The sequence below is a fragment of the Callithrix jacchus genome, chromosome 5 (genome assembly GCF_049354715.1).
Source record: "Callithrix jacchus isolate 240 chromosome 5, calJac240_pri, whole genome shotgun sequence".
NCBI lineage: Eukaryota > Metazoa > Chordata > Mammalia > Primates > Cebidae > Callithrix > Callithrix jacchus.
This window is the reverse complement of record NC_133506.1, coordinates 86,994,652-87,937,379: the sequence shown is the minus strand read 5'-3', so window position 1 is coordinate 87,937,379 and position 942,728 is coordinate 86,994,652. Positions and strand designations below refer to the sequence as shown.

Genomic DNA, 942,728 nt, shown 5'->3' with positions numbered 1-942,728 from the left:
ACAGGACTTTTTCCAGTGCTGGGAGGAGAGCTGGCATGGCAAGTTCTTCACCTTTGTGCCTCAGTTTCCTCATCTGTAGAGGGGACAGTAGCACCTACTTATGTCGTATTGGGAAGATTGAGTAAGTGAATACTCACTTAGCACTTACAACAGGGTGTGCACAGTAAATAATATTTTATTATCATTGTCGTGGAAGAACAGTGGGTCAGAGGCAGTGTCCTGAGCCCCCTGCAGCCCCAATATGAAGAAAGACACCATCCAATCATCCCCAAGTCCCTGAGGGAGATGCAGATGGGCAGTACACCCCTGCATAAACCATGGGGACATACGATGACTGGGGACCAGATGCCCCCCCAACTGCAAAACCTAGACACTCCATAGGACCTCAGAGGACCTGGAAATAAGGGAGAAAATGCCAACTACACTAGAAAACCTTAACTGACCGGGATTTCCCTGAAATGGCTGTAACTAAAATTCTGGCATCAGCCGATGCAAGAAGACAGTTAAGGTTTTGCACTCCTTACTGTGTGGCCTTGAACCTCGGTGCTCCCAACGTGTCCATCTCCAGCAGGAGAGGCCTGCCCACTGCTCCTCCTCCTCCCTTTCCTCCAGTGCTGGCATCCTGCCTGCTTGTCTGGACAAGGAAGGGTTGAAATCGGCCCCTCCGATGGTGCTGGTTCTAGTAGTGAAGCCTGAAGTCAGTTTTTCCCAGGGCCTCTTGGCAGCCCCAGCTCCTAAGATAAAGAAAATCAGGCCTGGCTTGAAGGGCCATCTGGGTACTTTGATGTGGCGCTGGTCCTACCCACAGCCCCCTTCATTCCCCTGCTGTCCTCTCCCCTCCTCCCTCCCACCTGCCTTCCTCCGGGCCCTTGCTCAAGACGCAATTCTTTGCCTTGTGCCTGCAATGGACTCAAGCCCTGGTGCTGGAGGCGGTTTGGCCAGGCTCAGGTGGCTCCGTTCCAGGAAAGCCATGTGGTGTGGCTGGCGGCTCCTTGCCCCTGCGGCCTCACAGGGCTGCCCACTGGGCCAGGCCAGCTCTGCCAGGATGCCTTCGAGGAGGGCATCTCTGGCCAGACAAGAAGAGGTTGAGAGAACGCTGTTCTCTGGAGAGCGGCCGCATTCTCCCATGCATCCACGGATTCAGGTGACCAGAGTGGGATGGGTTAGCCCTATAAGTGAAGGCTGAGCCCAGTGCCTGCCATGCAGTGCCCATTGCGCAAGCCTGGTGGGATAGGCCTGGGGGCATCTGCCACGCAGCAAAGAGCCTGGTATGTAGAGGAGGAGCTTGATGTTTATTGAAATGAAATGAGTGGAAAGAAAGGTGCCTGCCACCAGGGCTATCCTGAGCCAGAGGGCGAACTGCTGGCACCAAGAGCCTGCCCCCTGCCCCTTCAGAGAGGTGCAGGAGCTTCCCTTAACCTCGGGGCAGGCTTAGAACATGGTCTAGGGGGAGCTCCCAGGCACCTGTGATGCTGTCTGAAATGCTTGCAGGTGGGTGCAGGGCCCTGGGGAGGCTCCAGTCACCTGAGGAAGGCAGAGAGAAGTGAGGACAGCAGGCACCAGCTACTGACTAGGGCAGCTCTGCCCACTTGTGTCCTCAGTCCCTCCGCTGCTCTTCCCACCCTCAAGCCAGTGACCCTGCCCTCACCCCTCGACCTTTCTTCTCTCCCAAGGCCAGGGTCACTAGGGTCTGGGAGGCCTCTCCCCAAGTGGCTCCCAGAAGCCTGGTCAGATGTTCCTTGCACTGTGACCAGTGGCAGGGCACTTAACTCACAAAGGGACCTGTTCCAGGCTGCAGGCCTAGACAATGACTTGCTCCAGGGTGAAACTCCTGGGGGCTGGGGCTCCTTCCCCTGGGTGACTGGGCCCCCTCCACAGTCCTGCTGCTGCTGGGGCTGCACAGAGGATTGCTGGAAAGGTCCCTTGGTTCCACTGTAGTCCTGGACTCTGGCCAGCAGCTCATGGGCTCTCCCTAGGGCTCCTGTCTCAGGAAATGGAACCCCATTCACCCTGCAGTCCAGGCGGGAAGCTTGGAGTGTTTCCTGCCTCCCACTGCCTTTCCCCAAGCAGATCCAATCCCCAGCAAAGGCATCCACCATCCCTTCAGTCCAGTCTGGCTGTGTTTGCTTTCACAAAGAAACACTGGAAAGACACAGGAAACTGACAGGGCAGGAGCAGGACTTGCTCAGCATCTATCTTGGGATATCATTTAGGTTTGAACTGCATTGTCAATGACTGCATTGTCTATTCAGAAAAGTGGAAACTTATTTTAAATACGAACAGGGCAAAACACACATACACTTGTGCACACACAATCTGACCACTGCTGCAGTCCTGATCCCAATAAACCACTGTCTTCTTGTTGCTGAATTAAGCCATGTGGTGGCTGGCAGATCCTTGCCCCTGCGGCCTCACAGGGTTGCCCACTGGGCCAGGCCAGCTCTGCCAGGATGCCTTCGCACCAGCCTTCCTGCTTTCACTCCCCCGTTTCCCATCCATTATCTATTTCTCATCTCCTACCAGAATGATTTTGTTAAAAGGTCAGCCAGATTAGCCATTCCCACTGACTTCCCACTATCCTGAAAATAATGCCCACATTCTACCACTGCCTTTAATGCCTTGGGCAATCTGGCCCTGCCCTGCCTCATCTCAGCCCTAGCCCACCTGCCTCCCTGCTGGTCCCCTGAACCACAGGGGAAACCCCCCAGCCCTGGCCCAGATATTTGCATTGCTCACTCCACCTCCTTCAGGCTGCGGTGAATCTCGCTCCCTCTAGTGACACTCCCCAGCCACACAAGCAGCTTCCCCGACTCACCATACTGGCATTGGTAAACCTTCCCTTGACAGCATCTCTAGCTCAAACACTAGCTGAATGAACAAGCAGATAAGTATAGGTCCTGCCGTCCATTTTACCTCCCGTGGTTTCAGAGCGCAGGCTCCCTAAGGATGGACACATGTGAACTTTTCGAGTGTTCAAGGACAGGTATGATGGCTGCCTTGGAAGGATGGTGATGTGGAGCCCCCACCCAGTGCCGGCCCAGACACATCAAGCACTCCCCTGGAGCGGCAGCCCAGAAACAGCAGTCATGCCAGCACGAAGGATCCCAGAGGCACTGTTCTGAGTGCTCTGCACAGATGATCTCCTTGATCCTCAGATACCCTAGGAGGTGGGTCTGGTTCTCCCCACTGTACATGGCTTGAAGGGTGAGCTAAGTTGCTCAAGTTTGCCCAGCTGCTCAGCAGCAGATGGCCTGGCTCCTGAGTTCTCATCCACATTCAAGCCCCCAGGAAGGGACGAGAATAGAGAAAGGGAAGCGCAGGCCCAGAGGGGTGAGCTCCTGAAGAAGATCCAGGGTGAGAGTGCCCCCTAGAGGCCCAGAGACAGAAGCAAAATGGCCGGGTGCAGAAAACACCTGTGGTGCCAGCTCCAAAGGACAGTTACTGCTGAAGGGACGGGTGTTAAGAACCAGGCTCACAACAGGACAAGGCAGAACCTCTTTCAAGCCTCTTAAAGGTGTTTTATTTGTTTGCTTTCTTTTTTCCTTTAAAAAAAAAACCAATAATGGCACATTGAAAAAATCAACTACAGAGAAAGGGCCATTGTCTTCGAGTCTGTTCACACTGTCCCACGCTGCTGCACCAGGAGAGGCCGCATGCTTCGTCCTGGCTGGGACTGCGCCTCTTGGCAGGGCACTGGGGCGCTCCAGGGCTCGGGTGCTGCTCCTCCTGGCTCCACTAGAAGGTGGGAACTCGGGGTCATCCAGTGCTCCCGCTCCTCTGGGGGCCCCAGGACTCTGGCAACCCCTCTCTTGCTCCAAACCAGAGCCAGGAGCTGGAAACATTAGGGAACTTATTCTGGTCCCCACGGGGGACTCTCAGGGGCAGAGCCCTCCCCCACTCGTCAGGAAATGACACCCCAGCCCAGCCCAGCTGCCACCTGGGAGGTTGGGGTATCTCCCCAGTCTTGTCTCCAGCCCAGCAGATAGCACACCTGTGCCCTGATTCTCAGGTCTGACCCACCTACCAGGCCCCACTCTCCTGCCAGTCCTCATGGCCACCTCAGCAGTCACAAGAGTGATGGATGCTCAGCCCCCTCAACTGACCCTCACCAGGAACAAGAGGGCTCCCCAACCCCCAGGGCCCAGCTCAGAAGGAAGGGGTGGGGAGAAGGGGTGAGAGGGAGCAGGGTGAGGGACGCAGAGCTGCTGAGGCTGCCAGGTGGGAAGAGAGAGGCGACAGAGCTGCCCGAGGGGACAGGGGAGGCTCCTCAGGCTCTGCAAAGAAGGGGTCCTGGGGCACGGTCAACAGGCCTGGGCCAGGGGTATGGGGACAAAGAGGCTCTCATTCCCCCTCCCATCCTACCTCTGGTTACTGTGGGGCTCAGGCCCAGGTGACAAGATCTCAGGCCCCCAAGAAAGGAAACGCCACGCTGCACTCAGCTGAGTTTCAGCTGAGCCGTTGTGGGAGGGTGGCACCCCACCAGCCCAGGCCCTGCCCAGCTCCCAACAGGGACTACTAAGGGCACCCTTTCATAGGCCAACTGGACGGGTAGCTGGTGGGGGGCCCGGCCGACTGAGGGTCCCAGCTCCCCAGCTCCTCCCACCCTGGCCCTGCCCACGCCCCTGGCTCTATTCTTGCTGCTCATTCATTTCCATGTCGGACACCAGGATATTCTTCTCAGTGGCCTCGGCCGGGCTGGAGCTGCTGCGGCTGTAGCGGGCCCCCTCAAAGGACCCACGCTCGCTGCTCTGGCGCCGCCGGTAGAGGATGAGAGCTGCGGTCACCAAGGCCAGGAGCAGCAGCACCGCCATCAACACTACCACCAGGGCCGCCGGGTTCTCTGGAAGCGCTGCCAAGGTGAGTGGCATTAAGGTCCAGGCCGGCGTTAGGCCCAGCAGTGCTTCCAGCCTGCCCACCTGGGAGCATTGCCTTTGACTCACCTGACGGGGAGAAGCTGTTTTGCTGAGCTGTGGGCAAGAGGAGGGGCCAGTTAATAACAGCAGTGCACCGTAATAATCACTTCAGCAAACATACAAAGCACTGCCTGGGTCTCAGCCCCTAACTTACCTCATTTTCACTAGCACGCTAGGAGGTCGGGACTTTTTTGAGACAGGGTCTCGCTCTGTTGCCCAGGCTGGAGTACAGTGGTGCGATCTCGGCTCATCACAGCCTCTGCCTCCAGGTTTCAAGTGATTCTCATGCCTCAGCCTCTCAAGTAGCTGGGACTACAGGCATTTGCTACCACGCCCAACTAATTTTTGTACTTTTTGGTGGAGACGGGGTTTCATCATGTTGGCCAGGCTGGTCTTGAACTCCTGACCTCAAGTGATCCACCTACCTCAGCCTCCCAAAGTGCTGGAATTACAGGTGTGAGCCACCACGCCTGGCCCAGGACTATTATTCCCATTTTACATATGAGGAAACTAAGGCCACAGAATCTGCCCAAAGTCACACCGTTGATAAGTGGTGTGGCCAGGACTTGAACTCCATCCATGACATTGACCACTACAAAGTGACAGGGGGTTGCTGACCCCTGGGCTCTGTGGTCTAGTTTGGATGGTAAGTTTCAGGGCCAGTCTGTCCCACAGACTAATTTATCCCACAGGTCCCAGCTGCCCCCGGTCCGGTCTGTTCAGGCCTTCCCACTGTCTATGTCCCCTGCAGATTGTGAAGCAGCCCCCAGCCCCAGCCCAGGACCAGCTGCACGGGGTGGAAGGAGATTAAGTGTGGGCTGCCTGGCGCTCACCTCGAGGGAGTTTGCAGATGACACCCATGGTGATGTTGGTGCAAGCGCCAGGGCGCCACAGCCCACTGTTGCTCTGGATCCAGTAGCAGCTGTTGTGGCTCAGCATGCTGGGGCCCAGGCCAGGGGGGCCCCAGTTGGAGTAGTTCACAGCTGTGTTGTCCTGCCAGACCAGGGTGCCTCCTGCGGGAAAGGAGGTGCTGAGGGAGCAGGGACAAGGTGTGGCAGGAATGGGTGGTGGAGAGCAGGTGTGCTCTAGAACTGACTCCCTCTTCCCTCCGCAAGCCCCAGGGCAAAGTTAAGGGCAGAGTGGAGGGCAGCCCCCTATAGCCCAAGGCCCGATCTCTCCACCCCACACACAGGGCACCCACCTTTGGGGTTGAAGTTCATGCCCAACCAGGCTCCCCGATTACGGCCCGCATAGTTCTGCATGTACTCCCAGACAAACACATTCTCCGCCTCATCCTGAATGGACAGGACTGCCCCACCCGCTGGATGCAAGGAACGCTATGTCAGGGCGGATGGGTCTCCAGGGGTGGCAGAGCCCCCCAGAGCTGCCCCAGCCCTCTTTTCTGCAGCCCAAGTAGAGGATGGTGTGGAGTCTGTGGATTCATGCATGCATATGCTTGTGTGTGCACGTGTGTAAGCATGTGCATGGGGGGGCAGCATATGCACATATAGTGTCCTGCTTGGCCTCTGCATGTGAGAACATGAGGGGGTCTTGTGTAAGTGCCGCTTGTGGGTGGAGAACAGTGTGGGGATACCCTCATGGATCTGGGTGTCCACAAGAGGAGGTGCCACCTGCCCTCATGGATCTGAGTGCTCATGAGAGGAGGTGCCACCTGTCTGCCATGCAGCTCTGGCCAGGCCACCCACCTCTCTGGCAGCGCTGCTGTGCTTCCTTGTGGCCCAGCAGCAGCTCCATGTGGAAGGAGTAGCAGTGCTCCCGGAAGGGGATCCACGAGGAGTCCGCCAGCCTCTGGGGACAGCTACCATGGTAGCTTATTCTTCGGGGAGGAGGGGACCCTGTGGGGGTACAGGATTAAGGAAGTGGCCCAGCACCCTCCCGGGGACCAATGCCACCTTGCCATGCCCTCACCCTGGCAGGTGGGCACTCACCATTTCTAATCCCACACATAGCCCCCTGCAGCCTGGTGTCACAGCTGGTGGTGCGCCAGGCCCCGTCCACATCCACGTAGGTGCAGCCCCCCAGGTGCTGGGGCTCCCCTTCCTGCCAGCCCACGTAGCTCAGAGGCTCCTCTGAGACCCAGGAATACCGCCGGGAGCCCTGGGCATGGGGGCCACGGGGCAGGAGGAAGGGAATAGTCAGGATGCGTTGCAAATAACTCAGGTGGGGGGAGGGCAGGCAGGGGCAGGAAGAGGAGCCCGGGCAAGGCTGGGGCCCAGGGCAAGAGTGTTGGGAGCCCACCTCCTCGCCGGCCAGCCCAATCCAGATCGGAATGTGCAGCCCTCGGGCAGCCAGCACGAGGAAGGCCTGGGTGTAGGAATCTGGCACATAGGCCAGGCTGGTATTGCGGCTCTCACACAGCAGGAGGGCATCGTGCCAGCGCAGCGGCTTCTGCAGCAGCCGGAAGGTGCCGTTGAGGTAGGAGAGATCGGAGCCCGAGGTCGGGGGCAGCGCTGTTAGGGATGGGCTCAGGGAGAGGTCTACAGGGAAGGGGGCAGGGCTCAGGTCAGGCTCTGCCTCCCTCACCCCATTCCCAGGCATGAGGCCAGGAAAAGGCCAGACAGCAGGCAAAGACCACGTCTTCACCAGGCTCGGCACTTGGCCCAGACCAACACTCAGTAGCTGTCAGCCCTATTATTATTAATTGTATTTGCCAACAAATGGGCAGGGAGGCAAGGGCCTTGACCTCCTCCTACCCAAGGAACCCGGGGCAGAAGCTATGTATGCACGGAGCTGGAGGTGCCTTGGACCCGGAATCTCATGGTCCTTGATGCCACTCATGCCAGCACTTACTTCATGTAGCCCAGCATCTAGCTCTTTCCCCACCATGAGCCCTCCATATCCCCCAACCTTCCTCCTGAGACCCATGGGTACTATACTGCCTTTCCATGTTATTGGCACATTGCCTTTCTGCTCATCTGCTTCCCATGCAGATACACAACTCGGGGGGTGACAAGACCCCCACTCTGCCAGGGACCATGTTTCCTTCCTCCTGGTATGGTTCCAGCATCCAGCCCAGTGCCAGGGCCCTGCTGGGGTTTCCCAGGTGACCAGTGACACGTACCTGTGCCCTTCTGGCAGATGAAGCCATGCGTCTCCTCTGTGCAGCTCCGATCATCCCAGCGGCCAGTGAAGTGGGCTGAGGGGCTGTGCAGCATCACCACACAGCTGGTCTGGGGGGAGGGAGCTGCTCAGGGGAGCCCCAGCAGCTGCCCCCCTGTGTCACTGCCCCCAAATGGTTGCAACATGAGCAAAGAGGCTGGAAAAAGGGAGACCCTGGGGCAAGGGGAGATGCTGGGGCAAAGGCAGTCCCACAGGGCAGCGGGGTGTGGAGGAGAACAGGGAGGGTATCCTCACCGGTTTGTTGCCACTGGGAGCAGGGCCAGGGCCAGAGGGCTCCCCAGGTGCCCAGTTGGCATACAGCACAGGCTCCCGATCCACCCACTGGAATTCCCTCTGCGAGGCATGGAGGCCAATCCAAAGGTCCAAGGTCGCATTGGGCAGGGTGGCTGTGATGAATGCTACAGTCCCCAGAAGAGAGTTATGAGTGACTCTGCTATAGCTACTTGGAGGGTCAGTGTTGGAGGATACTGGGGCCTCCCTTTGAACTGGCCTTACCTTGCTCTAAGGAAGTTGCAACGGTGACCAGCTGAGCCTCTTGCTGTTCACAGTAGAACTGTGCCTCTGACCACTTCACCTTGCTCTGGGGGTCCCGGCCCTCGATCTTGAAACACTGTAGGGCATAGATTGGGGTTTAACAGCCAGCCCTACCTCCCCATCCACAAACCCAGAGAGGCCGCTGCCTACCCTTCAGCAGCAGGTCCTGGGGAGGCTTTGAGGGCCAGAAGAGAACAGTAGCTGAGAACCAGGACAACTGGGTCTCCTTGGGGCAGCGTCCAGCACCCTCCCAGCTTGGCCCTGTAGTTCACACACACACCTGCCCACACTCCAGGGGATTTTTAAATGCGAAGATCTCTCTGGGCCACCAAAGGCTCTGACAACAGCACCTGGGCCATGTACTGGGAAGATGGGGACAAGGATCTGTCTTGCTTTCTGCTAAACACCTTTCTGAGTGTTGTCTGACATCCATTGTCTTGACTTTTGAACTTAAGTGATCATCTCACAGACACATTCATCTCTATTGTTCAATGATCTATTAGCAATTTCACATTTCTGTTTTTTCACTTTCATTACCTCCACAAGGTTTAAAAAAATAAAAATAACAACCTAGGTAGGAAATCTCTCATGAAGTGAAGACTCTTAGAAAATGAATGCTATCTGATGATTGTCCACTCAGAGGCAGTGTGATGGGAAATAAAGGGTGTAAGGAAGCTTTGGAGTCCTAAAGACAGGGTGGGGTTCAGGTAAGGGGGAGATGTCAGATTCCGGCTCTGACAACCTTTCTGGCCTCAACTTACTCTTCTGTAAAGTAGAAATATAAAGCCTGTCTTTGGGGTTATTTTAAGGAAGAAAGATAACAGTACCTGACACAGTAGGTACTTAACCAGTGACAGCTCTATTAATAATTAGCTCCAGGCCAGATGTGGTGGTTCATGTCTGTAATCCCGGCACTTTGGGAGGCCGAGACAGGCGGATCACCTGAGTTCAGGAGTTTGAGACCAGCCTGACCAATATGGTGAAACCTTGTCTCTAAAAAAAAAATAATAATAATAATAATAATTAGCTCCAGCACCACCCTTCCTGATGCAGATGGCAGATTTGGGGTAGAAAATTATAAGCCCAGAAATAATGCAGAATTTTAGAGGGTCTGTCATGAAGTTCAAGGATTTGGTTTCACAGAGTAGTTTCAGAGCCATGCTGAGGCCCAACTGAAATAACAAGTAGAATTCATCATAAACTTAGAAGCAGCAAGGTCACACCAGTACCAGCAAGAAGTGACAGCTAAAGGGAGATGATGTTCAGCTCAGTTCAGGGCGTCCCTGCCACATGCAAGTGTACTAAGGTGCTAATGGCCCTGCCCTCCAGGAGCTTAAAGCTACTGGAAGAGGCTGTCCCACAAGCCAGGGGTCCCCAGCCTGTTAGGATGTGAGCAGCAGGGCAAGGGAGCATTACCGCCTGTGCTCTGCCTCCTGTCAGATAAGCAGGGGCGTTAGATTCTTTCATTTTTATTTATTTATTTATTTTTGAGCTGGAGTCTCACTTTGTTGCCCAGGCTGGAATGCAGTGGTGCAATCTCAGCTCACTGCAACCTCTGCCTCCAGGGTTCAAGCTAGTCTCCTGCCTCAGCCTCCTGAGTAGCTGGGATTATAGGAGCAAGCCACCACACCTGGCTAATTTTTTTATATTTAGTAAAAACGGGGTTTCACCACATTGGTCAGACTGGTTTCAAACTGCTGACCTCAGGTGATCTGCCCACTTTGGCCTCCCAAAGTACTGGGATTACAGGTATGAGCCACCTCACCCAGCCAAGATTCTCGTAGGAGTGCAAACCCCATTGTGAACTGCACATGCGAGGGATCTGGGCTGCGTGCTCCTTATGAGAATCTATGCCTGATGATCAGAGGTGGAACGGTTTCATCCCAAAACCAACCCTCCCCTCTCCCAGTACGTGGAAAAACTGTCTTCCATGAAACCACTCCCTGGTGACAAAAAAGGTTGGGGACTGCTGCCATAAATGCTTTACCTACATCCAAATGCCATAGGGACACAAAGACGGGCACAGAACTAGTAAAGCAAGATGTGCGAGGCCAGGAGTGAAGGAGTGGACACCCTAGCATACTTCAAGAGCTTTCCACAGGCCGGGCACAGTGGCGCACACCTGTAATCCCTGCACTTTGGAAGGCCAAGGCAGGAGGATCACTTGAGCCCAGAATTTCAAAACCAGCCTGGGCCACATGGCAAAATCCCATCCCTACAAAAAAATAGAAAAATTAGCTGGGCATGGTGGCATAAGCCTGTAGTCCCAGCTACTCAGGAGGCAGGAGGATCACTTGAGTCCAGGAGGTAGAGGCTGCAGTACCCCATGATCATGCCACTGCACTCCTGCCTGGATGACAGAGCAACACCATCTCAAAAACAAAAACAGAGCTTTCCACAGGGCAGGAGAGTAACTGGTATTTTGACAATGATGCATTAAGAAAGAGACCTATTACATATATAAAATATATTCTGTTTAAAAAGTGGGTGGAAAAAGAACAAGTTTTGGGAAAAACTTAGTTACATGAGAGATGCTCAAAATAAGATACAGAGGAAGAAGAGTGGGCAGGAAATTAATTCCATGGAAAAAGGCAGGAGGGAGAATAACAAATATTGATAGCTGTGATCTCTGGGGAATATTGAGTTTTAGTTTCTCTTCTGTATTTTCAAAATTTTAATAATACACATGCCTTAATTTTTTAAGGTAGAAGAGGTTTTTTTTTTTTTTTTTTTTTTTGAGACTGATTCTCACTCTCTTGCCCTGGCTGGAGTGCAATGGCACAATCTCAGCTCACTGCAACCTCCACCTCCCAGATTCAAGCGATTCTCCCGCCTCAGCCTCCCAAGTAGCTGGGATTACGGGCATGCGCCACCACACCTGGCTAGTTTTGTATTTTTAGTAGAGATGGGGTTTCTCCACCTTGGTCAGGCTGGTCTCAAACTCCCAACCTCAGGTGATCCACCTGCCTTGGCCTCCCAAAGTGCTGGGATTACAGGTGTGAGCCACTGCACCTGGCCAAAAAAATGTTTGAAACTTTAAAGTATTTAAAAATCTTTAGCTAATATTTTATATTATTTTGTTCTTATATACATTTTACTATATATAATCAGTCATATTAATATGGAAGTAGATTTTATTTCCACACACCTATTATACATATATAAGTTAAATGTATACACATACAGTTTGGTTATGTAAGCTCGATATTTTGTTTTACTAATAAGAGTTCATTATCAAAATCTTTGGCAATCAGGCCAGGCATGGTGGCTCACGTCTATATCCCAGCACTTTGGGAGGCCGAAGCAGGTGGATCACCTGAGTTCAGGGGCTCAAGACCAGCCTGGCCAACATGGTGAAATCCCATCTCTACTATAAAAATACAAAAATCAGCGAGGCATGGTGGCGCGTTCCTGTAATCCCAGTTATTCAGGAGACTGAAGCAGGAGAATCACTTGAACCCAGGAGGCACAGGTTACAGTGAGTCAAGGTAACAACACTGCACTCCAGCCTGAGTGACAAGAGCAAAACTCCAAATTAAAAAAAAAAATCTTTGGCAATTACTGATCTAGAAAACTCACCAAAGTATTTGGAGAATCTTGCTTCCCAGCAGATTGAAAGGTGCTATTACACTGAGTCATTTTCCAAGGAATCTGGCCCTGGTACTGGGGCCGAGTAAAAGAGAAGTTGGTGGGTAAGGGCAAGAGGCCACGGCTTTGGTGCTGCCAAAAGGCCCGGACTCCTGAGATTCAGCTTTCCCCTTTTCGTATCCTCTCCCTTGACTCTCTCAGGTGTCCCCTCCCCACCTCCTACCTTGTTGAGGAATTGGAGCCAGCCAGAGGAGCAGCCCCCCTCGAATGTAGCCGGCAGGTCTGAGTACTGTGTTTCTTTGGAGACATTGCTGCGCTTGCAGACGTAGGGCAAGGATGTCAGGCACCTCTGGTCCCCCCAGTCCTCTGTGGAAAAGGGAGGGGAGGGCAGTCAACCCCAGGGCAGAGCAGGGCAGGGCATGGCTGGCAGCACACTCAGCCTCATGCCCTGAGAGGAGGTTAGGCAGAGGCTCCATGCCTGTGTCCAGGTCCAAACTCAAGTCCTCTATGGCTTCAGAACCATGGAGATAGGCCCACCCCTCTCTGGGTCTAGCCTTTCTTGGGTTGTGGGAACAGAGAGAATGAGAAGAGACTGATGACTTCTGCCCAGGCTTGCCCAACATCCACCCTCTGCACAGCTGACTGCGCCCTCTGCCCCCACCTTGCCCTCACCTCGGCTGGCTGTCATGTACACACACTTCTTGTCCTTGCCGACAGGCCGAGGTTTGCCTGGTGCCCAGGAGATGAAGTTTATAACGGAACCATCTGTCCATCTGCAATGGCATGGAGCAGAGGTAACTCCAGCACCAGCCCAGGGCTGAGCCTCCACTGGATGCAGCAACGAAGGCTGCAGGAAGGGGGGCAGGGAAGGGCCCAGGTTCTGGAGTTTAGTGGCTGCAGGCTGAGGAGTGGGGTTACTGAGCTCAGTGCAGTCAGTGACCCAAGGACCTGGTGCCTCCAGATAAGGCCCCAGCTGTCCCTGGGCACTTGCTGCTCTAGAAAAGAAGCCTGAGGACTCCAGGTCAGGAAGTCCAAGGCCAAAGACAAGCTCAAATTCTGATTCCCAGGTGCTCCTAGTCCTTCCTGCCTCAAGCCCCCCAGTGCACGGTAAGTAGGCACCAAATACAAAAGAGGCCTTCCAGATCTTCATCTGTTCTGCCCACATCCCCATGAATCTGGCCTTATTCATGATGAATGACCCCAGACATAACAGTAGCTGCCATTATTTAGTAACTAATGTGCTGGATGCTGCATAAAGACTTCACATACGTTATTTCTAATCCTCAAAACGATTCTACCAGGTAGGCCTCATATTCCCATTTTCAGATGAGAAAACCAAGGCCCAGAAAGGTTAAGTCGCCTGCTCAAGGCCACACAGCCAGCAAGGGGCAGGGCTGGATTCAAATGCAAGTCTGTGCTCTGTGTGTGTGTGGACAGTCAACCCCCTTCCACGTCTGCCGCCTGCCTGGGTTCCTACCTGAAGCGCCCATCGATCTCAGAAGTGTACAGGCCGATCCACCAGTGCTGCTCCTGGGCCCGGGAGAACTGGAAAAGCCAGGCAGGCAAGTGTGGGTAGGCAACCCCCTGCCCCCATCCCGGGCCTGCCCTTCTCTAGCCCGCAGCCCCCTGCTCCATCCAATGCTCACCTTCTGCATGTTGTGGCTTAGGAAGTCCAGCTCCGCCTGGCTGTGCACGGAAGTCAGCTCGGCCTGGAACCACGTGCAGATGCGTTGCGCCTGTGCCCACGTGGAGTGGTGCTCAAAGAACTTGTACTCGGCCTCCTGGAAGTGCAGCCAATCCTGCTGGCCTGCAGGAGTAGCGTGGGCGTGGGAGCGGCGGCCAGACCCAGGCAGCACGCCAGGCCCCAGAGGCGGGCGTGGCAGGGCCGGGGGCAAAGCCAGGAGGCAGCCAGCAAGCCTGCGGGCACACCGGACCCAGACGGGCACCGCGCCAGGCCCCAGGCCCCAGGCTTGCCCCGCCTCCCAGACGGAAGCAAACAGGGCTGCGTCATCCCCTCCGTTTCATTCAGGCCCGCCGGGCCTTACCCCAGAGTTGAGGCCCCCCCAGATGTCCGGGCCGCGATGGGTAGCAGAGTGGGCTGGGGGGAGGGGGCCTCACCTTCAGAGCTGTCGTCGGGCTCCCGCACGTCCGTACCTAGGGGGACAAGGAGAACAAAGATAGGGGAACAAGGAGAACAAACACACTGTGCGGAAAGGAGATCTTCCCTGGGATTCCTGGCCCCGCCACCCTTCACTCCATCCCGCCTTCCCAGCGCCACTCCAGCCAACCTCTGGGGATCTTGCAGATCCAGTCCAGCTGTGTGTCACACTGCATGGCCACCCACTGCAGGGAGGCCAGGTCCAGCACTGCACAGCCCCGGATGTCGTCGTCGTCGTGCCGGCTCCGGTCGAAATTGTGGTAAGAGAACTGGAGGAGGCAGGTGGAGGGAAGAGAAATGTGAGGTGTGGGGTGCAGGCCGTCCCTGTGAGCAGAACAGGTAGATGAGAGGCCTGGCCTGAGCTGGGAACCCCCATCGGGGCCGGGCGCCCCTTCTCAGACCTGCTTTCCCGTCTCCGACCTAGGCCAGGCCTCCGAGAAAACCCGCCCAACTCCAGGCCCCGCCCCCAGCAGGCCTCGCCCAACAAGCCCCCTCCTGCCTCCTCCAGTCCCGCTCACCCCTAGGCCATCACTCCAGCGCCAACTCTGACCCCCTCTGGGATCCCGACGGTTCAGGCCGATCCAGAACCAATGCTGCTCCTGGACCTCTGGTTCTGATTCACTTCAGCACAACCCAAGGGTGGGGACAGAAGAGAGCGGAAGTGAGAAGGACAGGTACCCAACCATGCCCCCTGTCCCTTGCACCTGTCACCAGGGCAATCCCCAGGACCTGGGGCCTCTCCATCTGGGTTTTACATTGACCCGTTCATACACCGGTGAGGCCACTTCAGTAAAGCTCTCTCCCCAGACAGAGCTGGGGAGAGCTGGACTAAGCGTCCACTCAAGGGGCGGTGGTCCCTCCCCTTTGCTTGGGTTCCTTTTGGATGGGGGAGCCCTGGCCAGCAAGATTCTGCAGGCTTTTACTTTACAGAGTTTAGGAGGTCCAGATGAGGATGTAGCAGGGATCTGCGGCTCTAGAGCTAAATAAACCTGGATTCAAGTATCAGTTCACCCATGAACATGGGCAAATAACCTCTTATCAACCCACAAGGGTCAGTAGTTAACACCTTCTCCACAGGGTTGTCGGGAGGTTTGAGTGAGGATTACATGTTTAGCACAGTGCCTGGTACATGGTGAGAAGTGATGACCATGAACTATTGTAATTACAAGTCAAATAATGTAGTCTTGATGTTTGCTGGGAGAAGAGATCCCTTCAGTGAAGCTCTCAAGAAGCCCATATCTGTCTGACTTTTCCCAATGCTAGGGGATTCCAGGTGCTGATGCTCGGAGCTCACAACAGAGGTGGTGTCTCAGAGGGATGCCCGTGGGCAAATCCTCACAGCTGCGACCCTTCTCCTCCTTTCTCTCAGGAAATACTTGATTGAGGAGCATGGGTCATTATGAGATGGCTTAAGGTGAGGGGAAATGCTCGCCAGGACCAGCGTGTAGGAGATCTTGCAATGGGGGTGGGTACATATGTAAGTTTGTGAGTCAGTTGGGTGTTCCTGGTGGGATGATGGTGAGCAATACACAGTCTCCTATGAGTGCGTGGATCACACCAGCATGTTCTCCCAAGACACCAGTGCAACCATGACTACTTGAGTGGGGACAAGATGGTTCTGGCACCAGTAGCAGGTGCAGGCCTCCCTGGGGTCACCCACAATCTGTCCTTCTCCACCCCTCATCCAATAAAACCAAGGGTCTGTCAGCCATGTGCGCTCCTACACATGTGCAGGTGCCCTCCTACCATGCCTCAGCCCGGCTCAGTACCCGAAGATCTTGTTGAGCATGTTGGCCACAAAGTGCTCCTCCTCGTAACTGGCCAGGCTCAGCAGCTGGGCCCCCAGCTCCTGGCAGGCCCCCTGGGCCTGGACCCAGCTCTTCTTGTCCTGCAGCCTCTCTGAGCTGAATACCTGCAGGGGCAGAGTCCAGCTGTCTAGGCTGTCCCCACTGGCCCACCCCTCAGGGGCACCTGCTGCTTTTCCCATCGTGGCAGAGGAAGGGGCTGGGACCTCACTGGACAGGGGGCTCAGGCTAGCTAAGGACAATCCTGTTCATCTGGGGAGGGGAGCTGGCACAGTCACCTCCTGGAGAGTGCCCCTGAGCCCCATCCCCCGACCAGCAGGGAGATCCGGGCTCTAATCCCAGCAGAGCCACAGCTTCATGTGGGCAAGTCCCTTCTTCTCTCTGGACTTCAGTTTCTGTCCATAATAAAAGACCTTGAACTCTGCCAGTGATCCCCAAGCCTAGCAGGGTTCAAAAATAAAGATCACCATGCCCAATCCAGACCTAATGAATCTAAACCTCCATTGTGACAGCCTAGATTTTATTTTCATCAGGTTCCCCAGGTAATTCTGAGGAATAGCTAGGCTGGCCCTGACATTTGGGAACCTCTGAAATCAATGATCTGTGGTTCCCTCAATTCCTCAAATGATGATTGAGCACCAGACCTCCAGATTCCGTGGACAAGTCTCACCAGAAATCACCTATCTGCAGTCTGGTGTGTCTCTGGATTGTGGCTGGTCCCACTGGGACCCCCACTCCAGGTGAACTGTCACTTTGCTCCTGTCCCCGCCTTGCCCTCCACCCTGCCAACAGGCTGCCCTACCTTATAGCAATACCGGAGTTTGGGGTCCGAGGCCCAGCCCTGGGAACAGGAGCCAGTGAGGCTGGGCGTGGGGTCTGGCCCAGGCAGTTCGGGCGTCACTGGAGTGCCCAGGCTCTGCCGGCAGATGTAGCGAGCCCGGAATGAGGTGCAGTTCTTCACCTCCCAGAGCCCCATGGAGCTGCCAGTGGCCAGGGCCACGCAGCCCCCACGGCTGTATCCTGAAGAAGAGAGAAGGGAGACCCAGGCTGTGAGAAGGACTCATAGACTAGTCCTCCCTCACATCCTGGCAGGGCACCAGCATGGCCCTCACACTGGGAACCAGCTTGGCTACCTGCAGGGACACGCTCCCTGGGGTTGGGGCCACGTGGGAGAAAAGGAATGGAGACAGAGCCCTGGCTCTGGGTTCACTCATGGTGAGGGCTCAGGCAAGCTGCTTAACCTCCCAAGCCTGCCTCATCATCTGCCTCATCGGGTTATTGAAAGGGTTAGAAAGATAATGAATGTGAAATGGTAATAATAGGATAAGCACTCGCATTGTGCTCAGTATTCTTTTTTTTTTTTTTTTGAGATGAAGTCTTGCTCTGTAGCCCAGAGCGAATACAGTGGCATGATCTTGGCTCACTGTGCCCTCTGCCTCTTGGGTCCCAGTTCAAGCAATTCTCCTACCTCAGCCTCCCAAGTAGCTGGGATTACAGGCATAAGCCACCATGCGCAGCTGATTTTTGTAATTTTTTTTTTTTAGTAGAGATGAGGTTTCACTATGTTGGCCAGTCTGGTCTTAAACTCCTGACCTCGTGAATCGCTTACCTCGGCCTCCCAAAGTGCTGGGATTACAGGCATGAGCCACCATGCCCAGCCTACATTTCTTTTTTTTAATGAGCCCAGATAGAGAAGAGATTATTTTTTTCTTTTCCTTTTTCGTGAGCCCAGAAAGAGAAGTAATCTAAACACTACATACATTAACTCTTTACATATATTAGCACTTTATACATATTTAAGACTCATGCCATCCCTATGAGGAAAGGACCATTATCCCCACTGGACAGAAGAGAAAAAACTGACGCTCAGAGGATGCACAGCTAATAGACAGCAGAGTCAGGATCGGAGCCAGGCAGTTTGGTGCCAGAGCTCATGCTCATAGCCATGACACCACACTGCACCAATGATCCGTTTATGGGGAAGCCCTGGGGCTTGCTGCTGGAAGGACCAGTCTACCCCGCCTCCTTCCTAGCTTCACCAAGTCAAAGAAGGGGCTCACCGGGCTGGTCCCGGTTCCAGTGGGTGTACATGACTTCATCCCCACTCAGCCAGCGGAAGGAGCCGGTTCTGTTGAGGTCCTGCAAGGCAGTCCAGAAGTACTCGCCATCCCAGGTGTACATGAGGCTGCTGATGAAGGCCTGCTCAAATCTTTGGGAGATAGGCTGATCAGGGCAGGGATCTCCCCTCATCCCAATCCCCGGGCCACAGGCCAGATGCCCTGCCCCGGGAGCTCGGGTGCTCCACCCGGCCAGTAACTTGCTCAAGAAAACGGAGACCCCTGGGAGCCCTGCAGCTGATTCATGGAACCCGCCCCCCGCCCAGTTCCCCCTTCTACTCTCTGCACCCCTTGCCTTGCTTAGAAGAAAGTAGAGAAAGTCAGACACAGCCAATGCCTGTCTTTTTCTGAGACGGAGTCTCACTCTGTTGCCCAGGCTGGAGTACAGTGGCGCGATCTCAGCTCACCACAACCTCTGCCTCCCTGATTCAAGCAATTCGCCTCCTGAGTAGCTGGGACTACAGGCTCGAGCCACCATGCCCGCCAAATTTTTGTATTTTTAGTAGAGACAGGGTTTCACTATGTTGGTTAGGCTGATCTTGAACTCTTGACCTTGTGATCTGACCACCTTGGCCTGCCAAAGTGCTGGGATTACAGGTGTGAGCCACCATGCCTGGCTGGCCTGTCTTAGGTATCCAGCCCACACTTGTGCCTGCCCAGGCCCCGCCCAGGACCCACCCTACATACTGGGGTCATTTAACAAGTGAGAATCATTCTTCTAACAAGATTTTAAAATGCCCTGGAGCCCACTGAGGTTCAAAGGACTCCAGGTCCCTCTAGGCATGATGGCGGGATGTTTCCCCATTTACTGGGCCACATTAGGCCCACACATGGGCAAGGGCTGGTCAGGGCACCCGCCTTTTCTGTACCTGTTGGTGATGGTGACCAGCTGAGAGCCGTGGTCGGTGCACAGGCGCCGGGCCTCACTGTAGGTCACTGGGTCCTCTCCCAGCCAGTAGCAGGATGGGCTGTGCCATGTCCAACCCTGGCTCAGGAGTGGACAGAAGAGGGGTGTCTGTAGGGAGAACGACTCTCCACCCTCACCCATAAATCCTGCAGCAGGAGATGCCAGCGGGGACATCACTGAACGTGCTCAGGATGGAGGGGACTGGTTTGAGTCCTGTGCTGTGTTCTGCACCTCGTCTCTCCACACTCGCCCTCCCCATCATCAACCATAGCTGTGGAAGCAGGGGTGGAGGCCCAGCCCCAGTATGGCTGATCGGGAGGCCACTAGCGACCGGCCAGTAACCTAGCCCAGGAAGATGAATAGCCCTTCAGGCTCCTCTCTTGGGCACTGAAACCAAGAGGCGCAGTGGAGAAATGACTGTTGGCTGGGAAACCACAGCTAAAAGCTGGGGAGAGCTGCCAAGATGGAAAAGGGAGGGACAGTCTTCAGGGACTTGCCAAAGCTGGAGTCGGCACAGGACACTCCTGGTCCATGGGGTGGCAATAAGGGGCTCAGAGATGAGACCTGGCAGGCAAGGCTGGCAGGAGCCAGGGCAAAAGGGAAGCAGATACAGTATGTGTGGTGGGCGCCCCATCTGCCAGGAGGGGCTGTGCTAAGACCCCTGGCGATCCCCGGCTGTTAACCATGGACCCTCAACATATCCACACACATTCCAGGCTGGCCTTGATGCCAGAGAAGTTGGTAACGCCTCTCTATCCCTCATTCCACCTCCTCCCAGCCAGGACACAGCCCCTGGGCTAGGCACTGTCCTTGCCAGTCCCCAGACTCTACAGCTGGACTCTGATGTCCCCTCTGCCTCCTCCTGCATGGGACCACGCCTGTTAGTGTTTCCTGCTCCTTCTCTGGGGGAGGCTTTGGGATCCAGGTGGGGTGGGTGGGGTAAGGAATTAATCCAAAGGAAAACAGAGTGAAAAGCCAGTCTGGCTGCGAGGGGCTCCTGGGAGGGGCTAAGGGCCACACAGTGTCTTTTAGGAGCAAGCTCCCGCACTTGCACCCCTGTTCTCTCTGGAGGAGGGAGAGGATCTGTCACCCCCTCACACTCTCAGTCACTCACTCACCCCCCATCACTTACACACCTTTCATCCCTTGACCCCTCTCCCTTCCCTGAACATCCTCTAGAAGCCCACTGGGGCTGGGAACACAAGGAGTGGGAAGGTGCAGCCCACCTTGAGTGGCCTCACTCCTCCAGGGGAAATAGACCAGCACACACCCCATGTCAGATGGCAGAGGAGGGGGAAGGCAGGATTGGGGGTGTGCAGGGGCCACACTTCACTTCGGCAGCCGCCACTCGACATGACTAGGCTGGACTCTGAGGGAGCACTTGGGGTAGACCAGTCCCCACCTCCTTGTTCTCTGCTGTCTGGAGAAAGTGGCTTCCCCCATGGGGAGGGGACTCAGGACTGGGCTGCGGATAGGCAGCTCTGCTTCCTCCCAACAGCCCCCACCTACCCCATCCCATCCAGTATCAATCCTCCAAGAAAGCAGCAGTTTGGAGACCTCAGGGAAGGGAGGGAGCAATCCCATTCGAGGCAGCAGTTCATCCACTCAGGGCAGCTCCAGAAACACCCTCACCTTCCGGCAGCCATGGTCCTCCTCGGATGCCCCCTGGCTCAGCTGGCCTGCCTTCTTACAGATGGATGGCAAGGACTGGTTACAGGGACTGTCATTCCAGCGGCCTTCCTAGGGACACACAGTGAGGAAGAATCTCAGCCCCCACTTCCCCATAAATCTCCCAAATCCTTCTTGGAACCTGGTTCCTAGAACTGGCCCTGTCTCTGACTTGCTGTGTGATTCTGACGCCTCTGTGTCCCAGCTGTGCGGTGGGTGGGAAGGACGGGATGAGCCCCGAAGCCTCACGGGGTGGATGAGAGCAGAAGCAGTTCACGTGCAAATGCCTTGAAACTTAACAAGCATTGTCTAAATGGGAAAGGCATGCTGGCTGGGGGCGGTGGCTCACGCCTGTAATCCCAGCACTTTGGGAGGTCAAGGCTGGTGGATCACTTGAGCTGAGGAGCTGAGCTGATCAGCCTGGCCAATATGGTGAAACCCCATCTCTACTAAAAATACAAAAAAATTAGCTGGGCGCAGTAGCACGTGCCTGTAATCCAAGCTACTTGGAAGGCTCAGGCAGGAGAATTGCTTAAACCCAGGAGGCAGAGGTTGCAGTGAGCCAAGATCATGTCATTGCACACCAGCCTGAGTGACAGAGTGAAAGTCTCAAGAAAAAAAAAAGGAAGGCATCCTTTTAAACTATTGATAGCTCGTTTTATAAACATCAAAACCAAACTGGCTAAGATTGTTAGAGTAACTGATGGCAGGATAGACAGCTAGAACTCATTCCCAAGGCATCTAGGTAGTGCCTGCAGGGCCAGAGTGTGCAGAGGCTGCTGTGCCCAGACCAGAATCTCAGCTGATGAGGCTGAGGAGGAATTTAGTCCTCGGCCCCTGCTTCTGTCTTCACCCTTCCCAGTATCCACAGGCCCCCAGCCAGGAGTATGTCTACCTCTAAGCTCCACCCTGAGGGCAGGCATGTTTGTGTATCCCAGCACCCAGAAAAATGCACATAATAGACACTCAATACATAATTGTTTTTAAATTGTCTTAAATACCATCCCCTAAGGCAAATGACTGCCACTAGTCACCAGCACTGTTTGCAGTGTGTGACAGCAGAAAATCCTGTATATCCCTATGGCTCTCTCCTTTTTTTTTTGAGACAGGGTCTTGCTCTGTCACCCAGGCTGTAGTGCAGTGGTGCGACCTCAGCTAACTGCAGCCTCCCCCTCCCAGGTTCAAGTGATTCTCTTGCCTCAGCCTCTGGAATAACTGGGATTACAGGCGTCTGCCACCATGCCTGGCTAATTTTTGTATTTTTAGTAGAGACAGGGTTTCACCATGTTGGCCAGGCTGGTCTCGAACTCCTGACTTCAAGTGATTCGCCTGCCTTGGCCTCCCAAAGTGATAGGATGATAGACGTGAGCCACCACACCTGGCTGGCTTTGTCCCTTTTTAAAGGGTCTTTCATCTCTGCTTGAAGCCCTGCATCAATTCCTTCACTTACACCACATCTAAGCCCAAACCATGGCAAAGTGTCATAACCCCACAATCTCTTGAGAAGACGGGACCCTGGGCTGGGTAGAGCACAGGGGGCGAGGGCTGGGAGAGACGAGTCCTGCTGCAAAGTATTGCACATAATGTGGGTTATGATGCCACCTTCTGGCAGGGAAGGGCAGCTGGGAGGAGACCAAGAATTCGCCAGGCACCCTGCCTAAGGTTTCGTGAGAATTAACTCTTCTAATCCCCCCCACCCTCTAGTAACTTGCCCGAGGTGACTTGGCTAGTTGGAGGTGAAGGTGGGATTCAATCCCCAGCAGTGTCTCATGTGGAAGGGAAGGCATTGGTGGGGAGGAGGGGGATGGTTGAGAGGTAAGAGGTTCCAGGCAGGTGCTGATAGTAACTTGATATCCTTCAGCTGGGGTAGCACCTGGAGGTTGGGGTGTATTTTATGACCCTGCGATAGGGAGAGGGAGGTCTCACCGGCCCCCAGATGGTGACACAGTCCTCCAGACTGTCCCGGAAGTTGTTGGGCTCAAAGGGGTGCCAGTGGGTGAAGCTCACAAGGCTCCCATCAGACCACTCAAAATTCATCTGCAGTTTCAAATCGTTGAGGCCGATCCACAGCTCCTCCACCTCTGGGGGTGCAGCAGGAGAGGAGAGGAGAGAAGACATTGAGAGGTCAGCCCCACCAGCAGGAAGGAAGGAACATTCTCTGAGGCTCCTGGGCAGGATGGGCGGGGCAGTGAGAGGCCCTGCCCTCCACCCAGACACGTGGGCGGGCAGCTCCTCACCTTGCTTGATCTGCTTGGTGATGAATTCCAGCTCTGCCATGCTGTGGATGCTGACCAGGTCGCCACCGCCCCGTAGACACGCCTTCTTGGATTCCTGCCAGCTGCGCTTCTCAGCCTGCAGGCGGTAGCAGTGGCCCTGGAAGGGCTGCCAGCTTGGCTCGCACTCTACCTTCACATTGGCCCACCTGTCTGCAGAGACCCACGAGGCCACTGCTCAGAGACTGAGCCGCCCCATCTGGGCACCAACCCACTGAGTTGACGTCAACACAGGTGAGGCCTCCGAATCACCTCCTCTCCAAACTCTCCCAGGTCCAACCCCGTCCCCACCACAGGTCTTGGAAATGCTAAAAGGATAAAAACCTTGCAGAGCTGTTGGAGGCCCAGGGTGAGAGACCCAGGTGGTGGTGGCAGATTCCACCCAGGACAGAACAGTCCCTCTAGCTGTGGCTCTCAGAATATGATGGGTGGGCCAGGCATGGTGGCTCAGGCCTGTAATCCCAGCACTTTAGAAGACTGAAGCTGGAGGATTGCTTGAGCCCAGGAGTTCAAGAGCAGACTGGGCAACAAAGGGGAGTACCCATCTCTATGAAAAATAAAACATTAGCCGGGCATGGTGATGCACGCCTGTGGTCCCACTACTCAGGAGGTGAGGTGGGAGGATCACTTGACCCTGGGAGGTCAAGACTCAGTGAGCCGTGATCACACCACTGCACTCCAGCCTAAGCGATATGCTTGTCTCAATCAATGTATCAATCGATCAGTCAATAAACAATGGGTAGAAAGTCAGGACCAACCAGCCCCATGAGCCTCAGATTCTTCCTCTGTAAATGGGGTTTCCTGCTATGAGATTCAAGCTTGGCTCATGACCACCCTGCCTAGTAAATGGAACCACTGTTATTCTCTCAAATAATGTTTATTGAGCACCCACTCTGTGCAGGTCTGAGCGGCCCAGGAGTGAGAAAATTGCAAAACGGGGCCTCGAGCCACTAACAGAGCCCAGGCAGGCACACCAGAATCTGAGCTCATGATGGGTGGGCAGCCGAGAACATTAGGAGGTGCTCAAAGTCACTGCAGATCGGCCCCATCCCCCGACTAGGACTCCTCCTCTCACTCCTTCCCCACTCCTAACTCCTATCACAGAGCTGAGAAATCGACCAGTCCCAAGCCCTGCCTTGCCCCGACTTCCGTGCATTTCAGTTTCATCTTCTAGGGGCTGGGGTCCGAGGGCAGCTGAGGCAAACAAGCCCTCATTTGGTCTTGGCAAGAGAAAACAGGACTTCACCAAACCACCCACAGTGTCGGGCTCGGGCAGGATTCTGCCTAGCCGGGCGGGAAAGCGCGCGCCCACTAGAAGCACGGCCTCAGACTGAGATTCCAGCGGTCCAGCCACACCTGCTCCAGGAGACCCGGCAAAGGCTGGGCGGGCTGCGAATCCGATGGGGCTCGCTCTCTGGCTCAGGAGCTGTCAATCATCTCTTGTTGGCCAATGAGCTAAGACCTGAGGCTGCCGCCCCAGACAAGCATATTTTCCCGGCTGCTGAGACTCAAGGGGCCTCAGGGACAGGAAGACAGCTTGGGGAATGTGGATGCTTTGGGGACACGACGGCGCCTGCCTTCGAAATGACAGGACTTAAGTGATGAGACCGGGAAAGCAGAACCTGCCTAGAATACACCTCGTGCAGAGAGATATGGGCTGGGGAGAGGGAAGGAAATCCCGGGCCTTAGGCCTGCCTGCAGGTCCAGGTCCGGGGAGACACAAAGAAGAGAGGACTTGATGAGGAGCCACAGATGGGCTAGGCATGCCCACACCTGGCCCTCCCAGTGGGCCCCTTCCTTCAGAAAGCTGCTTCTGGGAGGACTGGACTGGGGCCCCAGGCTCCTGTCAGCTAGAAGTGGGGGTGCCCTAGATCTGGCTACTGACGTTTCAAGCTTCTGTTCCTGACCGTTAGGGAGTGGGAGAGAAAGCAGTGATCAACAGTCCTGAATCAGGCCGGCGCCATGGCTCATGCCTGTAATCCCAGCACTTTGAGAGGCCGAGGAGGGTGGATCACTTGAAGACAGGAGTTTGAGACCAGCCTGGACAACATGGTGAAACCCGGTCTCAAAAATTAGCCAGGAGGTAGTGGTGCCTGCCTGTAATCCCAGCTACTCAGGAGGCTGAAGCATGAGGATCACTTGAGCCAGGAGGCGGAGGTTGTGGTGAGCTGAGATGGTGCCATTGCACTCCAGCCTGAGAGACAGAGTGACACCCTGTCTCAAAAATAAAAATAAAAAACAAAATACAAAAACCACACACACACACACACGCACACACACACACATCCCAGTCCTGAATCGAGTGAATTGATCATTGGCAAGACTTTCATGGTCAGAAACAGAAGTTCTGCTCTGTATACTCCTTACTGTCTATGGTTAGTGAATTTTTTTTTTCTTTCTTTGGTGTTGCCGTATTTTCTTTGTAAAGGTCTCCTCACCACCCCACGGCTTCCTGGGCAACTGTGCAGCCCCTCCAACCTACACTATAGTAAACATCCACTGCCACCTACAGAAACACTCCTTTGTGCCAGCCGAGATCTCCAGCCTTCCTTACAACCTTGCAAGGGGGATTCTGCACCCCAAAAACCATTTGCAATGAGGATTCTGCACCCCATAGACTGAGCTGCTTGCCCAGGGCCACAGAGCAATAAGGGGCAGAGTCCCCAGAACAGGCCCTGTCCATTGCCCCAACTCCTCCATGAGGCCCCTAAAGCTGTCTCTATGCACAAATGAGAACCAGATACTCCCTGGCTTTTAAACACCTGCAAAGGCTCCCCACAGCCTCCTTGGCTGAACCCAAACTTGGCCCAGCAGCCAAGACCCTGCAGAGACTGGTTGCAACCTGCCTTTTCTTCACTATGCCCGTTAAGCCAGGACTTCCCAGCTATACCTGCATATGAATCATCTGGGGATCTTGTTAACTGTAGGTTCTGATTCAATTACTCTGGGGTGGGGCCTGACTGTGCATTTCTAACAAGCCCTTGGGGGACGTTGTGTGGCTGGTGAGAGGACGTACCTGATGTGGTTAGAATCTATACTCCATCCAAAATGCAACAGGCACCATCCATTTCTTTTTCTTTTCCTTTTTGGAGGCAGGGTCTCATCTTACTCTGTTGCCCAGGCTGGAGTGCAGTGGTGCAATCAGGCAGCTCACTGCAGCCTCAACCTTGCAGGCTCAAGCAGTCTTCCCACCTCCACCTCCCTGGTAGTCAAGCGTGCATCACCACACCCAGCCAATTTTTAAAAAATACTTTACAGAGACAAGGTCTTGCTATGTTGCCCAGCCTGGTCTACAAACTACTAAGCTCAGGCAATCCTCCTGCCTTGACCTCCCAAAGTGCTAGAATTATAGGTGTGAGCCACGGTGCCTGGCCGTCACTCACCATCTCTTAAAGCTGCAATGTATTTCTAGGCCTCCACACCTTTGCATATGCTATTCCCTCTGCCAGGAATACCCTTCCCCACACCTCTTTCTATCTTTTAAACTTACACTCAATTTGAAAGGCCTAAATCAAATGTTATTTCCATAAACCTCTCCTTAGCTCTCTGAAGTTGAATCAGTTTCTTCTCTATGCTCCTCTAACACTTCTCCGTATTTCTACAATCATTCATGACCTGGGATGGTGTAATTGTGCATTGAGATGTCTGTCACCTCAGCAGAATGTGGTCTCTACAAGGGAACAGTGAGTATTGCCAGCATTTAACACAGATCTCAGCACATGTTCCCCAAATGAAAGAATGGCATATTCCAATTTGCTCCAACTTTAACTGAACAATGAAATAAGAGTCAGAGGATAAGAGTCCCCTTGTGCTGTGGCAGTAACCGGAGGAGAGGCTGGGCCTGCCACAGCTGTGGCTGTGGGGAGGAGCCCCTCCCCACCCTACGGCACAGTCCTTGGCTCACCTGGAGGGGCGGCTGTGGCGTTGGGCTTCTTCTTGCACACATAGGGTAGCGCGATGCTGCAGTCGCGGTTCTGCCACCCGCCTGAGGACTCCGTGCGGATCACTCCACAGTTCTCCTCGCTGGGGTTGTCTGGCTGGTCTGTGGGGGCGCAGGGCGCCAGCACCCCCAGAGAGAGAAGCTCACACCACGGTTCCCGGGGCCCTGCTCAGAACCTCCTGCCTCCCTCTGCTCCCTCGGAAGCCTGAACTGGTTCGGGAAGCCCGGTTCTCAGCTCCAGCTCCACCCCTGACCATGGGGTCCTCCCCGATTTCTAACCTGGGCACACATTGCCCCAAACCCTCAACCTAGCAACCAGTACCAGCCCCACCCGGGCCTCCCCAGCCAGGCTGCTGGGTGCGCTGGTGCCTGCAGCCCACAGGGATGGCTGAAGAGGTGAGTCTGGCACCCAGTCCACACACCAAGACCTGTGGCATGGGGCAGTGCCACCCTGCATATAGGCTGAGGGGGCAGACCGGGAGGGGTGGAGGTCTGTGCTTCCCCCACCCACACTGCTCCTCTGCAGGAGGACACGAGGAGAGGAGTCCGTGGGAGGCCAAGAGCCCGTGGGGCCCCAAGGCTGCCCTGCACCCCCAACCTCAGTCCTCACCACTCTCCCAGTTGAGGTACTTGAGGGGCGAGTTGTCCGACCACTGCCAGCCTCCGCTGGTGTCCAAGTCATTCAGGCCGATCCACAGGGTGGAGCTGTACCCAGTGAGGAGGCCTGACAGCCAGAGGGGGATGCTGAGCAGAGGACCCCCAGCCCCAGTCTCCCGTGCCCTCCCCATCACCCTGTCCTCGACCCCCAAGCGGAAAGGGCCAGGCCCTCTGGAGGCGCGCGCAAGCGTCAGGCCAGCTCACCGTTGATGTAGGTCTGCTCGTGGATCTCCGTGATGCTCAGCAGATCCGCACCCTGCTGCTCACAGCTGGCCCAGGCCTCCCTCCATGACAGTGTGGACTGGAAGTTAAACTGGTAGCAGCTGTCGGTCAGCTGGTCCTTGTCCCAGAAGGTCTCGCAGTCGTTACCTGCCACCATGACAGCCCTCTCCTTCAGGCTCCCTCAGGGGTTCCTCAGGAGTGCAGACCCTCCCCCCAACAGGCTGCTCTAGGCAGGGGAGGGGACAGTGTCTCAGCCCGGGCTCCGGGCCCCTCAGCAGCAGCCTCCCTCCAGGAACCCCCTCTCCCCGCCACCCCCAGCTCCACCCACTCTCACTCTTGATAGGGCAGAAGCCCCAGCGCTCATCTTTGCCGTAGTCCTGGGTGGTGGCACACCACAGGTGCCCATCCTCGCGGCCCGTGCTGGTGCAGCCGTGGAACCACTGGTTGTCATATTTGAAGGGGATGGTGCACGGCTTTCCGTGGGAGTTGCCCTGGATGGTGTAGACCTCTGCAGTCGGGGAGAGAAGCCAGGCCCTCGGCACCTGGACACCAGAGGCTGCCCCGCCCCTCAATCCTCCGGAGAAATCCCCTAAAACCCAGGGAGCTGGGTCTGCACAGGGGTAGGAAGGTGGGAGAGGTGATGGCACCCCACAGTAGCTTGATGGCTCCTTCTGCTGTTGGGTCAGCCCAGGAGCCAGGGAGAGGTCTTAAGGCACACCTCATAGGGCTGGGAAGGGGCTCCCCCCACAGTACCCCTAATGCCTGTCCAAACTCCAGCTGGGCGAGGGAGCCTCCAAGTCATCCACAGACAGCTGAGCCCGATGGAATCTCTGCTCAGCTACCAAGCCCATGGGTTCTGTGTCCCCACAAAGTTCTATCTTGGAACTCAGGGTGTCTTCCAGGATGGGGCTGCCCAACAGAAGAACCTAGCCCCGCACTGGGTGACTCTGGCCCCCATTCACCACATGTAAGATGGGGATTAAGACACCATGGGGGAGCTACAATAGGGTTTCACCTGGAGTGGGCCTTGGGGAAGGGAATTTTCATTTAATTTTATACTATTTGTATTTTGCAACTTTTACAAAAGTAAATTAAATGCTTTCGTGTTTTTTTTTTTTCTTTTTGAGATGGAGTCTTGCTCTGTCACCCAGGCTGCAGTGCAGTGGCACGATCTCAGCTCACTGTAACCTCTGCCTTCCAGGTTCAAGTGGTTCTCCTGCCTCAGCCTTCTGAGTAGCTGGGACTAAGGGCATGCACCACTATACCTCGCTAATTTTTATATTTTAGTAGAAACTGAGTTCTTCATTTTGGCCAGGCTGGTCTCGAACTCCGGACTTCAAGTGATTAATCCACTTCGGCTCTCAAAGTGCTGGGATTACAGGCATGAGCTACCGTACCTGGCCTGAAGTTACTTTTCTTCTGTTGTTTTTGTTTTTTTGAGACAAAGTCTCACTCTGTCACCCAGGCTAGAGTGCAGTGGCACGATCTCAGCTCACTACAACCTCTGCCTCCCAGGTCCAAGTGATTCTCCTGCCTCAACCTCCTGAGTAGCTGGACCACAAGCGCATGCCACCATGCCCAGCTAATTTTTTGCTATTTTTAGTAGAGGCAGAGTTTCATGGTGTTAGCCAGGATGCTCTCGATATCCTGACCTTGTGATCCGCCCACCTCAGCCCCCCAAAGTGGTGGGATTACAGGCAATGAGCCACCACACCCGGCCCCCTACTTTTCTTAATTATTAAAAAATACTTCCTTTTATAATTAAAGATGTGACTGCCAAGGGTCCACAAGGGCCACAGGCCTTGTCACCGGGAATCTGTCCTTCATGGCTCCAGTCCCCTGGACACCAGGGACCCCACCCTCCCACCTGCAAACATCCCCTCACCATGGTAGGGCAGAGCACACAGATCCTCCTCGCTGCCATAGATGCGCCACTGGCTGCTGCGGGTCTGGTCCCCACGCTCAAGGGTGCCAGGCTTGGATACGTTGCTGATGCGGCCCCCCAGGAGTAAGGACAGCTGGTCACCCAGGGTACGACAATGCCAGCGAAGATTCAGTGCCTCCCGGTCACATTCGTACATGCCCAAGGAGGCCGTAGTGTTGGTGCCTGGCCAGCCTGTGCCCAGGCACTGCATGGTACCCAGGTTGAAGAGCCGGTTTCGGGAGACCCACTTCCAGCGCTGGGCAGGATGACTGGTATTGCAAGCTGGGGTGACTCTGACCTGCCCACCCTGGGCCTCCAGGCAGCCCTGCAGTCCATGGCTGAAGATAAGGAAGACGTTGGGTTCTGGAAGGGAAGGTAGGACACGAGGTGTCACAGGGGCTCTCCTGACTGGCCCCTGGTGATCGGAGTAGCTTACAGGCACCGACCATGTGCCCGGCGCAGGGTGGTGAGGCTTCACTCACACATTAAATCACTCAGTCCTCACTACCAACACTCTGAGGTAGAAATGGGGGGACACTGCTATGCCCCTGTGTCCAGTTGAGGCAGAGGCCCATAGGGCCACGTCTGTTCTAGCCCCTGCTCACCTGGAGAGAGGACTCAGCCCTCTGTACCATCCTCAAAAGCAAATCCACCTCCACCTAGCATGTCATGGACTGTATACTTTTCTGAAGATTTTATGAGGAGCAGTGAAGGCGTTTATCCCACACACCACATTGCAACCTTGATATCAATCTCTATTACATGGCGTGGTTTTCCTGCCAAAGTTCTTTGGTCTGGAGGCATTTTGTCTCACACTTCCCCCTGCCCCTCACACTGGTTCCACCCTTTCCTCCTAGAATCTTCCCAAACCACTCACCCACCCTTGAACTATTTCATGCCTTAATTTTTAAGGAAAAATATAGCTCTTTGGCTTCCTCAACCTTTCCCCTTTCCACCCATCTCCTCGATGAGTAGGCACCCTCTACAGAAGACACTGGGAAAATCCAACCTGCCCCCCCACAGCACACCCACTTTAAGAAATGCAGCTTCAATGCACAGAGATAGAAAGCAGATTAGTGCTTGCCTATGGATCATGAGGATGGGGGTGGCTGCTAAAGGGCACAGTGCTTCTTTTGAGGGGATGATGAAAATGTTCTAAAATTAGACTGTCATGAGAGTTGCACATCTCTGTGAATAAACTAAATCCCAATTAAATATACTTTTTTTTTTAGATGAGTCTCACTCTGTCATCCAGGATGGAGTGCAGTGGCACGATCTCAGCTCACTACAACCTCCACGTCCCTGGTTCAAGCGATTCTCTGCCTCAGCCTCCTGAGTAGCTGGGATTACAGGTGCCCACCATCACGCCCAGCTAATTTTTGTATTTTCAGTAGAGATGGAATCTTGGCCAGGCTGGTCTCGAACTCCTGACCTTATGATCTGCCCGCCTCAGTCTCCCAACGTGCTTGGATTACAGACAGGCATGAGCCACCGTGCCCGGTCCTAAATATAAGTTTTAAATGGATATATTCTATATGCAAGTTATGTTTCAGTGAAAAAAAAGAAAGGAAGGAGCAAGGGAGGGAAGGAAGGATAAAAGAGAAAGAGAAGAAAGGAAGAAAGTAGGGAGGAAGGAGGGAAGAAGGGATGGATGAAAGGAAGGAGGGAAGGAGGGAGGGAGAGAGGAAAGGAAGGCACAAAAAGACAGACTGAGTCTTAGAGACACAAAGTGCCCTGCTCCTGGTGTCACACAGCCAGTAAGCAAACCCACATGTCGGTGACATCCACATTTTATATCACCTTCCCCTTGTTCCCTGGCTGCCACTTACGTACATAATACACATACGGAGTACATCCAATCTCCAGAGAATTTTGCACCCACTGGCCACCAGCTCCCCAGGATACTTTTCACATCTTGAAAGCATTAATCCAATTGCTAGTGTTTCTTTATCTTTGAGACCGAGTTTGCTCTTGTTGCCCGGGCTGGGGTGCAATGGTGTAATCTCAGCTCACTGCAACCTCCACCTCCTGGGTTCAAGCAATTCTCCTGCCTCAGCCTCCCAAGTATCTGGAATTAGAAGCACCTGCCACCATACCTGGCTAATTTTTTGTATTTTTAGTAGAGACGGGGTTTCACCATGTTGGTCAGGGTGGTCCCAAACTCCCGACCTCAGGCGATCCACCCACCTGGCCTCCCAAAGTGCTGGGATTACAGACATGCGCCACCACACCCAGCTAATATTTTGTATTTTTAGTAGAGACAGGGTTTCACCATGTGGTCAGGGCTGTCTCGAACTCCCAAAGTGCTGGGATTACAGGCATGAGCCACTGCACCTGGCAGCTAGTGTTTCAATTCTAGCTCTGCCACTGAATATGGGACTTGAGCAAAGTGCTTCACCTCTCTATGCAGGTTTCCTCATCTTAAGATTCTGATAAAGATGAAATGAGATAACACATGTAAAGCATTTGGAGCAGGGTCTGGCAGAGTAAGAAGACTATAAATGGTCAACATTATTATTATTCTGTTATAGGTAAAGAAATTGGCTGAGGATGGTGAAGCCATTTGATGACAAGAGTCACAAGGCTGTTAAGGGATGGAGCTGAAATGTGGCCTTAGTCTCCTGCATCCAAATCCTGAGTTCTCTCTCTTTCCCCATGCTGATCTCACCATCCTACTATAGTCCATTCTCCAAAGACAGGATAATTTTTGTTGTTGTTGTTGTTGTTGAGACAAAGACCCGTTCTGTCACCCAGGCTGGATTGCAGTGGTGTGATCTGGGCTCACTGCAACCTCTGCCTCTCGGGTTCAAGCAATTCTCCTGTATCAGCCTCCCAAGTAGGTAAGACTACAGACACACACCACCACACCCAGCTATTTTTTTTTTGTATTTTTAGTAGAGACATGGTGTTTCGCCATATTGCCCAGGCTGGTCTCAAACTCCTGAGCTCAGGTGATCCGCCAGCCTCAGCCTTCCAAAGTGCTGGGATTACAGGCATGAGCCACTGCACCTGGCCTAGAATAATCTTTTATTTATTTATTTATTTTTGTTTTTGTTTTTTGAGAATATAATCTTTTTTTTTAAACATAAATTATATCCTGGCAACTTTAATTACAGAAAATAGAATAATCTTTTAAAGACAAAAATCAGTCCTAGAAAAAATTAAAAAATATTATTGGAGTGTTGAAAGTCATACAAAACAGTGATGTAGGCTGGGTACAGTGGCTCACGCCTGTAATCTCAGCATTTTGGGAGGCTGAGGCAGGTGCATCACCTGAGGTTGGGAGTGCGAGACCAGCCGGACCAACATGCAGAAACCCCATCTCTACTAAAAATACAAAATTAGCCCAGTGTAGTGGCACATGCCTGTGATCCCAGCTACTCAGGAGGCTGAGATAGGAGAATCACTTGAACCCAAGAGGTGGAAGTTTCAGTAAACTGAGATTGAACCATTGCACTCCAGCCTGGGCAACAAGAGGAAAACTCTGTTTCAAAAAAAGAAAAAAGAAAGAAAAGAAAAAGAAAACAAAAACAGTGATGAATTCAATGGCATAAGAACTTTTTTCAAAAAAAAAGATTTACAGCCAGGCGCAGTGGCTCACGCCTGTAATCCCAGCACTTCGGGAGGCCAAGGCAGGTGGTCAAGAGATTCGAGACCATTCTGGTCAACATGGTGAAACCCCGTCTCTACTAAAAATACAAAAAATTAGCTGGGCATGGTGGCGCGTGCCTGTAATCCCAGCTACTCAGGAGGCTGAGGCAGGAGAATTGCCTGAACCCGGGAGGTGGAGGTTGCAGTGAGCCGAGATTGCACCATTGCACTCCAGCCTGGGTAACAACAACGAAACTCCATCTCAAAAAAAAAAAAGATTTATTTCATGGTGACATACAATGCCATTAGCAAGGTCAAAATTCAAATAAATGACAAAAATGTATGTAGAGGCAAACAGTTATGTCTCCAATATAAAAAGAGCTTCTGGCTGGTCCAAAGGTGGTGAGTTACCTCAATTGGTTGCTCATAGTTACAGTCCAAACTGTTCTACTCTTTCCTCCCTTCTGATTTTACTAATATTAAGAAAAAAAAGAAAAAAGAAAAGAAAGAAGAGCTTCTACCAAAAAAATAGATACATGAAATTTGAGGAAAGTATCAACAATGCAGTAGGAAATGGAGAAGAGATATGCATAGAAAGCAAAAAAAGAAAATGCAATTGCCTCTTAAATATTTGAAATGACAGCCTCGCTCATAGTAAAAAGGGGGAAAAAAACAGAAGACAGGTAAATCTTCCTCCTGTTTGAATGACTTCAAAGATAATGCATCATTCTTCAAATTAAGTTCAACATCTTACTATGAGCCACAATTTAACATAATCTGGTCCTGTCTAACAGTCTGATCTCAAACCTTGCTATTCCACCTTGCTCGAGTCCCTTTGACTTCCTTGTTCTTCCTTGAACAAGCCTTGCTCTTTCCTGCCTCTGGGCCTATGCATTATTTCCTTTACCTGACATTTCACATTTCAAACAACAAAAAAAGGTAACGTCTTTAGAGAGGCCTTCCTGGCCTCCCAATCTTAAAGTGACCACAGTTACTCTCTATCATATCACTTGATTCTAATGCTCTTCATGGCATTTATTGTCTGATTTTTTTTCAATATCTGGGTTGTCTGTGAGTCTGCATCTATTGACTGTTTTTTCTTTTGATTATGGGTCATCTTCTCCTGTTGCCTACTGTCTGCTAATTTTTATTATATGCTGGACATTGTGGATAATGTCATAAGGAGTCTGGACTTTTTGTTGTATACTGAACATCAGGGATGATATGTTAAAGGGAATCTGGATTCTTAAAAAATCTTGTTGTAGCAGGCAGTTAAATTACCAGTGGATTACCTTGCTCCTGTGGAGGTTTGGTTTTAAGCTTTGCTAGGGTGGGGTTGTTTGGGTTTTGCCTTTAGTCTTCAGATGTGGTTCTTAACCTTGGATTTAATCATAAGGTGAGGCCCGTCTGGGGTTTTGAAAAAAAACCTTAGGTGATTACTAAGCCCCTCAAACTTGGTGGAACTTGAATTTTAAACTCTGTTTCCTCAGCACCACGTAGCAACTGAAACCTCTGACTGGAACAACTGCCATAGCTCATCTCTGGGTCCCCTGCCTTTAACCTGCTCCTTCCCTCCTGCCATGAACTGAATGTTTGTGTCAACCTCCAAAAATTCATGTGTTGAAATCTTTTTTTTTTTTTTTTGAGACAGAGAGTCTCGCTCTGCTGCCCAGGCTGGAGGACAGTGGCGTGATCTCAGCTCACTGTTACAAACTTTGCCTCCCAGGTTCAAGTGATTCTCCTGCCTCAGCCTCCAGAGTAGCTGGGACTACAGGCCTGCATCATGACACCCCACTAAGTTTCGTATTTTTAGTAGAGATGCTGTTTCACCATGTTTGCCAGGCTGGTCTCAAACTCCTGACCTCAGGTGATCTGTCCACCTCCACCTCCCAAAGTGCTTGGATTACAAGTATGAGCCACCAGAGTAGGCCTGTGTTGAAATCTTAACCCCCCAAGGTGATGGCATTAGCATGTGAGGTCTTTGGGAGGTACTTAGGTCATTAGGAAAGAGCCTTCATGAATAGGATGAGTGTCCAAATAAAAGATGCCACAAAGAGACCTTCGCCTATTACACCATATGAGAGTAACAGTGAGAAGACAGCTGTCCACAAGGAAGTGGCCCTCACCAGACCCTGAATCTATGGGAATCTTGATCTTAGACTTCTAGGCCTCCAAAGCCGTAAGAAGTACATTTCTGTTGTTTACGAGCCATCTGTATATGGTATTGTGTTTTAACAGCCCAAACAGACTAGGTCACCTTTCAGCCACACACCAGAAACCAGCCCCAGGACTTGATCCATGCCTGCCCAAGCTCCCTTTAAGGAGTTGGAATCCAGTTCTCAGAAACTCTACTCCGGGCAGTAGTAACACAAAACGGCCCTGGGCAGGAGGTGGCCAAAGGGACTTGGGGCCAGAAAAGAAAAAAACTTCTTGCTTGTTTTTGTAGATGTTTCTCAGATATAAGACTGGAAAAGGAGGCCCAAAACTTCCTGAGAGCCCACAACAGCCCTAGAGGACTTTATCTCCTCCTTCCCAGCCAGAGAATCCACAAGTGTGCTAAATCAGTGCCAGGCGGGTTGCAGCCGTTGTGGCAAACTGTGAATGAAAGGTCTGAAGAGGTCCAGCTAAGTCGGCAGGGGCCACACCCAGGGTCAGGCCAACCTCCCCTCATTTGACAGAGGAAACTGAGCCCAGAAAGGGGACTGTATTAGAATGTCCAATGGAAGTAACTTTCAGGGCCTCAGTTTCCTCCTTTGTCACATGAGCCCAGCTCCGAGGCCCTCCTCCTCCCTCTGACATCCTAGGCTCTAGGTTCAAATCCACCCAACCTTCTGCTAGGTGCACGGCATGTTCCAGGCGATGCCGGGACCATGAGGAAACACGCAGCACTACCCCTCCCCTGGCAGGATTTGTAATCCAGTTAGAGGAGAACTGCCGGGTATAAGAGCAAACAAGCCATTTAAATCCCAGGTGTCTAGGAGCATTGCACGGAGCTCTGTGCCTCCCAGGGGCCTAGAGACTCCACTGGGCAGAGATCTGAGGACTGCAGATGTGGAGGAGGTGCTGAGCGAAGAACGCAGGTCACATTTTCTCATTTGGCAGCAAAAGAGGACAAAGGCAACCTCTAGCATTTTCTTAGTTGGCAGCAAATGAGAAAAGGCTGAGGAATCAGAAAGCGAGGAGAGGCATGCAGGAGCTCTGCAAAGCAAAGGAGAGGCTGAGGGGGATTCCTGTAGGTGGATCTGAGGACTCTGCCAAGCCAGGGTCAGGGGCTCTTGGGAGAGCATTTTCTACCCAAAGTGGCTGCTGGGCCTGGGCCCTCACTGAAAGGAGGCTCTTTCTCCAAGCCTTGTGGAGGGGGAGTGCAAGTTCAGGCTGGGCTGGAACTGCTGGGGAAAGAGAAAAGGCGTGCTGAGAGCTGGCTCTGTGTTCTTTGTACCCGTGCTTCATCAGGCACATACAAAGCGGGCAGAGGAGCTCAGAGTGCAGAGGCCTGATGCCCCCCCATCCAGAGAGGGCCCCTCCAGTCTCACCCACCCCCCAGCCTCATTCATATGCATGGGAGCATCAGGTGTCAGTGGGGGCAGCAAAAGTGCCCCCCACAGAAGGTGCAGGGCCCCTCACAAGGATCTTGGGATTCTCCTCTCAAAAGGACAAAGATCACTTCCTGCACTTTGTAGGCAAATCATCCCATGCCTAGCACAGTGCTATGCATCAAGCTGTGGCTCAATATGTTCTTACTGAGTGAATGAAGAAATGAATGAAGTTAGGCAGGGAGCTGTACACCGAGCACTGGCTGGGTATGATTCATTCATCCATCCATCCAATAACCATGTATTGAGAATTTCATAGATGCCAGCAGAGCATTAGGCACTGAGGATATTGTGAACAATATAGACATGATCCCAGCCCTTATCACCATATGGTCTGGCAGGCACTGGACTCTATAATGAAGACATGGCAACAATAAAAATCTGTGACCTCCCTAAGCTGCCTTTATTTGCCCAGAAAACTTTCCATCCCCTTCTTCTTGTTCTCCTTGTGTTGTGTACCTCTAGTTACGTGGATGTGGGGGTGGGCACAAGGCTCACTCTTGAGCTGATGACAGTGTCTATCCCCTTAGCCACAGTGGTGGGGCACATAACTCAAATAAGGCTAATCAGAGAACTTCCCTGGAACACATAAAGCTTTCTCTTTGTGTTAAGATTGCTAGGCTGGGCTGCCAATGGCCATGCTTCCTACAATGAGGGGATAATATATAAAGAGAAGCAGAGTGGAGATGGAAGAGAGGAAGCGATTCCTAGAGATGCTGAATGTCCAGTCCCTGTCCCTGTCCCTGAATTCCTGAGGCTCTTTTCTCCATTCCGTGAGTCACTCAGGATCATCTGCAGCTGGCTGGGCTCCTGCATTCCCTTTTTAAATGAGCTTGTTTGCACTGAGTTTCTCTCCCATTCTCCTTATTCCCTGGGAGACTACTGCTCTAGGACCTCCTCTGACCTGTCAGACCAGCCTCTTGGGTCAGCTGCAGCACTAAGGCCATCTCAGAGGAGGTGCCTGGATGCTGCACCCTCAGCCCATTCTCCTAATCACCCTCTGGCTGCTTCCCCAGGGGCTTTCTCATCCCATACAGATGATAATCATTTATGAAGCACTGAGAGGGAAATTAAAAATGACCCAGATGCTGGGTGCAGTGGCTCCCGCCTCTAATCCCTGCACTTTGAAAGGCTAAGGTGGGAGGATTGTTTGAGCCCAGGAGTTCAGGACAAGCCTGAGCAACATGGTGAGATCGGATCTCTAGAAAAAAAATTAATATCAGCCAGGTATGGTGGCATGTGCCTGTGGTCCTGGCTACTCACGAGGCTGAGGTGGGAGGACTGACTGAGCCCAGGAGTTTGAGGTGGTAGTGAGATATGATCACACCACTGCATTCCAGCCTAGGAATCAGAAGATGACAGGGCCTCTGCCCTCATGCGTCTGAAACGAAGCTGGAGAGGCTGAACTCATGAACCAATCCATGGAAAAGCTCAAGCCTGAATGGTTGGGGGTGGTGATAGAAAGAAATGAACTTTCCAGATAAATGAAGTGTGATAGAAATATGTCTTTTCTTTTTTCTTTTTTTGAAATGGAGTCTTCCTCTGTTGCCCAGGCTAGAGTACCATAGCATGATCTCCGCTCACCATCACCTTTGCCTCCTGGGTTCAAGTGATTCTCCTGCCTCAGCCTCCAGAGTAGCTGGGATTACAGGGGTGCCTCACCACGCCTGGCTAATTTTTTGTATTTTTAGTAGAGACGGGGTTTCACCATGTTGGCCAGGCTGGTCTCTCCTAAGCTTGTGATCTGCCCACCTCACCCTCCCAAAATGCTGGGATTACAGGCATGAGCCACCCTGCCCTGGACTTTTTTTTTTTTTTAAGGGAGTTTCACTCTGTTGTCAAGTGCAGTGGCATGATCATAGTTCACTGCAGCCTTGAACTCCTGGGCTCAAGTGATCCTCCCGCCTAAGGCCCAAGAGTAGCTGGGACTAGAGGCATGTACTGCCATTCTCAGCTAATTTTTTTTTTTACTTTTTGTAGAGACGGGGTCTTGCTTTGTTTCTCAGGCTGCTCTTGAACTCCTTGCCCCAATCTCCTGATACTCCTACCTTGGCCTTCCAAAGTGCACGGATTATAGGTATGAGCCACCATGTCTAGTTTGGTGGGACTATTTCTGATGTAGTCCACACTTCTTGCTTCTCAGACATCCAGGGCATCACCTGGGAAATGCATACCCATGCTCAGGGGCAACTGGGTTTTGAAGCAATTTGCCCTACACTGAGTAACCTGTCTCTTCCCTCCCTGTTGATGATCACGGAGGCCTCCTTTCCCGTCCTGTCTGCTTCAAGGCACATAATGCTTTGGTGAAGTCCCGAGGCGGAGTGCAAAGGCTTCACAACAGTTTGTGTCTCTGGAGCAAAAGCCTCAGCTGTTTCTGCCGTTTCCCCAGACTCAATCCATCCGCAGAGGCAGCCAGAGGTCTGACCTCAGATAAGAAGGCAGCTCTCCATGAGACATCACGGATGAAGGAAGCAGATGAGAAGTTAATTCTAGCATGGTGCCTGGCATGCAGCAGACTCTCAACAAGTATGTGTTGAATGAGAGGCATGTCGCATAAAATCCTGAAAGGCACAAGCAGAGACAAGACAAAGACAAGGACAAGGAAGGCGGTGCAAGCTGCGGCACCGCAGGAGCAGAGGCTGCAGGCAGGAACGCAGGGCCCAGCGACCACCTGGCTTAGCTCCTGGAAAGCTGGGTGCTGGGGCCAGCTGGCCAGCCCTGGAGGGGACTCAATTCCATTCCTGAGGGCATGGCAGGGTAACCTCAAACCTCTGATCCTCTCCCCCACCACTGCCCCTCCCCAGGCCACGCAGAGGCGAGGGGTCATCCCAGAGAGAGCCAGAGGCCGCCTAAAAGGGCCGCCAGCCAAGAGGAGCAGCTGTTTTCAATGAGCTGCTTAACCTCGGCCCGGCCTGGAAATGTCCAAGTCAGCAGAAGCTGCCAGCCCCACCCTGCTAAGGGGCCAACCCTGGGGACCCACCCTGAACTACTCTTGGCTAGAGGCTGTCTCCATGTAGGTGCACGAACATTAGATCCTGGGCTGGAGGAGGGGGGCTTCTCTTCCGTGGAGAAGACATGACATTGAAGCCCAATACCCTGCCCAACTGTGCCACATCCCCATCCAACATCCTGAGCTCTGGTGAGTTTCCCTCTACCGACCACCTTCCCCTTTTCACGCCCTCCCTCTCCTCTCCACCAGTCCCTCCGTCCCAGCCAAGCCTAACCGCTTTCCTCCACTGCTTACAGGGCGTATGCCTAAAACCTACACACACAGCCCCAGTAGGTGCGCAGCTGCTGTCACAGGCCACCTCTGTAGAGCAGTGCTGGCTTCCCACACCAGTCATTTCCAGAGGTGCTTTGCTCCCCACTTCAAATCTCTGTGTCACAAACTGTGATATCTGTGTTCTAGGAAGACATTAAATCACACTCTGGCAGGGAATGGGTGGAGGGGTGGGAACTGCCCTTTCACCTACTAAATGCAGGGGGTGGTGGGGAGAGGGGGGTCTGTGGACATTCAGGAAGGCGACTGTCACCTTTCCTGCGGGTTTTGCTGGTCCCCAGACACCAAGCTAGACCCTGGGGTTCTCTGAGAGGGCAAATCCTCACCCACGCTGGTCTTCCCCTTCTCAGTGTCACGGTATTTGATCTCATCCCCTTCTGGCTTTTGTCTTCTGAGACCAAAGCATCACAATATTTTCGCCGAGTCCTCTCCCAGGCCCCACTTGCAGGAGGAACTGGAGAGCCGCCAAGCGACAAAAAGCAGCGATCGCTCTCGCCTCCCACCTCTGCTCCGGGCAGTGCCCGGCCGTTTCCTCCCACTGGCTCTTCCTCACCGGGGTCACCAGGCCTGGGTCTCCAGAGCCGGAGCATCCCGGGGGCGGGCACACCTTGACCCCTTTGTTCTCCCACCCCGGTCCCAGGCTCTGCGGCTCCCAGTCCCACCTATCCTTGGAGTTCCGAGTCTTAGCTGCCTCTGCTCCCCGAGGGGCGCCCCTGACCCTGCCATCGTGCGCCCCCAACTCCTCGGGGCACCCCTCCCTCCCCCTCAATCTGCGGCATGCCCCTCCCCCTGCCACCGTGCGCCCCCCTCCAAGATGCGCACCCCCCCTCCACGGGGCGCCCCTCCCTTCACCGCTGTGCACCCCCTCAATCTGTGGTGCGCCCCTCTCCGCCGCCTTACAGCCCAGCTAGACAAATGCCCGGTCTGCGTGGCCGCTGCGCCCGGCACCGTCTGCGAGCCCGAAGCCAAAATAAACAGCCCAAGAGCCACTTCCTTCCCCGTGGGGGGAACTTTCATAACGACGGCCGGCTCCGGGCGCGGGAGGAAGTGGCTTCCTGGGCCAGCACCATCCAACCTCACTGACCAGGCCGCGCAGGGCAGAATTCAGGAATATGCGACCCGGAACGCGGGGGAGGAGGCATTGTCTCCCGAGGCCACATGATCGCTCGCACCCTTGCGGGGACCTCATCGGCGACAGCAGCCACCACCCCATAAACGCAGGTCAGGAAGGCCTCTACGGAGCCACACCTGTTCACCTCTCCGTCGGGGAGTGGTGCCCCTGTCCCTTCATAAAATCATGGACAGGTTAGGACTCCACGCCTGGTTGAGTGAGGATGAACCAGTGAGTGAGCGAGTGGCTTTACTGGGAGACACTGCACGAATTTGGGGAAAGCACTTTTTAAAAATGTAGTTTTGACAAAGCGTCTACAAGGTGTGTGTGGTGGGGAGTAACCTAAAGCTAAAGTATTACAGGCACCCCTCCCGTTCATTGGAGAGTCAACAGAAATGAAGAAAAGCTTTGGGCCTTTCTATAATTCACAATTTTCCGTGGTGAAAACGTATGTTTTCTGAATTCAAAAAAATCCAAAAACACAGATACCTACACACACAAAATAAATGTGTAGAGAAATGTATTCAACCAGAATGATTAGTTCATGAGAAATGGTTTTAAAATATTAACAGTCAGGCGGCCTGTAATCCCAGTATTTTGGGAGGCCGAGGCAGATGGATCACTTAAGGCCAGGAGTTCGAGACCAGCCTAACATGGTGAAACCCCATCTCTAATAAAAAAAACAAGAATTACCCGGGCATTGTGGTGAGGTGGTGGGGCATGCCTGGGAAGCTGAGGCAGGAGAGCCGCTTGAACCCGGGAGAAGGAGGTGGCAGTGAGCCCAGATCACAGCATTGCACTCCAGCCTGGGGGACAGAGTGAGACCCTGTCTCAAAAAAAAAAAAAAAAAAAAAAATTAACATTCAATTCAATTTTTTGGTAATGGTCTTTCAAATGATCCTTGACACAAAAGGCAGGGAGTCCCAGCAACCTGCATGGAAGTCCTCACTGGCCAGGCACCCTTTCTCAGGACCCAGCCTCCATCCCTGGTCTCTCCATGCCCTGGACCTTTGCCTGGCATGAGTCTGGGCTTGTGAACGATGTTTGTGAAATGACAGAATGATTGTGAACAGAGGGACCTTAGAATTCATCTTGACAATCCTTAGGCAATGGAACACAGAAAGCTGAAGTGACTTTCCCAGGAATGTTCACGGAATTCGACCATGGCCTTTTTATTAGGTCTAAACCCACTGGAGTCCTAAACAGCACGGTGCCAGTATTTGCTTCTCTAGGCAAACCACATCATTTACGTCAAAACCGAGAATGAAATGGCAAGTTAGTGATCATTACACCAGGACCACAAGCGTGAACCAGGCCTGCCCCAGGCAAACTGGGACCTGTGGTCACCCTGCGCTTGTGAAAGACACAAAGAATGCCAGGCCTTAACATATACCATGCGCTTCTGGGCACCAGACACTGGGCTTCAAGGCTTTTCATTAATCCTTGTAACAACCCTCAGAGGTAGGTAAAACTCTGATCTGCACTCAACAGATGAGGAAACTGAGGTATTAAATAACTGAGAGATTAACATCTTGATAACACAGTTAATAAGGGGAAGAGCTGGGAAGGAAAGCCAGGTACTTATTCCAGAGCAGACTCTAGTTATTCTTGGCATTTTAAATGATAGCTCTCAGGCAAGTTGTGTTTAGCCTTCAGGGTATGTCAGAGAGACTATACATAAAAATGTGGATCTACAGTCGAGGCAGCATGCCTGCAGGGCACCAGTCACAAGAGTTGGTGCAGCTGCCCACCTGGGAGGAGTGTGAACTCACCAGCCTGCCACAGTCTCCACCCATCCCTTTTATGCCCCCACCACACACACCCACTGATGTGGAATTTGAATGGCCATATAGTATCATGCTTGTTTTTCTGCATGGCAAAGCATTCTTCAGTATCCTGGTGTCAATTAAGAATGACGGCAAGGGATGGTGGCTCCCAGCACTTTGGGTGGCTGAGGCAGTCAGATCACTTGAGGCCAGGAGTTCGAGGCCAGCCTGGCCAACATGGCGAAACCTTGTCTCTACTAAAAATACAAAACTTAAGCCAGGTATGGTGTCAGGTACCTGTAGTCCCAGCTACTCAGGAGGCTGATGGAAGAGAATCACTTGAATCCTGAAGGCAGAGGTTGCAGTGAGCTGAGATAGTGCCACTCAAACCTCAGCAACAGAGTGACACTCTGTCTCAAAAAAAAAAAAGAATGACAAGAGGGCTGCATCTATTTCAAAATAAAACAAAACAGCCGGGTGCAGTGGCTCACGCCTGTAATCCCAGCACTGTGGGAGGCTGAGGTGGGTGGATCATGAGGTCAGGAGATTGAGTCCATCCTGGCCAACATGGTGAAACCCTGTCTCCACTAAAATACAAAAAATTAGCCAGACATAGTGGTGGGCACCTGTAATCCCAGCTACTTAGGAGGCTGAGACAGGAGAATTGCTTGAACCTGGGAGGTGGAGGTTGCAGTGAGCCAAGATCACACCATTGCACTCCAGCCTGGGTGGCAGAGAGAGACTCTGTCTCCAAAAACAACAACAACAACAAACGTTGTATCAGTGGGGTGGGGTCTGCTGCCCTGCAGACATGAGTGCTGTCAAATGACACTGACAAACTGCATAGGTGACATGAGACATGTTTGAAACAGTACACTATGACTGAGAAATCAAGGCACACTTCCTAATGAACTGCTGCTCCACCCACTGACAATTCCCTGGTCTCCTGACGTGGCAACATTCAAGGATGACTTGTTTGGTTCTAAAAGGAAAGCATGGCACTTTTTTTTTTGAGGCTGGAGTGCAGTGATGCGATCTCAGCTCACTGCAACCTCTGCCTCCCGGGTTCAAGGGGGATTCTCCTGCCTCAGCCACCCAAGTAGCTGGGACTACAGGTACCTGCCACCATGCCTGGCTAATTTTTTGTATTTTTAGTAGAGATGGGGTTTCTCCATGTTGGCCAGGTTGGCCTTGAACTCCTGACCTCAGGTGATCCACCCACCTCAGCCTCCCAAAGTGCTGGGATTACAGGCATGAGCCCAAATGGCACTCTTTAAAGTCAAGTGAATTTAGAATTGTTCTTGCTTGGGAGCCTTCAAGATCTCCCTTTAAAACTCTAGCCAAAGATTAAACACTTGCCAACTTCTGCAACGACAGATCAGCCAGGGCTGGCCTGCACCTCTAGGAGGCACCATGGTGGAGGGTTTGGGAGGGCAGCTCTAGAATCCAGACCTACCCAGGTTCACATCTCTGCTTGAACCCTTGGGCCCTGGGACTGGCTGCCTCACTTTCATGAGCCTCAATTTGGGGAGGACATGAATAAGACCTGTCTCGTGGGTTTCAGGGAGGACAAAGGGAGAGAAGGCTTCCTGTCCCTCTGTACCTGGGGAGCACGCAGTTTTGATATTTAAGCAAGAGCCTCTGACCAGATTTGGGCAGCAAGCTCAAGAATCTGTTTGTGTTTCACAGCAGAGAGCCTGGGAACCAGGCTCAGCAGACACTGCAATCTGGATAAGAAGGAATGATAAGAGGAAATAAGGCCAAGGACTCAGTGTGTAAGCTGCTCTTCAGAATAATGAAAAGAAAAATAAACCCACGGTCCAGATGCAAAGTCCTCCCCTGGCCCCAATTCCCGTGGGTGCCCAGTCCCTTGCAACCACCGTTTGCTTCTGCCTCTGAACTTCTGGACCCCTCCTCAGCTCTCCCAGAAGGGAGATGCAAGGAGAAGAGGAGGGCGTGTCAGGAAAAAGTGGAGGGTTCTGTGGAAAGGCCAGGGCAGATCGGGTGTGCGCTCCTTCAGCCACATTCCGGTTCTGCAGAAATAAACTCCAAGGGCAGCTGTGAAGGAAAATGAGGTCACTCACAATGCAGCTGGAAGGGAAAGTGTGGAGAGAGGTGGGGCAGCGCCTGCACCCTTTGGCCCAGTGGACACTGGGATAGGAGGAGTTGGCCTGGGTCCTCGATGGGACCCTCATGCAGTCACGCAACCTCCGTCTCCCGGGTTCAAGCGATTCTCCTGCCTCAGCCTCCTGAGGAGTTGAGACTACAGGCGCCAGCCACCACACCCAGCTAATTTTTGTGTTTTTAGTAGAGACGGGGTTTCTCCATGTTGGTCAGGCTGGTCTTGAACTCCTGAGCTCAAGTGCCTCAGCCTCCCAAAGTGCCAGGATTACAGGTGTGAGCCACTGTACCCGGCCAGAAGTTCATCTTCTATTGCTGATTTTTTTAAAAAGCCAAACTGAATACATAATACGACTTCATTTTAATTTTCTTTTAAATCAAGTAATGTCTAGAAAGACCCTTTTGCATTCTTGTTCTTCAACTCAGATGTTGAAATCGCCTGGGGAGCTTATTTACAAGCTGGTGTGTGGGCCCTAGGGCATGGCTGCTGAATTAGAATCTTGGAGGGACAGAATATCAGGATTGTAAACAAGAGTCCCAATCAATCCGGGGGTATACCATGCTTCCAGAGCCGTACCGTACCGGGGTGTTAACAGTGGTTATGACTGACTTATGAGATAGCTGTTGATTTTTATTTTCTTCTCTTTGTATTTTCTACAATTAATGTGCCTGGTAATTAAAAAGAGAGAATACATGTGTGCATCTGCCCTTTATTTCAAACTTAACCTTGCGGGAAGGGACTTGAACTCACATATGCAGAGCCCCACACTAAACCCAGCACATTTGGAGAGGGTGAGTGAAGAACCAGCCGGTCTGGTGCCAAGGAGCAGACCCTGCTGACAACCAGGAAGTGGGTGCCTTTGGAACCATCAAGTTGATGCAGGTCAAGCCACCTTTTCACCCTGACTGGAATCCACATCAGACTTCAGGTCTGAGAAAGGAGTCCAGTGTGTTATGATACACACAGTGACACTAGCCACGACAATGAAAAATGACCTGGCCAGCGTGGTGGCATCACACCTATAATCCGAGCACTTTGGGGCTGAAGTGGGAGGATTGCCTGAGCCCGGGAGTTCAAGGCCAGCTTGGGCAACACAGTGAGACCCTGTCTCTTAAAAACATGAGAGAGAGGGCCGGGCGCGGTGGCTCAAGCCTGTAATCCCAGCACTTTGGGAGACCGAGGTGGGTGGATCACGAGGTCAAGAGATTGAGACCATCCTGGTCAACAAGGTGAAACCCCGTCTCTACTAAAAATACAAAAATTAGCTGGGCCTGGTGGTGCACACCTATAGTCCCAGCTACTTGGGAGGCTGAGGCAGGAGAATTGCCTGAACCCAGGAGGCAGAGGTTGCGGTGAGCCGAGATCGAGCCATTGCACTCCAGCCTGGGTAACAAGAGCGAAACTCTGTCTCAAAAAAAAAAAAAAAAAAAACCATGAGAGAGAGATGACGTAAATGGCCAACAGGGGATAAGTTATGGTCCATTCACACAACTGAATCCTATGTAGTCAATAGAAGTTTGGGCAGAAATACACTGACATATTGCTGAATGAAAGAAGCACATTATGAAACAACATGAAAACATATCTATAAAGTTTTATACAGGGAAAGCCAGGCGCAGTGGCTCATGTTTGTAATCCCAGCATTTTGGGAGGCTGAGACAAGTGGATTGTTTGAGCTCAGTTCAAGACCAGTCTGGGCTATATGGCAAAACCCAATCTCTACATAAAATACAGGAAAAAAAATCAGCTGTGGTTGGTGGTGCACATCTATGGTCCTGCTTACTCAGGAGGCTGAGATGGGAAGATTGCTTGAGCCTAGAAGATTGAGGCTGCAATGAGCCAAGATCGTGCCACTGCACTCCTGCTTGGGCAACAAGAGCAAGACTCCATCTCAAAATATATACATACATACATATATATATATGTATGTATGTATATATAAAAATGTGTGTGTATATATATACATTTTTGAGATGGATTTATACAATGTTTATAGATGGCCATGCAAAGGAACCAGACCTGGATTGTATTCCTTGCTCATGTATCCTGTCTCTTAGCCACTCGGGCTCAATTTCCTTACCTGTGAAATGGGGGAATGTGAAGGTTTAAAATATGGGCTATATGGAATTATCTGATGCTGACCCTGGCTTACTTTATGTAAATGTAAATTTACTTTACTTTCTTTATGTAAATTTACTATCAGCAAGTGATAATGGGGTCTCCATTTCTCATTCGTTACACAAACAACGTATATGGACATATATTATAGTTTTTAAAAAGAAGGAAGCTTTCCAAAGACCAATCCCCTAACTTGCTGGCACCTTTCTGACTTCCATTCGGGCCTTGTACCAGGTACCGTTACTTCGTGTTTATAGAATTTTGTGTCCTGTTGTTTTTCGAAAAGCAAAAGTGTATGACAGTGTTTGACCCTTCCACCCTCGCCCCTTCTGCGAACACTCGGCTGCGAAGTCACAGAGATAAAGAGGAGATAACTCGTGGTGGGGGCTATTAATGGAGAGAGGCGGTTCCCTACAGACAGAACCAGCTCCTGCCGGTGCCCCTTGAGAGTCTCCCGCAGAATCTCTCCAAGGCTGACCCTCGCCTGAGTCCCAAAGAAGGATCTGCAAGCTATACTGAAAAACATTACCAGAGGGCCCCCTTCCCTTCCCAGGGAGGCTCTGACTGGCTGTGAGGAGTCACATGCTCATCCTCAGACCAATTACAGGACAGTACTGGGAAGAGGACGAGAGGGCTGCTGGGATCACGTGACTGATCACAGGTTAAAAAATGTCAGCTGACACTCCATTGCCCAAGATACCAACATGGTTATTTTCTACTTTTTTTTGTAGAGATGGGGTCTTGCTACGTTGCCCAAGGGGGTCTTCAACCCCAGGCCTCTCAAAGTGCTGGGATTACAGGCGTGAGCCACGGCACCCAACCTCCAGACGTGTTTTTTTATTTTTCCAGACAGAGTCTCACTCTATTGCCCAAGCTGGAGTGCCGTCGCAGAATCTCAGCCCATTGCAACCCCTGCCTTCTGGGTTCAAGCGATTCTCCTACCTCAGCCTCCTGAGTAGCTGGGATTATAGGCACTCACCTATAATTTTTGTATTTTTAGTAGAGAGAGGGTTTCACCATGTTGGCCAGGCTGGTCTCGAACTCCTGACCTCAAGTGATTCACTTACCTGGGCCTCCCAAAGTGCTGGGATTACAGACAGAAGCCACCACACCCAGCCTCCAGACATCTTTAAAACAGACACATTTCATCTACAATTACCCCTGTTAAATAATATATTGTGTAGTATATAGTATAGTATGTAAAATAACCTTTTAATTTTGTTGTGACTTTTCTATCAATTTTATCTATACATCCAAAATATTTCTATTCATATATATACACACATGTAATACATGTATATATACCTAAATATACATGCATGCATCCACACACTAACATTTTTTGATCTTGTTTCACTCAGTATTTCAGAAGGATTTTTCTGTGTCCTTAAAAATATCTGTAAAACCCATTTTAATGACTGTATATTATTCCATGATATAGTGTCACATTTCAATTCATTTCATAGCTATGATTTAACTTATAAATATAATTTCCTAATTATAATGTTATGTTGAACACATTATTATATCAGTCTTTCCTGGCACTGTTGTGAGAGGTAAAACTGTTTTGCTATTGATTTTAAACGTTTTCCATCGGCTTATTAGACAATGACATTTCTTCTTGGTGAACTCTGTTCAGATCTTTTATAGTCTTATCTATTTTGATCTTAGTTGCCTTAAAACTATTGCAGGTTCCTCCATTTTTCTAATGGTTTTATATGAGCTAGTTGCTGTGTTTGTTACAGATCTCGTCCCTGTTTGTTGTTCTTTTTAAATTTCTTCTGAAACCCTCCTGGTCGCTGAGTACACTTCTCCCACATTAAAGGTAACCACTCTCCTGACTGCAAACAGCACAGATGAGTTGTGCCTTTTATTCTGGTCTTGTCTTTTCTCTTTTCTTTTCTTTTGAGACTGAGTTTCATTCTTGTTACCCAGGCTGGAGTGCAATGGCGGGATCTCAGCTCACTGCAACCTCCACCTCCCAGGTTCAAGCGATTCTCTTGCCTTAGCTTCCTCAGTAGCTGAGATTACAGGTGCCTGCCACTATCTCTGGCTAATTTTTGTATTTTTAGTAGAGACGGGGTTTCACCACGTTGGGCAGGCTGGTCGAACTCCTGACCTCAGGTGATCCACCCACCTTGGCCTCCTAAAGTGCTGGGATTACAGGCGTGAGCCACTTCGACCAGCTATTTTGGTGTTTTCTATACATTAGGTCATATGGTATGAAGCAGCGTCTGGCTGTTTATTTGTGAACTTCATCCATGCTGTGGCATGCAAATGGAGCTTCTTCATTCTCATCGCTGTCTAATACTCAACTTTGTGAAGCTGCCTCCATTCATCCATTCTATTGCTGATGGCCATTTGAGTGGTTTTCAGTTTGGCACTAGTTGTTAGCTTTTGGCTATTACGAATAATGCTACGATTAACAACTTTGTTTTTGTTTTTTATAACTACAGTTAAAATTCCTTAGGTTGGCCGGGCGGGGTGGCTCACGCCTATAATCCCAGCACTTTGGGAGGCCGAGGTGGGTGGATAACAAGGTCAAGAGATCGAGACCATCCTGGTCAACAAGGTGAAACCCCGTCTCTACTAAAAATACAAAAATTAGCTGGGCATGGTGGTGTGTGCCTGCTTAAGCCCAGAAGGTGGAAGTTGCGGTGAGCCGAGATCGTGCCATTGCACTCCAGCCTGGGTAACAACAGCGAAACGCTGTCTCAAAATAAAATAAAATAAAATTCCTTAGGTTATCTACTAAATACAAAGGGGACGCCAGGAGCAATGGTTCACGTCTGTAATCTCAGCACTTTGGCGGGCCGAGGCAGGTGGATCACTTTAGCTCAGGTGTTCACAACCAGCCTGGCCAATGTGGTGAAACTCCATCTTTACTAAAAATGAAAAAATTAACCATGCGTGGTGGCGTGCACCTGTAATCCCAGCTACTCAGGAGGCTGAGGGAGGAGAATCGCTTGAACTCAGGAGACAGAGGTTGCAGAGAGTCGAGATCACACCACTGCACTCCAGCCTGGAGTGAGACTCCGTCTAAAAATATATATATACAAAAATTAGCTGGGCATGATGGCAGGAAGCTGTAATTCCAGCTACTTGGGATGTTGAGGCAGAATAATTGCTTCCACCTGGGAGGTGGAGGCTGCAGTGAGCCGAGATCACGCTGCTGCACTCCAGCCTGGGTGACAGAGTGAGACTCTGTCTCAGAAAAAGGGGAAAGGCGCCTTTTTCGTGGCTAGATCTGGTAGATACCAGCTGAAACAAATGGTCAAAGTTAGCATAAGGGAACAAAGTGACACTGGTGTGACAGAATGGAAGGACACAACATTACCCATGAGTTCCCTTTCCAAAAACGTTTAACATGAATCCAGGAACAAGTAAACAATCAGACGAATTTAGACTGTGGAACATCTTACAAAACTACTTGCCTGGGATCCTCACAAATGCAAAACGCCATTAAAGACAAAGGCCAAGCAACTACTCCAGATTAAAGAAGATTGAAGGGAAATGACACCTAATTGAATCCTGAATTTTAAAAAAGCTATAAAGGACATTATTGGGACAAATAGAGAAATCCTAACATGAACTGCATATGAGAAAAAAAATTGACTCCAATCTATTCTTGGGTGTGATTATGGGATTATGGTTACATAGTATCATGTCTTTGTTTTTAGTGGTTACATGCTGAAGTATTTAGGTGTGAAATATCATGTTACAAGTAACCTTTATTTTATTTATTTATGTATTTATTTATTTTTGAGATGGAGTCTCACTCTGTCACCCAGGCTGGAGTGCAGTGGCGCAACCTTGGCTCACTGCAACCTCCACCTCCTGGATTCAAGCGATTCTCCTGCCTCAGCCTCCCGAGTAGCTGGGACTACAGGCATGTGCCACCACACCAGGGTAACTTTTTATATTTTTAGTAGAGATGGGGTTTCACCATGTTGGCCAGACTGGTCTCAAAATTCTGACTTCGTGATCTGCCCATCTCAGCCTCACAAAGTGCTGGGATTACAGGCGTGAGCCACCATGCCCAGCCCCCAGTCTCTTAAAAACACTTATAAGAACACTTTTTTTTCCTCTTTGACATTAGTATTTCATAAATTACCAAAAGTAAAATTATGACATCAAAGGATAGGAAGTCTTACATATCTGCTTTCTTACATATTGTCTCAAAGATTGAATCCTGAAAAACCAAGTTACAGTGTCCCGGTCAGATACATTGGCTTCTTCACAGCTCTGCCAAGACTAGATTTTCTGTTTTTGCTAGTTTAATTATATAGTGAAAGAAAGCTAATTTATTTCATTTCTGGTGATCCTTGCATTTTATATTTTTAAATTTTCATTTGTTTATTTGAGATGGAGTCTCACTCTGTTGCCCAGGCTGGAGTGCAGTGGCACAATCTCGCCTCATCACAACTCTGCCTCCCAGGTTCAAATGATTCTCCTGTGCCAGCCCCCCGAGTAGCTAGGATTACAGGCGTGTGCCATCATGCCCGGCTACTTTTTATATTTTCAGTAAAGATGAGGTTTCATCATGTTGGCCAGGCTGGTCTTGAACTCCTAACCTCAGGCGATCCGCCCACCTCAGCGTACCAAAGTGCCTAAATTATAGGCGTGAGCCACTGCGCCCAGCCAGTCCTTGAACTTTCCATGTGACAGCTTGCTATCTGAATTTCCTCCAGTGTGACCAACTATAAACTATTAACTGAAATTAAAATTTCTAATTGTAATCCAGGGATCCTTATAATATTTATTTTTGTTTTGTTTTGCTTTTGAGAGAGTCTCACTTTGTCACTTAGGCTGGAGTGCAGTGGCATGATCTCAGCTCACTGCAACCTCCGTCTCCAGGGTTCAAGTGATTCTCCTGCCTCACGCTTCGGAGTAGCTGGGATTAGAGCTGCCCACCACCACCTCCAGCTAATTTTTTTTTTTTTCCGAGACAGGGTTTCACTCCCACCCAGGCTGGAGTGCAGTGGTGCGATCTCGGCTTACTGCAACCTCTGCCTCTCAGGTTCAAGAGATTCTCCTGCTTCAGCCTCCTGAGCAACTGGGATTACAGGTGCATGCCGCCACACCGGGCTAATTTTTGTATTTTTAGTAGAGATGGGATTTCACCTTGTTGGTCAGGCTGGCCTCGAACTCCTGACCTCATGATCCACCCACCTCAGCCTCCCAAAATGCTGAGATTACAGGTGTGAGCCACCACGTCCGGCCATCCTCATAACAGTTAAAAGTAAAAATTCATTTTCCAATTAGTTTTTTCTGGTGTGTCTCACGTTATGTTCTTATAACAGTTTAGATCCACTTCTGGAATTTTTTTCCTAGCACACTGGACTTTTTTCTGTTTATCTTAATTCAATACCATATGTTTTTCATGACTTGACATCACGTAAAATTCTAGTAGGATAACTCTCATTACCTTTCTATTTAAAAAAAAAAAAAGTTCTTTGGAAAGTTCTTTGGAACACTTGTCTGCTTTTTTTTTTTTTTAAGCAAATCTTTACTAAATAATACCAAATGCCAGGCTCACAGTTGCTCCCGCCTATAATCCAAACACCTTGGGATGCTGAGGCGGGAGAAGCCCTTGAGCCCAGGAGTTTGAGACCAGCCTGGGCAACATAGAAAGATCCCCCTCCCCACTAAAAATAGTAGCAACAAAGCTGGGCGTGGTGGCTCACGCCTGTAATCACAGCACTCTGGAAGACCAAGGTGGGAGGATCATGAGGTCAGGAGTTTGAGACCATCTTGGCCAACATCGTGAAACCCTATCTCTACTAAAAATACAAAAAAATAGCCAGGCGTGGTGGCACATGCCTCTATTCCCAGCTACTCGGGAGGCTGAGGTAGGAGAATTGCTTGAGGCCAGGAGGCTGAAGTTGCAGTGAGCAGAGACTGCGACACAGCACTCCAGCCTGGGCAACAAAGCGACATTCCGTCTCAACAACAACAACAAAAAACAGTAGCAACAAAATAGAGTGGTGCCACCTGTCATCCTAGCTTCTTGGGAAGCTAAAGCAGAAGAATCACTTGAGCCCAGGAGGCTGAGGCTCCCATGAGCCGTGACTATGCGACTGCACTCCAACTTGGGCAACAGAGCAAGACCCTGTTTCAAACAAACAAACAAAAACAAATGTCACCGTGTCCAAGGCACTGGGCTAGAACCTGTGCAGCGACACAAAGGCCCGGCTCTGGAGGTGTTTGACGGGCCACAACAGTAAAATGCTAGAGCAGCTGTAGAGAGAAAGCCTCCTTCCAGCTGAGGACAATCAAGGCCATGGTACTCAGAGACAGCCTTCCAGGAAGCTGCTGCTCGTGGCAGGGAAAAAAGCCTGAGCAGGGCTGGGCACCGTGGCTCACACCTGTAATCCCAGCACTTTGGGAGGCTCAGATGGGTGGATCACCTGAGGTCAGGAGTCCAAGACCAGCTTGACAAACATGGAGAAACCCCATCTCTACTAAAAATACAAAATTAGCTGGGTGTGGTGGCGCATGCCTGTAGTCCCAGCTACTCAGGAGGCTGAGGCAGCAGAATCGCTTGAACCTGGGAGGTGGAGGTTGCAGTGAGCCGAGATTGTGCCATTGCACTCCAGCCTAGGCAGAGAGCGAAACTCTGTCTCAAAAAAAAAAAAAGCCTGAGCAGAATTCTGGTTGGGCAGCACTGAGAGCTGTGGGTAATGGCAAGGAGCTCAGCTTGACTTGTACAAGGGCTGCGAACCTGACCATGGAAGGCCAGGAATTCTTTTTCTTTTTTCTTTTGGAGACAGAGTCTTGCTCTGTCACGCAGGCTGGAGTGCAGTGGCGTGATTTCAGCTCACTACAGTCTCCACCTCCCAGGTTCAAGCAATTCTCCTGCCTCAGCCTCCCAAAAGTAGCTGGCACCTGCCACCATGCCCAGCTAAGTTCTGTATTTTTAGTAGAGTCGGGGTTTCACTATGTTAGCCAGGCTGGACTCAAACTTCTGACCTCAAGTGATCCACCCACCTTAGCCTCCCAAAGTGCTGGGATTACAGGCACGTACCACCACACCCGGCTAATTTTTGTATTTTTAGTAGAGACAGGGTTTCATCATTTTGTATTTATGTATTTTTAGTAGAGACGGGGGTTTTACCATTTTGGCCAGGCTGGTCTTAAACTCCTGACCTCAGGTGACCCGCCTGCCTCATGAATCTTTGTTGGGAAGATTACCCATAGAATCTACTAGTAGTAGGTTGTGACTTGTGCTCCCCCTTGTTTGGAAAACTGATGAGTAATCCACCCCTTGTTTAGCATGTAATTAAGAAGTAACAATTAGTATGAGCAGCTGAGCCTCCCAAGCTGCTGCTCTGCTTATGGAGTAGCCATTTTTTATTCCTTTATTTTCCTAATGAACTTGGTTCCACTTTAACCTATGGATTCACCTCAAATTCTTACGTGAGTTCCCTCTCTTGAAGTCTGGATTGGACCCCTTTTCTGGTAAGAGTTGTAGTTAGAATTTTTTTTTTTTTTTTGAGACAGGGTCTCAATCTGTCACCCAGGCTGAATGCAATGATGTGATCACGGCTAACTACAGCCTCAACCTCCTGTGCTCTAGTGATCCTCCCGTCTCAGCCTCCCCAGTTGCTGGGGCAACAGGCATTAGCCAGGACACCTGGCTAATTGTGCTTTTTGCTTGTTTTTGTAGTGACTGAGTTTCGCCATGTTGCCCAAGTTGGTCTTGAACTCCTGGGCTCAAGCAATCTTCCCTCTCAGCCTCCCAACGTGCTGGGAATGATAGGCATGGGCCACTGTGGCCAGCAGCATTTTGTATATTGAAGACTATGTTTTATCATATTTGGGAACCTTGACAGTCATGCTTTCTTTTTTTTTTTTTTGAGACAGAGTCTTGCTCTGTCGTCCAGGCTAGAATGCAATGGCGTGATCTTGGCTCATTTCAGCCTCTGCCTCCCAGTTTCAAGCAATTCTCCTGCCTCAGCCTCCTGAGTAGCTGGAACTACAGGTGCCCACCAGCACGCCCAGCTAATTTTTTGGTATTTTTAGTAGAGATGGGGTTTCATCTGTTGGCTAGGATGGTCTTGAACTCCTGACCTTGTGATCTGCCCAGCTTGGCCTCCCAAAGTGCTGGGATTATAGGCGTGAGCCACCATGCCCGGCCCTAAGTTTTGTATTTTTAGTAGAGATGGGGTTTCACCATGTTGGTCAGGCTGGTCTTGAATTCCTGACCTCAAGCAATCTACCTGCCTCAGCCTCACAAAGTGCTGGGATTACAGGTGTGAGCCACCTCACCCAGGCTTTCTCTTCTTAATAATAAAAATCTCAATAATTTAGTATTATTTAAGAAATTATTCTGTACCCAGTTGTGTACCAGGCACATATCCCATATGTTCATTATCTCATTTGTATGTAATTCTTATGATACCTCTATAAGAAGTATTGATTTTTCCCATCTTATAAACAAAGACACTTGAGCCTCTGCCTGAGGTCACATAGCTGGTGAGTGGCATTAATCCTGGTCCCATCGGTCCCTATATACATTTCCAGAGGACTGAGGGGAGGAAACACTGCCACACTCCTGCCTCATCTATAGGAGGGAGGAGCCACTGCTCAGCCCCACACCAGCTGCCTTCAGGGAAGGCTGGGGAAGGCTGGCTGTAGTGTTCCCTACATGTGTCCTTCCAAGGTGGTCCCTGGAACAGAGATTAACAGAGCAGCCACCCATTGATCTGGGATCTGTCACTGTGAGCCATGTCCGTGTGCTTGCCTCCCATCAGCCCAAGTCAGCCCAAGAGCCTGGGACCAGGCCCCCTCAGTGTCCTCCCGGGATCCTGGAGTCTCAAAGGAAGGGTCACTGGAAATGGGGATGAAGATGGGAGGGGAGGGCACACCAGGCAAAGGGATCACATGTTGGCAAAGTCCTGAATGTGGGGAAGGCTTGGGGAGGACTAAGCAGCATCGGGCCAGGGAGGACAACGGAGCAGAGGCATGGGGAGGAGGGGAAAGTAGAAAGAAGGTGGTCCCTCTTCTAGCAACAAACCAGAGCTGTGGAAGGCAGAATGCACAGGTGGAGAAAGAGAAATGGGGGAAGGGGAGGCCGAGGGGAGCAGAGCACAGGTGGAAGGGGTCCAAGAGGTGAGAGTGCAGAGCCAAGAGGCAGGGGCGCAGTGGGGGGCAGGGGGAAGGGCAGGAAAGGAACCAATGGTGGAATTTCACGAGGGACCACGGTGTGGTTTAGGAGGTCAACCCAATCTGTTTCCTAAGGGGCTGCAGCTGGCAGACCCAGCAGTCCCTCGGTGTCTGCAGGTGCCACTGGACAGCCTTCATCCAGCCTGCTGTTTACTGGCATAACCCCTAGCTGAGGCATGACTGGGGTCTGCAGTGCCAGGGTGAGCTCCAGGAGAGTGTCATGCTCCAGGGGCCCACCATGCCCAGATTCACAGGACCCTAAACAGGAAGACACGCTTCCTCTCAGCAGTGCTCAGACCTTCCAAGTCCAGGGACTCCCACTGGAGACACGGTGGGGACTTCTCAAATAAAGAACAGGCCATGGTCTTCTCTGGTCTCAGCTCTGCAGGGGCTCAGTAGACCCCCCCGAATGAATGAATGAATGAACAACCATGTGAATCCTGACTGCAGGGAAGCTGGGGTGCCAGGCTGGGGCACCTTGAATCCCTCACTTATCAATGCCTTCTTGGAGAGGACCCCTGGGAAATCCTAAGGACACTGAAGGCAGCTCAGTCCAGGCCTCCTGGGCCTGCAAGGAAGTGGATGAGCCAAGTGCCCAGATGGCTGACGTGTGACAGAGGGCTGCCAGTCCCACCTCCTCCTCAAGAGTCCTCCCGGTGGGACACATTGACAGGCATCCTAGAAGGCTTGGAGTTATGGGAGCAGAGGGAACCCATAAGGCAGAATTTCTGGCTTTCCTAACACACACACCCCGACAGTGCTTCATGTGATGGAGATGCTGCATGGTATGAGAGCCTTCAGGCTCCGTAACCACACCTGGGTTCGAACCTCACTGCTCCCACTTTCACACTGTGCCAAGTGTGGCGGCACAGCCTTGAGTGACTGCCTTAACATCTCTAATGCTTTCACTCCAGGTGTGTGCAAAGGGGACACCCACTCAGAGATGGGAGGTGCTGAAGAGCTGCTGCCGGCACAGCACCCAGCACAGCGCCCACCAATCGCACATGCAGCCGTGGCTGCCATCACGCATTCCCTCCAGGGGTGTGGATGGTGCAACAGGACTCATCCTCCATGCTTAAATTGATGGGAACTCAAATGAATATCTGCCTGAGAACTGCACAGCACTTCTGAAATCATCTCATCAGGCCAAATCACAGCACCCTGTTCATATCAGAAAGTCAGGATGTCTCTGGTGGCCAAAACCCGGGCTTCCTCCTCCCCTCCATGTATCTTCACCTTGCCCAGGTGAACCCAGAAGGGAGCCAGGATCCCAGCACTAGCCACAGCTCGGCTGGGTGCCTCTCAGGCCCTGATGGCTCATGGAAAGCCAGAGGGTTGGAGCAAGAAAAACTGAGTTTTGCATGGGGGAGCAGTAAGACGGTTCTGAACCCCATGACTCAGCAGATGCTGGGCCGGAAGTGTGGGAGCTGGTCTGGTTGACTGTGGTCAGAGCCCCAAGTACCCGATTCCTCCCTCCCTGTCCTTCAGGCGGCACTGTCCTTCCCCACAGGAAGATTTCCCAAGGTATCCTCACCCCACGACCTTGACACTTACCCCTGGGGCTCCCAGAAACCCCTTTCCCAGCAAATAGCCCCTCATTCCTCTGCTCAGAAACTTCCAGGGGTCCCCTGGGATTCCCCACAGCCAGCGTGCAGGACCCTTCCCCATTCCGGCCTCCCAGGTACCTCTTTCACTTGGCCTTCTCCCCCGCCCGGCCAGCAAGCTTCCATGTCATCCCCAAAAGGGCCCAGCCCGCCGTCCCCTTCCTGCCTCTTTCCAGAGGGCCCCGGGTCTCTCCTGCCTCCAACCTCCAGAGAGGAAGCATCCACACCCAGCCTTTCACTTACAAGGGGTGTGACCAAGGTAAATGACCAGACCCCTCTTAGCCACCATTTTCTCATCTGCAAAATGGTCCAACAATAATGAGCTCCTTGGGTTGCTATCAGAATGAAATGGGAAGCTGCACATGAAGCGTTTATCGTGGCTCCAGGCTTCCACAATGGCATCCTGCACCCCCCAGTTCGGTTTTCCGTGTTCTTCCTCCCACTGTTCCCAGAGGATGCACCTTACACTCTTCCCTAGCTTCCCTCCTTCCCAAGTACTTGGCTCAAGGCTGAGCAAACTGAATGCTCCAGAAACGCAGTGATATGGCAGTCAACAAAGTTCCATGGGCCACTCCTCAGAAGTGGCGTAAAAATGGATTCCATCATCATGCACCAAGAAGGCACTGCCACCTCACTGCCCTGCCCCGTGCTCTGGGTCCACAGGGCTCCCCCCATGTGGTCAGGAAAGGGCCCACAAGCAGCCCCTGCCCTGCCTGGCATAAGCCTCACCGCAGCAGCACTGGCCTGCCACACCCTACCTCCCACGTGCATTTCTTGGGGCCATCTGGTCCCTGGTGCTGGCGAATTCCTCCCAATGACAACGTAATTCACCAGGTACTAGGGCCTGCCAGCTCTTTGGGCAAGGAATTCAGCCCAGAGGCTCTGAAGGGGCTTCCCAGGGGAGGGCCGAGTGGCAGGTGGCAGGGTGGGAGCAGGCACACTCTGGGCAGAGGGCGCAGTTCCGAGGGAAGGACCTGCCACAGCTCCATCCTCCTCCTGCTCAGCTGCTGCTGGGAGCCTCTGCCTGTCACCCAGATCCAGGCCTCTTCAGGGTGTGGTCCATGCAGTGCCACAGGGAAGGGGACCTGTGAGGCTACTCATCGCTGGGCACAGCCCCAGGGAGGGCCGGGCAAAGAGACCAGGAGAAGAGGGGACACTCCAGGTGTCCTTGTCCGCCCTAACCGGGCCTCTCACCAGGCACTTCCAGCCGCCTCTTTGAAAAGCTCCACGGGGAAGGGCCGAGTCAGCACTCTGGCCACAACTCTCTCCCAGGGCCTGGCTTTAAAGTGTGCCCTGGGGCTCTGGGAATGGCCCTCCTCCCCACCCTTCCCCCTCTGCCTGCCTCCTGAGGCCCTGCGCAGAGGAGCAGATGAAGGCAGGAGTTGGAGGAGACAGGGGAACCGCCTGCGAGGCTGCCCTTAGGTGGGTTAGGGGGTTACCCAGCCTGGTTTGCGTCTGTCCGACATTCAATGCCAGGTGGGCCCAGAATTGCTCCGGGGGCTCTGGTTGGTGTGAATGTGGGTCATCGAGGCCCCCACCTTTCCCTCTGGCAGATATGTGTCTTGCGCCTACGTCACACCAGGCCAACCCAGCAAGCACGAGCCAGGCTAGAGGCCCCAGACTCTCCAGGGGGCTGTCTGGTCCTTGCACAAAACTGCAGACACTGCACGGACTGTCCCCATCCCCCAATTAAACAGCCAGGAGGACCAAGCTGGATCAGCACTGGGCTGTAATCACCACTCTCCTTGGCGATTCCCGAGTTCACTCCAGACACCCTCGCTCCACTCCCCCAGAAAGTGGATCTTTCCTTTTAACTCTCGGATTCTTGGCCAGGGATCTGTCTGTCCCCACACTTCACTGTTACCCCTGAATAAGGGGCAGGAAGAGAAGGGCGCAGTTTCGGGGTTTTCCGATTTTTGTTTTCGGTTGTTTGGGTTTTGGTTTTTGCATCTTTAGCAGCTCTTTTGCCGCTCTCTGGAGGGCCACCAGGATGCCCAGAGCTGCCCACGCTACACAGCATCACAGCACGGCAGCGCCCAGCCGGTCGCTGCGTCCCGGTGGCAGAAGCCTCCTCACAGGGCTGCTGAGCTCACGCGGGGCGGATGCCGCATGCCACAGCCTCCTTGAACACTAAGTGTGGAAAAGAAAATATCAACGCCCACGAGATGCAGGGGCCGGGGGGACGGTGGGGGGAAGCGAACCCTCGCGGATAGTTGGAAAGCCTTCCTAACGCACCACTCCTGGGACAGAGCCAGGAGTCCGGGTCTCCGGGCGCGCCCTGCAGGTCCCCCTGCAAAGGACTGGCCGGCGCCGGGTGGTCCGGGAGCGCCGAGCGCGGGGGTCCTCGCGAGCCCACCCGCTTCCTCCAAGGCTGCTGGAGTGCCCCCGGCTCCCCTCCCCCGCCGCCCGCCACATCTGGTTCCACTCAGGTCCTCCCCCACCTCCAGGCGCGCTCCTCCTCCCCTCTCCTCCCCCGCTTTCAGAAAAGCGGAGACGAGTTTTAAAAACCCAGTCACACACACACGCACACGCACACGCACACACGCTTCTGGAGAAAAGGGGGTAAAAGGAGGGAAAGTCGAGAGCGGCCCGCGCCCCGGCGCTCCCCCCTCCGGGCCCCGAAGTTGGCCAAGTTGGCAGCTCCTTACCCGGGAGGGCGGCGTTCCCGGGGGCGCCAGGGCGGCCGAGGTGCAGGCCCCCGAGGAGCAGGACGCAGCGCAGCAGGTGACGAGGCCAGGACGGGGGGGCTGGCCAGCCGAGCCCCATCTCCGGGCGCGGCGCTCAGCGGACGCGGGAACCGAGGGCGCACGGGCGCGACGCGCAGTGGCAGCCCCGGGGCTCGACTGTGATGACCGCCCACAAGGGGCTCGCGTCCTCCTCTGGGTCGGGACGAAGTGATGCCTCCCGGGGAGGAGGAGGAGGAGGGAGGAGGCAGGCCGGGCGAAGGGAGGGCGGGGGGAGGAGCGCAGACCCGGGGAGGAGGGTTTGAGGGGCAGAGGGGAAGGGAAGCGGGTAGCGTGGAAGGGGAAGGGGAGGAGGCGCGAGCGGCGCGCGGCTGGGGCCGGGGCAGGGGGGAGAGTGTCGGGAAGGAGTGAAAGGGGTGGCGGGAGAGGAGGATACGCCGAGTCCAGGAGGACCCTGGCGCGCGCCCTTTCTCTTGCTGCCCTGTTTCCCAATCTCTGCCAGCCTCGCCTTCCCTCTCTCCTGTCCCGGCCAGGAGCCTCAGACGCTGCGTCACAACTCCCCGGCTGGCGCGGGCGGGGAAGCAACTGCAAAACTTTCCGCAAACTTCACGGCGTGGTGGGACCTGGGCTGCGAGGTCTGGCCGGCCCGGGGCGGGGGCGTGCAGCTGACCCAGGTGGCCAGACCCGGGCCGGCAGCATCCGCCCCGCCATCCCGCCTCTTTCTGCCTACGTCTCCAGCAGCCCAGCATCCATGCCGAGGAGGACCCCTCCCCCGGTCTGGTGGGGAAGGGGCGGAGCTCAGGGCTTGGCCACCAGGGTGAAGATTGGGGGAAGGGGAGGCAGGGCCCTTGTTCCGTGTGCAGAACACAAACAATTCTTGCACGTCTTATTTTAGCATTTTCGTGACCCCTGCATCAATGTCCCCGGCGTAGGAGTGTAGCACTTTTGCTAGTTGGGGCTGCATCCAGAAACCTGGGGAAAATCTGTCCACTGGACGTCCCAGAAGACCGACATCATCACTCCCAACAACTGGACTGCTGGCCGGTAGCAAACGACCAACTGGAAATTTCATAAAAGGGAAGACAACTCAGTGTTACGCAACAGGTCTCCGCAGCACAGAGCCGGGACTGGGGAGTCAGGATGCTGGAGTCCAGCCCTGCTTCTCTGCGGATTACCTGTGCGACCTTGGGAAAGCCTCTTGGGATCTCAGGACATAGGGCAGGACTGAAACATTGAGACCGTACGTGCAAAGAAGACTCATTTCTCCTACCACAAGTAATCAAATAAAAACACTATGACACTGTAATACGAACCAGGTGCAGTGGCTCACGCCTGTAATCCCAGCACTTTGGGAGGCCAAGGAGAGAGGATAGATTGAGCCCAGGAGTTCAAGACCAGCCTGGGCAACATAGGCAGACCCCATCTCATTTTGTTAATATAAATTTTTAAAATAATAAAACTGTAATATAAATTGTATTGTTTCCTGTCTTGTACACCTTGGTATGGTTTTTGAAATAAATTCATTTTTTTTCTTTTTATTCCTATCTTGGGTAAATGCTTCCCCAACTCTGCAATGGGTGCGTTGGTCAGAGATGCTCATTCAGCTCTTCCGGTCTCTGCCAGGCTGAGGCTCCTGGCAAACAGTTCGTGTTAATAGAGCTTTGAAGCAACCCCCCACTGAGATCCCCTAGAGGCATCTAGACCACCTTTGGCCTTGAAACATGGTTAGCAGCCAGGCCAACAAAGCCCCTGCACGCCACAGCTAGCTTCAGCAGGTCTGACAGGGCCAGCGGCCCCCGCACCCCCGCGGTGGCTGTGGCTCCACTGCCCCTTGGGACATGTCTTCTTGGCCTGGCATGTTCTGGGATCTCAGCACTCTGCACACAACAAGCCATGCCGGGACTGCCTCAAAGATCCCCCTCTTGGCCTCCCCCCTTGCACAATCCTGTGATCTCCAAAGGATTTGAGGACTTGCTGGCTTCAGCTAAGATGCTGTCTCTGTCTGAACAGCCAGAACACAGGATACTTCTTTCCCGAAACAGGGCTGGATTCCCCGCTCCCCAGCAGCTTGAGTAGGTTTTGGCGTTTCCTGCTGGTCTTCCCCACCCTTGTGCTGCTCCTGGCAGGACTGAATCCCACTCCTTGACATCACCAGTGCACATGGTGGGGCCAGAGTCCACCACTAGCCAGCACCAGGTCCCGCCATGCCCAGCACACAGGAAGTGTGCTCTCCTCTCTTCACCCACCAGTTCAGCAAGCACTGACTGCTAGCCCTGTGCCAGCTGCTAGAGAAACAGAGACAGGCAAACACAGTTGCAGCCCTAGTGGAGTCTCATTTAGTGGGGTTAAAGAAACGATTTGGCATCTTCCAGGCAAAGCACTCAAGGGCTGAGGAGCACGAAAGTGTGCTGCACTAGCAGAGACAGAGGCTGGTTCAAGCCTCCAAGGCCCAGTTCGAGTCTCTGTTGAGGGCGAGACTTCCTCCTCCCCCATGACATGGTTCCACACTGTGTTCTGCTGACGTCTGCAGCCACCAACTGCCTTTGATCTTGGGGCAGAAAGCAGGGCCACATCTGGGAGATTCTTCCTGTGGAGAATCCAGCCCAGTTCCCCACTATGTAAGGATCCTATCTGTGCAGGTTCAGCTGTCAACGAAACATCGTCACGGTCTGGGACCGTGGGACCAAGGAGTGTTGGGTGTTGTGAGCAGCATGGGGCCTTTAGGGAGCTTCTCACCAGCACCCAGACCTTCATCTACTTCCAGAAGGGCCAGCGTCTCTGTGCCCACAGTTGAACAGCTATTTATGGAGGGTCAGGACGTGTCAGGCATCAGGCTAGATGCTGGAGGCTTAGTGAGGTCTCTGACTTGTCCAGGGGATTTTTTGCCAAGATGCTATTCACTATCATGGAACTGAAACTGAAAATTCTCCCTAGACGCTGATCAACTGTCAGCCAGCAACAGCTTCTGGGGGTGATACGGTATGGATCTGTGTCCCCACCCAAATCTCATGTCAAATGGTAATCCCCAGTCTTGGAGGTGGGCCCCAGTGGGATGTGACTGGATCATGAGGGTAGATTTCTCATGAATGGTTTATCACCTCCATGCCCAGCTAATTTTTTTTTTCTGGATTTTTAGTAGAGATGGGGTTTCACCATGTTAGGCTGATCTCGAACTTCTGACCTCAGGTGATCCACCCACCTCAGCCTCCCGAAGTGCTGGGATTACAGGCGTGAGCCGCCAGGCTCCACCCAGTCTCAGGTATTTCCTTATAGCAATGAGAGAATGGTCTAATGGGGGGTGGGGGGGGCACGGGGGAGGGGGTTGGTGTCTGCTGATTTAATCAAAACCAGTTTAGGCCAGGTGTGGTGGCTCAGGCCTTGTAATCCCAGCGCTTTGGGAGGCCAAGATGGAAGGATCACTTGAGGCCAGGAGTTAACAATCAGCCTGGGCAACATAGTGAGACCAGATCTCTCTAAGAAATTTAAAAATTGGCTGGGCGTGGTCATGGTGGTATGCACCTGTAGTCCCAGCCACTTGGGAGGCCAAGACAGAAGTGCTCGTGCCCGGGATTTGAGACTGCAGTGAGCTATAATCACACCACTGGACTCCAGCCTGAGCGACAGCGAGATCCTGTCTCTTATCAATCACTCAGTTTAGTAGAAAGAGTATAGACTTTGGAGCCAGAGAAACCTGAGTTCAAATCCTGGCTTCCCCAATTCACAGCTTTGTGACCTGCAGCAAGTTGTTAATACTTTAGCTCTGAGCTCACAGTTCTTACTTGTAAATGGGGCAACTTGAGATGTTTCCTACCTTGGCAATTAAATATTAAGTGTAAAGCAATGGCATGGCCCCTGGCTCAGTGGGGATGTTCAGGTAATGTGGACCCCTCCCTGTTTCCCATCTTCCTTTGCTATTTGGACATCAGGGTGTCTCCCTTATTCCTTACCCTTCTCCCTGCCTGTCTCTCCCCTACCCTCCCACCCAAGCCTGCCCATGAGATGGGCACAGATCAGTTTTATCGTGTTGTAACAGAGTTTTACTTTGCCTGTGAAAACAACACAACATCCCTGCATTTTCTGAACGTCTCCATGTTTAACTGCACAAAAATGGCAACCTAAAGTGTACACTAACGTAATTAGAAGCAGGCTCACTTTGGCTAATAAATGTGTGCCCATAAACAGCTCAGCATGGGGCAGTGGGATGAGTCAGGCCCAGAGACTGGTGAGTGGGAGTTCCGGCTCTGCCATTCACCTGCCACATGTCCTCCAGCAAGTCACTTTCCTTCCCTGAGTCTTGGCGCCCTGTGAGGTGAAAGTTTTGGTGCCATTACTCACTGTGCTTAGGGTTCCTCTGGCATTGCTCTGTTCTCTGGTTCTGTGGCTCAGCAGCCTCTCCAGTCAGAGGGTGCCAGGGGAGCAGAGCACCCCAGCAGGCCAGGTCTGTGACAAAGGCTTAGGAAAGGAGAACGCAGGGCAGGGAGAATGAACTGGATGGCCAGGTAGGGTAGGAGGCTATGAAGAAAGACTTGGCCAGCCCTTGCCTGCAGCAACCAGAAGAGGCAGTGACCCCAAAGGGTTCTATATGACCTGCTCCAAGCCAGGGGAGAGGGCTGGCCAAATGTGGGGCTGGCCTGAGCAGATCTCACCCTCTCTTCTCCCTGGCTCCTGTATCTTGAATCCCCAGGGCTCCACTCAGACAATCCCTCCAAGTCCATCTGGCTACACCCTCATCTATAGCACCAAGGATCCCAGACAGGACTGGGCTAAAGAGGGAAGGAAGAGGGCAGGCTCAAGGTTCAGGAAGATCCACATTTCAAGATTTGGTTCAACCTCTCCCAAGGGTAAGGAACTCTTTTTTCCCACACCCACCTCACCAGGGAACTCACAGCTGGTCTGTCTTCTCTTGACTGGTCCACCGCATTGCAGCTCCAGCCCTCTTCACCCCTCATCCAGCCAGTTACAACCTGACAATTCTGCCTGCTTTCTCTAGGTTCTTTCCCTTCTCCCTTCTGTGGAGAACACCTAGAAGGGCTCATCCATCCCAGGAAAGCCTCTGAGTTTACATCTACTCACTTCCAACCCAAGGCCTGTATTAGAAAAGGGATCCTTAGGCCAGGTGCAGTGGCTCATGCCTGTAATCCCAACACTTTGGAAGGCGCCAAGGTGGAATGATCACTTGAGGTCAGGAGTTGGAGAACAGCCTGAGGAACACAGTGAGACCTGGTCTCTACAAAAATAAAATGAAATTGCAGTCTGATAAATATTAAGATAAGTAACAATAGTCTCCCAAGTAAGTCACTCACAAGGCGTTTAGATTCCCTATAGAAACTAAAAGGGAGCATCTTAACATACCTTCCTGCAATGTTTCCAGAAGCTTCCACCAGACGGAAAATGCCTCTATTACTACACAGATCTCAGATAAAGGGGAGCTGGGGACTGAACTCTGACCACCATTCTTTGCCACGAGCCAGACTAGTGTATAACCTCCATATATTTATTGGTTTACGATTTTGCTATCCTGAAATGTAACCCCATCTTTAAAAACTCTTGCTTGTAAGCCAGCATGGAGTTCGGGTCTTAAGCGCTAGCTGCCTGTTCTACTTGCTAGGCACCAAGCACTAAATGTGCTTTTTCCTGCTGCAAATCTCAGCATCAGTGCCTGGCTCTACTGCAGTGGGCAAGCGGGCCTCAGCTCAGTTTAGTAACAGGATCACCCTGACTCCTCTACAAGGGCTTCCCCTGACCTGGAACTGCAATGCCTCTGAGCCCGTCCCCGCACTGAGGCCGACGCCAAGCCAGGAGTCCAGGCCTCCTCTGGGCCACAGCTGTGGTTGGGCTGGCAGCTCTGAATCTTCACGATGTCATCTGGGATGCTCCCCGACCTTTCCCTCTGTCTCCCCAACTCCGGAAGGACAGGCAGGGTGAGGTTTCCTCTAGTCTCAGTACTTGAGCTTCTAAGCAAGGCCCAGTCCCTGCCAACAGCCTTCACTGATCCTGGCCCAGAGGAAGGCCAGGCTGTGCAGATGCAGAGCCTCCCCTGATCCATCCCTTCCAGCCCTGGCCTCTGGTGGAATAGAGCCTAGGCCAGGAGAGAGGGGAGCCCAAGTGCAGCCCTAACCCACAGCAGCCTCTGCCACAAGATGGCACTCATAGAATCCACCTCACCCAGTGTCCAGGCCTGCGGTCCCTTCCTCCCCAGTCACTCCTGCTCCACCCACTGCTGGTATCAAACCTTTCTTTCTAGGCCTAAGTTTTCACATGTAAAATCAGAGAGCAGCTGGGCGTAGTGGCACATGCCTGTAAAACCAACAACTCATAAGGCTGAGATGGAAGGATTGCTTAAGTCTAGGAATTCAAGATCAGCCTAAGCAACATAGTAAGAGCCCACCTCCAAAAAAACAAAAGAAAAAGAAACAAAAAATGAAAAGAAAAAAAAATCATCAAGTTGCTCCTACCTTGCATATGCCTCGGTTGTGAAACAACACAGCCGAGAAACTTCTTTGCAAAGCACAAGGGCTAGAGCCCCTTCTCTCTGCTATTGATCTCTGCTCCCTCTCCAAGCAGCCTTCAGGGTGAAAAGGCTTGGACAGCATAGGGGAAGGCTGTCGCAGCCGCAAGCCACAGCTTGCTTGCAAGGCTGAAGACAGCACAGCTCTCTAGCTGGGCACTTCCCTCCACACCCAGGAGTCAGTCAGCCAGCTGCTCTCTGACCTCCTCACCACGGGGGTCTCTGGGCCAGCGCCTCACACATGTACACACACAACCCCTCTCTGACTCCAGCCTGTCTCACACCCCTGCTGCGCTCCCTCGGCACAATAGCCCTCTTATATTCCCTGCCCCACCAGGTCCCAGACCTGCTCCCAGGCCTGCCTGTTTTCCCAGCCTCTGGCACGTTCCCCCCACCCAACCACAGAACTCAACAGTGAGCCGAGTCCCTGGCCACTCCCCGCCCCTTTAACCCTCCTCCTCCTCCTCTCCCATTGACCTCCTCTCCCCGACCCCTCCAAAGAGCTGCAGTCCAGCCCCGGGTCCCCTCACCACCCATCCAGTGGGCCAGGGTGGATTCATAAGCAGACCCAGGTCTTGGCCAGCTCTTCTTGCAGACCTGGACCCCTCAGGTAAAAGGAAAATGTTATAGTTGTTTTATGTTTTAAGAGAAGGCCAAGGGTGAGGCTTTGCCTGAAGGAGTGAATGTTTCTTGAGTGGATTGTTAGGTACTCGTGCAAGGGCTATGCTGTAGGGCCCTCCAGGTGCTCCCCATAAAGGCAGTATATATATGACATCGGTCCTAGAAGAGCCAACAGCCTTGGAGTTTTTTCTCACTGTAGAAAATAGTAGTCCTGTCTTCCACGTGGGTGAGTTCAGAAGAGGCCTGACAGCCACCCTCTCCAATGACCCCACACTTAATTACAGCGGCTGGCTGGCAGAAAGCTGGCAGGACTGGTACCCTTCAGTGTGCATCATGCCCAGGAGTCAGGCAGCCTACAGCTGTGTTCTCACAGCCATACCTGGAGGAGGAAACACCCTTAAGCTCCTCCCCTTCTGTTCTGGACTCAGTGGGAATGGGTGGGACCTGAGAGTGTGCATTTCTCTAAGTTCCCAGGTGAGGCTGACACTGCTGGCCACTTTCGTGGGTAGAGATGCTGCCCCCAGGCTCAGCCAGAAGCAGTCTTGGAGGCAGGGGAAAAGGAGATTGCTGACCTTGTAAGATAGAGGTTGATACTGAAACTCAAGCCAAAGTGACAGCCTCTTTCAAGGTCTGCATGCAATGAGTCAAAGGTTCTGAGCCTCCCACTAGTAAATTTGGGACTCTACTACTGGATCTTATGATCTTGTTTTAACCACATTTTTTGATTCCCCTCTTGTCAAGCCAGGCGCCTTCCGTATCTTACCTCTACTCCTTACTCCTGCAATGCAAGATCTCTCTGAAGCTTGCAGAGGTGGGATCTGAACCAAGACCTAATTTTAAAGCCTAGTCTCCTAAACTTTCTGTGATTCTGCCTTAAGAAATGAGGCATGGCTCAGGCAATTAGAATGATGAAGGGAGGAAAGGAAATAGACCTTTTTAGACAGCTGACATGTCCGGGTCTGCCACAGAAGTAGGGACATACAGCTCTTCCTGGTGAGTCTCCATCTAAAGCTGTCCATCTCAAACTCTTGAGAGCCAGTTCCTTTCCTCCTGGGCCCTGACCCCTGGATTGCTGGGCCTTCCCTATCCTGTACACTGCTGTATTCCCACCAATAAGCATCGTTCTTGGCACACTGAAGGTACCAGAGGTGTTGCATGAATCAACACATTCCCATGCCTGAATGCTCTGAGACTCAGCCCACTGCCAGGATTCTCCCATCTATACCCTAGTTGGTCAGGTCCTGGTGTGAAGCTGGAGAACTAGAGTCAAATCAAGAAAGCTGGGAAATTTACTTCTTAAAACTTATTTTAATTTCCTTCTTCCCTCCCTTACCCCATTGGGAAAAGGCTAAAACAATCTGGCTGGGTTTAATTACAAATTAAAACATACTGTCATTGTGTAAAGTAAATCAACATTGTGGCAACAAGGGACTATTCTTGGAAAAAGTAAAACCCATATTAACAAAATATGTCATGGAAGCACCCCACTTAGTGATTTCACTGGCTGCTCACAGGACTAGGAAAGGTCAACGTTCTGCATGTTCTCTGGGGCTTGTCCATGCAACAGGAAGAGGTCTTGCCCAGACTCAGCCAAGACTAGTTAGCTCCAAACAGACCCTAGACCAAAAGCAAGGGAAGAGGACATCCTTTCAGTAGTATAAGGGTAGAAAGGGTAGATTGACAGATAAAATCTTGCAGCTTCATTTAAAAGCCCACAGGGAAAAAGAAAGCAGGAAGTTACTGGGAAGGCTTAAAGAAAGATGCACGATTTTTTTCAACATTAAAAACATGTTAAGGCTGGGTGTGGTGGCTCACAGCTGTAATCACAGCACTTTGGGAGGCCGAGACAGGCAGATCACCTGAGGTTGGGAGTTCAAGACTAGCCTGACCAACATGTGGAAACCCCGTCTCTACTAAAAATACAAAATTAGCTGGGCATGGTTGCACATGCCTGTAATCCCAGCTACTTGGGAGGCGGAGAATCTCCTGAACCTGGGAGGTGGAGGTTGTGGTGAGCTGAGATTGTGCCACTGCACTCCAGCCTGGGCAACAAGAGCAAATCTTCATCTCAAACAAAAAGTTGATAAATTAAAAAATGAATAGAAATCAACTGCACCATCATTGAAGAGGAAGAAAAAAGAAACAGAACTTCATGGTTTTCAGTGAGTTTGAATGGTCTTGGCTTCATTCATGTCTTCATTATGCAGACACCATCCTTTCAGCACTGTGCTCAACCTGTGAGACCCTTTGCTTAGCAGCTTGAAGTTTTTTTTTTTTAAAGGTACTATACACACATACATAAATGCACACGTGTTTATATGCGCAAGTGTATATACATATAAGTTGTAATAAAGTAGTTTTAGAAAGCTGGGAGCATCAAGGCATCTGGGGCTGACTCCTGGCATTCAGAATTCCACAGGACGATACCTACCCGTGAACTTCTCTCTAATTTGAAACACTCCCATCTTTCCTTAAGATTGCCTGATACTGAGGAGACTGAGGCAGGTCCACAAAACAAACGAAGGTCCTGGAAAATGTGTCACCAGTGACACTGTTCACATGTGAAAGGAACACTAGTGTCCTGAGTTCTTTGAGAGCTCTCTACCCTTTCTGACTCCCCCTCCCTGTGCAGAGAACTCGCAGGCCAGAATACTAACTACATCTTTAAATATTTCTGGCTGAGCCCTCTTGCCACATATGTCAGTAACATTCCAAGCTGGCGACCACATGTTCAGGCTCTGGCTCCCTCCCTCTCTCTCTACTGAGGACTGCTCTGCTGTTTCAAGGGCACGGTGGGGCCACCCGTCTCCCATTTCAGCTCCATCTTCAGTGGATCATACATCTCAGAACAAACCAAATTAAAAAAGAAAATTGGTGCCAAAAGAATGTTCATATTTGAAATACCTATTTCTTTCTCTTTTTTTGAGACAGAGTCTTGCTCTGTCACCCAGGCTGGAATGCAGTGGAATCATCTCAGCTCACTGCAACCTTTGCCTCCTGGGTTCCAGCAATTCTCTTGCCTCAGCCTCCTGGGTAGCTGGGACTACAGGCGCCTGCCAACACGCCTGGCGAATTTTTGTATCATTAGCAGAGATGGGGTTTCCCCATGTTGGCCAGGCTGGTCTTGAACTCCTGACTTTATGATCCAACTGCTTCGACCTCCCACAGTGCTGGGATTACAGGTGTGAGCCACTGTGCCCGCCCTGAAATACCTCTCTTGGGATTGAAATATTTCTCTTGAGATAAAATTCCACTTGATGAATCTTTTAAAGTGAGCTAGACAAAGTGTGTGTGTACATGCACACACAGACACACACACACCACCACACACCCACAAAATTCAGAGGCCTGAGAGGGGAAGGTTGTTTGCTGCCAAAAGATCTAACAGAAGAAAGCTTATGTGCTGATCAAGTTTTAATAACGTGGTTAACAAGAAATGTACACCATTTAGCAAGCACACAAAGACTGTGGGTAGGAACTACTGATCCCTGGAGTGTCTGGCTCCCAAGCCCATTTTCTGCCTACCTTTGGCATAGCTTCATAGTTACTACATTCAGAGAATCCAAGAGGACTGCATGGACAGATGAACCTTTATTTAAAAAAATAGCACTTCAAATAAATTAAAAGGGACAACCGTCAAGTGTTCAAATTGTGAAGAAATAGTTGAAAACCTAGAGAGACTCCAAGCTGCAGTCTTCTAACCTCATTCTTTGTCCAATGGCAAAAACCCACACATCTCAGTACTCCCACTCAATTTTTTCCCTACTGAGAAGAGGGAAGCAATTGCAAACAGGAGACCGGACGGAGGAGAAAGCTGCATCTGATTGGAATGAATGTTGTCACGTACTTGCTAATACGGGTTTCACTTTATGCCCAAATGTATTCTTTTAAAAATAAAAAAGGGGAGAGGGAAGCTGCGTGTTTTTAAAAATTGAAATTATTTAGGGATAAAACACTAACTCTAGTGCCTTTAACGGGCAATAGCAACTTTTTTCCTCCGAAGTCAAACACCATCCCCAGCTGAGCCTTTGTGCTACAAGCTTTTCAGGAGATGTTACCTAAACTTTATTAAAAGAAAAGAACAAGTTTAAATATAGACACTGGACTAGCCCAGTCTGTATTTTCAAGTCCACATTCTTCATCTGAAGCATTGCATCAGGGACCCCCCTGAGTCTGCATGTTTTCAAGTTCACAGTACATGGAACCAGTTTTTCTTTTTAATTTTTCCTCACTCAGAGCAGCCACACACAGTGGCCGTTGACGCGGGAACCTTGAGCGGGGCCTTTCCCTATGAGGCCTGGCCGGAGCTGCCCAAGGTTTCTCTTCAATGAGAATCGATGCTGTCATGCTCTATGGATGGGAAAAAAGCAAGAAAATAAAAGCACCTGGTACAGGTTTCATCAGATCCATTCGGATTCGCTATGTTCCAAACCTGCTGCTGAATGCCATTTGTCCACTTTGTGTGTGTTGAACAGTTTGTGGCCTTGAAGTCGGTCTCAATTCGAAGAACTGTTATTGGACGCCCCAGAGGTTGATGCAATAGCAGCTCCAGCAGGGCTACTCGTAGAGACTGACTTTCGGATGTGAGGCAGCAAATAGGGGTCACAGGCCAGCTGCTGGACATCAATGCGGTCCTCCTTTCGGTAGGCCAAGCATCGTCGAATAAATGCCTGCAAAGGAGAGTTTCTTGAAGACTGAGGCATACAGTTTTGGCACCCCCAGAGGGAAGCCTGAGGCTCACTATTGGCTGCCAGGGCCCAGAGCAAGAAACCCCTAAAGAGAAGGGGCTTAAGGCCTTCCCCAGAAATCACCAGGAAGACCCAAAGAAGAAAGAGCAGCAGCACCTCTCTGCTGCCACCAGCTGCTTCCCAGAGAGAAAGGGCTGAGCCATTACTGAAGGGAGGAAATAGGAAGCATGACCTCTAAATACTGCCTGCAAAGCACTAAGACCAACAGATAAAAAGAAAGAAGAGACCGATTCTGTCTTTACTAGTTTGGATGGGAACGGTCTAACTTTCCTGGTCCTCAATCTATAAACCATAGTCTTATGTGAACTTCCTGAGGAAGTGAAAATTCTAACAGCAAACTATTACCATATGCAGTGTCAGGAGACACACAATGACTAACACTATGAAGTGTCACAGGTTATAAAATGATCTCCCTAAGGTTTTCAGGTAGTCAAGAAAAACCTGAAAAGGACTTGCAATTGCACTAACACTGTAGCCCCAAAAACGCAGTGAGAGTGGGGTTTATAAGGAATTCTAGTTGACTACCAAAATGGAGGCTATGCAGTTTCAGTTTCTGTAAGTTAGCATACAGACCCTTATATAGATGATCTGTCTTTTCCTGCTTGCTTTCTTCCTATTTTTTAGTAGTTCTACTTAGTTTCAATATAACTATTTTAAATAAATTAATTTTTAAAAATCTAAAACATCATTACAGAAAGTCCATATTTTACATTAGAGTGATAAGGATGTGATGTATTGGTACAGACAGGTTCATCAGCTCTCACAAATGTACTGCTCTGGCAAGAGATGTTGACGGGGAGGCTGTGCATGGGTGCAGCAGGCAGTATAAGGGAACTCTATACTTGCAATTTGCTGAGAGCCTAAAACTGCTCTAAAAAGCAGAGTTTATTTGAAACAAAATCTAGAAAATGAATCAAGCTGTTGATTTTCTGGTTTTCCCCCCAAGTTTGATAAACAAAATAATAATACAATGCCAATCCTGGTTTCTCAAAATCAAACTTATAGGTACTGCCTTGGTTAAAGCATTTGAAAGATAAAAACAAATACAGGCCCAGTGCCATGGCTCATGCCTGTAATCCCAGCACTTTGGGAGGCCGAAGTGGGCAGATCACTTAGGTCAAGAGTTCAAGACCAGCCTGGCCAACATGGTGAAACCCCATGTCTTAAAAAAAAAAAAAACAAATTCAAAGAAATGAACCTAACAATCCCTGGCATTTAAAAAAGAGCCTTTCTAGGTGAACGACATGAAATTGGAGTTAAACAGGCTGTCTTAGGTTAAATACTGGTCAAACTTTTTTTACTGAACTTTTTTTAGAGACAAAGTCTCGTTCTTCACCCAGGCTGGAATGTACTGACACTATCATTGCTTACTGCAGCCTCAAACTCCTGGGATCAAGTGATCCTCTACCTTAGCTTCCCAAGTAGCTAGGATGAAAAGGTGTGCCTCACCACATCCAGCTACTTTTAAACTTTTTTGTAGAGATATTTCCCAAGCTGGTCTCAAACCTGTGGCCTTAAGCAATTCTGCCACCTTATCTTCCCATAGTGCTAGGATTACAAGTGTGAGCCATGGCACTCAGCAAAGTAAACTTCATTTACCTTGAATTTTCTCTGAGGCTGCCAGTGTCAGCTCTTAAAACAGCAATCAGCTCACAGTTGCCCTGATTAACCTGCAACTGCTTTCCCTCACACTTACCCTCACCATCCTGCCTCTCTTATCATCTTCCCCTTTGCTCTATGGACCTGCTAAGCTCATTCTCGCATCTGAGCTTCTCTGCTAAAATGCTTTCCCTGGCAGTATCTTGAATAGTATGAAGGCTCCCACCTTCATCTTTGAGGCCTTCCCTAACCATGCCATCAGAAGAGAGGTTCCCCCTACTCTGATTTATTTCTTCATAACATTTGTCACCATCTGAAATATATCCACATTTTGTTTTATTGTTTTTCTCATAAATGGAATATAAATTCCTTAAGGGCAGGGAACTGGTCTGCGTGGTTCATGCTACATGTTCGGTTCCATCTCCACTACTTGAAATAGTGTCTAGTGTTTCATAGGCATTCAATAAATATTTGTTGTGGGGGGAGAGGAAGATAAGAGGGTAGGAGTTGGAGAAATACAGGAACACTGGAGACAATTCATGAAAACATTTGGAGATACTTTTGTATTCTTCATAGCAAGTCCATCTAACTGTCTCTAAAGTTTTGAAACATTTGTTCACCTATTTATTGAATAAACATAAAAATTTAACAAAAGTCACATACAGAAATAGTTTTGAAAGGAGAATTAAACATCTGTCAGACAACTTCTTTAAGTCCCCCAGTGTTGACTCTGGGTGGCAGCTGTGGTATGGGTGGTGAGAGCAGCTAGCTAGAGTAGAGAATCTGCCAAGATTCTCCACCAAGTCCTCTTAAAACTCACAACCACCCCCACACCTGCTTTTTTTGAGACAGGGTCTCACTGTGATGCCAAGGCTGGAGTGCAGTGGTGTGATCATGGCACATTACAGGTGCATACCACTGCACTAGCTACAAACACCTTTTAAGGAAGATGTTTTTGTCTTTGTTTTTAGGGATAAGGAAAAGCAGCTTAAAAGGTTTAAGTAAACTTGCCTAAAGTTTCACATCTACTTCTGAGTGCAGAGCTGACACCAAAATTAGGTCAACCAAGCTTCAAAGCTGAGACTCTCTCCAGCTCTCCCAGGACAGTTAGGAAATCAGTGTCTGCCTTAGGGATGTGTCATGGGACTTCTCCTTTGCAGATCTGATTTCTTGGTTATGCAGTACTTAAACTGTCTAACCACTGGGACAGGGAGCAATCAGTCAGGAATTATAAACAACTGCTAAAGATGTTAATTCTTACTCTGTGGCATGGCAGCTAAACCACTTGGAAAAGAGGCTCTTTCCTAACCTATGTCACACAGGTACACTGTGAGGGAGGAGCAGATCAAACACTGAAAAAAATAAATTAGACTTGTAATTGGCTGGGCACAGTGGCTCCTAGCACTTTGGAGGCCAAGGTAGGTGGATGGCTTGAGCCCAGGAGTTCAAGATCAGCCTGGGCAACATGACAAAACCCCTTCTCTACAAAAAATTAGCCAGGCGTGGTAGTGCATGCCTGTAGTCCCACTTCTCAGGAGGTTCAGGTGGAAGGATCCGCTGAGCATGGGGAGGTTGAGGCTGTGGTGAGCCGGGATAGTGCCACTGTACTCCAGACTGGGTGAGATGCTATCTCAAAACAAGTGTTTGCCCCACTGAGATTTTTATGCCTTCACCAACTGCAACAGAATTTACTGCTTACCATTTGCTTGACATTTAACCCTATAATGTTGATATAGTTTGGCTATGTTCCCACCCAAATCTCATCTTAAATTGTTGCAACCACCCCCATGATTCAGTTACCTCCTACCAGGACGCTCCCATGACACAGGAACGTCCTAGTAGGAGGTAACTGAATCATGGGGGTGGTTACCTCCACGATGTTCTCATGATAGTCAGTGAGTTCTCACAAGACCTGCTGGTTTTGTAAAGGGCTTTGCCCTCTTTGCTGAGCATTTCTCCTTCCTGCCACCGTGTGAAGAAGGATGTATTTGCCTTCCCTTCCACCATGATTGTAAGTTTCCTAAGGTCTCCCCAGCCATGCTGAACCGAGAGTCAATTAAACCTCTTTCCTTTATAAATTACCCAGTCATGAGTTTGTCTTTATTAGCAGCATGAGAACAGACTAATACAAATGCCTCAGTACTCATATAATTTCTCCTATGGTGGGCATTAGCTCCCCAAATTAATCACAATCCCCAAATACAGATGAAGCTGGGTATTCATGACATCCACACACCTGCTCTCTTTCAACTGGAGTTTGCTCTCCCTCCCTTTCTGACTCTAGAGAGCCTTTCCGGATTAAAACACACCTATCAACATTCCCTCTACAAGAACTGGGGATGGAGTGGTCGGGGTATAAGCAATATTCTGTTAAGTGTTCTTAGGAATATTAATTCATGCCTATCCTAATGTTTTTAATAACTCCTGAATTTCACGCTGAATAATATATTCACTATTACCCATATAAATAATACAGAAAGCAAAGCAGTCGTTTCTGTTGGCCAATGGGTCAGAACTTACCTTTGCTTCAGGTGTTACTACTGGCTTTGGTGGGAACTGCACTTCAGTAGCTTTAAGAATAGTATTCTCTTGTAGGATGTCTTGCTGAGACTGGTTATGGCCAAAAGGCTGTCATATAAAAACAAACAAAAAAGGTGGGCCTCTGATGAAAATTAAAGAGAAAACAATTCAATACCACAGGCAAGGAAAAGGAGAATACATCTTCTAATTTGAATTGCTGCAAGGAATTCTGGAGACAATCCCCTCTAGTGCTCTCACTTTATGGATAAGGCCGGTGAGAGCTCAGAGCATAAGTACTTGCTCACAGTTCAGCGTCCAGGTCAAGGCAGAGCAGGGACCAGAAGCAGCATCTCCTATATCCTAATGCTCTGCTAAGTTTTGCTCACAGCAAAGAAAAGGAAGATCCAGAGCAGGACCCTGCAACCTCATCTACTCTGAGGGATGCATGCCAGTGGGCCTAAGCAATATACACCTGTGCCTCAGGCCAACTCAAGAAACAGAGAAAAAGAGAAGGAAAGGAAGTGAAAACAGAGGAGTAAGGAGAGAGCAGGAACAAGAAAGAGTTGGGATTACGTAATGGCTTCATCTATGCTAAGCTGCCATTTTCTAATAAACTCTTAAAAATAAGTTCAACTCAAGTTTCTCTATACTGGTTCTACTGAGATCTCTCTCAAATAGTTATTTCTAGATAATTTCTGCCACTGTTATCAGTAGCAATTCAACATTGTCAGAGAATGTAAATAATAAAGCCCACTACTTCTCAATAGTTTCCCTGTTTTAGAGGTAAGATGAAAAAAAAAAAAGGTCAAGGAGAAGTTAAAGAGGAAGCTATAATCTGAATTAAGAACTGGTCTTGGGAATGTAATAAAAATATTAAGAATTCAAAAGAAAACTCTTATCTGGCTTATACCCACAGCCTACTGAGAAACACTGAAACATACAAACACACAAAAACAGCAACAGGAACATAAATACACAAGTGGATCCTAATTGATACATTTATAAGGCGTGTTCACAAGGAAAAACAAATATGACAATTCATTAGGTATAGTTTACCACTTGTTGAAACGATATGTCACTTTGATAGGTGGTAACAATGAATTCGTCCTGACACCATCTCCCCAGTATAGAAATATAAAGCACACTTTCATTCATAATAGGCTCAACTACTGAGATGGCTGGAGATAAAGATTCTGGGGATCTTTTTGATTCTTGGGACCCCCCCCCAGGTTCTTGGGAAGACTGTACACTTTAATAAATAAACAATTTTATGTAAATCTTTATACATACTATTAGAATAAACACATGTTCTAGATTTAATTGAGAACAGTAAAAGTACATGTTTTTAATAGCCCAGCAGAACTCACTAGGTGTCCTAAGGCTGCATTTCTGCTTACGCTTAAAGCTTGTATTATTAAGTGTGTATTTTCTTTAAACCACTACTTTCAGAATTCTACTTTGTATAACACAATAATTAACTCCAAGAGACTAATCCATATCAAGGCACTATGTATGTGTGCCACCCAAGAAAGAAATTAAGCTTCTCTGTCAATCAACCTTCTAACTTACCTTCCTTCCATAAAGACACTGATAGAAGATCACACCCACCGACCACACATCAACTTTATTTGAGATCTTTGGTGGTTCTTTCCCAACCACAAAACACTCTGGTGGTAAATACCTGGGACAGAGAAGTAATAAAAATTCTTAGAATAACAATTATATAAATCTAAGATGTACAAAAAGACAAAATATCTTGTTGAAAATAGAAATATCTAATTTTTTATTTTTATTTTTTGAGACAGTGTCTCTCTCTGTCACCCAGGCTGAGTATAGTGGCGTGATCATGGCTCACTACAGCCTCAACCTCCCAAGCTCAGGTGGTTCCCCCACCTCAGCCTCCCAGTAGCTGGGATTAAAGGGAGGCACCACCATGCCTGGCTACTTAAAAAAAAACAATTTTTTTTTGTAGAGGTGGGATCTCACTGTGTTGCCCAGGCTGGTCTCAAACTCCTGGACTCAAGTAATCCTCCCACCTCTACCTCCTAAAGTGCTGGGATTATAGATATGATCCACTACACCTGGCCAAAATATGTGAATTTTAACAGTCAACTTAGACTTATATGAAGAGTCAATGAAAAGATACTCTAGGTGGGGTTTGGTGGCTCATACTCATAATCCCAGCACTTTGGGAGGACAGGACCAGCAGATTGCTTGACCTCAAGAGTTCAAGACAAGCCTGGGGAATATGGCAAAATCCCATCTCTACTAAAAATACAAAAATTAGCTGGGCCTGGTAGCATGCCCCTGTAGTCCCAGCCACTTGGGAAGCTGAGGTGGGGGGATCACCTGAGCCTGGGGGAGGCTGATTGCAGTGAGTCAAGATCATGCCACTGCACTCCAACGACAGAGTAAGAACCCATCTGAAAATAAGAAAAGACACTCTAATGTTAGGGAGGCAGTAACGTCCCTTAAGGTATCAAAATACACTTCTCAATTTCCTGAGAGTGGTAACTATTCTCACTAGTTCCACTTCACTCACTCTCAGTCTCTTTCCCCAGAGTTGTACCTAATATAGTGTCATTCAACAAGTTTTAAAAAGGGAGTGGGGGAGACACAAAAGAAGTGCATTCCCTTTTAGGATAGCTTCATCAACAAACATTAAATATAACTAGAAATGGTATGGGTTGCATGCTGCCAAAAGGAGATGTGTCTAAAATAAGTAAATATTTTAAAAGTTCAAATGAATTCAGGACGCAGCATAGATCTCTGAGGGGAGAGGTTATCCTACCTTTTTACAGTAGCCTCTTAAGATTCCAATACATGATCAAGGGTGACAATAAAGTCCAAATTTTCAGAAGTTACTTCTTTTCAAGATGGGGTCTCACTATGTTGTCCAGGTTGCTCTGGAATTCCTGGTCTGAAGGGAATCCTCCCACCTTGGCTTCCGAAGTGGGTGGAATTTATGGGTGCACCACCCACCACACCTGGGTCAGAAGGTATTTTATATTTCCTACTTTAAGTGTGATCAGGGGCTTACTGGAAGACTAACAAACAGTGTAGCAAAGGCCAATCTAGTTGTTAGAACAACTCATTCTTCATCTAAATTCCTTCCCTCTCCACCACTGGTCTCTAAAAAAACTATTTAATATGTGATAGCCAACCACACCAAATTGTATGGTATGGAAGGTAAGTACTTCTTGTATTTAGGAAACCAAATAAATACAGCTGGAGGCTTAGCCACATCATGGCTGGAAGGCAGAATTCTGAAGATTGCAGATTGATTTCTGCAGATTTCATGCTAGCAAAATCAACTCTGTGGGAAATTCTTTATTTTAGAACCTATGCTCATCCTGAAATACAACTTAACAGCTTGAAGGGGACCACATGAATTCAGAGGCAGAAAATATTCCTTCTCTGATCCATCTCTATCAAACTTAGTTTCAGATTGATAGCCTTTCTTTCATTTCTTTTAAAAAGAATTATAATTTCATATTTTTGTTTCTTATTTATTATTAAGATACTTTTTCTTGAGACAGAGTCTCACTCTGTCACCCAAGCTGCAGTGCAGTGGTGCAACCTCGGCTTGCTGCAACCTCCACCTCCCAGGTTCAAGCGATTCTCCTGCCTCAGCCTCCTGAGTAGCTGGGACTACAGGCACCTGCCACCAAACCTAGCTAATTTTTGTATTTTTTGGTAGAAATGGGGTTTCACTATGTTGGCTGGGCTGGTCTCAAACTCCTGGATTCAAGTGATATGCCCGCCTCAGCCTCTCAAAGTGCTGGAATTAAGTGAGCCACCGCACCCAGCCAAAGAGACATTTTTGGATGATTAAGACCTTAAACTATCTTATTATTTTACAATAAAAACTTTTAGTTAAAGCACCCATTGAGAAATGAAATACCGGACTAAGAGGAAAAAAGGCAAAGAAATAAAGGAAAAAGAATTTAAAAAAAGAAGAACTCTTCCAAGAGCTAGTAAAACCTCCCTGAACCCTCATTCTCATAGTTCTTGATTTTTAATATACATAACTTAAATATTATCTCAAATAAATAACAAATATAACCTTAACTCTAAAATGACCATTTAAATGTATTTATAACTTTTTTTATGGCAGTGGCAGGGAAGAACAGGAGCTGCTGAACTCATCCAAATGCAGAAAAATAAGTTAGCAAGATTTTTTAGAATATAAAAAGCCCTGCCACTTGATAACACGTCTGGCAAATCGCTTTCTAGGTCTCAGTTTCTCCATCTGTAAGTGTATGAAATTAATTCTTCATCAAATAATACTGAAAGTAACAAGCATTCTAACTTCCTATCAAGGATTTTGGGAGGAGAGTAAAAGACTGCTCTATAATACTAAACTGTGTTAAAAAATATATAGTTGCATATTCCGTCACAATCCAAATCCCCATACAAAAAAAAACAAATTATTTTCAAGGCATAGTCTATGGGTCACTTTTTTAAAAGAAGTATTCTACGTAGAAGAGTTCTGTAACCACGAAATACTGAAAATAATTACTTATAATTTGTTATACCCTCTGGGATTATTTTTATCTGACATACTGAGGATGGTGATTATGACAATGTTTCTACCAATCTGAAGACTCTTCAAACCTTCATAGAAATCTTTAACACTTAATTTTCTCAGAAGCCGCATCTTACCTTAAATTATTAAAAATCTCAACTATGAGCTAATGTAGAAAGAACAGTAAAATGATCCCCTAAGATAAGCACCATCCAACTTCAAGAATTATCAACATGTCGCCAATCTCCACCACTTCTTCCAACAGATTACTTTGAAGCAAATCCCTAGCATCACGTAATTTTAATTTAAATTCTAATCACTGACTTTCTGTAGGTAAAAAACTACAGCAGTAACTAATTTAAATGCGAAAAAGCCTTAAAAAAAAAAAGATCAAACACAAAGCTCAAATCCAAATTCCAGTGAATTTATATAGCAGAGGTATAGACCTGTTTCCAGAATTTTCAGCAGTAGTTATTTTTATATCACTTAGTGACAGAAACACTAGCCCACAATAACCACCATAGTGAATAAACACTGTAAATGTAGCTTCTATTTTAAATCTATAATTTCAAAGTTTTAATTTAGGGACTTTTTACTATAGGTGCCATCTTTACAAGCAGTAAGGAGCAACAGAAAGCAGGGCATTGTGTCCATGGTGTTACTGGCAGGCTTCACAATGAGCAGAGCTGATGCTGTGTGTTGTCAACGCCATGCCCTTTCCTGTCTGCTTCCTCATCTACCTCTCATTCTCAGACAGTCAGTATTCTCTGCTAAGGCCCAGGACCCTCCAGTCCTAAAGATAAGTGATTTAACCACCTTCCCTGGGGTACAAATAATATGTGTTGCCCCTACTTTGGGCACATAGAGCCCTCTCTTGCAACTCCTGAAGCAAACCCTTAATCCCATTAAGCCATGAAGAGAGACTTGTATTTGGACTTAAAAAAACAAAACAAAACTGGTGGCCTTTCTTTATATACACCAATATGTGGCTTTCTGTGACCACCTCAAAATGGAAAAGGAAGCTTTGTTAACACACTTTTACAACCATAGAGTTACAGGCCTGAGTTTCAGGTATCTTTTATGGTTCAAATGGTCAAAGGTAATGTAGGCAGAAATAGAAGCATAAAACTGTCAGGTAGAGCTAGCTTGGGTGGGGAGGCTAGAGGAAGATATATGACAAGAGATGAGAAGAAACGTGCCTCAAAAACTTTTAGAACATGGCTAACAGACATGGATAAACTTCTGGTAAATCTTTCATAGATTTCATATGCGCTACAGTCACGTTTCATCCTGATCTTCACGACTCCCTACGGTCCAATATCCTCAGGCAACTCTTGAAGCAAATCCCTTATCCCCTCAACCCATGAAGAGGGACCTGTATTGGGACAAGAACTGTCTAGAAATAAAGATTTTGGGGCCATTCTTTATATACACCACATGAGCAACCTTGTTCTCTACTAACTTGCAAGGCCAACTCTGGAGAAAACACACATCTCAAATACCTGGCCCATATAAGCTCTCCTTCTTCTTAAGCGTTTTCAAGAAAGAAAAGAAAAATAAAGACAAATTAATGTAAATATGAAGAGTCAAAATACTGAAAAGATAGTAACAATTTGGGGAGAAAGTCTGCTTTGGTTTATGGCATTTTGCCTAGCAGACAGCATACAGCAATTAATTCTTTATCAGCACTTCAGTATAGCAGAGCCACATCTCCATAGCCAACCTGGCAGAGCTCCTGGATACCTACCAATAAGTACCAGCACCTTGTGATGTTAGCTCCATGCCATCCACTGAATTGTAGCTATCATCATCCATGATCTTCGAAAGACCAAAATCTGTAATTTTTATCTCTCCACACGCTGTACCATTTACTAAAAGAATATTACCTAAAAAATAAAAATCTTCATGAATAAGCAGAAACTTACTGATTAAGAGAAAAACCCAAGTAATAACCCAAAGAAAAACCCAAAGATAAGAAGAGGACAACTGAAATTAAACTCTTGCGAAAGCAAACATCCAAATCTTGGGAATCAAGCAATCTGAACTCTGGGATACTCAGGGAGAGTCCTCAGCATCTGCTGAAACTTCGATTTTCCAAGAATCACCTGCTTAATGTGCCAAAACCACCACTATGATGAGCTCTGGAAATAAAAATAACTGGCCAAAGTAAAACATACTTGTTCACTTGGCCAAAAACGATGGGAAACTTTCATCTGAACAGTGGGGGAGGAATCAAAGACGACATATAAGGGAACCAAACCTGTCACCACAGCGCCACCTACAGATCCTATGGCAGGAAAGTGCTGAATTCAGTTACGGAAAATTCATTCACAAAATAGCCATCTTTTAAAAATTTGCTTTATTATAATTAATGTTTTAGTCATCTGAACTATATTAGAACATTAGAGAATAGTCAATAATGAGACTTAATATATACCTACCAGAAGAGAAAAGCAAAGTTTACAATTTTGCAACACCAGAAGGTAAAGGGGGACCATCTTCCTAATGCCCAAGCTAAGCTGTTAGAGTTGTCTATTGAACATATGCAGATTTCTAAAACATAGCTGAAGATAACAATAAAAAATAGAGGTAAGGACTCTAGCTGTCTTGTACTCTTTGCTGATGACTACCAAAGCTGGATAATAACCATACAAAAAGATGAAAAATTTTGCTTGAAATTTATTGAGATGGGAGGCATGTAAGTAAAATAAGTTGTTAATTTGGGGGCTCTTACCAAAGAGACCTGAAGCAGAGGAACTGCTATGTAGCATGAGTAATGGGAAAGAAACAAAACTGAACTTGCTAGAACAGTTCTTTCTTAATGAGACATCATGAACTGCCCTGGCTTCAAAGATAAAGGTATTGTTTCTCCAGAGTATTTAATCCAGCACACCCTCCTAAACCCAGTGTTGCTGGGCCAGGACTCTTCTTCCCACACCTACCCAAGCAATCAAAAGTCAGATGTTATTAGCCCTTCTTGGCTGCTGTGAAATTCTCTAACTTTATCAAATTAAAAGTCACTTATAAGACCAAAGAAAAGCCAGTAATACTGTCTCCTAAAAGTTAGACATACCTGGTTTGAGGTCATAGTGTATGATGGGAGGTTTTATTTCATTTAAGTACTTTAAAGCATTCACAATCTGCATGATAATGGACCGGGCCTCTTTCTCCGACATTAATTTGTGCTGTTTCAGGTAGAAGTCCAGATCGTTTCCCTCACAGTATTCTAATACTGTACAAAACCTAAAGACAAATAAACCAACATTTAACCATGGAATAAGAGCAAGCAGATGAAGACTACCTAAATCAGTCCCAGGTGAAAACTTCAGCTCATTAGCTTTCACCCCTTTCTTCTTAGTTCCTCAAAATACTCTTCGATTCTATATTCAGTATTAGCTGAGAGGTTTATAGTAATAAAACTGCTTATTCTCTTGAAGAGTTCCCACACCCTCACTGTTGGAATCTGTTGTGCTCAAGTTAACCCATAGCAGACCTTCCTGAGTCTAGACTATAAGAATACTGCTGGCCGGGCGCGGTGGCTCAAGCCTGTAATCCCAGCACTTTGGGAGGCCGAGGTGGGTGGATCACGAGGGTCAAGAGATCGAGACCATCCTGGTCAACATGGTGAAACCCCGTGTCTACTAAAAATACAAAAAATTTGCTGGGCACGGTGGTACGTGCCTGTAATCCCAGCTACTCAGGAGGCTGAGGCGGAGGTTTCGGCGGTGAGCCAAGATCACACCATTGCACTCCAGCCTGGCTAACAAGAGCGAAACTCCGCCTCAAAAAAAAAAAAAAAAATACTGCTAAGAAGTATAATGTATTTAAGCTAGATATCTTCTTGGAAGGGTCTCCCTTACCCATGCCACACATCCATGTCTAAACAACCAGAATGTGATCAAGTACACAATTATCTCTCTCTCTCTTTTTTTTTGAAAGATCGTCTTACTCTGTTGCCTAGGCTGGAGTGCAGCAGTGCAATTTTGGCTGGGTACACAATTCTCACTGCAAACATTTTATATAATCCTGAGTGCTGACAATGAGGAAAAATACAGAGTTTGCCCATGTCCCCAAAACTGACTGCATACCATGCCTCCTGACAGCCTGACACAATACTGCACTACAATTTCTCTTAAACACAAGGTGTAAATGAGCTTGTATAGTATCATCTATGGTTTTAACAAATGTATCTGGGTTCTTTTTCCTTCACTTATGTCAATTATGTCATACAGACCCAAACATAAAACCATATGCCTTCATGGCATCACAGGTCATGTGTCTATCTTCTATCTTACTCTGAAGTAAACAATCTTGAATTGTTCGAATATCCCTGAGGGATGAATACCTTCTGAAGTACTCTAAGTTGTGACAACGTGGGTGTTATCAGTCAGGATCTAGCCTGAAAATAAAGACCACTTGATTATTTAAAACAGAGAGGCGCCTGGGCGTGGTGGCTTACGTCTGTAACCCCAGCACTTTGGGAGGCCGAGGTGTGTGGATCACCTGAGGTCAGGAGTTTTGAGACCAGCCTGGTCAACATGGTGAAACCCTGTCTCTATTAAAAATACAAAATTAGCCAGGCCTGGTGGTATGTGACTGTATTCCCAGCTACCTGGGAGGCTGAGGCAGGAGATTTGCTGAAACCCAAGAGGTGGAGGTTGTAGTGAGCCAAGATCATGCCACAGCACTCCAGCCTGGGCAATAGAGCGAGACTCCGGGAACTGATCATATAGATGATCGAAGAGCTGAAAAGACAAACTGGTCAGTGAGGCACTCTAGAGATCATCTACAGCAGGAAGCCATCATCGCCCTCAGGCAAGCGGGCCAGAAAGGAGGAGACAGTGAAACTAGAACCCAGGGTCACCAGGTTCTGCCTGCAGTTCCAGTTTACCGTGGTTAGAGGAGGAGAGTAGGTGGAGACCCCCTCCTATTTCTGCCTTTCCACTGGCTGAAAACAGCAGAACACCAACGGCCTGGTAAACACAGCCTACAAGGGCTAATCCCCCAAAGATACTGGCAGGGAAATGGCGAGGAACAGAACTGAGAGCAAATAGGCTCAGGACTAGCAATATGGGCCCCTGTGCAATTTGAGGCTTTCATAAAGCACTGCAATTGAATGTGAACACACATGGTACTGTGGACTCCCCAAACTGAACAATACTGTAGGCATCTTATGAAACATAGCAAGGCATGCTAGCACCCCATTTGAAAACAAATGTCTGCTGTAATCCCAGCACTTTGGAAGACAGAGATGGGTGGATCACCTGAGGCCAGGAGTTTGAGATCAGCCTGGCCAAAATAGTGAAACTCTGTCTCTACTGAAAATATAAAAAATTGGCCGTGTGGTAGCACTTGCCTGTAATCCCAGCTACTTGGGAGAGTAAGGCACGTAAACTGCTTGCAACCATGAGGCGGAGGTTGCAGTGAGCCAAGATCATGTCACTGCACTCCATCTTGGGCAACAGAGCAAGACTCCATCTCAAATTAAATATAAAAAAGAAAAGAAATGTCTGAAATTTATCAGATTTCTCTGATCTGAGATTCTGAAATCTGAAATATAGACTCATGCTCAGTGGAATGATTCTTTGACCCAATGCAAGTTGAAAATAAAGCCTCACTTTTAATACCCAAACAATTCTCAGAAGATGTTCTAAAAATGATGGTCTGACATTTTTGGTGAAATTTCATCATACAAACAAAAGGAACAACAAAGTAATCAACTCAAGAATAGTACAAAACTAACTCTATTTTTCACATTAGTTAAAAGTGTGTATACACTTTGAAACAGCAGATAATTTGAGGCTGATATTATTCTTTGAAATAGTTTTGAACTTATAGTTCAGAGAGGGGAGTCTACCTAGTATTCAAGAAATTTACTCAAAGCAAAACAGTGATGTCATGACCTGTCCCTGGTTTCCCAATCCTGCCCTCTAATTAGATAATTTTTTTAAAAATTCCACTCATGTGAAACACACATGGCCAAGTCCAGTGCCAGGGCTTCCCAAATGACAACAAGAAATCTCTGAGAGAATGGCCCACATCATATTTCCAAAGGGAATTATAGTCCTCTTTGGGGTTATTTCTAAATGTGAGCCAGCTGCCTGCATAGCCTCTGAGACTGTTGGCTAGAACAGACCACAACTTCTAGAACTACCCTGGGAGGCTGAGGGAGCCTGGAGTCTAGAACTAAGGTATGTTCTGATTCAGTTCAAACTTCTACAGAGAAACATTTTCAAATGCTAAGATATATCCAGCTAAACTGCTAGATAAACCCGAGAGGTGCTGGAGCTAACCTACACCATGTAACAAAATGTAGCAATGCCCATGATTATCAATGATCTCAAACAAGTCATTTAACTTCTCTGGTCCTCAAAATACACCTATAAAAAGAAAAGGCTGGACTCAGAGATCCCTCCCTATTCTAACATCCTATAAGCCTATATTTTGACTATTCTAACATTCTATAAGCCTATTCTAACATCCTATAAGCCTGTGTTTTGACATGTAGCATTGAGTTCTGTCTTCATTAGTGCCACATTTCTTGTGTCATAAATCACATGGCCAATACTTTTTTAAAAGGTCTGGCAATGCTCATAAGAGTCTTGGGGTGAGCAGAAACTCTCCTGAACAGTCTACACTCGCTAGTGCACATCAGTGGCATGCTAGCACCAGCTCATGCCAGTTTCCAAGAGCTGACTTACATTTTCAGGACGTTTGTGAGCTGGTTATTAAACCACTGGTAGGACAAATGGACAAGCAAAATGTGGTATATGCATACAACAGAATATTATGTGGCCATAAAAAGGAATGAAGTACTGACACATGCCACAAGAATGAAACTTGACAACATCGTACTAAGTGAAAGAAGCCAGTAATAAAAGTCCACATACTGGCCGGGCGCGGTGGCTCAAGCCTGTAATCCCAGCACTTTGGGAGGCTGAGGTGGGTGGATCACGAGGTCAAGAGATTGAGACCATCCTGGTCAACATGGTGAAACCCCATCTCTACTAAAAATACAAAAAATTAGCTGGGCATGGTGGCGCATGCCTGTAATCCCAGCTACTCGGGAGGCTGAGGCAGGAGAACTGCCTGAACCCAGGAGGCGGAGGTTGCGGTGAGCCGAGATCGCACCATTGCACTCCAGCCTGGGTAACAAGAGCGAAACTCCATCTCAAAAAAAAAAAAAAAAAAAAGACCACATACTGAATGATTCAATGTATACAAGAGTCCAGAATAGGAAATCCATAGAGATAAAACAGTAGTGACTGATTAAGGCTATGGCAGAGGGATGGAATGGTAGAATAGATGGTTAGTAGTGAAAGGGATGGGGTTTGAGGTGGTGAAAAAATTCTAAAATTGGTGCTAGTGGTTGCATGTATCTATGAATATGCTAAAAAGCCACTAAACTATATTTTACCTGCGTCAATCATATAACATGTGGATTATAATTAAGATGTTTAAAAATAAATAAACAGGTGGTACATCAAAATTGGACCTGGGAGGAGTATCTATACCATGGAAATTGGCAAACACTATGAATTAGCCCTGTCTCTCTTCACACCAAACTGATTGTTAAACATTTACTGGCACCCAAGCGCACATGTCCTTCGGTGCAGAGGTTCCTTGCTGACGCAAATCTGAATTTACATTTGATCATCTGTCCATAAATCAATACATTTGGTTCCCTCAGAGGGTATTTCCTGGATCCAGAGTTCAGTTCTATTCCATAAACAATCAACACTGCAAGAAAATAATATAACTCTTAAGGTAAAATGGCACAATACTTACGAGTCAGTATCCAGTGAAAAGTAATCATACAGCTTAACTATTCTGGGATGATCCAGTTCTTTATGAATCCGGTATTCCCTACATGCGTGCCTGTAAACAAAAGGGCAAATTAACAAGAAAGTATATTGGCCTGCCTTTTATAACTCTTCAAAGATCCTCTGAAATATTCAATCATTTCTCTATTTTTTCAACATATTCATTCCATTCAGGTCCATCTGGTCCCTCATGTGATTTTTCTCTTTGGTCATCCTATTTTCTTTATTGGAATCTACCAAGCCATTGAGAAAATAATAGGTGCTCAAAAATTTGTTAAGTGAATGGATGTCAACTCTTTTCATCCCTTTTAAGTTCACTGTGTGATAATCATACCTCTTTTCCATTTATACTCACGTATCACAGATTTTAAAATTATGAGGACAGTTATTTTCTTTTTTAGAATGATTTTTTTTTTGAAAGGAAAGAAAAAAAGAAGTGAAGGAGAGGAAGAAAAAGAGGGAGAACGGGAATATTGCTTTATTCTAAAAATGGGTATTAATAATGGCAGATCAATATTTTGTGTATTTAAAGTGGGGAATGTATATTTTGTGTATTTAAAATGGAGAGCTCTATAAATATTTATTAAGTTTACTTGTTCCAGATCTGAGTTCAAGTCCTGGTTGTCCTCATCAATTTTCTGTCTCGTTGAGTCTAAATCTCTTTATGGGTCTTATGTATCTGGGTGTTAGGGTCGTTAGCTCTTATTGTTGCATTGATCCTTTTACCACTGTATCTTTGTTGCTTTGAAATCTATTTTATCAGATGTGAAAATTGCAACTCCTGCTTTTTATTTATTTACTTATTTTTGCTCTCCATTTGGTTGGTAAGTCTTTCTCCATCCCTTTGTTTTGAGTCTTTGTGTATCTTTGGGTGTGAAATGGGTCTGGATGTAGCATACTGTTAGGTTTTGGCTGTATCTTTTGATTGGGGGATTTAGTTAACTTAAATTTAAGGTTACTGCCATTTGATGTTAACTGGCTATTTTATCCATTCGTTGATATAAATTCTTCTTTATGTTGATGCTCTTTACTTTTTGGTATATTTTTAGAAAGGCTAATACTAGTTGTTCCTTTCTATGTGTAATGCTTCTTTCAGAAGCTTTTGCAAAGCAGGCCTGGTGGTAATAAAATCTCTGAGTACTAGCTTGTTCATAAAATATTTTATTTTTCCTTCAATTGTGAAGCTTAGTTTGGCAGGATATGAAATTCTGGGCTGAAAGTTCTGTTCTTTAAGGTTGTTGAATATTGGCCCCCACTCTCTTCTGGCTTGTAGGGTTTCTGCTGAGAGATCTGCTGTAAGTCTGATAGGCTTCCCTTTGTGGGTATCCTGACCTTTCTCTCTTGCGGTGAGAAAGGTCTCCCCTCTCTCTAAAGCTGATATATCATATCTGTAAAGGTATATATGCTGGGGTAACATCAAAGGGGTCAATGCTAGCATGTAAACCCCTTAGGTTAAAGGATTATCTGTTACATAAATCAATTAACAGTACTTTATATTTTTTGTTTTTAAATCCTCCTCCTTACAAAAATAATTTAAGTGCTATTAGCTTTATTCTAAGAAAATATAAAATGTGAAATTATGGAACCCCAGTTTTCTTAAAATGGTGAATTTGATACAGTCATCCACTGTGTAACAAGCCTTTGGTCAATGATGCTAAGCCACATATATGACAGGGGTCCCATAAGAGTATAACAGAGTTTCCCATGATTGAAGAAGCAAAAAAAAAAAAAAAGAGTTCAACAGAGCTGAAAATTCCTATCACCTGGTGACATAGTAGTCATGATGTCACCGCACGATTCATTACTCATGCTTGTGGTGCTTCCAGTCACATTAAAGTCTAGCACATTCAATTATCTACAGTATATAACACTGATAATGATAATAAATACATTATTGGTTTACGTATTGACTATACAGCAGGCCCTTAAATAGCATCATCTTGTTATAATACTGACGAGGTTAAAAAAAACCCCATCAGCCAGGCACGGTGGCTCATGCCTATAATCCCAGCACTTTGGGAGGCCAAGGTAGGCGGATCACTTGAGGTCACGTGTTCAAGACCTGCCTGACTAACATGGTGAAACCCCATCTCTACTAAAAATACAAAAATTTGCCAGGCATGGTAGTGGCTGCCTGTAATTCCCGCTACTCAAGAGGCTGAGGCAGGAGAATCATTTGAACCTGCGAAGTGGAGGTTGCAGTGAGGTGAGATTGCACCATTACACTTCCAGCCTGGGTGACAAAGTTAGACTTCATCTAAAAAAAAAAAAAAAAATCAATTCCTGGCCAGCACCACTGTCCGTGTGGAGTCTGTGTGTTCTTCCTATATCTGCACGGGTTTTCTCAGATTATTCTGCTTTCCTCCCATATCCCAAAGCCAAACGCGTTAGGTTCACCGGCATGTCCACATGGTTCCAGTCTGAGTGCATGTGTGGGTGCACCCACCCTGTGATGGGATGGCATCTTGTCCAGGGGTGGCTCCCACCTTACCCCTGAGCTGCTGAAATAGGCTCTGGCCACCCTCAACCCTGAGTAAGGAATGAGTGGGTAAACTGTTACCTTGTTTCTATTGATCTTTCTTAAATATAAAGTTCATATGTATTTCAATGTTTTAGTCCTCAGTTAGAGGCGGAGTAATGTATTTGTGACCAGGAATATGCCGCAGAAACTTAACTCTTGTTTATGTCAATGAGCCTACAGTAAAATTGGTTTTGTTACCCCTTGTTTCCATTAAAGTTGCAGTTTCCAAGAACCTATCACTGCTATCAAGTGAGGGCTTACTGTACTGCATTTTTTTGTTTTTGAGATGGAGTTTCACTCTGTTGCCAAGGCTCTCCAGAGGAGAGTAGCGCGATCTTGACTCACTGTGGCCTTTACCTCCTGGGTTCAAACAATTCTCCTGTCTCAGCCTCCCAAGCAGCTGGGATTACAGGTGCATGCCAGCATGCCTGGCTAAATTTTGTATTTTTAGTATAGAAGGGGTTTTGCCATGTTGGCCAGGCTGATCTTGAACTCCAGACTTCCATGATTCACCTGCTTTGGCCTCCCAAAGTGCTACGATTACAAACGTGAGCCACTGTGCCTGGCCTGTACTACTTTTTAGTCGTTTAAATTTTAGAGATTGGACACACTCGCTCACAGCCATAATCCCAGCACTTTGGGAGGCTGAGGCAGGTGGATTACTTGAGGCCAGGAGTTTGAGGCAAGCCTGGCCAATATAATGAAACTCTGTCTCTACTAAAAACAAAAAAGCAGCCGGGTGTGGTGGTGAGCACCTGTAATCCCAGCTACTGAGGCAGGAGAGTTGCTTGAACCCAGGAGGCAGAAGTTGCAGTGAGCTGAGATCGCACTACTACACTCTACCCTGGGTGATGGAGCAAGACTCCATCTCAAAAAAAAAAAAAAAAAATAGAGAGTGTACTCCCTTCTACTTCTTTAAAAAAATTTTTTTTTTGGCTGGGCACCGTGGCTCATGCTTGTAATCCCAGCACTTTGGGAGGCTGAGGCACACAGATCACCAGGTCAAGAGATCGAGATCATCTGGCCAACATGGTGAAACCTAGTCTCTACTAAAAATACATGGGCATGGTGGCACACGCCTGTAGTCCCAGATGCTCGGGAGGCTGAGGCAGGAGAATCATTTGCACCCAGGAGGCGGAGGTTACAGTGAGCTGAGATCGTGCCACTATACTCCAGCCTGGCAATAAATCGAGACTCCGTCTCAAAAAAAAAAACACACAAAAAAACCCAACTATAAAACAGCCTTGGGCAGATCCATCGGGGGTAAAGGAGAAGGTATTGTTATCATAGGTAGTGAGGGGTGACAACTTCATTTGTGTTACTTTCCCTAAAGAACTTCCAGTGGGACAAGATGTGGAGGTAGAAGAAAGTGATATTGATGGGCTGACCGTGGGCTCACGCCTGTAATCCCAACACTTAGGGAGGCCAAGGCCCTGAAATCAGAAGTTCAAGACCCAACCTGGCCAACACGGTGAAACTTTGTCTCTAAAAAAAACAATTAAAAAAAAGAAAAGTGATATTGATGATCCTGACCTTGTGCAGGCCTATGCTAACGAGTGTGTGCATTGGTTCTTAACAAAAAAGTTTTAAAATTTTCAAAAATTTAATCGAAAAAAGCTTATAGAAAAAGGATACAAGAAAAGAAGATATTTTCATACAACTGCACAATGTGTTTGTTTTAAGTTAAGTGTTATTACGAAAGAGTCAAAAAGGTAAAAAAAAAAAGGCAATTCTAAAGCAAAAAGGTTACAGTAAGTGAAGGTTAATTTATACTTGAAAAACATTTTAATAAATGTAGTGTAGCCTCGGTGTACAGTGTTTATAAAGTCTATAATAGTATACAATAATATCCTAGACTTTCACATTCACTCACCTGTTACTGACTCACCTAGAGCAACTTCCAGCTCTGCAAATTCCATTAATGGTAGGGGTGTACCATTTTTTATACTGTATTTTTACTGTGCCTTTTCTATGCTTAGATACACAATTAGTAACACAATTGCTGATAGCAGGGTCCCCAACACAGTACAGGTTCGTGCCTTGTTAGGAACTGGGCCACACAGCAGCAGGTGAGCAGTGGGTGAATGAGCGAAGCTTCATCTGTATTTACAGCTACCCCCCACAGCCTGCATTATGGTCTGAGCTCCACCTCTTGTCAGATCAGCAGTGGCAAAGATTCTCATAGGAGTGCAAACCTTACTGTGAACTGCGTATGCCAGGGATCTAGGATGTGTGTGCCTCATGAGAACCTAATGTCTGATGATCTGTCACTGTCTCCCATGCTCAGGGTTCCCACTGATTCTACATTACAGTAAGCTGTGTAATTAATTAATTATCTATTACAATGTAATAATAATAGAAATAAAGTACACAATAAATGTAATGTGCTTGAATCATCCTGAAACTATCTCCCCCTGTCCCCGGTCCACAGAACAACTGTCTTCCAAAAAACCAGTCCCTGGTGCCAAAAAGGTTGGGAATCACTGGCCTATAGTATTCAGGACAGTAACACGCTATACAGGTTTGTAGCCTAAGAGCAATGGGCTATACTACACGGCCTAGGTATGTAGTAGGCTATACTATCAAAGCTTACATTAAGTACACTTTTGCACAACAAACTCACCCAACGATGCATTTCTCAAAACATATCCCCATTGATAAGCAACATATGACTACATAGGATTAGCATTTTTAAGGTATTTTCTAGTTTAAAATCATTTAATAATAAGGAGCAAAAGTGTACTATATAACCTGACATATTCATATACTGAATTTTTGAAGAACAACAGAATATACTTACATAATATAATTACTAATACTATTTTAAGTATTTAGTTTTTACAAAGTAGTTCAGCACTATCTGGTTTAGGACATTTTGTTATAAGGATAGTTGCAAAGGATATACTTTCCATAGTACAGTAAAATAAATCTAAAAAACAGTGATGTTTTCAGAAACAAGTAAACTCCAGCATACCAAAAATACAAAGAAAGTACTCAACTAAAAAAAAGCTGAGGAAAAAATTAGGGGAAGTGGGGAAAGGGAGAAATAGGAATCTAAAAGTAATTACATATATTTTTCCCCAATGGAAACTATTTGGGCTTAGTTTTCAAGCTGCTGCTTTGGGCCATTTTGTCTCCTCTGATGCTTCATTTCATCATCTTTACATTTTTCTAAAAACCAACTTGCCAACACTGAGGCAGACCAGTGTCAGAACACACACTACCCTAGGAACACAGAAGCCTGGCTCCTTGCTACAGCTCTGTGGCTCCACCTCTCAGCTTCAGTTTCGCCATCACCAGACCGGATGCTTTGAAGTGAGCTTGCTGCAGATACTCAGCAAATGCAGCTTTGGCCTCCTCAACCCCCCACCCCGCAATTCCACCAAAGTAGCTCCATACTTGTCTTTTTTTTTTTTTTTTTTATTACACACATATATTTAACAGTATAGTTTTACACAGAGTGCTAAGGGCACTTTTCTTCATATTTTATAGAAGGGCTTGAAACATACAGATTTTCTATTAGTAATCATACAACAGCATATAACCAAATCTAAATCCTATATAGATGTATTACAATTTATTTAGAATTTAAAGACTTAAAGGCAATAAGTAGGAGAGGAAAAAGTAGGTAAACTTGCATTTTACAAAACTGACTGAAAAATACATTCAAGAAATAGTAAATAGAACTTAATATGATCTGGTTCGGTGTGGTGGCTCATGCCTGTAATCTCAGCACTTTGGGAGTCTGAAGTGGCAAGATCACTGAGCCTAGGAGTTCAAGACCAGCCTGGGCAATACAGTGAGACCCCATCTCAAAAAAAAAAAAAAATTAATATCTCATGTGCCCTGAAGGAAGTGGTAACTGATTTACAGAGGTAATCACTATGTCCAAATAATCTCCTACATGGAGCTTCTGCAACTGCAGAGTCACGGAATCATCAGTCCCCTTTCTGTCAGCACACTTGCATTTTTAAATACATTAAGATTCCATGTAATATTGCACTTGATTAAAAAATAAGGGTGCTGCCATTTTTTGTTTTTGAAATGAAGTCTCACTCTGTAGTGCCGGCTGGAGCAGTGGCGTGATCTCAGCTCCCAACCTCTGCCTCCTGGATTCAAGCAACTCTCCTTCCTTGGCCTTCTTAGTAGCTGGGATTACAGGTGCCCACCATCATGCCTGGCTAATTATTTTTCGTATTTTCAGTAGAGACAGGGTGTCACCACGTTGGTCAGGCTGGTCTTGAACTCCAGATCTCTGGCAATCCACCGGCCTTGGCCTTCCAAAGTGCTGGGATTATAGGAGTGAGCCACTACCCCTGGCTGGTGCTGTTTTTTTTTTTTTTTAAAGTTTAGAAACCTAGGGACTAAACAGATCACTGTTCAAGTCATTTCTCACTCTAGCTTGCTATAAATGTGTAGTGCTCAACCCTTTTGTCTTAACTTCTTGATTTTGTGAGCCTTCTAAATTTTTGTATTTTAGAGCAGAAACCAATTTCTCTGTTGAGGTACAGAATACAGAGAAAACAAAAGGTGGCAAAAATTTCAGAATCAAAATGTCATTCAAAGTCCTCACCAATTAAGGGAACTTGCAGTGTCGCTGAACCTTCGCCCAGCTCTAAACCCGCTTCTCTTACTTCATCAGCAAGGCAATGACTGAGCCATGTTCAACTGTCAATTTATTATCCAAGGGATCACGCATTACAAATATAGAGACTTTAATAAGAAACTGGAAGAAATTCATCCACCAAAATGTCTTTTACTCTCTTATAAGTTGATATATATTTAGATTTAAAAATGCTTTTTATCTTTAAAAAATTTAATATAGAGTATCATATAAAAGAGAATAATCATACAAAACAGAATAGAGTATCATACAAAAGCATACTAACTCTGATATAAATTACTTGAGCAGATAGCTTCACATGAAATTTTTCCTACTGTAGATTTTTTTTTTTTTGACGCAGTCTTGCTCCGTCCCCCAGCTAGGCTGGAATGCAAGGGCACGATCTCAGCTCACTGCAACCTCTGCCTCGCTGGTTCAAGCAATTCTCCTGCCTCAGCCTCCTGAGTAGCTGGGACTACAGCCGCTACTCTGAGAACTCACCAAGCCCAGCTAATTTTTTCGTACTTTTTTTTAGTAGACACGGGGTTTCACAATGTTGGCCAGGCTGGTCTCAAATGCCTAACCTCGTGATCCATCCACCTTGGCCTCCCAAAGTGCTGGGATTATGGGCCTGAGCCACCGTGCCTGGCCTCCGACTATAGACTTTTCAATATTTATTTGAGGGAGTTAAAGCAGTCGAGTAAAACTAAATTTATTTTAAACCTTTTTAATAAAATTTGTGTTTTTATAATATAAAAGTAAAATACAATCAGTTTACTTTAGGTTTGTTTATAGTAGGAGGAGGAGAGAAATAAAGTGGCAGAACAAAACTCAGAATACACCAAAACAAATACCTTTTATTTTCTGTTAAAATCTGTCTTCTTTTTTTAACCAGAATAAATGTCTTGATTCCAGACGGGACTGGGAAGTCATCCCCACGAATGGAAAAGCAATTAACAGACCTTACTAGCAGGGCTATAGTATTTTCATATTTTATAATGTCACAACGCTGAAGTATACTACTTAGTAGTTTAATTCTGAATTTTTAAAGCACTCATCAATATCTGTTACATGCTTGATATAAACCTCCTTTTAGTTCAAAGGAATTAATGACATTTTGTCAATTCGCCATCTTCTATAGCCATGAAATGCATGAGTATGATTTCCTATCACTTAGAAAGCAAACTCTTTCAAAAGAAAGGTGGAGGTACTTAAGAATTATCCCCAGTGCTGCTTCCTGATTGGAAAAAAAAGAACTCCCCCCACCAAGCAAGAAAAGAGGTCACAAGAAATGCACATACCCTCTCCCTAGGGTGTCTGCCAAATGGGAAATGGCCCCTGCTCAGATGAGCTCAGGCAACATGATCACCCCTCTGATGAGGAAACAGAGTAAGAAGGCACCAATGCCAGCCTGGAACTTGAATGGCAAACAGCTTAGACAGATAAGACCATCTCCTTCACGTGCTCTCCGATTCTGTCTGCAGAGGCATATGTGAGAAAATACCCAATCCATACCTGCCGGGACGCAAACTGCTTGCCAACTGTTTGAAGGAGGGACAAGGCCCAGCTTCCACTACTCACTGTTTCAAAAGGCTAGATGAGCAGAACCCCTACCTGCAGTTGCTGTGGTATCCAACACTAGAGTTCTCTACAAGGTCAGCCAGAAACCTGGATACTGAGACTAAGCAAAATACATGTACATCTTAGCACAGGAACTACGTTCTCAAGGTTGACCAAGGTTGGTCCCTAGAGGGCATTTTTAAAGAGAAGCATGTACTGGTCCAACACCCTTAAGCATTCTTAAGGTCTCAATACAGTAGGGGCACTGCTCATTTATAACTGGTCAGAACATGTGCTCTCCTTCTCTGAAGTGCTCCTGGCATTCATTGCTGCGTGCCACTCATCCCTACACATCAAGTGACTGGAATGTTCTTATAATAATGTAACTGCTCCTCAGGAGCATCTGGACTGCAGCTGCCTGTCACCTAAGAAACAGGAAGGATGTCACATGTCATCCCTTCTCCTCCCTCTGCTAAGCCCTGTTGCCCTTAATGTAGCAGGAACCTTCCCTTCTCCAGTGCTGAGCACCACTGCCCATCTGTGTGGAACAGGAAGAACTCCTGGGTCCCTCATGAACAAGAGGTATAGAGCAAGAGCTGCCTTGGACCAGGTTAGAAGCCAACTAAAGGGCTATTTCAAAGTCCACTGTTTTTCCCCCCTCCAAATTATTATTTACAAGAAAAAAAAAAAACAAGACTGTCTCTATAGAAAGCAGATGTTTATCAAAAGAACTTGTCCCCTCCTTTCAGGGGCAGGACTTATCTAATTCAATACTTGTACCAACAACGAAGAAACAAAACTAAGCCCAGTGGGGAACCTAATAGAAATTAAGTCTGCATAGCCTCTAAAGCAAATGAGCCATAAACTCCAATATTCAGAAGCTCAGGGGGAATATAGGCAAAACTTGACATTAGTGGAACAACGCAATTCACAGCTATGCATGTAATAACAATTCGTTCTAAAGAAGCCCCCCTCCCTACCCCTGCCCCAAGCACAGATGAAGGCTGCCACTGATGGCATTTTGTAGAGAGGCAAGCACAGAAAGTGGGACCCTGAAGACGGAGAACTTTGAGATGGGCAAACTGTATTTTGCCCATCTTGGTGGCAAACAGGTGCCACCAAGATACACCAGGTGCCCCCAGTCTCTTCCAGAAGGAAATGACTGAAGTAGCAGAAAGAGCCCACCAGCACCTCCCTAAGGTCTGGTTTCTATAGACAAGCAACAATGATTTCTAAGGCTTTATTTACTACAGCTATTTCTAGCCACAAAGGAGTTAAGAGTACCAGGACTTTGGATTAAGGGAAGTCTGGATTTAAATACCAGCTCAGCCACTTCCTGTTACTCAAATTCTCTAAGCATCAGTTCCTTATCAGTAACACTGAGAATATACTCATTCTCTTAGGGTAGTTATGAAGATTACATAAAACAAAAACCAACAACAATGTATGTAAAGCTCGTAGCATAATACTCAAACTACAAGTATTATTTAATTTTGAAAAGTCAGACACTCTAGCATCACTTACTTGTGGTAATTCTCCTTTTTCTCATCTCTCCAGTTTTTATTTAACTGGTGAATTTTCACGGCTACATATCTTTGCTCTGTTAGATCAAATGCCTAAAAAGCAAGGGAATAAATTATATACTGGATAAATGTTAAAAATTACAGGCAACTGATTTAAAGCTTCTATTTAACATATAACATAATCAAAGTCCAAAATACATTATTAAATACATTACATACTTATATCAGTGTTACAACCATCTTCTTGAAACTTGTGATTAGATAATTTAGAAGTCTATAGACACACTGGCACCAAGGGGTTTAGAACATAAAACCAGGCCAACAGCACAAACAGAAAGATAGCCTCTGCCTTCAAAATCATTTCCCAACCATTCTCTTTCTGGACACCATCTATTCCCATCTGGGACCCAACACCCTTAGGTTGTCTTTGTCCTTCAGCTGACACTGGGACTTTGTAAGCTTCAAATATTCTGCCACTTTTGAAATCCTAGGGACACACACTGCCTGCCTCATGGAGAAAATAACCCTTCACAATATAATTCCTTGATTGTATATGATTGTATACAAAATAACCCTGTAATTTGGCATATTGTTTATTAAAATAAAGAAGCAAAAACCAAAAAAAAAAAAAACTCTGCCTTTAGTTCCATCTAAATATGCTGGGTAAATAAAAAGCAGTTTTTTTGTTTGTTTGTTTTGTTTGTTTGAGACAGTCTTGCTCTGCCTGCTCCTCGTCCAGGCTGGAGTGCAATGGCACAATCTCGGCTCACTGTAACCTCCACCTCCCAGGTTCAAGTGATTCTCCTGCCTCAGCCATCTGAGTAGCTGGGATTACAGGTGTGCACCACCACTCCCGGCTAATTTTTGTATTTTTAGTAGTTTCACTACGTTGGTTAGGCTGGTCTCGAACTCCTGACCTTGTGATCTGCCTGCCTTGTCCTCCCAACATGCTGGGATTACAGGTGTGAGCCACCACGCCCGGCCAAAAAGCAGTTTTTAATCCCAACAATGGCTGAAGTTAGTTATACCAAGTCACTTCTCCAGCACTGTCCAGAGGCAGGAACAGGCTTTCCCCAAAAGCCACCACTGCCAGCAAGTCCTGTATCAGGTAGGCACAGAATGCAAAAGGTAACATGGATTTTTTTGAGGAAGCTGGGTGTAAATCATAATTTGATTAAGTAATCTTTTAAGAAAATTGAAGATTTCCCTCCATACGAAAGATTTTATTGCATAGCTCCTTTAGAATAAAGTTTTTCTTAGTTTGCAAAGTTCAGATTAAAAGCTTACTACTTCAGTTTCAACACTTTATCACCCATCTGCTAATTTTCACAAATATACAAATTGATGAAGGCAATAAGTGCAGAAAACAGTCCATAAATAGGTAATCGCTACTTTACAGATTTTTCTAAACCTAAATTTCTCTAGGTAAGCACTGCATATAGAAGAGTTGCTTATAAAATACAGAAACTTCCATTATTTATACCAAATTAAAACCAGTATGTTTAAAGTATAAAACCCACTCACTTCAGACATAATATCTTATTTCACAAAAAACAGAAACTTTTTCTCTTTTTATATAGACAGAGCCTCAATGTGTTTGCCAGGCTGGTCTTGAACTCCTGGCCTCAAGTAATCTTCCCACCTTGGCCTCCCAAAGTACTAGGTTAGAGGCATAAGCCACCATGCCCGGCTAAAAATGGAAATATTTGAACTCCTTTTTTTTTTTACAGAGTTTTCAGTCCATCCACAATTATGAATACCATAATGACTTCATAGTAGAAAACCATTTTAAATAATAATAAAAAAAAACATTAAATACCACCCAATTTATGAGATCACCAATGCTATTTCAAGCATAATTTTCTCTAACTTCTACACTGTACTTCTAAATCCAAGACACTGTGATCTACCACTGACTTAAGAAAGGATTGCAGAGAGTAGAGAACCACGAAAGAAAAACTACATTAAGAGCACATGCCACTTCACTGGAGCCTGAAGGACAGAGTGAGATTGTCCCCCCCCCCACAAAAAAATAAATAAAATGTTTGAAGAAATATATTAGGAAAAAATAAGATAATAAAATTACTAAAAGTAACTAAGAAGCACCAAGAACCAATTTTGGTAATTTAAATCACATATACTTCTAGGTATATATCCAAAAGAATTAAAAGCAGAGTCTCACAGAGATATTTGGACACCCAAATTCAAAACAGGCTGGATGTGGTGGCTCACACCTATAATCCCAGCACTCTGGGAGGCTGAGGAAGGTGGATTATTTGAGGTCAGGAGTTTGAGAACAGCCTGGCCAACACAGGGAAACCCCATTTCTACTAAAAATACAAAAAAAAAAAAAAAAAAAGCTGAGCATGGTGCATGCCTGTAATCCCAGCTACCCAGCTACCTGGGGAAGCTGAGGCAGGAGGATCACTTGAACCCAGGAGATGAACACTGCATTGAGGGGAGATTGCACCACTGCATTCTAGCCTGGGTGACACAGCAAGATTCTGCCTCCAAAACAAAAAACAAAAAACCGAGCACAGCACTATACTCAATAGACAAGAGGTGGAAGCAATCCAAGTGTCCACTGACATAGGAGGATAAACAAAATGTGGTGCATACAATAAAATATTAAGTGACCTTAAAAAGGAAGGAAATCCTGTCACCTGCTATAGCACAGATTAACCTTGAGGACACTATGCTAAGTAAAAAAAGCTGATTATATAAAGACAGTGTGATTCCACTTCTCTAAGAAATCTAAAAGTAGTCACATTCAGAGAAACAAAATGTAGAATGGTGGCTGCAAGGACCAAAGGAGGGGGAAAGGAAAGTTGGTTAATGGCTACAGTTTCGGTTTTGGAAGATGAAAAAAAGTTCTAGAGATCTGTCTCACAATAACGTGAATGTATGTTACTGAACTATACACTTAAAAATGGTTAAGATGGGTGGGGCATGGTGGCTCACGCCTGTAATCCCAACACTTTGGGAGGCCGAGGCGGGTGGATCACGAGGTCAAGAGATCGAGACCATCCTGGTCAATATGGTAAAACCCCGTCTCTACTAAAAATACAAAAAATTAGCTGGGCATGGTGGCGCGTGCCTGTAATTCCAGCTACTCAGGAGGCTGAGGCAGGAGAATTGCCTGAACCCAGGAGATGAAGGTTCCGGTGAGCCGAGATCGCGCCATTGCACTCCAGCCTGGGTAACAAGAGCGAAACTCCGCCTCAAAAAAAAAAAAATGGTTAAGATGGTAAATTTTGTATCTTATCTTTTTACAGTAAAAAAAATTACAAAGAAACTAAGCATTGACTTAAGACTGAACATAAATAAAAATGAAGAAAGTAGATGGAAGGAAGGAAAGGAGACATTAATGAAAAAGAAAACCAACCAAAGAGCAGATTTGATCAACGAAATAAAATTTGGTTCTTAGAAAAAATTAATAACAACACCTACTAATCTCTAGCCTATTAGTCAAGAAACACAAAAATAAAAATTTTATAAGAACAGAGAAATAACTAAGATGTGGAAAATATTTTTTAAAAATCTAGGCCCTGCATGGTGGCTGTAATCCCAGCACTTTGGAAGGCTAAGGGTGAAGATCACTTGAGGCTAGGAGTTTGAAACCAGCTTGGGCAACAAAATGAAACCCTGTCTCTACTAAAAAAGAAAAAAAAATCTAAATGAAATAGATTTCCTAGAAAAATTAAATTACCAAAACTGACTTGAGACGGGAGAGAAAATCTTAAGATATCAATAGTTGTAGTAGAAATTGAAAAGACGGTCAAATGTTTTCCACAAACTCAATATCTCCCAGGTGATTTTTCTTTTCTTCCTTTGTAGAGGCAGGGTCTTACTATGTTGCCCAGGCTGGTTTCAAACTCTAGGCTCAAGTGATCCTCCCGTCTCGGCCTCCCAGAGTGCTAGGATTATAGACGTGAGCCATAGCATCCGGCCTGCCCAGATTTGTATGAGTCAATTCTAACAAACTTTCAAGGAGCCAACAATTCCCAAGTGATGAAAAGGGTTCCAGAGCATGGAAAAAGAGACTTCACAACTCACTGTATCTAAGGAGCTAGGATAATTATGACATCAAACTTTGACAAAGCTACTTGCATACAAAAGATGACTAAGGGCCAATCCTGCTTATTATAAGTACAGATTTAAAAATACAAATAAGATACCAGAAGCTGATGGCAGTGGCTCACGCCTGTAACACCAACACTTTGGGAGGCCACAGTGGGTGATCACTTGAGCCCAAGAGTTTGAGACCAGCATAGGCAACATGATAAAACCCTGTCTCTACAAAAAAAATACAAAAATTAGCCAGTTATGGTGGTACACGCCTGTAATTTCAGCACTTTGGGAGGCAGAGATGGGAGGACACTAGAGCTCTGGAGTGGAAGGCTGCAGTGAGCTGAGAATGCACTGCTGTACTCTAGCCTGGGTGCCAGAGTGAGACAATGCCTCTCCCCCAAAAAACAGAGATACTAGAATATCAAAACCAATACAGTAGTGCACTAAAATCATTATATAGCTCTGGATATGAATAGTGATGTAGTTATATCAGTTGCACAACATTGTGAAGGTACTTAATGCCAATGAAACGTATACTTAAAATCACAGCTGGGTGGCCGGGCGTGATGGCTCAAGCCTGTAATCCCAGCACTCTGGGAGGCCAAGGCGGGTGGATCACGAGGTCGAGAGATCGAGACCATCCTGGTCAACATGGTGAAACCCTGTCTCTACTAAAAATACAAAAAATTAGCTGGGCATGGTGGCGCGTGCCTGTAATCCCAGCTACTCAGGAGGCTGAGGCAGGAGAATTGCCTGAACCCAGGAGGCGGAGGTTGCGGTGAGCCGAGATCGCGCCATTGCACTCCAGCCTGGGTAACAAGAGCGAAACTCCTGTCTCAAAAAAAAAAAAAAAAAATCACAGCTGGGTGTGGTGGCTCACACCTGTAATCTCAGCACCTTGGGAGGCCAAGACAGGAGGATTGCTTGAGCCCAGAAGTTAGAGACCTGCCTGGGAAATGTAGCAAGACCCTGTCTCTACAAAAAATTTAAAAATTAGTGCACAGGTCCTATAGTCCCAGCTACTCAAGACATTGAGGCAGGAGGCTTGCTTGTGTCCAGCAGTTTGAGGCTGCAATGAACTATGATCATGCCACCTCACTCCAGCCTGGGCAATAGAACAAAACCCTGTCTCTAAAATAAATAAATAAATAAATAAAACCATAGGGGGAAAAAAGTAAAAAAGAAAACCATAGAACTAGTTTTACCATTTTTATTTGTAATGAAAACTATTTTACTAAAAAAATTTCCCATATATAAATTCATATGAGCATAACATAAATCCTAACAGTGAAGGTTAAACGTTTGAAAGGCAGAGCTGTACAATGAAGACTACATAATAAACAATTCTGTACTTTACAGACAGGTTCCAGAAACAGGTAGAAAAATTCAATCCACATGTTATGGATCTGTAGCTAAATTTAAAACATGCTGGATCCCTCATTTGGTAAAAATCAACCTGGAGGCTCAGCAGGCTGTACTTTGCTGGTCCAACTGAAGCACTCTAAGCCAGGTCACTCTTTCAGACTGCCAGTGCTAGTAAATGATACCATAACACTTTTAAAACAAAAAGCAGGTTTTCCAATTAAAAAAAAAAAACTATTCTTATTGGAAATAGGTTTTACAGATCAATTCTGCAAAGGAAATAAAGGTAGCACATACTCTTTTCTAACGAATGTGTATGAGGCAGAAAGTACAGAATCAGAATAAAAATCACCATAATTCCACCACCCAGTATATTTCCTTCTTGCTTTTTAAATCTGTAAGTATTTCTTTTTCAAACTTAAACATATCAATATTGTATCCTGCTTAGTCATCTAGGTTTACTGAAAGCTGTTTTCCCAAAGATACAGGTTTTTAAATTTTTTGAATTTTAATGGATAGCAACCCACAATTTTCGGTATTCTTAATGTTCTCGAACTCAGTAATAGCCGATAATTTAACCCCCAGTCTTTGATCCCAGGTTGTTATACTTACCTTATAAACTTCACTGAAACCCCCTCTACCCAAAAGATGTAACAACAAATATCTGTCATTTAGCGTTGGATGATCTTTAAATCTGTGGAAACAGAAAATATGTAACCCCTGAGATCATGGACTACGTCTTCCATGCTTGCAAAATTCCCAGAATATCTAACACATTATACATACAATTATAGCTGCTGTTGGTAGTCTGACAATCAACATCAACATGGCAAATTCTGAGAATAAATTTACACAGTTCAAAGAGGCAGCATAATTACAATGAATAATAGCACTAGCTGTAGAGCCACAGGACTCGAGTGCTGGTCTCAGTGTAGCTACACTAGATCTGTGACCTTTGTTGTTCCTCCTTTTTTCTGCCCTGCTACACAATGAGCGATGGTAGATTAGACTTGATTAGGGATTTTTAAATTGTGCTATTTGGCTCCTCCTCCAAACTATACAAGATCCACATGATCCCACCATTTCCAAACTACACACAGTAAAATTCCAAGAAATTTGTTATTTCCTTACAAATTGATTGCAGAATAGTGAAGTCACATGTTCTATGTGCATTCATTATTCTCTCTTTAAGACAAGGTCTATGATATAACTATGTTCCCCATATTACATTCCACCTTGGGTAGTTTCTTAATTAATATGATAAAGAAATGACAAGTTCTGGCAAAAACAAATTTTAAAATATTTTTACCTAGTTCCTGATCTTACACAATCTCACTATTAATCCTGAAGTTACTTTACTTTGATTTTAAGAAAGTAGCATGCCTATTTGGAGATACATTACTGCATGGTGGTTGGGATGAAAAAGATCCAAGTTTAACTCTTTAGTCACATTATTTATGGGTCCCTGGGTCAAGTTAACTTAATTTCTCTAAGCTTGTTTTCTGATTGATGTATTGCAGATGACTGGGTTATCCTGAGGATTAAATGAGAGCACTAAGGGCACTTAGGATCAAGCCTGATACACAGAGTTTTCAGGAAGTAGTACCTGCTATTGTCTGCCACTCTAGCAGAAAGAAAGGTCTATAGCTCTTATAAGCCAAACAAAAATACGCACACTATGGCTTTGTGAAAAAATGTTTCAGGGTCCGAAAATGTGGGAAAAAAACAGATTACTTATAAAAGCCCCTTTCTACTTTCAACCTACTTTTCCCATCTTCAATTCCTTAAATGACTAATAAGCAATGGTGGGCATTAATCTACAATTAATATACTGAACTTAAGAGTCTTACTTAGTCTCAACACTTGAATGGCTCTTAAAGGTCATTCAGAAACTGAGTGTCATCTCAGCCCAATATTCTTTCCACAACACCACACTATGAACTATGCTTCCCTTTCTTAAGGCTCTGTAGGTAAAACTGAATATGCAATGTATTTCAGCCATTTACAATTACCAAGCCATATTGTTTTAATAATCTCTACTCAGGTAAAAATGCTATGTGTATACACATATATACTTAATACATAAATTTAATACAATTATATATTTAAACCAAGGCAAATCATAATTTTGTTCACAAAATTGTATTAGATGCTACAAAAGAACTATACACTATGGAATCATTTATGTAACTTATATTAAGCAAATGCATTATTCCAGACCATTCAATTCATATCAGAAAGTGCTTAGCAATCTCCAACCCAATATACCCCCAAGTTGCTTACTGTGAATTATCTTCATTATGTATCCTTTTAAGTTCCCTGATATGTAGATTTCTAACCCTTTCTAGCCTTTCCAGCTCTGCCTGGATCTCTGCTTCCTCCTAAAGCAAAAAGGAAAGAAATAGCTCAAAATATGGGGAACTTTACCTTTCTGGGATCTTATTTCAAAAGCAACAGCAGACATTTGTCTTATGAAAAGCTAAAGAAAGGTATTTTGCATTGAAAGATTTATTTTTAAAAGATAAGAATTTTAATCATAATAAGCCCATAGAAAATAATAAAAGTCAAAGGCTGGGTGCGGTGGCTCACGCCTGTAATCCCAGCACTTTGGGAGGCCGAGATGGGTGGACCATGAGATCAGGAGTTCAAGACCAGTCTGGCCAAGATGCTGAAACCCCATCTTTATTAAAAATACAAAAATTTGCCAGGCGTGGTGGCACGTGCCTATAATCCCAGCTACTCGGGATGCTGAGGCAGAAAAATCACTTGAACCCAGGAGGCAGAGGTTGCAGTGAGCTAAGATCAAGCCACTGCACTCCAGCATGGGTGACAGAGCAAGACTCTGTCTCAAAAAAGAAAAAAGAAAATAATGAAATTCAAACCATACAGAGGAGTTCAGTGAGAAAAGTAGCTCTCTACCCTTCTCCTCCCTCCTCTCCACACCCACTCCCAAGATGTAGCCACTATCAAATTTCTTACGTTAAGTTTTCAGAAATGTTTTGTGCATATACATATAGACATAGAAACAATTTTTACAAAAATCAGGTCATCTATCTGGTCCTCCTCTTTACATATGGATTACACTTGATGCCTTAAGTTCTACTTATTTAACAAGCTCTGAGAACCCAGCGGGAAAAACGGCATGAAAACTAATATGTGAAATAAAAAACAAACAAATGCACATATACCAAAAGCAGTTCAGTAAATCCTTACTAACCATTATCACCGTAAATAGCATCCACCAATGTATGGGTTTCTGAATTCAAGAGCGGAGCAATCTACATCTAAGATATCTTAGTGAACATCATTAATAATAAATTCTATGTTATGTGTCTTTGTGTCTGAATAAGACTGGCATAAGACTTTCTCTTATTAGCTAGTTTAGGCAAGAAATAAGAGCTGACATGTGATTTAAAATATGGCAGGAGTCTTAACATCAATTTTAAAACCAACTGCTCTTAAAATTTAAATATTAAAAAAATAATTAAGTTTCACTCCAAAGATAACCACTTGGGAAGCCTTATATGTTCAGAATTATCTGCTGAGAGATCACTGGTAAAAACACTCTCATTGGGTTGCTGGAATTGTCTTGAAAATGGAAAGATAGATCAGGCATGGTGGCTCACACCTGTAACCTGTAATCCCAGCACTTTGGGAAGCCAAGGCAGGAGGATCACTTGAGGTCAGGAGTTTGAGACCAGCCTGGTCAAGACGGTGAGACCCTCATCTCTACTAAAAATACAAAAATTAGCTGGCTGTGGTGGTGCACACCTGTAATCCCAGCAACTTAGGAGGATGAGGCACAAGAATCGCCTGGGCCCAGGAGGCAGAGGTTGCAGTGAGCTAAGATCGATCATGCCATTGCACTCTAGCCTGGGAGACAGAGTGAGATTCCATTTCAAAAAAAGAAAACAGAAAGATATGAGTTCTACCATTAGGCTATGAGACGTGACAGTGAAAGCAGTCACTCAAGCTTTCTGCCACTATGTGAAACTACTATTACATTTGCCCAAATGACCAAATAGCTTAAAACCTAAATGTAAACTGGGTAACATATTTCTCCAGAGAGATTTTCTCATTATACTTACTTTTTTAAGATGACCTAATCTGAGTTTGAAGATTTCTTCTTGTTCATGGTATTCTGCTAATGTTAACCTGAAAAACAGTGGTTAAAAGTTTCAGTAAATTACTTGAAATCATAGTTTGCCTATTTGAAGAGAATAGCCCAAATATACAATAAGACAAATTCAGTTTCAGTCTCAGTTAAAATCACTGAAGGATAGGTTATCCTGTAGTCCTCTGACAAGAAAAAACTTCCGCGATTTATTAGATATGATGTGAGAGAAAGACTTCAAAGCCAAAAAGCCTAATTTGCAAAACATAAAAAAAAAAGTGAGCCATATTTAAAATTTTTTTTCTTTTTCTTAATGACTTTCTTTTAACAGCATTTTATATTATTTTTGAAATGAGTTTCGTCCAATTTACTCAGATTAAAAACTCATTCAGAGAGAGCCAAAAATTGTTTAAAATTCTTTTAGAGGCCAAAACAGTCAGTCAATGGATTTGATTATTCTTGTTAACACCTAAACCTTGATGCTATAATAACAAAGAGAAAGACATAAAAGCAAATTCGAGTCTACGATTTGGAGTATGAGGACTAGAGTTCAAGGTATTAATAAGATACTGGCCATGTGACCTTGGGCAAACAACTTTAATTTCTTAAGTCAGTTTTTTTGAAATGCGGCAAGTGATAATACCTATCTAAGAAAACGTTGGGACTATTAAACGACAACGAAAAAAGAACATTGAAAATGCTATCTAAACCAGTTCTCAAAGGGCTGACTTGATGGGTATTCATGTGTTTCATATTCCACCTACTCCAACAGCATCCTTATATCTCAAGAATAAACAAGTGGCCAGCCTCAGTGGCCAGTAGTCTGGGAGGCTGAGGGGAAAGATCACTTGGAGCCAGGAGTTCCAGCCTGGGCAACAAAGCAAGACTCTTGTCTCTGTGCAGGGGAAAAAAAAGAAAGAAAAAACTGAGCATGGTGGCATATGCCTGTAGTCCCAGCTACTCAGGATGCTGAGATGGAAGGACTGCTTGAGCTCAGGAGGTTGAGGCTACAGTGAGCTATAATCATGCCACTGCACTCCAGCCTGAGCAACAGAGCAAGACTCTCTTTAAAAAAAAAAAAAGGGCTGGGCGCAGTGGCTCATGCCTGTAATCCCAGCACTTTGGGAGGCCAAGGTGGGTGGATCACGAGGTCAAGAGATCGAGACCATCCTGGTCAACATGGTGAAACCCCGTCTCTACTAAAAATACAAAAAAAAAAAATTAGCTGGGCACGGTGGCGCGTGCCTGTAATCCCAGCTACTCAGGAGGCTGAGGCAGGAGAATTGCCTGAACCCAGGAGGCAGAGGTTGCGGTGAGCCGAGATCGCACCATTGCACTCCAGCCTGGCTAACAAGAGCGAAACTCCGTCTCAAAAAAAACAAAAAAAGGAAAAAAAAAAGATCAATAAGTTACAATTATTATTTTATTCTTCCTTCCATCTCTACCTTCTTCACATTCTAGAATCATACACAGATACTTAACATTTTTAGATATCACTGTTTAGATATATTCTAAATTGCAGAAGAAAGAGGAAACACCTATCCTATCAACCAGAACAGAGCCTTTGATGTCTAACTCAAGGAAAATAGAACAAACTCATCCACTAGGGCTCTTTATAGATGCAGAAATACCTGCATCTACTACTCCATTTCACACTAGCAAAAAACAGAGAAATAAAAAATCATGGCTAAGAATTATCTGTCTGAAACAGGTTCAGGGCCAAGAAAGGATATTATGACTTACTCCAAGACTTCAGAGGCCTATATCTGGCTTCTGGTCAAAATAAGAGCCAAGTCACAGATACTCTAATTAAAAACTGGACTGAAGGTCTTCTAGCTTGGATTTTACACAGGACTCCAGATGCCAACTGCTTACACATTACTAGCCTAGATTCCATTCTAACTATTGTTCTGTGGCAAAGAAACAACCTTTGCCTTCTTCATCACTCCTAATCCAATGGTTTTATGCATCAGCATTAAATAATTTTCAAGTGATACTAGAGGGAAAGTCCCTTCACAAAATAAACACAGGAGTCATGAAAGAAAACACTGATCAGATTAATTAGCCTGGAGAATCTTTCAAATCTGAGCCCCTACTTGGACTTGCTGAAAGGAAAATATTTAAAGACTCGATAATCTTCCCCTCTTCTCATTCTCATTACTGCACTTGACTAGTTTTTAAAATCAAGGGGAAAAAAGACTCTAATTTTAAAACATTTGGGCCGGGTGCAGTAGCTCAAGCCTGTAATCCCAGCAATCTGGGAGGCGGACAAGGGTGGATCATTTGAGATCAGGAGTTTTAGACCAGCCTGGCCAACATGGCAAAACCCCCATCTCTACTAAAAATACAAAAATTAGCCGGCTGTGGTGGTTCGCTTGTAGTCCCAGCTACTCAGGAGGATGTGGCAGGAGAATGGCTTGAACACGGGAGATGGAGGCTGCAGTGAGCCAAGATTGTGCCACAGCACTCCACTCTGGGTGACAGAATGAGACTTTGTCTCAAAAAAAAAAAAAAAAAAAAAACTGGAGCTTTATGAATCAAGATGTTTTCCAAGTTCATTATGTACATTTTTATCACTAAACTTAATGTAATTATTAGTTTATTTATCTGTTCATCTCACCTAAGTAAACTGTGGGCTCCTAAGGCTGGGGCTGAATCCTTTAGCTCTGTATTCCCAGAAGAGGGCCTAACATAAAATAAGCATTTAACACAGACTTACTAAATGAATATCAAGAAAAAGACTTCCCAAAACATCAGATACATATGGGGTAAGGATTGGTGTTAAGCCATCTTTCTCACTAGAATGAAGATGCATTTCTAGGATGTCACAGACTTTTAACAATAATATTATACCTGAAGTGGATTATGTGTTGTATTTGTGAACATAAAAATATAAAGGAAATGACATATTAGTTGATTAGTTATATGATATCATATCTTTTATTTGTAGTTATATTTGGACATGAAATTTACTTTCAGTTAAAGAGAAAGGAAGACATGAATGGAGAAGGCAGGCATTTATTTGTGCTTAGAATTTTCTACTCTTCCTATACATGGTAGCTATGTAAATACTGTTGAATGACAGAGAAAAGATGACTATACTGCAGCTTAAGATACTGGTGTTTTCCTCAGATTCCCAGAACAGGAAACTATTCTGATGAGGTCAAGTTTTGGCTTATTGCGACAATGTCCTTTTTCTAACATAACAGCTTTTTCGGGGGTTTATCTGAAGTTTGCCACTATTAACTAAGTGCTCTTTTGACCAGTAAAGAGCATTCTTCAGTCTGAAATAGCAGCCAAGCAACTCCCATAAGATGATACCAGTGTACCACACCTGGAGCCACATGTGTGCAACAGTATCATTTCAGTACAATGACATTTTATTTAACCAGGAGTGGCCAAAAGTCATGATGTCAAGTGACGTTACTTTTCCCTCTCATTTGAAACGCCCTCAATAAAGAGCAGGTTTAAGAAAATCAGTTAATTTTATATGGCATTCATATGAGTTGAGCAAATCCATTAACATAACTGAAAAGACGTGACCTCCAGAATTTATAACTTGCCAGTGGCAATCAACAGGACATTTGTATTTGGGGGCAGGGTGTGGTGTCTCAGAGTTCACGTCAATAAAGAACATACGTTTCATTTTCAGCTCCATTGGTCTTGCTTTTTCGCTGTTTCTGCTCATTGGTTGCAGGAGGGGCCTGACCCATGGCAGGAGGTTTCCGCTTTGCTAACATTTTCCGTTGTCTTTCTATCTCTTCCCTCTGTGAATTTATCCTTTCCTGTTGCCTAGAGATATAAAAGATGGTGCACAAAGAAAGTCAAAAGTTTTACCACAGCTATGGAACAAACACAATTTGCCATTTATGTATCTAATTAAAAAAAAAAAAAAAAGCCCCTTTAAGTCAAGTAGAGATTTGATTTTAACGTCAAATTGGAAGAGCCAAATAATTGGTATTGGATGTTTTCTGGAAATGAGTCTGTGCTTTAAGACACTAGTTATTAGTATTTTCAGAGTGGGCAGGAAGAAACATATCAAATTTCTATTGTGACCTTATTTTCTGACTCAAAAGAAACAATTTTCTGATTCCTTTTTAAGAGCTAAGAAAACAATTCTCTGATCTGAACCCATTAAAAGTAAAAATTGTATTTCAAAAGTTACAAAATGTTCCAAGTTCTTTTTTATTTTTTCTTTGGATGAAAGCTTCTCAATTTTATGTAAAAAGATACCAAGTTTGTAAAAGAAAGTAAACGAGATTTTCTTTTTAGACCTATCCTTTATTCTAGTCCAAGGGAGCCATTACTACTCTACATGATAACCCTGTTCACTGATACAGTGCCACCTAAATTAAGCTTTTGAAAGACAAATATGTGGCCGGATGCAGTGGTTCACGCCTCGAATCCTAGCACTTTGGGAGGCCAAGGCGGGCAGATCATGAGGTCAGGAGATCAAGACCAGCCTGACCAACATGGTGAAACCTGTCTCTACTAAAAATACAAAATTAGCCAGGCATGGTGGTGCGTGCCTGTAATCACAGCTATTCAGGAGGCTGAGGCAGGAGAATCACTTGAATTTGGGAGGCAGAGTTTGCAGTGAGCCAAGAGTGCACCACTGCACTCTAGCCTGGGCGACAGGGTGAGACTCCGTCTCAAAAAAAAAAAGACAAATGCATTCAGAGAAAGCACAATGAAGTCTTCCAACCTGTAAGAACTCCTTAGAGAATAGTGCACAAAATCAATTACTGTAAAACATATTTTTAGGACTGTAGTTAATCTAACACCATTACCATTAGAGTATTTCCTAATAAGATGTCAAATTTTCTGTAATTAACTAGTTTACAAATTAGAAATCAATAAAAACTCCATTATATATGTGTGTGTGTATATGTGTGTATATATATATATATATATGTATATATATATATATATATGTATATATATATATATATATATATATATATTTTTTTTTTTTTTTTAATTTTCTCCCATATATCCTACCATCTAACAGATATTAAGGTTTACAGACTTGGTATATAACAATATACAAAACTGGAGATTAATTATTTAACAGACTAGTCTTTAAGTCACCCATTATAATTGACAGTCGATGACCAGCTCCCTCCTCCTCTCTCTCCACTGTGCTTTTCCCCTCATTCTCTTTTGTGGAACCAACCTTCATTTTTGTGGAATGATGAAATCTAATTTTTAAAAATCTACTCTGAAATGGAAGTTGCTCTACCCTCTTCCGTGAATACTGTTGTCAGATCTTTTCCAGATTCAGTACAGTATCTTTCTTGGAAGAAACAACAAGCAGAAAACCAACATTACTCTAGGGTAAATACCCATAATACAGTTTATTCAATCATATCTAGAAGGACAATGCTGTAATCAAGATTAGCCTAATCTGAGTATTACAAAGAAACAGCCAATCACTTGATAATACAATGCCCCTGGCTTCAAGATGAGCCAGGTCACTGATTAGACAATCAAACAGCAAAATGAAAACCATAATCCAAGAGTTTTCTGTTTGCCTGAAAATTCTTTTGATTATCATTAGATAGACTTCCTCGTCCCCACCCACAGAACATATATATGGTTGGCTCTCCATATCCATGGATTCAACAAACTGCAGACTGAAAATACATGGGGGAAAAAAATGGATGGCTGAATCTGTACTGAATCTGTACAAACTTTTTTCTTAGTCACTTCTTAAACAAAATAGTATAATAATTATTTACATAGCATTTATATTTATTAGGTATTATAGGTAATCCAGAGGTGATTTAAAGTATATGGGAGAATATGCATAGGTTATATGCAAATATTACCCATTTTATATCAGGGACTTGAGCATCCATGGATTTTGGTAACTGAGGAAGGTCCTGGAACCAATTCCCCACAAGGGACAACTGTATACATAATTCATGGCTTGAAAGAAATCTGGGTTAAGACACAGAATCCTTAAGTAAAACCACAATCTTTCTTCTGGAGAAAACATTTACCTTAACTGAACATAAGTTTCCCAATTAAAAAACTGGTAAACATCTTAGCTCATTTCTACGCTTTTCAGGGGTCCATGAATTTAAGGTACTCTGAACTCCCTACAAATAACCATACAATATACCTTTTAAACTATAAACTATAGTAACTTAGTGGCATGCCACAACATTTGTCTTTCAAGATTAACAACTGCACATTCTGAGAACGACAGTTTGAACATGAAAGCCGATAAACCAAAGATCAATGTTACATACTGTAAAGATTCCCATATCAATTCCTGATTTCTTAAAACTATTTAGCTATTTATACCAAAGAAGAAAAGAATAAAGAGAGTCTATCAGTGGTAGTTCATTTAGATTTATTTTAGGAGTACAAAGTCTGGATTATGTCAAACTGTAACTTCTCATAGAACAGGAATTATGTCTATCATGTCTTATCAATCTGTATATCCCCCAGCATGTATAACAGTGCCTTTCACACAGTTAATCCTTAAATATTTCTTGTATAGCATCAGTTTTAGAGTGCTTGCCCTTCATCACCCATGACAAGAGGCTATTTTTTCTATATTTTACAGAAGTATTGAGGACCCAAAAAATCCATCACACTCAAATCTAAATAACTCTATTTAAAAAGCCATTGCCTGCAAAAGAAAAACAGGTCTTCTGCACCATTGTATGTTATGGGTTGTGTCCCCCAAAAGATATGTTAAAATCCTAACCCCCAGTACCTCAGAAGATGACCTTACTTGGATATAGGGTCATTAAAGATGTTATTAGCGAAGAGATGAGGTCACACTGAACACGGAAGGACCCTGATCCTATATGACTGCTGTCCTTATGAGGATAGAGAGACGCACAGGGAGAACGCCATGTAGAGAAGGCAGAGAATGGAACACCTGAGGCCACAGGTCAAGGAACACCTGAGGCTGCCACACTGCTGAAGAGGTAAAGAAAGATGCTCCCTAGAGACTTAAGGGAGTATGGTTCTACCCCACCTTGATTTCAGACGTTTAGACTCCCGAAGTATGACAGAATACATTTCTGTTACTTGAAACCACCCAGTTTATGGTATTTGTTACAGCAGCCTAGGAAATGAATGTGGGCACCTTCAGCAGCAAAACTACATTCTATACTCTAACCATACTAGAAGCAACTAGTAGGAAAGGTATTTTAAAAAATGTGGTTGGGCACGGTGGCTCATGCCTGTAATCCCAGCACTTTGGGAGGCTGAGGCAGGTGAATCACCTGAGGTCAGGAGTTCGAGACTAGACTTGCCAATATGGTGAAACTTCGTCTCTACTAAAAATACAAAAATTAGCCAGGCATGGTGATGGGCACCTTTAGTCCCAGCTACTAAGGAGGCTGAGGCAGGAGAGTTGCTTGAACCCAAGAAGCAGTTTGCAGTGAGCCGAGATTGCGCCCACTGTACTCCAGCCTAGGCTATCGTAGAGACCCCATCAAAAAAAAAAAAAAGTATATATTTCAGTGATTATTTTAACAACAAATTTTTTAAAAGTCTTCTATTATCATTTCATGTCTGAGAGGTCTGAAACTTCAAACAGCATGTCAATATCCCAGATGAGATTTTTTTTTTTTTTTTTTTTTTTTTTGAGATGAACTCTTGCTCTGTCACCCAGGCTGGAGTGCAATGGCACAGTCTTGGCTCACTCCAACTTCCACTTCCCAGGTTCAAGCAATCCTCTTGTTTCAGCCTCCTGGGTAGCTGGGACTACAGGCCCATGCCACCATGCCCATCTAATTTTTGCATTTTTAGTATAGACAGGATTCACCATGTTGGCTAGGCTGCTCTCAAACTCTTGACCTCAGGTTATCCACCCACCTCAGCCTCTCAAAGGGTTGGGATTATACATGTGAGCCACCATGCCCAGCCCAGATGAGATTTTTAGATTCCCAGGATTTCATATATTCTGTATAAACTGGGAGCTGTGAAATGGTATAGGATACCTAAAGAAGATCTAATGTTTATAAAATCAACAAAATGAATGACTTTGTTATAGATCATATGACTGAGAATCAGATGGTTTTACATAAATTGCTTTAAAATGGATATTAGTTAGGACAAGGCAGTTAGGACAAGCATCAATTGAGGTCAGGAATTTGAGACCACCCTGGCCAACATGACTAAACCCCAACTCTACTAAAAATGTGAAAATTAACCAGGCATAGTGGTGGGCACCTGTAATCCCAGCTACTTAGGAGGCTGAGGCAGGAGAATCACTTGAACATGGGAGGTGGAGGTTGCAGTGAGCCAAGATCGTGCCGTTACACTGCAGCCTGGGCAACACAGTGACACTCTGTCTCAAAATAAAATAAAATGGATACTGGAACTTCTTACACTTCAGAATAAATACCGGGACTAGTATTACAATGCTGTAAAGTTTAATTTCATCCTCTTATTACCCTAATTATGTGCATCTTAAATGATCACAATTTTGTACACAAGTCAAATCCCATTACCTTTTTTTTTTTGAGACAGGGTCTTGCTCTGTCCCCCAGCCTGGAGTGCAGTGGCACAAGCTTGGCTCACTGCAACCTGCGCCTCCCGTGTTCAAGCAATTCTCCTGCCTCAGCCTCCCATGTAGCTGGGATCACAGGCGTGTGCCACCATGCGTGGCTAATTTTTTTATTTTTAGTAGAGACAGGTTTTCATCATGTTGGCCAGGCTGGTCTTAAACTCCTGGCCTCAAGTGATCTGCCCATCTCAGCCTCCCAAAGTGCTGGGATTACAGGCCTTGAGCCACCACATCCAGCCAAATCACATTACTTTAATTCTGTTTATTTCAACATAAACAAAGTTTTAGTAAATAATTTTTATTCTCTTGCCATGGACTGTTGGAGTCTTTAAACAAAAAGTGGTACAATGAATAATACTAACATTTAGTATTTAACATTACTCAGAAATATAAAATAAGTTACTTTTTCAACAGATTCAAACATACTGTGGAAAGCAAAAATTACTAATCTGGCCAAAAGAGATTATAAATCTGATATAATTTTCCTATTAGACAACAAATCTTCTGCTTTAGGAAATTAAAGATCATTCAAAAAAAAAAGAACCAGGGAACAAAAAGAACAACAACAAAAAGGTGTTAAGGGTCCTATTGAGGCTATATTTCATTATCTGATTTATTTTTTAAATGCCTTTAGGTTTGTCTCCTCCCATAAAACCTAGTACTGATGTTGGTGTTGAGCTACTTTACCCACTAAATTACTTCACATGTCTTGGAGTCTCTCATGTGCAGAACTGTCATCTGTGAGGTTATTAGATGTATAGCTTTTTACCACTAGGGAATTTCAATTTCTATACTGAAGAAAGGAAATTAATTGATTAAAGCTAAATTTTAGGAACTAAATACCTGTAATTAATAGACATCAGCCAGGAACACCTTCCCAAGAGAAGATACGGATTTCTTGCCATTTATATGACTTAAAACTGTAAAAATGTGCTATCCACCAATAGCAAACAGTCCTACTTATGGATTTAATTCACATAGTCTCAATTCCTCTGATTTGATGGCTCTACAGCGAAGTCATCATTTTGTACTCTACCATACAGATTTCCAAACCCTCATGGGCATCAAGCTGCATTTAGAGTAAGAAGATAAAATACTGCTACTATCAGCAGTAACTTTATTCATTTTTGTTTTGTTTTGTTTTGAGACAGGGTCTGGCTCTGTCGCCCAGGCTGGAGGACAGTGGTGCAATTCTTGGCTCACTGCCCCACTCTCTGCATCATGCACCTCTGTCTCCTGGGCTCAAGTCATTCTGCCACCTCAGCCTCCCAAGCAGCTGGGACTACAGGTATGCAACAGCACACCTAGCTAATTTTTGTATATATTGTAGAGACAGGGTTTCATCATGTTGCCCAGGCTTGTCTCGAACTCCTGGGCTCAATTTATCTACCCGCTTCAGGTAAATCTCATGCTGAGATTATAGGCATGAGCCACAGTGCCCGGCCATAAGCACTCCTTAAAACTAACTACATCTCTATACAAATCCACTATCTTCTTTGAATCAAAGTCTAAAAAGACTGCCATCTAAATAGTAGCCATTGTCAGGGCTGCTTGAAGCTACTACCACTGCTAAAAGTCAGTGTAAGCATTATGTGGCTTTGGCCATTATGGGGATCTTAAGTTTTATCTTCTGATTCCACTTTAACAAACGTGGAAACCTGATGGTGTGTCACTTCCAGAGCAACTTGCATGTCTTGGCTAGGATGTTACAGAACAGGAATCATACCTCCATGTAACTGCTGTTTAGACTGGTACCTCTGCTATCAGCAGCCATCTATGCTTAAGAGCAGAGTGAATGCTGCTTTGAATGTTTGGTGTTGGCCTAAGAGAAGTCTGTGCTTTCCTTCCAAGGTATTCTTTGACTCGAAAGCCTCTTCATACACCAAAATATACATACATGAGGAACAATCATGAAGTAAAAACATGCTTAAACTTAGTTAGAGGTTAATGTTTCACATATAAAACAAGGACTACTAATGTGTAATTCAGAGGTTAGTTTTAACAAATATTATAAATAGCATCAATATCTGTATTTTCTTTCAGGTAGAAATTTCTTATTTATGTCTCATTATTACTCAGAACTAGTCCTATATGCTCTACCATTCATACTCAACAAGCTATTTCAGCAAGGAAAAAACAGGTAGGAAAGGCAATCTATGGCATCTTCCAACTTACGATCTGGAGATTAAACACACACACACAGATACACAGACACAGACACACACACACACACACACACACACACACACACACACACATCTGGAGATTAAACACACACACACACACACACACCAAAAGGTACTGCAACCTGCAGATAGCTATATACCTTTAAACATCTGAGCAAACCGTAGCTATTCACACAGTTGGAATTTGAGGATTTTAAATGTTAATTCCCTCCTTGGAATAAATACCTGAATGTTTCAAATCAAAAATTATGACAAAGAGAATGAATCCTCAAGATTCCAAGCTGCAAAGAGGCACACACAGTGGGGCTGGTCACCAATGCCTTCCAGGAAGTGACTCTTTCTGATAACTGGACACTCTCTCCTTAAATAACTCCAGGAACATGTCCTATAAAGCTCTTCAATGGTTTTATCCTGCTTTATACCTAACTCAAGACATTGTTCCTCAGGTCCTTTCACATTTCATTTTTCTGTGGAACCAGAATAAATGCTCAAGAGACTCTTAATTAAAATTCATTATATAATTAGAAAGATAGGAAGTCAAGCCCTAGGTTTTTCTTCCTTAGCTTCAGCAATTCTGAATCTTTTAAATTTTAAGGCAGGACTCATTATTTGTTTTCTTATTAACCCACAACTGTTACAGAGAACAGAACTCACTTTGTATTCCTAATTACTTGTGTCATTTTTTTCAGGACTTCAACTCATAACTAACTGAAAAGATGATGACCACTAGGATTATTAATAACTACAATTACAGAAAACCTAAAAAATCCAAGTGAACTTTTCAATTCTCCATTTAATCGTAACAATTCACTTACTTGATAAGATTCTGAAAAGCATAACCATCTGTCCACTGTTCAGTAAACGAGGCCCCATGTCGGACAGTAGTAAAGTGGCCCAATCTCAAGCGGTCTTGCATGCTCTTATCTCTACATGCCATCTTCTCTTGTTTTGACTTTGGGGAAACAGACAAAAAAAGGAATTCAATACCAATTAGCATGGATAACGACACTTCTTAGAAACTAAAACATTTAACATGATCAGGAAACATGCTGTTGAAAACCATACACCTCAGAACAGGCAGTAATGACTCCTTGGATAACTTACCATTTCTATTCAAACAAAGCAGACAAGATAGAATAATGAAATAATTACAGGTTCTTTGGTAAAGCTTTCCCAATCTGCCTACGGGCATGTGTTTTTTTTTCCTTTGGAGACAGAGTCTTGCTCTGTCACTCAGACTGGCATGCAGAGCCATAATCTCAGCTCACTGCAACCTCCACCTCCAGGGTTCAAGTGATTCTCCTGCTGCAGCCTCCTGAGTAACTGGGACAACAGGGGTGTGCCACCATGCCCAGATAATTTTTGTTTTTTGTTTTTGACACAAAGTCTTACTCTGTTGCCCAAGCTGGAGTGCGGTGGCATGATCTCAGCTCACTGCAACCTCCACCTCCTGGGTTCAAGAGATTGTTCTGCCTCAGACTCTCCAGTAGCTGGGACTACAGGCATGCACCACCAAGCCTGGCTTATTTTTTTATTTTCAGTAGAGACCAAGTTGGTCTCGAACTCCAGACCTCATGATCCACCCGCCTCAGCCTCCCAAAGTGCTGGGATTAAAGGTGTGAGTCACTGCACCCGGCCAATTTTTGTTTTTAGTAGAGACAGAATTTCGCCATGTTGGCCAGGGTGATCTCGAATGCCTAGCCTCAAGCGATCTGCCAGCCTCAGCCTCCCAAAGTGCTGGGATTACAGGCTTAAGCCACGGCACTCGGCCTACCTATGTGTTTTAACTTTTTGAGATGGAGTTTCACTCTTTTGCCCAGGCTAGAGTGTAATGGCGCAATCCTGGCTTACAGCAACCTCTACCTTCTGGGTTCAAGGGATTCTCCTGCCTCAGCTTCTCAAGTAGCTGGGATTACAGGCATGCGCCACCATGTTCAGCTAATTTTGTATTTTTAATAGAAATGGGGTTTCTCCAAGTTGGTCAGGCTGGTCTCAAACTCCCGACCTCAGGTAGCCCACTCTCCTTGGCCTCCCAAAGTGCTGGGATTATAGGTGTGAGCCATCATGCCTGGATGACTAGGTGTTTTTAATCTTAGAGTACAGCATCTCGTATTTGGGCCACATCAATGCCTAGCTCTAGCTCTTAAGCTGTTCCCCTATTTTCTGTTTCTTCTCTAATCTGTTCTAAAGAACTGCTGCCAATTCATCTTCTCTGAATACCACTTCGCACACTTCCAATTTGATGTTCCAAATCTTCCATGGGTCTTTGCTACCAAACTTTGGATCCAGAGACGAAAAACTCCTCCATGAGCTAGATTATGTCTGCCTCCCTGTAAAATTCTTACTCCAGAACACCTTATATACTCCTGATTCTTGAGAACATCATTCATTCAACATATGTTTACTGAAAACCAATTATACATCATGAACTGTAAGAATGTTAAGTATAGAATAGAAAACAACTGGTGTTGTTGCCTAGAGAGGGGGGAGTTATAACCACTAAATACATTAATTGGTATTTCTAAGAACAAATTGTGGTAAAGAATTCGAAGGAAAGGAAGAAAGTACTGTGTGAGAGATGATACCATGGGATAAACGTCCTTGAAATGTCCTATTTTCAAACGACAGGCAATTTATAGCTACAGTTTTCCATGCCCAGAACACATTTTTCCTCTTCTTTACAGCTTTTTCCAATTAGTACCCTGCCCTTGATTTATTTTAGTGCATTTTTCTTTTCTTTTTTTAAGAGACAGGATCTCACTCTGTTGCCCAGGCTGGAGTGCAGTAGTGCAATCACTCTAACTCCTGGCTCCAGTGATCCTCCCGCCTCAGCCTCCTGAGGAGCTAGGACTACAGGTGTGTACCACCATACCCAGCTAATTTTAGTGAATTCTTAATATGTGCACTACTCACCTGAATAGGTTTCCTTATATATATATGTGAATGCATCTTATTCACCCACTCTCATGTAGACTGTTACCCCTCTGATGGCAGAACTGTGTCTTTTGTTTCTTAGATTCATGCAAGCTGTTCTACTATAAGGAATTCATTCTTTTTTTTTATTACTGAGTAGTATTCTACTGTATGACCATATCATAATTTGTATATACATTCACTTGTTAGTAGACACATAGGATGTTTCTGCTTTTTGGCTATGAATAAACTGCTATGAATAACCTCATATAAATACTTTAACAGACATTTGCTTTCTTTCTGTTTTTAAGAATAGAGATGGTGTCACTGTGCTGCCCAGGCTAGTCTCAAACTCCTGGATTCAAGTGACTCTCCTGCCTGGGCCTCACCAAGTACTGGGATTACAGGTATGAGTTACCATGCCCAGCCAACATTTGCTTTCATTTGTCTTGGGTAAATGCCAGGAGAGGAACTGCTGGATCACAGCATTAAGTACATATTTATCTCAAAAAGAAATTGTCCAAAACCCTCTGAATTGGCTATAATATTTTGCATTCCTATTAGTGTAAGAAATCAGGCCGCCCCTCACCTTCACCAACCCTAGGCACTGTCAGATTTTTTTTTTTTAACTTCTAGGCATTCTATTGGGTATGTAATAATATCTCACAGTGGTTTTACCTTGAGTTTTCCTGATGGATGAAGACTTTCAGCATCCTGTCAGGTTTGCCATTTGCAAATGTTTATATGCTATTTTCTGGTAAACTATCTGCTCAAGTCTTTTGCGCATTTTTAATGAGTTTTCTTTTTATGATTAAGTTATAACAGTTTTTATGTATTGAAATTCTATGAAAAATAATATTGCAGTCTATGATAACATTTTCATTTGTGTGTTTTTTTTGTTTTGTTTTGTTTTTTGAGACAGAGTCTCACTCTATTGCCCAGGCTGGAGTACAATGGCATGATCTCAGCTCACTGTAATCTCTGCCTCCTGGGTTCAAGCAATTCTCCTGCCTCAGCCTCCCAAGTAGCTGGGATTACAGGTGCCCACCACTATGCCCGGCTAATTTTTATATTTTTAGTAGAGATGGGGTTTCACCATGTTAGGCTGGTCTCAAACTCCTGACCTCAGGTGATCTGCCTGCCTCGGCCTCCAAAAGTGTGGGGACTACAGGGGTGAGCCACCTCGCCCAGCTCATTTGTGTGGTTTTTCTTTGCTTGTTTTTTGTTTTGAGACAGAGTCTCAGTCCGTCACCCAGGCTGGAGTGAAATGGCACGATCTTAGATTCACTGCAATCTCCGCCTCCAGGGTTTAAGTGATTCTCATGCCCCAGCCTCCAGAGTAGCTGAGATGATAGGTGTACACCACAAGACCTGGCCAATTTTTGCATTTTTAGTAGAGACAGGGTTTCACCATGTTGGCCAGGCTGATCTCATACTCCTGACCTCAAGTGATCTGCCCACCGTGGGTTCCCAAAGTGCTGGGATTACAGGCATGAGCCACTATGCCTAGACCATTTATGTTTCTTTAAATTGCATCATGGTATAGCAGATGCTCAATAAATATTCCCTATTTAGAAAGTCAATAAGAAGGTACTATAATTTCAGTTCTTTTGGAAACAAATTTAAATTTTGTTATGTACTACTCCTAACAAATAGAAAGTTCTGTTTTCTTGTGAGAACTCAGAGACAGCATTATGTTTACTTTTTGTAGTATGCTATTTAGAGTTTAGTACAACTGGCTCAATCTATGCTGACTTTAGGAGGTACTCAAATTTTAAAGAAATCATCTGGATTAGCATATATTTTATTTTTTCTCTCAGAAAAAATTTAAAAAAGCGGTTTCTTTTCTATAAAACTGATTAATGAGTCAAAGAATGAAACAAAGTTTTCCCCAGTATCTTCGTCCTCAATAAAATAATCCATTTCGCTTTTACTAAGAGACAGTGTTCCCTGTCTTTTAAGTAACATTCCAAAGGTTTTGGGAAAATAAACCACCAGTATATCTCAAACCTTTAGTCTGTTTTCATAATAATGTCATTAGGAAGTACTGCATTCTTAAAACTTCTAAGAAATAAGCCAGGCGAGGTGGTGAGTGCCTATAATTCCAGCACCTTGGAAAATCAAAGCAGGCAGATCACTTGAGGTCAGGAGTTCAAGACTAGCCTAGCCAACATGGTGAAACCCTGTCTCTACGAAAAATACAAAAATTAACCATACATGGTAACACATACCTGTAAACCCAGCTACTTGGGAGGCTGAGGCAGAAAAATCACTTGAACCCGGAGGCGGAGGCTACAGTGAGCCAAACTCATACCACTGCACTCCTGGATGAGGCTCTGTCTCAAAACAACAACAACAAACTTCTAATTACTAAGGCTGGGCTTGGTGGCCCCCGCCTGTAATCCCAGCACTTTGGGAGGCAGAGGCAGGAGGATCAAGGTCAGGAGTTCAAGACCAGCCTGACAAACGTGGTGAAACCCCGTCTCTACTAAAAATACAAAAAATAAAATTTTACTACAGTAAGAAGGATTTTGTAAAAATACAAAACCATTTTTGTATTTTTAGTAGAGACGGGGTTTCACCACGTTTGTCAGGCTGGTTGTGGGTGCCTGTAATCCTAGCCACTCAGGAGGCTGAGGCAGGAGAATTGCTTGAACCCAGGAGGCGGAAGTTGCAGTGAGTCAAGATTGCACCACTGCACTCTGGCCTGGGCGACACAGTGAGACTCTGTCTCAAAAAAAAAAAAAGAAAAGGAAAGAAGAAGAAATACTTACTAACAACTACTGAGAGAGATACACGATAACTAACCAATGACTATAATAGAGAGGACATTAGCCAATTAAAGTAATCATACACAGGTATATGACAACTTTAATTTTTTAAGAACAAAGCACTTAACTATCACATTATTGTATACATAAGTTACTCTAAATATCATCTCTGAAACAAAACTGCAACTGTTGTTAATGTTTCTAATAGTAATAGGACACTAACATCAATTAATAGAATGAATATAAGAATTTAGAAAAGCAATACTCCAAGTAAACTCAATTAGGACAAGCTGTCTGTGTTGTTCAGTATCACATTCAAAGCAATACACAGCAAGAAAGTATATCCCAAATTAACACTCCAGATACTTGGTCTGGTGTCCATGCAAGGAAAAAATTCTAATTGTCAAATCATGTTCCTAAAAAGCTCTACTTTTAAATATTTTCATCTCAAGTAAGGAAAAAGAAGCCACACAAAGAAACATTGAGCATTTTGGGATACAGAATTTAGGCAAACATTATTTACTGACCTTTTCTATAAGGAGTTTCTTGCTCATTGTCACACATCTATTTAATCGTTCCTTATATTTCTCTAGCATCTTTTGCTGTTCATCAATCTGCCGTCTCAAATCACAGTTGGCCTTGAATGAGAAAAAAAAACTTAATTAGCTCTAAGGAAGAAGATTAACAGAAAAGCAGTTTCTAGAGAGAGAAAAAAATCATTTCTATATATTGTTTTATCAAAAGCAAAATTAAAGTTCAAACGGGTAAGAAGTAACTATGTCTTAGGGAAAGTAAGTAAATCCTTTATTCTCTCATAATATATCATCTATTTGTAAATGATAAATTGAATTACTAACTTGGGCACGTTTTTCTACTGATCATATTTTGCTCCTGCCAATAACCAGTTACAGCTAATCTTGTAATCACAAACACCTAAGCTATCACAAAATAATAATTAAACAAATTTTAAGGCTAGGTGCCGTCATTCACGCATGCAATCCCAGCACTTTGGGAGACTAAGGCAGGCAGAGGACTTGAGGTCAGGAGTTTAAGAGCAGCCTGACCAACATGGTCAAACCCCATCTCTACTAAAAATAAATAAATTAGCCAGGCCTGGCGGCAGGAGCCTATAATTCCAGCTGCTTGGGAGGCTGAGGCAGGAGAACTGCTTGAACCCAGGGGACAGGGGTGGTAGTGAGCCAAGATCACGCCACTGCACTCCAGCCTAGGTAACAGAGTCAGACTCCAACTCAAAAAAAAAAAAAAAAGAATGTTGAAATTACAAAGAGTAATTAAGCATATATAAAAAATTATTGAATTTTATGTTTTCTCTGTTCTTTTTCTAGTCTCATTTCAGAAATATAAATTTGCATAAATGTTCCTCACCAGAGAATCCAGGCACGCCCATGCCCACAAAAGACAGAACAAACAAGGTCCTGGTTCAAGAATGCCAAAATGTAAATATACAGCTAATTTAACTGTGGTCAAAGCCTACAGTGTGGACTAAAAACTTAAAGCCTCCTGCAATGACAGAGAAGGAAAGAACCACTAACCCAAGGTCGAATTTGACTTGCAAGTCCTGAATTTAGTCCTTTTGTGTTAAAAAAAAAACAAACCTCAGCTCTTCCAGTAAATAATATTACCTCATAAAAAGCACAAGTAGAAGATATTACATGATACTCAATTTTTGAGACTTTTTAGCTTCATTAAAATTTTGTTATCATTTTTTCTTTTGTACAAAATCGCTTCATTTTTAAAGTAACCCATGGGAAACAGCTTGTCTCCAAATGTTTCTACTCCCCCCATAAACATAATTCCTTCCTGTTAGTTTTTGTATAGAACCATATTATCAAGGGCAAAGTGCAACTACATTTGGATAAATGTGATTACCAAATTCATACTAAAGAATCTACAAAGCAAAGATCATTTAATGTTTAGGGGAAATCCAGTCTACTCTTGTAAGGTAAGTATTCCCTTGAAACCTGCAATCAAATGTGTAAAATAAATCAACCTCTTGGCATTTATTTAAAATTTTAAGATTTCTGGCCCAGCGTGGTGGCTCACGCCTGTAATCCCAGCACTCCGGGCGGCTGAGGTGGGCGGATCAAGAGGCCAGGAGTTCAAGAGCAGCCTGGCCAACATAGTGAAATCCCATCTCTACTAAAAATACAAAATACCAGCCAAGTGTGGTGGCAGGCATCTGTAATCCCAGCTACTCAGGAGGCTGAGTCAGGAAAATGGCTTGAACCTAGGAGGTGGAGGTTGCAGTGAGCAGAGATTGCATCACTGTACTCCAGCCTTGGTGACAGTGCAAGACTCCAGCTCAAAAAAAAAAATTAACAATTCTAAGTTTTTGTGGCTTCTGACACTAATAGTTTCTAGGAGTTCATGTTTAAAATAATGGCTGGTGGCTGACATGTGTGGCTCATGCCCAGGAGTTCAAGACCAGCTTTGGCAACATGGCAAAATCTTAACTCTATAAAATTTTAAAAATTAGGGATATGGTGGCACATGCCTCTGATGCCAGCTATTCAGGAGGCTGAGGATCGCTTGAGGTCCAGACTGCAGTAAGCTTTGATTGTGCCACTGCACTCCCACTTGGGAGACAGACACTGTATCTTAAAAAAAAAAAAAAAGCAGTTGGCTAGTAGCCCCCAATGCAGCTATACCCAACATCTTACTAAAATGGCAAAATTCAATGAATGACTCATGACTGTCTGAAAGAATATACAAGACCTGTAGTCTTTCCCCAACTATCCATCTTCTAGTTCTTTTAGAAGCCTAGGTTCTAATCAACCTAAAACCAAGGCAACTGCCCTCTATGTCATCCTTTTTTATTTACCTACTCCTTTAATACTGCTCTACATACAAATAAAGACTACAACTGTTTGAAGACGATGGAGTAGGAGCAGTGGTGAGCGAAGGAAGCATACTGCTTCTTAGAAAACATAAACATCAGCTGTTCCAACGGTAGTGGGTTATCAGAACTTATTAACATTAGTGTCACTAAAGTTGGTATACAACCCCCCACTGCTAAATTTGACTGGCTTTAAAATAATTTTAAAAAAGAAAAAGAAAACATAAATATTTTTAAAAACTCCTAATGCAGTACCAAGTTAGGATTCAAGATTCAAGTTTTTCACATCCTCTGTCGTCTCAATCTTAAGAGTCAGATGATGGAGAAAGTCCGCCCACAGTTATTTCTCAGTCCAACAGAGCTTCTCTGGACAAAACCCTGATAGATACTGGAATTTGGCAAGGAGCTTTTATACCTACAAACTATTTCATTGTAAATTTTCAATGGCAATTCAAGCAGCACCCAAATGAATAAAAACAGGAATAAGAGTAACTCCATGCAAGTATATATATCCTAACAATGAAAAATACAACACAGTACTGAGATGGGTCTCCTCATCCAAAAATGGAGAAAAGGAAATAAAAATAACAATAGTAAATAAAAACAAAACCAAACAAAAAAACAGGCCCAAGGAATACAGAATACCAGCTTGAAAACAATGAAAATAATCATCTATAGAAATCAAAAGAACATTTTAGAATACTGTTTGTCATATTCCATAAAATACAAAAAGACATGATACCTAGGAAATAGGAACCAAAAACCCTAGAGAATATACAGGATGGGATAAAAAAAAGTATATTAGATGAGGGAAAAAAGTAGGGAAATTAAAAATGTAAATAATAGGCCTGGAACAGTGGCTCACGCCTATAAGCCCAGCAATTTGGTAGGCCAAGGCAGGAGGATTGCTTGAGCCCAAGGGTTCAAGTCCAGCCTGGGCAACATAGTGAGACACTGAATCTACAAAAAATAAAAAAATTAGCCAGGCACAATGGCACGTGCCTGTAGTCCCAGTTCTTCAGGAGGCTGAAAGTGAGAGGACTGCTTGAGCCTGGCAGATTAAGGCTGCAGTGAGCTGTGACTCTGCCACTGCACTCCAGCCTGGGCGACAGAGCAAGACACGTCTCAAGAAATAAAAATGTAAACAATAAAATCAAAATTCACATGAGCTGCAGTAAAGGCCAGAAATATTTAGAAAACACAGTGTTTAATGAGATTCACAAGAAAGGGGCAATCATATTAAAATGAGATATAACATGTTAGAAATAAAAGAGAAATTCAAGCTGAGAGCCTTTTATAAGAGGGATAAAAGCATAGTCAGACATAATCACACACTTTCAGAATAAACATATATAAACCCACATATAGATATACCCTGGGGCAATATTTAACAAATTGTGGTGTTTGTTGCTTTGGTCATGAACTTCTCTGAAACATTAAATGCTTGAAAAGCTGAAGAGGAGAGAGAGAGAGAGGGAGGGGGAAAGAGAGAGAGAGAGAGAGAGAGGGAGAGAGAGAGTTATATTTGAAAGACAGAAGGAACAGAACAACAGGTTATGATACAAAAATCATGTACACAGTGCTGTCTTTTTATGGGAGGGCAAAAGAGAATTCTCAGGTCTGCAAGGGCACAGAAAATTTAACACTGAGATATCCTTACTGAAAAATAATCACTTAAAAATGTATCACAATCAACAGGTAAAACAAAAACTATAAATATAAAAAATATACTGTTGATAAGCTTTGAAATCAGTTGAATAAACATGTCTAATGATGACTTCGAATTTCGTCATAAAGCTGCCTCTGTCTATATGCTTTACCTAAGAACTTACTATCATATAAAGTAATAAAAATGATAATTTAATAATAATAATAATATAGGCCAGGCACAGTGGCTCATGCCTGTAATCCCAGCACTTTGGCAGGCCAAGGCAGGCAGATCACTGCATGTCAGGAGTCAAGACCAGCCTGGCCAACATGGTGAAACCTCTTCTCTATTAAATATACAAAAATTAGTCAAACATTGTGGCACCTGCCTGTAATCCCAGCTACTTGAGAGGCTGAGGCAGGAGGATCACTTGAACCCAGGAGGCGGAGGCTGCAGTGAGCCAAGATCACACAGCTGCACTCTAGCCTGGGTGACAGAGTGAGACTCTGTCTCAACATATAATAATAATAAAGATGATAGTAACAATGTGGTGGCACATGCCTATAGTCTCAGCTACCTGGGAGGCTGAGGTGGGGACATCACTTGAGGCAGGGGTTGGGAAGGGCACAGCTTGCAAGATTGTGCCACTGCACTCCAGCCTGGGTGACAGAGTGAGACCCCATCTCAAAATAAATAAATAAAATTAATAATAATATAAACACACCAGACTTTACGAATAAAGGCCAGACTTAGTTTAGCTATGTGCTCTATGTGCTGAATCCCAGGTTTTATATTAAAAGATGTCAAAATACACTATTTTACCCTATGTTTTTTATTAATTACAGAAATATAATACAAGTAAAAAAATTTTGGAGGTCAGATCATCATGAATAGAGTGACTTTTATTATCTTTATTATTAAACATATATCTTTATTCAAACTTAACTGTACCTGAAGCCTAATAAGAAAGACTGACAAAGGCAAGGCCACCAATCTCCACCTTGCTGTATCACAGAAGCCCCGGAAGATTCAGGACACTAAAGAGTCAGTTTAATGACCGAAATGGCACGAATAAGGATCAAACCTATACCTTCCAAATCACCAGAGAAAAGTGCTAGCAAATGTTATTCATAAATCAGTAATGTCTATGTATATATTCATTTGTGTATATATACATCTACTATAAACAGCTCAAAAAAATTACTGAAAGAAAGTGTACCAAATGTTTAATCCCAATTAATGGCATTATGAGTGAAATATATTTTTCTGTATTTTGTAAAGAGCACGTATAACTTCCTCGGCCTCCCAAAGTAGCAGGTATGAGCCACCATGCTTTCTACTTTCTTTTTCTTGAAACTGAGTATCGCTCTGTTGCCTAGGTTGGAGTGCAGTGGTGTGAATTTGGCTCACTACAACCTCTACCTCCCAGGTTCAAGTGATTCTCCTGCCTGAGCCTCCCAAGTAGCAGGAACTACAGGCGCTTGCCACCACACCGGGATAATTTTTGTATATTTTGAGTAGAGACAGAGTTTCATTTCACCACGTTGGCTGGATTGGTCTCTAACTCCTGACCTCAAGTGATCTACCTGCCTCGGCCTCCCAAAGTGCTGGGATTACACATGTGAGCCACCATGCCTGGCCCTTTTCACTTTTTTACAAGTATGTGTCAGTCATGCCAAATTGCATATTCAAAATATATTTATAAAATATTATGGTATGCTTCCTAGTGGTCTCTATTTAATTCCAGATGAAGCACTTTAAAGGTTTCTTTCGTAAGTACAAAAAAGTTTGGGTGAATAGGTTATAAAAGGTACAAAAGGCAAAATGGGCAAAAAGTGCTTTTGAAATAGCTTATAAAATTCAATAATATTAAAATAACTTCTCTGGAATGGGAAAACACTTTATACTTATTTCCACAGTTCCAGATGAAATGTAACACTCCACCTATTTCTCCAGTATAAATTCAATCACTAAAATACTACACTATAAGATTTCCAATTTAAAGGTATTTAGAATGAAGAAACTGGTTCCTACTAAGATTCCCTCAGTTAAAAAAAAATACTCAAATGTTTATTATTCACTTTGTTATTTGGCTACAGTAATTACTCCTATGATATGTACATAATCCAAATATACATAACAAATGGTGCTTGCTATAAAATCTCTTACCACATTTTAATACTTACTCTTAATAAATCATCTATTCTTCCCTCCTTCTTCTCTAAGTCAGAATTCTTACTGTTTTCTAGTGCAGATATTTTTTCTATTGTGAGGTCGGACTACAGAGACAAAGGTAAAAAAATTCAGGATTAGTCTCAACATGTTAGATGTCATCACACTCTTCTCATTACCTTTTTGGGGGCAAAAAAAAAAAAAGCACTTGCTCACACAAATGGCCTAGAATCACGTGGCTCAAGAAATGAAATCTGCTCATCTCATCTCAGTCTTCAAGCCCTCTGCTGGGTTCCATATATCCCACTACACCTACATTTCAAACCTATGTTAATTCTGGAATCAAATGTATGAATTCTCACTATTGTGCACTTAAAAATGTAGAAACACATTACTCCAGAAAACTAACTGAATAGGAAAGGATCTCACAGGAGACTTGACCCAAATCTCTAAGGAACAAATGTGCCCTCTGGTGGAAACAGAGAGCAATCAGAAGGGGAGAGAGGAAGCTACCTGAGTGTTCATCTAATTGAACTGCACAAAAGCTGATGATTCAGATAAGATTCAAATGTATTCCAGGGAGTTATATGGCTCCTAATATTTAAGAAATTCTCTTAGATTGCCAAGCAAACTGTCTTAAAGGCAACATAGATAGTGTAAAAAGAGGCTTCAAGAAAACCCAATATACTCAACACTACAAAATGGAAGCTGTAGCCACCATACTTTGCAGATACAATCCTCAAATGTTTAGAACACTCCCTAAATTAAAAGAGTTCTGAACAAAATTTAAGGAGCAAACCATGTTGACATATCACCTCTGAGAGAAGTTTAGCTAGGTATAAATAAGTAAGCAGGTGCAAGGAATACATTAACTATTTTCATAAATTAGAGAATTAAAACTTACTGAAAGCCTACTAATAAACATTTCATATACACTGTCTGAGATCATGAGAATCAACCACATTTACACAGATGATTTGTACTGAGGGAATTGAGGCCTAGAAAGATAAACTATAAGCACTGCAGTGTCAGAATCTGAACTTAGGCTTTCAAAGTGTATGTACTTTTCTTCTGTGGAATACTGTTTAAAAAAAAAAAAAAAGTGTGCACTTTCCTTAATACCATGCGTTAGCATAAGCACTGCTGCTACAAAACACCAGAAGAGTAAAGTCTCAAAAAGTTACCTTCCAAAGAACTTTAAATACCCATACTGCAATTTCTGAATATCATACACACAAATGAGGTATGGTCAGATAAATACAGAAAAGGCAAAGAAGTATCATAGACTACATGGGTTAGCACTTATTCCTACACAGCAGGTATGCCCCTTGACTGATTATCAATCACCAACCTACCTGGGTCTGTCTGTGCTGGATGGAGATCTGTTTTTGGGAGCTGCAGGAATGCTCTGTGTTGCCAGATCCTGTAGATGAGGGACTGTTTTGCTGAGCCTACAATAAAGGTGCATTACCAATCACAGCAAAGTTTGGCATCTTTTTCCACAAACATTTATATTAATGCAAACAACTCCATAATATGTATCTCCACAATACAAACCCTTATGAAAGTCAGAAGTCAGGGCCATGTGGCCAAGAACAAAGTCAAACAGTTCAAATATGAGACAAAGGGCTGGACATGGTGGTTTACACAAAGTTCCTGCAAACAGGTTTAAAGTATCAAATGCTTACAAATGAATTTTTAAAATATGAAAATTAGAGAAAATGAAAAGTTCTTCCTGCAATAACTTGTCTTTTTCACTTGTATTTCATATGCTTTTGTCAGAAAAGGCTAGTGAAGCATCCAATGCACAGGGGATGCACGTGAAGAGGACTGTGAACTACTATTCTGAATAGTGTCCTAAACACACAAACGTTATCCATGAACACACAGCAGTCTAAAAATCCAGTTTGATTTCTAATACTGTCACTTGCTGACTGGGCATTCTAAGGTATTTTTAAATTTTTATGGTTTAGGTTTATATTATATTATATTCTCAATAGGACTTTTTTAAACAAGGTAAAACTGCAGCTAACAAAGTATGACCCATCACAGACATAAGTAGAAAATATTAAATATTCTGAGAATCATGGAATAATGAGAATACACTGTCTCATCAGAGAATGCAGTGTTTCCACATACATGAATTTTTTGATAGTTTCTACATATTCCTTTATTGTTCTTACTCATTAATATATCAACAATGGTATAACCACCATCTATTGAACAAGTTACTGTAACCTAAATGCTTCACTGTCAATGTCACATGTAATCCTTACAAAATCCTATAAGGAGGCTAGAGTGGGGTGGCTCACGCTTGTAATCCCAGCACTTTGGGAGGCTGAATCGGGTGATCACTTGGGGCAAGGAGTTTGAGACCGGCCTGGCCAACATAGCAAAACTTCATCTTACTAAAATTACAAAAATTACTTGGGCATGGTGGTGCATGCCTGTAGTCTCAGCTACTCAGGAGGCGGAAGCAGGAGAATTGCTTGAGCCTGGGAGGCGGAGACTGCAGTGAAACGAGATCACGGCATTGCACTCCAGCCTGGGTGACAGAGCAAGACTCTTGTCCTATAAGGTGGTTGTAATTATTAGTTCAATTTTACAGATAAATAAAATAAAAATCAAAGATATTAAGTACCCATGTGGGTTCACTGAGCTAGTAACTGGGGAACCAGAACTGGGGGTTGTGTCCACAATAACTGCTCTCAATGACCAGACTGTTATCAGCAGCCTGTGAGCAAACTAAGCTCTTCCTACACATGATTTCACTGAAGGCTCACAACGGCCTTATCAGATAGGCAGCTTTATTAATGCCATTTTAATGTATTCATTCAAAGACTATAGTATTCCCTATGTCTAAACACTGTGCTAAAAAGATTTAAAAAAAGGAAAAGCAACAACAACAACAACAAAGAAGAAAATAAAAAAAGAAAAGAAAAGAAAAAACACTGTGCTTAGTAAGTGCATGTGGCCAAGAGAAACCACAGACCCAGACCTTACCCTGCCTTAATAAAGCTTACAATCCAAAGGATTTACTAAACACTTGGTAAATATTTGTTAAAAGAAACTTGAATAAACAGTCATATAATAAATACACAATCACAATTAGGATAAGTGCTAAAAGAGCACATAACAAGGACATAACCTAATCTAGAGGGTCAGGGATAAACCTTTTAAAAGTTTATAATTTGAGGCCTGGCAAGGTGGCTCGTGTCTGTAATTGTAGCACTTTGGGAGGCCCAGGTGGGTGTATTACCTGAGGTCAGGAGTTCAAGATCAGCCTGGCCAACATGGTGAAACCCCATCTCTATAAAAATACAAAAAATTAGCCAGGTGTAGTGGCTGGCACACACCTGTAGTCCCAGCTACAAGGGAGGTGGAGGCAGGAGAATTGCCTGGACCCAGGAGGCAGAGGTTGCCGTGAGCCAAGATCATGCCACTGGACTCCAACCTGGGCAACAGAGCAAGACTTCACCTCAAAAAAAAAAAAGTTTGATTTGAGACCAGGTGTGGTGGCTCACAGCTGTAATCCTGGGGCTTTGGAAGGCCACGGCAGGTGGATTACCTGAGGTCAGGAGCTCGAGACCAGCCTGGCCAACATGGTAAAACCCCATCTCTAGATTAAAAAAACATAAAAATTAGCTGGGCATGGTGGCGGGCACCTGTAATCCCAGCTACTCAGGAGGCTGAGGCAGGAGAATTGCTTGAACCCAGGAGGCAGAGGTTGCAGTGAGCCGAGATCGTGCCATTGTACTCCAGCAAGGGCAAGAAGAGCAAAATTCCATCTCAAAAAAAAAAAGAAAAGCTTATGATTTGAAGGAAGTAAGAGTCCTATAGAGAGGAAGACAGAATCATTCTAGGTAAAGGACATCTGTGAGGGTGCCAGAGGAAGAGACATAACAGTGCAGAGTTCAAAAAGAGGACCCAGTCTCAAACAGGTTAAACAACCTGCACAGCCAGTAAGTGGCAGAGCTGCAATTAAGAGCCAGGACTATCATGCCTGTAATCCCAACACTTTGGGAGGTGGAGGCAAGCAGATCACGAGGTCAGGAGTTTGAGACGAGCCTGGCCAACATGGTGAAACCCATCTCTACAAAAAAAAATAATAATACAAAAACGAGGTGGGCGTGGTGGTGTGTGCCTGTAGTCCCAGCTACTGGGGAGGCTGAAGTAGGAGAACTGCTTGAACCTGGGAGGTGTAGGTTGCAGTGAGCCGAGACTGCACTACTGCACTCCAGCCTGAATGACAAAGCAAGACTCCATCAGAGGGTGGGGGGTGAGGTGGGGGTGCGGGGGGTGGGGTGGGAAGCACCAGGTCTATATGATTTCAAATAACTAAAAATGTTCTCTACTCTAGAATCCAGCAAATCTGATCTTTTCTTACTAATAAAGGGTCATCATTATAAATCCCAAGTATTAGACTACACTAGGATATAAGCATAATTTCCTTCTGTTATCATTAGATTGCTCTTACAATCCTCTTCTTTTAAAATGTGTTTCTATACAAATATGACAGTTTGACCTATATTTATAATAAGGGCCAATATGAATCAAATGATTAAAAGACTTCTACAGATTTCTAAATCTATGGTATATGGGTTTAAATATGCCTATTTCTGATTCTAAGTTTTCTACCAGCAAACTGAGGGTATTAGAAAGTGATTCAGTGTGATGTTTCCAAATTAAAGCTTTCTGTAAAAATACACTTATAAATAGCTCAATGATAAGTAAAAATGCAAAAGTTAACTGAGGAAGTTGGCAGTTAGGAAGTTCCTCAGTTGGTAAGCAGAAAATCCTCATGAAAATGAAAACAAAGCTTTCAAAAAGTATAAGGTACTATAAAATATAAGAACTTCAGGTGACAATGCTCTGATCACATGAGTCAGAGGAAAAAAATTGCTTGAACTGATCATTCATTCAACATTAAATGTGACCCTCTGTGCCTGGTCCAGTGTTAAAACCTAGAAATACAAAACCGGGAACATGCATGGTGGCTTACACCTGTACTCACAGCACTTTGGGAGGCTGAGGTGGGTGGATCATGAGGTCAGGAGTTCAAGACCAGCCTGGCCAAGTGGTGAAACCCCTTCTCTACTAAAAAAATAAAAAATTTAGCCAGGCATGGTGGCAGGCGCCTGTAATCCCAGCTACTCAGGAGGCTGAGGCAGCAGAGACTTGCTTGAACCCAGGAGGCAGAGATTGCAGTGTGCCAAGACTGTGCCACTGCACTCCAGCCTGAGTGATGGAACAAGATTCCATCTCAAAAAAAAAAAACCCTCCAAAACTGGAAAACAAAGAGACTATGTTACAAAATAATAATAATAATCCATGTCACCAACCTATATTAATCACGCTAATCTCTCATTCAGCTAAATACATTTTCAAGACAACCCAACCACACGAAAAGAAACATCCAAGATGAAAAAATAATACCTAATCATAGAGTTAACATATAATTCAATAAACAACTTTACAAGTAAAGTGTCAATTTAGCACTTGATTTTCAATATTTTATAGTAGGAAAGGACAAACCGCTTGGTTTATTTCATAAACTGAAACTCTGCATTTAGATATATTAAAGGTTCTTAAGATGAAAATAGGTTCAAAGAAGATCAAAAGGATACTGCATCTATAAAAATTAAAAAGTAAAGCATACAAATTATCAAACTGACAAAATAAGATCATCAAAATTTAAAAAACTTAATAGATGAGCTAACTATCAAAATGAACACAGGTGAATACACAGCCAGTAACCTAGAGGACAATGTCAAGAACATCTCCCAGAAGGTTAAATGGACCACAAAAAAAAAGCAACATGAATAGCACAGAGACCCCAAAACTATCTAATAGCTTTCTAGAAAAAAGAACAGAAGAAATGAAATAATCAAAGAAACAGTAAAATAAAATTTCTGACATAAAAAAACTTCATGATTTAAAAAAAAAAAATCAACAAACTCAGAATAGAAGGGAACTTTCTCATCCAGTGCAGTGGCTCATGCCTATAATCCTAGCACTTTGGGAGGCTGAGGTGGGCTGATAGCTTGAGCTCAGGAGTTCCAAACCCAGCCTGTCCAATATGCCAAAATCCTGTCTCAACAAAAGAAATCAGGGCATGGTATGGTGGCTCATGCCTATAATCCCAGCATTTTGGGAGGCAAAGGCGGACAGATCACTTGAGGTCAGGAGTTCGAGACCAGCCTGGCTAAAACGGTGAAACCCCCATCTCTACTAAAGGTACACAAATAAGCCGGGCGCAGTGGTGCATACTTGCAATCCCAGCTACTCAGAAGGCTGAGGCAGGAGAATCCTTTGAATCCAAGAGCTGGAGGTTGCAGTGAGCCGAGATCCATGCCACTGTACTCTAGCCTCAGTGATAAAGGAAGATTTTGTTTCAAAAAACAAACAAACAAAAAGTCAGCTGGGGGTGGTGGCATATACCTGTAGGCCCAGCTATCTGGGGAGGCTGAGGTGGGAGGATGGCTTAAGCCCAGGCAGTTGAGGGTGTAGTAAGCCAAGACTGGGCCACTGAACTCCAAGAGCCTGGGTGACAAAATGAGTCCCTGTCAAAAAAAAGAAAGGACAGGACAGGACAGGACAGGACAGGAAACGAAAGGAAAGGAGAGGGGAAGAGAGAGGGGAAAGGAGAGGGGAAGAGAGGGGGGAAAGGAGAGGGGAAGAGAGAGGGGAAAGGAGAGGGGAGAGGAGAGGAAAAAAGAGAGGGAAAAGGAGAGGGGAAAAAAGAGGGGAAAGGAGAGAGGAAAAGGAAAAGGAATAGAAGAGGAAAGGAAGGAACTTTCTCAACCTAAGAAATGACCACCTCTGAAAAACACATGGTAAACATGATACCTTTTTTTTTAGATGGAGTCTCGCTCTGTCGCCCAAGATCTTGACTCACTGTAACCTCTACCTCCTGGGTTCAAGTGATTCTCCTGCCTCAGCCTCCCAAGTAGCTGGGTTTACAGGAGCGCACCACCATGCCCGGCTAATGTAATACTTAACACTTTCCCCTAAGATCATGAATAAGAAAGACAAGGATGTCCCAGCTAGCCATTTCTATTCAAAATTATACTGGGGGTTCTAGCCAGGACAATCAGGCAAGAAAATAAAAAGCATCCAGATGGAAATAATGTAATACTACCTCTACTCGCAGATGACATAATTTTGTATACAAAAAGTCTTGCAAAAAAATTATTAGAATTCATGAGCCCAGCAGGATAGAAAATCAACATATAGGCGTGGTGGCTCACACCTGTAATTCCAGCACTTTGGGAGACTGAGGCAGGTGGATCACGAGGTCAAGACATCGAGACCATCCTGGCCAACATGGTGAAACCCCATCTCTACTAAAAATACAAAAATTAGCTAGGCATGGTGGTGCACACCTGTAATCCCAGCTTCTCGGGAGGCTGAGGCAGGAGAATCACTTGAATCTGGGAGGCGGAGGTTGTAGTGAGCCAAGACCACACCACTGCACTCTAGCCTGGGCGACAGAGCAAGACTCCATCTCAATTAAAAAAAAAAAAAAAAAATCAACATATGAAAATCAATTGTATTTCTATACTCTAGCAATTAGCAATCTGAAAATAAAATTAAGAAAACTATTCCATTTGCAACAGCACAAAAAGAATACTTAGGAATAATTCTAACAAAAGAAATATAAGACTATATATTGCAAATTGCAAAACACTGTTGAAAGAAATCAAAAGACCTAAATAAATAGATATTTTGTGTTCCTGGATTGAAAGACTTTATACTGTTAAAAAGGCAATACTTCTCAAATTGATCTAGAGATTCAACACAATTGCTATAAAATCCTATCTGGTTTATTTGTAGACACTGAAAAGCTGATCTTAAAAATCCTAGGGAAATGCAACAGATCCCAAACAGCCAATAGAATCTTGAAACACAATGAAGTTGGGAGGCTCACCCTTCCCAATTTCAAAACTTATTACGAGTGAGTTCTCATGAGATTTGATGGTTTAAAAGTGCCTGGAACTTTTCCCTTCACACACACACACTCTTTTTTTTTTTGAGACGGAGTTTTGCTCTTGTTACCCAGGCTGGAGTGCAATGGCACGATCTCGGCTCACCGCAACCTCCGCCCACTGGGTTCAGGCAATTCTCCTGCCTCAGCCTTCTGAGTAGCTGGGATTACAGGCCCGCGCCACCATGCCCAGCTAATTTTTTGTATTTTTAGTAGAGACGGGGTTTCACCATGTTGACCAGGATGGTCTTGATCTTTTGACCTCGTGATCCACCCGCCTTGGCCTCCCAAAGTGCTGGGATTACAGGCGTGAGCCACCGCACCCCGGCCACACACACACACACTCTCTCTCTCTCTTTCCTGAGAAGAAGGTGCTTGCTTCCCCTTCACCTTCTCCCATGATTGGAAGTTTCCTGAGACCTCCCAGTCATGCTTCCTGTTAAGCCTACAAAACTATGAGTCAATTAAACATATTTTCTTCATAAATTACCCAATCTCAGGTAGTTTACAGCAGTGTGAGAACAAACTAATATAACAAGCATATAGATGGAGTCGAATTTAGAGTCCAGAAATAAACTCCTTGCTATAAGTCAGCTGATTTTTGAAAATGCTCTCAAGACAATTCAATGGTAGAAGCACAGTATTTTCAACAAATGGTATTGGGACAATAGGCTATCCACATGCACAAAAATGAAATTGAAACTCCTTCCTCACACTACACACAAAAATTAACACAAAATGGAAAAAGGACCTAAATATAAGAGCTAAAAGTATAAAACACATAGAAGAAAATATAGGAGTAAATTTTCATGATTTTAGGTTAGGTGAAGCCTTGGCTATAACACTAAAAGCATAAGCAACAAAAGAAAAAACAGATAAATCGGCCTCTTCCCAAAATTAAAAATGTTTGTGCTTCAAAGGACACCCTCAAGAAGTAAAGCAACTACTCACAGAATAGAAAACATCTGCCAATGATATAGTTGACAAAGATCTAATATTCATAATATATAAAGAATGCTTACAACTTAACAATAAAGGCAACACTGTTTAAAAATGGGCAAAAGATTTGAATTGCAATCTCTCCAAAGAAGAGACACAAAAGGCCAATAAGTGAATGAAAAAATACTCAACATCACCAGTTATTTGGGAAATGCAAATCAAAACCATAATGAGACAGCACTTTACACCCACCAGGATGACTATAATGAAAAAGACAGACAACAGCAAGTACTGGCAAGGACAGGGAGAAACTGGGATGTACTGCTGCTGGGAATGTAAAAGGTGCAGCTGTTTTGGAAGAGTCTGGCAGTTCCTCAAAAACAGTTACCATATGACCTGGCAATTTCACTCTTCAGCATATATCCAAAAGAAATGAAAATGTACGTCTATACAAAGTCTTAAACATGAATGTTCACAGCAGCATCATTCATAATAACCAAAAAGTGGAAACAGCCTAAATGTCCGTCAACGGGTAAAAGGATAAAGCCGTGACCAACTGGCACCAAAAAAGGAGGATTCTATTTACTGATGCACACTCATGAAAATCCGTAAAGCCATAATGATAATCAAAGAAGAGAAAGCTATTTGTCACCATTTGGCACAGCCGCTAAACAACCACCTACTTTAAAAGTAAAAAAAAAAAAAAAAAAAAATTAAAGCTTCATTAGTAATTAAAAGGAAAGAACTAAGTATTTAGCCTGCCTTTCTAGAACTGTATGTCAGTGTACAGCAACAGTCACAGATGATGAGAGGAAAGTTCTATTTTATAGATGCTAATAGATATGTTACAATGTTAATTTGGCTATCTAGCAAAATGTTAACATGTTTTTTAAAATGCCTATTTAATTAGTTAGAGATAGGAGGTCACGATTTCTGAATTGTATTTTAAAATACTTTGGCATAAAAAAACAAAATACATTTTTTAACAATCAAGTTTTGAAGAACATCTGCATAATGTTAAAAGACACAAGTTTTGAGGAATAAGAGACTTGTCATTAAGGGAAAAAAAGATCCAGTACACCTTGACGGCTAGAACGGTTTCAATCCAAACTAATTCAATGTCTCTCTTCTTTTGAGTCCAATAAAATCATTTCATATTGCAATGCCCAACAATGAAACAATCATAATATTGTAAATGCTCTTTGCTTTAAGTCTTAGAATACTTTACAAAGCAGAAAAGACTCAATTGTAATTAAAATAACTAAATATCACACACTTACACTGTAACAATAACTTAAAAAACTGAAAAAGAAAGGAACACTGGGTGAAAGCTATGTTAAGTTTCCCTTTCATAATGAGGAGTAAATAGATCTTAAAGTTGACTAAGGCCAGGCACAGTGGCTCAAGCCCACACTTTGAGAGGCCAAGGGGGGGAAGATAATTCAAGACCAGCCTAGGAAACATAGTGAGAGCCTATCCCTACCGATAAATAAATAAATGTGATCAAATAAGGAACATATTATTTGATGTTAAAACAGTGATTATTAGAAAATCCAAAACACAAATTGTCAACAATAGTTATCTCTCTGAGGAATCCAAGGGAAGAATTTCACTCTTTTCCATCTCCTCAACTTCTTGTGGGCCATGTTCAAGTTCTACTTTTATAATTTAGGAAATTATTTGCTTATGATTTTCCCTGAGCTAGGTGTGGTAGTGCACACCTGTCATTGCAGCTATTGAGGCAGGAGAACTGTTTGAGCCCAGGAGTTCCAAAGCTATAGTATGCTATAATGCTCTATGATAGTGCCTGTGAATAGCCACTGTATCCCAGCCTGGGCAACATGCAAGACCTCTCTCTTAAAAATAAAACCTCAAGGCCGGGCGCGGTGGCTCAAGACTGTAATCCCAGCACTTTGGGAGGCCAAGGTGGGTGGATCACGAGGTCAAAAGATCGAGACCATCCTGGTCAACATGGTGAAACCCCGTCTCTAATAAAAAAATACAAAAAATTAGCTGGGCATGGTGGCGCATGCCTGTAATCCCAGCTACTCAGAAGGCTGAGGCAGGAGAATTGCCTGAACCCAGGGGGCGGAGGTTGCGGTGAGCCGAGATCACGCCATTGCACTCCAGCCTGGGTAACAAGAGCGAAACTCCGTCTCAAAAATAAATAAAATAAATAAATAAATAAAATAAAAAAATAAAACCTCAAATTTTCTATGTTAAAACACAGAATTATGTAATAATTTTAAACATTTAAAAGGTCAAGTTCTTAAACTACCACCTGCTATTTTTATCGACACATATTTAGAAATCTTTCATTGGTATATATACAGATACCTCACTTCTTTTGTCAGCTGTATAGTACTCCATTGTACAAATGTATTACAATTCATTTAACCAGTCCCTCTATGAAGAATGCCTTTAGTAATAACTCATATAACGTATAATTACACTGAGTGCTTATTAGAGCAGATCTTGTTCTGGGCATTGGAGATACAGAAGTGAAAAAAGCAAAGTCCTTGACCTGATGGAGCTCACATTCCAGTGGGGAGAAGTCAGACAAAAGTCCATCATAGTATGTCAGCTAATGATAAGATTAAGGAGAAAAACAACTGGGAGCCACATAACAGGTGGGGTGGGCAGGGAGAAGTTGCTCTTTTATAGTGTGGCCAGGGTAGGCATCTCTAATACAGTAAATATGAACAGAAACCAGAGAGAACTGAGGGAGCAGACAAGCTAATATATGGGTGAAGAATGTTAGGGAAAAGGCAACAGCCAATGCAAAGGCCCTGAGGTGAGAGCATCAATGGGAGAGAGTATTTGAGAAAACAAGGTGGGGCTAGGGTGCACAGAATCTGATGAGAAAAGAAGACTGTAGTAAAATATGCCAGGGTGGGGGAAAGCAAACCATGCATGGCCATTTTAAGAACTTTTCAACAGGGGAGTGGCATGACTGCACTTATGTTTCAATACAGTCACTCTGCTTTCTTGAGAACAGATTAAAAGAAAACAAAGGTCAAAGCAAGAAGTCCAGTTATCTCAGTGGGAGACAATGGTTTAAGTTGGAGTGGCAGTAGTGAAGAGAATTAGAAATGGTAAAATTCTGAACATAGGCCACGTGCAGTGGCTCATGCTTGTAATCCCAGCATTTTGGGAGGCCAAGGCAGGTGGATCACCTAAAGTCAGGAGTCCGAGACCAGCCTGGCCAACATGGTGAAACCCCATCTGTACTAAAAATACAAAAGTCAGCAGGGTATGGTGGTACGCGCCTGTAATCCCAGTTACTCAGGAGGCTGAGGCAGAAGGGCCTGCTTGAAACTGGGAAGCAGAGGTTGCAGTGAGCCAATATCGCACAACTGCACTCCAGCCTGGGCAACAGAGCAAGACTCCATCTCAAAAAAAAAAAAAAAAAAATTGGAACATATTTTGAAGGTAAAATCAGTAAGCTTTACTGATGGATTTGGATTTGGGATATAATATAAAAAGAAGAGAGAGATAAGAATGACTCCAAGGATTTTAGCTGTAACAATTAGAAGGAGAAAAGTTGACAGTTATTGAGATGTAGAAGGCTGTGGAGGTCAGGCACAGTGGCCCACACCTATAATCCCAGCACTTTGGGAGGCCAAGGTAGAAGGTTCACTTGAGTTCAGGAGTTTGAGAACAGACTAGGTAATACACCAATACCCTGTCTCTACGTTAAAAAAAAACAAAAAGAAGAAGGAAGGACGGAAGGAAGGAAGGAAGGGAGGGAGGGAGAGAGGGAGGGAGGGAAAAAGGAGGAGGAGGAGGAGGAGGAGGAGGAGCAGCAGCAGCAGCAGCAGGCAGCGGCGGCAGAGGCTGTAGGAGAAATAGGTTTCAGGTGGGGGACAGAAGGAAGCGTTCAGTTTTGAACATGTTAAATTTGATATGTTTGTTAGACATAAAGAGGAAATGCCTGGAAGCAACCGACACAGGCCTAAAATTCAGGGCGGAACTCTGGGCTAGAGACATAAACTTGGAAGTCCTCTGCACGTAGGAGTGAAGTTTTAATAACAAAGGAACTAGATGAGATTAAGAAGGCCCGTTGTGGTGGCTCCCATCTGTAATCCCAGCACTTTGGGGAGGCTGAGGTGTGAGGATCACTTGAGGTCACGAGTTTGAGACCAGCCTGGCCAACATGGCAAAACTCTGTCGCTACTAAAAATACAAAACTCAGCCATTGGGAGGTTGAGGTGGAGGAATCACTTGAGCCCAGGAGATGAAAGCTGTAGTGAACTGAGATTGCACCATTGCACTCCAGTCTGGGCAACAGATTGAGACCTGTTGCTCAATCTGTTGAGTACAGACCCCCTTTTTTTTTTAAAAAAAAAAAAAAAAAAAAAAAAAAAGAGAGGAAGGTTAAGAAGGAAAGGAAGGTAGATAAATGAGTCTGAAGACAGAGCCCTGGAACACTTTAATGTTTAGAGATAGGGGATGTGAGGAAAAATCAAGAGTGGAAGCTAAGTGAAGACCGTACGCTTAGAGAAGAAAGAATGACCAACGGTTGATAATGAATTGCATCTGATAAGTTCTGATGTGAAGGTCATATCCTTTGAAACACTGGGAGGGAAACTGCTTCCAGATTTCTTGCAATGATAAACAATACCTCAATAAATATCTTTGTGTAATTTTATGGGAATGGAATTTCTGGACCCAAGGATATATAAACTTAACATTGAGATACATTACCAAGTTGTCCACATGACTACATCAATTTATAGACAGAATAAAGCTGTAGGTATCTCTAAATATCACCTACACTGAAAACTATCAAATGTATTAATACTTGCCAATTTGCTAGGTCAAAATGTCATCTTGTTTTATTTTGCACTTCTCTATGGCCAAAATTGAGCATTATTTCAAGTTATTAGCCACTTGTCTTCTTTTAAAAAACAATCTTGCCTATTTTTCTAAGATTCTGCTTTCCTTTACTGATTTACAACACTTGTATATCAATACTAACCCATTTACTATTTTCTTTTTTTTTTTGAGACGGAGTTTCGCTCTTGTTACCCAGGCTGGAGTACAATGGCGCGATCTCGGCTCACTGCAACCTCCACCTTCTGGGTTCAAGCAATTCTCCTGCCTCAGCCTCCTGAGTAGCTGGGACTACAGCTGCACACTACCATGCCCAGCCAATTTTTGTATTTTTAGTAGAGACGGGGTTTCACCTTGTTGACCAGGATGGTCTCGATCTCTTGACCTTGTGATCCACCCGCCTCAGCCTCCCAAAGTGCTGGAATTACAGGCTTGAGCCACCGCGCCCGGCCTTTTTTCTTTCTTTATACTACTAAGCTTATGTGCTGGCTGGTACTACTGAGAAGCAAAGAGAAACAGAACTGTACCAAAGCATTTAGACTTTTAGTTTTTCACACTGTTTCCATGTTCCTTCTTCATACGTGGTCATTTTGTTACTTGTCTCTGTCACCTCTTTCCATGTGAGAACAATGTGGCTACAGCATCTGCTACTCCTCTGATAGCGGAGTGTGTCAGCTGATAGGACTAAGCAGGTGGTCCTTCATGCGCATCCACCAACAGCCTGCGTGCCCATCCCTTTTATAGAAGATGGAAAGGGGAACAAGCTCTTGCTAACCAAATCTTGTGTATTTAACTATGAGCTCATTACATGGTGGGCACTGCGTGTAAGTATGTGGAATAAACAAAGGTAACTCCTCTCAAGTGAAAAAGAGGTAATTTTTAAGGCAACGACAAAAAGACAAGTAACTCCTTGATTATCCAAAGTTCTTCCTGGAAAAGTTAGATCCAAAATAAAGATTTAACAAAAGTAAGTATATGGTGAACATAAACAATCTCGAAATGTGTGAATGACATACATACATTCTCTAAAACAATACTATAGTGTACTGCATTCTCAAAGGAACTATTCCACACTGCTATCAGTCCCTCTCACAATATTATATGGGTCAATTCTCCCATTTTTAAAGTATGTATATTTCCTTTGTTACCTAAGGAAAGGACTGTACTGCCTTCACACCAGAAGTTTCCCCATCCTTTGATGATTAAAGATCAAAACACTTCTAATATTAAACAATGAAATAAATGTGAGCTCTACCTACATTTAGGATTAACAAAAACAAGTAAGATACTGGGTTCCACTTTACAAAAAAAAAAAAAAAGTAAGATAATAATGTATCTGTTTATTCCAGTACACGGGGTGAATAGCCAGAGCCTATCCCAGGCAGCTCAGGGTACAGGTAGAAACCAGACCTAGATAGGAAGCCATTTTGTTGTGCACACACACCCACACTCACTCAGACTGGAACTCCGTACACACAGTAATGAACCTAATGAGCATGTCTTTGGGATATGGGAGGAAACCAGAGTACCCACGCAGACATGGGGAGAACATGCAAACTCCACACAGATGGTGGAGTCAGCTCACAGTGGCTAATTAACGCTATAACAAAACCATTTGAATAAAATGGATGTTATTCAAAGAGTGTTGTATCTCTTTCTTAAGGTAAAGCTACCGTAACTATAAAAAAATGCCAAATCATGCACAATAGTTTCCTATCTGGTTAACTGTTTTATTATCTGTATTTCCTTTCCTTAAGACAACCATTATTTTCAGTACCTTTTTGAGCACAGTTGGTGGAGTGTGGACTGAAGACTCAGAATCCATAGGGCAAATAAACAGGAAACTTAGATTATAACTGGACAAAATGAACCAGTAAGAGGAACAAAATTTGGATGAATGGTGACTTTAATTCTGAAAGATGCCCTTAAAAGTGGAATAGGAATAGGGCAATGGGACTTTCTGTTACTCTGGCACCACTGGCAATAAACTGGTGACCCGATAGGGCCCAGAAACCAGGAAAAGTAACGGTTGGTTCAAATGGCATTCACAGTGCATTATGAAATGAGGTCAAACTTTCATAATACTCAAATTCTTGTTCTTCAAACACGGAGAAAGAAGCAAGCTGAAAGGAGCAAATAGGTATCTAAATATTCCTGGGAAAGGTAGCGTACCAACACTGTGAAGGGGTGAGAAAGCAAGTGTGTACATAGCCCAAATACTACATGGGGCAAATGACTAGTAAGCTTGCTGTGAGAATGCCTGCTCACATACTGAAACTGTACTGACTTGAGTATTAACTTACATAGATATGGCTGGAACTTGGAGATTCTATTTTTAATTATATCTTGGTTGTTAATGCAATTTGATCTGTATTTTCTTCTTTGTCAATCTAAGACTGTGCTTTCCTTCCTATTGTGCGTTCAGGCTTTGACAAAGCAGTCTCCCTCAGGAGCCTGAACCAAGGGAGATTGAGTAAAAACACAATACATTTAGAAGTGATATAGAATTAGACATGTTTGGGAATGATAGTAAGGGGAAATCATATTTTTAAAAAAACCTAGATATGTCCTTATCTCTCTATCAAAATAATTAATCCAACTTCATCAAGGAGTGCTAGGGAAATGGCAAGGATCTAAATTAACTTAGGCTTTGTACTCACTGAAACAAAAGTGAAGCAGAGGCCAGCTCCCCTTTGTGCCAGCTGCTCCGTGTCTAGCCGAGGTTTTGCTAGCATCACTGACATGAGGGTTGGCAGAGCAGACTGCTCCTCTGTCGCCTCCTTTGCAGCGGTGCCATCTAAACCATAGAGGGGCTGTTCTACTCGTCGCTGGAAAACAGTAAAGAAACACACAAATAACATGAGAAAGATAATCTGATACTGCCCAAACATGCAACAGGCTAAAAACAGTTATCAAATATAACATGAATGATTTTTTTTAAAAAGCCTCTCTAAAAATAATTATGGAGAGCACGCCAACATTATCACTTGATTATAATCTATCTAAAAATGTGACCATCTTACTCAAATTGTTTGACATATTTTAATGGTTCTATACTTATGTAAGTCTAAATTTATACGTTACTTTGTAGAGTTCAAAAAATCAACTTCACAATGCCCTCAACCCTACACAGGAAATATTATTTCCATCCTGTAGGTAAATGAAAATTAAGACATTGTCCCATGACTTTTCTTTTTTTTTTTTTTGAGATAGAGTTTCATTCTTGTTGCCCAGACCGGAGTGCAATGGCATGGTCTCAGCTCACTGCAACCTCCACTTCCCGGGTTTAAAGCAATTCTCCTGCCTCAGCCTCCCAAGTAGCTAGGATTACAGGCACCCACCACCACGCCTGGCTAATTTTTGTTTGTATTTTTAGTATAGATGGGGTTTCAACATGTTGGCCAGGCTGGTCTCAAACTCCTGAACTCAGGCAATCTGTCCATTTCGGCCTCTCAAAGTGCTGGGATTACAGGCATGAGCCACTGTGCCTGTCCCGTCCCATGACTTAAAAAGGTGGAGCTTATTTCACTCTTTTTTTTTTTTTTTTTGAGATGGAGTTTCGCTCTTGTTACCCAGGCTGGAGTGCAATGGCGCGATCTCGGCTCACTGCAACCTCCGCCTCCTGGGTTGAGGCAATTCTCCCGCCTCAGCCTCCCAAGTAGCTGGGATCACAGGCGCGCACCACCATGCCCAGCTAATTTTTTGTATTTAGTAGAGACAGGGTTTCACCATGTTGACCAGGATGGATCTCTTGACCTCGTGATCCACCCGCCTCGGCCTCCCAAAGTTTCACTCTCAATTCTATTCTCACTATAGTATATTTAGATGCAAAAATCTAAAATAAATGCAAGCAAAACAAGTTCCACAGTATACTAAAAGGATAATACACCACAATTACATATGACTTACTCCAGAAATCTAAAAATGGTTCAACATTAGCAAATCTACTAATGTAATTCATTATATTAACTTTAGGGAGGGAAAAATTATGGCTCTTCCTATTGGATACCCAAAAGGATATCCAGTGTTGGGTAACTCTTAAAATGACTGGAATTGGCAGGGCACAGTGGCTCATGCCTGTAATCCCAGCACTCTGGAGGCCAAGGCAGGCAGATCACTTAAGGTCAGGACTTCAAGACCAGCCTGGCCAACATGGTGAAATCCTGTCTCTACTAAAAACAGAAAAACTGGCTGGGAATGGTGGCTCAAGCCCAGCACTTTGGGAGGCCAAGGCGGGTGGATCACGAGGTCAAGAGATCGAGACCATCCTGGCCAACATGGTGAAACCCCGTCTCTACTTAAAATACAAAAAAAAAAATTAGCTAGTCGTGGTGGCGTGCGCCTGTAGTCCCAGCTACCTGGGAGGCTGAGGCAGGAGAACTGCTTGAACCTGGGAGGCGGAAGTTGCAGCGAGCCGAGATTGTGCCACTGCACTCCAGCCTGGCGCCTGGCAACAGAGCAAGACTCTGTCTCAAAAAGAAAAGATTGGAATTATCCATTTTTAATATAATAAACAGTATGTTTTTCAAAAAATCAATATAAAACATCATAATTAGTGGTGCTATACTGGAGACCCTCTCATTAAAGCTGGAAACCAAAGTAACACATTCTCATATTAGACGTTATTATAAAAGTTTTAGCCAATATGAAAAAAAATATGTGGTAAAAATATTAAAAAATATTAAATATTTTTAGTGTCACTTTTGTATGATATAAATATTCACAAAGGAAACCAAGCAAATCAATGGAAAAACTACTATAACAATTAAGAGTTCAGTAAGATGGCCAAATACAAAATAAATACACCAAAATTGATAGCTTCCCCAACTGATTATAATCACAGCAGTTAATGGAAGGAAAAGCAGATTCAAAGTAGCAAAAAAAACTGTACAATACTTGAAAGCAAACTTAAGAAACATGCAGAGAATACCTATGAAGAAAAACTACAGTTTCACAGACAAATATAAAAGATGATCTAAATTAAATGGCAATATCATGTTCCTGGGTTCAGAATCTACAGACGTCAAATTTCTCTAAAACCCAAGTTTAAGGCTTTTAATTTTGTTTTTGGCCTGTTTCTCTTCCAAGGGATAGTCTTATGGTGGCAGAGTGGTCATCTAGGTTCTCTCTCATGCTTTTTTGGGCAGTTATTTTTGTGGAATTTCACAATAAATTCTAAGTTTCACTTAAAAAAAAAATCATAATCAGCCACATAATTTTTCAGAAAGAATATCAGGGAAACTTGACCAGATACAGAAACATACTAAAATGTTACATTAACTATAACAGTATCATACAGATACAGAAGCAGATTGACCAGTGTCACAGAATACAGAATTCAGAAACAGATCTATATAATATGGATATATAGTTTGTGATTAGTAGGCCAGGTGCGGTGGCTCAAGCCTGTAATCCCAGCACTTTGGGAGGCCAAGGCGGGTGGATCACAAGGTCGAGAGATCGAGACCAACCTGTTCAACATGGTGAAACCCCGTCTCTACTAAAGATACAAAAAATTAGCTGGGCGTGGTGGCGCGTGCCTGTAATCCCAGCTACTCGGGAGGCTGAGGGAGGAGAATTGCCTGAACCCAGGAGGCGGAGGTTGCGGTGAGCCGAGATTGCGCCATTGCACTCCAGCCTGGGTAACAAGAGCGAAACTCCGTCTCAAAGAAAAAAAAAAAGATACTACAAAGTATAGTTTGTGATTAATGTGCATTTCATATCAGTGGGAACGTACTAAAAAGATGGTAGGTCATTTGTACAGATATTAGAAAAAAAAGGGAAAAGTAGATTTCTACCTTTTATCACATATAAAAATTATAAGAAGAAAAAATAAATTCTTTTAGAATTTTTTAGTGGTAAAGGACTTTTTAAACATGACATTAAAAATATAAACCATTGGCAGGGCACCATGGGCTCATGCCTGCAATCCAGCACTTTGGGAGGCTGAGATGGGCAAAATCACTTGCGGTCAGGAGTTTAAGACCAGCCTGGCCAACGTGGTGAAACCCTGTCTCTACTAAAAATACAAAAATTAGCTGGGTATGGTGGCACATGCCTGTAGACCCAGCTACTCAGGAGGCTGAGGCAAAAGAATTACTTGAACCCAGGAGGCAGAGGCTGCAGTGGGCCAAGATCACAGCACTGCACTCCAGCCTGGGTGATACAGTAAGATCCTGTCTCAAAGGAAAAAAAACATATATATATATATATATATATATGAGTATATATATATACGCACACCATATAGGAACAGTCATATATATATATATATACACACATATATATATATATCTCACACACTTTTTTTTAATCATATAGGAACATCTAAGAATAAGACAAATCCCGTAAGTCATAAAGGAAAAACAATAAATTTGACTACTTCAATTTTTTTTTAACATGTGAATGTAAAAGTCAACATGAAGTTAAAGGCAAGATTACAAACATGCAAAAATATTTACAATATAAATATCAATAAATAATAATTTATTAAATCTTAATAAACAATGCTTTACCCATCAGTAAAACAAAAACCAAAAACACACAAATATTTCAAAAGAGACATAGGCAAAGGACCTGAACCAGCATTAAAAGAGAAATCCAAAAGGCCATTAAACATATAAGATGCTTAATATAACTAATGAACACATGCAAGTTAAAACAAGGTATTTTTCTTGATGGCAAAGATTACAATGATAAAATTCACTATTAGCAGGGTGTAAAAAATTAGTACTCTCAAACTGCTAATAACCTCCTAGCAATTTATGTGATGATATTTTTAAATGATCATACTCTGACATGGGAATTATAATTAGGGAAGTTAACTGGAAAAAACGCAGGTATGTACAAGAATGTTCATTACAACACTATATATAGAATACAAATGTTTACAAGATATTGGTTAAATAAACTAATACAATGGAAATAAGAAAACCCATTATATAAACATACATGTGTATATATCAAAAAGTCTAGAAATATTTGCCCACCATAATCTCTAATAACTTCTTTTGGAGGAAACTTTCTATTTTACCATTTCTAAACTGAACTTTCACAATCTGCATGAATAAAGGAGGTAATTTTTCTTAATCAGGAATAATTCTGTAACATTTTCATGTCAAAAAATAAAAGTAAAATAATCCTGACAAAGAAATTTAATTTTTGAATATAGGGTAGAGTACTCCTGATGATCAACACTCCTACCCTATCAAATGTAAAAGTTTAAGCTCAGACTCCAGAACACCTGTAATACCCATTGATGACAATATTCTCATGGCATGGGAGAATGAGCTGCAACAGTAAAATAAATCTTCTGCCATATATTCAATAAATACCTGCCAAGGGATGAAAGATTTAAAAATATTTCTGTAAATATCCTATGTTAGCTACAGCCTAGCCTGTTTGAACCATCCTTCCTCTGGGGAAAAAAAAACTATAAAGGTAGGATAAAATATGGGCAAACAACAGTAACAAACATTAGAAACACTCAAGACTTGATAAAACGTTAGGGATCTGCCAGGGCAAAATCTAAGGGAAATTAGGAACACAAGACAGGTAAAAGAAACACCAAAGCCACATATGGCCTAAGAGCACCTGCTGGTCTTGAATTTCCATTTTCAGGGCAACATGGTATCAAGCAGATAGTCATAGACCAAAGCTCAGCCAAGACAGAGGGTTCAATAGGAAACCTTTCCCACTCCAAGCTGGGCCTCCAAAGAGCTACACTACATTCTCAAGGAAAGGGTAAACCAGGAAAAATTACCCCCACCCTCAGACAGTTACAAGGAAGTTGCCTTAGCAGTGTAAGGGTTGTGGGTTCTCTTGAGAAATGTTAACACAATACAAATCACTTATTCCTAGTAGTTGAAAGAAGCAAACAAAATAAACAAACTAAACAAAATATAAGCCATAAATTCACTATGGTGGCATATAAGAGAAGTAAAATCTTCAGGTACTCAAAAGAAGCAAATAAAAATTTTCCCTGGAGTAACACATCTTCATTCATCCCAGATCTTGAAGAAACTCCACAAACAATTTTGCAAGAACAATGAGGAGTACACAGTGAAAAAACAAAGCATAAAAGAAATAAAGCCATGAGCAACAACTAAGAAAAACGAGACACTAGAAACAGATTCACATAAAAGTTTCAGATGCTAGAATTATCAAACAAATTATAAAATAATTATGTCTAATGCATTAAAAAAAAGGCTTAAAAATATCTACAGGAAATGTAATTCTTTTTCTTAAAAAGGCAGTAGCTGCCAGGCACGGTAGCTCACACCTGTAATCCCAGAACTTTGGGAGGCCAACGCAGGTGGATCACCTGAGGTCAAGAGTTCAAGATCAGCCTGACCAACATGAAGAAACCCCGTCTCTACTAATAATACAAAAAGTAGCCGGGTGTGGTGATGCATGCCTGTAATCCCAGTTACTCGGGAGGTTGAAGGAGAAGAATTTGCTTGAACTCAGGAGGTGGAGGTTGTGGTAAATTGAGATGGTGCCAATGCACTCCAGCCTGGGCAACAAGAGCAAAACTCTGCCTTAAAAAAAAAAAAAAGAAGGCAGTAATCAATTCAATAGGGCTAATAGCTAATTAGAAACAATGAATAAGAATCTGGGAACTGAAAGGCAAGAAGAAATTATCCATGATGGAGTATATAAAGACAAGAAGAACAAAATACAAAAAAAAAAAGTCAAAAGGCATGGTAGTAAAATTAGAAATCTAATGTATGGCTAATTCGAATTTCATAAGATGAGGAAAAACAGAACAAGTCAAAGATAATATCTGAAGAGACAACTGCTATTTATTCAGAACTGATGAAAGACACCAACCCACAAATTCAAGAAGTCCAGGAAATCACAAGCAAGAGAAATGAAATGACACATCATCATAAAACTACAGAACACCACAGCTAAAGACTTTCAAAGCAATCAGAGGGGAAAAAAGCAGTTATCTTCAAAGAAACAAGCAAATGACAGCTGATTTGTTAACAGTTAACAATGGAGGGCTAGAAGATGGTAATGGATTACTGCTCAATTGTGTTAAAAGAAAAAAAAAGCAAACCTAAAAATACACACAGCAAAAATACTTTCAGGAGTAAGAGCAAAATAAAGTTATTTCAGTAAACAAAAATCTAGAGCTAATCCTTTGCAGATATACTCTAGAAGAATACTAAAGGAATATTTAGGCAGAAGCAAAGTGACCCCAGGTGGAAGGTATAGGATGCAAAAAGAAAAGAACCACAAAGAGGTGAATATACAGATAAACCTAAATGAACACTGATAGCATTAAACAATAATATTTGATGAGACCAAAAAAAGACAAAATATAACACCACCACCACCAAATCAGTAGCAGAGTAAATGGTGTTCTGAGGTCATGATTTTATTTTGTAAAGGATAAAGATACAACTGACATTAAATTTTAGCATATTAAAAATATATATGGTAATTTATTTTTACTTTTTCATATTTTTGGGTTTTATTTGAGATGGGGTCTCACTCTATGCTCCAGGATGGAGTGCAGTGGTGTGATCATGACTCACTCCAACTCTGACATCCTGGGCTCAAGGAATCCTCCCACCTCAGCCACCTGAATAATTGGAGCTACAAGGTGCATGCAACCATGCCTGGCTAATTTTAAATTGTTATGTTTTGTTGTAGAGACGGGGTCTTGTTATATTACCTAGGCTGGTCTCAAACTCCTGAACTCAAGTAATCCTCCCACCTGGGCCTCCCAAAGTGCAAGGATTACAGGCGTGAGCCACCACACCTGGCTGAATGTGATACTTCCTAAGAGAAACACCAAAGACAGCCTAGTTACTAGAAGAGGAGGAAAATAGAAAATGACTTTAAAAAAATTCAATCTAAATGAAAGCAAGAAATTAAAGAAAAAGGAATACAGAACAGGCAGGATAAATAAACACATTAAACGATGATACATCTAAACCGAATATATTGGTAATTATATTGAATGTAAATAAAAGAAAAATTTTAGACCTAAGAGAACAAAATCCAATTATATGGTATTTGCCAAAGACAGACAGAAAACATAATGCAAATTTAATAGTATTAACAATGGAAATAGTTATACCACACAATGGTTTGGATATATTAAATATCACATAAACCACATTTAAAGCAAAGGGCTTCAGCCAGGCTCGGTGGTTTGTACCTATAATCTCAACACTTTGGGAGGCCCAGGCAGGTAGATCACTTCAGGCCAGGAGTTCCAGACCAGCCTGGCCAATGTGGCAAAACCCTGTCTCAACTAAAAATTCAAAAAGATTAGCTGAGCATGGTGATGTATGTCTGTAATCTCAGATACTTGGGAGGCTGAGGCACGAATTGCTTGAACCTAGAGGGGTGAAGGTTGCAGTGAGTTAAGATTGTGCCACTGCACTCCAGCCTGGGTGACAGATGAAGACTCCACCTCAAAAAAAAAAAAAAAAAAAAAAAAAAAAAGAAAGAAAGAAAAAAAATATTTAAAAAACCATTCCAAGCTTGCCATGCCAGGTAGCTCATGTCTGTGATCCCAGCAGTTTGGGAGGCCAAGGCAGGCAGATCACCTGAGGTCAGGAATTAGAGACCACCAGCCTGTCCAACATAGTGAAACCTCTCTCTACTAAAAATACAAAAATTAGCCAGGTGTGGTGGCACACACCTGTAATCCCAGCTACCCAGGAGGCAGAAGTTGCAGTGAGCCGAGACTGCACCACTGCACTCCAGCCTCAGGGACAGAGTGATGCTTTGTCTCCAAAAATAAAATCAAATAAATTTAAATATAAAAATAAAAGTCATTCCTAGCTTGCCAGCTGTGAGCTGTCCTTTGTCAATTCCTGCATAAAAACTTACATGTTTTACATACTTTTTATATTTTTTATATTTAACAAAAATACAAATAATCTTCCATAGGTAAAAAGGTAAAAATAAATTTTTATCCATCTATTCTTCCCTTTCAGCATAATTTTGAGCACCTATTGTGTGCCAAGCACCATTTTGGATGCTGGAGACTGAAAATGAAATAAGATATTGCTTACATGTCAAGTGGGGGAAATTAGTTTAAAAATTACACTTTTATGTAACAAGAGAGCAGTAAACAAAACAAAGCAAAATCCCCATTCTTATGAGATTAACATTCTAGTGGCAAGATGGACAATTAAATATGTAGTTGAAAATAAAAATATATAAATTATTAAATGAAAATTAAACTTGTAACACACCAATGACGATAAATGATCTACAAAATACAAAACAAAATGGACAAACCTCACAAAAGTAACATGGAACAAAAGGACTAGCCACAAGAATATACACTAAATAATTCTGTTATACAAAATACAAAAACAAGAAAATTCATTTATGTTGTTAGAGGTCGGGCTAGTGGATAGCCACCAGGGGGTCAGTAACTGAAAAAGAACATGGGAACTTCTGCATTATTAGTGGTATTTCTTGTGCTTGTAGAGTTTGTGAAAATTCATTAAACTGTAGACTTATAATGTGTACTCTTCTGCATGTATAAATATGAATCAACAAAAATTTAAAGATATATTAAAATGTATGTACATGGGTGTGTCAGAATTAAAGGGCTAGGAACAAAGTGACAAGGTGTGAGGAACTGCTATTTTAGAGAAGCTGGCTAAGGGAGACTGCTTGACTGACATTTTTGAGCAACAACCTGATGAAGAGATTGCTGATATTTGAGAAAAGCATGTTCCTTCCTGGAAGAGGGAATAACAAGTACAAAGACCCCGAAGCAAAGGTGTTCTTCACAGAGCTCAAGGAGGCCAGTGTGGCTGCAGTGGCATGAAGGAGAGGGAGAATGGCTGCAAATGTCAGAACCAGGTGGATAGTAGGGAGCACAGATCATGGAGGAGCTTTTAGGTCACATAAAGACTTCAGTCTAGGAAGCCACTGGACAGTGTTGAGCAGAGGAGTGCCAGGATGTGTCTGAACATTTTAATAATCATGTGGGATATTATATTAAGACCAGGTAGAACAAGGACAAAAAACAGGGAGACCACTTTGAAAGCTAATCCAGTGAACAGAAATAGAAAAGTGGTCACATTTTAACATATTTTAAAGGAAAAACAGGATTTTCTGATGGATTACATTTGGGGCATGAAGCTATGACCTAAAAAACCAGATGGTATAACCTGTCATTTGCCAGAACAAGGCAGACTAGAGAAGAGCAGTTCGGTGTTATTGTTATGGTAGGGAAGGGAGAGAGCAAGAGTTCCTTTTTGGACATGCTGAAGCAGCACAAGTGGAAATGTCAAGTAGACAGCTGGATACATAATTATTGGGGAGACCAGAACCCATGTGAAAGGCTAGCAAGTTCTTTCATCCCAAAGGCAGATGGATGTGAGTACTGATGCAAGTAGCTTGGCAAATCTGGTGTAGAAGTATGTAGAAATTCTCTTCCGATAGCTTCTATTTTCTCAGTAAAATAAAAAAGGAAGGCCATCAGTTAGTAGAAGAATTGCTGGAGGTTTGCAGGAGATAACAAAAATATGACATATTCATGGAGGAAAGGGAACGAAGTAGAAATACAGTAGGACTGGCAGGCAGTGAGAGGTACACATGAGGTCAGTGCTCATGACCTGAAAATCAGTCAGTCACCTTGGTTTGTGTGTGTTCCTCCAACCATGCTGAGTTGCCTAGAGGCAGGCAAGGAAAAGGTGGAGAATTAAGCTTTGGTTCCTATTTTAACACCTCATCTATCATCAGATTTGTATGATGACAGGGCTCAGACACTTTCATATAGCTGGCAAAAATGTCTACAGATCACTGAGTTCATCTCTTTTGTCTTCAGGTAAGATTCAACCTAAACCAATAAATGACATAGGAGAGATAGGTAGTCACACTATTAAAAACCAAATAAAAAGAGGATTTCAGGAAGAAAAGAGTTATAGACAACACTGAGAAATTCTACAAAACAGAATTTCAACACTGAGAATTTCTACAAAATTCTCCTGTGTCTCTGTCCCAAATAGATAATCTGCTATCTCATTTAATATCTTTTAAACTTTAATTGGTTTAAAACTTAAGAGAAACAGAGACCCTAGCCTCTTCAACAGTTATCTAACAACCTCAACCTGCCCAAATTGGATCTATCATCAAACATTTCTAACATTATAAACTATGGCAAGGACGGCCTGACACAATGGCTAATGCCTATAATCTCAGCACTTTGGGAGGTGGAGACAGGCACATAACATGATCTCAGGAGTTTGAGACCAGCCTGGGCAACATGGTGAAATCACGCCTCTACAAAAAAACACAAAAATTAGCTGGGCATAGTGGTACATGCCTGTAGTACGAGCTACTCAGAAGGCTGAGTTGGGAGGATCACTTGAGCCTGGGAGGCGGAGGTTGCAGTAGTCATGATTGCACCACTGCACTCTAGCCTGGGTGACAGAGCGAGACTGTCTCAAAAAAAAAAAACAAAAACATTATTATGAATATATGGCAAGGATGACACAGTAATAGCCAAAACTGCTTAGATGTTTTAATAAGTGCTTTAATAATTGTAATAATCTTAATGAATGTAGCTTTTTATGAGACAGTAGAGGGGCAGGAAGTATATTTTAAAATACTTTAACAGGGCCGGGCGCAGTGGCTCACGCCTGTAATCCCAGCACTTTGGGAGGCTGAGGCAGGTGGATCACGAGGTCAAGAGATCGAGACCATCCTGGTCAATATAGTGAAACCCCGGCTCTACTAAAAATACAAAAAATTAGCTGGGCATGGTGGCACGTGCCTGTAATCCCAGCTACTAAGGAGGCTGAGGCAGGAGAATTGCCTAAACCCAGGAGGCGGAGGTTGCAGTGAGCCGAGATCGCGCCATTGCACTCCAGCCTGGGTAACAAGAGCGAAACTACTCGTAAATAAATAAATAAATAAATTTAAATACTTTAACAATACAGAAGCCTAAATCAGTTAGGAAATGAGTACTCTCATACAACTCTCCCAAGGCAAAGAAAAACAACTTTCCTAAAAATCAGTGATCCAAAATAAAAACTTCTGTCCCAGACACCTTGTCTCCCAAGATCCCACCTGAGGCAATACCGAAGGCATTAGGGGATACAGCACACTCTTGAGTAAGAGGTCTTACACAGTATCAACAAATTATGCGAAGACACTGGAGCAAATAAACATAATCCTACACTAGCTTACTCAGGAATTCTCAACCTCAGCACCAGTGATATTTTGGACCAAATAATTCTTTTTTGCAGGGAGGCTGTCCTAACATTACAGAATGTTTACCAGTGTCCCTGACTTCTGCCCAGTAGATGCCTATAGTTTCATCCCCATGCCTTCCAGCTGTGACAACCAATAATGACTCCAGTTATTGAGAAATGTCCCTGAGGGGCAAAACTGCCCCCAACTGAGAACCACTAACTTAGGTATAATGCTTTTAAGACCTTCGGATCTCTCTTACAGGCTGGAAACAAACCGATCACATATCTGTACAGCATTAGCTTTTCTAGTGCATCACTGAGTAAGCCCTAGAGATAACTCAATTATACAAGAAGCTTGTCAAATTTTAAAAGAAAAAAGCCCTAAGGGAACATACAAATTTGGCAAGGTAAAAAACCTAATGTTTTGATTGGAATCAATTTTTTGATCTACTACTGAGCTATAGGATTAGAGGTAATTTATTATATAGAGACAATAGAATTGGCTCCTTTGTAAAAAGCTAATTTGCTGATATAGATTTGAATCTAAGTAAGTGATTCATAGGTAAAACTATGAACTTTTCTCCCTAATGCCTCATTCTCTGTGGGCAATTAATGAAAGAGAAACTTTGCTTGAGTGTTTCTGGGCATCTTGTCTCCTACAACAGGTGTCAAATTTCTCCAGGTGAATGCTTACCGGTAAGGGATTGGATAAGGAATGTTGCGGTGAGGATCGTGCAACTGGTGGAACACTTCTGCCAGGGCTGGTTCCTGGCCCGCTTCCCCCAGCAAACTGGCCAACAGGGAAAAATGGATATGAATAATTCAAAACAGTACTATGCTTCAGATAAGGAGAGTAAAAGATTAATACACAAACAGGTCTTAATTATATGGCCCCTTTAAGTTAATACAACTTACTCTAGAGAAAAAAATGCCACATAAGTCAAATTCTGCTAACTTGAGATTTTTAAGAAGGAGCTCCAGCAGATACATATCAAGATATAAAGAAAACATGATTAGAAAGCTGAAGGTACACATGATTTTGAAAGGACACGAGAGAAGAATGTTTTCCCTTCTTGTCTCAAAATACACAAAGTAGAAATGCAGTGGTGCAGTGATGTTAGTGTCTTCTTTAGTAACCACTAATGATGGGTCAGGGAACTCACTATATGTTCCACTGGACTAAAGGGAGGAGGACAAAAGAAGAGTCCAAGTCATTCCACCTCAGTCTTTATAAGACACAAAACCTTGTCTGGCCAAGAGAAAAATCACCTTATTTGTGAATTTTTATATCATCACAGTCAAGACACGTAGTAAATTTAAATTTAGGAAGTCAGCAGCAGTTTTCTCTTATTGAGAGATGGAGTAGCATTGATTGATGAAGATGGGGAGGAAGAGAAGAAGAGTACAGTAAAGGCAAAACATAACTTTTTTTTTTTTGGAGACACAGTCTCACTCTGTCACCCAGGCTGGACTGCAGTAGATCATGGGTCACTGCAGCCTGGACTTCTCAGGCTCAAGTGATCCTCCCACCTCAACCTCCCAAGTAGCCGAGACCATAGGTATGTGTCACCACAGCTGGCTAATTTTTTCTATTTTTTGTAGAGACAGGGTTTCCCAATGTTGCCCAGGCAGGTCTTGAACTCCTGGGTTCAAGAGATCCTCTCAGCCTCCCAAAGTGTTGGGATTACAGGCATAAGCCACTTCACCTGGCCAAAATATTACTTTCTAAAGCCTCAAATAAACACACGGATTTAGGTTTTTTTTTTTTTTAAATCACTACAGAGTTCATCTTTGGGTTTTTTGTTTTTTCAAAAAATGTAACTTACCTCAAAGTAATCACTAATTTTATGTCCCCTAGGAGTGCCTTTCCCTGAAAATGAAACCAAAGTAAATACAGTTTTTCCAATACATATGTAAACCATCATTCACTAAAATGTACTATACATTCAGTAACTACATACATTGCTATAAACCCAAGTGTCAGCTTTACTTGTAACAAATGAGCCAAAATACCTTAGCCTAAGAACAGACTATTTCCTCCATAAAATAAAGGACTAAACCAGCAGTGAAAGGAAGAATTTTTTCACAGCTTTAAGATTCAGTAATTTTTCTTGTCACGTTGGAAGAATTTTGCTCCAAAGACACAATGAATTATCTGTAAATTTTAAAAGATAAGAAGGATGCAACAAGACTGGGCTTTCTATTCCTTAGAATGGGAGAAAAAAAGCCAAGTCATTTTTTCATTCTTTGATTATATAAAGATATTTGGCATTATACCCATCATGTTTACAGATTTATCCCAGTGGATTCCAATATTCAACTAAACAACTGCCACGAAGAGCAGCAGGCAGAAAGGGAAGTCATGTAAATAAAGCATTTCCAGTTGGCTGTCATTAACAAATCACTGATCTAACACAAGACAGAGTTAAAACGCTAACATAACCTCTTTTTTGTACAATGTATGCTTGGTGTAAAGAAAAGCCTGTGGTTAAGAGGACTGTTAACTTACAACAGGGAAAACAAAAGAGTCCCCGAAGAACTAACACTGTTTTGTCAGGTGAATATCAAATGGCAAACCTCCTTTACCAGGAATCCCTGGGTACAAACTAATTATGTAGTATAAGTTAGAAAAATCTATCTAAGTACATTAGAACTGAGTACTTTTGTTGATATGAAATTACTACTACCTTGGCTAGTTTCATATGGTTCAGCTTTTCTTTTCCGATTTCGCTGGTCATTCTGCTTTTTCTCGGGAGTCTGTTAAATACCATATACGCCACAATTAGCATTTTGGTAAATCTTTCACGTTAGGAAAAACAGTGAGTATACACAAAATACTGAATATATACACAGAAATAACTGGCCCAGACAAGTCCTGAATCACTGTCCTCCTCTTAAAGCAGTTTAACATCTGTCTTCTGCACAGGCAAAGAAAAAAAAAAAACTGAGTATAACAAAGAGTATAGAATCTAGAACCAAACCATCCACACAATTTTTGGTAAACTGCTTAAAATATCAGAGCTTCAGTTTATTTATCTGTAAGTCAGAGGTGCTACAAAACTTTTGTAAGATGTTTAACAGAGCACACATGTAGGACAAATGTCCACCATATGTTAGGCTCTCAGAAAACTGCTGTTACAGTCCTTCTACTTTAAATCCAATTTTTCTTCCAAAAAGGAAAGATCTGCATAGTTTTATCTAAATGAAGAGTAGTTGGCTGCAGACTTACACTGAGACCCATATCTAGGCAGCTAGGTTATATGCCTAATAATAATAAAATCTTGTGCATGAGGGCTGTGAAAAGTTAAATAAATGAACAAAAAATGTTGGCCAGGCACTGTGGCTCATGTCTATAATCCCAGCACTTTGGAGGCTGAGGTGCAAGATGGCTTGAGCCCAAGAGTTCCAGATCAGCTGGGCAACACAGCAAGGCCTCGTCTCTATAAAAATATTTTAAAAATTCTGTAATCCCAGCACTTTGGGAGGCCAAGGCGGGTGGATCACGAGGTCAAGAGATTGAGACCATCCTGGTCAACATAGTGAAACCCCGTCTCTACTAAAAATAAAAAAAAAAAAAATTAGCTGGGCATGGTGGCACGTGCCTGTAATCCCAGCTACTCAGGAGGCTAAGGTTGTGGTGAGCCGAGATCACGCCATTGCACTCCAGCCTGGGTAACAAGAGCGAAACTCTGTCTCAAAAAAAAAAAAAAAAAAAATTTTTTTTTAAATTAGCTGGGCATGGTGGCACCTAGCTACTAAGGAGGCTGAGACAGGAGGACTGCTTGATTTCAGAAGTGTCAGGTTACAATGAGCTATGACTGCACCTGTGTACTCCAGTATGCATGACAGAGCAAGGCCCTGTCTCAAAAAATGTTGTAAAAATAAAATCAGTCAATCAATCTTATTTTTCATTTAAACGGGAACAATATTGCAGATTTCTATCCTTTATTGATGACAACTATGCAAAAATTTTAAAATATGTAAAATCCATACATGATTATAATAATAAAAACCCACGAGGGCCATATCATACCTGTACATAGGCAAAGAGCACACAACTCAAAGGGGAGCCATTGACACAGAGTCTAACAGCACCCTGGGAGTTACTTAAGCAGTGCTATCTTTTCTTTGAGATCCGAGTCTCACTCTGTCACCCAGGCTGGAGTGCAGTGGTGCCATCACATCTCACTGCAGCTTCATCCACCTGGGTGCAAACTATCCTCCCACCTTAGCCTCCAAGTAGCTGGGGCCACAGGTGTGCACTACCACCCCCCTGCTAAGTTTTTTTGGATTCTTTTGTAGAAACAAGTTCTCTCTATGTTGCCCAGGCTGGTCTCAAACTCCCAGCCTCAAGCAATCTGCCCACATTAGCCTCCCAAAGTGCTGGGATTACAGGTGTGAGCCACCAAGCCTGGCCCAAAAGTGGAAGTATGAAAAGTCTTGCCATGAACGTAGTTTCTTACCTCTACTTCTTTATCACTCAAGGATCCCACACTGCACAAGCTCTGGTTGGAAGACTCACTATTAAGTGGTCCCTGAAAGAAAAAAAAAATCATAATAAATAAATGTTCATTTAAGAGGATAGCAAAACTGAAGGATAAGACTGATTTTCTCTTTTTTTTGGAGACGGAGTTTTACTCTTAGTGCCCAGACTGGAGTGCAGTGGTATGATCTCACTGACTGCAACCTCTGCCTCTCAGGTTCAAGCAATTCTCCTGCCTCAGCCTCCTCAGTATCTGGGATTACAGGCACCTGCCACCACGCCCAGCTAATTTTTGTATTTTTAGTAGAGATAGGGTTTCACCATGTTGGCCAGGCTGGTCTTGAACTCCTGGCCTCAGGTGATCTGCCCACCTTGACCTCCCAAAAATGCTGGGATTACAGGCGTGAGCCACTGTGCCCGGCCGAAGCCTGATGATTCTGATGTCTAAGTCAGGTCAGAGAAGGCAAGAGTTAACTGCAACAACTTCAAGCCAATCTGAATAGAACCCAACTATGGTGCTATACCCTCCATGTTAAAATTATCTACTATTATTTTCACTTCTTTTATAAACTCTGTACTCATGTGCAGATTTTCCCTTTTATTGCAATTTCACATAAACTGAATTGATTGTTTATGGAAAATAAGCATGAGAAATCAACACTCTTGGCCTCTTATAACATGAAAGAACAGTACCTGAAAGTTGAGATGTTAAGGGGTATATTAAGAGTTCCTTATGAAGCATGGTCAAGGCTCAGAATGAAGGAAATGCTTTTCTAAGCTATGCCCTATGGAGGCATGAATGCTAGTTCAAAAAGTTTATAGGAGGTTGACACTGAGCATAACAGCATGAGGAGGCTCCACTGCCTGCTCCTCAGTGGAAGTAGCAAAAATTATCAAACAACAAGCACTCAAAGCCTCTGGAAATGGTCCTAAAGGCAAACAGGAAATGAAGAAACAGGCTGAGCATAATGGCTCATGCCTGTAATTCTAGCATTTTGGGAGACCAAAGTGGGCGGATCACTTGAGGTCAGGAGTTCAAGCCCAGGCTGGTGAACATGGTGAAACCCCGTTGTTACCTAAAGTACAAAAACTGGCTGGGCATGGTGACTCACAGCTGTAATCCCAGCACTTTGGGAGGCCGAGGCAGGTGGATCACCTGAGGTCAGTTCGAGACCAGTCTGGCCAACATGGTGAAACCCTGTCTCTACTAAAATTAGCCAGGCGTGGTGGCGGGTGCCTGTAATCCCAGCTACTTGGGATGCTGAGGCAGGAGAACAGCTTGAACCTGGGAGGCAGAGGTTGCAGTGAGCAGAGATCGTGCCACTGCACTTAGCCTGGCACCCGGTGACAGAGTAAGACTTTGTCTCAAAAAAAAACAAAAAACAAAAAAAATTAGCATGGCATGGTGCCACATGACTGTAATCCCAGCTACTTGGAAGGCTGAGGCACGAGAATCGCTTAAACCCAGAAGGCTCAGGTTGCAGTGAGCCGAGACTGCACCACTGCATTCCAGCCTGGGTGACAGAGCGAGACTCCGTCTCAAAAAAAAAAGTAGCAGCATTTATTCAATAAACTCTAAATTCAGTCAGAAAAGTGACAGGCTCTCCTTTCCCCAAAATTCAAGCCTAAGGACTCTCTCTCTCTCTCTCTTTTTTTTGAGAGAAAGTCTTGCTCTTGTTTTGTTGCCCAGGCTGGAGTACAGTGGAGCAGTCTTGGCTCACTGCAACCTCTGCCTCCCGGGTTCAAGCCATTCTCCCATCTCAGCCTCCCAAGTAGCTGCGATTACAGGGACGCGCCACAAGGCGGAGGTTGCAGTGAACCAAGATGGCACCATTGCATTACAGCCAGAGTGACAGAGCTAAGATCCTGTCGCAAAATAAAAGTTACCAGTAAAATAAAAACATGTTTATGCTACTGCTGAAATACAGAAATTATTTATTTTCATGGTTTTTATTTAGCCAAGTCACTTTACTGAATTGTCTTCTTAATCATCTTCGGTTTGTTCCTTTCTTTTTTTTTTTCGTTTGGAGACAGAGTCTTGCTCTGTAGCCCAGGCTCGAGTGCAATGGTGCGATCTCAGCTCACTGCAATCCCTGCCTCCTAAATTCAAGCAATTCTCCTCTGTCAGCTTCCCAAGTAGCTGGGATTACAGTGCATGCACCACCACGCCTAATTTTTTTGTATTTTTAGTAGAGACAGGGTTTCATCATGTTGGCCAGGCTGATCGGGAACTCCTGCCTTAAAGTGATCCACCTGCCTTGACCTCCCAAAGTGCTGGGATTACAGGCATGAGCCACTGTGCCCGGCCAGCCCAGTTTCTTTCTTTCAATTTAGCTGTCTAGGTATAGAATCATAGCATTTGTAAATAACAAGGTTTTATCCTCCTTTCCATAATTTATACCTCTTACTTGTTTTCCATTTTACTGCTCTGAATAAAACACGAAATAATCAAAGAAAGCATTTTTCTGTTTTTCATTTTCATGGTAACATCTCTAGAGCTTACCATTAAAAACTACATTAACCTATTTATGACTCAGGTTGCAGATTTTTCCTGTGAAAAATCAGACCTTGGCAATGACACTGAGCATAATATAAACAACTCCCACAAGCTTAGCGTTCCAATAACGGAACAGCAGGCATAAATGGGCTAAGACCCAAAACAGACAAAACAATCTTGAAAAGGAACATAGTTGAAGGTCCCACACTTCCTATTTTAAATCTTATTACAGGCGAGGCGCAATGGCTCACGCCTGTAATCCCAAATACTTTGGGAGGCTGAGGCGGGTGGATCACCTGAGGTCAGGAGTTTGAGACCAGCCTGGCCAACATGGTGAAACCCCATCTGCACTAAAATAACAAAACATAGTAGGGTGGAGTGGTGCAAGCCTGTAGTCTCAGCTAGTCGGAAGACTGAGGCAGAAGAATCACTTGAACCTGGGAGGTGAAGGCTGCAGTGAGCCAAGATTGCACCACTGCACTCTGTCCAGAGTAACAGTGAGACACTGTCTCAAAAAAGTATAATAATAAATAAAATTACAAAGCTATAGTAATCAAAACATCATGATATTGGCATTAAAGACAGACATATATCAATGGAAAAGAATGGACAGCCAGAAAGAAATCCTCACATACATGGTCAAATGATTTTCAATAAGGTGCCAAGACTATTCAAAGGTAAAAGTCCATTTTTTCATAAAAGGGTGCTGCGGGCCAGCATGGTGGCTCACACCTGTAATCCCAGCACTTTGGGAGGCCAAGGTGAGTGGATCACTTGAGGTTAGGAGTTTGAGGCCAGTCTGGCCAACATGGTGAAACCCCGCCTCTACTAAAAATACAAAAATTAGCTGGGTGTGGTGGCACACACCCATAATCCCAGCTACTCGGGTGGCTGAAGCAAGAGATCACTGCCACTGCACTTCAGCCTGGATGATAGAGCAAGACTGTTTCAAAAAAAGGGGGGCTGGGGGCAGTGCTGGAGAAACTGGATATGCACATGCAAATAAAATGAAAGTTGGACCACTACCACATGCAAAAATTAACTCAAAACACATCAAAGACCTAAACATAAGAACCAAAACTATCATCAACTCTTAGAAGAAAATGGAGAGTGTTATAGCGTTGAATTTAGCAATGATTTCTCGAATGTGACACCAAAAGCAGAGATAAAAACAGTAAAAACGCCTAAAATAGACATCAAAATTTAAAATCTCTGTGCATTAAATGACACAATCAACAGAATGAAAAGGAAACCCATGGAATGAGAGAAAATACTTGCAATTTATATATATGGTAAGGCATTAATAACCCAAATACATGAACAACTGCTACAACCTAACAACAACCAAATAAACAACCCATTTAAAAAGTGGGCAAAGGACTTGGATATTTCTCCAAAGATATAAAAATGGCCAACAACTACAGGAAAAGATGCTGAAAATTAATAATTTTAGGAAACTGCATCTCACAGCAAGACACTGCCTCACATCCACTGAGATGGTCACTATCAAGAAAACAAAAAAACAACCCAACCCCACAAAATAACAAGTATTGCTGAGGATGTGGAGAAACTGGAACACTTGTACACTGTTGATGGTAAATGTAAAATGCTGCAACCACTATGGAAAACTATGGCAGTTCCTCAAAAAGAATTACCATATGAACAACAATTCCATTTTTGGATATATACCCAAAAGAGCTGAAAGCAGGGCCTCAAAGAAATAGCTGTGCAACCATGTTCACAGCAGTATTATTCACAATAGCCAAAAGGTGGAAGCAATTCAAATATCCATCAACAAATGAATGAATAAACAAAACATGGTATGTACAATGAAATTCTACATTCTACAACATGGATAATCCTTGACAGCATTATGGTAAGTGAATAAGCCAGTCAAAAGAAGACTGATTCCATGCAGATGAGGTACCTATGCTAGTCAAATTCATAGAGTCAATGAATAGTGATTGCCAGGGGTTGGAGAGGAAGGAGGGATATGAGGAGTCGTTTAGTGGGCATTTCAGTTTTCGTTTTCCTAGGTTTTAAGTTCTGGAGATTGGCTGCAAACAATGTGAATGTATTTACTACTGATACCTAAAAATGGTTAAGATGGTACATTTATGTTATGTGTATTTTACCACAATTAAAAAGATTTTGAGAAAGAAGGTAGAACACAATTATAGGGGGAAGATCCAAGATGGCCGATTAGGAGCAGCTCGGGATTGCAGCTCCCAGTGAAAGCTCAGAGGGTGACTGGACGCCGCATTTCCAGATGGATTTTTATTGCCCACAGACCAGGAGATTCCCAGGTGGAGGAGCCCCACGGTTGCCAGCGTGGTTGTTTTGGCTGGCGTGGCTGTTTTGCTGGGGCCCGGGCGTGGCGGTTCTCCATACAAAATACACCAGTCTGGGTGCCCTTTTAGCTGGCGATTGGAGCTCCGGGAAGGCAGAGTCACCCACTCATCTGATTAAAAGGGAAACTGAAATAGGGAGCCAGGCCAGGAGATTTCCGGGCAAAAAAGCAACATGAATCTCAGCGCCGCTGTTGCAGCCAACACAGTGGGTTGCCGCATGGGAAATCACACAGATTCCGGCGCCTTTTCAACAGGTGACTGGAACACCTGGGAGAGAGTCCACCGTTCACCAAAAGAAAAAGGGCTCTGAGGCAGGAAGCCAGGTGATCAGGCTTAGCTGGTCTCACCCCTACAAAACGCTCTGGGTTGAGTTTCACAGCAAGCACAGCTGAACCCGGGACAGTCCAGCTCTGTGGGGGAGGGGCGTCCACCATTACCGAGATACTCCACCACTAAAGAGGTAGTCCGCCATTGCTCAGGCCGCCCGCCATTGCTGAGGCACCCCGCCATTAGAGAGAGAGTCTGCCATTACAGAGGGGGGCCACCATTGCCAAGGCAGTTCTAACTACACCCATATAAACAGGACTGCAAGGAAGTTCACATGGCAGCTGGGCGGAGCCCACAGCAGCTCAGCAAAGCCTCTGCAGGCAGACAGTGACTAGGCTACCCCCTTGCTGGGCAGAGCAGCCCTGAAAAAAAGGCAGCAGCTCAGCGGAAACTCATAAATAAAGCCCTAACTCCCAGGGACAGAACACCTGGAAAACAAAAAGGGGTTTATGACTTCTGCTGCAGCAGATCTACACATACCTGTCCAGCAGTGCTGAATGAACAATTGAGCTCAAAGCTCAGCACTTGAGCTCCTATAAAGGACAGACTGTCTCCTCAAGCAGCTCCCTGACCCCCGTATATTCAAAGAGTCCCCTCATAAAGGAGAGATCAAACTGACATCTGGTGGATATCCTTCTGGGACAAAGACAGCAGAAGAAGAAACTGGTAGCAACCCTTACTGTTCTGCAGCTGCTGCAGGTGATCCCCAGGCAAGCAGGGCCTGGAGTGGACCTCAGCAGTCCTACAGTAGAGGGACCATACTGTTAGAAGGAATACTAAGAAACAAAAATAACTTTATCATCAACAAACTGGACGTCCACTCAGAGACCAAATCTGAAACTCAGCAACTACAAAGACGACAGGTGGATAAATCCACAAAGATGGGAAGAAACCAGAGCAAAAAGGAGGAAAACACCCGAAACCAGAACACCTCTCCTCCTACAAGGGATCACAACTCCTCACCAGCAAGGGAACAAAGCTGGATGGAGAATGAGTATGATGAAATAACAAAATCAGGCTTCAGAAGGTGGGTAATAAGAAACTTCTGTGAGCTAAAAGAACATGTTCTAACCCAACGCAAAGAAAATAAGAATGTTGAAAAAAGATTTCACGAAATGCTAACGAGAATGGACAACTTAGAGAGGAATATAAGTGAACTGACGGAGCTGAAAAACACAACACGAGAACTTCACAAAGCATGCACAAGTTTCAACAGCCAAACTGACCAAGCAGAAGAAAGGATATCAGAGGTCGAAGATCAACTCAGTGAAATAAAACAAGAAGGCAAGATTAGAGAAAAAAAGGGTAAAAAGGAATGAACTAAGTCTCAAAGAAATATGGGACTATGTGAAATGAAAAGACCTAATCTACATTTGATAGGTGTACCTGAATGTGACAAAGAGAATGAATCCAAGCTAGAAAATACTCTTCAGGATATTATCCAAGAAAATGTCCCCAACCTAGCAAGGCAGGTCAATATTCAAGTCCAGGAAATACAGAAAACACCACAAAGATATTCCTCAAGAAGAGCAACCCCAAGGCACATAACCGTCAGATTCACCAGGGTTGAAATGAAGGAGAAAATGCTAAGGGCAGCCAGAGAGAAAGGTCTGGTCACCCACAAAGGGAAGCCCATCAGACTCACAGCAGATCTCTCGGCAGAAACCCTACAAGCCAGAAGAGAGTGGGGGCCAATATTAAACATCCTTAAAGAAAAAAACTTTCAACCCCGAATTTCATATCCAGCCAAACTGAGCTTCATAAGTGAAGGAAAAATAAAATCCTTTGCAAACAAGCAAGTACTCAGAGATTTCATCACCACCAGGCCTGCTTTACAAGAGCTCCTGAAAGAGGCACTACACATAGAAAGAAACAACCAGTATCAGCCACTCCAAAAACATACCAAATGGTAATAAGCATCAACAAAATGAAGAATCTGCATCAACTAACGGGCAAAACAGCCACCTAGCATAAAAATGGCAGGATCAAATTCACACATAACAATATTAATCCTAAATGTAAAAGGACTAAATGCCCCAGTCAAAGACACAGACTGGCAAATTGGATAAAAAGCCAAAATCCATCGGTGTGCTGTATCCAGGAAACCCATCTCACATGCAAGGATACACAAAGGCTCAAAATAAAGGGATGGAGGAAGATTTACCAAGCAAATGGAGAGCAAAAAAAAAGCAGGAGTTGCAATTCTTGTCTCTGATAAAATAGACTTTAAAGCAACAAAGATCAAAAGAGTCAAAGAAGGATATTACATAATGGTAAAAGGATCGATGTAACAAGAAGAGCTAACAATCCTAAATATATATGCACGCAATATACAGGAGCACCCAGATGCATAAGGCAAGTTCTTAATGACGTACAAAGAGACTTAGACTCCCACACAATAATAGTGGGAGACTTTAACACCCAATTGTCAATATGAGACAGATCAACCAGATAGAAAATTAACAAGGATATGCAGGACTTGAACTAAGACCTGGAACAAGCAAACCTAATAGACATTTAGGGAACTCTCCACCCCAAATCCACAGAATATACATTCTTCTCAGCACCACATCACACCTACTCAAAATTTGACCACATAATTGGAAGTAAATCACTCCTCATCAAATGCAACAGAACGGAAATCATAACAAACAGTCCCTCAGACCACAGTGCAATCAAGTTAGAACTCAGAATTCAGAAACTAACTCAGAACTGCACAGCTTCATGGAAACTGAACAACTGGCTGTTGAATGTTGACTGGATAAACAATGAAATGAAGGCAGAAATAAAGATGTTCTTCGAAACCAACGAGAATGAAGACACAACATACCAGAATCTCTGGGAAACATTTAAAGCAGTCTTTAGAGGAACATATATAGCAGTAAGTGCCCACATAAGAAGCAAGGAGAGATCTAAAATTGACACCCTATCACCAAAATTGAAACAGCTAGAGGAGCAAGATCAAAAAAACTCAAAACCTAGCAGAAGACAAGAAATAACTAAGATCAGAGCAGAACTGAAGGAGATAGAGACACAAAAAACCCTTCAAAAAAAAATCAATAAATCCAGGAGCTGGTTTTTCAAAAAGATCAACAAAATAGACATACCACTAGCCAGATTAATAAAAAGAAACGAGAGAATAACAAAATAGATGTAATAAAAAATGATAAAGGGGATATCACCACAGATTCCACAGAAATTCAAACCATCATCAGAGATTATTACAAACAACTCTATGCACATAAACTAGTAAACTAGAAAGAAATGGATAAATTCCTGGACACTTGCCTCCTTCCAAGCCTAAACCAGGAAGAAGTGGAAACCCTGAATAGACCAATAACAAGGTCTGAAGTTGAGGCAGCAATTAAGAGCCTACCACACAAAAAAAGCCCAGGTCCAGATGGGTTCACAGCCGAATTCTACCAGACATACAAAGAGGAGCTGGTACCATTCCTTCTGAAACTATTCCAAATAATCCAAAAAGAGGGAATCCTTCCCAAATCATTTTATGAGACCAACATCATCCTGATACCAAAACCCGGCAGAGACGCAACAAGAAAAGAAAACTTCAGGCCAATGCCCATGATGAACATAGATGCAAAAATCTTCAATAAAATACTGACGAGCTGAATACAACAGCACATCAAAAAGCTTATCCACCATGATCAAGTAGGATTCATCCTGGGGATGCAATGCTGGTTCAACATACGCAAGTCTATAAACGTAATTCACCACATAAACAGAACCAAAGACGAAAACCACGATTATCTCAACTGATGCAGAGAAAGCCTTTGACAAAATTCAACAGCCCTTTAAGCTAAAAACCCTCAATAAACTCGGTATCGATGGAACGTATCTCAAAATAATAAAAGCTATTTATGACAAACCAACAGCCAATATCGTACTGAATGGGCAAAAACTGGAAGCATTCCCTTTGAAATCTGGCACTAGACAAGGATGCCCTCTCTCACCATTCCTATTCAATATAGTACTAGAAGTTCTAGCCAGAGCGATCAGGCAAGAAAAAGAAATAAAGAGTATTCAAATAGGAAAGGAGGAAGCCAAATTGTCTCTATTTGCAGACGACATGTTGATATATCTAGAAGACCCCATCATCTCAGCCCAAAAACTCCTGAAACTGATAAGCAACTTCAGCAAAGTCTCAGGATACAAAATCAATGTGCAAAAATCACAAGCATTCCTATACACCAATAACAGACTTAGAGAGCCAAATCAAGAATGAACTGCCATTCACAATTGCTACAAAGAGAGTAAAATACCTAGGAATACAACTAACAAGGAACATAAAGGACCTCTTCAAGGAGAACTACACACCACTACTCAACAAAATAAGAGAGGACACAAACAGGTGGAGAAACATTCCATATTCATGATTAGGAAAAATCAATATCATGAAAATGGCCATACTGCCCAAATTAATTTACAGATTCAACGCTATCCCCATCAAGCTACCAATGACCTTCTTCACAGAACTGAAAAAAAACCACCTTAAACTTCATATGGAACCAAAAGAGAGCCCGCATAGCCAAGTCAATTCTAAGCAAAAAGAACAAAGCGGGAGGCATCACACTACCAGACTTCAAACTATACTGCAAGGCTACAGTAATCAAAACAGCATGGTACAGGTACCAAAACAGAGATATAGACCAATGGAACAGAATAGAGGCCTTGGAGGCAATGCCATATGTCTACAACCATCTGATTTTTGACAAACCTGACCAAAACAAGCAACGGGGAAATGATTCCCTGTTTAATAAATGGTGTTGGGAAAACTGGCTAGCCATGTAGAAAGCAGAAACTGGACCCCTTCTTGATACCTTACACTAAAATTAACTCCAGATGGATTAAAGAGTTAAACATAAGACCTAACACCATAAAAACCCTAGAAGAAAATCTGGGCAAAACCCATTCAGGACATAGTCGTAGGCAAGGACTTCATGACCAAAACACCAAAAGCATTGGCAACGAAAGCCAAAATAAATGGGACCTAATTAGAGTCCTTCTGCACAGCAAAAGAAACAGTCATTAGAGTGAATCGGCAACCAACAGAATGGGAAAAAATTTTCGCAGTTTACCCATCTGACAAAGGGCTGATATCCAGAATTTACAAAGAACTAAAACAGATTTACAAGAAAAAAACAAACAAGCCCATTCAAAAATGGGCAAAGGATATGAACAGACACTTTTCAAAAGAAGACATTTATGTGGCCAACAAACATACAAAAAAAAGCTTATAATCACTGGTCATTAAAGAAATGCAAATCAAAACCACATTGAGATATCACCTCACGCCAGTTAGAATGGCGATCATTTAAAAATCTGGAGACAACAGATGCTGGACAGGATGTGGAGAAATAGGAACACTTTTACACTGTTGGTGGGAGTGTAAACTAGTTCAACCTTTGTGAAAGACAGTGTGGCGATTCCTCAAGGACCTAGAAATAGAAATTCCATTTGACCCAGCAATCCCATTACTGGGTATATATCCAAAGGATTATAAATCATTCTACTATAAGGACACATGCACATGAATGTTCATTGCAGCACTGTTTACATTAGCAAAGACCTGGAATCAACCCAAATGCCCATCGATGATAGACTGGACAGGGAAAATGTGGCACATATACACCATGGAATATTATGCAGCCATCAAAAACGATGATCGTATCCTTTGTAGGGACCTGGATGAACCTGGAAACCATCATTCTCAGCAAACTGACACAAGAACAGAAAATGAAATACCGCATGTTCTCAACCATAGGCGGGTGTTGAACAATGAGAACACATGGACACAGGGAGGGGAGCACTACACACTGGGGTATGTTGGGGGAAAATAGGGGAGGGACAGCAGGGGGTAGAGAGTTTGGGAGAGACAGCATGGGGAGAAATGCCAGATATAGGTGAAAGGAAGGAAGGCAGCAAATCACACTGCCACGTGTGTACCTATGCAACAATCTTGCATGTTCTTCACATGTACCCGAAAACTTAAAATGCAAATTAAAACAAAAAGATTTTGAAACTGTATTGTTTTAAAAATTATAAAGTAGGAATGCCTACTTAGTTCATCCAAATTTTTTTTTAATTACTATTGGCCAGGTGCAGGGGCTCACACCTGCAAGCCCAGCACTTTGGGAGGCCAAGGTGGGTGGACCATTTGAGGTCAGGAGTTCAAGACCAGCCTGGCCAATACGGTGAAACTCCACCTCTATTAAAAATACAAAAATTAGCTGGGCCTGATGGCATACGCCTGTAGTCCCAGCTACTTGCAAGGCTGAAGCAGGAAAATTGCTTGAACCCAGGAGGCGGAAGTTGTAGTGAGCCAAGATCATGCCACTGCACTCCAGTCTGGGTGACAGAGCCAGACTGTCTCAAAAAAAAAAATTATTATTAATTTGCTGTGTTGTAAAGTAATAATAATAACAACTAACACTTATATAGTACTTTTTAAAAAACACAACCCTCAAAAGCTCACATTATGTAGCACTTTATGGGCAAGACATTCTATTTTAGTATATTTAATCCTCACAGCTAAAAAGAGACCCTTGGCCAGGCGTGGATCCCAGCACTTTGGGAGGCCAAGACAGGTGGATCACCTGAGGTCGAGAGTTCAAGACCAGCCTGGCCAACATGGTAAAACCCCATCTCTACTAAAAATACAAAAGTTAGCTAGGTGTGGTGGTGGGTGCCTGTAATCCCAGCTACTCAGGAGGCGCAGATTGCAGCAGTGAGCCAAGATCACACCATTGCATTCCTGCCTGGGCAACAAGAGCAAAACTCCATCTCAAAAAAAGAAAGAAAGAAAAAAAAAAACAACCCACATAAATATGTCCAAATGATTTTTGACAAAATGCCAAAGCAATTTAATAGGTTTCCCCCATGTGATCCCAACACTTTGGAAGTCTGACCTGGGACGACTGCTCAAGGATCACTTGAGGCCAGGACTTTGAGACTTGCCTAGGAAACAAAGTGAGATCCCATCTCTATAAAAAATGAAAAAATTAGCCAGCCATGGTGACAATGTCTCTAGTCCTAGCTACTCAGAAGGCTGAGGCGGGAGTTCAGGAGTGCAAGGTTACAGTGAATGGTGATTGCACTACTGCACTCCAACCTGGGCAACAGAGTAAAACCTCTTCTCTTTAAGAAAAAAAAAAAAAAGGCAATTTAATAAATTACATAAATTGAAAAAAAAAAGATTTTTAAATAAATTTACTGGAACAACTACATGCACAGGAAAAAAATAAAAAAACAAAAACCTGTGACTCAAACCTTATAAAAAATTAACCTAGGCTGGGCGCAGTGGTTCACACTTGTAATCCCAGCACTTTGGGAGGCTGAGGCAGGTAGATCACCCGCGGTCAGAAGTTCAAAACCAGCCTGGCCAACAGGGTAAAACCCCCCCTCTACTAAAAATACAAGAATTAGCTGGGAGTAACTGGGATTAGGTGGCACACACATGTAATCCCAGCTACTCAGGAGGCTGAGGCAGGAGAACTGCTTGAACCAGGGAAGTGGAGGTTGCAGGGAGCCGAGGTTGCACCACTACACTCCAGTCTGGATGACAGAATAAAATAAAAATAAAAATAAATAAAAATAGGCTTGTCTCAAAAATAAAAACAATAGGCCGGGCACAGTGTAGTGGTTCACGCCTGTAATCCTGGCACTTTTCGAGGCTGAGGCGGGTGGATCACCTGAGGTTTGGAGTTTGAGACCAGCCTGGCCAACACAGTTAAACCAAGTCTCTATTAAAAATACAAAAATTTAGCCAGGCGTGGTGGCAGGTGCCTGTAATCCCAGCTACTCAGGAAGCTGAGGCAGGAGAATCGCTTGAACCAGGGAGGGGAGGTTGCAGTGAGCCGAGATCGCACCATTGGACCGTTGCACCCAGGGTGGACCTGGGGCAACAAGAGCAAAACTCCATCTCAAAAAACAACAATAATAAATAATAATAATAATGAATAAAAGAAAAAAATTTATGGCTCATGCCTGTAATCCCAGCACTTTGGAAGGCCAAGGCAGGCAGATAACCTGAGGCTGGCAGTTCAAGACCAACCTGACCAACATGAAGAAACCCCGTCTCTACTAAAAATACAAAACTAGCTGGACATGGTGCTGCATGCCTGTAATCCCAGCTACTAGAAAGGCTGAGGCAAGAGAAATCACTTAAACCCAGGAGGCAGAGTTTGCGGTAGCTGAGATGGCGCCATTATACTCCAGCCTGGGAAACGAGCGAAACTCCATCTCAAAAAAACAGAACAAAAAAAAAAGAGGATGCAAAGATGACTAATGAGTACAAGAAAAGATGTTCAGCATCATTAGCCTTTAGGGAAATACAAATTTAAACCACAATGAGATTGCATGACATACCTATAAGAATGGCTAAAAAAAAAAAAAAAAACAGCAACAGCCGGGCGCGGTGGCTCACGCCTGTAATCCCAGCACTTTGGGAGGCCGAGGTGGGTGGATCACAAGGTCAAGAGATCGAGACTATCCTGGTCAACATGGTGAAACCCCGTCTCTACTAAAAATACAAAAAAAAATTAGCTGGGCATGGTGGCACGTGCCTGTAATCCCAGCTACTCAGGAGGCTCAAGGCAGGAGAATTGCCTGAACCCAGGAGGCGGAGGTTGCGGTGAGCCGAGATCGTGCCATTGCACTCCAGCCTGGGTAACAAGAGCGAAACTCCGTCTTAAAAAAAAAAACAGCAACAATAAAATGCTGTCAAGGATACAGAGAAACCGAATCACATATATTGCTGGTGATAATGTAAAAAGGTAAAGGCTTTTTTCTTTTTTTCTCTTTTATTATTTTAAAATGGGGTTTCACCATGTTGGCCAGGTTGGTCTCGATCTCCTGACCGCATGATCCACCCGCCTCAGCCTCTCAAAGTATTGGGATTACAGGCATGAGCCACCGCACCCAGCCAGGTAAAGCCTTTTTTTTTTGGTTGGCAGTTTCTTTTAAAACTAAAAATGCACTTAAAACTTATCATTTGACCCAGCAGTTGTACTCTTAAACATTTATTGCAGAGAAAGAAAAACATGTTGATGTAAAAACCTATGTAAGAATGTTCATAGTAGCTTTATTCATAATAGCCAAAAACTGAAAACAAACTAAATGTCCTCATGAAGGACAATGGTTAAGCAAAGTGTACTATATCCACACCATGGAATACTACACAGCAATAGAAAGGAATGCCCTATTTCTATATGCAAAATCTTGAAACTTCAAGGAAATTATGACAAGTGAAAAAAGCCAACCTCAAAAAGCTGTAGGCTGGGTGCAGTGGCTTACATCTGTAATCCTAGCACTTTGGGAGACACCAAGGCAGGAAGACTGCTGGAACCCAGGAAATCAAGACCAGCCTGGGCAATAAGAGACCCTGTCTATGAAAAATTTAAAAACTAGCTAGCATGGTAGTGTGCACCCGTAGTCCCAGCTGCTCTGGAGGCTGAGATGGAAGGATCACTTTGAAAAATTTAAAAACTAGCTAGCATGGTAGTGTGCACCTGTAGTCCCAGCTGCTCTGGAGGCTGAGATGGAAGGATCACTTTGAAAAATTTAAAAACTAGCTAGCATAGTGGTGTGCACCTGTAGTCCCAGCTGCTCTGGAGGCTGAAATGGAAGGATCACTTGAACCCAGGAGGCAGCATCTGCCGTGAGCTAAGATTGCACCACTGCATTCGAGCCTAAGTGACAGAGTGAGACCCTGTCTCAAAATAAAAGATTGTGTACTTTGTGACTCCATGTATATATACTACATTCTTGAAATAATGAAATTATAGAGCAAAATAGATTTCTAGTTGTCAGGGATTAAGGTTTCAAGGGAGAATGGGTGGGTGTGGCTACAAAGGTATAGCAGGGAAGAGACTTGCGATGAAGTAGTCGTGCATCTTGACTATAGTGGTTACAACAAGCTACACGTGATAAAATGGCCTAGGAGTGTAAATATACATACACAAATGATTCATGTGTAACCTGAAATCTGAATTAGTCCTATGGATTGTACCAATGTCAATTTCTTGGTTTTAATAATTTACTAGAATTACACAGGAGGAGAGATGCAGGGTACATGGATAGAACTGTCCTATACATGTTGTATAACTTCCTGTCAATCTCTAATTACTCTGAAATAAGAAGATTTCTCTAAAGTTTTGGGGTTTTTATATATTATTTACTTGTTATTATGAAGTAGTAATAATGAAAACCAACACTTAGGTGGTATTTGCTAGGGCCAGGTATATCAGGACATCTAACCTTAGTAACAACCTGTTATGAGCTAAACTGTGTCCTCCCAAAATTCCTATGTTGAAGCCCAAATCTCCAGTACTTTAGTTTATTTGGAGATAGAAGTGTAAATCCAATAAAACTGGTGTTCTTAATGAAAGGAGATGAAGACAGAGTGAGAAAGCGAGAGCGAGCACACCCAGACATGTACCCACACACAGAGGGACCACAATATGAGGCCACAGGAAGGAGGCAGGCATCTGCAAGCCAAGGAGAAAGGAACCAAACCTGCTGACACCTTGCTAATGCACATTTAGCCTCCAGAATTATAAGAAAATAAATTTATGTTGTTTAAGCCACCCATATGTGGTATCTGTTATGGCTGCCCTAGCAAACACAACCTTGTGAGGTAGCTGCTCTTATTACTCATTTATAGATGAGGAAAGTGTAAGAGTTTTATAGTTTAATAAACTCACTCAAGGTCACACTGTGATACCCTGCTTTCTGCCAGCTAAAACTAACTTTCCTTTTCCCTGACTAAAGCTGTTCAGGCTTTATGTTAGCCTTTTTGAGCTGAACAGACTTCATTTTGGCTTCCTCGTTTTAGTAACCCTCTCCCCATTAAGTATGTAACTATAGTATAAAGCAAGGTTAGACTGACTCTGGGCAACCAGAAATGCCTTTGTTGATAAGAGGCTGAATAAAGTGGTATCAGCAGAGCCTGGAATTGCGGCTGCAGTGAGTGAGTGCCCGTCTTATCCATAAGTTGTATGTCTTTCATGACAACTGTACTCCTCACACATCGCACTGTTTTATTTCTTAAGTATCAGTTTTTCTTTTTAACTTTTTGCTTACCTGGGCTTTGTGAAAACTTTGTTTCAGCTAGGTTCCCCGCTTCCTGTTAAAACTAGTGTATAAAAGACGACCTAATTTTTTCTTCAGGGCCGAGAGAATTTTGGGCGCTAGCCAGTCTTGGTTGTCGGCTTAATAAAGGACTCATAATTCATTCTCAGAGTGTGAGGCATTCCTTGATTCGCTCAGGTACAGCACAGCCATTAGGAAGCAAAGCCAAGACGTGAACCACGGCTATCTGGTTCAAAATACGTACTCCTCACCATTCAGCCAATACTTAGTCTGTATGTGCTGTTATAATAATATACCTAAGACTGGATATTTTTTTTTTAGACAGGGTTTTACTCTGTCACCCAGGCTGGAGTGCAGTGTTCCAATCATGGCTCACTGCAGTCTCAACCTCTGGGCTCAAGTGATCCTTCTGCCTCAGCCTCCTAAGTAGCTAGGATTACAGGCACACGCCACCACGTCTGGCTAATTTTTGTGTTTTTGTAGAGTTGGGGTTTCACCATTCTTCCCAGGATGGTCTCGAACTCTTGGGCTCAAGCAATATGCCGGCCTCCATCTACAAAATGCTGGGATTACAGGGATGAGACACTGCACCTAGCCAACTGGGTAATTATGGAAAACAGAAATTTAATTTCTCACAGTTCTGGAGGCTGGGAAGTCCAGTACCAAGACACTAGCAGGTTAGGTGTCTGGTGAGGGTCCAGGCTCTGCTTCTGAGATGGTGCCTTGAACACTGTGTCCTCCAGAGGGAAGGAAAGCTACATCCTCATATAGTAGAAGACAGAAGGGCAAGAGGGGATGGACACTGTCCTCACATGGCAAGGTGTAAAAACAAAGTTCGCGATATCAAGCCTTTAAAAAGATACCTAGTCCCATTCATGAGAGGAGGAGGAGGAGCTCTCTTCACCTAATCACCTCTTAATATACTGGCAACAGGCCTGGTGTGGTGGCTCACACCTGTAATCCCAGCACTTTGGGAGGCTAAGGCAGGCAGATCACGAGGTCAGGAGATTGAGACCAGCCTGGCCAACATGGTGAAACCCCATCTCTACTAAAAATACAAATATTAGCTGGGCATGGTGGCAGCCATCTGTAATCCCAGCTACTGGGGAGGCTGAGGCAGAAAAATCACTTGAACCCGGGAGGCAGAGGTTGCAGTGAGCCAAGACTGCCATTGCATTCCAGTCTGGGCAACAGAGACTCCGTCTCCAAAAACAAAAAAGTGTGTGTATGTGTGTGTGTGTGTAGGCAACAACACCTGAATTTTGGAGGGACAAATTCAAACCATAGCACTGACTCTAGATATATTAAATGAGTTATTAAACACTGAACTTGTCTGACATTCCTAGGATAAACTACTTGAAACAAAACAAGGAAACAATCTGCTGTCATTTGCTAGCATTTTTATTTTAATTTAAATATCTATACATTCATAAATGAGATTTGGTTATACTTTTACTTTTTCATGTTTATTGTTGTCTTTTTTTTTTCATGTTTGTTGTTTTACTGTTAAGAGTTGTTTACTACTATGTTATTATTCAACATGAGAAGTATCTGCTTCTTAAAAAAGGTTAGAAGAGACCAGGAGTGGTGGCTTAGACATGTAATCTCAACAATTTGGGAGGCTGAGGAGAGAGAGTTACTTGACCCCGAGGGTTCCAGACCAGCTTGGGTAGCATAGCAAGATCCCATCTCTACAAAAAATTTAAAAATTACCCAAGTGTGGTGGTCCATGCCTGTGGTCCCAGCTACTTGGGAGGCTGAAGTGGGAGAACTGCCTGAGCCCAAAAGGCTGAGGCTGCAGTCAGCTGTGTTTGTACCACCGCACTCCAGGCTGGGTGACAGACCAAGACCCTATCTCTAAATAAATAAATAAATTAATTAATTAAAAGGTTAGGAGAAATCACCAACACCTAGAGTGTGGACTTTTGCCCCCTTAAGGCAGTATGAGGGAGAGGAGGAGTAGTTTTACAATTGCCTCAATTTTTTTGGTTACAAGGGTCTATTCTGGTTTTCTTGTTGTTGCTGAGATGGAGTCTCACTGTTTCAGCCAGGCTGGAGTGCAGTGGTGCAATCTCAGCTCACTGCAACCACCACCTCCTGCAAGCAATTCTAGTGCCTCAACTTCCCGAGTAACTGGGATTACAGGCGTGCACTACCACACTCGGCTGATTTTGGTATTTTTAGTAGAGACAGGGTTTCACTATGTTGGCCAGTCTGGTCTCAAACTCCTGACTTCAGGCAATCTACTGCCCCAGACTCCCAAAGTGCTGCCCCAGGCATGAGTCACAACGCCCAGCCCCTATTCTGATTTTTATGTCTTATTTTGTCAGTATTAATTCCTACTATCTTTGAAATTATTTACTCATTGAGACTTTCATATAACTAACAACATTCACTTCCAGTATTTTCTGTTTGTAAGTCCTCAGTACCTTTTGTTATATCCGATGTACTCTCCTTCATTTTGCCTTCCTAATTTTCCAACTCTTGATTATTTCCCATTCTTCAGTTTTGCAATGTATTTATTTCTTCTTGCAAATTTATTGTTTTTTTCTCCTCTTTTCTAGTTTTCCTAAAACCATAAATTGAATGGTAAATTCATACTCTTGTATATTAAATGCTTTTTTGTCCACATTATTTAATTATGTGGCATTTTATCTTATTTTCTTAGTAAAATAGTCTGTTACTTGTCATTTGCTATGTAATAGCTATCAGGGAGAATGTTTACTAATATCCATGTCACTTGGGAGGGAAAATTATCCTTTAAAAGAACTACCCAGAGACTAAAAAATAAAAAACTAGCAAATTTTTAAAAAACTAATTTTGATAATAAGATCTCTCCATAAAAGTTCTACTTTCTATGACAACATTTAAACTGCCTACCCTGTCTCCTGCTGATAATAATTTTCTATGTAAAAAAATCAAATGGACAGATTAGAAAATGAATGAGTCAAGTTTCTTGTTTTTAAAAGAGCATATTTTGCAAAACTAAAGTAAAACATGTTTTTAATATACTTAAAATGTACTTTTGGGAGGGGGCTCTTAATACTTGAGTTACAAGCCTAGAGAAAATTCTGTGGATAAATTATAAATCCATGAACACTGAGGTTAAGATGCAAATCTTGACATCAGCCCTTTAGCAACGCCAAGAAGGCTCGTATAAACTAAGAAAAAATTGTAGCACAGAAGCCAAAGGTTAATCTTTCACTCCTGTAAAAGTTTAAATGTCAACATTTGCTGAGTTTCTAAAGTTTTCATTTCCTCCTTAGACTAAATTGGCAGCTTAAAAGGGACTGAGAACAGAAGACAAAAGTCATGCCTGCATAGGTATAAAGAAGTATAGCTGCCAACAAAGTCAAGCTACCCCATACTCCAATAACACCATTTTAAAAACTAAGGGTCTCTATACTTTTTATTTTAGTCATTAGTAGTACTACCTTTTCACTCCATACCAGAATCAAAACAGCTATCAAAATAGTCTGACTCCCAGGCCAGGAGCAGTGGCCCACGCCTGTAATCCCATCATTTTGGGAGGTTGAGATGGGCGGATCACGAGGTCAAGGAGTTCAAGAGCAGCCTGACCAACATGGTGAAACTCCATCTCTACTAAAAATACAAAACTTAGCCAGGCATGGTGGCATGTGCCTATAATCCCAGCTACTCAGGAAGCTGAGGCAGGATAATCACTTGAACCCAGGAGGGGGAGGTTGCAGTGAGCTGAGATCCGTCTCAAAAAAAAAAAAAAAAAAAAAAAGAAAAAGCAGTCTGACTCTCAGAGACCTTACAGCATTCTTAGAAGTGAAACAGATGTGAAATCTGTTAAATTCTTACTTGATGTGTATAAACAGAAGAATTCTAGGTCAAGTGAACACAACTTGAATTTTTTTTGTTTCTGAGTGTGGACCTTTGCCCCCTTAAGGGCACTCTGTCACCCAGGCCAGAGTGCAGTGGCACAATCCTGGCTCACTGCAACCTCCACTCCTGGGTTCAAGCAATTCTCCTGCCTCAGCCTCCCAAGCAGTGGAACTATAGGTGTGCGCCACCACACCTGGCTAATTTTTTATATTTTTAGTCAAGACAGGGTTTCACCATATTGGCCAGGCTGGTCTTGAACTCCTGATCTCAGGTGATCCACCCACCTCGGCCTCCCAAAGTGCTGGGATTATAGGCATGAGCCACCACGCCCAGCCAAAAGTTAAACTTTAATCATAAAAATGAGAATCACAAAAAATAAATAAATAAATAAGAAAAATGAGAATCACAGATGCTCAATCAATTCCCAGATTGGAGTCAGTTTACAGACCTAGAACCCACTGAATGAGGAAGAGGTCAAGTTCCCATGAGTATGACCCTACTACAGAGCCAAAAATTTCTATGCTGCTGTTAATTTTTCTCCCAGACATCCACAAAAGGACCTATGGCCTCTTATTAGGATAGCTATGTATTGGGGAAAAGAATTATCAACTAGCCACTGGCTCTAAACTAGCACTAATTCCAGAAGACCCAACTGTCACTGTGGTCTACCAGTCAGAATAGGGTTTGTGGAGGTCAGGTGATCAATGGAGTTTTAGCTCAGGTTCATCTGTCAGTGGGTCCCTGAACCCATGCTATGGTTATTTCCCGTTTCGGAGTGCATTAATAAAATAGACATTACAACTAGCAAAATTCCCACATTACTTTCAATCTGGTAGAGAGCACTATACCCTTTTAACTCACAAAAATCATCTTCAGCAACACCCCATCTCAAGAAAAAAACTTTTCAAAGAATAAAAGAAACCTGACTTATTTTAAAACTAATGCTGGGCACAGTGGCTTATGCCTGTAATCCCAGCACTTTGGGAGGCTGAGGCAGGAGGATGGCTTGAGGACAGGAGTTTGAGACCAACCTGGGCAACACGGCAAGACCCCACCTTTATCAAAAATAAAGAAATCAGGCAGCCAGGCATGGTGGCTCATGCCTATAATCCCAGCACTTTGGGAGGCCAAGGCGGGTGGATCACGAGGTCAAGAGATTGAGACCATCCTGGTCAACATGGTGAAACCCCGTGTCTACTAAAAATATAAAAAATTAGCTGGGCATGGTGGCACGTGCCTGTAATCCCAGCTACTCAGGAGGCTGAGGCAGGAGAATTGCCTGAACCCAGGAGGCAGAGGTTGTGGTGAGCCGAGATCGCGCCATTGCACTCCAGCCTGGGTAACAAGAGCGAAACTCTGTCTCCAAAAAAAAAAGAAATCAGCCAGACATGGTGGTGCACATCTGTAGTCCCACCTACTCAGGAGGTAGAGGTGGGAAGATAGCTTGAGCCTGGGGAGGTTGAGGTTGTGGGGAGCCAAGGTCGCACCACTGCACTCTGCCTGGATGACAGAGCCAGAACCTGTCTCAAAAAAAAAAAAAAAAAAAAAAAAAAGAGTAGCAAACATGTTTGGGTGACACAGATACAATAATGAAGTCAATTTTCTACTTCTAGTTAATTTTGACCAAAAATATGGTGATTTTAAATGAGTGATTCTGTATAGTAGAAAACCAAATAATAATAATCACCATATATAGTCAGAAGATCCTTAATTAATATCAAGGATACATATATATATTTTGAGACAGAGTCTTGCTCAGTTGCCCAGGCTGGAGTGTAATGATGCAATCTTGGCTCACTGCAACCTCCACCTCCCAAGTTCAAGTTATTCTCCTGCCTCAGCCTTCAGAGTAGCTGGGATTGTAGTTGTGCACCACCATGCCCAGCTAATTTTTTGTATTTTTAGTAGAGATGGGGTTTTGCCACATTGCCCAGGCTGGTCTCAAATTCCTGGGGTCAGGCAATCTGACTGCCTCAGTCTCCCAAAATGCTAGAATTACAGGCATGAACCATCGCACTTGGCAACATTAATGATTTTTAGTAATATTTCTTTATTTTTCTTTTTGAGATGGGAGTTTCCCTCTGTCGCCCAGGCTGAAGTACAGTGGCATGATCTCAGCTCACTGCAACCTCTGCCCCGCCAGGTTCAAGCGATTCTCCTGCCTCAGCCTCCACAGTAGCTAGGACTACAGTCACGTGCTATCACGCCCAACTACTTTTTTATATTTTTAGTAGAGATGGGGTTTCACTGTGTTAGCCAGGATGGTCTCAATCTCCTGACCTCATGATCCGCCCCCCTTGGCCTCCCAAAGTGCTAGGATTATAGGTGTAAGCTACCACAGCCAGACATTTTTAGTAATATTTCAATTGTGCCAAGGTTTTTTTTTTCTTTTCAAATGGATTCTCCCTCTGTTGCCCAGTCTGAAGTGCAGTGGCGTAATCTTGACTCACTGTAACCTCCACCCCTCCCAGGTTTAAGCGATTCTCCTGCCTCAGCCTCCTGAGTAGCTGGGATTACAGGTATGCGCCACCATACACAGCAAATTTTGTATTTTTAGTAGAGGCGGGGTTTCTTCATGTTGGTCAGGCTGGTTTCGAATTCCCAACCTCAGGTGATCCACCTGCCTTGGCCTCCCAAAGTGCTGGGATTACAGGCGTGAGCCACCATGCCCGGCCAGTTGTGTAGAGTTTCGAGCACATTGTTTATTTATTTATTTATTTTTGAGACGGAGTTTCGCTCGTTACCCAGGCTGGGGTGCAATGGCGCGATCTCGGCTCAATGCAACCTCCACCTCCCGGGTTCAAGCGATTCTCTTGCCTCAGCTGCCTGAGTAGCTGGGACTACAGGTGTGTGCCACCATGCCCAGCTAATTTTTATATTTTTAGTAGAGATGGGGTTTCACTATGTTGGCCGGGCTGGTCTTGAACTCCTGACCTCCTGTGATCTGCATGCCTCAGCCTCCCAAAGTGCTGGGATTACAGGTGTGAGCCACCATGCCCAGCCTATTTATTTTACACAGAGTCTTGCTCTGTCATTAAGGCTAGAGCGCAATAGTGCAATCTCAGCTCACTGCAACCTCCACCTCTTGGGTTCATGTGATTCTCATGCCTCAGTCTCCCAAATACCTAGAATTACAGGCATCCACCACCACATATGGATAATTTTTGTATTTTTAGTAGAGATAGGGTTTCACCATGTTGGCCAGGCTGGTCTTGAACTCCTGGCCTCCCAAAGTGCTGGGATTACAGGCATGTAATCCGCCCGCCTCATCCTCCCAAAATGCTGGTGTAGCGTTACTAAATGTTACTAAATTACACATAATTGTGCCAAGGTTTTTTTGTTTAAATTACATATTAAATTACACGTAATTTAGTAATACTCATTTCCAGAGAACATGCAAGCTGAACATCAACAAGACATTCTTTAACTGTCTACTGTCCTGGAAACTTGCCTATGGAAGTCTACTTAATTCACTCAAGATCCAGTGAATATAATCAAAAAGACAGATAACAACAAGTGTTGGCAAGAATATGGGAAAATTTTAACCACATACACCTCTGGTGGAGGTGTACAATAATGCAGTGGCTTTGGAAAACTGGCAGTTCCCCACAGCTGTAATCCTAACACCTTGGGAGGCCAAGAAAGGCTTGCCTCTACCAAAAAAAAAAAAAAAAAAATACAAAAATACAAAAATTAGCCAGGTGTGGTGGTGTGTACCTGTAGTCCCAGCTATCAGATTGCTGAGTCGGGAGGACCGCTTGAGCCCAGGAGGTTGAAGATGCAGTGAGCAAACTGTCACTGCACTCCAACCTGGGTGACAGAGTGAGAATCTGTCTCAAAAAGAACAAAAACAGAAACAAAAAAGTTACCGCTGGGCGTGGTGGCTCACGTCTGAAATCCCAGCACTTTGGGAGGTCAATGTGGGTGGATCACCTGAGGTCAGGAGTTTGAGACCAGCCTGGCCAACATGGAGAAACCCTATCTCTACTAAAAATATAACAATGAGCCAGGTGTGGTGGCAGATGCTTATAATCTGAGCTACTTGGGAGGCTGAGGCAAGAGAACTGCTTGAACCCAGAAGGCAGAAGTTGTAGTGAGCCAAGATCGCGCCACTACTCCAGCCTGGGCAAACAGAACGAAACTCCATCTCAAAAAAAAAAAAAAAAGAAAAGAAAGAAAACCCATACTTTTAATAAGTGACAAAATACTGCAAATAAATGTGTTTACACAGAATGATTATTTAAAAAACAATGATCCAAACCAGGTCTGTATATATGAACATCTATCTGGTAGATCTCCAAAATCATCTGCTGAGTGGAAAATGAGCTATTACAGTTTTCATTCTTATACAAGTATGCAAACAGTCCTTATATAACTGAAAATTAATCATTAAAGAAAAAAACAAATCCTAAGAGAAAACAGTATGATTCCAATACACACAGAAGCACTAGCCATATGCAACTGCTATATATTTCATTATGGGGCCTATAATTTATGTTTTTAGCTTTTTCCTTATGCTAAAAGTTCTCTTTTTATTGATTAAGAAACCACAAATTCAATATTTACAGACAGAATCTAGAAGCTCTGTACAAAATCCTGGAGCACATTCACAGTAAAGAAAACAAAGAAATAAAAAAATGAGAACAAAAATATAAAAATCAATATAATCTAGATTTTAAATCCCCAAGAGGTATGCAAACTTAAAGAAATTTCAATGACCAGTAAGTTTAGATTTGTGGTTTTTTTCTGTTGTGTAGAGACTAGTACTTCACATGTGAGAAAAAAAAAAAATCCCACTGCCATCTCCAGTAGAAACCGTGTACCAAAATCCCTACTGGAACTGATATAATGGTAAGATGCAGGAGTCATGTTACTATTATACCAATTCTGGCTCTTGACTGTGACACAAGCATTATATGGCCTTCCTTCAAGGCCTAGAAGTTAAGATAGTAACTTTAAGTTTGTAACAATGACTACCTTCTATATACACATACATACTAGCACTGATTCCAGGTTTCATCTATCTGTCTGGAGAAGACAGCTGAGAGTTTTCCACCAAGGCATGGCAATCTCATGTGACCTGCCAATTCCCAAAATTACAGTACTAACCTATAATCAAATGATGGCAGTACATTTGGTATAACCCACATATAGACTCTCAGCTAGATAACTGTTACTTATGACCCTAAAGTACGTATTTCCAAGGCACAAGCTCATGGCTCAGAGTTAAAATTAATCTGCAATTTAAATAAACTAACTTAGATTAAAGCGTACTGGCTGGCTGTGGAGGCTCACGCCTGTAATCCCAGCACTTCAGGAGGCCGAGGCAGGAAGATCATTAGAGCCCAAGAGTTTGAGACCAGTCTGAGCAACATGGCAAAACCCCATCTCTAAAAATATAAATAAATAAATAGCCAGGCATGATGGCGTGCACCTGTAGTCCCAGCTACTAAGGAGGCTAAGGTAAGAAGATCGATTGAGCCCAAGAGATACAAGCTATAGTGAGCCGTGTTCACATCACTGCACTCCAGCCTGGAATCGGTATAATAACAAGATGCAGGAGTTAACATTCCACCCAGCATTCTGGGTGACAGAGCAAGACTGTGTCTCAAAATATTGAAAACAAAGTATATTAAAACCATTTTTAAAATGGTGTCTCAAAAATAAAAAATAAAAACAAAATAAAGACAAAAAAGCTGGTTGCTTAGGAACTGATGTATCCACAGTGTTAAAAATAAAAAGAGAAAAAAAAAAAACTCATGTCAAGTTTCATGTGGTGGCTCCCGCCTATAATCCCAACACTTTGAGAGGCTAAGGCAGGAGGACCGCTTGAGGCCAGGACTTCAAGATAGCCTGAGCAACACGGTAAGACCCTGTCGCTACAAAAAAAAAAAAAGCCAGTATAGTAGTGCATGCCTGTAGTCTTCACTTCTTGGAAGGCTGAGTTGTGAGAATCACTTAAGTCAAAGAGTTTGAGGTAACAGTGAACTATGATCCCACCACTGCACTTTAGTCTGGGCAACAGAACAAGATCCTGCCTCTAAAACAATTTTTAAATAAGAAATAAAACTGGTATCTTGACATATCAGTTGGGAGGTGTAACACAAGAAATCACTGACACTCTTCAATAAAATATTGGCAAGCCGATTGCAACAGCAAATCAAAAAACTTATTCATCATGATCAAGTAGGATTCATCCTGGGGATGCAAGGCTGGTTCAACATACGCAAGTCTATCAATGTAATTCACCACATAAACAGAACCAAAAACAAAAACCACATGATTATCTCAATTGATGCAGAGAAGGCATTCGACAAAATTCAACAGCCCTTTATGCTAAAAACCCTCAATAAACTCGGTATCGATGGAATGTATCTCAAAGTAATAAAAGCTATTTATGACAAACCAACAGCCAATATCATACTGAATGGGCAAAAACTGGAAGCATTCCCTTTGAAATCCGGCACTAGACAAGGATGCCCTCTTTCACCACTCCTATTCAATATAGTACTGGAAGTTCTAGCCAGAGCAATCAGGCAAGAAAAAGAAATAAAGGGTATTCAAATAGGAAAGGTGGAAGCCAAATTGTCTCTATTTGCAGACGACATGACAGTATACCTAGAAGACCCCATCGCCTCAGCCCAAAAACTCCTGAAACTGATAAGCAACTTCAGCAAAGTCTCAGGATATAAAATCAATGTGCAAAAATCACAAGCATTCGTCTACACCAATAACAGACTTAAAGAAAGCCAAATCAAGAACGAACTGCCATTCACAATTGCTACAAAAAGAATAAAATACCTTGGAATACAACTCACAAGGAACATAAGGGACCTCTTCAAGGAGAACTACAAACCACTGCTCAACGAAATCAGAGAGGACACAAACAGATGGAGAAACATTCCATGTTCATGGTTAGGAAGAATTAATATCGTGAAAATGGCTATACTGCCCAAAGTAATTTACAGAATCAATGCTATCCCCATCAAGCTACCATTGACTTTCTTCACAGAACTGGAAAAAACCACCATGAACTTCGTATGGAACCAAAAGAGAGCCCACATAGCCAAGTCAATTCTAAGCAAAAAGAACACAGCGGGGGGCATCACACTACCGGATTTCAAACTATACTACAAGGCTACAGTAATCAAAACAGCATGGTACTGGTACCAAAACAGAGATATAGACCAATGGAACAAAACAGAGGCACCGGAGGCAACACAACATATCTACAACTATACAATCTTTGATAAACCTGACAAAAACAAGCAATGGGGAAAGGATTCCCTGTTTAACAAATGGTGTTGGGAAAACTGGCTAGCCATGTGCAGAAAGCAGAAACTGGACCCCTTCCTGACACCTTACACTAAAATTAACTCCAGATGGATTAAAGACTTAAACATAAGACCTGGCACCATAAAAACCCTAGAAGGAAATCTAGGCAAAACTATCCAGGACATAGGAGTAGGCAAGGACTTCATGAACAAAACACCAAAAGCATTGGCAACAAAAGCCAAAATAGACAAATGGGACCTAATCAAACTCCACAGCTTCTGCACGGCAAAAGAAACAGTCACTAGAGTAAATCGGCAACCAACAGAATGGGAAAAAATTTTCGCAGTCTAACCATCTGACAAAGGGCTGATATCCAGAATTTACGAAGAACTCAAACGGATTTACAGGAAAAAAACAAACAAGCCCATTCAAAAGTGGGCAAAGGATATGAAGAGACACTTTACGAAAGAAGACATATATGAGGTCAACAGTCATATGAAAAAATGCTCATCGTCACTGGTCATCAGAGAGATGCAAATCAAAACCACACTGAGATACCATCTCACGCCAGTTAGAATGGCGATCATTAAAAAATCTGGAGACAACAGATGCTGGAGAGGATGTGGAGAAAAAGGAACACTTTTACACTGTTGGTGGGAGTGTAAATTAGTTCAGCCATTGTGGAAGACAGTGTGGCGATTCCTCAAGGCCTTAGAAATAGAAATTCCATTTGACCCAGCAATCCCATTACTGGGTATATATCCAAAAGACTATAAATCGTTCTACTATAAGGACACATGTACACGAATGTTCGTTGCAGCACTGTTTACAATAGCAAAGACCTGGAATCAACCCAAATGCCCATTGATAACAGACTGGATTGGAAAAATGTGGCACATATACACCATGGAATATTATGCAGCAATCAGAAATGATGAGTTTGTGTCATTTGTAGGGACATGGATGAATCTGGAGAACATCATCCTCAGCAAACTGACACAAGAACAGAAAATGAAACACTGCATATTCTCACTCATAGGCGGGTGATGAAAAATGAGAACACATGGACACAGGGAGGGGAGTACTAAACACAGGGGTCTATTGGGGGGAAAAGGGGAGGACCAGTGGGAGGGGGAGGTGGGGAGGGATAACCTGGGGAGAAATGCCAAATGTGGGTGAAGGGGAGAAAGGAAGCAAAACACACTGCCATGTGTGTACCTACGCAACTGTCTTGCATGCTCTGCTCATGTACCCCAAAACCTAAAATGCAATAAAAATATATATATATTTAAAAATTAAAAAAAATTAAAAAAAAAAAAGAAATCACTGACAGTGTTTTTTCTTGTGACTGATGTACTTTTAAAATAACATCATGGCCAGGCACAGTGGTTCACACCTGCAATTCCAGCACTTTGGGAAGCTGAGTCAGATAGATCACTTGAGGTCAGGAGTTTGAGAACAGCCTGGGCAACACAGCAAAATCCCGTGTCTACTAAGAATTCCAAAATTAGCCAGGCATGGTGGCGCACTCCAGTAGTCCCAGCTACTGAGGTGGCTAAGGAAGGAAAATCGCTTGAATCTGTGAGGTGAAGGTTGCAGTAATTTACACCAACATCACACCACTGCACTCCACAGCCTGGGCGACAGAGTGAGACTCAGTCTCAAAATAATAAATAAATGAAAATAAAAATAAAATAGATTCAAAATTAGCACTGTAATTTTTTTTTTTAAAGACAAGGTCTCCCTCTGTTGCCCAAGCTGAGTGCAGTGGTGCTATCACAGCTCACTGGCAGCCTCAACCTCCCAGGCTCAAGCAATCCTCCCACCTCAGCCTCCCAAGTTGCTGGGACTACAGGTTCATGCCACCATGTCTGGCTTTTTTAAATGTAATTTTTTGGTAGAGATGGGTCTCACAATGTTGCCCTGGCTGGTCTCAAACTCTTGGGCCCAAGAGATCCACCCACCTCGGCCTCCCCAAGTACAGAGATTACAGGCATAAGCCATCATGTCCTGCCTAAAAAATTAATCTCATTTACTTGCATTTCCTCCTGACTGGGAATGCATGGGATGGTCCAAGGGTGTGACCAACAGAGAAAAGCTGGTCCTGACAGTTTAAAGTCAAATAGGCGTGGGACTGAATCTCTGAACCACTCTATGAAACTGGTCAAATCACTTAAGTTCTATTAGCTCTTGTCTTCTTGAAATCTGTGGATTTCAAGAGGAAAAACCACCTACCTTATGGATGTTTCAAAAATTAAATAAAATAGTACTATATATTGGGGAAGAGGGTATTACAGTGCATCAAATATAGTTGGTACTCAATGAAGATTATTAGTTACCTCTTTTCCCCTTTATGGGAGTCCTGCATGGACCATCCTTAACATGAAATTTTAACCAACCAACCAGTTTCAACCACCCTGTGAACTATTAAGTATGTATTACAATAAAATAACTTGCCACCCATAGGGGCCAAATTATTCAACAAGTCACAATAATTAAGATATAACTAGGCCAAGCACGGTAGCTCATACCTGTAATCCCAGCACTTTGGGAGGCCTAGGCGGGCGGATCACATGAGACCAGGAGTTCAAGAGCAGCCTGGCCAACATGGCAAACCCCATCTCTACTAAAAAGACAAAAGTTAGCTGGGCATGGTGGTACACACCCATAATCCCAGCTACTAGGGTGGCTGAGGCACGAGAATCACCTGAACCTGGGAGGCAGAGGTTGCAGTGAGCCAAGATGTCCAACGGCACTCCAGGCTGGGTGACAGAGGGAAACCTGTCTCAAAAAACCATATACGCGTGCGCGTGTGTATATAAAGCTAAAAAGTAGAAGCTTTTTAGCTTCTAAATCAAAAGTGTTTTCTTTTTAGCTTCTAAATCAACACTTTTTTTTTTTAAATCAAAAGTGTTAAGTCAAAGCTGGAAACTCAGGGCCCTAAATTTACTTCCGCCTTCAATTTCCATTAGATTATAGCTTCTATGAGGGCACAGGTCAATGTTTTTCCTCACTCCTATATCCCTAGCACAGTATCTACTACATAGTAGGTGTTTATAAAGACATGCTTATGAACAAATTCTCTTTAATCTTTTGCACCTGAATGCCTTCATCCATGAAATAAGAATACAAAATAATTTCTTCCATTCTTAGGGAATGTTTTAACATTGCACATTATTTGATGCTACTATAAATAATGTTGCTTTAATTTTTTTTTTTTTTTTTGCTTAATTACAACTGTCAGTTGTTCATTGCTAGGATGAGAAATAAAACTGGATTTAGCAAATTGATCTGTATTCTAGATAAACTTAAATTCTAGTAGCTTTTTAATAGCTTACTTAGGACTTTCTACATGTATAATCATGACATCTAAAGAATACATACAGTTTTACATTTTCTTTGTAATCTGTAAGATTATTCATTTTACTTGCCCTATTTCATTGGCTAGGACCTTTGGAACATGTTTAATAGAGGCTGTGAGAACAAATATCATTGACTTGTTCGGAATATTATGTAGAAAGCATTCACTCTTTCACCGTAAGTATGATGTTACTTATACATTTTTCATAAATGCCTTTTATCAGATTAAAGAAGTTCCCTTCCATTCCTAGTCAGCTGAGAGTTTTAATCATAAATAGTGTTGAAGTTTGTCAAATGCTTTTTAGGTAACTATTACAAAGTCACTTAGCTTTTCTCCTTTATTCTATTAACATGGTGAATTACAATGACTTCTAATGCTAAATATACTTTGTAACTGGGATAATCCAATTAGTTATATTTTTATTCATTGTTAGATTCGACTTTCTAATATTTTGTTAATTATTTCTGTATATATATTGAGGGATAGATACTGAGCTACAGTTGTTTGTTTGAGACAGTGATTGTAGCACTGCATTCCAGCCTCAACCTCTTGGGCTCAAGCAATGGTCCCACCTCAGCTTCTCAAGTAGCTGGGACCACAGACATGCACCATTTCACCTGGCTTATTTTTATTTATTTAAATTTTCTGTAGAGATGGGTCTTGCTATATTGCCCAGGCTGGTCTCAAACTCCTGGGCTCAAGTGATCCTCTGCCTTGGCCTCCCAAAGTGCTAGGACTAAGGGCATGAGTCACAGGGCCCAGCCTCGTGGGAAGACTTTTAACACAATTTATGGGTTATTCAGATTCTCTTTCTTTTTTTTTCTTTTGTTGAGACGAAGTCTTACTCTGTCGCCCAGGCTAGAGTGCAGTGGCACGATCTTGGCTCACTGCAACCTCTGGGTTCAAGCAATTCTCCTGCCTCAGCCTCTGCAGTAGCTGGGATTACAGGTGCCTGCCACCACACCTGGCTAATTTTTTGTATTTTTAATAGAGACGCGGGTTTCACTATCTTGGCCAGGCTAGTCTGAACTCCTGACCTCGTGATCCACCTACCTTGGCCTCCCAAAGTGCTGGGATTACAGGCGTGAGCCACCACGACAGGGCCCCCACCTTTTTTTTTTTTTAAACAAGGTCTCACTCTTATTGCCTAGGCTGGAATGCAGCGGCACTATCTCTTCTCAACCTCTTGAGAAGAGGAGCCTCAACCTCCTGAGGTTCAGGTGATTCTCCCACCTCAGCCTTCAGAGTAGCTGGGAGCACAGGCATGTACCACCATGCCTGGCTCATTTTCTGTTTTTAGTTGAGACAGGATTTTGCTATATTGTTGACCAGGCTGGTCTCAAACTCCCAGACTCAGGCAATCTGCCCACCTTGGCCAACCAGAGTGCTGTGATTACAGGCATGAACCACCTCCCCTGGTCTTGTTTTCTATTTCATTTACTTTAGCTCTTTATTATTTCTTTTCTATTTAGATTTCTCTATTAAGGCGGAATGTTAGTTCACTGATTTTAGACCTTTCTTTTAAACCTGCAAATTGCCTTCTAAAGCACTGTATTAGCTGTATCCCACAAATTTTCATATACTGTGTTTTTCATTTTCATTTAGTCATGAATATTTCCTGATTTCCCTTGTGAATTCTTCTTTGATCCTAAGGTTATTCTAAAGTATGTTATTTCACTTTCAAATATTTGGAGATTTTCCAGCTATCTTTTTCATTTCTAATTTAATTCCATTGTAGTCACAGTAGACACTACATGATTTCAATCCTTTTAAATTTGTTGAAATGTGTTTTGTAGCAGCATATGTTCTATTTTGGTAAATGTTCCATGTACACTTGAAAAGAATGTGAGCAGAGTGTTCTGTAAATGTCAATTAAGTATATTCCATTGAGAGTATTGTCCAAATCTTCTATATTCTTACTGATTTTTTTGTGTGTGCTTGTTCTATCAATTATTGATAGAGAATGTTGCGATTTCCAACTGTAATAGTGGATTTGTCTATTTCTCCTTTCAACTGTCAGTTTTTGCTTCCACTCTGTTACTGGATGCATATACATATTGGACCGCTGTGTCTTCTCAAAAAATTGATCCTTCTTTCTTGAGGAATCGTACTTTATTACCCCAGCAACTTTTTTCTTGTTGTGAAGTCTCCTTTGTCTAATAAAATGACTCTAGCTTCTTTATACTTAGTGTTTTTTTATAGTGTTATTTATACTTAGCTTTTTTATACTTAGTGATACTGTTTATACAGTATTTTTTCCATTCTTTTAAATATAAAGATACAATTAGCCAGGTGTGGTAGTACACACTTGTACTCCTCCCTACTTGGGAGGCTGAGATGGGAGGATCACTTGAGCCCGGGAGTTTAAGGCTGCAGTGAACTATGACCATGCCTGCAAATAGCCACTGCACACCAGTGTGGGCAACATAGGGAGACCCTCATCTCTTTAAAAAATAAAATATTTGGCTTTGCAGACACCCCTGATGCCGGGAGCCTTGTTCTATTAGCCATGGTCAACCCCACCTTGTTCTTCGACATTGCCATCGATGGCAAGCCCCTGGGCCGTGTGTCTCCTTCAAACTATTTGCAGACAAGTTTCCCAAGACGGCAGAAAACTTTTGTGCTCTGAGCACTGCAGAGAAAGGTTTGGTTACAAGGGTTTCTGCTTTCACAGAATTATTCCAGGGTTTATGTGTCAGGGTGGTGACTTCACACGCCACAATGGCACTGGTGGCAAGTCCATCTATAGGCAGAAATGTGATGATGAGAATTTCATCCTAAAGCATACAGGTCCTGGTATCCTGTCCATTGCAAATGCTGGACCCAACACAAATGGTTCCCAGTTCTGCATCTGCACTGCAGAGACTGAGTGGTTGGATGGTAAGCATGAGGTCCTTGGCAAGGTGAAAGAAGGCATGAATACTGTGGAGGTCATGGAGTGCTTTGGGTCCAGGAACGGCAAGGCCAGCAAGATCACCATTGCCGACTGTGGACAACTCGAGTAAGTCTGACTTGACTCGAGTAAGTTTTATCTTAACCACCAGACCATTCCTTCTGTAGCTCAGGAGAGCGCCCCTCCACCCCACTTGCTCGTAGTATCCTAGAGTCTTTGTGCTCTCACTCAGTTCCCTTTGGGTTCCATGTTTGCCTTGTTCCCTTCCCTGCCTAGCTGGACTGCAGAGTTAAGTTTATGATTATGAAATAAAAACTAAATAACAACAATAAGTAATAACAACAACAACAACAACAAAGACCAAATATTGGAAATTGATTGTAATAAAAGGTTTGCTAGTGAAAGCAGAATCCCATTATAGCAAATGGTACTCTAAAAAGTTCTATAAGAATGGCCCATGATAAGAATTTTGTTCTAATCTTTTAGTTTAGAAGTAAACAAAACTTTGGAGAATTTGTTCAAGTAAGTTTTTCACATCAAATAATTCTTTTTAAGACAGAGTTTCACTCTGTCACCCAGGCTAGAGTGCAGCTGTGTGATCTCAGCCCACTGCAACCTCTGCCTCCTTGGTTCAAGCAATTCTCGTGCCTCAGCCTCCCAAGTAGCTGGGATTACAGGCCTGCACCACTAAGTGGCCCGCTAATTTTTTTGTTTTTGTTTTTCTTTTGAGTTGGAGTCTCACTTCATTGCCCAGGCTGGAGTGCAGTGGCGTGATCTCGACTCACTGTAACCTCTGCCTCCTGAGTTCAAGTGATTCTTCTGCCTCAGCCTTCCGAGTAGTTGGAACTACAGGCGCTAGCCACCACACCATCTAATTTTTGTATTTTTAGTAGAGTCAGTGTTCTGCCATACTGGCCAGGTTGGTCTTGAACTCCTGACCTTCTGATCCGCCCACCTGAGCCTCCCAAAGTGATGGGATTACAGGCATGAGTCATTGTGCCCAGCAATTTTTTGTATTTTTAGTAGAGACAGGTTTCACCATGTTGCCCAGGCTGGTCTCAAATTCCTGAGCTCAGGCAATCCACCCACCTCAACCTCCCAAATGCTAGGATTACAGGCATGAGACACAGTGCCCAGCCAACAAATACTTCTACACAACAAAGTGGCTCCTTGAGTTCTGGTCCAGAGTATGTAACAATTTTTTGTTTTTCGCTATTGAGCACTATTAGTACGTAAAAAATAGGCTGGGTGTGGTGGCTCACACCTGTAATTCCAATACTCTGGGAGGCTGAGGCAGACAAATCGCTTAAGCCCAGGAGTTCGAGACCAGCCAGGGCAATGTGGCAAAATCCCGTCTTTCTTATTTTTATTTTCATGTTTTTTTTTTGAGACTAAGTCTTACTCTGTCGCCAGGCTGGGGTGCAGTGGTGCAATCTCGGCTCACTGCAACCTCCGCCTTGGTTCAATCGATTCTTCCGCCTCAGCCTCCCAAGTAGCTGGGACCACAGGCATGTGCTACCATGCCCGGCTAATTTTTGTATTTTTAGTAGAGATGGGGTTTCACCATGGCCAAGATGGTCTCGATCTCTTGACCTCGTGATCCGCCCGCCTCGGCCTCCCAAAGTGTTGGGATTACAGGTGTGAGCCACCACGCCCGGCCTATTTTCATGTTTTCTGAGACAGACTCTCAATCTGTCACCCAGGCTGGAGTGTAGTGGTGCAATCTCAGCTCACTGCAATGTCTGCCTCCCAGGTTCAAGCGATTCTCCTGTCTCAGCCTCCTGAGTAGCTGGCACTACAGGCGCATACCACCAGGCCCGGCTAATTTTTGTATTTTTAGTAGAGACGGGGTTTCGCCATGTTGGTCAGGCTGGTCTCAAATTCCTTATCTCAGGTGATCAACCTGTCTCGGCTTCCCAAAGTGCTGAGATTACAAACATGAGCCACTGCACCCAGCCAACACCGTTTTCACAAAAAATATGAAAATTATTCAGGCATGGTGGCACATGCCTTCGGTCCCAGCTACTCAGGGAGGCTGAGGTGGGAGGGTCACTTGAGCCCTGGAGGTTGAGGCTGCAGAGAGCCATGACTGTGCCACTACACTCCACTCTGGATGACAGAGAAAGCGTGGGTGTCAAACAAACCAACCACCAACCAACCAATGAAACAGCTGATCAAGAGATGAGACATTTTAACTTTTGCTCCAGTATCAAGCAAGACATACAGGTCTACCTCACTTTTTCCCATGTAATAATCTAATCATCTCTAGAAAAATCCTCTTTCAAAATGAGCTACCAAATAATAATACAGCATTCAAAAAGACAGGGCTTGGCTGGGCACAGCAACTCACGCCTATAATCCCAGCACTGTGGAAGGCCAAAGCAGGTGGATCACTTTAAGTCAGGAGCTTGAGACCAGCCAGACCAACATGGTGAAACCCTCTACCTCTACTGAAAATACAAAAAATTACCTGGGCATGGTGGCACACGCTTGTAATCCCAGCTACTCAGGAGGCTGAGAAAGGAAAATCACTTGAACCCGGGAGGCAAAGGTTGCAGTGAGCTAAGATTGCACTCCAGCCTGGGAGCCACTGCACTCCAGCCTGGGCGACAGGGCAAGACTTTGTCCTAAAAAAAAAACAAAAGAAGAACAAAGCCGGGCGTGGTGGATCATGCCTGTAATCTCAGCACTTTGGGAGGCCAAGGCGGGAGGATCAACAGAGGTCAGGAGTTTGAGACCAGCCTGACCAACAAGGCAAAACCCCATCTCTACTAAAAACATAAAAATTAGCTGGGCTTGGTGGCGGGCACCTGTAGTTCCAGCTACTCAGGAGGCTGAGGCAAGATAATCGATTGAACCCAGGAGGCGGAAGCTGCAGTGAGCCGAGATTGCGCCACTGTACTCCAGCATGGGCGACAGAGCAAGACTTCGTCTCCAAAAAAAAAGGGCTTTATAGGATACCATCAACTATGTTTAAGTAAACTAAATCTTTTAACTTTCTAATTCATTACATGGTGCTATTGTTTTCTCTCTAGGACCTAAAAACTAGGAAATGCAACTTACCCCAAAACCTGAAAGCCCTAAGGAATCTGTTATGGTGAAATTTTACTTGCAATAGTACTTGCAAAATTTAATGTGACCCCTCATTTAAACCTCAGAATATATTTTACACAGAGAGAATTCAAAAGAAATATAGACATTATCAGGTATAAAGGTTTGTTCTTCACATCTTCAGTAAATCCAAGAGATAATGAGGGTCTCTGAATTATTTTTCACCTACACCGTCTAGTTAAAATGTCAGATTGGGCCAAGCACAGTGGCTCAGGTCTGTAATCTCTGCACTTTGGGAGGCCAGGTGGGTGGATCACCTGAGGTAAAGAGTTCAAGACCAGCCCAGCCAACATGATGAAACCCCGTCTCTACTAAAAATATAAAAAATTAGCTGGGCATGGTGGTACACAGCTGTAATCCCAGCTACTCAGGATGCTGAGGCAGGAGAATTGCTTGAACCTGAGAGGTGGAGGTTGCAGTGAGCCACTGCATTCCAGTCTGGGCAACAAAAGCAAAACCTCATCTCAAAAATACATAAAATGAAATATAAAATAAAATGTCAGATTGGCTTGACTTTAACTCAACTTTTACCAATTCCTAATAGATGAAAGGATTTCAACTCCCTGTAGTAAAACTTACCACAAACTACTCTAAAGCTCTGATTAATAAAACTGGAGAAATAAAGTACCGCTTAATAAATTCAGTGTAATAATTGGGGGGAAAGTCTTTTAAAACATGGTCTCAAGAGTGGAAGGAATAACAGTAAAAGGTTGGGAATTAGACTTAGTCCAGTCTCTTCCACAATGACTCTCCACACAACATCTTTAATAATTAGGTACATAGCCTCTGCTCAAATACTCCCTGTAAGAGAAATATTGTATAGAGAAAACAAAGCAATATGCTTAATTCAGGACCTATTTTGAATCACAGAATTTTTTTTTTTTTTTTTTTTTTTTTTTGAGATAGGGTTTCACTCTGGCACCCAGGCTGGAGTGTAGTAGTGCAAATACAACTCACTGCAGCCTTGACCTCAACTTCCAAGGCTCAGGTGATCCTCTCACTTCAGCCTCCCAGATAGATGGGACTATAGGCACATGCCACCATGCACAGCTAATTGTTTGTATTTTTTGTAGAGTTGGGGTTTCAGCATGTTGCCCAGGCTGGTCTCGAACTCCTGGGCTCAATGATCCTCCTGCCTCAGTCGCCCAAAGTGCTGGGATTATAGGAGTGAGCCACCACGCCCAGCCAAATAACTTTTTAAGAATGTAATACAACCATGGACTCTTTCCAAATAAAAATATATATCCATATATATGTATATATACAAATATTTACCTATCATTTTCCAGAGTTAAAGAACACTGATGACTGTCCACCCCTTGCCATACTTGACAATGGGAGACGAATTCCTCCTCTTCATGGAGAAGAATGTGGCTATATCTACTAAAATCACAAATGCGTATATCCTTGAAAACAGCAATTCCATTTCTAGGGATTTATCCTGTAAACATATCTGAATGTATGTTAAATGACATTCTGTACAAGATTATTCGCTACAGCACTATTTATATGAACAAAACACTGCTTTCCATCTAAGTGTCCATCAACAGGAAGCAGTTCAGCCATACAATGAAATACAAAGCAGCCTTGAAAAAAAAGAACAAAGAAGCTCTATATGTATGAATACAAAGCAATTCCTGAAATATCTTAAGCACGAGTAGCAAAATGCACAATAGTGTATATAATATAGTTGCATTTTTTTTAAATGGAAAGATTGAATATACATATGTATTTGCAGATATATCTCTCAAACAAAAGAAACTTTTGTCTCTAGGGAAGACCACCTGGCCAACATGGTTAAACCCCATCTCTACTAAAAATACAAAAATGGCAGGGCAAGGTGGTGTGCACCCGTAATCCCAGCACATTGGGAAATCAAGGCAGGAGGATCACTTGACCCCAAGAGTTGAAGACCAATCTGGTCAAGACAGTGAGATCCTGTGTCTATAAAAAAATTGTGTAGGTCAGGTATGGTGGCTCACAACTACAATTCCAGTACTTTGGGAGACCAAGGAGGGAGGATCACTTGAGCCAAGGAGTTAAAGACCAGCCTCGGCAACTTGGTAACACCCCTTCTCTATCAAAAATACTGGCTGGGTACAGTGGCTCACATCTGTAATCCCAGCACTTTGGGAGGCCAAGGTGGGCAGATCCCTTGAGGTCAGGAGTTTGAGATCAGCCTGGCTGACATGGTGAAACCCCATCTCTACTGAAAATACAAAAATCAGCCAAATACAGTGACACACGCCTGTAGCCCCAGCTACTTGGGAGGCTGAGGCACGAGAATCACTTGAACCTGGGAGGTGGGGGTTACAGTGAGCCAGCATTGCACCACTGCACTCCAGCCTGCGAGACAAAGTCAAGACTTTGTCTCAAAAAAAAAAATTAGCTGGGGTGGTGGTGCTGTGTGCCTGTAGTCCCATTTATGGGAGGCTGAAGTGGGAGGATCATCTGAACCTGGGAGGTCAAGACTGAAGTGAGCTGTTATCTTTGCCAAGGTAGCAAAGACCTGGTCTCAAAAAAAAAAAAAAGGATACAGTACATCTGTTTTTTTTTTTTGGAGAGGGAGTCTCACTCTGTTACCCAGGCTGGAGTGCAGTGGTGCAATCTCAGTTCACTGCAACCTCCGCCTCCCGGATTCAAGTGATTCTTCTGCCTCAGCCTCCCAAGTAGCTGGGACTACAGGCCTATGCCACACCATGTCTGGCTAGTTTTTTATATTTTTAGAAGAAATGGGGTTTCACTGTGTTAGCCAGGATGGTCTTGATCTCCTGACCTTATGATCCGCCTGCCTCCACCTCCCAAAGTGCGAGGATTACAGGTATGAACTATAGAGCATGGCATCATCCGGTTGATTTTTTTTAATTCCCCTAAAAACTTAAATACAGTATAGACGTGATAAAAGTTGGCTGAACTGAAGTGCTGCAAAATTTGGACACTAAGATTTTGACACAGGCCATGCCCAGTGGCTCATTTCTGTAATCCCAGTGCTGTGGGAGGCCGAGGCAGGCAGATCACCTGAGGACAGGAGTTTGAGACCAGCCTGGCCAACATGGTGAAACACTGTTTCTACTAAAAATTCAAAAAATAAGTCGTGTGCAGTGGTTTACACCTGTAATCACAGCACTTTGGGAGACAGAGGCAGGTGAATCACCTGAGGTCAGAAGTTTGAGACCATCCTTGCCAAGGATATAGTAGAGATGGGAAAAACCCCATCTCTACTAAAATACAAAAAAATAGCTGAGCATGGTAGTGCACACCTATAGTCCCAGCTACTGGAGTGGCTGAGGCACAAGAATTGCTTGAAGCTGGGAGGCAGAGGTTGCAATATGCTGAGATCAAGTCACTGCACTCTAGCCTGGGCAAGAGAGTGACACTCCATCTCAGAAAAAAAATTTTTTTTTTGATACAGCTATTATGTATTATGTCTCTTTCCTTCATCTAATCCAGACACAAGCAGGTCAAGCAGCTTTTCAAAAGAAAATGACTGAATATTTTGTGTTTTGTTCTATCTGGTCAACTGTTAATATAATGGGAGACATTAGCTTGATGCTAGTAACTACTGCTAAATTTGAACATTAAATCTGGCTGCTGAAGTTAACAACAGGAGATATCCTGAATTGGAGGATCCTGAGATCAGCTGGACCTTCAGATTATATTTTAATTCCACGATTAATCCTTAGTAGTCCTCTACAGTCAGGTAAAACAGGAACTAAGTGATCATCAACTCTGGCAGCAGTTTATATAATAAAAGTCACATATACATCCTTTGCAGAAGCAAAGTTATCTATCAGTCATACAGCTCACATCCATTACAGTAGAAACCAGCACCTTGTTATCTTTACGTAGGCAACATTATCAGTCTTCACAGGACTGATTCTAATAATATTTAAGGCTATACTCTTTTTTTTTTTGAGACAGAGTCTCGTTCAGTCACCTAGGCTGGAGTGCAATGGCGAACTCGGCTCACTGCTACCTCTGTTCCCTGGGCTCAAGCAATCCTTCCCCTCAGCCTTTTCAGTAGCTGGGACCACAGGTGCACACCACCATGTCCAGCTATTTCTTTGCAATTTTAGTAGATGGGGAGGTCTTGCCACATTGCCCAGGCTGGTCTACAACTCCTAAGCTCAAACAATCCACCTGCCTCAGCATCCCAAAGTGCTGGCTTATACTCAATTTAACATAAAATTTAAAATAAAATTCATTTATTTCTGTGCCAATAGCACCCCCACAAACATGGTGAACATTCATAAAACCCACTGGACTTTCTATAGTTAGTGTGGCAAGCACCACCACCACAAAGTAAAACAGTGCCAGAAGGGCAAAGATTCTCTGTACGCCCAGGTAAAGCAGTGTTATGACAGGGAGCAGAGTGGCTATGGTGAGCAGACTAAGCCGATTTTCCAGAAAAGGCTAAAACTACAAAGAAGATTGGGCTGAGGCTTGAGTGTGTTGAGCCCAACTGCAGATCTCAGAGAATGCTAGCTGTTAAGGGTTGCAAGCAGTTGACTTGGGAGGAGACAACAAGAGAAGGGGACAGGTGATCCAGTAATAAGGATGATCTTTTATTATGAAGACAATAAAATTGTGAGGTTGTGTTCACTTAACCTGGTTGCATGCAGTTGGTCTTCTGGGAGGGAATAAACTAGAGCCATCAATAAAATTCCCCTTGCAGGGAAATTTTTTAAAAAAATAAAATTCAGCCGGGTGCGGTGGCTCACACCTGTAATCCCAGCACTTTGGGAGGCCGAAGTGGGTGGATTACGAGGTCAAGAGATCGAGACCATCTTGGTCCACATGGTGAAACCCCGTCTCTACTAAAAATACAAAAAATTAGCTGGGCATGGTGGCGCATGCCTGTAATCCCAGCTACTCAGGAGGCTGAGGTAGAAGAATTGCCTGAACCCAGGAGGAGGAGGTTGTGGTGAGCCGAGATCACACCATTGCACTCCAGCCGGGGTAACAAGAGCAAAACTCCATCTCAAAAATAAAATAAAATTCAATTATCAATTTCAAACTAAAATTCTGGCCAGGTACAGTGGCTCATGCCTGTAATCCCAGCATTTTGTGAGGCCAAGGCGGGTGGATCACTTGAGGTCAGGAGTTCGAGACCAATCTGGCCAGCATAGTCAAACCCCACCTCTACTGAAAATACAAAATTAGCTGCAAGTGATGGCACCCACCTGCAGTCCCAGCTACGTAAGAGGCTGAGACAGAAGAATCACTTGAGCCCAGGAGGCGGAAGGTTACAGTGAGCTGAGATCACACCACTGCACTCCAGCCTGGGCAACAGAGTGAGACCCTACCTCAAAAACAAAACAAAATAAAATACAGTAAAATTCTAGTACAGCAAATCTGGATAGCACATTAGCAAATGTGTGATATTCTAAAAGCATCCTATCGTTTGACTAACATAAAAGGCTATCCTATGTAACTCGCCAAGTTACATGGTAGCTTAGTTCTTACTTACTGGGCCAATAATACTATTTGTAATAATTGCAATTTGACTATCGTTACTAGTTCATCTGCATATGTTAACAGAATTTCTAAGACTTCCAAGGCTACTGCAAAAATGTGAATTAAAAGAACCACCATTTTCTGGTTGTCCCTGAAAGGAGGTTAATAAGGCCAAAGAGGAGGTCAAAAAAAGGGTGCGGTTTAATATGATCCAACAATTCGACTTCTGGGTTTGTAGCCACAAGAATTCAGAGCAGGGACTGCCAGAGTACAGCCATTTTCATAACAGCAGTATTTGTTTTTTCATAGCACTATGCACAATAGCCAAATGGTAAAAGTAACCCAAGGGTCCATCAACAGATGAATGAATAAACAAGATGTGGTATATACATACAATGAAATATTACTCATCCTTAAAAAGGAAGGAAATGAAATTCAGTCATATACTATAACACAGATAGAACTTGAAGACAGTATGCTAAGTGAAACAAGCCAGGCAAAAGGACAAATACTGTATGATTTCATTCACATTAGTACCTAGAGTAGTCAAATTTATAGAGTGGAAAAACAGAATGGTAGTTGCCAGGGTCTGGGGAGAAAGGCGGGGAATGGGGAGCTATTGGGAATTATTATTTGGAAGATGAAAAAATTCTGGAGATGGATGGTGGTGACAGTTGTACAACAATGACTTAATGCCACCATACTTATAAGGATGAATAAAAGGGGGCCGGGCGTGGTGGCTCACACCTGTAATCTCAGCACTTTGGGAGGCCAAGGCGGGCGGATCACCTGAGGTCAGGAGTTCAAGACCACCCTGGCCAACATGGTGAAACCCTGTCTTTAAAAACAAAACAAAACAAAAGAATAAAAGGGTAAATGTTGCCAGGTGTGATGGCTCACGCCTGTAATCCCAGCACTTTGGGAACTGAGGTGGGCAAACCACGAGGTCAGGAGTTCGAGACCAGCCTGGCCAACTTGGTGAAACCCCGTCTCTACTAAAAATACAAAAATTAGTCAGGCATGGTGGTGCATGCCTGTAGTCCCAGCTACTAAGGGAGGCTGAGGCAGGAGAATCACTTGAATCCAGGAGGCACAGGTTGTGGTGAGCCGAGATCACACCACTGCACTCCAGCCTGGGCAACAGAGCAGACTGTCTCAAAAAAAAAAAAAAAAAGAGGCCAGGCGCAGTGGCTCATGCCTGCAATCCCAAAACTTTCGGAGGCTGAGGCGGGTGGATCACCTGAAGCAAGGAGTTTGGGACCAGCCTGATCAACATGGCGAAACCCTGTTTCTTTAAATAAATAAATAAGACACTGTCTCAAAAAAAAAAAAAAACAAAAAAAAAAAAACAAACTTAAATTGGAAGTGCCCAGAGAATTGAACTGACTCCTAAGTTAACTAGAGCTAGTTAACTTCTTAGCAGATTCTAGTATCACAGTTGTATTACTCCTATTCCAATACTTTGCTACAGATGCAGTTTTTAAGAAAAAGGATATGTTAAAAGTAAGATATGGGGGCCAGATGCAGTTGCTCACACCTGTAATACCAGCACTTTGGGAGGCCAAGGTGGGTGGATCACCTGAGGTCAGAAGTTCGAGACCAGCTTGATCAATATGGTGAAACCTTGTCTCTACTAAAAATACAAAAATTAGCTGGGCATGGTGGCAAGTGCCTATAGTCCTAACTACTCGTGAGGCTGAGGCAGGAGAATCGCTTGAACCCGGGAGGCGGAGGCTGCAGTGGGCAGAGACCGTGCCATTGCACTCTAGCCTGGGTGACAGAGAGACTGTCTCAAAAAAAAAAAAAAAAGAGTAAGATATATCTATAATGAAAACCTCATACTTAGCTCTGTATCTCAAATTGCATAGAAAATTGCCAGTTAAATATTTAAATTTTCAAAAACAACCAAAATTCAGTCTTACTGTGAGCATTCCCTAGTACAAGGTATGTATCTGTGAGGGGAATGACATTTCATACCTGATGGTCAATGTGGTATAACTATAATCAACGTTTAAACAGTAAAGACAAAATTCTAGAAAACTAGTATGCTGGAAGCCAGGCACAGTGACTTATGGTTGCAATCCCAGCACTCTGGGAGGCAGAGGTGGGAGAATCACCTGAGGTCAGGAGTTTGAGACCAGCCTGGCCAACACGGTGAAACCCCTCTCTACTAAAAATTACAAAAATTAGCTGGGCATGGTGGCAGGCACCTGTAATCCCAGCTATTCAGGAGGCTGAGGCAGGAGAACCACTTGAATCCGGGAGGCGGAGGCTGCAGTGAGCCTAGAACACGCCATTGCACTCCAGCCTGAGTGGCAAGAGTGAGACTCCATCTCCCAAAAAAAAAGAAAACTAGTATGTTGGGAGTGGAAAGAAGGCAAGGAGCCCAACGTATCCTTGAGAACCTTGGAAAATAGGCAAAGCTAATAAACTGAAATGAGAAAAAAATGCTTTCACTGGTGCTCCATATCCTTCAGACTGCTCGATCGGCAAAGAAGTGTTCACTGGGTAGAAAGCAAGAATAGGCCGGGGCAGTGGCTCACATCTATGGTCCTAGCACTTGGGGAGGCCAAGGCAGGAGGATTGCTTGAGCTCAAGAATTTGAGACCAGCCTGGGCAACATTGAGAAACCCTGTCTCTGGTTTTTAAAATTAAGTGAAAAAATAAAAATAAAAAAAAGAAAGAAAGCAAGAAGAGTCAAATTATGAAATAAGTCTGTCACCTTGATAGACTTTCAGGGTCAAGGTGAAAAAACTGACTAGGAACAAGCTACACCAGCACACACAACCCCATCACAGAAGCTCTGTGGCCTCACACTAATCTAAAAGGCGACCCCTAAATTAACCAAACAGAGAGAGAGAGATAAGAAGGTGAACGCTCCAGCAGGTTAAAGTCATTGAGTACTCCAGGAATGATTAAAGAGAGGTGACTACAGTTTAAGAGCCAAGTCTTCCAGATCAGGGTAGGGCATCTGTACTGTGAGACGTCAAAGAGAACAGTTTAAGTTTAGACTAAAGCAGATTGAAGAAAAAAAGAGAGAGATAATTGTTTAAGAGTACTTAGCTGATCGGGCAAAGTGGCTCACGCCTGTAATCCCAGCACTTTGGGAGGCCAAGGTGGGCAGATCACTTGAGGTCAGGAGTTCAAGACCAGCCTAGCCAATGTGGTGAAACCCTGTCTCTACTAAAATTACAAAAATTAGCTGGTTGTGGTCGCAGGTGCCTATAATCTCAGCTACTCAGGAGGCTGAGGCAGGAGAATCACTTGAACCTGGAAGATGGAGGCCACAGTGGGGTAAGGTAGCACCACTACACTCCAGACTGGGCGATGGAGTAAGACTCTGTCTACAAAAAAAAAAAAGAGTACTTAGCTAACCGTGGCCAACATACTAGGAAGTAGATTCTAAACTAATCCCATCATCTAGTAGTAGCCAGGATCAAGTGAAATGTACCACCATAAGGAACCTGACAATTTGAGACCCAAACAAGGTAGAGAGGAAGACTAGAATAGAACTAAGCAAATTATCCCTAGATCCAGGTTTTGAAATAAGAAATCACTGATAATGCACCTTATTTGTTTTCCCTCTCGTGGTCTTTCTTAAAAATAAAATTTTAGGCCAGGCGCAGTGGCTCACACCTGTAATCCTAGCATTGGGAGGCTGAGGAGGGTGGATCACAAGGTTAGGAGTTCGAGAACAGCCTAAGCAACATGATGAAACCCCATCTCTACTAAAAATACAAAAATTACTACCCAGGTGTGATGGCATGCACCTATAATCCCAGCTACTCAGGAGGCTGAGGCAGGAGTATCACTTGAACCTGGGAGGCGGAAGTTGCAGTGAGCCAAGATCGTGCCACTGAACTCCAGCCTGGGCAACAGAGTGAGACTCCACTTCAAAAAAATAAATTAATAAATTAATTAATTTAATTTAATTTTAAGAAATCTTTCCATTTAATCTAAATTTAACTAAAAGTAAACACAGAACAAGAAATAAAATAAAGGCTAAGAGTGAGGACAATGCCAGTGCTGACCACACAGAGGCAGGCAGGAAGGAAGCAGATGATCAGTGAAAGTCACAAGGAGGTAAACCTTAACGGTTACACAAGAGTTCACACACACTAAGTGTTAGTTTTATATTATTGACTGCAAAACAATGAAATAAAGAATTACTTCCATAAGCCAAGAATCCGGAGACATAGACCAGAACTCAAAAATAAATCACTTCTACTGGCTGCAGTGGCACATGCCTGTAGTCTCAGCTACTTAGGAGGCTGAAGTGGAAGAATCACTTGAGTTCAGGAGTTCGAGGCCAACCTGGGGATGAAATACTGTCTCTAAAAGTTAAAATTTAAAAATAAAAAATTATTTCAATTTGAAGTCATTTGTAGATTAAATTCTAAAGAAAAATCTATGAAATTAAGCTGTAATTTAAGAGACCTGGGAGTATAAGGAGAGAAGAAAGTCAAAGCCCAGGCCCTGCCCAATGAGGGGAATATGAGAAAGCCACCCCATACATTAGAAGACCCATGGGTTACACCCTCAGGATAAGAGAGACTCTGCTCTTATAAAATTTCAACACGTAGGTTTATGTAGATTAAGCAACTTTAAAGAGAAAATTAATGAAGTAGAAGATAAGTCACAAGAAACCACCAAATATTTAGATAAGAAAACAAAAAGACAAGCAATACAAGAGACAGGGCAAAAGGCAGAGAAAACACAGTGAGAAGGTCTGGTATATGTTTAGCATGCCAGAGAAGACAGAAGCAATATATGACACGATAACGGCTGAGAATATTCTATAACTGGTCAGGTGCGGTGGCTCACACCTGTAATCCCAGCACTTTAGGATGCCAAGGGAGGCAGATCACTTGAGGTCAGTAGTCTGAGATTGAGATCAGCCCAGTTAACATGGTGAAACCCCGTTATTACTAAAAATAAAAATTAGACAAGTGTGGTGGCATGCACTTATAGTCCCAGCTACTCAGCAGTCTGAGGCAGGAGAATCACTTGATAGAATAATAGCAATCTACAGATTTGAGAAGTCCAAGGAACCCTAAGCAGACTACATTAACTCATAGCCTTGCCTTCTCAAGCACCAGGACAACTAGCCGGAGCCACTGCAGCTCCCAGCAGACTACATAAAAGTAATCCAAGGCCGGGCGCGGTGGCTCATGCCTATAATCCCAGCATTTTGGGAGGCCGAGGCGGGTGGATCACGAGGTCAAGAGATCGAGACTATCCTGGTCAACATGGTGAAACCCCGTCTCTACTAAAAATACAAAAAATTAGCTGGGCATGGTGGCGCGTGCCTGTAATCCCAGCTACTCGGGAGGCTGAGGCAGGAGAACTGCTTGAACCCAGGAGGCGGAGGTTGCGGTGAGCTGAGATCGCGCCATTGTACTCCAGCCTGGGTAACAAGAGCAAAACTCCGTCTCAAAAAAAAAAAAGTAATCCAACTTAGAAACATCTCCCATCCCCACATCACAGTGTAGAAAACCAAAGACAAAGAGAAAATCTTGAAAATTCGCAGGTAAAACATAGATTACCTTCAACAGAATGGCAATGGACTAAAAATTTTTAAAAGAGCCTAATGGCTCTTTTAAAGGCGCAGTGGCTCATGCCTGTAATCTCAGCACTCTGGGGGGCCAAGGCAGGCAGACGACCTGAGATCAGGAGTTCAAGACCAGCCTGGCCAACATGGCGAAACCCATCTCTACTAAAAATACAAAAATTAGTCGAGCGTGGTGGCAGGTGCCTATAATCCCAGCTACTTGGGAGGAAAACACAGAATTGCTTGAACCTGGGAGGTGGAGGTTGCAGGGAGCCTGGATCGCGCCACTGTACTCCAGCCTAGGCAAAAGAGCAAGACTCCATCTCAAAAAAATAAAAATAAAGCCAGGCACGGTGGCTCATGCCTGTAATCTCAACGCTGTGGGAGGCCGAGGAGGGCGGATCACCTGAGGTTGGGAGTTCAAGATCAGCCTGACCAACATGGAGAAACCCCATCTCTACTAAAAACACAAAATTAGCTGGGCATGGTGGTGCATGCCTGTAATCCCTGCTAACTCGGGAGGCTGAGGCAGGAGAATCACTTGAACCCAGGAGGCAAAGTCTGCAGTGAGCCAAGATCATACCATTATACTCCAGCCTGGGCAACGAGAGCGAAACTGAGTCTCAAAAAAATAAAAAAAGAATTCTTGCAGATATTTTTAAAAATCATAAGTTTTTATAGATATCTCTGACTTTTTCATTTTGCAATCATATTTCTTTTTTTCTTTTCATTTTTTTTTTTTTAAGACAGCATCTTGCTTTATCACCCAGGCTGGAGTGCAGTGGCACAATCCCCGCTCACTATAACCTCCCTGATTCAAGCAATTCTCCCACCTCAGCCTCTGAGTAGCTGGGATTACAGGTATGTGCCATCATGACCAGCCAATTTTTTGTATTCTTATTTATTTTCCTTTTTTTTTAATTTTTATTAGAGATGGGGTATTTCCATGTTGGTCAGGCTGGTCTCGAACTCCCGACCTCAAATGATCTGCAGCCTCAGACTCCCAAACTGCTGGGATTATAGGCATGAGCCACCATGACCAGACCCAGTTTTTGTATTTTTAGTAGAGACAGGGTTTCACCATGTTGGCCAGGATGGTCTCAATCTCCTCACCTCGTGATTCACCCAACTCAGCCTCCCAAAGTGCTGGGATTACAGGAGTGAGCCACCACGCCCGGCCTGCAATCATATTTCAATGGTTTATGCAATTGTGTATTAAATTTAATAATTACAACACAAGTGTAAGTTATCATAAAATGATTCTTGGCATGGCTATAATTCAACTGGTGGGAGCAATGTGATGAGCATCAGTCAGTATGGCTTATAAAGAGAGAATGCAGAATCCAGTGAGTTGATTACGTACAGATTTGTCAACCATTATCCCTGTTATAAAAAATCTAAATTCACTTCTTACTGCTTTTGTGGTACTTTTGGAACAGTACCTGGCACATAGTACTATAAGTATTTGCTACTATATTAGCATTGATATTCAACTAGGTACAAGTAACAATGAATGCAAGGGTGAAATTCTACCTACTTTACATGGTCTCCAGAACTGCTGAGACTATCTGTACTTAAACTGCCAAAAGGGAGCAGTATGTGGAATACAACTGCAACAGGTTGATTGAAAACATATGAATTCAAGATATAGTCAGTTTCACATTACTAGCAGTAGATTATCCTGTGCTTACAGGAAGAGATCTTAAAAAAGAGGTAGGAGAACTCACATGTCAGGTCAACAAGACATAACAATTAACCCTTATTACCTCAAAACTACTAAGAGGATGGCTTCAGGTCCTCCTAAAAAGGGACAGCTAGACTAGGGGAGCCCACTATAGACTTTTCAGTGCACATTATGCTACTCCCCCACTCATCAATTCATGAATAACAGAAGACATTCATCTTTTAAACAAAGGCCAAATAATGCATCCCAAAGCCCAAAACAAATGACTTTTGGTTTATCGTTACAATGAAGTGAATATGCTAATCAAGAAACTGAGTACATATAAACACACCATGCAAGAAAATTAAAAATTTGCACCATGGCTGGGCGCAGTGGCTCATGCCTGTAATCCCAGCACTTTGGGAGGCCGAGCCAGGTGGATCACAACATCAAGAGACCAAGACCATCCTGGCCAACATGGTGAAACCCCATCTCTACTAAAAGTACAAAAAATTAGCCAGGCGTGGTGGTGCGTGCCTGCTGTCCTGGCTACTCCGGAGGCTGAGACAGAATTGCTTGAAACCGGAAAACGGAAGTTGCAGTGAGCCAGGATCGCACCACTGCACTCCAGCCTGGCGATAGAGTGAAACTCTGTCTCAAAAAAAAAAAAAAATTTGCACCATGCAAGAAAATTAGAAAAAAAAAAAAAAAAGAAAAACCTAAATACAGGTAATGAGCAACTTAAATATAACAGATATGGAAAGCTGGCCATTTTGTTTTAGTCTAAGTAATGGAGTGTATTATCTAATTTGCAGGTGGAAAAAACTTGAAGTTATGTAACAGAAGATCTACAATAACCAAAAAGTTCAAAGACTATAACTACCTGTATCACTCTTGTCCACTAGGAAAGAATCCGCAGTGACACTGACTTCCTTCCTTCTATGGACATCAAAAAGTACTGAAAATATTATGGTTAGGAGAGACTCAAGAGACAGCCAAGGAGGCTGAACCAGTCCCACTAGATGGCACCATCACAGGGAAGTCACTCTGTTCTCTCATTTGGAGCTGCAGGGGCTGAAATCTTTTTTGATCTTTGAAAAACTGAATGCTGTCATCAACAAAATGATATTCTCATTGGGAAATAATGATCCGAAATGAGAATTCAAAGCCAGGAAGAAGAGTTTTTCCAAAAGCACCCTTTTCTCCCAGTATCATTATCCCTTCCCCACTCCCATTTCAAATCAATAGTCGGAGAGGTACAATGTCTTACTGTTAAAAACAAGTCATACAAAATGGAGATTTTCCCAGCTCTGCAAACTACAGAATAATTCACTTTTTTCTTCAAGTTTCTTTGTTATTGGAAAAAAAATACTCTCCTGCTAGTCCTCAAATAACAAATTAATTATAATCAGTACATTTACCATGTCTGGAAACATCAAAATAACATACAACTAATGGCATAAAAACAACTGGAAATAAAGCTGGGCACTGTGGCTCACACCTGTAATCCCAGCACTTCAGGAGGCCAAGGCAGGTGGATCATTTGAGGTCAGGAGTTCAAGACTAGCCTGGTCAACATAGTAAAACCCCATCTCTACTAAAAATAAAAAAATTAGCAGGGTGGTAGTGGTGAGCACCTGTAATCCCAGCTACCTGGGAGGCTGAGGCAGGAGAACCACTTGAGACTGGGAGGCAGAGGTTAAGGTGAGCCAAGATCACACCACTGCACTCCAGCCTGGGCTAGAGAGTGAGACCCTCTCAAAAACAAACAAACAAAAAAACTAGAAGTACATAAATTTCTTTTTCTGTACAGAGAACTCTATGTTAAAAGTAGAATTTCCTATTAAACAGATTGGTTACTGTATTAAAGTTTTCTGACACCTTAGTCACATGATTTTAAGTTGCGTCTGGACAGCAGCATTTTGAATGTCACTCATTCCTATCACTTATGCTATACTCCATCAAAAGTATACTTGGATACACCCATTATGAACCTAAAAACAGAGTAATGACAACCCCAACAACAAAGATAAGTGAGCTTAAACTATGAACAATTTGAATACAAACTTACTAACTTATGGAGGGGGAGGCAGGCCACATTTAAACAGACAGGTCTGGATATTAGCTTTATGCTCAATCTTCAAGTTAAAAGACACATCGGAGGTCATTTAGACATCAATTTAGTACTCACATATATAGCTCACTTCTACTTGAAGCTACTTCACCTAGATCAGAGGGTTTACGTTTGTACATGTAACTTCAATATACAATGTCTAGGGGTATAGCCACTTTAAAGTGCCACAAAAGTAAATTAAGTGGCCAAAGAAATTGAGAATTAATATGTAACAAATCCTGTGTTCCCACAGATCTCATCACAATATCATCTCTCTGCATACTGCAGGTGTGGAGGCCCTGTGTTCAAGCATCAACCCTAACACCTTACACAATGCCTAGCATAGAGTAGGTGCTCAGTATTTGCTGAATAAACAAAAACTATCAAGCTGGCCGGGCATGGTGGTGGCTCACACCTGTAATTCCAACTCTGTGGGAGTATGAGGCGGGCAGATCACTTGAGATCAGGAGTTCAAGACCCAGCCTGGCCAACATGGTGAAACCCCCTCTCTACTAAAAATATAAAAAATCAGCCAGATGTGGTGGTGCATTCCTGTAATCAAAGATATTTTGGAGGCTGAGGCAGGAGAATCACTTGACCCAGGAGGCAGATGCTGCAGCGAGGTGAGATCAACATCACACCACTGCACTCCAGCCTGGGAGACAGAGCAAGGCTCTGTCTCAAAAAACAAACACCTATCAAGCTATCCCAGCTCACCAAAACAGTGAGACTCATCAAAGAAGCCCATTTTTCCAACAAAACCTCAACATGCCTTCTCCTTGAAGAAGCTACTAAGTAAAGCATGAGATTAATACCCAGGTTACCATGAGACAGGACTTCTTGGAAAGCACAGAAAGAAATCTTGTATCACACTGGTTTAAGATCAAAAGCTCCACCAGTGCAGTGGTTCACAACTGTAACCCCGCACTTTGGGAAGCCAAGGCAGGTGGATCACCTGAGGTTAGGCATTCAAAACCATCCTGGCCAAAACAGTGAAACCGCATCTCTACTAAAAATACAAAAATCAGCTGGGCATGGTGATAAGCGCCTGTAATCCCAGCTACTACTCGGGAGGCTGAGGCAGAATCACTTGAACTAGGGAAGCAGAGGTTGTAGTAAGCCGAGATTGCACCACTGCACTCCAGCCTGGGCCACAGAGCGAAACTCCATCTCAAAAAGAAAATCAAAAGCTCATACATTCACACATCTCAAGCCCAAAAAATGTGATCTTAGATCAATGAAGCTTTTTTTCTTTTTTAATTGAGATGGAGTTTCGCTCGTTACCCAGGCTGGAGTGCAATGGCACGATCTCAGCTCACCACAACCTCCGCCTCCTGGGTTTAGGCAATTCTCCTGCCTCAGCCTCCTGAAATGAAGCTTTTAAATAAAATTTTGTAAATATACTTTATATGCTGTATTAAAATCAAATTTTTTTTTTTTTTTGAGATCGAGTTTCGCTCTTGTTACCCAGGCTGGAGTGCAATGGCACGACCTCGGCTCACTGCAATCTCTGCCTCCTGGGTTCAGGCAATTCTCCTGCCTCAGCCTCCCGAGTAGCTGGGAGTACAGGCACGCGCCACCATGCCCAGCTAATTTTTTGTATTTTTAGTAGAGACAGGGTTTCACGATGTTGACCAGAATGGTCTCGATCTCTTGACCTTGTGATCCACCTGCCTCGGCCTCTCAAAGTGCTGGGATTACAGGTGTGAGCCACCGCGCCTGGCTAAAACCAATTTTTTTACACACTGCACTAAAATCATCCTATGAGAGCGGAGGGGTGGACTAGAGGGTACATAAGGATGCATAGGAAACTATAACATTGCTTAACTTCACACTTGCCTGTTAATGGGGGCCTAATCTAATATTACGCTCTCATGCCAAAAATAAAAACTAAGAAGGAAGAATGAGAAGAGCAAGAAAGCAGTCTGGGGACAACCAGTAAGACCCTAGAGACTTCAGATAGGCCAATTTTTCAATACTCTACCATATAAATACCCTCAAAGTCCAATGTAACAAAACTATGCAATGCCTTATAATTAACAGTTTTTTTTCTGAACGACTAACAAGTTTCAAGAAAATATGGCAGAGAATCTATACACACATCCTGTTTGTTTCCTTGTAACAAGAACCGTGAGAAACCTCTCCTATTAAAAAGAAAAATATATTCCCATATAGAACATTTTCAAACATATTATATTAAATGACTACTGGAATAAATGGGAGGATCTAAAAGTTCATTGAAATTAAGACCCAAATCTTCTCCCCTGCAATCTATCAGAAGGGTCTACTCAAATTGCCCTTAATCATTTTTAAAAAGTGTTTACATTAGAATATGAATAGCATTCATTATCATCATTTTACTCACCTTACTAACACCTACTCCAGTAAACCTGGCCTCCAATAATTCCTGCCGTCGTGGGTCCAGGCTATGCAATTCTTCCATCATTTCTACTAAAAAAGAAAAAGTAGGCTGTGAAACCATAAACATTAAAATATGAGGAGGCAATACTTAGTAGAACAAAACTCACAGTAATTATTTCACTGAATGATCACTTACAGGTGAATCTCAAATAAATATAGCATATAAGTGGTACACTACTATGTGCTGCATCAAACAGTAATACATTTAAAAGTTCTAAAGCAGCTTAGAAGTCCTCTTCTATGATAGCCACTTATTTTTTCCTACTTCTGATTTGATTTTAACAGCAAAAATAAACCCCTCAAACTCTTCATATAATCTCTGTAAAAGTTGACCACAGGGGGAAAAACAAAACAAGAACTAGCCTGCAAAAAGAAAATTCCTTCTGTCAGCATTTGAATCTAGCTAAGTACCTTCAGATATTTATTTCCCACTCAGGAACTAGTCCTTACACTAAAAATATGAATCATGGACAATAATTTCAAAAGAATATAGCATGAATCAGAAGCTACAAATAACTGCAAAAACACTATTATACATCTCCTTTCTCTCAAGAGCTCACAGTAGCTCATGAAAAAAGGAATTATTTTAAATTTAATAGAAACCCCATGGTAAAACCATCCACCTCCATTCACTCAGGAAATTAATATAGCTCCGTAACAGTCCCTTTAAAAAGTCTTTTTTTGACCACTCCCTGGAACAGTAGGTTTCTCCTGATTCTGGACATCTGCTTTTAGCACTTCTTCCAAGCAGGGAGGGGCAGGAGGACACCATTTTTAAACTTCCATGACCAATTAATGCACAGGCTACTTTCAGCAAACATGTCCATCCTTTGCAAGAGACCAACTCCTGCACGACCCATTGAAAACCTCTCTTTAATAGTAACAGTGGAAAAGAAGCAGATATCATTACATAGAACCCCTGTGAACACATTATTAAGCAGTTGGAACGGTTGGTGTGATTTTAAAGTTACTGAAAACATTAATCGAACATTCTCCTCTGCAATCCAACAACTCCACAATCTCCAGTAATAACCCCCTTACAAGTCCTTCAGTTTCATTTCCCTTCCTGGATTGAGAGCCTGGGGCAAAAGGGAATGGAAGGGTGACAAATTAAAGTTTCACCTACACATGCAAGTGCAGGTTAGAGAGGAATTAGGAAATTCTCAGAAAGGCTGAAATGCATCTTTACAAAAAGAAAAAGAAGGGGGGAAAAAAGAGACTGGGAGAGTGAGTTTCCACTGAGTGGCCTTCCTCGCATCTTGCCCTGCCCTAATCGAGGTCAGAATGGCAGAGGTTGCAGTTTCTCCCAAACCCCAAGGTCTCGCAACATTTCCCAAACCTCCATCCCCAGGCCTGGCCCGGAAAATGACGCCCGGGCGGTTATTCCGTTTAATGTCAACTCATGTTAAGGAAACAGCTACTCCGTCTAATTCCAAGGGGCCTTTGACTGGGATCCTCCCTGCAGCCCACAGCCGGGAAGCAGGAGGGATGGGGCCTGGTCCCGACGCCCCTCGCCGGCTCCAAACTTTCCCCAACTCCAGGCCCACCTGTCACCGAGGAAGGGAGGGCCGGCTGTCGGGGGATCCCGGGTGGCTGCCAGGGCCTCCAGCTGCCGGGTCGCCCCCGTCTCTCCTCCGGCCGCCGGCCCCAATCTCAGGCCGGGGCCGCCGGGGCCTCCCACATCTTCGGCCCAGCCCCTCGGCGACCCGCAGCCCTCGGGGAGCGCCTCCCGCCTCAGCGCCCAGGAGCTGCGGTCCAGAGCCGGCCCAGTGTTGGGCCCAGGTCGCAGGCTCCTTAGGCCAAAGGGGTCCCTGGGACAGTTAATGCCCCAGGCCCGGCGCTCTCCCCGGCCCGGGGCTCAGCCTCTCACCTGCCGCCGCCGCCGCTCCACGCTCCTCCCGGGAGGGGCCCCGACCCGACCCGGCTGCGGTACGCTCTGCTCTTCCCCTGGGCAGGCCCGGGGCGGAGCCGGGGCCTCTCCTGGGCGCCGCAACCCCCCGCCCGGGCAGCCGCCGCCGGCGCCGGGCTCCACGAGAGGGCGGGCGGGGGAGGGGGGCCGCGAAGGCCGCAGATCCCCGGGCTCGCGTACAGAGCCAGGCGCCCGACGCGGGCCCGGGCCCGGGCGGCCGCGGGGGGCGCGGGACCGGCCTCCTGGCGCCGGACAAAGGCCAAGGGAGGCGCAGGAGGGCCCAGGCCGGGCCGGGAGGTGCGGGCCCGCTCGGCTGGGGGCCACTCGGGTGCCGCGCGGAGGGCGGGGGGTCGGAACCGCTGGTGCCCGGGACCCGCCTCCGGCCCCTTAATCCGGATCGGTTCGGTCCGGATTAGTAGTGATCGGTGTAAACACACTAGTGAAACCGCGTGTTTCCTCGCGAGATTTGCACGGCTGGGAGGCGGGGGGGTCCTGGGGGGTGGGGGAAGCGCCGACAGTGGGGGAGGAGGGGGAGGGGAGGAGGAAGGTGTGTGTGGGGGGGGTCCCCGCTGCCCCGGCGCCCCGCCTCCTCCAATCAGCGACCGCGCTGCCGGGCAGGGGTTAACCAGGGGACCCCGCGTCGGCAGAGGAGGCCGCGCCTCGCCGGGCGGCTGAGGGCGGTCGACGGGCGGCGCCTGCTGACGGGCCGCGACGGGAGGGAGGTCAGGAGGACCCGGCGCCTTGCGACGGCCGGAGGCCCGAAGGCCCCGCCACTGCCTTTGTGTCACCGGCCCCCGCCCCGGGGCTGTTGGGCCGGCGCTGGAGGGGCTTGGCCGCCCGAGCTCACCAGTTTCGGAATCCTGCTCGCCGGCGCCGGCGCCCGCCCAACCCCTGCCCAACCCCTCGGCTCCACGAGTTTGGGTGAGAAGTGCGGCGGCTGTGCCCGGGGATGGAGTTTAGAGGACGCTAAGCCTATGTGCGAACGGCAGACCCCGTCGGGACTTCCCGAGGCTCCCAGTGAGGCGGCGGCGCCCACCCGCGTTCGTGGGCTCCCGGCCGCCACTCCCTGGAGCCGCCGGCCCGCCCCAGCCCCGTGCGGCACCCGGGAGGGCGGGCTGCACTTCCTCCACGTACCTGGCTGGCAGACGGTCTCCAGGGACAAAAGGTGTCCTGGGATCAAAGCGGAGCCCCTGCCCCCGCCGGAATGCTGCCCTCCGGAAGGAGGGGCGCTGCCCCCAAGGGACTCTCCCCGGGCACCCTGGGGGAGGTTCCATTTCAACCTCCGATGAAAAACATGGCCCTCCCGGGTACTTAGGGTCTGAGGGTAAGGGCCAGGATGGAGAAAACACGCCGGCCCCTCACAGAGTATCTCTTGAGGAATGAGAAATACCTAGTGGGAAAGGAGGGCTTCCACTCTGATCATCCAGCGTCCAGGAAAACAAAAATCTCACTTCTCCACTGGCTCCCCTGAGCCAGGACAGGCTCCAGTGCAGCCACCCACCTTTTAATTGTCCGCGGATGCTGCCTTGATCAGATGTCTGAAGATGACTTTAAGGACTACAAGTGAATCTCAAGGGAAAAATTCAGACCTTGAACTTGAACTTTTTCGGGGTTAAGCAAGTACTCTCAAGTGGAGTTTCTGCCCTTCTTTATTACTTCTCTTAATTCTTCCATATATTAACAGAACACAAACATGCCGAAACGACACAGGATGGCGGCGTCCTTTTTGTTAGTTATCCAACCTTCTAAATCTTTGGGGCACATTCAAGCACTGTGGAAAAACTCCATTAAACTAAGAGTCATCTTCCTCCGGATCCCAGACTGCTTGGGAAGTTGGACATGTATATTCCCAAAGAGAATAGTGTTGGAAGGAGAGAGGATAGCAGCTCGGGGGTGGGTGACGGAGGGTAGGGAAAAAGGGCAAGATGGAGGACTGCCATGCAAGGCCAGCCTCCGCTGCCTGATAGGGCCGGAGAACCTAAGAGCTGGTCCAACCTAACACAAAAGAAAAGCCAGTGAGGCTAGGTCTTTAGTTGCAGCCAATGATCAAGTAAGTAACTCCGTCAAATGACAGTCTTTTTTTTTTGAGACGGAGTTTCGCTCCTGTTACCCAGGCTGTAGTGCAATGGTGCGATCTCGGCGCACCGCAACCTCCGCCTCCTGGGTTCAGGCAATTCTCTTGTCTCAGCTTCCTGAATAACTGGGATTACAGGCACGCGCCACCATGCCCAGCTAATTTTTTAAAAAGTTACTGTTTTTTTCTGAGAGGGAGTTTCACTTTGTTGCCCAGGCTGGAATGCAGTGGCGCGATTTCTGCTCACTGCAACCTCCGTTTACCGGGTTCAAGCAATTCTCCCTGCCTCAGCCTCCTGAGTAGCTGGGATTAAAAACGCCCACCATCACACCCGGCTTTTTTTTTTTTTTTTTTTTTTTTGTAGAGTCAGGGTTTTTCCATGTTGGCCAGGCTGGTCTCGAATTCTTTACCTCAGGTGATCCACTCAATTCCGCCTCCCAAAGTGCTGGGATTACAGGCGTGAGCCAGCCACAGTGCTCCACCAAATGACACTATGTTTAATGGTGTAAAGTCTTAGGAAAGGAGAGTAAGAGAAAACAGTGGAGTCAGAGGGGTCTTACAGCCTAGCTCTTTCCATTGACAAGCGGAACGGGCCTGTTATCCTAACCTTTTAAAGCTTCTCCAACTGCTAATGTGATGGAGGGATTTGGGCTAAAGGATCTTTTTTTTTTTTTTTAAATGAGACAGTCTTCCTCTGTCCCCGGGCTGGAGTGCAGTGGCGTGATCTCGGCTCACTGCAACCTCCACCTCCTAAATTCAAACAGTTCCCCTGCCTCGGCCTCCTGAGTGCTGGGACTAGAGGCATGCGCCACGACGCCCGGCTAATTTTTTGTATTTTAGTAGAGACGAGGTTTCACCATGTTGGCCAGGATGGTCTCCATCTGCTGACCTCGTGATCCACCTGCCTGGAGCACAGTGGCTGGCTCACGCCTGGCCTCCCAAAGTGCTAGGATTACGTTTATGAACCACTGCACCCAGCCTATGATCCCGTATTTTAAAGTAGTTATTTAGGCTGGGCATGATGGCTCACACCTGTAATACCAGCACTCTGGGAGGCCAAAGCGAGTGGATCACTTAAGGCCAGGAGTTCAAGACCAGCTTGGCCAACATAGTGAAACCCTGTGTCTACTAAAAATAGGAAAATTAGCTGGGCGTGGTGGCACATGCCTGTAGTCTCAGCTACTTGAGAGGTTAACACAGAATAATCACTTGAACCCAGAAGGCGGAGGTTGCAGTGAGCTAAATTGGCACCACTGCACTCCAGTCTGGGCAACAGAGACCCTGTCTCAAAAATAATAAAATAAAAGTAATTATTTAAAATAATTATTGGGCCAGGCAAGGTGGCTGACACCTGTAATCCTAGCAGTTTGGGAGGCCAAGGCGGTGGGATCATTTGAGGTCAGGAGTTCAAGACCAGTCTGGCCACTATGATGAAGCCCTGTCTCTACTAAAAATATTTTTTAAATTAGCTGGATGTGGTGGCAGGCACCTGTAATCCCAACTACTCAGGAGACTGAGGCAGGAGAATCACTTGAACCCGGGAGGCAGAGGTTGCAGTGAGCCAAGATGGCCCCATTGCAGTCCAGCCTGGCGACAGAACAAGACTATCTCAAAAAAAAAAAAAAAAAAAAAATCAGGCCAGGTGCGGTGGCTCACGCCTGTAATCCTAGCACTTTGGGAGGCTGAGGTGGGTGGATCACCTTACATCAGGAGTTCGAGACCAGCCTAACATGGAGAAACTCCGCCTCTACTAAAAATACAGAAATTAGGGCCGGGTGGTGGCATGTGCCTGTAATCCCAGCTACTCGGGTGGCTGAGGCAAGGGAATCGCTTGAACCCAGGAGGTGGAGGTTGCTGTGAGCCGAGATTGTGCCATTGCACTCCAGCCTGGCAACAAGTCATTCAGTGGTACCACTTCTTTTTTTTTTTTTTAAGACAGTGTCTTGCTCTGTTTTCTAGGCTGGAGTCAGTGGCACAATGCCAGCTCAAAACAACCTCTGCCTCCCGGGTTCAAGCACTTCTGCTTTAGCCTCCCAAGTAGCTGGACTTACAGGCATGCACCATCATGCCTGGCTAATTTTTGTATTTTTAGTGGAGTTAGGGTTTCACCATATTGGCCAGGCTGGTCCTGAACACCTGACCTTGTGATCCACCCTCCCCCAGCCTCCCAAAGTGCTATGATGACAGGTGTGAGCCACTGTGCCTCACTTTTTTTTTTTTTTGAGATGGAGTCTCACTTTGTCGCCTGGGCTGGAGTGTGTGTGATCTCAGATCACTGCAACCTCCACCTCCTGGGTTCAAGCAGTTCTGTCTCAGCCTCCTGGGTAGCTGGCATTACAGGCACACCCCACCACACCCAGCTAATTTTTTGTATTTTTAGTAGAGACAGGGTTTCACCCTGTTGGCCAGGCTGGTCTGGAACTCCTGACCTGATACTTCACCTGCCTTGGCCTCCCAAAGTGCTGGGATTACAGGCATGAGTCACCATGCCCAGCTGTGTAGTACTACTTTTTTCATAGAAGAATAAGGATTTGGTGGCTGGGTGCGGTGGCTCACGCCTGTAATCCCAGTACTTTGGGAGGCTGAGGTGGGTGGATCACCTGAAGTCAAGACCAGCCTGGCCAACATGGTGAAACTCCGTCTCTACTAAAAATACAAAAATTAGCCAGGCATGGTGGCGCATTCCTGCAGTCCCAGCTACATGGGATGCTGAGGCAGGAGAGTTGCTTGAACCCAGGAGGCGGAGGTTGCAGTGAGCCGAGATCATACCACTGCACTCCAGCCTGGGCAACAGAGTAATATTGCATACTCTGTCTAAAAAAAAAAAAATTAGAAATCACCTAATCTATTTATGTACTCCCAAATCTGAGAAAGGGTTTCTAGTGGTATGAAGAAATGGGAATTTTGTGAGGGCAGTAATTTCATTATAAATTAACAAGCCAAGGCCGGGCGTGGTGGCTCACACCTATAATCCCAGCACTTTGGGAGGCTGAGACGGGTGGATCACAAGGTCAAGAGATCGCGACCATCCTGGTCAACATGGTGAAACCCCATCTCTACTAAAAATACAAAAATTAGCTGGGCATGGTGGCACATGCCTGTAGTCCCAGCTACTCAGGAGGCTGAGGCAGGAGAATTGCTTGAACCCAGGAGACGGAGGTTGCGGTGAGCCGAGATCACGCCATTGCACTCCAGCCTGGGTAACAAGAGCAAAACTCTGTCTCAAAAAAAAAAAAAAAATAGTAATAATAATAAAATAAATTAACAGGTCAGTGTAGAACAGGTGGGGTATCTGTGGTCTGACAGAACTGGAACCCAAAGTTAGTTGTGTGTCTTGCTGCATGCTGGTAGTCCCAGCTACTCATCACTCTGTTGCAGTGAGTTGAGAATCCGCCACTGTACTCCAGCCTGCATGTCAGTGATACCCTATCTCAAAAAAAAAAAAAAAAAAAAAAGTAAAGGAATAGAAATCTAGGCTGTGCTCCCTAGTATGGGAGATCTAGTCTAGTCATTTGGCAGAGTCAGGCTTTGCAAGGCCATATTGTCTGTGTCACAAACTACCAATTCTGGTTAAAAAGGAAGTCGCCACAAACATATCTGAATGAAAGATTATGGCTGTGTTCCAATAAAACGTTATTTGCAAAAACCGGTTGCTGGTTGCAAGGTAGTTTTCCAACCTCTACACCTGGAGGGCTTGTTCACACACAGGTTGCTGGGATCCACCCCCAGAACTTTTGATTCAGCAGGTCTGGGGTGGGGCTGATATTTGTATTTCTAACAATTTTCCAGGTGAGGCTGGCTGTTGATGGTCTAGAAACCCCTTTGAAGCAGGCTGGGCACAGTGGCTCATGTCTATAATCCCAGCACTTTGGGAGGCTGAGGCAGGCGGGTCACAAGATCAGGAGTTCGAGACCAGCCTGGCCAGCATGGTGAAACCCCATCTCTACTAAAAATACAAAAATTAGCTGGGTGTGGTGGCACATGCCTGTCATCCCAGCTACTCGGGAGGCTGAGGCAGGAGAATTGCTTAAACCAGGGAGCTGGAGGTTGCAGTGAGTCGAGATTTTGCCACTGCACTCCAGCCTGGCAACAGAGCAAGACTGTCTCAAGGAAAAAAAGAAAGATAAAACCTCTGAAGCTTTTCTCAATTCCCTTTTTTTCTCTCTGTACCTAAAACATGTCATGTCCCTACTGTAGATCTAGCATTTAGCATGTTAGATCCATTTAGTGGTTGGTGTGTGGGTCTCTGGGAGCCTTTCTGAATCACCTCCCTATCATAGTGCCTGATGATAGCAGTTTGCTCCCTATTCATTGACTGAACGGAAACGGGAGGGTCATCGTCATCATCATTGTTCCAAGCCATAGATAGAAGATGAACTCACCACCCCAGATCTCAGAGCTCATGAGAGTAGAGCTTGGGCTGGATCCTGCTGTTCTCTACAGTGAGCAGCTTTCTCTCTGGAGGTCTGTACAACCTGGAGCAAGCCCTGCCATGGATAAGAGGAAAAAGGACTTTCTCCCCAACCCCCACAGCGTGTAGGCAAACACACCAGGAGACATTCCCTGCTCCGAGGGGACCTTGAACCGTGTGTTGGGGGCTTGGTTGTTTAATTTTGTTATTTTTTGCTTCATAGTGGACAATTTTACTTTGTGGTGTGATGTATGAATATGGGGATTTACATCCAAATTGCTGTCTGCTGTGGAAAGCCACTGATTCTAAATTGCAGGGCATTTCAAGTGACCTGTGGTCAGGATGCTTGCTCTTGGATCAAGCAAAATCAAGTTTGGTCCTGATAATAACCAAGGGAGTCCTTCCCCATCTTGAATAGCAGAAGCCACAGCTCCTGGGTCCACCGCCCTCTCCTGGAACTGACTGCCCACCTCCTGGCTTTCTGGCTTTATTTATTTTTTTGACATGGAGTCTTGCCCTGTTGCCCAGGCTAGAGTGCAGTGGCGTGATCTCGGCTCACTGCAACCTCTGCCTCCTGGGTACAAGAGATTCTCCTGCCTCAGCCTCCCAAGTAGCTGGGATTACAGATGTGCGTGGCATGCCCAGCTAACTTTTGTATTATTTTGGTAGAGATGGGTTTTCACCATGTTGGCCAGGCTGGTCTTGAACTCCTGACCTGGTGATCCGCCTGCCTTGGCCTCCCAAAGTGCTGGGATCACAGGCATGAGCCACCACGCCTGGCCTGCCTCCTGGCTTTTATCCTGGGGGCATTGCAAGTAGAGCCAGACCTGTGGCTCCTGCATCCTTCCCAGCCTCTCTTTGCTGGTGGACAGGAAGGAGGAGGCACTGGCAGGAGCTCCCCAGAGACAGGCACTGCTTAGTGATGGGTTGGTTGCAAACTGCAGGCATGACAGTTACCTTCCTCTTCACGATCCACAGGCCTGAGAAGGCTTACACAGGAATTTCTTTGATTTGTGAAGTCTTAAGGTTATACTACCTAATCTCCCATGCCTCACTCTTTCCACAGTAATAGACAAAACCAGGAATAAGGACTGCTCCCCCTCCCACTCTTGATTAGGCTCTATAAGAACTGCCAAAGGGCCAGACAGCATTTGCTGCTCATCTGGGAGTCAGTTCTGAAAAGTGTGACCCTGCAACCTAGAGCTCAGGAAGTCAGGACAGCAAAGGAGCTGGGCTGAGTTGACAGTGGCTTAGAACTCTTTCTGATCCTCCCTGTTCCCACCACCTCATTAGCCCTACCTGCCAATCAGTTTTGCATCAATACATTTTGTGTTCTGAGCTTGGCCAGATGAATGAGGGGAGAGAGTAAAGACTGATCTCTGACCTTGGCACGTAAATAGCCTACAGATTGGACTTGACAGTTAATACAGGAAAGGCCCGAAATTCTCTGATGCCTTTTTGCCTTAATTAGATTGAGCATTCAAAGACTATGGGGAAATCTTCCATTTGAAGAGAAAGACCCCACAAGGCAGGAAGTCACTTCACTCATTCATTCGTTCAGACTGTCAGTCATTCGGTCAAGGGTCGCTGGCATTTGTCAAATGCTCTATTACCTGTGCTGAGCACCGTACTAACTGTTTTTGAATCGAGTGGCTGCAAGAATTCCAGAAGTCCATGCTGTGCTCTTCTGGAAGACTGTGCACAGCCAGCCAGTCAAGAGCACAGCTTCAGTTCAACACATCTAAGCTCCAATCCTGATTCTGCTATGTGACTTTTGGCAAGTTATTTAAACTCTCTGCCTTAAGTTTCTCTTGGAGTAAATAATACCAACCTCCACAGGTTGTCATCAAGGCCAAGTGAGACCATCTATGTGAAGTGAGCAGCACAGAGCCCGGTGATTGGCAGATACCTGGTAGCCATGAACATGATAGTGCCTGCACTTGGCTGAACTGTCAGGCTAAGAAGCCTCCCTTCCTTCCCTCTCTCCCCTCCCCCATCCCTGGCATGCTGCCAGTCACTGGAGAGCTGTGACGACTCACAATCCCTGTCCTCAATGATATTATAAATCTATTGTTGCCGAGTGCAGTAGCTCACGCCTGTAATCCCAGCACTTTGGGAGGCCGAGGCGGGTGGATCACGAGGGTCAAGAGATCAAGACCATCCTGGTCAACATGGTGAAACCCCGTCTCTACTAAAAATACAAAAAATTAGCTGGGCACGGTGGTGCATGCCTATAATCCCAGCTACTCAGGAGGCTGAGGCAGGAGAATTGCCTGAACCCAGGAGATGGAGGTTGCGGTGAGCCGAGATCACGCCATTGCACTCCAGCCTGGGTAACAAGAGCGAAACTCTATCTCAAAAATAAATAAATAAATACGACCGGGCGCAGTGGCTCACACCTGTAATCCCAGTACTTTCGGAGGCTGAGGCGGGTGGATCACGAGGGTCAAGAGATCGAGACCATCCTGGTCAACATGGTGAAACCCCGTCTCTACTAAAAATACAAAAAATTAGCTGGGCATGGTGGCACGTGCCTGTAATCCCAGCTACTCAGGAGGCTGAGGCAGGAGAATTGCCTGAACCCAGGAAGGCGGAGGTTGCGGTGAGCTGAGATTGTGCCATTGCACTCCAGCCTGGGTAACAAGAGCGAAACTCCATCTCAAAATAAATAAATAAATAAATAAATAAATCTATTTTTGGCCAGGCACTGTGGCACAATGCTTATAATCCCAGCACTTTGGGAGGCTGAGGCAGAAGGATCACTTGAGGCCAGAAGTTTGAGACCAGCCAGGGCAACATAGCAAGATCCCATCTCTACAAAAAATAAAAAAATTAGCTGAGGCCGGGTGTGGTGGCTCACGCCTGTAATCCAAGCACTCTGGAGGCCAAGGTGAGTGATCACCTGAGGTCCGCAGTTCAAGAGCAGCCTGACCAACATGGTTAAACCCAGTCTTTAAAATAAAAAATATTTAAAATTTAAAAAAAATTAGCTGAACATGGTGGTGTGCACCAGTAGTCCTAGTTACTTGGGAGTTGGGAGGCTGAGGCAGGAGGATCACTTGAGCCTAGGAGTTCATGGTTATAGCCTGGGTGAAAGAGGGAGACCCTGTCCCTCTAGGAAAAAAAAAAAAACAACTGCTGGGCATGGTGGCTCACGCCTGTAATCCCAGCACTTTGGGAGGCTAAGGTAGGTTGATCACCTGAGGTCGGGAGTTCAAGACCAGGCTGACCAACATGGAGAAACCCTGTCTCTACTAAAAATACAAAATTAGGTGGGTGTAGTGGCGTGTGCCTGTAATCCCAGTTTGGGAGGCTGAGGCAGAATTGGTTGAACCTGAGAGGCAAAGGTTTCTGTGAGCCGAGATTGCTCCATTGCACTCCAGCCTGGGAAACAAGAGTGAAACTCTGTCTCTTTGTTTTGAGAAAAAAACCTCTTTGTTTTGAGAAACTTTTGTTTCTCAAAACAAAACAAAACTATCGTTGACAATGCTTGGCCAGGCGTGGTGGTGCATACCTGTAATCCCAGCTACTCAGGAGGCTGAGTCAGAATCGCTTGAACTTGGGAGGCGGAGGTTGCAGTGAGCTGAGATCGCACCACTTCACTACAGCCTGGGCGACAGAGCAAGACTCCATCTCAAATACACACCCCAAGTGCCCCCAAAAAACAATAGGCAATGCTTAGTTTCTTCATCTATAAAATGGGGGAGTGGTGACTCCCACAGAGGATCTGGAAGGAGCCTTAGTATAGAGGCAAATGCTCTTTGCCTAAGGAAAAGACTGTGGGAATATTAGATTATAGTGGCAGCCCATGGCTCGTCATCAAATGCCACTGCAGCCCTGGGGGTCGTCTTCAATAACAGGTATTTTAAAATCCCTGACCCCACTTCGAGCTGTATTTGCTCACACACAGAGGTTTCTTCAGTGTGATCCGTGTTAATCAGCTGTGCTGTTTCACTTCACACTGTGTGATGTGAACTTCAGCCAGTGCAAGGAAAAAGTGGTATGTATTCTTGAAAGGACCCCACATGTGTTCACCACCTTGTCATGCATCTCAGAGCCCTCAGCCTCTGGGCCACCTCCTCACTTCCCCAGGGTGGTCTGAAGATTTAAGCAGTCTGCCCGCCTGCCTTTGTTTCTTTTTTGAGAAGGAGTTTCACTCTGTCACCCAGGCTGGAGTACAGTGGCGTGATCTCAGCTGTCTGCAATCTCTGCCTCCTGGGTTCAAGCGATTCTCCGAGTACAGGCATATGCCACCACGCCTGGCTAATTTTTTGTATTTTTAGTACAGAAAGGGTTTCACCATGTTAGCCAGGATGATCTTGATCTCCTGACCTTCTGATCTGCCCACCTTGGTCTCCCAAAGTGCTGGGATTACAGGCGTGAGCCGCTGAGCTCAGTGGCAATCTGCCTTTCTTTTTCTTTCTTTTTTTTTTTTTTTTCAGACAGTCTCACTCTGTCGCCCAGGCTGGAATGTAGTGTTGCAATCTTGGCTCACTGCAACCTCCCGCCACCCCCAGGTTCAAGTGATTCTTCTGCCCCAGCTTCCCGAATAGCTGGGATTACAGGCATGCGCCACCATGCCCAGCTAATTTTTGTAATTTTAGTAGTGACAGGGTTTCACCATGTTGGTCAGTCTGGGCTTGAACTCCTGACCTCGTGATCCGCCCGCCTCGGCCTCCCAAAGTGCTGGGATTACAAGCCTGAGCCATGACACCTGGCCACATCCAACTTTGTAAGGAAAAAATTAAGCTGAAAGAGGAGTTGAAAAAGTATTAAAATATTTTTCACCTAGATTTTTCCAATGAGCATTTTGCCATCTATGCTTTCTCTGTGTATTTAGGGCATGTGTTTAATTTGTTGTTATTGTTGAAGCACTGGAAAGTTTCAGGTATCTACTCTTTCAGCCCTAAATACTACAGTACTACAGTGTGTGTCTCCTACAGTTTCTCTCTTACCACACACCGTTATCACACACAACAAATTCAGAGCTGTTATATTATCTAAGACAGGCCAGGCGTGGTGGCTCGTGTCTGTTATCCCAGCACTTTAGGAGGGTGAGACTGGAGGATCATTTGAGCCCTGGATCACTTGAGCTGCCTGTACTCCATCATCCTGCATGCCAGAGTTAGATCTTATCTCAAAAAAAAAAAAATTACATTATCTAATATGGAGTCCATTTTCAGATTTCCTCATTTGTTTGAGACAGTCTTGCTCTGTGGCCCAGGCTGGAGTGCAATGGCACAATCTTAGCTCACAGCAACTTCCATCTCCTGGGCTCGAGCAAGTCACCTGCCTCAGCCTCCTGAGTAGCTGGGACTACAGGTGTGCACCACCATGCCCAGCTAATTTTTATATTTTTAGTAGAGATGGGGTTACACCATGTGGGCCAGGCTGCTCTCAAACTCCTGACCTCAGGTAACCCTGCTGTCTGAGCCTCCCACTGAGATTACAGGTATAAGCCACTGTGCCTGGCTATTTTTTTTAAGTATTAATATTTTTCATTTCAGAGAAGGGGGTCTCACTCTGTTACCCAGGCTGGAATGCAGTGGTACAATTACAGCTCACCTGCAGCCTCAATGCCCCAGGCTCAAGCTGTCCTCCTGCCTCAGCCTCCGAGTAGCCGGGACTATACCCGGCTCATAGCTGGTTTTTAATCCAGAGCCCAGGCAAGGATGAGACCAGGCACAGGTGAGAGGGTAATCGTGCTATTTTACTCTGCCTTCCCCTCCCAGTTTGACTTCTGGATCCCTCCTTCCACCCAGACGGCTCTGGTCAAGGTCAGGAGCCACTTGCGTTACCAGATCTAAAGGATCCTTCTGTCCTCAGCGGGGACTCACCAAGGGAAGTTTCCCCAGGAGTTTCTGGGTCACAACACATTCCCATTTCCTCCCTAACTTGGAGATTTGTGGCTTCAAACACCAGTTGTGCACTGATGCCACGCATACTTTCAGCATCCAGGGGGTCGAGCCCTGACCTGTCTCCACCACTCCAGACTGCCCTGTTCCACTGCCTTCTCCACATTTCCATTCGGGTGTGCCATGGGCACCTCACTGTGTCTGAACAGAAGTCTTCATGTCTTCCCTTCTTCCCCAGCTCAGGAATAGCACAACCATCGCCGCCATTTATCCTTGATAACACCCTTTCCTTACTGCCTCCAGCCCCTCCACCCACGGGTTCCTGTTGGACTCACCTGCCTCCATCCTCACCTCCATCACTGAAGCCTGGCCTGCCACTCAGAGTCCAGAAGTATCCAGGACCCTCCATGTTGCTCTTGCCCCACCCCCACAATACACTTTCCACAGTGCTAATCTCTTTAAAATGTAAATTACATCTGGCCACTCCCTCCCTTAAAGCCCTTTAATAGCTGCTCACTGGAATGAAAAAAACTGTCTCAGCTCCTCTGGCTTAAGAGGCCCAGGCAGTCTAACCTGCCTCCATCTCCAGCCTCCTCCACCGTTCTTGCTGGGGATTCTCCAGGGCTGCCTTTAGCTGCTTGAATGCGGAGATTTTCCTGACTGGGGGCTTTTGTAGTTGCTTTCACCCCAGCCTGCCATGCCCTCACACTGGGATCTCCTGTGGCTGTCTCCCCTCTGCCTTCCTGGCCTCCCACAGCTACCCAGAATTCACTGTCCAGATCCTGCTCCTGGAGCAGGGCTGCCCTCTTCATCCGGGGTTCTGGACAGGAGCTCTGACCAGCTCAGCTCCTTCTCCATTCACCTGGACAAGGGCAAAGGTAAGGGGTCTTAATTTGGTCTTGACTCATCATCATAATATTCATAATTATTATAGCGTATTTTCTTCTGATTTTAAAATTAATGAAAACAATTTCCAGGGCCCCTAAAAATGTCATAAGCCTGATGGAGCAGGGGAATCTTACCTGAGAGTAACGCTAAAGTTCCTAGGAAACCAGAGGCCTTACAGCCTCTTCACTGCTGTTTGAGATGGAACAGAAAAATGCAGACTAGTGCTTTCTGCTACAAATCTCATCTCTCCAGGCTAAAGTTGCCAAGGAACATGCCATCACTGCAACTACTAAAAACACAACGCATAATGAAAGGCATCTTCTGCAAATGAATCTGTAAATACGGAATCGACCACAGAGGTTGACAATTTGATTCTGTTCTCTGCAAGGAGTTAGAATTTCACTTGGAGGGCCACTAGGACCACTGTATTAATTATGTGTATTCTATTGGGTTTTTGTGTTTGTTTGTTTTTGAGATGGGGTCTCATTTTGTCACCCAGGATGGAGTGCAGTGGCTCAGTCTCGGCTCACTGCAACCTCCCAGGTTCAAGCGATTCTCTTGCCTCAGTGTCCTAAGTAGCTAAGACTACAGGTGCTCACCATCACACCCAGCAAATTTTTGTGCTTTTAGTAGAGATGGGGCTTCACTATGTTGGCCAGGCTGGTCTTGAACTCCTGACCTCAGGTGATCTAACCACCTTGGCCTCCCAAAGTGCTGAGATTACAGGTTGTGAGCCACTGTGCCCAGACCTATTCTATTGTTTATACTCAATTTTCAGTTGAGGAAAACAGAATCAGAGAAGTTTAATAACTTGGCCAAGATGGCAGAGACAACAGTGACTCCAGGGTTTCAACCGCAGCTCCTGCTCTTAGGGGTTGCTTTGGAGAGACTGGGTTTGAGGTGCCCAAGGCCATGCTAGGGGAGAGAGATTCTCTAGGAGTTATTTGGATAAACTAGTTCAAGGCTCAAGAGAGATCCTTAGCTCGTGACACAGATTTGGGAATTATTCTTGTATTGGTAGCACTTAGAGATTCAAAGTGGATCAGCTCATTCACTTGTCATCTTGTGGGGCCTAGAATTGTTTCCATGTCTAAACTGTCCTGCCCATGACAGCCATGCTCCCCAGCTGGCTCTCACACCCTGCTCTTTCCCAGGAGTGCCTGGCTTCGAAGGAATGCTTAGGGAGCCCCTCCTTTCTGCAGGTGTTGAGGTCCATCTCCAGCCCTACTGGATCAGGTGGCAAAACTTGTCTTTCCTGCCTTTAGTGCCTGACACTCTCAGGGACACAGCTTGTGGGTAACATTCTAAGCACTTGCCCATCCAATAAATATTGACTGAGTACCTTCATGTGCCAGACAAATCTAGGTACTGAGGATACAACTGTGAGCAAAGTCGACCAGGTCCCTGGACCCAAGGAGCAAGCTTGTAGTCTAGAGGCAGGAGGCAGGAGCAGGCACACACGTTACAATGTTGCTAGGAGTCATAAGAAAGGCACAGCTGGGCCAGGCGTGGTGCTCATGCCTGTAATCCCAGCATTTTGGGAAGCCGAGGCAGGTGGATCACCTGAAGTCAGGAATTCAAGACCAGCCTGGCCAATATGGAGAAACCCCATCTCTACTAAAAATACAAAAATTGGTCGGGCGTGGTGGCACATGCTTATAGTCCCAGCTACTTGGGAGGCTGAGGCAGAATTGCTTGAACCCGGGAGGCAGAGGTTGCAGTGAGCTGAGATCGTGCCGCTGCAGTCCAGCCTGAGTGACAGAGAGAGAGAGACTGGCAAACAAACAAACAAACACCACCACCAACAACAACAAAGGGAAAGAAAGAAGCAAGGAGGAATCTCAGACAGCAATGGCAGAGCATGAAATCAAGCGTGGTGGTACCCTTCTGTACCTGAACAGGCCACGGCCCATGAAGCCTCCGTGGAGTCCCTAGAAGATGAGGCATTCGAATTCCAGCCCCTCCTTCATCCCAGGAGGAGCTGAGCCTCACAGGCTCACCTGGCCCACAGGGTAAAGATGGGGGATTTCAGGTTTTTTCTTTTTTCTTTCTTTCTTTTTTAAGACAGAATTTAGCTCTGTTGCCAGGCTGGAGTGCAGTGGTGTAATATCGGCTCACTGCAACCTCCGCCTCCCAGGCTCAAGCAATTCTTCTGCCTCAGCCTCCTGAGTAGCTGGCACTACAGGCACCTGCCACTACCCCCAGCTAATTTTTGTGTTTTTGGTAGAGATGGCATTTCACCATGTTGGCCAGGATGGTCTCGATCTCTTGACCTTGTGATCTGCCTGCCTTGGCCTCCCAAAGTGCCTGGATTACAAACATAAGCCACTGTGCCTGGTCTCGGTTTTCTATTTTGATGAAAATGTTGCAGTTTGGACAGTGTTGCAAGACAAACACAAAGTATGTAGCCAATTGCACTGACTTTTGATAGTTCTTTTATACTTCAGACAGCTTTGGAGTTTCCTTCTCTTGGGGAGGTTTGGGGTAAGGGTGCCTTCTCCTCCATCCCACAGCAGGGTTAACATCTGAGCAGGTGTAATATTTTACTGGACTGATATCACTGGTTGGAGTCAAGAATGTTTAAATCCGCATATTATGTCAGATACCATTTCTTTTTTTTTTTTTTTTTGAGACGGAGTTTCGCTCTTGTTACCCAGGCTGGAGTGCAATGGCGCAACCTCGGCTCACCGCAACCTCCACCTCCTGGGTTCAGGCAATTCTCCTGCTGCAGCCTCCTGAGTAGCTGGGATTATAGGCACACGCCACCACGCCCAGCTAATTTTTTGTATTTTTAGTAGAGACGGGGTTTCACCATGTTGACCAGGATGGTCTCGATCTCTTGACCATCGTGATCCACCCGCCTTGGCCTCCCAAAGTGCTGGGATTACAGGCGTGAGCCACTGCGCCCGGTGTCAGATACCATTTCTATCAAACTACTTCTCCCTAATCTAAGGCTCTTACCTCACGATTAACACTGGTCGTCTGACCTTAGTAAACCATTTACCCTCCCTGAACTTCAGATTTCCTCATCTGTAAAATGGAGATAATTATACTTATATTCACAGAGACACTGTGAGGATTAAATATATGAAAAGCTATTTAAAGAGTTTTAAGGTCTAGACAAATGCCAGCTCGTGTTAGTGCAAACCTGCTCAGCAGTTGCTTGGTTGGTAGGATGGGGCATCTCAGAACAGGGCAGCTTGACAGATACCTCCCTTGGTGCTGGCCAATCTCTGGGCTCCGGTGTATTCTGAACAATCAACTTCTGATCTAACTTCAGTTTCTCAAGTAGCTTCCCTTCCTGGGGAGATCCCCTCAGCTTGTCAGTTAAGTTTCAGATCACAGATCAATAATCTTGCTTTGGGGGCATGGGGTGGGGAAAAATAAAAGAAAACCAAAATAATCTTGCTTTACAATCCAGACCCTTGTGAGCGGGACTGACTTTATAGCTTTAACAGTCCTAGTGAACTGAGAACAATCCAGACCCTGCAAATGAGGGTGGATTGAAAGCAGGTAATCATTCTTACTCATTTCTCAGTACCTAATGCACTTGAGTAGTACTCAGTAAAATGTGCTAAGGCCAAGCACAGTGGCTCAGGCCTGTAATCCCAGCACTTTGGGAGGCCAAGGCAGGTGGATCACCTGAGGTCAGGAGTTCAAGACCAGCCTGGCCAACATGGGGAAACCCTGTCTCTAATTAAAATACAAAAATTAGCTGGGTGTGGTGGCAGGTACCTGTAATCCCAGCTACTCAGGAGGCTGAGGCAGGGGAATTGCTTGAGCCTGGGAGGGAGAGGCTGCAGTGAGCTGAGACTGCTCCACTGCACTCCAGCCTGGGCAAGAGACTGAGACTCCATATCAAAAAAAAAAGAGAGAGATAAAAAAATGAAACGAGGCAGCCATGATGCAACATTTAGTGTTTTCACCTGGGAACACCATCAGCACATCTACCTCTTAACCAGGGTTCCCGCATCACAACCTGTAGACCGAATTAGGAAACACAGACAAATCTGCAATGCATCATCGCAGCCGGGCTCTGAAAACAGCAGCTGCAGCCACAAACCAAAGAACAGGCCTTTGTGAACAGAGTGAAAGAAACTGCTTGTCCTGAGCTCATCTTTTAAGCCGGAGAACTCCCTACTCCTGCTAAAGTATGTCTTTAAGCCAAGATAGGAATTAATTACATAAAAGTAGGATGTCTTAGTACATTAGATTTTCCCTTTCTCGCTAAGTTTCCAAGGCCTAATTTTCCAACCAGAGCACAAGAGAATATGAACTTACATGAAGAGAGGTAGCTGACCCGTTGTCCACAGGTTTGACAGCATTAACAGAGGCCAGGCTCTCCATGAACCACACAAGACCAGGAGATGAATCCCTTTCACAGTGCAAAACCCACTTTCAGGGTGATCGCTGCCTTTAGGAACATGGTTTCACTCCAATAGCTCCAGTGCATCTGTCTCAAACTGTCTCTTGTTTTTCAAACAACATTGAATTTATCTCCTCACCCTAATTACCACTACTTAGGAAGGTAAGTCAGTTTCAGAAACACTTCTCTGTTGGATTCGCATGGAAACCATACAACTTCCTGAGCAGCTTCACACCTGAAGCCACCTTCCAGCCCAGCAAAGCACCCACCCTCCTTCCCCCTTCCTTCCCCTCCCCACTTCCTCTTTCTTTTCTCTCTTTCTGGCTGGAGTGCAATCTCCACTCACTGCAACCTCCACCTACGGGGTTCAAGCGATTCTCCTGCCTCAGTCTCCCCAGTAGCTGGGATTATAGGCACCTGCCACTATACCTGGCTAATTTTTTTTTTTTTGAGACAGAGTTTCACTCTTGTTACCCAGGCTGGAGTGCAGTGGTGCAATTTGGCTCACCGCAATCTCCATCTCCTGGGTTCAAGCAATTCTCCTGCCTCAGTCTCCCAAGTAGCTGGGATTACAGGCATGCGCCACCATGCCTGGCTAATTTAGTATTTTTAGTAGAGATAGAGTTTCTCCATGTTGGTTAGGCTGGTCTCGACCTCCTGACTTCAGGTGATCCACCCACCTCAGCCTCCCAAAGTGCTAAGATTACAGGCATGAGCCATGATGCCTGGCCCACCTTTCTTGCATTAAGCATATTAAGAGATACCATTCGGGGCCAGACTCATAGTTGAGACAGTATTTATTTTTTAAGTGGCACTGAGGTCATACATTTTAATCCCCACAACACATTTAACTGTCCTCTGCCCATCCTTAGAGATTCTGAAAATGAAACGTTATGCAAAATCCCTTACAGAGTTCAACTTGGTCTAACAGATAAAAAGTCGAGCTTAGCAGATGTCATTGAAAAGGGATCAGGGGCAGGAAAAGGCTCATCTTTTTAACCTAAGCCCAAAGCCCAAACCAGGTGCCAGAAAGATAGAATAAAAACTGTTCCTATAGCTTTGAAATGCTTTAGGGATGCTGAAGGATAGTCTTTAGAGAATCATTTAAATTAATATATATATATTTTTTCAGACAGAGTATTGCTCTGTCACCCAGGCTAGAGTACAGTGGCCTGATCTCAGCTTACTGCAAACTCTCAAAGTGCTGGGATTACAGGCGTGAGCAGGACTAAGATTTAAAGTGAAGACTAGGATCAATTACTTAACAAGAATACCACATTCTGATGCCCACTATAGCGTCATTTTTGTGTCAGGACAATATCTAATCGGATTTTTCCCAGCTTATTTCCCCTACAACTTAATAGCTCTTCACTAACCTCTGTATGTATTTACTGAAATTGCATAGCTGGGCATTTGTACTCTCCAAAGATTTAATGCAATTACAGTAAAATATAATAATACTTTTTTCCCATGGAAATAAATTGGTGTTTTAAAATTTACAATTCCCATGGATAAAATTTCAGTTATTACAAAATGCTAAGACAGATTGAGATCTCAAAGAAAGAACTTGAGAAAATTATGTTTAAAGGACTTCACAAATATAAAGCACAATTGTTAGAATCCTGATACAAAGTAACTTTTCCTAGGTTTAAGGTTCAAGTCTGATTTCTTGAATTGTTCAACATCGACAGACCTCATTTGTATTCTTTTTATTTTCATTATTACTTTCAGAGACAGGATCTGACTATGTTGCCCAGGCTGGACTCCCGGGTGTGGATCCTCCCTGCCTCAGCCTCCTGAGTGGCTGGGATTACAGGCATGCACCACCATGCCTGGTGCTACAGATGTTTTTGAAAAACGCCCGGAAACACAATGAGCTTGCATCATGTCAGCAGCAGGTGCCGCTCAGCTGGTGCTGGACAGAAGAGGCTTGCGGTATTTGCACTGAATCCAAACCCGGTACATTGTCAGTTGCTTCCCTCGGTTTACCTGCAGGCGCCGATCCACCAGATTCTGAACCTTTTCCAACCCAGCAGTGGTGAAAAGCACATCCAGTTCCTCTAGTATGGTAAAGAAAAGGTGTTATACATTTTCCCCTCAAGAAAAGGCTTTTTTTTTTTTTTTGAGATGGAGTTTTGCTCTTGTTACCCAGGCTGGAGTGCAATGGCGCTATCTCGGCTCACCGCAACCTCCGCCTCCTGGGTTCAGGCAATTCTCCTGCCTCAGCCTCCTGAGTAGCTGGGATTACAGGCATGTGCCACCATGCTCAGCTAATTTTTTGTATTTTTAGTAGAGACGGGGTTTCACCACGTTGACCAGGATGGTCTTGATCTCTTGACCTCGTGATCCACCTGCCTTGGCCTCCCAAAGTGCTGGGATTACAGGCGTGAGCCACCGTGCCTGGCCCAAGAAAAGGCATTTTTATCTACTAAGTCCCTTGTTAAATGGGGCTCTGGGAAGTTGCTGTCATGTTTTTTACGTGGCCATTTGGTTATAAATGCAGTGGTCATTTGGTAACAGCAGTTCATGTTTAGGTAGGGGAAGCCCCCGCAGATGGGCCAAGGGTTTTTCTTTTTTAAAACCTTTGGTTTATATTTGGCCTTTAGGCGCTATGAATACCTTCAAATCATATGCAAAAATCTCTATATATGTATGTCAAAGTAATTGTTAGGAAAGAGGTTTCATCTCTTAACCAAAGGCTCAAAGAAGGTGACCCCAAAAAGAGCCCAGGAATGGAGAATTCCTGAGGCCCACGTGAAGGATGAAGCCTGTGGCCAGGGCCAGTTGCAGAGGAGAGCAGTTCCTGGCACCCCTAGAACCCAGAGGACATGACTCACCCTGGGACCTGGATGCACCAAAGCACAACCCCATGCAGAAGGTGAAATGGGCTGGAATAGAGAGGAGCCTTGCAGAACGGGCAGGCTTCCCATTTTGGACAGCGGCAGAAAGGGAGAGCAGAGCTGGCCTGAAGGAATGGGCAAGGCGGGGCTGCCTGGGGCCCCTGAGTGGCTGGCTGCCATGGTATCCTAGCCCAGGGTGGAGGAGGGGGTGAGCAGTGGGGAACTGCAGGAAACCGCTGGCCTAAAAGGCAGGAGGGGCCAGATAGTTTTCTTTCTGAATGTGCCTTGAAGACCTTCTCATCTGGTATTGGGAACTTTTAGCATAAAAATAAGAGCATTTCATACCTTGCGTGAAGAAGTAAACCCTGGTTCCATCACCTCTCACATAGAAATTTCCAGATAGACACTGACCTGCAGAGTAGTGTGGTAAAAATCAAACACACTTTAAAGTACTCTTTGCCTTACATTGCTAAGGAAATGTTAGCCGAGATGTCAGTTTGCTGGGTGAAGAGCATTCCTGCCTCAGTGCTTGGGGAAGAGCAGCTCAATGGGAAGAAGCTAACTCCAGTGTCAGAAATCATGAGGTTCCTAAGTGTCCCACTCCAAAACTTTAGAATTGTTTGATGAAAACTTATTTACTCTCCCAACCCCATTAAATTAATAGCACAAACTTTTATTTATTTTGAGACGAAGTTTTGCTCTTGATGCCCAGGCTGGAGTGCAATGGCGTGACCCTGGCTCACTGCAACCTCCACCTCCCAGATTCAAGAGATTCTCCTGCCTCAGCCTCCCGAGTAGCTGGGATTAAAGGCACACCACCACAGCTGGCTAATATTTTGTATTTTTAGTAGAGATGGAGTTTCCCCATGTTGGCCAGGCTGGTCTTCAACTCCTGACCTCAGGTGATCCACCTACCTCGGCCTCCCAAAGTGCTGGGATTAAAAGCGTGAGCCACCTCACTGGGCCTATTTTTTGTTTCTTAATTAAGCAATATAGCTGAGTTTAAGGAAACTTGAGATAGCCATTACCATTTTGGTGGTGACTGTCCTTTGCGTGTTTCTTCATGTGTCTACACAATCATAAATACAACAACTCAGATACTCTTTTGATCATGAACATGCTTTCCCTTCTGCTGCTAACCTCCCTGACCTTACCTCAGTTTACTGGCCTGGTAAATACTTTCTAGACCTTCCCAAATGCCCAAATCATCACACATGTGTATACTTATTTCCCTGCAGATACTAGTATTAAGGGATGGAGTTTAAAATACTCTCCCACACACTGCTTCTCTCACTGAGTAATACGGAATGGAAATCCCTCCAAGCTCAGTAGTATAGGGTCTACCTCAGGTGACAAGTACATCTACCTATACAGGGGCATTCACTTTGTTTGCAAAGTTTTGCTCATACATGTATTATATGCTAGTTTTTGACTATATCCAAAAAGACTTGGATTGAGTAACACCTGCGTGCTTAAAAAAAGGCTGTAATGCTGGGCGCAGTGGCTCACGCCTGTAATCCCAGCACTCTGGGAGGCTGAGGTGGGTGGATCACCTGAGGTCAGAAGTTCCAGACCAGCCTGGCCAACGTGGTGAACCCCGTCTCTACTAAAAATACAAATAATTAGGTGGGTGTGGTGGCGAGTGCCTGTGATCCCAGCTACTTGGGAGGCTGAGGCAGGAGGCAAAGATTGTAGTGACCCGAGATCGTGCCAGTGCACTCCAGCCTGGGAAACGAGTGAAACCCCCCCAAAAAAGGCTGTAACAATTTCTATTTCTACCAGCAATGAAGGAATGCACCTCTTTCTTTGAATTGGCCAGCAATAAGAAGTACAAACTCATTATTTTTATTTCCTTGAAGTGTTGTTTATTGGCCATTTAGATATGCTTTTCTGTGAACTGATTAAATATTCCTGTTTTTTGGGACACTCATCTTTTTCTTATCAATTTCATGACAGCTCCTTGAAGAGCAACGATATTAAGTCTTTATTATATGCACTGAAAATATTCCTTCTTACTCTATCATTTGCCTTTTACATTTTTAATGGCATTTTTTGTTATGCTACATTTAAAGTTATTTATGTCTTTCAAATGTCTTTTTTTTTTTTTTTGAGAAGGAGTCAGGCCCTGTCATCCAGGCTGGAGTGCAGTAGTGTGTGATCTTGGCTCATTGCAACCTCTGCCTCCTAGGTTCAAGCGATTCTCCTGTCTCAGCCTCCCAAGTAGCTGGGACTATGGTGTCTGCCACCACACTGACTAATTTTTGGATTTTTAGTAAAGACAGGGTTTCGCCATGTTGACCAGGCTGATCTCAAACTCCTGATCTCAGGTGATCTGCCTGCCTTGGCCTCCCAAAGTGCTGGTATTATATATAGGTGTGAGCCACTGTGCCTGGCTGTCTTTCAAATGTCTTTTTAAAAAAAGCTCTTCTAAAGGTAGCTGTCTTGCTTAAAAAGACCTCAATATCTACATTATATAAGCATCTTTAGTTTTCTTAAAACATGTACTACTGTCACATTTTAAATGGCTTTATATATGGAGCTCTAATTTTAAAGTATCTATTCTGATGGCAGCACCATTTTTTGATTATAGTGGCAAAATACCTTTTTTAAACCGAAGCTGAGCCATGTCATAGCGGCCGTAATCTCGCAGAAGCATCATCCCCCCAGGTTTCAGAAGCTTGCTCAGCCTGTTGATAGCCTTCTGCATCCTGTGGGGCAGCAGGGAATGACAATCAATCAGGTCTCCTTAAGGACAAGCTTTCCTTTCCCTATAGCATATCCCAAAAAATGCCAGTGAACTTCCTCCCCAACTGACACACCAAATCTAAGATCTAAGCTCCTCTACCCTTGCTTCAGTTAGAACTGAAGGACACCTTAGCTGCCTGCTCACAGCTGTGGCCTCGATCCACTGCTTTCAGTCTGAAGAGGGCCAAGGACAGCTTGCTTCTGCCCTAAGAAAGTTCTCTGCTCCAGGCCAGGCGCAGTGGTTCATGCCTGTACTCCCAGTGCTTTGGGAGGCTGAGGCAGGTGGATCACTTGAGGTCAGGAATTGGAGACCAGCCTGGCCAAAATGGTGAAACCCCATCTCTACTAAAAATACAAAAATTAGCCAGGCGTGGTAGTGCCTGCCTGTAGTCCCAGCTACTTGGGAGGCTGAGGCAGGAGAACTGCTTGAACCTGGGAGGTGGAGGTTGTAGTGAGCCAAGACCATGCCACTGTATTCCAACCCGGGCAACAAGAACAAAACTGTCTCAAAAACAACAATCCAGCTGGGGTCCTGCTATGTTGCCCAGGCTGGAATACAATGGCCAGAATCCTGGGCTCAAGTGATCCTCCTGCCTCAGTCTCCTAGGTAGCTGGAATTAAAAGTGTGAGCCACTATGCCTGGCTTGAATTTTAAATTTTAACAGTTGGTTTTAGTCCATGTTAATTTTTTAAAAGTTTGTAGTATTAAAACTTCTAAAGTTATGATTCTTGTTTTTTAGAAACAGGGTCTCACTCTGCCACCCAGACTACAGTGCAGTGGTGTGATCATAGCTCATTTCACTGCAGCCTCAAACTCCTGGGCTTAAACCATACTCTTGCCTCAGCCTTTTGAGTAGCTGGGACTACAGATACACACCTGGCTAATTTTTTAGTAGAGATGGGGGTTTTGCTTTGTTGCCCAAGCTGGTCTTGAGCTTCTGGCTTCAAGCAATTCTCCCACCTCAGTCTCCCAAAGTGGTGAGATTATAGGTGTGAGCCATTGTGCCTGGTAACTTCTGCAGTTATTAAAGTTTGAAACCATGGTAGACCTTTTGGGTTATCCTGCATATGCCTTTATTTCACACTCATCCTCTCAGGTTGGATGACTTCAGTGCCCTTCTAGAGGAACTGTGGCCTAGATAAGGTCAATCACTCAAAGCTCTTACCCTGTGCAGCCAGCAAGGGGTCCTTGGATACTAGCAGATAAACCAGAATCTCAATCACTGGTCCTTCCAGTCTTTAGTCATGTGATCTGGCTTCCTAACACCAGCTTACCTTGACCTTTTACACTAATTTATTTAATCATCCTTTGAAGGACTCAGTGTCAGCAAAATGAGATGTTTGAAATCTCTAATCCCATGATGTCATAGGTATAGTTTACCCTAATATATGCCAACTCCCAGCCTGTCCGGACTTCCTGCACTCTGGCAGTGACAAGGGCTTCCATGGAATTAGTCAATGGTGTCTGAATCTCTTAGCCACCATCTCATTCTGCTTCCTTGAGAAGGTAGTTTTAGCTAGGCACAGTGGCTCATGCCTATAATCCCAGCACTTTGGGAGGCCGAGGCGGGTGGATCACTTGAGGTCAGGAGTTCAAGACCAGCCTGACCAACATGGTGAAACACTGTCTCTATTCAAAATACAAAAAATATTAGCCAGGTATGGTGGTGTGTGCTTATAATCCCAGTTGCTCGGGAGGCTAAGGCAGGAGAATTGCTTGAACCTGGGAGGAGGAGGTTGTGGTGAGCCGAGATCTTGCCACTGTACTCCAGCTTAGGTGACAGTGTGAGACTCTGTCTCAAAAAAGAAAAGAGAAGGTAGTTTCATAGGACCACTGGTTGCCTAATTCATATAAATTTTTTTTTTCTCTTTTTTGTTTTAAAGACAGGGTTTGACCATGTTGGTCAGGCTGGTCTTGAACTCCCAACCTCAGGTGATCCGTCTGCCTTGGCCTCCAAAGTGCTTGGATTACAGGCGTGAGCCACCACGCCCGGCGGCATATAAGGTTTTAATGGTGTATTTTAGGAAATAGCATTTGACTTTCCTTTCATCTGAATCTGATTTTATAGAATTCTGTATCACACTTTTCCAAAAGACTGTAAGCATCAGAGAACACTTTAGTTAAGCTTCAATGTAAATTTTGTGTTGCTAATAAGCTTTATTTAAAGCATTTAAAAGGCCAGTAGGCAGGGCGTGGTGGCTCTCGCCTGTAATCCCAGCACTTTAGGAGGCTGAGGTGGACAGATCACAAGGTCAGGAGTTGGAGACCAGCCTCACCAACATGGTGAAACTCCATTCTCTACTAAAAAAAAATACAAAAATTAGCCAGGCATGGTGGCATGTGCCTGTACTCCCAGCTACTTGGGAGGAGAATTGCTTGACCCGGGAGGTGGAGGCTGCAGTGAGCCGAGATCTTGCCACTATACCCTAGCCTGGGTGACAGAGCAAGACTCAATCTCAAATAAATAAATAGCCAATAATGAGACATTATCTAAAAGCTGTGGCTCCCACAGTTCTAAAACAGCATGTGATGAGATTATCAACAGGACTTTCCCCACAGACTCATTAGAGACTGATTCTCCATTCTTTCCCAACGTTGAGCCACAAGAAGGAAATGACAATTGACATTTTGGGCTGGATGATAAAAAAAAAAAAAGAAGGAAATGATGAACCAACAACTGTAGCCAGCAAGCAGAAGTTTCAAGGCCTGGAACACAGGTTGGACATCTAGACAAATTCAGGAAAATGGTTGAGATGCTCACATCACTACAAATGATGTGGCTACTTTGCGTGTATCAGAACATAAACAAAACTTTTTTTTTTTTTTTGAGACGAGTTTCACTCATTACCCAGGCTGGAGTGCAACGGCGCGATCTCAGCTCATGGCAACTTCCGCCTCCTGGGTTCAGGCAATTCTCCTCCCTCAGCCTCCTGAGTAGCTGGGATTACAGTCACGCACCACCACGCCCAGCTAATTTTTTGTATTTTTAGTAGAGACGGGGTTTCACCATGTTGACCAGGATGGTCTCAATCTCTTGACCTCATGATCCACCCGCCTCGGCCTCCCAAAGTGCTGGGATTACAGGCTTGAGCCACCGCGCCCGGCCTACTAACAAAACTCTTTTTACTTCTAACCCAACTCTAATACCAAGGTCCCTCACCAGGCTGGGCATGGTGGCTCACACCTACAATCCCAGCACTTTGGGAGGCTAAGGTGGGAGGATCGCTTGAGATCAGGAATTCAAGACCAGTCTGGACAACATGGGAAAATCTCACCTCTGCCAAAAATACAAAAATTAGCCAGGCCTGGTGACATGTGCCTGTGACCACACCTGCTTGGGAAGCTGAGGAGGGAGGATCATTTAAGCCCAAGAGGTTAAGGCTACAGTGAGCCATGATTGTGCCACTGCATTCCAGCCTGGGCTGAGACAGCAAGACCCAATCTTAAAAAAAAAAGGTCCCTCACCAAAGCTTTTTTTTTTTTTTGAGATGGAGTTTCACTCGTTACCCAGGCTGGATGGCGCAATCTCAGCTGACCGCAACCTCCACCTCCTGGGTTCAGGCAATTCTCCTGCCTCAGCCTCCTGAGTAGCTGGGATTACAGGCACACGCCACCATGCTCAGCTAATTTTTTGTATTTTTAGTAGAGATGGGGTTTCACCATGTTGACCAGGATGGTCTCGATCTCTTGAACTCGTGATCCACTGCACCCGGCCCCAGAGCTTTCTTTTTGTGATACTACTGGCCAAGGGACCCAAACTTACTTGTCTGGAACAATTGCTGAAAGAACAAATATGAGAATGATAATATCGAGACTGCCCTCGGGTACTGGGTAACTCTTCTCTTCATCACACAGGTCGTGAACAAAGGCAAAACACCGAAAAGGATCATATTCTGAATTTGTCTGCAGATAGGTGGAAGAAAAAAAGCAAGTTAGAAAATATTAACATAGCCTAAACAAAAGGTGATCTTGCATTAAATGTAACAGCTGCAACTTCAATATTTCTTTTTTCCTTTTTTGAGACGGAGTTTCGCTGTTGTTACCCAGACTGGAGTGCAATGGCATGATCTCGGCTCACCACAACCTCCGCCTTCTGGGTTCAAGCAATTCTCCTGCCTCAGCCTCCCGAGTAGCTGGGACTACAGGCGCGCACCACCATGTCCAGCTAATTTTTGTATTTTTTTAGTAGAGACGGGGTTTCACTAAAACCAGGATGGTCTCGATCTCTTGACCTCGTGATCCACCCGCCTCAGCCTCCCAAAGTGCTGGGATTACAGGCTTGAGCCACCAAGCCCAGCTATTCTTGTGTACTTTCTATATTTCTCTTGCATGAAGTCAGATCTGAGAATTGGAAAATCATCATGAAAAGGGATTTCCCCAATAGGGAAAAGAAAAATTCATAAGGAGAGAGACAACACATACTTTAAAAAAGTATGATCTTCTAGGCATGGTGGCTCATGTCTAGAATCCCAACACCCTTGGGAGGCTGAGGCGGGAGGATCCCTTGAGCCCAGGAATTTGAGACCAGCTGAGGCAACATAGTGAGACTTCATCTGTACAAAAAGTAAAAAAAATGCTGGGCTCAGTGGCTCACGCCTTTAATCCTAGCACTTTGGGAGGTTGAGGCAGGTGGATTACCCGAGGGTGGGAGTTCAAGATCAGTCTGGCCAACATGGTGAAACCCCATCTCTACTAAAAATAAAAAAAATTAGTTGGGTGCAGTGCTGTGTGCCTGTAATCCCAGCTACTCTGGAGGCTGAGGCAGGAGAATGGAGAATCACTTGAACCCAGGAGGTGGAGATTGCAGTGAGCAGAGATCATGCCACCGCACTCCAGCCTGGGATACAGTGAGACTTTGTCTCAAAAAAAAAAAAAAAAAAAAAGCCAGCTGTGGTAATGTGTGGCTGCAGTCCTAGTTACACAGGAGGTGAGAGAATCACATGAGCCCAGGAGATCAAGGTTGCAGTGAGCCTGACTGTACCACTGTACTCCAGACTGAGTGACCGAGATCCTGTTTCAAAACAAGCAAAATACACTATTTAAAACAACTTCTAATTATAAAATATTACACAAACCATAGAATTCTTCAGGAAAATCTATTTCTGTAGATGTAGAAAATTTAAATGTACTTTATTATAAAAAACTGAAGACAAGCTTCAATATTCATCTGGTCTTGAGCCACATGGATAATTCCAAAAAGATGGCACTACCAATTCCTAACCTGCCTTAACAGACACATTTTTTTTTTTTTTTAAGAACGAGAGCCTCATTCTGTTGCCCAGGCTGGAGTGGTGTGATCTCGGCTCACTGCAACCTCTGCCTCCTAGGTTCAAACAATTCTCTTGTCTCAGCCTCCCCAGCAGCCGGGATTACAGGTGCATCTGCCATGTCCTGCTAGTTTTTGTATTTATTTATTTACTTATTATCACTATTTCTTAGGTGGAGTCTCACTCTGTCACCCAGGCTGGAGTGTAGTAGCACAATCTTGGCTCACCGCAACCTGTGCCTCCCGGGTTCAAGTGATTCTCCTTCCTCAGCCTCCCGAGTAGTTAGGACTACAGGTGTGTGCCACCATGCCTGGCTAATTTTTGTATTATTTAGTAGAAACGGGGTTTCACCATGTGGGACAGGCTAGTCTATGAACTCCTGGCCTTGTGCTCTGCCCACCTTGGCCTCCCAAAGTGCTGGGATTACAAGCGTGAGCCACTGTGCCCGCCTGTATGTATGTATGTATGTATGTATGTATGTATGTATGTATGTATGTATTTATTCATGAATGAGCAGGAGTTTCGCTCTTGTTACCCAGGCTGGAGTGCAATGGCAGAATCTCGGCTCACTGCAACCTCTGCCTCCCAAGTTCAAATGATTCTCCTGTTTCAGCCTCCCAAGTAGCTGGGATTACAGGTGTATGCCACCATGCCTGGTTGTTTTGTGTTTTTAGTAAAGATGTGGTTTCACCATATTGGTCAGGCTGGTCTCAAACTCTTGACCTCATATGATCCACTCACCTCGGCCTCCCCAAGTGCTGGGATTACAGGCGTGAGCCACCATGCCTGGCCAATCGTTAACAGACACATTTTAAGGTATCTGCCCTCAATGTCCATCTTCTCCAAATATGTGAGTTATTTCTCATTGGCCAAAGCTGATTCAAACAGGGCTGGTGTATTTATCAGCTGGGCTGTGTTAACTAGACTTTCCAGGGACTTCAGAACTGGGACACGGCCATTTTAGTGAGGCACCATGAACCCCTGAACAGGGTAAACTGGTAAGAGACTGGGAGGACCATCCACATTGGGGCCATGTGTAAAACCAGGAAAACTGACTAGAGAAGGCTGGTATGCAAAGAGGGGATAAAACAAATGGGCCGTGGGCAATGAGAGGTAAGAGGAACTTGAGCTGTATTTTGTGACCTTAGGTTCTATGACATTCTCCTTTATTGCTCTGAGTTTGTCTAGATGTTTTCATTAGTTGTAACTCAAAGAACCCTAATGGAATCATCTCATCAGGATGGCCTGAGCCCAAAAGTTCAAGGCTGCAGTGGGCTATGATTGTGTCACTCTACTTCAGCCTGGGCAACACAGTGAGACCCTGTCTAAAAAAAAAAAAAAAAAGATGAAGCCTGAAGATATGACTGAATTGCTGCAGTCTTGTTGCTGCCTCTTCTTTAGTCTTATTATTTATTTATTTATTTATTTATTTATTTTTAGAAATGGGGTTTCACTTTGTTGGTCAGGGTGGTTTTGAACTCCTTCAAGTGATCTACCCACCTCGGCCTCCCAAAGTGCTGGGATTACAGGTGTGAGCCACCACACCCGCCCTTCTTTCTTTTTTTAAAAAGCAGCATCCTTATCTGTAAGGAGTTGCTTCTTATGGCTGAGCAAAGATTGAGATCAAATCTACGCAGCTGAAGATGCTGTGAACATTGTTTTGCAATGGCATGAAACTCAGTTGATAAAGCAGCAGCAGGGTTTGAGAGAATGGACTTCAATTTGAAAGAAGCTCTACTGTGGCAAAATCCTATCAAACAGCATTGCATGCTACAGAGAAATCTTTAGAGAAAGAGCCAATTGATACGGCAGACAGTGTTACCTTATTTTAAGAAATTACCAGTCACTCCAGCCCTTAGCAACCACCAACATCAAGGCAAGACCCTCCAGCAGCAAAGATTACAACTTGCTGAAGGTTTAGATGATTACTAACATGTTTTAGCAATAAAGTATTTTTTTCTTTTTCTTTCCTTTTTTCTTTTTTTCGAGACAGTCTCTCTTTGCCCAGGTTGGAATGCAGTAGCATTATCTCGGTTACCGCAACCTTTGCCTCCCTGGTTCAAGTGATTGTCCTGCTTCAGCCTCTTGAAGTAGCTGGGATTACAGGTGCCCACCACCATGCCTGGGATAACTTTTTTTTTCTTTTTTGAGTTTTTTTATTTTAATATTTATGTGTATATATTTATGGGGTACATGAGATATTTTGATGTAAGCATACAATGCACAATAATCCCATCAGGGTAAATAAATGGAGTACCCATCACATCAAGCATTTATCATTCATGATACAAACATTCCAATTATATGCTTAGTTTTTTTTTAAATTTTTTTTTTTTTTGAGATGGAGTCTCACTCTGTCGCTAGGCTGGAGTGCAATGGCCTGATCTCAGCTCACTGCAACCTCCAACTCCCTGGTTCAAGCAATTCTCCTGCCTCAGCTTTCCAAGTAGCTGGAATTACAGGCATGCACCATTATGACCAGCTAATTTTTGTATTTTTAGTAGAGATGGAGTTTCACCATGTTGCCGAGGATGGTCTCAATCTTCTTTTTTTTGGGATAATTTCTTTTTACTTTAGTAGAGAAGAGGTTTCACCATGTTGCCCAGGTTAGTCTTGAATTCCTGACTTCAAGGGATCTGCCCACCTCAGCCTCCCAAAGTGTTGGGATGACAGGTATGAGCCATTGTGTTTGACCTACATTTTTTTTTTTTTTGAGATGGAGTCTCACTCTGTTGCCCAGGCTGGAGTGCCTGGCAACAATCTCAGCTCACCGCAACCTCCACCTCCTGGGTTAAAGCGATTCTCCTGCCTCAACCTCCTGAGTAGCTGAAATTACAGGTGCGCACCACCATGCCTGGCTAATTTTTTGTATTTTTAGTAGAGATGGGGTTTCACTATGTTGGTCAGGCTGGTCTCGAACTCCTGACCTGATGATCTACCCGCCTAGGCCTCCCAAAAGTGCTGGGATTACAGGCGTGAGCCACCATGCCCGCAAAATGTTCTTTTTAAAAAATTTTTGAGACCAACTCTATGCTGTTGCCCGGGCTGGAGCACAGTGATGTGATTACAGTTTACTGCAGCCTTGAACTCCTGGCCCCAAGTAATCCTCTTGCTTTATCATCCTGGTAGCCAAGACTACAGGTGCATGCCATCTAGCCTAATTTCTTAATTTTTCTGTAAAGGTGGGTTTTCACTATGTTGCCCAGGCTGGAGTGCAACTGGCACAATCAGAGCTCACTGCAGCCTTGAATTCCAGGGCTCAGGAAATCTTCTTGCCTCAGCCTCTCGAGTACCTAGGACTATAGGGGTACAACACACAGCTGGCCAATTTCTTAAAATTATACTTTTTTTTAGAGATGAGGTCTTGCTATGTTTCTCAGGCTGGTCTCAAACTCCTGTGTTGAAGCAGTTCTCCCACCTCAGTCTCCTGAGTAGCTGAGATTACAGGTGTGAACCGCTTGGCTATGAATATTCATAATGGCATCCAGAATGGTGAATCTTTTACAGAAGGTTTTCAACTTTGCCCAGATACATTAGAGGAATCCTATCTATGGTAACTATATCCTTATTAAATACATTTTAAAAATAATAAGTCTTGAAAGCCCAAATTACTCCTTGATCCATGGATCAGCATCTAAGGCAGATGCTTGGGGCTGCAGAATGTGTGCTGTGTTAGCAGGCATAAAAACAACATTAATCTCCTTGTATGATTCCATCAGAGCTCTTGGGTGACCATGTCCACTGTCAGTAAGCAGTTATATTTTGAAAGGAATCTTTCACCAGCTGCATTAGCCCCTAACAAGAGTCAGCCTGTACTTTGAAGCTTGGCATTGACTTCTCTCTAGCTATCAAAGCCCTAGATGGCTTCTTCTCCCAACAGACGGCTGTCTTGTCTACTGAAAATCTTTTGTTGCCGGGTGCAGTTACTCACACCTATATTCCCAGCATTCTGGGAGGCTGAGGCAGGAGCTCACTTGAGCCCTGAAGGCTAGGAGTTTGAGACTAGCCTGAGCAACATGGTGAAACCCTTCCTTTCACTTGAACACACAGGGGATACTGTAGAGTATGAAGTGGCCTAATTTTAATATTGTATCTTAGAGAACAGGGGGACCTGAGGAGAGGGAGAGAAATGGGGTAATAGCCAGTTGGTGGAGCAGTCAGAACACACGCATTTATTAAGTTGACCATCTTACACAGATGTGATTTGTGGAACCCCAAACCAAGTACAACAGTAACATCACTAACTATAACATACATAACAGTAAAAAAGTCTGAAAAATTCTGAGAATCACCAAAGCATGACACACAGACACCACCCAAGTTAGCATATGGAGAAACGGCGCTGGTAGATTTGCTCCATGCAGAGTTGCCACAAACTTTTAATATATAAACAGACACCACATCTGTAATGTGTGATAAAGTGAAGTGCAGTAAAACAAGGTATGCCTGTTATCAGTAAATCTTACTTTTAGACCTTAAGAACACAGACCATATAATAAGAACATAGCAGGAGGGCCAGGCATGGTGGCTCACACCTGTAATCTTAGCACTTTGAGAGGTGGGTGGATTCCCTTAGGTCAGGAGTTGGAGCCAGCCTGGTCAACAGGGGGAAACCCCATCTCTACTAAAAATACAAAAACTTAGCTGGGTGTGATGGTGCATGCCTGTAATCCCAGCTACAGCTAAGCCAGGAGAATCCAGGAGGCAGAGGTTGCAGTGAGCCAAGATGGCGCCATTGCACTCCAGCATGGGTGACAGAGTGAGACTCCCTCTCAAAAAAAAAAAACCCCACAGCCGGAGACCTTGATTTTTAGGAGACCCTTTTCCCTTTAATCAGTGGAAACTATTGATAGGAGCCATTGTACTCACCTGGACCAGTTCTATAGCCGTGGAAGAAAAATCACAGCAGTAAACAAAGAGTCCTGCGTCACTGAAATGGGCAGAAAAGACAGAACAATGAGACTACAAATCCAGCTATGTCTATTCTCCTTCTTGTGTAGCACAGTTAAAATATCAAATGGGAGACACTACCATGCAAAGAAACTATTATCTATTAGTCACAACACATTTCATTTTGGTTAAAATGATATGAATTTGATTTATGTCCTTTCAGAGGCACCATGGACATAGCTAAAATTAAGTTTATAAAACAACCAGTGAGTTTCAAATCAATGTCTTCTCTTCTTCCATCTATAGAAATCCTACTTTTCCCTCAAATGAAGCGTTGCTGGATAGTACCACAAGAATTTTTTTTATCTTCATTCTGAGCTACCTTGGCACTTTCTCCATGCCAGGAACACATCTGTACCTGTCTGCTGGCCCCCACCATAGACTGAGTGAGTGCTGTGACAGCAGAGATTACATCTTACACTTATTAGTTCACCAGACACTACTGAGGGCCTACTATGCATTGGTTATTATCAATGCTGAGGAGATAATGATGAAAACCACAAAATCCCTGTGCTTATTTTTCTCAGTATCCTCACAATCTAGCAAAAGTCTCAGCACAAGGTAGCAACACAAAAAAATACTGATTTAAAAACCATCAAAATTACTTCCAATTATGAAGCACATTATATATTTATTCTGAAGATGTCTATAATGCCAGAATTATTTTTGTCAGGACAGAGGTAAATAAAAATGGGAGAGGAGTAAGGCCGTATGCTTGTGTTTTAGAAACAACAGCCCAGAGCTGTTCTGCACTGTTGGGCTCATTCTTTGAGACTCTGGGATTTTTGGGAGAACACAGTACCTCCAGCTTCTCAAAGGCATGGGCTCTGGCTCCTGCTAAACTGTTGATGTTTACAGCAGACAACTTCCAGGAGGTATAATCAAGACTAAAAACTTGGGAAGTCATGGTGTTTGCTACGGTAATCACTAGCTACATGTGGCTATTTAAATTAAAAATCGTCTCTACTAAAAAATACAAAAATTAGTGGGGCATGGTGGCGGGTACCTGTAGTCCCAGCTACTTGGAAAGCTGAGGCAAGAGAATCTCATGAATCCAAGAGGCCTGAGTTCTATCAGCCATTCTAGGAAATTAATGAACTGGAGATGGGGCTGCCCCAATTTATAGCCTGTGGGGCAGAAACACAGAGAGCCAGATTCACAACTGGCACCTGAAGTCAGGGGGCAGTCTTGCGGGACTAAACCCTTAATTTTTGGGATCTGATATCAACTCCAAGTAGACAGTGTCAGAATTGAATTGTAGGATGCCCAACTATTGTTGAATTGGTCAGTGTTGGCAAAATCCCCACACATTTGGCGTCAGAAGCGTTCTGTTTAAGTACACAAAAACAGTGTGTTTTCATCAGAATAGGAGACATCTTCATGTATGTCAGCTTTCTCAACTCTACCACGGGGGTGATGACAGCTCAGCCGCTGACTGTTCCTCAGAGATGATGAGAATGGAAAAGTTGAACACATTTGTACCTTAGAAGAAGGCACTAAATGTTAACACTAGCAAGTTTTAAGTCTAATTTTCCAAATGATAAAGGTAATCACCTTATACATCAAAACATAAATTAAAACAATCCATAAATGAATAATGTAGAAATCTGACATAATTCGTATTTTCCAATAACCATTATTGATAGTTTGGTGCAGCATGAGTTTTGAAAAAAACTTTGCTGGGCGTGGTTGCTCACGCCTGTAATCCTACCACTTTGGGAGGCTGAGGTGGGTGGATCATGAGATCAGGAGATTGAGACCACCCTCGCTAACATGGTGAAACGCTGTCTCTACTAACAATACAAAAAATTAGCCAGGCACGGTGGCACACACCTATAGTCCCAGCTACTTGGGAGGCTGAGGCAGGACAATCACTTGAACCCAGGAGGCAGAGGTTGCAGTGAGCCAAGATTGCACCACTGCACTCCAGCCTGGGTGACAGACCGAGACTCTGTCTCAAAAAAAAAAAAAAAAAAAAAGAAAGAAAGAAAAAATCTTTACTTTTTTTTCTTGCTAAATTGCTCTGGCTGGTCTTAAACTCCTGGCCTCAAGCAATCCTACTTTGCCTCCCCAAGTGCTGAGATTGCTGTCATGAAGCAATGCGCTCAGCCAACCTTCACTTTTATCTTCTTTGCTGTCATAAACTTTTACAATATACTTACTTATTTGTTTGTAAAATTGGAAAGACTGTGTTTCCCACACCACAACCAACCTGCAGACAGAAATGAATTATTAATCACAGAACCTTCCAGAGTTAATTCCCTAAAGCTAGAAAAATAATAAATAATCCACAACAATCTGGCCTAATTGTATTACAGAAGGTGTAATGACCAGAGCTAAACAGTACCCATGACATTTGTTGATTTTGATCTTGACTTCAGGAACCCTTAAAAGACAAGAGCATGGGTTTTTATTAGCAGAAAGGAGCTGGTCTAGAAAAAAGGGCATGGATTGCTTTTATCTTTTGAGTTCTAGGAAATGGTCCTATAGATGAAGTATTTTCTTACTGAGCTCCATTTTATTATTATTATGAAAATATTTGTAATAGACTGTGCTGGAAAATGTATGAAAAGGGGACCTTGGCAACCTTGTCCTAAACACAGAGCTGTGTGGTAATGAAGACAGCAACTATTTACTAAGGGCCAGACATCGTTCTTAGCCATTTTACATATGTTATCTCCATCCTCATAAATACAAGGTGCAGAGGCAGCAGTCACACTGCTCAGAAAGGGTAAGGAAATTGTCTAAGATCACACTATAGGAATCACTCTGAAGGCTAATCAGTTTTAGAACCAGCTTCCAGTTACCTGTGCAGTCCCCATTTGTGAATTTACATTATGATACCAACCTAGGCATTCTTCCAGGTCTAGACTGCAATACCACCCAAGATCAGAGGATGAGAATTCTCCCAGGCCTAAGACGCAGGCACCATCCTAACTACCCTCTCCGTTCCTATAACTGTATTAGAAGAGAAGCAACAATTTGTCTTCTCATCTGGGACTTTTTCTCAGGGTTATAAATAAGATCATCTTGAGCTCTTTCACCTGTATGATACAGTGGCATGTGACAGGTACAGCATGATGCTCTTAGTATGATTTTTGAAAGTGATATGGTATTCCCGGGTGATCCTGGTCCATCATGACCACCAGATATCTGGCCTACATTGAGGGCACTTTAACAGTTCAAAAATGGAGGTGATTCCAGGCCAATATAAGGGTCAAGTCTAGTCAGTATCATCCAACAGAAGTTACTTTTGTTGTCAGCGTCTCTATGCTACTACCTCATGTACACAAATAAGAGCTTCACATACTCTAGTACCAAGACAATAAAAGGTTACCTCAAGTATTCGGTAGGTGGCTGAGGATCCAGGAAACTCATCAGCACAAATTTCCAGGTCACTAATTTTCTGAGTTACATTCTCCTCCACAGGAGGCACCTGTGTTTTATGTTCAAGGCTCTTCGAAGAACACTTGTGCTGTTCTTCCATTATTAAAACAGGTCCATCCTCATTGTTTCTACATTCAGATATTTCACTCCTCTTGTTCTCCAAGAACCAATCCTTCAAATGATTTTGATTTTGGCTAGGTGCCAGCTCAGGGAATTCAGTAAAAAGCCAATGTCTATCCTTGAAAAACCCATTTTCGTGGATTTTGTAGAAGTCATTCCAGTATTTGTGGGCATTGATCTCATAATCAACTGCAAATATTTAAGAAAGAATTTTAAGAACCAGCTTTCAAATATTTTATTTATGTCTAATGTCAATTATCCTGCTTTACCAAATGTGACTTTAATACTAAAAGTATCCTCAAGAAGAGCCACAGTCCCAGAGTTGAAGCCATTTCTGAGCTCATTAGTTCTGCCATCAGCATTATACTTGAATGCCCCTATTAGTCATTACAAGAGAGTCTAAATTCTGTTTGGACAATCAACCAGAGAACTTATTACTTATCAAGTATCCTTGGATGACTTTTAACTTTAGATAAGTCATCTTTGGATGACTTTTAACTATTAAAAAATTCCTAAAAGTAAGCAAAAATCTGTCTCATCATTTCTGGCCAAAAGGTACTATGATCTTTCAGGGCTACACAGAACAACTCTTCTATTTGAGGACAGTTATTTTCCCTTCTAAATCTTCTCCTTTATAAACTAAATGTCCCAGTTTCTTCATTTGTTCCCCATGTAAATTCAATCCAGGAAGCTGTTCTTTAAATAAGTTCCTGTCTGTGGTTCTTTGGAGTGTACAGCCCAGAAAATAATTCTAATTAGTACTACTAATAGATACTAAACAATGGAAACAAGGCTAAAGGAAGATAAAATATGCTGATAAGAGGGAAAGTGTTTTCAGCAGAGGAAGAGTTTTGGTCAGAGGACAGGAGAAACTAAAAAAAGTATAGACAGTTTAAATGAAAGCTGTTTTGTTGTTTTTATTTTGTTTTTTTTGTTTTTGAGACGGACCTTTGCTCTGTTGCCCAGGCTGGAGTCCAGTGGCACGATCTCCACTCACTGCAACCTCCACCTCCTAGGTTCAAGCAATTCTCCCGCCTCAGTCTCCCGAGTAGCTGGGACTTCAGGCGTGTGCCACCATGCCTGGCTAATTTTTTGTATTTTTAGTAGACATGGGGTTTCACCATGTTAGGCAGGATGGTCTCCATCTCCTGATCTCATGATCCGCATGATCCTCCTGCCTCGGCCTCCCAAAGTGCTGGGATTACAGGCATGAGTCACCACACCCCAGCCCAGGAAAGCTTTTTTTAAGGTGATCATGACAGTCCTAGATTTCAGATTACTGCTCTTTGCCAATTCAGGGCCTTGACTAGTGTAGTAGAAAGAATAAAAGCCTAACAGATTGAGTGGGACAGTGGCCATGGAAGTTGGAGTCCACTAAGGAGTGTGCTAACAACTCACAACTTACCTGCTGAATCAACCAAAAGACTCCCTAAGAAATAGGATTTTAGTTCCACTACTGCTACTACTGACTGCTTACCTCTGGGAAAAGCACTTAACATCCTGTGGTCCAAGTGTCTTTAACTGTAAAAAGAGGACACTGAACCACATGATTTTCAAAATTCCTTTCAGCCCTTAACTTGCTTTGCTCTAGTTGCTGTCAAACTATGCAGGGTAAATGTTTTGTAACTGGAATCTTCTCATTGTACAAAACTCAGCGGGTACTAAATTTGTAGTTGTATTTTCAATTGTCTGGAACCATCAGTCCTAGTTTTAGTATCTATGGATATTTTGCAGTGAAATAATCCAAATCTCAAACAGGGGTCTCTTTTTCTTTGGCCAGACTTATCTCCACTCTGCTGCATCCACCTTTCCTTGACTGAAGCCCAAAATTCTCATAACCATCACACAAGTAATAGACACACAATCACCAGTCATTAGCCCCCTCTTCCAACCATATTTAAAATCTAATCACTTAAATGAAGCTTCAATGGAAACATCTCCTCATGGAAAGTGCAAATCATGTACAAAGTACAGGCTGTAGATGATAGGGTGACCACACTGTTGGCGACTCATATCAACGTGGGTCTGGTCAACTTAGTTAAAGGCAAAATTACCCTCCGAAGTAAAACTATATGTAATAAAACCCTCTACGACCTAACAAGATTTTGTTACAATGCAGCCCTTTTCCCTCCTTGCTCATCCCGTCCCCATCCCGCTCTACTCCTGAGATCTGCATCAGGCCAGTAAAAAAGGATCTTGGCGGCCGCGATTTCCTAGGCTCTCCGGGAGGGCGCGTTCAGTAGTACGCTGGCTATCGAAACCACTGAGAGCACATCTGAGCGCACCTTGCTTCTCCTGGCACACCCGCTGGGTACTGTTCTCCTGGACTTTTCTCTCCGCCGCTGCGGCTTGCTCTTCCGACCACTCCACATTGTCCCTGAGAAAATCAAACGGGCAGGTTAGGGGCCTCACGTCCTAGCTGCGGGCAGGGGAGTCGCTGGCCTCGGAGCTTGTCACTCCCCTTGCAGAGTGCCTCGGATAGGGCAGCTGGAATTGTGGCCGGCGGTCGGGGGCTTTTAGGAGTGCTCCGAGGCGGCGGGACAGAGGGAGAGTGACTGCGAGGCCAGGCGAGGGGCAGGGTGATTACCAGGCATTGTGGTGGAAGACGCGCGCTGGATCGCTCAGTAACCGGCTCCCGAACTGCTGCCTCTTATCGGCGAGGACTGCAGGAACACCTTCAGTGTAGGAGCTGGCCATGACACCGGAGCCGGAAACACTTTCCTTTCCGTAAAGCGAGAACTTCCTGCGGGCCACGCCCCCTTCTGGAAGATGAGGTGTGTGGGCGGGCAAAGAGGGAGGCGGGCAGGGCAGCGGTGGAGTCCGGTCCGGGTGGCGCTCGGGAGCTGTGGTGTGGGGCTGCCCCAGGATTGGCGAAAGGCTGTCTAGGGAAGGGGACCCACGCAGGGGTAAATTCTCCCTGTAGTCATTTCTCATTGATGACGTGCTGGTGGACGTGCAGGCTGGGGAGAAAGTGGAAGATATTCCACTTGAGCCCCAGTTCAATGCTGGGATCCTCTAACAGATTCCCAAGCCTTCCCCAAGTTGAAAAATTGGAAAAATCTTGAATCATTATAAGAGTCGAGGCAACCTAGTTCCACTGTGGAGCTGATGTTCAGAATTGAAGAAGGTGGCAAGCAGCGGGAAGAAACAGGGCAATTGCCAGCTTCTATGGTCAGCTCTTCATAATGTGGGTGTATATGTATACACAGTGTGTATATATATTTTGGTTGGGGTAGGGGGAGAAGGCGATATGAAATTAATTTAGAGAACACGAAGCTTAGCAAATCAAATGGAATATCCAAGGACAAGATTTTTTTAAAAAAATTATAACCATCTAACCTTTTTGAATAATCCTTGTTCTTCTTCTCCTCCTCCTCCTCCTCCTCCTTCTTCTTCTTCTTCTTTTATTATTATTATTATTATTATTTTGAGATGGAGTTTCGCTGTTGTTACCCAGACTGGAGTGCAATGGCACAATCTCTGCTCACTGCAGCCTCCGCCTCCTGGGTTCAGGCAATTCTCCTGCCTCCGCCTCCTCAGTAGCTGGAATTACAGGCACACGCCACCATGCCCAGCTAATTTTTTTTGTATTTTTAGTAGAGATGGGGTTTCACCATGGTTGATTGAGCAGGTGAGTTGTGAGTTGTTAGCACACTCCTTAGTGGATTCCAACTTCCATGGCCACTGTCCCACTCAATCTGTTAGGCTTTTATTCTTTCTACTACACTAGTCAAGGCCCTGAATTGGCAAAGAGCAGTAATCTGAAATCTAGGACTGTCATGATCACCTTAAAAAAAGCTTTCCTGGGCTGGGGTGTGGTGACTCATGCCTGTAATCCCAGCACTTTGGGAGGCCGAGGCAGGAGGATCATGCGGATCATGAGATCAGGAGATGGAGACCATCCTGCCTAACATGGTGAAACCCCATGTCTACTAAAAATACAAAAAATTAGCCAGGCGTGGTGGCACACGCCTGCAGTCCCAGCTACTCGGGAGACTGAGGCGGGAGAATTGCTTGAACCTAGGAGGTGGAGGTTGCAGTGAGCGGAGATCGTGCCACTGGACTCCAGCCTGGGCAACAGAGCAAAAGTCCGTCTCAAAAACAAAAAACAACAAAACAGCTTTCATTTAAACTGTCTATACGTTTTTAGTTTCTCCTGTCCTCTGACCAAAACTCTTCCTCTGCTGAAAACACTTTCCCTCTTATCAGCATATTTTATCTTCCTTTAGCCTTGTTTCCATTGTTTAGTATCTATTAGTAGTACTAATTAGAATTATTTTCTGGGCTGTACACTCCAAAGAACCACAGACAGGAACTTATTTAAAGAACAGCTTCCTGGATTGAATTTACATGGGGAACAAATGAAGAAACTGGGACATTTAGTTTATAAAGGAGAAGATTTAGAAGGGAAAATAACTGTCCTCAAATAAAAGAGTTGTTGACCAGGTTGGTCTTGATCTTGTGCAGTGCTAGACATAGCACATTGGTTTCAATGTGATTCTCAAGTGATTCTCCTGCTGCAGCTTCCTGAGTAGATCGGATTAAAGGCATGTGCCGCCACACTCAGTTAATTTTTGTATTTTTAGTAGATAGGGAGTTTCACTATGTTGCCAGGGCTGGTCTTGAACTCCTGACCTAAATGATCTGTCTGCTTCGGTCTCCCAAAGTGTTGGGATTACAGGCATGGGCCACCTTGCCTAGCCAGTAATTGTTTATTCCATTGTAAATTCTTTCTGTAGGTAAAACTACGGGGAGCAATGAATGAGTCTACACTTTTCCCTCCAAAGAAATGGGAACAAGCTCTAAGCCCTCTCTAATCAGGAAAAAAAAATACACAAGTTAATTAAAAAGATAGTAAAGAACTTGTACTTCATTTGAAGACAATATGCTTTTGCCATTCTTGTGGTCTTCTGAAACATTTTGAACACAAGCTCCTTACCCAGAAACAAGTGCAAGGACTTTTTTATCTGTTCTCAAGGCCTGCTGTTTGCAGATAAGGTGATTGATTTACATTTATTTCTGGCATCTTGTTCTCTCATCTATGGGCTTTTATTCTTCCCTCACTAAAAGCTGTTAGTGTTTCCAATGAACAATCCCACTGAATCTTTTCTTGCAGACAGCTCATTGTCTTCACTTGAATTTCCTATATTAGTTCCAATAATTGAGAGACATTTTAAATGTCAAACAGCTTCAGCCTTGTTTGATGAAATGTGCTAAAGTATCCTAAACTTAATTTTATACAATTATTTTTATTGGCCTGTGCAACCTGTTTTTGTTTTTTGAAGCACCTAAAATAATTTTTCTGAAGTTTGACATGGCTGTGAGTTCTCTGATATTAGACTTTATGCTGGATTGTAGCTTCAGAGAACACCATGTTTCAGAGGAACTAAGGGTCCCTCTGGTGGTGAATAAGGAGAACTCTTCTAGCTCAGTGGTTAGCATGGGTTAAATGCTTGTAAAGGTTAAAAAACCTCATTCTGGATTATTGCTTTAGTAAAAACTCTCATTCTGGATTATTGCCTTTGGTTATTAGCCAAGGACAACAGTAGTTAAGTGTTTCCTGATTTTTTTTTTGAGACAAAGTCTCATTCTATTGCTCACGCTGGAGTGCAGTGGTGCAATTTTAGCTCACTGCAACCTCCACCTCCTGAGCTCAAGTGAGGTTCCTGCCTCAGCCTCCTGAGTAGCTGAGATTACAGGCGACCCCCACCACACTGGCTAATGTTTGTATTTTAGTAGAGATGGGGTTTCACCATTTTGGCCAGGCTGGTGTAGAACTCCTGATCTCAAGTGATCTGCCTGGCTGGGCCTCCCAAAGTGCTGGGATACAGGTGTGAACCACCATGCCTAGCTTTCTTTCTTTTTTTTTTTTTTTTTTTTAAGATAAAGTCTCGCTCTGTCACCCAGGCTGGAGTTCAGTGGTGTGATCTGGGTTCACTGAACCTCCATCTCCCCAGTTCAAGTGAATCTCGTGTATCAACCTCTGGAGTAGTTGGGATTATAGACACCTGCCACCACTCCCGGATAATTTTTTTATTTCTTTGTATTTTTAGTAGGGATGGGGTTTCACTATGTTGCTTAGGCTTGTCTGGAACTCCTGACCTCAAGTGATCTGCCCACCTTGGCCTCCCAAAGTGCTGGGATTATAGGTGTGAGCCACTGGGCCCTGCCAACAACTTTAATTTTAAAACAGCATTTTTCTTTCTTTTTTTCTCTTTTTTTCTTCCTTTTTTTTTTTTTTTGTGAGACAGGGCCTTGCTCTGTCACCCAGGCTGGAGTGCAGTGATGCAATCACAGCTCACTGCAACCTCTGCCTCCCAGGCTCAAGTGATCCTCCCACCTCAGCCTCTGGAGAAGCTGGGACTAGAGGTTTTTGCCACTATTCCCAGATAATTTTTGCATTTTTTGTGGAGACAGGGTTTCACCATGTTGCCCAGTTTGGCCTCAAACTCCTGGTCTTAAGGAATCAGTCTGCCTCTGTTTCCCCAAGTGCTCGGATTACAGACATGAGCCACTTCACCTGGCCTGTGTTTTCTTATTGGAAAATAAATGTTTATTATAGAACTGATAAGACAAAAGAAAATACCCCTTCCCGCCATTAATTTGACTCATTAACTCTTTGGTTTATGTCCACCCAGCCCTTTTTTCCTAATTTAATTATATAAGTGATCAGAACAGAATGCTCTGTGCTTTTTTAAAAAAATAATTATATTCATCCATTTTAAGTGTACAGTTCAGTACATTTTCATAAAAATCTATATTTGTGTATTCAGTATCATAATCTAGTTTTAGAACAACTCCTGAAGTTCTCCCGTACCACTTAGCAGTTGTAGTCTGCTTTTTAACTTAATAATATCTTGGGAATATTATTATTATTTTATTTTTTATTTTTTTGAGATGGAGTTTCGTTCTTGTTACCCAGGCTGGAGTGCAATGGCGCAATCTCGGCTCACCGCAACCTCCGCCTCCTGGGTTCAGGCAATTCTCCTGCCTCAGCCTCCTGAGTAGCTGGGATTACAGGCGCGCGCCACCATGCCCAGCTAATTTTTTTTGTATTTTTAGTAGAGACGGGGTTTCACCATGTTGACCAGGATGGTCTTGCTCTCTTGACATCGTGATCCACCTGCCTCGGCCTCCCAAAGTGCTGGGATTACAGGCGTGACCCACCGTGCCCAGCCCGGGAATATTATTCTTTGGTTCGAAATATTCTTTTACAACATCATTTAATGTCCTTCTTGTATTATTTTGTATAGCTATATCATGATTTATTGGAAATTTAGTTTAAGTTTCATGGTATTAAAAACTCAACATGGTGCACATCTTTGTAATCAAATCATTTTGTACATTCATGATTATTTCTTTAGGATTAATTTCTAGAAGAGGAATTGCTGAGTCAATGGTTATAATCAGCTCCATCACTATGCTCTGTGAGGTTAAGTCATTTTACCTGTTTGTTCACTGTTATATGTCCAGGTCCTAGAACTAGGTCTGGCACACAATATGCAACTCGGTAGATAACTGGTGAATGAATGGATGGATACTATACTCAATTCAGCAGAGATATACCAATTTATACTGTCATCAACAGTGTGTGACAATTTAATAGAAAGAATGTATTGCTGTGCATTTTAGATTTTCCAGGACAGATCTTACTCAAAAATATTCTGTCCTGTTATCCCACTGATGGAAGGAAAGATTCCAGGAATTCTAATATTTTGGCATCCAAATTATATCTCCTAGATTCCCTTTTACACCCATATCCATATGAAACAAGTCTCTTGTCAAGTCATAAATCTTGTTTTTAGCTATAAAATATGGTTACTTATCTATCTATAAGGTTAGCTCTTCACCCCAACGTTGTATCTTTATAAATAATAATAAGTATATTTAGACTCACTATTCATGGTAAAACTCACAAAATTACCTCAAGACCATTTAAATAAACGGCTTTCGGGGCACTATCTTCATTGTTTTTTCCTGACATTTTATAATTTTATGGTGGGGTGCAATGGCTCACACCTATAATCCCAGCACTTTGGGAGGCTGAGGTGAACAGATCACCTGAGGTCAGGAGTTCAAGACCAGCCTGGGCAACATGGTGAAACCTGGTCTCTACTAAAAATACAAAAATTAGCTTGGTGAGGTGGCATGCACCTGTAATCCTAGCTACTCGGGAGGCTGAAGCAGGAGAATCGTTTGAACCTGGGAGGTGGAGGTTGTAATGAGCTGAGATCATGCCACTGCACTCCAGCCTGGGAAACAGAGTGAGACTCTGTCTCGAACATTTGTTTTTTTTACATTATGAGGCATTGTCCCCATTAATATTGAACATATCTTCCTTTTTCTGAGTCAAAATTTTTCTAGAATAGTGATTTAAAAAGCATTTGTTCTATATGTTGAGTGTGATGGACTAGTTTGCTCCCACACATCTGCAAACCAGCTTCTTGGATAACATTTACAAATAGTTGATCTCATCTCTTACATTTTTAGATCAGAATTGGCACAAGAAATAAAACACTTTGCCATCTGACTGTAGATCAGAAGGTTAATACAGATTTAGTCTTGTAGATTCAGATTTCCTGAGTCCAAAAGTAGTCTGTCTCTCTGTGGGCAACCCTTGAGAACCACAGAAAAATACCCCAATGGGGCTTGGCACAGTAGCTCATACCTGTAATAGCAACACTTTGGGAGGCTGAGGTAGGAAGGTCTCTTCAGCCCAGGAATTTGAGATCCGCCTGGACAACATAGGGAGTCCTTGTCTCTGTAAGAATAAAAAAATTAGCTGGGCATGGTGGTGCGTGCCTGTAGTTCCAGCTACATGGGAGGCTGAGGTGGGAGGATTGCTTGAGCCCAGGAGGTTGAGGTTGCAATGAGCCATGATTGTGTCACTGCATTCCAGACTGGGTGACAGAGACCCTATCGCCAAACAAACAAACAAACAAACACACCAAAAAAACCTAGTAATGGTTGATACATACTTAAACATGATGGAAGTGGCAAATTTTAGGTCATGTATATTTTACCGTAATAAAAATTATAAAAAAATAAATAAATAAAAAATAAAAAAAAATAAAAATAAAAATTATAATCCCCCAAACTTGTAATATAGTTACATATGTGCTTCTTTATTAAATGCATTAAAGAACAGCAATGACAAATGCAATGGATGTGATAAGCTATTTCTGTATTTTTAGTAGATGAGTTTCTTCATGTTGGTCAGGCTGGTCTCCAACTCCTGATCTCAGGTGATCCATTGGAAATACTCACTTTTTTTTTTTTTTTGAGACTGAGTCTCCCTCTGTCACCCAGGCTAGAGTGCAGTGGTACAATGTTGGCTCACCGCAATCTCTACCCACCAGGTTTAAGCCATTTTCCTTCCTCAGCCACCCAAGTAGCTGGAATTACAGGTGCCTGCCACCAGGCTCGGCTAATTTTTTTGTATTTTTTTTAGTAGGGTCAGGGTTTCATGATCTTGGCCAGGCTGGTCTTGAACTTCTGACCTTGTGATCCACGTGCCTCAGCCTCCCAAAGTGCTGGGATTACAGGTGTGAGCCACTGCGCCCAGATGGGAATACACAAATTTAATCAAGGTTCTTTAAGGCTTGCTGATCTTATTCCCTGAAACTGAAAGGTCATTGTCATCTGCAGTCTCTAGTCTCTTTCACAAACAATCAAAAACCTAATCCCGTTTACACTCACCCTAAATTCAGGTTTATTGCCTGGAGGTCCCTTAGCTCAGGCCAACTTTTCTTCTTTCTGCTGAGGCTTAGGCAGTCTTAAACCAGGTAGGGGCAGCTGGTTGCTAGGTAACTAACAGCCCAGCATCTATTTACTCGTCAAGATTTAGGAAACGGAAACCATTTTATGACTTAAACTTTTTTACTGGTCAGAATCCAAAAGATGTCAAAATTTCCAGCTTCTAAGAATGTACTAGACAAAAGCAAGAAACCATAATTTTGATAACTATGAAAAAGTAGTTTGTGATGAGCTGTTTAGAAAATGTGGAAATTTCATTGTTGAAATTCCTTTAAACCTTTCTGTTTTCTTTTTCTTCCTAAGTTTGTGTCACATTCACTGACATCTGATGAGGAAGAGGATCTGGATTTACGGGAGGAATTTCTATTCACATAGGTATCATGTAACCTTAAGTCCTTAGGAGAAAGTAATTCTTGAGAAACATTCCAGGACCATGTATAAGTAGAAAAGGTGTCATAAAAGGACTCATTTTTAGAGTCTAGTCCAATCAAATCCCCTCGGATCTTCCGCCAGAGGTTTAGCATTTCCTTCCGGTGTTCAAGGGCAATTCCTAAATTATAGGTATCAGTAGCTCTTTTCACCTGCAGTGAGAGACCAGAAGTTTATTGTAGTTACCTTAAAATATCTTTGATTTGTGGACCACAATGATAGATAGCCCAAGAGTTATGTTCCTAGGCTACTTGAAAGTCACTGAGTCAGAGGCAGAGGTTGCAGTGAGCTGAGGTTGCGCTACTGCACTCCAGCCTGGCGCCTGGTGACGGAGTGAGACTCTGTCTCAAAAAAAAAAGAAAGTCACTGAGTATACATTGGGTGGTGCCTCATGAGGACATGTGAGCTAGGAGTTGATGGACAATCAAAATGTACTGCTTAGGAATAAGGAGGTCATAAGAAATTTTATAAGGATATGAAAAATACAATAGACTAAAATAGGTTGAAGTATGGGGTGGAGATAGGCTATGGATATAACAGGAGGGCCAATTCGGCCACTCAATTCAGCCTAGGACTGAAGGGAGAACTGACCGGGAGAAGATGCTGAGTGAGTAGGTCCTCAAGGATTTCATCAAATTGAGGGAGTAAGTGGTGATGGGAAGATAGGTGTTCCAGGGAGAGGGGACAGCATAAACAGAAACCCCAAGGCAGTAAACATCCTGGAGGTGTGATAGGAGGGTTTAGGCATTTGGTGTTGCTAGAGTGTCAAGTTTAAAGTGGGAAGAAGAAATAATGACAAAGGACAGAGAGGCCCTTAGACTTAATCTTATCAGTCAGATCAGTCAGTGATCTCTGTGAGGCTAGCAAGAGCATGTTCCTCAGTGAAAATCATGCTGTAGTGAGCTACCATTTCTAATGAAAGTGAGATAAATCCCTTAAGCAGAAAATTAAGTTGAAATTGTGATCATTGAGAGGATCCTGTTCACTTTTAAGCAGGACAATGCCATGGTTGGCCCTTCATGTTAGATTATTAGCAGCTGTGTGGAGAATGGTTGGAGGATACCAGGCTGTAGACTGCCTTATCTAAGGCAGTGGTAATGGGGATGGAGTGAAGTGGACAGCTTTGAAAAGTCTTTTGTTTTTTTGAGACAGAGTCTTGCCCTATTGCCCAGGCTGGAATGCAGTAGTGCAATCTTGGCTCACCGCAACCTCTGCATCCCAGGTATAAGAGATTCTCCTGCGTCAGCATCGAGAGTAGCTGAGATTACAGGTGCTCAGCACAACGCCCGGCTAATTTTTGTATTTTTTTTTTTTTTGAGACAGAGTTACCCTGTCACCAGGCTAGAGTGCAGTGGCATGATCTCGGCTCACTGCAACCTCCACCTCCCAGGTTCAAGCGATTCTCCTGCCTCAGCCTCCCGAGTAGCTGGGATTACAGGCGCCCACCACCACGCTGGGCTAATTTTTTGTAGTTTTAGTAGAGACAGGGTTTCACTATGTTGACCAGGCTAGTCTCAAACTCCTGACCTCAGGTGATTCACTTGCCTCGGTCTCCTAAAGTGCTGGGATTACAGAAATGAGCCACCATGCCCAGCCCTGAAACATCTTTAAAGAGAATGACAATAGGTCAGACTTGGGATAAGTAGATGTGAGGAATGAGGAAAAAAACCCAAGTTAAGGATAGTTGCTGGCCTTCTAGCTTCAGTGACTGAGTAGATGCTCTCAACTGAGACACATGCAATACACTCGTATAACAAACCTGCATGTACCCTGTGGATCTAAAATAAAAGTTGACCTTATTAAAAACAACAACAATGCAAGAAACACCTGAGATACAGAATTCCCATGCGGGAGCCAGTTTGCTGCAGAAGATGATGAGTTTTGTTTTGGGCATGTTGAGTTTGTTATGCCATGAGACTCTGCTTAGAGGTAGAAATATTCGTTAAGTGGTCAGTGAGATAGGACAGAAATACAGGAAAGAAGTCTAGGCTAGCAACAACTTTAATAGTAATCAGTACTTAGGTGGTAGCTGAAATAAGAAGGATAGATTGAGATAGCCCAAAGAATACTTGCCCTAGCTATTCCTTGACCTAATACCAATATTCCCAATGCATTAATATCAAACTATTGATCTTCTCAAGCTTCTTAGCCCTTGGTGCAGCTGGTGCCCCAGGGCTAGAGGCCTCAGGATGTAAGATTCCTTTACTCACTATGAATCTCTGAGTACACTACTCACTGTGACTGTTGGTTAACTACCTTAATTAGTTTGATATTTCTGGAATAAAACAAATGAATGTCCCGGAAATAATAGTGAGTATAGCTGCATAGGTGAATCGTAGGATGAATCATAATACTTAACATTTGAATCCATTTGATTAAAGAGAAAGAAATGGTTTTATGACAATGGGTAAAAATGAGAAACAATCTTGTCTCATTTTAAAGACATAGAACAGATAAAAATTCTCTTTGATTTATGGTGTAGTATTGAAGTGGACAATATCTTTGTCAGTGAATTCTGGGAAGACACTCAACAGAGAATACTCACATGTTGTTTAATAGCAGTTGCATCAGCCACTGTATAAGTTTTCTTTTTCTTGAGCATTTGATCAATGGTGAGGATGTCATTAGTATAACCTGAGGCAGGGTCTATAGACTTTATATTTGCTGCCTTTACGTACATTTAAAAAAGAAGGTTAGTAATACATTTTAGTTTGAATTATACAACAAAAAGACATAATAAATAAGTATATTTTATTATGGAAGGATTTTTTTATTTTGAGACGGAGTTTCGCTCGTTACCCAGGCTGGAGTGCAATGGCGCGATCTTGGCTCACTGCAACCTCCGCCTCCTGGGTTCAGGCAATTCTCCTGCCTCAGCCTCCTGAGTAGCTGGAATTACAGGCATGCGCCACCATGACCAGCTGATTTTTTGTATTTTTTAGTAGAGACGGGGTTTCACCTTGTTGACCAGGATGGTCTCGATCTCTTGACCTCGTGATCCACCCACCTCGGCCTCCCAAAGTGCTGGGATTACAGGCTTGAGCCACCGTGCCCGGCCCTGGAAGGATTTTTATATGATTTATTTACTTATTTTTTTTCTGAGGCAGAGTTTCACTCTTGCTGCCCAGGTTGGAATGCAATGGCGTGATCTCAGCTCACTGCAACCTCTGCCTCCTGGGTTCAAGGGATTTTCCTGCCTCAGCCTCCTGAGTAGCTGGGATTACTGGTGCCCACCACCATGCCCAGATAATTTTTTTTTTTTTTAGTAGAGATAGGGTTTCACCATATTGGTCAGTCTGGTCTCAAACTCCTGACCTCAGGGGATCCACCCACCTCGGCCTCCTAAAGTTCTGGGATTTCAGGTGTGAGCTACTGCACTTGGCCTGTACATTATTTTATAAGATTATTGCTAAACCATTTGTTTGTTTAGATTTTTTTCTGGGTCTCTTAGGAATGGCATTTGGCATATGTGCAAGGATTATCTGTATATCCTAGATGGTGCCCTAGGACTGGAATTGCTAGGTCAAAAGGTGTGAGGTCTGCCCTTTTGGTAATTATTGCCAAATTTCCTCTGTAGAGGGCGAACCATATAAACCTACCTGTAATTTAAGAGTATACCCATGTTTTTTCAGCTTTTTCATCTTGGTCAATTTAATATGAAAAGATAATACCTGGGCCAGGCACAGTGGCTCACACCTATAATCCCAGCACTTTGGGAGGCCAAGGCGGGTGGATCACGAGGTAAAGAGATCGAGACCATCCTGGTCAACGAGGTGAAACCCTGTCTCTGTCTCTCCTAAAAATACAAAAATTAGCTGGGCATGGTGGTGTGCACCTGTAGTCCCAGCTACTTGAGAGGCTGAGGCAGGAGAATTGCTTGAACCTAGAAGGCGGAGGTTGTGGTGAGCTGAGATCGTGCCATTGCACTCCAGTCTAGGTAACAACAGTGAAACTCCATCTCAAAAAAAAAAAAAAAGAAGAAGAAGAAAAGATAATAACTGAGGCGAGTTTTAACTTGGATCTTTTATGAGGAATGAGGTTGATTTTCATGTTTGAGAACTGTCTGTTCCTACCCTTTGCCTATTTTTCTATAGGTTAGTTTTTTTCTAATAAATTTGAAGTTCTTTGAAGTTAGCCTTTTGTGTTATGAGTGGCAACTGTGATTTATTTTTTGAGCATATGGAGTTTTTTGTTTTTTTTTTTGAGATGGAGTTTCGCTCTTGTTGCCCAGGCTGGAGTGCAATGGCATGAACTCATCTCACTGCAACCTCCACCTGCTGGGTTCAAGTGGATCTCCTGACTCACCTGACTGGGTAGCTGGGATTACAGGCATGTGCCACCATGCCTGGCTTACATTTGTATTTTTAGTAGAGACAGGGTTTCTCCATGTTGGTCAGGCTGGTCTTGAACTCTTGACCTCAGGTTATCTGCTCTCCTTGGCCTCCCAAAGTGCTGGGATTACAGGCATGAGCCACCGTGCCTGGTGAGATTTTTTGATCTTGAGGCAGTGGAATTAATATCTTCTTATTAAAAAATGCATTTGGCTTTTGTGTCACAGTTAGGGAGGCCTTCCAGAGTTTATTTCAGTATGTTAAAGTTTCTTTTCTTTTTTCCCATTTATTCTTCTCTGCCCTACATTTATTGTTTTTACATTTCATCCATTTGCAATTTGTATATGAAATGTGAATTTCATTTGTTTCCTCAGATGGCTACTCAGTGCACTATTTGTTGAATAATCTATCATTTTCCTGTTGTGTGAAATGTCACCATTTTCCTTAAGTTAAAATTCTCCAGCCAGGTGCAGTAGCTCACACCTGCTCAGCATTTTGGGAGGCCAAGGCACCGGGTGTATCACAAGGTCAGGAGATGGAGACCATCCTGAACAACACAGTGAAACCTCATCTCTACTAAAAATACAAAAAATTAGCTGAGTGTGGTGGTGCACACCTGTAGTCCCAGCTGCTTGGGAGGCTGAGGCAGGGGAACCCAGGAGGTGGAGGTTGCAGTAAGCCAAGACTGCGCCATTGCACTCCAGTCTGGTGACAGAGCAAGACCCCATCTCAAAAAAAACAACAACAACAAAAAAAAAATTCTCCACATAGCTCTATTTTCTTCTTTGGTTCTGTCTGTTAATTTCATTTCATTTCTTTCTTTCTTTTTCCTTCTTTCATAAAAATATAAATAATTTTTAAATTTTTTATTTTTTGAGACAGAGTCTTGCTCTGTTACCCAGGCTGGAGTGTAGTGGTACGATCTGGGCTCACTGCAACCTCTGCCTCCCAGGTTCAAGTGATTCTCCTGCCTCAGCCTCCAGAGTAGCTGGGATTACAGGCACCCACCACTATTCTTGGCTGATTTTTGTATTTTTAGTAGAGGTGGGGTTTCATCATGTTGGCCAGGCTGATCTCAAACTCCTGACCTCAGGTGATCCACCCACCTTGGCCTCCCAAAATGCTGGGATTACAGGTGCCCAGTCTCTAATAAACACTTGTATTTGAAGGCCAAGGCGGGCAGATCACCTGAGGTCAGGAGTGCAATATCATAAACACTTGTAAGTATACAAATACATTAGATTAGATGTAATAAACTACACAATATATTATACTATTTATGTACACAAACATATAGTTTAATAGAAATAGCATTAAATGTAGTATAATGATTATAAATATGGTACATATATAGTAAGTATAGATATAAATATACATAGGTATGCATGTAGTATAATTAAATATAAAAATGTAGTAATTAGATGTAATATACTAGTAAATACATTAGATGGTAACAAGTGTTATGAAAAAAATCAGGAAAGGGGGTAGGGTACTGGGGGTTGTGATTTTATTTTAATACATATACATGTATTCAAAAATTATTATTTTAAATTTATTTTTTAAAATTAGTTTTAGAGATGGAGGCTCATTATGTTGCCCAGGCTAGAGTGCAGTGGCTATTCACAGGCATGATCATAGCACATTACAGCCTTGAACTCCTGGGCTCAGGTGATCCTCCTGCCTCAGCCTCCTGATCAGGTGGGATTATGGGTATGTACCAGGGCATTCAGCTATTTAAATACTTACTTAAAAAATAATTTATTGGCCTGGTGCAGTGGCTCATGCCTGTAATCCCAGCACGTTGGGAGGCTAAGGTGGGTGGATCACTTGGGGTCAGGAGTTTGAGAGCAGCCTGGCCAACATGGTGAAACCTTGTCTCTACTAAGAATACAAAAATTAGCCAGGTGTGGTGGCGCACACTGTGGTCCCAGCTATTTGGGAGGCTGAGGCAGCAGAATTGCTTGAACCTGGGGGGAGGTGGAGGTGGCAGTGAGCCGAGATTGTGCTGCTGCACACCAGCCTGGGCAACAGAGCAAGGCTCCAACTCAAACAAAAATTATTAAAGTGAAAATTCATGTAACATAAAATTAACCACGTGAAGTAAACAATTCAGTGGCATTTAGTACAATGACAATGTGGGGATTATGATTTTAGTGGGGTTGTTAGAGAGTCCTCCTGAAGTGTCATTTGAGACAAGACCTGAAAGAGAAGAGGGAGGAGCTATGCAGCTCTCTGGGGAACAGCATTCGAGCAAAAGAAATAGCAAAGCGGTAGACCATGAGGTGAGAGCATGTCTGGTCTGTAAGAGGGAGAGTAAAGAGGCCTTGTGGATGGAGTGGAATGCACTGGAAGGTAAGCAGTGGAAGATGAGTTGTTGGATAGGCAATGAGGGCCTAGATCAGTGATGTCCAATAACATTTTCCTCAATAATGGAAATGTTCTATATTTCTGTGTTGTCCACTATAGTAGCCATTAGCCACATATGGCTATTGAGCATTTATAACGTGAATGATGTGTCTGAGGAACTGATTTTGTAATTTTATTTAATCTTAATTAATTGAAATTTAAACAGCTACTAGTGGCTACAATTATTAGAAGGCTCAGGTTTTGATTGTGTGGGACACTCAATCAAAAATTAGTAAGTTATAAAAATTTTGGTTTTCATTCTGTGTGATATGAAAAGCTATTGGAGGGTTTCAATCTGATTTTAACAGAACCACTTTGGCTGCTGGGCTGAGAATTGTTTAAAGGGGACAGTTGTAGAAGCAAGGGGACCATTTAGGAAGCTATTGACATTATTTCTGCTGAGATTATTAGAGACAATCTAGCATACAGTGTGCTCTCAGGAAATAATTTGTATCACAGTATTCTTTCTTCCAAAAAATATTGAGTTACCTATGGGCCAAATTCTATTTTAGATGATACGGATACCTCAGTGAAAGAAATACAACCCTTGCACACATGAACGTTATATTCTAGTTGGAGAGATTGACAATAAACAGATAAGCATCTTGGGTGGAGGAGTAGTTGAATGTTGGGACGTAAGTTTAAAGGAGGATAAATGTCTTCTTATTTCCATCTTCTCAGTGATATTTGCCTGTGGATGTTACTTCATTTGGAGAGAGAAGGACAAAGTCTGAACTTGAGGTCATTTGTGACAGTGATACCCCTCTGGACCTCTTAAACTCTATGCATGGAGGGGCTTTCTAGGAATTGTATAGTGATGTAAACAACACATGGACCTCTGGAACCCAGAGCTCCACAGGGTGGGCTGGTCTGCAGTTAAGTTTCCATTCTGCTTCTCAGGCTGAGAGGCCTTACCTGGGGTGAGGCCAGAGTTTCCTGAAAGAGTATCTAGAAACTTGGGCATAGTTGCTGGAGACCTTATAACTTACAATGACAAAAGTGTATCTTGGAAGGGAGGCAAAAAGGTTAGAGTCAACAGAGCTTGAAGCAAGGCCAGAAGGTGCAGCTGGGACCATAAATAAGGATCTAGTTGAGGGCAGGATGGCCCCTTCATCACAACACTGCTCCTTTGGGTTGTGGGCCTGGTCCTCTCATCCTGTGATGTTTGCCCAAAAATAATCTAGAGTGGACGGAAGCAGCTTCTGGTCCCTGAGTGGATGGGTAGTAGTTAGAGATAGGATCGGAGAACCTTTTATTGTTATTATTCCTATATAACATCCCCAACCCTAAACCAGTATTTTTTCTTAGTAAGTTTATTTGTTGAAATTAAATGAAATGTCAACACCTGGGCTGAAATTTAGGAACATGGCTATGGCATCTGGTTTGAAAATAATGACTAAAAATATTTGTTGTAAAAAGCATGTTATTAGTTCTGTTAAGTTAGTGCTTAAAAATCCAAGAATTTAAATTAACTAATGTGACATAATCTAAATCTCACCTGTGTTTTCCAATCTCTTTTATGGAAAAAGTAATCCTCAAAGAAATTCAAAGGCTCCTTTCTTCTTAGCATCTCTAATTTCTGCATGTTTTTGAATGGCTTTCCCATCACCACCCCATCCACATTAGGGAACAATGGAAAGATGGGTATTTTTGAATATGGGCTATCTGAATGGGAATTGCATCCTAAAAAGATAAAAACAAAAATGGCCTCACAAACAATGTAAGAAGTTGTTTACATAAAAGACCAGCAAGTGGTGCCTGTTTTGCTTTGCCTATTCTTCTCCTCAGTGGCCACAGCCCTCATCCTTCACTCTACTACTCTCACGTCCCACCCATCCACAGACTTGAGACTTCAACAGGTGTCTGAGGACTCAGGTAACACCTACATTTGCTTTCAAATGACATCTGTGTGACAGAGTAGTCACTCAGAAGAGGCTGTGGTCCTGTTCTTACAGAATTTGAGCTATAGCACTTCTTTCTGACCAGTCATATACAAATAAGTCTCTTACAACAGGAGAGAGAAAACAAATGGCTCTTACTCTTGAGCTCTTCAAGAAATTTAAATAAATCCTTTTCTTTCATTATTGCAATCCGTGCGGCATTAGCAAAGGCAGCCATGCTTGAGCTGGGAGGTGTGCATATATCTGGCTTAAGTGTCCTTTCTCCATAGCCCATAGTGTAGGGACTCCACAACATTCCTGGACCAGTCTGCTGGAATTTTCTTTGGAAATAGCTTTAAGAAAAGTAATTCAGAAATGGATAAAAAGAGATATAGGCCGAAAATTTAAAAAAGTAAAGTTGCTAGTTACATATGCTGAAGAAACTTATTTTAAATCTAATTTGCATATTCATTCAATAATATTTGAGTGCCTATTTCTGTGACATTTATAGAATATCTACTGATACCTTCCACAGGCAATTTGACTTTTTTTTTTTTTTTTTTTTTTGAGATGGAGTTTTGCTCTTATTACCCAGGCTGGAGTGCAGTGGCACAATCTCGGGGCACCGCAACCTCCACCTCCTGGGTTCAAGCAATTCTCCTACTTCAGTCTCCCGAGCAGCTGGGACTACAGGCTGCGCCATCATGCCCAGCTAATTTTTTTGTATTTTTAGTAGAGATGGGGTTTCACCATGTTCAGGATGGTCTTGATCTCTTGACCTAGTGATCCACCCGCCTCGGCCTCCCAAAGTGCTGGGATTATAGGCGTGAGCCACTGCGCCCGGCACGATTTGACTATTTTTATCTGTAGTCCTTGGCTTTTGGTCTCCTTTCCCCCCGCCCCCCAAGGCTTCCCAGAGTTTTTGTTTTTGTTTTCAGAGAGAGATGAGGTTTTGTTATGTTGCCAGGCTGGACTGGAACTCCTGGGCTCAAGTTCTCCTCCCTCCTCAGCCTCCTGAGTAACTATAACTATAGGTACCTGCTATCATGTCCAGCTCTAACCTCCCTGTTTTGTTTAGAAAAATATTTATGAATTATGATCCTTGACAAACCCTTAAGTGGTACCAGCTTGAATACAAACAGGAATTATTATTACTTTGTGTTAGGTTTAAAATATACAACTTTCATTTTAGATTAAAGAAATTGTCGTTGCAGATAATTTGGAAAACAAAGAAAAGTATAAGAAGGAAGACACTACCAGTAAGCTTTCGATCTGGAGTGAATCGCTGTTGGTTGCATTTCTTTCCTATCATTTTTTTGGAGGGTATGTGTACATACATGTGTATAAACAGACTTAGAAGATGTATTACTGGGCATTTTAGGTTATACATTCTTTAAGCATAAGTACAGCAGGCAGGCTGTATATGATAAGGTACTCTGATTCAGAGTATAAACACCTGACTTACAAACATGCATGCCTCGAATATCAGTGGCTGTGGTGGTAGGTGATCAGCTTCCTTCTTGCTGCCAGAACAGTGGACTTCTCTTTGCAGCTATGGTAGGGATCTGCTTCCTGCTGCTGAGGTGGAAGGGCTTGCTTCTCACCACTTTGGTAGTGGAAGTTCTCACATCTCAGTGTTCTGAGCAGAAGAGCATCACTTCATGCTGTCTCAGAGGATAAGGTGTAGGACCTTGCTTCTCATTAATACATAGGCCAATTTCTTCCTGTTACAGCAACGGGAGGCTTCACTACTCTCTGGGATAATGACAGGAAACCTTTCTTTTCCTCTCGGGAAGAGGGAAAAGACTCTTTTTTTTTTTTTTTCTTTTTTTTGAGACAGAGTCTCACTCTGTCACCCAGGCTAGAGTGCAGTGGTCGGATCTCAGCTCACTGCAACTTATGCCTCCCGGGTTCAAGCAATTCTCCTGCCTCAGCGTCTTGAGTAGCTGAGACTACAGGTACAGGCCACCATATGTGGCTAATTTTTTGTATTTTTAGTAGGGACGGGGTTTCATTATGTTAGCCAGGATGGTCTTGATCTCTTGACCTTGTGATCCGCCCACCTCGGCCTCTTAAAGTGTTGGGATTACAGGTGTGAGCCACTTGCCCGGCCTGGAAAAGACTCATTCTAAACGTTGGAGCTGAAGCAGTGGTTGGTAGGAGATGTGCCTACAGCGTTCTGAGTAGAGTCTGACTTATGATCAAATACTTTCTTCTCTAGCCTTGAACTCAACCATCCACAGTATCATCACTTGCCTCTGAACATAGCATAAGGTTAGTTTCTCTTAATGTAATTTAATTTCTACCAGGTTCTTCAAGGCTGTTTTTCTTTCCTTCAGAGTACTGGCTATATACTCTGTGGCTCTGAGTGTGATCCTCAGCACCACTGGGGATTTGTGAGAAATACAAATTCTTGGCCCTGATTACACACCCATTAATTCAGAATTCCCATAGCCTAGCAATGTGTTTTAACAATCGCTCCAGCTGATTCCAACATGGTGCAAGTTTAAGAACTTTTGCCGTAGTCTATGGGTTCTCTTCTTCCTTGAAATTCTAATCTCTGCTTGACAATTTATGTCACATTGTATCTATAACTAATTGTTTCATGTATATTACATACCAAAACTAGTGGCTTAATTGTGTCTGTATTTGCTGTCTTTATTATTATTTTTTGAGATGGAGTTTTGCTCTTGCTGCCCAGGCTAGAGGGCAATGGTATGATCTCAGCCCACTGCAATGTCTACCTCCTGGGTTCAAGCGATTCTCCTGTCTCAGCCTCCTGAGCAGCTGGGATTACAGGCAAATGCCACCACGCCTGGCTAATTTTGTATTTTTAGTAGAGACGGGGTTTCTCTATGTTGGTCAGGCTGGTCTTGAACTCCTGACCTCACGCGATCCACCTGCCTTGGCCTCCCAAAATGCTGGGATTACAAGTATAAGCCAATGCTCCTGGCCTGCTGTCTTTATTATTATTATTATTATTATTTTAAAGACGGGGTCTCACAGTCTACCAGGCTGGAGTAGAGGGGTGCAACCATAGCTCTCTACAGCCTTGAGCTCCTGGCCTCAAGCAGTCCTTCTGCCTCAGCCTCCTGAGTAGATGGGGCTACAGGTGCAAGCCACCCTGCCTGGCTAATTTTTAAACTTTTTGTAGAGTGTTTCCCTACATTGCTCAGGCTGGTTTTAAACTTCTGGGCTCAAGTGATCCTCCTGCTTTGGCCTCTCAAAGCTTTGGGATTACAAGAGTGAGCCACCATGCCTGGCCTGTATTTGCTATACAATTTTGCTAGATTTCCATATCCCTGTTTCCCAGAATTTCTGGGCATCTCTAAAAATATAGGAAAGATACTCTTTGCCACACATTATTAAGAAGTATAATAAAATAAAATAAGGCTGGGCATGGTGGCTCACGCCTGTAATCCCAGTACTTTGGGAGGCTGAGGTGGGAGGATCACCTGAGGTCAGGAGTTCAAGACCAGCCTGGCCAACATGGCAAAACCCTGTCTCTACTAAAAATGCAAACATTAGCCAGGTGTGGTGGTGGTGGTAGTGTGTATCTGTAATCCAGCTACTTGTGAGGCCGAGGCCAGAGGATTGCTTGAACCCGGGAGACAGAAGTTGCAGTGAGCCAAGATGGCACCATTGCACTTCAGCCTGGGTGATGAGTGAAACTCTGTCTCAAAAAAAAAAAAAAAAAAAAGGAGAAGTATAATAAAAGAAAATGTATATTCTCTAAACATATATTCACAATAAAAGACCAGTCTGTATAGGGGCCAAGATGTCCTGGACAAACCCAGGCCTTACTAATTTCCCTCACCCACCTCCAGTGATGTCCTGGCTTGGTAGTAGGTTTTCCTCTGCTGAGGTTTCACACCTTCCTGACAGTCCAGTGAATTCACCAATACCATTCTAACTGTGTGATCCTGGGCATATTTTTAATGTGCCTCAGTTCCCTTACCTGGGAATAGGGGTAATGTAGTATCCACTTCATAGTGTTAAGTGAAATAATACATGTAAAGAACTTAGGGCAGTATCAGGAGCATAGTAACAATTCAGCATATGTAAGGTGGTGTTGTCATTTCTCTAGTTCCTTGTAAGATCCATGATCAAACACACCAGGACTTCCATACATGTCACTTTTGCTTTTCTTGAAGAGATCTCACCACCAGGAATGGTTTCAGTTCATAGTTATTAGCTCAGAGTTATTCTTCACCACCACCCTAGGGAGGAGGTCCCGTTGGCTGTCTCCCTTTTGGATCTTCTGTTTCCTGGATCGTATGTTTTCCTTTTTTTAAAAAATTTATTTTTGATTTTTTTTGAGACAAGGTCTTGCTCTGTCACCCAGGCTGGAGTGCAGTACAGTCTCAACCTCCTGGGCTCAAGCGATCCTCACACTTCAGCTTCCTGAGTAGCTGGGACTACAGGCACATGCCATGCCTGACTAGTTAAAAAAAAATTTTTTTGTAGAGATAGGATCTCCCTATGTTTCCCAGTCTGGTCTTGAACACCTGGGCTCAAGTAATCCTTCTGCCTTGGTCTCTGAAAGTGCTGGGATTATAGGCTTGAGCTGATTGTTTTCCTATTTATTATGTATACTCCCTCATCTTGGTGGGGTATATCTTCCAATAGCTTCCTAAGGAAGAATGCATACGTACATGTTTTGAGCCATGGTAACTGGAAAGTGTCTTTTCTGTTATACTTTGCAGTTGGCTGGGTAGGTTGGAAATCATTTTCCTTAGGGGCTGGTCCACTATTTTCTGGCTTTCAGTGCTATGTTTCCTTTTTGGATGCAGAAAAGTAAATTTTCTTCCTTATTAAAAACTTTTAGCATCTTTTCCCTGATGTTCTGAAATGTTATAGTAATGTGCCATGCGTGGGTACAGGTCTTTTATTATTCATTGTGCTGGATATTCAGTGGACATTTAAAATCTATAAACTCATGTGTGTGAGTTCTGGGAAATATTCTAGGACTATTTCTTTGATAATTTCCTGCCTTCATTTGGTTTTCTTGTTCACTATTTAGAATGTTCATTATTTGGAATGTTGGACTTATTTTCTCATTTTTTCTAGTGCTGTTTTCTCTCTAATATTTTCAGAGATTTTCTTAATTTAAATTTTTACTTCTGCCATCCTATTTTTACTTTTCAAGAGCTTCAATTTTTTATTCTTTTGTTTCTTTTATATAGTTTCCTGTTCTAATTTCATGAATGCAAATTCCCCCTCATATCTTGGAGGATATTATAATATTTCTACTGTATCATGCTTTATCTCTACTTCTTTTTTTTTTTTTAATTTTTTATTGGATTTTAGGTTTTGGGGTACATGAGCAGAGCATGTAAGACAGTTGCGTAGGAACACACATGGCAGTGTGCTTTTCTTTCCTTCTCCCCTTCACCCACATTTGGCATTTCTCCCCAGGCTATCCCTCCCCACCTCCCCCTCCCACTGGCCCTCCCCTTTTCCCCCCAATAGACCCCAGTGTTTAGTACTCCCCTTTCTGTGTCCATGTGTTCATTTTTCATCACCCACCTATGAGTGAGAATATGCAGTGTTTCATTTTCTGTTCTTGTGTCAGTTTGCTGAGGATGACGTTCTCCAGGTTCATCCATGTCCCTACAAATGACACAAACTCATCATTTCTGATTGCTGCATAATATTCCATGGTGTATATGTGCCACATTTTTCCAATCCAGTCTATTATCAATGGGCATTTGGGTTGATTCCAGGTCTTTGCTATTGTAAACAGTGCTGCAATGAACATTCGTGTACATGTGTCCTTATAGTAGAACGATTTATAGTCTTTTGGATATATACCCAGTAATGGGATTGCTGGGTCAAATGGAATTTCTATTTCTAAGGCCTTGAGGAATCGCCACACTGTCTTCCACAATGGTTGAACTAATTTACACTCCCACCAACAGTGTAAAAGTGTTCCTTTTTCTCCACATCCTCTCCAGCATCTGTTGTCTCCAGATTTTTTGATGATCGCCATTCTAACTGGCGTGAGATGGTATCTCAATGTGGTTTTGATTTGCATCTCTCTGATGACCAGTGACGATGAGCATTTTTTCATATGATTGTTGGCCTCATATATGTCTTCTTTCGTAAAGTGTCTATTCATATCCTTTGCCCACTTTTGAATGGGCTTGTTTGTTTTTTTCCTGTAAATCCGTTTGAGTTCTTCGTAAATTCTGGATATCAGCCCTTTGTCAGATGGGTGAACTGCAAAAATTTTTTCCCATTCTGTTGGTTGCCGATCCACTCTAGTGACTGTTTCTTTTGCCGTGCAGAAGCTGTGGAGTTTCATTAGGTCGCATTTGTCTATTTTGGCTTTTGTTGCCAATGCTTTTGGTGTTTTGTTCATAAAGTCCTTGCCTACTCCTATGTCCTGGATAGTTTTGCCTAGATTTCCTTCTAGGGTTTTTATGGTGCCAGGTCTTATGTTTAAGTCTTTAATCCATCTGGAGTTAATTTTAGTGTAAGGTGTCAGGAAGGGGTCCAGTTTCTGCTTTCTGCACATGGCTAGCCAGTTTTCCCAACATCATTTGTTAAACAGGGAATCCTTTCCCCCTTGCTTGTTTTAGTCAGGTTTATCAAAGATTGTATAGTTGTAGATATGTTGTGTTGCCTCCGGTGCCTCTGTTTTGTTCCATTGGTCTATATCTCTGTTTTGGTACCAGTACCATGCTGTTTTGATTACTGTAGCCTTGTAGTATAGTTTGAAATCCGGTAGTGTGATGCCCCCCGCTGTGTTCTTTTTGCTTAGAATTGACTTGGCTATGCGGGCTCTCTTTTGGTTCCATACGAAGTTCATGGTGGTTTTTTCCAGTTCTGTGAAGAAAGTCAATGGTAGCTTGATGGGGATAGCGTTGATTCTGTAAATTACTTTGGGCAGTATAGCCATTTTCACGATATTAATTCTTCCTAACCATGAACATGGAATGTTTCTCCATCTGTTTGTGTCCTCTCTGATTTCGTTGAGCAGTGGTTTGTAGTTCTCCTTGAAGAGGTCCCTTACGTTCCTTGTGAGTTGTATTCCAAGGTATTTTATTCTTTTTTTATCTCTACTTCTTTAGTTTGTTCTTTCTTTCCTTCTTGTTTTAATATTTCTTTAATATTAATGATCTAATAATAATCTTCCTTAAATATCATTTTTTTTTTTTAAAAAAAGAGATGCGGGTCTCATTATGTTGCCCAGGCTGGACTTGAACTCCTGGGCTCACATGGTCCTCCTGCCTCAGCCTTTTGAGTAGCTAAGACTACAGGCATGTGTCACTATGCTTGGCTCTTAAATGTCCCTTGATACTTTGGATATCTATTCCTATTTTAGAATGAGAGTAAGCACTCTGTAAGGCAATTGGAAGCTCTTTAGTGTGTTAAAGCTTATTGATGGAGCCTTGTTTTATCAATAGACTTTTAACTGTGAGTGTGAGTTTTTTCTCTTGGGCTAGTCAATTTCCCTGGAGAGGAATTCTCTAAAATTTTACTTGGGTGGTATAAATCTAGCTTTAACACGTTGGTAACTATGGAAAGAGAAGGGGGCTAGTGGGAGGTCTTGCATTCAGTAAGTACATTTTTTTTTCTTTCTTTTTTGCGACAGAGTCTTGCTCTGTCACCCAGGCTGGAGTGCAGTGGCGTGATCTTGGCTCACTTGCAACCTCTGCCTCCCGGGTTCAAGAGATTCTTGTGCCTCAGCCTACCAAGTAGCTGGGATTACAGGTGTGTACCACCGTGCGTGGCTAATTTTTGTATTTTTTATAGTGATGGTGATTTGCTACGTTGGCCATGCTGGTCTCAAAGCAACCCGTCTGCCTCCCCCTCCCAAAGTGCTAGGATTACAGGCAAGAGCCACAGTGCTCAGCCCCCTTTGCTTCCTCTGCTTTCCAGAGCTATTTTTCTTACCTCTTCATTAGTCTCTTGGCCATCAGTCTGTCTTTCTGCCAGGCTTTTCTATATGCTATTTCCAGGTCAAACTACTCCACTCCTCTATCAAAATCTTTCTTCCTCAGTGCTCCCCTCTCCCAGTTCTTTCAATGGCTCCCTACTGCTTGGAGGAACTCTCAGAAGAGATTTTCTATAGTCTGGATTCAGTACATATTTTCCACCTTATCTCTTCCTGCTTCCCTATACAAACCTCATGTTTTAGCCAATTTATCTGTCCCTGTTCTGTAAATCCAAATGTAGACTATATTCTAAGTCCTTTTCTCATGACATTCTCTTATTGAACTGCTGAATCAGATATTTAATAGCTATATTATATTGGGAAAGTCAATTAAATTCAACAAATATTAAGTGCCTGTATGTTCTGTGCTTTGTGTTAGGTTCAGGAAAGATATGAATAAGCCTGACATGGTCCCTGTTCTTTCAGAGCTCACAATCTAATGTACAAGGCTGCCTGTTAAACCTGTAATGCCAACAGTACAATGTGCTGTATGATAGGGAGAGAAGAGCATGTAGGAGCAAGCCTGACCCAGAACTGGGGGTCAGAGAAGGCCTTTCAGAGGGAGTGCTACTCACTGGGACAGAAAGGATAAGCAGGAGTCAGCTAAGTATACATAGGTAGTGGGGTTGAATTGTGTTTCCCAAAAAAATATTCAAGTCCCCAGCCCTGTACCTGCTATGGGACCTTATTTGGAAAGTATCTTTGCAGATGTAATTAAATTAAAGATCTTGAGATGAGATCATCCTGAATTTAGGGTGGGTCCTAAATCTAATTATTAGTGACCTTATAAAAGAAAGGAGAGGAAGATTGTGTTTTTTTGAGATGGAGTCTCACTCTCTCACCCAGGTTGGAATACAGTCGCAAAATCTCAGTTCCCTGCAACCTCTGTCTCCTGGGTTCAAGCAACTCTCCTGCCTCAGCCTCCTGAATAGCTGGGATTACAGGTACACACCACCACAACCGGCTAATTTTTGTATTTTTAGTGGAGATGGAGTTTCACCACGTTGGTCAGGCTGGTCTTGAACTCCTGACCTTGTGATCCACCCGCCTCAGCCTCCCAAAGTGCTGGGATTACAGGCATGAGCCACTGCATCCAGGAGTGGAAGATTTGAGACACAAATAGAAGAAGGTATTGAAAAAATGGAAATAAGAATTATGCTGCCACAAGCCAAGGAATGCCAGGAATCACTAGAGGCTGGAATTGCCAGGGAAGGATTCTCCCCTGGAGAAGGAAGGGGTGTGGCCTTAATGACACCATCTGGCCTCCAAAACTGGGAGAGAATAATTTTTTAAGTCACAGAGTTTGTGGTAATTGTATTTATTTATTTATTTATTTTAGAGATGGAGCTCTTGCTGTGTTGCCCAGGCTGGAGTGCACTGGCTATTCACAGGCATAGTTCTGTTGCTGATCAGCACATGAGTTGTTTTTTTTTTTTTTTTTTTTGAGTTGGAGTTTCGCTCTTGTGGCCCAGGCTAGAGTGCAGTGGTGCAATCTCAGCTAACTGCAACCTCCACCTCCCAGGTTCAAGTGGTTCTCCTGCCTCAGCCTCCCAAGTAGCTGGGATTACAGGCGCTCACCACTATGCCCAGCTAATTTTTTCTATTTTTAGTAGAGACAGGGTTTCGCCATGTTAGGCAGGCTGGTCTCAAACTCTGGACCTCAGGTGATCTGCTCCCCTCGGCCTCCCAAATTGCTGGGATTATAGGTATGAGCCACAGCACCTGGCTAGCACTGGAATTTTAACCTGCTCTGTTTCTAACCTAGGCTGGTTTACCACTCCTTAGGCATCCTGGTGGTCCCCTGTTCCTGGGAGGTCACCATATTGATGCCAAACTTAGTGTAGAAACCTGTTTGGCATAGTGCACTATAGGCCAGAGCTCTTGGGATGAAGGGATCCTCCTGCCTCAGCCTCCCATGTAGCTGGAACTACAGGCCTGTACCACCGTGATTGTTATGGTAATTTTTTATAACAGCCCTAGGAAACTGACTCATAAAGGGAGAAATTGTCTTAGGCAAATATCAGGAGGTGAGAGAGCATGCAGTATTTGAGGACAGGAATTAAATGTAATCTGGGGTGTGAAAGGGGAAGTTATAAGAGATGAGGGCTGGGCACAGCTGCTCTCGCCTGTAATCTCAGCACTCTTTGGAGGCTGAAGGGTGGATCACTTGAGGTCAGGAGTTCAAGACCAGCTTGAGAAATGTGGTGAAACCTTGTCTTTACAAAAAAATACATTTGTAGTCCTAGCTACTTGGGGAAGCTGAAGTGAGAGGATTGTTTGAGTCTGCGGTAGAGGCTGCAGTAAGCCTTAATCACTACACTCCAGCACTCTAGCCTGGGAGATAAGAGCAAGACTCTGTTGAGAGAGAGAAAGAGATATATGAGACTGGAGGTTAAGCAAAGGGTATATCGTGAAGAACCTTTAAAATGCCATATTAAGTTAGAGCTTTTTCATAGGAAACATGAAAGGTCACTGTAGGCCTTTTAGAATGTAAGTGATATGATGATATGATTAGATTTGTGCCTGGCATTAGGTCATTTAAATATTTTCTAATAGATGGAGTTATAATCTGGCTGCAGTGTGGAAAATGGATAGAGACGGCAAAAATGGAGGCAGAGTGACAAGGCAGTATACTTCAGTAAGTCCAAGAATATAGTGACTTACTTACTCTAGGGTAGTTTCTATGGGGATAGAGAGAAGTGCATGGCTTACATGTTGAGGAGGTAGGTTAGACAGGGCTTAGTGATTTGGTTGGATGTAGGGATTGAGAGAGCAGTGACAACTGAGGGTCATGCTGCGCCTTTGTCTCAGACAAGTGGGTAAACACAATGAGATGGCAAAGCCATGCACTGAGATCTGAAACTCAAGTGGAAGAACTAGTAGAAGTATGCGTGGACAAAGAGATAAATTAAGTTTTGACCTTTTTGGTTTGAGGTGGCTGTGGATTTCCAAATGGAGATGCCCAGTAAGCAGATGGAAACCCTAGAGGGAAGGTCTGGGCTGGAGATCCAGTGTGATCTTCTCTGTGCCTCATTCTCGTGCCTGTATGCAAATGGAGGCATTAGGATCTACCTCATAGGTTTGATTTGGGGGTTAAATGGAGGTCATTCAGCCAATAATTACTGCGCTCCTGGTGTATACCAAGCATTTTCCTATAGTAGACACTGGGAATATAGTAGTAAATAAAACACACAAAAAATAATTATTGTTCTCATGGAGCTTACATTCTAGCATGAGAATACAGATAATGAACAAAATAAATAAGTAAATTTTTATTACATATTAAAAGGTGATGAATAATATGAAGAAAAATAAAGCAGAGAAGTAGGGACAGGGAGTGGTAGGAGGCTTGCAGTTTTAAACAGGGTGGCCAGAGAAGGCCTTGCTGAGATGACATTTGAACAAAGACCCAAAGGTGGTGAGAGTGAATCGAGTGAGTAATGGTCTACTCAGGGGAAAAGTAACCAGACAGAGGGAAAAGCAAGTGTAAAGGTCTTGAGGTGGGAGTGTGTTTGATGTATTTGAAGGAGAGTAAGGAGGCCGGCATGGGTAGAGCAGAGTAACAGACACAAAATCAAAGAGGTCAAAGGGGAATGCAGAGCACATAGAGGGCCAATATGTCATTGTAAAGGCTTTGGCTTGGGGCCAGGCTGTGACTCATGCCGGTAATCCTAGCACTTTGAGAGGCCAATGTGAGCACATCTCTTGAGCCCAGGAGTGTGAGTCTGGCCTGGGCAACATAGTGAAAACCTGTCTCCAGAAAAAATAGAAAAATTAGTAAGCTGTGGTGGTGCACACCTGTAATCCAAGATATTTGGGAGGCTGAGATGGGAGGATCACTTAAGCCTGGGAGGTTGAGGCCTCAACGAACCATCATGATGCCACTGTAAGACCCTGTCTCAAAAAAGAAAAAAAAGACTTTGGCTTTTACTCTGAGGGAAATGGGAGGGTTTGGAAGGTTTTGAGCTGAGGAGTGTTTGGAAGACTGATTTGGTGCTGTAGGAGTCAAGGAGTCAGCTAGGCACAGGGAGTGTTGTGAGTAGACTGTCCAGCAGGGAGCAGCAGTCAAAAGGTGCAAGCAGGGAGACCAGTTATTAGCCAGGGAAAAACTAATGTATGTAAAATGCTGTTCAGAGCTTTGCACTTAATACATATTCAATACATGGTATCAACTATGTGAATACCTATCAAATTCTACCGTTAACGAAATCAAGACCTCCTTTCTCAGGAAACTAAGTGAATTATCTCTGCCACTTTTTTGACAATTATTTAACATATTTTGAATTATGTTACTTCTGTATATTTATTTAAATATATATTTCTGACTTTTCTTTCCATTTATATATGTGTATGTGCGTGTGAGTGTGTATACATATATAATTATTATTTTTGCTTTCTTTCTTTTGAGACAGGGTCTCACTTTGTTACCCAGGCTGGAGTGTGGTGGGGTGACCATGGTTCACTATAGGCTTGACCCCCAGGCTCAAGCAATCATCCTGCTTTAGCCTTCCAAGTAGCGGAGACAACAGGCGTGTGCCACCATGGTGGCTAATTTTTTGCTTATAAAAATTTATCACTACAGTTTTTTTTTCTTTTTTTTTTTTAGACTAAGTTTCACTGTCACCCAGGCTGGAGTGGAGTGGTACAATCTTGGCTCACTGCAAACTTCACCTCCCAGATTCAAGTGATTCTCATGCCTCAGCCTCCCAAGTAGCTAAGATTATAGGTGTCTGCCACCACACCTGGCTACTTTTTTTATTTTTAGTAGAGATGGGGTTTCACCATGTTACCTAGGCTAGTCTCAAACTCCTGGCCTCAAGCAATCCACCGGCCTTGGTCTCCCAAAGTGTTGGGATTACAGATGTGAGCCACCACACCCGGCCCATCTCTACAATGTTTTCATTATTAAAGTTTATGATCTTGGTCTTTCCTTTGTGCCTTTGTAAAGGGCCAAAAGAGAGAGATTGGCTACTTTGATAACCTTAAAGGAAACTCCAGGAATATCACCAACAGCATGACCTTTTTAACCAAATCCAGCAACAAGAACTTCATTGTTTTTCTCAATAAAGTTCAAGCAACCACCGTTGGGTACAAAGGCTGTGATTTTCTTGCCATTCTTGATCAGCTGGACGCTGGCATACTTCCTGATGGCAGAATTTGACTGTTTGGCTTCAACCCCTACTTTTTCCAGCATAATTCCTTTTGTGTGAGAAGCACCTCTAAAGGGGTTGGCCTTCAGGGTTGTGTCCAAATAGGCTTCTTGTACTGTTTATCATGCCACTTCTGGGCTCGTCAGTGACTATGGAGCTTCCTAGCAGCAGGAAGTCCATGACACTTGCCAATCCTGCTGGTGCCATGGGCCTGAATGAAAGAGCTACTTTTTGTAGAGACTGGGTTTCACCAGGTTGCCCAGGCTAATCTCAAACTCATGGGCTCAAATGATCCCTTCACTTTAGCCTCTCAAAGTGTCTCCACTTATATGTTAAATACTATGTCTTAAACATTTTTAATCTCCTTAGAAACCAGGCAATAGCAAGATAACAAGTTAAATAATAACAAGATAACCAGATAAATAACAGCCATGCCACAGTAACAATAAAATCACCAACATCAGCAAACATTTCCTGAGTACTTATTGAGTGTGAGAGGCAGTATAGGGAGATAGGTAAGACAGCATGAGTTCTGGAATCAGGCTGTGCTAAAATACTGGTACCAGTCCCTCTTGGGCAAGTTATTTAACTGACGTGTGCAGAAGTTTTTTTATCTGTAAAATGGGAGTGATGATAGTATATATTCATTAGGGAGGTGAGGATTAAATTAGATAATATGTATATTCTCATTTTAAAAAAATCTATTGAATTTTATTCTTTAAGAGAAAGATCTCACTCTGTTGCCCAGGTTGGAGTGCAGTGGCACAATCACAGCTCCCTGTAACCTCAAATTCCTGGGTTCAAATGAGCTTCTTTTTTTTTTTGAGACGGAGTTTCGCTCTTGTTACCCAGGCTCGAGTGCAATGGTGCGATCTCGACTCACCACAGCCTCCGCCTCCTGGGTTCAGGCAATTCTCCTGCCTCAGCCTCCTGAGTAGCTGGGATTACAGGCACGCACCACCATGCCCAGCTAATTTTTTGTATTTTTAGTAGAGACGGGGTTTCACCATGTTGACCAAGATGGTCTCGGTTTCTTGACTTTGTGATCCACTCGCCTCGGCCTCCCAAAGTGCTGGGATTATAGGCTTGAGCCACCGCGCCCGGCCTCAAATGAGCTTCTTGAATAGCTGGGACTACAGGCATTCACAATCATGCCCAGTTAATTTTTTTAATTTTTAATTTTGTAGAGATGGGGGTCTTGCTATGTTGCTCAGGCTGGTCCGAAGCTTCTGGCCTTAAGTGATCCTCCCACCTCAGCCCTCTGAGTAGCTGAGATTACAGGTGTGAGTCATGGTGCCTGGCTATACTTTTTTTTAAATGAAACTTCAATTTTCAAGATAATGAGTATGCTTAGTCTAGTTGCTTCCACATAATAATAATAGCTAACATTTATTGAGGTCTTATAATATGCTAAGCACTTCAATATGTATTATTACACATTAGCCCCACAATTGCCCAATCAGATAGGTATTATTATTCACATTCTCTTTTTATAGATGAGGAAACTGAGGCTGAGAAGTTAAACAATGTATCAAATTGTGTACCAACAGCAGGCTTTGCTAAGTGTCTTTGAATTGGAATGAAAAACAGAACTTTGTGCATCCTCTGTTGTACATCTGACAGAGAGATAGGAGAGTATAAAGAGACTACTTATTGAGGGGGAGAATAATATTTTTACATTGTTGGTGGTATTCTATACTCTTAAGTATCTCTAGGTGGGAGACTGGAATGCTTTGAAAGAGTATGAGTTAAAAAGACTGATAATGGCAACATTTGTTTAATTTCTATAATACGATGATAAAAATAAATTGGGGTGACTTACTTTTAGTGATACTGGAATAAATAACACACATGGGTGTGTGTTGTGTATTTAAAGGATGGGAATTAAAGGTTTAAAGGATGAGAATGTTTCCTCAATCCTTTATTCTCATGTCTAATTCTGGCTCTGCTCTAGTCCAAAGGCTACTTTGGGAGGTCTGAATTTGCTATACCTTATCTCCAAGTCAGAGATTTTTTTGAGAGCCCCTGGTAGTTTTAGCATGAACAAGAGAGTCTTATATTTCAAACTGGATTTCTAAGCCCACCCAAAATTATTCCTGGAAAAGTCTTGTTCTGCTGGGATTCTTTGGCCTGAGATAGAGGAGGCTGAAATTCCTTGGTTGTCTTAGGTCCTCCGTGGGGACCTGAGATGGTCTGAGGTCAGTCTTGCAGTTTTAGAGCTGGGCAGGACTGTGGAGATGAGGGAATCAGGTCTCATGTTGTAGCACACAGGCATTTGCCCAGATACCTTCTCCTAAGTTTTGGACCAGACCCTGTGGAGTTGGATGTTAGTAAGAGGTGACTGCCATGTTAACATCTTTGTAGAGACCTCTGAGAAGGCTGTTTTTGCTCCTTTCTTTCTCACTTACCTTACTATTTCTCTTATAGACTTTCTGGGCAGGGCTGAAATCTCTACAAGCTTTGACAGGATTTCAAACAATAGGATCCCTGGGTTGCCAGCTAAATCCAAACAGGTCTCCTTTTCTGGAACTATGGAGGGAAAACAAAAGAGAGATTTAAAAATACCTTCTGAAATAAGAAACTGACCACCTCTTTACTGATTATTTACAGTAATATCAAGTCAGGAACTAGAGGTACAGTAACACATTAGAAGTCTGTTCTATTTGGTAGAAAGGCCATTTTGGTTACTGAGCAGACAGAATAAAATGGAATGTTAAAAATACTTCTAGTTCAGTAACTTCTATGTAAACGTAGTAACATTTTTAATACAAACATGAATTTTATGTTAATGATTACTATCTGGTTCTAGGCAAAGATTCTAGGCAAACTCCCATTCCTATAGTACTACTTATAAGAAATAACTTTTCTTTATCCTAACAATAATTCATAGCTTATAAATGAATATGTTTTCTTTTTTTTATTGCACTTTAGGTTTTGGGGTATATGTGAAGAACATGCAAGATTGTTGCATAGGTACACACGTGGCAGTGTGATTTGCTGCCTTCCTCCCCATCACCTATATCTGGCATTTCTCCCCATGCTATCTCTCCCCAACTCCCCACCCCCTGCTGACCCTCCCCTATTTCCCCCCAACAGACCCCAGTGTGTAGTGCTCCCCTCCCTGCGTCCATGTGTTCTCATTGTTCAACAACCGCCTATGAGTGAGAACATGTGGTGTTTGATTTTCTGCTCTTGTTTCAGTTTGCTGAGAATGATGGTTTCCAGGTTCATCCATGCTCTACAAAGGACACGAACTCATCGTTTTTGATGGCTGCATAATATTCCATGGTGTATATGTGCCACATTTTCCCTGTCCAGTCTATCATCGATGGGCATTTGGGTTGGTTCCAGGTCTTTGCTATTGTAAACTGTGCTGCAATGAACATTTGTGTGCATGTGTCTTTATAGTAGAACTATTTATAATCCTTTGTATATATGCCCAGTAATGGGATTGCTGGGTCAAATGGAAAAATGAATATATTTTCAAAACTGTGTATATTTGGAATCTAAAATGTATTTATCCTAGAAAACATGAATAGTGATTAACATTTCCAAGGCAGCTTGTTAAACTCATAAACAAACCATGAGAAGACTAATGACAATATTTTGACTACACCTACATATGATTTATAATCTTAGGGGGAAAATAACAGAAAAATTTGACACAGTTAGTGGAAGTAACACCTTAATTAATGCTCTCTAACCTCCGGCAGACTCTCCAGCCCTAGGACTGAGGGTAGAGGCTTCATCAGTGTGAGGAAGGTATTTTTTCAAGAACACCATACCATCAACACCCTGGATTTACATAAGAGAGTGCATTTTTCTTTTTCTGAAAAAATGTTTGATTTTTTTTTTTAATGAAAGGAATGCCTCCCAAAGTAGTAAATACACCTGGTAAAGAATTCAGATACTATAAAAGGTAGCCAAATTTCTCTACACTGGTCACTCCCTCAGTGTTCTCATTGGAGACCAAAGGGCAGCATCTTCTGCAGAAGGTGTCTGGACAGTGCAAGGGCCTGCTTGATGGAGTTAACACTGTACCAATTTGTTTAGCAAATACTGTTCTGGGGAAGCAATACAAAGTAACTCACACCTAAGGCTACATCTTCCTGACCTGTCTCCCGACTGGAAGCCTGTGAATGATGTTTGCTGTGTAGTGAGTTGTAGCTGCCCAACTGCCTTCTGTTCAGAACGTCTCTACTCACCCACTGCCTTGAGGAAGCGATTCTTATCTGTTAGCACCTTGATAAAGTCTGAGAAGTTCACCTTCCCGTCTTCTGCAACAAAAATCTGAGACTCAGGACAAGGATAAAATGTATTTTAATTATTAGAGTATATCTTAAACATAAAAATTAAAATACTCTGGATGATTTAATATTTAAAACCAGAGTATTTGAGGACTGGAAATATGCTCAGGTGAGCCCTGGTCTTCTTGAAGTGGTCTTAGCACCATTACACGAGTCCTCCACAGCCCACGGAAGCAATGGTGGCTGTAAACATCCTGCCAGGAGGACCCAGCCACTGCAGTCTGTCCAGCTGCTCCTTTCTCAGAGACTGGCCATGTTTGCAAGGAATCCACCCTCCCTTCCCATGCTATAGCCCCCTTATTATTCCTATTATAACACACCCCTAAGCTGTACCTCATTTCCTCTAAAATTGAAGGATGTTGAGTATTATTAGAGGGGTATGTGTGTGTTTCCGTGAAATAATAGAAAAATTTGACACAGTTAGTGGAAGCAGGTGATACCTTAATTAAGCGACATTGAATGACACATGAAACTGATGTTGATTGAACGGGGCACTGGCAGTTGGGTGGAGAGAGGTGAGAGGAGATAAGATGCTGAATATATTTTTCACACAGCATATCAGCTTGGGCTACTAATAATTAGGTAAGTATATTCACTCAAAATATTATCTGTATGCTTTAAAAATAACAACAAAAGTGCTGTGGCATTTAAAATTCAATATAGGTGGGACTTGATGGAAAAAATAAAGATTTGCTCTGTTTTGATTCAAACAGAAACAAAGGGCTTGAATTCTCTTGGTAACATGTCATTATTAACATTGTTAATGCCTTTGTATTTGTTATTTCAGGGCACCATCCACATACAGCTTCCATGTACATCGGGACAGGAAACCTGAATTTGATAATGAATCAGGCAATCACTCTTGGCTTCCACACAGCATTTTTCAAATAGTTCATTTTCAAGCATTAATTTGATTTCACAACTTGTACGCATACCTCACTGATGTCCTGAAAGGGACACACACACACAGATACACACACACACACGTGTGTCTCTTGAAGAATATATATGTGTGTGTATACACGGATATATATAACATACACATATATGTATATTTGTATATAGTATTCAAATATATAGTCTACAAACATAATATACATATATATTTGGAGGGGCAAATAAATAAGGTTTGTTTCTCATATTTATACAGTCATTAGAAGAAAACTATGTTTTCACAAATATCATTTATGGGAAAAACAATGAGAAGCCAAAGGACTCACGATCAATATCAGCACATTTCAATTCATTATAGACATCATGCTTGGTTAGACTCATTCCCAGCTTAGCTACAGTACACATCAGTCCATGGAAATCAATACAGCCAGTTTTGTCCTTGTTGAAGAAGTTGTAGGCATCTTGGAAAGCTGGGGAAATAGAATCAAGTTATTCACGACAGTTATTCAAGAAGAAGTACATACACTAATAGGACTAGGACAGACAATACACTTGATTGGAGATCATGTTCTAAAAAGAGGATTGAGAGAAAAATGAGTGCTTAATAGATAAAAATAACATTTCTTATAAAGGACAGTATCCTGCCATGGAACTTGAACTGGAATGAACTAATTGTTGAAAAACCAAGTGTTGGTAGGTAAGCTGGCCTTCCAAAGGTGTCCACACCCTAATCTCTTAAACCTGTGAATATGCTGTCTTACATGGCAAAAGGGACACTGGACATGTAATTAAGATAGACTATTCTAGGCTCAATTTAATTACATGATCCCTTATATAGCTAGAAGCCAGAGAGATGTGGCAGAAATCAGAGAGGTTTAGAGCATGAGAAAGACCTGACACACCAATGCTGGCTTATCAGCCAGGAACTTCTCTACCTGTTAAAGAGGCTGAGAAGCTCCTGGCTGATAAACGACAAGAAAACTGGAACGTCAGCCCTACAAGAGAAAAGAACAGAATTCTGCCAAAAATCTGAGTGAGACTGGAAGCAGATTCTCCTCTGGAGCCCCTAGATGGGAGGCCAGTCTGTCCAACATTTTAATTTCAGTCCTATAAAACACAGAGAAGAGAAATCAACTGTGCTCACTTGGACTTCTGACCTATAGAACTCTGAGATAATAAATTTGTGTTGTTTTAAACTGTTAAATTTGTGGCAATTTGTTACAGCAGCAATAGAAAAATAATTTGCCAAATTGAAGCCCAATTATATACATGTATGTGTATGTTTTGTATGGATCCAAAGTTTTTCAGAGAAATCGTCAAGGTGCTAACTGTAGCCAAAATTAGATATGTCTTTTCTAAAATTAGTGAATGAGGAAATAAACCTGGAACAAAATATATCCCAAATGACACCCAAAGAAAACTTATTTCATATCACATTCAAGTCTCAGCATCTCTATGTATAAGAGTGATTAATCCTACAGAGATAATGATACCTGCTCTATAAGTGTGTAATGTAAAAAGGTAACATCTTTCTTCTTCATAAAAGGTAGGCTTCTCTAGGGCTGGAACCAAACTGTCTCTGACTTGTTTCTTTTTCTCCCATTATCACTTGCATGTTAAGAGGCAGTCAACAAATATTGATTGCATGCTTTCCATGGACCAGTGTTGCTCCAAGTGCTTAGGATATATTAGTGCACTAAATAGACAAAGATCTGTGCCTTCATATAAATGTAATAAATAGGTAAATTAGATGCCATTTTAGAAGCTGGTATGTGCTATGGAAAAAAGAAAAAGTAATTCTGTGTGGATGATTAGGAAGAAGAGAAACAGAATTCCTCCACAGTCCCACCCCCATGTCTGCTTCCTGACCAGCACCTGTACGTGCACAGTCTGCCTTTCTCTCTGCGCTGCAGAGAAACTGGATGCTCTCACCTAGAGCCAATCCCTCTCTTGTGGATTGGAACTCATCCCCTCTCTCATATTAAAGGAATTTACCTAAAAAAAGGGTCCCCTCTTAGGTAAGGGAAATACCATTTTTTCATTTTCTATTATATCAATCCTATAGATTATTTCTCCCTTAAAAAGTACATTGTGACCTCATTTCCCCCTCCAGTTATTGCAACCTCTGCCATTTGTTTCTTTTTCTATTAAAAATTTAGTCATTTATTTCTATCAGTGTGGACTCATGGATGTTTATTTTATACTTTGGGCTATAATCCAATTCTACATTATTAATTTTTATTGCTCAAATAGAAAAAGTTGATAAAAGACAGGGCATATGGCTACAGAGCATATGGCTGGTAAGGAGGTAGAAATGGAGGTGAGAGTTTATGGAAATTCTGTTCTGATTGCTTCAGTTTTCCTCAGGAAAGTAGGGAAACCAATGACAGTGAGGATGGGAGATGCTGGGGATTTTGAAGTGTTCAATAACTATTTGTAGAATGAACAAATTAACCTCTCACAGGAAAGTTGTGAGGATTAAGTGCTGTAATGAACACATTTTCTAGCTTCCATATTTGATGTTTTGCTATCTGGGGCCTTGCTGGTCCTGGAGGGACTGCTCCTCTCAGGGCTGGTCAATTCCTACAGATAGTAACTACTAGCTTGTGAGTATGCCTTTCCTCTGCAAATCATCCCATTCCATAGACCATATTCCAGAGACCATATCCTCAGCCACTTGCCTTCTCCACCTCTTACAGTCAGAGTCACTATTTCCCTGCCCTAGTCATCCCAGGGCTAGGTACCAGACAACCAGAGATAGCCCTTGCATGCTAGAGCCCACTGAAATTGTTCAAACTAGCTAACCCCACACTTGCTTACCCTGCCTTGTCCATTCCTTTTCGTGGAAACCACAGTAGAGGTTCTTGTCCACATGCTGCCCCTGCCCACCTGCTGACTGACCCTGGTTCCTCCTCTTGTGGCCCTACATGCATGGCAAGCTATGCCCTGTTTCTAGGGATCTGTGAGTATGAAAACTTCCTTCATGACCATCATTTTTGTGCCTGCATGTCTCACCATATCTGACTGAAACAGATTCCTTAAAATGAGTACCAAAGTACCTTAAGACACTTTAGAAACCTTAAAGGTCTATAAAACTATAAGCTGTTATTATTAAGGCATTTAGCTCAGTTATATAATGAAAAATGCCAACCTGATCATGGCAATCTTTTGTGTTTCCCAGCAATAAAGGTTGATTGATTGTAGAATGAACCAATTAACCTCTTGTAGGAAAGTTGTGAGGATTAAGCACTGTAAAGAACACATTTTTCAGTTTTCATATTTGATGTTTTGATATCTAGAGCCCTGCTGGCCCTGGAGGGACTGCCCCTTTCAGGGCTGGTCAAGGTCGATTGATTCTTTGATTCATTTCTGTCTTCTGGGTCAATTTCTAAATTTAGGGGAGTAAAGCATGAGCCTCTCCAGAAACCAGACACAACTGAAACACAGCCACACTTGACTTCTTTGAGTTTTTCTAGTGCATCGTCCTTTCCCTTTTCTCTGGCCTTTGTAGATTCTGTTCTTTCTTCCTGGAACACTCTGTGCTCTTTGCTTGATTTACTCCTATTCAATAATCACCATTCTCTGGGACTCCCCTTCTTCCCTCACAAGACCGAATTAGGAGACTTTCCTTTATGCTCCTATTATATTCCATACTTTTCCTATCATAACTTGTGTTATATTGTAATTTATACGATATATTCAGCAAATTCATGGCCTTTTTTTTTTTTTTTTTTTGAGATGGAGTCTCACTGTTGCCTAGGCTGGAGTGCAGTGGCATGATTTTGGCTCACTGCAACCTCCGCCTCCTAGGTTCAACCAATTCTCCCTGCCTCAGCCTCCCAAATAGCTGGGATTACAGGTGTCTGCCACCAAGGCCAGCTAAGTTTTGTATTTTTAGTATAAATGGGGTTTCATCATGTTGGCCAGGCTAGTCTCAAACTCATGACCTCAGGTGATCCATCCTCCTCAGCCTCCCAAAGTGCTGGGATTATAGGCATGAGCCACTGTGCCTGGCAAGTTCATGGTTTGGACCACGTCTGACTTGTTTTGTTATGTTTCTCATGCCTAGTCCATTTTTGGCATTAAATAAATATTTGTTGTTTGGATGAATAAACTTTAGCCAGTGTAGCTCATTTTATCATTATATTTTTTTCTTTGAGAAATCCTAGGACTGTAGCTATGTTTTTGTTCTTTATTACTTTATTTATTTATTTATTTTTTTGAGACAGAGTTTCACTCATTACCCAGGCTGGAGTGCAATGGCACGATCTCGGCTCACCGCAACCTCCGCCTCCTGGGTTCAGGCAGTTCTCCTGCTTCAGCCTCCTGAGTAGCTGGGATTACAGGCATGCGCCACTATGCCCAGCAAATTTTTTGTATTTTTAATAGAGACGGGGTTTCACCATGTTGACCAGGATGGTCTCGATCACTTGACCTCATGATCCACCCGCCTCAGCCTCCCAAAGTGCTGGGATAACAGGCGTGAGCCACCGCGCCCAGCCTATTACTTGATTTATATTTGTTCTTTTTGAATTTATTCTTTTCCACACCCACAAGTTCTTCTTTGAATACAAATATTTGACCAGGACTGCTTAAATTCTAAGGAGATGTCCATTTAAAAGCAATTTCCCTCTAGTCTCACAAAAATTTCCTTTCTCTCAAATGATGATGGTGTAGACAACCCTTGAAATCTCAGATCTTTCTTAGAGAAGAAAGCATCAGACATATTAAGGAGCTGTTGTTTCTGCTTCAGTTTTGAGGATGATTCTCATTACCTGCCATTTGTGAAGCATTTAACTTCTTTTCTGTGTGTTTTAACTGGCATTGAGGAGATCCTGGCAAGTCTTTATCCCTGAAGAAAGATAGGAAAATGTTTAGTTTTACTACATATGTGAAACCAGCAGATATTAGTCCTACTCATCAGTTTTTGCTTAATGGAATGACTGTAGCATCTCAATGTATCCAGTCTATCTGAAGGGATATTTTATTTAGGATAGCCAATAGCTACAGGATGAACAGTGAGAAAATGTTGGCCACTGAGATCCACCTCTGCCCTAAACTTGCCCATCACCCCTCCCTTAAAAAATTATAATTTCAGGCCAGCCATGGCAGCTCATACCCATAATCCTTGCTGTGTGAGAGATCAAGGCAAGAGGATCACTTGAGCCCAGGGGTTCAAGACCAGCTTGGGCAACATAGCAAGACCCTGTCTCTACAAAAAAAAAAAAAAAAAAAATTAGCCAGCGTGGTGGCACAGGCTTGTAGTCCTAGCCACTCAGGAGGCTGAGGTGGGAGGATTGCTTGTGCCTGGGAGGTCGAGGCTGCAATGAGTCATGACTGCACCACTACACTCCAGCCTGGGTAACAGAGCGAGACCCTGTCTCAAAAAAAAAAAAAATAGCAGTTATGATTTCCCCCATTTTACAAAATAGGAAACCGAAGCTCAGAGCAATTAAATAATTTGTCCCAGGCTATACAGATAGTAAATGGAAGATCTGAGATTCAAACCTAGATTTGTCTGATTCCAAAAATCAAGGCCATATTGCTTTACATTATTCTCGTTGTTAGAAATAGAAGTTGTTTCAATTTTCTTTTCTGGCTCCAACTCTCAGCCTTGAGTTTCAAATTTTAAACCAGTATAAACACTGTTGTGTTGAATACCCTTATAGAGAAACTTTTCCATCTATGACTATTTTACAATTTTTTTTTTTGAGATGGGGTCTCACACTGTGGCCCAGGCTGGAGTGCAAGTGGCAGGATCTCAGCTCATTGCAACCTCCACCTCCTGGGTTCAAGCGATTCTCCTGCCTCAGGATCCTGAGTAGCTGGGATTACAGGCGCCTGCTACTGTGCCCAGCTAATTTTGTATTTTTAGTAGAGATGGGGTTTCACAGTGTTAGCCAGGCTGGTCTTGAACTCCCAACCTCAAATGATCCACCTGCCTCGGCCTCCCAAAGTGCTGGGATTACAGATATGAGCCACTGAGTCTGGCCTTACAACTTTTTTTTTTTAAACTTTTATAACTATTTTACAAATGTCAAATTGTATTTTTACTAGCATATGTATGTGCGTGTAAGAGAGAGAGAAATATAGAGAATACTTCTGAAAAGTGTGAAACCCTGGGTGACCTTTCACTTACTCAGGAAAGTAAAATCTGGAAAAGGCAGAAACATATTAATACTTTCAAGATACTTTGTACAGATCTAAAGTAGTTTTTTAGTTTAAGAACACAAAAATACGTCATGCAAAACTGGGTTTGCTTATAATATTGTTAAATAAACTTTAATTACATTTAAATAAATATAATTTAACTGCAAAATTTAATAATGACCAACTTTATAAATGTATTTAAAGTGTCTTTAGTTTTGATACTTGTAGAACTAAAAGTTTAAAAAGTATGAACTCTCACAGTTTTGTGGCTTTATAAGAAGCAGTTTAAAAAGTAAAACTAGAAGAATTACTAAACATTATAGTTAAACAAAAAATTATTATGGTTGATTAATTTAGTAACCCCTAAAGTACTTATTAGATTCAACTAATTTTCAAAGAGGGGACTGGGAGAAAGGGAGGTGATAGTATCAAAACTGTTCTTAACTTTTGAAAGTGGAATTTTATCTAACTTGTCTTATGCACTCATCTTTTACTAACATTGACTTCTTCTTCAGGTGCTTCCTCTTCTAACCTACTTGAATTTCTTTGCTTTTTCTTTCTCTCATTCTTTCAAGACAAAGCCTCCCTCTGTGGTCCAGGCTGGAGGGCAGTGGTGTGATCGTGGCTCACTGCAGCCTTGACCACCCAGGCTCATCTCAGCCTCCCGAGTAATTGGAACCGTAGGTGTATGTTAACATGCCCAGCTAATTTATTCATTTTTTTGAGATGGAGTCTCGCTCTGTTGCCCAGGCTGGAGTGCAGTGGCACAATCTTGGCTCACTGCAACCTCCGCCAAGCGATTCTCCTGCCTCGGCCTCCTGAGTAGCTGGGACTACGGGTGCATGCCACCACACTAGGCTATTTTTTTTTTTTTTTTTTTTTTTTTTTTTTTTAGTAGAGACCAGGTTTCACCACGTTAGCCAGGATGGTCTTGATTTCTTGACCTGTCCACCTCGGCCTCTTTAAGGGCTGGGATTACAGGCATGAGCCACCGTGCCCAGCCTAATTTTTTATTTTTTCTAGAGATGAGGTCTCCTTATGTTGCTTAGGCTGGTCTTGAACTGTCAGGCTCAAGTGTTCCTCCCCCCTCTACCTCCCAAAGTGTTGGGATTACAAGTGTGTGCCACTGTGTCCAGCTTGTAATTTCTGAAGCTCAGGTTTGCCCTTACTCAAATAGGTTATTTTATATTTATTGTAAAGATGTTCCTTGATTCATGATGGGGTTACAACCTTATAAACCTATCGTGAGTTGAAAATACTGTAAACTGAAAATGCATTTTATTTACCTAACCTACATAGCTTAGCCGAGCCTACCTTAAATGTGCTCAGAACACTTACATTAGCCTACAGATGGGAAGAATCACCTAGCACAAAGCCTATTTTGTAATAAAGTGTTGAATACCTCTATTTTATAATAAAGTGGTGTAATTGACTACTGTACTGAAAGTGAAAAACAGAATGATTGTATGTATTTGAAGGAGAGTTTCTACTGGATGCATATTACTTTTGTAAAAGTCAAAAAATGGGCTCAGTGGCTCACTCCTGCAATTCCAGCACTTTGGGAGGCCAAGGCAGGCAGATTACGAGGTCAGGAGTTTGAGACCAGCCTGGCCAACATGGTGAAACCTTGTCTCTACTAAAAATAAAATAAAAATTAGCTGGGTGTAGTGGCGTGCACCTGTAGTCCCAGCTACTCAGGAGGCTGAGGCAGGATAAATCGCTTGAACCTGGGAGGCAGAGGTTGCAGTGAGCCGAGATTGTGCTACTGCACTCCAGCCTGGGCAACAGAGTGAGACTCTGTCTCAAAAGAAAAAAAACAAAAGCAAAAAGCAAAAATGGTAAGTTGAACCATTAAGTTGGAGACCATCTGTATTTCTAAATATAAACAAATTTCTTTTGCATGATATAAAAGATGCAGTAGATGGAGAAATATTATATTCTCAAGAAAGAGAAAAGTAGAATTCAAGGCAGTGTAAAGTTTTTTTATTTTTTGAGACAGGGTCTTGCTCTATTACCCAGGCTGAAGTTCAGTGGTGCAATCTCAGCTCACCCCAACCTCCGCCTCCTGGGCTCAAGCAATCCTCCCACCTCAGACTCCTGAGTAGCTGGGACTACAGGTGGGCACCACCACACCCAGCTAATATTGTATCTTTTTTTGGTAGAGGCTGGTCTCAAATTCCTGGGCTCAAGTGATCCACCCGCCTTGGCCTCCCAAAGTGCTGGGATTAGATGTGAGCCACCATGCCTGGCCAGGCAATGTAAAGTTCTTATTACCTGTCTTTAAAAAGGCACTCTTGGAACAATATCAAACCTTACCTTGGATCAAACATTAGAGAAATACTTAATTTTATAAAGTTTCAAATGACTGAAGAACCTTGCATTTGGAAGGAACCCAATCCAGCCTCTCATCTACTGGAGGAATTCCCATTATATGTAGTATTGCCTAGTTTTTGCTTAACTACTTTCAGTGACAAGGAACTCACTTCCTCAAAAGATAGCTTGCATAGTCAATAACATTAAGAAAGATACACTCAAAATAGAAAGTAAATGTTAGGTGATTGAGAAAAAGCTATTGTTAATGTTAAGGCAAATCTCCCTTCCCAATTTTAGCCCAGGGTCAGTCATGGCTAATTTACCAGCTTTCATTTACTAGCTACATTTGGAATACAGACCCTTTTTCTATCTATAGTTTAACTTGCTTATGGGTTTAGGTCTTCTTTATGATCTTCCAACTTTTTTCTTCTTTAAACTGACACTCAAAATATCTCAAGGCATAACTGATAACTCCTTGAGCCCCTTAGGGTATTCTGTATCCTAACATAAAAACTGCTTCTCCTTTGAGAGGACAGGAGGGAGAATTCTGCTCTTCCAATCAAAAAGGATGTGTATCTTTTTCTTTCCATAAAAAAAATTTCTCTTCAATTCCAATGTTTTGTTTTATAACTAAATTTATATAATAAATACTTAGAGTATTTTAATTGTTTCATCATAATCTTTATGAGTATTTAATATATTAATAATCTTAATAATGATATATTTTTAGGAGCTTCCCAGTAAAGACTGGAACACCTGCTAGACAAAATTCTAAGAGTGGTAACACTAATAATTCTTTATCATAATACATTTATCACCCTTAATACATTCATTACCTACCTTTTACTGTGGGAGATGGGTACTTTTGTTAAAGGATTCAGCTTAAGTTTTGATTTAATTTCTGAAACTGCCATGTGGCCAGTGACTCGGTCTGGAATTCAGAATATACAATTAAGAAATTAGTTTACAGATTAATTTTTTACATTCTTTTGCAACTTTTCAGCTCAAAGCCTGGAGTTTGAAAAGTCCAGGACCTCAAGGAATGGTAATACATGCAAACTCAAGTTAGAGGTGTGTATAAAGTTGGAAGGCAATGTGGAAAGGCCCCTTTGTTGTTCCCAGATTTCCAAGCAAAGTTGCTTGTCACTGTTCCCCTTTCAATTAGTGTCACTCTGATCCTATGTAAAATTAAATGCTAAGCAAAATAAACTGGACACAAAAAGACCAATGCTATATGATCTAACTAATATGTGTAATCTAAAATAGTCAACCTCATAGAAGCAGAGAGTAGAATGGTGGTTGAGGAAGGAGATATGGGGAGATGTTGGTCAGTGATACAAAGTTTGAAGATGGATTCTGAAGATCTAACAAACAGCATCGTGACCATAGGTAACTATGTGAAAAAAACTATGTGAAGTGATTGATGTATTAATTAGATTGGTCGTGGTGATTATTTCACAATGTATATATCTGTTAAATATGTATACATTAAATAATAAAAATGGTGCCATGTGACAAAGATAATGAGCATTCTGGAAATATATGGAAAAAGTTATTTAAAGACACTATTTTATTATGAAATCAGTAGAATATTTCAAGTCATAATTGACAAAGAATAAAATAATACAGCATTTCTAAAGTATTTGCCTACTTGTTTACATCTTAGATGCCTGCCTAGTAATAAGTAGATTTTCCCAGGGCTTCTTTTTGGGAGACCCATCCCTGTTCTGTCACTTCTTGGGAACCAACTGTTTTTTTGTTTGTTGTTGTTTTTTAGATGTGTAAAAAGGCTTTATTTGGAGGGGAGCAGGAGTTTAAACAAAGAGGTCAAATCCCGTGTCATCCTCTGACTCTTTGGACACTCCTCCTCATCTTCTCCTCTGCTGCATCGGGGGTGGAACCAGCAGCAGGAGCTGCAGAGCCTGGGGCAGCAGAGACAGCCACAGCCCCACCGGCAGGTACACTGGCAAGCTTGCCAATACCCTGGGCAATGACATCTTCGATGCTTTTTCCATTCAGCTCACTGATAACCTTGTTGAGCTGGTCGTCGTCCGCCTTGATGCCTACGCTGTCCAGGATCCTCTTGTCCTTGGCGCTGGGGGAGGGGTTGCCTCCGAGGGCAGCAAGCAGGTGGGAGACGACGTAGCACATCGGAGCGGCAGCGGCGGTGGCGGAGGCCTCCATGCGTGCGACCTCGGCGGATTCAGGGAGGAAGAGCCCAACTGGTCTTGGTTAACAGTAGGAATGGGGGTGGGATACAATGTAGTTCTGCTACCCTAGACTCCGGAATGAACTCGTTAATCACCGCTGCCTCCCTAGTCCTCCATTTCCACTTGGCATAGTCTGATAAACAGGGCTTATTTATGGACCAGAAGCTGGGGTGGTAGGGCTTCCCCCTTTGTTGCTCTTTTCTTTCCAACTATCTTTTCAAAATGTGGAGTGTATTTGACAGTTCACTGACAAGAAAACTAGGTTGCTGACTTAGGAATAATGGACAATCGAATACTATTCAATCACGAGGAAAAAAATCTCTGAATGTTTGGTTAGAATTTGATCCATTTTCCCAGGTCTTCACCTCAGAGCCCAGAAAGCATTTGTTTCTAAACAACTCAATTACAAGTCCTCAAAATCTGAAAACCTACCACAGAGCTGGCAACTCCAGAGAGGCTCAACAATTCAGGCACTTGAAAGACGCTGTGACATCATCCCCATGCCTCAAAATAATCATTACTTTAAAAAAAACCTTCGTTTCTCATAGATTATAGATTTTTTTTTTAAAAAAAGACTTAGCATAGAATCCTATAAAATCCTGATATTTACCTACTTTTAAGCCGTGCTACTTACCACTTCTGGGCTTCAATCAGATCAGGAATCCAGTAAAGGGTTTGTTCCATCACACAACTGTGACCTCATTCACTGCTCAGGCTCAGGCCCAGGGAGAGAATGACCCAGGAGCTACTTCCAACCTGACAGCAAGCATGTTTTCAATGTGGTTCTTTCAGCACCCTTGGTGTATATGAGGGTGTGATTTATAAAATCTGAACATTTTGACATTGTTGGGATTTCAAGGAAGGGGAATAATTTTTCTTTCAATTTCTATATTAACATATTTTCATGTTAATATCATCATCAGGCTGGGAGTGGTGGCTCAAGCTTGTAATCCCAGCACTTTGGGAGGCTGAGGCAGGCAGATCACTTGAAATCAGGAGTTCAAGACCAGCCTGGCCAACATGATGAAACCCTGTCTCTACTAAAAATACAAAAATTGGCTGTGCATGTTGGCGCACACCTGTAATCCCAGCTACTTGGGGGGCTGAAGCAGGAGAATCATTTGAACTCAGGAGGCAGAGGTTGAAGTGAGCTGAGATTGCGCCACTGCACTCCAGCCTGGGTGACAGACTCCATCTCAAAAAAAAAAAAAAGTCTTCATCAGTCAATTGAAGGTTGTTCAGTTAAAATATTTCACTCAGCTGCTTTCACTGCATGGTGATTAAGAATCATTTCATTAATTGTTTAAGCCTAGAAAGAGAGGCAAAAAACCTCTCATAGGCTTGTAATCTTTGCTATTATTGGGAAAAGTGATTTCAAAAGAGCAATTACAGAAGACTGTTTTAAGTAGAAACCAAGGTATGTATGATCTGATGTGTCTCATGGCATTGTAAATTCTCTAGCATAGGAGTTAGGAGTGTCTTTAGTCTATCATGGCTAAGCACAGATATCTCTGGCACCCAAGGCTTAGCTAGTTATGTAGTTGGGCCTACATTCCCAGAATGGGAATAGGAAACCTCTAGAATTGTTCATTATGAGCATAATTTGACTTTAACCTAGTATTTTTAAACTTAGTACACTGCCTATCATTCTGGCCAGGAACACACAGGGAAAGAAAGGTAAGGCTTAATTTATAAATTAATTCAATAGTTATTTACCAAGAGCCTACTATATTAAAAGCGATTTTTCTTTTTTGAGGTGAGGTCTCACTCACTATGTTGCCCAGGGTTGAGTGCAGTAGCAGGATCATGGTTCACTGCAGCCTCAATCTCCTGGGCTCAAGTGATTCTTCCACCTCAGCCTCCCCAGTAGCTGGGACTACAAGGTGCGGGCTACCATGCCCAACTAATTTTTTGTATTTTTGGTAGAGATGAGGTTTCACTATATTGCTCAAGCTGGCCTTGAAATCCTGGCCCCCACCAATCTCCTTGGCCTCCCAAAATGCTGGGATTACAGGCAGGAGCTACTGTGCCCAGCCCTATTGTTGTGTTACAGCATTCTTTATATATTTTGGAGACTAGATCCTTATCAATTATACCATTTACAAATATTTTTTCCTATTCTGTGGGTTGTCTTTTTACTTTATTGATAGTGCCCTTTCAACCACAGAAGTTAGACCTGGAATTTTAAATGTCCTTTTGTTGGTCTTGGAATTTTAAAGCTGAAAGATAATAGATCATCAACTGAATTCAGCCTACTGCATTTTTTGAAAGAGACAGGTTCTTGCTCTGTCGCTCAGGCTGAAGTGCAGTGGTGCAGTGATGGCTCATGCAGCCTCCAATTCCTAGGCTCAAGAAATCCTCCCACTCAGCTTCCTGAGTAGCTAGGACTATAGTAGGCAAGTGCCACCACATCTGATTAATTTTAAAATTTTTGTAGAGAGGGAGTCTTGCTGAGTTGCCAGGCTGGACTCATACTCCTGGCTTCAAGTGATCTTCCTGCCTTGGCCTCCCAAGGCTCTAGGATTACAGGTGTGAGTCAGTGCTCCAGGTCCTCACCTATTTTATTTTACTGCTAAGGACACTAAAGCCCAATTAACTGAATTAATTTCTTTAATGGCGGAGTCAGAAATACCTGCTTTGTAAATTACACTGTGATACCAGGTAGGTTACAGTGTTCTTAGAAGTTAAAAAAAATCACAAATGGAGCATTAGAAAAGAATATAAATATGTGAGAATCACATGTGATTCAGTGTGGTGTGGACTATAAAGGCATGGGAACTTAGAAAGACAGTTGGAGAGATAATGGTGTTCATTCACCTTATGGACAAGTAGATGGAGTACAGAAACTGACAAGACAAATAGGGAAAGTAACCATGGGATTAAAAAATGTACGTCAAAGTATTAAGCCCCATCTTTACAATGGCTTCACATCAGGTTTCACACTCACCTTTCATGTCATTTGCAGTTTTCAACTTAGGTAGAGTCGCTATTCCTTTTGCTTAAATAAAAGATTAAGAATCAAAATTACATAAATTTCTGATGTTATGGAAAGTAGAATAGGAGGGCATAATTTGTCTTATTTTTTTCCCCAAGTGAGTGAAAAAATTAAGAAAATGTCAAAGATATATGGGATATCCATCTTCATTCATATTGTTTCTTTTGGTGCCTTAATGCATTACACTCCAAAAGCAAAAACTGAAAAGCACTAATTCAGTCAGCATCGAAATTAAGACTATTCATTTATCATCTTTTAGGATGTAAAGAAGTGAAATGACTTTGAAAATCTGTTGATTGAGGAGGAAGATGATCTCTTACCCATTTTTTTTTTTTTGAGAAAGGGTCTTACTCTGTTGCCCAGGCTGGAGTGCAGTTGGCATGATCTCAGCTCACTGCAACCTCTGCCTCCTGGGTTCAGGTGATTCTTCTGCCTTAGCTTCCTGAGTAGCTGGGACTACAGGGATGTGCCACCATGCCGGCAAATTTTTTTGTATTTTTAGTAGAGATGGGGTTTCACCATGTTGGCCAGGCTGGTCTTGAACTCCTGACCTTGTGATCTGCCTGCCTTGGCCTCCCAAAGTGCTGGGATTACAGGCATGAGCCACTGCGCCCGGCCTCTCTTATCCATTTCATTTTCATTAATGCTTTGTTTAGGAAGGTATTGACTAATTAGTTACCTTTTAATGATATAGATATTTCTTTCTAGTGAATTATCCTATGAAATATGTGGGTATAATATATATCATAATTAACTCACTGCAAAATCTTCCTTTACCCCACCCCTTTCCATGGCCAGAACAAGCAACTATTAAGTACAGATTTAACTCTTTTTCTTTTCTTTCCTCTCAAAATGTGGAGTAGTTTTGTTTTCTAAGCATGAGGAGATTAATTCTCAGAAGAAAAGTGTGGATATAATAACTCAGTTTCCTATACTTGGTTTGGTTTGGCCTGGCCAGATAAACCAATAATGTATTATTTTAATATCAAAAAAGGTCCGTGGCAGATTATGAAAACATGGAAACATGGAAAATGTTTGGCGATACCTTTAGGTTATAGAGGCTATATAAGGTGATATGCAATGCAGAAAGCAGTACATATAAAGAAGAAATATTTCTCCTATGGGGAAAGGATTAACTCCAATATAACACACATTATGTTTTCTTAATTAATAAAAATTAAAATTAATTTTCTTAATTCTGTAGAATTAAGAAAAATCTACACCTGTGAAGCACCTTTTCGTTCTCTGCCTCTGATCTGTCACTCTCTCTCTCCCTATTGCTTGGCTCTTCTCCCTTCCTGGATATTAATTTGCAAGAGGCACCCTATGCCATTCTCAGATATTGCATGTGACAACATTCTGGTTGAGAATGTGACTTAGAAGATGACAAGAAGCAGACTTTATTTTTATACAGTAACTTTTTTTCCCCTACATGTATGTTAGATTTTCTCTGTGCCCCTAGTAAGTACAGTTTTAGAAATTCTCATGTGGTACCTTACAACCCAAGTGCCTCTGAAGGCCAGAGTGGAGCTCTGAATGTTCACCACCAAATAACAGAAATTTTAACAGGCCTTGAAGTTGTTAATATATGATTGTTATTTTCATGTTATCATTCTTAGGTAGCTGAAATTCACCTTTGTTCTTTAGAAAGTAGAAATAAATGACACTTGATTATGACAGCAAAAAAAAAGAAAGTAGAAATGGTGAAATGGAAATTGGAGAAAAAGATATTTAAGTGTGAAAAATGACATTGCCCTTATGTCTATGTCTAATTATCTGAAATTGGGGTGTGAAGACTTAAATCATAATAGTACATTTGAAGGCAAATGTGTCAAGATGGCATTAAGAAATAAAATTTGTTCCTTAATACATATGTATAAAACTTTTTTTTCTTTTTTGAGATGGAGACTTGCTTTGTTGCCCAGGCTGGAGTGCAGTAGCTTGATCTCAGCTCACTGCAATCTCCGCCTCCTGGGTTTAAGTGATTCTTCTGCCTCAACCTCCCAGGTAGCTGGGACCACAGGTGCGTGCCACCAGGCCCAACTAATTTTCAAATTTTTAGTAGAGACGGGTTTTCACCATGTTGGTCAGGCTGGTCTCGAACTTTTGACCTTGTGATCCACCCACCTCAGCCTCCCACAGTGCTGGGATTACAGGCGTGAACCACTGTACTCAGCCAAAAAACTTTATAAGTGAAAATGGAGTATTACTATGTGAATCTTTGAAATAGAAACCAGTATTTGAAATTTCTAAAAATATGAAACGTACTTTAAAACATCTAAATTTTCTTTAAGGCCCTGGAGACTTCACATAATAAAAAATATTGCAGTGGCAGCAGGTGGATTGGGGTTTATGAAGTGAAGAAAGCATGTGGGTGAGCTGGGTAGCCATGTGGAATGCATATGTTTGATAGAGAGACTGGAAGAAAAAGGAAGAATAACATTAGAAAAACAAGGGGAAGCTGGAGCAAAAGCAAAAATATATTTTTAGAGAAATGGAGAAGATAATAAAAGGAAAAAAGAAGTGGAAGAGGAGAAAGAAGAATAATAGAAAAGTAAGCAAAGAGATCTGTAGTGTTGTGCCTTCATGGCTTTATTATACATGGTTAACAGACAATTCTGATATGGATGACTCACCTATGTTACCTGGGGTTGTTAGTTTAACAGAACTGTTTGTTCTGAGGTGCCCAGATAGGAGGGATTATCTTAAGAATGACCTTGATACAGCTGCTTTGGTTAGTGAAACTTCAATTGTCTTTTTTTTCCCCCTTCCCTCCCTGAAACTTCGATTATCTAAAAGCAGGAGACTAGAATCTCTATCAGATTTCCCAGATTAGAGGTAAAAATTAACTTTTGTGAGAGTGGGAACCTTGCTTTATCTTCTGCTAATTACTAAACTTTCTTGAACAGTGTCTGGGTGCTCAAAAATACTTATTGATGAACACAGAACTTATACATGGTCATGGGAGGTTGTTTCCAGTATCTCCAGTTAGCAGCATGATTTTAAATGCTGGGATAAAAACCACCAAGTCAACGTTCCTTAAAGTTTTCTGGCACCACCAACAAAAGCAGCAATAGATGGGATAGACTGGACTTATTAAAAGGTATATATATTTTTCTTTTACAAATCAAATACAACAGGACTAATTTGGAAATGTTAGGCATAGGTACCCAGAATTTAAATTTATCTTCTATCAAAATTCATTTTGTGGATACCTGCATAACATACCTTAAATTATTCTTACAGCCTCCCTTTTTTTTTTTCTTTTTAGAGAAAAGGTCTTGCTTTGTCACCCAGGCTGAAGTGCGGTGGTGCAATCATAGTTCACTGCAGCCTCAACCTCCTGGGCTCAAGTGATCCTCCAACCTCAGCCTCCTGTGTAGCTGGAACTACAAGTGTATGCCACCATACATAGCTAATTTTTGTATTTTTGTGTAGAGATGGGGTTTTGCCATGTTGCCCAGGCTGCTCTCCAATTCCTGGCATCAAGCAATCTGGCCGCTTTGGCCTACCAAAGGGCTGGGATTACAGACATTAGCGACCATGCCTGGCCACATCCTCCTTTTTGAAACACAGTCAGGCTTTCAGAGACACACCAAATTTCTTTTTTGTCACACTTGTTGGGAAATGCAGATGCAGAGAAAAAATAAAAATTATTTTAAAATGAATTCAAGATTGAGGTTGTATGTGTGTGGGAAGAGGGCAGAGACATGTTTTATCTTGCCTCTGTTGATCAATTTCACAGCATAATGTTCATATCTCCCATTCATCCTTTCTGTGCAAGCATGGAACATGGTATTTTGACAATAAGAAACTTATTTTAGAAATATTAAATATAAGGGACCTACAAACAAAAAGTGCTGAGATTATGTATTAAATTTCAGAGGCATCCAGAAAGGAACTTTAGATCATTAGCTATATTTATTTATTTTTTGAGATGGAGTCTCTTTCTGTTTCCCAGGCTGGAGTGCAATGGTGCAATCTGAGCTCACTGCAACTTCCACCTTCCAGGTTCAAGTGATTCTCCTGCCTCAGCCTCTTGAGTAGCTGGGACTACAGGCCCACACCACGGTGACCGATTAATTTTTGTAGTTTTAGTAGAGATGGGGTTTCACTATTTTGGCCAGACTGGTCTCAAACTCCTGACCTCAGGTGATCCACCTGCCTTGGGATCCCAAAGTGCTGGGATTACAGGCATGAGCCACCATGCCTGGCTTAGCTATATTTATAAACAAGTAAGATTTTAATATGAGTAAGAAAATGGAATGTAAGTACATTGGATATAGATTAAAATGCACAAAATTATGTACACATAAGGAAAAAATTTGTGGTGATAAAATTATGGATTATCATTGGAGGACAATTAAGAATTATTAAAATTTCCCTTTTTTCTTTTTGTTTGCTAAATATAGGAATTTTCTAGCCAGGCGTAGTGGCTCATGCCTGTAATCCCAGCACTTTGGGATGTGAAGGCAGGCAGATCATGAGGTCAGGAGTTCAAGACCAGCCTGGCCAATATGGTGAAACCCCATCTCTACTAAAAATATAATAATTAGCCGGGCATGGTGGCATGTGCCTGTGGTCCCAGCTACTTGGGAGGTTGAGGCAGAAGAATTGCTTGAACCTGGGAGGTGGAGGTTGCAGAGAGCTGAGATTGTGCCACGGCACTCCAGCCTGGGCAACAGAGCAAAAAAAAAAAAATTTCTATAATGAACATGTATTACTTTTATAACCAAGAAAACACATATAAAAATATATAGCATCAGTTTAAAATTTTATATTGTATCATAAAATTTCACTTACGTTTGAACTTCTTCAGACCCTCCATTATTGAATTAACATTAAACTTTCCATTTCCTGTAAAATATTTTGGTTCAGATACAGAAGCATTCACATAAAAATTCATAAAGTTGTAAAATTATTAAAAACAATGTATTTGGCTATAATTTCTTCCATGAGTTAGAAGAACTAGAAACATTGGTTTGCTTTGGAATGTGGATTCATTTTTCTGTCCTGTGAATATGATGGAAAAAAAAGATGAATTTTGTTTTGACTCTGTCTGGCTCTGTCCTTCAGGCTGGAGTGCAGTGGTGTGATTATGGCTCTTTGCAGCCTTGACTTCCCTGGCTCAAGTGATCCTTCCACCTCAGCCTCCTGAGCATCTGGGACTGCAGGTGTGTGCCATCATACCCAGCTCATTAATTTTTTTTTTTTTTTTTGTAGAGATAGGGGGTCTCCCTATGTTGCCCAGGCTGGTTTTCAACTCCTGGCTTCAAGTAATCCTCACACCTTGGCCTCTCAAAGTGTTGGGATTTCAAGTGTGAGTCACTGTGCTTGGCAGGGATGAATCTTTAAAAGAGACACCTATCTCTACTTTTTTTTTTTGAGGCAAGGTCTTGCTCTATCTCCCAGGCTGGAGTGCAGTGGTGCGATCTTGGCTCACTGCAACCTCTGCCTTCTGGGTCCAAACAATTCTCGTGACTCATCCTACCAAGTAGCTGGAATCACAGGCATGTGCCACTATACCCAACTAATTTTTATATTTTTAGTAGAGATGGGGATTTGCCATGTTGGCCAGGCAGGTCTCAAATTTTTGGCCTCAAGCAATCTACCCACTTCAGCCTCCCAAAGTGCTGGGATTACAGGCATGCGCCACCATGCCTAACCCTATACTTTTTAAAAAGCAGTTCATCTTTTCTGTGCTCTAGGAGATTGTATTAATCAAAGAACAAAAGTAAGAAGGACTAGGGTATTCTGAGGGAACTGTGGGCAGTTCAGTTGGTTTGGAGCATGACATGTTGGAAGTAGTGGAGGAGAAAGCTGAAAAGTACATGGGATCTGTGTTGCAGTGGGTTTAGTTTGGACTTTTTTTGGGAACACAGGAAGGAGTCATGGAGGCTTCTGACCATTACTATGTAAAGATTGATCTGAAGGCAATCTGCCTTCAGTTGGAGTTGGAGACCAGACTGGGCAACATTGTGATACCCTGTCTCTACAAAAAATGCAAAAATTAGCTGGGCGTAGTGGTGTGTTTCTGTAGTCCCAGCTACTTTGGAGGCTGAGGTAGGAGGACAGTTTGAACCCAAAAGACGAAAGTTGTAAGGATGAGCCCAGGAGCTGATATCGTGCCACTGCACTCCAGCCCGGGAGGCAAAGCCAGACCCTGTCTCAAAAACAAAAAACAAAATCTCTTCAACTGAAGAGAGGAGAGGAAGAAAATATAGGCAAATAGGAAGAAATGAAAAACTAGAGAGAATGGAAAATGGAGATATGTTTGCAATTGATAGGTTCAAATTTATTGCTATAACACCATGATTTGAGAAACCTAACGGTTCAGTGTCTCATCTCCTACTTTCAGTTGAGCTTAGTAGAGAAAGTGAAGTATGTCTCCTTTCTTCATCCTTGTATTCCTAGTACCTCATATAGGGCCTGACATATTCAGTGACCAACAAATATTTGTTGGATGAATAAATCAATATACTCTTTTAAATTCAAGTCCAGGCCAGGCGTGGTGGCTCATGCCTGTGATCCAAGCACTTTGGAGGCCAAGGCAGGTGGATCACCTGAGGTTTGGAGTTCAAGACTGGCCTGACCAACATGGTGAAACCCTGTCTTTATTGAAAAAAAAATTCAAGTCCAGAGCTGTATAGAAACTCTCTGACATCAATGAAGCAATATAGTAAGAAATGCTATCCTCAAATGCACTTAGAACATCTTTTTTTGGGGTTATCAGAATAAAAAAGAAAGTGGTAGAAATAAAAAAGTATTTATATAGCACAAGGGCCAGTGAGTAAGCCATGTAAATAGACTCAATAAACAACAATAAAAATTTTAATAAACAAATCAACCAACCCCAAATTCCCCTTCCTTCCCCTGTGTATTGCTTCCTCATACTCATTTTTATTTTCTAGTTTCACTCGTTGTAATATTTTTCAGGCTGAAATCATACCCTCAGGCACAACTTAGCATACTGGTTGTATCCGTGATTTAAGTCAGGCACATTCTTAACGTATCTTGTCTTTTCTTTAACTTTTAGGTCTCTGATAGACAAAAGGTGGTTCATGCACCAGCATCATTGGCATCACCTGAGAACTCCTTAGAAATGCAGACTCTCAGACTCTACCCTATACTTAAACAAAAATCTGATTTTTTTTTTTTTCCCTGGAGACAGGGTCTTGCCCTGCTGCCCAGGCTAGAATGCACTGGTTCGATCATGGCTCATTGCAGTCTCCAACTCCTGGGCTCAAGCAATTGCCCTGCCTCAGTCTCCCAATTAGCTAGGACTTCAGGAATGTGCCATCATATCATGCCAGCCTTCCCATAAGTTTGGGAAGCTATGTTCTAGGTGTTACGAAGTTAAGGATCATTTCTGAGGATGTTATGTACAGGATGACAAAAATACACTTTTTTTTTGAGACAGAGTTTCACTCTTGTTGCCCAGGCTGGAGTGCAATGGCATGATCTCAGCAGCTCACTGCTACCTCTGCCGCCTGGGTGTAAGTAATTCTCCTGCCTCAGCCTCCTGAGTAACTGGGATTACAAGTGCCTGCCACCATGCCTGGCTACATTTTTGTATTTTTAATAGAGATGGGGTCTCACCGTGTTGGTCTGGCTGGTCTTGAACTCCTGATTTCAGGTGATCCACCCGCCTTGGATCCCAAAGTACTGGGATTACAGGCACGAGCCACCACCATGCCCAGCCCAAAAATACACTTCTAAGAAGGCAACAGAACTATAAAACAAATACACTTCTAAGAAGGCAACAGAACTATAAAACAAATTAAATGTCAAATGAGGCATCAACTCCTTCATTTCTTCTTCTGTGAGTTCAATCCCTTTGCTTGCTAGAAAGTTATCTAAGTTCTGGACATCAATCATCTCTCCTTAGAAAGAGTAAGAAATGAAATGCAGAAATCTAATATATGTACAATTCTATATTTTGCTTTTCCAACAAATCATTCCTTCATAAACATGTTTCCAAGTTGACACATAATCTTTACAGTAAGCATTTTAACACATTATCTTATTAAACTGACATACCATGGTTTATGTAGTAATTCCTGTAGGGTTAGATATTTCTAATCAGTTTCAATTTTCTCACTATTATGAGAATGAAAATCCTTAAGGCAGAACATTTTTAATTTTATTCAATAAAACTATTTCCATAGGATACATTTCTAAGAGTGGGGTTAGTGGGGAAGGGGTATGAAAAGTTTTGTGGCTCTTCATATTGATTACTACTTTGAATAACTCTTTTTATTGTTTTGGCGATGGAGTTTCACTCTTGTTGCCCAGGCTGGAGTGCAATGGCACAATCTTGGCTCACTGAAACCTCCACCTCCCAGGTTCAAGTGATTCTCCTGCCTCATCTCCAGAGTAGCTGGGATTACAAGTGTGCACCACCATGCCTGGCTAATTTTTTGTATATTTAGTAGAGACAGGGTTTCACCATGTTGGCCAGGCTGGTCTTGAACTCTTGACCTCATGATCTGCCCGCCTTGGCCTCCCAAAGTGCTGGGATTACAGGCATAAGCCACTGTGTCTGGCCTGAAGAACTCTTTAGGGGAAAATTTTGGAGACTAGTGTGGTCAGTGATATATAAATAGATGAGTTATTGTTTACTCAACTTCACCAGTATCCACAAAAATGGAACATATGTTATATGAAAAATATCTGAACACTTATAAATGGGAAATATTCTTCTCCAACATTAATTGCAAATATTAAGATGCTATTTATAACATCTTCCCATTATAGCTTGCAACTCACCCTTGATGTAACTGACAGCATCCATTAAGTCTTTCATGTCAACTGTTGTCTCACCTGTAAGGCAAGGGAAGTATACCTCAGAGTCAGATGAACTGATGTTACTGAGACCCTCAACATTTATGCTGTATGAAATTCTGAAGTTATGAAGAGCATAAGACTTCAGTAATCTTTTCTTCTTCTTCTTCTTCTTCTTTTTTGAGATGGAGTCTCACTCTGTTGCCCAGGCTAGAGTGCAGTGGTGTGATCCCAGCTCAGTGCAACCTCTGCCTCCTAGGTTAAAGTGATTCTCCTGCCTCAGGTTTCCAAGTAGCTGAGATTACAGGTACATGCCACCATGCCCAACTAATTTTTTGTATTTTTAGTAGAGATGGGGTTTCACCATGTTGGCCAGGCTGATCTTGAACTCCTGACCTCAAATGATCCACCCACCTTGGCCTCCCAAAGTGCTGAGATTACAGGCATGAGCCATCATGCCAAGCCAGAATTTACTAATCTTTACATTTTTCCTTAGAATTTTATGGACTTATTCTCAGAGATAACTGTTATCTTAGAAACAAAGTTTTCATTGTAACAAATCTATTCAATTTTTCATTTTTCTTTGCTTTAAAGAGACTGGTTACAGTTAAGTGTAGGAAGAGAATAAATGACTCTGGCCCTATGTACTTTTATTTAGTCAGTTAATCAACAGCACTTTGATAGGCTTTGGGGATACAAAAGTAGGCAAGGTGACGGAGCTCTGGCTCTCAAGGAGAGTACAATGTAATGAAAGAGACAGATAATTAACATATAAACAAAAAGGATTTGACATACTGTTAAGAAGCTGTCAAAAATAAAATAGGGCAACATAATAGAGAGTAATAGGGGATGGGACTATTTAGACGGAAGGTCAAGGAAGGCCTCTCAGAAGAGGATCTATTTGGGTTGAAGCTTTAATGATGAGAAATGAGTAGCCATGTGAAGAATTGGGGAAGAATAAGTAGAAAAAGAGTATGTGCAATAGTCATATGGTGGGACTGAATTTGCCATGATCGAGAGACAGAAGGTCAGTGTGACAGGGGCCAAATAATGCAGAGTCTTGTAGGGCATGATGATAAAGTCTGGACTTTATTTTGGTTGCAATGGAATGTCACTGGAGGACTTGGAAAGCTGGAGTCACTTGACCTGATTTCAGCTTTCCAAAAGACCACTCTGGCTGCTATGGATAGGATGAAGAAACTGGGGAAATGAAGAGCAGACAGGAGCCTGTTTCAGTGGTCCAGTGAAGAGATGACAGTGGCTTGGGCTGTGGTTATAGTAGAGGAGATGGTGACAAGTGATGGATTCAGGACAAATTTTTCACATTAAACCTAGATTTATTTTTTGAAAATTTGTTTTCCCATCTTTCACAGGTGTTGATGAACCTAGATTTAAATGTGGGATATGAAGGAAGGAGAAATCAAAGATGGAACCTAGTCTACCTTCCCCAGTCAACGGGGCAAATGGGATGCCTTTAATGAGATGGGGAGGGCATGAGATTTTTTTTAGTAGAATTAATCAATAATTCCATTAAATTGGTGATAACTTTTAGAAATCCGAGTGGAGATATCAAATAACTAGTTTGATATGCTATTGCTAACTTAGAGAGATTGAGTTGGAGATATAAATTTACTCTACCGGCTTAGAGAAGGCATCTGACCCAATGAGACTGAATGCAATCTCCTAAGAGGAGAGTGTAGATAAAAAGACAGCCAAGGGTCTAACCCTGGGTCACTTCATTATTTAGAGATCTTGGAGGGGAGAACAGTCAGAAAGAAAACTGAGAAGACAATGTCAGCGAGGGAAGAAGAAAACCAGGTGAGTATGGGGCTTTAAAAGTCTAGAGAAAAACACATTTCTTTTTCTTTTTTTTGAGACAGGGTTCTATCATCCAGGCTGGAGTGAAGTGGCACACAATCCAGCTCGCTGCAGTCTCCACCTCCCAGGCTCAAGCAATCCCCCGGCCTCAGCCTCCCAAGTAGCTGCAACTATAGGCACATGCCACCGCACCAGGCTATTTTATTTTATTTTTGTAGAGACAGGGTTTCACCATGTTGCTTAGGCTGGTCTTGAACTCCTGGGCTCAAGTGATTCACCTGCCTCAGCCTCCCAAAGTGCAGGTATGACAGGCATGAGCCACCATGTATGGCCAAAAAATGTATTTCAATAAAAAGGTGGTGGTGGCTGCTTATGTCAAATGATTCTAACATGTCAAGTAAAGTAAGAACAAAGTATGGACTATGAGCCTTGGCAAGAGGTAGGTCATTGACAATCTTGTTGAGAGCTTGTTTGGTGCCATCGTGGAGATAAAAACCTGACTGGAGAATGCTGAAGGGTGAATGGGAGGTGAGAATATGGAGACAATGAGTAATGACAACTTTTTGAGGCAACTCTGCTGTGCAGAGGAACTAAGAGATGATGTGGTAGGTGGCAGGGAACAAGTGTGAGAGAAAAGCATAGCTGCATGTCAAGAGAAATATAGAGAGAGATACTGCAAAGAGGGAGACATTGATGATCCAGGAGAGAAAGGGAAAATACTGCAGGAGGTAAGTCTTTGAGAGGCAAAGGAAATAGGATCCAGGGTACAAGTGGAAAGGCTGGCCCATGAAAGGAGGATTCTTCTCCTTTATAGCAAGACAAAAGGCAAGGCATGGCTGGGCACGGTTATTGACGCCTGTAATGCCAGCACTTTGGGAGGTTGAGGTGGGTGGGTCACCTGAGGTCGGGAGTTCGAGACCAGCCTGACCAACATGGAGAACCCCATCTTTACTAAAAATACAAAATTAGCTAAGCGAAGTGGTGCATGCCTGTTATCCTAGCTACTTGGGAGGCTGAGACAGGAGAATTGCTTGAACCCAAGAGGCAGAGGTTGCAGTAAGCCGCGATTGTGCCATTTGCACTCCAGCCTGGGCAACAAGAGTGAAACTCTGTCTCAAAAAAGACAAAGAAAAAAGGCGGGGCATATGGGCATAGGTATAGGTAGGTTCATAGAAAGGGAGGTAGAAAAATGACGTCTTTCTTCTCTAACTGCATCTATTGTCTCTATGAAGTTTGAGGTGAGATCATCAGTTGAGAGTTGAGGTGAAATTTGGACCCAGAAGGTGTGAAATTGTCTCTGAGAGTGAGAAAGTAAATTTACTTGGAAAATATAGCAGAGACTTTTTTTGGCAGTGTTAAGGAGCTTGAAGTTTCTGCCCATTATGTGAAGTGAGTTCTATTAGCATGGCTTTGTGATCTTCTCTGGCAATGTTAAGCTGTTCAGGAATAAGCATGAAGTAAAAAGATGGCCGAGTTTTTGCCAAGCAAATTTGAAGTTCTGAGAGTTTGTAAGCTTATATGATGTTGAAGCAGTGAATCTAATTTAAGGAAGGAAGAAAATTGAGACATGGTGATGGTGGTGGTGTTGAATAATAAAACAGTAGGGTCAAAGGTGTGAAGGTCTCTGTGGCTGGAGTAGCTGGAGTTGGAGTTATATACATTGTTCTTGTACAACACGTGATTCAGTAGCATCATTTCATCATATGCAGTTGGCAAATGGACTAATGTCACAGTAATGTGAAAGGTGTGTTGGTTCATACACAATTTTTCCTAAACAAGAAAGGAATTCTTTTCTTCAGCAAGAAAAGAAGAAAATCTTAGGTTGAAGCTACAGCTGGAGCCCTTTCTGTTTCATATTTTAATAAAATAAATAATGAGTGCCTGTCAGGAGAATCACTTGAACCCAGGAGAATCACTTGAACCCAGGAGTTTGCAGTGGGCTGAGATTGCGCCATTGCCCTCCAGCCTGGGTGACAGAGCGAAACTCCGTCTCAAAAAAAAAAAAAAAAAAAAAAAAAAATTAGTGCCTGTGATGCAGGAGGGGGAACCAGCTTCACTGGCTTAGAGCTCTACTTCCACCTACACTATTTCAGAGTGGCAAGCCAGCTCTTTAACTCCGTGTGTGTGTGTGTGTGTGTGTGTGTGTGTGTATTTTTAAATATCTTATAGTTGTTCTGTGCTATTTGCCTGGGCTGTACAAGTTTCCTTGTGCTTTTGGTAGTGTTCTGGTTACAAATTGGTATAGATTTTGAGTGTGCTTCCAGAATTTTCTCCATAAGCTCAGTTACTTTAGTGGGTAATTTTATAAAACAGGAGGTTTTTCAGGAATTTCTATATGGTGTTATGGCAAAAATGTCTGCATAGTAAATGAACCAGAAGGAAAAAGGTTAGAGAGTGAGTCTATGAAACAGAGATTTTGGAGATGAAGTATTAGGGAAGGACAAGTTCTAGGTCATTACTATGTGAGTGGTAATCAAGATAGAAGGGAGGAAAAAATGGCTGAAGTGAAAGATATCAAAGAACAGGAGGTCAGAGTATTGAATGGGTGACCTGTATCAGATGTTTTTAACCTGGGTCCACTGACCCTGTATTGCTAGAATTCAGGGAGGTCTTGAGCTGGAATGGAAAAAAAAAGACTTAAAAAAAAATAATAAATATAGGGTCTTGCTATGTTGCCTGAGTTGATCTTGAACTTTTGGCCTCAAGCAATCCTCCTGCCTTGGCCTCCCAAAGTGTTGGGATTACAGGTGTGAGCCACAATGCTTGGGAAAAAGTGTGTCTTTCTTTTCACTAATGATTAACTTAAATTTATTGTTTTCTTCGATTATTAATGTAGGCAATAAACCATGAGAATAGTGGCAGAAGCTGTGACTTTGTCACTAATATAAATCACTGACATTTTCAAATCATAATATAGTTGCTCCAAATATGTTGAAATGTTGCTTATGCTCATCATTACTTTATTTTTTATTTATTTTATTTGTTTGAGACAGAGTCTTATTCCGTTGCCTAGGCTGGAGTGCAGTGGAGTGATCTTGGCTCACTGCAACCTCTGTCTCCTGGGTTCAAATGATTCTCCTGCTTCAGCCTCCCTAGCAGCTGGTATTACAGGTATGCACCACAATGGCCAGCTAATTTTTTTGTACTTTTAGTAGAGATGGGGTTTCACCATGTTGACCAGGCTGGTCTCAATCTGCTGACCTCAAATGATCTGCCCTTGGCCTCCCAAAGTGCTGGGATTACAGGAGTGAGCCACCATACCTGGCCCTCATCATTACTTTAAAATTATAAGAATAATTTGAGGGGAGGACTCAAGATGGCGCTGTGAGAACAACCCAGGATTGGAGCTCTCATTGAATCCGTGGAGAGGTGAGTCAGAGCTGCATTTCCAGACTGATCTTTGTAGCCCTCAGAACGGGGAAATTCCCAAGTATAAAGGAGACGCGGGACGCCAGGCAGTACCTCTGCCTGGCGAAGCCAGCAGCCGGGGTGGTGGTGGCCGACCCTACCCAGTGCTCCCCACAGGGCGCGCTTGTCTGGGTGCCCTGTTGAACTGGCAACCTGAGACTTGAGAGGGCTGGACTTGAGACTGAACGAGACTTGGACAGTGGGCCAGCCCAGGGGATTGCAGGGACAGAGCGTTTGGGGTAGACGAACAAAACCGCGATTTCAAACGATCCCCGTGCAGACGGTTTGAGATGCTGTGGGGGATGGGCGTCCACCATTACCGAGGCAACCCGCCCCAACTGAGATACACGCTCACTACTGATGCAGCCAGCCGTTGCCGAGGCAACCCATCCCTACTGAGATACACGCCCACTGCAGCCAGCTGTTGCCAAGGCAACCCGCTACAACAGAGAGACTCCACCGCAGGGCGTGGCAGAGACCACAGCAGAACAGCAGAGCCTGCAGTAACAGGGCGAACCACACAACAGCAGGGCAGAGCCTTGGCAGGCAAACAGTGGCTAGTCTGCCTCCTAGCTGGGCAGGACACCTCAACGAACATCCAAAAATAAAGCCCGAACCCCCCAACACAGAGCATTTGAGAAAAAAAGGGTTCTTTTAATGAGCTCTGTTGCAGCAGAATCAAACATAGCAGCCTAACAGCCCTGAATGAACAACAGAGCTCACAGCTCAGCAATTGAGCTCCTATAAAGTACAGACTGTCTCCTCAAGCAGCTCCCTGACCCCTCTATATCCAAAAGACTGACATTTGGCAGGCATCATCCTGGGACAAAGAAGGCAGAAAAAGAAACGGGTAGCATCCCTCACTGTGCCACAGCTGCTAGAGGTGCACCCCAGACAAGCAGGACCTGGAGTGGACCTCAGCAGTCATACAGCGAAGGGGCTAGGCTGGTAGAAGGAAAACCAAGTAACAGAAATACTTCATCATCAACAATCTGGGTGTCCACTCAGAGACCCAATCGAAAAGTCAGCAACTACGCAGACGACAAGTGGATAAATCCACAAAGATGGGAAGAAACCAGCGCAAAAAGGAGGAAAACACCCGAAACCAGAACACCTCGCCTCCTAGAAAGGACCAAAACTCCTCACCAGCAAGGGAACAAAGCTGGATGGAGAATGACTGTGACAAAATGACGGAATTAGACTTCAGAAGGTGGATAATGAGAAACTTCTGTGAGCTAAAAGAACATGTATTAAATCAATGCAAAGAAACTAAGGAACTTGAAAAAAGATATGAGGAAATGATAACAAGAATGGATAACTTAGAGAGGAATATGAATGAATTAAAGGAGCTGAAAAACACAATACGAGAACTTCGCGAAGCATGCACAAGTTTCAATAGCCTAATTGACCAAGCAGAAGAAAGAATAACTGAAGTCGAAGACCGACTCAATGAAATTAAACGAGAAACCAAGATTAGAGAAAAAAGTGCAAAAAGGAATGAACAAAGTCTCCAAGAAATGTGGGACTATGTGAAAAGACCTAACCTACGTTTGATAGGTGTACCAGAAGGGGACGAAGAGAATGAATCCAAGCTGAAAAATACTCTTCAGGACATCATCCAGGAAAACTTCCCCCACCTAGCAAGACAGGCCAACACTCAAATGCAGGAAATACAGAGAACACCACAAAGATATTCTGCAAGAAGAGCAACCCCAAGGCACATAATCGTCAGATTCAACAAGGTTGAAATGAAGGAGAAAATACTAAGGGCAGCCAGAGGGAAAGGTCGGGTCACCCACAAAGGGAAGCCCATCAGACTCACAGCAGATCTCTCGGCAGAAACGCTACAAGCCAGAAGAGAGTGGGGGCCAGTATTCAACATTCTTAAAGAAAAGAACTTTCAACCCAGAATTTCATATCCAGGCCAAACTGAGCTTCAGAAGTGAAGGAAAAATAAAAACCTTTGAGAACAAGCAAGTACTCAGAGATGTTGTCACCACCAGGCCTGCTTTACAAGAGCTCCTAAAAGAGGCACTACACATAGAAAGGAACAACCAGTACCAGCCATTCCAAAATCACACTAAATGCTAAAGAGCATCAACATAATGAAGAATCTACAACAACTAACAGGCAAAACAGCCACTTAGCATCAAAATGGCAGTATCAAATTCACACATAACAATATTAACCCTAAATGTAAATGGACTAAATGCACCAATCAAAAGACACAGACTGGCAAATTGGATAAAAATACAAAACCCATCAGTGTGCTGTATCCAGGAAACCCATCTCACATGCATGGATACACAAAGGCTCAAAATAAAGGGATGGAGGAAGATTTACCAAGCAAATGGAGAGCAAAAAAAAGCAGGAGTTGCAATTCTCATCTCTGATAAAATAGACTTTAAAGCAACAAAGATAAAAAGAGACAAAGAAGGCCATTACATAATGGTAAAAGGATCGATACAACAAGAAGAGCTAACCATCCTGAACATATATGGACCCAATGCAGGAGCACCCAGATACATAAGGCAAGTTCTTAATGACTTACAAAGAGACTTAGACTCCCACACAATAATAGTGGGAGACTTTAACACTCCACTGTCAATATTAGACAGATCAACCAGACAGAAAATCAACAAGGATATCTAGGGCTTGAACTCAGACCTGGAGCAAGCAAACCTGATAGACATTTACAGAACTCTCCACCCCAAATCCACAGAATACACATTCTTCTCAGCACCACATCACACCTACTCTAAAATTGACTACATAATTGGAAGTAAAGCACTGCTCAACAAATGCAAAACAACTGAAATCATAACAAACAGCCTCTCAGACCATAGTGCAATCAAGTTAGAACTCAGAATACAGAAACCAACCCAGAACCGCACAGTTTCATGGAAACTGAACAACTGGCTTTTGAATGTTGACTGGGTAAACAATGAAATAAAGACAGAAATAAAGAAGTTCTTCGAAACCAATGAGAACGAAGACACAACATGCCAGAACCTCTGGGACACATTTAAAGCAGTCTCTAGAGGAAAGTATATAGCAATAAGTGCCCATATGAGGAGAATGGAGAGATCCAAAATTGACACCCTATCGTCAAAATTGAAGGAGCTAGAGGAGCAAGATCAAAAAAACTCAAAACCCAGCAGAAGACAAGAAATAACTAAGATCAGAGCTGAACTGAAGGAGATTGAGACACGAAAAACCCTTCAAAAAATCAATAAATCCAAGAGCTGGTTTTTTTAAAAGATCAACAAAATAGACAGACCACTAGCCAGATTGATTAAAAATAAAAGAGAGAACAACCAAATAGATGCAATAAAAAATGATAAAGGGGAAATCACCACAGATTCCACAGAAATTCAAACCATCATCAGAGAATATTACAAACAACTCTATGCACATAAACTAGTAAACCTGGAAGAAATGGATAAATTCCTGGACTCCTGTGTCCTCCCAAGCCTAAACCAGGAGGAAGCTGAAACTATGAATAGACCAATAACAAGGTCAGAAGTCGAGGCAGCAATTAAGAGCCTACCACTCAAAAAAAGCCCAGGTCCAGATGGGTTCACAGCCGAATTCTACCAGACACAAAAAGAGGAGCTGGTACCATTCCTTCTAAAACTATTTCAAACAATCCAAAAAGAGGGAATCTTTCCCAAATCATTTTACGAGACCAACATCATTCTGATACCACAACCCGGCAGAGACCCAACAAGAAAAGAAAACTTCAGGCCAATATCCATGATGAACATAGATGCAAAAATCTTCAATAAAATATTGGCAAGCCGACTGCAACAGCAAATCAAGCAACTTATTCATCATGATCAAGTAGGATTCATCCCGGGGATGCAAGGCTGGTTCAACATACGCAAGTCTATCAATGTAATTCACCACATAAACAGAACCAAAAACAAAAACCACATGATTATCTCAATTGACGCAGAGAAGGCATTTGACAAAATTCAACAGCCCTTTATGCTAAAAACCCTCAATAAACTCGGTATCGATGGAACGTATCTCAAAGTAATAAAAGCTATTTATGACAAACCAACAGCCAATATCATACTGAATGGGCAAAAACTGGAAGCATTCCCTTTGAAATCCGGCACTAGACAAGGATGCCCTCTTTCACCACTCCTATTCAATATAGTACTGGAAGTTCTAGCCAGAGCAATCAGGCAAGAAAAAGAAATAAAGGGTATTCAAATAGGAAAGGTGGAAGCCAAATTGTCTCTGTTTGCAGACGAAATGACAGTATACCTAGAAGACCCCATTGCCTCAGCCCAAAAACTCCTGAAACTGATAAGCAACTTCAGCAAAGTCTCAGGATATAAAATCAATGTGCAAAAATCACAAGCATTCGTCTACACCAATAACAGACTTAAAGAAAGCCAAATCAAGAATGAACTGCCATTCACAATTGCTACAAAAAGAATAAAATACCTTGGAATACAACTCACAAGGAACGTAAGGGACCTCTTCAAGGAGAACTACAAACCACTGCTCAACGAAATCAGAGAGGACACAAACAGATGGAGAAACATTCCATGTTCATGGTTAGGAAGAATTAATATCGTGAAAATGGCTATACTGCCCAAAGTAATTTACAGAATCAACACTATCCCCATCAAGCTACCATTGACTTTCTTCACAGAACTGGAAAAAACCACCATGAACTTCATATGGAACCAAAAGAGAGCCCGCATAGCCAAGTCAATTCTAAGCAAAAAGAACACAGCGGGGGGCATCACACTACCGGATTTCAAACTATACTACAAGGCTACAGTAATCAAAACAGCATGGTACTGGTACCAAAACAGAGATATAGACCAATGGAACAAAACAGAGGCACCGGAGGCAACACAACATATCTACAACTATATAATCTTTGATAAACCTGACAAAAACAAGCAATGGGGAAAGGATTCCCTGTTTAACAAATGGTGTTGGGAAAACTGGCTAGCCATGTGCAGAAAGCAGAAACTGGACCCCTTCCTGACACCTTACACTAAAATTAACTCCAGATGGATTAAAGACTTAGACATAAGACCTGGCACCATAAAAACCCTAGAAGGAAGTCTAGGCAAAACTATCCAGGACATAGGAGTAGGCAAGGACTTCATGAACAAAACACCAAAAGCATTGGCAACAAAAGCCAAAATAGACAAATGGGACCTAATCAAACTCCACAGCTTCTTCACGGCAAAAGAAACCGTCACTAGAGTGGATTGGCAACCAACAGAATGGGAAAAAATTTTTGCAGTTTACCCATCTGACAAAGGGCTGATATCCAGGATTTACAAAGAACTCAAACAGATTTACAGGAAAAAAACAAACAAGCCCATTCAAAAGTGGGTGAAGTATATGAACAGACACTTTACGAAAGAAGACATATATGAGGCCAACAGTCATATGAAAAAATGCTCATCGTCACTGGTCATCAGAGAGATGCAAATCAAAACCACATTGAGATACCATCTCACGCCAGTTAGAATGGCGATCATTAAAAAATCTGGAGACAACAGATGCTGGAGAGGATGTGGAGAAAAAGGAACACTTTTACACTGTTGGGAGTGCAAATTAGTTCAACCATTGTGGAAGACAGTGTGGCGATTCCTCAAGGCCTTAGAAATAGAAATTCCATTTGACCCAGCAATCCCATTACTGGGTATATATCCAAAAGACTATAAATCGTTCTACTATAAGGACACATGTACACGAATGTTCATTGCAGCACTGTTTACAATAGCAAAGACCTGGAATCAACCAAAATGCCCATTGATAATAGACTGGATTGGAAAAATGTGGCACATATGCACCATGGAATATTATGCAGCAATCAGAAATGATGAGTTTGTGTCGTTTGTAGGGACATGGATGAATCTGGAGAACGTCATCCTCAGCAAACTGACACAAGAACAGAAAATGAAACACCGCATATTCTCATTCATAGGCGGGTGATGAAAAATGAGAACACATGGACACAGAAAGGGGAGTACTAAACACTGGGGTCTATTGGGGGGAAAAGGGGAGGGCCAGTGGGAGGGGGAGGTGAGGAGGGATAGCCTGGGGAGAAATGCCAAATGTGGGTGAAGGGGAGAAGGAAAGCAAAGCACACTGCCATGAGTGTACCTACGCAACTGTCTTGCATGCTCTGCTCATGTACCCCAAAACCCAAAATCCAATAAAAAATTAAGAAAAAAATAATTTGATCTGCTACTAGAAAGTGTTAAATAAGTGTTTTAATAAGTACTAATAATTTATATTTTAATGTTTTGATACATTATATTTTAATATAGTTTCTTTGTAATCCTATTATTTTATTTTATACATTTTAAAACATTATAATCAGAAGTGATCCATTCATCAGATTTCCAAAGGAGTCTATGACATCAAGTCAAAAGCCCTTGATCTATATTAGAGATACTGAACAACAAGGACAGGAGTAGAGAGAAGGAAGACAGGGAAGACGGCCCAGTGCTGTTTCTTATAGGAGGTTTTAAATTGCATCTTGTCTTATTTATTTATATAAAATTAATAATTAAGAACCAAATATGTATTCTATTAAGAAATATTTTTATATCAGGAAAAATGGATTCATAGATAATAGAATTTCTTTTCTTCTTCATCCTGTTCTTCAACAACGTTTCTATCTTCCCCATTAGCATCACCACCACACCACCATCCATCATCAGACATTTACTGACTAGTCTAGACTGTATTACATGCATTATATATATTAATTTCAGAGCAAGAAGTGATCATAGAGCCTCATTTAGTTAAACTCCCATTTTCCATATGAAGGAACTAAGATTAAGTGGTGTTAAATTATTTGTCAGCAACTCTGTGGCAAAACAGGGACCAGGACCCAACACAAAGAAATAGTATATACTACAAGAGGAGCGTATACGCTGGATTCACCAGGGAAAAGAGAAAACTTTTTCCCCGTTAGACACTGTCAGCTGACTTTTTAAAAAGTATATATAGCAATGGCAAATTTATCAGTAAGTCCCTTTCCTCATATTTTCATAAGAAGTAAATATTACCATATTTTTACCATTTACCATTACTAAATATTTTCATAAGAACTAAATAATAAAAATTCTTTAGATTTTTCCCTACATACCAGCTACTCCCACACCAATCTTCCCTATCTCAGTAAAGAGCACCCCCACCCTGTCACTCAGGTCACTGTAATCTGAGGTTGCTCTCATTCCCTTCTCCCTCTCTACAGGTAAATTATTAGCATGTCCTATCAACTCAGCTTCCAAATATATCCAGAATATATCAATTTCTCTTCCACGTATCTGCTCATGTCCTAGTCCAAGCTACCATCATCTTGTACCCAGACCTCAGGGCCATCATGTTGAACAATCCTAGGGTACGCCATTCATACCACAGTCCAGAGGTGAGCAATGTACAGTCTCCCCAGCTAAAAGCAGCAGCTCTACTTACTCCCCCACCCATTTCCAATTCCTGTCTCCAATTCCTTCTTCCCTCATTTTCCATGGGGCAGCCAAAGTAGTCTTTAAACTTTTTTTTTTTTGGAGTCTCACTCTGCTACCCAGGCTAGAGTGTAGTGGCACCATTTCAACTCAATACAACTCTGCCTCCCAGGTTCAAGCAATTCTCCTGCCTCAGCCTCCCAAGTAGCTGGGATTACAGGCGCATGCCACCACACCCAGCTAATTTTTGTATTTTTAATAGAGACAGGGTTTCACCATGTTAGCCTGGTTGGTCTCAAACTCCTAACCTCAGATGATCTCAAACTAGCTGGGAAGCAGCTCGCCTTGGCTTCCCAAAGTGCTGAGATTACAAGAGTGAGCCACCACACCTAGCCTCTTTAAATGTGTATCACCTAGCATGAGTACAAAAAAAAAAAAGAACTAAATATTACCAATCTTGTTAAGTTTTGCCAGCCCAATGAGTTAACATAGTGTTGTATTGTGTTTTATCTTGCATTTTCATGATTATTGGTGAGGTTAAACATCTTTTCATATGCTATTGGATATTTACATTATATTTCCTCTTCTATGAGTTACCTATTTGTATATTTGCCTATTTTTCTATTATAGTATGTTTCTTATCAGTGTACAAGGGCTTTTGCTACCTTAGGGATATTAGCATTTGGTTTGCAATTATTCATTTTCAATTTATCATTTGACTTCTGACTTTCTTTTTTTTTTTTTTTTTTGAGACGGAGTTTCGCTTTTGTTACCCAGGCTGGAGTGCAATGGCGCGATCTCGGCTCACTGCAACCTCCGCCTCCTGGGTTCAGGCGATTCTCCTGCCTCAGCCTCCCGAGTAGCTGGGATTACAGGCACGCGCCACCATGCCCAGCTAATTTTTTGTATTTTTAGTAGAGACGGGGTTTCACCATGTTGACCAGGTTGGTCTCGATCTCTCGACCTTGTGATCCACCCGCCTCGGCCTCCCAAAGTGCTGGGATTACAGGCTTGACTTCTGACTTTCTTAAGTTTTCTCTTAAATGTTCCCTTCGATTCATTTTTCTTTCAACTCAAGTGTGTGGCATTCCCAGGCATGACTGAGGCTTCAAGTGGCATCCCTGACATATCTTTTCAAAAACATTTTTGAAGATGGTATTTCATCATGAGTCAGAATTAAATTTTTACATTTACTTGAAAAAAGGCTAATTTCAGCACTCTAATGGAGGGGCTTAATGTTTCTGTGAAGAACATAGGGATATTTGTAATACTCACCCTCAGTTGGTAGTTGGGACATGAGTTCCTCAAGTTCCTCTTCCTTGATTTTAATTCCCATGTTTACCAAAAATGTCTCCATTTTTTTTATTTTGACCTTTGGCCCTTAAGAAAGAAGGGCATGGAATAAGAATATGAGTATTGATGTTTAAGAGTGAAAAGTGTTAATCATGGTCATGCATCAGAAACCCTAATTGGAGGGTAAAGCACAAGAATACAAAGAAACTATTAATTGTGTGTGTGTGTCCCTAGATTTAGATATGTCTGTTAAAAGTTGGAAAGAATTGAGAAAGATAACTGCTGAATTGTTAACAGTATTTATCTTTATGAGGAGGGGATTTGTGGAAGATATGAGAACTTCCATTTCTTTTTTTCGTTTAGAAACAGGGTTTTTCTCTGTAGCCTAGGATGGAGTGCAGTGTTGTGATCATAGCTTACTGCATGCAGCCTTGAACTCCTGGGCTCAAGCAATCGTTCTGCCTTAGTCTCTTGAGTAGGTAGGACTATAGGTGTGTGTCACCATGCCCAGGTAATTTTAACATTTTTTGTAGAGATGGGGTCTCACTATGTTGTCCAGTCTGGTCTTAAACTCCTGGCCTCAAGTGATCTGCCTTCCTTGGTCTCCCAAAGTGCTGAGATTACAGGCATGAGCCACTGTGCCAGCCTGTGTCAGTTTTTCTTTTAAAGTGGTTAGAGTTGCATAGTTTTCTCATAATATTTTAGTGTTCTAAAACATCTTTTTCTAATTGACAATTGAAATAATAATTATTTACATAGAGTTAGTATGGAAAGATAGGGTATTTTTCTTAATACTGATTCAGGGTCTCTGCTTTGGTTTTCCCTGAGAGGTTAATAGAGAGGAGTAGGCAGGTCTAATGACTCATGGTTGAAACAACAACTAATTTATATAAGGCTAGCCAGAAAACAGTGTTAGAAACTTCTTATAGTGATATGATGTTTTAACTTATATCCCAAAAATCCAATACATTCAAAGAAGATAAGTTTTGTCTTAACAATGAATCAGTAAATTGGCAGGAAGTAAAGTTGGAACATTTAAAAGAAAATACCAAACATAAGAATTTTTTTTTTTTAGATGGAGTTTCACTCTTGTTACCCAGGCTGGAGTGCAATAGCGCGATCTTGGCTCACCGCAACCTCTGCCTCCTAGGTTCAAGCAATTTTCCTGCCTCACCCTCCCGAGTGGCTGGGACTACAGGCTGCACCACCATGCCCAGCTAATTTTTGTATTTTTAGTAGAGACCATGTTGACTATGATGGTCTCAATCTCTTGACCTCATGATCCACCCGCCTCAGCCTCCCAAAGTGCTGGGATTACAGGCATGAGCCACTGCACCTGGCCAAGATTTTTTTTACTTGTTCTTTCACCATGCTTCCTACTCACCGTTGAGGGCCTTCACACCTTTGAGCAATCTATTCTTATATACCTTTCCACTAGCTGTAAGATAAGACATAATTCAGAATATGGGTTAAATGATGGGAAGACTAACGAAATCAGCATAAAGACAACATAGCATCCATAATTTCAGGGAAAAAAAACCTTCCAATTTATTTGGAAGTTTCTTCTCTTTTATACCTAAGTAAGAATGAAAACAAAGATAAAGAACGCTTTCCCTGTTATAAATCTATCCATTGGTTGAATTAAATACAGTTATTTCCCTGTTTCTGTCTTTTTTCTTCCTTCTCTTTCTTCCCTGGTTTCCTTCTCATTGGTCATGATGAGATTAGGAAGTGCTCCCAGGGTGACAGGATAATTTAGCCTGGATGGTGGGATACCGCCAGTGAGAGATGTTGCTAGCTTTCAGTATTAAAATATAAGCAACAGAACAGGCAACAAGATTTCTTTTCTTTTCTTTTTCTTTCTTTTTTCTTTTTTTTTTTTTTTTTTTAAGAGAGACAGACTGACCTTGTGATCGTCCCACTTCTGCCTCCCAAAGTGATGGGATTACAGGCATGAGCCACCGAGTCTGGCCAAGATTTCTTTTGGTGTGAGAACTGTGCTTTCTAAAGAAGTTTTGCTGGACATATACATGTATAATTTAAGGAGTTCCCACACACAAGCCCCTAAATCCAAGCTTCAAAGGATGTGCTAAATACTCACTGCGAATTGGCAGAGTTTTCAGCAGCTTCTTGTGGTCCTTATCAGTGAGTACAAGCCCCATTTTCCTCAGCACATTGCACAGATTACTGACACTAACTTTCTCTCCTTTGAAAAGATGAGAATTGTTAACAAATAAGAATTTTAGGAAAAGAATAATGATTTCAAATTATGAAAAAATTACTGGCCAGGCATGGTGGCTCACACCTGTAAACCCAGCACTTTAGGAGGCCGAATGAAACCTGATAAACTACATAGATTCAAAGGACATGTGGATGCAAGGACATATGAGCTTTTCCTTCTCTTTTCTTTCTCTTGCATTAAAAGTATGAATTCTGTTTCTGAACAGTACAAAATCTGTTGAGAATTTATACTTTTAATTCAAGAGAAATAATAGCTCATATAATTCAGATACAAGGCAAATACTATCATATTACCTGGATTATGGGGTCTTTTGACAGGTAAGCATATTTCTTGGCTAGCTTGCATAAGTTTTCACCTTGAGACTTGAAACTGACTTATATTTTGGTTGTTTAAACAATATAAAGTGGAAAAACATTATTGTTCACAACCTTACGTAGTATGTCTCTACAGGAAAAATCCCAAAGCAAAGCGTAAGATTATAAAACAAACATTTGGGCTGCATGGTGGCTCAAGCCTGTAATCAGCACTTTGGGAGGCCGAGGTGGGTGGATCACAAGGTCAAAAGATCGAGACCATCCTGGTCAACATGGTGAAACCCCGTCTCTACTAAAAATACAAAAATTAGCTGGGCATGGTGGCGTGTGCCTGTAATCCCAGCTACTCAGGAGGCTGAGGCAGGAGAATTGCCTGAACCCAGGAGGCGGAGGTTGCGGTGAGCCGAGATCACGCCATTGCACTCCAGCCTGGGTAACAAGAGCAAAACTCCGTCTCAAAAAATAAATAAATAAATAAATAAATAAATAAATAAATAAATAAATAAATAAAACAGTTAACCATTAAATGTGTAGGGGTGTCAATTTAGCATGTCACTGATAGCCTGAAGAGAAAGCTACTGTTTAAATACATTTTTTATGAGACAGGTTTTTTGCTCTGTCACCCAGGCAGGAGTGCAGTGGTAATCATAGCTCACTGAGGCCTCAAACTCCTGGGCTCAGCCACCTCAGCCTCCCAAGTAGCTGGGACTATGGGCACATGCCACCATGCCCCCCTGCGCTTTTTTTTTTTTTGTAGAGATATAGTTTTGCTTTGTTGCCCAGGCTGGTGTTGAACTCCTGGCCTCAAGTGATCATCCTGCCTCAGCCTCTAAAAGTTCTGGGGTTACAACAGTGAGCCAACATGTCCAGCCAAATACTACTGTTCAAAAACATTTAAATTTTTTCTCTATAGAGCATTAAGGGCTTAGTTAAAAATGAATGTCCTCACCATGACTTCTGACTCACCTGTAAAAGCTTTTGCTTCATCCATCACCATATTCACATCAACCATTTCATTTTCTGGAAGAAAAGACAAGTCAGACATAGAGACCAAATCTTAGATAACTGACATGCAAATTTAAGTTGTAATTAAAGGGTTGGAATACAGCTATTTTTCCTATTTTTCTCTGGTAATTCTTTGAACTCAAAGTGAAGAAGAAACAGAGGATAGAAAAAGATCAAGCTGTAAGTTTAAAGTGAATATCTAATACCACTTTCTATAAAGTATGAAATGACTCTTAACATTGAGGTGATGCAAGTTTAATAGTAATCCCTTCTGTAGATCTTTCTCTTCTTCAGACCCATAAGGGGAGCATGTCTTAATAGACATGATTGAATTTGAAACCTAGAAGTCACTTATGTACATAAACAGTGAACCGTTAAACCCTGAAAGAATGCTATCTTCTTCAACTCCAGTCTTGCTTATGTTCCCCACCCCTACCCCTCAAGACTGTAACCTAGTTGAGTGCAGAAATTATGCCTTAATTTTATTATACTACTACTGGGTTAAAATTTTCCACTCTCTAGTTCAGTGTTTTGTGTATAGTATGTGCTAAACAAATGAAAGAATTCAGTGGTATAGAAACAGTCACACTGTTGGATGAGAAAAAAATTTGTCATAAAAAAATAAAGGATTCCAAAATATACCTCATCAGTAACAATATTTTCCATCAGGATGCATTTTTTAGCATTCCTAGTAAATGTGTAGGGACAATATTGCAATTAAACAGTAATTTATGGTAATTTTTTTCATGATAGGAGGAAGGGCCAGACAAAATTATGGATAATTATCAATGTTGTTAAGCCCAGGGAGTGTGAGGTTTTAAACTACAAATTACGGCTGGGCGTGGTGGCTCACGCCTGTAATCCCAGCACTTTGGGAGGGCAAGGCAGACAGATCACTTGAGGTCAGGAGTATGAGACCAGCCTGGCCAACATGGTGAAATCCTATCTCTAATAAAAATAACAAAAATTAGTCTGGCATGGTGGCACACACCTGTAATTCCAGCTACTTGGGAGGCTGAGGCAGGCTAATCACTTGAACCTGAAAGGCAGAGGTTGCAGTGAGCTGAGATCGTACCACCATTGCACTCCAGCCTGGGTGACAGAGTGAGACTCTGTCTCAAAAAAAAAAAAAGATTAGCTGGGCGTAGTAGTGTATGCCTGTAATCCCAGCTACTCAGGAGACTGAGGCATGAGAATTGCTTGAACCTGGGAGGTGGAGGCTGCAGTGAGCCAAGATTGTACCACTACATGTCAGCAGAGCAAGACTCAGTCTCAACAAAACAAAACAAAAACTACAAATTAGGCCAAAACTGTTTTCTACGTTAGGGCCAGCTACAGGTGAAGGTAGCATGGAAGATGTTTGCTGACAGCAGTGGCCTACTTGAGTTCACCGCCCATCACTAGCTGAGAACAGAAACCCTGGATTAGGGGAGGAAAACTATTTATTTTGGGTTGGCATGTTCTGGCTCTGCTGAAAGATGTGCTGTCTTGCTTTCCAATGGAAGCTTGTTTTTCAAGGGGAAGAGACATCTAATAAGGAAATCTTAGTCAGAGACTCATTCCTTAGCAATTTCTTCCTAAAGAATTATTCTAGTTTTGCCTCTGACAGTTTTGTCTAGTTAAAATGGTCTTATTGAGTTATTAATGAAATTTTGTCTTATTATAAAAAGGTTTACTTGGGAAGTAAGTAAGGGAAGTAAGGGAAGGAGGGAAAGAGGAAAGGAGGTAGGAGAATGTATGAAGCAAGTATGGTAAAATAGTAACATTTGTTAACTCTGGCCAGTGGGCACACAGTGTTTGTTACATTGTTCTCTGTTTTTAGGTATGTTTGAAGTATTTCCTATGTTTCTCCTAGGTACAGTGGGATCTGAAACACTTACCATCAGCTGGCAGATGGTTCAGTAGGTCCTCATATTCCTCTTTCCCAACTTCAATTTCCATGTTCTTCAGAAGAGTTTCCAGATTACTGACATTGACTTTTTTTCCTTAGGAATTAAGAGAATGGAATAAGAAATACAAGTAATTTCAAGAAGTGGAAAATGCTAGCTTTATTGTTATTATTATTATTTTTGAGACAGAGTCTCACTCTTGTTGTCCTGGAATGTAATGGCAGGATCTCGGCTTACTGCCACCTCTGCCTCCCAGGTTCAAGTGGTTCTCCTGCCTTGGCTTCCCAAGTAGCTGGGATTACAGGTGCATGCCACCACACTCAGCTAATTCTTATATTTTTAGTAGAGACGGTTTTCACCATGTTGGCTAGCCTAGTCTCAAACTCCTGACCTCAGGTGATCCCTGCCTTGGCCTCCCAAAGTGCTGGGATTACAGGCCTGAGCCACCGTGCCTGGCCCAGAAGATGCCAGCTTTAAAGATGTATTTATTTTAAGTGGAGAGTGAAATAATATATTGACCACTCAGATAGTGTCAGAATTGAGAAGAGAAAATGCTCCCTCAACACTGAACTATAATTTTCAATTGAAATAATCATGGATGAAAAAGAATTAGACAAATTCGATGAATTGTGATCAGATAACAAACCTAAAAGAAAGCAGAATTTCTTTTTTATTTTTAAGATAGGATTTTGCTCTGTCACCATGCTGGAGTGCCGTGGCATGATCCTGGCTCATTGCAGCCTTGACTTCCTAGGCTCAAGTGATCCTCCTGCCTCAGCCTCCGAAGTAGTTGGGGCCACAATGCCTGCCAGCAGGCCAGCTAATTTTCTTATTTTGTGAAGAGATAGGGTCTCTCTAAGTTGCCCAGGCTGGTCTTGAACTCCTGGGTTCAAGTGATCTTTTATCCTTGGCTTCTTAAAGTGCTTAGATTAGGGATGTGAGCCATCGTGCATGCTGAAAGCAGAATTTCAAACTTGCTACAGTGACATATTACTAACAGCTCAAACATAGCTATACCAAAAGAAGGATGGTAGGTTATGAGGCATAAATTCAGAATCAGTAAATAGCATGTTAGATAGAGTGAACTCCAAGTTTCTCTTCAAAGAATCATTATGTCAGTATGTTCGGCTCTCTTATTCTTTAATTCTCCATTTTAAAGTTTAACTTCCTGGTTCTCTGTGCCCCCTTGCCTCTAGTTTTGGTAAACAACTTCCCTGCCAGTTCTAATCAGCAGTTCCCATCTGTTTGCCTGTCCCCTGCTCTGTCCTGACTCATCCTGATCACCTGCTCCAGTCATCTGCTCCATCCTGACTCATCCCCGTCACCTGCTTTGACCTGAGTCACCTCCCCCCGCCCCCCATCACCTGCTCTGCCATAATCGTTTTTCCCACCAAACCACTCACTCTGCCACTCTGGCTCATACTCCTGTTCTCTTTAAAATAGCCAATTGGAATTAGCTTAGACTGTGCAGTCTAACCGTAGCTAACAGGTGAACAACACAGCAGCAGGGACTGCATCAGGGATAAGAATTTCTTCTCCTCCCCTGTTCAAGTGTGCGTTCGCCATTGCTCCATCTGTGAGACGCACCCTCTATAGAAGTAAATTGTCTTATTGAGAAAATTAATATTCGAGTGCTACTTCTTTTGCAGCACCAAAAATTTACATATAACAAGTGGAACAGCGAGATTCTAATCAGTAAGAAATTCAAAAAAGCAAACGTAAAGCACAATTACATTTTAGCCGCTGTTCTCATACTCTTACCTTTGAGAGGCTTCACACTATCCAGTAATTTTTTCTTATACACCTTACCATCTGTAAGATATGGTAAAATTAAAGTTAAAAAAAGTATAAGAAACTCTTTAATTTTATAAGACATGATTCACCTAGAAATTTACTCTATTTCACCCTTGAATAATAAAAAAGATAAGAACTGCTCTTAATGTGGTCAATCTATCCCCTAGCTGAAACACATAGCAGTAGTTGATGTGCCTTAAACACACACGCACACACAGAGGTGTTGCTTTTTTTTTTTTTTTTTTTGAGACAGAGTCTTGTTATGTCACCCAGGCTGGAGTGCAGTGGTGCTATCTCAGCTCATGGTAACCTCCATCTCCCGGATTCAAGTGATCTCTCTTCTGCCTCAGCCTCCTGTGCAGCTAGAATTACAGGTGTGCACCACTGGGCCTGCTTAATTTTTGTATTTTTAGTAGAGACGGGGTTTCACCATCTTGGCCAGGCTGGTCTCGAACTTATGGCCTCAAGTGATTCACCCGCCTTGGTCTCACAAAGTGTTGGGATTATAGGCATAAGCCACTGTGGCCAGCTACTTCTTCCCTCTTCCCTCTTCCCTCTTCCCCCTTCTCCCTTCCCTCCTCCTCCTCCTCCTCCTCCTCCTCCTCCTCCTCCTCCTTCTTCTTCTTCTTCTTCTTCCTCCTCCTTTCTTCTTTCTTCCTCCTCCTCTTCCTCTTCTTTCTTCTTCCTCCTCCTCTTCTTCTTCCTTCTTTCTTCTCTCCTTCTTCTTCCTTTCTTCTTCTTTTCTTGCACTTTGCCCTTCTCTCCTTTCCCTGCCTATGCTCTAGGCCCATGAGGTGTTCCTATCTTTATTCCCTAATTGAAGATCCTAAAGGGATGATATGAAAAATAGTTATTGACTTGAACAGTGATAAAAAATATTTAAATACAAAATTAAAAATATTTTTGTTTTCTGCACAAACTCCTTCCATAAACGGAGATAAAATTTAATTAGAATGGAGAACAGAGGCCTCATGCACCACCACAACTCAGGCTTATGCAACCTGTCTGTTCCAGAGGTCTCCATCCTGTGGCAGGAGTATCTGTAGTATTGAAAAACTCCTCAATGCCTGGCATGTGTCTGTAGTAGTCTCTGTTACAATCCATCTGCATTCTCATCCCTGTTCTCTCAGAACCAAACTCCTAAGAAGGCTACAACTCTCATAACTGGACCTTTGAGAGAACAATCTGGAGGAAGTGCTGGACGAAATGAGTAACCGCAGCCTTAAGAATATGTGGGGTGGGCCGGCCGAGCATGGTGGCTCACACCTGCAATCCTAGCACTTTGGGAGGCTGACGTGGGCAGATTACTTGAGATCAGGAATTCGAGACCAGCCTGGCCAACATGGTGAAACTCTGCCTCTTCTAAAAATACAAAAAATTAGCTAGGCATGGTGCTGGGCACCTGTAATCCCAGCCACTCAGGAGGCAGAGGCAGAAGAATCACTTGAACCCAGGAGATGGAGGTTGTAGTGAGCCGAGATTGTGCCACTGCACTTCAGCCTGGGGAGACAGAGTGAGATTCTGTCTCAAAAAAAAAAATATATATATATATGGGATGAATTCAAATGGATACTGAACATTTGCTGCCCAGGGTGCAACTTCTGCTCCAAGGGCACTATCCCCTTTGGTAATGTGCAACCTTACTCTTGCCTGGGGAAAATTGGGGCAAGGAGTGATAGGGGAAAGGATATCTACTGGGGTCTCTAGAACTGGGCAGGAAGCACAGTTCTGAAGCACAGGCTGACCTCCGGGGTCTTTATGGGTAGTTCTGTCCAAGTGCCCAGGATGGGGAACCTTTGAGGGGCTGTCTGTGCTACTGACCAGATTGGATACTGACAGTATAAGCACACAGTCCTGGAGGCCCCCTGCTTTCATGTGGTTTTCCCTTTTAATTGCTGGAGTGTGGGGTAATAGAAAGGCTGACTGAAGATGTTCGGTGCATTGGGGGGATGCTACCTGACTACAGAAGACTTTAGTGTGTTGCTATTAAATATTTAGCAGAGGCCTACTGGCTGAATGCAAAAGAGAGAACTTTCTCATTTCCAGATTAAAACATAAGTGACAAGAACAGGGGTTCTTTCTTTTCTTTTCTTTTTTAGATGGAGTCTCACTGTGTTGCCCAGGTTGAAGTGCAGTGGCACTATCTTGGCTTGCTGCAACCTCTGCCTCCCAAGTTCAAGTGATTCTCATGCTTCATCCTCCAGAGTAGGGACTACAGGCATCTGTCACCATGCCCAGCTTATTCGTTTTGCATTTTTAGTAGAGACAGGGTCTCCCATGTTGGCCAGGATGGTCTTGAACTCCTGACCTCAGCTGATCTGCTCACCTCAGCCTCCCAAAGTGTTGGGATTACAGGTGTGAGCTACCACGCCCAGCCAAAAACAGAGTTTCTTATGCCAGAATTTCATTTCTTAAGGGGTGTCATAGTTAATACTGAGTGTCAACTTGATTGGATTGAAGGATGCAAAGTATTGATCCTGAGTGTGTCTGTGAGGGTGTTGACAAAGGAGATTAACATTTGAATCAGCAAGTTGGGAAAGGCAGACCAACCCTTAATCTGGGTGGGCACCATCTAATCAGATGCCAGCATGGCTAGAATACAAAGCAGGCAGAAAAATGTGAAAAGACGAGACTGGCCTAACCTCCCAGCCTACAACTTTCTCCCCTGCTGGATGCTTCCTGCTCTTGTATGTTGGACTTCAAGTCCTTCAGTTTTGGAACTCGGACTGGCTCTCCTTGCTACTCAGCTTGCAGATGGCCTATTGTGGAACCTGTGATCCTGTGAGTTAATACTCCTTAATAAACATTATCTATCTGTCTGTCTGTCTATCTATCTATCTATCTATCTATCTATCTATCTATCTATCTATATCTATCTATCTATCTAGCTATCCAACCATCTATTCCTCCCTCCCTCCCACTAGTTCTGTCTCTCTAGAGAATCCTCTTCAGGGTTCTCTAGAATACAGAGGCTTTCTCACAGTTCTTGCCCAGAAGACTATGCTACCACAGCTCCATGAACAAGCACCATGACAGTATGCTAAATACTCACCACAGATTGGCAGACTGTTTAACAGCATTGAGTGTTCTTTTTCCGTTAGCTCAATCCCCATGTTGCTCAGCACATTTTTTAAGTTATTAGCTTCAACCTTTTCTCCTTTGAATAGATGAGAATTGTTTCAGAAGAAAATATTAAGAAATTTAATTATTCCAAGTTATAAAAAATGTAATCCAGTGCAGCACTATTTCTAACTGCACAATGAGGTATACATATATGAGTTGACTTCACCTTACATAGAGTTATTTTGAGATTCAGTAACTGAAAGCATTCTTTATTTCAAATAAGCAGATAACACTTCTCATCTGGGTATGCATCAGGATAACATGGAGCAACAGGGGGGTGGCTCAGTGACTTATGACGTGCTATGGCTTAAGTGTTTGTGTCCCTTCCAAAATTCATGTTGAAACTTAACCTCAGATGCAATAGTATTAAGAGGTAGGGTCTTTAGGAAGTGGTTAGGTTGTAGGGATTCCTCCCTTGTGAATTGGATTAAGGCCCTTATAAGAGATGTCTCATATAGCAATCAGTCCCTTTTTTTTTTTGTCTGTCTGCCCTTCCTCATGTGAGGACACAATGTTTAAGGCACCATCTTGAAGCACAGAGTGACCCTCACTAGACATCAAACTTGCCTTGATCTATCTTGGACTTCTCAGCCTCTAGAACTTTGAGAAAGAAATTTCTATCACTTTTGAATCACCCAGTTTGTGATATTTTGTTATAGCAGCATGCATGGATTAAGACAGATGGTATATAGAATCTATGTAATTCTACCTGCAAGTAATATTTCTGTTTCTACTTCATGGCCTGAATTATGGGACTAATTGTTCATAGTGATCACATTTCCTGATGTGAAAACTTCACACTGAGATTCACTGTGTTCGCTGATATTTTTAAACAGTAGTGAAATGAACACATGATTGGCCTACACATTAGACAAGTTAATACCTCTTTTTAAGAGTACTCACACTTTTTCTAAATCTTTAATATTCCAAAATGTTGTCAACAAGACAAAATTATCAATAAGTGGTAAAAGAGCAGAATGAACTTATCAATGATTTCTGGAGGGGTGAACTACTGCTTTAAAAGGTAGTTATCTACAAAGCATCAATATCTCAATTTTATTATGTCTTATATAAATTCTCACTCACCTGTAAAAGCTTTTGCTGCATCCATCAAGATATCTAGGTCAACCTTTTCCTTTTCTGTAAGAAAACTCAGCATATAGATTGAGAGTTGAAGCTACTTAGACTTAAATAATTATGTAAAATCTTTAAATTGAAATTTAGTGAACAGAATTGCAATGATTTTTAATGCATTATTCTAGAATTTTTATTATTTTTTTCAATCCAAAGGAGCATGTACTAAAGGGAAAAAGATTCAAGCTTTAAGTATATATTCATTCAAATTAATTGAATACTTACTTTTATTTCATTAACTGTTAGCTGTTAAAAATATTTGGAGCATTATGGTGAGTGATGTTGTGTTTGTTTGAAGTTAGCTCCATCCTATACATCAGTCCTCCTCCTTTCAGACCTAGTTCTCTTGCACTGAGTGCAAGGCTGAGATGTGTTAGAGCAAGCATTCTCAAAGTATGGTCCATGGACCTCTATATTTACCCAATATTCTTTGCCATTTTCACTGTGTTGACATTTAGGCTGATTGTGCAAAAGCAATGTTGGGCAAAACTGCTGGCATCTTTACATGAATGAAGGCAGTGACAACTAAGTGTACTAGCAGTCATTGTGTTCTTCACTGTACATACTTGTAGTAAGATATAAATTTCACTTAAGGATGTCCTTGGTAAAGCAGCAAAAGTTATTAATTTTTATTAAATATTAACCCTTGAGTGCATGAAACACTTATACTGAACTATGACAATTTATTGAGAAAAAGAACTTGTATGATTGTTTGAGTTGCAAAAAAACTAGCTGCATTTTCATGGGATACCATTTTCACTGGAGAAAATGACTAATGGGCAAAATATAGTTTTTCAGAGTTGGCTATCTGCCAGACACCTTCTTGAAAATGATCAAAGTAATCCTGTAATTTTAAGGAAATACCCCAATAACAGATGTTTTAATGGTTGAGGTCAAGATTTAAAACAACAATGTGAATTTTGGAAACCTTATTGTGACTTGATAGTTTCCCAACATGTAAATATTATTTTAATAAGATTGATAGTGATATTAATAAATGTAGTTTTTCAAACAGGCCAGCATAATAACCAGCTAACACAATGACAGAATGAAATCCACACATATCAGTAATAATCCTGAATGTAAATGGGCTAAATGGCCCACTTACAAGGCACGGAGTGGCAAGCTGGATAATAAAGCAAGACCCAATGGTATGCTATCTTCAAGAGACCTATATCAAATGTAATGATACCCACAGGCTCAAAACAAAGAGATGGAGAAAAATCTACCAAGCAAATGGAAATCAGGAAAATGCAGGGGTTGCAATTCTAATTTCAGATAAAATGGACTTTAAATCAACAAAGATCAAATAAGACAAAGAAGGGCATTACATAATGGTCAAGGGTTTAATTCAACAAGAAGATGTACCTATTCTAAATATATATGCACCCAACACAGGAGTGCCCAGACTCATAAAGGAATTTCTTAGAGACCTACAAAGATATTTAGATTCCTACACAATAATAATGGGAGACTGCAACACTCCACTGACAGAATTAGATCACTGAGGCAGAAAATTATCAAAGATATTCAGGAACTGAACTCAATACTAACCAAATTGATCTGATAGACTTCTACAGAACTCTCTACCCCAAAACAACATAATATGCATTCTTCTCATTGCCACATGGCACATACTCTAAAATTGACCACATAATTGGACATAAAACAATTCTCAGCAAATAAAAAAGAAATGAAATACCAAACAACAGTGCAATAAAAATGGAGGTCAAGAATAAGAAAATTGCTTAAACCATACAATTATGTGGAAACTAGACAACATGCTCCTGAATGACTTTTGCATAAATAATGAAATAAAGACAGAAATCAGTAGGTTCTTTGAAACTAATAAGAATAAAGATGCAACATACCAGAATCTCTAGAACACAGCTAAGGTAGTGTTAAGAGGGAAATTCATAGCACTAACCACCCACATAAAAAGGTTAGAAAGATCTTAAATTAACAACTTAACATTACAACGGAAAGAATTAGAGAAGCAACAGCAAGTCGACCCCAAACCTAGCAGAAGATAAGAAATAACCAAAATCAGAGCTGCACTGAAGGAAACTGAGACTCTAAAAACCATTCAAAACATCAACAAAACCAGGAGTTTTTTTTTAATTAAAAAGGCCACTGGCTAGACTAATAAAGAAGGGAAAGATGATCCAAATAAACATAATCAGAAATGACAAAAGGGGGTGTTATCACTGACCCCAAAGAAATAAAAACAACCATTAGAAACTATAAACATGTCTATGCATACAAACTAGAAACCTAGAGATGGAAATTCCTGAAAACACATATCCTCCCAAAACTGAACCAGGAAGAAATTGATTCCCTGAACAGACAAATAATGAGCTCTGAAATTGAATCAGTAAATAGCCTACCAACCTACCAAAAAGAAGTCCAGGATCAGAGGAATTCACAGCTGAATTCTACCAGATGTACAAAGAAGAGCTGGTACTATTCCTACTGAAACTATTCCAAAAAATTGAGGCTGCATCTAGTCATCCATCTTGGAAAAGAAATTGATTCTGACTCTTTGATCCTTAGTCCCCATTAACCCATCTCCTAGCTTCTGAGTACCCTGGCATCTTCCCTATGGATCTCCTAATTCCTGCAGGTCACAGAAGACAGTGGCTGTGGCAGAGTCACCTGGGCCTCCCTGAGTGGAGCGCACAGAGCAGTGAAGAGTGAAACTAAGCTCAGTTTGTGGGTACAAGGAGACAAAGGCCCTGCCACATCCCTGAAGGCATATTGTCATTTTTAAAATGAATTAATATAAGTATTATTAAATACAGTTTAGTTTCTAATATAATAAATATTAATAGATACCTACAAAAGCAGCATGAAGTTTAAAAAAATATTGATTGATTGATTGATTGATTTTTAACAATGGTATCTCTCTATGTTGCTTAGGCTGGTCTCAAACTCCTGGGTTCAAGAAATCCTCCCATCTTGGCCTCCCAAAGTGGGAGGATTACAGACATGAGCCACTGTGCCTAGCCACATAAAGAATTTTTGAGACCAAAAAGTTTGAGAACCCCTAGGTTAGAGAGTACATGCAATAATAGACAATATTCAGTTTGCTTGTTGTTTCCTTATCCAACTTCAGTGCTATTTATCATTTAGCCTAGAAGATCCTGATTCCCTACATTTCCTAGTTCTCTCATATTTTCCCAAGACCATAAGCTCCTCTGAGGTTAGATGCCCTTGCACCCCTAATAATTCTTAGTTTCTAGTAAATACATTACCCAGCTATAGTAAAAACATTTGCCAAGTAGATTCAGTAAGTAGTATTAATACAATGCTGACATATTTTTGGCATTTAATAAATATATATATATATATATTTTTTTTTTTTTTTTTGAGATGGAGTTTCGCTCTTGTTACCCAGGCTGGAGTGCAATGGTGTGATCTCGGCTCACCACAACCTCCGCCTCCTGGGTTCAGGCAATTCTCCTGCCTCAGCCTCCTGAGTAGCTGGGATTACAGGCATGCATCACAATGCCCAGCTAATTTTTTGTATTTTTAGTAGAGATGGGGTTTCACCATGTTGACCAGGATGGTCTCGATTGCTTGACCTCATGATCCACCTGCCTCGGCCTTCCAAAGTGCTGGGATTACAGGCTTGAGCCACCGCGCCCAGCCAATAAGTATTTGTTGAATGAATCAATAAAAAAAATATATTCAAAAATTAGGACCTTGATCCTTGAATAATGAAGTCCTGCCTTAGTAAAAGATAATTTTTCTAGCCCTTGGGGTTCCATGCTGTTATTAACTTGAAGCCAGATCCTCATGCCAGTGAAGATTCTTGGTGGTCTGCATCCTTACTAATGTTAGTTACCAAGCTAAGTTGAAGAAAGAAGAGACTCTTCTCCTCTTTCTCTTCAGAGTCTTTTCAACTCAGTCCTAATACTATCACAGTTATTATTATTATTTTTTAATAAAAAAGATTGGTCAAGCTGAAAACGGTGAGTTCCTAAAGTGTGAGAGGGGAAAAAGTCTGCTTTTGAGCACACATTCTCTCTCTAAGTGAGTCTCCTGAAGGCGGCAGATACTCCAGGGGAACCTGAAAATCCAGATCACAGGAGAAGGACTTAACGTTACCGAGAGCTGAAAATGGATTTAGGGAGTCAAGCAAAATAAAAAATAGAACAAGCAGCGGGAAGAACCCTGTAGGCACTTCTAGTCCCCAGCTTGAGCCCAAGGAAGCCATTTCTGGCCTTATCTCACAGGGGTTCTTGGGGAAGGCAGCCAGTGGAACTGGGGAGGGGCCACGGGGTGAAGGAAACTCCTAGTTGAACTTTGTAATAATTTTAACTGAGCATGAATTTTTCTGAGCAGAATCCAGTGGGGAGCAAATGGGAAGTACAGATAGGAGTGCAGAAAACACAGCTGATGGTCTGGGCAGGTGGGGAAGGGTGAGGTCTGAGAGCTTGCTTGCTTTCTCAGTGGTGAGGCTTATAGCCTGGGGCAAGATCTCAGCCCTGCTGCCACTGAGATCTAAACGTTTGGAAAACATATTTGAGGGAATAATTGAGGAAAACTTCCCTGGCCTTGTTAGAGATCCAGACATTTAAATACAAGAAGCTCAAGGACCACCTAGGAAATTTATTGCAGAATGGTCATCACCTAGGCACACAGTCATCAGGTAATCCACAGTTAAGATGAAGAAAAGAATCTTAAGAGCTGTGAGGCAAAAGTATCAGGTAACCTATAAAAGAAAACCTATGAGATTAACAGCATATTTCTCAGCAGAAACCCTATGAGCTAGAAGGAACTGGGGCCCTATCTTTAGCCTCCCTAAACTAAACAATTATCAGCCAAGAATTTTATACAAATTATTTGTACAAATTAGTACAGCAAAACTAATCTCCACAAATAAAGGAAAGATACAGTCTTTTTCAGACAAACAAATGCTTTGAGAATTCACCACTACCAAGCCAGCACTACAAGAACAGCTAAAAGGAGCACTAAATCTTGAAACAAATCTTCAAAATATACCAAAATAGAACATCCTTAAAGCATAAAGTTCACAGGACCTATAAAACAATAAATAAATAAATAACCACACATGGTATTCAGACAACACATAGCGTGATGAATAGAAAGGTATCTCACATCTCAATGCCAATGTTGAATGCAAATGACCTACATGCTCCACTTAAAAGATACAGAATGGCAGAATGGATAAGAATTCATCAACCAAGTATCTGCTGCCTTCAGGAGACTCACCACATAAGGACTCACATAAGGTAAGGGGTAGAAAAATATATTCCATGAAAATGGACAACAAAACTGAGCAGGAGTAGCTATTCTTACAGCAGACTAAACAAACTTTAAAGCAATATCAGTTAAAAAAGACAAAGAGGGGTATTATATAATGATAAAAGGACTTGTCCAGGAAAATATCACAACCCTAAATATATATGCATCTAACACTGGAGTTTCCAAATTTATAAAACAATTACTAATAGACCTAAGAAATGAGACAGACAGCAACACAGTAATAATGGGGGACTTCAATACTCCACTAACAGCACTAGATGGGTCATCAAGACAGACAGTCAACAAAGAAACAATGGATTTGTCATATTTATATTCTAACCAAATGTGTCATACGATTCTAGTTTGCAGGATAAGGCATATTTTGTACATAAAAAAAGTAACAATGGATTTAAACTATATCCTAGAACAAATGGATTTAATATATTTACAGAACATTCTACCCAATAACTACAGAATATACATTCTATGCATCAGCATATGGAACATTCTCCAAGATAGAACATATGATAGGCCATAAAACAAATCTCAACAAATTTAAGAACATTAAAGTAATAGCAAGTAATCTCTCACACCACAGTAGATAAAATTGGAAATAAATTCCAAAAAAGGTTTGATGCAAATACATGGAAATTAACTAACCTGTTCCTGAATGAATGTTGAATAAACAATAAAATCAAGATGAAAATTAAAAAATTCTTTGAACTGAATGATAATAGTGACATAACCTATCAAAACCTCTGGAATACAGCAAAGGCGATGCTAACAGGAAAGTTCATAGCCTTAAATGTCTACATCAAAAAGTCTGAAGGAGCACAAATAGAAAATCTAAGGACATACTTCAAGGAACTAGAGAAACAAGAACAAAACAAACCCAAACCTAGCATAAGAAATAACCAAGATCAGAGCAGAACTAAATGAAATTAAAATTTAAAAAATACAAGAGAATTATGAAACAAAAAGCTGGTTCTTTGAAAAGATAAATAAAATTGATAGACCATTAGTGAGATTAACCAAGGAAAGAAGAGAGAAGATCCAAATAAACTCAATTAGAAACAAAATAAAAGCTATTACAACTGATACCACAGAAATACAAAAGATCGTTCAAGGCTGTTATAAACACCTTTACATGAACAAACTAGAAAACCTAAAGGAGATGGATAAATTTCTGGAAATATACAGCCCTCTTAGATTAATCCAGAAAGAAATAGAAACTCTAAACAGACCAGCAACAAGCAGCAAAATTGAAATGGTAATTAAAAATTGCTAACAAAATAGAAGTTCAGAATCAGAGGGATTCACAGCTGAATTCTATCAGAAATTCAAAGAAGAATTGGTACCAATCTCATTGACACTATTCCACAAGATACAGAAAGAGGGATTCCTCCCTAAATCATTCTATGAAGCCAGTATCACCCTAATACCAAAGCCGGGAGAAAACATAACCAAAAAAGAAAACTATAGACCAATATCCCTGTTGAACATGGAAGCAAAAGTCTTTAACAAAATACTACACTAGCTAACCGAATCCAACAACATATCAAAAAGATAATCCACCATGATCAGGTGAATTTCATACCAGGGATGCAGGGATGATTTAACACATGCAAGTCAACAAATGTAATACACCACATAAACAGAATTAAAAACAAAAATCACATTCTCATCTCAATAGATGCAGAAAAAGCATTTGACAAAATCCAGCATCTCTTTATGATTAAAACTCTCAGCAAAATCAGCATACAAGAAACATACCTCAATGTAATAAAAGCAATCTATGACAAACCCACAGCCAACATAATACTAAATGGGGAAAAATGGAAAGCATTCTCTTTGATAGCTGAAACAAGATAAGGATGCCTACTCTCACCATTTCTCTTCAACATGGTACTAGAAGTCCTAGCCAGAGCAATCAGACAAGAGAAAGAAATAAAGGGCATCCAAATCGACAAAGAGAAAGTCAAACTGTTGCTGTTTGCTGATGATATGATTGTTTACTTAGAAAACCATAAAGACTCCTCCAGAAAGCTTCTAGAACTGGTAAAATAATTCAGCAGTTTCTAGATACAAAATTAATGTATATAAATCAGTAGCTCTCCTATACACCAACAGCGATTAAGCTGAGAATCAAACCAAGAACTCAACCTCTTTTACAATAGCTGCAAAAAACAACAACAAAAACTTAGGAATATACCTAACCAAGGAGGTTAAAGAACTCTACAAGGAAAACTACAAAACACTGTTGAAAGAAATGATAGAAGATACAAACAAATGGAAATTCATCCCATGCTCATGGATGGGTACATTCAATATTGTGAAAATGACCACACTTCCAAAAGCAATCTGCAAATTAAATGCAATTCCTATCAAAATAACACCATCATTCTTCACAGAACTAGGAAAAAAAATCCTAAAATTCATATGGAACCAAAAAAGAGTGTGCATAGCCAAAGAAAGACTAAGCAAAATAACAAATCTCGAGGCATCACATTACCTGATTTCAAACTATACTATAAGGCCATAGACCCCAAAACAGCATGGTACTGATATAAACATCGTCATGTAGACCAATGGAATAGAATAGAGAACCCAGAAATAAACCCAAATACTTGCAACCAACTGATCTTCAACAAAGCAAACAAAAACATAAAGTGAGAGGTCAGGCATGGTGGCTCACACTGTAATCCCAGCACTTTAGGAGGCCAAGGCAGGGAGATCACTTGAAGCCAGGAGTCTGGCCAACATGGTAAAATCCCATCTTTACAAAAAACCAAACCAAAACAAAAAACATAAAGTGAGGAAAGGACACCCTATTCAACAAATGGTGCTATGAAAATTGACAAACTACATGTAGGGGAATAAAACTGGGTCCTTATCTCTCACCTTATTAAAAAATCAACTCAAGATGGATCAAAGACTTAAATCTAAGACCTGAATCCATAAAAATCTAGAAGATGACATCGGAAAAACTCTTCTAGACATTGGCTTAGGGAAAGACTTTATGATCAAGAACCTAAAAACAAATGCAATGAAAAGAAAGATAAATAGATGAGATTTAATTAAACTGAAAAGCTTCTGCACAGCAAGAGAAATGATACAACTCACAGAGTGGGAGAAAATCTTTGCAACAAAGGCCTACTATCCAGAATCTATAAGGAACTCAAATAAATCAGCAAGAAAAAATCCCCAAATAATCCCATCAACAAGTGGTCAAAGGACATGAATACTTAATTTTCAAAAGAAGATATACAAATGGCCAACAAATATATGAAAAAACGCTCAGCATCACTAATGATCAGGGAAATGCAAATGAAAACCTCAATGTGATACCACATTACTCATGTGAGAATGGCCAAAATTAAAAAATAAAAAATAAATAGATGTTTGTGTGGATGTGATAAAAAGAGAACACTTTTACACTGCTGGTGGGAATGAAAACTAGTATAACCACTATGGAAAACAGTATGGAGACTCCATAAAGAACTAAAAGTAGACCCACCATTTGATCTAATAATCCCACTACTGGGTATCTACCCAGAGGAAAAGAAATCATTATATGAGAAAGATACATGAACATGCATGTTTATAGCAGCACAATTTGCAATTGCAAAAATGTGGAACCAGCCTAACTGCCCATCAACCAAGAAGTGGATAAAGATAATCTGGCATATATATACTATGGAATACTACTCAGCCATAAAAAGGATGAAATAATGGCATTCACAGCAACCTGGGTTGAGTTGGAGACCATTACTCTAAGTGAAGTAACTCAGGAATGGAAAATCGATCATTGTATGTTCTCATTTATAAGTGGGAGCCGACCTAAGAGGATGCAAAGGCATAAGAACGATATAATGGACTCTGGGGACTCAGGGAGAAGGTTAGAAAGGGGGTGAGGGATAAGACTACACATTGGATACAGTGTACATTGCTCGGGTAATGGGTGGACTAAAATCTCAGAAATCACCACTAAAGAACTTATCCATGTAACCAAATATCACCTGTTCCCCCAAAACTATTGAAATAATAAAAATTTATATATACAAATATTGAAAAAAGGAGGTTGGTTTATATCCTGATGGATATATCTTTTCATCATCTCTTCCTATCCTTTTTCTTTTCTCTTACCCTCCCCTCATCTCTGTTATCTCTTTCTTCCTTATCCTACTCTTTTATCCTATTCTTTACCTCTCAAATATTCCTTTATTTTATCTTTCCACTCTTTTGGTATTCTTGTCCTCATAGAGACACTCTGAGACACTGTTTTAACCCTGGTGACGATTCTCATGGTTTGATATACCTTATTTAAAGATGAATAACTAATAATTAGGGAATGCATTTTCAATTATCTGATACTGAGTGTCCCATAAGCACCTCAATTCAACTATATTCCAAAGATTTTTCTTCTCTTCATTCTTCTCCCTCTGCTATCCTTCTCCCTGTTTTTAAAAACTGTTTTTTCCATTCATGTAAGTGATAAACTTCTGGTTCACAGTTTAGTATCTCCCTCCCTTTCACCCACATCAAATCAGTCTTCCCCATATATGTGTGGTTCCCGGGTAAGGCCCTTTTCGCCTGTACCTTATTAACAGTCTCTTAAATTGTAACTCTGTCCCCAAGTTTTCTCTCTCCAACATGTCCTTACTCTTTGCTTTCACAGAGGACTAGTCATTATCTACAGGATAAAGGTGTCTTAAATTCTCACCAGTCACTGGCAGGTGAGTCTTCAAGTCCTTGATTTCTTTTTCTTCGAGTCTGAACCCAGTGTTTTGTAGAACACTCTGTAAGTCATTGAAATTAACCTGACCTCCTTGATAGAAACAAGAAAAAGTAGATAAGGATGTCATAAAATGAAAAGTGCACACTCTCAACCCCTACTCAGAAATGAAAAGAAGAAAGAAGCTATTTACAGCATCATGTGGGAGTCAGGAACAGAATATGCTTCCAAAATTAAACTTCTTGGAGGTTTATATTGGGGAGAAGTAAAGAGTTTGGCATTTCTGATGAATTAGACAGAGATGATAACCGAATCATTTTATTCTGTCAAAAAGCAAGATTTGAAACTTGCTATATTAATAATAAATTATCTCCCAAGTGTAATTGTACATAAAGGAAGACTACAGTTAATGGGGAAAATTTACTGAAAACTATTGATGTAGTTTTGATCGAATCACTCTGAAATATGGGGATTTAAAAAGAATCAAAATATATTTTGGATAAATTAAATGTAAATAGTGAAATCATGGAAAAAAGAAGAGAACTAAGTATATGTGACTCTTCACGTACTGGCTGGCTGGTGAAGGATTTGAAAGTTAATCACAGAAGAAATGACTGGTAAAAGTAAATACATAAAAATGAAAAATGGTCATATATCAAAATACAACATAATAGATAAAAAGTACATTTGTAGTTGCCTAGGTCTGAGAGAGTTGGGGAGTATAAGTAGTGACTACTAATGGGTATTGAGTTTCTTTTTGCAGTGCTGAAATATCCTAAAACTGATTGTGGTAATACCACACAACTCTGTTAGTATACTAAAACCCACTGAATTATACACTTTAAGTGGGTGAATCATACGGTATATGAACTATATCTCAATAAAGCTGTTGTAAAAATACAGTAAAATAAAATGCAGATAACCAATATTTACAATAGATATGACAATGTGCTAATATTTAATCTATAAAGAGGTCATTCCAATTAATAAAAACAATGTTTAGATTCTAATAGATTAAAAGATATAATGATATAAAAATATTTTCTCTTTTGAAAACACTTTTTAATTTATTAAAAAAAATTTTTTTTTTCTGAGATGAATTCTCATCTGTCGCCCAAGCTGGAGTGGGCGTGATCTTGGCTCACTGCAACCTCTGCCTCTGGGTTCTAGCGATTTTCCTGCCTCAGCCTCCTGAGTAGCTAGAACTACAGGTGCATGCCACCACACCTGGCTAATTTTTGTATTTTTGGTAGAGATGGGGTTTCACCAGAGGCTGGTCTTGAACTCCTGACCTCGTGATCTACCTACCTTGGCTTCCCAAAGTGCTGGGATTAGAGGCATGAGCCTGGTTTAAATTTTATTCTGCACCTGGTTTAAATTTTATTCTTGCTCTGTCTTATGGTGCTGATAAAAATTTTCTATGAGTAATTTTATGTATACATTTTGTTCTCTAAGTAGATCATAAACTCTTTGAAAGTAAGAATTATTGGCTGGGTGCAGTGGCTTATGCCAGTAATCCCAGCACTTTGGAAGGCCGAGGAAGGCAGATCACCTGAGGTTGGGAGTTCTAGACCAGCCTGACCAACATGAAGAAACACTGCCTCTACTAAAAATGCAAAACGAGCCATGGTGGCATATGCTTGTAATCCCAGCTACTTGGGAGGATGAGGCAGGAGAATCGCTTGAACCTGGGAGGTGGAGGTTGTGGTGAGCCAAGATCAAGCCATTGTACTTTACCTGGACAACAAGAGTGAAACTCCCTCTAAAAAAAAAAAAGTAAAAACTATCTTCTGCTTTTTGCAGTCCCTCCCCCATCACACTTCTAACACTATGCCAGTCATCAATTCCAAGCTAATATTTGATGAATGAAAAAATCCTCAATATAAGCTTTGTTTTCCATTAAAGAGTAAACAACTGCTATCCTTGTGAGAATTCCATAATTTAAATATAAAACAATGGATACGGTTTGGCTGTGTCCCCACTCAAATTTCCTGTTGAACTCCCATTATTGTGGGAGGAACCTGGTGGGAAGTAACTGAATCATGGGGCCAGGTCTTTCTCATGCTGTTCTTGTGATAGTAAATAAGACTCACAATCTGTTGGTTTTATAAGGGGGAGTTTCCCTGTACAAGCTCTCTCTCTTTGCCTGCTACCATCCATGTAAGATGTGACTTGCTCCTCCTTGCCTTCCAACATGATTGTGAGGCCTCCGCAGTCATGTGGAACTGTAAGTCCACGAAGCCTCTTTCTTTTCTAAATTGCCCAGTCTCAGATATATCTTTATCAGCATCATGAAAATGGACTAATGCAACAAAATAAAGCTGATTTAAAAATTGTTTTTATTTTAATATATTTTTTGAGACAGGGTCTGACTCTGCAATCCATGTTCACTGCAGCCTCAAACTCCTGGGCTCAAGTGATTCTCCTGCCTAAGCCTCCTGAGTAGTTGAGACCACAGGCATGTATCACCAATATAAAAACATTTTCAACTTTATTCATAACAAAAAAATCAGAACAAGAATTAGATTCAACTTTTTCATTCACCAAATTAACAAGAATAAAATATATGAAAATAATATACTGTGGTTAGGGCATGATGTTAATACTGTGTATGGGGATGCAAATTTCTGCTGGAAGAATATGTCCAAAGAAAATGACTTTAAAGTTGTATCAAAATTTAAGCATGAAGATCAGAGACATATAAGAGAAAAACACTAAATAAATGTTCAACAAGAGAATAATGATTAAGTAAATTATAATACAACTAGATGATATAGTCATTAAAATGATATTTACAAAGAAATTTTAAATAACATAGTGAAATTATTACACTAAAATTTTAGGATTAAATGCAGGATACATAACATTTCCAGTAAGAGTTTAATTAATAAAACACATATATGCACAGAAAAAGATCAGAGATATCTATAATAGAAAAGGTAATATTACTCGAGATTATGGGTAATTACATTTTTTTCTGTATGCTACTGTATATTCCAGATTATTCTTAAATGCCCAGTACCTAGCAGACACTTGAATATTTGTTGAATAAAATAGATAATTTTGTTTATGTAATTAGAAAAAAATTAGAATAATCTCAAATGTTATTGTCCTTATCCTTTTCCTCACTCACCTCTGAAGGATTTCACACCATCCAATAATTCTTTCTTAAACACCTTTTTATCAGCTGTAGGATAAAACATGATTAATAATGTTTCTAGAGATTCATAAAAAATAAAATATATACTCACAGGAAGGGAAAGTTTAGAAATTTGTTAGAATTCAATCTCAATGAAATGAAAGATGCTTGGAAAACTTAGTGTAGTAAACCTATCCACTGGATAGAATACAAAATAGTGCCCTACCATGATGAACTACATATAGCCTTTTCTTTCTTGTTTCCTCCTCTCTAACTTACCTTTGTCTTTTCTTTCTTCACCTTTTCTACACCTTCTGCTCTTACCTTTTTTCAATTTATACCTTAAGTCTTATATTTCTCCTAGGGGGACCAAATAAATTGTCTTATGGTAGAATTTTTAACTGAAGAGGTTCCTGTTTCCTAAACCAACATAATAATAACAGGATTCTTAGAAATGCTGGGACTGGGACTTTTAAAAAATATTTTTAATTGACACAACTGTTTCAAATACTAGACTTTCTAATACAAAACATTGAAACCAACCTCTTTGATGTTTTCAGGAGGGTAAGTACTTGGGGAAACAGACATGGTCCCTGCTTTCTTGGATTTTAGATAGTGCCATGCAGACAATGATCTTCAATAAATGTTGAATGAATATATTTTTAGACATCAGTGAAGCAGAACACATGTAAATGCTTACCAGAAACTGGCAGAGTTTTCAGTAGCTTTTTGTGCTCTTTATTTGTGATCTCTATTCCCATGTTTTCCACAGTATTTTTCACATCCCCAGCAGGAATCTTCTCTCCTTTAGAGGGAGATAAATAGTCATAAGTGAGAATATAAAAATTATGTCATATTTTCACCATGTTGACCAGGATGGTCTCGATCTCTTGACCTGTGATCCATCCTCCTCAGGTACTAAAAATACAAAAAATTAGCTGGGCATGGTGGTGCGTGCCTGCAATCCCAGCTACTCAGGAGGCTGAGGCAGGAGAATTGCCTGAACCCAGGAGGTGGAGGTGTGGTGAGCCGAGACCGTGCCATGGCACTCCAGCCTGGGTAACAAGAGCAAAACTGTCTCCAAAAAAAAATTATGTCATATTTTATATTATGATATTATAATTATGTATTAGTCCATTTTCAAGCTGCTGATAAAGACATACCTGAGACTGGGAAGAAAAAGAGGTTTAATTGGACTTACAGTTCCACATGGCTGGGGAGGCCTCATAATCATGGTGGGAGGCAACAGGCACTTTTTATGTGGTGGTGGCAAGAGAAAATGAGGAAGAAGCAAAAGCAAAAACCCTGATAATCGCATCTCATCTTCTGAGACTTATTCACTGTCATGAGAATATCATGGGAAAGACTGGGCACTATGATTCAATTATCACCCCCTGGTTCCCTCCCACAACATGTGGGAATTCTGAGAGATGCAATTCAAGTTGAGATTTGGGTAGGGATACAGCCAAACTATATCAAATTATATATATTATATGTAATTATATTAACATAATAGATGTAATTATGATTATTTAACATTATAACTATATATAATATAATGCTATATATCATACATATGTACCTGTGTTTGTATATATAACTAGTGGAAATCTTATGTTTCCTGCATTTAATCCATATATATATATATATACATAATATATATACACACACACACATATATATATGCATGCATAATATGTGTGTGTGTGTGTGTGTGTGTGTGTGTGTGTGTATATATATATAATCCTCAGTTGCTGGGAGAAGAGCAAAGCACAATAAAAGCTTGCTTAGCTATTTATTTATTTATTTATTTATTTATTTTCAGACAAGTTCTCACTCTGCCATCCTGGCTGGAATACAGTGGCACGATCATGGCTCACTGCAGCCTTGACCTCCTGGGCTTAAGCAATTTTCCCACCTCAGCCCCTTAGAGTAGCTGGGACTACAGGCATGCAATAGCATGTGGGGTTAATTTTTTGTACTTTTTGTAGAGATAGGGTCTTCCTATGTTGTCCAGGCTGGTCTTGAACTCCTGGGCTCAAACAATCTGTCTGGCTCAGCCTCCCAAAGTGCTAAGGTTGCAGGCATGAGCCACTGCACCAGGCATTGTTCAGTTATCTAGGGTCAAGAAGGGAGGTCAGAAATTTTTCTTTTAACCTAAGTAAAACAAAATCTCTTACAATGATAAAACAATAAGTAAAATAGAAATTGTACAGTTTTTAATAATTTGGGAGCTGTTTCATGGTTAATATAAATAATTTGATTACTGCAAGAACACCTCTATTTTAAATTTTCTTTATCTTCTTTTAAGTCCTCCCTATCCCTTTCCCTCTTGTTCTTTTGCCTGAATTATGGGGTAAGTTAAAAATGACAATAAAATCTGACTCCCTGTAATATATTTCATGTCAAGTGAATTTACATTTATATAATTACATTGTAAACTTGGGAAGGCAGGGATCATGTCTTTCTCCCAAAATCTAGCATAATGCCTGGCACACAGCCAACAATCAACTAAATGTAGAATGAATTACTTAATTGCTTGAACATCAGCAAAGAAAAATACATTACTGATTGAAACTTCAGAGAGTTCATTCACTTGATCATTACTGAGTGTTTACTATGTGAAGAAAACAAAATTTTTGAAGGGGTAAAACTGACATTTAAACTTCTCAATATATAAAACATAATTAGGCCATGCCTGTAATCCCAGCACTTTGGGAGGCTGAGGTGGGCAGATCACTTGATGTCAGGAGTTTGAGACTAGCCTGGCCAACCTGGTGAAAACCTAAAATACAAAAATTAGCTGGGTGTGGTGGCATGTGCTTGTAATTCCAGCTACTCAGGAGGCTGAGGAAGGAGAATCACTTGAACCTGGGAGGTGAAGATTGCAGTGAGCAGAGATTGGGCCACTGCACACCAGTCTGGGTGATGGCATGAGAATCTGTCTCAAAAAAATAAAAATCATAATTAACAAGCAGGACTATAACTTTTTTGGCAAATATTATTGCAACCTTTGCTAAAATTGATCATGTTTTAAGACAAAAATTTAAATATCAATTAATTACTCAAAGGCACAAAGTATATCAGTTATACTCTAATTATAATTTAAAATTAACCACAGAAAGAGATTTAAGAAATATTCTCTAATCAGAAATTATAAATAAAATACTATAAATAACGGCTGAGTTAAAGAAGTTGAAACTGAGACTATAAACTACTTAGAAATTATGAACACAAATTCTGTTTCCAACAAAACAATAGAGTAGGACATCCTACTTGCTACAAATATCTAAAATGGATTTAAAAAATGACAAAATAATTGTAGATGCATGGCAGAGTTTGTAGGAAAGAGAAATTTTTGGTTTCAGGAGATGGAGAGGGGTTTAAGAGTCAGGTTGATATGTACTCAATTTTTCCTTCCTTCCTTCCTTCCTTCCTTCCTTCCTTCCTTCCTTCCTTCCTTCCTTCCTTCCTTCCTTCCCTTCCTTCCTTCCTTCCTTCCCTTCCCTTCCCTTCCCCTTCCTCTGGTGCTGAGATATGTACTCAATTTGATAACCCTGGTAGACTATCTGACCAGATCTGGGAACTGCTTTGGTTTTAATGACCAAGCAGGAGCAGGGAGATAAGTCCTTGGGCACATGATAGGGACACATATTTGAAACACGGCATATTTAAAGTCCATTAAAGAGGCTGGGTAGGGTGGCTCACATCTATAATCCCAGCCCATTGGGAGGCTAAGGCAGGTGGATCACCTGAAGCCAGGAGCTCAACACTAGCCTGGCCAACACTGTGAAACTCTGTCTCTACTAAAGAAAAAAAATTGGGTGTGGTGGTACATGCCTGTAATCCCAGCTACTTGGGTGCCTGACGCACAAGAATCATTTGAACTAAGGAGGTAGAGGTCTAAGTGAGTTGAGATCCCGCCACTGCACTCCAGCCTGGTGACACAGTGAGACACTGCCTCAAATAAATAAATAAATAAATAAATAAAATAAAACCCATTAAAGAGAAAGAAAGGGCATATATAGAACCGTAAGAATAAGAAATAGAGGAAATGAACTGGCTAATGTGTGAAAGATCTAAAACAATATCTGGAAATAAAAAGATGTTATTGGCATTTCTTTTTTTTTTTGAGATGGAGTCTTGCTCTGTCACCCAGGCTGGAGTGCAGTGGTGTGATCTTGGCTCACTGCAACCTCTGCCTCCCAGGTTCAAGTGATTCTCCTGCCTCAGCTTCCTGAGTAGCTGGGATTACAGGCAACTATCACCATGTCCAGCTAATTTTTGTATTTTTAGTAGAGACAGGGTTTCACCATGTTGGTCAGGCTAGTCTTGAACTGCTGACCTCGTGATCCACCTGCCTTGGCCTCCCAAAGTGCTGGGATTATGCACTTGGCCTCCCAAAGTGCTGGGATTACACATGGCATGAGCCATGGTGCCTGGATGTGTGAGATGGAGTTGGAGAGACTCCATTAGTGAACTGGAAGAGAGATTTGAGAAATTCTAAAAATTAGGACAAAGATATAAAAAGTGGAAACTATGGAAAAATGAAAGATAGAATAAGGTCCATCATATACATAATGAGAGTTTCCAAAAGTAAAAGAAAAAGAAAAGAGGAAATATTTTAAACATAAAGGCTGAGAATTTTCAAGAATTGATGAAAGGCATGAATTTTTAGTTTCAGAAATCACAAGTCTTGAGCAGAAAAAATGAAAAGAAGTCTAACTTGAAGACATTATAATGAAAACTTCAAAGACAGAGATAACATAGCTCAGAGATAGTATGACTGTCTCCCAGAGATGGGCTGTTAGAACTTTGTTTCTCCTTATTTTGTGGAGAGGCTGAGAAAGAAAATCTTCATTTATATGAAAAATAGTTGCATCTTATTAGGTGAAAACAGAGTTACTTTGTTGATAAATAGAAGTTCAAACATATGTAGAAGGATTGTAGCTGAGTAGCCGAAAGAGTATTCTTACAGCTCTGTAAACTACGTTTCTGGCTCCATGTTAAATTCTGCCAACAGGACGTGCTAGAGGGAGTCTGAAAGCCTGGAAGATGAAGTTCCTTCCTGCAGTAGTGGTTGAATCCAGTTTTCAGTTTTTCAACCTTGTGGAACCAGCTTTATTACACTCTCCTTAGGGACAGACACTAGCATTAGTTTCTAGAATCTAAGATAAAATGACAATCTACAAGTCTAGATTCAGCCAAACTATGATTCAAAGATGAATGTAAATAAGCATACTTGTAGACAAAGACTGGCTTTTGTTACCACTAAGCAGGATGAACCCCAAAAGGACTAGGAAGTTCAAAAGCATCAGTGAGTAAGGAAAGCTTTAAATGTATTTACAACTTGCAGAAGATCGGCTTTAAGTTTCTCTGCTCTTGCTTATTGTATACTCGGGCGACAAAACCCCATTCCTGGTAAAATGCAAGTCTCTACTACTCTGTACCTTCAGCTATTTAGCTAACTAGAGCTAAAGGAAGTATGCTGACTGCCCTCACTTTACATTGATGATCATGAACTTCGAGTGGGTATTTAATGCCCTGGGGCAATCACACTATACTTTGCTGGTTCCTTAATTTTCCTACTCTTCTTTGTGACTGCTTCACACCTTCTTTCCTCTTTTCAAAACAGTTTCCTCTTCTTTCTTGCACCACTATACCTGGATAATATTTGTATTTTTAGTAGAGATGGGGTTTCACTATATTGGCCAGGCTGGTCTCGAATTCCTGACCTCAGGTAATCTGCCTGCCTTGGCCTCCCAAAGTGCTGGGATTAGAGATATAAGCCACCGTGCCACGACTGACTCCCTATTACTTTTTTACTTGGTTACTCAGCTTCAGCTACCTGATCTTCTTCTTGTTCTTTGAATGCACCAGGCATGCTCCTGCCTTTGGTCCTTTGTCTTTAATTAAAAAAAGAAGCCTTCTCTTGACACGATTTTAACCACCTTATTTATCCCCTTATTCCACTTTGCCCCCTTTTGTAGTGAAACACCTTAGATATTAACAGAGTTTCCAAATCGTATGTTCCCATTATTTCAAACTCATTCCACTTAGGCTTCTTTCCATCCTCACTTCCTGAATTTTCTCTTTTGGATATCACCAGTGACCTCCATCTGGCTATATGCAATCGTCAATTCTCGGTTCTCATGTTACTTGGCCTATCAGTAGCATTTGACTGTTGATTTGCCCTCTTGTCTGGTAACTGTAGCAGATGCTATAGATGCCCTGCTCATATCCCCTCATATCAATATATGCTTGTCCACTTCGTTTACTAGTATCTCTTTGTCTGAGGGACTTCTTCAGCTGCCAGAGTTCACTCTGCCTATGCTCAGATGGCTAGAAATGCTAGCAAAGTAATACTGCTTTCCCCTCCCCTAAGCAGTTCTTAATCAATGACTGATATGAGTTGGTGTGAAAATAACCTGGTTCTATAACCCCTCCCTTGAGGCCAGATAACATTTACCAGATGTTATTCCCCAGTGCGATTAAGCTCCAGTTACCTGCTATGGTAACTTGTTTGATAAATACTTTATTGGCTGTTTTTATCTATGTCTCATTTCTCTGCTTCCCTGAGCTCACTGCCCAAGCAAACTACCTGTATATGTAATCCTCATTTCAGGGTTTATTTTCTAGGGGTACCCAACTTAATTTAATATTCCACATCTGGTTTTCAGGGCACTATATTATCTTGGTTTTCTACCTACATCACTGGCTACTCCTCATCTTCTTTGCTTTAGAACCTCTTAATATTGAAGTACTCCAGGTTTCATTCTGTAGTCCTCTTCTTCACTTATACTCATTCCCTGAGTGAACTCATTCAATCTCTTGGCTTTAAATACCTTCTATATGCCTATGACTTTCAATTTTATATTTTTTACCCAAGATGTATTTCTTGAATTTGAGTCTGTTTAGTAAGTTTGTACTTGACATCTGCATTTGGAGGTCTATTAGTTATCTCAAAATGTCCCAAATTGGATTCCTAATTTCTTCCATCCAAACTTGTACTACTGGTAACATTTTTTCATCTCAGTTAATGGCAAGACTATCCTTTTTTAATTTTTTTATTGCATTTTAGGTTTTGGGGTACATGTGAAGAACATGCAAGATAGTTGCATAGGTACACACATGGCAGTGTGTTCTGCTGCTTTCCTCCCCTTCACCCACATTTGGCATTTCTCCCCAGGCTATCCCTCCCCAGCTCCCCACCCCATTGTCCCTCCCCTATTCCCCCCAATAGACCCCAGTGTGTAGTACTCCCCTCCCTGTGTCCATGTGTTCTCATTGTTCAACACCCACCTATGAATGAGAATATGCGGTATTTTATTTTCTGTTCTTGTGTCAGTTTGCTGAGAATGATGTTCTCCAGATTCATCCATGTCCCTACAAAGGACACAAACTCATCATTTTTGATTGCTGCATAATATTCCATGGTGTATATGTGCCATATTTTCCCAGTCCAGTCTATCATCGATGGGCATATGGGTTGGTTCCTGGTCTTTGCTATTGCAAACAGTGCTGCAATGAACATTCGTGTGCATGTGTCCTTATAGTAGAACGATTTATAGTCCTTTGGATATATACCCAGTAATGGGATTGCTGGGTCAAATGGAATTTCTATTTCGAAGGCCTTGAGGAATCGCCACACTGTCTTCCACAACGGTTGAACTAATTTACACTCCCACCAGCAGTGTAAAAGTGTTCCCATTTCTCCACAGCCTCTCCAGCATCTGTTGTCCCCAGATTTTTTAATGATCACCATTCTAACTGGTGTGAGATGGTATCTCAATGTGGTTTTGATTTGCATCTCTCTAATGACCAGTGATGATAAGCATTTTTTCATATGTTTGTTGGCCTCATGTATGTCTTCTTTTGTAAAGTGTCTGTTCATATCCTTTGCCCATTTTTGAATGGGCTTGTTTGTTTTTTTCCTGTAAATCTGTTTAGTTCTTTGTAAATTCTGGATATCAGCCCTTTGTCAGATGGGTAAACTGCAAAGTTTTTTTCCCATTCTGTTGGTTGCCGATTCACTCGAGTGACTGTTTCTTTTGCTGTGCAGAAGCTGCGGAGTTTGATTAGGTCCCATTTGTCTATTTTGGCTTTTGTTGCCAATGCTTTTGGTGTTTTGTTCATGAAGTCCTTGCCTACTCCTATGTCCTGAATGGTTTTGCCTAGATTTTCTTCTAGGGTTTTTATGGTGCCAGGTCTTATGTTTAAGTCTTTAATCCATCTGGGGTTAATTTTAGTGTAAGGTGTCAGGAAGGGGTCCAGTTTCTGCTTTCTGCACATGGCTAGTCAGTTTTCCCAACACCATTTATTAAACAGGGAATCCTTTCCCCATTGCTTGTTTTTGTCAGGTTTATCAAAGATTGTTTGGTGGTAGATATGTTGTGTTGCCTCCGATGCCTCTGTTCTGTTCCATTGGTCTATATCTCTGTTTTGGTACCAGTACCATGCTGTTTTGATTACTGTAGCCTTGTAGTATAGTTTGAAGTTCAGTAGTGTGATGCCTCCTGCTGTGTTCTTTTTGCTTAGAATTGACTTGGCTGTGTGGGCTCTCTTTTGGTTCCATATGAAGTTCATGGTGGTTTTTCCCAGTTCTGTGAAGAAGGTTATTCGTAGCTTGATGGGGATAGCGTTGATTCTGTAAATTACTTTGGGCAGTATAGCCATTTTCATGATAATGAGTCTTCCTAACCATGAACATGGAATGTTTCTCCATCTGTTTGTGTCCTCTCTTATTTCATTGAGCAGTGGTTTGTAGTTTTCCTTGAAGAGGTCCCTCACGTTCCTTGTAAGTTGTATTCCTAGGTATTTTATTCTTTTTGTAGCAATTGTGAATGGCAGTTTGTCCTTAATTTGGCTCTCTTTGAGTATAGGAATGCTTGTGATTTTTGCACATTGATTTTATATCCTGAGACTTTGCTGAAGTTGCTTATCAGTTTCAGGAGTTTTTGGGCTGAGATGATGGGGTCTTCTAGGTATACTATCATGTCGTCTGCAAATATAGACAATTTGGCTTCCTCCTTTCCTATTTGAATACCCTTTATTTCTTTTTCTTGCCTGATTGCTCTGGCTAGAACTTCCAGCACTATATTGAATAGGAGTGGTGAGAGAGGGCATCCTTGTCTAGTGCCACATTTCAAAGGGAATGCTTCCAGTTTTTGCCCATTCAGTATGATATTGGCTGTTGGTTTGTCATAAATAGCTTTTATTACTTTGAGATACGTTCCGTCAATACCGAGTTTATTGAGCGTTTTTAGCATAAAGGGCTGTTGAATTTTGTCAAATGCCTTCTCTGCGTCAATTGAGATAATCATGTGGTTTTTGTCTTTGGTTCTGTTTATGTGGTGAATTACGTTTATAGACTTGCGTATGTTGAACCAGCCTTGCATCCCCGGGATGAATCCTACTTGATCATGATGGATAAGTTTTTTGATGTGCTGTTGCAGTCGGTTTGTCAGTATTTTATTGAAGATTTTTGCATCTATGTTCATCATGGATAATGGCCTGAAGTTTTCTTTTCTTGTTGAGTCTCTGCCGGGTTTTGGTATCAGGATGATGTTGGTCTCATAAAATGATTTGGTTCTTTTTGGATTATTTGGAATAGTTTCAGAAGGAATGGTACCAGCTCCTCTTTGTGTGTCTGGTAGAATTCGGCTGTGAACCCATCTGGACCTGGGCTTTTTTTGAGTGCTAGGCTCTTAATTGCTGCCTCGACTTCTGACCTTGTTATTGGTCTATTCATAGTTTCAGCTTCCTCCTGGTATAGGCTTGGGAGGACACAGGTGTCCAGGAATTTATCCATTTCTTCCAGGTTTACTAGTTTATGTGCATAGAGTTGTTTGTAATATTCTCTGATGATGGTTTCAATTTCTGTGGAATCTGTGGTGACTTCTCCTTTATCATTTTTTATTGCATCTATTTGGTTATTCTCTCTTTTCTTTTTTATCAGTCTGGCTAGTGGTCTGTCTATTTTGTTGATCTTTTCAAAAAACCAGCTCTTGGATTTATTGATTTTTTGAAGGGTTTTTCGTGTCTCTATCTCCTTCAGTTCAGCTCTGATCTTAGTTATTTCTTGTCTTCTGCTAGGTTTTGAGTTTTTTTGATCTTGCTCTTCTAGCTCTTTCAATTTTGATGATAGGGTGTCAATTTTGGATCTCTCCACTCTTCTCATATGGGCACTTATTGCTGTATATTTTCCTCTTGAGACTGCTTTAAATGTGTCCCAGAGATTCTGGTATGTTGTGTCTTCATTCTCGTTGGTTTCAAATAACTTCTTTGTTTCCACCTTCATTTCATTGTTTATCCAGTCAACATTCAAGAACCAGTTGTTCAGTTTCCATGAAGCTGTGTGGTTCTGAGTTAGTTTCTGAATTCTGAGTTCTAGTTTGATTGCACTATGGTCTGAGAGACTGTTTGTTATGATTTCAGTTGTTTTGCATTTGCTGAGGAGTGCTTTACTTCCAATTGTGTGGTCAATTTTAGAGTAGGTGTGATGTGGCACTGAGAAGCATGTATATTCTGTGGATTTGGGGTGGAGAGTTCTGTAAATGTCTATCGGGTTTGCTTGTTCCAGGTCTGAGTTCAAGCCCTGGATATCCTTGTTAATATTCTGTCTGGTTGATCTGTCTAATACTGACAGTGGAATGTTAAAGTCTCCCACTATTATTGTGTGGGAGTCTAACTCTTTTTGTAAGTCGTTAAGAACTTGCCTTATATATCTGGGTGCTCCTGTATTGGGTCCATATATGTTCAGGATCGTTAGCTCTTCTTGTTGTATCGTTCCTTTTACCATTATGTAATGACCTTCTTTGTCTCTTTTGATCTTTGTTGCTTTAAAGTCTATTTTATCAGAGATGAGAATTGCAACTCCTGCTTTTTTTTGCTCTCCATTTGCTTGGTAAATCTTCCTCCATCCCTTTATTTTGAGCCTTTGTGTATCCTTGCCTATGAGATGGGTTTCCTGGTTACAGCACACAGATGGGTTTTGGCTTTTTATCCAATTTGCCCGTTTGTGTCTTTTGATTGGTGCATTTAGCCCATTTACATTTAGGGTTAATATTGTTATGTGTGAATTTGATACTGCCATTTTGATGCTAGCTGGCTCTTTTGCCCATTAGTTGATGTAGATTCTTTATTTTGTTGATGCCCTTTAGCATTTGGTATGTTTTTTGAATGTCTGGCGCTGGTTGTTCCTTTCTATGTGTAGCACCTCTTCCAGGAGCTCTTGTAAAGCAGGCCTGGTGGTGACAAAATCTCTGAGTACTTGCTTGTTCGCAAAGGATTTTATTTTTCCTTCACTTATGAAGCTCAGTTTGGCTGGATATGAAATTCTGGGTTGAAAGTTCTTTTCTTTAAGGATGTTGAATATTGGCCCCCACTCTCTTCTGGCTTGTAGCATTTCTGCCGAGAGATCTGCTGTGAGTCTGATGGGCTTCCCTTTGTGGGTGACCTGACCTTTCTCTCTGGCTGCCCTTAGTATTTTCTCCTTCATTTCAACCCTGGTGAATCTGATGATTATGTGCCTTGGGGTTGCTCTTTTTGTGGAATATCTTTGAGGTGTTCTCTGTATTTCCTGGACTTGACTATTGGCCTGCCTTGCTAGGTTGAAGAAATTTTCCTGAATAATATCCTGAAGAGTATTTTCCAGCTTGGATTCATTCTCTTCATCACATTCTGGTACACCTAGCAAACGTAGGTTAGGTCTCTTCACATAGTCCCACATTTCTTGGAGACTTTGTTCATTCCTTTTTGTGCTTTTTTCTCTAATCTTGGTTTCTCGTTTTATTTCATTGAGTTGATCTTTGACTTTTGATATTCTTTCTTCTGCTTGGTCAGTTCGGCTGTTGAATCTTGTGCATGCTTCACGAAGTTCTCGTGTTGTGTTTTTCAGCTCCTTCAATTCATTCATATTCCTCTCTAAGTTATCCATTCTGGTTATCATTTTCTCGAATCTTTTTTCAAGTTTCTTAGTTTCTTTGCATTGATTTAGAACATGTTCTTTTAGCTCACAGAATTTTCTCATTACCCACCTTCTGAAGTCTGATTTTGTCATTTCATCACACTCATTCACTGTCCAGTTTTCTTCCCTTGCTGGTGAGGAGTTTTGGTCCTTTGTAGGAGGCAAGGTGTTTTGGTTTCAGGTGTTTTCCTCCTTTTTGTGCTGGTTTCTTCCCATCTTTGTGGGTTTATCCACCTGTCGTCTGAGTAGTTGCTGACTTTTTGATTGGGTCTCTGAGTGGACACCCAGATTGTTGATGATGAAGTATTTCTGTTACTTAGTTTTCCTTCTAACAGTCTAGCCCCTCTGCTGCAGGACTGCTGAGGTCCACTTCAGGCCCTGCTTGTCTGGCGTACACCTGTAGCAGCTGCAGAACAGTGAGGGGTACTACCAGTTTCTTCTTCTGCTATCTTTGTCCCAGAATGATGCCCACCATATGTCAGTCTGATTAGTCCTTTTTGAGGTGACTCTTTGGATATAGAGGGGTCAGGGAGCTGTTTGAGGAGGCAGTCTGTACTTTATAGGAGCTCAAGTGCTGAGCTATGAGCTCCGTTGATCATTCAGGTCAGTTAGGCCAGTACGTTTAAGTCTGCTGCAGCAGAACTCATAAAACCCCTTTTTTTCCTCAGATGCTCTGTCTCGGGGAGTTAAGGCCTTCTTTGTGAGTATCCATTGCACCTTTCTGCCCAGCTAGGAGGCAGTTGAGTCACTATTTGCCTGTTGAGGTTCTGCCCTGCTGCCGCAGGCTCCACCTTGTTGGTGGAGTCTCTCTGTTATGGCGGGTTGCCTTGGCAACAGCAGGCTGCATCAGTAATGGGAGTATACCTCAGTAGGGGCGGTATGCCTCGGTAATGGCAGACGCCCCTCCCCCACCGAGCTGCACCTTCCGGAGCTGCGCCCGCAGTGAAACTCTCAACCTCTAGCATTTCAAATTGCGGTTTTGTTTGTCCCTGCGGGGGTGGGACCCGCCGAGCCTAATCACCTGGCTCCCTGCCTCAGAGCCCTTTTTTTTTTTTTTTTTTAAGTAGAACGGTTGACTCTCTCTTAGGTGTTTCAGTTGGCTGCTGATACGGCACCGGGATCTGTGTGATTTCCCATGCAGCGACCCACCGTGCTGGCTCAAACGTCTCTTCCCAGGTCTGGCTTGCTGTCCAAGTCCCGTTTAATCAGATGGATATGCTAATCTGCCCTCCCACATCTCAGATTGCTGGTTTAACAGGGCATCCAGACCAGTGAGTTCTGTGTGGAGTGCCACTGCACTGCGGCACCGGCCAAAGCAGCCGCGCAAGCCTTAACAGCTGCGCTGGCGTTGTGTGTCTCTCCTACACCTGGGAATTTCCCCGTTCTGTGGGCAACAGTGATCCGTCTGGAAATGCAGATTAAACTCACCCTCTGCATCTTCACTGAGAGCTGCAATCCTGATTTGCTCCTACCGTGCCATCTTGGCCAGGTCAAGACTATCCTTTTAGTTAGTTGTTCAAGACAAAATGTTACAATCATTCTTGACTTCTCCCTTTATCTAGTACTTTGTATCTAATCCACTAGAAAATTCTTTTGACTCTTTAAAAAAATATGTCTGGAGGGCCGGGTGTGGTGGCTCACGCCTGTAATCCCAGCACTTTGGGAGGCCAAGGTGGGCAGGTCACCTGAGGTCAGAAGTTCAAGACCAGCCTGACCAACATGGTGAAATCCCGTCTCTAAAAAGAAAATTAAAATATAAAATAATAAAATAAATTTTAAAACGTCCAGAATCCAGCCATCGCCTTCTACCCTGGTTGTGTCACCAGCATCCCTAACATTGATTACTCTAAAGACCCTCTAAATGGTTTCCCTGTTTTTTGTCTTCTCTTCTCTTCTCGATTCTCTCCTCTCCTTCCCTTCTATACTTAGCTTTATGATGCTGAGCTTGAGACTCTATAAACTATGTTTCTGGCTCCATGTTAAATTCTGCCAACAGGGAGTGCTAGAGGGATTCTGAAAAGCTGGAAAATGAAGTTCCCTTCCCCACCCCTCCTCCCCTCTCCTGCACTGTGTGCCACCCCCAGCTAACTTATATTTTTAGTAGAGACAGGGTTTTGCCATGTTGGCCAGGCTGGTCTAGAACTCCTGGCCTCAGGCAATGCACTCACCTCAGCCTCCTAAAGTGCTGGGATTTCAGGCATGAGCCATCATGCCTAGCCAAATGGTTTCCCTATTTCTACTGTTGATTCCTTTGTTCCAGCCCACCCCCAGTCTATGCTCAACACAAATCCAGAAAGATCTGATTAAAACCTAGGTCAGATCATATTACGCCTTGGTTTTAAACCCTAAATAGCTTTCTTTTTATCTCAGAAAATAAGCTCGTCCTTTCGAGGCTTTCAGAAGTAATGCATCCATTACTTTTCTTATCCCCTATTACTTTTTCTTTTGAGACAGAGTCTGGCTCTGTAACCCAGGCTGGAGTGCGATGGGCTCATCTTAGCTTACTGCAACCTCTGCTTCCTGGGTTCAAGTGATTTTTCCTGCCTCAGCCTCCTGAGTAGCTGGGACTACAGGCATGTACCACTAGGGCTGGCTAATGTTTGTATTTTTAGTAGAGATGGGGTTTCACCATGTTGGCCAGGCTGGTCTCGAACTCCTGACCTTAGGTGATCTGCCTGCCTTAGCCTCCCAAAGTGCTGGGATTACAGCATGCCCAGACTCCCTATTACTTTTTTACTTAGTTACTTAGCTTCAGTTACCTGACCTTCTTCTTGTTCTTTGAATACACCAGGCATGCTCCTGCCTTTGGTTCTTTGTCATTATCCTCTTTGCCTGCAAAACTTTTTGTCTAGAAATCCCCACAAAACCCTCACTTCTTTCAAGTGTTTGCTCAAATGTTACCTTTCCAAGGAGGCCTGATTACCAATTTAAGAAATATGCCTGCCTCTTTCCCCAACACACGCTGCTTTCCTTTATCTACTTCTCATATATTTCCATAGCATATATCATTTTCCAACATATTATATAATGTACTTATGTTTAATGTTTATTGTTTATTGCTTATTTCTCCTGCCAGAATGTAAGCTCCATGGGGCAGTGACCTTTGTACTGTTTACTGATATAGCCTACATGCTTAGAACAGTGCCTGGCATGTGATAAATCCTCTATAAATACTTGTTAAATAAATGAGTGGAAGAAATATTATTGTGTTAAAAATATGGTGCCATATAAAACTTTAAGATCACACAATGTAGTATTTGCTGTAACATCTCACTCACCTGTAACATTTTTAACTTCATCCATCATCATGTTCAAATCAATCTTCCCATTATCTTTAAGATAAAAAAAGCAAAAAGATTTATGAAAAATGATATAAGGTCCTTACATTTTGAAATAGAAACCCAAAAGTCAATTATTCAAAAACATTTCCCTAGAAGTTTATTTTTCCAAGTCCAATGCTCATGAATTTAATTGATATAGCTACTACTATTTACCCTACAAATAATCAAAATCTATATTTCACAATGCAAGAGTAAAGTTTAAAGCATTCTTCTTTCCTTCAGGACAATCTATTATCTAGTAAGTTAGTCTTTTCAGGGGTTGGAAATTTGAGAAAAAATTTTATTTAAAAATGGTATTTCCATTTTTGTCAATGCTGACTTTACCTTTAGGCTTATGATCACTTTTAGTTATCCACTAAAAGATTAGAGTATTGGTATCCATGTCTGGTTGCTCTTAGATTGCCAACATGATAAGTATGCAGTTAAAGTCCATTTGTGATGACAAAACTTTTATTTTGTTGTGACCATTCTCAATTAAAATATATTTTCATAGATCATGTACTTAATTTCTTTGATCGGTATTTCTCAAATTAAAGTCTGAAGTCACTGGAAGTCAAGTTTGAGAGATGTTATTACTCTCATAGGCAAGATTCAGTTTGGAACCTTAAAGCTGCTGAAGGACACACTCATTTTTTACTTATGACTTGGTCAAGGGTGCCAATTCATCACTGCTCAAATATGTTTGCACTGTTGTATTATTTGTAATATTCCTAAGACTATAAGTTTATCTGAAGACGAGATACCAAGAATCACTTTGCATTCTTACTATCACCTAGACATTAGTGTAATGGTTTGCACAAGATTGATGCTCCATAAATATTTACTAAATAATAGTTTTAGCAAAATGCAAACATATTATAAAGAATGAATTAGCGGGCTTTCTGGCGCGGAGCGGTAGCGGGCGCAGCTAGCGGGTCGGCCGTGGAGCGGAGGTGCAGCTCGGCTTCCCCTGACATCCCTCCCCTTCGGGCGCCAGCGCCACCCCTCTGCTGGCCGGGCCGACCCCGCCATACTATCCCCTGCGGCGCGAGCCCGGGGTGGCTCCGGGCGCCCGCCAGCAGACCCCCATCATGGGTAGCCAGAGCTCCAAGGCTCCCCGGGGCTACGTGACCGCCGAGGAGGCAGCAGGCGCTTCCCCTGCGAAGGCCAACTGCCAGGAGAATGGCCACGTGAAAAGCAATGGAGACTTATCCCCCAAGGGTGAAGGGGAGTCGCCCCCCGTGAACGGAACAGATGAGGCAGCAGGGGCCACTGGCGATACCATCGAGCCAGCACCTCCTAGCCAGGGTGCTGAGGCCAAGGGGGAGGTCCCTCCCAAGGAGACCCCCAAGAAGAAGAAGAAATTCTCTTTCAAGAAGCCTTTCAAATTGAGCGGCCTGTCCTTCAAGAGAAATCGGAAGGAGGGTGGGGGTGATTCTTCTGCCTCCTCACCCACAGAGGAAGAGCAGGAGCAGGGGGAGATCGGTGCCTGCAGCGACGAGGGCGAGGGCACTGCCCAGGAAGGGAAGGATGCTGCCACCCCTGAGAGCCAGGAGCCCCAGGCCAAGGGGACAGAGGCTAGTGCGGCCTCAGAAGAGGAGGCAGGGCCCCAGGCTACAGAGCCATCCACTCCCTCAGGGCCGGAGAGTGGCCCTACACCAGCCAGTGCTGAGCAGAATGAGTAGCTAGGTGGGGGCAGGTGGGTGATCTCTAAGCTGCAAAAACTGTGCTGTCCTTGTGAGGTCACTGCCTGGACCTGGTGCCCTGGCTGCCTTCCTGTGCCCAGAAACGAAGGGGCTATTGCCTCCTCCCAGCCACGTTCCCTTTCCTCCTCTCCCTCCTGTGGATTTTCCCATCAGCCATCTGGTTCTCCTCTTAAGGCCAGTTGAAGATGGTCCCTTACAGCTTCCCAAGTTAGGTTAGTGATGTGAAATGCTCCTGTCCCTGGCCCTACCTCCTTCCCTGTCCCCACCCCTGCATAAGGCAATTGTTGGTTTTCTTCCTCAATTCTTTTTCCAAGTATGTTTTGTTTACCTTACTCCCCAAATCCCTGAGTCAGAGATGGGGTGCTTATACTCCCAAACCTTGAGTGTCCAGCCTTCCCCTGTTGTTTTTAGTCTCTTGTGCTGTGCCTAGTGGCACCTTGGCTGGGGAGGACACTGCCCCGTCTAGGTTTTTATAAATGTCTTACTCAAGTTCAAACCTCCAGCTTGTGAATCAACTGTGTCTCTTTTTTGACTTGATAAGCAAGTATTAGGCTTTGGGGTGGGGGGAGGTCTGTAATGTGAAACAACTTCTTGTTGTCTTTTTTTCTCCCATTGTTGTAAATAACTTTTAATGGCCAAACCCCAGATTTGTACTTTTTTTTTTCTAACTGCTAAAACCATTCTCTTCTACCTGGTTTTATTGTAACATTTGGAAAAGGAATAAATGTCATCCCTTTTAAAAAAAAAAAAAAGAATGAATTAGCTTTAAATTATTATATTCTAGGTTCTTAAATACAGAATTTATATTTGTTCTTTTAAAATATTGATTATGACAATCTTTTGCTGGTATTCTTTTTTCTCTTTTTGAGATAAAGACTCACTCTGTTGCCTAGGCTGGACAATCCACCTGCCTCACTATCCCAAGTAGCTTGGACTAAAGGCACATACCACCATCCCTGGATAATTTTTTTTTTTTTTTTTGAGACAGAGTCTCATTCTGTTGTCTAGGCTGGAGTGTAGGGGCACGATCTTGGCTCACTGCAACCTCCACCTCTTGGGTTCAAGCAATTCTCCTGCCTCAGCCTCCTGAGTAGCTGGGATTATGGGTGTGCACTACCACGCTCAGTTAATTTTTGTAATTTTAGTAGAATTGGGGTTTCAATCTGTTGCCCAGGTTGGTCTCAAACTCCTGGCCTCATGCGATCCATCTTACTTGGCCTCCCAAAGTGCTGGGATTACAGGTGTGAACCACTGTGCCCAGCCATTCCTGGACAATTAAAAGAAATACTTTTTAGAGATGAGGTCTTGCTATGTTGTCTAGGCTGGTTTTGAAGTCCTAGTCTCAAGAGATCCTCGCGCCTCAGCCACCCAAAGTGCTGGGATTACAGAGGTGAGCCACTGTACCTGGCCTGGTATTATTTTACAGTTTTATAATACTTTATTAATATGGTTACTATTATAACTTTTAAATAGTACAAGGATGAACTTTTTTTTGATAAAAGTCTGCCTGTAAATGACATGCCACCACACTCTTCACTTTCTGTGTTTCCAATTAGCTCTACTGAGGCCCATTAGGTTCTGAAACAATATTCTATCTTATCCCAGATGATTAAACAGATGTGCAAGATATTCTACAAGAATGATATTAAGGGCCTCACACTTTAAATCACTGTGCTGGTGATGTTCTAAGATACTAGGACAACAGGGTAACCGCAAATATCTACATTTATTGCATTGGTAGGTTGAAAGAGCTATAGAAGAGATTTAAAAACAAAAGAAAAATTCATTTTTTGAAAACTGCTTGCTTATTAAGGTGAAGGTACCATGGGCTTAGAACAGTGCTTGATGCATCATAGGCATTAAAGTTGATGGAATCAAAGAATAAAAGGTACTACTGATTTAGAAAAGCACATACAGTATTCATTGACTTGGGTGAATTTTATATTTTTACTATTTCCTCTAGGGAGCAGTAGTCCCCCAAAATTTTCTGATGAAATTTTTTCAGTTCCACTAGCATGAGACCATCTAAAATATGCCAAGTTTAATGAATTTCATTTGTAACATTACTAAATACTTTTTAAAATTTGTTAATTCTATTAGCTCATGGAAGTATAGCATTGTGGTTAAGAGACAGTTTCTGAAGCCTGATTGTCTAGGTTCTTTTCCTGGCTCCATTTTTTACTAGCTTTCTGCCTTTGGGCAAGTGACTTTTCTGTGCCTTAGCTTCCTTACATGTAGAATGGGGATAAAAACAGAACCTACCTTTTAGGGTTGTTTGCAAGATTAAATAAGTTGATACATGAAAGTGCTTAGCATAGTGCCTTGCATGTGTCAGGACCACATGGTGTTGGTCATGGCTATTTAATGCTGGATTAGCAGTAGAGACTAAAATATGTCCTGTGTATTTTTGTTAAATCTTGGCATTTCCTGTGGTGTTACATAGTGAGTTGACACTTGTTATTTATGTTGGCAGTATTCTTGGTGATTCTTCCCACACAGTAGCCATTGGGTTCAGTTTGGTAGTTATGGTGAAGGCCTTATTCTTTCATTTCTTTCCATATGTATCCTATTTTCAATCATTCCAGCCCCTTCAATCACTCCAGCCCCACTACTAGCCTTATGCTCAAAGGTTTACTAAGGGGTACACTGATGTTCAAATGCTCACCATCAACTGGTAGGTGGTCCTTCAGTAACTGGATTTCTTTCTCCTTGAGATCAATTCCTGTGCTTTTCATGAACATTTCCATCTTATCTGAAGACACCTTTACTCCTTAAGAAATAAGGGGATGAATGCAAGAAAATTTGTAATGATATGAAGAGTGGGGATTTTTTGCTCATATCTAGGCATCAATACTATTCACAGAATGAAGGGCAAAGAACAATGAAACTATTAAAGTAAACATGGTTTTTGGTATATAAGTCAGGAATTTCTAAACCCCGAGCTGTGGGATTCTGTTATGGCTTTTAGGAGAACTAAAGATCAAAATCAACCTTTATAAATGTGTCTGCATCATAAGATTTAAAACTTGCTAAAATAATGGAGAAGAATAAATAACCAAGTAAAGTCCACGGGTTTACTCCATCATAATCCCCTGGAAATATTTTTAAAATTTTTATATTTTAATTGACATAATAATATTTGCATATTTTAAAGGGTACAATGTGATGTTTTGATACATGTAAACATTGTAGAATAATCAAATAAGTGTAATTAGTATATCTATCACCTCAAATATTTATCATTTCTTTATGGTGAGAACATTAAAATCCTTTCTTGTAGCCTGAAAAACACATTATCATTAATTATAGCTATCTTGCTCTGCAATAGAACACCAGAACTTATTCCTCCCAACACTAACTTTGTATCTGTTGACCAATATCTTCTGGGACAGTTTTTTCACCTTTTCTGTTTATTTTATTTGTTTACTTAAAGTTCTGGGATACATATGCAGAACGTGCAGGTTGGTTACATAGGTATACATGTGTCATGGTGGTTTGCTGCACCTATCAACTGGTCATCTAGGTTTTAAGCCCCACATGCATTAGCTATTTGTTCTAATGCTCTCTCTCTCCTTGCTCCCAAGCTCTAGACAGGCCCCAGTGTGTGATGTTCCCTTCCCTGTGTCCACGTGTTCTCATTGTTCAACTCCCACTTAGGAGGGAGAACATGTGGTGTTTGGTTTTCTGTTCCTGGGTCAGTTTGCTGAGAATGATGGTTTCCAGCTTCATCCATGTCCCTGCAAAGGACATGAACTAATTCTTTTTTATGGTTGCATAGTATTCCATGGTGTATATGTGCCACATTTTCTTTATCCAGTCTATCATTGATGGGCATTTTGGTAAATAATTTCATTATTTATGAAATAATAAAATTGAGCAGATTGTTCAATTTCCATGAAGTTGTGCAGTTTTGAGTGAGTTTCTTAATCCTGAGTTTTAATTTGATTGCACTGTGGTCTGAGAGACTGATATGATTTCTGTTCATTTGCATTTGCTAAGAAGTGTTTTACTTCCAATTATTTGTTTGATTTTAGAATAAGCGCTATGTGGCACTGAGAAAAATGTATATTTTGTTGATTTTGGGGAGTTCTGTAGATGTCTATTAGGTTCCCTTGGTCCAGAGCTGAGTTCAAGTCCCAAATATCCTTGTTAATTTTCTGTCTTGTTGATCTGTCTAATATATTTTTTTATTGCATTTTAGGTTTTGGGGTACATGTGAAGAACATGCAAGATTGTTGCATAGGTACACACGTGGCAGTGTGATTTGCTGCCTTCCTCCCCTTCACCTATATGAGGCATTTCTCCCCATGCTATCTCTCCCCAGCTCCCCGCCCTCTGCTGTCCCTCCTCTATTTCCCCCAACAGACCCCAGGGTGTAATGCTCCCCTCCCTGTGTCCATGTGTTCTCATTGTTCAACACCCGCCTATGAGTGAGAATATGCAGTATTTCATTTTCTGTTCTTGTGTCACTTTGCTGAGAATGATGGTCTCCAGGTTCATCCATGTCCCTACAAAGGACACGAACTCATCATTTTTGATGGCTGCATAATATTCCATGGTGTATATGTGCCACATTTTCCCTGTCCAGCCTATCACCGATGGGAATTTGGGTTGGTTCCAGGTCTTTGCTATTGTAAACAGTGCTGCAATGAACATTCGTGTGCATGTGTCCTTATAGTAGAATGATTTATAAACCTCTGGATATATACCCAGTAATAGGATTGCTGGGTCAAATGGAATTTCTATTTCTAGGTCCTTCAGGAATTGCCACACTGCCTTCTACAATGGTTGAACTAATTTACACTCCCACCAGCAGTGTAAAAGTGTTCCTATTTCTCCACAGCCTCTCCAGCATCTGTTGTCTCCAGATTTTTTAATGATTGCCATTCTAACTAGCGTGAGATGGTATCTCAATGTAGTTTTGATTTGCATCTCTCTAATGACCAGTGACGATGAGCATTTTTTCATATGATTGTTGGCCTCATGTATGTCTTCTTTTGTGAGGTGTCTGTTCATATCCTTTGCCCACTTTTGAATGGGCTTGTTTGTTTTGTTCTTGTAAATCTGTTTTAGTTCTTTGTAAATTCTGGATATCAGCCCTTTGTCAAATGGGTAAACTGCAAAAATTTTTTCCCATTCTGTTGGTTGCCGATTCACTCTAATGACTGTTTCTTTTGCCATGCAGAAGCTGTGGAGTTTGATTAGGTCCCATTTGTCTATTTTGGCTTTTGTTGCCAATGCTTTTGGTGTTTTGGTCATGAAGTCCTGAATGGTTTTACCTAGATTTTCTTCTAGGGTTTTTATGGAGTTAGGTCTTATGTTTAAGTCTTTAATCCATCTGAAGTTAATTTTAATGTAAGGTGTCAGGAAGGGGTCTAGTTTCTGCTTTCTGCACATAGCTAGCCAGTTTTCCCAACACCATTTATTAAACAGGGAATCCTTTTCCCATTGCTTGTTTTTGTTATGTTTGTCAAAGATCGGATGCTTGTAGATAATGTTGTGTTGCCTCCGAGGCCTCTGTTCTGTTCCATTGGTCTATATCTCTGTTTCGGTACCAGTACCATGCTGTTTTGATTACTGTAGCCTTGTAGTACAGTTTGAAGTCCGATAGCGTGATGCCTCCTGCTGTGTTCTTTTTGCTTAGAATTGACTTGGCTGTGCGGGCTCTCTTTTGGTTCCATATGAAGTTTAAGGTGGTTTTTTTTCAGTTCTGTGAAGAAGGTCATTGGTAACTTGATGGGGATAGCGTTGAATCTATAAATTACTTTGGACAGTATGGCCATTTTCACAATATTGATTCTTCCTAACCATGAACATGGAATGTTTCTCCATCTGTTTGTGTCCTCTCTTATTTCGTTGAGCAGTGGTTTGTAGTTCTCCTTGAAGAGGTCCTTTACATTCCTTGTTAGTTGTATTCCTAGGTATTTTATTCTCTTTATAGCAATTGTGAATGGCAGTTCATTCTTGATTTGGATCTCTTTAAGTCTGTTATTGGTGTATAGAAATGCTTGTGATTTTTGCACATTGATTTTCTATCCTGAGACTTTGCTGAAGTTGCTTATTAGTTTCAGGAGATTTTGGGCTGAGATGATGGGATCTTCTAGATATACAATCATGTCGTCTGCAAATAGAGACAATTTGGCTTCCTCCTTTCCTATTTGAATACCCTTTATTTCTTTTTCTTGCCTGATTGCTCTGGCTAGAACTTCCAGCACTATATTGAATAGGTGTGGTGAGAGAGGGCATCCTTGTCTAGTGCTAGATTTCAAAGGGAATGCTTCCAGTTTTTGCCCATTCAGTATGATATTGGCTGTTGGTTTGTCATAAATAGCTTTTATTATTTTGAGATATGTTCCATCGATACCGAGTTTATTGAGGGTTTTTAGCATAAAGGGCTGTTGAATTCTGTCAAATGCCTTCTCTGCATCAATTGAGATAATCATGTGGTTTTTGTCTTTGGTTCTGTTTATGTGGTGAATTATGTTTATAGACTTGCGTATGTTGAACCAGCATCCCTGGGATGAATCCTACTTGATCATGGTGGATAAGCTCTTTGATGTGCTGTTCCAATCAGCTTTCCAGTATTTTATTGAAGATTTTTGCATCTATGTTCATCATGGATAATGGCCTGAAGTTTTCTTGTTGAGTCTCTGCCGGGTTTTGGTATCAGGATGATGTGGGTCTCATAAAATGATTTGGGAAGGATTCCCTCTTTTTGGATTATTTGGAATAGATTCAGAAGGAATGGTACCAGCTCTTCTTTGTGTGTCTGGTAGAATTCGGCTGTGACCCCATCTGGACCTGGGCTTTTTTTGAGTGGTAGGCTCTTAACTGCTGCCTCAACTTCAGATCCTGTTATTGGTCTATTCAGGGTTTCGACTTCTTCCCAGTTTAGGCTTGGGAGGATGCAAGTGTCCAGATATTTATGCATTTCTTCCAGGTTTACTAGTTTATGTGCATAGAGTTGTCTGTAATAATTTCTGATGATGGTTTGAATTTCTGTGGAATCTGTGGTGATATCCCCTTTGTCGTTTTTTATTGCATCTATTTGTTTCTTCTCTCTTTTCTTTTTTATTAATCTGGCTAGTGGTCTGTCTATTTTGTTGATGTTTTCAAAAAACCATCTCCTGGATTTTTGATTTTTTAAAGGGTTTTTTGGGTCTCTATCTCCTTCAGTTCAGCTCTGATCTTAGTTATTTCTTGTCTTCTGCTAGGTTTTGAGTTTTCTGTATCTTGCTCCTCTAGTTCTTTCAATTTTGACGATAGCGTGTCAATTTTGGATCTCTCCCTTCTTTTTATGTGGGTACTTATTGCTATATATTTTCCTCTAGAGACTGCTTTAAACGTGTCCCAGAGAGTCTGGTATGTTGTGTCTTCATTCTCGTTTGTTTTGAAGAACTTCTTTATTTCTACCTTTATTATTGTTTATCCAGTCAACATTCAAGAGCCAGTTGTTCAGTTTCCATGAAGCTGTGCAGTTCTGAGTTAGTTTCTGAATTCTGAGTTCTAACTTGATTGCACTGTGGTCTGAGAGACTGTTATGATTTCCGTTCTTTCACATTTGCTGAGGAGTGATTTCCTTCCAATTATGTGGTCAATTTTAGAGTAGGTGTGATGTGGTGCTGAGAGGAACGTATATTCTGTAGATTTGGGAAGGAGAGTTCTGTAAAAGTCTATCAGGTTTGCTTGTTCCAGGTCTGAGTTCAAGCCTGGATATCCTTGTTAATTTTCTGTCTGGTTGATCTGTCTAATATTGACAATTCGGTGTTAAAGTCTCCCATTATTATTGTGTGGGAGTCTAAGTCTCTTTGTAAGTCATTAAGAACTTGCCTTATGTATCTGGGTGCTCCCGTATTGGGTGCATATATATTTAGGATCATTAGCTCTTCTTGTTGCATCGATCCTTTTACCATTATGTAATGTCCTTCTTTGTCTCTTTTGATCTTTGTTGCTTTAAAGTCTATTTATCAGAGATGAGAATTGCAACTCCTGCTTTTTTTTGCTGTCCATTTGCTTGGTAAATCTTCCTCCATCCCTTTATTTTGAGCCTTTGTGTATCCTTGCATGTGAGATGGGTTTCCTGGATACAGCACACTGATGGATTTTGGCTTTTTATCCAATTTGCCAGTCTGTGTCTTTTGATTGGGGCATTTAGTCCATTTACATTTAGGGTTTATATTGTTATGTGTGAATTTGATACTGCCATTTTGATGCCAGTTGGCTGTTTTGCCTGTTAGTTGATGCAGATTCTTCATTTTGTTGATGCTCTTTAGCATTTGGTATGTTTTTTGAATGGCTGGTACTGGTTGTTCCTTTCTATGTGTAGCACCTCTTTCAGGAGCTCTTGTAAAGCAGGCCTGGTGGTGACAAAATCTCTGAGTACTTGCTTGTTCGCAAAGGATTTTATTTTTCCTTCACTTATGAAGCTCAGTTTGGCTGAATATGAAATTCTGGGTTCAAAGTTCTTTTCTTTGAGGATGTTGAATATTGCCCCCACTCTCTTCTGGCTTGTAGGGTTTCTGCCAAGAGATCTGCTGTGAGTCTGATGGGCTTCCCTTTGTGGGTAACTCGACCTTTCTCTCTGGCTGCCTTTAGCATTTTCTCCTTCATTTCAACCCTGGTGTATCTGATGATTATGTGACTTGGGGTTGCTCTTCTTGCAGAATATCTTTGTGGTGTTCTCTGTATTACCTGGACTTGAATATTGGCCTGCCATGCTAGGTTGGGGAAGTTTTCCTGGATAATATCCTGAAGAGTATTTTCCAGCTTGGATTCATTCTCTTCATCACATTCAGGTACACCTATCAAACATAGATTAGGTCTTTTCACATAGTCCCATATTTCTTGGAGACTTTGTTCATTCCTTTTTCCACTTTTTTCTCTAATCTTGCCTTCTTGTTTTATTTCATTGAGTTGATCCTCGGCCTCTGATATCCTTTCTTCTGCTTGGTCAATTCGGCTGTTGAAACTTATGCATGCTTTGCAAAGTTCTGTTGTTGTGTTTTTCAGCTCCATCAGTTCACTTATATTCCTAAATTGTCCATTCTTTTTGGCATTTTTGTCACATCTTTTTTCAAGGTTCTTAGTTTCTTTGCATTGGGTTAGAACATGTTCTTTTAACTCACAGAAGTTTCTCGTTACTTACCTTCTGAAGTCTGATTCTGTCATTTCATCACATTCATTCTCCATCCAGCCTTGTGCCCTTGCAGGTGAGGAGTTGTGATCCCTTGTAGGAAAAGAGGTGTTCTGGTTTCGGGTGTTTTCCTCCTTTTTGCACTGGATTCTTCCCATCTTTGTGGATTTATCCACCTGTCGTCTTTGTAGTTGCTGATTTTCAGATTGGGTCTCTGAGTGGACGTCTTGATTGTTGATGATGAAGTTATTTCTGTTTCTTAGTTTTCCTTCTAACAGTCTGGCCCCCCCTGCTATGGGACTGCTGAGGTCCACTCCTGGCTCTGCTTGCCTGGGGATCACCTGCAGCAGCTGTAGAACAGTAAGGGTTGCTACCAGTTTCTTCTTCTGCTACCTTTGTCCCAGAATGATGCCCGCCAAATGTCAGTCTGATCAGTCCTTTGTGAGGTGACTCTGGCTACACAGGGGTCAGGGAGCAGCTTGAGGAGACAGTCTGTCCTTTATAGGAGCTCAAGTGCTAAGCTGTCAGCTCTGTTGTTCATTCAGAGCTGCTAGGCTGGTACATTTAAGTCTGCTGCAGCAGAACTCATAAATCTCTTTTTTTTTTTTTATCCCCAGGTGTTCTGTCCCGGGGCATTAGGGCTTTATTCGTGAGTATCCGTTGTGCTGCTGCCTTTTTTTTTTGGGGCTGCCCTGCCCAGCAAGGAGGCAGCCTAGTCACTGTCTGCCTGCAGAGGCTTTGCTGAGCTGCTATGGGCTCCACCCTGCTGCCATGTGAACTTCCCTGCAGTCCTGTTTATATGGGTGTGGTTAGAACTGCCTCAGCAATGGTGGCCCACCTCTGTAATGGCGGACTCTCTCTGCAGTGGCAGGTTGCCTCGGCAACAGCGGGCTACCTCAGCAATGGCAGACTACCTCTGTAGGGGTGGAGTGCCTCGGTAATGGCGGACACCCCTCCCCCACAGAGCTGGACCATCCTGGGTTCAGCTGTGCTTGCTGTGAAACTCTCAACCCAGGGCATTTCCGATTGCTGGTTTGTGTGTGTGTGTGTGTGTGTGTAGGGGGAGTGGGACCCCCCGAGCCTGATCACCTGGCTCCCTGCCTCAGAGCCTTTTTTTTTTTTAAGTTGAATGGTTGACTCTCTCCCAGGTGTTCCAGTCGCCTGCTGAAAAGGCGCTGGGATCTGTATGATTTCCCGTGTGGTGACCCACTGTGCCAGCTGAAAAAACAGCGTTGCCCAGGAATCTCCTGGCCTGGCTCCCTGTTTCTGTACCCTGTTTAATCAGATGAATGGGTGACTCTGCCTTCCTGGAGCTCCAATTGCCAGCTTAAAAGGGCAACCAGACCAGTGTATTTTGAATGGAGAACCACCGTGCTGGGGTGCCGGCAAAATAGCCGTACCGGCCAAAATAGCTGTGCTGGTGACCCGTGGGTCTCCTCTGCCTGGTAGTCTCCTGGTCTATGGGCAATAAAGATCTGTCTGGAAATGCGGCATCCACTCACCCTCTGTGCTTTCACTGGGAGCTGCAATCCTGAGCTGCTCCTAAACTGCCATCTTGGATTTTTCTTCCAATCTGTCTAATATTGACACTGGGGTGTTAAAGTCTTCTACCACTATTGCATGGGAGTCTAAGTCTCTTTATATGTCTCTAAGAACTTGTTTTATGAATCTGGATGTCCCTGTATTGGGTGCATGCATATATATTTGGGATAGTGAGCTCTTCTTGTTGCATTGATTCCTTTACCATTATGTAATGCCCTTCTTTGTCTCTTTTGATCATTGTTGGTTTAAAGTCTGTTTTATCAGAGACTAAGACTGCAACCCTGAGTTTTTTTGCTTTCCATTTGCTTGGTGAGTATTCCTTCATCCATTTATTTTGAGCCTATGTGTGTCTCTGCTTGTGAGATGGGTCTCCTGAATACAGCACACTGATGGGTCTTGACTCTATTCAATTTGCCAATCTGTGTGTCTTAATTGGGGCACTTAGCCCATTTACATTTAAGGTTAACATTGTTACGTGTGAATTTGATCCTGTCATCATGATGCTAGCTGGTTATTTTGCACTTTAGTTGATGTAGTTTTTCCATAATGTCATTGGTCTTTATATTTGGTATTTTTTTTTGCAGTGGCTGGACCAGTTTTTCCTTTCCATATTTAGTGCTTTCTTCAGGAGCTCTTGTAAGGCAGGCTTGGTGATGACAAAATCCTTCTGCATCTGCTTGTCTGGATTTTATTTCTCCTTCACTCATGAAGCTTAGTTTGGCTGAATATGAAATTCTGGGTTGAAAATTCTTTTCTTTAGGAGTTAATATTGGTCTCCACTCTCTTCTGGCTTGTAGGGTTTTTGCAGAGAGATCCACTGTTAGTCTGATGGGCTTCCCTTTGTAGGTAACCTGACCTTTTTCTCCAGCTGCCCTTAACATTTTTTCCTTCATTTCAACCTTGGGGAATCTGATGATTATATGTCTTGGGGTTGCTCTTCTTGAGGAGTATCTTTGTGGTGTTCTCTGTATTTTCTGAATTTGAATGTTGGCCTGTCTTGCTAGGTTGGGGAAGTTCTCCTGGGTAATATCCAGAAGTGTGTTTTCCAACTTGGTTCCATTCTCCCCATCACTTTCAGGTATACCAGTCAATCATAGGTTTGGTCTTTTCATATAGTTCCATATTTCTTAGAGGCTTTGTTCATTCCTTTTCATTCTTTTTTCTCTAATCTTGTCTTCACACCTTATTGCAGTAAGTTGATCTTTAATCTCTGATACCCTTTCTTCTGCTTGATTCATTCAGCTATTGATAACTTGTGTATGCTTCACGAAGTTTTTGTGCTGTGTTTTTCAGCTCCATCAGGTCATTTATGTTCCTCTCTAAACTGGTTATTCCAGTTAGCAGTTCCTGTAACCTTTCATCAGGGTTCTTTACTTCCTTGCATTGGGTTAGAACATGATCCTTTAGCTTGGAGGAGTTTGTTATTACCTACCTTCTGAAGCCTACTTCTGTCAATTTGTCAATTTCATTCTCCATCCAGTTTTGTTCCCTTGCTGGAGAGGAGTTGTGATCATTTGGAGGAGAAGAGGCATTCCAGTTTTTGGAATTTTCAGTGTTTTTGTGCTGGTTTTTTCTCATCTTTGTGGATTTATCTACCTTTGATCTTTGAGGCTGATGACCTTTGGATGGGGTTTTTGTGTTTGGGTCCTTTACGTTGATGTTGTTGTTTTCCATTTGTTAGTTTTTCTTCTAATAGTCAGGCCCTTCTTCTGCAGGTCTGCTGAAGTTTGCTGGAGATCCTCTCCAGATCTTGTTTGCCTGGGTATCACCAGTAGAGGCTGCAGAACAGCAAAGATTTCTGTCTGCTCATTCCTCTGGAAGTTTTATCCCAGACGGGCACCGGCCTGAAGCCAGCTGGAGTTGTCTTGTATGAGGTATCTGCCGACCCCTGTTGGGAGATTTCTCCCAGTCAGGAGGCACGGGGTGAGGGACCCACTTTAGGAGGCAGTCTCTCCCTTAGCAGAGGTCCTGCGCTGTGCTGGGAGAATCTCTCTTGTCAGATCAGCTGCTTTCTTCAGAGCCAGAAGGCAGGAATGATTAAATCCACTGAAGCTGCACCCACAGCTGTCCCTTCCCTCAGGTGCTCTCTCCCAGGAATATGGTGGTTTTGTCTGTAAGCCCCTGACTGGAGCTGTTACCTTTCCTTCAGAGATGCCCTGCCCAGTGAGGAGGAATCTAGAGAAGCAGTCTGGCCACAGCCACTTTGTCAAGCCCAGCCCAGACCTCTCAGCCTTCTTAGCACTGTCCGGGGAAAATTGCCTACTAAAACTTCAGTAATGGCAGATGACCCTCCCCCTACCAAGCTCAAGGTTGACTTCAGACTGGTGTGGTGCCAGAGAGAATTTCAAGCCAGTGGTTCTTAGCTTGCTGGGCTCTCTGGGAGTGGGACCCACTCAGTGAGACCACTTGGCTCCCTGGCTTCAGCCCCCTTTCCAGGGGAGTGAATGGTTCTGTCTCACTGGGGTTCCAGGTGCTACTGGGGTACAAAAAATACTCCTGCAGCTAGCTCAGTGTCTGCCCAAACAGCTGCCCAGTTTTGTGCTTGAAACCAAGAGCCCTGGTGGTATAGGCACATGGGGGAATCTCCTGATCTGCAGACTGCAAAAACCATTGGAAAAGTGTAGTAACCTGGCTGGGTAGCATAGTCCCTTGTGGATTCCCTTGGCTGGGGGAAGGAGGTCCCCGACTCCTCGCACTTCCCAGGGGAAGCAATGCCACACCCTGCTTCTGCTCACTGTCCATGGGTTGGACCCACTGCCTAACAAGTCTCAATGAGATGAACTGTGTACCTCAGTTGGAAATGCAGAAATCACCCGCTTTATGCATTGGTCTCGCTGGGAGCTGCAGACAGAGCTCTTCCTATTGGACCATCTTGGTCCCCTCCTCCTTGAAACTTTTTAATAACATGTTTCTAGGTACTAGCTCTGGAAATCCAAGAGAAATATGGCAGAAAAAGGGCCTAGTGATATGGATGCTAAAACAGTGTTTTTGTTTTTCTGGTGATTCTGATGCACAACTTTATTTTGAAACCACTGTTTTTGGGTCTACTGTAGTTAAACCATTTTAGTGATTGCAGTGTGCCTAAAAGCATATAAGGATAAACACTGAATTAATAAACAGTTGGAACAGCAGGATTAGTAATCTGAAAATTGTGAAATAGGAAGGGTTTTTGAAAACAACAGTAAAGCTTGAGGACCTCAGTTTTACCGGCCTTTTTACCTTACTTTTCACTCACCTTTAAGACCCCTCAATTCTTTCATCAGTCTGTTCACATATACCCTTCCTTTGGCTGTAAGACAGAGAAAAATTCAAGTCTCAGGAAGCAATGCGGATATTTAAAAAATAGTACAAAACATGAATAATTTCAGAACGTATGCTTTAAAATGTTTTATCCTAGAAATTTATACTTTTTCATTTTCAGGAATAAAACTCAGGAATGGAAACAGTTCTCAATTTGATGAAATCATTTTGTTGGTACATGAAACATTCCTTACATAGGGAGTATTAGTCACAAAAGTTCATATGCTCAACCTTCTTCAAAGAATCCTGTTACTTTGTTGTTGTTGTTGTTGTTGTTGTTGAGACAGGGTCTTGCTCTGTCACCCAGGCTGGAGTGCAGTGGCAGGATCTCACTTCACTATAGACTCTGCCTCCTGGCCTCAAGTGATTCTCCCACATCAGCCTTCTAAGTAGCTTGGACTACAGGTATGAGCAGCCATGCCTGGCTACTTTTTAAACTTTTTTTGTAAAGATGGGGTCTTGCTATGTTGCCCAGGTTGGTCTCAAAGTCTTAAACTCAAGTGATTATTCCACCTAAGCCTTCCAAAGTGCTGGGATTATAGGCATGAGCCACTGCACCTGGCTTTACTTTAATTTTTTAAATTTAAATTTAAACTTTTTAAGACAGGGTCTTGACTTGTCATCCAGGCTGGAATGCAGTGGACAAATCACTGTTCAAAGCAGCCTTCACATCCTGGGCCCCAGCAATCCTCCCTCCTCAGCCTCCTGAGTAGCTGGGACCACAAGCATGTGCCACTATGCCTGGTTATGTGATATTTTTAATGCTTACCATCAATTGGAAGATTATTCAGCAGTTGCATGCCTTTATCTTCTGCAAGCTCTATCCCTATATTTTCCAGAAAAATTTTCAGGTTCCCAGTATCAATCTTCTCACCTTTAAAAAGTAAAAAGTGAAAATGGTTTAAAGTTTGAAGAATGATGATTCTATATTAAGAAAAATGTTCATGTGGCATAATTTGCTGATTAAACATTAATGAAATAAATCTGGCAAGAATGCCAGCTATTGCTCAGACATAATCCTAAAGCTTTTTGCTAAAACAATGATGGTCAAAATTAGGCTGCGAGTCATTAGATGCAAACATTCACCAGTAAATAGGTAGAGTGAGAGAATGCATCAAAAAGGGAAATAACTGCATTTAAAATAGAATTTTGTGTGAACATTGGAATCTTGGTTTTGTAAAATTTTCTTAATTGCATGTTTTGGTACCATAGAGGGCCTTTCTCTAGGGGCTTTGTTCTTAACCTAGCCTGGTTCTCTGTCATGCCTCAGTGATTTGGTGGGTCTATGTTCCTCTTCTTCGTAGCTACAACATGCAGTGCATTTCTTGTGCTTCCTTCCTTAAAGGTGGCTAGAAAGTCAGATGCAACCTCCCGAGCTCGCCTCTTGTTGTGTGTCTCAGGCATATTAGCATGTATAGATTTTTTATTCTTAGAACTTTAATGTAAAGTGCTAGAGGGAAACCAGCAGGTGATCACCAAACTATCACAAGCATGAATGACACAAAGCTAACAAGTTTATTTGGTAATGAACTTAGTTTTAGTTCCTCATTATGAGAGTGGAAATCAGTTATCCTTGCCCCCTGCAACCATCTCCCAATCTGCTTTTAGGATGACTGTGTACAATTTTCCTTTACCATGGCTCTTTTCTCTGGCTTGAAGATGCAGTTTCTTTCTTTCTTTATTATCTGAACATAACTTCAAGATTTTATTGTTTTCTTAATAAAACAAAAGATGAAGCTCAGAACTGAAAGATCCTTTCTTGTTCTAGCTCCTTCCAGTTCTCTTAACAGCCAGCATTCTCTGAGTTCTGCAGTTGGACTCAACACACACTTGCCTCAGCACAATCTTCTTTGTAGTTTTAGCCTCTTCTGGAAAATCGGCTTAGTCTGCCCATCATAGCCACTCTGCTCCCTGTCATAACACTGCTTTACCTGGGCATAGAGAGAATCCCTGTCCTCTTGCACTGTGTCACTTTGTGGGGTTGGTGCTTGCCATACTGACTACGGAAAGTTCAAAGTTGCAAAGTCCAGAAACATTGGAAACAAATGTGTCCAATGACGCATTTCATCAAAATGATTTCATCAAATTGAGAACTGTTTCCATTGCTGAGTTTTATTCTTGAAAATGAAGAAGTATAAATTTCTAGGACAAAACATTTTAAACTGTACATTCGGAAATTATGTACAGAAAGTCCAGTAGCTCTATTGGTTGGGAACAAAAGCTAAAGATGCAGTTAAGGCAGACAAATCAGATGTACTAATCCTTTCCAATTCCAGCAAAAGAAAATTCTTGCTTTTAGTCCTCTGGAACCACAATGCAGTGTTTCCATCAAGAGGGGAATGTCTGGGAGTTAGCCAGTCATATGCACAGATGCCTGGAAGGAAATGCGCACAAGGGTTGTTTTCCCCAAGATGCCTCAGAACTCTCTCGTGAAGCCTTGGACCACTGGGGCTTCTAATATTCCCCTGTCAGCAGCCAAACTCAAGAGCAGCCTCCCTCTGCTAACTTGATTAAGCGTTTGACAAGATACGGAGCTTTTGCCTCAAGGGAATTGTTCTAACTATACCTTTTATCCATAATGCTTTCATTTTCCAGAATGAAAGCCCCTCCAAATTTTCTGGCCTCTCTAGTCTATTCTGTTTTATTACATTGATATTTTCTTTCTATTGCTAGCTTCTTTTTAATCCTTCTCAGAGTGCACTCTGAAATTCATTAAATGTAAATTTTTCTATATCTTCAGTCTCTTTATAGACTTTTCTTTTAACCTTCTTTCTTAACTGAACTTTGCCTCTTCCTAATAGAATTTTCTATGACTTACTTTTATTTTTGAGCTAAGACTGCTCATTTTTCTATGTCCTAATTGTCTCAGGGCTTGGCATTCTTCTAGATTACAACTGCTGCTTTCCAACCAAACCTAAACTTCTCTTTTGAGATTTATGAAATTTGGCTTTCTTTGTATTGCCACCCACTAGCTTCTTGGTCACTTCAGAAGCTTGTCCCATACCCATAGTCTTTTGCTTCCTCCAAAACTCCTGGCATCACTATAAGGAATTCCAGCCTTTATTCAGATAACTCATTCAAAGACTGGTTTCCAAGTTTCTTGACCTTCTAATCCTCAATGACTATCTATTAAATTCTACGCTAGTTAACTCTCCAGGACACATTCTGGACTTTGTCATCACCTAGAAATGCTTTACCTCTAAAATCTTAAATTCCAACATGCTGACTTCTGGCCAATACCTTGTGTTTCTTCCATTTATTTTACTTCCTTATTCATCCATACCTGTTATATCTTTAGAGAGAATTTTCATTCTCCTCTCTCACTTTTCTCTAAGTTCACAACTTTATTTCTTTCTGTGTCCACACTAGACCACATAATCATTTTCCTGGTCTACATGATTAAGTATGCTTTCATTTTTTTGGCACATGAAACTTAGAATCTCCTAATTTGGGCCAGCTGAAGAATACCATATAATAATATGAAAGGTTGCCATTATGTTTTAATTATATCTAACTATGGTTATCTCTTGGCACTTCTCCTCAATGCCTTCATGTATTCCTTATTAACTTTAGTTCATATTTTCTATCAAAGTTATACAAAATCAAATTAGTATAGCTTTTATGGAAAATGGTATGGAGATTTCTCAGGGAACTAAAACATGGAGTTTTGATCTAGCAGTTCCACTACTGGGTATATACCAAACAGAAAATAAATCATTATATTAAAAAGATATCTGCACTCTTGTGTTTATTGCAGCAGTATAGCAGAGATGTGGAATCAATCAAAGTGTCCAACAGTGGAGGACTGGATAGAGAGGATGGAGTATGTATATACCAAGGAATACCACTCAGACACTAAAAAAATGAAATGATGCCTTTTGCAGCAACATGGATGGAACTGGAGGCCATTATCCTCAGCAAAATAACGTAGAAACAGAGGGTTAAAGTACTGCATGCTCTCACTTCTAACTGGGAGCTAAACAATGGGTATACATGGACTTACAGAGTGGAATAATGGAAATTGAAGACTACCAAACGTAGGAGGGTGCGGGGGTGAGGGTTGAAAAATTACCTATAGGGTACAGTATTCACTGCTTGAGTGGTGGGTACACTAAAAGCCCAGAATTCACAATGATGCAATATATACATGAAATAAATCTGCACTTGTATCCCCCTACATATGTAAAACTAAAAACAAAAACAAGAAACAAATTTATGTAAAATCATCGATAATCTTCTTGAAATTCCCTACCCCACCACTGTGTCCTTCCTGTTAGTAGATAATCCTGTTTTCTACTTTACAAAGAAAATTGAAGCTTTTAGGTAAACTCCTTTGAATTTTACTCCTACATTTACCTAGATTCTCTATATCTGTGTCCTTTCTGATTTGAAGTCTGCTTGTCTTGGAAAAAGAGGTGGCTTCAGATTCTTACTCATCTATTCAATTGTAAGATGATGTCTTTAGATGTCTCACAGAAACCCCAAATTCAATATGACCCAAAAGGGAAACTCTATCTTTACTTCTAAATCTTTTACTGAATTCCTTATTTTGGTGACTCATTATCACTCACCCAACTATCCAACTCAGAAACGAAGGAGTCACCCTTTACTCTTTCCTTTCTTCCCATCTCCATACCTGATCAGGAATCAAACCCTGTAATATGGTATCTGTAATATCTCTTATATATATCCCTTCCTCTCAAGTCTCATTGATAATCATTACGTCGGTCTTTTGCCGGGACATTGACAATTTGCTTCCTAACTGCTCTCCCTGACTCCTCTTGCACACACACCTTTGTCCATTCATCCACTCTCTATATTGCTGCTAAAGCAATCTCTCTCTTTCTCTCTCCTTCTCTCCTTCCTCCTTCCCTCCCTCCCTCCCTCCTTCCTCCTTCCCTCCCTCCCTCCCTCCCTCCTTCCTTCCTTCCCTCCCTCCCTCCCTTCCTTCCTTCCTCCCTCCCTCCCTCCCTCCCTCCCTCCCTCCCTCCCTCCCTCCCTTCCTCCCTCCCTCCCTCCCTTTCTCTCTCTCTCTCTCTCTCTCTCTCTCTCTCTCTCTCTCTCTCTCTCTCTCTCTCAATTTCTTGGCATTGCTCCATCACCCCAGCTGGATTGCAGTGGTACAACTGCCTCAACATCCTGGGCTCAAGCGATCCTCCCACTTCAGTCCCCCAAGTAGCTGGGACTACAGGTATATGCCACCACACTTGGTTAATTTTTGTATTTTTTGTAGAGATGAGGTTTCACCACATTGTCCAGGTTGGTGTCAAACTCCTGAGCTCAGGCAATCTACCCACCTTGGCCTCCCAAAGTGCTGGGATTACAAGTGTGAGCCATTGCACCTGGTCAGTCTTTCAATTTGCACATATAATCACATAGTCTCTAGCTTTAAATTTTGGAATGACTCCCTACTCCACAGAATAAAATTCACAGAATTTTATTTTTATCCTTTATTTTGTAGTCAAGACCCTCTATGATTTGTCCCCTGTGTTTGTTTCCTGTTGTTGCTGTAACAATTTTCCAAAAACTTGTTGGTTTAAAACAATACATTCTTTTTTCTCTTAATGGTTCTGGGGAATGAGTCTGAAATCAGTTTTATTGGGCTAAAGTCAAGGTGTCAGCAGGGCTGGTTTCTTCAGGAGGCTCTGCTGGAGAATCTGTTCCCTTGCCTTCCACTTCTAGAGGCCCCTTAGGTTCCTCGGCTCATGTTCCTTCTTCCATCCTCAAAGCCCTCATTGTAGCATCTTGCTTCCTTTGTCACACTGCCTTCTACTTTGTCTGTCATCAAGTCTCCCTCTTCTAAGGATAGTTGTAATTATATTTAGGGTCTACTTAGATAAGGATAATCTCCCCATCTCAGGATTCCTAATCATATCTCCAAAGTCACTTTTCCCATATAAGGGAACATTCACAGGTTTTGAGGATTAGGACCTGGATATTTTTAGGAGCCTACCACATCCCCTTCCTTGCTCTTTATTTCTTGCCAAACTCCTGACAGCATTTTATGATCCAGCTATGCCAAATTATTTCTAGTTCCTTAAAGCTCCATACTGTTTCTCATCTTGGTGGCTTTTATGCTTTTTTTTGCCTCTATGAGAAACACTGTCTCCCTGACAAACACTGTCTCATTTTTTAAGGATCCGCTCATATGTTGTCCACTCTACAAAACTATTTCTCAATCTCTTTTCCTCAGGTGCAAATGGCATCTTGCCCCTTCTTTACCTTGCATATGGTCTTCACAATTTATAACATTGTATTGCATATACTTGTATTTTACCTGCCTCAACCACACAAGCTCCTGGAAGGTTGGTTTTTATAGATCCATATATGGGATATAATAGATACTCAATAATGAGTTAATAAAAATCTAACCTACCTGTAAAAAGATGTCCTTCATCCATCACCACATTCACATTAACTCTCCCCTCATCTGTAAGACAAAACAGAATCCTATGCATGAAGACAATAATAGAACAGAAGAAAGATGTAAGTCATACATTGGCTGGGTGCACTTGTAATCCCAGCACTATGGGAGGCCAAGGTGGATGGATTATTTGAGGTCAGGAGTTTGAGACCAGCCTGGCCAACATGGTGAAACCCCATCTCTACTAAAAATTCAATTTTTAAAATATTTGTATAAAATATAAAGGAGGCTGAGCAGGAGAATCGCTTGAACACAGGAGGTGAAGGCTATAGTGAGCCGAGATCATGCCACTGCACTCCAGCCTGGAAGGCAGAGTGAGACTCTGCCTCAAAAAAAAAAAAAAAAAAAAAAAAAAAAAAAAAAAGTCATACATTGAAGTTAAACACAAAATTCAGCAAATTTGTATGAGTTATTCTAGAATTTCATCCTTTTGTTCTGATATTTATTTATTTTATGTCAGGATGTCATTCTGTTGCCTAGACTGGAGTGCAGTGGAACAATTTCTGCTTACTGCAACCTCTGCCTCCTGGGTTCAAGTGATTCTCCTGCCTCGGCCTCTCAAGTAGCTGGGATTACAGGCGCAAGACACCATGTCTGGCTAATTTTTGTATGTTTGGTAGAGATGAGGTTTCACCACATTGGCCAGGCTGGTCTCCAATTCCTGACCCTAAGTAATCCACCTGCCTCGGCCTCCCAAAGTGCTGGGATTACAGGTGTGAGCCACCATGCCTGGCCTAGAATTTTATTCTTTAAAACTCCAAATGGAAAATGTGTAAAGAAAAAGCTCTCATTATAAAAAGGATATTTACTTTACACTTCTAATATCACTTTTTATTTTATTAAGATAGTTAACCTCATGTGGTAGAATGCTGGGCTGACACTCTGAAGTAGTAGTCCTCTCTACTTTGATAGCTGTTTTATTGATTACAATGCTGTCAAGCAACTTAAAGAGGGAAAATGCTCCAGCAGGGAAGATTTGACTTGGAGCATTAACAATCCATATATCTGCAAAAAACCCCTCCCCCAAACCCAGAACCAATGCCTATTTCTACACTCAATCCATACTTAGCTTAGTCTGTCTGTCCTTCTTCTACTTCCCACTTCAATATCAAGAAAAGGGCTGGGTGTGGTAGCTCATACCTGTAACCTCAGCACTTTGGGAGGCTGAGGCAGGCGGATCACAAAATCAAGATATTGAGATCATCCTGCCTAACATGGTGAAAACCCATCTCTACTAAAAATACAAAAATTAGCTGGGTGTGGTGGCGTGCACCTGCAGTCCCAGCTACTTGGGAGGCTGAGGCAGGAGAATCACTTCAGCCTAGGAGGCAGAGGTTGCAGTGAGCCGAGATTGCGCCACGGCACTCCAGCCTGGGTAACAGAGTGAGATTACAACTGGAAAAAAAAAAAAAAAGAAAAGAGATTTTGATCAATCTAACTGAACTTTAACAATATTTTCAAAATTTTGTTTTTAAACTTTATTTTGTATTTTTCTTTTTAAAACTTGTATAAATTTAAAGGGTAGAATGTTGTTATAGGGATATACCGCCTTTTAAAGTGAGCCTTTAAAGAGCCTTATAGGCCAGGTGCAGTGGCTCATGCCTGGAATCCCAGCATTTTGGGAAGCCAAGGCGGGCAGATCACCTGAGGTCAGGAGTTTGAGACCAGCCTGGTAAACATGATGAAAACCCTGTCTTTACTAAAAATACAAAAATTAGCCAGATGTGGTGGTGGGCGCCAGTAGTCCCAGCTATTTGGGTGTCTGAGGCAGGAGAACTGCTTGAACCTGGGAAGGGGAGGTTGCAGTGAGCCAAGATTGCACTCCAGCCTAGGTGACAGGGCCAGACTCCTTCTCAAAAAAAGAGGCTTATAGATGGTCAGTTCCTTGGAGGAAGATGTCTTATCCATTCTCATGTATTTTATTTTTTTTTGAGACGGAATCTGGCTCTGTTGCCCAGGCTGGAGTGCAGTGGCAGAATCTTGGCTTATTACAACCTCTGCCTCTCAGGTTCAAGTGATTCTCCTGCCTCAACCTCCTGAGTAGCTGGGTCTACAGGCACACACCACCATGCCTGGCTAATTTTCCATTCTCATGTATTTTAATTATTTCCATAGAAGACTTATAAATAGCTTAAATGATATTTATATGAATATTTCTAATGCTATTTCCTAAGAGCTCATTGAGTTGAAATGTAGTACTCAAGGAGAGGGTTGATTCTTCTACAACCAAAATCACTGTGGCATTCCAGCAAAGTTACAAGATACCTGGATAATGAATAAGAAAAAGTAATCCTTTTATAGGTAGATAAAAAATACTGAGAAATGATATATTTTTGATAATAAAAAAATCCAATGGAAAATTTACTTCCTTTTGACAAGAACAGAGGTGTAACTAGGTGGCATTGTGTTGAGATGAATGTATATTGATTATTATTCCTACTAATAAAGCTACATAATTCACAACTATATCAAAGGTAGCTATTATTTTCTTTTTGACAGAAGGGAGCTAAGATTCAGAGTGGTTAATTTGACCAATCTTGCATAGCCAAGAATTTTCAGAGCTGAGATTCAAATCCCTGTCTGGCTAATTCCAATTCCAACTTCATTCCATAATGTCATATAATCAGTGGAACCAGTGGGATGAACCCCAGGTTTTTGCTATTTTTCCCCCAGAGGGTTATTATTTTGGAAATTTTTCTTTTTGGATACTTGTAGTTATTATTATGAGTCCATGTAGATGTTATTGATGTAAAGGGGAATTATTACTATTGCCCTCCTTAAACTTGTCATTTTTGCTAGGTTGGAATTCACTCTAGATAAATTCTTCTTTTCTATCTCTTACTACTATTTTCCTCCTTATTTTATTTGTTTATTTTCAAACTTCCCTGACACATTTTCTCCATTTATTTACTTTTTGGCTTTTCCTTTTGGTCTACTAATAATCTCATCATTGCTCCGAAACATTGCTAAAGCTTTGCTAAATTTGTGGTCTGCTAACTTCCTAGTTAAAGATAAATAAGATGAATTATTAGAGTATTCGTTTCCAGCCATCTTTTCATTCATATGGCTAAGTCAATGTCTTACAAGTATCTCAAACTCTACTTTTCTAAAACTGAAAATACTCTCCTGACACTGTAAACTGAACCTCTTCCTGAATTGGCTTATAATATGACTGATGACTTACTCATTAAGATATCCCTTCCTAAAATTCTTCAACTTTTCATACCTCACATGGAATCACTCACCATGCCCTGTTTGTTTTAAATTTTTATTAGTTTTAATAAATAAATTTAAATTCTAAAATCTTTCCCAAGTCACTCGGTTATCCATCATTAAGTTCACTTCCCTTGCCTAGGCTCTCACTGTCTCTTGTTGGATCATGGAAGTATCTCTCAAGTTCCAGTTTTTGCTTCCAATAATGCTTTCTACATTGCCAATCAGCACTGATTTTGCAAGAGAGAAATACTCTAGACATACCACTACTTACAGTACGAAGGCTAAAATTGAAGGGAGAAATAGACAATTCAAGTATAATAGTTGGACATTTCAGTACCCTACTAAACAGAAAAGTAAATAGGATAAAGAAGACTTGAACAATATTATCAACCATGGAACATTCACCAGGTTAGACCATATGCTAGGCCATAAAACAAGTCTCATTCCATTTAAAAGAACTGAAATTATGAAAGTATGTTTTCTGACCACAAAGGAATTAATTCTAAATCAACAACAGAAGGAAATTTGGGAAATCCATAAACATTTAGAAATTGAACAACACATTTCTAATTAACCCATGGATCAAGAAGAAATTATCCGGGAAATTAGAAAGTATTTTAAACTGAATGAAAATGCAAATGTAAATATGAAATATTTCAAAATGCAACTAAATCAGTGCTTAGAGGAAGATTTATACCTGCAAACACCTGTATTAGAAATAAAGAAAGGGCTGGGCATGGTAGCTCACACCTGTAATCCCAGCACTTTGAAAGGCTGAGGTGGGTGGATCATCTGAGGTCAGGAGTTCGAGACACGTCTGGCCAATATGGTGAAACCCCTTCTCTACTAAAAATGTAAAAATTAGCCAGGCACGGTGGCAGGCACCTATAGTGCCAGCTACTCAGGAGGCTGAGGCACAAGAATCACTTGAACCCAGCAGGTGGCGGGTGCAGTGAGCTGAGATAGCTCCATTGCACTTCAGCCTGGGCAACAAGAGCAAAACTCTGCCAAAAAAAAGGGAAAGATTTTAAATTAAGAATCTAAGTTTTCACTGTAAGAAGATCAAACTAAACTCAAGGTAAGCTGAACAGAGAAAAGAACAAAGATTAGAGCTGAAATCAATAAAATGAAAAACAGAAAATCGATAGGGAAAATTGATGTTGGCTTTTTGAAAAGGTCAACAAAATTGACAAATCTTTAGCTAGTTTGACTAAATAAAAAAGATATAGATCAAAATCAGGAAAGAGGACATCATTACTGACTTCACAGAAATTAAAAAGGAATATAAAGAAATACTGGGAACAACTTCATGCCAACAAATCAGACAGCTTAGATGAAATGGACAAATTTCTAGAAAGGTACACACTACTGAAAGGCTCAAAAGGATGATACAAGCTAAACTACCCAGCTTTCCAGTCCTGGCAATCTGCCTTTCCAGCCATTTTTTTCCTGCCATTTTGTAACATGAAGAGTACATTCTAACCACAAGGAAATTTTTGCTGCTCTCCTAAAATTCTGTGACTTTGCATGCATTTATGCTGTTGTTCATTTTCCTATCTGGAATGCCTTCATCTGGGAGAATTTCCTCATATCTTCTGACAGGCCTTTCTCTGATTCCCCTCCTGGGAAACTTAGCTCTTCCCTCCTTTAGAATCTCACTGAATATATTTTTATATATTCACAACCACATAGCACTATGATGACTTGTCTGCATATAAGATGTATCACTAGACTATGAAATCCTAGAGGTCAGAGATCCTGTCATCTTCATTTTTGTATTCCTAATAGTTCATATGTATTAGATGCTCAATAAAGTCTACTGCATGAATTGATTAATTCTTGAGGACTAGACTCTTACCTTTTTGCATATCTATTTATTTATGCATTTATTTATTTATTTTGGAGACAGGTCTCACTCTGTTGCTCAGTCCGGAGTGCTGTTCTTTTAATTTTTTTAATACTTCTGCACAACTCTAAATATACTCTCAGAAGTTCTCAAATATGAATCCAAAATTTTGCTTAAAGAGCAGCTCACCATCAATGGGCAGGTTGTTTTTCAGATCTTGGTATTCCTCTTCCTCAAGTTTAAAGCCCATTTGTTCCATGAAGGGTTTTAGCTTATCAACACTAAGCCTCACTCCTTAGAAAAAAGAGGACAGGATTGCTTATAGACATTATTAGAGATAATGAAAAGAGAAAAAGGAAAAAAGAAAAAAAAGAGGGCAGGAATGAGAAATGCAAACAATAACAATAAAGTGAAAACTACTAGGCATTTCCATGACTAGCATTTAGAGGGCAAACAAACAAAGAAATAATAAAGTTGTTTGTATGAAAAGAATTGTCGGGGCTGGGCACGGTGGCTCACGCCTATAATCCCAGCACTTTGGGAGGCCGAGGTGGGTGGATCACGAGGTCAAGAGATCGAGACCATCCTGGTCAACATGGTGAAACCCCGTCTCTACTAAAAATACAAAAAATTAGCTGGGCATGGTGGCGCGTGCCTGTAATCCCAGCTACTCAGGAGGCCGAGGCAGGAGAATTGCCTGAACCCAGGAGGCGGAGGTTGCAGTGAGCCGAGATTGCGCCATTGAGCTCCAGCCTGGGTAACAAGAGTGAAACTCCGTCTCAAAAAAAAAAAGAAAAAAAGAAAAAAGAGAAGAAAAGAATTGTCATGTGAATCGGGAGCAGAACCTGCTCTCCTGTTTTTGTCTAGAAGATCTGACTATAGCTTTCATAGGACATTTATAAGGAAAAAACTGAAAAGTGGGCAAGTCTGATGAAATTTGGCAATAAACTGCCTTTATAATTCTAATTGTAAAATACATTTTAAATGCAGTGATAGAATAAAAAATCATTTCCCTAAAGGCACTATGTTCAAAGTGGTAAACGATGAGACAAAAACACTTAATAAACAGGTTAATTGCCAAACTTGTAATCACCACAAATATATATTTTGGTCGTTTTAAAAAAGTTAATTCAATTGGTTTTACCTGGTTTCTCACTTACCTGGGAGAGATCTTAAACCATCCAGCAACTTATGCTTATACAACTTTCCAGCAGCTGTAAGATATTAAAGCACAGTATAGCAGCTGATAGGGAGGCCTGATAAAATATTTTAAAACCCAGCAATTTCAGAAGAATAACTCCTATAATTTTACTCAAATCTTTTCATGTTTTTGTTTATACCCTAAATAAGAATTAGACCAACAGGAAAAAGCTCTTAAGATATTAAATCTACCTACTTTTTTCTTTTTTGACAGTCAAAACAGTTAGTGGTACCTTGCCATGCCTTTCATATATCTCTCTTTTCTTCTGATTTTTCCTTTTCTACTCCTCTGCTTAAGATCATACATATTAGTGTTCCCAAGGATAATGTGACATTTAGCTCAGCCGATTCCTGAGCAAAAAAACCTGATGACTATGACACAACTTCTTTGAATGTTAGCATTAGCATTTCTATACATTTTTCACACGACATCGAATAGATATTGCATTGTATTTTCATTGACAGGCCCATGAAAATAAATTCTTCTTTAAGGTAATCAGTGAGATATTGTCTGTTGCCATGACAGGTTTCATATTTACAGAAATTCATCTATTCCCACATAGGTGGTGAAGTAGCATGGATTTCTGTTTCCTTTCCACAGATCGACCCCAGAGTAACTAAAATTTGAGCAGAAATTTGGATTTTAAAAACCAAGAGAAAAGCCACAATAAACTTCTTGGGAAATGAAAAGCTGTACGTGTGTGTGTGTGTGTGTGTGTGTGTATTTACAGCCTAGAGTAGAGGGCTAGCAGTGGCAGTTAAAGCAATGATGAATCTAAGATTATCATTGCCTACTCCTTCACTATAGAAAGCAGCAGCAAAAGGCTAGACCAATGGTCAGGTGTCTGGAAGGTAACATCAGGGCAGCAGGTAAACTCTTCAGGAGGGAAGGACTAATGTAAACAAGAGAAGACTGATAAGCTGCCCTCTGGCATTTTATCCTCCTTTAACTTTTATGGTTGGAAGATTGCATTCTTTCAGCTCTACGTTTCTCTGTGGTGAAAGGTGAAATTTACATATGGATTTTACCTAAATTATGGATTAAATCCAGTGAAATTAATATAGTATTTCATCACATATTGTGAATATCACTGTGTACTCTATACTATATCAACATGAAATTATACATGGTTCCTCAAACATGGCATGTTGGGTATGCCTCTGTGCCTTTATTATGTTTTTCTTTTTAGTTCTTGCCATTCCCTACTGTTAAACTCTTCAGGCTCATTTGAAATAATATCCATTCTGTGAAGCCTTAGAGTCTCCAGTCATAGCTGGTCAATCTTTCTCTTTTACTTTCATAGCAGTATGTGTTTATTAATATTATAGCACTTATGACGCAAAGCATTTTTTTAGTATGTGCTGTCCATCTATACATTGAATTCTTTTAGGACCTGGACATTGTCTTTTTTATTCTTTATGACTCAGAGCCAAATATAATGTCTAGTACCTAAGGCAACATATTAACTTTTAGTGAATGGATGAATAAATACCTCATTGTAAATTAAATGCTTACCATCAAGTGACAAACTTTTCATAAACACCGAGTTTTCCTTCAGTTGGAGGCTTAACCCCATGTTTCTCAGAATATCTTCCCAGTCTTCATAGTTAATTTCTTCCCCTTAAAAAAGAAAATAATGGCAAAGGATCACATTTCAATAGTAATTATAAAGTCAACTATGTCTGTGTAGCATCATCCTCAAATATGGGATAAAAAGCAACAGAATCATCAGTGTTGTCTGATTACCCAGAATGAGAAAGGAGATTCCAAAAATGAAACTTCTTTCTGGTAGAGGAAAGCTCTTTAATGTTGGGAACAAGAAACAAACACAGCACACAGAAAGTTACTGTTTTTGAAATAGTTCACTAAATGAATAATTCTGCCAGCATGTAATATTTGCATGAACTTATTCTTAGTAGCCATATTACCTGTATGTGTAATTTGTATTGCTATTTTGCCATCAAAACAGTAAAGAATGAAATTATATTATTGAAAAACTCCAAAGAATATAGAACATGCTTTGTAGGTATTACACTATGGCCTTTTAAATAAGATGTAGGTAACAACTGATTATATTATAATAATTAATAACATTTAGTTTCTAAAGGATGGCTCTTTAGTTGTATATACATTGCCATTAAAAACAGATACAATGTCAGGATTAATATGTTATGGACAAGATAACATAAAATACTTTCAAAATAATTTCTTTTATTAAATATTTAGATGATTTTTATTGTCTTATCATCATTTCTCATGACTCACCTAAAACTTCATCTACTGCATTCAGAAGTAAATCCAGTTTAACTCTTCTCTCAGCTATAAGACAAGACACAATTTTGAAATGGCCCTGCTATGGACTGACTGGATTATATCCCCCAAGATTCGTATAATGAAGCCCTAACCCTCAATGTGACTGTATTTGGAGATAGGGTCTTTAAAAGGTAATTAAGATTAAATAAAATTATAAGTGTGTGTCCCTGATCCAATGTGATTGTGGCCTTATAAGAAGAGGAAGAGAGAGATCTATTTCACCCTCTCTCTGTCATGTAAGGACATAGCAAGAAGGTAGTCATTTATAAGCCAGAAAGGGACCCCTCCCAGAAACCAAATTGGTCAGCTCCTTTGTCTTAGAATTCCTATCTCCAGAACTGTGGAGAAATAAATTTCTGTTGCTTAAGCCACCCAGTCTATAGTATTTTGCTATGGAAGCCCAAGCATACTAATATTGGTCCCAATTACATAAAATTCTTAAACTGTGAGGTAAAGTGTTAAGGATTTGGCAGTTGCTCAGAATTTTTTCTAATTATATATATATATTCAGAAAAAAAGTGTGTGTGTATATATGTATAATGTAAGTGTATATATATTATGTATAAAAGAATATATATACATATACTTTTATACATCTAAAACTACATATATACACTTGTACTCTCTCTCTGCATGTGTGTGTGTGAACGTGTGTGTGTGTACATGTATACACTTCCTTTTTAGAAACAAGGTCTTGCTCTCTTGTCCAGGCTGGAGTACAGTGGTGTGATCACAGCTCACTGCAGCCTCAACCTTTAGGGTTCAAGTGATCTTCCCATCTCAGTCTCCTGAGTGACTCAGACTACAGGCATGTACCACCATGCCTGGCTAATATTATTTTTACAATTTTTTTTTTTTGGTACAGATAGGGTCTCCCTATGCTGCCCAGGCTGGTCTTGAACTCCTGGGCTTGAGTGATCCTCTACCTTGGCCTCCCAAAGTGCTGAGGTTATAGGCACAAGTCACCCCATTTAGCTCTAATTAGATAGTTTATTTTTACTTATTATAAGCATAAAATTGAGAAAGGAAAAATAATCTAAATATGATAAACATATTTATTCTATTCAGTCAATTTTTCCTGTTTTTGTTATTCCCTCACTAGTGTGAAAGAGGGGAATAAAGAGAAATTATTTTTATTTTTAAATTCATCAAATATCTGATGGTCTGGGAAAAAATCTCTAAAATTCAGATGGAACCAAAAAAGAGCCAAAGCAATCCTAAGCAAAATAAAACAAAAAAATCAAGAAACAAAGAAAAACCAAAGCTGGAGGCACTGTATTATCTGACTTCAAAGTACACTACAAGGCTACAGTAACTAAAACTGCATGGTACTGGTATAAAAACCAACACATAAACCAATGGAACAGAATAGAGAACCCAGAAATAAATCCACACACCTGCAACCATTTGATCTTCAACAAAGTCGACAAAAATAAGCAATGGGGAAAAAACTCCTATTGAAAAAATGATGTTAGAATAACTGGCTATTCATACGCAGAAGAATAAAACAGGACCCTCTACCTATCACCATATACAAAAGTTAACTCAAGATGGATGAAAGCCTTAAATGTAATACCTCAAAATATACAAATCTTGCAAGAAAACCTAGGGAATAGCCTTTCTGATATTGACATTGGGAGGGAATTTGTGGCTAAATTTTTTTAAAGCAATTGCAGCAAAACCAAAAATTGACAAATGAAACCTAATTAAACTAAAGAGCACACAGAAGCATGGCAAAAGAAACTATCAAGGGAGTAAACAGATAACCTACAGAATGGAAGAAAATATTCACAAACTTTTCATCTGACAAAGGTCTAATATCTAGAATCTATTAAGGAAATTAAAGAGCAAAAAATTATTACTCCATTTAAAAATGGGCAAAGGACATGAGCAGACATTTCTCAAAAGAAGACCTACAAGCAGCCAACAGACATGAAAAAAATACTCATCATCACTAATCATCAGAGAAACGCTAATCAAAACCACAATAAGATACTATCTCACACCAATCAGAATGGCTTTTCTTGAAAAGACAAAAAATAACAGATGTTGGTAAGGCTGTGGAGAAAAGGGAATACTTACACACTGCTGCTACTGCTGGTGAGAATGTAAATTAGTTCAGCCACTGCTTTCCACAGCAGTTTGGAGATTTCTCAGAGAACTGAGAACTGAGCTGCCATTTGACCCAGGAATTTCACTACTGGGTATATACCCAAGGGAAAGTAAGTCATTCTACCAAAAAGACACATGCACTTGTATGTTTATCACAGCACTATTCACAATAGCAAAGACATGAAATCAACCTAGATACCCATCAATAGTGGACTTCATAAAGAAAATATGGTATATATACACCATGGAATACTAAATACTATGCAGCCATGTAAAAGAACAAAATCACATCATTTGCAGCAAGAGGGATGCAGCTGCAAAGGATTATTCTAAGCAAACTAACACAGAAACAGAAAACCAAATACCACATGTTCTCACTTATAAGTAGAAGATAAACCTTGGGTACTCATGGTCATAAAAATGGGAACAATAGACACTGAGGAATATAAGAGTGGGGGAGGGTAGAAGTGGGGTAAGGATTGAAAAAACCCCTACCTATTGAGTACTATGATCACCATCTGATTCATTCATACTCCAAACCTTAGTATCATGCAGTATACCCATGTAACAAGCCTGCTCATGTACTCACTGATTCTAAAATGAAAGTTGGGGGAAAGAAGAGAAATCCAATATATAACATTTAGTAAGCACTGTAAAATGACAGTAAAAATATCAGTGAAAGTGAAATCAACAAGGAATATCTAGCCACATACAAATTTTATTAAAATCAATTTGAATAAGAGTTCAAACTAAGAATATTTTACACAAATCAGTGAAGTACAAAAATCAGCGAAATACTTAAGGGAAAGCCTTGTAATTGGAGTCAAAGGATTTGAATTCACTGAACTGCTGCCAATGCTAACTTAAGGTTATAGAAAAACATCAAATCTGGCCTTGTCCACTACTATTCACTAAATAGAAGGTTATTTCAAAAATATGTTCAAAACATAAAAATACTTTTAAGTATTAATAAAATAATTACATTCTAAAAAAATGTATTTGTTGGGTGCATACCCAAGCTCTGTTTCAGTGCTGGGGATACAATAGCAAACAACATGGAATCTCTGCTTCTGTGATGGCAGTCACTAACATAAAAACAACCACTGGGTTATGAACTATTTCAAACCCAACAATAGAGCACTACATTAAAACACTGAATGTTTATTTCAAATATTTTAAATGGCTCTCTAGCTCTGTTCTTTATATCTCTTTAGTTTATTGCTATACTTTTGTTTCTTTGGTTGTACTTTTGAAACTTAGCCTTCATAGAACAGAGTTAAACTCTAGTAATGTTTATTTCAAGACATTAGCTGGTCTCTCCTCTAGATAATTTAGAGTGGGGCCATATCCCCATTTTAATAGGAGCTTTAAATACTCTTGCTTGGCTCATGTGTTACACAGTTTTGTGAAAAAAGGATTAGAGGTTGGGCAAGAAATAGAAGACCCCTTTTTTGGCAAGCAGAAAGTCTTATAGTTTCAAGCATGATAGATCATGTTAGATAAGATTTGGTAAATCAGGACTTCTGGAATGCTTATCAAACTATTACACTATCTCAAGATGCTAAAGATGTTAATTAAGATGCTCAAGATGCTGACACCAAGAGTTAAACAGAGTGCTCTGACAAGATCGTGTTGCTAAAGATCATGCAAAAAGGTAACAATTCCAAATATATATATCGACGTATATTTTCTTTTATTGTAAGGGTTAGCTATTTCAACAAAATTAACTGTAGTGGGGTTGCTTATATAAAACGAAGATTCATGGGTTCCACCCTAGATCTACTTGATCATAATCTCAAGGGAGTGGGTGATTTCTATGCAATCTAAAGTTTAAGACCTATGAATTTATTAAATGTGATTGTTAGAAATGTGTTTTATATATTTTACAATAGTACATACAACTTTTAACAATTTCCACCATTTTCTTTTTTCTCTCTTCTTTATTTCTCTCTGAATTATTTCACAATTTTCTCCACCTTCGCCTTAAATATTCTTTTTCTTTTAACTTACATACTAGATCCCAACACTGACCATGATCTTATTTTGGTGCTTTTTGGTATAGAAACTCTGGTAGTAGCAATGTAAGAAATTATATATATATAATTATATATAGATCTACATATACACACACACGCATACACACAAATTTGTGTGTATATATATATTTACATTTATATTTGAGAGAGGGTCTCACTCTCAGAGTCATCCAGGCTGGAGTACAGTGGCACCATCACAGCTCACTGCAGCCTTGACCTCCTCAGGCTCAGGTGATCCTCCCACCTCAGCTCCCCAAGTAGCTGAAACTACAGGCATACACCAACACACCTGGCTATTTTTTTTTTTTTGTATATTTTTTGGTAGAGATGGCATTTCGCCATGTTGCCCAGCTGGTCTCAAGCTCCTGGACTCAAGAAATCTGCCCACCTCTGCCTCCCAAAGGGGTGAGATAACAGATGTGAGCCATTGCACTGGGCCCAATTATTGATATTTTATCTCAGGTTAATAATAAAGGACACTGTTTCTTCACTCTTAGGACTGGGTCTCTATATGCTTCTGACTTTTTACACAAAATTAATAAGTATACTTGAGATGTTCTCATAGAAAAACAAAATTTTTGTTACAAGGCCCTGTATTTTTGAAATGCTCACCATCAACTGGCAAGTGTTCACACAGCTCCTCAATTTCTTCTTCCTCAAGTGGGATTCTCATGTTTTCAAGAGCATCATCTATTTTATCGACATTAACCTTTCCTCCTTAAGAAAGAAGGGCATAAGAATAAGAGAAATTTGTATTGATGCCAAAGAAAGAAAAACATTTGCTTATTTCAGTCAATCAACACAGACAGAAAGCACCATAAAGCTCTTGAAGTGAACAAAAGAATCAGTTGTGGAGTAGGAACAGAAAAATTTTCCCTCATCAGTGTTCCAGAAAACACTGTTACAGAAATTTCTAGGATGAATTGACCCAGAAGAAAACGAGCAAGCAAGACTCATGAATTATTGCAGAAACACCAATCCAAAGTTCTTACCACAAAATAGAATAGGTTATTACACAAAATGCGATTGTGTATAAGTAACAATGCCAGCTCATAATTTGAGCTCATATTAGCTCATACTGATATTAACATAATTAGTAATCTAATCATGGGGAAATAAGACAGGTTTTAGAAAAGTAAATGCAAAAGCATGAAGAACTCAGTTTTATCTTTCCTAGTATGACTTTTACTCACCTCTGTAAGTCTTCACTGCATCCATCAACCTATTTTTATATACCCTTTTATTATCTGCAAAATAAGGGTCAATTTAATTCACAAGGAAGTGGAAATTCAGAAAGACATCAATGCGTAATTATTAGCAAATTTTTATAAAGTTATAATAATAATCCAAACAAGGAAGTAAAGAAATTAGTAAGTTTATCAAGGTTAACTATTTTCTGGTATTTGGTGTGCTATTAGTGGAACTCAAACATGTTGAAATAGATTTTTTCTTTTCTTTTTTCCTGAGGTCTACCTTCCTTCCTTTCTATAATTCTTTTATCATATTTTCCTATCTTTAGCTTTAGTCTTGTTATAGATGCTGAGTCTCACATTTAGAATTGTTTATCCCATAGCAACACCCCAAAGACATTATCTCACAAATTAAGATATAAATGGAAAGGACAATATTTTTATATTAGAATTGGCTCTTCCTATGCTTAATTTTCTCTTAATTTTTAATAGGACTTTAAACAATTATACTTCGAGAATTGACTGCAAGGTCTGAAATACTTACCATCCAATGGCACCATGTTCAGTAGATCTTGGTTTTCTTTATTTGTAAATTCAATACCTACATTTCCTAGATAAAGTTGTGTGTCACAGGCATTAATTTTACCACCTTAGAAAAAGATGTGAAAGATGATAAGCAAATACTTTCACAAACAATGATTCTAAATTTAGAAAATTATAATAAAACTAATATCTCAACTTGCAAGAGATGTAATTGCAGAAGAATAAGAACACAATGAGGATTATCTGACTGCAGAGCATTATAAGAAGGAGGTAATAATAGAATATTTCCTTTAAGCCTGGTCAAAAGAATGCTTTCATTCATGCTTTAAAACAGTGGAAACAAGCCAGACACCTATAATAAAATAGACTTCTTTAAAAAAAAAAATGATACTTCTAAAAAAGTCGGCAATAAAAAAACTCACCACTATTCTTAAAAACAAGCATGTTATCAATACTTTGGTGAAATAAGGCTTGCATATCATATATAATACTGAGGCATTCCATAAATAAATATATTAAAATATTTTTACATATAGTAAGTTATCTTGACTGTATATCTTTTTGTTAGCATTTCTCACTTACCAGAAAATAAACTGGCTGCCCTGATCATAGAATTCAATAAAACCTTTCCATTCTCTGAAATACAAAGCATAAATCAGGCATAAACAAATCTTTTTATTGCTACTAGGAATGAGATCTCTTTTTTCCATAAAATTTTCTAAGTTTTTGCTCTCATAGAGGGCATTTTAAAATTTTTGAGTGGTTTTCCTATACTCAACTACCTTATAGAATTCGAAAGATCAGCTCAGCTGCCTTATAGAACTCGAAAGACTGGCTGGGTGCGGTGGCTCACACCTGTAATCCCAGCACCTTGGGAGGCTGAAGTGGGCAGATCATGAGGTCAGGAGTTTGAGACCAGCCTGACCAACGTGGTGAAACCTTGTCTCTACTAAAAATATAAAAATTATCTGGGCCTGGTGGTGCATGCCTTTAATCCCCTCTATTTGGGAGGCTGAGGCAGGAGAATCGCTTGGACTTGAGAGGCGGAGGTTGTGGTGAGCCAAGATCGCGTTACTGCACTCCAGCCTGGGTGACAGAGCGAGACAAACAAACAAACAAACAAAAAGAATTGGAAATACCATGTTTTAATATGCTAAATTGGATCTTAAAGTCTTCTCCTAAATTGTCCCTTTGACTTAAAAGATATCTGTCCAATGCCAGATGAATGGTTTAATGTCAGAAATGGTTGACTGTCTATTTCAACTCCACTCTGACATTCATCTTGTATTTGTTCAATAAAAACATGATCACCTGCACCTTGCCTTCTTTCTTTTTTTTTTGAGATGGAGTCTCACTCTACTCCCAGGCTGGAGTGCAGTGGCACAATCTGTGCTCACTGTGACCTCTGCCTTCCGGATTCAAGTGGTTCTCCTGCCTCGGCCTCCAGAGTAGCTGGGATTACAGGTGTGTACCACAATGTCTGGCTAATTTTTGTATTTTTAGTAGAGACGGGGTTTCACCATGTTGGCTAGGCTGGTCTCGAACTTGAGACCTCAGGTGATCTGCCTGCTTTGGTCTCCCAAAGTGCTGGGATTACAGGCATGAGCCACTGCACCCAGCCTTGGCCTTCTTACGTTCTAAGTGAAATTGAATAAGCAAACTCTCAAAGGTTCTACAAGAGGACTTTAAAGATTCTTCAGAAAGAAAGTGATAAATGGTAAATGAAATACCATCAATTTTCAAATGGTCCCACAGGTCTTTCATTTCTTCTTTTCCAAGTTTGTAGTCCATATTTTCCAGAATGGTTTCTAGTTTATTTTCAAAGACCTTCCCTCCTTAAAAAGAAATATGTGAAATAAGAAAAATGTGAAATAATAGTTTAACTTTAAAAATTCTGTTGAAGTATATGCCCTAAATGCCAGTGAGAGAGAGAAAAGCAAAGTCACAATGCAGATGGTCAGAGAGAACATAAAACCAAGGTGGCAGGGGATTGGGTAGGGATATGAGGAAAAGAACAGCTCCTTATATGTGTTACATGATACCCTGCTAACATTTTAAGTAGACTTTTGAAACAAAGAGAATGAATAAGGTTTATTATTGATTCTTCAATTATATCAGAAACAACAGCCATAATAGCGGCCACTGAATTTGAAACCTACCATTATAACAGTATACTGTCTGTACAAATTTAGTGTTTATCTGAGCTTAAGCTACAAGTCATAAAAGGAAAGAAAAACATTAGTAAACTAACTGTTAACTATAGCACTAACTGTTGAATCAACACCTCTCATCTGTGAGATGGTGATAATAAAAGTACCTACCTCATAGTATTTCTGTGAAAATTAAATAAATTAATAGATGTAAAGTATTTGGACTAGTGCCTGGTACTCCATTCATTAGAAATTAGTTATTGCTATCATTAAGTAATTAAAAGGACTTTAACTTCTTAAAAAATTTTTTTTTCAACTTTTATTTTGGGTTCAGGGGTACATGTGCTGGTTTTTAACATAGGGAAATTGCGTTTTGCTGAGGTTTGGTGTACAAGTGATCCCACCACCTAGGTAGTGTGCATAGTACCTGAGAGGTAGTTTTTCAACTCCTGCCCTCCCTTCTCTACCCCTCCTTGTAGTCCCCAGTGCCCAGTGTCTATTATTTCCATCTTTATGTCCAGGTATAGTCATGGGCCAAGGGCTGCCACCTTGCTCTTCCTCTAGGAGGGTTTTTGGAAGGCACAGGAGCCCCTCATGACTTGACAGCCAGCTTCAAGGGAGGTGCCAGGTCTGTCCTCCCCTCTGTGTGGCTGGCATGCCAACTCCTACAGGTGTCCCCACTGCTAAACGCACTCCCTGGAGTAGAAGATGGTTCAAAGCGTTAAAGAATGGCCTGTTCACACTCGGTGGGTTTTAGGCAGCTGCTTTCCACAGATATGGAAAGAGATCCACAGTCCATTTCAGTGGAAAAGAAAGACGACAGAACTGTCAGTATAACTTAATCTTAAAGTATGTGGACCATGAGAACTTATAAGTTTCACTTATAAGTGAGAACATGCAGTATTTTGTTTTCTGTCCCTGTGTTAATTTGCTTAGAATAAGACCGGGCGTGGTGGCTCACGCCTGTAATCCAAGCACTTTGGAGGCCAAAGTGGGTGGATCACCTGAGGTCAGGAGTTCAAGACCAGCCTGACCAACATGGTGAAACCCCGTTTATTTAAAAAAAAAAAAATTGCTTAGAATAATGGCTTCCAGCTGCACCCATGTTGCTGCAAAGGAATGATTTTTTGTTCTTTTTAATGGATGCATAGTGTTCCACGATGTATATATACTACAGTTTCTTTATCTTGTCCACTACTGATGGGAATGTATATTGATTCCATATCTTTGCTATTGTGATAGCGCTGTGATGAACATACAAGTACATGTGTCTTTTTGGTAGAATGACTTATTTTCCTTTGGATATATACCCAGTAGTGGGATTGCTGGGTCAAATGGTAGTTCAACTCTCAGTTCTCTGAGAAATCTCCAAACTGCTCTACACAGTGGCTGAACTAATTTACATTCTCACCAACAGTGCATAAGTGTTCTCTTTTCTCCACAGCCCCATCAACATCTGTTATTTTTTGTCTTTTTAAATAAAGCCATTCTTACTGGTGTGAGATGGTATCCTATTCTGACTTTGATTTACATTTCTCTAATGATTAGTGATGTTGAACATTTTTTCATATATTTGCCAGCCACATGTATGTCTTCTTTTGAGAAGCATCTGTTTTTATCCTGTGTAAAGGGACTTTCAGAAAGGAAATACAAAACTTAAGGATTTCAGTTTTACTTGACTTCTTATTATACATATTACTCACCTTGGAAAGTCTTTAAACGGTCCAGTAACCGATTGCAATACACCTTTCCGTCAGCTATAAGACAAGGGATAACTGATGTCACAGAGAAAGGGATACAGCAACTCATAACAAGAATATATAGACTATGATTTCATAAAGACAACAATCTTACATGATTTGCCTTATAGATTTAACCAGTTTAGCATCCACAAATCCTTCTCTTCCTTGGCTTTAAGAATAAAGTGAAGGAGTAGAGAAAAGTTCTATATTTATTTGTATTACTATGCTGAAACTATCTCTCTGCCTTGATCCTTTTTATCCTTCTGTTAATACTTAACTTCTCTTTTTTCTCCTTTTTCTTTATGCTTTAGGACTTCCAGACATTCCCAAGGGAATATACTAAATTAAAAATGTTTAATAAATTGAAAAATCTTTATTCATTTACAAAGATTTCAAGCTCAGTCCCAATAAGTAAGCTCCATCACCATAATAATCTTTATGAGAGCAAGGACTTTTGTCTTTAATCTCATTACTTAAGAATTACTCAGTGAATATGTTGAATATAAACATAGGTGGAATAAATGATTTCCCACTACCCCCAACAATATTGTCACCTAAACTAAGTTCCCCCAAAGGCCAAAGCTGTATCAGAAATGCTCACAAGTAATTGGCAGAGTTTTTAGTAGCTTCCAGTGTTCCTTAGGTGTGAGTTCTATCCCTATGTTTTTCAAAATATCATCTACTTCATTAGCATTAATCTTGGTTCCTTTGAAAAGATGGAAAAGATGATGAAAAAACTGAAGGTGACAAATGATTTTAAACGAAGTCATCTAAGTTTAATTGCAGGCTTAAATAGTCAAATGATTTTAAATTAAGTCATCTAAGTTTAATTGCAGGCTTAAATAGTCAAAATGCTGAATCAATATTCTAAAAGGATGTCAGAAATAGAACTCGATCTCGTAATTCTAGAGAGGAAAGTACCTTTTGAATGCTCTAATAACAATGGGATAAATCAACAGTCTGAAATGGGGCTTGTATAAAGGTCTATGCCTATGACTATTGTATAAATGACTATGTAAATAATCATTTGGAGATAGGTGGCATCCATATTTGCCTATGTGATAAGATGAATTATTCCTAAAAAGAATTATGACAACGTTTTGTTTCACCAGTTACATGGTAATCTAGATTTCTGGCTGTTTAAACAATGGAAAAGTGATGTTGATTATTGAAAAAATCCAGAACGTATTGGGTATTTTATCAAGACTTTATAATTCAGTAGTTTTGCTCAAAAAGTACATAATAAAAAACTAACCCAGGTTATTAGATAATAGAAGATTTAAAAGTATAACAGAAAAAGTATTAGAATATAGCTATATACAACAATTTTCCCTATAACTTTTTTTTTCTTGAGATGGAGTCTGGCTCTGTTGCCTAGGCGGGAGTGCAATGGTGCGATCTTGGCTTACTGTAACCCCTACCTCCCAGGTTCCAGTGATTCTCCCACCTCAGCCTCCAGAGTAGATAGGATTACAGGTGTGCACCACCACCCCTGGCTAATTTTTTATATTTTAGTAGAGACTGGGTTTCACCATGTTGGCCAGGCTCGTCTTGAACTCCTGAGCTCAAGTGATCCATCTGCCTTGGCCTCCCAAAGTGCTGGGATTACAGGCATGAGCCACTGTGCCTGGCCTACCTATAACTTTTCACTCACCTGTAAATGACTCTACATTTTCCATGACCTTATTCAGTTTAACCTTCTTTTCATCTGTAAGATAAGGTGCAAATGAGACCCAGCCATAATGACTCAGACCCAGAAAATATGCTATAAAGACCTTATACTGTAGAATAAAACACTAACATTCCTAAGTTTACTCTGATTTGTTCTATAAATGTATTCATTTTCATGCCCCTATAAGCATGGAAGTTAAGAATAAAGTTCCAAATATGATAAATATATAGCACAGAAGAAGAAATTACAGTATATAAAATGGTGCTAGGAAGTTTTAAAAGCATTGCTTTGACTTCCTTTCCACTTGGCCTGTCCCACTTTAGAATCCAAGAATAACCCTATGTCTATCATTACTGTCTATTAATTACTACAGGATTTAAAAGAAATATGTTCCATAATATTGGTGTATTTACCTACCTGAAAGCTCATAGCTGGCTACTTCTACATGCAACTGTTACTCAGCCCTTTCTCCATGCTTCCAACTCTCTGGCCACAAAGATTTCCAATCTTTGCTGACTCTCATTTAATTTGTGTACTTACTGGTTGATAATTCTCATCTCTAGGGCCACATCACACAACCTTCTTAAGGAATCATTCCTGTCATGGTCTGCGCGGTTCTGCTTACCTCCCTTATGTGAGGCAATATGATTTGGTAGAAAGGGCAAACCTTTGAAGTTACATAGATCTGAGTTCCCATTTTTACTCTGCCACTTAGGGGCCACATGGCCTTGGGCAAATCAGTTAACCTCTGTGACTGATCTCAATTTTTGTGTCAGAGAAGTTAGGATGATAATCTAATCTGCAGAGTTATTTTGAGGATTATTGATAACGTATGTCAAGTACCAATTATTGTTTTTGGTATATAGTAGGCAGTTAATACTTGATAATTATTATCTGTGGCTATTTCAATTGAGGTGATTAGTTTATATTACCAGGAATATGATAGCATGAGAATAAGAGAAAGGACTATCCAGTTTCCTACATTAGTTACTTAATTAGTACACAATTCTGTGTTCTTATTAATTAAATTAACGTTATTTTGTACAAATAGTCTTACAAAATATGTGTTTAAGTGGGCAAGACTGACCTGATTTATGTTAGCAAAGGTTTCTAGTAAAAAGATTTCTTAAATAAAGCAAGACTATTCATAAAATTCTGAATCTGTGTGCTTTGAATCAGAAAGAAGAGACATAGGTGTGATACAGTTTTACAGTGCAGTAAGGATCTTAATGAATTGGCTTTTAAATCAACATAGCATTCATAATTTCAGACCCACACAATACACTGTAATACTCAGGAAAGTCACTGTGTTGCTATCAGAGAGAAGGATGTATTTTCTATTTCTTTTTCACAGGATTTAAAAAACTAGGCTTTTTACATGATCAAAACAACATGCTTTAAAATGTTTACTCATATTATTATCCCTTAGCTGGGGATGAGAGGTGGGGATGCCACAATTAAAAAGGTCCTCCCTGCCACAATTGGCAAACTAGCATCTATTCCTGCTTCATTTGATAATAGTGCTTTCCCTTTTTGGGAGGATATAGTGTCTTACCCTCTGTGAGCAATCCGTGGGCAATCAAAGTCCCTACCTTACCCTGGGCACCAAATGGTAAGGCCTAAAAAGATCCAATCAAAAGAGAAAACCAAAGGTGGATGTTGGTATTCTGGTCACCCACCAAAAGGCCAGGATAAGGTAGGGACTTTCATTGCCCTGTCCACAAATTGCTCACAGAGGGTAAGACATATATCCTCTCTCTTGAGACTCTGAATCTTGAAAAGCACAATGTAAGGGTGATTCATTTCTGCTTCACTGCCCTGATAAAACTGTTAATTAGTTCCTGTAACATAGGCTCTTTGATGCTGCCTTGGTTTTCCCCTTTTTGATCCTGGTTTTTCATTTGTTTCTTTGATTCTGTGAACCATTCCATGGCCATGCAAAAATTTCTTTTGTACTTAAGTCAGCCAGATTTAGTTTCTCTTGCTTGCAGTCACAAGACCAGAATACTAACAGCCACCTTTGGTTTTCTTTTTTGATTGGGTCTTTTTAGGCCAAGCTGGCAGAACATTATTTTTCTTAGTGTCAGGGCAGTTACGGGTTAAGGCATCATGGAATATGTATGTTGATACCAGCAGGTTACTTAACTATACCAGCCAATCACCAGTCTATAGAGAATAGGAGTCATCAATGGTGAACTATTTGCTCTAGATTCACTTGCAGTAGCTTGTGAATGCTGGTAATTTATCTCCTCCTTTATCAGGTATGAAAAGGAGAAGATTGTGATTTAAAGTATTTTAAATGGTATGCTGGGCACAGTAGCTCATGCATGTAATCCCAGCACCTTAGGAGGCTAAGGCAGGCAGATCTCTTGAACCCATGTGTTTGAGATCGGCCTGGGCAAAATGACGAAAATCCATCTGTACAAAAAATACAAAAATTAGCTGGGCGTGGTAGTGCAATGGCATCAGAGTTTGGCCTTGAAGGTAGTACTCACTGTAACAGATTATTGATCTTTGATTTAAACATTTGAATCTGAGATGATAGATTTTTTTATATGAATACATTTTGAATTTTATTTGAGGATCTCAGAGCTTCCTTATCTACTTGGGAGGCTGAGGTGGGAGGATTGCTTGAGCCTGGGAGGTCAAGGCTACAGTGAGCTGTCATTGTGCCACTGCCACTCCAGCCTGGGTAACAGAGACAGACTCTGCCTCAATAAATAAATAAATAAAATAAAGTGTGACTTTTTCCTTGGGTCTGTCTCAGTTTATGATCCTATCCCTCAGGAAGTAGTTCAACTTTGTCTCAATTGCTTATGGCATCAGCAAACAGCTTTATGTAGTTTAAACCAGAGAAAGGAGTGTTCTTGGCCTTTTATTAAAGCAATGCCTGTTATATATATATTTTAAAATGAATTTTCATTTTTTTCTTTTTAAAAATTATTTATTATTTTAAAGTATATCAATTTAAGAGAGATCCTGGTGGATGGTCAAAGGGCTAGATTCTTCTTCCTAAATTCATTCATCTGCTCCATAGATTTAAGAAGTCCTGGTTGGGCACAATGATTCATGTCTGTAATCCTAGCACTTTGGGAGGTCGAGGTGAGCGCATTGTCTGGGCTCAGGAGTTCGAGACCAGCCTGGGCAACATGGCTAAACCCCATCTCTACTAAAAATACAAAAAAATTAGCCAGGCATGGTGGTGCACACCTGCAATCCTAGCTACTCAGGAAGCTGAGGCAGGAGAATTGCTTGAACCCAGGAGGTGGAGGTTGCAGTGAGCTGAAATTGTCTGTCTCACACACACACAAAAAAAACTCCTGGTCCAAGGTTACGTTTTCCAATCTTGTTGTTGGCGTTCAATTCTATTATATGAGGGGAGACTATACCAGCTATGCTGTCTGAGATTTCTAATAACCCTCATTCTGATGTTGGCTTCTGGCCTCAATTAGGGGACTACAGTAATTAGGGGACTACAGTAAAGGGTTAAATGCCTAAGTCCTGCTCTTTTATTTCTATTAAGTCATATCTTCTTTCAATCTTGCCTTCACTATATGTAGAAACAGATAGGTTTATACATAAACTATTTAGGAAACTAAATAGGAATATGTAGTACTTATGTAAAGTGAGGTTCTTTTTTTTTTTGAGATGGAGTTTCGCTCTTGTTACCCAGGCTGGAGTGCAATTGCGCGATCTCGGCTCACCGCTGCAACCTCCGCCTCCTGGGTTCAGGCAATTCTCCTGCCTTAGCCTCCTGAGTAGCTGGGATTACAGGCACGCACTGCCATGCCGAGCTAATTTTTTTGTATTTTTAGTAGAGACGGCGTTTCACCATGTTGACCAGGATGGTCTCTATCTTTTGACCTCGTGATCCACCCGCCTTGGCCTCCCAAAGTGCTGGGATTACAGGCTTGAGCCACTGCGAAAGTGAGGTTTCTTAATGCATTTAACTTATAAACTCTCTTTAGAATCTTACCTTTTTTTTTTTTTTTTTTTTTTTTTTGAGACGGAGTTTCGCTCTCGTTACCCAGGCTGGAGTGCAATGGCGCAACCTCGGCTCACCGCTACCTCCGCCTTCTGGGTTCAGGCAATTCTCCTGCCTCAGCCTCCCGAGTAGCTGGGATTACAGGCACGCGCCACAACGCCCAGCTAATTTTTTTTGTATTTTTAGTAGAGACGAGGTTTCACCATGTTGACCTGGATGGTCTCGATCTCTTGACCTCGTGATCCACCCGCCTCGGCCTCCCAAAGTGCTGGGATTACAGGCTTGAGCCACCGCGTCCGGCCCTTTTTTTCTTTTTTTTAAAATAAAAATTATTATTTCTTTTAATTTTAGTAGTGAGATCTAAGTGTATAGAACCTAACCTTAAAATGAAACTCCATTAGCTCATTTAATCCTCATTTAATGTATTGCTTGTATTGACATTGAGGCTTAATATTAGGACAGAATGGTGTAAACTCTGTAGACAAGCAGGAACACTTTTCAAATCTCCACCTAGCACTTTTATTTTTTTTAACTTTTATTTTAGTTTCAAGGGTACCTGTGCAGGTTGATGCTATAGATAAATTGTGTGTTGTGGGCGTCTGGTGTACCCTATTATTTTGTCACCCAGATAATAAGGATAGTACCAGATATTGAGTGCACATGGATACAAAGAAGAGAACAGCAGACACCAGATACCTACCAGTTTTCTGATTCTCACCCTCCTCTCTACCTCCAAGGCTCAGGTAGGCCTTGGTGTCTGTTGTTCTCTTCTTTGTGTCCCCGTGCATTCAATATTTATCCTCCACTTATAAGTGAGAACATGTGGTGTTTGGTTTTCTGTTCCTGCATTAGTTTGCTTAGGATAATGGCCTCTAGCTCCATCCATGTCTGGCACTAATTTTCTATTAGGGATTTATTAGTTATTTTAAAGCCAGGATGATTAGGCATGCTGTCTCTTCTGTCACAATATCTTCCTTCCTTTAGTCTAGTTAGACTTTATGGTGACTTAAGGGATTTTCTTTTTTCCTGATTGATTTGTAAATATCTTCTCTAACTTCATTTTCATTTGAAGTGTTCTTTTGTTTCATTTCTCTATCTGTTCTTACCTCTATCAACTTCCTCAATGGCAGCAGAGTTTAGTTTTGAAGGTAGGACTCACTGTAACAGATTACTGGTCTCTGATTTAAACATTCTAATCTGAGATAATAGATTTTTTTATATGAATACATTTTGAAATTTTATTAGAGGATCTCAGAGTTTCCTTGAATATATAATGATATGCTCACCAGTTGTTGGCAGGTAGTTCTGCAGGTCTTCAATTTCCTCATCTTCCAGCTCATAACCCATGTTTTCCAGGATAGTACCAATTTTAGAGACATTGCACTTTCCAGCTTAAGAAAGAAGGAAGTGATAAAAAATAGGAACTGATAGCTAAAAAAAATTCTGATTCTAGTCACTCATCAATAACGATCAAATAGAACAAATCCATTGTACAGTAATAATTTTTAAAAAAAAAACTATTTAAAAAAAGACTTATTATAGAAGCCAGGAATATAATGTACTACTTTTGTATATTATAAACTACATATGTATTTTTTAAAGGAACCTGATGAATTATGTTAGATTAGAATTAGAGTCTAATTAGCAAACAGAATTTAAAACTTTTTCAAAGTATAAATTATCACATTAAATATAGTTTTATCTAAGACCTATAGGCTAATGGGACAGTAAAATAAAAAATCTAATTATTATCTAATGATAAGGTCTTTTAATAGTTAAGGTAAAACTTACAAGTCATAGTTTTACTTGTCTTATTGGGATTTTTACTTACCAGGAAATGATTTTATCTTATCAAGCAATACATTTTTATATACTTTTCCATCATCTGTAAAAAAGGCACAGTTAAGAACAAAGGAAAATTACATAGACAGTCAAAAACAGTAGAAAGAATATAATTTTTTTTTTAGATGGAATCTTACTTTGTCTCCCAGGCTGGAGTACAGTGGCACAATCTCAGTTCACTGCAACCTCCACCTCCCAGATTCAAGGAATTCTCCCACCTCAGCCTCCTGAGTAGCTGGGATTATAGGCATGTGCCACAGCCTCCCAAAGTGCTGGGATTACAGGCATGAGCCACCACACCTAGTTCAATTTTTATATGTGGATTTAAAAAAAGTACTTTCTTAATTTGCATTCCTACATTTCCTATACCCACACCTCTTCATAACTTAAGTCAAAAAATGAGAAGAAGATTCTTAATGTGGACAGTACATGGACAGTACATTCATTATACCACATTGAAACAGCTGTGCCTTTTCCCCCACTCTCAGTTTTCCTTTTTCCTTCTCTTTGCTACTAGCTAATTCAGCTTTCTTTTTCTCTTTGCCCTTCTTAAGCTTTATTTAATCTCAGGGTAATGATACTCTTAATGGCAGTACTCAGGTTTGAAGATATGATAGTCTCTCAAAACTATAAATTTAAATGTCAAATGCATAATATATTTAGAACCAGAGGTTAATCTTTTTTTTTTTTTTTTTGAGACAGGGTCTCACTCCATCATGCAGGCTGGAGTGCAGTGGTGTGATCTCGGCTCACTGCAACTTTGCCTCTGGGATTCAAGCAATTTTCCTGTTTCAGCCTCCTGAGTAGCTAGGATTACAGGAGTGTGCCACCACGCCTGGCTAATTTCACCATGTTGAGTTTTATCATGTTGGCCAGGTTGGTCTCAAACTCCTAACTTCAGGTGATCTGCCCAATTTGGCCTTCCAAAGTGCTGAGATTACAGGTGTGAACCACCATGCCCAGCCTCTTTTTGTCTTTTTATAGGAAATGAGAAGGGCCTATTTTTATGATATTCTCACATCGAAGTCCCCACTAGCACAGAGATAAATATCATAGTAGTGCATCAAATACCTACCAGTAATTGGCAAGATTTTCATCAGGTTCCAGAGTTCCTTATTTGTGAGCTCTATCCCTATGTCTCCCAGTACTTTTTTTATGTCCTTGGCTTGAATTTTTCCTCCTTTTAAAAGATGGAAATGTGAGACAGGTGAGAAATGCCTACTGACTCAAAATGATGAAAGTGTTTATGTTTGTATTTTTTTGTCTATAGCTTTCAGATGAAGAGCACAGGAAATGGAAGTTAGTTCTTTAAATCTAAATAAGATCCTTATTTATAATGACTTAGAGAACTGAACCCAGCTCACAGTAAATGGATGTACAAGTTGCTCAGTGATCTAAATATGTATAAGCTGTTACCTAATCTGAATCATATGAATCTGGTGAAATCTGTGTTACTTTTGCTTTGCTTGAATTATGAGATAGATTAGTTTCACTGACCACATTATTTGTATACCTGTCAAAGTTTTACCTTAATGTTTACTGGGTTACTGTGGTACTAAGTAAGTGTTTTGAATGAATGAACACAAGTGTTGCCTATTTAATCACAGTGAAATGAATTGCAAAATAAAAATGAGGTTTCAGAGTATAAGACTTGTTACAGAGGTGCAGCACCACAAAGTTGTTGCTAAAACATAAATAATCCAGTGGAATCTTCATCATTAAACCCAAACTTTAACAATTAAAAAAGCAGAAGTTAATAAGTCAATGATAGAATAAGAAAATACAATTTTAAATATGTATGTGAAAGTGAAATATTTTCATTTTAGTTTTACATCTTTTCACAAAATGTCTTGCTCACCTGTGAATTTATTTACTTCTTTTAGTAGTTTATGCAGATCAGTCATCCCAGAAGCTAAAAAATAATAAATACAAACAGACATAATTGTGTGCTGATTCAAAAAGATTGTCAGAGCAAAGAAATCATTTTCTTTATGATTTGTTTTGAATTATAGCCTAATAACCTACATAGATAAGCATAAAATAGGGAAAATTACTCTACAAAAATGTTGACTATTAATTTCAGAAATTATTCTCCCCTTCTCTCTTTTAAGATCTCAACCTTTACACACCGTGGAACATTTTCCCCCTTGGGGCATAGTCTATTTACACTATCTGCTACCAAGTCCTAAGAACAAGAGAAAAATATTTCCATTTGGAACCTTAAGATATTTCCCCATTGAACACTCTCCCATATTAACATCCCACTGTTGTACCTATTTTTTAGTAGATTTGTTCATTATATCCTCAAAGATACATTCATTACATACTCAAAATAACAATAAATAAAAGTGCTTTTAAATAGAGAATGTTTCTATTTATTCTGTATCCCATCCAGACATCCTAACCCAGCAAACTAGCATAAGACTTTACACATAGCAGTATTAAATACTTTAAAATTAAATGGTGGATTGGAACATATTACAATGGCACAAGTAACTCTCAAATCAGCATATTTTCTCTAAGTTGCAGATGCAGCATATTTCAGGGTAAGAAGAAAAATAGAAACTATGTACACTATTGATGTTTTGGTATTTTCTTGCCATAAAAGGTTATTTTTATTTTTATTTTTTTCCAGAGTCTCACCCTGTCACCCAGGCTAGAGTGCAATGTTGCAATCTTGGCTTACTGCAACTTCCACCTCCCTGGCTCAAGCAATTCTCGTGCCTTAACCACCCAAGTAGCTGGGATTATAGGCGTGAACCACAACACCCAACTAATTTTTGTATTTTTGGCAGAGATGGGGTTTTGCCATATTGACTAGGCTGGTCTTGATCTCCTGGGGTGATCCACTTGCTTCGACCTTTCAAAGTGGTGGGATCACAGGCATGAGCTAACACAACGGCCCAAAAGGTTATGTTATTTATTAGTATGCAATCCCATTCTTCCTTGGGGGTAGTTTCCATAACACATTTTCCATACATTTAGTTAGCAGATTTGCATGTTGGGGACTCTAATTATATATAGAACAATGTATTACATAAAACTCCCATGGAGCAGAGAAAGAAAACAGTTTGAAAAATAGTGAAGTTTAGGACCATGGATACAGCAATAAGGTTTACCTTATATTTAATCAGAGTTTCAGAAGAAACAAACCTATGTATTAAAGACAATACTGGAAGAGATGATAGCTAATAATTTTTCAGATCTGATGAAAGATTCCAATCATCAGACTCAAAAAGCCCAGTGAATCCTGAGGAGAATAAATGAAAACAAATACATTCCAATCTTCCATAGTGAAAATTCAAACCAAAGACAAACGTCTTAACAGCAGCAGCAGCAGCAACAACAATAACAACAAAAAGATTACTCTCTAAGGAAAAACATATAGATTCATGGTTGACTTTTCATCACTTCTCATCAGCAACATTAAAAGCAGAAGACAGTGGAATATCTAAAATGTGCTAAAAGAAAATAACTGTCTACCTAGACTGCTACATCCAGAGAAAATACCTGCCAAAAACAAGAGCAAAACAAAGATATTTTCAGACCAAAAAGAAAAAAGGAGTATTTGTCACTAGCAGATCCTAAATAAAGGAAATTATGTTAGTGATCCCAAAGGGAAGGCCTGAAGTACAAGAAAAAATGAAGAGCAAAAAAAGGTAAACATTTGGGAAAATCTGAATAAATGCTGACTTTGTAAAATGCTATTACTTATATAGTTTTGCTGAATTAAAAGAAAACAAGATAGCATGAATGACATAAAACAACATTAATATGGGGAAAGGGAAAAATAGAGTTAAAATGTTGTTAGGTCCTTCTATTATCCAGGAGAAAATGAATTTGGGGACATAGTAACCTGCAAATTGATATTATTTTCTTTACCAAGGTCAGCAATAGAAGTGAAGGTCTGAATGACTGGGTTGATTAAAATTTGTTTTATAGAGCAGGAATAACAGAGAGAGTAGTTTGACAACCAAAGAAGTTAGAAAATAGTTTATATATTGAAAGGAGATGGAGAAATCCAGGAACTAGCATTTTTGATGAAGATAAGGCATATTTCTTGGGAACAAGAGAACTGGAAGGTTGAAAAAGAAGCTAAAATATTTCTTGTCATGATTTCTAAAGTAGAGGAGATGAGACCAAGGAAGGAATAATGTGAGCCAGTGCCAAAACACAGGAAGTTGGTATATCACAAAGGTATAGAGAAATGTATAGCTGGACGATAGGACCTTCAAATGTTATTATACTATACTAACAAAAATAAAAAAATAAAAAGTTACTAAAATTATGTACTTAATCTGAAATTAATGACCCCTTCTCTGTGGTTAATAAACTATCTAGCATCTCTCAAGTACAGACTTATTTATAACTCACTCTAAGACATATACTATGTACCTTGAAATTAATGAAAATGCACCAAATCAAAATGTGTTCTTATATTAGGACTGAGTTCTTCTCTAAGTTATAAAAAGCCATATTAGCACCCAAACAGATCTAGCCTCAGGAACTCTCATACATAAGCCTATAAATAAAATTTCCTCAAAAGGTCTAATATTGTCCATGTTGCTCACCATCAACTGGTAGGTTTTGTGATAAATCTTTAAGTTCCTTATCTGGAAGCATGATTTTCATGTTTTCCAAAATGTTTTCCAGGTTACTAACATCAACCTTTCCACCTAAGGAAAGAATCAAGAATATGAGGGAAATCACAAGAAAATTTCAATTAATCCCCATGTACTATGGCTATCAGCAAAAATATCAATGACCCAAATGTTCAAGTGCATAAAGGTGAACAAGATGGGATTAGAATTGTAACCTCTTGGCTGATCTTGAAAATCCTACAAATTACAGATTGATTCTCCAATGAATTACAATTGTGGAGACAAACTGAAAACATCTTTCTGGTAGGAAGGGCCTAAATGCTCAGTTTAGTTCTTTCAGTTACTGAAAAGCCCTAAACAACTGCTAATAGTTCACTTCACATTTTCTTTGTAGAACCAGATTTAAATCTGCTTTTCAACTAAACTGGGCAAAAGCCAAACTTGGCAACAAAATGAAAGACAACTTGGAAAATGCAGCTATATTTAGAAACAGTATAATAAATACAGAGTTAATTATTATAAGAGATGGTAAGACCTGTAAGAGAATAACCAGGCAAATTTGAGGCAGGAGGATTCTCTTCATGCTTCTTACCTTTGAATGATTTCACACCATCTAGCAATCTATTTTCAGATATAGTTCCATCATCTACAGGAAAAGGCAAGATTCACAGCACAGATAAAGTGATACAGAGATTTAGAAAACTGGTACAAAATATCATTTCATAAAAATATTTCTCAATGATTTGCTTTAGGAATAATTTTGATTTTTGCCATCCCATGAGTTTGGAATCACAGAATAGAGAAAACTCTCAGAGTGCTATTAAGGGGCCATGGAGGATACAGCAATAACTCTTACATTTAATCAGAGTTACAGAAGAAACAAACCTATGGAATAAGGACAATATTGGAGAAGATGATGGCTAATAATTTTTGTGAATCTATCTTTCCATAGAGAGTAATATTTTTGTTGTTGTTGTTGTTGCTGCTGCTTTTAAGACATTTGTGTTTGGTTTGAAGTTTCACTATGGAAGATTGGAATGTATTAAGTATATTAATGACTTAAAGTAATCATTTAATCATTTAATAGTGGCAAACAGCTTTAAAGAAATATGAACATGTCTTTTACTTTTCTTCTGTGACTATTCCTTCTTTCTTCTACTTTCCTATTCCTTCCACTTTCCCATTTTTTCTTATATTTCTCAGCTCAACTTTTAGTTGTCATGGTGGAAACAAAAATAACAAAAATTTCTATATCCAATGGCAAGATTTTAAGAAAATAGAGTTGATGACTCTCAAAGAAATAACTTAATTATATTTTCCAAAGGAAGAAGGTCATGCTAAAATTTCTTTATCATTTTGCTTTTTCAAACTAGAATATCTAATAGCTATAGGTTTTTGTTTTGTTTTGTTTCGTTTTTTGTTGTGTGTTTATTTTTGTAGTTGTTAGGATGTCTTAAGTACATAGGGCTAAACTTCTTCGAAAGGTCCATTAGTATTTGAAGTGCTCACCATCAATTTGCAGATTTTGTACCAGTTCCAAGTATTCTTTAGGTGTGAATTCTATTCCAAGGCCTTCAAGAATACTTCTTAGATTTTTCACATCAAGTTTTTCTCCTTCAAAAAATGGAAATGACAAGTTTAGTTGACAATATTAAGAATTATTTAAGTATTCAACAATATGAAAGAAAATTGTCTTTGTTTATACATTACCATCCCTGACAGCTGATAAAAAAACAAAGACATACCAAGACCTACTGAGTGGAATAACTGTTAAAACTCATAAATGAATACATTAAAGTTGCATGATATGAAATCAACATATAAAAATTAGTAGGGGGTTGGGTGTGGTGGCTCATGCCTATAATCCCAGCACTTTGGAAGGCTGAGGCAGGAGGATTCCCTGAGCCCAGGAATTTGAGATCAACACAGGGAGCCTGGGCAACACAGGGAGACCACATCTCTACACAAAATTAAAAAAAAAATTAGCTGGGTGTGGTGGTGTGTGAAAACACTCAGCTACCTGGGAGGCCAAGACAGGAAGATCACTTGAGCCTGGGAGGTAGGATGCAGTGAACTGTGATTGTACCACTATACTCCAGCCTGGATGACAGAGTGAGACCCTATCTCAAAAAGAAAAAATTAGTAGTGTTTCTATACCCCAGCTTTGAACTATCTAAAAAAGAGAAAGTAAATAATCCCATTTACAATAACATCAAAAATTTTTAAAATGGGAATAAATTTAACCAAGAATTTGAAAGATCTATACGCTGAAAGCTATAAAACATTGATGAAATAAACTGAAGAAGACACAAATACATGCAAAGATATCCTATGTTCATGGATTGGAAGAATCAATATTGTTAAAATGTTTATACTATTCAAAGTGACCCATATATTCAGTGCAATTCCTATCAAAATTCCGGTGTCATTTTTGACAGAAATAGACAAAATAATCCTAAATTTTATATGGAACCACAAAAGACCCCAAATAGCCAAAGCAATCTTGAACAAAAGAGAACAAAGCTGGAGGCATCACACTTCCTGATTTCAAAATACAATTCAAAACCATAGCAATAAATATAGCATGGTACTGGCATAAAAAGACATATTGGCCAGTGGAACAGGATAGAAAGCCCAGAAATGAACCCATGTATTTACAGTCAATTGATTTTCAACCAAAGTACCAAGAACATACAGTCTCTTCAATAAATGGTGCTGGGGAAATTGGATCTCTACATGCAGAAGAAATAAATTAGATCCTTATCTCACCTACATATAAAAATCAACTCAAAATGGACTAAAGACTAAACACAAGACCCGAAATTGTATAACTACTAGAAGAAAACACAGGCGCAAACTCCATGACTTTGGTTTGAGCAATGATTTTTTAGATATGATCCCCAAAGTATAGGCAACAAAAGCAAAAACAGAAAAATGGGATTATATCAAATTAAAAAGCTTTTGCACAGTGAAGGGTTTCTTGATGGGAGACTTTTTATTACTGATTCAATCTCCTTATTCTTTATTGGTCTCTCATACTTTCTATTTTTTTATGATTCAGTCTTAGTAGAGTGTATGTTTCTAGGAATTTTTCCATTTATTCTAGGTTGTCCAAATTGTTAATATAACTGTTCATAGTAGTATCATCCTATTATCCTTTTTATTTCTGGGTATTGATTGTAATGTCTTCTCTTTCATTTCTCATTATGTTTATTTGAGCCAGCTCTCTTTTTTTCTTAGCCTGTTTGTCAATTTTGTTTACCTTTTCAAAAGAACAACTTTTAGTTTTTTTGTTTTTCTAGTCTCTCTTTAATTTATTTCTGTTCTTACCTTTGTTATTTCCTTCTTTCCCTCTGCCAAGTTTGGGGTTAATTTTTTCTCCTTCTGTATCTAACCTGTCGTTCATTTACTGAATCTTGGCAGTTATACATATCTTACCTCTAAATGTTTTATATTTGAGAAGTCAAGTGAAAAGCACAATTGAGGCATCAAACCATATACCTTATAAGGAGCTAATATCTAAAATATATACAGAACTCAACCCAATAGCAAAATAACCTAATTAAAAAATGATAAAAGGCCCTGAAAAGATATTCAAAAGAAGACATATGAATGGCCAACAGATATTTGAAAAAATACTCAACATCTCTAATAATCAGGAAAATGCAAATTAAAACCCCAGGGAAATATCCCCTTACATCTCTTTTTTTTTTTATGTACAACGTGACCACATTTAATGTTTACATAGCCATTATATATGTATTATATTTAAGTCTTTATCATACACATTTGAAGAAGACAAAACAAAATATAAAATAAATGATTTCAGCATTCAACTCAATAAGCAAAAATTGAACAACAAAATGAACCAAAGGAAACTAGAAGGAAGGAATGAATTAATGAAAGTAGAAGCAGAAACTAATGCAACAGAAAAAAAGAGGTTGATAAATTAAATCAAAAGATAATTCTTGACAAGACCAATAAAATCAAGAAAACTTCCAGAAATATTATTTTTAAAAAAGAGAGAAAGAGAACATAAGGAATGAAAAAGGAACTATAACTACAAAAAAAAAGAGAACAGTTTAACAAAATTACAAGAGACTCTTACGTAACTTGATACCAATACATTATCAAATCTAGGGATAGTAAATAGCTGTCTATGAAAATATAGACCAAAATATAGACAAAAAATATACAAATATTTACTGAAGAAGAGGTAGAAAAATCTGAATCAACTGATGATTATAGACAATATTGATAAATTTATTTAGTACTCTCCCTAAATGCACCAGAACCCCCAAAACATTAAAAGCTTCTGAACTCATGGCTGATTTTATCCTTACACCCAAAGCAGGAAAAGATACAAAAGAACACACATCACATGTACACACAAGAGAATTAGACATGAAACTTGTGTGTGACATTGATTGCCTTGATTCTCTCTTTGGAAGCTTGGGCAGGTGGAGGGAAGTTTTGTTTTTGTTCCTTCACCCTCCCTCTACTCAGCTCTAGAATCTTGTGTCCACATGCAGCTCACCGAGATCACTTTGCATATAGTCCCATGGCAGTTCCACTGCACCCAGGTAGTATCTTCTGGTGGCACTTCATTTTATGGATGTTGAAACTTGCACAGAGAGGTTAGGCAACTTCTGCATGGCCACACAGCTTGTTAGTGGTAGCATTCGAATTCATGTACTCTGGCTCCAGAAGTCATTCTCCTAACCACTATGCTATCTATACTTCTGTAACTGGGTTGTGGGATGGGATGGGATGGGGCTCAGCTCCTCCCCCACATTTGATGTGCCCAAAGTTCTTGGGCTTCCTCGCCCCAGGAATGGGGAAGAGGCCATGGCAGCACAGTGAGTTTACTGGTTAAGTAAGTATTGGATCCAAAGAGTTTTGCAGAGAGTGATTTATTAGGCAGAGAGAGAAAGAGAGAGAAGCAGAGCGAGCTTCCACACTGTTGTGGAAGGGGATCCCAGAGAGGGAAATCCCCCCTTATACCTCTTAGAATGACTATTATCAAAAAGACAAAAGATGTCCAGAATGTGAAGAATAGGAAACACTTGCACACTGCTGGTGGGAACATAGATTTTTTAAAAAGAAAACAGCATGGAGGTTCCTCAGAAAGGTAAAAACTGAATTACCACATGATCCAGCAATCCCACTTCTGAGTATATATACAAAAAAAATGAAATAAAAGTGTTGAAGAAATACCCACACTCCTATATTTATTGCAACATTATGCATAATAACCAAGACATGGAATTAACTAAAGTGTGCATCAATGCATGAAGGGATAAAGACAAAGTAGTATACATACACAATGGAATAGTGGACCACCTTTAAAAAGAAGGAAATCCTGTCATTTGCAACAATGTGGATGAACCTGGAGGACATTATGTTAAGTGAAATAAACCAGGCAAAGAAAAACAAGTACTACACGGTCTCATTATATATGGAATCCAAAAAAGTTGAACTCATAGAAGCAAAGAGTAGAATGGCAGTTACCAGAGGCTAGAGTCAGGGGTATGCTGGTCAAAAGGTACAGGTTTCAGTTAGACAAGAGGAATATGTTTTAGTGAACTATTATACTGCATAGTGAGCATAGTTAAGAAAAATGTATATTTCAAAACTGCTAGGGATAAAAGAAATTATCAACAGAGTAAACAACCTACAAAATGGGAGAACATTTTTGCACTGTGCATCTGACAAAGGTCTAATATCCAGCATCTATAAGGAACTTAAACAATTTTACAAGAAAAAAACAAAACAAAAAAACCCATTAAAAAATGGACAAAGGACATGAAGAGGTACTTATCAAAAGAAGGCATATATGTGGCCAAGAAGCATATGAAAAAAAGCTCAACATCTGATCATCAGAGAAATGCAAATCAAAACCATAATTAGATATCATCTCATACAGTCAGAATGGCTATTATTCAAAAGTCAAAAAATAACACATGCTGGCAAGGTTGTGGAGAAAAAGGAACACTTACACACTGTTGGTGGGAATGCAAATTAGTACAACCATTGTGGAAGACAGTGTGGTGATTCCTCAAAGACCCAAAGTCAGAACTACTATCTGACCCAGCAATCCCATTATTGGGCATATACCCCAAAGGAATATAAATCATTCTATTATAAAGATACATGCACATGTAGGTTCATTGCAGCACTATTCACAATAGCAAAGACACAGAATCAACCCAAATGCCCATCAATGATAGACTGGATAAAAATAATATGGTACCTATACACCCTGGAATACTATTCAGTCATAAAAAAGAATGAGATCATGTCCTTTGCAGTGACATGGATGGAGCTGGAGGCCATTATCCTTAGCAAACTAATGCAGGAGCAGAAAACCAAATATCACATATTCTCACTTACCAGTGGGAGCTGAGTGATGAGAACATAGGGACATATAGAGGGGAACAACACACACTTGGGCCTAATAAAGGAGGGAGAAGATCAGGAAAAATAACTAATGGATATTAGGCTTAATACCTGAGTGATGAAATAAGTGGTAAAACAAACCCCAATGACACACATTTACCTATATAACAAACCTGTACAACCTGCACATGTACCTCTGAACTTAAAAGTTAAAAAATTGCTAAGGGTAGATTTAGAATATTTTCACCATAAAAATGATAAGTAGGTGAGGTAATGACCTCATCTACTTCATTAGCTTGATATAATAATTCCACAATGTATACATATATTAAAATGTCACATTGTACCCTATTCCTCACTTCCTCCCTCCTCTCCCTCTCCCTCTCCCCCCTTCTTTCTCTCTTTCTTTTGTTCTTTCTTTTTCAGGGTCTTGCTGTATCATCCAAGCTGGAGTACACTGGGTGATCTTGGCTCACTGCAACCTTGAACTGCTGGGCTCAAGTGATCCTCCTGCCTTGGTCTCCCAAGTAGCTGGGATTATAGGTCTGCGCTATGCCTGGCTAATTTAAAAATTTCTAGTGAGTCGAGATCTTGCTATGTTGCCTAGGCCGGTCTTGAACTCTTGGGCTCAAGTGATCCTTCTGCCTTGGTCTCCCAAAGTGCTGGGATTACAGGCATGAGCCACTGGTACCCAGCCAAACCTGCAAGAAGTAGATCATTCCAATTTTTTTTGTTTTTGAGACAGGGTCTCACACTGTTGCCCAGGCTGGAGTGCAGTGGTGCTCATCATGGCTCACTATAATATCAAACTCCTGAGCTTAAATGACTCCTTCTTCAACCTTCTAAGTAGCAGGGACTACAGGTGTGGACCACTACCTCCAGGTAATTTGAAAGTATATATATTTTTTGTAGAGACGAGATCTCACTATGTCGCCCATGCTGATCTTGAACTCCTTGAGCAAACCTCCTGCATTGGCCTCCCAAAGCACTAGAATTACAGTTGTGTGCCACCATATCTGGCCAATTCTAATTTTATATGAACTCTTTCAGAAACTAATAAAAAGGAAATATTTCCCCAATATGGATTATTTATGGCCAATATAACCTTCATACCAAAAGCACATGAAAATTATGAAACATGATAGTACATAAAAGAAAATTATACAACAATTTCAGTCATGAAAACAGATTTAAAAATCTGATAGAAAACATCAGTAAGCCTAATCCAAAATTCATGCCTAAATTCAATATATTTTAGTAATGCAAGAGTTGTTTAAGTGAAAAAAAAATGTGTGCGTGCCATTTTCCACATCAAAGATTAAAGGAAAAACCATACAATCATCTCAATAAACAAATTATTTCAACAAACATTGTTGATCAAGTACAATAGTCTAGGTATTGTTCCAAATACTGGGGGTTACAGTAGTGAAAAAAAACAGGCAAACACCTTGCCTTCATCTTCCAGCGAAAAGAGAATAGGAGAATTCCTTAACTTAATAAAGGGTGTCATCCGGAAACTTCAACAAACATTCTCAAAGACAAAATGTTAAGACATTTCCTTTACAATCAGGAAGGAGACAAGAATGACTATGAACACTGTATTTAGCAGTATAGATTAGAAGTCCTAGTTATTGCAGTAAGGCAAGGAAAAACGTGTAAGTTAGAACACTTGAATTTTCTTTTTTTTTTTTAGTTTATATTTAATTTCCCAAAGCAGATTCATAGAACAGCTGAAAAGGAAGAAACAGAAACCGTCCCCATTCGTAGGTATTTATCTCTATATATAATTTATTTATCCATGTGACACATAAAAATTTACATATCTACATACAACACACAGAATGCATGTGTCTACATATGTTACATAATAATTTATGTATCTAAAAGACTCCATCAGCACCTATGGGCAGATTGCTGGAATTAATGGAGAGTTTTGCAAGAAGCTAGGTTTAAGATCAGTATAGAAACATCAGTTGCATTTCTATACTTTAACCAAAGAAAGAAAACATAATTTAAACAAAACAGCATTTTGATTAGCAGAACATTAAGATACTTAGAAATGAAGATAATAAAAAAATTTTTTTTTTGAGACAGGGTTTCGTTTTGTTGCCCAGAACTAGAGTGCAGTATCACAGTCATAACTCACTGCAACCTCAAACTCCTGGACTCAAGTGATCCTCCTGGCTCAGCCTCCCAATGTGCAGGGATTATGGCATGACCCACCATACCCAGACATAAAATATTTACTGAAAGACAGGAAGGCAAATTAAATAAATGGAGATCTATAACATGATTGGAAAAACAATTGATCATAATCTTTTCTCATGAAATTGATGTATGGAGATTCAATGCAATTTCAATATTAAAATTCCAATAGATTTTTTAAAAATGAATTTGACAAGCTGATTCTAAAATTTATAAGGGAAAATAGAATCAAGAATCACAAGATACCCCTAAAAGATGAATAAAGTGAGACATGATGTCCTAACTGATAGAAAGATCTATTACAAAACCAGAGTAATTAGTAATTAGATCACTAAGAAACACCCAAGCATATATGGGAACTAATTTATGACACCAAAGCATATATGGAAACTGATTTATGACAAAGTGAATATTACAAATCATCTGGGAAAGAAGAGATCATTTAATATATAATGCTGAAACAACTGTTTATCTGTAAATAAAAGATTAAACTTAGATCTGCATCTCATTTAAAAAATCAGATATAGGTGATGGGGAGGAAGGCAGCAAATCACACTGCCACATGTGTACCTATGCAACTATCTTGCATGTTCTTCATATGTACCCCAAAACCTAAAATGCAATAAAAAAAATCAACTACAAGTGAATTAGAAACTTAACTCTGAATGTCAAAACTTTCAACTTTAAGAAGAAAATATGGGTGGGAGGGGGAGGTGGGGAGGGATAGCCTGGGGAGAAATGCCAAATGTGGGTGAAGGGGAGAAGAAAAGCAAAGCACACTGCCATGTGTGTACCTACGCAACTGTTTTGCATGCTCTGCTCATGTACCCCAAAACCTATAATCCAATAAAAAATTTAAAAAAAAAAAAAAAAGAAGAAAATATGGACTACTGTTCATGACTTGTGGCAACAAAAGATTTTTTAGGAATGACCCAAAATATGCTAAACTTGAAAAAAGTAATAACATTTATTATATTTAAATTATGAAGAGCTTTTTAACAAAAGGCACTCTAGAAAAAGTGAAAAGGGTAAGACAAACTCTGGGAGAAGACACACATATAATTGACAGATGATTGACATCTAGTAATACATATAAAGAGTTATTAAAAAAGATAACCTAATGGAAAATAGGTAAAAAGGCATTAATTGGCGTTTTATTGAAGATAAAATACAAATACGCAACAAATATATAAAAAGATATTCAGCTTCATTAGTAATCAACAAAATGTAAATTTAAACCTCAATCAGATATTCTTTTACATTTACTAGACTGGCAAAAAAACTTTCATAATAGCATTTATAAGTTTCCTAGTTTGCTCAAAAGATGATTAATATTACAGCTATTTTTGGTATGACTTGGCACCACTTTAATAAGTTGAATATTCATATACACTATGATGAAGACATTCTATTCTTAAGCATACCCTAGACTTGAAGTTTAGTAATGGAATTCTTGTAATTGTGACTCAGGGATTGTTTATATGTTAAACCTATAATAATGATATATAAAAGAATATTTAAAAACAGGAACAATGTAAGTATACATACATAGGCAATTTGATGAATTAATTATGGTATATTTGAAGAATACAATCTTTATATATAAGTATATAGTAATGAAAAGGAATAAACTAAAACAAGAAGCCAAAAAATCCTAAGTGACATAATTATCTTAAAAAAGAAAGTTACAGAAAACTACACATATATATGTAGTATTTTTATACAGTCAAACCAAGCAAAATGAAAGACTATGTTGTTATCACATAGGTGATAAAACTATTATTTTTTAAAATAAGAATAAACAATATAAAATTCAGAATAGTGTTATCTCAAAGAGTAGGGAGGCAGGGAAATGGGGAGGGGAGTAATCATGGGTTGATCCAAAGATATTGGAAATATTCTAGTTATTTTGTTGATTATTGGGTTCATGGATATTAGCATGATGCTTATAAACATATATATTAAATGAAAAGATGAGAAAAATAATTTAAAAACTACAATTTAAATATTTACAGTAAATTTTAACTTGCCTGTAACTGCTTTCACATCATCCATCACCTTTTTCAGGGGAACATTTTCATTAGCTGTAATACAAAGCATAACAAATTTGGACAATGACATAGAACTTAGAAAAATTATAAGTTACAGCCCAATGAAAGACTATGTTTTTTAATAAACTGTTTTCATATTAAGTTTATATTTCCTGGTTTGAGTGCTTGATTCTTTATTAGTAAATAGGACCAAGGTAGTCAGCCCATGTTCCTTAAACACAGGGTTTGACTATGACAAACGTACTGTGTTCTTGGTTCTTGGATTTTCAGATATTTTCTTGAACTCCCAACCTCAGGTGATCTGCCCTCCTTGGCCTCCAAAGTGCTTGGATTACAGGCGTTAGCCGCCACACCCGGCCTTTGATTTTCAGATATTTTCTAATAAGTGTGGTAAAAGATATCATCATAGAGATTTTTTTTGCATGTGTGAACCCGACATCTAACACAGATACTGAGCTTCTATCTATTCTCAATATGCTTTCCTCTAATGTTTTCAACTTCTGTATATATCTCAAAATGGTGGTGACACGGTTGTTAGATACTTCAGGAAATATTAATGATGTTCTGCTACTTGCTATTGTAGATATTTTTCTCTCATTTATTTCTCTCTTGCTTTGTTGTTTATTCATTCATTTCCCCCCTTGCTCTCAGGTCTGCTTCTCCCTACTATTCTCTGGCCTGATAACAGTTGTGAATATCCTCTCAGCATTGCTTATAATTGAGCAGGATAATAATCCAGATGAATAAAAATGACAAAAAACAGGAGTTCTTCTTATTTTCACACCAAGTTCTTCTCCACGATTCTTAGAAATGTCTTAAGTGCTTCAAATCAATCTAGTTTTAGAAATTCATATACATGATACTTTGGCTGGGCGTGGCGGCTCACACCTGTAATCCCAGCACTTTGGGAGGCTGAGGCAGGTAGATTACATGGTCAGGAGTTCAAGACCCGCCTGGCCGGGCCGGGCACGGTGGCTCAAGCCTGTAATCCCAGCACTTTGGGAGGCCGAGGTGGGTGGATCATGAGGTCAAGAGATCGAGACCATCCTGGTCAACATGGTGAATCCCTGTCTCTACTAAAGATACAAAAAATTAGCTGGGCACGGTGGCGCGTGCCTGTAATCCCAGCTACTCAGGAGGCTGAGGCAGGAGAATTGCCTGAACCCAGGAGGCGGAGGTTGCGGTGAGCCGAGATCGCGCCATTGCACTCCAGCCTGGGTAACAAGAGTGAAACTTTATCTCAAAAAAAAAAAAAAAAAAAAGACCAGCCTGGCCAAGATGGTGAAACCCTGTCTTTATTAAAAATACAAAAATTAGCTGGGTGTGGTGGCAGTTGCCTTCAATCCCAGTTACTCAGGAGGGTGAGGCAGGAGAATTGCTTGAACCCAGGTGGCAGAGGTTGCAGTGAGCTGAGATCAAGCCACTGCACTCCAGCCTGGGTGATAGAGTGAGACTCCATCTCAAAAAAAGAAAGTAAAAAAGAATTTCATTTCATATACATGATCCCAAGATTCTAAGGTCTCCCTTAAAAGGCAAAATAATTATTTACAATGCTCACCATCAACATGTTGATTTTGTATCACACTTTGGAGTTCTTTATTTTTGAGCTTGATCCCCATGTTCCCCAGAATTGTGTTCAGGTTACTGATATCAATCTTTCCTCCTTAAAAAAGAGAAAGAAATGTGATTTTTTAAAAAAGCCTAATAAAGACAATGTGAAAAATACTTTTCATGCTGATGAGTTAGTTAAAGGCTGTTGCTGAGAGTTAATTGCAATGAACTAATTGGAAAATAGGTTGGCAATGACTATCATGATCCATTAAAACATTCATAAATATGGCCAGGTATAGTAGCTCATGCCTATAATCCCAGCACTTTTGGAGGCCGAGGAGGGAGGATTGCTTAATCCCAGGAGTTCGAGACCAGCCTGGGCAACACAGTGAGACTCTGCCTCTATTATTTAAAAAGCTCATAAATCTTAGCCCAATAGTTTCACTTTTGGGAATACAGGTAAAGCTTATGCCAACAGAGGGAGCAAGTTCATTATAGTCTTTGTTACAATAAGTAAAACAAACTCAAACACCTAGAATTTAAATATCTAACAACAGGGTATTGTTAAGTAAATCAATGTATTTTTGACCCATAGAAAATTATTTAGCTATAGCCATTAAAAATATACATTTTGAAAATAAGGTGGAGTTATACATATTTACTAAAGTCCTTATGCCAGAATAAACATAAAACAAACAATGTAAATAATACCTGTGATTTTTCTGCCATTCCACAGATAGCAAGCACATAAGTAGAGCAAACCTCAGATAGACAATATCAATGTATTATTCTACCAGATGGACTAATTTTTCCTGTGCCTATCATACTGTGAGCATCTCAACTCAGTGTGATTCCAGTATTAGATGTATTTTTGCATATCATGGATCTTGACCAATTGCTTCATCTAATTGCTCAACTATAGAAATCTATTCCATCATTGGATGAAAAAGTTACCAATATACTATTCTTGATAGTATATTGGTAACTTTTTCGTGATCTTCCAATAGGATTTCAGAGTAATTTTGACTATATGAGGTTTTTAATATTTTAACTATACAGGCTTCAAAATATTAAGAGTGGTTATGATTAGATAGTAGGACTATGAGTATTATTTTTTAAAAATTAGATACTGCTAGGTGAGGTGGTTTAAACCTGTAATCCCAGCCCTTTGGGAGGCAGAGGCTGGTGAATCACCTGAGATCAGGAGTTTGAGATCAGTCTGGCCAACATGGTGAAACCCTGTCTCTACTAATACAAGTATTAGCCAGGTGTGGTGGTGGGTGCCTGTAATCCCAGCTATTCAGGAGGCTGAGGCAGGAGAATTGCTTGAACCCAGGAGGCGGAGGTTGTGGTGAGCCAAGATGGTGCCATTGTACTCCAGCATAGAGGACAAGAGTGAAAATGTGTCTCAAAAAAAAAAAAAAAAGTTAGATACTTTATTTACTGGGCATGTGACACTTTTTTATATTGAAAAAAATAAAAGAATACTAGCAATTCAGAACCGAGCATTATGATGGTTATTTTCAGCACTGTGAGGGCCACAACTTTAATTAGACCTATCTAAGGCTAAATAGAAAGACAAAAGCGGAGATACTTAAGATTGTTTGCTTTGAGAGTGATCCTGGGATCAAGCTTGCACAGCATATACACACAAAAGACTATAAGATCAATATATAAACAATAAACAGAAGAGGTAGCAGAAGAATTATGCCCTCATAAGTAGAAATAAAGACAAAGATTGAGAATCTCAATCTTACATACTTTCTTTCTTTTTTTTTTGAGATGGAGTTTCGCTCTTGTTACCCAGGCTGGAGTGCAATGGCGCAATCTCGGCTCATCGCAAATTCCGCCTCCTGGGTTCAGGCAATTCTCCTGCCTCAGCTTCCTGAGTAGCTGGGATTACAGGCACGCGCCACCATGCCCAGCTAATTTTTTGTATTTTTAGTAGAGACGGGGTTTCACCATGTTGACCAGGATGGTCTCTATCTCTTGACCTCGTGATCCACCTGTCTTGGCCTCCCAAAGTGCTGGGATTACAGGCTTGAGCCACTGCGCCCGGCCAATCTTATATACTTTCTTATCACATTTATTACACACCTTTGAAAGACTTCAAACCCGTTAGCAATCTATTCCGAAAAACTTTCTTATCACCTGTAAGAAAAGGCACAGTTCAGGACAGAGAATGACTCACTAAGAGACTATAAGGGGCAGACTTTTCTTTGTTAAACTGACCTTAGAAATTGACCCTCTTTCACCTTCAAACAGTGAGGAAGTTAAGCAACAAACAAAGCTTTCATTATGATATGGAGTGGTAATCTAGTGTAGTGGTCAAGAGCCTGCAATTAAATTCTTGCTCTGCAGACTGGCTTTGTGGCCTTAAGCAAGTCACTTACTCTTTCTATGCCTCTGTTTCCACCACTGTAAGATGCAGATGTGTCATCATTATGTGTGGTGAGGATAGTAACTGCACATCATTAGGACTTAAGTCTATATGTTATTGTTAATAGAACTACTTACTCTTTGACACTGAAGGCAACTGTTGGTTTTAAATTACAGAGCTGAAACTCCTCTCATCCCTTATTTCTATCACATTTTCATTCTGTTTACCTCCTCCTACAGCTAAAGTTTGACATGTCAATGGCCTAATGGGTAGCAGCAGGGATTTGCTTAGTCCTTAGTGGCAAAGCTCATGCTTGAAGGTTTTAATAACTTCCAAACTGTTATAACATATGGAAAAATTTAATTTCCTAGTAGCTGTTATAAGAACTGCTTGCAGGGATAAATAAGCAAAAGCTCATTTTGGGAAGATGTGGGGACTTCGTGTTTAAAGTAAGAAACAACATTCCTAATAGAGAGGGAAATAAGTTTGGTATCCTCCCAGAAATTGAGAACAGAGGAAAGAATTTTTAGGGTTTAGCTCTGTGAGAGATAAGAGTCGGGAAAAGGGAATCACCAGTGGCAATAGATGAAAAGTGATTCTGGGAAAGGGTAGAAATTCTCATGAGGACTTTGGCAATGTTTACTGAGAGACAGCAGATATAAATCCCTTTCCTCCTTGCAAAATCATAAGTAACATCTTTCTTTCTCATCAGTGGTTTTGTGGAAGAGGATTCTTTTGGAGGTTGAATACTGCACCCAAGTTAGCACATGGCAATGATTGTTCATATGGAAACAAGAGCTGGAGGATGTATGCAGGTAGCATGTGAACATGCATCACTTTCACATATACATTTCAAGAGTAGAACCATAAAACTAAACTGCCTGGAGTTCACAGTAACAAACAGTCAGCTCACCATCAACTGGTAGTAATTTTAGCAGTTCCACACATTCCTTATCATTGACTTCTATCCCCATGTCTCCAAGAACATTTTTCAGATCTCTGGCATCAACCTTTTCTCCTTTGAAAATATGGAGTGTTAATAGGTAAAAAGTTTACAAATTAATAACTTTAAAAATAATTTTAAGTTCATATTAACCTATTTCAGTCATGATTTTTTATATTTATAGTATTTCATATAGCATCGCTCTCAATTTGGAGTTAAAGAGCAAAGGCAAAATGGAACATGCAAATGTAGTGTGATAACAGAAGTCAAGGCAAATCTGTTCCTATAATATTAACATGATGAAGGCTCTCTTAATGTTGAGGATAATATGTAAAATGAAATCTAGTTAACAAATTAGATAATCAGTTGCCAACAGAATGCTGGCAAGAGATACTATACTGATCATTCATGAAACTACATGTATCTTGAGCTTTGCAAACTTTAACCTCGTTGTTATTATGCTTGCCTAAAATTTAGCTATACACGTTCAGCAAAAAACATATAGGTGAAAAAACATCTCCTCAGAACACTGAACTTTTTATGAAGACCACATTATGTGGTTTACTTTTAAAAGTTTATCCAATATCAAATTGATTTTATCAGGCAGAAATATTTTACAATAATTGGGTAAAATGATAAAATTAATCTAACAACAGACTATTGGGGAAACAGCATCTAAAATATAATTCACTGTAAAGCATTAGGGTTTCAGTGTTACAGAAACTCACCTGCAGCAGCCCCCGACCTTCCTGATGAAACAAGAGTCAAGAGGCAAAGCCACTCTGGCTAATATTCTAGGGTTTTAGAATATTATCCTGCCTCTCAAAATTCATTTAACAAAGTAGAGGAAGGGGGTTTGGGGGAAGAAAGGGAGGAAAAGATGAATAAGTTAAACACAGGGGGTGTTAAGGGCAGTGAAACTATTCTGTATAAAACTATAATGGTAGATACATATCTATATGCATTTGTCAAAACTCACAGAACTATGCAACACAAAGAGTGAACCTTACTGTAAACTATGGATTATACTTAATAGTAATGAATCCATGTTGGTTTATTAATTGTAACATATGTGCCATACTAACACAAGATGTTAATAGCAGGGAGACTGTGTGCTTGGGATAAAGAGGAGTGGAAGGATGGGAATATGGAACTCTATACAATATGCTCAATTATGTAAATCTTAAAGTGTGCTTAAATAGTCTATTATAATAACATGTGATGCTAATAATAATAATGCCGCCTACTAAGAACCTGACCTTCTTTAGAGCCTTGGAGTGCAGTTTGCCTCTCTCCCATTGGAGATTTAGGATGTACTGTGACTGGGTGTACTTGGCTGATATGTACATGCCAAACATGGAGAATGACCCAATGCTAAAGTGTCCTGTTACAGCTGAGTGTCACAGAGTACTAAGACCTCAATGGAGGAGACAGTAAACCTGAAAAAAAAAAAAAATCTCACCTGTAAAATCTTTTATTCTCGGCATCACGTTTTTCAGATCAACCTTCTCATCAACTGTAAGAAATGGAGCAGTCACAGAGCAACAGTGAGTCTGTTCTTTTGGCTTTTGCCACCCATGATACCTGCCCCCAACTAGAATATTGATAATCTTGAGTTTTAGTTCTAGACTATGACATTACATTTTTGCACATGCACTACTTATTGAGATTTAAAAATAAATTATTTCTTTCACTTTGTTTCACGCATCCCACTATTTCTTCCTGTATTAATTTTTATTTTTATTAGAATACATCTTTTAGTAATTTGTTTAGAGAAAGTTCATGGCTAGTAAACTTTCATTTTTCTAGTTTGCCTGAAAATGTCTATTTTACTCTAATCCTTGAGTATTTGGTGCTCACAGTTATTTTTCTCTAGCACTTTGAAGATAAATATTTTTCTATTTCTTCCTGAATGTGATGTTGCTAATACAAATAAGATTCTTTTATCATTTTGTGTGTAGTTTGTTTATTCTCCTGATAACTATTAATACATTTCTCTTTGCCCCTGATATTGTGAAATTTTAGAGGAATCTTTAGGAGTAGGGTGAAAAAAATTTTATCCTGCTCAACATTCAGTATTGCCTTTGATCTAGAATGCAAGGAAAGGATGAGGAGAAGTGAAATGATAACATATAAATAATTCTACAGAAACAATGATTGTGTAAAACAAAAACAGTAATTGGGGAGGGGATAAATGAAGTTAAAATATTCTAAGAACCTCACGTTGTCTTGGGTGAGAAATAAAAATCCAATATAATTTGGATTATAATAAATGAAGAATGTATGTTATGATTTCTAGAGTAACCTTTAAAACTTCTAAACTAACAAAGAAAAATAATAAGAAATAATCAATTGAAAAGGAAGGCAATTATGGAAAGGAACAGAATATTGAACTGGTGGTACAAAAACAAGCACTGAGTAAAAGAGATGCAACCACAACTATGCCAGTAGTTTCATAACTACTACCTATAATAACATAAATGATAGAGTCAGATTACTAATATTTTGTTTAACATTTTGCAAGAGATTAGTTTGTAATTTTTCTTTACTGTGTGACCTTTATCAAATTTTTCGTACCAGGTTAAGCTAGTTTCATAAAATAAAATTGGGAAATATTTCTTTTTCTATTCTTTGAACAGTTGAGTAAGATGGGCATTATTTTTAACCTAAATTTTGGGTAAAATTCACCAAAGAAGTGATCTAGGCCTCTAAAACTTAAAAATTTAAACTGTCTAAAATATAAGGATTCAGAGGGATTGAGTGTAACAGGCTGGACAGATATATGCTGTGCAAGCACTAAGCAAATTAATTATTTATGTTAAATTAAAACAAATTAGGCTTTAAGAAAAAAATGATTTCTAGAGATAATGAAAAGAATTTTAATTCACCAGGAAGATGTAGCAATTCTAAACTTTTATGTACCAATGGTCTTAAAATAACTCATCCTTTTATATGGCTGCATAGTATTCCATGGTGTACATGTGCCACATTTTCTTTGTCCAGTCTATCATCAATGGGCATTTGGGTTGGTTTCAGGTCTTTGCTATTATATGGTGCCGCAATGAACATATGTGTGCATGTGCCTTTATAATAGAATGATTTATAGTCCTTCGGATATATACCCAGTAATGGGATTGCTGGGTCAAATGGAATTTCTGTTTCTAGGTCCTTGAGGAACCACCACACTGCCTTCCACAATGATTGAACTAATTTACACTCCCACCAACAGTGTAAAATCTTAAGTTCTCTCTCTGCCAGTAATATGCTTTTCAGTTATATTAATTTTTACTTTGGTGTTTCACATTTAGTTAGTAATTCTATAGTGCTGTTTTTGGTACTCATTTTCTTTCTCTAGATATGCATTTTCCCTTATTTTGCCATCTTATTTTTGAACCCGCATTTTATCGAATCTGTTAAAGTTATTCTGTAGTATGAAATATTGTGAAGAACTTCTTTGTGGTTGTTTCTTGGGATATATTTTCTACTGACCGAGTTGTTTGTCTTTTGTATGCTATCTTCCTTTCATCCAATCTTTCTTCCTTCCCTCCTTCCTTTCTCTATGTTTATTTTGCTGTGTTAATGCTAGAATTGTTGCCATGTCTTTTCTTTTCATGTTGCATATGCTGCAGCAGCTCTGTCCAGATCTTCATTTTATTCTCAGGAATTAATGTAACTTTTTTTTTTGAGACGGAGTTTCGCTCTTGTTAGCCAGGCTGGAGTGCAATGGCGCGATCTCGGCTCACTGCAACCTCCGCCTCCTCGGTTCAGGCAATTCTCCTGCCTCAGCCTCCTGAGTAGCTGGGATTACAGGCACGCGCCACCATGCCCAGCTATTTTTTTGTATTTTTAGTAGAGACGGGGTTTCACCATGTTGACCAGGATGGTCTCGATCTGTTGACCTCGTGATCCACCCGCCTCGGCCTCCCAAAGTGCTGGGATTACAAGCTTGAGCCACCGCGCCCGGCCTGTAACTTTTACTACCCTTCCTACCTTATCTGAGACCAATATGTCTTTCTCAGAGAGCTGCATTTAAGGAAAATTGTTCTACCCGTTTTTATTGTAATTTATTGTATTATGGTGAAGTGTGGTATGGTCTTTGTTATAATACCTCAACTCTGCTGTTACATTTGAGGTTTGGTTAAATGACCCAAGAGTGTTCATTTGTTATTACACCTCCAATTAAGTGGAATGAATCTTGTTAAGGACGATCAAACCCTAGATCTGCCCATGGGATGATACTCTTGGGCATCATACATGACCCCGAATTCATCCGACAACCCTGAAGCTTTTAAGTCCCTTAATGAGTGATTTATATTGTTCATTCCCCCTTCTTTATTAATTTATCCCTAACAGTTGTTTCTACTTCTTCCTAGTAAGTTGAGAGAAAAAAAAATTTATTTACTCAATTTGCTTTACCCCAGGTCTGGGCATGTTAGTGTGAATTTTCTGGATTTTGCAGCTTATCAGTTTAGTTTCTGAGGAATGAGAATGGTTTTGAAGAGCCTAGCTCTGCTGTACTATTGTTTCCGGTCTAGAGTCTTAATTTCCTTGTCTGTCTCCATTTAACATGTATGGCATTAAATTGGTCCCCTGTTATTATTTAATTCATGTTGAATATCCTTTGCTGATTTTTTTACTTTTAAAAATTCTGTTGTTTATTTTTTTAGGTATTAGAGGAAAGGAAAACTAGCTAGATTTTGCTTTTTTCATCAACTCAAGCTGGAGTCCTCTGGACCAGTTTAGATAGCATTAAAATGAAAATTCTTTTTGAAAATTTGAAAGAACTTACTTTGAAAACTATTTGAGGTTATCATCTTTTGTTGGAGGGATGGGTGGTGGTGGATGAGTTTATAGGAAAAATTATTTGATAGTATTTTTCAACTACGATTATTGGTCTATCCATATTTTCATATCTTCTTGAATCAATATTGGCACAATTTTTTCCTCCAGAAAAATTTTCATTTTCCTAACATATTGAAAATCTAATCTCATATTACATGTAGTAAACTATTATAATAGTAATATTAGGGTGACTGTTCATAGTTACATCTCTTAACATTTCTAATGTCATTTCTATTCCATGCCCCTCTGTTCCATGTCAATCTTTCTATTTTGCAACAGCTGAATCATATATGTCAGAAATCTCCATTAATAAATTTTCATCATTCCTCATCATAGACAGTTTTCCTTTTTTCTCACATATCTTTTAAATCTTTCACATTCTATTTTTCTTCTTTTCTTCGTTCTTTGATCTGAGAGTGGTCTGTTAGTACCCTCACCGATTTTCATTATTCATAATGGAATACATTTGCTGGACTTGAATTAAAGAGAGGGACTATGTTTTCATCTGATGTGAATTCTGCTCTAAGCTTTTAAAAATGGCCTACTGATATCAATTAACCACTCTCATCGGTCTATGTATGCTCTCAAATCTTAACTGTCTTAAACATAATATATTTTTATCTATAATGCTCATTGACTGTCTTAAACATAATATATTTTTATCTATAATGCTCACCATCAACTGGTAGGTCTTTTGAAAAATCTTTAAGTTCTTTTTCTGAGAGCTCAATCCCCATATTTTCCAGAAGTTTATCCAAGTTATTTATATCAACCTTTCCTCCTTAAGAGAGACAAAATATAATTAAAAATAATACTAAGATGTGAAAAAAAATCCTTCTTAATTCATATGTGGTTATCACTTGAATCATCAAGACATAAAGTTTAATCGTATCTAGGTAAGGGTACAAATAGGGTCAGCACTAAAAATAGATGTAGAATCTCATCCTTTGACTATATCTTTTGTTCATATCAACATAGTGCAAGTTTTATAGGGTACTGGGTAATTTTCCAAAGAACTGTGGCATAATATATCTAACATATCCATAAATATTGGAAGGATACATATATGAGATTTTAAATTTAATACAAATAAATTTGTATAAATTAAAAACAAGAGAATATCTCAGATTCACCTGCTTTCTCACTATCCTTTCCACTTACTTTTAATAGTCTTTATACCATCCAGCAACCTTTTTTTATATACCTTTCCTTCAGCTGTAAGAAAAGACACAATTCAGGTCAGAGAATAATAAAGGGAGACTTGCTAAATAATAAAAATGTGACAATTCTTCCCCTAATCCCATAATTTCAAAAAGATGGAGTTTTAAATATTTTTCTCTGAAATTTACCTATTTTTCTCTCAATTAGTAATGAAGGTTATTTGGAGACACTTTAATGAGGTAGAAATGTTTACACTTATACAAAAGCAGTAATTATTGGCTTAAACATTTTGAAATTTATATCTCATTTGATTTACCTTTATCTCTAATATCTTTCCTTATACCCCTCTTAATTTTCCATTTTACATCCTCCTCTGTACTATCAGGCTCATTAATGTAATCAATGACAACAATATACATGTCTTATTGGACTGAATGAGTATAATAGCTACTGTTTATCATAATAAAAATAAAATGACCCAGATTGATTTTTTTGGCAAAAATCTAGTAATTATAAGAACTTCTAAAACTAGAAGTAGAATCTCAACCTCTTTTGTGTGTATCAACATAGTGTGAGTTTTATAGGATGCTGGGTAATTTTCCAAAGAACTATGGTATAATATATCTAAAATATTCATAAATATTGGGAAGATACCTACATGGAATTTTTAATTTAATACAAATAAATTTGTGCAAATGAAAAATAGGAGAATATCTCAGATTTACCTGCTTTCTTGCCATACTTTGAACTTAAAAAAACCCTGGTAACAATTTTGTACCATTTTAGGAGAAAATCTCTTAATCAAGTACTCTGAAGCCCATTGAAAAATACGTATGTTTTAAATTCTTACCATCAAGTGGCAAAGTTTTTACTAAATGCAAGTAGTCATCATATGTGACCTCTATTCCCATGTCTTTTAGTGCATCTTCTAGGTCACTGACATCTACCTCTTCTCCTAGAAAAGAGACAGAAATGGTGACAAAAACAAATTTGAGAAGAAGACAAATTAGTGATTTCTTACAATCAAATACTCTTAACTAACAATATTTTCACTCATATACCATTACAATAATTTCAAAGGTACTTAAAATCATGTATTGTACAACAATCAAAAAGTTCAAGTTTATAATAATTTCAATTAATTATGTAAACAGAGAAAAATAAAACAAGTAATAATTTGGTTCTTTTCTTACAGTATAGAAGTTTAACTATTTCCCCTGATTTTTTAAAAAAAATTATGTTAGGAGCAGTAAAATGTGAGACACATACATTTCACCTTGAAAAGTACATAGATTACATAAATTATATTAATTATTAAGTAATGCAATACCCATAAAATCCACATAGTAAATGCTTGATAGAAAGTATATTGCAAAAATGGGGGCTCAGCCAACATTACCTTTATAGTAAAGCCAGACAATGGCACTACAGGAAAAGAAAATTATAGGCCAATATCTCTGATAAACATGCATGTAAAAATCATCAACAAAATACTAGTAAACCTAATTCAACATCACATTAAAAGTACCATTAACTATGATCAAGTGAGATTTATCCCTGGAGGCAATGATGGTTCAACATATACAAATCAATACATGTGATACACCACATTAGCAGAATGAAGGAAAAATCCATATGATCATCTCAACAGACGCAGAAAAGGATTCAACAACATCCTTTTATGATAAAAATGCAACAAATTATATATAGAATAAAAGTTCTTCAACACAATAAAGTTCATATAGGACAAACCTACAGCTAACATCATGCTCAATAGTGAAAAGTTGAAACTTTCCCTCTAGGATCAGGAACAAGACCAGGAAACCTACTTTTTAACAAAAATTTTACTTTAAGTTCTGGGTTACATATGAAGAATGTGCAGGTCTGTTACATAGGTATACATGTTTCATAGTGGTTTGCTGCACCTATCAACCCATCATCTAGGTTTTTTTTTTTTTTTTTTTTGAGATGGAGTTTCGCTCTTGTGACCCAGGCTGGAGTGCAATGGCGCGATCTCGGCTCACCACAACCTCCGCCTCCTGGGTTCAGGCAATTCTCCTGTCTCAGCCTCCCGAGTAGCTGGGATTACAGGCACGCGTCACCATGCCCAGCTAAATTTTTTTGTATCTTTAGTAGAGATGGGGTCTCAACATGTTGACCAAGATGGTCTCGAGCTCTTGACCTCATGATCCACCCGCCTCAGCCTCCCAAAGTGCTGGGATTACAGGCGTGAGCCACCGCGCCCAGCCTCATCTCGGTTTTAAGCCCCACATGAATTAGGTACTTCTCCTAATGCTCTCCCTCCCCTTGTACCCCAACCCCCAACAGTTCCCCTCCCCATGTCCATGTGTTCTCATTGTTCAGCTCCCACTTATGAGTGAGAACATGTGGTATTTGGGTTTCTGGTTTCTATATTAGGTTGCTGAGAATGATGGTTTCCAGGGAAGCCCACTTTTTTTTTTTAATTTTTAATTTTTTTTTTTAAGATGGGGTTTTACCATGATGGCCAGGCTGGTTTTGAACTCCTGCCCTCAGGTGATCCACCCACCTCGGCCTCCCAAAGTGCTAGAATTACAGGCGTGAGCCACCATGCCCAGCAATTTTTAATTTTTTTTAAAAATTTTATTGGATTTTAGGTTTTGGGGTACATGAGCAGAGCATGCAAGACAGTTGCGTAGGAACACACATGGCAGTGTGCTTTTCTTTCCTTCTCCCCTTCACCCACATTTGGCATTTCTCCCCAGGCTATCCCTCCCCACCTCCCCCTCCCACTGGGCCTCCCCTTTTCCCCCCAATAGACCCCAGTGTTTAGTACTTCCCTTTCTGTGTCCATGTGTTCTCATTTTTCATCACCCACCTATGAGTGAGAATATGCGGTGTTTCATTTTCTGTTCTTGTGTCAGTTTGCTGAGGATGACGTTCTCCAGATTCATCCATGTCCCTACTAACGACACAAACTCATCATTTCTGATTGCTGCATAATATTCCATGGTGTATATGTGCCACATTTTTCCAATCCAGTCTATTATCAATGGGCATTTGGGTTGATTCCAGGTCTTTGCTATTGTAAACAGTGCTGCAATGAATATTCGTGTACATGTGTCCTTATAATAGAATGATTTATAGTCTTTTGGATATATACCCAGTAATGGGATTGCTGGGTCAAATGGAATTTCTATTTCTAAGGCCTTGAGGAATCACCACACTGTCTTCCACAATGGTTGAACTAATTTACACTCCCACCAACAGTGTAAAAGTGTTCCTTTTTCTCCACATCCTCTCCAGCATCTGTTGTCTCCAGATTGTTTAATGATCGCCATTCTAACTGGCGTGAGATGGTATCTCAATGTGGTTTTGATTTGCATCTCTCTGATGACCAGTGACGATGAGCATTTTTTCATATGATTGTTGGCCTCATATATGTCTTCTTTCGTAAAGTGTCTGTCCTTTGCCCACTTTTGAATGGGCTTGTTTGTTTTTTTCCTGTAAATCCGTTTGAGTTCTTTGTAAATTCTAGATATCAGCCCTTTGTCAGATGGGTAAACTGCAAACATTTTTTCCCATTCTGTTGGTTGCCGATCCACTCTAGTGACTGTTTCTTTTGCCGTGCAGAAGCTGTGGAGTTTCATTAGGTCCCATTTGTCTATTTTGGCTTTTGTTGCCAATGCTTTTGGTGTTTTGTTCTTGAAGTCCTTGCCTACTCCTATGTCCTGGATAGTTTTGCCTAGATTTCCTTCTAGGGTTTTTATGGTGCCAGGTCTTATGTTTAAGTCTTTAATCCATCTGGAGTTAATTTTAGTGTAAGGTGTCAGGAAGGGGTCCAGTTTCTGCTTTCTGCACATGGCTAGCCAGTTTTCCCAACACCATTTGTTAAACAGGGAATCATTTCCCCATTGCTTGTTTTAGTCAGGTTTATCAAAGATTGTATAGTTGTAGATAGGTTGTGTTGCCTCCGGTGCCTCTGTTTTGTTCCATTGGTCTATATCTCTGTTTTGGTACCAGTACCATGCTGTTTTGATTACTGTAGCCTTGTAGTATAGTTTGAAATCTGGTAGTGTGATGCCCCCCGCTGTGTTCTTCTTGCTTAGAATTGACTTGGCTATGCGGGCTCTCTTTTGGTTCCATATGAAGTTCATGGTGGTTTTTTCCAGTTCTGTGAAGAAAGTCAATGGTAGCTTGATGGGGATAGCGTTGATTCTGTAAATTACTTTGGGCAGTATAGCCATTTTCACGATATTAATTCTTCCTAACCATGAACATGAAATGTTTCTCCATCTGTTTGTGTCCTCTCTGATTTCGTTGAGCAGTGGTTTGTAGTTCTCCTTGAAGAGGTCCCTTACGTTCCTTGTGAGTTGCATTCCAAGGTATTTTATTCTTTTTGTAGCAATTGTAAATGGCAGTTCGTTCTTGATTTGGCTTTCTTTAAGTCTGTTATTGGTGTAGAGGAAGGCTTGTGATTTTTGCACATTGATTTTATATCCTGAGACTTTGCTGAAGTTGCTTATCAGTTTCAGGAGTTTTTGGGCTGAGGCGATGGGGTCTTCTAGGTATACTATCATGTCGTCTGCAAATAGAGACAATTTGGCTTCCTCCTTTCCTATTTGAATACCCTTTATTTCTTTTTCTTGCCTGATTGCTCTAGCTAGAACTTCCAGAACGATATTGAATAGGAGTGGTGAAAGAGGGCATCCTTGTCTAGTGCCAGATTTCAAAGGGAATGCTTCCAGTTTTTGCCCATCCAGTATGATATTGGCTGTTGGTTTGTCATAAATAGCTTTTATTACTTTGAGATAGGTTCCATCGATACCGAGTTTATTGAGGGTTTTTAGCATAAAGGGCTGTTGAATTCTGTCAAATGCCTTCTCTGCGTCAATTGAGATAATCATGTGGTTTTTGTTTTTGGTTCTGTTTATGTGGTGAATTACGTTTATAGACTTGCGTATGTTGAACCAGCCTTGCATCCCCGGGATGAATCCTACTTGATCATGGTGAATAAGTTTTTTGATTTGCTGTTGCAATCGGCTTGCCAATATTTTATTGAAGATTTTTGCATCTATGTTCATCATGGATATTGGCCTGAAGTTTTCTTTTCTTGTTGGGTCTCTGCTGGGTTTTCGTATCAGAATGATGTTGGTCTCGTAAAATGATTTGGGAAGTATTCCCTCTTTTTGGATTGTTTGAAATAGTTTTAGAAGGAATGGTACCAGCTCCTCTTTGTGTGTCTGGTAGAATTCAGCTGTGAACCCATCTGGACCTGGGCTTTTTTTGTGTGTTAGGCTCTTAATTGCTGCCTCGACTTCTGACCTTGTTATTGGTCTATTCATAGTTTCAGCTTCCTCCTGGTTTAGGCTTGGGAGGACGCAGGAGTCCAGGAATTTATCCATTTCTTCCAGGTTTACTAGTTTATGTGCATAGAGTTGTTTGTAATATTCTCTGATGATGGTTTGAATTTCTGTGGAATCTGTGGTGATTTCCCCTTTATCATTTTTTATTGCATCTATTTGGTTGTGCTCTCTTTTCTTTTTAATCAATCTGGCTAGTGGTCTGTCTATTTTGTTGATCTTTTCAAAAAACCAGCTCTTGGATTTATTGATTTTTTGAAGGGTTTTTCGTGTCTCAATCTCCTTCAGTTCAGCTCTGATCTTAGTTATTTCTTGTCTTCTGCTGGGTTTTGAGTTTTTTTGATCTTGCTCCTCTAGCTCTTTCAATTTTGACGATAGGGTATCAATTTTGGATCTCTCCATCCTCCTCATATGGGCACTTATTGCTATATACTTTCCTCTAGAGACTGCTTTAAATGTGTCCCAGAGGTTCTGGCATGTAGTGTCTTTGTTCTCATTGGTTTCGAAGAACTTCTTTATTTCTGACTTCATTTCATTGTTTACCCAGTCAACATTCAAGAGCCAGTTGTTCAGTTTCCATGAAGCTGTGCGGTTCTGGGTTGGTTTCTGTATTCTGAGTTCTAACTTGATTGCACTATGGTCTGAGAGGCTGTTTGTTATGATTTCAGTTGTTTTGTATTTGTTGAGCAGTGCTTTACTTCCAATTATGTGGTCAATTTTTGAGTAGGTGTGATGTGGTGCTGAGAAGAATGTATATTCTGTGGATTTGGGGTGGAGAGTTCTGTAAATGTCTATCAGGTTTGCTTGCTCCAGGTCTGAGTTCAAGCCCTGGATATCCTTGTTGATTTTCTGTCTGGTTGATCTGTCTAATATTGACAGTGGAGTGTTAAAGTCTCCCACTATTATTGTGTGGGAGTCTAAGTCTCTTTGTAAGTCATTAAGAACTTGCCTTATGTATCTGGGTGCTCCTGCATTGGGTCCATATATGTTCAGGATCGTTAGCTCTTCTTGTTTTATCGATCCTTTTACCAGTATGTAATGGCCTTCTTTGTCTCTTTTGATCTTTGTTGCTTTAAAGTCTATTTTATCAGAGATGAGAATTGCAACTCCTGCTTTTTTTTGCTCTCCATTTGCTTGGTAAATCTTCCTCCATCCCTTTATTTTGAGCCTGTGTGTATCCTTGCATGTGAGATGGGTTTCCTGGATACAGCACACTGATGGGTTTTGGATTTTTATCCAATTTGCCAGTCTGTGTCTTTTGATTGGTGCATTTAGTCCATTTACATTTAGGGTTAATATTGTTATGTGTGAATTTGATACTGCCATTTTGATGCTAAGTGGCTGTTTTGCCTATTAGTTGTTGTAGATTCTTCATTATGTTGATGCTCTTAAGCATTTAGTGTGATTTTGGAATGGCTGGTACTGGTTGTTCCTTTCTATGTGTAGTGCCTCTTTTAGGAGCTCTTGTAAAGCAGGCCTGGTGGTGACAAAATCTCTGAGTACTTGCTTGTTCGCAAAGGATTTTATTTTTCCTTCACTTCTGAAGCTCAGTTTGGCTGGATATGAAATTCTGGGTTGAAAGTTCTTTTCTTTAAGAATGTTGAATATTGTCCCCCACTCTCTTCTGGCTTGTAGCGTTTCTGCCGAGAGATCTGCTGTGAGTCTGATGGGCTTCCCTTTGTGGGTAACTCGACCTTTCTCTCTGGCTGCCCTTAGTATTTTCTCCTTTATTTCAACCTTGTTGAATCTGACGATTATGTGCCTTGGGGTTGCTTTTCTTGCAGAATATCTTTGTGGTGTTCTCTGTATTTCCTGCATTTGAGTGTTGGCCTCTCTTGCTAGGTGGGGGAAGTTTTCCTGGATGATGTCCTGAAGAGTATTTTTCAGCTTGGATTCATTCTCTTTGTCCCCTTCTGGTACACCTATCAAACGTAGGTTAGGTCTTTTCACATACTCCCACATTTCTTGGAGACTTTGTTCATTCCTTTTTGTGCTTTTTTCTCTGATCTTGGTTTCTCGTTTAATTTCATTGAGTTGGTCTTCGACTTCAGATATTCTTTCTTCTGCTTGGTCAATTCGGCTATTGAAACTTGTGCATGCTTCGCGAAGTTCTCATATTGTGTTTTTCAGCTCCTTTAATTCATTCATATTCCCCTCTAAGTTATCCATTCTTGTTATCATTTCCTCATATCTTTTTTTACGTTCCTTAGTTTCTTTGCATTGATTTAATACATGTTCTTTTAGCTCACAGAAGTTTCTCATTATCCACCTTCTGAAGTCTAATTCCATCATTTCGTCACAGTCATTCTCCGTCCAGCTTTGTTCCCTTGCTGGTGAGGAGTTTTGGTCCTTTCTAGGAGGCGAGGTGTTCTGGTTTCGGGTGTTTTCCTCCTTTTTTCGCTGGTTTCTTCCCATCTTTGTGGGTTTATCCACTTGTCATCTGCATAGTTGCTGACTTTTCGATTGGGTCTCTGAGTGGACACCCAGATTGTTGATGATGAAGTATTTCTGTTACTTGGTTTTCCTTCTACCAGCCTAGCCCCTTCGCTGTACGACTGCTGAGGTCCACTCCAGGTCCTGCTTGTCTGGGGTGCACCTCTAGCAGCTGTGGCACAGTGAGGGATGCTACCCGTTTCTTTTTCTGCTATCTTTGTCCCAGGATGATGTCTGCCAAATGTCAGTCTTTTGGATATAGAGGGGTCAGGGAGCTGCTTGAGGAGACAGTCTGTTCTTTTTAGGAGCTCAATTTCTGAGCTGTGAGCTCTGTTGTTCATTCAGGGCTGTTAGGCTGCTATGTTTGATTCTGCTGCAACAGAGCTCATTAAGAAAACCCTTTTTTTCTCAAATGCTCTGTGTTCAGGGGTTCGGGCTTTATTTTTCGATGTCCGTTGAGGTGTCCTGCCCAGCTAGGAGGCAGACTAGCCACTGTTTGCCTGCCGAGTCTCCACCCTGCTGTTGTGTGATTCGCCCTGTTCCTGCAGGCTCTGCTGTGGTCTCCGCCACGCCCTGTGGCGGAGTCTATTCGTTGTAGTGTGTTGCCTCGGCAACGGCAGGCTGTGTCAGCAGTGGGCGTGTATCTCAGTAGGGACGGGTTGCCTCGGCAACGGGAGGCTGCGTCAGCAGTGGGCGTGTATCTCAGTAGGGACGGGTTGCCTTGGCAATGGCTGGCTGCGTCAGCAGTGGGCGTGTATCTCAGTTGGGGCAGGTTGCCTCAGTAGTGGTGGACGCCCCTCCCCCACAGAGCGTTTCGGACTGTCTGCTCGGGATAGTTTGAAATCGCGGTTTTGTTCGTCCTACTGGGTACCCCAAATGCTCTGTCCCTGCAATCCCCTGGGCTGGCCTACTGTCCAAGTCTCGTTCAGTCTCAAGTCCAGCCCTCTCAAGTCTCAGGTTGCCAGTTCAACAGGGCACCCGGACAAGCGTGCCCTGTGGGGATTGCTGGGTAGGGCCGGCCGCCACTGCCCCAGCTGCCGGCTTCGCCAGGCAGACTTACTGCCTGGCGTCCCGTGTCTCCCTTACACTTGGGAGTTTCCCTGTTCTGTGGGCAACAAAGATCAGTCTGGAAATGCAACTCCGACTCACCTCTTTGCGGATTCAACGAGAGCTCCAATCCTGGGTTGTTATCACAGCGCCATCTTGAGTCCTCCTCCCCAATTTTTAATTTTTTTAAATTTTACTTTAGGTTCTGGGGTACACGTGCAGGTCATGCAGGATTGTTCCATAGGTGCATACTATATCCGGCATTTCTCCCCATGTTATCCCTCCCCAGTGTCCCCACTCCCCACTGTCCCTCCCCTAGCCGCCCCCTCAACTGCCCCCAGTGTGTGATGATCCTGAGTCCACCTGTTCTCATTGTTCAACAACCTGCCTGTAAGTGAGAACATGTGGTGTTTGGTTTTCTGTTCTTGTGTCAGTTTGCTGAGAATGATGGTTTCTAGATACATCCATGTCCCTACAAAGGACACAAACTCATCATTTTTTATGGCTGCATAGTATTCCATGGTGTAGATGTGCCACATTTTCTTTGTCCAGTCTATCGTTGACAGGCATTTGGGTTGGTTTCAGGTCTTTGCTATTGTACACAGGGCTGCAGTGAACATATGTGTGCATGTGGCTCTATAATAGAATGATTTATAGTTTTTGGGTATATACCCAGTAATGGGATTGCTGGGTCAAATGGAATTTCTATTTCTAGGTCCTTGAGGAAGTGCCACAGTGTCTTCCACAATGATTGAACTAGTATACCTCCCACCAGCAGTGTAAAAGTGTTCCTATTTCTCCACATCCTCTCCAGCATCTGTTGTCTCCAGATTTTTTAATGATCACCATTCTAACTGGCGTGAGGTGGTATCTCAATGTGGTTTTGATTTGCATTTCTCTAATAATCAGTGATGATGAACATTTTTTCATATGTTTGTTGGCCTCATATATGTCTTCTTTTGAAAAGTGTTCATATCCTTCACCCACTTTTGGATGGATTTGTTTGGTTTTTCCTTGTAAATCTGTTTTAGTTCTTTGCAGATGCTGGATATTAGCCTTTTGTCAGATGGGTAGATCGCAAAAATTTTTTTCCCATTCTGTTGGTTGACAGTTCACTCTAATGATAGTTTCTTTTGCTGTGCAGAAGAAACTGGCCTAACACCATAAAACCCTAAAAGAAAACCTTGGCAATACCATTCAGGACATAGGCATAGGCAAGGACTTCATGACTAAAATACCAAAAGCAATGGCAACAAAAGCCAAAACAGACAAGTGGGATCGAATTAAACTCCAGAGCTTCTGCACAGCAAAAGAAATTATCATTAGAGTGAACCGGCAACCAACAGAATGGGAAAAAATTTTGTGAGCTACCTGTCGCAAAGAACTAAAACAGATTTATAAGGAAAAATCAAACTAACCCATCCAAAAGTGGGAGAAGGATATGAACAGACACTTTTCAAAAGAAGACATTTATGTGGCCAACAAACATACCAAAAAAGCTTATAGTCACTGGTCATTAAAGAAATGCAAATCAAAACCACATTGAGATATCACCTCACGCCAGTTAGAATGGCGATCATTTAAAAATCTGGAGACAACAGACACTGGAGAGGATGTGGAGAAATAGGAACACTTTTACACTGTTGGTGGGAGTGTAAATTAGTTCAACCATTGTGGAAGACAATATGGCAATTCTTCAAAGATCTAGAAATAGAAATTCCATTTGACCCAACAATCCCATTACTAAGTATATACCCAAAGAATTCTAAATCATTCTATTATAAAGACGCATGCACATGTATGTTTACTGTGGCACTGTTCACAATAGCAAAGACTTGGAACCAACCCAAATGCCCGTCAATGATATACTGGATAAAGAAAATGTGGCACATATACACCATGGAATACTATGCAGCCATAAAAAAAGATGAGTTCATGTCCTTTGCTGGGACATGGATGAAGCTGGAAACCAATTCTCAGCAAAATGACACAAAAACAGAAAACCAAACACTGCATGTTCTCACTCATAAGTGGATGTTGAACAATGAGAACACATGGACACATAGAGGGAAATAGCACACACTAGGGCCTGGGGTTTGAGGGGCTCAGGGTGGAATGGCAGGGGGTGGGAGGATTAGGGAGGGATAACATTAGGAGAAATATCTAATGTAGATGATGGGGCGATGGATGCAGCAAACCACTATCATGGTACATATATACTTATGTAACAAACCGGCACAATCTGCACATGTACCCCAGAACTTAAAGTATAATAAATTTTTAAAAATTCTCATACTATTAAGAAGAGTCTGCTATTATGGTTATTGAACAATATCAAATACTATTGATGCAGCTGCTTCCTCTTCTTCTTTTTCTTCTTTCTCTCTCTCTCTCTCTTTTTTTTTTTTGAGATAGGGTCTTTCTCGTTCACCCAGGCTGGAGTGGAGTGGTGCTATCTCAGCTCACTGCAACCTATGCCTTCCAGGCTCAAGTGATCCTCCCACCTCAGCCCCCCTATTAGCTGAGACCACAGGGATGTGCCACCATACCCAGCTAATTTTTATATATTTTGTAGAGACAGAGTTTTGCCATGTTGCCCAGGTTGGTCTCTAACTCCTGAGCTCAATTGATCCTCCTGCTTTGACCTCCTGAAGTACTGGGATTACAGATGTGAGTCACTGTATCTGGCTGGCAGCAGCATCTTCTATTGCTAGATAAGCAACAAAGAGATGAGCACACCTGCTATATTGTACAGAGTAAATACCACACAGAAATACAACTTACTTCTCTTATTTATAATAGGTCAGATCATCATATTAAAGGAGAAAATTACTAAACATAATATGAATATAATTTCCCTGAAAATTATTATATTAGAGATCCATCCAAATAATTATGTTTGCATAAATATCTGTTATTAACTCAATTATGAAGTATCCTATATCTTGTGCCAAGACCTAGTACCTCTATTGGTTGCAAAAGTGTAGGTGATCCAAAGCAGGTACAAAAAAAGATTTAATTAATGAAAGGTTAAAATGGTAAAATAATAGAATGAAGGGATGGTAGGAAAGATCACGTAAAAAATTAATTTCTCACTTACCTAAAACAGCACTCAATTCTTTAATTAACTTATTTAGTTTGACTTTCCTTTCAGCTGTAAGACAAGGCAACATTTAGACTCTGATAAAGCCAATCTTGGAAGAAAAGCATAAAGTATTTAAATTATGAAGTAAAGCCTCAATGAAGGTTATTCACTATATGTTGTCCTTTTAACATTTATAATTCTTGGGCTTTAATAAATAGCTGTATCATCTGTAATAAGAACTAAGATTTCTTGGACCATAAAGTCTATCTTAGGTAAATGTTTTCTCTAGTCTTTTGGATGTATTCTGTTTTTAATTCCCTGTTTCTCTTGGAATGGATGATAACACATACTGGTATACATTGAAGGCCATTGTTTATGACATTATGTTATTTTCTATTATTGGACAAAGACAATGAAAGAATCCCAGATAAAGGAGCAATGAACAGCACAGTGTGTGGTGAACTAATACTTTTAAATCTTGCTCAAGGGAAAAATGCCACATAAGAAGTAAAAAGATCAGTCAAGAGGTTAAATGGAGTCAGGGTAATATCCTGTAACAGTTTATACTTTGGTTTCTGATTTTAGACTGTCTGGATCAGGGAATACAGCAGTGAAAAAAAGATAATCCTGGCTCTATGAAGTTTACATCAATTTGTTTTGTTCATGGCTATATCCCGGAGACTGAAACAGAGGCTGGGACATGGGTTTTCAATAAATATAATGAATACATAAATTAATTAAATGAGCCAATTGATAAAATGCTTAGCACTGTGCCTGGCATATTGTAAGAGTCAATGTATATAAGCTATGAAGGATCATTGAAGAGTTTTAATCTGAGGAATAACAATGTCAGATTTTCACCTTAGCAAACTCATCCTGGCTAGTTTATATAGAATGAATTAAAGGCAACAATATGATTATTAGACCAGTCAAGAGGCTTTTGTAGTAGTATAAGCCAGAGATTATGAAGATCTGAATTAAGGCTAGAGTAGCCAAAATAGCCAAGAGATTTTTAAGAGGAAAAAAAACGAGATAGCATGAGATGCCAAAGATAATTTGTAGATTATTGCATGGTAACTGAGAATAAATACTGGTGACAGAATTTTTTAAAATCATGAATTAGAGAAGTAATTCATGATTTTTGTTTTACCTTTTATTTGCTGAGTTTGGATTGTCATGAAAAAGCTATGTCTGAATAGGAATTTGTTATTATAGGAGAAGATTTCTGAATTTACCTCAGTTTAACTAACCTGATGGTCTAAACTTGATTTTCCCTTTCTACTATGAATTTCCACATTCAGACTGATGCTGATGGCATCAGAATAATTTGGAATATTCTGGTAAGGGCAAATTGCTAAAAAAGTTCTGCTGAATTTGGAGCAAATAAGATAACTATAAAATGTCTGGAGAAATAACTAACATAGATTCTGACTAAAATTTCTTGTCAATTTTTTTTTGAGACAGGGTCTCATTCTGTGACCTGAGGTGGAGTGGTGAAGTGGCACAATCATAGCTCACTGTGGCCTTGACCTACCAGGCTCAAGTGATTCTCCCTCCTGAGCCTCCTGAGTAGCTGGGACTACAGGTACATGCTACCACGTTTGGCTAACTTTCATATTTTTTGTAGAGATGGGGTTTTGTCATGTTTCACAGGCTGGTCTAGAAATACTGGGCTTTAGTGATCCACCTACCTTGGCCTCCCTCCCAATGCTGGAGTTATAGGCATCAGCCATGGCACTCTGCCTTCTGGTCAACTTAAAAAAATTTTTATTCTTAAAAAAAAAACTGAAATTGGGAGTGTAGACAATTAATAATTATGTTTATGCAAGAAAATTCCCAAAGAGAATGTCTACATTAAAGAAAAAGCAGCAAAGTCTCTGGATACAAAATTAACTTGCAAAATCACAAGCATTCCTAAACACCAATAACAGATAAACAGATAGCCAAACCATGAGTGAACTCCCATTCACAATTGCTACAAAGAGAATAAAATGCCTAGGAACTCAACTAATAAGGGATGTGAAGGACCTCTTCAAGGAGAACTACAAACCACTGCTCAAGGAAATAGGAGAGGACACAAACAGATGGAAAAACATGCCATGTTCATGATTAGGAAGAATCAATATCATGAAAATGATCATACTGTCCAAAGTAATTTATAGATTCAACACTATCCCCAATCAAGCTACCATTGACCTTCTTCACAGAACTGGAAAAAACCACCTTAAATTTTATATAGAACCAAAAAAGAGCCCGCATAGCCAAGACAATCCTAAGCAAAAAGAACAAAGCTGGAAGCATCACGCTACCTGACTTCAAATGATACTACAAGGCTACAGTAATTAAAACAACATGGTACTGGTACCAAAACAGAGATATAGACCAATGGAACAGAACACAGGCCTCGGAAGTAATGTTACACATCTGCAACCATCTGATCTTTGATAAACCAGACCAAAACTAGAAATGATACCCTGTTTAATAAACGGTGTTGGGAAAACTGGCTAGCCATGTGCAGAAAGCAGAAACTTGACCCCTTCCTTACACCTTATACAAAAATTAACTCTAGATGGACTAAAGATTTAAACACAAGCCCTAACACCATAAAAACCCTAAAAGAAAACCTAGCAAAACCATTCAGGACATAGGCATAGGCAAGGACTTCATGACTAATACACCAAAAGCAATGGCAATAAAAGACAAAATAGACAAATGAGATCTAATTAAACTTAAGAGTTTCTGCACAGCAAAGGAAACAATCATTAGAGTGAACGAGCAACCAACAGAATGGGAAAAATTTTTGCTATCTACCCATGTGACAAAGGGCTAATATCCAGAATTTACAAAGAACAAAAACAGATTTACAAGAAAAAAACCAAACAAACCCATTCAAAAGTGAGTGAAGGACATGAACAGACACTTTTCAAAAGAAGACATATATGAAGCCAACAAACATGAAAAAATGTTCATCATCACTGGTCATTAGAGAAATGAAAATCAAAACTACATTGAGATGCCATCTCATGCCAGTTAGAATGGCAGTCATTTAAAAATCTGGAGACCACAGATGCTAGAGAGGATGTGGAGAAATAGGAACACTTTTACACTGTTGGTGGGAATATAAATTAGTTCAACCATTGTGGAAGACAGTGTGGCAATTCTTCAAGGATCTAGAAATAGAAATACCATTTGACCCAGCAATCCCATTACTGGGTATATACCCAAAGAATTCTAAATCATTCTATTATAAAGAGGCATGCACATGTATGTTTATTGTGGCACTGTTCACAATAGCAAAGACTTGGAACGAACCCAAATACCCATCAATGATAGATTGGATAAAGAAAATGTGGCACGCATACACCATGGAATAGTATGCAGCCATAAAAAAAGATGAGTTTGTGTCCTTTGTAGGGATATGGATGAATCTGGAAACCATCATTCTTATTAACTGACACAAGAACAGAAAACCAAACACTACATGTTTTCATTCATATATGGGTGTTGAACAATGAGAACACATGGATACTGGGAGGGGAATATCACACACTGGGGTCTGTTGGGGGTTGAGAGGTTAGGGGAGGGATAGTGGGGGGTGGGGAGATTGGGGAGGGATAATATTGGGAGAAATACCTAATGTAGGTGATGGGGGATGGAGGCAGCAAACCACTATGGCATGTGTATACCTATGTAACAATCCTGCAAGATCTGCACATGTACCCGAGAACTTCAAGTATAATTTAAAAAATAATAAATGTAATAAATAAATAAAAGAATGGAAAAAAAGAAAAATCAGAAAATTATGAAATTTTTTTTAAGCAGAGAGGAAATAACTATCAACTTAAAATGATATTACTACAGAAATGATCAATCAAGAACATGAGCAAATCATCCTGGATTATTCAGGTGGGCTCTAAATTGAACGACAAGTATCCTTATAAGAGTGAAATAGAGATTGATGCAGACACAGAAGAGAAAGTGACTTGAAGACAGAGGCAGAGAGTGGAGTGATGAGGCCACAAGTCAAGGAAGCTGGAGAATGCTGACAGCTACAAGAGCTGGAAGAGGCAAGGAAGGATTCTCCCCTGGAGCCTCTGGAAGGAGGAAGTTCCTGTTGACACCTTGACTTTAGACTTCTGGGTTCTAGAATTGTGAGAAAACAAATTTCTGTTTCTTGAAACCTCCCACTGTGTGTTAATTTGTTGCAGCAGCCACGGGAAATTAATTCAGAGGGCATGGGCTTGCTGAGGGCTTAAAAGAAAAAAAAGATCCACAGAGGAGAATCTCGGGGTCAGAAAGAGGAAAAAAAAAAACCAGAACATGAGCAAAACAAAAATGTTTTCAGAAAAAAAAAATGGCCTTGGGCCTGTTTTTTCTTTCAAGTAAAATGTTTAATATATCATTTTATGATCCTTTATTTTAACTCCACTTTAAGATGATCTGACCAACTACTTGTCTCAGTCATTCAAGATAAAAGAACTCTACTATCCTAGACTGAATCACATGGGATAAGTCTCAGTTTGAGATCAAAGATTTGAAAGCTTAAACATACACAGGTAAGTGAAATCATCTAGGAGAAGTTTCGTTGTGGAAAGAACAACAGACTGAGCATAGAACTGTTATATCACCATCATTTAAGCCAGTATTTTTCAAAAATTTTTATCATAAGCTTCACTAAGAACTCTGAACACCCACCATATCTCAAACACACACACACACACACACACACACACACACACCCCACAAGATTTTATGAAACAATATCTAGCCTTACTGTGTGACATATGCTCTGATATTTTCTTTGCTGTTCTATACTGCACTATTTCATTAAAAAAATGCACACTTAACCCATGAGTTTGAGGGGAGAAATAGAAGACCATAAACATTGAGATTTAGGAAGGGCAGAGAAGAAAATTATGGAGAGTATGAATAGCAGCTGAGAATATAGAGTTGTAATAAAAGAAAAAAAATTAATATTATTAAAGGCATCAGAGAGCTCAAGTTAGAAAAAGATGAGTGGTGTCATTGAGACACCATCTCATGCCAGTTAGAATGGCGGTCGTTAAAAAATCTGGAGATGACAGATGCTGGAGAGGATGTGGAAAAATAGGAACACTTTTACACTGTTGGTGGTAGTGTAAATTAGTTCAACCATTGTGGAAGACAGTGTGGCAATTCCTCAAGAATCTAGAAATAGAAATACCATTTGACCCACAATCTCATTACTGGGTATTACCCAAAGGATTATAAAGCGATCTATTATAAAGACACATACACACGTATGTTCATTCTGGCACTGCTTATAATAGCAAAGACTTGTAACCAACCCAAATGCCCATCAATGATAGACTGGATAAAATAAATGTGGCACATATACACCATGAAATACTATGCAGCCATAAAAAGGGGTAAGTTCATGTCCTTTGCAGGGACATGGATAAAACTGGAAACCATCATTCTCAGCAAACTGACACAAGAACAGAAAACCAAATACCACATGTTCTCACTCATAAATGGGTGTTGAACAATGAGAACAAATGGACACAGGGAGGGGGGCATTGGGGGCTTAGGGGAGGTATAGTGGGAGGGGTGGGGAGATTGAGGAGGGATAACATTAGGAGAAATATCTAATGTAGGTAACTGGCGGATGAAGGCAGCAAACCACCATGGCCTGTGTATACTTATGTAACAATCTTGCAAGATCTGCACATGTACCCCAGAACTTAAAGTAAAAGAAAAAAAGAGTGATGCACATTGGATTTATCTACTAGGATGTTGCAGTCAGCTAAGTAAGAGTATTTTTTAATAGAATGGTGAATATGGGAACCTGATGCATTGGGAGAAGAAAATGTGAGGTGATCTCCCTTCCTTGTATTAATAAACCCTTCTCTTCCATTTTGAATGCCACCTCCTGATCATTTCCTGGCTTAACAAAATCTTGCCTTCATTTTATGCAATGTTTAGTATCAATAGGGGAAAAAAACTGGATTTTAGATTAATTGAAATGATTAAGAGAATCAATAGATTCTCTTAGATTAATTGAATTAATTTAGAGAATTATTTCTCTTAGATTGATTTAGATTAATTGAAATTATGAAGAAATCAAGAGAAATGTTTTTTTTCTCCTAACTTTAAGACTGACGTCTTCTCAAAGTTTTTGAAAAGTCATTGATATTTTGATGCTCTGGTTGGAGAAATTCTTATTTTTAAGTTTAAAAGAATAAGTACTCCTAAAAAAGTATAGGGGTGATTACAGTGCTCACAGTCATCTGGTAGTCTTTCTGTTAGATCCATGAATTCCTCTTCCGTTATCTTTATCCCCAGGTTTTCTAAAAGAGTGTCCAGCTTATTGACATCAACAATGCCTTCTAAGTAAGGAATAGGAAAGGAATACGGTAAAGCAGAATGATTCTAAAATTGGACTATGCATTCATGCTGCTGTATTAGTTTTCTTTATTGAGGATGAGTTTTATCACAATGAAAAAATATCATTCAATTCCTAGCATAATTGTTAAGATTTTGAGACAAACACCAAAAACTTGTCTTTTACAGCTAACAGAAGGATAAAAATTAGAACTGAATTCCTCAAATCTTATTCTGGGAACAAGCCTATAGAACAAAAATATTCTTAAAGAAGGTTGAAAATCTAGAGCTAAAGATGACCATAATATTCTGCAGAACAGAGTTATTTTTGTTGCTTGTATTTGCAAATTATTTGTCCTGCTTTTGACTGAAATCCTTATCTGACAGCCTTTACTCTTCACCTTTTGCAATGTATTTAAGTTTTTTTTCCCTTTGGGACTGAATGAGGAAAAAATCCAAGAAAGTCTAGCACTTTCTGGCAGATGATAGTAAAATAAACACTTGGTTACTTGCATATCTACGGAAGGAGCCATAAATAAAGAAGATTTATATTTTAACAGTACAAATAAAGGTTTAAGACTTCTTATTGTGCTGCTTACTCACGTTCAAGAGACTTCATGCCTTTCATCAACCTTTTCTGATACACTTTTCCATCAGCTATAAAAAATCGGGTATTTTGTAAATAGAGTTAGAAGATAGTACATATCTCTTAATTTCAGAAGGAACTTAAAATCTTTGCCTAAGGAACATTTCAAATGCAAATAGATAATACACAGTAACAAAATGTTCACTCTCAGTAGGACATGAGTAAAATGCAAATCATAACAATTATATGTACCCACCTACTTTTCTGTATTGGGAATGTAGGGAAAATAACATTCTCTACTGCTGTTTGTGGGAATTCAAATTATAATAACTTTTCTGGAAAGAAATTTGACAAAATAAAATATCTTCCTTTTGCAACTTTACTTAAAGACATCTAATCTTGACGAATTTTAGGATGTTTGCAAAGTTTTCTCCACAAGGTTGCCAAATAAAGTAAAAATATATATTTATAAACAGGAAACTGGAAATATAAATCTCAAGTTTTTGATAGTAATTATTATTTTGAGGTAGAAATAGAGATGTTTTGATTTTTTTCTCTGCATTATCAAGATTTTCTATGATGAGTCACATTAATAGTGTGATGAGATAAGAATGATATATACATAAATATTATCTGTCTTTATCATTTATTCATCATCTAAAAAGTACTAAAAGAAAATGATGTAAGATTTTAACTTTGATTATCTTTGGGTTGTGGAATTAAAAGCATTTTCTATTTTTCTGAAATTTTTTAGTTTTATTTCCCCTAATAATAAGTTAAGAAACGTAATCTTTTCTCAATGTACAAAATTATCCACTTGCTGGTAAACTATATATTCTATTTTTTAGAAACACACACAGCTACATTATTTAGTTTCTTTTATTGTCTCTCTATTCCTGCTTCTATCTCCTCCTTTCTCTATTTTCTTGTCCCTTTTATTTTTCTTCTAATCTGTTTTTACAATTCTAGCTAAACAACCACCTAAAGATGTAAATAATGAATTTGAACTTTGATAGCAACTTGCAGCTGAAAGGTTTGATGATTTTCAATTAAAATCTAAGTGATGAATTTTTTCTTTGCATTAGTATTAGCTTTTAAACAATTTTTAAACATTTTTAGTTTATTTTGGAATGTTTTTACATATCCACAAAATCAGACTATCTAAAAAACCCAATGGCATCCTAATACTTACCATTAACTGGCAATGTTTTCAGCAAGTTCAAGAGTTCATTAGGCATGAGCTCAATCCCCAAGTTTCCTAAAACACTTTGAAGTTTATTTGTATCAACTTTGTCTCCTTTGAAAGAAAGAACACATGGCAATTTTAGGATATTATAATTATCAGAAAGAATGAAAAAGCTGAACCATATAATGACATCTTTACTTACATATTCTCCCATCCAAGTACTAACCAGGCCTGACCCTACTTAGCTTCTAAGATCAGATGAGATCAGGTGCATTCAGGTTGGTAGGGCTGTAGACTACTTACATATTCTCACATATTCTTTTTTTTTTTTTTAATTTTACTTGAAGTTTTGGGATACAAGTGTAGAACATGTAGCTTTGTTACATAGATATACATGTGCCATGGTGGTTTGCTGTACTTATCAACTCGTCATCTAGGTTTTAAGCCTTGCACACATTAGCTATTTGTCCTAATGCTCTCCCTCCCCTCTCGCCCCCCATCTCCCGACTGGCCCTGGTGTGTGTTGTTCCCCTCCCTGTGTCCATGTGTTCTCATTGTTCAGCTCCCACTTATGAATGAGAACATGTGGTGTTTGGTTTTCTGTTCCTGTGTTAGTTTGCTGAGAATGATGGCTTCCAGCTTCATCCATGTCCCTGCAAAGGACATGACTCATTCATTTTTATGACTGCATAGTATTCCATCGTCTCACGTATTATATTCGTGTTTAAGGATGAGTGAGAAAGAACTTCATTGATTCTTCATGGAAAGACAGAGTGGCCTCCTAAGCCTAATGTAAAGACATGCTAGCATAGAAGAAAATCCAATTGTACAATCAGCCTACAATTTAGAGGTATCCAGTCTGTTTTCCTTTTAGTGCTGAATCATGTGATTATTATTTAAAGCAACCCAATCCACTTAATCCTTTAAAAATATTCATCTTCTTATTTTCTGTGTCTACCTAAATTTCGACTACTTAATCCAGAAATTATAAACTCAAAAGCTCACGAGAGTCTGGAGGTAGAGGAAAGGAGTGAAATTGGCTTTGGTGAAACAGAGAGCACATGCTTTATTCAAAGAGAAAAAACATCAGCTGTTTTGCAAGTGAATGCAGATTTAGTATTTTCAGACCTTATAAAAGTTGACAGCAATTTGAATTCAACTCATGGGTGGCCAATTTGTAACCTCTCATTAAAACACTGGTTCAGATCAGCATATTATTGCTAGAAGTCACAGAAAATATAAATAATTTATTACTCAAATATCACCATTCATTTTTATGTCCAAATCCTAAATAACTCAAAGTCAAAGGCAGAAGAACAATTGTATACAAATATGTAAAATATCAGCACTAATATATTTAATATTGGGAAAGCACCATGCAAAATACAACAGAGTTCGAATTCAACTAAAAATGTTTTAGTAATATCTTACCCGTAAAATATTTTATTTCATTCATCACCTTTCTCAGATCAACCTTACCATTAACTGTAAAACAAGGAATAAATTAGACAGAAACATGACAATAAGACTATGAAAATGTTGTTGCACAGAGCAGAATTTAATATTTATTTGCTTTAGAATATGTAACGTTTGCTACACTCTCCTTAAGAAAGCTCAAATGATAATAAACACAATTATTTCCTAAATACAATTAATCTTTCAGCAGCACTGATGTATTATGCTTTGGGGAAGAACAGTGACTAATTGCTAGTTTCTGAAAAAAAAATTACTTTTTTCTTCTAGAGGCAAAGTAATACTTATTCCATATTAATGAGAAAAATCTAGCTACAACCTAGGAAGATTAAAAATGTGGTTATTTCATGAATTCAATACACTTATCTTTTTGAGTCCTCACAAAATACCAGTAGAGTGGCCAGAAGAGTGTATCAATTGTTAATAGTCTTGTTAAGTCTATGATGAGAAGAATTTTTTGATCCTTAATCTACATCTATTCAAGTATTCCTGGACACAAATAATTTCTGTGTCAACACCAGCTACCAGTCAGGACAGCAGGAAAATGTGTTTTTATTCAACTGGCCTATTATAGGTAATCAAGCCCATGAGAGAAAAAGATAAGATCTTTGAAGGAGATTACTGTTTTTTTGGCTTTGTGTATGGTTTGCTATATTGAGGAGTCAACTAAATCCTTTTGTCTTTTGCTTGTCCACCTGGTTTTTAATGAAAAATTCTGACCCAGGATGGAAGGATGCTCTGCCATAGGCTATTTAATTGGGTATTTCAACTGAGAACTAGGCCCTCAGGGAGTTCTCTTTCATTAAAATATTCTAAATTTATCTCAAATAATAAGGAATCTATTAGCAGGAATAAAAACATTCTATGTGACAAGGAAAATTTCTTTTACCTATGTTATTTTTAAAACTTTTTTTAAAGTTCAGGGATACAGGTGCAGGTTTGTAATATAGGTAAATATGTGTCATGGGGGTTTTTTGTACAGATTATTTCATCACTCAGGTTTTAAGCCTTGTCCCCAATCGTTACTTTTTCTGTTCCTCTCCTTCCTTCCAATTTCTATCCTCAGGTAGATCCCAGTGTCTGTTGTTTCCCTCTATATGTTCATGTGCTCTAATCATTTAGCTCCCACTTATAAGTGAGAAGGTGCAGTATTTAGTTTTCTGTTCCTGTGTTAGTTTGCTAAGGATAGTGTCTTCCAGTTCCATCAATGTCCCTGCAAAGGACATGATCTCTTTTTATAAATAGCTGTATAGTTATTCCATGGTATAGATGTACTTCATGTGATGTTATTCTTTTGTGTTTACCTTAATCAAAGTTTTGAAAGAGATCTGTAAATGTGGAGACCTGAATAGGAATCACTGTCTCTTTTACCACCATCTCCAAGCTGTTTGCCTTTTGGGAATCAAATGTTACTGGTCTCTATAGGCTGCTAGGCATATATCAAGCCTTAGGCTCTGATGGTGTCCTGGAAGAAAGAAGGGACATGGGACTCTCTCCCCCATGGACTAGGAAAGCACCAGAAAAGTGTTGGAGCATGGGACTAGCACTGAGAAGCAGTAAACTTGGGGAAGCACTTGACACATAAAATCCTAAAAACTCTGATGAAGGCCAATAAAGGCCGGCATGAGGTGTTCCCAGTTCATATGACTCCTAAAAGGCCAAGAAGAAATAAAACAGGTAGGCAGAAATGTTCATTCTCCTGAGATGGTGAAAGTACAAGGATGTCAGAACAGAAGCTTCCTTCCACTCTATAAGTTCAAAAATAGTCTGTTGAAATGTGTTCTATGAAATCATAATTAAAGGCTCTTGAAATTGAAGAGAGATTATGTAAGATAAATTCTAATAAAAGCACTAAATTACCTCAGTAAAACTTGGGAGCTGATAGTTTGTTAGAGTTGGGAATGTATAGTTGGGGAAGTGAAGACATTCTATAGCTCTCATGGTTGGGGGAAGAGGATGTGATGGGAGGAGTAACAGTGTTCTAAAGTATCATTCTATTGGGATCATGTGTGTGTGTGAGATGAGGGATGAGATAGAGAAAAAATAAAATATCTGGTGGGAAAGGGTATCTTGATGGAGAATAAAGCAGTCTTTTTTTTTGCCAGTAATAGTAAAATCATATGTAAGTATGACAGTGAATGAGAAGAATGAGCTCATAGATGATTCAGAACCCTAACTTCTGAGTTTTCTGGCTGAGACATCACGAATCAGAGATAAGCCATCCTCACTATGTTCTGTCTGAATTCCTGACCTACAGAATCTGTGAGTATAATAAGTAGTTGTTTTATGCCACTAACTTTTGGAGTAATTATGTTGCAGCAATTAGAAAACTGGAGCAGAGGCTTTATACAAAATAGTATTTACTATATGCATCACTTATATGTTTTGGGGTAGGTAAAACTGATTCATGGTAGAAAAAATTGGCATACTGGTTGCTTCTGGGGCCAGGTGAGGACTAACTGGGATGGAGCATGAAGGAAATTTCTAGAGTGACAGTAATGTTCTATATCTTGATGTCTAGGTTACATAGGTATATGCATATGTCAAAACTCAGCAATCATGCACTGTAGATGTATATTAATAATAACATTAACTATACTAAAAACTAACCAAAAGCGAAAAAAGAGAAAGATTGTCAGACTCAAAACACAGAGGCTAATTATATGTTGTATACAAGATACGTCCTTTAAAAATATGGGTACAGATAGACTGAAAACCAAAGGAAGGAAAAAATATACCAGGTAAACAGAAAAAAGCTAGTAACACTGGTAATACTGGACAAAGTAGTATTTAAGGCAAGACATATTACAAGAAATAAAAAGGGACATTTTAGAATGATAAAGGCACCAACTCAAAAAAGAAAATATAATACTAAAATAGCTCAACCACACATAAAATAAAAGTACATGTGAACATTTAACTCATTATTCTTACTAAGTTCCCTATTTCATTTTTAACTTTTATTTGGAATGGCTGAATAATAACAATCACTACCTTTCTCAGATAATTGTCAGGGGACGGGGGGCATTCCAGTTATCCTTCACTGGCATTTCTCTTTTTCTCTCTTCCATTTATTTATCTTTCTATGTTAACTTTCTTTCACTATATTCTTCTAGCATCTTCCACCAAATTCACAATTTTGTCAACTTAATTTTCCTCTTTCTGTGTATTATCTGGCCAGTTAGTGGCTCTGTTAACACTTTCATTGTTTTTTAGTAATAGTTCAACACATTTCTTACTTAAGAGTATAAAAAATGTTATATATGTTACTTAAGGTTATAAAAAATGTTATATGCCGGGTGTGGTGGCTCACGCCTGTAATCCCAGCACTTTGGGCGGCCAAGGTGGGTGGATCACGAGGTCAAGAGATCAAGACCATCCTGGTCAACATGGTGAAACCCCGTCTCTACTAAAAATACAAAAAATTAGCTGGGCATGGTGATGCATGCCTGTAATCCCAGCTACTCAGGAGGCTGAGGCAGGAGAATTGCCTGAACCCAGGAGGCGGAGGTTGCAGTGAGCCGAGATTGTGCCATTGCACTCCAGCCTGGGTAACAAGAGTGAAACTCCGTCTCAAAAAAAAAAAAAAAAAAAAAAAAAAAGTTATATATGTTACTTAAGGTTACTTCCACCTTGTTATTAATACCTAATCCAAACCCAGGAAAGGATATAAGTTGATATGATGTATACATGCCAGCATCAGGGGAAAAGGAAAAGGAAAGGAGGTAGTTTAAACTGTCCACCATAAACTTTCTCCATAGGACCCCTATAAAAGTGAGAGACAGAGATAGACAAACACTGATTCAAACGTGTGTCATGTACAGCAGGTCTATCTGGCAATAGTAAAAGGGAAAAAAAAACATAAAAGATTAAGTACCCTTAAAAAAAAATAAATGTGCTGATGTCACCTATTAGCACAAAGGTAGCACCATGGCCAAAGGTATGGACTGGAATTTGAACAATACCTATCAATTCTCTCTACCTTACAGGGAATATGGAGAAAAGTTGAATATAAAAGCAGGGAAGAAGGAATATAAAAGCAGGACAGAGGGAGTGGGAGGAGGAGAGAGAGAGGAGAGAGAGAGAGAGAGAAAAGCAGAGATAGAGAGAGAATGACTCATGATCATGAAATCTTTCTCCAAATACACATGAAATCAGCAAGAGATACTGTGTGTTCTTCCTTTGGACCTGAGTTTTTCCTCTAAGGTTTTCAGAATGCCTTCCTGATGCCAAATAAACTTTTTTTTTTTTTTTAAGAGACTGAGTCTTGCTATGTTGCCCAGGCTGAAGTGCAATGGCTATTCATAGGCACAAGCATAGTGCACCGAAGCCTTGACCTCCTGGCCTCAAGTGATCCTCCTGCTTCAGCCTCCAGTGTAGCTGGGACTACAGGTAAGCACCACTGAATCCAGGTCCAAATAACATTTTTAATGATTGTTATAAATAGGCTTATAAGACTTGTTTTTCTGTAGGGTTTAGTAATATATAAAGTTCTCACCATCAACTAGTAGGTTTTGTGTTAGATCTTCAAGTTCTTTTTCAGTGAGGTTTATGCCCATGTTTCCCAAAACTGTATCCACTTTACTGGAGTCAATCTTCCCTCCTTATTAAAAGAGAGATATATAAGCAAAAGCTAATGTCTATAAAATGTGGGGAAAACTATCAACTTCTGAGGATTATGGCTAACATTTTCATACAAAAGACCAAATACTAAGAAGACATAAAGACAGTCAGCAACAGAGTTAGAATTAGAGTTTGTTGTTTTAATAGTCACGATAAGCATACCCAGTATAAAGTTTTAAAGATCACTGAATAACTTCTCACAGAATTTCAGCAAGGTGATGATCCAATGTTTCTATCTAACTCATTTTCTCTGATTGTCACTGTGTTTATTTTTACAATAACTTCTAGTTATGTTAAGGGATGCTGGATTTTTCACTCCCATTTTCTTTTTTAAACAAAAAAATTTAAAAATGTATTCTAAAAAACAACTAGATACATGTACAGAATGTGCAGGTTTGTTATATAGTTATACGTGTGCCATGATGGCTTGCTGCTCCTAATGACCCATCCTCTAAGTTCCCTCTCCTGACCCCCATCCCCAACAGGCCCTGGTGCATATTGTTCCCCTTTTTGTGTTCATGTGTTCTCAGTGTTCAATTCCCACTTATGAGTGAGAACATGTGGCATTTGGTTTTCTGTTCCTGTGTTAGTTTGCTGAGGATGACGGCTTCCAGCTTCATCCATGTCCCTGCAAAGGACATGATCTCATTCTTTTTATGGCTGCATGGTATTCCACGGTATATAAGCACTACAGTTTCTTTATCCAGTCTATCATTGATGGGCATTTGAGTTGGTTCCATGTCTTTGTTATTGTAAGTAGAGCTGCAATAAACATACATGCGTTGATTTGAGATCTTCCTAGCCTTCTGATGTGGGCATTTAGTGCTATAAATTTCTCTCTTAACACTGCTTTAACTGTGTCCCAGAGATTCTGGTACATTGTCTCTTTGTTCTCATTGGTTTCAAAGAACTTCTTGATTTCTCCCTTAATTTCATGATTTACCCAGGAGTCATTCAGGAGTAGGTTGTATTTCTGTGGGGTCAGTGGTGATATTCCTTTTATCATTTTTTATTGTGTCGATTTCATTCTTCTCTCTCTTCTTATTAGGCTAGCTAGCAGTCTATCTAGTTTGTTAATTTTTTCAAAATCCAGCTCCTGGATTCATTGATATTTTAGAAGGTTTTTATGTCTCTATCTCCTTCAATTCTTCTCTGATATTAGTTATTTCTTGCCTTCTGCTAGCTTTTGGATTAGTCTGCTCTTGTCTCTCTAGCTCTTTTAATTGTGATCATAGGGTGCTGATTTGAGATCTTTCTAGTTTTCTGATGTGGGCATTTAGTGCTATAAATTTCTCTCTTAATACTGCTTTTTTTTTTAAAATACTGCTTTATCTATGTCCCAGAGATTCTGGTACATTGTCTCTTTGTTCTCACTGGTTTCAAATAACTTCTTGATTTCTTCCTTAATTTCATCATTTACCCAGAAATCATTCAGGAGTAGGTTGTTCAATTTCAGTGAAATTGTGTGGTTTTGACTGAGTTTCTTAATCCTGAGTTCTAATTGGATTGAATGCACTGTTGTCTGAGATTGTTCATTATGATTTCAGTTCTTTTGCATTTGCTAAGGAGTATTTTATTTCCAATTATATGGTCGATTTTAGAATAAGTGCCATGTAGCATTGAAAAGAATGTATATTCTGCTGATTTGGGGTGGAGCGTTCTGTAGACGTCTATTAGGTCTGCTTGGTCCAGAGCTGAGTTCTAGTCCTGAATACCCTTGTTAACTTTCTCTCCCATTAATCTGTCTAATATTGACAGTGGGGTGTTAAAATCTTCTACTATTATTGTGTGGGAGTCTAAATCTCTTTATAGGTCTCTAAGAACTTGTTTTATGAATCTGGATGCTCCTGTATTGGGTGCATATCTATTTAGGATAGTTAGCTCTTCTTGTTGCATTGATCCCTTTACCATTATGTAATGCCCTTGCCTTTTTGGATCTTTGTTGGTTTAAAGTCTATTTTGTCAGAGACTAGGATTGGAACTCCAGATTTTTTTTGTTTTCTATTTGCTTGGGAAATATTCCTCCATCTTTTTATTTTGGGCCTATGTACGTCTTTGCATGTGAGATGAGTCTCCTGAAGAGAGCACACTGATGGGTCTGGACTCTATCCATCTGCCAATCAGTGTCTTTTAATTGGGGCATTTAGCCCATTTACATTTAAGGTTAATATTATGTGTGAATTTGATCCTGTCATCATGATGCTAGCTGGTTATTTTGCACTTTAGTTGATACAGTTTTTCCATGATGTCATTGGTCTTTATATTTTGGTATGTTTTTGCAGTGGCTGGTACCCAGTTTTTCCTTTCCATATTTAGTGCTTTCTTCAGGAGCTCTTGTAAGGCAGGCCTGGTGGTGACAAAGTCCCTCAGCCTTTCTTTGCTTGTCTGGAAAGGATTTTATTTCTCCTTTGCTTATGAAGCTTAGTTTCACTGAATATGAAATTCTGGGTTGAAAATTGTTTTCTTTAAGAATGTTGAATATTGGCTCCCACTCTTCTCTGGCTTGTAGGGTTTCTGCAGAGATCTGCTGTTCGTCTGATGGGCTTCCCTTTGTAGGTAACCTGACCTTTTTCTCTGGCTGCCCTTAACATTTTTTTCCTTCGTTTCAACCATGGAGAATCTGATGATTTTATGTTTTGGGATTGCTCTTCTCAAGGAGTATCTTAGTGGTGTTCTCTGTATTTTCTGAATTTGAATGCTGGCCTGTCTTGCCAGGTTGGGGAAGTTCTCCTGGATAATATCCTGAAGTATGTTTTCCAGTTTGTTTCCATTGTCCCTGTCTCCTTCTGGTACTTCAATCAATTGTAGGTTTGGTATTTTTTATGAAGTTCCCTATTTCTTGAAGGCTTTGTTCATTCCTTTTCATTCTTTTTTCTCTATTCTTTTCTGCCTGTCTTATTTCAGTAAGGTGGTCTTCAAACTCTGACATTCTTTCTTCTGCTTGGTCAATTCAGCTGTTCATACTTATGTATGCTTCATGAAGTTCTTGTGCTGTGTTTTTCAGCTCCATCAGGTCATTTATGTTCCTCTTTGAACTGATTATTCTGGTTAGCAATTCCTCAACCTTTTTATCAAGGTTCTTAGCTTCTTTGCATTGGGTTAGCACATGCTCCTTTAGCTTATCATAGTTTTATTACCCATCTTCTGATGCTTACTTCTGTCAATTCATCAATTTGATCCTCTGTCCAGTTCTGCACTGTTGATGGAGAGACACTGAGATCATTTGGAGGAGAAGAGGCACTCTGATCTTTTGGGGTTTCAGCGTTTTTTTCATTGACTCCTTTTCATCTTTGTTTTTCTTGTTTCAGTCTCCAAGGCTGCTGACCCTTGAATGAGGTTTTTGTGAGGGCCTTTTTGTTGTTGCTGTTGGTGATGCTGTTGTTGTCACTTTCTGACTGATTTTCTTTCATTAGTCAGGTCTCTCTTCTGTAGGGCTGCTGCAGTTTGCTTGGGGTTCACTTCAGGCTCTATTCATCTGATTTGCTCCTGTGCCTGGAGATGTCACTCAAAGAGATTGGAGAACAGCAAAAATGGGTGTGTGCTCTCCTTCTTCTGGGACCTCTGATCTCAATGGGCACCTGATGCCAGTAGGATCACTCCTTTATAGAGTGTCTGACAACCCCTGTTGGAGGGTCTAACCTGGTTGGGTGGCATCAGCAGCAGGACCCATTTAATGAATCACTTTATCCCTTGGTGGAGAGAGTATGCTTCACTGGGAGAAACCCACTCCTCTGTGCTGCCGGATTCCTCAGAACTGCCAGGAAGAGAGGCCAAGTCTGCTGGTCTGCAAAGATTGCAATTACCCCTCCCTTTAGGGGTTCAGGTCCAGAGAGATCCAAATTCTGTCCCTGAGCCTCTAGCTGGAGTTATTGGAGATCCCACAGGGAAGCTACACCCAATTAGGAAGGATGCGTCAATGTTAGGCCTGCAGAGGCACTCTGGCCGCAAGCTGTCACAGCTGGTATGTTGGACTGTTCGGACAAGTCTTGGGACAAAGCCGTCCAGCTTCCCTGGTGCCAGGAGGGGAAAAGCACAGCTTGGAGCTATAGAAATAGGTGCCACCCTTCCCCCACCCAGGGAGCTTAGCAAGCTAGGCAGTTGCAAGTCCCAGTGCTGGCTGCTGTCCCTCCCATAAAGAGCTCAAATGGCTTAGACAACAGGCAGCTGCAGCTGGTGCTGGCCACCCTTCCCCACTGGGATTTCAGTAGGCTTAAGCAGATTCCAGTTGAGAGGCTGTAAGAATCTGTGCATTCCAAGGTTGGGATGCTAGGCGCCGGTGGCAGGGGTTCATGAGTGGGATCTTCTGATCTGTGGATTGCACAGTTCCATGGAAAAAGCAGAGTTTTTCTGGCTGGGTAGCAAGCTCACTCACTGCCTACCTTGGCTGGGGGCAGGGGGTTCTCCTTTCCCATGTTGCTTACAGGTGGGCCACCACACCACACTGTTCTTCTTTCTCTCCATGGGTCACACCAGCCTTCTAGTCAATTTTGATGAGAGACCCTGGATACCTTGGTTGCTGGTGAAGGATTTACATGTTTATTATGGTTTTTTTTGATGGGCGCCTCTGAACACCACTGCTTCTAATCAACCATCTTGGCCCTGCCCCATACGTTTTTTTAAATTTTAATTTTTGTGAGTACTTATTAGTAGGTGCCAATATTTATAGGGTACATGAGATGTTTTGATATAGGCACACAATGTGTAATAATCACATTACATAAAATGAAGTATCCATCCCCTCAAACATTTATTCTTTGTCCTATAAGCAATTCAATTAACATTTTATTTAAGTTAAAAAAGTAATTTCCCTTTACTCTTTGTGGTGTAGACTTGGCTGTAATAATTTTTTCTGTCAAAGTTTGAAAAATTCCAGGAAAGCATGGGAATTCTTTCTGAGTTACACTATAGGAAGTGATTTCTTAAAGTAGAGGGTAAAGTATAAAAGAAACAAAAGTATGTAATAATATGCATGTTATGTGGCAGGATGCACAATTTAATCACAAGGAAATTATGTAAATGCCAAACATTATACTCTTAGATTAATCAGCATTTTATTAAGCATCTCCCCTACCTTTAAGAAACTTTATAGCATCCAGCAATCTTTTCTGATAGAATTTTCCATCTGTAAGAAAAAGCATTGTTCAGATCACACAAGAGCAATGCGGGGCTTTATAGAAAATACAAAACCAGGAATTTCAGAATGGAGAAGGCTGTAACTTTATTAATATAGGCAGTTAATACTGCCACTCTACCATGCCAAAACATATCCTTTCTTCTTATTCTGTGATATTTCCATTGTCCCCTATTAGATCACTCCCTTTCCGTTCTTTTTCTCATTTATTCTGGCTTAAATTTTTGATCTTTCAGTAGAATCAAAAGTAATAAAATACATAACTGAACACTGATGCCAGAAAACAAGATGACACAATTGGTGATCCTCAAAATAAAAGTCGAATGGCACAAATAATCTTTTAAAATATAATGGGGTCATTTATAATTATGTAACATGGGTCATAGATTATTTTTAAAGTTAGATAATTTTAGAAGTTTTCACAATTTAACAATAAGCCTCCCTGGAAGACTACATTTTTATTTGAAATACTCACCATCAACTGGCAGATTATATACCAGTTCTGTGAGGTCTTTATCTGTAAGCTCTATCCCCATGTTTCCTAGAATTGTTTTCATGTCATTGACATCAACTTCCTCTCCTTCAAACAGATAGAATGGTAACACATGAGATTCTAAAGGACTACCTAATTATTCTAAACAATAATTACATCTTCTATTTATGCTAAATAAATATCTTTGATTAATCTGGAAAAGGTGAGATTACAGGCTTATTAATAAAACATGCCATTTATGTTTTGTTGCTAAAACATTGATAAGTCAAAGATAAGGTTTAGAAAGCTGGACACAATAATTTCATTAAAAAATAGCTTAATTAGAAAAAAAAGCAAACTTAGAGGCATCACATTCCCTGACTTCAAACTATGCTATAAGACTACAATAACTAAAACAGTATGGTACACATACAAGAACAGACACATAGACCAATGGAACAGAATAGAGAACCCAGAAAATCAGCAGTCACCTGATCTTCAACAAAGTCAACAAAAAGAAACAATGGAGAAAGAAGGCCCTAGTCAATAAATGGTGCTGGGATAATTGGCTAGCCATTTATCAGAATGGTAGTTGTCAGCACAGGCTAGCTATATGCAGAAGAATGAAACTGCACCTTTACCTTTCACCATATATAAAAAGTAAATTGAGATAGATTAAAGATTTAAATGTAAGACATCAGACTATAAGAATCCTACTTTGGGAGGCCAAGGCAGGAGAATCCCTTGAGCCCAGGAGTTCAAGACCATCCTGGGCAACACAGTGAGACTCTGTGGTGGTGTGTGTCTGTAGTCTCAGCTCCTTAGGAGGCTAAAGGGGGAGGACTGCTTGAGCCCAGGAGGTTGAGGCTGTAATGAGCTGTGATAGTGCCACTGCACTCCAGCCTGCACAACAGAGTAAGACCGTTTCAAGAAAAAAATCCCAAGTAGCAACAAAAAAACCCCTATAGGCATCCTAGGAGAAAATCTAGGAAATGCCATTCTGAACACTGGTCTTGGAATACAATTTATGACTCAAAAAGCAATTGTGACAAAAACAAAAATTGACAAATGGGAACTTATTAAACTAAAGAGCTTCTGCACAGCAAGAAAACCCATCAACAGAGTAAACAGATGACTTACAGAATGGGGGAAAATATTCACAAACTATGCATATGGCAAAAGTCTAATATCTAGAATCTCTAAGTAACTTAAGGAAATCAACAGGCAAAAACAAATGATTCCATTCAAAAGTGGGCAAAAGACATGAATGCTTTTCAAAAGAAGACATACATGCAGCCAACAAGCATATGGAAAAAAATGCTCAACATCACTAGTCATCAGAGAAATGCAAATCAAAGCTACAGTGAGATATCATCTCACACCAGTCAGAATGGCCTTTATTAAAAAGTCAAAAACAGCAGATGCTGGCAAGGTTGCAGAGAAAGGAGAATACTTACATACTGTTGGTTGGAATGTAAATTAGTTCAGCCACTGTAGAAAGCAGTTTGGAGATTTCTCAAAGAACTTAATACAGAATTACCACTCAACTCAGCAATCCCATTACAGGGTATATATCTAGGAGAAAATTAATTGTTCTACCAAAAAGATATAGGCACTCCTATGTTCACCACAGAAAATGCATGGAATCAGCCTAGGTGGCCATCAATGGTAAATAAATTCTGATAAAGAAACTGTGGTACATACATACCACAGAATACTACGAAGCCATAAAAAAATGAGATTATAATCTTTGTAGCTACATGGATGCAGCTGGAGGCCATTATCCTAAGCAAATTAGTACAGGAACAGAAAACCAAATACTGTATGTTCTCACTTATAAGTGAGGTAAACATTGGGTACACATGGACATAAAAAGGGCAAAAATAGGACTAGGGACTACTAGATGGGGTGGTGGGGAGAGAGACATGGGTTGAAAAACTACCTATTGAATACTAAGCTCACTTCTTGGGTGATAGGATCATTTGTACCCCAAACCTCAGCATCACACAATATGCCCATGTAACAAACCTGAACATGTACCCCCTGAATCTAAAATAAAAGTTGAAATTATTTTTTAAAAAGAAGCTTAATTTCAAAAGACTTTAAGAATAACAGGAACACATATAAAATATGTGTAAAGAATTGGAATCATACACATTTAGTATTTATATTTACTTTGTACATAACATTAGTATTTATGTGATCAGTAAACAGTTGATTACATATATGAAAAGTATATTATCAAGCGTTAAGGTTTCTATCGCTAATTTTCTCAGTATTCATGTCTGAAGATAATTATAAAGTTAAATAAGAATGAACTTCGTCCACATGTGGTGGCTCACGCCTGTAATCCCAGCTCTTTGGGAGGTGAATCACAAGGTAGAAAGATTGAGACCATCCTGGCCAACATGGTGAAACCCAGTCTCTCTCTACTAAAAATATAAAAATTAGCTGGGTGTGGTGGCATGCGCCTGTAGTCCCAGCTACTCAGGAGGCGGAGGCAGGAGAATCACTTGAACCTGAGAGGTGGAGGTTGCAGTGAGCCCAGATGGTGCCACTGAGCTCCAGCCTGGTGACAAAGCGAGACTCCATCTCAAAAAAAAAAAAAAAAAAAGAACTTGGACCTCTAGTTTAATCAATCAAAAGGCTTAAAACAAGTTAAAAGAACTGTCCGATATTCTTAGTCATAAATCTAGAATTCTTTTTTGCCCTTAAAGTGTGTTTTTCATGTGCTTTGAGCACCCTTTTAAAAACAAAATATAGTTCTTTTAAAATGTTTAATTTAAGAAAAGTAAAATAAATTGACTGAAAAAATCAGAATAATATATATTTGGTCACTTCTTCCTCACCTGTAACAGCTTCTAAACTATCTATCAGGTTTTTCAGATAAACATTCTTGTAGGCTGTAAGACAAAGTTTAACAGAGAAAAGCAATAACATGGACTCTAAAAAAAGACATATAGTACAGGAGGTTCTTTTTATTGACAATTAATTGTTGAATAATCAATGAAAATAAATACAGTTAAAATGAGGACCAAGATTTAATAGTAAATAATAAATTAAAATGATATAAAAGGTTCAATAGCAATGAATAAATGCTGACTTTTAAAAGTGTGTTTTGGTATGATTTCCTGGCAAAACTATATCATTACATACTATAGCATCTTTATTTCCATTTTATTTTATTTAATTTATTTATTTTAGATGGAGTCTTGCTCTGTTGCCCAGGCTGGAGTGCAGTGGTGTAATCTTGGCTCACTGTAACCTCTGTGTCCCGAGTTCAGGTGATTCTCCTGACTCAGCCTCCCTAGTAGCTGGGATTACAGGCAAGAGCCACCACACCCAGCTAATTTTTGGATTTTTAGTAGACAAGGTTTCTCCATGTTGGCCAAGCTGGTCTCGAACTCCTGACCTCAAGTGATCTGCAGGCCTTGGCCTCCTACAGTGCTGGGATTACAGGTGTGAGCCACCTTGCCCAGCCAGCATCTTTTTAAACTTTGAAACATATAAAAAGTAATTTTTGCAAAAGTGATTGACTTTTTTCTTGAGGATTCTTCTAACTCCTTTGAAGTCCAAATCATGATATTTTAAATGGCCTTTCAAGTCACTATTCACAGGGAATTTTCTTCAATTATTAAATGGTCTAATTCCATCAGGTCCATACGTTCAGTGGCTTTGTGTCTGATTTGAGCAGTCCTCCAACTTTACTTTCACTTACTCATTGAAATTATGCACATTTCTCAATATGTATAAAGATTGCTATTTTGTATTGCCTTATGTTCATGCAGCAGGCAGAGAATAGTGTTAAATTAGGAACTAATTACTTACGTGGTCAGTTTAGTAATCCCCTGAACCAAATGGAGGCTAAGAACTCAATTAAATTTCAATTGTTTTACATCATTGATATCTATCTTAAATTAAGAAAACAAAATAAATAAAGTTTAAAACTTATAATTTAAGACACAGTTTGTATAATAAATTAACAAATACACAAGCATACAGGGAAAAAGTAAATAATTCCTTCTTTCACCTCTTCTCATTTTCATTGCCACATCCACCATTACTAACAGTTTGGCATATATCTTTCTAAACTTTTCTTGTGCTTATAAAGGTATTTTAAATACATATATAATACTACTATAATCTAATATATATATAAATATATAGTTACATATATACATATATAGTATACTCTCACTCTGTCTCCCAGGCTGGAGTGCAGTGGTATGATCATAGCTCACTGCAGCCTCAACCACCCTGGGCTCAGATGATCCTCCCACCTCAGCCTCTTGAGTATCAAGGGTTACAGGTATGTATCCACCATGCCTGGCAATTTTTGAATACTTTTTGTAGAGATGGGCTTTCACCATGTTGTCCTAGGCTCAAGTGATTCACCTGCCTTGGTCTCCCAAATTTCTGGGACAACAGGTGTGGGTCACCATGTCTGGCCTAAAAGTATACATATTTTTAAAAATCAATAATACAATATATATTTCTCTGTAACTTATTTATTACAGTCACAAAAAAATAAAAAGAAAGCACCTCAATATCTATTAGTAGAGGAATGAGTTCTGGCTGAACAAATTGGGTTATACCCTGGATTGGCAACAATACTATATGGATCAGTGATGAAAAACAGGTTGTAAATCCTAATTTTATAAAACAAGATTTCCTCCCCTCCTCACCAGCAACTGTGCCCTACCCCATGATGCATAAAGAAAGTGATTACAGGCTTTAAAGAAATAAAAATGAAGAGCCTTGTTTGTTTTTTTTGTGGGCTTTTCTGACAGCTATTCAAATGTCTTTTGGGCAACAACTCATTTAAAATTTTGAAACAGTCATAATTAATCCTGCAAGCTCAGCCTCTGTTTAAAATCACAGTGCTTCTCAGGCTGGGCACAGTGGCTCACACTTGTAATCCCAGTACTTTGGGAGGCTGAGGCAGGTGGATCATTTGAGGTTTTTCAAGACCAGCCTGGCCAACATGGTGAAACCCCATCTCTACAAAAATACAAAAACTCGCCGGGCTGTGGTGGTGCCCGCTTGTAATCTCAGCTACTTAAAAGGCTGAGGGAGAAGAATCACTTCAGTCTAGGAGGCAGAGGTTGCAGTGAGTGGAGATTGTGCCACTGCATTACAGTCTGGGTGACAGAGTGAGATCCTGACTCAAATAAATAAATAACCACAGTATTTCCCATAAGGCCCATCATTACTCAGGAGATCTTTATGATATCAAGTTCCTTTTCTCTAAGCTTGACTTCCATGACTTCCAAAATAGCATCCAGATTATTTACATTAACCTTCCCTTGTTTTGAACATAATAGGAAAGGGAGAAAAATGAAATAACTCTAAAATATTAACTATTTTCAATTCTAGTATTCTAAAATATTAAAAGTATATTGATAATACATTTATATGATTATGTTCAACTAATAGGTGTTAGTTTTAAATGACTATACAGATATAACAGCTGTTACTTTTAAATGATTATATATTATTATATATATTATCTGTAAATGACTATACAGATAGTTATAGTAAATGGCTATACTATCTATATATACATATATATGTATACTATCTGTATATATGTATACTATCTGTATATATATATATTTGCTGTCAAGTTTCTTATACAACTGAATATTAACCCATATATATGTACAGATATACATATATAAATATTTACTGTCAAGTGTATGTATATTTATATATGTATATGTATACAACTGCTGTCTAGTGTATTTATATTTGCTGTCATAGTAAATGACTGTCTGTATAGTAATTTAAAAGATAAAAAAGAATAACTTTATAACCTTTATAACAATTGCTAATGTTTTCATGAAAAGAACAAAAGTATAGTAGATTTGTTGATTTGTTCTACTCCACAGAGGTTAAAAGCAGAGTTAAAATTAGAACTTGTTTCTTGTTTCCTCACACCTTAAACATACCTACCCATGGAAAGGTTATGTGGTGCAGGGGTTAAGCAACCATAACGGGAGAGCACTACTCTATAATTTCTACAAAAAAGAGATTGTATGTTTCCTACACTCTCACTCTCAGATTTTCACCATTTCTGGTCAAATTTTAGAATATATTGCCAAACATTTCCCTCACTCCCTTCTTCCCTTCCTTCCTATCTTCCTGTGCTTCCTTCTTCCTGTCTTTCTATATGTCTTCCTTTTATTTATGTTCACAGGAATGGTTTTTCAGAGAAAGTTTGAAAATTACAAAGCAGTAGAGAATTTCCTTCTATGATAAAGTATAGGCTATTACCAGGAAAAATACAGATGTGTCACAATAAGCAAAATAAAATATTCTATTAATATAAATTTAACACTTGAAGATTTTCATATATGTTCTCATTGAGCTTACTCATGTTTATTATACTTCACATCTTTCCGCAACTTATTTAGGAACACCTTTTCATTAGCTGTAAGAAAAGGTGCAATTCAGATCTCTGGGAAATTAATAATGGAGATTCACCAAAACATTACAAATTAGAGAACTGCAGAAAGATACATTTTAGTGATTTGCTTTTAAAATTAATCTATTTTATAGTCACACAATGTTCACATTTAAGAATGGAAATACACAGTGACAAACCTATTCATTCTTTGGTATTAAGACATTTATTAGTCTATCTCTTCCATGTTGGAACACTAAAAAAACAAGCATCAAATACTTCCTTCTTCTTTCTATTCTACTGTTGTTCTATTCCTCTCTTTTTCATTGCTCACATTGTAAACTTAATACTAATCTGAGGGAGTAATATTTGTCACCTAGACAACTATTTGGCAACATAGAGATGACTCAAATTGTATTCAAAGAGGTAATGGCAATTTCTTTTCAAGTCAAAAGTGCCTTTCTATTAACCTATGGCATTTTTTAGGCGAAATTATCCTATTAAAAGATTGAGAGCTGCTTACACAGGCCCATTAAATTAAGTTTCCTGGAAGGCTTGTGGCATTTACATGGCTTACCATCAATGGGCAATGTTTTTAGCAGTTGCTTGTGCTCCTTACCTGTAAGCTTGATCCCCATGTGTTTTAGAATACTCAGCAGATCACCAGCATCTATCTTTTCTCCTTTAAAAAAATGAAATATTCTTAAGTAAAGTATTAAGGAACAATCTAATTATTTCAAGTTATGTAAAAGTACACTTGTGCTGGTATAGCCTTTTCTGTAATACAAGGATGAAGAGGAATAAGAATATGAGATTTCTTGATAAAAATAGAGAAATGGGAAACTGAAAATAGAATTTGTCCCTTAATATGAGGAAATGGGATATATTCTTAATACTGGGAATAATACCAGATAGCACAGAAGAAAATTTGGTCATATAATTATTAAGATTAGGATGGTTAGCATAATAAGGTATACAAGAAAGTATGACATTTTATTTTTGTTAAAACTATGTGGTTAGACGCTTGCAGTGAATTTATTACTTTGATCCTTTTAATGCTTCACTCTGCTATTACCGAGTCCATCTTGTTTTTTTGGCCTATAAATACTGGTGAAATCATTTTATTGGAAGAAAGTGCTAAAGAATGTAAAATGTTATCAAGAAATAGTTCTTTTTGTTTTACTGATAAAATACAGACACTGTTAATCTGTTAGTCTGTAAATGCAGATATTTTATCAAAATATTAAAAAGATGTGAATTTATGTCCCAAATATATTAGAAAGATATGATTAAAAATTTTAGTGCAAACAATTATTAGTTGTAAATCACTTACAACAAATGCTTACCAGTAAAGGCTTTCACTTCAATGCTTTCAGAGCCACTTTATTAACAGCTATAACACAAATGTATCATTTGAAGCTCATAAAATGTTATATCATAAGAATGTCTTCTCCCTCTTATGGTTTTAACACCCAGTAGGAGCACTTATTAAGTATACTGGGCATTTTGATAAGCACTTTAGTCATTTGATAAATATTTACTCAGAATATGTAATGAACATGAGGAAACAATTATAAATATTGAAAATAAACTTATTTAGAAAAGGTAACTTTGACTTTCTAACCCATAAAATAGCAAATCTTATATTTGATAATGGAAAGATGGAATTCTAAAGTGGCTTTTTCCTAGGGGTCAGCTTTCTTGTCCTCAAAATTTGGAAAGCTCTTGTATTGATCATGCCACTAGTACTCAAAATACTACATTCCCAACTTTGTTACTCTGTCTTATTTGAACTTTCACTATAAAAAGTTCTCTTTTCCACCTGGGTGTGATGGCTCACACCTGTAATCCCAGCATTTTGGAGGCGTAGGTGGGTGAATCACCTGAGGTCAGGAGTTCGAAACAATCCTGACCAACATGGTGAAACCCCATCTCTACTAAAAATACAAAAATTAGCCAGGTGTGGCAGCAGTTGCGGTAATCCCAGCTTCCTGAGACTGACACAGGAGAATCACTTGGACCTAGGAGGCAGAGGTTACAGTTAGCCAAGATCACACCACTGCACTCTAGCCCTGGAGACAGAGCAAGACTCAGTTAAAAAAAAATTATTTTCCCTTTCTTTCCAATGCTAAAGGTCCGTAAAACACAAAACTCAGAAAACCAGTGATATCTAGCGTGCTCACCACCAGCTGGTAGGCTTTGTTTCAGATCTTCAAGTTCTTTATCTGTGAGCTTGATTCCCATGTCGTCTAGAATGGTGTCCAGGTTTTCTATGACAACATTCCCTAATCAGAAATAGCCTGTGAGGAACATGTAGTGACTAAAAAAAAAATTTCTAAGTTTTTTTTTGAGACACATATTCACTGAGAATCTGAGAAAAGCTGTGGATCTTATATCTCCACACATATGCATTTTGATAAGCTGGGCATTAGGATTTAGGAGGATGTGCTAAAGCCCATCCATGGACCTCATAAGTGTTCATGAAATCTAGCTTTAAACATCTGTTCCTATGAATCATGATTATACTTTTCAACATAAAGAGAAAAAATTCATTGAATCAAATACATAAATGAATTTGACAATGGAATTAAAATTAGGATCTTTTCTTTAAACCAGTGAACTGATCAGTGGATGCAAACTTGGGGCAATAATATATTTTTGACCAATACATAGAATTAAAAGATAATCTCTCAATACTACTACTACTAATGATGATGATGATAGCTAATATTTACAGAGCTGTTTTTTTTTTTTGGTACCAGACATCATACCAAACATTTCATTGACGTCTTGTCATTTAATCTCAGAGAGATATCAGATAACAATTACCTGAATTCCTCATATAAATAGCTCATATTTTCATTAACTTTTTTGGCATGTAATTACATCTTCCCCACTAAGTTTATAAACTCTAAGAGAGTATGGGATACATTTCTAAACAATATGGTTGATTATCTGGTTAAATAAAGATAAATCTGTTTTTAAAAAAAATCACATGGAATCTATGTGTTGGAGAGGTTGCAGGATTCACAATGTAATTATTAGTGAATGATATAAAGGCCAAATGAGTACCTTATATTCATCTGTCTTCTTATTACATCTCATTCACATTTAAGGTACTTCATACTACTCAGCACTATGTTTTTTCCCCAACATTTTATAATAAAAAGTTCCAAACATTCAGAAGAATTGAAAGAATAGTACAATCAGCCAACACCACTTACATGAAATAATATTAACATCTCACCATAGTTTACTTTTTCTCTCTCATAGTGTCTTTCCATAAGTATGAGTATTATACTTTATATATATATAATATAATATGTATAAATATGTTTTTCTTCATGAGTACATATATAAACACGTTTTTCTTTCCTCAATCATTTGACTGCAAGTTGTGGATATCATAACTTAGTATCCCTAAACACTGCAGCATGCAATTAATCTTCTAAAAATAGGATATTCTCCTATGTGACATTGTTGATAAATATATAGCATAGTCACACCTAAGAGAATTAACAATAATCTCTTTGTATAATCTCACATCTAGTTCATATTTTAAAATATTTTTATTAATTGTCCCCCAAACATCTGTTATAACTGTTTCTGTCAAAGGTTCACATTGCATTTTGTTATTCTCTTTGTCTCTTTAAATCTAAAAGTTGGCTGGGCATGATGGCTCACTCCTGTGATTCCAGCAGTTTCGTAGGCTGATGTGGGCAGATCACTTAAGATCATGAGTTCAAGACCAGCCTGGTCAATATGGTGAAATCCCATCTCTACTAAAAATATGAAAATTAGCCAGTGGTGATGGTGCACACCTGTAATCCCAGCTACTTAGGAGACTGAGGTAGAAGAATTACTTGAACTGGGAGTAGGAGGTTGCAGTGAGCCAAGATCATACCACTGCATTCCAGCCTGGACAATAGGGGAGATTCTGTGGAAAAGAAAAAAAAGGAAAAAGGCTCCCCACATTTTCTTTTTAACATTGAACACTGACTTTTTAAAAAGACTACGCCAGTTTTCTTGTAGAATGCCTCACATTCTGAATTTATCTAATTTTTTTTCTTTGTGGTATTATTTTACTTGCTTTTTATTCCTTATATTTCAAATAAACTAGAATCATTATGGAGTAATGGAATTTCTTCCCAATGATACATAGTAAATTATAGGCATTTCTTTCTCCCTCCTTCCCTCCTTTTTTTTTCTTTTGAGATGGCATCTCGCTCTGTCACCCAGGTTGGAGTGCAGTGGTGCGATTTCAGCTCATTGCAATCTCTGCCTCCTGGGTTCAAACAATTCTCCTGCCTCTGCCTCCCAAGTACCTGGGACTACAGGTGCATGCCACCACGCCTGGCTAATTTTTTTGTATTTTTAGCAGAGATAAGGTTTCACCATGTTGGCCAGGCTGGTCTTGAACACTTGACCTCAGGTGATCTGCCTGCCTTGGCCACCCAGTCCTTCCAATCTTTCTTTTGATGCTTAGATTGTGGTAAACGTGACCAGTGGTAGTCTATCCATGCTGACTCCTGTTTTTTTTTTTTTTTGACATGCACACTTTAATCTTTGAATGCTTCTTTGCTTTCTGAATATATCCCACACTCACTTTGTTCTTTCCCTACCTCAGACCCGGAAGCAGCCTTTCTCCAAGGAGCTCTGGGGCTCTTTTTAGTGTGGAAATTATTAAGAAACCGCAATCTGAGGACTAGATGTTCTCACCGAAATTAAACTGTCATTGGTTTTCAAATCCTTTAAAACCCTTTTTAGGAATGTAAAGGAAATTCCTATTTAAAACAAATAGGCAAGCATACAAACAAACAACCATGATTTTGTAGTGATAGTTGTGGTTCAAATTTCACAATTACAGGTTTTTCATAACTTTTTTGACTTTATATTTGTATCTCTTCTTTCCAACACTGAAATATCTTGAAAAAAGCCTGAAATGTCTGGGTTCCTTTTATTTATCAACTATTTAATATTTGTTTTACTCTGTAACTACCTGTAATAGTCACAATATTACACTTTAATATTATTATTAATGATAAAAGTATTAACTGAAGTTTAAGATTCCTTTTAAGTTCTTTCTGTACTTAATATATATTTCAGTAAGTACTATTATATGTCTCAAGGAGGACTTTCTGGGTGGAATCTAGTTGTTAATCTTTGAGCTTTCTTGATATGGATATATGTATCTCTCACAGGGCTTGATATATTTTCAGCTATTTCATTTAATAGGTTTTCTGTGTCTTTTCCCATCTTGTCTCCTTTTGAAACTCTCATAATTTGAGTATTTGTTCATTTAATGGTGTCCCATAAGTATTATAGGCTTTCCTCACTCTTTTTCATTCTTATTTCTTTTTTTCTCTGAGTGGGTAATTTCAAATGACTTATCTTCAAATCAGATATTCTATTACTTGATTAAGTCTGCTGTTGAGCCTCTGTACTATATTTTTAAATTTCGTCTACTGAATTCTTAAGCTGCAGAATTTCTGTTTGGTTCTTTTTTATGATTTCCATCTCTTATTGACTTTCTCATATTTCATGCCAGTAAGAAACCAAAATGAGCAGGAGTACCTATACTTACACCAGACAAAATAGATTTTAAGACAAAACTATAATGGAAAAAAAATTAATTCAAGAGAAGGGAAGAATTAAATTAAAAAAGAGAGAATGAAAGCATAACAAGTTGGCAAATAAAGGAAGAGTAAATGTTGATTTAACTAAAATAAAATATTATATTAAATGTAAACGGGACAAATATTCAAATTGAAAAGACTGTGAGTCTATATTTAAAATAATATATGCTGCTTATATGAGACACATCTTAAATATAAATATAGAGAAAAGTTGCAAGTAAAAGGATGGATACATAATACAAACACGAATGAAAATAAAACTGGTATAATGAAATTAATACCAAGCTAAGTAGAGATTATGGCAAGATAAAGCAGCACATTGCAGCATGGTAAAGGAGTTAATTCATGAGGAAGATAATCCAGTTCTAAATTTTTATGTTCCTAGTAATGTAATTTCAAAATATATAAAGCACAGAATGACAAAACCTAATAGAGAAATAAATCCTCACCATAGAGATAACAACATATATCCTTCAGAAATTGCTAGAATAAGCAATCACAATTTATCAAGAATATTTGAACAACATAATAGACAATTTAAATATATAGAGCACTGATGTATGTTTCAGCAAAATTAAAACTAAAAAAGACTGTTACCAGGATCTTCCCTGTGGATCATTATGAAATAACTAACTCTCCTGCCATAAACAATTATTAAACTGGACAATATACATAAGGCTACTGTTTTCAAGGATTAGACAACAGAAAGTACAAGACTCTGATCCTTGAGAGAAGAAAAAATTATGAAGTGAGCCTAAGGACAATTTTCCAGGAATTTACTATTTCTTTATTTGCCAACTTGTTATGCTTTCATTCTCTCTTTTTTAATTTACTCTTCCCTTCTCTTGAATTATTTTTATTTTTCCATTATTCCCTTTATTAGCTTGTTAGTTTACACAGTTAGCTCTCCACATCTCTGGGTTCCACATTTACAGATTCAACCAACCACAGGACAAAAATATTTTTTAAATAGGTGTTATCTGTACTGCACACATAGCATTTACATTGCATTAGGTGTCATAAGTAATTTAGAGATGATTAAAAATATATGGGAGGATGTGAATAGGTTTGTGCAACTACTATGTCATTTTATATAAGGGAACTGAGCATCCATGAATTTTTCTATCTGTGCGAGGTCCAGGGACCAATCCCCCACAAATATCAAGGAGTGACCATATATTTTTTTACTATTCTTTGAGTAGTTACCCAAGTTTATGAAACACATCCTTGATTTTTAAAAATATAATATAAATTAAAGATTTTTGCCATATCCCAGGTTAGTCCATTTAACCCAACTCTTGTTATCTCCTTTTGTGATTTGATGACTTTTTGTGCTGGTGTGCTTTGATTCCTTACTTTTAATATTCTGCATATCTGCTATGGGTTTTTTCCTTTGTGATTACCATGAGGCTTAAATAAAACATAACATCCTATTTTAAGTTGATGACAACTTAACTTTAATCACATACAAAGGGCTGAGTATGGTGGGTAACACCTGTAATCCCAACACTTCGAGAAGCTAAGGTGGGCAGAGTGCTGGAGCCCAGGAATTCAAGACCAGCCTGGGAAACATGCTGAAACCCTATCTCTACAAAAAATTTAAAAAATTAGCCAAGTGTGGTGGTGTGCACCTGTAGTCCCACCTACTTTGGAGGCTGAGGTGAGAGGATTGCTTTGAGCCAGGGAGGGCTCTCAGTTGCAGTGAATTGAGATCACACCACTGCACTCCAGCCTGGACAACAGTAAATAAAAAGACCCCATCACATTTTAGATGATTGATATTATGGTTTATATATTTTTGTATTGTGTGCCCTTTAATAAATTATTATAGTTATAGTAATTTTTAATATGCTTTCTTTTAACTTTTATACTAGTGTTGAAAGCGATTTACCTACCACCATTAGAATATTACAAAATTCCAGATTTGACTATATATATTTACTTTTATTAGTAAGTTTTAATAATTCATATGCTTTTATGTTGTTAATTAGCATCCTTACATTTTAGCTTAAAGAACTCCCTTAAGCATTTATTGTAGGGCAATAAACTAATAATAATAAGCTCCCTCAGCTTTTGTTTTTACAGGAAGGTATTTCTGTCTCCTTCAGCAGTTTTGCCAGATATAGTATTCTTGGTTAACATATTTTTTTCTCTTAATATTTTGAATATATGATTCCACTATTTTCTTGTCTACAATATTTCTGCTGAGAAATATTAAGCTCCTAAAAGACAACTTTCTCAGCTACTATTGGTATACTAAGGATTATTGACATTAAGTCCCCAAAAGCACCATTGTTAGTCTTATAGAGGCTCCCTTGTATGTGATAATTTACTTTTCTTTTGATGCCTTCAAAATTCTTTTTCTTTGGCTTTTGACAATTTAATTACAATGTGTCTTGATGTAGACCTCTTTAAATTCAACCTATTTTCTCACCATTAGGCTTCAGGAAGCCACTGGCTGGGCTTTCTGGTTGGACATGGCTGCCAGCAGAATGCAGTGCCATCACCAATGTCAGCACACTGTGAACCATGTATACCTTTTTCTGTTCCTACCTGACCCCAGGTTGTCTAGCCCTGCCAATTCCCCCATTGTTCCCCATGAGGCGAGACAGAAGTTGGCCCACCTAAAATTTTCCAGAACACTGGGGAAGCTTAATGTTCACCTTGGGATCTCTTTTCTCACTCAAGAAACCATCAGCTCAGGGGATCCCTTTTGGTGTAGTGCTATGCTACAACAAAATGAAACCTCTCCTCTTACCTTTCTAATATAGTTTTCCTCCATTTTTGTATGCCAAGGGGATGCATTTTAGCCTTGTTCTCAGGTTCTAAGATTTTCACAAAGGCATTCTTGTCTGTCAATAGTTGATAACTGGTGTTTCTGTGAGGTGAACTAGAGCAGGGACCTCTATTCTGCCATCTTGCTGATGTCACTCTCCCATATATTTAACATCTAACTACATGTCTTTAATTGGTACATCAATAGTACTGAAAATGAAGCAATGATTTGATAAAGATATCTTTTGCGGAATGAGCTTTCCATAGGGCAATGGTGAAACAGTATGCAACCCATGGCAAAGTTATAACTAAATGGCATGCAAGACATATGAACAAACATTTTTATATGCAAGAGACAGTGTTCAGTAAGATGTTCCTAGGGAATACTGTTTTGTATTATTGGCCCATGTCTAGCTTAATATATTCTATTTTAGTTCCTTTAAAGTAAAGATTTTTTTTTTTGTGATTAACCACACTTCAATTTTAATTCAATTTTTTCTTTAAGACAGACAATTCTGTTCTTGATTCATGAAATCTGATTCAACAATTTGAGAATCCATGTCTATAAATAAGGAGGGAAAGTTGTACATATTGGCTGAAACTCTGGTAGCTCTAGTTCTTATGAAAACTGTTAATTTGACTAAGGCCCTAGCAACTTTCTCAGCTACTATTGGTACACTAAGGATTGTTTACATTAAGTCCCCCAAAGCCAAGGACAATGTCTACTTTTGCTTACCACTGTATCTCTGGCACTTAGCATAGCACCTGATATGTAGTGCTTAACAAAAAATTGTTAAATGAATGAGTGAATGAATGAAAAAATTAAAAGTACTAACTTTAATACGTTAAGAGAAAAAAATCATTTTCATCTATGCCAAATAAGTACTAACAAAAATATTAGCCAAAATTCTCTTTAGGGTGCAAAGCTATTAAGAATCCAAAATTCCCTTGAGGGTGGAAAGCTATTAAGTTTCTTACCATTCACTGGTAGATTTGGGGTCAGATCATTAAGTTCCTCAGCTGTGAGTTTGAGTGCCATGTTTCCAAGTATACTGTCAATGTCATGAACATTGACTGGCAACTCTATAAAAGAGGAAGACATGAAGAAATTGAAACAAAAGTCACAATGTAATAAATATTAATTTTTATGCAACATAATTATCAATTTTATTATAAAGAAGAGCCCAGGGACACTTGAGTGCTTAAAGAGGGCCATTAATGAACTAAAATTAATGTATTCATTTATAGCCAGTATCCAAAATAAGCCCACATAAGCAGCATGTTGAAAGCTGATAAACCACTCAGGTTATTTATGGCAGAAATATAGCAATTTTTCAAATAGTTTTTAATATAAGTATCCATACAAATAAGGTTCTGTTTGCTCTGTATCTCAGGATATACTAGCTTCTCTAAAATTTTGATACCTAAGACTAAATTTTATAATTTCCACAGCCAAAACTGAGAAAAATCTAAGATAGCTAGAATAAATTTTAAAAATAAAATGCAGAAAATTATAAACCAATGTCAACATGTATATATATTAAAATTAATTATGGAAATATATATGAGATTGATAGCAAAATTTAGTGGTGAGGAAAAAACAAAAGCATAACACAAGTACCTCAATTAATCTGCTTTCTCAATTTGCATATCACTTACCTTTTATATCTTTCACACAGTTCAGCAACCTATTCTTATATATTTTTCCATTAGCTGTAAGAAAATACATAATTTATGTAATATGGAAAATATGTATACAAAAGCAATACAGAAATCTCTTAAGTTCAGATATACATACCACAAAATAATTTGCCCTTAAAATTTACTTAATATCTTCTAAAATAATAAAATTAAAATATAGACAAAATTTTTTTTTATTCCTAAGCATTTTTATTAGTTATGTGTAGGATTGTTTCATTTCTTTTTTTTTAAATATATATTTTATTGTGTTTTAGTTTTTAGGGTACATGTGAAGAACATGCAAGACTGTTGCATAGGTACATACATGGCAATGTGGTTTGTTATGGTAAATCTGTCAGTACTTTAGCATCTGAGAAAATTATTAATACTAACTAGGGTAAAGCAAAGAAAGTATACCTTTTCTGACTTTATTCTTTTTTTCTCCACTCTCCCATACATCTATATATTTCTCCTCCTCCTCCTCTTCCTCTCTTATCTCCTCCTCCTGTTTCTTACAGATCTTAACCCAACACATCCCAATAGGATGAAAGATAGCCATCAATATTAATTCCTTAGCCCTGATGGGAAGATTTATAGTTATGTATATTTTATTAGACAATTTTTGTATTCCTAAATATTAAAAATAGTTACCTAAGAAATTATGAATATTTTATAATCCCTAATTTATAAACAATGTACAACAAACATAGGTTACTAAATAATGTAAATTCTGAGGACATATTCCTAACTACTTCAAGACTCTACTGATATGTATAATGTGGAATGACTCCCTTGATGACTACATTAACTCCCTTGAAGAATACTACTATTTTGAAATGCCTACCATCAATTGGAAGTAATTTCTCTAGTTCCAACTGTTCTCTAGATGTGAGCTCTCTCCCCATATTTTGCAGGACATTTTCCAGGTCATTTAAGTCAACTTCTCCTCCTTCAAAACAAAAAACATAGAGAAAAATAAAATTTTAAAAAATATTGTTAATTCCATATTATGAAAGCAGAATTAAGGCAAATAATGGTATTTGTTAAACAACAAGCAGTCAATTGCAGATACAGAGAATGAATAGTATTCCTTCAACCTTAGTAAAAGAGGTGTTCCCAAGTGATGGTTATAAAATAATATTGTACACAGTTATATAAAACTTATGTCATTTTAAATTAGCATAATGGCAAAGACAAGTGGTACAAATAAATGTGCTATCTAGGGTAGGGAATTAAACTAGAAATCAATAGTAAAGAACTACTAAGAAAACTCCCATATATTTGAAAATCAGTAAGTGCATTTCTAAATAATTCATGTGTCAAAACACAAACCGCACAAAGTTAGAATATATCTTCAATTTAATGACAATGATAATATTACATATTAAAACTTGTGGAATAAGGTAAAGATGTGCAGACAAGGGAATTTAGTCTTAAATGCATACTCTAAAAAAAAAGATAAAAAGACCAATAATCTAAAATTCTATCTCAAAATGTTAGAAAAAAATAGCAAATTAAACCTCTCAAAAGTAGAAGAAAATAATAATAAAGACAAAAGCAGGAATTACGGAAACAAAAAACAAACCTTACATAGAGAGAATGAACACAGAAAAACAATTGTGTTTTGGAAAGACTAACAAAGTTGACAGATACCTGTACTAAGATTGACAAATGAAAAAAAGGGAGAAAACATAACCAATGACAAATAAGACCACCACAGATCCTACAGATACTTAAAAGATAATAGGAGGATACTATAAACATTATGTAATTGGTTTGAATATTTAAAAAAGGAACAAAGTCCTAGAAAACCATAATTCAGCAATAATGAGATATACATAGATATAGATATATACCATTCACAATTACATACAAAGTGAAAATTACCTAGGAGTAAATCTAACAAAAAAGAAAATCAAGTTAACAAAAATAAACTTAGTGATGAACCATTTTTAATGGTGTACCACCAACCTGAATTCAGTCATGACAACTGATTATTAAATATTCAGTTTTGTGAACTTGATTTTTAAATTGTTTACCACTGGAAATCAGCCATGGTGAGACAATTTACATCATAGAGGTTGAAAAATGCTACAAATCAAGTGGTAATATTTTACAGAGAGCCATCTTACCAGCATACCACTTATTGTCATTAAGAAGAACTACAAACCACTGCTCAACGAAATCAGAGAGGACACAAACAGATGGAGAAACATTCCATGTTCATGGTTAGGAAGAATTAATATCGTGAAAATGGCTATACTGCCCAAAGTAATTTACAGAATCAACGCTATCCCCATCAAGCTACCATTGACTTTCTTCACAGAACTGGAAAAAACCACCATGAACTTCATATGGAACCAAAAGAGAGCCCGCATAGCCAAGTCAATTCTAAGCAAAAAGAACACAGCGGGGGGCATCACACTACTGGATTTCAAACTATACTACAAGGCTACAGTAATCAAAACAGCATGGTACTGGTACCAAAACAGAGATATAGACCAATGGAACAGAACAGAGGCACCGGAGGCAACACAACATATCTACAACTATACAATCTTTGATAAACCTGACAAAAACAAGCAATGGGGAAAGGATTCCCTGTTTAACAAATGGTGTTGGGAAAACTGGCTAGCCATGTGCAGAAAGCAGAAACTGGACCCCTTCCTGACACCTTACACTAAAATTAACCCCAGATGGATTAAAGACTTAAACATAAGACCTGGCACCATAAAAACCCTAGAAGGAAATCTAGGCAAAACTATCCAGGACATAGGAGGAGTAGGCAAGGACTTTATGAACAAAACACCAAAAGCATTGGCAACAAAAGCCAAAATAGACAAATGGGACCTAATGAAACTCCACAGCTTCTGCACGGCAAAAGAAACAGTCACTAGAGTGGATCGGCAACCAACAGAATGGGAAAAAATGTTTGCAGTTTACCCATCTGACAAAGGGCTGATATCCAGAATTTACAAAGAACTCAAACGGATTTACAGGAAAAAAACAAACAAGCCCATTCAAAAGTGGGCAAAGGATATGAACAGACACTTTACGAAAGAAGACATATATGAGGCCAACAATCATATGAAAAAATGCTCATCGTCACTGGTCATCAGAGAGATGCAAATCAAAACCACATTGAGATACCATCTCACGCCAGTTAGAATGGCGATCATTAAACAATCTGGAGACAACAGATGCTGGAGAGGATGTGGAGAAAAAGGAACACTTTTACACTGTTAGGAGTGTAAATTAGTTCAACCATTGTGGAAGACAGTGTGGCGATTCCTCAAGGCCTTAGAAATAGAAATTCCATTTGACCCAGCAATCCCATTACTGGGTATATATCCAAAAGACTATAAATCGTTCTACTATAAGGACACATGTACACGAATGTTCATTGCAGCGCTGTTTACAATAGCAAAGACCTGGAATCAACCAAAATGCCCATTGATAATAGACTGGATTGGAAAAATGTGACACATATACACCATGGAATATTATGCAGCAATCAGAAATGATGAGTTTGTGTCGTTTGTAGGGACATGGATGAATCTGGAGAACGTCATCCTCAGCAAACTGACACAAGAACAGAAAATGAAACACCGCATATTCTCACTCATAGGTGGGTGATGAAAAATGAGAACACATGGACACAGAAAGGGGAGTACTAAACACTGGGGTCTATTGGGGGGAAAAGGGGAGGGCTAGTGGGAGGGGGAGGTGGGGAGGAATAGCCTGGGGAGAAATGCCAAATGTGGGTGAAGGGCAGAAGGAAAGAAAAGCACACTGCCATGTGTGTTCCTACGCAACTGTCTTACATGCTCTGCTCATGTACCCCAAAACCTAAAATCCAATAAAAATTTTTAAAAAGAATGTCTCCTATGGAATATCTGAGTAGAAATGTCTCAAGGCATTTGGATATAGCAGTCTGCAGTGCAGGAGAGTGGTCTATGTAAAAATACAGATTTGAAAGTCATCAGCATGTAGGTGATATGTAAAACCACAGATATGAGTGAGATTTTCCAGAGAGAGGATGTAAAATGAAAATAAGAATGAGAAAAATCCAGACTGTGGTAACAACACAGAAGCTAAGGGAAAAAAATTTCAAGATCAGATGTATCATCAATATCAAAGACAGCAGAGAGCTCCAACAAAAAACAATGAATAATGTCCAATGCAACTGACAAATAATGGCAAGTTATAGTGTCCTAAGAGAAGTTTTAGTAGTGTTAGGGAGCTGAATCCGAATAGGAAAATGAATGGGAAATGTGGAAAGAATATACATTAACCTTCTTTCATTCCTTTCTTTTTCTACATTTTTCTTTGGCTTCCTGAACATTCACAGATGTGAAAAACAACCTTGGAATCAGTCTAGTCAAATGCTTTGTATTCTATGTAGATTTAGAAAATAAAGCTTTGTTCTTGCTCTGGACCTGAATCTTTCTGAGATTTTACAAGGTTTTTTATTATCACAAAATTAAACTGGTTTTAGAAATACTCATCTATAAACCCTTGACCCTCTTCTGAAGGATTTTTTAATATCTAAAATGAGTCACCATCAACTGGAAGGTTTCTTGTCAGCTTTCTAAGTTCTTCTTTGGTGAGTTCAATCCCCATGTTTCCTAGTACGTTGTCCAAGTCTCTGATATCTACTGTCTCTCCTTAGTAAAGAGAAAGAAATATGAAAACCACCACTAATGCTGAAATGTTCTACCTTATATTTGCTTATGCATTACAGATATTTTTTGCAAGTAGACTTAAGATCACTGGAACCTAAGTTTACACAGATTCAATACAATTAGAATTAAGCTTACTTCCCTTAAAGAATAAACATATACACCATAAATTTCCAAAGGGAACAAAATTAGCTTCCAGTGTATTATTCTTATAATGAAAAAGAAATTTCTAGTGAAATGAGAAAATTACTATGGTTGGAATAATAATACATGGGTTTGAATGTTATTTTCTACTATTTATTACCTACTGGAACTTTTTCAAATAGCCTAACTTCTTTAGTTTTCAGTTTTCTGTTTTATGAAATGAAGATATTCCTACCTGTTTCATAGAGTTTCTGTGGAGATAAAGTTACATGTGAAGAGACTTAGAACTCTGTCAGCATAGCAAGTGCCTGATACTTTTTTTTTTTTTTTTAGACGGAGTTTCACTCTTGTTACCCAGGCTGGAGTGCAATGGCGTGATCTCAGCTCACCGCAACCTCCGCCTTCTGGGTTCAGGCAATTCTCCTGCCTCAGCCTCCTGAGTAGCTGGGATTACAGGCACGTGCCACCGTGCCCAGCTAATTTTTTGTATTTTTAGTAGAGACGGGGTTTCACCTTGTTGACCAGGATGGTCTCAATCTCTCGACCTAGTGATCCACCCGCCTCAGCCTCCCAAAGTGCTGGGATCACAGGCTTGAGCCACCGCGCCCGGCCGCCTGATACATTTTAATAACTACTTCTGAGCCAAAGGAAGGCTCAGTTACCTTTTTAACCCAAACTAGATTCATTGTCCATGCTAACCACAATCACTGAATGGCAATTATCTTGCATTTCACAATTAACCTTTAAAAATAAACTCAGTCTTTTCTCTAGAAAAGTGTATCAAAATGTGTATAAATATGATCAATGTAAATCAACCAAAAACAGACATTCTGTCAAGATAAGATAATTTAAATTATGTTGGATCCATACGTTGGAGAGTAGCAGGATTCCTTATCAAGCGATTAGGAACTACGATGAAGTAAACTGGGAGTAATTTGTCCAGTCATCATCCATCTTACCATTGAAAGCTTTCAAACCAGGTAAAATTTTATTCTGATACACCTTCTCAGACTTAGTTTATGTCTCTACTGTGAAATATATCTGATCATCTATTTATGGTCATTACTGAGAAAAAAACTTATTGTAAAAGCCTAATATTTAACTCAGAAGACAAACATTTAGCAAAAAGATATAACTGAATAAACGTTCATCATTGTGATGATTCTTGTCTTTCTTTGGGATGAAGAGTAATGCTCAAACCGTGTGTACATCACGAAAAACATTCATATATTTCCTATAATTGTAATAGTTCTTCATTAATAATTAGTAATGTCATTAACAATATTAATAGTAGATATCAGACCACGCTCTCCTATGCTACAGCTAAGTCAATACAAATGTTTCATAGCCTTTCTCCCAGTTTGAAATTGACCAGTAAGTCACACCTTTTGACACTGAACTTATTTTCATAATGCTAGAGTTTTGCCTTTTTTTGACTTTTCACCTGGCCTCTCATACACCTGTTCCAGGAATCCTATCTAAACAGGTGTGGTGGATCTGTGAGCAGGTATATACATACATACTCTTAAACGGATAATTCCCAAACCCTAATTGTTTTCAACCACGATGAGCCCACAAATAATGGAGACTGAGGTTTTGGGACGGTAGAGGAGTGATAGAGTGGTCAGTCTTTCCCTCTTTCCATCTCTTCTCAATTCAAGTCTGCTTGATTTGTTCTGGCATGTTATTATTACTTCATAACCTTGATTCCTGGCTTCCCCTGAATCAAAAACATTTTTAAGGATCTAGAAGTAGTTCGAAGTTTCAGAATAAAGGCTGACACTCCCTCTTCTTATTTCTCAAAGGTCTGTACTCGGGAAAATAGGAGACAAGTGTAGAAAAGGTCAGTAACAGTCCACCGTATTCCAGTAAGAAGACAACAGAAGGATAATCCACCACATCCAGCTTTTCTCCTGGAGTCAGTCACCAGAACAAGCAACAGCATCAGAGAGACTGTATAATACATGATCTGTGAAGTCCACTGTAAGCTATCTATGTTAGTGGCTAGAGATCTTAAAAGAATACAATTGTAAAAACCAGGCAGGCAGGGGGACTCAGTATATGCAGAAATAGATACAGAGGACAAAAGCATCACACATTTCAGGACAGATAATATTTACAAAGAGAGAAAAGGGAAGAGGGTATCCCAGATGGCACATGTAGGCTTTAAAACCTACACCTAATATGGAGATGAAGCTATTTGGTGATGGTGGGAGGAGAAAATCAATCCAATGTGATGACAGGCTGTCATGTTATCAGCATAACAGGCCTTGGCAGGGTCCCAGGGGAACAATTCATTTATCCAGAGAGTGCATACATATGGACTCCACAAATAGCATCTCTCCTTATTAGCCTTCAAACTAGAAGGAGATGGGAAATAGGTATACCAGCCCTGCTGGAATTCATAATAAAAACTGGCAATCATAGAACCATAAAAGGCCAGAGGAACACCTTCAGGCTGACTGGGGTTCAGCTGGAAGAACTGGAATGGAACACTCAAGGGACCATCAGAGCTTAAACACCAGGAAGGATTGAGAGGAAGCATGCACTGGGACATCTGGAAGCAAGAAGTAAGACTTTAGAACTATTTCTCTATAGACTAGGATACTGACAAAAGGGAACCAAGATAGAAATTCAGACCAGGAGCAGCTTGGAATAAGAAAAAAGACAGGGACCTGTCAGTAGCAGTTGGGCATAAGCAAGAGATACATTATATGGTAAGAAGTAAGAAACAGCTGCTGGTCCTGGGGTTGGGTGGGCAGCCAGGATGACAGGATAGGGAAGCACTCTGTTATGAAGATCAGAAGGATGATGAAGACAAGATAATCATTACAATCTGGAGTCTTAAACCATTATTTTCACCAACCAAAACAATGTGGTTATGGCACAATGTCTTCTTAACCTGTGAGTTCTGCACCAGCTTCACAGAATCCAAGAAACAGGTAAAATGCACCTAAGATGGTTTCATAAATTTGCACTCTCTATTATTCCATCTCTATAACTTTCTTAGAGATGAAATCATACTAGAGAACAAATCACTGGTTGACAGCCTAAATAATAAAGTTTTAAATTAAAAAAATACAACTCACAGAGAAGAGAAAATTTATAGAATAGTTTAAGTTTCATAAAGGAGCACTTTTCCAATTTGCCTTAAAAATTAGGAATATCTGGGGCTGGGCTCAGTGGCTCACGCCTGTAATCCCAGCACTTTGGGAGGCCGAGGTGGGTGGATCATGAGGTCAAGAGATCGAGACCATCCTGGTCAACGTGGTGAAACCCCATCTCTATTAAAAATACAAAAAATTAGCTGGGCATGGTGGTGCGTGCCTGTAATCCCAGCTACTCAGAAGGCTGAGGCAGGAGAATTGCCTGAGCCCAGGAGGCAGAGGTCGCGATGAGCCGAGATCGTGCCATTGCACTCCAGCCTGGGTAACAAGAACAAAACTCCGTCTCAAAAAAATAAAAAATAAATAAACAAAAAACAAACAAACAAAATAATAGGAATGTCCGATAAAGATGATGAAGAAAAGAAAAAAATTAGGACTATCTTTGTAGGCTGGCCATGGCGGCTCACACATGTAATCCTAGTTTGGGAGGCCAAGGCAGGAGGATAGCTTGAGCCCAGCATTTTAAGACCAGCGTGGGAAACATAGCAAGACCTTCTCTCAAAAAAAAAAGAAAGAAGAAAGAAAGAAAGAAAGAGAGAGAGAGAAAGAAAGAAAGAAAGAAAGAAAGAAAGAAAGAAAGAAAGAAAGAAAGAAAGAAAGAAAAGAAATAACTTCATTACAGTATGGAAGCTAGGCCAAAATCTTGTCACCCTTGAAGCAATTGTTCGTGACACCCTTCCATGCCCAACATATGTAAAGGTATAACATTTTAAATTCTATCAATGTATTTTTCTTTCTCACATCTCCTTTTTTCCATAGAACCTTTTTCCAAATCAGCCATAGAATTTAGACTACTTCAAAAGAACAAAAACTGTTTTTAATGTTTAAAGGCTACTTTTACAAAGCAAAACTTCAAGGTCTGACACTTAGTGTTACTGTAAAATAGAGGACAGAAAGCCCAAAAATTACATAAGGAAAGTTCCTTTCCTCCTTCTTTCTACCCTCTACTTGATAAGAAGAAAAATAAAAAGTCTACTTTACAGTTTAAGAAAGTGAAACTGAGAAGAGAAAAAGTCACAGTAATATATTTTTATCTACCTATCATCTACCTACCTACCAATCACCTTTCATCTATTTCTCTTTTATCTATTTATCTCAATTTACAGAGAGGTTTAAGTGTTCTTGTTGCCTACTGGCCACCTTCCATCTCCTCCCCGAACTCCCCTCTCCAAGAGGAGGTAAGATAGAAGAAAAACTCCAGAGATGCTGGTGGGAATGAGGGTAGGGTTATGAAAAAAGCAATAAGGACTTGTGTCATACTTCCTGTTTGGAACTTTGTGAAGTTACCAGCTCACTAAGTGCACAGGCACTAGCATTCCATTGTCATGAAGGATAGATATTGTGGCATGGTATATGTAGGCAGACAGAGGGCTGAAAATATGCCACCCCTGGTCTCCTTTGGTTTTTGTGTGATATATAAGAAATTCAGATACTTCCATGTACTTCCAGTGAGGAATGTGAAAGGTATTTGGGAGAGGAAGGCTAGTGGGTTTGCCATGGGATATCAAGTCAGGGGGCAAGATGATTCCTAGCAGAAATGATTGAGGTAGACAGCATAGTCTGGGTACAGACAGAACACTTAACTGAGATTCAGAGGTCCTCATCACCAGTCAGTGCTAAGACTGAGCCAAGTTAGTGAAGGAAGGATCACAGAATCTTGACTTTGCTGAGAAAACAGATCATGAATTTCTCAAGCAGAAGAATTCTACAGGAGAGGTCAACAGGATCCATGGAAACCCATGAAATATGGGACATTGCTAAAGAGACTATCAAGAACAAGTTCTGGCTGCCCTCTTCTACCACCAGGAAGACACTCAAGCTTTCCCTTATACTGGGGTGACTTTCTGAAGGGAAATAAGAGAAAGTCTTGAAAACTGGTAATTTCCCAAAATGAGCTGGGTCAGCTAAAAGAGATGATTTTTTTTTTTTTTTTTTTGCTTAAACCAGAAGAAATTGGATTACTGGTCAATTTCAGTCCTACCTTCTCATCTTTCAACATCCCACCCACAGCCAGAATAGGATGGGAGACTGAGAGAGAAATGAGGTTAGAAAAAATAAAGAACATACCACATTTACTGTGTACTTCAGTTTGTAGTATGCCAAATTTGAACCTGCTACATATACATACCCATTCCTTTAACATTTTTTTCTCTATGGCTACTTTCCTACTTTCTCTTTCTGTACCTCTCAGACTTGTTTCCCTCTTTTTTTATATTTAGACTTTAGGCCTATAGGTAATTCTAGTATACCATTCAAAATTGTTTAATACTGATGGCAGAAACCATAAGTGAATGGTTTGCTACTATAAATATACAAAAACTTCAATCACAAAACAGTTTTATCTTTCATTATAGTTATATTGAGCTAATGTTTTCTTCAACATATTTTATAAAGCATTGGTATATGATATAGATCTGGAAATTTTCACACACAGTCTCAAAACAAAGCTCCCTTGAAGAGAAATTCATCAGTCGAACATTTTCTTATCTGTGAGTTTAACCAACATATTCCCAGGAATGTTTCAAAAGTCACTGAGATCAATTTTCTTTCCTTTGAAAGATTAGAAAAAGAGCCCAGGAAAACATTTAAGAATTATTTAATAATTGCAACATAAGCAAATACCTAGCAAGGTATCACTCTAATTCAGCTATAGATCAAAATAAAGATATGAGCTATTTTCAATTAATTGCATAGTCTAAAATAGTCATGTTTTGGTAATCCTCTTATAATTCCAGGTCAGAAATTATATATCAACAACCTAAAATTATTTACTAACAGGTAGTATCGTTATTATTTTCTCTTGAATTATTAAGCTGGTTGTCTATACATAGACACAATCTAAAGAAAAATTACATACATTTTATCCTGATATTTACCCACTAAGCCTCTAGTCTTTCATTTCTAAAATGAAGAATATACCTGTATAATAGATATAATAGTAATAATGCATGCAAAACACTTGGCACAGTGCCTGGTATATAGAAAGTGTCCACTATATAGTAGTAATTATTATTTTTATTATGCAACTTAGGTTTCATATTTCTAACGTATAATCAGTGAAGCATGCTATTGGTGAAACCTCTAGAGGATGGAGGACTTCTGTCAAGAAACAGCACTATAATTTTATTTTAAGAACACTGAAATTCAAAGTCAAAGTGGTTCATTAGAAAATATTTTTATTGTTAATAAAGTGTCAGAAGTTACAACGAAATGGTTACATATTCAAAATACTGTTACAAAGAAGTTTGTAAAGCATTAGTATCTCAGTTTTACATCAACTTCTTACCTGTAACAGGTATAGCTGCATGCAACAGTTTAATATGTTTCACTTTCCCATCAGCTATAAAACAATACAAATCACAGAGACCACAGTGAGATTCAAAAACACAATGTGAAGGTCTTAATTCTGAGACAGAGCATTAGAAATCAATAATTTCCCACTATTTTCACTATAACTGTATTTCTATCATCCCTTCCCACTCCATAAGAACATGGAAAAATGAGCATTTGAAAAATGATATACAAGCTTTTTTTTCATTAAAGTACTGTAGTGTTAAACTCTATAGCATTAAAGCCAAAATTTTTAAGTATTTTCCTCCATATCGAGCAGATTCATTTGATCTCCTGACCTCTCTAATTTGCTCTCTTTCACTCAAGGAAGGAAAGAAAAGGAAATTTAATGCATGTCTACCAAGCCATGTATTTAGATACTTCCATATGATTCATCTCATAATTCTGTGAAGATACTATGACTCTTTTTTAAAAAAACACATAAAGAAGTTGAGCCTCACGAAAGTTAAGAACTGTGCCTAAATCACAAGTAAAGTATTGAAAACTGTATCTGTCAGATTCCTAAATCAACATTTGTTCCATTCCAAGTCAAGTAGGCTGCTAGGGCAGGATTTAAAAGCAGCACAAACACTTGCACCAAAATTCTTTAAACTGACCATAGTCACACTTGGTCCTCAGTGAGCACCTATGATAAGCTGATATTTCTAACCCCTAAATTATTTTCACTTATATTTTTTGCCTATATATTTATCTCCTCCCTTAATCTAATGCACCTTTAAGAATAAACACTAAGTTTTGCATATTTTATAAATCTTTCCTCCAGATCCTAGCATGGGCCTTTCTTCTTTGAATTTACTTCAAGAAACATGGAGTATTCTAAAATATCATGAAGGTAGTACTCAGTTCAGCAAAATGAAATGCTTACTTTTGGACTGAGTTACCTTAACATGTGTCAGCTGTATTTCAAGAACTAAAAAAAGTAGAATTTTAAACATGTGAAATCATAAACCCACAAGCCTAAATTATCCCTGCAGGGGGATGAAGGTGGTGGTGTCTATAATAGTCATAAATACCTGGCAAATTGTGTGACAGCTCTTCAAATTCCTTATCAGAGAAATTCATTTCCATTTTCTCTAGAATGGTATCAAGGTTATTGATATCAACTTTCCCCTCTTGCAAAAGAGAAAGAACTATGAAAAAGGTATCATGATACTATATCACCAAAACAAAACAATGTCTATGTATTATCAATACTATGTCCAAAATCTATCCAAGTGGCAATGAGGTTTAATATCAGAATTAGAAATAAAATGTATTTCATTAGGCTTATGTTAAAGAAAATTCTATTCAGCAAGATTTCTAAAAGGAGTCTGACTCCAAACCTCAGCTGAAATGTTCCCCTCCTCTATTAGGCAGTCCCTAACTATCCCATCTAAAGCAACCCCAGCATCTTCCATTCTTGATCATATTACCTTCTTTTCCTTTCACAGCACTTACTGCTTCATAAATTCATCTCATTTTTATTTATTAATTTCTCCCTCACCTTAGTGGAAATATGACTTTCACGAAGGCAGGAACATCGTCTGATTCACCACTGTATCTCTTACACTTATAATACTAGAGAAGTACCTGGTACTTTAAGAGCACAGTAAATGTTAATTAACTGAATGAATTGAATGAATTATAGCACTGAAGGCAAGCAATCTAATATTAAAATGTTAGACAAATAAATGTTGTCCAGACTATCTAGAAAGGTAGTCTCCATTGCTGATAAAATCCTGAGGTCTCTATTTCACATTTTTGTTGCATAAACATCAAGGTTGATTTTTTCTTCGCCTATCAAGATTGGAACTCCTTTCCAAGATACGAAACAGTTTATCATGTAGTATTAACTAGTATTAACTGATGAATATCTAAAATAATAACCAACCAATTAATATATGATGGCAAGACTGACAATCTAATGACTAGGAAATGGTATAAGAATCAGAGCAAAAGGATCATAGTTACTGTCTTGCTCTGTTACCCAGGCTGGAGTGCAGTGGCATGATCTCAGCTCATTGCAACCTCCCTCTCCTGGGTTCAAGCAATTCTCCTACCTCAGCCTCCTAGGCAGCTGAGATTACAGGCACCTGCCACTACGCCCAGCTAATTTTTGTATTTTTAGTAGAGACAAGGTTTCACCATGTTGGTCAGGCTGGTCTCAAACTCCTGACTTCAAGTGATCCACCCGCCTAGGCCTCCCAAAGTGCTTGGATTACAGGCATGAGGCACTGTGCCTGGCCTCATCTTACTTTTTATTTTCTTTTGAGATGGAGTCTCATTCTTGTTGCCTGTGCTGGAGGGCAATGGCTTGAGCTCAGCTCACTGCAACTTCCCCCACCGCTGGGTTCAAGTGATTCAACTGCCTCAGCCTCCCAAGTAGCTGGCACTACAGGCATGCACCACCACACCCTGCCAATTTTTGTATTTTTAGTAGAGACAGGGTTTCACCATGTTGGCCAGGATCATCTTACTTTTAAGAGCCTCTATTACATTTATTTGTTTCATCTGATTTATTGTTTTGTTACATTAAAAGGCAAATACATATAATAATTTATAAAAACTGTGAAAGATTCCAATATTTCATAAATAAATTTAGAAAGTTAAATTTTATTTTAGAATTCGGCATGACAGTCTTTCCAAATGACCTGAGAGTAGGACATTTAGAATACTTCTCATTTAGTAATATGATGATTAGTAACATGTCCATTCTTAATCTTTCTCTACTCCCACCTACTACTGCCATCCTATACTAATTATTTAGGAGCGAATCATAGACATCATATCAAATCATCTGTAAATATTTCAGTATATATGACTAAAATATAAGAACACTATAAAAAATATTACTAAGTCATTATCATGCTAAATTTGTTAACAAACTATTCCTTAAAGTATCAACTATCTAGGTTGTCTTCATATTTTTCTGATTGTCCCAATTTTTGAGCTTTGTTCAAATTCGTTTATTATTATTTTAGATATTTATCAGTTATTTGAGTTTGTTCAAATAATGATCCTAATAAAGTCTGTTATCTGCAACTGCAAATTCTATTACATCTTTTAGGTATCTTTTAAATTTTTTTTTTAGTTTTTACAATGATATAGAGAAGTTTGTTCAATTCATACAAGTAATTTTTCAGATCTCTAAAATAAGCCTGACCTGAGAGGGAAAAAAATCCTTACATTGATAGCAAAATACCTTCTAGCCCTCATAAGTCATCTGCAATCACTTAGTAGGAAAAAAATTCCATAATCACATAGATCATGCAAACACTTTTTTATGCTATTGGTATTCACTTTTTCAAACTGAGCAAAACAATGTAAACTTTCACTTTTTTAATGCATTTCAAATTTCATATATATTAATGTTTCGCTCATTACCTACAGAAATTAGATAAGGGGTGAGAAAAAGATCCCTGCATTTTCTCATTTTCCTCTTTTCTCCTTGAAGTAAACCAAAAATTCATTAAAAATTTTTGTGCTGCATTTTCTTTTGCTTTATTTTTAAATTTTAGATACGGGGGTACATGTACAGATTTGTTACATGAGAATATTGCATGATGCTGAGATTTGGAGTATGGATCCCATCATTTATGTTTTTATAAATCAGAAGCATAACAAAAGACTCAATGGAGTAAATGAACAAATAAGTATTCAATTATCAGTAATCTAATAGGTCCTCATACAGCTTTAAGATAATTTAACTTTAACATGGAAGTATTAGAACAGAAGTTTCCCAAGAGCCACTCACTTTAAAATAAATTATGACTTACATCATTACTATATAGATTATATCAGGCAAAGACAGAAAGAATTAATTTTTTTCTCCTTTCATGAAGGACTGTAAATCATCTATCATGTTGACCAAATGTGTTTATTGAAAGTTTTCTTAACATTAGACATTTTTATAGGAGTAAAATAATTAGCAAATAACCATTTGATTTCTTCTTTCCTCCTAGTCTAGTCACATAAACCAACTGTAATGGAGGATACAGATTTCAGCTGTAATTTGCAAAGTATTCCAAGAGCTGTCACACTGCCAAGAACTAGAGAAAACTGCCACCCACAAATAATCCATCAAGGTAAGTGTAAGTACGGTGTGGTTTTAATTTTCTTTCATATAATGCCAGACAACCCCAAATAACTATAAATGCCTTATTTTATAAAAAGCAATTTTAAAACCTTCAAATTTACTTAAAGTATTTAAATGTAGAGCTCTCAAATTTCCTTTAATCAGGCCAGAAATCATCGCAAAAATTATGATCACAGTTACAAATGAAACAAGTGAAATGTTTTAAGTTTAGGACAATCAAAAAGCTCTATGTAACTTTTTAAATATAATCATTTATTCAAATATACTGTAAATGGGAATGATGATAACACAGGAAGCAAAAATAAGCTTGCAGATGAAGTTTCTAGAAGTTCATGAAAACAATGCCATCCCATATTGCAGACACAAAAGAAAAAACAGTTCTAATAGAGTTAAGAGTACTCTGGTCACCTTTGTTCCTTTGGTCATGCAATGTGTAAACTATTTTCCCTTCCTATAACATGGTAGTCCACAGGAGGAGCTAGTGAATATTGTCCATTATGAGAGGATGATGGGAGCCAGACCAAGGCTTAGCAGCAGAAAGACCATCTGGACTTCCAGAACCCTGTGGCTGCTCCAGACACTAATCATGTCTTTTTTAATTTATAGGTCCCTACTTGACCTCATTTTTCCCTGCGCTTTTTTGAAAACACTACATTGTTAGCTCTTTAGAGTTTCCCATAACCTGGATTTTGATTATTATACCCCCATGGTGTGGTTTAACATATTCCTCTGTGCTCTATCTTTTTCTGTGAATTGGTAGTAAGACATAGAGGCTCGACCAAATACAGGGTCAATTGGAAAACAAATAACTCACAGCTAATATTTTGTATTTGCATCTGAAAACAAAGTCTAGTTTTCGTTATTTTTGGGTGATAATAGTGATCACTGATAATTATAGACTAGACCCATCAAATTATTAAAGGTTGCAAAATCTTCATATTCAATTCCAATCATTCCTTTTTTCGTTTAGCTGCAATACATTCATAAGATAAACTTCGTCTTCAGTTATTTGGCTACTACAAATTAAACTTTGTAGAGAAAGTGCTTATTTCCCTCTATATACCAGTCTCAAAATAATTTGTTTCCTAGACTCTTCCAGTGATGATTTGTGATAATTTTGTTAGTTGTTTGTTTTGCTGTTTCACTTGAGTATTATTTAAAAAAACTCATAGATTTAACGATTTGTTTCAAATTACTGCAATTATTCTTACTGATGATCAAATTGTCCTATGTTTGGCCAGGGGGAACCTATTCAAGTCAGTTTTTGAGTTCTTTTGACATAAACCTAGTAGCACTGGATAGTTTTATTGCTTTGTGGCATTATGAAATATTCCAGGCTCTTGTTGTACATTGTCTTTGCCATATCTGGGATCAACCATTTCTCCAAAAAGCCATTATTACAGGAGGTAGCTAGTCAGACATGAGCAGAGCAGGAGACACTCTGGCTCCATCCACCCCCATACATCAGGAATGTCAGGTGACCAGCAGGTGCTGGTCTGGTGGTTTTTAACTCTCTCTCTAAAAATACAATTTCTCACAGCTAGCATCAGGAAAAGGTAGTCTCTTAATAAACAGAAACACCTAAAACTGGGGATCAGAAGCTTCCCAATAAGATCTCAGGAGTTGGGTGAATGGGCTCAAGTATGAGAATTAAGAAGCAAAATGGTGGAGTTTAACTGGTATATGACCTTCTAGGAACATTCAGCTGGCAAGGGAAGAACACCTCAAATAATCCCCTAATCCAGTAAATCCTTTTGCAAGCACTAGCAGGCCACTGTGCATGTGGACAGCCCACCCCAAGGGAAGAATCAGGGGAGAAGGGATGCAAGACCCTAGAAGTATGCTAACATATGAAACCCCAAGTTAAAAGGTCAGACTGCATACTTGTCTTTCAAGTGGCCCACTTAGCCCTCTTCCAAGTGCACATTCCTTCCTTGTGTTCCTGCTCTAAAGCTTCTTAATAAGCTTTCACTCCTACTCTAAAACTTGCCTCAGTCTCTCTTTCTGCTTTATGCCCCTCAGTCAAATTTTTTCCTCTGAGGAGGCAAGAATTGAGGTTGCTGCAGACCTGTGCTGATTCACTACTGCTAACACTTGGGTGCCATGTCTTAGATATGTTCTGCCGATAACACCATGCTCCCTTTTGAAGAAGGGGGATATAGAACATAGAGACCACAGTCTGGGTTTTAGGGGTTGTGTTGTAATAAAAATATATTTTCTTTTGGTCCTCAGTTCCTGTTATAGAGTGATGAGAGTTTCTTTGTTATTAATAAGGAGCCCTTTTAGACCATACTTGAGATACACTAATGAAGTAACTCATGGTATGGATCCCTGGATAGCTTGGGGAAGGGGAGGCTGGTTACCAGGAAACCAACCATGTGATTATAGAGTTTAAACTTTCAGCCCCACCCCCCATCTCCTGACCTCTGGAGAAGAGAAAGGGACTAGAGATTGAGTTCAATCATATGACCAATGATTTAATGAGTCAAGCCTATAATATGAACCCAAGATAAAAACTCTAAAACAAGAAGGTTTGGAGAAGTGCACTCTCTTTTCCAGTTTTAGACACCTTGTTCCTTCCTATTCCTGAGAGTAACTATTTTTTTAAATACCATTTTTATTGTATATCTGATACTTCCATTTCTCTTTGTTTTTAAATCAACTTTGTTGAGGCATAATTTACATACAATAAACCATAATTTTAAGTGTTCAGTCTGATAAGTTTTAACAAATACATATACCCATGTAAACAATACTAGAATTATGATACAAAACATTTCCATCACCCCCCCAAAAGTTCCCTTTCTATGCTATTAGTCCCTCTAAAACAAACAATCACTGATGTACTTTCTGGTATGTTTGCTTGTTCTTGAATTTCATAAAAAGTATCATGTAGTCAGTATTATTTCATGCCTGTCTTCTTTCACTCAGCATAATGTTTTGAAATTCATCCAGAATGTTGCATGTTATCAGTAAATCATTCATTTATATTGCTGAGTAATATTCCATTGTATGAATAGTATACTTTGTTGATCTCTTTGAGGGTGGATGGACATTAGGATTATTTCCAGTTTTTAACTACTATGAATAAAGCTGTGAGCATTCATGCACAAATATTTTTGAGAAAATATACATTTCTTTCTCTTGGAAAACTATACTGGAGTGAGAGTACTGAGTTTTAGAGTAAGTTTATGTTCAACTTCTTAAAAACTACCATTATAACTGGCGTGAGATGATATCTCAATGTGGTTTTGATTTGCATTTCTCTAATGACCAGTGATGATGAGCATTTTTTGATATGTTTGGAGTTTCTGGGTCAAATGGAATTTCTATTTCTAGATCCTTGAGGAATTGCCATACTGTCTTCCACAATGGTTGAACTAATTTACACTCCCACCAACAGTGTAAAAGTATTCCTATTTCTCCACATCCTCTCCAGCATCTGTTGTCTCCAGATTTGTGGCACATATACACCATGGAATACTATGCAGCCATAAAAAATGAGTTCATGTCCTCTGTGGGGACATAGATGAATCTGGAAACCATCATTCTCAGCAAACTGACACAAGAACAGAAAATCAAACACTGCATGTTCTCACTCATAGGTGGGTGTTGAACAATGAGAACACATGGACACAGGGAGGGAAGCATCACACACTGGGATCAGTTGGAGGGGCTAAGGGAGGGAAAGTGCGGGGGGAGGGGGGAAGGATAATGTGGGGAGAAATGCCAGGTATAGGTGATGGGGGGATGGAGGCAGCAAACCACCTTGCCATGCATGTACCTATGAAACAATCCTGCATGATCTGCACATGTACCCCAGTACCTAAAGTACAATTTTAAAAAAGAAAGAAAAGAAACTACCATACTAATCTCCACAGTGGTTAGAAGACCCTTTAGATTATATGAGTTTCAATTGCTTCACATCACTACCAATACTGGGTGTTGCTGAACTTTTTATTTTTAGCTATTCTAGTGGATGAACAGTGATATCTATTTATGCCTTAAACTGCGTTTCCCTGAGAGAAATAGGAATGCTTTTATACTGTTGGCGAGCATGTAAATTAGTGCAACCACTGTGAAAGACGGTGTGGTGATTACTCAAAGATCCAGAACCAGAAATACCATTTGGCCCAGCAATTTAGTTATTGGGTACATATGTAACCCAAGGGACTAGAAATAATTCTATTACAAAGATACATTCACAAGTATGTCCATTGTGGCACTATTCACAATAGCAAAGACATGGAATCAACCCAAATGCCCACCAATGATATACTGGATAAAGAAGATCTACATATACACCATGGAATATTATGCAGCCACAAACAGGAATAAGAGCATGTCTTTTGCAGGACATGGTTGAAGCTGAAAGCCATTATCCTCAGCAAACTAATGCAGGAACAGAAAATCAAACACCACATGTTCTCATTTATGATTGGTAGTTGAACAATGAGACACATGGATAGATGGGGGGAACAACACACACTGGGACCTGCCATTGGAGGTAAGGTGGAAAGCATCAGGAAGAATAGCTAATGGATACTGGGCTTAATATCTAGGTGATAGGTTGAGCTGTGCAGCAAACCACTATGGCACAGGTTTACCTATGTAGCAAACCTGCACATGTACCCTTGAATTTAAAATAAAAGTTGAGAAAAAAAAAGAATCAGATCACATTTATGGGTGATCTTCAGCCTGCCCTCATTTCTGGTCTAAGAACAGTTGAAACTCTAATTGCCTAACCTCTTCCTGGCATTATTCTCCATTTCTTGGTATCTTACTTTCAGGCCTTCTCTTTCCTTCTATATCTCCTCATTTACCTTTGTATTTTCCTTTATCTGTTTTCTTTTCCTAAGTTAAGTCACTCATAGTAGAGACACTCTCAGATATTGCTTAAGCCTACCAATGACACCAAAGAATTATAACAGAAGACAATATTTTAACATATTTAAGAGTTAACATTTCTGAATACATTTAAAAGCTGCAATATGGCAATACAGGTATCATTTAACTAATTCTCATAGATAAGTTCCTCTAAAAATATCAGCAATGCCAGAAATGTTTACCATCAACTGGTAAATGTTGTTGTAGATTCCAAGACTCCTTATCTGTGAGTTCCAATCCCAACTTCTCCTGAATATTGTTAGGCTTTTTAGTATTAATCTTGGCTCCTTAAGAAAGATGAGACAAATTAGAGAAAAAAATGTGTTTATCTATGTGCACACATATATATATAACATAATATCTGTGAGATAAAGCACTCTGAATGTTGTGCTTTCAAGCAAACTTGCATGATTAAATTTGTTTTAAAATACTTATTAAATTTATTTAAAAATACATATAAAATAAATAGCAAAATTAGCAATAGAACCTGACATCATTAATCATTGTTCAAGGATTAAAATTATACCTCTGATGACTAGCCTAAACCAAATTTTTTAAATGTGAAGTTGGTAATTGTCCCACACTAAATTTCACCAGTAGATATTAAGTCAATTATTTGTGCCACTACTTACAATCTATACCAGAAATAGTATTTGTTCTCTTCTACTTCATCTAACCCTTCTAGATTTCTACTTATTTATTTGGTTACTAAAGTAACTTAAATACTGCTGATTTACAACAGCAATATTTCTGTGTAGGTCAAAAACATGCCCACTTTAAGAAAGCCAGAGTAAGGGGATTCTGCCAAGATAGCTGAATAGAAACAGCTCCAGAGCACAGTCCCTAGCAAGAGAGATGCAGAAGGCGAATGATCACTGCATTTCCAACCAAGGTACCAGGTTCATTTCAATGGGACTGGCTGGACAGTTGGTGTAGCCCAAGGAGGCAAACCAAGGTAGGGTGGGGTACTGCCACACGCAGAAAGTGCAACCAACTGGAGGGTCAGGGACTTAGCCCCTACCCCTGAGTACTCCAGTTCAGATACCGTGCTTCTCCCATGGCTTCTGCAACCCACAGACCAGGAGATCCCTGCTGGGCTGAAAAGCACTGCAAGTTAACAGCACAGATCTGAGTGGCAGCTCTGGCTGGCACCATGGGTTGTCAGCACAGATCTGGGAAGACATTTTGACTAGCACCAAGAGCACTTGTGGGATGAAGCTACCTGCTCTCCAGAAAGATGGGGGGCTGAAAGTAGGGAGACAGGTGATATGGCTGAGTGGGTTACACCTCCACAAAGACCAGCAAACTGAGAGTTTTGTAGCCAGCCTCTCACTTGAGAGTTTTGCAGCCAGCACATCAGTTCTAGCTTGACCTGGGACAATCAAGCTCAGTGGGGGAAAGGGTGTCCATCATTGCTGAGGTAGTTCTAAAACTACCTGTGTAAACAAAAGCCAGAGGAAGTTTACACAACAGCTGGACTGAGTCCATGACAGCCCAGCAGTGCCTCTAAAGGCAGACAAGGGACAGACTGCCTCCTCAAGTGGCTCCCTGACCCCTGTATAACCAAAAAGATGCCTCATACAGGAGAGCCCTGGTTGATACCTGGTGGGTACCTATTTGGGATGAAGCTACCAGAGGAAAGATCAGGCAGCAATCCTTGCTGTCTGCAAACCACATAGGTGATTCCCAGGCAAGCAAGGTCTGGAGTGGACCTCCAGCAGTCCTATAGCAGAGGGACCTGGCTGTTAGGAGGAAAACTAAAAAACAAAAAGAAATAGCTTCAACATCAACAGAAAGGATATCCATTCAGAGACCTCATCCAAAATCACCAACTTCAAAGATCAAAGGTAGATAAATCCATGAAGATGGGAAGAAACCACCACAAAAAGGATGAAACCATCAAAGATCAGAATGCCTCTCCTTCACTGAGGGATCACAACTCCTCACCATCAAGGGAACAAAACAGGATGGAGAATGAGTTTGACGAATTGACAGAAGCACGCTTCAGAAGGTGGGTAATAACAAACTTCTCTGAGCTAAAGGAGCATCTTCTAACCCAATGCAAAGAAACTAAACCTTGAAAAAAGGTTAGACAAAATGCTAACTAGAATAATCAGCTTAGAGAAGAATATAAACAACTTAATGGAATGGAAAAATACAGCATGAGAACTTCGTGAAGCATACACAAGTTTCAATAGCCGAATCGATCAAGCAGAAGAAAGGATATCAGAGATTGAAGATCAACTAAATGAAATAAAACGAGAAGGCAAGATTAGAGAAAAGAGAGTGAAAATAAATAAACAAAGCCTCCAAGAAATATGGGATTATGTGAAAAGACCTAACCTATGTTCAATCGGTGTACTTGAATGTGATGGGGAGAATGAATCCAAGCTGGAAAACACTCTTCGGGATATTATCCAGGAGAACTTTCCCAACCTAGCAAGGCAGGCTAACATTCAAATCCAGGAAATACACAGAACACCACAAAGATATTCCTCAAGAAAAGCAACCCCAAGGCACATAATTGTCAGATTCACCAAGGTTGAAATGAAGGAAAAAATGCTAAGGGCAGCCAGAGAGAAAGATTGGGTCATCCACAAAGGGAAGCCCATCAGACTCACAGCAGATCTCTCAGCAGAAACCCTACAAGCCAGAAGACAGTAGGGGCCACTATTCAACATCCTAAAAGAAAAGAATTTTCAACCCAGAATTTCATATCCAGTCAAACTAAGCTTCATAAGTGTAGGAGAAATAAAATCCTTTATGGATAAGCAATTGCTGAAAGATTTCATCACCACCAGACCTGCCTTACAAGAGCTTCTGAAGGAAACACTAAATATGCAAAGGAACAACCAATACCAGCCACTGCAAAAACAAACCAAATGGTAAAGGCCAATGACACAATGAAGAAACTGCATCAACTAACAGGCAAAAAACCCAGCCAGTAACAAAATGGCAGGATCAAACTCACATATAACAATATTAACATTACATGTAAATGGCCTAAATGCCCCAATCAAAAAACACAGACTGGCAAGCTGGATAAAAAGTCAAGACCCATTGGTGTGCTATATTCAAGAGACCCAACCCACATGCAAAAACACACATAGACTCAAAATAAAGATATGGAAGAAGAATTACCAAGCAAATGGAGAGCAAAAAAAAAGCAGGGGTTGCAATCCTAGTCTCTGATAAGATGGACTTTAAACCAACAAAGATCAAAAGAGACAAAAAAGGGCATTATATAATGGTAAAAGGATCAATGCAACAAGAAGAGCTAACTATTTCAAATATATATGCACCCAATACAGGAGTACCCAGATACAAAAAGCAAGTTATTAATGACCTACAAAGAGACTTACACTTCTGTACAATAATAGTGGGAGATTTTAACATTCCACTGTCAATATTAGACAGATCAATGAGACAGAAAATCAACAAGGACATCCAGAACTTGAATTCAGATCTGGACCAAGTGGGCCTAAAAGACATCTACAGAACTCTCCACCCCAAATCCACAGAATATACATTATTCTCAGCAACCAATCACACTCTAAAATTGACCACATAATTGGAAGTAAATCACTCCTCAGCAAATCACTCCAGAAATCATAACAAACAGTTTCTCAGACCACAGTGCAATCAAATTAGAACTCAAGAATGAGAAACTCACCCAAAACCACACAACTACATGGAAACTGAACAATTTGCTCCTGAATGATGACTGGATAGACAATGAAATGAAGGCAGAAATAAAGATGTTCTTCAAACCAATGAGAATGAAAACACAATGTACCAGAATCTCTGGGACACATTTAAAGCAGTTTCTAGAGGGAAATTTATAGCAATGAATGACCACATGAAAAATGAGGAGAAATGAGGAAAGATCTAAAATCAAAACCCTGTCACCAAAATTGAAAGAGCTAGAGGAGCAAGATCAAAGAAATTCAAAAGCTAGCAGAAGACAAGAAATAATTAAGATCAGAGCAGAACTGAAGAGATAGAGGCACAAAGAAACCCTTCAAAAAATAAATAAATCCAGGAGCTGGTTTTTTGAAAAGATCAACAAAAGAGACTGATAGCCAGACTAATAAAAAAGAAAAGAGAGAAAAATCAAATAGATGTAATAAAAAATGATAAAGGGAATATCACCACCAAATCCACAGAAATACAAACTACCATCAGAGATTACTAAAAACAACTCTATGCACATAAACCAGTAAACCTGAAAGAAATGAATAAATTCCTGGACACTTGCACCCTCCCAAGCCTAAACCAAGAAGAAGCTGAATCCTGAATAGATCAATAACAAGGTTTGAAGTAAAGGCAGCAATTAATAGCCTACCAACCAAAAAAAGGCCAGGTCCAGATGGGTTTACAGCCGAATTCTACTAGATGTACAAAGAGGAGCTGGTACCATTCCTTCTGAAACTATTCCAAACAACACAAAAAGAGGGAATCCTCCCTAACTCATCTTTTGAGACCAACATCATCCCGATACCAAAACCTGGCAGAGACACAACTAAAAAAGAAAACTTCAAGCCAATATCCATGATGAACACTGATGCAATAATCTTCAATAAAATACTGGCAAACCGAATAAAACAGCACATCAAAAAGCTTATCCATCACGATCAGGTAGGCTTCATCCCAGGGATGCAAGGCTAGTTCTACATATGCAAATCTATAAATTTAATCCATCACATAAACAGAACCAAAGACAAAAACCACATGATCATATCAACAGATGCAGAGAAGGCCTTTGACAAAATTGAACAGTTCTTTATGCTAAAAATTCTCAATAAACTAGGTATCAATGGAACGTATCTCAAAATAATAAAAGCTATTTACAAACCCACAGCTAATATCATACTGAATGGGCAAAAACTGGAAGCATTCTCTTTGAAATCTGGCACTAGACAAGGATGCTCTCTCTCACCACTCCTATTCAATATAGTATTAGTAGTTCTAGCCAGAGCAGTCAGGCAAGAAAAAGAAATAAAGTGTATTCAGTTAGGAAAGGAGGAAGTCAAATTGTCTCTATTTGCAGATGATATGATTGTATATTTAGAAGACCCCATTGTCTCAGCCCAAAATCTCCTGAAACTGATAAGCAACTACAGCAAAGTCTCAGGATATAAAATCAATGTGCAAAAATCACAAGCATTCCTATACACCAATGACAAACAGAGAGCCGAACCATGAGTGAACTCCCATTCACAATTGCTACAAAGAGAATAAAATACCTAGGAACTCAACTAACAAGGGATGTGAAGGACCTCTTCAAGGAGAACTACAAACCACTGCTCAACGAAATAAGAGAGGACACAAACAGATGGAAAAACATTCCATGCTCATGGTTAGGAAGAATCAAGATTGTGAAAATGGCCATACTGGCCAATGTAATTTATTGATTCAATGCTATCCCCATCAAGCTACCATTGACCTTCTTCACAGAATTGGAAAAAAAACACGTTAAACTTCATATGGAACCAAAAGAGAGCCCACGTAGCCAAGAGAATCCTAAGCAAAAAGAACAAAGCTGGAGGCATCATGCTACCTAATTACAAACTATACTACAAGGCAACAGTAATCAGAACAGCATGGAACTGGTACCAAAACAGAGACATAGAACAATGGAACAGAATGGAGGCCTCAGAAGTAATGCCACACAACTACAACCAACTGATCTTTGACAAACCTGAGAAAAACAAGCAATGGAGAATGGATTCCCTGTTTAATAAATAGTGTTGGGAAAACTGGCTAGCCATGTGCAGAAAGCTGAAACTGGATCCCTTCCTTACACTTTACACTAAAATTAACTCTAGATATATTAAAAATTTAATCATAAGACCTAACATCATAAAAACCCTAGAAGAAAGCCTAGGCAAAACCATTCAGGACATAGGCATAGACAAGGACTTCATGACTAAAACACCAAAAGCAAAGGGAACAAAAGCCAAAATAGACAAATGGGATCTAATTAATCTTAAGAGTTTCTATACAGCAAAAGAAACAATCTTCAGAGTGAACCGGCAACCAACAGAATGGGAAAAATTTTTGCAATCTACCCATCTAACAAAGGGCTAATATCCAGAATCTACAAAGAACTACAGCAGATGTACAAGAAAAAAGCAAACAAACCCTCAAAAGTGGGCGAAGGATATGAACAGACCTTTTCAAAAGAAGGCATTTAGAGGGCAACAAACATATAAAAAAATTCTCATTATCACTTTTCATTAGATAAATGCAAATCAAAACCACATTGAGATACCATCTGATGCCAGTCAGAATGGCGATCATTAAAAAATCTAGAGACAACAGATGCTGGAGAGGATGTGGAGAAAGAGGAACACTTTTACACTATTGGTGGGAGTGTAAATTAATTCAACCATTGTGGAAGACTGTGTGGCGATTCCTCAAGGATCTAGAAATAGAAATTCCATTTGACTCAGCATCCCATTACTGGGTATACACCAAAAGGATTATAAATTGTTCTATTACAAAGACACATGCATACATATGTTCATTACGGCATTGCTTAAAATAGCAAAATACTCATTATTGATAGACTGGACAAAGAAAATATGGTACATATATATACCATGGAGTACTATGCAGCCATAAAAAAGCCATGAGTTCATATCCTTTGTAGGGACATGGATGAATCTGGAAACCATCATTCTCAGCAAGCTGACACAAGAACAGAAAACCAAACACCACATGTTCTCACTCATAGGCAGGTGTTGAACAATGATAACACATGGGCACAGGGAGGGGAATGTCACATACTGGGGTCTATGGGGGGTTGGGGAGCTAGCGGAGGGACAGCAATGGGTGGGGAAGTTGGGGATGGGTAACATTGGGTTAGAAATGCCTGATGTAGGTGACAGGGAGAGGCAGAAAGCAAACCACCATGGCATGTATGTATGTATGCAACAATACTGCAAGATCTGCACATGTATCCCAGAACTTAAAGTATAATAAGAAAAAAGTCAATAAATTAGAAAACTGAAAAATGGCAATGATGTATATATATCCAAGAGATGGGTCTTAAAAAATAAATATTATAGGAGATAAATGCCAGCTAACTATGCAAGAAAAAGGGAGAAGACACAAATATATAAAATTAAAAACAAGAAAGAAAATAACCACAGTGGCAGTTGGAATTAGATGAATCCTAGGAGCCTGGTTTCCAAAATCCTATGCAAACATATCTGAAATATTTAGAAGTGGATAGTTTTCTAGGAGAATAAAATTTACTGAAACAGATTCCAGAACAGGGAGAAAAATTTGAAAGACCAATTAACATAGAAGAAATAAAGTTGTCAAAGATCTAAATTTCTAAAATGGACTCTATCCAGGCAATTTCATAGGGGATAAATTTAATGCCATTTAAATTGCTCCAGAGGCTAAGTGAAGAAGGAAAGCTTCTAAATTTATTCTATGAAGTAGTACACAAAAAGCACAGAAGACAATCTGCAGTACAATATTGGTGTAAAAATTGAAATAAATTATTAGTAAAGACAATCTAGTAGTTAAGTAAAGGAAGTCATTTCAAGAATGTGAGGGTGTTTCTACATTAGAAAATATATTGTTGGTATAGTTCATCTTTGTAACAGATCTAAGATGAATCTTATAAGCATCTCTAAAAGTTTTAGAAAAGCAATGAAAAAATTAAAAGTAAGCCAGTCACCATAGACCATATATTGTCTGATTCTATCCATAAGAAATATCCAGAACAGGTAGATTAAAAGTAGATTAACGGTTGCCTAGGGCAGGAGGTAGGATCGAAAGTGAGGAAAGTAATGGGTCTAGAGTTTCCTTTTGGGGTGATAAAAACATTCTGAATGTAGATTGTGGTGATGGTTGCATGACTCTGAATATTCTAAAATTGTATACTTTAAATGGGTTGATTGCACGGTACATAAATTATATCTCAATAAAGCTGTTTAAAAGTAAAAAAAAAAGCCAGAGTAAGTTACATTATTTAGAAAAAATATATAAATAGATCATAGAAGTTGTTGAATGTTAGAGTAGTACAGTGATTCTTTGTCCATAAAACAAATTCAGTATCAGTGGATACAAATTATCAATCAATAAAATATGATTAGCATTTTTTAGTCATGAAATAATATAAACACTAAAAATCAAAACCAAGAATTTCAATGCAAAATATAAAAGAGAATTAAAAGAAATGTACCAAAATATAGACACAGGTAATCTGTCTTTGGTTGTAAACTAGGGGTGATTTTTTTGCCCTCTTTATGCTTCCTTGGTTTTCTACAAGTTTTGGGTATTATGAACATGTTTTTGTAACCAAGTACAAACATTTAATAGCTTTATTAAAGTACTATTGTGAAGGTTAAAGATTTTAGTTTTATGTCTTATTACTCACCTTTTAGAGTCTTTATGGTATCCATCAGTTTAAGTTGACTTATCTTCCCATCAGCTGTAAGAAAAGATAGGAGGTTTTAAACAAAAGCAATAATAATATGGGAAGTCAAACAAAAGGCACTACAACACAAAATTATAAACATTAGTATAAAGAGAAAATCTTTTAAAACTTATTTGTTAATTGACAAAAATTATATATATTTATGGTGTGTAACATGTTTAATATAAGCATACATTGTGGAATGGCTAAATCAAACTAACTTATGCACTGCTTCACATTCTTGTCATTTTTTGGAGTGTGAACACAAAGTCTACTCTTTTAGCAATTTTCAAGCATATAATACATGGTTATTAACTATAGTCACCATGATTGACAATAGATGTCTTCAACTGATTCCTCGTGTCTAACTGAAATCTTGCATCTTTGGAACGATCACCCCCCACACCATTTTCTGCACCCACCAGCCTCTGATAATCACTGTTTTACTCTGTTTGTATGAGTTCAACTCTTTAAAATTCCACATATAAGTGCAATCAAGTAGTAGTTATCTTTCTGTGACTAGCTTATTTCATTAATATAAATGTCCTCCAGGATCATCTACATTATAGCAAATGGCAGAATTTCCTTCTTTTAAAAGGCTGAATAACATTCCACTATGCACATATATGTTATATCGAACCGAGCACAGAAAGTCAACACCAGAACAAAGGTATGCCAAATTGCAGGGTTTATTGCCGGCGACCACAGAGGACTCATGTCTCTCCAACCTGTGGCCCCGTAAAAGAGGGTGACAAGACTTTTTATACCCATAAAATCACCTTGGGGGTGAGGGGAGAGGATGGGGTGAGGGGCTTTAGACATTCCGAGGGCCAGTGGATTCAAATCACCTTCTGGGCAGGGATGAGGGTGAGGGGGTTCCGGACATTTCAAGGGCCAGGGGACTATTTGACATTCTGATTGTCATTCAAGGGGTTCACAGATGCTAAAATTAGCATTCGTTTACACATCGTCTGGGTAGGGGTGGGATCCATAGATTTTTATTTACTTGGCACCAGGATGGAATTATCTGGGGGTGCTTACTCTGGTAAACAAAGGCCAGCAATTCTGGCAGTTACAGATAATAGAAGATATGCAGCTTTACCTCACTTTGCATCCTGCAAATAATCCAGCAGTTTACAGAAGCCAAGGTTAGCAATCACTGAGGAGAATGGAAACAGTTTTTTCTCTTTATAAAATGGCATTGTACCAGTTCTAACTCTAGGCTAGCTATATCACATATGTAACATTATTCATTTGTTGATGAACACTCAGGTCGATTCCATATCTTAACTGTTGTGAATAATAATGCAATGGACATGGGAATGTTGATACCTCTTTGACATGATTATATATATATATCACATATATATAAATCATGTATATAATATATATCACATATATATAAATCATATATATTGTATTATATATTATATAATATATAATAAATCATGATATAATATATTAAAAAATAATTATTATATTATATATATAATATATAATATATAATATAATATATAATATATAATGAGTCATTATTATATTTATATATTATATAATATATATATTATGTTATTATATATGTTTTTATTATATTTTATAATATAATAAATATATATTTTTATATTTTATATATTTTATATTTTATATATAATAAATATTATATAATATATTATATTTTATATTATATATATAAATCATATATAATATAAATATGATTTATATATTATAATATATGATTTATATATTATATAATATATATGATTTATATATGTGATATATATGATTTATATATTATAATATATATGATTTATATATGTGATATATAATATATATTATATATATATTATATATATCATATATATATATAATATATATATCCAGTAGCAGAATTTTTAGATTATATAGTAGTCCTATTTTTAATTTTTTGAGCCATCTCCATACTGTTTGCCTTAATGACTATACTAATTTACATTCCCACCAACAGAGTGGGAATTAACCCAATCCAACAAAGAAAAAGAATAAAAAATAAGAAAATATGAACAAAGCCTCCAAGAAGTCTGGGATTATGTTAAACAGCCAAATGAAAGAATAATCGGTGTACCTACCTGAGGAAGAAGAGAATATTAAAAGCCTGGAAAACATATGTGGGGGAATAATCAAGGAAAATTTCCCCAGCCTTGTGAGAGACCTAGACAGCCAAATACAAGAAGCACAAAGAACACCTGGGAAAATCATCGCAAAAAGATCTTTGCCTAGGCACAGTGTCATCAGGTTGTCCAAAGTTAAGTCAAAGGAAAGACCCTTAAGAGCTGTGAGACCTAAGCACAAGGTAACCAATAAAAGAAAACCTGCCAGATTAATAGCAGGTATCTCAGCAGAAACCCTACAAACTAGAAAGGACCTATCTTCGGCCTCCTCAAACAAAACAATTATCAGCCAAGAATTCTGAATCCAGTGAAACTAAGTATCATATATGAAGGAAAGATACAGTCATTTTCAGACAAACAAATGCTGAGAGAATTTGCCATTACCAAACCATCACTACAGGAAATGCTAAAAGGAGCTCTAAATCTTAAAATAAATCATGAAAAAAAGTCATCAAAACAGAATCTCCTTAAAACATAAATCACATAGGACCTACAAAACAAAAATACAAGTTAAAAAGCAAAAACAAAAAAGCCCAAAGTACACAAGCAACAAGAAGCATGATGAAAGCAACGGTACCTCACATTTCAATATTAACATTGAATGTAAATGGCCTGAATGCTCCACTTAAAAGATACGGAACCACAGGATGGATAAGAACTCACCAACAAAGTATCTGCTGCCTTCAAAGGATTGACTAACACATAATGACTCACATAAACTTAAAAGGGGCGGAAAAAGACATTCATGCAAATGGACACCAAAAATGAGCAGGGGGTAGCTATTTTTATCTCAGACAAAACAAACCTTATAGCAACAGTGGTTAAAAGAGACAAAGAGTGACAGTATACAATGGTAAAAAGCCTTGTTCAACAGGAAAATATCACAATCCTAATATGCACCTAGCAGTGGCGCTCCTAAATTTATAAAACAATTACTAATAGACCTAAGAAATGAGATAGACAGCAACACAATAATAGTGGGGGACTTCAATACTACACTGACAGCACTAGACAGGTCATCAAGACAGAAAGTCAACAAAGAAACAATAAATTTACTCTATACCTTGAAACAAATGGACTTAACAGATATATACAGAACACTTCATCCAACAACCACAGAATACAACAGCACATGGAATTTTCTCCAAGATAGGCCATATGATAGGCCATAAAATGAGCCTCAATAAATTTAAGAAAATTGAAATATTAAGCACTCTCTCAGAGCACAGTGGAATAAAACTGAAAATCAACTCCAAAAGGGACCTTCAAAACCATGAAAATATATGGAAATTAAATAACCTGCTCCTGAATAAGCATGGTGTCAAAAACAAAATCAAGATGGAAATTAAAAATTCCTTTGAATTGAATGACAATAATGACCCAACCTATCCTAACCTCTGAAATACAGCAAAGGCAGTGCTAAGAGGAAACTCATAGTTCTAAACTGTCAGATTTCCATATGTAAGCCTGGAGCCTGAAAATCTGAAGTCCTGCTTGCCTCAGCTGATCATCTCCTACCCCCTGCCTGCATTCGCCATTGTCCCTGATAGCCCAGCAGAGCTTCCCTAACAAGCCTTTCACCCAACCCTGCCACCTTAACTGTTCTTATAATGTGAATACTTCTCACCCAACCCTGCCACCTTAACTGTTCTTATGATAATGTGAATACCTCTCACCCAACCCTGCCATCTTAACTGTTCTTATGATAATGTGAATAACTTTGCCTCACCCCCACCTACCACTGTAACTGAACTTGTGGTCATGTATGCTCCTTGCCCCTACCCCCCACCACTGTAACTGATCTTACTGTGCAATACCCCGCCCCCCAAAACACTACCCCAACCTATAAAGCCAATTCCCACCTTACCCCCTTTGCCTGTCCTTTCTCGAATTAGTCCTGCTTGCACCCAAGCCAGAAATAAAACGGCCTTGTTGCCCACACAAAGCCTGTTTGGAAGATCTCTTTATTAAATGCATTTAATATTTGGTACTATTGGACTCGAATAACATAAATGCCTACATCAAAAAGACTGAAAGAGCACAAACTGACATTTAAGGTCACACCTAAAAGAACTAGAGAAGCAAGAACAAACAAACCCAGCAGAAGCAAGGAAATAACCAAGCTCAGACTGGAACTAAATGAAATTGAAACAAAAAAAATTACAAAAGGAAAATGAAATAAAATCTGGTTCTTTGAAAAGATAAATAAAATTTATAGACCATTGGCAAGATTAACCAAGAAAAGGAGAGAGAATATCCAAATAACCTCACAAAGAAATGAAACAGGAGATATTACTACTGACAGCACTGAAATATAAAAGATCATTCAAGGCTCCTATGAACACCTTTACACCCATAAATTAGAAAACCTAGAAGAGATGGATAAATTCCTGAAAAAATATGACCCTCCTAGCTTAAATCAGGAAGACTTAAATACCTTGAATGGACCAATAATGAGCTGCAAGATCGAAATGGTAATTAAATATTACCAACAAAAGAAGTCTAGGACCAGATGGATTCATAGCAGTATTTTATCAGACACTCAAAGAAGAATTGGTACCAATACTTTTGACATTATTCCACAAGACAGAGAAAGAAGGAACCTTCCCTAATTCTTTCTATGAAGCCAGTATCACACTAATACCAAAACCAGGAAAGAATATAACCAAAAAAGAAAACTATAAGACCAATATCCTTGATCAACATAGATGCTAAAATCCTTAACAAAATACTAGCCAACTGAATCCAATAACATATCGAAAAATAATCCACCATGATCAAGTGAGTTTCATACCAGGGATGCAGGGATAGTTTAACATACACAAGTCAATAAATGTAATACACCACATAAACAATGTTTTAATACAAAATTCACATAATTATCTGTAGTGTGTGTGTGTGAATATGTTTCTATGTTTGAATTTTTTCAACAAGCTGCCCAGTTCATTTTGATCACTGACTTGGAAGTGTATGGTAGGAGAGAGAAAGAAATGAGGTGGACATATAGTTAAGAGATCAATAAGGGTTTTCCTTGTTTGTTATTTTTTTGAGCAAAAATGTATGAAATTTATCCTGAAGGCTCTAAAAAGTTTAAAGGACAAAACATGATGTCACTCTCAAAGAAGAAAATCTTCAATGGCTCAAACAAGTAAAATAATATTTATTTTAGATATTAAACACATTCATTTATTCTTGGAATAATGGTTCTTTATCTTACTATTATCTGTAGGATAAAGTTACTGTATGATACTGCCTTGCCCACTTTTGTAGCAGCAGCTCTTTTTTTCTTTAATCACCTCATCAGATTTAACTACTTCCAGTAACCTGAAAGTAACCATTATTTCCTTCCTTCTACTTTCCCCCTCCCATCATTCCACAAGTATTTATTGTCTACTTACTCTCAATAATTGTGGCACTTTTAACATTTTACTTTCCAATTGTCTTTGTATATTTTCCACTCCCCACAAATGAACTATACAATTCCTTGATGGCATGAACAGGCCTGATTCATCAGGGTCCTCAATAAGTATTTGTTAAATGAATAAATGAGCAAATGAGCAAGCATTAGACCTATTTCTTTCTCATTAAACACTGATATAGCTAAGATATGTGGCCTCACCCAAATTTCATGTCAAATTGTAATCCCCAGTGCTGAAGGTAGGACCTGGTGGGATGTGATTGAATCATGGGGGTAGATTCTCATGCATGGTTTACCACCATCCCCTTCATGCTGTTCTTGTGATAGTGAATGTTCTCAGGAGATCTGGTTGTTTAAAAGTGTGTAGCACCTTCCCACCCCCTTGATCCTGCTTTGGCCATGTGACATGCCTGCTTCCCCTTCACCTTCTGCCATGATTTTAAGTTTCCTGAGGCCTCCGCAGGAGTCGAGCAGATCATGCTTCCTGTACACCCTATGGAAGTGTAAACCAATTAGCCTTTTTTTTTTTAATAAATCACCCGGTCTCAGGTATTTCTTTATAAAAATGCAAGAATGGACTAATACAAAAACTAGTGTGTAGCTGTAATCATCCACCACTCTATTGGAGCAGCAATTCATTAACTTTTTTCACATCTATATTCTGACATTGATGATTCAATATATAGGAAGAAAATATTTATTTTAGACATTATGTATATTCATTTATTCTTGGATTATATTGTGAAGTAAACATAGTCTCTACTACATAGTAAACATTGTGTAAATGAAAGCCACCTTTATTACTACGACAGTTTAACCTAAATAAATTAGAATTTCATGACACTGTCTTAGGCTGTTCTTAATAACCTGTAAAATGGAACTTAAACTTATTTTTCTTTTTTCATTCTTCATCTTTGCCTCCCTTACCTATATTCCCCAAATTTCTTCTTTGGTCTGCCTATATTTGGCTTTCCAATCACCTTAATGATGTTTCTGAGACTACATAGTTTAATCAGTGACATTTAGGGTCCCGATACTTTCTGTATAACAATGTTAATATTCATTTAAAATCTTAATGTCCATTTCAAAAAAAAATCATCATAGTAATAATAAATGCACATATACAAACATATCCCCTTCTTTAGTACTGGATATTTCTGTGTATGCATAGTAATTAAAAGTACAGTATCAGTATTTCTTATAATTAAACTCAAAACCCTCCTTGAAAGGCACCAAAATAATTGAAATACTCACCACTGGTTGGGAGACAATTTACTAGCTCTGTGTGTTCCTCATATGTAAGCTCAATCCCCATATCTTCCAGGAAATTGTCCAGGTTACAGATCTCAATTTTTTCTTTGAAGACACAGAAAAGTACATAACAAGAAATTGTGATCTTTCTAATGATTTTGGAGTATGAAAACACAGTGCTTTACTATCATTAAGAACAACAAACAGTGAGAGTTGTTCATTAGAATAATGAGAATTAAAATAAAAGTCATTCCCTTCATTATGCTTCAGTGTGTGATGATAAACGGCTGAAGACACAGTAAAAATTATTGGGCATTATATGATAACATAGACAATCAGTTCATATAAATTTTACTTGAAAGCAGTGGCTTAATTTGAGACTAAATTCATATATTCTTTCCATTGTTGACTATATTCACCTGATAACAATAAATATTTCACATGTTGATTTTTCCATAGATATTTAGGTTGTAACTAAGTTCGCATTAGCAGTATAAAACTTTTTTTCATTTCCAATATCTTCAAATTCTATATTTTTAGCAAAAACAAAAAACCAAAAAAGATTTCTGCCAAAATGTAGGTGAACATGTAAAAGTACAGGAGTTTTTCTTCCCATGAAAAATATTATCACAAGTAATCCCAAAGGCTGGCAATAAACACACACGTTTTTCTCCTTTTCTTGCCAAGACCCCTTTAAAACAATTGAAATTGATTAAAATAAGGGGAAAAGGTAATAAACTCATGATAAATTCAAAGGGACATGGTAGTGAACAAAACAGAAATTCTCTGTCTCAAGTCATTTATATACTACTTTGGGGAGACATACAACAAAGAAGTAAACAAGTAGATACAATTGATAAAACAGGGTGAAGGAAAGTAGTCTAGACTATACAAAGGACTAGGTAGATAGAAGTAAAGACGTGAAGGAAGCCAATTTGCCCAGAAAACAAACAAACGAACCAAAAACACCAGAAAAGTTCAATGCTCAGTTTTAGCAGATACTACGTTTAAAATTAAAAAGGCAGGAGGAAGGTAAAATTTGAAAATAAAGAGGTTAAATGAAGGTCTGCCTATGGAACATTTGTAAACAGCCAGTCTCAACCTCTCCTTCTCTAAAATCCCTGAGTCACAGAGAAACTGGCATTTACTCCCTCATCAAAATACTGGAGAACCCTCCAGCAACAGAATGAAAACTACAGCAGTCAAGGTGGATTTTCATGACTGAGAATAAAGCACAACGAATTCTGCCATTTAGAGGACCTCTGAGCTAACTGTTGCCTCTCCACCTGCTCTCTCTGCAGCAAAGCTTGGCAGACAACACATTTCTTTCATTTCATTCATACATAGGACTTTTATTTATGCTGGAGACCTAAAAGCTCAATTAATCCACAGATACAAAAACAAGACGGACTCATATTGGCTACCAGGTATGATCTATTCAGTCTCTCATTCTTAACTATATAAATAGATGATTAAGGAAATGAAAGATAATTTAAACCAACAAAGATCTCTAATATGCTAAAAGAGATTCTGGAAGATAGTATACTCATAATGCATGAATGTGGGACTATGTGAAATGAATAAAAAGGAAGCATCCTTAGAAGTTAAATATTATTAGTAAGAACTTAAAGATTCTGGAAAAAAATTAAAAATAAGGCTGCGAGACTTTTTTTTTTTTTTAAAAAAAGGTCTTCAGAGAAACACAAACAAGCTGAGAAAGCCCACAGAGTTCCAAGCAAAATGAAAATGATCCACAACTGGACCCATCATTGTAAAATCTCAGATCTCCAAGATAAGGAGAAAAGTCTTGCCTCAAAGAGAAAAGAAAGACAATCAGGCAGGGTGCAGTGGCTCATGTCTATAATCCCAGCACTTTGGGAGGCTGAGGCAGGCAGGTCACCTAAGTTCAGGAGTTTGAGATAAGCCTGGCCAACATAGTGAAACCCCATCTCTACTAAAAATACAAAAATTACCTGGGAGTGCTGGTGGGTGCCTATAATCCCAACTACTCGGGAGCCTGAGGCAGGAGAATTGCTTGACCCCGGGAGGTGGAGGTTGCAGTGGGCCAAGATCACGTCATTACCCGGGCTACTATTATATTCTTATAAATAATGATTCAAGTTTTTTTTTAATTCTGAAGGAAAATAATTTTGAACTTAGAATTATATTCTCAGATAAACTATCACTGTGGACAATATAATAGAATAGAATCCATTATATGGAATGAGTAAGAAGCTCTAAGATGTTACCAATGTGGCCAAGAGCTCATTAGATCCATCATTTGACAAGAAAAAAAGAAAAAGAAACTCCAGTAGAAATTCCAGGAGAAAAAGATATAGTCTACATATAAACAAAACAAAAATAAAATGTGGCATGACATTGACATATTAATATTGATAAAAAGGAAGAATCCAGGACATGAGGACATTCTCCTTTGGGTATTATAGATGTCATAACTCTAAAAGAAGTAACTATATTACTGGCCCACTAATAAACTCAGAAACTTTAGAAATATACATATACACATATCTGTAGATATATACATATAATTACATATACCTATATACATATCTGCAGATATATACATATAATTAAATGTACATATACACATATCTGCAGATATATACATATAATTATATATGTATATATGTAATTCAAAATTATATGTATACTTTTAAAAACTATATATGTATTATATATCTGTACATATATACATATAATTATATACTCTAAACAATGGAAGAGTAAAACCAACAGATTTCTGGAAATTGAAGTTAAAGAGGATTAAAGGCACTAATATTCTTTGATTCTATGGTAGAGAGTCAAGAGATACTGTCAAAAGGATATGGAAGAAGAAATAGAGGCTAGTGTTTATTATTTAAAGTTACTAATTCAATGAACAGAAGAAGCAAAACTGATCTTTTACATATAACAACTTGAGAAAGGGAAGGGATGTGGAAGCTACGTCAGGAGCAAAACCATCATCATCAGTAGCAGGGTGTCAATAGCTAACATATAGAACTGCAGATCTTACAGCATTGTCTGCAGACCATCTGGAATCACTAAGATCTTTTCAGGGAACTCACAAAGTCGAAACTATTTTCATAACAGTAATTAGACATTATTTGCCTTTTTCATTGTGTTGACACTTTTACTGACAATACAAAAACAAAAGTGGGTAAAATTGATGGCATTTGATCACAAACCAACGCAGATGCACCAAGCAATACTACTAGTCATTATATTTTTTACTGCCATGACTTTGTGCTAAAATAATAAATAAATTTTACTTAAAAATATCTTGATAGAGGACTCAAGATGGCGCTGTGAGAACAACCCAGGGTTGGAGCTCTTCTCGTTGAATCCGCAAACAGTGAGTCAGAGCGGCATTTCCAGACTGATCTTTGTTGCCCACAAAACGGGGAAACGCCCAAGTATAAAAAAGACACGGGATGCCAGCAGCCGGGGCGGCGGCGGCCGGCCCTACCCAGGAATCCCCACAGGGCGCGCTTGTCCGGGTGCCCTGTTGAACCGGCAACCTGAGACTTGAGAGGGCTGGACTTGAGACTGAATGAGACTTGGACAGTAGGCCAGCCCAGGGGATTGCAGGGATTGGGATACCCAGTGGGACGAACAAAACCGCGATTTCAAACTATCCCGAGCAGACAGTCCGAGACGCTCTGTGGGGGAGGGGCGTCCACCACTACCGAGGCAACCCGCCCCGAGATACACGCCCACTGCTGACGCAGCCAGCCGTTGCCGAGGCAACCCGCCCCAACTGAGATACACGCCCATTGCTGACGCAGCCAGCCGTTGCCGAGGCAACCCGTCCCTACTGAGATACACGCCCACTGCTGACGCAGCCTGCCGTTGCTGAGGCAACACGCTACAATGAAGAGACTCCGCCGCAGGGCGTGGCAGAGACCACAGCAGAGCCAGCAGGAACAGCGCGAATCACACAACAGCAGGGCGGAGCCTCGACAGCCAAACAGTGGCTAGTCTGCCTTCTAGCTGGGCAGGACACCTGATCGGACATCCAAAAATAAAGCCCAAACCCCTGAACACAGAGCATTTGAGAAAAAAAAAAAAAAGGGGGGGGGTTTTTTAATGAGCTCTGTTGCAGCAGAATAAAACATAGCAGCCTAACAGCCCTGAATGAACAACAGAGTGCACAGCTCAGCAATTAAACCCCTATAAAGTACAAACTGTCTCCTCAAGCAGCTCCCTGACCCCTCTATATCCAAAAGACTGACATTAGGCAGGCATCATCCTGGGACAAAGAGAGCAGAAAAAGAAACTGGTAGCATCCCTCGCTGTGCCACAGCTACTAGAGGTGCACCCCAGACAAGCAGGGTCTGGAGCGGACCTCAGCAGTCGTACAGCGAAGGGGCTAGACTGGTAGAAGGAAAACCAAGCAACAGAAATACTTCATCATCAACATTCTGGGTGTCCACTCAGAGACCCAAACGAAAAGTCAGCAACTACGCAGATGACCAGCGGACAAATCCACAAAGATGGAAAGAAACCAGCGCAAAAAGGAGGAAAACACCCGAAACCAGACCACCTCGCCTCCTAGAAAGGACCAAAACTCCTCACCAGCTAGGGAGCAGAGCTGGACGGAGAATGACTGTGACGAAATGACGGAATTAGACTTCAGAAGATGGATAATGAGAAACTTTTGTGAGCTAAAAGATCATGTATTAAATCAATGCAAAGAAACTAAGAACCTTGAAAAAAGATTTGAAAAAAGATTCGAGGAAATGATAACAAGAATGGATACCTTAGAGAGGAATATGAATGAATTAAAGGAGCTGAAAAACACAATACGAGAACTTCGCGAAGCAAACACAAGTTTCAATAGCCAAATTGACCAAGCAGAAGAAAGAATATCTGAAGTCGAAGACCAACTCAATGAAATAAAACGAGAAACCAAGATCAGAGAAAAAAGAGCAAAAAGGAATGAACAAAGTCTCCAAGAAATGTGGGACTATGTGAAAAGACCTAACCTACGTTTGATAGGTGTACCAGAAGGGGACGAAGAGAATAAATCCAAGCTGGAAAATACTCTTCAGGACATCATCCAGGAAAATTTCCCCCACCTAGCAAGACAAGCCAACACTCAATTGCAGGAAATACAGAGAACACCACAAAGATATTCCGCAAGAAGAGCAACCCCAAGGCACATAATCGTCAGATTCAACAGGGTTGAAATAAAGGAGAGAATACTAAGGGCAGCCAGAGAGAAAGGTCGGGTCACCCACAAAGGGAAGCCCATCAGACTCACAGCAGATCTCTCAGCAGAAACACTACAAGCCAGAAGAGAGAGGGGGCCAATATTCAACATTCTTAAAGAAAAGAACTTTCAACCCAGAATTTCATATCCAGCCAAACTGAGCTTCAGAAGTGAAGGAAGAATAAAATCCTTTGCGAACAAGCAAGTACTCAGAGATTTTGTCACCACCAGGCCTGCTTTACAAGAGCTCCTAAAAGAGGCACTACACATAGAAAGGATCAATCAGTACCAGCCATTCCAAAATCACACTGAATGCTAAAGAGCTTCAACATAATGAAGAATCTACAACAACTAACAGGCAAAACAGCCACTTAGCATCAAAATGGCAGTATCAAATTCACACATAACAATATTAACCCTAAATGTAAATGGACTAAATGCACCAATCAAAAGACACAGACTGGCAAATTGGATAAAAATCCAAAACCCATCAGTGTGCTGTATCCAGGAAACCCATCTCACATGCAAGGATACACAAAGGCTCAAAATAAAGGGATGGAGGAAGATTTACCAAGCTAATGGAAAGCAAAAAAAAGCAGGAGTTGCAATTCTCATCTCTGATAAAATAGACTTTAAAGCAACAAAGATCAAAAGAGACAAAGAAGGACATTACATAATGGTAAAAGGATTGATACAACAAGAAGAGCTAACGATCCTAAACATATATGGACCCAACACAGGAGCACCCAGATACACAAGGCAAGTTCTTAATGACTTAGAAAAGGACTTAGACTCCCACACAATAATAGTGGGAGACTTTAACACTCCACTGTCAATACTAGACAGATCAACCAGACAGAAAATCAACAAGGATATCCAGGGCTTGAACTCAGACCTGGAGCAAGCAAACCTGGTGGACATTTACAGAACTCTCCACCCCAAATCCACAGAATATACATTCTTCTCAGCACCACATCACACCTACTCTAAAATTGACTACATAATTGGAAGTAAAGCACTGCTCAACAAATGCAAAACAACTGAAATCATAACAAACAGCCTCTCAGACCATAGTGCAATCAAGTTAGAACTCAGAATTCAGAAACCGACCCAGAACCGCACAGCTTCATGGAAACTGAAACACTGGCTCTTGAATGTTGACTGGGTAAACAACGAAATGAAGGCAGAAATAAAGAAGTTCTTCGAAACCAATGAGAACGAAGACACAACGTGCCAGAACCTCTGGGACACATTTAAAGCAGTCTCTAGAGGAAAGTATATAGCAATAAGTGCCCATATGAGGAGAATGGAGAGATCCAAAATTGATACCCTATTGTCAAAATTGAAAGAGCTAGAGGAGCAAGATCAAAAAAACTCAAAACCCAGCAGAAGACAAGAAATTACTAAGATCAGAGCTGAGCTGAAGGAGATTGAGACACGAAAAACCCTTCAAAAAATCAATAAATCCAAGAGCTGGTTTTTTGAAAAGATCAACAAAATAGACAGACCACTAGCCAGATTGATTAAAAATAAAAGAGAGAACAACCAAATAGATGCAATAAAAAATGATAAAGGGGAAATCACCACAGATTCCACAGAAATTCAAACCATCATCAGAGAATATTACAAACAACTCTATGCGCATAAACTAGTAAACCTGGAAGAAATGGATAAATTCCTGGACTCCTGTGTCCTCCCAAGCCTAAACCAGGAGGAAGCTGAAACTATGAATAGACCAATAACAAGGTCTGAAGTCGAGGCAGCAATTAAGAGCCTACCTCACAAAAAAAGCCCAGGTCCAGACGGGTTCACAGCCGAATTCTACCAGACACACAAAGAGGAGCTGGTACCATTCCTTCTAAAACTATTTCAAACAATCCAAAAAGAGGGAATACTTCCCAAATCATTCTGATACGAAAACCCAGCAGAGACCCAACAAGAAAAGAAAACTTCAGGCCAATATCCATGATGAACATAGATGCAAAAATCTTCAATAAAATATTGGCAAGCCGATTGCAACAGCAAATCAAAAAACTTATTCATCATGATCAAGTAGGATTCATCCCGGGGATGCAAGGCTGGTTCAACATACGCAAGTCTATCAATGTAATTCACCACATAAACAGAACCAAAATCAAAAACCACATGATTATCTCAATTGACGCAGAGAAGGCATTTGACAAAATTCAACAGCCCTTTATGCTAAAAACCCTCAATAAACTCGGTATCGATGGAACGTATCTCAAAGTAATAAAAGCTATTTACGACAAACCAACAGCCAATATCATACTGAATGGGTAAAAACTGGAAGCATTCCCTTTGAAATCTGGCACTAGACAAGGATGCCCTCTCTCACCACTCCTATTCAATATAGTACTGGAAGTTCTAGCCAGAGCAATCGGGCAAGAAAAAGAAATAAAGGGTATTCAAATAGGAAAGGTGGAAGCCAAATTGTCTCTATTTGCAGACGACATGATAGTATACCTAGAAGACCCCATTGCCTCAGCCCAAAAACTCCTGAAACTGATAAGCAACTTCAGCAAAGTCTCAGGATATAAAATCAATGTGCAAAAATCACAAGCATTCGTCTACACCAATAACAGACTTAAAGAAAGCCAAATCAAGAGCGAACTGCCATTCGCAATTGCTACAAAAAGAATAAAATACCTTGGAATACAACTCACAAGGAATGTAAGGGACCTCTTCAAGGAGAACTACAAACCACTGCTCAACGAAATCAGAGAGGACACAAACAGATGGAGAAACATTCCATGTTCATGGTTAGGAAGAATTAATATCGTGAAAATGGCTATACTGCCCAAAGTAATTTACAGAATCAATGCTATCCCCATCAAGCTACCATTGACTTTCTTCACAGAACTGGAAAAAACCACCTTGAACTTCATATGGAACCAAAAGAGAGCCCGCATAGCCAAGTCAATTCTAAGCAAAAAGAACACAGCGGGGGGCATCACACTACCGGATTTCAAACTATACTACAAGGCTACAGTAATCAAAACAGCATGGTACTGGTACCAAAACAGAGATATAGACCAATGGAACAAAACAGAGGCACCGGAGGCAACACAACATACATACAACTATACAATCTTTGATAAACCTGACAAAAACAAGCAATGGGGCAAGGATTCCCTGTTTAACAAATGGTGTTGGGAAAACTGGCTAGCCATGTGCAGAAAGCAGAAACTGGACCCCTTCCTGACACCTTACACTAAAATTAACTCCAGATGGATTAAAGACTTAAACATAAGACCTGGCACCATAAAAACCCTAGAAGGAAATCTAGGCAAAACTATCCAGGACATAGGAGTAGGCAAGGACTTCATGAACAAAACACCAAAAGCATTGGCAACAAAAGCCAAAATAGACAAATGGGACCTAATGAAACTCCACAGCTTCTGCACGGCAAAAGAAACAGTCACTAGAGTGGATCGGCAACCAACAGAATGGGAAAAAATTTTCGCAGTCTACCCATCTGACAAAGGGCTGATATCCAGAATTTACAAAGAACTCAAGCAGATTTACAGGAAAAAAACAAACAAGCCCATTCAAAAGTGGGCAAAGGATATGAACAGATACTTTACGAAAGAAGACATATATGAGGCCAACAATCATATGAAAAAATGCTCATCGTCACTGGTCATCAGAGAGATGCAAATCAAAACCACATTGAGATACCATCTCACGCCAGTTAGAATGGCGATCATTAAACAATCTGGAGACAACAGATGCTGGAGAGGATGTGGAGAAAAAGGAACACTTTTACACTGTTGGTGGGAGTGTAAATTAGTTCAACCATTGTGGAAGACAGTGTGGCGATTCCTCAAGGCCTTAGAAATAGAAATTCCATTTGACCCAGCAATCCCATTACTGGGTATATATCCAAAAGACTATAAATCGTTCTACTATAAGGACACATGTACACGAATGTTCGTTGCAGCGCTGTTTACAATAGCAAAGACCTGGAATCAACCCAAATGCCCATTGATAATAGACTGGATTGGAAAAATGTGGCACATATACACCATGGAATATTATGCAGCAATCAGAAATGATGAGTTTGTGTCGTTTGTAGGGACATGGATGAATCTGGAGAACGTCATCCTCAGCAAACTGACACAAGAACAGAAAATGAAACACCGCATATTCTCACTCATAGGTGGGTGATGAAAAATGAGAACACATGGACACAGAAAGGGGAGTACTAAACACTGGGGTCTATTGGGGGGAAAAGGGGAGGGCCAGTGGGAGGGGGAGGTGGGGAGGGATAGCCTGGGGAGAAATGCCAAATGTGGGTGAAGGGGAGAAGAAAAGCAAAGCACACTGCCATGTGTGTACCTACGCAACTGTCTTGCATGCTCTGCTCATGTACCCCAAAACCTATAATCCAATAAAAAATTAAAAAAAATATATCTTGATAATTATATGTCTTTTGAGTATTTTGTATGATGAATACAGAGAGTACTTCTGCTACATACAGAACTAAAAGAACTTTCTTGGGAAAAGCATCTTGTGATTAAGCTGTGAGCTGAACTAGCTGTTTTCTTCATGGACAACAGTTTTACTTGAAAGAATGAAAGGCAAACTACACTTATTCAGACATGGATATATAGAAGATCTCTTCAAAATGAGTAAAGTGAACCCATCAGACTTCAAGGAAAACAATTGACAATGTTTGTTGTCAATGATAAAATTCAAGGTTTTAAGTGAAAACTTAAGGGGAGTGTGACTGGAGGTGGGGAAAGATGGAATAAGGAATTGTTTCATTTTATTTTTAGCCTTTCTGTACCTTTTAATTTTTAACCATTTTAGTAAATGGTAAAAATAACCTATTAATAAGATACAGGGATAAACAAAAATGGAGGAAAATGTGGAAAGGAACATACTGCTTTTATCAATCTTGACATGGCAATTTTTCTCACCTTTAAGCATCTTCACAACCCCTGTCAATGTATTCATATCCATATCTTCATCACCTATAACATAAATTCATATATATAGGCATTGATATTCAAAAAACAATTCATGTTTGGCAATTTTTACCATTTCTTCTAGAATTTCTTTACCTGTTGTTTTTACTTCCTCATCTCTAAAACAGAGAAAATAATACTACCTATCTCATAGGCTTTGAGAAAGTATTAAAAGAGACAGAAGAAGTACTTAGACTTATGCCTGACACACTACATAAGCTAAAAAATTATAGCCATTAGTATTTTTATTTTAAAAGTAATAGAAGCAGAGTCTATATCTATTCTTCTAATATAAAAAGAGTTATACTATATATCTTTTCTCATTTGAATATAACACTGATATTTATAACATCTTTTTAAAATATAAAATCTAATTTGTTAAATATCCTATTTAATCTCTACATGTAATATATGATCTGGGGGCTTGTTACAGTGGCCTGGAGAATAGTTTTTTCACGGAAAATAGCCAAACAAATATTCCTAAATATATGGAAAGAAGAAACTCTATTATCAATGTTTCTCCTTTTCACATTTGGTAAGATCCATAATAAGAAGTTAAGGGAGATATAATTTTATTTTTTTTTAAATTGCATTTTAGGTTTTGGGGTACATGTGAAGAACATGCGAGATAGTTGCATAGGTACACACGTGGCAGTGTGATTTGCTGCCTTCCTCCCCTTCACCTATATCTGGCATTAGGGAGATATGATTTTAATTAGCAAACAGTTACAAGTAATAGCAGCATGACTTGATGCTACCCTCTGACCTCTATATATATACAGATACTTAACTGTGTGGAAAGAAAAAATAAATACCAATTGTACAGTAAAAGAATATGTAAATACAATTTACATGAACATACATATAATCTTTGAAACTATAATTATTCTCATAAGACCAAGAGAGTAAGAATCAATAATAAGAATCTTTAGTAATATCTCAAACAGACTCTAGGTAACATTAACTGCTGCAAATAAGCCATGTAATTTCTGACTATTTGCTATGAGACTAAGAGGGTTTTTGAAGTTTCTTAGCCAACTGTGATTTAAAAGGTTTTTTTCTGTAAATTAAGGAAAGTTAATAATTTTTAAAACTTTTAAATTCAAATTTTTGTGGGTACATAGTAGGTATATTTATTTATGAGTTACATGAGATGTTTTGATACAGGAATGCAATGTATAATAATCATATCGTGTAAAATGGAGTATCCAGCCCCTCAAACATTTATCCTTTGTGTTACAAACAATCCAATTATACTCTTCTCGTTATTTTAAAATGTACACTTAAATTATTATTGACAGTAGTCACCATGTTATCCTATCAAATACAAGGTCTTCTTCATTCTTTCTAACTACTTTTTTTGTACCCATTAACCATTCCCACCTCCCCAATATGTTCCCATTACCCTTTCCAGCCTCTGCTAACTATTTTTCTACCCTCCATCTCCATGAATTCAATTATTTTAATTTTTAGATCCCACAAATAAGTGAGAAAATGCAATGTTTGTCTTCCTGTGCCTGGCCTATTTCACTTAGCATAATGACCTCCAGTTCCATTCACAGTGGAAAGGAAATAACAGGAATTTATTATTTTTTTATGGCTGAACAGTACTCCATTGCGTATAAGTACCACATTTCCATTACCCATTCATCTGTTGATGAGCACTTATGTTGCTTTAGGTAAAGTTAATAAGTTTTTAATGTAAAATAATACCTACCCATAATACTTGATTATCTTTAAAGCAGGTACTTGCATCACACATAGTTGGATTTAGAATGATAATCCCTGAACCAATTGGCAGTACTTTTCCAGACTGGTCATAGATTGACAATTTATGTTGAGACCACAACAAAGAGGATGCTAAATACTAAGCTAAAGACTTAAATATAGGCAGTGGATATATAATAAGAGAATTGTGGTTATGAGAGAAATGTCTTTTTTTTAGCAATGCCTTTGTTTAATATTTAGCACAACCAACCTGCAAGTAATCAGTGAAAATAAACCAAAACATAAAACAAGAGTAAAGATATTTCTGTAACAATTTCTATAACTGAAATTCTGTGCATCAGGAATTGCAGGGCTCACTGGGGATGGCCTGTTTCTATTCTATGTAGGGTTGGCTGGACTTGCTCAGATGGATGTATTTGGGGTTGAGGGCTTTAATTCACCCTTGTTCACACATCTAGCTTTTCAACGAGGAAAACTGGAATATTGGGGCCCCTATTCTTGTTGTCTTTCATCCTTTAAGACTTCTGTCCCCTTGTGGTCTTAAAATCTCCCAAGCTTTCTCTTTCTCCATGGAATTCTTTACTGCAGCTCAGGGATCCAATAATGAAAGCAGAAGTTGATAGGACTGTTAAGATCTAGATTTGGAAGATCCAGGATGTGACTTCTACCACATTCTATTCGTTAAAAAAAGTCACAATACTAACCCAGATTCAAAGGATAGGGAGATACTGTACCTCTTACAGAGTAAAATGGTAAAATAAAATTATAAAGAATTGGGAAGAATTATTATAGTCTTGAAAATAATCTATCTTGTATAGATAAATAGATGGCAATAAAAAATATGGCAAAGTATTAGCAATTTGTGAATACAGATGTTGGGTAAATAGATGTTCATTATATTATATCTGCAAATTTTCTGCAGGTTTAAAATATTTGAAAATAAAATCTGAGAGGACACTTGGCAGATTCACCTCCAGGTGCTCATGACAGAAAGATTGGGGCATGGCACAGGATCAGAAAGTGCCTTCCACAGTGAAGCCAGACTGGAGGAGAGGAGTAATCACCATCATGTGAAAGACACAAGGCCTGCATGGGCCCTTCTTTCATAAGGCTCAAAAACTGTATGCTGCTAGGGAGAGGCAACAAATTCTGTCATTCTCAAGGCACAAATCACAAAACACACTGAAGGTTGGTGAAGGGGGAAATAGTAAATTGGAAAACTTCCTTCCCCCTGAGAGAGAAGTAGGATACCATCTTGGGGCTAGGATCCTATGCCAATGCCAACTAATACCTCCAACTAACTACTGGAAAAGGAACAAGAAGCTGTCTCCCACACAAGGCCCACTACAATGAAATGCAGTGTTTGGTTGCCAAAGAGAGGAGGCATAGGATAAAAACAAAAATTAAAGGCAGCTAAAGAAAAAGAACATATTACACGCAGAGGAAAAGTATTGAAGCACACTTCTCAACAAAAGCTATAAAAGATAGAATATTATGCAGTTATATCTTTAAAATACTAGAATACAAGGAGAGTGGGGAAGTTGTCAACCCATAATTCTATACAAAGGGAAAAAACCTTTCAAAATGAAGGAAAAATTAAAATCTTTCACCCCTATAGAGAGATCCACATCGCAAGGAACAAAGGCCTCTGGCCATAGACCTGGGGGTACTAAAGTTGCTACTAGCAATATCTATGCAAGTGAGTAATCTTGGAGGTGAATCCTCCAACATCAGCGAAACTTTCAGATGACTGCAACCCTAACCTACATCTTAACTGCAGCCTCATCAGAGATCCTAAGCCAGAGCCACCCCTTATGCCACTCCCATATATTTGATCCACTGAAGCTGTGTGCAAATAAGTGGTTCTCATTTTAAGCTGTTAAGTCCTGGGAGTGATTTGTTATATAATAATAAGTAATTAATACTTATTAAATAGGTAAAATAGGCCATAAAATAAACTTCAACAACTTTAAAAGAATATAAATAATATAGTGTATGATTTCTGACCAGAATAGAATTAAACCAGAAAACAATAACAGAAAAAGATTGCAAGACTACACAAACCTTTGGAAATTCAATAACACACTAAATAATCTATAGGTCAAAGTGTAAATCATAAGAATAATTAGAAAATATTTTGAATTGAATAACAAAAATACAATAAAAAGTAGGATACATTTAAGTAGTGCTGAAATAAAAAGTGGGTAGTATTTATGGTTATACTAGAAAGAAAGCTATCAAGACAGTGACCTAATATTCCACTTGACAAAACCAGAAAATCAACAATATTAATCTAAAGCAAGAACAAGGAAGCAAATAAAGAACAGAAGGTGGTAAAATTGAAAACATAAAACTAAGAGAATAAATCAATGAAACTATAAGCTGGTTTTAATAAATAAATAAAATTGGTAACATGATCAAAAAATAACAGAGAATACACAAATAGCCAACCAATAATCAGGAATAAAAGAAGGGAAAACAACTACAAATCCTGCAGGCAATAAACAGGTAATAAGCAAATATTATGAGTAACTTTTTATCTATAAATGTTCTATCCAAAAAAAAGAACAAATTTCTTGAAACACAAACTATCAAGGATCTCTAAAACAAAATAGGTAGGCCAAATATTTATGTATCTATCTATTAAAGAAATTAAATGAATACTTAAAACCTTACAATCGAGAAAATTCCAGAAGAGGAAGGCCTCAGTGATCAATTCAATTGAACATTTAAGGAAAAAATGGCACCAATTCTATACAAGCTCTTCCAGAAAACAGGAGAGGAAGGGACACTTTCCAATTCTTCCTATGAGAGCAGTATTACTCTGACACTATAATCACATGAAGATAGTATAAGAAAAAAAGGTACGATCTGGCCAAATTCAATGGCTCATGTCTGTAGTCCCAGCTACTCACAAGACTGAGGCAGAAGGATCGCTTGAGTTCTGGAGGTTGAGGCTGCAGTGAGCCAGGATCATGCCACTGCACTCCAACCTGGGCAACAGAGTAAGACAATTGTCTCGAACACAGAAAACGAACAAGCAAAACAAAACAAAAACCCTCCAATCTAAACTTCTTCATGAACTTAGGTGTAAATATCCTCAAAAATATCTACAAATTGAATCAAGCAATATATTTAAGAGATAATATATTATGACCAAATGAGAGTTATCCTAGGAGTACAAAATTCGTTTAACAGGCTGAGGCAGGAGAATTGCCTGAACCCAGGAGGCGGAGGTTGCGGTGAGCCGAGATCGCGCCATTGCACTCCAGCCTGAGTAACAAGAGCGAAACTCCGTCTAAAAAAAAAAAAAAGTCAATCAATGTAATTTACTCTATTAACTAAATAAGGAAAAAAAGCTGAACACTTCAATGGATGCAGATAAAGTGTTTAGGCCAGGTGCGGTGGCTCACGCCTATAATCCCAGCACTTTGGGAGGCCGAGGCGGATGGATCACGAGGTCAAGATGATCGAGACCATCCTGGTCAACAAGGTGAAACCTCGTCTCTACTAAAAATATAAAAATTAGTTGGGCATGCTGCGCGCGCCTGTAGTCCCAGCTACTCGGGAGGTTGAGGCAGGAGAATTGCTTGAATCCAGGAGGCGGAGGTTGTGGTGAGCCGAGATCGCGCCATTGCACTCCAGCCTGGGTAACAACAAGAGTGAAACTCCGTCTCAAAAAAAAAAAAAAAAAAAGCGCTTAACAGAATTGATTATCCATAAATGTTAACTCTCAGGAAACTAGGAATTAAATGAAATTCCTTCAACCTTCAATGAAGGGCGTTGAAAAACACATAACATCATACTGAATGGTGAAAAACTGATTTCTTTCCCCCTAAAATTGGGAACAAGGGAAGGATATCTGGTCTCATCACTGCTATTCAACTTTGTGCTGGAGGTCCTAGCCAGTACAATAAGGCAAGGAAAACAAAGGGCATGTGGATTAGAAAAAAAAATAAGCCTTTAATCCTAGCACTTTGGAAGGCTGAGGCGGTGGATCATGAGGTCAGGAGTTCAAGACAAACCTGGCCAAGATGGTGAAACTCTGTCTCTACTAAAAATACAAAAATTAGCTGGGCGTAGTGCCGGGTGCCTGTAATCTCAGCTACTCGGGAGGCTGAGGCAGAGAACTGCTTTAACCCGCAGAAGCCAAGATAGTGCCACTGCATTCCAGCCTGAGTGACAGAGCAAGACTCTCAAAAAAAGAAAAGAAAAAAAATAAAGAAATAAACCAGCCTCTCTTCGTAGAGACATATATATTTTCAAAGAAAATTCTAAAGATTCTCCCAAAAAAGTTAAAACTAGCAGATGAATTTACAGACCAATCTATAAAAATACATGATGTTTTTATATACTAACAATAAATAATTGAAAATTGAAAGATTTTTTGAATTGTTATTTACAGTAGTACCAACAACCATTAAATACTTAAGTGTAAATCAGGCAAAACATGTATAAGATCTGTGTGCTATCAGTACCATAGGAAATGTAAAAAAACCATACACATACTTACAGATCTCTGTGTTAAAAGCTATAAAACACTGCTGAGCAAAATCAAAGATAAATAAATGAAGACATATACCTTGTCATAGATTAGAAGATTCAATATCATTAAATTGTCAATTTTCCCAAATTGATTGATTAAATGCAATGCTAATAGAAATCTTAGCAGAAATTTCTGGTAGAAATTGAGAAGCTGATTCTAAAATTTATATGAAAAAGCAAAAAATAAAAAGCAATCATAAATACAATTGTCTCTCTAGAGGGACAGGGTTAATTAAAAAAAGAAATAAAAAATACAATAGTTAAAACAATTTTGCAAAAAAGAACAAAGTTGGTAGACAGGCAGTATCAACTTCAAGACTTAAGATAAAAATACATTAAAGGCTAAATAAAAACATAAATGACACTGAATAGATCATCCAGAAATAAAGCCACATATATATAAATCAACTGATTTTCTACAGAAGGGAAAAGGCAATTCAATGGTAAAAAATAGTCCATTCAACAAATGGTGCTGATTCAATTGAATATCCATATGTTTTTTAAAAAGAATCTCAACTCATATATTATAACATATCCAAAAAACTAGGTCAAAATAATCATAGACCTAAGTGTAAAATTTTAAACATAAAACTTCTAGAACTGTGCTGCCCTATAGGATAGCCACTAGCTAGCTATATGCAGCTGTTGAACACTTGAAATGTGTATTGTCTGAAGTGAGGTGTGTCATAAGAGTAAAATATCCAACAGATTTCAAAAAACTTAGTTTGAAAAAAGGGAAGTAAAATATTTCATTAATAAGTTTTATACTGATTGCAAGTGTAAATGATAATCCTTAGGATATTTTTATTTAAAATTTATTTTTAAATAATTTTTAACTCTTTCAAATTTTATTAATGTAGCTACAAGAAAACCTAAAATTATATATGAGGGTTGCATTATATGTCTTTTGGACAGCACTGGTCTAGAAGAAAACATAGTAGAAAATATATCTTTGAATTAGTAAATATTTCTTAGATACAGTACAAAAGCACTATCTACAAAAGAAAAGTTTCAAAAATCACTGGTAAGAAAATGAAAAGATAAGTAACAGACTGAGAAGAAATGTTTACAAAGTGTCTATCAAATAAAGAACTTGTATTTAGAATACATAAAAGGTTCTCAAGAGTCAATAATCAGAAAACAATGCAATCAAAAAGTAGGCAAAATATTTGAATGGACGTTTTAGAAAACACAATATGCTGATGGCAATTAAGAACTTGCTGTTCAACATGACTTGTCCATAGGGAAATACAAATTAAAGCCACAATGAAATACCAATACACACATATGATGATAGTAAAAAATATATAGCTTATGCTACCAAGTGCTAGGAAGTCTGCAGAGCAACTGAAATGCCAATATCAGAGACGGTATAGCCACTTTGAAAAAAACAATGGCAGTTTTTTCTAGTCACTACAAACTTATAGTGTAGTCAAACTATAAGTTTGAATGTTTGTAGTGACTATAACCATCAAAAACTGGAGCAATCCAATATCTAATATCAGGAGAAAGGATAAACAAATGTTGATAAACTCATACAATGAAATACTATTTAACAAAAAGAGCAGAGAACTACTGAAACTTTCAACACCACTGATGAATCTCAAAACCTTGTTGAGTAAAGCAGCCATACACAAAAGATTATATATATAAGATTATACTGTATAATTCAATTTATAGGAAGTTCTGAACAGGCAAAATAATCAATGGTAATAAGAATATGGTAGAAATGTGGTTTGTCTCTTGGGAGGGAATAAGTAATGAAGTGGCAAGGAGCATACAAGAATTCTCTGGAAAGGTGAATTCATCACCCATATCTATGAATATTGTTTTCCTTTATTCTGTAGCTGTGATTTACTTTCAAATGACAGAAAAGCTAAGAGACTTGGAGACTCCATTCCTGACTAGATAGATTATTCAATTCTGTTATTTACTCTTATTTACAACATTTCTCCACAGTCCCCTTGGAAAGTAAAGAATGGTTAATTTCAAAGTGTTTCAGGGTGTGTTATTGCTGTATTTAGAATTATTTTTCTCGCAGTTGTTGCAAATAGTATTCCTTAAATATTTATTGAATAAAAAAGCCCATCATAGTGTAATCTTAATCTGTGGTTTTATTATATATACATTATACTCAATTTTAAAAAATGAAAACAATTGAGGCAAAAATACAGGTGTGCATAGTCATTAAAGGTTTTGAACAGCAGGGTAGCACATTAAAAGCTGTGCTTTAGGGAGAATAATCTGACAGGAGGGTGAACCAGGTACTAATGTCTAAGAAGTTTACTATTGCTTAGCCTGTCAAATAGTAAGTAGCAGGACTTTTGTAATGGTATGAAAATAATTTTTAAAAAAATATTTAGCCTAGGCAATTCAAATAAGTATAGAATTAGAAATTCCCACAGAAAAGTCTCCAAACTCATAACCATAATGAGATATTTTAAAGCCTCACCAGTAGCAGACAGGTGGTCTAGTAGATATTGTTGTTCTTCTTCTGTAAGTTTTATATCCATGTTTTTCAGAATAGCATCCACATTACTAACATCAATCTCCTCTCCTTTAGAAAGCAAGTGTATTGATGGGAATAAGAAAAATATCAAATCACATAACAGTGTGAAGTTTACGTGTTATAAGTCCTACTTGCTGTTTTATATAATGAAAGAAAATCATCCCTTGGTATTTATTGTACTTTAGAACATAAATGCTTAACTTTATAAAGATGAATAAAACATTTTGATCAGCTAATTATTTAATTAATTATGGCAATGCAGACACCAAACTGAATAATTATAATCAATAAAGGCTTTGAAAAGATGAGTTGGAAGGCTTGATTTTACTTGAATTGCCAACTTTACAATCTCTATTTATTAAGTTAAAACAATTATTCAAGGTATGAGTTTCCATGAATACCTATAATTTTGTGATTTTTTTTACTTGCCAAGATTATTAAGAAATCTAAAAGTAATAAATAGCATGCTGTCACAAAAGGATAATATTACTAAACATTTTTTTCAGATCTAGATGTAGCCAAAAGAAATCTCATGTAATAAGAAATGGCCATATAGGAGAAGATCCAAGATGGCCCCTTAGGAGCAGCTCAGGTGAAAGCGCAGAGGGTGAGTGGATGCCGCATTTCCAGACAAATCTTTATTGCACACAGACCAGAAGATTCCCAGGTGGAGGAGCCCCACGGGTCACCAGCGCGGCTGTTTAGGCCAGCATGGCTGTTTTGGCCAGTGCAGCTGTTTTGGCCAGCACGGCTGTTTCGGCCGGGGTGGCTGTTTTGCCAGCGCCCGGCGTGGCAGTTCTCCATACAAAATACACTGGTCTGGTTGCCCTTTTAAGCTGGCAATTGGAGCTCCGAGAAGGCAGATTCACCCATTCATCTGATTAAACAGGGAGCCAGGCCAGGAGATTCCCAGGCAGCACCACTGTTTCAGCTGCTGCAGTGGGTCGGGCCCAGGAAATCACACAGATCCCGGTGCCCTTTCAGCAGGCGCCTGGAACACTTGGGAGACAGTCAACCATTCAACTTAGAAAAAAAAAAAAAGCCTCTAAGGGAGGGAGCCAGGTGATCAGGCTTGGCAGGTTCCACCCACACAAAAACAAACAAAAAAACAGCAATTGGAAATGCTCGGGGTTGAGAGTTTCACAGCAAGCACAGCTGAACCTGGGACAGCCCAGCTCTGTGGGAGAGGGGCGTCCACCATTACTGAGGCAATCCACCCGTACAGAGGTAGTCTGCCATTGCTGAGGCAGCCTAACGTTGCCAAGGCAACCTGCCATAACAGAGAGAGTCCACCGATACAGAGGTGGGCCACCATTGCCGAGGCAGTTCTAATGATACCCATATAAACAGAACTGCAGGGAAGTTCACATGGCAGCAGGGCGGAGCCCACAGCAGCTCAGCAAAGCCTCTGCAGGCAGACAGTGACTAGGCTGCCTCCTTGTTGGGCAGGGCAGCCCTGAAAAAAGAAAAGGCAGCAGCACAACGGATACTCATGAATAAAGCCCTAATGCCCTGGGACAGAACACCTGGGAGAAAAAAATAGAAGAGATTTATGAGTTCCGCTGCAGCAGTCTTAAATGTACCTACCTAGCAGCTCTGAATGAAAAATGGAGCTCACAACTCAGCACTTGAGCTCCTATAAAGGACAGACTGTCTCCTCAAGCAGCTCCCTGAACCCCGTATATCCAAAGAGTCACCTCACAAAGGACTGATCAACTGACATTTGGCGGGCATCATTCTGGGACAAAGGTAGCAGAAAAAGAAACTGGTAGAACCCTTACTGTTCTGCAGCTGCTGCAGGTGATCCCCAGGCAAGCAGGGCCTGGAGTGGACCTCAGCAGTCCTACAGCAGAGGGGCCAGATGTTAGAAGGAAAACTAAGAAACAGAAATAACTTCATTATCAACAATCTAGACGTCCACTCAGAGACCCAATCTGAAAATCAGCAACTACACAAACGACAGGTAGAAAAATCCACAAAGATGGGAAGAAACCAGTGAAAAAAGGAGGAAAACACCCGAAACCAGAACACCTCTCCTCCTACAAGGGATCACAACTCCTCACCAGCAAGGGAACAAAGCTGGATGGAGAATGAGTGTGATGAAATGACAGAATCAGATTTCAGAAGGTGGGTAATGAGAAACTTCTGTGAGCTAAAAGAACATGTTCTAACTCAATACAAAGAAACTAAGAACCTTGAAAAGAGATTTGATGAAATGATAACAAGAATGGACAACTCAGAGAGGAATATGAGTGAATTGATGGAGGTGAAAAACACAACACGAGAACTTCACGAAGCATGCACAAGTTTCAACAGCCGAATTGACCAAGCAGAAGAAACGATATCAGAGGTCAAAGATCAACTCATGAAATAAAACAACATTAGAGAAAAAAGCACAAAAAGGAATGAACAAAATCTCTAAGAAATGTGGGATTGTGTAAAGAGACCTAATCTACGTTTGATAGGTGTACCTGAATGTGACAAAGAGAATGAATCCAAGCTGGAAAACACTCTTCAGGATATTATCCAGGAAAACATCCCCAATCTAGCAAGGCATGCTAATATTCAAGTCCAGGAAATACAGAGAACACCACAGATATTCCTCATGAAGAACAACCCCAAGGCACTTAATCATCAGATTCACCAGGGTTGAAATGAAGGAGAAAATACTAAGGGCAGCCAGAGAGAAAGGTCGGGTTACCCACAAAGGGAAGCTCATCAGACTCACAGCAGATCTCTCGGCAGAAACCCTACAAGCCAGAAGAGAGTGGGGGCAATATTCAACATCCTCAAAGAAAAGAACTTTCAACCCAGAATTTCATATCCAGCCAAACTGAGCTTCATAAGTGAAGGAAAAATAAAATCCTTCGTGAACAAGCAAGTACTCAAAGATTTTGTCACCACCACGCCTGCTTTACAAGAGCTCCTGAAAGAGGAACTGCACATAGAAAGGAACAACCAGTACCAGCCACTCCAACAACATACCAAATGGGAAGAGCATCAACACAATGAAGAACCTGTATCAACTAATGGGCAAAACAGCCACCGAGCATCAAAATGGCAGTATCAAATTCACAAATAACAATATTATCCCTAAATGTAAATGGGCTAAATGGAACAATCAAAAGACACAAATGGGCAAATTGGATAAAAAGCCAAAACCCATCGGTGTGCTGTATCCAGGAAACCCATCTCACATGCACGGATACACAAAGGCTCAAAATAAAGGGATAAAGGAAGATTTCCCAAGCAAATGGACAGCAAAAAAAAGCAGGAGTTGCAATTCTTGTCTCTGATAAAATAGACTTTAAAGCAAAAAAGATCAAAAGAGACAAAGAAGGACATTACATAATGGTAAAAGGATCAATGCAACAAGAAGAGCTAATGATCCTAAATATATAGAGACCCAATACGGGAGCACCCAGATACATAAGACAGGTTCTTAATGACTTACAAAGAGACTTAGACTCCCACACAATAATAGTGGGAGACTTTAACACCCAGTTGTCAATATTAGACAGATCAACCAGACAGAAAATCAACAAGGATATCCAGGGCTTGAACTCAGACCTGGAACAAGAAAACCTGATAGACATTTACAGAACTCTCCACCCTAAATCCACAGAATATACATTCTTCTCAGCACCACATCACACCTACTCTAAAACTGACCACATACCTGGAAGTAAATTACTCCTCACCAAATGCAAAAGAACAGAAATCATAACAAACAGTCTCTCAGACCACAGTGCAATCAAACTAGAACTCAGAATTCAGAAACTAACTCAGAACCGCACAGCTTCATGGAAACTGAACAACTGGTTCTTGAATGTTGACTGGATAAACAATGAAATAAAGGTAGAAATAAAGAAGTTCTTCAAAACCAACGAGAACAAAGACACAACATACCAGAATCTCTGGGACACATTTAAAGCAGTCTCTAGAGGAAAATATATAGCAATAAGTACCCACATGAGAAGAAAGGAGAGATCCAAAATTGACACACTATCGTCAAAATTGAAAGAACTAGAGAAGCAAGATCCAAAAAACTCAAAACCTAGCAGAAGACAAGAAATAACTAAGATCAGAGCAGAAATGAAGGAGATAGAGACATGAAAAACCTTTCAAAAAATCAATAAATCCAGGAGCTGGTTTTTTGAAAAGATCAACAAAATAGACAGACCAAGAGCCAGACTAATAAAAAAGAAAAGAGAGGATAACTAAATACATGCAATAAAAAATGATAAAGGTGAAATCACCACAGATCCCATAGAAATTCAAACCATCATCAGAGAATATTACAAACAACTCTATGCACATAAACTAGTAAACCTGCAAGAAATGGATAAATTCCTGGACACTTGAGTCCTCTGAAGCCTAAACCAGGAAGAAGTTGAAACCATGAATAGACAAATAACAAGATCTGAAGTTGAGACAGCAATTAAGAGCCTACCACACACAAAAAAGCCCAGGTCCAGATGGGTTCACAGCCAAATTCTACCAGACACACAAAGAGGAACTGTTACCATTCCTTCTGAAACTATTCCAAATAATCCAAAAAGTGGGAATCCTTCCCAAATCATTTTATGGGACCAACATCATCCTGATACCAAAACCCAGCAGAGACTCAACAAGAAAAGAAAACTTCAGGCCAATATCCATGATGAACATAGACGCAAAAATCTTCAATAAAATACTGGAAAGACGATTGCAACAGCACATCAAAAAGCTTACCCACCGTGATCAAGTAGGATTCATCCCAAGGATGCAACGCTGGTTCAACATATGCAAGTCTATAAACATAATTCACCACATAAACAGAACCAAAGACAAAAACCACATGATTATCTCAATAGATGCAGAGAAGGCCTTTGACAATATTCAACAGCCCTTTATGCTAAAAACCCTCAATAAACTCGGTATTGACGGAACATATCTCAAAATAATAAAAGCTATTTACGACAAACCAACAGCCAATATCATACTGAAAGGGCAAAAACAGGAAGCATTCCCTTTGAAATCTGGCACTAGACAAGGATGCCCTCTCTCACCACTCCTATTCAATATAGTACTGGAAGTTCTAGCTAGAGCAATCAGGCGGAGGAAGCCAAATTGTCTCTATTTGCAGATAACATGATAGTATATCTAGAAGACCCCATCATCTCAGCCCAAAATCTCCTGAAACTGATAAGCAAATTCAGCAAAGTCTCAGGATACAAAATCAATGTGCAAAAATCACAAGTATTCCTATACACCAATAACAGCCTTAAAGAGAGCCAAATCAAGAACAAACTGCCATTCAGAATTTCTACAAAGAGAATAAAATACCTAGGAATACAACTAACAAGGAACGTAAAGGACCTTTTCAAGGAGAACTACAAACCACTGCTCAACAAATAAGAGAGGACACAAACAGATGGAGAAACATTCCATGTTCATGGTTAGGAAGAATCAATATCGTGAAAATGGCCAAACTGCCCAAAGTAATTTACAGATTCAATGCTATCCCCATCAAGCTACCAATGACCTTCTTCACAGAACTAGAAAAAACCACCTTACACTTCATATGGAACCAAAAGAGAGCCCACATAGCCAAGTCAACTCTAAGTAAAAAGAACACAGTGGGAGGCATCACACTACTGGACTTCAAACTATACTACCAGGCTACAGTAATCAAACAGCATGGTACTGGTACCAAAACAGAGATATAGACCAATGGAACAAAACAGAGGCATCGAAAGCAACACAACATATCTACAACCATACAATCTTTGATAAACCTGACAAAAACAAGCAATGGGGAAAGGATTCCCTGTTTAATAAATGGTGTTGGGAAAACTGGCTAGCTATGTGCAGAAAGCAGAAACTGGACCCCTTCCTGACACCTTACACTAAAATTAACCCCAGATGGATTAAAGAGTTAAACATAAGACCTAACACCATAAAAACCCTAGAAGAAAATCTAGGCAAAACCATTCAGGACATAGGAGTAGGCGAGGACTTCATGAACAAAACACCAAAAGCATTGGCAACAAAAGCCAAAACAGACAAATGGGTCCTAATCAAACTCCACAGCTTCTGCACAGCAAAAGAAACAGTCATTAGAGTGAGTCAGCAACCAATAGAACGGGAAAAAATTTTTGCAGTTTACCCATCTGACAAAGGGCTGATATCCAGAATTTACAAAGAACTAAAACAGATTTACAAGAACAAAACAAACCCATTCAAAAGTGGGCGAAGGATATGAACAGACACTTTACCAAAGAAGACATACATGAGGCCAACAAACATATGAAAAAATGCTCATCATCACTGGTCATTAGAGAAATGCAAATCAAAACTACATTGAGATGCCATCTCATGCAGGTTAGAATGTCGATCATTAAAAAATCTAGAGACAACAGATGCTGGAGAGGCTGTGGAGAAATAGGAACACTTTTACACTGTTGGTGGGAGTGTAAATTAGTTCAACCATTGTGGAAGACTATGTGGCAATTCCTCAAGGACCTAGAAATAGAAATTCCATTTGACCCAGCAATCCCATTACTGGGTATATATCCAAAGGACTATAAATCGTTCTACTATAAGGACACATGCACACGGATGTTCATTGCAGCACTGTTTACAATAGCAAAGTCCTGGAATCAACCCAAATGCCCATCGATGATAGACTGGACTGGGAAAATGTGGCACATATACACCATCGAATATTATGCAGCAATCAAAAATGATGAGTTTGTGTCCTTTGTAGGGACATGGTTGAACCTGGAGAACATCATTCTCAGCAAACTGACACAAGAACAGAAAACACAATACCGCATGTTCTCACTCATAGGCAGGTGTTGAACAATGAGAACAGATGGACACAGGGAGGGGAGCACTACACACTGGGGTCTGTTGAGGGGAATAGGGGAGGGACAGTGGGGGGTGGGGAGTTGGGGAGAGATAGCATGGGGAGAAATGCCAGATATATGTGAAGCGGAGGAAGGCAGCAGAACACACTGCCACGTGTGTACCTATACAACTATCTTGCACGTTCTTCACATGTACCCCAAAATTTAAAATGCAATTTAAAAAAAGAGAAATGGCCATATAATAACAAAATCACACAGAAGGGAAACTATTAAACTTATTGTCTAAGAACAAAATGGGTATTTTAAAATAAATGTGTTGTCTCTATGTTTACCAAATGAACTATATTTTTAAAAAATATATACAAAAACAATGTTCCCACAGCTAGTACTATGTTTTAGAAGTTCATTTTACTTATTCATATTTTTAGCTCTTAATATAGTGTCTAGCACTGCCTAGTTATTCAGTAAATATTTGTTTAATTAACAAATTTTAACTCACCTATGAGTGCCCTATCTTTTATTCTGTTTTTCTTTTTCACTTCATTATCAGCTGCAAAATAAAAAACAAATTATGTCACAATTATAGTAAGTTTTATCTAATCATTAATGTTAAACATAGCAGTTCTGGGATGTTGTATATATTGACCTCATTTAATTAAAAAAAAATATAACCTCATTTAATTAAGAATAAGTATAAGGCATAGAAGAAAAGAAGGGTATCAAGAATAATTAATGAAGATTCTTGTTTCTGAGACTTAATGAATGAGTCACAAAATAAGGCACCTATGAAATATGTAATAGACCAAAAAACAAAAAAATAGTATTTAAGTTTTGTAATATCTTTAGAACTCAACATAAGTTCCTTTTTAGATGATGAAGGGAAGATGCTCCATCTGTTCTATTCATTCTGCTACTGTAAGGAGATAGGGATATGGTACTTTTTCTTCTTATTATCTAACAAAATAAACTTTTTTGAGTAATCCATTTTAGTGAGCTTCCCCTTCTAATTTGTGTATACTAACCAACAAAAATATGCTAATAGTCCATTAGGAGCCCTAGAAAGCAGCAAGAGACATAGACTGTTTTGAGAAGCCATAGCAAGGAGAAAGCAGAAAAGAAATGCCAGTACTGATATGTAAGAAGAAAGGTCTCTGACAGCCACCAAATTTTCCACAGCTGCAGTATGGCATGCAAGAATAGCAAAACATTTTCCATGACACAGTGAAGGGAACAGAGGCTTTAAGAGTCAAAAGCCCCAAAGCAGCCTGGCAGTCAAGCTAAAAGTGCAAAGTAACCAGTTCAAGTGCATGTTGCAAGATAAAATGCCAGGTAAAAATTCAGGTCATTCAGTCAGTGCCAACATGAAAGGACAAATGAGGATCAGAACAGACACATCATCATAAAGATATATGAAGAGAGGCACCTCCCTTTCCCCATGCACCTCCACACAAATCTCCCAGAACATAGATGCAACTCTCCGGAGAAGGGAGAAATGAGAACATCTTGATTTAACTCATAAAAATGCTGATTGGAACATAATTTATTCCAGTGGTTAAGATTACTCAGAACACAAACTCACGTGTGCAAAAACTTTAACATCCTTAATTCGACCAAGATAAGATAAAAGATAAAAAGTCAAGATTTTGTACTAATGAGTTCAATTGTAATACTAGACTGCAGGCTATATTAAGGAAGTTTCTTATTTATCTTCATATTTTTAATGCCTAGTACAGTGGCTACCCACAATAAACACACTATAAATATTTGTTGATTAAAAGAAAGAATAAACTGATTAATTACATAGCAGATCTTTAATAAATAACTATTCAAAAGCATTATCAATTCCCTGATCACTATATAGAGAATAGATTTTCATAAACAACATTAAATACAGTGTGAATGCCAACTCAAATGTTTACATCAGTGGTTGTTTTTTTTTTTTTAATTTTTTATTGCATTTTAGGTTTGGGGGTACATGTGCAGAACATGCAAGACAGTTGCATAGGTACACACATGGCAGTGTGTTTTGCTTCCTTTCTCCCCTTTACCCACATTTGGCATTTCTCCCCAGGCTATCCCTCCCCACCTCCCCTCCCACTGGCCCTCTCCTTTTCCCCCCAATAGACCCCAGTGTTTAGTACTCTTCTCTCTGTGTCCATGTGTTCTCATTTTTCATCACCCGCCTATGAGTGAGAATATGTGGTGTTTCATTTTCTGTTCTTGTGTCAGTTTGCTGAGGATGATGTTCTCCAGATTCATCCATGTCTCTACAAATGACACAAACTCATCATTTCTGATTGCTGCATAATATTCCATGGTGTATATGTGCCACATTTTTCCAATCCAGTCTATCATCAATGGGCATTTGGGTTGATTCCAAGTCTTTGCTATTGTAAACAGTGCTGCAATGAACATTCGTGTGCATGTGTCCTTATAGTAGAACGACTTATAGTCTTTTGGATATATACCCAGTAATAAGATTGCTGGGTCAAATGGAATTTCTATTTCTAAGGCCTTGAGGAATTGCCACACTGTCTTCCACAGTGGTTGAACTAATTTACACTCCCACCAACAGTGTAAAAGTGTTCCTTTTTCTCCACATCCTCTCCAGCATCTGTTGTCTCCAGATTTTTTTTTTTAATTTTTTATTGGATTATACGTTTTGGGGTACATGAGCAGAGCATGCAAGACAGTTGCGTAGGTACACACATGGCAGTGTGCTTTGCTTTTCTTCTCCCCTTCTCCCACATTTGGCATTTCTCCCCAGGCTATCCCTCCCCACCTCCCCCTCCCACTGGCCCTCCCCTTTTCACCCCAATAGACCCCAGTGTTTAGTACTCCCCTTTCTGTGTCCATGTGTTCTCATTTTTCATCACCCACCTATGAGTGAGAATATGCGGTGTTTCATTTTCTGTTCTTGTGTCAGTTTGCTGAGGATGATGTTCTCCAGATTCATCCATGTCCCTACAAACGACACAAACTCATCCAGATTTTTTAATGATCGCCATTCTAACTGGCGTGAGATGGTATCTCAATGTAGTTTTGATTTGCATCTCTCTGATGACCAGTGACGATGAGCATTTTTTCATATGATTGTTGGCCTCATATATGTCTTCATTCGTAAAGTGTCTGTTCATATCCTTTGCCCACTTTTGAATGGGCTTGTTTTTTTCCTGTAAATCTGTTTGAGTTCTTTGTAAATTCTGGATATCAGCCCTTTGTCAGATGGGTAAACTGCAAAAATTTTTTCCCATTCTGTTGGTTGCCGATTCACTCTAGTGACTGTTTCTTCTGCTGTGCAGAAGCTGCGGAGTTTCATTAGGTCCCATTTGTCTATTTTGGCTTTTGTTGCCAATGCTTTTGGTGTTTTGTTCATGAAGTCCTTGCCTACTCCTATGTCCTGGATAGTTTTGCCTAGATTTCCTTCTAGGGTTTTTATGGTGCCAGGTCTTATGTTTAAGTCTTTAATCCATCTGGAGTTAATTTTAGTGTAAGGTGCCAGGAAGGGGTCCAGTTTCTGCTTTCTGCACATGGCTAGCCAGTTTTCCCAACACCATTTATTAAACAGGGAGTCCTTTCCCCATTGCTTGTTTTTGACAGGTTTATCAAAGATTGTATGGTTGTAGATATGTTGTGTTGCCTCTGTTGCCTCTGTTCTGTTCCATTGGTCTATATCTCTGTTTTGGTACCAGTACCATGCTGTTTTGATTACTGTAGCCTTGTAGTATAGTTTGAAATCCAGTCGTGTGATGCCCCCCGCTGTGTTCTTTTTGCTTAGAATTGACTTGTCTATGCGGGCTCTCTTTTGGTTCCATATGAAGTTCGTGGTGGTTTTCTCCAGTTCTGTGAAGAAAGTCAATGATAGCTTGATGGGTATAGCATTGATTGTGTAAATTACTTTGGGCAGTATAGCCATTTTTATGATATTAATTCTTCCTAACCATGAACATGAAATGTTTCTCCATCTGTTTGTGTCCTCTCTGATTTTGTTGAGCAGTGGTTTGTAGTTCTCCTTGAAGAGGTCCCTTACATTCCTTGTGAGTTGTATTCCAAGGTATTGTATTCTTTTTGTAGCAATTGTGAATGGCAGTTCGTTCTTGATTTGGCTTTCTTTAAGTCTGTTATTGGTGTAGAGGAAGGCTTGTGATTTTTGCACATTGATTTTATATCCTGAGACTTTGCTGAAGTTGCTTATCAGTTTCAGGAGTTTTTGGGCTGAGGCGATGGGGTCTTCTAGGTATACTATCATGTCGTCTGCAAATAGAGACAATTTGGCTTCCTCCTTTCATATTTGAATACCCTTTATTTCTTTTTCTTGCCTGATTGCTATGGCTAGAACTTCCAGTACTATATTGAATAGGAGTGGTGAAAGAGGGCATCCTTGTCTAGTGCCAGATTTCAAAGGGAATGCTTCCAGTTTTTGCCCATTCAGTATGATATTGGCTGTTGGTTTGTCATAAATAGCTTTTATTACTTTGAGATACGTTCCATCGATACCGAGTTTATTGAGGGTTTTTAGCATAAAGGGCTGTTGAATTTTGTCAAATGCCTTCTCTGCGTCAATTGAGATAATCATGTGGTTTTTGTTTATGGTTCTGTTTATGTGGTGAATTACGTTTATAGACTTGCGTATGTTGAACCAGCCTTGCATCCCCGGGATGAATCCTACTTGATCATGATGAATAAGTTTCTTGATTTGCTTTGCAATCGGCTTGCCAATATTTTATTGAAGATTTTTGCATCTATGTTCATCATGGATATTGGCCTGAAGTTTTCTTTTCTTGTTGGGTCTCTGCCGGGTTTTGGTATCAGGATGATATTGGTCTCATAGAATGATTTGGGAAGGATTCCTTCTTTTTGGATTATTTGGAATAGTTTCAGAAGGAATGGTACCAGCTCCTCTGTGTGTCTGGTAGAATTCGGCTGTGAACCCGTCTGGACCTGGGCTTTTTTTGTGTGGTAGGCTCTTAATTGCTGCCTTGACTTCTGCCCTTGTTATTGGTCTATTCATAGTTTCAGCTTCCTCCTGGTTTAGGCTTGGGAGGACACAGGTGTCCAGGAATTTATCCATTTCTTCCAGGTTTGCTAGCTTACGTGCGTAGAGTTGTTTGTAATATTCTCTGATGATGGTTTGAATTTCTGTGGAATCTGTGGTGATTTCCCCTTTATCATTTTTTATTGCATCTATTTGGTTGTTCTCTCTTTTATTTTTAATCAATCTGGCTAGTGGTCTGTCTATTTTGTTGATCTTTTCAAAAAACCAGCTCTTGGATTTATTGATTTTTTGAAGGGTTTTTCGTGTCTCAGTCTCCTTCAGTTCAGCTCTGATCTTAGTTATTTCTTGTCTTCTGCTGGGTTTTGAGTTTTTTTGATCTTGCTCCTCTAGCTCTTTCAATTTTGACGATAGGGTGTCAATTTTGGATCTCTCCATTCTTCTCATATGGGCACTTATTGCTATATACTTTCCTCTAGAGACTGCTTTAAATGTGTCCCAGAGATTCTGGCATGTTGTGTCTTCGTTCTCATTGGTTTCGAAGAACTTCTTTATTTCTGCCTTCATTTCGTTGTTTATCCAGTCAACATTCAAGAGCCAGTTGTTCAGTTTCCATGAAGCTGTGCGGTTCTGGGTTGGTTTCTACATCAGTGGTTCTTAACTGGACAATTTTACCTCCCAGGAAACATTTGGCAATTTCTGGAAACATTTTTGGTTGTCACAATTATGGAGTGCTACTGGAATCTAATGGATAGAGGACAGAGATGCTGCTAAACATGTGGCAATGCACAGGACAGCTCCCCACAACAAAGAATTACCTAATCCAAAATATCAGTAGTGCCAAGGTTCAGAAACCCTGATCAAATTTTTTTGTCTCTGTATAATCCAACAAGTCAAGCACATAATGTTTTGGTTTCATAGTTAGGCAGAAAATACAACAATACTTCTAATGAACTACCATAACTATAAATTGAGTTTAAAAATCTTCTTGAATTGCCTGAAGAGATTTCATTGAATCCACGGCTTAACTAAATTTCTGTTCTACTAGTTAGTGGCTAAAAAATTAATACTCATACAGCTCCAAATCATCTAACTGTATGATTATTGATTTATTTATTGGTAAATGGAAATAACAAAATCTAGTTCAAAGGATTATTGTGAGAAATAGATAATATATGTATAATACTTTTCACAGTGATTGGAAATATTTAACATTCTATATGATGGCTACCATTATAATGTTAAATATTTATAAATCTAAATCTCAGATTAGCCAACCCTTCTAAGCTACAGGCCTATCTATCCAACGAACTACTGGACATTGTTTGAGGGGGAACATCATTTCCCTATCTTCAAATCCCCACAGAGGGAAATAATTTTAATTATATTACCCAGAGGTAAAGAAAAGGAGACTACTTCTAATCTCTGTCCTTGCCTCCCCAACCCTTGCTCAACGCTGTCTTCAGTCTAATTCTTTTCCAATTCACTTACCACACTGCTACCAGAGTGAGTGATTACACCAAAGTACAAATTTGATTACCTCAGGATCCTTAAAACTTTTTAAATAATCTGTGTATACTGACATGGAAGCATGTTCATGATATAATGATTAATACAAAAAGCCTTTTATATTAAAAATAGAAAACAAAGCACTTAAGCATGAAAATAAACAATGGGAGTACTGAATTATAGCTCATTGAATTTAATCCATGAGTCTAAACTAATATAAACAAATGAATAAATAAATAAATGAGGAAAAGAAAATCTTTTTACTTATATTATACTGATATGTGTGAGGAGGAAAAAGCTTTCTCTTAAATTAGAATTCCAATTAATAAATATTTTAAAAATAGAATTAGAAAATTAATCTTTGAATACCTAGGAATACAGCTAACCAGGGACATGAAAGATCTTTACAAAGAGAACAATAAAACACTGCTCAAAGAAATCAGAGATAACACCAACAAATGAAAAAACATTCCATGCTCATAAATAGGAAGAATCAATAGCATTAAAATGGCAAAACTGCCCAAAGCAATTTATAGATTCAGTGCCATTCCTATCAAACTACAAATGACATTCTTCACAGAATTACAAAAAAAAAAAATTCTAAAATTCATAATGAATCAAAAAAGGGCTGAAGTAGCCAATATAATGCTAAGCAAAAAAGAACAAACCAGAAGGCATCATACTCTCTGACTTCAAACTAAACTACAGAGCTAAAGTAACCAAAAACAGACACACAGACCAACGGAACAGAATAGAGAGTTCAGAAATAAGGCCACATACCTACAACCATCTGATCTTTGACAAAGCTCACAAAAACAACCAATGGGATACTCTCTATTCAATAAATGGTGCTGGGATAACTGGCTAGCCATATGCAAAAGACTGAAACTGACCCCTTTCTTACATCATTTACAAAAATCAAATCAAGACAGATTAAAAACTTACATTAAATTTAAAACTCAAAACTATAAACAACCCTGGAAGATAATCTAGGAAACTATTTCACACATAGGAATGGGCAAGGATTTCATGATGAAGACTCCAAAAGCAATTGCAAGAAAAGTAAAATTTGATAAATGGGATCCAATTAAACTAAACAGCATCTGCACAGCAAAAGAAACTATCAATAGAGTAAACAGGCAACCTACAGAATGGAAAAAAATTTTTGCAAACTATGCATCTGAAAAAGTTCCAATATCCAGCATCTATAAGGAACTTAAACAAATTTACAAGGGAAACAAAAGCCATTAAAAAGTGGGCAAAAGACACGAACAGACACATTTCAAAAGAAGATACATTTGGTCAGTGAGATTATGAATAAAATCTCAATATTACTATATGGTTTGGCTATATCCCCACGCAAATCTCATCTTGAATTCCCACATGTAGGAAGGACCCAGTGGGAGGTAACTGAATCATGGGGGCAGATGATTCCCATGCTGTTCTCATAGTAGTGAGTAAGTTTCACAAGATCTAATGGTGATATAAGGTGGAGTTTTCCTGTACAAGCTCTCTCTTTCCCTACCAGCCTCCATGTAAGACGTGACTTGCTCCCCTTTGCCTTCTGCCATGATTGTGAGGCCTCCCCAACCATGCGGAACTGTAAGTCCATTAAACCTCTTTCTTTTGTAAATTGCTCAGTCTTTGGCATGTCTTTATCAACAGCATGAAAACAAACTAATACAGCAAATTGGTTCCTGTAGAGTGGGGCACTCCTGAAAATGTAGAAATCATTTTGGAACTGGGTGACAGGCAGAGGTTGGAATAGTTTGGAGGGCTCAGAAGAAGATAGAAAAGGTGGAAAAGTTTGGAACTTCCAAGATATTTGTTGAATAACTTTGACAAAAGCTGATAATGATATGAATAATGAAATCTAGCCCTAAGTGGTGTCACACAGAGATGAGGAACTTTTTGGGAAATGGAGTAAAAGTGACTCTTGCTATGTTTTAGCAAAGAGATTGGTGGCATTTTGCCTCTACCCTAGAGATTTGCAGAACTTTGAACTTGAGAGAGATGATTTAGAGTATCTGGCAGAAGAAATTTCTAAGCAGCAAAGCATTCAAGAGGTAACTTGGGTGCTGTTAAAAGTATTCAGTTTTAAAAGGAAAGCATAGCATAAAAGGTTGGAAAATTTGCAGCCTGACAATGTGAGAGGAAAAAAAAAATCCCATTTTCTGGGAGAAATTCAAGCTGGCTGTAGAAATTTTCATAAATAACACGGAGATGAATATTAAACCCCAGGGCAATGGGGAAAATGTCTCCAGGGCATTTCATAGGACTTCACAGCAGCCCCTCCCATCACAGGCCCATAGGCCTAGGAGAAAAAGATGGTTTCATAGGCCAGGCCCAGAGCCTCCCTGCTATATGCAGCCTAGGGACTTGGTGCCCTACATCCCAGTCACTCAGGATACAAAATTAATGTACAAATGTCAGTAACATTCCTATACACCAACAACCTCCAAACTGAGAGCCAAATCAAGAATGCAATCCAATTTACAATAGGCACAAAAATATACAATACCTGGGACTACAGCTAACCAAGGAGGTGAAAGACCTCCACAATGAGAACTACAAAACACTGCTCAAATAACAACTTGTTAAATTAGAGCAATTTGCAAATAGCCTAATTCTAAGTCCAGTTTGGTCATTTTTAACTAATATTATTTTTACCTTCATAAGATCCCTTAGTAAAAGACAACTGCAATCAAGACTCTAGGGCTCACATACTCTAAAATCAACTGCACAATTGGGCATAAAACAACCCTCAGCAAATACCAAAAAAAGAAATCATAACAACCATACTCTCAGTCCACAGTGCGATACAAATATAAATCAATGCTAAGAAAATCACTCAAAACCATAAAATAAATGGAAATTAAATGACCTTCTTTTGAATAACTTTTGGGTAAATAACAGAATTAAGGCAGAAATAAAGAAATTCTTTGAAAGTAATAAAAAACATACCAAATTCTCTGGGACATGGCCACAGCAATATTAAGAGAGAAGTTTATAGAACTAAACATCCAAATCAAAAAGTTAGAAATATCTCAAATTAATAAACCAACATCACATCCAAAGGAACTAAAGAAGCAAGAGCAAACAAACCCCAAAACAAGAAATAACCAAAATCAGAGCTGAACTAAAGAAAACTGAGATGTGAAGAACCATACAAAAGATCAATAAATATAGGAGATAATTTTTTGAAATAATAAGATAGATAGAACACTAACTAGACTTAGAAAAAGAGAAGATTCAAATAAACACAACCAATGACAAGGGGGCTGTTACCACTGATCCCACAGAAATACAAACAACCGTCAGAGACTTATGAACACCTAGAAAACTTAGAATAAATGCATAAATACCTGGAAACACACAACCTCCCAAGATTGAACCAAGAAGAGACTGAGTCCCTGAAAATACGAATAATGAGTTCCAAAACTGAATCAGTAATAAAAAAAAAAAAAACTTACCAGCTAGAAAATGTCCAAGACCAGATAGATTCACAGTAGAATTCTATCAGATACATAAGGAAGAGCTGGTACTAAACCTACTGAAACTGTTCAAAAAAACTGAGGAGGACAGACTACTTCCTAATTTATTCTATGAAGCAAGCATCATCCTGATACCAAAACCTAGCAGAGATGTAACAACAATGACAACAAAAACTTAAGCCAATATCCTTGGTATTCCTATCAAACACCAATGACGTTCCTCACAGAATTAGAAAACACTATTTTAAAAGTCATACGGAACCAAAAAAGAGCTTGAATAGTAAAGACAATCCTAAGTAAAAAGAACAAAGCTGGAAGCATCATGTTACTTGATTTCAAACCATATTATGAGGCTACAGCAATAAAAACAGCATGGTACTGGTACAAAAACAGACATATAGACCAATGGAACAGATTAGAGAGCCCAGAAATAAAGCCACACACCTACAATAATCTGATCTTCAACAAAATCCACAAAAACAAGCAATGGGAAAAGAACTGCCTATTTAATAAATGGTGCTAATTAGCCAGCAATATGCAGAAGATTGAAACTGGACCCCTTCCTTATACTATACACAAAAATAAACTCAAGATGGATTAAAGACTTAAATCTAAAATCAAAAACTATAAAGATGCTGAAGGCAAGCTAGGAAATACCAGTCTGGACATAGGACCTGGCAACAACTTCATGACAAAGACACCAAAAAGTAACTGCAACAAAAGCGAAACTTGACAAATGGGACTTAATAAAACTAAGGAGCTTCTGCACAGCAAAAGAAACTATTAACAGTATAAACAGATCACCTACAGACTGGGAGAAAATTTTTGCAAACTATGCATCTGACAAAGGTCTAATATTCAGGATCTATAAGAAACTTAAATTTACAATCCAAAACAACTCCATTAAAATGTGGGCAAAAGAATCTAAAAGGTATAGCAAGATGATGCACCAGAAGGCTCTACCAATCATCCCCCTGCAAGAATACCAATATAACTGCCTACACACACAAACCTTCATAAGAACTGAAAATCAGGTGAGTCCTCATAGTACCTGATTTTAACTCTGCATTGCTGAAAGAGGAACTGAAGAGAGAAAATAGTCTTGAATCCCCAGTGCCAACCCTACTCAATCCCCAGCAGCAGCAAAAGAGAGAGAACATAGAAATTGTGAAGCACTGAACTCAGCGCTGTCCTGTTATAGGCAGAAAGGAAAACCAGACCAAACTCAGCTGATGCCCACCCAAGGAGGGAGCATTTAAAATTGCCCTGGCCAGAAGGGAATCACTGATGTCAGTGGTCAAAATGAGTCCTTGCACACCTTGCCACTGTGGGCTAAAGTGTTCAGTGCTCTAAGTAAACTTGAAAGGAAGTCTAGGTCATAAGGACTGCAACTCATAGGCAAGTCCCAGTGCTGTACTAAGCCCAGAGACAGTGAACTGGTAGTGGGGCACATGACCTACTAAGACACCAGCTGGGGTAACTAAGGGACTGCTGGCATCACCTCTCCCCTAATTCCAGGCTGCATAGCTTGTGGCTTCAAAAGAGACCCCTTCCTTCCACTTGAAGAGAGGAGAGGGAAGAGGAGCAGCACTTTGTTTTGCATCTTGGATAGGAGGTGAGCCACAGTGGGATAGGGCACCAGTCAGAATTTTAAGTCCCTGTTACAGGCTCTAGCTCTCACACAACTTTTCTAGACAAACCATGGATGAGAAGGGAAGCCACAACCTTGAAAGGAAGGACCAGTGCTGGCAGCATTCATCACCTTCTAAGTGAAGAGCCCTTGGACCCCCAAATAACCAGCAGCAATACCCAGTACTACATCAAGGGACTTTGATGAGCCTCTGAGCATTGCTGGCTTCAGGTGAGACTCAGCACATTACCAGCTATGGTGGCTATGAGGTGAAACTCCTTCTGCTTGAGAAAAGCAACTTTGTCTTGCACCTTAGGTACCAGGATGGCCACAGAAGGGTAGAGCACCAAGCAGCCTCTTAGGATCCCAATTCCAGGATTTGACTCTTAGATAGCATCTCTAGATCTGCCCTAGGCCAGAAGAAAACCCACTGCCCTCAAGAATGCATCCCAAGTCAAGCAGCATTCAACACAAAGTGACTTAAAAGCCCTTGGCAGTAGTCTGGCAGTACTTCTCACAGCCTGTGGTGGCAGTGGCTATAGTGTGAGGTTCCTCAGCCTTTGAAAAGGCAAAAGAAGAGGAGCAAGAACTTCTTTTTATTTGAGTGTCAGCTCAGCCACAGTACAAGAGAACACCACATAGTCCCTGACTTGCAGATGGCACCTCTGGACCTACCTGGGGCCTGGGGAAACTCATCACTCTGAAGGAAAGGATACGGGCCTTTGCCACTTGCTGATTGCAAAGCCCCATAGCCTTGAGGGAACATAGGAAATAGCCAGGAAGCAGCTACAGCAGGCCTTGGGTGAGACCTAGTGCTGCACTGGCTTTAGGTCTCACACAGTACAGTCATAGGGTTAGTGGCCACAGGGGTGCTTCTGTCACTCCACCCACAGCTTTAGGTGGCTCAGAACAAAGACAGAGACTGTTTGGGAGGAAGTAAGATAACAGAATAAGAATCTACCTGATAAACCAAAGAACTGTCCCAAATCTTATCCAAGACCATCAGGGCTCTACAAGTCTGCAAGAATCACAATGTTACTAGGCTTGCCATGCTCCCTAAAGCAGACACAGCTTAGATCACAATACTCAAGTCCTTTCAAATACCTGGAAGGCCTTCCCAAGGGCATGCACAAATAAGCCCAGACAGTGAGACTACAGAAAATACCTAACTGTTCAATGCCCAGACACTGAACAACATCTACTAGCATCAACAACATTCAAATAACATAACCTCACCAAATGAATAAGCCACCAGGGAACAATATCGGATAAACAGAGATATGTGACTTTTCAGACACAGAACTCAAAATAGTTGTGTTGAGGAAACTCAAAGAAATTCGATATATCAGAGAAGGAATTCAGAATTCTACCAGATAAATTTAACAAACACACTAAAATAATTAAAAACAATTGGGCAGAAAATCTGGAGCTAAAAAGTGCAACTGGCATACAGAAGAATACATCAGTCTTTTCAATAGCAGAATTGATTAAGCAGAAGAAAGAATTGGTGAGCTTGAAGATGGACTATTTGAAAGCACACAGTCAGAGGAGACAAAAGAAAAAAGAATAAAAAACAATGAAGTATGCCTATAGGATCTAGATAATAGCTTCAAAAGGGCAAATCTGTGAGTAGTAGGCCTTAAAGAGGAGATAGAGAAAGAGATAAGGGTAGAAAGTTTATTCAAAGAGATAATAATAGAGAACTTTCCAAACCTAAGGAAAGATATCAATATCTAAGTACAAGAATGTTCTAAACACCAAGCAGATTTAACCCAAAGAAGACTACTTAAAGTCATTTAATCAAGCTTCCAAAGGTCAAGGATAAAGAAAGAATCCTTAAAGCTGCAAGAAAAAAAAAGAAACAAGTAACATGCAACGGAGCTCCAATATGTTTGGCAGTAGACTTTTCAGTAGAAACCTTACAGGCCAGGAGAGAGTGACCTGACATATTTACAGTGCCATAGGAAAAAAGTTTTACCCTAGAATAGTATATCCAGTGAAAATATTCTTCAAACACAAAGGAAAAATAAAGATCTTCCTAGACAAAGAAAGCTAAGAGAGTTTGTCAATACCAGACCTGTCCTGCATGAAATGCTAAAAGGAATGCTTCAATCAGAAACAAAAGGACATTAATGAGCAATAAATAATCACATGAAGGTACAAAACTCACTGGTAATAGTAAATACACAGAAAAACATAGAATATTATAACACTACAACTGTGGTATGCAAACTACTCTTATCCTAAGTAGAAAGACAAAACAATAAATCAATCAAAAATAATAATGGCCATAACTTTTCAAGACATAAACAGTATAATCAAATATAAATAGAAAAAAACCAACATATTAAAAAGGAGACAAAGTGAAGGCATATTTTTTACATTAGTTTTCTTTTTGCTTGTTTGTTTAGGCAAACAGTGTTGTTAACAGTTTACAATACTGTGCTATGAGATAGTATTTGTAAGCCTCCTGATAACCTCAAACCAAAAAACATACACAAAAAATAAAAAGCAAGACACTAAATCATATCACCAGAAAAAATTACTTGCACTAAAAGAAGACAGGATGGAAAGAAAAAAGAAGAAAAAAAACCAGAACAACCAGAAAACAAATTTTAAAATGGCAGGAATAAGTACTCACTTATCAATAATAACATTGAATGTAAACAGATTAAACTCTTCAATCCAGACACAGAGTGGCTGAATTGAAGAAACAAGATATACTGATCTGTTGCCTACAAGAAATACATTTCACCTATAAAGACACATATAGACTCAAAATAAAGGGATGGAAAAAAGATATTCCATGTCAATAGAAACTCAAAAAGAGCAGGACTTCCCAGACTTACATCAGAAAAAGTAGATTTCAAGACAAAAGCTGTAAGAACAGGCAAAGCAGGTCACTATATAATAATAAATGGGTCAATTCAGCAAGAAGATATAACGATTTTAAATGTATATGCACCCAACACTGGAGTACCCAGATGTATAAAGTAAATAGTATTAGAGCTAAACAGAGAAATGGACTCCAATACAATAGTAACTGGAGACTTCAACAGCCCACTTTCAGCACTGGACAAATCTTTCAGACAGACTATTAAAAAAGACACATCAGATTTAATCTGCACTATAGGCCAAATGAATCTAATAGATATTTACAGAACATTTCATCCAATGGCTGCAGAATACGCATTGTTTTTCTTAGCATATGGATCATTCTAAAGGTTAGACCACATAGTACATCACAAAACAAGTCTTAAAAACATTAAAAAGAAATCGAAGGCTGGGCACAGTAGCTCACACCTGTAATCCAGTACTTTGGGAGGTCGAGGCAGGTGGATCACTTGAGGTCAGGAGCTCAAGACCAGCCTTATCAACATGGTGAAACCCCATCTCTACTAAAAATAAAAAAATTAGCTGGGCATGGTGGCAGGTGCCTGTAATCCCAGCTACCTGGGAGGCAGAGGCTGTAGTGAGCTGAGATCATACCATTGCACTCCAGCCTGGGAGAGAGAGTGAAACTCAGGCTCAAAAAAATGAATAAATAAATAGAAATAAAAATTGAAATAATATCCAACAGCTTCTCTGATCACAGTGGAATAAAATTAGAAATTAATAACAAGAGAAATTCTGGAAACTACACAAATACATGGAAATTAAACAGTATGCTCCTACATGACTAGTAGGTTAATGAAGACACTAAGAAGAAAATTTAAAAGTTTATTGAAACAAATGATAAAGGAAACACAACATACTACAACCTATGGGATACAGCAAAAGCAGCCCTAAGATGGAAGTTAATAGCCATTAAGTACCTACATGAGAAAAGACAAAAAAATTCAAATAAATAATCTAACAAAGCATCTTAAAAAAAACTAGAAAAGCAAGAGAAAGACAAATTCAAAATTTGTAGAAGAAAAGAAATAATAAAGATCAGAGCAGAAACAAATAAAATTAAAATAAAAAATACAAAAGATAAATGAAACAAAAAGTTGGCATTTTGAAAAGTTAAACCAAACTGACAACCTTTATCCAGACTAACTAAGAAAAAAACAAAGACACAAACAAATAAAATCAGAAGAGAAAAAGGAGTCATTACAATTTATGCTGCAGAAATTCAAAGGATCATTAGAGGCTACTATGACCAATTATATGTCAATAAATTGGAAAGCCTAGAAGAAATGAACAAATTTCTGGGCACATAAAATCTTCCAAGATTGAACTGGGAAGAACTCCAAAATCTGAAGCAATCAGTAATATGTAACAAGATTGAAGACCTAACAAAAAGTCTCCTAGAAAAGAAAAGCACAGAACCTGATGGCTTCACTGCTGAATCATACCAAACATTTACAGAAGAAATAACACCAATCCTACTCAAAATATTCTGAAAAATATAGAGGACAAGAGAATACTTCCAAACTCATTTTTCAAGACCAGAATTACCCTGATACCAAAACCAGACAAAAAACACATGAAAAAAAAAAAAAAACTACAAGTCAGTATCTCTGATGATTGCTGATGCAAAAATCCTCAACAAAATACTAAAACTGAATTCAACAATACATTAGAAAGATCACTCATCATGATCAAGTGGGATTGATTTCTGGGAAGCATGGATCGTCCAACATATACAACTCAATTAATGTTATACATCATATCAACAACATAAAGGATAAAAACCATTTGATCATTTCAATTGATGCTGAAAAAGCATTTGATAAAACTCAACATTCTTCATGATAAAAACCCTAAAAAATTTTGTATAAAAGAAACATACTTCTTTTATACATAATAAAAGTCATATACAACAGACCCACAGCTAGTATCATACTGAATGGAGAAAACATGAAAGCTTTTCCTTTAAGATCTAGTACATGACAAGTATGCCTACTGCCACTGCTATATTCAGCATGGTACTAGAAGTCTTAGGTACAGTAATCAGATGAGAGAAAGAAATAAAAGGCATCCAAATTGGGAAGAAGTCAAATTATACTTGTTTGCAGATAATATGATCTTATATTTGAAAAAAACTAAAGACTCCACCAAAAAACTATTCAGTAAAGTTGCGGGATACAAAACTAACATACAAAAGTCAGTGGCATTTCTATATACCAACAGTGAACAATGTGAAAAAGAAATAAAAAATGTAATCCCATTTATAGTAGCCACAGATAAAATTTAATACCTAGGAATTAACTTAACCAAAGACCTGATAAATCTCTATGATGAAAACTATAAAACACTGATGAAAAAATTGAAGACGACACCAAAAACTGGAAAAGTATTTTATGGTCATGAATTAGAAGAATCATTATTGTTAAAATGTCTGTACTACCCAAAGGAATCTACAGATTCTATGCAATCTCTATCAAAATAACCATGACATTCTTCACAGAAATAGAAAATAAATTTCTAAAATTTATATGCAACCACAAACACCCAGAATAGCTAAAGAGCTAACCTAAGCAAAAAGAACAAAACTGGAAGAAGCACATTACCCGATTTCAAATTATACTACAGAGCTATAGTAACCAAAATAGAATGGTACTGGCATAAAAACAAACACATAGACCAATGGAGCAGAACAGAGAACCCAGAAACAAATCCTCGCACCTACAGTGAACTCATTTTTAGCAAAGGTGCCAAGAACATACACTGAGGGAAAGACAGTCTCTTCAATAAATGGTGCTGAGAAAACTGGTTATCTATATGCCGAAGAATGAAACTAGGCCTCTATCTCTTGCCATATACAAAAGTCAAATCAAGATGGATTAAAGACTAAAATCTAAGATTTCAAACTATCAAGCTACTACAAGAAAACAGTGGGAAAAATCTCCAGGACATTAATTTGGGCAAAATTTTCTTAAGCAAATCCCACGAGCACAGAAAATCAAAGTAAAAATGGATAAATGTGATCACATCAAGTTTAAAAGCTTCTGCATTGAAAGGAAACAATCAACAAAGTGAAGAGACAATCCTCAGAATGGGAGAAAGTATTTGCAAACTATCCGCTGACAATAGATTAATAACCAGAATATATAAGGAGTTTCCTAAATCTACAGGAAAAAAAATCAAATAATCCAATCAAAAAATGGGCAAAAGATTTGAACAGACATTTCTCAAAAGAAGACATACAAATAGCAAACAGGCATATGAAAAAGTGCTCAACATCATTGATCATCACAGATGTGCAAATCAAAATTACAATGAGTTATCTTACCCCAGCTAAAATGGCTTATATCTAAAATAAAAGAAATAACAAAGCCTGGCGTAAAGGGAACCCTTGTACACTGTTAGTGGGAATGTAAATTAGCACAACCACTATGGAGAACAGTTGAGAGGTTCCTTAAAAAACTAAATATTTAGCTACCATATGATCTAGCAATCCCACTGATGAATATACATCCAAAAGAAAGAAAATCAGTATAGTGAAGAGACATCTGTACGCCTATGTTTGTTGCAGCACTGCTCACATTTGGAAGCAACCTAAGTGTCCATCAACAGATGAATGGATACAGAAAATGGGGTACTTATATGCATGAAGTAATATTCAGCTGTTAAAAAGAATGAGATCCTGTCATTTGCAATAACATGGATGGAAATGAAGGTCATTATGTTAAGTGAAATAATCCAGGCACATAAAGACAAACATCACATGTTCTTACTTATTTGTGGAATCTAAACATTGGAACAATTGAACTCATGAACACAGAAAGTAGAAAGATGGTTACCAGAGGCTGGGTAGGATAGTGGGAGGGTTGGGAGTAGGGATGGCTAATGGATAGCAAAAAAATTGAATGAACAGGACCTACTATTTGATAGCAAAACAGGGTGACTATAGTCAATAATAACTTAATGGTATATATTTTAAAATAACTAAAAAGTGGAATTGGGTTGTTTGTAACACAAAGAAAAGATGCTTGAGGGAATTGGTACCCCATTTTCCATGATGTGATTATTTCACATTGCATGCCTGTATCAAAGCATCCCATGTATTGCATAAGTAAATACACCTACCATGTACCCACAAAAGTTAAGTATTAAAAAACTAAAAATAAATTAAAAGTGGGAAAAGGACATGAACACTTTTCAAAAGAAGACATTTATGCATCCAACAAGCATTTGAAAAAATGCTCAACATCACTAATCATTAGAGAAATACAAATCAAAACCATAATGAGATACTATCTCATATCAGTCAGATGACTATTATTAAGAAGTCAAAAAATAACAGATGCTGGCAAGTTGTGTAGAAAAGGCAACGCTTATACACTGCCAGTGGGAATGTAAACTAGTTTAACCACTGTGGTAAGCAGTTAGGTGATTTTTCAAAGAACCTAAAACAGAATTACCATTTGACTCAGCAGTCTCATTATTGGGTAGATACCCAAAGAAATATAAATTGTTCTGTCATAAAGATATATATGCATGTGTGTATTCATCACAGCACTCTTCACAATAGCAAATCAACCTAAATGCCCCTCAATGGTAGACTGGATAAAGAAAATAGAGTACATATATACAATGGAAGACTATGCAGCCAGAAAAAGAATGAAATCATGTTCTTTGCAGCAACATGGATGGAGCTGGAGGCCATTATCCTAAGCAAACTAATGCAGGCATAGAAAATCAAATACCACATGTTATTACTTATAAGTGGAAGCTAAACATTAAGTACATATATACGTGAAGAAAGAAACAACAGATACTGAGGCCTACTTGAGGGTGGAGGATTGGAGAAGGTTGAGGATTGAAAACTATCTATTAGGTATTATGCTTATTACATGAGTCATGAAATAATTTATACACCAAACCCCTACAACACATACTTTACCTATATAGCAAAACTGCACATGTACCCCTGAACCTAAAATAAAATTTTTTTAAAAATAGTGAATACCAAAAAAAAAAAAAAAAAAAAAAAAAGACTCTGGTATTTAGACTAGACAGAAGAGAGAACTATTTTTCCCTTAAGACTATAGTATTTTCTTTCCTTTTTTCTTTTCTTCTTCTTCTTCTGTTTTTTGTTTTGTTTTCGTTTTTGTTTGTTTGTTGTTGTTGTTGCTGTTTTGAGATAGGGTCTCACTCTCTCAACTAGGCTAGAGGGCAGTGACACGATCTTGGCTCACTGCAACCTCTATCTCCCAGGTTCAAGTGATTCTCATGCCTCAGCCTCCAGAGTAACTGGGACTACAGGCACACACCACCATGCCTGGCTAGTTTTTTTTATCTTCATTTAGCAGAGACAGGGTTCCATCATGTTGGCCAGGCTGGTCACAAATGCCTCAGCCTCCCAAAGTGCTGGGATTACAGGTGTAAGCCACCATGCCCAGCCTAGACTATTGTCTTTTCTAGTTGTGCTATCCATTAGATATGTAAAGGCATTAGAAAATAATCTAGTGTTAAATAAGTTTAAAACCATCTCAAAAGCCTATTTAGGGTTTTTCCAAGAGATCTAGAGCACATATGTCATTATATGTCTCCATTCAACTGAAAATTCTTACTTTCAGGTAGAGATGAAAATCCTGAATTGACCAAATTGCCCATAAACTCTTCTAAATTCACTGTCCCATCCTCTGAAAGAAAATGCAAACCAGAGGACATAGAAAAATAAATAATCACATATAAGAAACAGGCAACTATAATTGCTATATTGAGAAATAATTTATAGATATGGCTTTGAAAACGAGATATATATTCAATCAAAAAGACAGGTGCATACATATCATTCAGATGCATGTATGTATACTCATCCTCCATAGATTTTTCCACTGCATGCTGCTACTGAACATAACTAGAACACAACTGACAATAACTAGAACCCAGATGAATGCAGAGGTACAAGAAAACCTTGATAATCCATGAATCAGAAAACCTCTTCAGAATTCTTGAAACATTCAGAATCATGTTATCTAAGATAAAGGACACCTAGAAATATATTAAATACTCACCACTGAGAGCCACATTGTTCAGTGTTCTTTGAATCATATCTTGGGGTAATGGAACTCCTACATTTTCCATTATGAAGCCTAGGTCATCAGGATTAGCTACATTTTTCTTAATGGAGGCCAGAACTTTCAAGGAGTCTTCTGTTTCTATGGAAAAAAAAAAAAACCCCACAATACAGGAAAACTTCTCAAACACTCAAATATTATTAGTAGAGCCTGAAAAATAGTAATAACTACTGCTACCACTACCTAATGAGTACTGTCTGAGCTTGCCAGGCACAAGCAAGCTCATCTCAGAGATTACATGTATCATCTCATTTAATCCCACAAAAGCTCTGTGAAGTCACTACCAATATTTCCCTTATTTAAGAGACAAGAAAGCCTAGCCTTAAAGAGGCTATTCTGGCCTAGCATGGTGGCTCATGCCTATAATCCCAGCACTTTAGGGGGCCAAGGTGGGTGGATCACCTGAGGTTGGGAGTTTGAGATCAGCCTGGTCAATACGGTGAAACTCCGTCTCTACTAAAAATACAAAAATTAGCCAGCTATGGTGGCAGTCATCTGTAATCCCAGCTACTTGGGAGGCTGAGGCAGGAGAATCACTTGAACCCAGAGGTGGAGGTTGCAATGAGCCAGCCTGAGCCATTACACTCCACTCTGTGCAATAAGAGTGAAACTCTGTCTCAAAAAAAAGAGGCTATTCTGCCCAAGAATTCATAGATATTAAATATGAAATCAAGTCTGAAGCCCAGGATATCTGATGTTACAGGCAGAATGTTTAACCATTATGCTAACCAAGTCATTGCAGATATTTAAATCTGAGATTTAAGAATGATTACATAAAAAGAAAACTCAGAACATCTGCTTATTCTCTTCTCTATCATATCTGAGGCTGAGAATTCTATTAAAGATATGATAACTAACCTTAAATTAATTCTTTTGCCTAAAATTGAATAAGTGGTCATAATTTAATATGATTATTATCAATTTTTTAAATTTAGAGGATTACTTACATCCATCAACACATATACACAAAAATGTCCCCCAAATAATGGAAAGCTTGGGACTAACATATAACTACCAAAAAAGATAATATTTAATTTGGAAAGTATCATGGGTAAATTATTCTTCCGAGCAAAAAAAAATGTTAAACATTATATTATAATGAACACCATTTTATCATAAAGATTAACCCAGTATGAGTTTAAGCTTATGAACCACATAACTAGGAAAGTCCTATAGGTCTCAATTAGAAAACCAAGGATTAAGGAAAGAGTATTTAATCTACTGAAAACACTTAATATCTTAAACAATTTCATTTTGTAGCTACCTAAATTGAGTCTTTTGAATTCAGTTTTGTTTCAATTTGGAAAACATTTAGAAAGACTTTAGAAAACATTAAGCATTTAACTCTTCTTAAAAATACTGGCTGCTCCAAGGAGACTCAGGGAATCCAAAATAGTTGTGAATTTGCTAATTAAATTAGCCAAAACTTTAAAGAGACCTAGAGGTTCCACAGACTTTTTTTTTTATGTTAAGGATGCCAGTTAATTAAAAATATATAAAACAGATTACATATAAGCCCTTATGGCTGGGTAGTGGAGTAGTGAAAGAATACCATAAAGGAAGTGTATATGTTTCAGCATGTTCCTATATGTTTCTAAATGTTTCAACAGTGAATTGTCCCATGATAAAATCTCATTTAAAAATAAGTATGTATTGTATTACATTTTAGGTTTTGGGGTACATGTGAAGAACATGCAGGATTGTTGCATAGGTACATACATGGCAATGTTGTTTGCTACCTTCCTCCCCATCGCCTATAGCTGGCATTTCTCCCCATGTTATCCCTCCCCATCATCTTCTGGTACACCGATCAGGCATAGATTAGGTCTTTTCATGTAATCCCATATTTCTTGAAGGCTTTGTTCATTTCTTTTCACTCTTCATTCTTGTTTCTTGCCTTCTCATTTTATTTCATTGATTTGATCTTCAATCTCTGATATCCTTTATTCTGCTTGAGCTATTTGGCTATTGAAACTTGTGTATGCTTCATGAAGTTCTTGTGCTGTGTTTTTCAGCTCCATCAAGTATTTTATCTTCTTTTCTAAGCTGGTTATTCTAGTTAGTTATCCCTCCCCAACTCCTGACCCTCTGCTGTCCCTCCCCTAGTTCCCCCCAACAGACCTCACTATGTGATGTTTAAAAGATCAACAAAATAGACAGACCACTAGCCAGATTAATAAAAAAGAAAAGAGAGAAGAAACAAACAGATGCAATAAAAAACCACAGATTCCACAGAAATGCAAACTACCATGAGAGATTACTACAAACAACTCTATGCACATAAACCAGTAAATCTGGAAGAAATGGATAAATTCCTGGACACTTGCACCCTCCCAACCCTAAACCAGGAAGAAGTCTAAACCCTGAATAGACCAATAACAAGGGCTTAAGTTGAGGCAGCAATTAATAGCTTACCAACAAAAAAGGCCCAGGTCCAGATGGGTTCACAGCCGAATTCTACCAGACATACAAAGAGGAGATGATACCATTCCTTCTGAAACTATTCCAAACAATCCGAAAAGAGGGAATCCTCCCCAAATCATTTTATGAGACCAACATCATCCTGATACCAAAACCCAGCAGAGACTCAAAAAGAAAATAAAACTTCAGTCTAATATCCATAATGAACACAGATGCAAAAATCCTTAATAAAATCTTGGCAAACCAATTGCAACAGCACATCAAAAAGCTTATCCATCACTAACAAGTAGGCTTCATCCCAGAGATGCAAGGCTGGTTCAACATACACAAGTCTATAAATGTAATTCACCACTTAAACAGAACCAAAGACAAAAACCAGATGATTATCTCAATAGATGCAGAGAAGGTCTTCGACAAAATTCAACAGCCTTTATGCTAAAAACTCTCAATAAATAGGTATCGATGGAACGTATCTCAAAATAATAAAAGCTATTTACGACAAACCCACGGCCAGTATCATACAGAATGGGCAAAAACTGGAAGCATTCTCTTTGAAATCTGGCACTAGACAAGGATGCCCTCTCTCACCACTCATATTCAACATAGTATTGGAAGTTCTAGCCCGAGCAATCAGACAAGAAAAAGAAATAAAGCATGTTCAATTAGGAAAGGAGGAAGTCAAATTGTCTCTATTTGCAGATGACATGATTGTATATTTAGAAGACCCCATCGCCTCAGCCCCAAATATCCTTAAACTGATAAGCAGCTTCAGCAAAGTCTCAGGATACAAAATCAATGTGCAAAAACCACAAGCATTCCTATACACCAATAACAGACTTAAAGAGAGCCAAATCAAGAACTACCATTCACAATTGCTACAAAGAGAATAAAATACCTAGGAATATAACTAACAAAGGATTTGAAGGATCTCTTCAAGGAGAACTACAAACCCCACTGCTCAAGGAAATAAGAGAGGACACAAACAGATGGAGAAACATTCCATGCTCATAGTTAGGAAGAAACAACACTGTGAAAAATGGCCATACTGCCCTAAGTAGTTTATAAATTCAATGCTATCCCCATCAAGCTACCAATGGCCCTTTTCACAGAACTGGAAAAAATCACCTTAAACTTCATATGGAGACAAAAGAGAGCCTGCATAGTCAAGTCAATTCCAAGCAAAAAGAATAAAGCTGGAGGCATCACGCTACCTGACTTCAAACTATACTACAAGGCTACAGTAATCAAAACAGCATGGTACTGGTACCAAAACAGAGATATAGACCAATAGAACAGAACAGAGGCCTCGGAGGCAATGCCACACATCTACAATCATCTGATCTTTGACATACCTCACAAAAACAAGCAATGGGGAAAGGATTCCCTGTTTAATAAATGGTGTTTTGATAGGGTTGTCTTTTTATCGTAAATCTGTTTAAGTTCTTTGTAGATTCTGGATAGTAGCCCTTTGTCAGATGGGTAGAATGCAAAATTTTTCTCCCATTCTTGTAGGTTGCCTGTTTACTCTGATGATAATTTCTTTTGCTGTGCAGAAGCTCTTAGTTTAATTATATCCCATTCATTTATTTTGGCTTTTGTTGCCATTATGTTTGATGTTTCAGTCATAAAGTCTCTGCCCATGTCTATGTCCTCAATGGTATTGCCTAGGTTTTCTTCTAGGGTTTTTATGGTGTTAGGTCTTATGTTTAAAAATTTTAATTCATCTTGAGTTAATTTTTGTATAAGGTGTAAGGAAGGGATCCAGTTTCAGCTTTCTTCATATGGCTAGCCAGTTTTCCTAACACCATTTATTAAATAGAGAATCCTTTCCCCACTGCTTGTTTTTGTCAGGTTTGTCAAAGATGAGATGGTTGTAGATGTGTGGCATTATTTCTGAGAACTCTGTTCTGTTCCATTGGTCTATATCTCTGTTTTGGTACCAGTACCATGCTGTTTTGATTACTGTAGCCTTGTAGTATAGTTTGAAGTCAGGTAGTATGATGCCTCCAGCCTTGTTTTGTTTGTTTTGTTTTGTTTTGTTTTGTTTTGTTTTGTTTTGTTTTGTTTTACTTAGGATTGTCTTGGCCATGTGGGCTCTTTTTTGGTTCCGTATGAAATTTAAAATAGTTTTTTTTGAGATGGAGTCTTGCTCTGTCACCCAGGTTGGAGGGCAGTGGCGCAATCTCAGCTCACTGCAACCTCCGCCTCCTGGGTTCAGTGATTCTCCTGCCTCAGCCTCCTGAATAGCTGGGATTACAGGCGCACACCACCATGCCTAGCTAATTTTTGTATTTTTAGTAGAGATGGGGTTTCACCATGTTAGTCAGGCTGGTCTCAAACTCCTGACCTTGTGATCTTCCTGCCTTGGCCTCCCAAAGTGCTGGGATTACAGGTGTGAACCACTGCACCTGACCCGTTTCTTCTTAATGTCCTTTATAAACTACTTTTTCTCCATCATTGCTTAAATATTAGCATGCCTCTGTATGTACCAATGCAACAATTCCGCAAGATCTGCACATGTACCCCAGAACTTAAAGTAAAATAAAAAAAAATTAGCATGCCTGATTTCTCTCTCCTTGGCCCTCTTATTAATATGATCAATAAACTTTCCCTAAACTCTCCCCTAACTATGAACTGTATGTTGATGATTCCCAAGCTTCGATTTCCAGGCTAGACCACTGTCCACTACCCATCTTCAACTCTATGTCTATAAGCACCTCAAACACAATACGTCGTAAGTTGAACTCCTCATCTTTGCATCTAAACTGGATCATCCTCCTGTATTCCCTATTTTAGTATAAAGCATCACCATGAAATCAGTCTCCCAAGCCAGAAATCTACTACTCATCCTCAATCCCTGTCCCTCTCCCTACCCTAACTTTATCAAACAATGATGAGGTTCTGCTTCTTCAACCTCATATCTGTCCCTTTCTTTTCAACACTAGAGCCAAGCCTTAGTTCAACACTCCTAATTTTTAACCTGCATTACTGTATGCTTTCTATATCTCCCTGCTTCCAATCTCGCCTTTCTTAATACTGCTATCAGAATGCCTATTATAAAGAACAAAATTCATCACATAACTTTTCAATTTTGAATTCTTTAGTAAGTCTTTAGTCTTCAAGATAAAGTTCAAATAATTTTGCTCAGAAAAAAAATCAAGTAAGAAAAACTATTGATCTTCTATTGGCTACCTGGACACCTCATTTCTCTCTCTCTTTCCCTCTCTACTACCATACACTCGCAAGTCAATGATCAAAGTTTAATTCACATCAAAATGAACTGTGAAGTTCATTGAAAAAGATACACATATACCCACATGCCCAAGCATGTGCAAGTGTACATGTGCGCATGCACATGCGTGCGCACAGACACACATGCACCTTTACCCTGACACAAACATTCTGGACTACTTGGAGTTCTTGACTTCTCCATAAGCTTCCCTCTTATACACTTTGCACATACTAAGTATTCTCTCATAACCTCTTCCAGTCCCCTTCCCCGTACCCACAATCTTGACTAATTCCTATTTGTACAGGCATACCTCAGAGATACTGCAGTTTCAGTTTCAGACTACTGCAGTAAAGTAAATATTACAATAAAACAAGTCACAAATTTTTGTTTCCAGTGCAGTGCATGTAAGTTATGTGTATACTTTATTCTACTAAAAGTGCAGTAGCATTGTGTCTAAAATACTCAATGTACATACCTTAACTTAAAAATACTTCATTGCTAAAACAGGCTAGTGATCATCTGAGTCTTCAGTGAGTCAATCTTTTTGCTGGTAGAGGGTCTTGCCTTAATATTGATGAATGCTGACATTCAGTAGTTGCTGAAGATTGAGGTGGCTGTGACAATTTCTTAAAATAAGACAACAATGAAATTTGCTGCATCAATTAACTGTTCCCTTCATGGAAGATTTCTCTATAGCATGCAATGCTGTCTGACAGCACTTTACCCACAGCAGAACTTCCTTCAAATTAGAATCGATCCTTTCAAACATTGCCACTGCTTTATCAATTAAGATTATGTAATCTTCCAAATCCTTTGTTGTCATTTCAACAGTGTTCCCAGTATCTTCACCAAGTATGTGGATTCCATCTCAGGAAACTACTTTCTTTGCTCACTTCTTATCCATTAAAGTTTTATCATGAAATTGCAGCAATTCAATCACATATTTGGGATCCACTTCCAGTTCTAGTTCTCTTGCTATTTCTACCACATATGCAAGTACTTCTTCCAATAAATTCTTAAAGTTACTATGAAGGCTAGAGTCAACATCTTCCAAATTCCTGTTAATGTTGACATTTTGACCTCCTCCCACAAAGCATGAATGTTCCTAATGGCTCTAGAATGAAGGATCCCTTCCAGAAAGCTTTTATTTTACTTTGCCCAGATCCATCAGAGGAATCACTATCTATGGCAGCTACAGCCTTACAAAATGTATTTCTTAAATAATAAGACTTGAAAGTCAAAATTACTCCTTGTTCCATGGGCTGCAGAATGGATGTGTGTTAGCAGGCATGAAAACAACATTCATCTCCTTGTACATCTCCATCAGAGCTCTTGGGTGACTACATGCACTGTTAATGAGCAGTAATATTTTGAAAGGAATCTTTTTCTGAGCAGTAAGTCACAACAATGGGCTTAAAATTTTCAGTAAGTCATGCTGAAAACAATGTGCTGTCATCCAGGCTTTGTAATTCCATTTATAGAGCAGAGGCATAGTAGATTTATCCTGTGCTAGTAGTATCTTAAGAACCCTTGGATTTTCAGACTGGTTAATGAAGTTAACAAATGACTTCAACTTAAAGTCACCAGATGCGTTAGCCCCTAACAAGAGAGTCAGCCTGCCTTTGAAGCCATGACCCCAGGTATTGACTTCTTTAAAAAAAAACAAAGAAAAAGAAAAAAAAAAAGAAGGTCCTAGATGGCACCTTTTTTTAAAAGAAGGCTGTTTCATCTCTACTGAAAATCTGTTGTTTAGTGGAGCCACCTTCATCAATTATCTTAGCTAGATCTTCTTGATAACTTGCTTCAGCTTCTTTAGCAGCACTTGCTGCTTCACCTTGCACTTTTACGTTTAGACATGGCCTCTTTCCCTAAACCTCATGAACCAACCTCTGCTAGATTCAAATTTCTAGTCTGGAGCTTCCTCACCCTCTCAACCTTCATGAAATTGAAGAGGGTTAGGGCCTTGCTCTTGGTAAGGTTTTCGTTTCAAGAAATGTGGCTGGTTTGATCTTCTATCCAAACCACTAAAACTTTTTCAGAATCAGCAATAAGGCTGTTTATCTTTCTGCCATTTTTAGCTCTTTTACTTCAAAAAGTTTTTCTTTGCCTTCAAAAGTTGGATAACTATTCAGCACAGGAGGCCTAATTTTCAGCCTAGCTCAGCTTTTGACATATCTTCCTCACCAAGCTTAATAATTTCTAACTTAATCATTGCTCGCTTTTATTTAAAGTGAGTAATGTGCAACTCTTCCTTTCATGTGAATATTTAGAGGTCATTGTACAGTTATTAATTGGCTTAATTTCAATATTGTTGTGTCTCAAGGAATAGGGGAGCCCAAGAAGAGGGATAGAAAATGGAGGAATAGCTGGTCAGTGTTGCAGTTAGAACACACACTTTATCAACTAAGTTTGCCATCTTACATGGGTGCAGTTCATGGTACTCCGCCAAAATTAAATAGCAATATCAAAAATCATTGATCACAAGTCACTATAACAGACATATAAATAACTTAAAATTGTGAGAATTACCAAAATGTGACACAGAAACATGAAGTGATCACATACTGTTAGGAAAATGGTGCTAACAGACGTGCTTGAAACAGGGTTGCTATCAACCTTCAATTTGTTAAAAAAAAAATCTGCAAAGTACAATAAAGCAAAGTGCAATAAAACAAGGTACAACTGTATTTTAAAACTCCAACAGAATTTTCTCCAGGGGTCCTCTTCTCACTACCTTATCCAACTCTGTGTGGGTTAGGTACACTGTGTATGTTTCTAGAACACTCTATGTTTACTTCTATCACAGTATTTAGCTATTAGTATCCTCATTGTTTGTATCTCAGTAGTCTGTAAGCGCTTGAGAAATTCTCTTTTATCTTTACATATTTAATTCCTAGCAAGCAATAGGTTCTGAAAAAACTTTGAATGAATAAAACAATTCTTCTCTAAACTCCTATTCAACTCAGTATCATCATTGTTTCTCTGGCAAGTATTCAAGAACTTCAACATAACACTGCACAATTCACTGAACTTTTATCTCCTATATGTTATATACCTTTTTGTTGTATTTTTATTCATGTTTTACATTTATGCTTTGCCTCACTAACTAGACTCAAAGTTTTCTACATGTGAATATTTTCTATTTCTTTGAATACATTACATATTACATAGTTCCTGACAAAAACAGGCACTCATGATCTAGTCTGTCACATATAACCATGAAGACGGGGTTGTACAACACCAAGGGGTACTGTTCACACAGAGACAATGTGCTCCTGAAGTTTTATGCCTTGCAATGACCCCCGTCAATAAAACTGATTAAGAATGTCAAATCCATTGAATAATATAAAAAAGAAAATATTTTTCTGAAATGATTTTAATTTTGAAAGTGCACATAATAACTGCCAAATTTTGAAACTTATATATTCTTTTCTCTGAAATCTCTGAAGATTTACACTCAACTTCATTTCATAACTATCTCAGGCAGAGGGGGGAACATCCTCCCTTAGTCTCCTTCTGTCTAATAGCAGTTTCATATTAGCACAACTTCAGAGAATTACAGTAGTCCCTACTTATGTGCAGTTTCACTTTCCTCTCTTTCAGTTACCCACAGTCAAGCACAATCTGAAATATTAAATGGAAATTTTCAGAAATAAACAATTTATAATTTTTAAATTGCACATGCTTCTGAGTAGTGTGATAAAATCCTATACCATCCCACCCTACCAATCTGTCCAGACCTGGACCTCAATCATCCCTTTGTCTAATGTATCCCCATTGCATACACTACCTGCCTGTTAGTCACTTAGTAGTCATCCTGGTTATCAGATCAACTGTTGCAATACTGAAGTGCTTGCATTCAAGAAACCCTTATTTTACTTAATAATGGCCCCAAAGTGCAAGAGTAGTGATGCTACTATATTGTTATAATTGTTCCATTTTATTGTTAATCTCTTTTTTTTTTCCTGAGGAATATGTTTAATTTTATATCAGTGAGAGGGACTTTAGGGCTCACCTCTGCCTATATGGAACTGCCCAAATTTCAGGGTGTAAAAATCTGAGTTCTAAATTTTCTTCTGCTTACATATTTTTATGCTCCATTAATTTTTTTTCTTATTCCTCACAATTTTTACTTTCCTATTTAAAGTCCTCCCCAAAGTGTGTATGTTTTAAAGTTTTAGGAATATATTGTGCCTAAAACTTTACCCTTGAAGTTAAAACCTAGTCTTTACTTTTTAACCTAAAAGATAGCTATTTACAAGAGTCAAATGCCACAAAATCCATAGATAAAATGTGATCTGAGGCATTTCAAGGTTACAGGAAATAAATGTAAGGGTTCTTCTGTGAAGACAATAAAAATACTACAAGTATTATCAAGCTAAAGCACTCTATACTCCTCCTTGGTCTTATTCATCTAAGATACTAAGAGTTTTCTCCTCTTTTTTAGGAGTATAGCCATGCTTCACATACTTTAAAAAGGAGTTATACATAAACCTACTCCCAAATAACTCCTGGGTGAACAGTAAAATTAAGGCAAAAATAAAAATTTCTGGGAAAATAATGAAAATGAAGACACAACTTATCAAAATCTCTGGGATGCAGCCAAAGCAGTGTTAAAAGCAAAGTTTATATATCTCTAAATACCTTCATCAACAAGTAAGAAAGATCTCAAATTAACAAACTAACTTTACAACTAAAGGAACAAGAAAAAAATCCTAAAGCTAGCAGAAAAAAACCAAAATAACTCAAATTAGAAAACTTAATGAAATAGTGATGTAAAAATCCATTAAAATGAATCTGGAGAACATCATTCTCAGCAAACTGACACAAGAACAGAAAATGAAATACCGCATATTCTCACTCATAGGTGGGTGATGAACAATGAGAACACATGGACACAGCGAGGGGAGCACTACACACTGGGGTCTATTGGGGGGAATAGGGGAGGGACAGCGGAGGGGGGAGCTGGGGAGGGATAGCATGGGGAGAAATGCCAGAGGTGGGTGAAGGAGAGGAAGACAGAAAATCACACTGCCACATGTGTACCTATGCAACTATCTTGCATGTTCTGCACATGTACCCCAAAACCTAAAATGCAATTAAAAAAAATCAATGAAACCAAGAGTTGGTTCTTCAAAAAAATAGGATTGGTAGACTGCTATAGATAGATTAACAAAAAAAGAGAAAATTCAAATAAGCACAATCAGAAGGAATAAAGGTGATATTACAACTGATCCCACAGAAATACAAAATATCCTCAGAGACTACTATGAACAATTCTATGTCCACAAATGGAAAACTTAGGAGAAATGGATAGATTCCTAGAAGCATGCAATCTTCCAAGATTGGATTAGAAAGAGATTAGAAATCTGGATAGGTTAATATCAACTTTTGAAATTGAATCAGTAATAAAGAACCTACCAACCAAAAAAAAAAAGGAAAAAAGCTTTGCACCAGATGGATTCATAGACAAATTCTACCAGATATATAAAGAAGAACTGATACCAATTCTACTGAAACTATTCCAAAAAAATGGAGGAGGAGGACTCCTCCCCAACTTAATCTATGAAGCCAGCAATAGACTGATCTCCAAATCTAGCAGAAACACAACAAAAAAAGAAAACTTCAGGCCAATATCCCTGATGAACACAAAAACAAAATTCCTCAGTAAAATATCAGTAAACCAAAGCTAGTTTAGCAGCATATCAAAAAGTTAATACACGATGATCAAGCAGGTTTTATTCTTGGGATTCAAGGCTGGTTCACAATAAAAAATTGTGATTTGCCACCTAAACAGAACTAAAAGCCAAAAGCCATATGATCTTCTCAATATATAGAGAACAAATTTTTGATAAAATCCTACATCCATTCATGATTTAAAAAAAGAGAACCCTCACCAAACTAAGCATCCAGGGAATATACCTTAAAATAATAAGAGCTGTCTATGACAACCCTCAGCCAAGATCATAACATTCCCCTTGAGAACTGGAACAAGGCAGGGATGCCCACTCTCATTGCTCCTATTCAACAAACTACTGGAAGTCCTAGACAGAGCAGTCAAGCAAGAGAAAGAAATAAAAGTCATCCAAATAAGAAAAAAAAAGTCAAACTATCTCTCTGCTGACAATATGATTCTATAACTAGACTATCCAAAGACTGCTGAAAGGATCCTAGAATTTATAAATGACTTTACTAAAGTTTCAGAATATAAAATCAATTGTACAAACATCAGTAGCATTTCTATACACCAACAATATCCATGTTATGATTAAAATCAAGAACACAATTCCACTTACCACAGCCAGAAAGAAAGTAAAATACTTGGAAATACAGCTAACCAAAGAGGTGAAAGATCTTCAGAGGAGAACTACAAAGCACTGCTGAAATAAATAAGACACTACACAAATAAATGGAAAAACATTCCATGCTTATGGATTGGAAGAATCAATATTGCAAAAATGGTCATACTGTCCAAAAACATTTACAGATTCAGCATTATTCCTATCAAACTACCAATATATCATTCTTCATAGAATTAGAAATAAACTATGCTAAAATTTATATAAAACAAAAAAAGAGCCTGAATAGCCAAAGCAATACTAAGCAAAAAGGACAAAGCCGGAGGCATCATACTGCCCGACTTCAAATTATACTATAAAGCCATAGTAACCAAGACATCTTGGTACTGGTAAAAACAAAACAAAAAGATATATAGACTATTGGAATAGAATAGAAAACTCAGAAATAAAGCTCCACACCTAACCATCCGGTCTTTGACAAGGCCGGCAAAAACAAGCAATGGGAAAAAGACTCCCTATTCAATAAATGGTGCTGGGATAATAGCAAGCCATGTGCAGAAGATTGAATCTGGAATCCTACCTTTCACAATATACAAAATTAAAATGGATCAAAGATTTAACTGTAAGACCTCACACTGTAAAAATTCTGGAAGATAACTTAGGCAACACCATTCTTGACATAGGCCTTGGAAAAGAATTTTTGGCTGAGACTTGAAAAGCAATTACAACAAAAACAAAAATAGACAAATGGGTCCTAATTAAACTAAAGAGCTACTGCACAGAAAAGGAAACTATTGAGAGCAAACAGATAATCCACAGAATGGAAGAAAATAGTCACAAACTATGCATCCAACAAAGGCCTAATATCCCAAATCTATAAGGAACTTAAAACAACAAGCAAAAAAAAAAACTTATTAAATATAGGCAAAGAATATGAACAAACACTTCTAAAAAGAAGACATACAAATGGTCAACAAACATATGAAAAAATGCTCAGCATTATGCATCATCAGATAAATGCAAATCAAAACCACAGTGAGATACCATCTCACACCGGTCAGAATGGCTATTATTAAAAAGTCAAAAAAAAAAAAAAAAAAGAAAAAGAAAAACCAGATGCTAGCAAAGCTGCAGAGAAAAGGAAATGCTTACATACTGTTGGCAGGAATATAAATTAGTCCTGCCACTGTGGAACACAGTATGAAGATTTCTCAAAGAACTTAAAACAGAGCTACCATTCAACCCAGCAATCCCATTACTAGGTATATGCCCAAAGGAAAATGAATCATTCTACCAAAAAGACACACGTACTTATATGGTCATCACTGAACTATTCACAATAACAACGACATGGAATAAACCTAGGTGCCTATCCATGGTAGAGTGAGTAAGAAAATGTACATATACACCATGGAACACTATGTAGCCATGAAAAAGAATGAAATAATATCCTTTACAGCAACATGGATGGAGCTGGAGGCTGTAATCCTAAGCAAATTGCCACAGGAACAAAAAGCCAAATACCACACATTCTTTCATATAAGAGGGATCTAAACACTGAGCACACATAGATATAAATATGGGAACAAAAGACATTGCAGACTGCTAGAGGGTGGGGGTAGATGAGTTAAAAACTACCTATCTAGTACTCTGTTCACTATATGGGTGCCAGAAATCCATACCCTAAACTTCAGCATCACACAATATTCCTATGTAACAAACCTGCACATGTCTTGCCTATATTTAAAACAAATGTTGAAATTTAAAAACAAACAAATATTAGTTATATACTCAAATCATTATATACTCAAGATCACTGCTCATATAATAAATCTCTGGTTTATAAATTTGTTAAATTTTAAAGAGGCAGAGTATAAGTGCACAAAAAGTTACAAAATTAACTTATTAGGTAAGTATTATTTTCCAGCAAGTCAGATAGTTCTCTCCATGTCCACATGTAATTCTTCAGTAAACCTAGCCCATTTAGAATGTCTTAGACTCAAGCCACAAATTCAGATTGAAACTACGCTAGTCCTCCCAACCATCCCAAAGAGTTCTGGCACACAAGATCACTTTCTTATTCCTAATTCAAATAAAGAGAGAAAAGGAAAGGAAACGTCCTTCAACTAAAGACTGCTTTGGGTAGTAAATCTACTTCTGCTTTTATAAACTGGTATCTGGCCTCTGCATATTTTTCTCTTACAGCTAATCACCCTCTCTCTGCCTGATTGGTTCTATTACTTAGCCTTATCTCCTAAATTGTTATATACATTGATATCTTTATCTAGTATATATACCATTATCTTCTACATAATTTTATCTCCTATATTGCTATATACCTTTATTCACACATCTCTGCCCTCTACTCGTATGAAATGCCTTAAAATATATATCATACCTAATTATTTGGCCAATCTTCTCTTGGGACACTCATAACACTCCACATTTGCATCAAAACCATATTAAATGGCCCTTATGTTGATAAAAAGGATTACAGCTAAAACGTATATAGAAAGAATTATTCCTAATAATTGTTTGTTAGCTGCATTCGTTAATCCTTTAGAATAACAAAGGTTAAAAATGATTTTAAAATGAATTTAAACTGCTTTTATTTATATTTACAGTATTTTCTTGAAACTATCAGTGAATTTAAGGATTATAAATTAATCCTGAATTTAAGGATTATAACTATTTAATAAAACTATAATACTTTCCCTATAATCATATACACATAGTTAAACTACGATATTAAATCAGAAGGCAGTGTACAATACAGAAGGAAAAGATAAAATTAAAAGGCACAATATTTACCAACCATGGCCTTTTCTAAATTGTTACAGTGAAGTATTACTAAAAATTTCTGAAGACTACACACTTTCTACAGTGGAATTCTGGATTACTTGTAAAATTCAAACAACAATATTCCAAAATGTCTATTAAAAATACATTTGTGCTTTATAAAAATAATCATAGTTAAGTTCGACTATTTTATTAACTTCAGAATAAACAATGAACTGAAAATACTTGCCAGTTCAAACCAAAATTAATTTGATGACTCATATCTCTAAGACAAGATTAGTTCAATGTAATAAATTTTTATGACCTATACAAATCTTTTAAATAATTTGTGCCAATTTCTACAACCAAAGTCTTTAAAAGAAAACACATATGGTAGAATTTTTTAACTGTTTATTTATCAATTATAAATTATACGCTGCCTACTTCCAAGTAATGAATAAATTTAACAGGATCAATATAAAGGACTAAGCTGTCAAGTTTTTTAAAAATTCTAATTCATGAGTCTCCTGAGTTTTCCACTAAATCCCAGCAGCGTTGCAGGAATTTACAAACTAAATATAAAATTTATGTGACACTGGAAAAGACCTAAAATAGCCAAAACAACTTTCAAAAGGTAGAACAAAGTTGAAGGGTTAACATTATCTCACTGATGTTAAGGTTTGTTATGAAACTATAATAATCAAGGCAATGTAATATTAGTGTAAAGATAGACAAAAAACAGTGGAACAGAATGGAGAATCCATAAATATACATATATAAAATATTCTACATATATAAACATTCCACTCATATATAATATTTATACACATAATATTCTATAAAGGTCCAAAGGCAATTCAGTGGAGAAAGCATAGGCTTCTCAACAATAGAGCAATGACATAATCATATGTTAAAAAAAATTCCATACTTTACTCCACATACAAAAATTAGCTCAAAATAAATTATACATCAAAAATGTAAAACCAAAAACTATAAAACTTTTAGAATAAAAAACATAATAAAAAACTTGCAAACAGGTTACTTACACAAGGCCAGGCTTTCTTACACATGACACCAAAAGCATGATCCATAAAAGAAAAAATTGATTAATTAGATTTATAAATTATGAATTTAAAAAAATTAAAATTAACACTTTTAAAGACACCTAAGAAAATGAAGAGACAAAAGATTTGAAGAAAATATTTGCTAAGCATGTATCTGGTGAAAGACTTATATCCAAAATACACAAAGAAATATGAAAACAAGCAACACAGACTGACCCCATCTCTAAATATATATATACATATACGTGTGTGTGTATGTATATATATATATATGTATGTATATATATGAAAACAAACAAGCCAACTTAAAAAGATGAAAAAGATATAACAGACACCTCACCAAAGAAGATATACAAATGACAAATAAGTAGATGATAAAATGTTCAACATCATTAGTCACTAAGAAAATGCAAAGTAGAGTCTCCTCAAAGATGGCCGAATAGAAGCAGCTCTGGAGTGCAGTTCCCAGCGAGAACAATGCAAAGGGTGAGTGTGATCACCACATTTCCAAATGAGTTTTTACTGCCCACAGACCAGGAGATTCCCAGGCCAAAAAGTGCCACGGGTTTCCAGCATGGCTGTTTCAGTTGGCACAGTGGGTTTCCACAAAAAAACACACACAAATCTGGGCAGCCATTTCAACTGGCACCTGGAACACCTGGGAGACAGAGCCACCAATTCAACTGAAAAACAGGGGGCTGAAACAGGGAACCAGGTGATCTGGCTTAACAGGCCCCACCCCCACAAAGACCAGCAATCTGAAACACTCTGGATTGAGAGTTTTGCAGCAAGTGCATCTGGACCCAAGACAGTCCAACTTGGTGGGGGGAAGGGCGTCCACCATTACCTAGGCAGTTCACCACCGCTAAGGCAGTCTGCCATTACTAAGTCTGCCATTACTGAGGCAGTCCGCCATTACTGAGGCAGTCCATGATTACTGAGGCAGTCTGCCATAACTGAGGCAGACCGCCATTACTAAGGGAGTTCTAACTGTACCTCTGTAAACAAAACTTCAAGGAACTTTATACAGCAGCTAGGCAGAGCCCGCAGCAGCTCAGCAACGCCTCTGCTGACAGACTGTGACTAGACTCCTTGCTGGGAAGGGCATCTCTGAAAAAAGGCAGCAGTATGTCAGGAACTTATAAATAAAGCTGCACATTCCCAGGACAGAACACCTGGGAAAAGAGGCAGTTATGAGTTCCACTGCAGCAGACTTAAACGTACCTGCCCAGCAGCTCTGAACAAAACAGCAGAGCTCCCAGCACAGCACTTGAGCTCCCATAAGGGTCAGACTATCTCCTCAAGCAGCTCCCTGACCCCCATATATCCGAAGAGACACCTCATAAAGGAGAGCTCAGGTTGACATCTGCCAGGTACTCTTCTGGTAAGAAATAACAGAAGAAGAAACTGGCAGCAATCCTTACTGTTCTGATGCCCCCATGGGTGATCCCCAGGCAAGCAAGGTCTGAGTAGAACTCCAGCTGTCCTACAGCAGAGGGGCCTGACTGTTAGGAAAAAAAACTAAAAAACAGAAAGAAATAACTTCAACCTCAACAAAAAGGATGTAGAAAAAAAACCTAAAAAACAGAAAGAAATAACTTCAACATCAACAAAAAGGATGTCAATTCAGAGACCCCATCCAAAAGTCACCAACTACAAAGACCACAGGTAGATAAATACATGAAGATGGGAAGAAAACAGCACAAAAAGGATGAAAACACCAAAATCAGAACACCTCTCTTCCTCCAAGAGATCACAACTCCTCAACAGCAAGATGGAGAATGAGTCTGATGGAGTGAATCAGCAACCAACAGAAACAGAAAAAATTTTTGCAGTTTACCCATCTGACAAAGGGCTGATATCCAGAATTTACAAAGAACTAAAACAGATTTACAAGAAAAAAACAAGCCCATTTAAAAGTGGGCAAAGGATATGAACAGACACTTTACAAAAGAAGACATACATGAGGCCAACAAACATGAAAAATGCTCATCATCACTGGTCATTAGAGAAATGCAAATCAAAACTACATTGAGATACCATCTCGCATCAGTTAGAATGGCAATCATTAAAAAATCTGGAGACAACAGATGCTGGAGAGGATGTGAAAAAATGGGAACACTTTTACACTATTGGTGGGAGTGGAAATTAGTTCAACCACTGTGGAAGACAGTGTGGCAACTCCTCAAGCACCTAGAAAGAGAAATTCCATTTGACCCAGCAATCTCATTACTGGGTATATATCCAAAGGATTATAAATCGTTCTACTATAAGGACACATGCACACGAATGTTCATTGCAGCACAGTTTACAATAGCAAAGACCTGGAATCAACCCAAATGCCCATCGATGATAGACTGGACAGGGAAAATGTGGCACATATACACCATGGAATATTATGCAGCCATCAAAAATGATGAGTTCGTATCCATTGTAGGGACATGGATGACCCTGGAAACCATCATTCTTGGCAAACTGACACAAGAGCAGAAAATCAAACACTGCATGTTCTCGCTCATAGGCAGGTGTTGAACAATGAGAACACATGGGCACAGGGAGGGGAACACTACCCACTGGGGTCTGTTGGGGAGAAATAGGGGACGGACAGCGGGGGGTAGGGAGTTGGGGAGAGATAGCATGGGGAGAAACGCCAGATATAGGTGATGGGGAGGAAGGCAGCAAATCACACTGCCACGTGTGTACCTATGCAACAATCTTGCATGTTCTTCACATGTACCCCCAAACCTAAAATGCTATAAAAAATTAAATTAAAAAAAAAAGAGAATGAGTCTGATGAATTGACAGAAACAGGCTTCAGAAGGTGGGAAATAACAAACTTCTCTGAGCTAAAAGAACATGTTCTAACTCAATGCAAAGAAACTAAGAACCTTGAAAAAAGATTAGACAAAATGCTAATGAGAATAAACAGCTTAGAGAAGAATATAAACAACTTGATGGTGCTGAAAAACACAACACAAAAACTTAGCGAAGCATACACAAGTTTCAATCACTGAATTGACCAAGCAGAAGAAAGGATATTAGAGATTAAAGATTAACTTAATGAAACAAAATGAAAAGGCAAGATTAGGGAAAAAAGAGTGAAAAGAAATGAAGAAAACCTCCAGGAACTATGGGATTATGTAAAAAGACTTAACCTATGTTTGACAAGTGTACCTGAATGTGTCGCAGAGAATGGATCCAAGCTGGAAAACACTCTTCAGGATATTATCCAGGAGAACTTTCCCAACCTAGCAAGGCAGGCCAATAGTCAAGCCCAGGAAATACAGAGAACACCACAAAGATATTCCTCAAGCAGAGCAACCCCAAGGCACATAATCATCAGATTCACCTGAGTTGAAATGAAGGAAAAAATGCTAATGGCAGCCAGAGAGAAAGGTCAGGTTACCCACAAAGGGAAGCCCATCAGACTCACAGTGGATCTCTCTGCAGAAACCCTAGAAGCCAGAAGAGAGTGGGGGCCAATATTCAAAATCCTTAAAAAAAACAAATTTCAACCATCAAAATGACAGGATCAAATTCATGCATAACAACATTAAATGTAAATGGGCTAAATATGCCAACCAAAAGACACAGACTGGCAAATTGGATAAAAAGTCAAGACCCATCAGTGTGTTGTGTTCAGGAAACCCATCCCACATGCAAGGACATACATAGGCTCACAATAAAGGGATGGAGGAAGATTTATCAAGCAAATGGAGAGCAAAAAAAAACAGGAGTTGCAATCCTAGTCTCTGATAAAATGGACTCTAAACCAACAAAGATCAAAAGAGACAAAGGGCATTACATAATGGTAAAATGATCAATGCACCAAGAAAAGGTGATGATCCTAAATATATATGCACCCAATACAGGAGCACTCAGATACATAAAGCAAGTTCTTAATGACTTACAAAGAGACTTAGACTCCCACACAATAATAGTGGGATACTTTAACACTCCAACTATCAATATTAGACAGATCAACGAGACAGAAAATTAACAAGGATATTCAGGACTTTAACTCAGATGTGGACCAAGTGAACCTAATAGACAGCTATAGAATTCTCCATCTCAAATCCACAGAACATACATTCTTCTCAGCACCACATTGCCCCTACTCTAAAATTGACCACATAATTAAAGTAAATTACTCCTCAGCAAATGCAAAATGGAAATCATAACAAACAGTCTCTCAGATCATAGTGCAATCAAATTAGAACTCAGGATTAAGAAATTCATTCAGAATTGCACAACTTCATGAAAACCGAACAACTAGCTCTTGAATTTTGAGTGGATGAATAATGAAATGAAGGCAGAAATAAAGATGTTCTTCAAAAACAATGAGAACAAAGATACAATAGAACAGAATCTCTGGGTCACATTTAAAGCAGTATCTAGAGGGAAATTTATAGCAATAAATGCCCACATGAGAAGTGAGGAAAGATCTAAAATTGACACCTTATCATCAAAATTGAAAGAGCTAGAGGAGCAAGATCGATATAACTCAAAAGCTAACAGAAGACAAGATATAACTAAGATCAGAGCAGAACTAAGGAGAGACAGACACAAATAAACCTTCAAACAATCAATAAATCCAGGAGCTATTTTTTAAAAGATCAACAAAATAGACCACTGGCCAGATTAATAAAAAAGAAAAGAGAATAATCAAATAGATGCAACAAAAAATGATAAAGGGGATATCACCACCAATTCCACAGAAATACAAACTACCATCAGAGATTACTACAAACAACTTTATGCACAGAAGCCAGTAAACCAGAAAGAAATGGATAAATTCCGGGACACTTGCACCCTCCCAAGCCTAAATCAGGAAGAAGCTGAAGCCCTGAATAGACCAATAACAAGGGTTGAAGTTAAGGCAGCAATTAATAGCCTACCAACCAAAAAATGCCCAGGTCCAGATGGGTTCACAGCTGAATTCTACCAGATGTACAAAGAGGAGCTGGTACCACTCCTTCTGAAACTATTCCAAACAATCAAAAAAGAGGGAATCCTCCCGAAATCATTTTATGAGACCAATATCATCCTGGTACCAAAACCCAGCAGAGTCTCAACAGAAAAGAAAACTTTAGACCAGTGTCCATGATTAACATCAATGCAAAAATCTTCAATAAAATACTGGCAAACCGATTGCAACAGCACTTCAAAAAGCTTATCCATCACCAACAAGTACGCTTCAGCCTGGGGATGCAAGGCCGGTTGAACATACGCAAGTCTATAAACATAATCCACCACTTAAACAGAACCAAAGAGAGCACCCACATGATTATCTCACTAGATACAAAGAAGATCTTCAACAAAATTCAACAGCCTTTATGCTAAAAACTCTCAATAAACTAGGTATCAATGAATTGTATCTCAAAATAATAAAAGCTGTTTACGACAAACCCATAGCCAATGTCATAGAGAATGGGCAAAAACTGGAAGCATTCCCTTTGAAATCTGGCACTAGACAAGGATGCCCTCTCTCACCACTCCTATTCAATATAGTATTGGAAGTTTTAGCCAGACCAATCAGGCAAGAAAAAGAAATAAAGTGTATTTAATTAAGAAAGGAGGAAGTCAAATTGTCTCTATTTGCAGATGACATGATTATATATTTAGAAGGCCCCATCGTCTCAGCCCAAAATCTCCTAAAACTGATAAGCAACTTCAGCAAAGTCTCAGGATACAAAATCAATGTGCAAAAATCACAAGCATTCCTATATACCAATAACAGACTAACAGAGAGCCAAATCAAGAGTGAACTCCCATTTACAATTGCTACCAAGAATTAAAATACCCAGGAATACAACTAACTAAGGATTTGAAGAACCTCTTCAAGAAGAACTACAAACAACTTCTCCAGGAAATAAGAGAGGACACAAACAGATGGAAAAGCATTCCATGCTCATGGTTAGGAAGAATCAATATGATAAAAATAGCCATACTGCCCACAGTAATTTATAGATTCAACACTATCCCCATCAAGCTACCAATGACTCTCTTCACAGAACTGGAAAAAAACCATCTTAAACTTCATATGGAGCCAAAAGAGAGCCTGCATAGCCAAGAGAATCCTGCAAAAAGAACAAAGATGGAGGCATCACACTACCTGACTTCATACTATACTACAAGGCTACAGTAATCAAAACAGCATGGTACTGGTACCAAAACATAGACCAGTGGAACAGAACAGAGGCCTCAGAGGCAATGCCACACATCTACAACCATCTGATCTGTGACAACCCTCACAAAAACAAGCAATGAGGAAAGGATTTCGTTTGATACATGGTGTTGGGATAACTGGCTAGCCATGTGCAGAAAGCAGAAACTGGACTCCTCCCTGACACCTTACACTAAAATTACCTCCAGATGGATTAAAAATTTAAACACAAGACCTAACACCATAAAACCCTAGAAGAAAACCTAGGCAAAAACCATTCAGGACATAGGCATAGGCAAGGACTTCATGACTAAAACACCAAAAGCACTGGCAACAAAAGCCAAAAGAGACAAATGGGATCTAATTAAACTTAAGAGCTTCTGTATGGCAAAAGAAACAACCATTAGAGTGAACAGGCAACAAACGGAATGGGAGAAATTTTTGCCATCTATCCATCTGACAAAGGGCTCATTTACAGAATCTACAAAGAACTAAAACAGATTTACAAGAAAACAAACAAACAAACCCATTCAAAAGTGAAAGAATGATATGAGCAGACACTTTTCAAAAGAAGATATATATGAGGCCAACAAACATATGAAAAAATGCTCATCATCCCTGGTCATTAGAGAAATGCAAATCAAAACCACATTGAGATACCACCTCAAGCCAGTTAGAATGACGATCATTAAAAAATCTGGAGACAACAGATGCTGGAGAGGATGTGGAGAAATAGGAACACTTTTACACTGTTGGTGGGAGTGTAAACTAGTTCAACCATTGTGGAAGACAGTGTGGCGACTCCTCAAGGACCTAGAAATAGAAATTCAATTTAACCCAGCAATCCCATTACTGGTTATATACCCAAAGGATTATAAATCATTCTATTATAAAGACGCATGCAGGCATATGTTCATTGCGGCACTGTTTACAATAGCGAAGACCTGGAACCAATCCAAATGGCCATCGATGATAGACTGGACAAGGAAAATGTGGCATATATACACCATGGAATTATGCAGCCATAAAAAATGATGAGTTGTTTCCTTTGTAGGGACATGGATGAATCTGGAAACCATCATTCTCAGCAAACTGACACAAGAACAGAAAAGCAAACACCACATGTTCTCACTCATAGGCGGGTGTTAAACAATGAGAACACATGGACACAGGGAGGGGGGCATCACACACTGTGGTCTGTTTCGGGGGCTGGGGAGGGAAAATTGCGATGGGGAGGTTTGGGAGGGATAACATGGGGAGAAATGCCAGATATAGATGATAGGGGGATGGAGGCAGCAAACCACATTGCCATGTATGTACCTATGGAACAATCCTGCATGATCTGCACATGTATCCCAGAACCTAAAGTACAATTTGAAAAAAGAAGAAAATGCAAAGTATAACCACAATGAGATACTACTATATACTTCTTAGAATGGTTAAAATTTGAAAGACTGAATATATCAAGTATTGACAAGAGTTTGGAGGAACTGAAACTCATACATTGTTCCTGGGAATGTAAAATAGTAAAAGTAGTTTAGAAAATAGCTCAGTAATGATTGCCAGAAATACCACATATTCTCACTCATAGGTGGGTGATGAAAAATGAGAACACATGGACACAGGGAAGGGAGTACCAAACAATGGGGTCTATTGGGGGGAAGAGGGGAGGGACAGCGGGCGGGGGGGGAAGCTGGGGAGGGATAGCCTGGGGAGAAATGCCAAATGTGGGTGAAGGGGAGGAAGGCAGCAAAACACACTGCCATGTGTGTAACTATGCAAATGTCTTGCATGTTCTGCACATGTACCCCAAAACCTAAAATGCAATAAAAAAAAAAAAAAGAAAATAGCTCAATATACTCTTAAAAAGTTAAACATGCATCTACCATGTGATTTAGTTAGCACACCCCTTGGCAATTGTCCAAAGAAATGAAAGCATATGTTTATACAACAACTTGATTGTGAATGTTTACAGAAGCTGTATTTGTAATAGGCAAAACCCGGAAACAACCTAATTTACCTATATCACCAGGAAAGTAGATAAACTGCAGTATATCTATAAAGTATATACTATTCAGCAATAAAACGAATGAACTACTTATGCACGCTATAACATGGATGCATTTCAAAATAATTATGCCGAGTAAAGAAAGCCAGCAAAAAAAAAAGAGCACATCCATTTACATAAAATTATTAGAAATGCAAAAACAAATTTCTAGTGAAGAAAAGCTTACCAGTGGTTGCCTGGGAATGTGGTAAACGTGGAGAAAGGCAAGAGAGATTATAAAGGGTATGAGGAAGTTTTAAGGGTAAGGGACATGCTTATTATCTTGATTGTAATGATCATTGCATAGGTGCGTGCATATGTCTACCCTTAATGAAAATGTGTTCTTTTAAATGTAAAAATACACAGTTTTATATCAATTATACCTCATAATACTATTTTAAAAATAATAATGAGAGGCAATGAAAACTATCTAAATATCTAAAATAAAATATTGATTGACCCACCTTCAAATACAGAAGCTGGCTTATTTATGTTAACATTCTCCAAAATGTTCTTGAGACTTACATTACTATTTTCTAAAAAGTAAAGCACAAGTATTATGAAATGGCAAAGTATCAATGCTAATAATCATTAAATAACTATAACAAAGTGTGGGGATGGAAAATTGTAATTTCTGGAAATTAGCAGGATAAAAATCAATTAATTTAAAATAGTTTTACCCACAATCTATTTTCTCAAAACAAGAAAAAAATTCTAACTAAAGGAATTTGCTTGGCTTAAATAATTAAATTTTGGTGCATAGATTTGATGCTAAATAGAGGATGACTCTTAAAAATATTTCTAGTAGAAAAATCTATGAATTTCAATTAGCTCTCATGTGCCGATGTTCTCATTATATTTCTATGACCCAGTTTACCACTCATGTGTAAGAATAGCTTTTATCAAAAAGACAAAAGAACAAGTGTAGGCTAGGAAGTGGTGAAAAGGGAACTCTTGTACAGTTATGGTGGGAACTCCTGTACAGTTATGGTGGGACTGTAAATTAGTACCATCATTATGAAAAACAGTATAGAAATTCCTTAAAAAATTAAAAACAGAACTCCCATGTGATCCATAAATTTCACTTCCAAGTATATATCCAAAGGAAATGAAATCAGCATGTCAAAGAGATATCTGCACTCCCATGTTCATTGCAGCACTCCTCACAATCGCCAAGACAAAGAATCAACCTCAGTGCCCATTCATCAACAGATGAATAGATTTTTCAAAATGTGATGTCCATCTATATGTTATAAATATATATGCACAACAGAATACTATTCAACGTTTTAAAAAAGAAGGAATTCCTCTCATTTGCAACATGAATAAACCTGGAGGACACTATGTTTTTTGAAACAAACAAGGCACAGAAAGACAAATACTGCATGATCTCATTCATATGTGGAATCTAAAAAAGTTGGAGTAATGGAAGCAGAGACTAGGGAATTTGAGGGGAGATATTGGTTAAAAGAAACAAAGTTTCAGTTAGACAAGAGGAATAAGTTCTGGAGATCTATTTTAGTGCAAGGTGACTATAGTTCATAATGTACCGTATACTTGAAAACAAATAAAAGACTACATTTTATATGCTATCAAAAAATTATAATGATTTAAGGTAATGGATATGTTAATTTGCTTGATTTAATCATCCACAATGTTTACGTATTTCAAAACATCATATTGTATACCACAAATAAATATTTTTTCATTTGTCAATTAAAAGCTAAATACTTTTGGGCTGAGCGTGGTGGCTCACACCTGTAATCCCATCACTTTGGGAGGCTAAAGTGGGTAGATAGCTTGAGTTCAGGAGTTTGATGGCTTGAGCCCAGGAAGCCGAGGCTGCAGTGAACCGTTATCACACCACTGCACTCCAGTCTGGGAGGCAGAGTGAGACCCTGTCTCAAAATAAATAAAAGTAAAAAATAAACACTTTCACTGATCAAAAAATAAAATATACATATATACGACAGCTATCCCAAGCACACAGTAAAACTAGGACTTCATTAAGCTCAAAATAGATTGCTCTTTCAAAAAGTATTCACCATTAACAGATGCTTGTTTCAAGATCTCTTGGAATGTCTTGTTGCTTATTGGAATTCCAGCACTCAAGAGTTTAGAGCTCAGTTCATTTACAGGCATTGTCTCATTTCTGATACTGTCAAGAGTTGTGATATCTTTAAGTAAATCTGAAAATACAGGAAGAACAGAGAACAGATAACGAAGTTGGGGCAAAGCCCCTTTTAAGATATAAAAACCACAGCCTACTATAGAAGAAATCCTAAGTTAAAAAGCTTTTAAAACATAGTCATGGACTTTGTTTTAAGAAGTCGGTTAAATAATAAAAAATGTTTAGCATATCACTAGTCAAGTAAAAGTTGAGTTTCTGTAAATATTTTGTAAAGTTCACTTTTTCAGTAACTACTGTCCCTGAAAGGTGTTTCTGCTACATGCTCTGGTCTTTCACAGACTGCAAAGCTTTTCAAGAACAGGTATGTGGTAGCTCTTAGAATGAAGGCAAGAAGGTGAAATAGAAGCCAAATAGTTGGGGAAAGGAAAACACTAAAAAATATAAATTTGCTACAGACTGAAAAACAGTCATACACTATCTGAACATCAGAAAGTGTTTCTCTCTTATCAGTCTACCAACTAATTTTAAGAACACTAGATCTTTCTTTTACTTTCTTTAACACATTTCACTATAGGTGAGGAAAATAAGCATGTGGCTATTAATAAAGGTGAGAGAAAATTGTACTAGAGTAATGGAAAGGCTTTATGCTTTTACAATGAAGTGTAATACTGAGACAAATTATTGATTTTAAAGGAGGATATTCTAGGTATGTAGTTCTAAATAATTCATTATACTCAAAGCATAATTGAATATGATAAGGAATAAGAAAGCAGATTACAACATTTCAAATTAAGCAAAGAAAACTTAGGAAAGTGTTGAAAACACAGAGAGAAACAAACTGTATTTTAGAAAAGATAGGATCCCATAAAATGACCTAAGAAACTGGTTTCTAATTTTTATTCTTTTACTATACTTACTGCTGAATGGTGTTGATGGGTTAGGTGAATTAGTGAAAACATCAATTACATCTTTTAAGATCACATTTCTTTCTGCAAAGTTAAGAAATAAAGTAGGATTTAAATAAAGTAGATTTTAAATTCATTAAGGTAGAGATCTGGTATTATTTTAATATTATTTCATTCAGCTTTCAAACTCTAGTGATCATAATGCATAGTAAGAAATACTTTTATATTGTGAGCACACACACAAACAGAAATATAAGTTTTATAAAGCAATACTCACCTTATCGTGGGTGATACACTCTAATATCTTCTTAAAAATTTTCAAGTTATTCCATTTCATTTTAAAAATACTATTCAGGACCTATTAAATTTATTTCACAACTGACCCACAGTTTTAAAAATAATAAACAAGTTATATAGTACAAATATATATACACAGTAATTTTCATTAAAGCATATAAATACTTGTAAAGAGTATAAGAGAATATATAGAACCACTCCCTGAAGAGATGTTTTACCCAACAAAGACAGCAAAGGAAGAAACTCAAAAAAGAAAGAAAAGGAATCTTTTCCTTTGAAAAAAAAAAGTCTGGTGACAAAGGGGAAAAATTCAATTTTTTCTTACTAACATTATTTCCTAATTGACATTGAAACAACAAACAAAAAACTATGCAAAAAAGTAAATAAATAAAACTAAGAATCCCCTTTCCAAGCAACTAAAAATCCTCAGGAAACCTAATAGTCAAATGTCAATTTCTTCAAAATTATCCATAACATCACACATAAATATTTCCTGTTCTTTGAAATAACAGGGTTCAGGACATGCTACCCCATGAAAATATAACCCTATGACAGAATTGAATATTTTAAGCTGAAGGAATCTGAGAAATATCAGGTGCAAGAACTCTATGATCTCGCTTGTCTCCCCTGAAGCAGGTCATAATATCCTCATATGAGAGGTGCTCTTCCTATAAGAAAATGAGCATCCTTATCTCTGAAGATGGAGGGATGCTGAGAGGAATCAAAACTGGTCATACTACCCTTAGCTACTCTTAGCTCATATCCTTTTGTCCTCTGTTACATTTTGCCATTTTCCACCCTTCATCCACTCTAACATAAAATCATCCAGATTTAATCACCTCTTCAGGGTTTCATTTTCTTATGAGGGTTCTCATGTCACATAAATCTTATACTAAATAAACTTGTATGCTTTTATCTTGTAAATCTGTCTTTTGTTACAGAGCCTCAGCCAAAAACCCAGAAAGATAGAAGGAAAAGATTTCTTCTCTACTCTTACTGGAGATGGCTTCAAAAATTATAAACTGTTAGCCCACAGACTGAAAACAATATGAAATTCAGTGATTTTCACTGGCCTAGAGAGTGTCATAGTAATTATTTTTAAATTTGAATTTCATTATATTTCCATGGGATATACATTCTCAAGTTACTCCACAATTCTTATCACTTTGTCTTCTGCCAACTTATTTTATTAATTTGTATTTCATGCCTAACTGTTAGAGACATTTCAATTAGGTGCCCTTGGTCTGGTTCAAATGTTATCCTTCTCTGGAAGCCTACTATAATTTATTTAAAATATCACTATTAGAGCTATAACACTGCACCTCTTGGATGGCAGGCTAATTTGACCCATCTTTCCCCACCCTCTCATTCTAAGCAATTAGCTTGACCTTATGTAGTATTTCCTCACTTCTGTGATTTTTGTAACCTTAATGTTTTTGCAGAGATTGCTTTTGCAAAAGCCTAAACCCCTTGAAGAAAATATACCAAATGCCTGGAGAGATTTTAATAACTGAGAGAAAGGATTTCTTCTGAAAACAGAGAGAGAGAAAGATGATAATGATGATGGGAAAGAAAGAGAATTACTCTTCTTTGGATGGAGGGAGGGAGAGAGAGAGAGATCTGATTTAATTCAACTAAAATATAATAAAGTGACTGCAATTTCTGGTACTATAGCACCTAGACACCTGGATTAAATAATTCTATTACAAAGACACATGCACACATATGTTTATTGTGGCACTGTTCACAATAGCAAAGCCTTGGAAACCACCCAAATGCCCATCAATGACAGATTGGATAAAGAAAATGTGACACATATATACCATGGGATACTATGCAGCCTTAAAAAAGGATGCATTCATGTCCTTTGCAGTGACGTAGATGAAGCTGGAAAACATCATTCTCAGTGAACTGACACAAAAACAGAAAACCAAACACTGCACGCTCTCACTCATAAGCGGGTGTTGAACAATGAGAACACGTGGACACAAGGAGGGGAATATTACACACCAGGCCTGTTGGGGGGTAGAAGGGCTAAAGGAAGGAAGTCAGAGGGTAGGGGTTAGGGGAGGGATAGCATTAGGAGAAATACCTAATGTAGATGACAGGGTGAATGGATGAAGCAAACCACCATGGCACATGTATACCTATGTAACAAACCTGCACGTTCCGCACATGTATCCCAGAACTTAAAGGATGCTAATAAATAAAGTAAAATAAAATAAAATGACTTAAAGAATCAAAACAAAAACGCAGAAAACTAATTTACAAGAAAAAACAACTCCATCAAAATGCCTGGTGAAGGATATGAACAGACACTTCTTTAAAAAAAAGGGTAAAGGATATGAACAGACACTTCTTTAAAAAAAAGAAGTCAACAAACATATCATCATCACTGGTCACTAGAGAAATGCAAATCAAACCACAATAAGGTACCATCTCACACTAGTTAGAATGGCAATCATTAAAAAGTCAGGAAACAACACATGCTGGAGAGTATGTGGAGAAATAGGAATGCTTTTATACTGTTGGTGGGAGTATAAATTAGTTCAACCATTGTGGAAGATAGTGTGGCAATTCCTCAAGGATCTAGAACCAGAAATACCATTTAACCCAGCAATTCCATTACTAGATATATACCTAAAAGATTATAAATCATTCTACTATAAAGACACATGCACACATATGTTTATTGCAGCACTGTTTACAATAGCAAAGACTTGGAACCAACCCAAATGCCCATCAATGATAGATTGGATAATGAAAATGTGGCATATATACACCATGGAATACTATGCAGCCATAAAAAAGGATGAGTCCTTGTCATTTTCAGGGATATGAATGAAACTGGAAACCATCATTCTCAGCAAACTAACACAGGAACAGAAAACCAAACACCATGTTCTCACTCAGGTGGGAGCTGAACAATGAGAACACATGGACACAGGGAGGGGAACATCACACACCAGGGTCTGTTGGGGAGTGGGAGGCTAGGGTAGTGATAGCATTAGGAGAAATATCTAATGTAGATGATGGATTGATGGGTGCCACAAACCACCATGGCACATGTATACCTATATAACAAACCTGCATGTTCTACATATGTAACCCAGAACTTAAAGCTCAATTTAAAAAAAAGAAATTATTCAATGATTTAGACACTGAAAAAATACTTTTCAAATTATGAAGATAATGTGACATCAAATCCTAACAATACTAATGTAAACAAAGAAAATTACAAGTTAATCTCACAGATAAATAGAGATGTATAAATCCTTTACAAAGTATTAGAAAAATGAACCCACCAATATGTAAAAAGGATAAGATATCATGACTAAAATGAGTTTATTCTAAAGTTCAGGTTGCATTTAATATAAAAAATCAACTAATGCATCACATTAATTAAAAAATAAAACCCACATGACTTATCTTAATAGATGCATAAAATTGTTTAAGTTTCATAATAAAACAAATAAACAAACATAAATGTAATCATTTATAAAACAAAAATTAAAAGGCAACTTCTTTAGCCCAGTGAATGGTATTTATCAAAAACCCGCAGCAAAGAATTGGTTTTATACTTGATGAAATGCTTATTCTTTTGAGAACAAGAATAAAACAAAGATGCCCATTATCACTATTTTTAGCTAAGATTATTTTGGAGGTCCTAGTCCCAGTAGTACAGAAAGATGAAGAAAAACAAAAACATAAAAGAAGTGCACATTATGAAAATTAACTTTAAGAAACAGCTTATGACGATGAAATAGAAAACACAGTACTGTAAAGATATATGTTCTTAGTGGAAACTTTATAAGCCAGAAGGGATTGAGACCTTATCTTTAGCTTCCTTTAGTAGATAAAAAGAAATGACAAAGATCAGAGCAGCACTAAATGACATTGAAACCAAAAATATACAAAAGATCAATAAAACAAAAGTAGGCTCTTTGGAAATATAAACAAAATTGATAGACTATCAGCTAGATTAACCAAGAAAAGAGATTCAACCAAGCTCCATTAGAAATGAAAATGAAGACATTACAACCCGCACCACAGAAAGACAAAAGATCATTCAAGACTACTATGAATACTTCTATGCACACAAATTAGAAAATCCAAAGGAAATGCATAAATTTCTGGAAACATACAACACTCCTTAATTAAATCAGAAAGAAATAGAAATCCTGAACAGACCAGTAACAAGCAGTGAGACTGAATTGGTAATTCAAAAATTGCCAACAAAGAAAGTCCAGGGATTGACAGGTGAATGCTACTGGACAGTTAAAGAATTGGTACCAATCCTACTTAACTATTTTATAAGATTAAGAGAGGGAATCCTCCTTCCAAACTCATTCTACGAAGACAGTATCACCCTAATACCAAAACCAGGAAAGAATATAACAAGAAAAGAAAACTACAGACCAATAACCCTGAGAACATAGATGCCAAAATCCTCAACAAAATAATAACAAACCAAGTCCCACAGCACATCAAAAAGATAACACACACAAACAAGTTGATTAAATCCCAGGGATGCCAGGATGGTTTAACATGCAGAAATTAATAAATATAATACATCACATTAAAGAGCATTAAAAACAAAAACCATATGATTATCTCAATAGGTGCAGAAAAGCATTTGATAAAATCCAGCATCCTTCTACGATGGAAATCCTATCATAAACTAGGCATAGATCCAATCCAAAAAACGAGGCATAGAAGGGACATACCTCAAAATAATAAAAGCCATGTATGACAAACCCATAGCCAACATCAAATTAAATGGGGAAATGTTGAAAGCATTCCTCCTGAGAACTGGAGCAAGACAAGGATGCCTACTTTCACCACTTCTATTCAACATAGTACTGGAAGTCCTAGCCAGAGTCATCAGGCAAGAGAAAGAAATAAAGGGCATCCATATTACAAAAGAGGAAGTCAAACTATCATTGTTCACCAGTGATATGATCATATACCTCAGAAAACATAAAGACTCCTCAAAAAGACTCCTAATTTGATAAATAAATTTAGTAAAGTCACAGGTGACATAATCAGCATATACAAATCAGTAGTATTGCTGTACACTAACAACAATCAAGCTGAGAATCAAATCAAGAACACAATCCCTTTTCCAATAGCTTTAAAATAAAGTAAAATACCTAGGATATACCTGCACAGCAAAGTGAAAGCTGTCTGTAAGGATACTGCAAAACCCTGCTCAAAGAAATCATAGGCAACACAAACAAATGGAAACATCCTATGCTCATGGATTGGGAGAATCAATATTGTGAAATGACCATACTTTCCAAAACAATCTACAGATTCCATGCAATTGCTATCAAAATACCAACATTATTTTTACATAACTAGAAAAGTAAATCCTAAAATTCATATGGAACCTAAAAAGAGCCTGAATAGCCAAAGCAATCCTAAACAAAAAGAATGAATCTGGACACATCACATTACCAGACTTCAAATCATATTACACGGCTATAGTTACTAAAACAGAATGGTACTGATTAAAGAAAGAAAAAGTACACATATAGACTAACGGAACAGAATAGAGAAACCAGAAATAAAACTAAATACTCATTACCAACTGATCTTTGACAAAGCATACAAAACATAAATTGGGGAAAGGGCATCCTATTTAATAAATGGTACTGGGAAAATTGGATAGCCACATCTGTCTCCTTATTTCTCACCTTATCCAAAAATCAATTTGAGATGGATCAAAGACTTAAATGTAAGACCTGAAGCCATTACAATTCTAGAAGAAAAACCTAGGAAAAACTCTTCTGGACATTGGCCTTGGCAAAGAATTTATGACTATGACCCAAAAAATAAATGTAACAAAAACAAAAATAAATAAGTGGGACCTAATTAAACTAAAAAATCTTCTGCACAGCAAAAGAAATAATCAATATGCTAAATAGACAACTGACAATACAGAAGAAACTATTTGCAAACTATACAGCTGACAAAGGACCAATATCTAGAACCTACAAGGAACTCAAACAAGTCAGCAAGAAAAAAATATATATATATAATACCATTAGAAAGTGGGCAAATGACATGAGCAGATAAGGGAGGGGAGCATCACACACTGTGGTCTGTTGTTGGGGGGCTAGAGGAGGGTCAGCAGGGGGTGGAGAGGCTGAGGAGAGATAACATGGGGAGAAATGCCAGATATAGGTGATGGGGGAATAGAGGCAGCAAATCACACTGCCACGTATGTACCTATGCAACAATCCTGCATGATTGCACATGTACCCCAGAACCTTAAGTACAATAAAAAAAGAAGATATACAAATAACCAACAAACATATGAAAAAATGCTCAACATCACTAATAACCAAGGAAATGCAAATTAAAACCACGATCAGATACCACATTACCTCTTCCAGAATAGCCATTATTAAAAAGTTCAAAAACAATAGATGTTGGCATGCATATGGTGAAAAGGGAAGATGTATACACTGCGTGTGGGAATATAAATTAGTACAACCTTTATGAAAAAAAATATAAAGATATCTTAAAGAACTAAAAGTAGATCTATCATTTGATCCAGCAATATCACTACTGGGTATCTACCAAAGGAATAAAAGTCATTATATCAAAAAGACACCTGCACATATATGTTTACTGCAGCACAATTCACAACGCCAAAGACATGGAACCAACCTAAGTGCCCATCAACCAATGAGTGAATAAAGAAAATGTGGTATATATACACCATGGAATACTACTTAACCATAAAAAAGAATAAAATAATGTCTTTTACAACACCTAGGATGGAGCTGGAGGCCATTATTCTAAGTGAAGCAACTCGGGAATGGAAAATCAAATATGGCATGTTCACATTTATAAGTGGCAGCTAAGCTATCGGTATACAAAGACATACAAAGTGATATAATGGACTTTGGAGACTCAGAAAGGGGAAGTGTGAGGGGGTTGAGGAATAAAAAATTACATATTGAGTACAATGTACACTACATTCCAGTGACAAGTACACTAAAATCTCAGACTTCGCCACTATACAATTCATCCATACAACCAAAAATCATTTGTACCCCAAAAATGACTAAAATTAAAAAAGCTTTTATTTAACATACAAAAGATACAAGTTCTCCCAAGTTGAACTATATATTCAAAACTCCCAAAGGATTTTGACAATCTGTACCCAAAATTTATATGGACAAGGAAGGTTCAAGAACAGCCAAAACATACTTGAAGAACAACAAAATGGGGGCAAAGAGGGTCTCATCTAATATACATAAGGTTTATTTTAAAACTACAGTAAATATGTGGTACTGATACAAGGATAGAAAAATAGGCCAATAGAAGGAACTATGCATATATAGACACTTGATACAGACAGAAATGATATTATTGTTCAATAAGAAGAGTTTTCTCAATAAACAATATAGAAAAAAATACAGTTGGGACCCAAATGTATTTTATTAATCATCATAATAAAAATTACATCTGGATAGATCAAAGACATAAAAGTGAAAGGCAAAACTTTTAGAAGATAACAGAATCATCTCTTCATGGTCTCAGGATAGGGGCAGGATTTCTCAAACATGACAAAGTTTACTGCCCATAAAGTAAATATTGATAGATTTGAGTACATTCATATTAAGAAATAATGTATACCAAAAGATTCCATAAAAAGTGAAAAAAAACGAACCATAGACCGAGAGACAATATTGGTAAAGTACAATGCTAAAGACTAGTATCCAGAATATATAAAGAACCTCTATAAATTAATATCTTAAAAATGAAATTCCTCTCACCAAAAAATGAGCAGAGGTTCTAATTGAGCATTCATTAGTCAATTGAAATAGCTAAAAACACCTGAAAGGTGTTCAATCTTATTAGTAATCAAAGAATTTTAAGTAAAAACCAAAATTAGGTATTTTTACTTTCCCAACAGATTTGAAAACAGTAAAAAAAAATTCTAACAATACCAAATATTGGTTAATATATGGAACCACAGAAATTCTTTCCCATTATTGGTAGGGGTATAAATCATTATATCTACTTTGTAAATTGGCATTAGTTTTTAAACTAAAACATGAAAATACCCTAAGACCTAGCAGTTATCCTAGAAATATACTCAAAGAAGCTCTTGGACATGCATATCAAGAGATAAATATGACATTCTTTTTCAATAACAGCATAGCAAAAACTGAAATCTAGCCTAAATTCAATATCAACAGGGCAGATTTGTCTTAAAATTGTGGTTTGTTCATGAAATAGAAAACTATACAACAGTAAAAAGGAATGAACCACAGCTATAATGTATCTGTCCGGCTAAATTTCACAATACTGAGCTAAAAGCAAACTATGAAAACATATACAGTATTATTCCATTTATACAAAGTACAAAAACAACCAAAACTCCCCTATATTTGTTTAATAAATGGTGTTAGGAAAACTGGCTAGCCATGTGCAGAAAGCAGGACCCCTTCCTGACACCTTACACTAAAATTAACTCCAGATGGATTAAAGACTTAGACATAAGACTTAACACCATAAAAACCCTAGAAGAAAATCTAGGCAAAACCATTCAGGACATAGGCGTAGGCAAGGACTTCATGACCAAAACACCAAAAGCATTGGAAACAAAAGCTGAAATAGACAAATGGGACCTAATCAAACTCCACAGCTTCTGCACGGCAAAAGAAACAGTCATCAGAGTGAACTGGCAACCAACAGAATGGGAAAAAAATTTTGCAGTCTACCCATCTGACTAAGGGCTGATATCCAGAATCTACAAAGAACTAAAACAGATTTACAAGAAAAAAAAAAACAAACAAGCCCATTCAAAAGTGGGCAAAGGATATGAACAGGCACTTTACAAAAGAAGACATACATGAGGCCAACAAACAATGAAAGAATGCTCATCATCACTGGTCACTAGAGAAATGCAAATCAAAACTACATTGAGATACCATCTCACGCCAGTTAGAATGGTGATCATTAAAAAATCTGGAGACAACAGATGCTAGAGAGGATGTGGGGAAATAGGAACATTTTTACACTGTTGGTGGGAGTGTAAATTAGTTCAACCATTGTGGAAGACAGTGTGGCGACTCCTCAAGGACCTAGAAAGAGAAATTCCATTTGACCCAGCAATCCCATTACCGGGTATATATTCAAAGGATTATAAATTGTTTTACTATAAGGACACATGCATACGAATGTTCATTGCAGTACAGTTCACAACAGCAAAGACCTGGAACCAACCCAAATGTCCATCGATGATAGACTGGACAGGGAAAATATGGCACATATACACCACGGAATATTATGCAGTCATCAAAAATGACGAGTTCATGTCCTTTGAAGGGACATGAATGAACCTGGAAACCATCATTCTCAGCAAACTGACACAAGAACAGAAAATCAAACACCACATGTTCTCACTCATACGTGAGTGTTGAACAATGAGAACACATGGACACAGGGAGGGGAGATTCACACAGTGGGGTCTGTCGGGGGGAAATAGGGGAGGGACAGCAGGGGGTGGGGAGTTGGGGGGAGATAGCATGGGGAGAAATGCCAGATATAGGTGATGGGGAGGAAGGCAGCAAATCACACTGCCATGTGTGTACCTATGCAACAATCTTGCATGTTCTTCACATGTACCCCAAAACCCAAAATGCAATAAAAAATATAAAACTAAAAAATAATAATAATAATAAAATAAAATAAAGCAAGGAAATGGTTAGAACCATGTAATCGATGCCTTCTAGACACTGCAGAAGTCATTTGCTTAATCTCACTGTTGTCTTTACACTCCATCTCGTGTAAAAGTTACGTGAATCCAACAATGGTAGGGTCACTAAGGTTATGTTCTTCTTCAACAGAACCCAAAAGTCTGTGGAACTCTGTATATATGAAGTATCTTCTCTCTAGAATATGTGGTTGGAGAAAAGGAAGAGTAGGGCCCTACCATATGTAGTATTTGGCCATTATACTCCAATTTATGAACATCTGGTTTAAAAATGTGAATAACAAGATTATGTTTGTCTTACCCAAATAAAGAACATCGATAAATTTTCCAAAAGGGTTGTAACAATTCACAATGAGCAATATATGAATATACTAGTTGCATAATAAGTATACAGTATTACTATTACTTTTTAAAACTTTAGCCTGTGGGAACATGTGTACTCTCAACAGGAGAGCTGAGAAGTAATTGAAGTACTCACCATCTGTTGCATGGTTTGATAAGACCTTAAATTGTTCTTCATTTAAAGGTTTTTCCAGGCTCTTCAAAGTGGATAAAAGTTCTTTAATTCCAACTTTTCCATCACAGACACTATTAATAACGTTACATGCATCTTCTATTCCTATGTGTGTGTATATATATATATATATATAAATGAGAAAGTGTCACAGTACTTACTGTATCCACATAAGCACATAACAACCTGATTTGTGTGAAACATATTTGTTTTGTAGAACCGATCCTTTTTACCTCTGAAATATCTTCTAAATGGAAAGTTCTACAAAATTTACAGGTTAAATATTTATAAGAGAAAAGAAGAAATAAGTATTTTGAAGTGTTCAACTCAAAAAACTAAACAACAAAACAGAAAAATGATTGCAATGAAATGGTACCATAAATTATTTTCTTATTTTTTAATTTAAAAAGTTGCCCTTATTCTTATCTACATGTTTGGAAAGAACGACAGTGCTGTTGATGAGATGTCCATAAACTGACATTTTATTAACTTAATTTTAAGTGTTATTCAAATATTTTTAAATCTCCGTATCCACATTTTTCACTATCTTCTTATTTATGCCATCTCCATTTATTTTCCTTCATCATAATTCCTAAAGAGTTCTCTATTTTATTGGTCTTTTTCAAGACCCAACTTTTGGTTAAATGAATAATTTGTTTTTGTGTGTATGTTCTATTTCAATTACTCCTACGTTCAACTTGATTAGTTCCTAACTACTGCTTTTTGTGGGGATTGCTTTGCTATTTTAGTTTATGTTACTGGTTAGCTTCATGAATTGAACAATAAAGATAAATTATTTTCAGTGTTCCTAATTTTCTAATAAAAGCATTTAAAGCTGTAACATTTCTGGCAAGACTGTTTTGATCACACTTTACATGTTTTCACATGTAGTGCTATCATTCTCATCCATTTCTAAATAATTTTAATTTCAGGCTTTATTCTTTAGCCAAATAATTATTTAGAGGAGCATCTGCTTTTTTTTTTTTTTTTTTTGCTTTTTTAAAATCTGTTTTTAATCTTCAGATCAAAATGTTTTCCATATTCCTTCATAATTAATTTTAATATATTACTACATGGTGGTCAGAATACGTGGTCTGAACAACTTCTGATTTTCAGATTTCATTAACTTTTTTCTTTGTGACTTAACTATACCATACATTTATGTGACTATTTCATAGGCATTTGAAAATGTGTATGCAATGTTTTTGGAATATGAAAAGCTATGTTTCTTAAATCAGGCTTATTGTCATTTAAATCTCAAATCTATCTTTATCTCTGTGTATAAATATATGCACTCTGTTTAATCTTATCCAACTTGTCAATTTTATTTCTCATACTATTAAAGAATTCTGGCATACAGAATTGAGTTGATCATACTCTTGGATGAATGGTGTTTTGTCACCACTCATCTTCAAAGGGGCCCTGCTTGTTTTATTACTTTTCTCCTTTAACTACTATCTCCAGTTTTATTCCTTCATAAGTAGCAACTCCAGTGTATTTAATATATTTCTATTCAATCTATCTCATCTATCTACTTAGATTTATGTTTACCTGAAAAAATATAGTGTTGCCTTATGGGCATTCATATAAATCAGTTTATATAAAGCATTTTGACCTACAAGTTTGATCTATTTCTTCCCTTTCTTCACTGAACCATATATTACTGAAATGTATCTATGGAAATATATCAATGGTGCAAATGTAAGTCTAGTTTATTGTTTATTATTTACTCTATGTAGGGGCCACATTTTATTTAATGATTCCCCTAGCAATGAACAACTAAGTTACCTTCATTTCTTTTCTCTCTCAAATAATGTTGCAATCAGCATCATTATAAATGTCTCTAACACAAAACTTTCTCAGGGCTAATAAGTGTACTTAAGAACTGAATTATTGGGTGATGGGAACAAACGTATTTAATTTCACTAAGTACTGCTAGACTGCTATTTTGAATGGCAACACTGTTTTACTTACCCACCAGCGATTTATAAGTATTCCTAATGCTTTCTCTTCATATACACATTAGCCATTTGTGTTTCTCCTTTTGCATACTACCTTCTTACATCCTTACTCATTTTTCCAATGGATTTTTATTTATCTATTGCTTATTTGTAGAATTTCTTTATACATATTTGAAATATTAATCATTGGTTAGCTCTAAAAGTTGCAATTAATCTTTCAGTCTGTTACATATCTGCTCATTTCTTCAGAGGTCTTTATTGAACAGAAAGCTTTAATTTCAATATAATAGATTTCTTTTTTATCCTATGATTGTGATTTTAGAAGTCTCATTTAAGAAATCCTTCACAACCACAATATTTTCTCCAATAATTTCCTCTGTCAGCTTTATAGTTTTACTTTCAGATTCATGTTAACATCTATTTAATTTATTTAAAGATTATTTTTGTGTATGGCATAAAGTAAGAATTCAATTTTATTTTCCTCCACAAAGTATGGCAATCTCTCAAATAATATATTAAATAACACATCTTTTCCCCAATTGATTGATGATATCTCTATCATATGTCAAGTTCTTATATATATGAGTCTCTGCAGGTTCTATATTGTGATGCATTGGTCTATTTCTAATGCTGTTACAACAGCATTATGATATGTCCTTCTATCTGGTATGGTAAGGCAACTTCCCCATCATTATTGCTTTTCAAAAGGGTCCATCTTTCAAATAAATATCGGAATTATTTTCTCAAAGTTTCCACCGAAATTTTTCTGGAACATCAATTTTAATTGCATTAAAATTCAAGACTAATTTAGAGATAATACACTTAAGATTCATTTCAAAACCCCAGTCTTAAGATTTCAATTCACAATTTCAATGTTTGTATTCCATGATTGTTTTAATGTCTCCGTGTACTGAAATTTCAAAATAGACTTTTAAAAGCTGAGTTAAGCACTTAGCTAAAGTTTTTGACAAAGAGCAAGGGAGTAAACCCAAATATATAAGAAGAAATAAAGAAAAATAAGAAAAGAGCAAATGACACTAGAGGTGATTAAAGAAATCAAACGAGATTATTCCGATAATAAGAGAAAACCCTTGGACAAAACCAATAACGAAAAAAATGCAACATAACAGAATCCATGAAAAGAGAGAAAGAAACACAGAGATAACAATTTTTAAGTAACTAAGGATGTTATGAAAAATGTGTATCCACAAATTTGAAAACCTAGGATTTTAAGAATATATACTTCTATATCATTTAAATGACACAATGAAAAAGGGGCCTTGGCAGAGTTTTGTTAAAAGTTAAATATGTGGCCAAGCATGGTGGCTCATGCCTGTAATCCCAGCACTTTGGAAAGCCGAGGTGGGCAGATCACCTGAAGTCAGGAGTTTGAGAGGAGCCTGGCCAATGTGGTAAAATCCCATCTCTACTAAAAAATACAAAAATTAGCCAGGTGTGGTGGTACACAACTGTAATCCCGACTACTTGGGAGGCTGAAGCACAAGAATTGCTTGAACCTGGGAGGCAGAGGTTGCAAGATCATGCCTCTGTACTCCAGCCTGGGCAAGACTCTATATCAAAAAAAACAAAAAGTTACACACACACACACTCCTACACATACAAAGCTAGAGACATGAAATTTCTTTTTACATTCCTTTAAATTTCATACTTACTTTGGCATTCAATAAATTCATCAGTGTTGGTCAATTCTTTGATAAAATCCTTAAAATGCACCACTTCATCTTTAAAAAAAAAGGGAAGTAACAGTTTAGATACTGTTGTTAAAATGACCATTTGATGTTATAAAGCCAGAGCTATGAAATATGAAAATAAAGTGGAGGAATGAATTATCTTGTGTTGTATACGATATGCACATGAGATCCAAAATAAAAGCTGCCAGACATACAACTGTAAAAAAAAATTCCTTCAATACAAACTTATCAATTAAAAAAACAGAAAAATAGTTTTGCTATTTCTTTTAAAAGATAGATAATTTAGTTGTATCTCCTTAGGCATTTAGTTTCTTCTGACATACTCCAACTTTGTTTATTTAAAGTGAAATAATTACTCACCATTAGGATTAGTATTATCCAAAGCTTTCTGTATTTTATCATCTGTCAGACAGATTCCTATGGCATTTAAATTTTCCTGGAGATGAGAAATGGCTGTAACATCATTTCTGTGAATGTTGTTGTTATAAAATTTATCTTCTGGGAGGAGATAATCACTTTCAGTTAGAAAGAAATGTTCATGTTTCTCCTTTATATTTTAAAGATAGGTGGTTAAAATTTCCCAACGTACGACATTACACTTAAGAAAAATGATGGTATTATTTATTTGTATTAATTTATGTCCTTCTCTGTTGCCAAAATAACAAGTTAGCTGACAAGAAATAGATACCAAAAGAAAAAAACAAATTCAAGTGATAAAATATGGGGAAAGGAAGAGAAGAACAATAAAAAGAAGATAAAAAAAGAGTAATAAAAAATATATTTCTTAAGATCATATACACAAATTTTGCAACACCAAATTTGTATACATTGAACGAAAGCCTTCAAAGTAAGTAAAGCAAAAACTGACATAATTAAATGGGGACTAAATGATTCCACAGTAAAAATTGGGAATTTAAACACCTTGCTATCAGTAATTAATAGAACAAGTAGAATAAAAAACAGTAAGAATTAGAAGACCAGACCAGATTAGTAAATATTGTAACCTAATTAATATTTACAGAACGATACCCAATAAATGCAGAATGCAAATTCTTTCAGATACACATGGAACATTCACTTAGCTAGACCATAACCAGGGCTGTAAATAAATCTTAATTAATTTAAGAATTTAAATCATGCAAAAATGTATTCTCTGGCCAAACTTAATAAATTAGAAATCAGGTTTGGCACAGTGACTCACACCTATAATCCCAACACTTTTGGAAGCCAAGGCAGGAGGAGAATTGCTTGAGCCCAGGAGTTCAAGACCAGCCTGAGACACAAAGTAAGACCCCATCTCTACCAAAAAAAAAATGAATGAGCCAGGCATAGTGGTGTATGCCTGTAATCCCAGTTACTTAGAAGCCTGAGGCAAGAGGCTGCTTGAGCCCCAGAGTTGAAGGTTGCAGTGAGTCACAATCGTGTCACCTGCACTCCAGCCTAAGCAACAAGCAAGACCCTCTCCCTAAAACAAATAAATAAATAAATTAGAAATCAATAATAATTAAGATTTCTAGAAAATTGCCCAATATGTGGAAATTAAAGACTACATTTCTAAATAACTCATACATCAAAGAAAAAATAATTTGGTAAATTAGAAAATATTTTAGTAAATGATAAAGCACAACATAACATTTATGAGATGCAATGAAAGACATATTAGGGGCTGGGCGTGATAGCTAACGCCTGTCATGCCAGCACTTTGGAAGGCTGAGGCAGGTGGATCACAGGTCAGGAGATAAAGACCATCCTGGCTAACATGGTGAACCCTGTCGCTATTAAAAATACAAAAATTAGCCGGGTGTGGTGGCATGCACCTGTAGTCCCAGCTACTCAGGAGGCTGAGACAGGAGAATTGCTTGAACCTGGGAAGTGGAGGTTGCAGTGAGCTGAGATCATGCCACTGCACTCCAGCCTGGGTGACAGAGCAAGAATCTATCTAAACAACAACAACAACAACAACAACAAAACCATGTTGCAGTTTTAAATGTTAGAAAAGAATAAAAATCAGTTATCTAAGCTTCTATCTTAACAAGCTAGCAACGAAGGGTAAATGAAGCCCAAAGAAAACAAAGACCAAGTGATAGTAAAAATAAAAATATAAACCAGTGAAAAAGAGAAAAGTTAACAAAAATTAACAAAATCAACATTTGCGTAAAATTATTAATAAACTTAATAACCCCCTAGCAAGACTGGTTACAGACAAAAAAGAGAAAACAGAAATTACAAACATCAGGAATTAAAAATAAAAGTAAGACATTGTACTATAGAAATTAAAAGGATAATAGGGGCTATTATGAACAATTTTATGACAATAAATCTGACAAATTACATAAAATAAATGCATTTTGACAAGACACAGTTCCACTTATAGAAAGTATATTTCTTCTTTATGATACTTCCAGAAAGATATAATGACAACTACAGAAAGATTTAGAAGAAGGAGGCTCTAAACAGCTCCACATTCATTGAATAAATAGAACTCAATATTTTAAATCTTCAGGAATAGATGTCTCCACTGGTGAATTCTACCAAACATTTAATGAAAAAAAAATCCTAATCCTAATCATAAACTGATATGGTTTGGCTGTGTCCCCCCAACAAATCTCACCTTGAATTGTAATAATCTCCATGTGTCAAGGGCAGGCCAGGTGGATATAACTGAATCACAGGGACAGCATCCCCATACTGTTCTTGTGGTAGTGAATAAGTCTCATGAGATCTGATGGTTTTATAAATGGGAATTCCCCTGCACAAGCTCTCTTGCCTGCTGCCATGTAAAAGGTGACTTTCCTCCTCATTCACCTTCCAACATGATTGTGAGGCTTCCCTAGCCATGTGGAACTGTGAGTCAATTAAACCTCTTTCTTTTATAAATTACCCAGTCTTGCGTATCTCCTTATTAGCAGCATTAGAACAAACTAATACACAAACTCAACCAGAAATAAAAGTGGGAGGGAAAACTTGCCAATTCATTTTATGAGGCCAGCATAACCCTAACACCAAAATCTGAAAAAGACACTAAAGAAAATTGTAGACTAATATCCCTCATAAACATATACTCAAAAATCTTTAATAAAATATTAGAAAATAAATAAGGTTAAGAGCTCTGTTGTATAACATGGTGATGTAACTACAATTAATAACAATGTATAATATTTTTGAAATTTGCTAAGAGAAAAGATTTTAGTGTTCTCATCACAAAAATAGGTGAGGTAAAGCATATGTTAATTAGTTCAATTTAGCCATTCTACAATGTATGCACATATTTTGAATCACACAATATATAATACACACAATTTTTATTTGTCCATTTAAAAACTAAAGGGTGACTATAGTTAATAATGTTCTGAATGTTCTCACTACAAAAAAATGATAAATGTTTGAGCTGATGGTGTAAAAGGAAAATAAATCTCAGTACCCCAAAATCACTAAGCTAAAGGGAAAAGTCAAGCTGGGAACTGTGTCAGGCAAACCTGCCTCCCATTCTATTCCTAAATAAGACAGCAACAGAGATTTTTAAAAAAAAACAAAACTACATAACTCCCTCACAATTTGTCCATTAAAAAATTCCCTGCTTCAAGTTGTCTTCCTCCCACCCTTCCAGACCAAACCAATGTACGTCTTACATATACTCATTGATATCTTGTCTCCCTAAAATGTATAAAATCAAGTTGTGCCCCAGCTTGAAACAAAACAATATACAAATTATCAAAGTTTCAGAAGGAGAAGAAAGAAATAAAGAAAAAATATATTCAAAGAAATAATGGAAGAAAACTTCCCAAGCCTGGGGAAGAAAATAGATATCCAGGAAGTCTAAAGACACAAAATAAGATGAATTCAAAGAGACCCACATTGGGATACATTACAATAAAATTGTCATAACTTAAAGGCAGAGAGATTTTTGAATGCAGCAAGGACAAAAGTGACTTGTTAAGTATGAGGGAACCTTCATAAGACTCTCAGTGGATTTTTCAACAGGAACCTTGTAGGCCAGAAGGGAATGGGATGATATATTCAAAATGAGAAAAAAAACACTGCCAACCAAGAATATTATACCCAGAAATCCTATCTTTCAAAAATGAAAGAGAGATAAAGACTTTCTCAGACAAAGCTGAGGTAGTTCATTCACCAATAGATCTGCATTACAAAAAATGCTAAGGGAAATTACTCAAGCTAAACAAAAGATGCTAATTAGTAACATGAAAAACATATGAAAGTATAAAAGTAACTGGTAAAAGTAAGTATATAACCAAATTCAAAACACTCAAATACTGTAATGGCAATATGTAAATCAATTATATTCTCTAGTACAAAGATTAAAAGAAAAGTCTATTAAAACAGCTATAGTTATAATAATTTGGGAAGGAATACAACTTTTAAAACATGTAAAATCAGATATCAAAAACATAAAATGTAGGGGGAGGTAACATAAATGTATAGAGTTTCTGTATGTCAAAATTAAGTTGTTGTCACTTTCAAATAGCCTTTTATACATATCAGATGTATATGTAAGCCCCAGCGTAACTACAAGGCAAAAGCCTACAGTAAATACACAAAAGATAGTAAGATTCAAAGCATACTATTACAGAAAACCATCAAAATACAAAAGAAGAAAGCAAGAGTGGAAGAAAGAAACAAAGGATATATAAAACAACAGAAGTATAAAGAAGTACAATGAAGAAATGGCACTAGTCAGTCCTTCCTATCAATAATTACTTTGAATACAAATTAAATCCTCCAATAAAAAGGCATAGAGTGGATGAATGTACATAAAAAAATAAGACCCAACTATATGCTAAACCCTAGAGACTCATTTCATCTTCAAGGACACTCATAGACTGAAAGTGAAGGGATGAAAATAGATATTTTACAAAAAGGGAAACCAAAAGAGAACAAGGGTACTTGTTTCAGACAAAATAGATCTTAAGTCAAAAACTCTAAAAAGAGACTAAGAGGGTTATAAAAAATTGTAAATAGATGTGCTTCCAACATTGGAACACCTAAACACATAAAACAAACAATAAGAGATTTGATAGAGACATAGACTACAATATTATAATAGTAGGAGATGTCAAAATCTCACTTGCAACAATAGAGAAATCATCTAGACATAAAATCAGGAAAAATTGGGTTTCTGGGTTTGAACTATGTTTTAGACCAAATGGACTAACTGCTGAAGAACATGCATTCTTCTCAAGTGAACACAGAATATTCTCCAGTTAGAGCATATGTTAGGCAACAAAAGTGGTCTTAACAAATTTAAGAAGATTGAAATAATATTAAGTATCTTTTCTGACCACAATGGTATGAAACTGAAAATCAGTAATAGAAGAAATCATGGAAAATTCACAAATATGTGAATATTTACACAGTATATTCCTGAACAACTATTGGGTCAGAAATGAAATTAAATGGAACATTTCAAAATATCTTGAGATAAATGAAAATGAAAATACAGCACATGAATACATAAGGAGCACAGTAAAAGCAGTTCTAAAAGACAAGTTTATACCTACATAGTAAGGACTTACTAGTGCCATTAAATGCCTACATTAAAAAGAAAATAAAGATCTCAAACAACCGAATGCTACACCACAAGGAACTTGAGAAAAGAAGAACAAATTAAGCCCAAAGTTAACAGAAGAAAGGAAATAACAAATATATAACAGAAATAAATGAAATGGAGACTAGGAGACTAGAAAAACAAGATAAAAGATTAACACATCTAAGAGTTGGGGTTTTTTAAAAAGATAAACAAAACTGACAAACTCCCAAGGCAGACAATATCCCTGGTGAATAAAGACACAAAAATCCTCAGCAAAGTTTTATTAAATCAAATTCAGCAATACAGAAAAGGCATGATACAGCATGATAAATGAGATATATGTCAGAAATGCAAGATTGGTTCAATCTTTAAAAGTTAATCAATGAAATTCACCATATCAACAGATAATGGAAAACTATATTATCATATTAATAAATATGCAAAAAGCATCTGATACACATCAACATCCATTCATAACAACTCCAAGCAAATTAAAATAGAAGAAAAATTCCTCATTGTAATAACAGGCATATATTTTAAAAACCTACAGCTAAAGCCAAACGTAATGGTGAAAGACTGGATGATTTCCTCCTAAGAACAAGAAACAAGAAAAGTTATCTGTTTTCACACTCCTATTAAATACCACATTAGACAGATCCTAGCCAATGCAATCATGGGAATGGGTGAGAGAAATAAAAGACAAACTAATTAGAAAGAGAAAAAAGAAAATTGTCTTGTTTCACAGATGACTATGTACATAGAAAAGCCCAAATAGTTTACCAAAAAAGCTACTAAACCTATTGAGTTCATTAATGTTACAGAACACAAGGTCAACATGCAAAAATCAATTACACTCTTATGATTATGAATAATCAAAAATATACAATTTAAAAGGACCTTGTGTGTGTGTATGTGTGTGTGTGCGTGCACATGCACATGTGTGTAAAATAAAATATAGGTTTGTAAGCTAAAAACTATAACAACATCATAGAGAAAAATCAAAGGTGAATTATAAGGAGAGAGAGAGGTTGTGTTTATGGATCAGAGATTCAATATTGTTAAGATTTTGATTCTCCCTACATTGATCTATAAATTAAACTCAGTTCCAATAAAAATCACAGAAATTCTAAAATTTGTAAAGGAAAATTAAAAACAAGAAGATTTACAACAATGTGGAAAATGAATGATATTAAAATACTCAAACTACCTAATTTCAAGACTTTCAATAAAGCTATAGTAATCAAAACAGTGTAATAATAATGAAAGAACAGACCCATCAATCAATAAAACACAATACAGAGCACAGAAATAGACCCACATATACATAGTCAATTGATTTTTGACAAAAATACAAAGGCAATTCAAGGAAGAAAGAATTTGTGTCTTCAACAAATGGTACTGGAACAATTAAACATATGTTTGCAAAAACAAAAAAAAAGTGAATCTCCACCAATATAAAATCTTCATTTTATATAAAAATTAACTTGAATAATAGCCCTAAATATAAAATCTAAGACTATAAGACTTCTATAGAAAAAAAGAAACAGGAGAAAATCTTTACAGCATGGGTTTAAGCAAAGGTTAGGTCAGACCAGGTAGAATAAAGCAAAAAAAAATTATAAATTAGACTTCATCAACATTAAAAACTACTGTTCTCTGAAAGACAATGTTAAGAAAATGAAAAGATAAACCACAGACTGGAAGAAAATATTTGCAAACACGTATATAACAACATTGCCCAGAATATATAAAGAACTCTCAAAACTTAATAAGAAGAAAGTCTTTTATTTATTTATTTATTTATTTATTTATTTATTTGACAGAGTCTTGCTCTGTCACCCAGGCTGGAGTGCAGTGGCACAAACTCAGCTCACTGCAACCTCCACCTCCTGGGTTCAAACGATTCCCTTGCCTCAGCCTCCCGAGTAGCTGGGACTCCACAGACAGTCCCAGCTACACATCACCACACCTGACTAATTTTTGTATTTTTACTAGAGACAGGGTTTTGCCTTGTTGGCCAGGCTTGTCTTGAATTCCTGACCTCAGGTCATCTGCCCACCTCAGCCTCCCAAAGTGCTAGGATTACAGGCATGAGCCATCATGCCCAGCCCCTAATTATTTCTAATGGGCAAAAAGTTGGATACTTTACCAAAGAAGATGTAGACATAGCAAGTGTGTGTGTGTGTGGGGGGGGTGTATGTATTTAAAAGACTTTCAAACACATGATTAGTCATAAGGGAAATGCAAATTGAAACCATAATGAAATACCACTACACAACTATTAGAAAGGCTAATTTTTTTAAAATTCCTGATATTTTTATCAAGTGTTGGCTAGATGCAGCACAACTAGAACTGCTATACATTGCTGTTGGGAATGCACTTTAGAAAGACACTGCAAAACATTTTGGCAGTTTTTGATCACTGTAAACATACACTCACCATATATCTCAGCAATGCTAGTTCTAGGTATTTAACTAAGAGAAATGAAAACATACATCCACAGAAAAACCTGTACATAATTATTTATAGCAGCTTCATTCATAATCACCAAAAACTCTGTTGAGAATAACTCAATAGTCCATCAATGGCAAATGGATAAACAGATTGTGGTACATTCATAAAATGGAATTCTGCTAATATATAGAAGGAACCAAACAATGTGCAAAAAATGGACGAATATAAAAATATTATTCTAAGGAAGCCAGACTCAAACCACTTCATATTTAATCATTACATTTACAAGATATTCCACAAAAGGCAAAACTATAGGGACAAAGAATGAATCAGTAATTGCCAGGGGAAGGAAGAAATGGATTACCAAAAGGGCACAAGAGACTTCTGTGGGGTGATATAGTCTATATGCTGTGTAGAGCAAGGGTTACATGACATTATTTTTAAGAATTCAGAGAACTGTATTCCTAAAAAGAGTAAATTTTGCTATATGTAAGTTATACCTCAAAAAGCATAAATGTTTAAAAAATGTTTAAATGTTTAAAATCAAGAAAGTTGCTGAACATACATGAGAACCTAACAGATAGTGATAAAGTCAATTCCACTGGAATTGTCAAAAGTTTTAAAAATTATTTTCTAATAAATTCAGAAGTCAAATATGCATACTGAATAAGCTCAAAGAATAATATATAATCTAGTAATTTTCTAGTATTACCAAGGAAGACTACCAAAAATTTTGAGTTTGGATTAAGCTTAGCAATTCAAACAGAAGTTATGTAATCTAATCTTGTGTTGTTTTATATTCATATTATATTGCTTCTTACTTACCGGTGCTTTAACTATTGAAACCTGTATTGTTTTTAACATATAAACCACTGCTTGCCTTTCTAGATCTGGGCAGCAAGTACATATTAAATAAAACTTACCTGCAGCTTTAGGGTTTGTCAATATATCAGAGAATTTAGTCATAAATTCTTGAATGGTAACCTTGCCACTTTCTGTAATGTAAATCATAATTTAATTAAATGAAAGAATTACTGTTTCTTTCATATAGAATTAATTAATATAGCTAAAGCTAATAGTCAAATTATTAAAAAGGTTAGAAGCTTGGGAGTAAGGCTAGGCTATTTCTTCTCCCTTACCTCTTGCATGCATATGACTATCAAATTTCTGCTCATTCTATTTCCAAATACTTCTTGAATTTACTGCTGCATTAACTAATACCTATGTTATTGCAATAGCATCTTTAAAAACCTATGCCACCAGTCTCATCCTCCATTTATTTTCCATAGTATGGCAAGGGAGGTATTCCTCTGAAAAAAAAATAATTGATTATTCCTATAATAAAACTCTTCAGTAGCTCCTAATTTCCTACAAAACTACAGAATAAATATAACACTGAGGAGGTGAGGGAGGGAAATTATAGACCCATATTACTCATACATTTGTTAAAGTATAAGTAAAATACTACTAAATAGGATTCAACAGTACAATGAGAAAAATATTCAAGGTACTTTCAGAACATGCATTCTCATTGAGGGTGATACTGCTGTTAAGGGATAAAACTGGTTCTTAGGAGAAAAAAATCTCAGATATTACAATACTTTGTGGCCATAGTACTTAAACAGATCTATGGTATATCTTTGGTATTAAATTTTCACAGGGTATGGGGGATAATTAGGAAGTAAAATGTTTATAAAGGCTCCTTAGAGGAGTGAGGGAAAAAAATGTTAGAAACACTGCTTTAGTGTGACAGTAGACACCTAAATTGAATCTCTCACATGGTCTCCAAAGAATTCATAAAAATTAACAAATAAGGCAAGTAAAATAACCTATAGTCCATGCCTACAGTGTAACTAAGAGGCAGAATATTGAACACTTTCATTTGCATATAAGTCAGGAAATAAAAATCTAGGACCAGTGCAGTCAGCTTCACAGCCTACACCAAAGAGGAAACTCAGGGTAGGCATGGTGGCTCATGCCCGTAATCCCAGGACTTTGGGAGGCTGAAGTGGGCAGATCACTTAAGGTCAAGAATTCCAAACCAGCCTGGCCAACACGGTGAAAGCCAGTCTCTACTAAAAATATGAAAATGAGCAGCCGGGCGCGGTGGCTCAAGCCTGTAATCCCAGCACTTTGGGAGGCCGAGGCGGGTGGATCGCGAGGTCAAGATATTGAGACCATCCTGGTCAACATGGTGAAACCCCGTCTCTACTAAAAATACAAAAAATTAACTGGGCATGGTGGCGCATCCCTGTAATCCCAGCTACTCAGGAGGCTGAGGCAGGAGAATTGCCTGAACCCAGGAGGTGGAGGTTGCGGTGAGCCATGATCGCGCCATTGCACTCCAGCCTGGGTAACAAGAGCGAAACTCCGTCTCAAAAAAAAAAAAAAAGAATGAAAATGAGCTGGGTGTGGTGGCAGGCACCTGTAATCCCAGCTACTCAGGAGGCTGAGGCAGAAGAATTGCTTGAACCTGGGAGATAGAGGTTGCAGTAAGCCAAGAATGTGCCAGTGCACTCCAGCCTAGGCAACAGACAAGAATCTTGAAGAAAGAAAATGGAAGGAGAAGGAGAAGGTAAAGAGGAAGAAGAGGAAGAGGAAGAAGATGAAGAAGGAGGAAGAGAAGGAGGAGAAGGAGGAGAAGAAGGAGGAGCAGGAAGAAACTCGTGTGGCACTTTCATAGAAGAAAGAATAAGGAAGTGTCTTTGTAATGCAGAACATGGATAACATCAGCTATCCATAAGAAGTTCTCCCATAAGAAGAGAGTCCTTAGCTGATTAGGGAAATACTAGAACAAGTCAGAGAGCTGATGGATGAAAGCCTTAACCTTTAGGGAGATAAAAGAAAGCTTAGAAATACAAGAGACCAAAGACAGGAATCTTGAGATGGTATATGAGGGAAGCAGAAAATTAACATTAGAACCTGGGTACAGGACAGACTCTGAAAGTGAATAGTATTACATAAGATTGGTAGTAAAGGGGAAAAAAGCAATTAAAGAGGAATTCCCTACTAAATGTAATCAAAAAGTCAGAAGAACAACACATCCCTCAAAAAAGGTGCCATTTATTTAAGTCAATGTTGTTCACTGTAGAAACTGAAGAGGGGACTCTTGAACTGGATAAGCCACCTAACACCTTCAACTCTTTCACAGGATCATTGGTCCAGAAAATGCAATGCAGGTAACGGTGAACAGAAAAGAGAACATAGCATCCTTAGAAAGCTATAATGCAAAGGAAAACACAGAAAAGCCAAGATCAAAACTACAACAACCAAAATAATATAAATTAAATATCATTAACAAACTGCAAATATGAAAGAATACCAAAAATCAAAAGAGAAATAGACAAAGGAAGCTGTAACATAAGAGCAACTGGACTCAGAAAATAGACTATGAAACACAAAGTTAACTTCAAAATGAAGACTCAAAGGTAGAATGGATTGATAAAACCATAGTAATTGACATACAGGACAGAAACGAAAGAATCAAAAGAAAGCAGGAGTGGAAGGAAAAAGGAAGATGAAATCAATCTGGAAAAAAAAGTTTAAAAGAGTCAGAACAAAATGACAGATATAAAAGCAAAGAAGATCTGATATGTATATAATTGAAGTCCCTGTAAAAACAAAAATAGAACAATGGAACAGACTAAACTTACAATTAGAATCTACGTGCATAGAATCCGAATTAGCATTATCCTTTGTTCCTGAAACATTATTAGTCTACACATGACCCACTTTTATTCATCTGATTAATTCAAAATGTTCAATAATGTAATAAATTCCTACAAACTTATGCCCAAAACAAAAGCTAGGGCTTGAAAAAATCAGCAACTAACCCTGGAGAGTTCCCTTTACAAACTCATCCCTTATCCTTCTTCAACCTTCATCAAAAGTTTAGTGTTCACCATTCCTTTTGTTCTTAATGCAATTTTACTGTACGTATATGTTCAGTAAGTTCTCACTTAACATCATTGATAGGTACTTGGAAACCCTGACTTTAAGCAAAAGGACATTAATAAAATCAGTTTTACCATAGGCTAATTGATATAAACAAGAGTTATATTCCTATGGCATATTTCTCTTCAGAAAAACATTACTGGCCAGGCACAGTGGCTCACACCTATAATTCCAGCACTTTGGGAGGCCAAGGCGGGTGAATTACCTGAGGTCAGGAGTTCAAAACCAGCCTTACCAAGGTGGAGAAATCCTATCTCTACAAAAAATACAAAATTCGCCGGGCATGGTGGTGCAAGCCTGTAATCCCAGCTACTCAGGAGGCTGAGGCAGGAGAACCACTTGAATCTGGGAGACAGAGGTTGCAGTGAGCCGAGATTGCACCATTATACTCCAGCCTAGCTAACAAGAGTGAAACTCTGTCTCAAAAACAAAAAAAAAAATAGCAAACTTAAAGACTCAAAACACTTCGAGTATTTTTTTTTAATTATTTAAGACATTTATTTTTCTTGTGGCCATTCATTTAATTGATCAAAGAACATCAGTGTATTAAGACGGTCCCTCTTTATCACATGATATTTCTAAGCAGATATTCTGGAATGCTCAGAAGATTCCACTTTCAGTCTCCTAAGGCCTCCTAAGACATAATTTAAAGTGGGACTTGAACAGAAGCAAGTATCTTCAGACTCTAGCTGAAATAGAAGTAGTTTCTGTTTAAATCCTGGGAAACCTTAGATAAGGTTTTTGAAACTGAAAAAAGACCAAATCAGCACACACACATAAAGGATACAACAGATACCAAGATGGGTAAATGCCTCGTTATTTTCAGTCCTCATAACCTGTACAACGTTATGAGGCAACCAATAGGTAGACTTTGAGGAATATGTTTCCCTATTTGAAACACAAGAAATTATTTATAAAAATATGGAGATGAGGAGGGAGCAGTTCTGTGCTTCTTGCTGTGTTACCTTTATTATATTCCTAATGTCACTGAGACTAGTTTAATAACAGCCTGCAACAAGAATATTCTCATCACCAGCCACCTTTTCCACCTTTCTTCTTTTTCTGTTGCTGTTTCTTTTTTGTTGCTGGAGCCCCTGCAGGTTTCTGGTGTCTTGGGGGTATGATGTTACTTGTAGAGGCAGATACTGTTGCTGCACTGCCAGGTCTTGGGGAGGTGGGTGGGCTGCTCACAGTTTTACTGGCATCCAGTTCAGATGAAGCTCCTGTAGTTGCTCCCTGGGTCCCTTTTCCAATCTGATCCTTCTTTTTACCCTTCTTTCTTCCCCGGTAGTAAGAACGTTCTCGCATTGGCAGCCATCTTTCTGGATCTGGGGTAACTTTTGGGTCGTAATTCTTAGGCAATTTTCCCTTCTTTTTCTTTTTCTTCTTTTTCAAATCTCCCTGTCCTTGTTCCTTTGGTTGACTATCTCCAGTAACTTTTCCACCCTTTTTCCGAATATATGTAGCACCAGGAGAATTTTCAAGAGCCTCAACATCTACTTTGAGAGACATACTATCTGACGATGGCAAGTGTTTACTAAGAGCTTTGGCTTTCTCTGGATCTACAAGCGGGTAAGCAGAAATAAGCTGTGCAAGGGTGTGAATATCTTTTGGATTTTGTTTCCATAGCTGTTCTAGGTCACTAATTGCCTCCTTCTTCCGCCCATATTTGAGTTTGAAGTTTGCAGCTTCTCTTATCAAGGACAAATGAGCAGCAGATTTGGGCTGATGGCTTTGATACCACTGGATAGCTTGTGTGAAGACCTCAATGGCACTATCAATATCTTCTTCATGACTATACATGGTCACTAATGCAGACACCACGCCTGGTTTATGATTTAACTCCTGTATGCTTCTCAATATTAGACATGCTTTAGAAATATTACCTTGAGAAATTTTCAACTGTGCCATGGTCAGCTTAATTTCAGCTGCATTTTCTGGATGCTGATCTGAAAATTCCTGAAGCAGCTCAATTGCTTTTGTGTGCTGCTTTTCACCGCAGAGCTGGGCAGCTTGGATTAACACAGGTAAGAGATGCTCAGGGCTTTGGGACTGTAAACTGGCAGATATTCTGCGGCATTGTTCTGCCTGGTTTGTATACATAGCAAGTAAAGCTTTGTTAAACTCTATAGCTTGTAGCTGTTTCTTGGAAAGCTTAAACTCTACTCCTTCCGCATTGGTTAATTTCACTTTCTTCTTGGATTCAAAGACATTTTGGTCCTTGTTAATGGTAATGATGTTATTTGCAATTACAGCTAGTAATCCCACATCTGTTGGTTTTAGTTTTATTATTTGATTGTAAAGTTGCAAAGCCTCCTCTGTTCGACCCTGAAGCTGCAGAATATAGGCCATCTGACCATGAATGATGGCCAGTTCTGCCTGTGGGTCCTCCTCAGTACCATCAGCATCTTCTGATAATGAACGGCGGCAAAGATCTTCAGCTTTTTGCAGGATTTTCATGGCTTGGTTCAGCTGGCCTTGGCCTATCAGTGCACATGCAGTGTTGTAGCACAGCTCGTGTGTGCCTTCCTGGAAGACCAAGTTCTCCGGAACCACTTTTTCCCAATTGCTCTGAGCTGCAACAACTGCTGAAAGGTTTGTTTTCCTCTCCTCATCATAATCATCTTGGGAGTTTCGGACAAGATCTCTATATACCGCTAAGCATTCATCATAGCATTCCAAACGGTATAACACTTGTCCATAAAGCTCCTTCAGTTTGTCTGTCTGCTGGGTGGAATTTTCTATCGTCTTCAAGGCATTCTCAATTCTGTTTAGCCTGTACTCGCAATATGCCTTTTCAAAGGAGAGAGAGTTATTGGCTAACACTTTGGTGTGAGTATTGATGACATTCAAGGCTTCCTTGAAACTTCCATTCTGGATAAGGCATACCACTTTACAATGCAGGGCAGTTACATCATCTTTGTTGCTCTGTAGTATCTTATTGACGGTCTTGAGAGCGCGCGTGAAGTCGCCGTTCTGGCCATACCGGTTCACTTCACTCCACAGCGCAGGCACTGAAACCCGCCCCCCGCTGCCGCCGCTCGCCATCTTGGAGGAGACGAGGGGCAACACTTCTAGTATTAAACACTGAACAAAATGTGAGCTACATCTACTTTTAAAAAGGATTAATAAAACAAAATAATTACCCAATTTCTAGTGAATCAGAGTGACAGTAGTTGTAGTGGTGGGTTAAATCAAGTAATAAATATCTGCAAAGTGAAAATTTTATGGAGCACCTCCTACCATCATGCAGTTCAAAAACAACAAATATGGCAAATCTATAAAGGAGCAACAGTTAGACTGATAGTTGACTTCTAAACAGAATAAATGGAACCCAGAATACAACAAAATGATATATTAAAATATTGAAAGACAATAACTAACGATCTAGAATTCTGTGCCAACAGAAAATAATCTTTGATTGCAAAGGAAAACTAAAGACATTTTGAGCCAGAAACTCAGATAATTCTTACTAAGGAAATACTAAATGCTAACCTAATGGAAAGTGATAGATGAAGAAATCCATTAAATTCATTAATTCTGTGCATTACAGATGCAGAAATTCATTAAAAGAGTAAACATGTGGGTAAATTTAAATAAATATTCAAAATAATAATGTTTTATATAATTCAAAATATTTATACAGTTAAAATACACAATGTTTTTATAATCAAAAGATTTATACAGTTAAAATACACAAACTGTGGGTTCCTCCCTATAATACCACAGCTGATGCTCTTTGGAAAGAGCCACCTCCTGGCAGGAGGCCAACCAGCACAAAAATAAAACATCAAGTCACCAAAACTAAGAACCCTCAAGAAGTCCATTGCACAAGAATAGCACATAAATTGATAAGAGATGAATGAGAGGAGATCATGGAAGACAAGAGGCAGGACTAGATTGCAGCTCTGGACAGAGCAGACAGGCAACAGCTCACATTGTGAATTTTACTTCCAGATCAACTGCAAGAACAAACCAGCAATTCTGAGAGGGCCCACAGACCCTCTGAAGGAAGCAGACTGCTTCTGCAAAACCACCCCAAAACTGTGAGTACCCCAACGGCAGAAGTGAGAAAGAGAACCTCCTCTCCCAAACATACCCCCCCATTGGAGAAGCTGAAGGTCTGTTTGCGGGAGAAGTTTCCAATTTTATGTGGAAATTAGTCACTTTGGAGAGCTAAGCAAAATACAGGGGTAGAGGAAGCAGAAGAAAGGCCCTGGGAGCTTGATGGTCCCCTAGCAGACCATTCCTGATGACCCCACAGGGATCCAATGGGAAAGGAGCAGTGGGTAAAACTGCACAGTGCGAAGCAAATCTCTAGATGAACTTTGTAACAATTGGAACAGGGTGAGAAGCCACCTGGTCAGAACCCCAGAAAGGGCACAAATCCTGTGTGCAGACTCCATAGTCAGGGGAAGAACCAAGCCCTTTTCTTTCCCAACTGGGAGGCAGTTAGCCTGGGGCAGGTTTTCAAGCCCATGTCTCCCTCCACTTGGAAACAGTCTGAGGGCTGCTATGGGTGGCACAGTGAGAGTGAGACTGGCCTTTCAGTTTGCATGGGAGCTGGGCAAAGCCTGTGACTGTCAGCTTCCCCCACTTCACAGACAACCTCCATGACTCAGCAAAGGCAGCCATAATCCTCCTATGTACACAACTCCAGTGACCTGGGAATCTCACCCCCATACCCCACAGCAGCTGCAGCAAGACCCATCCAGGGAGAGTCTGAGCTCAGACACACCTAGCCTCACCCCCACCTGATGGTCCTTCCCTACCCACCCTGGTAGCAGAAGACAAAGGGCATATAATCTTGGAAGTTCTATGGTCCCACCCACTGCCAGTTGCTCCCCATAATACCACAGCTGATGCTCTCTGGAAAGTGCCACCACCTGGCAGGTATCCAACCAGCACAAAAATAGAACATTAAAGGACCAAAGCAAAGAACCCTCACAGAGTCCACTGCATCCCTTGCCACCTCCACCAGAACAGGCACTGGTATCCACAGCTGAGAGACCCATAGATGATTTACATCACAGGACTCTGTACAGACAATCCCCAGTACCAGCCTGGAGCTGGGTAGACTCATTGATTGGGTGGCTAGACCCAGAAGAAAGACAACAATCACTGCAGTTTGGCTCACAGGCAGACACATCCATAGGAAAATGGGGAGAGTACTACATCAAGGGAACACCCCATGGAACAAAAGTATCTGAACAACAGCCTTCAGCCCTAGACCTTCCCTCTGACAGAGGCTACCCAAATGTGAAGGAACCAGAAAACCAACCCTGGTAATATGACAAAATAAAGCTCTTCAACACCCCCCAAAAATCACACTAGTTCACCAGAAATAGATCCAAACCAAAAAGAAATCCCTGATTTACCTGAAAAAGAATTCAGTAAGTTAGTTATTAAGCTAATCAGGGAGGGACCAGAAAAATGCATAGCCCAATGCAAGGAAATCCAAAATATGATACAAGAAATAAAGGGAGAAATAGTCAAGGAAATAGCTTAAAGAAAAAACAATTTGAAATTCAGGAAATTTTGGACACCCTTTTAAAAATGTGAAATGCTCTGGAAAGTTTCAGCAATAGAGTAGAACAAGTAGAAGAAAGAAATTCAGAGCTTGAAGATAAGGTCTTCTAATTAACTCAATCCAACAAAGACAAAGAAAAAAGAATAGAAAATATGAACAAGGCCTCCAAGAAGTCTGTGATTATGTTAAACAATCAAATCTAATAATCAATGTACCTGAAAAAGAAGGAAATTCTCAAAGCCTGGAAAACGTATTTGGGGGAATAATCGATCAACCACCTTTCCCTGGCCTTGCTAGAACCCTGGATATCCAAATACAAGAAGCACAAAGAATACCCAGGAAATTCATCACAAAAAATATCTTTGCCTAGGCACATTGTCATCAGATTATTCAAAGTTAAGATGAAGGAATGACTCTTAAGAGCTGTGAGACAGAAGCAGCAGGTAACCTGTAAATAAAAACCTATCAGATTAACATCAGATTTCTCAGCAGAAACCCTACAAGCTAGAAGAGATAGCGCCCTATCTTCAGCCTCCTCAAACAAAACAATTATCAGCCAAGAATTTTACATCGAGTGAAACTAAGCATCATATATAAAGGAAAGATACAGTCTTTTTCAAATAAACAAATGCTAAGGGAGTTCACCATTACCAAACTACCACTACAGAACTGCTAAAATGAGCTCTAAATCTGAAAACAAATTTTGGAAACACATCAAAAAAGAACGTCTTTAAGCATAAATTACACAGGACCTATAAAACAAAAGTCAAGTTAAAAAGTAAAAACAAAGTACACAGACAACAAAAAATATGATGAATGCAATGGTACCTCACATTTCAATACTAACATTGAATGTCAAAGTCCTAAATACTCCACTAAAAAGATACAGAACCACAGAATGGTTAAGAACTCACCAACCAATCACTGCCTTCAGGAGACTCACCCAGCACATAAAGACTCATATAAACTTTATTTAAAGGGGTGGAAAAAGACATTTCATGCAAATGGACACCAAAAGTGAGCCAAGGTAGCTATTCTTACATCAGACAAACTTTAAAGTAACAGCAGTTATAAGAGACAGGGACATTATATAATGGTAAAAGGCCTTGTGCAACAGGCAAATATCACAATTCTAAACATGTGCACCTAACACTGGAGCACCCAAATTTATAAAACAACTACTAATAGACCTAAGATATGAGTAGAGAGCCACACAGTAATAGTGGGGGACTTACACTGACAGCACTAGACAGGTCATCAAGACAGAGAGTTAACAAAGAAACAATAGACTTAAACTATACCATGGAACAAATGGACTTGACAGATGTATACAGAACATTTCATCCAGCAACCGCAGAAGACATATTCTATTCACAGCATATGGGAATTTTCTCCAAGGTAGACTATATGATAGGCCATAAAATGAGCCTCAATAAATTTAAGAAAATTCAAATTATATCAAGCACTCCTTAGACCACAATGGAGTAAAATGAAATCAACTCCAAAAGTGACCTTCAAAACCATGCAAATAAATGAAAATTTAAATAACCTGCTCCTGAATGAGCATTGTGTCAAAAACAAAATCAAGATGGAAATCTAAAAAATCATCGAACTGAACAACAATAATGACACAACCTATCAAAATCTCTGGAATACAGCAAAGGCAGTACTAAGAGGAAAGTTCATAGCCTTAAATGCCTATATCAAAAAGACTGAAAGAGCACAAATTTACCTCTAAGGTCACACCTCAAGGAACTAGAGAAACAAGAACAAACCAAACCCAAACCCAGCAGAAGGAAATAACCAAGATCAGATCAGAACTAAATGAAACTGAAACAAAAAATATATATGTATATAAAAGATAAATGAAACAAAAAGCTGCTTCTTTGAAAAGATAAATAAAATTGGGAGACCACTAGCAAGATAAACCAAGAAAAGAAGAAAGTCCAAATAACAGCACTATGAAATGAAACAGGAGATATTACAACTGACAGCACTGAAATACAAAAGATCATTCAATGCTACTATGAACACCCTTGCACACAGAAACCAGAAAACCTAGAAAAAATGGATAAATTCCTGAAAAAATACAACCCTCCTAGCTTAAATCAGGAAGAATTAAATACCCTGAACAGACCAATAATCCTAATGCCTTTAATTCTAAAGACATTAAATCAATAATTCAAAGCCTTTCACAAAAAAAAAACTCTTGACCCACATGGCTTCACCTATAAATTCTACTAACATTTAAGGAAGAAAATAGTCTCTTCTAAAAAACAGAAAAAAAGAATACTCCCCAACTCATTTTAAGAATGTATCATGGATAATATTCAGCTGTACCAGTCATTAAAATAGTAAAATTATTTTTCATATTTATAGATATCTGCTTTCCTGAGCCACCATGTGCAACACCCACCAGTATCCCTGGATATCACCATAATTTAGCTTCCAAAAGCCAAAAAGGCCTCCAAGATTCTGTTTTACTATATAGATGGTATTCTGATTGACCACTGCCTGTGCCAGTCACTTCACAAAATAATCTCACCTCCTAAGTACCATCATTGGACTCACACAGGGATAAGATGAGCTCTGACTTCCCCATTTGTTCGGCCCCATGAAGCTCAGGGTTGGCACACCTGTAGGGGCAGCACCAGTGTCTTACAGACATCCTACAGCAGCTTCCATAGGTTACCCTCTATCCCTGCATGTCCTACCCATAGACCTTCCACCACCTGGTAGAGGATGGTCTTTATAAGACAGATGCATTGAAACTACTAACCATGTTCAGGTACATGTCTTAACATTACAGTAAGTATAGCATTAGCTGTATGAAGGTCGTTGTACATTAATAATGTCTTGAGGGGGGAGGACTCAAGATGGCACTGTGAGAACAACCCAGGATTGGAGCTCTCGTTGAATCCGCAAAGAGGTGAGTCGGAGCTGCATTTCCAGACTGATCTTTGTTGCCCACAGAACGGGGAAACTCCCGAGTATAAGAAAGACACGGGACGCCAGGCAGTAGGTCTGCCTGGCGAAGCTGGCAGCCGGGGCAGCGGCAGCCAGCCCTACCCAGCAATCCCCACAGGGCGCGCTTGTCCGGATGCCCTGTTGAACTGGCAACCTGAGACTTGAGAGGGCTGGACTTGAGACTGAACGAGACTTGGACAGTAGGCCAGCCCAGGGGATTGCAGGGACAGAGCGTTTGGGGTACCCAGTGGGATGAACAAAACCGCGATTTCAAACTATCCCGACCAGACGGTCTGAGACGCTCTGTGGGGGAGGGGCGTCCACCACTACCGAGGCAACCCGCCCCAACTGAGATACATGCCCACTGCTGATGCAGCCAGCCGTTGCCGAGGCAACCCATCCCTACTGAGATACACGCCCACTGCTGACGCAGCCTGCCATTGCCGAGGCAACGCGCTACAATGAACAGACTCCGCTGCAGGGCGTGGCGGAGACCACAGCAGAGCCTGCAGGAACAGGCGAATCACACAACAGCAGGGCGGAGCCTGGGCAGGCAAACAGTGGCTAGTCTGCCTCCTAGCTGGGCAGGACACCTCAACGGACATCGAAAAATAAAGCCTGAACCCCCCAACACAGAGCATTTCAGAAAAAAAGGGTTCTTTTAATGAGCTCTGTTGCAGCAGAGCAGCCTAACAGCCCTGAATGAACAACAGAGCTCACAGCTCAGCAATTGAGCTCCTAAAAAGTACAGACTGTCTCCTCAAGCAGCTCCCTGACCCCTCTATATCCAAAAGACTGACATTTGGCAGGTATCATCCTGGGACAAAGATAGCAGAAAAAGAAACGGGTAGCATCCCTCACTGTGCCACAGCTGCTAGAGGTGCACCCGAGACAAGCAGGGCCTGGAGTGGACCTCAGCAGTCATACAGTGAAGGGGCTAGGCTGGTAGAAGGAAAACCAAGTAACAGAAATACTTCACCATCAACAATCTGGGTGTCCACTCAGAGACCCAATCGAAAAGTCAGCAACTACACAGACGACAAGCGGATAAACCCACAAAGATGGGAAGAAACCAGCGAAAAAACGAGGAAAACACCCAAAACCAGAACACCTCGCCTCCTAGAAAGGACCAAAACTCCTCACCAGCAAGGGAACAAAGCTGGACGGAGAATGACTGTGATGAAATGATGGAATTAGACTTCAGAAAGTGGATAATGAGAAACTTTTGTGAGCTAAAAGAACATGTATTAAATCAATGCAAAGAAACTAAGGAACTTAAAAAAAGATATGAGGAAATGATAACAAGAATGGATAACTTAGAGAGGAATATGAATGAATTAAAGGAGCTGAAAAACACAATACGAGAACTTCACGAAGCATGCACAAGTTTCAACAGCCGAATTGACCAAGCAGAAGAAAGAATATCTGAAGTCGAAGACCAACTCAATGAAATTAAACGAGAAACCAAGATTAGAGAAAAAAGCGCAAAAAGGAATGAACAAAGTCTCCAAGAAATGTGGGACTATGTGAAAAGACCTAACCTACGTTTGATAGGTGTACCAGAAGGGGACGAAGAGAATGAATCCAAGCTGGAAAATACTCTTCAGGACATCATCCAGGAAAACTTCCCCCACCTAGCAAGATAGGCCAACACTCAAATGCAGGAAATACAGAGAACACCACAAAGATATTCTGCAAGAAGAGCAACCCCAAGGCACATAATCGTCAGATTCAACAGGGTTGAAATAAAGGAGAAAATACTAAGGGCAGCCAGAGAGAAAGGTCGAGTTACCCACAAAGGGAAGCCCATCAGACTCACAGCAGATCTCTCGGCAGAAACACTACAAGCCAGAAGAGAGTGGGGGACAATATTCAACATTCTTAAAGAAAAGAACTTTCAACCCAGAATTTCATATCCAGCCAAACTGAGCTTCAGAAGTGAAGGAAAAATAAAATCCTTTGCGAACAAGCAAGTACTCAGAGATTTTGTCAACACCAGGCCAGCTTTACAAGAGCTCCTAAAAGAGGCACTACACATAGAAAGGAACAACCAGTACCAGCCATTCCAAAATCACACTAAAAGTTAAAGAGCATCAACATAATAAAGATTCTACAACAACTAACAGGCAAAACAGCCACTTAGCATCAAAATGGCAGTATCAAATTCACACATAACAATATTAACCCTAAATGTAAATGGACTAAATGCACCAATCAAAAGACACAGACTGGCAAATTGGATAAAAATCCAAAACCCATCAGTGTGCTGTATCCAGGAAACCCATCTCACATGCAAGGATACACAAACGCTCAAAATAAAGACTTAAACATAAGACCTGGCACGATAAAAACCCTAGAAGGAAATCTAGGCAAAACTATCCAGGACATAGGAGTAGGCAAGGACTTCATGAGCAAAACACCAAAAGCATTGGCAACAAAAGCCAAAATAGACAAATGGGACCTAACCAAACTCCACAGCTTCTGCACGGCAAAAGAAACAGTCACTAGAGTGGATCAGCAACCAACAGAATGGGAAAAATTTTTTGCAGTTTACCCATCTGACAAAGGGCTGATATCCAGAATTTACAAAGAACTCAAACGGATTTACAGGAAAAAAACAAACAAGCCCATTCAAAAGTGGGCAAAGGATATGAACAGACACTTTACGAAAGAAGACATATATGAGGCCAACAATCATATGAAAAAATGCTCATCGTCACTGGTCATCAGAGAGATGCAAATCAAAACCACATTGAGATACCATCTCACGCCAGTTAGAATGGCGATCATTAAAAAATCTGGAGACAACAGATGCTGGAGAGGATGTGGAGAAAAAGGAACACTTTTACACTGTTGGTGGGAGTGTAAATTAGTTCAGCCATTGTGGAAGACAGTGTGGCGATTCCTCAAGGCCTTAGAAATAGAAATTCCATTTGACCCAGCAATCCCATTACTGGGTATATATCCAAAAGACTATAAATCGTTCTACTATAAGGACACATGTACACGAATGTTCGTTGCAGCACTGTTTACAATAGCAAAGACCTGGAATCAACCCAAATGCCCATTGATAATAGACTGGATTGGAAAAATGTGGCACATATACACCATGGAATATTATGCAGCAATCAGAAATGATGAGTTTGTGTCGTTTGTAGGGACATGGATGAATCTGGAGAACGTCATCCTCAGCAAACTGACACAAGAACAGAAAATGAAACACCGCATATTCTCACTCATAGGCGGGTGATGAAAAATGACAACACATTGACACAGAAAGGGGAGTACTAAACACTGGGGTCTATTGGGGGGAAAAGGGGAGGGCCAGTGGGAGGGGGAGGTGGGGAGGGATAGCCTGGGGAGAAATGCCAAATGTGGGTGAAGGGGAGAAGGAAAGAAAAGCACACTGCCATGTGTGTTCCTACACAACTGTCTTGCATGCTCTGCTCATGTACCCCAAAACCTAAAATCCAATAAAAAATTAAAAAAAAAAACAACAAAATAATGTCTTGAGGTCAGAGACATCAGTTAGATCATTCTGGAGAATTTGGGCAGTAGCTAAGAGTATCTGTGTAGCTGCAAAAAAGAGAGCAAAAGCAAATTTTTCAACAGTAGAAATAGAGTATATGTTATTAATTATCACTTAGTAGCCTCAGGTTGCATAAAATATGAAGATCTGATTCTATAATTTTACATGGAACTATTTGTATAGTTTTAAAAACCAGAGTTTATTATAATAGCTAACAGTCGCAGGGCACTTACTAAGTGCTAGGCACTGTTCTCAGCAATTTTACTTTTCCAAATTACAAATGTCCTTATAATAATCCCAAGAAAGGCATTATTCTCCCTGTTTTTCAGATGAAAAGACTGAGGTTAGCAAGATTAAGTGATTTACTAAATAATACATTGGTAGTGAGTGGCAGAAACAGAATTTAAGTACAGACCCTATAGTTCCAAAGCCCATCCTTTTCACCACTGTGCTCTTCAAGTAGAAACACATAGGTGGTCAACCTTTATCCCTTAAGCCACATATTACTTCATATGTGGCCCTGAAATCATTGTGAAGCATCACAAGTAAACTTTAATCAAAACAGTCTTTCATTATTTAACTTAAAGTTATGTTACCTCAAGATGATTAAACTAATGAATAATGCATAAGCATAATTTTGTTCTAAGAAATTAACTGGATATTAATACTGTGAAAAATAATTACTTCAGCCCTTTGTTGACATGAGTAGCTGCTTCTTCCAGTTCTTAATCAAACTGGCCCCAGTTGAGAATATTGTATAAATAAAATAATTTATAGGTGAAATAGAAACTATAGCTGGCTGGATGTAAGAGGACAAACCCTGCTCCAATCTGTTGCAACAATAATACTATCTTCCATTTATAAGACAACTATTGCATGATAAGCAATATATTGGAAATTTAACATTTAATACCTGGCCAAATAATCAAAGAAGATAAGGTAAAATATAGATATTGAAAAGCATTCAGACTCAAAAATTATATCCTCATGCTGTTTTATTTTGGAACCTAATAGAAAATGTGCTTCAGTAAAATAAGGGAGTAAATCATGACAGGAATTCAGAAAACATGTGAGCCACAGAATACTACTAAAGAGAGGGACAACAGCGGTTTAGCAGGTGTAGGGGAAAAACAATCCAAATCAGAGCATCTAAAGTACAGAAAACTGTGTTTGAGTATTTTGGAAATGTTAATATTCAAACTTTTTATTATGATTTCAAAAATTACAGTAAATGTTTGACTAAATTTCAAACATGATTGTGTCAGAAATGTTTAAAGTCCAAGAAGTGAAATTACCTATGCAACATCATCCAACCAGTCAGTAGGAAAAAAATATCCAGGTACCTAAAATATACCTACAATGTTGTTTTTCATATACACACACCACCAATTTGCAACCCTTCTTTCTAAAAAGCTTTTAAACATTTTTTTCTTTCTAAACAATGTCAAACTCTCAGAAAAGTTACAAGTACAGTATAAAATATTTTGTCTGAAACATATGGGAAAAAGTAATAGGTTTACAGGAAAATATATATGTTTTTAGAAAAGATAATTGTTAAGAGAAAGGGGAGTGGACAGATTGCACATGGAAAGAGGCATGGAGGTAATGGGATGACTACTCACTCATCAATGAGCTAATTTGGTTAGTTATAATACTATTAATTAAACCCTGACCACTGATTTAACCAAAAACTGTGATATAATTACATTTTCACACACTTGAGTCTGTAACTTTTTAATCTACCTAATACGGAGGCATGATCTCAATTCTTACAACATCTATAAAAGCATTATTAGCCTTATATCCTTTTCAGCATTAAGTTTCTCTTCTTTAAAAAAAAAATTAACACTATGAAGATATGATTCTAAAGAAACTAGTACACAAAATGGACCCAACTATGCCATGTTAATGGAAAGGTTTCCAATGCCTGGATATAAAAGCAAAATGTGTTTCAGATTCCATTGATATTCTAAAAAAGAATAGGATAACAAGAAAATTTGCATAATTTTTCCAGTACCACCCAGACAGTAATTACCATGGTAACCTATGCCATATAACAAAGTTATTTGCCAACCGTGTTCTCCTAATTCTGAACCTACTCAATTTTTAAATACATAGAAGACATAAAATTCAATTTACAGCACTGAATTTTGGGAAAGGAAATCTATTGATGGAATAAAAACTGTGATATATTTACAATTTACCTCTCTGACTTTGTAAATTTTTAATCAGTAGCTACTATAGGGAAATGCTCTTATTTAATTCTTACAACTGTCATATGATGTAGACATTATTATCCTTATTTTGAGGAAAACAAAACTGAAAATAAGAGAACATATCTAATTTTCCAGGGCCAGTAATTGCCATAGTCATCCACATCATATAATAAGGTTATTTATCCATTAAGCACTTATGATACTAAACCCACACAACTTTTTAAAATGTGAAATATTTAAGGCATAAAATTCAATTTACATCACTGAATTTCTTAAAAAAAGAAAAGTTGGGAAAACTGGCTAGCCATATGCAGACAGCTGAAACTAAATCCCTTCCTTACACCTTATACAAAGATTAACTCTAGATGGACTAAAGATTTAAACATGAGGCCTTACACCATAAAACTCTAGAAGAAAGCCTAGGCAATACCATTCAGGACATAGGCATAGGCAAGGACTTCATGACTGAAACACCAAAAGCAATGGCAACAAAAGCCAAAATAGACAAGTGGGATCTAATTAAACTAAAGGGCTTCTGCACAGCAAAAGAAACTATGATTAGAGTGAACCAGCAACCAACAGAATGGGAAAAAGTTTTTGCAATCTACCCATCTAACAAAGGGCTAATATCCAGAATCTACAAGGAACTTAAATTTACAAGAAAAAAATAACCCCATCAAAAAGTGGACAATGGATATGAACAGACACTTTTCAAAAGAAGACATTTATGCAGTCAACAAACGTATGAAAAAAAGCTCATCATCACTGGTCATTACAGAAATGCAAATCAAAACCACATTGAGATACCACCTCATGCTCACGCCAGCTAGAATGGCGCTTATTAAAAAATCAGGAGACAACAGATGCTGGAGAGGATGTGGAGAAATAGGAACACTTTTACACTGTTGGCAGTGTAAATTAATTCAACCATTGTTAAAGGCAGTGTGGCGATTCCTCAAGGATCTAAAAATAGAAATACCATTTGACCTAGCAATCCCATTACTGGATATATACCCAAAGGATTCTAAACCATTCTATTATAAAGACACATGCACACATATGCTTATTGCAGCACTGTTCACAATAGCAAAGACTTGAAACCAATCCAAATGCCCATCAATGATAGACTGGATAAAGAAAATGTGGCACATATATACCATGGAATACTATGCAGCCATAAAAAAGGATGAGTTTGTGTCCTTTGCAGGGACACAGATGAAACTGGAAACCATCATTCTCAGCAAACTGATACAAGAACAGAAAACCAAACACTGCATGTTCTCACTCATAAGTGGGTGTTGAACAATGAGAACACATGGACACAGAGAGGGCAACATCACACACCAGGGCCTAAGCGGGTGGGGGACTAGGGGAGAAATAGCAGGGAGTAGAGGGATTGGGGAGAGATAGCATTAGGAGAAATACCTAATGTAGATGACGGGGCGATGGATGCAGCAAACCACCACCATGGCACATGCATACCCATGTAATAAACCTGCATGATCTGCACATGTACCTCAAACTTAAAGTATATTTAAAAAAAGAAAATATGAATAAAAAAAGAAAGACACAAGTATAGACTCTAATATGACTCAAGAAAAAGTAAACTCATTATATGACAAATTAAAGCAAAAGAAAGGTGAAGAATCTAAAGCTGGAGAATTTAATGCCAGCAAAGGACGGCCTGATAACTTTAGATATTTGGCTATTAAAATGTCAAGATAACAGAAGCAGCAACTCCTTCTGACCAAGAGGCAATGGATGAGTTTCCAGGCTCCATTAAGAAAATCATTGAGGAGAAAGAATATATCCCAGAACACATTTTTAATGCAGACAAAACTGCTCTATTCTGGAAAATAATGTCACAAGTGACATTTATTAGTAAGGAAGAGAAACAAGTACCAGGATTTAAGAAGGGTGGGCTAGCTCTAATGTTTTGTGCAAATGCAGTTAGGTTTAAAATCAGGACTGCCCTTATCTATAAAGCTACTAATCCTCAAGCCTTGAAAAGAAAAGATAAACACCTGCTCCCATCTTTTGATTGTATAACAAGTAGTTTTGGACAACCAAAATGCCTTTTCTGGATTGATTTCATTAATGCTTTGCCCCTGAAGCAAGGAAGAGACTGCCTCTTAGAGTTCTTTTGATATTGGACAATGCCTCTGGTCACCCAAAACCCTATGAATTCAATACCAAAAGGGTCGAAGTGGTCTCCTTACCCCCAAATATGACATCAGCTTCTACATTAGGGGGTCAAAAGAACCTTTAAAGGCTCATTACACGTGTATGGAAATAATTGTCAACATTGTGGAAGAGAACCCTGACAGAGAGAACAACATGAAAGGCTTCAGTAGGATGCCTCCTCAAGCCCCAAACAATAAACTCCCGATGCAGAAAGCTGTGTCCAGATGTTGTACATGACTTAACAGTATTTGTAACAGAGCTAAACAAGGAGATCATAAAAGAGATTACGGATATAGTGAGAAAAAAAAGATGAAGGATGAAAGATTTCAAGATATGGCTATTGGGAGAAATTCAAGAGTTAATATACACAACACCAGAGGAATTAACTGAAGATGGCTTGATAGAGGTGAGTGCTTCCAAACAGTGCCAGATGATAAGGAAGAAGACATATAAGAAGCAATGTCAGGAAACAAATTGACATTAGACAATCCGGTAAAAGGGTTCCAGTTATTCAAGACTGCTTCGACTTATTTTACGACATGAACCCTTCTATGATATGGACATTGAAACTAAAGCAAACAGTGAAAGATTTGTATCATAGAGAACATTTTAAGAGAAATAAAAAACCAAAAATGTCAGACAGAAAGTATGATGTATTTCCATAAAGTTAAACCAAGTGTCCTTGCCTCTTCTGCCTCCTCTTCCACCTCCTCCACCTCTTCTGTCTCTCCCACTCCTGAGATAGCAAAACCAACTTCTCTTCCTCCTCTTCCTACTCAACTTGAAGATGATGAGGATGAGGATGATGATCCACTTACATTTAACGAAGAGTAAACATATTCTATCTCCCTTATGATTTTATTAATAATATTTTCTTTTCTCTAGCTTGCATTATTGTAAGAAACAGTATTTTTTTTTTTTGTATTTTTTTTTTTAATTTTTTATTGGATTATAGGTTTTGGGGTACATGAGCAGAGCATGCAAGACAGTTGCGTAGGTACACACATGGCAGTGTGCTTTCTTTTCTTCTCCCCTTCACCCACATTTGGCTTTTCTCCCCAGGCTATCCCTCCCTACCTCCCCCTCCCACTGGCCCTCCCCTTTTCCCCCCAATAGACCCCAGTGTTTAGTACTCCCCTTTCTGTGTCCATGTGTTCTCATTTTTCATCACCCGCCTATGAGTGAGAATATGCGGTAAGAAACAGTATTTAATATATATATCATAAAAATATAAATTAATCAATCATTTATGTTATTGATAAGGCTTCCAGTCAACAGTAGACTATTAGTAATTAAGTTTCGAGGGAATCTGAAATTATGCATAAAATTTTGACTGTGCAGCCACTCATTTTCCAGCCACTCTCTTGAAGCGAAAGTATCCACTTACCCTTGGACTTTTGAAAATGTGGACTTTCTTTCATTTTCATTAAGGAATCTTTTAAATCCACCTCCATATTATCTAGAAGGTGCCCCTAACCCCCACATTGTTCAAGGGTCAATTGTACTAATTCACACTATAATATAAACGAATTTTGAAAATATATGCTATCAGCATGGATGTAGCTGGAGGCCATTATCCTAAGTCATTAACACAGAAACAGAAAATCAAATACTGCAAGTTCTTACTTAATAAGTGTGAGCTGAACATGGGGTACTCATGAACACAAAGGTGGCAACAATTGAAACTAGGGACTACTAGAGGAAGGGAGAGGTAGGAGGGGAAAGGGTTGTAAAACTAACTATTGCATACTATTCTCAGTACCTGGGTGATGGGATCATTCATATCCCAAATCTCAGCATCACACAATATACCCAGGTAACAAACCTGCATATGTACCCACTGAATCTAAAATAAAAGTTGAAAAAAAAAAGAAAGAAAGCATGTGCTATGTAAAAGAAGTTAGACTCAAAAAAATACAATATAATTACATTTATATAAAACATTCAAAACAAGCAAATTCATACAGACAGAAAGTAGATTAGTGGTTGTCAGTAGTTGGAGAGAGGTGGGAATGGAGAATAACTGCTAACAAGTACAGAGTTTCTTTTGGGGTCATAAAAATGTTTTAGAATTAGAAAGTGGTGATGGTTGTACAACTTTCTGAATATACTAAAAATCACTGAATGGTACACTTTAAAAGGGTGAAGTTTATGGTATATAAATTCTTTCTCAATTTTAAAAGCTACATCTGATTAAAAATATTATAAGGCATCCAATTTTAGATATATTAAAATGTAAAAAATGTGAGACAAAGACATTTGTTTCACCAAAGCATTTAGAAATACATCATTGATAAGCATGTCTGCATCCATGAAGAGTTCTTTTGTAGGAGTTCTCTGGCAGACTTAGGGGACAGGAAAATATGTTGGTGTTGAAATGGTCTCCCTAATTTCAAAAAGAATAAGAGGAACCTCAGGGACAGAGGCCAAGCAGAAGTCTTTAAATAGCAGGGGCAAAATGATGTGGTTAGGCAACATAGATAGTATGGTATTAAGTATAATACAGCAATTGATACTGCAGGGATTTAGAAGGACTGATTAACTGAAGTTAAGATTTCTATAACTGAAATAGATGGGCAGTCCAGTTGCACACACCTGAAAACTCCAGAGGCATGACTTAAGATGACAAAACAAAAACTGATGGCACCTCACCCAATTCCACACAAGATTTAATTCACAGATCCAGAAGTCCTTGAATTAAGAAAAATCTAACTACCTTTGGACCTTGCAATAATAGTAAAGACACTTAATATGAATCTTTTTAACCTTGCCTTATTTTCCACCTCATTATATCTTTGCCCAATTTTCTTCACTTATTTTTATATTATTATATTACTTATATTATACAGCGTAAGTGGTTTGAAATCTTTTTTAAAACTAGAGAGACTAAAAATTTTAAACCTGAAATCCAGATAGTGATTTTTAAATGTCATTTAGTAATGTGTATTTTCTAGCCATTCTCTTGAACAAGAAATATTCACTTACCCTTGGACTTTTGGAAACCTGGACTTTCTTTCATTTTCATTAAGAAATCTTTTAAATTCACCTCCATATTATCTGGAAGGTCAGAGTCAAACATGCTGCCATTAAAAACCTGATACTGAATTGGCACATGAAATAAAGACTGATTTATTTCACACTAAAGAGCTAAAATCTCACTCTAGCTCACTTTTCTGTCTCAAATGATTGAAACTATTTCAACAGAACTTTTAACACTTTTAAAAACCACCCAGTGAATAGTTAATAATATTACAAGCAAACAGTAGCTAACATTTTTGAGTTCCTTACATACACTAGGCACCCTTGCATGGTGTTTTACATATATTAAATCAGGTATTCTTCACAATAATTCTATGACGTGAATACTCTTTACATGTTTATTTTTAAAGACGAAAGTAAATGGAAATTAAATAACTTGTCCAGGTCACAAACTCAGGAAGTGTTAGGGGTTGTGTTTGAATTGATGCGGTCTAAGACCAGAGAAGACAATGTTATTAGAATACACACATACATGCACATGTAGATATCGTACACACACATACACACACACACACACAGTCACAAGTGAAGTAAGGTGCAATAATGTGACACAGCAGACAATCTAGGGCTATAGTTATATTAAGGAGACTTTAGTTTAAACAGAATGGCAGACCTGGGTAGGGCAGAAACTATCCGACTACGAACCCCTAGAGATGCTCTATAACATATAACATTCCATGGATGTGTGACTGAGTCATACGAAGGAAATAAAAAGTTAACTGGGAACTGAGATCCAGAATGCTAAGCATTGAGTACTAACACTAAAACTATCTTGGGGATAGAGATGAGACCCAGAAATGGCTAGGTGCTTGATTTAAATGCTCATACAGAGTCATAAAAAAAGATTCAAGCCCATATAAATAAGAGTAGGAACTTAGAGACCAAATAAAACTGAAATGCTTAAAGGGTTTCAATCTTGGTTTTAAAAAAAGAAATTAAAATATTATATTTATTTGCTCAAGTAAACAAGAAGGCCTAAATCTTCCCAATTCTGAGAGACAGAGGGAAAAAAATCTCTTGTAAGAAATTGAAGGCCCGGCATGCATCTCATGTAGGTGGGAAGTCTAAATTTATACCACTCTGATGATGTTAGAAAACTAAGGTCAAAAAATAAAAATTGATCTAGGTGAATAACAATCTAGGGAACCTGAGAAAATCAATAACTAAACTGTTCTGGAGAGATATTCTTAAACCTAGGACTCACAGGATTCCCAAAGACACCAATTGGTTAAGATAAGCCCAAAATAAATGTTCAGCTAAAACCAACAGAACTCAGCAGCTTCCAGAAGTAGTCCCAAATGATTTGACTTCCTAAAAGTAAATGTGTATAGGAAAGGCAATCAAGTACATACTACATGAAGTCAAAGACAGAAAATGATGTAAATATGGACTACTTGAAAACAATGACTCACACTAAATGACTGTTATTTTAAAATGTAGTGAGCCCTCAGATATTTCATATGGTTAAAAATAAAAACAGCAAGTACAGTAAAAAAAAAAAAATGAAAGCAGATCTGCTCTGAAAAAGACTGTATATCAAAATAAGCTGCTGTTGTCATGTCTTTATTTTATTATATATACAATTTATGGTATTTTTCCATGCATGCTTATAAGTAATGAATGGTAATTATCTAAATAAGCACATACAGTATCCATATGAGTATGAATAGATAGATAAGTTCAATGAATATTTAAATTAGTACACTGGTTTGGCTCTAATTTGTATCAACCTAAGCCTCCAACAGAAAAATGACTCCCATTAGCATCTTACACTCTAAGACTATTTTTCATAAGTAGGAAAAAAATGAAAAGAATCTCAGGCCAAAAAATGCTCACCACTGATGTTAAGGGCTTCACTGAAGTCCTCCTCAGTTAAATTAACATTCAAACATTTTAAGGCATGCTCCAAGTCAGGTATACCAATCTTGGCATTATCAACGTGTGACAAGATGTAAGCAGCTTCTTTAATCTCTACAAAGATAAATGTATACAAGATATTATAGTGTAAAAAACATTTGAAATAATTTGTCCAAAATCTACTATAGGTAAACCCTCAAATTACATATCATCTGAACCAAAATCTCTCCAAAGGAAACACAATATTTTCTATTTGTAACTGATGGCCCACTTCCCTCAAGCAGAAAAAAATTTATGGCAAAGAGAATAAAATGATGGGCTATTGACATATATTATAATAAGACTTTATCTTCATTCATTCATCCATTAAAAACTGAATGAGCTGTATACCTCCCTTAAGTAATAGTTATGCCCTGTACATGTAGGTCTAAAGATTTCTATCACCTGATGATGTAAATAAAGGCTAAAATTAGAGATTGAAGCTTCTGAGCCCAGGGCCTGAGATAGTTCATATGGTGCTTTTGTGTAAATTGGGGAAAGATACCTCCTCTCTATGCATCAGTTACAAAAAAGGGCACCTTTCACTAGGCAACTGCAATCCAGCACAGAGGTTCAAAGCTTGGAGTATGAACTGCATTTCACCCTCCACTTATGCTCTCTCAACCAGGCACCTGTATGCAGAGCACAACCCATATAACCAAATGGGGCAGTCCTGTTGATCTCACATCAATTTAAAATATAAAACATAATAATTATGTGGTATTTATTTATTTATTTATTTAGAGATGGAGTCTCACTCTGTCACCCAGGTTGGAGTACAGTGGTGCGATCTCAGCTCACCACAAACTCCACTTCCTAGGCTCAAGCAATTTTCCTGCCTTAGATTCCTGAGTAGGAATTACAGGTGCACACCACCATGCCCAGCTAATTTTTTTTTGAATTTTTAGTGGAGACAAGGATTTTCCATGTTGGCCAGGCTGGTCTCGAACTTCTGAGCTCAAGTGATCCTCCCGCCTCGGCCTCCCAAAGTGCTGGGATTACATGTGTAAGCCACCGCACCCAGCCTAATTTTTCATTCGTACCATTTCTCAATCCATTTTTCCCTCAACCCCCAGATAAAGTTGTCTATGTTTCCATATTCTAAAAATTGTTGCATTACACCAGGAAATCTAAACCTTCATGGAGGTCACTTGGAAAGAACACCATAATATCATCTTAGACCTATATTCATTCTACTAACAATTACTTTACAGCTTCTAAGATCAACAATAAAAAAAATCAGTCTCTCTTGTCGAAGAGTTTGTAAGTTCCTTGATGAAAGAGAATAAATCTGTCGTATCTATAAACAAAATTATAATATATAGTAAGTGATATGAGAAAAATACACATACAAAATTATGTAAGCAGTGAGAAGATTCACCTAACCTAGATTTAATAAGTGATGAGTACTGAGAAGGCAGTCTTATGGCATGAGAAATGACATGTGAGCTGAGTTTGGGGGGATAATGTTAGTTTGTCTGTCAGGGATGCATCCAAAGGAAACAGTACATGCAAATAAAAAAGCAAATAGAGCCAATTTAAGTTGTGCTAAGTAGTGTGGCTACAGAATAAATACAAATGCAGAAGTAATAAAAGGTGAGGCTGAAGAGATAAGAAGACAGATCTATTCACTCATTCATTCAATAATTATTTATAATTATGAGTTAAGAGCAAAAAAAACTCCATCTCAAAAAAAAAAAAAGATTTGGAACAATATGTAGCATAGTGAATATTACATAAGTATCAGACACTAATATTAGTTATCTTTAAGAGTCTAATAAGAGCCAGGACTGTGCTAAGTATTGGAGATACAATGGTAAGCAAAGTGGAGACACAGTTCTTGACCCAATGATACCAGGTAAAGGTAAGTGGGAGGAAGTGATATTAATCAAATAAACAAAAACATGAACAGGTATTTATAATATGAATTAAGTGCTATGAAATGGACACCGTTTAATAAGAGCATATAACAAAGGAAACAAAAAAACTGACCTATAGTAGCCACTGATAATAGGCTTTTCTATAATTGACTCATAGAGTCAAAAGAGATTATTCTCCAGCTTTAGGACTTAATGTTGTTTTCCCTTTTTGGCTTCAGACTTACTTGGGACCAATTATCCCTTTCTTCTCACTTATTTCGCCCTCTTGGAATGGATATATCTATCCTATGCCTATGTGTTTTAGAAGCATGTACCTTGCTAATTTCACAGGCTTACTACTACTGGAGGAGAATTTGCCTTAAGATGAATTGTGCCTTGAGTCTTACTCATTTGATTAAGATGAGACTCTGGAATCAGGACCTTTGAGTGATGCAGGAACAAGACTTTTGGGGCTACTCAGATGGAATGAATGAAGTTCGCATGTAAAAAGGACATCAATTTTGAGAGCCAGGGGTGTAATGCTATGGTTTGATTATGTTCCCCAAAGTTTATGTGCTGGAAACTTAATCCCCAATTCAACAGTGTTGACAGGTGGAGCCTAATAAGGTGATTAAGTCACAAAGGTTCTGCCCTCATGAATGAATTAATGTCAGTGATTCAGTTATTGCAAGAGTGGGCTTATTATAAAAGTAAGTTCAGTCTCCTCTTGCTCTCTCAAACTTTCTTGCCCTTCTGCCTTCTACCATGGGATGACACAGCAAGAAGGCCCTCACTAGATGTGGGCCTCTTGACCTTGGATTTCCCAGCTTCTAGAAATGTAAAAAATAAATATTTTTTTCTTTTTTTTTTTTTTTTAAACAAATCATCCAGTCTGTGGTATTCTGTTATAGCAACACAAAATGGATTACAACAGTAGGCAAAGAGGATCAGGGAAGAATATTCCAGGGAATAGAATATACAAAAGTCTTGTGGTAGGCAGAAAGGAGAGTATCTAAGGAACTTAAGTCAATTTAGTTGAAGTACAGAAAGCAAGGATAATGGTACAAAATAATGCTAGAGAGATAGGGCATGGAGGATTTTAATCTTTATCCTAGTAACAGGAAATGTTTAAAGAGTTATAAATAGGGGGAGGTAACATGATCAGATTTCTATTGTGGAAAAATAGTAATCTGGGTGAAGTAGGCAGGAAAGATTAGAAATACATTGGTACTTGGCAATTATTCTAAAAAATATCTCTTATTATTGAAATCTTTCTCATATACAAAGTTCTTACCATTTACTGTTGGTAATTCTAGATTTAAAGCCTCTTTCCTAAAACTTGCAAATTTAGAGAGAGAGATTACACAATGAAAAATGGCATCCTGATCTTACCCAGGTTTAAAAGAAAACCAATGGATAGACTGAATACTTATTTTCCCACTAACATTTATCATCGATGACCATTCTCTTCTTCTCAAAAATTGTTCTCTGGCTCCCAAAATATCCATTCTCTCCTCATTCTTTGCTTACTTCTTAGGCTCCTCGTGGTTATCTTTCACTAACTCCTTAAATGTGGCAGTTTCTAATGTCACAAATGCTTCTTTTCTCCTTAAAGGGACAAGTTAATCCCCAGCCCATCTATTCAATAAAATGCGTAATTATTGGATTAAATTGTCCTTCTTGATCTCTTACTTCCCTATCTACTACCTAATCCTAGAATTTTTCCTAAGGACAAGTTACAGTTATACCCATTCACTCCACACACTTCCTACTGAGATGCAAATTGGTATAGAGATCTGAGGAACAAACAACAGAAATAAAATCTGTCCATTTGCATAGATGGACCCTACTGTACTTAAAGAACAGCTTAGAATAACTCAGCCCAGGTATTACCTTGAAACAAAAAGAGATTAAAATACACATAAATTATATTGGCTTTAATTTGTGTTTTTGTTTTAAGCAGGGTGAACAAAACAACTAACCTATAAAAAGTACTCTTAAAATAGTAGGTTTGGGCAATTTTATATGATAACTCTAAATTAAGATCTCTGAACCTAGACACTATTAATATTTTTGGCCAGACAATTATTGGGGGCAAGGGTATTATCTGTAAATTGTAGGATGTTTAGCAGCAACCCTCGCCTCTATTCACTAGATGCCAGAAGTACTCCCCCATCAGTTGTGATAACCAACACTGTCTCTAGGTATTGCCAAATATTCCCTGGTGTGAGGTGAGGGGCAATGGGGGATTCGATCATACTATTTATTTATTTATTTTGAGGCAGAGTCTTGCTCTATCACCCAGGCGGGAGTCCAGTGGCACCATCTCAGCTCACTATAACCTCTACATCCCAGATTCAAGCATTCTCGTGCCTCAGCCTCCCAAGTGGCTATGACAAAATTTTTTCCCATTCTGTTGGTTGCCGATTCACTCTAGTGACTGTTTCTTTTGCCGTGCAGAAGCTGTGAAGTTTCATTAGGTCCCATTTGTCTATTTTGGCTTTTGTTGCCAATGCTTTTGGTGTTTTGGTCATGAAGTCCTTGCCTACTCCTATGTCCTGGATACTTTTGCCAAGATTTTCTTCTAGGGTTTTTATGGTGCCAGGTCTTATGTTTAAGTCTTTAATCCATCTGGAGTTAATTTTAGTGTAAGGTGTCAGGAAGGGGTCCAGTTTCTGCTTTCTGCACATGGCTAGCCAGTTTTCCCAACACCATTTATTAAACAGGGAGTCCTTTCCCCATTGCTTGTTTTTGTCAGGTTTATCAAAGATTGTATGGTTGTAGATATGTTGTGTTGCCTCCGATGCCTCTGTTTTGTTCCATTGGTCTATATCTCTGTTTTGGTAACAGTACCATGCTGTTTTGATTACTGTAGCCTTGTAGTATAGTTTGAAATCCGGTAGTGTGATGCCCCTCGCTGTGTTCTTTTTGCTTAGAATTGACTTGGCTATGCGGGCTCTCTTTTGGTTCCATATGAAGTTCAAGGTGGTTTTTTCCAGTTCTGTGAAGAAAGTCAATGGTAGCTTGATGGGGATAGCGTTGATTCTGTAAATTATTTTGGGCAATATAGCCATTTTCACGATATTAATTCTTCCTAACCATGAACATGGAATGTTTCTCCATCTGTTTGTGTCCTCTCTTATTTCACTGAGCAGTGGTTTGTAGTTTTCCTTGAAGAGGTCCCTTACATTCCTTGTGAGTTGTATTCCTAGGTATTATATTCTTTTTGTAGCAATTGTGAATGGCTGTTCGTTCTTGCTTTGGCTTTCTTTAAGTCTGTTATTGGTGTAGAGGAATGCTTGTGATTTTTGCACATTGATTTTATATCCTGAGACTTTGCTGAAGTTGCTTATCAGTTTCAGGAGTTTTTGGGCTGAGGCGATGGGGTCTTCTAGGTATACTATCATGTCATCTGCAAATAGAGACAATTTGGCTTCCTCCTTTCCTATTTGAATACCCTTTATTTCTTTTTCTTGCCTGATTGCTCTGGCTAGAACTTCCAGTACTATATTGAATAAGAGTGGTGAAAGAGGGCATCTTTGTCTAGTCCCGGATTTCAAAAGGAATGCTTCCAGTTTTTGCCCATTCAGTATGATATTGGCTGTTAGTTTGTCGTAAATAGCTTTTATTATTTTGAGATACATTCCATCAATACCGAGTTTATTGAGGGTTTTTAGCATAAAGGGCTGTTGGATTTTGTCGAATGCCTTCTCTGCATCAATTGAGATAATCATGTGGTTTTTGGTTTTGGTTCTGTTTATGTGGTGAATTACATTTATAGACTTGTGTATGTTGAACCAGGCTTGCATCCCCGGGATGAATCCTACTTGATCATGATGGATAAGTTTTTTGATTTGCTGTTGCAATCGGCTTGCCAATATTTTATTGAAGATTTTTGCATCTATGTTCATCATGGATATTGGCCTGAAGTTTTCTTTTCTTGTTGGGTCTCTGCCGGGTTTTGGTATCAGGATGATGTTGGTCTCATAAAATGATTTGGGAAGGATTCCCTCTTTTTGGATTATTTGGAATAGTTTCAGAAGGAATGGTACCAGCTCCTCTTTGTGTGTCTGGTAGAATTCGGCTGTGAACCCATCTGGACCTGGGCTTTTTTTTGTGTGGTAGGCTCTTAATTGCTGCCTCTACTTCAGAGCTTGTTATTGGTCTATTCATAATTTCAGCTTCCTCCTGGTTTAGGTTTGGGAGGACACAGGAGTCCAGGAATTTATCCATTTCTTCCAAGTTTACTAGTTTATGTGCATAGAGTTGTTTGTAATATTCTCTGATGATGGTTTGAATTTCTGTGGAATCTGTGGTGATTTCCCCTCTATCATTTATTATTGCATCTATTTAGTTGTTCTCTCTTTTTTATCAATCTGGCTAGTGGTTTGTCTATTTTGTTGATCTTTTCAAAAAACCAGCTCTTGGATTTATTGATTTTTTGGAGGGTTTTTCGTGTCTCAATCTCCTTCAGTTCAGCTTTGATCTTAGTTATTTCTTGTCTTCTGCTAGGTTTTGAGTTTTTTTGATCTTGCTCCTCTAGCTCTTTCAATTTTGATGATAGGGTATCAATTTTGGATCTCTCCATTCTCCTCATATGGGCACTTATTGCTATATATTTTCCACTAGAGACTGCTTTAAATGTGTCCCAGAGATTCTGGCATGTTGTGTCTTTTGGTTCTCATTGGTTTTGAAGAACTTCTTTATTTCTGCCTTCATTTCATTGTTTATCCAGTCAACATTCAAGAGCCAGTTGTTCAGTTTCCATGAAGCTGTGCGGTTCTGGGTTGGTTTCTGAATTCTGAGTTCTAACTTGATTGCACTATGGTCTGAGAGACTGTTTGTTATGATTTCAGTTGTTTTGCATTTGCTGAGGAGTGATTTACTTCCGATTATGTGGTCAATTTTAGAGTAGGTGTGATGTGGTGCTAAGAAGAATGTATATTCTGTGGATTTTGGATGGAGAGTTCTGTAAATATCTATCAGGTTTGCTTGTTCCAGGTCTGAGTTCAAGCCCTGGATATCCTTGTTGATTTTCTGTCTGGTTGATCTGTCTAGTATTGACAGTGGAGTGTTAAAGTCTCCCACTAATATTGTGTGGGAGTCTAAGTCTCTTTGTAAGTCATTAAGAACTTGCCTTATGTATCTGGGTGCTCCTGTATTGGGTCCATATATGTTTAGGATTGTTAGCTCTTCTTGTTGTATTGATCCTTTTACCATTATGTAATGTCCTTCTTTGTCTCTTTTGATCTTTGTTGCTTTAAAGTCTATTTTATCAGAGATGAGAATTGCAACTCCAGCTTTTTTTTGCTCTCCATTTGCTTGGTAAATCTTCCTCCATCCCTTTATTTTGAGCCTGTGTGTATCCTTGCATGTGAGATGGGTTTCCTGGATACAGCACCCTAATGGGTTTTGGTTTTTTATCCAATTTGCCAGTCTGTGTCTTTTGATTGGTGCATTTAGTCCATTTACATTTAGGGTTAATATTGTTATGTGTGAATTTGATACTACCATTTTGATGCTAAGTGGCTGTTTTGCCCGTTAGTTGATGTAGATTCTTCTTTATGTTGATGCTCTTTTGCATTTAGTGTGATTTTGGAATGGCTGGTACTGGTTGTTCCTTTCTCTGTGTAGTGCCTCTTTCAGGAGCGCTTGTAAAGCAGGCCCGGTGGTGACAAAATCTCTGAGTACTTGCTTGTTCACAAAGGATTTTATTTTTCCTTCACTTATGAAGCTCAGTTTGGCTGGATATGAAATTCTGGGTTGAAAGTTCTTTTCTTTAAGGATGTTGAATATTGGCCCCCACTCTCTTGTGGCTTGTAACTTTTCTGCCGAGAGATCTGCTGTGAGTCTGATGGGCTTCCCTTTGTGGGTGACCCGACCTTTCCCTCTGGCTGCCCTTAGTATTTTCTCCTTTATTTCAACCCTGGTGAATCTGACAATTATGTGCCTTGGGGTTGCTCTTCTTGCAGAGTATCTTTGTGGTGTTCTCTGTATTTCCTGCATTTTAGTGTTGGCCTGCCTTGCTAGGTGGGGGAAATTTTCCTGGATGATGTCCTGAAGAGTATTTTCCAGCTTGGATTCATTCTCTTCAGCACATTCTGGTACACCTATCAAATGTAGGTTAGGTCTCTTCACATAGTCCCACATTTCTTGGAGACTTTGTTCATTCCTTTTTGTGCTTTTTTCTCTAATCTTGGTTTCTCTTTTTATTTCATTGAGTTGATCTTTGACTTTTGATATTCTTTCTTCTGCTTGGTCAATTCGGCTGTTGAAACTTGTGCATGCTTTGCGAAGTTCTCGTGTTGTGTTTTTCAGCTCCTTCAATTCATTCATATTCCTCTCTAAGTTGTCCATTCTTGTTATCATTTCCTTGAATCTTTTTTCAAATCTTTTTTCAAGGTTCTTAGTTTCTTTGCATTGATTTAAAACATGTTCTTTTAGCTCACAAAAGTTTCACATTATCCACTTCTGAAGTCTAATTCTGTCATTTCATCACAGTCATTCTCCGTCCAGCTTTGTTCCCTTGCTGGTGAGGAGTTTTGGTCCTTTGTAGGAGTCACAGTGTTCTGGTTTTGGGTGTTTTCCTCCTTTTTGCGCTGGTTTCTTCCCATCTTTGTGGATTTATCCACCTGTCGTCTGAGTAGTTGCTGACTTTTCGATTGGGTCTCTGAGTGGACACCCAGATTGTTGATGATGAAGTATTTCTGTTACTTGGTTTTCCTTCTACCAGTCTAACCCCTCTACTGTACGACTGCTGAGGTCCACTCCAGGCCCTGCTTGTCTGGGGTGCACCTATAGTGGCTGTGGAACAGTGAGGGATGCTATCAGTTTATTTTTCTGCTATCTTTGTTCCAGAATGATGCCTGTCAAATGTCAGTCTTCTGGATGTAGAGGGGTCAGGGAGCTGCTTGAGGAGACAGTCTGTACTTTATAGGAGCTCAAGTGCTGATCTGTGAGCTCTGTTGTTCATTCAAGGCTGTTAGGCTGCTACATTTAATTCTGCTGCAGCAGAACTCATTTAAAAAAAACCGTTTTTTTTCAGATGCTCTGTCTTGGGGGGTTGGGGTTTTCTTTATGTGTCCGTTGTGCTGTCCTGCCCAGCTAGGAGGCAGTCTAGTCACTATTGCCTGCCAAGGCTCCGCCCTGCCATTGTGAGGTCCACCCTGTTGCTGCAGGCTCTGCCCTGCTGCTGTGGTCTCTGCCCTGCTGCCACAGGCTACACCCTGCAGTGGAGTCTCTCTGTTGTGGTGGGTTGCCTTGGCAATGGCAGGCTGCGTCAGCAATGGGAGTGTACCTCAGTAGGGGTGGGTTGCCTTGGTAATGGCAAACGCCCCTCCCCCACCGAGCTGCACCGTCCTGGGTTCAGCTGTGCCCACAGTGAAACTCTCCACCCGGAGCGTTTGGAATCGCTGTTTTGTTTGTCCCACTGCCCTGGCCCAAACGCCGTTTCCCTGGAATCTCCTGGCCTGGCTCACTGTCCAAGTCCCGTTCAATCAGATGAATATGCCAACCTGCCCTCTCAAGTCTCAGATTGCCAGTTCAACAGGGCACCTGGACCAGTGCGCTTTGTGCGGAGCGCTGTAGAGCACCGCTGCGCTGCAGCGCCAGCCGCCGGCTGCACTGGCCACCGGCTGCACCAGCCAAAACCACTTCGCTGGCGTCCCACGTCTCTTTTATACCTGGGAATTTCCCCGTTCTGTGGGCAACAAAGATCCGTCTGGAAATGTGGCCCTGACTCACCCTCCTCGCGTTCACTGAGAGCTTCAATCCTGGGTTGTTCTCACCGCGCCATCTTGAGTCCCACTTTCCTGACTTTTTAATGATCACCATTCCAACTGGTGTGAGATCGTATTTCATTGTGGTTTTGATTTGCATTTCTCTAATAACCAGTGATGATGAGCTCTTTTTCATAAGTTTGTTGGTTACATAAATGTCTTCCTTTGAGAAATGTCTGTTCATATCCTTCGCCCACTTTTTGATGGGGTTGTTTTTTTCTTGTAAATTTGTTTAAGTTCCTTGTGGATTCCGGATATTAGACTTTTGTCAGATGGATAGATTGTGAAAATTTTTTCCCATTCCATAGGTTGCCTGTTCACTCTGATGATATTTTGCTTTGCAGAAGCTCTTTAATTAGATCCCAGTTGTCAATTTTGGCTTTTGTTGCCGTTGCTTTCGGTGTTTTAGTCATGAAGTCTTTGCCCATGCCTATGTCCTGAATGATATTGCCTAGGTTTCCTTCTACGGTTTTTATGGTTTTAGGTCTCACATTTAAGCCTTTAATCTATGTTGAGTTAATTGTTGTATAAAGTGTAAGGAAGGGGTCCAGTTTCAGTTTTCTGCATATGGCTAGCCAGTTTTCCCAACACCATTCATTAAATAGGAAATCCTTTCCCCATTGCTTGTTTTTGTCAGGTTTGTCAAAGATCAGATGGTTGTAGATGTGTGGTGTTATTCTGAGGTCTCTGTTCTATTCCATTGGTCTATGTATCTGTTTTGGTACCAGTACCATGCTGTTTTGTAGTATCGTTTGAAGTCAAGTAGTGTGATTCCTCCAGCTTTGTTCTTTCTGCTTAGGATTGTCTTGGCTATGCAGACTCTTTTTTGGTTCCATATGAAATCTAAAGTAGTTTTTCTAATTCTGTGAAGAAAGTCAATAGTAGCTTGATGGGGATAGCATTGAATCTATAAATTACTTTGGGCAGTATGGCCAGGAAATGGCTATCTAAATATGGGGTAAAATCTACCTCAGTACATCCAAGTTGAGGGTATATAGAAGGATCAGGTTGCTGATCCTTCTATAGCCAACACTTACAATTGGCTATAGAAATAAACATATTTTAAATTTTTCAACAATATCTTGTACTTCTCAAAGGGACTTTCACCCAAAAACAGAAAGTTACAAAACCATTAAGACTTCTCTAAAACACATAAAAGAAAAAGGATTAACTTTGAAATAAAATTCTTCTTCAAAGCCATGCAACAAAATATATAAATACTCTGAGACCAATTTTACAATCCAGGTCATCAGATCACCAAGAAACTTGATACTCTAATGACTAAATCTCTGTTGGCACATACAACGTGGTGACCTAAATATGTTCTTCAGTAAAGTGTCCAACAAGTTAATGGTGTGATTAAGGGACCAAGTATTAAGACTTAATTAGTACTTGGTAAAACAGTTTGAAATCCTTGGATAAAAATTTAGAAGAAAAGTAATATAAAACATTTGGACTAGGAACCCCATGGCCGACCTTCCTAAATTAAAAAAATTTAAAAAAACTAAATAAAATTCAGAGAAAATTTTTTACACAAGCTGCTGGTTATCTGCCAAATCAACTCACTGTCAACAAAAGAGTCACCCATTATTTCCTGAAGAATGTCATGAGTAAAAGCAAGCCTATCAGTGTTTTCAAGTACATCTGAATTTTTGTCTTTGACGAACTGACAATTTTCTTTCATGGAGTCCAATGTATTGATAGTCTCATTCAATGCTACAAACAGAGAATATATATACAACATGTAATTCAGCACATGGATCTAAATCTTTTGAGCATAACAATAAAACTGATGGCCTCTTTGAGATCTATAATGTCCCATAAGGCAGTCACCAGCCCCATGTGCCCATTTAAATGTACAGAGTGGTCCATTCTCTACTCTGATAATTTTCTATAACCCTATTTCAGTAGTTTTCTCCACTCCAATAGCTTTCTATTTGGAACTCTAATAGTTTAAAATAACCCTTTTCTTTTTGTTAAATGTCTGGGTTTTGTCTGCTACAGACAAAAGTATGATGAAGTTTCTCTAGTTACTGTCTCAATAAGCTCAACATTTCAGTAAAGTCCTCTTCGTTCCTCACAACTCCTCCTAAATACCAATTTTTCTCTTTCCTTCCCTGCATCCCTTGCTAACTTTACCCATTTTAGAGAATGGTCATAGTCTCTTATGTTTAGCACAGTAACAAACATATAAACTAGGAAGACCATGGCTGACCTCTCTTGATCTAAAAAAACTTTAGAAGTTCACATTTCCAAAGTATATTTCTAAAAAGGCATCTCTCAGGATTTTGTTATATGATATAGTCACTAATCATTGGTAAGAAGTTTCAAAAACAGGTCATGAAGAAGAGTTGAAAGTATATCTGAGTCTAGAGAGAATATGAATTTAGTAGGAAAGAACGAGAATATGTGAGTTATCTTGACATTTCTCAAGGGCTATTAATGGCAGGAAGAGTCCAAATGTTAAATATGGTTTCAGGAATGGATTTCCACAAAATATGTGAAGTAATTTTCTAGTTCTGTACCTGTCCAAAATTATGGAATGAACTACTTGAAAAAGTCATATGGACTTCCAAGACAAAGAGTGAAATGAGTGAATTTACCTTACCTAGCCTATCCCTGTAACCAACTAATTTGATTTTGATTTCTAAATAGTAAATACAAAGATTGAGGGAATTCTGTCCCTAATGAACCAGAGAACTATTAAACTCTCTATTATAGAACTCATTCTCTGACCAAAATAAAATACAACTAGATATAAACAACAAACTTCAGGCAATAATGACATTTAAATTGCTTTGAAATTTAAAGTTTCCTCCTAAGTAACTCTCAGATCAAGAGGAAAATCAAAATGCAACTGGAAATGTTTATAAAATAACAATAATAATAGCCTAACAAGTCAGAGACTCAAATAAATCAAAGTTTCACTAAAATTAAAATTGACCACCTTAAACATGTTTATTACTCAGCAAGAAAAAAAAATAAAGAAAATAAATAATTTAAATAAGAAATTAGAAAAGCTATTAAATGAGCATAAGAGAACAATATAAATAACTTACTAAAGATAAAACAGGAAATTAATTTTTAAAATATAAACAGAAACACTAAAGATAAACCCAAGAGCTAGTACTTTAAAAACAGAGATAATAGAACATTCAGTAGCAAACAAAGAAGTAATATATATATATATATATATATATATATATATATATAGTTTATATACATATATATGTATATTTAAGAATAAGAAAATAACCATATATACAAAAAATCAAAATAATTATAAGTACATAGAACTGTCCTAATATTCTAAGTCATTTTCAACCTCAATAAAATTTAAAATTTCCTATGAGAATCAAATTACCAAAATGACAAAATAAGACAAAAGATAGTAAAAAGCAATCCACCAAAAACAAAGTAAAAAAATCAATAATAAACTAGAAAAAAACCTGAAATGGGTAAGACAAAGTATTAATGCTCCTATCAGAATTTTTAATAAATAATAACCACTGTTAATGAAAGTGTGAATTTCCACAAATTTTTAGGAGGGTAATTAGGCAGTAGCTTGTTAAGCGTTTGCATCTAAAAATACTTTGGCCCAGCAAGTCCACTTCTAAGGAATTTGTCCTACAGAAAAATTGTGTGCAATGTGTACAAAGATATATGTACAAGGATACTCACCAAATGTTTGTTAATAGTAAAAAATGGCAATAGCCTAAATATTTATTAAAAGTTTTATAGACAAAATTATAGTACATTCCTCTAGCAGAATATTAGGCAGTCTTTTTTTTAAAAATGAGGTAGGTTTATATAATACAATGGAACAGAATTATATCTAAGATATACTGTCATATATTGCACACAAGTTGTGCAATATCATGGATGGATATAAAGAAGAAAGCCTAAAAGGATACCACCAAACCTTAATAGGGATATTTCTGGAGGGTGACGTTACAAGAATTGCACTTTATACTACATTCTTGGTCATTTAAATTTTTTACAACATTAAAAAGAACTATTCATTCATATATAATAAAGGTGTCTTATTTTAACTATTGGAAAAGATCATAGCCTTGTCATTTTCTCCAATCGCCAATCAAACATGTACAATTCTTAAATTTAAAAATAAAATGCAGGAAGTTCCCCATAACTGGAAGTGTTCAAGTACATATGAAACAAATATTTGGCACAGATACTATAAAGAAGATTTAAACACCAAATTTAGTGCTTTACTAGATGAACTTTGAATAAGTCCTGTATTGTTGCCTTCTAACAGTTTTACCATAAAGCTCTTACCAATATAATTGGAAAATTTCTGGGTGTCCCTCAAAGCCCTCATACAGTCTTTAATGTTCACCATGTTATCTTCTGCAACAAAAAGAGAGAGATGACAAACGAGAACCCCTGGACAAAGTAATACTTAAAGACTAGCATCAAAATCAGCATGTAACATATATTTCTTGAACATTTTATTTACAAGGCAATTTTAGATTCATTTCCATCCAGTAAGCATTGCAATAACCCTACAGTGTTGTAAGTATAGTAGTTCTGATTCTACCTACAATGGGAACTGAAGTACCAAGAAAGCCCCAGTAAACTTTGAGCAGTAATTTGGTCAAGGTAGAAAGCTAGGATTTCTATTCACAGAACTTGAATTCTTAAGATGTTCTTTATTCACTAAATCAAGATAGCAATGAGGAGAGAGGATTCTAACAAGCCCACTTTCACTAAATCTAGACCTGTTATATAAAAGTATTCTCATAACTGTGAAAGAGGACATTAAGAGGAAAGGCTCCGTTTCAAAGATTACATTTATAGTAATATAAGCAAATATCTATAGACCTTGCACATCTTCTTTATAGGTATTCATACAAAAAAAAAAAACTCTGAGAGTAATATTTAAAATGCTTACCAGAAACAAAATCTGATTGAAGAATTTTCTGTACTTCTTCTTTAGGTGACTTAATACCAATATTTCTTAGAAAGTCTTCCAAGTTCTTCTCAGCTATCATGTCACCTTCAAGCAAATCAGCAGCTAAGACAACTTCTTGTAACTCTACAAGTAGAAAAATGTTATTTAATAATTAAACTAACCTCTTGTTAAAAAAACAAAAGCAGCAGCCATCACTCAAGACATTTGTTAGTAGAAATCCATAGTTTATTATTACATCCTGAACGAGGAATAAGAAATCTCAAGAGAAATTCAGCCCTCATAGAATTCTATGACCAGAAGCACAATGTGCAAAGGGTTCTCTTGATCTATGATATTTCCCTGGTGCTTTTATAAAATTTGCACAACCAAAATCAGTCATATAGTGAAATTTTTTACTGCAATTATACAAAGTATTTTGCTATGGACCTCTAATGGAAGCAAACAAAATTAACTCATCAAGATATAGGCAAAATGACTTTCAGAATCATGAAAAATGCAAAATATGGGACAAGATTTACAAGGGCTCATTGCGTTATCCTTTTCAATTCCACCAGGACTCAATTGTACCCTATCATCTAAAATGTTGCTTCATTTCCAGCCCTGGTTAAGTCAGACCCACATTCAAATTCTGGCTCCAGGACATGTAACCTGGAACTAGGTAACTGTGAGCAAATTATTACTACTTAACCTCTCTTTCATCTAAAATGGGATAATACTAATATCTACCTCACAAGGTTGATGTGAACAGTAAATATAATAATGGATAAAAAGTACTTAAGACAGCATTAGGCATATAATAATGCCTCAATAAACGTCATAATTATAGAGTAAAATTAGTTTTACTGCTATTATTATTAAAACCAACAGAAACTAGCTGCAAATAGTAATCACAGTTTAAACTTTATATCCTACCTCACTTTCCTGTTTCCCTAACGTCACTGGGAGGCAACTACAGATGGCAATCTGAAATTGCTGACACCCAAAACAACTGTACCAGCTCTGCTTTTTTGTCTTAGCACTTGATTTCCTTTAAAAACAGTTTTCTTACACAACCACCCTGAGTGGAGTCTGCCCATCTTCCCATGCTCCACAGACTGTAGGACCAGGAAGCAGAATAGCATTTTCCTGTCTTTCTGCTGCTACTGTCAGGCCATTTTAGTTTCACCTTCAATCAAAACTTATCCTTCTCCCTTGAGGCTCAGGCCTGTCATTCAACTATGCCACTCTCCTGACAACATTATTGATTTACTGTCCAATCACTCCTTCACATTCTCTGAAGATTTTGGCACTTCAATCATAATCCTCCTTCTACCTCTCATCCCATTATCATCCAATGTCAATAAGGAAGAGCCTAGCCTCACATCAATCAGCAAGGTTACATAATCAAATATTCTAAGACCATGTTACATAAAGACCTTCTCAATTAACTGTCTTCAATTTATAGGAGCTTAAAGATCAGTTTAAAGTAGGCAATGGGTATTGTAACTTAGTCATCTAAATGGAGCCCCCTCCGAATCTAGTTCTTGGTCCGTATAATCAAATAGAACTAAATCACAGCTACTGAAAATTCTGGGAGGGACGGAGAAAGGGAGGGAGGGAAGGGAGGGAGGGAGGGAGGAGGAGGGAAACGGAAGAAATCAAGGATACATTCTGAAAGCCAAGCATATAGGAGCTTGGCTTTCAGAATGTATCCTTCATTATTAACTGATAAAGCTGGTATGCTATGTCTAGACTATTTAAAGAACTTGGAGGGGCCAAAAGAATAGGCATAGTATGAATAAAGTTCTATGCCTTCTTTCGATATCTACACGTGTAATTTTAAGGGAATATGGTCAGTGTCTGACCTTGTAGTTTAAGATTTTAAAGGTGGAATAGACAATTCTAGGTAACGATAAGGATTAAGGATAGCCATTGGTGTGGATAACTTTGGAAAAGAAATAAAGGCCTTTTGAAGTTAAGAGCTCTGAGGCTAGGCTCATCCTTATTGTCAGCCAGCTTTTAATCAAAACCAAGTTCCTATATGCCAGCCAACTTTTAATCAAAACTAAATTTTGTCTGTGTGTAAACATATCAGTCCCAACATGTTAACCAGAAATTAGCTGAACACATAACATTAAAAAACAAAAAACGAGTCCTTTCAATAAAAGTAAATCTAACCATTATAAATAATTCAGTACTTACCCTTTAACCTGGAAGCATCATGCATATTCTTTACTACTTTTGCAAATTCTTCGAATTGTACTTTATCGTCTTCTGTGAGGAAAAAAAAAATACTTTTAATAGACCAACCTCATTAAGCAAAAGTCATATCCAATAAAGCAACCTATAAAAATGTAAACCATTTGATGTACTCATAAGAATCATAGTTCCTTTTCATATTTTCAGTAACCAACAGATTAATTTTATGGAATTAATAAATATTAAGACTATAGAAGTCAGGCTGAGTTCTCAATCAATCAATGGAAATAACTCAATCCATATTCCCAAAATATGGATAAGATTCCGATCTGGCTTGAATGGATATCCCAAAACCAAGATATATTCCTAGATAAAATTAAGAGACATACCTCAGTCTTAGTTTTGTCTTTCAATTGTTTAAAGATACAAATTCTACCCTACAAAACTTTAAAGACTTCTTTCAGTGCCTGATAGGCCTATGACTATAATTTCTGACAGGTGTTTTCACCCATTTCTTACACAATACACAAGTACTAGATTACAAAGTTAAAGTGACAAGCACAGGAAGTAGAAATAGCTTTGTTTTTCCCACACAGGAATAAGGAAGCTTAGGATTTAGAAACACTGTAGTTTACTATCATAGAGTAGAACAATGCACAACAAGCAAAATGTGTCACCAGCAGATAAAAGCCTGAACAGGGCTTAAGTATATAGCTCCAATTAATGATGTGTCACCTTCTATCTACCTTGGCTTTAAATTAACACTTGAACTTTTAGGAACTATTCTCTACAGTAAAAACACATGTCTTTATTGCAGCATTCCTATATATTACTAACTGTAAAGGCTCTGCCCCTGATTCTGTGTTCTCTCTCTGATGGGAAAAAACGGTAGAGTAGTATAGAAAGTGTGCATTCCATTTCCCATGCTTCTTTTATACCTTTATACCACTCAGGATGGCTTTCCACTAGCCTCACATTAATCAGCAAGGTTACATAATCAAATATTCTAAGGCCATGTTACATAAAGACCTTCTCAATTAAGCATCTTCAATTTATAGGAGCTTCAAGATGAGCTTAAAGTAGGCAGCGGGTATTGTACCTCAGTCACCTAAATGGAGTCCCCTCCGAATCTAGTTCTTGGTACGTTTCATCAAGTAGAACTAAATCACAGCTACTGAAAATTCTGGGAGGGAGGGAAGGAGAGCGGGAGGGGAAGGAAAGGAGGGAGGGAGGGAAAGGGAAGAAAGGAAGCAGGGAGCCATCTGAGGTCAACAAAGATTCAGATCTGGCTTGAATGCATATTGCATAAAAAATCATGAAGATTAAGTTCAGAGTCGTGCTGCCAAGCAGAAAAAAAAACAGTTATTAAGCTAATTTCAACCACATCAGATATCAGAGTCAGGAGAAACAGAGAATATCAGTTTAAGATTAAAAATCTGAAACAAATAAAGCTGGAGAAACCACCAGCAGTGAAGAGAATGTGCCAGGCCTTAAATGCCTAACAATACCTATTAATAATCTCCTCCATCTAATTCTTAGCCTATAGATTCAGTGTCTCACATTCACCTTGACCATTTTCCATACCATCTTACATACTTTTGCTCAACACTGAATATAACTAGATATTTGGATAGCATTTCTGAATTTGCTGAGTGTAAATTACCCTTTCTATTTTTCAGTGCTTTTTTGTAATCATCATAAAACTATTTTTAATTTTAAATATATTTTAAAATATTAAGGAGTCAATATGAAATACCATCAATAACCAAGAACTCACTCTTCAATTTTACTAGAGAGAATCTGAATCTGTTGTTTTTTAGGTTTTTTTTTTTTTCCTTTTTAACAAAACCTGGTCAAAAGAATACCCTACATCAGTAATTTTAAGTTCTTCCTTATATTTCTAAGGTCTTGTGGAGTTGTTTCAGCAGTTCACTTGGTCATTTCTCCCACTCTGGTCAGAGAAGCTCAACTTTAATATTTTATATATTAGGATACTATATAAGATTTAATTTGGAAAAAAAGGATTCTGCTTTAACAATATCAAATATAAACAAAAATAACAAATCTCAAAATTTTACAAACCACTGCATTAAAATAAGAACTAAATACCTTTGTACTACGGGCACAATGTTAAAAGAAGAAAAGATATGATGAATGGGGTACAGATATAGTTTTCAATATCATGTGTATATTTAGACTTAAATGGTAAAATAATCTGCATTTTATATACTGTCTTTTGCTTCATAAGTACAGAATAATAAACACAGGCCTGGCATCGTAGCTCACGCTTGTAATCCCAGCACTTTGGGAGGCCGAGGCTGGTAGATCACCTGAGCTCAGAGCTTGAGACCAGCCTGGGCAACACGGCAAAACTCCATCTCTACAAAAAATTAGCTAGCCGTAGTGCTGTGCGCCTGTGGTCCCAGCTACTTGGAGGCTGAGGCAGCAGAACTGCTTGAACCCGGGAGGCAGAGGTTGCAGTGAGTTGAGATTGCACTCCAGCCTGGGTCACAAAGAAAGACCTTATCCCACCCCCCCCACCAAAAAAGAATAATAAACACAATATATGAGTTTTTACTAACATAATACTTTCCTAGTTATTTTCATATCTCAAAAAATAATACTTTATTGGTCTGGTTCAAATAAAAGCTATCTACTACTTTCTGAAGAACATGTTGCCTATAAATTCCATTAACATCAACAAAAGACCCTGAAGCACTGCCACAGAGAAAAAGGGAAGAAAATCTATATTATTGAGTAGAAATTAGCCTTCTTGTCAGGGGTGGTGGCTCATGCCTGTAATCCCAGCACAGCACTTTGGCAGGCCAAGGAGGGCAGATCACCTGAGCTTGGGAGTTCGAGACCAGACTGACCAACATGGAGAAACCCCATCTCTATTAAAAGTACAAAATTAGCTAGGCATGGTGGCACATGTCTGTAATCCCAGCTACTCAGGAAGCTGAGGCAGCTATTTGGGAATGGCTTGAACCTGGGAGGCAAAGGTTGTGGTGAGCAGATATTGCGCCACTGCACTCCAGCCTAGGCAGCAAGAGCAAGACTCCATCTCAAAAAAGAAAGAAAGAAAGAAAAGAAATTAGCCTTTTTTCATCAACCCTTTTCACCTCAAATCTCCCAATAAACAAAATAATCAATACAAAAAAAGTTCAATTTTGCTAGCCTCAACTAAACAGAAGCTTCATGGATGAAAAGGATAATAAACATGAGCACACTGTAAGGGATCTTTGTCAAAGAAAAAGACAGTTCTTTGACAAAGACCCCTGACAATGTGTTCATGTTACAAAGCTAGTTCTGTATAAACATTCCACATAAAAGAATAAAACTACTAGGCCCTTTTTTTAACTTCTGGGCACTAAGAATATGAAAGAGTAGAATGTCTACCTGTAGCCTGTGTACTCTTTGCTGCATGTAGAATATCAGCAGTAAATGATGGAGATTTACTTTAAATTTTTAGTCTATAGTCTTTGTTATACAATACTTTTTTGAACTTTGTTTTTATTTTGTTTACTTTTTTTAACTTCCTAAGTAGAGACAGTAGCTATTAGCAGGTGTATTTTTCTACCAAATTAAATAAAAGCCTATTTCAACAAAACAGTATGAATATTCCAAGTACTGTTATTATGGAATTTGAATAGATCTCTTAACACTTCCTAATCCTGCCCTCTGTGTTCATTGGGATACACCATTTTCTGGTAACATACCATGCAACTTGAAGGTACTCAATGCATATTTGATCAATTTAGAGTAATAATAAGTGATATAATAATTTTTTTAAGTTTTATATTGCATAGCCAAACAATCTGAACTTTCTTTATTTAGTATTTCCTAAATGCATATATTAGCATTTCAATCATATTGGAACACTCCATCTCACCAAGTACAAGATACATGACAAATAACAGTTGACAGAAAATGTAATATCTTTGTATACTTTTTAATTTTAGTATTTGTTACACTCACCATCAACTGTCACTACTTTCAACGCATCTAGGAACTCATCCTTTTTTAAATTATTATTCAAACTAGACAGAGTATTCCACAGGTCAGAAACACTCATCGTCTCCTTTCTGAGATTGTCGAGGGCTTCAATAGCATCAGGTAATACTAAAGGGTAGATAAAACACAAGTTTTACAAATGCTTATCCAAGAAGTTAATACAGTAAACTGTCATCTGGAAGTCAAAAATTAAGGTTTTTCTGGCTTAAAAGAATAATAAATATAGCATAAATGAATTGCCAACTTTCAAATATCAAAATATAATAAAATATTTAACCTCTAATATAATTATTTTTAAGGATCTTAAAATATTTTAAGAACTTACAGTGACCTCAACCATGAATAATCATTATAAATGATAATTGTGATTGAATTTAGATTTTTTTAAGTATGAATTCAGAAACATTTTCAATTGATAAAACAATTAAGAAGCTTTTGTTCTATATCCCTCCCTAAAATTTTCCTGTCTCCTACTTCCTCTTCTGTCTATCACAGTAGACAACAAAAAGATAGACTATTTCAATTCAAAATCATTGGAGCATTTTAAACAAGGGAGAGAAATTATCTTACTACAAATTTGTAAAAAGTCACTATGCTGCTATATAGAGAATGGATTCTCAGGAAGATTAGACAGTTAGGAAGGGTCAGTTAGTTAGACAGTTAGTGACCAAGATTTTATTTATAACTGTATAATCTTCATAGCTATGTGATTTTCTCCAGAAATGCTGTCAGATACAAGAAGGCAAGCAATTAGTTTCATTCTGGGTTGAGAGTTTTGCCAGATAGGTTCAACAAAAGTACACAGAGGCAAGATAGTCTAGGGTATTAGGTATATACAGGTAAGATAATTTAAACTGAACAGGAAGAAAAGTGAAAACAGGAGGAGATTGATGGATTAGGAGAAAGTGGAGGGGTAAACGACTGTAAGGTCTCAATCAGGTATGTGGAACCAATAAAGATGACATGCTCTGAGCAGTCTAATGAAGAAAAAAGAAGCAAACATAAACATGCAACATTAACAATGAGAAATGAAATATAATGACAGATAGACAAGGTAATATACTATATAACTCTGTGCTAAGATTTTAATCTCCATAAAACTGAAATTCCTAGGAAAAATGAAGTAACTGACAAAACAATATCTCTGTATGATGTACCATTGTATAGGAGACAAATTAAATCTTATATTGTGAGGTAAAAAGAGCTTCTACTTCAAATCTACTATTACCCAACATGTAAGCACAAAATAACACAATGTTACTTTTGGCCCCAATTTTTAGAATGCATACTAACTTCACTTCATTAAAAATATGCACGTGTGACCTTATATTTCTTTATGGTGAGCTTTTGAGTGGCAAAGCTATCTTTTTCATATTACCACACTTACAGCTTAAAATAAAGCCTACTACATATTAGCGGTTCATAAATGTTACTGAATAAATTGGAAGATGGAAAGAAATTGGAACAGATATAACCAGAAATTCTCATAGTAGTACTCAGCCACTAGTGGGTATCATTTTTCCCAAGTGAAAAGACATTTTAAATCTTTCCCCAAGATGAATGCTATACATAGTTCTAGCTCTCTATTACAAGTGTGCTAATGAAAAGTAAAATTATGATAGCTTTTAATTCACGTGCATGTAGAAGGCATTCTAGAATTAGGGGCAATTAGAGATTAAGGCCAGATATAGCAGCAGGAAGCCAGACATTTGTCTGATGACCTGCAGGATAACTAGCTCTATAAGAGACCAAAAGAGTATTTATGCTCTTCTAAAATCTATCAAACCATTTGGTCCATAAAAAGCAGAAGACATATATTAATACATACATAATTTTTCAGAGAAGCATTCTGTGTTGCTCATCATAGTATCACTGAATTCTTTAAAATTTACTTTTTCTATTTCTACAGGAAAAGAAACACATTTTCTTCAGTATCTTTTAAGTATTAAATTATCATGAAAAATATTCAATTATGTAAATAAGTTATATATTCAGAAATATATAATTACATCCATCAGGTAATACTAACCAATAAAAATACATAAGTATAAAGGGGAAAAGCAATTCAATTTACAGTAGAAAAGTAAATGCTGAAAAACACCAAGAAAACTGGTCAAAATTCTTCCAGTCCCTGTTAAACATACATAATATTTTTAATTTTATTTTTATTTCTTTATTTTTGAGATGGAGTCTCACTCACTCTGCTGCCCACGTTGGAGTACAGTGATGCAATCTCAGCTCACTGCAACCTCCACCTCCCAGGTTCAAGTGATTCTCCTGCCTCAGTCTCCCAAGTAGCTGGGATTACAGCTGTGTCACCACACCGGCTAATTTTTGTGTTTTTAGTAGAGATGGCGTTTCCATTGTATGAATACACAATGATGTATACCACAATTTATTTATACATTCTGTGGATGAATGTCATGTTGTTTTCTTTCTCCGTTTTTGCCATTAAGATCAGTGCTGCCATGAACATTCCTGAATATGTTTCCTAGTACTTAAGTGCAAGAGATTTTCTAGGATTTATAGCTATGAATAGTATTTCTAAACCAAGGGATGTGCAAACTTTACAAGATACTACATATTGTTTTCCAAAGTGGTTTTACCACTTTCACCATATTTACCAATACTTAGATTAACATATTTCTTAGTTTTTCCCAATTTAGTGGACATAAAAATTTATCTCATGAGCCAGGCATGGTAGCTTGTGCCTCAAGAAGCTGAGGTGGGAGATTTGCTTGAGCCCAGGAGTTTGAGGCCAAAAGATCTGTCTTTTTTTTAAGTATCTCATTATGACCTAAAATTTGCATTTCCCTAATTACTAATGATGTTGAGAACCTTTTCATGTGATCATTAGCAACTTGTGGAAATTTTTTATAATTTCTATTGAGTTGTTAGTTTGTAAAAGGTGCCTATATACTCTCTACAATAATCATCGCTGTTCTAAGTGTTGCAAATATCCAGTTTGTGGCTTATATTTTATTCTTTTTGACGTATCTTTTAACAAAGTGAAGCTCTTAATGTAGTCAAAATTATCAATCTTTTCCAGTTTCTTGTTTTCTATCTTTAAAAATCCTTCCTAAGTCAGAAAATTTTTCTTCTATTTGTTTTCTAAAACTTAGTTTCACACCTGGAAATTTCAATTGAATATGGTATGAGACAGGCATCTAACTCTATTCTTACCATTCGAATAAGTAATTATTTCAGTAACATTTATTAAATGGTCCTTCTTTTCCCAGTGACCCACCACTTTATCATATATATTGCCATGTATGTTTGTGGATATGTTTGGAAGTTCCTTATCTTGTCCCATTGGTAAATTTCTCTATCCCTGTACCATTCTCATACTTGTTTAATCACTATAGCTTTATCAGGAGTATTTATATCCAGGAGAGCAAGTTCCCCCACAATCCTCACTCCCCCCCACACATATTTCCACAAATGTTCTTCTTCAGGAATGTTTTAGCTATTCTTAGCCTTTGGTCATTCATATAAATATTAGAATTAGCTTACAGAAAAGTCAGAGTTTTATTAGAATTCTTTTGAATAAATAGGTTAATTAGAGAATTGACCGTCTTGGGTCTCTGAATCCACAAACATGGGATACCTCCTTATTTATCTAGATTTTAATGTCTTCACAAAGTCTTATTTTCTCTATACAGGTATTATACAACTTAGATTTGTTCCTTTTTTTACTTTTTACTATGGAAAACATTAAATATATACAAAATAAAAAGCTAGTGTAATATGTCCATGTACTATCTCTAGCATCAACAATTATCAACTTATAGACATGGTTATTTCACCTATAACTCCCATCTCCTGTCTAGCCACTTTCACCCTTTCCCTTTAGAAGAGCTGCTGCTAGGTTATATGGGCACAGATACTCAAAACTGATATACCTTTATTGTGAATTGTAGGCTTTGACATAATAATGAATCCTTATTTCCCCCATTTAATGCTTTTCAGGTAGCATTAAAGAAGAATGACTTCTACTTTGTCAGATAGCAATATCACAAATTCTGCTTTCTTTTTGTTTGCCTAAGACTACTTAAAAAATAAATTTAAGCAGTGTCTAGAGGAAAATACATAGCAATAGGTGCCCACATGAGAAGAGTGGAGAGATCCAAAATTGACACCCTATCGTCAAAATTGAAAGAAAGAGAGGAGCAAGATCCAAAAAACTCAAAACCTAGCAGAAGACAAGAAATAACTAAGATCAGAGCAGAAATGAAAGAGACAGAGACACAAACAACCCTTCAAAAAATCAATAAATCCAAGAGCTGGTTTTTTGAAAAGATCAACAAAATAGACCACTAGCCAGACTGATAAAAAAGAAAAGAGAGAATAACCAAATAGATGCAATAATAAACGATAAAGGGGAAATCACCACAGATTCCACAGAAATTCAAACCATCATCAGAGAATATTACAAACAACTCTATGCGCATAAACTAGTAAACCTGGAAGAAATGGATAAATTCCTGGACACCTGTGTCTTCCCAAGCCTAAACCAGGAGGAAGCCGAAACTATGAATAGACCAATAACAAGGTCTGAAGTTGAGGCAGCAATTAAGAGCCTACCACACAAAAAAGCCCAGGTCCAGATGGGTTCACAGCCAAATTCTACCAGACAGACAAAGAGGAGCTGGTACCATTCCTTCTGAAACTATTCCAAATAATCCAAAAAGAGGGAATCCTTCCCAAATCATTTTATGAGACCAACATCATCCTGATACCCAAACCCAGCAGAGACTCAACAAGAAAAAAAAACTTCAGGCCAATATCCATGATGAACATAGATGCAAAAATCTTCAATAAAATATTGGCAAGCCGACTGCAACAGCACATCATGATCAAGTAGGATTCATCCCGGGGATGCAAGGCTGGTTCAACATACGCAAGTCTATAAACGTAATTCACCACATAAACAGAACCAAAAACAAAAACCACATGATTATCTCAATTGATGCAGAGAAGGCATTTGACAAAATTCAACAGCCCTTTATGCTAAAACCTCAATAAACTCGGTATCGATGGAACGTATCTCAAAATAATAAAAGCTAATTATGACAAACCAACAGCCAATATCATACTGAATGGGCAAAAACTGGAAGCATTCCCTTTGAAATTCAGCACTAGACAAGGATGCCCTCTCTCACCACTCCTATTCAATATAGTACTGGAAGTTCTAGCCAAAGCAATCAGGCAAGAAAAAGAAATAAAGGGTATTCAAATAGGAAAGGAGGAAGCCAAATTGTCTCTATTTGTGGATGACATGATAGTATACCTAGAAGACCCCATCGTCTCAGCCCAAAAACTCCTGAAACTGATAAGCAACTTCAGCAAAGTCTCAGGATATAAAATCAATGTGCAAAAATCACAAGCATTCCTATACACCAATATCAGACTTAAAGAGAGCCAAATCAAGAACGAACTGCCATTCATAATTGCTACAAAGAGAATAAAATACCTAGGAATACAATTTACAAGGAACGTAAGGGTCCTCTTCAAGGAAAACTACAAACCACTGCTCAACAAAGTAAGAGAGGACACAAACAGATGGAGAAACATTCCATGTTCATGGTTAGGAAGAATCAATATCGTGAAAATGGCCAAACTGCTCAAAGTAATTTGCAGACTCGACACTATCCCCATCAAGCTACCATTGACTTTCTTCACAGAACTGGAAAAAAACCACCATGAACTTCATATGGAACCAAAAGAGAGTCCGCATAGCCAAGTCAATTCTAAGCAAAAAGAACATAGTGGGAGGCATCATACTACCAGACTTCAAACTATACTATAAGGCTACAGTAATCAAAACAGCATGGTACTGGTACCAAAACAGAGATATAGACCAATGGAACAAAACAGAGGCAACAGAGGCAACACAACATATCTACAAGCATACGATCTTTGATAAACCTGAAAAAAACAAGCAATGGGGAAAGGACTCCCTGTTAAATAAATAGTGTTGGGGAAACTGGCTAGCCATGTGCAGGAAGCAGAAACTGGACCCCTGCCTGACACCTTACACTAAAATTAACTCCAGATGGATTAAAGACTTAAACATAAGACCTGGCACCATAAAAACCCTAGAAGAAAATCTAGGCAAAACCATTCAGGACATAGGAGTAGGCAAGGACTTCATGACCAAAACACCAAAAGCATTGGCAACAAAAGCCAAAATAGACAAATGGGACTTAATCAAACTCCACAGCCTCTGCATGGCAAAAGAAACAGTCACTAGAGTGAATCGGCAACCAACAGAATGGGAAAAAATTTCTGTAGTTTACCCATCAGACAAAGGGCTGATATCTAGAATTTATAAAGAACTCAGATTTACAAGAAAAAAACAAACAAAAATGGGCAAAGGATATGAACAGACACTTTACAAAGGAAGACATACATGAGGCCAACAAACATATGAAAAAATGCTCATCATCACTGGTCATTAAAGAGATGCAAATTAAAAACACATTGAGATACCATCTCACGCCAGTTAGAATGGCAATCATTAAAAAATCTGGAGACAACAGATGCTGGAGAGGATGTGGAGAAATAAGAACACTTTTACACTGCTGGTGGGAGTGTAAATTAGTTCAACCATTGTGGAAGACAGTGTGGCGATTCCTCAAGGCCTTAGAAATAGAAATTCCATTTGACCCAGCAATCCCATTACTGGGTATATATCCAAAGGACTATAAATCGTTCTACTATAAGGACACATGCACATGAATGTTCATTGCAGCACTGTTTATAATAGCAAAGACCTGGAACCAACCCAAATGCCCATTGATGATAGACTGGACTGGGAAAATGTGGCACATATACACCATGGAATATTATGCAGCAATCAAAAATGATGAGTTCGTGTCCTTTGTAGGCACATGGATGAATCTGGAGAACATCATTCTCAGCAAACTGACACAAGAACAGAAAATGAAATACCGCATATTCTCACTCATAGGCGGGTGATGAACAATGAGAACACATGGACACAGGGAAGGGAGTGCTACACACTGGGGTCTATTGGGGGGAATAGGGGAGGGACAGTAGGGGGGGAGCTAGGGAAGGATAGCATGGGGAGAAATGCCAAATATGGGTGAAGGGGAGGAAGGCAACAAAACACACTGCCATGTGTGTACCTAGGCAACTATCTTGCACGTTCTGCACATGTACCCCAAAACCTAAAATGCAATTTAAAAAAAAAAAAAGAAAAAAGAAATTTAAACATTTTTTTAATTAAAAAGACTATTAATACTGGTCATTTCTAAATAATGGGCTTTTGAGTGTTTTGTTGTACTTGTGAGTATTTTCATAATTTTTGTATTAATTTTTTATAATAAAAAATTAATCATTTTTCTAAGGAAAAAAATAACAAGTTGACCCTCCTTCCAGATGTGTCAACACAGTTTGCCTGAAAATATATCACTCACCACCAGCTTCAGTCGATTCTGTGATCTTCTTAAATTCTGGCTTAGAAAGGTAAATACCAAAATTTTGAAGACAAGTATTTAGATCCTCATAATCCACATCTTTATCTTTAATTTTATCAGTGGCTTTAATGACACCAGGCAACACTGAAAATAAAGGAGTATGCTAATAAGAATTAAATATAAGTAAAAATAAAATACCACTAATAAGATGAATTTTAGTTCTAATGCTAAATTAACAAAAATATAAATCACTTCAGCAATGTTATATACTAAAAGCACCTAGTATTTGCTACCACAATAGGGTGACTGCAGTCAAAAATAAGTTGTACATTTAAAAATAAGTATGAGTATAATTGGATTGTTTGTAACACAAAGGACAAATGCTTAAGGTGATGGTTATCTCATTTACCCTAACGTGATTATTATGCATTGCACACCTATATCAAAATATTTCATGTAACCCATAAATATATATACCTACTATGACCCACAAAAATTAAAAATATAAAATAAAAGGATTATTGAGTTTCAACTAAACACCAAAATTGGTTCCAGCAAAAACCACATGATCATCTCAATAAATGCAGAAACAGCACTTGACAAAATCCAACAGGAATTAATGATAACAACTCTCAATAAGCTAGGAAAAGTAGAGAACTTTCTTGAACTGATGAAGGGCATCTATGAAACACCCACACTTTTACACTGTTGGTGGGAGTGTACATTAGTTCGACCATTGTGGAAGACAGTGTGGTGATTCCTCAAGGACCTAGAAATAGAAATTCCATTTGACCCAGTAATCCCATTACTGGGCATATACCAAAAGGATTATAAATCGTTCTGTTATAAAGACACATGCACATGTATGTTCATTGCAGCACTGTTTACAATAGCAAAGACTTGGAACCAACCCAAATGCCCATCAATGATCGACTAGACAAGGAAAATGTGGCACATATACACCATGGAATACTATTCAGCCATAAAAAATGATGAGTTCATGTCCTTTGTAGGGACATGGATGAATCTGGAAACCATCATTCTCAGCAAACTGAAGCAAAAACAGAAAATCAAACACCACATGTTCTCACTCATAGACAGGTGTTGAACAAATGAGAACACATGGACACAGGGAGAGGAGCATCAAACACTGGGGTCCAGAGGGGAGGGGCACACAGGGGAGGAACAGCAGGGGATGGCGAGGGTGGGGAGGGATAACATGGGGAGAAATGCCAGATATAGGTGACGGGGGGATGGAAGCAGCAAACCATATTGCAATATATGTACCTATGCAACAATCCTGCATGATCTGCACATGTACCCCAGAACCTAAAGTACAATAAATATTTTTTAATAATTAAAAAATATGCTATGCAAAGTGAAGAAGGTCAGGTACAAAAGACTATACTATTATATAATTTCACTTAAATTAAATGTCAAAAATAGGCAAATCTGTAGAGACAGGATGTACATGCAGATAAACAGTTGCCTGGGAGTGGAAGGCTGGATTAACTAAAAATGGGAAATGGGCATGAGAGAATAAACAGGAGTGATAGAAATGTTATAAAATTGGATTGTGTCCACTTCTGAATATATACTAAAAAGAATTAAAAGCAGGAGCTTAAAGAGATATTTGCATACCATGTTCACAGCAGCACTATTCCCAGTACCAACCTAAATGTCCATCAACTAATAAACAAACAAAATATGCTATATACATATAACAGACTATTAATTAGCTTTTTAAAACAATTGGCCGGGCACGGTGGCTCACGCCTGTAATCCCAGCACTTTGGGAGGCCGAGGCGGGTGGATCACGAGGTCAAGAGATCGAGAGCATCCTGGTCGAAATGGTGAAACCCCGTCTCTACTAAAGATACAAAAAATTAGCTGGGCATGGTGGCGCGTGCCTGTAATCCCAGCTACTCGGGAGGCTGAGGCAGGAGAATTGCCTGAACCCAGGAGGCGGAAGTTGCGGTGAGCCGAGATTGCGCCATTGCACTCCAGCCTGGGTAAAAAGAGCGAAACTCCGTCTCAAAAAAAACAATTAAATTCTGACACATGCTACACATGGATAAATCTTGAGGATATTATGCTAAGTGAAATAAGTCAGTCACAAAAAGACAAATACTTATGATTCCTCTCAGATATGTAGAATAGTAAAATTCATTGAAATAGAAAATAAAATTGTGGTTGTCAGAGGCTGAATGGGAACTTGTGTTGCAAGATTAAAAAGTTGTGGAGATTGGTTGCTAATTCAATAGCTGCTGCTATTGAAATGATTAAGAAGGTAAATTGTATGTTATATGTTATTCACCACAATTAAAAATAAAATTAAAAATTAAAAAATAGCACAATGGGGGAAAAATCATCAGGTATGACCAAGACATTTATACTTCACAAGAATAACCATAGAACAATGACTGAGTGAATGAATGGTTACATGAAGCATTCAAGAAATCTACTTGCTTACAAACTGAACATAAAGAAACATTTATTTAAAATAAATCTATTTGCTAATATTGTTTTCAAAAAATCCAGACATTTCAGCACTTACATCCATCAGAAATGATAAATTACAATGCAGCTTTTAACCTAAGTCTCTTCATGTAAGTATAAAAGGAAATCTTTTGCTTTGTACTTTTTTCCTTATCTGGGGAATTTTTTTGGAAAGAGACAAAAAGTTTATCTTTCTTTTTCAGCATATGTATAAACAGAAAAAAATAAAATAGCAAGCCTTAATATCTTTCATTTATCATTTTAATCTTACTAAAAAGTATTTAATCATTTAAAAATTGCAAGCAAAAAAAGGATATTGTGGTAACAGCTGTACAACTCAATAAATTCAATAAAAATCAGTGGACGAGTGAATTTTATATACATAAATTATAACTTGATAAAGCTGTTTTTTAAAATTTGCCATATCAAAGGTGAATCAAACCAGTATTTCATTCAAACAAGTCCATTGAAAAAAAATAGAAACCAAATCACCCATCAATTCCTAATCAATATGGCTAACTACCTATTTGATCTCCTCATTGTCATTATCACCATACATTTATGCAGTACTCTTCAGCTTGCAAAATTCACATGACAACTCTGTGAGGTAAACAAGTTAGCTATTATTACCCTGACATAGCAAGTTTTAAAAAACTGGCAATTGACTTGCCTAAGAGTAACACAACTATTAAGTATCCATCCAAAAGCAAGCCCAGTTTTATTGAATCCAATTCTTCTCAACACATTTCTCTTTCCTCTAAATCATTTTAAAACAAATTTCCTACTTACCATTGCATCTAGTAACACTTCTCTCCTTGGTGAGAGCACTTGTAAAGTCACCTAACTTCACCATTCCATTTTCTGTTTTTAAAAAAAGAGTTTAGATTACACATTCTGGTGTATTTTTGCATAAAGGTAAATTTACATTTTAATACAATGTGTGTGTGTGTGTGTGTGTGTGTGTGTGTGTGTGTGTGTGTGTGTGTGTTAGATCTTATGTTTAAGTCTTCAATCCATCTGGAGTTAATTTTAGTGTAAGGTATCAGGAAAGGGTACAGTTTCTGCTTTCTGCACACTATTAGCCAGTTATCCCAACACCATTTATTAAACAGGGAATCCTTTCCCCATTGCTTGTTTTTGTCAGGTTTGTCAAAGATCAGATGGTTATAGATGTGCGGCGTTGCTTCCAAGGCCTCTGTTCTGTTCCATTGGTCTATATCTCTGTTTTGGTACCAGTACCATGCTGTTTTGATTACCGTAGCTTTCTAATACAACTACTTTTAAAACTTATTTAATCCTTCATTTCATCATCCTATTTCTCCTTCATATCATGTCTCTTACGATAGTTCTTTCTAGATTATGTCAGTTCATTTCAACAATTATTGAGAGCTTCTTAGTACCAAGAATCATGCTAGGTACCGAGAATACAAAAATAAGAAAGATACAATCCCTGCTTTTTCAATATCTATTACATGCAAAGGACTGGGTTAAATATTAATTCCTTAACAGATATAGAAAAAAAGAAAGATGTCCATATAGACAGACCATGAGAGAGTTAAGGAGTCTATTTCATACCATCTTGAAGTCCCACTTACTATGCTATCCATTAAGACACCTTAACAATACTAACCAACCCTGACAGAACCAAGTATCCCCATCCCTAACTCCCTAATATTCGTGTGGTCCAATGTTTGACCTATTTTTAGATATAAACCCTCACAGTGATCATGTCAATTTTGATAAGCAGCAAAAAGGGCCCAATAATTTAAGTGCCACCACTCTCTCTATATTTTTTAATTGAATCTTCTTTCAGATTGGCCTTAGCTAAGAAATTGTACCCAGATTCTGAGGATTCATTTCTAATGTTATTCCGAAATCAGTCTTTCCCCAAAATATCTCTTTCCTCTCCTCAATTGAACTTCTGTTGTGGAAAAGTCATAGTTACTAATAAAAACAACTTCTCTAGTATAAACACCCTTCCTAGAAACTTAAACTCTGCCTTTAACTTAGGCTGGTGACTGGGGTATGCCATTCAACATCTAAATGTTAATGTTAATTAACTGCATGGCTTAATTGTTAAGCATCACTGGATCTAACTCTACCTGTATTTTGTAATCTCCAATTACTAATCTTTGGACTCTTGGGCTATTTGCTTAGAAATTTCTGTATCCCTTAGATATTGTGGTCTTACTGTCTGAACCTCGCTACAACTGGATCAGTTTCCCCAGTACCACCCTACTATTAATAGCCACAGCTAGGGATAGTGATGAAGAGCTTTACTGAAATGATTTGGAACTATGAAAGGCCTACACCCTCTATACCCATCCATTTGGTCAGAACTTACAGGAATTTTTTTTTTTTACTATTTTCCATTTTTATATCTGAATTTTCTTAAGAATGGCCCAGTCTGTCCCATTCCTAATTTCTAATTGAGAGGAACTCTTCCAATATTTAATACTATCCCATAAAATATCTAATTTTCTCGGAAACCAGTGTTATCAGTCTCTCACCATTTCTAGTAGTGTCTGTCACAATCTTCTGGAATTCTTTATCCAATAAAGTATTTCTTACTGAAGGCAAAATAGACTGAAGTCCTTCTGCTGCAAAGTAATTTTCTTGAGGTTCACTGACAGCTTCAGGAAAGTTTTCTAAATATACAAAATGTAGAAAACTATTAGGCAACCGAATTTACATGTCAAAAGGAATAATTAATACTCAAAAGCTTTAGAAATCAGAGAACAAGTTTTATCTATTTTATATTACCTTAGAGATTTTACAGGACTGCTTATCTCTCCATATCCTGTTATATATTATATTTAATCTCTCTCTTATAACTCAAACACAGAACTGTCTTAACATTCTATAAACACTGATAAACTACTTGTTTGGAGGAACAGCCTGTTCCAGTGGCCCAGCCAATGCTGCTTGCTTCTAATTAAAATTAATGGGACCAGGCATGATGGCTCACACCTGTAATCCAAGCACTTTTGAAAGCTGAGGTAGGTGGGTCACTCAAGGTCAAGAGTTTGAGACTTGCCTGGCCAACATGGTGAAACCCTGTCTCTACTAAAAATACAAAAATTAGCCAGGTATGATGGTGCATGTCTGTAGTCCCAGCTACTCTAGAGGCTGAGGTGGGAGGATCACTTGAACCCAGGAAGCAGAGGTCGCAGTGGGCTATTGCACCCTGCACTGTAGCCTATGTGTATGTGTATAAAATTAATGAGTCCAAAAAATAAAAAACCAAAGTGTTTTGTTTAAATTGAAGAATTTCAAACAAAAACGTAGAGTTCTTTACCTTCCCATTAATTTACTCTACCATGTTTTCTGTTCATAACCTTCAAAAAATAAAATCTTGGAAGCAAATAGACATGGACATCATGAGCTTCTTACTATGATGCACTGACATGGGTACAATATCACTTCTGAGGTAATCTGACCAAAAATATATAAACTAAATTTATTTGTGAAGGAATAAAAGAAAAATTGAAAATGAAGAGCATTATACAAGATGACTAGTCAATATTCTTCAAAGGTGTCAAGGTCATGAATGATTGAGGAACCATCCCAGCTTGAAGGAGACTAAGGACAAGTGACAGCTAAATGTAATGGGTGATTCTGGATTAGATCCTGGAATTGAAAAAGAACATTCATGGAACAACGGACAAAATTTGAATAAGATCTGTAGCTCAGTAAGTAGTATTGCATCAGTGTTAATTTCCTGGTTTAGATCATGTACTATGGTTATGTAATATCTTAATACTTGAGAAAGCTAGATAGAGAGTACAAACATACGGAAATGTTTGTACTATTTTTGTGTCTCTTAAGAATGTAAAATTATTTAAAAATGAAAAGTTAGAATTGCTTTAATATAAATCATAAGGTAGTCATATTCCATAAAAGCTCAATTACCATCAATTTGTTTTGGGAAGTTATGCCAGAGAAACTATTTCATACTTCTCTATATTCAGAGCACTAAGTGTGGCAGTGGTAGGTGACATTATTTTATTTTAGTGACATGAGAAAGGTAGATATTATTTTCTTCTGATGGCCTCTTCTACCCATGTCTGTCTGCTGTTTCATTACTCTTTTAACCTAAGGTTTTAATTCTTATTGAAATAAAAGGAATTCCCAGAAATACAAATGAGGCACAAAGTAGCAGCAGTGCATTGGTAAAGGAATCAAAATCAGGATGATCATCACCGTGCCTCCTTAATAGATCAGATTTTTTCCCATTGAGTTATTTGAATTATGCATTAATGTATGAATCACAGATTTTTCACTAAACAATCATTTTACCTATTACCTTAAATACTAAATGTAATACAAAGGTCAGTAAGTTTTTTTTTACAGAATAAATATGACTTAAGTAACTTCAGCAGAGGACTACAAGGAGGGAATGTTTAATCAGGTTCCACATACAGTGTTTCTGTGATAAAAGTAGCACAGGGAGAGAAAATATATTGGTTGGGAAACCACTGCTCATCTTTGAGAAAACTCATACAGACTTGGAGACCTAGATACATAGTATAATTTTTTCCTAATATTCTCCTTCCATAAGAGATAATACCTGAAGTACTATGAATATTATAGAAATTACAGCACTCTAAGCAAAAATTTCACATAGATTTCCTACTTGTTTAAACATTTAATAAATTATAAAATAAACATTTCCAAAAGACGCCAGGCCTTGTACTTTCTAGGGAATGTTAACGACTCTAATTAATCACTGAACAAGCTTCTCAGGAAAAGTTAAGTTCTTCCCTAAAGGGGGCATCTGGAAAGGAATTATCATCAAAATCACAATATTGTCTATCTGTCAGAAGTGGCAAGCTGGACAGGTGGCTCATACCTGTAATCACAGCACCTTGGGAGGCCAAGACGGGAGCACTGCTTGGGGTCAGGAGTTCAAGACCAGCCTTGGCAACATAGTGGGACATGGTCTCTACAACAACAACAACAAAAGTTAGCTGGGGGTGGTGGCATATACCTATGCTCTCAGCTATGTGGGAGACTGAGGAGGTAGGAGGATCATTTGAACACAAAAGGTCAAGGATGCAGTGAGCTAGGATTATGCCACTACACTCCCGGCTGGGTGACAGAAAGAGATTCTGACTCAAAAAAATAAATAACAAATAAACATACAATTCAGTGGCATTGGTCACATTTACAAAGTTGTGCAACTATCACTACTGTACATTTCCAGAATTTTTGCCTAGCATGGTAGTTCATGCCTGTAATCCCAGCAGTTTGGGAGGCCAGCACAGGAGGATTGCTTGAGGCCAGGGATTTGAGACCAGCCTGGGCAACCCTATCTCTATAAATAATTTTTAAATTAAAAAAAAAAAAAAGAAGTGGTGGTTACCCAAGGTATTAGCAATTGAAATGCTTGTAACTATCTAATAATCAATTCATTCTATTTATTTCTGAGATGACTGAAGAACTCAAGAACCTAGATTTTTACTTACCCAAAGCATTAAGTGCAGTTTTTTCCATAGACGAAACTTGTTTTAGGAGGCTGGAACAATTTCTCACACCTGACTTCTGAAATTTGGGGATACTAGAAATACTACTTTTGTCCATAGACTTGCTGAGGCTTGCACTACTCTTCAAGCTTTGTGGTTTAGACTTTGAGTCATGAATTTCACCCTTCTCTGAATGTTTTTTAAAGTTTATGCCATTCTTTGAATATGGTTCTTGGACTCCTACATTACTGCTGCCTACTCCACCCAGAAATTTTCTTATTTCCCAAGCATGTTTTGATCTTTTAGATTCAAGGCCATCAGTCTCCTCCATAATTTTGCTAGAATATTGGTGGCTTTTTTTATTTAACTTTTTGGATATTGAAGGTTCCGGGAGTTTGGAAAACAAACTGTTTTTCTTCTTACATTGTAGATAGCATCCTGCTACACTTGATAACTTTCTGTCTGAAGTAACTTCATCCGAAGTTGATCCCTCTGTAATTGCTAAATAAGAGAAACATATAATTATTTCATTTACCTGTATAATTTGCAATGCATTTCAAAAATAACAACTAAGTCCTCATGAAAGCTATTCAAAACATTATCAGTTGCTTAAATATATAAAACAAATGAAAAAATTAAAGAACTGACAGTAAAAAGATTGAACTATTAACTAGGTCAAATTTAATATGCTGCTTTAATATATTTAAATATTCCCATCCAAAGCTATTTAAAGTTACACTGAAACTAAAATGGTAGCCTAATGAAGCATATGGTTCTCATTCCCCACTCCTTCCCAATTAACAAAGATAATAGATTAATAAGCTAATACAGATGGAAATTTCTTACTTATAAAAGTACAGAACTATGAGGAAAGGGAGGATTTTATTTATAAAATTAGAATCTAAGTAATTACTCTCCTAAATATTCTTGGTATTTGTGGAGGGAAAAATAACTTCATATATAAAATAACATCTTTAGAAAAATATTAACACAATGCCCCAGACTAGGACTTCATTTACAAAATTTATCTGATGGTTCAGAATATTATCTTACATTTGAATAACACATTTTAAGGTATTTCAAATGTTATAATATTTGATCCTCAAAACAACTTTATGAGACTGTCAAGCTCCCAAGCTCAAAAAAGAAAAAAATAATTAGACATAAAAAGACAGAGCAGCAGTATAATCTCAACTATGAAGAAATTTTGCCTAGAGGAAATAAAAACACTTCTTATCTTAGACTCTATGAGAATAAACAATTATATGAAAATATTTGAATATTAAAGTCTGGAAATATTTAAATATCATGGTATATATGTATCTCTAAGTGCTATCTATCAAAGAAATAGGTTAGTGAATGGGTAAAAATATAATATTCGACACTTCTGATTTAGGCTTTGGGTCCACACCAAATAGCCTACCCAGAATCTCTGGATGGGCTGACAGATTAAGGGCTTTCCCAGGCCTTGAAATGTAGAGACATCAACATAAGGCAACAAGAAACATGAAAAACCAAGAAGACAAAATACCACCAAAAGAGTACAATAATCTCCTGACAGTTGACCCCCAAAGAAATAAAGATATAGAAACTTCCTGACAGAATTCAAATTAATTGTCTAGAGAAAGTTCAGGGAATAAAATAAATGACATGCAGAGAAAAAAATTCAATGGAATCAGGAAAACAATAAATTACCAAAAATAAAATTTTAGAGACACCCTGAAATTACACAAAAGAAAATAAATAAAAATCAAGAGCTGAAAAGTGTAATGAAAGAAATAAAAAATGCAATAGAGAACATCAACAGCATAATTGATCAAGCACAAGAATGAATCTGTGAACCTGAAGGAAAACTATTTGAAAATATATAGTCTGAGGAGGATAAAAGAAAAAAAAAGAATGAAAAATAATGAGGAAAGCTTACAAGATTGATGGAACAGCATCCAAAGAGAAAACGGTCAAGTTATAAGAGTTTAAGAAGGAAAAGAGAAAGACAAAAGAGTAGAAAACTTATATAAAGAAGAACAGAAAACAGTTCAAATTTGGGCAAATTACGTAAATATCCTGGTACAGGAAGGCCAAATGCCTCCAATCAGATCAATTCAAACAAGACTACACAAAGACATTATAATCAAACTGTCAAATATCAAAAACAAAAGGAAGATTCTGAAAATAGCAAGAGAAAAGTAAATGACACATACGTTCCAATAAGGACAGCAAATATTTCAGCAGACACCTTATGGGTTCATAGAGAATGGGACAATATATTCAAAGTACTGAAGGAAATAAACTGCCAGCAATAATACTGTACCTAGAAAAACTGTCCTTCAGAAATGAAGACAAGATAAAGATTTTCCCAGACAAAAGCTGAAGGAGTTCGTCCCCCAGATTTGTCTTACATGAAATGTCAAAAAGAGTTCTTCAAGTCAAAATAACAGAATGCTGATTAGTAACACAAAAACATATAAATGTATAAAACTTACTGGTAAAAGTAAGTACACAGTCAAAATCAGAATAGACTAATACTGTAATGGTGGCGTGCACTTCATTTACATAGTATGAAGGTTAAAAATAATAAAAGCTACAATGATTTATTAAGGGAAACAATATAAAAATCTGCAAATTGTGACATCAAAAATTTTAAATGCAGGAGAGATGAGATAAAAGCACAGTTTGTTTGTGCAAGCAAACTTAACTTGCTATCAGCTTAAAATTGCCTGTCATAACTACAAGATATTTTGTAAGCTTCAGAGTAGCCACAGATCAAAAACCTATAGTAAATACACAAAAGATAAAAAGTTAAAAAAAATCAATAGAGAAATTCCAATCACAAAAGAAGAGAGAAATAAGGAAACAAAGGATCTATGAAACAAGCAGAAAACAATGGACAAAATGTCAGTAGTAAATCCTTCCATATCAATAATTACCTTGAATGTAAATGAATTAAAATATCCAGTGCAAACACATAGAGTGCCATGTGGAACTGTGAGTCAAGTAAATGTCTTTACTTTATAAATTATCCAGTCTCAGATATGTCTTTATTAGTAGCATGAGAGCAGACTAATACAGCAACCAAAACAGTATGTATAAAAATAGACAGAGAGGCTGGGCACAGTGGCTCACACCTGTAATCCCAGCACTTTGGGAGGCTGAGGCAGGTGGATCATTTGAGATCAGAAGTTCAAGACCAGCCTGACCAATATGGTGAAACCCAGTCTCTACTAAAAATACAAAAATTAGCCAGGCATGGTGGCACGTGCCTGTAATCCCAGCTACTCAAGAGGCTGAGGCAGGAGAATCGCTTGAACCCAGGAGGCAGAGGTTGCAGTGAGCTGAGATGCCTCACTGCACTCCAGCCTAGGAAACAGAGTGAGACTCTGTCTCAAAAGAATAATAATAATAGACATAGAGACCAATGAAACAGAATAAAGAATCCGGAAATAAAGTTACATATTTACAGTAAACTGATCAACTGTTTGTTTACAGCCAAACAGCTTTGTTGCAACAAAGCCAACAAAGCAGTCAAGAATATACATTGAGGAAAGAATACACTCTTCAATAAATAGTGCTGGGGAAAGTGGATAACCATATGCAGAAGAATTAAACTAAACCTCTATCTCTCATCATATGCAAAAAACAACTCAAGCTGGATTAAAGACTGAAACATAAGACCTAAAACTAAATAACTGTTTGATGATAACATAGGGATAAGTCTATAGGACACTGGTCTAGGCAAAGATTTTATGACTAAGATCTCAAAAGCACCAGCAACAAAAACAAAAATAGACAAATGGGACTATAAACTAAACTAAAAAGCTAAATTAAACTAAAAAGCTAAAAGCTATATTAAACTAAAAAGGTTCTGCACAGCAAAAGAAATAATAGAATGAGGAGATAACCTCTTGAATGGAAGAAAATATTGGCAAACTTCATCTGAGAAGGAACTAATATCCAGAATATATAAGGAATTCAAATAACTCAACAGCTAAAAAAACAAAAAAATTAAAAACTGGGCAAAGAGCTGGGTGTGGTGGCTCACACTTGTAATCCCAACACTTTGGGAGGCAGGTGGATCACCTAAGGTCAGGAGTTCAAGACCAGTCTGACCAACATGGTGAAACCTTGTCTCTACTAAAAATACAAAACTAGCTGGGTTTGATGGTGCATGTCTGTAAACCCAGCTACTTGGGAGGCTGAGGCAAGAGGATCACTTAAGTCCCAGAGATGGAGGTTGTAGTGAGCAAAGATTGTGCCATTGCACTCCAGCCTGGGCAACAAGAGAGAAAATCAGTCTTACAAAAACAAACCAAACCAAAACAAACAAACAACAACAACAACAACAACAACAAACTGGAGAAGAACATGCATAGACATTTCTAAAAAGAAGACACATAAATAGCATTTTGAGTATTATATTTTTATGTCCCTGATTTCAGACAGTAAATTGTTCAGAGAAGGTTTCCAAAATCTTTATAAAATAAAACTTATAAATTAAGATTTAATGTAAAGACTTTAATTATAAACAAAATTTGCCATAGCAACAAGAGCTCACTTACAAACTTCCTCATACTGTTCCTGTAGTTCATTCAAAATAAATATAATATCCCCAATATCCACCATGTGGTTACCTGTAATAGAGTAAGTTCAAATATGTATTTACTTGTGAACATAGATATATCTGCCATCCTATTCTAATATGAAAACAACACAGAATGTGTGGCAAGTAGGAACAAAGAGCCAACTATTACAAGCTTGAATAAAATCTGAAATAATGAATTAACAACTCAGTATATACTAAAACATAGGCCTAACACTATGGTCTTTTCTCCTTAATAAAAGAGCTTTCAATCAAAAGAAATAGTCTTGTTTTAAGCCCTCATGCTAATTAGAATTATTTTTTAATTTTGCACATTTTTTAGAGTTTATTACAGGTACTTATTTATTTACTCTGTTGTCTTCATTTCTAGATTGTGAGCTCCTCAAGAACAGAGGATGTGTCTTTCATTTGTTTCCCCAATGCCTAGCAAAGTACCTACACTTCTTATCACTAAAAATTATTTTTGGCTGAACAAAATATACAGAAGACTATAAAAAACAGGCCGGGCACGGTGGCTCACGCCTGTAATCCCAGCACTTTGGGAGGCCGAGGTGGGTGGATCACGAGGTCAAGAGATTGAGATCATCCTGTCCAACATGGTGAAACCCCGTCTCTACTAAAAATACAAAAAATTATCTGGGAATGGTGGCGCGTTCCTGTAATCCCAGCTACTCAGGAGGCTGAGGCAGGAGAATTGCCTGAACCCAGGAGGCGGAAGTTGCGGTGAGCCGAGATCGCGCCATTGCACTCCAGCTTGGGTAACAAGAGCAAAACTCGTCTCAAACAAACAAACAATGCAATGTCTACATAGTGAATAGCAGATAATGATTTACTTTGTACCTTCTCTGTGTCCAGGACTCTCATAATTATAACTTCCAACTATTCCTGCCCCTGCCTCTGTCTAAGACCATTTTTCTTCTTGGATAATGCATGACTGCATGATGTGTTCAGATGCAGTGACCTTGAGCAATGTCATTTCAATTGTGCACAGAGGTAGAAAATGCTTTGCCCAATAGTTCTTGCCTCCAAATGTTTGGTTTTGCTTGCCATCCAAGATGAAAAAGACTGAAAATTTACTTATCTATCTATAATAGTGATGGCTTTTATCTTCAGTCTATTCATAAGAAATCAACTGTTCAATAATATGCACAAGTGAAAACTCGGAGAGAAAGACGCAAATTTTTTTCCCCAGAGACAGAAAGATACATTTATTTTACCATCCAATTATTTTGTTTAAAAAGTTTAATGTTTGGTAAACTTTTAGTACCACAGAAACCTTTCAACATATACAACGACATATTATTACTATGTACAACTTCAAAAACAAATGCCTCCAGCTCCAAGTAAAGAACATCCTGGCTATAGTTCAGCTGTAGGAAATTTCTTGGATTGCCAATGATTTCCTTGCCTTGGAAAAAAAATACACAATTGAAAAATATAAATAAGACCTTCAATGAGTTGGGAATCATAAAAATGCTATCTGAAATTCAGACATCTAGATCATGAGAAGTTTGCAGTAGCTATAAGAGTTAAACAAGCAAAATAAAGCCCTGTGAATATCTAAACTTGAGTCATTCAGGAGGTCCTATAGGTTCACAGTTGGTCTATCAAAAATAAAAGCTATTCCTATTGTGGTAGAATTTGGTATAGGGTTCATATACTATTTTTCACCAGCTCATGAACTCCATTTTCATCAATGATTAAAGGTGTAATGGAATTATATATCAGCCACATAACTTTCCATTCCTTCTTCAGCATTAAAGATAAGAGGAGAGATTTCATACTGGATTGGTACATCACTGGCATCCTTTAAGCAGGGAATTGCTGGAAGATGAGAGCCATTTCCATCTATAAAGTGACCCATGAATTGAGGACCCAGCAAGTAATGAAAGCATGCCTTGCAGTAGCAGAGTTATCTTTCCCATTGTCTGTCAGCATTCTTTAGTGTGGAAAAGTCATCTTCCTGTAATATTTCATATACCACAAACTTCTTTGTAAACTAGGAGATGTCAAAGACAAATTTTCCTACACTTATTCCACTAGGTTTATCTGGTTTAATTAATTGCTAATGGGTATCCACAAATGGCTGGCCATGTTCCCCACATGAAACAGCAGTCATTCATCTGAGCTTCGTTTTTGAACTGTTGCCAGGGAAATATCACTATATTCTACCACCTGGTAAACTCCATTCACTTGGCAAACTATTCCAACCCATTCTGTAGGGTTTGTTTTCTCTACCACCTTTGCTCCACAGTCTGCTCCTTTTGGAATGCAAAATCCAATGAACCGTGGGTCTGCCACTTTTACTAATATGTTGTCAACACAATACACATGAATGTTCCAGATGCCTCTTTGCTCCATCTCCTCCACAGTATTCCAGGCTGCAAAAGCCCGATAAAGACCACTATCTTATCTGGAGCCATAGAAACTTTGTTCTTCTCTTCCAAAATAATTTGCTCATCAAAACTCATGGCAGGGAGCATTCCTTGCTGAAAAAAGATTTTATCTTCTTTTTTCAAACCAAAGTACCTGTGATTGGTGAAGAACTCCTTTGTAGATTCCACTGTTCTGCTACTGATTATTATAAGAAATAATGCATTTGATGCCATAATATTTTTCAGCTGTTGTAGCTTCAGGATACACTCTACTTGAAACTGAAAAAGCCTCTTTTGGGATGGCAAACTAACATCATACATCCCCTTTGGATATGCAATGAGTCTAGTCCCCTGCCCACCAACTAGAAGTGTTACTTCGTTCTGAGAAATCTGGAAAAGTTCTTCACTTTCCCAGGCCTGGAGCTGATCTAGATTCCCTGTAGCACTACCCAATATCTCTCAAGGGACAGGTTCCATTCACGCATCCATTTTTTCTTGCTTAGAGGACTGGTTAAATCCTTCAATGGCCTTTTGGAAAAAGAAGTCCAGCTCCTCAAAGTTCATGGCCTGGAGCTTTGCATAAAGTTCTTCCTGTTGAGCTTCTTTAAGCTCATTCCAAAAACGGAGTGGATGTTCTTGCTCAGCTTGGGACAACCTGAGTTCGGGGTCATTAATGTTCATAATGCTCTGATAGCCAACCTTTGTGAAAATAGGGGTGCAATGCGTACACATACAAAGCTTCCTCACGTGACCACAACTCCGTCCAGCTCCTTCTGCGCCAGCAGTCCTGCGCCTCCTCAGAATAAGTACCCTCATCCAGCCCTTGGCTGCGGGGCGGGGCAGGCTGGGAGCAGGACTGAAGGGAGTGGCCCAGCCTGCCCCGCCCCTCTCGCCGTGACCAGAAGAAGCAAATTTTTAAATCAAATAGTATCGTTTTGGTGTTGGGTTCACCTGATTCACTGATTCTCCGAAAATTGGTAAACTATGTATTTCAGGTGCAGGCCTTTAAATCACTATAAAGCAAGTTCTATGTGTTTGAACCAATCAAAGAAATGCTAGGCTAAATTGGTGCTAAATTGCCTTCTGATTAGGAATTGCTTCCTACATTCTGGTTTCTTATTTCCTTGGCATTTATCCTCATTCTGGTTTTGATTATGGTTCTAACACTTCTCAGAGCCTTCCCAGTAACTGTCACTTATTGTAGATTGATTCCATGTCCCATGTTCTTAGATCATGGCTTAAGTCCTAAGACAACTCAAAGCTTCAACCCTCAAGCTCTTGAATCTGATCACTGAAAAATATTCAGTTAGACCATACATGTATTAATCCAGTGCAGAAGGCCATTTCACTTTTACCTGCTCTTCATTTAGAAAACTCCTTTCTCTGAACAGAAGTCCAACCTCAACTATTAAGAGTGTGGTAGTCAACCATGTTCACAGATTCATTAGCTCTTGTTCAAATTTATTTCTTGCATCTATGCAATAAACACCTGTGATGAAGCTCCCAAACAAATCTTACGTACTTAGATAGTCCCTAGTGGACGAAGGCTTTGTTCATCATGGATATCGGTCTGAAGTTTCCTCTTTTTGTTGAGTCTCTGCCAGGTTTTGGTACCAGGATGGCATTGGTCTCATAAAATGACTGGGGAAGAATTCCCTCTTTTTGGATTGTTTAGAATAGTTTCAGAAAGTGTGGGACCAGCTCCTCCTTGCACGTCTTGTAGAATTCGGCTGTGAACCCATCTGGACCTGGGCTTTTTTTGGTTGGTAGGCTATTCATTGCTGCCTCAACTTCAGCCCTTGTTATTGGTCTATTCAGGGTTTCAACTTCTTCCTGGTTTAGGCTTGGGAGAGTGAAAGTGTCCAGGAATTTATCCATTTCTTCCAGGTTTACTGGTTTATGTGCATAGAGTTGTTTGTAGTAATCTCTGATGGTAGTTTGTATTTCTGTGGAATCGGTGGTGATATCCCCTTTATCATTTTTTATTGTATCTATTTAATTCTCCTCTCTTTTTTATTAATCTGGCTAGCAGTCTATTTTGTTGATCTTTTCAAAAAACCAGCTCCTGGATTTGCTGATTTTTTTTGAAGGGTTTTTGTATCTCTATCTCCTTTAGTTCTGTTCTGATCTTAGTTATTTCTTGTCTTCTCCTAGCTTTTGAGTTTTTTTTTTATCTTGCTCCTCTAGCTCTTTCAATTTTCATGATAGGGTGTCAATTTTAGATCTTTCCTTGCTTCTCATGTGGGCATTTATTGCTATAAATTTCCCTCTAGATACTGCTTTAAATGTGTCCCAGAGATTCTGATATATTGTGTCTTTGTGTTCCTTGGTTTCTAAGAACATCTTTATTTCTGCCTTCATTTCATTGTTTATCCAGTCAACATTCAAGATCCAGTTGTTCGGTTTCCATGAGGTTATGCAGTTCTGAGTTAGTTTCTTAATCCTGAGTTCTAATTGATTGCACTGTGGTCTGAGTGACTGTTTGTTATGATTTCCATTGTTCTGCATTTGCTGAGGAGTGATTTACTTCCAATTATGTGGTCAATTTGAGAGCAGGTGCAATGTGGTGCTGAGAAGAATGTATATTCTGCAGATTTGGGGTAGAGAGTTCTGTAGATGTCTATTAGGTCCACTTGGTCCAGATCTGAGTTCAATCTTGGATATCCTTGTTAATTTTCTGTCTCGTTGATCTGTCTAATATTGACAGTGGAGTGTTAAAGTCTCCCACTATTATTGTGTGGGAGTCTGAGTCTCTTTATAGGTCATTAAGAACTTGCTTTATGTATCTGGGTGCTCCTGTATTGAGTGCATATATATTTAGGATCATTAGCTCTTCTTGTTGCATTGATCCTTTTACCATTACGTAATGCCCTTCTTTGTCTCTTTTGATCTTTGTTGGTTTAAAGTCTATTTTATCAGAGACTAGGATTGCAACTCCTGCTTTTTTTTGCTCTCCATTTGCCTGATAAATCTTCATCCCTTTATTTTGAGCCTAGGTGTGTCCTTGCACGTGAGAAGGGTTTCCTGGATACAACACACTGATGCGTTTTGACTTTTAACCCAATTTGCCAGTCTGTGTGTTTTGACTGGGGCATTTAGCCCATTTACATTTAAAGTTAATATTGTTATGTGTGAATCTGATCCTGCCATTTTAATGCTAGCTGGTTGTTTTGCCCATTAGTTGACACAGTTTCTTCATTGTGTCAATAGTCTTTACCATTGGGTACATTTTTGGAGTGGGTGGTACTGGTCGTTCTTTTCCATATTTAGTACTTCTTACAGGACCTCTTGTAAAGAAGGCCTGGTGGCAATGAAATCTCTCAGCAATTGCTTGTCCATAAAGGATTTTATTTCTCCTTCACTTATGAAGCTTAGTTTGGCTGGATATTAAATTCTAGGTTGAAATTTCTTTTCTTTAAGGATGTTGAATATTGGATCCCACTCTCTTCTGGCCTGTAGGGTTTCTGCAGAGAGATCCACTGTGAGTTTCATTGGCTTCCCTTTGTGGGTAACCTGACCTTTCTCTCTGGCTGCCCTTAGCATTTTTTCCTTCATTTCAACCCTGGTGAATCTGACGATTATGTGCCTTGGGGTTGCTTTTCTTGAGGAATATCTTTGTGGTGTTTTCTGTATTTCCTGGACTTGAATGTTGGCCTGCCTTGCTAGATTGGGAAAGTTCTCCTGGATAATACCTTGAAGAGTGTTTTCCAGCTTGGATTCATTCTCTGCATCACATTCAGGTACACCTATCAAACGTAGATTAGGTCTTTTCACATAATCCCATATTTCTTGGAGGCTTTGTTCATTTCTTTTCACTCTTTTTTCTCTAATCTTGCCTTATTTTATTTCATTGAGTTGATCTTCAATCTCTGATATCCTTTCCTCTGCTTGATTGATTTGGCTACTGAAACTTGTGTATGTTTCGTGAAGTTCTTGTGTTGTGTTTTTCAGCTCCATCAAGTTGTTTATATTCTTCTCTAAGCTGTTTATTCTCGTTAGCATTTTGTCTAACCTTTTTATAATGTTCTTAGTTTCTTTGCATTGGGTTAGAACATGTTCTTTTAGCTCAGAGAAGTTTGTTATTACCCACCTTCTAAAGCCTGTTTCTGTCAATTCATCAGACTCATTCTCCATCCAGCTTTGTTCCCTTGCTGGTGAGGAGTTGTGATCCCTTGGAGGAGGAGAGGCATTCTGGTTTTGGGTGTTTTCATCCTTTTTGCTCTGGTTTCTTCCCATCTTCATGTATTTATCTACCTGTGATCTTGCAGTTGGTGACTTTCAGATGGGGTCTCTGAGTGGGTGTCCTTTTTGTTGATGTTGAAGTTATTTTTTAGTTTTTTTTTTCTAACAATCAGGACCCTCTGCTGTGCGACTGCTGGAGTTCCACTCCAGACCTTGTTTGCCTGGGGATCAACCCGCGGGGGCTTCAGAACAGGAAGGGTTGCTGCTGGTTTCTTCTTCTGTTATCTTCATCCCAGAAGGTTACCCTCCAGATGTCAGTCTGAGCTCTCCTTTATGAGGTATCTCTTTGGATATATGATCAGGGAGCTGCTTGAGGAGACAGTCTGTCCCTTATAGGAGCTCAAGTGCTGAGCTGGGAGCTCCATTGTTCCATTCAGAGCTGCTGGGCAGGTACGTTTAGGTTTGCTGCAGCAGAACTCATAACTTCCTCTTTTCCCAGGTGCTCTGTCCTGGGAAGATGGTGCTTTATTTATATGTTTCTGATGTGCTGCTGCCATTTTTTCAGAGATGCCCTGCCTAGCAAGGAGGTAGCCTAGTCACAGTCTGCCAGCAGAGGCATTGCTGAGCTGCCGTGGCTCTGCCCAGCTGCTGTGTGAACTTCCTTGTGGTTTTGTTTACAGAGGTACAGTTAGAACTGCCTCAGTAATGGTAGTCTGCCTCAGTAATGGTGGATTGCCTTGGTAATGGCAGTCTGCCTCAGTAAGGCCAGATTGCCTTGGTAATGGTGGACTGCCTTGGTAATGGCAGACTGCCTTGATAATGGCGGACTGTCTCGGTAGTGGTGGACTGCCTTGGTAATGGCTGACGCCCTTCCCTCCAGCAAGCTGGTCTGCCCGGGTCCAGCTGCGCTTGCTGTGAAATTCTCAATCCAGAGTGTTTCAGATTGCTGGTCTTTGTTGGGGTGGGACCCACTAAGCCAGATCACCTGGCTCCCTGTTTCAGTCCCCTTTTTTTCAGTTGAATGGGTGGCTCTGTCTCCCAGGCATTCCAGGCACCAGTTGAAACGGCCTCTCAGATTTGTGTGAATTTTTGTGGGGAGACCTGTAGCGCCAGCTGAAACAGCTATACTGGAAACTCGTGGCACTTTTCAGTGCTGGAATCTCCTGGTCTATGTACAGTAAAAACTCATTTGGAGATCTGGTGATCACTCACCCTCTCCATTGTTCTCTCTGGGAACTGCATTCTGGAGCTGTTCCTATTTGGCCATCTTGGATCATTCCCCTCTTCTTTTCCTGATTCTAAGATTTCTCCATTTCCCTGATCGTTTTATCACTCCAGCTTCTTCTTTTGTTTTCACCTGGTCTCCTCTCTGTGTCTATGTCTTCTGCCTCTTATGAGGACACTTGCCACGAATTTTGGGCCTACCTTGGTCATCCAGGATGATCTCAAGATTCCTCATTACACCATCACACACACACCCATGCCTGCCTGTGGGCATGCACTTCTGCTAGGTTCTCTCCACCACAGCCCACACAGGTGGGAAAATGTTTTTAAAAAGATATATCTAAGAGTTTAGGTTGCATAAGGAATAGAGAAATAGAGTTTTCAAGGATGACTCTCAGGTTTCTGCCTTACCTTTCTTGTGTCTAAGTGCCAAGCACTGTGATAAATGTTTATATTTAATTCCTATAATAATCCTATAAAATTAGTATCCTTTTTCCAATCTACCTCCCCAAATAATGCAGGAGACTTGGAGGCCCAGAACTCCATAAGCCAAAAAGCAAGGTACTGCAGCTGTTTCGTATGATTTCTGTTGTTCCTGGTAGGGTATGCTCTAAAGGCTTAAGATTAGTCTTTAAAATCCCCATTTTACATTTCATACCCCATCATATCCTTCCATTTCTGCCTCACCCCAGAGTTCACCATATCTGACTTCCTAATAGAACTCCATGAGGCCTTGTTCTATCTCCAGACCACATTTCAGCGACCAAAAGCCCACTATAAAACCACCATTAATAAATGACAAAAACCAGTGGAAGCTCACTCAAAGAGATGTCATGTCTGATTATTTTTCTGCCATATTTACACAAACTGTTCCTTTGGCTTAAGATGTTTTTCTCACTCTTCGCTGCTACCTTCAACTACTTAATTCACACCAATCCTTCAAGATTTAGCTCAGACATCAATCCCTTGGATAATCTTTCCCTAAGCCTTGCAGTATGTAACTTAGCAGCCTATATATAGTATTTGCCATGGAGTATTTTAATTTTCTGTTTACTTGACTCTTTCCACACTTGAATGTGAACTATCTCAAAAAAAAGAGTGTGTTTTATTCATCTTTGCATCACCTAGAACAGTTCCAGGCATAGTCTATTTAAATGACTATCTGATTAATTAAATGAATGAATCAGGCTGGGCCCAGTGGCTCATGCCTGTAATTCCAGTGTTCAGCAGGCTGAGGCAGGAGTATCACTTGAAGCTAGGAGTTTGAGACCAGCCTGGGAAACATAGCAAGACCTTGTCTCTACCAAAAAGAAAAAAAAAATTAACTACTCTGGCATGATGGTACACACCTATAGTCCTAGCTATTCAGGAATATGACGTGTGAGGATCATTGAGTCTAGGAGGTCAAGATTACAGTGAGCAGTGATCATGACACTGCACTACAGCCTGGGCAACACAGTGAGACACTGTCTCTAAAAATAATAAAACAAAGGAATCAATCAATTAATCACTAATTATTATAGGACATCCTCTGGTTACAAGTAAACATGTAATACAAAACACCTGCTAAATATTTTTATAATGTTTAAAGCAATCCACATTGTGCAGAGATTAACTGAAGAGCATAGAAACTGTTTAATCAAAGCTACATAATAAAATTGAGAATTCAAGAAATTTAGGTCTTCTAATTTGTAGAGTCAATACCCTTGACACTACAAGAAAGTACTTCTCCACAAAGACAAGAAATGACTATTGGAAAAGAGATGTAAGGCTGACTTTTTAAAAAATTCATTTTACTCTTTTACCAAACATACCAAAATATAACAATTTTAGAAACTTCTCATTTAATTTTTCTAGACTATTTCTTACTATAGACACCAGTAAATGGTGTCAATGGCAAAGGGTAAAAATCAAGAGAAAAAAGGAGACGCAAAGGACAGACGACAAAATTGATATACAGAAAAAAATACATAAATATATGCACACATATATTAACACATATATCTTAATGCAAATAACTCACTGTCAATATAGGTATGTTTTATCACTTCTTCAAAAATGTCAGGGTTTATAGGAATATCCATGCTATCCAAAACAGCAAACACTTCATCAATTAAAACTCGACCACCTTTTATCCTACAGAAAATCTTTAAGGCATCCTGGAATGCTGCAAAAAAACCAAATTATTATACCATGAGAATCAGCAGCTTTTCTTGGAACAGGAGCTGATTTCATTCCAATAGCCTACTAAGGGAAAATAACCATACATAAGCATGAGGTTTTCTAAATATTTATCTACAAATAAATAACTATTATAAAATAGCTTTATAATCGTGGTTAAAACATTGGTCTTTTATTTCTCCATAGGCATTGCATATTCTTGTGTTAACAGTCCTTAGCATATAAAATGAATTGAAAAGAACATGGTCAGAAGAAAATATTCAGTACAGCCCTGACTAGCAAACCAAATCTGGGGATCCCCAAGACATCTACTTCTGAATCTTAGATTCTATAATTTTAAAACGATTTAACTAAAATAAATTAAACACCAAATCACTTTATCATTTTCTAAAATTTTTAGAGTCACAATATAGAGCTCAGTATATTTTTAATTTTTAAAAGAAAATATTCAGATAAAATGCTAATTTTCCACAAAAAACAATTCTTCCTTAAAAATTAAACATATTGAAAGCTGTGTCCTACTGCTAAATTTAAATTCTCCCTGACCACTACATCCCTTAATTAGCCTTGACAAAAAGAAAAAAAGAAAACACAATTAAAGGTGGCTGGCAAGATGGCTTAATAGAAACGGCTCTGGTCTGCAGCTCCCAGCAAGATCAGTGCAGAAGGTGGGTGATTTCTGCATTTCCAACTGATTTACCTGGCTTGTCTCACTGGGACTGGTTAGATAGATAGTGGGTACAGCCCACAGAGGGCAAGCCAAAGCAGGGTGGGATGCCGCCTCAACCGGGAAGCACAAGGGGTCAAGGAATTCCCTCCCATAGCCAAGGGAAGCCATGAGGGACTGTGCTGTGAGGGATGGTGCATTCCAGCCCAGATACTATGCTTTTCCTTCAGTCTTAGCAACCCACAGACCAGGAGATTCGGGTGCCTATACCACCAGGGCCCTGGGTTTCAAGCACAAAACTGGGCAACCATTTGGGCAGACACTGAGCTAGCTGCAGAAGTTTTTTTCCTACCCTAGTGGCACCTGGAATGCCAGTGAGACAGAATCATTCAATCCCCTGGAAAGGGGGCCGAAGCCAGGGAGCCAAGTGGTCTACCTCAGCAGAGCCCAACCCCACAGAGCCCAGCAAGCTAAGATCCATTGGCTTGAAATTCTCACTGTCAGCACAGCAGTCTGCAATCAACTCAAGATGCTGGAGCTTTGTGGGGGGAGAGGGCATCCACCATTACTGAGGCTTGAATAGGTGGCTTTCCCCTCACAGTATAAACAAAGCTGCCAGGAAGTTTGAATTAGGCAGAGCCCACCATAGCACCACAAAGCTGTAGCCAGACTGCCTCTCTAGATTCCTCCTCTCTAGGCAGGACATCTCTGAAAGAAAGGCAGCAGCTCCAGTCAGGGGCTTATAGATACTCCTGTCTCCCTGGGACAGAGCACCTGGGGGAAGGGGCAGCTGTGGCATAGCTTCAGCAGACTTACACGTTCCTGCCTATTGGCTTTGAAGACAGCAGCAGATCTTCCAGCACAGTGCCTGAGCTCTGCTAAAGAACAGACGGCCTCCTCAAGTGGGTCCCTGACCCCTGTGCTGCTTGACTGGGAGACACCTACCAGCAGGGGTCAACAGACATTTCATCTGGTGGGTGCCCATCTGGCACAAAGATTCCAGAGGAAGAAATAGGCAGCAATATTTGCTGTTCTGCAGCCTCCACTGGTGATACCCAGGAAAACAAGGGTCTGGAGTGGACCTCCAGCAAACTCCAGCAGACCTGTGGCAGAGGGTCCTGACTGTTAGAAGGAAAACTAACAAACAGAAAAGAATAGCATCAATATTAACAAAAAGGACATCCACACGGAAACCCCATCCAAACGTCACCAACAGCAAAGACCAAAGATAGATAAATCCATGAAGATGATTTAAAACCAGTGCAAAATGGCTGAAAATTCAAAAAACAAGAATGCCTCTATTCCTCCAAAGGATCACAACTCCTCCCCAGCAAGGGAACAAAACTGGATAGAGAATGAGTGTGACAAATGAGTGTGAACGCTCTTCAGGATATTATCCAGGAGAACTTCCCCAACCTAGCAAGACAGGCCAATATTCAAATTCAGGAAATACAGAGAACACCTCAAAAATACTCCTCGAGAAGAGCAACCCCAAGACACATAATCACCAGATTCACCAAGGATGAAATGAAGGAAAAAATGTTAAGGGCCGCTGAAGAGAAAGGTCAGGTTACCCACAAAGGGAAGCCCATCAGACTAACAGTGGATCTCTCTGCAGAAACCCTACAAGCCAGAAGAAAGCAGCACTACTGGTTGCTAAAAGGAGCTCTAAATCTTGAAACAAATCCTCAAAATACACCAAAATAGAATCGCCTTAAAGCATAAATTTCATAGGACCTATAAAACAATAAAACAAGGGAAAAAACACAAAATAGTCAACAAAAAGCACAATGAATAGAGTAGTACCTTACATCTCAATACTAACATTGAATGTAAATGGTCTAAATGCTCCACTTAAAAGATACAGAATGACAGATGGATAAGAATTAACCAACCAAGTATCTGCTGTTTTCAAGAGACTCACCTGACACTTAAGTACTCACATAAACCTAAGGAAAAGGAGTGGAAAAAGATATTCCATGCAAATGAACACCAAAAGCAAGCAGGAGTAGCTATTCTTATATCAGACAAAACAAAGCAGTTTTAAAAGACAAAGAGGGACATTTTATAATAATAGGAGTAGTCCAACAGGAAAATATCACAATCCTAAATATATATGCACCTAATACTGGAGCTCCCAAATGTATAAAACAGTTACTACTAGACGTAAGAAATGAGATAGACGGCAACAGTAGTAGGGGACTTCAATACTCGACTTACAGCAGTAGACAAGTCATTAAAGCAGAAAGTCAACAAAGAAACAATGGACTTAAGCTATGTTCCAGAAAAAAATTGATCTAATGGAAATTTACAAAACATTCTACCCAACAAATGCAAAACATGTATTCTATTCCTCAGCACATGGAATATGCTGCAAGATAGACCAGATGATGGGCCACAAAACAAGTCCCAACAAATTTAAGAAAATTAAAATTATATAAAGCACTCTCTCAGACCACAGTGGAATAAACTGGAAATCAACTCCAAAAGGAACCTTCAAAACCATGCAAATACAGGGAAATTAGATAACCTGCTTTTGGCTAATCAGGTCAACAATGAAATCAAGATAAAAATTTAAAAATTCTTTGAACTGAACAATATTAGTGACACAACATATCAAACATCTGGGATACAGCAAAAGTTGTGTTATGAGGAAAGTTAATAGCATAAAATGCCTACATCAAAAAGTCTGAAAGAGCACAAATAGACAATCTAAGGTCACATCTCAAGGAACTAGAGAAACAAGAGCAAACCAAACCCAAACCCAGCAGAAGAAAAGAAATAACTAAGATCAGAGAAGAACTAAATGAAACGAAACAAGAAAAAAATGTAAGCCAAAAACCAAGTAGACAAAAGAGAACCAAGAAAATCCTAATGCCATGGAGTCTAACAAAATGCCAAATAGGAAATAAGGAAACCAAAAGATAAAGCAAGCTAAGCATCCTATCTGTATTGTTCACTGCTGCAAATACAGGCATTAATGTTTATTACATAAATGAGTAAATAATCATTGAAAAGTTTTTATTGCCTTTTACTTTCTAAACCAGGAATATAAAGACTATGACATTCACATGTCCTTGATTCTAACAAAATAAAATTTGGGCCAGGTGCAGTGGCTCACACCTGTTATTCCAGCCCTTTGGGAGGCCAAGGCAGGCAGATCACTTGAGTTCAGCCTGGCCAACATGGTGAAACCTCATCTTTACTAAAAATACAAAAATTTAGTCAGGCATGGTGGTGCATGCTCCTTGTTACCTGGGAGGCTGAGAGAAGAGAATCGCTTGAACCTGGGAGGCAGAGGTTGCAGTGAGCTGAAATTGTGCCATTGTACTCCAGCCTGGCAACAGAGCAAGACTACATCTCAAAAAAAAAAAAAAATCTGATTCACTATAAAAGGAACATACCTCAAAATAATAAAGGCCATACATAACAAACCCACAGCCAACATTCTACTGAATGGGGAAATGTTTAAAGCATTCCCCCTAAGAACCAAAATAAAACAAGGATGCCTACTTTCACCACTCCTATTCAATGTATTACTGAAAGTCCTAGCCAAACCAATTAGGCAAGAGAAAAAAAAATAAGAGGCATCCAAATTGGAAAAGAGGAAGTCAAATTATGTCTGTTTGCTAATGATACAATCTTATATTGAGAAAACCCTGAAGACTCCTCCCCGAATACCCTTAGATTTAATAAACAAATTTGGTAATGTTTAAGTAGATAAAATCAAGATACAAAAATCAGTGGCATTTCTATACATTAATATCAAGCTGAGAACCAATCAAGAAGGCAATGCCATTTACCTTAGCTACAAAAAAAAGGGGGACCTAGGAATACATTTAACCAAAGAGGTGAAAGATCTCTACAAGGAAAACTACATGACACTGATGAAATAAACTGTAGATGACACAAATGGAAAAACATCCCATGCTCATGGATCAAAAGTTTAATATCATTAAAATGATCACACTGCCCAAAGCAATCTACAGACTCAATGCAATCTCTACCAAAATACCAATGTCATTTTCACAGAAATAGAAAAATAATCTTAAAATTCACATGGAACTAAAAGAGCCTAAATAGCCAAAGTAATCCTAAGCAAAAGAACAAAGCTGGAGGCATCACATCAGCTGACCTCAAATCATACTATGAGGCTATAGTAACCAAAACAGCATGGTACTGGTATAAAAGTAGACACACAAATCAGTGGAACAGAAAAGAGAACCCAGAAATGAAGCTTTGTATCTATAGCCAACTGATCTTTGACAAAGTTGACAAAAACATATACTGGGGAAACGACACTGTTTTCAAAAAACGGTAATGGAAAAATTGGATTGCCATTCACAGAAGAATGAAACTGGACCCCTATCTCCCACTATATACAATATCAACTCAAGATGGATCTAAATGTAAATGTAATGAAGTGATAAGATGGATCTAAACTTAAATGTAATACTTGAAGCTATAAGAATACTAGATGAAAACCTAAGGAAACCTCTTATTGACATTGGTCATGACTAAGAACTCGAAAGCACAAGCAACAACAACAACAACAAAAAGACAAATGAGACAACTAAACTAAAAAGCTTCTGCACAGCAAAAGAAATAATCAACAGAATGAACTGTCAACTTAAAGAATAGGATAAAATATTTGCAAACTATGCATCCAACAAGGGACTGATATCCAGAATTTACAAAGAACTCAAACACCTCAATGATGACAAAAAACAACAAATAACCTGTTAAAAATTGGGCAAATGACATGAATGGACGTTTTTCAAAAGAAGACATATAAATGGCCAAATGAGCATTATGAAAAAATGGAAAGTAGTGTGGAGATTTCTCAAAGAACTAAAAACAGAACTACCATCTTATCCACCAATTCCACTACTAGGTATATACCCAAAGGAAAAGAAACCATTATCTCAAAAAGACACCTGCACTCATATGCTTATCACAGTACTATTCACAACAGCAAAGATGTAAATTCAACCTAAGTGTCCATCAGTGCATGTCTAGATAAAGAAAATGTGGTACACACACACACACACACACAAATGGAATACTATTCAGCCATAAGAATGAAATCATATCTTTTAGAGCAACATGGATGAAGCTATTATCTCTCTGACTTTCTGTTTCTGAGTTATTTCACTTAAGATAATGAAAGCCATTTACAAATAGGAGCCTAATTTATAGGTGTGAGAGAAATGTGTACTCATGGACATAGAGCATGCAGTAATAGTTACTGGAGACTTGGAAGTGTGGGTGGGGGTGAAGGATGAAAAATAACTTAATAAGTACAATGTATAACTATTCAGATAATGGTTACCCTAAAAGCCCAGACTTTATCGGGATACAATATATCTATGCAACAAAACTGCATTTGCACCCCTTAAATTAATACAAATAAAAATTAAAATTTGTAATTCCAAGGACTGAGCATAAGAACTTGATATCACCTAATGGAGGAATAGAAGAATTGCTAACATCAGGTCATGAATGCCACAAATTTCATGTTTTTGGAGGTACCGTTTCTACCATTAACACAAATACTCTTTCCAACCACTTTATTTATAATGCATAGGTAATATAAACTAAAGGTTATTAGGAGACCCATAAATACATGAAAGTTTTAGGAAGAAATACAAGCAGATTCCCAGCAAAAGGAACAAAGTACTGTCAGGCTGAGGAAGAAAACAGATGTGAGCTTTCAACAGTTAAAAAAAAAAAAAAACAAGCACACAAACAAAGGCATGAGATTAAGAACTATATTGGCAAGTATGGAGATTTATGACTAACTGGAGTATGGGGTTCTTGCCTAGAAAAGGTTCTGTGATAAAGCAAAGAGTGATGAACAAAATTATGAAGAGGGGTGAGGAGGCTAAGCATGAGAGCTTGGTCTAGACTCATTTGATAGTAGCAAGAGCATCTAAATTCTTGAGCAGGAAAATGACATGATGAAAATAGTGTTTTAAGATAATTAGTCTAGCAGTTAATGTGCAGGAAAAACTAGAGATTAGAGATAGAAAGTTAGGATACTGGGGCAGTTTGAGCCAGGTTTTATAATGCCTTTTATTGTTCTCAGCCTAAACTAGTGGGAGAAAAAGGAAGATATTCTGTAAAATATAAATTAATTCATAAATTAAATACTACCCTGCCCAACCCCAAATCAGCTACAAAATTATCTTCTATACTTTTAAAGAAGTCTTTTTTACCTGAATTCTGAGAGACCAAATAAGAAACATCAGTCACAGCTTTAAGAAAATTTGAAAAATCCAGCATTCCGTTAACTATAAAAATGGTTCCAAAACAGAAGGGAAAAAACTCCATCAGCAAACATTATTAGGAAACTCACTAAGAACATAAGATAAAAATGGCAACTAAAAACACAAATGGAATTAACAATGACATTAGAATGCCATTACCTATACATACAGTAACCAACATTATATAGAGAACGTAAAAAGAAAATATACCAGAAAAAAATTTACATATTGTAATTACATAGTAAACAGTGCTCCAGCAGTAATAAGAATGCTATGGGTCTAGTACTGTAAATATTGCAGTGCTAGTTCCTCAAGATTCTTCAAGTTAAATACCTATGATTTCATTTCCTCCTGTCATTAAGTAAATGAGGCTAACTTTGACAGGGTTTATTTACATCAATGATGTTATCTATGTCATGAAGAAAACAAGTATAAATCTACATTTCAATTTAATGTCATCTGAACAAAAATAACCTATGGAAGAACACTTCAGTGCTTCCACTCATCTGCAGAGAAAATGACAAGGCTTGGTTGTTCTCATTTCTGTTCCACAGAAGCACTTTCTCCAATACTGAAAAGTTTGTCAAGTTGTCTGCCTCCACTTCAGTGTAACAACTTGAGAGTGGGCACTCCTTTCTTTCAAAAACAGTAAAACATCTGTCCAAATTTTAATAAACTACTTAGACTTGTTTTCTGATATTGTTGTGACTTTGAGTTAGCAAAGATCTTTTAGATAAGGTATCAAAAGCAATTCATAAAAGAAAGAATTATAGACTGGACTTCAACAAAAGTATGAACTTCTGCTTTCATAAAAACATTCGTAAGAGAATAAAAAGACAAGCAACAGAATGGAATAAAATATCTGCAAATCACATATCCAATAAAGGACTTATATTCAGAAGATATAAAGAATTTCAAAATGCAATAATAAGAACACAGTTTTTCAATGGGCAAAAAATATACAAATGGCAAGTAAGCACATGAAAAGATATTCTACATAATTTAATCATTCAGAAATGCAAACTAAAATCACTATCAGATAATAACTGTATATCTATTAGAAGAACCATAATTTTTAAAGGCTGATCAATTCAAGGGTAGTAGGAGCATACAAAAAAAGCAGTACACAACAATATGAATACATCTTAGTCATATAATATTAAGTGAAAAAGTCTCCAAAAGATTATATACATCATGAAGAACTGTTTACTGAAGTTTTTAAGCAACAAAAATTTTTGAACTATTTTACAAAAATACATATCCATAACAATAATACTATTTAAAAAGAAAAAAGGAGAATAATGAACATAGGATTCAAGATAATGCTGTTTTTTCCAACCTGAGGTAATCAGGTTGGGAAAAACAGAATAATAAGTTGCTTAGTAAACTTTATAGTTAGAGGTAAATTATTGACAAGGTCCTAATTTTTATTTTGGGTGGTTAGGTCAAGTATTTATTTTACTTTTTAAAATTACATAACTAAATAAGAGTAGACCATGCATGGACCAATATAATCCAATCCAGTAATTAATCAACCCAATTACACAAACCTGAGGCCAATTTTAATATCATTATTGTAAGTAATGTTCTTGTAACATATAAAAATGTTTTATAACATATAATATGACCAAAAATGATATTTTTATAATACATTTTAAGGTTTAGTTTTCCTATCATTTGTAATTAATCTGACAAACATAACATATTTATGACTGCAGACCCTTAAGGTAATACTGAAAATATAAAACTTACCATCAATATCAATAGTCTTTAGTGCCTGTTGCATTTCTAAATCACTTATAGAAATTTTCAAGATGCAAAGTATCACTGGAAGATCATTCACATAAATCTTACCACTTTGAATTTTACTAAAAATTGTACAGGCTTTATGAAGTGCTGCACACACATAACAAAACATTTAGTTAGTTATTCAAAAAGAATAATTATCTTTATTCCCCCACCGTCTCTAAAAAAACTAATAATTGCTAAAAGAAAGGGGAGCAAATTTGTACTTTCAGCCTTTCAACCTTCTTTTTTTTTTAATCCCACCCCCTTCATTCTTTTAATATTCAAATCTTTCAACCTGTTTCCTAAAGAACTTTCAGAAACTGTCAGGAAAGTCACACAAGAGCACCTAGGCAAAGGCTTCCACAAGTTGCCCTGGGAATAGCAAATCACTCCTCTGTATTCCCACTGCACTTACTATGTATCTCAGTCAAAGCCCTTGGCATTATGATTGCTTGTATGTCAAAACCCCTCACTAAACTGTCAGCTTCTACAGAGCAAGATTTTTCATTCTTCTGTTTCCAGTGCCTAATTCAGAATAAATTCTCAAAAAATAAAAAATTCTGTTGAACTGATTTTTTTGGTTCAGTGGACACTACACTTTATTTTCAGAAAAGAGGCAATCAATGATAGTGCTTTTTGTCCGTTTGTCTTTTTAAACCCAGAGTTTCTTGGTTGCCCAGGCTGGAATGCAGTAGTGTGGTCATGGCTCACTGCAGTCTCAGTCTCCCAAGTAGCTAGGACTACAGGTGTGTGCCAAGATGCCCAACTAATTTTTTGGTTTTATTATTTTTTATAGAGATGGGGTCTCACTATATTGCCCAGGCTGGTCTTGAACTCCTGGTCTCAAATGATCCTCCCACATGGCCTTTTAAAGTGCTGGGAGTACAGGCATGAGCCACCTCACCCAGCCCTGACAGTCCTAAATACAAAAGAAAGACTAAAGACTTAATAATAATGACTTTAATAAAATAAGTTTTAATAGAATTTTGAAGGTGGAAGGCAGATTTCCATGAAATGGGAAGTGAGAAAATTGAGCAATTAATGAAAACAATTAATTTTATTTTAATTAAGTAAAACATTTTTAAATGTTTAGAGTTAGATAGGTGACATAATTGAGGATTTGAGGAGAGTGGTGAAGGTTTGGAAAAGGTGCCAAAGGAAACAGGAGAGATCACACCAAAACGTAAAGGGAATGCCAACTGGTGCTAAGGGCAGCTGAGGCTGGAAATCAATCATAGTGGCACCAAATGGAGAGGTCAAGGAAATAAAATTCTAAATTATAAGAGCTGGAAATATAAGAGATTGTGAGTGAAGAACAAGACATAAAGCCTCAGATTTTCACGTAATAAAAATGTGTATGTGATTTGTGGCCAAATCACTCTGACCAGTGTTGGTCAGAGGAATCAAGGTAAAATAATTGGTTTGGAAAGTTTGAAGCTAGAGCAGTATGAGTCACCCATTTGGACACTAAGATACTTATTATGACAATCAGAGTTAACATAAAAGGAAAACTATGCCAAATTATTCCATAAATATAAAGGAGAAGCCCAAGAATATGGCAGAAGTCAGTATCACAAAGGAGTATAGGGTAATATAAGCCTTCATATTAAGATACCAAAGACTAAATTCCAGTGATATCAGTGGCTCCAGAACTTACTAATATATCCATGGGATGTAACATGTAGATATTTTTCCAAAAAATACACTTGAACTAGTATAAGCTACATATTTTGCCTATCTTACCAATATAACAAAAGATATTTAAGGATTAAACTATCCATGTTTGCCTCCTTACAGCCTGCAGCATTTGCTGTATCATGTGTTATCAGTTGATACCATAAGCCATTAGGAGTAGAAGAAGAGGCACTACCTGATGAAAGAATTCCTAAAAAGCACATAATCAGGAAATGTATTCAAGAAATTTTAGAACCTCTTATTACCACTTAATTCTTGGGAGTACAAATATCCATGGGTTACTTCACCATATAATGTCAGGTAGAGGTTAGAGAGCATTTCCTTGTTTCTGTCAAAGAAACATGCATATTAGAAAGCAGCAATGAAAATATGCAAATTCCATTTTAAAATATCTATTAAAAATATTTAATAGATATTTAAATATTTAATATTTTAAAATATCATTTTAAAATACTATTGAGCAAACCTATCAATAGTCTGAGATTCATAAGAGCCTTTCTTGAAGAACTGTCCAAGTTACAGAGAATCTCATATTCTTTACTTCAGAATTCCCACCTTATTTCTTTTCGAGATATTTTTCTGTAAAGCAGAATTTACCCTAGTCTGTAAATAGTGCCCATGGCCCACTATCCTTTGACTATGGTCCAGTTTTTCCTATTCTTAATCCAAGTCACAGCAAATTTTTAAGAAAGTTATTACAATAAAGCAAACGAAGAACATCTTTAAACAGCCAAAGAATCTCAGATTCCATCACCTATCAGTAAAAATGTCTGGAAAAGATTATCTAATACTATAACATATAAATAATTAAAATCATATACTTTTAGTGTTTGAAGACATCTTAAGAGTTCATTTAGTACAAGATCCTTATATAGATGTCGAAAGTGAGGCCCAGAGATCCAAATTTTACAAAAGTCTAAGCATGTGAGGTCAATCAGGACTCAAATCTAAGTCCTCCAATTCCACATACAGTGCTCTTATCTCTACACAATCCTAAGAGCATAGTTAGCACAAACTACTTGACATTCATTATGTGGAAGGGATAAATGATTCTGAAGAGAAACACCCAAGTCTGAACCCAACATTCAAGAAATATAGTACAAGGATTTAAATACCGAGTAATTGAGGAAGATGTACAAAGGGGTGATGAAGTCTTGTGAACGCTGTACTGATTCGGCAACTTGTGTAAAGAGTTTTCTTTCCTAGTCACCTTCTCCTTTGACAGTTTCAGAAAAGGAAGGCCAATCTAGAGCCAAACGCATGTATGTTGGTGCCTGATATCACAATGGTAATTCAGCATTCTTGGATGATACAACACTTAAAAGATAATTAATCATACCTTGGCTCCTCATTAATTATGCTTCTGGTGTAAAATTGCCTTTTGTAATTAAATTACATTTAATATAAACTAAAATTGTATATAAACTATACAATGTTCTTTTGCAAAGCCACGGTTTTCTTAAGTATGCAGTTAATCATGTCATTAATATTTGGTCAATATATAGAATTGGATTTTACAAAGCAGGGCAAACCTATGGTATAGAGAAAACAAGATGACTCAGCCACCAGACTCCAGGCTATATACAAAGGCTTTGACTTACGTGCAATGTGGAGAATCAACACAGATATTCAAATGATATAGGTAATTTTGTTTTCAATTATCCTTATCATTAAGTAAATTATCCACTTAAGATTGCATGTATAAACATGAATCCAAAAAGGCAAGTAGCTAGGTGGATAGGAAAGTACCACTTTAGAAAATGAGAACTCTATAGGTGTCTTCAATTTTACATGGAACCCTAAGCCTTGAGTTTCAATGGCCATGCAAGATGTGGAAAAAAGACTCTCACACTACACAAGATTGACAGGAACTGGTACTGAGATGCCGCATAGAACCAAAATCTTTAAAAGATGATGCTTTCATCAAGAGTGGGAAAAAAACTTATCCCTCAATGAAAAAGTATGATTAAAATATGTCTGTATCCCAGCTCCAGGTTGAAAAAAAAGGAATACTACTCCTGCTAATCAGTCATAATCATAACTCTACATACATATGAGTTTAGAATTCAAATCTACACTAAATATGTGAGCCAGGGAAACAGAAACCAAAAAATTCATTTAAAGTGATCTCAGATTTGTAACACTTCTGAAGTGCATAGCAGAGGCAAATGCAAATTCTCGTTTTAAAAATTATCTTGAAGAAGGGCAAACTGAAGATTCCCACAGATTTAGATCAACTATATATGAAAGAATGTACAAGATATATGTAACACCCAAAGATATAACTTAACATAAGTGAGAATCAGACAAAACAATAAATACAACATTTAGATCCCCCAAGAACTTCATATATTGAATTGATCAAATATCAATCTTGAAATAACTATGGAACATGAGCGAAAAACATGACATAGGGCATATTTTAAGAATCACCAAATAAAACTTCTGGAGGTAAAAAACAGAATCACTGTAATTAAAATCTCAATGGAAAGATTAAACTGCAGATTAGATTCAGCTGGATAAAGAATAAGTGAACTAGAAAGTAGATGGGTAGAAATTACCAAGAGCAAAAAAGAAAGACAGAATAGATTAAAATATGAAGCAACGTTAAAGAATATAGAAAACAGGAAGACAAATTTAATACACATCTAATAGATGATAAAAAAAAGGACAGCAAAGAGATTGAAGGAGGATAAATATTCTAAAAGATAATATATTAGAATTTTCCAGAATTGAAGAAAGGCATGCATTCTCAGATTTAAGAAGCACAGCAAATACTAAGACAGAGGAGAAAAAAGGAAATATACCTCTAAGTATATCATAGTGAGTTGAATGGTGACTACACAAAAAGATATTCCATGTTCTAATATCTGAAACCTGTGAATGTTACCTTATTTGGAGAAAAAGTCTTTGCAGATGTAATGAAGTTAAGATCTTGAAATGAAATATACAATGACAGATGTGCTTATAAGAGAAAGGAATAAGGAGATAAGATACAGATACAGGAAGAAAGATCATGTGAAGACTCATGGGAAGATGGAGGCAAGTTTGGAGTTATGCTGCCACAAACCAATGAACACCTAGGATCACTGTTAAAAAATCAAAAATGTTAGCAGAGAGCACAGTAAAAAAGACAAAAAAAATCGCTTAATAGAGAATAAAGGCAAATTTTTCATAAGCTTCTGAAAAGATTCCTTGTTCTATTCTTTTTTAAAGGAGGAGAAGGAAAAGGAAAACAGGTGGAGAAAAGGAGGAGCAAGAGCAAGTAGTAATATTTAAGACTGTGACATTTCAACACATGGACTAAAAATATAAGGGAATGTTTGAAGGCTAAGGAGAACACTTGAAAATAAAAGAAAAATTTCCAAATTTGTATTTACCTCAGTTCTTTTGCTGTACTGTTGTACTTGTAAACTCTTTCTCCTGACTTTTTTTTCTTCTGCCAAATCAGAGGACTTTTCTTCTCCACAAAGGAATATTGATGTTTCAAACCTAAATTACACAGAAATTGAATCACTCTTGAATTTCTTTTTACTTTTGCTTTTTCTTTTCAACTTTTAATTATGGAAATTTTCTAACATACACAAATGTATACAGAATTCCATCACCCAATTTCAACAATGGCTAATCCTATTCCATCTATATCCCATCCCTGTTCCCATCCCTTATTATTTTTGAAATAAATCACAGTATATTATTTCACCTCTAAAGATTTTAATAAAAATCTCTACAATGTGCCTTTTTAAATTTAAAACACGATTATGGGCCAGGTGCAGTGGCTTACACCTGTAATCCCAGCACTTTGGGAGGCCAAGACGGGCAGATTATTTGAGGTCAGATGTTCAAGACCAGCCTGACCAACATGGTGAAACCCTGTCTCTACTAAAAATACTATATATATATATATATATATATGCATGGTGACACATGCCTGTAGCCCCAGCTACTCAGGAGGTTGAGACACAAGAATTGCTTGAATCTGGTAAGCAAAGGTTGCAGTGAGCTGAGATCCAGCCACTGCACTCCAGCCTGAGTGACACAGCAAGACTTCATCTCAAAACAAAACACAACAAAACAAAAACACCATATGACAGCTAAAAAATTATCAATTTCTTAATATCAAATATACAGGTAGTAATTACATTTCTAGTTGTCTCATAAATTTCATAACATTTTTTAACATATTATATTGGGACTCAATAAAATCCCAGCATCACAGTTGACTGAAATGTCTTTTAAACTTCTTTTCATCTATAAGTTCTCCTTCTATACTTTTTATTATCATTATAATTATTATTACTAGGTCATTTTTCCTGCTGATTTTCCACTGTTGGGATTTTGCTGATTGTATCACCATGGTTGTAGGATTCTAGAGGATTGAACATATGAATGTTTAATATTTGAGGGAGATGCAAAATCACTATCTAGGTGGTGATGTTATGCCATCAGGAAGTACATAATGTCCAATTGGCTATTTGTGGTATTAGCAGCTACTTATACAAATAACTAGATCCAGTAAATTATAGGAACTGGCCAGAAATGGTGGCTCATGCCTGTAATCCCAGCACTTTGGGAAGCTGAGGCGGGCAGATCACCTGAGGTCAGGAGTTAGAGACTAGCCTAGACAACATGGTGAAATCCCGTCTCTACAAAAAAAAAAAAAAAACGAAATTACCCAAGCATAGTGGTGCATGCCTATAGTTCCAGGCACTCAGGAGGCTGAGGCAGAAGAATTGCTTGAACCTGGGATCAAATAGCTTAATTTCATGGAAAGCACAAAGCCAAGCCTAGAGAGGAGAACTTTCCTTCCTAAATTCTCTTTAAGACAAACTTAACAGACATATGGATACTGGAATTCTATGATTCCAGTTAGCTTACAGCTTCCTTATAGGCTTCCACATGTGATATGGTTTGACTCTGTGTCCCTACCCATATCTCATGTTGAATTGTAATCCCCAGTGTTGGGATAGGAATCTGGTAGGAGGTGATTGGATCATAGGGACAGATTTCCCCCTTGCTGTTCTCATGATACTGAGTTCTCACAAGATGTGTTTGGTTAAAAGCCTGTGGCACTTCCCCCTTCACTCTCTCTCCTGCTGGCCTTTGAAGATATGCTTGCTTCCTCTTTACCTTTCACCACCATTCTAAGTCTCCTGAGGCTTCCCCAGACTTGCTTCCTGTAAACCCTGCAGAACCATGAGCAATTAAACCTCTTTTCTTTATAAATTACCTAATCTCAAGCAGTTCTTATAACAATGTAAGAACTGACTACACAACATGGAAGCCTATAGGCTTCCACATGGCTATGAGAGAAGTCAGAAAAAATGTAAGAACAGCTATTTAGGAGTTTAAATTGTGCTACTGAAAGAATGATCCTACACATGGTACATTATGTGAACACATAAGCTACATTTTGACACTCTTAACTTGCAAAAGTATAAATCAATAAAGTAAGTTCAGAGTTTTTAACTTACATTTTTTTATATTCTGGGCTCAAACTCCTAATTTCCGGTGAAATTTTCTTCTCTATTGTTTTAGGAAACCTGATGTATTTCTTGTGGTCAATAGTTCCTGATGGCAAGCCAGTTGCAAAAGAATTAGAGCCATCATCTAATAAGTCAATATTTTCCTCTGCCTAGGGAATATAAGAGCCACAATCAATCACATTCTTTTTGCACAAACATATTAAATATGACATTCTGGGTCAAACCATTCATTTTAGATTGACATTCTTTCTCAAATAGTGCTACCAAAGAGAATTTTGTTGAAAAAGGTTTTACTCACTACTGTATTATTTCTCCAGATTCAGTACATACTCTAAAGAACTCCAATTTTCCTTAGTGCATTACATAGCTGTAAAATGAACATCATTTACGAATAAATATAATGGTTATTTAATCTAGCACTTTTTCTTTTTCTGAGACAAGGTCTCTTTTTGTTGCCTACGGTGGAGTGCAATGGTGCAGTCATGACTCACTGCAGCCTTGGCCTCCCAGGCTCAAGCAATTCTCCCACCTCAGCCTCCTGAGAAGCTGAGACCACATGCATACACCATCATGCTTGGCTAATTTTTTTATTATTTGTAGAGATGAGGTCTTACTATATTGCCCAGGCTGGTCTCAAACTTCTGAGCTCAAGCAATCCTCCCACCTCAGCCTCTCAAAGTGCTAGAATAATAGGCATGAGCTACCTCTCCTGGCCTCTTAAGGCACTGAGGTACAAAAGTTTATCATACTCTTTGCAAAGCAATTTTTTATTATAAAAAATTAACTAGATATTAGATACAAACCAAAGCCATGATCCATGAAAGAAATGATTGATAAGCTAGACTTCATTTAAATTAAAAGCTTCTGCTTTTAATTGTGAAAGACACCATATCAATGAAAGGACAAGTCATAGTCTGGGAAAGAATGTTTTCAAAAAACATATCTGATAAAGAACTGCTATCCAAAATATACAAAGAACTCTTAAAACAAACATAATAAAAAGGAACTCAATTTTAAAATGAACTAAAGAGTCGAACAGACACCTCACCAAAGAAGATGTACAGAAGTGTGGTAGGTAAGAATATGAACAGAGGCTCAACATTATAATGTGATTAGGGAATTGTGAATTAAAAGGAAATATCATTACATAACTGCTAGATTGGTGAAAGTTTAACAAAAAACTATAAAACTTTGTTTAAAAAAACTGGAAAAAAAAGAAACTAAAGAAAACATAAATGAAAAGATAGCCCATGTTCATGGATTCAAAAAATTCATATGTTTAAATGTCCTGCTATCCAATGCTATCTACAGATTCTATGCAATTCCTCTCAAAATTCCAAGGTCATTTTTCACAGAAATCAAAAAATCCTAAAATTTATATGGAACCAGAAAACACCCCATATAGCCAAAGCAATCTTAAGCAAAAAGAACAAAGTTAGAGGCATCACACTTCCTAATTTCAAAATTTTTATTCTTCATAATTTCTATAATTTCAATTATAAAGCTATAGTAATCAAAACAGAATGGTACTGGCATAAAAACAGATAGACAAACTAATAGGATAAGATAGAAAGCTTAGAAATTATCCAAATATTTACAATAATCTTATTTTCAACAAAGGGCTAAGTACACATGATGGGGAAAGAACAGTCTCTTCAATAAATGGCATTGGGAAAACTGGATATCCCTTGCAGAAAAATGAAATTGGGCCATTATATCACACCATATACAAAAATCAATTTGAAATGCATTAAAGATTTCAACACAAGACCTAAAACTATAAAGTTTACAAGAAGATAGGGGAAAAGCTCTACCACACTGGTCTAGGGAATTATTTCTTGAATAGGATTCTATAAGCACAGGTAATAAAAGCAAAAATAAAAAATGGGATTACATGAAACTAAAAAGCTTCTGTACAGCAAGGGATACAATTGACAGGGAAGAAATAACCCACAGAAGGGGAGAAAATATTTGTAAATCATACATCTGTTAAGGGATTAGGGGATTTATACGCAAATTATATAAAGAACTCAACTCAAGCAAGAAAACTAACTACCCAATTCAAAAATGGGTGAAGGATCTGAACAGACATTCTCAAAAGAAGGCATACAAATGGCTTACAGGTTTGTGAAAAATGTTCAATATCACTAATTATTAGGGAAATGTAAAACAAAACCACAATGAGATATTATTTCACACCTCTTAGAATAGCTATTAACTAAAAGACAAGGGATAACAAGTGTTGGCAAGGATGTAGAGAAAAGGGAACATCTGCACACTGTTGGTATGAATGTTAGTACAGCCATCCTAGAAAACACCATGGAGGTTCCTCAAAAACTGAAAACAGAACTACCAGCAATCCCACTTCTGGGTATAAATCCAAAGGAATTGAAATTAGTATGTTGAAGAGATATCTGCACTCCTATATTTGTTTCAGCATTATTCACAATAGCCAAGATATAAAAGTAACCCAAGTGTCCATCAACAGATTAATACATAAAGAAAATGTGGTGAATATATACAAATGAATACTATATAACCTTTAAAAAGAAGGAAACTCTGTCATTTACCATAACATGGATAGAACTGCAAAACATTATGCTAAGTGAAATAATACAGGCACAGAAAGACAAACACTATATGATCTCACGTACATGTGAAATCTAAGGAAGTTGTTCTCATAGAAACAGAGTAGAAAGAGGATGGAGGTAGAGAAGTTTGGGGGAGGAAGAGGGATGGGGAAAGGGAAGACACTGATCAAAGGGTACAGTTTCAGTTAGACTGGAAACAAGTTTTAGTGATCTATTGCATTGTATGGTGAACATGGTTAATAAACAATGTATCATATACTTCGAAATCACTAAAATATTATTATGTTCTTACCACAAAAACAAGTTTATAAAGTAATGGATATGTTAATGGCTTGATTAAATATTTCTATAATGTATACATAGATCAAAAATACCACAATATACCCCATAAATATATGCAATTATTATTTGTCAATTTAGAATAATAAGAAAAAACTCAATTAAGAAAAAAGAATGGCAATCACCCAAAACACTGACAATAACAAATGCTGGCAAGGATGTGAAGCAAGAACTCTCATCATTGCTGATGGGAATGCAAAATTGTACAACCACTTTGGAAGGCAGTTTGGCAGTTCCTTACAAAACTAAACATACTCTCACCATACAATGCAACAATTGCATTTATTGGTATTTACGCAAACAAGTTGAAACTTTATTTCCATACAAAACCCTACAATTGGATGTTTATAGCAGTTGCGCTCATAATTGCCAAAACTTGAAAGCAATAAAGACGTCCTATATTAAATGTAGAGGATGGGATATTATTTAGTGCTAAACAGAAGTGAGCTATCAAGCCTTAAAAAGACACAGAAACTTTAAATGCACATTAAGTAAAAAAGCCTGACCTGAATGGTTCCATATTGTATAATTCCAACTATAGGACATTCTGGAAAAGGCAAAACTATGGAGACAGTAAAAAAATCTGTTCTCCAGGGGATGGGGAAAGAAGAGGTAAATAGCTAGGACACAGAGGATTTTAGGGCAATGTGATTATTCTATATGATACTATAACATTGACTATATGTCATAATACTTTTGTTCAAACTCATAGAATGTACAACAACAAAAGTGAACTCTAATGATGTAAACTATGGACTTTGAGTGATAATGATGTGCCAGTGTTGATGCGTCAGTTACAACAAACGTACCACTCTGGTACAGGATGTTGATAGTAGGGTAAGCTGTGCATGTATAGGGGTAGTAGGTATACAGTAACTCTCTGTACTTTCTGCTCATTTTTTTCTGAACCTAAAAACTGCTCTTAAAAAAAATAAAGTCTACATATCTAAAACCTGAAACCATAAAAATTCTATAAGACTACCTAGGAAAAACTCTTCTGGACACTGACTTAGGCGAAGAATTTATGACTATGACCCCAAAAGCAAACGTAACAAAAACAAAAATAAATCAGTGAGACCTAATTAAACTAAGAAGCTCCTGCACAGCAAAAGTAATAATCAACACAGTAGACAGACAACCAAGAGAATGGGAGAAAATATTTGTAAACTATACATCCAACAAAGGACTAATATCCAGAATTTACAAGGAATTCAAACAAATCAGCAGAGAAAAAAAAGTACTCCCATTAAAAAGTGGAAAAATAACATGAACAGATATTTCTCAAAAGAAGATATACAAATGGCCAACAAATATATGAAAAAAAAAATGTTCAGCATCACCTATCACCAGGGAAATACAAATTAAAACCACAATGAGATATCACCTTACCGTAGCCAGAATAGCCATTATTAAGTCAAAAAACAACAGATATTGGTGCAGATTGGATGAAAAGGGAAATCTTATATGCTGCTAGTTGGAATGTAAATTAGTATAACTTCTGCAGAAGGCAGTATGGAGATTTCTCGAAGAAATAAAGTTACATCTATCATTTAATCCAGCCATCCACTACTGGGTATCTACCCAAAGGGAAAGAAAAGTCATTGCACAAAAAAACACTTACACACACATGTTCATCTCAGCACAATTCACAATAGCAAAGGTATGGAACCAATCTAAGTTCCCATCAACCGATGAGAGGTTAAAGAAAATGTGGTATATATACTATGGAATACTACTTATCCATTAAAAAAGAACAAAAATTATGTATTTTACAGCAACTTGAATGAAACTAGAGGCCATTATCCTAAGTGAAGTAACTCAGGAACAATAAACCAAATACTGCATATTCTCACTTATAAATGGGAGCTAAGCTATGGATACAAAAAGGCCACTAGAGTGGTAGAGATTTGGAGTGGAGAGGGGGCAGGGCAGTGAAGGATGAATAACTGCCTGTTGGGTACAATGTATACTATTCAGGTAACAGGTACACTAAAAGCCCAGACTTCATCACTGAATAATTCATCCATGTAACCAAAAACCACTTGTATCCCTGAAGCTATTAAAATAAAAAATATTAAATAAATAACACTCTACAAAAAAATTAAAAAACAAAGCCTAAATTTAAAAAAAAATAAAGCTAAATTGCTTCTAAATAGACACCTCTCCCCACTCCTCACCCCCCCAAAAAAGAAATAGAGTTTAGTGACAATAAACATGTTTAGAAAAAGATGAATGTAGTTGGAAATATTCTCTCCTGAAATTTGGCTGTTTGCTTAAGACAACTGGACAGTATCCAGTCAATTAAAGGTGCATTAGTCCTGAGCCTTTGAACCCAAAGGTGACCCTGAAGATTACACAGACAATTTATAAAGAAGATTACCAAGGAAGTTTAGAGAGAATCTCTATTTCCACAGGATGGAAATTAACAGAACTATTTCAGTGACTTTTAATATCTTTTCTGGAAAAGGGAAAACTATGGAGACAGTAAAAAAAAAAAAAAAAATCAGTGTTTTCCCAGGGATGGGACAAAGGCACACCTTTAACTTGTTTGAAGAAAGCAATTTGATTTACTGACTTGATGAGATGTGTATTACAAATGATGAAAGAATTCCTAAAGAGTTTGAAAAAAATATGACCCAAAATAGAAAGCAGAGGGGGAAAAGGGGTGGGAAATCTAAAAAGACAGAAAAAACCTGTTACCAAAGACCAAGTGAATGAAAACAAAGAATGAGTAGAAACTTGACACAGAAGAAGAAAAGAAAGAAAAGAATCTCAGAAAGGTGAGCCATCTGGGACGTATAAATTATACAGTCTAAGGAAAAAAAACTAGTATAATTCTATAATTTTAATTTTTAAAAACGCATCTTCAAAATTAGTTTATATGGGCAAAATCCACGAAGTAGTAGGTATAAAAAGGTAAATTTTAAATGTATATATGACATAAAGTACATATCTCAGTACTTTTCTAGAATCTCTGAAATTATTTTTTTAGACTATAGTATAGGTACATGTTTTACACAGTAGCATCAGATCTGTTAAAAGAATGAATTTAAAAGATTAGGACTTTCAATGGACAATACTGAATTTCACTTGAGCCCTAAACTCCCAGAAAACAGTGAGGGTTAAAGGAATCCCCCCACCCTTTTGTCTTCCGGAAAATGGCTTACTGCAAACCCTCCCCATAATGATTTAGGTCAGACTCTGGAATGTACCCCTTGTTTACTTATGACATGCCAGACACACACCCTCAAAATTCCCTTTCTTTGCATCATAAATTGTTAGCTGAATTGTTTTATCCCCACTGATAATCAGAACAAAATAGACTGACTTGATAATAAAATATTCTCCAATCTACTTATCTAATCCTATTCTTTCACGCCATTTCCCCACACCTGGTTCTTTCCAGCCTCTCTCTATAACAGAAAACTCCTTCTGCCCAGCCCTTGAGATGTTTGCAGATTTTACAACCATAGCATTCTTCCCATTGCAATAGTCTTCCTCTTCTTCCAATTTAAACAGTCCCTTTCTCCCCTGGCAATAATTCTTTTGAATAAAGTCTCTCCTTACTAAATCCAGATCTGTTTTTATTTGAAAAATTTTGTCTTACTTGACACAAAACTAGCAAAAAAAAAAGTGAAAGTATCTAAAAAGACAGAAGGGCATAAAAATCTGAAGCACAGAAAAGATGGCTAAAGAAATTTCATATCGGACAAGGACTCAAGATGGCGCTGTGAGAACAACCCAGGATTGGAGCTCTCGTTGTGTCCGCGGAGAGGTGAGTCTGAGCTGCATTTCCAGACTGATCTTTGTTGTCCACGGAACAGGGAAATTCCCAAGTGAAGAGGAGACGCGGGACGCCAGGAAGAACCTCCGCCCGGCAAAGCCGGAAGCCGGGGTGACGGCAGCCGGCCCTACCCAGCGCTCCCCACAGGGCGCGCTTGTCCGGGTGCCCCGTTGAACCGGCAACCGGAGATGTGAGAGGGCTGGACTTGAGACTGAGCTAGACTTGGACAGTGGGCCAGCCCGGGGGATTGCAGGGACAGAGCGTTAGGGGTGGCCCAGTGGGACGAACAAAACCGCGATTTCAAACAAGCCCCATGCAGATGGCCCGAGACGCTCTGAGGGGGAGGGGCATCCACCATTACCGAGGCAACCTGCCCCAACTGAGATACACACCCATTGCTGACGCAGCCAGCTGTTGCCGAGGCAACCCGTCCCTACTGAGATACACGCCCACTGCTGATGCAGCCTGCCATTGCCGAGGCAACCCGCTACAACAGAGAGACTCCGCCACAGGGCGTGGCGGAGAACACAGCAGAACAGCAGAGCCAGGGCGAGCCTCACAACAGCAGGGTGGAGCCTCAGCAGGCAAACAGTGGCTAGTCTGCGTCCTGGCTGGGCAGGACCCCAACGGACTTCAAAAATAAAGCCCAAACCCCTCAACACAGAGCATTTGAGAAAAAAAAAAGGGTTTTTTTAATGAGCTCTGTTGCAGCAGAATCAAACATAGCAGCCTAACAGCCCTGAATGAACAACAGAGCTCACAGCTCAGCAATTAAGCTCCTATAAAGTACAAACTGTCTCCTCAAGCAGCTCCCTGACCCCTCTATATCCAAAAGACTGACATTAGGCAGGCATCATCCTGGGACAAAGATAGCAGAAAAAGAAACTGGTAGCATCCCTCGCTGTGCCACAGCTACTAGAGGTGCACCCCAGACAAGTAGGGTCTGGAGCGGACCTCAGCAGTCGTACAGCGAAGGGGCTAGACTGGTAGAAGGAAAACCAAGCAACAGAAATACTTCATCATCAACATTCTGGGTGTCCACTCAGAGACCCAATCGAAAAGTCAGCAACTACGCAGACGACCAGCAGACAAATCCACAAAGATGTGAAGAAACCAGCGCAAAAAGGAGGAAAACACCCGAAACCAGACCACCTCGCCTCCTAGAAAGGACCAAAACTCCTCACCAGCAAGGGAACACAGCTGGACGGAGAATGACTGTGACGAAATGACGGAATTAGACTTCAGAAGATGGATAATGAGAAACTTTTGTGAGCTAAAAGATCATGTATTAAATCAATGCAAAGAAACTAAGAACCTTGAAAAAAGATTCGAAAAAAGATTCGAGGAAATGATAACAAGAATGGATAACTTAGACAGGAATATGAATGAATTAAAGGAGCTGAAAAACACAATACGAGAACTTCACGAAGCAAGCACAAGTTTCAATAGCCGAATTGACCAAGCAGAAGAAAGAATATCTGAAGTCGAAGACCAACTCAATAAAATTAAACGAGAAACCAAGATTAGAGAAAAAAGCGCAAAAAGGAATGAACAAAGTTTCCAAGAAATGTGGGACTATGTGAAAAGACCTAACCTATGTTTGATAGGTGTACCAGAAGGGGACGAAGAGAATGAATCCAAGCTGGAAAATACTCGTCAGGACATCATCCAGGAAAATTTCCCCCACCTAGCAAGACAGGCCAACACTCAAATGCAGGAAATACAGAGAACACCACAAAGATATTCCGCAAGAAGAGCAACCCCAAGGCACATAATCGTCAGATTCAACAGGGTTGAAATAAAGGAGAGAATACTAAGGGCAGCCAGAGAGAAAGGTCGGGTCACCCACAACGGGAAGCCCATCAGACTCACAGCAGATCTCTCGGCAGAAACACTACAAGCCAGAAGAGAGTGGGGGCCAGTATTCAACATTCTTAAAGAAAAGAACTTTCAACCCAGAATTTCATATCCAGCCAAACTGAGCTTCAGAAGTGAAGGAAAGATAAAATCCTTTGCGAACAAGCAAGTACTCAGAGACTTTGTCACCACCAGGCCTGCTTTACAAGAGCTCCTAAAAGAGGCACTACACATAGAAAGGATCAACCAGTACCAGCCATTCCAAAATCACACTGAATGCTAAAGAGCATCAACATAATGAAGAATCTACAACAACTAACAGGCAAAACAGCCACTTAGCATCAAAATGGCAGTATCAAATTCACACATAACAATATTAACCCTAAATGTAAATGGACTAAATGCACCAATCAAAAGACACAGACTGGCAAATTGGATAAAAATCCAAAACCCATCAGTGTGCTGTATACAGGAAACCCATCTCACATGCAAGGATACACAAAGGCTCAAAATAAAGGGATGGAGGAAGATTTACCAAGCTAATGGAAAGCAAAAAAAAAGCAGGAGTTGCAATTCTCATCTCTGATAAAATAGACTTTAAAGCAACAAAGATCAAAAGAGACAAAGAAGGACATTACATAATGGTAAAAGGATCGAAACAACAAGAAGAGCTAACGATCCTAAACATATATGGACCCAATGCAGGAGCACCCAGATACATAAGGCAAGTTCTTAATGACTTACAAAAGGACTTAGACTCCCACACAATAATAGTGGGAGACTTTAACACTCCACTGTCAATACTAGACAGATCAACCAGACAGAAAATCAACAAGGATATCCAGGGCTTGAACTCAGACCTGGAGCAAGCAAACCTGATAGACATTTACAGAACTCTCCACCCCAAATCCACAGAATACACATTCTTCTCAGCACCACATCACACCTACTCTAAAATTGACCACATAATCGGAAGTAAAGCACTGCTCAACAAATGCAAAACAACTGAAATCATAACAAACAGCCTCTCAGACCATAGTGCAATCAAGTTAGAACTCAGAATTCAGAAACCGACCCAGAACCGCACAGCTTCATGGAAACTGAACAACTGGCTCTTGAATGTTGACTGGGTAAACAATGAAATGAAGGCAGAAATAAAGAAGTTCTTCGAAACCAATGAGAACGAAGACACAACGTGCCAGAACCTCTGGGACACATTTAAAGCAGTCTCTAGAGGAAAGTATATAGCAATAAGTGCCCATATGAGGAGAATGGAGAGATCCAAAATTGACACCCTATCGTCAAAATTGAAAGAGCTAGAGGAGCAAGATCAAAAAAACTCAAAACCCAGCAGAAGACAAGAAATAACTAAGATCAGAGCTGAGCTGAAGGAGATTGAGACACGAAAAACCCTTCAAAAAATCAATAAATCCAAGAGCTGGTTTTTTGAAAAGATCAACAAAATAGACAGACCACTAGCCAGATTGATTAAAAATAAAAGAGAGAAAAACCAAATAGATGCAATAAAAAATGATAAAGGGGAAATCACCACAGATTCCACAGAAATTCAAACCATCATCAGAGAATATTACAAACAACTCTATGCGCATAAACTAGTAAACCTGGAAGAAATGGATAAATTCCTGGACTCCTGTGTCCTCCCAAGCCTAAACCAGGAGGAAGCTGAAACTATGAATAGACCAATAACAAGGTCTGAAGTTGAGGCAGCAATTAAGAGTCTACCACACAAAAAAAGCCCAGGTCCAGACGGGTTCACAGCCGAATTCTACCAGACACACAAAGAGGAGCTGGTACCATTCCTTCTAAAACTATTTCAAACAATCCAAAAAGAGGGAATCCTTCCCAAATCATTTTATGAGACCAACATCATCCTGATACCAAAACCCGGCAGAGACCCAACAAGAAAAGAAAACTTCAGGCCAATATCCATGATGAACATAGATGCAAAAATCTTCAATAAAATATTGGCAAGCCGACTGCAACAGCAAATCAAAAAACTTATTCATCATGATCAAGTAGGATTCATCCCGGGGATGCAAGGCTGGTTCAACATACGCAAGTCTATAAACGTAATTCACCCCATAAACAGAACCAAAAACAAAAACCACATGATTATCTCAATTGACGCAGAGAAGGCATTCGACAAAATTCAACAGCCCTTTATGCTAAAAACCCTCAATAAACTCGGTATCGATGGAACGTATCTCAAAGTAATAAAAGCTATTTATGACAAACCAACAGCCAATATCATACTGAATGGGCAAAAACTGGAAGCATTCCCTTTGAAATCTGGCACTAGACAAGGATGCCCTCTTTCACCTCTCCTATTCAATATAGTACTGGAAGTTCTAGCCAGAGCAATCAGGCAAGAAAAAGAAATAAAGGGTATTCAAATAGGAAAGGTGGAAGCCAAAGTGTCTCTATTTGCAGACGACATGATAGTATACCTAGAAGACCCCATCGCCTCAGCCCAAAAACTCCTGAAACTGATAAGCAACTTCAGCAAAGTCTCAGGATATAAAATCAATGTGCAAAAATTACAATCATTCGTCTACCCCAATAACAGACTTAAAGAAAGCCAAATCAAGAACGAACTGCCATTTGCAATTGCTACAAAAAGAATAAAATACCTTGGAATACAACTCACAAGGAACGTAAGAGACCTCTTCAAGGAGAATTACAAACCACTGCTCAACGAAATCAGAGAGGACACAAACAGATGGAGAAACATTCCATGTTCATGGTTAGGAAGAATTAATATCGTGAAAATGGCTATACTGCCCAAAGTAATTTACAGAATCAACGCTATCCCCATCAAGCTACCATTGACTTTCTTCACAGAACTGGAAAAAACCACCATGAACTTCATATGGAACCAAAAGAGAGCCCGCATAGCCAAGTCAATTCTAAGCAAAAAGAACACAGCGGGGGGCATCACACTACCGGATTTCAAATTATACTACAAGGCTACAGTAATCAAAACAGCATGGTACTGGTACCAAAACAGAGATATAGACCAATGGAACAAAACAGAGGCACCGGAGGCAACACAACATACATACAACTATACAATCTTTGATAAACCTGACAAAAACAAGCAATGGGGAAAGGATTCCGTGTTTAACAAATGGTGTTGGGAAAACTGGCTAGCCATGTGCAGAAAGCAGAAACTGGACCCCTTCCTGACACCTTACACTAAAATTAACTCCAGATGGATTAAAGACTTAAACATAACACCTGGCACGATAAAAACCCTAGAAGGAAATCTAGGCAAAACTATCCAGGACATAGGAGTAGGCAAGGACTTCATGAACAAAACACCAAAAGCATTGGCAACAAAAGCCAAAATAGACAAATGGGACCTAATGAAACTCCACAGCTTCTGCACGGGGGCAAAAGAAACAGTCACTAGAGTGGATCGGCAACCAACAGAATGGAAAAAAATTTTCGCAGTCTACCCATCTGACAAAGGGCTGATATCCAGAATTTACAAAGAACTCAAACAGATTTACAGGAAAAAAACAAACAAGCCCAATCAAAAGTGGGCAAAGGATATGAACAGATACTTTACGAAAGAAGACATATATGAGGCCAACAATCATATGAAAAAATGCTCATCGTCACTGGTCATCAGAGAGATGCAAATCAAAACCACATTGAGATACCATCTCACGCCAGTTAGAATGGCGATCATTAAAAAATCTGGAGACAACAGATGCTGGAGAGGATGTGGAGAAAAAGGAACACTTTTACACTGTTGGTGGGAGTGTAAATTAGTTCAACCATTGTAGAAGACAGTGTGGCGATTCCTCAAGGCCTTAGAAATAGAAATTCCATTTGACCCAGCAATCCCATTACTGGGTATATATCCAAAAGACTATAAATCGTTCTACTATAAGGACACATGTACACGAATGTTCATTGCAGCACTGTTTACAATAGCAAAGACCTGGAATCAACCCAAATGCCCATTGATAATAGACTGGATTGGAAAAATGTGGCACATATACACCATGGAATATTATGCAGCAATCAGAAATGATGAGTTTGTGTCGTTTGTAGGGACATGGATGAATCTGGAGAACGTCATCCTCAGCAAACTGACACAAGAACAGAAAATGAAACACCGCATATTCTCACTCATAGGTGGGTGATGAAAAATGAGAACACAAGGACACAGAAAGGGGAGTACTAAACACTGGGGTCTATTGAGGGGAAAAGGGGAGGGCTAGTGGGAGGGGGAGGTGGGGAGGGATAGCCTGGGGAGAAATGCCAAATGTGGGTGAAGGGGAGAAGAAAAGCAAAGCACACTGCCATGTGTGTACCTAAGCAACTGTCTTGCATGCTCTGCTCATGTACCCCAAAACCTAAAATCCAATAAAAAATTTAAAAAAAAAAAAGAAATTTCATATCCTCTATATTACTTTTTGGTTAAACTCTCACATCATTAATTACATTATCTACAACCTCTCATGTAAGTTTAACTCTTTTGATGTCCAGAAAAATTATCCAGGTCTGTACATTCCCCCCACCAAACATACTCTCATCATACACCACAGAAGATCTCTCAGTACTATATGTGAGATCTTGCACATATAGGGGATGAGAGTTCAATATATGTTCACTAAAATTGCTCAAAAGTCATCTCAGTTATTAGGCAGTTTCCTTATGACTATTACTCTATGAATTTGCTTACTGATCGTGAATATGAAGTAATGTAAATTAATTTTTATAAAGAAGGAATCTTTAGAATCTCTTTTGAATAAATACCTGGCAGAATAAATGAACTTTAGTTTCCATTTTTCTGTTTAGAGGTAAATTCTGTCCTTGAGGACCCTCGGCTTTGATGAACAACTATGAATGAACAATAGTACAAAAGGATTTCCTGCCAAAAAAAAGATATAAAAAAATCATATGCTTATTTAGGAGACTTAATTATATTTACCTATCTGAAGTTATCTCTTCAACAAACACTGACTTGGGGTATGATACACAATAAATTTCGCCAACACAGATATGTGAACAAACACTAGAAAAAGAATTTAGTAGACTATACATCACAGACCATCCAGTTCCTTAACTTTACCTTTTGTGGTATAAGGAGAAATCTAATTTCAAATGGCATACAAACCAGAGAAATCCAATTACATCTGTTTATTTAAATAAACTCTGAGAAGCAAAACTGCTAAGACAATGGTAATCACTCATGTTACCAAATGTTTCCTATGTGTCTATGCGCTAAATATTATGATAAAGACTTGAAGAGATCAAGTTTCCCAAGATCACACAGCCAGCAAATAGTGGAGATAAAATTTGAATTCAGACAATTTAACTCCAAGCATGTGGTCTTCAGTCCCATAGAAGATTGCCTCTCAAACAATACTACTACTGCAAACAAAAAATGATGTAGCCTCACTTTAAAACAGACTTTCACATTATGCAAATGTGATAACCAACACTTAGAAATTCCTCAAATTTTCACATTTTTAACTCATATCTGAGTTACATTTAATGAGCTATTTATCACAGTGCTAACTATATTACATTATATTACATTGCTAGTTATAATCATCAGTCTTTTTCTTGTAAAGTTTAACTGCAAGTATTAATATTCTAAGACAGAGTACTTAAAATCATTTGCATTTATTTCTGACATATGTTAATAGTTATTATTTTTCAATGTGATACAGCCAACATTACTGGAATTCAAAATATGTTAAAAAATAAAATAGAACCACATTAAAAATTCTCATCTCAGAAAATATTTGAAACCTATACAGGTCTCCCCAGTAACCCATTCTACGTAATTTCTTCTAGATCTTTTCTAACCAGTTCAATCTTCATACCTCTAAACTACTGTACACTTAATGTCTTCACTATTCTTGTCTTCACTATTTAACTGACATTAATTATTTGCCTTGTATTTGTATTTAATTTTCACATGTACAGCTCCTATACCAACTACAGCCTAAATTTATAAAGAACCAGGACTGGTAACTTATAATTCTTAAAATTACTTCTCACAGTATCAAACACAATGCTATATATATATATATATAATGAAGAAAAGCGTAGAGGAAAGAAGGGAAGGGATGGAGGGAGAGAAGGGAAAAGAGAGGGACAGAGGGATGAATGAACAAATTCCCTCCCTACTAGGCTACTCACCAAGAGTTCTTAAACCATCAAAGTGCTTAATTAAGCAGAGTTGGCACGTTTTGAATAAATCTTGAAAGGAACAACTGTTTTGTAATTTATTGACCAGATTACCAAAAAGTTGGCAGGTCTTAATTTGCTGGATGAATAAGCCTCTCCAAACTTAAAAGAAAAAATTAACATAGAAAGTCTGTCTATTCCCTATAACTCTGACCATACTGCTGTTTCTCAACTCTTTCAATCCCGTATCTTTGAACTTGCAGGAACAAATCAAGAGAAATGGAGGGAGACATATCCCTCTTCTCCAGTCATCTATCCATGAATTCAATGTGTATGTTTGCATGCTTAGTATGCACTACGTTCTCTCCCAGGCTCTAGGGATGCAGCAATGAACAAAACAGAAAAAAAAAAAAAAAAAAAAAATCTGCCCTCATGGAGCTTACATTCTAGTCAGGGAGTGAGATGATAAAATAGAAAAATAAAACATATCATATGTTAACTGCAAGAAGAACCAAAAAAAAATAGTAAAGCATGGAGGGGAATATGAAATGTAGTATGGGGAGGAGATGCAGGGAACAGAAAAGGTGGCCAAGGAAGACCTTACTGAGAGGGAGACTTTTGAGTACAGACCTGCAGGAACTGAAGTAGGGAGCTGATTAATATCTTAGGGAAGAGCATTTCAGCCATAAAGAAAAGTACAAAAGCCCTAAGGCAAGAAGAATGTTCAAGGAGTAGTGGGAAAGCCCCATGAGACTGAAGCAGGAGAGGAGATCAGAGAGGCTAAGGAAGGATGGCAGATCATGGAGGACCCCTAGATGACAGTAAGAACTTTGGCTTGTACTCTCAAGGACTGACAAGCATTGAAGAGTTCTGAGGAGAAGAATGATATAATCTGAAGTTCTTTCTGAAAGGATCACTCTGGTTACTGTGAGGAGGAAAATCTGGTAAGTCTGGGTTCCTGGATGCCAAGTGAAGAAAGGTACTTCAAGAGTGAGTAATCAGGCTGTGCATGGTGGTTTATGCAGGTAATCCCAGCACTATAGGGTGGTCTAGGCAGGAGGGCTGCTTAAGGCCAAGAGTTCAAGACCTTTTGCCTGGGCAAAAGTGAAATTCTCATCTCTACAGATTTTTTTTTATTTAGCTGGGCACGGTGACCTTAGTCCCAGCTACTCCAAAGACTGAGGCAGAAGGATCCTTTGAGCCCAGGAGTTTGAAGCTGCAGTGGACTATGATTGCACCACTGCATTCCAACCTGGGTGACAGAAAGAGACCTTGTCTCAAAAAAAAAAGTGGGTGAGGTCAGAACTGAATGTTCACTAGGTTTCACAACAGGGAGGACACTGACAACCTTGAAAGGAGCCATCTAGGGGTGGGTGGTAAGGAGACAATGTCCTTGAAGTGAGTACAAGAGAGAACGGGGTAAAGAAATTGAACCCAGCCAGTAAGGTAAGCTCTTTCAAGGAGTTATGCTGTTAAGAGAAATAAGGTAGTAGGTGAGGGGAAAATGGGGCTGTGAGGGTTTAAGACAAGAAAAACAAAGGAATCTTCATTGAACATGAGAAAAACAAAGGAATCTTCACTGAAGTGTGACATTCCTTCACAAAGTACTTTCCTCTTTTGTGCCACATTTCCCTCACAAGCCGCCCCACTCACTCGCTTTTCCCTCTCTAGAGGGACTGCACGTCATTAATACCAACTGCTTACACAACTCCATTCCGGGTACTGCCATTCATGAACGTCAAGCATTCGTCACCCCGTTTTCTTATCTGTACAACAAACATTAATGAACTTCCCCCTCTACCAAGAACCCGCGCTGGGGAGGCTTCCCATAGGCCGCGCCCGTGTAAAGCCAGCAACTTCTATGGGAAGAAAGCGGACATGTAAACTGGTGAGTGAACGACCCGCAAGATGGAAACGGTGCCCTAATAAAGGTCTCAGTCCCACGCTGAAGAAGCAGGGAAGTGACCCAACCCCCGGGCTGCCAGCCTCGTACAATGACCACCATTTCTGAAGAACCATCTTTGGCTGGTTTGGTTTTATTGTGTTTGTTTTTCCTATGTATTTACCGTATGCAGGTGGGCAGATCAGTCCCAGTCACCCTTCACTCTGCCCCTTTGTCCCACTCGGTCCCCTTACTCCTCACTATTTCTTTCTGGAACCTTCCTTAACCCAGCCCCAACACTGTTCTACTTCATCCCTCGCACCCCACTGCATTTTCCACCCTGCACCTCGAAGGCTCCCCTCCCATCTCCTCCACGAGTCTTGCCTTCCTTCCCCGCCTCTCTTCCCTGAGGGTCCCACTACCGGCCCGGAGCTGCCCTCCCTCCCGCCTGGCTCGAGGCCCCAGCGCTCTCTGAGGTTGGCAGGATCCCGCCTCAGCCCCTGACGCCCCTCCGGCGGCGCCGCTCTAGCTCTCCCTACTTCCCATGCTCCGGCGCAGCGCGGCCACGCCCCCGCAGTCACCTGACCGAACCCGACGCTCCGCCCACCGAGCACCCCGAGCTGGACGGGCCTGGGACCCTGGCCGCCGTGGAGACGTTGCTGCCACGGCTACCGCCACCGCTCAGGGGCTCCGGGGCCGTGGAGCGCAGCTGACCTCAACGCCGCCTCCGTGCCGACTGGAAGGCGCTGCGGCCGCGCCCGCCTACCCCACCTCATAAAGGCCTGTGACCTCACTAGGCGGGCCGAAGAGCGCTGCCCTCCAGCGGCTGGGACTCCGGACCGCGCCCTTTCCTCCCTCAGCCCCGGCCTCGATTCCACCCTACGTCCTTCCCATCCTCTCGCCACTCTTCCCTAATCGCTGTTCATTGTCCAGTGCTCTGTCCCACCATGGGCTGACCCCATTTCAATTTTACCTTCCTTCCGTCCTTTGAACACCCCCGACCCCCGAGCCCTTTCTTCTAAAACGTTCCGTTCTTCTTGGCTTCTGCTACTCAATAATGGACAGCAGCTCGAAGGCCATGTGTCCCACGGCTTTGCTGAAATTTGTCTCGGGCTGCCTTTCAGGGTACTGTCGTTTCCTTTTGAAAGAGATACTTTGGTTAGTTTGGTTTTATTGTGTGTGTTTGTTTTTCCTGTGTATTTACTGTATGCAGTTGGGCAAAATACTTATGCTCTCTGAGTGTCGATTTTCTCATTCTTCCATTGTTGTGGAAATTCAAAAATACGTAGTGCTCAATAAATGTTACAGTATTTAATCCCCTCCGTGATACTGCTGTGTTCATTTAGATCTTAAACCTTGCTTTGTAGGCATTCTTTAATATTTTTATTTTGAGATTTTGTTAAAAATATATACAAATCATAATTGTAAATATTTAATGGGGTACAATGTGGTATTTTAATATATATATATATATATATATATACACACACACACACACACACGCACACACACAATATGGAATGACTAAATCAAGCTTAATATACCCATCACCTCATTTAACGTTTTTTGTGGTGGGATATTTGAAATTTACTCTTAGCAATTTTGAGATATACAACACATTATTATTAGCTATAGTCGCCACACTATGCAATAGATCTCAGAAACTTACTGCTCCTGTCTGACTGAATCTTGTACCCTGTGAACAGCGTCTCTCCATCCTCAGTCTCCTACCTGCCCCCTCCTTTCCCAGCCTCTAACCACTATTTTACTGTCTACTTCTATGAGTTTGACTTTTTAAGATTCCACATTTAAGTGAGATCATGTGGCATTTGTCTTTCTGTGCCTGGTTTATTTCACTTAGTATGAATGAACCTCCAAGTTGATTCATGTTGTCACAAATGACAGAATTTCTTTTTTAAGGCTGAATAGTATCCATTATATATATATACCACATTTTCTTTATTCATCCATTGATGCACGCACGTTGATTCCATATCTCAGCAATTGTGCATAATACTGAAATAAACATGGAAGTGCAAATATGTCTTTGATATACTGATTTCAGTTACTCAATATATGCCTAGAAATAGGATCACTGGATCATATAGTAGTTCTTAATTTTTAATTTTTTGGGAAACCTCTACATAGTTTTCCATAATGGCTGTAATAACATAACACAAACAGTGTGCAAGTTTTCTCCACATCCTCACCAACACGTACTATTTTTCAGCATTTTCATAATAGCTACTTTTTTTTTTGAGATGGAATCTTCCTCTGTTGCCCAGGATGGAGTGCAGAAATGCAATCTCAGATCACTGGAACTTCTGTTCCTGGGTTCAAGCAATCCTCCTGCCTCAGCCTCCCAAGTAGCTGGGATTACAAGCATGTGCCACCATATTTGGCTAATTTCTGTATTTTTAGTAGACACGGGGTTTCACCATGTTGGCTAGGCTGGTCTGGAACTCTTGACTCTCAAGTGATCCGCCCACCTCAGCTCCCAAAGAGCTGGGATTACAGGTGTGAGCCACCAGATCCAGCTTGATAATAGCTATTCTAACAAGTATGAGGTGATATTATAATTTTATTTAGCATTTCCCTAATAATAGTGATTTTTTTTTTTTTTTTTTTCACAAACCTGTTGGCCATTTTTATGTCTTCTTTTAAGAATGCCTGTGTCAGGCTGGGCATGGTGGCTTGTGCCTATAATCTCAGCATTTTGGGAGGCCAAGGTGGGAGGATTGCTTAAGCCCAGGAGTTTGAGACCAGCCTGGGCAATAGTGAGGCCTCATCTCTACAAAAAAAAAAAATCTTTTTAATGTCTGTTCAGATTATTTGCTTTCTTGCTACTGAGTTTCTTGTATATCTTGGATATTAACCCCTCATCAGATGTATGATTTGTAAATATTTTCTCCCATTCAGTGGGTTGTCTCTTCACTCTGTTAACTGTTTCCGTTGATGTGCAGAAGCTTTTAGTTTCATGTAATCCCATGTGTTTATTTTTTGTTTTGTTCCCTGTGTTTTTGAGGTCATGTCCAAAAAAATGCCCAGACCAATGTAATGGAGCTTTCCCCCATATCTTTTTCTAGTGGCTTTCTTCTATGTTTTCTTCTAGTAGCTTTCCCCCTATGTTTTCTTCTAGTAGTTCAAGTCTTACATGTAAGTCTTCAGTCCGTTTTTACTTTTGTATATGTTGTGAGATAAAGGTCCAAATTTCATTCTTCTGCACATAGATATACAGTTTCCCAAAAGTTTTTTATCAAAGAAACTCCTTTCCTGATTGTGTGTTCTTAGCTCCTTATCAAAATTCAAGTCTGTAAATTCTGGACTCATATTCTATTGGCCAAGTGTCTGTTTTTATGGAATACCATGCTGTTTTGCTTATTGCAACTTTGTCATTTATTTTAAAGTCAGGTAGCATGATGCCTTCAGCTTTGTTCTTTTTGCTCAAGATTGCTTTGGTTATTTGGGATCTTTTATGGTTCCATATGAACTTTAGGATTTTTTATTTCGATGAAAAATAACTCTGGAATTTTTATAGGAATTGCAATGAATCTATAGATCACTTTGAGTAGCATGGGCTTTTTTTTTTTTTTTTTTTGGAGACAGAGTCTCACTCTGTTGCTCAGGCTGGAGTGCAGTGGCGCAATCTTAGCTCACCACAACCTCTGCTTCCCAGGTTCAAGTGATTCTCCTTCCTCAGCCTCCCAAGTAGCTGGGACCACAGGCATGTGCCACCATGCCTGGCTAATTTTTGTATTTTTAGTAGAGACAGGGTTTCACTATGTTGGCTAGGCTTGTCTTGAACTCCTGACCTCATGGTCTGCCCACCTTGGCCTCCCAAAGTGCTGGGATTACAGGCATTAGCCACTGCACCCAGCCTCATGGGCATTTTAATTATATTAATTATTCCAATCCAAGAACATGGGCCATCTTTTCATTTATTTGTGTTTTCTCCAATTTCTTTCATTGGTGTTTTGTAGTTTTCAGTATAAAGATGTTTCACTTTGTTGGTTAAATTTACACCTTTTTTGTTTCAGTTTTGGTTCTTGCTAATGCAAGTAGAATTATTTTCTTAATTTCTTCTTTGTATAGTTTGTTTTTAGCATCTAGAAATGCTGCTGATTTTTGTGTGTTGACTGTGTACAGCAACTTTACTGAATTTATTCTAACAGTTTTTTGGTGGAGTCTTTAGGGTTTTCCATATGTAAAATCATATTGTCAACAAACAAAATTCCAACACTTACTTTCCTGTTAAGATGTCTTTTATTTCCCTCTCTTGCATAATTATTCTCACTAGAACTTCCAGTGCTATGTTGAAAAAAAAAAAAATGGTAAGAGTGGGTATCCTTTTCTTGTTCCTGATGTTAAAGGAAATGCCTTCAACTTTTCACTGTTGAGAATGTTAGCTACAGGCTTGTCATATACGACCTTTATTGTGTTGAGGTACGTTCCTTCCGTACTTAATTTGTTGAGAACCTTCATCATGAAAGGATGGTTAATTTTGTCAGATGCTTTTTATGCATCTATTGAAATGATCATATGGTGTTTGTCCTTCATTCTGTTTATGTGGTGTATCACATTTGTAGATTCCCATATGTTGAACCATCCTTGCATCCCGGGGATAAATCCCACTTGATCATGCTGAATTATTCTTTTAATGTATTTTTGAAGTCAGTATGCTAGTATTTTGTTGAGGATTTTTGCATCTATATTCATTAGGGATATGACCTGTAATTCTTCAGTGCTTTTTAAATGTATGTATACAGTTTATCCCCCCCAAAGATTACGAAATATCTGAGTGCTGAGACCATGTCTTTTATTTTTGAAAATATCCCCAATCCACCCTCCCTCCCCCACATTTCCACTCCCCACACCTGTTGTGTTTTCAGTTGGTACCTCAGAGTACCGTTCAATCAGGCAAAGACCCTCTAAAGATTTTAAGAGTGGCTGGCCATGGTGGCTCACACCTGTAATCCCAGCACTTTGGGAGGCTGGGGGGGTTGATCACCTGAGGTCAGAAGTTCTAGACCAGCCTGGCCAACATGGTGAAACCTCATCTCTCCTAAAAATACAAAAAACTTGCTGGGTGTGGTGGCAAGTACCTGTAATCCCAGCTACTCAGGAGGCTGAAGCAGGAAAATCACTTGAACCTGGGAGGCAGAGGTTGTGGTGAGCCAAGATTGAGCCATTGCACTCCAGCCTGGGTGACAGGGTGAGACTCTGTCTTAAAAAAAAAAAAAAAAAAAAAAAAAAACACTAAAATGATTTTAAGAGTGTGGTTCACAGGTCCTCTCATTCAAACAATAGGGCATCTAAGAAACTTAAGGTCTTTGTCCTTCAGCAGAAGCCCAAGGTAGAAAGAAACAAAAGAGATTTGCTGACATGGCTTTTGTCTCCTAGACTAAAACCCAATAAAATTCACAATGAATTCAAAAATTGTTTTAAGAGAACTGTATTGTCAGAAATACTGTCAGCTTGAGCTGAAAGGAAAGAAAGTACAAAAAAGGAAAGGGGCCTTTGGACCTCCACATTTCTACAAACAGGAAGCAAACTAAGAAAACTATTTAGATGCAAACACATCTACCTTTCACAAAAAAGGGATGACTTAGAGGATAAAACCAAGAGCCCAGAGGATGGAACCAAAAGCCGTAGGGAGTTATTTCCAGGCTTTGCATGTGGATCTGCAGACTTGTACTCAAGTGGATTTCAGAATTGCTATGAACCAGTGACTTCTGTGTACCTTGTTTTCCACCTGTTGGAATAGGAGTGTCCATAGCAGTTATCTCTCTGCCCCTGCCATTTTACATTGGTTGTTGTAGGGAAAGGAGCATATGACCTTTTTCTTTTTGTTCACAGAACTTCAGATTGAAAGGCACGTACCTGAGTAGTTGTATTTAGAGAATTACATCCAAGAAGCCTCATCATCACCTTATGTATAGGATAAGATTCTGAACTTTGAATTGATTCTACAATGGGATAAGATTCTGGGGCCTTAGAAGGGGTAAGTTTATTCTGCTTGTGGGAGAATTATAAATAATTTGTGACCAGAGGGTGGTCTAGGGTAGACTTAAAATATGTCCACAATCACTTTGATATTTGTATTAGTTTACTATGCTGTGATAACAAATTACCACAAACTTAGTGGCTTAAATAGCACAAATTTATTATCTCAAATTTCTGGAGGCCAAAAGTAAAAATTGGGCCTTACAGGCTTAAAATCAAAGGCTGCATTCGTTATTGAGGCTGTAGAGGAGAATCCATTCTTTGCCTTTTCCAACTTCTATAGGCTGTATACATTCCTTGACGTGTGGCTCTATCAGTCTTACTCACCTCCATTCACGCTCACTCTGGCTCTCCTAACTCCCTCCTTTTTTTTTTTTTTTTTTGACAGAGTCTCTTACTTTGTCACCCAGGCTGGAGTGCCGTGGTGCAATCTCTGTCGACTGTAACCCTTGCCTCCTGGATTCAAGTGATTCTCATGCATCAGCCTCACAAATAGTTGGGATTCGCCCAGCTGTTTTGTTTTGTTTTTTTGTATTTTTAGTAGATTCAGGGTTTTGCCATGTTGGCTAGGCTGGTCTCAAACTCCTGGCCTCAAGTGATCCAACTGCCTCAGCCTCCCAAAGTCCTGGGATTACAGGCATGAGCCGCCATGCCCAGCCCTGCCTCCCTCTTGTAAGGACACTTGCAATTACACTGAGTCCACTGAAATAATCCAGGATGATTGCCTCATCTAAAGATCATTAATTACCTCAACAAAGTTGTTTGTTCCACATAGGGTAACATAGTCACAAGTTCTGGAGACAGGAATGTGGCTGTCTTTGGGGGCAATGATTCTGTTCACCATGCTCCTCCCTTCAAGAGGTGGCATCTATTCCCCTCTTGAATGTTGGCTGGATTTAGTGAGCTACATCTAATGAATAGCGTATGGCAGAAATTATGGTATGACACTTACAAAACTAAGTCATAACAAAACATCGTGGCTTCCTCCTTGTTCTCTCTTGGATTACTCCCTCTGGGAGAAACTAGCTGACATGCCATGCAGACTCTCAAGCAGTCCTATAGAGTTGTCCAAGTGGTGAAAAACTAAGGCCTGTTGCCAATAGCCAGCATGAAATTGATGCCTCCTGCCAACAGCCATGTGAGTAAGCCATCTTAGAAAATGATTCTCCAGCCCTTTTTAGCCTTCAACAGACTACAGTCCTGGCCAACAGTTTGACTCCAACCTCTTGGGAGTCTCTGAGCCAGAAATACCCAGCTAAGCCATTCCTGAATTCCTGACCATAGAAACAGCAAGATAATATTTGTTGTTTTAAGCTACTAAATTGTGGAGTAATTTCTTATGCAGCAACAGATAACTATTACAATCCCCACTGGGTGCAGTGGCATGTACCTGTAGTCCCAACTACTTGGGGAGGTTGAGGTGGAAGGATTGCTTGAACCTAGGAGTTCAAGTCCAACATGGGCAACATAGCAAGACCCCACCTCCTTAAAAAAAATTTAAAAATAAATAAAATAATACAATCCCCAAAGTCACATATTGACCTATGATGGCTACTTAACTTCTAGGTATTACCTCTGCATTCCAGCCTGCAGGATTAAGTAAATGGAGAAAAGTATGTTCCTTCCCTTAAACAGTATTTACCAGAAGTTGCATACACCTCTTTCATTTACATCTTCATTGCCTGTTAGATGGACATGGCACATGTGGCTACAAGATTTTTGCATGCTAACTTAGTATCCCGCAACTTTACCAAATTTGCTTATTAGTAATAAGAGAATAATATTTATTCTGGGCAACCATGTGCCCAACTAAAAATCAGAATTTCTAAAACTATGTGAGAAGCAGAAAACATACTGGGCATGATCAGCAACCTCTGCTACAATGGTGAGTGTAAGGGTCAGGAAAAGCGAAGTCCAGCACACACCCATCAACATTTTTTTTCCGATTTCTTAACTAAGTATTTCCACTGGCCACCAAAGTGATATTTACACATCATCACTGTGATCTCCCCAAAGAATCATGCCAATTCTGTATGAGTCACTGGAAAATCCAATTAACATACTAAAATGAAATCAATTGTGAAATTTTTCCTTACAAGCTCTTATCAGGGACACACTGCTAAAGAATAATTTACAATGGACATTTTGTTTAAAGGCTCCTAAATTTTCTAAACAGAGCTTTCTGTGCACAATCTTTGGTGTGTCAGAAAATACACAGCTGATGAAAAGTGTTTCCTTTATGCAAGGAGTTGGAGGGGCTTCTTTATAACATTAGCATCCTCAAGGAAGGCTTTCATGTTCCTGACCTCTGCATTTTTTTTCACATACAAACCATTCTTAGGTAGCCACATTAAATGGGTTTTTAAATTTTTATATAATGATATACTTAATCCTAATCACAAGCTTCTAAGACTGCCTCCTTGCATGTTTTAATCAAACTAAAACAAATTAGGAATATATGCTTCCATGTTGTATTATAAAACCAAATAGAAATGATTTTTACATGGCTCATTTGCAGAGCATACGTTATGGTTCCATTATATCATTGTGAAAATTAAGTACACTGTAATTCCCAGGCAGTCTGCTTGTAATTGGTCCCAGTGATCATTAGATGGCTCTGTTACTGTAGCATCTGGACTACAGAAGGCAAGAGTTAAAGAATTACAAATGTGACAACATATAGTTTTTCATCTCATTTTACCTAAGATCCTCTATTTTCATCCAGACATTTAGTCAGCAGTTACCAAGACATAAATAAAACACAGTGACTCTCAAAATATTTCACCATAAAAGGTCTCAGTCTATGTTCATGTAAGCTCTTAATGATGTCATGCATTGTATTGTGCTGAAAAAAATGTACATGTAAAGAATTTAAGACTCAGGCCAGGCACGGTAGCTCACGCTTGTAATTCCAGCACTTTGTGAGGTTGAGGTGGAAGGATTGCTTGAGCCCAGAAGTTCAAGACCAGCCTGGGCAATATAGTGAGACCTCATCTCTAAAAAGAAAAATGTTTTTAATTAGCCAAGTGTGGTGGCATGTGCCTGTAGTCCCTACACTTTGGGAGGCTAAGGCAGGAGAATTGCTTGAGCTTGGGAGGTTAAGGATGCAGTGGCCATGATGGTGCCACTGCACTCCAGCAACAAAATGAGACCCTGTCTGAAAAAAAAAGGACTCAAAGACAAAGGTTATGTTATCAGTGTTCTGTAAAGTACTTCAGTCTCACACTGTTGGTGCTCAATACATTTAACAAATTCTAATATTATCCTAGCATCCTACAGGATGAACATGTTAATAATTAGGACTTTGTCCCATCTTCTGTGAATAAATTCCATAAGAATATTTTCTTGCTTATATCTTGGTACACATAAAAAGTATCTTGTTAGTTTTTTCCCAGGATTTTCACCTATTCTTTTAGTTTTTCATGGGAATCTGTGGTCATGTGTGAAACCAAGATGCCCCAGATCACTTAACCTAGAAATGGGTCAAAGTAGACTTTCGTTTTGTATGAGTGGATATTTCATTTTCTGAATATGTTATTCATCTTCTGAATTTGTTATTAACTGTATATAGTAACTGAGCTGCCTTACTATAAAGTTCTTGCTAGGCAAGAAGGCTACATATGTGACTCCTTAAATCAGTTGTTCTTAAACTTGAGCATGAATTAGAATCACCAGGAAGTCTTAAAACAGATAGTGGGCCAGGCGCGGTGGCTCAAGCCTGTAATCCCAGCACTTTGGGAGGCCGAGGCGGGTGGATCACGAGGTCAAGAGATTGAGACCATCCTGGTCAACATGGTGAAACCCCGTCTCTACTAAAAATACAAAAAAATGGCTGGGCATAGTGGCGCGTGCCTGTAATCCCAGCTACTCAGGAGGCTGAGGCAGGAGAATTGCCTGAACCCAGGAGGCGGAGGTTGTGGTGAGCTGAGATCGTACCATTGCACTCCATGCATTCCAGCCTGGGCAACAAGAGCAAAACTTCGTCTCAAAAAAAAAAAAAAAAAAAAAAACCAGACAGTGTGTCCTCACTCCCAGATTTTCTGATTCAGTAGTTGTGGGGTGGGGCCTGTCAATTTTCATTTCTAACAAGTTTCCAGCTGATATTGATGCTGCAGGTATTGGAACCACACTTTGACACCCACTGCCTTAAATAAAATTTGTCCTTTTAAATGGTCCTGTCAATAATTTGCCATTAAGCTCTTATTTTATCCATTTATGCCTCCTACAAACAAAACCTAGGCTACACTGGCAATCTGTTCTTTTGAGATTGCACAAGTTCCTAAATAATATCCAATTTTTTAAAAACTCAAACTCTTAGAATAATAATAACCTACTCATTTTAAAAATATTAAATCTAAAGAGGGCCAGGCCCAGTGGCTCACACCTGTAATCCCAACACTTTAAGAGGCCAAGGTCATGGGATTACTTGAGGTCAGTTCGTGACCAGCCTAGCCAACATGGTGAAACCCCGTCTCTACTAAAAATACAAAAATTAGCCAGGTATGGTGATGCATGCCTGTAATTCCAGCTACTCGGGAGTCTAAGGCAGGAGAATTGCTTGAGTCTGGGAGGTGGATGTTGCAGTGAGCAGAGATCACACCACCACAGCCTGGGTGACAGAGCAAGACTCCATCTTAAAAATAAATAAATAAATAAAAATACAAAAATTTGTCGGGCATGGTGGTGGCACCTGTAATCCCAGCAACTCAGGAGGCTGAGGGCTGAGGCAGGAGAATCACATGAGACCAGGAGGCAGAGGTTGCAGTGAGCCAAGATCATGCCACTGCACTCCAGCCTGGGTAACAGAGCAAGACTCCGTCACAAAAAAAAAAAACTAAAGAGACAGTCTGGATTCTGAAGCTAGCTTCAGTACCCATAGTAGTCATCATTCTGTTACATTTGGGAACATGCTTATTCTAAAATAATCATTTCTGAGCCAATGACACTTATTCTTTCACCCAAAGAAAATGAAAATAACAACACAGGAAGCATTGGGCAGCCGTAGGCCAATTCTTTTTAGAAAGTACATTTAATTCACTGTTGCACAAACCCAAACAGAGAAGGTGGTTAGGAAGTCAGGAAGGCACTTAAGAAATTTCAACCTGGAATATTTTACAAAGAAAAAGAGGCTTTGAATTCCCACGTTAAAATCATGGATGACTGGCCAGTCTAGATGGCTCATGCCTATAATCCCAGCACTTTGAGAGGCCGAGGCAGGTGAATCATCTGAGGTCAGGAGTTCAAGACCAGCCTGGCCAACATAGTGAAACCCTGTCTCTACTAAAATACAAAAATTAGCCGGGCATAGTGGTGGGCGCCTGTCCCAGTTGCTTGGGAGGCTAAGGCAGGGGAATCACTTGAACCCAGGAGGCAGAGGTTGCAGTAAGCCAAGACTCCATCATTGAGCTCCAGCCTGGGTGACAAGAGTGAGGCTTCATCTCAAAAAAAAAAAAAAATCATGGATGACCTAGGAATATCTGAGAAGAACTGACTCCTAATATGGCAACTTGTCATGAATATTCAAAGTTCCCCACCATTGTCCACAGATCCTAAGACTAGATATAAATTTTCTCCAAAAGAGCTAGACACAATCCCTTTGTACTGTGACATCTGTCAGAACACTGTTTAGCTGTTCACCCCACAAGCCAAAGCTGCTATTTGCTACCTTATGAAAGCAGCTACAGGTTATCCCCACATATTGACAAATAGTACTGGTCTTCAAGACCTGTGACTTCATTCCAGTAGCTCAGAGAAGATTACTGATTTGATTTACCCTTTAAATACATTTTCTTCCCCCTTCAATATAGTTTCTTCATATAAAGCATCTTATCTAAAGAAAATGTCCCATTAACACGCTCATGGATCTGTCTTGGTAGCTGAAGATTATAATTAGGTTCCAGACTTCTTGGTTCCATGACTATCCCTCCGTGTCCCCTATTTATCCCTCTCCCACATTCCCGTTCCCTACAGTAAGGAGTAATCCCTGGGTGAGACAGGGCTCAGTCATGGCCCAGTATCTAATTCCAAGGCATATTCTCAATGTTAACACAAGAATACAGAATAGATACTTGAGCTACTTATGAATTCCTTTTCCCTAATATGTGGATGCAAATATGTACAAAGTGAAGGAAGAAGTAGTAACCAAATGAAGCTTAAGTGCTACGTCGGGAAAGATGTACCTATTAACAAATGTTGGAAAAGGGGTTTGGAGAGAAGGTAGAATGAGACTCTCGGAGAAAGGTGATATGGAATGGCATCTTCTCTTGCCAAAGCCCGGTCTCTCAGCTCTCCCAACTAAAAGCACAAACAGTATCAATATCCCACAGAATCTTGACCGCACATTTGATGCCACAGTAAGTCCCAGCATCTTAGAATGTTGACACTGAAAGAGGCCTTCAAGACTGGTTGCTCAAAACCCATCATTTCTCAGACTAGAAAACTGAGCCTTAAGGTGAAGAAAGTGACTTGCCTTAATTAGAGTCAAAGATTATTTAGCTGCAACACTGAGGCCAGAACTCCAGTTTTCTGCTCATGGAACAACTTATTAAGTCTTTCTTTTTTTCTTGGGTGTTTGGGAGTGGCTTTTTATGTTGGATGTATGTCAACACCAATGGAGCCACTGCTCTTCTGGAATGAAAGAACAGTCCCTCTTTCTCAGGAAAGGTCCAGTATGTCCATACATCTATCCCCATAGCCTTCCAGGGTGAGAGAGCCCCTCACAGATCCAGCCCCTGGGCAGGGACTTTCGGTGAATGATACCAAGTGGGAGTGTCTGTACCCTGCCCAAGTCTGTGTGGTTTCCTATGCTCTCCTTCTTTGCCATCACATACCCTTACAAATATAATGCAAGCATGTTTATATACATGTTCCTTTAGGTTAAGAAAACCTCTTCATGAGAAAAATAAAATAAAGTTGCACTGTGGCCTCTCAGATTAAAGACTGAGTTAAAATGAGGTTGTCCAGCTCATAGAAGAGCAGGCCACATATGCTGATACAACTGGCCCATCATTCCATCCTGGCACTTATTCCCAGCCAATTCATGGGAATAATTTCTTCACAAGGCAGCCAAGAGGTAGTAGGAAAATGCAATCAGCCCCATGGATGGATACAGCACACAGAGGCACAGGGCTGGTTTTGTAGAGGTGCCATGGACAAGGGAAAAAAGGCCAGAAGAGTAAGGCCGGACCCCTGGCTCTACAACAGCACTTTCTCCCTTAAAGGAAAAGCATTTGATCATGAGAGACATCATCAGCTTACAGCAAATGTCTACAGCAGTGACGTGTGGAATTAGGAGGTAAAGAGATGGTGCTGGCATAAGGGTGACACACTTCTTGTAAACAAACCTCCAGGGTAGAGCTGCCAATAGGGCAAATCTGGAGGGTTGTGATTATGTACTGGGAGATGCTGATACATCCCCCAGGCCATGAATGACCCCTGAGTGGCCCTGCCATCCTCACTCCCAACAGGTCAAAGAATTAGGCTGAAAGGACTTGAACCATAGCTGGATTAAAGGGATGGCGAAAGGCACAGGCAGCTCTGATAGTTCAGCTCTCCCCAACTCCTCCTTCAGCCTGAGGGAGGGGAAAGGAGGCAGAGGTACAGATGACCCGGGCTGCCAAGCCCAGCAGTTCCTACCATAGCTGCTGAGAGTCAGGCCCGAGAACCATAAACTTATGAACTCAGGGTAGAGCCAAGGCTTGGTGTCCCTTCCTCTGGAATGAGAGGCCTCAGTCCTGCCCTTCTCTTCAGGGACAATGGCCTGATGAGGAAAGCTGGCTCCTCACTGAGGTAATGATGAACACCTGCTCAGCTCCACAGTCACCCTCAAGCTAAACAGGAAGAATTCCTGCAGGAGGCATCCTGGGGACAAAGGCTAAGGAGCTCAGCTTATCATAACACATCACAATTTTAAATTACACATATCCACATGCAACACACACACACAGACCCACACTTCCACATACCGACATTCTCCCAGCCCACCACACTCTGAGCCCCAAATCCCTCCCCACAAATACTGTCCTCTGTAAACATGATGGCAGAGACTCCTGCAATCCTGGCACAGGCTGATAATGATCTGAGGATGACTGCTTAACATTAAGTGCCCCGGTAGGTGATATTGGTGAAGGTAGATGTGGCCTCTTTATACAGTGGGTTATTGGCCTGTGGAGGAAACAGAAAAGCGTCTTACGGTGAATTCTTCAGTCCTTCCCTAACCCAAATTCATCTGATAAGTTTTCCCAAGGCAACCTTCTCTAGAATACACCATTAATGAAACAGAAAAATGTTCGTTTTACTCACACTTTAGTTCTTGGCACGAAAATTGATAGGAAATAACAGGAGGAGATGAGGTAGAATGCCATCCTGCCACTGTTTCTTATTTCTTATTTATTTATTTTTTTAGATAGGATCTCATTCTGTTGCCCAGGTTGGAATGCAGTGGCACAATCTCAGCTCACTGCAACCTCCACCTCCCGAGCTCAAGACATCCTCCCACCTCAGCCTCCCAAGTGGCTGGGACTACAGGCACACACCACCATGCCTGGCTAATTTTGCATTTTTTGTAGAGATGGGGTACGGAAGGGTTTTGTCATGTTGCCCAAGCTGGTCTCAAACTCCTGAGCTCAAGCGATCCACCTGCCTCAGCTTCCCAAAGTGCTGGGATTACAGGTGTGAGCCACCACACCTGTTCGCCACTACTATTTCTAAGGAGCTAAATTCAGCCTATTACTCTTCAGTGATCCCACAGCATTCCAGAGCAGAACCTCTCCTGTTTCACCCTTGTCCCCATCTCTTTTGCCCTTCTCCCTTTTTCCATTCCCTTTGACAGTGATGGGAGATGTAGACAGGGACAGAAGTGTAGCAGGTGGAGTTCAGAACACAGAGGACAGCTTTTGCTCAGATAATTTTTAAATTGTTTTCATCTAATCCTGCCAAGCACTAACCAAGGTTGGGCATGGTGGCTTATGCCTGTAATCCCAGCACTTTGAGTGGCCAAAGTAGGAAGATCACTTGGGCCCAGGAGTTCGAGACCAGCCTGGGTAACAGAGTGAGACCCTGTCTCTACATGGGAAAAAAATACAAAAATTAGCTGGCTGTGGTGGTGTGTGCCTATAGTCCTGGCTACTCGGGAAGTGAGGTAGGGAAGTGAGCCCAGGATATCAAGGCTGCAGTGAGCTGTGATGGCACCACTGCATTCCAACCTGAGTGACAGAGTGAGACCCTGTCTCAAAAAAAGAAGGAAGGAGGGAAGAGAAAGTAAAGGAAGGGAGGGAGAGGAGGGGAAGAGAGGGGAGGGAAGAAGAGGGGAGGAGAGGAGAGGGGAGGGGAGGAGAGGGGAGGGGAGTAGAGGGGAGGGGAAGAGAGGGGAGGGGAGGAGAGGGGAGGGGAAGAGAGGGGAGGGGAGGAGAGGGGAGGGGAGGGGAGGGGAGGGGAGGGGAGGAGATGGGAGGGGGAAGCATTATCCACAAAACTGTCATGTGACCAGGAAAAAGTAAGACCCTCGCTAGGTTTCCCAAAATATTTTCCAAAAGAGGCAGGTGGATCACAAGGTCAGGAGATTGAGACCATCCTGACCAACATGGTGAAAGCCGGTCCCTACTAAAAATACAAAAATTAGCTGGGCATGGTGGTGCAGGCCTGTGGTCCTGGCTGCTTGGAAGGCTGAGGCAGGAGAATTTCTTGAACCAGGACCTGGGAGGCAGAGGTTGCAGTGAGCTGAGATCGTGCCATTGCACTTCAGTCTGGCAACAGAGCAAGACACCGTCTCAAAAAAAAAAAAAAGGTAACAAATCCCATAAGGTCTAGAAGTCCTTAATGGTAGCTTCATGAAACACATTTTTGTGGGACTCACAGGTACAGGATGTTCCACACTGTTCTAACAGAAACATTTCAGTTTCACGGGACCCTTGAGTACAAAACTCTGGGGTCACCATCAAATGGGAACAAACTTGCAGCCTAATCCTAACCCTGGACATTAGGGGAGTCAAATGGCCATTTGGAGGGTCCAGGAAAAAAGTTGAAATGTGAAAAAAGAGTCAAAAGGGAATACAGTAGGATTAAGTATATAGAATGTTCTCAGTAAATGCTTGTTTAATTAAATAAAATAAGAATAAAAGAGTAGAGTCTGATTTGGAAGCAAACTTTTTTTTTTTTTTTTTTTTTTTTTTTGAGACAGAGTCCTTCTCTGTCATCCAGAGCACGGTACAATCTTGGCTCACTGCAACCTCCATCTACCAGGTTCAAGTGATTCTCCTGCTTCAGCCTCCCAAACAGCTGGGATTATAGGCGTGCGCCACCATGCCTGGCTAACTCCATCCATAGAGATGGAGTTTTGCCATGTTGCCCACCTTGGCCCCCAAAAGTGCTGGAATTACAGGTGTGAGCCACCACACCCAGCCTTGAAGTAACAATTTATTTGAGGAAAAAGAAAAGAATGAGGTGGAATGACATCCTGCCTCTATCTCTAAGAGGCTACCCAAAAAGTATCCCTATAGTAACCTAATTCCCTCCCAGAATCAGGCAAAGTTCTTAACTTCTCTGCACTCAGTTTCTTTACCTACAAAATGGGAATAATAATATTGCCCACCACGTAATGTTGTTAGAGGAATGAAATAAGTTAATACATAAATGGCATTCAGAACAGTTCCAGGCATATGCCGAATCCTCAGGAAATGTTAGTGATCATATTTTTTCCTATTTGTGTTTAAGGCTTTGGGCATCATTAGCATATAATACATTATGTGTTCTCAGTGTAGGGTTGTCTTGTCTTCCTCAGTTGGAGAATATGTTTCTTTCTCATTCCTTCAGGGTCAGGGCAAAGCTGGGTCCTGTCTGTGTTTGGTCAGTACTACCTGACGTGGCTCCTAGTGACTGTATGGTAGGTTTTTAGGAAGCCGAAGGACAAGGGGACAGTGAAACCATCTCTCCCAGTTTCTAGAACAGAGGATAACAGATGGCACTGGCTGAACCTGACCACCCAAAGCATCTGCTCCTTCCACTGAAGAGTCTCAGACCAATGACTTTTTAGAAGACGCCCAGCCCAGCCTCTTACTGTGTCCCATTTTGCCCTGGCACGTTCTTCCTCAAATTTAGCAAACTCTTTTCGGTCGTGGATAGTGATGAGGAGCTTCCAGATGAGCAGAGCAGCAAGGCCGATGAGCAGAATGGCCCCCATCACTGAGAGCAGGACAACTAGGATGTCAGGGCCCTTGGGACACTCTGTCAGGAAGAAGCACAGAGCAGGGTAATTGTGAATGAAGCAGGAGTCACTTGAACTGGCTGTGAATAAAGTGTTCTTGACAAAGTAATTAAAGTCCTTGATGGAAATAGGACAGTTTTCAAAAATTAATTTTTTAAACGGACAATCTTTAGGACAGCAATAATCTGTCCTGAGTGGCTCAAATCAGAAGCCTAGACCTGGTAATCTCTAGACAGAACCCAGCCATACCTTTGTGTGGGGGTTCACCCAAGTGTTTCTTTTAAAAATTAGACAGAAAGAAGGGAACAACAGACACTGGGACCTACTCGAAGGTAGAGGGTGGGAGGAGGGTGAGGATCAAAAAACTACCTATCAGGTACTATGCTTATTACCTGGGTGATGAAATAATATGTACACCAGACCCCATGACTCACAACTTATCTACAGAACAAACCCACACATGTACCTCTATAGCTAAAGAAACATTTTTTAAAAATTAAAAAATAAAAAGTTGGCTGGGTGCAGTATCTCACACCTGTAATCCCAGCACTTTGGGAGGCCAAAGTGGGCAGAGCACCTGAGGTCAGGAGTTCGAGACCAACCTGGCCAACATGGTAAAACTCTGTCTCTACTAAAACTACAAAAATTAGCCGGGTGTGGTGGCATAAACCTGTAATCCCAGCTACTTGAGAGGCAGAGGCACAAGAATCACTTGGACTTGGGAGGTGGAGGTTGCAGTGAGCCAAGATCGTGCCATTGCACTCTAGCGTGGGTAACAGACTAAAACTCCATCTCAAAAAAAGAAATAAAATAAAAAATAAAAATTGATTTTATTGGCAATACTGAATAATCAGGAGATTCTCCCCCTAAAATTTATATTATTCTCTTTAAAAAGAAAATCCAGGCCAGGCACAGTGGCTCACGCCTATAATGCCAGCATTTGGGAGGCTGAGGCAGGAGGATAATTTAAGTCTAGAAGTTCAAGACCAGCCTGGGCAACATAGTGAGACCCTGCTGCTACAATTTTTTTTACTTAGCCACACATGGTGGCATATGCCTGTAGTTCCAGCTACTCAGGAGGCTGAGGTGGGAGAATCGTTTGAGCCTAGGAGGTCAAGGCCTGGGAGTTCATGCCACTGCTCTCCAGCCTCGATGACAGAGGGAGACCCTATCTCAAAAAAAGGAAGAAAGAAGTGGGGGAAGGAAGACAGAAAGAGAGAGAGGGGGAGGTAGAGAGAAAAAAAAAGAAAAAGAAAAAGAAAGAAAGAAAGAAGGTAAGTCCAAAGAGCTAGAAACATTGGTACCTATATTCCTGCAGGGCAGCAGCTAGCTAGAGCTGAAGAGGAGCTGCTCCTTTTAGTTAGAATGCATGTTTTCTAGTTCACCAGAATCCCTACCACTCTCTCGTCTCTTTCCTAAAGGAAGGCAGTGTGACTTGGTGTGTCTGTGCTCCTGCGGACATTAGAGTGAGACTCCCTGGGTTTGAATCCTGACTTGTGACTTAACTTTGCTACATGATATTTGGAAAATTACTTAACCTTTCTGAATGTCTGTTTCCTGTTTCTCCATCTTTAAAATGAAGATAGTAATAGCACTGACTTCAAAAGAAACGTGTTATGAGGAATAATTAAATTAAATATATCCTAAAAACTCAGAACAATGCCTGGCACAGCAAAAGTGTTCAGTAAATATCAGCTACCATTGTAAGTGATCTTCTTATACCCAGCTGTTTTCACTAACTTATTTGCTTCCTTAGCCCCTGCAAGTATTTGTTTCTGTTATCCTGGTTCATATATTTACATTCCTGAAGGCTATGAACCTAATGACATTTTTTGCATTCTTAGAGACCAGGATCTGCCAGCCAAGACAATATTTTGAGTTCTTTCCCAAAATATTAGTCATCTAAAATCATAACCCTATTGAAAGCTGACTTCCTGTTCAACCCCAGTCAACAACTACCACAGAGGCATGTCATCCCTCTGGGGGTCAGACTGAGTATACTCTGCAGAGCTCTACTTCCCATAAATGTCAGGTATCTAATAGGTGATCTTACTCCAGTAACCTCAAGTGTTATGAAACCAGCTGTTTATATATGAGGGTGCTGATGAGCCTGGAGAGGAAGTCACACCCACTTTCCACACTGTCTTCCACCTTCCTCTCTAAACATACACCCAATGCTCACCACATACAACACAAAAACAACCACCACCACAACCCAAGCTGGCTGTCTCCCAACCTGCCAAATTACAACATGTCTATAATTAAATGAGTGCCTGGAGAGAAACTGTGAGGTTCCAGTGTCCAAGTTCCCAGGAGTGAAGGGCCCCAGTTCTTCTGGGAAAAACAATTATGGATTCTCTGGAAGACTTGGATAGGGCTGACCCTCAATTCTCAAAGTAAAATCTCTTCAATTCTACATATTAGTATGGGCAGGACAGGTAGGGTGCCAGAAGGTCTTCAGGGGAAAACAATTTGTTAACCATGTATCTGGAGAGGAGTTTGGGGCAGGCTTCCTAGAAGCAGAAGGCCAGATCAGGTGACCTCTGGAAGGTCTTTCCAGCCACAGCAGTAGACCAATGGCAAATGACCTAAGGTCAGAGAAGTCTGGGTAGGGTTGGCAGATTCAGCAAACAAAAATACAGGACGCTTGGCCAGGTGCAGTGGCTCACACCTGGAATCCCAGCACTTTGAGAGGCCAAGGTAGGCAGATCACTTGAAGTCAGAAGTTCAAGACCAGCCTGGCCAACATGGTAAAACCCAGTCTCTACTAAAAAATACAAAAATTAGCCAGGTGTGGTGGTGGGCACCTGTAATCCCAGCTACTCAGAAGACTGAGGCATGAGAACTGCTTGAACCCAGGAGGCAGAGATTGCAGTGAGCCAACATTGAACCACTGTAATCCAGCCTGGGTGACAGAGCAAGACTCTGTCTCAAAAAAAAACAGGAAGCCAAGACAAATTTGAATTTCGGATAAATAATTATTTTTTACTATAAGCGTGTACTAAATATTATATGGGACATAGTGTATTTTATTTGGCAACCACATCTGGGAGTGTTAAGAGCCCAGCTCAGGAGCTCATTCCATGTGGTTAAACTCCACTTGGCCAATGCCAAAACGTTTGGCAGTGCTGTCTTTACTGCTCTATCATAGATCAGCCCTTCAAAGAGAGCACCTGCAAGATCTTAAGTTGGGGAAGAGAAAAGAATGATCTCCCCCATTGTCTGAGACCACAGCTGCAACATTCTACTACAAGCCAGGAAATGATTAGAGCTGGGAGATGAGTGGGGAGGCAGAGCCTAGAATTCCAGGGCAACAACATAGGATACGTTGGCCGGGCACAATGACTCATACCTGTAATCCCAGTACTGTGGGGGTTGAGGCTGGGGGGTGGGTGGCAGTGATCACTGGCGCCTAGGAGTTTAAGACTAGCCTAGGCAACATAGTGAGACTTCATCTCTACAAAAAATAAAAATTAAAAAGTAGCCAGGTGTCGTTGTGTATGCCTGTAGTCCCAGGGAGGCTGAGATGGGAGGATTGTGTGAGCCCAAAAGGTTGAAGCTACAGTGAGCCAAGTTCACACCACTGCTCTCCAACCTGGATGACAAAATGAGACCCTATCTCAAAAAAACAATTGAAAACACAGGTCTATGGATCTGGGCTCCATTCTCCTAATGTGGAGGAAGGGGTGTAATGGCAGTAAATACTCAAAAATGTTTTCCAATAACTCATCTTAATCCATTGTTTAAGGGGAACAAAGGCCATAAAGGTGTTAAAGGGAAGCAAGCAATCAACAGCACTGGATGGTGACAAGCCTGTGGCTGGTGTGTTATGATGGGATGAATGCTTCCAGAAGGCACTGTCTTTTCAGTGTTCAGGGCAGCTTTGCATTAGTGCCTCAAACCCATCCCTACATCCTGCAGTAAACCTGGAAAGGTCAACACCTCCAACCATCAGGCCTTCCTCTGAAGCACAGTCAACCATCTCACTTTCAGTAGTGCAGATATTGTGTGCTGTAAAGTCCTAAAATTTAAATTCTTTACCTTTTGACATAATTGCCTAAAAAAAATACAATGATATATTTTGTCCATTGATGAAACCCATATCTATCTTCTTCTCTTTACCTGCTTTCTGGTTTTTCTGTCTCCTCAATTAACAAGTCACTTTCCTGATAATATTTGTGTTTATAAATACCCTTCACCAAGATGACAGTCCCTAACTTATCATTTGTTTGTTTGTTTGCTTGTTTCAGATGGAGTCTCACTCTGTCGCCCAGGTTGGAGTGCAGTGGTGCAATCTCAGCTCACTGCAACCTCTGCCTCCCGGGTTCAAATGAGTCTCCAGCCTCAGCCTCCTGCGGAGCTGGAATTACAGGCGTGTGCCACCACACCCAACTAATTTTTTTGTATTTTTAGTAGAGATGTCACGTTGGCCAGGCTGGTCTCTAACTCCTGACCTCAGGTGATCCACCCACCTTGGCCTCCCAAACTGCTGGGATTACAGGCATGAGCCACCACGCGTGGCCTCTAACTTATCACTTGCAGGCTTAACCTGTTTTGTTTAAGAGGCTCAATGAGTAGAAATTCCTGCCTAATATGATTCTCCCTCTCCCTCCTGGGGCAGGGCCAGGAGCCCTCAGGGTTCACTCACCTGGCTCTTCTACCACATACAGAATGGACTTTCCACTGGAGTCTTCATAGTACTGGAATCTGACAACACAGTCATCCTCATTCTTATAGGTACAATTCACTGCATCTTTGCCAGTGTCCTCTGGGTGTAGGGAAAATGGAGGAATAAAAAGTGAGTCAATTACTGGAAGATGGGGCTACTCCAAACCCCTATCATAGGACTTCTGGAAAAGTATGTGACAGGAAACCCTGTGCCTCCTGTGCACAATGCCTAGATTCAAGATGGCTGTTGTGTCTGGCAGTTGCCAGTCACTGACCCCCACTGATATATTTTGTGCTGCAAAAAGGGCCTTTTTTGGTTCTTACTCCTTCCTCTGAAAGAGACATGATATAACAGTATTACACAATTTAATTCAAATTCTGGCTTCACTACCTACCTATTGTGTGATCTTGAGTGAGTTACCTGACCTCATCAAGTCTTTCTTCATCTATAAAAAGAAAATGATACCCCCACCTCACAAGTTCAGTGAACTAAACAGCATAAAGTAAACAGTGCTAACAAATAGTTGATGGACCCTTCCCTCTCTTTCCTTTCACTGTTTGCTTAGTGATTCTCAATAGTTTGCTTATGCAGCTGTTCTATTTCTTCCATTTCTGTTTCTGATCCAATGTACTTCCCCAGAGCTATCCTCTATTCTCTGACTCTCACCATGTTTTGTAGACTTCATCTCTTCTAATTCTAAAACCTGTTATTCTGCCATGACACTAGGGGTTACCCTCCACCAGCTGCACTATGCCCCACACTGATGAAACCAGATGAGTGAAACCGACACATGCTGAAATTAAGCAAAGTTACCCAGGTCACACAGCAAATTAGTGATGAAGCAGAACAAGAACAGGAGTCTCAACACACATCCTGCAGACCTGAACTCAACAACCCTTCAGAAAACCAGTGGAATTATAATACAGGGAAAAGAGCATGGATTTCAGGATCTACTTCTCATCTTAATTTGCCATTCCCTTGCTTGGGCCAGTTACTTAACTTTCCTGAGACTCAAAATGAAGATAATAATAGTGCTCTAGTTCTACTTCACTAGGCTGATGACAGAATAAGATAATGTATATGAAAGATACCTTATAACTTTTAAAGTTGCAAAATTCCACACAAATAAGCATTTATTTTAATATGCTGATTTCCATACTATTTTCCCCATACTATAATACCACTGGTAGAGGGAAGGTGGAGGTAGAGAACTACTTATCAATTAACTTGTAATACCCACCTAGTCTAGATGATAAAAATAACTCAACATCTCAGCAGCCTCTCCTCTCTGAGAAAACCATAGCAAGCCTAATCTCCTCCAGAGGAAAAACTGGATCCCCAAATCACTAACCTCACCCCAGCCCTACTTTTGATATTAGCCAAAGGCCCAGAGATCTGACTCTTTTCCGTAACACCCCCACCAGGAAGCTGACTGGCTGGCTGTGTATTACTGTGGCTCTCTCTGAAATGTGTTTCCACCTTCATGGGAGATGGCTATCTGTGGAGAGATTGCCATCTCCCTAGTACTACCCAATGCCTCAGTGACCCATATCAGATGTGACGACAGCAGCAAAGATCATCTCTCCTTTTAAGTTAAGGTGAAGTACAGAGAACACTTCAAGAATAATTTCAGGCAAGATTTTTTTTTCTCCCCACTGTTTGTATTTCTGTCTGACTTATTTCAAAAGGGGACGAAAGGGCTTCAGATTAAGATTTTGGATACCTATCCATAAGTTTGAAGGTTTCCCTCCAAACCTACAAAGCTTTAAGCAAAATCCTGGGCACTGCATAACACTTTTAGAAGTACACTTGGTAAACGCTTACTAGCCTACTAAGCTAAGATGATGACCATCACAGGCAACCACTTCTCAGCTCTCTGCCTCAGTTTTTTCATCTGTAAAATGGGATACATTCCCTTCCGTTCCTTAGGAAGGCACTTGCTCCCTTTCCTCTGCAGGCTCTTGCTGAGTCTTTGGGCTCTGGGAAGCAGAAGTGGTGGGTAGCTGCACACATTAGGAAGAGAGCAGGCCGACTCTCAGAGACACCAGCTCACATCAAGTGTCCACTGTGCATCAAGCCTGCACAGCATTCCCTGAGGTATGAGTCACTCTTCCATTTTACAGATGGGAATTGGAGAGGTTCTGAGATTGAATCAGAAACATTTAGAATCTGGATGTGTGCAACTCCAGATGTGCTGAACTTACTAAGCTCTTTCACTGACTCAATTTCATCACGGCAGTAACGGTTGCAGGTATTTTCCTCATGTAATGCTCCCCGGTCAAACTTCTTACACTCCACACATTCTCTGAAGAAGAGAGGACGCAGTGATTAAGGCAAAGGAGAAGCAAGCCTAAGTGTGTCCCAGTCCAGCTCCGATCTCCATGCATTCAGAAAGCTGCTCCACCTCCAGTAAAACACACTCATAAACACACACACACACACACACACACACACACCCCTCCCTATAAGACAATCCTGGGGACCTGAATAGCAAGTGTAGAGCTCAGGGGTGGAAGTGTCCCCCTCACCCATAGGCAGCACCTGGCAGCCAGAGGCCTCCCAGGTCCTTCATTAAACTTCCCATCCCATCCAGGAAATCCTATGCCACTTCTGAGAACTATAAAGTCAGAACCAGTCATGTCATTTGGAGGCCCAGTGCTAAATGAAAATGTCAGGTCCCTTGTTTAAAGATCACTAAAAATATCAAGACAGTGATGGCAGAGCATTGAAACAAGCATGAGACTTTCTAGGCACAGGGCCCTGTACAGCTGTGGAGGTTGCACACTCGTAAATCTGGTCCTGCTTAAAGTGGTAAGCACAACGGCAGTGACATGGACGTGGGCTGACGGGCTTCCTCTGGCCCCTAATGCAAGAGGTTTGTGATGGTTTCATAGAGTGTCCTCCAAAATTCCAGCCCTCACATCTCCCACTGAATCAGAACATTAGCACTGGAATGTTCCTCAGACTGGTTTAGCATTCCTCCCAACTCCCAGGGATTCAGGATGTTACCCTAGGAGAGGACATTCTCCAATCGAAGTCCAGCTCGTTCGACTTTGGCCCCTTCACAGTCGGCTCTGTTCCAACTTACCCAAAGCCTTGCGGAAAAAGGAGAGGTAGCCATCCGGCTGGAGTGGATTCCTCTCCCTGAGGCTCTGGTGAGCAAGAAACAGACCTGGAGAGCTGGGGATTCTAGTCAGGGGATTCTCTCCTACCTCCCAGCCTCCTGGCTCTCTCCAAACTGCACACTCACTTTTTAAAGGTGCAGGCATCTGGGCAGGTGGGGCACTTCTCACAGGTGTCCCCATAGGAGCCCGGCTGGATACAGACACAGCTGCCACATTCACACTTGCCACGGCCGCTGCACAGCAGCCCATTGCTGGACATGCAGGTGTCGGTGCGTGTGGTACAGTTGCAGTAGTAGCCGGTCCAGTCAGAGTCACACAGGCAGTCCCCACAGCTGCACTGGCCATGGCCTGAAAACACACAGCCCAGGAGGGTGGACCAGCTGGCGAGAGCTCCATCCCCTTGGCAGCAGGCTGCACACAACCACCCTGCTCTCCCAACCGCACACATAACGATCCACCAGGTTGGCAGGAAATTGACTCACTACCCGGGGGAGTCCTACCCAGTGGGGACAAACTCAGTTTTCTAAGTGTCCCAAGGTCTGGCAAGACTTGTTCAGAGTCACTGTAGAGCAAGAGATTCTCAGGAACCAAGTCTCTAGATCTCCTACCGTCTCTCTTGCTCTATTCTGAATACCTCCACCTTCTGAGAAAGGCAAGAGAAAGGGTAGGAGTCTAAAGACTAGAAGCAAGCTCTTTAGCCCTGAGGGCTGACACAGCACAAAGCCACATCCCTGAGCCTACACAGGGCACTCAGTAGCCTTGACAGTGTGACCCGATGATGGCAAAAGGCCTCCCAGGCCCCATACTCTCTCCCTTTGACCTGACACAGGGCTGCTCGCCTCTCCTACCTGATCTGAGAGACCTACCATTGTCATCCTGGCCACCTAGTTGGGTTAGACAACATAGGGTACAGTTTGGAAGAGCACGTCCCGTCCCACTAACAAAGCAGCCACCACTTCCATTATCCCGTTTCTCAAAGCAGCTGGGTGTCACCTTGCAGGGTGAGAAGGAGGGTTCTGAGGGCGCCTGCACAAGACAGGAAAATTGTAACATAGGGAAAGAAGGAAAGGAGAGATCCAGGGTACAGGGCTATTCCAAATGCAGAGAGGGAAGTTGCAGACAGAGCACCCTGAATGCCTGAGTAGATGGGGCAGGGCATCCAGGGGGCAGAGGGATGGCACCGAGAGCCCATGGAGTTGGCCAATGGAGCCAAGTAAGCACAGAGAACAAATATACCCTAACTCCCAGACTGCCGAGGGCCAGTGCAGTTAAACAAATCCCATGAATGCCATAGAGAAAAGAAGTTAGAAAATAAAAGACATTAAATGAACAAAAGAGAGATTTTTCTAAGGTGAACAGCAGTAGAGACAATCGCTAGTAATGGCTTCATGTAGCCTGATGGCCTCCACCATGCCACTAATGACTTGTCCTGGTTCCTGCCTCTGCACTCAACAGTTGCAGAAACGTTTACCACCATCAAACATTTTTAATTAATTAATTAAGTCTTTTTAAGTTACAGGTGCAGTTCAAGTTAACCAATACAATCTGTCTTTCTTGTCCTGGTTCTCTTCTCAATCTGACCTCATCATATCATATCTGGGAGTCTCATCATATATCTGGGAGTATAGTGGAACAGACTTGGAAAGCATTTAGAGAAGAGAATGTGTATCTATTTTCCAAACCAACCAAGGAGGCATTTAATGTGTGTCAAGCACTGTACCAAGTTCTTTTTCTTTTTATTTCTTTTATTTACTTTTTTTTGAGTCTCATCCTATCACTCAGTCTACAGAGCAGTGGTGCAATCATCACTCAGAGTAACCTCAAACTCCTGGGCTCAAGTGATCCTCCTACCTCACCTCAGCCTCCCGAGTAGTTAGGACTACAGGCATGTGCCACTGTACCTGGCTAACTATTTTTGTTTTTGTACAGATGGGGGTCTTGTTATATTGCCTAGGCTTGTGCCAAGTTCTTTTTTTTTTTTAAGAGTCTCAATCAGTCACCCAGGCTGGAGTACAGTAGCACCATCTTGGCTCACTGAAACCTCCGCCTCCCAGGTTCTTCTCCTGCCTCAGCCTCCCAAGTAGGCATGCGCCACCATGCCCGGCTAATTTTTGTATTTTTAGTAGATATGGGAGCTCACCATGTTGGCCAGGCTGGTCTTGAACTCCTGACCTCAGGTGATCCACGTGCCTTGCCCTCCCAAAGTTCTGGGATTATAGATGTGAATCACAGTGCCCAGCCACAAATTCTTTAGTATGTTATCCTTTTCATTTCTTATAACAACCCTGTGAGGTCAGAGAGGTTAAGTAACTTTCCCAAGGCCATATGGCTTGTAAATGGCAGGGTCAGGACTCAAACTGAAGTCACTGTGACTTCAGATCCCAAGTGCTTAGCGTCTATGCAGTGTTGTAAGCAATGCTTTTCCCTATTTATATGAAAATGGTCTTTCCAGAAAATGTCTCTAACTTACAGAGAAAATGGCATTAACCAGTAGAAGATGGAGCCAGTTTTAATGGAATATTCTTCCAATTGACCAGTGGAAGAAGAAAAGAGACCAAAGTAGTAAGAAAGAAGTTATGGAAAGTCCAGTAACTAGGCTTGATCTCAATGAGAAATTTCAAGGAGGGAACATTTCAGGAGTCAAATGAACTGAACTATTTAAGTGAAGGGCAAATGGGCCTCACTGGAGACATTTCCATGCCCTTCCCCAGCCTGGTCCTGTGTCCAGACAATGAAGTCATCTCCCCTTCTCCAGATTATCGTCAATTCCTCTGTGGCCAGGATTCTCTTTGCACAATGTGGTTTCTCAACCTTGGTACTTTTCAGTATTTGGGGCCAGATAATTTTTTGTTGTGGAGGGCTATCCTGTACATTAGGATGTTTAGCAGCATCCTTGAACTCCACCACTAGATATTTGTAGCACCTTCCCAGTTGTAACAATCAAAAACATCACCAGACATTACCAATGCAGAGAGGGAAGACAAAATAGCTCCTTCCTCCCAGTTGAGAACCACTGTTTTAAAGTCAACTTGATCATGCCACTCACCTGCCTAAAAACCTTCAAAGCCCAGGCATGATGCCTCACATCTGTAATCTCAATACTTTAGGAGGCCGAGGTGGGTAGATCACTTGAGCCCAGGAGTTCAAAACCAGCTGGGCAACATAGCAAGATCCCATCTCTACAAATTTTTTTTAAATTATCCAGGCATGATGGCAAGAGTCTGTAGTCCTAACTACTTGGGAGGCTAAGGCAGAAGGATTACTTGAGCCCAGGAGTTCAAGACCACCCTGGGCAACATAGTGAGATCCCACCTCTACAAAATTTTTAAAAATTAGCTGGGCATGGTGGCAAGTGCCTGTATTCCCAGCTACTTGGGAGGCTAAGGCAGAAGGATCGCTTGAGCCCAGGAGTTCAAGGCTGCAGTGAGCCATGATCATGCCAGTGCACTATGGTGTGGGCATTGAAAGAAATGTCTGCTTCCCAGGAAGGATGGGGAACATAACCCAAGCTGCCCCAGCTGCTAAGTGTATCTGGAAAGTAGTGATGTTGGGCTGGTAGAAGGGTGGGGAAGGCAGAAAGGCTGTGTCCCGAGGCTAGGTTCCCTAGAAGTCTGGCTTGGTAGAGGATCTTGTTCAAGGGACTCACTGAGGAAGTAAAGAGGAGGGAGGGAAACAGGACAGGGCAAGAGGCAGAGCTGGCAGGAATGTGGTCTCAGCCAGACACCCTCCAGCCTGATCCCTCATGAATGGCACCACAAAGCCAGACCTATCCTGAGGCAAAGAGTCTGGCCTTGAGTAACCCCTTGTCCATTAGTCATTGGCCAACATCTGGGAGCAAGGCAGCTCCTGTCAGCCGAGGGCAGTTCTCCACGGAAGTGGCAGCTGTGAGCTGCTATTGGCCAACCTCACAGCAGCTGGGGGAGGAGTGCACCAGCCAGCAGAGCCAGGCACCCTCCGCCTTTCACTACACCCTGCATTTGGCCACGACTCCTGGGTAGGAAAGACTGACACCACAGGGGCCTGGCAGCACTCAGAGACCTCCACCTCCTCAGAAACCCTTGTCCCATAGTGTTTCCTTTGTGAGGCTAAACAAAGCGATCTTTGACAAGATGGGCCAGCCAGGGCGTAAGGTTGGGAGTGGAAGTGGCAGGTCAGAGCCGTCAGGCTGACCCCAAGCCTTGGCAGGGTCAGCCCTTAAAAGGAAGCCACAGTGTGGTAATGTCACAGAACTGGCGCCCCTCCTGCAAAAGGGAGACTGCGCCTGGGTTCATAGGAAAGTCAGAGGAGTGGAGTAAGAAATGAAACAGTGGAAGAGGAGAAAGGGAGGGGGCTGGAAGAGCGAGGCAGAACAGGTGCTTAAGGTCTTTGGGAACAAGAGCCCTCTCCCTATACAGCTAGACCTTCTGAGCTAATGCTCGTTCCACTCCTCTCTGTCCTGAGCCTGCCCTTCCTGAGATCCATCAGACATCTTACTTCCTCCATGAAGCCACCCAGGCCTGCCTTGTCCCCAGTCAGTCTTGCTCCAGAGGACTCCCATTACACTCCCTGAGTACCCCACACTTCCAGGATCTGTCAGATTCAGCCTGATGTTGGGAATCATCTTTGGTTAACTGTCTTATTCATGCCTCTCTATCCTACTCCATGACAGCACAGAATCTGGCTCACAGAGGGTACCTGACTGATCTGTGGCTGTGGATGTGGCAAGCGGAAAACTCCCTTGAGGATGATGCACTCCTTGATGTTTTAGGCAGGAATGTCGATAAGAAACAACTACAAAGACCAGGCCCAAAGTAGAGAGGGGACAAGAGGGATGGCCAGGAAACTACCCATCATGCTTACAGGCCAGGGGCTAGGGAAATGGCCGAGTCACAGCACATCTGCCTCCTGAGCCCCTGCTTGTGTCAAAGAATGGACCATAGAGCCAGCAGCTCTGGCAAGGGCCAATGGTGAGCAGGGCTGTAAGCTCAGAGAGGTCAGGGATCATGCATGACCCCTGGTTCACTCATATGGACCAAATGATGGCACAGAGCAGGTGCTCAATGATGTGTGCCTCTGAGTATCTGTCACTGGAGGAAGTAATGATGGCACCACGGGGTCTAGATCTGACGCTAGGTGGGCACCTGACACCCTAGCAAGACATCTTGTGGTTCTCTCATGGATCACACTGGAATGCACTGAGGATGAGCTGTTCTTGCATGGTGAGAGGCAGGAACCAGGGCTTCTGACCCAGTCAGCTTTGTTTTGTGGCTTTAGTGGGGCAGCAGCCAAAGGAAACATGCCCTGGCTGGGATCCTCCCACAGTGCCTCACACCAGACCAGGAACCATCAGGCCATGGAAGAGGACTGGCGGTGCCCCCACAGGCCATCGTAGTCCTCTCCTCGGACCACCCTCTCTCCCTCAGTTCGCAACCTTCTTCCCATGGGTATCCCACTTCAAACTTACCCATTTCCTTTGGTACTTTGAATTAGTGTAAATACTGTCAAATAATAAAATAAAGTGAAACTCCTGCCTCACCCCCAATCCAAATGGTTGTTGTTTGTGTGATTTCATCTGTGTGTATCTGATCTCTCACTCTCCCCTACTCTATTTTCCAGGTCTCTTGTGATTAAAAAGATAAACTCATGTAAATTATTACTAACCTTACTACATACTCTGACATGTGTTTTCTAAATCTATAAATAATAAAAATTTAATTATCATCTATCAGTAATTTTTTTTAAAACCTGAAAAGGGGATTGGTCCTTAAACTCAAAAAGATTAGGAACCGCTAATTTACACCTCTGCCCACAAAGGCCCATCTCAGGCCCTCACCTATGTTTCCACAGGCTGCAGGTGTGTGTAGGGGGGTGTGGGTTCCAGGAGAGGGGGCTTTGCAGTTCTCACCTGAGCACATCTCCCCCTTGTAGCGGACACAGGAGAAGTCATCACACTCGCAGTACTTGCCCGTGATCTTGCCAAAGTCACTGCTGTGACAGACACATTGACCACAGAGGCACTCGCCCCGCTGGCTACAGATAGGCTGGCCCTCCCGGAGGCTGCACTCATCTTGCTGGGAAGGGCGATAGTCTTCCTCTGAGCACTCACACTGGGACCCCAGCCAGCCAGGCCCGCAACGACACACCCCACACTCAAAAGTCCCATTGCCATTGTTGCAGCGACGGCTATTAGGTTCAGCTTGGGCCTGGCAGGCACAGTCGCAATCAAAAGTGACCTGGACGACCAGGCTGTCCTTGAAGCCCACAGGCTTGATGGTAAAGGACTTCTCCTTCTCCTGGGGGCAGCCTCGCACTTTGGCCTCAATGCTGAAGCTCACCTGGATGGAAAGCAAGATTGCATTTAGACACAGGTGGGCCAAGTTAACGCTCCAGCTCTAGATGAAAAACAGTTGTTCCCTGCCCTGCCAAGGAATACTCAGATTGGGTGTCTTATGCTTCTGCAATCTGGAGTTCCTCAGCCTTCCCTCTACCAAGGTCTGCAAAGCAAAAACACGAGCATGGGAATAGTATTGTTGTGACATATCTTGCTGGCTGCAAGACATGGTTTACAGTCAGTAAATAACAGAAGGCTGTTTCTTTACTCCATGTGAGATAGACAAGCTCAAACGAACAGAACCTGTGATCATATGAACACCCTGCTCTGGCCAACTAAGCAAGCTGGACTGATTATAATTATCAGCAAGATGCACAAGGCACTGTTTTGCACCACACAATGCCACATGGTGGTCAACCATAAGCTCAAGAATCTACTTCCAGTTCCATACATTTCACAGCTGTGCAATCAGGCATGTTTCAGAACAACATTTCTAATGGGGGATGTTTGTAAAAGAGCCTGAGAGACAGATATATCAATAGAAAGGATCAGTGGATCCAAAGAGCTATTTTCTTCCCCTCGTCCCTCGCCTCCCACCAACCTCTTTCCCCTTAGGCAGAAGCAGAGGAGAAATGACCAACAAAGAAAGTCATGGAGGGACTGGAGTGGTGAAATGAACATCCAAATTCAGAAATTCCATTAGGGTAGGTATTTTTGCCTGTTCCATTTGCTGTTAAATCCTCAGCAGCTAGAACAATGCCTGACACAGTGTCAGTGCTCAATAAATATTTATAGGTGATGCTGTCATTTTACATTTTAGATTTTACTTTCTTGTGTCATTTTGCAAAAGGAAGGCATTAATTACCTTAGGAAGGCTGGAGGCTGGTGAGGAACTAAAGGTAAATAAATATTTTCCTTTGTGATCAACTGTGTATATACAAACAAAGGTAACCAAATTATAAGTTTTTAAAATTCCTGATAGTGAAGGTCACGTAACAGAAATGGCTTATGCACAGAAGGCTCAGAGGAAAAGATTGGTGGATTCATTACATCTAAGTTGGAATGACTTTCAGGAAAGGTATTTTTTCCTGCCCATATTTTTTTTTCTGGTGGAAGGAGGCCATTTTAAGTCATTGCAAAGGGAAGAAAGTGGGGTTCGGTGCCCATAGATGCTCCAGGACAAAGGCCCTGCCCAGTCCACCTCACCGTGTCTCCAATCTTGAGTCCCATACAAGACTTGAGGCCAGGGATGACCTCATTGTTGAGGCAGGTGGCGTTGAAGGATAGAGACAACTCATCAGGAAGGTCACGTACTTCCAGCTCTACTTTAGAGCGAATTTTCTGAACAGAAAGGGGCACAAGAAGACAAGAAAATGAGGAAATGGGAAATGGAAAGAGCCAATTCCATCCCAAGCAAAATCTGCCAAGTAGCTCTGGACTCACCCCAGCAGTGCCAGAGGCCAAGATTTGCCCTGGAAGCTGCCGGAGCACCCCTAGGATGCTGTTTCCTGCCCAGGAACCTGCTCCCTCTTTCTGTCTCCACTCCCATCTAGGTGAGTCTGGGAAAAACAGACCAGCTACACCCTCCCGCAGGCCTCACAGACATTGCAAAAGGGAGTGCCAATACTGGTCACCTCAGAAAGTGGCATTTTCTACCTAATGTTTCATCAACCTCACATTTCCCATGTCTCAGCTCTCTCTTTTCCCTGTTACTGGAGCCCAGCTTTCCCTCGCTCTGCCCCCACAATCCAGGGGCTCTGCTCCTTCTCCATCTAATCCCCATCCCCATCCCCTTTCTTTCTTTCTGGGCGACTTCCTTCTCAGAAGGCTGCATCCCTCCCAGAGCGGGCCATTGCCTGGCCTCTAGGAGCACATGGAGAAGGCAGTGAGACCTTCATAGGTGGTAGGCTGGCAGCTGGGACTCACAAATCTGAGTCCTGGTGTGAAAGCCAAATGAGGTGGACTCTCAGCAGGATTATTCCCAGCACATGATACTTACCCCATAAGCATCAACAATGAGCTGGAGGACATTGCTGGAATCCATGGACAGAACCCCAACTGTGGTCCCTGGGATGAGCTCACTATAGTTCTAGAAAGGAAGACAAAGATGTCCAGAGCTTACTGAAGGAAGGTGGTCATCTCCAAAAGCCCTCCCCAAATCAGACTGAGAGTCCTGAGATGAAGATTGGAGGAAGGTATGGGATATTTCAATTGCCACTGCCAGGAATAGATCTGGCAGTTTTTCAGCCCTGAGCAAAAGTATAGGAAACCTCTTGCAGTCCTCACCCCACTGAATTACCTCCCCTCCAGCACCCCAAACACCAACACACACCTCGTAAGGTCAAGTTTGCAGAAAAAAGGCCTAGAGTGCAACCTTCAGCTCCCGAGGAGTGGATTAGAGGAGAGTCTTTTCCTGGTTGGGGATTATGGCCAATGCGAGCATAGGCTAGCTACCTGGGGCTCCCACCATCACAGGGCCCACTCCAGGAATCCTGAAGGCACAGTCACCTGATAGAGATTGACTACATTTTCAGTCACTGCAAAGATCAAATTGATGTTTTTCTGGGATAGCTTCTCAGTCATCAGCCCCAAAGAGGGATAATCCTGGGAAAATGAAGTTGGAGAGGTTAATGAAGTCTCATGTACATCCCTAAGATCTAAACCTTAGAACCGAGCTTGCTTGGGCTGTGGCTCAGATAGTGGTGGCACTTAAACCTTTTCACTCCATGGTGTAAGTGAGACAAGAGTCTGGACAACATAGCAAGATTGCCTTACTACACTCCAGCTGTGCAACAGAGCAAGACTCTGTCTCAAAAAAAAGCGGGGGTGGTTCTTGCTTTGTCGCTCAGGCTGGAGTGCAGTGGCAAGATCACAGCTCACTGCAGCCTCAGTGGCAAAAAAAATTTTTTTGATTTACCAGATGTGGTGGTACCTACTTGGTACCTGTAGTCCTACCTACTTGGGAGGCTGAGGCAGGAGAATCGCTTCAGCCCAGGAGTTGGAGGTTACAGTGAGCTATGATTGCACCACTGCACTCCAGCCTGGGCAGCAGAACAAGACCCTGTCTCTTAAAAAAAGTGGGGGACAATGAGACAAGAAGGTTAAGTAGCACAGAAACCTACTTGTGAACTCCAGGGATAGATGAAGAGGTGCAGGCTGGTGGTGTCAAAAGTATGCACCTCTTTCTTCCCGCTTGAATGTAATGCACTAATACTATGGAGCTTGCTTCCCTGCACCAGGCACTGGGTTAGGGCTCTTTGTTTTGAAACTACCCACAGATGCCTTGGCCTGGACCTTGTGGTCCTCCACCAAGCGGTCATTCTTTCCACTCACCTCTCTCCTTCTTCCACTAAGCAGTGATCTGGCCCACTGTCTCCCACCTGGAGTGGCCTTCTTGCTGGTAATCCTCCTCCTTTCTTAGGGCCCAGCTGAGGCTCCACCTTCTTCAGGAGGCCTCCTTGGCCATTGCAGTGCATGACAAGCTTTCCTCCCTTGGATACGTATAGCCCACATTGACTGTGCTGCACCCATTTAGCACTAATCATGCATCTTGTGTTGTTAGTAAACATATATATCCTCTCTCCTCAACTAGACCAGAAAGATGGTCTTGTTACCGCCCTCAGGCCCTGGCCCAATGCCTTGCATAGATTAGGTATCAAAGGTTGCTGACTCACTGTCTGGCAGTGCTTGACTTGGATATGACTGATGCCAAGGAACTCAAGGACACTGGGGGTGGTGGTGGTGAATGGTGAACACGTCCATGGGCTCCTAGACCTTGCAGGGAGCTCATTAGATCCTCAGCTCAGTCTCTTGCCTTTACACAAGTATACCTTTAAGCCACCTAGATGAGGAGGTCCCTGTATTGTCCTTAGGAGACAGAGTTCACACCTGCCCCCGATATCTAGAGTATCACAGCACATTTTTCTTATGGCTTATAGCAACTTCTCCTGATTCCACTTAAATATTTTCCTCTTGTTTAACCTTCTATGGCCATATAAAACAACTTATAAGAAGTCTTCTCATGTATAAGCTAAATCATCCTTTAGCCTTCTTTCTTTTAAACTAAGACTCTGGGCAACAAAAGCCAAAATAGACAAATGGGACCTAATGAAACTCCACAGCTTCTGCACGGCAAAAGAAACAGTCACTAGAGTGAATCGGCAACCAACAGAATGGGAAAAAATTTTTGCAGTTTACCCATCTGACAAAGGGCTGATACCCAGAATTTACGAAGAACTCAAACAGATTTACAGGAAAAAAACAAACAAGCCCATTCAAAAGTGGGCAAAGGATATGAACAGACACTTTACGAAAGAAGACATATATGAGGCCAACAATCATATGAAAAAATGCTCATCGTCACTGGTCATCAGAGAGATGCAAATCAAAACCATATTGAGATACCATCTCACGCCAGTTAGAATGGCGATCATTAAAAAATCTGGAGACAACAGATGCTGGAGAGGATGTGGAGAAAAAGGAACACTTTTACACTGTTGGTGGGAGTGTAAATTGTTCAACCACTGTGGAAGACAGTGTGGCAATTCCTCAAGGCCTTAGAAATAGAAATTCCATTTGACCCAGCAATCCCATCACTGGGTATATATCCAAAGGACTATAAATCGTTCTACTATAAGGACACATGTACACGAATGTTCATTGCAGCACTGTTTACAATAGCAAAGACCTGGAATCAACCCAAATGCCCATTGATAATAGACTGGATTGGAAAAATGTGGCACATATACACCATGGAATATTATGCAGCAATCAGAAATGATGAGTTTGTGTCGTTTGTAGGGACATGGATGAATCTGGAGAACATCATCCTCAGCAAACTGACACAAGAACAGAAAATGAAACACCGCGTATTCTCACTCATAGGCAGGTGATGAAAAATGAGAACACATGGACACAGGGAGGGGAGTACTAAACACTGGGGTCTATTGGGGGGAAAAGGGGAGGGCCGGTGGGAGGGGGAGGTGGGGAGGGATAGCCTGGGGAGAAATGCCAAATGTGGGTGAAGGGGAGAAAGGAAGCAAAACACACTGCCATGTGTGTACCTATGCAACTGTCTTGCATGTTCTGCTCATGTACCCCAAAACCTAAAATGTAATAAAAAATAAATAAATAAAATAAATAAATAAATAAACTAAGACTCTGAGCCCTTTACTCTTTCCTCATAGGACCAGTTCACTATGCCTTTGATGATCTTTCCCCTCTCTCTGTCTCTCCCAAAGAAGAAGTCTCCACTAGTAGCAACGGCTCACACCTATAATCCCAGCACTTTGGGAGGCTAAGGCAGGTAGATTGAGTCAAGGAGTTCAAGACCAGCCTGGGCAACATAGCAAGACCCTGTTTCTAGAAATTAGCCAGGCATGGTAGTCTATGTCTGTGGTCCCAGCTACTTAGGAGACTGAGATGGCAAAGGCTTCAGTGAGCCAAGGTTGCACTACTGCACTCCAGCTGGAAAAAAAAAAATGTGTGGGTGATTCTTGCTCCATCACTCAGGCTGGAGTGCAGTAGCAAGATCATAGCTCACTGCAGCCTCAGACTACTGGGCTCAAGAGATCTTTCTGCTTCAGCCCCACAAGTAGTTGAGACCACAGGCACAAGCCACCACACCCAGCAAATCTTTGCATTTTTTTTTGTAGAGACAGGGTCTCACTATATTGCCCAAGCTGGTTTCAAACTCCTGGATTCAAGTGATCCTCCCACCTCAGTCTCCCAAAGTGCTGGGATTACAGGCATGAGCCACCGTATGCCTGGTCAATCTTCCTCTTTTTTTTCCTCTATCTTCTTCTAATAACCACAAGTTAGTATTGTATTCCAAGAAAGAGCTAATCAGGTTGGAGAGGAAGACCTGCTTTCCAGCTGGGTTGTAAAAATTCTTTAGGTCCATTCTGGATCCCATGACGCTGCTACTATGCTGATGACAGTGAAGGCAGTAATAACACCACAGTCAGGGACATCTCTAATGGTTATACAGGTTATGCGCTGGATGACAGTGTCCAGTTGGTAAGGGATAGGGACAAGTTGAAACCAAGCCCTACATCCTGCCCAGAGCAGGGGCTGCCATTTTCATATATTCACACAGACTCTGTCTGGGTTAGGGCAACCCTCACCAGCATGAATAGAAACCATAGGTGGTGCCAGAGATCTCACCATGGTAGTGGAGGCAGAATAATGATTGTCACTACCAACATGACACTGCCCATCATTGGGCTGGACAATGCCTGCCAGCCTTCCATCCAGTGCTATGTGAGTCTTGGCGTCAGTGGTAAACACCAGCAAGTGGGATGCATCATTCCTCCAGCCAATCTTTTCCTGTTAAAAGAAAACAAAAAACAAAGGCAGAGAAGATAAAGCAAATTCAGCCATGTCACTGGTAGAGGGCAGCGACCCAAGGCGCTCCCTGGCTAAAGGGCTGGACAACTTATTTTGAAGAAGGGTCTCAGTCCCAGTCCTTGGAACCAAAGCTAGAGCTTTCCAATTCAGGGGTTTCATTCTCTTCAGAAAACAATCTTGTAGCTAATTAGTTCAGGCAGCTGAGTAAGACCTTCTTAAACTCCAGACTTAACTCTACTAATGACAGTCACATTGCCCATCTAGAAACTGACCTGCATCCACAGAGCTGTTCTGGGCTAGAAGAAATCTCATCTGAACATCTGCCTACTTTGCTGAGGCTAAGTTAACCCAGCCTTAACTCTGCAGTAATTCTGAAGATGCGAAGATGCTCTCCCCCGGAAACAGCTGAGATCACTGAGGTTCAAAGAAATGTTAGCTTGGGCCAGGGAGTGGCTCAAAGCCAAGGCTGAATATCAGGAGCAACTTACTACTCATACTGCATGAAGTTCTGCTTATGTCTCATTTCATTTCACACCAGAAATCCCCAGAGTTCAGCCACTTCCTTCCCCATTTTGATCTATGCCAACCACACCTGGCACTCCAAGTCCTCCAAACTTACATCACAGACTGTAGCCTGCATGATGGCATCAAAGCCACCCTCTGGGGCATCTCGGTTCCGTGACACACTCTGCTTCCTCACTTCCTCATTGAAGCGGGTCACCTGGTCAGTTAGCGTTAGCACGTGTTTGTAGCCAAACATGGGCAAACAGGTGGTCTTCATACTGGGGAGGGATGGGAGACAGTTTAAGTAGACACCTTGATGGAAAAGGCAACATGGGAATTGGGAGGAAAGAGAAGGGACAAATATAGATAGTGGTATATGCCCAGGCCAGTTCCATACAACCACAGTTACCCAGACAGTCCAGACTCCAAAATCCTCAAATTACCTCAAACTCCCCATCAACCTTACCCCCATCCAGCTAGCCTAGAGGATAAGAGAGTGAGCTGGAAACCAGACTCCCTGGGCTTAGATCCCAGCTTCCCTCTTTACTAGTCGTGAGACCTTCGGCAAGTCTCTCAACCCAACGTATGAAGTGGGGCCAGGATAGCACATATCTCATAAGAGTTGCCATGAGACTTGAGCAAATTCATACACACGAAGCACTTAGACCACAGCGAGGCTTGAGGTGCTGTTACTATTGCCTTATACTTAACACTTTTCTAAAGTAACAATAAAGCAAAAGTCCATTAGTAAGTTAAGGTCCCTAAACCATCAATAAATTGATAGGTCATGCAAGACAGGAGCATTTCTGCCCCCAGCCAAAATAGTGTGTGTAATTAATAGCTGGCGTCTTTCCTGGGAACCTTACAACCCAGATAGAGGGTTGAATGCCACATCATATGACTTCAAAAACTTTTTTTTTTTTTTGAGACACTTGCGCTCTGTTGCCCAGCTTGGAATGCAGTAGCACAATCATGGCTCATTGCAGCCTGTCTCCCAGGCCAAGAAATCCTCCCACCTCAGCTTTACTGTAGTTCTGGTGACTGCAGGCATGTGCCATCACACACAGCTAATTTTTTTGTATTTTTTGTAGAGATAGGGCTCTCACTATGTTGCCTAGACTGAACTCAAACTCCTGGGATCAAGTGATCCTCCTGCCTTGGCCTCCCAAAGTGCTGGGATTACAGAAGTCAGCCACCCCACCTGGCCATAACTTTGAAAACTAAAAAGTAAATTCACACCTTTTCAGGCTCAGCAACCAGCATTGTAAGTCATTATAACACACAGATTTGCACACTCTCCACTGATCAAATAAATAAGCCATTCGCTTTTAAGCCAAAGTGTCAAACAGAGGTACAAGTTATTTACAGACTATAAAAGGGTTCAACAAATGTAATTTCCACTCTTTTATATTTCTCTAGCACTTGATTTCTTCTATTTTTACCCTGCAGGATGCATGGCCTTGATGAAGACCATAATGCCAGCAATAGCATTATCGTAATTTCTGTAATCATAATTTCTCAGTTTACTTACCCATAAATTCCTTTCTACTTTTGACCTCATTTCCTTCTCACTTTCTCTTGCCTCCTATTTATTTGTTACCAGGACTAAGAAGCTGATGAATTTTCTTTTCAGGTTCTCCAAACAGCCTTAGGTTCTATTGACATCACACTCCAGATCCACAAGCTAGCCCATTTGCCAGACAGGGAGACCAAGGTAAAGAGGACCTATAGTTTGGCCAGAAGGCAGCCAACAAAGTGACTCTAGAGCTAGAAATAGGAAACAGGACTTGGACCTTCCTGGGGCAAAGGATGCTGTCCTGGCTTCTGGAAGAGGGACTTACTCATAGCAGGGGTTTTTGAGGGCCTCTGGTGGGGAGATATACATGTATGGTGACACGGGCTTGTCCACAAACGCCCCAAAGCCAATCCGAAGGTTACTAGTGAGCTTTCGCATCTGGGTGGCCAGCTTGGTACCCAGGTTCCGGATGCTCGACAGATCATCCTTCATGGAGTAAGACAGGTCCATCAAGTAGTAGATGTCCACAGGGTAATCCTCCACTTGCCGCACTTGTATGGAGAAGTTCTTTGAATCATCTGGAAGGCAGAAAGATGTTAGTTTTTATCTTCTTCTCCCTCTAAGATTGAATAAGCGATTTGGACACAGTTGGGCCCAAGTTATTGCATGATCAAAGCAAACCAGAAAGCCCTGGTCCTTTTCCTCTTCCTCTGCAATTCTATTACTCTTCTAGTCTCTTGATCCTCCTATTTTTAACCTCTTCTTTTCCATTCTAAAATTTTCCACTTTCTCTAAATCCCCAGAGGATTTCTAATCCTGTGAGTTCCAAGGATCTACCACTGTGAGTCACAGAGGTTTTGACAATTACTACATTTCAGACTCTGTAAAAGACAGAAATTGCACCCTACCCTTCTCTGACTCCCATCGCATCCAACACATGCCTTGTACATAGTAGGTCTCTCTTAAATCCTTCTTGACTTACTTGGAAAGTCAAAATCAATGCTTTAAAATGTCTGCCTCTTAGTCTAACCCTTCCTCCATCTAAAGGTCTTGTGTACCTATTTTGTCTGCCCTCATTCCTCTGTCCCAATCCCCCATGAAAGGGGTGCTTACAAATTACTTGTTCTATATCTCCTTTACACCTCAACACAAAGCTCTAAGTTAGGTAAAAAACAGGCACTTGGGTAAAGGAGAAACAAACGTTTTTTTGAGCACCTTCTGTGTCAGAAGGGTTAAGTAACTTGTCCAAGTTCAAATAGCTAATATATGATAGAGTCAAGATTCAACTCAGATCTTCTGACTCAAGTCCTAATATCTTTTATTTTCTTCCATTCTCCTGCCCACACCTCCCTCCACATCCTTGTCCTCCCACCCCATTTCCATTCTGAGCTCCTTCCCCAAGACTTCCTGCTCAGACTTCCATCTTGCGCTCTATGCCCACCTGTCCCAGGTCTCTCCCCACGATGGGTCCCATCCCTACCTGGCCGGAGCCGGAGTGCAATCCTCTGGGGACTGACTTGAGTGATCTGGGAGCTGTCTCCAGAGCCCTTGTCGCTGAGGGGCCTATCCTCTAGTACTTGGGCCTCACTGACTGGGAACTCGATGGACTCTGGGGCACAGTTATCCTTCAGCAGATTCTCCTTCAGGTCACAGCGAGGTGAGCCCAGAGGCAGGGCCTGTAAGACAGGAGCCCAGAGAGAAGTCCAGCAATCAAAAAGCCTTCTTGCTTTTTGCTAGAGCTATGGTGGCTCTCTGCCTCCTGCAGGCCTTACCACTTCCCAGTCGCTAAGAATTTACCCTGTACGTTGGAGCATAAACAAATTGGTGTGGTCTTTCCTGGGATAATCCCTAGGACAGGAAAGGGAAATTGATACTTTGAGAGGCCAAAGCAGGAGGACTGCTTGAGGCAAAGAGTTCAAGACTAGCCTAGGCAACACAGCTAGACCCCCCTCTCTACCAAAAAAAAAAAAGAAAAAAGGAGAAATTGTGATATCAGGAAGACCTATTCATGGAGTAGTAGCTAGAAAGAAGGCCTGTATAGTAAGATGCCTGGTAGACCAGAATTTTCTAATTGTGGAATACAACACATTTGTGGATCCCAAAATCAATTTAGTAGGTGTCAACCATCATTTTGTTAAATAAAATGCAATAGAATAGAATAGAAAATATCAAAGTGTACAAACAGTCAAAATGTTGTTTTGTGAAACTTTCATATTGCTGGCAAGTGGGGAATAACATGTATGTGGAAAGTAAAAAGTTCCTTGTCAAAGTTTCCCTTCTTGTTAAATAATAATAATAATAAAATAATAGTTAGAAATAATAGTTTCTTTTAGAGACTAACTTTCTTCAAAGCCTTCTTGCTTTTTGCTAGTAACTCTTCATTAAGCCCTATCCTATGCAGCTGTTAAACATAAAGGAATAAGTACATTCTATGTCCTTATACTTTAACCAAGATATTTGTGCTAGACATGCTCACAGGCATGTAGTACATTCTATGTCCTTGCACTTTAACCAGGATATTTGTGCTAGATATGCTCAGAGGCATGTCCCAGCTCACAGCCTCTGCCCTTTCCTTATTTAGGAATATTATCACTTTCTTTCACAAGCAACTCCCTCTTTTCCTTTGTTCTCCATTGCCTTTACCTATTTAGAAAAGTTTTAAGTTGTTAGTCAATCAGGTTCAGTTTAGATTGTGAGGTCTGGCACCAACCAGCAGAGATCAGACACAGCAGTAAGGACCCATTGCATAAAGAATAAACATGACTGCCTTTCCTTTGTTCATTGTACTCTTGTGGCAAGATTGCTGACAAGCAGTACCCCTTATGCAGAAAGTAAAATTGCCTTGCTGAGAAAACTTTTTGTCGGAATATTAATTTTTCCTTGCAGAACCAAAGAACAAGCATTTTGCAATGTGTTTATTTCTGTAGGTTAGAGTCAAAACTGTTTGGAAGCTACTGTATTTAACACAGGTTAGACTGTGAGATCCATGAACTCAGGGACTGTGTGTGTCTTGGTCCCTCTCAATTCTCAGCATCCAATCCAGGACTTACCACAAACATGATAGGGAAAGGCAATGTAAGGAGGCAGGAGACAGTCAGGGCTAAGAGCACAGTAGTGAACCTCAGCATTGTACTTACAACTGCTTACTAGGGTAAGTCATCTAAGTTCTCCAAGCCTAGTTTCCTCAGCTGTAACATGAACATAATAACAGTCCCTGCTTCAGATCATAAGAGTAATCAAAACCACAAAGTCAAAAAGTAGAATAGTAGTTTCCAGGGACTGGGAGGAATAAAGAATTATTGTTTAATGGGTACAGAGTTTTAATTTTACATGATGAAAAGAATTAAGGAGATGGTGATGTTGGGTTTCATAACATTATGAATGCATTTCATGCCACTGAACTGTACACTTAAAAATGGTTAAAATGGGCCAGGTGCAGTTGCTTACACCTGTAATCCCAGCACCTTGGGAGGCCAAGGTGGTGGATCATCTGAGGTCAGGAGATCGAGACCAGCCTGGCCAACATAGTGAAACTCCATCTCTACTAAAAATACAAAATTCAGCCAGGTGTAGTGGTGTAAACCTGTTTCCCAGCTACTCGGGAGCTGAGGCAGGAGAATCACTTGAACCTGGGAGGTGGAGGTTGCAGCGAGCCGAGATCATGCCACTATATTCCAGCCTGGGTGACAAAGCGAGAACTCGTCTCAAAAAACAAAACAAAAAAATGGTTAAGATGGTAAATTCTATGTTATGTGTATTTTTCCCACAATAAAAGTTACCTAAAAATAATAGTAATTATGGTACCTCCCTCATAGGGATGTCACACAGGCTAAAGAAGACCATGCACAGAAAATGCACAGTAAAGTAGCTGGCACAGAGTAAGTGCTCAGCAAATGTGAGCTATGACTATGAGAAGCTTGACAAGTACTTCCTGGATAAGCTAATTATGAATAAACTCCACAAACTTAGGAAAATGCCATGATACTGGGCACGTGACCAGAGCCCATCCTATCACTTCAGCTTCCTCCTTCACCCTGGACAAAGAACAAATTGAACATCCTTCCAAAAACCCTGGCATGTAACCCACAGTCCCCCTGGGGCTCTGTGTGCTTACACCTGAGTATTGAATGGGGACCACGCCATACTGGAAGGAACACTGGAAATCAGGAGAAAGGATCAATCCTAGGCTTTCCACTGGCTGGTCATGTGACCTCAGATATATCATTTTGGGTCCTTACCTGTTCAACAAGGCAATTAAATGACATGGTGTTTTCAGTCCCTTCTGGCACTGACATTCAGCCAATTTAGCCAGCACTGTGTGGGTACATGTCTATCAGAGCTCCTTGCCAGGTTGAGGGGACCAGCCAGGAAGCTGGAAAACCCCTCCCTGGACCTATTTCACAATGTCTAGGCCTTTGGGTTCTCCCCAACCCCACCCCTACCCACATCCCCCACAAGCATTTCCAAAGGTCTGCTAGATAACCCACTCCAATATCCCAGAACTAGTGTTGGCATTTATTGAGCACTTACTGTATGTCAGGTACTGTGGTGAGCACCTCACATGGATTATTACAATCCGCCTGACAGTTCCATAATGCTGGAACTATTATTATTTTACAAGGGAGAAATCTAAGGTTTGAAGGAACCTTAGATTCACAAATTAGATTCACAAATGAGGAATCTAATCTTACAGGTAAGGAATCTGAGGAATGTAGAAGTTAATTGAGAAGGAATTTGCTCAAAGATGCAGAGCTAGGAAGTGGCAGAACTGAGAGGACAGCTAGATTGTCTGGCTGTAATTATCCTCATAAAATAAGCTTTATTACACTCTATATAGAGTGAGAATCAAGGCACAGAAAAGGAGGAGCGTGGAAGGAATGGTCTAAGGTGCAGCCACAACAGAGAATGCCCTAGGTAAGGAACAGGATGCAAATGGGCATGTGAGAGGTACAGAGAAGGATGGATGACATCTGCTTCCTCAGTCCCTTCAAGCAAGCTGGCAGCTATAATGCCAGGTGAGGGACTGGCCCACAAGGAGCCATTCATACACAAAAACCCTATACCCCGCTGGGTGCAGTGACTCATGCCTGTAATCCCAGCAGGGGCTGAGATGGGTGGATCACTTGAGCTCGGGAGTTTCAGACCAGCCTGGGCAACAGGGCAAAACCTCATCTCTACTAAGAATGCAATATTCTGGGCATGGTGGTGCACACCTGGAATCCCAGCTACTTAGGAGGCTGAAGTGGGAGGATCACTTGAGCCAAGGAGGCTGAGATTGCAGTGAGCCAAGATCACACCACTGCACCCCAGTCTGGGTGACAGAGTGAGACCCCATCTCAAAACAAAAACAAAAAAAGCAACCCTGTAACCCCAAAACCCTTCCCAATGCCTGAAGTCTCTCTCCCTCTCCAGTCCGAACCCCCTTTGATGGGCTGAAGCCTTCCCCACGCGAATTGGGTCATGAGCATTAACAACAGCATGAGGACTACCCTGGCCCAGACAAGAAGTGAGAAGAGTTTCTGGAAGCCAGCAGCTTCTTTCTTTCTCTCTCAGCTTCACAGGTATGCAGGCAGAGAAATGGCCTCAGCAATGGAAACCAATGAATAAGAGTTCACCTTCCTGGTGGCAAATATTCCAACAGGGACATCAGAGACCTTCCACAGCTCTGAGGAAGATGAAAGTCTCCCCTGCACCCAGTTCTGGCTAAGGACAGAATGACATGGGGAGAACTAAGGCACTTCAGGTTTTGTGCCCAGACTCCCCCTGTTGTCCATGCCTACCTCTCCTACCCCTTCCTCCTCAGGAAGCAGTCTTTTTCTTCCAAAAAAAATAATCCTATCTCTGATTCCAGCTGCCCACAAAGCTCCAGAGAGAAAACTGTCCCAAAAAGGCAGTGGATAAACGGGGATGCAGTGAGGAGCGGATTCTTTCCAGGACCAAAACATGCTGAAGGAGAGAGCAGGGACGGGATGAGAGCAGCAAGGTCATCATGCATCTTCAGGCTACATCCACGGAGGGAGAGAATGCTTCAAACGGGAGTTTCCTGACCCCTATTTTCTAATGTGGCAGTCCTAACGAGAAGAGGATTTGAAGCACTAAGATGTGCTGACAGTCCTATGGTTTGTTATGAGTTTCCTTAGAAAAATTAAACACTGAAAAACAAAACTGCCTCTCTCTCCCTTTGTGGTTGCTGACATCAGAGGTCAGGAATAACAGGCCTGCTTGTCAGCCAAGCTCTCCCCAAGAACCCTCTATCCCAGAAAGGCACCAAGGCAGTGACCTCAACATATTTGGGCAACATTCCTTTTTGTGGTAACCCAGGCTGAAGGTAGAAGGAATGTCTCCAGGTTATGCAGGGAGAAGCTAGAAGCAAGAGGGGGTGGATATTAAAGTTCCAGTTCCCAGGGAAACTGGATGTTACACAAAAAGGGCAAAAATAGCCAAGACCCAGGGGAAGGGCCTGAGCACAGAGGTGGGAGGTTCCAGCCGGCACCATGTGAGCTTGCTGAATTACCTCCCTCTCCTGGGAGGGTGACACATGCTGTTAGTGCTATTCACCATTAATCCCATTTTGGAAATTGGGAAAGTACAACATGAATAGTTGTCATTATCCTGCCTGTTTCACAGGGCTGGTCAGAAAGTAAAGGAAGACTGTGAATGTGAAATGCCTTCAAAATATAAAAATCTCAACATAAATTTACTATACTGAAATCCTTTAGGACAGAGGTTCCCAGCCTTTTTGGCACCAGGGCCTAGTTTCATGGAAGACAATTTTTCCATGGACGGGGAGGTGGGGTTAGTTTCAGAATGAAACTGTTCCACCCCAGATCATCAGGCATGAGTCTGATTCTCATGAGGAGTGAACAACCTAGATCCCTCCAATGGGCAGTTCACAGTAGGGTTTGAACTCTTAGGAGAATCTAATGCCACCGCGGATCTGACAGGAGGCGGAGCTCGGGCGGTTGTGCGCACTTGCCCACCGCTCACCTCCTGCAGTGTGCCTGGGTTCCTAACAAGCCTTGAATCCATACTGGTCCATGGCCCAGAGGTTGGGGACCCCAGCTTTAGGACACAGTATAAACAAATAAATGCAAATATAAGGTGACTCTTTTTTACAATTACCATGATAACTACTATTATTTCATACTCTTTTCTTGGAGAGCAAGAGACCCCAGAGTGCCAAAATATCTCCCTATCCATTGTAGGCTCGATTAACTCAACTGGTGAGGACAAGAATTCACTTGAACATGCAGAAAGAGAAGAATGGAGACGGCAGAAAGAAGGAGGAGAGGAAAAGGAAGGATTTTTGTTTACAGCTGTTGGTATTCACATTTCATTATTTACAAGGAAAGGAGCACTCTTAATATTATACTTCCTTTTACAATAATAAGTTGGAGCAAAACTTTCAAGATGAACATTTATCCTCCAGATTAAAAATAAATAGAAAGAATATCTTTGAGAATGAAATTATGTTTGTGATTACAAAGAAATATAAATCATGGCCTCTATCTCACTCCTGCAGTTGCAGAGAAGAAAATGAGAAGGAAATCCTATTAGAGTCTTCCTCTGCTTTGCTAGACTCAAACTCCTTCTTCCTCTGTCACCTTGGTTGTCAGGCTAAGTGGGAGCTGGCCCACCTTCCGGAATGCACTCCAGCTTATATAAGAATTCTTAGCATTTCCCTCCACTGTAGGGTTGCCAGATTTAGCAAATATTTGGGACATACCTATACTAAAAATTATTTTTTAATTCAAAAATTATTTTAGATTTATTTTTTAGAGACAGGATCTCCCTATGTTACCCAGGCTAGAGTGCAGTGGCTATTAATACACATGATCATGGTGCACTATAACCTCAAACTCCTGGGCTCAAAGGATCCTCCCATCCCAGCCTCCTGAGTAGCTGGAACTACAGGCACCAGGCTGGATGTTCTGTATTTATCTGATAACCTTAGCTCCACCTCCACCCACCTCCACCCCAACCCCAGTGGCCCTTCAATTAGCAATGTTTGTTAAACTTGCTATCATAACAACCCATTCTGATGTAATAAACGCAGGGTCCATCCTGGGAACCTTTGTTTTTAACAAGCATGCCGGCAATTCTCAACACCAAATGAGTTTGGGAGGTTCTAGACCCCAGCATGGCACCACTGAGACCGAGACCATAAGTTGAGTCTCTGTATGAAGCTGGCCTCTTTGCTAGATTTACAGAACAGAGAGAGCACATCACCCCAACCCGTGTCAGTATACAACCCTCCAAGAACACACCCTATGCAGATGGGCCCAAAATTCCATGCTCATCCACACTGGCCATGTTTTCCTCTTACCCAGCCAAGCTCTCACTATACACACCCAAGAGCTCGAGTCCTCTAGGAGCAAGAAAAAGCTGAGCCCAACCAGTTGTTTTTCCAGGCACTGCCAGCTTGCCTGGAACAGCAGGGGAGGAAGAACAGAGGGCTCTCCAGGGTTTGATTATTCGACAAATTACCTACAAAATGGACCAGACAATTCACCTTTGGTTTTTTTGAAGTCAATGCCCAAGGCATTGTCATCAATTAAACTTGGCCTATCCAGGGGAAGCCCTGCTCCTCTCAGGAATAAAACAGCATTTATGTTCAGGTTACAGTCCAGGATTCCCACCTCCCATTCCTCCCTAGTCACCACATTCTGTCCCATTTCGGCTCCTCCACCCTTCCTTCTCTCCCTCCACCCTCTTGCTCAGAGATGGTTGTAGTCATTCACTAATCTTGGCCCCGCCTACTTTCATGTTCATATGTCATTATCCCAGGGAATATCTCACTGGACTTTCTACCTCCTTCCATTCATTCTCTTTAGTCCTAGCTGCGCCCATTTCCTCGCTGACTGTCTCCCTCACTCCTAGGCTGTTCCTACCTTATGTTCTGATCTACACTGCACCTTTCCCTCTGCCCTCCCCAGGCCTGCCCCAGGGGATGGGGATCCAACAGTCACCCAAAATATTCTACCCTTGCATCTTTGAAATCTGGTTACGTGACCTAAGGGCTTTGTGTGGTCAAGCCTCAGCCCACCTCAGCTGTGTGGCTACTCCCTGTGCAGATCAAGAGAGATGAAACATGCAGGACAGACCTCCAAGGTTTTGTTTTTCCCACATTCTCCGGACCAGAGGTGCCTGCATTTTATCTTGCTTTGGGTTGAAACAGAGAGAAGGAGGAAAACAGGAAAACACCCTTTGAGTGACACTAGGGCTTCTGCCCTGACTTTCCTCTGCTCCTGAAGGGTTTGGGCCACCTAAGGCACCCTCCCCATCCAGCTCTCCCTTCTTCCAGCTTTCAGTTGCAGAACTGCAACTTCCCAGTGAAAGCAGCTTTAGTAATATCAGAATGAGAGGAAGGAGAACATAGTGAATGAGGAGGGAAGAGGCTACATCATACTGAACAGTCAACTGAGCCCAGAAGGGAGGAGAACCTGCGGGGGTGGAGGAGAAGGACTCATCCATCCCCCCCTTACTCCCCATCCCCAGCCCCAGGGAATGTTTCATTTGCTAAATGAAGTCAGTGTGGCCCAGATGTTGGGAAGCTGCCTCTGGAAGCATTTCCCAGGCTGAACGACTAAGAGGCCAAAGCAGCGTGCAGAGCTGGCCTCTGCTGCTCTGGCAGCCCTCCTGGCGGGTGATAAACACAGCCTCCCAGCTCCCACCCCTCCCCACCCCCGCCTGCCAGAGAGGTTGCCTTTTTAGGATACTCAGTGGATCTGGAAAAGAAGCAGATAGACTGAGGGACTGGATTGAAGCGGCCTTAAAATTGGAGAGGGCTGGGACTTGCCGCAGGACAGAGAGGACACCTCAGGTAGCTGAGTGGAAGCCAGGCCAGGAGCTCAGGTAACCACCTGCTGGCCGGGCCAATGACTCAGCCTCAGACTCTATAATCACTGAATCTCTGCAGCCACTTTCATCTCCCACCCCCACCCCATCAGCTCTTGCCAGCTCCAAATTTCCATCCCAGCCACAAACATAGCCATTCCCTCAGACACACTCATTCCCTAGGGCCCCAGACACAACAAACCCTCTGCTTAGACACAACTAACCCTTTCCTGTCCCCCTCCCGTCCTCATCAAGTGGGCCCAGGTTTTTCCTCAACACCTGTGAGAAGGAGAGAAAGAAAAAGGTAAATCTGTGGGACCCAATTGTCAAAGAGAAAGGAAGAGAAAATATCTTCTGATTAAACATCCCCACACACAAGCACAAGATTCCTCTTCTGTTTGCCTTTTTTAAACTCTAGGAAAAAGAAATAAGCCAACACCCCCCCACCCAACCCCATCATACCTACACCCCTTGCTGCCTCTCCTTTTGAGACCTGATGCTCTGCTTCCCTGTGATATTCCACCCCAACAAAATGCAAGCAAAAGGCCTGGCATGGTGGTTCACACCTGAAATCCCAGCACTTTGGGAGGCCAAGGTGGGAGGATCTCTTTAAATAGTTTGAGACCAGCCTGATCAACATAGTGAGACCCTGTGTCTACCAAAAATAAAAATAAACTATTTTTTCTTAGAAAAATAAAAGCAAGTGAAGTGTGAGAAAGGGCAGCAATAGCTACAGAGAGGCCAGTAGGTCCAGCCAAATTAGCAAGGGCCAGGGGCTCTATGGCAGTGGTAGACTAGGGATAGTATTCCTAGCATCATCCCCATGACAGCTTGTCATCATCCATCAGTGGGAAAAATCTATCAAAGTTTTGCTCAGAAGGGACAAGGGATGAGTATGTGTTTAAGAGGGAAGCAATAACTTCATAGATCTGTTTCTGCACAAAAGCAGCTTAGTCTGGGGAAGAAACAGGTCTAGTACCTGCTCCTTACCTCATCAGAGCACCAGGCACACATGGGACTCACAGCCAGACACTGCTGGCAGGAACTCACACCTCGCATGGTACAGATGTTGGGTCCTGCAACAGACAGACAAAGGCATTAGCACCAGATTTGGCTCAATGAAGGCACTTACCTGCCCCATCCTTCCCAACTTTTCCATTGCCCAGGTTTACGGCTCTCAGGTGTACACAAACACACCCTAACCATACCACAGACATCTACCAAATACAGGTTATTGGTAAGGAAGAAGCAGAAGGAGGAAAATCAGGAGAAACTCATCACCACTCTCAATTGATGAGGCCACAGTGATAACAAGTGATAGGGCAAGGCTGAGCCATGGACCCAAGTCTCAGATCATAACTGATGGAAAGGCTTTAATTAACAACTGGTTTGACACCTACATTGTGTAAATGAATATATCTCTGAGGCCCAGAAAAATGGCAACGTATCCCCTCTTCAATCATTCTACTGATATTCACGGCCACTACACAGGGGATCCAAGGCCCAGATGCACTAGCATTAACACACAGCCTAAATGCAATGGGGGTGTGGAGGGCAGGGTGAGGTCTCGATCTCTTGACTTCGGTGGCAGTGTCCCATGGGCTGGCAAGGGAAAAGCAAATCTGAAATCTTCTCAAGCTTTTCCATGCATATATCTTGGAATCCAACCATAAAATGCTCCAGGAGGAAGTACAGAAATGTTAGAACAGGCTGATTGATACACACTGAAAGAACATGGAACTTTAGAGTTGGAAGGTTTGTGCTTGAATTCTGAATGCTCTTCCTACTAGCTACCTCATGACCTTGGGCAACTCAACTAGCATCTATGGGATGACAATATCTGTCTCACAGGATCTGTACAGAATTCAGTGAGGTAAGAGGAAGCACTTGGTACAGTATAAGGTTCCATTCAAATGTAAACAGTCCTCATACTTTCAAAGGACAGAAAAAAGGGTGGGAGGAGGAGCAGGAACAACCAAGAGAACCAAAAGAACCTTGAGAAGCTCTGCCAGGAAGCCAAACCCAGGAATCTGCTTACACAGAAGCTTCCATCCTCTCTACTTGCCTGGCTCAGCATCCCTGCTCCAGTCAGGAACCCTTCTTCCTGCAGTGCCCTAGGGAGGTTTTTTCCAATATAAGGAGCAGAATGTGGGAGATCTGTTCTTCCCCATGACCCAGTTACCCTGGCACCTCCTTTATGTAGTTTTCCAAAGGGTCCTCTTTGCTCCCAGCCTGTAAGACCAGCAAATCTATTTTTGGAGAAATCAGCCTGACCATTGGGATGATTTCCCCAAAACTTCTCATTTAGCTGTTTCGGTCCATTTTATTATGGTGTGACTGAATTCCCTCCTTCTCAACTCAACACCTGAACAAAAACACACTCAGAAAATGAGTGTACACACACACACACACACACACATTGTAAAGAAAAATTATGGCTGGGCATGGTGGCTCACGCCTGTAATCTCAACACTTTGGGAGGCTAAGGCAGGCAAGATCACTTGAGGTCAGGAGTTTGAGACCAGCCTGGCCAACATGGTGAAAGCTCATCTCTGCTAAAAAATACAAAAATTAGCTGGGCAAGGTGACATGTGCCTGTAGTCCCAGCTACTCAGGAGGCTGTGGCAGGAAAATCACTTGAACCTGGGAGGCAGAGGTTGCAGTTAGCTGAGGTCACGCCACTGCACTCCAGCCTGGGTGACAGAGTAAGACTCCATCTCAAAAAAAGGGGGTTGGGGGAAGAAAAATTCTATACCATTTGGAAATAGACAAAGGAATATGAATGTAATGTAGAGTGTTGACTAGTTGACCCACCATGCTTAGAGATTATTTGATTTTTTTTTTTTTTTTGAGATGGAGTTTTGCTGTTGTTACCTAGACTGGCATGCAATGGCCCTATCTCAGCTCACCACAACCTCCGCTTCCTGGGTTCAGGCAATTCTCCTGCCTCGGCCTCCCAAGTAGCTGGGATTACAGGCACGTGCCACCATGCCCAGCTAATTTTTTGTATTTTTAGTAGAGACGGGGTTTCACCATGTTGACCAGGGTAGTCTCGATCTCTTGACCTCGTGATCCACCTGCCTCAGCCTCCCAAAGTGCTGGGATTACAGGTGTGAGCCACCGCGCCCAGCAATTATCTGATTCTCTGAGTATTTACCTTTTATTTGACTTCTATTAATCAGGATATTTTACAGTACTTAAGAATAGAGGTTGACCTATCGAAAACCATAATAATGGAAATGATTCTTGATGAGAACAATGTATACTATTCTTTTTAAAAAATAATAATAATAAGTGTTTGCTCTTTAAGCCACCCAGTTTATGGCATTTTTTTATAGCTGCTAGAACTGGCTATGATAGCATTTTAATCTAATCATGATCATATTGTGGTGTATAAGGTAAATTATTTAAATAAGAGAACAATGTATATTACTCTTTTTTTTTTGCCCATCTGCAACTGTCTTGATCGAGTTATACAATGAATATTATTCTTGTCCAATAACAATACCAATGATTTCTGTCTGACAGAAAGGGTTATCCCCCACAGGTTAAGGTTAATTGCCTTGTAGAATATTGAGCAATTTTGAATCTATTCACTAATTCATTTCGGCATTCCTTTGACTGAACAACTATAAATCTCCCTTCTTTGAATTCCCTTTTGAACTACTACTAATGTTTTACTGGTTCTCTCATTACTAAAGTTGAATACAATCTTATACACATGTTCACTTGATATTTATATAGAAATCATACTTTAACTCTGTGAAAATTATATATACTTTAACAGTATCCATTTCAGGGATCTTCGGGGGGCGGGGCGGGAGGTCTAACAGAACGGGTACACACACAATGAGTACACACACAATGTCATCCTAATCAAGTCACCCACTAATAGTGTGGCCACAGGTGAATCATTTAACTCCTCTCAGCCTACATTTCTTCAATTCTAATATTCCTGCCACATCATTCAATGCTAATATTCCTACCACATCATAATTATTTATGTGTCTGCCTTAACAACACTGCCACCCAATAGATTTTAAGTCCCTTGAGCCCTGCTCTGCCCTGCCCAACTCAGCTCCAGTTCTTGCTCAGTGGAGATGCTCAGTAAATATGTATTAGGGCAAACTGAAAGGTAGGGGAATAGATCTAGTTTTGTCTTTTTTTTTTTTAAGCAACGGAGCTCATTTCTCAAAATTATGCATAGAATTCCAATATAAAACATGTAAATGGTTTACAACAGTTTCTCAGACAATTTAAGCTTTCATTGTTCTCCAAAAAACCCTAGATTATATGAGGAAGCCCCAGGTTTCCTCAGAGCCTTGAGTCCACCTAACTTCAAAGGCCTTGCCCAGCTTTAAAATTCCACAAGTGGGATGCCATCTTAAGCCCACGAGTAACCTCTGGGACTCCACTCTGACTTGACTGCAACTTCAGAGTGCAAGTGTGAGAACTGTGAGTGGGAATTATGACACTGGTTCTAAGCCTGGCCTTAAAGCATCAATGTCACCTCTGAGGTGGGGTAGCCCTGAGTCATGCAATGTCTGTAACTGCTAGTTTCAGGATTACTGAATGTTCACAATAAACAATGTAACCCAAGACTTCTCCCTGCATGAGCTGCCTGGCCATCTCTTAGCCTTAAATTGCTCTCTTCCCCGCAGATGTGGACATAGCCTCTCTTTTTCCCCTATTAGAAGACTTCTGAGAGGAGTACAGCCTGAACTATTTTAGGCATCTCCCTCCCTTTCTGGAGTTTCCATAGGAACTGGCATGTAGAGGGGTAATTCTGGACATAAATGCCATTGATATTCACAAGAGAGAGAAGCACAAGGAGACCTCAAGAAGGGTTAGAAAAGGGAAGAGAACGATGGGAGGTATTTTGGCTGTGTCTCCACCCAAATCTCATCTTGAATTGTAGTGCCCCAAATCCCCACATGTCATGGGAGGGACCCAGGGGGAGGTAATAGAATCATGGGGATGGTTACCTGTATGCTGCTGTTCTCATAATAGTAAGTTCTCATGAGATCTAATGATTTTACAAAAAGCTTTCCCCCCTTTTGCTCAGCACTCCTCCATCCTGCTACCATGCAAAGAATGATGTGTTTGCTCCCGCTTCCACCATGACTGTAAGTTTCCTAAGGCCTTCTCAGCCATGCTAAACTGTGTGTCCACTAAACCTCTTTCCTTTATAAATTACCCAGTCTTGGGTATGTCTTTATTAGTAGTGTGAGAAACAGACTATTACGGTAAATTGGTAATGGTAGAGTGGGGTGCTGCTATAAGGATACCAAAAATGTTGAAGGGACTTTGGAACTGAGTAACAGGCAGAGGTTGAAATAGTTTGGAGGGTTCCAAAGAAGACAGGAAAACGTGGGAAAATTTGGAGCTTCCTAGAAACTTGGAGGGCTCAGAATACAGGACGATGTGGTAAAGTTTGGAACTTACTAGAGACTTTTTGAATGGCTTTGACCAAAATGCTGATAGTGATATAGACAATGAAGTCCAGGCTGAGGTGGTCTCAGAAGGAGATGGAACTTATTTGGAACTGGAGTAAAGGTCATGCTTGCTATGCTTTAGCAAAGAGACTGGCAGCATTTTGCCCCTGGCCTAGAGATTCATGGAATTTTGAACATGAGAGAGATGATTTAGGTATCTGTCAGAAGTAATTTCTAAGAAGCAAAGCATTCAAGATGAAGCAGAGCATGAAGGTTTAGAAAATTTGCAGCTTGATGATGTGATAGAAAAGAAAAATCCATTTTCTAGGGAGAAATTCAAGCTGACTACAGAAATAAGTAACAAGGAGCCAAATGTTAATCACCAAGACAGTGGGGAAAATGTCTCCAGGACATGTCAGAGAACTTCATGGCAGTCCCTCTCATCACAGATCCAGAGGCTTAGGAGGAAAAAATGGTTTCCTGGGCCAGGCCCAGGGCCTCCCTGCTATGTGTAGCCTAGGGACTTGGTGCCCTGTATCTCAGCCACTTTAGCCATGGCTAAAACTGGCCAGCATAGAGCTCTGGCCATGGTTTCAGAGGGTGCAAGCCCCAAGCCTTGGCAACTTCCATGTGATGTTGAGCCCGCAGGTGCACAGAAGTCAAGAACTGATGTTTGGGAACCTCTGCCCAGATTTCAGAGGATGTATGGAAATACCTGGATGTCCAGGCAGAAGTTTGCTACAAGGCAGGGCCCTCATGGAGAGCCTCTTCTAGGAGAGTGCAGAAGGGAAATATGGGTTGAGGCCCCCACAGAAAGTCCCCATTGGGGCACTGCCTAGCGGAGCTGTGAGAGAAGGCCACGATCCTTCAGACTGCAGAATGGTAGATCCATTGACAAATTGCACCATGTGCCTGGAAAAGCCACTGACATTCAATGCCAGCCCATGAAAGTGGCTGGGAGAGAGGCTGTACCCTGCAAAGCCACAAGAGTGGAGCTTCCCAAGGCCATGAGAGCCCAGTTCTTGCATCAGTATGATCTGGATGTGAGACATGGAGTCAAAGGAGATCATTTTGAAGCTTTAAGATTTGACTGCCCTGCTGGATTTCAGACTTGCATGGGACCTGTAGCCCCTGTGCTTTGGTCAATGTCTCCTCTTTGGAATGGCTATGTTTACCCAGTGCCTCTATTCCCATTGTATCTAGGAAGTAACTAACTTGCTTTCGATTTTACTGTCTCATAGGCAGAAGGGACTTGCCATGTCTCAGATGAGATTTTGGACTTCGACTTCCAGGTTAATGCTGAAATCAGTTAAGATTTTGGGGGACTGTTGGGAAGGCATGATTGTGTTTTGAAATGTGGGGACATGAGCTTTGGGAGGGGTTGGGGTGGAGTAATATGGTTATCATCTTGAATTGTAGTTCCCATAATCCCCAGGTGTTATGGAAGAAACCTGATGGGAGATAATTGAATCATGGGGGCAGTTACCTCTGTGCTGCTGTTCTCATGATAGTGAATGAGTTCTCATGAGATCTGATGATTTTATAAGGGACTTTTATCCCTTTTGCTCAGCTCTTCTCCTTCCTGCCACCATGTGAAGAAGGGTGTGTTTGCTCTCCCTTCCACCATGATTTTAAGTTTCCTAAGGCCTCCACAACCATGTTGAACTGTGAGTCAACTAACCTCTTTCCTTTATAAACTACCCAGCCTTGGGTATTTTTTTATTAGCAGCATGAAAATGAACAAATACAGACACTGTCAAATGATTTTTAGGACTTTTCCCAGTCTGTTCATTTAACCACTCATTTATTCTCAAATTAGCATTTTCCTATGAGTCCTTCCTTGACTTGCAGCCACAACAGAAAGCTTTGCAAGACACAAAATAAATAATAGCAGGTCCTTCCCAGCAAACCAGTGGTCCCTGATGCCAGAGGATAAAATGAGATACGGGGATTTTTTCTTTAGGAAGTCATGCCAGGAGAGTTATAGTTACCCAGTCCCTTTATCCATTCTTTTTAATGAATCACAGGTTGATTTCATGAGAACCAGTGAACCCCCCATGATACCCCCAACCAAGTCCTGCTACCCAGGCAGTTTCCCTGGAATGCAGTGGTTAAAAGTGACTGACTCATCAGAAGTCTCTGCACTGGGCCCATGCTGATTCAATGAGTTGTTGCTCTGAGGCTATCCCTCTCTCCTCAACATGCAGGGGTTTGAGCCTCTGTTTCCAGTCATTCATAAAGCCTATGTGCCTGTTCAGTCTCTGGGGCCCCAACTCAGTCCTGCTAAAGTGGGAATCTTCACCATAATGTCACTAAAAGAACCAACAACTCCTACCTCCTACCACTCCTTTCCTCTTACAGGTTAGCCAGAGCCAGGAATAAGGTGGATTGACCCCATACTTCGCAGGGTGATTGTAAGGATGAAATAAACCAAACCCTGTAAAACTCTGAGCACAACAGCTGGAACACAGAAAGTACTCAATAAATGCTGCTGCTGCAATAATTGCTATGGGTTTTATTGTTGTTGTTTTTATCCTGAGTCTCAAGGTGTTTAGGGCAGGTAAATACTTTTTTTTTCTTTGATGACATCATTCTAGGGCACATGAAGCTAAGTATGCCCTGAGCAGCAGTCGTGGGAGTGTGGAGTCATAAAGTATTAGGCCAGGGTAAAATGTTTAATTGTCAGATCTGGCTACTAAATGGGGTTAGGAATATTAGTCTTCGAAAATCCAGGCTCATGCCTATAATCCCAGCATTTTGGGAAGCCAAGGCAGGAGGACTGCTTGAGCCCACAAGTTGGAGACTAGCCTGGCCAACATAGTGAGACCCCCATCTCTATGAAAAAAAATTTTTAATTAGCTAGGCATGGTAGCATGCACCTGTAGTCCCACCTACTCAGGAGGCTGAGGCAAGAAAATCACTGGGCCTGGGAGGTTGAGGCTGCAGTGAGCTGTGACCACGCCACTGCACTCCAGCCTGGGCAACAAAGTGAGACCCTGCCTCAAAAAAGCTTTTTGAAAATAAAAATTATAATCCAATCAAAGCCAGCCAAGAAGTTTGCCTGCAAAACAGAAGTAGAAGGCTGTGGTTTGGCACATCAGCTTGAATCACAGAATCGGAAGAGAGACAAAGGGTGAGGAAAATGGGGGAAAAAGGAAACAAGAGAGGAAATTGGAGCCAGTGGAAGCCAGAATGCATCAATGGGGGCTATTCTGAGGACATGTTGTCCAATGAGACAGGATGTCAGACTGCAGGAACAGGCCACCCTAATGAGGTCAGGGGACTACGGGAGAGGGCTAAGTCCCAGTGAGAGGTGTTTATCAAGAAGGGAGGATGATCTGCAAACACTGTGGACATCTCTCACTCTGCCAGAAAGGAGTTCTAATCCGAGTCCCTAGCCCTGCCACTGATCTTTGACTAGTCACTTTCCAATTAGGTCCATGGCAACAGTGGGTGACTCACATGGTGCCTCATTGTAGTCACCTGGCCATGTGACTTATGAAAAAACAAAACATCTCGTGCTTACTGCCCTACATAGGCACAAGTGGTTTCTCTATAGCAAGTTTCTAAGAAAGTTTATTTTATTTTTGCTCCTTCCCTAAATGTAGCATCAGCTAACTTGCCCAAGGAAAGGGAAGGAGACAGGAAGGTGGAGTTAAAGGTAATGCACAGCTCTGTGCTCTGAGCAAAAAGCTCCAGTAAGTATCACCCGAAGCTGTAGAGAACCCAGGGGACCATATTTCATCAAATCTAACACTATGGATATAGGATATATCCTGATTTCAGAGATTTAAAACCATTTTTAAGTATATCAGAGCCAATTAAATACGGTATTTAACATTGGAAAACATTTGTGTGTAATTTGCCTCCACCAATATTAAAATGTGTTATGAGTTGACTTACATCCCCCAAAAAAGACATGTTAAATCCTTACCCCAGTACCCATGACCATGACCTTACAGAGAAACAGGGTCTTTGCAGGTGTAATCAATATGAGGTCCTTAGGGTGGGCCCTAATCTGACATGACTTATATCCTTATGAGAAGAGAAAAACACCACATGAAGACAGAGACACACAGAGAGAATGCCATGTGACTCAGGGATCAGAGTGATACAGCCAGAAACTAAGAACACCAAGGACTGCCAGGCAACACCAAAAGCTAGGAAGGAGTAAGGATTCTACCCAGAGTCTCAGAGGGACCATGGCCCTGCTGACCCCTTGATTTCTAATTTCTAGCTTCCAGCAGGAATAAATTTCTGTTGTTTTACACCACCCAATTTGTGGTGCTTTGTTACAACAGCCCCAAGAAACTAATACAAAATGGATTTGCATTTCCATAGTTTATATGGCATGATTTTGAAGAATATTGCCATAAAATACTTTGCATGATTGAAAAAAACCAACAAGAACTGAAACTTTTGCTCATTTAATCCACGTATGGATAAGGTTGGAAAAGTGGTTGCTTCAGCTGTTCATTTTTCTAACGATATACCTCAGTAATGTCAGCATCCATGGATTCATTCATTCATTTACTCAACAAATATTCATCGAGCATCTACCTGTGCCAGGCACTCTCCTAGGCACTGAAGACACACTGATAAACAAACCCCCTGCTCTTGTGAAGCTTACATTTTAGTGAGGAAGATGATAACAAAAAAATACATAACAAAAATGCACAATTTCAAACAATAGCAAATGCTGTAAGAAAATAAAGCGGGATAAAGGAATAGCAAGCAATGAGGGGAGGGACTCTCCTTTAGAGCACGTGGTCAGAAAAGGTCTCTCTGCGGAGCTGACATTTCAAAATGATGTTAAAGAGAGAATCATAAGAAGATCTACAGCACAGACATTCTAGAAAGAACCCAAGACAAGATCTGCATGGACATCAGCCTGTTAAAGAAATAGCAGGCAGAGAGGGAAAGGAGGAAGAGAGAGGCACAGAGGAGGCTGGAGGAGCGGTTAGGGACCAGAACACTAGGAAGCTATAGGCCATGGTAGAGAGTGTGGCTTTTTTCTCCACATAGTGGGAAGCCACTGGAGGAATCTGAGCAGAGGTGAGCAAAAAACGATCATCTTGGCTGCTGAGTGGAAGGCAAAAAGAAGGGAAGCAAAAAGGAAAGAGACTTATTATTCAATTAGAAACAATAAAATAATGCAGGCAACACATGGCGGTGTTCTTGGTTTGGATGGTAGAGGAGTCAATGATGTGCGCAGACTCTAAATACATTCCAAAGACTTGCTGATGGATGGCTTATGGGGCATGTGAACAAATGTGAACCTGAAAAAGCCAGCCCTTCAAGATAGATCCAGAGTGGCTAAGTGGGCCTAAATTTTAGAGTAAAGCTGCCATTTGCTGACTAGAGGTCACAGCCTACTCTGAGTTCCCTGAAAATCACCTCTGTTCAACTTTGGAAACTTCAGAGCTCACCTAAACTAATCAGTCAGGGCTCTGCTGCCTTGACCAATCAGGGCTCAGTTGTTTCAACCAATCAGAACTAAGCAAGTTGGAATTGTTCATTTGCATAAGTGGACTTCCTCAAGAACCTGGGCAGGAACTTTCATTATAAACCCCCAATTCTGATACCAACAGCTGAGTTTCTCCAGTTTGCAAACTTCATTGGAATAAAGTCTCTTTCCTCCCAGTTCTTCTTCAGAGAATTTTTGTCCACAAGGGAAAGACAGGAAGGATTTTTGTCGAAACAAGTGTATTCCCTGTAGACAAAGTTCAAACGTTTTGACCACTGGCCATGTCCTTTCATTGACTTTTCATGCTGTAAGAAGATAAAGCAGGATTGGCCTAGCAGAGTGGCTCACACCTGTCATCCCAGTACTTTGGGAGGCCCAGGTGGGCAGATCACCTCAGGTCAGGAGTTCAAGACCAGCCTGGCCAACATGGTGAAACCACGTTTCTACTAAAAATACAAAAATTAGCTGTGTGTGGTAGCGTGCACCTGTAATCCCAGCTAGTTGGGAGGCTGAGGCAGGAGAATTGCTTGAACCCAGGAGGCGGAGGTTGCAGTGAGCCGCCACTGCACCACTGCACTCCGGCCTGCATGATGAAGTGAGATTCTGTCTAAAAGAAAAAAAGAAAAAGGAATAGCAAGCAATGAAGGAAGGAGTCTCCTTTGGAGCATATATTCAGGAAAGGTCTGTCTGTGGAGCTGATGCTTCAAGATGGTGTTAATGGGAAGATCTAGGGCAGGTGCTGTCCTTGTAAATGAAGCCAGATTATGTCTGGTTAACATCTCCAATGGGGTTAATTAGGTCACCATGTGCTGAAGACTGCATAAAGCCCATCCCAGGATAGAGTCCTGTCTTCTCTAAGGTCGAGGTCTAAAATTAACACCCAGCTCCTGAGAAACATGGTAAGGCAGGGGCAGTAAAAAGTGGATACGGCAGAAAAAGCATGCAAACCAGCAGGAAGCTTCACGTCTCTAGCCACCTTTGCCATTCCTCTGGCTGTATGACCTCAAGCACATCCCTTCATCTCTCTGGTCCTGTCTCTAAGGCCCAGTACCTTTTGATTCTATGTCACATTTGTAGTCAAGAATTTATAACCGCTCTGTAGTATTCAATGGGTCTAACCAGCCACATCAGCCAAGCACTGGAGACTCCAAACAGCTGCTTCCTTTCCCCAGTGCTCCCAAGTTGTTAGGATTAAATGACATTACACAGATGAAAGAACCCTCTATAGCGGATGCTTGATAAATGTTCATTTCCTTCCCCCTTACTTTCACTCTAGTCACTTCCTACACCAGGAATCCCCATCCCCTCCCTTCCACCTCAGGATCAGATGTGAAAGAGCCCTTTGTCTCTAACAGGATATAGTGAAGAAATCACTCTGGGCAGGAGACAGGAGCCCCCCGGGATAGACCCAAACAACACCACTAAGCCAGTTGTATGATCTCGGGCAAGTCACTTCACTTCTCAGGAACTCCCCCCCTCTTTTTTTTTTTTTTTTTAAACAAACAGGTGTCATATTAGATGATCTTCAAGGTGCTTCCAGTCCTGGCAGTATTCACTCTTCCAACCAGAGAGCATCAACAGGGGGACTCACACCCTAGGAAGCCTAGCCACCCAAGGCATAAGAACCCTCAAGCAATGCACAAGTGGCCATTTCTTCCTAATGGCCTGACACTTGACTTCAACGCTGCATCTCAAGAGTTCTGGAAAATTTTATTAGCACCAACCCCACCTCTCATCTGACTCATTCAGTATACACAAGAGGCAGGTCTGTACCAAGCTGTCCAAGGCTCAGCCCAGCAGTGCCCTGTTGGTGACCTCCTTGGCATCCCACCGTCCAGTTCTGCAGGCTTCCTCCCCCAGCTCATGTGTTATGGGTGTAGACAGCAGGCTGTGGTGCTATCACCAGTCCTTACTACTGGCCTGAAAAGCAAATTGGTTCAACCAATTTTGGAGGACAAATCGACAATACCTATTAAAATTTAAATTTAAAATATGCATGCCCTTTGACCCACCAACTTTCATTCAAGAAATTTAGTCTGTAGAAACACTTGAACAAAGGTGCATAATAAATGAATAAGGATATCCCCTACAGCTTTATTTGTAGTAGGAAATAATTGGGAATGACCTCAATGGGAACTGATTAAGTAAATTCTGATATATCCAAATAACATTATGGATGGCTGGAATTATAGCTTTTGGGATAAATAATGGAAAGCCATAAACTGACATAAAAAGATGCCTAGAGTATGTTTTTAAGAGACAATGGGCCAGGCACAGTGGCTCACACCTGCAATCCCAGCACTTTGGGAGGCTGAGGCAGGTGGATCAGCCTGGCCAACATAGGGAAACCTCTTCTCTACCGAAAATATAAATATTAGCTGACGTAGTGGTGAACATTTGTAATCCCAGCTACTCGGAAACCTAAGGCAGGAGAATTGCTTGAACCCAGGAGGTAGAGGTTGCAATGACCCAGGATCATGCAACTGCACTCCGGCCTGGGCGACAGTGAGACTCCATCTCAAAAAAAAAAAAAAAGACAATCATCCTATTATTGATTATCCTATTTGAGAAATAATAATAGTGATACATAATTATATATGTTGACATATACACATATAAAAAAAACTGCAGTAACTATCAACAGTGGTTATCTTTAAGGAGAAGACTACAAGGAACTGGCATTTATACTTTCTGCATTATATTTCTGAGCTGCCCCAATTTTTTTTTTAATAGTACACTTAATTGGCCAGGCGCAGTGGCTCACGCCTATAATCCCAGCACTTTGGGGGACCGAGGCAGATGGATCATATGAGATCGGGAGTTCAAAACCAGCCTGGCCAATATGGTGAAACCCTGCCTCTAATTCAAATACAAAAATTAGCCAGGTGTGGTAGTGCCCACCTGCAATCCTAGCTACTCAGGAGGCTGAGGCAGGAGAATCTCTTGAACTCAGGAGGCAGAGGCTGCAGTGAGCTGAGATCGCACCATTGCACTCTAGCCTGGATGAGAGATCAAGACTTCATCTCAAACAAAATAATAATAACAATAATAAGCTTAATTACTTTTATAAGGCAAAATAAAATTAAAGCTAATTTGATACGTCCTCTGTTCTGCCTCTCTTCTGACATTTGCATTTATTTAAATGTAGGCTCCCCAGAGCCTACTGGGCTTTCTACAAACTGTACCTTCAGCATCAAAACCTCTTGAAATGGCAAACTCAGCAGGAACACAAGAATGAGCTTTGGCGTATGGGTTGGATGAGGAGGTGCTGCTTAAGGAATAGGAAATTTCAGTTAGACAGAAGGAATAAGTTCAAGAGATCTACTGTACAACATGGTGACTATAGTAAATGACCATATGTCATCTACCTGAAAATTGCTGGGGGTAGATTTTTAAGTGTTCTCACCACAAATAAATGAAAAGTATGTATGTGAGATAATGTATATGTTATTTAGCTTCATTTGGCCATTCCACAATAGGTACATATTTCAAGACATCTTGTTGTACATCACAAACATGTATCATCTTTATTTGTCAATTTTAAACAATAATAATAACAAAAGAGAATGAAAAAAAATGGAATACACTTTGTCTGCCCACTCTCTCAGCCTTCAAGAACTGCTCAGGGCAGTATGGTCTGTTCCCAACTTGTGTAAGTTCCCTCCCCTCCACTGGGAAGTTGGTCAAATGTGCTCCTTGCGGCAGCTCCAGTAAAGGTTCAGTCTGGAGTTCATCACATGCGATGGCTAAAGTAGGGGTTTGCAACCATCAGTGGATCTCTTAGACCCAGGTTTCTCTATCCAAACATTCCACTAGCAAAGAGCTGTAGGGTTGACTACAGGGACTTTTAAAGTGGCTACTGAATGTGTCTTTTGCCAAACTTCTGAAGCTCTCTTCTAGTGCAAAATTTTTAAAGCTTGATTTTAACATAGGATCTGATTTTTTTCCCAAAGAAATCCTTACATGAAATCAAAATTGTTCATTAGTTAAAGGAGCTCCAGTTGAAGGTGGTGGGGAGGGACAGGAGCAAACTGAAGTATCTCCCTTCGTCTTCTCTGTCCCTACTTTGCAGCCCTAGGACACCAAGAGACTGAGGCCTAAAGGTAAGACGACTTGTTCAAAGTCACCCAGCAAGCTGACAGAAAGGCCTGCAGAACAGTGAATCGAATGTAGGTTTCTTAATGCTAGTTCCATTGTTCTTTCCACACTTGTTTTTCTCTATATGAAAGGAAGTACCATATATCATGGGTTTAAGTAAAGGAATAGACACGCACACACTCACACTCACACAAACATACACACACACACAAACACACACACGCATGAGAATCATAAATGCAAGAAGAAAATGTCTGAACAGAACACACCACCTGATTAATATGGACATTATAGGGGAATAGATTAGAAGGGAACCAGCAATTTTAATGACTGACAATGATCCTATGTGGATGATCCTATTACAGAAATAACAATATTTGTTATTTCAACTTTTTTAAGATGAATATCACCTCATTCTTTCTCTCCTTGAATATTTAAACATCTTCACTAACTGAACTAAGAAATTGAACTAACTTAACTATAAAACAGAGAGAGCGGGTGAGAAAATAGTCTTTTCATGGGAACATGACAGAAAAACAGAAAGAAGACATCTACTGTTACAGCTCTTTTAGAATTTGTCTAGCAGGCTTTCTGGTTTTTGCCAAAAAGCTACCCACCCACCACCCCCCCCCAAAAAAAGTCAAATGGGTTGTTTTTTCAGAGATGGTACCAAAAATGTAAAAAGGTAGAACAGCCCCAGGTTTACTTAACAACTTCTGGCTTCAAGCATCATGACATACAATATTTGACCACAAAATATCTGTTACTCTTACAAGCAAGAATTGTAAGTGCTGGTTGCCACAAAATCCTCTCTAATATCCTGAAGTCTTTAACTACTTAGCACATGGAAAATCTAATGGCTTATATATAGCCAAATACATCTATCCAACTAGAAAATTTAGAAACTGAAAGCTGGGTAGCACCTCCAAGGTTTAACGGATCCAGTCCCACTATTTTCAGAGTAACTGTTCCAATACCGAGGATGACGAAGTGGCCTCAGACAATGTCTTAGGCCAACGTCTTCCCTCCCCGGAGGGGAAAAAAGTTACTGACACATACAGCATCATAGATGAATCCCAAATGTATTACGCTAAGTGAAAGCAGCGAAACTGAATATCTATACACTGCATGATTTCATTTATATGACTTTTTTTAAAACACAGAACTGCAGAGGCAGGAAACAGATCAGAGGTTGCAAGAAACTACGGTTGAGGATAGGGTATTGATTACAAAAGAGTTTGGGGCTACTGGGCATGGTGGCTCAAACCTGTAATCCCAACAGTTTGGGAGGCCAAGGAGGGCAGATTGCCTGAGCTCAGAAGTTCAAGACTAGCCTGGGCAATATGGCAAGACCCTGCCTCTATAAAGAAAAAAAAAGAGAAAAAAAAAAGCTTGGGGGCAGTGGTTACTTGACTGGATACATTTGTCAAAATGTGTAGAACTATATGCACTAAAAAGGGTGAATTTTACAATCCATAAATTATACCTGAATAACCTAACCAAAAAAATAAGAGTGTTTCTGGTGAGACTACGTGCATGGACAGAGGCAGATGTTATCATTTTTTTGCTGGAGAGTCTCACGTTTCAATAAATGCCAGCAGTTCCCACGCAGGGAATAGGCAGTTTCCCTAAACAGAGTCATTTCCCTGCTCCCACCTTCATTTCCACTAGTGGTCTAAGCTCCGCTAGGCACAAAGAGCTTCCCATTCAGGAAGGGCCAAGGTTCAGGAAGAGGGAGCAGAGGCAATGGGGTGAAGCAGCAGGCCTGCTCTGTGGGCAGCAGAGGGCTGGATAAAACCAAGTGGTTTATCCCTGAAGCTGCTCAGTCACTCCCTCGGTTAATTATCTGTCTGCTGATTCATGACTTGTGGTTCCTGCGGGAATGCTTCCTGGAGATTTCTGCCAACAGGGGAAGAAGGGTTCTTGGGACTGGGAGGGGATGATAACCAGAGATCTCAAGTAGGGTGGGGAGCTTTAGAGGAGAAATGTGTATCAGGAAATTCTAGAGTCATAGCCAGACTCCCCCTCCTCACTGTGGTGTGCTTGCCTCATCTTATGGTCTTCCCAGGAGACCTCTGTCACTCCTCACCTTTGCCCTCACACCCACAAGACCGCCAGGGAGAGAGGGGAATGTTGCCCTTTTAATGGCTCCTCCCAGGAGGGAAAAAACAGTCAAACACTTCACAGAGGATCCCTTGAGTTTTTCACACTGTCAGATCACAGGTCTAAATGGTGCAACAGTGCAGCGGTCCAAATGCCCAAAGAACTCATGATGTCAGCAATGTTTTAATACCCTCCAGATTATCCAAATGGAGCACTTGAGGATCTTATATGAATGAATGCAAATATTAAGATATTAGGTTTCTTAAAGTGAGGCACATCATATAAAAGCAGCCTTTTCATCGCATTCCGTAGATATTTATTTTGCTGCCTACGTGCCAGGCACTGGGCATAGAGTATTGAACAAAATAAACATGTCCCTCTCCTCATGGAACTTGTAATCTTATAGATGCTTTTATCTTCCTGTTTTTTCAAATACAGGGCTTGAGGTTTTCTCACAGGTAAAGCAAATGTATAAGCCTCTTTCCTTCTTGGCCTCTTCTGTGGATTCTTACTGGGTTAGAGTGGCTGAGATACACCAAGCCAGCAATCTGGAATGAGCTGAAATAAAAGGGGCTCCCTCTCACATATGTGTGGGGAAAAGGACCCCATCAGTCTCATTCTGGAAACCTGCACAGTGCTCACTCATGAAGCAGTAACAGCTTTTGCCTCCAATACATAGTAGAGAGCAGTGGTAGGAAAAATAATGACAATAGTAGTTGTCATTTACTGAATAGTTTTTTTGTGTCTCTGTCTCATTTAATCAGCATAATCATAGAGGCACTGTTTCCTCTACCTTACAAATGAGGAAACTGAGCTCTCAAGAGATTAGGTAACTTCTTTAAAGTCACACAGCCAACAGGAGACAAAGTCAAGAATCAAACCCACATCTTCCTGGCTTTAAACCATAGCTCTCCCTTTCTGAAGCCAACAAGCCTTCCTCCTGTGTTTCTCCAGGACCTGAGGATTCCTGCAGAGGGCTTCAATTGGAGAGTTTCTAGAATATAAACTCCAAAAGAGAAATAAGCACCTCAGCTTATACCTAATCAGGTCAGAATAAAAACCTAAACACAGGGAAGCCACAAAACCCATACTTCCTAGGTGAAGCTAAAAAGATCATCTTTACATAAAATTAAAAACTTGATGCTATCCTCAATCAACCTCTCTTCTCCCCATAGTAGACTCTCTACGCTGGGACGTTTCTGTGCCACTCCCATACCCACTCAGCTCTTTCTGTGCCCCTTCAACACTTGGAGTCCCAACACAACAGAGGCAGATGTTATCATTTTTTTGCTGAAAAGTCTCACGTTTCAATAAATGCCAGCAGTTCCCACATGGGGAATAGGCAGTTTCCCTAAACAGAGTCATTTCCCTGCTCCCACCTTCATTTCTACTAGTGGCCTGAGCTCCACTCTGCTACTCTGGGACAACCTTTCTGTGCCATTCCCATACCCACTCCCACCAACTGCTTGCTTCCCCCCAGGGATCTGATGACCCTGCCACCAAAACTGGGATGGCAGTTATAAATATGGTAGAAACTGCTTTGCAGGGCTGGGGCCAGGGTAGTACTCTGGAAGTCTGACTTTAGAGCCTCTGCCCTTAAAAACTACCCTCTGCAGCTTCTCAGAGAGAGTGTGGGGCTTGCTCAGCACAACCCATCACCACTTCTGGAATTGCCCCAAACACAAGATTAATCTGTGAACCATCTCCTAAGGATTTTAATTATTATTTTTAGTAGAGATTAGGTCTCACTATGTTGCCCAGGGTGGTTTCAAACTCCTGGGCTCAAGCAATCCTCCTACCTCCACCTCCCAAAGTGCTGGGATTACAGGCATGAACCACTGTGCCTGACCAGATATCTTTTTTTTTTTTTTTAAATATGGAACGCTTCACGAATTTGCGTGTCATCCTTGCACAGGGGCCATGCTAATCTTCTCTGTATCGTTCCAATTTTAGTATATGTGCTGCCTAAGCGAGCACCTGACCAGATATCTTAAAGGATCTTTTAATGCAAACTTAGGTGTGACAATGCAGTAGAATCCAATACACTCAAAAGTGAATTTAGAACACTGTGAAAGTAAGAAATGCTTAATGACAGCAAAAATTGTTGTAACTGCATGGAAGCAGGCATCTCTGTAAGAGACAGCTGAGCGGCCCTGGTGTATTTCTCCATTCCCTGCATCAACAGCCAGAAGCATCTGAAACAAGGTTCCATATGTCCCAGGGCAGAATGCTGGAGATTCCTATTTCCGCGTCACAGTCAGCAGCCTGTTCACTGCAGGCTAACCCTACCAGCTGATCTGTTTTAGTCTCTATCACATGAAAAGTTCAACAATAACCACTGCAATATTCCCCTATACAACAACTGTAATCCCTCCTTCAAGATACCCTGGCCCTGTCCAGGATAAGATATACGTCTATACACAGAAGAGTCTTGAAGAGAATCACTATTTCGAATCGTTTATCTTTGAAGTGAACTTATCAACAAATCTTCCCTTTTTAAAAGAAATCCTGGCCAGGTGCGGTGGCTCACTCCTGTATTCCCAGGACTTTGAGAGGCCGAGGTGGGTGGATCACTTGAGGCCAGGAGTTCAAGACCAACCTGGCCAACATGGTGAAACACCGTCTCTACTAAAACTACAAAAGTTAGCCAGGCGAGGTGGCAGGCGCCTGTAATCCCAGCTACTCGAAGGAAGCTGAGGCAGTATAATTGCTCAAACCCAGGAGGCAGAAGTTGCAGTGAGCAGAGAACGCATCACTGCACTAAGCCTGGAAGACACAGTAAGACTCTGTCTCAAAAAAATATAAAACAAAATAATCCCTTCTTCAGGGTCTAGATGGTTTTATGGGTACTACAGTTTTTATTAAAAATGCTTACGGCCGGGCGCGGTGGCTCAAGCCTGTAATCCCAGCACTTTGGGAGGCCGAGGCGGGTGGATCACGAGGTCAACAGATCGAGACCATCCTGGTCAACATGGTGAAACCCCGTCTCTACTAAAATTACAAAAAATTAGCTGGGCATGGTGGTGCGTGCCTGTAATCCCAGCTGCTCGGGAGGCTGAGGCAGGAGAATTGCCTGAACCCAGGAGGCGGAGGTTGCGGTGAGCCGAGATCGCGCCATTGCACTCCAGCCTGGGTAACAAGAGCAAAACTCCGTCTCAAAAAAAAAAAAAAAAAAAAATGCTTACATGAACTCTGTGTCATCCTCTGAGGCAGAGGCAGCCCCAGCGGACCAGGAGCCAGGGTTTCTCCCCACCCCAGGCAAAATCACCAAGGGCTCCGAGAGGACCACGAGCAGCACCCCGGGCTGTGCCGGCTCCATTCCTCCACCCCAGCACCAACGCGGCCGAAAGCTGACTGCCCTGACGGCTGACCGTGTGCGCAGCAGCCAGAGACGAGGCCAGATATCCCACCGGCTCAAGGGAGTCTTTTCGTGGCTCCCCGAATACACTAGAGATTTTTTCGGGTGCAGGGTCTGCCCCGGGAGCAGAGGCACCCGGGAAAACTGGAGGAGGCAAAGCCCTCTTCCTGCTCCAAAACAATCTCACAGGAAGCCAAGTTGAAGAAAAAAAAAAAGAAAGGAAAAAGAAAAAACCTTCTGGAGAAATCGTAACACCAGGAGAAACTGGAAATGTGGGGAAACTGGCAAACGCGCGCGCGCGCGCACGCTCTCACCCAAAAAGCCACAGCGGCATCCCCCTGCCAAGGCACGGGAACAACCCCCGGAAGCCCCACCTTGCCTTGGCTCCCGGGCCAGTCGTTCTTGGCCCGGCCGGGACCACCCGCGAGGCGCTCAGCCCGGGCTGATCGCGGGGCTCAAAGATGCTCTGACCGCACCGTGCGCGCCGAGGCGGCGGGGAAGGCACTGAGCCTGGCTGAGGGCTTCGGCGTCCCGGAGGACCCGCCCCTAGGCACTAGACACCTTTCAGCCCCGCCACTGCCTGGCCTGGAAGGTCCACGGCTCCCGGCTCCGGCCCCAGCCGGGACCCGCACATTCTGAGCGCAGACGCGCAGGACCAGTTCTCCGGGTTTCCCAGCTCCAAGTCCGCAAGTTAACCGCGGCGCGGATCCTGGAGGAGCTGCTCCCCGCAGAGCCAGAGCCTCACTCACCTCCGACACCGACGGCCGCCAGCGCCCCCAGCGCCAGCACAGTCGCCCAGAGTGGCCGGGATCGCGGCCGCGCTCGCATCTCGTCCGCCTCCCGCCGCGCTCCGCCCGCCCCACAGTGGGCGCCGCCGCCCGCGGCCGCTTTTCCCGCAGCCGGAGGGGAGGGGACGCCGTGGGTGGGACGCAACGGGGCGGGTCGCGGATTCGCGCTTCCTCCCCTAGGACTTCTCTGGACCCTGCCCCTGACAGGGAGCAGTGGGAAACTGCGGCTCCTCTTCTCCCCCCGCCCGCCGGCTCCCGCCTCCCTCGCCTTGCCCACGGGGAGCCGCCTGCCAGCCGGCGAGGCGCCCAGGCCTCGAGGAGGTCGTGAGCGCATCCTAGTCCCGGGGATCTGCGACTGGGCACTTGGTGTGCTCAAAAAAGCCAGGAGCCTGTGGCCCCTCTCTTTACCCTTCCAGTCTCACCTCCTGGGAGACGCCCCCGGGCTCTGTTTCACCTAGATTCTTGGGACATATTCACCCACTACCTCGAGTTTCATTCATTCCCACTGTAATTCATTTGATTGACAAACATCTGTTGAATGCCTTCTCTGAACTGGTTCAGTCCATTATTATTCACTAATTTTTTTCTTACCTTAGTTTGGTTTTCCGTTTAACTTTAAGCCTGTTGAGGACAAAACCACATCCCAAGCTTGTGTAAGCAGTGATAGGTCAACGAAGAGCCTCTCCCTACAAGCACTTGCTTGCACCCAGCCAGTGTCGAAAACGTTTCAGAACAGTCAGCATATTACCTCCAAATTCACACTCACAGGCTTTGGGGCTTTATCTATTTCCCTCAAAGGCCTCCTGCCTGACTCCTCCAACCTGTGGCCCCTTAACTCCTACCCTAGTCTTTCTTTAGGCCCCTGGATCTTCCCCAGACTTAAAACATCTGGAAGCTCAGAGAGGCAAAATACTATGGCTATGAGCAAGAGGCCACCAGGAAGTAGCTGGGGCAGTGCAGCCCATCTCAATGGGTAGCTCTGATGGTGATAAAAACAAGGCCTGAGGCATCACTTCCCCTGTAGGGCTTTCAGAGCGGCCCTGGGCTTCCCTATGACCTCTTAGCATGCCCACCCTCTTCTGAGACACACAAGATGCTGGACAACTGACCCTGAACCGTCCCTCCAGCCTATCTCCCACCCTAGTCCAAGAAGATACTTGTCATTCCCAAATGCTCCATGCCTTCCTATCTGACTGATTTTCCTTCCTTTTTCCACTTGGAAAATTCCACTTGTTTTTCAAAACATCTCAGATGCCATCTTTTCCGTGTAATTTTTTCTGACAAACCCCCACGTCCAGCCCCACCCTTTCAAACACTAGGGTACACCTTTATAGTAACACACATCAGCAGAAGTATTACCAGCAATTTGCTAGGGGAAGAGTCAGCCCTGCGAAGTGTAGGTGGGCCCTTTGACCTGGGCTTTCAGACTGCATCTCCCTCTACTTCCCCTGGCTGCAGAGGGCCTCTGAGCCAGAATCATTTAAACAGCAGTGTCAATGCCCTGGAGCAAAGTTCATGTCGCATGGCCTGGTTACATTTCTGCCTAGGCATTTACTTATTTGCTCCTTTCCCGTATATGTAAAACCAATCTTCAGCCAGTTAAGTGTCTCCTCAGCCCATCCTTGCTGGCGCCAACCACTTGGGGTGGGCACTGGCCTCAGAAAATATGCTAAGTTCACAACCCTAGCCCAAGCCCTAGCAAGCATAACATGATAGTGCAAGTGAGTCTGTGTGGCGCTCCCAGCCCCAGGGAAGGCAAAGGAGCTAGTCCATTCACATTTAGTATAGTAATTGATGGTTGTGTTTAGATTTACTATCTTGTTATTTGTTCTATTTTTTTTTTTTTTTTTTTTTTTGAGATGGAGTCTTGCTCTGTGGCCCAGGCTTTAGTACGGTGGCACAATCCCCGCTCACTGCAACCTCCACCTCCTGGGTTCATGAGATTCTCCTGTCTCAGCCTCCCAAGTAGCTGGGATTACAGGTGCACACCACATACCCGGTCAATATTTTTGTATTTTTAGTAGAGACGAGGTTTCACCATGTTGGCCAGATCAGGTCTCAATCTCTTAACTTCATGATCCACCCACCTTGGCCTCCCAAAGTGCTGGGATTACAGGAGTGAGCTACTGTGCCTGGCCTTATTTGTTCCACTGTTTTGCTTGGTTTCTCAGTTTCTCTTTTTCTGCTTTCTTTTGAGATAATTTTTTTTTCTACTGGCTTCCTAGCTACACTGTGTGTGTGTGTGTGTGTGTGTGTGTGTGTGTGTGTGTGTGTTTGCTCTAGGTATTACATATTCCTCCTTATCATACATAGTCTATGTTGAATCAGTATTGTACAATTCTATGTAAACTGTAAGAACCTGTAAACTAAAATAAGATTCTAAGCTCCACCACCCTAGCCATAGGAACTGACCCTTCCTCTCAGCCAAGGGCATTCCAAAGTTACTCTGAAAAACTAGTTCAAGCCATTATATGAAGCATTAGGGAAGGTGGGGGTGGGGGGGGGGGTTGAACATGCCTCACAGCTGACCAGCATTAGTATCAACATAAAGACCTTAAGACTGATAGAATAGGCTAAGTCTGATAAGAAACATTTACAATCAATTCTCTCTGAAACCTGCCTCCTTTTGGCTTCATCTGCATGATAAAATTTGGTCTCCATAACCCTTTATCCTAACCGACATTCCTTTCTATTGATTCTAGGTCTTTAGATAATAACTCTTACAACCAATTGCCAATCAGAAAATCTTTGAATCTCTGTGTGACCTGTAAGCCCCTGTGTCAGATGTCCCGCCTTTCTGAACCCTACCGATGTTCTACTTATATGTATTGATTATTTTGTCTCCCTAAAATGCATAAAACTGAGCTATAGCACAACAGCCACAGGCACATGTCATCAAGACTTCCTGAGGCTGTGGCACAGGCATGACCTCAATCTTGGCAAAACAAACTTCTACGTTGATTGAAACTTGTTTCTTTAAGTGATCGAGACTTGTCTCTAAGTGCATTAAAGATGGCCCACTGTTTGCTGTCTCCACCATCTCTGGTGAGAAGTCCACCATCCTTTATATTCTTGTTCCTCTGTCTTCTCCCCCTGGAATTTTTTCCATAACTTTTTATTTTGAAATCATTTATACTTATGGAAGAGTTGCAGAATACTAAAGAGAGTTTTCTTATGTCCTTCACCCAGCTTCCCCTACATCATATTTTATCAAACATGAGAAATTAATGTTGATATAACACTATAATTAATCTAGCTACAGAATTTGAATTTTGCCACTTTTTCCACTAATGTTCTTTTTCTGGTCCAGAATCCAATCCAGGTCCCTACATTGTATTTAGTCATCATGTCCCCTTAGTTGGCCTCAATCTGTGACATTTTCTCAGTCTTTCTCATTCATCACTTTGACGCTTTTGAAAAGTCTAAACCAGCTGAGTATGGTAGCTCAGGCCTATTATCCCAGCACTTTAGGAGGCCAAGGCTGCTGGATCACTAGGTCAGGAGTTCTAGACCAGCCTGGCCCCGTCTCTACTAAAAATACAAAAATTAGCTGGGCGTGGTGGCATGCACCCTTAATCCTAGCTACTCGGGAGGCTGAGGCAGGAGAATCATTTGAATCTGGGAGGCAGAAGTTGCAGTGAGCCAAGATCGCACCATTATACTATAGCCTGGGTGACAGAGCAAGCCTCCATCACACACATGCACACACACAGACACACACACACACACACACACACACACACACATACACAAAATCAGCCAGTCATGGTGGTACCTGCCTGTAGTCCCAGCTACTCGGGAGTCTGAAGTAAGAGAATCACTTGAACCTAGGAGGCAGAAGTTGCTGTGAGCTGAGATTGCACCACTGCACTCCAGCCTGGGGGACAGAGGGAGACTTCGTCACAAAAAAAAAAAAAAATTAGCTGGGCATGGTGGTACGTGCCTGTAGTCCCAGCTACTCAGGAGGCTGAGGCAGGAGAATCACTTGAACCTGGGAGGCAGAGGTTGCTGTGAGACGAAATTTCGCCACTGCACTCCAGCCTAGGTGACAGAGGGAGGCTCCATCTCAAAAAGGAAAAAAAGAAAAGAAAAGTCTATGCCAGTTTTTTGTAGTAGTGTGTTTATTTGGGGCTTGGCTGTTGTTTTCTCAGGATTGCATTGAGGCATTTAGGACAAGAATACCACGAAAATGGTGCTGTGCCTTCTCAGTACATCGTATCGAGTATATGATGTTGACATGGTTTATTACTTTGATCACATGGTTAAGATGGTGTCTTCCAGGTTTATTCACTATAAAGCTACCATTTCTGTGGATGGCAGGGACTTAGCAGATGGATAATAAAAAGTAAAAAAAAAAAATACAAAATAATGCTCTGTGATACTGGACAAAGAAAAAAGAGAAAAAAACACACAAAAAAATAGGCATAATGGTTGAAGAGGTAGTAGAATACCATCAGATTAATTGCCAGTATAGAACTAATAGAAATTCTAGAATTTACAAGTATAATGTCTGAAACGAAAATTCTCCTGGATAGGCATTTGTTTGTAATCAGTACATATTTAATGGGAGGATACTTAAATTGTATGCGACTATCATAATGGTTTCATAATTTCACCCACTAGTTTTATATCCATCAATGATTCTTAACTGCAACCGATTTTACTGTGGCATTTGATTCATAGTGATTTTCTATTTTCTTTTCTCCTCATATAGTTATTAATTAACATTCAACAGCAAGGAAGAGCTGTCCTTTATCTTCCATTCTAAAATGTGTTTATTTATGTCAGCATAAACTCATGGATATTTATTTTATTCCAGGACTGATAATCCAGTACTATTGTTATTTTGCTGCTCTAATTGTCCCAGGTTTCTCTCTAGCTACTCTATTCAACATTGTCTAGGTATCCTCCATCTATTGGGAGACAGTTTCTAAATCCTTTCTAAGATTTATGTTCTCTAGATAATATGGCCTCAATTTATTTTATTTTATTTATTTCATTTCATTTCATTTTTGAGACAGGATCTTGCTCTGTTACCCAGGCTAGAGAGCAGTGACATGATTACAGCTGACTATAACCTTGAATTCCTGGGCTGAAGCAATCCTCCCACGCTAGCCTTCTGAGTAGCTAGGACTATAGGCACACACCACCACATCCAGATAATTTTAAAATTCTCTGTAGAGACAGAGTCTTCCTATGTGCCCAGGCTTGTCTCAAACTCCTGGCCTGAAGTGATCCTCCTGCCTTGGCCTCCTAAAGTGCTGGAATTACAGGCATCAGCCATTATGCCTGACCTTCTCTAGTTACTTTTAAGTTCTTTCTTTATCTTTCTGTTTGTCTGTGTGGAGTTGTTTGTTTGTTTGTTTGTTTGTTTTTGACAGAGTCTTGCTCTGTCACCCAGCCTGGAGTGCAGTGGTGCCATCGTGGCTCACTGAAACCTCTACCTCCTGGGTTCAAGCAATTCTCCTGCCTCAGCCTCCTGAGAAACTGGGATTACACCCAACTAATTTCTGCATTTTTAGTAGAGACAAGGTTTCATCCCTATGTTGGCCAGGCTGGTCTCAAACTCTTGACCTCAGGTGATCCACCTGCCTCGGCCTCCCAAACTGCTGGGATTACAGGCATGAGCCACTGCGCCCGACCAGACCAACTTATAAATATGCATATCTATGATTATAGTATTATATTGCCCTAGAATAGTTTCGCTGCCTTAAAACTTCTCTGTGCTCTAAATATTTATCCCTCCTTCCCTCCAATCCCTGAAAACAACTGATCTTTCTTCTGTCTCCATGGTTTTTCCTTTGCCAGATTGTCATATAGTTTGAATCATACAGCATATAGTCTTTTCAGACTGGCTTCTTTCACTTTAATAACATGTAGTTAAGGTTCCTCCCTGTCTTTTCATGGCTCGATAGCTCATTTCTTTTTCACACTGAGTAATATCCATTGTCTGAAGGTACTACAGTTTATTTATCCATTCACCTACTAAAGGACATCTTGGCTGCTTCCAAGTTTTGGCAATTATGAATAAAGCTGCTATTAACGCTATGTTCAGATTTTTGTGTAGACATCAGTGTTCTGGATTTTGGCCATTCTAACAGGTACATAGTCATATCTTATTATTGTTTTACTTTGTATTTCTCTGATGATATATGATGTAAAGCATCTTTCATTGCTTATTTGCTTCTTGTATACCTTCAAGGAGTGGGTTTTTTTTTACTATTGAACATGGTCCTTCCACCTAAGGCATGGATTTTCTGGGGTGTAATCTAAGTACTCAAGTTGCTCAATGAGATTTATTCACTCTGGCTAATCCAGCACTCCAACATCTTTAAGCCATGTACAACCTCTAGAGACCTGTTCAGCTCTCAGCTGCTCTCTTAGAAACCTTAGAAGGTTTCTCAGAGTGATAAGGTATCACAGAGTGAGATGCACTCTGCGCATACCAGCTCATCCTTCATCCAAAGACCATGCAGACACTTATGTAAACTTCTGGGGGCACCTCTCTGTTCAGTTCCTTCCTCTCTAAAAGCTTTCCTTGTAAATTACAACTTCCTCAGCAGCCCTGAATTCTAAACTATGCCTCTTCTGCCCAATGAGACCAACACACACTTTTGGGGCTTCACCTTCTGGCAGGGCAATCCAGAAAGTGTCTCCATGCAGACAGCTGGACAGATACAGACTTCACATGTTCTCTCTTCCTTCAAGGATTATAATTCTGCTCTGCCTATTGCTCTGTATCGAAAGGAATTCTTCAAAATGTATTGTTGTTTCCTGTGGGAGAGCAAGTCCCATACCAGCCACTTTGCCATAAGCCAAAAGCAAAGGCTCTGTAATTACTTATCTATTTACCTCCATCTCTTCTACCAATATGGGACAGCAAAAATGTTTTGAGTGTGGGACTCATTTATATTTCCTAGCAAGCTCTCAACAAATAAAATAATATCTTCCTTTTTGTTTACCATTTTAATTTTAGCAGACTACCTGTCCAGCACAGATGTTGGGAAACCTGAGTGGCCACTCTTTGATTTGCCCAAGTGCCATGCTCCTTAGCAGATAGGACCATGCAGGGATATCCAATGCATGACAGGTGGAAGATCTTTCCCAAGATCCGTTTACAAGGCAAGAGTCATATTATCTGGTCCCTTACCCCACTGTGCCAGGATGACACCAAAATAGGTATGCTTTCCCTGTGTTCTCATTTCCCTGCCTGGCACAGCTGCTGTTCCTATTCAGTTCCTTACTGTCACTACTATAAGTTTTGTGGCCATTTCTTGAACCTCTTACCTTCAAGGTCATGTTTCATTCCCCTTTGTACAAAGAGCCAAAAGGTCAAGATTCACAGCCTTGCCCCACCTTTTACTAGTTAGATGACCTTGAAAAAGTCTCCAAATCCTCTCTGCTTTCATATTCCTCATCTGTAAAAAATAAACTGCTGTTTCCTGCCCTTTTCCCTTCCCCATTGTCAGCCTTCTGCCTCCTAACACACACACATGGTTATGAGGTTCCATGAGACCATGGATCTACGAAAGCCCTTTGGAATCTGAAAAGCAACAGAGGCATGTGTTATTGTTATTGTTATTGTTATTGTTATTGTTATTGTTATTGTTATTTGTAGAAAGACTGCAGCTCTCTCTGCACAAATCTATTCCACTAGTTGAGAAGACTAAGTATGGCTCAGAATCTTCTCCTACACATTTGGCAGAGACTCTTCTTCCATCCATTGAGAAAGAGATGACCCAGCGGTTCTTTTGGCTTATAGGAGAACAGACTTTTCAGAGCCCACACTGACTAAAAGTGGCATACCTAGACTTTCTTGGCTTTGGGGGGCTACCTGAGAAAGTATCCCTAGGTTTTTTTCAAGGGAGTTGAGGAAGGATGAGCTCAGCGTTGGCATTCAACATTCATTCATAAGCATGTACTAAGCATATGCAGTACGCCAGGTGCTTCTCTGGATGCTGAGACTTGGCTAGTAAAGAACAACAGGCCCGGCCCTCCTAGCGCTTGAGCCTGGTTGGGCCTGGTGTTCTGTCTTGGAGTGCAACTCCTTCCTTATCCTCGTGTGAGATGGCCCTTCCTCTGCCGACAAGAAAACATGAGAGGCTCAGGACCATACCAAACTCATCCTGTGCCCACTAATGGCAGCCGTGCCCTACATGGAGAAGCGGGACTTCCAAACATCCTGCTTGAGCCACAAGGAACTGGGCAGTCAGCCCTGCTATGCCCACTCCCTGGTGGATGAGTTGCTGAGCTCATGCTGGGTCGTCAACCACCTCCTCATCTGCCCTCTCCGGCCTGGTGCCCTCCTCACTCTCACCTACACCTGGGGCCTCACCGGCGGGTTCCCACAGTACTGTCTGTGATATGCTCCAGCCCTGGGGGCTGTGCAGAGCCACATCATCCCTGCAGGCGGGAGTTGCTATGTAAATTAATTTTGTACATGTTTGGGTGTGGCTTCTGTAAGCTCTTCCCCTTCCCTCTCAACCGCACCATATGAATCATACAGAATATTTCTGTTGAACTAGGATTGTCCTTTCCTTGGCATTTATACACATTAAACAGATGTGAATCAAGAAGGAAGGAAGGAAAGAAGGAAGAAAGGAAGGGAGGGAAAGAAAGAAAGAGAGAGAGTGAAAGAGAAAGAGAGGAAGGAAGGGAGGGAAAGAGGGAGAAAGAAAGAAGAGGAAGGAGAAGAAGGAGGAGGAGGAGGAAGAGGAAGAGGAAGGAAGGAAGAAGGAAGGAGCCAAGGACTTTCCATCCAGCTCAGCATACAAGGTACAACCTTAGATTCAAGCTCTGTACCCACAAAGGGCATCACTGCCCATCCCCCAACTCAGACCAATTCATACCCCTTCCCCATCCAACCCCAGAATGATGGGGCTACTGTTTGGCTTCTGGCCAGAAGCTCCTGTTCTGGTAGCTCTCTAAATCCCCAGTCGCCCTCCTTGGGACCCTGCTCCAGTGAATTCAAACTTGCAGCTGGACTCCAGACACTTCTCTCAGCCCTCTCTTACATTCCTTATTTGTATCTTTCTTTTTTTTGAGACAGAGTTTTGCCCTTGTCACCCAGGCTGGAGTGCAATGGTGCCATCTCAGCTCACTGCAACCTCTGCCTCCTGGGCTCAAGCGATTCTCCTGCCTCAGCCTCCTGAATAGCTGAGATCGCAGGAGCCCACCACCATGCCCAACTAATTTTTTTGTATTTTTAGTAGAGACGGATTTTCACCATGTTGGCCAGGCTGGTCTTGAACTCCTGACCTCAAGTGATCCACCTGCCGCAGCCTCCCAAAGTGCCAGGATTACAGGCATGAGCCATCGTACCCAACCTCTTTATTTGTGTTCTTAAAAGACAGGTTTGAATTTCCTAGCTGAGGGACCCTGGCAAGTTACCTGACTGCCCTAAGCCTCAATTTCCTCATCTATAAAATAGAATTAAACAAGACACGATGGTTCACACCTATAATCCCAGCGCTTTGGGAGGCTGAGGCAGGAGGATCACTTGAGCCCAGCAGTTCAAGACCAGGCTGACTATCAAAGCAAGACTTCATCTCTATAGAAATGTTTAAAAAATTAGCTGGGTGCCCTGGCACATGCCTGTAATCCTAGCTAACTAGGAGGCTGAGGTGGAAGGACTGCTTGAGCCCAGAAGTTCAAGGCTGCAGTGAGCTATGATCATGCCATTGCACTCCAACCTGGGTGACAGAGCAAGACCATCTCTTAAAAATATAAAAAATAAATAAATGTTTTAAGTAAAGTTAAATGAAAAAAAATAATGGAAGCCACTTAGCACAGTAATTGGCATGTAGTAAGTATTCAATAAATGGGAGGCATGGTGGCTCACACCCTTAATCCCTGTGTGGGAGACTTTAGGTGTGAGCACTATGGGAGGCCAAGGAGAGGATCCCTTGAGCCCAAGAGTTTGAAACCAGCCTGGACAACATGGTAAAACCCCATCTCTAAAAGCAAGTAAGTAAATAAATATGAGCTATTTTTTCCTCTTCAGGTCAACTCATCTACGCTGGTTTAATCTACCCCCACATTCTGCCTACAAGTCAGGATACCCATTGATTTTCATTGTTGCTCCCCATCACTAGCCCCTGGCCAATTTTGGCTGAATGAAGGCAGGAAAATGTTGCATAGTAGATACTGGCTGGGTAGTGTCTTTACTGGTTAAACTGAGCATCATCTGGCAGCTCCTGGATCAGGTCTTCTGCCCTGTGCCAACCCATGGGTGGATCTAGTGTCTAGTCCTTGGGCTTAATTAGTGCTGCTGGGACCAGTCTACCAGGTTTCTTCACCTGTGTCCCTTGGTGAGTTCCTGGAGATCTGTTAGCCCCTCTGATATGCAAACATTTGTGTGATATACATTTTTCTATAGAAATGGTCCTTAGTAGCTTCTCAAATGGGTCTATACCTCTAGGGTTAACAACAATTATTCCACCTTCTTAAAGAAATAAAAGTAGATCTACCTCTCCATCCAGCAATCTCACTACTGGGTATCTACCCAAAGGAAAAGAAGTCATTGTATCAAAAGCCACCTGCATAGGCTTATCACAGCACAATTCACAACTGCAAAGATATGGAACTCACCTAAGTACCTATCAACTGATGAGTGAATAAAGAAAATATAGGCCGGGTGCAGTGGCTCAAGCCTGTAATCCCAGCATTTTGGGAGGCCGAGGTGGGTGGATCACGAGGTCAAGAGATCAAGACCATCCTGGTCAACATGGTGAAACCTCGTCTCTACTAAAAATACAAAAAATTAGTTGGGCATGGTGGTGCATGCCTGTAATCCCAGCTACTCAGGAGGCTGAGGCAGGAGAATTGCCTGAACCCAGGAGGCGGAGGTTGCGGTGAGCCGAGATCGCGCCATTGCACTCCAGCCTGGGTAACGAGGGAAACTCCGTCTCAAAAAAAAAAAAAAAAAAGAAAAGAAAATATGGTAGCCAGGCACGGTGGCGCATGCCTGTAATCAGTCCCACCACTTTGAGAGGCCAACGTGAGTGGATCACCTGAGGTCAGGAATTTGAGACCAGCCTGACCAAAATGGTAAAACCCTGTCTCTACCAAAAATACAAAAACTAGCCAGGCATGATGGCACATGCCTGTAATAGCTTCTCAGGAGGCTGAGGCAGGAGAATTGCTTGAACCTGTGAGACGGAGGTTGCAGTGAGTTGAGATGGTGCCATTGCACTCCAGCCTGGGCGACAGAGTGAAGCTCAGCCTCAAAAAAGAAAATGTGGTATATTGACACCATGGAATACCTCTCAGCCATAAAAAGGAATGGCATAATGCCTTTTGTAGTAACTTGGATGGCACTGGAGGCCATCATTCTAAGTGAAGTAACTCAGGAATGGAAAACCAAATACTGTATTTTCTCACTTCTAAGAGGGAGCTAAGCTCTGGGTATGCAAAGGCATACAGAGTGGTATGATGGACTTTGGAGATTCAGAAGGGGGGAGGTTGAGAGAGGGTGAGGGATAAAAATACCACATATTTGTTACAATATATACTATTCGGGTGATGGGTGCAGTAAAATCTCAGACTTCACCATTATATAATTTATCCATATAACCAAAAAACCACTTGTACTCCAAAAGCTATTGAAATTTTAAAAACATATATAAAAAAAATTGTTCCAGAGGAATCCTAGTATCCAAAACCCCATGAGGCTAGTTTGGGCCACTGAGGACTCAAAAGGCCCTTGCTGTAGCCAATATCCACACTATCAGCTATTTCCTATTACCACTCCAGCCTGCCACTCACCAGCTTCTCTGGAGTAGCAGGATCTAGTCAGTTCCCCTAAATCTGCCTGAATTCATTGCCAGACTATTCTCCAATCCCTGACATTTCTACTCAGCAGAGGGGGTTAACTTCACAGGTCTACTCCAGCCAGGGACTGGCTTCTCTTCCCCCAACCCCACTTCCCCTCAGCACATCAGCTGCTGACCCAGTTCCTCTTCCCCAGCCTATGGCTTTCTTCCAAGGGAAGAAACTAGAATTTGAAAGCACTTACCATATATCACCTTCTATACAAATATTGATCATTTCCCTCAATCCTCGTAATAACTCATTTTACAGAGGTGCAAACTGAAGCTTGGTGGGTGAAGGTACAATGATGATAATGATGATAATGATGATGATTACACTAGATGCCATTTATTTTGAGATTATTGTGTGCAAGATACTATGCTAAGCATTCTTTCACACTTTTTTTTTAGTCTGCGCAAGATACGCAAGGGAATCCTGATTTTACAAGTGAAAAAATTGAGGCACAAACAGATGAGGTAATTAGCTCAACAGCACCAGGGATTTAGTGGTAAAGATGGAGTTCAGAAAAGTTCAGTCTGACTTCAGTGCTCTCCCTCACTATAAATGTGGCTATAGAATGTCAGACACTCCCAAATGTTTCAAGTCAGCATTGCTATGATAATGGGAGAAATTCCCATTTGTGATGAAACACTCCTAGATTTCCCATTTCTGAGATAAAATTGGGAAATCCATAAAGACATTATCTCTAGCGTCCCAGCAGCCCAGGCCAATTCCAGCAATTCTGTGCCACCAGCCTGAGAAGGCACCCAGAGCTGGGTCAGTCCTACCCACCCCCAACGGCTGCTCTATTTCCAGGTCCTGACCACTTCCTGTCTTGACTATTACAAGAAGTTACCAATCATGCCTGGCTGAATCCTGAGATATGATAGCAGCACCGGAAAAACCTGGGCGTCAGACCAAGGTCTAAGCTAAACAGAGGGCCCTAGGGATATGACTTTTCCTTGAAAGGATGACAAACAGAGGGATGACTGTGAGCTGGAGGTATGATTAGCAGCGTGTCTCACTTCCCCATGGCCCTGTCTGTTTCCAGCCCAGTAAGACCTGCAGTTCTCAGCCCTGACCTAGAAGCCATGAGGCCTTGAGGAAGGAGCCAGGAGTCCATCTCCTTCACCGCACAGGAGTGCTCCTCTGCCTCTCTGGTCCTGCCTCCTCCCTCTCCTCGCCACCTTTTTTGCTCCATTCTCCTCCCTCAGGGACTCAGACACCTGTGCCTATGCCAAGGCTGTGTTCCTCATCCCTGGACAGTTACTCTCCATTGCATTCTCTGTCTGCCTCACCCTGGTTCTTTGGTCCTTCCCTAGGAGCTCGTTGCCTGCACACCAGTTCTTTAAATGCTCAGAGAATTCTGGACATGGTAAAACTTTCAGCCTAAGACCATCCTACTTAATGAATGCCCTGTTTCCTAATGCTTTCCTTTGCTCAGGTCATAAAATGGACTCATTCTGCCTCAGAATTCTACTAGGCAATGCACTGAATAAGATTTAAGCTAAGAGAACAAGAATGGTGATAACTTTACATCTGACATTTATTGAGGGCTTATTATTGAGCCAAGTGTTATTCTAAATGCCTCATACATATTACCTTGTAATGTCCTCACAACATCCCTTAATGAGGTGGGTATTGTTTTTATCCCCATTTTACAGAGGAGGATGCTAAGGAACATAAAGGAAGTCATTTGCCCAGGGTCACTCACTGAAGTCTCCAGTTCTAAACTCTGGCCTTCTGGCTTCAGAGCCCAAACACTCAATAATCAAGCCATACTCAGAAACCTTCAATGCCTATGCCCCCGACAGGTAATAATAATGGATATCTGGGGCACTGTGGCAGCTGACCATGGATGCCCTTCAAGATAGGGGGACAGAACCCTCAAAGTCCCTCAAAAACTAATTGTAGCATGGCAGAGGATGGGAGAGAAGCACTCGAAGATTTGGCCATTAAACTAATCACATAGGTGGCTCACGCCTGTACTCCCAACACTTTGGGAGGCCAAGGCAGGTGGATCAGAAGGTCAGGAGTTTGAGACCAGCCTGGCCAATATGGTGAAACCCTGTCTCTACTAAAAATCAAAAACTAGCTGGGCGTGGTGGCAGGCGCCTGTAGTCCCAGCTACTCAGCAGGCTGAGGCAGAGAATCGCTTGAATCCAGGAGGCAGAGGTTGCAGTGAGCTGAGATCGCACCACTCTACACCAGCAAGAATCCATCTCAAAAAAAAAAAAAGATATAAGCTCCATCTCTGTTTATCTGTGCCAACTTTTCAAGTTGTATTTTCTTCATCAAGACAGAGCGGGTGGAGTGGGGAAGCACATTAAAAATAGGAGCTACCCAGGCACAGTGGTATAAGCCTGTAATCCCAGCTACTCAGAAGGCTAAGATGGGAGGATGGCATGAACCCAGAAGTTCGAATCCTCAGGAGTGATTTTGTTGCCAGACTTCTTACTGATGGCAGCAGCAGGCCATCCGAAGTGGCTGCTACCATCACACCAGCTTCAGCAAGGAGGCGACAGCAGTGGCGGCAGGAGCAGCTGGGGGAGCAGCAATGGCAGTGGTGGGACCCCTGCAACCCACGTCCCAGGGTTGCCGGGACTGGGTCCCCACAATCTGCCCTGCATCCGGGTGACTGCCAAGCCTGACACTCCTGATGGCTGGGCTCAGGGCCTACAATCAGCTCCCAGAAGTGCCCCCAGGCAGGGCCACAAACCTAGTGAGAGGGAACCCTGGCCACCCCTGAGCACTGGGACCACAGTAACTTATGGCAATGACACTCCTACCCCAGATGCCACCCAGGCTCTGTGAGAACTTGGATCCCTTGCTCCAGGCTGCAAGGAGGCACTGCCAGAGCTGCACACTCCACAGAGCCACGAGGAGCCAGGGACAAGCGGGAGCCCCACCCCTTCCAAGGTGGTGGGGTGGGAGCTCCCCGGGTGCAGCTGCAGCCTCTCTGCTGCCATGGAATCAGGCCTGTCTGCACTCTTGGGAGACCAGGAAGGTCCCTCTGCCCCCTGCAAGCTTGAGGGTGCCTAATCCTGCTGCCTGGCTTCCTCCTACTGTTGGTGCCCTCTCTGATCTCAGAGCAAGGCCAGTGCCTAGCCTGGGCACTGTCACAGCCCTGCCTGAGATGCACACACTTGGGGCAGCACTGACACGCCAGGCCCCTGCCGCCTTAGCCCCCACTGGACTGTGGGTGCCAACAAGCACAGGAGGGAGGCCGAGGGCATGATGAGGAGAGCCAGGAGCTGGCCTGCAGCCTGAACAGCCTGGACACCATGAACAGGGTAGGAGGCAGACAGGCTCCTGGGTGGAAGAGGGAGGGTCTCCAGTGAAGCCCCACTTTCAAGGGGGTGGGGAGGCAGCTGTCAGTTCAGGACCAGAGAGGGGACCTGTGGTGCTTTTCTCTGAGCCCTGCCTATAGCCAGCTATGGACCAATCAGCACACACTTCCTCCCCTCTGAAGCCAATAAAAACCCTGGACTCAGCCAGACTTAACCAGAAAGATGACAGGGAGATGAAGACCAACTGCAGAAAGGAGTTGCCCACCCCAGGAGAGCCACCCACCCCAGGGTCTCCTCTCTGCTGAGAGCTGAGCAGACAACCTGCTGTGGAGAGGAGCTACCCTCTATGCTGAGAGCTAAACACTCATTAGAACACCCTGGCTATGGAGAGGAGCTGCTCACTGCAGGTCTCCTCTGAATTTTTCTATTGCTCAATAAAGCTCCTCTTCATCTTGCTTACCCTCTACTTCTCTACATACTCATTCTTCCTGGTTGCAGGATCAGAACTCAGGACCACCAAATGGCAAAGCTACAAACAGGGCTGAAACATGCCACTTGCTTGCCCTATTGCAGGTGAAGAGGAGAGAAAAGCTTGTGACCCTTCAGGGATCTCAGACCTGGTAGCTCCCCCAAGCCAGGGTTATGACTCCCTCTTTGGGGCCCTGTGGTTCCTGGCATCTCCAAGTTTCTGGGTGCCACTGCATTCCCCAGTGCCAGCCAGGGAAGCTGCTTGTGTGCCTGGTCCAACAGCAGCCTCACAGAGAGCTGGCTCCTATGCTGGCACCTGGAGTTGCCCACCCCATGGCAGCAGCCGGCATGTCCAGCTGCGCACAGTGGCCAGACCCCACGTCTGCTCACACACCCCTTGCTGCTCCATGCCAGACTTGCAGTCTCCTTTGGAGACATGGAATCCAGGCCAGTAACGTGAGCTGAGCATGGCCTGCCAGGCGAGTGGGCAGAATGAGCCCAGCAGGCCTGTGCAAAACTTGGGCAAAGGTGCCACCAGCCACAGAGGTTTCCATCCAGAAAGGTAACACCCCAAAAAGCCAATAACACTACCAAGTCCAAATAATCTGAGTCCCATCCACAGAAAAACAAAATTTAGTAACAAGTACACCTGAGTTACAGATCACACGACACAGTGACTTACTGTCTCTCCTGCTGCTCCCTACCCACTCTCTGTCTTCTTCCACAACCCACAAGACTCATTGCAACCAGATGCCACAAAGAAAGGACCAGACAGACAGGGTCAACAGGACATGTCGCCTCATTGCAGCTTCCCCAACTGGAGCCCCAAGCACCATTCCGTATTTCCTTTAAGGTTTCTTTGGCTCTTATTCCCTGGGAAGTGCCTAACTCACCTCTAGTCTCTTATCATGTCTGTACTCTAAATCATTTCAGTATTTCTGCCCTAATTTTGTTAAATGCTAGTTGGATTTTGTTTTACCTACTGGCAGGTTTATACCAAGGGGCCTGAATGCTTTGCTCTACACTTCTTTGTGTATTCCTAGTGCCATGCTATTTGGTGGCCAGAATGGTACTCAGCCAAGTAGCCAAAGCTGAAGAAGAGGGGAGAAAAAGAAATTAGACTCCTTAGAGCTGGAAGGGACCCCAGGGCACCTTTGACTCCTATACTGCAAAAGGACACTGAAGCCCAGAAGGAGAAAATGACTTGACAAGGTGACAAGTTTGACTGATGGTGAAGGAGAACCAGGCAGTTTTTGTTTTCTACTTCATGGCATTGGGCAGAGGGAACTGGGATGGGGCCAAGGAAAGCAAAGGGCAATAAGGCATGGAGCTAAGAATGCAGGCAGCAAGCAGGTGTGGGCCTGATTCCTAAAGCTTCCACCCATTTGCTGAGCACCCTGGTGAGAATTACTTAACCTCTAGATTATCCCCATTCTAGAGGAATGGGGATAATCACACCTACTTCATGAGGAGTCTCTGGGAAGGGTAAATGAAGAATGTACACAAAGCACTTGAAGCAGCGTTAGCACAGGGGAAATGTGCAGAAGAGGGAGGTGTTCTCATGAGCAGTATTTCTCTCTCCATTTGTCTTCTAAGTATTTTTTATTCTTTCTTTCTTTCTTTTCTTTTCTTTTTTCAAGGGGTGGCAAACAGGGTCTAACTCTGTTGCCCAGGCTAGAGTGCAGAGGCATGATCAAGGTTCACTGCACCATTGACCGCCCAGGCTCAAGTGATCCTCCCACCTCAGCCATCGGAGTAGCTGGGACCACAGACATATACCACCACACTGACATTTTTTTATTTTTTAATTTTGTAGAGATAGGATCTCCCAATGTTGCCCAGGCTGCTCTTGAAGTCCTGGGCTCATGTGATCCTCCCACCGGTTTCCCAAAGTGCTGGGATATCAGATGTGAGTCACCACACTCAGCCATTTCTATTATTTTAGAGTTTTCTAAAAGAATAATTGTTCTTTCGTTTTCCTTCTTTTTCTGGGGCTATTCCCATTGCTTAGAATACCCTTCTCCCCTACAGAGTTAACATGTATTGAGTCCTTAATACATTGCAGACACTGTTTTAAGTGCTTTACACATTTTAAATTATTTGACCTTCTTAGCAACCAAATTGGGTCAGTATGACATGACTATTATCCTCAGTTTATAGATTAGGAAATTAGCCAAGCACAGTGGCTCACTCCTGTAATCCGAGCACCTTGGGAGGCTGATGAAGGAGGATTGCTTGAGGCCAGAAGTTCAAGACCAACCTGGGCAACAGAGTAAGACCCCATCTCTACAAAAAGTAAAACACCAAAATATAATAGCCAGGCATGGTGGCATGCACCTGTAATACCAGCTACATGGGAATCTGAGGCAGAAGGATGACTTGAGCCCAGGAGTTTGAGGTTGAAGTGAACTATGATCACACCACTGCACTCCAGCCTGGGCAACTGAGCAAGACCTTGTCTCTAAAATAAATAAATAATATAATATAAGTTAGGAAATTGAGGCTTGGAGAGGTCAAAAAACTTGCCCAAGGTCACATGCCTTAAAAATTCCCTGCTTCTTTGCTAGCATCTATCTTAAGCATTTGCTTTCCACTTGCTGTTTTTTATTTGTACATGATATATGTCTTAGCTTACCTGTCAGACTTGATATCCCTTAGGGCAAGAACTAGGTCCTATTGGATTTTATAAAGCCCAAAGACCTAACAAGATGCCAGCTGCCATTGTAAGACACCAGACGCTGGCATGGTATCACAAAGCTAAATTATACAGGCTGAGCATGGTGGCTCACTCCTGTAATCCTAACACTTTGAGAGGCTGAGGTCAGCAAGTCACCTGAGATCAGGAGTTTGAGACCAGCCTGGACAACCTGGTAAAACCCTTTCTCTATTAAAAATACAAAAATTGGCCAGGTGTGGTGCCTCACGCCTATAATCCCAGCACTTCAGGAGGCCGAGGCAGGCAGATCACAAGATCAGAAGTTCAAGACCAGCCTGGCCAACATGGTGAAACCCTGTCTCTACTAAAAATACAAAAATTAGCCACGTATGGTAGTGTGCACCTGTAATCCCAGCTACTTGGGGGGCTGAAGCAGCAGAATTGCTTGAACCTGGAAGGTGGAGTTTGCAGTGAGCTGAGATCACGCCACTATACTCCAGCCTGGGCAACAAGAGTGAGACTCCATCTCAAAAAAAAATATGTAAATAAAAATGAATTTAAAAAATTATCTGGGCATTGTGGTGCATACCTGTAATCCCAGCTACTCGGGAGGCTGAGGCAGGAGAATTGCTTGAACCCAGGAGACAGAGGTTCCAGTGAGCTAACACATGGCACCACTGTACCCTAGCCTGGGCAAGAGAGAAAGACAGAGCAAGACTGTCTTTCACAAAAAAATAAATAAATAAATTTTAATTCGAAACAAAACCAGCAATATAATGCATTAAGGACATCATTATGAAACTAACTATACAGAGTTCTCTCCACATTCCAACTGGTAACCAAGCTTTTAATGCTAGATATTTGACTTCTAGCTTTTGTTTGTTTTGAGACAGAGTCTTACTCTGTTACCCAGGATATAGTGCAGTGGCATGATCTCAGCTCACTGCAATCTCTGCCTCCCAGGTTCAAGCAATTCTCCTGCCTCAGCCTCCCAAGTAGTTGGGATTAAAGGCATGCGCCACCACGCCCAGCTAATTTTTGTGTTTTTAGTACAGACGGGATTTCACCATGTTGGCCAGGCTAGTCTCAAACTCCCGACTTCAAGTCCACAGCATTGGCTTCCAAAAGTGCTGGGATAACAGGCGTGAGCCAGCACACCCAGCTGACTTCTAGCTTTTATTATTACCCTGTAGGGCACAGAGACACTGAGCTGATTGCTGAGGAGTGTGGGTGGAAATGGAAAGGGAGAAGGTGGGGCTAAGGGGGCCATTACTGAATCTCCTTTGAAGCCCCATGGCCAGCATAGGGGATGTGAACTTGAGACCAGCATAGACAGATGTGCAGTTACAAGTTCTCGGATGCCAAAACCAAAATCTCACACACCACAAAGACGCTCCCAATTCCCTGCCCCTACATCAACCACAGCCCTCATTTACAAAATGACACTTCTGTCCCTAAAAACTAATATATAAGATATATGTAAATGCAAAATGACAAAGATTATTAGGAACTGCCCATACTCTCTTGGATATGAAAAAAATTTGTGAGATGGGAATCACTTCCATTTAACAATGACCTTCATTCTAAAGAAAAATTAGGCTGAGTGTGGTGGCTCACACCTGTAAACCCAGCAATTTGGGAGGCCGAGGCAGGTGGATTACCTGAGGTTGGGAGTTCCAGACCAGTCTGACCAACATGCTAAAACCCCATCTCTACTAAAAATACAAAAATTAGCTGGATGTGATGGCAGGCACTTGTAATCCCAGCTACTCAGAAGGCTAAGGCCTTGAATCACTTGAACCCAGGAGGTAGAGGTTGCAGTGAGCTGAGATCACGCCATTGCACTCCAGCCTGGGCAACAGAGCAAGACTCCACCCCAAAAATAAAATAAAAGGAAAGAAAGAAAAATTAAACTGATAGGAATGGAGGCATGTGAGTGCTGATCATCAAGAAGATCCCTATCTACTGGGGGCCTGCCCATCTGAGGGAGGAAGCCCAGTGGAGGCCATCAGAACCTGATAAGGAAGAGAGGAAAAGAGGCCGCCTGGTGTGTGAGCCTGTGGGCCCTCAGCTCCTACTAGGGGATATGTGCCCCAGGCTGATCCAGCAGGGTGTGGAACAAGATTCAGAGCAGCTTTGTGGGAATGTTTACGCAGATCAAAGTGGGCCCACAGAAGTAAAAGTGGAACTGTCTCTTTAAACCCAACTGTGACCCAAAGAATGGCGGGGGGGCGGAGTTGGAAGTGAAGAGAGTCCTGGGAGATAGATATGAGCTATCTTGCAGTTCATGGTAGCCTGAGAGGAAGACTGACCACACCAGATGCAATGTCAAAACATTCAGAAGAAAGATAAACAGAATCCCACAAAGGCCCTGAAACAGCAGTTAACATTTTTTTTTTTTTTTTTTAATCTCTGACCCCTTTGAAAACATAACAAAAAGGACAAATTCTCTGCTTGGAAAAAGAGGAGAAATATGCCTACAATGGTTTTCTATGGTTAAGAACCTCTGTTCCTATTGCAAAAAGAATGAATGGGACTCAAAATTGAAATTCTAGGCTGGGCATGGTACCTCATGCCTATAATCCCAGCACTTTGGTAGGCTGAGGCAGAAGAATCACCTGAGGCCAGGAGTTCAAGCCCAGCCTGGGCAACATAGCAAGACCCTGTCTCTAAAAAAAAAAAAAAAAAAAAAATTAGCTAGCCAAGCACAAGCATGGTGACACATGCCTACAGTCCTTGCTACTCAGGAGGTTGAGGCAGGAAGATGGTTTGAGCCCAGGAGTTTGAGGGTGCAGTGAACTATGATTGAGCCACTGGACTCCAGCCTATGTAGTGAACTATGATCATGCCACTGCACTCCAGCCTATGCAGTGAACTATGATCGTGCCACTGCACTCCAGCCTATGCAGTGAACTATGATCGTGCCACTGCACTCTTGAATCTGCAGGGTTTCAGTCAGGAGGCACAGGGTGCCTTCCTCTTTGCCAAGGTAACCACAGTTCCTGCCTTTTAGGATTTGGATAAAAAGAAGTAAAGGAGAACAAAAGAAGAGTGAGAAAAAGAACTGGAGAATGGGATGTGAGGCAAGGAAAAGGGAAGGAAGACAGGGTGGAGCGGGCAGCACCAATTCACTCTGGAGTGACGTGCACCCATTCAGAGCTAGAGAAGCAAAGTGAAGCAATCTAAAGACAGGTCAGGCGCAGCGGTTCATGCCTGTAATTCCAGCACTTTTGGAGCTGAGCAGGGCGGATCCCTTGAGCCCAGGAGGTTGAGACCAGCCTGTGCGATGTGGTGAAACCCCATCTCTACAAAAAATAGAAAAATTAGCCAAGCATGCCTGTAGTCCCAGCTATGTGGGAGACTGATGTGGGATGATCACCTGTTCCCCCGGGGAAGGTTGAGGCTGCAGTGAGCCATGATTACGCCACACTGCACTCCAGCCTAGGCAATAAAGTGAAACCCTGTAGAACCACAGAATCATACATTTCAAGGTTGGAAGAGACCTTTAGTTAAAACTCTTCCATAAAAGCCCCATGAAATAATTGCTAGTGTTCACTTGGATACCTACCAGACATGAGACTCACTACTTCCCAAAGTAGACCATTCCATTTGGGAAAACCTCTGATTGACATTAATTTTTTCCTGGTAGGGATCTGACATCTATATCCCTGACATTTTCATCCACTGATCCTGGACTGGCCTCCAAAGTGACCCAGAAAAAAATGTAAGACAATTTCCCATGATAGAAGTTGCTGTTTCCCCGTTTCTCAGCCAAGTAACCTGTTCTAGGCCAAGATTCTTGAATCCGTATTATGTGGGCATTTGCTCTGAAACCTGTTTTATCTTGGGTCTCAGTTCCTGCTAAGCTATGAATTTTCATATTTTAGAGTCAGAAGATTAATCTCCTTGACAGAAAAGATGGAACTGAGGTCAAAATAGAGGTCGATTTTACTAATGTCACACTGCTAGCACAAAGGACTGTGCCTTTCCTGTTCTTGCTCTGAACATAAGTAAAAGCATAATTTTGTTGATTTTAACATTTATACATTTTCATTTCATTTTAGACTTACACCTTCTTGGCTTTGTTCTCACAGTTCCATGTCACAACTTTATGTCCATCAGTGGCTCTCGGCTTACCTTCAAAAAAAAATTTTTTTTTATACAGGGTTTCACTCTGTTGTCCATGCTGGAGCGCAGTTTGGCACAATCACGGCTCACTGCAGCCTCAACCTTCTTGGGGGGAACAGGTGATCTTCCCACCTCAGTCTGCGACATTTCACCACATTGCACAGGCTGGTCTCAACCTCCTGGGCTCAAGGGATCCACCCTGCTCAGCCTCCAAAAGTGCTGGAATTACAGGCATGAGCCACTGCGCCTGACCTGTCTTCAGATTGCTTCACTTTGCTTCTCTAGCTCTGAATGGGTGCACGTCACTCCAGAGTGAATTGGTGCTGCCCACTCCACCCTGTCTTCCTTCCCTTTTCCTTGCCTCACATCCCATTCTCCAGTTCTTTTTCTCACTCTTCTTTCATTCTTCTTTACTTTTTTTACCCAAATCCTAAAAGGCAGGAACTGTGGTTATGCTGGCAAAGAGGAAGTGTCTCCTGACTGGAACCCTGCTCCCTGAGTTCTTGTCTATTATCATCCCATCAGAGCTTGCCACACCTCTCCCTTGAAGCCCTCTCTGACCACTCCTCCTCTTCTGAGTGCCTAGTGTTCTGGTCCCACACCTCTCCCTTGCTCCTTAGACTTATAGTGCCTAGTGTAATTTTGATTATTTTGTCTTTTAATATAGTTCAGCTCCACATATATATTTTTCATAGCAGGAGAGACCACAGATGACTTTTTTTAATATCCTAAAGTACCTACTGCTGTGCACTCAATAATTTATTTTGAATGAAGGTTCTAAACACACATATCAATAACGATGAAAATAAAACAAATGGGCTAAGGCTGACTGTAGTGAGAGGGAGTTAGTCAAATGCTAAATGATTAGTATCAGGGAGCTGGAAGGGATATGAGCCATGATCTAATCAACTCCCTCATTTTGCAACCTGTGAACTGAGGCCGAGTAGGGATGTGACTTGGCTGCACTGGGTTGGATGCCAGGTCCCCACATGTCCACAACTGTCCTCTCTGTGACCCCTCATTGCAAAACCTTCGTGCGGGGTACTGAAGCAAGTGAACAAATTGCTGTGAGTCTTCGAAAGTAAACAAAAACTACATTTGTCTGAAGGCATAGAGACGGACTAAGTGTGACTTCTGAAGTTTCCTTTTAGCCCAGACTGGCAATCGGTTTTCCTCTGCTTCTCAGAAATTTGTGTGATTCCCAGACGTGGGCATTTCTTGGGAAGTGCCCTGTTGCAAGTTCGCCATCTGGTGGTGGGAGGTAGGTCTTGCACCACCAGCCATCTCCACCAACACACTTTTCCCTAAAAGTCCTGGTCATCGGGGTTTGTGTAGGATGCCAAACACGTGATGACACTGCTAACCATGACCTCAGGTGATTACACTCTACTAGAAGTCTGCAGGGTCTCCTGTAGCTCTACAGTTCCAATGTGGTGACTGTGTTAGGGAGACTAAATTGTAGCCATCACTAATTAATGCAGATGGGAAAATCTCTAGGGAAGGGGTGAGCCTGACCTGAGTCTTGAAGAGTGGGAATAATTGGATGAGCAGAATGGGGCACATATCAGGAGCGAGGAGGAAGATGAATCAAGAGGTCCTGGGGTGAGGAGGGAGGAGGATAGGGAATCAGAACTGGGGAGCTAACAGAAAGAAAGGTCAGCTGCCTTCAGCCCGTGCTGCCTCTAACACACTGGGGGCAAATAAAGGTCTTAGAAATTAGATAGAAAGGTTTGGAAATGACCCAGTAGGGGAGAGAAGCTCTTTCAAGTCCTAATTGGAGAATAAATTTGCTTAAAATGGTGTTTTAAGACTATTACTATGCCATGCTGCCATCTTTCTTTTTCTTTTCTTTTTTTTTTAAGATGGAGTCTCACTATTGTCCAGGCTGGAGTGCAGTGTTGCAATCTCGGCCCACTGCAATATCCACCTCCCAGGTTCAAGTGATTCTCCTGCCTCAGCCTCCCAAGTAGCTGGGATTACAGGCGCCCAACACCACACCCAGCTGATTTTTGTATTTTTAGTAGAAACGAGGTTTCACGGTGTTGGCAAAGCTGGTCTTGAATTCCTGACCTCAGGTGATCCACCCACCTCAGCCTCCCAAAGTGCTAGGATTACAGGTGTGAGCTGCCGAGCCCTGCCCATGCTACCATTTTTAATTGGAGAGGGGAAACTAGAAAAATTGAGTCGAGTTTGTTATCATTATTCTTCCTGTATATTTTTTAATTAATAAATTGGGATAATAACTCCTAAGCTGCTATGACAGAATGATATGAGAAGTACTTAGCACATAGTAGGTGTTCAGTAAGCTGATAACGCTGCTTATTATCATCTCTCTGAAATTCACCTTTGACATCAGAAGACATCATGATCATCTTTGCTCCAGGGACTGCTTTGCTCATTTTCTCCTGGGGGGTTAGTAGAGGCTCTGACCTCTATCAAGGGCCTGTGGCAGTGAGCAGGGAGGAAACTTAGCAAAGGCCCCTGAATACCCTGTCCCCCTCTGCTCCTTTCCCACCTCCCACCTGAAGGTCACTGGCTGTTTGTTCCCTCTGACAGTGGGAACGTTCCATGAAACTACCCATCCTCTCTGACAACTTTCTGGGCAAACTTCTCCTCAGCATCTGTCCACAAGGAGGCAGAGAGCCTGGCCTTTGGGGAACAGTCATATTCACCCTTCCACAGAAGCAGCTCCCCTATGTCCCCTCATTTGTCATCATCCCCTCAGGATGGTGCCATTGCTGGCTCCAGACCAGAGCCCCCCTTAAATCTTCCCCAGAACTGGAACACCCTTCTGCTCCTCGTTCTGACCCCCTACACTCATCCTGCCTGAGATACTAGCTTCTCAGGTCCTCATTCAGGCACCACTCAGGGTGGTGGAAGGGCCCCCAGTAGGCTCAGTCCTATTTCCATAAATTACAGTTGACCCATGAACAACATGGAGGTTGGGGGCACCACCCCCCATGCAATCCAAAATGTGCATATAACTTTTGATTCCTAAAAATCTTAACTACTAATAGCCTACTGTTGACTGGAAGCCTTGCCAAAAACAGAAACAACATACATTTTTATATCTATTATAGACTATATTCTTATAATAAAGTGGAGAAAAGAAAATATTATTAAGAAAATCATAAGAGAAAATATATTTACTACTCATTAAGTGGAAGTGGATCAGCTTCAAGGTCTTCCTCCTCCTCATCTTCACGTCGAGTAGGCTGAGGAGGAGGAAGGGCTGGTCTTGCCGTCCCAGAGTGGCAGAGGTGGAAAAGGAGGTGGAGGTGAAAGGTGATGCAAGAGGACAGGCACACTCAGTGTAACTTTTATTGAAAAATATCTATATATAAATGGAGTCATACAGTTCAAGCCCATGCTATTCAAGGGTCAACTGTACATCGTCTGGATCTGGGTTTGAAATAGTGGAAGTCAGTCTAATTGAAGAAAATCGTGAACTTTATTTAGTCACCTTTTATGCATACCTCTTCCCAGGTGGGGCAAATCCTTAGTTATGGGCCGGGCAAATCCTTAGTTATGGGCCGGGCAAAGTAGGGGGTTGGGGAAGGGATGACTAGGAGGACAGGAGTCTCTTCTGTCTTCAGATGAACAAGCCCAACACCACAGAAGTGCCGAATAAGTTGTGCTGGTTCCCGAGGAAGTTTGCCAAGTAGAAAATGCTTCCTGGGCTGGGCACAGTGGCTCATGCCTGTAATCCCAGCACTTTGGGAGGCTGAGGCGGGTGGGTCACGAGGTCAGGAGGTCGAGACCATCCTGGCCAATGTGGCAAAACCCCATCTCTACTAAAAATACAAAAATTAGCTGGGCATGGTGGCACATGCCTGTAATCCCAGCTACTCAGGAGGCTGAGGCAGGAGAATCACTTGAACCAGGGATTCAGAGGTTGCAGTGAGCCAAGATCGTACCACTGCACTCCAGCCTGGTGACAGAGTGAAACTCCATCTCCAGAAAAAAGAAAGAAAGAAAAGAAAATGCTTCCTGAACTATCCCTCAGTGGAAGTGACAGCTGAGCCAGAGCAGCATCTTAGACCATGTGTAGAGGTCACACACTGAGACGCCATTCAATAAAAGCACTTGGGTCCCTGAGGACTGTGGAGTATGATGGCTATGTCAGCCATGGACTGCCAATGTCTAGATTGCAATGGGAGGAAAAAAATGCACTTCTATTTCTCTGAAGCCACTGTGTTTTGGTCTTCATAACTCACAGTCAAATGTAATCTTAATTAATACTGTGTTCAATAAATGTTGGCTGATATTGTAACATCATTATAACTAATGTCAGTCTTCCCATTAGACTAAAAGCTCCATGAGGACAGGGGCCATATCTGTGTGGTTCAGTATATCCCCAAGGCTCATGCCAGTGCCATGTGCACAGCAGGTACCCAATGAGCATCTGTTGAATTAGTGAATCAGGACCTTTGTTCATGCTCTTCTTCTCCCTGACCTAAGCACCAACCCTGGGGCATCTTTTCCTTTAAGGTCTCACTGAAAGCTCTTCTCCCAGATAAAATACTTCTAGTATCTCACTTCCTTCTGGTTCCTCCTCTGATTGGTTTCTTAAAACTTACACTGTATATTACATAGATGGAGTTATCCCTGTGCTATTTGGGGATCGTTCTCTATTTATCCCTGGATATTTATGGGCTTGCTTAAGTGAACAGTAAGCTACTTTAGGCAAGGAAAACACTTTCAGTTTTCTAATCACTGTGAACCTTAACTCCAATTCCTCACAATTGAATACAGTGGGCAATAAATAGTTGCTGAAGAAAGAAAGAAGAGAGGGAGGAGGATGAGGATCAAAAAACTACCTGTCAGGTACTATGTGCATTATCTGGATGGTGAAATAATCTGTACATCAAACCCCCAAGACATGCAATTTACCTATGTAACAAACCTGCACATGTGCCCCTGAACCTAAATTAAATGTTAAAAAAGAAAAAAGGAAGGGAAAGAGGGAAAATTGACGAGGCCCCAGTACTAAGGAGAAATGTTGGCATTTCAAGTTGGGGGTGTTATTTCAAGAAAAGTTGCAGAAACGCCAAAAAGAGCAGTCCAAAAGGCAGAGGACAAGGAAAAGAGTCCTAAGAGCCAAGCTTGGAAAACGTTTCAAAGGCAGGTTGAAAATGGTACGTCAAAAATGGAAAAAATGTAGAATTCAGAGGACCTTGTCAACACTAGCTGTGACTTTGATTAAGTCACTTCAGCTCTAATTATCTGGTTTCCTGATTTTGACAATTAGAAAGTCTGACTGGCTCCACTCCAAGGAGCCCAGTTAGAGGCTCCAAAAAGCCTGAACCCAGCCCCTCTCCTTAGCCAAAGAAGCTCTTTTGGCTACACGTATTGACTTCCCCATAAAATTTAGTTTGAACAAAAGGCTATGGGGCTAAACCAAAGTTTGAGAACCACTGGATTCAATGAACCCCTCCTCAACTGTATAAAGATCTCTGGTTTTGAGATTCAATCAGTCACTCCCAAAGTTCCTCAAAGAAAATCTGGGGAAAAAAGGACATATACATAGATTTTGGCCTTGTCTCCCCAGGCAGAAATGTAAATTCTAAGAAGGGCAAACTTGGGCTCATGGTTCTCAGCTTCCCATGACAGGCAGGCAGCCTTGGCTGGACTCATAGTTATTCCACAGAGTTCTGTAGCTATATGCTTGACAGTTTTAGGTAACAGAAAGGCCATGGGAAGTATTTACTTCACCTGGGAGAGTTCTCAGGAATGTAGGGACTCCCCTTCTCGGATGTCTGGACCCCTGAGCTCCCATATAAATATTTCTACTCATATACATGTGTCTTTAACTTCATCACATCGTCTTGCTCCTTCTTCCCAACTGCTGGTTTTCTAGTGTCTCTCCTTTTCGCACGTGCCTCTCCCCACTCCCCTCCCCTCTCAGTCTGAGGTTCATGACCTCTGACCTTGACCCTTTCCAGGGAACTGAGCTGGAATCCTGGGTCTGGAATCAATGAGATTTCCAGAACATGCAGGACTAATGCAGGTACTTGAAGTTTTGCATTCAGTGGAAGAGACATCTAAAAAAGCAAGGACCAAACCAAACTGCAGTCCATCCATACAATGGAATATGATTCAGCCTTAAAAAAGGAACATGAGGACATTGTGCTAAATAAAATAAGCCAGATACAAAAGACACACGCTGTCTGATTTCACTTATCTAGAGTGGTTAAATTCATAGAAATGGAAAGTAGAATGGTGATTGCCAGGGGCTGCAGGAAGGAAGGAATGGGGAGTTGTTTAATGAGCAAAGAGTTTCTGCTGTTGGAAATGAAAAAGTTCTGGAGATTGGTTACTGATACGGTTTGGCTGTGTCCCCACTCACATCTCATCTTGAATTCCCACGTGTTGTGAGAGGGCACCGGCAGGAGGTAACTGAATCATGGGGCCATGTCTTTCCCGTGCTGTTCTTGATCGTGAATAAGTCTCACAAGGTCTGATGGTTTTTAAAAGGGAAATTTCCCTTTTAAAAACAAGCTCTCTTTGCCTGCCACCATCCAGGTAAGATGTGACTTGCTCCTCCTTGCCTTTTGCCATGATTGTGAGGTCTCCCGAGCAATGTGGAACTGTAAGTTCATTAAACCTCTTTTTCTTCCCAGTTTCAGGTATGTCTTTATCAGCAGTGTGAAAAGAGACTAATACAGTTACACAGCAATGCGAATATACCTCACTCTACTGAACAGTATGCTTAAAAATGGTTAAGATGGGGGCTGGGCACAGTGACTCATGCCTGTAATCCCAGCACTTTGGGAGGCCAAGGCAGGTAGATCACAAGGTCAGGAGTTCAAGATCAGCCCGGCCAATATGGTAAAACCCCATCTCTACTAAAAATACAAAACTTAGCCGGGCGTGGCGGCACTCACCTCTAGTCCCAGCTACTCGGGAGGCTGAGGTAGGAGAATCACTTGAACTCTGGAGGTGGAGGTTGTAGCCAGCCGAGATTGTGCCACTGCACTCCAGCCTGGGTGACAGAGCGAGACTCCATCTCAAAAAGAAACTGTTTAAGATGATAAATTTTATGTGTATTTTACAATTTTTTTTTTTTTTTTTTTTTTAAGCAGCAACAGCAAAGACCATAGGAGGAGTCCCTGCCTCAGCCCGGCCCCTCCTGCTGCCACCTGGAGGTGTGATAAGGCAGAGGGTGCGCAGCGAAGGGAATGAAACTCCCACAGGTGACAAGCCCTCAAGCTGCTGGCCTTCCAGAGCTCACTCTCCTGGGTCTGACCCCAGTATCTCTAGATCCACAGGCTTTTGTCCTTGTATCCTAGCTCCCAGATACTACTCATTTCTCTGAGCACACACAAGCCCTCAGGCGATGTTATCACACACACACAACACAAACCAACTCAATTTGTTGATTAGTTTTACAAAACAAACAAAGCAGAGACTGGTCAGAATCCCGGAGCCCAGCCTGGCCATATAGGAGCTGTTTATTAACAGGGAGGGGCTGTGAGGTCCTTGGGGCAATGGCATGGTGATAAGTCCAGGACTCTGTCTCAGCTCACATCCAGGACCTCTCTCTAACTCGCCCTTGTATGGCTAAGGCCAAGGGCCAGGCACCTGAAAGAAAGTGATAGGTGGAAAGGGCATTTCCCCTCCTATACCCAGCCCCTTACCACCACCAGGGGGGTTACAGGGGAAACCTAGGGAAAGAAGTAAGGAAGAACAGAGTCAAGAGCACAGGCTGGGGACCCTCACTTCCACTTGGGATCTGGCTTTCTCCTCCCCAGGAGCCTGTACAGGAGGCCCCAGGCCTGAAGGAAGGGCATTGCCTTGAGAAGTCATGGGAGAGGCAGGAGAATGTGGTGGATAGGGCCAAGACAGGGTGACCAGGCAAGGGAGGGCAGGAGACTGGAGATGGTGAGTGAGCAGGACCGTCCTCAGGTCTCCTACTCCCAAGTGGTTTCCTCTTAAGGGGTCAGGACTGAGGCAGATGCCCTCTAGGGCATGTGGTGTTATTCTTAAGCCCTTTTGTAACCCCAGAAGGGACAAGGAGGAAGAGGCTGCACTCACCTGGAAGACTCTGCCTCATCCTGACATGATGTGCTTGACAAAGGCTAGGAAAGAAGTGAGAATCAGCCGCCGTGTGGCTCAGCACCTCTAGGCCCATAAACCACTTGTCCTTTCTCTATACTGCCTGACTTCCAACCCTCCTGCTCCCCTTTCTCCAGACTGTGTAGTTCCTGCTCTTATTTGGGGGTCAGTGGGGAGAAGGTGGAGGAAGGGCAGACACCTACACTCTGCTCTGGGACCACTTTCTGTGCTGATTCTCAACACAAATGGAAAGAGCTACATTATCTCTGTGAATTCCCACAACCTTGAGAAAGGCTCCAGCATCACCCCATCCCTCAGCCGAGAAGACTGAGGCTCAGAGAAAATAAGTGACTTAAGGCCACCAGCTAATATATCACAGAGCTATCTCCAAAATCCATGCTCCCACCATGACACTAGGAGGTTCACTCACAAGATGAAAAAGAACAACATCCAATGAGGGGTCTACCCAAGCCCACCTGAGACACACACCCTCCAGTTCCTGGGCCCACCCACACAAGCTATTCCCATCCTACCATCCCTGGATGCCCTGGGAAGCAGGCATAGCTTAATACCTTCATAATTGATGCAGCCGTTGGCATCCTCTTGCCCAGCTAACAGCTGCTCCACTTCAGCCTCAGTCATCTTCTCTCCTGCAGTGGGTTTGGGAGGTGGTGGGCTCTTAATTACAGATGGCAAATGAGGAATTGGCAATACCGAGGTACCCCCTTAAGTCTGAAGGTCCAAGACTACCTGGATCTGGGAGGCAGTTGAAACCAAGCCTCTCCCAAAGCCTTTGAAGTATGGGGCCAGGGTCTTAAGGTCTTGCCTAGTCTCCAAAACCTCCCTCTCTGTCTTACAGCTGCCAGGGCCTCAGTGTTTCAGGCAAAGACAAGGACAGAAGCCCAGAGTCCCACTGCTCAGGCCCCAGCAGTAACCCCTGCTCTGCCAACCTCCTTTCTCCTCCTCTCCCGAACCCTGGTTCTTGCTGAGCAAACCCAGCTAGGGATGGTTGTTCTTGCAGAGCCCAGGGAGGCAGGGCCTGGATCAGGTCATTATCCTCAGGATGCAGAGACCCTTGTATAACACCCCCCACCAGCATATGTCACCTTGGCACCTCCCACGCCTCCATTCTTCCCACTAGGTCTTCATCTCTGCCTAGCTGCCATACCCAGGGTGGCAAGGACATGCCGAAGCTCAGCACCCATGACCGTGCCATTGCTCTCCTTGTCAAAGACACGCAGGCCCTCCACGAAGTCCTCATAGGTGCCCTGCTCCTTGTTGCGGGAGATGTGCTGCAGGATGGGCAAGAACGTCTCAAAGTCCAGCATCTTGACATTCATCTCTTTAGGTAGGCATGGGTAAAGAAAAAGAAAGCAACGTCAGCAGATGTTCAGGGGAGCAGAGGGTCAGGAGGGGGCCTCACCGTACGTCTGGCAGTACCCAGGGCTTGGGCTGCAGCCACTTTTGGGTGGGGGGCCTATTGGTGCTCCTGGAAGACACAGAGCTGTCCATCCAAGCAAGGGAGGGGACTGGGGGCTGGGAAGACCGTCTTAGGGGCCCTCTTTTCTCAGTGAAAGGAGTAGGGTGGAACTACTCCTTGTCCTTGCTTCTGAAAAAAAAAAAAGAAAAAAAGAAACCCTCCATCCAGTCCTCTGTGCACAAGGTGGCCAGCCAGGCGGAGCAACTGAGGGTGGCAGCAGCAGGATGTGAGGCGCCTGAGGTGCCACGCGGCCCAGGGCCTCATACTCAGTTTACACTCTTGACGTGTGACAGACTTATAGTCACAGGGGCAAACCAACAGGATTGAAAAAGAAATGTTTTCATCACTCTGTCTGGGGTCTTATCACTAGACCACACTGTGTGAAGCTACTGTGATTCAATAAGTTTATAAAATTGCAGTTCTCTTGTGAATAGCACAGTTCTCCCACATGGTAGTATGTTAAAAAGCTTTACTTTAATAGAGGTAAACTATTTTTAACTACACAAGTGTGGGCATTTCTTTCTTTTATAAGCACCCAGGACTTGCTTCTGACTTCTGGGAAGCAAGCTCCTCACCCTCTGATCCTTTCCTGGCCTCATCCTTCACCCCCGAGGTTATCTTCAGCCAGAGGAGAAGGGGAAGGGGCCAGAACCAAGAAATGGGGAGGGAACCAATGTGAGCCCCAGGAAGCCTCCAGAGACGGCCCACCCTTGCTGAGAGGCTCACTCTACCCCAAGCCCAGTGCCAACACCACTGAGGAGAAGCACACGTGTGTGTGTGTGTGTGTGTGTGTGTGTGTGTGTGTGTGTGTTACAGCAGCTGTTAACTTCACTGGCACACATAAATGGGACGCACTCCCTTGCACCTCTTTTCATCTGTCGTAACAAGGACTGACGGAGGCACAGCGCACAAATGAGTATGAACACTCAATGATCACACTTAGGAGCTACAAAAGAATTGGTTTGCACCACTTTTTTTTTTAATTGCATTTTAGGTTTTGGGGTACATGTGCAGAACATGCAAGATAGTTGCGTAGGTACATACGTGGCAGTGTGTTTTGCTGCCTTACTTCCCTTCACCCACATTTGGCATTTCTCCCCATGCTATCCCTCCCCAGCTCCCCCCACCGCTGTCCCTCCCCTATTCCCCCCAATAGACCCCAGTGTGTAATGCTCCCTTCCCTGTGTCCATGTATTCTCATTGTTCATCACCCGCCTATGAGTGAGAATATGCAGTATTTCATTTTCTGTTCTTGTGTCAGTTTGCTGAGAATGATGTTCTCCAGATTCATCCATGTCCCTACAGAGGACACAAACTCATCATTTTTGATTGCTGCATAATATTCCATGGTGTATATGTGCCACATTTTCCCAGTCCGGTCTATCATTGATGAGCATTTGGGTTGGTTCCAGGTCTTTGCTATTGTAAACAGTGCTGCAATGAACATTCGTGTGCATGTGTCCTTATAGTGGACTGATTTATAGTCCTTTGGATATATACCCAGTAATGGGATTGCTGGGTCAAATGGAATTTCTATTTCTAGGTCCTTGAGACAAGGATGCCCTCTCTCACCACTCCTATTCAATATAGTACTGGAAGTTCTAGCCAGAGCAATCAGGCAAGAAAAGGAAATAAAGGGAATTCAAATAGGAAAGGAGGAAGCCAAATTGTCTCTATTTGCAGACGACATGATAGTATACCTAGAAGACCCCATCGTCTCAACCCAAAAACTCCTGAAACTGATAAGCAACTTCAGCAAAGTCTCAGGATATAAAATCAATGTGCAAATCAAGAACGAACTGCAATTCACAATTGCTACAAAGAGAATAAAATACCTAAGAATACAACTCACAAGGTCTGCACCACTTTCTAACATTCACTCATCATTCTAAACACTCACTCACCAAAACCCATTGAAATGCAAATGAATGAAAGAGGAAGCCTGTAGAGCTAAGAATCTTGAAGCTGCTCTAATTTATATCAAACAAATAATTTGCAAACGTCAATGCTCTAACCATTATCAGAAACAAATTATTTGTAATACAGCTCACATGGTTGCTGTAATTTGCAAACGTCAGTACTCTAACCATTATTAGAAACAAATTGTAATACAGCTCAGGATATCTCAGTGCTGTGACAGATGCCTCTCCTGAGAGCTCCTGGGTTGGGGAGTGGGAACCATCAGTTATTCCAGATTCCCACCCAGCCTTCCTGCCCATGGCTGCGTCTCTGACACCCTGGTGAGAGAGTCAGACACTGAGGAAATAGGATGTGGCTCCTGCCCACAGGAGCTCCCAATCTTGCAAGGAAAACAAGCCCAGGTTACATTCCTCAAGGGTCACTTAAGTATGGGGACTTCTAGATAAATTCTTGAAATGGGGCTAGGGTAAACTAGGGAGGGGAGGCTGATCCTGGGGGGCTAACGGGGAAGAAGAGAGAGCGCAGATGGCAGAGACAAATCTGGACAAGGAGGGAGCCAGAGACTGCAAGGCTGACCTGGGATAAGTCTGCCAAGCGGCCTCACTGACCTTCAGCCTTGGGCTTGCCCAGCACGCGCAGCACCTCGGCGTTGGTGGGGTTCTGGCCCAGGGCCCGCAGTACGTCCCCACACTGCCCGAAGGTGATCTTCATTTCTCCAGTTGGGGTCCGGTCAAACAGTGAAAAGGCCTCTTTGAACTCTGTGGAGAGAAGACCTGGCTGTACCCCTCGATTCCCAGTGAAAGTAGTGGCTGGTGGCCAATCAGCCTCCACCCAAGCTGAAGAGCAGGTAAGTGCGTTTGTTAAAATATTCCAGTATTTATCTTTGTCCATCATCCCAGGCCCTCCCTCAAACCTGTCCCCATCCCATATTCTGCCAACCCAAGAGGAGGCAGCCTGGTGCCTCCATGACCCATTCCAGGGCTAGGCCTGGAATCTCTGCTTTTGCTTGGTTGTTACAAAATTTGAATGTTGGGAGGCTGGGGCACAAGAATCTCTTGACCCCAGGAGGCAGAGGTTGCAGTAAGTTGAGATTTCACCACTGCACTCCAGCCTGGGTGACAGAGTGAGACTCCATCTCAGAAAACAAAACAAAAAAAAACGAATTCAAATGTCTCCCTGGCCTCGACCCCTCCCACCCACACATCCTGCTCTGGTGTAGGTGAGGTTCCTGATTGCTGAAATGACAGAAGAGTGAAAATAGCACTGGCCCGAAACTGAGGATTCCTAAATTCTTGTCTTGGCTTGACCTCAGAGCACAGGATAAGCTGGGCTGGGTCTCAACTTCCTATGCACACAAAGGGAGTGACAACTACACCCTACACCCTGGCCAGGGAGGTGACATTGTGTGAAAGCACTTTACAACATGATAAGACCTGCTGGAGAGTCAGCTATTATCAGTGCTGCCTGTTCCAGGCTGAAAGGTGGCTCCCAGGCCAGATGAGACAGAGTGTTGTGTTGCCCAGGCTGGAGGGCAGTGGCACAATCTGGGCTCATTGTAACCTCTGCCTCCCGGGTTCAAGCAATCTCCTGCCTTAGCCTCCTGAGTAGTGGGATTACAGGTGCACACCACTACACCCAGCTAATATTTTATATTCTTGGTAGAGACAGGGTTTCACCATGTTAGCCAGTCTAGAACTAATGACCTCAAGTGATCCACCTGACTCAGCCTCTGAAAGTGCTGGGATTACAGGTATGAGCCACTGCATCTGGCCAGGATTTAATCTTTTTCAGTCTTTAAAACAATTAGCATGGTGTCTGACACAAATTCAGTACTCAATAAATGTATATTAGTTAGTTGAATCTGAAGTCAGACTTTTTGATCTCCTAGCTCATTCAGAAGAGAGAGGTCAGGTTTAACAAAAGAGGAAGTCTCCCCAAAAGAAGACGTAATGATGCGCTGCGCTCGGTGGCTCACGGCTGTAATCCTAGCACTTTGGGAGGCCGAGGTGGGTGGATCACCTGAAGTCAGGAGTTTGAGACCACCCTGACCAATGTGGAGAAACCCTGTCTCTACTAAAAATACAAAATTAGCTGGGCATGATGGTGCATGCCTGTAATCCCAACTACTCAGGAGGCTGAGGAAGGAGAATCATTTGAATCCAGGAGGTAGAGGTTGCGGTGAGCCGAGATCAGGCCATTACACACCAGCCTAGGCAACAAGACCGAAACTCTGTCTCAAAAAAAAAAAAGAGGCCAGGTGCGGTGGCTCAAGCCTGTAATCCCAGCACTTTGGGAGGCCGAGGCGGGTGGATCACGAGGTCAAGAGATGGAGACTATCCTGGTCAACATGGTGAAACCCCGTCTCTACTAAAAATACAAAAAATTAGCTGGTCATGGTGGCGCGTGCCTGTAATCCCAGTTACTCAGAAGGTTGAGGCAGGAGAATTGCCTGAACTCAGGAGGCGGAGGTTGCGGTGAGCTGAGATTGCGCCATTGCACTCCAGCCTGGGTAACAGGAGCGAAACTCCGTCTCAAAAAAAAAAAAAAAGATGTAATGATGCTTAATAAGAGGGTGAGGCTGGGTGCAGAGGCTCACACCTCCAATCCCAGCGCTTTGGGAGGTCGAGGTGGGTGGATTGCTTGAGCTCAGGAGTTCATGACCAGCCTGGGCAACACGATGAAACCCCATCTCTACTAAAATACAAAAAATTAGCCAGGCATGGTGACGTGCACCTGTAGTCCCAGCTACTTGGGAGGCTGAGGCAGAGAATTGCTTGAATCCGGGAGGCAGAGGTTTTGGTGAGCCGAGATCTTGCCACTGCACTCCAGCCTAGGTGACAAAGCAAGCCTCCATCTCAAAAAAAAAAAAAAAAAAAATGAGGGTGAGGGTGAAACCTGAAGAGGAAGGTAATAAAAACAATGCCCTATGATTTGAGCACTTACCATGAACCAGGCTCTGAGCAAATAATTTTGCATAGAACACTTCATTAATCTTTATGAAAAAACTTATGCTATAGGTATTATTATCCTCATTTAAAAGCCAATGTAGATGTGACTTATGATCAGCCACTAAGGAAACCAAGGAAATGATGGGGAATAAGGAGGAAGTGGAGGAGATCTGCTTCTTATAACTGCTAATGCTCCAACCGATCACCTGGCCTGCTGGGAAGCCTGGTATGCACAAAACTAAAAATAAAAATCCACACTCTGAAGTTTAGGACTACAACTAGAAAAAAAAAAAAGCCAGTGTGATCTTCAGGTATTAGAGGTGATGTTCAAGGGTCCAGAAGACTTTCCTCAATACTTTCCTCAATACTCTGCAGTAGTGTAGTCAGCTGCTTACTACAGCAACGAGTCCAGTGGTAGTAACCCCTCTCTAAGAGAATACAGAAATTTGGAGAGGGATGAGAAGGAAGTCAAGGGTTAGAAGGTAATTCCTATGAGATTAAAAAAAAAAAAAAGCACAAAAGAAATTGGAAGGCCAGGCACAGTGACTTAATGCCTATAATCCCAGCACTTTGGGAGGCCAAGTGGATAGGATTGCGTGAGGCCAGGAGTTGGAGCCCAGTCTGGGCAATATAGCAAGACTCCCATCTCTACAAAACATAAAAACAATGGTACATGCCTATAATACTAGCTACTCAGGAGACTGAGGTGAAAGGACTGCTTAAAACCAGGAATTCAAGGTTACAGTGGGCTATGTTGGCACCATTGCACACCAGCCTAGGTGACAGAGCGAGACTTTGTCTCAAAATAAAATAATATAATTAAGTAAATTGGGGCATATCACCTAGAAAATATAAATCTTAGGAGGGATTTGAAAACTATCTCCAAATAGATGGAGGATATCTAGAGGATGCTGAATGGACCAGAATTTCTGAATTGGAAACCAAATATCTTCACTTTGTAGATAAGAAAATTAAGATTTAAAGAAGTGACTTGTCCAAAGTCTCATGGCCAATAGTGGCAGAATTAGGGCTAATACAAAAGTCTCCTAATTCCAAATTATGTTCTTTCCACTGTAACATGAGAAAATCATTATCAGCTTCACCAAAAAAACAAATGAAAAGATTGCTGGGGTAAAATTGAAGGAAAAACAATTCTGATTCAACAGTAGAAAAAATGTCTTCAAGGTTGGAGGGATAAAAGATCAGAATGAGTTATCCCCTCCCTATCAGCCCTGAAAATCTTTAGAAGAGAAGAGACAACCATCTGTTCCAGTTGGCCATTTGAGAAATAAAGATTTTAAATCATCAATTGATTTTCAAGTCCTCACTAGTGTCATTGTGTTTTTATATCCACATAAGTATATATGAAACTAAAACGCATTAAAATTGATTTTAAGAATTTCACAGCATCCCTGAAACTACTGACTGCAAGTGAGTATCCACTGAGTATTATAAAAACAAAGTCAGGCTCAATTCACTAGTTTCTAAATGCATGTGCCAGCTTTCATGTTGTATTTGTGGGTAAACTGGTGTCACTTTTTTAGAGAGCAACCTGGCAATAACCACTATAATTTAAAATGCACCATCCTTTTTTTTTTTTTTTTTTTTTTTTTTTTTGAGACGGAGTTTCGCTCTTGTTACTCAGGCTGGAGTGCAATGGTGCGATCCCGGCTCACCGCAACCTCCGCCTCCTGGGTTCAGGCAATTCTCCTGCCTCAACCTTCTGAGTAACTGGGATTACAGGCACGCGCCACCATGACCAGCTAATTTTTTGTATTTTTAGTAGAGATGGGGTTTCACCATGTTGACCAGCATAGTCTCGATCTCTTGACCTCGTGATCCACCCGCCTCGGCCTCCCAAAGTGCTGGGATTACAGGCGTGAGCCACCGCGCCCAGCCAATGCACCATCCTTTAACCACTGCTAGGAAGGTCACCTGGGGAAAGCAAGCTGATCCCCTTCAAATGGAAACAATCTGAAATTCTATCAATATAGTTCTGATTAAATTAAAAGGATGAATCTATGTGTGAGAGTCTATATAATTGTTTAAAAGAATAAAGTAGAACTGTTTGTGTTAATTGTGAAAAGATATCCAAATAATGTATATTAGTGAATCATTTATATTAAATCCAAGTATATGTTTAATAAAAGGTGGATGGTGTGTGTCACATGACTTGATTTGTATAAACTTTATATATTCATCATACATACACATAAACTTGTGTATCATTATATATACTTCTGAAGGGATACATAAACACCTGTTCACAGTTGTTGTCTTTGGGAGAGGCATCAGCATGAAAAAAAAGGACTTTTATTTTTTATTATTTACTTTTAAGTAATATGTGTATGCTTTGTTTTTTTTTTTACCATGTGTAAGTATTCATTTAATTTTTAAAAGAGAGTATGTGCTTCAAATGAGGGGTTTGGATTAGGTGATTTTTCAGGGTTCCTTCTAATGCCTATAATTTTATATCCTGGAGGCATTTGGTGGGGAAAACAGAGGGATACTGCAATGACAGTGAGTCCTGCTTTACATCTGGGGACACGTAGCATCACATGATAAAACATTTTGTTGTCCTTGCCACCATTAGTGGGTTAGCATCTTGGCAGACTTCATCATGGGAGGAGGGGAAGCTGGTCAACTAAGGAGGGCTTTCCAATAACAGGAACAGAAATAAGGCTTCCAAATATCTTAGATCTCTGGGATGGAGAAAAAAGGCACTCACTTTTGTTGAGCATCTATTATGCTCCAAGCAGTCTGGCAGAGTAGTTGAGAACACAGGTCCAAAATCAGATTGCCTGAGTTTGAATCCTAGTTCTACTGCTAACTGCCATGTGAGACTGGACAAGTCACCCCATCTCTCTGTGTCTCAGTTTTATCACTTTTAAACTGGAGGAGGTAACAATTGCTACATCACGGTGTTGTTATGAGAATTAAAGGAGTCAATCCACAGAAAGTGCTTAGGACTGTGCCTAACACATAGTAGATGCTCAATATAGGTTTGCTATGATGATGATGACAGTGACTACTATTACCATGAGAACAACAACTCCTCCTCCTCTTCTTCCTCCTCCAGGAAAGTGCAATAAAGACGGAGAGGTGGGGTTGTCCATACTCACCTTCAATCTGGTCAGCAGTGAAGTCTATCTGTAGGGAGGGAAATAGGAGTGAGGGCTGAGATTGCTAAAAGCAATTGTAAAGGCTCCCAAAGGGACACAGAAGCAGAAGTGGCTTTCACTACAGTCTGGCCACCTTCAGCAGGCCACTGATAAGTGGGAAAGGAGAACTGTCTCCTTTCCCACTTATCAGTGGCCTGCTGAAGGTGGTACTAAGGGTAAAACACCAGTCTCTTGATGAATGAGCCACAACTGACAGGCTACGAAATACAATCAACCCTCTGTATCCATGGGTTCTGCATCCCCAGGTTCAACCAACCCTGGATTGATAATACTCAAACAATAAATAACCACACAATAAAACATAATACAAAAAATACATAACATAAGAACTATCACATAGTATTTACAATATACTAAGTATTATAAGTAACCTAGAGATGATTTAAAGTATACAGGAGACTGTGCATAGATTACATATGCAAATATGCAAACTTTATATAGGAGACTTGAGCATCCTCAGATTTTGGTATCTGTGGGGGTCCTAGAACCAATCCCCTACAGATACTGAGGGACAACTCTAATGGAGACTCTAAAGCTCTCTCAAAACCACTTGTTAAGTGATGACTCCAGGTAAGAGGGAAAGGAAAGGAGAAATTCCCTGGATAATTCTAGAACCTACACTGAGTCCCTATTGCAATGCCTTTGCAGCAAAGGTAAATTCTTCATCCTAGCCATTCACAAACTGCCCTCACTGTTGCCCTTCAATCTCTTCCTAGTCCATAGTCCTCTGACATGCTGTACTTCTGCCCCCTTTGGGGACACCACTCCCCATCCTCTGACTCCTGTTTCTATTTGATTCTGATTTAAATCCACTCCCTTCAATGAAGGCTTCCCATACACCATCCCACTCCAACCCCTCCTTCAGCACATGTCCCTCATTAAGTACAATTTGTAAGACACCATTGGTTTGTACTGAGCTCCTACACTAGGCCCAACAGACCAAACCAAAATAAATTCACTGGTGCTGAAGTTCCAGGTCACCAAACCAAAACTAAGTTGTTCATCTAATTTTCCAAGAAATCAGGAAAATGAGAGATAATAGCCAAATCCCCAAACAGGACAGTTTTAGCCAGCATGATAAGAAAGTGCCGTCTGCTTTAACCTTTACAAGGAAAGTAACTTTGCAATGACCAATTTGCATTTTGCTCTTAGTCTCTGCTTTCCTCAGCTCTTCTTTGTCTATATCACCTCCTCTGCTCAGCTCATTGTTGCCAGATTCTGGACTCAAACATAAAAACCAGTCAGGATCTTTAAACTAAATGTGTTGTACTTTTGTCTTCTGACACACTCTTAGGCACTCTGGGACAGAAAGAGTAATTGGCATGGGCCCTCCACGCTTCTTAATTGCGTGCAGTCATGCCTTTACGTGCACTCTGTCTCCTTGAAGCCACCATTCACTCAGGTGAAGATTCTTGTTCTTGTTCACTGAAATGCTCAGCACATAGTAGGCACTCAAAAAATATTTGTTGAATGAAGTGATACATTTTCAATTTCCCCCTCATAATGCATAATAATTCAATGCTGAGTACAGAAGAGGAGAGTGAATGACAATGCCCAAGCAAGAGTCATCATTTTATTTTTACTTTTTTCTTGAAATGGAGTTTCACCCTTGTCACCCAGGCTGGAGTGCAATGGCATGATCTTGGCTTACTGTGACCTCTGCCTCCTGGGTTCAAGCGATTCTCCTGCCTCAGTAGCTGGGATTACAGGTATCCACCACCACACCCTCTAATTTTTGTATTTTTAGTAGAGATGGGGTTTCACTGAGTTGACCGGGCTGGTCTCAAACTCCTGACCTCACGTGATCCACCTGCCTCGGCCTCCCAAAGGACTGGGATTAAATGTGTGAGCCACCACACCAGGCCCAAGTCATTTTAATTTAAAATTCTGTATGTTACCTTGTGGTCCTTATGCACCCTACCCCTACCCCACCCCATCCCATCCCATCCCCTCTCTACTGGTGGTGGTGGTAACCAATCCTGGAGCCTCTTCTTCAAGTGCCGTCATTCCTAGTCCTAATTCTGCTGCTCTTGTGCTGCACCCATCCTGTCCCCTCATCTCCGAGAACCAATCTCCATTCACGAGGACACAGAGGTGGCAGCCATGAGCTGGGGATGGGTTGGGGCAGTGGGGAGTTAACTGGGTTGGAAAGAAAACTAGCTGTGGCCAGGAATAGACTTTGCCAAAAGTAGGGGTGGTCAGAAAGTTAAAGGAACCCCCTAGATGGAGTGAAGCCTGCTCTGCACTTAATCTCTGAGGAAAAGGAACCATTTGCTTTACTTTGCAATGCTTTAAGTACCAAGAATAAACATGTAAGAGCAACTAATGTAAAAACATAAAATCTCAATAGATGGTCATAACTATACATATCGGGCTTTAGTTTGCTTCTCTTCTATCTTGGAATCTTTTTTATAATTAATTTGTTTATTTGTAGAGACAAGGGTCTTGCCATATTGCCCGGGTTGGACTCAAATGCCTAGCCTGAAATAACCCTCCCACCTTGGCCTCATATAGGCATGAGTCACCTCACCTGCCTTCTGCTCTATCTTAGAGCAAAGAACCTTCTAATCAAAGGAACTGGATAAGTATAACACAATAATAGGGAAAATGGCTCTCATAAATGATACCTTTTTTTTTTTCTACTTCAAAGCAACTTCAGCACCCCCCAACAGACCCTATGAAGACACAGATGGGGAAAAGAGGATTGCAACCAGGGGTACAATTTGTCACAGGTGAAAAGTTGGGAGAGGAGAGTGAATGAAAGAAGTAACAGGCCAAGGGAAGGACACCAGTCTAATTCCACTAGGCAACTATTGCCCAGACACCAGAGACCAGGCCTGGCAACCCACCCAAAGGCACAGTCTTTATCGGAACAAATCAGAAATCAAGGTGAGGAGGGATCCTGAAGGGAGAAACAGTCAGCTTTTCCTGCAAGGCTCAGCTTGTAGAGGGAGGTGACGTATGACCTAGAAAACCAGCAGGTGCTTTCAGGGTCAACCAGTAGCCTCAGTTTCCCCAGAATGAGCCATAACCAAGCTCAGAAATGGAGCAATTGCTTCCATCTCTTGGCCAAGCAGTTCCACCTAACTCCTGCCCCTTATGGGGACTAGGTCTTTGACATAATAATTATAGGGTATCCCCAGCTTCGGGTACAGGAGGAATCCTCAGAGGGTAGAGAGGTCATACGATTAGGGCTCTGGATTTTGGTTTCCCTGCCTGCTTGTCACAGAACCTGGTCCTGTGCTCTTATTTTGACCTGATCCTTTGCCACCCCCAGCCCTATCCTAAGGCTGAGATCCCTGGGGGCTCAGCACTCACAACCTGTTATTAATAGCTCTTCATACCAGTAGCCACTTGACCTCTCCCATTCTGGTGCCAAGGCTTAAAACTGCTCCTCTCCAGAGGTCTCTGGCCCCTCCCTCTTCAGCTCACCCCTCTCCCCCCAGTTCCATTCCTTTAGCAGCTGGGCCAGAGAGGTGGGAGGTCTAAAATGACTGAGTCAGCAGGCAGAGCCCACACCAGCTCCAGAGAGAGGAATGTTTTGTGTGAGGAGAGCAGGGTGGGGCAGAGGAACCAGGCCCAATTCCTGACAAGACTGGAGAGAGGGTCTCAGCCTGGGGTGGGCCAGTCCTCTGTATGCTACAGATAGGAACCCAGGCTAAGGAAACAGAAAGAGAGGAATCCAGGCTCCTCTTACCTTAACCACAACCTCCTTTCCACCCTGCCCTCACCTGCCATAAGAGTGTTTGTCCTCTGTGAACAGGCAGGACATTCCCTGACTGCTTATATCACTTACTCCAAGCTACACTGGCAGCTGCCATGATGTGTCTGTTCTCCATAAAGACATCCCACTACCTCCTAGGAAAAGGCTAGCTAGTCTCTTTTACATTGCTATGGTGGTCCTCACAATGCCTTAAAAAAGGGTGGAAGGGTGGTTGGTTGTACCTCCCCCCGACCCCATTCCCAGCTTAGGTGCACAAATCTAGGGTAGCAGAACAGGTCTCCCTCAGAGCAGCACCTCATTATTGATGGAAAAGGTTTATGGCCCAATATCCCCCTCCTCAGCCCCAACACCCTCCCCACTGCCCCATGGGACTGTCACCTGTGGCATGGACGCCCTAGTCCTCATCCCAGTCCAGCCCACGTGAAGTAGATCTCTAAACTCCAGAGAAAAAGGACTCTGAATGTCATCCCACATCCATCCCAATGCCTGAGCCTCACTTACCTTTACACTCTTGGGGTCAAAAGCAGGTTCCTTGGGAGGCTCAGGAGCTGGAGCAGGGGCTGGCACAGGGGCTGGAGCTGGAGCTGTCTTGGCGGCCTCCTTCTTAGGCTCAGGCTTCTTGGGAGCCATGTTGTCTTGTTGGGATCTTTGTCAGAGGAGTGATCTAAGAAGAAACCAAGAGACGTGGCATCTGGGAGACGAGATAGGAGCCTGGGCCGCCTCCCTTCCCTTTTATCCTGCGCAGGAGCCCCCACAGAGGGGCTGGGTGACAGCAAGAGCAACTGCTGCTGACTATAAAAGGAAGAAACGCCAGCAGGGTGCAGCTGACAACTGTGTATTGTCACCAGGTTTGGGGCCACCAGCCCCCTCCCCTTCACCCCACACCTCTCTCTTCACCTCTAGAACAGGCTGATCTCTTCCTGCCAATTGGTGGAAACCCAGAAGGACCAGGAAAACAGACCTTCTCAAATATGCCAGAGCAGCCAGACAGATGAGCTGACTTGAGCAGTTGATAACCCTCACACAAAGCCCAGGGGAGGGGGAGGCTTTTTTTAGCCCCTCCTGAGCAGAGGGAGCCCACTGTGCATTCCTTCTAAGCCAAGATCCTTTAAGCTGAGAGCCACTCTGGGCCCTCAGCTCTGCCCAGAGGCCCAACTCTCCAGGCATGGAGCTCTGAAGCAACAGCTGGTCCAGACAACCCACACTGCCCCACACCCCACAACTCACAGGGAGAAAGCCTCCATTTTCCAGAGCAGGCATCCCAGAAACTCCACAGACCTCAGATCCCTAGATCTACCCCACCCCCACCACCTCAATCATTCATTCAACGAGTAGTGAGCCTTTAACCCATGCCTAGGCACCTAGGAGAGAAGCAGAGAGGTGTGGTAGAAAGTCAAGGAGACTGAGAGTCAGAAAACTTGGGGTCTAGTTTTCACTCTATGTCTAACTCATTCTGTGCTCTGTGTGTGTCGGTGTGTGTGTGTGGGTATGTGTGTGTAGTGCTTACTACTACCAGTACCAGCGCTACTGGTATTAAGTGCTATTCATATGAAATCTCATTAAATCTTTACCACGATCCTATAAGGTAGATACTATTTTGTTTGCTTGCTGTTATTGTGTTTTTTTTTTAGACGGAGTTTCACTCTTGTTGCCCAGACTGGAATGCAATGATGCAATCTCGGCTCACCGCAACCTCTGCCTCCTGGGTTCAAGCAATTCTCCTGCCTCAGCCTCCTGAGGCACTGGGACTACTGGCACATGCCACCATGCCCAGCTAACCTTTGTATTTTTAGTAGAGACAGGGTTTCACCATGTTGACTAGGATGGTCTCAGTCTCTTGACCTCATGATCCACCCGCTTCAGCCTCCCAAAGCGGTGGGATTTCAGATGTGAGCCACCATGCCCAGCCCTGTTTGCTTGTTTTAACAGACACAAGGTCTCGCTCTGTTGCCCAGGTGAGAGTGCAGTGGTGCAATCACTGCTCACTGAAGCCTCTCCTTTCCTGGCTCAAGCAATTCTCCCACCTCAGCCTTCCGAGTAGCTGGGACTACAGGTGGGCACCACCACACCCAGCTAATTTTGGGGGTATTTTTTGTTTGTTTTTAGTAGAGATGAGGTATTGCTAAATTGCCCAGGTTGGTCCTGAACTCCTGAGCTCAAGCGATCCACCAGCCTCGGCCTTCCAAAATGCTGGGATTACAGGTGTAAACTGCCACTTCGGGCCAGGTGGATACTATTATTATTTTCATTTTACACTTGGGGAGATTGAATCTAAAACTGGTTGAATAACTTTAGCCAAGGTCATGCAAATAATTAGCTATGAGCTGGGATTAGACTCTAGGTATGTCTGATTCCAAAGTTTATGCTTGAATAATGTATATGATAATCCAGTTGTGGGGGAAGGGCATACAAGTTTGTGCATTCACTGGAAAGGTCAGGATGGATACACACTGAACTGTTTACAGAGACACCTCTGGGGACCCAGTGGGCAAGGTGGGAGGATAACAGCACTTCACAGTTTTTTACTTTTTCACTTCCTGTATTAATGGAAATTTTCATAACGAGCATTTACTGTTTATGTAAAAAAAACTTTGAAAGTCAAACATTCAGAAAACTAACAACAAAAATGTGTATGTATCCACTACACAAAACTGCTATGTGCTGAATCTTTAGACTCCAGTTCAGAGGAAAAACGGGAATAAAGCTGAGAGAAGCAAAAAAAATCACTTTGCCTTTCTAGGGCCAGTCTCCTCACCTATAAAATAAGATTGCTAGACCACAGAACACCCGGTTGCTGTTAGCTGCTAAGCCTGCAATGCTGGATGCCCTGGAGCCCACACCTGCCCATTCCCCAGCTCTCTAACCACAGGCTTCATGCCCCAGATCATTGCTTTCAGAGCCAGAAGGATCCTTAGAGGTCATGTGGTCCCATCCTGTTTTACAGACAAGGAAGCTAAGGTCCAGGGAAACATTTAAGTTGTCTCAAGACATTCAGCTACTTATAGGCAGAGCTGGGCCAGCTAATTCTGGTTCCCAGGGTGCAGTGCTCTCTGTAGCACCCTGCTTTTCACTGCTTCTCCTGTAGCCTGTACATGCTCACTGGTGGTGGCATAGAAGCCTTCAAAGGAAACAGACAGGAAAAAGGGCCAGGACTTGCTCAAAGGGAACTAGAACAAGACCAGGGCCCAGACTCTAGTTCAGCCCTGGTCCTGAACTGCAAGGGCAGCTTCTTTGCTCTGTTTACCTCACCACCTCCCCTCATCTTCTACCTCACCTCTCTTCCTTGTCAGCTACCAAACTTGATCCCTTGTACCTTCACTTGAACTCTTCTGTAATCCCTGTCAGTCCTCTCCCTGACCTACCTCATTCCCCATGTGGTTTGGGAGTTTAGGTTGTTGGTGATGAGGAAGGAGAAAAAGAGGAAGCCCAGGCCCTCCACCCTCTCTGCCTCCACCTGCATCCCTCCCTGGACCGCATCCTGCAGAGTTTGTGCAAAAATATACAACCTGAGATTTCTGTAAAAAGCTGAAGGATAGAAGCTGGGAGACTCAGGCACTAGTCCTGACTTTGCCAGCCACTTCCCCTCTCTGGGCCTCAGCTGGCTTATTTTAAAAGGAAAAATAATCAGGAGCTTTCCCACCATGTTCAACAGAATCCTGAGACTCCACTGACATGCTTCTGTCTGCAAGGGACATAGAAAGGCCAGGCCTTGGAGCTCCTTCCACCACCATCACTTCAGTCACCACCACCCAGTAACTGGAGTCTGAGCTTCCACCTTCTTATGGTCTTTATTGTATTTCATGGTATCATTTTCTAATGGTTCCATGGCTTAACTTTTTTTTTTTTTGAGATGGAGTTTCGCTCTTGTTACCCAGGCTGGAGTGCAATGGCGCGATCTCGGTTCACCACAACCTCCGCCTCCTGGGTTCAAGCAACTCTCCTGCCTCAGCCTCTCAAATAGCTGGGACTACAGGCACGCGCCACCATGCCCAGCTAATTTTTTGTATTTTTAGTAGAGACGGGGTTTCACCTTGTTGACCAGGATGGTCTCGATCTCTTGACCTCGTGATCCACCTGCCTCGGCCTCCCAAAGTGCTGGGATTATAGGCATGAGCCACCGCGCCCAGCTGGCTTAACATTTTTTTAAATAATCACTGAATGACACATGCCCCCTTCCAGTTAAAACACACATGCACACACAACAAATTAAGTTATTGTTATGTTATTATTATAGTTATGCTACAAAGATGTATTCTCCTTAAAAAAAAAAAAAAGCTGAAAGGTTGTTCTTTTCTTTTCTTCCTTTATTTCCTCCCCACCCCCTCTTTCTTTTCTGAACTCCAAGAAGCGAAATACCGATTCTGCATGGGAACAGAGCTATGAGGTTAGAAAGCTGAGAAAGCTGAATGGGGCTCTGGAGACATCCAAAAATCATACAAAGACTGTGGACTCTGGAGGTAGACAGTGATGGGTCTGAAGCCTGGTTTTGGCACTTCCTAATCTAAGCCTGAGTAGCCTCAGGACCTCTGAGAATAAACATTTCCTTTTCAAGTTGTCATGAGGTTTGTATGAAATAACGTAAGGCACTGCAAACAACCTCCGCCATGTAAGAAACATTCACAGACGTTCATTTTACTTTCGTTTGCCAAGCAGGTTGAAGCTAGAAGTGCATTAAGGCTTCCCAGATCTGGAACTTCCAGAGTGAGGTCCACATGAGAAAGGGGCAAGGTAAGGTGACAGTAGCTAAAGGGATTTTAAGGTATGGGATTAGGAATGAGGAAGAGGTGGAAAGGAATGGAAGAGGGGGGAAGGGCAGCAGCTGGGAGCTCATGGTGTGAAATATTTGTGGCTCCAAAAGCATATGGCATGTCTCTAGGGCCAGGCCGCCTGCCTGACGGAGAACACTCAGAGAAGGCATCCAATCACTTGAAACCTTAGGCCACAGGTGCCCCATCAGGGGAGGAGATGCTCCTCAAATCAGTTTCTGATTTGTTTTCAGCAGCTCCCGCGAAAAAAAGTGCCTGGCACTTCAGAAACAACTGGAGGAGAGCTGTGGCTTCAGGGAAAGAGCCAGGCATGAAGAAGCAAGACATCAACCCCTGGCCTTGTTTTTACTAAAATTCATGACGCCACGGTTCATTGGAGCCCAGTAACTAGAGTCCAAGCTTCCACCTTCTTGTGGTCTTCATTCTGTTTCATGGTCAGTGACTTTCACCTTCAAATCTTACCAATCGAGAGTATCCTTACAGGTCCTATGACACGGGCTTGCCCTACAATATGTGTTGACCCATCCGAGCAAAGGAAAGAAGGAGATGTAGAAGTGTGAAGAGGCAAGTGTGGCAGTAGGTACTGGCAGCCGAACAACTTTCTCTAGGAAGCATCTGGTGGTTCCTGAGCCAGAGCTGCTGAGGCCCACCCAAATGCTCCCATGAGGGACTCCCAATTCAGGGGATTGAAAACGCAGGACAGAATTTAACACCAACTGGTTTACATCAGACATCAAATTCGAACACAAATGCACAAAAGAGGACTGACATCAGCCCTCATGTGGGCTGAGCTTGCAAACACTCACTCCTCCTACTCCTCCTCCCTTCATCTCTAACCACACAGAGCCTGTCTGTGTCCTGCTTAGAATTAGAATCTCCTGCCTGGGATCAAATGCTACTGACAGCCAGCTGGCTCTTAATGCTTTGTTCCTGTCACCCTCTCTCTCTCTCCTCTGACCAATGTCTCATAAGCCTGGACATCATGGGGCAATGCCCTGGCCAACACTATGTCAATTGTCCCCAGATAGAGTACTGGATAATTTGGGTTTTACTGCAAGGCAGAAGTTAAGGGTGACTCATGAATCAGACTGCCTCGTTTAGAGTCCTGGCTTAGTTAACATTTTTTTTGTGGGAGGGCAGGGTCTCACTTTGTCACCCAGGCTGGAGTACAGCAGTGAATCATAGTTCATTGCAGCCTTCATTTCCCGGGTTCGAGTGATTCTCACGTCTCAGTCTCTCAAGTAGCTGAGACTACAGGTATGTACTACCACACCTCACATCTGGCTATTTTTTAACTTCTTTATGCCTCAGTTTTCTCATCGGTAAAATAGGGCTGTTAATATAACTACACAAGGTAGTTGTGAGGATTAAATGAGTTAATACAGGTGGCACACATAGAACAGTGTCTAGCACAGAGCAAATACTGAAGATCTTTAAGCTTGGATCCTTATTGAACTACTGTGACTGTGGCTCCCCATCCCAAGATCACCTGCAGAAGAATTACAGAGAGAAAATACAAGAAATGAAGAAACCCCAAGAAATCTCTCGAGAAACCCCAAGGAGAGGGCCTTGTTTTGAATTGGTGTGTGTGTGGTAGAGGGGTAGCTTTGAGTAGGGGCAGGAAGTGGCCAGGCACAGCTGTGGAATGATTAAAAAAAGAAAAGGAGCTGTCAGGGTTCTGATTTCTTTTCTTCCACCACTGTCTTATAACAAACAGTGCTACTCCCTCACTTGCCATGACTGAAATTGTGGTCCAGGTGTTGGTAAGAGTAACAGCAAAGCACTGGAGATACACTGTGCTTGTGATAAAAACAGCTACGGAGGCAACCCAACTCTAGATAGATATTCTCCTCCTTAACCCTTATTAGAAAACTGTTAAACCTCTAAATTTCCAGGGCAGGTGAATTACAACCTACAAAGTGTTTCAGCCAGGCACAGTGGCTCACGCCTGTACTCCTAAAGCCGCTTTTCCCTGGCTGGAGGGCAAAGGGTGAAGCCCTGACATGAAGAGTTATTTTATGAGGCTGAGCCTGACTGATGTGAGACTTTGGGGCCTAGGGCTCTCAGTTTTAGGGCTCATTCACCCCCAACCTTCAACTTCTAAGCTCAATGGCACTAGTTTGTATTGTTGGACAGAACAACCTACATGGCCAAGGACAAAATAGCAAGGCACCTAATCCAAAAGCATACAACTTACTCGATTACACAGTGTACCTTAAGTGGCAATATGACAACAGATGGACCAAGATTTTAAAAGTAGCCCCAACAAAATCTAAAAAAATGAAAATAAAAGTAGCCCCAAAATCATGCTAAAAGAGATAAAGGAAAATATTACTAATATGACACCAGGACAAGAAAATGTAAAGAACAAACAGAATATCAACTATAAAAGTATAATAGATGACATTTTTTAAAAAACAAGCAGATATGTTATGTATGAAAAATTAGTCGCCAAAATAGAGCACACAATAGATTTCAAAATTGGTAGAATCCATACAGCTGGGAAACAATTAGGGAATTAAAAACACAAGAGAGAGTATCCCCCAGAAGGAAAAAAAGAAGGCAAAGAAATAGAAAACATAAAAGAAAAACTGGAGGATAGTACGTTTATATTTAATTGACAATTTTTAAAAAGAGATATGAAGGATAGAAGTAGAAATGTTTTAGTTAGGTATTTCCAGCACTTTGGGAGGCTGAGGTAGGCAGATTACTTGAGGTCAGGAGTTCAAGACCAGCCTGACTGACATGGTGAAACTCTCTCTCTACTAAAAATACAAAAATTAGCTGGGTGTGGTGGCGCGTGCCTGTAATCCCAGCTACTCAGGAGGCTGAGGCAGGAGAATTGCCTGAACTAGGGAGGTGGCATCTGCAGTAAACCAAGATTATGCCACTGCACTCCAGCCTGGGCAACAGAATGAGACTTTGTCTACAAGTAAATAAATACATAAATTTAAGCTTCAGGAAAGAAAACATCTCTGACTTATCTAGAGAGGTACAAGAATTTATGCTATACCTTTTGCAGCAAAAAAAAATTTATGCTAAAGTTGAAACCTTTCATAATACACATCAATACACATTCTTTCAACATAAATATGCAGAAGATTCTAATTGTAATAAACAGTATTATGTAAATTAGCTACAAAAACAAGTAAAGTTTAAAGAATGCTTTGTTGATATTAATAAATTTAGAGTTGCTTTTTGTTAATATTTATATATTTAGAGTTGCTTTTTCAATTTACACAATATCTCTTTGAATTTCAAGTTAATAATGCTGAATTGACACAAGAGTTAGTGAATTTACTTAACCTGGACAGATGTAGTTTCAAAACTGATATGTTTTTGCTTCAAAGTCAAGTCAATTCTGCTAAAATAAATATGACAATATGACTAATACAGCTAAATGAAGTAGTTTTGTCAGTTTGCATGCAAACATTAAAGAAAAATACTTTTTTTGATACTTGATTATTAGGAAACTTTTAAGTATGCTTGGAACAACTTAGGTATATGAATCTACTTTTTGAACTGTGCATTTTATGTAATCTAAATACAGATTAAGTATTTCTAATGAAAATTTACCATCCAAATTGAGATATGCTATAACAGTAAAATACATATTGGATTTTGAAGTACAAAAAAAGAATGTGGGCAAGGCGCGGTGCCTGTATTCCCAGAACTTTAGGAGGCCAAGGCAGATGGATCACTTCAGCTCAGGAGTTCAAGACCAGCCTGGCCAACATGGTGAAACCCCATCTCTACTAAAGATGCAAAAACTAGTTGGACATGGTGGCACATACCTGTAATCCCAGCTACTCAGGAGGCTGAGGCAGGAAAATCACTTGAACCCAGGAGGCAGAGATTGCCATGAGCTGAGATCGAGCCACTGCATTCCAGCCTGGGTGACAAAGCAAAACTGTCTCAAAAAAAAAAAAAAGACTGTAACATATCTCATATTGATGGCATGTTGATAACATTTTGGGTGTATTGAGCTAAATATTATTAAAATTTTAAATAATTCACACATACTAAATAATTCACACATTACCCATTATCCAAGAACACATATAAACAAAAAAATACACATTAAAAATATTCAATAATTGCCTATAGTGGGTGTGGTTTGGATGGACAGGGCAATGAAATAAAAGAAAATAAATAAGTAATTAAACAAGAAATGTCTTGCATGGACCACTAAAGAAAGAAGCCATAAATCAAGAGAATGATTAACCCAATCCTCTGTATATTAGATCCCTTCCCACAAAGGAGGGAGAAAAAAAGCAATGAATAACCTGAAGGCTCAATAACCCATAAGGGCCCAAACACCAAAGATGAAAGCAGAAAAGGAGGGGAAAGGTATCTAAAAATCGAAGTTCAAGGACCACAGTAAAACTAGCTCTCGCAACACTTTATTTTTATTTATTTATTTTTTGAGACAGAGTCTCACTCCATTGCCCAGGCTGGAATGCCATGGTGCAATCTCAGCTCACTGCAAACTCTGCCTCCCAGATTCAAGCTATTCTCCTGCCTCAGCTTCCTGAGTAGCTGGGATTACAGGTGCCCACCACCATGCCCAGCTAATTTTTGTATTTTTAGTGGAGACAGTGTTTCACCATGTTGGTCAGGCTGTTCTTGAACTCCTGACCTCAAGTGATCCACCTGCCTTGGCCTCCCAAAGTGCTGGGATTACAGTATGAGCCACGGTGCCCTGCCAACAATTTAAATCATCCCCTCAAACTTCATTTCCTTGGCTGCTTTAGCATAGGTGGAGAATGCTATATGTTGGCCTCATTGCTCAATTGTTTAAATGGTTGAAGCTCATTTCTGTGCTGCACTCAAGGCAGTGCTGTCTAGTGACATATGTGTGAGCTGAATCCTGTTAAAAGGTGCTGGGAGGGGCCCTGCCTAAGGTGGGTTAGAGTCTACCTAGGGATCTAAAGCAGAGGGCAGGATAGCTGGTGTTTGGTACACAAAGCAGCAGAGAGTAAGTTGGAATCCTCACCAGTTATCCAAACTGCATCATCCCAGATATGCTAACAGCTACAAGGGACTTCAGAGGTCCAGAGAGAAATGGGTGACTTGCCCAACGTCATACTGAGTGATGACCAACCTGAGACTAGAATGCAGGACTCTAAGACAGCAGTGAGAGCTGGCAGAACTGACACAGGGGTTCTCTCTGAGAAAGAAGCCTAGCGTCCAAGGGGACAAGGAAGCAAGGAAACATTGATGAAAGAGATGGCCCTGCTAATTTTTTATTTTTTTAAATAAATTAGGGTCTCGCTTTGTTGCCCAGGCTGTCCTGGCCTCAAGTGAGCCTCCTGCCTTGGGCTTCCAAAGTGCTAGGATAACAGGCGTGAGCTACTGCACCTGGCCAAGCTTCACGTTTTCAATTAACCTTTGGATATTTTTCATCTGAGGCTCTCCAAACTCAGTCTGGTTTAAACCTAGATCAGCCTCTATCTCCCAAATCACATATCTGTAACACAAACAAAGTCTATCAAGGCAACTATGGTGGATACTCAATACTAAAATATAATCAATCTGTGTTTAATACATTGCTCTGTAATTTACCCAGAGAAAAATTAGGCTGCTTAGAACCTAGTTAGAAAAGAGAGAAGCAAAGAACCTATTATTTGGTGGCCATCCACTCCAGGCACTATAGATATTTTTTATCTAGTAGTCAAGTATATACATCACTTCTGAGAAAAAAAGAGACAATAGCCACTAAGATCATTAAATTTACCCTTTTTGTTCTAAGTCTGTACTCAGCAAGCAGCCTCTGGTTAGAATTTGAATGCCTTCAGGACAAGGAATTGGATAAGAATATTTCTCATTTTAAATCAGTAACTCAAAACTGTTTAAATTTTCTATCTTTTTCAGATTCAACCATCTAGGATCCTAGAATAGTGAACATTTAGAGTTGCCCAGACTCCCTGGCAGCCTCTCTGCTGCATTCCCAGCCCCTAGTCTTTTTCTCCTCCAATGCACATAATCCTCAGCTGTTAGCATAATCTTTCTCAAATTCTGTTCTCATGAGGTCACTCTCCAGCTCAATCATCAACAGCTCCTTAGGTCTATTTTATTAAAACTAAAGTCATCAGCCAGGAACCCAAAGGTTTTTATCAGCTGTCTCCAACACCACCATTTCAACCAAGCTTATACAGCCTCCAGTCCAGACAAGCTAATTTGCTTATAGTCTCCTGCCTTTATTACAGATGCTCCCTGACCCCCAATTAATCTACCGTCAGTTGAAAATATCAAGTCAAAAATGCATTTAATAAACCTAACCTACCAAACATCATAGTTTAGCCAAACCTAACTTAAATGTGCTCAAAATGCTCACCTTAGCCTACAGCTGGGCAAAGTCATCTAAGACAAATCCAACTTCATAATAAGGTGTTGAATATCTCATGTACTGAAAGTGAGACACAGAATGGTTGCATAGGTAGCTGAAGTACAGTTTCCACTGAATGCATATTGCTTCTACACCATAGTAAAGTCAAAAAATCATAACTTGGGGGCTGTCTGTAGTTTCTTTATTTCCCTGTGCTTTTGAGTCAGCCCTAGTCTTCCTAGTCATAGGCTGTTTAGCACATCTCAGAGCTCATCTCAATCAAGATGCATTTTCTGATTAGCCTCAATACTTCAGATACTGCCTTGACTTTAAATCCCTTAAGGACTTAGGTGCAAGACCAGCATATTCTCTGGGCCCAGAAAGGGAAAGTTAAAAAAAAAAAAAAAAGCCTCATGTTTAGATCAGTGAGGTAAAATTAATTGGTGAAGTCATTCAATCATCAGATATTTCAAATATATATATATATATATAATTATTATTATTTTTTTTTTTTTTTTGAGACAGAGTTCCACTCTTACTACCCAGGCTGGAGTGCAATGGCGCGATCTCGGCTCACCGCAACCTCCGCCTCCTGGGTTCAGGCAATTCTCCTGCCTCAGCCTCCTGAGTAGCTGGGATTACAGGCACGTGCCACCATGCCCAGCTAATTTTTTGTATTTTTAGTAGAGACGGGGTTTCACCATGTTGACCAGGATGGTCTCGATCTCTTGACCTCGTGATCCACCCACCTCAGCCTCCCAAAGTGCTGGGATTACAGGCTTGAGCCACCGCGCCCGGCCAAATATTTATATATTTATAATATTTTAGTATATTTGTAATATTTGTGTGAGGCACTGAGTTAGGTGATGGGGACATAATAGTTAAGCCAAGGTCCCTGCCTTCAATGGAGCTTAAATTAGACAAATATGATTAAAATGCCATATATAATATGAAAGAAAAGAACAAAAATCTCATGAGAGCAAATAACAGGGTGGAGCTAAGAATTTAGATCCTAGGAATATTCTGAGGATGTGATATTGAAGATCGAAGCTGAGGCTTGAAGAATAAATAGAATTTAACTGGTCAGGCCAGGCATGGTGGTTCACACCTGTAATCCCAGCACTTTGGGAGGCCGAGGTGAGTGGATTATGAGGTCAGGAGTTTGAGACCAGCCTGGCCAACATGGTGAAAGCCTGTCTCTACTAAAAATACAAAAAATTAGCTAGGCATGGTGGCAGGCACCTGTAATCCCAGCTATTTGGGAGGCTGAGGCAGGAGAATCGCTTGAACCTGGGAGGTGGAGCTTGCCGTGAGCAGAGCTTGTGCCACTGCACTCCAGCCTGGGTGACAAGAGTGAGACTCTGTCTCAAAAAAAGAAAAGTTCCATGAAGGAGCTGGGCGCAGTAGCTTATGTTTGTAATCCCAGCACTTTGGGAGGCTGAGACAGGAGACTGCTCCAGCTCAGGAGTTTGAGAAGAGCCTGGGCAACATGGTGAAACTCTGTCTCTACAAAAGATACAAAAAATAGCCAGGCATGGTGGCATGCACCTGTAGTCCCAGCACTTGGGAAGCTGAGGTGAGAGAATCACTAGAGCCTAGGATGTCAAGGCTATATAGTAAGCCTCCAGCCTGGGTGGCACAGGGAGACCCTTTATTAAAAAAAAAAAAAAAGAAATTCCACGTAGTTGGAAGGTGGAATATAAAAGAGAGATGGGTAAGATAAGGCTGAATAAAGAGGCAGGTACCAGACCTTGGAGGACCCTGTAAAACAGAGTTCAGACTATATATCCTGAAGATAAGTCCTGAATTTGGGGGGTGGGGGAAAACAGGGAGAGGAGTCCTAACACGATCAGACTTATTTTTGGAGGTAGGTATGAAACACTCAGGAAGAAACATGAAGGTATATTTAGGAGGTAAAATTGGCAGGTTTTGTGACTAGATGTTGGAGTTGTAGAGTCAAAATATGCCACACTGAGATATGCCACTTTGGCATAAGGACTATTTTGAAAATAGCGTGGAATTAAAAAATAGCATATGCAAGAAGAGCACTCTGGCCTTCCTTTTTCTTACTGATACCAGGAGACAAAACTCCCATGTGAAAGTTGCCCTCCTTATACCAGAAGAAAGCCATTCTTATCACTAGAGACAGAGCTGAAGCTGAAAGACATCTGTATAAACCCTGTTAAACTAACCCTTATCTAATCCTTTGGGCAATGGAAAAGATGGTGATGTCTTAAACTGGGATAGGAAATATTTTAAGCATGGAGAATGAGGCATTCCATTCCGAACAAAGTACCTGTGAGACATCCAGATAGAGATGTCCTGTTGACAGTCACTTGGGCCTGGAGCTCTAAGAAGTAGTCTGACTGGAGACATAAATTTTTGAAACCATTTGTAGAGGAGAAACTGGGGCCACAAGAATGGATAAGGGCTGGGTGCAGTGGCTCATGCCTGTAATCCCAGCACTCTGGGAGGCCGACGCGGGTGAATCACCTGAGGTCGGGAGTTTGAGACCAGCCTGGCCAACATGGTAAAACCCCATCTCTACTAAAAGTACAAAAATTAGCCCAACGTGTTGGCGTGTGCCTGTAGTTCCGGCTACTTGGGAGGCTGAGGCAGAAGAATTGCTTGCACCCAGAAGGCGAAGGTTGCAGTGAGCCAAGATCACGCCACTGTACTCCTGCACTCCAGCCTGGGTGACAGAGTGAGATTCCACCGAAAAAAAAAAAAAAAACAACAAAAAACAATGTATAGGTTTGCCTAGGAAGAACGTGTAGGGTGAGAAAAAGGCCTAGAACAGTTCCCTGAAGCACTCTTAACATCAAAGGGGCTGCAAAGGAAACTGATTTAAAAAACAGAGCAGCAGCCTAGGCACAGTGGCTCACTCCTGTAATCCCAACACTTTGGAAGGCCAAAGTGGGCAGATGACTTGAGGTCAGGAGTTTGAGACCAGCCCAGCCAACATGGTGAAACTCCATCTCTACTAAAAATACAAAAATTAGCTGGGCGTGGTGGCATGCACCTGTAAATCCAGCTACTCAGGGGCCTGAGGCAGGAGAATCGCTTGAACCCAGGAGACGGAGGCTGCAGTGAGCCAAGATAGCACCATTGCACCTCACCCTGGATGACAGAGCAAGACTCTCTCAAACAAACAAACAAAAACAGAGCAGTAGGAGGAAAGCTAGGAGATAGTGTCATTGGAGAAGCTAAAAGAAGGAGATGATTTACCAAAGTAAACATGGTGGGGGGCCGTGGTGGGGGGTGCAAGGTCAGGTAAGGAGTCCATAAGACCACATGCAACAAGGACAAAATGAAGGGTGCAGACAAGGAGAACTTAAGGACTTCAGAAGAGTACACTTACTCTGGGCTGTTTCAGTGAGACCTACATCTTGCTAATGATACCACAGCTAGCTTTTTGAATAGCTCCCTAAATGCCAGCCTCCAAATCTGACTGAATATGAAACAGACCAAGAAGCAGGCTAAGGAGAAAAAATATTTTTCCAATTCCAGTTTTGGAATAATGCTTGTTGTAATCCAACTCCACTCACTAGCCAAACATATTGGATAATGGATGACAGCAGGATGCCCAAGTCGTTGACGAATAGTGAGTTTAAGTAGGTCAATGAAGAGCAGAGGGAAGTAAAAATGCTCCAAAATACTCCAGCAAAGTATGTCAAACAATATGGCTTTGCTGTGGATAAGCAGAAACCACAACAGATGTATTAAGCTGGTCAACAACAGTCAGAAGGGAGATGCTCTTTTTTATTCCATTTTAAATTTTATTTATTTGTTTGTTTGAGACAGAGTCTCTCTCTGTTGCCCAGGGTGCAGTGCAGTGGTGTGATCTCAGCTCACTGCAATCTCTGCCTCCCAGGTTCAAGCAATTCTCTGCCTCAGTCTCCCGAGTTGCTGGGATTACAGGCACCTGCCACCATGCCCAGCTAATTTTTGTACTTTTAGTAGAGATGGTGGTTCACCATCTTGACCAGGTTGCTCTTGAACTCCTGACCTCGTAATCCACCTGCCTGGGCCTCCCAAAGTGCTGGGATTACAGGCATGAGTCACCATGCCCGGCTGATCTTTTTTAGGTTAATAAAAGAAAAAAAGCTGAGGAGATTGATCCAAGATGGCCGACCACTAACAGCTCAGGATTGTAGCTCCCAGTGAAAGCTCAGAGAACGAGACGACGCCACATCTTTAGACGAATTTTCGTCACTCACCGATTAGCCGATTCCCAGTGGAGGAGCCCCACGGGTCGCCAGCGCGACTCTTGTGGCCGCCGCAGTGGTTTTGCCGGCGTCTAGGCACAGCAGCTCTTCATGCAGAGCCAACGGGACTGGTTCCCCTGCTGACCGGAGTTTGGAGCTCCGGGAAGTCAGAGCCGCTTGTTGCGGACTCAAGAGGGAAGCCAGACCAGAGATTCCCGGGCAGAAGAGCACCATCAGTCTTATCGCTGCTATTTAGGCTGCCACAGTGGGTTGCTCGGATCCCAGCACTGGGAATCAATAAGTCGGATGTCGACTCAGAAACCTAATTAGAAAGGCGGTTCATCTACAATGAAGGGAAAAAAACAGCCTAAGAAGACGGAGTATACTCAAAATCAGAACCCATCAGCAACGGAACAAGCCCTGTTGGAAAAGGACTCATCAGCAACCGAACAAACCCTGATGGAAAAGGACTCATCAGTAACGGAACAAGCCCTGATGGGAAGGGACTGTGTTTCATTATCTGAAGTAGGCTTTAAAAGGTGGATGATAAGAAACTTCTGGGAGTTAAAGGAACTTGTTCTAACCCAATGTAAAGAAACTAAGAACTTGGAAAAAAGGTTAGATGAAATGTTGAAAAGAATAGACAATATAGAGAGGAATACAAATAAACTTATGGAGTTGAAAAATACAACACGAGAACTTAGTGAAATATGTACAAGCTTAAACAGCCGAATGGATCAAGCAGAAGAAAGGGTATCAGAGGTCGAAGACCAACTTAATGAAAACGACAAGACAAGAACAGAGAAAAAAGGATAAAAAGGAATGAGCAAAGTCTCCAAGCAATATGGGACTATGTGAAAAGACCTAATATACGCTTGATTGGTGTACCTGAATGTGACGGAGAGAATGAATTCAAGCTGGAAAATACTCTCCAGGACATTATCCAGGAAAATTTTCCTAATTTAGCAAAGCAGGACACTATTCAACCCCAGGCAATACAGAGAACACCACAAAAATATTCCTCAAGAAGACCAACCCCAAGGCACATAATCGTTAGATTCACCAAGATCGAAACGAAGGAGAAAATATTAAGGGCAGCCAGAGAGAAAGATCAAGTTACCCATAAAGGGAAGCCTATTAGGCTTACAGCAGATGTCTCAACGGAAGCCCTACAAGCTAGAAGAGAGTGGGGGCCAATATTCAATATACTTAATCAACAGAACTTTCAGCCCAGAATTTCATATCCTGCCAATTTAAGCTTTACATTTGAAGGAAAAATAAAATCTTTTAGGAACAAGCAAGTACTCAGAGATTTTATTACCACCAGGCTTGCATTACAAGAACTTCTAAAAGAAGCATTATACACAGAAAGGAACAACCAGTATGACCCTTTCTAAAAATACACCAAAAAGTAAAGAGCATTAACAAAAAGAAGAATTTTCATCAACGAAAGGACAAAATAGCCAGTTAATAGCAAATGGCAGCAACCCTAAATTTAAATCGACCAAATCTCCCAATCAAAAGATACAGACAAAATCTAACGGTATATCCAAAGATATACACAGACTCAAAATAAAGGGTTGGAAAAAAAAAGTACCAACCAAATGGAGAGCAAAAATAAATAAATAAAAAGCAGGAGTTGCAATTTTCACATTTGACAAAATAGATTTCAAAGCTACAAGGATACAAGGGTAAAATGATTAATGTAATAATAAGAGATCTTAACACCCAGATACATAAGACCCATAATGAGATTTAGATACAACGAGACAGAAAATTGATAACGATATCCGGGACTGGAACTAAGATCCAGAACAAATAAACTCAATAGAGCTCTCCATTTTAAACACACAAAATATACATTATCCACAAAATCTAATGATATATCTAAAGATATACAAAGACTCAAAACAAGGGGATGGAAAAAAACTCACCAACCAAATGGAGAGCAAAAATAAATAAATAAAAAGCAGGAGTTGCAATTCTCATACTTAATAAAATAGATTTCAAAGCTACAAGGATGCAAGGGTAAAAGGATTAATGTAACAATAAGAGATCTTAACACCCAGATACATAAGACACATAATGAGATTTAGATTCAAGGAGACAACAAATTGATAACGATATCCAGAACTTGAACTCAGAGCCAGAACAAATAAACACAATAGAGGTCTCCATTTTAAACACATAAAATATGCATTAACCACTTTAAACACTCAAAATATTGATCGGCCATTATTGAAACCCATTTTAGGAATGAAGTAATATTCCTTTTTCCCTCTTTTTCTTTTTTTCCCCTTCTTTTTCTCTTTTTCCCCTCTAAAAAAAAAAGAAAGAAAGAAAGGAAAGAAAGAAAAGAAAGAAAAGGAAAGAAAAAAAGGAAAGACAAAAAGAGCCTAGCACCCTGGAGTTCCTGTGTCTTTCCACCCCTGGTCACCCTGTTGGGACAGTATCAGGACACAGACCCTAAGAGGCTCAGCCTGCTCCTTAAAAAAAAAAAAAAGAAAGAAAAAAAGCTTTAGGCAAATTCTAAACCTATGAGCCAGAATGCCACGCATCAGAGACTCTTTAAATGCTGACTCTAGATCCATATTTTCACATACAAAGTATCATCTTTATGTATCTTCTGTGGTAAGTTCCTACATTTAGGTTTACAAAACTCAGCAGCACACATACAAGAATTGGGTTGGCAGCATGTTGTGTAAAAAACAGCTGAGTTTGTAAAATTATCACACAAGTTTAGCATGAGCAAATAGTGTCATGTGACTGCTAAAAATGTAAATACAACTGTACCACTTTAATAGACGTGTCCAGATAATAAAAACAATAGTCCAACTGCATTCTGAATTGATCAGAATAAATCTGGAGTACTGTGTTCAGTTAAAAGGGTCACATTTTTGGCCGGGCATGGTGGCTCACAGCCTGTAATCCCAGCATTTTGGGAGGCTGAGGTGGGCAGATCACAAGGTCAGCAGTTTGAGACCAGCCTGGCCAACATGGTGAAACCCCTACTTAAAAAAATACAAAAATTAGCTGGGCATGGAACCTGTAATCCCAGCTACTCAGGAGGCTGAGGCAGAATTGCTTGAACCCATGAGGTGGAGGTTGCAGTGAGCCTATATCAAACCATTGCACTACACCCTGGGCGACAGAGCAAGACTGTCTCAAGAAAAAAAAAAGAGGGAGGGTCACATTTTAAGAGTGATAGCTCTTACTCTTCCTTTCCATTCCCAATGTTAGATGCTCTCGTCTCACAGCTAGCATGGTACATTGTTTCCAAAGATGACCCAACAACCCCTCCCATGGCACATGCCTTGTGTGGTGTTACTTTGCCACTCTTCTTATTAAGAGGTGGACTCTCTTTCTCTTCCTGGTAAATTCAGGGTGACTCTGAGTCTTACTTTGACCAACAAGAAATAATGGTCACAGGTCTAGGCCTAAGGGGCCTCACAGCTTCTATTTTTGCCCACTTTGTTGTCAGCCACCAAGTGAAGAAGCTGGAGCTAGACTACTGGCTGATAAGAGGCCAATGTGAAGAGAAAGGTCATGTGGAGGAGAAATGAAGCACTCAGCCAGCAGCTAGCACTGACACCCTAGACATGTGAGTGAAGCCATCTTGGCTCTTCCAGCCCTAGCCAAGCCAATGCTGGTGATGTCCTGTATCTGTGTGATTGTCCAGTGTGGCAGTCACTAGCCACATACAGGGCTACTGAGTCCCTGGAATGTGGCTAGGGCATCTGAAGATTTCATTTTTAATTTCATTTTCTTTTAACTTAAATTTTAAATAGCTAGTGGCTACTATATAGGCCAGTATAAAAGTCTGTTACCACCCTAAGTCATCCAGCATGATCCTGCTAAAGCAACTGGGCACAGGGCAGTCAAAAATCACCTTAGCACCTGCCCTTTGAGGGACTATAAGTACATACACAGTGACAAGAGAAGGCGGTGGAGAAGGATGCAGTGTAGCTCTGTCAGCCCTGTTTTAACAACGTCATCTGCATAAAACGTGGGAACCATAAAGGGAAATTTCCAAGCAACAGAATGTATCATGAGTCCACTTCTAGCTTAGAGAACTCCTGACTAGTAAACTTTTAAACCTGTTTTCCTTATCTGCTGAAAAACAAAATTTCAACAGTTCCCTGGTTCACTTTTTTGGGGGGAGAGGAGGGACAGAAAGGTATGAGAGTCTACAGTGCGTGCTAGACAGAGCCACATTGGTGATACATCGAAGTCTCTTAATCCTTTTTTTTTTTTTTTCAAACTAAGCGAACAGAAGAATTTCAGAGAGGTTATAATTTGCCTAAGGACCTATGACTTGTCAGTGCTAAAACTAAAATTCAAAACCAGGCCTCTGAATTTCAGATCCCCTACTGTTTCTACCACAGCGGAATGCCTCTCCTATCAAAAACAAAAATTTCTGGCCGGGCGCGGTGGCTCACGCCTGTAATCCCAGCACTTTGGGAGGCCGAGGCAGGTGGATCACGAGGTCAAGAAATCGAGACCATCCTGGTCAACATGGTGAAACCCCGTCTACACTAAAAATACAAAAAATTAGCTGGGCATGGTGGCGCGTGCCTGTAATCCCAGCTACTCAGGAGGCTGAGGCAGGAGAATTGCGTGAACCCAGGAGGTGGAGGTTGCGGTGAGCCGAGATCGCGCCATTGCACTCCAGCCTGGGTAGCAAGAGCGAAACTCCATCTCAAAAAAAAAAAATTTTTTTTCTAACGGCTTATTGAGCGTTTCCATGATCTCTCCACCTAAGTACTTCCAATTAATGCCTTCTTAGCAGACTGATCTCATTTTTCTTCCCTCCACTTAATCCTATAGTTCCTTTTCCTCTAATTCTATCCATCCTTCAAACTCCAATTTAAACTTTTTTTCCCTTCCATAAAACTTTCCTCAGTTTAACACAATTTCCCTCTCTGAATTTGTGTATTACTTATAATAGGCACCACGTAACATAGCGTTCTCTGTTCCACTGCTTTTCCCTTAAATAGGCCTTACTCTCCTTGAAGACAAGCTATCCTTTATCTTTGGGGAGTGGCAATCTTTCCAAATTTCTTTAGATTTCCCCGAGCCGTGAGTAGATACTTTTGGAATGGACGAATAATCTAAACTCAATAGACAAATACTTGTTGATTTATTATAGTCAGCCCCAAACTCTGCTGTTTTACCCTTTACTATATTATAATCTACTGCACACCAATAAATCCAGGAGGGCCGAGTGGCGACTCCACACTGCAGCCCCGCCACGTAACGCTCCTCGCCAGTTCCGTCACGCCACGCCCAGCCTGCTGGTTGCTGCTTGGGCGTGGCCCAGCCCTAGGACGGCCGATTGGGCGTGGTATGCGTGGCTGAAGGCGTGGCCGAGAAGAGGAACTTACGCTCAGGGTCAGACTCGGTAGTTTCCGGTAATCCTCGACAATTTCCGGCAACGGTTTTTCCTCGTCGACCCACCTCGGGTATTTCCGACATACTTCGGGCCTTTCCGTCTCGTTTCCGCTCGGCTTTCTCCACTTCGGGTATTTCCGTGTCCCGCTCGGAGGCGCTCGGCAACGCTCGGCCTCCCCAATCCCCCGGTAACGGTCGCTGGTGAGTTTAAATGAGCCGGGGCTGGCCGGGCCGGAGCCGCTACCGGGGGGGCTTGAGGCACTGCAGAAAGTGATCCTCGAGGATGACGGTGCTGCAGGAACCCGTCCAGGTAATGATAACTCTCTTCTCTGAGGCCTGGCTCACAGCCTTGGTCGGGGAAGCAGCGTAGGGCCACTCCGCGGCCTGGTGCGGCCTAGGCCGGGCTGCTTCTCCCGCCTCTACTGCCTCCGAGTCCTGCCTATCTTTAGTTCGGAGGCCTTGCCCGCAACCTAAGCCATGTTACCTCGGGCCCTTCGTTACTTTCACCCTTAGTGTGAGCGGTTTCGTTGAGCATAACCGCCATTCCGGTCCAAGCCAACGTCCGGCCAGCCCTTCCTGTCAGTCCAGGGGCCTGGCTTGACCTGGGGTGGGAGATGAGGGTCCGAAAACGCACCGCGGACGCTCTCTTGCCTCAAAGATGATCGAGAAGCACATTTGATCAGAGCTTGTATGATGTTAGCGATGGTAGGGCAAGTTTGCGGGGGTTTTATTTTTGTTTTTGTCTTATGTGAGAGGGTGGAGGGGAGAGTAGGATCGGTCTTTTTAATACTAATTTCTATTTTGGTAACAGACTTCCTAGCCCACGTTGCCTTTCTCGGGGAATTTCCCACCGGACAATGATGATTTGAGAAGACAACTCCAAGCCTCAGTGCTGAGGTGCAAGCACCTATACCAGGGGAGCGGGTGGAAAGGGCACATCTGGGTTGTTTTCATCCTCGGTGAAGGGGATCAGGAGCATTTTGTTGTGCATGTTTATAAGGCATTCAGGAAATGAAAGACAAATAATGTTTTTTCTGTCCATTTCACCGCCCTTACACCAAGATATGCTTTGACGCACAGTGCCGTGTTACATTAACGAAACCCTATTGGATTTTAAGTATGTGATGCGGTGCCAAGTCATTCCCCCTCCCCGGGCCCCCCCACAGCTGGAGAAACTGAATCTTTTGTGCCTTGGGGATGGACCAGGTCTGGGAGACTTCATCCTACCATATGATGTTTGACTCGATCAGAATTGACCTATATCAACTGCTGTCATTGAGTCATGGACTTAATTTTGAAGTTACAAAGCAAACCAATTTTTATAAATTCCTTCATATTGCCCTTAAAAGGCTTGAGATATCAAATAGTAAATATTTTAACATACCACTACTTTCCTGTTTGTTTAATTTTTCTTCACAGCATGAAATACTCATTTCTTCTAGTTTGGCTTCTTCTCCAGCTGTTTACAGATAGCAGCTATTAGTGTTTGAATTCATAAAACCTAAGATTATACCTTATGAAATTTACCTGTCTGTAAGTTGTATCAGTTCTTCTAGAGCTATTTTCATCCAAATTCTTCTTAACAGTATAGCGTTTCTTTAAAAAATTTTTTTATTCTATGGCTATAGATAAGATAATTATATATACACAGTTTTTTTAGGCCTAGCATGAGCTTAAATAGATAAGCAGATTACTCAAGTTGTTTAATTTCTGTTGCATATCCTTGTAATTTTGTTTTAATAATTTTTTTTTTTTTGCTTTCTCTGGCTCCAGAAGTCTTCTGAAGTGATAAACTAGTTGCAGTGACAGTCTATAACCACCATTTAATAATAATTTCAGACGTTATAAAAGCATGGAAAAGAAAAGAAATATGTAGCCTATTTCTAGATAGTACCCATCAGGTTTCTTGTTTGTACTTAAAGTACTTTTGTTAGTAATTACACACTTGGGTATTTTTAAGGCTTAAAGGTCAGATTTGCCTGTTTTTCACAGTAGCATTGTTCACTAGATTTTTGAGATAGCGGTAGAAAGTTATAGGATATGACTAGGTGAGATTTTTGGTTGTATAGTATAAGAAGAAGCCATTCAAGAAGGGATGATTTGGAGCAGTGAGAAGAACTGGCAACTTTGACTACAATGATAAAGATCAATGATCAAGGATAGTGTTGCAGATGGGAAAGAATTAGTAAAGAAGAGAATAAAAATAGGACAGATATAAACATACTGTCTTAAAAAAAACTGTAACGACAGATTACATGCATTTGGAAAGCAATGAGAATGAGTTGGAAAATTGTTTTCTTTCTTGGAATGTCTCAGAGTTGATGGTATTACTAGGCATAGGAAAAAGTTGACAGAAAAGATGAACAACTATTTTTTGCATTTTTTTCTTTAAAGTTTTAACATAGAATGGCCAGCCTGATATACCATATATGCCTAAATTAAAATTCTGTCTCAAGTTACTACCTCTCAGAAGAGTATTACTTATATTTGAGTCCTTACAAAAATCTCACATATGAGGCAGAAGTTCTGTCAGATCTTTTATTTTTAATGGTAACTATTTGGAAAGACACACTAGCCTAAGTGACTTCAGTGAGAGCTTTTTGGGTATTTATAAAAGTCACCTGATGAAATTGGTATTTAAAAAAGAAGCAAAGAGATTTTATATAGATTTAGCAATTATTCCTAGGGGTAAGACTTCACAGAGATGTTGGATGAAGTTGTAAATAAGCTTTTTGAAAATTGGTTTCATAAGCAATATAGCAATTGGTACTACATACTTGATACTGCTTTAGAGATCATTAGATGGTGAAGGAGTACTTTTGGCTGGGGGTAAAATGTTGAGGGACAACATCTAACATGGATTCAAAGGGTATGGATCTTTGAATGAAAAATTTAGATTTAATGTACATTGGTAATGAATAACTATTAAATGAGCAGAAGAGTTTTTGAGCAGAGGAATTATGTAATAAAAGCACCACCCTGGGAATATTAATCTGGTGCTGTTGGAAAGGGAAGAAGAGACAAGAGTTAGACATACAGACAAGTAGAATAATCCAACTGCTTGATAATGTAGACCAGGGCTTCTTAATCTGGACACTGTTGACATTTGGCACAAGCTATTACTTTGTTGGAAGCTGAGCATCATAGACTGTTTTGTAGCATCCCTGGCTTCTGCCCACCAGATGACCCCAGCATTCGTCACAACCAAAAATACCCTCTAGACATTGCTAAATGTTGGGGACATTAGTTGGGATCAAGAAGGCAAAATTGCCTACAGTAAGAACCACTGATGTGCACTTAAACTAAATCAGTGTCCTAGAAGTTAGATTATAATGTATAATAAGAAATTTCAACTGTGATTTTTTTTTTCTTCATGTCTTTGTACATTGTGTGAAGCCTTTATTATCTATTTCTTTTCAAGTCTTTAAAAAAAGGCAGCCGACTGGGTACAGTGGCTCACACTTGCGATCCCAGCACTTTCAGAGGCTGAAGCAAGCAGATTGCTTGAGCCAAGGAATTCAAGACTAACATCAGCAAAACAGGGAGAACCTGTCTCTTTAAAAAAATAAAATTTAAAAAGGCAGCTTTTTTGACAAAAACAAGAACACAAAATGTATTAAAAATTTTAACAAAAACAAGTGCAAAATTTTTTATAATAAACTTTCTATAACAAAAAATGTATAGTGATTTTATGTAAGTCTGAGTATAACTTATAGAGGCTTGTTTATATTTAAAATAATATATTTAAGAATAGCTAGCTGGTAAGGAATTTTGCAACTTTAAGCTGTTGGTTTGTTTATCTTTTAAATTAGTGCAACTGGGGACTAACCCATTAATCAGTCGGATTTCTCTTAAACATTTTTTGACAGAGAGGGAGAAGGAGTGTTGTTCTTTTGGCTTCATAACTTTCTTTTAGCAGCACTTCATCCATCTGGCTTTAATTTGTAGAACTCTAGCGGTAATGTACTGGGTGTTGTTCTTTAGGGGAAGTCCTACGCCATCAGTTGGGCAGAGAAGCTGATTTTAGCTGTGTTGGTCATCAGCTACTACTTATCTGTAGTGCCTTAGATAATAATCTGTTCTCCCCCCAAACACCCCACAAGAGACACCATCAGTCAGGAACTTAGAGTGAGCAAAGTGGGATGGAAGCTGTATGTGGGATTCTCTACATGGCAGGTTTTTTCTGATGTTTTTAAGAATTGGTGATAAAGGAATGATGTTCTGAGCAAAGCTTGATTTTAAATCAGAAATGGATGGAACTCTTGAATATGATACCTTTTTTCCTTCTTTTTTTTCCCCAGCTCCTACCCCTCATTTCTTTAAAAAGACAGAAAAAATTTTCAAAATTCTAGGATTCTATGACTTTAGTATATAAGAGTGAAATTTTCCTAGTGGTCCATAGTATTAAATTTGCTTGTAAATCATTTGGGTCTTTTGTGGCTTATATGTTGCAAAATAAGCAGTTGTAGCAGGTATGCTGAGGAAATATATAACGGAAACTACATATTTCTTGAATTTATATTAAGCGATTGGCAAGGAAAAGGTTTTAAGTGCTTAATGTGTGACAGTCAATATACAAGGAGCATTATAAATGGATCATCTTATTTAATCCACAAAACAACTCCAAGAAATAACTCCATCTATCAGATGAAGAGATTGAGGCTGAAAAAAGTTGAGTATTTCCCACAAAGTCCCACTACTGGAAGTGCTGGCAGACAAATTTGAGCATGTCACCAAACATCAGATCTTTGGTATCTTCATTCTACTCACCATTTTCTTTCACTTACAACAAAACTAAACATGTAGGTTCTTAGGAAACCCCGGCTTTTATAAAGGAGTAATTAGATGGTAATTATTTGTATAATAAACTAATAATCTATTTATCACAGAGTTTATTTCAATAGAGACTCCCAGAGATCCTTAATTATTAAATATACATCCAGGAATACAAAGAAACTTAATACTAAGACTAAGTACAAGAGTGTTAACAGTGGAAGACTGCCAGAAGTTAAAGATCATTTGTTTATTCATTCAACATATATTTACTAAGCACCTGCTTTAAAAGCACATAATAGATGCTGGGAGTGTAATAGTGAGCAAAAACAGAGGTAGCCCCTACCTTCTGGAGTTTATAATATGGTGAGGAAAACATCACTCACTCCCCTAGATTAATACAAAATTACAGAAGTGGCAAGTATTGCAAAGGAAAGGTACTTGGTGCAATTAGAGTATATAATAATGGTGCCTAATCTCATCTTTTTCGTTGTATCTAGATAGGAATGGTAAAGTTTGACATCTTTAAGACTTTATAAAATTTAAGCTATATAAACAAAGGTTAAACAAGAGGCTCTGGAGACCCCAAACTAAGTTTATTACTATTCTTTCTTGAGGAAATAGAAAGGTCTGTCATTTACTACTTTTATTTTTTAAATTATAATTAATAATACTTATAGCAGTATTAACATTTGCTTGTTTGTTCAACAAAATTTATTGAGCCTTTACTGTATCTAAGGCATATATAATTTAGACGTACTGGTACAATGTCAGCTAGTGATTAGTAACCCGATTTTACTGGTTTCCACTGTAACCATATTAAATCATTCAACAAATTATAAACTGGTGTATATGCTAAAAATAAAAAATAACACTTGTATCATGATCAGGTGTGAGATATCTGAAAAGTAGTTTATTACTAAAAATGATTTGACATTACCTAGTAAAGATGAACATATGCATATTCAACAACCCAGTAATTTTATTTCTAAATACATATCCTAATTTGGAGAAATTGTTTTCGGCTTTTTTTGATGGGAATCTTGCTCTCACTGCACTCCAGCAGCTGTTCACAGGTGTGATCATAGCCTTGAACTCCTGGACTCAGGCAGTCCTCCCAGCTGAGTCTTCTGAGTTGCTGGGACTAAAGGCTCACACCACCATGGTGGGCTAGAGAGATTCTTAAACATGTACCCCAAGAGATGAATCTAAGACTGTTGCAGCATTGTTGTAATTGTAAAAAAAAAAAAAAAAAAAAGCACAAAACAAAAACCTAGAAATAACCTAGATGTCCACATGCTATAAAAGAGATAAAATACATTTTGGATTTTGGTATATTTATACAATGGAAATATTATTTATTCAGCAACGAAAATGAACTCTAGCTACACATATCAAGAATGAATTTTCAAAACATTAGATTTCAAAAGCAAATCATAGCAGAATGTATACAATATGATTATATTTATTTAAAGTTCAAAAACAGGGAAAAGTAAATGTTTTAGGGATGATACATACAAATGTATGAAATTATGAAGAAAACCAAGAGAAGGGTCAAGAAATTCAGTGTAGTGGTTTCTTCTTTGGGGCATTCCGGAAGAGGTTTTGTTATCAGCAAGGAGCACACAGGGAGTTTCAGAGATATTTTATTTCTTAAGCCGGGTGATGAGTACCTGGGTCTAAATGTTTTTGGTTATTGTTACTTAAAATGTCCTTCTATCTCATATATACTTTAGGTTATATGTTTCGTAATTCTAAAAGAGAAAACATATATTCAAAAAATTAAAAGTTAGTCCTATGATAACTTTACTCATTTGCATTCCAATATGCTTCCTTGAGTGGAGGAGAATTGAGTGGCATTAAAGGTAATAGATAGGGAAGTTTTTGTGGGAGGCTGACATACATTTTAATATCTCTGTTGTGTTTTTCACATAAAGTGGTTGAGAACCACTGCTGCTGAGTCTGTAGTTTAGTAGGGTTGGCAGTCTGTAAACAAATAACTATGTTGTAAGTACTCTATTAGAAGAGGTATCTTAAAAAAGAAATGACCTGACATCAGCCAGGAAAACTTTATAAGCCAGATGTTATTTAAAATGGGTCTTTAGGAACGAGCAACTTACAAGGGAATATTGGTGAGGGGAACCCACATTGCCCAGTGGAGGAAAAAGCTGTACAAAGGCACAGAAGCCTAAAAGTCCATAGAGGGTTGAGGGAGGAAATTCAGATATGTTAGGAGCTATATTGTGAAGAACCTTACCCAGCTCACTGTGGAGTTTACTCTGTGGGCATTGAGGTTTTATCACTTAAATTAGGGATATTAATTTTGGTATTCAATGTAAGGCTCTGTGCCAGTAGTTACTTTGAAAGTATGTATGAATGTATATTTATGTTCTTTATCCTCCCATTTGCAGGCTGCTATATGGCAAGCACTAAACCACTATGCTTACCGAGATGCGGTTTTCCTCGCAGAACGCCTTTATGCAGAAGGTTTGAAATCTATTCATTGCTGTAGAATGATAAATGAATAACATATACAAAATTATCTAACTTTTTATCACTGTAACAGGATTCTAGGTATCATTTTCTTGTTCTTTCTTTCTGATTGACACTAGTTGATAAAATCTTTTTATCTGTGTAGTTCCCTTACATGCTACTTTTAATAACTATGTAGAGTTGATTCAGGTTTCTATGCTATGATTTACTTAATCATTTTTTAATCTTTAAGTATTTTTTTTCCAGGGTTTGTGGTGGTGGTAGTGTTTTTTGTTTTTGTTTTTCTCTTTTTTCGGTTTGTTTTTTTTTTGAGACAGGGTCTCACTCTGTTACCCATGTTGGAGTACCAACTTAGCTCACTGCAACCTCAAGCCATCCTCCCACCTAGCTGGGACTACAGGCACGGGCCACCACGCCTGGCTAATCTTTAATTTATTTGTTTATTTATTTATTTATTTATTTTCCGGTAGAGATAGGGTGATAGGGTTTTCCTATGTTGCCCAGGCTGGTCTCAGACTCCTGAGCTTAGGCAATCTACTTGCCTTGGCCTCCCAAAGTGCTGGGATTATAGGCTTGAGCCACCATGCCATGTATTTTGGTTTTGTTTTTAAGAGTCTATAGTCTATGGTGAAGAACATGGATTTAGACTCTATAGCCTTCCTAACCTGTCACTTAAATGTACAGTTTTATAACCTTGGATGAGTTACTTTAATATCTGAAAATTCAGCTATTTTATCTATAAAGTAATCATTCCCTCTTAGAATTGAAAAATTCAGTGAGATGGTATATTTAAAACACTTGACATAGCCATCTGGCTTGATAATAATTAAATGCTTAATAAACTACTGATAATGTATGTTTTGTTTCCATCGTTATCGTTTCCTTTCTAAGTTGCCGATATAGATCATTGTGAGCAGGTTTTCTTTATTTTCTTTTGAGTCATTTCCTGAGGTTATATATTTTTAAATGGAATTTACAAGTCAAACAGTATGAGTTTAGTAACTGGAGAGTTAGGAGAACAAGGCCTAAACCTCAGGGGCAGGAAATTTCACAAAAGGACAAAGAACAATGGTTGGAAGTAGTTTTGAGACATTAAGTGGAAACCAGCCTTACCTTGACTCTGAGATAGTGGGATATAAGGTGATTACTGTCCTTGTGAGAGAGCTGTCAGGTCCTGGGTGGAGAATGGGAATTCAGTGAGGAAGATCTGTGCACCGAGAGTTTGAGGTCCCAGTGAAAGATTTATAAAGGTGAGAAGGAATGGAAGGCTTAGAAAGAAGATGATACGATAGATTAACCGACTCCATTGACTTATGCAAAAACAATGTTTATTATGAATAATCTATTTAAATGTATTTTAATTGATACCTAAGCAGGTCACATATTTTGCGGTCTTTTTAAAAATTTTTGTTGTGTCCAGGTCTCACTGTCACCCAGGCTAGAGTAGTGGCACGATCATAGCTCACTGCCACCTTGAACTCCTGAACTGAAGCGATCCTTTTGCCTCAGCACCTCCCAAAGAGCTATGATTTCAGATGTGAGCCACTGTACTTGACCACTGTCTTAGAGTATTTCCTTTATGTATTTGTTTATTATTAAAGAACAGGCAGTTTCTAGTTTCTTAAAAAGTATAGGCCGTGCGCGGTCTCAAGCCTGTAATCCCAGCACTTTGGGAGGCCGAGGCGGGTGGATCATGAGGTCAAGAGATTGAGACCATCCTGGTCAACATGGTGAAACCCTGTCTCTACTAAAAATACAAAAAATTAGCTGGGCGTGGTGGCGCATACCTGTAATCCCAGCTACTCAGGAGGCTGAGGCAGGAGAATTGCCTGAACCCAGGAGGTGGAGGTTGCGGTGAGCCGAGATCGTGCCATTGCACTCCAGCCTGGGTAATAAGAGCGAAACTCCATCTCAAAAAAAAAAAAAGGTGTAAATTCATGGTTTAGAATTCAACTAGATTTTTCTATGGAATTGATTCCAAGATTCCCAGATTAGTCCACACAAAGCTGTTTAATCCACATTATTTATGTGCCTGATGAAATGCTTGGCACTTGGAAAGTTGCTCACTAAATGTTAGTTTCTTTCAATATAGAACCTAACCATTCTGTTTGACCATATTTTTATGAGGGAAGATTTTAGAATTTAAATGTAGTAAGAGCACATACTATCCTGGCTCAGTAAAATGACAACAATAATTCTATTATTTATTGATTTCTTATGGTGTACTAGGTACTCTAAGTACTTAATATTAGTTATTTAATCTTCAATAAACACATAAAATAGACATTGCTATTGCTATTTTCTGGATGAAGAAACTGAGACTAATGTCCACTGGCAGTAACTAGTAGATTTGTCTGATTCCAGTTTACCAAGGATAGCAAATACTTGCCACTTCTCTGATTTGTAACCATAGTAGGCGTCACTAATCTATCACAGTACTCATTCCCACTGAATCAACCTCAGAATTCATGGCAACACAGTTTTCTTGGCTGGACGATATCAGTTGATATGGTAGATGTAACATGTTTGCTCAGTGGCCTCCTATGTCACTAGCAGCAGTTTCTATATTTGGAGAAAGACATCCAACAAGGCATGAGGCTAAAGCAGTTGATGGGTAGGATATTCTGTAAGTCAAATTCTTGAAATAATTTCTCAGTTTCACTAGTTCTTTGTCACCCATTTGTCTTTCTCTAAAGAGATTCATAGTTGGCCTGAGACTATGGGATAAGAGAGAAAGAACAGCAGAATGATATAAGAGAGAATCTGAACTGAGATACTCATTCACCATTTGATCTTAAGCAAAAGTCATTCTGAGCCTTATTTTCCTTATCTTTAAAAGAGAAAATAAATCATCTATTTAACAAGATAGTTTTAAGGACTAAATACAGTAAAATATGTTAAGAGTCTGCTGTAGTTTCTGGCACATAGGAAGTCCTTTACAAGTCCTTCTCTCCTCTAGCATATCCTAATACAGTGATTTTTCAGAGTTTTTTTTAGTTCTTATTTTTACTTTTATTTTTTAAGATAGCCTGTTACCCATGCTGGAGTGCTGTGGTGTGATCTTGTCTCACTTCAGTCTTTACCTCTCAGGCTCAAGCAGTCCTCTGGCCTCAGCCTCCCTAGTAGCTGGGACTACAGGCACATGCCAGCATGCCTGGCTAGTTTTTTTTGTTTGTTTGTTTGGAGACGGAGTCTTTCTCTGTTACCCAGGCTGGAGTGCTGTGGCACGATCTCAGCTCACTGCAACCTCTGCCTCCTGGTTCAAGCAATTCTCCTGCCTTAGCCTCCCAAGTAACTGAAATTACAGGCACCTGCCACCACGCCTGGCTAATATTTGTATTTTTAGTAGAGACTGGGTTTCACTATGTTGGCCAGGCTGGTCTCAAACTCCTGACCTCGTAATCCCCCCCACCATCCCACTGTTGGCTTCCCAAAGTGCTGGGATTGCAGGTATGAGCCACCGCTCCTGGTGCTAATTTTTGTTTCTTTGAGGACACGAGGTCTCACTATGTTGCCCAGGCCAATCTTGAACTCCTGGTCTCAAGTGATCCTCCCACCTTCACCTCCCAAAGTGCTGGGATTATAGACATGAGCCACTGTGCCTGGCCAGATTTTTTTTACCCATATTAGATAATGATACACTCTGATATTTTCCATTAAGTGGTTTTGTTGTTGTTTTAATGTAGGTTGATAACCACTAAATTGATAACACATTCCACTAGCAAGTTAAGATTTGCTGTTTTGGAAAAACTCTGTCCAGATTTTACCATCTCTCTCCAATAAATTCCCTTCCATTGTAAGCATGTATTTTTCTTCTCACCGCCAATATCTGATCCCCTTGACCAAGGTTTTTCTCCTTTGTTAATTGATTAAGTGTTAAGAATGACTAGAAATAAGTGCTATAGAACAAATAAAAATAGTGTCAGACTATGAGAAAAAAATACATTAATGCAACTACTATGGTAAGTCCTTGGAGATGTATACGTGTGTGTGTGTATTTATATACACATACATATAAAATAAGAGTTATGTTCAGAAAATCAACCAGATATAAGTTTTGTGTGCATTTTTTTCATTAAGTAATTGCTATCAATGGAACTCCATGAGACTGAGGATTGTAACTAGTAAAAGGAAAAGAAAGAGAAATAGCTGAAAACCTTGTGTCAACATGGATTCCTAGGTTATTTTGAGGGTCCTAGCCCAAAGCTCAAAATTGCTTAAGGTCCAGTGTTTCATCTTAATATGGGTTTTACATCCCATACTACAAAATATTTTTGTTTGTTTGAGACAGAGTCTCCCTCTGTTGCCCAGGCTGGAGTGCAGTGGCCCAATATCAGCTCACTGCCTCCCAGGTTCAAGCAATTCTGCCTCAGCCTCCTGAGCAGCTGGCATTACAGGCACCTGACTCCATGCCCAGGTACTTTTTGTATTTTTAGTAGAGAGGGAGTTTCACCATGTTGGCCAGGCTGGTCTCAAACTCCTGGCCTCAAGTGATCTGCCCTCCTTGGCCGCACAAAGTGCTGGGATTACAGGCATGAGCCAGAGTGGCCAGTCTTTATTGTTTAATATTAGTACTTTTTAAACACTTTTTGTTTATTTCTTAAGTCAGGGTCTCTGTGTTGCCCATGCTGGCCTCAAACACTTGGGCACAAGCTATCCTCCCAAGTAGCTAGGAATATAGGCACATGCCACTGCGCTCTGTTTGAATACATTTTAAATTACCATAAGATTGTTCACCAGTTTTCTACCTGTCCTAGTATTTAGTGGGTAAGATGTATAGATTGCACTGGGTGTATCAATTTTAATAAATTGGGCTCAGTGGGAGAAAACTAAACCAGGGTAAAAGGTTCAGCATCTGTTTCTTTTCTCTTAACCAGGATACTGAGAGCCTAAACTCACAGAAATATATGCATGCAAATAGCAACATATTAAAAACACTATTTACCAGCTTGTGTTAAGATCATTATTAAAGAATATCCAGAATTCTACTAGAGATGTTGTGTAATGTATCATTTTTAGGTCTTTATTGATCCAAGACTTTTAACTATTTTCATTGAATTAACTTGTATGTTTCACAGATATATGAAATCAATATATTCAAATCTAACCTAAGATACCACTAACTGATTTTCCTTATCTCCCTTTCCCTGCCTTTCCCTTTTCTCCTTCCAAATCTATGTTCCTTCTTAAAACCCTTCAGAGGTATCTAATTGCTGTAAGGATCTATTCCTAAATCTTTACACAGTTTACAAAGCCCTGTACAATCTGGCTATCTTTTTTCTTCTCATGTATTGCCACTTTCTGCCTCAAACACTAAGGAGCCTCTTAAAACTTCTTCCAGCCCTCTTGTATTTGTGGTCTTTTTACTATAAGCATGGTTTTAAAATACTTAAGAGCACTGTTGACCCCATTGTTAACAACATGTATAAAATCAGTTAGTATTGAAATGCAGGATGTAAATAAATGTAGAAAAGATAAAAATTAAGAATAGTATTAGTATGCTAAAATTGCATATGTAGATGAAATGTTCAACAGTAGAAATGACTGAACAACAGAATGAATAATGCAAGATAAGAAAAGTACAGCCTCCATGCAATTGAAAACAGCAAAAAATATTGATGAAATAGAATTAATTACTTGAGCTTGTGGCTCAATGACACTTATGTACCTCCTGCATTAATATCAAATGTCTATTCAGGTGTTGTAAATTTAAGAGAAGGCCAGTAATTAAAATAATAGCGCCCTCACTATATGTCAGATACTATCCTAATTGCTGTACATATATTAAGTCATTTAATCTTAACAGCAACCTTTAAAAGTAGGTACTCATAGTCCTTATTTTACAGTGAAAAAAAAATGAGGGTAAGAGAAGTTAACTTGCTCTAAGTCATAGCTAATAAATTGAAGTGCCAAATCTGAACCCAAGCAGTCTAGCTTCAGAGTCAGCACTTTAATCCACATGCCATACTGCTTATAGTTGATTTAAAAACTTAACAGACGATCGATTTGTTTTTTTTTTTCTTTTGAGAGAGTCTCGCTCTGTTGCCCAGGCTTCAGTGCAGTGCCATAATCTCAGCTCACTGCAACCTCTACTTTCCAGGTTCAAGCAATTCTTGTACCTCAGCCTCCCAAGAAGCTGGGATTACAGACATGTGCCACCATGTCCAGCTAATTTTTGTATTTTTAGTAGAGACAAGGTTTCGCCATGTTTGCCAGGATGTTCTCCAACTCATGGACTCAAGTGATCAGCCTACCTTAGCTGGGATTACTGCACCTGGCCCATATAATCAATTTGAAATGTGTCATAAATCATAGATGGTTCCATAGTTCTATGCCCTTAAATACACACAACATCAGAGTTCATGACAGGGCAGCCAGCAGAGTACACTAACCTCTGAGGGCTTCTGTGATACTTGTATAGCTTATCAAGGCTAGGTAAAGAACAGTTAACTCGGATGTGAGGGCGATCTGGCTGCAACATCTGTCACCCCATTGATCGCCAGGTTTGATTCGGCTGATCTGGCTGGTTAGGCGGGTGTCCCTTCCTCCCTCACCGCTCCCATGTGCGTCCCTCCTGAAGCTGTGCACTCGGTCAAAGAACAGTTACCTCAACAAATTTTAAGTTTTGTCAAAATGGTCCATTTTAGAAAGGCTGCATATTTAGATTATAAATCAGTGTGAAGAAAAGGTGTCTGTCTGGTTTAAAAGCATTGAAGGACTAAGCATTTGATCTAAATGTATCTGGAGGATGCAAGGTTAAACCTGTCTTAATTATTTTAAACTTATACTCAAAAGACCTTTAAACTCTTGAAGCCGAACCTATTTGTAAGAACTTCAGTAGTGTCCTACAACTTTTTTTTTATTTATGTATGTATTTATTTATTTTGATACGGAGTCTCTCTCTGTCACCCAGGTTGGAGTGCAGTGGCACGATCTCGGCTCACTGCAACCTCCACCTTCCATGTTCAAGCAATTCTTCTGCCTCAGCTTCTCAAGTAGCTGGGATCACAGGTGCACGCCGCCACACCCAGCTGAATTTTGTGTGTTTGGTAGAGCCGGGGGTTTCACCATGTTGGCCAGGCTGGTCTTGAATTGCTGACTTTAGGTGATCCACTCGCCTTGGCCTCCCAAAATGCTGGGATTACAGGCTTAATTTGTTTGTTTTTTCACTTTAACAGTGCATTCTGGAAATCTTTCTATGTCCTTTTTTTCATCACATGGACATAGCATAATTTATTACATGATTGATTTCTCAATATTACTTTAAGAGTGACTTCATGGAATGAATGCTAACTTCATTCATGATTATAAAATATATTATGAACCTTACAATTCTAATCCCATATTTTAATTAAGGCTGTAAGTAAAGGATGGTAAATAGTGGCTTGCAAACATCTGTAACTGTTTCCAGATCCTGTTATTTTGATCACTGTACTTAACTAGCTAGACCATGATCAGCCTGAGAATTTTTCTGAATATGGCATTTCAGACAGCCATTATCAGTTAGTTGGAGTTACTGTTCCAGATGAAATCTATTTGACGATCCTAGCCAGTAAACATACTCCATGCTTTTTAGATTTATGGTTGTTTACCACTGGTTCATTAGTTGTGTTTGGGGTACTGTTACGTTTCTCTGCTGCCAAATTACTTGTGAGGAGCCCGAGAAACCACCCATGTCACAACACTTCAGGTTGTTCTGGATTTACTTCATTATCTGACAGTTTCTTTATTTTATTTATTTATTTATTTTTATTTTTTAAACAGTGTCTCACTGTCATCTAGGCTAGAGTGCAGTGGCGCGATCTCAGCTCACTGCAATCTCTGCCTCCTGGGTTCAAACGATTCTTCTGCTTCAGTCTCCTGATTAGCTGGGATTACAGGCATGTGCCACTACACCTGGCTAATTTTTGTATTTTGAGTAGAGGCAGGGTTTTGCTCTGTTGGCCTGGCTGGTCTTGAATTCCTGAACTCAGGTGATCTGCCTGCCTTGGCTTCCCAAAGTGCTGGGATAAAAGGCATTGAACCACAATGCCCAGCCAGTTTTATTATTTTCGTTTTACCTAAATGACCAATCCATATTCCCATTTGAACATATAATTTTTAAGTTATGCTTCAAAAAGCTAATTGCAGTGTTACACTAAAATTACACACACACACACACACACACATACACACAAAAAGGATAGTTGGTATTTTATTATTATTGTGGAATTTTATTGCAGTGCAAATGGACCTATGCATAATCAAGTATTTGCAAACAATTAAGACAGCATTACTATAACTGGGAGTTAAGCAAGTTTGTGGGAGCCCTTGTTTATTGGTATAATCAATAGTTTTTAAAAACTTACAAAGTGAAAAGAAACCAGACCATTGTAAAATCTAGAGGAAATCAAACTTTCTCTTTTCGTTTTTGAGATGGAGTCTCACCCTGTCACCCAGGCTGAAGTGCAGTGGCACAATCTCCACTCACTGCAACCTCTGCCTCCCAGGTTCAAGTGATTCTCCTGCCTCAGCCTCCCAAGTAGCTGGGATTACAGCCACCTGCCACCACACCCAGCTAATATTTTTTTTTTTTTTTTTTTGTATTTTTAGTAGAGACGAAGTTTAACCATGTTGGCCAAGCTGGTCTTGAACTCCTGACCTCAGGTGATCCACCTGCCTCAGCCTTTCAAAGTGCTGGGATTACAGGCATGAGCCACAAGCCACTGTGCCCTGCAAACTTTCTAACTTATGTCAATGAGAAGTTGTAGTCAGTAAAATTAATAATTTATTCCTATTGCAGTGAGTGCCCCATTCTTTTTTTTCGCACCTGCAGCTCTAATACTACTGTACATCTCATTAATACACGTGCCAAAATTTCTTATCATTTACTATTTATTTTTTACACTGTAGTTTCATGAAAAACCATAAGATGGGCTAGAGAAGAAGGGTTCTGTTGGTCTTTGCCTGCACATATCTGTGACAGAAACTTAGAAATAAAATTTCAAATTAATTTTTTATCCAAAATCTTAGAATGATGTTAACTATTTTAAAAGATGTGTAGCTGGGTGTGGTGGCTCACGGCTGTAATCCCAGCACTTTGGGAGGCCAAGGTGGGTGGATCACCTGAGGTCCGGAGATAAAGACCAGCTTGACCAACATGGAGAATCCCTGTCTCTACTAAAAATACAAAATTAGCCAGGTGTGGTGGCCCATGCCTACCATCCCAGCTACTCAGAAGGCTGAGACAGCAGAATCGCTTGAACCCAGGAGGTGGAGGTTGTGGTGACCTGAGATCGAGCCATTACACTCCAGCCTGGGCAATAAGAGTGAAACTCTGTCTCAAAAAAAAAAAAAAGATGTGACAAGTTTGTCGTGTACCTTACTACAGTGGTTCTCAAACTTGAGAATGCCACAGAATCAGTTGAAGAGTTTGTTAACCACGTAGGTTGCTGGTTCCTACTCCCAGGATTACTAATTTAGTGGGTATGAGATGGGGCACAACAATTTTCATTTCTAGCAAGTTTCCAAGTCATGCTGATACTGGTACAAAGACCATACTTTGAGAACCACTGGCTTAGAAGATCCTTCAGCTCACTGGGATTATTTCATAAACCATTTTAAGAATCACAGTTTTGTGATTTTACCTCTTTCTATACCTTTTGTTGTTGCCTCTATAGACTCTCATCTGGATTGTGGGGCTAGAAGTGAAGTGATGATCAGTTTGGTAGAGACATAGAATAAATAAGGGTGAAAAATGCCACATTGCATTAAGAAGGCAGGGGGCATTTCATAATGTAAAAAAGAGGGACAGATTGATAGATAACCCAGGTCTTGCCATTGTAATTTAATTATTGTCACTATACAAGTCTGTCAACTGAATGTTAAAATGGTGTGAGCATTCACAATTTAAAATTTTTTATCTTAAATATAATTTAATGTATATTTGATGTTAAAGCAAAACAAGTGTTTTTTTTTTTCCAATCTGGTCTTTTTTAAATGTAAAAATTATTTCATACTGGTAATTAGATTTATTTACACTCAGGTTTCTCTTACTAATGATATTTGACCTATCCCAAAAGATTTATTAGAAAAATACTATCTAAAAACAAGATCCTTTACTGGTAGTCTGTTTAAAGGTAGGGATGTTTGTATATGTGTTTGCTTTTCTTAAGTATTTACAGAGAATACCATGATTGTCTTCATTGTATTATTTCCTTGGTTTCTTAGAGAGAAAAGTAATTGAGAGCTAAGGAACTAACTTTGCTATAAGCAAACTGTTTCTCCACAATTCAAATTTGAATTAATAAGTAATTGTTTTGTGTTAAAATAGCATGCCTAATTTGCCTAATTTTTTTTGCTAAATTTATTTATTGCATGATAAACTGATTATCATTCAATATACTGAAAAATAGCCTTTTTAAAAAATGTCTGTTTTTAGTACACTCAGAAGAAGCCTTGTTTTTACTGGCAACCTGTTATTACCGCTCAGGAAAGGCGTATAAAGCATATAGACTGTTGAAAGGACACAGTTGTACTACACCACAATGCAAATACCTGCTTGCAAAATGTTGTGTTGATCTCAGCAAGTAAGTTTTAAAATATGTTTTAGCTATTTTGTTTTACTTACACTGTTGAATTTTCGATAAAATTCTTTTCATGTTAAACTCTGATTCCCTTTCTTCCCTCTTTTTCATCTATTTCAGTAATGTTTACACTGTTGCCTATGGCATTATTTATATTATGGAGATTTCATTGTTGTGGTAATAAATAATAGAGTTTAACTCTGGAGAAACTTAAGTTATAACTAATTCTAATTGGTTTCTTAAATGATCACAAATATTTTGGTTTTTTTTTTGCTTTCAGTGTTAGACCAGTTTGAATAAGCCTGAAAACTTTCCAGTTCACTTGAGAGTAATACTCCCCTGTGTTTAGGTGATTGTATAGTTCCCTTTCAAGATCATTTTATTGAGTACTTACTTCTTTTGCACATTACAATTAAGCCAAGTCAGCTGGCCCTATACCAAATTTGGAGGTATTTAGAGATACAGATAGTTATGTTCTGTTAAATTCTTTTCTGTACTGTAAGAGATAGAATAATGGTAAAAGGAGCTATATGGTCACATGTGTAAATGGTATTAGATATTTGTAAAAGCCTTTATGTATAATTGGCTTGTAGGTTTACAAGGGGAAGATACAAGTAAGTGTCACCATAGACTGATCAATAACTATACTATCTGTCCAGTGACTGACTTTTTAATTAAAGCTACCTAAAATTTCTGAAATTTCTGAGATATTTGTTCTTGAATTATTTTTAAATTTCAACATTCCTAATGTTGAATTCTTAAAAATCTACTTTCTTATGTAATTTGTCAGTTCCTTTTTTTTTCTTATCTTTTTTTTAGAGAAAGGGTCCTGCTCTGTTGCCCAGGCTGGAGTGTAACGGAGTGATCATGGCTCACTGCAGCCTCCATCTGGGTCTAAGCGATCCTCCCACTTCAGCCTCCCATGTAGCTAGAGCTGCAGACACGTGTCACTACAGCCAGCTAATTTTCCTATTTTTTTTGTAGAGATGGGGTCTCATTATTTTGCTCAGGCTGGTTTTGAACTCTTGGGTTCAAGCTGTCCTCCCACCTTGGCCTCCCACAGTGCTGGAGTTACAGCCGTGAGCCACTGTGCCTGGCCTAAGTATGCAATTTTTAATTAAAATATGTTAGTCATGTTTAATTTGCATATACATTTCTATTTTAAGGAAGAAGGACCACCATGTTTGTTAATGAAGAACCATTAATATTTTCTCCCATAGTATAATAATTATCTTCTGTTCCTTCTTACATGAGTAATGAATATGTTGCTCAGACTGAATTTGTATATACACTAAATGTAACTGATTCTGTTTTTAAAGGTAAAAGTGAAATTTTAAGATCATAAATTTCCAGCCTCCCAAGTGATTCTAAATATATGTTTGCCACTATTCTAATTTAAAAAAAAAAAAAAATTTTTTTTTTTTTAAGAAAAAACAAAGTGGCCAGGTGCAGTGTCTCATGCTTGTGATTCCAACACTTTGGGAGGCCAACATGAGAGGATTGCATGAGCCAAAGAGTTTGAAACCAGCCTGGTCAACATAGTGAGACCCTGCCCTGTCTCTACAAAAAATTTAAAAATCAGCTGGGTGTGGTGGTGTGCACCTGTAGTTCCAGCTACTCACAAGGCTGATGCAAGAGGATCACCTGAGTCCAGGAATTTGAGGCCATAGTGAGCTATGATTGCATGACTGCATTCTAGCCTGGGTAGCAAAGCAAGACCCTGACTCTTTAAAGAAATAGAGAGATGGGGAGGGAGGAAGGGAGGGAAAGAAAGAAAGAGAAGAGAAAAGAAACAAAGAATTTTTATGTCTCCATCATTTAATGCACTTTGGTAATGAAGAATGTGTTTACATGAACTGCTTTTTATACTAGTTTTTAAAAATCTTTAAATTTTATTTTAAAGGCTCGCAGAAGGGGAACAGATCTTATCTGGTGGAGTGTTTAATAAGCAGAAAAGCCATGATGATATTGTTACTGAGTTTGGTGATTCAGCTTGCTTTACTCTTTCATTGTTGGGACATGTGTATTGGTAAGTAAGAATGATCCAAACTATCAGAAAGGCATTTCCATACAAGAATGTTTTATAGTTTAAAAAAACCTATGTTGATTGGTGTTTATCAAATAGTACTTGGCTGAGTAGTACATAATCTGATTCTCTGACTTTATTAAACCTGTAAAATAGTAGAGATGTTAATCTAATTTTGTACTTTCCACTTAGCCTTACTGATAATAGTTACAGCAGCCCTGCCTAACACGTTAGACTTTTTTTTTTTTTTTTTTTTTTTTTGAGATGGAGTTTTGCTCTTGTCGCCCAGGCTGGAGTGCAGTGGCATGATCTCAGTTCACTGCAACCTCCACCTCCCAAGTAGCTGGGATTACAGGTGCCCTCCAACACGCACAGCTAGTTTTTGTATTTTTGGTAGAGACAGGGTTTCACCATGTTGGCCAGGCTGGTCTTGAACTCCTGACCTCAGGTGATTGACCCGCCTCGGACCCCCAAAGTGCTGGGATTATAGGCATGAGCCACCGTGCCCAGCCCATGTTACTTTTTTTACCTTGGGTGAAAAGAGTATGTGATCCACTGAGGAAACAGAAGAAAAGATAGCCAGGTCCATTGTCTCATGCCTGTAATCTCAAAACTTTGGGAGGCGGCGGCGAAGAAGAACAGGTAACTCTGCCAGTGGGAATGCGTCACATGTGTACATGTCATTTGTGGGAAAATATGTCTTCCCTGTGAGAGAAGTGACTGAGGACTGCTTGTCTAAAGTACTAGGATAGCATCTATTTTAAGATAAATTGAGGGTAGTTTGAATAGTGGTTATTTTTTAAAACCTTGAAAATGTGTATTTGAATAGAATAAATTGTTTGACTAAATTTGGGGGCATTTTCACGTGTAACAGATATGTTTAGCCATTAACACCACTCTTGCGAACAGGAGTCAGCAAAGACATAATATTAATGTATTCATTTACCTTAAGGACTCAGAATAATGAATTTATTCTGAGTCTATGATTCTTGTCATTTATTCAAGAAACTTTGAGATTCATTTCCATTATAGTTAAACATTTGGCATTGGGAATATAAAGATAAATGACTGACAGTCTCCACCCTCAAAGGTTTATAATAAAGTAGAAGAGAAACAGTAAACGAAAGTTTTTAAGTGTAACATAACGAACCATATATATTTGGTCTTTGACCTAATTTCCTCGAATACACTTAGAAACTCCGCAGTGATATCTTTTTGTATGTAAACACTTTGACTAGTAGCCAGCATTCCCTAGGTTAGCTTCAGGATTGGGGCTGGCAGCAAAAGACCAAGGGAGGATTAGAGGGTTGGGACTTTTTGTACCCATGTCCCAGCCTCCCAGGAGGCGAGAGGAGGTGAAGATTAAGTTCCACCATTAGATTGGTGATAAGATTATCACCAACAGCCAGTGGTTTAATCAGTAATGCCTAAGTAATGAAGCCTCCATAAAAACTCAAAACCACAAGATTCAGAAAGCTTGCAGAAAACTGAGCACATGGAGGTTCCTGGCAGGTTGCTTGCCTCAAGAGGCCACGGAAGCTCCACACCCTCCTTTCCCCCATACCTCGCCCTATGCACTCTTCATTTGTATCCTTTGTAATATCCTTTATAATAAGTCAACTGCTCTAGCAAATTCATCAAACCTAAGTAGAGAGTTGTGGGAATCCCAATTTGTAGCTAGTTGATCAGAAGTTCCGAAGGCCCAGAGTTGTGACTGGTGTCTGAAGGTGGGGCAGGTTAGTCTTGAAGACTGAACCTTAACCTGTGGGATCTGAGACTGTCTGCAGGTAGATGGTGTCAAAATTGAATTAGCGGACATTCAGCTGGTGTTTGGTGCTTGGGGAGTTTTGGGGGAAAAAAAACCACACATTTGGTCACAGAAGTCTTCTGGGTTGATGATTATTATTGAAAGAGAATAGGAACAAACAAAATGTTGCTTTTTCCACACTCAGAGTTAGTTTTTATTATTACATTAAAAGTTCTGCAATAAAATTTGAGCAGTTTATTGTTCAAATGAGAAAATAATCAGTCCTACCTGGTTAAAAAGAGGGGTAATGGTAACTAGGAAAGCTTAATAGAGAAAATAAAACTTGGCTGGGCACAGTGGCTCACGCCTATAACCTCAGCACTTTGGGAACCCAGGAGGTAGAGGTTGTGACCTGGGATCACGCCATTGTGCTCCAGCCTAGGCAAGAAGAGTGAAACTGTCTCAAAAAAAAAAAGAAAAAGTAAAATTTGACAACATGTCATATCTATAGAGTGACTTCCAAAGGAAAATAGACGTTTGGTGAAAACTACAAATCATTTGAGAGGAGTGATGTACAAAAACTAGAGGGTGGACGATTTATGAAAAAAACTGTCAAAATTTTAATAAGGAATATTAGAGAAATATTACTAAAAAGCACCATATTCTTTTACATTTAGAAAATTAACTAAAATGAAGTACTATAAATACTACTCTGTCTAAAAGACTTGCATTAGATGATAAAAAGTGACATATAAATAAGAAAATCTCAAAACATTTGGAAATTGAACCACATACTTCTAAATAATTCATGAAGCGAGGCACAGTGGCTGATATCTGTAATCCCAGCACTTTGGGAGGCCAAGACCAGCGGATCTCCTGAGGTTGGGAGCTTGAGACAGCCTGGCCAACATGGCGAAACCCCATCTTTACTAAAAATACAAAAATTAGCTGGGTGTGGTGGCACACATCTGTAATCTCAGGTACTTGTGAGGCTGAGGCATGAGAACTGCTTGAACCTGGGAGGCGGACGTTGCAGTAAGTCAAGATCACGCCACTGCACTCCAACCTGGGCAACTCCATCTCAGAAATAAATAAATAAATAATTCATGGGTTGAAGAGGAAGTCTCACAGGAGATTTAAAAAATATTGAACTGAATGAAAGGAATAATAAATATGACATTAGGCTGGGCGCGGTGGCTCACACCTATAATCCCAGCACTTTGGGAGGCCGAGGCGGGTGGATCACGAGGTCAAGATATCGAGACCATCCTGGTCAACAAGGTGAAACCCCGTCTCTTCTAAAAATACAAAAATTAGCTGGGCATGGTGGTGCACGCCTGTAGACCCAGCTACTCGGGAGGCTGAGGCAGGAGAATTGCTTGAACCCAGAAAGCAGAGGTTGCGGTGAGCCGATATCGTGCCATTGCACTCCAGTCTGGGTAACAACAGCAAAACTCCATCTCAAAAAATAAATATGACATTAAAAACTGTGACATTGCTAAAGTTAGAGCAAAATTTACAGCACTAAATGTTTGTTATAAAAGAATAGTTTCAACTCCGCTAAGCTTCCACCATAAGAAATTAGAAAAAGAAGAAGAGCACAGTAAATCCAAGCAAACAGAAAGAAGGAAATAATAAAAAGTAGAAATCAGTGAAATTGAAAGCAGAAAAAAAATAGAGAAAATCATTGACACCAAAGCTGGTCCTTGGAAAGATTGGTAAAACTGCCAAAACTGACCCCCAAAAAGAAAGAGAGAGAACACGATTACTTATATCAGGAATGGAAGAAAGAATACCTACCTACCCTGAGGACATTGAAAGGATGTGTTTGTTAAAAACTCCATGCACATGAATTTAACAACTTAGATGAAATTGACCAATTTCTTTATAAACCACACTACCAAAACTCACCTAAGAAATAGAAATCTGAACAAGTTAATCTGCGTAATCCTAAAATTATGAAAGAAACTTTAATTTGTAGTCAAAATTCTTCCCTAATGCTACACAATTTCTTCCAGAAAATAGGACAAGAAATACTCTCCTACTCATGAGGTCAGCATTTTCTTGATTCCAAAACCAAATACTGTTCTAAAAAAGAAAATTATAGGCCAATATCCTTATGAGTATATACACAAAAATCTTCAAAAACAATTAGAAAATCAAATGTATCTAGTGATAAGTAAAAAAAAAAAAAAATCAGTTTCTCAGAAAATTAAAAATAGAATTCCACTTCTGGGAACATACCCAAAATAATTGAAAACAGGATCTTGAATGGTCAGTTGACTTTCGAAAAAGGTGAAAAACGATTTAGTGGAGGAATGATGTCCTTTTTAACAAATAATGGTGACAGTGTAACTAGATATTCATAGGCAGAAGAAATGAGAATTGACTTAAACCTCACAACTTATTAAAAATTTAAACCAAATGAATCATGGATCTAAACGTAAAATATAAAACTATAAAACGTTTAGAAGAAAATCTTTATGACCTAGGGTTAGGCAAAGAGTTCTTAAACATAACACCCAAATGACAGTACATAAAAGAAAAAATTGGTAAATTTTATCAAAACTGTTTATTTTGCAAATGACATTAAGAAAATACATACAAGCCACAGCCTGGGGGAAAATATTTGCAAATCACATAAACACAGAATGTATCTAGACTATATAAAAAATTCTCTTAAAAAATCAGTTCAATTAGAAAATAAGCAAAACTATTGAATAGATCTTTCACCAAAGAGGATATATGGATGGTAAATTAGCAGGTGAAAAGTTGTTCTAAATCATTAGCCATTAAGGAAAGCAAGAAAAAGCCGCCATTAGATATCACTACGTGCTTATTAGAATGGCTGAATATAAAAACTGCTGAGAATACCAAGCACTGGTGAGGATGCAGTGCAGCAAGATTACTTATACTCTCCTGGAGGGAATGTAAGGTGATATTTTACATAAAAGTTCATAGCAACTTTATTTGTAAAAGCCCAAAACTGGAAACAACCCAAATTCAATAAGTAAATAGATAAACTAGTCCATCCGATGGACTGCTTAGCAATACAGAGAAACAAACTACTATATTGATATGTATAGTAACCTGGATGGATTACAAGGGTATTACGGCAAGTGAAAAAAGCCAATTTCAAAAGTTTAAATATATAATTCCATTCATGTAACATTAATCTAACAGACTTATAGTGAAGGAGAAGAGATAAGTGGTTCTCAGGAGTTAGGAGGAGAATATATTTAGGGGTTTCCTTGGGATATTGGAACAGTTTTATATTCTGATTGTAGTGGTGGTTATACCAGTTTGTAAATGTGATAATATTCTCTATATACACTTGTAAAAACTGCTAAAATTCAAATAAGCTCTGTGGTTTAGCTTATAGGTTTTTTTTTTCTTTTTTCTTTTTCTTTTTTTTTTTTTTTTTGAGATGTGGTCTCATTCTATCACCCAGGCTGGAGTGCAGTGGCATGATTTCAGCCTCTCAAAGTGCTGGGATTACAGGTGTGAGCCACAGAGTCCAGCCTGGGTTACAGTTTTATACTAATGTCAGTTTCCTAGTTTTGATAATTGTACTATGGTTATGTCAGATATTATTGGAGGAAGCTGGGTGTAGGGTACATGAGAATTGTGTACTATTTTTGCAAGTTCTTTGTAATTCTAAAATTATTCCAATGTAAAGTTTTAAAAAATAAAGTTGTTGGGCATGGTGGCAGACATCTATAATCCCAGCAACTCGGGAGGCAGAGGCAGGGGAATCAATTGAACCCGGGAGACGGAGGTTGTGGTGAGCTGAGATTATGCCACTGCACTCCAGCCTGGTGACAGAGTGAGACTCCGTCTCAAAAAAAGAAAAAGTTAAAATTACAAATATGCTATACAGTCTTATGTCACTTTATGATGGGGATATGTTCTGAGAAATACGTCCTTCGGTGATTTTGTCATTTGTGAACATCATAAAGTACATATACACAAACCTAGATGGTGTAACCTGCTACATACCTAGCTTACATGGTATAACCTATTGCTCCAAGGCTACAAACCTGTACAGCATGTTACCTAAACTATGGTAAATGTTTGTGTATCTAAACAAAGAAAAGGTATAGTAGAAAAATGGTTTTATAATCTTCTGGGGGCCAGGTGCAGTGGCTCATGCCTGTAATCCCAGCATTTTGGGAGGCCAAAGCAGGCAGATCCCCTGAGGTTAGGAGTTCGAGACCAGCCTGGCCAACATGGTGAAACCCTGTCTCTACTAAAAATACTAAAAAAAAAAAAATTAACCAGGTGTGGTGGCAGATGGCTGTAATCCCAACTACCTGGGAGGCTGAGGGAGGAGAATCGCTTAAAACCAGGAGGTGGAGGCTACAGTTAGCTGAGGTTGCACCATTGCACTCCAGCCTGAGCAACAACAGTGAAACTCCATCTCAATAAAACAAATAATCTTATGGGACTATTGTCACATATGTGATTTGTCATTGAACAGAATGTCATGTGTCACTCAACATATATGTATTATTATTTTAAGAAAAATCATTAATAAAGTTTTTTAAAGATGGAGTTAAATCGTCAGAAAGGTGTGTGTGTATATGTATACATACATGTGAAGAAGGAAGTTTTATTTTTCTCCTTCTTCAGAGGAATATGGATGGATTCTTTCATATTTTTTTTATTTTAGTAGATATGGGGTCTCACAATGTTTTCCAAGATGGTCTTAAGCTTCTGAGCTTAAGCAGTCCTGCCACCTTTCAAAGTGCTGGGATTACAGGCATGAGCCACAGTATCCAGCCAAGGGTTATTTTTATTCATCATAAAGATTACAAGATTATCAAAAGTGAAGCAACCCTACCCCAATACTGGCTTTTCATTTTAGCCATTATATGCCAGAATTGCACCTAGTAATCTAGATACATATATGTGGTTTTATAGCTAAGGTGTGTTAGGTTTTCTTTTCTATCTCCAGTATAGACATTTTTCAGTCATCTTGTCTATTATAGCACATGAGAATTCTATGTTTAGCATGCAATTGATACTAAGTCTGCTTCCTAAATTAACAATTTCTTCCCAATACCACTTAAATAATATTTTTTGCCCCAGTTCTTTAGGAAACTTCTGGCTGGGTTTTGTGTGTATCACTCAATTTTAATAAAAATTTCAATCTAAATTTAGAGTACTCCAGCAGTTTAATTTTCTTAAATCTTTGTCCCCTTTTATCTCTCTATCGAATAATTAGAAGTTTTATCTCCCAGGCTAGATTATTATAATTCCACACCAGACTTCTTCCCTGTTTAGCTCTTATACGATTTATACATGTATAAATCATGTGTGTATCTAATCTCTTAGCAGACACTAATTTTGATATAAATTTCTTTTGTTTTATGGTCTGTTAATGAAATCATGGCTCATTATAAAAATCAGCCTTGCCAACTTATCAAATTTGAATTTTTTTTCCCATTAATCTAGAAAGAAAATGTAATTTTAATTTAAATAGTATTGGAAATGAGACTTTTCATCACAAAGGATTACCCTCTTTTCCAGAATATTTTTCTCTAATAGATTATTTTGTCTTTGCTTAAATTAATCAATGTTTGTCTACTTCCTTTCTGGCCATGTAAATAATTCATGCAGTTCAGTAATGCAACTTTTAAAATTATTAATAAAATTGTCTGTTTTATGTTACATTCTGCTAGCAAAGCAAGGGGACAGGGCTATTTTGAAACAGGAAACAGGTAGTATAAAAATGACAAAAGACTAATTCTCCATTCTCAGACAGCTTATAATCACTTGCAAGAGAGAGTGCATGAAAAGATAAATAGGCAGACTGTGGTTAGTATTATGAAACACAAGGGGCCTAAATAGCATGAATTGAAGGGATGAAGAAGTGAGACATTAATTAGGGATCTATTGATGTTTTAGATGAGAAGCAATAGGGATCCTAACAGTGAAAATAAAGAGGGAACTTTAAGCCAGAAATAAAATGAAAGTATATGAATTATGGCTTCATTGCTGATTGGCTATGAATTGAAGGTCAGAGAAGAAGAAGTCAGTGCTATCTCTAAGTAGGATTTTTGAGTCTGTGAACTTGTAAGAATACATAGAAATAGAACAGATTTGCAGGAGAAAAGCTGAACTTGATTTTGAAATTACTAAGCTTTAGATAAGTAAACCTAGATGAAACCACCCATTAGGCAGAGGAAAGGTAAGTTTGAAGTCAGAAAAATCGATTTAGTTGTCATCTCTGTAGAAGGGATTCTCACCAGAGAGAGATTTTCTAAAGAAGGGACTGAGGACTGACGGAATGGCTTTACTTAGGAACTACAAGAGGAAAATCTAAAAAAAATGGTCATTGACATATTTGTAGCTTAGGATAATCCTCAAACAATGAGATTTCACTGTATTTTTCATTTATTATTTTTATTTTCCTTTTTTTTTTTTTTTTTTTTTTTGAGACAGTCTCGCTCTGTCACCCAGACTAGAGTGCAGTGGTGTGATCTCGGCTCACTGTAACCTCCACCTCCCAGATTCAAGCAGTTTTCCCGCCTTAGCCTCCCAGGTAGCTGGGATTACAGGTACCTGCCACCACACCTGGCTAATTTTGTATTTTTAGTAGAGATGAGGTTACACCATGTTGGCCAATCTCATCTTGAACTCCTCACCTCAAGTGATCCACCCACCTTGGCCTCCCAAAGTGCTGGGATTACAGGCGTGAGCCACCTTGCCTGGCTATGTATTTTCTTTTGCTTAGCCTTATGTTAAAAGTTCCCAAGCATTGATTTGCCACATTCTACCCTGTTTCAGCAAATGGTTTTTTGTATGCCCTTTCTTCATTTCCTATTTCTAAGTTACCGCTCTATCCCTTGTAGGTGATTATGCCAGTCTTATGACAATTAAATTTTTAAAATTTCAGGCCAGTTGTGGTGGCTCACACCTGTAATCCCAGAAGTTTGAGACCAGCCTGGGAAACATAGCAAAATAACACTAACTTTTTTTTTTTTGAGACGGAGTTCCGCTCTTGTTACCCAGGCTGGAGTGCAATGGCGTGATCTCAGCTCACCGCCACCTCTGCCTCCTGGGTTCAGGCAATTCTCCTGCCTCAGCCTCCTGAGTAGCTGGGATTACAGGCACGCGCCACCATGCCCAGCCAATTTTTTGTATTTTTAGTATAGACGGGGTTTCACCATGTTGACCAGGATGGTCTCGATCTCTTGACCTCGTGATCCACCCGCCTCAGCCTCCCAAAGTGCGGGATTACAGGCATAAGCCACCACGCCGGTCCTTTTTTTTTTTTTTTTTTTTTTTTTTTTTTTTTTTTTTTTTTTTTTTTTTAGCAAGCCATGGTAGCATGCACTAGCTCCTTGGGAGGCTGAGGCAAAAGAATCGCTTAAGGCCAGGAGTCCAGCCTGGGCAACATAACAGGATCCTATCAAAAAAAGGAAGGAAGGAAGGGAGGGAGGGAGGTAAATTTTATCTAAATGATCCTAGTTACAGACTTTGATAAAACTTATTTATTTATGTTTTCCAAAAGTCTGCATCCTACTTCCGATTCCTACTTTATCCATTTGTTTTTCTGCTTAAATTACACAAGTGTGGGAAGCTAGATATCCTTTAACTGGTAGTACTTTCTTTGCCATATCATTTCAAATGCCATATCATTTACTCACTCATTTTCAAGTGAGTAAAAACTTATTTGAAACATATAAAAAAAGGTACCTTCTTCATAGTTCTCTGAGGTGATACTGAAATTCCGCACGTAAACAGATGATGTATATTTTTTACCTGATAGTTTCATGTAAGGGTTTCTGAAAATCTTGGTTAGATTTCATCTGGTCCTTTATATAACTCTAGAATTTTGGAAAAATTGTTGTTCTCAATTTTTTTCCATTTGATAGTGAAGCATTTGAATCTCAGACCAGGTAAATTATATTCTTACCTGAAAGTTCTAATGGGTCTCATTAGCCACTAACCCCTTCCATCTTCCTAATTAAAAGCTAGGGAGGAGGAGGCTAGGCACTGTGGCTCACGCCTGTAATCCCAACACTGGGAGGCCAACACAGGCAGATCACTCGAGTCCAGGAGTTTGAGAACAGCCTGGCCAACATAGTGAAACCTTGTCTCTACTAAAATATAAAAATTAGCCGGTATGGTGGTGTGGACTGGTCATCCTAGCTACTCTGGAGGCTGAGGCAGGAGAATCACTTGAACCCAGGAGGCAGAGGTTGCAGTGAGTCAAGATCATGCCATTGCACTCCAGCCTGGGCGACAGAACCAGACTTGCAAAACAAAGCTAGAGAGATAGTAATGCTCTTCCGATAATCCCCAGATTTTTCCAGGTATGTATGTTGCCAGAGATATTGTCCAGATTTCAAATGTAAGCATTTATATACCTGATTTAGAAAGAAACATAAATTTTCATTTTCATTAAGACCTACCTCCACAAACAGATCTTGATGGGGAAAGGGAGGAAAAAGACCTACCACCTCTACTTTGAGGGGGGAAAAAACCTGATCATTTAAATATGCTATATTTAAAGCATTTAAATCACTTTCAGTCTTACCACTGGGAAGGTTATATTAAAAATTGAGGCCAAGTATGGAATCACACCTGTAATTCCAGCATTTTGGGAGCCTGTGGTAGGTGAATCACTTGAGCTTATGAGTTCAAGACCTGCCTAGGCAACATGGCAAAACCCCATCTCTACAAAAAGTACAAAATGGCCAGGTGTGGTGGCTCACGCCTATAATCCCAACATTTTGGGATGCTGAGGCAGGCGAATCACCTGCGCTCATGAGTTCAAGACCCACCTGTGCATCATGGCAAAACCCCATCTCTACAAAATATGCAAAAATTAGCCCGATATGGTGGTGCACACCTATAATCCCAGCTACTCAGGAGGCTGAGGTAGGATGGCTTTAGCCTAGGAAGTAGAGGTTGCAGTGAGCCAAGATCGCTCCACTGTACTTCAGCCTGTATAACAGAGCCAGACCTTGTCTCATAAAAAAATTTTTTTTAATTAACACTGAAGAATTCGGATGTTTTTCACATCTTTCTCAGTATCTCTAGTATCTAACAGGAAGTTTAAAGTAATGGTAATGTTCAAGAAGGCAATGATAGTTTATTTTGTAAGCATTTCTTTTGATTAGTGTTCTATTTGCTTTCACTTCATTTGGAGATTAGCGGATAGGAGAAACTGGTAATTTAGAGAAGCATCACAAAGAGTGCTCTCAGAACTTCTGTAACTTTTACCTAATTTTTTATCTTAAAAGTTTCTTTATGGTAGAAGTTTTGGGGTTTGTAGCTTATTTAATCTACTTGTTTCTCTCCACAGCAAAACAGATCGGCTTGCCAAAGGATCAGAATGTTACCAAAAGAGCCTTAGTTTAAATCCTTTCCTCTGGTCTCCCTTTGAATCATTATGTGAAATAGGTAAGTGGATATGGTTGAGAGGTGAGTGAGTTCCCATCTCCTCTTCTCTTTTTTCTGCTACTTAATTTTTGGAGAGCAATACAAATCATCTATCCCCAAGAAAAATACTTTACAAAGCTAAGGATTGTTAAAATTGAGAATAAGAAAGAAGCTAAAATCATATGTATGTTTCAAGAATCATATAACTGAAAATTACATAATGAAAATTACTCTACCACAAAAATTAAATCCAGTAGTTTCTTCTGTTTAGCCAATCTGCTTTTAGTGTCTGGTGTCTAGAATGGGTTATATTGTGTGTTTAACACTAGCCAAAATTGCTTTTAGAAAAAGAAAATTAATAGAATTTCTAATGCAATTAATAGAATGCCTGGAGCAGAAACTTATAAAACCTGGACAGTATAGGGATGGAATTTCTCCATATATTTGGCCTAGGATGCATAAAGGACCATTTCTCAACATTGTTGCATCTATATACATAGAAGTGCTTCAACCTTTACTGTAAAACATAATGGGTTTTAACTCTTCAACCTCATCTCCTACTTTGAGAAAAATGACATTAGTTATTTTCAGCTTTAAAACAAACAGTGTGAGCCCGAGATCTCTGGACCCTTCCAATGCATATCTTTCTCCTGTTTTTGCTGTGATGTGCTGTCTTGCTTATATTAAAGCTGTTTCATCAGTATAAAAAAAAAATCTGCATTTTTCTGTGATTTGTTATATTTAAAATTAGTGTTCTTATAGTTAGTTTATTTTCTAAATTTACAGCTTTATCCTACTGGTAAACTTTTATGATATAGATAGTATGGCCTTTTAGTGGGTAAATTTGATGAACATAAGTGGGCAGGAGAATTTAAAATTTTGGGTAAGGCCTATTTCCTGTTTCCACTGATTTATGCATACTTGAAAAAAATTTATTCCTCACTTCCTCAGAGACAAACTTTATTTTTTGGTCTTCACAGGTGAAAAGCCAGATCCTGACCAAACATTTAAACTAACATCTTTACAGAACTTTAGCAACTGTCTGCCTAACTCTTGTACAACAGTAGTATCTAATTATAGTTTATCTCACAGACAGCTTGAGACAGTTCTTACGGAAACACCCCAGGACACAATTGTAAGTATCTTACATTCTAGTGTTCAAAATATTATGAAAACTACAAAGAATGAGCTGAACTAAATAATATATTGTAAATGACATGGTAGAAATTTTCTGTTTCAGGAATTAAACAGATTGAATTTAGAATCTTCCAATTCAAAGTACTCCTTGAATACAGATTCATCAGTGTCTTATATTGATTCAGCTGTAATTTCACCTGATACTGTGCCACTGGGAACAGGAACTTCCATATTATCTAAACAGGTTCAAAATAAACCAAAAACTGGTCGAAGTTTATTAGGAGGACCAGCAGCTCTTAGCCCATTAACTCCAAGGTAAGTCAAACAAAAGATAATTTCAAATATGCTATAATACTTAATGATATTTTAGTAACTCATATTTTTAGTGATGCAGATTACTACAACAGCAACTTCTAAATCACTATGGAAACAAGGGCATTCTGTTTTCAGAAAATGAAGTAAAAAAACAGCACATCATAAAAATTTTGATATTGCTAGACATGGTGGCTCCCTAGCACCTGTAATCCCAGCACTTTGGGAGGCTGAGGCAGGCAGATCACCTGAGGTCAGGAGTTCGAGACCAGCCTGGACAACCTGGTGAAACCCCGTCTCCACTAAAAATACAAAAATTAGCCGGGCGTAGTGGTAGGTGCCTGTAATACCAGGTACTTGGGAGGCTGAGGCAGAAGAATTGGTTGAACCTGGGAGGCGGAGTTTGCAGTGAGCTGAGATCGTGCCACTGCACTCCAGCCTGGGCAATAGCAAGACTCCAGCTCAAAAAAAAATTGATATTAAATATTGGAGAAAAAATTAAAACTCTTAAATATTCCTTAATTAGGTAGTAGACATATTAAAAGATACTATCTTTATGGCTGTGCATTAGAGGATAGAAATGAGCCTCATGAAATGTTATAATCGGGGCACCATTGATTACTGTTAAAGTGCTCTTTTCCAAAGCAAGGAGGAAATTTGACACCTACCTTTTTTTGTTTGAGATAGGATCTCACTCTGTCACCCAGGTTAGCCTGCAGTAGCACAGTCATAGCTCTCTGCAGCCTCAAGTTCCTGAGCTCAAGTGATCCTTCTGCCTCAGACTCCTGAGTAGCTGGGACCACAGGCACATGCCACCACACCTGGCTAATTTTTTAATTTTTGGTAGAAATGGGGTCTTCCTATGTTGCTCAAGCTGATCTGGAACTCCTGGCTTCTAGTGATCCTCCCGCCATGGCCTCCAAAAGTGCTAGGATTACAGTGAGCCACTGAGCCTAGCTCTCACACCTATTAATATGAAATATTTTATCAAAATTAGTATAAGTATATGTATATATAGAAACAGGAACTCAGCCCAGAGGATATATATCCAAAAGTGTCAAAATTAAAAATTACATGCTAGAACGGGTTGAGCATGGTGGCTTATGCCTGTAATCCCGGCACTTTGGGAGGTTGAGGTGAGCTCAAGACCAGCCTGGCCAACATGATAAAACCCTATCCCTACTAAAATTACAAAAACTAACCAGGTATGGTGACTTATACCTGTAATCCCATCTACTTGGGAGGCTGAGGCACAAGAATCGCTTGAACCCAGCAGGTGGAGGTTGCAGTGAGCCAAGATCATTCCACTGCACTCTAGCCTGGGCACCGGAGTGAGACTCTGTCTCAAAAAAAAAAACATTATATGCTAGAACAAATTCTATGAATGGAGTCCTGAGGCCAGGGAACTACTAAAATAGCATGACCATGAGATTACAACTCTGGAGAGTTACAGTTATCTAATGGTCTCTAAAGACATTTTCTCTGTAGTTGTGTCCCAATCCCATAAGTTCTAGTAATTTGAAGTAATTTGATCATTTGGATCTTAGATTTATAAAGCTACCCTTCTTTATTTCTAGCAAATCTGCTGTGATCATTAGTTGTTGTTTAGTTTAGTTCCTTGTTTGATATCTTTTTTTTATTTTTAATCTGCCCCTCAGATCCTCACTGTCCCTAAGACTGATTTGCCATTCTCTTCCTTTTAGACCTTCTAATTTAAGTATACTGCTGCTTTATATATGCCTTGATGACTTTTTGACACCTTGATTTCAACCTCTTCTCAGTTTTGGGATTTTGCCATTAGAAACCCCAAGTCCTGGAGATGGATCCTATTTACAAAACTACACTAATACACCTTCTGTAATTGACGTGCCATCTACCGGAGCCCCTTCAAAAAAGGTATTTTCCATGTAAAATGCAGTTTGGGTATTGATTAAAGCAACTTATTCATTTCAGTCTTTTAAAGGTAATTTCAGGGAGAATCTAATGTTATATAATTGCTTTTGCCTTAGATTTGTTGATCTAAATATAAAAGAATGTCATTATTGTTGTAGCCTCTTGGTTATCCTAAGAGACAGACTTCAAGTGTATCTCACAAATTTAGTTTATTTCAGCATATAGTTAAATAAGCGTATTCACGCCTAGGCTAGAGCACTATCTCAGCTCGCTGCAACCACTGCCTCCTAGGTTCAAGCGATTCTCCTGCCTCAGCCTCCTGAGTAGCTGGGATTACAGGTATGCACCACCATGCCCAGCTAATTTTTTGTATTTTTAGTAGAGACAGGGTTTCATTGTGTTAGCCAGGATGGTCTTGATCTCCTGACCTCATGATCCGCCTGCCTCGGCCTTCCAAAGTGGTGGGATTACAGGCATGAGCCATCGTACCTGGCCTTAAATTCCTTTAAAAAAAAAATTAAGATTGTTTATATTACTTGAATATAAGTAACAGAAATTCTGTCTGCCTTAGTTTTTACTTGTCCCCACCACTGTGTGTATATATTTTTCTAATAACACTAATTATATGAAAAACAAAATGCTCAGGTAAAGCCAGATATTTCTGGTAAGACTTTTATGATGGATTGTGGTAGTATACTTAGAGTTTTAAAATGAAAAATGTTTGGTAGGATACTTAGAGTAAATATTGTAGTATGTTTCGTGAGGCTTTTTTTTTTTTTGAGACAGAGTCTCGCCCTGCCGCCCAGGCTGGAATGCAGTGGTGCAACCATGACTCACTGTAGCCTCAACCTTCCAGGCTCAAGTGATCCTTCCACCTTAGCCTCTCAAGTAGCTAGGACTATAGGTGTGTACCACCACACCTAGCTAATTTTTAAAATTTTTATTTTAATAGAGACAGGATCTCACTGTGTTTCCAGGGATGGTCTCAAACTCCTGGGCTCAAGCAGTCCTCCTGCCTTGGCCTCTCAAAGTGCTAGGACTATAAACATGAGTCACTGCCCACCTGAGGCTCTTGTTTTATAATGTTTCCTTATATAGGTATATGGCAAAAGAGGCCAAAGTACCATTTATTTTTTTTGAGACAGAGTTTCACTCTTGTTACCCAGGCTGGAGTGCAATGGCACGATCTTGGCTCACCGCAACCTCCGCCTCCTGGGTTCAAGCAATTCTCCTGCCTCAGCCTCCCAAGTAGCTGGGACTGTAGGCATGCGCTACCATGCCCAGCTAATTTTTGTATTTTTAGTAGAGACAGGGTTTCACCATGTTGACCAGGATGGTCTCAATCTTTTGACCTCACGATCCACCCGCCTCGGCCTCCCAAAGTGCTAGGATTATAGGCGTGAGCCACTGTGCCCGACCAGTACCATTTTTTAAAAGCCTATCTGTGACACAAGGTATCTTCTGTGAGAATTAAATTAGGTTCTATATTTAAAATACCTATTGCCATGCTTAATAGATATTCAAGAAATTGAAGCTAAACAAGTCACACTAATATGTGAATAACAGTTATAGCCTCTTTTTTTTTTTTTTTTTAATTTGGGAGGAAGGCAGGAAGGGAGGGAAGGAGGACCGGTAGGGAGGAAGGACGGGATGAAGGAAGGAAGGAAGAAAGGGAAGAAGGGGGGAGGGAGGGAGGGAAGGGAAGGAAGGAAATCAAGTAATGAGAGAGACATTGCCGACCTGGATCTAGAGGTTTACCAGTTGATTTTTTTTTTGAGAGAAGCAAAGAAAAAAATTAAAATATTTTAAAAAATAAGTAAAGGAGAGGAAGAAAGAGGAAGAGAAAGAGGGAGAGTAAACAGAAATATTGCTTTATTCTGAAAAAAATTGGGTATTAATAATGACCAATCAATGTTTCATTTAAACTTATGAGTAGGTGTGATGTGGTATTGACAAGAATGTATATTTTGTGTATTTGAAGTGGGGAGCTCTATAAATATTTATTAAGTTTACTTGTTCTGGATCTGAGTTTGAGTCCTTGATATCCTTATTAATTTTCTGTCTCATTGAATCTAAGTCTCTATGTATCTGGGTGTTAAGATCGTTAGCTCTTGTTGTTGCACTGATCCTTTTACCACTGTATCTTTGTTGCTTTAAAATCTATTTTATCCGATACGAGATTTGCAACTCCTACTTTTTATTTATTTATTATTTATTTTTGCTCTCCATTTGATTGGTAAATCTTTCTCCATCCCTTTGTTTTGAGTCTTTGTGTATCCTTGCAAGTGAAACAGGTCTGGATGTAACATGCCGTTGGGTTTTGGCTGTGTCTTTTGATTGGGGGATTTAGTCGATTTAAATTTAGGGTTACTGCCATTTGATGTTAACTGGCTGTTTTATCCATTCGTTGGTGTAAATTCTTCTTTATGTTGGTGCTCTTTACTTTTTGGTATATTTTTCGAAAGGCTAATACTGGTTGTTTCTTTCTGTGTGTAATGCTTCTTTCAGAAGCTCTTGTAAAGCAGGCCTGGTGGTAATAAAATCTCTGAGTTCTTGCTTGTTCATAAAAGATTTTATTTTTCCTTCAGTTGTGAAGTTTAGTTTGGCTGGATATGAAATTCTGGGCTGAAGGTTCTGTTCTTTGAGGATGTTGAATATTGGCCCCCACTCTCTTCTGGCTTGTAGAGTTTCTGCTGAGAGATCTGCTGTAAGTCTGATAGGCTTGCCTTTGTGGGTAACCTGACCTTTCTCTCTGGCTGCCCTTAAGTATTTTCTCCTTCATTTCAACCCTGGTGAATCTAATGATTATGTGCCTTGGGGTTATTCTTCTTGAGGAATATCTTTGTGGTGTTCTCTGTATTACCTGGGGTTGAATATTGACCTGCTTTTCTAGTTTAGGAAAATTTTCCTGAATAATATCCTGAAGGGTGTTTTCCAGCTTGGATTCATTCTCTCCGTAGCATTCAGGTACACCTATCAAACGTAAATTTGGTCTTTTCACATAGTCCCACATTTCTTGGAGACTTTGCTCATTCCTTTTTATCCTTTTTTCTCTAATCTTTTCTTCACGTTTTATTTCATTAAGTTGGACTTTGACCTCTGATATCCCTTCTTCTGCTTGAACAATTCGAGTGTTTAAACCTGTGCATACTTCTCGGAGTTCCTGTATTGTATTCTTCAGTTCCATTAATTCACTCATTCTCCTCTCTAAGTTGTCTATTCTCAATAGGATTTCATCAAACCTTTTTTCAAAGTTCCTAGTTTCTTTACGTTGGGCTACAACATGTTCTTTTAACTCACCGAAGTTTGTTATTATCCATTCCTTGAAGAGTGATTCTGTCACCAGGAGGCGCTCGTTTTCCATCAAGCCTTGTTCCATTGTCGATGTGGAACTGTGATCATCTTTAGAGGGAGAGGCGTTCTGACTTTGAGTGTTCTCAGCTTTTTTACGCTGGTTTCTTCCCGTCATTGTAAATTTATCCTCCTGTCCTCTTTGAATTTACCAACTTTCAGATTAGGTCTCTTTAGTGGGCGTCCAGGTTGTTAGTTCCCAGGGCCAGAGCAGTGGCGTTAAAACTGATGGTGCTTTTCTTCCCAGGATTCTCCTGTCGGGCTTCCTTCTTGTGTCCATAGTAGGCGACTCTGCCCTCCCGGGGCTCCAAACCTTGGTCAGAAGGGGAACTGGTCCCGTTTACTCTGCGCTGAGCGCTGCCGTGCCGAGGTGCCGTCACAGCCGCTGTGCCGGGCTCTGGTGTTGTGCTGGGGGCCCGTGCGGGTCCTCCAAACCTGTTTACTCTGCTCCGAGAGCTGCCACGCCTAGGTGCTGGCAGAACCGCTACGCCGGCCAGGAGATTCGCGCTGGCAACCCGTATGTTTCCTCCATTGGGGATCTTCTGCTCCGTGAGCGACCAGAATTTGTCTGAAAGTGTGGCGTCCTCTAGTTCTCCGCACCTTCACTGAGAGCTGCAATCCCGGGATGTTCTAGTTATAGCCTCTTAATAGAAACATGTTTCTTCTTATAATTGTTTTTTACTGTTTTACTCGTGAACATCCTTAGAATCTGCAAAAGGTTTTTCTTTTTCTTTTCTTTTCTTTTTTTTTTTTTGAGATGGAGTTTTTTTGCTCTTGTCATCCAGGCTGGAGTGCAGTGGCACAATCAACCTCCGTCTCCTGGGTTCAAGAGATTCTCCTGTCTCAGCCTCCCAAGTAGCTGTGATTACAGGCACCCCCATGAGACCCAGCTAATTTTGTTATGTTTTATTTTATTTTTTTATTTTTTATTTTTTATTTTTTTGGGGGAGGAGGAAGGCAGGAAGGAAGGGAAGAAGGACGGTAGGGAGGAAGGAAGGGATGAAGGAAGGAAGGAAGGGAGGAAGCAGGGAGGGAGGGAGGGAGGGAGGGAAGGGAAGAAAGGAAATCAAGCAATGAAAGAGACATTGCCGACCTGGATCTAGAGGTTTACAAGTTGATTTCTTTTTTTTTGAGAGAAGGAAAGAAAAAAAAATAATAAGTAAAGGAGAGGAAGAAAGAGGAAGAGAAAGAGGGAGAGTAAATGGAAATATTGCTTTATTTTGAAAAAAATTGGGTATTAATAATGGCCAATCAATGTTTCATTTACACTAATGGGTAGGTGTGATGTGGTATTGACAAGAATGTATATTTTGTGTATTTGAAGTGGGGAGCTCTATAAATATTTATTAAGTTTACTTGTTCTGGATCTGAGTTCGAGTCCTTGATATCCTTATTAATTTTCTGTCTCATTGAATCTAAGTCTCCTATCTGGGTGTTAGGATCGTTAGCTCTTGTTGTTGCACTGATCCTTTTACCACTGTATCTTTGTTGCTTTAAAATCTATTTTATCCGATACAAGAATTGCAACTCCTGCTTTTTATTTATTTATTATTAATTTTTGCTCTCCATTTGGTTGGTAAATCTTTCTCCATCCCTTTGTTTTGAGTCTTTGTGTATCCTTGCATGTGAAACAGGTCTGGATGTAACATGCCGTTGGGTTTTGGCTGTGTCTTTTGATTGGGAATTTAGTCAATTTAAATTTAGGGTTACTAAATTTAATGTTGGTTACTGCCATTTGATGTTGACTGGCTGTTTTATCCATTTGTTGGTGTAAATTCTTCTTTATGTTGGTGCTCTTTACTTTTTGGTGTATTTTTAGAAAGGCTAATACTGGTTGTTTCTTTCTATGTGTAATGCTTCTTTCAGAAGCTCTTGTAAAGCAGGCCTGGTGGTAATAAAATCTCTGAGTTCTTGCTTGTTCATAAAAGATTTTATTTTTCCTTCAGTTGTGAAGCTTAGTTTGGCTGGATATGAAATTCTGGGCTGAAGGTTCTGTTCTTTGAGGATGTTGAATATTGGCCCCCACTCTCTTCTGGCCTGTAGAGTTTCTGCCGAGAGATCTGCTATAAGTCTGATAGGCTTGCCTTTGTGGGTTATCTGACCTTTCTCTCTGGCTGCCCTTAGTATCCTCTCCTTCGTTTCAACCCTGGTGAATCTAACGATTATGTGCCTTGGGGTTGCTCTTCTTGAGGAATATCTTTGTGGTGTTCTCTGTATTACCTGGGGTTGAATGTTGACCTGCTTTGCTAGTTTAGGAAAATTTTCCTGAATAATATCCTGAAGGGTATTTTCCAGCTTGGATTCATTCTCTCAGTCGCATTCAGGTACACCTATCAAACGTAAATTTGGTCTTTTCACATAGTCCCACATTTCTTGGAGACTTTGCTCATTCCTTTTTATCCTTTTTTCTCTAATCTTTTCTTCACGTTTTATTTCATTAAGTTGGACTTTGACCTCTGATATCCCTTCTTCTGCTTGAACAATTCGAGTGTTTAAACCTGTGCATACTTCTCGGAGTTCCTGTATTGTATTCTTCAGTTCCATTAATTCACTCATTCTCCTCTCTAAGTTGTCTATTCTCAATAGGATTTCATCAAACCTTTTTTCAAAGTTCCTAGTTTCTTTACGTTGGGCTACAACATGTTCTTTTAACTCACCGAAGTTTGTTATTATCCATTCCTTGAAGAGTGATTCTGTCATCAGGAGGCGCTCGTTCTCCATCAAGCCTTGTTCCATTGTTGATGTGGAACTGTGATCATCTTTAGAGGGAGAGGCATTCTGACTTTGAGTATTCTCAGCTTTTTTACGCTGGTTTCTTCCCGTCATTGTAAATTTATCCTCCTGCCGTCTTTGAAATTACCAACTTTCAGATTAGGTCTCTTGAGTGGACGTCCAGGTTGTTAGTTCCCAGGGCCAGAGCAGCGGCGTTAAGACTGATGGTGCTTTTCTGCCCAGGATTCTCCTGTCGGGCTTCCTTCTTGTTTCCGTAGTAGGCTACTCTGCCTTCCTGGGGCTCTAAACCTTGGTCAGAAGGGGAACCGGTCTTGTTTACTCTGCGCCGAGCGCTGCCGCGCCAAGGTGCCGGCGGAACCGCTGCACCGACCACGAGAGTCGCGCTGGCGACTCGTGTGTTTCCACCACTGGGGGATCCGTGAGCGACCAGACTTTGTCTGCAAGTGTGGCGTCCTCTAGTTCTCCGCGCCTTCCCTGAGAGCTGCAATCCCGGGATGTTAGCGATTGGCCATCTTGGATCGTTCTCCATGTTTTATTTTTTTTAGTAGAGACGGGGTTTCACCATGTTAAGCTGGTCTTGAACTCCTGACCTCAGATGATCTACCTCCCTCAGCCTCCCAAAGTGCTGGGATTATAGGCGTGAGCCACCGTGCTAGGCAAAAAGATTTTTCTATAATAACTCCTTAGTGAGTGATAATAAGAACTCCAAGAATACTTAAAAGGGACTGCAAAGTAGTTTGTGTATGGATTGTTTTAAACATTACAGTTATGAAGGAGGCGAAGCAAAATGGTAGTTAGCATGCCATTTGAAGTAGGCCAAAACTAGAAGAGCCGTAATAACCAAAGCAAGTTAAGGCAGTGGGTAGACACATGATTTCAGTGCCCAAATAATAAGATTGCTATTGCATCCCCTTCTGTCTCTGTTCTCTTCTTGCCCTATTATAAGACATTCCCAGAAAAGTCATGCATGTAGGTCTGTGTGTAGTGTCAACTGAAAGTATCAAACCAGGTAGTGAGTGCAGTGTACATAGTTCTTTGGTAAATAAGGAAGGGCTAGAAATGACTTAAGTTTTGTTCCTTGGATGAATGTAGTGATCCCAGTTTGGAAATGGAAAGGCTTATGACGTTTTATTTTGAAGTGGTGATAGGTTAAGTGAAAATATTCAGTAGAAAGTTAGTCATAGAGGAAAAAATGTGACCTGCTGATAGAAATAATAACTGAAGCTATTAAAATGACCAGGCTCTTTTAGGGAACGAAAGAGTAGCTAAGGAGAACAGAGTAAACCTGATTCAAAAATAGTAGAAGGATGAAGGACCAGCGAATGAAGTGGCAAGACAAATAATGTAATGTTTTGGAAGTAACACAACGTTTCAAAAAGTAGGGCATAATCAGTGATGTTGAATGCAGGAAAGGCTAAAGTAAGGTTTTTATATCTGATGAGACAGTGATTATTAGTGATTATTTATAATATGTAGTTTGAGGATTACGTACAGGATATCAGGATAACACTAAGTTTTGAAGAAAATTATCTGGTAGCCAAATGGGAAAAACAGTTTACTGATAAAATAGTCATAGATCATTTAAATAAGCTAGATGGTGGAAATGAATAGAAATAAGGGAATAAATTAGAGAAGACTGAAGAGCCAAGCAAAGATTTTTTTTTTCTCCAAGGGAACAGAGACCAATTAATGAAAGAAAGTAATAGGATGGTTGTTGTTTTTTTTTTTAAATCTACTCCTCTAGAACTGTTACCAAATGCCAAAGGAATGTAAAATCTTATTGTATTATTATTTTTTCTGTGTATAGTAAGGTAAGTTATAAATCTTGAGAATTGTACTGTCTTAAAATTTTTTAGTGCTTAACCCCAAATAGAGAAGGTATGTAATAAATGGAAGATGATCACAATGAGATGAAAAGAGTAACTTCTGGGAATTTTTAGCCTTTGAAACTAAAAGTGAAAGATGAAAGGATATTATAGAGGTAAAAATACTCTGAGATTAAAACAGGGAAATAGACTGATGTTTATACTAATGTAACAGTAATTAATTAACAATAATGACATAGTTTGTTTAAAGTGACAGTATATTATGGCTGCTTGTATTGGGAAAATGTATTGTATTGGGAGTGTAGTGGTGTCTTTTATCATTTACAGTGCAGTCTATAATTCACAAACATTAGACTTTTCATGTTTTACAGTCTGTTGCTAGAATCGGCCAAACTGGAACAAAGTCTGTCTTCTCACAGAGTGGAAATAGCCGAGAGGTAACTCCAATTCTTGCACAAACTCAAAGTTCTGGTCCACAAACAAGGTATTTATCATGGTAATTGTTCAACTTTTCTTGCCATAAAACTTGATTTTTTATATTTCTTCAATTTAGGCAGATAATGACTCATGGATTCTAAAATAACTACTATAAATTTTGAATATGTAAAATTTGAAACCTCTAACTTGCAATTTTGTTAGAGGTAACAAATCTATTGTAATTTTGAGTTGAATTTTGTAACGCACAGAAAACAATAGTTAAGTAGTATTTTAGTTTACTCTGATTGCCTCATGGATTTGTAATTTTCTTCTTAGGCACATGGACCCTCTCTATAGTTTAGGTACAGATAAGTTTCATACTCCCCTTCCCCGCTTATGCATGTCTATAAACAGATCATAAAATTAACAGACGAGGCCGGGCGCGATGGCTCAAGCCTGTAATCCCAGCACTTTGGGAGGTCAAGGCGGGTGGATCACAAGATCAAGAGATCGAGACCATCCTGGTCAACATGGTAAAACCCCATCTCTACTAAAAAAATACAAAAAATTAGCTGGGCATGGTGGCGTGTGCCTGTAATCCCAGCTACTCAGGAGGCTGAGGCAGGAGAATTCCCTGAACCCAGGAGGCGGAGGTTGCGGTGAGCCGAGATCGCGCCATTGCACTCCAGCCTGGGTAACAAGAGCGAAACTCCGTCTCAAAAAAAAAAAAAAAAATTAACGGACAAATAAACCTTCAAATAGTGAATCTATTTCCACGCAGAAATGGTGTTAGGATTTTCTTTTCCTATTCAGGGACTCAATAGATTATAGCTAATATTTTAAAAGAAAGATACAGTTTTCTTTATCCTTTCTGAAATTATGAACATGTCCCTAAATTTTAAAACAGACACAGGTGTGCATATACCTTAACTGTCTAAAGACCTCTATGTTCCTGTAATGCTTCCAGAATGGTAAGTCTAATCCTCTTGAGTGCCAGCTTGTAGTGATTGCTTGAGGCTCTGTTGTGAAAAGGAACTTGAGACCTCCTGCAAAGCAACATTATATGTAAACAAGATTTGTACATTTCACTTAGAGTCAAACAAGTATACTAACACTAATAAACATCAGCTCTTAATAATTTTGTGGTTCTTTGTATTGCTGATTCCATTTTATCTCCTTAATTGCCTGTATTGGTTTTCTAGGACTGCCATAACAAAGTACCATAACTTGGTGGCTTGAAACAACAGATATTTATTCTTTTACAGTTGTAAAGCCTTAAGTCCAAAATCAAGGCGTTGGCAGAGTTGTACTTCCAAAATCTCTAAGGGGAGGATTTTTCCTTGCCTCCTCCAGCTTCTGATAATCCCAGGTGTTCCTTAGCATGTGATACTATAACTCAATATCTACTTCTGTCTTCACATGGTCGTCTTCCATGTGTGTTTCTGTTTCTAAATTTCCCTCTTCTTGTAAAGACACCAGTTATATTGGATTAGGGTCAACCCAGGTGACCTCAGCTTAACTCACTGACATCTACAAAAACCAAATTTCCGAATAAAATCACATTGATTTGTACTGGGGCTTAGGGCTTCAATGTATCTTTTGGGAAGGTGCAATTCAGTATTATCTTATTAGCAATTGCTCCTTATTTTGTCTTTTTAGAGGTTATTTGGAGTTTGCAGTACACATTTTAACTTATCAAGGTTTGCCTTCAAGTAATAGACCATATCATGTATAGTATACATTCATGCTTCTCTCTTCGTCTTTATGGGAGGGATGATTGTAATGTATTTAATTTCTGTATATGTTATAAACCCCACAGTGCATTGTTGTAGGTTCTGCCTCAAATGGTCAGTTTTATAGAGTCTTTTTTTTTTTTTAAGATGGAGTCTCACTCTGTCACCCAGGCTGGAGTACAGTAGCACAATCTTGGCTCACTGCAACCTCCACCTCCCTGGTTCAAGCAACTCTCCTGCCTCAGCCTCCCATGTAGCTGGGATTACAGGTGTGTGCCACCACACCCAGCTAATTTTTGTATTTTTAGTAGAGGTAGGGTTTCACCATGTTGGCCAGGCTGGTCTCAAACTCCTGACCTCAAGTGATCCATCCATTGGCTTCCTGAAGTGCTGGGATTACAGACGTAAACTACCACACCTGGCGATTTTCAGACTTTCAATGGCTTTACCTTGAAGGACTTCCTCTTAACATTTCTTAAAGTATGGGCCTGCTGGTAATGAATTGTTTTAGCTTCTGTGTATCAGAAAAAAATTCTCATTTCATCTTTATTTTTGAACAATATTTTTACTAGGTAAGAATTTCGTCGTTCTTTTTTTTTTTTTTTTTTTTTTTTTTCCTGAGACGGAGTCTTGCTTGTCGCCCAGGCTGGAGTACAATGAGGCGATCTCAGCTCACTACAACCTCCGATTCCCGAGTTCAAGCAATTCTCCTGCCTTAGCATCCCGAGTAGCTGGGGTTACAGCCACATGCCACCATGACCACCTAATTTTTGTGGGGTTTCACCATGTTGGCTAGGCTGGTCTTGAACTCCTGACCTCAGGTGATCTACCTGCCTCAACTTCCCAAATTTCAGAGATTACAGGCATGAGCCACCGTACCCAGCTAAGAATTTCTAATTGACATTTTTTTTAGGGATGATGCGTTACTGGATTTTTGGTTTATATTGTTTCTGACAAGAAATCTGTCAGTCTCATTTTTGTTCCTCTGTATGTAGTAATGTGTCTTTTCTCTGTTTCAAGGTTTTTTTTTAATGACTCTTCATGTGGAACTTTATCAATAATTTTAAGCAATTCGATTATGATGTGCTCTAGTATAGTTTTCTTTTCTTTTTTTTTTTTTTTTTTTTTTGAGACGGAGTTTCACTGTGGTTGCCCAGGCTGGAGTGCAATGGCACCGTCTCAGCTCACCACAACTTCTGACTCCCAGGTTCAAGCAATTCTCCTGCCTCAGCTTCCCAAGTAGCTGGGATTACAGGCATGTGCCACCACACCCAGCTAATTTCGTATTTTTAGTAGAGATGGGATTTCTCCATGTTGGTCAGGCTGATCTTGAGTTCCTAGCCTCAGGTGATCCCTCGGCCTCCCAAAGTGCTGGGATTACATGCATAAGCCACTGTGCCCAGCTCTAGTGTAGTTTTCTTATATCTCAGCCTTTGTGTTCGTTGAGCTTCTTAGATCTGTGGGTTTATAGTTTTTTCATAATGGTTGGCTAAATTGGGAGCATTACTTCTTCAAATATGTCCATATCTTACTCTCCCTCTGGGACTCCAAATACTTGTATATTAGATTGCTTGAGGTCCCACAGCTTACTAATACTCACTTCATTTTTGTTTCCAGTCTTTTTCCTCTCGGTGTTTCATTTTGGATAGTGTTTATTGCTATGTCTTCAAATTAATCTTTGTTCAGCAGTGTCAAATATGTTATTAAACACATCCATTGTTGGGGGTTTTTTATTGCAAACATTCATCTCTAGAAGGTTGATTTGGTTTTCTTCTTCTTTTTTTTTTTTTTTTTTGAGACAGGGTCACCCTCCCTGAGTCACCCAGGCTGGAGTGCAGTAGCACTACTATGGCTCACTATAGCCTCAATCTCCTTGGCTCAAGCGACTCTCGTGCCTTAGCCTCCTGAGTAGCTGGAATTACAGGCACATGCCACCACATCTGGCTAATTATTTTTATTTTTACTTTTTATAGAGATAAGGTCTTGCTATGTCGTCCAGGCTGGTCTTGACCTCCTGGCCTTAAACAGTCCTGACTCGGCCTCCCAAAGTACTAGGCTGACAGGCATGAGTCATCTCATCTGGCCTCTTGTATGTTTTTGAACATATAGAATATATTTGTATTTTTTTTAATGTTTTTGTCTACTAAGTCTGATATTTTGTTATTTCTAAGTTTTTCCTATCGATTGTTTTTCCTCTTATTATAGATTATATTTTCCTTCTATTTTGTATGCCTTGTATTTTTTAATTGGATGTCAGTTATTATAAATTTTACTTTTTTTCTTTAAGACAGGGTCTTTTACTCTGTTGTCCAGGCTAAAGTACAGTGGTGTGATGATAGCTCAGTGCAGCCTAAAACTCCTGGGCTCAAGAGATCCTCCTATTTCAGCCTCCTGGGTAGTTGGGACTCCAAGCATTTTCCACATATGGCTGATTTTTTTTTCAGTTTTGTAGAGGTGGTGTCTTGCTGTGTTGCTCAGGCTGTTCTCAAACTCCTGGCCTCAAGCAATCCTCCTGCTTCAGCCACCTGAGTTCTTGGGATTATAGGAGTGAGCCACCATGCCTGGCTATAAATTGTACATTGTTGATTACTAGATACTTTTGCATTCTTTTAGGTATTTTAAAGTTTTATTCTGCGATCAGTAAAGTTGCCTGGAAACAGCTTGATCTCTTCAGGTCTTGCCTTTTAAATTTTGTCCAGACGAGGCTGGGCACGGTGGCTCATGCCTGTAATCCCAGCACTTTGGGAGGCCAAGGTGGTGGATCATCCAAGGTCAGGAGTTCGAGACCAGCCTGGCCAAAACCCTGTCTCTAGTAAAAATACAAAAAATTGTTGGACATAGTGGCGTATCAAGGAGAATCGCTTGAACCTGGGAAGTGGAGGTTGCAGTGAGCTGAGATCGTACCATTGCACTCCAGCCTGGGCAACAGAGCAAAACTCCATCTCAAAAAAACAAAAATTAAAAAAAAAAAAATTTTTTTGTCCAGACAAAAGTAGCCTTAGTCTGGGCTAATCTTGTCCCACCATTGAGGAAGTACCCTTTGAGTATTCTTCTCAAAAACCAGCTTAGTATGAGGTTTCTTCACTCTATTGAAAGTATGAGCTATTCCCAGCTTGGAGTGAGATCTGGTAATTATTCTGCCTACTTCAAATCAATAATACATTCCCAAGCTTTGGGTAGTTTCTTCACTATAGTACTATAGTGTAATTCTGTTGCTAACTACCCAGACTTAGCACAGTCACCACAGGTTAAGGTCACAGTCCACAAAAAGAACTGAACTGCCCTCAGTTCAGATAACAGTTTCAGGTTCTGGGTTCCCCAGGCCACCCACATTTCTGGCCAACTGGCTACAAATTTAAGGATTCCCACTACCCCCTTACATTCAGTAATTTGCTGGAGCACCTGACGGAGTACAGGAAAGTGCTATACATATGATTATAGTTTTATTATAGAGGATACAATTAGGAGATCCCTAGGATTAGATCTGGGAGGGTCCTGATACAGAGCTTTCATGTCTTCTTTGTGGAATCACCCTCCCAGTGCATGAGTATGTTCACAAACCAGGAATTGTAGCAAAGTTTGGGTATTTAAAATTTTTTATTGGAGTTTTAAATTGTGTAGGCATGATTGATAGAATCATTGGCCATATGACTGAACTCAGTTTCCTTCCTGGAGGAGCTCAGGCTGGTGTTGCTGACTCAAATTTAGCCTTTTTTTTTTTTTTTTTTTTTTTGGAGACAGAGTTTCACTCTTGTCACCCAGGCTGGAATGCAATGGCATGATCTTGGCTCACTGCAACCTCTGCCTCCTGGGTTCAAGCGAATCTCCTGCCTTATTCTCCCGAGTAGCTGTGATTACAGGTACCCACCACCATGCCCAGCTAATTTTTGCATTTTTAGTGGAGATGGGGTTTCACCCTGTTGGCCAGGCTGGTAACTGCAGGTGATCCACCCAACCACAGGTGATCTGCCCACCTCGGCCTCCCAAAGTGTTGGGATTACATGCATGAACGACTAGACACGACCACATGGTTGACCTTTACAGCATGGCCAGCCCCCATCCGGAAACTACCTAGGAGTTACTTTCTTAGCATAAATTCAGGCACAGTCCCAGGGGCTCATAATGAATAACGAAGACATAACTGTCACTTGAGGAATTCCAAGGTCTTAGTAGATCTCAGGAGCCTGGGATGAGGACAAGACAAATTCTTCATTATATAACACTCAAACACCTACACTGATGAGTTTTCTACTGAAGACTCTAGGGAAGCTCCTCTTTCTATCTCTCTCTTCTCTCTGGTACTCTGCCTTGCAAATTCTGGCTGCTTGGGCTTTCTCAAATTTTCAACACAGTGGGACCACTGAGCTCTATTTGCATTCTTTTTCCCTGCATGGTGGCCCTAGAACTGCCCTCAGCCATGTTTTACCTATTGTGCACTATCTGAAAACCATTGTTTCATATATTTGGTTCGGTTTGTAGTTATCTGAGATGGGAGAATAAATGTATTACATATTACTCTCCCATGACTGGCAGAAGTCTGTTCTATTTAGAAAGTTTTTTTAAGAGATTAGACTGGCATAGCACTTTTAGCTAAATTACCCAAGAAAGGTGTGTGTCATTTTCACCACATAAAGTCTTAATTTTGAACTTTTGCCGCCTTTCGTTATCAAACAAACTTCTAGTTTATCAGATGTAGATTAAAAGGATTCATTTGCATGTGTAACATATACCTCTGTGTATGCAAATAATATGTACATATCGTAAAAGATGAAAATATGTATCTCTTTTTATTGTCTGAAATTCTTTGACCCAGACTCAGGTAGCTGGTAGGATTTCCCATAAATTATAAATAGTTTAATCAATAAGTTTACTCACTCAATTCTAGATCGTTTCAGATTTTAAGCTTACTTGCTACTAAGGTTGAAATTCTCATGTCTCAGGGTTTGCCTTTAAAGTAAAAATGTACCGAGGCTCCTTTTGCTCTAAACAGAATAAATCTTTGATGTAGCTTATTTGAATTTACAGGGAGATAACTTCTCAAAAATCAGTTGTTCTAGTGGCATATATTTGTTGACAAATATGCCACATTTAGACTATCTTTGTCCAACTATTTTTTTATTTATTATAACTTTTTATAGTTACAAATGATGGGTAATGATAATTGATTTATAGATGTGCTTATCATTTATTGACCCAGAATTTTATGTGGATTATTTTTAGTGCAAATTAACAATTTCAGGTAGAGTGAAGATCTGTGCTATAATCTATTATTTTATAGTAATGAGTCATTTTATTTTTATTTTTTTATTTATGAAGGAGAGTTTATTAAGGAGTGTTGACTCATAATCACAAGGTGTGAAGTCCCATAATAGGCTGTCTGCAAGCTGAGGAACAGGAAAGCCGGTCTGAGTCCCTTATTTTTAAATATTTTGTTTTCATAGAGAAACCACAAAAAGGACTGACCAAATTTGTCAACTTTAGAGTATTTACATAGTTCATGCATATTTTTAAAATAGACCTGAATTGAAACAATGGTTAATGGTCATAAATCAAGTAAAAAAATCAATGTCTTCCTTTATAATTTTTTTTTTTAGTACAACACCTCAGGTATTGAGCCCCACTATTACATCTCCCCCAAACGCACTGCCTCGAAGAAGTTCACGACTCTTTACTAGTGACAGCTCCACAACCAAGGTAATTTAAAGATTTCTCTATGTCACATTTACTTAATGCTTCCCCGCCTAAAATTTCTGTTCATTGATGATTCCATCCCTAATAAGTTAATAAAAAGACTATGTAGAATTTAAAAATGTTTTTATTTAGAGGGCCATCTATATAATTTTTGTGAAGTTAATTATAGTCCTTTGGTAAATATTATGATAATTAAAAGTGTTTTTTTTCTCAAGTTGAAAATGACATAGGAATAATCCTGAAATGGCAAAATTATACTAATGAACAACAGATCAGTGGCTATTAGGAGTTAGGGCTTTAGGGAGGATGTTACTATTAAATCATAGGACAAAAGAAATTGCTTGTGGTACAACAGTCCTGTATTCTGATTGTGGTGGTTGATTACACAAATCCAGTCATGTGATAAAATTTTATAGAAATGTGCCCACACATATACAGGGGTTTATATAAAAACTGATGAAATCCATATAATTTATAATATTGTACTAATTTCAGTTTCCTGGATATGATGTTATACTATGGTTATGTCAGATGTTATCATTTGGGGAAGAGTGAGTCTAAAATTATTTGAAAATAAAAGTTAAAACTGGAGACCTGGCTGTGTGCAGTGGCTCACCCCTGTAATCCTCCTAGTACTTTGGGAGGTCAAGGTGGGTAGATCACTTGAGGTCAGGAGTTCAAAACCAGCCTGGCTAACATGGTGAAACATTGTATTTACTAAAAATACAAAAAAATTAGCCAGCTGTGGTGGCAGTTGCCTATAATCCTAGCTACTTGGGAGGCTGAGGCAGGAGAATTGCTTGAACCCTGGAGGTGGAGGTTACAGTGAGCCAAGACCGTGCCAGTGCACTCTAGCTTGGGTAACAGAGCAAGGCTCTGTCTAAAAAAGAAAGAGGCTGCAGTAAGCTGAGGTCGAGCCATTACACTCCAGCCTGGGCAACAAGAGCAAAACTCAGTCTCAAAAAAACAAAACAATGTTATGACCTATTATCATGCTCTGAGAAAATTAGATACTATTTCATATACTTATTTTCTTACTTTTAAATAATAAATGAGAGTTTGATATACTTTCACAAGAGGATATAATGCTGACACACCTTCATGACTATTAGTTCATGTAATTTATGTTCAGAATTATTGTGTTTAAAATTAAATGACTTTGAAGACCTTTGTTTTGATAAACTCTCTTCTGAAAAAAATATAGATTTAATGAATATTGTACATTTATTTTATATCTAATACTGGAGAAAGGGCTGAGAAGTCTAAAATACATGAGTATAACAAGCGTGAAATTTCCTCCCTTTTACAGGAGAATAGCAAAAAATTAAAAATGAAGTTTCCACCTAAAATCCCAAATAGAAAAACAAAAAGTAAAACTAATAAAGGAGGAATAACTCAACCTAACATAAATGATAGCCTGGAAATTACAAAATTGGACTCTTCCATCATTTCAGAAGGGAAAATATCCACAATCACACCTCAGATTCAGGCTTTTAATCTACAAAAAGCAGCAGCAGGTTTGTTTTAAGTGCTTAATGTCATCTTTGTATTTCATTTTATTATGTACTTATTTTAAGTAAATTTCTTGATGTTCATTACAGTACCTTCATTGTTTTCTATATAGATGTTGGAATTTTTAATGGATTAGTTTGTAATTAGCTTTTCTAAAGAACCAATTGTTCTATTATGTTTTTTCCTTTGTTTACTATATTGTTTTCTCCTAGAAGGTTTGATGAGCCTTCTTCGTGAAATGGGGAAAGGTTATTTAGCTTTGTGTTCATACAACTGCAAAGAAGCTATAAATATTTTGAGCCATCTACCTTCTCACCACTACAATACTGGTTGGGTACTGTGCCAAATTGGAAGGGCCTATTTTGAACTTTCAGAGTACATGCAAGTAAGTATAGAAAATGGTTGTATATGCCTTTCTAGAGATAATTTCAGTTTTTTAAAAATAAATGCCCATGCTTGAAAAGGCTAGATCTAAAAGATCAGTATTTATTACGTAATGTCTATATATTTATTTTGTCACTATTTATAATTTATAGAGTTCTTTCTTGTGTTAAGGAATAATTTAAATTCTTTGAAACTTCTTGAAATAGATTTGTAGAGGCCTAAGTCATCAATACATATTTACCATGTAATAGGATTTATATTATTTCTGCAATATACAGAGTTAATTACTGGGATGAATTTTTGACATCTAGTATGTTTTATAAAATTGAAGAGTGCTATGAAGAAAATTGTGTTTAACTGAGGACACAGTATCCTTATTAAAAGGCTTTTACTCTTTTGATTTTAATTAAATTTATTGCTTAAGTTATCTGTCTATACCAGAAAAGGAAAGAATAATTAACCCAAAGCCAAAGAAAATTCTAATTCCCAACTTAAATTACTCCTCAGTTCTTCTTCCCAAAGCATTTTCTCCCCACCAACTTAAAAAAAGAAACCCTTTAGAAGCCTATATATTAATAAAATACCTCTAATATTGATTAAAGTTGATATGATTCATTTTTTGCTTAATTGACTTTCAGTTCAGTTCATTTATTCAGTATATATTTCTGTGCATATTATATCCTGGACTCTCTTCTAGACTCTGTATTACAGCTAGTCAGACAATTTCTTGCCTCTGTGGAGCTTACATTCTAGCAACAGACGGATTGTAAGCCAATAAATGTTTAAGAACAGGAGCAATAAGTCATGAAGAAAAGTAAAGCATGGTGAGGAAACTGGGTGACAATGAAGTATGGTATTTTTGTTTTGCTTTGTTTTTATTTTCATGTATTCAGAGGGAAGGTTACTTTTCCCTTCATGATTCATGCAAAAATCTAGGGGAAAGATGTTCTTTCTCACAGAGAATATATACAGAGGATTCTTATTCATATAATTTAATTTTGAATAGTACAGAAAAGAGAGTTGAAGACCAAGTCTTCTTCATTGCTAGAAAACCCATGTTTAGATTATGGTCCTTAATTGGTATGTAGTATATACACAGACAAGCAAGAGCTGTGTTCGGAAAAGCCCTTTAAAAAACTTATTTCTAATTTATGGTTTCACAGCTACTTTAACATATATGAATTTTATTGTTTCCCCTAGTTATAACGGTGACCCAGATATTTAACTAAAGAAAGCCTCTGTTTCAACTTAATTTCATAAGGTTTTTCCCATTTTTCTTTTCTTTTTTTTTTGAGACAGAGTTTTGCTCTTGTTACCCAGGCTGGAGTGCAATGGCGCGATCTCAGCTCACCGCAACCTCCACCTCCTGGGTTCAAGCAATTCTCCTGCCTCAGCTTCCTGAGTAGCTGGGATTACAGGCACGCGCCACCATGCCCAGCTAATTTTTTGTATTTTTAGTGGAGACGGGGTTTCACCATGTTGACCAGGATGGTCTCGATCTCTTGACCTCGTGATCCACCCGTCTCGGCCTCCCAAAGTGCTGGGATTACAGGCTTGAGCCACCGCGCCCGGCCCCATTTTTCTTTTTGTCTATGCCATAGTCATTTTTCAAAGGAAGCAACAGATTCTGAAAACTTTGAAACCAAAAGGTACCTACCTATATTTAGCTGATAGCTAGATCTTTTATCTTGTTACCATGACTGTATGAAAAACTTGGCCAGGTGTGGTGGCTCATGCCTGTAATACCAGTACTTTGGGAGGCCGAGGAAGGGGGATCACATGAGTTCAGGAGTTGGAGACCAGCCTGGCCAATATAGTGAGACCCTGTCTCTGCAAAAAATGAAAAAATTAGCTGGGTGTGGTGGCACTCATCTGTGGTCCCAGCTGCTTGGGAGGCTGAAATGGGAGGATCACTTGAGCCCTGCAGGTTGAGACTGCACACTTACTTTTACAACTTTTAAGAGATTTCAGGGAAGTTAGAAAACATCAAGCCAATCATAGATATCATGTGGCCACTTCTTGGAGCTAAGTACTCAGTTTTAAAATGCTCTTATTTTCTGTCATATTTATTTCATTAAGAACAGTCCAGATATTTCTTATTCTAAACTAAACTGTGAGAATTTCTTTTCCTTTCTTTTTTTTAGCACCTAGACATTTTCTGGCAGCTGAGAATTCTGAACTTGGTAAATTGATAAACTAGGAAACTAACGGGTTTTATATAACCTAAATCCTCAAACTACAGGGAGAGAAGCATACTTCTGGGAGCTGTAAATGTGATGAGGGAAAAAATTCACCAGGCAGCTGAGGAGAGACCCTAAAGTCAAGAGAGTGGTACAAAGGAAAGGGCAATTAGTAGGCAGGGCCTATAATTCCTAGCAGATGAAATATTGGTGTGTATATTCAGGGCTCAATGTGATTGATAGCCAGTCTTTCCTCTATATTTTCTAGCACAACCTCTCAATAAAAATCAGTCCAAAAATAGAGTTTATGTTACAGAAATCATTCTTCCATCGTCTTTCCTAAAAGAGTTATTTTGTAAAGCCATTATTAAAACTTGGAAATGTGGTTTTTAAGAAGGAAATACTGACTTTTCTTTTGAATTGTAGCTTTGTATAGATTTTGCTTCTATCTTTTTGGTAGGAACTCAAATTTTCTTTTCAGAGTTCATGTTCTTACTATGGCTTGTGTATAAATACTAGGTTGATTATCAATATGGTTACATCAGTATTTGACTTGCCATAGTAGATTGCTCAATTTGTCCTTGTGTTAATACTCATTCACATAAAAACCATAATACAAGGCAGCATTTAGATCCTGTGCAGACAATAACCAGGGCTTTCACTGTGTATATATATAAATTGTATGAACTTGTTTTCTCTTAGTAGTTTTTTTTTAATTTCAGGCTGAAAGAATATTCTCAGAGGTTAGAAGGATTGAGAATTATAGAGTTGAAGGCATGGAGATCTACTCTACAACACTTTGGCATCTTCAAAAAGATGTTGCTCTTTCAGTTCTGTCAAAAGACTTAACAGACATGGATAAAAATTCGCCAGAGGTATGTTAACCAAACATACAAACTATATAACTTTGCTTATATAGTTACCCTCAACCGATGGAGATGAACCAAAGAATTCAAACAGTATTTAGTGTCACCCACACTTATTTCTTTTTTTTTCTGTCTAGACAGGGATTTAGGGCAGAAGAGAAAGTCCTAGAATGTGCAGTGCAGATTCACAAATAGAAAAATCACAAAGCAGATAATTTCATTCAGGATTAATCAAGATTTGACTATGTTAAATTTGCTATTGTCACCAAGATTAGAGTTCATTGAGCAGAAGTTACATAGATTGAAAAAATAATAATAATAATTTTAAATTAAAATAAATTAGTATTATTTTAAGACATAGGTACAATTAATTTCCATGCCTTAATCTTGTAAGGTTGTATTTCATTGCATCTCAAAAATACTTAATGATACTGTTATGACATATCTAAGTTTAGAATTAAATACAGTCAATTCCCATTATTCGTGGTAATTCTATAGTCAACATGAACACTGAGTTAGTGCTACTGAACCAATGTTCCTAGAGGTGATGGAGAAAAACAGAGATAGATTGTGGATTATTATCTTGAATCCTAAAAACAACTCATCCTGGTAGATTCTGTTTTCTTTACGAAAGAGAGAACGCTGCTAGGCATGGTGGCTCGCACCTGTAATCCCAGCACTTCAAGAGGCTAAGGTGGGCAGATCCCTTGAGCTTAGGAGTTCAAGACCAGCCTGGGCAACATGACAAAACCCTTCTCCACAAAAAACACAAAAATTAGCCAGGTATGGTGGCTGGTGCCTGTGGTCCCAGCTGCTCGGGAGGCTAAGACAGGAGGATCACTTGAGCCTAGGAGACAGAAGTTGCAGTGAGTCAAGATCACACCACTGCCCCTTCAGCCTGGGTGACAGAACAAGACCAAGTCTCAAAAATAAATACATAAATAAATAAAAGAGAAAGAGAGAGAGAATGAGGTTCAGAGGTGACTTGCCTGAAGCTACCCTACTTAAAATTATCAGCAGTGGGATTCAAATTCTGTCCAACTGTTCTTAGAACCAAAGCTTCTTAGAACCACAGAACCGAAGCTTCTTAGAACCACACTAAACTACCCCACAGAGTTTCTGTCCCCTGGTCATCTTTATACAGGAGAGCTAAAACAAGAAGGTAGAGTCACATTATTTGACCTCAAATGAGAACATACCTTCTGATAACCATGAAAGCACAAGTATTGACTTTGGTTTTATAAATAAATTGTAGCAAGCAGACAAATTCACAAATATGGAATCTGTGAATAATTAGAATTGACTACTGAAGCTCTCCCATTTTTGTCTTTCTGTTCTGAGTTGAGGTTTGGTTTTAGTCATATTTTAGAAAAAAATAAAATTTTAATTCTGCTTGGTTTTTGTTCCCATTTTTTTAAGGCCTGGTGTGCTGCAGGAAACTGTTTCAGTCTGCAACGGGAACATGATATTGCAATTAAATTCTTCCAGAGAGCTATCCAAGTGGATCCAAATTATGCTTATGCCTATACTCTGTTAGGGCATGAGTTTGTCTTAACTGAAGAATTGGACAAAGCATTAGCTTGTTTTCGAAATGCTATCAGAGTCAATCCTAGACACTATAATGCATGGTAAGTGCTAATGAAGTGCAAAGACAAAGTCTTATTGATGGTGCTTGTACTCACTAATTTTCCTTGTTAGATAGTTCTTTATTGTCATGAATTTAGTTACCAATACTTAGGGATGGTACATATTGGTCAATAACTTCTAACTAAAATGCTTTCTTATGAGATGTATATCTTTAACAAACTCTCTTTTTTTTTTTTTTTTTTTTTTTTTGAGACAGAGTCTTGCTCTATCGCCCCAGGATGGAGTGCAGTGGCACAATCTCAGCTCACTGCAACGTCTGCCTCCCAGGTTCAAGCAGTTCTCCTGCCTCAGCCTCCTGATTAGCTAGGATTGCATGAGACACCATTCCCAGCTAATTTTTATATTTTCAGTAGAGACAGGATTTCACCATGTTGGCCAGGATGGTCTCCATCTTTTGACCTCGTGACCCACCCACCTCAGACTCCCAAAGTGCTGGGATTACAAGCGTGAGCCACCGCGCCCGGCCAACAAACTCTTAAATTAACTAATGATAATGGAATACCAGATCCTTACACTCAACAGTTTCAGTCTTCTACCAAACTTACAGTGATAGTGTAGTTGGTTTTGTTACTTGATTTGTTACTTTTTCTTAGAACACTGAAATGGTGATTAGGACAAAAAGTGGTTGGGAAATTGGAAAGGAATAGTGTGATTCACTTACTGGATAATAGAAAAAAAATTGAAAAAATTCACTAGTTGCTGTTCTTTGACAGTGTTCTAGTTTATTGAGTTACTATTAAGAACTTAGTGTACCCTTTTATTTAGTAGTAAGTCTATTTTACTTTTTTGTGCTCCTATATAAGTAAACACATAGGAGATTACTACCTGGATCATACTGTTATCAACTGAATAAGAAATGAAAAAATTTGTTCCTATTTCTGCCTCAACACCATACTTACTGCTGGCATTTATTGTATTTTTCTGGACTGACTTAATAGTTTAAATATCAAGAGGAAATATAATTCTGAAATCATAACTCTACAGTAGTTTTTTGTCAGATATGGTTATCTTTTGGGTTAATTATTATAGGAGTTGAGTTTCTATTTGCTTCTAAATTGGAAGCATTATATTACTAAAACATTTTTTGATTTTACTAAAACATTTTTTGATTTGTGAATATGTTGTTTAATGGATTAAATCTTATTTTGCAGTACTACATTGTCTGAAAGATGTCCCAAAAAAAAAAGTGCTAGCTTTTACTGACCAATGTAACTATCAAATTGCCAATACTGCCTTCTCTTCCGATAGAAGTTCTCTGTAATATTTTAAGAAGAGTTCTTTTTTTTTTTTTTTTTGACGGAGTCTTGCTCTGTTGCCAGGCTGCAGTGCAGTGGCTCAGTCTTGGCTCACTGCAGCCTCCACCTCCCAGTTTCAAGCAATTCTCCAGCCTCAGCCTCCCAAGTAGCTGGGACTACAGGCGCCTGCCACCATGCCTAGCTAATTTTGTATTTTACGTAGAGACGGGTTTTCACCATGTTGACCAGGATGGTCTCAAACTCCTGACCTCATGATCCATCTGCCTCAGCCTCTCAAAATGCTGGGATTACAGGTGTGAGACCTGGTGCCCAGCAAGAAGTCAGTTCTTAGTAGGACTTGTGTTGTTTTTGTTTTTTCCCAAGTCTAGTTGATACTTGGGTTTTTTTTTTACAAAACATGTATTGTTTGTTCTGCTATTTTGCAGTGGTCACATTCTTAAAAAAACTTAACTGTATCAAAAATTGTGTTTAAAGGAGGATTATTCAGATTGGCAAGCTTTTACTAGGAAGAAGTTAAATGATGCTGATGTATTTAGGTAACTCTAAATACTGAGCAACTTTATTCTATCTACAAAATAACCTTTTATGATAGTTATCATCTTCACTATCATTAATATAGTTTTTAATACCTTTCCTTCATCTATAACACAATTATAATGATAAAGCCAATCAAATAAAGCACATATGTTGTGTTCTCTTATTCATTTGGTGCTTATTCTCCATCATCATTATCATCTAATTATGACTGTGAGAAGTCTCCATAATATAAACCATCCACATTATATTCATTTGACATTTTGAAAATTCAGGAGAAATACCTGTATATCAACCTAATACACTATTAGATAGCCTTTTAAAATTGTAATTTCAAGGTCTATAAGTATAGGGGCATGCTTTTGATAATAGTAAGTGGGGAGAGGAAGAAAGCCAAACATGGCACTATGTATACTATAATTATAATAATACAAAATATATATGCATTTGTACAAAAAAATGTAGAAATAGCACTGTTAGGAGTTCAGGCTTTAGAATGCCATTAAGGAAGGACCTGGTTAGAATCTTTATTAGCTGTATAACTTTAAGCAAATTATTTAATTTCTCTAAGTTTCAGTTTTCTTATTTGAAATAAGGGTGATAATGGTACCTATGATTCCTCCAGGGATTAAATGAGATAATTTAGCAATGGTCTTGGCACACATGTAATAACTACTCAGTCAAAATTAGCTTTTAAATCTAGACTATGGCAGGTATGGTGGCTCATACCTATAATCCCAGTACTTCAGGAAGCAGAAGTGGCAAGATTACTTGAGGCCAGGAGTTCAAGACTAGCCTGGCCAAGACCCCTTCCCTGCAAAAAAAAAAAACCCCAATTAGCCAGGCATGGTGGTGTATGCCTATAGTCCTAACTACCCAGGAGGCGGAGGTGGAAGGATCGCGTGAGCCTAAGGGTTCAAGGTTACCTACAGCGAACTATGATCACACCATTGCACTCCAGCCTGGGCAACAGAGCAAGATGCTGTCTTTTAAATTAACAAAATCTATATTGTAGTGATGGGTTTAGGGATGTATTGTTTTGGCTTATAAAAGTGACTCTTTAAAATGTTTTAATGGTCTGGGCATGGTGGCTCATACCTGTAATTGTAGCATATTTGGAGGCCAAGATGGGAGGATTGTTTGAGGCTAAGAGTTTGAAACCAGCCTGGTCAGCATAGTGAGAACACATCTTCACAAAAAATTAAAAATATATTAATATAAGAAGGCCGGGTATGGTAGCTCACGCCTGTGATCCCAGCACTTTGGGAGGCTGAGATGGCAGATCACTCAAGGCCAGCAATTCAACACCAGTCTGGCCAACATTGCAAAACCCAGTCTCTACTAAAAATGCAAAAAAATTAGCCAGACATGGGGACACATGCCTGTAATTCCAGCTACTTGGAAGGCTGAGGCACAAAAATTGCTTGAACCCAGGAGGCAGAAGTTGCAGTGAGCTGAGATTACACCACTGCACTCCAACCTGGGTGACAAAGCAAGAGTGACTCAAAAGAGAAAAAATATATGTAGGCTGGGCGTGGTGGCTCAAGGCGGATCACCTGAGGTCCGGAGCTCAAGACCAGCCTGACCAACATGGATAAACTCCACTTCTACTAAAAATACAAAATTAGCTGGGTGTGGTGGCGCATACCTGCAATCCCAGCTATTTGGGAGGCTGAGGCAAGGGAATTGCTTGAACCCTGGAGGCGGAGATTGCAGTGAGCCGAGATCATGTCATTGCACTCCAGCCTGGGCAACAAGAGTAAAATACCGTTTAAAAAAAAAATGTGTGTGTATATACACACACAGTATATTACATATATGTGTGTATATATGTGTATATACACACATATATGTAATATACTGTGTGTGTGTGTGTGTGTGTGTGTGTGTGTGTGTTTGGGCAGCATGGTGAAACTCCATCTCTACAAAAAATACAAAAATTAGTCGTGCCTGGTGGTGTGCACCAGGATGATGGAGTAGTTCCAGCTACTCAGGATGCTGAGGTGGGAGGATCAATCACTTGAGTCTGGGAGGTCAAGGCTGCAGTGAGCCGTGATTATGCCACTGTACTCCAACCTGGGCAACAGAGTGAGATGCTGTCTTTAAAAAATAATAAAATGATTTAATGGCTAGGTGTTACGGTTCATGCCTATAGTCTCAGCTACTGTGGAGGCTGAGACTTGGAGGATTGCTTGAACCCAGAAGTTTAAGGATGCAGTGAGCTATGATTGGTCTACTGCACTCCAGCCTGGGTGACAGAGTGAGACCCCAATTCAAAAAAAAATGTTTTTTAATTAAAAATAAAGAAAGAAAATGATTTAATGGTTTTTATCATAACTGATACTTTTGTTCTTCCCTCTAAGACCACCAGTATTATTACACTGGTTTATTAAAATGCCAGATTCTATACTTGCCCTTTTACTGACTGAACTGCATTAGCAATCTAATGTTTATGTCTTTAAAATTATACTTTGTTTTATACTTTCAGGTATGGATTAGGAATGATTTATTACAAGCAAGAAAAATTCAGTCTCGCAGAAATGCATTTCCAAAAAGCACTTGATATCAACCCTCAAAGTTCAGTTTTACTTTGCCACATTGGAGTAGTAAGTAGCTTTCTAAACATTAATACTCTATTAATCTCCCTTTTGAAATATGTTTTTTATTGATTTAATTGCTATCATAAAATTTGGGGATTTTTTGCTGTTGAAACAGTATTCTGGAGTTTATTACAACTAAAAATATATCCAATTGGCTTAGTCTAAGAAAAAAAATCACAGAATTGCCCTTATCCTCTGCACAAGTCACTTCATTTCTCTGAGCTCTTCTATTTTAGGAATGTCATGTACTACTTGCTTACCTCATAGGGTTGTTATGTGACTCATATAAGAGATCTCCTGGCTGGGTACAGTGGCTCATGCCTGTAATCCCAGCACTTTAGGAGGCTGAGGCAGGTGGATCACCTGAGGTCAGGAATTCAAGACCAGCCTGGTCAACATAGTGAAACCCCACCTTTACTAAAAATACAAAAATTAGCTAGGCGTGGTGGCACATGCATATAGACCCAGCTACTTGGGAAGCTGAGGCAGGAGACTTGCTTGAACCCGGGAGGAGGAAGTTGCTGTCAGTCGAGATAGAGCCATTGCACTACAGCAATGTGCAGAATCATTTTCATATTTACATTCTTTAAGTGTATCTGGTAACATTGTACCTTGGCTGGGTACAGTGGCTCACACTTGTAGTCCCAGCACTTTGGGGTGTCAAGGCAAGAGGATTGCTTGAGGACAGGAGTTCAAGACCAGCCTAGGCAACATAGTGAGACCCAATCTCTACCAAAAAATTTAAAAATTAGCCTGGGATGGTGGTGCACACCTGTGGTCTTGGCTACTTGGGAGGCTGAAGCACAAGGATTGCTTGAGCCCGGGAGTTCTAGGCTGCTATGAGCTAAGAAAGTGACACTGCACTCCAGCCTGGGCAACAGAATGAGACTCCATCTCTTAAAAGAAAATAAGTAAATCGTACTTTAATAGGAGAAAATATATGTATATTATGTTTGTTTGCTTTTTAAAATCTCATTTATTAGTTTCTGTTTAAGTATGGTACCTTAAGTTCTTGTTCTCATCCTCTCATCCCTTTCTCCCTCTCCCTCCCCCGATCTTCTCTCTTTTTTCCCCTAGCAAGTTTGGTTTTTATGGGAATGGGCATACAGTGTCAGGAAATTATGTTAGTTTGAAATGTCACTATCTTGGGGAGAATAGAATTCTAATTCTCTATTGGCTATACTGAAATTGACCTTAGTAATTTTCTTAAAAATCAGCATAGTTTAGCACCATAAGACAGGGCAAGAAAAAAGAAGTTGACAGTAACTTCTTTTATAGTTAGCTACCACACAAAATATATAGAGATATGTCTACTTAAAATTATTTTGTGTTGTCATCACCTTATTTATTCAATTCAAAATTGAGTATCTCTTGACAACTTTTGGTGAAGTTGAACATTTTTTAAAAAATAGGAATTCTTCCAAAGTTACTGTAGAACAGGTTGTTTTAAATTTTTGAATGGTTTATTTGAAAAATTGTCAGGTAGGAGAGTAAGCTTTTCACTTTTAGAGAACTAGTATTTTGGTTCTCAATGCTCTGGGCAGAATATTTGCAAAGATCATTGCATAGATGAGTTTAGCAACCAGATGTTGGCCCTGCCTACTGTCACATTCTTATTACTGTGATATTTGTTAAAGTTCTGCAGCCACATTCATTCACCTCACTTTATTTATTTATTTATTTATTTATTTATTTATTTATTTATTTTGAGGTGGAGTTTTAGTAGACGTGGAGTTTCACTCTTGTTTCCCAGGGTTGAGTACAATGGAACAACCTCAGGTCACTGCAACCTTCGCCTCCCAGGTTCAAATGATTCTCCTGCCTTAGCTTCCTGAGTATCTGGGATTTCAGGTTCTGGACACCAAGCCCAGCTAATTCTTTGTATTTTTAGTAGAGACGGAGTTTCTTCATGTTGGCCAGGCTGGTTTCAAACTCCTGACCTCAGGTGATCCACCCACCTTGGCCTCCCAGAGTAGTGGGATTTACAGGCATGAGCCACCACGCCCAACTCAGCCCACTTTATTTGTAACATATAATTTGTCCAAGGAGGAACATAGCAGAACATCATTATATACATATAAATGAATAGTACTGTTTTAAATCTTTTAAATTTTAAGTTACTTAAAATGTCTTAAATTATTTGCTTCACAGTATTAGAGATCAGTGATTTTCAATTACGTAAAGCAGAAAGATCATTTTTCAAATAAATTCCTAAAATATTGAAAATTTAATGGATCTGAGTAAAACAAGGTTTGTAAACAGGAATTTTTTTTAATGCAGTTTACTAATATTTGAAAGACTGCATAAACCCGATGAAATGTGAATATTATCTGGCTAAATGGTACAGATCTTTTTAATGAATAGAACACCAAGGTTTTGCTTACCTTTTAGTCTTAAAAGTAACCAAGGCCGGGCACAGTGGCTCACGCCTGTAATCCCTGCACTTTGGGAGGCCAAGGCAGGCAGATCACAAGGTCAAGAGATTGAGATCATCCTGACCAACATGGTGAAACCCCGTCTCTACTAAAAAAAATACAAAAATTAGCTGGACATGGTAGTGCGCGCCTATAGTCTCAGCTACTCAGGAGGCTAAGGCAGGAGGCTAAGGTTGCAGTGAGCCAAGATCACACCACTGCACTCCAGCCTGGCGCCTAGTGACAGAATGAGACTCTGTCTCCAAAAAAAAAAGTAACCAAATATCTACTCTAAAGATAGAATATTAATTATCATCATAGATACGTAATGAAGGACCAGAGGACCTAGATTTTGATCACAGAGCAAATTACTTAGGATCTCTGGACTTCAGTATTCTCATCTTTAGTGAAACAATTGAACTAGAATTGGAAGTGATTTTAGAGATCATCTATTAATTAATCATTTGTTAGTCAATTACTAAATCCACTTACTACAGTGAACAACCTAGTTAGGCCCTACAACCTTATCTCTGATAATTTGATTATCTTTATGTTGGTTTTGAGTCACATTGCTTCTCACCTTTTTTCATAAATATCAAGAGGGAGGGAGCATTAACATGATCTTTATTTCTTATAGGTTCAACATGCACTGAAAAAATCAGAGAAAGCTTTGGATACCCTAAACAAAGCCATTATCATTGATCCCAAGAACCCTCTATGCAAATTTCACAGAGCCTCAGTTTTATTTGCAAATGAAAAATATAAGGTAAGTTATATATTTTAGGGGTCTTCAGTGTTGTATTGCTTAAAAACAGCATTATTCCTTGTTTTCAACAAACTATAAGTTATTTAATTTTAATCTGAGGCATTTTGCCAGAGCTATTAATTTCATTTTTTGTGATTTTTATTTCTTCATGAAATACTCATAGGAAGGATAAGTGTGTGGGTATTTAGGAATATGTGGTTATCCCTTGTAAAGAGTCCTTATATAGAAAGGCAATTTTTTCATCAGGGAGTTATCTTAAAGGTAAGACCTAAACCACCCGCTTAAGACTGAAATAAGTGAACAGATGAAAATAAATGTATGGGCTGGCGCAGTGGCTCACGCCTGTAATCTCAGAACTTTGGGAGGCCAAAGCAAGCGGATCATCTGAGGTCAGGAGTTTGAGTCCAGCCTGGGCAACATGGTGAAACCCCATCTCTACTAAAAACACAGAAAATTAGCCGGGCATGGTGGCAGGTGCCTATAAGTCCCAGCTACTCAGGAGGCTGAGGCAGGAGAATTGCTTGAACCCAAGGGGTGGAGGTTGCAGTGAGCCAAGATCATGCCACTGCACTCCAGCCTGGGTAACCAATACTTCATCTCAAAAATAAAAATAAAAAATATAAAAAAAGAAATGGAGTCATAAAAAGCTGCTTCTAGGCCGGACGCCGTGGCTCACGCCTGTAATCCCATCACTTTGGGAGGCTGAGGCAGGCAGATCACGAGGTCAAGAGATTGAGACCATTCTGGTCAATATGGTGAAATCCCATCTCTACTAAAAATACAAAAATTAGCTGGGTGTGGTGGTGTGCGCCTGTAGTCCCAGCTACTCATGAGGCCGAGTCAGGAGAATTGCTTGAACCCAGGAGGCAGAGGTTGCAGTGAGCTGAGATTGTGCCATTGCACTCCAGCCTGGGCAACAAAAGCGAAACTCTTGTCTCAAAAAAAAATTAAAAACTGCTTCTAGGGCCAGGTGCTGTGTCTCATGCCTGTAATCCCAGCACTTTGGGAGGCTGAAGCAGGCAGATCACTTGAGGCCAGGAGTTCGAGACTAGCCTGGCCAACATGGTGAAACCCTATCTCTACTAAAAATAGAAAAATTAGCTGGGCTTCGTGTTGCACTCCTGTAATCCCAGCTACTTGGGTGGCTGAAGCATGAGAATCACTTAAACCCAGGAGGCGGAGGTTGCTGTGAGCCCAGATTACACCACTGCACTCCAGCCTGGGCAACAGAGGAAGACACTGTCTCAAAAAAAAAAAATTTTTTTTTTAAAGCTTACTTTAAATCTAATAAATCCTTTTCATCTTTTAACTACTCTTTGAGGTACTATAATTGTAATTCAGTATTTGTTTTTATGTATTTGCTTTATTGTACCTCTTTAGATATGTAGTCATTTTCTTCCGTTGAAGGATTTTATTTTATTTTATTTAGGAGATACGGGTTTCACCATGTTGGTCAGGCTGATCTTGAACTCCTGACCTCATAATCCACCTGCCTCGGAGCTCCCAGAGTGCTGGGATTACAGGCATGAGCTACCACACCCAGTCCAAAAAAAGATTTCTTTAAAGTAATGATTCTCAAAGTATGGTCTGGGAACTTCTGTGAGTCCCTAAAACCCTTCCAAGGAGTCCTAGAGGTCAAAGCTATTTTTACAATAGTATCTTGACATTATTTATCTTTTTCATTCTGTCCCAAATGGACAGTAGAATTTTTCAAAACTTACATAATACATGATATCAAAACATTAAATGGAGAAGCAGATAGATGTGAGAATCTGGCCGTCTTCTATGAACAGACTTGCAAAAGTGTTAATGCCACTCTTCTCAGTGACTTTTTGTTCTGAAAAATTATATAGTTATTTTTCATTAAAAAATAAATGACCGGGCTAGGCACCAGTGGCTCACACCTGTAATTCCAGCACTTTGGGAGGCTGATGCAGGCTGATCACTTGAGGTCAGGAGTTGGAGACAAGCCAACTTGGCGAAAACCCATCTCTACTAAAAATTCAAAAATTAGCAGGTATGGTGGCATAAACCTATAATCCCAGTTACTCAGGAGACTGAGGCAGGAGAATTGCTTGAACCTAGGAAGCGGAGGTTGCAGTGAGCGGACATTATGCCATTGCACTCCAGCCTGGATGACAGAGCAAGACTCTATCTCAATAAATAAAAATAGACTGACTGACAGGTAGATAGGTAGGTAGGTAGAAAGATAGATAGATATATAGGTAGATAGATAATCAAAAAGCAAGAATTGTCACCATCTGTGTATTTCACAAAGGGGTGTGTGTGTGTGTGTGTGTGCATTTAGTGTACTAGAGTACCTGCCATTTCTTAGTACCTATTGTCATATAAGTATGCATTTATTTTCACAACAATAAGAACTGATGCAATAAGGAAGTATATTGGTTAAGATTTAGTTAGCTTAGGCCGGGCACAGTGGCTCACACCTGTAATCCCAGCACTTTGGGAGGCCGAGGCGGGTGGATCACGAGGTCAAGAGATCGAGATCATCCTGGTCAACATGGTGAAACCCTGTCTCTACTAAAAATACAAAAAATTAGCTGGGCATGATGGCACGTGCCTGTAATCCCAGCTACTCAGGAGGCTGAGGCAGGAGAATTGCCTGAATCCAGGAGGCGGAGATTGCGGTGAGCCGAGATCACGCCATTGCACTCCAGCCTGGGTAACAAGAGTGAAACTCCATCTCAAAAAAAAAAAAAAAGATTTAGTTAGCTTTTATGAAGATGATTTGGGAAATCGAATAAGTAAAAATACTTGCTTGGTCAAAACTTCCAAACATTTTGCTACTTTAAGGTTTTTCTTTGCCTTTTTCAGTCTGCTTTACAAGAACTTGAAGAATTGAAACAAATTGTTCCCAAAGAATCCCTCGTTTACTTCTTAATAGGAAAGGTAAAGACTGGGGCCATGGTCCCAAACTGTGACTTTCATAGCAAATATTGACATTGTATATTTTATAAGAATGAATATACTTACTGTATAGTATCTATTGAGCAAATTCAACTAAAACTCCAAACTGAGTGCTCTGGGAATAACAGATTTAGTTCTTAACACTTAAGAAAATTATATCCTAGCTGGGCATGGTGTCTCATGCCTATAATCCCAGCATTTTGGGAGGCCTAAGTAGGTGGATTGCCTGAGGTCAGGAGTTCAAGACCAGCCTGACCAACATAGTGAAATCCAACTGCTACTAAAAATATAAAAAATTGGCCGGGTGCAGTGGCTCACGCCTGTAATCCCAGCACTTTGGGAGGCCGAGGCAGATGGATCACAAGGTCCAGAGATCAAGACCATCCTGGTCAACATGGTGAAACCCCATCTCTACTAAAAAATACAAAAAATTACCTGGGCATGGTGGCGCGTGCCTGTAATCCCAGCTACTCGGGAGGTTGAGGCAGGAGAATTGCCTGAACCCAGGAGGCAGAGGTTGCGGTGAGCTGAGATCACGCCATTGCACTCCAGCCTGGGTAACAAGAGCGAAACTCTGTCTGAAAAAAAAAAATATATATATATATATGTAATTAGTTGGACATGGTGGCACTCACCTATAATCCCAGTTACTCGGGAGGCTGAGACACGAGAATCACTTGAACCAGGAGGCAGAGATTGCCATGAGCCAAGATTGCACTGCTGCACTCCAGCCTGGGCGAGAGAACAGGATTCTGTCTAAATAAATAAATAAGAAGAACATTAATGGCACTGTGTTGTATTGATTAGGAAAGATGGCTTCTGAGATTCCCAAGGCCAGACTAGTCAGTTTTTTACAGACTGGCCCCCCCAGATGCCAATTAGTTAAGGTGCCTGTAGACAGTTGTTAAGAGTTTATATATATAACTCCATTTAAAATCACCATAAATGAAAGTTAATTAAGCAGTTTATTATTCGTTTAATCCCATTATCATTGTTCCAGTCAGAGTGATATTTACTGGAAACTTATTACCTGATAGAAGCAAGAAATTCTGAAAATAACATCTGATTATATTAAAAGGAAAACAAAAGCTAGTATGAGTTCATCTGTAAGATGAAAGTGTTCTACCCTTAGAATGAGTTTAGAGCACGTACACCAGGAGCCTAATATAAATTATAAATATTTAGAATTTTAGGGGCCAGGCGCAGTGGCTCACACCTGTTGTAATCCCAGCAGTTTGGGAGGCCAAGGTGGGTGGATCACCTGAGGTCAAGGGTTTGAGACCAGCCTGGCCAACATGACAAAACCCTGACTCTACTAAAAATGCAAAAATTAGCTGGGCTTGGTGGCAGGCACCTATAATCCCAGCTACTCAAGAGGCTGAGGCAGGAGAATCACTTGAACCTGGAAGGTGGAGGTTTCAGTGAGCCGAGATTGTGCCTACTGCATTCCAGCCTGGGCAACAGAGTCCATCTCAAAAAAAATAAATTAAATAAATAAATATTTAGAACTTTATAGTTGAAGCTCACAACTTAATGAAAAATGTAGTGCTGCTGTTTATTTTTAGGTTTACAAGAAGTTAGGTCAAACGCACCTCGCCCTGATGAATTTCTCTTGGGCTATGGATTTAGATCCTAAAGGAGCCAATAACCAGATTAAAGAGGCAATTGATAAGCGCTATCTTCCAGATGATGAGGAGCCAATAACCCAAGAAGAGCAGATCAGTAAGTATCATACATGTGATTTTGAATATTTAGAAAGTTACCTTTTTGCATAAGGATTTGTAGGATACTCTTATTTTTCTAACCATGGTGTTTTCATTATACCAAATTTAGGGAAATTGAACAGGGTGATGTAATAACGAAATGCATATAGAGTCAGGTAATTAGTCTGTTCTGGATCCAGTTTGCTGTATGACTTTGACAAATTCATTGCTAATTTTTACCTGGGCCCTCAATTTGTGTTTGAATATGTAACCAGTACTGTTTTATCTGCTTCATAAGAATGTAGTTTTTTAAGGAAGAGGATAGAGAAATTTCTGATAAGATAAATTCTGATGAGATGCCTTTGTTCCAGAAAACTTGGTGAAAGGCTTTAATTAAAATTATAAGCCGGCCGGGCAGTGGCTCACGCCTGTAATCCTAATACTTTGGGAGGCCGAGGTGGGTGGATCACCTGAGGTCAGGAGTTCAAGACCAGCCTGGCCATCATGGTGAAACCCCATCTTAAAAAAAAAAAAAAAAATTCTAAGCCATGGGGCCAGGCACAGTGGCTCACACCTGTAATTCCAACACTTTGGGAGGCCAAGGTGGGTGGATCGCCTGAGGTTAGGAGATCCAGACCAGCTGGCCAATGTGGTGAAACCCTGCCTCTAGTAAAAATATATAAATTAGCTGGACGTGATGGCAGGAGCCTATAATCCCAGCTACTTAGGAGGCTGAGGCAGGAGAATCACTTGAACCCAGGAGGTGAAGGCTGCAATGAGCCGAAATCACACCGTTGCACTCCAGCCTGGGTGACAAGAGCAAAACTCTGTCTCAAAAAAAAAAATTATCAGCCAGGCAACATTTTGGCTTGTGTATGTAATCCCAGCTACTCAGGAGACAGAGGTGGGAGGGTTGCTTGAGCCTAGGATTTCATAACTACCCTGGGCAGATAGTGAGAACCTGTCTCTAAACAAATTTTAAAAATTAGCTGGGTATGGTAGTATACATCTCTAGTCCCAGCTACTTGAGAGGCTGAGGCAGGAGGATCATACCACTTGAGTCCAGGAGTTTGAGGCTGCAGTGAGATGTGATTGTGCCACTGCACTCCAACCTAGCTAGGTGACGGAGCAAGACAGATATATGGGGTGGTGAGGGGAGGAGATTCCCTATTTGAAACCGAAGTTTATAGTCTATGTTTCTATGGACTAGCATGGAGTATCCTTAAAGAGGACTCCGCGATTGGAGGTTGGGGGAAATGTCAATTTTTTTTTTTAGTATCTCAGAGAACTAACTAGTTGTAATTCCTAGGGCAGGAATAAGGAACTCATTAGGGAGAGGCAGTTTGGGTAGTTAAAACCTTAAAGGTAAAAATGCAATAAACTAGTATCAGACCTATTATAAAATTAGGGAACTTGAATTCTGTTTTACTATAGGATATGAGGATTTTTAGGGGCCTTTAGTTAGAGTTTTATCTCTCTGAATATAATACAGTTTTTCTTACTTGTTTTCATGAACCAAGAAGATATATTTGTCAGAAACCTTACTGTAGACTTTGGTTTTATTTTTAAAGTGGGAACAGATGAATCCCAGGAGAGCAGCATGACAGATGCGGATGACACACAACTTCATGCAGCTGAAAGTGATGAATTTTAACTTCTGGAAATCAGACTTTTACAACTGGATATGTGACTAGTGCTGACATGTTTCTTGTCCCTCCATATATACTGAGTCTTTACTCTTGAGCCGACTCTGAGTCATGATCCATCACTTATACCATGAGTGTGCCACTTTCATTGGACCCTGACTGTATACAGAATGAAAGGCAGTGCAATATATAGCTGCTAACAAGACTGGCTCTTTTACCAGTATGAATGACAATTTACAGGGGGTAGAGTGGGGAACTTTTGTTTTTCTTTAATCTCCCTTCGTTTGAAAGCTATCATGGAAGGAAGAGTTATGTTTTATCTTGAAGGAACCATTAGATATGGAAAATAGTGACGGACCAGAATTTCTTGGTTGCTTTTTCAAAAATTTGTTTTTATTTGGTCCTGTTCCTGATAAACAGAGTAACTGACCTTCATTTATAGGTTCTTCAAGAATGGTGTTTGCAAGTGCCAGATGGAACAATAAAAGACATTGCCTATAACAGTAACTTGATTGCCAAGGAATGTAAATTACCTTAAACTTGCAGTGTCTCCTATAAACAAATGTAATGGGCATATTGGGACTCGTATGTAGGAATCAAATATCCCTCCATACAGTGTACACCTATTCTTGGCAAGAATGCTTTAATGTCTGACTGAGGATTTTATTCATCTTGCTTCAAAGTGTTGATCATTGTTGTCTTGGTATTGCAAACTTTAAAATTGGTTCTTACCATATTGCCTCTTCTCTTTGAGCTCTGTGGGATCACCTTTAACATTCAGAGATGATAGAGTGGTTTCCCACTGAGTAGCCAAAACAAGGCCCTTAACAACCACTTAAGTTCACCATATCAATCAGAGTAAGAACACTAAAGTGGAGAGACTTTTAAGAGATCCTGATAGTGAAAGCCTTAATATAATCAGAATTGTACCATAACCTTGAATCTTTATTTGTTCAAGACATTATCCCTTTGACTTTTCGGAGTGTTTAAGCAGAGTGAAGAATGTGTGGTTACCCTTGGGTGAGATCATTTCTATTCTTTTTGACTCTCTGCTTCAGATATTTTCAGTAGTGTGAGTCACCAAAACATTTACTAAGAGTAATTGGGGTTAGGATATTGGAAAATTTTAGCTTGGGGGAATAAAACATTCTTATGAGGAGATAGGTTCTCTCCTGAGTTTGTCATAATACAGGTTGGTGTCTTTGGGAAATGGCCACAATTTTAAGGATCTAATTATGCATATAAAATGATAATTATTGGAATTCCACAGTAACAGATTTAAACAGTCTTAAATTGTGTATCTCCTTTATTGTAATGTATTGATATTTTTAGAGAAACTTTAGTTGTTAACATTTTATTAAGTGCCAATGTCAGAATATAACAAATTATAGTTTCTTATAAATGACAGGCCTACAGTTATTATTTTGGATTATTTGATGAAGGACAAACTTACCTGTATTTGTTAGTCAAGCTGTGAAAATAAGGTGGATTACAAAAGATGTGAAAAAAATTTTAGCCTGTAGACTCAGTAATTTTCTATAATTTACCGTTAATCTCATTTGAACATGGATTAGATACAATTATAAGTTAATTTAAGTCGGGGTCTTTAGATATCAGGTGCCAGAGAGATATTTAACAGAATTCCGTACCTAAATTTGTGTATATGTACTGTCTAAAAAAGTAATTTTTTTAAAAAAGGAACAGTTGGGAGAAAATGAATATAATTAAAAATTCCCAGAGGCTAGCACTTGGATTCTAACAAATATGCTATTGTATTATCCATTAGTTCTGTAATATTTAATTTTAGATTATTTTATGTTTTTAATTGGCAGAGCACAAGGTGCTGTAAAACAGTATCATATTTAGAGTTTTATAGGAAGCTTCAACCTGAATTCTGCATTATAAAGCCTGAAGAAAGCTAAGCTTAGAACATAATTTGCTGAAGTATAATTATCTTTTTGTAGTAGGAATTTATGTCCTGTGCCAGAGGTGAGAGTCTTTCTGATACTGATTTTTTGAGACCGAGGATAAAAGGATGGTTTTCTAAGATACACCGTGGCAATGGCTGGTTGAGGGACACTTTCCACCCAAGCTTGGCCTGATTTTATTTTTCCTCATACCTACTTTCAATGTCATTTAGGTATTTGAAACCTTATTTCCCACCTAGTAACACTTTGTGGCTTTTGCAGTTTCTTTTTTTGTCTTTGTTTTGTTTTGTTCTTTGCATGGAATGGGGATCAAACAACCAGAAGAAGAACACATTTTGATCAAGCAAAATGTTTGCTTCAAACATCAGAAGTTTCTTTTACAGAAATTAAACTAAGTAGTTTGACATCCTTTTCTCTGTTTCACACATATATTAGATTGGTGCATAAGTAAGTAATTGTGGTTTTTGTCATACTTTTATGGCAAAACCTGCAACTACTTTTGCACCAACCTAATGCATATATATGCACACACACTTGTTCTGAAGTTATATTGTGGCCTTGGGTTTGTTTTTCCCCTTGGAAATGGTTCTGAACTCTGGGATTTTAGAAGGTTAGAATGTTTTTTCAAGAGAACAGTGGTACTCAGAATAATGAAAGGTGGTCCCTACTTTTTCTGTATTTATCACTTAAAATTTTTAATTTTTCGAAGAACTACAAGTAACATTTGAACCATGCTGCTGTTGTACCTTAAACAAAAACTCAGTGATAACCAGTATTTAGTCTATTAAAAATGCTCTTTTTGAAGAAAAAAGTTTGGAAGTCTCTGATTAGCCAGAGTATAGTATGGGTCTTCACTGAGAAATATGGTGACCCATTTTCTTTGTGAAAACCTGGGAAAATGCAAGTGTGGGTGTGATGTGTGTGTTCTGTTTGCATTGAAACAATGTAATTTTGTGTCTTCTTTTTGCTTTAACTGACTTATTTCAGATATTGTACAGTCTTGTGGGGGAAAGTCTTTTCTGTTAATATATTTGCAATTCATTAAAGGATATGGAAATCCAAATAAATTACTTTTAAAAGCAATTTATAATCAAGTTGTTAAAGCTATATGAAAGCTGTGCCATCTGTATTTTAATAATAAGGCACAGAAAAATAATGGGAGATTCAGTTTTATGTTCCACAAAAATCTAGGGCAATGTTTATCTGATTTTTTAAAATTTACACTCTCTTTTAATATATTTATATTTTTAAATGGTCATATTCTTTTTTAGCATTATTTGGAATATCAAAATAAATACTATGACAAAAACAATGGTAATTTTTAGAATACATTTTTTTCAAACTCCATAAGCCCCTTAGCAGCTGCGAATCTGCAAGTCAACTGCTTATTCTTTGATCACTTGATTTCTGAAATTTCTTCAAAAGGGACATAAAGGTTTTTTGTTCCAATTAGAATCTGTTTAAAGAGGTCAGGATCTGAAAGAAGAAAGATACAGAAACTAAATTTTACTCTAATTTGAAAGGGTTTTTGTTTTGTTTTTTGGTATCTTGGGGAAAGTACAGAGAGTTGAAGGGTTTTATTCAGGCTTGAAGAAAAGGCAGTAACAGGGAAAAACATATGAAGGTGGGATGAGCTGGGCACATCCAAGGGAAACAATGAAGACTTCATAACCTTCCCTGGGATCTACCATTTAATGTCAGCTGAACAAGGATAAACAGCAGCTTAGACGTGGAACTATTCTTTGGCTTGTCTAACTGACAACTCATGGTTCATAAAGGTTCAGTATAGGTTTTATTTTTCTTTGTAAGTGCAAACTTTGTTAAAAGGCTTTGTTTACTGAGATCCTGCTCTATGGATTGTGTTACCTGCTTTGTGGATGGTTTTTTTCAGTCCTCAACACTAGAAGGTAGGTATTACTCCATTTTTACAGAAGAAAAAACAGACTCAGCTATTAAATGATACAACTGGGCACTTTTGGCATTAACGTACGTTCAGAATCTTGTATTTTAGTTTTGGACTCCCTCTGGAGGTTTCATGTCATTTAATGGTAACTGTAAGTTGTTTTCTCTAGCTTTTTTTTTTTTTTTTTTTAAGACAGTCTTGCTCTGCCCCCGGAGCCTGGGGTGCATTAGTGTATTAGCTCACTGCAGCCTTGAAATCCTGGACTCAAGCAATC

General features: G+C 40.5%; 8 protein-coding genes, 2 long non-coding RNA genes, 3 other non-coding genes and 5 pseudogenes across 112 annotated transcripts; 5 read left to right on the top strand and 13 right to left on the bottom strand.

Annotated features, from left to right (window-relative positions):
• Positions 1-3,497: 3,497 nt before the first annotated feature.
• On the bottom strand, positions 3,498-61,081 carry MRC2 (mannose receptor C-type 2). Of its 2 annotated transcripts, none has more exons than XM_008996861.5 (30): positions 60,849-61,081; positions 29,809-30,210; positions 28,258-28,431; positions 27,906-28,070; positions 27,655-27,768; positions 27,009-27,146; positions 23,069-23,257; positions 22,758-22,912; positions 20,796-20,903; positions 19,126-19,241; positions 18,200-18,348; positions 16,942-17,159; positions 16,104-16,246; positions 14,853-14,955; positions 14,465-14,603; positions 14,295-14,330; positions 13,823-13,983; positions 13,654-13,721; positions 12,849-12,949; positions 12,400-12,542; positions 8,550-8,664; positions 8,289-8,452; positions 7,996-8,104; positions 7,173-7,411; positions 6,863-7,031; positions 6,620-6,769; positions 6,115-6,234; positions 5,747-5,926; positions 4,941-4,967; positions 3,498-4,849 (listed from the first exon to the last, which is right to left on the bottom strand). In XM_008996861.5, the coding sequence occupies exons 1-30, from the start codon at positions 60,964-60,966 to the stop codon at positions 4,629-4,631; spliced, it is 4,434 nt and encodes a 1,477-aa protein (XP_008995109.2). In that variant the 5' UTR covers positions 60,967-61,081; the 3' UTR covers positions 3,498-4,628. The 2 variants fall into 2 exon arrangements, with proteins under 2 accessions (XP_008995109.2, XP_078229578.1); XM_078373452.1 differs by having other exon boundaries at positions 3,498-4,840.
• LOC144582603 (uncharacterized) lies at positions 60,711-62,355 on the top strand. The gene is made up of 2 exons (XR_013535640.1): positions 60,711-60,924; positions 61,780-62,355. It is a non-coding gene; the product is annotated as an uncharacterized LOC144582603 (long non-coding RNA).
• A 9,057-nt stretch (positions 62,356-71,412) lies between these two features.
• On the bottom strand, positions 71,413-221,865 carry TLK2 (tousled like kinase 2). Of its 33 annotated transcripts, none has more exons than XM_035300353.3 (23): positions 221,521-221,865; positions 218,422-218,507; positions 164,477-164,548; positions 162,701-162,770; positions 161,840-161,883; positions 160,708-160,803; positions 148,491-148,658; positions 133,424-133,519; positions 132,083-132,175; positions 125,919-126,029; positions 120,523-120,659; positions 112,625-112,777; positions 111,606-111,671; positions 108,960-109,026; positions 107,155-107,252; positions 105,484-105,565; positions 99,440-99,531; positions 89,197-89,286; positions 84,482-84,651; positions 83,156-83,294; positions 78,450-78,561; positions 76,881-76,988; positions 71,413-72,683 (listed from the first exon to the last, which is right to left on the bottom strand). In XM_035300353.3, exons 2-23 carry the CDS (start codon positions 218,500-218,502, stop codon positions 72,510-72,512), a joined length of 2,319 nt encoding a protein of 772 aa, XP_035156244.1. In that variant the 5' UTR covers positions 218,503-218,507; positions 221,521-221,865; the 3' UTR covers positions 71,413-72,509. The 33 variants fall into 33 exon arrangements, with proteins under 33 accessions (XP_035156244.1, XP_035156245.1, XP_078229579.1 ...); XM_035300354.3 differs by having other exon boundaries at positions 218,422-218,504; XM_078373453.1 differs by lacking the exon at positions 221,521-221,865 and adding an exon at positions 221,234-221,468.
• A 16,894-nt stretch (positions 221,866-238,759) lies between these two features.
• Positions 238,760-259,993, bottom strand: METTL2A (methyltransferase 2A, tRNA N3-cytidine). 2 transcript variants are annotated; one of them, XM_035300346.3, is made up of 9 exons: positions 259,878-259,993; positions 259,576-259,667; positions 257,121-257,479; positions 255,946-255,995; positions 253,703-253,763; positions 247,330-247,469; positions 243,422-243,528; positions 241,166-241,231; positions 238,760-240,040 (listed from the first exon to the last, which is right to left on the bottom strand). In XM_035300346.3, exons 1-9 carry the CDS (start codon positions 259,985-259,987, stop codon positions 239,886-239,888), a joined length of 1,140 nt encoding a protein of 379 aa, XP_035156237.1. In that variant the 5' UTR covers positions 259,988-259,993; the 3' UTR covers positions 238,760-239,885. The 2 variants fall into 2 exon arrangements, with proteins under 2 accessions (XP_035156237.1, XP_035156238.1); XM_035300347.3 differs by lacking the exon at positions 241,166-241,231.
• Positions 259,994-267,150: 7,157 nt separating this feature from the next.
• On the bottom strand, positions 267,151-733,713 carry EFCAB3 (EF-hand calcium binding domain 3). Of its 35 annotated transcripts, XM_035300329.3 has the most exons (99): positions 733,557-733,713; positions 729,711-729,825; positions 716,337-716,497; positions 714,243-714,354; positions 711,978-712,108; positions 711,108-711,190; positions 709,132-709,275; positions 707,329-707,403; positions 700,286-700,429; positions 690,441-690,512; positions 685,888-686,385; positions 685,272-685,364; positions 682,930-683,067; positions 681,209-681,280; positions 677,921-678,064; positions 672,307-672,381; positions 670,443-670,586; positions 666,468-666,539; positions 664,266-664,409; positions 663,650-663,721; positions 649,657-649,791; positions 647,767-647,838; positions 625,325-625,396; positions 616,760-616,897; positions 616,361-616,429; positions 612,691-612,831; positions 602,189-602,260; positions 601,186-601,329; positions 599,605-599,676; positions 575,071-575,214; positions 574,624-574,695; positions 554,993-555,043; positions 547,583-547,687; positions 538,810-538,863; positions 528,637-528,738; positions 521,779-521,832; positions 513,563-513,667; positions 505,432-505,548; positions 504,354-504,407; positions 497,637-497,741; positions 493,919-494,023; positions 493,054-493,107; positions 492,373-492,477; positions 485,167-485,268; positions 483,603-483,665; positions 479,427-479,480; positions 476,581-476,685; positions 476,046-476,096; positions 470,850-470,954; positions 466,310-466,363; positions 464,885-464,989; positions 463,710-463,763; positions 463,007-463,111; positions 456,759-456,812; positions 445,687-445,791; positions 444,837-444,890; positions 444,352-444,456; positions 440,296-440,349; positions 438,804-438,908; positions 437,608-437,661; positions 435,518-435,622; positions 433,939-433,992; positions 424,814-424,918; positions 423,897-423,950; positions 423,275-423,379; positions 420,562-420,615; positions 419,779-419,883; positions 418,693-418,746; positions 418,148-418,252; positions 412,859-412,912; positions 411,806-411,910; positions 411,166-411,219; positions 409,043-409,147; positions 407,895-407,948; positions 407,314-407,418; positions 406,773-406,826; positions 406,192-406,296; positions 401,384-401,437; positions 400,634-400,738; positions 399,078-399,131; positions 398,107-398,211; positions 392,808-392,861; positions 387,201-387,305; positions 386,367-386,420; positions 375,122-375,226; positions 370,709-370,762; positions 356,163-356,267; positions 355,457-355,510; positions 352,312-352,416; positions 342,270-342,323; positions 341,113-341,217; positions 338,028-338,078; positions 336,258-336,362; positions 334,339-334,392; positions 332,918-333,022; positions 332,201-332,254; positions 330,799-330,903; positions 316,823-316,876; positions 312,929-315,785 (listed from the first exon to the last, which is right to left on the bottom strand). In XM_035300329.3, the coding sequence occupies exons 2-99, from the start codon at positions 729,738-729,740 to the stop codon at positions 315,769-315,771; spliced, it is 8,910 nt and encodes a 2,969-aa protein (XP_035156220.3). In that variant the 5' UTR covers positions 729,741-729,825; positions 733,557-733,713; the 3' UTR covers positions 312,929-315,768. The 35 variants fall into 35 exon arrangements, with proteins under 35 accessions (XP_078229547.1, XP_078229549.1, XP_078229548.1 ...); XM_035300331.3 differs by lacking the exons at positions 312,929-315,785; positions 316,823-316,876; positions 330,799-330,903; ... (3 more) ...; positions 336,258-336,362; positions 338,028-338,078 and having other exon boundaries at positions 342,270-342,334; XM_078373418.1 differs by lacking the exons at positions 312,929-315,785; positions 316,823-316,876; positions 330,799-330,903; ... (5 more) ...; positions 341,113-341,217; positions 342,270-342,323 and adding an exon at positions 342,464-346,389.
• Positions 282,866-291,441, bottom strand: LOC108591539 (small ribosomal subunit protein uS12 pseudogene; annotated as a pseudogene).
• On the bottom strand, positions 303,577-303,637 carry LOC118154325 (U7 small nuclear RNA). Its single transcript, XR_004744195.1, has one exon. It is a non-coding gene; the product is annotated as a U7 small nuclear RNA (small nuclear RNA).
• On the bottom strand, positions 303,786-305,481 carry LOC108591758 (large ribosomal subunit protein P2 pseudogene; annotated as a pseudogene).
• Positions 371,655-373,208, top strand: LOC100387829 (MARCKS-related protein). Its single transcript, XM_002748129.7, has one exon. The coding sequence runs from the start codon at positions 371,842-371,844 to the stop codon at positions 372,433-372,435; it is 594 nt and encodes a 197-aa protein (XP_002748175.1). The 5' UTR covers positions 371,655-371,841; the 3' UTR covers positions 372,436-373,208.
• Positions 628,829-631,422, bottom strand: LOC100387472 (signal recognition particle subunit SRP72 pseudogene; annotated as a pseudogene). Its single transcript, XR_013535639.1, has one exon. The product of XR_013535639.1 is annotated as a signal recognition particle subunit SRP72 pseudogene (transcript).
• LOC103793138 (UDP-N-acetylhexosamine pyrophosphorylase pseudogene) lies at positions 690,533-694,825 on the bottom strand (annotated as a pseudogene).
• Positions 732,887-778,802, top strand: LOC144582604 (uncharacterized). Its single transcript, XR_013535641.1, has 3 exons — positions 732,887-732,981; positions 738,832-738,976; positions 778,502-778,802. It is a non-coding gene; the product is annotated as an uncharacterized LOC144582604 (long non-coding RNA).
• ITGB3 (integrin subunit beta 3) lies at positions 743,992-803,811 on the bottom strand. Of its 3 annotated transcripts, XM_002748126.7 has the most exons (15): positions 803,698-803,811; positions 783,478-783,563; positions 774,131-774,326; positions 772,976-773,228; positions 771,250-771,412; positions 770,448-770,609; positions 766,791-766,886; positions 766,282-766,371; positions 765,489-765,623; positions 763,857-764,286; positions 758,098-758,320; positions 757,052-757,152; positions 754,827-754,946; positions 750,032-750,198; positions 743,992-747,141 (listed from the first exon to the last, which is right to left on the bottom strand). In XM_002748126.7, the coding sequence occupies exons 1-15, from the start codon at positions 803,774-803,776 to the stop codon at positions 747,076-747,078; spliced, it is 2,367 nt and encodes a 788-aa protein (XP_002748172.4). In that variant the 5' UTR covers positions 803,777-803,811; the 3' UTR covers positions 743,992-747,075. The 3 variants fall into 3 exon arrangements, with proteins under 3 accessions (XP_002748172.4, XP_017827934.4, XP_017827935.4); XM_017972445.4 differs by lacking the exon at positions 750,032-750,198; XM_017972446.4 differs by lacking the exons at positions 757,052-757,152; positions 758,098-758,320.
• Positions 798,040-798,101, top strand: LOC118154318 (U7 small nuclear RNA). The gene has a single exon (XR_004744189.1). It is a non-coding gene; the product is annotated as a U7 small nuclear RNA (small nuclear RNA).
• LOC118154197 (U6 spliceosomal RNA) lies at positions 801,461-801,567 on the bottom strand. Its single transcript, XR_004744090.3, has one exon. It is a non-coding gene; the product is annotated as a U6 spliceosomal RNA (small nuclear RNA).
• A 29,693-nt stretch (positions 803,812-833,504) lies between the features above and the next one.
• Positions 833,505-868,051, bottom strand: MYL4 (myosin light chain 4). Of its 10 annotated transcripts, none has more exons than XM_054255970.2 (9): positions 867,907-868,051; positions 855,962-856,077; positions 847,903-848,065; positions 843,534-843,645; positions 838,156-838,305; positions 835,316-835,489; positions 834,720-834,797; positions 834,127-834,170; positions 833,505-833,673 (listed from the first exon to the last, which is right to left on the bottom strand). In XM_054255970.2, exons 3-8 carry the CDS (start codon positions 848,029-848,031, stop codon positions 834,142-834,144), a joined length of 672 nt encoding a protein of 223 aa, XP_054111945.1. In that variant the 5' UTR covers positions 848,032-848,065; positions 855,962-856,077; positions 867,907-868,051; the 3' UTR covers positions 833,505-833,673; positions 834,127-834,141. The 10 variants fall into 10 exon arrangements, with proteins under 10 accessions (XP_054111945.1, XP_017827933.1, XP_054111946.1 ...); XM_017972444.4 differs by having other exon boundaries at positions 843,618-843,645; XM_054255971.2 differs by having other exon boundaries at positions 855,962-856,059.
• On the bottom strand, positions 836,497-836,585 carry LOC118154421 (small nucleolar RNA U13; annotated as a pseudogene).
• Positions 868,052-868,254: 203 nt separating the features above from the next.
• CDC27 (cell division cycle 27) lies at positions 868,255-941,634 on the top strand. Of its 20 annotated transcripts, XM_078373416.1 has the most exons (20): positions 868,255-868,404; positions 868,906-868,993; positions 875,279-875,354; positions 885,781-885,928; positions 887,829-887,954; positions 899,018-899,115; positions 900,075-900,229; positions 900,335-900,546; positions 902,325-902,439; positions 910,718-910,830; positions 918,091-918,190; positions 919,497-919,704; positions 919,915-920,084; positions 922,986-923,138; positions 924,549-924,757; positions 929,055-929,172; positions 932,218-932,346; positions 935,182-935,256; positions 936,840-936,996; positions 938,549-941,634. In XM_078373416.1, the coding sequence occupies exons 12-20, from the start codon at positions 919,518-919,520 to the stop codon at positions 938,629-938,631; spliced, it is 1,281 nt and encodes a 426-aa protein (XP_078229542.1). In that variant the 5' UTR covers positions 868,255-868,404; positions 868,906-868,993; positions 875,279-875,354; positions 885,781-885,928; positions 887,829-887,954; positions 899,018-899,115; positions 900,075-900,229; positions 900,335-900,546; positions 902,325-902,439; positions 910,718-910,830; positions 918,091-918,190; positions 919,497-919,517; the 3' UTR covers positions 938,632-941,634. The 20 variants fall into 20 exon arrangements, with proteins under 20 accessions (XP_078229542.1, XP_035156173.1, XP_008995096.1 ...); XM_035300282.3 differs by lacking the exon at positions 868,906-868,993 and having other exon boundaries at positions 936,904-936,996; XM_008996848.5 differs by lacking the exon at positions 868,906-868,993.
• Positions 941,635-942,728: the final 1,094 nt, after the last annotated feature.

Coding starts and splice junctions, on each gene's coding strand:
- MRC2 (XM_008996861.5), bottom strand. CDS start 60,966: ATGGGGCTCGGCTGGCCAGCCCCCCCGTCCTGGCCTCGTCACCTGCTG. Junction 23,258..27,008: donor CGCCACAGCCGCCCCTCCAG/GTGAGCCAAGGA, acceptor GGGTCTCTGCAG/ACAGGTGGGCCAATGTGAAG. Junction 6,235..6,619: donor ACAGCAGCGCTGCCAGAGAG/GTGGGTGGCCTG, acceptor CCTTGCATCCAG/CGGGTGGGGCAGTCCTGTCC.
- TLK2 (XM_035300353.3), bottom strand. CDS start 218,502: ATGATGGAAGAATTGCATAGCCTGGACCCACGACGGCAGGAATTATTG. Junction 84,652..89,196: donor TTTTCACTGGATACTGACTC/GTAAGTATTGTG, acceptor ATTTGTCTTTAG/GTTTTGTACAGTATTAGAAT. Junction 76,989..78,449: donor AGTGTCTTTATGGAAGGAAG/GTAAGTTAGAAG, acceptor TTTATATGACAG/CCTTTTGGCCATAACCAGTC.
- METTL2A (XM_035300346.3), bottom strand. CDS start 259,987: ATGGCCAGCTCCTACACTGAAGGTGTTCCTGCAGTCCTCGCCGATAAG. Junction 259,668..259,877: donor GTCTTCCACCACAATGCCTG/GTAATCACCCTG, acceptor TGATTTTCTCAG/GGACAATGTGGAGTGGTCGG. Junction 247,470..253,702: donor CGGCTATAGAACTGGTCCAG/GTGAGTACAATG, acceptor ACCTATCTGCAG/ACAAATTCAGAATATGATCC.
- LOC100387829 (XM_002748129.7), top strand. CDS start 371,842: ATGGGTAGCCAGAGCTCCAAGGCTCCCCGGGGCTACGTGACCGCCGAG.
- EFCAB3 (XM_035300329.3), bottom strand. CDS start 729,740: ATGGAAACTAAAGTTCATTTATTCTGCCAG. Junction 412,913..418,147: donor GAACTACCTGCCAACAACTG/GTGAGCATATCA, acceptor CTTATCTTACAG/ATGAAAAGAAGGTTAAACTG. Junction 398,212..399,077: donor TGGTTTAAGATCTCTCCCAG/GTAAGTGAGAAA, acceptor CTTTTTTCTAAG/GAGTGAGGCTTAGTGTTGAT.
- ITGB3 (XM_002748126.7), bottom strand. CDS start 803,776: ATGCGAGCGCGGCCGCGATCCCGGCCACTCTGGGCGACTGTGCTGGCG. Junction 771,413..772,975: donor CTCAAAAACCCCTGCTATGA/GTAAGTCCCTCT, acceptor ATCCCTCCCCAG/TATGAAGACCACCTGTTTGC. Junction 757,153..758,097: donor GATGCCTGCACCTTTAAAAA/GTGAGTGTGCAG, acceptor TCTCTTCTTCAG/AGAATGTGTGGAGTGTAAGA.
- MYL4 (XM_054255970.2), bottom strand. CDS start 848,031: ATGGCTCCCAAGAAGCCTGAGCCTAAGAAGGAGGCCGCCAAGACAGCT. Junction 838,306..843,533: donor GAGGAGTTGTTGTTCTCATG/GTAATAGTAGTC, acceptor TTCTCTCCACAG/AGTTCAAAGAGGCCTTTTCA. Junction 834,171..834,719: donor CGGCTGCATCAATTATGAAG/GTATTAAGCTAT, acceptor CTTCTTTCCTAG/CCTTTGTCAAGCACATCATG.
- CDC27 (XM_078373405.1), top strand. CDS start 868,378: ATGACGGTGCTGCAGGAACCCGTCCAG. Junction 900,230..900,334: donor AAACACCCCAGGACACAATT/GTAAGTATCTTA, acceptor TTTCTGTTTCAG/GAATTAAACAGATTGAATTT. Junction 910,843..918,090: donor CAAACAAGGTATTTATCATG/GTAATTGTTCAA, acceptor TTTTTTTTTTAG/TACAACACCTCAGGTATTGA.